At 47.8% G+C, this 1,000,327-nt stretch overlaps 5 protein-coding genes, 9 long non-coding RNA genes and 1 pseudogene across 24 annotated transcripts; 7 read left to right on the top strand and 8 right to left on the bottom strand.

Moving 5' to 3' along the window:
- Positions 1-6,904: 6,904 nt before the first annotated feature.
- On the top strand, positions 6,905-11,136 carry LOC137231484 (uncharacterized). 3 transcript variants are annotated; one of them, XR_010946575.1, is made up of 3 exons: positions 6,905-8,257; positions 9,400-9,561; positions 10,411-11,136. It is a non-coding gene; the product is annotated as an uncharacterized lncRNA (long non-coding RNA). The 3 variants fall into 3 exon arrangements; XR_010946574.1 differs by having other exon boundaries at positions 9,239-9,561; XR_010946573.1 differs by lacking the exon at positions 6,905-8,257 and having other exon boundaries at positions 9,013-9,561.
- Positions 10,515-13,082, bottom strand: LOC137231486 (uncharacterized). Its single transcript, XR_010946576.1, has 3 exons — positions 12,543-13,082; positions 11,954-12,320; positions 10,515-10,649 (listed from the first exon to the last, which is right to left on the bottom strand). It is a non-coding gene; the product is annotated as an uncharacterized lncRNA (long non-coding RNA).
- A 3,516-nt stretch (positions 13,083-16,598) lies between these two features.
- Positions 16,599-22,479, top strand: LOC137231483 (uncharacterized). The gene is made up of 2 exons (XR_010946572.1): positions 16,599-16,736; positions 17,795-22,479. It is a non-coding gene; the product is annotated as an uncharacterized lncRNA (long non-coding RNA).
- A 5,476-nt stretch (positions 22,480-27,955) lies between these two features.
- On the top strand, positions 27,956-31,919 carry LOC137231482 (uncharacterized). Its single transcript, XR_010946571.1, has 2 exons — positions 27,956-28,480; positions 30,251-31,919. It is a non-coding gene; the product is annotated as an uncharacterized lncRNA (long non-coding RNA).
- Positions 31,920-35,861: 3,942 nt separating this feature from the next.
- Positions 35,862-45,441, top strand: SERPINB1 (serpin family B member 1). 2 transcript variants are annotated; one of them, XM_067751850.1, is made up of 8 exons: positions 35,944-35,992; positions 36,707-36,815; positions 37,234-37,408; positions 39,093-39,230; positions 39,903-40,020; positions 41,384-41,526; positions 41,612-41,779; positions 43,875-45,441. In XM_067751850.1, the coding sequence occupies exons 2-8, from the start codon at positions 36,805-36,807 to the stop codon at positions 44,274-44,276; spliced, it is 1,155 nt and encodes a 384-aa protein (XP_067607951.1). In that variant the 5' UTR covers positions 35,944-35,992; positions 36,707-36,804; the 3' UTR covers positions 44,277-45,441. The 2 variants fall into 2 exon arrangements, with proteins under 2 accessions (XP_067607952.1, XP_067607951.1); XM_067751851.1 differs by lacking the exon at positions 36,707-36,815 and having other exon boundaries at positions 35,862-35,992.
- A 20,672-nt stretch (positions 45,442-66,113) lies between these two features.
- On the bottom strand, positions 66,114-80,814 carry WRNIP1 (WRN helicase interacting protein 1). Of its 2 annotated transcripts, XM_067751844.1 has the most exons (7): positions 79,884-80,809; positions 77,862-78,053; positions 77,180-77,421; positions 71,190-71,419; positions 68,531-68,686; positions 67,367-67,446; positions 66,114-66,820 (listed from the first exon to the last, which is right to left on the bottom strand). In XM_067751844.1, exons 1-7 carry the CDS (start codon positions 80,625-80,627, stop codon positions 66,545-66,547), a joined length of 1,920 nt encoding a protein of 639 aa, XP_067607945.1. In that variant the 5' UTR covers positions 80,628-80,809; the 3' UTR covers positions 66,114-66,544. The 2 variants fall into 2 exon arrangements, with proteins under 2 accessions (XP_067607945.1, XP_067607946.1); XM_067751845.1 differs by lacking the exons at positions 67,367-67,446; positions 68,531-68,686 and having other exon boundaries at positions 79,884-80,814.
- Positions 80,815-81,135: 321 nt separating this feature from the next.
- Positions 81,136-173,945, top strand: MYLK4 (myosin light chain kinase family member 4). Of its 4 annotated transcripts, XM_067751846.1 has the most exons (13): positions 94,142-94,288; positions 98,164-98,434; positions 146,717-146,795; positions 150,341-150,446; positions 154,419-154,512; positions 154,586-154,695; positions 155,586-155,727; positions 159,212-159,282; positions 160,056-160,184; positions 160,832-160,984; positions 163,666-163,744; positions 167,158-167,229; positions 169,830-173,945. In XM_067751846.1, the coding sequence occupies exons 1-12, from the start codon at positions 94,197-94,199 to the stop codon at positions 167,203-167,205; spliced, it is 1,374 nt and encodes a 457-aa protein (XP_067607947.1). In that variant the 5' UTR covers positions 94,142-94,196; the 3' UTR covers positions 167,206-167,229; positions 169,830-173,945. The 4 variants fall into 4 exon arrangements, with proteins under 4 accessions (XP_067607949.1, XP_067607947.1, XP_067607948.1 ...); XM_067751848.1 differs by lacking the exons at positions 94,142-94,288; positions 167,158-167,229; positions 169,830-173,945 and adding exons at positions 81,136-82,164; positions 83,971-84,144 and having other exon boundaries at positions 163,666-164,030; XM_067751847.1 differs by lacking the exons at positions 94,142-94,288; positions 167,158-167,229; positions 169,830-173,945 and adding an exon at positions 96,009-96,878 and having other exon boundaries at positions 163,666-163,980.
- Positions 173,946-229,246: 55,301 nt separating this feature from the next.
- On the bottom strand, positions 229,247-325,786 carry LOC137231476 (uncharacterized). 2 transcript variants are annotated; one of them, XR_010946567.1, is made up of 6 exons: positions 272,435-274,103; positions 269,959-272,314; positions 258,081-258,188; positions 241,738-241,968; positions 241,455-241,601; positions 229,247-231,297 (listed from the first exon to the last, which is right to left on the bottom strand). It is a non-coding gene; the product is annotated as an uncharacterized lncRNA (long non-coding RNA). The 2 variants fall into 2 exon arrangements; XR_010946568.1 differs by lacking the exons at positions 269,959-272,314; positions 272,435-274,103 and adding an exon at positions 325,604-325,786.
- A 25,680-nt stretch (positions 325,787-351,466) lies between these two features.
- On the bottom strand, positions 351,467-393,512 carry LOC137231477 (uncharacterized). Its single transcript, XR_010946569.1, has 4 exons — positions 393,310-393,512; positions 392,586-392,626; positions 362,809-363,045; positions 351,467-352,478 (listed from the first exon to the last, which is right to left on the bottom strand). It is a non-coding gene; the product is annotated as an uncharacterized lncRNA (long non-coding RNA).
- Positions 393,513-439,041: 45,529 nt separating this feature from the next.
- On the bottom strand, positions 439,042-441,232 carry LOC137232948 (uncharacterized). The gene is made up of 3 exons (XR_010947242.1): positions 440,665-441,232; positions 439,730-439,839; positions 439,042-439,272 (listed from the first exon to the last, which is right to left on the bottom strand). It is a non-coding gene; the product is annotated as an uncharacterized lncRNA (long non-coding RNA).
- Positions 441,233-441,416: 184 nt separating this feature from the next.
- Positions 441,417-920,632, top strand: GMDS (GDP-mannose 4,6-dehydratase). 3 transcript variants are annotated; one of them, XM_067751841.1, is made up of 11 exons: positions 441,418-441,682; positions 521,462-521,506; positions 529,474-529,561; positions 531,054-531,163; positions 642,279-642,471; positions 643,362-643,466; positions 668,235-668,362; positions 828,081-828,199; positions 853,876-853,972; positions 920,088-920,156; positions 920,341-920,632. In XM_067751841.1, exons 1-11 carry the CDS (start codon positions 441,581-441,583, stop codon positions 920,401-920,403), a joined length of 1,119 nt encoding a protein of 372 aa, XP_067607942.1. In that variant the 5' UTR covers positions 441,418-441,580; the 3' UTR covers positions 920,404-920,632. The 3 variants fall into 3 exon arrangements, with proteins under 3 accessions (XP_067607944.1, XP_067607942.1, XP_067607943.1); XM_067751842.1 differs by lacking the exon at positions 521,462-521,506; XM_067751843.1 differs by lacking the exons at positions 529,474-529,561; positions 531,054-531,163 and having other exon boundaries at positions 441,417-441,682.
- Positions 497,435-508,247, bottom strand: LOC137231470 (uncharacterized). The gene is made up of 5 exons (XR_010946560.1): positions 507,909-508,247; positions 507,400-507,464; positions 503,544-503,696; positions 501,682-501,872; positions 497,435-500,495 (listed from the first exon to the last, which is right to left on the bottom strand). It is a non-coding gene; the product is annotated as an uncharacterized lncRNA (long non-coding RNA).
- On the bottom strand, positions 658,649-669,223 carry LOC137231475 (uncharacterized). Its single transcript, XR_010946566.1, has 2 exons — positions 669,098-669,223; positions 658,649-664,340 (listed from the first exon to the last, which is right to left on the bottom strand). It is a non-coding gene; the product is annotated as an uncharacterized lncRNA (long non-coding RNA).
- On the top strand, positions 769,807-770,742 carry LOC137232947 (small ribosomal subunit protein uS2 pseudogene; annotated as a pseudogene).
- A 9,737-nt stretch (positions 920,633-930,369) lies between the features above and the next one.
- FOXC1 (forkhead box C1) lies at positions 930,370-933,187 on the bottom strand. Its single transcript, XM_067751835.1, has one exon. It carries the CDS (start codon positions 932,696-932,698, stop codon positions 931,076-931,078), a length of 1,623 nt encoding a protein of 540 aa, XP_067607936.1. The 5' UTR covers positions 932,699-933,187; the 3' UTR covers positions 930,370-931,075.
- Positions 933,188-1,000,327: the final 67,140 nt, after the last annotated feature.

The following is a 1,000,327-nucleotide window of genomic DNA, read 5'->3' as shown; positions in this document are numbered from 1 at the left end:
CAGGTGACTTTCTATCCTGCTGCAAGTACTAGAGATAAAGAGGGGGCTAAGGTTTCTGCGGCCACTTGTGTTACCTGCTGGAGACGCGATCCCGGCTCTCAGCTGACGCTGTGGTTCAGGTGGAGAGCTGTGCCGTGTTCCAGGCCAGCCACCAGGCCTCCTCCGCTGCCCTGACTGCCATCATTAGGAGCTGGGCTCCCGCTAACATAACGATGCGATGCATATTTCATTCTGCCTCCAGTCTGCTTTCCCTGTTGAGCCCAAGCCAGCGACTTAGCCGTGGGGAGAGACAGACTGAGGAGACGTTGCCATTTTGAGTGGGATGTGTGAGAAGGGGAAGGGCCGTGTCGTCAGCGCCATCTCCCTGCCCCGCACAGCTCTGTTTGTACCTGCGGCGTGTAGCGCAGTGGTCTGACCATCCAGGTATCGAGGCATCTGTCCTTCCTTTCCCTGGATGAGAACCCTCGGGCCCATCAGCAGGAAGTTGTGAAAACGAACGCAGTGGTCCCGTCTGTCGCAGACCTATAATACAGGTAGACCTCTGCCAGGTGAAGTCCTAACACACGTGGAATAAACCATGTGCTGCTGCTCGAAGGGGCTCTTGGGTCCCGCTGAGTTGTTCCACTTTGTCTGTCGGTCAAATGGCCTTTGAAAAGTTATCCCCCAACGTATGATTTTAGTAAAAGGCACAGCCGCCTGAATAATGCTCCCACGTCTTTTATGAAATTCCACCAGAAGACAGTTCCATTACGTTGTGCAATGTTTCTTGTAAGGACCTAGAGAATAAAATCCTCCCGGGATTTAAGTCTGGGAAAGAGCTGGTCTCACCCCTTCACAAATGTTTACTGAGCATCTGCTTAGCATTGATGATTTTACTTAATCCTCAGCAAGGAGTAAGCCCGGGGGGGGTCTGAGGTCCAGGGGGCGTCAAGTAACTTGAACAAATTCTTGCAGCTGGCCAAGAGGTAGAGCCAAGGTCTCAGGCCAGTACTGACAGCTCCACATCTGGCCTTTCAGAGGGGCCACAGGACCACGGTCACAGAGGGGTCCAGGCAGGGGATTCGTGGAGGCCCAGGGCCTGTAGGCAGTGGCTGGACGCCAGAGCCTGGGTGAAAGGGGATGGAGAAGGGGGGCTTGTGCGCAAGATGACCCTAATCTCACACTGACTAGTGGGCAGCACGGGGCCGGGGCCCCAGGACTTGCCTAGGGCATCCCTGCCAGGTGGGGACGGGGAACAGGGAGGGGTTGGGGAGTCCCGGGAAGGGCGGGCACAGGAGCTGGGGTTTGGGTGCCCCTGCAGAGGGCTCTGGGGTCTGTGCCCAGCTGGACTCCCTCACTGGGGTTTCAAAAGGCCTGTCCACAGTGACAGGACTGAGCATCGGGCCGTTGGGACCATCGCGAGCACTGAGCCAAAATCCTCTTGGGTCCCGGGTGAGTAGAAAAGCTGCAAAAAAAATTAAACAACTTTTTGAGGAAACTTCACACTGTTCTCCATAGTGGCTGCACCAATTTACACTCCCACCAACAGGGCAGGAGGGTTCCCTTTCTCCACACCCTCTCCAGCGTTTATTCCTTATAGACTTCGATGATGGCCATTGAGAGATGTACTTTTAAACCCCATCCACCCACTTTGCTGCACCCCTTCCCCACTTCCGGTAACCGCCAATCTGTGTATCCAGGAGCTTGGTGTTCTTTCTTTGTTTTTGTTATTTTAGATTCCACACGTAAGTGAGGTCACACAGTATTTGTCTTTCTCTGTCTAATTTACTTCACTTAGCATAATGCTCTCAAAGCCTGTCTTGTTAGAAATAGCGGGATTTCCTTCTTTTCACGGCTAAGTAATATTCTATTGTATATGTACCACATTTTCTTTATCCATTCATCCATCTTGTTTCCATGTCTTGGCTATTATAAAAAATGCTGCAGTGAAGATAGGGGTGCAGGTATCTTTTTGGCAGTAATTTCCTTTCCTTCAGATAAATACCCAGAAGTGGAATTGCTGGGTCATATGGTAGTTCTATTTTTAATTTTTTTGAGGAACCTCCATACTGTTTTCTATAGTGGCTGCACCAACTTACATTCCCACCAACAGTGCTCAATGATTCCCCTTTCCCTATATCCTTGCCAATACTTGTTATTTCTTGTCTTTTTGATAATAGCCATTCTAAAGGTGTGGGGTGCTATCTCCCTGTGGTTTTGATTTGCGTTCCCTGATGATCCGTGATGCTGAGCACCTTTCCAGATACCTATTGACCATCTGTGTGTCTTCTTTGGAAAAATGTCTATTGAGATCCTCTGCCCATTTTTTAATCAGACTGTTTGTATTATTATTATTATTTTGCAATTGAGTTGTGTAAGTTCTTCATACATTTTGAATATTAACCCCTTATGAAATATGTGATTTTCAAATATTTTTCTTCCATTCCATAGGTTGTCTTTTCGTTTTTCTGGTGGTTTCTTTTGCTGTATGGAAACTTTTTAGTTTGATGTAGTCCCACTTGTTTATTTTTGGCTTTTGTTGCCTTTGCTTTTGGTGTCAGTTCCAAAAAATCATTGCCAAGACCAATGTCAAGGAGCTTACCACCTATGTTTTCTTCTAGGAGTTTTATAATTTCAGGTCTTAGGTTCAAGCCTTTAATCCATTTTAAGTTGATTTCTGGGTATGGTGTAAGGTAGTGGTCTAGTTTCCCCAACACCATTTATTAAAGAGACTATCCTTTCCCTATTGTATATTCTTGGCTCCTTTGTTGTAAGGGAACCATATATCTGTGGGTTTATTCCTGGGCTCTCTATTCTGTCCATTGATCTATGTGTCTGCTTTTATGCCAATGTTATACAGTTTTGATTACCACAGCTTTGTAATATAGCTTGAAATCAGAAAGTGTGATGACTCCGGCTCTGTTCTTCCTCAGGATTTGTTTGGCTATTCAGTGTCTTTCGTGGTTCCATACAAATTTAGGATTGTTTGTTCTTTTTCTGGGAAAAAGTGCCATTGGGATTTTGACAGGGATTGCATTGAATCTCTAGATTGCTGTGGGAAGTGTGGACATTTTAACCATATTAATTCTTCCAATCCATGAGCATGGAATGTGTTTTCATTTATGTATCTTCTGCAGTTTCTTTCATCAGTTATAGTTTTCAGTGGACAGGTCTTTCACCTCTTTGGTGACATTTATTCCTAGGTATTTTATTCTTTATGATGCAATTGTAAATGGGACTGTTTTCTTACTTTCTCTTTCTGATAATCTGTTATTAGTGTTTCGTTCCATTCAGGGACCTTGCTGAGGACTGTAGCTTGGGAGACTGCCTCTCAGAAGCTTCGAGGGAATTTTTCTGAAGAGGGAGGGGAAGGGATGTTTTCTAAACAATTTTTGGCTACAGGGAATGCATGCAGCAAGCACACATCTTGGTGAAAGTCACGAAGAACAGATATTTCGAGCTAATGATTTTAGTGCTTTTCTCTGTGTGGGAAGATGCAGGAATCTGGGGTCGTTACAATTCTTCCTGAGGTATGTGTCTATCTAGGGGGCCAGTTTTCCAAAGCACAGAGTGCCCACCCCGCTTTCCCCCTGAGCCCCTCTCAGGGTGCACGGTGCTGGGTCGGCCAGGGGTGCAGTGTCTGACGATTTAACCCTTGTAGACTTGGTGGGGAGCAAGCTCCCTGTTCTTTATTTGCACCCTTCTCCCTGCAGCCCGCGGTCCCTAGGCTCCAGCACTGGTCTGCAGACAGGCTCCCAGCTGCTCTTCCTAAAACTCCAAAGTGCTCACCTCCAACTTGGATTAAACTCTGCCTGGCCTTCCAGGTGGCAGATCAAAGGGCCGCGTTGGTGTCAGCACATCTCTTGCAGGAAACCATGCAGACTCCCTTCTGGCCACCCCAGGCCAGGAGACGCAGAGTGCTGGCTCCCTGGCAGCTTGTACTCACCTACCTGGCCCCACCGGGGGTCTGAGCTCCAGGTCAGGACCTATGGCATCTAGCTTTCATTTTCTTCCCCTTAAACATATAAGGAGAGTTCTGCGTGTGCTCTTTATTCAAACTTCCCCATAAGTTTGTATTCTACGTCTGTGAGTCTGTTTCTCTTTTGTAACTAAGTTTGTGTCCTTTTTTAGATTCCACAGGTAAGTGTGTCAACTGAAAAAATACGCACAACCTAAAAGTCGAGAGTTATGTTTTATTGGGCGGAAATGTTTAGGACTTAAGCCCGGGAGGCAGCATCTCAAGTAACCCTGGGAGAACTGCAAGGCAAGGAGAGACCAGACGTGGGCAACCGCGAGGGACTGACAGCAGTTAAAACGTGAAGCTGAGATGGACGGGATCCTGCAGCTCAGCCCCTTACCTGTTGGACAGGACGATCTCACATGTACGCGCACATATGCACACACACGGGCACACGCACGCACACACCGGCCCAGGTCTGTGCCTGCCTCATCCGGGTGGCAAGGCGCTCACGCTCAGGTACGTCAATGCACGTTCTGTTTGTGTCTCTGTCATCTCTATTTTGCTGAATCCTCTCCCTCTTTGGGTCTCTTTAGTTGCTGTCACACAGCTGGTGGGCCCAGTGCTTCCAGTTTGACTCTGCGTCTCTGGCCCCAGCCCTTTATTTCCTGAAGTATCTTCCAGTGTAAGGTGAGGTGGGAGTTCCCAGGGCCCTCAGGCCAGCCTTCCAGTTGCTGCAACACCCTCTCCCCAACCCCGTACAGGCCCCGCTCACCCCGAGCAGCCAGGGGCTCCAGAGAGGCTTAGTGACCCGAGGACACCGAGGAGCTGACTGATTACTGGCGGGCGCAGCCGTGCAAACAGTGCCGCCATTGTGCTCTCTTGGTTGACATTTACACACACTTTTGTAAAACTTAAAACAATTTGCACTGGTTTGGGCTGCTGTTATATATTTAGAGAGTGGCCTTTACACTTTATTTTTCTAATGTGAGACACTCCCTCTCAAACTATTTTAGGAGGAAGCTTAAAATAAAACATTGAACAGCGGAGATGCTCTGGTTGAAACAGTTGTGCCCCAGCCCCCAGTCGTACCTGTCCAGCTCTGCTCTCCTCCCATGCTGCCCCCAGAGATGCAGAAGGCCCTCCCCAGGCTTAAAGGAGCAGTTCCAAAACTGCAGTGCCAAGCGCCTTGCTGTCCACGGGGAAACTAGAAGAAAGATCAGATGACGATCCATCTGCTTATGAAAACGAATCTATAACAGTACGGCAGTTCCTCAAAAAATTAAACACAGAAGTACCATGTGAGCCACAATTCCACTTCTGGGTATGTTCCCAGAAGAATTAAAAGCAGGGTCTTAAAGAGATATCTGGGGCTTCCCTGGTGATGCAGTGGTTGAGAATCCGCCTGCCGATGCAGGGGACGTGGGTTTCTGCCCCGGTCCGGGAAGATCCCACATGCCGCAGAGTGGCTGGGCCCGTGAGCCATGGCCGCTGAGCCTGCGCGTCCGGAGCCTGTGCTCTGCAACGAGAGGGGCCACAACAGTGAGAGGCCCGCGTACCACAAAAAAAAAAAAAAAAAAAAAAAGTAAAAGAGATATCTGTGCACCCGTGTTCATAGCAGCATTAGTTGCAAGAGCCAAGAGGTGGAAGCAACCCATGTGTCCTTCAAACGATGAATGGGTAAACAAAATGGAGTCTACACATACAATGGAAACTCATTCAGCCTTAAGAAAAGGAAGGTGAATCTGACACCGGCTGTAACGTGGATGAACCTTGAGGACATGATGCTCAGTGAACTAAGCCGGTCACAAAGGACAAACACTGTGTGATTCCACCTATGTTAGTATGTAGAGTAGTCAAATCCAGAGACGGAAAGTCGAGGCTGGTTTCCAGGGGCTGGGGAAAGGGAAATGGGGAGTAAGTTTTTTTTAAAAAAAATAAATTTATTTATTTATTTTTGGCTGCATTGGGTCCTGGGTGCTGCGTGCAGGCTTTCTCTAGTTGCGGCGAGCGGGGGCTACTCTTCGTTGTGGTGCGCGGGCTTCTCATTGCAGTGGCTTCTCTTGCTGCAGAGCACGGGCTCTAGGCGCGTGGACTTCAGTAGTTGTGGCACGTGGGCTCAGTAGTTGTGGCATGTGGGCTCTAGAGCATAGGCTCAGTAGTTGTGGCATGTGGGCTTAGCTGCTCCGCGGCATGTGGGATCTTCCCGGACCGGGGCACGAACCCGTGTCCCCTGCATTGGCAGGCGGACTTTCAACCACTGCGCCACCAGAGAAGTCCCGGGAGTTAGTTTTTAATGAGGACAGATTGTAAGTTTTGCAGGATGGAAAGACTTCTGGAGAGGTTGGAGGTGATGGTTGCACAACACTGGGAATGTACTTAATGCTACAGTGTCTCAAACTGTATACTTTCAATGGTTAAGGTGATAAATTTTGTTATGTGTATTTTACCACAATCTAAAAAAATAAAAAATAAATGAATCTGTGTATGATGATCCTTATCTCTGGGTGAAGTTTCCAGTAACTTTGTTTTGCTTATCTTCTAAATTCCCAAGCGGGAACATATATTTCTTACCTGGCTTTAAAACTATGAGCTAAAAATATGTCTCTGCATATAAAAAAGGATAAAATAATAGAGAAAAACAGCTTGTAGGTTTATGGGATTATGGGTGATTTGTCTCTTCATTTCCCAAAATGCCCTCAAAAGCAAGGAGACTCACGGAAACAGGAGGGCGTTGATGAAATTCAATATTTTATCGAGTTGTAGCCCAGTCAAAAAAACACCGTACTCTTATTAAGTAAGGTTAATGGAAATAAACATTAGTGTTGGACTTATAGTAATTTGCTAAGCTTATAATAACCAAGAGTAAACTGTAATAACTTTTGAGTTAGTAACAAAGCTTCTTTCGGGGCAACTTCTCCCCTTTTCCTATTCTCCAGGGTACATACAGATGGGTCCTTTGCTTCTTACCTGGGTGCATGCATCAGAGCTGCCAGGAGAGTGCCGGCGGCCGGACCCCGATCAGCACCTCTAGAGGAAGCGCCCTCCCCAGGGTTGCAGATTCAAGCTTGGCTTTTGTCATCCCTGCCAGGCGCCCCCGGAGGCCACCCAGCCCAGTTTCAGCCCCTCGAGCAAAAAACGTATGTCTCTACGGGGTCCCCCAGATTCAAAGTAAGGTTTATCTTTTCCTTGTAGCCCCATTTTACGTTGGACTGGCTCAAACCTACCTTCCAGGTTTGGTGAAATCTGCCCAGCTGATGACATGGGGATCAAAATGTAGTTTTTATCTGCAGAGAGCGATATTCTTTATTTGTAGAACACTGTTGATGATGATAACCCAGACACCAAAGTGAAGGCGAGCCAGCCACTCGCGGGTTTTATGTCATGGTTTGGGCTCTGGAATCACATGGCAGGTTCATTACTGACATCTCCCCGTAGCTAAAGCAGGGTCACCCCTGCACCGCCCCCAGTGTGTGCTTATAGGGGTCCAAGAGATGAGCATGTACGGCGCCGGCACAGAGGAGTGCTGTAAAGGCAAGGGGGTCTCCAGTCCACAGGTGTCCTGTTGCCCAGGGTCACCAGTCATGAACCCAGGCAGCTAGGATTGGCTGCTTGTGAATGAACAGGTATATTAGTTTCCTGTAACAAATTACTGCAAACTTCCTGGCTGAAAACCACCGAAGTGTATTATCTTACAATCCTGGAGCTCAGACAGTCAGAGCAGCCTCCTTCTGGGGGCTCCAGGGGACGAGAACCCGTTTCCTTGCCTTTTCTGGCTTTTAGAGGCTGCTTGATTTACTCACGTCACTCTGACCTTTCCTTCTGTCCTCACGTCTCCTTCTCTGCCTCTGACCCTCCCGCTTCTCTCTCATAAGGACTCCGTGACTGTGTCAAGCCCCCCAGACAGTGCAGGACCATCTCCCGCTCTCCAGATCCTTGACCACATCCGCAAAGCCCCTCTTGCCACGTAAGGTGACCCAGTCACAGGTTTGGGGGGTCAGGATGTGGACATCTTTGAGGGGCCCTTATTCTGCTGGCCACGCCCCGCGTCCACTGGCAGGGGTACTGATGGCCAGGCGACCACAGCAGAGCATGGCTCCAGACCTTTCCTGCTGGTCCTCAGGGTCACTGACGTGCCTGTGTGGCAGGCGAGTGCCGTCAGTTTCTGAAGAATGCTGGGTAGAGAGGACAACTCAGGAAACCTGTTTTCCCTGCCCCTGAGTCTCTCCTCCGCCCTGGCCATGGTCTTCCTGGGAACAAACGGAGACAAGTCTGCCCAGATGGCCCAGAGGTGTGTACCCACCACACAGGAAGAACCAGGTATGTTTTTTCCTGTGATTTCATAGGGCTGATCTTATCACACTTTCACACCAGCTCATGAAAGCCAGTGGGGCCTGCAGGTGGCAGGAGGGGCACCGTGGTGATGAAGAAAGGGCAGCCTTGGGTGGAAAACTGAGCTGTGGAGGACAGGGCATTTCCCAGTGTCACGGGAGAAATCAAGTCACAAGTTACTTTCTCTGGACCAGAACCTCAATGTATTATATAGCAAAATTGCATCTCTGATAAGGAAGGTAAGAGTACAATTCTGTTTCACAAAAAGGCCAAGGATTTCAACCTTGTTTTATTTTAAACTTTGGCTAAAAGGGTACTTAAAAGTGAAATGCAGCTGTCCAAGTGAACTTTTTGAAAACTGGGTCATTTTTTGTGTGTGATTGTGCAATAGTGAAAGAAGAACACAACACAAACGGGGCCTTACGTCTTCTGGAATTATTTGGGGCTACATCTCATTGCTCTGAAGGGTTACGTGACCTTATGGACAAAGGAGGTAGTGGGCCCTACTTTAGGGAAGTGGTCCTTAGCGTCTTCCTGTTTCAGGTTTCTTTGACGATCTGGTGAAAGTGTCCTGGGACATTGCCATCTGTACAACGTTAATATAGTTAATATATGATCGATATGATATATGTAATTAATATGGAATATAATTAATAATAACAATAATATGGGGAGTGTGCACTCCCCCCTGAAGTGCATCCGTGGATCCCAGTCGGGCTTCCTTCCGGCTCGCTGGAGCACGTAGTCTCTGGGCTGGTATGGGATCAGGGAGGGTGGGATACAGGAACAACCTAAATTCTCGTTCTGACTTGACACGTACTCACAGTTGGGTCTGGAGAACTTCTGTAAAATTGCTGGTGAAACATTTTCATTTTTATTCATGCTCTCTCCTGTATTCCCTGGGCCGTGGTAGATTCAATCCCAAAGGCTTGTTTTTTTCTCTCTCTCTCTCTGTCTCCTGCTATCAAGCTCTCCTGGCCTGAATAAGTCTGCTACACTGGGTCTCAGCTGGGGGCCACTCTCCCCCCTTGAAGGCAAGTGGCGATCTCCGGAGTCATTTTTGGTTGTCATAATTCAGGGAAGTGCAACTGGTATCTAGTGGGCGGATGCTAACCGGCCTGGTCTCGCAGAGGCAGCAGTGAGTGGCGGCGTGAAGCGAGACCTTGATTCCCTGCCCAGGAATTGAACCTGGGGAGCCTGGATGGAAACTAGGAATCCCAGCCACCAGACCCCCTGGCTCTTGCCCCAAGTGAAAAAGGCATTTCTCACGGAGGCAAAAACTGCAAAAACAGGTACAGAGTTTATTATTAAAGACATAGCACAACAACAGGTGGGAGAGCACACAGAGAAACAGTTTGTTTAGTTAAGACAGAAGCAGGGCAGAGATGCACACGGGGAGAGGAAGGGTGTGGGCGTCCCCCCTAGCGACGAGGACCCCAGTAAAGAGGCGGTGAAGTCATTCATATAGGGTGGTCCTTCTGGGTCTCTGTTCACCTTTGGCCAATTACCTGGTTTCTTTTTCCACACCTGCCCTGCCCTGGGACCCTCCCCAGCATGTGTGCCCAACTTTTTTCCAAGATGGGATTTCAGCCCAGAGGCCTATGGGACGGCCTTAGCATCACCTATTCTGGGGTGGTGCCCCCTCCTTTTTGACCCCCAAGGAGCCTTTCTGCGCATGTGCAGTGTCTCCCTTGCCCCAAGGATGGGAATTATGTGACCTGTTGATCTATTACTCAAACAAGGGTTAGCCCCTCTCTGCTCCTGCCACGACTGCTATCTTCAGGCGTCCACAGGAGACAGAGCCTGGCTACTTACCCTGTTTCTGTTGTTACTTCCATTTTGGAGAGCAAACAGGAGGCTGATTGTAAATGTCTAAGCTGGAGCCCATCTATCTCCTGTCTCAGGAAATGCAAACAGATGGCTAGTTGTGTCTGGCCTGAAGCCCACTTTTTCCTGCCCCATGAAATGTAAACGGGAGGCCAGTGGTAAATGCCTAGCTTGGGGCCCATCTGTCTCCTTCCTCTGTCCTACAGTGCACAGGGCAGCCCCTTCAAGGAAGGGTCATCTGACCCCAAATATCAATAGTGCTGCTGTTGAGAAAGGCTGAGCTGGACAATTAAATCAACCCCCTTTTCACGTAGGAACCCACCAAGTCTTCAGCACGGAGATCTGTTTGGAGGTTGCTCTTTGGGGGTTAGCGGGCGATGCTCAAAGCCGGTGGTGGTATTTTCTGTTAACAAAGGTGGAGACGGTCACCAAGGTCCCCATCATTTCTCAATGAAGTTAACAAACGCAACACGCAGCGTTTTCTTAGAACTGCTGACTGGCTCTGTGAAGCAAGTATGTGGAGTTGCTGTCGGGAAGTAGTGTTCACACATTCCTGAAAAGGAAAACAAAGGAAGAGAAGAGAATGAAGTAATACTCTACTGCCTTAAACATGTACTTAGAGATACACATCTGCAACTACAATTTTGAATTTTAATATTGTTTCTCAACTATGTCTTCTCTCTTTTTTTTTTTATTGTTTCTGTCTCCCTGGTATCAATCCCAATATGTCCATCCTCCTGCACCCAAACCTGCATCTCCCCCTTGACTCCCTGTCACCCACCGTGCTGTAGAAGGACCACCCTGGATCCCCCCCAATCTTACCTCAGTTGTTGGGCAGGTTCCCCGCCGAGATGTCTTAAATGTGCCCCCTTCTGAGCTGCACTGCTACTGCCTGGATTCAGAGTCCCACTGTACCTTCTCCACTACCATTTTAACTGCTTCTTAACTGGTCTCTCCAGGTCCAGTCTGGTCCTCTCCTGTGTCTCATAAATCCACACTCTGACAGAATAGTCTTTCTAAATAAAAATCTCTTCATGAAACTGAAGCTTTAAGTCTGCATAGCTTCTATGAAATTCCTTAGTCCAGAGAAACCCCTCCATAAGGCAATACTTGAAGTCACCACATTTTGGCCGTGGAATACACGGGGTGGTGCTGCTGTGAGATCAGCGAGCCGACGGGGGGCTCCCGGCCCTCTGACTGGTCAGCACTGCCAAGCATTCCTCTGCGGGACTCAGACACACCCTTCATCACGGCTCTTGGTACCATCCCGTGGAGGTCACCTGCTCTGGGCTTGATCTCACTGGGGTGATGCTGGGCCCTTTGGTTGGCTGGGTCTTCCTGGACAAGCGCTGGTGATTCCAGGAATCTCCTGGTTAATTGATGTTCATTTTTGAACACCAGCCTGATCTTTCTTTCAACGTTGGGGAATATTGGGACGCAGGGAGCCTCCTGCCACCTTCTTGGTCACATGGCTCCTCCTTCCCTCCACCTCCTGTTTCCTCTACGGAAGCTAAACGATTTGAAAGCACGAGATGCGCAGAGGACGGGAGCTGACCGCCACGCACTTTACATCGGAAACCAAGGAATCGCGGGGCGCTTCTCTCTCGGTTTCAGTGTGTTGGGTACCCTTCCTGATTTGGCCCAACTTACATGTCGAGGCTCCTTCCCTGCCCCTGTGCTCTCCCCAAGCCCCTCCCTGAGAGGCATCCCCCCGAAACCTCCAGGCCGTTCGCAGAGGAGCTTCCTTGCTCCCTGTGCTCTTCAGTTACCGGGAAGAGCTCTCTTTCCGACTGAAGAGCTACAGCGTTATTTGATGATCACATCCCCCCTGAGTCCTCTCAGTCATTTAACAAATACCTTTCGGACACTGTGGTTGATGCTGTGGACACAAAAACGAGTCAAGGAGAGTTAGGCTGTCCTCAGGCTGGTCATCTCGTGCGGAAGACAGAAGATTCTCCAGAAAGTCCCTCTGGAGTTAAGTGTCTGATGGGGATTTTCATGGGGGGTATTTGGGTGTGGCTGCCACCATCTGTTTTCTCATAACATCTAGAAAGTACCTCTGAGCGTGTGTCTCAACAGACTGTGAGCCACCTCAGGTCACAGGTCACGTCCTCAGCTGGGACCCAGCCAGCGCCCGGCACATGGGAGGGGCTGAGACTCCTCTGCTCACGGAGTTAACGAGTCTTCATTATGACAGGACGCAGCCCGACTTGGGGAAGCACTCCTGGAAGAAACATGTTAAGAGGGGCAAAGAGGTCTTCAACGTTACGGAAACCTTTGCAGAATAGGGCCAGAGTCAGTGTGTGTGCTTCGTAGGCTGCTGAGAAATCCTGTCTGAGTGCCTGCGGAGTTGTGATTTGCTAACAGTACCTGTAAAGGACACAGGAAAGGCTGCCAGTGCGACGTGTCAGCCTCACTGGACATTACAAGGGAAAGAGGGACTGACCTTGGCTGTGGTCTCCCGGCGGCTGCTGCTGTGACCCAGTTACCGAGGCCTGTTCGTGTGCGCTTGCCAGATTTTCAGGCCAGCAACACAATTGTTATCTCTCTTGGGCCTGTCAGATCATGAATCAGGTACTTTGAGAAACACGTAAACCTCCTCCCTTCTGGACAGTGCTGGAAAATTCCCGAAAAATGCTTCCTTTGGGGGGGCCTTGTTTTTCCCTTATCTGGCAGGATCCTTAACATTCAACCGGATAGGGAAATACTTTTCAGATACAATCGTACTTTCTTAAAATAATAAGACGGGGAAGATTTTGACGGGAAAAATAAATAGCATTTCAAAATCTCTCCACTGTTAATCTATCGCTGAAAGGACTTCACATCCCCTATGTATCTTTTATTGGGAGGAGAGGGAGAAGAAACGAAAAGCGTTTTCATATTGAGAGTTCTGTTTTTTTGTCCTTGGTTAAATCCATCTTCTATCCCTGGGGATAGTATCTGTATGGGAGGGAAGGTTCCTCGGGTCTTGGCGCACAGAGGCTGCCCGCATCTGTGTTAGAGGAGAGAAAAGGCAGAGAGCTGAGAAGGAGAGAGGAAGCTTGCAGGAGGGGCTGCAGGCTCCAGGGCAAACTGGCTCTGCAAAACCGGAGCAGGTAGGGGTGTGGGCCGGGGAGGATGCCCGATTCATGTTTGCTGGTTCCGGGTGTAAATGAGCTCACCGCGGCTGACTTGAGGTTACCACATGTTTAACAGCTCGCCTGCAGGAACCAGGTCCAGCTCATCGCTGCACAGGACGCTGCAGCGGGCCTGCAGATTTCCCTGACCCTCCTCCTGGGATCAGAGGCACTTCCCTTATGGGAGCACGGATGAGATCTGCTGTTTAGGAGAGGCTGGGACTAGAGCTAGTGTCCAAGCAGTTGTCACTGGGAGAAGCGCTCACCTGGACTCCAGGTGGCAGGAGACGCCCAGAAGGACGGTCCTCTGGGAATGGCCTGGGAGGTCTGGGGGGCAGGGGAGGGGGGTGCCTCAAGGAGGGAACGGGGGAGAGCACAGTGGCAGGGAAGGAGCCTCGAAATGCAAGAAGAAGCCCCCTCTCTCCTTTCTTCCTTCCTCGTGGACGCGTAGAACAAGGCAGGGCTCAGACGGCTGGACGCTAACTCGCGGGCAGGCTGTTAGTTGGTGTGTGTGGGCAAACAGGGATGGCAGAAGCTGCACCCCGTCCTTCCTGTTCCGGGGATCCCCGAGGCCCTTCTCTTCCTCAGTCAGAGACCTTCGTCTGTCCTCTATCAGACCATCCTCTGACTCACAGGAATGCGTGTGACACGAATATAAATACAGCAATTGGCTATGAGAACACTTGAAATCAAAAAACATTTACAATGAGTTTAGGGCAAATCGTTCTTTTTAAAATCTCTGCTTGTCTCGGGTGTTTCCTAGCTGTTTTACTCCTGTGTCCATAGGGCAGGGAAAACTCCAGAATTGGGGCAGAGTCTTGGTGTATTTATACAAAGCAAAAGAAGTCTGTGGATTTTCTTGAACCAGAACTCAGTGCCTAAGCGCTCTGGGGCACGGGCATGAGGAGTGGGGTGAGGGTCATACGTGCGTGTGTAGGCTCACCTAAAGTTCAAGTTTTCCTTCCCAGATTAAAGCTGGAGGAGAGCTGTGCCTTGGAGTCTTTCCTCTGCAGTTCAAGAACGACTGGTGTGTTTGAGAAGGCCAAGGCCGACTTTCCTGGAATGTTCACTAGGGAGCGTCACCCAAGGTTGAGCACAGCGCTCAGTGGAGGCCAGCGAGGGAGGCAGCGCTCAGCACCTGGTGCTCGGCTTCCCTCCCTCCATCAGGTGCCGCGAAACCAGCAGCATTTCGCTCTGCGGCAGGTTCTCTTCTCCAGAAAGAGGTACCCTTGCTATCCACACACCTTCCCCTCTGCCGACCTTGCCTTAATTGAAATCAGGGACCCAATGAGTGCAGCAACTGAAATGGCCAAAAAAGTGTGTGCTCAGTGCTTTCTGAACGTTCGTGCTGAGCATCCCGCAGCTGCTGGGAGCAGCCGAGGCGTCAGAGGTGTGACGGGTGTGGCTGAAAAGGTTGTGTCTGTCTTGCAGCATCTGGGGCACCCCTGAGTGGTCCTGTCCTCCCCACATACCCTGGGAAGGCTCCCTTCCCAGGCTGTGCCCGCCGTTTTGGGGCGTCCTTGGAGCGCCTCAGTGGTCCGTAGGAGCTTATGACAAATGCAGGGTCTGGGCCTCACCCTCAATCTAATACACTTTGATGAGACGCCAGGTGAATCACAGGCACATCAAAGTCTGGCAAGCGCTGTCAGGAAGGAAGCAGCATTGTCTTCCCCTTGGTTGAAGCCCTGAGCCTCTCCGGGCGTTAGCTGCTTGGAAAAACTGTTTCCCCTGCCCCTCGCATTGAGGCCGGCTTCAGACTGTCCTTGGAATTTGTGAAATGTCCACACCTATACTTTATGGGCTGTTCCTCAAATTTGCGAAGTGTTCTCAGCAGGGAACAGCTACGGCTTCATATTGTCTGAAAGGCAGTGGCTGCCTTTACAGTGCTGGGGGGACGGGTCCCCCACTGGGAGGCATGGGAGGGGGGCTGGGCTGGAACCGGCCCCTGCTTTAGCAGGATGGGGAAGAACGGATGAGTAATGCTGTTTCATTTCCTTTCATAATCTGACATTTCTCCCCAGTTCCTTCCCTATGCTGCTCACCAGCCCCCCCAAAACACACACACTCCCAGCAGTTCTGATTTGCCCCATCTTCTTCACAGCTCAGCTTCTCCTTTCTGTAGAGACACGGAGCCAAGTAAGTAAGCAGAGGATGAACTGCTTAATCTTATTTACATGTGATGTATTTATTGTCTTTCATGTCCTGTAGGACTTTTAAAATATATAACACTTTATGCCACTTTTAAATGAATCATTGGGAATTCATGTCATGCTGGGTCCTGTAATCACAGGTTTTCTAGCTCAACTTTTTGTCCAAGACCTTATGGAGATGGAGAAAGGGAAAGGCGGGAACTAGAACCACGTGATTAGAACATAAGCAATGATCTTAAAGCATTGTTAATGTGTGATAACTGACATACATTCAAAACACTGAAACCCTGAAGTTTGTAACCCCTTCATATTCTGGAATGATGCTGGAATCAGAAGACAGGAGTGATACCTAAAAGGATAATATGCAAAGCGATATTTTAGCCTTGTGCATGATTTTATGTTTTCAATGTACTACATACGTATAGAACTGTTCAAGTTGTTATTTCCAATATTTATATTAGAAAAAATATAGACACTTGATAATTTTCACCAGCTTTTAAAATAACACTTGTACTTACTGTATTGTAATAGATTTCACTTTTAACAGAAAAAAAGAAAGAAAGAAAGATATCATCCTGTCAACATGCTTCTGGTGGCTGGGGCCTCTGGCCGCCGGCCTGGGGTGAGGCTGACACAGGAGGCATGGGAGGAGTGTGGGCCCTGATGACCCTGAACCACTGAGACCCGCTGGAAGCCTGACCCCCTCGGAGGCCCCGGCCGAGCCCCTCTGACTCCGTATCTGTTCTGCCACTCGGCTTACAAGCCAGCACCACAGCCCAAGCCCGGCGGTGGGCAAGGGCTCGGACCCCAGGGACGCTGGCCTCTGTAAGTGGGCTCGGGTCCGCTGATGAGCGGCGGGCCCTGGAGGACAGGAGTCCTCCGTCCTGGCTGAATCGGCCCCGCTACAAAGAGCCCCAGGCCCTCCGCACCTACAGCAGAAGCGCGCCTCTGCACCTGTGTCCACTTCATGCAAGTGTAAGAACCCAGGGGTCCGGGTCCTCTTCGCCCCTCTGCACGCGCCCCTGGTGTCCCTTCTCACTGGACACAGAGCCACCGGCAGCCGCGCTTTCCCTTTCAGAACCTCGCCTGCCTCTGCCGCCGTCCCTGTCCCCGCCCCCGTCCCAGCGGTCGGGGTCCCGGCGGAACCGTGCGTCCCGGCGGTGCGGGGCTGGACGGGGCTGGGCGGGGCGCGGGGCGGGCGGGGCGGGGCGGGGCGCGGGGCGGGCGGGGCACGGCCGCCCGCGGCGCCAGTTCCCGGCCGCGCCCCGCCCCGCCCGCGGAGCCGGGAAGTCCTGGGCGGTGGGCGGCACTGGGCGCTGCAGCGGCGGGGTCTGCGCCTCGGGCGGTCGGGGTCCCGCGGAGCAGAGGAGGCAGGTGGGCCCGCGCGCGCGTGGGGGCCCCTCCCGCAGAGCGGGCGGGGCGGCCTGTTTACCGGAGCGCTGGCTGTGCGGCTCGGGCCGGGGCGCGCGTCCGGGGCGCAGGGTCTGGGAGAGTCGCGCAGGGTGGGGACTCAGACGCCGCCTGAGGCCGTGATGCTTGCGTGGAGAGGGAAGGGTGAGCGCCCTTAACCGGAGTCGGGCAAACAGTGCTTTCGGAGGCTCACACGTGGCTTGGAGGGGCTGCAGGGGTTCCAGAGGCCGGGGCAGGAGGCTGGGTCGTTTAGGGCAAGTGCTCTTTGAGCTGATCCCAGGGGCCGTGGGCGGGTTAAGAGCTGCGTGGAGGGCCAGGACGACGCCTTCCTCTGCGCAGAGTGTATGTGGGGAGAGGTGGGGGACCCGTTCTGTCCTGAGGCTCTCAACCGGCGGCGCGGAGGCAGCAGGCAAGGCTTGGTGGTGACGCGTGTGATGGATGAAGGGGGCCTGAGGCCATTGGTTGGGTGAGAGAGGGTCTCATTTCCAAGGTGGGCCGGAGAAATGTGGGCTGGGGGACGATGGCCGTGCCTCGTTCAGTTTCAGATGTGCCCCCAGTTTCAGACGACCTGCCCACCAGCGCAAACACCGCCGACCTCCCTGCTTCACAGACACAGCCTCCCCGTTCTCGCTGGCTGTACCCCGTCACCCCGACTGTCCTTTCCTGGACCCCCCCCTTCCTCCTCGCCTTTCCACTCCGATGTCTCCCAGGCACTCGTTTCCCCTGTCATGCTCAGCCTACTCTGGAGGCTTTGGGTGGGAGGAATGAGGGAAGCTTCCAAATCCGTGTTTCTGAGTCAAAAACAAAAAAAACAGAACAAAACAATGCACACTGTCTCGGCCCCATTTCCAGTGACCAAGAGTCACCGGAGGTCTGGAGAACAGGAAGGGCAGGCGCTCTGAGCTGGGTTATGGGTTATGGGATAATGCTTGGCCAGAGGGAGCCGAGGGCCGTCCCCAGACTGAGCAGCCACTGTAGGTGAAAGATGTTTGCCTCACAGCCCATTTTATACCCGTTTCCAGGCTGTCTGGATACAATTCGGCATCTCATACATTTTTCAAGTATCAGCTGGCACATGGGGAGACCATGGCCTGAGTCACAACTGAAAATCTCACGAGGAGTCTTCACGTCTGCAAGAAGAGACGTGGTGGGCTTCCATGGTGGCGCAGTGGTTGAGAGCCCGCCTGCCGATGCGGGGGACGCGGGTTCGTACCCCGGTCCGGGAAGATCCCACATGCCGCGGAGCGGCTGGGCCCGTGAACCATGGCCGCTGAGCCCGCGCGTCCAGAGCCTGTGCTCCGCGGTGGGAGAGGCCACAACAGCGAGAGGCCCGCGTACCGCAAAAGAATAGACGTGGTGTGTGGGGACCAGGCAGAGTACCTACCAGTTTTTCATCTGGGGTTTCCTCCCCTTCCTCCTCCCTGACCCTGTCCTCCTCTTCAGATGGGAAAGGATTGGACTTCACTGCTCCCAGGAGCCGTGTGTGCGCGTGCGTGCGTGCGTGCGTGTGTGTGTGCGTGCGTGCGTGTGTGTGTGCGCGCGCGCGCGCGCGCGTGCGCTAGTGCACCTGTGAGTGATTTCTGTTGATTTTCCCAAGGCTCTCGAGCTGGCTTGACCTGCTGCCAGCACCACACTTTGCTAATTACCTTAATATTGGACTTATTTTTTGGATGGAGAGCAACAATAAGTGGATCTTCCTCCATAAAATATTTTTGAGCTTTAAAATGAAAAAAAAGTACAATTCTAAAATTGCCATGTGTTAGGTCAACAGCATTCAGGGTTTATGGAGGTGGCCTCCTTCCTCTTCGCTCTCTGGCTCCAGACCCAGCATCTTTTCTGGAGGCTTCCAGAAGTTCATCAATGCACTCACGCTGTCCATGGCTGGTGACTTCCCCTTCGAGCCATTCGTTGTGGCTGCCTGTGCCGAGTGGAATGTTTGCCCTGGACGTAGCTTTGGGGCATTTGACCACATGAGATGACTAGTCTCTCCAGCCCATCCCTCATTTCCTGTTTGTCTTGTTCTCCCACCTGGAGCAGAGTTTTCCTTGAGTGACCGGGAAGTGGTTCACATCACTGACTTTGCAGATGTCCCGATGTCACCACCCGCGTGTGTGATTTCTCTGTATACCAATCCAAACTCAGCAAATTTGAAAAAAGAATGTTTGGTTCTAGACTAATCATCAAGGATGTTCCAATAAGCCCTATCATGGTTGATTCATCATGCTTTGTATTCTCTACTTTTCCCTGAAGGTAAAATTCCAGAGTTGTTGTCGGGTAACTCAGTTGATGCACAGACCAGGCTGGTCCTCCACGTGTTCAGCGTCCTGGGAGCTCTCAGAAGCCATCACTTAGGAATTTTCATGGAGCGTGATCGATTATTAATTTGTAGCCCCCCTCCCCTCCCTGGAGCCTGGGGGATGGGACTGAAAGTTCAAGCATCTCATCATGGTTGGGCCTTTCTGGAGAGCAGCCCCACCCTGCAGCCATCTGGGAGCCACCAGGATTGGCCTCCTTAGAACAAGTGATGCTCCTGCCACCCAGGAAGTGCCAAGGGATTTAGGAGCTCTGTGTCGGGATCTGGGGGATGGGCAGAGACCAATACATATTTCTTATTATATCACAGCATTTATTGTATATATGGCCAAATTGGTGAACTCTTAGTCATTTAAGAGTTTTCAATACATTCTCTTGGGTTTTCTGCTCTGTGGTTATGCAAGAGGCAAATGACCTTAAGAGGGAGCACATCCTTCTCATACACTCCTGGTTCCTGTTTTTAGAATTTGTTTTTTGTTTTGTTTTGTCTTGGTCTTTTTTGCACTATCCAGGAATTCTGAGACAGAGTGTGCAATCACCATAAGAATCCTTGTGCTGCCCTTTGTTATAATTTAGAGCTTGGTAATTCCCAGTGCCCATCAGACTATGAAGAAGTGTGGTATAAATTCGGCTTTTTGGAGGGAAGTTAACAAGACTTTTTGGAAGTCTTTCAATTTCAGATGAATGTTCCAGCACTCTCACTTTTAGATTATCTGTTGTACAGAAGCATTTGCACACATGCTCAGATATGTTCCAGGTTCTTTTCTTCAGCATTATTTAAAAAATTCAGATCTACAGGGGTTTTAAGTTATTATTTTTAATTGTGGTAAAAACACACATAATATAAAATTTATTATCTTAATCATTTCTAAGTATACAGTTAACATTATTTTTTAATAGCAAAAAAGGAAAGAAAAAGAAAGGAAGAAAGAAGGGGAGGGGGAAGGAGGAAGGGTAGGAGAGGAAAGGAATACAATGAAATGGAATTAATCCAATTTTAATTTTTTTCTCCATAGGAGAAGAATGTAATTCATTTATATGATGGAATATGATGCAGGAAATTAAAAAAAAATGTGATTGGTCTATATGTCACCGAGACAAGCTTGCTCAGCTCGCCGCACAACAGCAAGATGAGGTGTTGAAGCAAGGAATAAGACCTTATTCGGAAAGCTGGCAGACTGAGAAGACAGCAGATGAGTGTCTCCGTCTTATGTGGTCTGGATGCCAGTTCCTTTTATAGCACAGAGAGGGGGAGGAGATGAGGAAGTAAAGTAAAAAGGCCATACGTTTTGCAAATATCTCCTGGAATGGCCAGCCTCGGGGAGGGGATGTGTTAATTTCTTCTTTCTTGCAGCCATTCACAAGTGGACAGGGGCCGGATGTTTCGCTGAACAAAGGCACTTTGGTTTAACATTCAGGCAGAGGGGCAGGATTCCCAGAGGCAGGGGAAGAGTAGCTCCCCGCTCGCCACAGGTGCCGTCCGCAGTTTCACTGTACTGGGCGTACGTACTTAAACATGCATGGCTTAATCTTTGAGACAAGCCTATGCTACAGGCAGGATCGACCAAGTAGAGAGAAAAAGATAAATGTTTCAATTCTGCTTATGAAGGTATAATTTACCAAATTCCTCTAAGTTATAATTAGTTTAAGGGGAAGGTTCTCCTTACACCTGGAAAACAGATTGAAACCAGTCATTTTTCAGATAGAAACTATAAAAATTATAACCATATTCACCAGTTTACTCAGTCCTATGTAACTAATCCTTTTTTAAAAACAGCTTTAAGAAGCCATCAGTTTTCCCATTAGAATTTTTCAATTTCTTACCCAGTTCAGCATTATTGTCTGAAAGCCAGAAACTTATATTTACCCAAAGGTCCCTTCTATAAAACGTCTTGAAGAGGAAACATTTTTGCAAAGGCGTCAGAGTGAAACCATAACTGTCTATAATGACGAAAGACTTAAAGCACGTTTAAATCTGGTTACAATGCAACTGACAAAGTAACTTGGTTACTGCTGTGACATGCAACACTTTTCAGACAATAGCTAGAATTATGACTGATAACATTTTACCAGGACATATCAGATTTTAGGAAGTCCATATAATCCCTAGAATACCTCTACCATTTGCCATACAATATAACCTAAGAAGATTTATGACTTATTTGACAACACTTCCCATGTAATTCAACATACCAAGTGAACCTAATTAGTTCATATCTCTCTTTGGGGTGTTTCAGGGGTCCTTTGAACCACTTTGTTTTAATATTCAGGCAGAGGAGCAGGGTTCCCCGAGGCAGGCCATTACGTATAGACAGTATCCTTTTGGTGAACAAAAGCAACGGGAAGCAAAGGTTAAAGTAAAAGAAACAGATCCAACATGTAGTCAGAGTCGGCTCTTCCCTGTATGTGTATGCAGTTCCTGAAAAAGATCATGAAAACAAATTAAGTGAAAAATGTATTTTGCGGGCTTCCCTGGTGGCGCAGTGGTTGAGAGTCCGCCTGCCGATGCAGGGGACACAGGTTCGTGCCCCGGTCCGGGAAGATCCCACATGCCGCAGAGTGGCTAGGCCCGTGAGCCATGACCACTGAGCCTGCACATCCGGAGCCTGTGCTCCACAACGGGAGAGGCCACAACAGTGAGAGGCCCACATACGGCAAAAAAAAAAAAAAAAAAAAAATGTATTTTGCAGTACAATGTGTATAGTATGATGTCATTTTTGTGAACAAAACCCTGTATGTGTACATGTGAATTTATATATGTGAATCCATAAGAAAAAGTTTAAGGGGCTACATCTTTACTGCACAGTGGTTATCTCTGGGATAGATTGGAGTAGGGGGTATAGGAGGAAAACTTACATTGTTTTACTCTCTATATGTCCATTTATTTAAATTTTTAACTAAGAAAATATAATTCTGGGGACTTCCCTGGTGGCGCAGTGGTTGCGAATCTGCCTGCCAATGCAGGGGACGAGCCCTGGTCTGGGAAGATCCCACATGCTGCAGAGCAACTAAGCCCGTACGCCACAATTACTGAGCCTGCGCTATAGAGCCCACGAGCCACAACTACTGAGCCCACGTGCCACAACTAGTGAAGCCCTTGCACCTAGAGCCCACGCTCCACAACAAGAGAAGCTACCTCAATGAGAAGCCCACGCACCGCAACGAAGAGTAGCTCCCACTCACCACAACTAGAGAGCCCGTGCGCAGCAACGAAGACCCAACGCAGCCAAAATAAATAAATTTTAAAAATTAAATTAAAATTTAAAAAACGAAAATATAATTCTGTAATCTGCACATAATTTAAACAAGATCTCCAGAATACAACCATTTGTGTAATACTGAGTGACAAGGTACTGAAATTGAAATAAAAGCTACATAAATGGTTTTAAAAATATCCTTTTATCCTTGGTTTTTATAAGAGTTTTTAACAAGAATGCCAGTCAAACATTGACCTTTCTCTTTTCATGAGTAAGGTTTATTTCCATTTTTTCCTTATTTTTCAGAGCCGTTTCTCATTCCCTGGTCTGTGAACTGACTTCATATCCTTCACCCATATATTCCCTAGGGTTACGTGCATGAGTAGGGGCATTTTATATGTGAACGAAATTCACCTTTTGTCTAGGAAATGAGTTTTCAGTATGTCCCTAGTTTGTCTTTTATTTTACATGGTGTTTTCACCATGTTAAAAATTTTTAAAGTTCATACGTTGTTAAATGTATCAGTCTCTTAGTTTCCAGGTTTTGTGAATGCTTAGAAAGTCTCCTTTCCTCCAATATTTTAATGATTTGTTTTCAAGTTAAAACTTTGATCCATCTGGGAATTAATGTGGATAAAGTGTGAGGTCGGTACCCACCTTTCCCTGCAGACTGCAGCCTGGCCACAAGAGGCGTCCATAGAGCACCTGTGTACACGGTCTCTTTGCACTGCCCGCTCGAGCTGCACAAATGGTCGCCACCGCCCTCCTTGTTCCTAGATTCAAGAGGCTCCTGATTCCTGGGCAACATTCGCTACTGTTGGTGACTTCCTCCTCCCAGGGCTCCCGATCGTCCTTGCGCCTTCCTACCACATCCTGCTTGGTCTCACGTCAGGCGCCATCCTCTGTCCAGCCTTCCAGTGCTCCTGCTGCTCACAGGGCTGGCCTGGCCCTCTCCCAGCCGCCCCATTCCGAGCTGACGTGCTTCACGTCTCTGGTCTACCTGCCCGCCCAGAGCTGACGCGTTGAGCTCAGGTCTCTCTCCTGAGCTCCCACATCTCCAGGTGCCCACTTCCTCCTCCATTTGGACACCCTGACAAGCGCTTCTGTGTCAGTTCATGCAAAGGGGACATCATCGCCTAGGTTCCCAACCCTCTTTTGTTTTCAGCTCTGGGACCGTAAGATCCACGAGAGCAGCAGTGGGGTTCACGCCATCAAGTCTGCATCCCGGGCACTGGTGCCTGGTGTTCCTCGTTAGATACCAACTGGAGTGACCTGAAGGCTACCAGGCCAGAGGCAGGGCACCTTCTCCCCTCTGTCACCCCGGCTGCAGATTTTGAGGCTGCAGACAGGCTGCCGTCCTTGCTCGGCAGGCGGACTCCTGCAGCGGCCTCCCCTCTCGTCCTCCTTTTCTTCAACCCATTCTCCCGATTGGCAGGGAGGTCTTGCCCACAGTAAATCTGGGTAATTCCAGCTGCTACAGCCTAAGCCCGCAGCCTCTATAGCTAACCACAGTAGAAACTATCTCTCGCCCACTGTAAAGTCATGGAAGTGTTATTCAGGTGGTGGTTCGGAGACCTAGATTCCGGCACAGTCAGCACCCACCTTCCAAGGACGCTGCAGAATAAGGAGCATGCAGGGCGGTGCGTGGAAACGGCATCACATCCACTGCTCCTGCCAGTGAGACTCAACCTCACGTCCACACCTGACCGCAGAGGGGAGCCTAGAACATGTGGTCCTGCTGTGCGCCCAGGTAGAACACCTGAGACTTGAGATGAGCTTGGGTGGTTTCCCTTTGCCTTTAGGATAAAGATTAACAAGGTGTGTCATGAACTGAGTTGTCCTCCCCCCAAAGTTATATGTCAAAGTCCTCACCCCCAGGAGCTCAGATGAGACTGTATTGGGACATAGGGTCTCTAAGGAGGTAATTAAGGTTAAATGAGGTCATGGGGTGGGGCCCTAATCCGATAGGACTGGTGCCCTTATAAGAAGAGGAAGAGATACCGTGGCACACATGCACAGAGGAAAGGCCACATGAGGACACAGTGAGAAGGCGGCTGTCTGCAAGCCAAGGAGAGAGGCCTCAGGAGGAACCAACCCTGCTGAGACCTGGATCTCAGACTTCCAGACCTGAACTGTGAGAAGTAAATTTCTGTTGTTTACGCCCCAGCCTGTGGTCCTTGGTTATGGCAGCCCCACAAAGCAATACAAGGCGCTTCCTAATTTAGCCACTCTCCTCCCCATCCTTCGCCATTCCTCTGAGGACAGCTCTTGACTCCATCCCAACTGAACTAGTCATAGTTTCCTGACTATCCCATGCTCTGTCTTTCCTCTGGGGCTCTGCACTTTCCACTTTCTACCCTTTCCCTTTCCACCCCCCCTCCCTCCACCAGGCTCCCCAGCTCCGCCCCTGGCATCACTGGCTGAGCCTCACTAAGCCCTGAGGGTTAAATGCTCCCCCTGTGTGTTTAATTCTTTGAAGCTGAAGCGTTCGCGACACTGGATTCCAATGAACTATTGTATCTCCAGAGCCCACCACCAGCACCAGCTGTATAATTTATGAGGCCTGGTGCAAAATGCAGTTGAGAGGCCCCTGGCTTGAATTTCAGGACAGGACAGCCGGACCCGGACCAAGGGTGGGTCCTTCTGAGTGCGGGGCCTTTTGCAAATACACAAGGTCATCTGCTTGCGAAGCTGGCCCTGCCTGGAGAGCTCTCATCTCACAAGCCAAGGACACGCTCTAGGTTTTGTAACACTTGAGCATTCCAACTTTCTAATTTTTGGCTAAAAAGGGAAAGAGAAACCACATTTTTTTCCTGATTCGTGTCACAACAGGATGTTAGAGTGGAAATCTTTCTGTTTCAGTTTTGCTTGAAACACCAACATACAAGTTGTTAAAGGCAAAAACAAAGAGTCATATAAATATTCACCTATATTTTTCTTCAGAGTTTTTATAATTTTATTTTTTGTTATTAATCCATTTTGGAATTTATTTCAAACTAACATATGAGAAACCAAATTTTTAAGGTAATAGGTTTTTTGTGTTTATTAAAAATAGTAAGAGGTTTTCTGTGTTTATTAAAAATAGTGAAGATATTAGTTACTTCAGTTTTATTGAACAAAGACATGGTAGGATTTCCCCCAAATACCCTGTGTATGTAGCTCTGTCTTGAGGAACAAGTCGACTTGCGTGACCGGAGCAGGGAGCCCACAAAGTGCTCCAAATGTCCTTTTATTCATTAACCACAAATGATTCACACAAATATGTGAACATAACACTTTTATGATAGCTTATGCCCAAGGCGCCTCTGTACATATTCAGATCGGATGTTCTAATCGTCGATTTATTCATGGTTGATTACTCATGAAGAGAGCAAGTTTCAGTCCACCAAATATTAACCCTGCTGCTTGGTCTCTTCCTACTTTTGTCACGTGATCTTTCCCCAAATGTAGGACTCTCCCAGACAGAGTCAACCCATCTCTCCGCTAAGACAGGAAGAGACCCAGTGGAGCTGAGTAAAAAGCTTTCCTTGGTGAACCATCACTGTCCTTGGAAGCTAAAGGGCAGCACAACAAACTGTGTTTTTCTTTCTTTGAAAGGTACTGTCTGTTGATAGAGGTGAAGGTTTCCAGTCATTTCTTACTGACGTTAGGAAACCGGGAACTGAGAACTTGCTTAGAATGGCTCACAGGTTTTTGGAGAGAAGACGTATGACTGATTTCCTCTCAGTAAGTCTTGCCTAAAGAGATCACGACTAATAAGAAAAAACAGCTGTGAACTTAGCAACGCTATGAGTAGGCAGGAGTAAAGACCCTTGAGAACCTCCAGGTTGGTTCTCCAACCAATTCTCCAACACCAAGTGTCCAAATCTTCAACTCAACTTTGTACTAACTACCCAGCGTTAGCTCAGCTCTCACAAGTTAAAGGGCTCAGCCCCACGAGACTGCCCCCGGAGGGGTAACTCCAGCTGCTAACGGGGTGCCCAGGATGCCTGTATTTCCACCCCGCTTCCTACAAACTCAGCGTTCCCACAGCCCACCCTACATTTGATAATTGGCGAGAATGACAAACGCAGGAAGGCACCCTACGTACAATCACTGGTTTGTTACAAAGAATATAACTGCATAGCCAAGGTATGGGGGAGGGGCACACAGCTTCCTAACCTCTCGGGGCACCACCCTCCCAGAACCTCCATGTGTTCACCAACCTGGAGTCCCCCGGACCCCACCGTTGAGGGTTTTATGTGAGCATAATGGATTCATCATCGGCCATGTGATGGAACTCGGTCTCCAGCCCCTTTTCCTTCCGCAGAGGTCTGTGGGTGGACCTGAAACTTCCAACCCTCCAATCACCCTGGTTTTAGGAGCTCTGTGCCAGGGACTGGGAACAAAGACCAAATGCATGATTTTTTATTATATCACAAACCTCAGCGAAAATAACCTCTTCGGGAGCCTGGAAAAGGGTGGGGTGACTAGTGAGGAGTCCAGCACTAAGGGAGCTCCACGCTGGATGTCAAAGGCAAAGCACATGACAGAATCCCACCTTTAAGGACCGTGAATCCAGCCACAAAACAAAAGTGACCACAGGGCCACGGTGGCTGTCCCTATGTCCCCTGGTGTAGCGGCCAGTCATGCCACGGTCTCCATCCTCTTTACGGCGTGGTCCTGTATGGACGACAGTCTGCGACAGTCAGTCGGAAATGCACTATCTCGTCAGCATGATTTTTAGGATTTTCATTTCTCAGAAAAGTTATCAACCCTTTAAGGATCAGAAAGATTGTTTTAAGACTGGTCTTTCCCCTAGAGGCCTTTAAGGGGTCTTGCCAGGGGGCTTCCCTGGTGGCGCATTGGTTAAGAATACACCTGCCAATGCAGGCGACACGGGTTCGAGCCCTGTTCTGGGAAGATCCCACATGCCGCGGAGCGACTAAGCCCGTGCGCCACAATTACTGAGCCCGCAAGCCACAACTACTGAAGCCCACACGGCTAGAGCCCATGCTCCGCAACAAGAGAAGCCACCGCAATGAGAAGCCCGCGCACCGCAAGGAAGAGTAGCCCCGGCTCCCCGCAACTAGAGAAAGCCTGTGCACAGCAACGAAGACCCAACGCAGCCATAAATAAATAAATAAAAGGGTTTTGCCAGATATTTGATCCAGACGAGCCGGAGGCGTCCACATAACACATACATGCCTGGGAGGCAGAAAGGGCTGCAGGGAGAGATTTAATTCTTCTGTTGTTCTTACGATTTCCGTGGACACTTCTGCCACGCACAAATTGGTGAGATCGTTACATAAGGGAAAGCGCTCTATTTTTAATTATTCTGGGAGACAAAAAAGAAAAAAAAGCGTTACAGCAATAATCATCAGCAAATGCATTTCCGCTCGGTTCTCTCTGCACTGATCTGCGGAGCAGTGACACGCCCCATTGTGCAGTAACGTGCGCCTAGAAGCCAAACACTGCCTCGTGCTTGAGGCAGTTTCCTCTTTCTTTTTTTTTTTAAATTGAGTTACAGCTGATTTACAACGTTGTGTTAGTTTCTGGTGTTCAGTCATACGTATTCTTTTTCATAATAGGTTACTACAGGACATTGAATATGGTTCCCTGTGTACAGTAGTACATTGTTGTTTATCTATTTTTTATACAGTAGTGTATATTTGCTAAACCCTCCTTTTTTTTTTTTTTTTTTTTTTTTTTTTGCTGTACGCGGGCCTCTCACTGATGTGGCCTCTCCCGTTGCGGAGCACAGGCTCTGGACGCGCAGGCTCAGCGGCCATGGCTCACGGGTCCAGCCGCTCCCCGGCATGTGGGATCCTCCCGGACCGGGGCACGAACCCGTGTCCCCTGCATCGGAAGGCGGACTCTCAGCCACTGCGCCACCAGGGAAGCCCAATCCCTCCTTTTTGAAAGCTTAATTTAACGAACCCTTTGAATGTTGACTTTGGCCCAGATGCTGGGGATGTAAAAATGAAAATAAATAAATAAATAAAAAATAAAAGAAATTTGCCCCAGTATGATCTCACATTACGAGTGGCAATGACTCCTGCTTCTAACACTCCTTCCGTAGGGGCTGTGAGAAGCTTCCTTACTCTGTGTCCTGTGGGGATCAAGGTAGGACCCTCCTCCCACGGGTCCTGTAGAGAAGATTAACTACGTCTATGCATCTCTGGCCCCGAGGGCAATGCCTGGGACAGGATAGGGCCCGGTGAGGTCTCCGGAGTCTAAGCCCAGACACCCTGCCTTCCACGAGGGTCCTCACTGCCACCCCAGTCCCACACGAGTGCCTTTTCCTCCCAATCCCGCTGTATTCCTCTACACCTGCCGTGGCACAGTTCTCATCATTCTGTCCCGAAAAGCTTTCTTCCTAAAGCCAGGTGCAGGGACTCTCTCACCGTCCCCAACCTGCCCGTTTATTTTATAGACATTTCTCTATTTCATGAACTATTTAATGTGGTTCTTTGTTCATCCCTAACTTCTTTTTAAAAGGATTACAATTTGCCTCTTGCAGAGACAACGGCCCAAACTCCAACTTGTTAATACTTTCAAACACCCTGTGAAAATGCAGGGATCAGGGTTTCATGGCAGCGGCCAACGTATGTTAATTTGCCTTCCAGGCATAGCGACCATAACACAGTTTGAGAAGGTGGCCCTCAGCTCATGGTGTGTTCCTCTGTGTATTATCCCAGCATGCGTGGTTTAATATTACTTAGACCTATTCTCTTTCTTTTTTTAAAAAAAAGACAAAATGTAGAGGTATTGCCTGCCAAGTCAGTTGATTTATTGACAAAACGGGTCCTCAGTAATGCTATATACTTCAAAGGAAAGCAGTTCAAGCAGTTTGATAAAAAGTATATTGGGGAAAAGCTTTTTAAGTTAGCAAGACAAGGCTATGCCTACCTGTGCAGGAACTGTCTTGAGACATTGCGATCCTGTTACGGGCTGAATGGTGTCCCTTCCAATCCTGTGGGGATCAAGGTAGGTGCGCTGGTTTCTGATTGCGGTGGCTTCCCTTGTTGCGGAGCACGTGCTGTAGGCACGTGGGCTCAGAAGTTGTGGCCCATGGGGTTAGTTGCTCTGCGGCATGTGGGATCTCCCCAGACCAGGGCTCGAACCTGTGTCTCCTGCATTGCCAGGCGGATTATTAACCACTGCACCACCAGGGAAGCACCCTCATTTCTCTTTTAACTATAGTAAATACAGCACTTGGTATACAAAAATTACTTTTTAAGTTTAAAATGTTTCCATGCTCATGGACTATTATAAATTTTGTTTATGTTTAGAGACTGAATCTCTAATAAAAGAGCTTGTTATCTAGAGTGCACTCCAACATGGAGATAATGTGCTCCTAATAATCCCATTGAACATACTTACAAAACACCACTGTGAGACCTCAACCCCACCAAGCTTCAAGTTGATCAAAAGTATAATAATTCACTTATTTAATTTCTTAAACTGAATCGGAAAACAAGCGAATTCAAAATTACTTTTGAAGAGAGGAAAAAAAATCAAGATTTTTGTGAATGTTCTCGGTGTCCAATAATCAGCAATTTGAAGGTGGGGACAAGTCTGAGAGGAGCTCACGTCCACTTTCAGGCTGTGTGAGCAGGATGAATAATTCGATCATGAGGAAACCCCTTAGAGACCGACACTCCGCTTATGCTTGTAGGGCGAGCCAGCCAGGAGGACTTGGAGGGAAGCAGTGTTGGTGGCATCCACACATTCCCCTGAGGGGAGGGGGTGAAGAGGTGGTGCCTCTAGGACTTCAGGTTGGAAGAAAGGGGTGCCCGCTGTGTGTTCACGGGGTGACGCTCTCCTTGTGGCCCTAGACTGGTCCGCTGACGAGGGACGGGGTGGGTGTGCTCACTCTCACGTGTGTCCTATTTAGAATCAGATTCACCTTGAACGACTCTGTCCTTATAGCTCCTTCTTTCGTTAATTCACCTTGTTTTGAGCATCTGATTTTTGCTTTTTCCAGTTCCTTTTCTAGAAGTCTATTTTGCTCTGGGGAGCACAGCCAGGAGTGCTCAGCTTTTCACATGGTGACCTGGTGTTTCAGACGACCCGGACTCAAGGCTGGCAGTTCTTCAAGACGAGTCTAGGTCTTCATACTCTTATAAGAATGCTAAATTCATTAGTCTGTACCATCACTGAATGCAACAAGTGCGTGGCAAGCTTGTCTCCCCTGTAACCTGTTTTATCCGACTAGAAACTTCTGAACAAAATCAAGAGGACTGTAAAATTCCAGCTACTACTGCACAGCACTCCCAACCCTGGGGGACACTCAGGGGACAGGGTCTGTCCTCACGTCTTCAGGCCACCCTGCCAGGGCTGGCCAAGCCCCTTAAGGACCAGCCTTCGCCCCGATTCCTGCACGCTGTTGTCATGGCTGCATCTGCCACACAGCATTCCGGCCGGGGACCAGCCTCCTGTATGTCACAGGAGGTCGTGGAGAGGACGTGACCACTGGTTGACCATCGAGCTGGACCCGGGCAATGGGAGGCTCCTCACTCCCTCCCGTCTTTGGGATGTACATCTGCCCACAGTTCCTGCACTAGGAGCCTCTTCAACGACTTCTCAACTTGACTTTGCAACTATAATTACAACAACTTACCAGGCATTTTGAGCTATGTTAATCTGGCAGATGACTTGACATTACTTCTTTTGCTTTATTGTGAAATACAATGCACAGGTCATAAGGTTAATTGAACAGTTAATTATAAAGCATGCACCGTGTGACCCAGGTCAAGACAGCAAGTCTGCCGTGCACAGGAACCTGCCTCTGCTCCATGTGACTCCCCCTGGTCACAGCCCCTTCCTCTTGTCTCCCCACAGGTAACAACTCTTCTAACTTTGCGAAAATTTCCTTGCTTTTCTCTGTGGTTTTACCCTTCTGCTCTATTCCTAAGCAGTAGTTTGCTTCAGCCTGATTTTGAGATTTCCATAAATGAACTAAAGTTGAAACGTCGTCTTCTGAATCCGGCTTCTCTTGCTCAACTTATGATTTGTAGCTTCATCCATGCTGTGAATGCAGCAACAATGTGTCCATGTTCGTTACTATATAGTATTCCATTGGATGGATATATCACAATTTATGTCCCCATTCTGCTGTTGCTGATTTTTGGGGCTCACCGAGAAAGGTACCTCCAGCATTCCTATAGATGTCGGGATGTAAAATGGGAATGCGCTTCTCTAGGAGAAGGTTGCTGGGTCAACATTCTTAAACAACTGAACGTGAATAATGATTACCAAACTATTTTGCAAAGTACTTTTCCCAGTTTGTAATCCCCCCAGGGGTGAGAGAAGCCCAGTGGGTCTGCGTTCTTGGCAACACTTTGAATTGCAGAATTTTCAAAGTTTTTGGCAATGTGAGTGGGAGAGATCTCATTATGTTTTAAGCTTGTAAGTTTGTATTTAACACCTTTTTTGCATGTATAAGCCATTTCGATTTCCTCTTTTAAAGTGTTTATTCAAATTGTTTGCTTGGGGTTTTTTAATGTGTTTTTAATGTGCTTTGTAAAAGTTATACACAAACACGATAACCGTCTGTCCATTGTATGCCTTTCAATTCTCTTTCGGTTGTGTGGCTTGTCTTTTTAACTGTCTTAATGTTGTCTTGGGAATAAAGAGAAATGATTATTTTTAAAGTAGTAGATGTATTAGTCACTCCCTTTATAGTAAATGCTTTCTTTTTCTTCTTTAAAAAGTTCTTCCCTACCCCAAACTCATGGAAAATTCGCCTACATTTTCTTCTAAAATTTATTTCATTTTATTTTTCATATTGCTGTCATAGATCTTAAATACCCTTGGCATTGATTTTTAGGTACAGTGTGAGGTAAGGAATATTTTCCTTCCTTTCTTTCTTTCCCTCTTTCTTCCTTCCTTCCTTCCTTTCTTTTTCTTTCTTTCTTTCTTTTTTTCTGTCTGTCTTTCTTTCTTTCTTTCTCTCTTTCTTTCTTTCCTCCCTCCATCCCTCCTTCCCTCCCTCCCTCCCTCCTTCCTTCTCTCTCTCTCCTCATCTTTCCTTCTTTAATTTTTTTCATATATTCAATTGCTGCTACCTTTTGAAAGTATTCTATCGTCTCCCCACTGATGCCTCGTCACCCGTCATGCGTCAAATGTCAGTACCTGCAAAGATCTGTTTCAGCCTGCCTAGCTTCACACACACGCAAGTGCACACACACACACAAACGCACACCCTTTCTTTGGAATAGTTATTGGGATTGGGATTGATTCAAAAAATCAGTCAGAGAAAAAGGACTATCATTACAATATTGAGTTCCACTCAATGAACGCGATATATTCATTCCGTTAGATTTTTAAACATTTCTTTTAATAATGTTAAATTTTTTTTGTATAGAGGTTTTGCATATATTTTATTAGCTATATTTCCAGGTACTTGATTTTTTTGATGCTATTTTAAGTGGTACTTTTCTTTTAATTTCATTTTCTGTTTGTTGCTAGAAATACTGGTATTTAGTCATTATCTTGCTAAACATGAGTAGTGAATCTAAGTACAGAGTTGGATAAAGTGATTAGTGCACTCATGCCAATGGTCATATAGAGAACACTGCCCGTAATGGATTTAGGATGTATCTGAACACAAGGGGTATTTACACAAATTGACCATATACTGGGTCATTAAGCAAGTGTCAAAACACTTCTCACCATTGAAGTAATATAGAGATCATGTTCCCTAACCACAATACAATTACCCTTGAGGTCAGTAACAGAAGGACGATTAGTTCTCAAACATCTGTTGGTGCCGGTCTGGCGTTTTCTCCTTGCCATGGATTCTACGAACCTACCTGTGGATCTTTGAAAAATTTATTCGGCACCACCTTTGCCATTGGGCGCCTTGAACCAAGGACTGACGTGTCCCCACATGAGAGAGTAGACAGGACGCTTCTTACCTGGACTGGGGGGTTTGAGTGTGGCTGGGTGTAGGAGAACAGGAAGGGCAGGGGCTCACTAGGTCCTCTGAGTCCCTCGGGCACACCCAGCACAGTTAGGGGAGTGGAGATGCTGGGTGGCAGAGGGCCCCGACCAGCTTCAAGCTGACTAATCCTGGTCGGAGGGTAGGGGTGGGAGGGGAAAGACAGGAAATGATTACCGATGCTCAGTGTGTTTTCTTGCTACTTTGTACTGATTTCTGTTAACGTATAACATACATGCAGCAAAGCACACAAGTTATGTGTACAAGTCAGTGCATTATCCCCAAATCCATACCCCTGCGTGACCACCCGTCAAGACATGGCAGGTAGGCAGCCTCCCAGAAGCCCTCCTCTGCCCAAGCCACTCCCACTCACAGCCCTTGTGTTAGGAATGAACTGGGGATTTGCTCTAATCCGGCCTCCCAAGGCAGCTGACGTGGACGTGAGTGTCATGAAGGAGGTTTATAGGCACAGATCTCCAGTGACAGGAGTCACACGATGACACGCCACATTGCGTGGGACCTGGGAGGCACCCAGGTGGGCCAGCAAGCGGAGGAGGAGAGGGCAGAGGTGGTGGGGCCTTTACCGGGGCCTTTATTTGGGCTCTTGCAGGAAGGAACAGGCAGGACACGGTAGGTGCACTAGGTGAGCTTGGGGCTGGACTGCATAGTTTGGGTCATTTTGGTGGGCTCGGGCTGCGCGGGTGGGCTCTAGCTGCCTGGTGCTGGGGTGGGTTAGGGCCGGTGGGACTTTGATGAAGGGGAGAATTGAGAGTGAGGGCACTGAGCTCCTTGGTTTGTGTGTCAAGGTGCGCTTGCAGCGGAGTCGTTCCCCATCTCTGGGAACCCACCGGCCCTGGGCTCGCAGTCTCTCCAGGATCAAGGTCCCAGATGCCAAGCATCAAGGACAATGTAGTCAGCGCAATCCGCCTTCCTCCCAAGGGTGCCCTTCTCTCCTGACCTCTAACCCCACGGGCTGGTTCTGCGCTTCTGAACTCTGTGTAACTCACACCGCTGCGTGCGCGTTTTCCTTTCACGGTGCGCTTGGAGATGCAGCCAAGTTGCTGTGCGTTGCCGCGGTTTGTTCATTTCTGCTGTTGTACGCTGTTCTGCTGTATGACTTGTCCATTCTTCTGCTTGGACCTGACTCAAATCCCGCTGCGATGAACATGCTCGCGCATGTCTCTGGGTGCCCGCCCTCACGTGCATTCATTCGGTTGGGTTTGTCCCAGGGGACGAAATCGCTGATCTAGCCAGGGTACCACACCTTCGAGCTGAGCAGATACGCCCAACATTGCCCACACGGGCCGTGCCATCCTGCATGTCCGAGAATCTCTGTGTGACCTCGGTCAGGGGCCGTTTACACTCTGAAGCCGCAAGAGCGCACAGAGTGGTTACTCTGCCTCGACCTTGCACAGCACGCGGATTGATGGATGATTGGTGTATAAAGTCCCTTCTGTCCGAACCTTACACAGTACATGTATTGACTTAGGAAGCGGTTTCATTTCATATTTGACTCAGGTTACTAACTGCAGGTGAGTACAAATACAAAACGTCAGGAGAAAGAAAGAAAATTCAGAACCCGTGTTTCCTTGGTTTACGTGTCTGGGATTTTAATTTTACAGCGCAGCCTCTTTCTCTCGGCTTCCTCACACAGCCCTCTTGCTAGAAGCTGATGAGGGGTCTCTAGCTCTCTGAGACATGGTGGAGACGTTAGCGGTTTTATCAAACCACTCAACTTAACTATGACTGGCTTTCAATAAATGTTGGTTTCTTTATTCCAATCAGCTGTGAAGCACAATACAATCTCAGTTATTAAGATATAGTTTAAAAAAACTATAGAGAGTATTTTTATCTCTCATTACTGGGTCTTCTCTGGCCCTTATAAACAAATTCTCAGAGTCAAAAAGATCTACAAACCCATTTACATTGTATTATCCATACTAATTGAAAAATAGGATTTTTCCTTTGTCCCCTTTTCATGTTGAGATTTGCAAAAAAGCACGGGAGAAGTTTCAAGAATGCAGAATTATTACATACCCTCAAGTACTATCAATTTTGATGACATTCCATATGCAGGCATTTAAAGGGGGGAAGAAAAGACCTCACAGAAACAGCTACTGCTTTTCTTCTTCATCGATAGTCATTCTACTTTAACATTACGTATAGGGGAAAAAGTGGTCAGTTTACATTTTAGTATAATGGGTGAGAGATACTTTATTCGCACGGATGGGCGATCTCATGGTGTGCCTCGGTATGTGCGTTGACCCAGCCTGCTGGGCTCAGCACTTGCCAGGGGAGTCTTGGGGCTGGACTCATGGCTTCCTGAGGGACACAGACATCAAGGATGCTGTTTGGAACTGATTCTATCTCACCCTAGAGGCCCCTCCCCCCCCACACACCCCCAGCCCCCAGCAAGCCGGAGTTTGGAGTGTTTGGATAAGATTCCAAAGAGGCTGGTTTGCCCTCTAAGAGCCGGCACCTTGTCATCTCGGTCATTCACACCTTAGTAGGAAATAGCCCATCAGGTCCTTTCCGGAGAGCTGAGTTTGCCTGGAACTCAGAGAGGTGCTGGGCCCCCAGGAGCGCGCTGCCTGGAGCCGCGCTGGCCCGTCCTGTGCCCCGCCCAGCCGCAGCCCCAAATCCTAGGCGGTGCATCATCCTGGGGCGGGGCCGCCCCGCCCACCCGCGCCGCCCCGCCTTCCGGGGACACTCCCTTCCGCCTATAAGGGCCGCGCTCTGCGCTCTGCCCAGACCACGCACCTCGCCCAGACAGCCCAGCAGCGGGTAAGGCCGGGTAGCGATCTGGGCCGGGCGGGAGAGGCTCCGATCCGCGAGCACCCCTCGGGGTCCCGCGTCCGGTGGTCACCCCGCGCCGCCGTGCGCTCCGCGGGGTGCCCGCGTCCGGTGGTCACCGCGCCCCGTCGTGCGCCCCGCGGGGTCCCCGCGTCCGGTGGGCACCCCGCCCCGCCGTGCGCCTCGCGGGGTCCCTGAGCCCGGTGGTTACCGCCACCTGCCCTGCGCCCCACCCGGGGTCCCCGGCGCTGCGTCCCGGGAGACCAAACCGGGCGGCCTGCGGCAGACGGAGGTCGTTCCCTGGGGCCTGAAGGCGGAAGCGGAAGCCGAAGCCGGAGTCCAGAATGTTTCTCTCTCTGTGACGGTTTCCAGGCAGCCCCGGCGGAGCGGCTTCTCCTTTCTGCGGCTGGAGGCAGGGAAGGGAGGCCAGTGCGATCCTAGAGATTATTTATCAGCAGCAACAGTAATAATTCAACTTAGCACTTACACGCTGGGCAGCCAGCACGACTGTTCCTCTTCCTCGATTGTATGTGGGCTGAGAGTCGAGGTCAGGTGGGGAGAGTGCTTGGCTGAGCTGAGCGCAAGGCCAGGTGCTTCACCTGCAGCCCCTCCGTGCCCGCGGGAGTGACAGAGGATACTTGTCACCTTCTCCTTGTCGGGCTGCCCTACCTGACCCCGGGGCCTGTGTTGGCTTCCCACTCTCAGATCCTTCACCAGCTGTGAGACTGGGGACCTCTCTAAACACCAGCAAGTGAATCTCAAAAACGAGGATACTTCTGTCTCTTTTGCGGGAATTTGCTTTAATGAGTAGCAGGTAGCTATGACTTTCTAATAGAAACATTCTTTTTCAGGTAAAAGTGGGCAGTGGATTCATGGCTCAAATGAATCAGAGACTTGAACGGAGGGTGGGAAGTGTGCGCTCCCACGTGTGGTAGGGAAGGGCCCAGATGCACCTGTCTGCACGGCCAGGGCCCTTTAGGACACGGAGTCCTGATCCCGTGTCACTGCTGAAGCCTTGGCCAGTCGCCCCAAGCTCCCACAGTTGTGCACATGGAGTGTTCTTGCCCTCCGCGAGAGAGAGACAGAGAGAGACAGAGAGGGAGAGAGAAAGTACAAGTTCGTTGCAGGGTATTTCAAGGTGGCTGGCGTGAGTTGAGGAGGAGATGGGGAAGTGGCGTTGCCGATTGGCTGGTGTGGCAGGGGGCAGCTCAGGGCTCTGCTCTGTGTTGCAGCCTCACCATGGAGCAGTTGAGCGCGGCAAACACCCGCTTCGCCTTGGACCTGTTCCGCGCCCTGAACAAGAGCGATCCTGCCGGCAACATCTTCATCTCCCCCTTCAGCATTTCATCAGCGCTGGCCATGGTCTTTCTGGGGACCAGAGGCAATACCGCAGCGCAGATGTCCAAGGTGAGCAGAAACTAGCTCTCCCAGGTGGTGCCTACCGCACAGACCGTACCAGAAAGTTGTGCCTTTGAGCTCTTGCAGCGCGTTTGTACAAAACTGTGTTTCGGTGTTCAGCATTGTGTGTTATATTATACATTATACTTCATGAAGTCAGACTTTCAGAAAAAGCCCCAGGAAAAATCCACTGGGATGCAGGCTGTCATTCATGACCCAGTCTTTACTGAGCACTTGCGATGTGCCAGGCTCTGCTTTTAGTGGGACTGAGGACGGAGCAGGAAGAAAGCCGACAACCCCCTGCCGTGGGCTGCTTCCGTTCCCGCAAGGAGTCTGCAGGGCTTTCCTGTAAGCCACGCCCTCCCCCGCCCAGGACTGTCCAGTTTCCGCTTTGCCTGTGATACTCAGCGACTCCCGTAATGTCGGCTGTGTCTTGATACTTTTGAGCATAATGACACCTAGTCGAGAAGTCAAGGGGACACGAGAGCCTGTGAGTCCGTGTTCCTACCCCTGGGCCTGGCACCAGGTGTGCCCTGGTGGGCTGTGACCCCTGTTCCCGTGTGAGCAGTAGGGCCCTGCAGGGAGAGGGGGCGGGGATGCTGAGGGTCCTGCCTGTCCTTGGTGGGTGTGGAGGGCACCTGTGTGCGGGGCGTGCTTTATGCTGAGTGGGGAACTCTGGCTTTCCTTGAAAAGAGGGGTGAAAGTGAAGGTCTTTCTAACACACGGGTCACAGATTACGCTGCACTTAGAGCCAGGGAAGGTCCAGCCCGGATTCACGTTTATGGGCCTGTTCCAGCTGCAAAGCTGCTATTTCTGTACTTTAGGAAAAACCAACCTTTTTCATCACTGCAGATACAAAAGCGTTTGAAAGTTTTTAAAAATCCACTTTAAAAAGAACCCCGGTTCTAGTCATTGTTAGTCGTCCCCTGCAAGGTAAGCTGAGCTTGTGTTTTGAGGCTTTCCAGGAACTTTATAAGCTCAGAAAAGAACAGTCTTAAGTTTTTACCCCCGTTTCCAGTAAAGAGATCCGTCACAGCACCCCCACGCACATTCCACATCTCAGTGAGTAAGTGGCCTTTGTACACGGTGGCGGTTCTTCCTTGTGCCTTAAAAGCAAGGAACCAGCCCAGGCCTCATAAAACCAGAAAGGGCCTCTAGATGTAACTGATGTATGGGAATTCAACTTTGCCCCATGTTAAGTTTAAGGAAATTATTTTTAAGTAAGTGAGTTACTGATGCCAGTACTGCAAGGAAAAAAAATAAAAACCTCTCAATCTGTACCATCTCTGTGTTCTTACATAGCTGATGATTCTTATCTTTACTGTTTATTTCTGAGAACTTTCAGTAAAATTATATTTTTATAGCATATACATATGAACTTATCACTTCTGATTTTTGGGGAAAAAAGCAGACTTGTGTAAATATTTAGCTTGTTAACCACTCCTATTTGTGGAACTCTAATTATACCAAAAAAGTGATGGGAAAACGGTTTCCAATGTCCGTATTATGTTTCACCAAGACATACATTTTGAATTTTCTATTACTTGTTCTCCAATGAAAAATGGAATATGAAGATGGCTGGGGATCATCGATAATTAGTAATATTAATTTCAATTGATGGAAGCAAATGCCAAGGAACCAGCTTATAATTTCAAAAGAAATGGTTATAGAAATAATGTGTTCTTTCTTTTAGGCTCTCTATTTCAAAGGGGTTGAAGAGATTCATTCGGGATTTCAGAGTTTGAATGCTGATATCAACAAACATGGAGCTCCCTACATTCTGAAACTTGCTAACAGGTTATATGGAGAGAAAAGCTATGATTTCCTCCCTGTAAGTACTTTGCTCTTCATGTTCCAAAACTCACTAGACAATGCAGACTCTTTTCCAGCACAATCAAGTCACAGAAGTCAGCTTTAAGTTTTATAAACATTCAGCAAAATCATCCAGAATGAAAACACGACAGACAGTTTTCCCAGAAATGGATGTGATTTCATTTTCTAGTCTCCACAGTGAAAAGATTGACCCTGGCTGTTTTGCTAAAGCAAGAGTGAATTCCATGATTCACTTTCAAGTACAATCAGTATTTGCTTGTTTATGAAAATGTTAGTCAAGGGGTAGAAAAGAATTGGTAAATTTTGTTTTATTTTATTTGGGCTGTGCCGCGTGGCATGTGGGATCTTAGTTCCCTGACCAGGGGTTGAACCCCTGCCCCCTGCAGTGGAAGCACAGAGTCTTAACCACGGGAGCGCCAGGGAAGTCCCCAGGAGTTGATAAATTTTATACAACACTGAAACTACTCAACTGTACACTTAAAAGTGCTTAAGGACGTCAATGGAATGCTGTGTGTTTTTCACTATACTAAAAAATGTAGAAGGGTTAGAATTTTTTTGTTACAATGAAATATGCCTTTTGGGACAATTTCTGTTGCTTTTAAGGATTTTACAAAACCATTTCTGTATGGAGTAGGAGTTACTCACATTTCCTTTTTCTTTCCTTAAACAGGAGTTCTTAGCTTCAACTCAGAAAATGTACGGTGCTGAACTGGCCAGTGTGGATTTTCTGCAGGCCGCCGAAGACGCAAGGAAGACCATAAACGAGTGGGTCAGAGGGCAGACGGAAGGTGAGCGAGGGCAGCCCTGATCGTACACACTGATGCTTCCTTTCGTCCACCCGCCTGGACCTTGCAGGTGACTCCCTCTCCCCTTCCCTAGCTCCTCAGCCTGACCCTGGGGTCCACCTTGCACTGCCCAACTGCCCAGGGCCAGACAGGGCCAGGCCTTCCTTTCTTCTTTCTTCCTTCTTTCCTTCCTTCCTTCCTTTCTTTTTTCTTTCTTTCCTTCCTTCCTTCCGTTTTAAATAAATTTGTTTATTTTATATATTTATTTTTGGCTGCGTTGGGTCTTCGTTGCTGCGCGCAGGCTTTCTCTACTTGAGGTGAGTGGGGGCTACTCTTCGTTGAGGTGCGTGGGCTTCTCATTGCGGTGGCTTCTCTTGTTGCAGAGCACGGGCTCTAGGCGGGCGAGCTCAGTAGTTGTGGCGCACGGGCTTAGTTGCTCCGTGGCATGTGGGATCTTTCCGGACCAGGGCTCGAACCCTTAGTCCCCTGCATTGGCAGGCGGATTCTTAACCACTGCACCACGGAGGGATGTCCCCAGAGAGCTTTCAAATGTAGGAATTCCTCAAAGTGGAAATGTAAACATGATTTAACTGAAGATGCTAAATGTTTTCTACCCATAAGTTCCCCAAACTACATTTTAAAATGAAAACTAACATTGAACGAAGACTGAAAGAGATGAAAATCTTGTGAATCAATATTTACAAGCTACTGTGGTCATAAATACTTTTCGCCAACATCTTGTCTAAGACACCAGGGTCGGGAGGTGGGGCTGCGTCTCCTCAGGCTCTCTTTCTGGTTTGTGTTACTGTCGTAGTCACGGAACGGTTGAGGCACCCACAGGACACCTGTGTTCCTTCCATCAGGGACTGTCACGGCCATGCCACATCATGAGTGGGGCCTGTGTTTCAGGGGAGGAACTGTCCTACCTTTTGAATATTTGTTAAAAGCTTTCCTGTGAGAGTCAGGCATCTAACTTGGAAGATTTGAAGAAGGGAGCTATTTATTAGTGACAAAACATTTTGGTTAAGAAATTGTTCTTTTCCTGAAAAAGAATGGCCAGTCACAAAATGAGGCCACTACTCATCCCACGTTCCAGAAAAGACGAGTTTTCCTGGTTTTAGCCTTTAAACAATTGACTTGTTTTGAAGCATCGGCCCTTTGGGGGCAGATTGTGTCCCCCTGATCTGCCCCTCGAGCTGGTTTATTTAAAGTAGAAGCACCCCGGGGGCTTGGCTGACTTAGTACCATGTTAAAGGAAATTAAATAGAAGGAAGAATTTGAGTGGCATTTCACTGCTAAGCAAAGGTCAGTTCAAATGTGGAATTCTGATAGGTGGATTTTTAAAAAGCTAACTTTGTCTTTTTAGGGAAAATTCCAGAGCTGTTGGCCTCAGGTGGGGTTGATAGCACGACTAAGCTGGTGCTGGTGAATGCCATCTATTTCAAGGGAAACTGGCAGGAGAAATTCATGATGGAGGCCACAGAAGATGCAGCTTTCAGACTGAATAAGGTGAGGGCAGGTGACCTTCTAGATGACTGTGCACTCTAAAGCCACGCTGAGAACAATGTTAGTGATCTGTGTCTTAATTGTTTAGAAAGACACAAAACTAGTGAAAATGATGTATCAGAAGAAGAGGTTTCCGCTTGGCTACATCGAGGACCTTAAGTGCCGGGTGCTGGAACTGCCCTACGAGGGAAAGGACCTCAGCATGGTCATCCTGCTGCCGGATGACATCCTGGACGAGTCCACGGGGCTGAGGAAGGTGCGCCTCCCCACCCCGAGTGATGCGCGGACCCTGTGTGTGTGTGTGTGTGTGTGTGTGTGTGTGTGTCAGGTATAGGGGCTTGTTCTTTGTTTAGTGGGGTGACCCGGTGTTCCTTCCCAGTTTCCCATCACTCCTTTGTAAATTAGCCCATCCACGTGTGCCAGTGCGAAGCTCCACATTTATTTATTTATGTTTATAGAGACTTTTATTATTGAGGTATAATGACATGTAACATTATGTTAGTTTCAGGAGTACAACATAATGATTCTATAACTGCATATGATGTGAAAGGGTTACCATAATAAGTCTAGTTAACATCCATCACCACACAGTTATAATTTTTTTTCTTGTGATGAGAACTTTTTTTTTCCTGTGCATATAATTTTATTTTATTTATTTTTTTATTGTACGTTTTTTAATATCATTATTGCAGTATAATTGCTTCATGTTGTGTTAGTTGCTGCTGTATAACAAAGTGAATCAGCTATACGTATACATATATCCCCATATCTCCTCCCTCTTGCGTCTCCCTTCCACCCTCCGTATCCCACCCCTCTACGTGGTCACAAAGCACCGAGCTGATCTCCCTGTGCTATGCAGCTGCTTCCCACTTGCTATCTAGTTTACGTTTGGTAGCGTATATGCCACGCTACCAAATGCCAGTCTCTCACTTCATCCCAGCTTACCCTTCCCCCTCCCCGAGTCCTCAGGTCCCTTCTCTAGTAGGTCTGCGTCTTTATTCCTGCCCTGCCCCTAGGTTCATCAGTACTGCTTTTTTAGATTCCATACATACGCCTTAGCATACGGTATTTGTGTTTCTCTCTCTGACTTATTTCACTCTGTATGACAGACTCTAGGTCCATGCACCTCATTACAGATAACTCAGTTTCGTTCCTTTTTATGGAAGCCCCACATTTAAATGTTCAGCTACTATCGGTGCACAACGTGGCGGGAACATCTAAGGTACAGACCGAGTGGAACGCTGGCCAGGGGCAGCTCGTGGAGACTCACTTAGATGAGCTTTGGAGGCCCGTGCCATAAATGGGGACTGTTTCATTAAAACAATTTTTTTAAATGAAAAACCCTCGACCATTATAGTTTCGCCATGTGCTGTAAAATCTGGTCGTTCTCACCCCAGTTCACGTAGGTTGTGCATTAAATGTCCAACTGCTACATGACAGGAAAAGATCCACGTGCCCCGTTAGTCTGAGAGATAAGCCCGCTGCCTAACCTGAACTTTGTCTGCGGTTTCTCTTATTGTAATTTAAAGGCAATCGTATCTCTTGCCAGGGCCAGGAAGAGGCAAAACTGTGAAGAGTGAGGTTTTGCTTCAGTGTCTCTGGCCTGTTGTGTGCTTTTCCCCTCCCCCACCCCTGACCAAACTTGCTGTTGGATGGTGTTTATATTAGCCATTTGCAGCTCTAGAGCATAAGTTAAAACCACTGTGTTCCTTCTTTCAATTGTATTTGCATACTTGTCCGTTCCTGATTATCAAAAAGAAAGTCTGGAATGACCAGCACCAGTAGAAAAGTGGAATGTGCGTCTGTTCCAGTGCAGTAGCAGTGATAATAGTAATGACAGTAGCTGATCTTACACAGCACTTGTGTAGGGTGACTCATTCAGCACTTACAGCGCTCCAAGTATGTGCTACTGTTATCCCATTTTAGATGAGGAACTAGGTCCATTTCTGTGTTTACCAATGAGCTACATCTATCAGAGATAACTTCCGCTGTGTGAGGTTCCCAGATAAACAGTGATCACTGGGGTTCAGAATAAACAGAATGAAATAATGGAAGAAAGCTTTAAAATACCCTCTTGCATCACGCGACCAATTAGGGCAATTTTAGCCAAGACGGCCCGTGACCCATGTGGCAGGGGCCTGGTGAGTCCTGGGTGGATGGGCCCTTGGTGGCTGGGAACGCAGCTCTGTTCATTATCACCAATAGCCAGAAAGAAATGAAATCCTCCAAATGGAATCTCTGTTGGTACAAAACATGAAGGAAGCTAGGGAGCCCGTTCATTCAAACAATGCTTCATTAACTTCCTTCTATAAAATGATTTCAGCTCTTGTTTTTGCCCATTCCGAATCCAGATTGAGCAACAGCTGACTTTGGAAAAGCTGCGTGAGTGGACCAGACCCGAGAATCTGGATCTCCTTGAGGTCAATGTCCAGCTGCCCAGGTTTAAGCTGGAGGAGAGCTACGAGCTCAGCACTCTGCTGGCCTCCCTGGGTATGCAGGATCTCTTCAGTAGCAAGGCTGACCTGTCCGGCATATCAGGAGCCGGAGGCCTCTCTGTATCGAAGGTGGTCCACAAGTCCTTCGTGGAGGTGAACGAGGAGGGCACAGAGGCGGCGGCTGCCACCTCGGTCGCCGTCAGCTACTGCATGCTGTTGACAGAGGAGTATTTCACCGCCGACCACCCGTTCATTTTCTTCATTCGGCACAATCCGTCCACTAACATCCTGTTCCTCGGCAGACTTTCCTCCCCATAGAGACTAGAAATACAAGGTCAGGCTTGGAGCAGTTTACCTGCCCTTTCAATGGTGACCATTTTCATAGATCTTTACCAGTATAACTGCTATCCAAAAATGAATCTTTAATCTCCTTTGTAAGCTCAGTCCTGTTGGCTGGTTACACCCATTAACTTGGCATGGGTATCTGTTCTTCTTTGTTTTTTTTTTCTGCGGTACGCGGGCCTCTCACTGTTGCGGCCTCTCCTGTTGCGGAGCATAGGCTCCGGACGCGCAGGCTCAGCGGCCATGGCTCACGGGCCCAGCCGCTCCCCGGCATGTGGGATCTTCCCGGACCGGGGCACGAACCCACGTCCCCTGCATCGGCAGGCGGACCCCCAACCACTGCGCCACCAGGGAAGCCCTCTTCTTTTTTTATGCTAAAAATATCCAGTGATTTCTTTTGAATGCATCAAGTTAAAAAAGCAAAGAAAAAATCAGATGTGTAGATTCTTGACAACGTAGAAATCTATGAAGTTGCTATACTTTCCTGAGAGCCGGGGGGAACACGGTCACTCTGTCATCTGTTTTATAGATAGACCTTTGGAAGCCGTAATATAGAGATACCCTGATTGTTGAAGGGCGGCTTAAAAACAGATATTCAATTGAAATACCGCAGAGCGCAGCAGTTAAGGGTCTGCGTTATGAAGACAGACTTGCCTTGGCAATGTCTCTGAGCCTGTGTTCTGCAGGATTTGTATCCCATTACAGCCCTCCAGGTGTCAAACTATCAAAGAGCCACCTGGTGATAACCTAACCCCTCCTTTTTTTCTGTTCTCCCTTTTCCTTCCTGATATGAGTTGGTGTGGGATCACAAGGAATCAAGCAGTAGGTGTCTCACCATGAAAGATGCCAAGAAATGACAAAAAGAAAAATTTCGTAGGAGATACTATTAAGCGAAGAGGTGGCGCAGAGATCTCATTGTTAACCGGCTTCTGCCATGTTTTCTGATAAAGGCTCTTGACGTCCATAGTATGGTAATGGTACGGCTTTATGCAACGCTGTGGTGGGAGATGGGGTGAGGCTGCACTCTGATTAATATAACCCTTCGTTAATGCACTCCTTGGAAGGGGGTGTGAAATGCTGCACCTCTGTGCTCCCATAAAGCTGGTGGGCTGGTTAATAAAGTTTCCTAAGATGCTGCAAACCAGACTGACCTCAGTCGTCTTCTTGTTTCTCCCTGATCTCAGACAAGCCAAGACTGCAAAAGGGGGTTCTTGGCCTGACCAGCGATCACGTCTGTCCTGATAGGGAGTGACTCCACAGCACAAAACAAAATTTCAGCAAATCTCATGTTGGCAAGCATTTCTTCCTTCTTTTTTCCTTAAGATACTTACTAGCACCTGCTATGTCCCAGGTCGTTTTAGCTACAGGGACAACAAGAAAAGCCACAGTCACTGCCTTCTGCTACGCTTTTTTTGTTGTTGTTTGTTTTGTTTGCAGCATGCGGGCCTCTCACCGTTGTGGCCTCTCCCATTGCGGAGCACAGGCTCCGGACACGCAGGCTCAGCGGCCATGGCTCACGGGCCCAGCCGCTCCGCGGCACGTGGGATCTTCCCGGACCGGGGCACGAACCTGTGTCCCCTGCATCGGCAGGCGGACTCTCAACCACTGCGCCACCAGGGAAGCCCTCCTCATCCTAAAATCTACTCAGTGATTTAGACTAAATCGTGTTAATTGAGTTACATGGGCTCCAAGCCCATCTGCTCAATCCTCCTTCTTGTATTTGAGGGAAGAGGCCCATGGACTACCAGTCAGTTGTTGAAATCAGAAAAACTAGTAAATTCAAGAGCAGAGACTAGATGCAATTCTTTCTTTCTTTCTTTTTTTTGGCCTCCCTGCATGCAGCAAATGGAATCTTGGCTCTCCACGCAGGGATTGAACCTGGGCCCTCAGCCGTGAGCGTGCGGAGGCCAAACCACTGGGCCACCAGGGAAGTCCCCCAGTTCATACTTTACGTGGAAAACGTCTGCTTCTCATAATGGTGAAGTAGGTAACTCAAACCTCTTAAGACCAACTGAAAAAGCAACCAAACAAAATTAGCATCAGCCCATAGGAGGAAGGTTGACATGATCATCACAAATTACTGGGCCAAGATCCAGGAGAAACAGGTACAGTTGGAAATCACTTTTGCCCCATGTGCATTTCCCAATCCAAAAGAGATAAACGAGGTGTGAAGCAGGGATTCTGGCAATGTTCTAGGCTAGGCAGGCTGAGTTTGGATCTGTCAGGAGCAGGGGCCCCGTTATACTTCCTGTGCTTTCGTTTGACACCCTACAGGTATGAGTGAACCGTTTCGGAATGCAGCCCTGCTATAAGTTGTCGGACAGCCTGGAAAATTCCAGCCCCTAGAATTGGATTACATTCATCCTGGTTTGCTAAAACCCAGAGGCATATGGCAGAAGCAAACAAAAATCATCTCTGGGGAAAGATTACCCATAAACCTCAAATTATTTTTTATAATCAGCTTTTCTTATACAACACCCAGCATACAAAGATAACTGAATGGGTGAAGAGCCATGACAATGTATATTAAAACCAGCAAAAAAAGATAAAAAGCAAAAAAACAGTACCCCCCTCCAAAAAAAACCCCCCAGATAATAGAAACAGAAGTACTGGGGGCTCCAAATATTAGAATCATCACACACAAATTATAAAACAACACGGTTTTCTATGATCAAGATTACAAAAGACAAGGTTAAACATTTCAGCAGAAAACTGGAAACCTAAAAGAGACACTGCCATCTTTGAATAAAAATGAAATAGAAATTCCAGGGCTCAAATAGACAGTAATGGATGAAGAACTAAATAGATAAGATTTATTAGCAAATTAGATATAGCAAAAGAGAGAAACTGAATTGTCATGGTCAGGAGAAATCATAATTTCTTCCGGAAAGAAAAAATAAATAAAATCCAGAAAGACGAAAGGATGGAAAAGTACAAAAGGGAAGATAAAAAACTCCAATGAGTCAGTAAGAAGACACTCCACAGGAAAAGAGAAAAAAAGAGACAGCGTGGGGCAGAATAATGGTCAAAGAGCTAACAATCAACATGAGGGTTCCAAACTGATACGACATCAATTCACAGATTCTCCAAGTCCCGCTCGAGCCCCAAGCAGGATACTACAGAGAAGCACATCTCTAGATGCGTCCAGTGAAAACAGCAGAAAACCAAAGACTAAGAGATGATCAGAAAACAAAACAACCAAAGGAAAAGGACAAAGTACCATCACAGGAGCAGTGGTTAGAAAGATAGCGCATGCATCAACAGACATGATGAAAGCCAGAAGATCACAGAACGATTCTTTTAATATGTTGGCGAAAATAACACCAGAAAACCCTGCCAACCTAGAATTATTCCACACCCAGTAAAAATATCCCTCAAGATTTTTTCAGACAAACAAAAACTGAGAGTTCACCACCAGCAGACTCAAAAACAATTCTAGAGTATATTCTTTATGGAGAAGGAATGTCAGAGTTATAGGAAAGAATAAAGAGGAAGGAAAAAACTGTAAATATGGTAAATTTAAACAAATATTGACAATATTAAACAACAGTAATAATGTCTATAGACCTTCAAATATATACAGAATTAAAATATAGCATAGCAGTTGGGGAAGAAAATGGATGTAAAAGTCCAAATGTCCTTGCATAGTCTGGGAAGAGAATAAAAGTATAAGTACAATTACATTAGATTTTGTTAAGTCAAGGATGCATGTTGTGCTGTCTAAGGTCACCACTAGAAGAACAGCAAACGGGTTTATAATTTCCCAAATAAACCAGAGAGGAAAAAAGGAATAACAACAAATACACAACCAATCCAGAAGGAGGAAAGAAAACAGAGAAAGAGATACACAGAACAGGCATGACAAAGAGCAAGATGGTATATTAAACTCCAAATAATTAAAAATGGAAGTTGACTAAATGTTCTAGTTAAAAGACACAGATGGTTAGGCAGGGTTGAAAACATACTAGATGGTGTCTGCAGGACATATATCTATAACATAAAAATAGGATTTGAAAGGAAAAGAATGGAACAGAATATCATGCAAATGCTAACCATAAAAGTAGAGGTAGCTAAAAATACTAGGCAAAGTAGTTTCTCTTATTCCAGAGATAAAGACAGACGTTTCATAATGGTAAAAAGATTCAGCTCACTAGGGGAACATAACAATTCTAAATTTGCATGCACCCAACACCACGCCCTCAAAGTGAAACTAGCAAAAATAGAAAGAAATAAATGAGAAATCGGTCTGCAATTTGAGAAGAATGTATGTTGCCACCATTTATACAATAATTTAATGAAGATTCTCGCTGATACAGTAACTCGAGAAAAATAAATAAAATATATAATGATTTGAAAGGAAGAAAATAGTATTTTAGATCTTTTTTTAAACTTATTTATTTACTTATTTATTTTTTGGCCCGTGCCTCGTGGTTTATGGGATTCTAGTTCCCCAAACAGGGATCGAACCTGCGCCCTTGGCAGTGAAAGTGCAGGGTCCTAACCACTGGACGGCTACGGAATTCCCTATTTTAGATTATTATTTTCATAAAAAGTCTAAATTATTAGAATTTAAAAGTGAGTTAAGTAAGATGTCGCTGGTTACAAGTGCAATTTAAAGTTGATTTGTATTTCTATGTAACATCAACAGTTAAAAGAAAATTTTTTTAACAGCATTTACAAAACTGTCAAAAAATGTTCAAGTGACTGGTAATAAAACCAACAAAAGATGTTCAGGACCTCTATAGTACAGAAAGCTATCAACAGTATTGAGAGAAAATAAAGATTTAAATAAATGGAGAGCTATACCATGGTCATGATTCATTATTTCAAAAGTGTTGACTGATCTACAAAATCAATGCAAGCCCAATAAAAAACCCCAGCTTTTGTTTTGTTTCACTTTTGGTGAAACATGACAGTTCCTTCTAATATTTATACAGCAATGTAAAGGGCCAAGAATAACAAAGGCAATCTTGAAGAAGAACCAGAAAGGCAGACATACTTAATCGAATCAAGACTTACCTAAAGCTGCATAAATAACATAGGGCGGGTTTTGGTGCAAAGATGGTCAGAAATAGAACAGATCAGAGAGCCCAGAAACAGCTTCACTCAGCATGAGCCCTGCTTTATGATGTGTGCCTCTCGTCCCAGCTCAAAACAGCGTGTGTCCGACTCTACTGGAACTATTAGCAATGCCCTTTTTACTCTCAAAACTGTGGCACAAATCCAGCACCCTGTCCCCCTCCAGGGTCACTGCCAAGAGCCGAGATCTCGGCACAAAACTGTACATCGGTTGGGGATAAGAAATATACTGGAGGATGAATCTGTCATTTAAAAAACCACTCGGGACTAAGGAAGGATCTGTTGTACTTCGACCTTGGAGAGGTCGATGGCTCGTAGACATGTACAGGTTACAAAGTATAAAAGCATTTCTTGCAGGGTTCTAATCACATGTACAGAATTGCGACACCAGATCCTTTCTACCTGAATAAATAGTCAGTAGCTGGTGTGACGGGAGCCCAGCCTACAGGGTGTGGACAGAGCGTGTGGAGTGAATGAATCTGTCAAATTACTCTGCCAAAAAGGATAATTTGTAGTGTGAAATCCCACCAGTGTCATGGAACACAGGTGATTTTCTAGCACACAGGAGACAGCATTTAAAAAACCGGCCTGCATAGCAAGAGGAAGTTACTGAAAGAGTTTTTTCCGGAACTTCTGACGACAACCCTTCCTTTATTTTGTAAATCTGTTATAATAAATTCTGGTAGTAAGAACTTTTGCTTCAGCAGATACCTAAGAGTTTCCCGTCAATTAGAAATGTAAATGTTTTATGATTGCACAATATTTTAAAAAGTCAGTTTTCAAAGAATAAATGCATCACAAATTTTAGTCTTCTGTGAAAATCTGATACATTAGCTGAAATACTTAGGAAACTGGATAAAAATTTTCCCATTTTTAAGTAAACCCAGATGTTTTCTATAAAGGCAAAACAGTAGATACTTAAAATTTTCGATTGCTTTCATATGACCTAAATATATTAAAAGGTAAGGACTTACGTGCCTTTTAAACTTATTAATTTCTTACTATATTTTATGTCCTACACTACTTGCTGTTGTTGCCTGCTGAACTAATTTTCAAAAATTGATGATTTTTTTCATCATTGTGGGTTTTTTAAATTAACATACGTTAACTCCAGAAATACTGTTAATCTGGAACAAGATTCACAGTCTTCCCCTGAACAACAGCATGAGGCACCTCTTCCGATTGTTCAAATGAATTCTCTTTGCTCTGATTTCAAAGTCATTCACTGTTAATTTGTGTTCTCTTAGCGTATGCTACGCGCTAAGCTCCGAACCAGGCCCTAAGGATGCCACAATGAACCACCCAAACAAGGTCCCCGCTCTAGGGTAGCTCATGTCCAGTTCATAACTCTGGTAAACTGACCCCAGTGGTAGCTGCAGTACCGATCTTTTAATGTCACTATAGATTACTTTTGTTTGTTCTAGAATTTTATATAAATGGAATCATAAAATATGTGCTTTCTTGTGTTTGACTCTTTTCACTTAGCATGTTTTTGGGGTTCATCCACGAGGTCCTATGATTCCACAGGACCCACAGGGAAAGCGCACCCAGCCATTCGTCAGGTGGAACATGAGAACCCAGTGTGTGCCTCTCCTTGTCCTGGTGGCTGAAGACAGAGGATAAACAAGGCGGCGTGATTCTCTTGGAGGTGGCCATCCACTTAGGAAAACAATTACCACAAGGAAATCGGCGCCACAAAGCCTGAGAGCTGAGGACAGAGGCAGAGGCACAGTGTCGTCAGAGGGGGAGGTGATCAGTGACGCCCCGGGGGTGGGGGTCAGGTGATCCTGGAACGGGGTGGCTGTCCACGCAGTACCATCCATTCTCTTCATTGCTTTTGGATAATGTTTGTTTTGTTTAATCATTGCAACCATCTATTGTCCTAACTAGGGATCACCTTTATTTGACTTTAGAAAGCTTATTAAGCTTTTGAAAAATGTCTGTATTTTGATAAATGCCATTTGCTAGGAATCAACCAGCGTAAGTAGGACAGCTCAAAAATGTTTCACGAGATGAGCTCACCCACGTATTCAGCACCCAGAACAAGAAGGAGAATTCTCCCAGCCCTCTGGGTGTCACAGCCCTGCCAAGGTACCCTCTCCTCTACTTCCTAAAGACCTAGAGGAGTTCTGTCTGTATACTCTCGGAGTTTCCTTAATGTTACATGTTGTGGATATATGGACATTGTGTGTGGAGCCTGGGATGAATCTGTTTTGAATGACAACTTGCCTTGTGGAGAAAGCCCCACCCTGGAGGAATGAGGCTCTGCAGGCTTTGTGTGCACATGTGATGATAACATATGCCCCCAATAAACAAGGTCCTAGCACAGGGAGCTGTTCAATATCCTGCGATAAACCACACTGGAGAGGAATATGGAGAAGAATATATGCATGTGTAACGGGGCCACTTCGCTGTACAGCAGACATTAACACATTGTAAACCAACCTGACTTCAATAAAAATTTAAAAATCTATTCATCAAATAAAGTATTTGGCTTTTCTATCCCTAGCTGGCTCTTCTCTGTTAGGTGTTAAGAAAAAGCCTCTCATCTTGAGCAAGGCTGTGACCAGTTACACAGGAAACCGCTGTCTTTCTGAGCGGTTCCACCACAGTTTTGTTATGACAACGAATAAAACTCTTGGTAAGGCCTCTTTGCGTGCTGCTTTTTAGAAGAAATAAAAGTAAATCAAAATCAGCATGGACATGGAAAATCCCAGTGAGGGAAAGCCGAACGATGGCTTAATTTATATTGCTAAGAACCACCAACCCAGCGATCAAGGTTTCACGTGGGAAAACCTCAAAGAAGAGGGACGGGGCCTGTCCTCCTCCACCACGTCCCCATGCACCCACCCTGCCCACTGGCACAGTCCTGCCGAGTTCCAGCCTGTGACCTGGGGAGATTCTGCTTTGACATGATTCCCGCAAGGGCCAAACTGTAAGAGGAAGGTAGTGTCTCACTTTAGAGTCACGGTGCTCATGGGACGGGAACTTCTCCAAACTTGCTATGAGCTTGCTTAATCCCCTAGACGATCTGATGAGTTGGGTATAACCGGTATCCTCATTTTACAGACGACAAAACCGAGAGACAGAGACATCAGGCAAGTCAAGGGTCGCAGAGAGCCGGGGTTCAGGCTGGAGTCTGGCCTGCAGGGCCCTTCGCCCCTGTACTGCACTCGGGATAACGCAGGGCTGGGATGTGCTGACCATGACTTACTGCTTGTCTTGAAGGTCACTGGTCAGGCGGAGGTATTAGTGCTCCTGTGTAGCGACGTTTGAATGTACTGGGCCGGCGGCCGGGGACCAGGAAGGAGCACGGCAGAGTCCTTGCTGTCAAGGAGTCCTTTTACGGAGGAAAATAGGAGCACGAGGTCAGCTGCAGAGGACTCAGAGCACAGAGACCGGGCTCTACTTCAAAGGGCAGACCCAGAGAGCAAGAGGAGGTGGGCAATGGTACATCCATCATAGGAGTCACATCCCTCACCTGGAAAAGTGATGAATGAGGCCCCTGTTCCATAAGTTTCCCCCAAACCCTAACATCCTGCCATCTTCATGCCTGGTCACCATCCTGCTCAGGAATGGGCCCCACTGGCCACATGCTGGTGATCAAGTCAGCAAGACTGTGCCAGGCTTGCAAGGCAAGATACTGGGGACAACTGGGTGCTTCCTGTGACTGCAGTTCACTGTGCTGAGTAAAAATATAATGTGCAGACAGGGCTACGACCATAAGAAAAACAAAAGCCACAAAATGTTCCAGGTAGCAGGGACACTACCCTCCTCAGATGTGCAGACCCCTGGGGCCTGTGTTTACAGCATGGTCCACATTCATGGAATGGAAAGAGGGAGCCGTATGCCTTCGTTCTCTGGAAGAGTATCTGCTGTCGCCCACTCCTGACATCGACGCTTTCTAGCTCAGAGCTTTACGGGCTGTTATCCAAGATTGCTTGTGGGTTATTATTGAAGATGGCTCTGTCGCTCTGACAACCAAGCATGTTGCCTGGCAACCGTTTTCTTGTTGATTTCATATCTCCTCTTATCATGGTTTCTATATCTTCAGCAAATCTATCCCTATTCTGCTCCCTCCTACTCAGAATAAGTCTCTTTACATTCCTGATTACCAGGCACAGAAACAGAGTGACAGACTCACCAGGCTTAATCCTGAGAGGCTGAGTGAGTTTCACTGCTATGACTGCGTCTCAACTTTGAGTTTGAAGCATTGCAGGGAAAATCCCTGCTGACTTTTAAAATGTGACCTGTGAGGCTGGTGGTGGAGCGCACAGCTGTTCTGGGGGAGACGAAGGTGAAGTTCACGTTGGGGCTCAGGGTCACGCGCTGTAAGGAATTTGGTCAGAGCTGGATTTTCCTGGGGAATAGGAGGAATGTGGTGCTTTGAGTTTTCAACACAAAGCAACAAGGCATGTTTCCTTTTTCTAGTGGTGAACACGTTGGCAGATTCTTAAGCAGTTGTCATTCAAACTTGGAGGGCGCTGAGCATGTACTGTACCTGAAAGAGGGCCGGTCTGAGCCAGGGAGACATGTGACCATCTGCAGCTGTTCCTGGGGGGGCTCCACGTCCTCTGCCCCCACAGACCCTCTCACTAATGCCTGAGATTCCATGGCTAAGTTACATCCTGTTGCCTTAAAGAATCAGGCGTGCTTTAAAATAAAAATGCTTGCTACAGGAGTAACTGTCTTCAGGCACCACTGATGTCCTAGTGAAGATCAGTCATCACATTTTGTAGGGCTGAGGGTCTGAGAACAAGCTTGATGGGAGAGAGACCACAAGAACACTGGGCTCTGGGGAAAATGACAAAATAATGGGCCCCAGTGGGTCTCTGTCTGCAAGGACTATGAAAGTCTGGGGTCAACATCGTCCTCCTCCGTCGTTTTTTGAGATCTCAATCAAATGCAGCCAGGGTCGTCAGCTGCTTCTCTCCTGCATCTGTCCTCAGTGATGTAAACACACCTCCTCATACACCTGCCTCTCTGTGTCTGTGTATGTTCTCCATCAGGGGTCTTGACCGAGGCGGTCTTGCCCCCAGTCCCAGGGGCATGTGGCAACATCTGGAGACATCTTCTCGGGGGAGGTGCCGGGGCATCTAGCGGGGAGGTGGGAATGGCCTACAGTGCATAGGACGGCCCCTCGCAGAGAATGATCTGACCCCAAATGTCAACAGTGCCGCACGCGGTTGAGAAACCCTTCTCCACGTGGAAGCAGAGCTGTGCCCTTCCTCGTTCCAGAATGCTGGTTTCTACACCCGTACCTGTGGAAATACCACTCAACCTTCAAGCCCCCTGTCGATACGCCTCTCCCTCACGAGCCTTCTCCTGATACACTGACGTTCTCACCCGCACGCTTAACCTCTGCGGCTTCCTTTAACACTTACCAGATACTTCTCTGAATCATCACTTGTGACCCCGGCTTAAAGCTGCTAGTAGACTGTAAGCTCCTTGAAGGCAAAGACCCATTTCTTTCTTATTTCTGTTCCTTCTTCAGATCCTAATAATACAACTAAAATACAAAACAGACCATGAACGGTACTATAGTACCGAAGATGCTCTATGAGCCCTGCTGGAGTGTGAAGGACAGAAAGATGGATTCTGATGGTAGGAGACGGCACTGAACCAAGCCTGCCTATTACTAGCAGATTTACTCTCTGACGTAAAGCGCCAACTCTTTCCCAGTTACATGAAGTATTTTAATTACGAGTACATTTGGCCTCTGCCATTAACTTACCTTGGAAGTTCTCTCACTGATTTTGATATTCCCAGAACTTACACGTTCAATCTCTTAATGAATAAATGAGTGAATACAACTAGGTAACCAGGTCCAGTGATCACAAGGGGTGTAAGTCGAGACGTGATGCCGCGAGGTCTCTGAAGGGCAGGCTGGTCCCCACTCCTTCCTTCTCCACTCTGGACCTTTCTCCAGAGAACCTGGAACACCTGTAGAAACTCGGACGGAACTAGCTGGTATTGTAGGAATTTGATTCAGTGAATCACACGCTTACTGGGCGGAGGCCGGTCTCAGGCTAAACCCTCCATGACCATAACCTACTGTTATTTATTTTAATGCGTTTTTTTGTTTGTTTCAAGCAGCGGTATTATCAGGATGACTGAATTAGGAAATGGTGTTTGTTAGGCGTATTGATGGAGACAGTTAGGATAGAACAAACGATCCATCAGAATAACTGACTTTGCTCTGTTCTTTCCCCTCCACAGCTGAGCCTCTGTCACGCAGGCAGAGTGACAGCTGGTGATGCACGATTACTGCAGGAAGTGGATTAAATAACTCAGAAGGACTTCCCTGGTGGCGCAGTGGTTAAGAATCCTCCTGCCAATGCAGGGGACACGGGTTCGAGCCCTGGTCCGGGAAGATCCCACATGCCACGGAGCAACTAAGCCCGTGCACCACAACTACTGAGCCCGCGAGCCACAACTACTGAAGCTCGTGTGCCTAGAGCCCGTGCTCCGCAACAAGAGAGGCCACCGCAGTGAGAAGCCCGCGCACTGCAACGAAGAGTAGCCCCTGCTCACTGCAACTAGAGAAAGCGCGCGCACAGCAACAAAGACCCAATGCAGTCAAAAATAAATAAATAAACTTATTTAAAACAAACAAACAAAAAAAACCTCAGAAATTCCTTTCCTGTCCTACGATGCCTGTGAGACAGCACTGATTATCTACAAGTGATCTGATCTTAGGGCTGAAACAGACTGTCACCCGGCTCTACGTAATTATGTGTTTTAACCACACAAGGAAAAGGATCTCCAGCACTAAGTCGTAAGAAGGAATGTCTGGCACACCTGGCTTCCCAGGTGGAAGGAAAAATCACACCTGGACTGGTCCCAGCAAACAAACAACACTGGCCACTTCTGAAAACAGCCAGGATCAGAAAGAAAAATCTGTACTTTCAGTAGAAAGGGGTGTTACACGGGGGTCTTTCGAGAGCTCTAACGAAACACCTTCTATGTGCCAGGCGTTTCAGAGTTACTATTCTCACTCCTCTCTGCCTTCTAAGTGGGGAAGAGGCCAAGGTGCAGAGTGCACACTTAGGGCACCTGAGTCCAGCCCCAAGCTCCCCTCACTGGCCCTCTGCACCTCGGGGTGAGCGGTGGGGTGTCGGGGCTCGGGGCAGGGCTGGGTGGACAGGCCCTGGGGGAACAGGGACCGATGCCAGAGGGGTGCGTCAGCCAGCACCGGCTGCTGTTGACAGATCTCAAAAAATGACAGAGACAGAGGTTCCCAGCAGATGTTATAGTTCTTGGAGACAAAGACCCTCTTTTCGGCCCCCATTTCAAAATAAATTAGGAGCCTTTTCAATAGGAAACTGGAAATCCCAAGTTACCAGTGAAGGACGGGTGTGAGGTCTCAAGAGCCGCCGTGCCCCCTGCCCCCTGCCCCCCGCACCCTGCGTCAGGTCCGAGCCTCCATCCTGCCCACATCCCAGCCGCTCGGCTTCCGGCCCTCCTTAGCCCTACTGGCCATCATCACAACTCTTGCTGCAGGTTGTTGAAACCCAGCTTCACCTGGTTAAGAGGAAAGAAGAGGGGTGTCTACTGGCAGCTTGAAGAGATGGCCAGGGTGTGTCCGGGGACGCAGCTGGACCAGGAAACACCTGCACTGCGGCCCGGAACGCGCCCAGGCTGCTGTCCTCGGGGTCAGCATTTCCTCACCCTGCTTTCCACACTGGCACACCTGGGCATCACGACCAGAGGGGCGCCCAGGCCTGTTCTCTCTGGCCCCAGGAGGAGCTGGGCCTGGAGGAGAGGCGCCCACCAGGCCACTGGATGGAGTCTCGCTCCCAGCAACCCTGCCATCACACGCTTAGAATTGAGGCAGCAGGAGGTTCCCACAGGGAGGGGTGGGCGGGTCGAGCACACAGGATTCTAGGTGTCCACCCAGTGTCACGACACCAGAGTGTCCCCGAATAACTTAGAATGTCATTTCTCCATATGCAGTGGGTGCAGAAATCCCGAGAGACCTTGTTACAACCCAGATTCCTGGGCCCAGCCCTTAGAGATGCTGCTTCACTGGGCTGGATTCTCTGCTTCCTGCACTTCTCACGGGCCCCGGGGAGGCTGTGCCGGCCGGGAGGCTCACCCGAGTGGCCCTGACGTAGAAGGCAGAGCTGGGTCTGCAGAATCCCAGATGACGCGCCATCCACCCCGGGGTGAGACGCCACCTCCGGGCAGGCCTGGCTTGGGAGAAGGGCTGCAGGGAGCTCCGAGCCTCTGTGCCGGGACGGTCTCTCCCCGGTTCTGCCTTCGTACGGCTGTGACGGTTACCTGGCAGAGGGGCTGGAGGAGGTTCCGGGTAGCAACCGGCCTCTGGCCTTCCGCGGTTTCAACACGCTCGCAGCGTCCTATCCCAGGAGCGGTGGGGTGTGGGCAGACGGGCGAGGAGAGACCGGCTGTGGCTGCTAAGAGGGCAGATGAAACAACAGCAGAACTCCGTCCAGCCTGTGCCCTCAGGGCTGTCCTCCCTCGAGAAAGAAGCAGCCGGCTCTGCAGGGAGAAGAGGCTAAGAACCGGAGGACGGTTTACCAGCTGGGGTTCCGTCCATTCCTGCGTGAATGTCCAGCGAGCAAACGAAAAACATCTGTCTTCCAATCGTCAGGCCTCTGAAACCTTGCCGATGATCCCTGACCCTTTCCTATATAAATGGCAAGAAGGGTCCCTCACTTTTAGACAGCACCTATGTCACCTCACCTGATTTTCATAAGAAACTTCCAAAGTAAAAGAGAGCCCAGCGGCCTCTCTTATCCTCACTTTATTTATTTATTTTCGGTACGCGGGCCTCTCACTGTTGTGGCCTCTCCCGTTGCGGAGCACAGGCTCCGGACGCGCAGGCTCAGCGGCCATGGCTCACGGGCCCAGCCGCTCAGCGGCATGTGGGATCCTTCCGGACCGGGGCACGAACCCGCGTCCCCTGCATCGGCAGGCGGACTCTCAACCGCTGCGCCACCAGGGAAGCCCCTGTCCTCACTTTAAAGCTGGGAAAATTGAGGCCCAAGGGAGTGAAGTGACCTGCCACCGGCTGGACAATGGCTTTGTCTCAAATCTAGTTTTCCCATCATGGACGGAGGCTGGAATTGAACGGCTCACCAGCAAAATGCAGAGTTTCCTTTAGGTGGCTTTGTGACGTGAACACAAACCACGCATCCTCAAACTGCGCGTGTTTTTAGAGGTTGTTGTAACCCATCCCCCTTCGAGGAATGAGGAGCCTGAGGCTGGGAGAGACTAAATGATACCCTGAGACTCCAGAAGCCGTCCAGCTCTGTCTCACGGTTACGACCTTGAGTATGTTCATTATATCCTTTTTATTTCACTTCATTAGAACATGGACAGGTAAGGAAGCACTGGCTTTGCAATCAGTTTATTGCTTCAATAAAGATACTGCAAAAGGGACCTGGGTGGTCCTGCTTTTAGTGCAGAAGTAGAAAATTCGTACCATATCCTACACGGTCACTCCCAGCCGTTCCCCAGCTCAGCGAGGCAGCCGGGAGAATGCCCCCGACACGGTGATCCACTCCCCGAACCAGGGAGAGTTCACACCTGCCCGGCTGAGACAGAACCACGCCTCCTAAATGTGTCCAGTACACAAGCGCTTGCTGAGAACCTCCGAGGAGCCAGGCGTCGTGAGGTTACCACCGTCATTCCTACAGCTGCCCTCAGGAGGCTTAGCATCCGAAGCCGAAAGGCCAGAACCTCTGCAGCGCCAGCTGCCAGGCGGGATGTCAGCACAGGGGGAGCAGAGTCTGTTCTAACTGGATGGTTCAGTGAAGCCTTCACATTTTTGCTGGCTTGAGGCAAGACTTCAAAAAACAGATAATGGAAGAAAGGTAGGATTCCAACTCAAATACTTTCTGCTCCAGGAAACGGCTGAACAGTTAGAAGGTGGCCGGTTATGTAACTTCCCTCAGTAACGAATTACCAGCCGGGACTCCGCCGTTGCTGAAGCAGAGGCTGCCCGGACCCGGGCGCCCCAGGCGTAACCCCTGGGGAGCAACCAGGCATCTTCCTCCACGCACTTGGACTCAGGCTTTCGATGCCCATGGGCAAGTGTGCGGTTTTCCAAGCCCTCGGCCCGAGAAGAGACTTCTTGTTTTCACAATACTGGTCTCCACGGTGTGACACGGAGGAAGTGTGGCAGCGAGGAAGTGGCAGGGCGGGCGGGGACCTGAGGGCCGCAGGCTCCTATTCCTCCGTGAGAAGCCAAGTGAACAAAACCCGCGCTCTACAGTGGGAGTGAAAAGTTAATCAAAGTCGGCAAGCAGCACAGAAATCGAGTTGCTTGAAAATCTCTGTCTTCCCGAGGGCCCAGCTGGCCACCGTGGCGCCTCCGTGAGCAGCAGAGAGGTGCCGTTTCCTCTGGCGTCAGCCGACCCTCCCCTGCCTGGGGGGGCCTCGCCAGCACAACACACGCGAGTCCATTTCAAGGTGGATGATTTAAACCAGCCCCGCTGGGGAAAGCCAGCAGCCGCGGTTTGACGGGTCCGACAGAAGGGAGGTGGGCAGGCCCAGGTGACACGGGGACTTGTCCTCCCGAGTCACCGAAGTGGTTGGAACCAGAAAGGAAAGATAAATGAGTGTCCAGGTAGGAGGCAGGCGGGGGCAAAGGCAACAGTGCAGTTGTACCCACATCTAGGGGAGCCCACTGGCTACTGGAAACTTCCTCCTGGGCACTGATGGCGGTGGCGCGGGGGCTCTCCAGGTGTGGTCTGCACGCACCGGCAGCACCGGCCTCACGGGGAACCTACTAGAAACACATTCTCAGCCCCACCGCAGACAGACTGAACCAGCATTCTGGGCTCTGATGCGCACAGGAGTCCGAGAACCAGGGGCAAGGCGGCTGAGCACTCAGGCTGCCTGGGTTTCAACCCGCTCTGTGGCCCCGGGACGGTCACTCAGCCTCTCTGAATCCCAAGTCCTCTTCTAGATACAACACAGACGAGGCTCAGGTGGTCATTTGGGAAACTGAGATGATAAATGTAAAACCCTTCCAACAGTGCCTGACGTACAGCAGGCAGCACACACGTCAAGTGTCCCTGGAAGACTGCAACCCTCCCTATCCCCGGGCTGGCCTCCTGGGCTCAGCCCGGCCCCTCAGGGAAGGAGATGAAAGGAGCTGCAGGCCGGGCGCTGGCCTCGTACCCTGCGCGGTCCAGAGGGAGAGCAGTCAACATCCAGCAAGAGGAGCAGCGCTCCCTGAGCTCTGAGCACGAGGGCACGGGCTGTGCGAGCACATCCGGGTGGGTGTGCAACTGGGGTGGGGCCTGACGTGGCCTGAGGGGTCACAGGCCTCCCGAAGGAAGTGACGTTTGAGGTGAGATCAGGAGAACGAGAAACGCTCATAACTCACCCTTCTTGAGCAGATGGTTCTCAGCAGGTCATTCCCGCTGCGATTAGGTAGTATTTTGATCCCCATCCTACAGATGAGGAGAGTGAAAACAAAGATGACGACCCTGACCGAGGTCACCCAGGGGAGAAGTGGCACAGCCAGGACTCGCACCCAAGCAGACAGATCTGAGCCCTGGCTCTTCACCACCTGGGGGCAGGGGCTGAGGGCAGGGAGGGAGGGAGCGAGGTGGGAATGCTGCTGCACGGGTGGCGGGACCCGATGGGTGAGACCAGGTGGGCAGATGCGGTCTTGGGGACTAAAGCATGGACTCCGTCTTTATACTGAGAGTGTGGGGAGTTTAGGTGGGCGGGGGGTGGGGCGGGGAGGGGTTGGTGGTATGTGATCAGACCCTTCCCTGGGTGGGCTTGAGGGCAGGGGGAGGGTCCAGGTAAGGGACGAGGGCGGGGCAGTCCAGGCGCTGGAGAAAGTAGCCCGAGGTCCAGACCACATCTTCCTGGTTCTTAGGAGCCCGACGTCACAGCCCGTGCTCTGCGTCACACGGAACAAGTGGCCCCTCGGGGTTCTGTGTGCAGCCACTGAGAGTCACCCGCTGAGGCCAATTCCAGGACGTGACAAGCCACACGGCGAGGCGAGAAAAGGCAAGCAGGCTAGGAGACGGGTGACGCTGCTTCCAATTCTCTCACACACGTGGGAAAAGATACCCCAGAGACGCATACTAAAAAGCTAGCAGTGGTTACTGTTGAGAAAAAAAATTAAAGTTGACTTTTATTATGTTTTTTCCGTGTGCTTTCTTCTGGTTTTGGCTGCATCTCCTCTCGTACCTTTTTGGCCACGGTCACATTGCCAAGTGTGACGGTACAGATAAACAGTAAGCTTTTTAAAAACCTGGTGATTGGCCCGTGAGGTCAGCTACAAACGCTGAACCAGTCAGCTGAGTGTGGTCACGGGCACCAGGCGGCCGCTGTGCTGAGACCGGCCATCGCGGTGGAGCCCGCCTCCTGGTGGACACACACGTCGAGCGAGGGCAGCCCCGCCCCCGCCCCCCCCCCCCCCCCCCGTCAGACACCGACATAAATGTCTCAGTGACAGTTTATTCACTCATTTTGTCAGTCAACAAATACACACTGACCACCTTTTAAATACACACTGACCACCTCGCCCGTGTTTATATTCCCAAGCATGGTGGGAATATAAAACCGCATTTAAATACTGTTTATACTAATGATGTTTATAATAAAATCATGTTTAGGAATACAGCTTACGCCTGCTTCTGTTCGAGGCTTTTGTCTCCACCTTGGTCCTATTCCTCGGAAACTAGTACGTTTACCTCCATGCTGTTACTGAGAAGGGCAGATTTTTCTTGGTACATTTCCTGATTACAATTATAGTCCAGAAGCTACTGATTTTCATAAATGGTTTACATCTGACAATTTTCCCGGTCCTATTATTAGTTTTCTCAAGGTACACAATCAGGCGGAACTTTGGTTCGTCTAAGATGTAGTCGCTACGCGTCTGGGCTCAGAGATCTGTCCCTTCTAGGTGTGCCCGCCCCGCCGTCCCTCCAGACCCACGCTCCAACCCTTTCCGTCCTGTTTTACCAGGGAGCATCTGGCAGGTTCTGCAACGGGGGCACCAGCGAGTCAGGCGGTAGGGCGCGGGGTCAGGCACTCACCTCCTTCTCCCACCCTCCCCCCACTCCTGCCAGGACGTGCAGCGGAGGCTGAGTCCCCCCTGACCCCACCCCGTCTACGTACGGCCTGCCCACTCTGGTCAGAGGCCAGGCCTTGAGTCCCGACGGTTGTGAGCTGCAAACCTTAACTATCCTGAATATTAGTCACGGCGATGGACTGACCCCATGTCTCACTTCAAGTCCTCCCAAGCCCCTGCCCACCGTGCAGTAAAGGGGTCGTACGCTGGACACACAGCAGCACAGTGCCGAGCCCGGGGACAGGACGGGCACCTGGCAACGCACTGGGCAGGTCCCGGCGGGGACAAGAACCCACCTCGCTTACGTGGCAGGCGTCTGCAGGGCTCCAACGGCACTGGTCATCCTCTCCCACTCCAGGAGGATCTCTGAACTGGACCCCAGTAGAGCTGGGGGCCTGGGTCCCACGTCACACGCAGAGACCAAGGGGACACACACACACACACACACTGCTCGCTGGGAGACGTCTGCCCACGTGGCACCTAGAACGCAGGGAGCAGACTTTTCCCCACTTGGAGAGAGAACAGAAGAGGTTCTCTGGGGCTCTAACCAGCCCCAGAGGAATAGCCCTGAAGACCCTGGCTTCCAGGGTTTCCAACAAATGGCTCCTTGAGGATCAAAGCCACACCCCGTGCCCCGTCCCCGACCCATGCTCCGAGCTTTCAATCTGCTCTCGAGCTGAACGCGAGCACACCTAATCCGGGGCTGCTGGACATCTGAGGAAAAAGTGCTGCGAAAGAGGCCAAAACGAACAGAAAAAACCGTGGAAGCAAAGAGAACGTGCAGGGAGAAAATTAAAAACAAACTTGATATCCTCACGGAGATAAGTAATCACCAAACACACACAGGCTACAACAAAAAAAGACATTACCAAAAAAGTGAGCTCTCGGAAATTTATAGCACGATGATGGCAAAGAGGAAAAATAAATTTGAGGAACTCAGGGAGAAGAGCAAAAAGACAAACGATGGGAAATGAGGAAAGAAACATACACAACGTCCAAAGAGCAAAGCTCCAGCGGCTATTCCAGAAAAGACGGACCAGAGAGGGTGGAGGTGAGAAGAATCCACAGGTGAGAGCGGGCCTCTGCGTCCGAGGCCCCCCATGAGCTGGGGGACCCAGGGCAAGTTAGCCTCCTTACCCCGAAAATGTGAGTAAGGGTAGTTTACCGGGTTATTACGAGGATTCAAAGGAGCAGTCCCTGCAAAGCGCTAAGAACCAAGCTGGTGCCTATCATGACCTCAGTAAACGAAAGCCACCGCCAGCTCCTCTTCCACACATACACGACCTGTCACCAGATTTTACTGGCTCGTCCTTCAAGCGCCCTCACCACCAGACCAGCCGCACCATCTCCGCCACCACCGCCTGCGCACCAGCACCGCCCAGGCTTCACAGACGCCGCCTGGCCCTTGGCTGCCCCTCCTCCCTTCCGTCCTCTCTCCGGGCCACAGCACAGGTGACCCTCACGACACCTAAGTCCCACCACATCACTCCTTTGCTAGAAACCCTGAGTAGAAGCCAAGTCTCCCACGACCAAGAAGCCTCCACACTGTCATCTCCCGGCGACGCCACTATCTCTGCTCACGTGCTGGACCGGCCTCACCGGACACCGAGCCGGCCAGGCACCTTCCCGCTCAGGGCCTGTGGACTCGCCCCTCCGTCAGCCTGGCAGGCCCTCCTCCGGGCCACACTCCCCCTCTCGTTCTCGCGGAGGTCTGCTTGGCCACCCGAACATCTGGACCACACCCGCTCCTGTCTTCGTCCATCCCGGGGCAGCACTTCTTCCTTAGCACTTATCCCGCTGCCATACTGAAATGCTCTTTTCCACGCTGTTTCACGAGCACAGGATTGTCGTCTGTTGCTGTTGTTTGTTCACTTATGTTCCCAACGAGAGCCCAGTGTGAGGCAGGCACTCAGTGTTCACTGAATGAAAAGAAAAGAAACTTTCCCAGGACTCAAAGACCTGAGCTTCCAGACTGAAAGGCTCCACCTAACGCCCAGGAAAATCATCGCAAACTTTCCGACCCCGGGAACAGAGAGGCTCGCTCGGCCTGCAGAGGTCAAACTTCTCGACAGCAACGTGGGCAGGAGGGAGGCAACTGGCAAACGCTGCCCACCGAGAACTTGTTCCCAAACCACCAGGCGAGTCTGAAGGTAGAGTAAGAGCACTTCCAGACTCTCAAGGTCTAAAATCATGTTGCCTTCCAGGCATCCACGCTCCTTAAAGCGACTGCAGGATCTGCACCACCGGAGCAGAAGGGAGAGCACAGGATCCCAAGGTCAGATGTGACACACGGATGGAGCAAAGGTGCCCAGGAGGGGTCACAGCGCGGGGGAGACCACCGACAGACGAGTAGATGGTAGTGTCCTTGGGAAAATGGGTGTCAAAGGAGTTGGAGAAGAATCAGTGAAACGGAGCAGGGCCCTACGGTCCTTCCCCCCACGTCCTCAGCCTACCTTTTGTCTGGAAAAACTTTAGGCAAAGAATAAGCTTAATCAGAGAAGCGAGAAAACGCAGAAACAAAGAAAAGCGGCCAAACAGGACAAGACAACAGTTGAGTCGTTAAGCGCAGTCAAGGCCCTGTAGGTCCTCCTCAGGGGCCACAGATGATATTCTGAGCCACATCCTGTGAGCCATCTTGCAGATACTGAAACCCCACCAGGTGGAAGAAGTGAACTGCATGATGACCAGACTGTAGCCGCGACACAAGCTGCCACAATTCTGAGAACTGGCCTCAAGGAAATGGGAACCAACCGACCTTGGAACTGAAGACTAACTGCACTTCATCAAGATGACGCCGGTCAGAGCACCGCGTGGCCAATATCAAGACGCCTGTCAGAGCTGCCTGTGCTGTTTCTGCGTGTAGCCCCCTCCCTCCACCTATAGAAGCCCTTGCCCCCTGACTGTCAGGGGGGAGTCGGCCTTTGGACACGAGTTCACCCTCCCCCAACCCTGGCTGCCGGCATCGAAAATAAAGCAAACTTTCCTTTCCACCAACCTGGCCTCTTTATTGGCTTCTGCACAGTGAGCTGCTGGACCCCCCTTTTGGTTACATCAGCAGTAGATACAAAGGAAACGAAGCTCTGTGTGTGTGTGTGTGTGTGCGATGTGTGTTTGTGTGTTGTGTGTGTTTGTGTGATGTGGTTTGTGTGGGGTGTGTGTGTGTGTGATGTGTGTGAGTGTGTGTGTTGTGTGTGTGTGATGTGTGTGTGTGTGTTGTGTGTGTGTGTGTTGTGTGTGTGTGTGTGATGTGTGTGTGTGTGATGTGTGTGTGGTGTGTGTGTGTGTGTGTGTGATGTGTGTGTGTGTGTTGTGTGTGTGTTTGTGTGATGTGTGTTTGTGTGGGGTGTGTGTGTGTGTGTGTGCGCGTGCGGGGGCATATTTAGCTTTAGCAAACACTGAGGCAAAACCGGATATATCATTTAGAAACACGGGGCTTCAAGAGTCTGGAGAAGTGGGGAGGCCCGGGCCGGGAGGCTGCCGATTCTTTCAGAAGCCATTTACAATCCTTCAAAATGGTTAAAAGTTAATTTTCGAAAGATACACGGACTTCCAAACTTTCCAACGTCACCTATGAAAATGTTTCTTTCACGGCGTTTACCTACCAAACTGTGATGGTGACAGAAGCTGGTACCTTGGATCCCAGGTGGAAAAACAGGCAAAAACTGAAGTACTTTGAAATAGTTTTATTGGCTCATAAGACCTTTGCATATAAAAAAAATACCCAAAACACTATGCAGTATTAAATCACAATTACATTTCTTTGCCAATTGAAACTACCCAGAATATACATTTTTTAAAAGAAAAAAACCCTACAGAACTGAATTCTGAAATGACATTATGACTTAAATACTATGACAAAATAGATAATCCCTCCTAACGTTAATTAATTGCACAAAGCTGCCAGACCGTTTCATGAGCATAATGTCGCACAGGGTGCAAACGAACACAATTTCGACGCCACACGTTCGGCTGAAGGAAGCTTCCCCCCCTCCAGGAACGCTTACACCTCTGGCACGGAAGGTCAGGTCGGCCTGTTGTAACGCCCGCCAGGCCACCCACCGGCGATCCAGGGCCTCCCCTCCCTGGCCCAGCCTCCGAGTCAGCACCGCCGCTGCTTAAAGAAATCCACGCCCCTCAGTTCCTCGGGCAGGTAGTCCTGGTCTGCGGGCTCGCTGTACACGGGGGTGTACTTGTAGCCCTGGCCGTAGCCTAGATCCTTCATGAGCCTGGTGGGCGCGTTGCGCAGGTGCAGGGGGACGGGGGGCAGGGGCCCCTGGTGGCTCCGCAGGCAGGCCTTGACGTTGTTGTAGGCGCTGTACACCTCGATCGACTTCGGGGCTCGGGCCAAATAGACGACGCACTGGGCCAGGAGCACCTGGGCGAGAGGGCACCACTGTCACAGGGGCGCCGCCCCTGGTTAGTTCTGAGAAGACCCCCGCCCCATCCCCGCCCCCAGGCTTTTACTCCCCCGCTTTGCCCACAGTCTGGATCACCTAGGACAGAAAGAAGACATTCCTGCTTGAGGCGAGAGGCTGAACCAGACCACTGGTTTTCTTTTTTTTTTTTAAAACTGAAGGAACATTTTATCACATGAAATTTTTCTTGAAACCCGAATATACAGAGCTAAGCAGAAGCGGCCCTGTTTGTGGGTGAACCTGCGGAGGTTTCCTGTTTGGCCCCTCTGACACTTCTGTCCCCAGGAAACCCCGGGCACCTCCTCGGCACTCAGGACTCCCCCAGTTTGAACACATGACCCTGCTGACACCCGAGGTCCCCTCTCTAGAGTCTTAAGCTTCTAAGATGCGAGTGAGAAAGCCAAGCAGCTTCTTCAGCGTCCCAGGCACCCACGGTGAGGGACCACGAAGGGACACAGCGTGAGAGCAAGGGACCGATCTGCAAAGAACGGAGCGGGTTCCCTTACCTCGCACTCGGGCATGCCTATAAAGTGACAGCCTTGGTAGGCGGCGACTGCTTGTGTTAATGCAGACGGGTCGGCCAGACCTGCCACACACACAGAGACAAAGGCACGTGTAAGTCGTAACGCACACCCCCATCCTGACCCATCACTGCCTGCAGACTTTGACCAAAAGAATCCACTCAGCAAAATCTGATCTCACTAGCATACTGGAGACATTTACTGAGTGGGTACTGTGCAGAGTCAAGAATTGTCTCCTCATGGATAAAAACTCTACAGCTAGTAGGAAAAACAGGAGACTACGTACAACCCACATAAGGAGCCGAGGCCGTGAAGACAGCCACAAGGACGGACACATTAAAAGCAGAACATTTACTAAACCAAAGCAAGGTAGAGCTTTCTGGTCGTTTTCTTTAAATAGTGTCCAGAATCTTCCATCTCTTTCTCAGGAGCTGTCTGATGGAACCAGAACACCTGACTGCAAAGCAAATTTAAAATGTTTCTTTTATTTCAACACAGGCACCTCAGAGAGACTGTGGGTTTGGTTCCAGACCACTGCAATAAAGTGAATACCGCAATAAAGCAAGTCGCATGAAATTTTTGGTTTCCCAGTGCACATAAAGGTTACGTTTACATGCTACCGTCACCAACAGCATTATGTCTAAAAATACTTTATTGCTAAAAAAATGCTAACCATCATCTGAAGCTTCAGTGAGCCAATCTTTCTGCAGTAGCGGCATCAAAGATGACTTGTCACACATCTCCATAACAAAAATATAACGGAGGTGAAGAAGTGTGAAATACCACGAGAATTACCGAAGTGTGACAGAGACGCCACGGGAGCAGCTGCTGTGGGAAAAAGGGTGCTGCCAGACCCACCTGACGCAGGGATGCCACAAACCTTCACTTCGTAAAAAACGCACTATCTGTGACACGCAGCAAAGTGCAGATGAAACGAGGGGGCCTGTCCTCCTGCGTGGTCCACACCGCAGAGGAAGCAGAAAACGGTGACTCTGGGAGACAAACACCCCGAGCACACCCCCCGCCCCCCGGGAATAAGCGGCTGTGCTCACACTGACTCTCCCCCTCCCCACCTGCCCCACACAGAGCCAAGGGATTCCCAGGCCGAAAGGCAGCAGCACCGTTGGGCCCGGGCCCCCCGTCACTCACCCACGTCCTCGCTGGCAAATCTCACGAGCCGCCGGGCCACGTACAGCGGGTCCTCGCCCCCTTCCAGCATGCGCCCCAGCCAGTAGAGGGAGGCGCTCGGGTCCGAGCCCCGCATGGACTTGTGCAGCGCGGAAATGCAGTTGTAGTGCTCCTCTCCTGGACACCAGAGAGCACCGCTCAGCCGTGGCGGGACGTGGGGTCCGCGCCCACACGCCATCCGAGCCACGCGCTGCTCTCACTCGGCTGACTTCAAGGAAGCCTGAACTAGCGCGGGGCCCAGGAAGGCCTGAGGAGAGCGAGGTGGGACAGCCGCGCTCAAGCTGCCCGGTGACCGGTGTGGGACGCTGAGCCTGGATGTGGGCGCGAGGCCCGGCAGTGCGGGCCCGGCCCACCGCAAGACACGGAGCACGCAGGACAGCTCTCCTCCGCCCGCTTCGCCGACTGTGAGCGAGGAGGCGGCCCCGATTCTCCCCCGCTGCAGAGGTCCTCGGGTCTCACACTTCTACTAGGTCCACGATGAAGGTAACACGGTCGAGGCCACGGGCTCTGGAGCCAGGCGGCCTGGGTTTAAATGCCAAGCGCACCGGCCACGTGACCGTGGGCAAGTCTGACCCCGTCTGTGTCTTGGTCCCTCACCTGCAGAATGGGTGCAACACCAGCTAGCTCACGGGGCTGTATTCATAACGGCCGCCAGGCACAGGGCAAGCGCTGTAGGCACGTGTGTGAGTTGGACGTTCTACGCTAGCTTCTATTTCTGCTTTTACCATACACCACTTCATAGCCTAGAATTCCACACTATCTGTGTAGAACCTCAACCTCAACGCAGGGCAGAGAACCTGTTCTCATTTGGAAATCTCTTCACTCTGACACAGAAATATCGGAGCTAGCTACCAAATCCCATATATGCTAGATGACATGAAAAGAAATAAGTAAAATCCTGGGGGTGGCGGTCTTTGTCTCAGCAGAGTTACAAAAAAGGCCAAGAGTACCAGCGAGCAGGTTCCAGGGCGAGGCCGCTATCATCCGTATTTATGGAACAAAGCCCGTGAGAGGATGATTCTCTAGGTTCTGAAGTGTATTTGTGTCTGCCGACCCACTGTGGGTGGGTATGTGACAGCGGGGGCGGCACGAAGGGGAAGGCTTCTAGAATGTGCAGGTTCTCAAGGCCTGGCCCAGGCGGGCAGCAGAGAGCTGTGCAGAACGGGGGTCCCCGTTGTGCGTGGCTCCCCGTGATGGAACATGACCCCGAGAAACAGGAACCCCCGGCTGGGATGTGTCTGACAGCGCGCGTGCGTGTGTGCGTGCACGTGCGTAGGTATGTGCTGCAGGGGTGAGGCTGGTGACCGTGGGGCGGGCTGGCGTGCAGGCAGCGCCGACACGGGGGAAGGTCCTGTCCTCAGGATCTGTCAGACTTGGATTTGAGGATGAGTTTTAGCACTTGCTTTGTGAACTCAGGCTTTGCCATCTGTAAACTGGGGTAACATTAATAGTTACCTAACTGCCTAAGGTTTTGAAAACTAAAAGACAAACTTCCACGTTAGCTACCGTTACATTAGATGGCAGCTCTCTGGTTTTTAGCTGACAGTCTGATGACACATGAGAGCAGTTCCACGGGGTCCCGTCAGAATGAAGTATCACCTTAGTACAGCCACAGAGGAGGAAGACCAGAGCCTCCAGAAACAACGGGAGCCCAGCACGCGGGTGCGTCTCCACCTCTGGAAACTACATTTCAGTCACGTCGCCAATCCTTGCGCCTGGCCAGAGCGAAGCCATGCTCCACACCTGGAACGGCTTCCCGTCCAGATTTTCTGAGCAGTCATACCACTTCGGGGCACAAAGTGCTGGGGGCTGAGATGCCTGGGCTGCATCGGGACGGAGACGGGAGCGGCCATGACAGGCCTCCAGCACGTCCCGAGTGCCCCCAGTCGGCCGAGGCGCTTCCCAGAGGCCACATGGCCCGCTTGGTGGCCTCATCAGGAGGCCATGCCCGGAACCAGTCATCGCCAAGCTTCCCCCATGCCCCGCCCCGGACAGCTGAAGGAGCTTCCATCACCAAGAAGCATCTGGAAGCACTGCAGACACGGCACGCAGTGACAGCTCGAGCCATCAGCTTCCTCTCAAGGTGTAGAAGGCTACTCCGGTTCCTGCCGTGTGACCGCCGAGAATCACACAGACCCAGGTCTACCCTACAGCCTCGCCTGCAGGAGACTCTCTTCAGCACCCGCGTCTTTTATAAAAAGACACAAACGGGCTGTGCTTACGACATTTAATATTGCCAGGTCAGGAATTTAAAAAGAGCCGGGATCATATTTGGTACCTGTAAATACGGTTCTATGAAAACAGATAAATACACACGTCAACTTTAATTTTTTAAAAAGCTATTATGAAATGAAAGCACCAAGTTCTATGTAAACTTAATTTTGCGTGAAGACTCTAAGAATTAAAGATTCTAACTCATTTAGCTAACTCTAACTGAACTGAGCTTCTGAAATTAGAGGCGCACCCAACTTCCCGCAGTTTCATCCCCGCTCTCAGGGCCGCCCTGCTGTGCACCCGAGGAACCGGGAAGCAGGTTTGCGACACGGGGCTCTGGGCGGGAGGTGCCTCTATGACCAACACGGAGCTGCCCGGGGGCCGCACAGCTCGGGCGGTCACTCACCTGCTCGGTCGTACAGGATGTGAGAGCGCTGGAGGCCTTCCTTCACGTCGCTCTCGGTGACCAGCACGCGGCTGGGAGGGTAGCTCTGCCCACTCTTCTTCCCGAACGCCTTCCTGGCGCTCAGCCTGGCCAGCACCGCCAGCTGCAGCCCGTTCAGTCCGGCCCGCGCGTCCCCGTCGCTCAGGCGGGCCAGTGTGTCCACTGCCTTGTCCTCTATGAACACGGAGGGCCTGCAACACCACCGAGAGCGCGTCACACGTGGGGGACACGCTCACCCCACAGCACTCTGTGACCTTTTGTCCCTGCAAGGCCACTAACGAGGCACCCGAGGTTCAAGCCTCTGCCCTGGATCCCAAACCACTGTGTTAAAGCAGGTCCACGGTGTCACACGGGTTGGCATCAAGACTGAGAACTGCCTCGCCCTGGAGTCACGAGGTGATTTCACTGGACGCTCTGCCCTCTGCATCCGTGGGTTCTGCATCCACGGATTCAACAGCCTTGGATGGAAAACGTCAGGGGGAGATTCCAGATGGTTCCAAAAGGCACAGCTTGAATCTGCTGCATACCAACAACTATTTACAACAGTCTACGTGTCACTTACATTGCGTTAGGTATCACAAGTCCTCTAGAGATGATCTGAAGTATATGGATGTGCTCAGGCCCTATGCAAACACTACGCCATCTTGCGGAAGGGACCTGAGCATCCGCCACCCTCGGATTTTGGTATCTGCTGGGGCAGGGGCCCTGGAACCGTTCCCCCGCAGATACTGAGTGACAACTACATAGGCCTACACGTGTTCCTTATTTTACAAACGACCCACCAGGTCCCCAGCCCCTCTGGGCACAGCAGGACCCAGAAGCAGGGCTCTGGGATTTAGGCCTGGGGCATATGCTGCCACGGGGGTACTAAGCACACGCGGACCTTCGTAAAGGAGGTCTAACCACGACTCCTTTTCGACTCTAACTGAACTACTTTTCCTATTCCCAGTCTAGTCACACAAGATGTGTGACACATCTAGTTACCTAGAGGGGTCTTACTCTTCCCGGCTAGGTGTCAGCTGCGCGTGCGCAAAGCAAAAAGTAACCGTTCAAAGTGACGGCTCACCCGTGTCGCCGGCAACCTTCATCAGCTGCTTGAAAAACAGCTCCTAGGCAGCCGCTGGGCTGGGCCAAGGCGGGGAGTGGGAGGTGGCCACAAGAGGGGCCCAGCTTGTCTACGAGGTCCATGCAGAGTTCCTGACCACACACCCACCCCCCCTCGCTCTGGTGAACAGCCTGAACGACCCCGGTCTGCACCTCACTCCCTGACGACCCCGAGCCCCTGCCCCCTCACCAAAGCCAAGCCTTCTGGGGAACGCCTCCCACCCCAGGGGTTAGCTGCGCTGTGAGTGACTCTCCCAGGACCCCTCACAGCTGCCTGGGCCCCAGAGCCGTGCGAACCGCCTGCAGGGCCCCCTCTTCCCTTCCTCATCTGACACTCACCACACACACCAAGGCCACCTCACTGGCTCTTTGTAAAGCTGACGGCCCGCTCCTGAAGCAGATTTTTTTTTTTTGCAGTACGCGGGCCTCTCACTGTTGTGTCCTCTCCCGTTGCGGAGCACAGGCTCCGGACGCGCAGGCTCAGCGGCCACGGCTCACGGGCCCAGCCGCTCCACGGCATGTGGGATCTTCCCGAACCGGGGCACGAACCCACATCCCCTGCATCGGCAGGCGGACTCTCAACCACTGCACCACCAGGGAAGGCCTGAAGCAGATTTTTGATGATTTGGAAAAAACTAGACAACCCACACTAAAGAGAATGTGTTGCACAGGCCCACACCAGAGGGGGTGTGGCAGCCCAGGTATGCCTGAGAGGGAGGGCAGTCGGGGCTCGGTGACGGCACATCATCTGTGTGTGTGTATACATGTGTGCATGTGTGTATACATGTGTGTGTGTATATATGTGTGTACCTGTATACACGTATGTGTACGTGTGTGTATATGCATCTGGGTGTGTTTGGGGGGGGGCAGGGAGACCCAAACGGCCTGAACATCTCATTTCAGAACTAATAAAAGGCTTCCTAGCAACAAAGAGCCCGCAGGGCCATCTGCAGGAGGAAAGGGATCGAGCCGCAGCCCTGAGCGAGCGTCACCTGGAGCCGGGCCATTTGGTGGTGACATGCCGTCTCTCCACCCCCGCCACCGCCGGGCCGCGAGGACGGAAATCATGTTTCATTCTTTATGAATGTGCACTCCACATCTGCACAACGAATGGACTAACTTCAATCTTCCCACAATCTCAGAGTGAAACATGTATATTTAAACATGGTGACACATGGAAAGTACAAAAAAAACCAAAGCCATAAAAACCCCTTATCCGTACCACCTAGAGAATGACAGCTACCAGGTCATTTGCTGGATCTGCTCTATGGGCCGTCCACCCACGTCTCTGTCAACCTCGCTGGACCTGGGTGGTGTGACCTGCAGCTCCGGACACACCGGGTGGCAGAGAGAGCCTTCTGAACACCTTGTGAATTTCTATCCTATAAATATCCAGTCTCGTTTTTAAAACAAAATTGGGGCCATACCATATAGCGCTTACAATCTTACTAAAAAAATTATTTTGAAATACAAGCAAGCTACTCAGAACTCTGAATATTACTTGTTTACCAAATGGGATTATAAAAAATGTAAACACCAGCAACAAAGGGGTAAAGTCCCCTGTTGCTCTGCCACCTTCAGGTCAGGGCTCTGGTGCACGCACCTCCCGCCTGTGTGACTGTCCACCGGATGCACCGAGAGGCATGAAGTGCTTTGGGGCAGAGAACAGGCAGACGGGTGGCCTCACACCCCGGCCCTCCCGCTGCTCCCGCGTTTCCACACCTCCGCACGGGCCTCGCTAACTATGAGAGAAGCCGACTAGCAGACTGTGAGCTAGCCTTTAAAAACGGGGACGAGTTTTACGTGGGTGGAAAAGGAAATCCTTCCTTCGCTGTTTAGACTCTTAACCAAAGTCCACACTGTTCCACTGTCACCCTGTCCATCAGGTCTGGAGTCAGGGGACGGGAGGGCACCCCCCCGGCCGCCAGTGCGCCACAGCCCCTCTTCCATGTGAGCCACACCCCAATTTCAGCCCCGCCCAAAATGAGTCTTTGTAAACACAAATGAATCTGTCAGCACCTGGGCTCCACTAACCAAGGTGCCACTTGGGACAGTCACGCGCCGAGTCTCTGATGGGAACCGGCTGCCAAGAAAGCCGCACAGGATGGCCAGAGGTCCCTACCGCCGCCAGTCCATCCCAACCCCCGCCGACTCCAGACGGCCAGAGGTCCCTGCCGCCACCAGTCCGTCCCAACCCCCGCCGACTCCAGCCAGCTTCTGAAGAGGAATAAATGCGCCAGAACACCTTGAGATCTCAGGAGAGGGAACGGAGGAGGGTCACGCGAGAACAGAGGCAGGGACGCGTGCACCGCCTTTGGCAAAACCCCTCAACAAACAGCCACTACTGCACAGATCACGGGGACCGTGCTCCGGCTCGAGAGTTTAAGGCTATTGTAAAACGGAAGCGTACACTTCTACAATGTTTTTCATTTGGAAGTAACTTTCCAAAGTCATAAAAGAATTAAAGGAGGCACAATCTACCTTGGGTAGATTGCCTGAAATTGCACAGCATCCCACAGAGAAATAAGCAGTAGACCATAAACTATATCGTTATAATGTGATTCAAAAAACGGTGCCATAATAAGGGAAAAAATGGTTTAAGTGCACTGGGAAAGATCACATTCCAAAGTAATGAGACCCAGAGAGGAAGGAAGTGACAGCCTTGTCCTCTAGCTGGAGAGCAGCATGGGGTCTGAGCCGGAACCTGAGCGCGAGCGGCAAGGCCAGCGCCATCCTTCCCCCTTTCCTTCCAAGGCCTGCATCTTTGTGCACCTTGTTTTCCTGCAACCTGGAGGATTCTACAGCTGGATGTCTAAGCTGCAGGAGGAGTGAAGTAAGTGAAAAGACGCCTGTTATTTCATGCAGAAGCACATACGTGGCTCAGTTACCCGCTCCCTGAATGACAAAACAATGCTCTGTGACTCTCTAAGGAAAAGGAACACTCCACGGTCAGGGTGACAAGAGCGACGTGTGTCACGTTACAGAGAACTTTCCTAAAATCCAGGTGTGTGGATCTCAGCACAGATTTACTGACTCCACAGCCTCCAGGGCCTGACCCCGGGCACATGCCTTTTCAAACTATATCCCTGGTAAGCGTGATGTGCAGATCTGGTCAAAAGACACAACTGCTAAATTACACATGGAAGCCTTTGGTTCCTAATCCTTTACAAATTAATACAGTCTGCCTGGACACGAAGAAGCACAGAGAAAGGTTAGAATGTTAATACTCACCAGTAGCACTTTCACTCAGTACCAAGGAGGTACTAAGTAACTCCTTGAACTTCAGGTTCCTTCTTACAACTGGGTTAGAAGCACGCTTTCAAAATCCAGCTCCATCATTCAAGCTGTGTAATCTGGGGCACATGACTCGGCCTTTTTGCGTCTCAGCCTCCTGAGCCAATGACCTATGATGTCTCCCAACTTAACTTCTTGTCAGAACTGCTAACGAGTAGACCCCTGATGGTCTGCACCCTGCCTGCTGCTCTGGTCCTCGTTTCACTTAAACTACGGCACGGCCGTGATGGGGAGGGGATAACCTGACAGTCATCCCGTGAATAAAATAAATAAATGACCCTAGATACACACAAACATGGCACAGAAAGTTGCAGACACATAACGACAGCCAGTACATGCACAAAAAACACACACACAAAAGTCAGGATTGTTTCCCTCTCAATTTCCCTTTATCACTCGGTTCCGCGAGTCTGCAGTGGACGTGCTGCTTGGAGGAAAGCTGGACTGGACGCACAGAGCGGGCAGCAGCCCTGCAGACCCCGGCGCACGCCCCGCACGCAGAGGCCCCTCCTGGAGCTCCCACCGTGGGTGGCGGTCCCGCCTCGGCTCTACCCTAAAGCCACGCAACCTGAGTGCTGATGGGGTCCTCGGCCACATCCAGGGCTCTCACGAGGCACCACATAGCTCCTCCGGCATCCAAGACAGGAGCGAGCGGCGGAGGCCGGACACACGGGGAGGGGCAGCTGAAACCCACGCCCCGAGCCTGAAATTCGGTCTTGTGCTTTAATCGTCACAGAGGAGCAGCCCCAGAGCAGTGGAGGTGAGGGTGCAGGCGCCAGCCCCAGGCAGATGGGCCTCGCCCCCCAGCGCTATGGCTGCTGACGCGGGACCCCGGGGCGGCTGAGGAATGCGCCCTAATACAAAGAAGGTAAAACCTCTGCCCCAGGTAACCCAGCCAGTCATCCACGATACACACCCCGTGCGTCGCACAGCTCTCACGATACAGAAGGAGATCACCAGGAGAAAAGGGGCAGCCTTTAAGGCATCATTTTCAGCTAAAATTTCTTTACTTTCACGGAACTGAGTTTGACTTCTAGAGTGCTCAAACGTCATCCTAAAAAGACTTAAGGAGTTTTATGGTAATATTTATACTAATTCTTAGTGTCTTAAAAAGAAAAAAAACTGCAAGAACAGGAAATTGGGATCTGAGCATAAACTTCAAAAGATTCATAAGGTAAGTCTATCCTGTAAAGAAAATAATCAATAAGGCTTCTCATGGTCAGTCTTCCAAGCCTTAAAAAAGAAGTGTGCTAGGAAAAGACCCAAATCTGTCAGCACAAAAGCAAACACCCAAGAACTAAAGCAAGAGGCTAAACAGTTAAAGCTGGAAGAACTACAGATGAGCCCGCAATGGGCTCTAATGCGCATGTGAAAAGCCAGGAGCCCTTTGCAGAGACAAAGCCACACCTGTCTGCCTGTCTGTAACCCAGCGCTTCCCTCCTCCATTCCCTTCTCTCCTAGGAGGACATTTCTCCACCCCGCCCCTCCAGCCCCAGCCGGGGATTCTCCGGGAGGTGTCACCCCAGGGCCCTGCCAGAGCCGGAGTCACTTACTCAGAGCCGCTGTTGCTGCCGTGGCCCAGAGGGTCGGCAGGGCGGCTGGAGTCCAGGACGTGGATCCCCAGGGAGTTGATCGCCCGCATCAAGACAGTCACCACAGCCTCCACCGGAAGCTTCTCGAGAACGATAACCCGGCAGCGGCTCAGAAGAGCAGCGTTGACCTGGAAGGAGGGGTTCTCCGTGGTCGCCCCAATCAGCGTGATGGTTCCACACTCCACGTGAGGAAGGAACGTGTCCTGATCGTGGAGAAAAACAAAAGAAATTGACCCCCGTCGACACCCTGCAGGATCCTGGGTAAGTCGGCTGTTCCTTCCTTTTCCTAATTCTGCGCTCAGGATTAGGTTAGGAACTTAGACTCACCGTGAGTCCTGACGTTTAAACACTTACGAAAATTGGAAGCTTGACCCAAAGTGGTGTTTCTGATATGTATAGCTCATAAGTATACCAACAATTTCATTTATCAGATAGAGGAAGCATTTTCTGGTCACCAAAAAAAAAAAACGCTAAGAAAAAGTGAAGGGACACAGGCAAAGGAGAAGGGCTGAGGGTCTAGGCTTCTGCGGACGGAGAATTATCATCACCCCCAGCCCCGAGCATTTATGCAGTGACCTCACGGGCTTTACACTCAAGTCAGCATTCACAAGGACCACAAGAAAGTAAAAAGAAGTGAACATACCTGCTGGGACTTATTGAACCGATGAATCTCGTCAATAAAAAGGATGGTTTTCCTCTTGAAAAAGCGCTTCTCGTTCTGAGCTTGTTTGATGACGTCGCGCACGTCGGTTGTCTTGGCGCTGGTCGCCGACAACGTCACGAACCTCACGCTGTGTTTCTTGCTGTTGTTAGCTATGATGTGGGCCAGCGTGGTCTGCGACAGAGGGCAGAGCGTGGAAGCTGGTGAGATGGAGGGACGCGCACCTAGGCTGCCGCGGCAGCGTTCACCCGCGGCCTGAACGCTGAGGCGCGCTCGGCAGCAGATACGCTCGGAAACAGCGCAGCGCGCTTCCAAGTGGAAAAGAATGTTACAAAGAAAACAGGAAAGCAGCTGAAAGTTCGCCGATCCTGATCTCCTCTCCTTGGTGTCTAACCCCATCTGATGGCTTCCTGGGGACGCTAAGATCTCTGGAACCCCCGGAAGGAGCGGCCACCTTGAGGCGGCAGAGCCTGGCGACAGCCGTGACCTCTCCCAGCCAAGGACACAGCATCACGGACGGCTGAGGCGCAGACCCACGGGGCTGGCGGGGCCACATCCGACAGCTCCGCAGGGCAGCTCAGAAGAGGAGAGCCAGCCCTTGAACTGAGAGCCCAGTGATGACCCCCGGCGCTCAGGGCGACCCCCGCCCCGTGGGACTGTCCACTGAGGACAGAGACGGAACAGCAGCACCGCGACCCTGTCAGCGCTTCCCGGGAAGCGACGCCCGGCGCCTGGCATTTAGTGGGTGCTTGATAAACACACACACGCTGTTATTAACTTTATTATTACTGTCAGCAGTGAAGTATAGCAGTTAAGGACGGAGGTAAAGAAAAACGGAAGACCGTGTCACGAGGAGCAAATGTGCTCCTGAACGAGTGGGAAGGGGGCGTTCTGTTTTCTGAAGTCGCACAGCACCATCATGCACTGCGGCTGCTCCTCTGCAAGCCCGGCCACAGGCCACATCTGCCTCGCTGTGACCGGCGACCAACCACTACTCTGAACGGTTCGGCCCACTGGCTCTCCTGCCAGGCATGCGCTCTGGGCGCCCCTCCGCAGGGGCGTTTTTCTTGCCATCTGCCTCTACGCCCGCCACCTGATTAGCTGTTCTGACCGTCTTAAGAGCTCTAGGGAATCACTAAGAATGCTACCGCGTGCTGCCATGCTTCCTGGGTCAACTCCGATTGTTCCTGGCTTCAGAAGCTCCAGTGCAAACAAGAAGGCACACCACGAGCAGGACGCACTCTAGGAACTGGAATAAACGGAGATGCGATTAAGCTGTGGGAGACGAAGCTGGAAAGAACAACTGGAGGAAATCCGTAAGAGCCCTTGTGCGCTGAGGGCTCTGGGCCCGCTCACAGCTCTGAGCCCCTTCGTGCCTCGTCCTGGGCTTTGCTTTTCGCTCCCTCGTGCTCCTCTCCTCCCTTTCCCTGAAGACAGGAAAATATGTATTTCAGCACCTCCTCGCTTTCTCTTTTTTCCGTCTAGCTCCTGTCTCCTTAGGGCTCCTTCCCAGTCTCCCCAGCGCTTTTCCAGTGACGTGTTCTCTAGACCCCAACATCCTAAGTGCCCTCCTCTGGGCTTGTGCCCGCCCCTAAGAAAACACTGGCCACCAAGATGCACCGATGTTGCTTCTTTAAAGGATAAGCCATCCTAAGAACAGTTATGGAAACGGCGGATGAAGGCGGCTCGCAGGGGCAAGGAGTTCTCCTGTCAGTCCTGTTAAGCGAGCACAGTCTCAAGTTTTAACGAACACCCGTCTGCTGAAAAAAACAACGGCTACAAGGAGCCGGAAGCAGCACAACAGAAATTCTACAATTCCCGGCTGCTGGCTGCACACCTGACTCCACCCGCCCCCGGAACAGGATGGACCACGGCTCTGGGTGGCCCGCCACGGGAGTCCCCCGATTCCCGCGCACCCCCCGCATTCAGACACCTTCACTCTGTTAACGCCCGGAGAACGCGCCTGCGGCCCGGGGGCGCTGCGGAGCGGGCGGACGCGCTCACCTTGCCGCAGCCCGGCGGCCCCCACAGGATGAGCGAGGGCACCTCGTTGGCCTCGAGCAGCGAGCGCAGCAGCGTCTCGGGCCCCACGGCGCGGCCCTGCCCCACGAAGTCCTGCAGCGCGTCGGGCCGCATCGTGTCGGCCAGCGGCTTCCCCTGCAGCAGCTGCCGCACTTCCTCGGCCGCGGGGACCCGGGCGTGCGGGCGGCCCCCCGGGGCCTCGAAGGTGGCGGCGGCGTCCGCGTCCGCGTCCCAGCGGCCCGCGTCGTCCTCGCCATCTGCGTCGCCCGCCGCCTCCTCCTCCTCCGGCGCCTCCGCCTCGTCCCAGCTCCGCGGGGACGCGCTGCCCGCCGCCGCCGCCGGCCGCTGCCCCGCGCCCTTCCCGCCGGGGCTGCCGGGCCGCGCCACCGGGAAGTCGGGGATGAGCCGCGCGCCGCTGGGCGTGGGCGGCGCGTCGTAGCTCTCTCGGCTCTCGGTCTCGCCGCCGTCGTCCGGCTCCTCGGCCTCGCCCTCGCTGCTCTCGGCCGCCGTCGGCGTGGCCGGCTGCTTGAGCGCGGAGCTCTCGGACGGCCGGCGCCGCTTGGCGCGGGGCGGCGCGGGCTCCGCGTGGCCCGCCGGGTGCAGCAGCAGGCAGCGGTCTAGGTGCGAGTTGATGTGCGCGGCGGGCATGGTCTGCTGGCACACGGGACACTGCACCCGGTGCAGCTGCGCCAGGAACGGGTCGTCCTCGGGCCCGCTCACCTCCATGGCGGTCGCCGCGCTAGGCCCCGCGCCGCGCGACCCTCGCTCGGGGAGGCGGCAGGACGCGAGCGGGCCGGCGGAGGGCGCCGCTCATGCCTCACGTCCGGGCTGCCCGCGTCGGCCCGCCCTCGGCCGGCAGCCCCGGCGCCTCGCGCGGCGCGCCGGGAAGCAGAGTCCGCGGCCCCTCGCCCGGCAGCCGCTGGCCACGGCCCGCGCGGCCTGACGGGAAACGTAGTCCGCGGCCGCTCGCAACGGTTCGCGCGGCCTGTCGGGAAATGTAGTCCACGGAGGTTCGCTTGGCCGCCGGGGGCAACGGCTCGCGCGGCCTTTCGGGAAGTGTAGTCCGTGGACGTTCTCCCGGCTGCAGTGCGTTCCCTTCCGGCCGGCCTCGCGAGAGGCCAGCGGGTTGCGCGTGCGCAGGCCTATCCTCCGTGGACGGGGCGCCGGCGGAGCCGTGGAAACGCGCCGCGGCTGCGCGAGGGGAGTGGCTTTCCGCACGTGGCGGAGGTCAGGGGGCGAAGGTCAGGGGGCGGAGAAATGGGAGAGACGCGGGACGCGCCGGCGGGGAGCAGGGGTGTACGGAGCAAAGGGAACACGAAGGTCCTCCGGGTGGGCGTGTTCGCCTGGGCGGCGGCGGCTGCGGCCGCCAGAGACAAGGAAAGGGAACCATCCGCCCCAGATTGTTGGCCTTTTACCCGGAACGCGCGCTCGCACACGTGGTGTCTCACGGCCGTTTTGTAGTTAAATGTTAGAAATGGCCGGGCATCTCGAGGCGGCGTCAGGCTCCGCCGCGCGCGCCGCCCCCGGGCCGAGCGACGTCGGGTTGAGTCCCGCGAGGGGTCTGGCCTGGGGCGACGGGATGACCGTCTCTGACACGCGTTCCTGCTTTTCTCTAAACTTCTCCTTCAGAAATGTGACACAAACCTGCATTTTTGGTATTTAAAAGAAGAAAATAGAAGGGGAATGAAAACAGAAGTGAGACAGTTTTAGAAAAGAAGGGACTTTCCTAAAAGTTGACAAAACTGGGATGTTTATTTAATCTGCACAAGAACATCTCCTTGGAACTTACCCAAACGCAGACCCCTAAGGGTTAAATGAGCCTCTTCACATGAGATGATTTTACAAAAAGGAATGCCTCACAAAGAACTAGAATTAGGTAAAAGATAGTATGAAAGGAAGTGTTTTTTTTTCAGTTGATACTGGTTGTGAAGCATGTGTCCCAACCTGCTGGCAAGTGTTGAGAGGACTGAAATCTGACTTTCTGATAGTTTTTCCAACTACGTATGTTAGGCTCAAAAGTAGTATTAGTAGGGGCTTCCCTGGTGGCGCAGTGGTTGAGAGTCCGCCTGCCGATGCAGGGCACGCGGGTTCGTGCCCCGGTCCGGGAGGATCCCACATGCCGCGGAGCGGCTGGGCCCGTGAGCCATGGCCGCTGAGCCTGCGCGTCCGGAGCCTGTGCTCCGCAACGGGAGAGGCCACAGCAGTGAGAGGCCCGAGTACTGCAAAAAAAAAAAAAAAAAAAAAAGTAGCATTAGTAGAAAAGGTAAGTAAGAATGAGTTGTGGAGTCTTTTATTGTTTGGCCATCATACAATTTGAAATGTAGGATCATGAGCTTTTATATAGCCTTTTACTTATCGCCCAGAGCTTCCAGCCCCCGAACTTCACAAAAGCAAGTACTTTGCGAAGAGGTTTGCGGGAGGGGAAAGAAATCTTCTCTCCTTGTCTTAGGGTTATTAGCTCGGGCCCTGTGAATGTAACCGACAAAAGACAGATTAAAAAGAAAAACAGACTGTGAACATTTGCAGCGCCCCTACACACGGAGTAACTGGTGATGGGCGGGCTTACGTAGCAATTTATCAAAAGAACAAAACATTTGTAGAGAAGCCACAAGACAAAGGAAAAGGACCTTGAGTTTCTAGGGCGGCCAATTGTGGGAAGGCAAATATATGGGAAACTGATGGGAGACAAGAACTAGTTAGTAAAGTTGGTTATGCAGATTCCTCCAGTGCCACCTCTGGGCTGATGAGGGTCTAGAGTTTTCTCCTGTGATTGACTTCTGCCCTTTCTGGTAGATTGGGGGCGGGGGGGACACCTTTGCAAACTTATGTCCTGCTCTTAGGAAGTAGGGAGAGAGCAGCGAGCTTTTCTTGTATCAGCTTAATTGCCTTTAGCTCAATATAATCCTTATGCCAAACTGGCACGGTTTGGTGCAGCGTATTCTGCTGCCCATCAGGTTCTAGGGCTGTCCTCAAAATGAGTTGTGAAGGAAAGTGTTACTAAGTATGGAAATATACACTACGTATAGAAGTAGATGGACATGTGGTCTCCTCTGACACAAGCAAAATATTTTAAAATAATGACAAACTGGGCAACAACTCTGAAGCTTCCTGAGTCTTTTAATAAATGTAAAGCTTAAAACTTATTTTTTTTTAGAAATGATATATGCTTATTATGGAAAATCTGCTCAGAGATTCTCATTGTTAATATTTCAGCACCCTATTCCAGTCTTTTAAAATGTATTTCAAAAAGAAAAATATATCTCAAGACTACACTGGGTATTTACATATAAATGTAAACCTAATATATATTTTCAAAAGTTTTTACTGTAATGGGAAAATATTCATTGCATAATATGGAGTAAAAGTTAGAAGATACAAAGCTATATAGTATAATCACATTTTTATTCAAGTGTTCTGCTCGTATATATAATATATAAAAGAAAAAATAAGAAAAAGGAAACATATGAAGAAAAGACAAAACTCTCCATACACGTATATGTACTTTACTCCCATGGTGTCATACATGAATAAAATCGCACCATTTGGATAGACTGTGAGGTGAAAGTGCACTGGACTTGCCCTAGAATCTGGGCTTGAGTTGGACATGGTGTGACCTTGGGCGAGCTCCTTCCCCTCCCAGACTCAGCTTCCAAATCTAAGAGGGGAACAGTAACGCCTCCCTCTCAATCTGTTGTGAGAATTAAGTGATCTTATGAATGTAAAGGTGTTTAGTACCGTGCCCAGCACAGAGTAAGCCCTCTATTACTCTGTTTTCCTGAACCCCAGCTCATCCTGCCTGAAGTTCAAAGTTTTCTCCACTAGATGGTGATGGTAGAAAAATAAAATGAGTAAACCATACCAGCCTCTAACCAGATTTAAACTTTCTTTTTAAATCAGCGTAAATACAAATAAGTGTAAACTCTGTTATAAGGTTGCAGGAAATGAGTTCAGTGTAAAGCAGTAAGCCCTCGGCTTAAGTGTCCTCCGCTAATCCCTCACTGCTTTCTTGTCTTCAGCCGGACTTGGCGCTCTCTTTGAGCAGTGTAACCATGTCTGTTCTCTGCCCCAGAATCGCAATGGGGATGACAGATGCCGTGTGTGGCTCAACTCTCAGATCAGCCATCTATTCAGTGGCCACCGGGAAAGTCTCAGCCTCGTGCAGGTCCCGCGTGCTGCCGTGTAATACGCCTCCTAGTGTTATCGAACCTCAGGCGTCATCTTGGCCCTCGTAATCATACCCAAGGTATGTTGGACATTTTGAGTTCAGTTAATCCCACCATGATGCACATCCCTGCCATCTTTAGTCACCATCCTAAAAGTCAGCCCCACGGCCGTCTGTTCCCCTTCCTGCTTTGGGAGTCCTCTTACCTAGCCTAACCTCATATGCCTTTCTTTTCCTGACTTTCCCTTGTGTCCCCTGGAATCTATGCCACGTTTCTATTAACTTTAGTAAATTGAATACATTTTCTTGCTACTGTAATAAGACTGCCTGATTGTTCTATTTTATTACTGGTCTTACTGGTATAAAAGAAGTGCTTTGACTTTTATAATTTATTTCATATTTGGCTTTTTGGGGGGAAACTCTTATTAGTTTTAAGTGATTTTCAATTGATACTCTTTGTACAAAAAGAATACATCTGAACTTTGTCATCAGTTCTTGGCACTGAGCTTCAAAAATCCTTGGAATTTCCTGAGTGACTGGAGAGCCAATGAGGCGACTCCTGGTGGGTCCCCGGAGAGCTTCAGGATGGGAACTGCTCACCAGAAACACCAAGCACACAATTAGAGGTTGGAACTTCAGGCCAGCCATCACTGGGGAGGGGAGGGATGTTGGAGATGGCCTTCAGGCACATGGCCGGTGATTTAATCAATCGTGCCTGCATAGTAGAACCCCAGTAAAACCTCCGGACACCAACGCTGGTGGAGCTTCCTGGTTGGTGAATATGGCAGTGGGGGTGGGAGGAGCCCTGTCGCTATGCAGAGGGCATGGAAGCTGCGTCCGGGATCCTCCAGACCTCGTGTTATGTGCATCCTTTGTTAAAAAACTGAAATGTTTTTCAGTGAGTTCTGTGATTTCTTCCAGGGAATTATCAGACCTGAGGCGGGGGGGTTGTGGGACCCCCATCTTTGTAGCCGGTTGGTAGGAGTGCTGGTCCCTGAGCCTTGAGGCTGGAGTCTGAAATGGGTCATTACTGTGAGGACTCTGCCCTGATCCGTGGGTTCTGATGCTAACTCTGGTAGGTGGGCGTCAGAGCAGAATCAAATTGCAGGACACCCAGCTGGCGTTGGAGAGTTGGTATCAGAACAGTGCTTTTCCTCTTTCCAACACATTTATCTATTATTTTGTTTTCTTTCTGAATTTCATTGGCCAGTACTAGTTATTATTACACTGTTGGAGAAAGCAGGTCTCTTTACCTTATAAAGTGAACAGTGAAGTGACAGAGCCAAAGTTCTACTTCAATCCCTGACTTTAAAAAACTTCTAGTAAAATAGAGAAAGGTACCTCCTTAACATGATGGTTTTTGTTTTGTTTTTCCTCAAACTGGCAGCCACCATCATATTTAATGATGAAAACACTAAAGATATTCGTCGTTTCTTCCCACACTTCTCACCCTGGAGAGCTTTCCAGTCCTTTGCTGCGTCTGGGTTACTACTTACTCTTCAGTTTAGAGAAGTCCTGTTAATTGTCCCTGACCCTCCAGGCTGGTTTGGTCCCTTTGCTCATTTGACACCTTGTCTGTCCCTTATGACAGATGCCTCATAGTATTATAACTGCCCATTGCATGTCTGTTTCCACTCCTGCCCAGCTTCCATTATAGGACAGTGCAGGCCCCATGCCTGACACGTAGGGAGCGCTGGGCTGGGCTTGAACGGGACCCGTGACTGGCAGGTGTCAAGTGCAGGCTTCACCCTTTCCCCTGAGGTTCACAGCAGGAGCATTCTGTTTCTTCCAGAAAGACCACCTGAATGGGGCTTTTAGTTACGGAAAGATGAGATGAAGACTTTCTGCCGACATGGAGATATTTAGAGAACCCTTCCATAAAGAGAAAGGGCACTTTTTGGGAGGCGAGACTAAGATGGTCTCCTAGGAACAGTGGAGAATTGCCACTGGGAGGAAAGACTGGGTTGCTCTGGGGAGAGATGGATTTTTCATAGAAGGAAGAAGAGAAAGTGGAGGGTGAGCCGTGACATCCGTTTCCTTCTTGTCCATCAAACTGAATTTGAAACCCTACGGGGAGAGGGCTGAAGACCAGAAGATGAGCTGATGTTCTGGGCAGGAATCTAGATCTGGAGGACCCAGCAGCGCTGCGTTGGAGGGGAGGCGATATCCCCTAGTTCTGCCCTCCCCCGCTCAGACCCTGGTGCTCGCACCGAGGCCTCATCATCAGTGCCGGCGCCCAGGCTTCTTCCAGGAGGGTCTTGACCATGGTCTTCGCCTGGCAGGGCAGGGGGACCCTGCAGACACACGTGAGGACTGCAGCCCATTCCAGCAACTCTTCGAGGAATTTCCAGAAATGAGTCGGGGATACACTGGGAGCTGCTAAGCAACTGGGTAGTAGAATGAGGCAAGGGTAAAGAGGATCTCAGAGATGTTGTTGAAGAAGCGTATTAAAAGTTAACGTGGAGTCCAACAGGTGATCCCGTCCGAACAGAATAAGTGAAAGAGAAAAAGCAAACCTTGGTTTCTACCTTACACCACAGGCAAAAATTAATTCAAGATGGCTCATAGGCCTTGATGTAAAAGCTAAAAGTATGAAGCTTCTACAGGGAAACGTGGAAGAATATCTTCATGGCTTTGGGGTACGTGAAGGTTTCTTAGTGAGGGCGTAAACAGCACTGATCATTAAAAATATACATATGAATATATATATATAAATTGAACTTAATTAAAATTTTAAAAACATCTGCTCTTCAGGAGACATCTGTGAGGATGGAATATTACTCAGCCATAAAAAGAAATGAAACTGAGTTATTTGTAGTGAGGTGGATGGACCTAGAGTCTGTCATACAGAGTGAAGTAAGTCAGAAAGAGAAAGACAAATACCGTATGCTAACACATATATACGGAATCTAAAAAAAAAAATGTCATGAAGAACCTAGGGGTAAGACAGGAATAAAGACACAGACCTACTAGAGAATGGACTTGAGGATATGGGGAGGGGGAAGGGTAAGCTGTGACAAAGCGAGAGAGTGGCATGGACATATATGCGCTACCAAACGTAAAATAGATAGCTAGTGGGAAGCAGCCGCATAGCACAGGGAGATCAGCTCGGTGCTTTGTGACCACCTAGAGGGGTGGGATAGGGAGGGGTGGGAGGGAGGGAGACGCAAGAGGGAAGAGATAATGGGAACATATGTATATGTATAACTGATTCACTTTGTTATAAAGCAGAAACTAACACACGATTGTGAAGCAATTATACTCCAATAAAGATGTTTAAAAAAAAAAAAGACATCTGTGGGAAAATGAAAACACAAGCCATAGTCTGAGAGAAAATATTTGTAATACATATATCCGCACAGGACTCATTTCCGGAGTATATAAAGAATTATTGCAACTCAATAAGAAGAAAAAATACCTCCATTTTTAATCTTTTTTTTAACATCTTTATTGGAGTATAATTGCTTTACAATGGTGTGTTTGTTTCTGCTTTATAACAAAGTGAATCAGCTATACGTATACATATATCCGCATATCCCCTCCCTCTTGTGTCTCCCACCCTCCCTATCCCACCCCTCTAGGTGGTCACAGAGCACCGAGCTGATCTCCCTGTGCTATGCGGCTGCTTCCCACTAGCTATCTATTTTACATTTGGTAGTGTACATATGTCCATGCCACTCTCTCACTTCGTCCCAGCTTACCCTTCCCCCTCCCAACACCTCCATTTTTAAATGGGCAAAAGGTATAAAAGAATACTTCACAAAAGAAGATATATGGAAAGAAAAACACATGAAACAGGCACAGTGAAATGCACATTAAAACCACGGTGAGATGCCACTACACTCCCTCTGGAATGACTGAAAATAAAAAGACTGACAACATTACATGTTGGCAAAGACAAGGGACAGTTGGAACTCAAAGCATTGCTTGTGAGAACATAAAATGGGAAAATCATTTTGGAAAATCATTTGGCAGTTTTCTTAAAAAGGGAAACACACCCTTGCCATGTCATCCAGTAATTCTGTTCCCAGAGAATTTACCCGGGAGAGATGAAAACATGTTCAAAGTGTGTCCACAAAACGGGTTGTATGCAAATGGTTAGCGCAGGCTTATTCATAATAATCCCGGACTGCAAACGCTGCAAACGCCCATCAGCAGCGAATGGAAAACAAAGTTTGGTTTACTCATACAGTGGAATTCTACTTGGTAAAAAAATTAAACTGCCGACACACAGAGCAGTGATAAATCTTAGAAACATTGTGCTGAATAAAGGAAGTCAGACACAAAACAGTATATGTGTTGTATGATTCCAGTTATGCGAAATTCTAGACCAGGCAAAGCTAATCTGTAGTGTAGAAATTATATCAGTGGGTGAAGGGATGGGGATTATTGGTGGCCAGGGCATGAGGGAGTTTTTGGCTAGTGATAGAAATGTGGTATAAATTGAGGAGATGGTTACACCATTATATGCATTTATCAAAACTCATCAAACTGTACCTTTAAAATGGGTGCAGTTTATTTATGTAAATTATATCTCAATAAGATTGATTTTAAAAACCACAGCAAGATCCTATTTCCTGCCCATAAGAATGACCAAAATTCACGTGACTGTCAATACCAAATGTTAACAAGGGTGCAGAGCAGCTGGAACGCTCACGCATCGCCGGTGCATTGCTGGTGCAAGCCTAAAATGGGCTCTTTGAAAAACTTGTTGATTTCTTATAAAATTAAATATTCACCTGCCCTATGACCCATCAATTGTACTCTTAGGTATTTACCCCAAAGATATGAGACCATATGTATAAAAAGTCTTGTAGAAGAATGTTTATAGAAGCTTTATTTGTAATAGCAAAACAAACAAACAAAAAAACCTGGAAACAATGTAAATCTGCAGGTGATAGATAAACAGATTGTGGTCTGTGAAATGCTACATTAAATTAGAAGAGGATGAACTGGAGATACATGCAAAACCACACATGATTCTCATAAATATTATGTTGAGTGAATGAAACCAGACACAAAGAGCACAGATGGTGAGTCCATTGGAAGGAAGTTCAAGAACAGGCACGTCTAAGGAAACTGGAGTGTTAGAAGTCGGTGTTGCTGAGACAAGGGCATTGGCTGAAAGGGGGCGTAACGGAGATGTCCTGCATCCTGGCTGCGATGCTGGTTAGCTAGGAACACACATTTCTCAACACCATCGAGCTGTAGATCCAAGCTCCGTGCATTTCACTGTTAGCAAATTTCACCTCAATTAAAAAAGATTAATTCAAGGGGTTTCCATTTCCAATAATGGCAGCTAGGAACTTCAGATCAACACAAGTAACTGATGAAAACACGTAAAAATGCTGAAGCAAATGGTTTAGAAATCTTAAAAGTATCAGAGACCTGATAAAATAGGAACCACCTGGCAAAAATCCAAAGGAATCCAAATCCAAAGAGGCCAGAGGGACCTGAGCGCAAGAGGTCCTTTTGCCCCGAGGGCTTTTGCTAATTCTGCGCACCGTGGGCCTGGCCTTGGGTGGCCTCTGCAGGCGAGGTGACAGTCATGAGCCCAGGGTCTACCTGAGCCAGGGGTCTAACCTCAAGTGGAGGGGCCTAATAGACGTCCCTTCGTGAAGCTGTTACCCGGGGGGCGGCGCCTCCTGGCAAGGCTACCCAGAAGTAAACCTACCCCAACAACTACTTCCCTGAGCTACCACACTCATTTTTTTTCTGACATTGTTAAATATTCTTCTGCACACGACTTAATGGAAGCATAACGTTCTTTCTTATGGGAGAACCACAGCTATTCAATCAACTTGGACTTAGGCTTTATTTCAACGTTTTAAATGTAGTAAATAATGTCATCGTGTATTACTTCAAAGATAATATTTTACAATTCTATTTCTTAGGGGCAAAAGTCTTAGAAATGCAAATGGGGTCAAAGAGAATGGCCAAATTGCCCTCCCTAAAGATGAGGGCATTTACATTCCAACCAGAAGTGTAGGAGCGTGCCACCCTGTGCCCTCCCAGGCTTCATTTATGCTGGAAGTGTTTCCCATATACGAGCTGGGACTTACAATGCCCTTTTACCATTTTACCAGCTGCCATGGTCCTTTTGTAGCACGAAACATCAATACTTTTGAATATGTAGCATAAAACCTAAAAACCTATTATGAACCATTACATAATAGCCAAATTTATCTTCTACCTAAAGATACAACTTTTACCTTTAATAAGAAATAACCCAAACCTGAGAGTATGCGGAGTTTTCACCCACCTCCCCTTCAGCCACTATTACCCTCTCTGCTGTAGCATTTCCCCATGGAAAATTTCTCTACTGAACCTTACCCTCTTGGGAAAAGCAGGCCAACATTTGGTCAGAAGAGCATGTCTTGGGCTTTGCACTTCTGTAATTTCATGCCTTGTTCCTGTCATAAGCTTCTTCTAGCTCCTAAAATTCACTTCCAATTTAGAAGGTAGAAAAGGATTCTCAAGAATGGAAACATAAATATACCCTTCCTCAAATTCCAACTGGAAAAAAAAAGGATGATTCATGCTGTAGAATGGAATGTTTTAAATTTGGGCATGAATGCTCTCACTTTTCCCAATTGTTTAGAACAATCTCAACAGAAGCATGAAGTTTACCTTACAGCAGGCATTTTATTTTGTTCTTACATTTTCAGACTTAATGAATTAATGGGAGGGAGGTACATTTGTGTAATGGGGGAAGGATCAGAGAGAATCCTATGGTGCTGGGTTGGAATTAGGAAACTATAAGAATGAACTCAGGATTTAAAAAAATTATATTTCCAGCTCTGTCCACTGCAAGGACTAGAAGCAATGACACCCCAGCAGCAAAGAGCACTCCCATTGCCCTGGTCTTGGTTTCTAAATACCATTCTTCCCTAAGAGGAGCCAGGGCTTCTCTGAGAAATGGCAGATTCTAGAAACAGGGCAGGAAAATTACATGGTGAGCTTTGAACATCTCATTATGCCAGAAAGCAAGGAAGTGCGCCCCCAAACAATAGTGATATGTCAGAAGTACAGAGGCTCCCATTGACCAAATCTGGGACAGTTTGAGCATCCACATGACTGACACGGGGAATGTGTGTCATGTTTAGAAATGATACTAAACAGGGACGGGGATCCGGATGGGCTGGAGCACTCTTCTTAATAGAATATAATACCAGTTACTAAATGTAGGAAATCATACAATTAGAGAATTACCACTGAACAATCACTGTGGTAATAACTGATTCATGCAAGAATGGATACTGAAGTCATGGAGTGATAGACTGTTGTGGAACAGGATACCCATAAAAATCTCATAGGTTCCTTATTAATTACAAAAGAAATAAGGGTAACTTTACTGTGGGGAAATCTGGCAGACACCATCTGAATCAGGATACCAAATTATATGAATCGTGACACAAGCTACATCACGTACCACCTACTGAGACATTCCCAGAAAGACGCACCATCACTGATGTGGTTTTCATGATTAGAGGTTTACCTGGTTCCAAATATGAAGAAACAATCAGGCAATTCAAATTGAGGGATATTTTATGAAGAAATTGGTCTGAAGTCTTCAAAAATATCAGTGTCATGAAAGGTTAAAAAAAAAAAAAGACTGGGTTATTGCTCCTTGAATAGATAAAAAGAGACTAAAAAGACATCTCAACGAAATGTGCTTGTGTGATTTTTGGTTGGCTCCTGTCTTTGTTCTCAAGGAGACATATGCCAATGTATTTAGGGATAAAGTTTCACAAGGTCTGTAACTTACTCTCAGAAAAGAGAGAGACAGCAAATATTGAAAACATAAACATTTGGTGAGTCCACGTGCAGGGTGTATCGATATTCATTGTACTGTTCATGCAAATTCTCTGCAGGTTTTAAGTTCTAAAAAAATAATTCAGAGAAAAGGAAACATATCTAACAAAAATTATATAGAAGTCGTATGAGCTTTGGAAACGTATTTATGAATTTATGAATAGGATTGCACCGTGTACTTTGTTCCTATTGAATATCACACATGGTTTCTAAGCAGTATATTAACTCAGTGACATGTATTTACATTTTACAAGAAAGTAAAAAAGGCTATAATTAGATGAACAAATTGTGCAACCATTATAGAAGTAATGAACAGAAAACACTGTTTAGTACTTCTGAGGAGACTCATTTTTAAATGGCCCCAGCTATATTTTTATCTAATTGTTTTCAATCCTCCTATTTTATTTTCATTTTTTATTACACAAAATTTAGCTACTTACTCACTGTCACTTGGACATTCTACGGGTCTAATATCAGCTAGGTTGTAAGCAAGTCTGAATGTTCCGTAACGTCACTGTCCTGCCTTGGAGTTTCCTATCTCCAAATAGAAAGTAAGAGGTAGAAATTAGTTTTAAATTTCTGTTCATTTTCTACTAATTACAAAATCATACACTATGTGGTATTCCTACCCAGAGAAGAGAAGAGTGAGAGTCTTAACTCTTTCCCACTCACCGTTTCCTCTTCCTTTTCTCTGGCCCCAGGTGACCCGGCAAGCGTCGGGTATGATTTATGACTGCTTGGATCCAGCCTGGGTCACCTGGAACAGCCGGCCATAAACTGTTCACTGGTGCTTTTCTTTCTTCTTTTAACAAGTTTACCTTTCATTATTCATATTATTGGGTTTTCTGCTTTCTTAATTACTTTATTGAAATGTAATTTACGTATCATAAAATTCACCCATCATAGGTGTACAATTCAACTACGTGTTTGGAAACTTAATGAGTTGTTCAAAATGTTTTTGAACCTTTCCATCACCCCAATACGATTCTGTTTACAGTTAATGCCTGTTCCTGCTCTCAGCCTCAGGCAACCTAAATCTACTTCCTGTGTCTATAGATGTGCCTTTTCTGGACATTCCATGCAAATGGAACTTTACAGTATACGGTCTTTGTTTCTGGCTTTTTTCTCTTAGCACAATGTTTTTGTTTATCCAGCTTGTAGCAGGGATTAGTGCTTCATTCCTTTTTATCGTTGAGTAGTATTGCATTTGAGTGGATGTATCAATTACCTTTCTCCATTCACTGAATCCATTGCTGGACATTTGGGTGGTTTCCAGTTTGGGGCTGTTGTGAATAATGCAGCTGTGAACATTTGCATGGGAGGCTTTGTGTGTTCAAATGTTTTCATTTCTCTTGGGAAGATACCTGGGAGAAGAATTGTTAGGTCATATGGGGAATAACTTTTTAAGGAACTATTTCCCAAGGCAGCTGCACCATTTTACACTCCCTCCGACCTTTGTGCTGAGGGTTTCCGTGACTCCACACCCTTACCAGCATTTCCCTTCTGCTGCCTTTTTATTATAGCTCTTCTGGCGGGTGTGAAATGTTATTTAATTGTGATTTTAACTTTCATCTCTCTAATGACAGATTTCGGAGCATTTTTTATGTGCATATTAACTTCTTTTATTTATCTTCCTTGGTAAGCTAGTCTTCAAATCTCTTGTCCATTTGTAAAATTGGGTTGTCATCATATTGTTGATTTGTAAGAGTTTGCTTCAGGATATGAGTCGTTTATCAAATATCAAAATCGTTTATCAAAATGATTTCACAGTATTTTCTCCAAGTCTAGCTTGTCTTTCCATTTTCCTATGGTGTCTTTTGAAGAGCAGATTTTGAATTTTGGTGAAGTGCAGTGTATCAGTTTTTGCTCTCACCAATCATACTCAGTGGTGCTTTTTGAAAGGAAGAAAATTCAGTAGCTATGTGGATAACAGGGATGCCTTTCATCTGCATTTTGGTGTTTGTGAAGATTGCTCCACTTGTGTGTGTAGACGTTTAAGAACCCTTGTTCTGAGACATTCCGAATGCTGTGCACACGCAGAAACCATTAGCGTTGTCCAGGCTGCTTTGGACGCCGACCGGCACACAGAGGCACTGGCAATGCCTGCCTCGCCCGCTCCTATGACAGCACGGTCTCTTGCTGGTCAATGTCCCTTGAAAAGCATCACAATTTCTATGGCTCTGTGGAATGCTGTTTTCCTGAGGTTAGTGGTTTTTTTTTTTTTTTTGCGGTACGCGGGCCTCTCACTGATGTGGCCTCTCCGGTTGCGGAGCACAGGCTCCAGCGGCCATGGCTCACGGGCCCAGCCGCTCCGCGGCATGTGGGATCTTCCCGGACCAGGGCACGAACCCGTATCCCCTGCATCGGCAGGCGGACTCTCAACCACTGTGCCACTGGGGAAGCCCCTGAGGTGAGTATGTTTAAAAAAGGTTTGCAATTCCAGAATATGAGGGCAATCCAGGAAAAGTACCGCTGGGGCTGCTTCTAGCCTCACTGTGAATTTTTCCACGCCTTAGAGCGGGGGTCCCCGTTAGGAACGGGGCCGCACAGCAGGAGGTGAGTGGCGGGCGAGCGAGCGAAGCTTCATCTGCCGCTCCCCATGGCTCCCCATCGCTCGCGTTTCTGCCTGAACCCTCCCCCACTCCCCGGGTCCCTGGAAAAATTGTCTTCCACGAAACCCATCCCTGGTGCCAAAAAAGGTTGGGGACCACTGCCTTAGAGCATCTTTAAAGATGTTCCAGTGATTTTATGGGTATGGACAGAGGGTGCTGAGGCTAGGTGGGTAGACCACAGTGGGTATGCATGCACTACCTGTTCTTCTTGGTGGTCAATATTGTACCAGGCTGCTTGTCCTCTGTGCTGCCAGAAGCTAGAAATAGTGTGACACAGCAGAACTGCACTTCTGTCGTTTAATATTAGAAGACAAGTAGCATGGGTTCTTTTAATTGACTTTTCCTTTAGGACAAATAGACATAATTAAAAACCTTCTCTCTAGTAATCAATTGACAGATGCTTATTGAATACATATTGTGCTTGAAACTTATCTGCGTGTGATGACTTCCAACCTGGACCTCTCCCCTGAAGCCTAGATTTCTATGTCACAACCTGTTCAACTCGGACGTCTAATAGACCTGTCAAACACTGAGGGCCTGACTTTTCCCCCCAGAGTTACTCCTCCCATGACCTTCTCCATCCCAGTCAATGTCAACTCTCCTTCACGTGCTCAGGAAAAGAGATGGAAAGTCATCCTTGCCTACCATCTTTCCTTCACTCCCTGTATCCAATCCATCATAAATCCTAGAGTTTCTAAATGGAATATGAAATCCTGGATGAGATTCCAACAGAGAAAAGGGACATTAGGGAAGAACTCATTAAGTCTGAATAAAGTATGGAGTTGAGTTCATAATAACGTATCAGCATCGATTCATTCATTGTGACAAGTGTACTATACCCATGTAAGAGGTGAAAAATCCGGGAAATTGGGTGCAGAGCATAGGGGGACTCTCTGCTATCCTTTCGCTTTTTACCTTTTCCGTAGATCTTAAACTACTCTAATATAAAAAAAATTATTAAGGAAATACGCAAAGGAGCAGTTTCTGCTGACTTCTAGCTGATTAGAGCCTGCGGCTGGTTTGCTGGAGCCGAGGGGACAGAAAGTCTGCTTCCACTGATTGGATGGTCTGGGTAGAGGGTACTGTCAAATTAGCCAAAGGCCATACACATGGTTTTCTTTGGGTGTGGGGATTGGTCACCTTATCAGTACTTTTTCACAGTTTAATTACTCCAAGGAAAATTGATAACCTCAAATAAGTTCAGTCTTTTCATAACAATTGTGTCACATAATTTATCTTTCACAAATACATAATATTGTTTAGGTATTCTTCCTGAAGAGCAAAGTTCTCTAATCCTAGAAAAATACCTAACGTTTGGCTTTTTAAAGATCTTGCTATAATTCTTTATATGCTACTCAAAATGAAAACGTATTTTTATTTTATATGGAATACATTGATCTGAATTAAAAATAAGGACTTTTTTTTGGAAAAGCAAGAGGGCACTAGAGGCTGGTGTTGGGTAGGGAGTGGAGGGGTTGGCAAAGGCTCTGAAGAGGTGAAAGCCAAAGAATTGCAGGATCGCTTGTATCATTCGTTTGATTTTCTGGGGAATCAAGGCTTTATGCAACTTCAGGAAATCCGGGCATCCGCTGCTGTTGGGATCAGGCAGGTGGTTTGCCGGCACTGGATTCTCTTTCCTTGGCCTGTGATGGAAGGCAGGGGAAGGCAGAGTGTTGCTTGTAGGGAGAGTTTATTAGTGTTCTTGTGAATCCCCTTCATGCCTGTGCCTTTGAACTTTCCCTGCAGCTGTAAACAGCTGGAGATGTTGCAAAGAATTTTAAGGACTTGCAGAGTGCTTTGGCCATCAGAAGCTCTCTCCCACTGTAGTTGGATGTGTTCAAAGTGTAAGGTGGGCAAAAAAGGTGGCTGTGCGGTTCCCTCACCTAAACCCTCTGGCTGGAAGCGTGCCCTAAATGCCGAGTCTGAAACGGGCAGGAGAGCGGGGCGTCTGATGGCAAAGACAAATGCAGCGTTGTAGTCCTGAGTGTGTTGCCACCCTGACGGGACAAGAAGGTGAAGGTGATATTTCATCCACTGTTACGGTCTGTCCTCTCCTTACCTGACCTCTGAAATGGAGCCGTCAGCTTTGAAAAGCCTGGTGTCTAAAATTAATATTCTTCCCCATCTGACTAAGAAGGCAACAGCTGAGCAACATGAGATCAAGGACCATCTGAGTTTAAACAGGGGCTCAAAGTGGCATTTGAGAGAGAGGATACTTCCTCTCAGAGTGGACACTTGTCTTTTCAGAAGACTTACTCTGACAGGGAGTCAAGACTTTTACCAGGGAATTGCACAGTTGTTTTGAACTCTGCAAACTCCATTTTATCTGCTGGAACTTATACTCTGCACTTGGAATGGTCTGGACCCCAGCATGTCCTCCTATAAATGGTAATTACTCTTATTTTCTGTCTTTCTACATCACCTTAAACAACAAGTTGTACCAAACTCCAGGTAGAGCTTAACGTTTAATATTTTCTCTGCAAAATTTTTATATCTTGGACCCAAGCTTTTGTTTTAATATGTTAATTTTATGTGGCTTCCTGAGCCAACTTGAATACCATCTACAATTACATATTAGATTTTAGTTGTAATTTGTCTTAGACGTAGTCATGAAATCCTTATTTTAATAATAACTGTTTTCTGGGCAACTTGTAAGAACACTGATGACGGTCTCTGGTGTATTTTACAGAGCTCTGGCTGACCCTGCTTACATTTGAGTGTGTTTAAATGTGAGGTCTTTGTGTGGCTCAGTAGAAGTTTGTAGAGCATTGGATTTTAAATAATTTGTAACTCAAGGTATTATTTTTACTAGCTGAGTTGAGAAAATGAAAGACGACGTTTTGTGGAGCTAATTACAGATGATTTCAAATTGAGAAAAAGCTGGAAGAAGCAATTTCCAGAAAATCTCCAGCAGGGGGCCTCAGGAGGGAACTGGCCACAAGTTCTCATCAGTCTCCCCTGATGATCAGGAGATGCACAGGCACATACATCGCGTGGGTGTTCAGTGTCAGAGCAGTAGAACATGTATCACCTACATTCGTAAGGGAAGTAGTGCAAGGAAAGCACAAGGGTGTGAAATCTTTGGTACTTAGCTGCTAATGAGGATGCAAAGAAAGGTATCTGGGAATCTTAATCTGTGTGAGAGGATTATTAGGAAACACAGTTCTTTTTAAAATAAGCACCAAACATTTTAAGATGTAGGCAGAGAGGGGCTCTGGAAATGGCTCATTTGGTGGAGAGCACTCCTCCAAGGGCACAGAATTCCCGGGGGGAGCGCCAGAGAGCCCCTTCCTTACACAGCAAGCCCTTCCCACCAGGGCCAGGAGGAGCAAAACCAGCAAATCCAGTTAAACCCAGAGAAACTTTGTATCCCATACTTGTACCAGCCACTTAACATAAACACTTATTTTAGGTAATGAGGGAAAATTGTAGTTGCCCAGTGAAACTTAAGGTGGCGTCTTACTGTTTGCTTTTGTAGAAAAAAGTGGGGAAAGAAACCTTTTTCCTTTCAGAGTTCCAGCATTTGAAACTCAGTATTGATATTTGCATTTCTCTTCCTAATTTTGGGTCCCTTCTGTTTAAATAGAAGCGACTTCTAAATTCCCAGTGGTCATTTTCCCACAGAGTCAAATGTGTGAGTCGGTGATGAGAACTCTGTTTCTCCTCCTTGCAGTCAAGGGGAAGGCAGACTCAGAAGTCACGACTGCGTCCTGATTTACAAATCGGAGGCGGAGGGGCACGAACACCACACACCAGACAGGAACTTAGTCGGACTCACCACCAAGATGCTGAAAGTGAAGCGGCTGGAAGAAATCAGCACGTGTTACCACAGTGACCAGCTGGAGAAAATGGCCTTTTTTCAGTGCATGGAAGAGGTGGAGAAAGTGAAGTGTATTCTGGAAGAAAGTTCTAGTGAACAGGATTCGAGATCTGGGAAGAGTGAGGTAACTGTGCTAATTTAGTCTCCTGAAAAGTGTCAGTTCTACTTTATCTTTTCTCACATAAAGCAATACCTGTCGCCGTTTATACGACCGTTTTCTGACTCTGTTTGGTCACTTGAGTAGAGTTAAGGAAACTTCATGAACAGGCAAACTTCCATTTGTTTCATGGAGGTTTGTGTATCGGCGGGTGTGGGAAGTCAAACTTCCATTTGTTTCATGGAGGTTTGCGTATCGGCGGGTGTCGGAAGTCATTCGGAGGCCTTTGAACGTGCACCTCTCCCTTGCAGGCAGCTCCTCAGCCCGGTGGCTGGTCTACAGGTTACGATGGTGAACGTATGCAAACACACATTTCTTAGGAAGGATGGTTTAAAAGGATAGGTTTGGGCATGAAATCCAGAGAAGCACTGCGAGGGCCACAATTGCCCTGCAGAAGTTTCTAATTTCTTCAGGACCCTGAGGTCCTCGCTGTTGACAGTGGCGGTCAGAGTCAGGGACAAGCCCTTGCCAACGGCACACCTCATGCAGAGGGGGGGGGGGGGGGGGGGGGGGGGGGGGGGGGGGGGGGGGGCAGGGGGGGGGGGGGGGGGGGGGGGGGGGGGGGGGGGGGGGGGGGGGGGGGGGGAGGGCGGGGCCACTTGCTCTTTGGGGCAGTTACTAAAGCAGCCCAGGGGCTGCCTGTCTGAATAGTGGGGCCGTAGCTGTTGGAACATTGCATGTATGCAAAGCACTCAGCACAGGCTCTGTCACCAGGGTAGGCGTTCAGTAGGTGTCGGCCAGCAGCACCCCGTCCCCTGTCTGAGCTCGCTGGGTCTCCCTCACCATCCACGGAGCACCCTTCCTGCCCGCCTGGCGTAGGCCTCGCTCTAGCACCTGCAGTTGTTTGGAACTTGTTTGTCACCCTTCTCTGGATGCCCTCCTCAACGTCAGGACTTCACCTCACTCCACCTTGCATTCTTGGCTGCTTTCCTGGTCACGGCACCAAATAGGCCCCAAGAATGTTTGCGGAACAAACAGGTCTATTTACGTGAGTCCTGCATTCTGGTTGAGGGCTGGGGGTCATTATGTTCAATAATCAGAGCAAGTGATTCTTAGGTCGGTTTGGGGTACGTCCCTCTTTGTCTGGCTACTGTTCTGAAAACCCCTGTCCAGGTAGGAAGGGCATTTCTAACGATGCAGTAGACAATGAACTAAAGCTGTTAGATGTAAGGGGCGGAGGACTCTTTTCATCGTGAATGTGTAAAATGTGCTGGATAGAAGAAACGAGTCAGGTGGAAACGTGGGTGTTTTGAGACTCCACTTTCCTGATGAGCTAACATCTTGTTCAGCAAACACCAAGAAGAAACTTCCACGGGCAAAATTTAAGTCAGATATGAGGGCTTCCTCATTAGAGCTGCTTACAGTACAAATGAATACAAATGAATGAAATCTTCTGTTCACTGATTTCTGTAGAACAGAGGAGACACAATATTCTTACAGGATAACTGTGAAATAAGCAACTACTGGCAATAGTTTCTACGAATTTGATTATGTTTCCAGGACTGTTTTTCTTCAGGTTCTGTGATATAATTTTTGTAAGTAGAGGCCGTATCTTTAAAGAGCGAAATGGTGCTTAGCAGAAACATGAACATTTTTAGGAAGAATTGTTTTTGTGATGAACCGCTCCAGAATATTAGAAATCAAATGACTGGGAAGTTAAATATTTTAGGATATTTTTGAGGGAAGCACTGAGAATGTTGTTCCTCAGAGACCCTAGAAGAACGTCCTTTGTGATTGGTCTGATGTCCCCTGTGTCACCTGGGCCCTGGTGTGGACCCTGCGGTCACTGCTGTGTGGAAGGTGGGGAGGAATGACCGTGTGTCCCATTCAGTTTCTTCTTGGTAAATGGCTCAAGGCCCAGAGATGTCGGCAATCTCCCCGGCTCTCTGTCTCGCCTTGTGGAGGACGGATGGGCACACGGTCGGGAGGTGTGGAGCTCTTCTCTCTGCGTCTGCCAAGGCCCAGGCCCCGGCCCCAGAGGCCCTCGCTCGCCCAGTGGGTGGATGCACGGGCGGCCAGCAGGCCTCGCAGGGGTGGGCAAGGAGGGCCTTCCAGCGGCTCGGATGTCCTCCGGAATGCAGACGGAGCTGGACTGACTCGGCTCAGTCTCCTGCTGGGCCACGGGAGATCTTCCCAACACCACACCCTCCTCCCAGGAACCATAAAAATGCTCGCATCATTTTCCCACCTGGCCCCCTTTCTCTTTACCCCTCCTCTCCTTGAGAAGCTTAGCTCAGCTAACCGTAGTCGAGACCCTCCCTGCAGTGCACTGACAAGAATTTACACTGAATTTCAGACACTCGAGTGACACGCAAACTGTTCTGAAGGCTTGAGGCTCAATTTCTTTCTAGAAGAGTCTTTTCTCTCCTAAAAGGAAAAAATTATCTATGCATCCAACAACTTATGTTTGTTAACATCGTTTGGTGAAGCCCAGATTCTTCTTTTCCTGCTCTTAACCAGGTTTTTCTATTTCACTCATTTTTCTTCCTCTGGGTTTATTTTGAACTCCCTTCTTTTCCTCTGCTTTATTTTTTGTTGAATTGATTAAATTCCACATACTCTACTTTTCTACTATGTTTTGTTCCTTTTGTTTTCCAACTTTCCTTTTGATTCTGTTTTCAGTTGACTTTTCTCATTCTTTTATATTCCAAAGGCTGTTCAAAATCACCTAAATAGTGTAGAATTTTAAAGGCTTTTAGCAGATAACACTATAATAAACTAGATCTAAAGCCACATAATATGGTGTTGAAATAAAGTAAAACTTAAATAACTAATGTGGCACATATGAGTGATGAGTTTAATAGCTACTGTGTGTGTACCATTAACTTGTAAATGATAACGGCTCTCATAACTATAATTAGTATTACTTTTACACAGTCAAATCCAGGTTTTCCTCTTTTGTTCATTCTCTATTAGCTATATAAATAAGCCCTGTGCTGCATTTCCCTCAGATCTAATTTGCTGTTTTGATACACACACACAAACACACACACACGTTCTCTTTGCTTAATGGAAGGCCAAGGAGCTTCCGTTCTCAGACAACCCGAGGCCAAGTCCCCGCGGTTCCGTCCGCCTTCCTCGGCCGCCCCCATTTGCTGTATGCATCCCTGCTTTTTGTGCCCGGGGTTATCTGTGCGCATCTCCTGTCCTCTGGTTTCCCCCGCTCTCCTGAGACCCCTAGCCCCCTACCCTCCACTCCCAGGCACGGTCCCGAGGGGAGGGTAGAAGTGAGGACGGTCCCAAGGGGGCGGGATCACAGCCCCTGGAATGTTTAACCGCTCCAAATGCTGCAAAGACCAAACAGAGCAAGGTAGCCCTCAACAGGATGTGAACAGACTAGAGTGCGTTGGGGCAAAGCGTGACGGCAGTTGGCACATTTGATCGCAGGCGGCCTTTCCTGCCTAACCGCTATGAAATTGGACCCTCAGCGGCAGCCACGGTGACTATAACTTAGGTCTCAGAATAGCGTAGCTGCGGGTGGAGGGGTTGTGATGTTTAGGGCTGCGTGTCCCCACCCCGTCTCTGTGCTCCTCGCCGGACCGCGAGGTCAGGAGAAAGCTCCCTGGCGGCGGCCCAGTTTCCGTGGTGCTAATTGTCCTTGAACTGGAGACGAGCACATTCTCGGGGGTGTCACTTGTCGCCAGCCCGTCTCCCTCTGCCGCTGCACCTGTTTCAGGTCTGTCACACGGGCCATCCTATTTTCTCCTTTTAAAGAGGCAGATTGCCCGCTGATGGCGTAACTGGAAGAGTCTCCCTTGGGGCCCTGCAGAGCCCTGCGGCTGGGCAACGTCTCCTGCTCAGAACAGAGTTTTGCTTGGGAACGTGCTCGCGCTGGGTCGGGGAGGGAAGGCAGGGATGGACTTCTCACTTAGAAGAAAAGACGTCTGGATCGTAGGCAGCGTGTGCCTTCTCTCGTCTCCCATCCTCTGGTGTGTGCTCCGGTCCGTGATGACACGGGGAGGTCGCAGACAGGCGCCTGCCCTTGAGGACACGCAGGTAGTAACGTCGTCACTTTTAACTGTGGCGGATCTGTGTTACTGTCCTATTTGAGTGTTTCCAACCAGGGAGTGGGCTTGCCCTGCAGAGGGGAGGCATGTCCCGTCTCAGTCCTCGCCCAGGACGGCCTCCTTGGGGGTTGGGATGAGGAGAGGCAGGTGGCACACTTCATATGTCAACCTCTCCACCAACTTTCGGGGAATCTGGAGACAGCCATCCCTGACGTGCACTATTTTTGTCTGTGAGAGCTAAGAATAGTGTCAGCATCTCTTCTTCTCTTACCTGTTATGTGACTTAGGAAAACAAAATAGCACAAAAGCAAAGCATCGTTTCCCCTTACAAAGAAGCCTATGCAAAAGCAGTGTCTGAAGAGTGATCACCTCTTCTGACAAAGCTACCGAGCACGGCCTGCCGTGACTTTTCCTTTGAACCGTTGCCCCATGATGCCTTTCCTGTGATGCCGTAGCTGTCCTAGGAATGGAATTCTGTCAGGAAAACAGTGGAATTCTGTAAGCATTCAGATTCTAAGGAGTTTAGCTCTTCCCAGTAGAGGGTATTCATATCTGGGAAATCAGTTCTTTCTACATATTTAACTCTTTTATCAATTAACATAGATGAATTATTTTTAAGACGATATAAGGCAGTTTAGCAAATACTACAGGGAGCGTGTTGGATCCTTGTTCCCACAGGAAGTGGACTGACAACAGCGTCCCCCATCTTTCTCATCACCATCTCCCCCATTCCAGGGACCCCTCCCATGAAACCTTAATACCACAGATGCACTGTATTCATGTTCGTGTATTATAGGTGTATCTGTGCTTTGCACATAAGAAGAGTAAGATTTTTTTCACCCCTCCTAAAGAATTAATTTTTACCTCCTTGGATATTCCCTGTATTGAAAATGCCTTAATTTATGGTTAAAAAATTTCTGCAGGGGAGTTGGGTGATATATCCCTATACCCGCATATAAACGCCTGAGTTATATCTTATTCAACAAGAAACCACCATGGGGACTTCCCCGGCGGTCCAGTGGTTAAGCCTCCGCGCTTCCAACGTAGGGGGCCCAGGTTCGATCCCTGGTCGGGGAACTAGGATCCCACGTGCCACGTGGCACGGCCAAAGCCAAAACAAAACCAAACAAAAGCAAACAAGAAACTATGAGCTCTTCGTCCTGGTGGTGCGCAGAGGACCCAGAACTCAAGGAGTCAGGCTTTCGTGGTGGCCCTGCGCCTGTCCGTGCACCTGACACGATATCTGTCGCTGTTGCCCAAGCGTCAATCATTTTTGGCTGTTGAACACACCTCCAATGGGAAACACTGTGCGCTTTCATCATGCACGTGGAAAAGAATGGGTTACTCCCCCGGCTATGAGACGTGGCCTCCAAGTGTTTCCCAGAGGAGAGGCTGACAGATAGCTGGGCTAATTAGGAGTGCTTTGGGTGTGTTTTTTTTTTAATTAATTAATTTATTTATTTATTTTTGGCCGGGTTGGGTCTTCGTTGCTGCGCGTGGACTTTCTCTAGTTGCAGCGAGTGGGGGATACTCTTTGTTGTGGTGCGCGGGCTTTTCACTGTGGTGGCTTCTCTTGCTGTGGAGCATGGGCTCTAGGCACACAGGCTTCAGTAGTTGTGGCACGTGGGCTCAGTAGTTGTGGCTCACGGGCTTAGTTGCTCTGTGGCATGTGGGGTCTTCCCGGACCAGGGCTCAAACCCGTGTCCCCTGCATTGGCAGGAGCATTCTTAACCACTGCACCACCAGGGAAGTCCCTGGAATCATGTTTTTGATGTGCTTATTCTAGATTTTCAAATACACAATAACATACACATATATAAATTTTAAAAAGGGTTTGTTAGTTCACAACCGAAAATCACCCCAAACCCCTAGTAAGGAGGTGATGCCACGTCAGCCGCTGGACGCTGGCCTCGGGGCGCTGTGTCCAGGTCTTTGTCCTGGGCCACTGGACACTTTGGGCTTTATTTCTCACTTTCTGCCCCAAACATAGAGATGATAACAAAGATGGGGGGATGATAAGCAGACAGCAGTGGAGAGAAGAGAGGCCCAAAGTCTCCGCTCTGGACACAGACACATAGAAAACCCCTAACAGGTCAAATTCAGCCAGTGCCCCTCGCGTGCTGGCCCCGGTTCTCCCTGCCATCGCTCCTGAGGTCCCAGCGGAAAGCGGCGCCGAGTCAGGAGCTCGAGTGCAGATGCTGGGATTGTCCTGGGAGTCGACTTCGGGCAGTGGGGGTGGGAGCGGGGGCGGGGCCCGGGGGTGTGGAACAAGGGAGCCCCGAAGGCTGCATAGCCCCCTGCCACTCCAAGGGCCGTCCGCAGGGTGACAAACCCCCAGCATTTTCAGTTGCGTGCGGGTGAACGGCACCCGTCATTTACAACTTTTGATCAGGGAAAGACGTCTGATTGGCTAGTCCACTGACCGTATGCAGACGACAGGCTGCCAGCCCAGACCTGCGGCGAGAGCGTGGCTCCTGGCTCCGTGCACCCGGGATTCCAAGGAGCGCAGGCCACTGTGGCGTTTCCATGATGGATGGGATGTTAAAGGAGGTCAGGGGCCTGGGAAGCATAGCTCCCGAGAGACCTTGGAGGCCAGCTGACCCAGGGCCTTCTCTGAGGGAACTCAAAGCCCAGGAGAGGTAAAGGGGGCCTGTCCCAGGGTCGCTGCATCGAGACTGTCCTGTCCTTTCCCCACATCCAGCCACGTCCAGGTCAGAGGCCGCCTTCTTCACAGGGGCCTGGGCCACCCTAGGCGAGGTCGCTGTCAAGTTCCTGCTGGCCGTTCCCATGCGGACCCGGCACGGCAGCCGTGGGGCAGCCCCTGGGTCAGCGGGCAGAGGTCCTGCAGGCCCCTCGCAGGGTGGCTGCCCGTCAGCCGGGCCCTGGCCTCTGGCCTCGGTGCCACCCCTTCCTGACTTCCCTGCTCTCCAGCTGCTGCCCTGGGAACAACACCCAGGCCTCAAGCTGGGAGCTGGGCTCTGTGTGACAAGGAGCCCGTTGGAAGCTCAGGTCGTGACGGGGTAGACTGATGCCCGGTCCGTGGTCAGGAGTCAGGAAATTCTGAGAAGAGGCAGAGACCAGGCTGCGAGTGAGGGGCGTGTGAGCCCAGCCTCCGGTTTGCCGAGTGGGCCTTCAGCTTGCAGGGTTTGCGTTCCAAATGTGAGCGGCGAGCACGGATGTCACCCTTCCTCTCCTTATGTTTGCTACACCGTTTAGGGCTTATCCAAACTGAATTAGGAGAGGAGTAAGTGTAGAAATGAGTTATAAAGATAAGATTTTAATTCTTTTTTTTTTTTCTGTGTCCCAAAGAAAGTTCTCTACCTTCTGTACAACGTAGACGCTTATGATGGTGCATCCCCTTCCAGCCCTACGATTCTAAGTTGAGTTGTGCTGTGTTTGGGGCATGGCAGGGCACAGGCGGAGCCCTGGGATGTTGACCGTGGAGATCTGACAGGCAGACTGTAACCCCTGCCAGGTGCTGCTCTACCCTGGGCCTGTCCCAGGCAACCTGTCAGTTCTGGGGCCCACGTCCAGCTTGGGTGTCTTTGAGTCCAATGTATATATGGTTTGCAGGATGTTTCCCCAACCTGAAAGGCGTTTGAGCTCCCTCGGATGCCAGGGGACAGGAGGGGAGGTAGCAGGAAGTGAAGAGTTTACGCGGAGCTTCCAAGTCTCCTAGAATCTGCGAAGAACCTGGCCCTCCCCCGAATCTCTCAGGCCTCTACAGTTCTCTGCAGAGAGCTTTAGAAAGCACCACGGGTGTGGTCTCAGAAGACACTTATCACGCTGTCCAGCCTGAACCCTAAGGAGGGTCCCAGCAGCCCCGGGGGTTTTCACAAATGGTCCAGAGAAGGAGAGGCTGGGCCAGCCAAGGGGAACACGTGATGAATCTACGCTGTCCAGCTCTGTCTTTCCCTGGGACCAGCAGTTCTCAGAGTGAGGTCCCTGAACCCACCAGGGGACCCTAAGACTCTTCTAGAGGTCTGCACGGTCAAAACTATTTTCTGTTCTACTCTAATATTTTTGCTTTTTGCACTGCCTTGACATCTGCACTAGTGACAAAAAGGCAGTGGTGGGTAAAGCTGTTGGCACCTCCACACAAAATCAGGCCGTGGCACCAGAGTGTACTAGTAACCACAGCACTTTTCACTGCCAGACACTCAAAGCTTTAGTTTTCGTTTTTTAAAGAGCCAGGTTTCCTTAAGAATGTACTTGGTGAAGCAGGAATATAAACGCATTTAATCAGCCTGTAGCGGAGTCTAAGGATTCATGTAAATCTTTGTGCCTAGATTCTGTATTAATTTACTCAGGGAAGAATCACTGAGCTCCCACTGAATGAAGGATTTCCAGTAGTCGTTGCCCAATGCAACTCCGTTTGGAGGGCAGACACTTGAGCCCCAAGGACCAGGGAAGTTTCCCTTACTGATGGTCACTGATGGTCTCAAAAAGAGGCAGAATCTGATGAAACGAGACCATTTATTTAAAGGGTACACATGGTCTGCAGCTCAGCACGCCTACACAGAGGTGTTTATGTCAGGGTCTTCCTTTAGACTCCTTGGCGATCTCTACTTATTTCGAAATTTAAAAATGGATAACGACAAGCGTAAGGTCTCATTTCTTCCTAACCTTCCGGAATGAGCATGTTTAATTGATGGGATAATATAGGTAAGTTTCTATATTCTTAAGGCTGTGTTTGCACTTTACCTGCTTAGGATTTATGCTTTAAACTAGGGTCTGTGTATTTACCTATTTTATTTAACAAACATGTAAATGGCCCTCACTGTGCGCCAGACCCTGTTTCAGGCACTTTACGGATGTGAACTCATGTAAACCTTGTGGGCACTACTTCGATCAGCTCTAAGGATGGTAGGATCACTAGCACTTATGTTGTGTTTGTCATGTTCCCGGCACTGCGCTGAGCACTTTTCATCCCAGTTAATCCTCACAGTGATCCATGAATTTGGTATAATTATCATCTCTGTTTTGCAGATGAGTAAACTGAGGTCAGGAACTTGCCCAAAGTTATGCAACTATATACCATGATCCCTCTTTTTGAATGGATTAGTTAGCCCAGCACACGAAACAGAGAGCTAGGTTTATTTGTAGACCATTTAACTGGAATTTATTTTTCAGAAATTAAACATTAAGTATTTGAAAACCACCTCTGATGAATTTTCTAAGGACAGTTTGTATTATCTTCACATTATCTGAAATACATTTCACCTTTGGTGATTGTTTTGTTTGGTTGTTCTATTCCTTAATGCAGGGGTCCCCAACCCCCGGGCCTTGGCCCGGTACCAGTCAGTGGCCTGTTAGGAACCAGGCCGCACAGGAGGAGGTGGGGGGAGGGGCGGGCGAGCGAAGCTCCATCTGTATTTACAGCCGCTCCCCATCCTCGCTTTACCACCTGAGCTCCACCTCCTGTCAGCATTATGGTGAGTTGTATAATTATTTCATTATATATTACAATGCGATAGCAATAGAAATAAAGTGCACAGTAAATGTAATGCGCTTGAATCATCCCGAAACCATGCCCCCTCCCCCACCCACATCTGTGGAAAAATTATCTTCCACGAAACTGGTCCCTGGTGCCAAAGAGGTTGGAGACCACTGCCTTAATGCAAACGCAGCCAGACTGGGTAGATAGACAAAAACGGGCTAGTTTCTTTTTCTCAGCCAATTGAGGCTCTTCTCTGGAACCAATGTAACAGTGACCTCCAGTGGGAAGAAGTTACAAAAGTTACTGCAGCCCTGCCATGAGGCCAGAGCAGCTCTGGGTAATCCAGTTGGTTTTTAAAAATTGTTTAAGTAATTAATGATTTAACTGAAGTATAGTTTGGTTTACAATATTAACTTCAGATGTACAACATAGTGATTCAATGTTTTTATAGGTTATACTCCATTTAAAGTTATTATAAAATAGTGGCTATATTTCTCTGTGCTGTACAATATATCCTTGTTGCTTGTCTGTTTTATACATAGTAGTTTGTTAATTCCGTACCCCTTATTTGCCCCTCCCCCTTCTCCCTCCCCTTTCATAACCACTAGTTTGTTTTCTATGTCTGAGAGTCTGTTTCTGTTTTGCATATCCATTCATTTGTATTATTTTTTTAGATCCCACATATAAGTGATATCATACGGCATTTGTCATTCTCTGACTTATTTCACTAAACATAATACCCTCTAGGTCCATCCATGTTGTTTCAAATGGCATTATTTCATTCTTTTTTAAGGCTGAGTGATACTCCATTGCATATATATACTACATCCTCTTTACCCATTCATCTCTTGAGGGACGCTTGGCTTGCTTCCATATCATGGCTATTGTAAAAATAATGCAATTATGAACATTGGGGTGCATGTATCTTTTCGAATTAGTGTTTTTGTTTTCTTTGGCTGTATACCCAGGAGTGGGATTACAGGATCATATGGTAGCTATATTTTTAGCTTTTTGAGGAATCTCCATACTGTTTCCCACAGTGGCTGCACCAGTTTACATTCTCACCCTTCCAATTGTTGAAACCAATGTCTTGAGGCTGCTATCAGCCTGTTCTCAGCCTGTGATTCCTGGACAGAGGAGAAGCCAGGAAACAAAACATTGGAACTAATGATTTTCTCAAACATATAACAAGGCTGAAAAATTATACACTAAATGCTGTTTGTCAGCATGCCATAAGATACTTAATTTGTTTGTTATACAATACACGACAGTTTCTATACTCTCTGTACTTTATTAATCATAGTTAAGTCCTGACTATTGAGTGGAATTGAGTTTCCACTGAAGATAGTGGATGACAGATCAGGAAGGTGGATAAGCCGGGCTATCTTGTTTAGCTTTTACAGTAGAATTGATACGTGGTATTTTTGCAGGTGCTTGTACTTAATAGTGAGGCGCTGCAAGGTGAGCCGTTTTTGCTGTGCACATGGTTTAGTGTAAGACCACAAGCTTGGATTTCATTTCTGCCTTGTGCTGCCTTTATGACACCGCGCATATTATTCAGCCTCTCTCACCTACTTCCTCTTCTGGGGTTAACAATACCGACCCCACGGGGTTGTTGTGTAAAGTAGTTAACACAGTGCTTGGCATAGAGAGAGGGCACCACACACAAAGCAGTAAATGTTTATCGTTAGCAGCAGCTGAGCCTTTGCACAGCACTGGCGTCTCTTCTGCGGCCTGTGACCTCTTTCCTGCTGAGAGCCCCGCACTCCAGGTCCCGAGGGACTTTTCCCCTCTACTGTCTTCCCACCCAGAATTTCCTTTCAGGTTTCCTGGTGACTCTGGGTTGGAAACCTCAGTGATCTTGACCTCACTGTCTTGTACTATTGACCCTTCCTTCCATTGTCACATCCTGTCAAACACCAAATTCTGGACGTGACTTCTTGAAAGGTTTCTTACATCTGGGATGATGGCAGAATGGGTTGGTATTTCTCTCACTGTCATCCAAGGATGTGTACAGATAAGATGCGTGATCTTCAGAGATCCCAAGGCAGGAACAGCACTCCATCCAGGCTGCACGAATCCCCTCTCGAGAGGCCCAACTAGTCACAGGACTAGTTGGGAACGTGACTTGGAAAACCACCAAATGCTTAATGGTGGGGCTGTGTTATTTGAAAAACACAGAAAGGTTTAGCAACATGGGCTTAATAGAACGTGAGAGAAAGCAGGACTATTTATTTCACTGAACATGTTTTCCAGCATGACATGGGAGCGGGGCAGTGCACAGGTAGTTCAAGCCTGACATAGCTAGAGTTTACAAAGATTGATAAACCCTCAGATTAGAACAATTATGACCACCGGTGTGATAAAAGGGCAGGAGGGATTCCATTGGTGTCCTGTCAGGAACCTTTGTCTCTTGATATTTCAAATGGTGATTGACCAGACCCCACGGAGCCAGCTGTTGCACACCCTGGGGGAAGCTGCGCTCTCCACCTCCGCACCCTCTGTCCCTTGGCCAAGCTCAGTGGGCCACACAGAGTTTATTACAGAGCTGTGTATTCTGATGAAATTATCTGGGGATTAGAGGGAAGAGTGGACAGTCACCTGTCATGATGTCTGAAGCGTCAGCTTGTCCACCAGCAGATGATGACTTAAACTGAAGCCCATCAGCCCATTTCCAGTTATTCTATTTTAATATTATGCGTTTGCACGATCAACATCATCTTACGTGGGATTATTAATATTATTCCCAACACATAATACTGGAAATTCTCAATGCACGTTAGCACATTAAAGGCTCTGAGAGGTCCCGCTGATAAAACAACAGCAACAAAGCCGTTTTTAACCAGGCACATGGGAAGCATTCAATAAGCGTTAACTCATATCTGAAATGTTATTAGTATTATTTATCCTAAGAGCTTTCAAAGTTTATTTGACCACTGAAGTCTCTGTTTCCTGACTCATAACCATATCGCAGGGTGCCACCAGGGGCACCTGTGGGAAGGCTGGTTTAGAGAAAACCGATTAATGACTTGGGTATCAGAGACCCAGATTCAAATTCCCTTTGGAGCCCTTACCAGCTGTGTGACCTGAGTCTCCATCCGTGGTTCACCAAAGTGGTGTAATGATGCCAACCTCGAGGAGAAGTTGGAGGATGAAATGCGCTAATCCACCTGTTAGCAAGTGGCTTGGTGCCTGGCACAGAGATGTGACCCAAATGTAACTTCTGTTCCCACTTTTTTACCTTTCACCACACCTTTCCTCATTCTCTCTCCTCTCCTGTGCCTTTTGGGATCCTTCTGTCCTTCAAGGTCAGATTCAAATCCCAGCACAGTTGATTCTAATCCGACCTCCCCAGTTTGCACTGACTACATCATCCTTTAAGTACACCGTTTAAGTACCCTGTGCCGTTTGTGTGGGTAGCTTTGATGCCCTTTCTGGTAGTTACTCAGGTTTGGCCTCTGCTCCTAAAAAGCTGGGGCTCCTTCCCCATGGGGATCGTCCCCTGTATTTCTTTGTAACCTTCACAGCACCTGTATTACGCATGTCCATTTTCATTTGTGTTCTAGTTATTACCAGCGCAGTTTAGGGACAGTTTCGTATTTTAAGCCTTTGAAGTGAGGATAATTATTAGTATACTTATTTCAACTATTCAAACAAAGTAATGAGTAGGGCGAAGCTCCAAATAGCAGAATATTTGGAATAATATTGGTGCTGGAATTTTCCCCACGAGTTCCAAGAGGATGCGCTTGAATGAAACTTGAATCATTTCTAGACTGGCAGAGTCGACTTTGAGAGGTCGGTGTGATCTGATACACCCGGGCTCTCTTCATTCACCCACGGATCAGAGTGTCCGCAGGAGCAGGACACCTGTGGCTCTGGCTGCCTTTTGCCTCTTTCTCTCAAGTCAAAATTTGTCTGTCAGCTTTGTTCTCTGAAGTGGCTCTCATCAAACTGAGTGAAGCGTGTTTACAGTTATGGCCAAGAGGCCTTGTGTGGATCCTGAGTTCCATTTTGAGATTATCCAAGAAAGAGTAAGTTAATCTGAACAGTTTTTGTTTGTTTCTTTTATGTATCCTAATCTTTGACAGTTGCTGCTTTCCATGTTATGAAGATGGTCATTCACCACAAACTGGACTTCTTTTTACTCAAAGAGTGGTCCATGGCTTGCCAGCATCACCTGGGAGCTGGTTAGAGATGCAGACTATCAGGTCCCACCCAGACCTGCTGGGTAGGAATCTGCATTTGAACAAGGTTCCTGCTCACGTGCGCATTAAAGCGTAAGAAACAGTAGAATGTTTGTTATCTTCTGCAATTGAAAAATGAAGGGTTAATTAAAGTTTAGTGTAAAAACATGCTGAAAGAAAAACATTTACTACCACAGTTGTGAAAAATGCTTACGTATTATATATATACATATACACACAAACATATCCAGAATGCCTGTGTATATATGTGTGTGCATGTGTGTGTATATAGTGCATATACTCTTCCAGGAGTCTGTCAGGCTGTTTCTTGGGAACCAGGCAAAATCCTTTCTTGAACATTTTAAGAGCATATTTTCCTTGATAAAATAAATATGTCTAATAATAGTTCTTTCCATTAGATTTCCCAGCAGACAAAATACAAAACTTGTACTGTGGCCAGTTAGATAAGCTGGGGTGAGGGACGTGTGAGGTGCTGAGCATGGCCTGTCTCCCTGTGAAGGTCACTGGGCCACTCAGATGGGTCTGGACCCCGAGCTCCTCGCCCGTTGGAAAGGTGGGGGCCCGTGATGAGCCACCGCGTCATGGAAAGTCCTTGGTCTGCCCTTGTCTGCGAAGCAGCAGGTGGTCTAATTGAAAGTGTGCTGAGTAAAGCGGTAATCCGTGAGATTCATCTTGTGACTGAGTCCCTTTTGCGGGCTTTCTAGTGTGTAGACGTGAGCGCGTGTGTGCGGAGCGGCTGGATCCATTGCATGTACTTAGGACGGCACTGCTTCCGAAGCTCCCGGCCTCAAGATCGCTGTGTCTGGGGCTCGTGGGTCCATCTGGGCTGGGCTCCTCACATTGGGTAAGGGGTCTTGACTTTGAGCGAGCTGTGTGACTCTCTGATGTTTGTTTATCCAGGACAGCGTCTCTCAACCTCTCCTGCGGGTGAGCAGCAGTTGGATGCTTGGCAAACTCCGATCCCAGGTCCCTAAAGCCACTGCAGCAGAATCCCCATGAGGGAATCTGTGCTTCTAACGGCCATGCCGGGGATCCTTGGGAGAAGTGTGGTTGGCTGGGCCCCTTCTAGGGACCCCATCTGACTCCTGTCCAGCTCACTCTCCTCTCTCGGAACTTGTTATAACTGGCAACTAAAAAGATGCTAATGTGTCTTTGCTGGGGGTTGGTTAGGCCATAAAAAATATATTAAACTTGAAATATTTGATCTCTTTGTGCAATGAGTACTCATCACCCACCTCTTATAACTAAGTTAGTCTTGTGACCACTCGAGTTTCCTCATCTGTGGAATAAGGCTGATCACAACACACGTGTTAGATGGCTCTTGGTTCTGAGGATTGCATGAATGTTGGCTGATATCACCAAGTTTCTTGCCCCTCCAGTGCTCGTTTGGTCTCTGGGGATTATGAATTCACGGGAAACTGTGGCAACGCTAGTTTAGGTATTCATTTCCGTTCCCACCATAACTCTTTTATCTTTGAGTCAGTTGTATCAATAAATGTTTTGTGGGATTAGCTGGGGTAGCAAAAGAGGTTTCACGAGGGTAAAACCAACAGATTAAAAATCATCTTAACAGAAGGAAGATGTTACACAAGGTTTGAAGAAGAAATGACAGTCCTGTTGCCATGTGTCCAAGCAGGAAGGGCCCGTTTCTGTGAAGAATTGCAATAAAGTGGACCTTCCTTGAATCGACTTGAGAACCTGAATGAAATCCAACCCAAGAGTTCTTACTAAACGTGTCCACAAATAGATGGAGAGAGCACATGGGGACAGAGGGTCAAGGGAGGGTGTGAGTGAAGGAATGTTTGGGAGGAACATGTTTGGGAGAGAAGGCCAAGCTTTCTGCAGCCCGAGGTCACTTTGAGAAGAAATGAAGCACCAGTGCTGTCCCTTTGGCCATTCTTGCAAAACCCGCTCGATTTCCAGTTTTAGGGCCTTAGCTAGCAGCAGACTCTGCTCCCCTCCCAGAATGCTGGCCCACACCTGCCCTAGGTGCTGGTGGCCTCGGGGTTCCCTCAGCATGGCTGGCACAGAACAGCAGTCCCAGGGTGCTTTGGAGCTGGCAGCAAACTCTGTCAAGGCCAGGGCCCGGCTCAGATGGTTGCTCAGAATGTGGGACCCAGCTGGGAACTTCTGTGACCAGAAATGCAAGGACTTGTACCGTTCTGCTCAGGCGAAGTGGAAGAATTTATTAAATGCCTCCCAAGTGCCCAGATACCCCCTAGGATCTACACAGGAGGACAAAGAAATGCCCATCATGCTTAGCTGTCAGACCTACAGCGATTCCCGCGGCTTGCTGAGCGGGTGGCACAGGGAGTTAGTGACATTGCTCTCCTGAGGGCTGCTGGGCAGATACACCCAGACTGTTTAGGAAACGCTTAGCACTGTGCCCGGTACACAGCAAGTGCTCAGTAAATGGCGATGACACTACTGTTCCTGTCACTCTAGAAGCTCACCATCTAGTTGAGGGTGAAGTGTTGGATTGTATGAATCAGGAAGAAAACAAGATGGGCAGTTCAAGCGTGGTTCTTGGGGACAGTAGTTCTCCAAGAATGGAAATTCGGGCTGACTTCCTGGGACAGTCCTGCAGATGGGCCCGTTTAGGGCTTTCTCTGCTGTCGCTTAGGTGAGCAGAGTGGGTCACTCCAGGCTGTCCGGTGGGTGCCTGCTGACCCCTCACTGCTGTAGGAGGGTTATGTCATGGCCAGCTACCTCGACAGTCACCCTGTCTTTGCTGACACTTTTCTTGGCCAGTCCCCTTAAAAGGCTAACCTCAGAGCCGCATTTCCAGGTCCTTTTGGAATGAAAGATAAAATAGGTACACAGAACTGAACTCACAGAGTCTGGCATTTATCCATCTCACTAATATTCCCTGAGCATCCAGTGGGTGTGTGGAGGGGGGGGCGGTGAGGCCCGACACCGTGGTGAGAAGCATGGGGCTCCCCTCTCCCCCGCAGTCTTACAGAGAAGCCAGGCGATGGAAGGGGTGCAGAGGGCTGAGAGCAGAGCAGATGCAGGGGGTTTCCCTAATCTGTGGGGAGTAGGGAAGGCCTCTTAAGCTCACACCTGAAGCGTGGGCAGGAACAGAGCCAGGGCAGCATACAGGAGGAGCCCAAAAAAGGCTCAGAGTGAAGGAGGGAGGAAGGCGGTGGGAGATGGAATAGACGCCCTTGCAGACTGACTGGCCCGAGCCGAGGCGGGGGTACCTCTGGGCTGGCTGCAGAGCCCATACCAAGGGGGCCCGTTTCCACCCCTTGGTCAGGCCCACTTCCTGCTAATACCCCTGCCATTATTTTATCACCCCCGAAAGCTAATTCTGGTAGTTCTAGGCCTCGTTCCTAGGACTTCTTAGAAATGAGGTTATGCTTGTTGCCATTTCCCTTCCTTCTGAAGTTACTGTTGCTATATTTTTAGCATGTTTTAGGGGAGTAAAAAGAATTACTTACCTCTAGTTTTCCATATAACCACTTCTGATGACTACCCCTTAAACACTCTTTTTCCAGGCGCTCCAGACCGAATTAGCTTTTCTGTGAGAAAAGGTCTTTCGTGGTTTATAAATTTTAATGCAGGCCGCTAACTGCCAGGATATTTCTGGACCACGACCAGGGGTTTAACCAGCCTCCCTTAACGATGAAACGAGTCAGGCCTGCGCGGCACCTGGACACAGTGGCTCTTTCATCATCCACGTTCAAAGTCATGACACCTCCTGGCTTAACCTCAGGATGTCAAGAATTTTCTTTTAAAACCTGTTTCCTGGAAATAGGTCTTTGCTGTGCCAATGGATAATTTTTCACTTCATATTTTTTTAAGGGGCATAAATTCTATTTTTTTCCCCTTGCAAAAAAACCCAAAACAAAACAGGGTATGTGGGGGGCACGGTAAGAGCCTCCTTTGTATGAAATAGTACAGGCCATCCCTGTCCTGGATTTTTAAATATTTCATTAGCAGCTGGGGACTCTTACACTGCCCCATTCATTCCCTGTTCCTCCTCAGACACTGGACTGATTATTTTGATGAAAAGTGCTGAGTAAGAGAATGTGGCCTGAGAATTAGCCTCTCAAGTAGATGCCAGAGCCTTCAACCACGGAGGGACCTGCTTCTGTGGCTGTTTGGAGTTCTCTAGTCGATGGGCAGTCAGGGAAAGCTGGGTGTTTGAGACTTGACCCCTTCCTCTGTGTTCTCAGCCTTTCTCCGCCCACCCTCCCAGGAGGATCTCCAGTCCAGATCCTCCTGGACTAGAGGGTCACGCCAGGCTGGCAAAGTTCTTTGGTACAAAGTTTTCCAAACTGCTCCCCCCAGGGCAGTAGCTTTGTGGGGACATCCTTCTATGTGCCCGGTGGCCTGACATCCTGGTCAGCCGACGACGCTTACGGGAGAAGAAGTCCCTTTAGTGGGCTCAGCCCCGAGGCGGAGAGCTCAACCACAGCTGGCTCTCGGCCCACCTTCCTCCCCCAACCCCGGCAGCTCTGCTCAGCGTGCGAACCACACACCGTGCATGTCTCGCTGGCACGACGAGCTTTGTTCTTAGCCAGCTGTCCACTCATTCCTGTTGAACTGCTGAGAGTTTATTCCTAAGACTCCAAGTAAAATAACGCATTTGCGAAAGACTGTGGTGGGTTTCCTGGGAAGGCGGTGCTCGAGAGGGGAGGAGAGGAAGCATCTGAAGGTTGCCGACCGCGTCCCCACCTGGACGAGGTAAAGCTGCTTGGCCCGGAGTTCCTGCTGGGAGCAGTTGCTCCAGTGACCCTTCTGGGTTATGTCAATGAAAAATCACAGAGCCCACTGCCCCGGGGTAGGCTTTAATAGGCTCCTTTGTAGTTTGTCAAAAACTGCTTTCCCAGGGGTCTTGGTGCATAAACGCTGAAAAATGCCCTGGAGGAGGGAACAAAATGAGGCCTTCAGCGTCTCCCCAGGGGGTTCAGAGTCACTAAAACACATCAGATGAACTGAGCCCACAGTCCAGAAAGTGTCCCAAGAGGCCTGACGAGGGCGTCTGGCCCAGGGCTGCAGGCGGGGGCTCGGGCAGGGCTGCCAAATAAAGTTCAGGACCTCAGTGAAATGTGAATTTCAGAGAAATAATGCATCATTTTTAGCGTAAGTATGTCCATGTAATATTTGGGACATACTTATACTCAGAAGCTACTGGTTGCTTCTCTGAAATTCACATTTCACGGGGCCTCCTGTCTTTTCAGTTACATTGTAACAGGGCACAGCCTGAGAGCAGGCTGCCCGCAAGGTACTTTGCCCCTGTGGCCGTGAGCTGACCCTGGAATCTGGGAGCCAGGTGTGGGCACAGCTGGTGGGCTGGAAGCAGAGGGAGTGGAGGCGCCCGTGCCCACTGCTGGGACACCGGTGTCCTTCCAGTTCTGGGGGCTGTCACAGCCCAGCAGAAGGCAGGGGCAGGGGCGGAGCTCAGGCACCGGAGGCCTGTGGGCACCATGGGTGGTCTCTCGCCTGGGTTGGCGGGGGCAGAGAGTGGCTGACTGGGAGGCGGGGGCCTGACAGATTGATTTGAAGGTCAGGAAGAAGGAGATGTGACTGTCCTGGGTTTCCACGTTGGTGAAGAGAAGCCGGCGGGGTACAGAGGACTTTTGGTCACCGTGATAACCAGAATGGAAGAGAAATGCATTGGAGTGCCCCCCGCTTGGTTCTGGAGTCCCAGCCTAACCTGGTGAGAAAGTCACAGGTAGAAGAAGGGGCCCAGCAGCTGCTGGGTATGACGGGAGGTGGCAGGAGGTGAGGATGGAAAGGCAGGCGGGCCCAAGGCCCCAAGGGCCTGATAAAGGGCTTAAATTCCTCAAGGCTGCGATTGCCAAACTTTCTTATGTTTAAGCCCTTTCTTCAAACAATACAGGATGAGTTAAATTAAAGAGATAGAAGTGGCCCCTCCAGAGTGGTGGGGTGCAAACATCCCTTCTGCAGAGAGCAGTAAGGTTTCACTGACTCCCCACGCCCTACGTACGAAGACCGCCTTCCCACGGCCTAGGACCGCTGCCTGGTGCCCGATGCCCCTTGTGGGGACCTTGTTGTTCAAACTGCGGTACCTGGTTACCTTTAGAAACAGAGATCTGGGCTCTGCTACCTACTACCCAAGTGACGTCGGAGTCACCGCAGAACCTTTCTGAGCCTCAGTTTACCTGTGTAGAAGGGAGGGGGACGTGAGCGCTTAGCGGACTAAACAAGGGCAGCCAGGCCGTGGTGAGTCCTCAGAAAGTGGTTGCTATTAATGATAATAACGATGAAATGTGACCCAATCACTCCAGACCTATGAAGTCAAATATCTAATATGCCTGCTTCAGTGATTCTTAGGATTCTAAAACTTTGGAAACACAGATTTTGTTTTCGGTGAAAGAATGCCTGACCTCTGGGGGTTTCCCGCCCACCGATGCGGGGGGGTGTGCTCTGAGGCTCTGGGGGAGAAGGGGGAGCTCTCCAGCGGCCCCGCCCCCAGAACTTGGGCAGCCCCTTTCCTGGCATGTCCCCCATCTTAGTTTCCATTTTTACCCCAAAAGCCTTGTAGGGCTTTCCAGTGTCTTGCTTCTTCCTTGGGGCCAGAATCGTAGGGAAACAGAATCCAAACGCCTGTGTTTGAGCTTGTGTTGGATCCATTTCGTTTTAAAGGGCAGCAGCCTTTGACTTTGATTTAGTTAATGGAGCCAGTTCTTCAAGATTCGTGAAGGTTGACCAGAAAGAGCAAATTCTCCAAGCTCTTGGGCTGCCACCCATCTGCCTACATCTATGTTCTCTGAAGCCCCACAGGGACTCTACAAGGACCCCATTTCAGAGGACAATAGCCTGTGACATGTTTACAATTCAAAGTATCATGAAAGTGGTCTCTCCTGCCACAAGGTAAAAATCCAGTTTTAAGATGTGTACATAGAAGTCTGTTTTAGCCTGAATTACCATTTGGTTAATTACATAGTAATTACATGGTAAGGTCTGAGTCTCCTCTGAGCCTCTCCTGCACTTCACTGTGTCTCCTGTAGTCACCTGACAGCCCTGGGCACGGCTTTTGTCTCCTCTGAGTTGGTGTGAACGGCCACAGGGAGAGCACATCGAGGATGGAATTTACTTAAGCGGACGCCTGACACTGAGACCTGGTTTCCCACAAACCACTTAAACCATTTCCTGGCAAATGGCAATGGCTTTGTGTGCCCGGACCCCCTTCCTCTTTCTCACCTACTACATCTGCTCTGCTTTTTATTACATCTGTCTGTAACCTGAAACATTTTATGTTTTTTTTTGCAATTCTGCAGCTACAGTGTCTCAGTACCAGTTGTGGACTTTCACAAGCAGTGTACATTTCCTAAGTACATTGGAGATGCTGATTTCTTCCTAGCCTTCTCAGAAATGTCCCAGTGCCCTTAACTCCAGGTTAATGTGTGCAGCTGACAGTGAGAGAAGCCCTACTTGCTCCTGGGTGGACCCTTGAGGCCGGTGTCTTGAAGATAAGACACCAGGAGTTCTAACCTTGGTGGACAAGAAGGACCTTCAAATACTGAGATCATGCCCTCCCAGGACAGGCTGGTGCAGTCGTGGGCTCGAAGCTGGAACCACGTGTCAGGATGTTATAAAAGGAGCTTGGATGAGACACGCTTAATGCCACTCCCAACTGTAGGAGTCTTCTATTTTGTTTTAATACTGAATCCTGACGTATGTTGAGTTCTGATGTATATCCCTCAGTACACATGAGGTTAGCAACTGACCACAGAGGTCTAAAGGATGAGTTTCTGTAGTGTGATTTTTTTTTTTACTTGCTACCCCCCACCCCCCCAAAAAGCTATCTTCTTTCCTCCACAGTTTCTCAGAAGGCTCTCACTGACCCTTTGCGTTTTTGTTCCTCAGCCAGGGTCCCTAAATGCCGTTCTGCTTGAGGTAGGTGTTTGTTTCTCCTCAGCTGGATCAAAGCTGAAGCACTTTTTTCAGAGCCCCTTTGGACGTGAACCCTCTGGGATTCCTGTTGTTTTTCCTTAATATACCCCTGCCCAGAGCAAGCCCCTGCTGGACCTTGAGGAGCAGGGACGCCAGGATCCATGGCTTTGGTGGTGATGACTAGGAAGTCGCCACCTTGCCCCTTGTGAGCCTAGCCCATTGGCACAGGTGCTGGGTGAGGAGTAGAAATGCTGTTCTTGGCTGCAGGGCACTGAAGGGGGGCAAGGCCATCTTCAAAGTGATCCACCAGAGAGCCAGGGTGACGGGTATGGAAACAGACAAAATCACTTTGTGGAGAAGAGCCCAGAAATAGCAAAGCTCCGACGAGTGCTAACAGCCTCATGAAGGGCAGCTGTCTAGCCAGGGATGGCTGGAGCCAGAGGCACCCACAGCCCGACCACTTCCACCTGAGCTCTTATTGAAGATGTGAAAAGCCAAAACCCTAACCTTATGAGGTGCTTTGGCTGGGCCACGATGAAGAGGAAATATGGAAAATTGATTCTAAATGAAAGAGCAAACACAGCCCCTGGGGTGCCAGTGAGGGCAGGAGAGCCTCAGGAGCGCCCAGGCCAAGGGCGGTCCCCCAGCACTTCTGAGCACCTTCTGTGCCTCCCAGTGTTTGAGTGTTGGATTGCTTGAGCAAATCTCTTCCAACTTCAAGCTTTACAGTAGACTCTTTCCAATGCTCTGCAGGGATGGGCCCTACCTGATCAGTCTGATAATTATCAGAGCTCACGTAACTTTTCTGTTTTTAATTAAAGAAGTGAAAATATGAGAGGTTGATGTATCATTGGAAAAAAGGTGAATTATTCAGTATAAAAACAAATTATTAAGGTGATATAATAGGATTTCAATTGTCATGCTAAAAATTGGGACAGCCCACTCATAAGTAAACATTTTTTATATAAAACACATAAAATATTTTTACATAAAAATCTTTAGATTTTTCATATAAATTTTTTGTATTCATTATACATTCACATACTCTAAAGATCCGTAAAGTTCCTCACAGCTTTTCATGAGACATAGTATTTCTACTACTGCTGTGCCCATGTCCCCCCCTCACCAGAGGTAAATATTTTCATTTGTTTTAGCTAATTCTTTCAATATCTCCATATATCTAAACAATATGGTATGTTCTTTTTCCTTTTTCATATTTAAGCTTTTCAAATCAAATGGTATGGAGAGAAAGGTAAGGATTGTGTCTCTTTCATCTCTACCTTCACCCCCACCCCCACACACCTTTTATGTTTTGCTCCTTTTCCCCATTCTCCCAACATAGTTATATTATAATTTTTGGTTAAATAAAAATTCAGTGTTTCAATTATTGTGATTTTGAAAATTCTATTCATGACTGAGAACAATGTAGAGCATTATTATGAATTTTCATTTTTTGCTCAGCCCTTCTTTTCCCTGGAGTTATTGGTCGCCTTGATTTTTAAAATTTGCTTAGCTTTTAAAAGTACGTATCATGAATTCAAAAAGAAACCATCTTTTTTTTTTTTTTTTTGCGGTACGCGGGCCTCTCACTGTCGTGGCCTCTCCCTTTGCGGAGCACAGGCTCCGGACGCGCAGGCTCAGCGGCCGTGGCTCACGGGCCCAGCCGCCCCGCGGCACGTGGGATCCTCCCGGACCGGGGCACGAACCCGCGTCCCCCGCATCGGCAGGCGGGCTCTCAACCACTGCGCCACCAGGGAAGCCCAAGCCATCTATTAATTGTCCAAATCCTTTCTACACACCTTTAGATACGTTAGGTATCCTATCAAATTTATCTTCTTGAAGAAACTCCTCCCAGAGACTTCTGACCAATCTGAATTTTATTCTACTCTACAGTGATTGCCCTCTAAGCCTGAAGCAGAGCTGATGTCCTAGCATTTCTACTGGAGAAACCCTGTCTCCTATCCTCTGTTGGATAGGGCATCCCCTGTTGTGTATCCTTTGCTTCTCTTTCTTGTTTTACTCCTTTGTTTAGATGGAATACACCTTCCAGTAGTTTCCTAATGTGATGTTTTTGAGATCTTACACATCTGAAAATGTCTTGAGTTTACACATGCACTTGGATAATAGTTTATCTGGCTGGGTTCAAAATAGTTTCTTTTCAGAATTTGGTAGGCATTGTACCGTCGTTTTCTAGCTTCCATGTTGCTGTTGAGAAGTCCAAATGAGTTCAGAATCCTGACCCTTTGTAAGTGACAGATATTCTTCTCTCTGGCAGCTTGTGACACCCTCTATTTGTCCCTGATATTGTGAAATTTCACAATGACAGACCTTGTATGGGTGTTTTGTCCACTGTGCAGGATGTTTACTGGCCTCTCACATCCTTCCATCTGGCAAACTGTCTTGGTCAATTTCATGTCCTCTTGTTTTTGTTCTGGAACTCCTAGTATTTGAGTGTTAGATCTCCTCGCCTGGTCTGGAAATTTCTTATCCTTTCACTTCAAGTTTCCTCCTCTGCTCTGCTTTAAGGGAGATTCCTTTATTGTGGAAGCTCCTTTAAGTTCTCTTGTCAACTATCAGAGCAATTCCAGGAACTCTTTCCTATTCTCTGAGTGTTTCTTTTATGCGAATCCTGTTCTTGTAACCGAGACTTAATATGTTTTATGAGGATACTGATGAGTTTTTAAAAGAGTTTTCTTTTCTCTGCATCACCTCTGCTTCCTCCAACTTGCTTTGCTTCATTAGTTTTAGCCTCTGTTTTTCGTATTAGGGCAGAAGTCCCAAAATTTGTCTGCATATTATGATCACATAGAAAATCTTTAAAAATGCCAACATCCAGACCACATGGCAGACCAATTAAATCGTAATCTCAGGGACTAAGATGAAGGGATTCGTAGTTTTTGAAGTTTCCAGTGTTTTGCGGGACAATTCAAGCTGCTTTTCAATGTTCCTCCTCTGTTGTCTTAAGATACAGCTTTCCTGGCTGTGCCCAGTTGATGACCACTTATCCATCTGCCTCCAGTTTCCAAAATTCTATTACTGCCATGTCTTCTCTTGTTATTTTTTGACCTTGTGCGTATGTGTGTGTGTGTGTGTGTGTGTGTGTGTGTTTGCCGTTTCACAGATCCCTTTACTGCTATTTTAATAGGGTCTGAAGAAGGAGCAGAGCATAGAGTAAGATAGGGAGGAAAGGACACTTTGAGGAGGTCAGTTTTAAACCGGAAGGGGCCTTCTATTTCAGTTCTAGTGTATATTGACATATGTACAAATATATCAGCAGAAATTTTTTTTTTTTTTTTTGCGGTACGCGGGCCTCTCACTGTTGTGGCCTCTCCCACCGCGGAGCACAGGCTCCGGACGCGCAGGCTCAGCGGCCATGGCTCACGGGCCCAGCCGCTCCGCGGCACGTAGGATCTTCCCGGACCGGGGCACGAACCCGTGTCCCCTGCATCGACAGGCGGACTCTCAACCACTGCGCCAGCAGGGAAGCCCCATCAGCAGAAATTTTAACTTCACTTCATTTATTCAGAAGGGGCTACGAGCTCAAAATCAACCCAAGTTTTCTTTAAATATGAGAGCACTGGCACCACAGTCAGCTATATAGTTAAAACCTCACGTAGTCAAACTTCACTAATTTATAATTCGTGATAATAGACTTGGATGAAGTTTGCCTTTCTCCATTTTTTTTAATTAAAAAAATTAGTGTAAATGACACTGCAGTTTGGTAAACTGGTTAAGAGAAAAAATATTCAAGGATATTATTAGAACTTATGCAGAAAAACAGAAAGTTCCTCTGATTACAAATGCTGCTACTGATGTGAATCTGATTTGCTATGCCCTGAACTGCACTTTATTAGCTATTAATCTGTATTACTGAATTAACAGAACTGAAATAAAATCCTTGCTTCTCTTTAAGCAAATTTCATAAATTTTTCTTTTTACAGGCTTTTCGTCTACCTGAACTTGGAATTGTGGAGGGTTTACTCTGATGAAAAGAACAGAAAGACAAACTGTGAACTGTAACATGTCATTTACAATTAAAAAACCACTAAACACAGGCAAGGAATTCAAGGGCTATAAAATGCCATGCATTTTCACAGTCAATTAATACAAAATTATTTGGCGCGTTCAATTCTGTAGCTAGATGGGAAGTTACTATATTTAATTGCTTTCAAACTCGCAAATTCACCTGTGAGACTGGCCCTCTTTTCGTGCTCTCAGGGGGAAATGGTGCCTCAGCCTTCCAGTCCCCGGAAGTGCCATTGGTTTGTCTCTTTTTATGATGACCCATTGCTCTGTCCTCCCTCCCACCCTCCCTCCCTCTTTCCTTCTTTCCTTCCATCCTTCCTTCCTTCCTTCCTCACTGATAAACATCCAGTGTGCTGGTCTTTATGCCTGAAGCTGACTGGAGTGCTTTCTCCCATGTGTGGGTGGATGTGACTCAAGGATGTAAGCCCAGATTTAGCTGCACATCCTGCCCTTTGAAGAGCGTGTGTGTGTGTAGAGCACCGGCTTTCCCTTAGAAGCCCTGGGACTCCGCTTGCGCCTTGCTGGCCTGTCTACAACAGCAGTCCTAAGTGATGTCAGTGGAGTAAAAGAGAATGCAGAGAACTGGCCTTCAAAAGTCACTTTAAGGCTCCAATGAGACTAGTGACATTCAGCCTTATGAATGTGAAATCTGAAAGTTCACAGACTCCCTAGTAATAGCAGCTCTACCTCTGCTATTTTCTCTTGAGAAAATACATGACTGAAAGCTATCTTTATTCACTGATTCTTTCAAATAGGTTTGACTTTTACTAACCACGCCAGTGTAAACATTTGAACAATGGTAAGAGTTAGTACGTGCCCATGTTTAGTCAGTGTATCACTTAGGAATTATATGTGACTTCTAGAAACAGAATTCTAACTCTGGTGAATTAAATACCTGAAGGTTTAGACCCTGACAGGCAAGAGGTCCAGGGGTGTTGGTTTAAAGCCAAGGTCTCTGAAATCCTCTGGCCTTTTCTTCATGGTCCCAAGGAGGTTGCTGGAGCTCCTGCCACACACAACATCTGATTTTGCTGCAGCTTGAGAAATGAAGGGCAAAAAGTTTTCCTTTGAAAGCCTTTTGCTCTTTCATGCTTACATCTCAGTGGTCACCCCCTCTGCAATGGAGGCTGAAGAATGTAGTTTTTCAGCCGAGCACATTATCCAGGGGTCTCTTAGAAGGGAAGATGGGGGAAGGACATTGGGTAGGCTGCTGGCAACCTATGATGTGGTCAGTCCAGACACGAGGCTGAGAGTGTGTCTGGAACCATGGGCAGCGAGGGGGTTCTCAGTGTGTGGGTGGAGACCACAGGTCAGACGTCCCTAACACTCTATTCTACGGGGCTGGCATCTCGGTGTGCTGGGTTTAAGCATTTCTCAGAGGAGGCAACTCGAAGCAGTCAAAAGAGCACCGAGTGTGGAGGCAGAAGAGGTGGACACAGTCCTGAGCTATGGGTCAGGAACTTGGACAAATGGCTTTACCTCTCAGAAGTGCAGCTTTCCCTGTACAAGGAGGAAATAGTAACATCTGCTTCTGGGAGGGGGATGGAGACGAGGTCTGTGAAAGCTTCTCGGCGTGGAGTCTCCCACACAGAGATGCTTAATGTGGCTTTAAACTGAGGAACCCAGGGTCACAGGCCAACCTCGGACTTGGGGACAAGCAGGCAGGTGTGAGGTGCTGGACCTTCACCTGGAGTCCCACGTGGTGGATGCTGGGGTGAACGGCCACAAGATCATTTCCAGTGCCAAACGGCATCTTGTAAACTGCTCGACCCCAGAAGCAGGTGCAAATTGGATTTCGAAAAGTGCAAGTTCCCTCCCCGCTGCCCGTCCGCTCTGGAGGTCTGCGTGCGTGTCCGCTTTGTATTTCAGGATTTTCATTTTTTATACTGGCTCATTTACAGATGTTTGATCAGGTGTGAACGTCTACCAAGAAGACTATAAAAAAGCAATTTAACAAGTGAGTCTGAAATGCCACACCAAGGGTGGGACTTTACACAAATTACGTACTGGACTTTAAAAATGAACAAAGTTTCTCTTTCTTTTTTACTTCCTTGAGAAGCTCCTGGAAGGAAAGTTCAGGAGTTCACTTTGCCTGTTTGGGGCGGCTGTCCAGACGCCCACATCGCCCTGCGTTTCCTCAGACTGTTCTCTTTCCCTGAGATGGCCTTTCCCTCCTATTCACCTGGCAAAAACCTATTTATCTTTTCAGGCCCGGCTCAAGCAGCAACTCTTCTTCAAATCCTTGATAACCCAGGACCCAGGCAGGAGGAATCCCTCTTTCCCCTGTGCTGGTGTAATTCCTGTCTGTATCTTCACTGTAATAGCATCAGGCGTTTGTTGAGAGCTTACTGTGTGCCAGGCACTGGTCTAAGTGCTTTATATATGTTCACTTAATGCTCACGAAAACTCTGTAGGGTAAGAACTGTTATTATCCTCATTTTACAGAAGAAAATTGAGGCATGGAAAGATTAAGCGGGTTGCCCAAGATCATACAGCTAGGAAACGGCCAAGTCAGGATGGGAATCCAGTTTCTTAAGCAACTATAACACATACATGATAATTATTTTAATAATGTACTTATCAGTTTTTCTCACTAGATTATAAGAATTTTCTGTCAGGGGCTCTGTCTTATTCCTCTGAGCATACCCAGCATTCTATCCTGAATGAATGAATGAATATGTGTACACACACCATGGGGTAACAAATTTGAACTGTACAGGAAACTCTAAAATGATGAGAAATTACTGTATGCCCCCAATTCAAGTTTCTTTTCACAGTGAGCCCTGTTAATCATTTCCTGTGATTTCTTTTAGAAATACCAGCATATATGTATGTGATTTAAAGAATTTACCCAAACAGGATCACTCTTAAACATTCTGCTCATTGCTTAGTACATACAGGGCTATTTTCAACTTATCAAAAATGAAAAGTGATTCTGATATTTTGATTAACTGTGACACCTTGAAAATTCCATTGATTTTGCGTCCGTAAAAATTGTTGATCATTTAAAAGTATTGATCATAGCTCCAAATCCAGTTTTTAAAATGTTCTAACCACATAGTAGCAACCTCAACTACTTTGGGGAACAGAGGAAGAAATGAGATAATTATGTCTCTTAGCCAGTGTGCTCTCAGCAGTGCTCACTCAGAATCCTTTCATTTCTGTTATTCGTCTACAATTACAAAGAAGCATTCACTGGAGTGTTTTTCTAAAGGAGCAGAGGAGGGGTGCTGATGGGGGGGCATGGGGGGCTTCGAGCAGAGCACAAAGGCTCTATGGCGGCCTCGGTCTTGGGAGCCTGGGAGGTGGGTATAACAACCCGTGGACCCCGGGCTAGCACAGAAGAGGGTCCATACATCTTGGACTTCCCAAGGGACTTCAGTGCGCTGAGTTCTTCTACTGTGTGGACATTTCATCTCCTCCTCTGGCAGGGAAAATGCCTTTATTTTCCACATGGTACAAAGGTGTACCTCTCTCCGAAGCAGAGCTGAACCTGAGCAGAACATGTTTGTTTGTGATTTCGATCCTACAAGCTGGACACTGGATGCAGGCCTAGTTCACTCTTAGTAGTCAGCAGAAGGCCTTGATTCAGATGCCCTTGAGGGTGTGCTCTTTCCCCTTGGTCACTACAAGCTCCTGTGCTCAGACCTTGGACGCTGCAGGAGAACCGTCACCCGGTGCTGTTCTCAGCCCACGATTGTCTGGATCAGCCTACTTTCTCCTAAGAAAGTTCTCAAACAGTGAAACATATGAAATTAGCTTCTATTACTTTTTTAAAAATCGCAGTAAAATATACATAACATAAAACATAAAAATATACATAACATAAAAAAAAAAAGGCTCCAGGTCGCAGCCTGTATCAGAATTTCCTTCCTTTCTGAGGCTGAACAATACTTCATTGTATGGATGGACCACATCAGCAGACACTGGGGCTGCTTCCACATCTTGGCCATTGTGCATAATGCTGCTGTGAACGTGGGTGTGCAAATATCTCTTTGAATCCTTGCTTTTAACTCTTTTGGGTGTATACCCAGAAGAGGGATTGCTGGGTCATGTGGCGGCCCCACATTAAATTTTTGGAGAAACTGCCACGCTGTCTTCCCCAGTGGCGGCGCCATTTTACGTTTCCGCCAGCAGAGCACAGGTTCCCATTTCTCCACATCCTCAGCAACACTTACTTTTGTTTCTTTGATGGGCTCCGTGGTGTGATGGGTGTGGGGTGGTATCTCGCTGTGGTTTTGGCGTATGTTACCTTTCACTCAAGAAAAAGCGTTCTTCATTCCGGATTTGGTGGGAGTGTTTTGAGGAGGAACCATAAAAGCAAAGTTCTCCACCGAATGGTAGCTCAGGGCACATTCATCAACCTACGCCTGGGCCCAAAGACGGGATCCGACCTTTAGAAGGAGCTGGCTGGGAAGCCCTGCATCGCCCGGCCGTGCTGAGCCCCAGAGACGTCCCCAGGGATTCCTGACCATTAAATCGTGCCCTGACTCTGGGGTGGGAACGGCCCTCTCTAACGTAACACTGCTGACAGCTTTGTGCTGGCCCTTATGTAAATGGCGGAGTGCTCTTCCAAGTGTCAGGGTCAGGCACGGACACTCCTATTTCAGTGTTGGAGGTGGACTTGACCGAGGCAGCGGAGGAATCCGAGCAGACACCGTTTGTGCAGACAGCTGAACAGGCTTGTTCCAGGAGACCACGCCAACTTAGTGTCTTTGTTGCTTTTCTTTTTCCAAAAACACGTCCACGTTTGTCACCGTACCTTAGCCTCTCAGTAATCTTTGGAACTAGCGGAGATCAGCCCATTTGACAGCGAGAACCATAGTCTCTGAGACGTGAAGTACCTTCTGCAGGGGACGCAGCTGGTTAACAGAAACGCCACTAGAACCCAGCATCCTGGCTGTGGACCAGTGATGCATTTCACAGAGATGATCCCCGCTGAGGGTTAAGATTTCGTGCATCTGAATAGCCTGCTTTCTTCAGGACTTTTTACGGCTCGAAGCAAAGTATCGCGTGGAGCAGCGGCAGAGGCGCAGCTTTGCGTCTGGCCCTTTCTCCATAGATCCTGGTGGTAAAGCCCAGCTCCGTGAAGATGGGCGCACCGCCCCCGCCCCCGGGCCTCCCTAACCTCAGCGGGTACCACCCAGGGCTCCTCACAAGACTTCGAGACTCAGTCTGGTTAACTGTGCTTAGCTTCAGGTTAGAAACCACTGCTGATGACTCTCATGATCATTAAAATCAGCTTCTCAAAACATGAATGTCATAGACTAAAGAACTTCCCGGGCCCCTTGTTGTTGCCCTGCTTAGCTCAGGTGAGAGATCATGTGAAGTTCTGTGCCACTGGCGGTGGTCTCTGAGTGACTGGTGTTTTCCTTCTGGAGTTTAAGTGGCCTGAAGTAGGCACACAGGTCTGGGCAGCCCTCACCAGGCTATTTGCAAATGTGCAAGCCCACGCATAAATGGTCCGTCTTCTGGAATTTACTAGCTGGAGACCTGAGTGGCCAAGAGCACAGGGGCTTATGGACACGGCATGTGGATGCCACCGATAGACAAAGGCAACCAGCTGACTCTTATGGCTTCTCTCCACGGAGGTCATTCCTCAGCTCAGGTGGCCTGTGCCGAATATGAGCCCAGAGCATGATGAAGCTGTCATTACGGGGACGGCAGAATCAGTGCCTGAGGGTTTTAGGTTACGGTGAGTATTAGTGGGAACACGGTGACGGTTTCCTTAAATAAACCAGTGAACAGCAGGCCCTTTTCTGCTTGAAAACAAAAGATGAGAAAAAGCTATCTCACGTGCCAACTCTGATATGTATTCTATTGTATATTTACCGGAAAATGTATAACTTTGATTTATTATTTATGTCTTTACAGAAGCACCTTTTGTCAAGGATACCATGACTGGAGGAAAGAGCTTTTGTTATCATGAAAAACAATGATCAGTCTTATGTTGCTCTTTGGAACGAAATCCTCAGAGCCTACTTTAAAATTATAGACCTTAAAAGTTGCCTATTTCTTTTAAACCAAAGATACCCAACGTTAGCATTACTTAAAAATAGTTTTTAACTAGTGGATAATGTTACGTATGAGATGCCCTTCCAAAGCATCTTTGCACTTTACAGCTTCTCAGATGATACCACCCTGTTAAAGCCTGTTCATGAACCATGGGGCTGACACCCCACAGAAAAGCTCATGCAGGATAGCCAGAAATCTCCTTCCCGTGTCATACTCAAACAAAGTTTGAAAATAAAAAGTCTTTCCCTCATTTCATTCCATCTCTACTGAGCCACAGGTAAGAGAATTTGATGAGAAAATTTGGAAGTAACTGGTGGCTAAGAGCATGTAGGATAGGGGCCATCTTGGGGTAAAGATAGGGGCCGCTATCACCAAAAATTTTGTAACTTGCATTCATCAAGGAAATGTCGTGCTAAATTCATCTTATTCCTTTTTCTCCTGGGTTACTAAACTGGCTGATGTGAGAGTGCCATGATTTAGATTAATTTCTGCAATTAAGTTTCTTACCATGTCTTGTGGGAAATTCAGAGGCATGTAAACTGGATAACAGAAGAGCCGGGTGAAGTTGTGGTTAATTAGAGAACCATCCTCAATACATGTTAACTGTGCATTGATATGAACCTGGAGCCATGGTCCTCAGTTGCTTTCTGTTGTGGCACACGTGGAGGACGGCTGTGCCCCTCCTGGACTTGTGTCCATGGTTGTGTGCGGGGTACATACAGTCCAGCAGACTGGCCACAGGTCCACCCTGTCCCTCCCACTCAAGAAAACACACCTGGAAACTGGTTAGTGCAAGAGACATTATTCTGAGAATAAACTTACCACTCTGATCTGGAAAATGAAATGCTGGCAGATTTCAGTACCTGGGACGTTATTAGTAGCAAAGTATTTGTGCTACTATGAGCTATTGTAAGACAGTCTGTGCTATGACTTGGCCCCTTGTCCCTTGCGTCATCCTGTTGAACATTTTAAACTCCATCTTTAAAGAACACTGAGAGGTGTGCTTCGAATCTCCTAAGGAACCCCATGGCTTGGGAGCTTCCACCTCCATAGCTGAGGGCAGCCTGCAGGAGTGAGGCATCCTTCGAACCTGGAGGTGGCTTTCGGTGCCAGAAAACCTATAGACGGCAGAAGCTTTAAATCAGTATTTCAAAGTGGTTAATTTTTTTTTTTTTTTTTTTTTGCAGTACGCGGGCCTCTCACTGTTGTGGCCTCTCCTGTTGCTGAGCACAGGCTCCGGATGCACAGGCTCAGCAGCCATGGCTCACGGGCCCAGCCGCTCCGCGGCATGTGGGATCTTCCCGGACCAGGGCACAAACCCGTGTCCCCTGCTTCGGCAGGCGGACTCTCAACCACTGCGCCACCAGGGAAGCCCCAAAGTGCTTAATTTTTAAGAATGAAGTTTTGATGCTCCATCTAAAAGGTTCCAAAAAGGTTTTATTTCTGTAAGTCTTGCTCCAAATAGACTTCTCTCATAAACAGAGATGTCAACATGATCAGTTAGTTACTAATTGGGTAAATATTTTAAAGAAATTATTTCTTATTTTAATAAGAAATAATGTATTATTTTATTTCACCTCTGGACGGCTAGTCCCTGGAGGACAGCAATACTGTCTTGCTTACTTCCCTGCTGTTGACCCTGGCTGTCTCCTGCACACACCACTGAAGTCTGGTGAATTAAACCCTAGTTCATAAACCTCACAGGGGAGTCTCGTCTGTGACAGAACTCACTTTCCACTTAAGACAAATTTTGCAAATTAGAGGGCAACCAACCCCAGGGCAACTGTCCCCAAGCCTTGACTGTACCTTACTCAACATGAGTTGCCCCAGAAAATATACAGGGAGCCACTTAAAATGGAATTTCAGGTAAACAATGAATGATTTTTTTAGTATGGGACATACTTATATTAAACAATTATTTGTTGTTCATCTGAATTTGAAGTTAACTGGGCATCCTATATTTTCATTTGCTAGGTCTGACAAGTCTAAGCCTTTAGAAAATGTGAAGTGAGGGTCCCACTCCAGAGACTTGGATGCAGTTGGCCTGGAATGGGACACCAGGGCTAGTATTTTTCAGAGGCTCTCCAGGTGATTCTATGGTGCAGCTGGGGTTGCAAGTCACTGCCCTGTAATGTGCATTTCGACCTTGAACCTGTTCTCAGGGCCTTCAGTTGTAAGCGTCCGCCTCCTTTCCAAGGTATCCTGGCCCTTAGCTTCCCACAGGCTGACCTCAGGGATCAGTGGACCCACAGGCTTGGGGTGAAGCAGGAAATGCTAGGCAGCCTTGACCTCTCTGCCCTTCCTTAGACAGAGGAGCTTTATTCTAGGAAATTCTCCCTATTAGAATTCTTGGGAAATGAAGTGTCTCTGCCCAGCCACTGGGCTCCTTTCTGTACATCAGGCCATTGCGTGAAGCTGCTCCTGACCTCTACATGGTTCTCAGATGTGTAGCTCCCCCCGTGGGCACCCTGAGTTCTCATGTGAGCCTCCTACGCCTGAGTCGCCATCTCCCAAGGAGACCCCAGATATTAGGACCAGGCTTTGCTGGTCCCCATTTCAAGTTTCGTTGTGTGTGTCAGAGCCGAGTCTAGATCTTGACCTTGTTGGGCTCCCCCCTAGAGACTATTGCTGCACCCTGGGACCCAAGCTTAGCATCGGGGCCCTATTCGCCATGAGCAGACCTTTCAGGATTTGTTTTCCCATTTGGTTTTCTGTGCTCACCTGTTGGAGTCCTGGTACTAGTCGCATGCCTGAACGGTGGAGCTTGCCGTGGCCTTGGGTCTAAGGTTGGTGAGCCTCCTCTGAGGGCTGCACCCGGTGGGAGGATGGGGGAGTTTAGTGCAAGGCTCAGGCCTGGCCCTGGCTTGTTTTCAGCCGGACCCTGTGGCTCCCTGGCAGATCTACACTTAAGACCGTCACAGCACTGTTGACAGAGCCTGGAATCACTGAAGGCAAGCCAATGCAGGTGTAAGATGTGGGGTTTTATTTTAGATTTGTACCGTTTGAAAGCCTTATAGCATGGCAAAATGTTGAGATCTAGCAATCATTGGGATTATGGGATTAGAGACAGAATTCTGAGATCATTTGTATAGAGTTTAGCTGAAAGTGTCGGTGAGTTCTCCAAGGAGAATAAACCAGGGCTCAGTGCTCATGGATGTCAAATACACCAGTGGACGGAGAAGCCTGGTAGATGAAGGCCAAAGCAGGAAGAAATGCCAAACACCTCTCAGTTCCTGGTCACGCGTGAGTCACGAGGACCACTAAAGGGATGAGGTGAAAACGTATCGTCTAAGAGAAAGGGCGTCATCTGAACCCTGAGAGGCACATGGCTTACACAGGGAGGGTTTAGATTTTAACTTCTAGATATTTTTACAAGTGCCCTACCAGAGGTGCTCATTTAGAAAGAAACCAGATAATGTTTTCAAGGATGTGAGCTGTGTAGGGAAAATACCGCAGTCAGAAGGCAAACCCAGTCTTAATAAAGACTTCTGCACTGAGGGAGCCGGGTGGGGAGGAGACCAGAACTTTTCACTGGAGTTGGAGTACAAAGTAAGAAGCCAAAATATTAAGTGGAAGGAACATATAGTCCTGAATATAAACAAGACACAGCCTGTGAGAAGCTGAGAGCTGGTATAATCCCTGAGCATCTTAGTACCTAATTAACTCCCGGGCTACCTGAGGCTAATGAGACTGATGGCTTAGGTCACAGCACATCTGAGAGTGGACAACTCCTTCTGTGCTGTCACTGGAGGGAATGGGAAGGTGAGACGTGATTTATTTTCCTTTTTTCACAGCCAAAAGTCATGGTGACAAAGGCTACGTTGTATGGCAAATCAGTGACGTTAAACTTTGATTAAGAAAAGATCAACTCTTTGGTAACCTCTGAAAAAGTGGTTTGAAAAACTATTGAAAGAGAAGGTAACAAAATGTGATGCTTGAAGGCAAATTTAAAAAACAGAGTTTTCATCAAAGAATATCACTCGTAAGAACACATTTCTATTATCTCCAAGCACAAGTATGTTTATAGATTCAGTCAACTTTCCCAAGTTTTGTTTTTAGTTTGGAGCTGGTGTTCTTTGATTAGTACTTGAATTTAGTAAGGAAACTTATTTTAACATTATTAATTATTAAAATAAAACATTGTTTAGAGGAAGTATATTTACATATAGGGTTAGGATAATTCTATCAAAATTCTTATTTTTACATTTTAATAAAGATTTTAGATCATCTAGGGGGAAAAGGTTATGTACACCTTGAAGATGTGAATTTGGTTAAATCAGTGTTGATGGGACCAAGATTTAATAAAAATATAGATGATTATGAAATGCATATAAATGGTATGCTATTTCATTAAAAATTATATATCCGTATTATAAAATAAACTAGTCTTAGTTATTTAATCACTTGAAAAAACCCCTAGATTTTAGGATTTTGAGTTGAGGAAGTTTTTGCAGCTGGAGTCCTCGTTTTATAGAATGTGGATTTTTATAGGAGTTGTAATCCTCATCTGGTTAATTTTCTTTAAAATTAAAAAGAAAAAACCCCTGCATTTGACTTTGACATTAATTGTCATAACTTTTAGTAGAGAAAAACTTTTGAGGTGATACTAAGACTAGAAGTCATAAAAAGTACTTAATATTTTTTATAACATCTACCTGGAAACTGAACTTATTTATTTTTAAATAATGCTACTTCTCTATTGAATAGGAAAATTTGGTGCCAATACGAGTAATTTTGTGGGAGTGAATAGAAAATGAACAGCAAAGTAATAGCATGTAAAGGAATTTTCATGTTCAGATTTGACCGATGTTGCTATAGTAAGTTATGTATTTGTGTAAATGTACTCCACCAATAATGAGGTCAGTTTGGAAAATATATTGCTTATAACTGAATTAAATCAAAATGAAAAATTTTACAGTGATTGTTAAATGCCAAATTGAACTGGTCTCGTTAAATGTGAAATTCAAGTATATTTAGACTATTGCCTAAATTTTAATACCTAAAAATAATGAGATGTGACCAGAATAGATGGAAAAAGTTACTTCTATTTTTTTTTCTTTTCTCTTAGCAGCTTCTCATTTCACAGTTTAGATGTATTTTCTGGAATTTGATGAGATAGCCTAGCCTGTGGGCATGAAGCATGCCGTGCCTCTCAGTGAACAGAGGAAAAGAACAAACGGGTATCGGCCCCTGTGGTTTTATATGAGCATTTTGCTCATGACTTTTACCTAAGGGGGTTACCTTTGTGTGTCAGTCAGGTTCACAAAGAAGAAAGAGTTCATTAAGCACGTTGAGGGGTGCACAGCTGAATGGAGGGAATGTAGATGGAGTACGGTTTTATACGAGGTTCCTAACTGAAAACAGACTGCAATCCTACTCTTGGAATACCCATGACTGCACTTTGCAGCTGTGATTGTGCAGTGCTGCGGCCGAGGCCAGCTGTCACCTCATCGGAGCCACTCAGTTATTTACTGCTATTCTGGGCGTAGTCTAGCAAACGGTCTCCAGGAAGGTGGGCGAGCAAGTGTGCACTGTTTTTGCTTCCTACGGCAGTACACGACACAGGGTTTTGCTCTCCTGAAACCCACAGAGAATTCCATGCGGGGCCCCAGCAAGCCGAGGAAGGCAGACCAGCCCCTTCTAGTCCTCAGGCCCTGTACACTGCAAGCCTAGAGACTCTCTTGAGATGCCTCCTGCAGGTGCTGATCGAGCTTCCTCAATCCTGTCCATTATTGTGTCTTATTTGAGAAGAAGTTTTTCCTCCAAACAGAAATAGGCACTTGAAGTTTACTTGACCTAACTATGTCCTTCTCACTCTGGCAAACCAATACCATAACACAGGTTAGTGCTTATGCTTATACCAATTCCTAACATAAATTCATCTATAGTTGCCTATTTCTAAAAGTCACAGAAAACTGCTGTGTAATAACAAATGGGATATTGAGAACTGTGTGTACATTTGGAATATGTACTGTGGTGGGTGGATGTTTAGTGAGAGAAAACGAGGACAGAGTCCGTACTCCATGGAGCCCTGTTAACACTTTTAAGGATGAAGGTGTTGTAGGAAGAACCACCAGTATTATCCAGAGCCACCCCTTTTAGCAGAAACGTTTCAAATATTATTAAAATCTCCTATATTTGGGTGGAATTGGGAAGAATCTCATTTTTCTCATTTTCAGTTGAGCTGCTCGGGCTACATGCCCTTCAGAGTCTCTTCAAATGCTAAATAGATTTTATGATTTAGTAAGTTTTCTATTTCTTTGTCTTATTTTGAACTGTTAAAATACTGGGTTCTTTTGTGGTAAATTGTGTGGTTGGGAATACAGAACAGTTATGTATCTCACCCACCTGACTGTGCAGTAAACTACTTCCATTATCTTAATTTCTTTTTAAAATCTAATTTAAACCTGTGATGTTTCGTCTAAGCTGATTTTTCCTATTTCTCCTGGTTCTGCCTTCAGCCATTGTGGAAAGTAAAGAGCTGATTTCCATAATGAAAAATGCTACCTTTTCGCTTGTATTGGTTTTGTTCACTGACGCAGCAATCTCTCACCTTGGCAAACAAGCGAATGTTATTCTTATTTGAATCAGTGAACGAAGCTCCCTGTTTAAACAAGGAGGACAGGCTCATTGCCAAGGCTGCCCGAGACTGCAAATTTGCAAAGGAGCTGACGATGTGCGCGTCTTACAAGCCCATCCCCGCATCACTGCCTCTGAGCGATGCTGGGGAAGAAACAGGACTAACCCACCACACTCCCTTCCCCTTGGAGAGGGGGAAACGGGCCTCTGTTGGTAAAGTTCCCAAGAGACCGCCCCCTCCTCGTGTTGACAGGGCCTAATGCAGTGGGGAGAAGCCAACGCCATTGAAGCAACGCCCCACCAGCTGAGAAATGGAAAATTAATATCACGCAGCCAAACAGACAAGCACACTGCTTTCCACAATCTGCCCTAAAGACATTTCCGCGCAGGCATCTGGTTACTACTAAACCATCATCGCAACAGGACGTAGATTCCAAGGGTGAAGGTACTTGACAAAGCTCCCAAGAAGCGTCTTCGTGCCAGCAAAGATTCGGAGTGTGCGCTCTAACTCCACCGAGCTGCCGTCTAGATCCCGTGGCATCGTGGACTTTGAGAGCTGGGGGAGCATTAGAATAACGAACAGGCGGGCTCCTTAATCCCAGGACAGACACAGTGAAGGACGGCAGTGGCAAAGGCAAAGGCATTCATTTAGCGCCTATTTTAGTGTTGGGCGACGTGATGTACAAAGAGATTTAATCAGACTTTTCAAAGGAAATAGCTGCTGCTCACTAGGCAAAATTGCTCCATAATCCTACTGAAGTAAAATGTAGCAGTGCTGACACCCTAACCTCTTCTCGTTTCCGTCGTTGCAAGTGTTCATTAAGTGTCTCTGAAGCATGTTAAGGAAGTTATGGGCAATACAGAGGTATGAATAATAGGTCTGAAATATATACGTAAAGCAAATGATTTTTATGAGGTATGAGACGTTTGTTGGGAAAGTGGTAAAATGATACATAACTGGTGACACAGCGGTGTGAGCAGAGCATGGGCTCTCTGTCAGAGGTGCATGCCCGCAAAGCCCACTGCGTGAGCGTGGGGACTTCTAGGTGGCCTGGGAGCTGGACGTCTAGCCTCATACTGAGGAGGATGTACTAAAGGATATAATAAATAGCTCATCCCTCAAGATAACGTTTTATACAGGTGACTGAGGTGCTCAGCACATACTGTCTGGCATCAGCACCCCCCCACTTACTAATCGATCGATCGATCAATTAATCAATTGATCCAGCACAGAGTTAGATGCTAAGGATACCGAGGTGTCTAGGCAGGGTCGCCATGATAAATGCATGATAGATGCACAGCCAACACACACGGAAGAAAGACTGATCCTCTCTCAGTAAAAGGCTAAGGGAGGGAGTGTTTCAAGGCAGAATTCACAATGGGAAACCTTCTTGGGTACAGTGTTGAATAATGAGTAGGAATTCCGTATGGTTCCTCAAAGTATGGCCCCTGGACCATTTACATCAGAATCACTTACAGAGTTCGTGAAGAGTGTTCTCGGACTCCAACCCAGAGCTACTAGTTAAGGCTGTCTGGGGCAGGAGCTTAGTGACCTGCAGAACCACTGCCCCAAGGCCTAAGGCAGCAAAGGAGGTGCTGGTAGAAACACCCACGTCCTCTTCACTCATCACGCACGGCTCTCCCCTTAACTGTCAAGGCACACTTTCCAATTTCCCACTAATGATAACTCGTAGGGGTAGCAAAAATAAAATTACGAGGCTTTATTCAAATAGTGAAAATTGTGTAGCCAGGAGTCTGCCCTTGTGTCCAGGGGCACTCATATGTTATCCCTGTTCCCTGTGCAGGACTGAGTTGAATAACTGGGAGTTCAGTCACTCGCCCGTCCGAGCAGGGACACAGAGGTCCCCACCCCGCCAGGTACGGACTCCCGAGTTGTTGGGTCTTAGGAAGGTCCAGAGGCTGGCAGGGCGGCTGGGTCAGGAGCTGGGGGTGACCCCTGGAGGTCGCAAGACACCCACTATTTACCAACCAGTATTGAAGCATTTCCCTACTTTAATGACTGGTATAAGTGCTCGCTGAATAGTTTCCCGTACGTCCACGATAAGACAAAAGACAGTGAGGTAAAAACACCAAGGGTTCGATAAGGTATTTATGTTCTCCGTAAATTGAGGGTTTAAGGCTACCTTAGGAGTAAGAGCACAGACAACTAGACCGTATCAGAGGCCACGTACCGTCTGTGGGCTTCTAAATTTTGTTTCATAAGAACTGGGCTAAATAAGATAACTTTTGTTCCTTTTAAAGTTGACAGTCAGCTTGCTATAACCAAGTTAGAGCACTTGTGTTAATAATCCTAACTGTTCTTTGCAGGTTGGAGCTGAGCAGAACATATCCCTAACTCTCTAGAGTTTCCACTGTGACAGTTTTCATTGTCCCTGTCTTAGCTGGGGTGGCTGTAACAAAATGCCGTGGCCCGGACGGCCTGGACAACAGATGTTTGTCTGTCACAGTTCTGGAAGCTGAAGGCCTGAGGTTGGGGGCCAGCACGGTCGGGCTCCGATGAGGGCCCTCTCTCGGGCTGCAGACAGCCGCCTTCTCCGTGTCCCCACGTGGCAGAGGGACAGAGGAAGACCCTGATACCTTCCTCCTCTTATAAAAACACTGATCTCATTGTCCGACCCCGCCCTCAGGACCTCATCTAAGCCTGATCACTTCCCAAAGGCCCCGCCTCCTAATACATTCATCCTGGGAGTTAGGGCTTTGGTATATGAATTTTGTAGGGATGCAAAGGTTCAGTCCGTAGCAGGACCTTTACACCTCAATGCTGCTTTTGTCTGTGGCCAGAGCTCCCACCATCAGTGGAGACCCCAGAGGTGAGTGGCCGGTTCTCGGCACGTGGTATCAAGTCTGGCATTCTCTTCTGAGTCCCTGTGAGGACCCCTGGGTCGGCGTCAAGATTCTGGACATTCTGCGGAAGTCACTAGTGTTCAACACGGTGCTGGATTCCCCCGCCTACGCCCCTCAAGGCCACTGGTTTCCAGACCAGCTGAGCTGTGTCCTGGCTCCGCCCCCTTTCCCTCCCGCCCCCCTCTGAGCTTCCCCAAGCGTGACATTCGCTCATCGTGGATGGAGGCAAGATTCAAATCAATACAAGAGGCCATGATGAATATTTTGTGAAAAGTTTCTTTACACCAAGTCCTTATGTGTGTTACCTAGGCCAGCGCTTCTCAAATGTTAGCGTTCACGGGAGCCTTGCGGGATTGGTGAAAGCACAGATTCTGATCCAGTGGGTGTGGTGGGGCTGACCGTCTGCATTTCTAACAAGCTCCCAGGTGGTGGTGCTGGCCACGGACCTACTTTGAGTAGAAGGGACCAGGCAACTAAATGTTTGGGGATAGTCATAACAGATGGGTTTATACTTACAGAGTTTGTATTACATTCCACATTCAGAGACTTTTTGAGAGCTTTGCGGCTTCTCACTGTTTTTCAGAGATAGCCTTTGAAAGCCACTTCGCTTTGTAGTGTGCTTTCAAAATTTGCTGCCCTGGGGAAGCTGTGGAAAGGCGAAGCGCGAGGTTAAATATTTCATTCAGTGAATCTAAGTTCAGACCTCCGAACTTCCCTTACCGCCAAGGGACCACACAGCCCCTCCCTTGGGGAACACTGGGCCCCCCGGGGGGTGCCCGCCTCCAAGAAGGCCCGTGGGGGGCGTGGGCTGAGCCGCCCACCGCTTACTCGGAGCAGGAGACAGGGGACGGGGTGATAAAAGCGAACCTAAAATAAAAATTAACAAGCAGCCTGAGAATACCATGTGAAATGAATCCTTACAAAACTGTCTGCAGCGCGGAGAAATCAGGGAGTTTTATTAGGTGATGATAAAACGAAGTAAACTTCATGTGAAAACATTCCAAGGTCGGGTCTTGTGTGGTATAAGAGAGGAATTTACTAAGTAAGGCTCATTTAAATCAAATGAACATCAAGGAGCTCTAATCCCATTTATACCTGCGTTTGAAACTGGTTACACACACACACACACACACACACACACACACACACACACACACACACACACACACACACACACACACACACACGCGCCGTTCCTCAGTGACTTTGCCGCCCGGTCTGAAGTGCACGTTCTGTTCTGGGAACAGAATCCCAAGAAGGCAGAGGCCTGCGCTGATTCGGGCTGTTCAGACACGCTTCTGCGTGCAGTGTGTCAATAGTTCTGCGCCCTGGAAGGTAGTGTTCTTCCACTTCAGCCCGAGTCTCCTCTCTTTTGCTCACCTCCATTTTGGTGGAGGAATTAAATCACTTGCCATGACTACATTTTGACCAGCAGGCCGGGCGGAGGGTCCAGGCGGAGGGTCCCGGGCGGAGGGTCCCAGGCGGAAGATCCGGGCGGAGGGTCCAGGCAGAGGACCCCGGGCGGAGAGTCCTGGTCGGAGGGTCCCGGGCAGAGGGTCCAGGCGGAGGGTCCCGGGCGGAGGGTCCAGACGGAGGGTCCCAGGCGGAAGATCCGGGCGGAGGGTCCCAGGCGGAGGATCCGGGCGGAGGGTCCCAGGCGGAGGATCCGGGCGGAGGATCCAGGCAGAGGACCCCGGGCGGAGAGTCCTGGTCGGAGGGTCCCGGGTGGAGGGTCCCGGGCGGAGGGTCCCGAGGGGCGCTTGGCAGCGTGGGCTTTTTCTCGGCTCCCCCCACCCCGATCCTCCCGAGGTCAGCCTGGGGGGGGGTGTGGTCTTCGGGGCTGTGCCCCAGACCCATTTCCACACGTGCCCCTGGGAGGCAGTGGTCTGCTGGGTAATCGTGCACCCTGGGGAGGGTCAGACCCTTGAAGGTTGGTGGGAGGCGGCAGGGGTAAAGGGAAACACGAGCAACATGGCCTCCCCGGGGTATTGCTGGCCTCCACACTCTGGTGGGGCCGCCCGGGGGGGGAGGGACCAAAGCGCCTCCAAAGCCAGAGGGGCGGGGCCGGCGCCGGCGAGCCGCGGCCCCCAAACCCGGCAGAGCCTGACGGTCCGTGCGGGCCTCAGAGCCTCCGAGTCCGGGCTCCACCCGGCCAGGGTCGTGAGATTCCCTGGTGGGCCCCGGGCGCTGATGGCTGCCGGACGTTCCGCCACCCCGGGTGGCCGAGAAGCACCAGGTCAGAGCGCGGGAGAGTCTGGGCAGGTGGGAAGCGGGGTGGCGCGGGGCCACCAGGCCGGCAGCTTGTGGGAGAAGAGCAGGTAGGCGTCGGAGGGCTGAGCGGGGAGACGGCGGTGGCTAGGAAATCAGAAAGTACGGATCTGGTATGAGATGTCTCAGGTGAGCTCATCCATCAGCAGTGAGACGAGGGAAAGTCAAATCCTTATGACCCAAGTACCCAATGTGACTGGATCTTTTAATTTGTTCCAGGTTCATTCTAACCAGTTCTTTTGAATCGACAAAGCCAGGCTGGAGAGGAGGGTGGAGGAGGCCTATATTGTCAGTAGTCTGCGGCTCTGGTCCACAGCCTGGCCCCCCAGGCGGCAGGGCAGACCAAGGGCCGGCCTCTCGCGTAACCCTGGGTCTGCACAGCCCTGCTCAGCACCCCCGTGTGGCCACGGGGCCTTGGCCGCAGCAGGGGTTGTGGAGCTAAGAAAACTCAAAAGTGTGTTTAGCTTAAGTAAAACCTGTGGTCAGTGAGGAGTAGCCTGACAGCACCTCTGAGCAGTGCGGGCCCCCATCCGTCTTCTCTGGCTGGAGGGGCTGTTCCCTGTGCAGTGTGCCGCCTTTTTGTGGAACTGTCCGTGCATCTTATAATCAAATGAAAGCGGGATTGCCCGCGTCTCTTCCCTTGACAGAGCCTCCGATTAGACTTTCCTGAACCAATGCCTTTGATTCCGGGCTCTTTCTTGACATACACCCGTGAGGAGTCCTATTTCCTTGGTTTCTGGATGAAGCCTGTCCCTGGAATTGTGGACACACCAAGAGGCTTTAGTCTTCTGTCCGATTATCCCCGATGTTTCCGCAGCCTGGGGAGGGTCCACTCGCTGGGCTCTGAGGTCAGGGTCAGCACTTGCCTTCCTGCCAACGTCAGGTCCTGTCCTACCAGACCCTGCACATCACAAAGGGGGTTGTACCAGCCAGGGACTTTCGGGGCCTTCGCCTTAATGCCCGGGGAATCTGAGTGTGCCCTGAGGATGAAGAGAAATAGATTGCTCTCACAAGTGATCTCTACAATCATCTTCTGTGCTCAGGCGAGGAAACACGGTTTTAATATTTCTTCTGAAAATTCCTCTCTTTGTCTGCTTTTAGCCTCTGTTTTTCTCTCTCCCCCACGAGGATTCTAATCAGAGTTTAACAAGGTCATTACAGTTGTTGTAATTTTGCTTTTGTATTTCTAAGGCATAATGTTAAAATTACCAAACATGTTCATCTTGGCACCTCCATAAGCAGTAATATACCCTCAGCTCAGGATTTATGCGGTTAGTTTAGTCGTGGCCCATTGTGATGTTAAGAAAACAGTTTTGTGAAGCAACTGTAGTCCCCGAATGCAGGGCTGTGGGTGTCACTTAACATCAGCTAAGTGATGCGAAGGATGTGAGAGTTAGTGGCAGGGTGCACGTCAGGTTGTGCCTGGGGGGTCCGGCTTTTCAGTGATGCAGCCTGACACACGGATGTTCTCGCCATGAGACCATTCCGGAAAGCACTTCTTCCTTCGTGCACACGGGCTCACCAGGCACTTCTAGAACCCTGACCCTTCGTGTGGTGCTGGGGAAGAAGAGGTGTAGGGAAAGGTCCATACCCCCGGGGCGGGGACAGTACCATAACCCAGGAAAGGATCGTCCAGAGAAGGCAGCAACCTTCTCTGTCTCAGTCTTTCTGTTATTTCAAAGTTAAAGCCATTTCAGGCCTGCTTTCTAAAACAGATTTTTATTGAATGGGAATGAAAGAGGGATTGGGTAAAGTTGTTCAATCGAATGAATTTCGCTTTTGGTTATCCCACCACTCAGGAAAAGTAGGGTTTTAGTGTTGGGCTGGTGAGGCTGGTGGTACACGGCACACACCTGTGCACCCGTGTTGCTTCCTCTAAGGGTCTCGATGCCACGGCAATAAGCGAAACCACAACAGAGACAGGAGTATGAAGTGGTTTACTCTGTCACAAAGGTCATTTGGAGAACGAATCCTGACCTCTTAAAAGCAGTACTTTGTAGAAGGTGGAGAAGAGTTTGCAAGAATTGAGCTGATAGCTCTCATTAGGTACTTGCCCTTGAAACTGCTAATAGAATGATTCTTCTCTAAAGCACATGTTTCAGGAAAGCAGAATGTGAGAAACAGTGTTACCTAGAGGGACGGTCTCCGAAGTAGTTGATTGTTCACTGCTATCGGCAAAATATTTCAAAGCATGTGGCAATATTTTACTCTATTTATAAATGATATAAATGGATAAGCAATACATGTATACATAGTTTTATAAACATTTCATATATTACAGACATAAATTATATGTGCTCAATATTACTAATACATATTTTAAAACGTAAGTAAAATATACATTTGAAAAGAATGGAGAAAGAATAGAAATTAGTTCTAACATTTCCTCCATGCCCCTCAAAGACTAGCTGGACAAGCTTGGGAACACAGGTCCACTCAGGACACCAGCCCAGGAAATGGGACAGAGTAGAGAGAGCAAAACTGTGTTTTGAATACTTGGGTATTCGGGCCAAATCCCCTTTCTTTCCCGAGTCATTCTACATCCACTGATATTATAAAAGGAATGGGGAAATGGTTACAAAAGGAATCCACGGGGCTTCCCTGGTGGCGCAGTGGTTGAGAGTCCGCCTGCCGATGCAGGGGACACAGGTTCGTGCCCCGGTCCGGGAAGATCTCACATGCCGCAGAGCGGCTGGGCCCGTGAGCCATGGCCGCTGAGCCTGCGCATCCGCAACCTGTGCTCCGCAACGGGAGAGGCCACAACAGTGAGAGGCCCGTGTACCGAAAAAAAAAAACAAAAAACAAAAAACAGGAATCCATGTGCAAATATATGAGTAATGATTAAGTGAACAAATTAATGAGTGACTGTGAGTGAAATGGGGCCCTCGTGCTCGTCTGGTCCGTCAGCATGAATTCAGCAAAGGACACAGTGTCTGGCCTGATTTTTTTATTCCTTAGCAGACCGTGATCATAATCCTTCCAGCACTGACCAGTCCTCTTTAATCAGTACAGAATACGTTTGTTTTTGGAAAACAAACAAGATGTGCTTACACACCTGTACTTCCTATTTTAGCAACTTCTACATATAACTTGGAAACACTAAGAACGAACTTCATACTGAAGTCGCTGCCCAGAAACAGAAGAGGAGAAATACGTCTTCTGTTTTTCGGGAACTCTTCAGTTCAAAGTTCCTCTAGATGTCAGTATGACCTAGGGAAATGAAAACATAATAGCCTGTGGCAATGAATAAAGACCTTCTTACGTTATCTAAATGGTGAATCATATCTGATATATAATTAAAGGAAAAAATGGTCTGGTTTGGAAGCTTGTTTCTTACCTTCCTCAGAATTGATAGTTCTCCTGTTGGTCAAATCAGAACACTGCACCCAGAGAGCGTCAGCACATCCTGTGGGCACCCACCACTGACACTGAGACGTCCCTGGAGGCAAACGCTGGAGGCTTACAGCCAAATTCTCAATTTTACATATTTTGATAGATTGAAATTAACTGACACACCAGTTTTTTTGTTTGTTTTTTTGGGTTTTTTTTGGCGGTATGCAAAAAATTGGGAAAAGTGGGAAATTGATGAGAAAAAATGTTTAAGAAGGGCTTCCCTGGTGGCGCAGTGGTTGAGAGTCTGCCTGCCGATGCAGGGGACGCGGGTTCGTGCCCCGGTCTGGGAGGATCCCGCGTGCCACAGAGCGGCTAGGCCCATGAGCCATGGCTGCTGAGCCTGCGCGTCCGGAGCCTGTGCTCCGCAACGGGAGGGACCACAACAGTGAGAGGCCTGTGTACCGCAAAAGAAAAAAAAAGAAAGAAAGAAAGAAAAAAAATGTTTAAGAAAATGTTGCAAGCTATACTGGGGTGGGAGTATGTGCTGATTGCTGTGCAAGTATAGAGCAGGGAAACTAAAGGACATTTTCCTGCCCTTTCACTTAGAAAGTTCCAAACTCCTGGGCTCTAATCTCTAGTTTTGGTTTTCTGCAGAGTTACTAAACATGCCTCTGTGTTTGAAGGTCCTTATCTGAAAAATGGAAAGGCTCTGAACCCATGGGACTGCCCTTTGGATTGTTTAAAAGCACATTTATAATTTGTCTTGGTATCTATGACCTGCACTTACATGGTGTTTCATGCTTGCAAGTCACCCTCAGGCAAATTTTACTCTCTTTCCAAAGAAAAAAAGACTGGTTCTTTGGACATCCATACAATTTCATTAACTTATAACGTATAACTTCAGAACTTATGATAATTTGGGTGGATTTATGTGGTATTTGAAAAGGGTTTGCTTAGCTAATTCAGAGAAACCAGGACTGTGAAAAGCATGTTTACCTCCTTAGAAAGGGGCCGTCTGTCCTAAGCAATGTAGAAGCCCCTTTTATAAAAGCTTACTTTACTCTCCTACTTTCTGGTTTACAAAACCCACTGACATATAGCCTCTCATTTTTATTTGATTTATATGTGAACTATATCAAGACAATGCAAACAGAGGTCAAGGGTGACAATCCCGTTACAATATCCTTTATCTATCCATGAAGATGGGCCTTCTTCTACAAACAATGCCAGAGTTTTACAAAATTTCTTTGAAAATAGTGAGGTCATTTGCTTTCAAATACTCTAGTCTGTACAGGGCTTCATTAATTCAGACTGTTCTGCCCTCTAAATTACTATTTATTTTGGTATTTTTTTCTGTGTTTGAATTGTGTAATATAATGGTTCTCAATATGGGGTGAGTTTGCCCACCGGAGACATTTAGCAATTTCTGGAGGCATTTTTTTGGCTATTACACCTGGGTGGGGGAGAGTACTGTGGGCTTCGGGTGGGCAGAGGCCAGAGATGTTGCTAAACATCCTATAATCCTTGTGACATTCCCCATAACAAGGAATTCTCCAGCCCCAAGTGTCAGAAGTGCTGAGGTCGAGAGAGCCTGGTGTGATGTGTAACCCACATTACTCATTACTCAATCGTGTGCCCACAGGCTAAGGAGCAGGTGTGCTCACACCCTGGCCTGAAGGAAGCAGCACCAGACAAAGGCAAAAGGACGGCACCTCCCACAGGTAACCTTTCTATAAGACTAGATATTTGTGGGTCAAGCTCTGTTATACAAGTCGCGAGGTTGTTCTTGTTCAGAGGAAGTTACATGTCCGTGATGCCCTGTGTCGGGTGAAGTGCTGTTTGAATGGCTTTGGGTCCTACTAGTTACAAACTAGAAATTCTTTGGAGGCCCAGCTGTCAGTCCACTGGTCACGTTTTCTCCTACTTTGCTTCCCCAAAGCTTTTATCTGCCAATAAAGAGAAGCCTGTATAGAGATGCCATTCTGTGAAGCCAAAATTACACCGATCACATGCGTCCTCCGTTAAAACACTGTGTCCTATGGTGGCTTTTAGAGAGCTCTTCCCCGAAGAACAATCTGAGAAAGAAACGTTTAATAAAGCTCAACACGAAATAGGCTTAGAAGACCCCTGCCTCTAGTTCACAGAAGTTTCACCGCATTTCATACAGAAAGACCACAGGATGAAATAGAAGATTTTGCCGTAAGAAATTCCACAGAGCCAAGAGAAAGTGAAGACGGGAGAGACATTTCATGCCCAGAGAGACTGAGCTGACAAGAAAATAATAGCTCTGGGGATGATAAGCAAGGCTCTGCAGATAAAAATGAATGGCCAGTGTTCAAAGAAGAGAAAAATGGGCTTCGTTCTAAGGAAAAGCCTGGTGACCGAGAAGCTAAGGAAAAAGGAGAATCCGAAATTCCAGATGAAACAGGGCTGGACAAGAGTTCAAATAAAGAGCAGTGTGTTTATAGAACTAACAGTGGTCATTCCTATGAAAGGTAGGGTGTAAAGCATTTGCTTCCACAGCTGACGTTTTCTGCAGATCTATGTGCCGTTGCAATTTAAGTCCATATCGAAGGATAACTGAAGTGACTGCTTTAAAGCAGGGGTTTAGAAGCCACTTTCCCAGCTGTGTGGAGTTTTCTTGGCCACGTTTTCTTGCCGTTATTTTTTCTTCTTGCCTGTGACATTTTCAGGCATTTTATTGTTTTCTAAGTCTTCTACCAAATGATAGATGGATATAATGATTAGTAGTAATCACATCCAGTACTTTTAAAATATCAAGTAAAAGTTTCCTATTTTTAGCAGTATAGAGCACATCCTTCCTGAGATCGATAACTGAGCAATGATCAGATTGATCAGATGTATAAATTGGCTGCTTCCCAAATATTGTGAGGATTGAGTACACAGTAGGTCATTGAATGATTCTTCCTCAACCGTGAAGTTTCACATATAAATTCAGGCAATTATGTAGCCAACTCAAATGAATTACTCTACGTTATGATGAGCCACAGGATGTCTGGAACAAAGACCATCCCAGTTCAAACATCTGTGGTATTTTTTAGGGATTTAAGACATAACTCTTATTTCTTATTTCTTTTTTTTCTTTTTTTGGCCGCCCCACGCAGCTTGTGGAATTTTAGTTCCCTGACCAGGGATTGAACCCAGGCCCTCAGCAGTGAGAGCTCGGAGTCCTAACCGCTGGAGCGCCAGGGAGTTCCCCTTATTTCATTCTTAACTAATGTATTTTGGAAACTAATTGTAGAGAAGTCTAAGTTTCCAAGAATTAAATGTAACACTAATGTTTACTAAGAAAGTCCATCACTGCAGAGATGTTTTTAGTAAGGTCTGGAGCTGTTGGGAAACTTGTTAGGTCAGTTCTTTCACCAGTAAAGGCTGACTCTCTGCTGTTACCACTCAGAGACCACTGCTCCTTTCATTTTGCTTTAACGTGGTCACTTCTATCGTCTTTAAGGAAAGGAAGTGAAAAATGGAGATCAGACTAGTTAGGCAGTCATGAAATGACTGCCTTTGTAAAGGGTCCGTGGACTAACTTGGGGTCATGAGGTTGTTAGGGAGGGTCCCCGGGATGCTGGTCATCTCCGCCTGTAACCGTGCTGCTTGGGATGACGGGGCTGCATCCTGCTTCATCTCACCCCGAACACTGACATCGCCAACTCTCCATCGCGAAGCTTACCTCCCTTCAACAAAGCATCATCTTGAGGACGCTTTAGTGCTCAGAAACTCGGCCATCTGAAAGTTTTCTCCCGGAAACTTTGAGAGCTGTGGCTGGATTTTATATTCCAGGTAAAATAATGGCAGCAGAAAAGCCATTTTCACATCACGAACCACAGGAAAGTCAGCGACAGGACCTGTTTTGCAGAACTCTCATCCAACAGAGCCCTCGGGCGGCAGTAAGCGGAGAGGGGCAGAGGTGAGCTTGGTCCAGGAGGAGAACAAGAAGAGCAGAATAGATGCGGCAGGTGCAGGTGACAGATGCACATGGAGGACACAGGAAGCCGGAGGCACCGGGGGGACCAACAAGACAAAGTCCTGGGCTTCCCTGGAGCAAAGACCCCCAGGCAGCAAGATCTGGTGACCCCCCCTGGGTAGGAAACGGCTTTTCTTCAGCCCTTTAAAGCTCCTTAACCTTTCCAGCAAACATTTCCGACTAAATTTCACTTAGCCTAACAGCCTGGAGGAGACATCATGCCACATTGATGCCATTTGTGTTCATAACTCAATCACTTTGGGGGTTTTTTTGGTCTGAAGAGACGAATGCCACCAAGAGAATTCTTTCATACCTTCTTCACTTTTCAGCATATTTATGGTGTGAAGGGAGAACGTCCCCATCAAATCAACTGCCCAGAGATTTATATTATCTGAATCTTAAAAAATATGAACACTTGGCAAAGTACCTAGCTCAAGATAAGTGCTCAAGAATAACATTTTGAATAAATGTAAATTTTTGAAAGCGAAGTTATTATCTACTCACTTCCCTTCGTACCCTTTGTATGCACGTAAGAAGCTGCACGCAGTAGATGTTTAAGTAATGAATAAATGGGGAAATGAATAGGTTCACGGCAAGTGACCGTGGAAAAGTAAAAAGGATACTGGAGGAATATTAGTGAGTAACGATGTATTTTAGAGCTGAGGTGGACTGGAGGTTAGATGCTTAGGCTGGAAGGTAGAAGGCGGGAGAAATTTGAGAGCTGTACAATATATACTTCGCCAGTTTTACTGGGTGTTGGATTTCAGCCAGGAAAAATGCACCTTTGCGCCTTAAATGTGTCTTGAATACTGGCTAAAATATTTTGGAAAGTCATATATAGTAATATCAAACGTTTCAATGACATGAAGAAATTTTTCATCTTTTTCTTCTGCCTTAAAGAAAATAATGGGCTTTATCACTGGTGCTTTTAAAAAAATGGGTCAGTTTCTGGGGTTTATGTTCAGATATCTCCAGTTTGAAAGTACTACCTGTTTGGACTGTACGGGGCTTGGAGATTTGCAGTTGTTTGACGTTTCTGAAAGCTGCCCTGAGGGAGATAGGTGCCATGGTGCAGAGGCCCTGACACCCTTTCTCAAAGGTGTTGTGCGTCACCTTCATGAGCCGTGTATCCTAACACGAAATGAAAACTTACATTCCCTGGATCATTAGAAATCAAACAGGTGCCCACTGTGTTTTCTTATTAAATGAGCACGTTTGCACTCAGGCCCAGGCTTGGCCCTCGGGCCGCTTCTCACGCGGCCCTTCTCTCACCTCCAGACGAGGCCTGGGCACCACCTGCGCCGTTTGATCACCGCATCGTGACAGCCAAGCAGGCCGCGGTCAACAGCTTCTACACCGTGAGCAGAACTGAAATCCTAGGAGGGTGAGTAATGCTCACAGCTTCAACACTCTCGCGACAAAAGAGGAAAGAAGAGCGCTTTCAAAGAGACAGGTCTTTTCTGTTGTTTTAATTCTTATAAGTGTTTTTATTTTTATTATTTATTTTTATTATTTTATTTTTATTATTTTAGCTTTCGTACTGCTTCTTCATGTTTTTAAATTTTTATTTTATATTGGAGTATAGTTAATTGATAACGTTGTGTTAGTTTCAGGCGTACAGTATAGTGATTCAGTTATACATATACATGTATCTATTCTTTTTCAGATTCTTTTCCATTATAGGTTATTACAGAATATTGAGTAGAGTTCCCTGGGCTATACAGTGGGTCCTTGTTGTTTATCTATTTTATATATAGTAATGTGTACATGTTAATCCCAAACTCCTAATTTATCCTGCCACCTGCCCTGCCTTTCCCCTTTGGTAACCATAAGTTTGTTTTCTTTATCTGTGGGTCTGTTTCTGTTTTGTAAATAAGTTCGTTTGTATCAATTTTTTAGATTCCACATAGAAATGATATCATATGATAATTTGTCTTTGTCTGACTTACTGCACTTAGTACGACAATCTCTAGGTCCACCCATGTTGCCACAAATGACATTATTTCATTCTTTTTTATGGCTGAGTAGTATCCTATTGTATATATGTACCACATCTTCCTCATCCATCTGTTGATGGACATTTAGGTTGCTTCCATGTCTTGGCTATTGTAAATAGTGCTGCTATGAACAAAGAGATGGATCTTGAGAATTTCATAAGTGTTTGCCAGTCTCAACCAGAGAACCGGAAACATCATAAGCGAACATTTTAAGAGATGAGAGATGTTAACCATTTCCGAAAATCATCACTGATGCCGGAGAGGTTGATGTGGTGACTACCCTCCACATTTAACATCTGCTTCACTTCCTGTGCTGTCGTGTCTGGAGTGAGTCCTCAGAAGGTTTAGAAGCTTGAAAACCGAGGAACAGAATGTAGAAATGAGCGAACACTGTATTTCTCATGGCACGTGTTTGTCATTGTTGGTTTCCGTTTATGCTGTTACCGTATGAATTACTATTATTACTGTATTTCAGTCGGTTACTTGCCTCCCAGAAGGACTTATTGGCAGGACATCCACATCTCCCTGAAGTAGGAAGAGTCAAGTCTATCGGGGGCGGGTCGGTCACTGGGGGAAGTTCCTTCTTCTTCTACCTCAGTCACAATAATCCCCCTGCGAGATCTTGGAACTTAAGGCTTAAATTATTCAGTTGACTCCCATCAGCATATCTATGTAAAATAGGAAGAGGAAAGCAGAACATTTATACAAATATATAGAAATTTACTTACCAACACAGGGAAAACACGCATGGCTACTACAGAGCGCGTTCCCGCCTATGGTCCTGGGGGTGAGGTTGATTTTGCAAAGCCCCTCCCCCCCCTTCCAATCCCATTTACCTTTTGCCCTTTGTCACGCGGACACACATGAACTTCCTCCTCCTCCGCTGGCCAGCTGATCCATTGTGGCGAAGGCCCCTCAGGCCTGTGAGGATGGGCTGAGGGGGAAAGGGGTGCTTGGGTGGCAAGCCAGCGACTGTTTCTCTAAAGGAGAGAAGTTATTTGCAGAAGCAGCTTTGAAACAACCACCAGGGTTTGCGTGTGCTTCTGATCGAGGTTTGTCAGTGACTCTTAGAGTTTCCTTCCTGCCCCTTTGGGCAGCGTTGACTCTTCTTTGTCATCCTGCAGGCAGGTCCAGCTGCCCATCACCCCCTGTTCTGGGCTCAGTAAGTAAGTTAGAGGAACACAGTCAGATGTGTATGTTTGCCTCAGAACACAGAGAGGTCATCAGCAGGTGGCCCTCCTTCTCAGTAGTAGGAGAGTCAACATGCAGCAAATTATCCTGCACTTTGGGCAGAGCTATTGCACCATGGCAAGGATCCCTGGACCCTGCATGCGGTGTCAGGCCCCTGAATTTTCCTGGGGTTCATCTCCCCCGTGGCCTGTAGGGGGATTAGAGTCCCCGCTCACCCCGTTCAGTTAGCATGACGTTATCAGCCTGTGGACCAGCAGGGACCCTGTGAGGTCACCTCATCACTCAAAGCTTTGCAGAATAAACCAGGCCAGAGAGACAGACGGGGTGGCCCTAAAGCAAAACAGCCACGAGGCACCACTGCTGGGCCAGGCCGTTCTGGGGGCCGTTGCTAATTAAGAAACAAGCCTTTTCGTAATGAACAGCCACATCGGAAGCGCCTGGGGCTGTAGGTTCATGAGCTCCAGGAAAGAGACCACGCCTGGGCCGGTGGGCGGGATTGAAGTCGTGCTCGCCTGTGCTCACGGACCCACCTGCTTCTGCTCAGGGAGCGTGGCTGAGTCGGGGCGATGCGGTGCCCTCGCCTCCACTCCCACCCCTTCCCTGTTGCAGCAGCCCTCTCCTCTGCTGTGGGCTTCTGGCCACGACGTTGGGGAGCTCTCCTTCCACTCCTGCATGCGGCCAGCGCGACACAGGCAGGCACGTGGGTTCCAGTTATTTCACTAAATCAGGCATCACGGCAAGCAAGTCAGATCTGAAGATTGTTCTTGAGTGTGCCTTTTGGTGTGTGAGGATATTTGAAAGAAGCTGTCTTAAGAAGTATATTTAGGACTTCCCTGCTGATGCAGTGGTTAAGAATCCACCTGCCAATGCAGGGGACACGGGTTCGAGCCCTGGTCCGGGAAGACCCACATGCTGCGGAGCAACGAAGCCCGTGTGCCACAACTACTGAGCCTGCGCTCTAGAGCCCACGAGCCAGAACTACTGAAGCCCACGCACCTAGAGCCCGTGCTCCGCAACGAGAGAAGCCACCGCAGTGAGGAGCCTGCTCGCCACAACTAGAGAAAGCCCGCACGCAGCAACAAGGACCCAATAGATCCAAAATTAAATAAAATAAAAATAAATAAATTTATTAAAAAAAGAAGGATATTTAAATTTATATACAAGCTAAACTGTCAAAAAATCTCACAGGTGGTTATGGAATACGTATTTTGATTAAATGTGTCTATATGCAATTTTGTTATTACTTCTTACTTATTTATATGCAGTTTCCAGAAGTAATCTGGTATGCCTGACCTACAGCCTGTACCACTCGTATGCTTACGAAGCCTAGCTTGTTACATTCCTATGTATTCAGAAAGATTCTATTGTTTCTGTGACGGAAGTTCTCAAATTTTAGGGTTCATATGAACCACCCAAGGGGCGTCATGAAAGTGCAGCTTCTGGGGCCTCCCCCGGCCTTCCTGTATCAGTAGGGCTGGGGTAGGGCTGGGACATCGCCCCCCCAGGGAATTCTGATGCCAGTGGCCTGTATCAGAACTTGACGTGTTCTAGGAGCTATTTTTAAAAATTAATTAATTAATTAATTTTTCTCTGCGTTGGGTCTTCGTTGCTGTGCGCAGGCTTTCTCTAGTTGCAGTGAGCGGGGCTCCTCATTGCGGTGGCTTCACTTGTTGCAGAGCATGAGCTCTAGGTGCGCGGGCTTCAGTAGTTGTGGCGCACGGGCTTATTGCTCCACGGCATGTGGGATCCTCCTGGACCAGAGCTCGAACCCGTCTCCGCTGCATTAGCAAGTGGATTTTTTATTTTTATTTTTTGCGGTACGCGGGCCTCTCACTGCTGTGGCCTCTCCCGTTGCGGAGCACAGGCTCCGGACGCGCAGGCTCAGCGGCCATGGCTCACGGGCCCAGCCACTCCACAGCATGTGGGATCCTCCCGGACCGGGGCACGAACCCGCGTCCCCTGCATCGGCAGGCGGACTCTCAACCACTGCGCCACCAGGGAAGCCCCTGTTCTAAGAGATATTGGCTACAGCATGTGCATAACAGGCTTGCTCATTCAAAGTCAAAAAGAGGGGTGCCGGGCAGCTGTATTGTCCACTGGGCAGTGACTGGAGCAGGGCCCTGGTGGGAACAGACCCTCATGCTGGGCCTCGTCCTCTTCTCTGGCAGGGGGCGCTTTGGCCAGGTTCACAAGTGTGAGGAGAAAGCCACAGGTCTGAAGCTGGCGGCCAAGATCATCAAGACCAGAGGCATGAAGGACAAGGTGAGGGCTGTGCGGTGTGGACCCCACCTGGCCGTTGTCCTCACGGCGCTAAACCAGCCCTTCCCTCTCCCAGGATGAAGTGAAGAACGAGATCAACGTCATGAACCAGCTGGACCACGTGAACCTCATTCAGCTCTACGACGCCTTCGAGTCTAAGAACGACATGGTCCTGGTCATGGAGTAGTATGTCCCCCGCCGCTGCCCCAAACCTACCCACACAGCCAGGGCCCCTTTGTATGCGGCTGCGGCTCTGTCCTGCCTCGGAGCTGCTGGACCATGCTGGGGCGCCCTGATTCTGACTTGCATGTGTCAGAATCTCATCCACTTCGGGAAGGAAATTACTCGGGAACTGACGCCTCCATGTGAGATTTTGTTGATAAGTAGCAGGACGACAACAGAGGTTTAGCTTTATTTCCAAGCTGTGCTGTCAAAACCCCGGCTTAACTCTTGTTCTGGGTAACCTGGAGGAAAGTGATTCTTGAACTGCATCTCACCTTTGACCTAATTGCTAATACAAAGTTCATGTCAAACTCTTACAAGTAAAGCTAAGAAGCTTCTGTTTCAAATTACTTTTATAAAAACGTAGTAAGTGTTTAGTTAGAAAGTGAGTCATTCTGACACTGAATTGGTGTTTGTGATTCACATCATTTCCCCACCCCAGCCCCCGTTTGGGGTTTTGTTTATCACTGTGCGATGGGGATTTTGGATAATAAAATATCCAGCATCAGCCACTTAGAAGCATTTTATCGGTGAAATTAGTCTAACCTTCCCGTGGTATTTGGAATCCCTCTCCCTGCCTTCTTAGCATCCTCTTCATCCTCCGTATATGTTAGGAAACAGCAGAGATGGGCCCATCCCAGAGCTGTAGCCACTGGATGAGAGGGCTTTGAGACTTTCCATCTGTGAAAGTGGTGGTGGCTCAAATAAGGGCCTTCAACGTAAGAGGCATCTCACTGAGAAGGTAGAGACATAGCTGCCCACACACCTGTTGGAAGAGTCAGAGAGGCTCAGACACGAGAAACACATGCTCATCAAGAGGTCGTGACTCAGGACGCCCCCCTCTTTCCCTGCAGTGTGGATGGAGGGGAGCTCTTCGACCGCATCGTTGATGACAACTACAATCTGACCGAGCTTGATACCATCCTGTTCATCAGGCAGATATGTGAGGGGGTAAGGCACATGCATCAGATGTACATCCTCCACTTAGACCTGAAGGTAGGGTGTGTTTTGCATCATCTGAAATGTAAACCCTTCCCAAACCCTCCCCTCAGTGAGTGGACTTGGATCAGGGGGCCCTGTTGGGTACTGTACACCAGCTAGGGAGATTGATCCTGTCACTAGGTACATATTCAGGAATTTGAAACTCTGGATTCTTGCCTCATCTCCCCATTCTCAACGTCTCTCACCTCCTAATATGTGCATGTCTCCATCTGTAGGGAACGGCTATTCAGATTCTTGTAACTTGCCTTTGTTAAAGGAATTCACATGGGAGATGGTTTCCACCACCACCACCCTCATCATCGCCACAACCATCACCATCATCACCACCACCATTGCCACCATCACCATCATCATGACCATCACCACCACCATCACCACCATCACCATCACCAACACCAATACCACCACTACCACCACCATCACCAACATCACCACCATCACCACCACCAGCACCATCATGACCACCAGCACCACCACCATCACCATCATTACCACCACCACCACCACGATCATCACCACCACCATCACCATCATCACCACCAATACCACTACCACCACCATCACGACCATCACCACCACCACCATCATCACTACCACCATCACTACCATCACCATCATCATGACCATCACCACCACCATCACCATCATCACCACCATCATAACCATCACCATCATCACCACCATCACCACCACCACCACCATCACCATCATCACCACCATCACCACCACCATCACCATCATCACCACCAACACCACCATCACCATCATCACCACCATCACCACCACCACCACCATCATGACCATCACCATCATCACCACCACCACCATCACCATCACCACCATCATCACCATCATCACCACCAACACCACCATCACCATCATCACCACCATCACCACCACCACCACCATCATGACCATCACCACCACCACCACCACCACCACCATCACCACCATCATCACCATCACCACCACCACCACCATCATGACCATCACCACCACCACCACCACCACCACCATCACCACCATCATCACCATCACCACCACCATCACAGCATCCGTGTTGCATCCTCTCATTATTAGGATGAGTAGGTGGGAGAATTTTAGCTAACTCAGAATTTCCTTGTTGTAGCCAAACTTTCCAGCTCTCCAAGAATCCCCAGCACTGTCTTAAAACCTTTTAGGAAAGTGAGGACTTTAGGGATTGTTTTTCTACAGGCATACTAGAGCACAGAGGAGAAACCTATGGCAGAATGGGATACAGGGCAGCCAGGGGGAGGTGCTAAGAGGGCGAGGGGCAGAAGGGGGTGGGTGGGGCTGGGCAGCACCCTGGGAGCAGTGGAAAGCCTGTGCCAACAGCAGGGAGCCAAGCCTTCTTTCTCCTCTTATTTAATGAGCCTTTCCTTTCGCTCTATCGCCCATTATGAAGTCCCTAGAATTGGACGGTGCATAGTTACAACCAGGGAAGGACCAATAACTCCGACCAGCTCTAATTTCGTAAAGTGCATCTTCTTGTGTGGCTCAGTCATTTTCTCATTTCCCTGTTTGCACAGCATGACAGGGAGATAAAATATATATTCTGTATAACATACCATCTACTGCAAGTCATCAGGGATTGCAGAGCTAAATAAATGTAACTTCCTTAAATAGGTTTCCATGGGCCGCTGCTCCTCTAACTTGGCTTCCCTTACTCTCTTGATTTATGTCTTTTGCCTCTCCCATTCACAGGCCAGAAGGAAGTGATATATAAAATGACACAGCCAGAGGTTAAAAATCATTAGCAAAGCCCGTGGCTATGAGCTGGTTTGATAATGCATGTTTTCACGGAGCATTTTCATTGAGGGTAGATATTCTTACACATATCCCTAAAGGGCTTTGACTGGCAACTGAAATGAGGACCTGACCTGTCATAAGTCAAACAACTCCATATGTGGCTTCATATTGTTGATTGAGGACTTGCAACGGGCAATTTTAGCTGTGGCTTGTATGTAAAGATCATAATAAAAGCGACAGCTGGATGAGTCATTAAGGGTCAGGCATCCCTTCCAGAAAGCTCCTTGGAAGGAAAGGGGCCCAAAATATTGAATGCTTGTCACTATGTAGGGGAGATTATAGGTGACTTAAGAATGATCTCCTTTTATATATTTTTTGTGTTTTGCAAAACTTATTCAATGAATATGCTTTAATTTCATAATTAGAAAAAAAATGTAACTTTTGAAAGTGCCCTCAGAGCTGTTTCTTTACATTCTGCAAATATTTTACGTCACGGTGCTCCTTGGCAATCGGACAGCTTTATACATGATCGATCAGTTATTTAAGCATGAGGCCAAGTCTTCTTGTATAGCACCCACTTTTCCATAAGTCGCCTTTTCTTATAGACTTCTGTTTTAGAGATATTTTAGAAAAAAGGCTTCCAAAGACATTATGCCCGACCAAATGGACTATTGATTATTGGCAGGGTGACACTAGGTCATTTCATGAAGTGTTTCTGAGTTTCTGATCTCATTCTAACCTCTTCTCTACCGAGACGGGCAGGGGAGGGGCAGCCATGATCCCACCTAAAGGATGGGACGTGAGTCCTGGGGATTTGGCAGCTTGGCCAACCTCCCCCTTCCCGCCAGCACTTAGGGAAGAGTTGGGGTTAATTAGAGCTTGAAAGGTTCAGGCAATGCTTTGAAATTTTTATTTCTCTTTTACGGATGACCTGGACTTTAAAACGAATCCCTTATTTTTCCCAGACCTCGGTTTTTCTATCTTAACAAAGGTAGGTACACTTGTAAGACATTCTGTAAACACTGAGCTGTAGTGCTACCTACCTTTCTCCTCGTCACCCTGAGACTGTCCGGTTGGCGGGGCAAAGTCTTTCCAGACTCAGACTCCAAGGGAACACTTAGTCAAGGGTTTTAGACACTGAGACCAAACTCAGCACAACTCTGGAATTGCTGAGAATGGAGAGTGAACGGGGGTGAGGGAGCCCCTCCTTTCACATATGACTTTCCCACAGACTGAGCGCGAAGGGAACGTCCGGAGGTTAGAGCCGTTCTCGTTACAGTGCATGTTCAGTGTGGCTGGTGGAATGAATCAGGCCATTTCTCCTGGAACTCATAAATCCTCAGGAAAAATATTCCTCCAAGAAGGGGAAATCCATACTTCATAATTTTAGGGGGCAGATGTCAAGGCTGAGACGGCCCCCACCAGTCCCTTTGGAAAGGCCTGAGCAGGAGGCCTCGGCCTGAACTCAGGCGTGATCGGCGGCGGCAGAGGGGGGAGGGACGGGCAGGGCCAGGCGAGCGAGGCAGGGGACCTACAGCCTTGCCCACCACATAATTAAAGGAGAAAATACCCACGCAGACAAGCCAGCCCCAGAGGGAAAGGCCCGATCTGTTTTCCCGAGCATCGTTGTATTTTTAGTTGTGGTTCAGGGACAATTTGAGTGAAGGATGGTTGTTTTCATTGCTAATGTGTCTCTTTCTCCTGGCAGCCTGAGAACATCCTGTGTGTGAATCGGGATACTAAACAAATAAAAATTATTGACTTTGGATTGGCCAGAAGGTATGTCAGTTTGGACATAGGTGTATGAACTGAGTTAGGGAGCACGGTGGTGCTCGTTCTTTGCAAAGAAAAATCTGACGTACCCCTTGGTTTCATATCCCCATTTAGAATTAACCAAAGTTACGTTTCAGCTTTACCTTGCTGGCTTCAGAATTTGAACGTTCAGGAGTTTGCACAGTGCACGCAAGAAAAATATGGAATATTAAAACCTAATACAGTGCAGTTATTAAACTTGAAGACATTAATTCAGGATTTGTAAGAGTTTGTCTTAGTCTTTTATATTTGTTCCATGTGTAAAGAGAATATTTACTTAAAAAAATTAATAGTGTGACCAAGATTGCAAAGGGTTCTGGCTCAGACCAGCCTCTTAAGGGAGCAGAGACTCTGCATGGACCTCAGCGCATTAGTGGAAATATTAAATGGTCGTAAATTACCGCATCTTCTTTATTCATTAAAACAGGCTCGTTCAAGCCATCAACATGTCACAGTCTGTATCACTGCTCCTTTTGTCGTGTTCCATAATTTGTGCTCGAAATTATTCCAAGTGGCTTTTCTCACAATTATTTCAGATTATTAAGGCTTTCTAGTGGGAAGCTTCTTTACAAGTTGTGGACACTGTCTCTTCAGTATGGGATTTCCTTTATCGTCTCTTTATTTTAAATTTGCTGTGTGGCTGCAGTTCTTTTGCTCGTTGACCGCCTCCTCTCCACTTCTGTGCTTTTTGACTTTTGACTGACCTTCTCCATTCCTCTGCACTGTCTCCTAAATTTCAGATACAGACCCAGAGAGAAGCTGAAGGTGAACTTCGGAACGCCAGAATTCCTCGCCCCTGAAGTTGTGAACTATGATTTTGTTTCCTTTTCCACGGACATGTGGAGCGTGGGAGTCATCACTTACATGCTGTAAGTGGACCCCCAGCCCCTCTGACGCTTGTTCTCAATCGCCCCGCATATTCTATTTGCTATTTTGAATAAAAACCCTAATTTATGTCTTTCGAAAATAAATAACTCTGTTCCATAGTCAGATACTCCCTAGGTTCTGTTGACTCCCGTGGGTGAGAGGAATAAACTCTTTCCCTGTACATCCCCTGAAAAAGTAAAAGGATGTCTTCTTCATTAATCACCCTAACCCTAGGACAACACCTAGTGCCCCCAAAGAAACTAGAAGAACACAACCGCCCCCAAACTTGTGTCCTGATCCCTGAAATGACTCAGTAGCTTTACTCTTCAGAAGTGACGTTCCTGGCGGTTGCCGTCTGCGGATGTGACAGCACTTTGCTAGCTGTAAAGTGCTTTAAAAAGGCAGTTTTACTCTTCTCTGAGATTCATACCTGAGGGTAGCTGCCGCCTTCATTGTGACCTTGTTTAAGTTAGGAGTTGGGTGGGAGACATAGCGTTTTCTCGATTGCAAAGACATATTATAAAATTATGCTTAATTCTTGGTGATTTGCGTCCTTTCAGTTTTAAAGGACAGAAACAAGAAGGCAACTTATCTGTACAGGGTTTGAAGGTGTTTAAAGACTACTCAACCCGGACTCCGTGTCTTACAGACTCAGCGGTTTGTCCCCCTTCCTGGGAGATAACGACGCCGAGACCCTGAACAACATCCTGGCCTGCAGGTGGGATCTGGAGGATGAAGAATTTCAGGACATCTCGGAGGAGGCCCGGGGGTTCATCTCCAAGCTTCTGATCAAGGAGAAGAGGTGATCACATCCACTCTGTGCTCAGGAAGAAGTAGGGGTAACAGAGAGGCATGCTCCACCAGGGTTGTGAGAACTCATGTCAGAGAACTACCACCCCCTCGGTGACACCTGTGTTGCACCTGCAGAGTCGTAGTTAGAATGAATTTGATGCCCTTGACCCCGTTTCCTGAGATCTGGGACTGCCGTGGTCACGAGGCTTGAATGGGGCTGCAAAAACCCATCCTTCTGCCTTTTCCAACAAGGCAGTTAGGGTCTCTTGCTGGGCCTCTGTGCACTCACCCTCCAAATGAAGGGTTCGGGACAAGTTATTCCCATGATCCCCTTCACATCTACGAGGCATATGTGGCTCCATGCAGGTGAACACTTGACGATCGTTTCATTTGAGAGTCTGCTATGGACCAGACTGTGCCAACTGCTTTACAGACATTATCTCTTTAACCCCACACAGCCCCATGGGTGGAAATTATCAATAATATTCTATGCGTGAGACTCCAAGATCGTACGGCTAGCTAAGTGGCAGAACCGACGATCAACACGAGGCCGTGCACTTAACTGTTACGTATTACATGGACTTTTACTTTTCTGCTCTGCTAAAATCACATAATTCAAACTTCAGTGGACGAAGAGTAGTGATACTGAAATATAGGGGCTTGCATTTTAGAACCATGGGGGTGATGGGGGTCAGGGAACGGCAGGGGTAACGGGTCTGGTGCAGAGCCTGACATACTCCTTCATGCAGCACTTCACTGACTATCTCCAAGCTGCCAGGAAATATGTCTGGGGCTTTGAGAACAGATGCATAAAGCCCAGTCCCTGCCTTTAATTAAGTCATGAGCTAATAGAAGACACGGGTATATTTTAAAAGAGGCAGTGAAATGTGGTTAACATTTATTAAAGATGGAGTATATTGACACGGGCCAGAACTGAGCCTGAAAGGTGAGGAGGGCTTAGCCCGGCTGGAGTGTCAATCGGAGAGCTCTTTAGAGCCAAGAAAGATAAGGAAAGACAGCATCACTGTCTGTATATTGTACCAGCATCGCTGATGATGTAACCGGCATCGCCGTCTGTACATTGCTGAATGCCAGCAGAGAACAGATGCAAAATGTCATCTCCGTCAAATCTTTGGAGGCTGAGAAATCCACGCTTACTGAGAACCTATGTTACACACGAGCTCTTCTGTGTCAGCTGGTTAATCCTCCAGCTGATCCGGTGGCATGTGGATGCTGTCACAGTTACTTTACAGATGAGGGAGCTGAGGCTCAGAGCAGGGAAGCAGCCGCCCAGCTGGCTCAGGGGCTCCAGCACCCTTGCTCTGCCCACCCTCAGTCTGAGGGCTTCGTTCTTTACCTAAAGAGCAACAATCGCATGTTTGGGCAGAAAAACAACTGGCTGAGCATTCAAGTCAGTGCATGAATGAAACCAAGGCCAATGGCGACCATTACTATCATAGAATAAATTTCTGGGCTACAGAAGTAAACTTGAAATTGTATTAAATATTTAATTATTAGTACAATGTTATAGTTAACTTTTTAATAGTCGGCTCTTGAAAGTTTGACACTGGAGTGCAGGGATAATTTTTTAGCACTGTTAGCTGTTGGAATGCTTCTGAGGTCCAACATGGAAAATTTATGGTAGTCAACAGACTAACTCTTCCAACTGAAGTTGATGGAGGTCCAGAGTTGTTTTTTTAATTATATCTATTCATTTAGGGTCCTACTGGTGATGTTGTCACCAAGTTATCCTTCATTGACTAAAGTAAAGGCTTCTCTCCTCTTCTTCTTTTTAATTGAAGTGTAGTTAATTTATAATGCTGTGTTAGTTTCAAGTATACAGCAAAGTGATTCAGTTATACATATATATTCTTTTTCAGATTCTTTTCCATTACATCCTCTTCTTATACTTAAATATTTGGTGTCTAATGAAGCAATTTTATTGAAGCAATTCTATCGACTGAACTTCATGGCGCTTGAAACTACTTTCTTGATACTGTTTCAGAAGCAGACTTCAGGTTATTGCACTCACTCATAATGTTTAAGTTTGAAAGGTTATTTTGTTTAATGTGATAAACATTAGTACACAAGACAGGTTTACAAAGCTTAAAATTATGGTATATAATCTTTATGATTCTTCCTCATGTATTTTTTAATTGTATAAACCTTTGTTGGCTCAAGACTTCCTAATGTACTCTCTCTCAGTACTTACATTGACGTTCCATCTACTTCTCCATTTATTTGACTCTCAAAACTTAATTCAAACACTAGCAATACATATTATTCAAAAGTTTTGACACATACATTGCTTTTGCAATCATCAAGAATCATAGTAGAATTTTGTCTTATATTAATAAATATATGTTGATTCTTCAACTGACTGATAGAAGTTCAATTTATGAAGCTCGGACATTCCATCAAGAATGGTTACTTCTATCTGAAGATAAATGTTCAGTTATGAACAAGAATTCTGAATTATCTGCCTTGCTTTGTCCTGGACATTCGGCCATCTGGTCTCCCAAAGGCAGTGGTCAGAGCCGAGGTCTCTTTTGCCGTGTTTGGAGCCTGGAACCAGGCCAGCCCTAGACTATCATGTGAGAGAGAGATACATTTCTATCTCGTTCAGAGCCTTGGGTGGAAGGGGAGGATCCAAACGCAGGGGATACAATAACCCCCTGCGTTTCCCTTTAGTTGGAGGATAAGCGCGAGTGAAGCCCTCAAGCACCCTTGGCTGTCGGATCACACGCTCCGCTCCAGGCTCAGCGCGCAGGTAACCGTGGCTCCCGGCTTTCCCTCTTTTCTAGTCGGCTTCAGTCTGCTGACGAGCAGATGCTAGAGGCACCTTAGCCTTGAGTGAAGTTCTCTCTAATTAATTTCTCTTGGGCTTCAAATCTTGTGCTAAAGTGTTAAATTGCTTAAAATGTGTTTATTGAGCAATTTATGTTTTTAATGACTGCTAATTACATTGCTTAGTAGAGCATTATTTTCAGCAGAACTATTTGTTACATTTATTATTTAATTACTGTATCCATTGCACAGTGAATTGTATCACTGTAACTGTGCCCACGCCCGCATATAGCCTAGGGTCTATAAACACGTAAAGCTTTGGAGAACACGTGTTAATGTACATTCAAGGTAAATATGCTCCTTCAAACACAACTCAGAATTCCAGCTTCTGTGCTTACCTGGTTTAGTCTGCTTTGGGTGGCAAAACCCTGCGATATTCAGCTTGGTCAAGAGATGAATACAAGTGCGTGTGAAGGTGACTCTTGCCAAAGACTAAATGAAGGGGCCTGGGGTGCACGTCCAGAGTAACTGAGCGCTGCCCTGCGGGCAGTTCCTGAATGGAGTCCCCATTGGCTCTCTTTGCCTTAATTACTGTTTACACCCCAACTTCCTCGTCTGCCTCTTCAGCACAGATTCCTTTCCTAAGCTTCAGATCCGAACAGCCACCTGTGCGCTGGGCATTTCCACGCAGATGTTCTCAGCTCTAAACGGAACTCACCCCGCCCCGCCCCGCCCTCACCTCATTCTCAACCATCCTCCCAGAGCGGCACCTCCCCCGAATGGCCTCAACTGGACCCCAGAGCATCTCTTTGCTTCCTTCCTCTCCCTCAGTCCCCTCATCTCATCTGTAGTTTATTTCCAAGTTTCTATACGTGATTTCCCCCAATTATTTCTGGAATCTGTACAATCCTCTCCGTCTGAGTGGTTATCTTGCCCGGGACGCCTGTCACCTGAATTACTGTCACAGCCCCCTTCAGACCATCTCCATCCAGATTCTGTGGAATACACCAATAACACAGAAGCAGATGTGTAACGTTTAAGTAACTTTGCTGAATACTCAGGGTGGTCAACGGGGCAAGAACACAGGCCGTCAGGCCTCTCTGGGGACGCGGGCCTGGCGTGAGTAGCAGCTGAGACGGCTGCTGTCGTGTCCTGGTGCCGGATGTGCCTGATACACTCTCCTTTCCTCCACCTTTGCTCCTGCACCCCCTGGGGCTTCGGAATGGAGCTTTTCCACTGACCAGAACCCTGGGATGACTGTGCTCCCAGTACTCACTTTTTCCACATCCAGTTTTTATTGAAATTAACTTCACTTCTAAATGCAGCATGGGTAGCAAGTTTTCTTTGTGTCTGAATATACCTTTCCTTGATAATTGGTACTGATGTCAAGTAAAAATAGGCTTATTCCCTAGCAGGTGCCTCACCCAGACTGCGTAACCTGCTTATTAGGGTTACCAACCTATTCTGGGCCAATTTTCCACTGATGTATTTTTATCCAAGCTTATTGGTGTCCAAATACACTTTGACGTGGTCGACAATATGGAAACCACAGCAGATAATTAATGACATTATACAGTTTAAAAGTGTTTAAAAATATTTTTTAAACCATATAATGACAACAACAACAAAAATCCCCTTTCTGTTACTCTGTCCAACTGCCGGTGCCTCAGGTGAACAGACATTTCAAGAACAGTGAGGACTTTTGAAAAATTCCATTGTATAAGTCCAGTTAGTTTCCATGAACGTTATAATTACACAGCGCCGTGCCAGGCACCGTTCTAACTGCTTTATGAAAATTAGCTCATTTGGTCCCCAGGCCAAGCCTCCGAAACGGGCGCTGTTATCATCCCCGTTATGTGGATGAGGCCGCCGAGGACAGGGTTAGGGGCTCATCCAGCATCCCACGCAGGCAGCAGGCTCGGGAGTCGGACGAGGGTCCCCACTCTGCCATCCTGCTGTGACGATGCCGGAACCATCCTTGTAGGACGTCGTTGCTGTTCCTGAAGGCCAACACCCAAGCTCAATATAGTTTATTCTTCAGTGAAATATTGAGACTAATTTTTCCCAGAAGACTCATTTCTGGAATCATCTTGGTTCTATGTTCTATAGAATCAGAATTCAACTCTATGTTGAAAAGTTAACGCTTACCCAAACTATTTAAATCTAAATTCTATTTTTAAAATTTTCTTAATAAACTTTTATCCCTTTTAAGTATTTCGTGCTTAAAAGCACTTCCTGTTTTGGAACTGCTGCGCGTGACTGTGGTCAGTGAATTTAGGAAGGATTTTCCTTCTTAGACGCTGAGGCCCTGGAGTTCTCTGCCTTCTCTGTTACGCTTACAAGACTGAGGTTCCCACCTTTGCTCTGTGTCACCATCCACACGTAACCCATCTTCCATCAGAAACAGCTCTCACCTGGGACGGAGCAGAGCCTCACTGCAAATCTGTGGGAACTTAGCCAGCACCTCCTGTATTCCATGCTTTGTGGCCAGAGGAAGGAAAACTGAACAAAGGCGACGTGATTCTTTCCTCCCAGAGCTAATGACCTTCCACCTTTCCCTTCTGCGCCCCCGTGCACCTGCCTCAGCTCTCGTCCTTCTTCCCATTCAGTGAGCTAATAAGATAACGTTGGAGCTGATATTCAACCTCCGCCCACTCTCTTCTCTAATTCACCAAATCATCATTTCATTAATTACAGCTCTGATTATACGATTCCCTGATCAGGAACTCTTCCGGTCTTTCCCCTCGTGCACCATGAACACACACACCCAGCAGTTCGGCCCCAGTGAATCCCGAGGTCGGGCTCCCAGCCCCATCCCCACGGCTCCGCCCGGATCAGCCCGAATCCCAGCCAGTGTCTGAGGCCCACTTTCACTGCCACCTCCTCCAGGACGGCCTTCTCAAGCCCCAAGCTGGGGACGCTCTCTCCGTCCTCTCGAGACTCTGCCCTGGCACTTAAATCTTGCCAGCTGGATTTGAGAACATCCGGGAAAAGCAGTGTCCGTGTCTGACTGTCCGTGTCTGACTCATCCTTTGGTCAGTCTGTCTTGACTTCTGTGCTTTGTCGAAGTGAGCATTTGTTGACATGAGTTTTGACAAAACACACACGTGTAAAAGTCAAGCGTCATGAGGTACAAAGCTCTTTGTCTGTGACTCTGAGAGGAAGGGTGGTGATGACGGAGCTTTAGGGGAGAGTGGGGACGCCCTCGAGCTGGACTCTGGGGCCGGTTGGTGCGTCTGTAAGAGGCCGTCAGCCGTTCAGCCTCCAGGGGCGTCTCTGCAAGGGCAGGACATACCCGGTGACAAGTCACTGCCTCTTCAGGTGTTGTCAGATCTCAAGTCAGGAGCTGATGAAAGGTTCTAATCCTTCTCGAAACTCACTTCTTGGTTTCCCTAGAAGAGGAAGAATTGCTGCTCTGACGCCCAGGACCTGGTGGCCAAATAGTCCCCGGAGGCGCCCTCTTGAAAGGTTGGTCTCGGGCCTTTTCCTGAAGAGGCGTTTGAGCCTAGGGAGGGGAGGGGAGGGGAGGGGAGGGCCTTCTGACTGTGTGGGAAGTGGGGCAGCGTTTCCTCTGGGGAGACCCTGAAACCGGGCTGCTGTGTTTGCACCCTGTCTGCCATTTTCTAGTGCAGAAACCTCCGGTTCCAGATTTGTGGTCCAGAAATAGTCTCACTTCCTATGCTTGTTGAGTGGCTCCAATGAGATCAGCCAAGAAAAGCCCGGAGCCCAGGGCCTGGCACACAGTAGGTGCTCAGGAAGTAACACCTGCACAGAAACGGTCCTTGGGAGTCTTTGCAACAACCGTGTGAGATCAGGGGAAATAATACCTTCTTTGTAGAGACGGGAAAACCTAGGATTAACCCCCCAAGACCACGCCCCTAGTCAGCGGTAGAGCGAGATCCTACCCCAAAGCTCACGCTTCTTTTCCCCCTGAGCTGCCTCCGGGTCTGGACCCACTCTGGGACCCCAAGGCCCCACCTCTTCCTGCAAAGCCTCTGCCCTGCTTAGAATTTTGTCAGAATTGTTCAGAGAGAGAGTTTTACATGTGAATATCTTCTGTCATATCAATAAATGGCCTGATTTATGGCCTAAAGGAGAGGCCTAGGGAAGTGTACTTATTACAGAGGACGCTTAGAAATCCCAGCGTTTGCATCCGGTGCGGGAGACATTCACCCCCAGCCAGCTCCCTCGTCTCGGGCAGCAGGTCCACGGCCGGCTGTGCAGCTTGGCGTCAGCATCTCTGCTGGACTCGCGCCTGTGAGGCTGCATTCTCGCTGCCCACTCACCTTAATCTCTGATTCTGATTCATATTTACTCTGGTCCTGAGGCTTTTTTTGTCTGTCTGACTGTATGTATTCTTGTAAGCTGCCTCGGATCGGTTGTAGAATAAGATCGGGTAGAGCAGAAATCGTTCCGTAAATCATCGTAAGAGTCGCGAGCCAGCATGAGGCAAGCGCTCAGCCTTCGGTGTGAGGGCCACTTACTGAGGATTCTGTCGCTTACTTAGACACTGATGAGCAGGCAGCAGGGATGCTTTTGCTTTCTACGTACAGAGACCATTCTTGTCTGTCCAGAATAGCAAGGCCTCAGGGTTTGGGCACAGGAGGAAGTCTTGTTTTGTGTCTGGTGACAGTGTGGACAAGGGCGCCCCGCGCCCCGGGGCCTGGGATGAGCTACAGCCCGGCCTCGCTGTGAGCCGGGAGCCCTGGTGTCCGCACACAGCTGGGCCTGGTCGGTCCTCCTCTCTCCCCCACCCCCGTCCCTCCCAGAGGCAGCTTTGTCCCCAGCGACCACAAACCCCAAGGGTTGACCACAAACCAGCTTCCCACCATAAGCACTGGGGTGACTCTGGAGGCCTGGAGGGAAGGAATTCAGTGGGGGACAGAGAGGCAGGCCTGTTGCCAGGGTCTGGGGGGGAAGGATGAGGGGAAAAGGCGGTGGGAGATGGCTGAGTCCTTCCAAGGAGGTTGGCTCTTAAGCCCAGGGCGATGGAGGGTGGCAGCAGCCGGGCAGTGCCACAGGCATGCGGAGGACAAAGACAGAAGCGTTGATCTGGTCCCCCTGGCACAGAGAGACGGCATCCTTGTGGGAGATGCTCGGGGAGACCTCGCGAGACTTGGCCGGGTCCGCCTCGCGCCAGCCGCTCGGGCTGACTGCCTTCCTTTCCCAGGTCCCCCCATCCCTCCAGGGGCCGCACAAACCCACCCGTTACCACTGCGTGTCCCTGCGATGTGGGTGCTTCCTGGTTTACTTTCCCACTGGTTTTTCTTTTTCAAATGAAAATGTAAGCTTCAGATATTCACTCTGCGAGCAGACTCCTTTGAGAAGAGTGTCGTGTTAGAAAAGTGGATCATTCTTCACAACCTTTCCCGCCAGGCTAAGGTACGGCTTTTGGCAACATACGACATGAGGAAAACCAATTTTGAGATAATATTGATTTTAAAAATCTGGTGGCTGAAAATGATTCCTGCGGAAAAAGAAGGCTCCCGGGCCTTATGATAGGGCCTAATCCGCAATGTAAACTGAGGCCTAGGAATCTCCTGCAGTTGGTTCGAGGTTTTTGGATGGGTTGAGGAAACGCTCTAAAAATCAACCAGGTGGCGTTTTCGTTTCTCGTTTCCGTGGCTCTGTGCCAGGCCGTGAGACGTGCACTGGGGACACGCCCTCAGATCTATAGGAATGATGTATCGATAGATGCGGCCCTGGGTCACATGTGGTCGTAAAGCACATGGGAAGATTCCCACGCGCAGCCCAGCCTGACTTCGAAGCGAATCAAGCTGGCGGCAGCTTTGGCGCTAGCTGTGCTTCAGGTGAAACAAAGAGGTCTTGTCCTTCGCCATGGCAAATAGTATTAAAATAGCTTTGCGTAAACTAAATCAACAACAACGGAAAAAACCACCCAGCTCTGGTAAGCAGTGGGATCCTCCAAGGGGTTTCTTCTTATTCCCTCACAGACACACACACATGATAAAAAGTCATCTGTGGTTTTCCTAAGGGGCACAACCAACTAATTACAATTTTAAAAGCCCTGCTGAATGAACAAGACTCATATTTTGTTTGCTTTGCAGGAAAACTGCTGCGGTTGCTGCTGCTTTGAGAAGATTTTTGGAAAAATCAGCAGTTCTGATGCCTTGACCCCTAAGGAGACTGGTGGCTCTGGGGGAGGGGAAGCCGCCACACAGAACTCTGAGTACCTCTGCCAGGCTCGCGGGGCCGGGGACACCCAAAGCTGCGGCCCAGGGGGCAGGCAAGCCCACTCCCTGCAGCAGTGCACACCCCAGAAGACATTTCCCTGCCACCCTGAGCTTTAGAACTTTCGATCTCAGTCACTGGGGCACGGGGTGCATTATTTCTGCAATTTCTCAGATCCCTAGAGCAAAATCATACTGGAGATTTCAAAACATGTTGATGCAGAGGTTAACTATCATATATAGAATGAATAAACAACAAGGTCCTACTGTAGAGCACAGGGAACTATAAACCATAACATAACAGAAAAGAATAAGAAAAAGAAACCATAACAGAAAAGAATAAACCATAACAGAAAAACCATAACAGAAAAGATAAACCATAACAGAAAAGAATAAGAAAAAGAAAGTATATATATGTAAAAAAAACCCAACCGTGTTGGATACATTTAGAGGGAGAATTGCCTTTCAAAGCGGTGAGTACGACGCCAGAAAAAATCCTAAGTCTGGTGCGCCCTTGACCACTTAGTTTCTCAGACTCTATTACCTGGATTTGGTCTGAATCAGGTGAATCCAGCTGATAAGTCATTTGCTCTCTGGAACATAAGCTTTCTTTGAATTCTGAGGCAAGAAGCATCAGACAGTCTACCTTCATTTATTCTGAAATCCCCTCCAAGAGCAGCAGTGTCTTCTAAGCAACAGATCTACTTCCAAACGAGGCACGTGTGTTGTCGCCACGCACCCCGCTCTCTTCCGAGGGAATCTTCATCCACATGGAGCACACTGGCTTTGGGAGATGGTGTATGGCTAGTCTTTACAATCAGGACCTTTGGAATAACGTTAACAGTCCCGAGAGCTTCCCTCAACGTGGCTGAAACAAGAAGAGATGGGTCTGGTGGGTCCTGAGGGGGACAGTGCTGTGCTTCCTGTGAAAGTGACCCAGGTAAATGCCAGCCCGTGTGAGGACCAGTGACCTCACCTACGTGGCGTCTCTGTGGCTCAGCCCCATGCAGGGAGCCTTGGACACTGAAGGCCAGGGGCACCTCCACTCACTTTGGGGATGTGACACTGATTTCCAGTTGGAAGCATCTTCTTGTTCCCGAGCTCGTGTGCCATTTTGTCACAGACGTTTAACAGGGGACGTGAGCCCTGCTGCAGGATTGGGCGTTGTTTCTTTACAAAGCAGAAGCGATGCAGAGGGATTACACGCCCAGCACCACGCCCACCACCAGCATCTTAAGCCTCCCTCACATTTTCCACTTCCAAGTACCTGTTGTGTTGAGATCAGCTATAATAATGTCTTTATTTTTAGCTTAAATCGTTCTAGCCTGCAGTTGTCTCAACAGCGACAAAACAAAATAAGGGCAGCTCGGGGCTGCCTGGGCCAGGGCGGACCTGACGTGCGTTGGCTTTTCCCAGCATCCCACCAGTGAATCCTCATGGCCTGCCCACGGAGAGCAACGCGTGCAACGTCCTTTTTCTTGTGTTTCAGTTACGGGGGAAGCAGAGGCAGAAGACGAGGTGTCATTAGTTCAGGCCACAAGCCAACTTACTGGTCGTGCTGGCTGTGGAAGGTCCTCCTTTGCGGCCTCTGCTCTTGCATTACGATGCACTCTTTCTTCCTTGGGCCTATGCATTTACCCAAGGTTGGCTTCTCCTGTTCCTGTTCTGTGACTATGTTTCCAATGTTTAATTTAGTTTCCTTCAAATACACACACATACACACACACACACCGCACACACACACGCACACACACACCACACACACACACACGCACACACACACACCCCGCACACACACACACACACCGCACACACACACACGTGCGCACACACACACGCACACAGCCCTGTGACTGAAGTGTTATGTTACCGCGCTATCTTTAGCTGCTGGTACTCATCGAGTCTGGAAAAATACAAGCCGGTGCAGGCTTAATACTCAGCCCGCAGAGAGCTGGCATCCACTCAAATGCTGAACAGGACACGGGGTCTGGTGTGTTCCCCTCCGGCCCGAGCAGGGGGCCTTTGCAGGGCGTGCAGATCGCATCCACCCCGGCCCTGCTGCACGCACATGAGGGGACGGCTTCGGCCAAATGAAGCAGTGATTTCTTTGCCGGATTCATCCACTGATGACCCCACGGTCAGTGGGTGTGATTTTTTTTAGGGGTTTAGAAAGGAGACTCTACTTCCTTAGAATTTGTAGCTATATTTCCACCTTGGATGGGGAGGTGGTCCCATGCCAGCGGGGGGCCTTTTATAGGGGAGCGGGGGAGAGTCTGCACTGCAGAGCTGATTATTACAGTCTGCAGTTACGGTGAAAGGGGAGAGTTTCGGTCTCCTGCTCGGCCGGTCCCCTCCCTCCACGCCTTGCAGTACGTGGCCGCTCTGATGGGAAATGGGCTTTGCACATCGGAAGAATCAAACCAGATGCGAGCGTGGACCAGAGGAGTGGAGTCTGGCTGGACTGGGGTTATTGTGATCAACTTTTCCAAGAAGTCACGAGGACTGGAGGCTGTATTGCTTCTCCACCCTCTTCATGGACGTGACAACCTTGCTCCCTCCCCTTAGGCCGCCGCCGTTCCTCCAGTAAATGCAGGAAATTAAGCACCAGTGGGGCACTTCCTGCTGCCTGGAGAGAAATAAACTTCACAAGCTATTAAGGAAAAAGCACGTCACATTCGTAATTCGTAAGATACCAACAGTTACCCAGAATCTGTTGCTGTTTAAAAATCAGGGAGAAAAGAGCTCGTGCCCAATTTGTGACATGAAACCCTCTGGAATGGATTCTCACCTGAATTAACTTGGGGAAACTATTTGTGGGTTGAAGTTGGGTAAGTCACATCTGTTGAGTACAGTAGGTTTGCTTGTAGTTGATTTCTTTCCTCAAAAATGTAAATTGGCCTGGGGCACTGTCACGCCGAGGCAGACGCTGATGTGATGTGGTCTGAAGACGTGTGAACACCAAGGTTTTCACCGTTTTTATGAAAATTAGTGCAGCAAAATTCTTTTCTTGTTTTAGAATCAAAATATGGATTTTGTATTAGGGAAATGAGCGAGGCTCTCATTTAATTCCTCTTTTGTTCTTCTGCTCCCACAACCCTGACGCTCCCCCCCCCGCTCTGGGTTGGGGTAGGGGGGCAATCTCAGACATGAGCTTCTTCACTATGAAATGTAGGCCAGTCGAGGGGACCTCATCTGGGAACTGATTTGTGAACTGGTAAGGAGGGCAGGGCGGGGACCTCAGCGGCCGAGGTCGGGGGCTCAGCTCAGCTCTGTCCCCTGGCGATTCCATAGTGGGTTCAGGGCGCTCCTCCATGTCTGCGCCCTTCTCAGCAGCCAGGATGCCACCCGCTTTGCTTTTGCTCCATCATTTTATTTTTTTACTTCTTTCTCTTTTTCTTAAGTTAGAATCAGAGTCCATCTTCTTATCCATCACCGTGCTCCTCTAGAGCCTCTTTGAGATGAAAAGTATGTTTCCAAAAGTCAAGTTGCTTCTTCTGTCCTGAAGGAAACGTGATGCGGCTCTTACAGGATGTGGCTTCCTGGATTGCGTGCCCTCCGCGCGTTGCGTGAAACGCCCTCCGCGCGTTGCAGCCCGCCTTAGAAGGTCTGTGTATTTCTCCCAGCTTCTGGCGCAGTCCGGGGTGCTTTCCCTAAGTGGTCTTTGTATGGGCAGTTTCACCTTCCGTGAAGGCTTCTCAGTCACCCCCTACTGCCCACTCGAAGGAGCGGAAGACGTCCTACCCCCGCCTGTGCCTGTGTTGCGTCCTGTGTGTTCTGTAGTTGTTCCGGCGGATAGATGCCAGCGAGCCCTTTGGATGAGGTTTTTCAGTGGCGATGAAAAATAAAGACGGAGCCAGAATGTGGTGGTTGCATATATTGTGTGTATTTTCTATTTCTGAACGTAGTTTCATTCAGCTGTACTCCTTTGCCTTATAAAGATGTGTAACAGTCATATATATGTATTCCATTGAAGAATAAACTTGGACCTGTCTATCCTTTGGTAAATGAGCTAATTTATGCAATGACGTGGACATTGCAAATGGCATCCGAACGCTCTCCTTCGGACGAGGCTGACGTATTACGTCCCGCGATATCAAGAACCCAAGCTACACTTGCAGGGGCCCCAGGACCGTCCGTAGGAACCCTGGGGAAAACCGCCCCCCTTTTGAAAACAGAGTGTATACGACGAACCAACACAAGGCTCAGGGCTTTCCCCCTAATTTTAACACAAAAATATTGACTGAGATATCCATATGCAGTGTCTAGTGCCAGAACAGTGGGTGACAAATTATAAAGGCGATTAGCAGCAGCTCACTCTTTAAAGTGACTGCGGGCAGGTTCTTCAGACCCAGAAAGATGTCTGCCTCAGAAGACCTACCACTGAAAGACTCAGGACGAAACGGCCCCCCAGCGGGGGACCACCAGGTCACCTTCTGGGCCAGCATCCCGGCTGCAACGCTGCTGTGACTGGTCAGCTCTGAGCCGTGTGTCTGAGGAGGACCTGGGGCCTCGCCGGTGTCCCCACTTTATCCCAGCAGGGACGGGGTCCTCCACCCGCACCACCTGGCTGAGACGGACCTGCTGGGTTTTCTGGTGTCTCCGTCGGAAGCACAAGTGGGCCCTGTTCACACAAAGCCTCCCTTCCCTCTCGTTCGAGCCTCAGTCTTTCGTACCCAGCGTCCAGGCGAGGCCTTCTGACCTCCTCCCCAGAGGAGAGAACCTCACAGGCCGCCTTTGGTGATGCTGTGACGTAAACACAGATGTGCATTTGCTCTTGGTCCCCGGTTCCCGGCACAGGCCCCCCAAACCCTCAGAATTTCCTCAGCAGCCACACCTGAGCTGTCGCCCCTCAGGTGACTCTCAGAGGATGAGGCTGGCGGTCAGTGACCCAACCACGTGATCAGAGGGTTGGAACCTTCAGCCCCACCCCTGCTGCCCCCACCTCCGGGGAGGGGAAAGAAGGCAGGGATTGAGCTAGTCACCAACGGCCCCTGAGGTGACCCATCACGCCTGTGTACTGAAACCTCTATTAAAAACCCTAAATGAAGGGGTCTGCAGGGTGACGCACCCCAGCTCCATGCGGACAGAAGCTCCTGCGCTTTGGACCCTCCTAGACCTCGCCCTGTGCACCTCTACGTCAGCCTGTTCATCTGTGTCCTTTACTATATCCTTCCTGATAGACTGCGAATAGTAAGGAAGTTATTCCCTGGGTTCTGTTAACCAGTTATAAATTCAAATTATTGAAGCTTAGGGAGTCTTGGGAAGCCTTGATGTGTGGCCAAGTTGGACAGAAGTGTGTCTGGGTTGGGGGGAGTCTGTGGGCCTGGGAGCCGGGGGTCTGCACTGACGCCAAGCAGTGAAGTGTCAGGACTGTTCCTGTGAGGAAAACCCTGCACGTTTGCTGTCAGAAATGCTCCGAGCAGAGAAGCACTTTTCCTTCAGCCTCTGGTATCGGCACAAGGCAGGTCCCGGAGTCCAGCTCCACCTTTGCCAAGAACAGTCTCAGGGCTGGGGCCTGGGGCGCGGGGACAAGAACTGGTCACTGCCCTCCCGGGCCCTGTCCTCGCCTTCTCCCGGGGTAAGGGGACCGGGTGGTGTCCCTCACCTTCTCCCCAAGGGAGACACTAAACCCACATCATCACTTCGCCGACCCCTCCCTGCTCTGAAAGGCGACCACCACCCACCGTGGGATCCGGGCCCATCAGGGGAACGAGGGGCTTCTGAAGTCCCCCCTTCAGTAACTTACTTCTGCTGCCCCTAACACAGGGTCTCCCGAGAGCTTGTGATCTGTGTCCCCGGACATCGCCGTGGGTACAAATAGGTTTTTGGGAAAGATACTCACCTGTGCTTAGGTGGCTCGTGGCCTCCCCTGCAGAGCTCAGTCCCCTCACAGCTCACGCAGCTGTTACTAGAGAATTCTAAAGTACCCGTACACAAGCTTAGGAGCCAGCGTGCCAGGGAGAGGCGTCCACCCACAGCTCTGGTCCCCCGACACCTGCTGCCCTGCCTTGGGCGCTGCTTCCTGGCAGCCCTCCAGGTATGCGATGTGGTGTTTCCCGGAGCCCCCGTCACTCTAAGGTTGTATGCAGAGCCAGGCAGCCAGGGGGAAGCGCGGAGAACGCTCACCGCCTGTCCGCCTCAGTCTCTGTGCTCAGACCTGAGCACACAAGGCCACCACACATGTTAGGCTCTCGGGAGCTGCTACCAGCAACCAGCAGGTAGAGCTGAGTGAGCCTCCCCCAGAACCTGGCTGCTGGGTGGTGTTTGGTCCAGTGAAGCAAGGTTCAGGCTGAATTCTGCCTTTCCTACAAAAGATGGCCGCAGAACAGCCAGAGTTATATAAACTGCTGTGTGCGCCCAGTGAACTCCAGCTCGCGGGCCTTGCAGGTGTCGTGACAGCGTCTTGCATGGGAGGGTCACTCAAGACAGATGTGAGGGCTTCCCAGGTGGCGCAGTGCTTGGGAGTCCACCTGCCGATGCAGGGGACGCGGGTTCATGCCCCGGTCCGGGAAGATCTCACATGCCGCGGAGCGGCTGGGCCCGTGAGCCATGGCCGCTGGGCCTGCGCGTCCTGAGCCTGTGCTCCGCAACGGGAGAGGCCACAACAGTGAGAGGCCCGCATACCACACACACACAAAAAGACAGATGTGAAAAAATTCTAATCGCAAGATCCAAGTTGCTGTTTAGTGACATCAGATGACAGCATCCTTGATAAAGGTCTGACGTCAGCCTCAACACAGTTCTGACGCCTGGGGGCCTCTCCCAAGCGTACAGGCTCCTGAGCTTGTTGGATTCTTATCATAAAAGGATTATGACACTATTATTATTATTCTAATATTTTATTCTATTCTTATTCTTCATTTAAGAGTGGAAGTGTCTGTACAACATTTCTAGCCAATCCATACTCTAAACACTACTTATTTCACCAATCAGAAAAAAATCATTTTCTAGCATCCATTATGTCCATTTCAAACTCCTCTGGTGTTGAATGGATATGAGGATAGAAGAAGAGATTGTACAAATCAGGCTTCTTATGTTGACTTTAAATGCTACCTACTAAGTCCTGGAGTGTAAATTCTTGATTAGGGTAACATCCTTCAAATGTTAACTAACTTCTCTGTCACAGTCTTTTCCAATAAATCACAGACAAAATCATACAGGTTGGCTATAGCATTTCACACGATTCTTCCTTAAAAAAGTCTCATCCTGTTATGACAGCGGCTCAGAGTCAGGCATCTCACCATCTACATCGAGTCGGGCTGTGGATGAGTCTTCCTTAGTGGAGCTCCTTAGTGAAGCTCCTTGATCCAAAGTCATGTGAACGGAAGAGAAAAGCCACCCCTCCCCCACCACATACACACCTAACCCGCAATGGTGGACAGGCATAGGACAGCCACTAAAATTCCTATTCAAAATGAGGGCAAAGGGACAACGTACGAGAGTGACTGGTCCGTAGCAGTTGTGAAATTCCGCGGGCGAATGTTGGGAGCTCCTTGTTCAGGACTCGGCCTCACTCCTCCCAGGAATGACTCACCCTCTGGGATCTTCCCTCTGGGATCTCAGCTTCACCCTCTGAGTCCTCCTTCCTTGCCCGCGAAAGCTAGTCTGTGTGCAGCTGGGTAGGTTTCTCGGCCTTCTTCCTGCCGAGAAGTTGGAGGATACAAAGGTCTCTTTCCTCGTTGTGTTCTCTCTGCCCATTTCAGTCCAAGCGGGCAGTGCACCTGGCAATAGAAATCTCTTAAAAACTTTACAGGTCACCTGTGTATTTTATTGGGGTTTGACTCCATTAGAAAAAGGCCACACCCACAGACCTCTGCCTCACACAGGGCAGCACCCTCCCACTTCCCAGAAGCCCTGTCGTTCGGCTGAACGCTTCTCTGATGGATAGTGGATATTTCTTGGATATTCTGAGGTCTTAGCAAAGGTTCTAAATTCTCGGCTTCGCGGGCAGACCACGTTTTCTTCAGAGCGCCCTGGATCTGATCTTGACTTGGAAGCCATTCCTTAACCGTAGCATCGTTTGTTGTCTGGAGGGGCTGAGTTTTAAAATTGCTTTTTATTTAAAAGTCCTTCCTGTAGTGTAGCTGTCTCTTCTCACATTTTATTACAAGCAGCAATTACAAGAAGAAACCGAGAAGTACTTTCAACAGCCCCTGGAAGTCTCCTTAGCTAGACCGCACAGCTCATTTGGTAAGTTTTCCACCTCCCCCATTAAAACAAAAATTTTTTAAGTCTTTATTGAATTTGTTACAATATTGCTTCTGCTTTATTTTTATGTTATTGTTTTTGTTTTTAAGGCCATGAGGCACGTGGGACCCTAGCTCCCTGACCAGGGATCGGACCCACACCCCCTGCATTGGAAGACGAAGTCTCAACCTCTGGACCGCCAGGGAAGTCCCCTCCGCCTCCCCCATTACTGCAGGTAACAGTGTTGCTAAACTCTCTGCCTCTCTATATAGCAAAGATCATTTTCTTCCAGTTTCAAATAACATTTTCTTTGCTTTCGTTCAAGCCCTCACTCTCAGCCTCTTCCAAGGGCATCAGGACTTCATGAAACACTCTTCAAGGCTCTTCACGCTTCCAAGGTCACTCTCCCCAGAGTCTTTCCAGGTTCTTCCCACGGCCTGTTTCCAGAGCCTCTCCCATCTTTCGGGTTTTCGTTATGGTGATGCTCTACATGCTGACAGCACCGGGACAGTACACCTGCTTATGATTTGGAAGCTTTGTGCACCCTCATCTCTCTGTCTGAAATGCTCTCCACTAGTCTCTCTACCTGATAAGTACCCAAATCCCACAGTGTCTCCCAATCCAGGGCAAAGCCCTTATGTCCTTGTCACACCCTCTGTATGTTTCTCATAACAGTTGTCACATTACTTTCTAGCTTCTGCTTGTGGGGTCTGGTTTCCCTCCTCCTGTAAGTTCCTTGAGTGCAGGATGTGGGGTCTTCTTTGGGGCATAATTATCCTTTTCTCTCCAAGTTTCAAGAGAGCTAATTTTTGAGTACATGAATCCTTATTTTGCTGGATTTGGAATGAGAACATTTCAACACTATTAGCCATACTTATTGACTAAATTTTCAAAAGTACTAGAATCCTAGTTTCCTTTCGGTTTAGACCCTTTTTTTTCCTTCTACAGCTCATTAAGTGATTGATGACAAAAGTACAGAATATTGTGAATGAATAAGATTTTATTTTCCATGTGTACTCATAATTTAAAAAATGTTTCCTCTCTACATATGCTTAAAAATATGTCAACTTGAGAGAAAACAACCTAACATGGATATTCATAATTCTTGCTAATTAATGTCTGAACTTCTTTTCCCCTCAATTACTTCACACACCTGTTCACTGTAAATTTCCTTAGCAATTTTCATACCATATTAATGTTGTCCAGAACTCGGACCCATACCTGAGGTTTTTCTGAATTTTAACTGTTTTCAAATTAATTTTAATATTCTGAGTAATTTCAAATTTACCCACATGTTTATAAAATTGAACTTTCTATTTCAAAACATTATGAAGTTTTCCTAAGGTTTCAAAAGACAATGTATGGTCTGCTTTTATAAATGCTTTTAAAATCATTTTTAAAAACCTCTTTCACTGAAAATCTACCTATTTGTCTCAAATCTTACCATTCCATAATTCACTTAGCAGCTTTTCTTGTGTGCAGTAGCTCACAGCTCTCCAAGGTGATCCGTGGTTTTCACTACTCTCTCAAGCCCACCTTCTGCTCACTCCTAGGGCGTCAGATGCCACAATTTTGGCCGGTTTTCCTGCAACAACTTGCACTTCGCCTCCGTCTCACTCAGGAGTTCTTTTGGTCCCGGGTGTGCTCGCTTACACATCCGGCTAACATCCAGCTGTTTCTTAAAACATAAACTGTTTGGTTAGGGTACTTTGCCACATGAGGACATTACTAATAACACAAAAGGGAACAAACTGGATAATGATGGTCCCTGTTGTGACAATCTACTGGGACTTGTAACTTCAAAATAATGCTCTTTAAAGTAGAGGGTAAGCAAGGCTTTGTCCATATCAGCAAAGTAAGGGCTCCATTTTGTCACAGTAAACAGTGTTTACTGTTTAGCCTTTAAACAGGAGTTTTATTGCATAGTAACGTAATAGCCACTTTTATTAGTTATTGATAATTACTATGTGGTAACATTACAGAGGCAGCTGGGGACAAAAAAATTAGGCTTAGATGGGTGTATGAGGGAATGGACTTTCTGACCTTAAAAACAGTCTTTTCTGAATGTTCATGTATGCACGTACACACACATCCCTAGACTTATGAACAGACTATCTATTGTCAAGACAATGGAGAGAAGTTAAGAGTAAATAAAAACTCATTTAATCAATATATACTTGACCTAAAAGATCAAACTCCTAGGCCAATTCTATTCACCATTTCCAGTTTTCCTTTATTGCAACAGAGGCAGATATAATGATAATCACCTGGAAACAATGGAATACATAAAGTAATTAATGAGATACTGAGGGTGCTGACTTCAGAAATACACCTAAAACGTATACATTTGAATGACTGTTGTGCTCGAAATAGTCATCCTCTGCAGCTGTTCATTTATTCCAGTCATGTCTTCTTTACCTCACACACGTTAGGATTCCTGTTCAGGAACTGCTCACTGTTCTGTTCTATAAAGTGTGCACTTTAGGTTTTGACACGTGTATGTACCTGTGAAACCATCTTCACAGTCCAGATAATGAGCACAGCCGTCGCCCCCAGAATCTCTTTGTGCTTCTTGGTGAGACTTCCTCCTGTCCCTTGAAGCTCACTCCTACCTTCTGATACGAACATTGGTCTGTTTTCTAACTGATCAGATACTTACCAGTTTGCATTTTCTAGAATTTCGTATAAACAGACTCATAGAGTATGTACTTATTTTTTGTCTGGCTCTTCTCATGCAGCCCACTTGTTTTGAGATCCATCCCTCTTATATCAGTAGATCCATCCATGTTATATCAATAGTTCCTTTGCTTATATTGCTCAGTATGAACCCATTTTATGCATCCATCTGCTGGTGGTCATTTGGGTTTTGTCCAGATTTGGGCCATCGCAAGTAAGGCTGCTATGAACACTCACATACAAGTCTCTGTATGGACATATGTGTTTTTGTTTGTTTGTTTTCTTTAAATACCTGAGAGTGGAATGGCTGAATCATATGGTAGATGAACACTTTAACTTCTTAAGGAAGTGCCGAGCTGTTTTCCACGTTAGCTGCGCCATCTGACGTCCTCACCTGTTCCTCCACACCTTTGTCAGCACTTGGTGTAGTCAGCACTTTTCATTTTAGCCATTCTAAGAAATGGGTAGCGGTATCTCATTGTGCTTTTAGTTTCAATTTCCTAATGGCCATTTAATCTGAGTATCTTTTTGTGAATTTAAGTTCCATCTGTATATCTTCTTTGGTGAAGTAACTGATCAGATTTTCCCCCCTTTTATTGGTTGTTTGTTTTCTTATTATTGAGTTTTGAGAGTTATCAATATATTTTGGAGGCAGGTCTTTTATTAGATACACAATTTACAAATATTTTATCCCTGTCCATCCTGGCTTATCTTTTTATTCTCTTGACGATGTCTTTCAAATGGCAGAAGTTTGTTTTGTTTTGTTTTTTTAACACCTTTATAGGAGTATAATTGCTTTACAATGGTGTGTTAGTTTCTGCTTTATAACAAAGTGAATCAGTTATACATATACATATGTTCCCATATCTCCTCCCTCTTGCATCTCCCTCCCACCCTCCCTTTCCCACCCCTCTAGGTGGTCGCAAAGCACGGAGCTGATCTCGCTGTGCAATGCGGCTGCTTCCCACTAGCTATATATTTTACATTTGGTAGTGTATATATGTCCATGCCACTCTCTCACTTTGTCCCAGCTTACCCTTCCCCCTCCCCATGTCCTCAAGTCCATTCTCTACATCTGCATCTTTATTCCTGTCCTGGCCCTAGGTTCTTCAGAACCTTTTTTTTTTTTTTTTAGATTCCATATATATGTTAGCATACGGTATTTGTTTTTCTCTTTCTGACTTACTTCACTCTGTATGACAGACTCTAGGTCCATCCACCTCACTACAAATAACTCAATTTCATTTCTTTATATGGCTGAGTAATATTCCATTGTATATATGTGTCACATCTTCTTTATCCATTCATCTGGCGATGGACACTTAGGTTGCTTCCATGTCCTGACTATTGTACATAGAGCTGCAGTGAACACTGTGGTACATGACTCTTTTTGAATTATGGTTTTCTCAGGGTATATGCCCAGTAGTGGGATTGCTGGGTCTATGGTAGTTCTATTTGTAGTTTTTTAAGGAACCTCCATACTGTTCTCCACAGTGGCTGTATCAATTTACATTCCCACCAACAGTGTAGGAGGGTTCCCTTTTCTCCACACCCTCTCCAGCATTTATTGTTTGTAGATTTTTTGATGATGGCCGTTCTGACTGGTGTGAGGTGATACCTCATTGTAGTTTTGATTTGCATTTCTCTAATGATTAGTGATGTTGAGCATCCCTTCATGCGTTTGTTGGCAATCTATATGTCTTCTTTGGAGAAATGTCTGTTCAGGTGTTCTGCCCATTTTTGGATTTGGGTGGTTTGTTTTTCTGATATTGAGCTGCATGAGCTGCTTGTAAATTTTGGAGATTAATCCTTTGTCAGTTGCTTCATTTGCAAATAATTTCTCTCATTCTGAGGGTTGTCTTTTCGTCTTGTTTATGGTTTCCTTTGCTGGGCAAAAGCTTTTAAGTTTCCTTAGGTCCCATTTGTTTATTTTTGGTTTTATTTCCATTTCTCTAGGAGGTGGGTCAAAAAGGACCTTGCTGTGATTTATGTCATAGAGTGTTCTGCCTGTGTTTTCCTCTAAGAGTTTCATAGTGTCTGGCCTTACATCTAGGTCTTTAATCCTCAAATGGCAGAAGTTTTAAATTTTCAAGTTCAATTCATCAACTTATTTTTTTATGTATCATGCTTTTGATGCCATATCTAAGATACCTTTGTTTAACCAAAAGTCACAAAAATTTTCTCTTCTGTTTTCCTCTGGAACTTTTATTATTTTAAAGTTTTCATTTAGATTCATAATACTTTTTGGGTTAATTTTGCATGTGCTACAAGGTGTGGATAAATGTTTGTTTATTTGCTTGCTTATGGATATCCAATTGTTTAGGTACTTTTTCTTAAAAATAATTCTTTTTGCATTGCACTGACTTTTTCTAAAATCAGTTGAACATATTTGTGTAGTGTGGACTCTATTTAGTTTCATTGATCTATTTGTCTATCTTGATGCTAAGACCACACTGTCTCGATTACTAGAGTTTTATAATGTCTAAAAATTATGTATTATTTGTCCTCTAACATTTTTATTATTCAAATTGTTTTGGCTATTCTATATTTTTTACATTTCCATATGAATTTTTGAATGAGTTTGTTAATTTCTTCAAAGAAAGTCTGCTTGAAGTTTGACTGGGATTTCATTGAACCTATAAATTAGTGTGAGGAGAACTGACGTCTTAAAAATACTGAGTCTTCTGACACATAAACACAGTATATTCATATATTTAATTAGACCTTCTTTAATTACTCTCATCAGTGTTTTATTGTTTTCAGTATTCCGGTCTCTTACTCTTTCTGTCAGATTTTATCACTAAGTATTTCATGTTCCTTGATACTATGGTAAATGTATTTTTAAAGTTTTAGTTTCTGATTGTTTATTGGCTATTATAAAAATAAAGTTGAGTTTTTCAGATTGATCTTATATCCTTTGACTTTACTGAGCTCAATAATATTCATAGATTTTTGTGTATTCCACAGAATTTTCTGAATATATGTTTATGTCATCTGCAAATAAAGACAATTTTACCTTTTTCCTTTTCAATCTGGATGGCTTTTATTTCTTTTCTTATCTTATTGCACTGGCAATAAGTACAATATTGAAAGGCATGGTGAGAGCAGACAACCTGGTCTTGCTCCTGATCTTAGGGAACAAAGCATTCAACCCTTCAACACTAAGTATAATGTTAGCTCTCCAGTCTTCATAGATGGCTTTTATCAGGTTGAGGGACTTTCCTCCTATTCCTAGTTTTCTGAGAGTTTTCATCAGAAATGGACATTGGGTTTTCTTTTAAAAATACTTTAAAAGGGCTTCCCTGGTAGCGCAGTGGTTAAGAATCCGCCTGCCAATGCAGGGGACACAGGTTCGAGCCCTGGTCTGGGAAGATCCCACGTGCCACGGAGCAACTAAGCCCATGCACCACAACTACTGAGCCTGTGTACCACAACTACTGAAGCCCGTGTGCCTAGGGCCCGTGCTCTGCAACAAGAGAAGCCACCGCAATGAGGAGCCCATGCACCGCAATGAAGAGTAGCCCCCACTTGCCGCAACTAGAGAAAGCCCATGTGCAGAAACGAGGATCCAATGCAGCCAAAAGTAAATAAACAAAATAAATAAATTTAAACAAAATAAGTAAATTGATTTTAAAAATACTTTAAAAATGTATTTATATGATCATATGACTTTTCTTTTCTATATTATTAACTAATTTTTTAGATTATTAATGTGTGAATTACAGTGATTTATTTGCAAATATTAAACCAACCATGCATTCCTCGGATAAACCCAACTTGGTCATAATTTATTATACTTTTGTGTATTCCTGGAATCAGTTTGGTAAAACCTTATTGAGAATGTTTGCATCTATGTTCATAAGAGATATTCTGTAGTTTTATTGTAACGTCTTTTGGTTTCATGGGAATGCTGGTCTTACAGAATAAACTGGGTAGTATTTCCTTCTCCCAATTTTCTGCAAGAATTTATGAGGGATTGATGTTATTTCTTCCTTAAATATTTGGTAGAATTCACCAGTGAAGCTATCTTACCTGGAGTTTCTTTATGGGAAGGTTTATAACTTCACATTTCATTCAAAAATATAGAAATAGTCAGAGTATTTATTTCTTCTTGAGTTGATGTTGGTAGTTAGTGCCTTTCAAAGAACTTGTCTATTTTCTAAGTTTATTGGCATAATGTTGGTTATATTTCCGTATAATCCTTTTAATATGTTTAGAATCTGTGATGATTCCACCTCTTTCATTCCCGATTTGTATCTTGTCTCTTCTTTCCTGATCAATCTGACTTGAAGTTTATCAATTTTATTGATCTTCTCAAAGAACCAGCTTTTTTCCCCCATCAGTCTTCTCTACTAATTTTCTCTTTTCTATTTAATTGATTTCTGTTCTTATCTTTATTATTTCTTTTCTTTTCTTTACTTTGGGTTCAGTTTTCTCTTTTTAAAAAGAATTTCTTGATGAGGAAGCTTAGCCCATTGATTTGAATTATTTCTTCTTTTCTACTATAGGCCCTTAGTGTGAATAATTTCCCTAAGTACTGCTTTATTTGTAACCCCAAGGAAGTCTGTGATACAAGTGGGAGGCCATCAAGGTTGCATCATGAAATAAAATACCCAGCTGTCTCCTAATGGCACTGCATATGGGATCTACTCAGTGGGGGTCCTGGCAGGCAAAACTGGATTAACCCCTTCATGGCTATACACCCTTGGATACAACCCATGGAATATCAGTGTTACTGAGTTTTATGCTCTCATGTACCATTTAAAAATGACTTTCTAATGTGCTGCCCAAAGAAGGAGCCTTGTCCCAAGGAGGCATGCAGGTGCCAGTACAGGTGGGCACTTGCCACCTGCCTCTATAAGGATTAAATCACAACCTGCTGTGACCACTGACCTTCAACACACCCTGAAAGGAGTTCGGGGTAGAGATCAGGAATGAGACGCCCTGTGCTCTGGGAAAAACTGGCAGAACAGGCCTTTAGGTAGTTAGATATTTTTAGGAGAAGCTTTTATGAGCCCCGTTCTTGCATCTCCTCGTATCTAGAAAAGCACTAAAATCCTTCATGGTGACGTCTGCTCCTCGTGACCAGCAGAAATCTTCATGAGACGAGCAGAAAACTTCTGCAAAAAATATGTGCTTGGTTGCATGTACTCCCCTTCACCAAAATCACATATATACTGACCTTCCCGCTACCTCTTGGGAGCAGCTCCCCAGAGCTCTCTGAGATGCTGCCTCCTGGGCTGTAGTCCTCATTTTGTCCCAAATAAAACTTAGCTCACAACTCTCACGTTGTGCATTTTTTTCAGTCAACATACATGTTGGTGCTTCTGTGCATGAAAAGCCATCTGGTGCACCATGTCCATAGTTATCACCATTAATTAAGCAGATAATTTGTGAGTGATCCTGTGCTAAGAGACTTACCCTCACTCTCTAGCTTCCTCTCTGTAGGAATCTGGGCTGTAACGCCACTCTCCACACCAGGGAGCTGATTCTTCCACAGCGAGGTAACTGTGAGGTCACTTGCTTTGAATGTTGACAGGTCGGGGTTTACCCTAAGGTCCTTCTACATCCGAAAAGCCACAGTGAGACATGCTCCCCCTCTACTGTCTCCACTGTCAGTTTACAGGCTGCGTGCTGGTCGGGTAAGGATGGCCCCAGATCACGGGGCAGGGAAGAAACAAGGCCAAAGAGCCCATTCAAGAGACTCTGAAATTCTCTCCATTGTGAAAAATGCATCTTCTCCCGAGGGTTTACCGAGGAGAAGCTCCTTTGCCACACGTGATGGCCCAGTGGCACCAAGGGCACCATAAAGAAACTCTCTTTATGCCCATGTTCACTGGCATTGTTTTCTATTCTGCGTGAAGTTACACACACACACACATAGGTGGGGTATGCGCTGCCTTGTAGTACCTGCCCTGAAGGGCCACAACTCTAAGTAGCGGACGTGGATGTTCCTGGGGCTCACCTGATACCCCAGCCTTCTCAGCCAGGTCAGTGTTTACCAGGTAATCGTTCAATGGAAACGTGCCTCTCAGCTTGACTTATCTGGTGCACTTATCTGTCATCTCCGTGTTAGGATTTGTCAGTCGTTCAAAAGGAAGATGCTCTGTCACGTTCTCACTCTGCCTCGTACTACACGGCTTTGTTCTCATCGGTCAGCCATTCTGGAACTGTTTACACTAGTGCAGGTTGTTTTTGTTAAGTGTCAAGCATGCTCTGGGGATAGGCTGGCCTCGCAGTTACCCGAAGTGTGCAGCCAGGTCCTGGAAAGTCGTGATGCAGGGAAACACCATTGTTAACAGAACGTGTTTGTTACTAAGAGTTTATCTGGACTCCGCCTCTCGCCTCTGATTCCCCCTCTGTGAGCTGCTCGGGGGCTTTGGCTCTCCTCCTTCAAGAGGACAAGGGTTGTGTTCCAGGATGTGAGCTTCTTGGAGAATCAGAGACATTTCCTCAGAGCCCCAGGGTGGAGTGGCCTCCGCAGAGCAGGCCGGGTGCATTCAGCTGATACTTCAAAAATGGCAGAAACTGGCTGGTCATCCCCCATCTCCAAAGAAAAGTTCAAAAAGCCCAGATGATCCGTCAGGCCTTTGGCAAAAGCGTCTGGCCGCCCGGAGCTCTTATTACTCACGTGCACACTCCATCTACCGGTCCCAGGAGTGAGGCTGGGGTATCAGGTTCTCCCCAGTGCACCTTGTGTTCCATTTAGATGTGGGGCCTTCACTGCAGGTGCAGGGCCCAGGGCAGGAAGTGTGACCCCAGCTTCCTTGGGAGGAACCGGACACCAATAAAGTGAAACAGTTGAACCTTCTCCTCCTGTTTGTCTGTGCGACGGTTTAGCCTAAGTCTTAGGATGAGAGGCACGTGACAACAACCTCACACCTCTGATTCTTCCAGAGTCAGGGAGACCCACACCTTGACAGGGACACAGGACCAGAGGGCCAGTGGCGACTTGGGAAGCCTTCCTGCCTTGGCGCAGCACGGAGGGGCACCTGAAGTGCCCCACGGGATGAACCCCCTGCCCCTGTGGCGTCGCAGAGGGTGGGGGGCTTGGGTTCTCTTTGGCCAGAAAGATTATTGCTGTCGGTGCCCTTCTTTGAACTCTGACCTGTAGCTGGTGCCACACACCTGGGCTCAGGGCAGCTGCAGGGGCGGGTCCCAGCCCTCACCTGGCTTTCCAGGTGCAGGGCCTCTTCCTGAGCCACAGAAAGTGACCTCGTCCACAGCCCTGGAGGAAAACCCCAGGGGACCCTCAGTGGGAGCTGGATCAGAGAGAAATGCCCGAAGCCCGCCAGGGAGGCCGAGGTTCATCCTCCCCCAGCCTCAGAGCCCCCAGGGGAGCGCAGCCCGTTCCCAGTAACACGGTCTCCACAGACCCCGCTGCCTCTAGGTCCTCCTCTCTCCTCCCCTCACTCCTTCGTGGGACGGCTTTCCCCGTAAACCACTGCGTCCAAAGTCACGTCTCAGGCTCTGCTTTCAAAATCGCTCAAACTAAACAGACTCTCCCCACGTCCTGAGGCAAAACGACCACTGCCCAGGCCACTTCCACCACTCGACCAAGTGCAAGAGAAGGTCAATAGACTTGAATCAATCATCCACCTGCCACCTGAATGAACAGACGGCCTTGTGTTTATTTTTGACGCAACGGGAGCACGAAGGCTCCTTCCTGCGATGGTTTCCCCGCTGCACGTTCCCGCACTGGATTTGCGACCGGCCCCTTTGCTCAGCCCGCACCACCCCTCCCTGCAGGGCCCCACCACCCCACGGAGGGCCCCCTGAGACAGCAAGGGGACCTGAGAGCCGCTCTGCCACCAGCCTCTGTCCCAAAGGAAAACAGTTATCACCCGAGAAAGCCCAGGGACTGAGCCCTAAACTCGCCACCTGTCCTGTGAGTGTGCGATGCGGGCCGCGAGTGGGAACCAGCAGGTACCCCGCCTAGGCCGCCCCCAGGATAACGTCGCCATGACAGTACTGGAAAGGATGTCGGTGGGGGATTTAATTTTTTCTAGCCTTACTGAGGCACTATTTACACATAATAAAATTCAGGTATTTGAAATGCACACACTGTGCACCTCACACACACTGCAGAGCACGGTGTGATGAATTCTGCTAGCTTCCTCCACAGCTATTGCCACGATCACCCTAAACTCGTCCCTGACCTCTGCAGGCCATCCCCTCTCCTGACCCTAGCCCTGCCCACCATTGACTACCTTTATGTCATTACAGTCTCGCCTTTTCTGGACTTTCATATGGATGGGGTCAAGCAAGATGCCATTTTGTCGGTTTCCTTCGCTCGGCACAGTGTTTCATTCTGCGTTGCTTGTGCTAATCTTTTGTTCCTTCCTGTCACTGAGCAGGATGGCCCATCCCATGGGTATTCCAGACTCTGTTCATTCATTTAGCAGCCAAAGGGCGTTCGAGGTGTTTCCAGTTCTGAGTGTCGGCGTTGAGTCTCCTCGTGGACTTATGATTTCTTTCCCTTGGGTAAATACCCAAGCGTGGGATGCCGGGCCATAGGTGCGCACAAGTTTACCGTCCGGCCACGTGGTTTTCCAGAGGGGTTGTACCATCGTGTGTCCCCCCGTAGGAGGTGAATCCCAGCTGTTCCCCTTCCTCGGGATTGTGGGTCCAGCCAGCCTTGATTACTTGAGGAGACTGGTGCTATCTGAGTGCGGCTCAAGTCTGCATCTCTCTGACGGGTAACAATGTTGAGCACCTTTTCAGGTGTTGGTTGTCCAGACATGACTGCTGGTGAGCAACGTCCTAAAATATTCTTAGGGGGAGCATCGACCTACGTAGATGTTACCACCGCTAATTGACCCCTGAAGATCTGAAGCCCTAAATCACCGAGTCGAGCCACTCCTGGCAGAGCTGGGCGAGCCTTCCGAGAAAGTGGGTGCTCCCCCAGGCCACGTGCTCCCAAGAGCTTGGAACACCTGCTCTGAAAGATACGTTAGCAGCCTGAAATTTTGACAGGCTGGTGGCACATTTTGACATTAGTGTTTTGTCGTATTTTGACATCACTCGTCGGTTATTCAACATTGCCCCATATTTTGTTCTTTTAAGCTGATGAGCCTCTAACCATCTCTACCAGACTTAATAACTGGCTTAACTAGCAAGGACTGGAAGTTCCTGTGCGGTCAAGTCTCTCCCTCCACCAACTCAGCCCACTTGGAGTCTGCAGGAAGGAAGCCTTGCCTGTGTCCCCTGTGTGCGGGGAGCAGGCAGCAGACACCCCACGTCACTCGATTCTCCCTCCCCGTTCCTTTCTGCCCTGGTAGGGTTGGTCTTTGAAGTTAAGGCTCAGAGCCCTCCGCGAGGTGCTGAGAAAGGGGCCTCGTGACACTGGACTTACGGTGAGTGCCGGGGGCGTTGGGAGACGTGTGGGTTTCACCCTCAGGAATAAAAAACTCTGAGGCACTCTAGCTTCCTGGGAAACACAGCCAGAAGCCAGAGCCTGGAGACTGTTTCCAAACATCCTAGAAAAGGCAATTAGGAGTGTTGGAGCCATGGTTCCAGAATTTTCTATACTTTTATCTCCTGTGCTTGCTATTTCTATAACCTCGTCTATTTCTCTGTAGTTTTTAAAAACGAGATTCTCTAAAATCAAAAGAACTTGTAGATTTATTTTTTAGAAGTGTGGAAGGGCCCTGGGAAATAGCGACTCTCAGGGAAAGAGGAGGAGGTTTTGAAAAGGCAAAAAGAAAGCTAACTTAAGGCTGGAAAGGAAGATGAAGATTCATACTCTGGTGATCAGTGCGTGTGTATGTGAGAGTGTGTGCGTGTGTCTGGGTACCTGTGTGCACACATGTATACACATGTGTGCATTGCGTGGGCGCGTGTGCATGTGCGTGCTGGGGTCCCGGCGGGGAGGGATCAAGGTCGAGAGCTCCAGGGCATCACTGGTTCTCTGTGGTCATTTACTCTGTGTAGCGAATTAGTGAAAAGTCACACCTGGAGAGCATTTTTAGTGAGGCTGGAGGAGGAAAGTCTTTGGGTGAAAAGGGGGTTCACAAGACTCCACTCTCAGCTTTGGTTTCGCACGTGTGTTGATGTGTTTGTTATGTGCTTTGCTTTACTTTCAGATTGCCTAAAAAGCCACGCTTCTCTCCGAGGCCACCTGAACCAAAGAATCTTCGACACGTCCTCTCTTGGGAAGCGTCCTGCTGCTGCAGTTCCCCCCGCAGCTCTCAGGTGTCGTGTGCACTCCCTCTGCGTGCGGTGGTCTGCAGCCCGGCCTGCACCTGCCAGTGGGCTGGGGACCCTTCACACCTGCTGCCCGACCCTACCCTGGCCACTGCCATCCCTCCCTCTGGGTAGCCTGGGCTCTGAGCTCGTCAAGACCTCCCCGGTGGTCCTCACGTGTATCAAGGTCAGGGACCACTCACTGCGGAAGGAACGGGGGTAAGAGCAGAAGCTGCAGGACCGTGACACCCGGGGAATGAGTCTAACTGTAGGAAAGATGGCAACTTGGGTTTTTACTGAGTAACGTGACTCCGTTTATTTCTCAGGTGTGTTTCACTGAGTCCACTCTTACGGTCTTCACTTGGGGAAGCTCTAACCGCATACGGAATTCCATTCTGTCCCTAAGAGAACAGTCCCCTGACTGTCCCCTGACTGTGGGATGCGTGGTTCCCCCAGTGCCGCCACTTACCGCCCTTTGAAATGGGTCCATAACCGAGGTTTGTTTATGTTTGCAACACTTTGCAGAGTTAACGTAGACTTTTCAGTAGGAAACTGAGGGAGTAAAGATGAGTGCTGAGAAGTGAAAAAAGAGATGATCCCTTCCGATTATTTTTATCTTGTTTTAAATATTCAAACACCAAAACAGGCAGATAGATTAAGCTTTCATGGGGAGCTGTGCATATCTCCTAACCACAGCAGTAGTCTGGGGTTATAATTCTCTGTCCGTACAATAAAATCAATCAAGTGCAAATAAAAGGCCAGTGATAAAAATGGCCACTTGAGAAGAGCTGGGCCACAATCACCATCTCACACACAAATGGTGCCTGAGGAGGTCAGCGCTGGCCGTAAACAGGCTCTTTGGGATGACTTTCCATCCCACTCACTCCCAGACCCGGTTGGGGCCACAGCGGCTTCCCAGGGGTCACTTCTGTCTATCAGGGTCTTGTTCCCTTATAATCTGGGGTCCCTCCTCATTCCCAGGTTCCCTTGGGACCCACATCAGCACAGGCCCCCGACCAGGTGGCCACCGGGCCCTGGACCTCAAGGCTGATACGTTTAGGGTGCCGGGGCCTTGTGAGGCGGCGGGAGGTCCCTAGGTGCCCCCCAGGCACTGGGTCACATGGGCTCCAGGGTCCCCAAGTCCTGGAGGTCCTCCCTCCACCAGCTCCCAAGGTCCTTTTGGGGGAGGAGGGCCGGAGAGGTTGGGGGTGGAGGGGCAGAGGGGAGAGGGACTATCACAAGTCCGTGGTGAGTGAAGCCCACGAACCACTTTCTCTTCTGAGACACCGTGAAAAGAAATCACCTTCTGTAAAACTCCCAGGCAGGGGCTGTGAGCGCCTCACTGATCAGAGGGTGGCAGCCCTGCCACCTGAAACCCATCCAGAGCCTGCATCTAAGAAACAGAAGCCGGTGTATAGGAGCCGTCGCGCGCTGCTGGTGGGAATGCAAAACGTGTAGCTGTTACGGAAAACACTACCGTTATCTCCTAATCAATTAAACATAGAGTTACTGTATGATCCAGCAATTTCATTCTTCTGAATATACACCCAAAAGAATTAAAAACAAGGACTCAGAAATGTGCCACGTTCACAGCAGCCAAAAGGTGGAAGCACCCCATCTGTTACTGCATGATGGACGAACAGAATGTGGTCCATCCACACAATGGAATATTATTTGGCCTTAAAAAGGAAGGAAATTCTGACACAGACTCTACCTTGAAAACATGCTCAGTGAAATTAGCCAGTCACAAAAGGACAGATACTAGATGATCCCACTTGTACGAGGTCCCTGGAGTAGTCGAGTTCCTAGAGACAGACAGCAGGAGGGTGGTTTCCAGGGGCTGGCGGGACGGGGAGGGGAGTCAGCGTTTAATGGGGGCGGAGTTTTGCAAGAAGAAAAGAGCTCGGGTGGTGGATGGTGGTGATGGCCTTAGCGCCACTGACCTGTACACTTTAAGTGGTTAAGATGGTAGATTTTCCTTTGGTGCATTTTCCCACAATTAAAAGAAGAAGGAAGCAGCACTGAGACCGGGGAAAGAAGAGCCCTCGAGGGGGAGGCGGTTTCCCACCTCGCTGCAGGGCTGGTGCCGCCTGCAGCCACAGTAGCCTCTCTTCCTCTGCGCATGGAGGCCTCCGGTCAGTTTCTCCTGGATCTGAGGACGGAAAGCACCCAGTTCACACACTTTAGGCCTTTGTATATTTCTCTGTGTTTGTTTGGGTTTTACTTTTTCTAACTGTGATACTTCTAGCTCCGTTGGAAAACATCACTTCTTTCTGACCAGTATTTCTATTCATCAGGTGTGTAAGCACCATAACGTAAATGCACGGGGCCACCTGCCTGCTTCCCTGAGGCTGATACATCCGTTTCTTTTAAGGCAGGTTTGAGCCATAATGTTTAGAGCACTTCTCCTTTGGGAGCACATACCTGCATATCAGTCGCGTTTTTCCTCCGTGACTGAAGTTACTTTCACGAAGCTGTTCCCTGGAAGGAAGCTGAAAGTGCTTCATAAGAATCCCTCGCACTAACCTTTCTCACACAATGATGGGGCGGAGCGGGAAACGGGATTCTTCCAGTTATGAAGAAACAGTCGAGAGTGGAAAATACCAGAAGGAGTGTGCCTTCTTGGACTACGGTACTCCACCCCGATTTCCAGATACGCTTCAGCTTCTTCCTCAGTCTAGACTGGAGATGTTTACAGCGAGCGGTTGAAACTTTAATGAAATGCTCTGTTAGAGGGCGGACTTCTTCAAGCTTGGCTTGCACATCCAGTGTCACGCATGCCGTTCTCACGGGCGTGCGGATGGGAGCAGAAGCCAGGTTTCTGGCTCAGAAAGAACCTAAACTCAGAGGTTAGATGTGAAGTTCCCAGTCTGAATAATTAAACTTAAAACGCGGCATTTTTACGTAATGCAAAGGAAGCACAGACTTTCATTCCTTTTAGAGTTTCACAGGCATTTTTGGGCACTCTTATTAACAGAGATAGCAATGTCTTAAATACTTTGTTTATGAAAAGCAGCATTATAAAATGCCCTAAAAAGTCTAGGCTTCTTTAGTGAGCTCTGAACTACTCAGAAATTCGGTTCGCTATTGGGGGACCAAAAAAAATTCAGAGTCTTAAAAAACGGGAGTTTTCGCCTATGCTTCTTCCCAGCCTGAACGCTTCCTGGGGAATTCTGATTGCTCCGCTTTGGTTCCTATGGGGTTTTCGTGGTAACACTGGTCCGCCTGCACCCTCGGGCGCTAGCTCAGCTTGGCCACCAGGGGGCAGTGTGGTCATTCGCTAGCGCCCCGCGGCTCCCGCGCCGGCGGGGATGCCAAGGCACGTCCAGCCTCCAGCGCTTAGCCTGCGCTCCGTTATTACTTTTTGATTTACAAAGCGCCATTCCTCCGCAGATTCCCCGCCCCCAGCTGCTTCAGAGAAAGCCCGCGGAAGCTTTACCCAGCGAGGGGAGCAACCCCGGCACCGTGTCAGGTGGTCTGATGGACGCACGCAGGTGGACATCTGGAAAGAAATCTGCTGACACAAGGGCCCTGGCGGCCAAGGCAGCGGCCAGGGTGGGGAGGGGTCAGCAGCAGGGCCACCCGTGTCCCAGCCAGCAGGGAAAGCAGCTTTAGCCAGTGGGGTGCAGGCATGAATTTGTTCCCACAGAAGATAGAGGCAGGACCAACTCTGGACGTGAGCCGTCCGAACATTCCAGCGGGACCTGCTGGGCCCGGCTCAGCCCTGTTCTCAGGACAGGCCTGGGACCGGCTCGGGAAGGCCCTGCTCGGCTCCGGGGAGTCTCGCGCTCCTCGTGGTTTAGGGAACTGATGCAAAGGGGGCCCTGAGCAGGGGCAGGGGGTGCCCAGGGCAGCGCTCTGAGCAGCGCGGAGGTTGCGGATGGAGCCTTTTGAACGGCAGCTGAAAAATTCTAAATCCGGCTCCGGGACATTGGAAAGGCGGCGAGCCTGAGGGCAGCGTGTGGATGGGATAAAAACAAAAATAAAACCACAGACTGGAGCAAGCACCCACCTCCAGCTCAGCGGTGCCTGCGCCCACGTGCTCTACGTCCCCCGCCCGGCCCATCAAACGTGCTGCATCTACCGATTTTATTCTAAGCCGTTCTCCCAGCAAGTCTAGTCAAGCAGCGTTGTCTTCACCGCTTCACAGAGGAGGAAGCCGAAGGCCAGATGGTCAAGGTTACATGGCAACGAGGTACATCTGATAGCTGGAATGAAGGCCCTGCGCTCTCAGACACCAGGCCCCTCAGCTGCACTTTGCTACTTCCTGAGAAAACTGGAGCCCTAGGCATGCATGTCTACATAGGGCATCAGAAGGGTGTCGCCTTTATCCCACAGGCCTTCCCACCAGCGGAGAGGAGAAGGCGTCCAGAGCTTGGCGGCCCGTCTGCCTTCCTTCCATTGCTCCAGTCTGGAGCGGGGCTGGCCCAGGGCTGCTGGGAAGACCAGGCCCAGAGGGTCTCCGGCAGCCCATCCTTCACCGGTGCCTGGGGGGGAGGGAGGAGACCCTGCTGGACGCACCTGGGAACCTGTCCGACAAGCCATGGAGGGAGGCCCAGGCAGCGTCACCGAGGCCACGGCCTGTGCACCTTTGGTTAAGGGAAGGGGGCAAACTGTGCCCAGGAAAATCACTTCTCTCGGTGTGAGTGCCGTGGGCTGAGCACCTTTAGAATACCTTAGCCTTTTAGCCTACTGCTTGCTACCTTTAAAAACAAGGCCACTGTTCTGCTTTAGGTAGGAAATCCCTCTCTGCTACAAAATTGCAAGCCCTGGGAAAGCCCCAAGAGTGGCAATGTCACAGTAAAGCACCTGAGTGTTCGTAGCAGTGATGAAATGGTCAGTGGAGGCGTAAAACAGGGAGGGAAAGCTTGGGGCCCCGGGAGGAGGGAGATGGGAAGACAGGGAGGCTGGAGTCCCGGGGCAGCCAAAGGAGGCGCGGAGGAGAGCGTGGAAGGATTTGCCGATGACATTACTGATGGGCCGAGTGTGGATTCCCGGCCCTCACGAGGAATCTAAACGGAAGATGGGAAAGACAGAGGAGCTGGCAGGGGGATTCACCTCCGGCCAACCTGCCAACTTCTGGAAAGAGATGGACGGCAGCAAGCAGGAGACAGAGAACAAACACAGAGGGCGCCCGCGGTGAGACGCACGGCACCCCCGCCCCGTGTCCTCCCCCAGCAAGGAGCCCCACGGAGGAGAGCCCGGACGCCAGCTTACAGTGGAGATGGGCTTGAGCCACTGCCCCTCTGGGTGAGGGCTTTGGGGTGGGACGGCCAGGGCAGGGGGGCGGCGCATGGACGGGGGCTGCACGGTGGCTGTGGCTTCAGACACCTTCTCTGGGCTGAATGTCAGTTTGGCTGTGAGAGCCGCAATCTGGTGGGAGATATGACATCACCCTTCGGCTTCCACAGCTGAGTCTTCCCCCTCCCCTTCTCCCGCGAGCCCCCTACCCCAAGCCAGAGTCTTGGAGGCCCTGGGGGGCGAGGGAGAACATGGACCTTCTCCGACTTCGCTGGGGGCGGTCATTGGCCCGTAAAGGAAATGCCTTCTGCTCCGCAGCGGGTTGTTTTGGAGTGTTAAAATGTTTAAAGGTCTTTACTACTTTCCGAGCCCTGTTCTAGCTGTCTTGTGTGCCAGAAGTTATGAAGTTGAAGCTTCAGATAACCTAGGAGGTAAATACTATTATCTCCATTCTGAGATGTGGAAATGAGGCCCTCAGAGAGGATGGGACTCTCTCAGGGTCACAGGTGGTGGCGGCAGAGCCGGGATTTGAAGTCAGGTCTCTGACTCAGAACTTGGGGTACTTCCTCCTTATTTCCATTGTTTTTTCTTATTTTTCTTATGAAAATGACTTTATTGCTTTTGTAAAATAAAGTATGAAAAATCCCTGAAATACCGTCATGCAGGGATAACCAGGAACATTGTAATCAATATCTTTCAGGACGTCTCTCTTCTGCATTAATTTCAAGACGAACTTATCAGTACCCAGGGTTTTCCTGCTTGAAAACTGGTCATAACACAACTGATCGAGCTGAAGCGGGTGGCTGTTCGGTCTTCAGGTTTGCCCAGCAGAGCGGGCCTGGAATCTCCATGAAGGGATTGCCTCCCTGGCTGCAGGGTGTCCTTACCCGGCCCCGTGTCCGCTCCCCGCCTCTGGCAGGGCTGCTGCTAACATCTGCTCTTCCCAACCTGGTCTCCCATCAGCTTCCAAGATGTTACGGCTTCTGCCCCTGGCGGGCAGGATTCTGCAGACATGGTCGCAGAGATGCCAACCACATCCATCCTCTTTCTTTTTTGATCTGTGGGCAACAGACCTTCGGGGCGGGGGGTGGATTTCTGTCCAGCCATTCAACTACGATAAGAGCTCAGGACTGGCCAGGCCCTCCGTGAAGCACTTCCAGTACTCGTGACAAATGCCACGAGGCCACACGATTGCTCACCTTCCGCTCGAGGAAACGGAATCGCTCAGGAGATGACACAAGCACACGCAGCCGAGAAGGGCCGGGCTTGGGACCCAACAGCCAACTTCAAGGCTGTGCCCTGCGTCCCCTCGCTGCTTCCCTAAAAGCCATGTCTCCGTCACACGGCAGGTGCTTTGTGTGAGAGAAGTCTACAGAAAAGGACAGCTTGGGGCCAAGAGGGATCAGACTCCACAGAGACACACACGTGCACACACACCTTGCACCAGCACAGGGCTGACCCCCGCTTCGTGAAGAGTGCGTGAATAAGCAGACCTGTGCCGGTCCAGCCACGTGTCGGATGCAACACCAGCTGTGAACGCGGCTTTGTTTCCGTTATTGTGCAGAAGGTGTTCTAAGTACAGTATGCTTTCTGAGCTAGATGAGAGAGGTCCACTGCTGGCTACAAAATGGTGTTTGTGAAATCCAAGTGGCAGAGACCATACATGGATTTTAATGCATGGCTGCTAATGGCTGAATAATCCTAAGGAGAACGGACTGAGCCGAGTCACTCGGAGAAGTTCGATGGCAGGTCTGTGAATGCTGACGCTCCGGGGGGCCACAGGAGCAAAGAATGAGAACAGCTGCTTCAGGGCCTGTATTAGTCAGGAAACACGGGCCACTCTGCAGAAACAAAGAAGCCCCCGGGTCTCGTAACGCAACAGACGTTGACCTCTGTTATCAAAGGGCAGGCCGGCCACCTTGCAGGACGGCTCTCCTCTCAAAGGTGAGCAGGAGTCCAGACCATTCCCCTGCGGCTCTGCCACGGCGAGCAAGAGAGGAGCGGGGGCAGGCGGGATGCTTTTAAGACCATATTCTGATGCCAAAACCAGAGGTCTAGAACCACCTTAAGAAGCACAAGATGTAACCTTCACGTTTTTCATGGTGCCTTCATTCTTTCTCCAATATGTGAACATATTTGAAGTCCATGATGGGAAGGGCTTGTCTTTGGATTTGGGACCGACCTGAATCCAAGGTGATCTCACCCCAAACCCCCCACTCAGTTACATCTGCACAGACTCTCTTTTCAAATAACATCACCTTCTCAGGTTCCTTGTGGATGGATTTTGAGAGGGACCAGAATTCAGCCCATGACAACGACCATCTACAAAGAGCAAATGCTGACATCTTGTCCTTCAGGCCTCAGACATTCTTTATGAAACAGCCGTATATTACTCAGGACACCGAGGTCCTTCTTTGGGCCTCTTCTTGGCCCCATTTCTTCTCCTCATCCATCCCCTCCTTCCTCAGAGGCCACAGCTCTGATTCACTTGATGTGTTTCCTTCCAGTCCAAGCGTTTGTAGTTGTATTACACGTCTACTTTCCATAATAAAAGCATAGTATTGTTTTATTTTTTTTTAGTTTACATAAGCAGCACCCTGTCGTGTACGTCGTTTAGGACCACTTTGTATATTCAACATTTTGTTTTCAAAAGCTGATCGAGACGTAAACTTACTTGTTCATTTTAATGGATATTTTGTATTCCTTTATATGAATATATCGGCTCCTAATGTTGGAAATTTAAACTGTCTTCAAATTTTTTTCTTACCAACCAGTTAGTGATGTGACAGTCAGGGTTCTCCAGGGAAACAGAGCCGATAGCGTGTGTGTGTGTGTGTGTGTGTGTGTGTGTGTGTGTGTAAAGTAATTATCTACCCATGTCTCTATATATGTAGGTACAGAGCCGTCTCTCTCTCCGTATAGATATATATGAAATGGTTGTAATATACACAATGACAACAGTTCTCAGAACGCCCAGATCAGCTCAGCCTTGCCACCTCAACTTCTAAACAGGATCATTTACATTTTCTAAGATCTCGTCCCCTCAAAACCAATAGTTCTCTAGCTCCAGAAATCCACTCTCAGGAACTCCTCCCACCCACACACACTTGTCGTCACCGGGTTCCTCTCTGTCCCCTCCCTACAGCATCCAGCTCTTCTGTTAGCCTCAGGAACTCTCAGCTATGGCTTTCCACACCTCACCTCATGCTGACATGAGGACTGAAGAGTCCATGCTGGGTGGGGGGGCAGCAGGGGCACCTGTTCTTTGGAGGCTGTTCGACAGCCTCCCTGCCCTCTACCCTCTCGATACCCCTCCCCAGCTGTGAAAATATCAGTTGCTTCCAAACCTTGCCAAATGTCCCATGGGGCAAAATCACCCCCAGTTGAGAACCACTGACTTAATTAAAACAGCAAAATGAAGTACCCGTAGCAGATGGTCTCAGAGAAAATCCTCACCCACCCAGTCTGCCCAGCAGATACTGAGCAGAAAGGAGGGAGGTACTTGCAGACACGGTCTCCTCATGTGTTTCACCCTCTCCAAGGTGGCCTCAATGTCTAGGTTCTGAGTTTATTTCTCTGCCGGCTACATTTAGGAGGAATAATCTCGTGAGCAAAGATAACGGTCAAGACAAATTGAGAGCAAATAGAGAAAGAATCTGTCTTTTATTTCTATGGCAGGAAATGATGGGAGCCTGAAAGGGAGTTTTGCTTAAATTTTTGTCTCCTTAATTGAATTTTCTCCATTGCTTTCCCAGTGGGGACCAGGCCTCCAGATGGTTCTGCTGCCTTTTGATGTCAAGGGAGCTTCAGGCAACCAAGAGTCACAAGGATAAGGGTCTTCCCTTATTTACAGGTCAGATGTACGTCAATCACTACAGTCCAAGACACAGTGAAGAATCTGAAAGAAGCAGAAATGTTTTCCAAAGCTCGGACATGCACGTTGTGGGGCCCGCTCACAGGCTATTTTGACCCATTTACTCACGGGAAAGCTTTCTCGGAGGCTGGGCTCTGGGTTCAGCACATTTCAGCACGTCTGATCGCTGGCTTTCCCTGCAGAAGATTCAGATAGAGTGGGTGTCACACGAAGGTATCCCGAAAGCAGAGATGAATGGTTGTTGCACCCTGATGGGAGAAGACAGAGAGCGACAGAAACAGGAGGGATAGAAGGCATATCCCGACCCCAAGACGTTAGGGGCCTGAGGTTCCCTAACATACGGCATAAACTGCACAAACACGTCATTGGTCCCCATCGTGAGTCACGTTACAACACACGCAGCGCTGAGCTTTATAAGGGTGGCGCCGAGTCGTCAGAGCAAGGTTCGTTTATGTTAAAAATGATCAGTTGCTACGTTCGGTGGTGATGGCTGCACGACAGTGTGGATGTATTTAACACCACTGAACTGTACACTTAACAGTGATTAGAATCGTAAGCTTTATGTTATGTATATGTTACTGTAATTTACAAAAAATCAGGTATTATGATGGCTGAGAGGTCTGTAATGTATTTTGGAAAAAAGTGTAACCAAAATGGATACGATTCAGATAAAACTGTGCTGCTTAAAAGGATGAGCAAGAACTATCTTCACGGTTCACTTGTGAATAGTGTCTCCTTTGTCAAAGAAGCCTGCTGTTTACGATGTCACTGGAACTCGCTCAAAAATAACAAGCAGTCGCACCCTCATAGAAAGAATCGGACGTCGTGATCTGGGGACTGACTTTTATTTTTAACTCTGACAATGAAATATGACTACAAACCTTGTGGTTTGATAATGAAACTTAAAAAAAAAAACAACCCACGTTGGACGGCTGGGCTCCTTCTGTGGCCGGAGCCCAGCCTGGCTCCTCTGATGAGTGTTAGCTCAGGGCTCCCAGCACCGAGCAGCAGGGTTGATGGATGGATACATTCACTGTCTGCCTTGATAACGGCAGGCAGGCTCCCGGTGGCCAGCACTGAACACAGCAACCCTTGTGGGCCCCTGAGAGCAACTGCTTCCATTCAGAGACTCGACCACTCAGAGTTAATTGTAGCCTTAATGGCTGTGGCCTTAAAGACTCGCTCACACTAACCCACACTGTTTGTCAAGTTGCCAAGGCCAGCCAGGTACTTTCTAAGGAGCTTTGTCATGTCAGACGAGGAGGGTGGATTGGACACTGCGTGCTTCCTGTTGCCTGGGCCTTAGCAGTATATTTCGCTTGACATTTCTGCTTTTCCACATTAAGATGGGAGGAATCCTGAAAGGACACAGGTTATTGACCAAGATGTTTTGGGGAACTTAGTTGATTTGTACTGACCACTGGTTCTCCTCGTAACTGTCTTAAAGGCAAAGGAGCTTCAAACCTTTTTGGAGAAAATGAGATGCGGAGTTGGGATTGGAATTTGGGCTTTTTTTTTTTTTTTTTTTTTTTTTTTTGCATAGCGAGAAGCTTAATGTTCTGTAAATGACTCTTAAATAGGTATTATCTGATGAGGGCAAGTAGATGCATTCAAAACTTCATTTCCATCACAAGCAAATCTCAAAGTCTGGTTCTCAATTAGGACCAGGAGTTACAAGCACACCTGCAGGCATCCTCTACTCCACGGATAAATCGAATTAGAACAAAAGTTAGAAACTATCAGCCGTCAGTCCACGCGGGAGCTTTGGGGGGCCAACCGGGATGGAATTCTCTGAGGAAAGAAAGGATCTTTCTGAATCATTTCCTCGGGAGGGAAATAACCACACCAATTTTAGCCTCAAACTTTCTAAGTTATTTCTCCAAATCTTTGGAGGCTTTTCAAACGAGTTCTGAAGGTTTTTATAAAGTCGAAATGGCTCTGAAATCTCCTGTCCAAGTGCAGAGACCCTGGCTGAATGGATGGGGTGTGATGCGGTTTTCTGAGAGCTTGTTTGGATTTCAGGAAGTGAACGAGATAAGCTGAATGGCCTCTTCCTGCTCTGACTCTTAAAAAAAAAAAAAAAAAAAAGTCTCGCCCAAAAATGCTTGAAAGAAACCACTGACATTTCCTAACTTCAAAAGAACAGAAATCTAACGGGGGAGGAAAGAAAATCACAATTGGAGGCCCAGGATGTAGGAAAGACATATCAAGTGGTAATGCCAACTGAGACGAATTTAGAATAAACACACAACGCTTAAGGTTGTAATTTTATTTGCATTTTGTTTTGTTTTGTATGAACTTCCCTACTGAAAGGATGACAGAGAAGCGCACCTGTACAGTCTGAAATGTTTCCCTTTTCCCTCTCCTCTTCGCTTCTCTGCTTTGCGTTTCAGCATCGGGAAAAGAGACAATCTTGGTGGTGAGGGTGTGCTGTTCTCGAGATTATTTCAGATAAGTTCTGTGTTGGTGAAATAGGTGGTTTAGAGCTGAAATCCGTTTTTGCTCTTTTTGTATCAAACAAAAAGGCAGCCACATTCACTGCATTACATACTTCAACATGGGCAGAATTTCCAGGCAGAGCGCACCACGGCCGCTCCCTGAGCAGCTCCGGGAGTGAGTTTTCACTCTGAGGAAATGTGGATACATCACACTCACCTTGTCGGAGGCACCTAAGGTTGTAGCCCCCTGTGGACCTCCACCCCAGCCCTGAGCCTTTCGGCAAGACCGGGGGAGCAGCGCCCAGCCTCTCTTTTGAGGGCAGGAAAGAAGAGTCGGCCTCTGCCAGGCCTTGGACGAAACCCAGGGCAACCCAGGTCCCTCATCCAACAAGCCCCGCCATGGCCGCACGAGGTGTCAGGTGATCCTGCACCGCGCCCTGCCGTGGAAACACGCCATCAGGACACCAGCTGAAGTCTCGCCTCTGGGGAAAGCTCCTAGCCTCTGGATCTCATTTTACAGGTGCATCAAAGGTGCTACGGTGGCCCCTGTACCTCCTGCATCACTCTAAGAGCACGGAGGAAGCATGGTGGGCGGGAGGGGGGTGCACATCCCCACCTGTGGGACTGGGTCACGCGGAGACACCTGTGCTGCACAAGGTGGGGTCCGGGGTGCGTGGACCACCACGGGCTTCTGGGGTCTCCGCTCTCTTCCAAGGCAGGGCCAGTGGGATTCGGATCCCAAGAATCCCAGAATGACCATTTCTGGGGAAATAACAATAGAGCCCAACTGTCCCTTTAACTTTATCCCACCCAGGCTAGCAAAATGCAGACCATAAACAGCCCATTTCTCAAAAGGAAGCCTAAGAACACTAAGAACACCGGGGATGAGCCCGCAGCCTGGGGACGAGCCCACAGCCTGGGGACGAGCCCGCAGCCCGGGGACGAGCCCACCGTCTGGGGACGAGCCCGCAGCCCGGGGACGAGCCCACCGTCTGGGGACGAGCCCACAGTCTGGGGACGAGCCCGCAGCCTGGGGACGAGCCCGCAGCCCGGGGACGAGCCCACCGTCTGGGGACGAGCCCACCGTCTGGGGACGAGCCCGCAGCCCGGGGACGAGCCCACAGTCCGGGGACGAGCCCACAGTCCGGGGACGAGCCTGCAGCCCGGGGACGAGCCCACCGTCTGGGGACGAGCCCGCAGCCTGGGGACGAGCCCACAGTCTGGGGACGAGCCTACCGTCTGGGGACGAGCCCGCAGCCTGGGGACGAGCCCGCAGCCTGGGGACGAGCTCGCAGCCTGGGGACGGGCCCGCAGCCTGGGGACGGGCCCGCAGCCTGGGGACGAGCCCGCAGTCTGGGGACGAGCCCGCGGCCTGGGGACGAGCCCGCAGTCTGACGTGGCTCATTCACAGCACTTTGCCCCTTTGGCGCCTCCCCCGTGTGCCACCCTCAGCTCCGCGAAATCCATCTCCGGGGCCAGCGGACACGGTGGGAAGGGCAGGGGCTGGCTGACCTGGAAGAGGCCTAACTCTCGAGAGCTTGTTTCCTCATCAGAGAAACTGAGAGACGAATGCTCCCCGCACGGCAGGTGTGAAGGTCGGTGTAAAGGGCCTACGTGAAGATGCTGGGGCACAGGGATCGAGCCCCAAAACACACTCCAGTCTTGTCTCTCCCTTTTCCATAGAACAGTTGCTTCTGAGGAACTGCTCACAGCTCTAGTGGAGGGGATGTCGATCCTGTTCTCCCAGTGTCAAGATTCATAAAATTTATGAAGAGATGCAAAACTTCCAGCCGTTGCTTTTAGAGACCCTTGAAAACTCAAGGAGGCTCCGCTCTAAGAGCTAAGGGCTGTTTCCAGGAGATCAACAATAAAAACCATCTATGTTCCTTTTTCAAAGTGGCGTATTCGTAACAGGAGAATAAACATAAGAAAGTAGTAAGTGCTTCATTCCTGGGAGCCCATGGGCTTCCTTCATCTGTTCAGGAACATTCCCTCCTCTCCTGGGAGCAGGGGGGAGGGGCGCCTTTTATCTCATGAGCAGGAAACAGCACTTGCTGGCTTCTCACCACCTGGACAGGAGCCAGGCGGCTCTCGGGAGCGGACATGCCCGGAAGAGCCTTCAGGCTGCTCTCGCCCCCGGCCCCGACCACTGTGTTTCTCCTCCGTCATCTCCCCACACAGTTGCTGTCAGACTTGGAGCGCTTCCCCCTCAGAAACCAACACTGGCCAAGTCACTCCCTGGCATCTGAGAAGCCTGGAGACCCTCTTCCATCAGAGGGATGTCAGAAGTGGCATCCAAAGGAATGACGTCTTTCCTTCCCGGTCCCTGCGATGAGCTCTGGGGCCCCTTGGAGATGCTGGTCCCAGTGAATCACAGGCCGCCCAGTGGCCTCAGGCTCGGGCTGCCTCCTGGGGCTGCTCCCCACACAGAGCCCTGCTTAAAGGAGGGGACCAGCATCTGCAGCCCCGCCATCCCCACGTCACAGTGTCCCATGGCTGGGGAGGGGGCTGGAAAGGGACAGGGCTCTGCCTTTCCCGTCACGAACTAATTCTCTCACCCCTGGAAGTACTTTTCTGCTGAAATTCAGAACGAAGTTATTTTGAAGCCACGCCAGGAAAAGCTCTGGAAACAGTGATGGGAGCTTGTGCTGGAAGCTGAGGACACATGCTCCACGCTGACTCTCCCAGCCTTATTTATTTGCACGATCTGGACTAATTTCTCAGCTGTAATCTACACCACCCACCACCTATGAACTTCCCAGAAATGGCCGGCAGGGGAGGGGCTGGACGAGCAGGAATGCCCGAGAGGCTGCCAGGCTCCCTGTCCAATCTGTCATGGCCGACTTAATAATTCACTTAGACGATCTCCTCAAAGCAAGCGAAAATATTGGCAGCAAATGGTCAAAGCAAATGTCCCAATTTTATTACAAGACGGAGTCTGTTACGCGATCAGATTGCAGAGTGAGTTAAAGTGTGAAGATGTTTAGGGGCCACTGATACCGCTCCAGCCTGTATATTTTGATGTTTTGTTCATCCTGGAGTTTTTTGCATTAATTTTGATCTTTAAAAAATATTGCATTAGGAAACTTAAAGGCATATCACTAAGTGAAGAAGCCAATCTGAAAAGGCTGCACACGGTATGATTCCAACTCCATGACATCCTGGAAAAGGCAAAACTATGGACACAGTGAAAAGACCAGTGGTTTCCCAGGGCTGGGGGGAGGGAGGGAGGCATGTGCAGGTGACGCCACGAGGAGCTGGGGGGCAGTGGAACTACTCTGTACGACACCCTTATGATGAATACATGCCATTATGCATGTGTCCAAAGCAATGGAATGTATGCCACCAGGAGTGAACCCCGATGTAAACAGCACACTCTGGTGGTGATGTTGTGTCAGTGCAGGGTCATGGATCATAACAACTGTGCCACGATTGGGGGTGTGGATGACGCGGGGAGCTGTGCATGTGGCAGGCGGCGCAGGGGAGAGGTGGGAAATTTCTGCATCTTCCTCTCAGTTTTGCTGTGAACCTAACACTGCTCTAAGAAATCAACTTTAATAAAAAGTATTGCATTAAGATGTTATTTATCTGGGAAGTTGCTGTATGAAGGAGGCAGAGTTTCAGTTTCAAAAGATGAAAAGAGTTCTGGGGAGGGAGGGTGGTGCGGGGCACAGCAGTGTGAATGTACTTGACGCCCCTGAACCTAGACATGGTTAAAAGGTCAATTTCATGTCATGTGCGTTTGCTCACAATTTGAAATGCTATTTATCTTAATGACTGAGCTTTTTGCCATCCCCCCACCCCCCCACCTGTCCTGAATTTTGTGCGTTTCTCATCTCACCATCGTTCTGGACCCGCTCTCCACCTCTGAGAATCCAAGGGCTGCAGGTGTTGTGGTGTAGGATGCAGAGGGGGCTGTACACGTCTTCCACTGTGGAATAAAGAATTATCACAGACTGAGTGGTTGAAAGCTACAATTTGTTATCTCAATATTATTAATATTTCTGTAGATCAGAAGTCCAGCACTGCCTAGCTGGGTTCTTGTCTGTCTGGAGGTTCTGTAGAAAAACATCTGTTTCCAAGCCCATGCTCACTGCCGGCAGAATTCAGTGCCCTGTGGTTGTAGGACTGAGGTCCCCCTTTCCCTGCTGGTGTCAGTGGAGACCTGTTCTCCGTCACAGCGGTCACCTGCATTCCTTGCCACGTGTCCCGTTCCTCTTCAAGTCAGCAACACTGTGTCAAATCCCTCTCCTGCTCTGAATCTCTGAGCCCAACATCAGAGTGAAAGACCTCGTGTGATGAGGTCAATCCCACTGGATCACCTCCCCATCTTAAGGTCAGTTGACTTGGGACCTCACTTACAACTGTAAAGCCCTTCCCAGCAGTGCCCAGGTTAGTCTTTAACTGAACAACGGGGAGGTGTGTGCGCACCACGGGTGGAAATCTTGGCGCCTTCTTAGAATTCTGCCCTTGACAGCCGTCTTCTAAGTGCGCTGGGCTTTGAGATGAACGGCTTTTGGTTCTTCAAGTCACGTGCTGGCTGCAGCCTCACGGACAGCGTGCGTTTCACCCTTCACTAACCACGGAGAGCCCTGACACTAGGACAGCCAGCCCTGCAGGGACAAGAATGAGAGAAGTGATTCTTTCTTTGTTCCAGGTCAGTTTGAACCTGGGCCAAGACCACCCGCATAGGTGATAATTGTGACAATTTTTGTGGAGATCAGATTACTGGCTGACCCCATCCCCTCCTGTCATACTAGGCCCCCAAACCTTCATCAGATGGAAATGATTTTCAGAACTTGAGTAACTGTGCTCTAGAGGCAAAGCCCTTACTAGCTGGTTACAAACACCCTTTGGCATCCACTCCCTCGTGTTCTCAGAGCACGCAGTGTATCTTAGTGACAGGCATGATTATTGCTGGGTGATACAGGTCATGGGTGCATATCTTTCTAAGGGAAGTGGTACAAAGAGAGGGAAAACCATGTAGATCACCAAATTTGCAACATGGGTTGGGAGCATTCACTAAAGTTTATTTTCGTTCTCTCCAAGGAGAAAGGCTATGTTAATAGTGCAACTGTGGTAGAATATTCTGCCTACTTAAGGCCATAAAATACTCTAAACAGCTGAAAATCATTTCTAGGTAGTTCATGCAGGAATTATAAACTTTCGCTTGTTAAATAGAGCTCCCGTACCCCCTAGCTCTGCAGGTACCGAGAAGATAGCGCGTCCTGCCTATAACCCCTGACACGCTCACTTGGATAAAATTGGCTGCTGTCATCCAGCCAAAGGATGAGGAAAGCTTTCCCTTCCAAAAGCACGGCCTCGGGTGGGATTTGCTGTCCTTCCCGTCCTCTCCTCACTCCCAGAGACCCGCGCCACCCTATGAGTGCACGTTGCAAAGGTGGGACCCCTGCAGGCGCCCGTCCCGCTGACGCTGTGAGCCACCCGGCTCTGCTGAGTGGCACCTGGTCCCGCGTTGCCCGGTCAGCCCAGGTGAGCTCACTCCTGCTGTTCTCCTGCCGGGGGACCGTTCCTGCTGCCCAGCCCCTGAAGTCCCAGCCCGTTCTCTGTGGTTCTCTGTGCACTCCTGGCCTTATAACCCCAGGAAGAAGAGGATCTTTTTGGCCTGGGCTTTACTTCAACCTGTCTTATGTCAAAATATTTCCCAGAATTCCTCCAGCTGCTACCCATGGAATCTGGGTCTCCTGCCACCGCTTTCTTCCTCCCTCGCCTGTCTCTTCTCTCCCTTTTCCTTCCCCCGCTTCCCTCAACCCCCTCCTCCCCCCTCCCCCCGCCTCCTCCCCCAGGGAGTCCCTCAACTCATCTGTCAGTCCCGAAATGAGCCCCATTTTGATTAGCACACTCTGCTTCTCCCCCAGCCCCGTGATTTCGTTATTTTTCCAGTCAACGGATTTTGCTCAGCCCCAGTTCCCCTTTCGGCTTTGCCTTCCTCCTATGACACTGACATCTGTCCAAGTCTCTTCAGACTCGCTGGACGCAGGTGCCAGGCCAGAAAGAAAAATGCTCTAGGAGCACCTCTGCCTTTTGTGCACCCACATGTAAGTCACTAGAGGAGAGAAGATTTAGGACGCAGGCAAATGTGCTAGCAGGAGGGCAAGGCTAGAAGAGAGATTCCCTGGGGCTGGGGCACAGCGGGCAGGAGGCATCGGAGAGGCTGCAGGACCACAGGCCTCTGAGACCCCGGCTCCACCCAGGACTCCTGGGGCCCCGTCGTGGTCCTACTGCCTCTCCGATGGCTTCTCCCCACCCACTCACCCATCCTGAAGGCCCCGGGAGGGACCCACCCATCGCTCCCAGTGGCTTTTATGGGATGGACGTTTGCTGCACTATTTAAGAGCTTAGCAAGAAATACAGTTAGCCCGTGTCTAATGACGCTGTTGCTTGAAAGTAATAATATTGCATTTTTTATGACTATAACTGAGAACTTTCATGAACTTAAACCACCCCTCCTGTTAATTATTTGCAAACAATGCCATTGTGCTCCACTCTTCTAGCAACATGTTATACTTTCCATGGGTTTTGGCAAATCTGCCATGTCACACGACCACCATTACAGTATCATACAGAAAAATGTCGCTGCCCTAAAAACCCCCTGTGCTCTACGAGTTATCCCTCCTTCCTTCACCCTCCAACCCCGACGATCACTGATCTTTTCACTGTGGTCTTTGTGAGTGGCTCTGCCTTTTCCAGAAGGTCCTATCATTGGGCTCATACAGCAGGCAGCCTTTTCAGATTGGCTCCTTTCTCTTAGCTACATGCATTTAAGGGGCAGTATTTTTAGGCGGCAGCAGAGGACCAAACCACTTGACGTATCAGGAAAATTAGCATGTGAGTCACTTAGGTGACCAAATGGAATTTACGCACACGATTCCATTAACTGAAGCAAATTAACTGCAACCTGTAAGAAGACGATTATCTCCCTGGCCTCCCAGTAGCATGGGTTATAAGAGGACACACAAGGCACGGTGCGTTTATCTGGAGACAGTTCAAGCCAGCAGCTTGTTCCGAAGTAGAAAAGCTCAATTGAATGACCATCACCAGCTCTGAACATGTCGATTGCCTCCCATATGCCAGGTACCCTGCTTAGTGTCTCCCCTGCATTTTCTCAATGTTCACAGCAACCACTGCTTCAAAGAGGGAAAAATGGAGAGTTAGAGCCCTTGCATATCAGAGGTCACACATGCAGCAGATGTCCAGGTTGGGACTGAACCCAGGCTGGTCCACCCCAGAGCCCCTGCGCTCCACCACTGCGCCTCTTACCGAATACGTACAGAAAATATTACTTCGTGCGCCCATGAGGAGAGCTGAGCAATTCCCTGAGCCTGGGTAGATGGTCAGTATGTAGTTATTCTGGAAACCCTCTGCTCTCTTGTCCTGGAGCTCTAACGCGAGTTTCCACCCCTTGATGGGCCAGTGTGCTCCAGGGCTCCCTATCTGGGGCGTTTCTGCTGCAGGAATACACAGCGATGTGTAAGAGCCAGAAAGAACAAAGCATGAGAAAGTCCCCACACAGCCCACTTCCTCAGGATGTGTTTCCATTCAGAAATGCAGACTCCCTGAACGCTCGTGCCGCCGGGAGTCAAGCACAGCGTGGTGCTCGGAAAAGCCAGGCTGAAAAGAGTTAGCTGCGTCCTTCGGAAGCACTGCTTGTTCAGCTAAGACGGGTTTTTTCACCACTTCCTGCCTCAGGCTAAATTCAGAGACTGATGTACTCATTTACCCATCAAATAAGCCTTGAGCTCCTGTACGTGTCAGACCCTGAAGGACGTACGAGTAAACAAAATTACCGTACGGAGGGCACACGGGCCATAGTGGTCAGTAAGGGCCCGACAGTGGCACAGAAGAGGGTCCAGGAGATGCCGCCCAGGAGGTCATCCTTGAGATGAAGTTCCGCACGGGCTGCAGGGACGCCTTACCACCGAGGGGCGGGGCAGGCACCTTAATGCAGCGGGTGGGGCACGTGCAAGGGCACGGGGGCTGAACCAGGCGGCCGCGTCTGCGCACGCTGCACTGTCAGGCGTGCCTGGAGCCCATGATCTCAGGGAAGAACAGGGGCTTGGGACTGGAGAGGTAGTGGCCAGGGAGCAGGGTCCTGGGCAAGGTGGCTCGTGTGTTGAGACTGAGGCAGAGGCATGGAGCTTTCAGAGGGCCAGAGGGACACACTGCAGTTTTAGAGAGACTGTTTCAGGAGGAGGGCTGGAGCGGGGCCGGGCGGGGGTGTAAGCAATTAGGCACGGGGGGCGGTGACGACCCCTCCTGGGTCTGCAGGCGGCAGCGTGGAGGAGGGTGGGCTTCATATGTATGTAAGATGTGAACTGAGGAAGCGCAGTATTTGCGGGTTTAAATCTTTACTTACATCCAGACTTCTTTCCAAAGTTAATAAGAAGGATCTTGTTCTTCACTCCTCACCCTCGATGTCATCATTTCACTATTAAATGGCATGTGGTTTCATTACCACGTTTTCTTGGCTACACACACACACACACACACACACACACACAGTGCTATTTTCCCTACAGATGCAGGAAGTCCAGTAGTTTTGAGACAGAAAGACTTAACTTTTAAAACAAAGAATTTCCCCCCTGAGTCAGAACCCAGGAAGGTTGGATGTGAGTCACTGGTCCCAGGCCCGCCCTGGCTCTGCCGCTCTCTGGGGGGCGGCCTTGGCCCACCACCGGCCTCTCTGGGTCCCACCTACCCCATCCAGCAAACAATGAAGTTAGGGCGGACGACCAAAACAATCTTTTCCAGTTCCTGAACCGAACGGCAATTTCAGCAAACTTACTGACCTACATACTAAAACCCATGAGAATCAGTTGCTTTCCTGATTTGTGGAGACAACTTTCTATGTTACAGCCTTTTACCTAACTCAGCTGGGGTCTATCAGAGCAAAGCCAGCTCCGCTGCCCAGGGCGGGTCCCAGCTTCCAAATGGAAAGCACGGTCTTGTTAAATCTCCCAAGTCCTCCACGAAGGCCAGACCCATGGAAGCTGTACACTGATTTCTTTTCTCTTTTCTGTCTTTCTTTTTAATCGGATGTATTGTGCTTTTAGAGAGGAATCTAAGTGTTTCACAGAGAGCTCAGTTTCCCCAAATCTTAGCATGGTCTGACAAGGTTCAGCACCACTGGCCTTCCCAACGGCCTCTGTAAACCATTTCATCTCTTATTCCTAAGCTTTCTCAGCTGGAGATGGGGTCATAAGTTAACCTCATTAAACCAGGGACTATCTGTAGGCAGAAGAATGGCCCCCAAAGACGTCCGTGTCCTAATTCCCCCAGCCTTTGAAGATTTTTACCTTACATGGCAAAGGGGACTTCGCAGGCATACTTCAGATAAGGTCCTTGAGATGGGATCATCTGGGTGAGCCCAGTGCCATCACAAGGGAAAAAACAAGATGTGATGGGAGCGGAGGTCGGAACAGTGGACATGAGAAGGACTCAACTGTCATTGCTGGCATTGAAGATGGAGCAAGGGCCAGAGAAAGAAGGAGTCTTCAGATGCTGGACGATACGGCGATGGATTCCCCAGAGCCTCCAGAGGTGTCATCCTCCTCACACCTTGATCCTAGTGAATGAGGCCCATCTGGGACTTCTGACCCGCAGAGCTGTAACAGAACAAACTCACGCTACCACGTTTATGGTAATTTGTCATGGCAGCAACTGGAAACTAATACACCAGCACCCTCAGTGTGACGCTAGTGCCTGACATATATATAATACAGCTCAATGTTATCAAAGGAAAATGTGACCCCAAATAAAGTAAGTCCAGCGTCTATGTAGCACATAGCAGGAACGCTCATACATTGCAATGCCATTCCATTCTGACCCATCCCCTTGTGATAGGTACTATCATCCTCATTTAAAGATGAGAGGATAAAGATAAAAGAAGTCAGCTGACTAGCCCACATTCACACAGCATCTGTTTGGTGGAATCTCTGGGAAAGGAAGCACAAGGAGGTGATAGTTTTGGAGAAAATGGAAGGAACCCAAAAAGCTTTGACTTGGGTGAGGAAAGGCAGATGCCACGTTTTAAAAAGTAATTTAACAGTCAAGTACGACATTTATTTTTAAATCTCAGACTTAAAACTAAAACTTCTATCTCCAAGCTTTTTTTTTTTTTTTGGAGTGTAATTGCTTACAACGTTGTGTTAGTTTCTGCTGTACAACGAAGTGAATCAGCTATATGTACACCTATATCCCCTCCCTCTTGGACCTCCCTCCTACCCCCCATCCCACCCATCTAGGTTGTCACAGGGCACTGAGCTGAGCTCCCTGTGCTGTATAGCAGGTTCCCACTAGCTATCTGTTTTACACATGATAGTGCATTTATGTCAAACCTAATCTCCCAATTCATCCCACCCTCCCCTTCCCACCCTGTGTCCACATGTCCGTTCTCTACGTCTGCATCTCTATTCCTGCCCTGGAAATACGCTCGTCTGTACTATTTTTCTAGAGTCCACATATATGCGTTCATATATGATATTTGTTTTTTTCTTTCTGACTTACTTCACTCTAGAGATGTGGCTGTTTCTTTAAAGCATATCCCAGTAATTGTATTTGCTTTGTGCAAAGCATCGTATGAGGTTTGGAAGCAAGAAATCATGGTTAGGAGCTATGGTGTGTAGAGAACATGTAAACCATACCGCCGTTATTCTAATATTTGTAATGTCACTGTTTTCTCTCAATCCTTGGAAGTGTTCTGATCGTATTAGGATTTAGATATAGCAGATCTCCTGGGGCCATGGCAGAAGGGTGGGCAGTAAAATGTGGCGAACTTCCAGGATTGAAAAATCTTTCTCAAGAACGATTCCAGCAGCTCAAGCTGGGACTTTTGGAATCATCCTACCTGCTCTTCCCCAAAACGTAATGAACTTTTCATAGATGTTTCCAACCCACAGAGTTATAAGGTGAGTGAGGTCTGAGGCTCTCATGTGTAACGTGGTGACTACAGTTGCTAACACCATATGGTATAGCTGACACTTGCTAAGAGAGCAGAACTTAAGTGTGCTCACCAAAAAAAAAAAAAAAAAAAAGCTAATATGTGACATGAGGTGACGGGTGTGTTAATGAATTCCTCCCTAGATGGGGGAATCCTTTCATAATGTATATTTCCATAAATCATTGCATTGTATACTGTAAATATCTTACAATTTTATTTGTCAATTGCACTTCAATAAAACTGAAAAAGAAAAGGACTATTTTGCCTCCCAGATGAGGAATATTCTTCTTTTCGCTTCATTCCCTATGGAGCCTGATGACACAGATTCCCTTTTAGGTCAAGTGCAGGTGTTTCGTGCTTCCCCACACTCTCAGTGGGTGTAGCGTCACCCTCATCTCCACTGTCTTTCCTAACCCAACCCCTCCGCCACTTCTGTGCCTCAAAGGCTTTGCTCTGTCCAGGGACCCCTCACCCACAGTCTGGGATCTCGCCACATTCTCCTTCTCAGTTTGATGGAGAATCTGTTTATTCTTCCTGCAAAAATACTAGTGTAGAAAACTCTACACTTGACCCCGTTGTCCCTTCCACTGACGTCTCACATCCCCAGTTCTCACTTTTTTAAAAATAAAACTTTTCTAAAGTAATCTATTCCTGTGCCATGTCAAGAAAAGCGTCCTTGATAAACTGTCCTATAGCACGCCTGACCTGCTTTGGTTTATAATTACTCCGTACTTGCTTTTCTCTCTCCTCTTGTATGAGTTTGGGGGTGCCTCTTGCCTGCTCAGATGACTATTGGAGCTTCTTGAGGACAGGAATTAGAGGGTCTCTGTTGTTGCCCCACATTCTAATGCGATGTGCAAATAAACAAGCCAAACACGAGGTTGACGATACACGCGGGGGGCACGCAGCCTGCTCCGTTCGCACCTGTGCAGCCCGCCCGCAGCACAGTGGGTGCGCCTGGCCCCTACGTGGTCAAAAAGTGAGTTCCTAGCAATGGTCCCTCGTTACCATGTGAGCACAGACAGAATCTGTGGGGTGCAGTTGTGTGGTGAGCTTTGGGTTTTAAGCTGATCTGCTCACAACGCCAAAACAATCATTCTATTTAATAAAAAGATTCAGCTAAGTAAATAAAGTGGCACTGAATTTAATCAATATCCATGAGCCTATACTGATATAAACAAATGATTGAATAAATAAATGGGTATACAAGAGACAAATCTATGTAGAAAATTCCATATAATTTATGGATACATTCTGTCCTCAAGGAAGCTGAGTAGAGCCCCTAAGTGTGTGATGCGCACAGTGGTTTCCGTCCAATGAGGACCGTGTGGAAAGCTGGTGGAACAGAGTGACTCTGAAGCAGAGAAGCCTGGCAGACACGACCCCGGCCAGGGGTCAATATCGACAGTGACAAGTCATCCTGACAGTGTGTGCCCTTGATATGAAGTGATGAGAATGGCATTTTGCCTGTGGTCTTCCTCCCCAGAACCATAATCCGAGCTAATCAGGAGGAAGAAAACCCAGACAATTCCCGACAGAGAGCCATTCTACAAAATTCCTGCCCAGCCCTCCTCAAAGCCATCCAAGTCATCCAAAGCCAGGTCTGAGAAACCGTCACAGCCCAGAGGAGCCTGAGTTATCACACGATAACTCAGGGTGATGAGGGGCCCTGGATGGGATCCTGGGACAGAAAGAGGACATCAGGTAAACAGTAAGAAAGTCTGAATAAAGTATAAAGTTTAGTTAATAACAATGTTATCATATTGCCTCATTAATTGTAACAAATGTACCGAACTGGTGTAAGGTTAAACATAGGGGAAAATGGATGTGGGACATACAGGAACACTCTGTACTATCTTTATAATTTTTTAATAAATCTAAAACATCCTTTTAAAAAGTACTTTCTTTTAAAAAAAATTCAGTTGAGCATCTAATGTCAAAAGCTGATTTTGTTTGACTTTATTCAGTTGATCAGACATTTCAATGCCTTGGTTGCCTTGAGAGCACAACTTTTTCGATTTCAGAGCTAACAGCAAATATAAATATGACCCAGTCCCAGTCTGCAAGAAGCCACAGTCTAACTCTAGAAGCGGAGAAGGAGCCCAGGAGTCAGTGGCGCCTGCACTGCACTTGTGGGGCTGATCTCTTGTCACTGCTAGTTGTGGACAGACGGTGGCTGAAAGCCCTCCAGACCAGATCTCCTAATAGCTCCAGCAGCTTCAATGGGCTCAGGCAGACTCTCTTGCTCATAAATGAATTCACTTTCTTTCTTTTTAAAAAAAAAAAAGGGTGGTAAGAAGGCAAGATGGAAAAAGAGCCGCTGTATCTGTAGCCAAGTCTCAGTCCGGGGCGGGCGCTCAGGGACAGCGGCGCACAGCGCGGGAGACCCGCGTCCCCTCGGCCTCTGCTGGTTTAGTTCTTTCATTTTCACCCTGCTTGCCTAAGTGTGGTTGACTCCATTGAAACGAATTCCCCATATATCTTGTGAAATTCTGTATGATTTTAGAAATTACACCAGAGCCATGGTATAAGAAAACCTACTTTATATTTCTTCTTACTTTCGGCCAAAAAATTTTCAATCTACTTTTTAATTTCTTTGAACAGATATTACATTCACACGGTTCAAAATTCAACAATTACAGAGGGTGTGCGTTCGTTTCCTGGGCTGCTGTAACAAGGCAACTCCAACTGGGTGGCTTAGAACAACAGAGAGTTATTGTCTCACAGCCTGGAGGCGGGAGCTGAAGTCAAGGTGATGAACGGGTTATTCCTCCTCAGGTCTGGGAGGAGGCTCTGCTCCAGGCCTCCCTCCTGGCTTCTGGGGGTTTGCTGGCAATCTCTGGGGTTCCTTGGCTTGTAGACACGTCCTCCCAATGTCTACCTTCATTTTCTCTCGACTGTCTCCGTGTGTGTGTGTGTGTGTGTGTGTGTGTGTGTGTCTTTTTCCTTCTAATAAGGACAACAGTCACATTGGATTAGAGCCACCCAATCCAGTATGATTTCGTTTTAGCTTGATTACATCTTCAGTGTAAGACCCTATTTCCAAAAAAGGTCCCATTCATAGGATAAAAGTTCAACATATCTTTGGGGGACACAGTTTAACCAATAATAGCGTATATGATGAAAATTCTTCCAACCTAGTTCTCCGGTACACCTAATCCTTCTGCAGGCACATAAATATTTCTTATATATCCTTCCAGAGCTATTTTATATTATTTCAAACAAACACAAACCCAGTAGGTGCCGACACTGGTTATCTCTGCCTTTACTCCTTGTCGCTATCATCTACATTTATCTCCTATTATTAGCAAGTCATAATGTATTACAGGCATTACTTCTTTTCCACTTAATAATATGTAGTGGGGATTGTTTAATAGAGATTCCTCATTTTTACAGCTGTATAATATTCCCTCACAGGGTTATAACAAAATTATTTAACCAGACCCTTATTGATGAAATTTGGGTTGTTTCTAACCTTCTGCTATTGCAGCCAGTGCCAATGAACAACCTTGTGTATATTTTATTTCTCCCCTGGATGAATATTTTTATAGAATAAATTCTTAGAAAAATAACTTTGGGTCAAAGAGCATTTGCATTTATAATTTTAATATCTGTTGCCAGATTCCCCACAGAAGCTGAGAACAGCATGTGTTCCCATCAGCTTTTCGTAAGCGACCTTTTCCCTCCTTTTGCAACCATACCATGTTACCCACTTTGTTTAAACAAACAAACTGGGGGTTGGATAATGAAATCTCAGTTCAGCTTAATTTGCATTTTACTCACTGCGAGGGAGGTTGAGCATCTTCTCATACATTTAAATGTCTGTGATCTTGTCTGTAAAGTGTCCTTTTCCCCATTTTCTACTGGATCTTGGTCTTTTTCTCGTGGATTTGTGGGAGCTATTTAGGTGTTAGTTATAGCCCCTTTTTGTGTATGAATTGCAACCATTTTTCCCATTCGTTGTCGTATGAAGGCTACTTTAACATGAAACTTGAATTTATTGTCCATTGATTGTCTTGGATCCATGTAAGTACTTTATTTCTTAAGTTAGAAGTAGTTGGAAAAAAAAAAGATATAAAGTCTCACATAAACCCAACATTATACAAAAAAAAAAAAAAGTAGTTGGTTGTTTGCACTGTTTTGTCTCCTGGAATGGACCTGGGGGGACAACAGTATATTAAGATATAAATGTAAATATGATTTCTATTTTTTTGGTAACAAAAAAGTAGGGTTTTTTTTTTCCATTTTGTAGAAGCTGTATAGAGCACCCATAATCATATCTATCAATTATAAAAATAGAATAAGTGATAAATCTAAATATTTGCCCTGCATAAACCTATTTTTATTACTCTAACAAGATCTAAAGTTTACTAAATAGCCTTGGTAAAAACAACAGATTATACGTACCTCATGAATATAGTTTTCAGGGAATATTTTGGTCCAAAGGGCAAAAAAATGATCTTTTTATATTTATCATCTTTTAATTCTCGTAAGATTTAATAAAATTATGCTAATATATATGTGTACACACACAAATACACACATATATTGCCCTTTTTGAGATTAAAGAAGCACCTGGCAGCTGGCTGTTCATTTCGAGGGACGTTTCAAGGTCATCGCCGTCCGCACTGTTCTCTGATGTTAATAGGTGTCAGCCCGAGCCTTCACCCAGAGCTTTGCGAACGTATCTTTCAAGGATCTCAGCCGGAGCCGAAGGGCTCGAGTGGCCGGAAAGGGAAAGTCATGGAGGGGCTGTTTGGCCACACTGGACGTCTCACCTGCCCGCCCACCTTCTCCCTGGAATTCAGGGCTTCCGAGGAGCCCACGTGACCTTCGCTCGGAGCCTCGGTGGGTCGGCCTCCCGGCCCCTCAGGGAAGAGGCTGCAGAGTTAACATTTTGAAAGCGATTTTCTGCCGCTAAAAAAACGTGTGGTTTATCACAGCCTTAAGAAACATCGAGTGATGGGGATTATCCCCTTTCTCCTTTCCTGTGTGCCTTCAATTAGCCGAATGAAAGCAAACCCAGGGCTTTAGAACCAAAAATAGCTGGAGAAAAGTGACGCAGATTCCACCAAGATGAAAGAGTGGAGCCCAGAAGCCTAATTAAAAGCAACTGAGAAACCAGCATTCGATACAGAGTTTACTCACCTGAACAAATAAACGGAGAGCTGCAGCAGGGCTCTAGGGGAGGGCTGTGGGAAAGGGGCCGCGGGGTCCCCGGCGGGTCACAGGAAGGCCCTGCCCGCGAGGACACAGGGCCTCACTCTTCTCCCCTCCCCGAGTCAGGGGGAGGTCAGCCAGCGAGGGGACCGGGGAGGGCTCGCGGGCCCGGGGCAAGGACCACCTTCATCCTGCCCCAAACTGGCCTTTCTTTACCATCTTGAAACGTGCGTAATTAGCTAAGCATCCTTGCTCCTAGATCTTCCAGCCTCTTTTTCTTCTCGCATCTCCTTCCCTCCCTGCTACTCCCCACGACACCTTCCTGAAATTCAGAGCGTTTCTGTTTCTGTGCATTCAGCATATGGATTGTTTTTGATGGCAGGGAGCTTTCAAGGACTTACTGAAAGAATTAGCCCTCCTTCACCAAGAGGAAAATTCTCTCGGTTTTGAGATAAATCAAGGCCCAAGGTCAGTCAAGAAATAAATGATCCCCGCTTTCGTACACTGCGTACTTTTAACCTACAAATCAGTTCTCCGAGAAGAACACTGGCAAATCAAAACAGCTCTGGTGAGCCCTCTCGAGGCCACTGCCATCTTGTCCAAGATTTCATTTGGAGGCCAGAGAAAGAGCGGAGCCTACTTTTCTTGGCCCTTTTCCGCTGGGGGAGGATGTCCTGCATTCTTCCCTTTCCAAGCTGGATATTCATTACCTTGGGGGGCGGGGGCGGAAAGATGTATTTGGTGTTTCCTAACAAATGCAGTGGCTTTGTTACTGCAAATAACTGAAATGACAGACAGTTTCTGGAACAGTCTGTGGATGAGGCAGAGCCCAGATGCTCACTCCTCTGGGGGTCCCGGCCAGCGTTTCTTCATGTCACGCTGTGTTGGAGAGGACCCACGACTCCGTGAGAACATCGACGCGAGGCATCAGCTACCGTTTCACAGCCCCGAACGGACGGCACAGCGGATGTTCCAGGAAGAGCACTCGACAGCAACGTCCCTGCTGCCGCCCCTCGAATACTTGGGGACACCACTCAGCCTTGGCTGGCCATTTGAAAGAGTCGTCTATTAAGTACTGAAGATACGGCCCTTATCGCCAAGGGGTCGCCCCCCTCAGGGTGCGTGTTTATATAAACACAGGAGCGTCCCTCACTGTTCCCGGGGCATGCTTTCTGCCTTGTTTTCCTCTCTGCCCCTGTCTTTCCTGCCCGTTTCCCTGCCTGGGGCTCAGGGTCAGCACGGAAAGGTCATCATCCTCTATCCAGTACAACATCGAGGCGACCTGCTTTGTCAAATGACATTTCGCTTTTGTTGTTTATTCTGGGGACCTCAGGGGCGGAGATGTAATCAACCCTATTTCTCAGGCCAGGCTGTACAAGGCTCCTCTCTTGCTTTGGTTTTCCCCTTTATCCCTGACTTCCCAGCTAGGCCCCCACGCCTGCCCCCCAGGCCCCGTACAGGGTGTTTTATACAGATCCCTAAATAAGCATGCGTCTCTTTATACACTATATTGAGTAGCTTCGTATGTATGTGCTTCAACTTCCATAAACGGCACTGCGTATACACCGCGTTCTTTTTACTACTTTCCCCCAACGGCACTAGGCTTTCAGTCTCTCCATGTTGCTATACGTTCATCTCATTCCTTCCGGTCGCTTACAGGATGCCACAGAGGTCACGCTGGTCTTCACCACCATTCATCTGTGTGCACCCAGATAGAGAAGGTGAAGAAAACAGAACTGTCCCAATAGGACAGGCACATAACGTAGCAGATAACACAAGGGCAATCGCGGTCCTTGAATAAGTTTCTGACCGTGAAAGGAGGGCTAAGGAGCTTTGGTCCCCTGGGCACGTGCCCACACGTCTCCCTGGGCTCTTCTTTGCAGCCCAAGCCACAGTCACGTTGACGCGTTGATGCGTGATGATGGGTAAGGCATCTGGAGCTCCTGGTCCACGGGGCTAGGCCTCCTCGTTCCGCGCTACGTCCCTAGTACCCGGCCCAGCGCCTGGGGAACGAGAAAAGCGTGCTGAGTATTTGGTGGGTGAGTGTAGGCATAAATGGGCAAATTGATAATAACAGCTGTATCACTGCTGGAAGGGGTGGGAAGGCAGACAGACTTCGGCCCCCTTCTCGGCTGCACTTTTTGCACAGCGGAGTAAACCTCTAAGTCTATCGTGTCTTCTGGCTAACGGGACAGCAGAGTTGTCAGGGCGATTATACGCAACAAGGACGTAGTAACCTGGAGGCTTTTTGCGCTTAGTAGGATCTCAATCAAAGGAGCTACGATTCAATCCAACACTGCGAGGGCTAAGTTATGCTAGGGGGATGGCAGCCTTTATGAGCAGGAGGGGTTATAGGCAATGGGAGGGTGTTGCAGGGATTAGAATGGCTCCCTCCTTGCCCTTGTGCATTTAATGCAAACAGTAGCTAACAGCAAGGCGTAAAAATGCCCTTAATACTTGGCCACAAAGAGAATCCGGCTCAGGACACTGCCTTGCAAAATTAGTCCCTGGGCCCCATCTCTTCATGCAGCACCAGCCACTTCAGATAGACTGGGAAAAGCAAAACAGACGTTTAAAGAGAACCATAGGGCTCCCTGGTGGCGCAGCGGTTGAGAGTCCGCCTGCCGATGCAGGGGACGCAGGTTCGTGCCCCGGTCCGGGAAGATCCCACATGCCACGGAGTGGCTGGGCCCGTGAGCCATGGCCGCTGAGCCTGCGCGTCCGGAGCCTGTGCTCCGCAACGGGAGAGGCCACAACAGAGAGAGGCCCGCGTACCGCAAAAAAAAAAAAAAGAACCGTAAGTACCCGCCCCGGGAACAGGAATCCAGAGGAAGTGTGTGTTCAGGTTTGCCAGGTACCAAATTGTTCAAACCCCAAATGTCTCCCTTTTGGTTGTTGGTGGGCTGTTTATATTACAGAAGTTACATGAAACTTGGAAGAAGTAAGAAAAAGAGATGGAATAAGTGGAAAAACAGAATGTGAGGTCCAGGAGTTTTGACTGGAACAGAGGTCAGCAAACCATGGCCCGGGGGCCAAGTCCAGTCATATCCTGTCAATAAAGTTTTATTTGAACACAGCTACGCCCATGTGTCTGGGGATTGTCGGTGGCTACTTTCAAACGGCAGAGTTGAGCGGTTGTGACAGAGGCCATCTGACCCCACAGAGCCTGGAAAAATCACACCCTGGCTCTTTAAGAAAATGTCTGCCTGGCCCAGAAGGAGGGGCACCAAATAGCTGAACATCCGCGTTTGTGTGATTTACCGCCAGCTCAGTGGTCAGGTGCAAGAGTCAGAGAGGAAATAAAGGGCAGGGGACACAAAATCTACCCCCCGCCTCTGTGATCTTCCCAAGTCTGGAGGATAAGGTTTTTTCAATCTTTTAATAACAGTCCACGGGCTCAGACCAGGTAACTGAATCCTGACAAATATTGATTCCCAAAGCCTCTGCTGAGACCCTCGAGGTCCTCAAAGCCTGACTTTCCACCTCCCGGTGAAAACAGACAAACAAAAAGGAACTGACTTTTAAAGAACTGGAGGGGCCTCTGTGTACCCCCAAATCACCTCTTACCGTTACTGGTCTCTGTACACAACCTGCTGGCCGGACCTGTACTTTATGAAGGGAAATTTATGCAGAGAAGCCGGAGAAACCCGACCCCGGCACACAGAGCCCCTTCTCAGCCTCCAGACCTCTCCGGTACCTTCTGGAAACTGTCAGCGGACACAGTCCAGAGGCCGTGACACTGGGAAACGCTTCCACGAGTGCCTGCCCCTCCCAAGCCTGGTTGCAGGCTGTCACATCGACCGTCGCCACAGAAAGACCTTTTACCCTGGTCCTGGGAGAAAGCAAGGAGCAGAAACATCAGTAAAGGTGCCAAGAAAGAAGCCAGACCTGAACAGCAGGGAACTGAACACAGGAGACCTGGGTTGGGTCTGTTCCCCCCTTTCTGAGAATGAAAGCTTGGGTAACAACCTTTCTCAGCTTTACGCTCCTGACCTTGAAAAGGGGGTGATGCAAACGCTAAGCAGGTCGCGGGGTGGCGTGCAGGATGGCTCTCAGTCTTCCTGGCTCTGCTCCCCGCGGGCTACAGTGTTTATTGGGCCCCCAGAGCGGGGCCTTTGTTTTCAGATCTGAGCACTGCTCCTGGTATGGTACCCCTTTACTGGATGCCCTCTTCAGCTCTCCAGACCCCCTTCCTCCAGGAACTGGCAATGCATGCAGTGTCACCCCCATAATCATCCCTCCCGGTGACCGTCGGCTGGGTCCCTCTCTCCTAAGTGGGGAGGAGTCGCTGGCCGCCTAACTCCACGGGACTTCAACGGGCAAGTACTGCCACGATCACTTCTAGACTTGCTTCCGTAGGATGGATTTCAGGAAGTGGAAGTGGTAGCCAGAGAACTTGCCTTTCACGTACTGACTCTCACGAGCTCTTCATGTACAAAGGATGCTGGTACCTTATCTGGAGTGTACGTGACAGATATTGTCCTGCTTTGCGAAGTGACGTTTAACTTTGCTTATGGGGTTTATGGGCTTTGTGGAATTTATTGTATGTAGTCAGATCTGTTGATGATTTATTTTATAATCTCTGCCTTTGGTGTTATTTTTATTCCTTTTTTAATTTTATTGAAGTCTAGTTGATTTACAGTGTTGTGTTAATTTCTGCTATACAGCAAAGGGACTCAGTTATACATATACGTATACTTTTTCATATTCTTTTCCATGATGGTTTATCACAGGAAATTGATACAGTTCCCTGTGCTCTACAGTAGGACCTTGTTGTTTATCCATCCTATATATGCTGGTTTTCATCTGCTCATTCCAAACTCCCAATCCCCCACCCCCCAACCTTGGCAACCACAAGTCTGTTCTCTATGTCTGTGAGTCTGGTGGTGTTTTTAGAAAGGGTTTTCCATGAAAATTATATAATTATCTAAATTTCTTTTATTGCTCGTAAGGCTTACTCGAATTTTTTCCAGCTAGGTCAGTAGTTTTCCCAGTACATTTGATAATCTCCCCTTTCACTATGCATATGAAATACTATATTTCTCGTGTACTAAATAATTATATACATTTTGCAAAATGGGAAAACTGACGTCTGCCCCTGTGGTCGTGGAGGGCAGGTGGGCTTGACTGAAGGGTGGGCAAAGGAGGCGGTAAGATGTCGCGCAGGCCCCGCCCAGCGGGGGCCGTGGCTACCTGCGAAGGTCTGGCGTCTCGGGAAAACCTGTCTGTGTCACGGCGCAGTCGGGTGGAGTCTGAATTCTCTGCAGTGTGTGTGGCCGAGTGGTGGGCGCTGACCTGAGGTCACCTCGTCCTGAGTAAACGTGGTGCCTGTGTTTCCAGAAGATCTAGCTCAGAGTCCCCTGAAAGAGTCATCCTCATCATACTCACGCAATCCAAAATGACAGATTAACATTTTTTTTCATTACTCAGGCAAAGAACAGAAAGCTGAAATGACTTTCTCAGACCTGGAGTGCGGGGGATGGAACTGAGGCCTCCGTGCTGTCAGTGCAGAATTAAACCCGTTTCTGAACCCGACATATAACTGGCCCTGTGGTGGACTTTTTGATCCCCTCTAATTCCCTAATGTGTTTCTCAGAATATCTTGGATTTTGGTTTATTTTCTTAAGCCAGTGAAGGACCTTCTTATGTTTCCATTCACTTTATTTTAACAACATTTTTTTCTTTTAATGATTTTTTTTTTTTTCTGGAGCCATTTCTCTGTGAAGGAAGTGTGTGGTGTGGCATTTGGAGGAATCCATGTGTCTGTGGCCCATTTTCTCTGACTTGGAGATGGTTTCGAATAAGACCCGCTGCTGGCCAGTGGTCAGGTGAGCAGTTCACGGTGTGGTGAGAAGTCGGAGTGAGGGCCATGGCTCTCAAGTCCCTGAAGTCTCTGTCCCTTCAAACCCTGCCCCCGGAAGCCCGCACACACGGCCCCCCAGCCCAGAGGGTCTGAGTCCCTCGTAAGTTTGCATAGGGACCAGCCTGCATTTCTCCAACATAACACTTCTCACAGCTGCAATAAAATAATTCACTGTAATTGACACGTTAATTGTCTCCATGGCTAGAAGCTCCAGTCGTGAGAACAGGCTGGGCGGGGCCTGCTTCGGGGCAGACCGACCACGCCCGGTGTGGGTTCATGCTCTGCAGCTGCTGCCTTGAAATTCTTACTTTTTGCACAAGGGACCTAGGTCTTTGCCTTTGATGTCACCGAAGCCCAGCCCCTGATCGACGGCAAACACACGATAACTGTTGAACATTGTCACTGAGTAAATCCATGAAGAGCCGCCCCTCCTGAGCCTGGCGGGCCGCGTGTCCTGGGGGAACTTTCCAGAAGAAGGTGGCAGCACAGCTGCAGCCCTGCAGGCGACAACAGCTGCCCTCCTCCTAGATTCTCACGCTCTCAGGGAGCGTCTCCTCTGGCCTCGGTGCTGACCTGCCGGCTCCACCCTCAGCGCCAGCCCTGGGCCTGCCTGCTGTGCCTCAGTGTCCGCTTCTGCCTCACAGGGGTCCCGAGCAGAGCTGACCCTCTGAGCAAACCTCAGCACAGACCTCCTTCACCAGCTGGCCGTGGGGGGCCACCTGCCCCACGGCTCACCTGGGCCCTCTGGCCTCACTCAGGCCTGACCCCTGAAGGGCCATGGCCACTGCACATGTGACGATGGCTTGCTGGGCTCACCCCTGACGGCTTGGTGGAGCTGATGGAACTCAGCCCGTGCTGGGCACTTCTGGCTTCGTGGTCACTTGGTGACACAGTGCTGGCACTCTGGCCCCGCTGGGGTCTAGGAGCTCACCAGTGTGTATCCGTTTTCCGCCGGCATGGCACTCTCCACTGCCGCTGGCATGGCCCTGACTCAGGACGCCCAGCACTCAACCAAGTAGCCACCCTCAGATATTTGGGCACCCCATTTCCCCAGCACTCAGTGGCCACAGGTCCCTTAGGTCTTCATTGGTGACAGGGCCCTCCTTTTTTTTTTTTTTAACATCTTTATTAGAGTATAATTGCTTTACAATGGTGTGTCAGTTTCTGCTTCATAACAAAGTTAATCAGCTATATGTATACATACGTCCCCATATCTCTTCCCTCTTGCATCTCCCTCCCTCCCACCCTCCCCATCCCACCCCTCTGGGTAAAGAAGACGGGCCCTTCTTTAGGCAATGGGCTACGGGGACGCTCAGGTCTCCCAAGTTTATCAGACACTTGATATACTGAGCCTTCCTTCTATGCCTGTGACATCCAGTCACCACCAGCGGGAGAGTCACCACCAGCAGCCTGTCCCAGACACCATCAGCGCTCCACCACGACTGCCAGTGGCTGGGGGCAGGCAGCACTGGGCCCACTGAGCACGTGGTCAGGCAGGCACCTGCTGGGACCAAAGACTGCGGATTAACCTCCCCGGGAAGCGGACTCTGAGGTGAAGATTCGCATGAAGTGCTCTCAGGAGTGACAGCTGAAGGGAGAGAAGGCAGGATGGGGCCGAGGGAGATGGTCCCAGCCTGCCCCACCGGGAGCCCCACGTCTTACGCAGTGGGCCCAAGTTGGGGTCGGGGCCAAGCCTCCACACTGCACATCACCCAGTTATTTGGATGCAGGCCGTCCCCAGGAAAAGGGCAGGAAATGGTGAGGCAGCCGGCTTCGGCCAAGAGCAGTTCCTGGAAGGGGGCTGGGAGCTGAGCTGTCAGCCAGGGGAGCCAACAGTCGGCATCTGGTTAGAGCAGCACGGCATCTACCACTGCAGCTCGTGTCAATTTTCACAAATGCAGAGGGACCGAGTATTTATAGAATATGCTTATATTAACATATTACTCTTACCTTATAGTAGAGTTAGTGTAATTAGCTATACCTATAGTTAATATAATTAACATTAATTAGTAATAGACTAGTAATTATAGCTAATACAATATCCTTCTATTAATGCATACTATTCTTGGATTATTGTGATAAATATATCATGATACGGTATAGCACATTGGTTTTTATTAATATGCATTTAATGATTAAGAACCAGACATCTCCGGGGACGTCCCTGGCGGTCTAGTGGTGAAGATTCCACGCTTCCACTACAGGAAGCACGGGCTGGATCCCTGGTCAGGGAACTAAGATCCCACACACTGTGTGGCCCGGCCAGAAAAAAGAAAGAAAGAAAGAAAGAAAGAAGAACCAGAGGCCTCCAAGATCTTAGGACCAAGGACATACTTGAATTGGAGGTAGAGTGATTGCAGCTGCATTGAACCTTGGCCGAGTGAGAAGGACATCAGCAATGATCCCCAGTTTCCATGAAGTTGGGGACTGGCTTCTGGCAGGAGAACGTCTGGTTCTCTTCCCTCAGGCTAGGCCTGGGCCAAGCGAGATCTCACTTTTGCACATTTTCAGACGCCCTTTTTGGCTCCGACCTTGGCAGCACAGGGCTGAACTGTGGCAATAAATGTCTGGAAAGTTACCAAGCACATATCCTGAGACCCAGGGAAAGGCAGCCCTTCCTGGTCACAGCAACGACCGGAGACAAGTTCCGACCCAGTTGTTTCTCAGCGTGGGGGGCGGTGAGGCAGAGCATCTGAAGGGCAGCGCGATTCACCTCTCCAAGGCGCTGCCTGTGTGTGGAGGGGACTAGAGTCTTGCTTTGAGTTGGTCTAATTTTGGGTTTTTTGCAGATTTGCCATCTCAGTTACGTGTCGCTTAGATGAATCGTAAGGCTGGGCTCTGTTCCCTTGCTCTCTGGCTGAAAGATGGACAGAGGGGCCCAAAGCTAGCCCCAAAGTAGTGTCAGATAAAGAGCAGATAATAGGCCTTCTGATAACCAAGACCTGGCTCCTTAGTTTCTGGGCTTTGTTCTCCAGGACAAGGGGAAGACTGTTTTATTTTAGTCCCACAGACGTCCCTACGTCTCAAGCCCGTCTAACATAAGTAGAGCGTTTGAAACGTTCAACACTGGGGCACATTCTCAGATCATTTAAAGCACCAGCAATGGCACACGCTCCCCCGGTGTGGCTGCAGCACATTTCTCCCTCCGACGTCTGTTTCTGCCCAGTGCATGAGGCAGTGGCCCCAGCCATGGCCGAGTTCTCATTGTAGTGACAGCAAACGTGACTTTGAAATGTGACATCTGTAAAGGCAGGCCTACCCTGGGACAACCGTTTCTATTTCTTCCTTATTTCTTTGGTTAACTGACTCAGTTTACCTGGGAATTTGCACAAATGGCACAGGCCAGGATGCAAACACGCCCACCTCCATCTCCCCCCAACCCCGATCTATGTAGTACTGAAAACAAAACAGAGTTTAGCTAAGAAACAGACTGCTACAATATTGAGTGACTAATTATTCCAGGCTCCCGATTTTTTTTGTTTTGCGGTTGTTTCCCTTTTAGTGGAAGGCCCTCTCCCTTGAAGGCTCCTTTTCTTCCGCTGGTCTGGTTAAAGCCCAAACAGCACTGGTCTTTATACCCCAAATGTGCCTTTGTATTTCTTACCCCCCTGTGGTGCTAAGGATGTTGCCTGATGACAAGGGCTCGGGTGTGCTGACGGTCCCAGGTGGGAGAGGAGGAGGGAGGGGCCATGATTAGTGCAGACACTGCTGAGAATGGGGTAATTTTTCAGCCATGCCCAGATTCTATACAAAGGTGCATTTTAGAGATAGGAAAACAAATGAATAAACCTGAAGGGATAAGATCAGTGCCCTGGGGCTGGATTGAAGCAACAATGGGACAACGGGTAGGAAGTCTGCCTCTGGGGAGTCCCAGGCCTGGAAATCAGGGAGGGATGGAGGGCTGGGGCCTGTCTCTTCATTCTGTTTTGAAGCATGATGTGATAAAGGCCTCTTTCATTATTTTGGTTCACTTTGCCTGTCCTCAATTGCTTTCTATTGGATTCTCCTTCAATTTTACCTTGAGTTCAGTTTTGTTTGACGGAGAAATAGCGCTAGAATTAAAACTCTGACATGGAAAAGAGTTGTCTTTGTTTTCTTCCTGGATCAGATAAAACCATTACACGGCCATCACCAGGGGCTACTGTTTGGGACCCTTTCTGCCTCTTTCCTTTCTTCACCTTCTCCTCACACGCTGCCTGAAATCCTGAATCCAGAAGTTGTCATGTCCTCATCAGTTGTTCTTTGCCTATTTTATAAATTCCCCAAAGTCAGAGCATGTTATCCTAGCCTACCTTTGGGTGACATTGGATAAAATAACTGTGCTCGTTGGAAGCTCCCTCGCTGCCTCTCCTGGTTGGCAGACTGGCCTCTTTACTCGAGGCCCATGTTTCATCACTACAGATGATGGGGGCCCCAGGCCTCCACCCACCCTGCACACAGACAGACAGGAATTTTGTCCGTCCACCATCTACTCAGCCCCCGGCACGACTCCAACAACATCGTGTGTGTGTGTGTGTGTGTGTGTGTGTGTGTACGCGTGTGTGCGTGTGTATGCGCACCACGGGGCAGAACATAATACAGAGATAGCGTTGTCTTTGCCCTTCAAGAACTTACAAGTTAGTAGGGGTCGACAAGATGGCCGCATGAAAACAAACGAGCAAACGGGAAAGTGGAAATGAGAGAGTAGGAAGGACAGCAGTGACAACAAGAACTGTTGACTGATTATTAATTAATTGTCAGACATTGTACTAAGCACACTGAGGGCAATATCCTATTTAATCCTCCCCTCACCCTCGTAAGTTAGGTACTGTTATCAGTCGCATTACAGAAAGGACAGCAAAGGCTCTGAAATGTTACGCAACTCAGCCGGAATTGCGTGTCTCCCACTTACAGGTGTCGTGTGGCTCTGGGGCCCGAGCTGGGAGCCGATGCTCCGTTGTCCTTGCTGTGGGCGCAGTAGAACCCCAAGGCAGGGACGGGTCAGGAAGCCCCACAGGTAGAGGCTGCATGGCTGAGCTGGGCTCTGACAGTTACTGTGAGCTCAGAAGGCAAAGGAAGGACGTCTCATAGGGCAGGTGGGAGGAGGGGTGAGGGCCTTAGGAACAGGGACAGCAAATCCAGGAAAGGTTGGGTCAGGGGCCTGGGCCCAGGGGGAGGTGCGGGACGTGGGCTCCACGGGGGCTGGGTGGGCTCCGAGCCCGAGGCCTGGGGCAGGTGTCCTGGCTGGGCCGGAGCCTGTGGGATGAAGCAGTGGGAAATCCCCCGGTTTACTCCGACGTTTGGTTTAGTTCTCCTTTTGCAGATTCCTTTTCTTTCGTGGTCACTTTAGTTATGTTCACTTTTGTGAGCAATGACTTTGAAATCCTGACTCAGAGCAGGAGACGGCCAGAGACGGCGGTGAAGAAGGGAAGATCAGAGGTTTCCCCCGAGGCCCCGCTCTGGTGTCTGACGGGTGGCTCTACTGCCAGAACGGGAAGAGGAGCCAGGGTGAGGGAGGATGACCTCAGTTTTGGACACTTCGGATCCGAGTTGGCATCAGGAAAGTCCAGCAGAGTCGTCCAGCCGGCCGCGGGGGTGGGAGGTCAAGGCTGAGGAGACGGACATGTTATTTTCTTTCTCCTCATTTCCAAGAAGTTCCACGCTCTCACTCCCACACCTTGATTTGGTTTTTTTTTTCCTTTCAAAAATGGCTACCAGATTTTCCCTGAACCATCCAGGTCCTTCCAGAATCCCAGCCCCCTTCTATCTCTGCCACCTTCTAGCTCTGTCTCCTCCGCACGCCGGTAACACTGTCCTCCGGGGAAAACGCCGCTGGGCCCTGCCAAAACGTCTCTCCTTGGCGGCCAAAGATGGTGGCACCGTTGGCACGGAGGGAACCTGACTCAGCCAGGCCTGTAGGGATGCACCGTCCCTCCCGTGGCTGCCCAAATCCCAGCAGACATAGACGGTGACGGTTTCCGCCCACAGATAACCTTGCGTGTGGCTGACAGCTGACCGGGCCGTGGGTCCCGTCAGGCCCGCTGAACTCACTCTGAAAGCATGGCCTCTGTGCGCTGGCCCGAGCCTGGGCGTGTCCCCGAGGCTGTGGGAGCCGTGGTCACACCGTCGCAGACACCCCGCCCCCTCAGCAAGCCCGCCGAGGCCTGGAGGACTCAGTGAAAGGCCTCAGCCCCTGCTCAGAGCGCTCTTCTGAGCAGGGGCTACAGGAGCTCGAGGTTTACGGGGCGACCTGGAAGTGGAGATGAGGGAGACTCCCTGCGAACCAGGCTGGGAGGGGCCGCTGGGGGCCCCGAGGTGGCCGCCCGGCCTGTGGGTTGGTCCAGATACAGGGACAACGGGCACCTGGGTTGAGGCACCCCAGAGGCTGGCTCCCCCCGTCTTCTCGTTTCAGAGGTAAAACTCCGAAGCCCAGGTAGGTCTGGTAACGTGTTCAAGTGGGAGGACAAGTGAGGATTTTGGCCCAAGTCTCTGGAAGCCCCTGGCAAATTCTTTTCCAAAGATTCAGGAAGTGAGGTGGATGCTCTCAGATGCTGGGGTTGCTTCCTGAGAATGGAGCTCCGGTGCTGGGGGGCTCAGAGGAGGCTCAGACCCCTCCTGGCCAGGTGTTTGTGGACCCTGAGCAGGCCCCATTTCTCTAAACTGTTGAGGGGCAGGATGTCAGGCTCCAGGCAGCGGCTGCGGCTCCCCCGAAAAGAAGTTCCTCATCCACAGGCTGCTCCCCGGGTACTTTCTTCTCATCCGCGATGTCAGAGGACCCAAATCTACAGGGTAAAAAAAGAGAGCAGTTCAAATGTCAGCAGATGTCTCATCAGAGACCACGGAGGCCAGAAAGAAGTGGCACAACACGTTTGCAGTGATTAATTAAAAACTGTTAGCCCAGAATTGTACATCAAGTGAAAATATCCTGCAAGTACTAAGGGGAAATTAAGATATTCACAGATGAAGGAAAATGAAGATAATTTTCCAGCACCAGAATTACTCTAAAAGAATAGCTAAAGGAGGTTCTCTAAAAAGTAAGAAAATAGAAGAGGACTCTTGAAACATCAGGAAGGAAGAAAGAGCAAGAGGAAGAGTGAAATATGGATAAATACATTTTCCTTCTCCTCTTGAATTTTCTAAATTATGTTTGATGATTGATGTGATGTTTAAGTTGCCACTAAGATCAAGAACAAGGCAAGAATGTCTTCTCTCTCAACTCTCAGAAAACACAGAACACAGTGCTGGAACTTCTAGCGAGAGCAATATGGCAAGAAGATGAAAAGAAAGGCACACAGATCAAAGGAGAAAAAATAAAACTGTCTTTATTCATAGATAATACGATGCTCTATGTAGCAAATCCCAAGGAACCTTCAAAAACTCCTAACCTAATAATACTAATAAGCTAATAAACTAATAAGAAAGTTCAGCAAGGTCACAGTGTATAAGACCAACATACAAAAATCAGCTATATTTCTCTATACTAGCAATGACCATGTGGGCACCAAAATTAAAGATAAAATTCCATTTTTAATTGCTAAAAATAAGAAGTTCTTCAGTGTAAATATAACAAAAACATGTGTAGGACTTGTATGCTGAAAACTACAAAATGATAACTAAAGAAATCAAAAAAGAGCTAATAATTGGAGAGACATACTATGTTCATGAAGTAGAAGATCCAACGAAATAAAGAAGTCAGTCCTCCTCAAATTGATGTACAAATTGTAGTAGACTGAAGGAAGTCCTCAAAGATCTAGCTCTTCATTCCTGGACCTGTGAATGTCCCCTAATATACAAAAGGGAATTTTGCAAATGTGACTTAACTGAGGATATTGAGATTGGGAGATTATCCTGGATTATTCTGTGGGCCTTAAATGTCATCACAAGTGTCCTTATAAGACATAACCAGAGTGATACTCGACACAGGTGGGGAAGTAGGATATATGATGATGGAAACAAGAAGTGGGATGATGTGCTCTGAGGAGGGAGGAGGGCATCACAGCCGCTAGAAGCTGAAACAGGCAAGGAGCAAATGCTCCCTCTATAGCTGCCAAAAGAAACCAGCCCTGTCAACACCTTGACTTCAGCCTCACGACACTGATTTCAGACTCTGTCCACCAGAACTTTTAGAGAATAAATTCATGTTGCTTTTGCTTTAAGCCACTAAGTTTATGGTGACTTGTTACAGCAGCAAGAGAAAACTAATACACAGGTTTAATGAAATTCCTACCAAAATCCCAGCAAGATTTCTTTTAGATATAGACGAGCTTATTCTAAGTTTATATGAAAAGGCAAAGAAAATAGAATAGGTAAAAACAATTTTAAAAAGAAAAATAAAGTGGAAGAAATTAATCTACTTGATTTCAAGATTCCATATAAGCTACAGTAATCAAGACTGTGTGATATTAGGGGATTGACAGGCATGTAAATCAATGTAACTGAAAAGAGAACATAGAAATTGATCTGCACAATTGATCCAAACAGATATACCCAGCTGATTTCTGACAAAGGTGCAAAGGCAATTCAGTGGAAGGACGGCCTTACAGGAAATAGTGCTGGAGCAAGGGGACGACCGTAGGCAAAACAAAGTGAACCTTGACCTAACCCTCACACCTTATACAAAGTCAACTCAAAATAGATCATGGACTTAAATGTAAAATTATAAAGCTTCTCGAAAAAAACATAGGAGAAAGTCTTGAGGAACTAGGGCTAGGCAGAGTTCTTAGGCTTGTTGCCAAAAGCACGATCCGTAAAGGAAAAGAATGCTAACCTGGGCTTCATCAGAACCAAGGACGTTTACTATGTGAACAGAATGAAGAGACAAGCTACAGCCCGGGAGAAAACATTTGAACACCACCTATCTGACAAAGAGCTCGTACCTGTAAAAGACTCTCAAAACTCAACAGTAACCGAAATACACGATCTAATTAGAAAGCGGACAAAGGTCGTAAATGGCGCTCCTGGGCATTTATCCCGGAGAAATGAAAACCTATATCTATACACACAAAAACCTGTACCTGAAACGTTCACATTGTTTTATTTATAATAACCCCCAAACGGAAAACAACCTCCATGTCCTTGAATGGGTAAATGGTTAAATAAATTGTGGTGCGTCCATACCATGAAACACTACTTAGCAACTAAAAAAAAAAACACAACTATTAATACGTGCAATAGCCTGAATGAATCTCCAGAAAATTATAGTGAGTAAAAAAAGTCCAATCTCAAAATGTTAATACTATATGATTGTATTTATATAAAATTCTGGCAATGACAAAGATATAGAAATGGAGAACAGACTAGCAGTTGCCAGGAGGCAAGAAGGGTGGGGGAAGAGAAGTGGGTGTGGCTATAAAAGGGCAATACAAAGGATCCTTGTGGTGACAGAGATGTTCTCTATCTGACACTATTGATATCAACATGCTGATTGTGATAAAACTTCCAGAAAAAAAGTAGGAGAAAATCTATGTGACATGAAACTGGTGAGTTTTCAGATACAAAACTAAAGTGTGGTCTGTGAAGGAAAGAAATTGATAAGTTTGACTTTATTAAAATTTAAATCTTCTTCTCTGTAAGAGGCACTCTTGAGAATAAAAAGACAAACCACTGCCAGGGAGAAGATATATGCAAAACATACATCTGATAAAGGACTCGTATCCAAAGTATACAAAGAACTGTTAAAACTCAACAATATAAAACAAGCAACTCAATTTAAAATGGGCAAAAGATCTGAACAGACACTCTACCAAAGATGATACGAAGACGGCAAATAAGCATATGACTATATGCTCAACACCATTTGTCATTAGGGAAATACAAATTAAAACAACAATGAGGGACTTCCCTGTGTGTCCAGTGGTTGAAAATCTGTCTTGCAATGCAGGGGACACGGGTTTGATCCCTGGTCAGGGAACTAAGATCCCACGTGCTGCAACTAGAGAGAAGCCCACACACTGCAACAAAGAGCCCCTGCACTGCAACTAAGACCTGACACAGCCAAAAAAAATATGTATAAAAGAAGAAATACTATTAAAAGAAAACAAAAAAAACAACGAGATACCACTTTGTACTATAGGAGTGACTAAAATCTAAAAATTAACCGTAGTAACTGCTGGTGAGGATGCAGAGCAAAAGAAATTCTCATTCATTGCTGGGAGGAATGGAAAATGGCACAGGTACTTTGGAAGACAGTCTGGCAGGTTCTTACAGCAGTCTTACCATACGATCCAGTAGTTCTACTCCTAGGTATTTATCCAATTGATTTGAAAACTTATGCCCACACTGAAACCTGAACATGAATGATTACAGGAGTTTTATTCACAAGTGCCCCAAACTGGAAAGAACCAAGATGTCCTTCAGCAGTTTAACGGACATAAAAATGCCGACGGAGTATCCATACAATGAAATACTCTTCAGTGATAAAAATGAATGAGCTACCAAGCCAAAAAAAGACATGGAAGAACCATACATGCATATTTCTAAGCAAAAGAAGCCAGTCATAAGAGGCAATGTACTGTATGATTCCATTATATGACATTCTGGAAAAGATAAACTATAGAGATAATAAGCAGACTAGTGGTTTGGGGTGGGGGGAGGTTGAATAAGTGAGACGGGGAATTTTTTAGAGTAGAGAAAATATTCTGGTAGATAATGACTATGCCTTTGTCCAAAGTTAAAGAATTTTACAGCAGAAAGAGTGAACCCTAATGTATTAAAATTTAAAAAACATTTAATAGGTTAGGGCCTAGGATGGAATGCAGACTTTGACAAGAGCATCTAACTGTATTATGAAGTTTTGAAACACCTCACAGAGGGAGATGGGGGGAAGGTTCTGACCTAAGCAACTTTGAAAATGAATGGATTACTCAAGACTAAAGGCAGAAGGACCTGCAGTTAGCACCGTCCTCTAGTTGAGGAAGTTGTTTCCAATGAAGTTACAGGTGAACAATTCTGAAACCTCCATATATGTGTCCGGAATTGAACAAATAAGAAAGTGGATGACAGGTGGTAGCAGCCAGGTTTCTTACTACTGGAGCGGGAAGTTATAGACAAGCAAGGGGAAGAGGCTAGAACGACCTATGCCGTGATAGATTAGAGCTGGATACATCAGTATGAACCCGCGTTTTGCTTAACATAAATACAGATGGATATATGTATACAGAAATATTTAAAGAGACGTATAAATACACAGGTTAGTCCACACATGTATTTCCATGCTCTGTTAGCTGAGAGGGCTTGGAAGCAATGACACCCCAGAAGAAATGAGCACACTTAGTATCCAGGCCTTGGTTTCTAAGATCTTCATTGGAAGATCTTCTTCAACAAAATGAAGTGCTCCTTGGAGAAACGGCTGATTCTAGGACTGGGGCAGGAAACATAAAAGATGATCCTGGAGCATTTTTAAGGACCAGAAAGTAACAAAGTGCCCCCAAATAAAATCCCCAGTGATGGGAATATGTCAAAGGGACATAGGAGCCAAGTGAAAGGACTCCCAATGGCCAAATCTGGAACAATCTGAGCAAAAAAGTAAACGAGGTAGTACTGGATTAGAACCTAAAGTGCAAGATAAATATGCACGAGTCCATACTGATGTAGATACGTGGTTGAATACATAAATAAATGGAGGAGAAGAGATTAATCTCTCACGCAGAGGAATTCCGAATAATAGACGCTCTGCTCTCAAGGAGGTGAGCGCAGCCCCTCACGCCCTAAGCAGGCTGTGCGTGGCGACTGCCTTCCAAAGAGTGCTGGTTGAAAGGGGAAAAAATAGAGCAACTTTGCAGGAGAGAAACCTGCAAAGCACTACAAGTCAACATCACAGTGACAGGTCATGTTGATGACATGTACCCTGGACACGGTATATAAGAACAGCACTTCCCTTCCATGGTCAGTGCTCCTCGGAACAGTCAAGGTCATCCAAAACACAAGGAAAGTTGAGACACTGTCACCATCAAGAAGGGGTTTCAGAGACATTATGACTCAATGTAATGTGTTATCTGGATGAGATCCTGGAACAGAAAAGGGGCATTAGGTAAAAGTTCAGGAAATCCAACTAAACTATGGGCTTCAATGAATAATAATGTATCAATGTTGGTTTATAGAGGAAACTGGAGGTCGACTTATGGGAACTCTCTGGACTTATGGGGAGACCCGTGAAAACATCCAAACAAAAAGAAAAGAAAAAAAAGGGAGGTGAGGATTTAGTCCACTCTCCCTTACCCACAAGGCCTAAGGACAGAGCAGGGCCGGCTCCCCTGTAGCTGCGGCAGGACGCGCCCTGGAGAAGGGATTCAGTAACTGCAGGTTTTAAGTGTCTGCCCGCCCTGTGTGAAACTAACACTCATTCAGCCAACTCTCCCTCAGAACTTTTCTGTCCATCTACATCTATTCCATAATAAAAATTTATTTAAAAATTAAAAGAAAAAAGTTAATAAGCTATCCTTTCTGAAAAGGCTAATACTTATTTATACTAAAGTTGAGCCAATAAGGTAGCTTTTAATGATAGATGTTTATAAAGTTAATCCTAAAGACATATCTTTTTATACACGTTAACAAATTACCTATCTATATATCTATCTTTTTTTCTTTAACTTGTAATTTGAACCTGACCCCAAGTTCAGGCACTATGGATACAAAAGTGAGTAAGAAATTATCCCTGCTCTCAAGAAATGCAGATTTCCTTCACCTTGTGCTTGAATTTCTACAGCTCTTGTTGTCCAGGTAGGGTGAAAATGATGCATGCCCTCCTTTGCAAGGCCAGAGTCACACAGTATTCTGAGCCTGACGTTCTGTGGACTTTTTGTTTTGCTTTTAAAATATTGGTGAGAATTCCAAAATTTTTCAACCTGTGTGGCAAGAGAGCAGAAACCTCAGTGATGTAATGGCATCACATATGTCTTGGCCTTCAGCTCTCTGATAGACATCCTGAATCACATCAGGCTGTAGACAGTTTTCCATGGTTTCTAAAGAGACTTTTATTAACCTAGTGTGATGTTTACATTTCTATCCGTGTTCTATTTTTTCTATGTCATTGTGACTCTCCAGATTCAGTGTAGCAAGCCCGGCCCATGCCTAGCACATTTTCACATCATGTAGTAGAAGGGTTTTAAAACCCTCTCCTGTGTCAGAACTCCTTAGGGGCCAGGGGAAAGGCTTAAATTTACTGGTCACTGGAGTCAGAATTTGTTTGAACAGTGCCTCTAGTTTTTCAGGAAGGGAAGGGAAGGGAAGGAGGGAAGGGAAGGGAAGGGAATGGAAGGGAAAGGAAGGGATGGAGGGAGGAAGGGAAGGGAAGGAGGGAGGAAGGGAAGGGAAGGAGGGAAGGGAAGGGAAGGGAAGGGAAAGGAAGGGATGGAGGGAGGAAGGGAATGGAAGGGAAAGGAAGGGATGGAGGGAGGAAGGGAATGGAAGGGAAAGGAAGGGATGGAGGGAGGAAGGGAATGGAAGGGAAAGGAAGGGATGGAGGGAAGGGAAGGGAGGGGAAGAGAAGGGAAGGAGGGAAGGGAGGGGAAGGGAAGGAGGGAAGGAACCAGCATGGCTCTTAGAGTCCGTATGGCATCTCTCCCAACTCTGCCTTCAGTGATGTCATGTGGTAGCTGGAAATCGACCAGGTGGGAGCTTTCCACCATGGAAACTGGCAAATTCTGCTAACCTGGGTCTCCACCCCCACCCTCTCCCCGCACTGCCCCCCAGCCCCCGAGAGCCAGCTGTTAGACACTTGCAGCACCCTGCTGCTGAGGGACCACAGCCAGCTCTCCTTGAGGAAAAGATTTCTGAACTTCACATGGTAATGGTCTCCATATCCTTAGGAGAATGGACCTTCTGAGGGGAAATAAGACTGTCATTGACTTGCTTAAGGCACTTTGCTTTGCTCTTAGGATAGACACCTTAACGTGACCTTTAAGGCCCTGAAGGGTTTGGCCCCATCTGTCTCTCTCATTGGGTCTCATCTAGGGTGGGGTGCTTTTCCCAGGAACCTTGGCCTCCTTTCCATTCCTTGAAAGCGCCACGCTCCCCTCTGTGGTGGGATCTGTGCACACCCTAACCCTTACATGTAGTTGTGCCGGGACGGTCCCAGTTTAGCACTGACAACCCCGCATCCTGGGAACTCATCAAGCCGCAGGTAAACACTCTGCTCCTGTGGAAAGGTTCTTCCTTCCGTTCATCTCGTTACTCCTGGTCAGAGCGGAGAGGCTTCCCCGACTCCCTTGCCTAACCCATGCCCTCACCCAGACAAGGCTAACCCCCCCGTTTCGCTTTGCCAGCCCCAGTTCACGGTACAGCACTTATTGCGGAGTTAATTGTAAACTCATTCCTGTGACTCTTTGATTCATATCTGTCTCCCCCACGACACAGCGATTTGCTTAGTGTTACAGCCCTAACTCGTGGCCCAGAGCTCAGCATCCAATAGGTACCCACATATTTATTGAATAAATCAATGAATAAAGGAACTCCCCACCCAACGATCTTTCCACGGTGTGACAACACCCTTGTGGATTGGAACACAGAACAGCTTAAAGGTGGGAGAGGGGAGAACAGAACCAATGGCTCTCATTGGATAAAAAAGCAGAGGAACAGAGCTTTCAAATGGTTTTTAAAGGTATGCAAGAGAGCTGGGAATGCGTCAAAACCAAATTTCTGTCCTCTTTACAATTTGTGCCGGTAGCAAGCCCTGAACCTGGCAGGTACGGCCCGTGTAGTTCAAGGTGTCAACATCTGACACTTGCATCTGGACACACACATATGCTTTCGTTTGGGGTAAGGCTACACTCCTATTTGAGGCTTATTTTGTAATGTTTGATCCACCGCAATATAATTGAAATAGAAAAGCATCTCGTTTTAGAACCGCAAGCCCATACTGAAGCACATCCTTTACACAGAAGGCCTGTGTGAGCAAGGGCCCCAGCTGGTTGCAACTGCGCTCCCCGCACCGCTCGAAGCCCCAGACACACGTCCACCCCCGGAGGTCCAGGCAAGGACTCTGGGAGGTGTAACCCCACGCACATGGTCATTCACTGACAACCGTGATTAATTAGCGTTGAAGCGGGAGCAGTAAACTCTCTCTGTTTGAGGCTTGTTTCTTCATTCATTTTCCATGTCCCCCAGTTAGGCAATGCTCATGGGTGGGAAGTGCTTTTGCTTTAAGGAATCAGTTAAAAATCAAACGGCTCATTTTGCACACTGTGAGGAAAAGCGGTCCTCCCCACCCTAAAATTGCCTCACCCATCCCATCACCGCCCGCCTGCTGGAATCACAAGACATGGTGCCAACTGGCAAGCGTGGGGGTGCGTTTTTAACTCACGGGGGAGTGGAGCGAGGAAAACATTTTTGTAAGGCTGTTTAAAAGTTATTTGCAAGGGAAACAATTAAAAAAATGTGTGGCCGTTCTCTTGATGTTGAAGAAATGCTATATCCAGCATCCAACTCCAGTGGGCCAATTCTCTCCTGCAGGATTTATGGGACCAATACTGCCCAGCAGACAGAAATCTACATGGAAACATGTTTCACGATAACAGAACTGTAATAAGAATAATACCCCAAATGCCCAGACAGTTTTATAGCGCTCTGGTCATGGAATTCCACTTTCTCTTTGGAGCCCTCGGGATGATAAATATGTCTGTGTACATCACCGCCAGAAGCTGCCTGGTGACCAGCTGTCAGGATGGCCCAGGCTGGGCCTTCAATCTTCTAAAATTAGCTGGGAATACCATGTCTCCACAGGCACACATGTGTCACATCTCGAGATGGATACTTAGGTTTCTACTCAGAAATCCCTACTTCTTGTTCAGTGAATCTGCAGTTCACAAACAGTCCCCCCATCTATACCCACCGACAGGCCACAGGGTGAGTTCAGTCTCAAAGCACTGTCGTGGGAAGGTTTCATTCTGATGATTCTTTGGGGTGGAGACCCTTTATAAACTCAGAGGCGGGGGGTCTAGATGGACATCAATGTTCGGACGTGTTGCTGTCTCTGACTTCTCTTCTTCATGTTCTTCTATTTCAGGAGCCAGCATGGGGCTTTCTGTGCGCACAAATCAATGCCAGAAGGATCTTGTCACAGAGAGGCTCTCTGCAGTTCACAGCGGGGGCCGAGGAAGCACACGTCAAGCTCTGTCTTCACTCTGAGCTGATTCACACGTGGGCCGTAGCTGCTTCAGGACTGGTGTATCTGCACCGCTCTCCACATAAGGCCTCCGGGACAACCAGCCAATCGCAGCACCATTCCTCTCGAGACTAAATACAACCTCAGAATCCTTCTCAACCCAGTGCCCCAGAGAGCAACCACCAATCCGTTAAATGAGCTCAGCGTTGAAAACTACGTGCCACGCCGTGGTCTATATATTTAGACTCTTAAACAAAACAGAAAAAATTACTTCCTAAGACAACTGGCTTCTGGGGGGAAGAACTTTGTGTGATCCATTGTTTAAAAATAACCCATTATTCACTTCTGATGCATTCCCACCATATCTGTGTTCCCGCTGTACTTAACTGGAGCTGTTAGTGTTACTTATGCCGTCGTATGAAAGAGCGTCTGCATTTTCTTCCAGGCGAGTCCCTTGAATTCGAGGGTACCAGGCTCCCTCCGTCACTCCCGACGTATGATGGGAGTATTACTGATGCTGAATAGATGCTCAGTGACTTGAAATGAAAGCATTTAGATGATTTACCCAACCACGGCCCTGTGTTTCTGGAAGGGAAGGAAGCTAAACGCTTTTGGGATTCCAGGAAGCACTTATGTCAGGGGACGAAACCAGGGATGGCAAAGTGCAAGGGTAGGGGCTAGGGCTTGCAAGCACTCTAACTGCAATCAGAACCAAGAACCAGTGCCTCAAAGTGCAGCTGCTAATTCAAGGTTTATCCAAACCCAGGGAATGCTTTGGTCAGCAAAACTGGACCCAAAAACATCTCCTGAGAACAAGCCGTCTCATAAGATTTCCGTTACCTGCTGCTTCCAGGCGGACTGAAAATACCTCCGGGCCGCCTTTCCAGCGGTGGTTTTGGCACTTTTTCTTCCAGACGGAGCCCACAAGGGCAGGAGTGCACAGAACTCAAATGTCCTGGGAGGAGAGTTGATTAAATGTTTTCAAACCTCAAAAAAGGGAAAAAAAAGAAAAAATCAGTTCAGGTAGAGTTCAAGTTTGGGGGTCAAGCTTCAGGGACCCCTGGGACTCTTTTGTAGGGAGGCCATTAACTTACTTCTTGAAATGGTACCCTGGAGGGCTTACCGGGGCAGCAGTCAGCGCGCAGCACCGCCCTCCTTTGTTTTGTGTGGTCCGCCCGTCACAAAGTGACCCAGAATCACGCTGCCCTCCTTCTGCTGCAGGAAGACGCGAGCCAAGTCACAGAGAGGGTCGCCTTCATCCCGAGGCAGAGGCCGACTTTCTCTTCCACTCCCCTCTGCTTTCCTCTTGAAATCAGAGCTTCAGATGGCTGACCCTGGCACAGATCTGCTTTTCCTGGGGAGATAGGATCGTTTCAAGCTGCTTTTCCACATGAAAACCTTTAGAGGCCCTTGATGACACTACCACCGCCCGCCCAACGCTGACAGATGAAGCTGGAAGAAACAATCCAGCGTGTGTTTGAAAACCAAGACGTTCCAAGGTTTCTACCTCGTTTTGAGTCCTTTCCAGCTGCTGTCCAGTGCGGCCGGCTCCTGCCATGGATGCGATTTTCCTGAATAGGAAATCAGGCTTCATTTCCCCTCGAGTGCCAGGATAATGCACGGAGAGGCGGCTGGGGACACGCGGAGCGCCGCGCCACCAGGCCCCTCCCTCCGGCCCCGCCCCTTCTCTTTGCTTTTCGCTTCGCTTCTGCGTTTCACTCTCTGCAAAGGGGTTACGGATTTTGATTACTTCTTCCAAAAGAAGGCTAACAACTTTACCGCCTAAGATGATGACATGATAACAACTGAAAAAGACTAGGAGGACGACACCCAAGCCAGTGCCCGGGTCCTGATGGGGAGGACGTCTTCCAGGCAGAGCCGGGGGAGAGGGGCCCGACAGAGATGCCCCGAGGCCTCTTCACACCCCGGCGTCTTGCTCACTCACGATCCGTTCACCAGAGGCTCCTGGAATTACGTGCACTTTGTGAGAAACACAGAGAGGCGTGTAGGTTCCTCCCCCGCCCCGTCCAGTAGAACCCCTGTCCCGAATAAAGGAAAATAATAATAGTAAAGAGCTTGTGTCCCTGTCAGAAAATATATCTGCATCTTGCTTTACAAGGACTAACTTAACCAAACAGGAAAGCAGATGTCAAATCTTACAAACAGAGGTCTGGTTTCTTGTCCCAGGAGCTCTGCGTGAGCTCAGAAAGGGAGAGAGGGCTCTGTCCTTAAGCTGGGGTGAACAGATGGATAGCTTAGGAAGGCACGTCTCATTCAGTTCTACATTTTGAATATATGTGTATATATATATATATACACACACACACACACACACAGACATACATAAAACATATATACATGAAACACACATATGCATGTGTATGTGTGTATCATTTTTTTCTACCTGAATTCCTTAAAATATACTTCTAGAAAGAAGGAGAAAGGGCTATATAGCAGATGACTTTAAAAATGTTCTATTTGAGTAAACTCCTTGCTGTAACACCGTGTGGTGAGGCAGCGGCGGAACGGAACTCAGGCATCCACTAATTCCCACTCCCTCTCTCACATTCCGGCCACGGTAGAGCTTTGCTTGCCGTGTCAGGTTAATTTAGCCTTTGTGGCTGCAAATTAAAGCTTCATTCTGAAAAGAGGGAGCTAGTGGATGAGGTGGCGAGAAGGAATAGGAGTTTTAGCGACATCGGCATTGACTTGGCCACGTCCATGGCTGCCACGCCAGGCCACACCGGGAAGGCGCCCACGTCCGTGGCTCTTTCCGTGGCTGGTGCGTGCAGTGCAGCTGCCGTGCTCCAGGCAGGACCTGTCGTGTTGTCGCGTGAAGGCGACAGGATTGTACTCGGAGCAGCCCAGGACCTGTTGCACAGGAGCCCCACAGAGACAGGAGACAAAGCCCCAGAACACCCAAGAAGTGGCCAAGGAGATTATCCGCGATGTGAGGCCTCTTTTATCGTTGACGTCCCAGAGCACCTAGGAATCGCTGAGGTTAAAGGGGGGCATTTTTCACAGAGAGGAGCCAATGGAGGTGTAAGTATATCCCCAAACTCCCCACAGAGCCCATTAAATGGCTGTGCGGCCACCGGGCCCTCCGGTGGCCTCCTGTCTCCTGGGTCAGTTCGGAGAGCAGCATCTTTTAAAGGAAAACTACCACCTTCGAGAACAGCGTTGGCAAGCTTTTCTGTATAGAATGAGACGGTAAATATTTTCAGCTTCGCAGTCACTGTCACAGCTACTTGAATCTGTGCTTGAGAAAGCAGCCGTGGACAACACGTGGCTAGTGGCGTGTGTGTGCGTGTGTGTGCACGTGTGTGTGTGCGTGGGGGGGGGACCAGTAAAACGTTCTAGGTGGAAATAGGCTGTGGGCTGGCTTTGGCCCACCAGCCGGAGTTTGTGGGCCCCTGTGTTAGAGGATCCAACTTCTCTTCGTTCCTTTCACTCGTGGTGTTTAATCCGAAGTCGCTGTGATGACAAAGAGCAGCTCCCGAGGATGCCTGGGCAGCCCCTGGACGGAGGGACGTCCCTCCGTGTAGGAACATTCTCGGCAGGTGTGCCCGTTCCACCAGGCAGCCCACCAAGACGCTCCGACGCCTCCCACCCAGCTTGACGGCTGAGGGCTGCCTGACCTCTGAGGCGAGGGGCAAAGTCTAAATGTTTCTCCTCTGAAGCCCTGCTACCTGATGCAGCAGCCTCAAGGGACAGTTTAATCTTACCGGCCCCCCCTTTAGATACAAAGCCGCCTTCTCCCCCAATACTGTTCAGCTGGGCTAGAGGACCCCGTTATGTATCCAGAACTACCCAGTCCGAGACGGCTCCAGGGACCCAGTCCTGCCCTACCAGGACCCAGAGCCATGGTCCCCACCAGGCGCAGAAGTGCTGGGAGGTCAGCGAGAGGTCACCACGCTGCTCTCTCTGGTTCAAGCGCGCACACAGTCTGATTGTGCTGGTCCAACTCGTTAGACTCACACGGGCTCATTCAGCCAAACAGGTGAAACTGATTTATGCCAGGCTCCCAGGGCTGGGGGCTGCACGGCGGAACGGCTTTGTGTGGGAAGACTGGGATCCTTCTGGTTTGAAATTTGTGAGAAATTCAATTTAAGCGCACACCCTTTTCACCTCTGAGGCAAGCCTGAGGCCACCTGAATCAAAACCAGATGGACTGTCAGGCCTAAAGACAACAAAGAGTGGTGGGATATCCTGCCTGCAGAGGACCCCAGAACAAGGCTGAAACACAGCCGGCTTGCTTCTAGACCTCGGCGGGGATGCTCCCCAGATCTGGGGCGCGGCCCAGGCCCTTTGTCTGCCCACAATGCCCAGGGCATTGCCTCGTCGTAGCCCGGTTACTTGAGCTGGTTTAAGTGCGACCCTGAGCTCCCCGGGCCTCAGCCCCTTCCTTTGCACTGCACCCCTAGCAGGGCTGATTTGTTTTGGCCAGGCTGGCAGGTGCCCTCCCAGCGCTGAGATCTGAGCTCCCACAGGGGTGTCAGCGGTGACCTGAAGTCTTGGGTGGCCGCCTTCATGCTCTCGCTTTCCCCGTCAGCTGATACATGTACCACCCACGTGCTGGAAGTTTCCGGCGAGCTCCAAGATTCCTGTAGGAGGGGGCGCTGACCTCCTCCGCCCCGGCTCCCACCAGCCTGCGGGCCCTGCAGAGGAGCCAGGGCCCTGTCGGAAAGCTCGGGCCCTGCCTCTTCATAAACAGTGAGGGAGTGAGCATTTACACATGTGGCTGTGAAACACGAGCCTCCAACTGACAACTGAAATCGGCCGTAAACAAACGCTGCCTGAGTCCAGAAGCTTCTTCTAAACCGCCTTTGAAAAGAGGCGAGGGAGCAGCGGGTTATTTTCCAGAGACTGGGTCTGTCTGGGGGCTCCAATCACGCGGGCGTCCCCAGAGTGGACCTTTCCCTCGTCCCCGCCTTCTGAATCCCCGTGCGTCGTACCGGAGGCCAGCAGATCCCTGAGTGGCCTCTGCAGCCGTCGGGCAGCGTCTCCACTGCCACCAGGGTGCCCAGGGCTGTGCTGGCCTTGGTGTCCATCTCTCTCTCCAGGCACGAGACATCCAATCAGATTATGGAAGAAGGCCCCCCTGCCCCCAGGGGACTTACGTCTATTCCCATCATGCTGCCCAAGCCGGACGCCGGTCCCAGCTGTGAAGACAGCACAAAGCCCTGGGGGCTGCGAGGGAGTCCAGGCCTCCCTTGGCCCAGACATCCTACCTGGGCCTGCCCACCTGCCATCCGGGGGGGCGTCCAGAGCACTTGACCAGCCCCCCAGGCCAGGTTTTGGGGTGGTGCCTCATCCGAGCGGGAGTTGGACGACACTGGAGTCTCGTGGAATCTTTCCCTTGCACACGTTTAAAATCACTTCAGGAATTAGGCTACAGCATCCTCACTACATCCCCGACCAGTGGGAGGGGGACACGGGGGACTGGGGGGGGGGCACGTGGTAAATCCTGTCGAGTTGCTTACGCAAGAGAAATCCAGGCACAGCTAGTATTGCAGACGGCAGAGCTCCCGAGCACTGAGAGCGTGGACGCCGGGGGCAGACACACGTGCACACGCACACGCATGCACGCTGGCCGCCTTGACAGCCTGCGGGGTCAGTCAGGAAGAGAGGAGGCGCCTGCTGCTCAGACCGAGGGCTTCTCCCTGTTCCTCCCTCCTCCTCCCATTACACCTCGAACCCGGGGCTGTGGGGGCCCTGAGAGGCCACCTTTGCGCAAGAGTGGCTGGATTTAAAATCAAAGCAAAGGGGGGAGCGGGGCAGTGCTGGCAGGGCGGCCGGGCTGGTCCCCGAGGGAGCGTGGGTGATGTCTGCAGCTTCCGACGGGCCCAGAGGCTGCCTCACCAGCCTGTGGGGTCCCCGAGGCCTCTGCGGGTTCTGGGGAGAAAACGGACGAGAGGCAACAGCGCTGGTGCCACCAGGCCCAACGGTGCAGCGGGAGCCTGTGTGGCCTGGTCAGCACAGAAGTCCACGACCTGGGAAGTGGGGAGGCTGGTCAACCCGAAGGGCCCCCGAGCTCAAAGGTGAGCGTCTCGCCACTGGAGTCGGCCCGCCCGGGTTCTTGTCACTTGTCCTCTTTGGTCTTGGGGTACAGAAAGGGTGAAAATATGGGGGCAGGGAATCGCAGGTAAGACATAGCCAGTGGTTCTTAACCTCAGCTGCTCCTCTCAACACTTGGGGAAAACACTGAGGAGTGCGGGGTCCAGACCGCATCGGAATCCCTCCTCCTGGGGCCCAGGCACCAGGCGATTTTTAAGGCGTCCACCCCACAATGATCCCACTGTGCCACCGCGTGGAGGCCCGCTGGATGGACGGCTCAGGGGTTGGTGGGTCCTGATGGCCGTTTGCAGGCAGGAAGGGACCAGGTCGAATCTCAGCACCGGGATGAAGGGGAGGCTTGATTCCAGTGAGTCTCAGAGCTTATTCAGAAAATCTGACAGGGGAACCAGAGCAGACCTACTGAGTGTGTGTGTGTGTGTGTGTGTGTGTGTGTGTGTGTGTGTGTAAATATTCTCCAAACATTATGTAATACTTATATACACGTGCATGCGCACATGTGTGTGTATATATGTAATACTTATATACACGTGCATGTGCACATGTGTGTGTATATGTAATACTTATATACACGTGCATGCGCACATGTGTGTGTATATGTAATACTTATATACACGTGCATGCGCACGTGTGTGTGTATATGTAATACTTATATACACGTGCATGCGCACATGTGTGTGTATATGTAATACTTATATACACGTGCATGCGCACATGTGTGTGTATATATGTAATACTTATATACACGTGCATGCGCACATGTGTGTGTATATGTAATACTTATATACACATGCATGCGCACATGTGTGTGTATATATGTTGTTTGGGGGATATTTAGTTCTTTTATTGTATACATATGTATGTGCACATGATAGCGTATAGTTTATTTTTATTGTGTATAGACACATTATAGTGTGTATATACACACACACACACACACACACACATATATGTTTGTTTGGGGGACATTTAGTTCTCTTTATTGACTAAAATTCGAATGTTCCCCTGTTTAAAATTGGGGAGCCGTCCCCCCTGAGCTACCAGCGATCCTACAGCAAGCCGCAAGGACAAAACGGTCACTCAGAGATGCTATTTTTTCCTTTTGAAAGAAAGAAAAGAAAGGGAGGGAGAGAGGAAGAATCCCCTTCTGGAAATTTAAACCAAGACATATCTGGAAAGCTACAATGTGAAAACGCAGCTCCAGCGTTGGGGGCGTGCCTTTGAAGCCACCCGTCCAGAAAGCCTTTAGGAAACCAGCTTGGAGTCATGCTCTCAGCCCAGCAGGATTCGGGGCCATCAGGATCCACCAGGACCGAGCAGGGACAGGCCCCTGGCTGCCCCTCGAGGCGGAAGTGATGGGGGGTAGGGAGGCGGGCCTGTCGCTGACTTGACGGCTGGGGAACCAGCTGTGTCCTGCTTACACATCAGGTGTTGCTGGGACGGGTAACATCTGTCAGAAAGGTTCTCTGTTCATTTTTTTTTAATCTGTACTTTGCAAGATCACAGTTGCCAAAACTCACTCTGCGGCGGCTGAGTCAGAGAAGAACCGGCAGTTTGCAGACCTCATCTGCGTTCTCATCGCGAAGCATTTACGTCGCACTTTATATCTGCAGCGTATTCCACGTTGTATTAATTTTCTCCAAGGATCACTATTCTAAAAGATTTCACTGGGTAAAATCGCAGAGGTGATTTAACAAAACAGCCTCATATAAACTGTCCACCTTCTGAACAACAACCCATAAAACACGTTTGCTTCTTCGTCACAGATGATGGAACTGAGGTGCAGGAAAATTAACGGTTTCAGGGGTGCCGCTGCAGGTGACTTTCTGAGGTGGACTTTGGGAACTTGGGCCCCGGTTTGTATTCTGTGGCTTCTGTTTTATCCATAGGACCACTCCTCCTCAATTTCCCAGGTCCAGCCAGCGTCTTTTTTCTTTTGCAACCTACTTATTTCAAACTCTTATCAATGCAGAGCACAGCTGCATTTTCTGAACTACATTGATTTTTGAAATTTCACTGATGAGAAGGAAAATTCTCATTTTGATAGCACTCCAGGCTCTGAACATGCAGTGTGTAATAAATCGTACAGATTCTGTAATTTTTAAACCGTTTTTGCTGTTGTCTTTTTCAGTGAAATTATTATTGCCCCTAATGTGGGTATCAACCACCTCAAATCCTTTCTGAAAATAGGAAGGGCGTGTGTGTGTGTGTGTTCAGTGTTCAGACTAATTCACTTGTGTTCCTAATTTCTCTACAAGCGGCGGGGAGAGAGTCACCTTCGTGTTCTGCAAGATGAAACTGAAACCAAGATTGATTAATCAGTTACCACGTCCACAAAGGGTCTTAGGGAATCTGAGTAGCCGTTAGGGGTCGGGGTGTTGGGGAAGGTGGCATCTAGTCGCTAGTGAACCAGGCAGGTGACCGTGGACGACTTAGTGAACCTAAAGCTTCATTATTCTCACCAGCAAAAGTGAAGCAGCGTGTAGCATGCCCAGGGTTCTGTTATTATGAATCTCATAAGGAATCCTGGCTGAAAAATGTTCTGTAAACTGCAAATAACTACATACTTCTGTATGTAATTATACATTACTGTACATGGACACCTGTGTGTGTATTATATCATATACATACATCCATACATAAGTAACGCATTATTACTAAAATCGATTGAAGTAATTTCATTTCAAAAGGGCGATGCGTTTTCTAAACTGGGTAGAAGCCAGCTTTTGCTCTATATCCCTTAACACAGGATAAGTGACTTTTACAATAATTTTATAACGAGATTCTCATTTAATTAAGAACTATTTATAAAAACAAACCTAAAATACCTCCAGCAAAAGGTCATTGTAAGGGAAAGGCACACTTTATTAACTTGAATGGACTTCGGATTAACACTAGTCCTTCAAAGATGTGAGGGATGAGATCACATTGCTGGAAAATATATTACTTTTTCTTTCAAGGAATAATATACTTTTCTCCCCCTTTTCCCTTAGCTAAAGGAGTAAATATTGGAGAACTTCTCTCTCCTTTAGAAGCCAGGATATTTAAGAAACTCTTCAAGAGAAACTCAGCAATCTGATGGGCCTGAGTGCAGGTCCCCAGGTCCCCGTAAGGCCCGGCCTGGCGGGCGTGTGCCCCTCAAATGTGGCCTGAAATGGTCCCAACCACTGCTTTTCTCCAGCCTCACCCGAAGTCATGAGTGAGCTGCTGTCCTTTTGAAAGCCGTTTCTACTCTCTAGGAAACTACCCCAAGAAAATAATCAGAAATGCAGACGAGACTTGCAGGGACAGTTACTCCGGTGTTGTTTAGAACAGCAACACTAGGGAGCTCTTAAATATATCTTGTTTATGCTCATGTGCCATCATTGATGTGATATTTGCCAAGAATGTTTGTGCTGGAAAATATTTCATGCTATGATGTTAGATCAAAGGGGTGCAACATAAAATCAGTAATGCAATGATTCTGATTTTATAAATGTGTTTGGCATGGAAAAAAGATTAAAAGAAATTATATCCAAATAACAACCATGGCCATCTCCCAGTGATGGGCACGAGGAAATTCAATCTCCTCTTAGACTTTGCTGTATTTTATACATTTTCTACGATAATCATATATTACAATTTTTTAAGTTTATTTATGTTTATCAAGAAAGTCTTTTCCAAGGATGCGAGTTCTGTTCTGAGTAATAAATTTGTGTAGAATAACAATTTACTTTTTCAGCTTCTGGTTACCTCTGTATTGCCCTTCTTTTGAGAAGATGATCTGGTCCCGGTTGTAACTTCGGCCAGACTTCACCTGCGTCTGTGAGCACCCAGTGGCCTGACATCCGGCTATAGCCAGTGGACTCCACTTCTCAAGGCGGGCAAGTGAAGGGATTTAAAAAGATAAATTCACTTGCTCACCGGTTCAACAGATACTCACGGACTTGCTGCTCTGCCAGGCAGATTTTTAGGCATTTTATCTTCAGGGGGTCACTGTGAGGGGCCTGGAAGGAGACATCTAGGGCCACAGTTTGAAGCTCCTTTGCTTTTGGAGGCTGTGTCCAGCTAAATGTTTCTAAGATGTGTTAGTTCTTCTCTGGACAGATTAGCAAAACTCTCTGAAAGATGACTTTGAGTTATTAAAATTTAAAAGTATTTAATAAGCACGTTCTGTGTGTCAAACACTAGGCTAAGAGCCTTGGATAAGGAAGAGAAGTGGATGAGAGCCCCACCTTCCCGCAACAGGCCTGGACTGCCCGATGGGACCGACGTGCACCCATTTTTTAAATTTATTTTTTAATTGAGGTATAGTTGATTTACAATGTTGTGTTAATTTCTGCTGTACAGCAAAGTGACTCAGTTATACACATATATACATCTTTTTTTATATTTTTTTCCATTATGTTTTATCCCAGGGTATTGAATAGAGTTCCCTGTGCTATACAGTAGGACCTTGTTGTTTCTCCATTCTATATGTAATAGTTGGCATCTACTAACCCCAACCTCCCCGCCCATCCCCCGCTCCCCGCACCTGGCGACCGTATGATCCAGCAGTCCCACTCCTGGGTATGTAACCGCGCATCTTTACTGTGTGCTGTGTACACGTGCTGAGGCAGAGTCATTGCTTCCCTCCCTGGATGCTTCAAATTTTGCGATTATGAATTTCCACTCTATCAGTTACTTGATATTCACGTACCCACTATCCAATTCCTTTGGTAAATTTTAAATGCACCATGACAAATAAAAACACTGGCTCCCCCTTCTAGCTGTAAGTCCTGCGAGGTCTACATGAACAGCAGGCCTTCCTAACCTAGTCTTCCTGCTGCTGTAAATAGAGCTGCATTCGTTTAGTGCATGTTATTATTGTGAATGTAGATTAGTAATTCCTAGATGACGTAGGAATTAAGGTATTTGTCTCAAATATGCAAAAATACCCACAATTTTCCCTAACACTCCCTCTTCTTGATACTCCCTGAGGCCCTGTCACTGATTCTGGGCTCTAGAATCCGTGCCCTTTATAATATTAGGGGTGGTGACCATCAATAACAAAACCCTCTCCCCAACTTACTGCAGGGACAAAAGCCTCTAGAATATTAGTATTCAGTAAGCTGGCAAGCTAACAACAAAATCTGTGGGCTGAATACTTATAAATACTGCATTTATCCACAAAATCTAAAAATTAAGAATTCCTATGTATACTAAACACTTATCATAACAGAGCTTCTCAAGCTGTAACGTGCACACAAGTCCCCTGGAATGTGGTCAAAATGCAGATCCTGAATCAGCAGGTCTGGGCCGGGACCTGGGAGTCTGCATTTTAACAAGACCCCAGGTGATGGTGGTGCTGCCGGTCCATGGACCACACTTTGAGTAGCAAGAATCTTTACATGGGTCTCATGGAGAGGAATATGAGAACTGGAGGGAAATTCTGAGCTATCAGAAAGAAAGAACCTTCTTTTACCACAAGATAATAGGCTTCAGGGAATGCCGTGAGGTTGAGGGCCTCGGGACATTGTCCCTGGAAGGCCCCGTGTGGTAGGGTCACTGCACATCCAGGGCCTTGGGTGGAGCTTCAGGGAAGGGAGGGCTCCGCCGCACCCCCACCCCCACCACCCGCAGGTGGGCACGGAAGCAGCCTGTCTTCAGACACAGGCCGAGTAAGACCGCAAGTGTGAAAATGCTTCGCAAAGTATAATATGTGTCAGGAGATATTATCACACAGCTCACGGGGTCGTGAGGCACCGTCTTAGTGGGTGTGGAAAATAAAGAAACTCAACTCCTGTTGCAGAAAGCACTGGGTGGCACTGAAGATCTTTCCTGAAAGTTCCTTGAGGGGAAGGCTTGGGCCTTGGGGTGGGGACGTGTGCTCGTGCTGACTCTCCCTCTTTGTGTCACCTCATTTCGCCCTTTGCCCGGCCTCTGCCTGCATCGTCCCCCCCACCCATGCCCCCCAGTTTGTCCCAGCAGGAGGGGAGTTTGCCAAAGGGGCTGGAATGACCTGTTTAACTCCCACTCACTCAGACTCTCTCTACTGCGTCCCCCCAAACTCACCCAGAGGTTCTCACTTGCTACCATCTTGAAGCACATGCAGTTGCAAATTTGCTCATCTCATCTTGAGCCTCAAAAAGTTAAAACAGGCTGCCTTCCCCCAATCTGTTTTACATTTTCCATCCGTCTCTCTATCAACTGTCCTTCTATCCACCCATCATCCATCTATGTATCTATGTACACACGTATGCGTACGTGTGTATCATCTCCATTTACATCTTTCATGAAGTTGTAATTTCTCAGTCCTGTTGCTGCATGAGGTTCGTGATGTTATTCTATTTTATATGTACATGTGCTTTTGTTTGTATTGTGGTCTGATCTTGGACGGTTGGCAGTAATTTGCTTCTTCACTTGTTGGCGTTTGCTGACCCGGCCATGCTCTTGTTGACCTACTATCAGTTCAAACAGTGTTTGCTCAAGAGGGGGAACTGTTTGGTTTTCTTATTTGTTTAAGTCTCTGATGGGAACTAATCGAAGGATGGACTGACTCTGCTCTTGACAGCTCCCTGGTCATATACATTCCAGCTTGATCTGATGTGGTGTATTTGGGGGAACTGGGGAGAAGTAATTGGCCTTCCAAGTCCAGGTTGCAATCAGCACACTCTCAATTAGAATCAGAAATGATGGGAAATTCCTGACCAAATATTTTCAGCAGTTGACCCTAAGAGGTGCACACTTCTGGGTGCTGCTCCTCGTTTAGCATTTATTCAACAGCTATTACTGACCACCCGCTCTGAGCAAGGATCTTGGTTACAGCGGAGACCTAGACACGGTATTGACCCTGAAGGTGCTCACAGCCTGTGTGTATGCATGTGCTGGCCACGTGTGCATCTAAGTGGACACATCTGTCCCAGTGTATGCATGTGTCTGGGTGTAATCATCTAAGAGTGTGTGTGTGTGTGTGTGTGTGTGTGTGTGTGTATGAACAGGGATAGTAGGCACGGGGAGGACAGATAAAAAGACTTCTTCAAATCAGTCTGTCAAGGAACAGTAGAGGTAAGTAGAGGCAAGCACAGTAGAGGTAAGTCTCAGACCACTGAGGGCTGAGACTGTTTTGGCCCGAATGTAGCTTGGAGTGCGGGGCATGGGGCTCGTAAGAATCCAGGTTGGGGAGGTGAGCAGAGACCAAATCACACCCCCACGTCCAAGTGTGAGACAGAAACAACACACCATATTTCCCCCACTCACCCTCTGCTAGAATCAGAATCCCTGGAATATTCCTCTGTACTTTGTCCACTGGTAAAACCTGAAAATCCTTGACCCTGGTCTCCACCCTATTTCTTCATGCCCCAGAGAGTCATCGTGCAATACATAAACAGACCTGACTGCAGCTGGTGTAGGAGAGAAGGGGGAAAGCTTGGCCTCTCTCTCTCCTGAAGCCACAGCTCTCTGTGAAGATGGAGCGTTCCTACCTCTTACTTAGAAAACATTCACGCACAGGGAGGTGCATTGAAAAGCATTTTAATAAACACCCCGCCTGGACTTCCCTGGTGGCGCAGTGGTTAGGAATCTGCCTGCCAGTGCAGGGGACACGGGTTCGAACCCTGGTCCAGGAAGATACCACGTGCTGCGGAGCTAAGCCCATGCACCACAGCTACTGAGCCTGCGCTCTAGAACCCACATGCCACAACTACTGAGCCCATGTGCCACAACTACTGAAGCCCGTGTGCCTAGAGCCCGTGCTCTGCAACAAGAGAAACCACCGCAAGGAGAAGCCTGCGCACCACAACGAAGAATAGCCCCCGCTCGCCACAACTAGAGAAAGCCCGCGCGCAGCAACGCAGACCCAAAGCAGCCAAAAAAAAAAGATGACTCTTTAAAAATGAAAAAAAACCCTCCCCACCCCTCTCTCCTGTGTTAAGGCAGGAGCATGAAGGCCTGCTTCCTGCAGCCAATGGTTTAGATTCCAGACTCAGGCGAGCTGATGTGAAAGGTCTGATGGGCCTGCCTGGATGGATATCCAAATAAGCAATTTCTTACAAACGTGGAACCCAGTGATGGCGAGACCCACAAGGTGATGAAAGAAGCCCAAGATAGCATCAGAAATGACCTAATAGAGGGGGAGCTGGGGCAGAGGTGATTGGCATCCCAGCTTTTGCTAAATTTAACGTGACTCGCCAAGTAAGAGAAGTCATTATTGAGAAAACGTGGAAGTCCAGCCAAGAGTTTGGGTGATGGAAAATTAACTATAGTTGAGACATAAAATTTTACAATGTACGGATTGTAGAATGATTGGATGTCTTTCGTATTTTAAGAATGCAGCTCAATGGACCATCTCTTAGCATTATCCCGAAAGCTTACACTTTTGATTAAAACCTTCAAATCTATCTTGGAGATCCAGGAAAGAGTGTGCATACCTTAAACCCAAACATTCTACCACCTGCACAACTGGCATTCCCAAGTTTCCTTCTATCTTTAAATTTCATTAAAGGGGTTGTGGCCAAGCTAGAATTCTTGTATGCGAATTTTGTGTAGAAAATTCAAAGAAGTTAGAGATTTTAAAAGATTATTTAAGAGTTTACACATAGGGTTATTTTCAGGGAATACAAGATCAGACCCAAACTTAGCTACTGTGTTTGGGAAAACGACTGATGCAATGCCTTGGGTACTGCCTACCTGGAGGGGCTGGAGGCTGACTTGGGACAGACCCCAGCACAGCCCAGGGGGACAGTCCTGTGACCCATCACGTGCTCACTGGGAGGAGCATGGAGACCAAGGAGGGGGGAGGTGAGCTTCAGGCAGGCAGACGTGAGTCCTGGCCATTCTCCTCTCCAGATGTCGCTCTGTTCCTTTCCACCTTGTCTGTTTCACTTACATCCACTTTCCAAACTCAGCCAGACTCTCAAGTGCTCATGTAATTGCACTGGGCTGGATGATGAGAGAGCCCTGAGGTTTGGAATTACTCACGCCAAGACCTGTCACACCAGAGAGCACTGTGTACCATGAACAAGAAGCCCAGAGGAATACAAAAGTAATAAAATAAGTGTGGTTATGTGGTGTGTAGCAAATACAAATTTCCATGATATTCTAAATAATAAAAATGTTTCTCAAGAAATATCTACCCTAATGGAAAGGAATCACATGGCCTTAAATCAGCTGAGTTCAATTCATTCGGCATTTATTGAGATCCACTTATATCTGAGGCACTGTGAAAACCAATGGGAATGAAAAGTTGAACCACATATGATCACACTGGTGACGATTCTGTCCAGCTGCCCCCTTGCCCCACAACTTGTTCAATAAATCTAAGGAAAGAGCAAACATCGACTGACTACCTGCTCTGAGCCAGGCACTGTGCTAGCCTCTGAGGCTATCAAGTTGGTTAAACACACAGTTCTTATCCTTAGGAACTCATAGGCCGGTGGCCATTGCCTTTTTTCTGCTGCTTTTGTAAAGAACAGAAATTCTTACCACCTGAAGTCATCATCAGTATAGCAATGAAACTCTGAAAGATGCTAAAACTTGGCCCAGATCGAGAGGAGAAAACCATGCAGAAAAGATGGAGTTTCTAGCAAAGAGACACAAAGAGACAAGAAAAAGCTCTCAGTCACTTCCTTAGCATTGAACTCTGAAGTCACGACATATATATTCTGGTTCAGCACACTTTCACCTTCTGTGGCTGTTTTATTCCCATGTATTTGAAATAGGGCTGTAAGATGTAGCAAGCAAAAATACAGGAAATGCAGTTAATTTTCAGGTAAGATTGAATTTCTTTCTGTGAAGTTCAAAATTAACTGCGCGTCCTGGATTGTAGGGGTAAACTCATTAGAAATTAGCTCTGTACTTACAGAGGTTTGTGCACCCAGCTCTGGCGGGGAGCGCCCATTGTGGGGCACGAGCAAGCTCTCTGCTTGAAGTGCTCTCTGGATACCTGAACTGACTTAGCTTCTCTGTTCAAAGCTCGTTTTGTTTTTATCAATCTTTGATTTAAGCCAACATCTTTGCCTGTTTCTTTGAAGAATTTTATTAGCTTTATAGAGTTTTTGCCTGCTTAGGTGTCTCTCATTCCTTATAAGTTTTTTTTTTTTAGATGTTGGCGGTAGGAGTTTATTAATTTATTCATTTAGTTTTGCTGTGTTGGGTCTTCGTTTCTGTGCAAGGGGCAAAGTCATCAAAGTCTAAATTTTTTTAAAAAAAGAATTAAGGAGTGTGCTTGTGTGTGTGTGCGTGTGCGTGTGTGTGTGAAACAATTCAGAAATGAATTAAATCTGAGAATGGTTAACACTCACTGAAAACGTTCTCCGAGGCGGCCAGCCCAGCACATCACCTGCATCCTGTCGCCCCACCGGTACTGCAGCCCCAGAAGGGAGTCCTTGTCTCCGTGACAAACGAGGAAGCTGAGTAATAACTTAGCCATTTAAAAAATCCATTAAAGGGGCTTCCCTGGTAGCGCAGTGGTTGAGAGTCCGCCTGCCGATGCAGGGGACACGGGTTCGTGCCCCGGTCCGGGAGGATCCCACATGCCGGGGAGCAGCTGGTCCCGTGAGCCATGGCCGCTGAGCCTGCGCGTCCGGAGCCTGTGCTCCGCAACGGGAGAGGCCACAACAGAGAGAGGCCCGCGTACCGCAAAAAAAAAAATAAATTCATTAAAAAATTAACAGAAACTCTACCCAAGGAGGACTGCCCTAAGTCTTCGGTTGCTGTGGAAACCAGCAGTGTTCCCTCCCGGGCATCCGAGCGGTTTCTCCCTGGGTGTCCTGGGTGTTCCAAGGGCAAGACTCAGGAGTCCAGAGAATTTGGAATCAAGAGCTAAGCCGCACCAACACACAACAGCCATCGTCACAGCACGGGGCGTGGGGGTCAGGACCAGCCTCCCCGAGCTCAGGGGACACAGGCCCCAAGGGCCTCGGCTTTGCCTCAGCCCCAGCTGGGCTGCTCTCCTCAGGGGCCAGCAGCCACTGTCCTCAGGGCGCCCCCAAAGGGCTGGGGATCCTCGCACAGGAAATGACCATCCTCCCCACACCCTAGTCAGCAATAGAGGAATCAGGAGTGCAGAAAGGTGGGCAGTTCAGTTGGTTTCTAGCCTAATTCCTTCTCCAGGAGAGTACTTTAAACACCATCCCAGGAATTCCCTGGCCGTCCAGTGGTTAGGACTCCGAGCTCTCACTCCTGAGGGCCCAGGTTCAATCCCCGGTCGGGGAACTAAGATCCTATAAGCCACAGCACGGCCAAAAGCAAAACAAAAGCACCACCCTCCGCAACCTCTAACATTAGTTTCTACAAGCCTCAGACGTGGTAAGCTAGTTTGGGGAGAAAAAAACATAAAGCAGGAAAAGCATAAGAATAATACACATTTAATTCCGATATTTAGAATGCATTTGGGGGACCTAAGTTTTGAAGTGAAATAACAAACAGACTAACCTGAAATGTTTTCCTACATTTCAGAAGAGACTGGTGAGTCTGACCGCTGCCTGCAGACCTTGTGCTGTAGCCGAACCAGAGGGCACGTCAGGAACCTCGGGGTCCAAACTGGAAGAGACAGGAAAAATCTCAATTCATGTCAACTCTTGTGGTAATCACTACTTTTTCTTTTAAAACCCCTAAATTTTAAAAAATATTTGATGATTTTTCAGTAAGGCCAGAATATAAGACATTTAATGTCATTTGTCTCCACAAGTATTTCTATAACAAGTGAAGCAATCAATAATAGCTTAAATTAATGATCCTACAATCCCACTTCTTGGGCTTATATCCAGAGGAAACCATAATTCGAAAAGATGCATGCACCTCGCGATGTTCACTGCATCACTAGTTACAAGAGCCAAGATGGAAACAACCTAAGTGTCCATCGACAGATGAATGGATAAAGAAGATGTGGTACATATACACAATACTACTACTCAGCCGTAACAAAGAATGAAATAGTGCCCTTTGCAGCGACATGGATGGACCTAGAGATGATCATACTGAGTGAAGTAAGTCAGACAGAGAAAGACAAATATCATATGATATCACTTATATGTGGAATCTAAAAAAATGATACAAATGAACTAATTTACAAGACAGAAATACAGAACAAACTTACCGTTACCAAAGGGGAAAGGTCGGGGAGGGATAAATTAGGAGGTTAGGGTTAGCAGATACAAACTACTGTATATAAAACAGATACACAACAAGGACCTACTGTACAGCACAGGGAACTCTATTCAATATTCTGTAATAACCTATAAGGGAAAAAAATCTAAAGGAGAATAGACATATAAGTAATGTATAACTGAACCACTTTGCTGTGCACCTGAAACTAACACAACATTGTAAATCATTATATCTCAATGACATTAGCATATTATATACGCGCATATATATTTACAGTAAGTTATATGTGTGTATATACTTTATATGTGCCCCAAAATGCTAGCAGTGATGGGGATCGCGGTGTTGATATTGGCTGTTGTGAGCGACCTTCCATTTCATCTATGTGCTACTGTTATAGTTAGAAAAACACAGTTTTAAAATGAGGTCTTTTTATAAAGACAAAAAATAGCGTAATTTATTGAGCACTAACTCTGTCAGGCGTTGTCCTGAGAATTCTACGTGTACTAGTGCATGTCCTCTCCATACCAGCTCTATGGAATAAGCATTACTGTTATACACTGTGCCAGTTACTACGTGATTATAAATATCAACTACGCAAAGATCAGGAGCCTTGGAAACATCGTGCTGAATGAAAGACCTCAGTCAAGAAAGACCACCTATTGCATGATTTCACTTACATGAAATATAAACCTTCAGAATAGGCAAGTCTGTAGCGACAGAAAGTAGATTAGTGGTGGCCAGGGACTGTGGTTGCCAGTCGTTGGCTGGCTGTAGCCTGGGGAACACAGCCGTGGCATGACGGCCATGGTGGCTCCACAGGGACCGTGGCTTGAGGCTGTCAGCCGTACTCCGCACAGCAGCTTTGCTGGAAGGAGCCCTAAGGGATCCACCACCATGGCTGCCACACGGAGGCCTGCCCGGCAGGGGACCGGTTCTTCCATGGTACCTGTGGGCGGTACCTGAGAGGAGATTTACAAAAGGGAGGTAGTGGGGTGAATGACACCCCACCATGGCAGGCACTTATTGGGCCAAGATTGAAACCTGTCATCCTTTCTCCTGGACCCGTCCTAAGTTCCTCTCGCTCTCGGCTGTCCCGTTGGCTGTGGGCCGTGGTGCCCTGCAGATGGAATTAGCACGGCCTGCCTCCAGGACCCCAGAGAAGACATCCGGACTCCTCTATGGGGGTTTAACACAAATCCACACGGCATCCAGCCCCACGGGCACCGCTGACACTGCAGGGTCTGCCATATTGTATGGCCCCAGGGGCAGGGCTGAGGCAGCAGGACCCACCGCAGAGCTTTGCCCTGCTCTATCCTCCATGTCATCCAACACACAGGCCTGAGCACCTCCCAGGCATGTAAAGTGGCCTGCAGAGGTCAAAGAGGCAGTCTGGGCAACGTGTGCTAGGGATACGAGACACAGCACTTTATGTGTTACTCTGGAGGGACATCTGGTCACCCCCTGGACCCCTAAAAACTTAACTCTATGGCAGCACCCTGAATTTTTGTATGGCTTGTCCCCCACCTTCTGACGCATACGTATCTTACCAAAGCCTCCAACAGGCTCGCCACTGCTCGCCTGACTTGTCCAGTCAGCAGGATGCCATCAATTTAATGAATTCATGTGATGCTTTGCTGGATGGCCAGTGGTCCGTATTTCCTTGGGCTGACACAGAGGCCAGGAAAGCTAACAGAGTCCTGGGACACAATTATAAACAAATGTTCTTGTCTGTTCTACACGAATACAAACTGGTTGTGTTCCTTTTTTCTGATGGGAATGGAAGAGAGCGCATCCACCGAACAATAACCACGTCTGGCCTCCAGCTCCAAGTGCGCAACTGGAGCTCCTACCTGGTTGACCTCGGGTCGTCTACACGGATGCAGAAAAGGTAGGAAACTCGTGCAAGTTCACACAGAAAATTGTGCGGCCAGAAAGGGACATGGAATCCTACACTAAAACATTCTTCTCACCAGTATGTGAAATGTTGCAAGATTAGCAAAGCTTTGGTAGGAGAAGCAGGCACAGATAGAGGCCTGTAGGTGGAAATGCTTTCACCGCCCCTCTTCCATCCTTGGTCTGGGACCTTTCTTTGCATCCTATGGAGGGGATTTCTCCATCAGGACTTCCTACTCGACAGCTACTGACCCGTTTCCTCTTTGCCTTTTTAATGGGAACACCCACCATGTGTATGTCCGGTCACAAAGTTGCCTTGACAAGTACCATATGAAAATACCAGAAAGTCAAGGGGCAGTATGGTTGCATAGAACATGCTTTGTTTAAAAGTATGTTTTTAACATTTAAAACAATCTATTCCTAAAGGTTACTCTTAACACGGGCTACTTGGTCCAACTCCATTCTTTGTGATAGTGCTAAGGCAATAAAGCCAGGATCCTGAGCTGTCATTTGGTGTCAATCACAACTTTCAAAAGAAGAAAGGGGACAAACTTAGACCAGGTGACTTCTGGGGTCAGGACCCTGAAGCGGTTTGGAGTCAGGGAGCCTCGACATTTGCAGAAAGGGTCCATAGCCTCTATCTCCCGACAGCCTTGACTAAACAGAGGCCACGAGAGACGCCAGAACCGCCTTAAATTCTCACCCTCCTTTTTCTATCGCGTGTCACAGACAACTTCCTGTCACCCAAATGCATCCTTCTTTCCTTCTGCCAAGAGGAAAATTGTTAGGTGCCGTCATATTCAATAGATGGTTATTCAGTCGCACTTGAAAATGTTCATTTACTGTAACAGGCTCATTATTCTAGGAATGTAATTGGAACCCAGGCTGTTATGACCTCAGGAAATAGAATATAACAAAACTATGCAGAATATTAACATTGCCCCCCGAACAGGGCAGCCCTCTCCTCAGGGAAGGTGGAGAACCCATCACCCCACCTTTCTCTCCTCTCACAAACTCAGCGACGGTTTGATCTCTGGGAACATTAGGAGACTTCGAATCAAGAATCCTTAATGGACCCATGGAGAAACTGAAGCCTATCAGCTTAAGAAAATAGAACTTTTACTGTCCTAGAGCATTTCCTCTAGTGACCCTACAAATCTGGAATAGCCAAGAACTAAGCAAGAAAGATCTTTTGTGTGCTGAGGTGTGTAGGGCATCAGGCAGCATAGAAGTTGGGTGGACTTATCTACAACCAGGTGTTCTGATAAGAACTGAAAGCATATTGAAAGGTGAAGGAAAATTAAGAGGGGGCATGAAAATCAAAGCCCCTATTAATAGCCTATGTAAAATGAGGGGGTTAGACAAGAGGACAAGCTCTGACATTGTATTTCATGTCTATTATGCTTTTTAAAATTATTAATAAAATGGAGTTCAGTATAAATATAATGCCCTGTACACCATCCAAATAGCCGATGCAGGAATCTGGTTTGCTATTAATGATTTAGACTGGAATCTGTTCAACAAATGAGATTAAAATAATTAGAAGTGTAATTAGCGATGTTATCCCCTTCAGTGGGAGCAACGCTTAGGCTAATCTGAGACCTTATTCCTAAGCCTCGGCATAGCTGTGTTCCAGAGACCTCACTTGAGTTTGGTCTCCCTTTTTGGAGTAAAGTTTTATGGCCTCATGTGACTTTATAAAAAGGCCATCATTATATGCGCGCGCGCACACACACACACACACACACACACACACACACACACACACGAGCCATGTTTGAAATTTCTAATTTCAGCCTCTGAACAAAGAAACTATTTTGTAGTATAATAAGACATATTTACTAGTATTAAAGTAGCAGGCTTATTGTAAGTTTTACAACATTAAAAATGTGATGGGATTTTTAACCCCAAAATAATTTATAGCGCTTAACATTTCTCAGTTGACTTAAAAACACAGAGCCCAGACCAACAATCCAACAGATAAATGGGCAAAGGATAGGAACAGAGAATAATTATATCTTAAAAATGTGAAATAGGAAAAATAGGAAAAGATACTCACTGCGCTTAGTATAAGAAAAATGCAAATTAAAACTATACCAAGATGTCATTTTTCATCAACCACCTTGGCAAAACTCCAAAAGTTGTTAGTACTTTTCACTGGTGAGGCTTCGGGGAAACAGGCCCCCTCATACCTCGCGGTGGTACTGTAGATTCCTTCTGGTCCAGCAATGCTCTATTTGGCAGTAGCCATCAGAATTATCATGCATATTACCCTCTAATCCATTATTTCCCTTCTGTAACTTTACCCTACAGGTAGACTTGCACACGTGCAAAGTGACATATAAAGAAGGTTTTCCATTGCAGCATTGTTTATAATAACAAAAGACTGGAAACACCCCAAATTTCCATTATTTTAAAACTATTTAAATTATGGAACATGCAGTTATTTGAAAAAATGAGGAGTCTTTCTATATATTGATATGGAAAAAATCTCCAGATCTATAATTTTGTGGAAAAAGCAAAGGTGAAAAACCTGAGAGTATCGTATATTCCGTTTGAGGAACAATGAAAGGAGAGATAAAAAAAATATATAGTTGTGTTTGCTAGTATTTATATTTAAAAACTCTGGAAAGATGCACAAGAAACAAACAAAAGTTTTATGGGAGTGAGATGGATAGCAGATAGAGGTAGAAGGAGGGCTTTCTACTACATATCTTTCGTTTATTTTTCTTCCAGCTTTATTGAGATATAATTGATATATAACATTATGTAAATGTAAGGTGTGCAACGTGGTGATATAAGGTATGTATATATTGTGAAATGATTACCACAATAAGGTTAGTAAACACATCCATCACCTCACAGTTACAATTTTTTTTTTGTATGTGTGGTGAAAACTTTTAAAATGTACGCTCTTAGCAACTCTCAAATATGCAGTACAGTGTTGTTAATCATAGTCACCATGCTGTACACTACTCTCCTAGGACTCATTCATTTACTACCTCTGGAAGCCACCAAACTGTTTACATGAGTTTTGTGTTTTAAGATTCCACATGTAAATGAGATCAGACAGTATTCGTCTTTCTCTGAGTGGGAATAATACAAAGTGCCCTTAGGCTTCCTCCATGTGGTCACAAGTGTGGTGTGTACCACATTTCTTTGTCCTTTCAGCCATCAGTGGGCGCTTAGATGGTTTCCATGCCTTGACTACTGTGAATAACGCTTCATTGAACATGGGGTTGCAGCAATCTCCTCAAGATAGTGATTTCGTTTCCTTCAGATACATACCCAGGAGTGGCATTGCTGGATCATATAGTAGTTTTATTTCTAGTTTTTTGAGGAAACTCTGTACTGTTTTCCATAGGGGCTACACCAAGTTACATTCCACCAACAGTGCACAAGGGTTCCCTTTTCTCCACACCCTTGCCAATTCTTCTTGTTTCTTGTCTTTTTGTTAACAGTCACCGTAAAGAGGTGTGAGGTGATAGCTCTTTGTAGTTTTAATTTGCATTTCCCTGACAATTAGTGATGTTGAGCATCTTTCCACGTACGTGTTAGCCATCTGTGTATCTTCTTTGAAAAAAATGTCTATTCAGGTCCTTTCCCCATTTTTAAATTGGATTACTTGGTTTTTTGCTATTGAGTTGTATGAGTTCCTTATATATTTTGGATATTAATTCCTTATCATATATGTGATTTGCGAATATTTTCTCCCATTCTGTATGTTTGTTGCCTTTTCATGTTGTTGATGGTTTCTTTTCTTTTTTTTTCCTTTGCGGTACTCGGGCCTCTCACCGTGTGGCCTCTCCCACTGCAGAGCACAGGCTCCGGACGCGCAGGCTCAGCGGCCATGGCTCACGGGCCCAGCCGCTCCGCGGCACGTGGGATCTTCCCGGACCGGGGCACGAACCCGTGTCCCCTGCATCGGCAGGCGGACTCTCAACCACTGCGCCACCAGGGAAACCTGATGGTTTCTTTTTAAAAAAAAATTTTATTGGAATATAGTTGATTTACAAATGCTGTGTTAGTTTCAGATGTACAGCAAAGTGATTCGGTTATACATGTTTCTTTTTTGTATGAAGTTTTTTGGTTTGATGTAGTCCACTTGTTTATTTTTGCTTTTGCTGCTGTATCTTTTCACCTACTAGAAAAATCAGCATGTATTTCACGGTGACTGATTTTTAAAATGTTCCTTAAAAAATACTTTGCTTCTTATTTAGACCTAGAGTTAACCATGATAAAGTTAGCCAAGATATCATAAGAGTCCCAGTTAGATACCTTTATTACATAAAGGTTTAATGACATGTTTAGATTATTATTTTACTATTATTGCAACAGCCTCCTAGTGGGCTTCCCCCGCACCTGCCACCAGTCCATCTTCAAGCCAGCAACCGGAATCATCCTGCTGAGAGCATGACTGAGATCGTGTCAGTCTTCTGCTCAAAACTCTCTAAAGGCATACTGTCTTGCTCTTCATAAAAGCCCTTTAATGGTGTATGAGCTCCAGTGAAAGCAGCCCCCAGCACCTCCTGTGCCAGGTGTCACTGTGGCTTCTTAGCTACAAATGCATACTTCTTTGCCTGCCTTCTGATGCTGGAGCAGGTCCTGGGATATTCTCCTGGTGCAAGGCCCAGCTTTGTCAGCAGAGGGCACTGCAGGGGGAGGTGATGGTGTTTGATTTTTCTCTTACAGCTCAGCTGCCAGAGATCCAAAGATGCCCACTCCCAGATTACCCAGGGGATCATGTCATACCGTCTCCAATGAGTCTGAATATGTTGGGATGGGAGAGGACCATCCAGCTTCACCTTCCTCAGGTGCTCTGACTCAGCCCTCAGTAGCTCTCCCTACATCTGCTATTTCCATTTCCTTTAGGGTTCTCGCTATCTCTTAGTAGGTAATCCTTCTTTTACTAGTTAATAATTTTTGTATTAAATTTCCCTATTCAAAAAATGAGTATGACAAAAATGGGTTACCTGTCTACATACTAACAGAGAACATTTTGAAAAGGAAACCAAGGAAACAATCCCTTTCACAGCATTGTCAAAAAGAATATAATACTCAGTAATAAACTTAACCAAGGAGGTGAAAGATTTGTACACTGAAAGCTGAAAATGTTGCCGAAAGAAATTAGAGAAAAATAAATGGAAAGCATTCCATGTTCATGGATTGGAAGATTTAAAATACTAAAACTAGACTTCAGACTTAAATTGGTAAAATGCCCCCATTACAGTGTCCCCAAAGCAATCTACAGAGTCAGTGCAATCCCTATCAGAATGCCAATGGCATTTTTTTGCAGAAACAGGAAAAAAAAATCCTAAAATTCATATGGAATGTTAAGGGACCCCAAATAGCCAACACAATCTTAAAAAAGAACAAAGTTGGAAGCATCATAGTTCCTGATTTCATAACATATTACAAAGCTACAGTGATCAAAAGAGTATGGTACTGGCATAAAGACAGACAAATACTGTATGATCCCTCTATGAAGGATCTAACTAACCAAATTCATAGAGATGGAAGGTAGAAGGGTGGTTGCCAGAGGCTGGGGGTAGGGGGACTGGGGAGTTGTTCAAGGGGTATTGAGCCAGTTTTACAAGATGAAAAAGTTGTAGAGATCTGTTACACAGCAACGTGAATACACTAAACAGTACTGAGTAGTACACTTTAAAAAATGTTAAATGTAAGAATGGTTAAAAAAAAAGGTAAAAATAATATGATTAAACTTTGATGTCAATGTATGATTAGGACATCTGATTTTCTGGGAAATGGAATGAGATTCTAAACAAAATACTACAAAATTTCTCAATCATAAACATCTTGCAGCATTAAAAAAAAAAAAACTATACTTTTGTCCTTGCCTAGACCCAGACTAACCCTGATCTCACCTGTCATTTATTCTGACTTCCTTTCTGCTCCTCAAATTAGCAGACATATTCCGACCTCAGAATGCTTACAATTGCTGTTCCCTTGGCCTGAATTGCTCCTTCAAGTCTTTGCTGAGATATCACTTTCCCAGTGAGGACTTTCCTTGATGCTCTAATATAAAAACCCTGTTCCTTGTAATTACCCTCTTTCCCAGCTTCATTCTTAGTCTAGTGCCAATTACAGTCTGACAGCCATATATTTTATGTAGTTTTTTACTGCCAATGATATAAGCTCCATGATATAAGTTTCAAGAGGACAGGAATTCATTCCTTCATTCATTTATAGAATCCTGTTTACTATTGGTTCCCCCAAACCTACAAATGTATCAAGCACATATTAGGAGCTCAATAATACTTGCTGAAATGGCAAATTAATTCATGAATGAAACAATAACCTTTCGACGCCACGACAGAGCACGAGTGGTTCGGAATCCAGGTCATCTGATTCCGGAACCTGCACTTTTATTCTCTCTGCCCTGCTGCTTCCTTATCACAGGAGGCCGTTAGTGGGTTAGGCTGTCTCTTCTAGTTGACAAGAACATTACCAATAGTATTTAGGCGAAATATTTAACAAGATTTGGAATGATCTCTCCTTCCCCACTCAGCTTGGGCCTCGGCAGCCGTCAGAAGAGAGGTTTCGATGTTTTGTGGCCATTCACTCTATGTTCCCATCTGTTAGTTCTTCGTCACAGCCCCAACGAAAAGAAGCGGTGGGCTTTGCCCTTTCCATGGGTGATCTCTGCTGGCAGATGTTAACTCAGTGATCTGATCTAGAATGTTGCTGGGGATTGATTTCAAGCTTACAGGTTCATAATCTCCAAAGCTCAGCCGTTACACTTAAACAAGGAAACTAACAGGACCTTGACCCGCTCCCTTCCTCTGGCACCACTGCAATGATTGTCCATGAGTTAACATAACAAAATGACTCTGAAATTATTACACTTCCAAGTTTGTTTTTTTTTAAATAATCTGTACGTTCATCCATTCTAATTAAAAACTTGCTAAAATATCTGAAATAACAATTCCAATATGTAATATCCCATAATAGAATATTAAAACATCTATAATCTTCAATTACTTATGGTTTAAAAAATTCTATTTTCCTTATAGGTGCATTTGTGACCAAGTAATCATAAACTCCAAGATACTAATTTTGCTCAGAATCGATGGCAACCTGGCCTGATCTAGGGCAACCCATTCGTGCTCTGGCTCTAATATTTACGTGCCTTGATGAGGGCTCACATCTTTTAGAAAACGGGAAGGCGAAAATAAGAGTACAAGCAGACAGTGGCACCTGGCCCTTCCTGGCCCCTGTGCAGGTAAGTATTCTGAGGCCCCGTGTTGATACATCCCTGCCGTATAAGAAAATTCAACCACTGGGTCCCAAGCCAAAGATGTGCTAGTCTAAGTCATACCGACTGTTATGACAAATCACTCTTTCTTTCCAAATTTCCCCCGTTTGTGCTTTCAAAGGCTGGCCTTGTGCCTCTGCATAACATGTCAGGGCCAAGATGCTGCTCTGAGCTCATCTGATCTGGAGAGATAGGACGACCTGTCAGACGTGGATTTTGTTGCCTTTGCAAAATTCATGTATGGGAAAGAGTGGAACGTGGTGAAAGTAGAAACAAAAAATTAAATAAGTGAAAAACTCTTAAGGTGAAAAGTTGAATGTGTGTAGTCACACACACATACACACACAAACAGAAAACGTAAACAACATATGAGGTAATTGCTATATATCACACTCTATATCCTAAAATCAGAGAATAACTCTTTTTTCCAAATGACCTATTAATAGTCACAAAAATTGACTCTAGTCAGCCAGAAAGAAGACCTCCATACATATTTTAAATTAAAAAAGTAAAACTAACAGTTTCTGATCATAATGCAATAAAATGAGAAATTAATAATAAAAGTAGAAACTAGAAGACAAACCTACCATCTAGAAATATTTTTAAAATTTTAAATTCTTCTGTCGCTGAAAAATCAAGATCAAAATAGCAGAATATTTAGAAAACAACATATATCAAAACCCATGAGGCGCAATTAAAGGAATGTTCGGAGGGAAAGAGTCGCTTTAGATACTGATGTTGCTAAAAAGGAAATATGGAAGATGAGCGAAGTAAGCATACAGTTTAAGAACTTGGAAAGAAAACAACAGAATGAACTTAAGGAAAACAGAAAGAAGGAATTTCTACAACTAAAAGCAGAAATGAAAAAAATAAAAAATAGGAAAACAGTAGTACCAATCCATAGATACAAGCACTGATTTTAGTAAAACTCACATCGAAAACCACTGGAAGTTCCTACTGTATAGCACAGGGAAATACAGTCAATGTCCTGGGATAAACCATAATGGAAAAGAATATAAAAAAGAATAAATATATGTGTAGAAATGAGTCACTTTGCTGTACAGCAGTAATTAACACAACATTGTAAATTAACTATACTAACCCTAAATCAACTATATTTCAATTTTTTAAAAGCTATTGGAATGATGAGGGGAGAAATACCAATATGAAAAACACCAGAGGGCTCATACGTGCTGGTGAAAACGTGAAAAAGTAGACACAAATTATCATTAGTATCCCCAACTCCAGTCTCTGAGCTCCCGCAGGGTCCAGTTTCTCCCCTCCTTCCCGCCATGGGTGCCTCAGGCCCTCATCCTGGCCCTTGAAGGCTCTGTCCCGGAAGCAGGGTCCCAGCTTTCCTTTCTCCCTACAGCCCCACTCCCACTGCTCAGGTGAGCCAAGCTCCCGCCAGGGCCTGCGGCCAGCACGTCACAGCAGAGCGCGACACAGCAAACCCAGCTCCTCATGCCCCCTCTAAGGAGAGGTGACTGAGGCTCCGTCACTGTGATGTGGGGGCAAAGTCAAAGAAACTGTCTACGGTTGTGACTCAAAGAGGAAGTTTTTGGCAGGAGAATTTCTGAAGTTATGGCTCTGACTTGGGGCCCCCAACTACCAGTTCCCAGGGTCCTGCAGTCAGACCTCATAGAGGGCTTGGCCAGCCAGGTCCACATAGGAGGCAGACGGTTCGCCTGGAAAACTCTTAATGAAAAGATCATTACAGAGGTTTGCGCAGGTTCGGGGGTCAGTCAGGTACTCCAGTAGCAACAGGGAAAACGATTAGCCCCCACCAAAAGGCAAGGCAAGCGGTGCTCCCCGCGGGGGACATGGGCACTGCCGACCCAGGACAGGTGGGTGAGCTTCCAACCTCTTTCTGCCTCACCCTCTGATATCCCACAGGTGTTGTCCACTGGTCAAACCCAACTGGATGCCAGCGTCCCTGGGCACAGAGCAGGCTGAGAAGGACCGAGAATAAACCTGGGCTCTGTGATCAATACAGAACAGCCGGCTCGGCCACGATCCGCACCTGAGGCTCACCTGACCCCCATGGATGGCATCCTTTTCCTTCAGAGACGACCCCACTGACAGTGGATGGTCCAGACTGCACGCCGACGTCTTGTTCATGAAGACTGATGGGATTTTCTCTCTTCCCAGATGTGAACTGAAGTCCCCAAGAAGCTAAAATGTGTTCTGGAGAACTGACACGTTATCTATCGTGTCAAAAAATCACCTGAAACATCTCCAGAAGTAATTAAAGTTTAAAAAACGAAAACAAAAACCAAGAAGGCATTTTCTATAGGGGTAATTATTTGGACACCACTGGAAATCAGTGTTTATATGATGTGCTCACAAAAGCCGAAATGCACCCTGGGATAAACCCCACCATCTGTAACACAGGCTCATTGCATTCCCTTCCGACGTCACAGGCACACAGACAAAAGGAGCGGTGTTTGTGAAGGTGTCTGTCCAGCTGTAAAGAGCTAGGCAAATATAAGTTTATAGTATTATATTTATATAGTACAATCTGTTATTATTATATTAGAATGTTATATAATAATATAATACGAATTAATAAACATGCATTATATTTATGATGTACATTCAGAAGAAATTCTTTAGTTTACTCTTTTATTAAACAAGTATTTATTAAGTACCATGGGCCAAGCTTCTAGAATATACAAACAAATATGAAAAGTCCAGCCCGCAGAATTTACACTCTAGAAAGTGCAGGGTTCAACAAACTACGGTGGGTGGGTCCAATCGCCTGCTGTCTATCTACAGCCTGTGAGCTAAAAGTTGTTTTTACAGTTTTAAATGGTTTTTAAAAATAAGAAAAATAATATTTCATGTCAAAATTAGATAAAATACAAACTTTAATGTCCATGAATAAAGTTTTATTGGAACATGGCCACACCACTTGTTTACATACGGTTGCGGCCGCTTGACGCCATCACCGCAGAGTTGAGCAGTTGAGACAGAGCCCGTGTAGCCCACAAGGTCTAAAGTAGTTATTCTCTGGCCTTTACCGAACAATGCTGCCGAGCCCTGATCTAGCAGAAGACAGATCCGTGAACAAATAACTGCAGCAAGTTCAGCGTAAGGGTGCAGTCGGGGCGGAGCACAGGACAGGATCACATCCGCCGTAGGAGGCGTGGGTGGCGCTGGGGAGCCAGAGGCTTTAGGAGGAGGCGGGCTTGGCCATTCCGGAGCAGACTGCACCACCCACGCGATATTGATAAACGTACCCATCAGCAGGACTTCCTCCAGGGACCGTCTTCGTAACGCTGACGGTGAGTTTATCCAGACCCCACCAAACGTCTGTCCTTTTCCCCAGGCGACTGATGCCACGCCCATGCTAGATTAATAGATGGCTGAGCGTTTTGGAGACAATCTCTCTGGCCAAGGCATCACTTACTCGCTCAGGAATTGGAGCTGTGCCAACCTATAGCCTGATTGCCACTGGGTTTCCATCAGCTACCAACTAGCCACAGAGAGAAATGGGAAATTTGTGGTTGGACAGGATTCAAAAATGAAAAATAACAGAAAGAGTTGGGTTGAAAGCAAGGGCCCACGAGCGGAGGGACACTCCATGAGAAACCACAGCACCAGCAGAAGGATGGAGACAAGAAAAGAAAAGGATCAAAGGCACCGAGAACAAGAGGCCCAGGGAGCACGCTGCAAAGGATCTGGGGAGTGCGGAAATCAGCACAGCAGAGCGCTGAGCCTCGTGAGGTGGTGGGATAGGAAACCCATCTCCTCTCCCCAGTTCCAATAATGAAATGAGACGCTGCTCTCTGAAAGGAGCAAGAATGCCATGCTCTGGGCTTATCTGAAATGGACTGATAGTTCCGACAAGCAAGTTATTTGATGTTGAGTGTAAGACACGGGTTGAGCATCCCTCCTCCTTCCCTCCCCCACGCACTGGCCGTGGTCCCTGGCTCTCTCCGCACCATGGTCACTGGTGCTGTGTGGAGGGGCACATCCCCTGCTGGCATCTGGGGAGGATTCCCAGTGGAGAACCAAAGGAAAGGGAAGACGTGCGCAGGGAGGATTTGCAGTCCTGGGAGGGGTGAATGGCAGCACCGGGTCTCCTGAAGATTCTAGGAAGCCTCCTGTCTCCCCTCGAGCTCTGCACGGCCAGCCTTTACTGGCCCGCAGTGCGCTAAGCCCTCAGCATCAAGCCCACCAGCAGTAAAGCAGCCCAGCCACGGTCCCCACACCAGCCCCTTTAATAGCAAAGAGCTAAAGAGACCTCTGCACAGATCTCACTTCACTTCTGTTTCCTGGAAGGTGTGTTCCCGCTCATCCTAGCACTTTCCTCGGGATCCTAGAGCCGCCTTGCTCAGGTGTGATCCTCGCCGAGGAGGAGACGGCTGCCTGGTGGCGGAGATAACTCTTCTGTATTTTACAGATTTAAAATGCTTGCGTCTTACAGAGCCTCACGATAATGCTGTGGGCGGATCATTTTATTCCCACTTTGCAGGTGGGATCACTGAGCCACAGAGAAGCAAACTACCTGAAACGTGCCGGAGCCAGGGCGGGACCTGGGTCTTCAGAGGCCAGCTCCTCCGCGTTCCACTGGCTGAAGCTGCCTGGATATACACTGTGTTTACATCACTGACGGAGCCAACGCCTCCAAAAGAGTCAGCATTAGTATTTGCTTTAGCCTACCACAAAAGAACGAGATTCTTCCTAAGGAGTAAGGACCGGACAGAACGTAAATAAATTAAACATAATGCTGCTCACTTTGAAAGCGTGTGTGCATGTGTGTCTGCATATCGGAGTTGGATGTGGGATGTATGTGGAGTTCTCTGTGGGGCGTGGATGTGTGTTTTAGGTGCCTGTGTGTGTGTAAGTACACAAGTGCAGAAAGCATCTTGCCGGGAAAATGGGGGAGGTGGGAGGAAAACACAGGCTACACCAACCACAGAACTCAATGCTGCTGCCCTGAACTTCAGAGCAGGCGGGTCGGGGGAACTTTCCAGAGAAGGAGAACCTTGAGTCTCGAGGCTGGGGGCCCTCAGAGTGGTGCCCAGCTCCGCTTCTCCATCCACGGCAGGAAGGTCAATCCCTCACCTCATGCCAGTTCTCCACGTGTGTTCACTTCGATCATGAGGACTTTTTGAGAAGACGCTGATGAAGCGGGTGTTTATGAATGCGGGCCTGAGATGAGGGCAGCGCAGGTTATGGCGGCGAGTTATTTATAATCTCCCTGTGACAGTCCTAATCCTACGGGCTTCCTTGCATTACTCTTCAGAGAATTTTTATTCGTGAAAAACAGCAAATTGTTCATCTCTGAAACACTAGATAGTTCTGTGTCTCTGAGAGTATTTTGAAAATTATAAATGATAAGGAAACTCTGGGCCAGATTTTTTATGTGACTCTCCAAGAATTATGTAGGATGGGAATCTGACCCTTGGAGAGTTAACGATGTTTCTGGAGACGGGGAAGACTTCACGCACCAGAACGAAAGTGCCTTAAATCATATCGGTGGTGCAATTACCTCTCAGCAAAGATCCTCAGAGTTGAAGTTCAAGCTGTGGACCAGAAGGATGGTTGGGGAAACAGGGTCCCCCTTGTTAAAATAAAGCAATTAGTTTAATATAGACTATCAGGCAGGGAGAGCAGGGGAGGGGAATTCCCCTTGTCAAACGCTGAACATTCAGAGAATCACTTAGAGCAAAAGTAATAAGGAGCTCTTCGTGAAAAAGTTGGCCCTATACCATGTCTAAATGCAAACATGTGTGTTCTTTCTTTTTTTTAATTCATTTAAACTTCTGTTAACTGGGAATATTTTTATGTTCATTCTGTCGTTCCCTTTCTCACTTGAACAAAAATGTGTCAGGGGACAAGAATGGCGCCCAGGGTTGCAAGCGTGTTTAGACACCATAAAATACTTAACAGCTCTTTCCGGTATGGTTAAACCCCACCGAACGGCTAAACAAACTTTAACTTACAATTCACGGGCTGAAGCACTCAAAGGGCCATAAGATTTTGCTGCTGCTAATTTATATCTCTTAGAGACATGAAATAAAAAATAAGTCATTTAGAAGTTCCCAAACCCACATTCCTTCTTGTGAAATAAAGATTTTTATTTCCAGGGGTTTACGTTCTCTTTGCCACAGAGAAGAGCAGCATTGCTCTGATAGCTTTAAAGTTCTTTGCTCCCTATAGAGATTTTAAAAAATAAGCCTTGGGGCTTCCCTGGTGGCGCAGTGGTTGAGAGTCCGCCTGCCAATGCAGCGGACACGGGTTCGTGTCCCGGTTTGGGAAGATCCCACATGCCGCGGAGCGGCTGGGCCCGTGAGCCATGGCCGCTGAGCCTGCGCGTCCGGAGCCTGTGCTCCGCAGCGAGAGAGGCCACAACGGTGAGAGGCCTGCGTACCGCAAAAAAAAAAAAAAAAAAAAAAAAAAATAAGCCTTGGAAATAGGTGATTTGGACCCAATCAGGATCCAGAGTTTGCTCGGTTCTGATAAAATGAGTGAAATAAATTAGCTTTTGCAATGATACACCTGGGTGATTGTCAAAAATATTATCCTGAGTTTCTTACTCAAAGAATATCTGCTGTGGGACTCCATTAATCCGAAGTCCCCAAACAGGCTAAGTCATCGATGTTGATAAAGTCCAAACAGCAGCTGTCTGATTGTGAAGCGGGAATAAGGGAACTTTTCTGTTTTATATCTTGATGGGGGCTTTGGTGGATGGAGAGCTATATGATAAGACACCCGTAGGAAATTGTTAACAGTAGGATCTAGGTCATGGATATGCAGGTATTCCCATAAAACCCTTCCAGCTTTTTCATAGTAATGACTTGGAGAAAGGTGAAAGGAGGTACTACCCGCATCAGGCCAGGGACACTGGCTAAGCTGCAGCTTCTCAGACCAGCTCACACAGAGGGTCACCTGCACATAGGTAATCCCGACTCTTTAATTTAAACCCTTCTCAGGTCTGCTTACATGTCAGAACTGCGATGTTTATTCACTATGGGTTTGCTATTTGCTATGGATTATCTTAAACAGTATTAAAGTCCTCACAAAGCTGCTCGAGAGTCATACAGTCCCTTCCTCTAATACGGAAGCTACAGAATTTGTGCAGCAAAGGGTAGATACGAGAGCCACTTCTGGGCTATGAGATGTAAGCAGACGTCTTAGGACAGTGTCCCAGAAAGCTTTTTAAAAAGGAAAAACACGGTAGGTCTGTCCATTTCAGTCTTTTGCTCTTTTTCCTTCATTCATCTCCTTTCTTCCTGCCTGGAATACAGTGCCTGGAGGTGCAGCAGCCATCTTGCCACCATGAGGATGAAGACACACACACACACACACACACTGAGGATGGCAGAGCAGGAAGGTAGATGGAGCCTGGGCATTAGCCCTGTTTCGGCCACACTAAGATTTCTTGTTACCTGACATGAATAAATTCCTTATTTTGTAAACATCTTCAGGTTTTCTACTACATTCAGTCAAACACATGCCTAACTAATATTTAGGTATCTTAGATCAACTCTCAAAATGATTTTAACTTACATTGACTTCAGCAAGGAATGTAGCATGTTGAACACTTTGACTAGGAAGGAGGAAGGGTGAAACGCCATGCAACCAGCATGGACAGAGACACGGATGGAGAAGGTCATGAGGACCTGGGGAGCAGGGGCGGGGGGCGTTAAAGCCAATCAGTACGTCTTCCTTTTCCTCCTCCACCCTTGTTAACATTTTTGTACTGAATCTGGTAAAAAAAAAAAAAATGTACAAAGTGCAGGCTTGAAATGAAGAGGGGCTACCCCAGAGAGCACGATGCAGCAGCCTGGGAGACGTCATGGAAGGAACAGGGGAAACAGTTGCTAACAGACAGCCCTGGAGTTGCACAGATTGATTGCGTGTCTTATTGCATCTGAGGACCCCAGGAAACACCTTATCCCACTTCTGCCACCCTCTCTGCATTCCCATCAGAGGCTCCACCTCACAGCCAAAGCCACAGGGTCTTCCAAATGCCAGGGGCCTGGGGGCAGCGTCCATGAAGGGCCAGCCCAGGACATCTTGGCGATGGTGGCTGGGAGCCAGGCTGAGGGCTGGGAGCCACCAGGATACAGTCAACCAGGATGACTGAGTCATTCTACAGATGCTGCAGCTACTGGCCAACCCAGGTTCCCAGACCAGGTTCAAATAGAATAATTTGAGCAGAGTGAATTCGCACTACATGAAAACATAAAGAAGATACAGATCTGTACCTTTCTTATGTTTCCAGAAATGGCTGGCTTCCTGCCCACGGCAAATGTAAAACTTTAATCTGCTAAACTTTGAGAAAGGATGATTTGACTTAGCGTTGGTATGTAGAACGCTGTAGATAACATCTCTCAACATCTTCTAGTTTGGCATCACCACGTCATTTTGATATTATTTAAGCCTCTATCTTCGACTGAGGCAGCAACCCTGGGCTGGAAATGCAGGCAGCTGACTCTGGAAACACAAGCAGAAAACTGTCAGGCCACCCCGTTCCTGCTCTCCACATGTTGAATTTCACTGGACACTCGCTTATTACAAAACTTGAAAAATATTGTAAACATCTTTCAAAGCCAAACCTCGCCCCAGTTCAACAACTAACGCGACGTGAGTGGCCTGTGAGTTTATAAACCTGGAAGTCACATTCAATCACTAACAGAGAAGGGAGTTTACTTTCGTGGCCAAATGTGTTTTCTGCTTATGACAGGATTTTTTAAATTGCTAGTGAAAGTCGCTATGGCACAGATGGAAAATTACCAGGCAAACGCTGACCATTTCACTTTGTGGTGATGGCTTTGCTCTCTTTTGTTTTTGAAAATAGCGGCACTTTTCAAAAAACAGAAAAGTGTGTTTTCTAGTGTTAAAGTCCTTGCCCTGCCTTGGTTACACAAAAGGTTGAAAACAAGCCATTTACTTCAAAGAGTGAACTGATTCAAAGCAGGCACAAGCGCGTGTGATGATACGTATGTCCCTGGTTTACTCCAGCTATTACTGGAGGCCCTGACTCGTGGTCTGAGGGCATCGCAGTGGGACACTGGGACGTCTCCACATCCAACACACCAGACTTGTGTGGAGAAACGCGGCGCGGCAGGAAGCAAGCATCTGGGCACTTGGGTCTCTGATGCAGGTCCCTTTCAGCGCTGACGCCCAGCAGCCTGCAGACAGGGCTTCAGTTACATATGTCCCCCACATAAACGGGACGCCCTGCCACCCATCCCTGGCAAGGTGTTGAATGCAAAGAAATACTGTCTGACATCCAAGGTTTTAATTAGAAAAGCAATTAATATATTCTACCAGGGTCTCTATAAAGTCCCAAAGGGAATTCTATGAACTAAAAACAAATAAACAAACAAAAGCACATAAAGGACCCCAGAAAGTCTTCTTTCCAAATGTTCTTTTTCTTTTCATTTCTCCGTTACACGTCGACTTCTCCTAAAACCTCTCTCCTTCTCCTCTCCACTCTTGTCAAAAAGACCCCTTCAAGTCAGTCTCAGCTGAAGCTCACCTTTCTCCCTGCCCACCTACCCCTTTCCCTCCAGGAACTTTCTGGAAATCCATCAACTCTTCCTGGATCCTCTGCCTTTGCCACGCTCTCACTGCTGTAACCCAACAGAGGCTCGGGAGTGCAGGAGGTGAAGACGAACTCCCCTCGGTGGCTAGGAGTTGGGGGCAGGGTATTGGTAGAGACAGCGATTCCACAGTTCAGGAGAATACAGAAACACTCAAAATGCCTCTTTAGCCAAACTCCAACTTCTTTTCTAGGTAATCAGAACCAACAGTAAGTCCCAAGATTGAGAGATTCGAGTCCATTCCTTCATCCGGCCTCTTCTGGTGACTCGGCACAACAGGGGCTATGGCTGCGGAAAAGTCAATGGGAAAAGTCCCCACCGCCTCTAGAGCTAACACGGAGCTTTGCACAAGGTCCCCACCGCCTCTAGATCTAACACGGAGCTTTGCACAAGGTCCCCACCGCCTCTAGATCTAACACGGAGCTTTGCGCAAAGTCCCCACCGCCTCTAGATCTAACACGGAGCTTTGCACAGGGTCCCCACCGCCTCTAGATCTAACACGGAGCTTTGCACAGGGTCCCCACCACCTCTAGAGCTAACACGGAGCTTTGCACAAAGTCCCCACCGCCTCTAGATCTAACACGGAGCTTTGCACAAAGTCCCCACCGCCTCTAGATCTAACACGGAGCTTTGCACAAAGTCCCCACCGCCTCTAGATCTAACACGGAGCTTTGCACAAAGTCCCCACCGCCTCTGGATCTAACACGGAGCTTTGCACAACTGCCCTCACAGCCAGGGGCAAGCAAGAGCCGCCACCACCAGGGCCTGGGCACAACGGTCTTCAGGACCATCCACATGTCTTAAGTCCGCCCCTTCGTTAAACTGCCTCAGCTGAACTCCAATAGCATATTCATAGCTCTATACATAACTCAGAAAAGCAAGGAATTTCCCTGGAGGTTTTCTACAGCCTGCAGAAAACCCGCAATGGGCTGTGTAGGGTCTACTCTGCGTGTGTGAGTGTGTGTGTGTGTGTGTGTGTGTGTCTGCACACGTATTTGCCAGTGGAGTACAGGGGACCCACCCGATAGGGTGCCCCAGCAAACACCCTGGGCGGCCACTTGTTTCCTCTACGCCTCCATTTACTCCGAAGCCTGGAACAGTGCAGACGCACAATGAGAAAAAAAGACACCGAATTAGAAATATACTCAGATCATCATATTTTCAGTTTCTTACAGCAGAGACAAGTCACTGCTCCGCGGGTGGGAAGCAAGGGTACGCAGAGGTGGGTGCCAGGTACCAGACCACTCCTCGTGGGGATCCGCGTGGGCGAACTGCCCTTAGCCGACCCCCGAGCTCCGCCTCATTATGTGCTTTTGGGCAGCCAGCAGATCTCTGCTCTCCTAATCTTTCTGTCATTAGTGATTGGCCTTCCTTCTGGCAGCTTTTTGGCTTGAAACCGAACACTTTTGACAAGTTCTACAGAGACGAGAATTTAGCCAAGGGGCTCTTTTGTCAATTAAGACCTTTCATCCCACAATCGCCATCAGGGGCTCATGGGCTCCCAGTGCTGTCTGGGTTTCAAGAATGAAGAGGAAAAATGTTAGGCCTTCTGAAGTCATTCCCTCCACTCAGGAAAGGCAAATTCTTACCATCACGCATTTAAACACCTGCCCAGAAAGGAGACGTACATGCTCGGAGGGCCTCTCCCCATTTTCTCCACCAGTGGTCATCCGCTGACTTGGAATCACCCAGACAGCCAAAACAAATACATCAGACCTGAGACATCACTGTGGCGTCCAAATTGACCGTCTCACCAAGCTGCTAATTCGGAATGATTCTAATTCACAAGAAAATTGTCAAAACTTCTGCTTCAGCTGTTGAAAGCTGGCCTCAAGTTTCTTGATATTGCATTATGTGGAAAATGCACAGACATGTTTCTTATTATTCATAAGCATAATATACTTATGAATACATGGTGATGAGAATGTGACTTAAGTCCAACAGAAGCTGAAATAGTTCTCTGGGCTTCTTGCAGACAAATTCACAACTAATTGTTCAGTTTAAGACACCAGGCTTGGGGCTTCCCTGGCGGCGCAGTGGTTGAGAATCCGCCTGCCAACGCAGGGGACACAGGTTTTGAGCCCTGGTGCGGGAAGATCCCACATGCCGAGGAGCAACTAAGCCCGTGCGCCACAATTACTGAGCCTGCGCTCTAGAGCCCGCGTGCCACAACTACTGAAGCCCACGCGCCTAGAGCCCGTGCTCTGCAGCAAGAGAAGCCACTGCAGTGAGAAGCCTGTGCACCGTAATGAAGAGTAGCCCCCGCTCGCCGCAACTAGAGAAAGCCCGCGTGCAGCAATGAAGACCCAACGCAGCCAAAAATAAATAAATAACTAAATAAATTTATTAAAAAAAAAAAAGACAGCAGGCTTTGTTCTGATGGCTGTTAAAAAAAAAATTACTTGTTTTACTCGGGTCATATTTCCCTTTTTGAGATGATTTAAGAACGTTAATAAACTGTAATCTGAAAATTCCCAGGACGTTCTTCCTGCTCTTCTGGGAAAAAGACACAGAGATGAACCCAAGACTGAGACTGAATTATGTTCCAAAAATCCAAAGGCCAAGAGGTCCGGTCGTCCCTCAGAGCAAAGAGCGGCTGATTTACAATATCACCGAAACCCCCACAGAGGTGCGATCACTTCGTTTCCTCTGCCTTTGTAAATTTTGTGTAATTTAAGAATGTTAATGCAGATAGGGTATGGAGCGCCAGCAAATGCTCACATATCAAGGAGCTTTACCCCATATACTCAAGCTTCCGCTTGCTCAACGCCTCTGGATGGAGATTAACTTTCACCTATAGCAAGTTGGGAAAACTAAAGGCTTGCTGACCTATTGGTTCAACTTACTAAATTTCTTCACAAACCTTCAGTTGTGTAACGTGAAGCGCTTTGGTGGAAATCAACAGAAATCATGAAGGACCATGAGATAGATGGACGTGAAGCTGAGCTGAATCACCCTGGATCCCAAGATATTCCAAAGTTCTCCTCAGACCTGGTATCCTCCAACCTTGTGGGAGTGTTTCATCTCAGAGAGGTCCCAAGTAAGACCTACTTGTGCGGAGATAGCCACCCAAAAAGAGGATCATAGGAGAAGTAAGAAAGGAGACAAATCACTAGAAAATTAGGAAATTAACATACACAGAATGCACTCTGTCTTTTCCTTAAAATGAAGAAAAGGGGCAAAGTAAGAGGTCTGGTGAGATGTTTTCAAAGCTAATCTCTGCAGAATCAAGTCTTATTAATGATGTTCCACGTTCACTGGCCAGAGGCTTTTCAGCATAACCTTTAAGGTTTGCGCTTCTCGGGATATTCTCGGCACAGCCATTTCCCTACTCCTTATCTGGTTACAGCACAGAGGGAGCAGCAGTGATGGGGTTCCGCCCGGGCCGGAGCCACCAGGCCTCTCGGACACGTGGCGGCCACACAAAGCCATTAGCCATCTCCTGCTCGGTTGGGATTCACTTACTTATTCTCTCCATCCCCAAATCAAAAGGGTGAAACCAGAAACTGTCCCTGCCTGTGCTGGGGGCGGAGACACTCATTCAATGATCATGTGAGTACCTGTTACTTTACAGCGTGTAACAAAAGCTTCGAAAGGGAGCTCTGAGGTCTTCCTACAGGGGGCTTGACCCACTGGGGACGTGGGGAAGGGACTCCTGGAAGAAGCAGGGCCGGGCTGCACTACCGGGGAGCCACTGGGCGTTCCTTAGGCAAAGCTAGAAGGAAATGACGCCCAGGCAGAGAGAGCAATACAGAACAGGGCCGTGCCAGTGGGCGGGGCCGGGCCGGGCTTGCCGGGGTGGGTGTGAGGGGCTGCTGTGGGGCTGGGGCACAGGGCGCAAGGGAAAGGGGCCTGGGTGAGGCAAGCTGGCCCAGCCACGCCAGGATCCTGGGCGCCACACGAGGAGCGCCCTCCCCTAAGGCAGAGGAAGCAGGTGATGTGGTTTTCGTCTCATCTGGAAGTAGACTGTTCTATCTGCAGGGCGGGGACTCAACCCAAATGGGCAACAGAGGACGGAGGCAGAATGGGCTATCGCGGTGGCCCAAGGGAAGGACTCCGGGGCCTGGACCGGGAGGTGGGGCTGGGGATGGAGATGCAGTGGGTGTTGGGGGAAGAGAGGGAAGAGCTGGGGGTGTCTCGGAGGTGCTCATGTGCACCCTGGGTGGCTGGTTCACCAACCGCCATTTGTCGGGACAGGGAGCTGAGCAAGCACTAGGCTTTCAAGGGAGAAACCTGACTTTGGTTTGGACATGTCAGAATCGAGCTGCTCTGGGATATCTCAGAGGAAATGTCAAGCGGGCAGTGGGATGCACGGACCTGGGTCTCAGAGGGAGGTCCAGGCCAGAGGCAGACATGATGAGTTATACAACAGGTTAAAGGTTAAGCGTGGGCATAGCTGGCATTACTAATCTATTTGCAAACACAATCCTGGGACCGGAATTTAAAGTAATAAAGACATCTGGACGCTCCTAACTGTTATCCATCACTCCTAACACGCTCTCCCCTGCTCCCCCGCCCCTCCAGCCTTGACACTTCATTACAGCCCCTCCAGGCCCTTCATCTGACACGGGGACTCTTCTAGGAAATCTATTTGACTCTGGGTTTCACATACTAGAATCGCTGTCTTGGTTCCCAGCTGGGACAGTTGGAGATCTTGTTCAGCAGAAGTTCCAGGATGGTGACCCCTTCCACAGCCTATCGCTAAGTTCCCCCAAGACCTTGAGCTGCACTCCATCCAGAGAATTCCTCCTACACCCCTTAGAGGACTGGACACCCACTGAACAAAGAAATACAGCATCCATTGGACAGCGTGAAACCGAGTCATGTTCTTTTTCCAATAAAATGACAGTTTTCTAAGCTCTTGCCGAATTCTTCCAACTTTCTTAACCATTCTCCCCATCCCTGGTGGTCAGTAGCTTAAATCTGTGTTACATATTTAAGATCGAAAAAATTATTCAGACCATCTGAGACTCACACAGACTTTATTCTGGAAAGTCTGGCATTTAAAAATCTGAGTACACCAAGTAATAACTTAGATATTTTTTAATTTAAAAAACTTTTAAAGATTTTAGACAAACAAAACTATAATTTACCTACTGATGGTTACGTTTTTTTAGCCATCTGAATTTAAAATACATCACCCAGATCTACTCAAAAGCAGTGGTTGTTACGGAAAGAAAACTATCAAAAGACATGGTGGCTCTAGTGCAAATTCTTCCTCTTTCTTCGTTTATGACCGTACGGAAGCCACTCAGTGTCTCTGGACCTCAGTGCCTCCCTCTGTTAAACAGGAGTATTAGCACCTGACTTCAAAGATGGTTTTAAAAAACTACGTATCTATGTAAAACTCTTAGATTTATATATTAACTCTACCATTTTATTATTATATGAATGTAAAATATTATTGCTAAAACTTTCCAGAAAACTTTTCCTGTAAACTTCCCTAATGTCTATTTCTCCTTGAAGTGATCTATGTAAAATCCTTTTACAATCAGCACTCTGTGATTTATGCATTAACTTGGCCGGGCCACGGAGCGCCTAAATATTTGGTCGAACATTTTTCTGGGTGTGCCTGTGAGGGTGTTTTGGGATGAGATTCACATTGAATCAGCAGACGGACACAGCAGACGGCTCTCCCCGTGCGGGTGGGCCTCATGCAATTAGGTGAAGGCCCAAACAGAACAAAAAGTCTGAATGAGAGATAATCCACTCTCTCTGCCTGGAGCATTGGCCTTTTCCTGTCTTCAGCCTTGAACCAGAATTTACGACGTCAGCTCTCCTTGTTCTCAGACCTTCTGACTTGGACCTTGGGTCCACCATCAGCTCCCCTGGGTCTCCCCTCCACCCCTGTCAACTCAGATCTTGGCTGATCAGCCTCCATAACTGTGTGAGCCAATTCCTTACAGTAAGTCCCTCTGTCATAGGTATAGATAGATGATAGATGGATATAGATAGATGATAGATGGATATAGATAGATGATAGATGGATATAGATAGATAGATAGATAGACAGATGAAAGATAGAGATGACAGATAGGTAATAGATGATAGATAAATAGAGAGATGATAGGTAGATAGTTATTGGGTTGGCCAAAAAGTTCATTCCGAGTTTTTGGTAACCACAAACGATCTTTTTGGCTAACCTGATAGATAGACAGACAGACAGATAGATGATAGATAGATACATAGATAGATAGACGACAGATAGGTAATAGATATATGACGGACAGCTAGCTAGCTAGGTAGATATCCATCCTCTTGCTCCGATGCCCCGGAGAGCCCTGACTAGTATACACCCCTTCCCCTAGATGGGCGCAGCCAGAGGGCCTGAACTGTCCTGGCAACAGCGCGAGGTTTGAAGGCCGTGATCTGTGGAGTCAAGGAGGTGGGACTGGACACTCAAGCCGCGCATCTGTGAACGAGCTACCTCAGCTCTCGGAACCTGACCTCTCCAGGCCTTACCGAGAGGCCGAGGTGGCCGGCACACAGCAGCCCTGCCACGAATGCGGCGCCCGTTCCTCTCTGCTTCTGTCTTCCCAGACTCGTTTCCCACCAGGCCAGCGTCCACCCCGTGGGGACAGCTGTTTCCCAACGCTGGTGGCCGTGGGCACGCTGTGTGTCAGCATTCTGACCGCGAGCCGCAATGTCTGCACGTGGCCCTCGCGCCTCCCCGGGGGAGTTCACTGACCCTGCAGGCTCCCGAGGCAATTCTAGGTTGTAAAAACAGGAAACGTTAGAGTTATGTTTCAGAAAATAATTTCTAAATGTTTTTAAGTCCCCAGAAATAATCCACCCTCCCTGCACGCCCCCCTCCTCCCTCGAGAAGCCAGGGGACCCGCAGAAGCTGGGTCATCGTCGGAGCCCCCGGTACCAGGCCCAGGCAGCTCAGCCACGGAGCCAAGGCCGCTGGCACGGTCCTCCCCGCCGTGTCCCGGCCACGGCCCCATCACTTGTCCCCTCTCTCCTCTCTGGGAGGCTCCATCCTCTCTCCTGCAGGCCTTTCCCAGACAGCGGAACGAGACGCCTCCGCCACGAAGGGCCCTCTCGACGGCGCTGCTCGGTACATCCCAGCTCGTCGTGGCTCTGGCCGAAAGTGAATACCTAAGACCCAGCGGGAAGATGGGTTATTTTTGGAAAGGCGCTGCTGTTTACTCTGGAGAAAACCCACCACACTAGGAGTGACAAATACTTTTCCCTTTGCTCACAGATAATTTGGGGGGACACTTTGGCAATAGCCGCATCTGTAGATGATTTTTTTAAGCACCAGCCTTGGGCCGTAAGTGAGAACTCGTTAGTACATTCCTGCTCTCCCGAGGGGGTGGAGGAAAGGGAAGGAAGCTGTTGGCGACACTGGGGACATTGAGTCGTCCACCACGTCGTTACTGCAGGAAGTGCCGAATCCCAGCGAACAAGATGGCGCGGGCCCTCCCGATGTGGGTGCGTGGCCTGAGCGCCTGTCCTCTGCCGCCCGGGCCCCACCCAGCTGCCTGGAGGGCTGCCCTTCCCACAAGACACAGCTCCAAATGTTTCCCCCGGGGGACTGTCCATGGGTTTCCATGTGTTGCTATGATGTCATCTCAACCTTGTACCAGCCTTTCAGTAACAGTGAAAGATACTTCGAGGAGACAGAGCTTCAGTTTGGGAAAAGACGAAAAGCTCTGGAGGCGGATGCTGGTGATGGTGGCACAACAGTGTGAAGTCATTTAATGCCCCTGCGTCGCACGCAGAAAATGGTGAAAGCAGTAAATTTTTGTTATATGTATTTCACCGTGGAAGGAAGGAAAGAAAGAAAGAGAAAGAGAGAGAGAGAAAGAAAGAAAGAAAGAAAGAAAGAAAGGGAGTGAGGGAGGGAGGAAGGAAGAAGAAAGGAAGAAAGCAGGAAAGAAGGAAAAAGAAAGAAGAAACGTACATTTTCAGGGCTGTCAGATTATGGTTCGACTCTATGCCTTTCGTGTTGAACTCAGAACATTTCAGTGTCAGAAAACAATTCTAATTAACAGCCTCTCAGACCCCACTGACGAATCTCTGCCACATCTCACTGGGCTCCGTTCTGACGTGATGGAAAGTGCTTTCTCCACCACATCTGCATCCATAAAGTCAATCTGCCTGTGGATTTGTGTTCCTGCATGTGAAAACACGCACACAGCTACAGCGGACACTGGAAATAAGAACGAGACCCGGCCACGCAGATGAGAGAAGCAAGGGGCTGCCTGCTCACACGAAGGCCTGGGGCCAGCGTGTTTTCCCAGAGATCTAAGTAACTCGGCTAAACGTAAGTGCTCTGCTCGGTTGCTGGGCGCCCAGTGCTCTCAGGTGCTTCAGTGCTTGTGCGTCATTCAAACTTACTATTTGCTGATTTCTATTAAATGTAAGGCCACCAAATTCTTTCCTAATGGCAGAGTCATTCAAAGTCGCTAGTTTGAAAGCCATACAGCTAACTTTCCACCAGGGAGGTTTTATAGAGAAACCAGACCTGGGCGGTGCCTTCTTGAAGGGCCCCCTCAGTCACCCCAACAGAAGTTGTGTTGGGGCCACTGGGAAAGAAAATGACACCCGTGAGAGTCTACACTTCTCACCTTCCCTCAGCTCCAGGGCCCTTAACAGCCGCCCGGCACTGGCTGTCTCGCTTCTGAATTGTGGCAGCTTGAGACTGTCAATCACCACAGACGACAGTGGTCATATATTATATTTATAACTACCTTCATCTCCCAGTGCTGGGCAGTCACAGGGGAATTATGTCAACCCCTTTTCCTGCCATGTGGCTTGAGACATCCCTGAAGAAATCATTGTTTCTAACGGAATAGGACCAGGCAGGAGATGAGTGCAGGTATCATTTTTACCTACGGCCTGGGCCACACTTCTACAGGGGATTCTGTTTAGACACTCCCATCTGAACTGCACAAGTAATAAGAGCAGAGCAAATTATCCCTACTTGTGGGATGAAGCAACTGAGGATCCCCCGAAGGACGAGGATGACCACCCAAATTGCCCCCTCTTAACCCGATGTCTGTCCGGATACAGGCGTTGACAGGTGCCCTGGAGACTTCATTGGCCTCAAATTTCTCAGGGACCTTTGGAGTCTTCCTGGGCACCCGGTATTCATCCTCTTACACGAGAACCACCTGACATCTGCCTGCTACTAGTGCGTCCAGTGATGGGGGAGCAGCAGAAGGAAGAGGCTTTGCTCCTGGATCCAGACACAGAACCCAGTGCCACTCGCCCCTCTGAGTGGGAAACTAAAGGGGACGTTGAGACACACTAGCGACCGGTCCCAACGAGCGCCTGCCACGCGCCCAGCACTGTCGCGACGCGCCCCACCTGCGCTCCCTCTTTCCAGCTCGAGACCATCCTCTGATGGATGTTATCAGATGGACACTCTTGGAAACAGAAACCAGGAGCCCCAGGGAGGCCAGGGGCTCACACAGCTCCAGCGTGCAGAGCCCGACTTTGGACAGAGACGGCCTGTCTGAAGAATGCATCTTAACCGCGTCTGCACCCAGGGCACCATCCAGCCAGCTGCTCCCTGCGCCTCCAGGATCCCCCTCGTGTAGCTGTCAGAGCGCCCCCTACTCATCCTGCCCACCCTGTCCTCGTTCTGTGTTCCTCAAGGAGATGGGATACGTGTCACACATGCACGCACACGCACACACATGCATACATGCGCGCGCACACACACACACCCCAGAGCTTCCTGCACCCAGGAGGATGAGAAAAGAGTGCTTTGTGTTCCAATGTGTGTGTGTCCTTGTGTGTCCGCATGCGTGTGGGTGTCTCTGAGAGCTAAAAGTGTAAAGACCCGTATCTGCACCATTTTGTGGATTATTCCACTTCCAGGGACGTCTGGGCTCTGATTGGTCACAGCAGAGCTGGAGACAAGCAGAGCTGAGGGGACCCCCGGGCGCTCATGACTCATCAACCTGGCGTCCACGCCTGTTCCTTCCTGGCCTGGCGAACTCCAACTCACCCTCTGGGTCCCAAGCCACCCGCCCCTCCCTCTAAGTGAGTGTCCAGACTCCTGAGGGCAGCAGGATGGCAGACTGTTCTCAATAACGAGCGGGGGGGAAGGGCCTCAGAAAGTCCAGATAAGCAGGTAGTTGGTCTAATGTGAGCAGTCCCTCCACAGAGGAGGCCAGAGCGCTCCGTCCTCACGCCTCTGGGGTCCGGCAGCCTCCAGCATCACCAACACAAGGTGGGACGAATGCATGGGGGATGTGCTGGGGCTGCCAGGCGCTGTCACAGTCTGCCTTGGCTGCATCTACAGGGACATCGAGACCCTGGGTTTCTTCGTCCTTTGTGTCAACTTTTGCCCAGAAGAGTGAAGGGCGGAGATTGTGTAATTTAGGGGTCAGCTGGGCCCACCGGGTCCTCTAGGAGTCGGACAGAATTGGCTATGCCTCCGGCCCACATCCTGTGGGAAGGCCCGGCCTCCGCAGGATTCCTGTAAATGCCCTGGGGCTAACATTCCCTTGGTCACCTCAGGTTCCAACTTCCTGTCCCGCTGGTCTTGAGATGTCACTCCCCGCTCACCTCCAGTGACCGCCCTCTGTCACCACACCTGGCAGCAGCCCCTTCCCCTGACTCACCAGTCCCCACTCCCACACGCGGGGGCCTTTAGGAGGACGGGGCCAGGGCGCCCACAGCCTAGCAGGTTATTCCAGGCGAGAGGCTGGGCCCCCCTCTGTGCCTGCCCCGGACGACTCAGCGCGCGTCCCCCTCTCGTCTCCCCGCGGCCCCTCATCCAGCCTCTTGCTCGTGTCCTTGCTGTTATTTCCACCCTCGCGTCCCCGATCTTTTCTAAGACCGTGAAGTGTCTCTGGGTCCTGTCGGCCAGGCCCTCATCCCAGAAACAAACTCGCCCCTTTAGCTGCGCTCTTGAGGAGGAATTCTGCAGACAGTTCTTAAAGTTACCACTTCCCCCAGACTTCTCAGCAGGAGTGATAATGACGCCGGTACCCAGAGGGCGGAGGATGAGCAAGCAGGGGGCACGGGATGTGCTGGCACCTCAGGCTGAGCCCCGACAAGCAGCCCAGATGGTGGATGGTGAGGCCACCTTCCCACGGGTTCACGGAGCACCACAAGCACTTAGCGTGTGATGGTCACGGGCGAGTCCGGGGCCCAAACCCTCAGGTATTCAGCCACCCCGCACTGCTCCCCACCCTGAGGAAGCCATGCAGGGAGCGTGGTCTGCAGCCCTGAGATCTGCGAGGCACCAGTGAGACCAGCATCCTCACCTGAGCCTCGGGGAGGAACGGCTGGGAAGATGCAGGGCCCTCGGAGCCAAGGTTTCTTCCCTGTGCACTGGCCTCCTCCATGCCGTCCAGGGAGATCTCAGGATTCTAGCCTCGACGTGCTCACTTGTGTCTCCTTTCTATCCCCACCCCACGTGCAATCAGTCCACGTTCGACCGGCCTCTCAACAGACTGGACACTGTTGGTGGCCAAACCCACATCCCAGGCCCCCCTTTAACTCCTGCATTTGTTCAGGCATCTGGCAGTGACTTTCCCTCCTGCCCAGGCAGACCCTGAATCATCTTACCCAATCACGACTGGCCCATTTTTCCAGCGAGGGAAGCCAACAGAGGGGGCGCCTCTGAGTTGTCCCCTTCTCCTCAGTGGTACCTGTGTGTGGACAGGGGCCTGGACCGTGCAGCCACCCTGCAGTGGCCGGAGAGCATCAGGACGGGCAGGGGGAAGAGCCGGGGTCCCCACGTCCCTGCCGCTCTGAGCTGATGTCCTCTCGGGCTGCTCAGTGTGAGCTGGGCCTTAGGTTCTTTCAGACTGAGAGCAACCCCACTACTTCACCCAGAGCACGAAACAAAACGTGTACCCGACGACATCAGAGCTCTCCCGGGAGCAGCGCGCACCTGGGGACTGTGACGGTAACTGCAGGGAGTACTCTGAGCGTTTGCAGGGTGGGGCTGGGGTGTTCGACGCCCTGTGATGCGTGGGGCTCTCCGAGGCGATCTCACATCCCCAGAGGCTGTCCAGTGTTCTGTTGCACAGCCGTGATACATCCTCCGTCCGTCTGCCTACGATCTCCAGGTGTTTTGCACAGGCTAAGTATGCAGCTATCACGAAAATCTGGGGACCTTTCGTTGTTTGCAACTGTAATAAGACTCTTGCAGTATTTTGGAAAAGCATCTCACAGGTCACAAAGCTGTTCGCTGTGTTTGAAGCTCCTGCTTGTTCGCCTTTACACAGCGTCGTTCCTGACGATCCGCTACGTAAACCGCATGGTCAGACCTGCTCGCTAGGCGTTCTGATGCAGAACTGCATTAGCAACTGACTTTGTACTGATTTAAAAACACATTTGTAGGTGGGTTACGTTATCTATGAATTTTCTTCCAGTAAAGAATAATTTACCTTTAAAAGGAGAGGATGGGGGGCTTCCCTGGTGGCGCAGTGGTTGAGAGTCTGCCTGCCAATGCAGGGGACACGGGTTCGAGCTCTGGTCTGGGAGGATCCCACATGCCGCGGAGCAACTAAGCCCATGAGCCACAACTACTGAGCCCACATGCTGCAACTACTGAAGCCCGCGCGCCTAGAGCCCGTGCTCCGCAATAAGAGAAGCCACTACAATGAGAAGCCCGTGCACCGCAACGAAGAGTAGCCCCCGTTCACTGCAACTAGAGAAAGCCCGCACGCAGCAACGAAGACCCAACGCAGCCAAAAATAAATAAATAAAATAATTTTTTTTAAAAAAAGGAGATGATGGGGGTGGTGGCTTCATGGATAGATGAAACTGATACACAAAACTCGTCAAATTGTGCACCTAAAACATGGACTGTCTGTGCACTTCTACCCTGCCCTGGATAGGGCTGGAGAATGGAGGAAGCAACTCGATTAGATAATCTGTGAGGTCTTTTCCAGTCCTAAAATCTCACAGAATCACTTTACTCTGTGTGGAGACCCCTGGGGCACAAACCAAAAGCCGGCAAGCCCCTTCCCAGGGTTTGCAACCCCTCAGTGTGCTCCTTGCTGACGAACCCTCGTGAGGAGACACGGCGGCTTCGCCTCATCAGAATGTATCTGATGCCACCAGACCGGCCTCTTACTTTGTCAAAGGTGATTTTGGGGAAATCTGAACGCGCAAATCACTTTCAGGTCCTCCCCCTCCCCACCCCCAAGTCTGATCCCAAATACTGCATAAACTCCGCCACTCTTCTGTCTGACTGGCGCTCAGAGCCGTCGCTGACCCGGAACCAGGAAAGTGCTGAGCTGGGGAGACACTTAATATGTACTTTTCTTCCCAACCCTGCAGCCGGCGCCCGGATATCAGCAGCTTGGAATCAGCCGTGGAGGGAGCTTGATGCCACTGCTCCAGACACGGGCTCTGCACTCCTGGACGGCAGGTCCTAGACATTCACCAGCCCGGCCCTGCCCAGAGTGAGAGCAGACACCCTCTTCACAAGATGTGCCCAGACTTGGCGTGTTGAGGCATCCAGGGGAGCAGATTCTTGTTCTTAAAACCACACCTACTGTAGCTTTGTTGGGAATATTAGAATCTGCTCCTCTGTTATCAGAAAACAGAACATATACTAGGATCTTGACCTTTGCTAGGAGTAGGTGAAAGGTCTCTGGATGGTTGGTGAAAAGGTGGGTGGCAGGGACGTAAAGATGCTACCGCGTGCAAGTGTGTGTGTGCGTGTGTGTGTATACATGTGCGTTGTGTGCATATGTATGAGAGCATTGCGTGTGTGTACATGCGTGCATGCGTGTATACATGTGCGTGTGCCTGTGCGAGTGCATGTGTGCACACGTGTACGAGAGCATCGAGTATGCACATGTGCGTACACGCGCGTGCATGCATGTATACACGTACACAATGTGCATGTGTGTATACGTGCGTGTGCATGTGTGCACACGTGTATACATGTGAGTGCATGTGCACACGTGTATGAGAGCATTGAGTATGTACATGCGCGCGCATGTGTGTGCATGCGTGTATACATGTGCGCGCACGTGTGTGCATGTGTGCATGTGTGTATGCATGTGTGCGTGTGTGCATGCGTGCGCATGAGAACTGGCTTGGAGTCAAAGCTAACAAGCCTTGGCTCCCGCTAGCAGACCTGACATGAATGGCGCGTCTGCTGGAGTTGATTAGCGTCCTCGCTGAGCTGGGCTGGGGGCTGCCTCTCCACTGGCACTGGGGAGTGAAGGCAGAAACAGCCAAGGAGCCCTGAGCCGAGCAGACTGTCATCAGCGCGCGGCACCGGAACTTCGTGCCCACAGGCCCGTTCAGTTGACACTTGGGAGTGTCCGGTGCTCGGTGGGAAGCAGATGAAAAGAGTCAGAGCTGAGCGGAGCTCACACACAGCCTCAGACTGCAGCCCTGGAGATGAAGCCCACCCTCTGTAATGAGACGGGGGCCTCTTCCCCACCGGGGGCACACATCACACTCACACAGACACTACGCACGCTTTACCTCCTCCAGTCCCAGGAGATGGCACGAGGACCTGGCAGACATCTGGGCTGTGGCCCAGGCCCGGGGACATCTGCCCTGGCGGCCCCCCAGGCGCCCCGCACTCTTCTCTCCCCTCACTGCCCCCAGGTACACGTGTCTCCTGCCAAGCCCAAGACGACTCCTGCTCTCTCCAAACTCCCCATCAAAGCCGCTCCCAGAAAAGGATCTAATGTCTTCCTCTCACCTCGGCCCGGTCATGTCCACTCAGAGGAGATGCCCCTCTCACTTCCACGGTGCCACGGGGACCCTGACTCTGGTGCGCGTCACCTCCTGGGAGCGTCCGAGGTACTGGACCTCAGCCTGGCTGAGCTTTGCTGCTTCTGCCTAGCAGTGGAGTTGACACACAGTGAGGAACTTTCTGGTTACTTTGTGGATGTAATCCTTTGGCTCCAGACAAAACCAAGCACTCATCTGAGTCCGATTTCAGTAAGCTATGAGTTTGCTGTCTTTCTTCTGAGTGGTCAGGGTGAGCAGCAAGGGGGGCAGGGATGGCTATTGGGGGGTGTTTGACTAGAAAGATATCGGGGGTATAAAAAGAGAAAACCAAAGAGCATTTGGACTATCTCTGCTCAGAAAAATTCATGGCTGATTGGAAATCAGAAAGAGCCGTTACTTTACATGTCATGTCTGAGGGGGGCATTGGACAGAGACTCAGAGAGACAGTGAGTGGACCTGTGTTTGCCGTTTGCCCAAAACAGTGACAGAGGGTGACAACCGGATGGTTCTGAGCGGCAGGATCTCTTTGCCAGGTGACAAGGCTGGGGCATCTCCACAAGCCCCACTCCCATACCTGTCCACTCAGGCACCCTGTAGGGACACCTCTTCACCCACACAGCCCTTGAGATGGAAGTTGTTTTATCCTGATTGTAAGAAAAAATTTGCAGGGGCACATAATCTTATTTGCCCTGGACCTTAGAGGTTAATACCATGTCATGACAGAAAAATCATAACCCCCGAACGGCCATTTATTAGGCAAAAATAAAATCTCAGTAAATTCCAAAAGTAGAAATCACACAGGTAAGGTTTTCTCTCATATAATTATACAATTAAATTTTTTAAAGGTAAAATCTTCATGACTAGTGGGTAAATATAAAATGAGCACATCAGGGTTTCCCTGGTGGCACAGTGGTTAAGAATCCGCCTGCCAATGCAGGGGACACGGGTTCGAGCCCTGGTCGGGGAAGATCCCACATACCGCGGAGCAACTGAGCCCATGCGCCACAACTACTGAGCCTGCGCTCTAGAGCCCACGAGCCACAGCTACTGAGCCCGAAAGCCACAACAACTGAGCCCACGAGACACAACTACTGAGCCCGCGCGCCTAGACCCCGTGCTCTGCAACAAGAGAAGCCATCACAATGAGAAGCCTGCGCACCACAATGAAGAGTAGCCCCCGATTGCCACAACTAGAGAAAGCCCGCACACAGCAACGAAGACACAATGCAGCCAAAAAAAAGATACATAAAATAATTTTTTTTAAATATTAAAAAAAATAAAATGAGCACATCAGAGATTTTACTTATATTATTAACCAATGAGGAAACCAGTAAGATGTTCATTACTACACGTTCAAAATACGGTCTCACACACACACACACACACACACACAGGTAATCAGAAATGTTGAAATGAACTTATAGATAGATCAAAATTGGTCAGTATCCACAGGGCAATAATTAATTGAATCTCCACCAGACACAATATATTTACATTTCTATGGTCAAGAATCATTTGCATTACGATGTAACTTCTTCAATTTACAGGTTCTAAAACAGCTCAAAAACAATGAAACTCAGGGCTGCCCTGGTGGCGCAGTGGTTGAGAATCTGCCTGCCAATGCAGGGGACACGGGTTCAAGCCCTGGTCTGGGAGGATCCCACATGCCGCAGAGCAACTAGGCCCGTGAGCCACAACTACTGAGCCTGCGCGTCTGGAGACTGTGCTCCACAACAAGAGAGGCCGCGATAGTGAGAGGCCCACACACCGCGATGAAGAGTGGCCCCTGCTTGCCACAACTAGAGGAAGCCCTCTCACAGAAACGAAAATCCAACACAGCCAAAATAAATTAATTAATTAATAAACTCCTACCCGCAACATCTTCTTTAAAAAAAAACAAAAAACAATGAAACTCAGAGATGACCCAGAACGGTATGCTACAAAGGACACCCAGTAATCGCTTTCGTGTGTGTGTGTGTGTGTGTGTGTAATTTTTAATTGGATTTATGGGCTACTTATTGTTAGAATAAGAAACAAGTCAGCAATAATTATTTTTACCAATTTTTGTTTTATACATGTAAATATAAAGATGCCCCGTTGACGTAAATAAGTAAATAGTAAGTAAAGGATCTGTCGAGGCGACGTCACTCAGTTCTTTGAACTTCTGAGTTACATGCCAAAAATCACATAATGCTCGATCATCACAATTATCTTTAATGATCCACCAGCTGATAAAGTTTTCCTTTAACTGTATTGAAAGAAAAGAATTAGAATTAACCTGACTTGTTACCATCATTACAGTCATTACTCTCTCAACACAGATATTTTGAACTCTTCCTTTTTTGCCCCAAGGACGTGTACATCCTGGAGCAATGCACCAGGACATCTGAGTTAGAGTTTGCCCTTGTAGAGTGGGCAAGGGCGGTGGGGAGGCTGCAGGTGACAGAGGACTGCATCACTCACGGTGCTACCTTCCTCTTGACACTTGATTTTTTTTTTTTAATTTATTTTTGGCTGCATTGGGTCTTCGTTGCCGTGCGTGGGTTTTCTCTAGTTGCAGGGAGCGGGGGCTACTCTTCGTTGCGGTGCTCGGGCTTCTCATTGCGGTGGCTTCTCTTGTTGCAGAGCATGGGCTCTAGGCACGCGGGCTTCAGTAGTTGTGGCGTGAGGGCTCAGTAGTTGTGGCTCGCGGGGTCTAGAGCACAGGCTCAGTAGTTGTGGCGCACTGGCTTAGTTGCTCCGCGGCATGTGGGATCTTCCTGGACCAGGGCTCGAACCCGTGTCCCCTGCACTGGCAGGCGGATTCTTAACCACTGCGCCACCAGGGAAGCCCCATCTCTTGACACTTCTTGATGTCTGGCACAGAGTATAATTTTTTTTTCAGCAACAACAACAAAATCATGAATGAACGAATAGACGTTGAAGGCAGATTTACTGTAAAACTAACAAAGCTGGAGCTTCAGGGCCCGTCACTGTATGAGCTCCTTCTGGGGGCCTGAGTGGATGCCTCAGGAGACTGTCCACACGAGCATGAGAGGCCCTCACAACGTGCTTGTGTGCTCATACGCAATAAAATTTGCAAAACTAAGATATTTTGACAATAATGAGCTAACGTCTTCTTCCATTTGTATTTCCTGTCAACCACACTTTCCCTCTAGAGGGTGAGTTGGAGTGGCTGCAGGGCACCTGGGCTCCAGTGAAGGGTTAGTGGGGTTGGGGAGATAATGGGATAGATTTCTGTGACTTCCAGGCACTCTCCTGTACCAAGTTACTGTCAATCATCCTGATGGAGGATGGCTTCTGGGAACGTCTCTACTGCACACTGTGTCTACCAGTCCAGCACCAAGACTTGAAGATGCAGGGCCAGAGATAAGAGTAAGTCCTACGGCACCAGCTGTGGGTATCGGAGGAGAAACAAATCTCTATATCCATAGATTCAGAAGCTAGTCTGCAGCAAATTTCTCCAGTCATCACTATGAAAATTGTATGCACAGGGTCTTCAATACCTATCAAAACAAAAATTCATTCTTCTTTCTTTTTGGACGGGAGTGGGCAAAAAGGAAGCACGTGTTTTACTGCATTTAGAAGATGAAGCATTTTAATAAAACAAATGAGAAAGTACAGAGCCTTGATTGGATGTATATGAATGTATCTCTACGAATGTGCTCGGCTGTATATCTTCCTTTGGCAAGTTTAAACTTATTGAAGAATTAAGAGAAAAATTCATATTAAATTCAATAGAATGCAAACGAAAGTGAAAAGATGTGTGATGGAATCTATAAGAAACATTCTGATAGAGAGTACTAAATTTTAACCCAAAGAATGTTCAGATCACTTCAGAAACAGTAATTCATCAATAGGAAGAGATATATTCTGAGTAGAAATCATGAGTAGGGTTGAATTACAGGAAAATCAAATCAATGAAGATGCCAGACTCGTCGGAACACATTGGGAAAAGATTTCAGTGCCTTCTTGATCTGAGGCAAATAATTGCATCAGTGAAGATAGCATAAAACTCCCAAGTTGTCCGAACTAGCCTTTGATGAAACTTGTCAATGCACATGAGCAATTCAAAGAGTACTGATTAGTCACTGTGAAAGAGAATCTGAAATCTACACTTCATAAAAAGCTTTCCCAGATTTTGACAACAATCCTAAACTTTAGGTATTATGACCAAAAATGAGTTGAAAAGTAAAATTTTGTAAACCCTCAATAATAAAAATTAAAGTTTAATCAACTACGCTAGAAGAGAGTGTGAATTCTCTTTCTCTTCTCTCTATAGAAAACAGTGCAGTGTATTGCAAACTGCTACTTAGGAAGAGGTGATCAGAGAGCATGCAGCCAAAACAGGTACGAAAAAAGTGCTTCAGAGGCGTGTTGGGAAGTTTACAAATAACATTATTTTCCTAAATTTTGTGAAGTTTAAGGTATGTTTCAGATTTTTTACGTTTATGATTTATTTGGAAAGTTCTTAATCATATCCCTTCCAAAATTTTGCTAGTGTTTTCTCTCTCTCTCTCTCTCTCCCGCTGATGTTAAACTTTAATACTGTATCTTCTGTCCCCTGTCAGCTCTTTTGTATTTTTCCATCCTTTGTCTACTGTGCTTTATTCTGAGCACCTTCTTTGGACCTAACTTCCAGCTTCCTGAATGCCTCCTCATTTGTGACTAATTTGCTGTTAAATCCACCCATAAGTTCTGGATTATGGTCAGTGAATTTTTCAGCTTTGGAATTTGCTTTTCTTTTGGGTTGGCATAGTCCTTTTTCTGCCCAAATTCTTAGGTTGTCTTTTATCCCCTTGAACGTAACAAGAATAGTTATATTCAGACGTGTATTTCTACTACATTTGCTAACTAATTTCTACTAGTTAGAGGCTGGCTCTGCAGCTCTCAGCCCAACACCATCCAAGAGTAGGAAATGGTTCCCCTGAAGGAAACCGGGGAGAGAGGTATTTGGACAGAGCTTTCTTGTGCTGTGCACTTTCTTTCCCCAAACCCAGAAGTTTGCAGTTGTTATTTTTGCATTGAAGTAGATCTTTTAATTATGAAATTTAAACTGTTTGAGGACTGGAAGTGACCAGAGGAGGATTTTTTCCCTAATGTAGTGTGATTAGAAAAATCACAGGATTTATCCCAGATTTTATCCAGAGAAAAGAGAAGCCAGCACAGCTGGTTTCCAGGGACTGTCATGAAAAAGACTAAAATGATTGTATGGTTGCCATTAAGTTCCAGTCTTTTAACTTGGTGCTTTAATGATTCTAGATACAGAAATATTATGTAAACTATACAGTGCTTTATAAATTGTAACTGCAATTACATTTGAAGATATAAAGGTCGTCAGATCAATGGACTCCTTAGATTTCATAGATAATAAAATTTAGAAACGTTCTGAGAAAGCGATACTGCCAAACCTGTATTTTGCCAAGTTAAAATCAATTTTTAAAATCCCATCGTCTAAAATCACTAACATTTCATAAGAGGAAGAAAAATTTTATACCAAAAAAGTATGAAAATATAATAATGATGTATTATCAGAATAAAACAGCAGACCTGAAATTTAATGAATTTAACTTTGTGAATATTTGCATCATAATTGTTTTCCCCACAGGTAGGTAAGTCCTGAGTTTAGGAGCTGTGAACTGATGCTTATGAAGGCATTGCTCTGGTTGTGGTGTTTCAGAAACCAGAAAAAAACGTGACACTCATTTCAGGATTTCAAACCTACTTAAATTGATGTGACCCACAAACTGAGGCACAGATCTAGTCAAACTCTGATTTTCTCACGTCATAAATCAAAACATGAAATTCCAACATTGCTCTCCTAAGGGCCCCCTTCCCAGAATCGTCCATGAACCCAAGGATTGAGGGTCCAAGGTGGAGACAACGCAGCTAGAGAGAAACCGGCCGATCACCCGGGACAGGGCGATGCTGCCCCTGGGCCGGCAGGGCCTGGGCGGGGCGGGGCAGGGGTGGGGCCGCCAGTCCATGGGGTCTTCAAGGGAGGACAGGTCCCTTCCTGTACTGCTTGCCACCAAAACGCCTAAGTACTTGAGCCCCAAAGGTGCAGCTTTTAAGGATACGCTCTTTCAGTAGAGAGGTGTGTGTGTGTGTGTGTGTGTGTGTGTGTGTGTAAGCATATAAAACTGAATCACTGTGCTGTATGCCTGAAACTAACACATCATAAATCAAATATACTTCAACTTTTTTAAAAAAGGTATGCACTTTCATGTCACACAAGGAGGCACTTTCCAGAACACCAGCCGACCTGGCCCAGTTCTCGGCCCAGCAGCTCACGGGTGCAGATCTGTCTCCCCTCCTCCATGGGGGCCACAGCAGAAGGGCGAGCAGATTTTCCTTTAAAACCCTCTGAACAGACGTGCACTGCGTTCCCTCCCCAGACTTCGGCTCTCTGTGTTGAAGACCCTCTGAGGGCTCTGGGTCCCCTCACCCCCCGTCGCACAGAGGGCCACCTCCATCCTCTGCCGAGGCCTCTGCTGTCGTCGGGTGGCATCTCTCTGGCTACGGAGAGAACACAGAGTCAGTCTATACGAGCCTCCACGGACGCAGAGGGGCAGGGATGCCAGACCACCTGCACCTCCGAGGCGAGGATGCAGCAAAGCAGTGATGCTGATGCAGTGACGGAGCTCGCCGCCCTGCCTCCCGTCTGCTCGGGACCAACTGGAAGAGTCCCTGGCCTCACGGCCCCGAGGGGCAGGCTGCCGCCTCGGATTCGCCAACAGCCTGTACCAACTCTGCGACCGTGAGAAACAGCTGCAAAGTGATGTAAAGGAGGGAAAACGAGGAACGGTGCCCCAGGTAGAGGAAAGCCCCCAAACGCGGCCAGCCAGGACCACACGTGGGTTGCTTCTGTGTGACCTTCCTTTTACAAAATTAATTTTTCCTTGTTAAGACAAGTTCACTCAATGCTCACTTGGGAAGATGCCTGGAGGTGTTTCCTCCCGCAGAGATAACTGCTTGGGTGAAATCTCTAACTGTCGCCGTCCACCGAGCCTGAGCAGGCCTTCCTACCGCATCCTCAGCGACAGGCTCCCGGCTTGCCTGCTCCCGCCTCCTATGCCAGCCCTGTCCCCGTGGTCACTCTCGGTCGTCCCGACTCCCGCCTGGACCAAGGTCAAGCTGAGCTCCAGACACAGCAGAGATGAGGGTGGTCTCCGCAGGCAGTGTCCGTGGAATGTCATCTCGGTTAGATTCTTTTAAAATTGCCCAAAGACTCCCTTACCCTGGAGGATTTTTAAATGAACATGTGGTCCAATATGGGAACCTCCAGGAACAGCTGATGAGGAAACCAAGCTGGGACCCTTGGCAAACATCTCCTTAAGTCCAGCATCAGACACAGAAACAGGACTTGATGGTCGACCTCGGGTGACGCAGGCTCACGACCCCTGCTCCCCTGGCCGAGGCCAGTAGCAGGGACCCTGTCTGACACTGGACCAGTTGGATGTCACCCAGCGCGTGACCGTCCTCTCCACGCTCTATTCTGTCTCTCAAACTCGACAATCTGCTCTTCGATTTACCTCTGGCTCGGGGAGGCGTCTGCGTTCAGGCTGTGCTTCCCCTGCTCGTGCTTCTCCCGTTGGGCACCAGACAGACTTGCCGATTTTGAGGGGCCCCAAGGTCTCAAATGATGGAAACTGCTGCTCCTGACCTGGAGCGGGGCCCGTGGAGACATGCTGCCCCCACGTGCACTGTCCTGCTGTGAACAGGGAGGAAGCACTTCCTTGGAGGGGGCCAACTCAGCCCTCGGCCCAGCCGCCCCCGACCCACCCCATGGTCACCGCCGACTCAACCCCAGCAGACCTGCTCCCAGATTTCCTTCGAAGTTTGTCCAGAAGGTTGTGAGAAAAATCTCCGCCTCAGCATTTTCCTCCCGGCTCAGGAGGGAGAAGGAGACGGATGGAGGGTACTGGCCCCCTGGCCGCACCGGCCCCGGTGGGCGCCCCGCTGGCTGGCAGACGATGATGGACGGCGCCCTTCCCGCGTGTGCGTGTGCGGGGGGCGCCTTGGCCTGACTCCGTCCAGTGAGCAAAGCGGGGGCACTGCCAAGACAAACAGCTGAGGTATGAGTGCTAACAGCCGCGATCACCGTGGTGTGACACGGCCAACAGCCGCGATCACCGTGGTGTGACGTGGCCCGGGAAAGCAGACACCAAGGATGCTGCTCGGAATAGCTCGCATGTCGAACATTCTTTCCCAGAGGAGGGACGGATGGCGCACGGAGCCGCGGGGGGCAGGCACGCGCGTCCCGGGGACCCCGGAGGGGGACCCACTTCTGATGCGTCACATGGGGGTGTCGAGGGGGCAGCGCCCGGCCCTCCCGGGGGCAACGTTCCCCTGCCTCCCCACTCCGCCCGAAAGCAGCCTGGTTATGAATAGGCCCTCGTAGTTTATAATCATTTTCATCTGGTTTAGGGAAAAGCAGCCATAAAGTGTCTGTTGGGCGACGGCTCGGGCCAGCCGGGCGGGTTTACAGAGCTGGTGCTCGGGCCATGGGAGCGGCTGACAGGCAGGCCGAGTGTGCTTTACGGCCTCTAATGCCGGTGCTGACACGGAGGATTGGGGCACGATTTATTCTCGGCTCAGGCCACCACCCAGCCCTGAAAACCAGTCATTACAAGCCAGATGACAACTGGAATGCAGTAATCACTTGAAAGAATATTTATTTGGTCTTTAAGGTTTTGGATGAATCTGGTTTTCAGAAAGCGAGGGCCCCCTAGGAAGTCAGACCATGCCATTATTACCTACGACCCATTATGCAGTTGCTGGCCAATTATGTAATCCTATATGGCAAACACAACCCGAAAGTGGGGCAGGCCCCAAGACGCGAGGGCTGGTTATTACAGGCCTCAGCGCCATAGCTCCACTGCGGTTACAACACACCTCAACGTCACTAATGGACCCAGAGAAGCCAGCACTTGTAAAGTCTGGTTGGTCCCATCAAGTCCGCAGCCCACGGTGACAGTGAATTTGATGGAGTGGTGACGTACGTGAAAGCACTTTCCTTCGGACTCATTCTACGGAATTCCAGGGATAAACAAAGTAGCACAAATAGAGCTGGACATTTTTATTAAGCCCAGTGTCAGCCTGAGGCTTTTGATTAAGCTTCTATAAACACGTCTTCTTTTTACACTAAAGTCATCCCAAATGTTAACATTTCTGCTCTCAAGCAAGTCAGGGCTTGGAATTAACGACGTTCACTCGTGACTCTCTTGGGTGGTGTGTTCTCACATCCCCCAGATAAGTAAAAGGACCTTGACACAAATGACTGATACGCCATCGTTTCTGTAACATACAGCCCAACACTTCCTGTATCATCTTCAATTCATCCCGTCCCACTTAACTATCTTGTTTTTCTTTCCTTTCGAGAACTCCAAGCAAGCATTTTTCTCTGGTAATTCTTCTCCTCAGGAAAATCCATCACTTTCCAAGGAGACCAGAAACAAGAAGGCTGGTCTGATTCCCAGCCTGCTCGCCCTCGTGTAGGTGCCCTCCTGCACCTCACCCGTCACGCAGCTTGACTCGCCCGCCAAGGGTCCGCGAGCCTGACGCCCCAGTGGGCGGTGCCCATGGTGTGGAAATCCTCTGAGGTATTCGCTCCCGTGGGCACGTTTCTAAGTGTCCGTCACACTCCAACAGTGTAATGCACGGTTCACACAAACAGAAGCCGTGACCCACCACATGCTCTTCCCGCCTCTTCCACGTGATATGAGGGAAAAGCCCACAGGCGACAAGTCCTCCAACGTGGCTGTGATGCTGGAGCTTCGGGGTAGATCGTGCTGTGACTGAGGGAAGGCGGAGAGCAGGGTTCGGGCAGGACACGGGCACTGGACCCCAGTCTCCTCACTTGTGCGCTGTGTCCCGCGCTGCCCCGTCTCCCCCCGCAGCCGCAGATCACTCAGCTTCCACATCGTAGGTCTTGGACCGTGTTACATTTGTGCAGGACAGACTTCAGGACAAGAGGTTTTGGAAGAACAAAGCAAAACAAAAAAGCACCTCATCACTGTGTTCCTCTTCCAGGATAATCTACAGGAGGAACTCATTCCGTTTCTTAACTTACTGTAAGCCTCCTTTCCTGGCCATGTCAGTAATCAAAGCTTTTCTAAGATGACGTTTCAAGCTAATGAATTAGGCAACGGCAAGCCCACTTTGTTCTCCCGCCAGGCCGCTGGCTTCCAGAGCCGGCTCTCGGGTGATGGGCAGCCCCGGCCCCTGCCTGCCCAGGGTCCTCCGTGTGGCCCCCACACCCTGTCTGCAGCCTTCTCCACGCTGTGCTGGGCTGGGGGGACGGGCCGGTACGACGTGCAGTGGAGAGCGAGTGTTTTCTCCTGCAGCACCTCCTGAGCGTCGCTGCGGACCGGCTGCCCCTGGAACCAAGGGCGCAGCTCTGCTTGAGGTGGCGGTCCCCGCAGGACGCTCCAACCTCCAGCCGCCTGGCCCTTGACACTGAGGGCAGTGTGACAGCCCTGCACCTGATGCTGCGTGTCCTTTCCACGTACCCTGACTTCAACTTTGTAAACAGTCCCCTCGTTAAATCCTCCTTAAAACAGTGTAACTTGAAGCCACCACGTGTTTGCTGCAGAGACCCTGACTTCTGAAGGGAAGCTGTGGTCAAGCAAGAGTGGAGCCGCCCTGTGTAGGAGGTTGTCCGGAGCTGTTTGTGGTACAGAAAGGATCGACCGGAGCAGCCCTGTCTCCGGGCAGCCCGTCAGGGTCTGCACACCTGAGTGGTCTCCCCGGGAAGCTCTGTCGGGGCCCTGGTGGTCGGCCTCACCGTTTCTGGTGGTCCAGCCTCTGTGGTTGATGGCCACGGGCCCGGCTGGAGGACGGGGACAGGGGGCTGGCCCGCGAGTCCCTACGACTACTGTTGAACACGACCACTCACGCGTGAGCTGCCCGGTGGATTTTCACCAAGGGGCCACGCCTATAACCACAGCCCCCAGATCCAGAGGCAGACGTCACCGGCACCCTTGGGACTCCCTCCTGCTCCTGTCACCCCTCTGACGGTAGCTGGTACGCTTCCTTTTAGCACCGTCGTTCTGTTTCTCCTGTTTCTGAACTTCATGTAAACAGACTCGCACGGCAGGAACTCTGTGTACCTTTGTCTCTGCTTTGCCTTGTGTTTGCGAGACTCACCTGTGTGGTTGCCTACGTTCATCCTTGTTGCTGGACGGTTTCCCAGTTCATGAACACATCACGATGTGTGTACCCCTTCTTATTCTGGGAGGACATCTGGGTTGTTTCCACTTTGGGGCCTGTTAGAAATCGCGCCGCTGTGAACACGACACACGCGGCGCCTGGTGGACACGTTGCCTGCCTTTGTGTTCAGAGACTGGGGGCTTCCAACGCACGTCCCCTCCTAACTAGTACTGTTTGGGGCAGACAGAAAATGAGTTCTGGGACGAGAAAGGGAAACCAGCACACACGAAGGCTGTGCCCAAGATCCCACCCAGGGAACGTGAGCTCCATCGAGGACACGAGGCGGGGGTCACCCAGACCTTACGGCGTCCTGCTCCGCCGCCCCGCCCCCGTGCGGAGCTTCGCGTGCTGGCTGGTGGGGCGGGGTGGGGGTGGGGGGTCCCGTATCACGTGACCCAGGAGAAAATGCCTCTCACTGCATCATCTGGCACAAAGGACAGTAAAGGCCCAGGCATCTCACTGAGGTGGGTGGGGAGGGAGACCCTGACGGTCTCACCCAACGCGGAGCGATACGTGGGAGATACCTGCAACGTCCCCATCAGTACCGAGCCAAGATGTACTAATGCCACTGACAGCCCCTCTAACGTGGGTTTTACCTGTCTTCTCAGTCTGCAGTGCAAAGCTATTAACGCCATATTCATGGCGCTAACTAGCGCGCTACAGTCGTTTCCTAGGGCTGCCATGACAAGTTTCCTCAAAGCAAGTGGCTTAAACAACACGGATTTACCCTCTCCCAGTTCTGCAGGCTAGACGCCTGAAGTCCAGGTGTCGGCAGACTTGGTTCCTCCTCAAGGCTCTGCGGGGGCTCTACTCCTGGCCCCCGCGGTTGCTGGCGACCCTCGCGTCCCTCTAATCTCTGTCCTCTTCCGTGTGGCCTTCTGCCTGAGCATGTCTGTGTCCAATTTCCCCTTTTTCTAAGGACACCAGTCATATCGGATTCAGGGCCCGCCCTGCTCAGCATGACCTCATCTTAACTGCATCACATCCGCAAAGACCCTGTTTCCAAATGAGGTCACGTCCACAGGTTCCAAATGGACATGAATTGGGGGAACACTTTTCGGCCCAGTTCACCCCGACATGGCTTTTCCCCACGACCTTCCGGTGAAGTGTTCCTTCTCCTCCCTTAGGGGTTCCTGCTGCCGTGGCTGCAGGGATGCAGGCAGGGACGCAGGTGCATGTAACAAGCCTTGAGCTGGGGCAAGAATGGGAGGTGGGAGTGGGAGCGGGTCTTGATCCCTGGTGATGCCCACAGTGCTTGTCATAACTCAGGAGACAGGGGAAGCATCCAGACAAGGGGGGATGGACCTGCTCAGAACTGGGAGAAACAGGGGTTCCCTCCATTTTAGGGGCTACTCGATGTCCACCAGTGGCCTAGACGCCCAGGGCTCCCGCTTCCAGGAGAGCAGGGCTTCCGTGAGGCGTCACAGACACGTGCATCAGAAGTTCTGTATAGCTTTTGGTTCTAATTGGTGATGCACAGTTTATGTCTGTCCTGCATTTCCTCTGTAAACCACGGCCTCCCAGGTGATGGCAGGGCCGCCAGTGGGGGAAGTGGAGGGAAGCCGTCCTGTCCGTGGAGCAGTGGCCCTGCCCCGTGGTGCTGTGCAGGCACAGGCCGGGCCGGGCACAGCTGGAAACGCCTGGAGAGCTGGGGAGGGGGCCGCCCAGCTCACCTGAGGACCCAGCACGGCACCGCCCACCCTCACCCGCCCCCAGCGTGACCTTGTGCAATGGAACCGGCAAGGCCTGGGGACACAAGTGTGACGTGAGGCAAAGGGACTTTTGATTTCAGGTGACCCAAAACAGAGAAAATCGGAGCGTCTCATACCATCATGTACATTTTTATTCCATAAAAAGACAACTCAGACCATTCAGCCCCAAAGAAATGCATTATCATGTGTGGTCAGAGATGCCCAAATTCACTCTCTAATTCTGAATGATCTATTTTTAACATTTAGTGCATAACTAACTAAATTTCGAAGGCAATTAGCTCTACACATAACTCCTACAGTTAATGATAAAATTCATGGCAAAGCTCAATTCAGAGCAGGACATATTTTCATAAAACAGTCCTTTTAAAGGCAGAAACCAAAAAACGGTGGTCAGGTGAGGTCTAATGCTTGAGGAGAACATGGCTGCTCCTTGAAAATTCTTTAAAGGCAGAGGCTGAGGCAGAGGTTTCCATGGGAGCCGCATGTGTAACAGAACTGAATTATTTTCTGTTTCAAGAGCAGCTTTTGCTCAGGTGCTGCCCTGTCCACACGAAGACTGATCAGCCCTGTGGATTTTGTTTTGAGTTTTTCACACTCTAACGTCTTCACCTTGGGATTCCTCGGCGGGAGACGGGCTCGGTGCAGGTGGAATTTCAGAAAAGGGTCTCAGAAACATCACAGAAGTAGATGTGAGAAGGAAACTGACCAGGAAACTCAAAGTGTGCTGAAAATCCCCTCCGTGTGCCATCTGCTTGTGGTGGAGCTGCACCTTCCCTGCTGTCAGCTGCCGAAATCAGTGCAGAAGAGAAACGGGGATCGCCTTGAACAACCTCAGAAAGGCCCACGTTGTTGGAAATGTGGCTGTTTTTTCGTTTGAACAGCATGAAGTGTTCCTTAAGTGTAGAGGTCACTGCTCTTCAAGCCCTAGGGTCAGGCTCGGCTGACGGGACGCTTACACTGCGAGAGGCGCAGGTGGTCTTACACAACTGGGGGCGCCAAGCACTGAGAACCAGACACCTCGGTGCCCTCCAAGGTCTAATATGTTCACAAGTGGGTGTGGCCAACCAGTGTTTCATATCTGTTTATTTTTGCTGAACTCACAGAGTCAAATTCATAGATGTGAAATGTAATCTTGATACAACTCTAGTCTATTTCAAACCGACACTCACTTCGAAGTGGTGATGCAGAAAGGTACGTGCTACCTGCATGCACGTGTGCTGGGTCTGTGGATTTCATCGAAAATGAATGAACAGATCCATTTATGGTTATTGATTTAATAACCTACTTAGTACCAGAAACACATCTAGAATTAAAACTAATGAACTTAAGTAAATTATTGGCTTTGTGAGGCTTTAAATCCACAGGCTGTAAACTATAAACTTTTAAAGGTAGGTTTTATGAAAGGTTATGTTACTGCAAGTTGGAGACAAGCAAAAACTAAATAAACGTCACTGGCCTAAAATAATGAAACTAATCAAGTGTTGTAGAGAGACAGAGAGATAAATAGGTAGGCAGGTAGATGATGATGATGATAGACAGATAGATCGATGATAGATAATAGATAGATATAGATAGATGATAGATAACAGAGAGAGAGATATAGATAGACGATGATAGATAGATGATAGATGTAGATATTGATTTTTGCTACTGGATACTGGGCTATAAAATAAACTCAAATATAATGTACTTTTAACAAAGATTATTTTCAAACACCAAGTAGGTAATAATAAACTATGATCCATGGAGAAAGTTCAGCAAAGGTTTCTATCAAATATAAATTAAAATTAGAAGAATAAAAGTGATAACTACAGAGTCATTTATTTTAAAATATTACATCTTAAAGCAAAACATTATTAAATTATGTACGATTTTTAAACAAATTCCTCGTGGAAACAGGTGGAAAGCTCTGGCGGGCCTGGTGACCTTTACAGAATCCCCGGCCCCGCAACGGCCACGGGAGAAGCAAGCGCTCAAGTGGACGTTTCTGTGCCCAGTTCCAACAGACCTCACTTCCCTTCTCCAGCCAGACTCGCCCTCACCCCTGCCCTCCTGCAGTCGACAGCCATGTCATGTCATCGGAATCAACAGGGTTGTCCCCAAAGCCTGTCAGGAAAACCTGTGACAGCCCGTGGATCCATATGGAGAGAAAAACCCAAATGATTGAAAACGCTTCCTTGAATCTATAAGACCGGGGTTCTGTTCTGGAGAAAGAGAAGAATGAGCTTCACATTGTAGGGAAATAACAAGTAAACAGGGCTCCGTCCTCACCTGCCCAGGGCAGCTCCCGCCCCGCCGCCCCCTCGGAACCAGCTGCCTCATCTGGGGGCTGGTCCAGCGCGGCCAGAACAGGAGTCGGGTCTGGGCACTTGGGCAGGGGACACGAAGGGCTGTGTTTACTGGATCGTTTGTTGGGAAGACAAGGACATGAAACGTATCTCCCCAGGAAGAGATCATTTGGGAGCAAATCTGCTGCCACAGAAAGACAGATGCAAGGCCTCGGCTCGTCAGAGGCACACGAGCAGCGGGGCCTGGTCGTGGAGCCCATGCCCCCGCGCCCCAACCCTGGCCCAGCGCACGCGCAGTTACGCACACTCACCGCCACACCCCGGGCTCCTGGGCTGCCCTGTCTCCTGCCAGTGCGTGCACGAGGCGCTGCACTGCAGCTCCCACAGCCCTGGCCGCACTCCCGCCCACGCGTGGCACGTGCGGTCAAGGCGTGGCATGGGGAGCCGACACAAAGTGCTCACCACGCCGCAGGACGGCTTCTGGCTGACGGCGAACGCGATGAAGACGAGGCTCCTGCCGGCATCTCCCCCCACTCCTGCTCTGCAACCCTCCTGGGATGGCCGCCAACATGACGGCAGGCTGCGTGTGTATCAGGGTCACGTGGACAGATGCCCACGAGAGTCTGGGTCGAGACCACAGCCTTTTCCCCTCCGAACCAAGCCAGAATTTGAATCCAGGTCTCAGGGGGGAGAGCTTGCCAGGCTGCCCCCTGTAATAACAATTACCACGTCCACTGGAGACAGAAGTTCTGGGAACAGGAAAAGCTTGGAGAAGAGAACTGGCCCTCAACCTTCCCCGCAGCCCAGGCCGCCTGGCCCTGAGACTCGGATGGGTCCCTCAACGGGCAATGGTTTCCTCGTTTGTTTGCATCCTCTGGTTCTCTACTTTTACCCCAAACCAGAGAGAGTGACAAAGATACTAAAAGCAATGGTGCATTCTTGCCATTTTTCTCATCCATTCAGAGCTGGGAAGCATCAGAAGTCTTGTGGGAAAGCCACTTCTCAGGAGATTTCTAACCCGATTTCTCAACTGCAGTGGTCTGGAGTTTTTGCCGAAATTTTAGATAAGGTCCTAATTCCTGGTTACTTGGCTGCTCGAATTTCAAATTCTTCTCAGGTTCACATCAATCATTCCAAGAGACAAGCAAAACATTTTACGTGACAAAATTTGTTGGTTTTTTGACATACCTTTGGTCTAAATTTGTAAGACTTCTATGTCTTTGAGGAAAAACACATTATCTCCTGACAGAGGCTTCTCTCTCAATCCCTCTCTCCCTCTCTCCCTCTCTCTCTCTCTCCCCCTCTCTCTCTCTCTCTCTCTCTCTCTCCATCTCTCTTTCTCTCTCTCTCTTGTAATCTGAAGCCTGCTCTCACCACCAAAATGTATCAGGAAACCACAGAAATGAAGACAATTAGAGTAAATAAGATCCAGTGATCAAATATAGCTAATTTGTATCCATAATATTTGGGAGTTACACAGTCTGCTTCAATTTGAAAGATATCTTCCAGACCACACTGTTTTCTTCCCAAGGGGGCCGCCTTTTGCTTTTAATTATTGAACTTTAAGAATTCTTGCTATAATTTGGGGTTAGCTTGTAATTCTTCGAGAAGAAAAAAAAATCCAGCCCATAAATCCTTCTGTATCCCATCACTTCCAATAATAGGCTTCTGTGGCCCAATTCACCATCAATTAACTGCGTTTTTCAGCGGGAGGAAACGGCAGAGCGGGAGCTGGATTGAGGAAACCCAGCTCAGGGCGAGTGTGGCCGCAAACAGCAGAGGGTGAGTGGACACTCCTTGGCAAACAGCCGTGGCTAGACAGGATGCATAAGAAATGTCTCAAAAATAGCGTACGGCGTAGTGAGAAAAAGTGAACTGTCACTGACGAGACTTTGCCCTCCTCTTTTAAAGGATTTTGAACGTTCTTACGGTGCCTGGGATTTGACAGCATCGTCCACATTTTGGGAGAGTGCTCTGAGGCTCCATCTTCCTGTCGCTAATGGTCCTTGTTGGGGGAGGGGGCTTGCCAGGGGTGCAGTGGTGCACAGGGGGCGCCCACAACGAGCTGGCATTCACTGTACTGCCTGGGCCTGAGTGGTGGTGGCCGCTGGCCTCTCTCCCTGGACGGTAACGCCCCTCCCGACTCCAGTGTCTTAATACCACGGGCTCTCTCAACACACACCATCCATGAACCAGCGGCAGGGGATAAGCCACGCCCTGTAACGTCTGTATCCGACATGTCGATGTCTTGGGGCTTTGATGACCCTGGAGGGGCTGCCCCTCCCAGGACCGGCCAGCTCCTAGAGATGGTGAAGGACGCGCCTGCAAGGTTTATGTGCAAACCAACCACCCAGAGCCCACACCACCACCGCTCTCTTTATGAGGCGCTCACCCTCCGGGCACTGTCCACCTGCCCTCGTCACCCCAGGGCCGGCACCAGGCAACCAGGACAGCCTGAAACGTCCTGGCGAACACTGTGAACAACAGCGCCCCGCTGCAACGTTCCAACCCGGCCAGTCCTGAGCCCACTTACCCGCCTCACCTATTCCTCCCCAGAAACAATAACAAAGGCTCTGCGCGCATCTCCCTGGCCTCCTGACCAGCGCTGCTGCTTCCCTGTGCGGTCCTGAGCGGCGCGATGGGCCCCTCTTGGGAACTGAGACTAACAAACTATTTTCTCAGTGGCAGTTGTATCTTGCTGGCCTCACCATACTTGAATAATAACAAAACTATATTTTAAAATAGGCATTTCCAGCCAGAGACATCAAAGACACAGGAATTCCTTCTTAGAAGAACAGGCTCATTTTTTAGAAAAGAAGCCCTGGGGGAAAAAGTTAACAGGGAACAATGGCATTCCAGATTTTTAAAAATAAAATATTTTCTATCAAATTGGCGATTTAAAATATACATATTGGCAAGAGTGTGTTGTAGGAAAATGGGCACTCTCATAGACTGTTGTGGGATTGGTGGTAAGACAGCTCTTCGCTAACGTTATTCGGCAAAAAGTATTTTAAAGCCTTAGAAATGTACATACCCTTTGACCTGGAAATTCTACTTTGAGGACTACGTCCTAGGGAAAAACACTAAAGATTTAATAAAATGATTTTCCCAGGAGTATTGTTTGTGATTGCAAAGAGGGTGGGGTCAGGTAACAACTCGATATCCAGCAACAGAAGACTGGCTACATATCGATAAAAGAACCGTACACACAACTCAGAACAACGGGTGCCACTCTGCCGCGTAAAGTCAGGTCACGGGTCATTTATGTATTTACACAGAAAAACATTCACGACATGATTTCAAGTAAAGGAAAAGATATTACAGAGCAGCGTGTATAAACTCATAAAGACTTAATAGCTATATTTAAATACAGAGTATTGCAATTAAAGATATGAAGAATTTATCACCACAAGTTCTGAGAAGTAGAAAAACAGAGATTAACCAATATCTCCTCTGAATATCTTAAAATCACAAATCTCCCATGTCCAACACCCACGTGCTGTGGAGAGAAAAGCCAATGCCGAGGTTTCCGCTGAAAGGTTTTCGGAACCGGGGCAAACTCATCAGAGGACCAAAGGGTGTGCGCAAGGTATCTTTGGATGATGAAATCATGATGCTTTTAAATTCTCTACATTTTGTTTATTTGTGTATCTACTGTTTCTACAATGAACACATCTCTTTTGTATTAAGAGAAAATACACTTTTTAAAATTTATTTGTTTATTTTTGGCTGTGTTGGGTCTTCATCTCTGTGCGAGGGCTTTCTCTAGTTGCGGCAAGCAGGGGCCACTCTTCATCGCGGTGCGCGGGCCTCTCACTATCACGGCCTCTCTTGTTGAGGAGCACAAGCTCCAGATGCGCGGACTCAGTAGTTGTGGCTCACGGGCCTAGTTGCTCCGCAGCATGTGGGATCCTCCCAGACCAGGGCTTGAACCCATGTCCCCTGCACTGGCAGGCAGACCCTCAACTACTGCGCCACCAGGGAAGCCCCAGAGAAAATACATTTTTAAGACACTTTTATAACAGGTTTCCTAAGGTATGGATAGAAGGATCAGCTCAAAGAGGCATTGACATTCGTCTCCCAACAGAATAGACTGTCCCAGGACCTCCCTGGTGGTCCAGCCAGTCCAGTTAAGACTTCACGCATGCACTGCAGGGGGCGCCGGTTCGATCCGTGGTCAGGGAACTAAGATTCCGCATGCCTCACGGCCAAAAATTTTTTTTAAAAATCAGAATAGACTGTCCCATTTTTAGGACGATCAGGAGTCCTCGGGTCCTTGGGTGTAGCTCAGACCACAAGGGCTGACAATCTGATTGCTGAGTGACTGTATTTTCTAGCCCAGAGAACAGGGCAAATGTGCCTACCTTTTGGAAATAAGACCGTCCGTCCCAGAGCAGGGTGATCACGTAGTTGCTGAATTAGTCTAGTCTCTGAAAACAGCAGAGACCCCACAAGCTCAAAACAGCCATGGGCCAGACTCCACTGACCAGCTGCATAAGTTAACTACCCTAAACCTCAGTTTCCTCACCTGCAAAATGGGGATAATAATAAACGCTTTATAGAGATGCTGTGAAAACCACCCACAAGGCAGCCAGGTGAGCGCCCTGTTCCCAGTCCTATGAGCCATTCCGTATGCCCCAAACAACTGGCGAGTGCCTTTGGAATGGCCCAGTCCCCTCCTGAACACACCGCATCTTCACCGTGTATCTCAGAGTCATTACTTCCACCACCAACAGTTCCCAGGGCTCCTAGTGGATGCCAAGCGTCAGTACCCAGACAGAGTTCCCAGTCTTCACCTGGTCACTCCAATTTCCTCCGAGCTGCGCCTGCAATGCTTTCAGAGCATGGAACCGCTTGAGCCAGTGGAAAGGCAATTTTGCGGCAGGCTTTCAAATCAGAGATGTGGGTGATTAGCAGAACTGCTCTGTACCAACTCTTTCCTTCCCTGATGTCAGATCATGCTGATCGCCTTCTACCACGTCTCCTTGCACACACGGCTGGGAAGCTTTTCATCGTCTTGCAGGCCTGATTCATCTTACAGCTCTGTAGTCACTGGCCGTTTGTTTAAATTACTGGCCAGGAGTCGGAAACAACAGATATTGTAAACTCATCGGAGTTCAAATTTCCAAACTTTGGGGGCAGGCGTGTGAGTTTCTTCCCTGTGTCTGTTGGCACTGACCCAAAGAGCAAGGCTGACTGTTAGTCCTGGTTTCAGGGAAGCAGGTGTTGAGACAGGATGCAGTGTGCGAGGATTTTCCAGGGGAAACACCTGTAAGAATGGGGAGAGCTGTGTGGCTGGAGCGCATCAGGCTGTGAGGCACGTCTGAGCCCGAGTGGCGAGGAGAAGCCCAGGTGGGCAGCAGCATCCTGACAGCTGTGCATTAAGGGTAGGCCTGCCGGGCCCTAGGGAGTCCCCTGGCCAGCACTGCCCGTCAGGGGAGCCCTGGGTCTCCCAGAAAGAGGCTGCCTCTGTATCCCTCTGCTCAGAGGGAAGGAGGAGGCACAGCGATGGGCCCAGAGCCAGCAGCTGGCCCAGGGTCATCCACCCCCCCTCCCCGGAGTTGGAGCCTGTGGGCACCTGCAGTGGGTGAGACTCATCGTTCTCCAAGGGCTCACACGGAGTGTGCCCCAGACCCACGAAACCTAGCATCACCTCTCCATAGCACTCCATCCTTTCCAACACCTGCCCTTGTTTTCTCCTCAACCAAATTCAGCACCCGCTTGTGCTGGCCCAGGGTGGATGGACGTGGTGTCCGTCCCAGAGCAGGTCTGGCCCAGCACAGAGGCACCCACGGCCATCTAGGAGGGGAGACAGGCTGGGAGGAGAGAGACGGAGAAGGAAAAACCAAGAGTCTTCCGGGTGCAGGCAGAATTAAAGTCGGGTCTGTTCATGGGAGACGAAAGGGAAAGGGATCCACACGGCAGATGGACGGGAAGGGCCTGCGAAGCTTTAGTCGTAGCATCGTAGGTGGGAAGGACCCTGTGTTTCCCCAAATGACCAGGTTTGGAGACTCGGGGGGTCACTGCCTGAGAGCACGTGGGGTCAGGACGAGGGCTCGGTTCCGGGCTTGCTTTGGCGGGAGCAGCCCTGGCTGCAGTCCCCACCCTTCATCATCAGGCTTCACTGCCATCTCCAGCACAACCCTGCCGTCTCCTGAGGTCTCCCTGCATCTCCTTTCCTCAGCCTCCTCCCGAAGTAGAGGAGCTATGCTGCTCCACACAGCTACACAGTCTGATTCCTGGGGGATGAGATGTTGCCGTGCCAGGAGGCTTCCTTCCTGCTCAGCAAGGTCCCATCTGAGTGTCCACGGGTCATGCACTGGGTTCAGGAAAAACCCCAGAAGTCATACGACGTGAGCAAAGGAACAGGCTTTGTTAGAAAACATTACTTGGTCAGGGGTCAACAAGAGAAGAGAAGGCGCAGGCCCCCCGAACTTCCCGACGTCCCACAGAGAGGTGACCCAGCCCCAGGCTCAGCGGGACCTGCGTAGGGACCCAGCCACCACCTGGGTCTCCCTTCCTGTGGAGCCATCGTGGCAGAGCGTCCCTATCAATGAGGCATGAACAGGCTGCTCGGCACCAGACGGTCTGGGTTTGGGGTGTCAGCTCTTCACAGGGTTAAACGCTGTCACAGAGTATCAGCCACCCTGAACCTGGGGGCTGGGCGGGCCTGTGGGAAGCTGCAGCCTCCCTGTAAAGGGAGGGGTCAACCCCCAGTCCCAAGGCAAGCGAACTGGGGGCAGCTTCCCCTGCTGACAAAATAGGGTCCCCCGGTACCAGAGGGTTCAGGCCACAGAGTCGGGCTCCACGAGCACTTTCACACAAACCTGCTGATCGCTCCGCAGAGAAGCCAAAATAACTGAGCGACACAAGTGACCGGCGGCATTAAAATAGGTGCAGGACAGGTGTGAGGGCTGTTCAAACAGTGGAAAGAGACCTTCAGCAAGTGAGATCATGAGGCCAAGCTTCATACAAGGGAGAGAGTCTGCTCAGGGCCTCAAGGGTGGTGGACAAAGGCGACTGAGATGTAAACAAGCACATGGAGAACAGCTGAGAGTCGGGCACACGCCCCTCAGGGCCCAGGTGGCTGGCGACACCTGCATCCCCACAGCTGGATGTCACTTAACTAAAGTACCCGGAACCATTTCCTCTTAAAACTTTATTTTTTTAAAATTTATTTTTATTATTTATTTATTTTGCGGTATGCGGGCCTCTCACTGTTGTGGCCTCTCCCGTTGCAGAGCACAGGCTCCAGACACGCTGGCTCAGCAGCCATGGCTCACGGGCCCAGCCACTCTGCGGCATGTGGGATCCTCCCGGACCGGGGCAGGAACCCGTGTCCCCTGCATCGGCAGGCGGACTCTCAACCACTGCGCCACCAGGGAAGCCCGCCTCTTAAAACTTTAGAAGGGAATTCAAAGATACCATTCTGATCAGGCACTTATACCCTGGGATTCAGACTCCGTGAGTGCTTGCTGGCGTTTGCATTGCTTTTCTCATAGTTGGTCTTTTGTTCCGTTAGAATCCAACAAAATTTTTTGGCTTTTTATTATTCTAGACCTCAAATTTTGCTACTTAGCATAGAAATCCCCCAGTGGAATTCTTTCTTCTTTCCAAATATGTTATTCTCTTCAGCTCAGTTCATATGTTGAAATTCGGAACGTTTCTTGATATTTTGGGGGCAAGCCTGGTTTGGAGATATCTCAGGATAAAGAACTTCAGGAACAAAACAACAGTTTTTAAATCCTGGCAAGGAGCGTCTAACAAGAGTACTTTCTGCACGAGGGGCAGGCGGGCGCCACTTCCCCGGCCTCACCCCAACGCTCTGCTGCCGCCTTGGCCATTCGAGCTGTGACGCAAGTGTTTCCAAATGACCCCAAAATGTTTTTCTCTGCTTTATATTGTTTGTCTTGAGGTAGATTGGGTGTTAAAGATAAGCCAGGTTTGGAACCGGGGTTGGAACCAAGTGTGACTAACCACCGGCCACTCGTGCAAGAAATACCTTCCCTCCCATTTGCCACTGCACACACCCCATTCTCTACAGCTTGGGTCATGTCCTGCTCTCCCTCCCCCATCCACCTCCCCGAAAGGGCCTCCAGGGGACAGGAAATTCAACGGGAGCCGGACACCCCTCTCCAAGAGCATGATCGCCGTTGCACAGCCAGGGCCACATGCGTGTGTGTCTCTGCTGCGTGCTCCGGTTCACAGATGGAAACTCAGCTTCTGCTCCAAGCTCTGCAACTAGCTCACGCTGGGACTTTCTGTAAGTCAGTGGATTCTGGGCGTATGATTCCTTATCCTCCGCGAAAGGAAGTCAGCAAATGAGAGGCATCGCCACCCTTCCCCATCACTCATGAATCATGGCCCTGAGCTCCAACATGAACTCAGAGTGTCCTCCTGAACTCAGGGCTCCAGGCAGCCACTACCAACCAACCAGCACTAGCTTCCAAAATAAAACTTATATGCCATCCTGGGACCAAGCTCTCTTCCAGGTCTATTCCTGCATGAAATGAATGTAACAGCAATAAGGCATTAAGAACAGGGGGATGGACCAACGGATTCTAGTGCAAATCCGCCTTTTTGTAGTTAACATTAATTGAAGGTTGATCTCCCTTTTTTTTTAAACCGGGATATACCTTCATTTGAAGTAAAATGCCTCTAAATTCAATGATGAAATCTGATGCTCTTTGGGCAGGACAATAGAATTTGTTTCGTATACTTTGAACCTGTTCCTGAATAAGGTCTAACATAGCTCAGATGACAGATATCCAGCTATATCATCTGAGGCGTTTTCTTCTTCCCAACTGTACATTTTACAAAATTGAGAGTAATCAAATGAGGACAAATAGCTAATGACAAATTTTTCTTCAGTGAACTCACATGTAAGACAGGAGAACAAAATCCTAGGTGTCAGAACTATCAAACCTAACGACGGGAACTTTAACCTGAGATCCCGGAGCCTTAGGGAGAGAATGCCCTGGTCTCTGTCAGCTTAACATACGTCTCCCCCTGCGTCCTGTAAGCTCCCCAAGGACACAGACACTGCTGTATTCGTCTCTAAATCCCAGAAGCCTGGGACGTCAAGCAGCCAACTGTGGATAAATGGTTCTGGGCGGCTCTCTCCATTGCTCAGGCCTTTAAGAAGCGGACTTGAAACTGCACGGGGCCGTAGAAGGCAGCTGCACTCTGCCCGCACGCAGACCCGTCCCTGTTAGGCAGTGGAAGGGCCCCAAGAATCCTTTCTTTCTCGGAACACGTCCTGGAAAAGTGAGCAGGAACATTGCTTCCAGGCTCGACTACAGCTTCGATCAGGCTGCTCCAGTCTGCGGCCTCTCCAGCTGGCACTCGACGTCCAGAGGTGAGGAGGGGCTTCTTTGAAGAATCACTGGCAGATGCTGGGAACGTCCCAATCTTTGGCCGCAGGGCAAATCGCAGGAACTTGAAATGACAAACCCCCCAAGAAAGTTCATGAGAACATCTGGGATGTTCTTATCAGGGATTTATCAAGCTTTCCAGAGTTGATCCAAGCCCTGCTTTAATAAAAATCACCTGCCCATGAACAATGTAGGCCAAGGATTTTTCCTTTTCTTCTCCTCCTTTTCCTTCTGCTTCTCTTTCTTCTACTCTCCCCCCTTCTCTGGCTTTTATTGCTGTAAAAGTTGATCCTGAGACAATGAACAAGCCTCGCGTTTCCAGGCCTGCTACGTACCCTGTGGTTATCAAACACTTGAGCTTGGGTTAACCACTCCACGTCAAAATAAAATGCGTGCAGTGGACGTCCACCATCACAGCTTGAACTGGGGAATTACATGAGGTTGAATTACCCTCTACTTTTGCAACTGGGTCCTTGGCCAAGACAAAGTCCTGATTTGTATGAATAAGAAAGATCTTCAAATGTTTTACTGATTTTTAAACTCGTAATTTTATACCAGTCACATATTTCAATTAACTAATTGTTATTCCTCTGTACTTGTGCCTTGAGATGACTTAACTTAAGAAGTTACAATCATAAAATTAAAATAAATAACCATATCCCAGTAGAGCCCTGCCCATCTATATACATCAACAACCTTCATTCCTGGCCATGGGGAAAATAATGTTCTTTGAACAATCAAAACGTTAAAACCATAAAGTCCTCCTTCATTTCTGGGCTCTGCCCTGATTTAGTTGCTATGTTTTCCTTTCTGATTCCTTCATTTACATGAATAAGTTAACTGAGCACTGCAGCCAATGAGACAAGGAAAGGGTGCAGCTGAAGGCAGAGCGAGGGCGACAACGACCTCAGGACCTAGAAGCTCCCCAGGGTCTGAAGATGGGACTCGAGGGCCCCAGGAAGACACGAAAGCGGCCAGGGCTGGACAGAGAACTAAACCCCAAGGGCCTGGAAAGCCAGCTGATTAGGAAATAAACATGTCCCCTGAACTGAGAAGATAAGAGTTGAGGCTCGATGGACACCCAGATCTTACAAAGGCCTTGAGGTGGGAAAGAAACACCCACTGAAGAGAGGGGTGAGCTTCGAGCTAACCCACCTCCCAGCCTGTGATGGACTCAGAGCTCAAGGACACAGGTGGGATCAACAGACATACATGGGTACATTTTGGTTTTGTTTTCAATTGTATTTGCAAAATTATGAAGTGTAATTTTAATACTTTGAAAAAATGTTAAAGATCACAGGATTTCCCACTTTTAATTTCTCTCTGAGCACCACGCACGCTTGATTTAAAGAAAGACTTGGGACGCTCCTCAACTACAAACCGTGCGACCAGACCCTCATTTAAACCTTGAGCACCTGGTGTCCTGACAGGTGGCCTGGCGCCTCGGCAGTTCTCAGGCAGGGCAGCCCGGGTCCCCACGCCCTGCAGGCTCCCCCCTTGGGCCGCGTTTGTCAGAGAGTGCCAGGGGCCGCGTGCTCGCGACGGCGGACTGCGTGGGTCCCTGTCCCCACGAGGACGCGGCCCCTGGCCTCGCGCCTGAGGGGACTCCCCCGAGAACGGCAGCGGCTCAATCGCAGCGGGGTGCCTCGGTGGCGCTCCTCCCGCTGACCCCGCCGCCGCCACGTGCGCCTCCTCGCCGTCGGGAGCCTCGGCTGTTCCTCCTGCGGGTCCCCAGCCCGTGAGGCCGAGCCGGCCCAGGCCCTGCGGGTCGCCGGGCTCTAATGAGCCACACGGCAGACGGTGTGGGGTGGTGGCTGGGGCAGGCATCTGAAGACTGGGTTTCTCGTTTGAGTGCCCGGGGAGGGGCGGGATTTCTAGTTAGAGCCGGATGAAGTATGAACGCTCCCTTAGAGGGACATGTTTATTCCTGGCTCCGCAGGTTGTCCTGACGAAACTTCCTGGGATGGAGTCTCCACTGCGTTCCTCTGGAGGGAAAAGATGGGAAGCCTTCCTCAGCTTCCCTGCACCCCGCTCTCTTCTCCCCTAAGAACGGCGATACCTGTATGAACTGGTTCACCCGGGAGGAGGGAATACAGGGGAGCCCACCTCCGCCTCCCGGGTTCCCCGCCTTCGGGCCGGGCTGCTGGCGTCCTGCTCTGTTCTCTCCCTCCAGGGAGCTGGTGGGGAAGTTTGGCCATTTCAAGGGTTATCTTTTTTAAGTCGTGTCACTAAAGGTCAAGCTGCGCCTCCCAACAGAGCTGGTGGTCCCTCGGCCCCCAGAAGCGCCGTGTGCCGTGCCATCCCTGCATCTGCTCGCCCGTGAGCAACGGGGCCGGGACCCCCGGGAAGCACAGCAGGTGGCGCACGGGGTTACCACGACGTTCAGGGAAACGTGTGCCCACAGGTCTGGCGAGAGGGGCCTCGTGCCCGAGGACGGGGCCCCTCCCCGTGTGTCTCTAGCTGGAGGGGGAAGCGGAGGCTGATGGGGAGCCGGTGGGAGTCCTGACCCCTGTCGGAATCGCCGGCTCTTCATCTCACGCCTCTGCCGCCTACCCAAGTGTCGGGCACGCGCGCCAAACTAATTCACTGTCTTCATTTTCTCCCCTTCGTTATTTTAAAGCTCATTTTTGTATTTCACAAATAATGTATAAATATATCCTCATAAAAATTTCAAATATTACAAAGTGAATGTCCTCCTGAATCCCCCCCACCATCCCAACCTCCTTCCCTAGGACCACCGCTCCCCTTTCCCGGGACCAGCGCTGGGGGCCTCGGCTGCAGTGAGGACCACCTCTCAGCAACCTGCTTCCGGCCGCCCACTCCGGAACCAGACTTGGTTTATTGAAAACCCAGTGTAGCTACACCTCAGGGTTTACATAGACTTTGTACGTAACACCATCAGCACTGGCTGATTCAACCACCAATTGAGCAGAGAAACAGGTTAACCATTGTGACGCAGTTAAGACTGAGGTTATGGGAAACTCCACAGGATGAACAGCCCAGTTTCTCCAACACATATGTCTATGGGGTGAAAAAGGAGATGGGGTGAGGGAGCTACAGATGAAAAGAAACGTACTGACCAAATGCAATGCATGAACCTTCCTGGGATCCATGATTCAAACAACCCGATCTTAGAATAATTAAAAAGACGTTGATGAGACATTTAGAAACGTGAGTGAAGAGGCTGTCAGATGATAAGGAACCACTGTTAATACTGCTGATGTGTGATCATGGATTTATATCTTTATACTTACACGTTCATGTTTTTTAGCGATATAATCTGAAAGCTTCATGAATGAGATTATATGAGGCTTGGGATTTGCTTCAAAATGGTACTGGGCAAGGGAGAGTGGGCGGGGCAAAACTGAAGCAAGATCGGCCACGCTTTGATCATTGTTGACGCTGGGTGGTGAGTACCTAGAAGTTTCCTTTCGCATGTGCTTAGAATTTTTCACAATGAAAGTTAGAAAATAAAAGCACAAAGCTTTGGCTGAGTTTCCCTGGCACAGTCCTGGGGGAAGGGATCTCTCTTTGCCGCCCTCTGGACCTATGGAGCTGGGAGCGGCCGACGGAGGGGGCTGGCGGCAGGTGTGGGCACAGAGCAGGCTGAGAAGGGGTCTGGGAGTTGCGGTGGCCCAACCCTGTTAATGGAACTTGACTAGTCTCTGCAGAAGGCCAAGTCCAGTCTTGGACTCAGATGGAAAACATGAACGGCCTCTTTTGCAATGACCCCAGCTTTGAGGTTCCTGTCATTTTATTGCAGGACTAGGTTCCCACACCCTGACTTAATTGGAAACACTCTCACACATCTCCTCCCCATCCTGAGGGCAGGAGAGACAAAGGTCTGGCGAGCCACGATGGCCCGGGGGGCGGGGGCGGGGGGGCGGGCGGCAGCTGGACACGTGGGGCGCTGGACACAGACACAGCCGAGCAGCGCTAGGACTTTGCTCAGGAGTGAGGAGATGACTGGGATATTTACTTTGAAAGTGGGAAATGATTAATTCACCACGAGGAATTTTCTCTTCTACAGAGTGACGCCCTCAGGAAAGAAAGCCCCTGTTTGAGAAAACCAGACCGAGAAGGTCTCCGTCTGTCCCTTCCTCTCCCACTCTCACTGGACCACCTGCCGTCCTGGAGCGAAGGGGCAGCACGGAGACACGGGTGAGAAGGAGGAATAAAACCCCTTTTACCATCTTGGAAAGAGCTGTAAATCATCAAAGGATATTACCAAGGAAGTGAAGACAACCTACAGAATGGGAGAAAACATTTGGAAATCGTGTATCTGATAAGGGTTTCATATCCAGAATATATAAAGAGCGTGGGTGGGGTAAAATTGAAACGAGACTGGCCATGCTTTGATCATTGCTGAAGCTGAGCGACGGGTGTATACAACTTCACAACAACTGAACAACCAAAAGACAAATAATCCAACTTAAAAACGGGCAAAGGCTTGAATAGACATTTCTCCAAAGAATATTTACAAATGGCCAACAAGCACATGAGAAGATGCTTGACATCACTAGACACTAGAGACATGCAATCAAAACCACGGTGAGAGACCATTTCACACCCACTAGGCTGGCTATAACAATATTTTTAATGGAAAATAAGTATCGAGGATGTGGAGAAATTAGAACTCTCTTACATTGCTGGTGGGAATAGAAAATAGTTATGGAAAACAGTTCGGTGTTTCCCCCAAAACCATAAATCACCGTATGACCCAGCAATTCCACCCAAAAGAATTGAAAGCAGGGACTGGAACAAATCCTCATACACCCATGTCCACATCAGCATTATTCACAATAGGCAAAAGATGGAAGCAACCCAAATAATTGTCCCTCGGGAGGTGAAGGATGAGCACAACGTGGTCTCTCCATACAGTGTAATGTTATTCAGTCACAAAAAGAGAGGAAGTTCTGACACAGGCCACAACAGGCCTGAAGACAGTACGGTAAGTGAAATAAGCCAGACACAAAAGGACAAATAATGTACGATTCAACTTACGTGACATAATCTAAAAGAGGCAAATTCATACATCCAGAAAGGTTAGAGGTTACAGAGGTCGGGGGAAGAGGGAATGTGAAGTAAATGCTTAATAACTTCGGCAGAAGTTTCTGGTTTTAGGCAGTTCCTGTTTGGGGTGAGAATAAAGTTTTGGCAATAGACGTGGTGACGGCTGCACAACACTGTGAATGTAATTAATGCTATTGAATCACACACTTAAAAATTGTTAAAATGACAAAAAATTATGTTGTACAGACTTTACCAGGCTTTTTTAAAAGTTAATAATGTAACATACCGAAAACCACTGCACAGTGTAAACGGGTGAATTGTATGTTATGTGAATTCTATCTCAATAAAACTGCAAAAAATACAGGCAGACCCTGGAGATACTGCGGATTTGCTTCCAGACAGTTGCAATAAAGCAAGTCACACGGACTTTTTGGTTTCCCAGTGCATGTGTTGTGTTTACGCTATACTGTAGATTACTAAGTGTGCGACAGCATTATGTCTAAAAACAATGTACATTACCTTAGTTAAAAAATACTGTATTGCTCAAAATGCTACCCAACATCTGAGCCTTTAGCACGTTGTAGTAGTAACATCAACGATCACAGACACTGTCACAAATATAGTCATAATGAAAAAGTCTGAAATATTGCAAGAATTACCAAAATGGGACAGAGACGTGAAGCGAGCCAGTGTGCTGCTGGGAAAATGGTGCCAACAGACTTACTCAATGCAAGGTTGCCATAAACCTTCAATTCGTAAAAAACTCCATATCTGGGAAGCCCAAAAGTACGATAAAACAAAGCCTGCCTGGAAATAGGTCACACACACACACACACACACACACACACACACACACACAAAAGATCTGCAACTCCCAACCAGGCTGCTATCCACCAAAGATGTGGCCTCTGGAGGGGACAGAGCCGCGCAAGCCCGGTGCTAAGTGCCGTGACCTCAGCCCCAGGGACGCCGCCCACCGTCTGCAACGGCCTCAGCTGACCTGTGCCCCACCCTGCTGGAGCAACAGAGCCTGGCAATGGGCGTGGCTGGTGCCTTCACCGCATCCGGCCTTCAAGGGAACGGGCTTGAGCAGCGTCCGCCCAGCCTCTGTGAGGACACAGGCACCACAAGCCCAGCTTGTGACCCTCGGGGGGACTTGGACAACTAAGGTGTTCACTTGTCCTTAAACAAGATTCAGCAACAGGGGGGACAGGTGACACTTCTAGCACGTGGTGACTCTGGAGAAGGGCAAGGCCCTGGTCATCCTCAGGCAGCCAGGCTGAAAGCAGAAGCCCCCGGCCACCTTCCCGGGCCAGGCAGGGAGGGGCCGCGTCCAGCCGTCCAGGAGGGGTCGGCAGCCTCCAGCCTGGGCCTCATCCACCACCTCCTCCCTGCCTGACCTGCTTCGTGTCCAGCTCTCAGTCCACTGCTGCCTTGTCTTTGACCTTCAGCCCCTCCGAGGCAGTCTGCTCCCCTCTGTGCAAGGACTCAAAGTGTCCTCGTCTGCCTTGCTGAGCAGGGACCTGCCGGAGGACGGGCTCCTGCTCAGCTCTGTGTCCTCACGGCTGGGACAGTGGCTGGCGCCTACGAGCGCTCCCGTGTTTGCTGAATGAGTGAGTGAGACAGTGGGTGAGGGAGCAAGCGGCTACAGGATTGGGCTACCCCACACCCTGGCTGTGCAGAGGGCTCCCTCCTCCCTCGGGGTGTGTGTTGGAGGCCAGGGGCAGGGGGCCGAGGGAGAGAGCTCCTGCTTCCCTTTCTTCCATTATCACACCAGCCTCTTCAAACTGCCTCCTTTGTGATTTCAGTCAAAACCCACAAAGATAAACTATATTTTCTAATTTTCTGCTTTCTCTGTGGAAAGCAACATCAGTTACTGTGTTCCCGTTTTTCCCTGAAATATCTAGATGTCATTTTAATAGCACATGGAGTACATATCAAAGATCCCCCAAAGCCACGAAGCGTAACTGTGCTGGGTTGTCACACTGTTCCCTACTGCATATTTCTATTCAAACCCACATTTTCCCCAAGATCTCCAAGCGCATCTCAGAGCCTTTGGCCGATTCTAATTTGTGCCCCTTTGTGCGAATATGGAAACTACGATCAACTGAACATTTACTGTTTTCTTTTTAGTAAATGAGTTTGCGTTGGAGATTTTTTACTGCCTAATAAAACCAGCATAAAATGAATCTGCATCAGTGCCTCCTCATGCTTCAGGGCTCCCAAGCCTGCCCTGGTTCTACTCTTCTGTTGGCGCCCTGCCCAGACCCTAACTAGGTTATCAGCAGGCTGATGGCAGGCGGCCTCGAGCCGCAGAGCCGTGGCTGAGCCTGGGGTCCCGCTGTCTGCCCACTTGGGGGTCCCACGGTCCAGGCGGAGACTGTGATCAGTTTGCATCCCCCTGGGGGGGGGCGTGGGCACTGTGGATGTTGCTTTTATAGACTCTGGTTGTTCTGACCCTGTGTTTTTTATTACATTCCTTTGCACTTCTAGCAGCTGTTTTTGTCAAGAGTCTTAATAAAGTTTGAACTGCTACACGAACTTTATGGAAATTGGTCACAGAAAACCAGAGGCGAAATGGCCAACAGCTGCCTTTCACGGGGACAGTAGTGACCAAATAAACCCAACAACATGGGTGAAGGAGGATGGTTTGCAACTAATTCCTAATGAGATTTCCAGACTAGATTTCTGAGAGAATACCCTCCACACATAATTCGTTTCTATCGCTCTATTTACCACAATTTATTTAAAAAGTCTGGCAGCCTGGCCCTAACTATGAAGATGCTTTAAGGACCATTACCTTTTACGACAGTCAACCCGAGTCTGATTCTTTCGTTTTTTGGATTTTTGTCTTCAGTTTCTTTAATTTTATAAACCTAAGACTCAGAAGAATTAAACACACTCAGAGTTCTTTGGCCTACGAAAGAAAACTAAAGTATCTGAGATGTTACGAGTTTATCTGCCTTGTTGTTCAGTTTTACTAAAAGATCGCTCCATTTTGGTAAGCATTTTAATTTGGCCACGAGGTTAACTTGGTCTACCTGAGCCCAAAAAGAACAGCAACCTTGCTCTAGACCCGCCTTGAGTGTAAGGCTTTACCCTCGACTTCACATACCAGGGCCGTGGAAGAATAACTCACTAGCAGACCAAGACTAACCCTTCATCTGACTTCATACACTTCTGTGAACCAAACAGACTCTAAAAGCAATAAAACCCAGTATCTGAGCAGGTTTGGCCCGGCACCTGGGCAACCACATCCCAAGTCCCTCTACGACAATCCACCCTCTGTGTATCATCTCTTTGAAGATCAATTTTGCCACCAAAACCGATTAGTTTAAAAACAGAATAAGCTACGAGGTCATTCGCAACACCACAGCCGGTGAAAATAAAATATTCGGACAGAGATGATACTGTGCCTGTAGACCAGTCACCTGGGGCTTACGGAGCGTGAGACCAGAGGCTGGACCAGGTGGTCCTGACCCGCCGCCCACCCCTGACGCCGAGACGCCCGAGAGGAGGGGGACGTGGGCCACGGCGCTGGCCGCACGGACCGAAGGCCTGCTGACATCGCAGGCGCTCTCAGCGCAGAGCAAGTGGATGCCTGCCGCCCTCCGGGAGCTGCAACCACAGCACCTGCCACCCAGGCGCCTGCAGCCCCCGAGCAAACTGAAACCCTGCCTGCGCTTACAGGGTCGGCGCCGGATCCAGCCACCTCTCCCTCTTTTGAGAACTGTGCCCGAGATTTTAACTTTCTTTGTCTGCGAGCATCTCTCCCAACGCAAAGGAGAGGGGAAAGCCTCCAAGGCTGTGCAACGACGTCATACTGAAATACTCACTTTCAGACGATTCAGAGTTTCGTTCTTATTTACCGTCTAGAGTCATGGACACTTCTTTATGACTTCTTTGCTATTCTTCCTCAAAATGACCAGATTCCAACCACTCACTTATGTTCGAACCCCCATCGCCTGTGCTTGGACCAGCAAAGGAATCTGCCGGTGCGGACGGCCGACCTCCTTCCGGCAGCTTCCCACAGGTGCGCACTCCCTCTGCCGGCCAGCCGGGGGCGCTGTGGGACTTGACGTGTTTCCGCAGCAAGCTCGCGCTCCGGGAAGCTCCCCTTCGGCGGGGAGGGCTCTTTCCCGTCGTAATGAGAACGTGATGTCCGATGACAAAAACAATAACTACATCAACGTATTTTCCCCAGGAGTCGGGGATGTTTTTTCAGAGCGTGAATGCAGGCCTCTTAGCTATAAGATAAATGAGTGGATTTTAGAAAAGGGGGGAAGGTATTGAAAAAAACTTTCAAGATGAACATAAGCTTCCCAGACCTTGCAATTTGCCGATTTGGACTACTGTGTATTAGGAGCTTCATTACATGTCACTGTTCTGCAGTAAAAAGATAATATAACAGCAATAAAATAGAGTAAACAGCGAGATTAACATCTGGCCGCAATCAGCCTGGTGTCATAGAATATACTCCCTGCCTGACTTTCACAGGGTGTGAGCCTGGCAAGAATGATAGAAAGACAGAGTTTTAAACCGAGTTGTGACAGCTGAATATTATTTTCAACCACTACACATCAGATCTCTGCGAGGCACTTCCCCTCCCTGAAGCCTGAACTCCAAAGACCCAGATTCATACTTGCCTTTTCCTTTCCCACAGTAGATTGCTGCTTCTACACGAAAATAACTTTTGCTGTAGTTTCTCACTGCCAGATTCTCTCCCCGTGTCACCTAAGCAAACGGATAGATCATTCTGGGAAGCGCAGGCCTGTCATAGCATGCCCAAAAGACTCCAGAACTACATGCAAATTGTAATCCAGGCCCATTTCATGAACCCCTAGGAGGGCTGCAAGATGAAATACAGGACATGCACTTAAACTTGAATTTCAGATAAACAACAAGTCATGTTTTAGTGTATGTCCCATGCAATATTTGGGATATACTTAAAGAATTATTTGTTGTTTATCTGAAATTCAAGTTTCACTGTATTTCCTGTAGTTTTATTTGCTAAACCTGACAGCCCTTCTCCCTAGACACCAGGGGCATGACCTAAGCTGAGAACGACCCTGCTAAGCAGTCTCTCTGGAACTTCAGATCTAAAATCCCATTTGTCTGTGTTGCATGAAAATGTAAAGAGAAGTCTATGGATTTACAAAGAGTCACACACTTGCCAGCTCCCCAGCTTTGGGAGAAGTAGGAGACAGGTTTTCCTCCCTCTCCCAACCTCTTCTGCTATCAAAAGCTGGGTGGAGATGACTTGGCTAATCTAACATCCTGCTTGATGGAAAACTCAGCGTTGCTGTGAAGACAGGCTGGCAGCTGACAGCAGGATTCGGCCCCAGACACACCAAAGCCAGGTGTGAACCTGAGGGTCCGCACGCCCAGCCGCTCGGTGTATTCCTCGACTGGGCATCTGTTCCTTGTTAACTCTGCTTCGTCCTGGTCATCTGAGCAGAATACCCAGCTCTAGCGGCTTCCTGGTTTTTTCCAGGATCAAAGCTAAGCAGGTGGTGTGGGACGCTTAGCAAGTAGGGAAAGGGACAGAGGCTGGCTGGCCCCAGCAGCCACGACAGCGGGAGCCAGCCAGGCACTGGGGACGCTCCGTACAGCTTCAGACAGCGGGAGCAAACGACGGCCATCCCCAAGGCACCACGCCCGCCATGCTGCTGGGGTCAACACTCGCTCAGAAAATACGCGCCCAGCTATATCCAGAGAGCTAGCAGCTGCTCAGCAGACAAGTGGAGCATAAATTGAAGAGATCAGAACCACCACATAACGATGACTGCCGAAGCCCCTGAAAGACCACCAGTCTAGTTACTGTTAATTAAGCAAAAGTAAGTGCATCTGAGCTCCCTGAAGTAGGAGAGGACACCTCGACCAGTCCTGGCCGGTCTCAGATGGTGAAGTCAGGGGACCCTTTAGAGGGCTTTAGGCCTGGACTCAAGTCCCTGAAGGCCGGTCCTCAGGGCAAGGAACTGAAGAGAACACGTGTGACTCTTGGATACGGTTGAGAAATGTGAAGCTTGATTCTACCTAGAATCTTTTCTTCCTGTCTGATGCCCCTCGGTCCCTGCCCGAGAGAAGTTCACAGTCTCATCTATCACTTGAACGCGCTAGTGTCTACCTGTCAGGTGAGGCCCTGGATCCCAGAAACCCAGCACCTGGGACCAGCCTCGCGCTCAGGTTTCCTTTCCCCGGCGTGGACTTCATGGGAGATATACGAAACCATGGTGTCGCTTTCCTGAGGAATTAAATCGGTCGCACACTGTGGCAACTCTCCTTTCCCAGGATAATCCATCAAAACACGGCCTAAGTCAGGATAACACTGACTCCAAACTCTCAGAGTAGGACACGAGATTATACCTCAGTGACTTCCTTGACCCGAAAGAAGAAAGGCAAAGCTGGCTGCCCTTGATTCATCTTCATGTTAATTGGCGTAAGGGTATGTTTCAAACGCTGTGCAGAATAAGGCCCTTTTCAAGCTTTTCCTCACCGTGTTAGAGGTCTCTTGAGCTACAGTATTTTATAACTCATCAACTCCAGTGACCTTCCTCTCTGTATGATGCTTTGGGTGAAATAATATTGTAGGAGTTCCTAGTTTTTAAATTCCGCGCTACTATAAAATACACACTGAATCGATCACTATTTCACCAATCCGTTTATGACTTTAAAATCTAAATGGGTTAGCTTTCAAATCTTCTCTTTCTGAGAAAAATAAGATAAGCTCTTTTTCATTTACCTTGGAAAGTGCTAATTTCTCTGTTTTAAATACACAGCTCAGATTCATGTTTTCCTTTTAAAAATAATTTTCTGTTTTCCTTCTGCCTCGCCTGGACCATCCTCTCTCAAAAACAACTGCTTTTGGACAAACGCTGATACCACAGATTAAAGGGGTGCGTGTAACTCTGCAAACATGAAAGGGAAGATTTTCCTTAGCTCTTAACAGTAACAGCAGCAATACAACCATCTTTATAAGAAAGATAACTTCATTTTTAACCCATCACAAATTACATATCTATTATTGAGTTAAGCCAAACGCTGTGTACAATAAGCGGGGTAAGATTTTTTTTTTTTTTTAAACACGCTCTGGATCCCTGCTCTGCTTTCTCTCTCCTGGAAGCATCCATGTTTTTTTTTTTTTTAATTTTTGTTTATTTATTTTATTTTTGGCTGTGTTGGGTCTTCGTTTCTGTGCGAGGGCTTTCTCTAGTTGCGGCAAGCGGAGACCACTCTTCATCGCGGTGCACGGGCCTCTCACTATCGCGGCCTCTCTTGTTGCGGAGAACAAGCTCCAGACGCGCAGGCTCAGTAGTTGTGGCTCACGGGCCTAGTTGCTCCGCAGCATGTGGGATCTTCCCAGACCAGGGCTCGGACCCGTGTCCCCTGCATTGGCAGGCAGATTCTCAACCACTGCGCCACCAGGGAAGCCCCGCGGGGTAAGATTTGCCGTCCTTTCTTTTCAAAAGGATTACATTGATTTTCTTCATTTTCATGGGGGTACACTTTGCTCACGTAGCTGATGTACCAATGTGAACACAGGTATGCGATGTATTTGCAAACCGTTAGCAACACTGAAGCTGGTTGAAATAAAAATAGTTATATTTTGCCCATTAAGACTGGCAAATAATTAGAATACCTGATACATCTATTATTTCTACTCTCTGCAGCCTAGATGATCTCTTTATGACTAACTGGAGTCCCAGATCTTGAAACTATGATTAGTATTACAAATAGAAGTTATCAAAAACATGACCGCTGAGAACAGTGTTTCCGATTGGACAAGGCAGCCAGACAAGCTCTATCTTAGGAGTTAAAGGCGCAAAGAAGGAGGGAAAAGTGCTGGAACTTATTTGTCCCTCTGATGAGACCACAAATTTTAGAAGTAGTTAAAAAAGTAAATTAATCTACATATTCCAAAATACCCACGTCTAAAGGAAGGAAGTGCATTACTATCTACAGAAAAGAGACCCGATGCTGACTCTGATGAACTGCACTGTGTGTGCAGACAATCCCACCCTCTTGAACAAGCGAGCAGAAAGCAAGCCAACCACCTGATCTTGGTAATCCGCAAGTGTGTTAACAAATCTGCCTTAACACCAATTTGCCAAAGTCTAAATTACAACTTTAAAGTGCCCACGAAAGGAGTGGACGGATGGTGTCTTGTGGTGTCAGCTTCTGCTCTGAATTTGATTATTCCAACCAGTCTAAGTTTAAATACTGGTTCTCAAAGAGGGATAGGCAGGTTTTCAAACTCTTCCCCGCCAGCCCCTCACGCCCCAGGCCCCAACTGCTCTCAGAGTCCGCACGCCCGGCCACGGCGAGGGGGGCCCACACCCCCTGGAGAGCAGCTTGCTCTAGCGCGTCATCTGTCGCTGAAATGCCAGCAACATCGAAAGACACTCCTGCTCCACCAGGGGCAACATTTTTCTTCAGGAAAACTGCCAACACGGGTGAAACAGCTGTGTGCGAATGAAGAGAAATTTCTATCGAGTCAAATTCCTGTAGTTCGGGATGATATTCATGGACCTAAACATGTTCTAAAGTAATAAAAAGTAGCGTTTCCCAAACAAGACCCAGGGGTGCCGACGATGGCCTGTGATGGATCGTCCATCCGAGAACCGAGGGGGGAAATCACATCATCTCGGACTTTTGGCTCTTCCCACTCCTGTTAACCAGGGTTTCCAGTGGGAGGAAGGTCAACACAGAGATCTGAGGACCAATCATCTGGCCACCAGGAAGGGAACTGCCGTCTGACACACTCCCAGAGGTTTGCCTTGCCAAGCTTATGAGATGGTCTCCATCTTGTCTGTGATTTAGTAGCTGCAAAGCATATGGATACTGTGAGAGACAGTTTTGAGGTTCTCTCTTAAATCTGGGAAAAAGCAATGGGAGAAAATCGTTATTGGTTAAGTCCAAATTTTAAACTTGGCTGCTGTCTATGAAAAAAACAGTAATGAGGGCTTGCTTTGTGCCAAGAGATGAGTTACAGAGGAGCGTGTAGAAAGAAGACACAGAAAAGATTAAAGGCCTGGGGCTGGGGTGGATGGCAGGGTTTAGGTGCCTGCAGAGCCAGAGAGAGAGGAGAATGCAGCCGGGGAGTGTGGGGTTAGTTGTTTGTTTAGGTCAGCATTTCCCAAAGTATGTTCATTCCCCAGACACAAGTCAACTCTACTTAGAAATGCACGTTCATCCCCCACCTGGTGTTTCACAGTGTCTGTCTCTATATTAAATTCTCTAGCGAGTCCTACAGTGAAGGCTATTTTACTGTTCACTGACACAGACTGTTCACGGTAGACAGTTGTGCTGTGAGCTGGCTTGTATCGGCTCACAAGAGCTGACTGTTAAATTTTCAGGAGTTTGCAAACATTAACAAGAGTCATTGTTTAAAAAAATAAATTATAGGGCTTCCCTGGTGGCACAGTGGTTGACAGTCCGCCTGCCGATGCAGGGGACACGGGTTCGTGCCCCAGTCCGGGAGGATCCCACATGCCGCGGAGCGGCTGGGCCTGTGGGCCGTGGCTGCTGGGCCTGCAAATCCGGAGCCTGTGCTCCGCAACGGGAGAGGCCACGGCAACGAGAGGCCCACGTACCGCAAAAAAAAAAAACTAATATACACTTAAAATTAATACATTATCTTAGGAACAAATTATCTTATATTATCTTAATAAGCCCATCCAGTGAGTTTTTTATTTCAGCTATTTCACTTTGCAGTTCTTTCCATTTCTTTGAACTGTGTTCACAATTGTTTTTGGAACATTTTCATAATAGTTTCTCTAATATCTTTGTCATACGATTCCAACATCTGTGTCACCTTATTGGTGTCTGTTGACTGCCTTTTGCCACGCCAGTTGATATTTTTCTAATTCTTTCTATGCCACGTAATTCTGGCTCACATTTTGACTATTACGTTATGAGACTCTGGGTCTGGTTAAAATATACAGACAGTCAACCCGGGTAGGTTCAGGCTGCAAGTTCCCACCCACCGTCTTCGTGGTCGTCAGGTCAGGTCACTGTCCAAAGCCTTTGTAGTGTTATTTGGAGCTGCCCCATGCATTTGGTGCCCAGTGGCCGGTCTGGGACCTGCATGCTCTACGTATTAAATCAGTTCTCAAAGTCCTTTATGTGCTGATTAGAATGCAATTCGTTCCGGTGCAGCTTGGGGGTGAGCCCAGGATTTCATCAACAGTGTGATGAGGTTGCTTTCCCAAACTCCTCTCTCTGTGCCCTGTGAGTACCTCCCAGCTTCCTGGGGCCCCTTTTGTCCTCCATCTAGAAAGCTGTGACCCTATAGCTACTTCTATTTTCTTTCATGATCCTATAGATGATGACTTCCAGCCTCCTTTCCATCCTACTCACTTGCTTCTGGATTTTCCCAGTGCTTTAATACCTTTCTTACAGTGTGGCACCCTGATAGGGAACTACTACCTCCCTCAATGTGGATGCTATAAATGCATTCATGCAATTTGAAGAGTGTTGGCTTTTTCAGTAACTGCATTTCACTGTGGCTCAGACCAGATTCTCTGAGATCCCAGGCCTTTTGTATGTGTCTAATGTCAGGTCTCTGCTACACAACTTCCATTGGTCCTTCTCACCCAAATGCAGGACGTAGAACCATTAATACTATAGTTTACCTTGTTGCCTCTAGTTCATGATTCTTGCCTACTGAAGCAATTTGGAATTCTGATGATACCATTATCTACCTATGATTTTATTAGTTATCCATCCTACCCTTATAGAGAGAGAATAAAAGCAAGTTTTGTTGTGCTCTGAGGAGCCTGGTAAAGTAGAAAGACTTTCAGAGGTTCAAGTCCATCTCTGCCTCCTGGCCCCAGTGGGTGACGCCCTCACTCGGACGTCCCGTGAGCTTTTTCTGAACGTATCCATCCCCAATTGTGGACAGAGTTCAAACTCTTCCCTTTGGAGTTCCTCTGCCTCCGTGTCAAACAGGGGCTGTATCAAGATGCCTGTTGCAATGTGTTACAAGTTTTAAGTAGGTGCTTTAGACAGATGCCCCACGGCGGCTGAGAACTCGCCCACCTGCTCTAGAGGAGTCTGGATTTGAGAAACAGCCATAGGACAGCCTTCCACTCACAATCTCTTCAGAAAGATCTCCAAAAATCCCATCATCAGAGCCTGTCAACTGGGCGAAGTGGTGTCCTCTCCAGAATAAACATTTGGGGTCTCAAGGAGGGAAACATGGATTGACAACCCAGAGTCCAGTGAAAGAGAAACGGGAAGACTGGCGAGAATTGAGGAAAACTTTTTTATGGAAAATTTCAAGCACATTCCAAAGAGAATAATGTCATAAACCTCCGTGTGCCCCACATGCAGCTTCAATGATGATCAGCTCACAACCAAGCTGGTTTCACCTGCACCCTCACCGGCATCCCCTCCTTCACTCACCCCCCTGCATTGTTTGGGAGCAAATCCCAGGCCCCATACCATTTCCTTCCTAATACTTGAATATGCAGGGAGAAGGCATTTAAACTAGAACGAACTCTTCACAGAGAAGGTGCATATAAAGTCCAAGAGAAAGTGAAACTTGAAAATAAACAAAAGTAAAGCCACCAAAGAAAATTCTGAAGGATCAAGTGGAGAAGGGAGAAAAGGAATTCATTCCCAGGAATTATTCTCAGATTTTGATAATGTTTTATTTTTTAAATAAGACATAAGATTCCATCACTACTCCTTTTTTTTCCTAACCAAACACTACAGCAGAAATCAGTTAACTGAGAAACAAGACTGATATTGGGGGGAATCTGTGCACCCCCATGCAGTTAAACATGAAAGAAACATATTCGAGCTGTGTTGGCCCATGGCGACAACGCTTTTTAAAATATATGGGCCGTGACCTTATTTTTAAAGTTTATATTTATTTTGCTTCGTTCCACGAGATGTAAACTGGGATATTCAGTTATAAAACAGCATTTTATTGCTTCTGGGTAATTCCCCAAGAGAGGAAAATAAAGTTTATTTCCCGCCCAAAAAGTGATAAATGTTTAATGAAACATCTAGCCCTTTCCCCTTAAAGGTTAGGCATGACTTTTTAGAATATTTTTATAAGCATCTGATTTCTTCCACCTGAATTTAGCTGATGAATCAGAACCCAGGTGTGAGTGTGGAAAAAAGGGAAGAAATACCTAAGGCTCTAAAAGCAGGATTTACTCTTCCGTGTAGGGAGTTGTATTGAAAAGTGAGAGTTCTGTCCTCAGGAAGGATCAGGAATCGTCGGGGAAAAAACACCCACTTGGAAACCATGGATAAAGGTTCAGAACATCAGCTTTTGCTCAGCTTGCTAGTTCCCTGAAAGAAAAAGTATGAATATCTTGTGTTTCACACCCAGAGACACCTTTACACGCACACACCATAAAGGGCTTTTCAGGCCTCAAGTACTTCTTTAACCCAACTAGTTCCAGGAAAATATAAAACAAACCAGAAACAAATGTATGAAATGTTTCTTAGAATAAAGATTTCCAAGCAAAAGAGGAAAAGTCTGGACAAAGCCCGTTTGGGATTTTACCAAAGGCCACATCTTTCTCAGGATTTCTAGATCGGGTGACCCTCCAGAGACAGCCCTGCAACCCCCATCGGGCGCCAGAGGCCACATCACCTACCTGCAGGGGGGCTGATAAAGACTGTGCCCCATTCAAATGCACCCTTTTCTCCCCCTCCCACCCCTTTTATTTCCTGCTATGGTGTTACTTGCTGCCTAGTTTTTACACCTCTGGTTTCCATTAAACAAAAGTCAGGAGTAGAAGACTGTAAATCTCTCACACTCAGTGCGCTGCAGGGCAGCCAGGCCCCATCCCCTACCTGAGGACCTCCTCTGAGGAAGCCCCCATCCCCATGCCACCCCGGAGACTGGGAAGGGATGGGGCCAAGCGGGAGGGGAGGGAGGGAGCCTTCCAGCCCAGGGCCGCTAACTCCAGTGCACTCCGGAGACTGGGAAGGGATGGGGCCAAGAGGGAGGGGAGGGAGGGAGCCTTCCAGCCCGGGGCCGCTAACTCCAGTGCACCCGGGAGACTGGGAAGGGATGGGGCCAAGCGGGAGGGGAGGGAGGGAGCCTTTCAGCCCAGTGCCGCTAACTCCAGTGCACCCAAGTTCTCTTTCTCAGGTTCGTTTGCTCAGCTGGTGCCACGCGCTGCTCCAGCCCCACCAGGCCTGGTGGAAAGCGGCTTCCTCCAAAGTCTAAGGGTCCATCTTAAAGAAGTGGTTTGCAGCCGAGAAGAAGGGAGCCCCGTTGAGCTCCGTGTTCTTGATACGTGGAAATAAGAGCTGTGTAAACAGCGTTTCGCACTCCACCTATAGCGAGCCCGCCAGCGCACACAAGGCAGGCTCTTTAGACCTTCCTCCACCCCGATTATTGGTCTTCCCATCGCTCTCTTTATTCCAAACACACACACAGCCCCTGCTGCCCATACCCTGGGGCAAGGTATGTAGTCTCCCCAAACACCCATCCTCCCAGCGACCGTGACTCAGGACCCACACCCTCGGCTCGCTCCCGCAGTGGTCAAAATGCTTGTCGCCATTGGCACTCGGGCGACCGACCGTTCACCCCACCTTTTTTCTCTCTGACCGAACGTCAGTGAAAGCTGGATTTGGAGAGCCTCACTGGCAGCTTCCAGCTGGGAGCAAAGAGGGCAGAGCCTTGAGGGGCAGCCAACTCCTCCCTAGGCTGCCCTACAGCCGGGCCCCATCCTCCCTCTCAGCCTGAAGGTGGTCCCCGTGCCTTGTCTCCAACGACCCCCTGCCCGTCACGCACGACACGATTAGGGGATGATGAGGGATGACACGACAGCACTTGCAAAGCCCCTCACTGCGAAGGGGACAGAGCTGGTCCGCCTGCCTCAAGGCCGTAACTTACTCCCATCAGAGGTAGGAGCTCGGTGGCCTTGAGGGGTGTCCAGTGCTGAGACCAGACCTGCCCAGTGGCCAGCAGTCCGGGCCTCAGGTGGCGCCCAGAGGACAGGCAGAGAGTGTCAGCAATGACAGGTCCCTCCCAGGCGGCCGCTCCCTGCCAGGGAGACAGAAGGGAGGGGGCAGCTTCTTTGCGCCTCGTGTTCTCAAGGGTCAAGGAAATATCACAAGGGAAGAGTGAGAAGAAGAGAGAGAGACGGGCCAGCTTCCCGGGGACGGTCCGGCTGGTCTCCTGTGAAGCCCGAACACCAGCTTCTAATTTCACATCGTCAAGATTCACCTCCCAGAAAAGTCAGAGCCGAAAAGAACGTGTAATCTTCTTGAAAGAGATCCCACAGCTTCTCCAGATGTTTTGGTTTATTCTGTGGGGAGGGGAAAAGGCCTCGCTGGAGAGAAGCAAATATGTTCATTCCCTGAAAGGAGGAAGGTCACCGAGTGGGAACAGTTTATTCGCCTTTGGAAGGATCGCATTTCAGCAGAAGCGGCCAGGAATAAGATATCATTTGTTAACTTTGCTGATCCAGTAAGTGTACGCTGGACAGCTGAGCCATTATTTGGGGCTCTCTGTTACGTGCCCTGTAACAAGGAAACAATGTCCCGCTGAGTTTAGGTGTGGTGTGTGCTAAGACCACATAAAACTTTCAGCGGCTTTGTACCAAGTTGATTTTAGGGAACGGCACACATTGAACCAGTAGAACAGAAAGAAACCACGGCCTTCCCTCCCCTCATCAGGAAATGCATTGCTAGTAAATTACTGGAGAGTTTCAATGGTATATGGTGATTTTTATCAAATCAACTCCAGAATGTAGGATTGTATTGTCGCGTGTGTGGTGGTTTTTCTCCCCAGGTGAAATACCCCAGGATCAGAGAAACTTTTTGAGTTAAAAGGACTGTTTGTGTCCCTGCTTCTCATTCTACTGATGGAAGGTCGAGAACCACGGCGGGGTCAAGCGCAGGTGTGTGCGCACGAGGTACCTCAGGGACGGAGCCAGGACTATAGGACCTGGACGATGTTCCATCAGACCAGGAGGCCACAAAGGAACACATGCAGAGGTGCCGGCCTGGCCCCCAGAGCTCCGTGCACCGTCCTGACTCATCTTGGCATCAGCTGTAGGGCGTCAGCTGTAGGGCGGCAGCTCTTTCTTTTCTCCAAACACCCCTTCCGCTCCCAGCCTGAAGGGGCGCAGGGGCGGGGCCGGAGCCTGGGCCAGGTACGGGCAGAATAAGGAGGCTGCCTGAGGTGAGCTCCGGGAGCCCCGCCCCTCGGGAGCATCATTCTTTGCGGCTGACCAATGGTTCACAGCGACCGGCCCGGGCCGGCGGCTGCATCTCCCTTCCTCGCTCCCGAGACAGGGGACAGGGCAGGGGGGGTAAGGGCAGAGGGCGAACTGAAAGTACAGGCTGACAGGGTCCCTCTCTTTGATTGCTGTGTCCCTGACAACGACCCGTCCTAGGAATTGCGTGGCTGAGGGAGAGACAGTGATGGGTGGAGTGACTCGGAGGCTGAACTGCAGCCCGGGAGGGAGGCCGGTGAGGCTCAGCTCACGGTGCTGCTGCCAATGCAGGGCGGCCGCCAGCCCCTCCCTGCAGGGGACTTGGTGGGGGGCTGTCAGCGCTCCTTCCTTCCTCTGACAGCAGCTCCGTGGCCAGCTCCCGAGGTGGGCGTGGGCACTGGTCTGGACCCTGGAGCCTCCATGCCTGTTCAGCGGTCAGCCCAGGGGAGCTCATGGGCCAAGTAAGGCCAGAGAGACTCTCTGGGAGGTGCAGTGGAGAGGCATGGAGAGAAGTACCAACCACAGTGTCACAGAGCATCAGAGCCTTCCGTGGCCCCCTATAAGTGAGGCCAGCAGGCAGGAGAGCGGGTCTGAGGGCCAGAGCACAGTGAAGGGCAGAGACCAAGTCAAAGTCCCGGGACTCAGTTACGCCAAGGTCTAATCCAGCTCTTTCAGCGCATCCTCCTTTTGCTCAAGTCAGTAACTGCGGTTCTGACACTTGACGGAAGGAACACAGGACCCAGGATATCCGCGATCAGACAGCACTGGGGGGAGGCAGGAAGGCTGTGGAGCAAGGGTAAGTCTGGTCAGAAAAAAACAGCATGGTAGGCCTAATCAGGCTCCACCAAGCATTAACCCAGGTGGGCTTCCTGGAGGCGGGTACACAGCAGCTTTGACTGAGCGTGAACCGTGTGTGCCAGGGAGATGGACGCGCAGACAGAGATCCTCTAACCGAGCCTGGTAGAAAAGGCAGGGCTGCACCCAGAGGCCATTTCCTGGATGAGGGAAAACAGAAGGAGGGGGCGACTGGGAGGAGAGGCAGAGGAAGAGCGCAGTTTGGGGATGTTACATGTGAGCTTCTGCAGGACACCCAGTGGGGGGTGTCCAGCTGGCATATCCGTACACAGCTCTGAAGGTGGGGATGAAAATGTGGGCTGGAGACACCAAATTAGGGGTCAGCGACACAGGGGGAGGGCAGCCAAAACCATGGGCCTGGATGGACGAGGTTGCCCGGAGACCAGGGTGAGAGAGAGAGCCACGGACAGACCCTTCACGGCGACAAGACCTGGGGAAGGAGCTGGAAAGGAAAAGAACCAGAACGGCGAGAGGGAGAAGGGGATCCGTGGGGAGTGTTGCCACGAGGCTACGTGAGCAAGAGAGTGTTCCTGACAATGAATGCAGCTGGCAAAGCCAAATGCCACAGAGAGGTCGAAAAGTAGACGGGAAATATTCTCTGGATCCGGCGATCTGGAGAGCAGTGTCAGGGTGATGGTGATGCCTCCTGTGCCCTTTTGCTGCTCCTCCTACAAACCTCTAGGGCAGCTCTCGGCACAAGGCAGGGAATGATTCCCTTCCACATTCTTCTCTCTTACTAGACTATTAGCTCCTTGAGGTCAGGGACTCTGTATTGTCCATCTTTTGCTTTTAAGCTATTTAATTGCGGTATAATTTCCATGTAGAAAATGCACCCATCTTACCGTATGGCTCAGCCTGTGTTTACACGTGCACCCACTGTATAACCCCAGCAGATCGAGATGGACACATTTCTAGGACCAGAGACGCCCACCCCTGCCCTTCCCAGCCAACACCCCAGAGGTCAGCACTCTTCTGCCCTCTGTCACCATAGATGGGTTATGCCTGTTCTGAACTTAGTATAAGTGGAGCCGTAGAGCATGTGCTCTTGGGAGATGCCCACTTTCGCTTCAACACGGGTCCCCAGGTGGCGCCATGAAGCTGGGACCAGCCCCACCGCGTTGCTGTAGGTTAAACGGCTACACCACACTCTTCTGTCACCAGATGTTTGACATCTGGAACCCAGGTGGTGGCTTGAAGAGAAATGCTGCCATGGACATTCTTGCACACATGATGGACATAGTACTCATTTTGGAGGTGTATGCCCAGGAGTGGAAGTCTGGTTATGTCCTTGGATCTTTTTTTTTTTTTTTTTTAGTGGTACGCGGGCCTCTCACTGTTGCGGCCTCTCCCGTTGCAGAGCACAGGCTCCGGATGCACAGGCTCAGCGGCCATGGCTCATGGGCCCAGCCGCTCCGCGGCATGTGGGATCCTCCCGGACCGGGGCACGAACCCGTGTCCCCTGCATCGGCAGGCAGACTCTCAACCACTGCGCCACCAGGGAAGCCCTGTCCTTGGATCTTTTATTCTCAGCACTTTGTCCTATATCAGGCCAACAGGATACATACCTAATAAGTACAAATTGCCCTTGAAACCTTAAACAACTTTTCAACAAATCTCTTGTAAACAGTTAAATTTAATGCTATTTACTAGGGTCTTCATGGTATCATCAACAAATTTTTAAAATCCATTTCCAAGTAAGTGTATCGAAATCTAAAGAACAGGCCAAAACCTCAATTAGCAGAGGACATAAGCCCCTCTGTAAAGAACTCATATACAAGCTCAAATTGTTCTTAAACAACTATGCAATTTCAGTAAATAAGGTAAACAGCCTTTGAAATGAATGAGCCAGAATCTGGAGAACTGGTTGCAAGGAGGCTCCAGAAGAGGACCTGCAGGCTCGCCAAGGGCAGGGATGAGACACACGTTCTGGAAGCAGGTCTGGGTCAGGGCAGCCATCTTTGCACAAGAAACACATCTGGGCAAGAACCGGGCTTCAGCGGGAGCCTCGACAAACGCCCCGGGAATAACACGATGCGAAGGAACCTCACCAATCAACGTACCAAATGTGTGCTTTTCTTTTGAATACCGGCTTCGGTTTTCACCGGTTAGAAGTTCAGTGCTAGGCGAAAGCCAAGGAGGCGTGAGAAAGGGGCTTTCCTGGTGGGAGCTGGACCTGCCTGCCACCTCCTTCTCATCCTAGCTCCCCTGATGGGCAGAACCTGACCACAAGTTTGGCCTGAGTTGGCATGAAAAGAAGTGAAGTCTTGCCTCAAAGAAAAGATAAAAGGAGCAGCCAGATGTGTGATTTCAGATCTGGGTCCAGGCCTTGGTCTGCATTCCATCTCACTCCACCCCCACCCGGCCCCCACCCAACCCACCGCCCTGAGGCGCAGCCCAAGTCCAAAGAAGAAGTCAAAGAATTTTTTGGTGTTTTTCTAGGTCTCCTCCCATCCCCTTGGAAATCCTTCTGGGGGCGGGGGGCAGGGAATAGTCCCTTGCCTATCCAGCATAAACTATCAATACAAAATGGTTAGATAAATAATTTAGGCAGAGGGTGACGGTGAGGGTGAACTCCAGGCCACTAATCCTCGAGGCTGGCAGACACTGATAAGAAACACAGGACAAGCTGAAAAAGGAATGAACACAAAGAGAGGGACGGCCTTTTCCGGCGGGTCAACCCCGGACAGAACAAATGAATGCGTCTCCTCTGACGGCTATAGCTCTCCCACCTCGATGTCGGGTCAGACACAAGGCCGCGTTCATTTGCTCTGTGGTCTCATACATTAATGACACAGGAGTATCTGAGCAGAAAACAGCCTGAAAAAACACAATGTTATGGGAAACAGTGACCTTGTCCTCACCTGGGGCCCAGAGGTCTGCTCGCCCGCATAGGGGACGCAAGCTTCCTGTGATGCCCACCCGATGGTTCAGAAGTTCCCTCGAGTGTCTCACGAAACACAGGGCCGCTGTGGTCACAACTCCAGGACACCACTTACAATGGGTGTCCTTGGGGGACAAAATGGGAATGAACGTGTTGAACATTGGTCACATGTCCTGAAATACCCAGAACACTTGAATTTTAAACTGGACACCTCATTGCCTTGGCAAGTTTCTCGAAATGTCAGGGTCACAGGTCCTATGTTTTGGAGGATAAACACACACACACATACACACTCACAAGATGTGAGCACAGCAGGTGGAGGGGAAGGTGGCTGCAAAAGTGTGAGAAGCGGCCCCGTGAAGCGTCACCGCTCACCCATCGCTGTTGCCTGTCCTCCCCGTCCTTGCTCTCTGTACACAGGGGTTCTAACAGGCACAACACTCTGGCTTAGTTCTTGACTCGCAAGTCTTAGAAAACGTGGTGGCTCCAAATAAACTAGAAGTCCCCCCGCCAAAGGCGGGCACACAGCGGGGCACAAAGCAGACGATCAACAAGTAATTTTTTATTTGACTTGACTGTGCTCCCCCTTCCTTTTATTATCCTCAGTTGCATATGCTGAAGGTCTCCTTCCTACAGAATTAATCTATTCTTAAGGAAAATACAGTTTCTAACAGCATTAAAAACTTCTATCTCCCACCATCTTCTCTTTCTCTCTCAGCCCCTCTAGTGGGCAGCTGCAATCATGCTTCCCTCTCCAGGTGCGTCCAGTCGTGCACCCGGCCTCTCAGGTGAGGCCCTCCCTTTAAACCTGTTCAGCCTAAACTCAGCAATGAGTCACTTATCTGCACATATATCCGCACATATATCCTCAACTCCTTTGTTTCTTTCTGGTGCGGTCATGCTTCCTTAACAAAAACACAGTCTCACTCTCAAGGAACTTAATTCTACTGCACTCACCTCATACTCTTCCCGTACCATCCACCCACCATGATCCTTGGTATTTACCCAAAGAAGCTGAAAACTTATGTCCACACAAAAACTTGCACACGGAAGTTTATAGCAGCTTTACTCATAATTGCAAAAATTTGCCAAAAATCAAGATGCCCTTCAGCAGGTGACTGCATAAATAAACTGTGGTTCATCCGGACAATGGAATATTATTCAGCAGTGAAAAGTAGTGAGCTATCAAGCCACGAAAAGACATTGAAAAACCCCAAATGCGTATTACTGAGTGAAAGTAGCCAATCTGAAAAGGCTATGTACCGTATTTTCCAGCTCTGTGACATTCTGGAAAAGGCAGAACTATGGAGACTGTTTCAGAAAAGACGTCTTCCCTCCTTTTTTAAGGTAATTCCCTTCGTGGCCCTTACCCTTCTCCTCAGGAATGTCCCACTGTTGTACCTTCGATCTCTTTCTCTCCACTCTTCCTACCCTTCGGCCTGAAAGAAAAACACACAAAAAGAAAATACATACACAAAACACCCTCTTGACTCTGGGCTCCCTCAAGCCCCTTCCCGTCTCCTCTGCCCTGCGGGCTCTCCGAGCTCTATGCAGACACCCCAAGTGGCTGTCACTACATCCTCACCTCCCACGTACTCCTCAACCAGCGTCAACTAACACTTGCCCTTTGCCCTCTCAAGTCAATGTTTTCTCAAAAATGAGAAATCTGACTTCCTCACTTAATCCCCAAGCCAGTCCAATGCCCCTCACATAGTGGGTTCAATAAATATTTGTTGAAAAAACATCCCGAATGATTTCCTAATTTCCAGCGAAGACCGCCTTTTGTCACTAGGCCTTGCGGACTACTGAAGCCCCGCCACCCCTGCCCTGTAGATAGATGGAGTCTCCTCTCCATCCTCAGCCTGAGACGGTCTTTCAGAGCACATGTCAGGTGCGGTAGATGGACTTCGCTCTGGCTTCCTGGACCGCCACCTCCTGACATCCACGTTCACGTTCACCCTGTCCAAGTGTGGGCGGGGCCGTGTAGTGACTCCGCCACAGTGTGTAACCTCCGCCCGTCTGCGCTGCAGCCCTGCACCCGTGCTGACTCAGAAGGCGCGAGGGGCCTTGAATCCCACAGGCCCAGGAGGTGATCCCGCCAGCAGCCTGAGGCGTCCGAAGCCTCCAGGTGAGAGCCCAGCCCAGCGGTACCCTGACTGCGTCCTGGGAGACCCCGGCACAGGACCCAGCTGAGCCGTGCCCAGACCCCTCCCCACGGAAACCGTGACGTGATGAATGTGCGTTGTCTCCCGCTGCTGACTCTGTGGTCATTCGATACGCAGCGCAGACCACTTAAGAGGCCGGTCACAGCACTCCCTGCTCACACCCTCAGGGGCCTCCGTCTCATTCAGAATAAACCCCAAAGTCCTGTCTGTGGCCAGGAGCTCTTGTAGCCTGGCTCCTACACCTGTAAGATCCGCCTCCGCCCCCTTCCCCTTGCTCATCCCATAGCCATACGGGTCTTCCTGCTGTTCCATTCCTGCCTTTACCCTCTGTTTCCCCTGCCTGGAACATTCCACCTCCAGATCTTCCTGTGATTCGCTCCTTCACTTCATTCAGAACTGCACTCAAACACAGCTCCTCAAGGGAGCCTCCCCAGGCCCCAGTCCCAACTCCAGCCCTTATCAGTACCTGAAATTATATACCATACGTAGATTCAGATATGGGTAGCTGGCAGAAATTACCTTGAAACAAAAACAGTGACCCTGTCACTACAAGGCAAACAGCTGTCAGTCTTATTGGCAATGATACAAATTTGAGCTACCTAGTAAAAATCAGACTTTAGGAAATCTTATATCTACCCCCATGAGCAGCTTACCAATGCCTTAAGACTTTTTGATGAGTTTGGTGGTGATACTGATACTTTGATATTGTAAGTGAAACATGTCAACATTTGGAAAATGTAAAAAACTCCATGAACCATAATTTTCAAAGTGATCAATAATGATATTACAAAATCATGAATGGGTAACATAAAGACAGGCATATAGACCAATGAAACAGAATAGAGAGCCCAGAAATAAACCCTCACATACATGGTCAACTGACCTTCCACAAGGGTACCAAGACCATTCAACTGGGGAAAGGAGTCTTTTCAACAAACAGTGCTGGGAAAACTGGACATCCACGTGCAAAACCTGGACCCTTACCTTATACATATACAAAAATTAACTCAAAATCCATAAAAAACCTAAATGTATGGGACTTCCCTGGTGGCGCAGTGGTTAAGAGTCCGCCTGCCGATGCAGGGGACACGGGTTCGTGACCCGGTCTGGGAAGATCCCACATGCCGTGGAGCGACTGGGCCTGTGAGCCATGGTCGCTGAGCCTGCGTGTCCGGAGCCTGTGCTCTGCAACAGGAGAGGCCACAACAGTGAGAGGCCCGTGTATAGCCAAGAAAAAAAAAAAAACCTAAATGTAGGATCTAAAGCTATAAAACTCTTAGAAGAAACCATAGGGGAAGAGTTTCATGACATTGGTTTGGCAAGGACTTCCTGAACACGATACCAAAACCACAGGCCACAAAAGTAAAAACAGACAAATTGGACTATATAAAAAATAAAAACTTCTGTGCATCAAAAGACACCATCAACCGAGCGAAAAGGAAACCTATGAGAGAAAATATTTACAAATCATATAAATGAGAAGGGGTTAATATGAAGATAAAAACTCCTGCAACTCAACAACAAAAAACCAAATAACTTGATTAAAAAATGAGCAAAGAAGAAGATATAGAAACAGCCAAAAAGTACATGATAAGATGTTCAACATTACTAATCATTAGAGCAATGAAAATCAAAACCACAATGAGATATTACTTCACACCTGTTAAGATGGTTACTATTAAAAAAAAAAAAAAAAGGAAAAGAAGCATTGGCAAGGATGTAGAGAAACTGGAACCCCCGTGCTCTGTTGGTGGTGGGGTTGTAAAATGGTGCAGCCCCTGTGAAAAACAGTAAGGCATTACATTAGATGAAAAATAGAATTAACCTATGATCCAGTAATTCCACTTCTGGGTATCCATCCAAAAGAATTGAGAGCAGGGTCTCCAACAGATATGTGCACACCCATGTGCATTGCAACACTATTCTCAACTGTCAGGAGGCAGAAGCAACCAAAGTGTCCACTGATGGATAATAGATAAACAAAATGTGGTCTATACATACAATGGAATATTGTTCAGCCTTAAAAAGTCAGGAAACTATGACACCTGCTACAACATGGAGGAACCTTGAGGACATGATGCTCAGTGAAATAAGCCAGTCACAAAAGGACAAACACTGCATGATTCCACCCATACGAGCCATCAAATTCAGAGGCAGACGGTAGAATGGTGGCTGCCATGGGTTATGGGAGGAGCAAATGGGAAACTGGTTTTTAATGGGTACAGAGTTTCAGTTCTGCAAGGTGAAAAGTTCAGGAAACTGGTTGCACAACAATGTGATTATACTTAATGTTACTGAACTGTATGTACACTTAAAAATGGTTAAGATGGTAAATTTCATGTTATACTTTTTTATCACAGAAAAAAATTTTTAGTTAAAAATTTCTGTGCGTCAGAGGACACAAGCAACGGAGTGAAAAGGCAGCCCACAGAATGGGAGAGAATATTTGTGAAGCATCTATCTGATAAGAGGTTAACATCCAGAGTATACAAAGACTCCTACAGCTCAACAACAAAAAGCAAATGACCCGATTTTAAAATGAGGAAAGGATTCGAATAGACATTTCCTAAGAAGATAAACAAAAGGCCAATAAGCACACGAAAAGATGGTCCACTAGTCGTTAGGGAAACGCACGTCTACACCGCAGTGAGCGATCACCTCACACTCACTAGAATGGCTACTGAGATGACAATTTTATGTGTCAGCTAGAATGGTCCAGGGGCGCCCAGACATTTGGTCAAACATGATTCTGGGTGTGTCTGTGAGGGTGTTTCTGGTGAGATTAACATTTGAATAGAAGGTTGAGTCAAAAGGATTGTCCTCCCTAAAGTGAGTGGAACTCACCCGGTTGACAGCCCAAACAGACCCGACGGCCTTGAGCTGAGACAGAATATCTCCCTAACTTCTGACTCAGACTTTAACATCAGCTCTTCCTGGGTCTGGATCCTGCTGGCCTTAGGACTGGGGTAAAGCCATCACTTCTCCTGGAGTTCAGTCCTGCTGACTGAAGACCTGGGGATTTAGCAAACTGCGAGATCATGTGAGCAAATTCCTTACAATAAATAAAAATAAGTATGTATAAATTCAAACATAAACATAAATAAATATTTGTGTTTGTATGGACACACACACACACACACACACACACATCCTATTGGTTTTCTTTTCTGGAGAATGGAGAGCCCTGACTAATACGGTTATCAAAAACAAAAGCTAACAAGCGTTGGTGAGGATGTAGAGAAATTGGAACCCTTGTACACGCTTGGTAAGAATGTAAGATGGTACAGCTGCTATGGAAAACAGTTCCTCAAAAAATTAAAAATAGAATTACCATACAATCCATCAATTCCACTTTTGATAATATGACCAAAAGAATTGAAAGCAGAGTCTCAAAAGGTATTTGTCCCCTCATGTTCACAGCAGTATTCATAATAACAAAAAGGGGCAAGCAATCCAGGCATTCACTGGCAGATTATTAAATAGATAAGCAAGATGTGGTCCATCCATACAACGGAATATTATTCAGCCTTAAAAAGGACGGTAATGCTAGTATCTGTACAACATGGATGGACCTTGAGGACATGATGCTCAGTGAAATGAGCCACAGAAGGACAAATACTGGATGATTCACTTACATAAGGTACCTAAAGTAATCAAATGTTTAGAAATAGAAAGTACAATGGTGGTTGTCCTGGGATGGGGGGCAGGGGAACGGGAAATTATTGTTTAATGGGGGCAGAGTTTCAGGTTTGCAAGATGAAAAGAACCCTGGAGATGGATGGTGTGGTGATTACACAACAAAGCGAATGTACTTAAAACTACTGAACTGTACATTTAAAAATGGTTAAGATGGTAAATTTTATGTTATGTATATTTTACCACAATTTAAAATAAACAAATAAATAAAAGTCTTTCATGGGTGGAAAAGACCCATTCAAAGTACCAAATATACCAATGGATTTTACAGTAGCATGGTTCCAAAAGTTCACTGATATCTTTTCAGATTCTACATTACAACTAACTTTTAAAAATTATCATTTAATTTTTATGAAGACTCAAAGAAGAATAGTTACAATTATCCAAAAGTCTGTGAAAATATTCCTCCTTTTGAAACTGCATGTGAGCCCAGATTCTCTCCATACATTTCAATCAAAACACCATATTGCAACAGACTGAATTCAAGGCAAGTAAGAGAATCCAATAGTCTTCTAGCTACCAAGCCAGAAAGGAAGGAGTTTTCCAAAAATGTAAAAACAATGCCACTCTACTAATTGTTTTGTTTTGGAAAATATAGCCATTTTCACAAAATTATGGTTTTTATGTCAACATGTAACAGGTTTACCATTTTTATTTTTATATGAATTAATAAGTATTTTCAATTTGCTCAGTTTTAATTTCTAATATGGTACATATATGTAGATAAACTATACATAATGATAAGCTCTTTAGGGTCTTCAATAACTTTTAAGAGTGAAAACGAGTACTAGGTCAAAATGTGTGAAAGTACTGGTTCAGACTAATGCAATACAGAGGATAAGACACTAAATCCTCCTTTTCTCCCTCCTCTGCCCTTGAATGATTACAGCTCTACTTAATAGAACTGAGGTAATCACCCTCCGGGGGCCGGAAGTCCGAACCTGGTATCATTGGGTTGGAATCAAAATGTCATCAGGGCTGTACTCCACCCTCCCCCCACCCCAGGCTTTAGGGGAGAGTCTGTTTCTTGCCTCTCGAAGCCTCTGGGGGCTGCCAGCCTCCCCTCGCTGTGGCCACGTCACTCCAGGCTCACCCCCACCTTCACAGGGTCCCCGCTTCTGTCGGTTTGGGAACTCCCATGCCTCTCAGTTATAAGGACCCACGATTAGATCGAACACCACCTGTTGTACTTTATAGGTCAAGCAATCCCATCATAATTATATTCATTTAATCTTCTATGAATTCCAAACAGTGTCAATAAAAATTAATTAGTTCACAGTGTACTTCTGGTTGTTTTTCTAGGCCTTTCTTAATCCACAATAAAGGGATACTAACAAGGGGACAGGTTCTGGCGCCCAAGGACCTGGGTGTGAGTCTCAGCTCCGTCATTTCTCGGCTGCGCCATCAGGAAAGCTAGTCCTTCCTTTGTGCTTCAGCTTCCTCATCTGTAAAACGGGATGATGACAACACTGCCCACCACTGAGGACTGCTGCCAAGGCTGGAAGAGTCAGTCCTTGTAAAGTCCTAGCCCAGTGCCCAGAGGATAGTAAGCATCTCCAAATGCTAGTTGTTGTTGTTATTATTATCTGAATAAGGTTTATAGGAAGAGGTTGGGTATGGCTTAGAAATCAGCTCATGGGAACTGGGATGATGGATGCTGAAGAAGCATCTGTCCAACAAGTCACAGGACCCCGGCCCCTGGGGACCCCTCCAAGCATCACTTTGCATTTCTGCACTAGAAACCATATCTACTTCTCAGAGGTTTCCCTGGCCCTGCAGCCGTGCCCCACACCTCCCAAGGGCACCCGCACATCACTGGGGGCAGCTCTCGACAGTGTCCCAAAGCCGGGGAGGCCGTGAGGGCTCTTCTTCAGCTTCAGGCATAGCCTGTTTCTGAAAATGGATACTATATATTTACAGAGGAGAAATGACAGCATGTTTTCTGTCAATAGCTACATCACTTTTATTCCACTTCTTGTTTCCCCCATTTGGAGTATTTATGAAGTTTTCCATTTGATCCTTTTTTGGGGACAGACAGCTTGTTTGGAAAAAATGGACAGACAACTAAGTAAAATGGATCCCGGGGCTCCAACCCTACAAAGAACATCCTCGGGGGGGGGGCCCACCTGCCCAAGGGTGGAAGGAGGCCCCCCCAGTTAGGACTCGGGGAGCCAGACTCAGGGGCACGAGGATGGGACCTGGGGACCCCGTGGAGCAGATGACCAGCCTACTGCCTCTGCTCCCAGCTGGAACGTGTTTCAGTCGTGACGAGTGTGAAGCGCAAAGGCAGTTGGCCAGAAAACAAGATGGAAAACGGGGTTAGCACAGGCCGTGCGGACCGGCCCCGCTGTGCCTCTCCCGCAGCAATGTGGAAACGGGAGGCTCTTCAGAGCTGTCTCCAGGTCATCTTTAGAGAAGCAGTGAGCAGAAACCGAGCCCCGAGTGTGAGTGGTGAAGGACAGGCCGGGAGCGGACGCCTGGGACGAGGGGAGACCTGCGGCCACCGGGCGGCGACCCCGAGGGCGCTGGTCTGAGGCTCTGCGAGCTGCCGTCCTCTCAGGGCACAGCGACTTTCTGAGCGGAGAACAAATGATTCCTGCTTTTCCCAGGACGATTTTTCAAGCTGGCTTCCTCGCTGGTTTGGAGACCCAACCTGCCCATTTATAACAAGCTAACTTCAGGGCAGAGTGAAAGGCACCGGCCTTGGTGCCCAGCTCCAAACTAGAGCTGCCGCCCCAGGGTCATGGCAAGTGCCCTCCTCAGAGCCCCTTCTGGCTGAAGGCAGCCCTGCACCTCAGCTCCTCAAAGGAAGGTGCCCATTTTGCCCAAGTGCCCGTGTGTCACATCACAGATACTCGTCAGGGACACGGCGCGCTCCTTTCTTTGTTGCTTACTTTTAATCTGTCTGATCTTTAAGGAGAAAACTACCTCTAGACTTGGCTCCCGACCCTGCTACCGCAGAAGGCAGTGGGGGGAGCTCGTGGCCACAAATCCGCCTCCTAAAAAACACCTCCTCGTCTGGCAGCCAGAGAGGCGACCTTTCCAGACAGCTGGGCCAAGGGGGTGAGTCCTTGTTAAGGCCGGGCTCACGTGGGGCTAGAATCAGAACCGGAGGGACAGGGGAGCATCTGCCCTGACCAGCTCCCCACAACGACCAGGGAATGTCCCCAGAATCGCCATCAGGATGGAGGGCTGGCCAGGATGGCAAACAGGTGCTTCGCCCGTGCTCAGGCGATCTACCAGAAAGCACATTCAGAGCACACAAGTGCTCTTCTTTGTGGGATTCTATTCAAAATCAAATGAGTATTAAAAGTCACAGCAAAGTATTTAGCTCTATTTAGTAACTGGACTATCTATCATGGTAAAGGAAAGGGAATTGGGGGCTAACATACTTCTAAGCATTTCATTCAAGGGAGAAAGATTAGGGAAAACACGTAATGTATCTTAGGAACGGGAACGTCCTGTTACTGTTAGAACCTGCTGGGACCTCATTAGAGCCTATGAAAACATCATGTGTAAGTACTGAAAGGCAATAAATCTTCAACAGCCCGAAGAGAAGGTGGGTAAAGCGGGAAGGGAAGAAAAAGAGGGAGAAAGAGGGAAATGGGCGAATTACCAGCCCTCTGGTGGTTTTTCCCATCAAACCTCAAGCCAGCTTGGGCCACCAACTGGCTTCCCAGAAGGATTGCGTGAATTCAGCTTCCTGATACAGGTTGATACAGTAGGAGACTGTATTAAATACTCTAAAATAATTATCAACAGTTAATAAAATCAGTTTAGGACAGATTTTTTTTTCCTTTTCGGTTTTCATACTGTAACCTCTCTGCAGTCTTGGTTCTTCCTTGGACATGGAAATTCCTTCTCATAAACTTCATCCTGGTACTGAATGTTGAGCCAATTCTGAAGAGCTGATCAGAAATTAAGCAGTAAAAGTTAAAGTTGCTCACTTTGGACTAACTAAACATTGTCCCTGGAGCCACTGTTATTGGCACACAGCCAAGGAGCATCTTCCAGGCCAAATGCCTTTACAAGATTACAGAGACTGTGCAGTTCATCTATTCTCTTGTGGAATTGAAAAATGCTCACAGATAAATTAAGTAATAGTGCTCTTTTTGAAAAAAAAAGAATTGCAGCTTCAGCAGTGAGCTATGTGAAAAACAGACAGGGAGAACCTGCGGACTAATCACATCAACAAAAATTTATCAATTGAGAAAGGAATCTCTTGATAAATACAGAGCGTAGGATACTCTATATCCAATAAATAATACCCTTTTCTCTATAAAAGAGATTAGTTGTCTCTTCAACTGGCCAATCTGTTTTATGATAAAAATTCAATATCTGAGCAGCCTTTATATATGGAGAGGAAAAGAAGCTCACCGTCATTTGTACTTTGTTCTCCACTGACTCTTTTTTAAACACTTAACACTTCTCTAAATATTTTACACCCTCGTCATATACCTAACTGTTAAATAAAAAGCTAAATTATTAAATTTCTATTAAATATAAAGTTATGAAGTTAACAAATTTGACTCAACATTTAAACAAATGATCGGTAACAAAAATTAATCAGACTCGTCCGAAGATTTAATAGGTATAAGTCTTTCTGATGCTCTAAGCACGTCAAGGGGACACCATATTACAATGAATATAAAACAGATCAGTGCACTTACACCCAAGCTAGTTTACTAAAGGTTTAACTCTATGGATTTAAATTTGCTTTTCTATTTTTATTCTTACTTGTATTCTAATTTCTTTCTGGAGTACAATTTTCACTCATCTTAAAAAAAAAAAGCTAGGGTCACCTTCTCAGACTAGCCGTGATTGCAGATGTGAGTTTTGAGAACAAAGACAAGATTTAGGCAGCTTCCAAGGAAATTGCAGCAAAGTCACTTACCCAGGTCCCTTGCTATAGCCGTGCTTGGTCCATTACTTCAGAAATTCTCCTGATCATTGGTTTTGGAAATTTTGGTGTGTTTTCATTTTTATGACCTTCATATTTTATCATCAATATCAAAATGGTGCTTATCCGGTATGTCTTGTCTGTATTGTATCTGGTACAAGTTCAGTTTTTTGGCTCTTGTTCTAAGTAAGATTCGGTCTTACTTAGATCTAAAGCCTTTGGTTGATCTGGGTCCCTGAAACGTTGTAACACTTCTTTCTCATCAACCATTAAAATCCATAATATTGACATGGAGACACCAGCAGAAACCCCTTAGCCATTCTTCATCTTCCTTTGTGTACAGGAGGCTGGGAAGGCACAGTTCTGATGGCATTTTCCTCACCTTTAGGGTCCAAGATCCCCTCACCTCCTCTGTCTGCCTTCATGTGTAGACGATTAAATATGCACAACATGGCAAAGAGTGAGCAGAATGTGCCTCAAAGAAATCGAGGAGCCCAAAACAGTGGCTTCCTTTGGACAGAGTTCGCTTTAAGCTTGACTTTGAGTTTACTGCTTAACGCTGAGCACTACCTGCTGACTACTGAGAAGCTTTGTGACCACCTGTCTCATCATATCAGCGTGGCAGTTCTCTAAGAGTGGTCCCTGGGAGGTTGGGAGAAATTCAAATTCTCCGGCTCTGTCCCAGACCAACTGAACAAGAAACTCTGAGAGCACGGCCCCATATCTGTGTTCTCACAAGTCCGCTTGCGTCCTGGGTGATCAATGCCCACGCACGTTTGATGACTACTGTAGCGTCACCAGCGAGTGCTTTACTCAGTCTTCCATTTCCTTGCACCTGCTATAGTGAGATGTGCCCCGAATGTTAAGACTGCTAACTTGTGAGGATGGAATCAGCAGGAATGATCGCTTCCTGGAACAGTTTTGTCCTGCTCGGAAATAACCAACTCTGAGAAGTGTTCCGTAGATGTAGTAAGATGAAGACAGAGACACGCTCAATCAGGTCAGAGGGCTGGGAGGCAGCTGAGAAAACAACCATCAAAACTTAAATCAAGGAGAGGGAGTCTTAAAACGGGGAGATTGTGTAGAGATAGGGAAAGCGGGATGAGAAACAAGAGAACATACTGGTCTCTGCCCATCCCCCAGATCCCGACACAGAGCTCCTAAATCCCTTGGCACTTCCTGGGTGGCAGGAGCATCACTTGTTCTAAGGAGGCCAATCCTGGTGGCTCCCGGATGGCTGCAGGGGGGGGCTGCTCTCCAGAAAGGCCCAACCATGATGAGATGCTTGAACTTTCAGTCCCATCCCCCAGGCTCCAGGGAGGGGAGGGGCTGGAGACGGATGGATCATATCCTACGTCTACTTAAACATAACTCCAGACATTTGTGTCCATCAGTGTGGAGGACCAGAAGCCCTAAATGACTCAGCCCCCTTTCAAAAAAAGAAAAATAAAGGAAGTCTGGATAAATATGAACCAAAAGAAAGTAACAATTTTATGAATCAGCATTTGGCAATAAAGTGAGAAGTCTGTCTCACTTTGACGCCCGGAACCATGAGTTTCCAGTTTCAAAGTGAAACACTGGAAAGGAAGCAAGACCCAAACCAGCCTTCACCCTGAGTCTATGCACTGAACTCTGTGACCTTCCATTTCCACTGGAGAGCTCCATGGTGGCAGGAAAAACAGGAAGTGAAGGCTTCAGCCCACCCAAGGCAGGAAAACACTACATACAGGTGGGGTCCAGAATGTCCACAGCCTCAGAATCCGGGTCAGTGGGAACAGGCCCAGTTCGGAGACGGGGAGTGAGGAGCGAGCCTGTCTGGGGAACCCATGACCGCATTCCCGCTGACAGGGGCTTGCAGACGACACACACTACGTCTGTGGTTTGGAAAAACACAGACAATTTAACTCACACTCATCCCAAGTCGGTCATACTCCCAGGCAACCGACAGCAGAAATCTCTTATATCCTCAAAAGAGGCCCAATCTCAATCCCTCTCACAGAATTCCAACAGATAGTTTCAGGAGCATAAACAGGAAGAAAACAGGGTGCCATGAGTAAGCAGCAGCAGAACACGCAAACCCACATCCACACACACTCACACACGCGGCTACGCACATGCGCACACACACACACGCACTCACACTCACACTCACACACCCGCACACACTGTGGATTGGGTTTTTCTGAAAGCAGCCGCCAGGCCAGAACTTGGAATACAGATGTTTTTAGGATCAGTAACTGTGAAGGGGATGGAAAAAAAGCATGATTGAGCAGAAGGAAAGTTGAACTCAGTGTAGCTCCGACACAACCCTGTCAACCCAGCAGAAAGCACCAGTGAGAATACTGTCCATCAGAGTCATCCTGCACCAGGCTTGACACCCTCACGCAGCTTCCAGATCCAGGCTGCTGTGGGCAGGGCATGGCACAGGCGAGGCAGCACTTTGCAGATGGAGGCTGCCTGCTGATCTCGTGCCTCCACACAGCTGGGCATCAACTCTTCCCTTGAAGAAGAATATGGTGGCATATCTCTGTGTCGTAGAGATAGATAGGTAGGTAGATAGATAGATAATAGGTGGATAGATAGATAGATAGGTACAGAGACATATACCCACCCAGAATAGCCCAGGTAAAGATTTTAAACATACAAATTATCAAAAAATAAAAAATAAGTATTTTAATCTTTTAATAACTTTTTTAATCTTTTAGAGCTTTTAAAATGACCAAGCATGTTTATAAACAGAATCAAATTTAAAGTAGAACTTTTAGAAATGAAAATTGTAATAATAATTAAGTTTCAAAAGTCATTAGACAAGTTAAACAGCAGATTAAGCACAACCAAACAAAAAACTATGAAACCAGAAGGTAGATATGAAGAAAGTATTCAAAATGCAACCCAGAGACACAAAGAGATGTAAGAGAGAATGAAAAGTTGTAATTTATGTTTAATTAGAGTTTAGTAGGAGATAAGGGATATAAATGGGGAAGAAGCAATATTCAAAAGAGACCTAAACATTTATCCAAGGAAGACATACAGATGGCCAAGAGGCACATGAAAAGATGCTCAACATCACTAATTATTAGAGAAATGCAAATCAAAACTACAATGAGGTATCACCTCACACCAGTCAGAATGGCCATCATCAAAAAAATCTACAAACGATAAATGCTGGAGAGGGTGTGGACAAAAGGGAACCCTCTTGCACTGCTGGTGGGAATGTAAACTGATACAGCCACTATGGAGAACAGTATGGAGGTTCCTTAAAAAACTAAAAATAGAACTACCATACGACCCAGCAATCCCACTACTGGGCATAGACCCTGAGAAAACCATAATTCAAAAGGACACATGTACCCCAATGGTCATTGCAGCACTATTTACAACAGCCAGGACATGGAAACAACCTAAGTGTCCAACACCAGATGAATGGATAAAGAAGATGTGGTACATATACACAATGGGATATTACTCGGCCATAAAAAAGGAACGAAATAGTGCCATTTGCAGAGACGTGGATGGACCTAGAGACTGTCATACAGAGTGAAGACAGAAAGAGAAAAACAAATATCGTATATTAACGCATATATGTGGAATCTAGAAAAATAGTACAGATGAACATATTTCCAGGGCAGGAATAGAGACGCAGACATAGAGAACAAATGTGTGGACACGGGGTGGGAAGGGGAGGGTGGGATGAATTGGGAGATTAGGTTTGACATAAATACATTACCATGTATAAAATAGATAGCTAGTGGGAACCTGCTATACAGCACAGGGAGCTCAGCTTGGTGCTCTGTGACGACCTAGATGGGTGGGCTAGGGAGGGTGAGAGGGAGGTCCAAGAGCGAGGGGTTATATGTATTCATACAGCTGATTCACTTCGCTGTACAGCAGAAACTAATGCAACATTGTAAAGCAATTATAGTCCAATTAAAAAAAAAAAGAGAGAGAATGAATGAGAAATTTCCAGACTTGCTGAAAGACTCAAACCCTCAGATTAAGGAAGCCCAGTCAATTCCCTGCAGGATAAATAAGGAAATCCCAAAGTAGATACATCATAACAAAACTGAAGAACATCAAAAACAAAGATTTTAAATACGAGTCAGAAACCTTCAAAAGGAAGGAATTATATTGAAGGCTGACTTCTTACCAGCAATGATGAAAGCCACAAAAGAGTGGACTTTTTTTTTTCAATATACTGAAAGGAAATTATGATCCTCCTGAAATTCTATACCTAGTCAAATTAATTTTCCAAGAATGAAGAGAAAATAATTTACCGTTAGAAGAACAAAACCTGACAGAGTTCAGCTCAACAGGCCCTTACAAGCAGAAATTCTAAAGAATACAAAAAGTACTAGAAATTAAAAGAAAAAACACTTGATAACCTTAAATTTTGAAATTTATTTTTGTTAAAAGACATCTTTAAAAGAGAAAACAAGGCAAATAATGGAAGAAGATACTAGCAATACATGTAACTCACAAACTTTGGTATCCATCATATGTAAAGTGTTCCTACTAATAATTAATAAGAATAAGACAGCCCAATAGAAAAATGGGCTACCAACTTGAACAGGCATTGCACACAACAGAAAATTTAAATGGGCAATAAACATTTTAAATGCCCAAATTTATTAGTAACCTAGGAAATGCAAACTAAAATCACAACAAGATGCCACTATACCAGGTTGTCAAAAATCTTGAAGCTTGATAATATCAAGTGTTGGCTTGGATATGAGGCAACTAGGACTTTCCTACACTGCTGATGGGACAGCAAACCAAGAGCAGGACGTTGTGGAAGATAAAAGCAGAGGGAGGTTTGAGACGACCTTTCTAAAAAACTTTAGCTGAGACTGAAGAATGGGGAGTTGGTCAGACCAAGTGACTCCAGGCAGAGAGAACACTTTGTACAAAGATCTGAATCGGAAAAGGACTTGGTGTGTTTGAGGACCTGAAGGACACGCAGCATGGCCAAGGCAGGAGCAAGGGGCACAGGACCAGAGCAGCACGGGATTAAGGCTGAAGGGGCAGCAGGAGACCCATGTCCCTTCAGGCCACCCTAAGGATTCTGATTATTATCCTGAGCCATCGGAGGTCATCGAAGGCTTTAAGCAAAGGAATAATGTTCTCAGATGTGCATTTTTTCAGGGATCTCTCTCTCTCAATACTAGGAAATGGGTTGAGTGTATGTGTGGGTACGAGTGGATACAGGAAAACCACTTGGCCTTTTGCAATAATGCAGGCAATCAATAGTGATGACAGGGGCTGGGGGGAGGTAATCAGATTGTGAATATTTAGGAAGTGAAATTAGCAGGCCTTGGTGATGGCTTGGATGTGGTGGTGAGGAAGGAGGGAGACGTAAAGGGTGACTTGTGATGTCTGGGGTCTGACTTGCATGTGGTGCTGTGCACGCACTCAGAGAGGAAACCCTGGCAGAAAGCCAGCTGGCTGTGGGGCAGAGAGGTCATTAGTCCAGTTCTGCACATGCTGTTTTGAGATGCTCGTCTTGCCTCGAGGTAAAGATGTAAAGGGTGCATCTGACACATAAATCTGGACCCAGTGGTGTCCTGGAGCGGGCTCACACGTGCTCTGCGTCTCTTACCAACTCTGCAATCACTGATACTGTGTCAGTACCTTGATCTTGGCCGTGGTGAGAATACTTACACCATGGAAATTGGCAAATGCTACGATTCCAGGTTTTTCCCCTCTGGAGAATCGGCTGTTAACCATTTACCTGCACCCACTCTTTGCACCAGAGCAGAAGCCTGGTCTGAAATATAAAACTTTCAGGGAGACCTCGGGGGCTCTCAGCTGGGCTTCATTAGCAGCAGCTCATTTTCCGCACGGAGCCCAGAGTCCAGGCAGGGAATGTGCTCCCGCCATCCCTGTAAAACTGCCTGCTGTTGACACACGAATGGCTTCCAGACAATTTGGACAGGTTGGGGATAGTTTTGTAAGAAAAGGAGTGAAAAAGAAATATTTGTCCATGAAACCCAACTCCCCTCCTGGCTTTGGCCTGGTAGTGTGGCAAGGCACGTGGAAACAGTGTTATGGGTTTGCGTGCACGTTCCCCTTACCACTTTGGGGACCATCTGGGCCTGCTTCCTTAGGAGCCTCTGTGGCCTGATGCCAGCCCTATGGACACCAGTACCAGGCCTCGTGCACACCCAGCCCACCCGATCGCCCACCCAGGCCTAAGGGCCCGGCCAGCAGCCCGTCTCCAACCACACAGCCTGCCCGCCAGCCAGCGGCACGGGGAAACACGGTGGCCGAGGCTCTGCCTCCTGGGGCGAGACGTGTGGCTCAGAGAAAGGCTCCCAGGGCTGCAGGGCAGCTGTCGGACATGGCTGGGATGGCAGCCCTGCCTGCGGGAAGTCGCAGGGCACCTCCAGAGATGCAGCCCTAAGACGTGACCGTAGCCGGCACCTGCCTCCAGGCTGGGACTCGCCGGCTTCCCCAGCATGGTCACATGCAGTCTCTCATCTCTGTTTTCTACGACAGCTCTGTGGAGTTGAAAGCACAGGGTCACTGTCTTCCTCTGTTTTACTAATGAGGTAACTAAGGTTCAGAAAGTGTGGCTTTTCAGCTCCTTCAAATTAACGTGGACCACCCGACGATGCGTGCTAAGCCTGGGTACAACCCACTCCAAGCGTCTGCCATTTCTCTGGACCCGGCATCTTGTGCTTGGCATCCCTGGCTTCCTGACCTCCCTGTCTTCCCCTGATTTGAATTCCAGGTAATGGAATGCATTTGTACTTATAATGGAATACATAATTCTACATATAACTGTGTCTACTAGTAACAGTATATAGTTTGCCTTCTGAAGCATCTCAACAGACTGCTTTCTATGAGGTCCCAAGAATTCCAAGCTGTGGTCATCATATAGGTGTTAACATGTACACATAAAAAATGGTTTTAACAATAAACTTTCTTCTAAGTATAAAAGTAATGCATGCGTTCATACTATAAAATTTAGAAAATTAGGGAAATCATCCATAAGTAACATTCAAAAGGAAAGTATTAAGATAAATATCAGGATAAATATACAGTCCACCAAGATGGTGACTATCTTAAAAGTACACTCATCTGAGTATGTGAACAACGGCATTTACAATATAATGAATATTCACGTGTGTGTGTCTCACCTGTGCGCATTTTCCATGTCTCATCCTACAGTCTCCTCTCAAATACCCGAGATGGGCTGTGAGACACACACTGAGTCCGATGGTCTAGGAGGTCCCCAGGGGTGCTCACCTGCTGCTGTTCACCGGCATGGTCCCTGCCACACGGAGCAGGATATTCCAGAAGTGACAGGTCGTGATTCCAAAGGCTGGATAATAAAAACACCACGGCTTCCTCCTTGCTCTCTGGGATCACTCCCTCTGAGGCAATCAGCCACCACGTTGTGAGGACCCTGTGGAGAGGGACTGAGGTTCCCTGACAACAGCCGTGGGAGGTGCCACCGGAGGCAGACCCTCCACCCCCTGCCCAGCATCCAGAGGCTGCCGGCCCAGCGACACCTGGACCCCAACCTCACGAGAGACCCTGCGCCAGAACCGCCTGCTGTGATGCTCCTGAGTTTCTGATTTGCGGAAACTGTGGATTAATAACCCTTTATTGTTGGTTTAAGCTGGCAAGTTTGCAGCAGCAGATAACTAGTACACTGGATTTAAACCAGGCAACCTAATGAAATCCGGACTCGGTCACTTCCTAGGTAAGTGGCCTTGGGAAACTCACTTCATCTCTTGTTTACAAATTCTCTGAAACTGAGGGAACATTCCCCTCAAAGCACTGTTTCAGAGAGTAGATGCAGCCACACAGCACAGAGGCCTTGGCACAGGGCGACATTCTCGGGGTGACTAATTCACACCGGTTTACCCAGAGCTCCCTCGGTTTAGCCGACAGTCTGGCACCAAGACACCGTGCCCCAAGCTGACAGAGACAGTTGGTCACTCTAGCATTCATTGAAAATTGGTTGAGGGTGAAACGCGTCCATGGTATACAGTTAAGCAAGGAAGTCTAGAAGCTGCAGGTAGACTAGCCCACACTCTACTTAGCCACACACAGAGATTCCAGATGTAGGATTTCATCACCGTATCCGTGAGAACTGGGTTCCAGGCTGCTTGTCTTAGAAGTTCTGCAGTGACCCCAGCGGTGCCTGGTCTGCTGGGAACTCTGCTGCCTCCACCGCTCTGGTCTCAGGGGAGAGTCTGGGCCTGCCCTGGACCGTTCTTTCTGAAGGATGGGGTGGGGCCTGCTCCACACACCACCACCAAGACTGTCTAGAACACCGCACTTCCTCACACACTGCTGAAGCTGGAGGGCACGGAGAAAAGTGCAACCTTACAGATGCTACAAATGGCTGCTCCAGAGCCCGACTCAGGGCTGGCCTCAGAGGCCCTCGCCAGGCAGGGTCCCTGGCCAGCCCTGAGTCGGCCTCCGCCAAGGCCCCAAGCGCCGCCCTGGAGGGCCCACCTGCCTCTGCCCTGCCTGGAGTTATCACCTGCAGACCTCCTTGTACCAGACATGGATAAACGCCTTCCATTCCCCTTGGCTCCATTTTCCAAAGAGCGACATCTGGGAAGCAGAGTAAAACGCTCCTCCCCCCGGGAGCACAGTTTGCCTCAGCGAAGGAGCCCAGGAAGGGAGAGTCAGGCAAAGACGGGAGGGCCCACCGCTGGCCAGGGCGCTGAGGCGGGTGCAGACTGACAGCACCTTGCCGTCAGGGGGAGCCCGTCCCCAGGCAGGCCAGGTCTGCTGGTAACTCTTGAAGAACAACCTGCTTTCTGTCCACAGTGATCATTTCAGAAGTCAAGAATAAAGGTAAGGAGTCCTGAATGAGTTTTCTTTCTTTTCAAAACAAAATGACACAGACCTGGGCTGGACCATTTGACAAACTCCAGTGCTTCGTGGATTCCCTGTAATTGGGAGTTTCTGTCTTCAACTACCGAATTACCCACAGCAGATGCACCAGGGGAACCGGGTAGGCTGGGTAACACACAGGAGTGATTAGCAGACAGACCCTGATGCAGCTGGTCCTGCGGATGGAGGTAGGAAGCTCGGGGCCCAGACGTGAGTGAGCACGTGTGTGCGACAAAGGCTGGGCTTCCTGCCAGTGGCACCTACTTCACGCATCACATGTCTCATTGGAGAGAAGAAGAATGTCTTCCAGAAATCCAGGCACCCCGACACCTGGTTTAGTGCTCTTTCCAGCAGCCTGAATAAAGTGACTTGCTGCTTTCAAAATCAGGTCAAAGTAAATCAAGGGGAAGGAAGTTTTGACAAACAGGCTTCATTCCATCTGGTAAACAAGAGAAAAAGGAAAAAATTCCAGGCCAAGCCTTGTAGAGAGAAGCAGTAGTGAGTGCGCAGCCTGCAGGACACAGGGCGAGTGAAAACACCGAAATTCCGGCGCCAAGACAGCTTGTCTGCTAGGATGCTACACCGGGCGGGGGAGCGACAGCACCTCCCAAGCTTGGTTTCCTAGGGATTTGCTGTCGTGGGGCGGATATTTAGAAGCGAAGCATCATGCCATCCGCGGTTCCCCAAGACAGCAGGAAGCATCCAGGCCCCTAAAGAGTCAAGACGGACCTGCGCCAGCTGCCCCGGGTGACGGATGGGAAGGGAGCCCACGCTGACTGAACGTCCTCGAACTTCCACATGTATTCATTATGTCAACCTTGCAACAGAGGACAGTGTTAAGCACCCCAACTTTATGAATCACATCGAGTGACTTGAGGGCACGCGCTTAAGAAGCGGCAGCTCCCAGGGCGAGCTGCTGCCATTGTTCTAGAGTGAACGGCCACCTCCAGGCTGTGACCACGGCATGAGACCATCTCCCACACCAGGGGCAGAGGTACTGTTTTCTAGCTCAGTGCAGGTTTCCCTGGACCCACAGCCAATCGTAGCTGGCCACTCATCAGAGCTTTTCAGCAAGCATGAGCCTCGAGGCTCAGCAGTTTCACTTCTGCAATCCTGCCTTCCAACACTGGGACTTAGGATACTTTCCACAAGATGGAGGGAGTATCAAGGTAACCGCATAAAATTCACACTCATTTATGCTTTTTTTTTTTTTTTCCCAAACTTGAAAATTCAAATTCCCCATCTGCTCACAGATCCTTGTCTGGCATTAACCAGACGCAGTGATACCCTTACATTATAGAGTGGGTGCAGAGTCAAGGAAGTGAATTGAATTTACAGCAGTTACCCTTTTTTGCCAAGAAACTCATCCAACTGGGGTTGGAAAACCAACCCTCAAATGTTGGGTATTAATTGGACCCTTGGCCAAGGCAATCGCTCTATCAGCCAATTAAGGCCCATGGAGCAAGAGAGAACTGTCATCCAAAGCCAACACACACAGCTCACGCCTGGTCACACGCCATTTCCTCCCGCCACCCCTTCATCTCCAGCGACTGGAGTTTCCCTTCTTCAGTCTGCTGGCAAAATCAGGGGGCTTTGAAAGCTCTCCAGGACCCAGCTACCCATGAGTATTAAAAAAAAAAGCCACAACTAGTTATTGAAACTTGTGGAAAGTTTGTGAATTTTCAATGCGGGTCCAGGAGGAGTTTGTGTTCTTCTGGAAAGAGACGATGACAAGCAGGGAACCAAGAGGAGTGGGAATTCTGGGGGCCGGTGGGCGGGTCGAATCAGCATGGAAGACAGTTTCCCACCATCTTTCTTTCCAATGTGGAAAGGAATCCGTACTCAGGACCTGCACTCTATCGTGAGTATTTCTAGCTCAATAGGTACTAGTAACAAACGTGTTGCCCATCTCTTATTAGTAAGACACACCAACCAGAAGCTTCCGCATCACTGGACTTCAACTGGAATCCAGACCGTGTCACTTTCTAGTCAAGAAACCCTGGGCGGGAACTTAAAACTCTCAAATGTCCATGCTGTCGACCTCGGTTGCCAAATGGTTTAAGTGAAAACTGCTTCACACACTTAACACACAGTACATCTCAGTAACTTAACCACTGGCACTACTGCTCCCCGATGACCATTTCCCCCAATCCTCCCTAAATCAGTAGGCGATTCCCCTCCACAAAAACAAGTATGAGACTGGATGTGAATTCAAGCCCCAAATCTGGATGACTGTTTGCTAATAGAGGCTGTGGCGTTCCTATGTGCAAGTATATACATGCAGTCCCAGTTAAGCCCTGGGAGACTTTCTGGTGGACTGCGGAGTGTCGGTACGCAGCCCCATGTGTAAGAAGCAGCAAGACTCTTTTCATATCTGACCAGAGGCGCAGAGAACCGAGGCAACTGCAATACAATTTCGGCCAAAGAGGGCAGGTTCACTTGAAAGATTCCAATCAGTAAGGGACAAGTAAAGGCTTTTTATGGATGGAATTACCTGGAAAGTTACTTCAGGCTCCCACAGCATCAGCATCCAGGGACGTGGCTCCCTCCAGCGCACAATCCGTGTGGTCGCGCACAGATGCAGTAATAACCGGTTATGATGGGCTGAGCTGGGGAGAAGGTAGGGGACATTCCCCGGTTGACAGTCATCGGCTCATGGGTCTCGATGGCAAAAGAAGTTGTCACTTGACTGAGTGGTGGCTCCGTGGGGCAGTGTCAGCAAGATCTACAGCTGGAAGAAAGCCAACATGATGGTCAAAAGCACAGAAACATTATATTTTGACCTTTCTGGCGTTACTGCTGGCAGTTATCCAAGATTTGGGACAGTCGGTTTTTTCCATGAAAAATTTAGTGGCTACCACAATAATTCATGGAGTATCCTTAGAATTCTTTGCTTCCAAGCCAAACACGAAGAGTGTTATGAAAAAAATCACCCAGTGCATTCACCTGCGCTCGACTTCCCCATCCTTCGTTAAACCTTGTCATCTTCACATTTCTTGACATGCTTCCCTTTCCCACATCTGCCCTGACTGTTAAAGCAATACTGATGGCCCATCCACCATGTATTTTTATTGAGTTTCCTCAATATAAGTGAAATAAGTGGACAGGAGGGGACTGGGTTAGGACTGCACATCGGGAAAATGCCTGTGTACTCTAAGTGTTCAGGGCTTAGTGACAAAGCAATCCATCCACCGTGAGGGTCAAGTCATGTGCCAAAGACTCTGAAGATTTTAACAGAGAAGATGGAAAATTCTCTTCCAGGCAAAGAGACCCATCAAAACAGACTCTGCAGACTATAAAATGAGCCACAGGGGATTCATAGATGAGCCAAAGGCGTGTCCTGGGCGGATGGCGCCCTGCCTTCCCCACCTTGTGCAGCCTCTCCCACGGCACCAGACCATGGTCTTTCCAATCCCTGCCTTGCCCCAGGGGGCATGTTTCTCCACCCACTATTAGACACAGTCTGTGCGGCATCCAAGGCCTAATTCCCAGATACCGAGGGCAGGAGGGACCGGCTCTTCCTCCAGAGGACACTGGTTCTAGGGGCCTGAAACTTACAACTTAACCTTTAAAAACTGCAATTTTAAAATATGTTGCTTTTGTAAATTGGAAACTCATGAATTCTTTCAACCGCAGAGAAATGACATTAATAAAAGCCCTAATGAAATAATAAAAAGCAGGGTGCTGTTCAGGGGCCTCACTGCCATCTCAACACCCACGGATGAGGCAGGTGAAAGCCAAGATGAGTGAGAGGGCCGATTGTTGCCCCCCGTCCTGAGCACCGGAAAGTCAGGCTAGAGCTCTCATCTCCCTCCTGCTAAGAGCACGGGCCTGGGTCCCAGGTGCCAGGAGGGTGAGGGAGGGCAAGGGCTGACTACCGTCTCCACGGCCCCAGTGACCCAGAGCTTTCTGTCTGTTCCACCACAGGATCCCATCCACATGCCATAGAATAGGTACTTCTCTGCACGCTTTACAAATGAGGATTCCAAGACACAGAGACTCAGAGTAACTCGCCCGTTACACAGTTAACATGTTGCAGGACTTGTGATCAGAATCAGAGCCACGACTGTTGGGCACGCAGTATTTGGCACAGATTTAAAACCCATCTTAACCACTGTATCAGCACATCTCAAACCTGACCATGCATTCCAGCCACCCAGGGAATCTTGTCAAAATGCAGATTCGGATTTTATCGGTCAGGTGGGGCCTGTGACTCTGCATTTCTGACCGGCTCCCAGGTAGTGTGGGTGCTGCAGGTCTTTGAGGAGTGAGGTGCTACATAATGCTCCCTCCTCTACATCTAAAGGGGGCGCCCACAAGTGGGAGAGGGAGGGGTGCCGAGGGGGCAGAAGCAGGAAGGGAGCAAGCTTTCCTTCCACAAAATGTCCCGTCCCCTAATGTGCATGTGACAGTTAAGAAACTCTAAAGTCCAAAACTTTCTTCCATGAACTCTCTTAACTTGGAATCGAATTCAGGCCCCGTGTGTCCATCTCACATATGCGATGTCTTTTCCGGAACACCTGGGCCTCAGCAGATCGGCCCAGTTTTGCATCGTAAGAAATCAGCCTTCAGGAGGAAGACTCTCCCCCAGGATGAAACCTCAGGACAGGGTAACGGTCACAGGTGAATGAGTCCTGCCACACACTCTGTGGGGAAGCGCAAGCTGCTTCCCCCCAGGGACACCCCAAAGTCAGCGAGGTCATCCAGGACTGGCCTCTGCCTGGGAGTGGTATCTACTGCTCAGTGACACTTCCTTCTTTGTGGAGTTTTTGGGGACACTTCACGGAAGCTGTGCTTTATTTTCACTGAGAGCATCAGGGGTGACCCTCGAGAGTGAGGTCAGGACACGGAGGGACACTTCAAAGACATGTGCAGGCCTCTGAGACTTCGGCCCAGCATGCACGACAGGAAGGAACTCGGGGGCTGGGCCTGGGCCTGAGCGGGGCAAGCGTCGCCCCCGCTGGCTTCTTGTGTCGCCCTTGGTTCCTGCTCACTCGGGGGCATCCTCCGTCTCCCCCACACGCGTAGCCTCTCACAGTTCTGGAGGCCAGCAGTCTGAGGTCACGGTTTCAGCGGGACCGCGCCCCTGCAGAGGCCCTCAGGGAGAGCCCGTCCTCCGCCTCCTCCAGCTTCCCGTGGCTCCAGTGCACCTTTGCTTCGGCTGCATCGCTGCAGCCTCTGCCTCTGTGGTCCCACGGCCTCTCCTCTCCTCCCTGGGTCTCCCTCCTGTATGTCTCCTATGAGGACACCTGTCATTTGAGTTCGGGCCACCCAGATAATCCAAGATGACCTCATCTCCAGATCCTTCACTTGATCACATCTGCAAAGACCCTTTTTCCAAAAAGGTCACATTCACAGGTTCTGGGAATTAAGACATGGACATATCTTTTGGAGGGGCTGTCATTTCAGCCCCCACTATGTAGATAGATATTATTTAGGGCTTCCATTAATAAGCTCCATTTTATTAAATTCCTCCAGTGTTCAATCTAATTTATTCTCTTCTTCTAGTTGCATAACTATTGCAACTTAAACAACTGTGAGTCCCCAGCATCAGTTTTACCGTGTCATTTTGGGCCACAAGCTCACAAAAGACTACATTTTTAAAAGGATGATTGTCAAACCAGATGCCAGGAGCTCTCCTGAGACACTCTATAATTCAAACCACAGGCTCCCAGGCTCTGTTTTAAGAAGGACAGTCCTGTAATAAAAATACCATATGTACTTCTCCTTGCCCTTCCACAGGCTGAGTTGCACAAAAGCCTGTCACCTGTGAGCAGGCGAGCTTCTGGAACCTGATGGGTGGGTGCAGAGCAAGTACTTGCTTGAAATCTTTCAGCCGAGAAAGAGTCACCATGTCCACAGCCCCAAGACCGGGGTTCCAGGGATGCAGCTGTCGTAGAAGGAATGTCTATGGAGAAAGGTTTTTTAAGAGTAGCCCATTTCTTTAATCTTCCATTCCTCACTGCTGAAAGAACTAAAAAAAACGTAATTTGTTTGGGCCAGTGGAAGAGGAAGACTGGGGTTTATTTCTGCTTCACTTCCAAAATGCAAACAAGCAAAAGAAAACTTTAGATTTTCTCTGCATCCCAGATGGGTCAGGGTGGGAATTTGCCGCATGGCTGTCAATGAAAGTGGACTGAAGTGTGATTGGATGGGTGTAAGGCAGCATGCCCAGAAGAAAGGGGGAAATGTAAAATGGACTGGAAAAGCTAAAAGAAAGAAAAACAAGTCTTTATCAAGAAAAGATTTAAATACACAGCAGCTGGGTATAATAAATATATTTGTTCATTTTAATTGATCAAACATCTCTCTTAATCTATAACTTTCGTTTTTCATGTCAGTGAAAATTCTCTGACTCAGCGTATAAAATAGCTAATAGAGTTTTTTTATTGCCACAACCTAGCCATATTTCCTTTGATGTGCCAAAATAAAACATAAAGAAACTCTGGTTATTGTTTTTAAAAGACTTAATTCCAGCCGTCATATAACATCTCTCTGGCAACATGAGAGCGACACTCAGCCCAGTTAGGAACACAAACCCTCAGCAGCACTTCTGGTTTCTAGACACCATCTAACGTCTGGCTCACTTCTGTTCCATGTTATCTTTCATTTTATGCAAATACTTTTTTCATTTTTCCAATGTATTCTTGGATATATACAGATATTTACACACCAAATTACATGAAGAATTAAGAAAATGCTCCAAGTGGAAACCACCTTTACGTCTCTGTTTTGTTCTGGGTATTTCAGGCAAAGAAAATTTAATCCATGTAAGTGTTCATATAAGTAGCTCCAACAATCCATATACGTATCTCAACATTTATCTTCCTTTTTTCTTTGTTTCTGTTGGAAGCTTCTTTACTCAAAAAAAAAAAAAATCTTGCAATACAGCATCCCTTTGAATAGAAATTCCATTAATAGGCCAGGATTATGTAGGAAATAAAGTGAACTAGGACCGGTATTATTCACTTATACTTACAGTTTAATACCATATTATTAAATTTTCAGTTCCTATTATTAAAATGACATTTATATCCTGTTCAACTGCCTGGATAAAAAAAAAAAAAACAGCTCTTGAGAAGCATGGTGTCCAAATGCAGAATAAACTATAATACTTAGAATTAATTGCTTCTATTACTCAAAAAAATAAAAAGTATAATGTAAATGCTAAAGGTTGCAAAGAACAGCTGGAAAATATTGCCCTCTTGATAGAAGTTACCTTAATTGTGAAATAATTCCCAAGCCAGAATATCATTATTTAAATTTGCTTTTCTGTCCCTTGGGCAATATTTTATTATTCTGTGTCTAACTAATAAAGTTTCCCTCAGTTGTTTATTTGCAGTTATTGCTGTCAGTTGCCAAGCCAATAAAATACATAAACTCTATTATCACAAGAAATATGTGTGTTTTATAGACATTTATAGTAAATTTTCTTTGCATTTTACAGGTTCTGTAACCAATACTGAGTCTCTAAACATCCAAGACAGCTTCTGCCCTGAGGGCAGCATTTCCCAGCTGCTACATTAAACATTAGTCACTACCTATTTTGTAAGATTTTTAAATTAATGCATGTTATGACTCCACATTTAATTAGTACTCCATTCATCCAACTGAGCACCTACTGGGTGCCAGGTGCTGTGTCAGGCCTGGGGGATGAATAAGATCTCACCAGTGACGGAGAGCTCAGTGTTTCCTCACCATATAGACAGTGTAGACCTTGGTAAGGGATAGTGAGGATACACCTTCCAGCTTTTACTTTAATATAATTTAAACAGAGCTTCTTTACCAGGGAATTCACAAGCCAATTGCCAAAACTAAAAGAAAATAATACTGATGATGATGATGATCATAATAATTATAGTAAGAAGAATATTTGAAGAACATGGAGGATAACATAGCAACCTAGAGAACAGAATCAGGGGACAATGGACCGAGTAAACAGGAGGCGGGACCAGCAGGACCAGCATCAGCCTAACTGGTCACCACAGCTGACATCCTGGGCCAGCTCTCGGTCCCCAGTACTAGTTAGATGCATGTGAGGGATATTTATACATAAATACAGTTGATTCTCCTTATTTGCAGTGCACTGACTTAGTGACACTGACCGGGGCTCCTGGGGACACAGGGTTAGGTTCCCGTGAGCCTCTGGTCACAACTTTCTTGTTAACTGACCAACACAGAGCCATGTCTTACGTGAGCTTCTGTTCAGATACACCTTATTCAGTATCTACTGTTGACTCATCAACGCTGAGCTCATGGCCCACAGCACTGTGACTCAGGCCTGGATGAGCTTCACCCAGCACAGGCATTTTCTCCTTGAGGGGCGTCACAGCCCTCTTGCCTTTAGGAGGACCAGACAGCTTCATCACTCTCTCGGGGGCCACCATAAACACCAAAAAAGGACAAAAGTGCAAAAACTGGGCCCGAAATTGACCCATGAAAGGACACTTCTTTACGGTCTGAGAGGTGAACCAAAGACGTGGAGCGCCAGCCTGGCCTGGACCACGTGCATCAGTCAGCTCCAACTCTTTGCTGCTCTGGGAATGACCACGAAAGCCCTGCTGAGTGCTGATCTGGGGGGTACGAATATACTGAGTAGTGAGTAGTTAGTAAGTAGGTGAATTCACAGATTCTGAGGGCCAGTTTTAGACTTTTTATTGTGAAAATGTTCAAACATACAGAAAAGTAGAGAGACCGTTGTCAACCGAAGACACAACCTAAAAGTTGAGAATTATGTTTTATTCGGGGACATTACTGAGGACTATAGCCCGGGAAACAGCCTCTCAGATCGCCCTGAGGAACTGCTCCAAAGAGGAAAGGGAGGAGCCAGGATACACAGGAGTTTTTACTGGGAAAAAAAACAAAAACAACAACAAAAACACATGTAGTCAAACATCAAAAGATTACTGCTAATCATAAAAAACATGCATTTCAAGTTAATGATTTTAGTGTTTTTCTATCTATGGGAAGATGCAAGAGCCTGGGCTCATTGAAATTATTCCTTAGATACACATCTTAACTATCTATGGCCAGAATCCTGTTTTCCTCCATCCCAAGTTCCCTCAGGGTACACTGTCAGGTCAGCTACAGAGGCTGATGGCTTGATGGTTTCAACAACCTTTGTTTACTGATATGGCAGGAGACATTCTTTGTCTTCTCATTAATGTTTTTATTCTATCTGAATCTCTTTTTTCAAAATTACCTCTATGGAGGGGTGGAGTCAAGATGGCGGCATGGGAAGATGCAGAGTTTGCATCTCCCCAGAATTAGGGCACCTGCTGGATGCTGGTGGGGGACCTCAACGCCCAAGGAGATGGGAGGACCCCCCAAGCAACTGGGTAGGACATAGGGGTAAGTGAGGGGGGAGAAGTGGAGGCCGGACAAGACCGGCACCCCTGAGGGGTGGCTGGGAGCAGGGAGAGGTTCCCACGCCTGGAGGGACTCGCAGGGGCTCGGAAGATCAGCAGGGAATGTGCCTAGCATTTCCCCTGCCCCATCGGGCCCCGGGAAGCCTGCTGGGCTCCTGGGCCAGGTCCTCCGCCCTCCGAGGGTCCTTCCAGGCCTCGTGGGTCCTAGGGGCATAGGAGGGAGGCAGTGGGAGAAGAGGAGAGGCAGACAGGGAGGGGCCCTCCGGATCGGAGGATCAGAGGAGGCAAGGAGGGCGTTTCCCCCTCCCACTCGGGTCCAGTGAGCCTGCTGAGGTCCTGGACCTGGTCCCCCGCCCTCCAAGGCCAGAGGTACTCCTGGGCCCCTCCTGATGTGTTGAGCCTAAGTCCCGCCCCACACACACCCAGGGCCTTTTCCAGCCAGCCCTGTGGATCCCAAGCATAGGCCTTGCCTACCACCTAGACCCTGCCCCTGCCTAAGCCCTGCACCCCACAGCCAAGGCCTTTTATGGCTTTTTTGTTGTTGTTCCTCCTCTTTTTTTTACTATTGTGGTTCTGTTTTACCTTCTGGTTGTTGTTTCATCTACATTTTTATTTTTTTATTCTTTCTAACATATCTGTTAGTTTTCTAATCTTATTTTATTTTTTACTTTGTCACTGTTTCGTTTTTTTTTTTTTTTTTTTTTTGCTGTCCCATGTGGCTTGCAGGATCTGGGTTCATGAGCCAGGGGTCGGGCTGAAGCTCCAGGAGCTCTGCGTCCAAACCACTGGACTAACAGAGAGCCTCAGACCCCAGGGAATATTCATCGAAGTGAGGTTTCCTGGAGGTCCTCATCTCGGCACCAAGACCCAGCTCTACCCAACAGCCTACCAAACTCCAGTGCTGGAAGCCTCAGGCCAAATAACCAGTAAGAGAGAAACACAATCCCACCCATCAAAAAAAAAAAATGAGATAACAAACAAATATGTCACAGATGAAGGAGCAAAGTAAAAACCTACAAGACCAAGTAAATGAAGAGGAAATAGGCAACCTACCTGAGAAAGAATTCAGAGGAATGATAGTAAAGATGATCCAGAATCTTGGAAATAGAATGGAGGCACAGATTGAGAAAATGCAAGAAATGTTTAACAAAGATCTAGAAGAACTAAAGAACAAACAGAGATGAACAACCCAATAAATGAAATGAAAAATACACTAGAAGGAATCAATAACAGAATAACTGAGGCAGAAGAATGAATAAGTGAGCTGGAAGACAGAAAGGTGAAAATAACTGCCAAGGAACAGAATAAAGAAAAAAGAATGAAAAGAATTGAAGACAATCTCAGAGACCTCTGGGACAACACTAAACTCACCAACATCCAAATTATAGGGGTCCCCAGAAGAAGAAGAGAAAAAGAAAGGGTCTGAGAAAACATTTGAAGAGATTATAGTGGAAAACTTCCTAACATGGGAAAGGAAATAGTCACCCAAGTCCAGGAAGCATAGAGAGTCGCATATAGGATAAACCCTAGGAGAAACACACCAAGACACGTATTAATCAAACTAACAAAAATTAAATTCAAAGAAAAAATATTAAAAGCAGCAAGGGAAAAGCAAAAAATAACATACAAAGGAATCCCCATAAGGTTATCAGCTGATTTTTCAGCAGAAACTCTGCAGGCCAGAAGGGAGTGGCAGGATATACTTAAAGTGATGAAAGAGAAAAACCTACAACCAAGATTACTCTACCTAGCAAGGCTCTCATTCAGACTCGACAGAGAAATCAAAAGCTTTATAGACAAGCAAAAGCTAAGAGAATTCAGCAACACCAAACCAGCTTTACAACAAATGCTAAAGAAACTTCAGGCGGGAAACACAAGAGAAGAAAAAGATCCACAAAAACAAACCCAAAACAATTAAGAAAATGGTAATAGGAACATACATATTGATAATAACCTTGAATGTAAATGAATTAAATGCTCCAACCAAAAGACACAGACTGGCTGAATGGATACAGAAACAAGACCCATATATATGCTGTCTACAAAAGACCCACTTCAGACCTAGGGACACATACAGACTGAAAGTGAAGGGATGGAAAAAGATATTCCATGCAAATGGAAATCAATGAGTAGCAATACTCATATCAGATAAAATAGACTTTAAAATAAAGACTGTTACAAGAGATAAGGAAGGACACTACATAATGATCAAGGGATCAATCCAAGAAGAAGATATAGCAATTATAAATATTCATGCCCCCAACATAGGAGCTCCTCAATACATATGGCAAATGCTAACAACCATAAAAGGGGAAATCAACAGTAACACAATAATAGTAGGGGACTTTAAAACCCCACTTACACTAATGGACAGATCATCCAAACAGAAACTAAATAAGGAAACACAAGTTTTAAATGACACAATAGATCAGATAGATTTAACTGATATTTATAGGACATTCCACCCAAAAGTGGCAGAATACACTTTCCTCTCAAGTGCCCATGGAACATTCTCCAGGAGAGGTCACATCTTGGGTCACAAATCAAGCCTCGGAAAATTTAAGAAAATTGAAATCATATCAAGCATATTTTCTGACCACAATGCTATGAGACTGGAAATCAATTACAGGAAAAAACCTGTAAAAAACACAAATACATGGAGGCTAAACAATGTGCAACTAAATAACCAAGAGATCACTGAAGAAATGAAAGGAGAAATAAAAAAATACACAGAAACGAATGACAACAAAAATATGACGACCCAAAACCTATGGGATGCTGCAAAAGCAGTTCTAAGAGGGAAGTTTATAGCAATTCAATCTCACCTCAAGAAACAAGAAAAATCTCAAATAAACAATGTAACATTATACCTAAAGCAACTAGAGAAAGAAGAACAAAGAAAACCCAAAGTCAGTAGAAGGAAAGAAATCATAAAGATCAGGGCAGAAATAATTGAAATAGAAATGAAGAAAACAATAGCAAAGATAAATAAAACTAAAAGTTGGTTCTTTGAGAAGATAAACAAAATTGATAAACCTTTAGCCAGACTCATCAAGAAAAAAAGGGAGAGGATGCAAATCAATAAAACTAGAAGTGAAAAAGGAGAAATCACAACTGACACAGCAGAAATACAAAGGATTATGAGACTACTACAAACAACTATATGCCAATAAAATGGACAACCACAAAGAAATGGACAAATTCCTGGAAAGGTACAATTTTCCAAGACTGAACCAGGAAGGATTAGAAATACAAACAGACCTATCACAAGTAATGAAATTGAAACTGTAGTTAAAAATCTTGAACAAACAGAAGTCCAGGACCAGAAGACTTCACAGGTGAATTCTATCAAACATTTAGAGAGGAGCTAACACCCATCCTTCTCAAACTCTTCCAAAAAATTACAGAGGGAGGAACACTCCCAAATTCGTTCTACAAGGCCACCATCACCCTGATACTAAAACCAGACAAAGGTATCACAAAACAAGGAAATTACAGACCAATATCACTGATGAACACAGATGCAAAAATTCTCAACAAAATACTAGCAAACAGAATCCAACAACACATTAAAAGGATCATACACCATGATCAAGTGGGATTTATCCCAGGACTTCAAGGATTCTTCAATATATGCAAATCAATCAATGTGATATACCATATTAACAAATTAAGGAATAAAAAACGTATGATCTTCTCAATAGATGCAAAAAAGGCTTTTGACAAAATTCCATACCAATTTATTATAAAAACTCTCCAGAAAATGGGCACAGAGGGAACCTACCTCAACATAATAAAGGCCATTTATGACAAACCCACAGCAAACATCATACTCAATGGTGAAAAACTGAAAGCATTTCCACTAAGATCAGGAACAAGACAAGGATGTCCACTCTCACCACTCTTAATCAGCATAGTTCTGGAAGTCCTAGCCACAGCAATCAGAGAAGAAAAAGAAATAAAAGGAATACAAATTGGAAAAGAAGAAGTAAAACTGTCACTGTCTGCAGATGACATGATACTATATATAGAAAATCCTAAAGATGCCACCAGAAAACTACGAGAACTAATCAATGGATTTGGTGAGGTTGCAGGATACAAAATTAATGCACAGAAATCTCCGGCATTCCTATACATTAACAACAAAAAATCAGAAAGAGAGATTAACAAATAATCCCATTTACCATCGCAACAAAAAGAATAAAATACCTAGGAATAAACCTACCCAAGGAGGCAAAAGACTTGTACTCAGAAAACTAAAACACTGATGAAAGAAACCAAAGATGACAGAAACAGATGAAGAAATATACCATGTTCTTGGATTGGAAGAATCAATATTGTGAAAATGACTCTACTACCCAAAGCAGTCTACAGATTCAGTGCAACCTCTATCAAACTACCAATGGCATTCTTCACAGAATTAGAACAAAAAATTTTACAATTCATCTGGAAACACAAAAGACCCCGAATAGCCAAAGCAATCTTGAGAAAGAAAACTGAAGCTGGAGGAATCAGGTTCCCCAACTTCAAACTATACTACAAAGCTACAGTAATCAAGATAGTAAGGTATTGGCACAAAACCAGAAATATAGCTCAATGGTACAGGATAGAAAGCCCAGAGATAAATCCACACACATATGGTCACCTAATTTATGATGAATGAGGTAAGAATATATAATGGAGAAAAGACAGCCTCTTCAATAAGTGGTTCTGAGAAAACTGGACAGCTACATGTAAAAGAATGAAATTAGAACACTACCTAACACCATATACAAAAATAAACTCAAAATGGAGTAAAGACCTAAATGTAAGACTGGACACTATAAAACTCTTAGAGGAAAACATAGGAAAACCACTCTTTGATATAAACCACAGCAAGATCTTTTCTGACCCATCTCCTAGAGTAATGAAAATAAAAACAAAAATAAACAAACGGGACCTAATTAAACTTAAAACCTTTTGCACACCACAAGTAAACCACAAACAAGATGAAAAGACAACCCTCAGAATGGGAGAAAATATTTGCAAATGAAGCAACAAAGGATTAATCTCCAAAATACACAAACAGCTCATGCAGCTCAATATCAAAAAAAAAAACAACCCAATTAAAAAATGGGCGGAAGACCAAAAGAGACACTTCACCAAAGAAGACACACGGATGGCCAAGAGGCACATGAAAAGATGCTCACCATCACTAATTATTGGAGAAATGCAAATCAAAACTACAATGAGGTATCACCTCATACAGGTCAGAATGTCCATCCTCAAAAAATCTACAAACAATAAATGCTGGAGAGGGTGTGGAGAAAAGGGAACCCTCTTGCACTGTTGGTGGGAATGTAAATTGATACAGCCACTACGGAGAACAGTATGGAGGTTCCTTAAAAAACTAAAAATAGAACTACCATATGACCCAGCAATCCCACTACTGGGAACATACCCAGAGAAAACCATAATTCAAAAAGACACATGCACCCCAATGTTCACTGCAGCACTACTCACAATAGCCAGGACATGGAAACAACCTAAATGTCCAACAATAGATGAATGGATAAAGAAGATGTGGTACATATATACAATGGAATATTATTCAGCCATAAAAAGGAATGAAATTGGGTCACTTGTAGAGATGTGGAGGACCTAGAGACTGTCATACAGAGTGAAGTAAGCCAGAAAGAGAACAACAAATATCATATATTAACGCATGTATGTGGAATCTAGAAAAATGGTACAGATGAACCTATTTGTAGGGCAGGAATAGAGAGGTAGACGTAGAAAACGGACATGTGGACACAGCGGGGGAATGGGAGGAGGGGATGTATTGGGAGACTAGGTTTGACATAACTACACTACCACGTGTAAAACAGATAGCTAGTGGGAACCTGCTGTGTAGCACAGGGAGCTCAGCTCGGTGCTCTGTGATGTCCTAGATGGGTGGGATGGGTTGTGGGGGTGGGGTGGGAGGGATGTCCAAGAGGGAGGGGATATGTGTATATCTATAGCTGATTCACTTAGTTGTACAGCAGAAACTAACACAACACTGTAAAGCAATTTTACTCCAATAAAAACAAAACAAAATTACCTCTAATGACCTACATGCTTCAGAAAGTGGAACCTGTGCTTGCCCTTTTCAGATGACAGCAGATGAGGACATGGTCCATTTGGCTGACGGGTGCTCCCTCAGCTGAGTTCTTTGAGAATCAGTCATGAACAGAAACCATACTGAATCTGTCATAACCCACAAATAGGAATGATATAAATACATGTAAAAAAAAGGCTTTTATTAAAAAAAAACAGGGATTAATGGGTGAAAAGAGAATTTATCCATTGAGAAATGTGTAAATCATACTTCCTGTCAATTAGAGTCCTGCAGGAGCCTAAAGTTGACAGCATCTTGCAGCCAGGGATGAAGCAGCAATTACCCATGTTTGCAGAGCATTTTGGTGGATTCTAACCAACCTAATGTACTGTAGAAAACTGACCCCAAAAAGCTGGTCCAAGTAAGTGTCCTGGTTGGAAAAATCAGATGTGAACCCAAGTGTGGGCTACATGGGTGTGAAATTACTGCTCTGAGGAATTTTTTAAAATTTTAAACAGAAACCTCTTTACCCAGAGTTTACAACGCCAACTGCCAAAACTAAAAGAAAATTCTAACCAAATTGGTTAAAAAGAAAGGAAAAGAAATCCTTCTTTTTGGGCAAAGAAGTTAAGGATTCCTTTTCTCTAAGTTTCACATTCATCTTTTTTCAAAAATTTCTTCCCATAAAATGTCACAGCATAGTAAGCACTCGTACCATAAAATCTCAAGGATAATTTCTAAGCAGTTTTGTTTTCACTCACATTCCTGAAATGAATACAGAAATTGAAACGTCCGCCCCTCGCCTGTGAATTTCAGACCCTAAACACATACCTTAGCAGACTTTCAGAGACTAACACATTCTTAACCAAAGACCATTTGGATTACCTTTCCCTCTTCTGTTCATACCATTCTCCATAGCAGGAAAATGTATCATGTATCATATCATTTGCCCCAAACCAATTTTTCCGAGTTTCATGGTCATCATCTCCCTCTTCCTGGAACAGAAAGTCTTGCAAACTTTGCCAACAATAATTCCGACTTTACTGCTGGTCACTTCCTAGGCAAGGCTGTCTTGACAACCAATAGCTGGCTTCCTGACGTGCCAGTCTATGTAATGAGATGTTGCTGCCCTGTCGGGTGTATAAATGTTTGAGTGGGATGCAAGGGAGAAAGGTTTACACGCAGCCTCAATTACCTACCCCTGACTAGTCAGGCAAGACAGAAGTAATTGGGATAATGGTTTCTGTTGGGGGTGGGGACAAAATTCAGGAAGCCAGGAACTTAAATAGGACACTGGCCACATGTTAAATTATGTCTCTCTGAGGCACCAGGATGGGGGAAGGGTTAGGGAGAAGTAAGCCAACACCAAATTAGGGTGGCTGGCTTTGCCCTTCATCAGCCCAGTGCTGGCTCACTTCCTGGACCATTCAATCTATCTTCATTTTTCTGGCAGTTGACATTTGCCTGTAACAAGGCATTCCTAAAACGATATGTTCCAAGAATGTCTTCTATTTACATTATAATATTCAACACAGCCCTTATTTCTTAATTCATATAAGTAAAGACATCTTAAACTTCTCATTTTAGTATACAGCAATAGTCTGTGCTCTAATCACATACAGTAACTCTCGGGTTCTTTCTGCCTGGTTAATTTCAGTACAATGTAGTCCTTCTCAGAATAAATAGTTTTATTTCTAAAAGAAAGAATAATAGGGAAGAGCAGGCAGTGAGCCTATGACTTCAGTAAGGAGTCGACTGTCAAATTTCAAATAATCATCTAAAGATTAAATGTCTCTTTTGAAAGGATCAGTAATAATTAGATGGTGACTACTTACCCATCCAACTGGGTTACTTTCCTTAGTAACATTCTTATCTTGGTTTTGGAAATTGTAGAGTGTCCAAAGAATGAACTCATAATGGAAAAATTGTGGGACTTCCCTGGTGGTGCAGTGGTTAAGAACCCACCTGCCAATGCAGGGGACACGGGTTCGAGCCCTGGTCCGGGAAGATCCCACATGCTGCGGAGCAACTAAGCCCGTGCGCCACAACTACTGAGCCTGCGCTCTAGAGCCTGCGAGCCACAACTACTGAGCCCACATGCCACAACTACTGAGCCTGTGCTCCAGAGCTTGCGAGCCACAACTCCTGAAGCCCGGGCGCCTAGAGCCTGTGCTCTGCAACAAGAGAGGCCACCGCAATGAGAAGCCCTCACACTGCAACAAAGAGTAGCCCTCCACTTGCCGCAACTAGAGAAAGCCCGTGCACAGCAACAAAGACCCAACGCAGCCAAAAATAAAATTAATTAATTAATTTCAAAAGGTTTAATATCAACTTCTGCTTCAATTTGGAGAAATTTTTTCTACCAAAATTAAATAAACATATCTATTTGTATAATTACTTGGTATTGTTGATGTTGAAAAATTTAATGAAATTAGGATTTTTTTTTTACTTGAAGAGAAACATCATCATGATATTCCTCCCCTAACTCATCTCCTTCACATTCCATATTCATTGTTTCCTGAATCAAACACAATGTGTACATCATACATTAATCACACACCTGGGAGATTCAGCCACCACTTTTTTGATGTGTGTGTGTGTGTGTGTGTGTGTTAGAAGCTTATTTACTCCATCAGCCATGTCCTTATTGATTCCTTAATGCACTCAACCTTTCACCTCTGTAGACATACACATGTATTTTTGCCATGTAGACAAAATCTGGGCTTTATCTATTTGATTTGCTTGGGCTGAAGGTTCACTGGCCACAGGCTGGGTTCTGTTGCTCAGTCTTTCCACCAACTAAAGCTATTGGGAAAGCCATTCATACCGGCTCTGTGTTTGCAGAGGGGAACAAGATACTATAATTTGAGTTTAACAGAGCATGGCCAGAACGTATGTACATTACCCAGAGTGCAGGAAGGGCACTTGGCCAGGAGAAGCAGATGCATAGAGACAGGGGGTTCTTTCTACTTGCCTGGGCACTTGTCTGGGCCTCCCCTTCCTTGGCCATAGCTAGCTCTTCCCTGGCGGACCCTGCCTGCCTTACTCCAGCACAACCAGTTAAGAAGCATGAAAGACAGCTTCAAGACGGCAGTATAGGAAAATCCTGCACTCACCTCCTCGCCTGACACAACAAATCTACAACTACGTGCAAAATAATTTCCTTGGAAAGGAACCTGAAAACTAGATGAACTGAACCCATAACAAAGGTAGAGGACAGCGTGGGGATGGGCAGGAGAGGCAGAGAGAGGGTCTCACTAAGGAAAAACCCACACCCCACCCATGGCAATCCACAATTGGGAGGGATCACAAATGTACGAATTTTTTCCCTGAGGAGACAGGGATTTGAGCTTCACATCAGGCACCCCACCTCCCGGATCCTCCACATGAGAGACAAACCCCCAAACACCTGGCTTTGAAAACCAGCAGGAGGACGATCAGGCTGCAGGCAACAGAAAATCCACTCCTGAAGGGTCCACACGCAGACACACTCAACCTAAAAACCAGCACAAAACACCAGACTGAAAAGCACACAGGCTGTAAGTGAAGGGGACCCACTTACTACTCTTGAAGCATCCGCCAGAGAGGTCGCAACCAGTTGGGATGCTCCCCAGGGACTGAGTCATTGCTGGATTTATTTCTGTGATCTCAGGCTACCTTGCTAGCACCAGTGCTATGAGTGCCATTTTGAAATTCTCCCTCTAATCTGTCAGCTCCTGTGGGTGTGCCCTACTGAGAGCCCTGCCCACTCCTGCACCTCAGCCTCAAGGCCAGCTAAGCACCAACCCCACCCCACCCCCAGGGTGTACAGTGGTTGAGGGCAGTCTTCACAGCCATCAAAGAAATAGCCCCACCAACTAGTGCCCTGCAGGAGCAGCTGTGGTCCTGCCACAACAGGAAAGAACGTGCAGCCCAGGTAGGGGACGCCTTCACAAAAACGTGGAGGTTAAACAACATGCTCTTGAACAACCCACGGGTCATCACAGGAGAAATCATAAATACCTAGAGACAAATAGAAACAGAAATACAACATACCAAAATCTATGGGAGGCAGCAAAACTGGTTCTAAGAGGGAAGTTCATAGCATTACAGGCCTACCTCAAGAAACAAGAAAAATCCCAAATAAACAATCTAATTTATACCTAAAGGAATTACAAACAAAGAAAGAATGAATACTAAAATTAGTAGAAGGAAGGAAATAATAAAGATCAGAGAAGAAATAAATGAAATAGAAACTAAAAAAACAACAGAAAAATCAAAAAAATAACAGCTGTTCTTTGACTATATAAACAAAATAGACAAACCCTTAGCTAGAGTAAGAAAAAAAAAGGACTCAAATAACTTCAGAAATGAATGAGAAGTTTCAACTGATACCACAGAAATATAAAGGATCGTAAAAGACTACTTTGAACAATTACACACTAACAAATTAGACAACGTAGAAGAAATGGATAAATTCCTAGAAATATACAATGTTCCGAGACTGAATTATAAAGAAATAGAAAATCTAAATAAACAAATAACTAGGAAGGAGATTGAATCAGTAATCTCAAACATCTCCCAACAAACTAAATCCCAGGATAAGACGGCTTCACGTGTGAATACTACCAAACATTTAAAGAAAGGTTAACACTCATGCTTCTCAAACTCTTCAAAAAACTGAAGAGGACAAAAGTCTTCCAAACACATTTTATGAGGCCAGCATCACACTGATACCAAAACTAGACAAGGATGCCACAAAAAAAAGAAAATTAAGGCCAATATCCTTGATGAACATAGATGCCAAATTCTTCAACAAAATATTAGCAAATTGGGACTTCCCTCATGGTTCGGTGGGTAAGACTTTGTGCTCCCAATGCAGGGGGCCTGGGTTCGATGCCTGGATGGGGAACTAGATCCCACATGCATGCCGCAACTAAGAAGCCCACACGCCGCAATGAAAAAAGATCCTGCACGTCACAACTAACCTGGCGCAACCAAAATAAATAAATAAATATTTTTAAAAAATAGCAAACTAATGCAACAATACATGCAAAAATACATTGAAAGAATCATATACCACAATCAGGACTTCCCTGGCGGCACAACAGTTAAGAATCCATCTGCCAACGCAGGGGACACAGGTTCTATACCTGGTCCGGGAAGATCCCACATGCCACGGAGCAACTAAGCCCGTGCGCCACAACTACTGAGTCTGCACTTTAGAGCCCACAAGCCACAACTACTGAGCCTTCGCACCACAACTACTGAAGCCCGTGTGCCCTAGAGCCCATGCTCCGCAACAAGAGAAGCCACCGCAATGAGAAGCCCGCACACCGCAATGAAGAGCAGCCTAGCCCCCAACTCACTACAACTAGAGAAAGCCTGCAGGCAGCAACGAAGACCCAACTCAGCCAAAAAAATAAATAAAATTTTTAAAAAAATAAATAAATTTATTTTAAAAAAGAAAAAGAAACATATACCACAATCAAGTGATATTTATTCCAGAGATGCAAGGGTGGTTCAAACCCTGCAAATCAATCAGTGTGATACATCACATTAACAAAATGAAGGCTAAAAATCACATGATCATCTCAATAGATACAGAAAAGCATCTGACAAAATTCAACATCCATTTATGACCAAAAGAAACGAAAACAACCAAGTGTGCATGAAAGGCACGTGCCTCAACATAATAAAGGCCACATATGACCAGCCCAGAGCTAATGTCACTCTCAGTTGAAAAACTAAAAGCTTTTCCTCTAAGATCAGGAACAAGACAAAGATGACCACTCTTACTACTTTTATTCAACACAGTATTGGAAGTCATAGCCGCAGCAATTAGGCAAGAAAAAGAAATAAAAGGCATTCAAATTGGAAAGGAAGAAGTAAAACTGTTACTATTTGCAGATGACATGATACTATATACAGCAAACCCTAAAGACTCCACCAAAAAACCATTAGAACTAATAAATGAATTCAGTAAAGTCACAAGGGATCTTCCCACTATAATAGTCACCTCTCTACCTGATTTGCACATTGGATTTTAGTAAAGTGGCTAATTTTTGCATAAGTTAACCAATGAGTAACAATCATTCATCCTTCTTCCCTTTTTTTTAATGAGGTTGAGCAAGAAAAGACTGCAGAATAAACATTAAGTTGTAAACATTTAAATACAAATTTATTTTTCACATCAGCTCACCTAGGGGGAGAGGTGGGGAATAGACACCTCATTTCCTCCATGGACATACCTTCTCATAGCTCTAATGTACAAGCGAATTCACATCAATCCATTTGCCCCACAACTCATAAGAATTACGACTCAGTTGCCTGAAGCAGCTTACTGTTTGTTGCAGGGAGCTCTGTGGGACTTGTGATTGAGTCCCCGTGACACCTTCCTGCTTTGACTCCTAATTTCCATACCCAACACGTGTCCTGGGGCAGAAAGTCAGATTGAGATGGAACATGATTACCTCAAATAAACCAGTCAAATTGATGTGAGTGCCATGATGCATGCCAACAAAGAGATTAAATGGTCTTGGACACCTTGTACCCATGAGGCTTCATTGAGGTACACATCATACATCAACAGACAGGATTTGGCACTGAAAAAATGTAGCAGGGAAAGCTGTAAGTCTCCTACACACACAAACTGTGCACACTGATTTTCCAATGCATCTTTCACTTACCCCAGGTTCTGTACTGAGTGGTTCTCATTGTAAATAACTTTGTGACAGGTCACTTGTCAAATGAGCTCACCACCTGTCCTACCACAAAGTGTGGCTGGGGAAATAAAATTATGTATTTATATTTACCATTTCTTTTTAGTTATCATCAACACCATCAACTTATTATAACAGGTAATGATACTCTCAGCACTGATCATTTAAAGTGTTTTACATGAAGCTTTGCATGTCTTGGTGATACCAACCGGTTTTAGGTGGACAAGGCTTTCTAGTTTTTGCTGGTTAGTTCACCTGTGATTACAAAATTCCACTAACATCTAGGAATGCCCTTATATATATATTTTTATAACTTTGCCCACTCTTCAGCACCTCCACACACCAATAACTTTATTAAGTTATATCTTCCCCAAATCTCTTAGCATATAGTAAATGTTCAATAGAGACTGCAAGAAGGAACGGGCAATCTTACATGAGTGTCTCGTGTGCCTACTGCTGTGAAGGAAAATATTTAAGGAACCAGATGCCTCAAAGATGTTAAGAACCCCTAGAATTACCTGCACTTAAAAGAGAAAGGTGCCTCATGAGGGCATTGTTTAAAGCCCTCAGGGACAACTCCAGTACAGGGTCGACAAGACCAGCTCTGGAAACAGTGGGTCTCAGGTCAGGTTTGGGAAACGTGTGATGCTGGCCTCCTCTGAGCAACAGTTCCCGCTCTGAGAAGTCCCACAGAAGGAGCCCTGCTCAACAGCCCTTAAATCTTCCCTTTTCCCCCTCCCTTCCTCCCCCCTCCTTTTTCCTTCCTTCTTTCCTTCCCTCCCTCCCACTCCCTTCTTTTCTCACTTTCTTTCTGTTTTCGGGGCCCCTCACAAGACTAGCCAAGCGCACTCTTTATAGAAGGATTCTAGTCTCCCAGGATGACTTGTGCACAAAGAACAGAGCCTCCATCGTGTGGACGAAGACCTCGACTCTCTCAGAAAGATTCTCCTCCGTGAAACAGGAGAGTACTTACCCCCCAGGGGGATGAGGAGTCACCGAGTTAGTACATGTGTGACGCTTAGAGCAGCAGTACACACCGTCAATACTGCACAAATGGGAGCTATTGTTCTTATATTATTATTATTATTATTAATTGCTGAGGTTAATCATCGAGCTAGGCCTGAGTGAACCTTCTTTGAAGTGTTAACTGGGGTATACGTTCAGAACACCCTTCTTGGTGGCAAACATTTCTGAATCAACAAATGAACTGGCTGCTCCAGGACTTGCTATTTTTAACATTTTTTAAATGACCTCGCTTACTGTTCCATGGTGGGTAGGCAGCTGTTTGCAATTACAGCCGTATATGTGGTCCACAGGTAAGCCAGGGCTGGGGAATCTGGCCTTTTGTAAAATGTTTTCAAGTAACTTGCTGCCACATTGCACTTGGCAGCCAGATCACAGCCAGTGGAAATGTGCTAAAAGAGATGGGCAGAGCGAGGCTCCCTAAAAACAGAAAAGTGACTCATGCTCATAAACTGTCATTGCCATGGCAACTGTTCAAACACACTGCCCAGTCTGGGCCTGGCGGCGGGCGGGCACCTCAATGAACTGTTCACTGGCCTGTTGTTGAGAGTGTCTGTTTCTCACTTGGGCTTCTTCGGTCCTTACTGGTGTGGCCAGGAGAGAAGTTGCTGCTGAAAAGAAAGGCCTCCTCAGCCGGGTGGGGAGAAGAATCCCCTTCCCTGATGGCTGCAAACCCTGAAACATGTGTGTCCAACTGCACCCCAGCCACCATCAATGAGAGTGTGTCTGGACTAGGGTGGGGGAGTGGGCCAGTGCCTCGTTTTAAAATCATGAGATACTGAAACCAAGCAAATAGTTAAACAAAAGATTTCTGGCAAACATGCCCTCTTTTCATCACTGTGAAAGCATCATTTCATCAAGCTTGAGAATGTAGAAAAGGCAGTTTGGGAAACTCTTTATTAGCAAAGAGCCTTCGCTCATTAGATCCGCGTCCATTCAGGCTGCCCCGTTCCTGGCTGTGTCTCTCTGGATGGGCCTGATTTCCCCATCCAGCTGGGGGTGTGCTCACACAAGCGAGTGCGCATGTAGGCGGTACATGTGTGCACACATGTGTAGAGGATGTGTGTGGCGTGTGTTGGGTTGTGGGTGTGACCATGTATGTGCACGTGTGTGGTGTGTGTGTGTGTCTAACAAGGGACAGATGCTCCTGGCACAAGCAGGAAGGATTCCTACTCCAAACAAAAGCCAGTAACTCGGCTTTACGCCTCCCCCGCGGTCACGGCCAGGGCCGAGCTTCGCACTCACTACACAGTCGCGGGGAGATGACCACACCAGGCGCGCACTCGGGAGAGGGAGAAAGTGCACAGAGCGGCTCAAAGCCGCCACCTGGTCCCATGCATTTCCCTGCATTTCCCCTGCATTCCCCTGCATTTCCCTAAGCTGGCTCTGTCAGTGACTGCCAAATATTTAACTAGGACATCAGTTGCTATTACTTCTCTCTAATTTGCCCATGTTTACTGCCCTGGAACAGAAGGGGAAGCAGTGGGGAAGAAAGGAGGGTAGGGAGGGAAGGAGAGAAGATGGAAAGGGGAAAAGAGAAGTGCTTTAGACACAAGCCCAGGAGAGGGCCAAGGAGGGGGACCCACGCCAGCCACCCTGGCCCTCGGGGCAACAGCCTGTCTGTGTCTGGGGACAGGGGAGTTCACGGCTCCACGCTGCCATTGCCCTCACCCGAGCGTTCTCGCCTGGGCTGTGCCAGTCGGCCTGGGTGTGCAGGTTCAAAGCTGGCTTTGTGCGTCCATTCCCTTGGGAAATGTATTGACTCTTCCCCCAATGCACACTTTCATTTAATTGTTCATGTTCTTGTTCTTAATGAGAATAACACGGTACTCAGGTACAGAAGCCAGGTGTTCTGAAACAGTCATCTTTCAGATAAAAGCTTGGTGGGGGGGGACAACCATGGGGTGTCATCTGTCATCTCCCAAATTCACAGCCGTCCCTCAATCCCAGTTTTCCTTCAAATAAAACCGAATCAAAGTATGATCATTACCAACAGCTGATGGGCATAAATGACAGCAGCAAGCCATGCAGAGCCTTTGTGATCAGGCTGGTTTCCCCATAAAATGCTGACTAAACAAACTTCCAACCTCCATGTCCATCTGTCTAGGGATTTTAAACATGTTCAACGGACTCATTCACAGAACATTACAGCCAGAAGGGAGTTAGAGATCATCTGTGCAAACGTCTCATTTTCGGATGAGAAACCGAGGCCTAACTGTACAAAACGACCTGCCTGAGAGGCCTCGGCAGGTTGCAGGGAGCCAGGCCAGGCCCTGAAGGACATGCCCGTGACGCAGAGCAGGCGGCTCAGGGCTGTTTTACCAAGCGGGTAAGCGGGCCGCTACCACCTGCTTCATTCAAAGAGGTGCTTTTCAGTGAACCTGGCTGCAAACACCACTCTAAAGAGAGGGGTGTGTGGTTGGTGGTAAGGATGCACACAGCCGCTCAGTAAGGTCCGCCAGACAGATCTCTCCCACGATACATTCGCTCCCAATTAACCTTCTGCAGAACAAGATACCCTTCCACTCCCTCTGAGAGCATCTGTGTCTAATCGGCCTGGATGAGGACGGGCGAGAAGGTGTCACCAAGGAGCATTCTTGAACTTGAACTCAGGCACTCAAACTCCCATGAAATATGTGTCTGTGCATGTCTCGCTCAGAAAGAAATACGAGAGCAAAGTTTCCTTCTTTGGGGGAAGGAGAAATAGGCCAATATATTACAAGCTCAGTGCATAAGAGACTTTGGCAAACACAAACTGGTCTGTCTGCTTTATTACTTCTGAGATTATGTGGAAACTAGGTGGGTGGCAAAGTGTAACTTCCTCCTGAAAAAAGGGTAGAACTGACTGTCGATCCACCTCGAGCTGTGAACTATCTCAGGGACAGGCCTGGACATCTTGACGTGGACCCCAGGCCAAGCAAGGGGAGGCTGAGAGGCAGAGTTTGCAATACCTTGGGGATACACGATCCACATGTCTGCAAACGTCTTCGTTTTTTCATTCCTCAAATTTTCCACTAACATACCTGGGCTCAGGCTCTATGCCGCCATTTTCCTACAGTTCTCCAAGCCTCTCTCACACCCACACATAGTACAAGGCCTCAGCTGAACCCCACGTCCCCTACTGCAGGGTCCCGTGGTGCTCGGGTGTCCCTGCCAGGCTGGGAGTTACCGATGGTGAAGCACACCTGTCCACGCACACCTGTCTCTCCACGCCCAGCAGAATGCCTGTTACACGGAGAGCCCTCAGCAAGAACGTACCGGCTGGATACACACCCTCTCTGCTTTCGGAGGCTGTGTTCCAAGTACCTCTTTTAAAACTACAAAAGGAAAAGCATTTGTTTTTCTCCAGTCTTGTTTTCTTGACCACTTTCCTCCAACAAAGTACTTTTAAGTGGAGCACGGATTGCGGAAGATCAGGAGAATTCACTGCCGTTTGCACTGGCTGATGATTTAAGACTCCCACAAAATGGTTCAGACGTGGGGCGTTCGGGACACCTTGAATTTGAATCCTGTCTTGAAATAAAGCAGACCCTAAATCCCATCTCCACACAACTCTGAGTCAACAAGTGTATCTCGTTCACTTCTGGCTCCCAGTAGTTTTCAATAAAACGTTGTGGAACAATGTCCATTTTTCTCCTACGCCAAGGAAACACTGTAACGTAACATTAAGGTGCAATCAGATAAGTTAGCCACGAGCCTGCCGTAGCCGATACACTGCTCCAAGTGACCATCAGCGCTACAGAGCCATAGCACCTGGTGGCACGAGCGCTCGAAGTCACCCCCGAAACAGCAATCTGAACACATTCTGAATTATTTGGCTGCCTGCCCCCCAACAACTGGGAGCTGCCTCAGTACAACGTCCACTTCTGCACTGGGCTTCACGAGACTGTGAGTGCCAAAACGTATCGCCTTAATTTCAGTGTGCTGCTAAAACAACAGGTTTATCATACAAAGCAGGGGTGGGCACGCTTTCTCTGTAAAGGGCCAGAGAGTGAATATTTCAGGCTTCCCAGGCCCTATGGATTCTGTCACATTTCCTCAGCTTGGTGAGAGTGTGGGGCAGCCGGAGACAATACCTAAGTAAACGGCGTGTCTGGGTCCCGAGACGGTGTTCTCTACAAAACTGGGCTTGGGCTGGGTTTGCCCACCCTGATCTCAATGATGCTTTGACGCAAACGAAAGCAAAGAGAGTTAAAGGAAAACCTCCTAATGGTTTGAGTAGAGAGAAATGATGGGAGAATGGAACCATTTTGTGGAAGAGGATAAAATGAGGATACCAAATTAAAAATGGAAAAAAACTAAATCTTAATTGTCAACACCACATTCACATTGAAAGCAGTGATTTGGTAGAGTCCCTTAGAGCACTGATTAATAGATGTATCATTATAAATATAAGTGTACACTTGCAATATAAAATTCTGTAAGGTGCCTATACAATTTATAAGTAAAGGGAGTTTCCACATAGTTTTATGACTGTATATGCTTAAGTATTAAAACAAAGATAATTTATTTAAACACTGAGGGATTCTGTGCGAATTCTTCCTTTAAAAGAGGTTTGTCTGGACATTTCTCAAGGCTGAGAACCACTGGCCTAGATGGAACTGATGTTCTGTCCACCCTCTTCATCGACTGGGAAGCTCAGTAACAAAGCAGCACCAAGGAGTCAAAGGCCAGACTCCAGGCAGGACTCGCTCAAAGGCCCATGTGTCGCATCACAGCAGCTCCTCAGTAGGAAGGGGTCTTTGCTGGATGTCGGGTTTCATTTTGGCCTGTTTGATTTTGTTCCTTTAGTTTCAACCTTTCAGACAGTGTTTCAATCAACACGGAAGTGAGAAAACGCTCAGGTGTGGGTCTCTTTGGAGAGAGTGTAACAAAGTCTCTGAAGCTGACACATGTGTGCACGCACACGCATACGCACATGCACTCGCACGTCGAGCAAACAAGCTTCTGCGGGCGTCCGAAGTCTGGTTGGTTAAGCCCTCAGCCTCCCCACAGTTGTCAGCTCCACTGCTGAGTGGGGCTTTTTGTGAATATTTTTTATCCAGTTAGGGACGTTTCTCCCTATTCCTAATTTGCTGGGAGTTTTTATCATGAAGGAGTGTTGAATTTTATTCAGTTTTTTTCTTCATCGATCAACACGGTCATATGATCTCCCCTTTTTTCTCTAGTAATCTGATGAACGTATTGATTGAGTCCCAAAAGTGAAACCACGCTAACTTCCTGGAATGAAGCACACTTGGCACAATGTATTGATATTATCCTTTTTATACATCACTGGATTTCATTTGCTAATAATTTTGTTAGGAAATTTAGCATCTTGTAATTTTCCTTTCTTGTAATGTCTTTTTCAGATTTTGATATTCAAGGTAGACTGGACTCATAAAAAGAGAAAGTATTCCCTTTTTCCTATGTGCTGGAAAAGTCTGTGTAACATTATTACCGTTTCATTCTTAAATGTTTGGAAGAAATGACAAATGAAACCATCTGGACCTTATTTTACCTCATATAAAGGATCCCAGAAATCCTACTTCGCTTTTTCATAATAGGACAAAAGTCAACACAGACATCAGATTATGGACTGGAGCCGCCCACCTCCAAGCACCTCCCACTCTCATCTCGTCCCCAGGATGTGCAGGAATGGGGGCCCCTGGACCACAGCGTCATCAGCAGAAACCCTCCAGCACATCTCAGCCGCACAACAAGTAACCGCAGGCCGGTGGAATCGGTACCAAAATTGACCGTTTGACACGCTTCCCTTGCTCTCTAGGGATCCAAATCTTGTAAGACTCAAGTTCCGAGGGCCCTAGATGGGTCAGAATGAACCACATTCTGCTAGGGTAAAAAACAAGCCTGGACTCTCTGGGCCTCCTCCATCAGAGATAATTCAGGTGCTTGCAGTGTGTCTGTTCCGGTCCATCCAGCGGTCTCGCTGTGCCCTGAGGCCCTCTGGGCCCAGCTGATGGAGCAGTGCCTGCCTGGAGCATCCCTGCCACCGGCACGGAGGGAAGGGGGAACAGGGAATCGGGTGCCCAAAGTGGCAGGTATCACCCACACTCACATCCCACCAACTCCAGAGGGACAACCCAAAGGAGCCCAGCAGGGCAGGGAAACATTCGAGCCACATGCTCTCAGCAGATGAGAGCAAGGACCTCGGCATCCCGCCCCCCACCGCCCCTCGGCCACCGTCCCTGAGCTGCTGTATCCTGGATGAGCGACCTAACCTCTCTAGGCCTCAGCTGCTTCATCCCCTGAGGGAGGCTTGTGACAATTTGCACCAGGTACACAGTGAGCACTCAACAATGGTAGTTATTATTATTATTATTTCTCACTGTGTACAAGAATTCTTGGTGGGGGTGGGTAGGGCAGAAAAAGGAGAGAGAGAGCAGACTGGGAACCATTTTTCTAAAGCTTTGTGGTTTCAGGTAAGACAAGAGCACTTCCCACCATCACCCCCTAACACACGGGGATGTACACAGACACACACCCACACCCCCACACACATACCCACACACCCCCAGACACAAACACCCACACAGATACACACACAGGGATGCACATACGCATACACACACAGGCGCTGACCTCAGCTTCTGCACCCAGGTCACAGCTCGCAAGGCAAGGGCTCTGTGAAAACGTGTCGGCCCATCAGTACTGCAGCAAGCATGGGCCGATTCCCAGGTGCTGCCACGCTGATTACAGTACGTCCATTTCAGGGTCATCCCAGGATATCATTTGGGTCATCTGGATGAGGTTTTGTACCACTAAATCGTGTTGTTATCTCTAACAAGTGTTATGAGGTTTACAAACGTAGATCCATTTAAAGTCCATTTTAAAGGGCATAAGCCCCAGCTGGTGCCAGGCTACTCTTCCAGACACACACACATCTTCCGGGAGAGCTGGGGGGACCAGGACAGCATCCTCAGGGAAGAGGAGACACAAATGCCTCCAGGGTCCCCTGGCACCCAATGCGTGCTTCCAGCCAGGCCACCAGTGAGAGGTGGCTGGGGTTTCTCTGTGGAGGCTGGAAGAGTATCATAACTAGAAAGACCTTTCCCACTCCAAGATTATTTTAAAATCTTTTCCGTGCTCTCTTTAATATTTTCATTGTTTCATTTGTTTTACGTTTAAAGCTTTGTTAGATCTAGAATTTATATGGAGCTAATATTTGAGATAGGGATCCAGTTTTATTTAGATGTTTGAATCTTCATGGATTCCCTTTATCAAATACTGAATCTTTGCAGGTATTAGGGTCAGTGCGTCCCACAATTTATCTGGTATAGCTAAACCCATGATTTATTTCTCTTATCTAATTGCATTGGCTAGTACCACCAGAACAATGCTAAATAATAATGGTAAATGTGGAAATCCTTGTCTTGTTCCTAACTTTAATGAGAATATTTCTATTTCCCCATGAAGCATGATGCTGGTTTGAGGTCGAAATAGGTACCTTTTATTTTAAGTAAGTATCCAACTATTGCTAATTTTAACTCCAAAATCTCAGTGGCTTTAACAAAAGTGTTTTTTTTTTTTTTTTTAATCAAATCACAGCCTGCCATGGGTCATGGGGCAATGAGGGCTCTGCTCTTTGCAGCCTTCAGGGACCCATCCTGGTACTACGACTACCCAGGGCCTCAGGGGCCTGTCTGGATGTCAGAAAAGAGAAAACATGGAGGGAATTGTCTGGGAGATGTTCCATGGACCAGGCCTAGAAATAGCTAATATCACTTCTTCCTACATTTCATTGGAAAGAACTCTTACACCTGCAAGAGAAGCTGACCAATGTAGCCTATCTCTGTGCCCAGGAAGGAAAGGAAACAGAGTTTGGTGAGTGCATTGCTGTGTCCATTGTTCCTATAATGCACACCTGTATGCATACTCATCCCTGTATGCAGTTTCATGTGTCTAAATATGTAGTTTACTGTGTCAGTCGGGACTAGCTTGGTTATGCTGCAGTAACAGACAACCAAAATGTCTCAGCTAATTCCTTACTGAAGACCCACCCACCTATCCAATGCAGGTCAGGGGAGTGACTCTGCTCATCCCAGTTACTCAGGGACCCAACCTGACAATGCTTCCATGACAGTTGTGGCAGGAGAAGAAAAGGCTGGAAAACCAGGCACCAACCACATCCTGTTAACCAAGGCCAGTCACGTGGCCATGGCTAACTGCCAAGATAAGGAGATGCCATTCCCCCAGGTGCCTGGATGCAGAGGTGGGCAACGCAGAGTGAATTGTGGAAGGAGCTGCCCCATCCGTGCGTATAAAACTATGAATGTGTGTTCAAAAGCCCATCTCACATCTAATCTGGTAATATTTTCATGTCCACAGATGTGCATTACTATCACCGGAAAATATGCACAAAAATGCACCTCCCTCCAAGGACAGGATCACGTTCTCAAAGATGGTTGAGACCTTGGTCTGCTTGGTACCAGAGCAAACTCAACAGAGCCTGTCCTGGAAGTGTGTCTGCATTTGTTTGTTGTAAAGCCGATAAACTGACCTTAACGGGTTGGACTAAACCATTCCACGAGTCTCCATTCCAGGGACTAACATTTATTGTGGCTAAAGATTATATTTCAGTTGGAATCTGTCAAATACCACAGAGAAGCCAAAACTGAACTCTCTGTTAGCAAAGGTCAAGATTTGTGGAAATTAAATACGAAAAAAAAAAAAATATCTTTGGCATTTACATTTTCGATAGTCTTCTCCTTCAATTTTAGAAAAAAATGACCCCTCTTTTCTTTGTGGATGGTCAGGTACAAAGCATTACAATAGAGTGTATCTATTCGAGGGAAATAGATCAGTCAACATGAATTAAATTCCTGCTAGGTGCAGCAGCCTTGGAATGTGGGTAATTTGTTTTTTCATTTCCAACCATTATTCAAGTTTCTAACCAGAACTTTCTTGGTTGTTGGATGGGTCAGAATAGGTCAGCATGAAACCTGAGTTAAAACTGCCATTTGGGATGGATGGCCTTCCAAGGTTTGTACAAAGTAAGCATGGTGGGCGTGTTATAGGATAACACCACCTGTCCATCAATACCTGCCCCGCATTTTGTTCCCTCAGGCCGCATGTTTAGAAGCAGCGCCTCTACCCTCACCTGGTGTTTGAGCAGACGGTCTGGCTAAGCTGGAAGCCCTCCTGTTAAAGAGACAGAGAAGGGGATCTTCAGGGAGCCCCTCAGCGTCTGGGACTCCACCTGCACCCCTGCCTTTCTCTGGCCTCAACAAGGTCTACCTGACTCTGCAGCCCCAACTGTCCCCAGATTCGCCCCTTTTGCTCACACTTGCTGAGAAGAGCTGTGCCCCAGATTCTGCACCAAACCACGGAGACACACAGCAGAATAAACGTCGGGCTCTGCTCCTGAGAAAGCTGCAATCCAGTACGAGAGCGGGCGTGTGGGGAGGGCAGCGAGCAGCCCCGCTGGCCACCTCGAGCATGTGCTGACTTCATCAGAGCTGGAATCCCACCCCCAGAACGGCAGGACTTCCGCGATCGTGACGTGCGCTTTCCTCGATCATCTGGGGACCCTGGAAGGCTTTCCCGCAATCTCCTCCTGAGGAAGGGGAAGCCCTCCAGCAGCAGCCTCGCCCGGCCCTCACCGCCCCCCACACTGCTCCAGTGCTGGCCCCTTGCCTGCCGCCCCTGCCGACTGCTGAGCCAGGGGGTCCTCAGGACCCTGCAGCCTCGACACTCCTTGTGTGAACCCACTCGGTCCCTGTCACCCAACACGCCGGGCAGTGGCTCTCAGGGCTCAGTCCTCCCAGACCCCCTCGTGCACCCTCTCCCGAGGCCTCCCTCCCCAAGGACACTCAGCTTCAGACCTTCGCAGGTCCACGACAAGCTGATTCGCTGGTGGCGTGACCACTTTCCTTCTAATCCTGGCAACACGCTGGCTTCATTTCTTCTCTTTCAGGCACTGGTGCTGGGACAGGCCTGGGTCTCTGGACGCCTGGCAGGCGAGGGGCCCTCTTCCCGGACAGTCCAGCTGCTCATTCTGTGGTCTGGAATCAGGGCACGGCCCACAGTTGTGCAAGCAGCACATTGCACAACTTCAGGAGGGGACTGCTGGGTCAGAGGACAAACACACACAGCCTCACAGAGGAACCAACCGCTTGGCAGAACGACTGCCCAGTGTTCATGCCTGTGAGCTACACCCTGTCTCCCCACAGTCCTGTCAACGCCTGAGTCATCAGCCCTCTAATGCGGCCATTCTGACGGGTCTGAAGTGGTTTCCATCACTACTGTTTCTAGAGCTGGACCATCGGTGACACTGGGCTCTTGTCATTCAGAGTCGGCCTTGGTCATGAACCCGTGTCTAGTGGGTAATCTGGAAATACGCTTCATCTGTATGGCATACTTTAAAGATGACACGTAATTGACAGCCAATCCCCCTAAATATTAACTGCAAATGCATCACCTCCTGGGGTCCTCACACCTCCTGGGGTCCAGTGCGGCTAACTCGGCACCTTGCCGAGGCAGTGGCCAGACGTCCCACAGTGGAGGGTCGGGGCCGTGGGGAACACGGTCGTAGGCTTGCCGCCAAGTGCTGGAAGCTGATAGTGGTGATGGTTCCACAGTAATGTGAATGTACTTCATGCTGCTCAACTGTCCACTTAGACATGATGAAATCATCAATCTCATGTCTTTTTTACCACAGTTTTTAAAGCCACTCCTTGATTTGTGGAGAATTGTCTGGGAAGGCAGGAGTGGAAGCAGCAGAAATACCAGGTAGAAGCAACCGTGGCAGCCAAGGCAGGAGTACGGGCTTAGACAGGAACAGCGGCAGTGCAGGTGCAGACGGGGAGGATTTGGGAATCCCAGAATTGCCCTCCTAACATCAGTAATTAGTACCTGAAAATCACGTTATGTGCGAAAGCACTAAGAGCCTGTTTGCCATTGTCTGTAAAATGGAAAACAGTCACACTTGCACTGCACGACGACGATTTCCCAAAACATAACTACAACAGTGAAACACATGCATAATATCTAACGGTAGGATGTACAATGTTTAAATCACTTCCTGATCTTCAAATAAGTAATGTGACTGCTAAATGCCACATGTTCATTTGGTTTGTAGGCAGTAACGTGTGCAGCTTGTTATGCTCTAACATAAACACCGCATTTGCAGTGGGCCATGGCAAGTAACCCAGCCATGAATTCATCTGCTTAAAAAATGCAGACTAACATTGACAATAAAAAAATAAGGCTCTTTCCTGTAATGAACTGTCACTCGCATTATTCCCAGGTTCCAGGGATTGGGGCGTGGGTATGTGTATCATTCTGTGTCCCATGAGCTAGAGATCCCAGCAGGGACGGATGGAACAAACCTGAGCTTTTCATGGTGATGCTGAGCTGATGACAATGCAATCTCTCACCCCTGATTTCTGACTTTGTGAAATAACAGATTTCTAAATTGTTTAAGAAGAAAGCATTTATATTAGTTTACTTTGTGGTTTTCCAACTGCTATTAGCAACACCTTCATATTGTATGATTTTATCCTGTTGATACTTCTCATACTAAATTTATACTCGTGAACACCAAAGTAGACTAAACTAAACAAAGTAGACTAGACTGCAGACTAAAACTGCAGGTGAGTTAAAGATCCCAGATAAACAAGGAAAAAAAACTTCTCTATAGATAATCTGCCAAATTATGATCCCTAATTGGAGGATTAAAACTTAATGTTTATTATTAAAGTATATTTTTGAGAAGGAAGAAAGACTTGCTGTCTTATCCTAAAAGGACTGAGGTAAAAATGCAGCCAGTCATACAGGGACTAATCCATATTAATTTAATATAAAAATATAGTATGCCAGCTTTTTCTAAATTTGCTTTTCTAAATATGCATCTAAACTAGATGTCTCAGGAGTCCTTATTAATAAAACATGATGTTGTTTCTAAGCAGAAGGAGCCCTGGGGAACAGTGCTGAAAAGAAGGAAAAAGCAAGGAAACTTCAGAGTCTGGTCTGCTTGGAGAAGGATTAAAAATACCCGCAAGAAGAAAAACAAGAGTTAGAAAAAATACAAGCGCACTTTTTTTTAATCTCTCCTGTTTTCTCCTTCCATATATGATTTAACAGAAGTGTTGCTTTAATAGGCTCTCAATAAACACAGCATACTGAATGAGTGAGTGAGTGAATGAGTGAACAAATGAACACATGAGTGAACGAATGAATGAGTGAATGAATGAGCGAGCGAGTGAACGAGTGAGTGAGCGACCAGGAGGCTCACCGCCCAGGACCCCCGCCTGTGGAGGGTGGTGCAGAGCGCAGGAGGACGTGAGAGCTGCCACGACTTACCGCCCCTCCCTGCTCTCCATGAGCAGATCTAAGGCTGCTCGGAGTCCTGAAGTCTAATCGTGACCTCGTCCTCCTAATGTAAGACCCAAATTGTGAAATCACATAGACTGTACTGGGTGTTTTTGCTTTTTTAAAAATATTTAGTTAGTTAGTTAGTTGCAGGGGATCTTAGTTGCAGCATGCGGGCTCCTTAGTTATGGTATGCAAACTCTTAGTTGCGGCATGTGGGATCTAGTTCCCTGACCAGGGATTGAACCTGGGCCCCCTGCACTGGGAGCACAGAGTCTTAACCACTGTGCCACCAGGGAAGTCCCTCTACTGGGTTTTTATGTTGTGCATTTCATGCATCAACACACCGTACAAATAAAAAATAAAGGCCCAAAAGACTTTGAAAGTATGATGGAAACAAAGTGGGCCAATTAATGTGTGAACAAGAGTCCAAAAGAATGGCTTAGTTATGCTACGCAACTTCATTCATTCAAGTAGTCCAAACACCCACTGCTTATTTAAACCTACATCCCAGTCCCGACTCAGAAACACGTTTTGGGAATTCCCTGGTGGTCCAGTGGTTAAGACTCTGAGCTTTCACTGCTGAGGGCCCGGGTTCAATCCCTGGTCAGGGAACTAAGATCCTACAAGTCACACGGCGCGGCCGAAAGAATAAGAAATGTGTTTTAATAGTGCAGACAACCTAATCTAGCCATTCAGGACCTCCGTTTCCCCCAAAGAAGGGTTGGATCAGGTGGTTGCTGTGGAATCTCTCAGTTCAAGGACTCATACTGTCCTTTTAGTGAGCAGTAGTTTGAACTGATGTCTAAAGAAGTACACACGCCAAGCTCTCTGACTAGGCTCTAACCACTAAGTAAGAAACCTGGGCTATTCGCCAAGAATCTTAAAACTTACTTAGAATTTTAAGTTGCCTCATGGATACAGAACGAATCTGCTTTTAACCAAAATATTTGATTGGTGTGCTCATACAGACACACTTTAATTATCTATTCCCAACTTCCAATATTACAAAAGTTATTTTAAAGTCTAAATCTATAATTAATAGGCTTTTTTGTGTGGGGAAGGAGGCTGTCGGTTTTTAGATAGCATTCTAAAATCCTGCCTAGGAATAGACTTCCCTGTCTTCAAGTTACGTATGATGGAAAATTTAAGTGTAGTATTATCATTTTGTGCAGATTTAGATATTTTAGCTGATCTAAAATCATAAAATATACAAAATTTATGCATTTATGGAGATTTCCCTAAATCAACCCTTCCCTTCACCCCCACTTTTAAAGAATTTGGCCCATTATAGCTGAACAAATTCTGGTTATATGTGTTTTTTCCATGCAGCTTCTATGTTTTAAAGTGTTTGCACACTAACATTCTATTCAAAACTAATACACAAGTAATGTCAAAAGCAGCCATATTACAGAGGTAGTAGCAAAAACGTTTCATTAAATTAATTCCCAAAATCAAATGTGCGGTTCCCAGCACGTTTATTGAGAAGTGACGGTTTGCAGCAAAAGGGTATATACGGATATAAACGTCAAGGCCTTAATGATCAAATCAAAGTAACTCCATTAAAATTATAGTGTTCTATATCAACGAAGAATGGATTTAAAGTACAATGAGTCAGTAACCACAGACCCTCACTGTAACCAATAATTTTAAGCTTTCCTCCCACAAAACATTTAATGAATGAGATACAACTAGCTAAGGTAAGTTTCACCTTCTTTTCCTTAATTCGTCTTCACTCTGGGTACATTTTTTAAATGAAAAAACAAAAACAAAAAAAGGCTGAAACCAGAAGTATTTACAAGAGGGATTATTAGCACCACAAAGATTTATAACTCCCGTAACGTCCATAAGAATATAAAAAATGGTTTGTAGCTATGTGTGATGCCAATATACATCAGCTCATACAGAAGAAAAATCACACATAAAGGGACATTTCTGTGAAATCCACTGGCAAGGGGAAGGAAAGACAGACTCTTTCCTTTGTAAACAATATTATTTGTAAATCATAGGGCTTTGCATTTACCGCAGTTTCTGTAAGTGCTGACACAAACAGCCTTCCTAGATTAGGCCAGCAGGTGGCGGTATTGACCGTTTGCCAGAACAGCCTGAACCTGGCTGGAATTTCTCATTGTTTCAAAAGAGTAATTCCCAAGAAATACAAATGAGTTAATCTTATCTCTGTTTTGAAACTTTCAAAGATATTATTCCATCCTATCAGAGACTACTGTGAACTCCCTTTGTAAAGCCTGATGATCCATCTATTTCTCTTGGCTCGGTCGTAGAGCATTCAAGAGACGGGGCGTCTTTCATTTCCAAGTCCTAGTAGCCGATGGGATACTTTATCTGTTTCACAGCCAGACAAGCACCACTGTTTACCTTGCCCAGGACAGAGCTTTGGAACAACAGGGGAATTTTCCTATCAACATACAGAGCAACATACCCATGAGACAAAAACAAGTTTGTATTTGGAATTACAAACATTACAAGAGTGCAGCCTGCTGATTAGTTTATAAACCCACTATCAGGTCAGGATCTTCTGACAGACTTCTCTTTTACTGTATTTTTATTTGATATCACTTATCTGTGGGTGGAACAATCTCTGACAGGAGGACTCTGAATCACATCAACAAGATAAAATGAATACCGTCAAAGACCATTTATAAACATACGTACTGGTGCATCATCTAAATAAAATTTTCTCACTCTTTTTTTTATTACCAGACTTTACACATTCCTTTCAGTAGGCACTGCTGAAACCACAGATGAGTTATTTATCCTTTTCAAGTAGGGCAGGGGTTGGCAAACTTTTCTTAAAGGGCCAGACAGAAAATGCTTTAGGCTTTGAGAACCAAAACTGAGGATATCATGTGGGTACTTATACAACCATTTAAAAATATAAAAACCATTCTTAACTCAAGAGCAGTACAATACCCAGCAGCAGGCCAGACTGGGCCTACAGCCCCGTAGTTAGCCAACATGTTTCTAGAGAATAAACTCTAGCGTGGGTTTTTCTAGCCAAGTACATAAAGACTCTCAGAAAGACTTTAGCCTTGTATATTGTTTTAAATTTTTTCCTGTTTAAAGCTATACAGTAGAATGTTATACTCATATTTCATATTTCAGAATATATATTGTATTATTATCATTAAGAAATACAATCCTGGACCTGAGATCAGAAAATTTGGTCCAAAAAACACTCGTGATGCTGTCTAGTGGGCTGGATTTGGTGAGGGACCACGGTGGGCTGGACTAGGGGCAGGCCGGAGAGAAAACAGCCGCAAATAAACAACCACAGCACATGCTTTTCAGTAAAGGCCTTAGTTAGAAAGCACTCAGTGTTGGTGAGTTTTCATTTAAATTTAAAATTTACACTTGTTAAAAATCATTAGCACTGTAGGCTTTTAAAGAAAAGATTCCCCTTCTTGCCAACTTTGCAGGCGAGCTCTCCTGCAGCTGGTGTCCATGTCTGTCCTCCGTGGAGATTTGAGGGACTAATGAACGAATCTGTAGAACTAACTTAGAATGAAATGTGAGTTATGGGTTCACAATTTCTTTTTCTTCCCTTTCACCAGATCACAGGATATTTCGCAAAGTAGATTAGCTAGTAGGAAAGGAATGGCATAAAATAACAGACTCACTCAATAACTATTTTATCTTTGACTTTACAGTATAGTCAGAAACATTCTCAGAAGCTTGCTTTTTAGAAATGAGGAAGAGAAACCTGACTGGGTATGCTGTGTGCTGGGCCCTGACTGGAGCTGGGAGGGGACCTTCAATAGAGCGCAGTCCAACCCCTTGTTCTGCATATGAGTAAACTGTGGCCCACAGCACCTGCGTGACTTACCCAAAGTCACACGGCCAGAGACTGACTGGGCTTTTGCCTAGGCTGCTTAAAACCAACTTTATAGTTCCAAGGGTGGAGCTAAAAGCAAGTTATCTTTCTTTCATTGAATGGGTCTTTACTTAGACTCACAAGATAAGAATGAAATACAAGCTAATTTGAATGCCTACTAGCCTTGCCCGGCGATCCAGTAAAAATGGGGATTAAGGGTACACGTCTCCCCATTCCAGGCTGGTTCTGGTGCAAACCGCAGAGAGCTGTGGGGCAGTTAATTTGCTCTCGGGGAGCCCGCAGATGCCCAGGGGCCTGGATCCTGCCTCCTCTGGGTGGGGACTGGCCATACTGTGTCTGAGGCTCCCGAATCGTGGCACAGACCAGCAGCACGTCTGCCTCAGACCGCCGTAGGCAGAAAGTCACTGGGCCCTACCTTCGGGGGAATCAAAGGGAGCCTCACAGGAGCCCAGGCATCCCAAAGCTGGGCTCCCTATCACAAACAACAGACCAACCCCTTAAACATGTAAAATCAACAAAAGCCTCTCATACCTTTACATATAAACACATCAAACTGCTTCCTTATAATCAACTCACATCAGCAAGTTTTGTTTTTAGATTTAAGGCTTCTACTTTACGGGACACATTGTGACCCATAAAATACATTTTTATCACAAAGTGGCATTTTCTCAGGGGGTTCCCGGCTGCCCACGTGGATTGCCTGCGGGCCCCACCGAGACAGTCTACAAATCTTGATTCCAGGCGGCCAGGACAGGTTTTGTTCTACTGAGTCATGGCACCTTCTAACCCAGAACCTCACCACCACTCAGGCTCCCCACTCATGTGCCCATCTTCTCCAGAAAGAAACAGGATTTTATCATACTCTCTAAGACTTTTTCCAATATGAAAGCAGACAGATGGCAACATAATGCCAAATGCAATGTGCAGACTGGTTTGTAGATGGCAGAACGGAGCCATCCCGACCCCGGCCCCAGAGGGTGGCCCTCTTCTCCTCCACAGGGAAGAGGACCCTTGCAGGGGATGTACTACCCTGGGTGCCCTGCCTAGCTCGCCCCTCTTCTCGGAAATGTGATTTCCAAGCACATGGCCTAGACGGGCTGTCATCACAGTGACCCCAAAGTGCCCCGAGACGTTGGCCAGGCCAATCAAAGCCCATCCCAGGACTGTTTTTAGCTGTAGGCGGCTTGGAAGAGCTTTTTCTTCTTTGGTTGTAAGGTCTTAAAGAAGTGAGCCTGAATCTCCCAGGTGCCCGCCCCTGGTTCTGTGACAGAGCCCGTGTGGAGCAGGAGAGACAGAGAGGGAGGGAGAAAGAAAGGAGGGCACAGAGCAAGGGCGCGAGGCAGGACTGGCACATGGACACAAGGGTATCGACGCAGCACCAGCTCACCAGATACAATATGAGAGCAAAGGTGCCCCACCTGCAACAGGGCACTGGAGGAAAAGTGCCCCGGGAAGGTTTCCATGGTCTCCAAAAGCCTTAAAAGAAGCCTAGAAAGTACCCTGGCCCATGCACAGAGCAACACACCGCAGCTGTGGGCTGGGTAGCACCCACCTGCATTTTATTTTCCTTGCACAACACTGGTTGATTTTTCAGTGAAATCAGTTGCCAACATTTACAGACCAACCTTTTCTGTGTAAACCTGGGTCCCGGTGTGTCAGCGACAGTACGTGCAGGGCACAGCACTATGCCTGCCCTCTTCTGAAGCAGCCGTCGGTGGGCTGGCGAGTGGGTACTGGGCCCCCAGGCCAGGCAGGCCCAGTGCATTACCCAAGTGTCTCTTTAAGTGCTGGATGTGGCATCATGCCCACAGCACACAGGACAGGAGAATACCAGCCTTGCTGTAAGCAGCCCTGGTGAGGCTGTTCCCTTAACTATCGTCTAATGGAAATACCAGTCTCTCAAAATGCAAGGTTATGACATTTTCTCAACTGACTACTAGGCTCCCAAAGTTTCCTTTTAAACTGAATGTAATGATGTCAAATATCTAGGAGTATTTTTATTGGGATGCTATACATATACTATGCTAGCTATTACGGAGAATAATGTCGTATCTATCACCTTTTACCAAACAGTTCAAAGTTCTATTAAATCCTGGAGCAAATTTACCCCAAGCTGACATTACTTGTGATCCTTATCTGTTGTCTACTTCAGATATACTGGAGGGAGCACACGGCGTGATTAAAATAGAAAAGTCCTCTGGGACCTCAAGAAATAGTCCCTCTGGAGTGCATTTAACATCACAAACTAACATCCATTTGCAGAGTAGGTCTCTCTCTTTTATATTTACAGTGTTGGGATCACAGGGCAGAAAGGACTGTTTTTCTGCGCAGCGCCCAAGGGTTATACTTAAGAGCTGAGAGACTGGGAAAACAGTCGGTTATTTGAAATTCCTGCCAGCTGTGTGGTCTGTTTTCTCCCAGGAAGAGGCTGACTAAAGGTGGCTTGATGTAGAAAGAGCATCTACCAGCAACCGACCAGCATGACCATCTACACTTATGGCAGGATATTGGGCCCTTTTCCTTCTTCACAGCAGCCTCAATGAGGGATTTATCTTAGCCTTCCTTTTTTTGTTTGTTTGTGTGTTGGTGTGTATAAGATGGGACGATCTTTTTCCCAGCTTAGGAGATCTGCAGGCACTGTTGTCAGCAGGTGGTTGGTTGGGACCAACTGGCTGTTTGCTCTGCCGGACTGGGACTTTGCTTTGGACTCTGTCTCATTTTTGTTCTAAAGCCCTTTTCAAAATGTTCTGCCAGTTTTGCAGTAAAGCTGAAGGGGCTAGTTTCCATTCTAACTTCTCTTTTCAAATTAGGTCTCCAATTTCAGCCTCAACTCCATTGACAAAATGAGATCAAAGCACTGCTTTTACTCCCAAATGCTGTCCAAAGGGATATTCTAATCTAGACTGAAAATCTCCTATAATTTCGTTTCTGATTTTTGTTGTTGTTGTTGCTATTGAGATATAACTGCAAATCACACTGTATTAGTTTCAGGTGTGCATCGTAATGATCTGATATTTGTATACACTGCAAAATGACCACCAAAACGTCTCATTAACATTTGTCATAAATCACTGTTACAAAACATTTTTTCTTGTGATGAGAACTTTCAAGATCTGCTCTCTTAGTGACTTTCAAATATATTATATAGTATTATTAACTATGATCAGCATGCTGTATATCGCATGCCCATGATTTATTTATTTCATAACTGGAATTTGTAACTTTTGACCCCCTTCACCCATTTCACCCACCTCAACCCGTCTCTGGCAACTACCAATCTGTTCTCTGTATCTATGAATGTGGTTGGGGTTTTTTATGGGTTTTTTGGTTTCAGATCCCACATATAAATGAAATCATACAGTGTTTGTCTTTCTCCATCTGACTTATTTCACTCAGCATAATGCCCTCAAGATCCACCCATGTTGCTGCAAATGGCACAATTTCATTCTTTTTTATGGCTGAGTAATATTCCACTGTGTGTGTGTGTGTGTGTGTGTGTGTGCGCGCGCGCGCACGTGCGCACGTGTGTGCGTAAGAAGGAGGGAAGGAAGGGATAAAATAATTGCTTTATCCATTCATCCATCAATGGACACTTAGGTTATTTCCATGTCTTGGCTATTGTAAATAATGCTGCAATGAACACAAGAGTGCATATATCTTTTCGAGTTAATGTTTTCATTCTCTTCAGATATATACCCCAGGAGTGGAACTGCTGGGTCATATGGCTGTTCTACTTTTAATTTCTCAAGGAACCTCCAGACTGTTCTCCACAGTGGCTGCACCAGTGTACATTCCCACCAGCAGTGCACAAGGGCTCCCTTTTCTCCACACCCTCACCAAGACTTGCTATTTCTTGTATTTATGATAATAGCCAATCTGGCAGGTATGAGTTTACATCTCATTGTGTGTTTGATTTGCGTTTTCCCTGATGATTCAGGCACAAGGATTAGGGTTGAAGACAGTACACATAAGAAGAGGATTTAGACTGAGACAACGCCATGAGAGCTGGCAACAGCCAGTGGGAAGATAATGCTTGTGCACCCCATGTCTCAGGCCCCCAGACCGTCAGCCGCCTCCAGATGGAGACCCCACAGCCTGTGCGCCCAGAAGGCAGTAAAACAGCAGGAACACCCCCCTCTCGAAGCTAAGCTCTCAGGACATAGAATCAAGACAGAAAGGGAACCTCCTCGGTTTTACTGATGACCCACAGCAACGTCTGTCCAAGCGGATGCAGGTCCGGTGAGCGCAGCAAACGCACAAATCTGGAGGTCAGCTCAGCAACAGGCTTCTGGAGCCTGTGTCCTACCCTGCAATTCTCCTTCTTAGGACAGCACAATGCAAAACAACAGTAAAGCAAAAAGCAGCAACAAGGGATGAAAAAGAGTAGCCTGACTACACCAAGGATGCCAACGTATTGGGAACCAATCATAAAGTCTGGGTTTCAGGCTGAGAATAAACAGTCAAGGACCTCAATGCAGACAGAGTGGAGTTTAGACCTGCTGCTGAACCATCAGCCCGCACTGCGCGAGCGGGTGCAAGAGGCCCGGGGTCTACACCCGGCGGCAGCCTGGGGTCCACGACAACAGGCAGTGCAGACCATAGCTCGGTGGGACCTCCACGACAATTGCAGAAATGAACAAAGACCACCACATGAGAAAAGCAAAGCCATCTGTTCAGAGCTCACCTTAGCAGGGGACTCAGTCCCATACTTAAGTGTGGCAGAGACTCCAAGCCAGGAAGAGAAGCGGGAAAGCTTTACAGTGGAAAAAGGGAAGCTCCGGGTGTGCCCTGACTGGAGGCTGCTGACGTGGGGAAGACGTCAGCAGGCGAACTAGAAGAGGGGTGTCCATGTGATTGGTTAGGGGTGCGTATTCGGATTTCTCTGGTTGGTCCTACGCTGGAAACGGGTAAAAGGCAGGGAAGCTGTCGGTTGTTAATCAAGTCCTGGCCATTTCTGGCCGACTGTCACAGAGGTTGCTGTTTGGCTTCCTGGACTGGTTGCCACAAACAGTGACTAGGTTTGCTGAACTGGTTACCGTGGGTAACGACCTGCTTCTTAGGCTGGTGGCTGCAGACTGCGGGTCGGGGCTCTGGTGGCTGTCCGCTGCTGTGTTCAGTCTCTCAGCCCAGAGCCTTCAACTCAGCAATGTCGCTCCTGGGAATTTGTCTTAGGTGGATGAAATGGGCTGTGTACAAGGCTACACACTGCAACGCTGTTTTGAGAGAAAAAAGGAAGGACTAAAAACAACCACAACGTCTCTCCACAGGGCACAGGATACAGGAGTGAGGGTGCAGCCCTTTAAGTGAATACTAAGTCAGCGTCCCCTTTTCTGCGTTCCCAAGCCCCTCACACAGCACTCAGTGGCACCCCTTTACCTGTCAGGCTTTTCTAATGTGTGTTTCAGGACTTGAAGCAAAATTCAACGTTATTAATCATGTGTCCTCTTGATAAACATTCGTCAGTTGGGAGTGGAGATGCAGGGTAGCAGCTCCTCTGCAGCCAGAGGCTAGGCGGTCAGGGAAAGCAGGGCCAAGCTGAAACTTCACCCAGAGAAAAGCACAATTCCATAAATCAAAGCATTGTTTTTGAGGAACAAGTTTATTTTACCATGAATTTGGGTGTTAGAACACATTTACAGAAGCAGTGTGGCTGTTTAATTCAAATTAAATAAGGTTCTTGGAACATTATCTAAAAGATGTCGCCAGCAGACTTCTCCAAAGGCCCACATAGTAAATATTTTAGGCTTTGAGGATCATATTGTATCTGTCACCTACTCTTCTTTGTTGTTCATTTGTTTGTTTGTTTTTAACAACCTTTTAAAAATGTAAACCTTGGACTTCCCCGGTGGCACAGAGTGGTTTAAGAATCTGCCTGCCAATGCAGGGGACACGGGTTGGAGCCCTGGTCTGGGAAGATCCCACATGCCATGGAGCAACTAAGCCCGTGCACCACAGCTACTGAGCCTGCGCTCTAGAGCCCACGAGCCACAACTACTGAGCCCGTGTGCCACAACTACTGAAGCCCGCGTGCCTAGAGCCCATGCTCTGCAACAAGAGAAGCCACTGCAATGAGAAGCCCACGCACCGCAACGAAGAGCAGCCCCCGTTCACCGCAACTAGAGAAAAGCCCACGCACAGCAAAGAGGGCCCAACGCAGCCAAAGATTAATTAATGAATTAATTTTTTTAAAATGTAAAACCTTCCTCGTTTCTAGGGCTGTATAAAAACAAATCACAAGCTGGATTTGGGGTTCACAGACCCATGCCTAAAAGCCAAAGTTCTCTGACTTCCTTCTTAAGAGAAGAAGAGGATACTGGAGAAATGTCTAAGTCTGAATATCTAAATATCATGCACTCTTTCCTTTGCTGCATCAAGGTGCCTCTCACGACTAAAACAGTGCTGTGAGGCATGAATCCCTGTCTTAGTTTGTATCAGGCCCTTCGCAGGTGTCACACTGAAACTCTAGTCTCACTGCACTCTGGGGACAAAGGGAGGAAAATGTGGTCCAGCCGGCAGCACCCCGAGGAGCAGCCCTGAAACAAGAGCACAGCCAGAATCCAGGGGCGTGGCCCCCGTGGCAATGGACATCTGGGCCACCTCCCTGCGGCGGGGCCAGTGCCGAGGGCTGCTGGCCCACCGCGAGCCACAGGGGACCCGCGGACAGCCTGGGTGCCTAGTTCAGCCAATCTTCAAGGGCCTGAGGCTCCAAGACAGGATGGGTTTGATCCTTTTTTTTTTTTCTATTTTGCACGCATTTATTTCATTCTATTCACATTGTACAACTGTTATACAGCCTATAAAAAGTACCAAAGCCTAATGCATTTTCCAATGCCAGGTCAGACCTAAGCTGTGAAAAAAGGAAAAGAGTGCAGGAAGGTCCAGGAAGAGCTGTGCGTGGGTAGGAAGCCGGCCGCCTGGCACCTGACGGCTCACATAGCCTCTGTGGCCACCATACCGTTCCTGCCACGAGGCTTCCTTAGTTCAAGCTGTCTTTTCTTTTGAGGACGGGACCAGGAGACTCTGAATGGGTCTAACCTGGGTTGCCTCTGCTCCATCTGGGTTAAAATTCATTTGGCATTTGCAACAGAGTTGTCTGAAACAAACCTTATTTGCTGCAGAAACGCCTCATGGATGCACCGTCCCATGTGATCTGACAATATTTACATGGAAGATAGCCCTGCTTCGGATCCCACACTGGCAGCTGGGCTTCCTGAGGGGCCCTGCGGCATCTCCCGGGGCTCCTGGCACCCTCCTGCCTGTCACCGCAGCCCCTGACCCTGGTGGTGCGGCTGCCGCCGCCCACCCCACCCCCACCCCCGAGCCGCAAGCTGGTCTTCCCCCTCCTTCCGCGCACGTCAAGCCCTGGGCCCATCTTGGCTGGCAGGGGGGCCCTACGGCCAGCGCTGCCCCAGGGGAGCAGCCATGCACAGTCCCAGGCCCCCACGAGCTCAGTGTGGACCTGCCCACGTCCTGGGTGTCGGCCTCATGCAGCCTCACATGCAGGCTGGGTTCACCCAAGAGACGGTGGCTCTAAGCTGCGCCCTCTTGTAGGGGTCCCCGCAGTCACCGGGGGGCCTTTTCAGGCACCAGCCACCCCGCCTGGCGGGGAAAGCTGGGGGACCGGTGCTGTGCCTCCATTCAGACTGTTTGTGCTCAGAATCCAGGCTGGGCCAAAGGCGGGTGTCCCTTGGCCCCAGCAAGAGCCTGGTGGACAGGGCCTCCGCGGCACCCCCTCGCCCAGGCGCCTGATCAGGTTGGTTCTCACCCTTTCACGACGAATTCGGGTGTCCGCGTCAGTCTGGTCTGTCAGCCTTCCGAAGGGCTGTCACCTGCACCAACTCTGTCCTTCTCCTGACCACACCATACAAATATTTCCTGGGACCAAAGACCAGCTTATTTGCTGAGCTAACGTATGTGAAGCACTTAGAGCTGTACCGGGCCTGTAAGCTGTGCTACACGTGTCCCAGGTCCCAGCACACGCTGTTCCTACCGGCAACACCTACAGGCTGGGCTTTTAGTAGGAGCTTAGTAAACATTTTTTAAATAAGTGAATAAACAAACAACATGACTCATGGTTATGAGACCACCCCCCTCCCCAAGGTTCTTGCAGTTGACCCATTGTCCTTGGAAATGTTAATAAACTTGGGAAAATCCAGACCCCCGCCCCCAAGGCCTGAAGCCTCTGTCAGACCACAGGGTTCAACAGAGCGAATGTGTCCCAGAATAAAGACAGGGAAGTGGCTGTTTAAGGAAAGGATCTCCCTTTAGGGTGTGCCTGAAGGCACAGAGGCACAGGCGTGGGGAAACCATGGGCTTGTTTTACTTCCCTGGACTGAGGGTAGCAATTCTAGTTTAAACAGCCTGGAGGAGAGGAGGTGGGAATGGGTAGGAGGAGGAAGCAAGTAACTGTTTACAAAGCATACTGAGCAGCCAGGAGAATGACAACTTCAGTTACTTCCAGAAAGAGAAATGCAGAGGAAGCTGGCGGCAGGATGTGTCTGCTCAGGGAGAATGTCCTAAAAAGCAGAGGAGCCCTCATCACTCATAGAGAAGAGAAAAGAGCATTAGGAAACTGATGGGTACACCACCCCCGAGAATGCCTGTCACCAGCCATGTGCAAATTCTGACGCTCGAATACACCAAAGTCTTCGTGGTTTCCTGATACATCCACCCAATCTGGCTGAAAGGAATGGGGCTCGCCAACAGAAGACAAACTTTCAAAACACTGGGACCCAGTTTTAAACTGAGCAAAGGCTTATTTTAAGGGATTTAGTTTCTAACTTTTAAATAACATTTTCTTGTTAATTAAAAGAAAAAAATGTATACGTCCAAGAGCACTGTAAGGAACTACAAAAGTATAGACATAATTCCTACTTTCAAAAAGCTGATGGGGCTTCCCTGGTGGCGCAGTGGTTGAGAGTCCTAACCCTGCCGATGCAGGGGACACGGGTTCGTGCCCCGGTCCGCAAAGATACCGCATGCCGCGGAGCGGCTGGGCCCGTGAGCCATGGCCGCTGAGCCTGAGCGTCCGGAGCCTGTGCTCCGCAACGGGAGAGGCCACAGCAGTGAGAGGCCCAAGTACCACAAACACACAAACAAACAAACAAAAAGCTGATGCAGATTTTGTCTCCTCAGGATCCACATGCACCAAATGAGTGTGTATACAGGTGGCACATTCGATCAAAACTAGGCTCTTTTAGCACCAGCACTGCAGGAGGACAGCCTTCTAGCCTATGTTCCCTCTCCAGGTGCGCAGACAATGATCTAACCCATAGGATGGATCCATCTGGAACAGGTACCACTCTTTAAAGGACTGACTGAAACAAACTGAAACCAATGATGGCATAAACTACATATAAGTCAGTGAACTGTGGACTCAAGCGAATAATGTGTTTGGGAATATACAAATAATGTGTTGGCACAACTGCCACAATTTTTAAATAACTATCAAGTTTTCCTTGTATAGTATTGGTAGAACTCTGCCAAGAACAACCAGGAAAAATACAGGTCTTTAACAGGTCCTTTTTTCCTGATATCACAGTAGTTCTGCAGCACTCAATGATCTGCCCATTCATTCATCAAACTTGAGGAATATTTTTTTTGCCTCATTTTCTCTCTCCTCCTTTTGGGACTCCAGTTACGTAACCTCTTAGTGTTGTACCAAAGATCCATGAGATTATTCATTATTTTTTCAATCCTTTTTTCTCCATGTTATTCAAATTGGAAAATTTTCTCTTGATCTGTCTTCGAGACAGAATTTCTGTTTGGTTCTTACTTACAGTTTCTAGGTTCCTTCCTAGATTTCCTATCTTTTCAATTATTATGCCCATATTTTCTTTTACGTGAGTGTGGTTGATATATGTGTTAAAATCCTTGCCTGTTGTTTCCAAAAATTTGGTCGTCTTTAATGATTCATCCATCTCCAGTGATTGTCCTTCTCTTGAAAATGGGTCACATTTTACTGTTTCGTCACCTGTCTAATAATTTTGTACATTGTAAATGCTATGTTGTGGAGACTCTGGATTTGATTATATTCTTCCTGAAGTTTGTCTGTTTGGTTGTTTGTTTTAGCAGGCAGTTAATGTCACTGAATTCAAACTGCAAACCCAGTCTTTGGGAAAGCAGTTGGGGTTACCACACACCCCAGTCTGCCTGGAACTGACAGGGGTTCTTGGAAATGGGAGGGTCCTGGGCAGCCTGGAGCAAACTGGTCACCTAGGCAGCAGCTGAAATCTCAGTCCAGCTCTTTTAGTCTTTGCTGATGGAGTTGTTTGGAGTCTGTCCCACATATACATGATGTACATACAAGATTCAGGGATCAGCCAGAGACATGGGCAGAGTTTAAAACACAGAATCTCTGCAAGCAAGATCTTAACCACATCCAGTGTTCTCCAAGAACAGAGCTATAACTCACACTGATGGCTTCTTCCTCCAAGGAGATTCATTTGACAGACTCATTCAGGACATACAAGTACTCACAAAGGAGCTCACAAGAAGGGCATGCCCACTGCCCCACACACAGTACAAGGCCCATCATCTTGGTTAAATTCTGAAAATTACTTGATAAGTCGAGGGTCACTCCATCCCTGACACCGTCAGAAACAACTATTGACTCTCCAGGCACACATTTTAAAAAGCTCAATGTCATTCAGGTCTTTTTAGATTCTGCAGGCAACATGTTCCTCATTTACAACTTTACCTAAAGCCCATTTATGCTGTTACTCACAAATCAGCCCGACTCAAATGAGACTTTCTGCAACAAAAGTCTCTGCAATCCATCCAAGCGGCAATACAACAAGCACTCCCATTAGCGCCACACCCACCCCAAGCCTCCCTGCCTGCGGAGGGCTTAGCAGCTCCTCTGGGGCCCCTGCTCACAATGCCCATAAGGCCCGCAGGGGCTGCCACCGCGAGAGACTGATCCCCTCACCCACCCCACACCGTCAGAGACCGACTGCTGCCTCATACTGGGCTTCTGCGGAAGTACAGGTCCTCACGGCCAGAGTCCACGGCCCTCCGTACCCAGCCTCCCATTGTGCCTTAAGCCATGAAAACAGCATGGCCACCAAGCCCTTCCTGATACAACAGAAACTGTACCTACAGGATAGAGTCAAACTGGACCCTCTTGCATATCCCACCCGAGGGAAGGGGTGAACTTCCCTGTCTGAAGTACCTTGCCAGGGAACTGGTGCACTTCTCAAGTGGACATGCTACCATCACAAATGACAGAGTCCACGGGAAGGCTGCTGAATATTTATTCTATGTGTATATGGGGGGGGGGGCTCAAAAAAATGAAGTGAAAATCCCAAGAGGTGATCAGACCCAGAGGTTTATATACTATTTTAACAAAGGGTGATAAATTGCACAGAAATGGTAAGACGAAGGAAAAGTTTGGGCTTTTAGGGGCAGTACATTTGAGAAGGTAAACGTATGGGAGAAGCCAATGGAAAATAAGGGTTATTCAGCAAGGTTTGTCTGTGCAGATGCATCTCAGTGTGGCCTCTATCTCCTGTGATAAAGACTGTTTTCCCCCCCTGGTATGGGGGGAGGCACCTCCACAAGGGAAATTTACACCCTGCTTTTAAGCAGACAGAGAGAGGGCAGAAAGCTTTCCCGGGGTCTGCTTTTTCTCAATTGTTTTCAGTTCAAAATAATCCTTTTACCTAAGTAGCATATTTGGGGGTGGCCTGTTCTGATCCCCTTCAATGTCTCCCTCAAGGTAAGAGCCACCTGGCCTTTCCCCCTCACATTGTCCTGGGCTGGGCTGGCGGCTCCATTACCGTCAGGAGCCAGACTCCTCCCACCTTGTTGCTCTGCAGTCCCCAGCACAGTGCTTCCTCCTTGTCACTCACACTGGCTGCTCGACCTCTAGCCATGATGTCCACGTTCTAGCCAGGAGGGAGAGGGAAGGACGAAGAACAGTGTGCCTCTCTTGACATGACAGTAACTAGCTAGAGACAGTAACTCTGCACTAGGTACAGAGTCCTAACTATCTATCACCTATCTCAGTGGAGCCAAGAGGCCTGATACACTGGACTCCTCTTACAAAGTGGGAGGTTTCTCACATTTCCACCTTATGGCTAATATTTTCTGGTAGCAATAAAATAAGATTTCACACCCTTTTTTTCCCAATCATCTTTGTCAGTGTTTGAGCAGAAACACACTAGTATTCAAATAAAGTGACTTCTGGTATGGAAAATGGCAAGCCTTATGCCGTAACACTTCAAACCAATCTAAAGTTGGTAGAAGAACTCCTAAACAGCCCTAACATCATTAAAAATGGAGTGAAGATATTAAAATTGAATTTTCAAAGACCAAAGATCCGTGGTATTTTTGCACAGATGTCAGTAAGATGTTTCAGTGATACCATCTTGAGACAAATAAAACAGGGCTGATGCTCACACATTCACTCGTGTGCTTTTTTCCTGCATTCTCATCATCTTTAATTTTCTTGTTCCTGGAAGAGGCTTACTCAACCCTGAGGCTTTTTTTGTAATAAGACCTTTCCAAAGGTCTCTGGTTCAGTGGCACTCGATAAATCTTTTAAAGTAGTAAAATTGAAAGCAACATTTTTTAAATGCCCCAGGACAATATGCTGTCTCATAAACATTAGGATTAGTTCTCAAGGAAGAGAATTTTTGTAAAACACTGATACAGCTCAGTGCCGCAAACTTCACAACTGTCTGGAGGAGATCTCCAAGAGCTCACTCCCTGGTGGGTAAAGCCAAAACTTTTAAACAGGATGATGATTAGATTATTAAGGAAAATCTGGTCCCTGATCTAGTATTGATTCTCCACCATCAACAACTGGATGATGGGTCAGCTACAAGGAATCATATAAAAGACATTCCAACGCCTTCTATGACGCATACCCCATCATTCCAGGCAGAGATGAGCTATCCAGCTGTTAAACGTTTTTATCTGAATTTCAAAAGAGTAATAAAATGTATGCTTATAAAGAATGGAGTATTATACCTATATGTGGAAAAGATATCCTATTTTACATTTTAGAGAGACATTAAATAAAATCATTTTCTTTCCTTATTAAAAACTCAAATTGGTAGGTCCTGAGATGTGACTAAGCCATACTTCCTACTGTGGGGACCCACTGGACACCCATAGTTTGCATAAAGATTATTTTAAAGTGAAAACATTTGGACTTGATGGGGCTCAAGGCAGGCCACCCCAAAATAAGCCACGTTGGTATATTGATTATTTTTAATTAAAGTTACTTTAGAAACAGCCAAAGCATGAAGGACACTCTTACCCTCCTTGGTCCCCTGAAAGTACGAAATAAATCTCCCTTGTGAAATGTACCCTCTCTGTACCAGGAGGCAGTGAGTCATCCTTATCGCCAGAGATAGAGAATTTAGAGTCGAGAAGGCTGTATTAAAAAAACTTGTTACTTCTTCACTAATTTACTACCCAAAGCCCAAACTTGTCAATTCTTCACGAAGTTATTGTTTCTTTGTCTAAAAGGCATGAAAGCGGTCTGCTTTGAATCTGCTTTGACTTGAGTCTCATATTTCCATGAGTTCCCGTATGTAGGAATTACATTTGTTTTCCTCCTGTCAATCTATCTTACATCAATTTAATTATTAGACCAGCCAAGAAACCCAGAAGAGAAGAAAGGAAAAGGCATCCTCCTCTTCAGTTTGGGCAAGAAAGCCAGGAGACTCCAGTGGCTGGACACTGCTCGCCCCAGGGCTGCTGCAGCTGAGGGATCCAGGGACCTCAGACAAGCACTGGCAGAAGAGAATTCTCACCACATCAGTCTCCCAGATCTCTGCATGCAGGGTCGGTATGTTAATATCGCGAGTGGTGAGAGCCCTTTTCTTCTTCCGAATTTAGATCAGCAGGAGAAAATATTTGTGTAAATTAGTTCCTTGGGTATAGTGACTCTGGTAAAGATTGGCTTTGAGTATCTTATTTTCTACTGACTCTATCCCTCTCAAAGATGGTAACTGCAATCGTTTGTCTTTGTCTTTTGTGTCATTTGTCATAAGGAGGAAAACCATGGAGTAGAACACAGGCATAGAACACAGGCATGAGGCTGTTGTTCAAGCTGGCCTCACACACTGATGAGGTCGTGGTTCTCCCCAGACTGGTGTCTGTTTAGACAGACTTTGCTGTGGGTCCCCTACGTAAAAACGGGATGAGGTGTTCCGTTTGTGTCATTCTATGTCCTGAGAACTTGGCTTTGTGACCAGTGAGAATATTCAATCTGGCCTCTGCCATTCCAGAAAGTGCACATACTGTGATGCATCTGGTGGCCATTCAAACAGACTGGGATTCCAAGACACAAAGTCACAAGCACCCTTCTTCGTTCAGCTGTGCCAGCTCTCAGGGGAGTCTGTTGTAAGGGGTCCATAAATGGCTTCTGTCATCTCAACTTTCATTGTTTTGCTAGCGCTGGAAAAGTCCCATTTGAGTAGAACCCGCCCACTGTCACAGATTAGAGGGCGATGACTGGAGGCCTCTCATGTTCCCATGAGAGACCAGAGACACCATTTTCACTACACCGTTCTTACAGCCATGATAACGAAGGCTTTGCTTTCTTAGGCTAACTCTGGGAGCAGACTCTCTAGATCTTGTGGGGACTGTGTCTTTTGTACTCTCTTGTGAGATGCTTCTTTCATTTTTGGTTAAGCCATAAAAAGGCTTATTGGTTTGAGTCACTACTGAGATGAATAAATCCTATTTGTCAATGGCCAAGTGATGGGTCTTTGAACTGGAAAAACTTCTATATTTGAAAAAAAAAAACTTACAGAGGGCTTCCCTGGCGCAGTGGTTGAGAGTCCGCCTGCCGATGCAGGGGACACGGGTTCGTGCCCTGGTCCGGGAAGATCCCACATGCCGCAGAGCAGCTGGGCCCGTGAGCCATGGCCGCTGAGCCTGCGCATCCAGAGCCTGTGCTCCGCAACGGGAGAGGCCACAGCAGTGAGAGGCCCGCGTACCGCAAAAAAAACAAAAAACAAAAAAACTTACAGAGCTTTCATCCTAAACAACTGTCTTATTGGCACCTATGGAAAGACCAAAATAAAAAGTAGATACAAGGTAGTACAATGCAAGCTTTAGGGACTCCCTTAACAAGATGAAAAAACAGAAATCAGACTTAAAATAAAATTCCAACATAAATTCTTCTTCTTTAAAACCGCCCCGTCTCCCCAGCAAATTCCCAGGCCGTCCCACAAATAATTAGGAAATGGATCAGCCAGCTAGAGGCCAATATTCAGGGGCTCTGTCTTTGTCTTGCAAACCTACAAATACTTTCAGAAATATAAAAACTTAACCCTAGGGACTTCCCTGGTGGCACAGTGGATAAGAATCCACCTGCCAATGCAGGGGACGCTGGTTTGAGCCCTGTTCTGGGAAGATCCCACATGCCGCAGAGCAACTAAGCCCGCGCGCTACAACTAGTGAGCCTGCGCTCTAGAGCCCACGAGCCACAACTACTGAGCCTGCACACCTAGAGCCTGTGCTCCACAACAAGAGAAGCCACGGCAATGAGAAGCCTGCGCACCGCAACGAAGAGTAGTCCCTGCTCGCCACAACTAGAGAAAGCCCACACACAGCAACAAAGACCCAACGTAGCCAAAATAATAAAAATAAAATTAAAAAAAAAAAAAACTTAACCCTAATAATCTTTGGTAAATAAAAGCTAGCTTAAGTTTGTTGGTTTAATTAAACATGTTTTCAAAGTTATCAGCATTCAATATAATGCAGATAAACAACTTACAGTCTACCTGGGTTTGTTAGGCAAATAAGTTCACGTTATTTCCGTTGCAAAAATTTGTCTGCAGGAACAATAGCTTAGGATGATAGCTGACTCTGTCTAATGTCTCATGAAGTTTTCATGAGTAGTTTAAACATAACTGCTGGGAGCAAATAATTTAGATAAATGTAAGGGGGTTAAGAGTTTTTAGGTGAAGTTTTTAATAGTAATTATGTTTTACGGTATGTGTACTTAAAAATAGTTTTCCAAATCTCTTTGGTAATTTGAAACCTTAGAATTTTTGCTAATTTAGATTAAATGATGAATAGTAATTAAATATCTAGATCACTTCCAAATAAGATAAAATAATGAAGCATTAATTACCTACTCTAGTCTTATTACAGAGAAACTAAAGATATATGGGTTTATCAGTAAACATGTCTTGTGCTACACTGAAAGCGCACAGCATGAAAAGGCACATGTTTCCAGAAATTATGAAATATATTTATAAATTTGTCCACCTAAAGAATGCTGGTATAACAGACAGTACACAATTGCTTACTTCTTAGTTTTCACTAGAAATTAAGGTTTCAAAGGGTTAAAAATTCTAATTAATATACGTAATCAAAACTACTAGAAACAATAAGGGAAATATCTCTGTATGCAAGAAAAGTAGGGTACGTGCTTTTGGCAAGAAAATGTGTAAGGAATGGAGACGCATTTTTGTTGAGGAAATAAAAGTGATTTTGTCCTAAAAGCCAGTTATTTCAGAATGAGAAGGAAGAAAATGAAGAACTAAAATAGACATAGAAAATTACAGAAGGCTTATTTTTTGAAATTTTGGGATAGGAATTTTATGTGTGGTCAAGTTGGCTAAGATTGGAATTAATGTATTTAAGTTAAAAAATGAGTTTAATATCAAAAGTAAGGTGGTACAAAATTAAAATTAGTTTCTCTCTCTGTAAAAGGACAAAGTTTTTTTAGATTATTGGTCTGATCCTGATAAGAGATTATTAAAAGTTTTTCTTTACCTCTTAAGTGATCTGCCTAGAAAACAAAGATTTTGTGTCTTATCAAAATTATTTTCTGTGCTTTATCAGGTCTTTGATTGGTTTTCCTCATAATTAGGTAACCTTCTGCATTTGCCTTTGAAATCTTGTATTGTCAGTTTGGTTAAATGGATAATTATTGTTTCATAATAGTCTGTGATCTTATTGAGTCAAGTGTGCAAACCTTTTTGATATTTTTGATAAAATTCCCCAAATTCAAATTCTAAATGAAGTCTTTTTGCCCTTGAACTAATCTGAGATTTCCAGAAGGCCCTTGGAATTTGTTCTCCCGCCTTATTAAAAAAAAAAAAAAGGAGGGGGGAGGCGAAGAGATGTTAAACTAGCTTACTTGGTATATTGAATTACATGGGAAGTATTGTAAAATAAATAATGATAAACCTTCTTAGGTCATAGTATAAGGGTGACCTTTTTTAATATAAATTTTCTAGAAACTATAAAATTCCTGAAATTCTGATGTCCTCGTATAATGTTATCAGTCATAATTCTACTTACCTTAAAATGTTGTATGTCACAGGAATAACCAAATTTCCTTATCAATTGAATTGTAATGAACTCTAATCAGATCTTTAACCATGCCATTTTTAACTCTTCTATCACTTATGTACAGTTACTGTTTGATGCTTTTGCAAAAGTGTTTCTGCAAAAGGGCTTCATCAGAGAGATTCACGGAAAGGACTCTGACAAGTACTACAGAATATAGGTTTCTAATAACTTTAAGATCATCAAACTGAACTGGTAAGATTTCTGGAACATTATAGAAAAGAATTTCCAGAACATAAAAGAAAAACTGGATTCAAGCAGAACCAGAATTAGTTACATGGAACTGAATGAACTGATGAAGATGATTATCATTTTTATGACTTTTTTGTACTGAAATATTGCTGGTTCTTTAATCTTTTATTTTCCAGATATAAGGAAATTGTTCTTCTTAAGCTATGACTTACAGCAATTTGGTAATCTATAGCTTTGTAAGCAGAATTAAAACTTTTATCTTTTTCTCCCTACCTGATTTCTCCAGAATTTGGAAACTCTTAGTGAGATTCTTATTTTCATATCAATATAGTTACTTGCATATGTCAATAAGAATCTGTTCTCCTTGTAACAGGACCCAGTTGGAAACATTGGTTCTATTACCAAGGCTTTGACTGGTATGTCATATTTGAGAGAGACATGCATAGACCCAGATATGACCAGACAGCTTTAAGGAACTAAGGTTGATTTTATGGAACCCTTAAAGCCCCTTGGAAACATCAGCCTGGTGCCTTGCTTACAGGGTTCCTGGCCGCCTTACCAGGTAAGTAAGGAAGGTCACTTCCTGGCAGGCCTAGGAGAACTGCAAAATGGGGCAGAAGGCAAGAACCTCTCCTAGGGTAAAGAATAAAGATCAAAGAAGAAACAAACAGAAAACAGCTGATTGGCTGGGGCCACACAGTATCCCTGTTTGGGGTGAGAAGGCCTAGAGGCGGCTTGGCATTTGGGGACTGGCTGACTAGATACCCTGGTTTCTGGTTAAGAGGAAGGAACACAAAAGTTAACTATGTTTCAGATGGTTGATGGGGCACCCAAGGCAGAAGCGGCTCCATCTCCCACCTAGAAATTTATTTCAACAGCTTCCTGAGCCAGCTTTGCCCTCAGCTTCCATTTGGACGTCTTATTACATTGCATGTTTTTCCCCTATTGATTTTATGAATCTTAATATCTCTAATAGGTTACAAGTCCTTTGCCAGGTACATACTCTGCAAATATCTACCTTAAGTCTGTGGCTGGCCTTTCACTCTTATAGTTTTACCTTTTGAAGAACTGCAGCCCTTAATTTTAATAAGCCCAATTTATCACTTTTTCCCACTATGGTTAGTGCTTTTTATGAAGTCTTTGCCAAATTCAGGGTCATGAAGATATTCTCTTATGCTTTCTTCTAAAAGCTTTGTTAGAAAACAAAAACACTAACTCGAGAAGATATCTGCACCCCCATGTTCATAGCAGCATATTTACAATAACCAAGACATGGAAACAACCTCAGTGTCCATCAATGGATGAATGGATAAAGAAGCTGTGGAAATACTTGCAATGGAATATTATTCAGCCATTAAAAAAAAAACCAAGGAAACCCTGCCATTTGTGACAACACGGATGGACCCTGAAGCATTATGCTAAGTGAAATTAAGTCAGACGAAGACATACACTGTATGATCTCACTTTTATGTGGAATCTTAAAAAAACAAACAAACAAAACAAAACTCACAGAAAAAGTGATCAGATTTGTGGTAACCATGGGGTGGGGGTAGAGAAGGAATCTGAGTAAGATGGTCAAAGGTACAAACTCAGAGTTATAAGATAGATGTGGGGACTTCCCTGGTGGCGCAGTGGTTAAGAATCCTCCTGCCGATGCAGAGGACACGGGTTCGATCCCTGGTCTGGGAAGATCCCACATGCCGTGGAGCAACTAAGCCCATGCACCACTACTGAGCCTGCACTCTACAGCCCGTCTGCCACAACTACTGAAGCCCATGCACCTAGAACCCGTGCTCCGCAACAAGAAAAGCCACCGCAATGAGAAGCCCGCACACCACAGCGAAGAGTAGCCCCCGCTCACCTCAACTAGAAAAAGCCCGCGCGCAGCAACAAAGACCCAACAGAGCCAAAAATAAATAAATAAATAAATAAATAAAATTTAAAAATAGATGTGTACTAGGGACCTAATATACGACAGGATGACTACAGTTAACACTGCTGTACGTTACATATGAAAATTAAGAAAATAAATCCTAAGAGTTCTCAATACAAGAACAATTTTTTTCTTTCTCTTTTCCATTTCTTCTTATTGCGTCTACCTGAGATGATGGATGTTAGCTAAGCTTATTGTGGAAATCATTTCATGATGTGTGTAAGTCAAACCTTTATGCTTTACACCAGAAACGCATAGTGATGTATGTCAATTAGATCTCTGTAAAATATGGAGGGGGGAAGCGTTGTTACCTTAACTTTTTACATTTAGACCTACAGTCTTTCCTGAATTGATTTTTGTGTAGGACATGAAGAAGGGTTCCAGACACATTTATTTCACTTGTGGGTATCTAGTCCACACAGCAGCATTTATGAAAAGACCATCTCCACACCATTATACTGAAGTATCATCTTTATAATAAGTCAGGGTAGTCTGTTTCCGGACTTTGTATTCTGTTCTATCAGTCCATTTGTCTATCCTTGTACCAATACTGTCTTAATTACTATCACTTTAAGTCTTAATATGTAGCAATAATATTCACCGTGTTCTTAAAGAAAACCTTTGCTATACTGGCCCACTCATTTTCATACATATATATTAGAACTGGGTGGACTATTTCTGTATAAGCTGATCGGATTTTTTAAAGTTACTGTAAACCATCATCTCTTAAATTACAGTTTTCTTTTAGTTTGTTGCTAATATTAAAAATACATTTTTGTATGTTGACCTCATTTAATGAACTTGTTAAATTTACTTATGAATTCTAATAGTTTTTCTGTGAAGTCTTTTGCATTTTATAAGTACAACATCTTGTTGAGTGAATATTTCTTTCACTTTTTCTTTGTTAATGTGGCAATTTTACGTTGACTGATTTTTCAAGTGGTAAACTAACCTTGCATTCCTGACAACCCCACTTGTTTATCTTGTTTTAGTCTATTTGCAAGTTTTTTAAGGATTTTTTTCTAGAATTTGGCTCATAGTTTTCCTTTCTTGTATGTTCTGGAATTAAGATTATACTGGCCTTACAGAAGAGTTGAGAAGTTTCCCTCTGAGGCAATCTGTAGAAGACTGCTGTTGTTTCTTCATTAAATGAATAGAAGAATTCACCAGTGAAACCACTGAGTCTGGTGGGATTTTTCTGTGGAAGTTTTTAGTTAAAGATTCAGATTTTAGAATAGATATATGAATTTTTATTTCTCCTTGTGTCCATTTTTGTAAGCTAAGTTTTCCTATGGATTTCTGAACTTTGCCAAAACTTTAAATAGCATCTAATTATTCACTATATTCCCTATTATCTTTTCAATATCTGTAGCACTTCAGCGTTGTCTCATTTTTTTCCCCTTCATATTGGCAATCCGTGTCTTTGCCTTCTTTTCATGAAGGCTCTATCAATTTTATTATTCTTTTCAAATAAAACACTTTTTGTTTTGCTTATTTTCTCTATTGGATATTTGGTTTTTGTTTTATAAATCTCTGCTCTTTATTTATTTCAGTCCTTTTAAGTGTGCATACATTTTAATCCTCATAAGGCACTAAATTATTGTTTTATATGGTCAATACTTATATTTTCCCTCATATTATCCTTTTTCATTTTCTTTAGTTACTGTCCTGTGCGTCCATGCTTCTGTATGGGACCATTTTCCTTCTTTCTGCAGAATTTCCTTTAGTATTTCTTTTAGTGCATGTCTTTTAGTGATGAATATTTTCAGTTTTGTTTGTCTGAAAATGCCTTAAATTTGCCTTCATTTTTGAAAAATATTTCTGTTTAGTGTAGAGTTCCAGACTGGCAATTATCTTCCTTCAGCACTTTTAAACTCTTATTCCACGAGCCTTTCGGCGTGCGTCATTTCCGTTGAGAAGTCAGTTATTAGTCTTCCGTTGCCCTTGCAGGTGTAGTGCCTTTTTTATTTAGCTGCTTTAAAGCTTTTTCACTTGGTCTTTGGGTTGAATAGTTTGACTATAATGTGGTCGTTGTACTTTAAAAAAATTTGTCCTGCTTTGGGTTTTTAGGCTTGAATCTAAGGTTTCTTGGTTGTCTTTTATTATTTTCAGATAATTTGCAGACATTATTTATTAAAATATTGTTTCTGACCCAATCTTGTACTTTTCTCTTTTGGGTACTTCAGTTTCAAGAATACATAATACAGTTGACCCTGAACAACATGGGTCTGTACTGTGCAGGTCCACTTACATGAAAATTTTTTCAATAAATACTACAGTACTACATGATCCAGGGTTGGCTGAATCCACAAATCAGGAATCACAGACATGGAGGACCAACTATAAAGCTATACACAGACTTTCAACTGTGCGGGAGGTGGCATCGCTAACCCCCCTGTTGTTCAAGGGTCAATGTACACTCTTTTCTCTATTATCCACCCTTTTTACTCACTATACTTCAGTCTGCATATTTTGTATTGATATTTCGTCTACTTTACTAATATTTTGGTCTTGTGTAGCTAATCTTCTTTTAAACCCATTTATTGAATTCTTAATTGCAGTTATTGTATTTTTCAGGTCTAGTATTTTTATTTGCTTCCTTTTTATGAATTCAAATTTCCTGGTCAAATCCTCCATTTTTTCTCTAGTGTCTTGATATATTAATCATAGCTATCTTAAATTCCTTTTCCAATAATTCTAATATCTGGGTTTCCTTGGGACTGTTTTTATTGTCCTTTTTTTCTTCTCTTGTTTTTCAATCATAAGATATGCCATGCCTAGTAATTTTTTATTGACTGTTGGACATCATTTATAAAAATATTTAGAGGTTCTAGATGTTATCTTCCTTCAAGGAAGATTTACTCTTTCCTTTGCTGGTCAATAAAGTGGGCAATGAATACTCAGTTCCAAATAGGAACTGAGGTCACTACAGGCTCAGTCTACTTCTAGGTCAACCCTCACTCTAGTCATAGCCTCCAGGTGTTCCAACTGAGGGACCGTAGGGGCCTGAACTCTAATACTTCTCTTCTCAGCCCTGAGAAATGGTCTCCAACTCTACATTAATTACTTCAGTTTCCTCATCATCCAGTATTTCCTCCTCCACTGAAATGTGGCAATTGCCCTCACTGCTTTATAGAAACAACACTCTTGAAACCTCTAATAACTTCCTTCTCATTACGTAATTTGTTTTAAAATAATTTGTATACAAGATATAAAAGCAGCAAACAGGTACATGAAAAGATGCTTACTATCACTAATCATCAGGGAAATGCAAATCAAAACCACAATGAGATATCACCTCATACCTATTATCAAAAATACAAGAAATAACAAGTGTTGGTGAGAATGTGGAGAAAAGGGAACCCTTGTACACCACTGGTGGGAATGTAAACGGGTACAGCCACTGTGGAAAACATTAGGGAGGTTCCCCCCAAAATTAAAAACAGAACTACCATATGATTTGCACTTCTGGGTATTTATCCAAAAGAAACACAATCACTAACTCAAAAAGAAATCTATGGAATATTACTCAGCCATAAAAAGAAACGAAATTGAGCTCTTTGTAATGAGGTGGATAGACCTAGAGTCTGTCATACAGAGTGAAGTAGGTCGGAAAGAGAAAGACAGATACCGTATGCTAACACATATATATGGAATTTAAGAAAAAAAAAGTCACGAAGAACCTAGGGGTAAGACAGGAATAAAGACACAGACCTACTACAGAATGGACTTGAGGATATGGGGAGGGGGAAGGGTAAGCTGTGACAAAGCGAGAGAGAGGCATGGACATATATACGGTACCAAACATAAAATAGATAGCTAGTGGGAAGCAGCCGCATAGCACAGGGAGATCAGCTCGGTGCTCTGTGACCACCTAGAGGGGTGGGATAGGGAGGGTGGGAGGGAGGGAGACGCAAGAGGGAAGAGATATGGGGACATATGTATATGTATAACTGATTCACTTTGTTATAAAGCCGAAACTAACACACCATTGTAAAGCAATTATACTCTAATAAAGATGTAAAAAAAAAGATATCTGCACTCCCATATTCACTGCAGCATTATTTACAACACATGAAAACAACCTGTGTTCATCAACAGATGAATGGATAAAAAAATGTGGAATACACATGCATACACACACACACACACACACACACACACACACACACACCATGAAATGTTATTTAGCCATAAAAAAACCAAGGAAATCCTGCAATTTGTAACAATATGGATGGACCTTGAGGGCATTATGCTAAGATTAAATCAGAGAGAGAAAGACAAATACTGAATAATCTCACTTATATGTGAAATCTTTTTAAAAATTGAACCCAAGAGGGGGCAGGGCAGGGTCCAGCAGCCTTGAAGGGTGCAAACTGGTACAGCCACTATGTAAAACAGTATGGAGATTCCTCCAAAAACTAAAAATATAACCACCACATGATCAAGAAATTCCACTTCTGGGTGTATATCCAGAATAAATGAAACCACTAATTCGAAAAGATACATGCATCCCAATGTTCATAACAACACTATTTACAATAGCCAAGATATGGAAGCAACCCAAGTGCCCATCAACAGATGAATGGATAAAGACGACGTGGTATATATACAATGAAATACTACTCAGCCATTAAAAAAAGGAATGAAATTCTGCCATTTGCAGCAACACGAATGGACCTAGAGAATATTATGCTTAATGAAATAAGTCAGAGACAACTCCTGTGTGATATCACTTACACGTGGGATCTAAAAAATAATACCAATGAATGTATATGCAAAACAGAAACAGACTCACAGACATAGAAAACAAACTAGTGGTTTCCAAAGAGAGAGAGAAGGGGGAGGAGCAAATTAGGGATATGGGACTAAGAGACACAAACTACTATCTATAAACTAGATAAGCAACAAGGGTATGTTGTACAGCACAGGGGAATACAGACATTGTTTTGTATTAACTTTTAATGGAGTATAATCCGTAAAAATACTGAATCACAATGCTGTATACCTGAAACTAATATAATATTATAAATCAACAATACTTCAACTTTTAAAAAATTGAGCTCAAGGATATGGAGAAGAGATTGATGACTGCTGGAGGTGGGGCTGGGGATGGACGAAATGAGTGAAGGGGGTCAAAAGGTACAAACTTCCAGTTATAAGTAAGTGCTGGGGATGTGATGCACAGCATGGTGACTGTAGTTAATAATACTGTAGTGTCTCTTTGAGAGTTGCTAAGAGTGTAAATATGTTCAGTTTTCATCACAAGAAAAATGTAACTATGTGTGGTGAGAGATGCTAACTACACTTACTGTGACGATCAACTTGCAATACATACACAGACCAAATCATCAGACTGTAGGCCTAAAACCAATACCATGTGATAGGTCAATTATGCCTCAATTAAAATTAATGTAAAATTTCATTTGTATATACTTTGTTTCTCTGATAGACTGTTAAAAATTGATAGTAGAACATTTGTGGACATTTAAATCAGAAGGTCTTACACTTAGTAAGTCAGACAACAAATGAAGGCCATCTTCCAAGGTCTTACCTTAGTTCTATCCCTTTACTTCTCCTCTGAATCAGCTCAGCCTGCTGACCACCATCTTCAAATCTCATTCCTCAGCTGTGACAATACTCCACTTCTTCTGGACCTTAAATTGTGTGGGGCTGAAACAGAATTCAAGAGGACAATGGTCAAAATACAATTGCCTGTGACCAGCTGAATGATGGGCAGTGTCACTGCAATCTGACCATGACACTGCAGCAGTGGTGGCACCACGGCCGGATCACGCAGGTGTGCAGGCAGCCCAGGGACGGTCACAGAGTCATGAATACGGGCTGAGGACGTGACTACCCTGGGTTACTAAGTGAAGATCCCTGGCGTCCATTTGGGAGTCCTAACAGGTGAAACCCAAATTACTGGGAAATGAAGCTAGAGAAGAAAAACGAATCAGAAGTATGAGGGGACACTGCGCTGAAGCGCAGGCAGGTCACAACGCCCAGGGGTGAGTCACGAGGGACGGGGGACAAAGCGCCACCCGGAGCCCCCGGCCCCACGGGATCCGTCCCCGCGCTCGGATGGGGCGGGGGGCTCCCTCCGGGTCTGGGGGGCTCCTCCCGTCCTCCCCGCCGGCCCCGGGCGTCCTCCTTCCCCCGCCCCTCCTCACAGGTCACGCACCCCCCTGCTCTCGACTCTGCGGCAGGAGGCCTTGAGTCTGCGCCATCGCCAAACCCACATCTCCAGCCTCTCCCGGACCAAGAGCCACACACGTCCAACTTCCTCCTAGACAGTTCTGTCGCCAGCGAAGCCCATTAACAGTTCCCCGGAAATAAAAATAGAGTGTGGGTAATAAAGTCTAAGCTTTTTCCTTTTCCTCTGTGCACAGTGCAGCTTCACTGGCTCACAGAGGGCCGGTACAGAGGCCTCGCCCCCCCGACCCGTCAGGCCCGGGGTTCTGGCGGAAAAGGGCGCAGCGCCCACCTCAGCTCCGGCCGGGGTCGGAAGCGCCGCCTGAGACCCCGCGATTCAAGATGGCGGCGGCGGCGGGCCGTGTGCAGAGACCTGCCCCGCCCCGCGAGAGCCCCGGCCCCTGCCGAGACGCTGTAAAGCAGCCCCGCCCCGTCGCGGCAGATCACGTGCTGTAGGGCGGAGCCCGCACCTCCAGGTGGGATCTCTGTCGAGAGAACAGCGCTTCTCTTTGTTCTGAGCCGGACTGCATCTCTGTCTCTCGTTGTGTTGGCTCAAGTGACACAGGGCAGGAGGAACTTGTTGGGACCCGACTGGAAAGCGTTGGTGACAGAACCCCCTTAATGTCCTTCCTTCCTCTCAGACGTGTCATCTTCCTCCTCCAACTTCTCCTGGCTTCCCTGTTCCTTTGGCTGCTAACCAGTCTGAGCTTTTGTTTTCTCACCTGTAAATGAAGGTGACTTCTTTTCCACATGAGTTGTTGTGAGGATGAGAAACACACTATGTAAAACACCTACCACGAATCTGGGCACTTGGTTGGGCTCAGGAAGTGCTTCCTGTGAGTAAGTCGTGCGTTTACCTGCTTGGTGTCCTGACTAAGCTCGTGGGACGTCAAGTTTGTCACGTCAAATTCTAAAGTACCACTGGCCCCCGTTCTCTGCTTCAGACCCTTTTTTCTCCCACATTTTATTATGAAAAATGTTGAACAGATAGCAAAGTTGAAAGAATTTTATAGCAAACATCCATACCCACCATCTAGGTTCTCCTGTGAACGTGTTACTGTACACTTGCTTTATTACATACCTTTCCATCCATCAATCCATCTTATTTTTTGAGACATTTCAAAATAAATTACAGACATTAGCACACTTCCTCTAAATAGTGTGTGTCATTAACTACATTTCTCTATTTGTTGACAGTTTTTCTTGTGCGATAACCTTATATGTACATTCACTGAGTTTTACAAATGAGTATACCCTTTTAACCCAATCCCTATCAATATGTAGAATATTACCACCACCCTCAAAAGTTTCCTCATACCCTTTCTAGTCATTCCCCAGTCTCCCCCCCAAAGCAACCACAGTTCTGATTTTCCTGCACCATAGATGAGTTTTGTCAGGCCATTATTAATTCATGTCAACCTGGACTAGCAAGTAGTCTTCTAATTAGTATCCCCGCTTCAACCAGAATTACTTTTTTCCTGTCACAATTCACTGCTCATCCAGAAGCTAAAATAATCTCCTGAAGTACCACCTTGTCGTCAGGCCACCACACCACCCACCCATTTCATAATTTCCCCATGGCCTGTGAAGAGCGGGCTCCCAGCACAGACCCTCCGCCATGCGGCCCCAGCTTGGTTTGGGCTTCACGCCACCACTCCTAAAATAGAAGACTGTTGAACCTCACTCAAGCCATCACACACTGCTGTGGGCTCAGCTAGTTGTAGAAAGCTGCACAAAAAGCACACCCTTGAAGACCACAGAAGTGTCCCAAGGACCTTTTTTATCCCACACTAGATGAGAATACTTCCTTGCACGTAATTTGATATTCGTGGAATAACCTGATAACAAATTTGAAAAGGGGAATGAGTGAAATTGGAAAAGGGAATGAATGAATTGAAAAAGGGAATGTCTTTACCCGTCTGACACTGCCCTGGCATTAACTTAGGTTAGTTATACTCCTTGTGTCTGTCTCAGAAAACTAGGCCTGCAAGGTAAGGGAGGCATGCAAAAATCCCCTACAAGGTTTAGAGACAAGAAAAAGACACAGTCAGGACTTCCCTGGTGGCGCAGTGGTTAATGAATCCTCCTGCCAATGCAGGGGACACGGGTTTGAGTCCTGGTCCGGGAAGATCCCACATGCCACAGAGTAACTAAGCCCATGTGCCACAACTACTGAGCCTGCACTCTAGAGCCCGCGAGCTGCAACTACTGAAGCCTGTGCACCTAGAGCCCATGCTCTGCAACAAGAGAAGCCACCGCAATGAGAAGCCCGCGCACTGCAGCGAAGAGTAGCCCCTGCTCGCCACAGCTAGAGAAAGCCCGCATGCAGCAATGGAGACCCAACGCAGCCAAAAAATAAATATTAATTAAGTAACTAATTAAAAAAAAAAGACACGGTGCTCAAGAAGGGGAATTCTCTAAACTTTTTTTTTTTTTTCAGTACGCGGGCCTCTCACTGTTGTGGCCTCTCCCGTTGCAGAGCACAGGCTCCGGACGCGCAGGCCCAGCGGCCATGGCTCACAGGCCCAGCTGCTCTGCAGCATGTGGGATCCTCCTGGACCAGGGCACGAACCCGTGTCCCCTGCATCGGCAGGTGGACTCTCAACCACTGCGCCACCAGGGAAGCCCCTCTCTAAACATTTTTGACGAGGATTCTAAAGTGTAATCTTACGCCACTGATATGGAGATTAAAATTTAGATCTTTCTAAGTTAGTTCTTGCCAACTAAAGACTAATTTTCCAGTTTCAAATGTAGAGCTAAGAGCAGGGGATCTCAACCTCGGCTGAAAACTAGAAACACAAGGAGAGCTGTTAAAATCTCCCGATGCCCGGACTCCACCCTCAGCGATTCCAGTCCCATTTGTCTGGGGTTTGGCCCAGGCATCGGTAAGTTTTTAAAGCTCTCCAGGTGATCCTAACGTGTAGTCATCCTGCCAGATGAACGGTTCTTTACACAGAGTTCAGCCTTGCAACTGGTGATAAATACACAAGCAAATTCATTGCCACCTCCCCTCCCTTCAGAGACCCAGTGGGAAAGGAAAGAGAAAATTCCTAGCCAAAGAGGACAATTAGGGGAATTAGTTTTTTACCACTCCTGGCACAGTAAGGGCATGTGTGCACCATGGAAAAGAGGAGTTAATTTTCCCAACAGCTTCAGGTTCTCGGAAACCTGGGCCCTTGCTTTCAGGGCTGGAAGAAGAGCAGGTCAGCAGCTGCCAGGCAGGGATCCCGTCCACAGTGAGGTTCATACAAAACCCCATTGCTTCCGGCTGTCCCAGGGAGGGGCCCTGGGGTGAGGCAGCTCAGTCACATGGGAAGTGACCAGGAGGGCAGGGGTAGAGGGTCTGCAGGCAAAAATAACCATCAACCCTTGAAAAATACATGAGCGGAAGACACCCACATGTTGCATCTCCAGCGTAGAGTTGGGGCCTGCCTTATGGAAGGGTTGGGAGCGGAATGCTTAGTCAAGTTTCCATCTAACCACCAAAGGAAATCTGTGCTCCTCAGCCCTTTCACGTCCCGGTCGGTGGTCGTGGAGAGTAGCGTAGTCATCGACACACGGGTCACCTGCAGGGGACGAGGAGACGGCGTCCGGATGGACCTGGTGAAAACGCCACTGCTTTTTCTCTGCATTGGACGATTAAAAGAAAAATAAAATGATAAGTATTCAGGAAAATGTTAAATATTGAATCTGTTTAAAATTCCCAAATGAAATCTGATTAAAAATTTTAAAGAGAACATTGAACTTGGCTTGAAACCAAGCAGGTCACTGAGGGGCCTTCCTGGGTACAAATGCCCCTCTGTGTCCCCCTGTTTCTTGCTTGTAGAAGAAAGGCTTTCATATCCTAGGCGTTCCGCAGTTCCAAAGAGCAGAGTCCAGTAGTGAATGGAACAGTAGCGTCACAGGACCCCTAGTGCCTCCTGAAGGGATAGAGATAATAATCTGACGCAGATCTTGAGTTGTTCTTTAGAAACTAAGACCCTCCCACCATTCCCACCTGGTGGAGGATGGTGACCACATGCTGACCATGAGCATCTAGACCTCAGACTGGTTGGAACCAGGAGGTTGATGACTGAGATTCCTGAGACATCACCCTGTTACCCCTCCACCAGCCAATCAGAAGAAGGTCCACAAGCTGATTGGGCCCCCTGCAGCCTTCATCCCTAACACTGTCATTAAAAACCCTAACCTGAATGCCCTAATGATGAACTGTCCCTCCCAAAATGTCAGTAACTGTCTGGCTCCTTATAGGGGCGAATAAGGCCCACCTCTGCCTATTTTCAGCTTTCTTCTCCAGTCTCATTTCAAACTGGCCTTTTTCGGTTCAATCCCTGTTCAACCTTTGGATGCCATTTTGCCTGTTTGCTTTTAGATCCTAATTCTGTCATTCCAGATTAAATTCAGAGTAGCAAAAAGGATAAGGAACCATTTACACCTACCTAGTATAACTCCTAGATTCATTCCTGAGAATATGGTCCTCCAGGTCTGCCCTGGTGGTCCACACGGCGGCTCTGAAAGAGTCTAAACATCTAGAGATCCTCAGGGAAGCCAGTGGGTCTAGCAGTGTCTTTCATCCAGACTTCAGTGTTGCTTAAGAATGCAACACACTTGATCTAGTTTTGTGCATCACGGGTTTCCAAGTGACAGAAAAATTTCACCATTTAGTTCATGATGATTTTGGAGTAACTGTAATAGCTGATCCACTGAACCAAATTAAGTTATTCACTAATGCTTAGTTTCATTTCACTTAATTTCATTACTGGAAGTTCAGGTAACAGAGCGGGGCCCAAAGCTTGTTTCACCCTATCAGACTGTGATCTGTTAACACCTCCTAAGTCAGAATGTCTGAGATTTTTCCCTCTTGGTTGATGATAAACATGGAGTGAGAGTTAGAGTGACAGAGGCACCTTGAGTTTTACTTACTTCCATGTGCTATTTTCCAGTTAGCCCCCCAAGATAGAGAGCTATCTTGCTTCTGCAGATCAAAGATCTGTAATGATTCACATTATACTACTTCCCAGATAACCCAGTGTGAACAATTACTTGTCACATTGCCTGGTATGCAGTCGGTACTTAGAAATATTTTCTGATGAAGGTTGAATAAGTAAAATGTTCAAGTTGAGTTTCACTTTAGGTCCCTTTTGTCTTTCTTGGACCTTAGCAAAGAAAACTGCTCAGTATTTTTCTCACAGCCCTTTATTGGACTTGAAGAGAACACTAAAGTCTTTTCTCTTGATGAAATGACTTTTTAAAACTTTTAATAGGAGCACTTTGTAATTTTGCAATTTTGTTTGTAATTTTTTATGATAATTCGGATAACCAGTCTCTGTATTTTAGGGAAGAACAGTGAATACAATAAGCTGCGAAGGCATCACAAATCGAGAGAGGAAGAGGAAGGAGAATATTCTTGACCTTAATGTCACCATCTACATGGATTAATTTTTAAGCTAGCCCCATAAAATAGAACTAATAGTTCGAAGAACGGCGTCGTCTGCTTCTCATCAAGATTCAATTCAGTTAGCATTTATCGAATATCTTTCCAATGTGTTCTGGGCAGGTTGAAAGAAATAAAATACACCATCCTGCTTTTGAGGAGCTAGTAACTGCAAAGGTGCTGGGCTCCCTCAATAGTTTCTTAATTCATTAAGAATTCTGTTCTGATTTTATATACTCTGAGAAGGCTTTTGCACGAAACACTAATTTCTAGTGTTTACATGCCTTAGAGCTTTGCATCAGGAGGCAGAGAAAGAGTTGGGTGTGTGTGTGTGTGTGTGAAATTTTTTAGTTGGCCAAGAGTTTCCATTCACTTTGAATCCTCTCTTTCCTTTTTGCTATTTCATGGTGTTTTCTTCTTCTTTTTTCTAAATACAATCAAAGGTTTTTGCTGTATCCCAAAGAAGTTCATATAAACTTTGCATATATAAATGGAATTCCCAGCATAGCAGAGTGGAATGCGTGTTATTGTAAGTAAATGCTTTATAACTTTTCCTTCTATTTATTCTCAATGCCCTTTGCAACTCTGTGAATTAGCCCTTTATGTGAAATTTTTTTCCAGCGATTTTTAAAAAGACAGGCAACAGCTTTTTACAAGTTGCATTAACCATTCTTAGATAACACATTATAAGGTTTTAGACCCAATTCCAATGTGTGTTTGTGGGGGGAAGTTCCCACACCATCAAGGAGCAGCTGGGTGTCCTACAATTCAACTCAACTCTGACACTATCCACCTGGAGACGGCATCAGATCCCACAGGTTGGGGCTCAGACCCACGAGACTGCCCTCCGCTTCAGACACCAAGCACAAGCCCAGGTTTTTACCTGTGCTTCTGACCGACTGGCTACAGATTGGACACTGACATTCTCTCTGTGGGTTTCACTAATTTGCTAGAGCAGTTCCCAGAGCTCAGGGAACCCACTTACTCACTGGATTAGTAACTGATGGCAGCTTCATCCATGCGTGACCAGGTAGCCATTCCAGGGGTCAAACGTCCTTCATCCCTCACCCTTTATCCTTTCTCTTAACAAACCACGTGTTTGTGTGAGCCAGGGCCACTCTAGCAAACCCCTTTTCTCTAACACCAACTAAGAGTTCTGGTCACTGTGTCCAACGTGTGGAGGATGTCCCCACACCACTGAGCAACTCTCAGACACCAACTAACCTTGGCATGAATCTAATAAGAAAAGTGCTTAAGCTACGTGACAAAAAACTATAAAACTTTAAAGTCCTAAATTAAAGGGTGGAAAACAATTCTATAAAAACATAATTTTTTTAATGTTTATTTATTTATTTATTTGGTTGCGTCGGGTCTTAGTTGCGGCAGTTGGGCTCCTTAGTTGTGGCTTGTGGGCTCCTTAGTTGTGGCTTGCCAGCTCCTTAGTTGTGGCATGCAAACTCTTAGTTGTGGCATGCATGTGGGATCTAGTTCCCATACCAGGGATCAAGACGGGGCTCCCTGCATTGGGAGTGTGGAGTCTTAACCACTGCTCCACTAGGGAAGTCCCATAATTATTTTATATTAACCTGTACGTTTAATGTTATTCCCCTCTAAAAATCCCAGTGGAAAGAATTTGACAAGATGATTCTGATATTTTTCAAGAAGAGAAAAATACAGAAGTAGAAAAGAAATTCTGAAAAAAAAGACATAAAGAGGAAAATGATATAACAAATATGTTTTTAATAAAGGTATATTAAAAGAGTTTGGTATTGAAAAAGGAATAGATAATTAAATCAATTGAAACAAATGAGATTCCAGTATGATTCATATGTAAACTGTAATTTAAGATACAAAGAAGACAAGTAGAATAATCAGTAGATGGCTTTGAGATAATGGCTATCATTTGAGAAAAAAACATATTTTATTACATTTTACATAAAAATACAGAAAAAAATAGGTAACAGTTCTACAATCTTGCTGTGGGGAATATCATTCTAAGTAAGTACTAGAAAGAAAGGGAAATGAAAAGCAACTTAAAGGGAGTAATATTTGTAAGATATAAAATAACAGTGTTACTATCCATCATGTTGGATACATACTGGATACATACAATACGTAAAGAGCTTCAGCAAATCTGTAAGAAGACAAACAATCCAACAGAAAAGGGTCAAAATGCATGACACAGTGGGTTAGAGAAAAATAAGTTAAAATGCTAAAATAACCATGTGAAGAGATGGTCAACTTCACTAATAATCAAAAACATGTACATTAAAACAAGACACCACTTATACCATCAGATTTTGAAGAATTCTAGATTGAATACACAGTTTGGTGAATGGGCTGGACAATCAGGTACTTTTAGGCACTGTTAGTGGAAATGTAAACAATGATTACCTTTGTGGAAAGCAGTGTGGACCCTCTGGTTCGGTACGTGGCATAGGGTAGGCATGTGATAATTATCCGTGGACTTAATGCAAGATTACTTTTGTGAATGGAAAGAGCATGGACTTTGCTATCAGACAGAGTTGAATTTTATTCCTGGCCCTGCCATTTATTTACTAAGTAAACTTGAAGCAATTGACTTCTTTATGCTCCAACTTCCTTTCCTAGAAAACGGAGCTACTTCCTATTAGAATTGTGACAAATAATGAAACAACGTATGCAGGGTTTCACCTTATGGATGCCAAGTTTATGTGCCGGAAAAATGGAAGACAATATTCTCTCCCAAAGATTTCCCTGGCTACTCAAGAGAATTCCATATCCTCAGAAAAGTTTACCCAGCCTCCTTTCACATTCTCCTTCCTGGTCATCCAAGCACCTTGCTGTTTAAATCCAGCCATCCTAAATCTGCCCTTTGACTCTTCTCTTTCATGCTGCCAAGAGTTCATTCAAATCTTCCAATTAAGGATGATTTTCCACCATCACATCAGCCTTTTAATAGACTCACCAACATTGCCTTTTGCAGGTTGAATTGTGTCCCCCAAAAAGATATGTGCAAGTCCTAACCCCTGCCTCCTGGGAATGTCACCTTATTTGGAAATAAGGTCTTTGCAGATGGAATCAAGTTAAGACGAGGTCAAGATGGAGTAAAGCGGGCCCTAACCCAACGTGATGATGGAGGCCGAGGGTGGAGTGAGGTGCTTCCAAGCCAAAGGATCCCAAGGACTGCTGGTAACCGCCACGAGCCAGGAAGCAAGGAAGTAGCCTCTCCTAGAGCTCTCAGAGGGAACACAGGCCTGCTGACACCTTTGTCCCAGACTTCCAGGCTCCAGAACTGTGAGAGATTAAATTCCTTCTACTGAGTCTGTGGTACTTTGGTGACAGCCCTACGAGGCTAACACGCTGCCCCAAAAGGTCATTGGACTCCGACTTTTGGCTTAGTAATAATCTGTGGATCAGAGGGAGGCAGCGCCAGGTTTTGATAATTCAGGATAAATCCGCTAAAATATAATCTTGGTTTTCCAACATGAAGCCAGGCTTAGAAAAGGGGAGAATATTTAAGGATGAGATGGGTTAAAAAAAAAAATTCTAAGGAAACAAAGCAACAAACTAGTTCTCTCAGGCTGCCTGGCCTCAGGAAAGATGGTTTCAGGGGTAGATTCCCAACCAGGGAGCCCCAAAGCCCCACATTTCCCTGGCAGCGTGCCAGAGGGTGGTACGTTCTTAGTGTCCGTTCAGGTGCTTCTGGGGCTGCCAGGTTCTTTTCTGCTATGCTGCCTAGTGGGGAGGATGTCTCCCACGGGGGGCGGGGACACGACAGCAGAACAACTTCACCATCACATCTCATGGCACAGGGCTGCATCCCAGATACGTGTCAGTCTTGCCCTGACAAGGGGAACGGAATTATCATGATGAGTTCAGAATAACTGACACTCACACAGGTGCTGCTTTCCTTAAACACTTGCTACAGGTCCTCGTGTTGGGACTCAAGCCTCAGTGTCTGCTGGATGACCGTCTCCTGCCAGCCATGGTGCCGGCACCGCCACTGCCTCTGATTAGGCCCCAGCTCTCTGTGCTGCTCACTGGCAGCTGAAGCTTCTGTCCCCACCATCCTCACTGCTCTTCAGTGAGGTTCCTGGAGGGGCGGCTTGCTTTCTCGGGGCTTACTGTTAGCTTTAAGAACTTGGGATGAGTTACGGCAGAGCTGCACCTGAGGATTACTTGGTGGCTCCACCCACCGTCACACCAAAAGTGAATCTTTTTATGAATGATTAGGACACAATCAAGGAGAGAGCCCAGGTACACTTCAGCCCTCCTCCTGTTACCGACCAGGGTTCTTGGCCTTCCCCAAGCAATAGAAATTGACTAGAGGCCAGACAAGAAATTCAGGCAAGGCTTCAGTGGGGCCCCTGCTACAGCAGGGGGGAGTGAGAACAAGTAACGGGTTCCCTCGCTCACTCCTGGAGGGCAGGAGAGCTGGTTCCTTATATGGGGAGGGTAGGAGTGTGTCCAGGGGTTGGGCTTAGGTGGTGTGCCCACCCCTCTGGTGGTGTTGAGTGCAGGGGGCGTGTGCAGTACCCTGTTTTTGCTTCAGCTCTTCAGAAGTGGCAGCTGGGTTGTTTTGGTCTTTTTGTAGCTCTTTGTCCATAATCTGCCCCCACTGCGCATGCGTGCAGTGATTTTTAGTCCCATGTAGTTTCGTTGTATTTTGTTGCTCCAGGAGACATCTGTCCAGGTGCAAGCCCTGCAGCCCTGCAGCAAAGGGGCCCAGGTCCCAGCCTACCTCATTTCTAGTCCTAGAGAAGATTCCTTAAGACGTGCCTCCCAGAGGTCAAAGGAAGCTTTCTCGGGGGGAAGAGGGGCCATTAAAAAAATTCATTAGCATCAAAATTCTTACCATGTCTCCCAGCAGGTCTAGCAAATTCTCTAGTGCATAGGCTTTGTGGTGCGTGCCTTTATAATCCTAATGTTCCTCTGTTACCTACACACATTGGGCCCCTAGCCCAGACCTTCCTGGGCACACAGGTATTGCAGAGAAGATTGGCAGCCAAAGTGGACTCAGCCTGGAGAAACTGGAAATTTATGACAGCATCCTGAATGTGTTCAACATGTTAGTACAGAAGGGTAAAGGTTTCTGGAATTAGAATTCTTACAATTAAAAATGACACCTGTATCTTAACCTTGAGGCAATTTTGACATATTATAAGGGTCAGAGTAGTAGCCAGGAACTGGAAGGTTTCCCTAGGCGGCCACCAGTGTTTTATTACCTCATCTAATTTAAAGAATGATGTATTACCCCTACTCCAGTGTTTTGCGTTATGGGAGATTCACTTTTTATTGGTCACAGCTTTAGGAAATATCACAAAGGGGGAGTGAGCACGTATGCGTTCCAAAATCCAGAGAAGAGAATGCTGAAAATCAGAGCCAAGGGACACTTAAAGCTTCACATGCTTTCCCCCTGAGTTTGATGCCAGTAACGGAAAAACAGCGTTGTGTGCCTTGAGTGGAGATCCTAACGAGACGGTACAGCAGTGACCCCGAGGCTGTTCTCCCTGGGATTTTTGTGAATTAGGAAACTAAGATTACCAGAGGGGAAAACTTTCCCAGTGGATAGCTCTTCTAGCTTGAAAACTATTAGTCCAACTAAAAACTGAAATTTTAAAAACAAAGGAGGTAGGGGCAAGGTGACGTCAGGCACACATGCTCCACTAGAGATAGAGTGTGTATGACAGGGCCCAGAGAGCATCCTTCTAATACACGTTTGCCTGAAAACAGAGCGCTATCTGATGGGAAACTGTACGAGTGAGGATGTGAGAAGCACATGCCTTCGATTGTTTGGGATACATTTTCCCTTTTCTAAAATCAGGGTCTAAAAAACTTGCCTTATTGTGACTTCATTTGTCCAGTGGGAAACCCCAAAGTGGAGGTGACGGATTTCAGGAAGTCCTCACAAACCTTCCAATCCTGTTTCTAAAACTCTGCTGCTTCTGCCACAAATCCTAAGACAGGAGACTCACACAAGTTAATTTTATTCTGAAGAGAAACACAGTGGAAGACAGAGGTCTGAGTTGTCTCATCTCCAGTGGAGTTGGAGCTGATAAGATTTTACTTAAAAATTCGCTACTTCGGGGCTTCCCTGATGGCACAGTGGTTGAGAGTCGGCCTGCCGTGCAGGGGACGAGGGTTCGTGCCCCGGTCTGGGAAGATCCCACATGCCGTGGAGCAGCTGGGCCCGTGAGCCATGGCCACTGAGCCTGTGCGTCCAGAGCCTGTGCTCTGCAAGGGGAGAGGCCACAGCAGTGAGAGGCCCACGTACCGCAAAAAAAAAAAAAAAAAAAAAAAATTCGCTACTTCTATCCTGCTTTATTTACTGGAAAACTGGTATAAATCCTGAAATAGAGGGAAAATAAAAAGGAAATGGTCTCTTCTTTCCCCCTGGATGTTTTCCCTGCTACAGCCCTTCTCTCTCAATTACACACACACACACACACACACACACACACACACACACAACCATTTCGTTGGCCTTTCTATGGAGGTTAAGGGTACCTGTCTGGAGTTTGTCTCGTCCGTACTGCTGTGTCCAACAGAGTTTAGAGTGGGACACAGAAACCACCGAAGGCAATTCACGTACAAAGGGATTTAAGGCAAGATATTCTGTTAACAAACTCTTTGCAAGAAAACAGTTTGGAAGTTTAAAACAAAACAAACAAACAAACAAAAAACTCCAACTAATCATGCAATTACTATATGGCCAAGTAATTACACTCTTGGGCTAAGCGAAAACTATAGTCACACAAAAACCTGTACATGAATGTTCATAGCGGCTTTATCTGTAGCAGACCCAGACTAGAAGCAGCCCAAATACCCTTCAATGGGTGAATGGCTGCACAAACCTGGGGCATCCACACCATGGATTGCTACTCAACAATAAAAAGGGATGGGCTGCTGATGCACACGACTGGGATGGACCCCCAGGAAACTTAGGCTCAGTGAGAAAAGCCAGTTCCCAAAGACTGCAAGCTGTATGAGTCCATTTATAATACTTTTGGAAATGACAAAACTTGAGAAGTAAAGGGCAGATTAGTGGTTCCCAGGGATGAGAGATGGGGCTGTAAAAGGGCAGCAGGAGGCATCCCTGTGTTGCCAGATATTCTGTATTTTGATCTTGGTGGTAGATAAACGAACCTGAACATGTGATAAAATGGCATAAAGCTAAACACACGTATGTACAAATGAGTACAGGTAAAACTGGGGAAATCTGCATCATAGCAGCAAATTGTATCAATGTCAATATCCTGCTTGTGACGTTGCGCCGTAGTTTTTGAGCATGTGACCATGCGGGAAATTGTGTAAAGGGTACATGGCATGTCACTGCATTAGTTCTTACAAATACATTTTAATCTACAATGATTTCAATAAAAACCTTGGTTTAGAAAAAAAAAAAAAAAACTTTGTAAGGAGTGGAGGAACAGAAGCAAGAGGGCTATCACTGGGCTGCTGACGTCAAGGGCACACCCGCAGAGCTGCAAGCCAGAATTTAGGAAGCTGCTGCCGCCACCACCCTGACCGGCTCCACTACTCATGCAACTTGTGACAGACCTAAACTTGGAACCTAGCTGCCGAAAACTTTTCTACTATGTGACCAGCAGGAGAAAGATGGTGCCTGTTTCCCTTCCACCTGTCACAGTCTGACTGGTGGAACCCAATTTCCAAAACTCTGGATGCAACACAACCTGGGAAATGTGGGCTTTAGGACTTCAGTTTTTCCAAATAGAATACGGAATGGAGTTGGAAGAGCCAATCATGGTTTTTACCCTAACCAGCTACTAGCTATGTGACCTTGGCAACGCTTTTTACAAATTGCAATCACCATTCTTAGATGACATGTTATATAAGGTTCTGGACACAATTCCAACGTGTTTTGGGAAGGGTTTCCCATACCACCAAGGAGCAACCTTCCGACATCAGCTGGGTGTGTCCTAACAACGCAACTCAATTTTTTTTTTTGGCCAGGGATTGACCCCACGCCCCCTGCAGTGGAAGCGTGGTGTCTTAACCACTGGACCGCCAGGGAAGTCCCAGCGTAACTCAATTCTGACACTGGTTACCAGGAGGTAGCCGCCCCTAATCCAAGGAGAGAGGCTGCAGAAGGAACCAACCCTGCTAACACCTGATCTTGGACTTCCAACCTCCAGAATGTGAGGAAACAAAATTCTGTTGTTCAAGCTCTCAATCTGTGGCAGCCTCAGCAAACCAATATACTGCTCTACCACTGTTCTCAGGCCAGTTCTCAGGCTACCACTGTTCTCAGGGACAGCAAGACGATAGAAATGAGTGTCGCTCCCACAAGACTCCTAGGCGAGCAAAGCTTTTTATTGGAAGGAGAGCTGGTGCACGAGGGAGAAGGTATGAAAGAATGCCAGCTCCCCGAGGACTTTCAGGGAAGGGGTTTTAAAGGCCATGTGAGGGAGGGGATGCAGGAGCCTGTGCTCAGGTCTCCGATTCGCTGGCGTCAAGGTGAAGTTTCGAGCATCATCAACCATCTGGTTTCAATAGGTCTGGGGTCCACATGCTTGTAGTCAGCAGTTTTCGTCTGCTTCCTGCAAAAACAACTTAGGAATGTGTGTCAGGCCTTTATCTATATCTTCCAGGGAACCGGCAGTTCAGTGGTTCTGCTAGGTGGTGGTTTTACAGTCCTGCTTTTATTCTTTGGAAAATATGTACATTCATCAGTGGAACAGAGATAATCTTCTACTCCTGTGGGTCTCTGGTTATTGTCTCAGAAGGCCAAGCCTTTAGGTGCTTTGTTTTACTGGGCCTGTCAAGCCCACTAACTCAAGGCCATTCCCCAGTCCTTTTCCAAAACGGCTGTACTCCTGTCTTCCTGTCTCATCACCTTTCTTCAGAGAATTTTTCTAGAGAAATTTCCTTCTTTTTAAACCTCCCACTGTATCTCTGAACTACCATTTCCCTCAATATTTTGCAATTATTTTATTTGCAGGCCCTAAAATATAATTGCTTTTCTTTCCATGGGTCTTCCACTGTCATGTTTCTTACCAGGACAGGTCAGCAGTGTGATCGGAGGTCTCGGCTGCCGGATAAACTTGGCACGTCCTCCCTAAGGATCCATTTTTTTCAGCAATTTGGGGGAATGTTAAATAATTTACCTGCAAATTAATTCAAAGCATATTTATATTAAAACAAACATAAGTTTTTAATAGAATCTAGTAGATTTCAAAGACATTTCTTGCTTATAGCGAGTTGCCCTAGTGAGAGGGTTTCCTCTCCTCTGCCTCAGGGCCTCTCTGTTCACCAGTGATGCAGCCCTCTGCTGGGGCTAGTAACAGACCTTCCTTTAGTCATTCTCTGAATGGAACGGACAGGGGAGAGGCAAGTGAATCCAGAGACAAGTCTATCCATAAAGTTAAGGCATATTGCTGACATGCTCAGGGGACAGAGAGATTTTTAATGAAATCCTGAGCTCTTCTATTTTGGGATTTGAAGGGTGTAAGGGTCTTTCCCCCCACGCCCACCCCCATTTTTTGTATGGGCCCTGCCAGCATGCGGGATCCTAGTTCCCCGACCAGGGATCGAACCCGCGCCCCCGCCTGCAGTGGAACCGCGGAGTCTTGACCGCTGGACCGCCAGGGAAGTCCCAAGTCCGTAAGGGTCTTGCAGGTTAGGTTGGGCACCTCCTAGTCACTCAGTTTGTCATTTCAAGTGCTGGTCTGGGCTGATCTGTTGGGGAGAGGAATATGTACAGTGCAGAGAAGCAGAGCAGTGGGGACAAGGAAGTTCCTCTCTCCTCCCTGGTTCCGGCCAATGCTTAGGTACACACACCTGCTACCCTGCCAGCGTCTGAGTCAGCTCCTCTCCTCTCCCTGACCTATGTGCAGCTGCCACACGGAAGCCAAATTCGACAGACGTCAAGCTAGGACGCCACCTTGCATCTGAATTACTTTTTGAAATTCGGCATGTCCAGGTTTACTGACCTGTGCAGTCTTTTCAACATTTCCTTCTGCTGCACATGGTTGGGGTCAGAAACTTTCGTCTTGCTCTGCCAGTCCTCTGACTACAGCATTTTGAATCGAGTTACTTGGAATCTCGTGCCTGGTTCCAAGCCTCAGAAAAACGCGAGAAGATCCAGAAAGCAGGTTAGGCATGAGGCCGGTCATTGCCCCTATCCGTGACCCCATTCAGGGGCCTCGTAACGCTAGTGCCCTTCAGGAAACAGAGAACCAGATTCCTCAAAGGGCATTGCAGCAGGTTTCCAGGAATTACTTATCAAAGCCGATGACCCAGGGGCCGTGACCCCTAGATTCGGACGGGATTCAGGGCTTTCTCCTAAGGGAAAGGTCTGCCCCTACTTCTTCCCAGCATCCTCGGATAGTGTGACCATTCCTGGGAGATTCAGGAGGGTGGAGGGGAGGACGTGCAGCGTGAGATGGTGAAGTCAGGCCGCCGACGGCCCGCCCCGTCCACTGCTAGCCCTTGCAAGCAGCATGCCTGGAGCAAAGACCCGGCATCCCATCCTCTCCTGAGGATCTGGATAAGCCCGCGCAGGCGCGCCCGACGCCCCGCCCTTCAGGCGCAGGCACCGCCTACAAGCCCCGCCCCGCCTGGCTCTCGCGCTGCCGGCAGTGGGCGGGGCCTGCTCTGGCTGGGGGGCTGTCGGCGGGGAGGGCGGGGCCTGCCGCCGGCGCGGCGGTGCGTCGCGCGGTAATGCGACTGACGCTGCGCCCGCCAGGCCACAGTCCGGCCGCCCCGCCCCCGGCCCGCCCCGCCGGCCTCCCAGGCGGCCCTGTCAGAGTGCTGCGGCGGGCGGCGCGGGGCTGGTCCTTGTAGCCGGCGAGGAGGCTCCTGCGGCACACCCCCGTCGGTCGGCGCCTCTCTTCAGCGCGCGCGGACATGGCTCAGGCAGCGGCGCGCTGCCCCAGCGCCCGCGGCTCCGGGGACGGCGAGACTGGCAAGCCCAGGAAGGTGGCGCTCATCACGGGCATCACGGGCCAGGTGAGCGGGGGCAGGGGCCGCGGGCACGTGTGCGCTCGGGGCGCCGGTGGGACGGCCGCGGGGGCGCCGGGAGCTCGGGCCGCGGGGAGGCCAGTGCCCGCGTGCGGGGCTCCCTTGCTGCCCGATCCCCTCGCCCGGGTCCCAGGTCGCGGAGGAAGTAAGAGGGAGCGGTGCTGTGCAGTCACAGACCAGGAAATGTTTTCCTGTTTTGTGTTTTCTTACACGTTAAAAGCCCACCTCGCAGGAACTTCCAAGACCGCGGCCGCACCTGGACGTGGGGCAGGCTGGTCCGGGCTCGGCCCGGGTCCCCTCCCTGCCGCAGACCCTCAGGAGTGTCCGGAGCCCGGCCCACGAGCGGCGGGAGGCGCCGGGGCCGGGCCTCTCGGGTCCCCCCCGGGCGGTGGCGATGCCGACACCCGGTGCTCAGGAAGTGATGGGGTGAATAAAGGTGACCTGATGCGCACGCAGGCTGTGCTTATTACGCGCCGTCACTTGGCTGATAGGACCTCATTTAGTTTTCCCAGCTGCTCTTTGAGGCGGTGCTCTTATGTTCTCCACTTCACAGATGGGGAAACCGAAGCCCGCGGTCAAAGCGCTAGGAAGTGTCCAGTTGGGATTCACACTGCTGTCAGACTCTCTGGCAGGAGAAAAGAGGTAGAAACTGCCTAGGCGTACAGTCAAAGGGCGTTAGACAGTTGTAACTGCTGGATACCTGATTACTTCCTAGTTACTCATGCATCGTGCTGTGTTTAAGGTAATTACAGTAAACCCCGGTTTGAAAACTGGTGGGAGGGGTGGCGGGGAGGGACAGGGATCTGAGGCTGAGTAAGAGAACCCTCAAAGTCAGTCAAGGGCCTGCATACTTTCAATATTATGGAGAAATTAGTTAAGCTGTTCGTGTAACTCTGTTGGTATGGCTTATGCCTACGGAAGTGGCAGCAGCGTGAATCCATGCAGGTTAGAAGGGAAGCCTTATTTAGAGCCGGAGTGCAGTGGTCGGGTAGGTGCTGAGTGGCCTCCTCCAGGCCGTCTTCCTGAGCTACTCGCTGGCCAGACAGCTCTGGCTCCCCACTTCATTTCCACCTTAAAACCCCTGCTTGAGGGTCAGGCTCCTTCTAACCTCTGCACCAGTATCTCCCACTTCCCTCCAACCCCACCCTGTGCATTGTCCCCTCATCTGTTGGGTGTTGTGCTGGCTTCTGCAGTCCCTGGCACAGTGCTGAACTCTGGTTGCCACGTAAATCCCTGCTGGTGGAGTTTACTGCTCTGCTTCGCATTTATCTCCCAGGACAGTGACTCCCGCCGTGGGTCTCGGAGTGCTGTGAGGTTAATGCAAAGGGTCTGGAGAGCCATACCTGCTGTCCAGTTTCTTAGTCGTGTTGGGTGAGAGCTTGTTGAGCTACTCACTCTGCTGAACATTTTATATATTCCTATGTAAGAGGCAGGTACAGTTTTTGTCCCTATTTTACACCTGGCTTAGTAAGTAAGGTTAAGTATGTTCCCTGAGGGCGCACACCTCATGAGTGTCAGGGCTGAGATCTGAACCCAAGAGTTGCTCTAAGCCATTTTGCTATACTGCCTCTGTGGTAAGCCACCCACGTTAAGTTACAGCCCTGTGTGTGTGTGTGTGAGAGAGAGAGAGAGAGAGACAGAGACAGAGACAGAGACAGAGACAGGGAGTAGGGGAGAGAGAGGGATTGTTTTACTCTAAGAAGAGGTCTCAGATTCAAGGTGAGGTTGAAACCGCTGCTCTGGCCCTTAGGGCTGTCGTGGCCTTTGTGCTAAGATGGGCTCTTGCATGGGTTGTCCCATGTTCGCCCTTGAGAGTGCGTGCAGGTGGCCAGGGTGCCTGTCTGCTTTGCATGTCTAGTGCTCACTGCCAGCAGTCTCTCCAGCTTTCTTCCTCCTGTCTCTTCCTGACAGTAGTTGTGAATCATTCCCGGAGTTTTTTTACCTTATTAAATCACCTCGAAGAAAACCAGGCTGTGCTCTGAATTGCCGCTTCAAGGCCCTCCGCCAGCCATCCCCAGGCCTCACCTCATGGTCTAATTATGCTTGCTCTTTGCTACACCAGGGAGATGTTATTGCTGGTCCCTGAATATTGCTGCCTTGTACCTCCGTGGGGTCGTTATTTTGCGCCTGAATGCCCTCACAAGTCTTACTCCTTTTAACTTAGCTGAAAGCCTCAGCCAAATGCAATCATTCCAGGCTTTGTATTTTCAATTCTTTGTATTTACAGATGTGCAATCCATGTTGGCTACATAGGTAGTTTACATAGCTTAGTTCTTTGGTTTGTTAACTCCTTTAGGGTAGAAACCTTCTTTTGAGCTTACTACCTCCCGTGTGGCTTCACCTAGTGGGCTTCCAAAATGTTGACTTACTCTTCCCATGAACAGAACTTGTCTCTACTGTGTGTCTGCAGGGTGCAAGACTTGCTTTGTGGCTGCTGGGAGCCAGAGCCTACGTAAGCTGTACTCTCTGCCCTCCAGGATCTCACAGTTTTTGAGGGACTTAATGCACATGTCAAAGTCCGTACTTTACAAATACGTTAGGGGCCACATGCCTGGTTCATCCAACCTCACTGAATGCTGGCAGTAGCAGGGGCTGTGTTTGGGGAGAATGGCGTGTACAGGAGTGTAGAGAGGGGAGAGTTTGGGGGGTCATGAGGACCAAACATAGTAATAATGGGAGGAAAGAGAATTTATTACATTTTGTACCCCTTGCTTATTTCCAAAAAGATTCTGAGGTGGCTTCAGTAAAAAAACACAGCGTTGGACCATCCTAAGAAGAATGAAAAAAATAGGAGTCTGCAGTGAAGGCTGTAGAAAGATGGAGGTAGTGTCCCCAGCACTGAGGACGGCTGCCAGGTGGGCATGAAATTCAGCTTTGAGCTTCCTGACCGTCGAGGCAGAGTGGGTGGGCACGTGGAACTTTGCTAGTACTGAACTCTCAGGGGGACACAGCAACATGATGCACAATGAGCTCCATAGAGTCATCTCCTCAGGACGCTCTCGTTACCCCGACGGACTGTGGGAGCACATTTTTCGGTAGGTGGAGACTTCAGAGAACTGAATGGTCAGCGTTTGTGGGTTTTTCCCTTTCTGATATCTGTTATGTCAAGCTAGTCTCTGCCAGGAGCGTAGGCAAGTTGGAACTGTAGATTACCTTGTCAGGTGTCCTTGGTACGAAATTAATATTGGTGTTTTAAGTATGGAAGAACTGACACGTTGAGGTCCTCCACACCTACAAGTAGCCTAGGTTTTCCTTAGGAAGCACTTTAGATGTGGTCGGACATCTAAGCAAACACCAAGTCCAGAGTTCTGCGCCATGACACATGGAAGGCAAAGCGTTTATCTTTAAATGGTTGGAAAGTTAGTCCTGGTCAAGAGGAGTTGACTTGTCTGCTGTTGGCAGACAACACATTTTTACCAAGTCTTGCGTAGAGGAAAGAGATGGACCCTTTGAGCTGTCAGGCAGATTATTTAAGCCGTAATATTTAGTTTCAGAATTTTATTTTTATGGCCTTATTTTTTATTTTCACTAATTTAATTATTTTCTTTTGAGCATGTTCTAGCTGCCATCAGACGACCATAGCCTTTAAAGAGAGCATGTTTAAAACAGATACCCAGATTCCCTAGACTTAGGTGGCTCTCACAGGCTTTATCTTCTTCATTTAAGAATTAATTTAAGATGCTGGAAAATGGTAATTGAGAATTGGCAGGAAGTACCATTCTTTCCACAGTTTTCCTTATCCCTTCTAAATAATGCTTCAATGGGATCATAATAGATGACGGGGATATTACTTCTTCTGGTTTTACTTTCTAATCCATATTTGGTGTCCCGCAAATTTCTGCATTCTAGTATCGGCATCAGAATCATCATTTGTGTAGATGGAGATTTAGTGAAATGTGATGAAGTCTACTAAAATAGCCATTGGTAATGGCTACATGGAATCTCGGAGCCAAAGCTGTGTCCAGTTCAAGGGAGAGGCCCATGATAGATTAGTGATGTCTGCCTGGGAGAGGGATGGGAGTGATGGCACAGTGCTCTGTCTTTACAGGATTGTGACTCCTTGGGTTTAGGAAACAAGTGTCTTAATCACTTATCCCCTATATCTAGCATAACTGGTAAAGGTTAGGTACTCAAAATATTTCATAATTAAGTCTTTACTTGCTGATGTTTATTATCTTGCAGAAAAGTTGCCTGGAAGTTGTAGAAGTCTGTAGAAATGAGAACAGAGTGCAGTTGTTGTTGGTTGGGTAGAAGCAAGGCATTTCAGGGTACCGTGCGGGAATTGGACAGTGTATACCCAACATAGTTGCAATTTAGGAGATAAAATGATCTGTTGTAACTTCAGATTTAAAGGATTTAGAAAATACCCATTTCAGGGAAAAAAAGTAACATATCCAGTTTTGTATGATAGATTTCCTACCGTTTTTGTACTCATGTTAACCATTGAATTAAAAAAAATATTCCGTTGTCGTGTGCATTGAGATCTTCGTACTGGAGTTAAATAACCATCATCGTGTGGAGGAGGAGGGGAGGCTGAGAAGGTGTGATTCCCCAGGTCACACAGCCGGTTAGCACGGGGGCTAGGACTGATCAACACTGTCCTTCACGGACAACGGCAGAGGGGCTGCTTTGAGCCAGAAAAATTGGGGTGAAGGAGTCTATGGTAGTGAAATGTGGAGCATGGTGTTCTGTAAAGTTGAATAATAATAAATTACACCTGGAAAGCCATCAAATCTATTTCAGTATTTAAGGAAAAGGTGACTTTATGTTGTTTTATAACATTTAACATCTTATTTTGACAAAATATTTGCAGTTCGAAAAGATTGAGAGGCAATTAAATAGGAGTCTTTAGTATTTAATTTACGAAGGAAAATTAATAAAATACAGGGAGTAGAGAAGGTGGTTCACGTTCGGCCATTCCTTAGAGAACTCGGACACTCACTTCGTTGGAGGCGTATGCTGTCCCGAGCTAGAGTTGCCTCCGGAGCCTGCAGACTTCTTGAGCATGGCCTGTCTCCCCGTTACGCGCGGAAGCCCAGTGCTTCTGTCTCCATGTGGGGCTTTGGGACTCCAGGGCTGAAATCGAGGGGAGTTTTATTAGTTACCACCTGATCGCGGAGATGAACTAGAAGAACTGCTAATTGTCCTTGTGATCTTGAACGGCTTTCTCTGAGGTGTGGAGTTCTCAACTTGCCTGTCCTTTGAAGCAGCCTTTCCTCAACTTTTGCTAGAGGTTTTCACTAAACTGGGATTATTTGGCTATGATTCCATGTAAAGAATCAGGCTTAAGGAGTGAGGCAAAATGTTTGCCTTTAACCAGGATTCTGGACACTTGGTAGATAATTATCTGGGGGGAGGGCACAGAAAAAATTTGCTGACATTGATAGAATGCTTGCTGTGGGCCAGGCAGTGTGCCCAGCATTTTATATAAATTATCTCATTTAACTGTGGGTGGTAGGTATTTTTACTGTTCTCCCTATACCGAGCAAGGAAACTGAGATTTGGAGAACTTCAGACTTGCCTGAGAACCTCTTGCACCAGTCTTTTCTCAGGACCTTCTCTCCTGTGTCAAGTCAGACTAGCTCTGTTGGCCAGATTGTTGACAAACTGTACAAGTTCACTGCTCTTGAGAAGCAGGTTGTTTTTAAAGGCTGCTTTTTGATTAGTGCTTTACCATGCTGTTTAGGTGATATTAACATTACTAGCCTGTGTGTCTAGGAGAAGTCTGGGGTGAGGGGGGGAAGGGGGGTGGAGGGCTGCTCTCTGAAGCCTGCTGAAGACCCCTGGTGGCTTCTTCCCAGTTCTCTGAGGGTTTTACGGTAAGAAATGGAGATGGGGGAGCAGAGTGGCTTCCCTGCCCACAGACCTCCTGGTGGAGGGTCAAGAGCCAGCAGCCACTTCGTGGGCCCTCAGAAGCGGGCCAGGGCTGCAGCTTGGGTGAGGGCGGTCTGGTTGGAGCCTGTGGCGGCAGAGCTTGCCCGCGGCCCAACGTGCACAGGGACAGCCAGGTCTCTGGGTGGTGGAGGGAGGCGGGCGAGGGCCCTTCTCCACCTGCATATGGACTGGAGTTACAGCTCCGGGTTCACTTGCTGTGCTTCTTTCCTCTCTGCAGAGTGGGGTTTGTCCTTGCTGTCAAGGCCCAGATTCCTGAGGAGACTAAGAAGTCTCCTGTTCTAGACTCTTGGACGCCGTCATGTAAGCTGGAACATCTTTTGGCCTGCAGAGTGCCCTTAACGGATACTTTGGACTTGCCTTTTCTCCAGGTGGTAGTTTAATCTGAAGAGATGCTTCCCTGACTTGAGAGGACCCTCCTCTCTTCTCTCTTTCAGTAAGCCTTGCATTCGGGCTGAGGGGTGGTTCTCTATTTCATATCCCCAAAATTTCCAGTAGCAATTTGGTGGGTTTTTTTTGTTGTTGTTTTTTGCTTAATTAATCTTTTCTCTTGGAGGCAATTACATTTGGGGGCAGATCGTCCTGTACTTAGTGATAGAAGTACTAGTGCTCATGATTAATTCGGTCGACGGATGTTTGAGTGCCAACGATGTGTCAGGCACTGGGGATACGACAGTGGACAGTGAACAGAACAGACAAAAATGAGCCTCCTGTGACACTCATGTTCTGGGTGGTGATGATAACAGTGATGGTGGGTGGATGACAGTAATTAAGGTGTGTTGAGCATTCACTCTGTGCCAGGCACCGCTTAGCGGGCTTTACACCTGTTTCCTTTCTGGAGCAAGGGAGCCCTCCTTTGAGGCGGTTTTCTTGTCACCCCTGAGGAACGCAGAGGTTAAACAGGTAGCCCAAAGGTCACTCCTGTCCTTGTTTGCAAAGTCAGAGGTGAAATGTAAATCCCAGTAATTTTATTTTCTATCAAATTTATTGCTAGAATTAACAAATAAATTCTAAGGAGAGGTAAATAGATGGTGTGTCAAATTTGAAAAATAAAGCATATTCAAGAGTTTTTTTTGTTTGTTTTTGCAGTTGTGGAAAGATATGGATTATAGTAGTAAAATAAGGCTGTATTTATCACTACGTTATATGCCTCTTATTTTATTTTCTTTGCTGTCATTTAGGTCACACCGTTAATTAATTCGTTGATGACTTATCTTGTGAACTCCCTAAATGCTGGGACTCTGTCTTGGGACAAGTGGAAGAGGAGTTGGATTTCTTGGCCAGTGTGGGTTTCAGTTACTGCTTAGCTACTTAGGAGCTGCATCGATTTGGGCAGGGTATTTACCTTTGCTGCCAGGTTGGAAGAGTTATTCCTACCGAATAGAAAAGAAGTCTGGCATGGAATAGGGCGTTTGCCCCATGACTAGAATGGACCTCTCTTCACAGAGCTAACCAGATAGTGAGAGTACTCCAATACAGGGAAAGGACATTGAATGTGGAGGGCACCAAAGTCAGCCTTGCTCCGTGGGGGGCATCTATCGCCTAGGGCGGAACGTTCCCTGGGATTTGGAATCAGCCACAGGCTATAAACAGATTTGACGTCTGGTGTGTCTTACAGTGCAGAGCAGATCTGGGGGCCGGTCTTATCTTCCCGTGTGAGAGGATTGTGGGCAGTGGACTGGACTCTAATCCTCCTTACTGTGATTTGCGGTCCAGGAGGAAAGGTTTGGCATAACTGGGAATGAGAAGGATGTCTTCAGTCCTGTCCTGCTTTGGTCAAAGACTGTTATGCGGTGAAACTTTTTTTTATGTCTTTGCATTACACATAATTAATTGATTAACTGAGGAAAGAGCGTGGACCTGAGAATCAGAGGCTGGGTTTTAACACCAGTTAATTGTATAGCCTTAATTTTTTCTTAATCCATAATACGAAGGGATCACCTGGCGATCTCTAAAGTCTGTTCAGAGTAGAGCGTGCTATAACTTTAGGATTGAACACTAATTATCGCTTATTGTGTGCAAAAAAGTCTTGTATTTAAGCAGTGCAGTCATTTAATATCAGTTTCAAAGCTAAGGCCAATAGGAGAATTAAAAAAAAAGTAAAACCAGTGACTGTTAACTGTAGTGAATTTATAATTAAGTGTGTAAACTGGGAAGAAATTCACATATGAGTTGTATTTTGCTAGAATTTATAAGGTTAAAGCAGGAATTCTGAGCTGTCTGCCCGGGTAGGTTTTACCAAATGAAGTGGTGTTTTGGTGAGGAAGGATTTAAAATTCCTGTTATTTATTTTTTGGATTGAAATATTAAAAAATATAAGAATCTGTATTTTGAGCTTAGTGTTTAATAGTGGAGGGTCTATTCATTCAGTAAATATCTGCTGAGATTTATTCTGGGTTGAGTTAGGTGCTAGACATATAGCCACCAGCAAGATGGATATGATGTTGTTCTCGAGGAGCTGATAGTCCTGGGGGGACAAGTAATTTGACAGGTAATTTTACAGCATACTAATTGCTATGATAATAATAAGAGAGTCACTGAATCACAAGGAGATCTTCCCTTAAATAAAAATGATGCATAGTATCATTAATTCAGCAGATTTACTGAGCATCACTTAGCTTGGAAGTTTCTGGTTATGAATGCCATTGTATTAAAAGGGTTAGCCGTGAGGCCTTTCTGTAGGAAGCTGAGCTGCTGAAGGATCCCCTGTATGCTCCTTTTTTCTTCTTTTTGATGTAGAAATCCTCATAGTCTAGTATTTCGTGAAGGATGTTCCTATTTTCATTCTCACTTTTCTATCTCAAAAGCTGTATTTCCAGCCTTTAACATTTATTCCTTTTGGAGACCTTGCCAATTATTTGATCAGATATATTTATGTATGCGCCGGGGAATCATAGACCAAGTGAGGAAGCATTTATGAACTGTCAATGTGTGATGACATAACGTAGGGGGCAGGTCAAATTTTTCTTTTTGGCTGATCAAATTTGAGTTTAACAGAATACTCCCAATATAGTAACTAATGGTGAGTTAGTGTCAGCCAGACAATTGATATTTGTTTTAGGGTTTGATAACTAATTTTTGAGTCAGTATTGTAGACAGAGACATAAGAGGTTAAAATCAGATAATTTTGTTTTGTACTAGAATATTAGGTGTACAATTATTTGAACCAGCATATACTTTTAAATGTTTTGTTCCCTGTAGTATCCCCAGCGTGTAAAGTGCAGAGTGTAAGACATGGTACAGGACTCAGTAGGTAGGGAAGGAAGCAGACGTGTAGGTGCTGAGGTAAGGGTGCGCCTGTGGCCGTCAGTGTAAGGAGGAGTGGCTTTGCAGCTAGTAGCAGGGAAAGGAGGGTGGTGGGGACTAGTGCAGTTGGGAGGCTCCGTGGGCTGGCCTCAAAGCATGGTCAGATTGGGAGAGGAGGGCGGCGAGGGCCTGGGCTCCCTGCAGAGGGCGGCGTGGGGACGGAGTATGGCAAATAGTATATTCAAAGTCCAGACGTGCAAGTCCTGGGAGGCTTGGAAGAGCAGGTTGAGGGGTGTGGGTTTGATTAAATAAACAGCGGCATGAGTGGAGCCCAGCCTCGGGTGAGTCTGCAACCTGGGCCCAAATCCTGCTTTAAAAAACGTCCTTCTGGGAGTTACTTAATAATCTTGAACCCTAATTCCCTTTTCTTTAAAATGCAGTTAATTATACCCACATCACAAGGTGATGTGCAGATTAGATAGGATGATTTTAATAATGCCTAGTGTGGTGCCTGACACACGCTGCTTATGAAATTCTGGTGCTTATATTTATCACGTGTAATACATGACTTATGTGTGGTACGTTCCCCAGCATGGGGGAGAGTGAGAGGAGAGGGCAGCGTGGTGCAGGCGCACAGAGTGAATTTGAGTAGGAGAGCCAGGAAGACCTGGTAGATTATAAGGATGTAGATGCAGACGACGTTGGTTGTGGAGAAGGAAAGAGAATCAAAGGGACGACGGGACTTTGTGATAAGTTAGGTACGGGGCTGGCTGGGGAGGAAGGGAAGAGTTGGAGATCCCGAGGTTGTTTTGATTTTGGAGGCTGGCTGGGCTGGCTGGCTGGTATCACCATGGCCAGAAATGCTGTCCCTGGGAAGGAACAGCAGTGCTCTGGGGAAGGGAGTGAATTCAGTTCTGTTCCTCTTGAGCGTGAGGTGAGAGCATGACGTTCAAGTTCTAATAACCTGTAAGCCATTTAAAATGTCAGCTTGAAATGCAGGTGAGAGATCCCGGCCACACAGTGTCCCGTCTAGGCCTGGACGCAGCTGTGGATGGGGAAGCCCTGTATTCTGCTCTGCTTGCCCGCCGCCCGGAATGTGCTGTGGTACCTGCCTCCTGGTATTAAAACTAACATTTTCCCCTTTAGTTTCATGATTGAAGTTAACCAGGTTACTTCAGTTATACTTCAATTCTCCCCGCTTTCTTTCTTTCTTTATATTTATTATCTTAGATTTTTATGAGTTTTGATGTTATTGCAAGAATATATTCTAGCAACGTGAATATTTTGTTAAGCAGAGTCTGATTTTTGCACTCAAGGAATGCTTTTTTCTAGGTGAGTCAAGCCTCAGGACTCTGCTCAACAAGATCAAAGGGCTTTTGGGATGAAGCAGTGTGGTTTACGATCCCACACTGCTGATGTGTGACTTTGCTTCACTGTGATATTAGCCATAATATCTTACATTTGTGTATTAATTCGTAGTTCTCAAAGCATTTCCATTGTTCTACATGGTATTCTGGGATGCAGGCAGGGCAGGGGTTGTTTCATTTTAGAGATGACCAGCACCCAGAGTGATGCAGTGACCTGAGTCTCGGCGCTGGCGGCTGTCAGCACAGTAATGCCGAGTTTTTGTTCCTTCTTCCGGATCTCACAGTCTGCTAGGGTTAATTCAATTTAGCTTTCTTCTGCATTCCCTCACCAGTGTTTTACTCCAGGCTGGTGTTTTTCTTTACTGTTTCATAAACAGCCTATGCAGGCAGAGTAATGCTCCCACCCCAAGGTGTCCACATCCTCGTCCCTGGAACCTGTGACTGTGTTACCTCTCGTGGCAACAGGGACTTTGCAGATGTGGTTAAAATCAGGATCTTGAGATGAGAGATGATCCTGGCTTACCTGGGATCTGGCATCGTGGAGGTCCTTCAGTGGGGAGGAGGGAGACAGAGATGTCAGAAAAGACAGCCTTGTGAGGAAGGTTCAGCCGGCCAGGGCTGGCTTTGCAGACAGAAGGGGCCACAGCCAAGCGGCACGGGTGGTTTCCGAAAGCTGGGAGAGGCCATGGGATCCTCCCTGGAGCCTCCAGAAAGCAACGGAGGCTGACTGACAAGGCAGATTTCAGACCTCCGATCTGCTGAATTGGGAGGTAGGGAATGGGGGCTGTTTTAAGCCACTGTGGTTTATGGTCATTTGTTACATTTATGGAAATTTGTTACAGCAGCAAAGAGAGACTGGTAGGCAGATGATATGCTTGTTCCCACTTTGCACTTACTGGGAATTCTCTCTTGCTTTGGCCTGTTCACATGTATTTGTCTTCAGATTCTAGTTTCCTTCACATTCCAGCCCTCATTCATTTCCTTCATCTTGGAATTCTTTGCACATTTTAAGTTATCCTGCAAATATTTTTGCATGCCTTCTGCTGGTAAGCAATATATTCCTTCCTTTGGTATTATGGAGAACACCCATTGTCCCTGTTTTCAAGGAACCTCATCTAATGAGGAGCATTAATGGATCATTTCAACAAATATTTATTTAACACCGAGCTCTGTGGTAGGCACTTTAATAGCCAATTGAATTTATGCCAATTTGTTCCTAATAAAAAAGCTGTTCTATCATCACCATCATTATTGTTATATAAATACAGAGTTCTCCTGTTTTAATTGTTTGTTTGCTTACTTTTTAGATTCCACATGTAAGTGAAAACAGCAGAGACAGACTCACAGATACAGAGAACAGATTAGTGGTGATCAGAGGGGAGAGGGGTCGGGGTAGGGGCAGAATAGGTGAAGGAGGTTAAGACGTACAGACTACTAGGTATAAAATTAATAAGTTACAAGGATGTAATGTATAGCACAGGGAATATAGCCAGTACTTTATAATAACTTTGTCTAGAGTATAATCTGTAAAAATATCAAATTACTATGTTGGACACCTGAAACTTAATATAATATTGCAAGTCAACACCAAAAATACAAAAAAATAAAAACTCCACAGACTCCTCCGTTGTTGGCTTTGAGGAGGCAAGTGGCCTTGTTGGCAGGGAACTGTGGATGGCACCTAGGAGCTAGGGTGGTCTCTGGGTGACAGCCAGCAGGACGGTAAGGCCTTTGGTCCTAGAGCCACCGTGATTGAATTCCGTCGACAAATGGAGTGAACCCTTAGATCCACTCAGGCGTTGGATGAGACTTGACACCTGGCTTGTAACCTAGAGATGACCTGGCTAAGCACGCCAGGCTCCAGATGCATAGAAAATGTGTGCTAGTCAGTGTGGGGAGATTGAAGCTGCCGAGTGTGTGGTAACAGGGTTCTGCAGCAGTGGGTGACGGGTCTGAGCCCTGACCTTGCATAGCACGTGCAGAAACGGCTCAGAGAGTGTCCAAGCCGCTTGAGCAGTGTAAGTGCGTGCTGTGGTCATCCACACGAGAGTGTACACGAGCAGGACAGCCAGTGGGGCTGTTGTGATTCGATTCCCGTGGTGTAAGTGCCTTTCACAGTGAGAAGTGCTGAGAAGCAGTGTTGCGGTTTGATGTTTCGGAATTCCGCTGGGAATGAGGAGAAGATGCTCTTGCTGGGCCCTGTTTTGGGTCTAGGGGGATGAGCGAGGAGGAGTCCTGAAGATCAGCAGGTCCCAGATTTCACAGACTGTTAAAAACTCGAGAATGATACACGGTGGCCAAGCTTTTATCTTGAAAGTAAGAGCCTTCAGAGTAGCAAATTCCTATCTGCTACCAGTACCACCAAAACGTAACAAGGGTGTGTCGTCAGAATAAAGAGCAGTCGCCACATTACACACTCTTGGCTGTGTGGCCTACTTTAGTGTGTCCATTTTTCTCATTTTGTAAAGGAATGGGTTACAATGTGTCACGGATCGGCCTTGGTCTATTGACTACGTTTGGGACACCATTGAAAATTGTTTTATTAAAAAAAAGTTATTCACTTGTCTGATTCTCAGGACTCAAATATAAGTCTCCTGGCCTGCGGTGACCATGTTTTCTGGACCCCAGGGTAAGATACCTCCCATGACTATATGCCCTAGAGCAGGCTGAACACTGGAAACCAGGGGCGTCGGAAAGAGTGTGGAGTTACTGTCCGTAGAATACTGTGCCCACCAAATACTGAGCCCATGAAAGGTGCCTGGTGAGCATTAGTGAGCTGGTGGTTTGAAATTTCATTTTTTGCCATGTTCTTTGGTGCTCTGGGCAGACTCCCACCTCCCAGAGAAGACCAGCAGCAGCCCGTAGAGCCAGGATCCCAGTTCATCCTGACAGCTCTGGTCCTGGGGCTGTCCTTTGAGTGTGCTTGGAAGGAATATGCAAATTACTGCTGTGTTGTTTCAAGTTTAACTTGGGAACCTGAAACTGAAATCAAGTTTGGGGAGCTTCTGAGTGGTTTTGACCTGGTTTTGTGAGGTTGGTCAACCCCCCGGGTATGTGGGCAGCGGGTATTAAGTGAATTTCTCAAGGGTGAAATAGGAAGATTTGGGGGGGGGTTGTTTTTGAGGAGAGGTGATAAAAATAATGGAGTTTTCGGAGAGTTTTGCTTTTCTGCATTTAAATATAAACCTTGGAAAGGAGACATAGAAGTTAGAACAAATACTGAACTGTTTCTATTCTTGTTTTTTTTTTCTTTCAGCTGTTTTGTGGACTGTAGTGGTTTTTCATTTCACCCCCTCATCCATTTTGCTATTTTGACTAATTTAGGAAGTTTTGGATTATTTCAGCTTATACAGTATTTTCTTTCCATTGAGTTGTCTTTTAATCTTTACTAATGTTTGAGCATATAGATTTTAAGCTATTTAAGCATAACCAAAAGTTTTTACTATTGCCAGACTGTTATTATAGGAATTTTGGGTTTAATTCCTAAAAACAAGGGTGTGTTTTTAGAAGGAATTGTTTCGTGGAGACAAGGCCATTGATTGGGAGCCAAGCTGGAGGTCTTAGAAGACCCTCTGTATGGGGCACTGCGCTTAGTAGAGGCTTAGGGTCGGGTCCAGGAAACCTGACATTCCTGCTGGGCTTTTTGAACCACACAGCCCATTTCTCCTGTATGGGCTGATTTTCTTCTCTTTAAATATGCTTTCCGGAACAGGGGTGAATACACGTATGGAGTGAGGATTTGGACGTCTCCCTTTGCTTTCCTAGCTTGGAGTTTCCAGCTGGTATAATGGAAACTGGACTTGAGGAGGATGTTGACCATTGTGGATGACGTCCACCATCGCTTGGGCTTGGGAAGGACTTGGGGAATTCGCCACTTGCCAGGCTCTTCAGAGGAGTCTCCAGGTGGCCTGGGCCCCGAGTTGGGGAGCAGAGGGGCTCGTGGGCTGGTGCCTGGCTTTCCCTGTAGGACGGATGGCGTGGGCACCAGAACCGGGCAGGTGGGAACAGGTGTGCGAGCCTGTGCTTGGGGAACTGTAGGTGATCTCTGGGCAGCCGTGCATGTGGCTGAGCCCCGAGGGATCTGGCCCCACCTTGTCCTCACTTGCTGGCGTGGCCACTGAGATCCAGACACCCCTGCGACCCGAGGTGCACCTGTGCAGAACTGCCCTTTATTCTAGAATCCCAAGGAAACAGCCCTGGCCTGTTCACCCAGTCCTTCAGTCCACCCAGTCCTTCAGCTGCACTGGGTTTCACCTGTCACCTCACTCACTGCACGCATCTCGGCAGTTCCTGCTGAGGTTTCTTTTCTCCTGCTCACTCTCTAGGAATTACTGACATTCTCACTGGAATCAGTGATTTCTCTAGATTTGGGGCTCATTCCAAAAGAATACTCTGTTTTTCTTTTTGGTGTTTTGACCTTTGATTTCAGGCTGAAGTAGGAACTGTCTATAAAGCGTGGGCAGCTCTCGACGTTGGTGGCACATAGAGTCACGTGGGGAGCTTGAAAAAGTCTTGGCTCTTCCATATTCAGTTTGCTGGGCTTCGGGTGGGACTTACATTTGGCTGTTTGTAGAAATGATCCCAGTGATTCAAGAGCGAGCTTGAGCAGAGAACCGCCCATTAAAGCAGATTGCGGTAGTGACTTGAAGATGAAGCTATTCTTTTCCTTAACACTTTCCCAACTTTTAAAAGTCGTGATACAGGCTTACTATAGAAAAATTGGAAAGTTTAAGAAGGTATAAAGTATTAGGGGAAAAAAACCCACCACCATAATTATACCAGTCAGAACCAATCATCGGCAGCATTATTATTATTATTATTATTTACTGTTTCGTCTGTTTCGGATTCGCTTCACTGCCTTTCAGCAAATGTTACTGCCTAGGGTGGGATAGGCTCTTACGGTGGCTCTGGAATTGTTCTGAAAGCTTCTGAATGTGTGGGAGTTAGCAAGGACGGATTGAGTATGAGGGCCTGTAGGAGGCTGTGGAGCATACCTTGGATTTCAAGGGTGAGGAAACTCCATCTTCAAGATTCCACATCACATGACCCACGCGGCACCTCCTTGGCCTCTGTTACAGTCGTCACAGACGTCTGCTTGTATATTTTGGTTCACATGATGTTTGTATTGGTTTTCTATTTTGAGTGAGATTATGTAATTTAGGGGAATAAATGCAAATAGGATCAGAGTTCATTAGTTTTGGCATGTGAAATGCAAACACTTTAAAGAAAAACTCCTGTAAAGTCTGTCGAAGACTGCAGTTTCAGACACATGTTCCGTCAGTGCTCGTCCTGTAGGGAGGTTTTGATACCTTTGTTCTTGGGACTGTTGCTCTTGGTCTGTTTTTCAGTTAACTTTTTTTAATGGTATACTCTACGAAAGCACTTCATTAACTTGATTTATTAATATTTCAATTTAATTATAACACATAGCAATGCCAGGATTTGGTTGCACTTTTATTCTTACGCACAATTATTGTGTGTAAATCCAACTCTTAGATCTGGCTGGTGGTGGTCCTGATCTCTCTGGTGTGCTGTAGCTCTGACGTATACTTACAGAGTTTGTGGACTGCACCCTGGGCCTCTCTGTAGAGGAGACGCTCACTTCACAGGTTTTCTGTTATTTCTACCCAAGAAGCAGGATTCTGCACCCGAGGCCAGTCCCGAGAAAAGACAAGCATGTGGTTGGTGAGTGTGCAGAACAGGGCGAGCCCTGGGATCGCTCCGCGTCCTGGGAGGATGACGGTGGAGGGTCCCACCTGGCTGAGGGCAGGGCTCTCTGGGTTTCTCAGTGGATTTCCTCCTCTTGAAACTTGGTTTCATGGAGAGGTGGTGAAGTGTTGGAAAGTCAGATGAGCACAGGGTGGAGATCTTGGCTGCTAGCCTGGCCGGGTGTCATCTTTTAGAAATGGTCCCTTGCATGATTATTTATTTTCTCTCTCCCTCCTCGTAGTTTTCTCCTTCCCCCCGTCTCTTTCTTTTTTACAGTCGTCTACCCCCTCTCCCTGCACACACGCACTTTTCCCCCAGTTCTTCAGGTGAGGCCTTAGGGCTTGGGGTGGGAGCAGCTTATCATGGGGACAGAGTTCACCTGCCCAAATGGCAGAGCTGTAGGGGCAGGACTTTTGTGGGTGGTAATTGTGCCTTAGGAGAGTTGAGAAAGCAAGTAGTGGATTCTTATTTAAATAGCCCTGGAAGGGGCATTAAGGATGTTTGCAGGTCTTGGTCCAGATGGAAGCTGGCACTGGCCTGAATCCACCCCTCTCCTTTCACCCTTTAAGCATTTCCTTATTCTACTCTGTTAGTGCTTTGCAATCATCCCCTTCTGATCCCTAGCTTAGTGTGTAATTACAGGTGCTTTTCTGCTTCCTTTTTGCTGCGATATTGATCATCAGTGTTGGTCTATAGCAAACACACTGATCCGGATGCAAACCGGAAAGTCTGAGGGCTAGTGATGATTCACCACTCACACAGAGCAGCCTGACCGGCCAGGATGGGCTGCGCGAACGAGAGCCGGGTAGAGGCAGGGCCTTCACCCAGCTTAGAGGGGCCCCTGGGAGGCTCTGGGTCTGGTTTTGGGACTTTGAGACCCGCAACAGGTCCCCTCTGGGGACCTCGGTTTCTTAATCTATCGAATGAAGATAATTAACCCTTAATTGCAGGGTTGTTGGCCCATAGGATAGTTTATAGTAAGTGGTATGGCAGTTATAATCTGAAACACCTTAAAATGTACACACATTAAAATATATTAAGTACCCAAAATTACAGTCGTACATATTTAAGATTATTGAAGCGTTATCAGATGGGAAGGATAAAAATTAAGGTAATGTTAATGTCCTGTGCTCTCTGAGGTGGATAGAGTAAGCACCTGCTTTCCATTCTGGGATGTGAAAGTATGTTGCAAAAATGAGTCCCTTAATTTCTGGCAGAGACAGGCTCTTCTTAATTCAAGAAACAGTGTATAAACGCAAATGTTTAGTAATTCCCGAGATTCTGATCTAACTGCTTTGCCTTTGTCTTGCACTTCTTGGGGGCGGATGTTTCCATTCTTTGGTTTTCCTCTGTATCTGGGAGGAGAGGGGACTTTGGTTGGTCTGCGGCACAGAAGGATGGGGTTCGTTTGGTTTTTTATCCCTTTCCTTTGACCTCCCAATTTCCAGGGGCTGGGTTCTGGGCATCTTGGTATTCAGATAAATGTTTTGTAACCCTTCAGCTTTCTTTTCCTCTTGTTCCCTGAGGTTTTCGTTACAACTCTGCAGATGTTTTTAAAAAAGGGGTGAGTGAGAAAATGACTTATCAGGCTTGGGATGGGGTGTTTGCTGTGCCACTGAGAAGGGCGCTGCTGTGGTAAGGTGTGACCTCAGGGCACACCCACGGGCCACGCGTCATGTAACGCTGGCTGTTAGCAGTGCCAGCCCTCTCTCACCAACTTTGCAACCAGAGAGCATCTGTTTTCAGTCAGTTTGTCTTTCAGACACAGATGGAATACTTCCAGAGCCTAAATGAACTTGATTAAAATGTTGCCTGGCTTTTTTTTATCATCTGGAGCAAAGCCCATCTTGTCTTTCCTTCTTTCAAAGAAGGTCTGTTGTTTCTTGATGGGCTTCGGCTCGGGTTCATCCTGCAAGTGTTCCCCCCGCAGGCTGTGTTCCTCCCACAGGCTGTGTGCCCAGGGTCCTGGTGGGGCTGGGAAGGTCAGAGAAGAGGAAGAGCCACCTTGCCCTCAAGGAGCTCACTTATTTGTATCAAAATGTCCTGAACTCAGCTACTCACATCAAGAGACATTTTACTTATAATCTAGGTAGTACTGGGATTATGAACAGCAGGAAAAACGTGTCCAGGGCTTACATGTGCCAAGCCCTGTGTGCTAAGATCTTTGCATCTTTAATCCTCACAAAGGTACCATCGCTTTATAAGTCATTTACAAAATTATTATAAGCATCGTTTGATGTTTACTGTTTAAACATAGGGTATAACAAAGCGTTGGGGGACCTTTTTCCCACCTTATACCCCAGTAAAAGACTTAATTCAAAAGCAAGTTGGTGAAATTATATATCTCCTTTAAAATTAAACAACAAACCACAAATATAAACCTTCTCCTAATAGTAAAATACTGTATTATATACCATGCGCTATTACGTTTTATTATATAAATATGGTATTGTAGCAACATTACAGTATATTAAAGATATGCTGCAGGCCTGTATTACAGGAAAGCTCGTGTAACAGCTCCCCAGCTCTCCTTACTTAGAGCAAGGCGGGGGGGGGGGGGGGGGGGGGTGAGGCCTCCAGCCAGAAGAGAAGAGGAAGCCCAGGGGGAAGGGCAGTCTTCCTAGCGATGGGTTAGGGTGGCTGGTGGGAACGGAAGCGGGGTGGGAAGGAGGCAGAGGGCGGGGGCAGCGGGGCGCCGGTGGGCGCAGAGAGGCGCAGGAGGTTTTAAGCGGATTCCGAGGTGTCACAGCCCAGGCTTAGAGAAACGGCTCAGGTGCTCGGCCCTCCCTCCCGCTGAACTGCCCCCCAGGTGCCACTGAGGCCTGGGAGCGGCAGCCGCAGCCCACCTCCCTGGGCTGGCCCTGGGCCCCCGTCGGGGTGCGCGGGGCAGGGCGCCCCGTGGGCCCCTGCGCACAGTGCCAGGTGGTAAATGCTGGGCTTGGGCCCAGGGGCGCGGTGAGAGGAGGCCCCCAGCAGGGGAGGGCCGAGTTCAGGTTCTTTGAGGAGGACCGAGTGGGTGGGGTCCCGCCAGGCAGGGGCAGCCGCTGGCGGGAGGTCGAGGTGTGCCCTGCGAACGCGTATGCAGTGCCATGTGGAGGGGCGCGCCTGGCCTCAGTGACCCCGTTCGTCCTCGGAAACAACGCTCCCACGTAGGAGGACTGACAGTAGCACGTCTAAGTGAGGCAGGGTTCTTTGGGGTTTTCTTTTTATTAACTCATCTTGGATTACGGACTGTTTCGACTAAAGCCTGGATCTTTCTCCGCAGAAAAGCATGAGTGCAGTAAGTGCGTGCACATGTATACTTACACGCTCACACACGCGCGCGCACACACAGCCCTGCGGGGCTCCTGGAGCACGTGCGTCTTCCTCTAAGTCACAGTCGGTTTCCTGTGAACTTGAGCCAATGGAGAGCAAGCTTCTCTAAAAATGTTCGCATTTAATTTATCCTAAATCTAGGAATTACAAAACGAGATTGGCGCTTGTTCACTTCACAGAGTTTAACCTTAGGCGCATATTGCCGAACCTTAAATACTAGAAAATTAGAAATTAAAATTATTTCATGATATGAGTCCTTTAAAGTGGTATATATTTTCCTCTTTTTAAAAAAATTTAATCCCCAATACTTAATGTTTTCATTTATATTCTGCCTTATCCTGAAAATGATTTAAGGCAATTTTATTTGTTAATTTAAACTTTTCATTAAGGAAATTTTCAAAGATATACTAGAGTAGAAATCATAGCAGAATGGGCCTCTACATACCTGCCACTTACATACAACAATTATTAGCTTGCAGCAAAATTTATTTCAGGTGTAGCTCTATATTTTTCCATGACCCCCCCTCCCAAAATTTTAACAGTAAATTCTGGGCACATTATTACAGCCGTATTTAGTATAGTATTTATCTGTAAATGGTCCTCTTACAAAATAACTATATTGACATTACTGTATTTAATAACTTAATGATAATTAATATAATCAGATATTTGTCGGTATTCAGATGTCCCCAGTTGTCTCATAATTGTTTTTAGTAACTTGTTTGTTTGCCCCAGGGTCCTAATAAGGTCCGTGCTGATGTCTCTTAACTCTTAGAATCTCCTCCTTAAACCACTTCCCTCCTTTCCTCCCTTCTCGCCTCCTTGTTGCTTTTCCCCCCATCCTTCTCTCCCTTCTCCCCTCTGTCTCTGTCTCTCTCTCTCAGTGTCTCTGTCTCTCTCTGCCTCTGTGTCTGTCTTTCACTGTCTGTGTCTCTCTCTCTGTCTGTCTCTGTCTCTCTGTCACATCTCTTGGTTGAAGATACCGGGCTGTTTTCTGTGTCCTGTTTCCGTAGTTTGACTTCGGCTGGTTCATTCCGGGGTGCTCTTTCTTTCATTCCTGGCACTTCCTATGATTTGGTGTTTAGCGTTAAAGGCTCGATCAAGTTCAGTCTTGGTTTGGGGGTGGGTGAGGGCAAGAGTAACTCACACCTGGTCTTGTGTACTCCTGTTAGGAGGCGTGTACTGTCTTGTTTTTCTTGTAGTGTCAGCAGCCATTGAGGGTCATCATCAAGATCCATTATTTTCTTAGCGGTTGCGAAGTGGTGATAATTGGATTCTGTAATTCCTTCTTCGCTGATTAGCTGAAATCCCTCTAAAGAGAGAAGCTTGCAAGTGTTTGCTTACCCTGAGATACAGGAAAGGCAAAACAAATAATCAGTTCTTTCTCTGTATCAGTTTTTAGGGCGTTCTTCCATACCATTCTCTAATGACCAACTTCTTTTTGGATCTTTATGAACTCACGGAATTAAATATTCTCTGTGTATTCCAGTCCCTGTGTCTTGATGATGCTCCCGTGGCCTCATCTGTGGCCTGGGGAGCCTTTGCATTCGGCCTCTGCAGCCTCTGGTGCAGCCTTGGTGGTCTCGGCTTCCGTTGCTCTCTAAGGGGACAGGGCAATCCATGTGTTTTTCTGCTCCGAATCTGGAATCAGTTATTTCTCCAAGGAGCTCAAGGGCAGGTTTATTTTAATTTTGAAAGTCTTTAAGTAAAAAATGAACAGTCTTTACTGTGTTTATTCTGCTGCTGCTGTGCTGCTGCTAAACCATTGATTTTGTTGAACGTCCGCAGTGTCCGGAGCGTCCTGGCTCCCCTTGCTCGGGCAGCTGGTGCAGTGCTTTGCACGTGATAGGGGCTGAATACGTGTTGGCCACGTTGTTGTACCGAATGTTTCATTCGACCAGAAGCCCCTGGGTAGTGGTGGCTCTGTCCTTCTGCCTTCGAGGGCGGGTCCCGCTGCCCTCACCGGTGGCTCGGCGGTGGCGCATGTGCCTTGTGCTGCGAGCCGGGCCTGCAGCTCCCACACCCCGCGGCTCCGCCTGCATCTCCCCGAACCGGCCTGCCACCCCTTCCTCTGGCCGCCTCTGCAACCCCTCGCTGCCTGTCCTCCCGCGTCCCCGCGGGACGGGCCTGCTCCTGCGGCTCTGGGTGCACTGGGACGCAGCCCCTGGCTGGTGGCCTCCGATGGCCTCCTTGGTGGCACTGCGACCAGCTGCGCCCTAGGCCTGCTCGTTTGGTGGTGCTTCTGCCCTTCCAGGCCTGCGTGGTTTCATTGTGTTGTTTACCTGTGCCCCCCACCCCCCAATAATAGAATTATTTCCTGTACCTTTATGACAAAATAAATTTGTATCTTATTTGCTCTCTTTTCAAAGTGAGTTCACATCAGACTCTCATTTAATTCCCAAAGCTGCTTTTCCAGACAGGTGGGTCTGTATTGTTATTCTCGTTTTACGAATGAAGAAAATGGAAGGCAGAAAGCTTCCTGGGCCTCGGGTCCCCTGTTAGTACCTGACAGATTGAGGAGCCTCGGGAATCAGGACTCAGCGCTGCAGAGGTTGCCTCGGGCCGCTCCGATGGCCGCACATCAGGGGGCTCCTCCGTGCAGAAGAGTGGAGCCGCTCTTGAGTCACGGTGTCTAGAGTGGCTTTTTCCTGAGAGAGATTTGCTCCCTACTGTTGAACTTTTTCTTTGCATCAGGGTTTTATGATTTCTAATACATACTGTGAACAGATATTTGCAGGGAGAGCCTGTGCTCCCTTTAGTGAGTTAAAAAATACTGGGAAATAAGGTATAGTGGGGAGTATTTTTTTTTACTTCTGTGACCCTGAGGTTCTTATGTCACCTGGAGAGGGAGTAACCTAGAGAAGAGAAGTGAAAAGGAGAAGAGCACACAGAAGAAATGATAGGAAAAGATGGTGCTTTTCTTTTTAAAATTTTAAAGTGATTTTTTTTTTTTAAAAAGCAGAACTACCTATTCAGAAAATAACTGCTCTTTTTACTTTTTAGGAAGATAACAATGTGCCCTACAGTCTGAGGTCAGAGTCTGTGTCGGGCTACACACAAATGTAAGATTATCTTAAGGTCACTCTCAAGTAGTAAACTCAGTGTTTCTAATTTTTCAAAAAGTTAATGTAACTTTCATATACTGAAAAAGATAACTGAAAGAAAAAGAGTAAGCAGGCCCTTTCTACTGCACAGCCTACCTAGGATGTTTTCTCCAGCAGTTACACTCTTTATAGGAATTTTATAGAAACCTGAGTTCGGGATTGTGCCATTTTCAGAGAATTTGTGTGTTTAAGTTTTAACCGTATGAGGAGTATCCTGTAACTAAAATTATGTTCTAAAAATGGTTGTAATGTTCTTGAAATTTTGTGCCTTTGAGTTTTTCGTTTCTTTTCCTGTCATACATATTCTTCGAAATTGTAGTCCTGCAAATGCTCCTGCTGAAGCAGTGTTTTGTCTAAGTTTGGGAAATTCTAAATCATTAACATGTTCGTGTGCTTGCCCCTTTAAGTCGTTGAGAAAGACCTTCTCGAACTCTAACTTTCCCAAGTAGAAAATAACATTCAGGCCACTTAAGGAGTTAGTTGAGGTATTGCTATTTTATAATTAAATCCAGATGTTAAAAAAAGTTCATGTCAGAGGTGGTGTAACTTTTCTTTATCACATCACAAAATATCACATCTAGTTGACTTTTTAATCAATTGAATTACAGAGAAATTTAACACAGGTTCTAAATGAAAAACAAGTAGGTACTATAAAATTCTCCACACAGTTCTACTATATTTATTTAATTGAATGAACTATAATTCAGAAGGGATGGGTTAAATTATCAGTTGTTGAAAGTTTAATTAAATTTTAGGTGACTGAACTGGGAAAAGTGGTGGGAAAGTTGCTGATGTATTATCTTACAAGAGTACTTAATTTTAATTCCCATTTTGGCTTACCTGACAGATTAGAAGTCTTGTTTCCAAGTGGAATAAATATTTATGGGAATTTAGAATTGTGTAGTAGTTTTCTGGACTCATTTTCACTAATGTTTTCTGATCCTGTAATATAGAAGATTTTAATAATACTAACATGAAAAAAATTATTGTTTTTTTGCCTTACAGGTCCTTTGGGAGTTTAAAAAAATTGCCTACTGCTTTTTTTTGGGGATAAATGTCACTAAAAAGGAGCATCTTTGGGTTTTTTCTTTTAATGTTTATTTTATTTTTTTATTTATTCGGTTGTGCCGGGTCTTGGTTATGGCAGGTGGGCTCCTTAGTTGTGGCAGGTGTGCTCCTTAGTTGCGTCTCGCCTGCTCCTTAGTTGTGGCATGGGAACTTTTAGTTGCGGCATGCATGTGAGATCTAGTTCCCTGACCAGGCATCGAACCTGGGCCCCCTGCATTGGGAGCGTGGAGTCTTACCCGCTGCGGCACCAGGTAAGTCCCCAGAAAGGAGCATCTTTGGACATAAGCCCTACTTAAACATGTAGGACAGATAGCACTACTGTCCTGGTCTTATCTAAAGCTTAAAAGGCAAGTTTGGGGATTACAGGAGAAAGAATCATTGAAAATGCTATCAGAACGCGTTGAAAATAATCATATGTTATTTGAAAAACAGATACTTGTCAAATATTCCCCCCGGGAATAAGGTAATTACTTCTTCAACAAGTGGTTGGTGAGCGTCCTCTGGGCTCTGGCCCAGGGCTAAGAACAGGAGTAGCAGCCAGAGGGAGGCTCGGCCTCAGTGGTTAAGAACCCATGGAAAGGACCTTACACAGGCACCCCCCGAACAGCTTTCCTCTGCTTCTGGGATCGTGGTGGGAGGGCAGACGTTATAGACAAGTAAACAGATAAGGCTGCTGTTAGGAAGTCATCACGCTTCAAAAGTGATGAGCCACGTGTGATTTGAGGGGTGCAGGGTGGCTGAAGCACCTCCAGGAACGGTGTCCAGAGGCCAAGGCGTAGGAGGAGACCCCCTGCCCTGCCGCTTTCTGTCTGACTCTCTCTTCGGAGTAAGAAATCCGCTGCCGGGAGGAAGCCCCCAGCTGACGTCCTCTCATGTCTCGGCGTCAGTGCTGACCCTCATGTGCACTCCTGACCCACCCTTGGCTCCCTCCCAGGGCTGACTTGCACTGGGAGGGATGGATAAACACGTCTGGGGGTTCGTTAGGACCCTGGGTGGTGAGCAGACCCCGGCCAGGGCAGTTTTGTGTAGCAACAGCTAAAGTGTGTTGTGCATCTCGCGTGTGCAGCCCAGGTGCTCTTGGTACCGTGTGCGCGTATTTTACTCACGCCTTCTCCCAGCAGCCGAGCTGGGTGTGAAGGGGAGCTGGGCTGGCCCCGGCCTCACGTTCCCACGATGCCACCTGTGGAAGATGGGTGTGTTTCTGAGCTATTCTAAACACACTTGTTAACTAGAATAAAAAATGTAAACTGGTCAACCTTCAGTAGCTCCATTTATGTGATGCTCCTTGTTTCTCTGGAGTGTGGAATGAACAATTACTGTCCTTTTCACCTGTGCTGTACACAGCACTGTGTCCCTCTACGCATGCCCAGGCCGCCTTGCTCAGACGTAAGCAGCTCAGTCTTAAGCCTCGTGTTAACCATTGTGATAAGTCACGTGCTGAAAGCCCCAAGATAGATTTATCCTACTTTGTCCTTTTTTAGGACCACTTACCGATTTTCAGAGGTTTTAGTAAATGCATATGTTTGATAATGCTAAGTCTAAGGAACATAAGCAGTAGAAGTCCTCCTCAGATTCATTTCTTCAGCTGTGTGTGTGTGTGCAAGCTAGTTCATACTTCAGGCTTTGACCGGGGTTTTTATCGTTTTCACTCGGCGCTTGCAAAGTCGCAGACGGGAGTGTTGGGGCCTGCCTGTTGGAGAGGAGGCCTTGGCCGAGGACACGTGCGTGTTGTGCGGGGACTGCACCCCTAGAGGGGAGGCTCTCAGAAGCCAGCCTGACTGAGGGACCCGCCGGGAGGGAGTCTTCAGCAGCGTCCACCCTCCACTGTGTGTTAATTCTGGGTCCCGTACGGGGCTACCAGTGCTCTTATTTTGTCTCCTAGGGATATTTAAAATAACACAGACAAACACAAACCCTGTCATGTACTAATACTGAGTATTGCCATCATTTACAATAAAGGGTAGTTAACACCAGAGTAGTTAGGAAGTAACCTCAAGAGTAGAGGTTTTGTAAGAAGTCTGGGTGTTGAACTGTGGGCTTCTCTGACCTTATCTTAAATCCTTCTTTCTTTGCAATGGCCCGGTGAACACTGACTCAGGGGCCCGCACTGTTGGGGGCAGGACCCTTGTTAACAGGTACGGTGATGGAGACCCCAAAGAGGTGGCGATCTCTGCGTGATGGAGGGGGTGTCTAGAGCTGAGCTTGGCGTCTGTTCAGTCAGGTCCTGCTCTGTGCTTGGACAGAGCTGCAGGTCAGGTGAGCATCTGTGCCGCCGAGAAGGTTAGAGCACCTTAAACCGAGGCATCCTTATTTTTCCTTAAGTAAGGATGGTGGTAGTGAGCAGTGTTGAGATGGAGGTTTCATAGCTTTCTTACTTAACACAGTCCACTCCACAGGCCTTAGAATTCAGTTATTTAACAAAAATGTTCAAGTTTTACTTGAAGAAAACGGTAAAAAATGGTCTTTCAAAAATGTGGGCTCTCAAATTACCACATGTTGGGCATGTTATTTTCCAAAGTGCTTTCACTTCCCTTTGGGAATTTCAGTGGCACTGAGCTCGTCCACAGTCTGAGTGTTTTGAACAACCACGTGGACGGTTCCCTGTGAGCATTTAAGATGCATGGGCTGAGCAGGACCTCTTTGAGGCCCCGCAAAGCGGTGAGGGAAGGATAAGGAGATATGTATCCATCTATCTATATATATAGATAGATATATATAGATACATATATGCACTTAAGTTCTTGGTTCCCGAGATGCTATTTTAGAGAAATGATCTCAGTTTTTCCGACCCAGAGGAATTCACTTGTGTAATCCCTTAGTCCTTAAGAAAATTGCTCTGGCAGTGTTCATATTCCCAGTTTTCCCAGGATAACCTTCAAATGCGAAGGCCTTCCATGGCGGAAGAGGAGGAGGGGTCTAATAGGAGAACCATGTTTATTTTTATTTAATGGTGGTGTGTAAGTTGCTCTCATGGATGGTGTTCATACCTTCAACAAATATTTATTGAGCATCTTCTAGGAACAAAAGACGTCTAGGAGCAATGTAGATAAAGAAGCTAATGGGCAATTTGATACAAATCTTCTAAGTTTGATTACAGTTCCAAACTTTGTGTAACCTCAATGTTTTGTTTTCATTGTGGCATAGACAGCCAGTTAGTTGGTTACCATTCTTCTCTTCTTCCTTGCAAACACATTTCCTGTGTTATTTGGATCGCTCTGTGCCTAGTTAAAAGATGGCATTTTCCAGCTTCCTTAGAGTCACTGACTCCGTACTGAATTCTGGCCAAGGAATGTAAGTGGAAATGCTTTGTGGGGCTTCTGGAAGGGCTGCTTAAAAGGAGCTGGGAGAAGTGCCCCCTAGCCTTCACCTTCCTCTTTCCTGCTACCTGCTTTTGTGGCTGTGATGTCTGGAGCTCCGACAGTAGAAAGGTAGAAGGAGCCTAGGTCCCCGATTACTGTTGACCTAGTAATCCGCAGCCACTCCATCCCTGGACTGACTACTGCCAGGCTTTTTATGTGACGTGTGTTAGGTTTTAACTTACTTGCAGCTGCAACTAATTTTGAGTAACTTAGGTTTTCATGGTCATCCTCACCTTCAGTGGCATTATTGTGAACATCACACTGAGCAGATTTCTGGGGGTTCACCAATGTGCTTATCCTACCTTCATGGCCCCTGGAAGCAGCCATTCCAGATTGCAAGTAAGGAAATTCTCAGATTAAGGAATATTAATTGCACTGTTCCTGAACAAATATGCCTGGAAAATCTTTACATGGAGGTTCTCAAAGTATGCTCCCAGATTAGCAGCAGTGGCATCAACTGGGAATTTGTTTGAAATCTCCAGGCCACACACTAGACCTTCTGAATGGAACTCTGGAGGGAGGGGTCCAGCAATCTGTGTTTTAATGAGTGATTCAGATGCAGATGAAAGTTTGAGAATCATTGCTTCATGATCTGCATCTTGTCACTCAGACAAAGTAGCATATGCATATGAGGTTGGGTGGGCGACAGTGGGCTGGTTGGGTCTGAAGTGGATGTAATAGCCCTTTGGATTCTGCTCAAGTTGTTTTCCCTTGTTTACTATGGAATTGACAAAGGAGCCCTTAAAGAGATGCATGAGTTCATGCAAGAGGTAAGTATAGGCGAGCTTCTGGTGCCTTCTGGTGCTCCCCAGGGGCACCCCTGGCGTTTGCCATCCACTGCAGCCCACCTGCGGAAAGACCCCAGAGCCACCTGTGGGCAGAGGAAACAGCACTTTGAATGGGACGTCTGATTTCAGATTTGGATGTCTGTGCTTTTTGTTATGTTGTCTGTTCTGCTATTGAACTATTTCAATGAAAAATGGACAAATTGCTTGGAAAAAACTATCTGTGAAAACTGACGCATGATGAAACAGAGCACATCATGGTAGTATATCTATTAAGGAAATCGATGGTATTATCAAAACGCTTCTGTCTCTCATACATGTGGAGAAGCCCTGCAAAACAAACAAAAGGCCCTCAGAGCTTGGACAGAACAATGAAAAGGAGTCAGCCGTGTAGCGATCTGGGGGAGCAGATCGCGAGAGGTGCAAGCAGCAGGTGCTCAGGGTCCGATGCCAGAGCTCCCTGGCGAGGCCGCTGAGGTGTCCAGAGACCACGTCGTTCAGCACCTATTAGAACTTGGCGGAGTGTTTGGGTTTTATCCTCATGAAACTGGAAACAGAGGGTGTCAACCAGAAGAGTGTTATCCGCTGATTTGAGTCCACAAGCCTCTTTCTGGCTGCTGCGTGGAGGGTGGACGGTAGAGGGCAGCAGCGAGAGGAGGGAGATCAGCTGGACGCCCTTAGGATGGTCTGGACACAAGGAAACTGTGACTCGGGTGGGAAGGCATGGTGAGAAGAGGTCAGATTTGGAATGTATTTTGGAGGCAGAATGTATGGAGTTTTCTACAGGATTGGACTTGAGGAGATGGCCTTTTCAATGAGGAAATTTTGTATGCAGCTAATGGTGTCTTGAGCAGAGGATGAGGAATCTAGCGTTTTAGACCACAGACCGTGCTGCTCGGTGTTGGATGCATCAGCTCTGCCGCTTATCCGTGTGACTCTGGCCAGCTTATGCTGGATCTTCACCTTCCTCGTTGGCAAAGTGGAGATCTGTCTACCTTGGAGATTACTTGGAGAATTAAGTGAGAAAATGTATGTTCAAGTGTTGAGAATAATACCTGTCAGATAATAAATGGTCAGGACATATCAGTCGTTACTATTTTCCTTTGTAAAACTTTTCACATAAAAATGTCGGTGTTAGGAAAAACTTTGTCAGGACACACATACTGTGGATTGATTTTTGTTATGGAAACAATGGTTATCTTAGCCTTTGGCCTTGAAGTAAGTGTAGGAGAGAGCCGACAGACGGCTCCTGACGCACGAGGGGCGGGCCCGAGGAGGAGTGCTGTGGCCAAGCGGTGGACCCAGGTGCTTTGCCACGTGTTCGCAGTGACGTAACGACAGATGATGTGATGAGCCCTGGTTTTCTCACTGTGTCCCACACCGGCAGCACAGACATTACCCCTCCTGCGTCAGGCCAACAAAGGTGATGGGGTAATGGCCTCTGCAATAGTTAGACACTATTTAACGTCCGTGGCCTGGAGATAGGAACTTCATACGTGATGTATACTTGGCACCACCGAAGCAAAGGCCACCCGAGGCACGGTCTTGTCACTGCCCAAAACAGCTTTCTTTAGGGATGCGTGTCACCGAAGTAAGGACATTTGAAAGTCAGGTTGTTCAGAGATACCTCAGCCTCACCTCAGGTGAAACCAAACCCTTGCCCCACCTCCCTTCGTACGAAAAACATTAAATGCTGATATATTTTGGTCCATGCTGATATTATCTTACTGGTAATTTTTATTTGTTCAAAATGCATTAGTTTTCCTAAAAAATTATGTGACCATTTCTTGTACTGCTGTGAAGTTGTTTCCCCCGCCCTCCCCCCTGCCTTCCATCCTCCACCTAAAAGGGCCACTGAACGTTGTCTATCAAAATGTACCATCGAGGAAGAAAACATTGGGATCCACCTTAAATACATACATTATTTTGGTATACCAGTTAGACACTATTTAAAAAACACAGAGAATTCATTTTAGACTCAACCACTTTCTCTAAACCATTACAGGAAATATTGGAGGGACGTTTTAAAAGTCATTTAAAAAAATATTGACACATGAAACAAAAATTGCAGCCTAAGTGTCACAGCGGTACACACACAAGGCTTCCATGGTGGGACTACTGGACTGTGTCTAAGAAACTTGGCATTGTGTCTACGAGTAGGTCAATAACAGGAACTCCATCATAAATGCCCTGGTTTCCTGCTGGTGTCGGCCTCCCCGTGGCCGCCTTGCGCTGGCAGGAGCACACGTTTGAATAACAGCTGGCAGCAAAGCCTGACAGGGAAGCCTGTATTATTTTTAAATTGGGGAATTGTTTTTCAGAAACCTCTTTTCTTACATATTCTTTTCCAATTTTACCATCATTTTTCATTTCAAAATTGAGTAAATGTCCTCAAAGTGACAGGAAAGACTGCATTGAATCAATAAATGGAACTCCCTCCAGCCCCCCGGTGGCCTCAAATAACTTGAGCACATAAGCATCGGCCTTTTATTAATTGGACAGGGCTTCAGAAATGGGGAAAAGTAATTTATGTTGGCAATTTGATTAACAGGCTTCCTATGAACACACATTCCTATAAAACTAACAAGTATGAACCATTCAAGACACACCAAGAAAAGTTCTTAGAAACCTTTCAGATGAAAAGGCAGCAGAATAATCCAGGCAAAGGGGGTGCACAGCCCCCATCCAGGGCCTTTGCTAATGACCCAGGCTGACTTTCTGTAGACTCTGCCGAGTAGGAAAGACCAGGACTGCTCCTCCAGGCCTGTGCCCATGATCTGGGACCTTGTGTATTTCCTCCTCTGCTTCAAGCACTGTCCCTTGTGATCAGAGCCAAGGGCACAGCTCCTCTTTACTGGCCTGAGAGGAATTTCAGGTCAGAAGCAGTGTATTCTATCGAGATAAACCACAGCAGACTTGGTGCCACGTTAAATTCAGTCACTCCTCTGGGCCTCCCGTCCTTTGCCAGGATGCAGGTCACAGTCTAGTCTCTGAGCCTGTGGGCCGTCAGGACTGTTCCGCCTTACCTGGTTTTCACGAGTCAACTCCTTTCCCAAACGTGCAGCCAGCCCCCTCCTCCCAGTTAAAGGGCACAGAGAGAAGTACGACATCGTCAAAAAAACATTTGAGTTGAAATCAGACATTCAGGCACACCAATGTCAGAGAAAATTTTATCTGTCAAAGGCAGAGAGAGTTAAAAACACAAAGTAAATTAGGCTAAATATTTATACCATTATGACAAATAAAAAATGAACAATATAGGATTGTGAAGTCTTTTATATGATGAAATAGGAAATTGCATTTTAAAATTGCATTTTTGAATATTTCCAATATTGAAATTGCATTTCAAATGAATAGATTGTTAGAAATTAGAGACTCAGCTTTATGAATAAGGACTCTACGTTCTCTCTCTGGGGTAGCAGGGGCAGGTGTTTGCCTCACCTGAATTGTCGACTTCTGTTTCTTCCCATTCTGATGAAGAGTGGTCTTAGGGGTAGGCTGAGGGCACCTTGTAAACTAGTAGAATTCTGCTGGTTAGGCTCCGTGATCTCTGCTGCCTGTATTCCAGACACCAGGACGTGCACAATGCTTGTTTTTTCTCGAACTTGGTGAGAAATCTGATGTGGTGTTGAAGTTACAACACTTCTCACCTTTTCCAGTTTCACAGTCATAACTTTCTGATTCTGTAAAATACCTTATCTCAGGAAAATAAAAATCCCCTTTCTCAGTTCTGTCTGCAGCTCTACTTTTCTTTATTGCTCAGTTCCCTCGTTCTCTGTTTCTAATCCAGTGATCTCTGGGGCATGATTAAAAATTATTGATATAACCTTGGACCTCCCAGTCATTGAAGGGTCCTAGCGTGCTTTCACATTGTGGAAAAGGAAAATAAACAGATTGAAAGCTGTGTCACTGAAGGAGAAACAAAGTACATCAGTTTAGAGCAGGACCCGCAAAGCCTCTCGGTATTTTGGACACATTTCATTTCCTAACAAGTACTTTTTCCTGCTATGAGGCGGGCAGTGAGGGGACAGCTGTTGACAAGGTGGCCCCTTCTTGAGGAGACGTGGAGTCCTAGGGGTCGCGTGGAGTTGTACACGCGTATGCGTGTGTCCACGTGCCCGATTGCTGGTCGTGGTCGAGGGAGATGGCCGTCCGGCGCCCGGTCAAGGCCTGCCTGCTCTGTCCCTTCCGCCAGCAGGCTCACCTGCCGTGGGCACCGTGCACTGCTTCCTTGCCACACATGGGGCGGGAATGACCGAGCTGGAATCTGAACCCAGACCTTCTGACTAATGCTCACATCCTCCCACTGACACCCTTGTCGTTTCCTAGTGATTTCTTAAAGGAGTGACTGAAGGGCTGGCACTCGAATCTCCCCTTTGGCCCTGCAAGACTGGGAGAGGCTCAGGAAGGCTGGCTTCTTCAGGAGTGTTTCCCTCTGTCACCCTGCCTTGCTGCGGCCTCCTAGGGACGCAGGGCCCTTGTTACTCACAGTGCTGTTTGTCTCACGGCAGCCTAGACTTGGGAAGCTTTGAAAATTAAAGCCATTTTATCTTGTTAGAGCCTTCCAAGGAAATGAGACCCTTTGATTTGCGCCGAGGAAGACGTCCTGTGACAATGTCCTGAGCCTCCCTTGTTGATGTGTTCACAGCGAGGTCAGACCTCTTCAGCCGCGGGCTCCCCTGTGAAGGCGGACGATGCAGAACCAGGCAGGCGTTTGACGGGAAGTGTGGTCACTTTTATAGACCTGACCATTGACGTGCTCGAGGTTAGCAGCTTACTCAGGACCACACAAGGAGCTGGAGGAACAGCTGGCGGAGGAGCCTCCGCCTTCCAGCCAAATTCTTTTCCCAAAACTATCCACCTTCCTCAGGAAGCTAGTCTTTTTATAGCAGCCTAGCCTCCACCAAGAACCTGAGCAGGACGGTGAACAGAGCCATCCTCGGAGAGCTTCTGTCCCTTCCATGTTTCCACTGGGTGAGCTGTGTGGCCTTTAACCGTGGGGATGAGTCAGGACTGCCGGGCGCTCTGACAGGGGGTGCCTAGTGCCCCTCCCAGTACAATCGGCCGTGGCAGCAGCGGCTGTGATGCCCTTTAGCTCCTAGGATTTTCCGTTTTAAGATGAACATGTTGCTTTTATAAAAATTTGAGCACCTTAAGGATCTCTTTGGGAATTCTTTTGGTGGATGCAATTTAATGTCAAGCAGGGACATGAAGATTGACATTCTGCAACTTTTCTCTTATTGACAGATTCTACCTCTTTAACTTTTTCTGTGTTTCTTTATCCATGTCTCTGAGCACCTCTTGCCGCCTTGCCGACAGTTAAGACTGTCCTGTTAGGAGTTACATTTGCTCTGTTCTGAGCTGCCCAGACCCAGGCGAGAGGTCAGTAAACCGCAGGCAGGCCTCTGTGATCTGCAGTGACTGAATTTGTTTTGGATTCAACACTCAGTGTAGGCATCACTGTTGAAAAGACATGAAAACAATGACAGAGACCTGCCATGGTGAATTTTCCGCAGTGGGCTCCATGCCTAGCGACAGTTCCTCTTATGAAGTGCTTCTTGGTGGAGTGACGGCCGAGAGGGCTCCTGACTTCTGGTGAGTGTAAGTTCTCTTTGGTCTTGGCACCAGCAGTGAGACAGAAGGCCAGTGCAGTTCAAGGGCGTGTGCACAGGCACCAGGTGCTTCCCAGTGCAGTGAGGGGAGCGAGCCACCAGGTGGCTCAAGTCTGGTAGCATCTGCATTTTCAGTCCGTGATGATTACGCTGTTTCGCAGCTGTTTTCACTTCAGAGAGACCAGTTCATAAAAACCATTCTGAGAATGGATTTTTTTAACACAATCTTAGAATGTTAACGCAGAAGATTGCCTTTTTAAATTGTGTCACTGACGAGTATTTGCAGGTGTTTGGACCTGTGTGCTGTGTTTAGATTTATATAAAAGCTTGAGCATTGGTTACCATTTTGGCTGAATAAGTCCCCCCAAATTGTCATTTTAGAATGTTATGATAATTTATATGTTTATTTTGACATACTTTCCATAGTTACAAATGAAATTAATAGATACAGAAATTTATACTGTCAGCATGGTTCATATTGTTTTATTTTATGCTTCTGTTCTTTGGAAAATGAAGAGACACACAGTACCTAAAAAATCAACACATAATTTTTGTGGACTTATTATTTCCCAAGAAGAATTTAAAAACCTACTTTATTCCATGAGAAGGAATTCACCCTGTAGCTTCCCACTAACATTAGACAAAAAGCATTAAAATGCCAAAATATTTGCTTTATTTTGGAATATACCTGCAATAAAGTTCAAGTAAAATTAACCCTTGGGATACTTGCTTTTTTTTTTTTTAGCAGATCACGACAGAGCATCTTAATTTTGGTTCGTTTTGATTTTCAATCGCAGGTTTCCTGGAATTAGGATTCTTGTTCTGATAAGCTTAAGGTATATTAGAAAATAAAACACCTATTCAAAAATTTAATGTCCAGTTTCCTATTTATGTGGGTCCTTTTCTTTTTGCTTCAGCATTTTTGGGCAGAGTCATTAGAGTCATTTTTGGACAGAGTCTCTTCTGTTACATAGTAGGAAAAGGGAAAAGAAGGTGAAATTCAAATCAGGTTTTTTTCCTTTCTGCTAATTCTGGTTAAAACTTTTGCTGGAGAAAAGATGAAATAAATTTTTATAAACATGTTTTAAAATTGCCATGGTTTTATTTACTCTTGTTAACTTCCTGTGAGTATAATTACCTCAGAAAGGAAACCAAAGTCTTCATTGAGATTATTAAACATAATGTTTTCTTGTCCTTTTTTGTGAAGCAGACACTCTGTCAGCAGTTTGGATGGTGTGCGTGAGGTGAGGCCTCATGACCCAGTGATCAATTCCAAAGACTAAAGTTTAAGGAGTGGTTGTGACTAACAGAATAGCCTTTATTGGACATTGCTCTGCTGTGCTTGGTCAGGGGCAGTGTTACTGTGTCGGATGGTCTTGATATATGTTCCATTGACTGTGCTGATTTTCCGCTTCTGTACGGGGGTAGCCATGTGGTAGCCAGGAGTCTTCAACAGTGGGTCTTTGTTGAGGTATTAATTTCTGTCCAGGAAATTGATGTGACTTTTAAAAACTATTGCTGTGTGTGAAGAGTGTAGACAAAGTTGTATGGGTCTTGCCCCTCCCCCATGATTAGGAAAATAAAACAACGAACAAGTATGTGTGGGTAGCACTTTTTAATTCCACTTATCTTTCATTTATTTTGGTGGCTTGGTATGAAAATGGAATCTCTTGTCATGATGATAAATGGAATCTTTCATTGTAATGATAAAGCAAGTTGATAAAGTAAGGAAGTGAAAATTGGTAGAAAGTGCTTAAAGATATAATTTAGTGTTATAATACTTTTAGATGCAATGTTTACTTATTGGGTGTAAACAACTTTATGTGTATGTGTGTGTTTAAAAAATATTCCGTAAGGAATTGACCTTCAAGAATCGTGAAGCACATTTTCCCCAACTTTATTTTTCATATTTCCTTATAAAGTTAACAAAAAATTTTGCACTGTGAGTATTTTAATGCCATTTCCTCCTACTTTAAAACTGTTTTAAATTAGTTTTATTTTGTACGTTGCTTCAGAAATGACAGTGAATTTAAGAATTAAGCTCTGGTGTGTGTAGAATACAAAAGTGCATTGATCACTGGGTGCCTCACCTCATGCACACCGTCCAAACTGCTGACAGAGCTGAGATTAAGTCAGGACTTCCTGTGGTGTGGGAACCACCTGGCTTGACTTGCATCACACTGAATTGAGAAAGACAGGTAATGTTTATATGCCTTTTTTAATAACACTCTCACTAAGCTTCCACTATTTCAGGGGTTCGTGTGGCCACTTCATGTATATTTGACGCCTTTACAATCTTAAAATGAAATTCATGGATAAGATAACCTATCTTAACGACACATTATGTTTTTTTAAGTCCGTACAATGTTTTTACTATAACCAAGAGAAAAAAAGGGAAGTGAGTAGTCTGTCAGGAGAATCTGTGTTTCAGCGTATAAATGTGAGACGCTGCTGCATGGGAACACACGAGGAGGCACGCAGCCGCTTGCCCCTAGCGCGGAGTCCCGATGTGACGGCCACAGGTGCAGACTGCGACATCTGTGGGTGGTAGTGGCAGCTCAGCAAGCACTAGTGGCCATGATGTTGGCGTCACCATTTTTTTGAAATGGTCTAATTTGGTTAAATTTGGCATAAAGTTGTAGTTTTCCTTAACACACTTTGTAGCACATACTTTGTGCTTATGCAAAAAACCAGTTAGGTTCTGTGTTCAGATAATTATAAACAATTTTTGTTTTTCTGCACAGGAACATCCAGCAGGACTTCTGAAAGTTGTGAGGGACACAGGGCAGCCTTCAGCTGTGCTTCTAGCATTCCTGGTCTCCACCCCCTAAGTGCCAGCAGCACCCCAGTGATTGTGTCAACCAGAGCGCCTCTATTCATTTCCAGAGCCCCCTTTAGGCCGTGGGCGCACAGGCCACGAGAGCCCGTGGTAAAGCCCTAGCAGACTGCTTGGCCATGTTCCTTCACAACACTGTTAACAGCCATCTTTGTGGCAGGCAGTGATGGGGGCTGCGTCAGGGATGAGTGACACTTGTCTCTTTCCTGAGGGAGCCCGGTCTCTGCAGGAAAACACAAATAGATGCCATGTAAGGGAAAGTGAGGGAACTTGGGCATAGGTGGGATCCAAGGTAAGCTGGTTTCCTCCCACCTTTACGTTCTCTCCTGGATTGTGGCGTGCCCTTAGGACCGTGGCCAAGGACACTGCCCTGAGGAAGCTCTGGGCGGGAATTCCAGCTCTGCCCCGTGCAGGAAGTGAGACCTGGAACCAAAACTTAACTTGTCCAAGGATTGGCTTCCTCATTTGTAGGCATGAGGATAATGAGATTAGCTGCATAGTAAGATAAGATAACTGTAAGAATTAAGACAGAAGTGTTGTAAAAAGAGAGTGCAGTGAGTGTGTCAAAGATTGTCTTTTACTAATTTTTTTTTTTAACAAGAGAAAACTGGCAGTAGGTGGGGCTAAGCCTACTCTAATACTGTGTTTGCTCTTTCACTACAAACACTAAAAAAAATTCCCATGGTTTGTAATATCAGGTTTTCATCCCACACTTGGTCTTTTTTTCCCTTCCTGATTATTTTCTTTAGAAATAAAATATAAAATAAAAGAAAAAGCCTTTTGTGCTTTTCATAAAAGTTGCAAGTTGAATGTTTTTGAAACCACACACCTCAGATGGAACTAGAACCCAGTTGTACCTCAGATGGGACATGAACCCAGCCAAAACCCAGACTGGGACTCGAACCTGCGAGCTGGGACTTGAACCCACTGTCTTTTAGTTAAAATCATTAACCTGGCGTCAAGACTTACTGAAGCTCAGGTTCTTTATGTCTCAGCACAGAAGGAATTCAGTGAGAGGCAAAGTGATAGGCAAGAAGTAGATTTATTACTATAGGACGCTGTGTGGGACACAAGCAGGTAGGCAAGGGACCCTACCCCAGGAACTAAGTGGGAAAGCAGGTTTATTTTGGGAGATACACACTCCATGGGCAGAGCGTGGGCCATCTCAGAAAGCGAGAGCGGCCCTGAAATATGGAGTGGTTAGTGTTTATAGGCTGAGTAATTTCATAGGCTAATGAGTAGGAAGATTATTCCAACTGTTTTGGAGAAGGGGTGGGGATTTCCACAAACTGGACCACTGCCCACTTTTTGGTGTTTGATGGTCAGCCTCAGAACTGACATGGCACCTGTGCGTGTGTCATTTAGCTGATGTGTTGCAGTGAGCATACAAGGCTCAAGGTTTAGTGGAAGCTGAATCTTCTGCCATCTTGGACCTAATCAGTTCTCACCAGTTTATGTCGTGTCCTCAACGGCTACATCGTTCTTTAAGGGTTGTGCCCTGCCCCCTTCCCTCCTGTCTCATGTTCAGTTGGCTGGGGGGCCTTCTTGACTTAGTGGTGTCACCTCTGTCTTGAAACTGAGGTGAAAAGGAGAAGAGGTAGGAGTGGGAGGGTGTGAAGTAGAAAGACGTTTATTGAAATATATGTTAAAGTTACTGAAGTTTGTGGAAGGTTTATGTTGATCGTGCAGGTCATCCCGTAATATAACCGAACTCCATCCTGGAGAAAGAGGATGGCTTGCTGGATGTTGTCATCAGCCTAGTAGTCGTGGAGTCGCGAGGTATCTCCGTCACAGAACGTTTGAGTAGAATTGACCTTTGAGTTGCAGGAATTGGTACTTGTAGCCCTAAACCGTCAGTTCTGTGGTGGAACAGCGAAGCCGATCCCAGTGACCAGCACAGTGTAGACCGAGAAGTAAGGTTTCAGATGTGGAAGTGTGTTTCCAGCCCTTGGAGAGGTGGATGAGCTTCTCATTCTGCACATGCCATCGAAGTGAGTATGTTCTGGAAGTATCCTCAGAACCACAGAGGCAGGAGGTGATGAACTGCAGAGTGAGCAAGGACCCCATTCTTGGCTTCTGAGGAATACAGGTCCCCGGGCCTTGTCCAGATCTAGTTAGGGCTTCTCAGGGTGGGGTCTGGGGTCTTTGCTTCCCGCCCCTGCACCCCGCCCCCGGCCGTGCCACGCTGCTTATGGGATCTCAGTTCCCCGACCAGGGATTGAGCCTGGGACCATGGCAGTGAAAGCCCAGAATCCTAACCACTAGGCCACCAGGGAGCTCCCAAGGGTCTTTGCCTGGAATAGGCTCCCCAGTTGATTCTGACAATAGAATCATGTAGTTTTGGGGAGTCGCCATTACGGATTGGAAAATGGATGCTCCAGAGATCGCATTCTCCTGTGTTAATGGTTGTTCGTTTGACATCTCTACCGGCTGTTCTCCCTAAACCTTGAAGGCAGCACGGGAAGAAGAAACATCTACACTCCCGACCGCCCCTCCTGCCCCGCCAGCTCCCAGCTCTGTTATTATCTTGATTTGTCTTCCTTTTACTCAAGCTCAAAACATCTCTTCCCTTTGAATGGTTTTCTGTTCCCTTTTCCCAGACCAGTTTATTACCATATGTTCTGTCCCTTTCATTTTTCTGATCTGTCCTTGTCCCTTCTCAGCACCACTGTTCCTGTCTGTTTTCATTAGCCCTCACCGGGGATTTGCCATGCCATTCGTTTTCCTGGGGTCACTCTCCCCCAGGTCACAGAAGTCTGAGGTCTGTTTTCTTGGCGTGTTGTTGCTGATACTGTGAGTTGAGTCACAGGCCTGGCATTCTAGCCCTTCCACAGGGTCATCACAGGTTTGGCCACAGTGGATAGTGGGCTGTTCTCTCACCCTCCCTCACCGTCCTCACCGCCCACACTGTTGCTGGTGGGGTATCTTCCCGGGGTGGGGGGGGGCTCTCCCTGTTGCTCTCCCTATTGCCATCCGTCCTGATGGAGCTCAAGTGTCAGGTACTTGAGGACAGCCTCCTGGTCCCTCCTTTCCCAGATGCGCCCTCGTCTGCCTCTGAGTCTCCGCAGTGTGTTAGTTAAGGGGTTATCAGCTTACCCTTATTCTGCACATTAAGCTCCTTGAGAACCGAGACTTGCTCATCTTGATACCCCTGCAGCATTTGGTAAAGAGTCTTAAACATTGTCGAGAGGCAATAGCTATTTGTTGGATTCTTTAAAGTTGAGATTACCTGGGAAGTGTCAATTGCTGCAAAGAATAAGAATGGAAACCTCTTATTACCTTTTCCTGCTTCAGCAGTGACCCCGGTCCATATCAAAGGAGAGCGTTTGGGGAGCCCAAGGAGGAGGTTGATTACGTGACTGTTCAGTTTCAGACATTTCAGGGAGGCAGCTGCAGAGACTGAAAGAAAGCTCTTGATACTATTTTTGTAGGCAGCTTTACCTCCGGTTTTGGAAGTAAAGTATTAAATATGGAAAAGCTAAAATTACTTCTGTTTGACCACTGATGAGTTTTAGCTAAATTGAACTTTGTGTCTGAGGAGAGAATTCTGAGCATTTGGGTAAAATAGTCAAATCCATAGTCCCGTTTTGTGCAGGAGGCCCTGTGCCCCCATCACTCCCTAACTCTAAATCCTCCCTCCTCGGTGAAAACCGGCATCTTGCTGCCAAGAGTGGGGCCTCCTGGCCGCCTGAGTCGTAGGCAGGTAACTTGTCCGCTGTCGAGGGGCCTGGGTGAGTACTGCTGGTGTCCTTACGGAGCTGACAGCTCTGCGGGAGCCTGGAGCCTTGACTTCTGTGCTTCTGGGGAGACGACCTGTGGGTGTTACCTTCTAGTGGCTTAGAGGCAAGAATTGAATTCATTGATGCTGAAACAGGAGTGCTGGCTTAAATTCGTAATTTTCTGCTCTTTAGTAATTGACCATATTGAAGGCATTTAAAAATAACCATCCCGGGCTTCCCTGGTGGCGCAGTGGTTGAGAGTCCGCCTGCCGATGCAGGGGACACGGGTTCGTGCCCCGGTCCGGGAAGATCCCACATGCCGCGGAGCGGCTGGGCCCGTGAGCCATGGCCGCTGAGCCTGTACGTCCGGAGCCTGTGCTCCGCAACGGGAGAGGCCACAGCAGTGAGAGCCCCGCGTACCGCAAAAAAAACAAAAAACAAAACCCCCCAAAAAACCATCCCTTTAAATAAAGCAGTTTCCACTTGAAAACCATCGCTGTTCCCTTGTAATGTGATGCCAGTTTATATGATCTCTTACAGTGAAAGAAAGGCAGGTAAAGTCACAGCCCAGGGTATTAATCTTTACTGTCTTACTACTTGGCATGTCATCTTAGGCAGAGCTTCGTTAATTTCATTTTAAACCTCAGTGTTCTCTTCCAAAAAATAGGAATACTGTTGGTACCTCCCTCGTAGGCTTGTGGGTGGGTAAAATGAGGTGAGTCGATGGATGGCAAGCACTTAACGGTGTATCTCTCGTGATATGAGCGTTTTCTCCATGGAACACTGCAAGGCATTTTTGTGCTTCCATTTTGTATTTCTTCTAAGAGCTTGGTACCTTTCCAAGGAGCGGCTCAGGTCTCCTGGGATGAGGGTCAGGCCTGTGACTGCAACTGATGGGGCCACAGGTGGATCAAATCCAGAGAACTGGGAATGCTTGTCGGGCGATGCATCAAAGAACGGAACTTCTTTCCCAAGCGTGCTGTAGATCCGGCTGGGCTCTGTGACTTTGTTCCAGACCAGCAGGGCGGCGCTGGAGCGGGATCTGAAGACGTGTACAGTTCCCTCCTTGGCCCGAGTCGCCTGACCAGCTGGAGGCACGTCCTCTCCTGCGCCAGCACAGAAAGGGCCGGCTCAACCCAACTTACTCATCCGTTTATTTTATGAACTTGACTTGGAATGAAGAATAGCTCGGGCCCTAAATGATGCCGTTGCAAAATCAGTAAAAGCAGACCTGATGTAAAGAAAGATATAAAGAGTGGTAAAACCAAAGAGGAGGAATTGTGTAGGATATTTTAATGATCTGGCAAAGTTTGTAAAGCATTTATTGTTTCTAAACAGAGTACCATTGATGTTTAACAGTAGACTTCACTTTTACTTGAAAGTATCTAATTTACCGTACTCATAACATTATATATAAATAATTATCCTTGTACATATATTTATTTCTGAAATGTGGCAAATACTCAAGTAAAAACTTCTTTTAGGTGCCCATTTGGGTTAAAACACTAGCACCTAGAGAGTCTTAGTATGTATCTGCCAGTAGTTTCAGTCCTGCACCTTGATTACTCAGATCTTGTTAAGTGAATCTGTGTAGGCGGTTATGCGGTATGCAGTCCTTGCTTGACAGAATAGATTTTTCTTTTCTTTAAATTAGTAAACACAACTAGACAGTGGTCTTCAGTGTGTATTAGACGAAATGCTTGAAGGTACCTGGAGGGGACACCAGATACAGAGTTGAAGTTCTTGTAGCAAGTCTAATTTATTCTAGGAAGACCAGCTAACACATTTTTTTCTGCAGAAGTAACTGTAGGGGCTTGTTACAGATCCCCTCCATCTCACTTATTTCACACATTGGGATGCTGTAGTGGAAATCTTTAAACAGTGCCCTGGGCCTTGTTTTAGCAATCAGCTAAGCTAAATAGGTGTATTTATGCCAGGTTCCATTAATTGGTACCTTTGCTATTTTTAAGGGATAGGCCAGGCCTCCATTGCAATAACATAAACGAGTGATTTTTGAATTGCTGTACAAGTAATATTTTAATAACATCGTACAGTAAAACATCACAGCAGTCCCAGTAAATCTTAGAAATGAGCAGGTTTCGTTTTCCTACTTTCCCTGCATGTTTTTGTCTATATGCACACTTGGTTTTTACACGGTGAAGGTTATTGATTTCCGCGGCCAGTTTGGCGGCTTCAATAATGGCAGCTTTGGTGATTTGAAGCCAAGTTTGAGAATCATTGCTAAGGATATAATCCTGTATTTAACAGAATAAAATTTTAACAAATGTATGTTAATTGATTCATTTTTTGACAGGTATTCACTAAATATCCCTAGTTCTGCACTTCCTCATCTGTAAAATGGGAATGGCAACAACGTGAGGCGCCTGAGGGAGGTGGGGAGTTGGTTGAACAGGAGAGGCAAGAATGTGAGCACGCATGCGATCCCCTGGACCTCAGGCTGCAGGCCCAGACCTGCCGGTTAGAGCCACGTGGGCCAGTGTGCCCACACCTGAGTGGGACTTCATGTTTAATCACAAGCTGATGAGATTTGAAGGAACTGAGTTATATGTTTAATAGCTATAACATCATCTTGGCCCCAGTTCTCTAAAAATGGCCCTAGGGCGGCAGCTGGAGTTTTCTGCCGAGGCATTGATTCTGTCTTGGGAGAAATTCTGAGTGTCTTTATTACTTATCTGGGAAATAGGTGAAGGAACTTGCATGTAGGGTGGGTAGACTGATGCTAGCAGGAGAGATGTGGTACAAATCTTGGCAGTTCAGTCGTGGAAATGAATAAAACGGCTGTTAGAGTATCATTACTGTTGGCTCCAGACAGCGGTCGAAGGTGTAGTCTAATTTCTCCACGTTGTTGGCTCCCCCAAGTTGACATCTGAATGGACACACATTCAGAAGTAGTGATTTTGATCAAAATGTTTGACTATTGTATAATATAAAGAATATGCGATCACAAGAGTGCAGTATTTTCAGGAACACATGGTGGTGTGTGTGGACGTGAGAGCGCCGTGCTGATGCAGAGGTGTATTTTCAGGAACACATGGTGGTGTGTGTGGACGTGAGAGCGCCGTGCTGATGCAGAGGTGTATTTTCAGGAACACATGGTGGTGTGTGTGGACGTGAGAGCACTGTGCTGATGCAGAGGTGTATTTTCAGGAACACATGGTGGTGTGTGTGGACGTGAGAGCGCCGTGCTGATGCAGAGGTGTGCAGTCTGCTGCGCTGGCAGCAGTCATGTTTTGCAGGAGGATATTGTTATTCTTGACATCAACTTAAAAAACTTAAGGCTGTTCTGTAACATGGCTCGACGGTCATTCTTTCCTCCCTTGCTGGGATGTATCCTTGCAGACTTCACTGAGGAGCTAACTGATGAGCACTTTTCAGAACCTGGGAAAAGCCTTGGAGTCACACTGGAATTCAAATCCTGGTTTTGCCTTGTGCTCCTCACCAATGTACTTGACCAAGACAGTGGTGTGATCTCCTTCGTATTTGAAGAAGATCGCTGGTGCCACATGGATATGAGGGTTCACGAGTGGGAGAGAAGGTGCCAGTTAGGAGGTTGGTGCAGTGGTCCAGGCAGGAGGAGATGGTGGAGTGGACAGGAGTCTTGGCCGGGAGGTGGAGAGACTGATGTGTGTGATGTTTTGAAGTTGGATCGATAGAGTTTGCTGATGGATTGGATGTGGGGAGTGAAGAGCAGGGAGGCAGGGATGAACCCTGAGTGTGTGTTTGATCATTTGGATGAATGCAGATGCCATTTAGGGGCCAGAGAGACATAGTTTGAAGAGAGGGATGGGTGGGAATTGAGAATTGAGAAGTGCTATCTTCCTTGCTCCTATGAACCTTTTGATAAATCCTTTTAAAAGTGGAATTTCATAGATCTGACTTACATAATATTGCTACAGATGACTTGGAGAGGAAATACCTCATGAGGGAGGCTTCTGGGAGTCTCCAGTTGGTTCTCATGCCTTCGGAACATCGGAGAAAGAAATCTTTTTGTTTATGAAATATTTTGGAAACTCTCAGAAAAATCCTTTGGAATGACTGGGAGGATTTGTCCACGTGAGCTGTGATTTATTCCAGAGTGGCATCCTGCTCTGTATTTTAATCGGCATGTGCTATGTCCCAACTCGTCCCACAAAGGAACAAGTTCCTCAAGTGGTGAAGTGTAGTGTGTGGACAGCCCTCCAGCTGGATCTCACACAGTGTCCTTTCCTTAAGGCAATGAGAAAAAGGAAAGGAAAAACGCAACTTTCATACTAGCTTTTAGCTCCTAAACTTTATTTTCCAAACCATTTGTGTTTGCTTATACCCCCATGTTTTTCCTTAGTAAATTCAAATGATGAAAAAGATCAAGATTCATTATGAAATTTGTGATTACCACTCTGGCCGAGAAAACCGATTAGTTCTGGTGTGTACCTCTCTCTGCAGCCTTAGAGTCCCTGCGGAAGGACCCAGGTGTCTTTGATTTGGGCTCTGTAAGGTGAGAGATCCTGACCCTCTTTTTCTTTTTTTTCCCCCAGAAAGAGAGGGCCTTTGATATTTTGAAATATGCCTTGTGGCTGCCTAGCCTCTGGCATCTCTGCCTGTGCTGGTGGCCAGCTTTGACCATTCTCTGGCCATCGTTGGTTCAGGCCCGTACCCCTGAGCGGTCCTCACATGCCCAGGTGCTGCCATTCAGACCACAGACTGAGAATTACTTAGTTAATCTACCTGCAGAGAGCTTGTATTTCATGATTGGCACTTGTCAAAAAATTGTGCCACTCCTGTGTAGGATTTTTTTCATCTGTAGTGTAATTGGATGGGTGTACCATCTGAAATTTCATTTCTATTTTTAAGTGAGAATTTAATTCATCTTACTGACTTTGGCAGTCAATCCAAATTTCAAAATGGAGAACCTTAGAATGATTTTTTTTAAATAACCTTTTGTTCTCCTGTGGATTGATACTACAATTTCTTGAAATCAAGTTTTAAAGATACTTTTAAATTTTTTATTATGAAGACCGATTGCCTTTTTTAAATAAAGGAGTTGTCTTACAGTTAAGCTGGAATTGCTCTAGGATATGTCTGTATGTTTTGCTGTTGTGATGCTTTTCTGTGTGCACTGTGGTGGTTTGCATTGATTCTCCCCTCTTGGGCTAACTGGTGGTGCTCCTGCAGACAAGCAACATTGTTACTCATTGTTATGCCCACAAAGAGAGCACAGCTCCCCACACCCTCCCTTGCCCGGCACAAGGCAGCTACTCAATGAAAGGACGCCGAGAGACTTCAAATTGCTCTCTTCTGACGATCACGTCCCTCTTCTTCTGTGCCTAGTCATGGTGTGGATTATCTTGTATCCTTGCAATGTGTTTCCAAGGGTGTGTTTTGGCATCAGAACATCCTTGTTCATGGGGAAAAGTCAGCATATGGATGTTCAGACATTGGAAGGGGAATCACAGGGAAGTTCTATTAAATCCGGACTTACAGCGCCAGCTGTGCTTCTGTCATTGTCCAGTTGTTTTAGTCTTCATAGCCTCCACTCCAGGTCTGTTGTGCTGTCCTCATCTTTCTGGGTTTCACACAGGCCCGTCCCTTTTAGCAGAATGTCCTTTTCCTGCTCTGTTGAGACCAAGCCCATCCCACACCTCCTCCCTTCACAGCCTCACTGTGCTTGGATGGTTCCTCCCCTCTTTAGTCTCCGAAGAGGAAAACGTGCCTCTTCCTACCACAGCTGCCCTTCTGGGTCCAGCTCCGTTTATTTTGTACCCTTTCCTCTTGTTCTTTCCGCCACCTGCCCACAAACTTTCTGAAATCAGAGATCTCTTCCTTTGGCCCTCTAGCTGCTTAGGTTGCTTTCCTGCTCCTCTGTGTGCCTCGATGGCCACAGCTTTTCAGAGCGTCCCGTCCATGCCTGGCCTTTGGCCTGACGCCCACTCCTGGCCTGTGTTCAGGGCTGTGTGGAGCCTGGTGGGAGGGGCCATCCCTGGGGGAGGGGCTTCATCCATCGCTTCTAGACGAATCCCCCGCTTCATTCCCTGGGCTTGCAGGGGTGGGCTTCTGAGGAGGGCAGTGAGAGAAGGATCTCTCCTTAGATTGTCATGTTGTCCCCCCCCGCCCCCCGTCTCCTGAATCCGTTGGGGCTCTTATGGTCCCCTCTCCCCACCCGGAACTGGCAGATCTGGGCTGTCTCTGCACCTGGTCCTGAGGTGACCCATTGCCCTTTGGTTTCTGCAGACATCCTCTACTTCTTCACTGGTCTGTTCCCCGCCCACCATCGTCCCCTCCAGACTAGCTTGTTCACCAGCTGCTGTTAGGAGCTTCGTGCCCCACTTCATGAGGACTTGTACCCACTTCACAGATGAGGGGCAGAAATGAACTGATTTAGCTGAAGTCACACAGCTGGTAAAAGCCCAAGCCTTTGACCTCAAAAATCTGTGTTTTTAAACATTGTTGCATTGCCCTGTTGTAGCTTCCTAGCACTTAAAATTCTTTGAACAGTGAGATAAAATTTTTAGACAAAAAATTTGGATAACATGTTTAAGAACACTGCTAATATGTAATTCATCAGCAGATACAGTGAAGCAGAATCTGTTCTGATACTATTTTTTAATTAGCAGAAATGGACTTGGGATCCTGGTTGGCTGATGTGGGGAGGCCATCAGCTCTGGGTGTAGATGGGGAAGCCTGGGACCTCAGGGTCAAAGGTTGCCAGGGTCAGCTTTTGCCTGGAGGCCACGTCTGATGTCATCAGCTGCTTGAGGACAAACGGAGCATCTTTACTCTGAGGAACTTCTGTGTGATGAGGTTATGTCCATGGGCGGCTTGGTGGGAACATTGCTATGTTGTTGCCCCTGTTTCCTCGTCTGTAAGGTGGGGGTAGAAACAGCACTGCCGTATCAGGTGGAGACGATACAGCTTGTGCACGTGGCCTCCGAGTTAATGAGTACACAGTGCTTAGAGAATGTTTCAAGGGCCGTGTAAGTGTTGGATGTGAAATAATCATGACTGTTATTGTTAATAGAGACCCAGTGGATACTCGATTTATGGCAGATTGAGAGGGCGTGTGCCTGTTCTTGTGTGTGTGTGTTGAAACACAACGGGTTCGTTTCTCAGCAGCTCTGCTCCTCGAGGCTTGGGTGTCGCGGTGGGAGTGTGATGGGGCGTCGAGTTTGATGCAGTGATGCAGCTGCTGTCGCTGTATTTCGTGGAGCCTGAGGGTGCTGGGCTGCCCTCCTTTTCGACCCGCCTTGGTTCCCTCAGGAAGATCTGGGGGGCCATGGAACTGACGGATCTTCCTCAAGGCCAAGGTGGCAAACATTCTTGGCAGTGAATTTCCTCCTGGAGTTCTATAATGCTCCGGTTTAGTTCTGTCAAGCCCAGGAACCATGTTGTTGTTATTCTTAAACTGCTTAAACTGGCTGAGCCTTCTTAAAGGCTAGTGACACTCTAGTCACACCTTAAACGTGCCACTCCTTTACCCGCTCTTCGGCTGTAGTCCATCTTTGCTTGTATGTTTCTTTTATTCAGTTTGTTGTCCATTTCTATTTCATTGAGTAACATATAATACAGACTGTGCCTAGTTTGCTCCCTAGCTTGCACACATCCAGTTGAGCCATTTCTATATTTTGTTATGGAATTGATTTTAACTTATTTTTGTAACTCAGAGAAGAAATTCATAATAAAATTGAGTATTTAAAGGTATTGCCATTCTTACACTGCTGAAGATATGTTGTTCTCTTTTTGAATTAGTGCTTTTTAAGTTAACTAATGTTAATAACTAAAACATCTTTTTCAAGAAGCAAAAATGTAATGATTTATTAGGTTTCCAAATCTGGCCAACCATGAGAATCCTAAGCGGTGGGGAGGGAGGCTTTGAAATGATTATATTCTGCTGTAGTTCCCATTGCCAGTCCCAGATGACTGTGACCACGAATCGGGTTCTCTGGGTGGTGTGGTTGGGTGGGCAGAGACTCTTCCCTGTTCTGCAAGGAAGGATGGGCGGGATGCACACAGGGTTCTTGCTCCCCAGCTGCAGGTCTTTTCTGTTTCCTGTATTTTGAATATGTTCTGGAGCCTTTAAAAAGTGGGTGCCTTTCAGTTCTATTCCCATTTGTTATACTGTTCTTTGACCATGTGAACAGTATTTGAGATGAAAATGAAATAAAACAAAAGTAGGACGATCATACCCTTAAAAGAGAAGCTTCATCTAGAAAAATGTGAACTATTCTGCAGGCATAGTTTTTTTTTTTAGTAAATTTATTTATTTATTTATTTATGGCTGTGTTGGGTCTTCGTTTCTGTGCGAGGGCTTTCTCTAATTGCGGCGAGCGGGGGCCACTCTTCATTGCGGTGCGCGGGCCTCTCACTATCGCGGCCTCTCTTGTTGCAGAGCACAGGCTCTAGAGGACAGGCTCAGTAGTTGTGGCTCACGGGCCTAGTTGCTCTGTGGCATGTGGGATCTTCCCAAACCAGGGCTCAAACCTGTGTCCCCTGCATTGGCAGGCGGATTCTTAACCACTGCGCCACTAGGGAAGCCCCTCTTGTGAGGATTTTTAAGCCGCTTTTCTATCAGCTGGACCTTGGCTGGAACCACCTTTATAGAAATGTGGTTTACTCTTCAGTTCCTCAGAGTGCCTTGCAGTTCCTAACTTGTCCCCGATTTATGTCTGGTGACTGTAACACTGCCTGTGTTTGAAGTTACCCCAGATATTAAGAAAGTGAATGATTTTTAGTTTTTCCCCTATAAAGTTGATGGTGGAATCTAAAATGAAATCCACAAATTGTCTTTGACTCTCAGTGTCTTTTTCAAACACTCTATCTACTACTTAAACTCTCAGTATTCACATGATATAGTTCCTAATCTCTACATTGTGTCTTGTCAGTTGAATATATTCAGATGGAATTTATAATATAAATTATTATTTTTGTTCTGTTGTTGACTATGAAGACTTAGAAATCCATGGAAATTGAGAGTACATTTTTGTTCTCTAAATATTCAGAAGGGGAGTTCCTTTAATAGCTTTGATCTTGCCTGCAGTGGTTGTGTTAAATTTATATTTAGAAACAGAGTCCTTATTTGGCATCCACTTTGCCCCATTTTGAGAGTTTATTTTAAAAGAAGCAGTTGATGTGTTCTGGCTAGTATTTGAAGAAAGTAACTGATTCATTCAACTTCAGGAAGTATAGCAAAGAGAAGAGAAAGCATCGTAGAGGTCTCGATCTGTGGTACATGAACTGAAAGCATGTTGGGGCTTTCTCTACAGAGAATCCTCTCTCTGAACAATGAACAAACATAGGGTGCTGGCTCTTTCACATTTAGAGTGATGAGACCTTAGGCCCCGCGTGCCGAGGCTCGCATTCTGTTAGCAGTGAGTGACCCTCTGCTTCCCTTTATTTCTTCTGCTCACAAACCTCAGGGCTTGATGTGTGCAGGTGCCACTCTCGGGCATGGAGGTAGTTTGGGTCTGTGGGCCTTCTGTGGCGGGCAGAACCGATCGTCCTCTTCCCTCCCTGCTGTTTGCACAGGCCCCAAGGGCTGAAGAGGGGACATGGGAAGAGCTGCAGCATCAGGATTGCCACTACACCTGCTCTTCTGAGGACGGATGGGAGGAGGAGAGGAGGAGAACACAGAAAAAACAAAGATGGGAGAGGCACTCTAGAAAAGTGCCGAGGCTTGAAACAGTGCCCAGGGAGGGGAGCTGTCTGTTGTCGTGGACCCTTCCTGCCCAGCCTCGGCTGCCACTGTGTGAGCAGAAATGTTCTAGGTCATGTGACAGAAGTCTGACCTGAATCCTAAAAACAGCGTCACATCCCTCAATCAGGTCGCAGACTGGAGCCAGTTTATGGACCCAGAGCCCTCCAACGAAGGGGAGGCCAGCTCCTCTCGAGGAAGGACCCCAGCATTCTGCCCGAAATTGGTGCCGTTAGTCTTTCCCCTAGACTTTGCCAGAGGGACCTGCGGCCTTTCACTAGGGTAACTGCGTATTGGGGAAAAGGAGATAGTTGGATTTTTCAGGCTCTAAATTGATCCTAATTCCAGGAGACCCTGGCCCTGAACTGACACTAACTCCAGGAGACCCGAAATGTCACTGGTCAGAGTAGGGGCTTACGGAGGTCAAATGATCATGGAATTTTACCTTAGGTCCCCTCCTGGTGGGCCCAGTGGATCCCTGAGCCCGTCCTGGGGTTATATCCCCCGTTTTGGAATGCCTGATTGAATAGACATAGCAGCTGAGACAATCCCCACGTTGGTTCCCTGAGCTGCAGAGTGAGGGCTGTGATGGTGGGAAAGGCCAAGTGGAAACTAGTAGAACCACCTCTCCTGAGGAAAATGGTGACCCAAGAGGACACCACCTTCCTGGGGGGACCGTGGAAGTTCGCGCCTCTACCAGGGGAGGTGACTCCGGTCAGTCCCCGTTCACCGCACCTGCTCAGCCTGTGCGGAGAGAGCCGCAGGGTCTTGGGGGCACCAGGGCGTTACTGTGAGCTCAGCTGAGTGGGGCTGGTCGCAGCTGCTGCACAGGGCGTGAGCCCATAAGCGGCTTCCCTGCGATTCAGCCCTGACCCCGGCAGGAACTTTTCCTTTACACCTGTCCGTGAGGACCGCCAGAAGCAGCGTGTGGCTGGGCCAAGGCCAGTGGCTCCCTGCCGCGGTCCCGCTGCGGGGGAGTGTCAGCTCTCCAGCCCCGGGGCGCAACTCAGTGGGCCGGGGTCTTGATCCCTCTTCCCTTCACGAGACACCACGCTGGTCTGTTACGTGGATGAGCTGCTGCTGGGCCCGTCCAGTGCTCTGGACTTCAGTGGTGAGACGTTTGCACGTCGCAGGGAGGGAGAGAAATCTGACTACAGTTTGGAGGGCTCTACCGCAGTGAAATCCCTCGGGTCCCGCGGCGTGGGCACGTCAGGATACCCTCCTAAGGTGAAGGATAGGCTGTTGCTTCTGACCCCTCTTACAGTCACAGCAGAGACACAACACCTAGCAGCCCCTTTGGACTTTGGAGGTAATGGATTCTTCATCTGTGTGTGTCACTCTGGCCCATTTCCTGAGCGATCGAGAAAGTTGCTGGTTTTGAGCAGGGCCCAGAACAGGAGAAGGCTCTGCAGAGGGTCCAGGCTTCCCCGCACGCTCCTCTGCCAGTCGGGCCGTATGATCCAGCATATGATCCAGCAGATGCCACGTCCGTGAGGCGTCAGGGATGGGTAGGGATGCAGTTTGGAGCTGTTGGTGGACACTGCAGGTGCGTCGCAGCACAGGCGCCGACAAGCAGAGCCTCGCCACGCCCCACCGAAAACTCCTCTCCTCTTGAGAAGCACGCGAAGCAGCTCTTGGTCTGCTCCTGGCCCTCAGTCGAGGCTGAGCACTTCACCACAGCCCACCAGGTAACCGTGCAGCCCGAGCCGGGTGTTATCTGCTCCGTCGGCCGTGAGGCTGGGTGTGCACGACAGCACCCCGTCCTCAGGTGGAGGTGGGATGTGCAGGTGGGCTCGAGCAGGCCTGTGGGGCACAGAGAAGTCACGTGAAGGAGCCCGAGTCCCCACGGTCCACTTCCTTGCGCTGCTCCTCTCACCATCTTCCGTCTGTGGCCTCATGAGGAGCCCCCGATGGTAGATGATGGAAGAGGAGAAGACTTGGGCCCGTAAGTCCACCAGATGGTGGGTCGAGCGGCACTCTGGCCCTTTCTGGGAGGGGCAGTGATGAGAGGCATCCCTCCTGGTTGGCAGAGCTTTGAGCTGTGCGCCTGGCGGTTCCCTGTGCTTGGAAGGAAGAATGGCCAGGTGTGCAGTTATGTGCTGACCTACCTCTGTGGCCAGTGGTTTGGCCTGACGGTCAGGGACTTGGAAGGAACATGATTGGAAAGTTGGTGACAAGGCAGTGTGAGGAAGAGGTATGTGGATGGACCTCTCTGAATGGGCAAAGCCAGGAAGATACTATGTCCATTGAGTGCCCACCAAAGGGTGATCTCAGTAGAGGAGGATTTTCATGATCAGGTGGACGCGTGATCCGTCCTGTGGCTCCTGGTCAGCCTCTTTCCCAGCCACCCTGTCCTCGCCCGACGGGCTCATGAGCAAAGTGGCCGTGGTGGCAGGGATGGGGGAGATGTGTGGGCCTAGCAACGTGGGTCTGTGCTCACGAAGGCTGAGAGCCCGGCCTGCCGGCAGCAGGGACCGTACTGGGCCCCTGATGCGGCACCGTCCCCCGGTGACCAGGCAGCTCCCTGGCGGCACTGTGAGCGCTGGACCACCTCCCTCATGGCAGGGCAGCAGTTACTGCACTAGACGCTTGCTCGGGATACAGATTTGCCTTCCCTCCGAGCCGCGCCGCTGTCCATGGACGTACAGAGTTCCTCTCTCCTGTCACGGCTTTCCCTGCGGCATCGCCTCTGCTCAGGGCAGCCCCTTCACAGCACATGAGGTGCCGCGGTGGCCAGGCCCGTGGACGCCACTGGTCTCACCATGTTCCCCACCCTCCTGAGCAGCCGACTTGACAGAACAGTGGAATGGCCTGTCCGAGGCTTGATCACAGAGCCGGCTGTCCCCTGCGGAGCTGGGGCTCGGTTCCCCAGGACGCCCTGTCTGCCCTGAATCTGCTCCACCTTGTGGTGCTGTTTATTCCACGGTGAGGATTCGTGGGTCCAGGAATCAAGGGGTAGAAATGGCAGTGGCACCCCTCACTGTTACCCCTGGTGACCCATCAGCAAAATTTTTTTTTCTCTTCCTGTGACCTTATGCTTTGCAGCCTAGAGGTCTCAGTTCCAGAGAGAGGGATGCTTCCAGCAGGAGACACAGCAGTGACCCCACTGAACTGAAGTTAAGACTCACCGGCCACTTTGGGCTCCTCAGGCCTCTGAGTCAACAGGCCAAGAAGGGAGTCACGGGGTTGGTGGAGTGATTGGTCCTGACCACCGGGCTGGACAGCTGCGCTGCAGTGGAAGAGTGGAAACCAGTGGGAAGCCACAGCAGAGCCACGCAGGCAGGACTGTTCACGTCCCAGACCCTTCAGGAGCGAAGGTTTGGGCCACCCCACCAGGTGGAGAACCACGACAGGCTGAGGTGCTTGTTGAAGACAACGGAATACGGATGGGCAGTGAGAGAGGATAGTTATAAGTGCCAGCTGCAGCCCTGTGACCAGTCACAGGACAAGGGCTGTAACTGTCATGAGCGTTTTCTCCTTACTATCGTCTGTCTGTCTTTCCTTCCCTTTCTGATTCCCTTATCTTGTAGCTTAAGATGTGGTGACTTGATATCATAGTAGTTAAGGGTTATTAGTTTTATATCATAGTATTTATGTTATGGGACATCAAGGAGGAGAACGTCACTCAAGTACTTTACCTCCTCTCCTGGGGAAAGGCTAGATCATTTTCAGTGGCACGTAGGACAGTTGTATCACGTTAGGCTGGATTGTGACTGTATTATTATCTGTATTAGGAGATTAATTCTGGTTTAAGGAGAGGCGATGCCTATGGGCCCCATCTTCACAAAGCCTGCACTTGTGATGGTGAGTCCTGTGTGTCCACTTGACTGGACCAAGGGTGCTCCGACATTTGGTCAAACGTGATTCTGGGTGTTTCTGGATGAGGTGAACATGGACCGTGTAGGCTGAGGAAAGCAGGTGACCCTCCCCAACGTGGTGGGTCCCGTCCCATCAGTGGAAGGACTGAGTAGAACAAAAAGGCTGACCCTCCTGCAAGCCAGAGGGAACCCCTCCTGTCAGGTGGCCTTGAGCTGGGACAGCAGTCTTTTCCTAACTTCACACTCAGCCTGAAGCGTGGGCTCTTCCTGGGTCTCAAGCCTAGTGGCTTTTGGACTGGAACTACCTATCGGCCCTCCTGGGCCTCCAGCTTTCGGGCTGCCCACCTTGGAACTTCTCAGCCTCCTTAATTACATGAGCTGTTTCCTTGTAATAAATCTCTCCATTCACACAGACACACACACACTCACACACCCCTCCAGCTGGTTCCATTTCTCTGGAGCACTCTGGCTGACACAGGCTGTCTAGTTCCTGCCTGTCCTGTGCTTGAGAATCCTGTCTGACGTGACTTGGTTTGGGCCTCTGACTTTTCATTGGTGATTCTTTTTCTCCCTGGAATGTCAGGCATCGGATGTTTTCTCAGGTATCATCTGAGAAGGCAGATACATGACTTTACACCCTTCCCCTGGCGTCTTTCTAGTCCCTGTTCATTGTTGGGAGAGTTTCTTGTTGTCCTGTGAGCCACACATCAGTATCACCATCATTCAGTATCACCGCCCGAGCCTCCGAGGCATGACATCAGTCTTGACTGGACGTCTTAAGGGCTTTCCCAAATTCTCCTTACGACAGCTTCACATCAGCGCTGTAGTGCTGGAGACACGTGAGAAAGAGCGTTTTCTCAGTCGACGGGCTGTTGCTCATCTAATCTTTCTTCTTAGATGGTCACAGAGCAGGTAGGGTGGTAGAGAAGGTGGCCCTGGGCACACAGAGTGGCAGGGATGGAGTGAGACTGCAGGGGCCCCAGAACCCAGACACTAGGGCGGAGTTCCGTGCTCCTGGGAAGCGAGGGGGACGTGTGCGTTGCCTCCTCAGGCCAGGGCCACGTTTCAGACGTAACTGATCCAGTGGGTCTCAAAGCTTGCCACGTCGCAAAGCACCTGGAAGGGCTCTGTGTGTGTGTGTGTGTGTGTGTGTGTGTGTGTGTGTGTAACATGAAAACCTAGTACCTTTGGTTCTGTCAGTTGTACCAGGAATAATTTTACTAGCAATACATGTGACTATTTTAAGTATGAAGTTTAAAGCTCTTCTAACACAGAAACATAAAAACAAATTTACTCTTTTCTGTGAAGCAATCAGTTTCTGCTTGCTCATGGAAGACACATAGTTTTAAGCCCCAGAGGTATAAGAAAAAAAATTATGGGAAAGAACTTTGTGAACAGATGTCTGTTATTTGATTTTGGCTGCAGAAAACCACAGTCTTAATTTGTGGAACACTGGTGTTCCGTGGGAGGAGAATTTGAGAACCACTAAAAACTTGTCTGATCGGTTCCTTTTCACCAGAGCAAAACTTGGCCTCTACACGGTGTCTTACTCAAGATTTCAAGGTCACGTAGCTGCAGGCAGAACCATGAGTAGAGCTCAGATGCCCACACTGTCAGGTGTGCTTTCCATCTTTGGAAAATGGGCTGCTTTTCTTTTTTCTTTTTAAAATCAGCACTAGAATATATATCCTGGTGTGGCTCTGGGGCCAGTATAGTCTCAAGAGGCTTTGCCTCTGAAAGCAGTGACCTTATCAGGCATAGACAATTTCCTGTGTCATTAAGATGTTCCTTGGCAGTATATTATTTTTCTTGGTGCATATATTGTGGTGTAGAACACGCACACAGAGCCAGCGCTCTGCTTTCCTGAGTGAATTAGCGGTATTGTAGCTTATCTGTGGCAGATCTCGCTTTTAAGTTTATTGACAGTGACTCCTGTCATTAGTGACTTGCTTGGTTGAGGTCTTGGCTTTCTTTTTATTCTGCCTTTTTTTGCAGCCTGAGTCACAGCCAGGAAGTCCTTTGAAACCAAACCCTTATTTGTGTTTCAGGGAGAGTTCGGGAAATGGTAACTCTGCTTAAAAGGGTGCTTTGGTTTCTCAGTCGAGATCCTTCATTTTTTCACTCGCCTGATGTGAGATCTTGTTTTGTCCAAGAGAAGTTGTCCACAGGGCATGGGGGGGACCCGGGGTCTCCCCAGCCTCCTCTGGGTCAGCACTTCACGGCACAGCTTTGTTATGATGTTGAAACTGAATTTCCAGATCCTCAAGTACACCTAAATGGAAACAAAATCCTCAAAGAAACATGTGGAAGCTCCCTGCAGCTTTCCTGGATCCTGTCCTCTGCCCGGTCGGTAAATCCTGTCCCAGTGCTGGGAACGTTCAGGCTGGTGGCCACAGTAGGTGCTCTGTGAACACCTGCTGTCACTCATGTTGTTCATCACTGTGTAAATAGCTTGCTTCAGTCGATGAGTGAAACTCATACATAGAATTAGAGACTGTACTCTAAAATTATCTTAGCATAATGTTTTGGACAAAGTTTATTAAAAATGTCTCAGAGAGGTGTGGAGTGTGTTTGCAAGAATCACAGTAGAGATTTAGGGAAGTGACACTTATTAGAATATTTGTTATCTGTGTTGGCTTAGTAAACTGAGCTGTCTTTACAGAATTAATTTAAAAGTACATATCTAAATTAGTTAATCTGGAGTTGGGCTCCTTCTATCCGAGATGGTTTCCATGCAGATCAAGTGGGGTCATCATGGTGGTCACCCTCAGGGCTTCCTGAAGGTTAAGGAGGGAAACTGTGGTGACACATGAGCAGCAGCTGGACGCCGGCCGTCAGTGTCAGCCACTGGCGTCATTCTCCTCCTGGTGAAGAGTCACTGTCCAAAATTCACCCTTCTCATAGTTCAGAGGTGGTATGTGGCATAAGTTGCAATTTATAAGGATAAAAACTACTGTAAAAATCTTTCAGAAAATACAGTACTACCTGTTTTTTAATAGGTAGAGAAATTTACATTTGTCTTTTAAAATTTATTTTAAAATACGTTAATTTTAGGCTTAAATAGATCATAGTTGCCTCCTATTAACTCTAAAAGGATTGAATTGTATTTGTGGTTAAATCATTTTTGTTGGCTTCCTTGTTCATTTACGCTCCTACGTGTGGTGCTAATATACTGTGACTGTAAAACTGCATGTTTGTACATATTACTTACAAAGACTTTTAAAAAATAACTTTTTGGCCTACATTTAATATATATATCCTCAAAGTTGGGCTTTGTTTAACTTAACAGATGGTAGAGAGATTTTGGTTGTATTTTGTAAAGTGTCAAAATTCTAAAATATTGAGGGAAAGTGCAATCAGTTTATTTTAGTATGTGGCCAAGTACCTTTGTTTGTGATTGCTTTTCCAGAGCATTTAATTATTGAGCCTCTCTCTGTCCCTACTCTTGTTTTCGATGACTTCTTTTCCTGTAGGGTTAACTTAGAAGATTCTTGATATAAGTGGCTGGGTTTGTCATAAATAACTAAGGACTTGCGAAGGACCACCTCACTCCCTGGGCAGTCTAGGGAATTGATTAAGGTGGACACACTGAGGGAAAGACGTCTCCATTTGTGCCAGTTGGAGAAGGGAGAGCCGCAGTGACCGAATCTGGATGTACTGGTTTGAGGGAAGGTTAGGGAGTCATCGGAAGGGATCCTGCCAAGCCCTCAGCCTCGCCGTTTTCCCCCTCCCAGTGAAGGAAAGGCAGGGCAGTGGTCTTAGTACAGTCAGATGGTCAGCAGGTGGCCAATGGGGATTTTTGCTAAAGCGTGACCAGCTGTGATCTGGGATGTTTCCCGAGGCTGCAGTTTCCTGCGTCGAGGTCCTCTGAGGCATTACCACATGGGGAGCACCATTTTATTTTGCTATCAAGGTGGTATGGATCTGAGGTTGGTTGGAAATTTTGCTTCATATTTCTTCTTCATTTTTCAGGGGAAGAAAAAAACCCAAACAATTGTCACAAGGACATTTGTGCTTCGCTTTTGTGTTCTGTTCTCACCAGACCCTAGAAAATGTTTTCTTCGTATAAATTAAGGCTCCCTCTCACGAGTTATTTGAATGTGAACTGAGACAGCCTTTTGGTTTCTGTTTCCATCTAAGTCATGTATGTTTCTTGTCTGTTTTTTAACATTCCTAGTACTATGAAGGGAAAAAAGGATTTAGAACCAGCAAGGTGATGAAGAGGCCACTGTGGGAGCTGAGCTTGAAAGAAGGTGCCTTCAGGAGGACGGAGGCGTGGATGTGGTTTGGGGGCTGGGGTTTGTTTTCGTTTCAGTGATCATTTTAGAGACAATAGTGAATCAGAACTGTATGAGGCAGGCAGGTTTCAATGCGCATTTCCAAACAGAGATGTCTCTCCTAGATACACAGGGCCAGGCCAGCACAGGCGGTCTGTTTGTTCTGCTTCTCACTTTACCCTTGCCGAACGAAGGGATCCTGCCGATCGGTGCCAGCATTGGTTTAGGCTGAAACACATAATTGTATTGGGTAATAGAGGAATTTAAAAATTCCTTTTTTTTTTTCCCCCTGTGGCTCTCTTTCACAAAGCAGGCTAGTGGTGAAATACTTTTGCAAGCGTTCCCGTTCATCTCTGACTGAAGCAAGATGCGTAGTGGCTTGTGGTTTCCTAATTACTGAAGCCCTAATTTCTTTGGCAAGTCTGTCCTCAGTCTGTAGATTTCCTTTTGGCCGCAGAAAGATTTGCTCACATGACAAGATGAGCGCTGGCGCCTTCGGTCGAGCCAGCGTTTGTGTGCTGAGATTCACCGTGGGACGGGTGATCTTTAGTATCTAGGGCACCGGCTCAGCAGTCCTCGGTCAGTGGGCTGAGACGTGGAGTTTGACCACGTGCTTGTTTCTTGGCTCACTTGAAACGAACCTGAGACTGGCAGCTCCCATTCCACCACAGAAATGACCGTACCATAGTGTCCTTGTTCAGAAAGAAGGCAAAGAACGTAAACATGCTTGCGCCCCTGAGCACTTTGTCTTAGGGGAGTTCTCTCCAGAACCTTGCTGCCCGAAGGCTGGTTCACAGCTGTGCAGAGTCTCGGCCCCGCCCAGCCCCGTGGGATCAGAACTGGCTTTTGAACAAGATGTCATATTATTTGGATGCACAGTAAAGTTTGAGAAGCTCTGCTCTGGAACGTCTTGAGGCTCTGAAGACAACCTGTGCTCTACTGCTCTTACAGATAGAGTTGTTAGTGGTTCATCACTCATTTCTGCACTTTACACAACAGCGAAATCCCTCTGAAATACAAAGGAATAAAGGGTTATTGTGTGCATAGGTAGGGAAAAAAATCTGAATTAGTTCTGTGTTTTTCTTTAATAATAACAATTCGGGGATAGTTTTATGTTCTCTTTGGCAAGTTTAGCAACGTGGGCAAGGCTCTGGCGTTTGGCTCTTATTTAAAACTCTGAGTGCTTTTTGCTTTCTTCTCATTTTAATAGGACATTGAAGAAAGTACGGGTTGCTCTTTGGTGTGTGAAAGGAAGACAGAAGCATATTCGGTGTAGAAATTAGAAAGCTCTCATGCAGAGAGACAAAATAATATCTACTCCTAAATCTATCTATCTTTTTTGTTTTTTAACAGTGATGTTTTGAATCATATTCTCTGTTCCTTACCTGACTTTAGGATAAGAAGAAGGTGATTTATTTTGCTGGTCACATTATGAAACTTAAAATTTTTTGATTAAGAAAAAACCAAAGTATCAATACAATCTTATTTTAATAGTTATCAAAGACATGTTCTAAGAGTATGTTTTAAAAAACTAAAGACTTTTTATTTTATTGTGAAGACCAGCTTTGGTTGTGTGCCTAATTCTTATTAGTTCATATGTTTATTTCATCATTTATTTATTGGGCATATGCCGTGGGGTAACGCTGCGAGGCATGGCCCTCTGTCTTCTAGGACTTCGAAGTCTTCATCACAGTTTCTTAGTAAAAAAAGATCAATGCCATTTTATTAGTAAGAACATTTTTTCAGGTTGCAGTAATAGGAACATACATATAAATAAATTACCTCAGAATTCATTTTGAGTGATTTCTCTGCCCCTAGTATTTATCTTTCACACTTTGCCTTAAAACTGTGAGTTGTAGCACAACTATATGTTGTGTTATGGGGTAAGCAGTTTTTAAGGTACTGAGCCATATATTTGATTTTCTAAGCCCTCTGGCAGACAGTGGTAGCAACTGAGAAGGTTTAAAGAAAAAACACTACACCATCTATTTAGCTTTTCCTCAACATTCAGCAACAACTTGTAAGTATCTTACCTTCCTTGAATCTTAAAAAGAAGTAATCCTAATACTCACTTCTAATAAATGCCAAAAAACTTTAAATTTTCTTTTGTGATTGGTTTTTTCTTTATAGCTCTTTGATTTTGTAAGTAGGTTGGTCTGTTGTATTTGGTTTCGTATACCTCAGTTTCAACTCACATTTGTAAAATCTTCACAAAAACACCTTTCAGCAGAAATAGATCCTCACCCTCCACTGTGGGAGAGAGCCGTTGGATGGAGCTGTCGCTTAGGAGGAAACTGGCATCAGGGCTCTTCCTCACACTTCATTTTTCTTCAGGATATGGGTTTCCCAAGTACTCCATTAATAGAAACTCCTGTGCACATGGTGCCTGAATTTGAAAAATTTAAAGCAATTATGTTCTTCTTATCTTTTGCTTGGGACACACTAGTCTTCTCCTGTTGGTCAGATGCAATTAGGCTGAAATGCTGAGCTGTCATCTATTGGTGGTAAGGAAGTGAAATGCTTCCTTTTACGTGAGAGATGTCCAGAATCAATTTGGGGCATTTGGTCACAAGGTTTGGCCACAAAAGATATACACCCAGAGGGTAATTACCTCTCAAGTCAGTCTGTGAATCTGCTTACTTTTTGGAACCTGTCCAAGTTTTTGATTTCTCAATTGTCAAAACTAAGAGGAAAAAAAAACGTGTTTTTTGTACTTTCTCGTCTCCTTTTGTGTTTTGTCTGTTAAGTATAATTACTAAGAAATAGTAGAGATAAACCTGGTTATACATAAACTTTTAATGGGTGATAACATATCCCTATGATTGTGATAACATATCCCTATGATTTGAATCGTCTGCATTATATCATCACGTTGGGCACGTAAAGCCTCAGTTAAAGAAGTTTGTTTCTTTGTCAGCATTTATGGAGTACTTCTGCCAGTATCGTGGGAGGACCAGAGAATGAGCATCTCTTGAGGAAGAGCCTCACCTCTTGTTTGGGAAAGTATTTAAAAAATGAAGTATGGTTACATACTTTATGAGTTGAAAAAAAATAAAGAAATGTTATGAGAATCGATTAAAATAATCAGTCTCTTTAAGGTTTACTATGAGGTTGAGCCACATGAAGTCGGTAAAAAACTGTAGGTAAACTGTTGAATACATTTCATATGGTTCAACTTATTACAGTGCTCTTTGGAATTGCCTGGTTTGGTCGAAGCGAAACTTTAAAGAGAATTAAAAAAAATTTTATTTTTGCATCTCCTCAATAAGAGGCTTTTATTGAACTTGCCTTTAGCCAGATAAAATGCAACTCAGGGTTGGGTATGGCCAGAAGTTCAGGTCCTTAGTGATAAATAGTTTGAAAAATTCAGTTTTTACCCTCTTCATTCATGTAATTACATGTTAATGCATGCATTTATTGATATGCTATTTGTCTAATACTATAAACTTAGAATTAGTTGAAAGAACAAGTTTTAAGTGACATGGATGTTGAGTGGCCTAAGTTTAGGTGGAAAAAAGTCTTTTACTGAATTTGAGTTGGAAAAGAGTTGGTACATACTTGCGGTCCTTGACTTTCTTTCCTATTTTATGTGCCAAAATCAGAATTATAGATTCTAACCACTTCCTAGTATCTTAATTTAATTTTGAGTATAAGAGTGCTTTTCAAGCCTTGTTTTTGTGTGTTAGTTAATGAAAATCATTAACAGAAATCTGAACAGAACAGAAAATTTATTTAATATGCCATTTTGATATTGAATAGAATTTCTGAAATAGAAGTAAAAGATTTCCCAAATAGGATCATTGTGTGTATTCACAACCATTTCCCTTTTAAGTCCAGAGAAATGTGGACTGGGCCAGCATCTCAAGAGGAAAGACTAAATATCCTGTATGTTTCAATTTCCACTTTTGTGTCTAAAATCTACCATGAAATATCAAATCTTTTTATTTGCATTTTTAGTAAATGTGATTATGACTTGGATTTGTCTGTGTCATTGGGAAGAACAGAGAACACTTACATACGAGAACATAAAAGCAGCCTTAATAAATACTTTTCTTACCTTTTATACAGAAGTATTGTATGGATGAGGCAGAAATCAAACTGTCGATAGTCTCTGTCATCACATCCATCCCCAGTGCATTCTTCTCCCCTCAGAACTCAGGGTTAGGCACATCTTTTCAGAAATATATTGAGGCATATACCAGTACGCATCCTTGAAAATTTGCATAAATGTCATATTCTACATAGAAATCTGCCCCTTGCTGGACTAAACATTCTTGTTCATATACATGTATAAAACTGGGTAAAAAGTATGATGTTGATATCTCGTTTTGGTTTATATGTATTTCATTTTGAGTAGGGGTCAATATCTTTGCATATGCATGTATTATCTATTTATATGTATGTTTTCTGTTAACTGCCTGTTCATAGCTATGTCTTTTTTTCCTACTGAGCTATTTGTTTTTCTTCTTAGACATGCTTTTTCTATGTGGACTTTAGCTCTCTGTATCATATTGAAGATAAATTTTCCCCTCCATTTTCTCATTTGCTTTTTAACTATTTGGTATTTTTTGGCCCTGAAGAAATTTTTAATTCTTCTGTAGTCAGTCATCAGTCTTTTCCTTCATGATCTGGATAGTGTCCTGCTTCACATGTTCCTTGCTCTAGGGTTATAAATACATTTATCCATTCTAGTATTTTTATGATTTCGTTTTTAAGCTTTGTTGTGCCTGAAATATAGTTCAGTGTAAGGACTGGGGTAGGGCTGTAACTTTATTTTTTTCCTAAAATACTGCTGTTTCCCAGCATCATTTGTTTAATAATCCATCTTTTCTCCATTGGTTGAAATATGCTACGTGTATCTTATATTACATCCTTGTATGCGTTTGGGACTGAATCTAGGTTTTGATTGCATCATTGACGGCTGTCACCTTTATTATGTTTTCATAATACATAATTTTCATGACTAACAGGAGTCTAGCCCTCCTGCTAATCTTTTTCAGGATTTCCAGGTTATTCTTGCATGTTTATTTGCCTCTAGCATATAATTTTGCCACTTTATGTCCCAAACCGTATAATCTGGCATTGAATCAAATTTAAGGTTAATCGGGGTGCAGTGTATATCTTTGTAATGTTGAATCTTCTAATCCAAGAACAAAGATTGTCCTTGAATATTTTTAAATACCTCTATTTATACATCTTTGAAGAGTTTAAAGTTTTCTTTATATGATTCCTGTTAATATCTTGTTAACTCCATTTTTAGGTATTCAAATTTTCTTGTTAGTATAAGTAGGATATTTTCCTCCAGTATAACTTTATTGTTTATAAATTGGAAGACTCTTGATTTTGAATAATTTTGTAACCAGCCAATTGAATAGATTCTTGTTTTTTAGGTATACAGTTGCATGATCTGTAAAATGATAATTTTTAAGTTCTTTCTCATCTAATTGCAGTCACTAGTAGCAGGAAGAAATTCTTATTCTTTTAAATACTTTCCAAATTGACCAATAAAATACTTGGAGTGAATTTAGTTTGCTTATGAATAGCCTTTTAAGGAAGGTACTCTTGAATTTAGTTTTCTGTTTAATAAAGGAAATTTAAATACTATTTATAAAGAAATAAAGCCAAATTATAAGGAGATAAAAATATGGACTTAGGTATTTGTTTACAACATTAATATTTTCATATTAGAGAAATGTCTGTGTTTCTGACATAGACCTGTCAGCTTGTGTATGGCCTATAAGTATGGTGGACTTTGTGCCAGAAGATGCAAACTTTAATTTGGAAACCAGCACAGATGAGCAAATGCCAGTTTAGATCAGTGTTTCTGAATACTGTTGGTAAGATAACATGAAATATTTTAAGGAGTACATTTTAAATTAATAATCAGATAATTATTTTATCTTAGGAAAGAAGTATTTACTCCATTTGTAACGTGTGTTTTCATGGTTGACATTTGCTTAGAATGACGTTAAAGACAAAGCAAAATGATCTAGAGAAAAAGTAAACTAGTACATAAATGTCAAAAAGCTCTTAAAGGGTGAGAGAGGTTGAAATTTGGAAAATTGAATTTTAGGTTAATAATATTGTACATGCCTTTTTAGAGATCAAGAGCAGTTTTCTCTGCATTTTGTTGGTAGCAGTGCTTAATAAATAATAATAATAAGGGTAATAATACTGAATATTATTGTGAGCCGGAGGTTACACTAAGCTTTTGTACATTATCATATACTGATTATAAGAATTTCTCTTCCTAGTTTCATAGTCTCAAGGAAATGAGGCAGCTTACTGGCACAGGATTATATAGCTAGCAAGTGGCTGGCTCACACGTTTGCTGTAACCTTTACTGAATCCACTCTGACTCATTCATATTTATGTCACAATTACTTTTGAAAATTATACGTCCCTTTGGGGAATCTTCAATTTTAATTTAAGATTCTTTGAATTTAAGAATCTTCATTTACTCTTAAAAATAAGATTAAATATTTTTAGGCGAATTTACCTTGTAGACAAAAAACATAAAAATACATTTTGTGGTACATCCTAGTATATCACTAATAATTCAGGCATCTCTAAGGGAAATTTGCCAGTGTAAAAGCAGTTCAATCATTTATATTCAAAATTGCTAAGTATTCAAACTAGTTGGAAACTGTGAACTTTAACTGTGGTCTGTATAATTTTTTGTCGAATGGAAAGAGGTAACTTATATTTGGTATCACGTAACAATTAAAAGTATTGATACACTTTGAAATATTAGCTAACCATAATACTTTTAAATTTATTGAGTGATTAGAAGTCAATATATGGCCAGTATCAAAGTTTGCAGAAAAATCCAGTCTATTGAATGTTATTTTGTTTTAATTATTGTGCATTATTAATCTGAAACAATTGCGTCTTATAGGTAGAAATAATTTCAGAGATTATTTTAGAGTTCAAGTTCTAATTTATAGATGAGAAAACTAAAGCCCAAAGCAGTGATTTTCCCACAGGACCACATAATAAACGACAAAGCCAGTTGGATGTTGGAATCCATGCCCTAGAATTCCAGGGAGATAGTTTTGTGTTAGTGGCAGAAGCAGGCTTCAGAGCCAGATGGGTCCCACTCAGTGAGGTCAGGAATTTATTTCACCTCTGTAGGAAGTTTTGATTTTGTTGCCATTGTAGTCAGTTCCTAATACTGTTAACCTCTATATACCTATCCCTGAAAGAAAATCATTGACAAGTGTTGATTCTTCCCCAGTAATATGTCCTAGGTGGAATGAGCATTTTCTAGCAGAAATAATAAAGTACAAACTGTAACCAAGAATCCTGTATCATGGCAGTATTAGCCTTGAGACCGTGTTGTTATTGATGAAAAATAAATTTCAGGGCCAACCTACATAGCAAACTGACATGGAGGGTCTTCTAAGTATTTTTTCTTGTTTCCAGGATATGTAAGGTACTTTTAAGAAACTTTAAAAAAAAAAAAAAAGAAGAAGGAAAAAAGAAAAAGAAAACTCCTAAACCGAAGAGCCTGGGGCTCAGTGAATGCACACAGCTTGGGTTGGGATGTGCTTGAGCTCAGTCTGCCCACAGCTTGTAAAGTCAGTTAAATATAGCCACAGTTGGGTTCTGTGGAACAGCAAATAGGAAAAGAAGGGAAAGCTGGAGGCGTGTTGGTGAAAAACACTTCAAAGTAACTTATTTTGACGCTTCTTAAAGGCTTCTTTGTCAAGGCACTTTTAAATAGTAGTTCTGTTTCCTTGAATCCACGCAAGACCATAAAACAGACTGGATTCAGGGGAACTGGCGTGGGGATGTTTTCAGCTCTGGGGCTGCTTGTGTTGGGACGGCTGCTCTACTCTGCTCTGCACATTTAAAATTTTTTTTAATGGACCTGCATTCAAGTGCCTGAAAAGCCAGTCTTTGATACACACCTTGTATAATCCTTACGTGCACGTTCATCGAATATGCCTGTTCGTCAGAGTTTTATGTTGTCCACCTGTTAGGTTTCCAAAGAGAAGGAAACACATAAATGACCCCGTATCGGTAGCAGTCTGGTTAATGGATCAGAAGGTAGCCCATCTTGTTGTCCTTACATCCCTTTTAGTGGCATCCACTGAACTGATTGTCTTTTCAAACCTGACTACTGGCTCTTCAATGATCTTTCCCAATTAATAAAAAAATCATTGTCTGCCTTTTCCCTGTTAGTTAATTACTCTGAGATAAAACCTGTAACCTCCTTAAGCTGTCTGAGGCAACCTTGGGCAAGCAAAAAAACAGTTTCTGTTTTTTTTAATCTTTCTGTATTTTTTATTGTCAAGGTCTTGGTTTCCTCCCTGGTGGAGTAATTAGATTTAATTGACCTCTGAGGCCCCCTCCAAGTCTGATTTGTGATTGATAACTGTTTTGATGGTGCTTTGGGAGCCCAGCAAGCCAGCAGTACCTTTGGGTTGCGTCTGAGGACTTCCAGTAGAATCCACAGGAGCAGTTTCTTCTCCTCTCTCCTTCCTGGTTTCCAAGCCTCGGACACCCTCGGCCTTGGGTTTTTCATGAGGCCCCGCCCCCTCGACTCCACCGCTTTCACAGAACTGATAGGACACAGCACAGGGTGACAGCAGGTCCCTGAGGATCCCTGCTCTCCACTGCCAATGCTTCAGATGTGGGCAGGCGCCCAGGCTGGTGTTTACGCTCGGCTGTCCAGTTTATGACTCCCAAGTGCGTGTTGAGTCCCTGAATAGATCTATTAACTGGAGGTTTTCACACTACGCATCAGAGCTGACCACACTCGGCTGAGTCACACCAGCATTTAATTTATTTTGGATCAGCCCCTTTAGCAGGGAACTTAAGGTTTTACTGCCCTAAAAATGCTTTTGAAATGTTATTTACCCTGTTGCTCACTCAACGTCTGAAAAAAATGTGAAAGTGCTTCCAGGAATAGTAAAAATGTGTTTCAAAACACTGGACTGAAACAGGGGGCTTAGTTCTAGGGTGTGGGTGCCCCACTTTGAGAATGTCTAATATGCCACCGTTAGAGAGGCTTCCACACAGGAGTCTGTTAAATAGGGATACTCCTCGCATATTTTAAACGTGAGTCAATATATAAATATTCTGTTAAGACATCTTGTCAGCAACACATCTGTTTCGTTATGCATAAAATCTAACTACTTTTAGTTTCTAAGCTGCTGAATTATCTAGTATGCTCAGGGGAATTTCTCTAAAGCATTTTTCTAGGCTTGGAGACATCTTTATATATTTTTGAGAATCTTAGAAGAAGTCCTGATTTGTAGCATGATCTGCTTTGTAAGCATCTCATTAAGAACTGAAAATCTGTGAAACGTGCGAGACAGTTGCTATTCTCCGTGGTAGGTGGTGGTGGCATGCATAGATGTGGCCAGGGCTGGGCTACGTTGCTAAACATAGGGACACCAGAGCAGGAACCAGAATGATGCAGAGGTTTCCAGTGTCCTAACGCCAGATGAGAGATATTTCATTCCAGGGCTTCAAAGTTATAGCAATCTGAGTCTAGGTCTTTACTCCCCCTTTGGAATATTATCAAAATATCCTATGCTCTTGGAGTAAGTTGCTGGAAAGTTTAGGTTCAGAATCTCATGCATGCATCTCGGCTAACAGCCCGTGTCACATAGCACTGAAATGAAGGGCTTTGAACGTGTGTATGAGGTTGGTTTTCAAGACTCAGCAGAGTCTGCTGGGCCGGAAGTTAAGGATTTCTGTCTCAATTATCCTCGTGATTTGTTTCAGAGCATCACTTTTGCAATTTGCCCAACTGGTAACGTTTTTTAGGTTTCATCGAAACTGAATAGTTTTCTGAATGTTGTATTTTTCTTTTTGCTCCAAAATACTGTCTTTGACTAACATCAAAAGAATGTAGGCATTCTAAATTTAAGAATGAACTGGATAAGCGTCAGTCAAAATAGAACCCTATTTGCTTTTGCCTTTTGGTCCTGCAGCTTCGGTTCCCTTGTAGGAACCTACTGTCTAGTTGAAGAAGCAAGAAAAAAAAATTGGACATCCACATCGTAAAGACAGTTTTTTCCCCTCTTGCGGGGGGTGGTTAAACAGCAGGTTTGAGTGCGCAAGAATGCCAGAGCGGGAGAAGTTACTTACAGTCGAATACCTGAAGGAGCCATGAAGCCTGGCTTTTTCTGATACTGTCATAGAATCCTAGCTCTTTAAGAGCTACAAGGACTATTAGAGATTATATAATTTAATTAAATTCCAGTATTACATAACCATAGGTTGCCTGCTGGATGTGTCCATTTGAATATTTTGTTATTGCCTGAAACTCAAAATGCCTAAAACGAAATCATCTTTTCCCACCACCCCACCCCACCCAATATGCACCGTTCTCCCAGTTAACTTGACTCTTCCTTTCTTCTGCCCTGTAACTGCTGACCTTGCCCATCTTTTGCATGTTCATTATCACCACCCTCATTTGGGAACTCACGCTCCCCCCACCTTTTCTGGACTCCCAAGGGAGTTTGCTGCTTTCTGTCCCTCCTTTTCTGCTCCTCTGGCTTCTGGTCGGTCCTGCTCACCACTGCAGACGCTGAAGCACTGCTTTTCCACAGCTGTAAAATTTACTCATTTAACAATTTTATGCAATGTACAGACCATGACTGGGTCTTGGATTAGAAAATAAGCAGTTATTAAAACACTTTGAGGGAAGTTGGGAAACTTAAAAATTGACTATATTAATGGTACTGAGGTCACAGGAGAATTTCCGGATCCTGAGAAACTGCATGCCAAGGAAGCGTCACTAAGGGTGAAGGATCATCATGTCTGCAGCTTACTTGCATATGGTTCTCCAGCCAATGACAGTAACAGCCACAGCAAAAGTGAGTGCAGGTGTGTATAAACACGGAGCGAGACGAGGCAAACGTGAAAGACTCTTAACCGGTGAATCTAGGTGAAAGATTATCGGTGTTCCATCAACTATCATGTAGATCTAAAACTTCTCAGGATTAAAAGTTGGGGGAATATCTTAGTGCTTGCTGCAGCGACTAAAGGCCAGTTTCAGGCCAGGTGACGGCACCTGTGGATTGGCGGTGACCACCGAGAGCTTTATGGAGAGAGGTGGTGTGCCCGGGGGCACCTCCGGGTGGCGGGAGGTGGCACGGTGATGTGTGCACAGATGCTGGCACCTCCGACCTAATCACTGGGGACCCTTCTTCCTTGCCCATGGGCAGCTTGGGTACCCCGGGCTCATCTGCACTATTTCCTCCTGTAACTGTTCTCGAGGTTCGGAAGTGGCTGCGCCTCCACATGCTCCGTTTTCTCCTTGGTCACCATCCTGTCTGGGCTCCATTCTGCCCTCCCCAGGTCTGCATCCAATGGCCAAGGACTTCAATTATTCTTGGAATAGAACTCTTAACTCCTTGGTCCTGGTCTCTCTTTTTTACGTCTCTGCAAACTCCCAACCCTGCATCAGTCTTGGAGTATTCTTTTTTTTAACCTGTGCTTGTGCCGAAATGAAAAAAAATAACGCAAATACATATATGGTCCCCTTTTTACTCATAGTCTTCAGTCTCTTTGGGTTCCCAGTGGTCACCTTCCGTGGTGCGTCTCCTTCCACTTTCCTGACGGTAAATATTCTAAGTCAGCCTCTTTGCTCAGGCTCCCTAGCCAGTCTTGAGCTTCTGGTCCTGAGCAAATAATCTTGCGTTTCAGTTCTTGAAACATGCCGCCTCCTCTCTTCCCACTGCCAAGTTGTCTCCATCTACACGCGTCCTTCTCCCGGCTCTGGGGAGACCTGGTCCGTCCTGCTCAGACCAGGCCTTTTCCCTTTTCTCTTGAGCCCGTTCCCTTCCCGGTCGCAGCAGCTACTCTTCCTGTCTGTCTGTCCGTCCAGCTCTTCCCTTGGCTCCCCTCCCCAGCCTGTTGACATGCTCTAATCCCTTCCACTTTGAGGAATAATTTTCACCATTTATTAAGGGCCTGTTTCATGCCATGCACTTTATTTTTAATTAGAAAATATTTGATATATGAACATTAATATGTGATATCTGTGTAATTTATGGAGCATAATGATAAAATGAAAACTTGGGTTAATCTACCCCCAACTTAAAAAAATGGTAGAATCATGGTGAAAGCTCTCTGAGTGTTCTACCTGCCAAAGTCCAGAGGTGACCAGCATCATGACATTTGCGTGTTCTCTTGCTTTTCTGTATAGTGTCATCATACACGAATAGTTACTAAACACTATGCTGTGTAGTTTTTTGTGTTTCTTAGTTTATAAAAACCATATCATAGTGCATATTGTGTCCGCACCTAACAGACTTTTATGAGATAAAAGATTACAAAACATCTGATTTTTTTCCAGTTTTATTGAGATATAATTGACACACAGCACTGTGTAAGTTTTAGGTGTGCAGCAGAATGGCTTGACTCACGTATGTTGTGAAATGATTGCCAGAGTAAGTTTAGTGAACATCCATCATTTCATACACATACAAAAAAATTTTTTTTCCTTTGTGGTAAGAACTCTTAGGTTCTGTTCTCTTTAACAACTATCCTATATATCAAGAGCAGTGTTTTTTTGTTTTTTTTGTTTTTTTTTTTGCGGTACGCAGGCCTCTCACTGTTGTGGCCTCTCCCGTTGCAGAGCACAGGCTCCTGACGCGCAGGCTCAGCGGCCATGGCTCACGGGCCCAGCCGCTCCGCGGCATGTGGGATCCTCCCGGACCGGGGCACGAACCTGCGTCCCCTGCATCGGCAGGCGGACTCTCAACCACTGCGCCACCAGGGAAGCCCGCAATCATTCTTAATAATGGATTATTACAAAAGTAATTGATGATACTTATTTAAAAAAAAATTTTTACTAAACTTTATATGAGTTTTTATATACATTTATTAGTTAATTGAAAAGCTTTAAAAAACTTCTGTGGTATCTTGTTTTGATTGAAACATTTTTATTTTGATTGAAGGAGAAGTAATATGGAAATAACACTGTAGTTAGGACTAGACAAATTGGTTTCATCTTCTGCCAAGTTCTCACTAGCTCTATGACCTTGAGTAAAGGATTTAAGCTTTCTAATCTGTGATCTGATCTGGAAAAATGGGGATAATATCAGCTATCTCACCAGGATGTTGTGGGATATAAATGGGAGAAATATCTTAGAGAACTTAGCAACCATAAAGAATTAGAGAAATGTAAGATGTTATTCATTTGATAGAAATAATAAATACTTTGAGGAACATATGTGCAGTAAGTAAGATTGCGTTAGCTATATCTACTAAAAGGTGTAGTGTAAGGTGATAACTTACCTGAATTTTAAGCCTGGTGTTTTGATAGAAAAAAAAAAATACTCAGTTTTTCTAAATGGATGATCCGGATCTACCAAACGTAGTCAAGTATCCTGACTAAGTCATGCGTATTAGGGGAGGGAATAGCTGAGAAGCAAACCACTGTGTGGCTTGTCAGTATTACAAGCCTAGACCACAGGTGGATGGATCTGGTTGGACAGAATTAGGGACACCGGGCTTTCAGTCTGAGCCCCTGGCAAGGTTGGGAATTGGGAGCTGGGTGCTCCTGAGACCAGGATGGGGAGTACTATACAGTCCCTATGGACGTGGACATCCTTTCTCACCTGAAGGACCACCCCCACCCGCCACCACCCTTACAAGACTCTGGTCTTCAGTAGAGTCGAGTGTGGATCCTGTTTTCCTGCTGTCCTGTTAAGTCGAGATTGAAGAAGTACATGGTTGACATGTCCTTATACTGCATGCACATTAAAAAATACAACTTTGAAGCTCCTTGAAGACAAAAGGTCATGGTTGAGTAGGAGCTAAGCCCCATTGCTGTTGGTGAAAGAGGGCACAATGACGAGATGAAAACAGCCAAAAGGGTGAGCCTGCAGAAGTTCCGCTGTCATAGGCGCTGTGCTGCGCTAAGCTGGTGGGAACGCGCCCAGGCTGTGCGGCCTATGGGGCAGGGACTGGAGAGGCTGCTGTCAGCAAGGTGGCGGCCCATGCTCTTCGATGTGGGATTTTCCCCCAAAGTGTTTTTCGATACCTTCTCTGAGTGGCAGAACCTTCGTGCATAACACAGCACAACCCAACAATAAACACCGCGATTCCCTGGGCCCCAGAATCGTGTTTTGCGGGTGAACCTGCCTGCAGAAACTCCATTCTTTACCTGTCCCCTGCTCTGAGCGCCAGCTTTATTAGTTTGATGATACGCAGCTTTCTGGGTAGATGCTTACAGACTTCTCCATGGACACCTGTGTGCATATGCTTGAATTTCATCTGTCTTTCAGTGACTTTAACTTATACAAATCACAGCTCTCATTTTGTATCTTTCTTCTGTGATTTACAATGTCTCCAGCTTGGTGGGGACTCCATTGTTGCAGATCAGGTCTGAAATGGCTCAGGGTGCCCATAACTGACATTTCTGTCACGGCGTGTGCCTGTGATAGGAATGGTCTTAACTGTTTATATCCCTGAAAGAAATTGGGTTAAAAAGAGCAAGAATATTTGCAGATAGGCTCTACTTGTCACCAACAGTGAACTGAAGTAACAACCGAATGTGCAGTAGAATGGAGAAAGATATAGTCATCAGTATCTGTGTGTCTTTTTGTTATTCTTAGGACCTTTTTAAAGTCGGTCAACAAAAGAGCATTTGCTTTGTCTTTCTCCATTAGCCAGGGCACAAACTCTACAAAGAAAGGCACAAGGAAATGCTAATAAATCAGGTAAATACTAAAATTTAATATTTCTTCTCTTTTCAGTACTGCATTTTTTTCTTCCAGGTTTAAAGTTTTTCATTAAGCATGGCCTTGAACCCTGGAGAAAGTGCAGCTCTGTTTTAGAGTACCTGCAAAAAATCATTTCCTCTATGCATCATTTGGACGATTAGAACTATGCAAGTATGTACTTTGCAAAGAAACAGCCTTTAATTAATTGTGTGGACTGTCACTTTGAGAGATAATGGGAAAGGGAAAAAGAAAGAGAAGCTCTATTTTCCATTTTTGGACAGTTTTAATTCATGTGTGTATTTACTACAAAGAGATTATTTTAAGCACGAAGTTTACTGGTAATTTATTATTAACTTCTCTCTAGATCTGAAGAAGTCTTTATCAATGTATTTGGAGCCCTGAGTTATACAAACTTTCAGTGAGTATATTGTTCTAAACTTGAAAGGAGTCATTCACAGCAGCACTGGACTGGTCAGTTAGCAGATCTTTAAAAGGGTTTTGACAGGGATATGCTTCTTGTATTTCCTCTGTTTTTCCCACCTTGATTTCATGCGCGAGGGTGGTGATTGATTTCCCCAGGGCGCCGTGCCATCCAGTGTGGACGAGGTGCTGGGGAAGTAGTTCCTCGCTTTCCTTTTCTCCCCCAGCCCTGCCTCTGTCCGTGGCTCATGCATCTGCCGGTGCTCCCTGGCAGCAGAGCACTTTGCTCAGCTGTGCCGGTTACCTGGCTGCTCTTCTCGTCCTGTCCACATGTGGGTATGCTGATCCGTGTGAAACCAGCGTCGAAGTCTAAGCCTATCTCGGCCAGGAAGTGCCTGGCTTCCCAGATATTCTCAGAGCAAGAGCGCAGGGGCTAAATCTCTCCCTTCCTTTCTGCCCTCTACTCCCTGACACCTATGGCCAAGGGAATGTTTGAAACTCACTAATCTGTGACACTTCGCTTTGTTAATAAATTCTGTAGAGACCAAATTTTATGTTAAAACATCTGTAGGCCCATCATTATGGAGTGATTGATCCTATTAGTGGAGCAGATTGCCATATAAATCATTAGAAATATATATGTGGTGCAGATCCTTGCTCTGTTTACTAGCTGGGATATCGGGCAGGTTACTTGGTCTCAGTTCACTTCAGTTTGCTCTTTTGTGAAATAGAGATAATAGTGCTAACTACATAGGGTTACTGTGAAGATTGAAAAGTTAATGATCGTAAAGCACTGAGAGCGTGGCTGACATAGCCTGAGCACTAAATAAGTGCTTACTCTTGTTTTTAATACTATTATCATCATCATTTGTAGTAATTCCAGGTCACGTGAGGACTTTTGTTTCTCTCTGAAGGGTAGAAATTTTAGCATGAGTGTCAAGAAAGGGAGAGTGGGAGAGAGAAAAAGCACAGGGGTTCCAACTGAAGGAGCTTCCGTTTTAAAGAGGCGAGAATGTGGGCAGGAGGCCGTTCCCTGGGGGCACTTGTATCCGTGTGGAGATGGCCAGGCTAGCTCATGCTTGATGCAGCTGCGTTACATACACCTGCACACGCGTATGCGCTTGATGAATGCCTTAGGATTTACTTTTGAGGGTTTTTAAACGTCTCTGGGACGGTGTTGGAATGTGTGTGTTGTCCTTCTTCTAAGAGTGTAATTAGAAATTATCTTTATACCTTATTAGCAGCTCTTCCCTCTAATCCCACTTTTCTTACAGCACTTGCCTAAATCACAGAAATGTGTTTTGCTGTGATGAGGTCGGTGGTGCTACAAGTGCTGGGTTGTGCAGATGTCCCTGGAGTTCAGGTTTTGGTGTTTTCGTTCTTCTTTGCTCATTAAACTAAGAGTTTACAATAATCATTTGCAGTTTGAAAGGAACGTGGATTTTAAACCAGGTTATCACGGGAGTTCTACCACTAAAAATCTGCTAACCTGTTTCCAAATAGTTTCTGAGTGGCTTTTAGGAGATAAAAATGAGTCAATTTTATATATGTTCTAGATGCTTAGAAGAAAAAACCAATTGGAGAAATACAGCCTACTAGAAAAATGTATAAGAAATACAAAAGATAAGAATAAGTAATTCCCAGAAGAAATAGTACACACAGTCATAAACACAAAAACCTTTTCAGTCTTTATACTAATCAAAAAATGAAAAGAAAACCAGCATTTTTTAACCTAGCAAACTGAAAAAAAATATTTTCTAAAATTAACCTTTTAGTTCATTTCTTCCTTCTATGATATTTTATTTTTAGTTTACAGTTGGCCATAAGACTTAACATTAGAATCTTTTGAAATTGAATGTTTCTTTGAAATTAACATTAGAATCATTTGAAAATACTTTGGGGAAAGATATCAGGGCAATGGCAGAGCAATGTGTAATCCGATGGGGGTATCCAGCCTCTTTCTAAAATGTGGCCTTTAAGCTTCAGCTCATCACAGTTTCCTGGGAGGTCCTGGTTTGCAGCAGAGCCAGTGTCACTTCTCCATGTGCCATGTGCGCGTGTGAGGTGTGTGTGCAGCCGCTGAGCACCTCCCTGGGGGCTCTTTCCCCAGCAGGGGGTCTGCAGGAAGGGGTGGTGAGAAAGGAGTATCCATCAGTCTTTGCTATGCAGGGGTTGTTGATCACTCCTTCTACCGGGAGGTAAATCAAAGGGAGTGAAAGGCAGTTCTTGGGGGCTGGGGGCGACCTCAACTTTTATGGGGAAATGATCTTCAGCTTTAAAGACTGCAGGAGGCGAGGTTATTTATATGTTTTGCACATGGATGGCGTCCTTGTGTCCAGCCAGCCAGTTACTGCTCCCTCTCCTGACACTTGCTGGCTCTGTTCTCGTTCTTCCCTCTGGTTCGCAACTGTACACATGAGTCCAGTCTATTCGTTTTAGCTCTTTTCACAGTAGTTTTTAGTTAAAAATTCTGAGATCTGGGTTTTTTTGTTTGTTTGTTTGTTTGTTTGTTTGCGTTATGCGGGCCTCTCACTGTTGTGGCCTCTCCCATTGCGGAGCACAGGCCCCGGACGCGCAGGCTCAGTGGCCATGGCTCACGGGCCTAGCCGCTCCGCGGCATGTGGGATCTTCCTGGACCGGGGCACGAACCCGTGTCCCGTGCATCGGCAGGCGGACTCTCAACCACTGCGCCACCAGGGAAGCCCGAGAGATCTGTTTTCGCTTTTCTTACTTTCTTTCCTTTTTTTTTTTTTTTCCCCCACATTCTGCTACCTCCTAACTGTGTGACTGGACACTAAACATTTAATGTTTTTAGTCTCAGTTTCCTGAGCTGCAAAATGAGACAGTGGGATTAATAATCCCTGTGGTCTTTTGAGTTCTGTGAGTGTGACAGAGATTTTATCCAGTGCTTTGTGCTACAAGTGTGAGCCAGGTGAAAATACTTTTCCCGTGCATTCTGCCTCTGGAATCTTGGCACTGCGGTGGCTAATCTTCCCATCTGAAGTCTTCATTCTAATTCAAAGCAGCATCTTCTGTTAATCTTTGAGGTGTCTGTACTTCTCTCATTGGAGGTACAGATTACTTTGATATTGTAATTGCAATTAGGTGAAAATGCTTATTTTAGAGTAATTAGGGCGCATAGACTTAAAGCGTGTGGCAGGCAGTGTGGACGAGTGCTTTCTCTCCTTACAGGGGTGGTATTGTACTTCCCAGTGCTTGAGGTGATCTAAACAAGGGAATTCATTTTACTAGAGGCCTGGTCTCTTCAGCCCAGCACTGCTCATTATCTTACCCTCTTCAAAGAAGCTGCCCAACGGTGCTTCGGCAGAAACATAGTCTGATTTAGGCGCAGCTCAGAGGGGCCGGGTTCTCAAGCTGCATCTGAGAAGCTGTCCTTTTCACTTGTCCTGTGGGCTAGAAGTGAGTCCATGTTTGGAGAGAGAAGAGGAATGCTCTCTCCTCTCTGCAGGAAGGTAGGTGGCCATACGTTTGAGGACATGGGTGGGTATGAGGCCATACGTGTATGGACATGGGTGGGTATGAGGCTCGGTCAGGGCTGTTTCAGCCTTCTGTGGCCTTCGGGAGAAGGGGGAAACTTTCTGCACTCCCTTCAGCTTTTTATAGATGTGAAATTTTAGGTAATTTTTATCTTATAGTCAAGATAGGATTCAGCTTCTGGAATTACTGTGAATTGTATAGGTGTGTATCTGGAACATTACATGAAAGGTGAAGCACAAGGACGGGGGCTGCAGGCACCAGGCACGCCGGAATCCTCCCGTTTGGGACCCTTGGCAGTGGCCCTGCCGCCTGGCTCGACAGCCTGAAACCTACATCCCAAGTCCACCTCCAGACACTGCTTCCAAGAGGCAGCGGCGCCCACATGAGGCTGGAGAAGGCCCCGGCCCTGTGTCCTGCCTCCCCCCCAAGCTCTGGGCTGTCCTAAAGTTACAGGACCTTCTGCATTTGGGTCACTTGGTTAAAACTAGAAGGACTGTTTAATTTGTGAGATACCCTGTCATGCAAAGTGACTAAATCAATTTGGTTTAAAAATGAGTCTGTTATGGTCTTTTTATTGCTTTGTTGGGCTCTGACACGCGCTGGTGGGCCCCAGGTGGAGGAAGTGGTTTCCCAGGGCACAGTCGTGGGAGCCCCGGGTTCTAGTCCTGGCTTCCCCTCTCGTGGGTGCCACCAGGCGGGCCCCTAACCTCCACGGGCCTCCCTAACTCCCGTGCCAAGGGGCTGCCTGCCTTCCCGGTGAGTTCCTGGAAGAATAAGACAGAAAATATTTCTGTGTCTTGAAAATGTTAAAGCTGTGGTGCTTACTTCCAGCTGTACAACGTTTAATGTGAAATGGAGACTGTCTTCATAACCATGTGCAAAACCGAATTGAAAAGAGTCCCGGTTGGGGTGCTGGCTCTCCAGTGAAGGCGTCCCCTGTCACGAGGCCTGAGCCCAGGCTGGAGTCGGTCCCAGATGAGTTGTGTTCGTCGTGAGTCGGACATTTAGGCCGTCAGCTCCTCGGGTTCCAGGAGTCGAGAGTCAGATGTCGTGTTGGCTGTGGCTCTCAGTTGCCGTGACGTTGTGGTTTTCCATCTGGGGGAGGTGCTGTGCGACCGGCCCGTCCTCCTAGAGGGGCTTCGGTGCAGGGGTCTGGGGGCCGGGGGCGGGGGGGCCAGGGGCCTCGCGCTGCCGCGGTTCCCACATTGTGCGGCCGGCCCTATCACTTGGGAGACCTGGCAAGGAAGTGAGGAGGAAGCAGGTGCCACTGCTGGGGCAGAATGTTCCAGCCTGGCTGGAAAGTTTGAGGAGGGCCTGGGTGAGAAGAGCAAGACCTATTGACAGGGCTCAGCCCTAGGCAGGCCTGTTTCACATCAGCCTCTGAATAGTCACAGCCCCTCCCCACGGTCTCACCTCTGCCTTCTTGTTTTTAAACATTCTCGGCAACCGTGGTGGAGCACAGAGCATTTTAACTTTTTATTCCAAGAGAAAAAGTAAAACTGTGAAAAGTGCAGTGTTGCCTGCTTCAAAATGACACCACCACCACCAAGAGCAAAACAAAATGTACTTTCTAGGGCTGTCCGACCTACTGTAAAATTATTATTATTGTTGTAAATGCTTTTTCTGTTAAGCTGTTTTCAGAATTAATTATAGGACTATTGATTATCCTCAGGTTTCTGATGGTCCTGTAGATTGACCTGGCTTGTCGGGGTGTGAACTGTTCAGCTCTCTTATCTGGCTTACTTTGCATGTTGGGTGTGTAAAGCCACACAGTTGTGCATGTATCCTGAGATTGAGAGGAAAAGGAGTGTGCCAGACCATTTCTCTTCTTCTCCACGTGAGTCTGTAAACCAGAATAGTTATGTCAACACGTCAGAAGAAAATTTGACGGGGGTTTTAATGAACCACAAAATGTATCCCTTGTTGCCCTCGCCTTGTCATCCTGCCTGGATTCACACGTGACTTCTGCGTTAGCGCAGCAAGCGCCCTCGCGGCAGCCCTCTCATCTTCAGGACCCATAGGGTGTCTCCAGTTCCAGCTCTGAGTCAGGCAATGATAGGAATAAAACCTGCTTTCTTTTTCTTTTTCCCGGAATATCTGGTAGGAACGTTTGGAGCTCAAAGGGATATTTTAAGCTTTTACAAACTGAGGAAACCAAAGAAAATCCAAATATTCCCAACCAGTTTTGAGCACACAAGTTTCCAGTAGTTGGAGCCTCTCGTTTTTATGTTAAGTCTGGATGGGATAGAGGGGACTTGCCCAGGCTGAAAGCAGAAGGGCAGTTACAGGATTGATTGTGAAATAGCCACCCAGCTCATTTTCTGAGCAGGGCTGGTGATGTTCTACCGTATCTCTAGAACCCTGATTTTGTGCCTTGTGGCCTCTTAACAGTTTAATTAGATGGCTCTCACACTTTCTTTCCCTAAAAGTGGAGCATGAGGTATTTTACCTAGAACCTCCACCCTCACCTAGACATTTTTAAAGAATTTTTAAAAATGAGCTGAGAATCTCTGTGTTTAGTCAGACACCGTCATCTTAACGTAGAGATTAACTGCATGATTTAAGATGCGTACAAATGAAGTTCCCATTATTTCATAAAAAGTAAGCACCTCGCTTTTACTGAACTCCACGTGCGCATGCGCTTGCACGTGTATTCAGGGCTAACACCAACGCCATCATGTCTACGGCCCGCCCTCAACCCACCTTCAAACCCCAAACCCTTTCTGAGGTGACTTTCCAGACCCTTGGGCTCGAAGCCAAGGCCACCAGTGCCTGGAGGGCCTCCCCTGAGGGCCCACACCTCCTCCTCTCCCCGTGGCAGCTCTTTCCAGTGGTGTCAACACCGCTGTGCTCTCAGCCTCCTCCCCGCACTCGCCCTGCCTTCTCCCCAGGCCCCGCAGCTCCTGTCTCATCCCTGCTCCAGCGTCTCCTTCTGTACAGCACCCCCAGAAATAGATTCCTGTTTTATGTCCCAGGAGCACCAAGCCCTTCTGCTTGGCCGCACACGTGTTGCGTGTTTCACAGGGCTAGTAAGCGGCAAGACCTAAAGCAGATCCATCAGCTTTTGAAGCTTCCTGTTCTCCCTGTTGCCCCATGTGTCCCTGGATTTCAGTTTCTTTCCCTGTGCACGTGGTGATGCCAACGCCTTCCCACGCTCCTGTGGGCACAGACGAACGCCCGTCTATGGGAGGCTTAGTGGACGGCACAGCACCACTCCGTGTTTGTGTCGGATGTTGTCTGAATTATTTTCATGTCGGTTGCCATGAGCCTTATTTAAGTTCCTAGAGCCTCTGAATGCTGTTTTCAAAACCCTTGGTCTTGGCCACGATGGGTCTGACCGTTGTTGATGTTCCTTGTCTTCCAGGACGGCTCCTACTTGGCCGAGTTCCTGCTGGAGAAGGGCTACGAGGTGAGTCCCCTATGAGCCGGCACAGGCCGACGGGATACCGCGGACACCGTGGCCTCCCGCTTCCTCTCTGCTGTCCTTCTGTGTGTGTTTCCACGGAAGCTCTGATAACAAGTCCAAATCAGGGGAAGAATGTGCCTCTTGGCTGGTCACAGCGCCAGCTCATTGTGCTGTTTATCTGCTGGCGCGCTGGCAGCCCCCCGCCCCCCATTCTTGCTGTTTCCCTGCTTTGCGCGCTTCCCGCGTTCTCAGCTAAACCAGCAACCAGGTGGGCTGAATGCTGTACCGTCCTTAGGGTTAATTTATGATGTCATGTGTTACATAAAAAAGTCCCACTCACGGCGAAGTCACTTAATTCGGAAATTGCACAGAGCAGTAAAAACTAAGCTGCCCTGGCAAGGCTGCGTGCAAAGTTGACACTTGGAGGTGCTTGCTTTCCAGTCGGCAGCCAGAACTTCGTGCAAGCTGGAGCTTCTGCGTTTGCTGCTCTTGCCCTTGTCGTCCTTTCCTCCTTCTCGTCCTCCTCCTTACACGTTTTCTGCCCTCCTTGAAAGAAACAAGGGTTTTACATATTAAATGGATGTATCTTAGCATGTACACCTTACACTTTATAAGAACTGTTTTCGGATGTGCACATCTCTAGCAATCTCTGTGCTCCTCAGAAGACAGAAGCCTACGCAGTGGCACATGTTCTCTGGCCTGATTTGGGGGGTGTTTACCTTAATAATTTTGGACGCCATGTTTTTTCCAGTCGCAGGTACATTGTTTAAAAAATGCGCACCGTGGACAAATGCAAAAACAATAGCAAGGAATTTGGCATTTAAGTACCAACAGGATTTGAAGGACAGGAACCTAGTTTTCTTACTGTAATGCATGATCTTTTCTGTGAACTTTGACTTTTAGACTTCGACTAATAGCAGATATGATTAGACCTTCTGTGCCTTTATCTAATAATGGCTACTTCTACATCTTGTAATGATATCAAAAAAAGGCAAATGTAACTATGGAAATAGGCATGTACACATATGTTCATATACATAGATTCCTATAATAATTGAGCAATCAATTCATCTTCTGCAGAGTAGAGGATTTTAGAGTTATGTGTAGAATAGAAGTATTGGTTTTAGGTGAAGACTGATATTTATTCAGGCTGGACTAACTTGATGCTTTAATAATTCTAAAAGGAAAGGTTTGTGAGAGAGACGTACTTATCTTGTTTCAGATGTTGGAACAGGCTAAGAGTCGTTTGGTGGCTGGAGCGGGGTGAGTGATTTGGCTGTGTACCGAGCGAGCCAAGAGAAGGAGCTACCTGAGTAATGGTGATGGGTCAGGACATCTGACCCCCAAACACGGCCCCTTGGCACGTGAATATTTTAAGCTGACGGAGTTTGAAAAAATAGCAGAAGTTTCTCCTGTTTATTTGTCTTTGTTAGTTCAGTGTAGAGGAGGAGAACATTTTCCTCGACCCTCTTAAGGGTCCCTGGCTGGGTCTGAAAATTAAACTGAAAGCATACAGATGTATTTAATGTAAGTTTTCTGTGACATGGGAGCCTTCCTGAGAAAATGAGGATCCGAAGAGGCGGGTAAGCCCGAGTACTTGTGTGTTAGGTTAGGTGAGGAGGGACAGTGGTGGAGAAATGAGGTCCAGGGGTCTGCAGTAAGTGTAGGACTGGGCGTGGCTCAGCCAGGTCTGTTGGGTGGGATTCTTCCCAGCATCCCCTTGTCTTGGGACGTGAAGATGCTCCTTTCCTCCAGGTGTGGGGAGGGCACCTCCCACCTGGCTGCTTCAGGGGAGAAGGGTGAGGGGAAAGTCAGGGTGACCTTCGCGCTTCTGTCATTTTCGCAGACTCGTTCAGCTTAAAATATGCAGTGTGCCCAGACACCATGCCCTGGCTGGTGCGTCCTGAGCCCCCCACAGTCCCCGCAGCTCGGGAAGAGAGAGGCAGTGTGTCAGCAGGAGTGCTCAAGCTGGGTGGGTCCTGAGATGCACTTCCGAAGTGGACGTGGGGCACTGAGGCATCGGATGCAGATGTGGCTGGCCCCAAGGGAGAGGGAGCCGGCGAGCAGGTGTGAGGCGCCCGGGAGGAATGGGGACGGGGGTCTGTCTGGACGCGGTAGGCGGTCAGCTTCCTCAGGCATCAGGATGGCGATGTCAGTGTTCCTGGGGAGGGCCCGGAGGATGGCGTGCCCAGGAGGCAGAGCTCCATGTAGGCGGCCTGTTCAGGAATCGCCGGACCCCTGAAGACGGGTCGTCATGCTCCTGAGTGGACCAGAGACTCAGGAATAAATCAGAATCTAGGCCAGCCAGCTGCGCTTCGGCTGTTTTCTTCCGTTGGCATCTGAAACTGTAAGAGCAGGTTGGATTCTGATAAAGACCATAGAAGGCCCACTCGGCAAATCACAGTTCGGGGGAGGGATGAGTCATTGAAACAGTGATTGGCAAGAGAGGAGAGGGCAGAAGGAAATACTCCCTGCAGTACAGGTGGAAGGTTCGGAGCTGCATGGCATGACCGGAAGTGATTCCTCCTTGGAGCACAGGGGAGTGTGAGTTTTGTAGGAATGGGGGCCGTGAGAGGGTGTTTATCTGTCCTGTCTTCAGTTTTCCTAGGCTGCTGTCTTCACTTTTAAGAGATTGAGGTAATTGGAGGGTCAGTTTATTAACTGGGATCTGATGATAGCACAGGCTTTTATCTTTTGGCGTTTAGGTCAAAGTAGATGTGAGAGTCTTTTTTCGAAGAGGCTGCATTGCACAAATTCCAGAATTACCATCAGCAGCCCCTGGTTGCTCCAGAACACGAGCAAAATAAATAACAGGGTTAGAAAATTGCCTCCCGTGAGATGAGAGGGGACGCCCCTGTCCACATCTGAACCCAGAGGGCCAACGTCAGCAATTCTGGGCGAGCACCTCCTTCTGAGTCAGGGCTTCCCAGCGTTCAGCCTCAGAGCCGCCCGGGCCCCACCGAAGACGAGGTGGCTGAGTCCGGGGCCTTAGACCGGCCTTTCTAACAGCCCCCAGCTGTCGCGGTGGCTGCTTTCCCGGGTCCTATGGTGTGAGAACCACTGCAACTAGATGTTCAAATGAGCTCTTTTAATGCCAAGGTGAAGCTGAACAGCATTTCTTAAGGTATCTTAATTTGGGGTACCTTGGTTCCCTGAGCTCTCATATTATTTTGGATCTAGTCTTTGTGGACCAGAAATAACTGGAAACAACATACTTTGGGGTAGCAAAGTGTCGCTGGGAACCAATGAACACTAGGAGGAAGAGCTGCAGATTCTGAGGGCAGGCTTGACCCTGAGGCTGAGATCTTCCTGCATAAGAAAGGGGCAGGCTTCCCTGGCCGGCAGGGGTGAGGTCAGCCTTCGTGATGAGCACGGGGTGGGGTGGGGTGGGGGCGTGGACCCCGTGGACAGTCAGCTGGAGGGAAGCAGGTTGAGGAGCAGAGCCAGGTTGGTTGGGGAGTGACGAACGATGGGGCAGCGAAGGTGAACACACGCCTGTGCGTGGAGGTGACGTAGTGCAGTTAGTCAAAGCAGCAAAGTAAAGGTACGAAAAGCCTGGCTAACCTTGAAGCAGAGGGAGATGTTTGTGTATGCCTTGAAAGGGAGTCTCATATGTTATAGATTAACTAGTTATGCTTAAGTACCTCGTCTGACCACACACCTTAGATTTCTGAAGCTGCGGGGCCTGGTCACCTAATGTGTCTTCTGAAATCCGTGCATCTGATCATGTTCTTTTTTTTTTTTTTTTTTTTTTCCAATTCACGATATATTATGAACGTCATTCCACGTCAAGGCATAGGACTACTTCATCTTTTGGCCATGCCATGCGACATGCGGGATCTTAGCTCCCTGACCAGGGATCGGACCCTTGCCCCCTGCATGGGGAGCACGAGCCTTAACCACTGGACCGTCAGGGAGGTCCCGTCTGATCATGTACTGAATGAACAATGTAACGTAAAAAAGATGGATTGCTTCATCCCGGGTCCACTCCTCACTGAGAAGGGAGACCCTTTCAAGGTTTAAAGTTTTTAATGCTGCTGGTTTCTTGAATTTTGCTCCAGATTAAACATGGGGGGGGGGCATAAAGATAAAGAGAATGGATCTAACATGTGTTCATTATTTATAGAATGTCTGTAGGTATCATCTCATGATGAGGAGAGCCAAGAATTCTCAGCGTTTATAGAAAACCATCTTTATGGCTTTATGGATTTAATTCTACACATTGTTGAAATGCAGAGGGTTAATTCTCCTTTGTACCGTGTCAGGCCGCTCGGAGCAGGGAGGTGAGCGAGGCCATCCAGCTCGCGGTGGCGAGGCAGCCCCTGAGCTGGTTGCTGGACTGCGTCCTTATCCTTTCCCGCCACTTGCTGGCTCCGCGGCCTCTCGGAGACTTAGATGATGAGTGCACGTGTCCCCAAGGTCGCCACCAAGGTCAGGTGAGACGCACGTGGACAGCAGTCCAGAGGAGCTCTGTGGGCCTGTGGAGCTTAGTCTTACAGGACAGGCGGGTGGCACAGTGCTTGGTGCTGACCGGCCGAGGGACACAGATTTTGTAGGAGGCCCTCGGTCCAGTCTGTTACTTGGCATCAGGAAAGGGCGGGCGTGTGACGTTGCCCGGGTCCCGGCTCTGCGCGTGCTCCTTCCCGTCGCCAGGGAAAGAGGAAGACCACAGGAGTGAAGCTTCCTGTGAAGGTGCCTCTGGTTTCAGGTGCCTTCCTAGCATCACTGTTAGCAGATAAGCCAACAGTATACTTTTGTACTTATTTTGTGCAAAATACAAAGAGAAACCAGAAAAATGAAAGACAAAGTCAAACCCTTTAAAAGCTAGAATGTATCTGGGAATATGTGAGAAATCTATATTAATTAACTTGGTAACAATGACAACACAGCAAATCAGAATGTAAAATTAGAGAATAGGTAAATCGTGGGTTTCCCTTCCAGGAGAGGAACTGTAACCAGGGGGCCTCAGGAGAGCAGAAAAGAAATGGGGTGTACGGACTGTGCAGTCATCCCTGGGAGACTGTTTGTTAGAACTGGAGTTCCTGTGATTCCGTTCTTGATCTGTGGATCCTTTTTTCTGAGTTGTTGGTAATCCTATTGATAGAAGCCTGGGTGCAAAAAAGTCAAAGCTTTTTGTGGCTTTCGCTCTGAAACCATACTGAGTGTTGGCACGATGGGCTACGTCCACCTTTAACAGAACCACGTGCTGGTGGCGTGGTCTCAGGTAGCGTCCTCACCTGTAAGATGGGAGTCACGATACGAAGGTGGTTGTGAAGGTTCAGTGATTTAATGTCCACAGAGAACAGTGTCTGTGCACGGTCACTGCCATGTGTGTGCTGATGTGACCGACGTCATCTAGACTTTTCAGAAGCAGGTTGCATTAAACATCCCTGAGAGGCATCCTTGCCTCCAAGAGAAATCTAGACACTGAAGAATTTAAAATCCAGTGGTAATAATTTTCTGTTTTCTTGGCTGTAATCAATCAATCAATCCATCAGTCAGCATTTCTGTGCCTTTATACTGCCTAATCTGACTCTGGGTTTTGAAGTCAAACCAACTTTGTTCTGACATCGTGAGAACTTGAAATTTTCCTTTTCATCACTTAGTTAAATGGAACTTGAAATTTTTTTGTCAAAAATGCTCACTTCTGTTTAACACCTTAGTTTTTCAGAAATTTTGTTTTTGAACTGCTATAATTTAATAACGATTTTAATTAATTTTATCAGGAATCAAATTTAGCTCATTTATCTTTTCACTTTGGTTTCCTAACTCGTTTCTTTTTCTCCAAAAATCCTTATAAAAACAAACAAAAAATCCTGCCTACCTCCCTTCTGTAAAGAAAAAGCCGCTAATCTCACATTCTTAACTAGATCATCCAGCTTGCACACATTTTGCCTTGTCTTAAAGTTTGTATTTCACCTGTGTCAGAAGTAGACAGACTCAGCTTTCATTAGTTCTTAGAATAATACTTGCTGTCATGGATTAAGCATTTGGCAGGTCTTTCTTTCCCTGTATACACATACCAAAACTTGGGAGTGAGGGGAAATTAAAACACAGCTTTTTTTTTTTTTTTTGTATTAAAAAAAAGACCCAAAACTAGTGCTTAATGTGTTTGGTTATAAGTGTGACAGTAAAGTCCTGTGTTATTTATTTGCTGTGACTTTGGGTAATCGTCTGATTTTCATACTGCATCCATCAATGTCACTGAATATTTTTATCAGTCCTTTATGTTGATATAAAATGTATATGTATATAGCATTTCTCTTTGTTCTGGGCTGTTGGGATATGTGACTTATCCAGAAGCCAGCAATCAAGAGAAAAAAATAGACTCAATCATATGATTATTTTTTCATTGTCAAAGCTAAATTATCTGTTTTTAGAACATATGAATTCCTCTCTTTTCAAGGAAATCAAGCTCAGCTTACATCTGAGATCTCTGTATTTCAGAAATAACTTTGGTGGTAAACACCAGTTTTGATATGTATAGGTGTATATGTGAACTTGGTTTTTATTAAACGAAGTTTATTAAGTTTACAGAGTAGTTGAACTTTATAATTAACAACTTGAAAAACTGGAGACCATGAAGTTGAATTAATTCTAAGCTTAATGTAAGTATTATTCTCTCTACTTTTAAATTACGTAATGGATACGTAAACCCAAATTGCAATTTAATGTTTCCTAGATTTTACTGTTTGCCTCCCGAAATGTCAACCAAGTTTGTGATGTTCCTGTCTTAAAATATTTTCATGTTTACAAAATTTTCTTCGGTTTAGTTCTTTTGGAAAATAATGTGGTTTTAGCTCTTTGGCTAAAGTATCTAACCAACAGAATTATTAATTGTGGGTGTGTTGTATCCTTTGCAGAAGTCAGTTTCTCATGTATGCCATGTAAAGTGACGATGACATTTCTTTCTATTTGAAAGAAAGTCTTATGTGCTTATAATTTCCCCCCTGCACTTGGAATATTTGAGTCATGCCAAGGATTAGTTTTTGTTCGAAATAGACAGAAAACGATTGAGTTAAAATATGGAAGTGTATTCAGCTGCAAATGAAACTACCCAGCCTTAGAAGGAACGCTTCTAAAATGAGAGAAGGACTAAAACTGCCACCAGCAGCATGGGGACGTGGGCAGCCGGTGACATAAGCTGGTATTAGCACTGGCAGCACAAAGAAGGGAGTGAGACCAGGTCCTGAACAATGTCTCTAATGTATCAGACACAAATAGTCTTTTCTTCAGCATCGGGCAGGTATGTGTTCTGGTTCCAATGACTTTTTTCCCTCACACTTGTCATGGTTAAGTCAAAGATAAAAATTAAAAAGAAAAACCCTCCCTTCATTTGAGTTTCCTTCGTGCCTTAAATCTCATAGGACGTAAGTCTTGGCCCTAACCTATGCTATTTAGCTTTCTTAGCTTTTCCACGCAGCTGCATAAAAGCAATGGCTCCCTGATTCTCTTGTGGACCCAGATACGTATTTATTTAAAGAATCGGTGCCAGATGCAAAGCTCGGAGGGCACTGGGCAGGGCTGGAGGCATCAGAGCCCTCTCCTCGTGCTCTGGGTTGAAGAGCGGTCCAGGCTGTGTGACCGATACGGCCTCGCCTGGTCTGTCTTCGGTTTCAAATTGAAGAGATATTTTTGTCAGCAGTAGGACCGTAAGTGTGTGTGTGTTTGGAAAAGGAGACATTTGAGTATCTACAACTAAGCACTCACTGTGAAGTCACGTCATTATCTAATTACTTTCGTCGGGATTGGCAGTAGAAACACTGGAGAGGGATGGAGGGAGCTGCCAGTGGGCGGGGGCGGGGTGGGGGGAGAGTGAGCCGCAGAACTCCTGCTTATTTAAAATAAGGTCTTTAAATGACAGTTATATGATTTTTCACGAAGCTAAACATTAGCAGAATAACGTTGCTTACGAATCCTCACTGCATATTTATAACTTATTCTTATCCTTCCACACGATAAAAATGCAGGTCCATGGAATTGTACGGCGATCCAGTTCATTCAATACTGGTCGAATTGAACATCTGTATAAGAACCCCCAGGCTCATATTGAAGGAAGTAAGTCATTTTCTTTCTCTAAACTCTCTTTCTGTGTAACTTCCTATATTATGATAAGGTATTTTCAAATATCATTTTTCTCAAAGCCCATCAAATTGCAGTTATTTACCCATGAGTTACCTGCATTGAATGCTGTCTGCACGCTTTGAAAACCCTTCACTGCCTGCTGCCCTGGGCCATGGTGTCACCGCGGTTAGGCCGTCACGAGGGTACCATCAGGTGAGGCTGCTCGAGAGGCCAGAGCAGACAAGCCTTTGATCACCCGTCTCCAGGTGTCCCTGTGCCCTCGAGTCAGATCAGCTCCACACTCAGAGCCCTCCTCTGCTCTTCACGTTTGGTCTCATTTAATCAAGTCAAGCAGTCTTTGTACATTTATTTAATTTTAGAAATAATTGGTGAAGACAGGTCCAAAAGCAGATGGCAGTCAAAAATATATTTAAATTGCTTTACAGGCGGTTGTCAGTATTTGCAGCCGTTTGTTATTTTTGGTAACACAATTGCAGGGAGTATATCACACAGTTGCCGTGCTTTCTCATTTGACCTTGACAGCAGTTCCTGAGGTTGTGAATGAGACCATTTTACAGATGGAAGCAGAGAGAGGGTGTGACTTTATCAAGCTTCCATAACACGCGAAAGACAGAGCTGGGACGAGGACACAGGGTGTTTCCCGCCAGCGGGGATGATCCAGGTGGCTTGTATTCACCTCAGGGCCCTGAACATTGGAAGGTTTGGGCTAGTTGTGCAGGTAGTGATGTCATCAGGAAGATGACCTACTAGTACACTTTCCACCTTAATATTTAGGTCAGTCAGTGAATCCGCCGTGAAAATTATCATCGTTTTGTGCAAAGTGTAGAATGGTACTGCCATTGGACCTAGATGTAGGTCAGTATTATGTAAAATTAATGAAAGTATCCAGTTAGCAGGATGCCCATCTGCCTGTGTCACCTTCTTACACTAGTGAAGTCAGCGTGAGGATCTGCTTAGATCTGGGGTCAGAACAAGCTAGCTGTCCTTTAATCAGTTATGTATACGTCAGGCACGTCATGGATGGTTTAAGGACTGATGTTTACGAAGGACTGAAAAATCGCTACATACAAGTATCTGAGTAGAGCTGTCTTCACTGCTGTCAACGTGTTAACATGTTTCGTTCGAGGGTATACGCATTATTTCCAGATTTTCTTTGTCTGAATCTCACGTGACATGTCTTACAGCCACCGGGGCGCCGTAAGATACGCTGATTGTGTAACATCTGTCATGATATTATGTTTTTTTAAAAAGCTCATCTGAGTTTTTACAAATCCTTTATAGACATAGCAACAAATGGGAATCTCTTTCTACTATTTAGTTTCTTTACATATGACAGTTACAGACTGCTACTCCAGAACCAATCTGGTTTTCAGACTTTCAGGATATACATTTCAGTGTTGCTGTGTTAAAAAATTGGGCCTACGTTGTTTCCTTCTATCTAATGGTATGTGTTTCAATCCTAAAGACATGAAACTGCACTATGGTGACCTCACCGACAGTACCTGCCTCGTGAAGATCATCAATGAAGTGAAGCCGACCGAGATCTACAACCTCGGGGCCCAGAGCCACGTCAAGGTGAGCCGTTTTCCTTATCGTGGTTCCTCTGGCTGTGTTCCTGAGTTCTGTATTTTACCCTTGTCCGTTGCTTCTTCACACAGTACGGCAGCCACTAATCCTGGTCCTCAAGTTTGATTCTTGGTATTAGTTTGGGTATTAATGAGTCCTTATAGAAATGCTAATACATTTTTTTTAAGTGTATTTTCTGTTATTGAACAATGTAGTAAAATCTTACTGCCGACATTAGAGTAAAAGTATTTATTTGTTTGGGGTTGATCTTACAGTCACGAACCTCACTTGGATGTATTTTCTGCCATTTCAACTCACATTGTGAATGAAGTGTTTTGTTCAAATGTTGGAAAATTAAGTCAATGAAACTTCTATTTTAGTATTAATTTTTGGTAGTGATGAGAAAATAGTATTTTTGCGTGCCAACATGTCAAAATTAATGGAATTAACGTTTTCTTGTGAGCAGTAAAAGTTATTGGAAGAAAGACTCTTCTTAGCCTCTTGCCTCAGTGTGACCCAGCTCATGTTGATTTCTCTCCCTTTATTCAGACAGATTCTCCGGGGGTCCATCTACCTCTCCTTGGTTTTTCTTTCTAGAACAAATCGCAGTAAACCTGAGAAGCCAATCCCCAGGGTTCTGGCAATCTGCTTAATTCAAGTTTTTGTTGCTGTATTATAGTGCTAACTTAGTGAGTGAACTGAAGCCAGGGATGATATGAGTTCTGTTTAGATACTTACTCAATCAGGATAGTTAGTAGAGCATAGAAATAAAAGCAAATGACTCTAAGTTAAAACAGCCCCTGCCCCCTGCCACCAAAAAACAAGGAACAGAAAATCTAGCAGCATTTTTTGCTGTTTAATGAGTGAATTCAGCACTCTTACTGCAGAAAGTATTTGAGGTGATTGGCTATTTCTCCACATCTCCAACTTTGGGTGGAATGGAAGCGATATGCCTGTTTTATATCTCTGCTAGTTTAAGGGAGAAATTATAAACTAGATCAAACGAAACCAAAGGTAGAACATAGTAAGAGAAGCAAGTGGAAAGCTCAGTCTTGTAGTTGATACCAAATTTAAAATTTGAGCGTGAACCCTCACAGTACATTTTTCTCTAAGATGGTAACTTTGGAGGATGGCGACAGATCAGCCAATACTGATACTTCTTATCTGTCTCTGCTGTCTTGGAAGGTAATTTTTTCCTTTCTTAATCTCCGAAGATTCTGTTCTGTATCCAGGCTTAAGCTTTGGGCTGTGGAAGGTGTCAGGGGCTTTAGGTTAGAAAAATAGGGCTATTTTTCGAAGTGATTCTAGATGTATTTTCCGTCTGAAAGGGTATTTCCTGCGTGCCGTGCCTTGAGCAGCCGTCCCCCCTTTCACGTAGAGAAGCAGTAACTGTCACTCCAGGCGTGGAGACTTTATCCTGGGCTGAGGCAGTTAGTCATCTTCCACGTTTTAATTTATCTAACTGCTTCTTGGTATCTCCAGGCAAAATAGAATGCTTTGGAATGAGTGCTCTGTTACTCAGTTTCCTTTAGATTAAGACGTTTCCTTTGTGACGGTAGACAGGTTATCGCCTCTAGAAGTCCTACACCGGCATAGTGGGAAGATGCAGGAAGTTTTATAAAGATTTATGTATAGAAGGCCTTGCCCTGACGTGTTAGTATTAAGTGAGTCAGTCTTCTCCTTTTTCCAAATCGTTCTGTGGTTCAAAAAGTCTGATATGCTTTCCGTACATGAAGTGGTGCTGACTGTGTCTGGTTATTACCCTAGGGTGGTGAGTACAGAATGCACAGGAGGTTGGGCCGATTCCTTCTGAGTGGCTCTGTATGTGAAGTTTACCTGGTTTTATTGTGTTATGCCAGCTTTGCCTAAAGGCCTGTTAATTGGCAGAAATGGTGCTTAATCGAAGATGAATTTTGGCTCATAAGATAATTTATCCCTTCAACGATATTTGCGTGCATGGTGGAGTGGAGGACCCAGGGATGCGTGAAACCCACCTCTGTCGTGGAGGGACTCCTTTCCCACGGGTGACAGAGGCTGGCGCTGATGTCTTTGGGTTTTTAGAGATGGGGTGAGAGAACTTCACTCCCACGAGATCGTGCATGGTGTCAGGGAGTAGGTTTGGGGTGGAAGCTTACAGACGTCGTTAGTGGGAACGGGTAGTTGAAATTGAGGTGACAATACAAGGCTGAGAGTCAGAAGAGAGAAGACTTGGGATGTGTTTGCAACATGATGAGCGTCCTAGGTTGCTTAGGTCTTGCCTAGGTCCTAAGCAAGAAGTCTGGTGGGAGAAATGGGAGGTGGGCAGCTAGGGAGGTGGGCTGTGTTTGGGCAGTCTCTACGTGTTTCTTTTTTAATTAGCCATTTTTTTAAGTGAAGTAGTTAATTTACAATGTTGTGTTAGTTTCAGGTGTATAGCAAAGTGATTCAATTGTATATATATTCTTTTTCAGATTCTTTTCCATTATAGGTTACTGTAAGACATATGGTCCCCTGTGCTATACAGCAGTTTCTTCCTGTTTGTCTATTTTATATATAGTAGTGTGTGTATGTTAATCCCTAACCCTAATTTATCTTTCCCCCTGCCGCCCTGCTATCCCCTTTCGTAGCCATACATTTGTTTTCTGTGTCTGTGAGTCTATTTTTTTGTAAATAAGTTTATTTGTATCATTTTTTTAGATTCCACGTGTAAGTGATATCATATGATATTTGTCTTTGGCCATCTTCACTTAATATGGTAATCTCTAGGACCATCCATGTTGCTGCAGATGGCGTTATTTCTCTCTTTTATGGCTAAGTGATATTCCATTGTATATATGTACCACATCTTCGTTATCCATTTATCTGTCGATGGACACTTAGGTTGATTCCATGTCTTGACTATTGCAAATAGTGCTGCAGCGAACATCGGGGTTGCATGTGTCTTTTCAAATTAGAGTTTTTGTCTTTTCCGGTTATATGTCCAGGAGTGGGATTGCTGGATCATGTGATAACCCTCTTTTTAGTTTTTTAAGGAACCTCCATACTGTTCTGCATAGTGGCTGCACCAGTTTACATTCCCATGACAGTGTAGGAGGGTTCCTTTTTCTCCACACCCTCTCCAGCGTTTATTATTTGTAGACTTTTTGATGATGGCCATTCTGACGGGTGTTTGCATCTCTAATATTTAGTGATGTTTAGCATCTTTTGCTCAATGAGATTCTTCCAGCTCTGTTCTTGTTTCTCAAGATTGCTGTGGCTATTCGGGGTCTTTTGTGTTTCCATACAAATTAAAAAAATTTTTTTTCAGTTCTTTGAAAAATGCCATTGGTAATTTGATAGGGACTGCATTGAATGTGTAGATTGCCTTGGGTAGTAGAGCCATTTGGACAGTATTGTTTCTTCCAATCCAAGAGCATGGTATATCTCTCCATTTGTTTGTGTCATCTTCGGTTTCTTTCACCACTATCATATAGTTTTCAGAGTACAGGTCTTCTGCCTCCTTAGGTAGGTTCATTCCTAGGTATTTTTTTGGTGTGATAGTAAATGGGATTGTTTCCTTAATTTCTCTTTCTGATCTTTCATTGTTCGTGTACAGAAATGCAACAGATTTCCGTGTAGTAATTTTGTATCCAGCAACTTCACTGAATTCATTGACAAGCTCTGGTAGTTTTCTGGTAGCATCTTTAGGATTTTCTAGGTATAGCATCATGACATTGGCAGACAGTGATTGTTTTACTTGTTCATTTCCAATTCGGATTCCTTTTATTTCTTTTCCTTCTTTGATTGCTGTGGCTTATGGGACTTATGTTGAATGAAAGTGGTGAGGGTGGGCATCCTGGTCTTGTTTTTGAACAGGAGACAAATAGATTCAGAGGTGAGTCTACAGGTGGGGCTTCAGAAGAGTAAGAAGTTGTTGGGTGAAGGTGGTGGCAGTCGAAGTGGGCATGAGGAGGATGGAACAGGAGGCCTGTAGGGCTGACCCTCTGCCGACAAGATACGGGGCTGGGGAGGAAGGGAAGCGCTGCTCCAGGGCACTGGGGCCAGATGACTGATGGTCCCGGTGCTAGAAGCAGGTGTCCGAGGAGGGACTGCTGAGTTGGGGGTGTGTGTGAGAGGCTCCCTCTTGGACTCGTCCTACCAGCGGTACTGGAAGGACATTCAGGTAATGCAGGTCAAAGGCAATTGAAGGTATGCTGTGAGGTTTGAGAGAGATTTGGAGTTCAGTCCTGGGAGTTCTTGAGAGGCCGAAGCCAAGGCAGCAGATGAAAACAGAGGAGTGGATGAAGCTGGAGCCTTGGGGCCTGGGAGCGTTTGCGAGGGGCGTCATGGGTGACAGGGAGGTGGGGTCAAAGAGGCAGGAGGGTGGAATTGTGTGAGGGAGCCTAGAGACCAGGCGGTTCAGGCAGGAGGTGTGTCTGCCGCGCTAGGGCTTCAGAGGCGTGCGCAGGAGTGACGAGCAGGTGGGCGTCGTGGCCTCTGTGGTTAGGGTGGGGGTGGTTTGGGGCTTTTAGGGAGAGCACTTTAGCGATGCGGTGGAGGAATTATCCGGAAGGCGAGGGGCGTAGAAGTCAAGGGTTATGGAGGGTTGTAAATTGAGTGGATTCTTTCCTGGGAAAGTCCTGCCTTGCCCAGCAGCCTGTCTGATTCGTGAGGTCTTCCTTTCCCAGGATGTGTCCAGGAGATGCTGACCCTGGTGTGGGGGCTTCAGTTTGAGAACCGCTGTGCTAATGTTTCTGGTTTCTTGTTTATCTGTGTGTAATATGCGCCTTAAATGCATTCTTCCTTCAATGCATCAGCTTTTGAATTTGGTATAAATTCCTTGCCAGCTAATGACTATGTGAGCTTGTAAAGCTGAGAGTGGAAAGAATCTAAGAAGAATCTGATACATGTTTATACCAGAATTCTCCACATTCAGAACTCTTTTTCCGAGCAGCGTGTAGTCAGTGAGAACGCATACTTCCCGGGTACTCCTAGTGCTCTTGAGGAGCAGCGTGAGTGCAAGCCACCGTCAGAGTGTCTTTGGAAAGCCCGTGTCCCATGCCCCTCTTCCTGTGCGGCCTGATGTCAGATGGGTTCTTAGCGGTGGAAAGAGTGGGTGTGGGGAGGGGCTGGCTGGGAAGGACAGCTGGTGACAGCAGACTGCGGCTGGCTCGGGGGGCGTAGCTGTGCCCCTGCCCACCCCTCCACAGCTCTGTGTGTTGGCCTTCAGCTGCCTACCTGTTCTCCCAGCAGCTTGTGAGGGGGTTAGGATGGAAAACACGTATTTTGTTCCTTATAATTAATTTCTCTGTATTAATCAGCTTTGTAGCATTTATTGTATTCATAGACAGTACTTTTTAAACAAAAGTTCTTTCTGACAGTGGAATGTTTGTAAGAAGTTAATTAAAATATGTTTCTTCTTATTTGGTTTGGAGCTCTTTTGAAAGAAAGCTCTAATATTAGCACACGTTGCATTTCATTTTGAATCCGTGACTTCTAGACCGGGCATTGTTTGTGTTGGCCTCTCTTTGTGCAGAATAGAGCCTTCTATCACTCTCACTTCCAGTTAATTTGATGTGGGCTATGGTATGCTAAAAGTAAGGAAAATAAAATAATAGGAAGTTGGTCTGGTTTCCTGTAGGAAACCAATGAAGATGAAATTGGTTCTTGGAATAAACCCACAGCAGTCTGGGAAATACTGACTGAAGACATTTTTCTGAATCATAAACAGAAAAATTATGACTCATGAAGTGTAGGTCATTGAGAGGCTGATTTGATCTTATGTAGGAGAAAGTGAGAGACGACTGAAATGTACTAGTTATTAAAAGTAGTTAAACCTAGCGTGGTGACATCACCCAAGTAGGAACAAATTATCCAGTATACATAGTCCTGCCCATTTTGATGAGGAAATGTTTTAGGAGCCTGCTTTATTGTTCTTTTAAAATTTTTACTGTGTAAATAATATTTTTCATTAATTTCTGTCTGAAATTTCTTATCTGTTCAGCATTCATTACTGTCATGACTTTGGAGTTTTCCACCATTCCTCACAGCTTCTTTGATAATCATACGTCATTCTTGAAGTCATGCTGTTGGACGAGATCTGTCTACAGGAAATCTAGCCCAGTATGACCCTTTGGTCTCACAATGTCATGTTGGAATTGCCTTGATTATTTTTTAAAAATGAAAATGATGCAATCATGAAATGTTAGAGCTAAAAGGAACCTTAGAAATAATTTAATATGATTCTCATTTTATGAGTGAAGCCACCTGCTGCTCTGAGTCACATGTCGGGCGGCCGGCCGATCCAGGATCAAAACTCAGACCCGCGTATTCGGCAGCTTGTTCTAAGGACCATCGAAGAAAATGATGGTCTCCATTGGCAATAATTCTCATGTAAAATAGTCCTCACCTTAAGAACTTTCCCCACATACCTAAGTTTCTCCTGAAGCTTTTTTCTTTTCCTTGTGTCTTTTGTGGAGACAGAAAGTCATTTGCTCTTCTTTTTTTAGTTTTGAGAACGATTTTCAAATCCCTTCTCAGTGTTCAAGACCGTTATTAAGTCTTTCTTTGACTTTCTGTCATTGAAACTGAATAACTCCCTCCGTGTCGTTTGTTTTCTAACTCTTGAATTATCTTCATTATCTCCTTTTCGACTCTCTGTGGGTCATTTGTTTGATTTTGTCTCACGACAGCCAGGAGGCCTACGTGCCCAGAAGGTACCTGGGGCAGGCGGCGTGCGGGGCAGGATTTCCTTGTCCAGCTGTGCGGGACCGGCTAGCGGATCTGAGTATTGGGAGCAGAGGGGCCGAGTCTAATTGTCTTCCTGGTGGGGCTTCCAGCCCAGGAGGCAGGGCAGGAAGCGGAGCTGATTGTGAGCCAAGTGGCTGGCGGGGTGGCCAGGCAGCGCCTCAGCATCCGGGAGTCAGAGAAGCCAGTGCAGGGGGTGAAGCTGGGGGAGAAACGGGCCCCGGGGAGGGGACCGTGCAGTGTAATCTCCTGAGACAGAAGTGCCCTCTCCAGTGGCCTTTTCCTGGCTGCTCCTAGCCCCCCCGCCATTTGTCTCCTATTTATGGGGAGGAAGCCCACACCTCCTGGGGCTGCTCTAACCAGGGGGTGACGGGGTACACTGGGACGACTGCGTTACGGGGCAGGGCAGGTGCCTGGGGGGACGTGTACTTCGTGCCTGACTCACCCAGTTCTGGAACAGAACAGGAGCACCAGTGTAGCCTTTGCTGTGCAGGTGCAGGAGGGTCGGGACCCACAGACAGCATGGAGGGCTGTTCTCCTGGGCCTTGCTCCCCCACGTATTTATTTCGGAGCCTGGCCAGCCAGCAGGGAGTGTGAGAAGAGCAGGGCAGTGAGGAGGGGCCAGGGGCATGGTTCTCGCCGTCGGGGAGGGGCTGTCAGGGCGACCTCAGGCTGGGCCAGGCCCAGCCCTTCCCGCCTGGTTGCACCGGAGCCCGTCGTGCCCCCTGCACTCTATGCGGCAGCTCACGTGTGCAAAGTGCTGTGTGCAAGAGCTTCAGAGCAGAAGCCTGTGTCCTGGGGCCAGAGGGAAGGAGGTGTCCGTGGGCACTGGAGCACAGGCAGGACCTCCCACGTCAGGATGCCCAGGACGCAGACCCAGGCCCAGCCCAGAGCCCAGGCCCCGCGCTGCTGGCTTCAGCTCGCGTCACCTGCAGGCCCCATTCGTCACCTGTGAAACGGGTGGGCACCTCGTCTTGCGGGTCCCAAGACATGCTTCCCTGTGGGCCTCTGCCCTTGCTTCCATGGTGCTGCTCTGTCCTTGATATTCATGATCTTGCTCTCTAACTGCTCCCTGCCTGTGCTCAGGTGTCAGCTCCTCAGTAAGGCCCTCCTACCGTCCTGTGCGCAGCAGTCACCCCCCTGGGAAGGGGGCCAGTCCAGCCCAAGGGCGGCAGTGCCGCCGGGGGTCAGGGGCGCACGTGGGCTGCTCTACCCTCTGATCCAGGTGCTCTCTGCTCCTCGCAGAGGCTGACGTGAGGCCAAGGTGGCAGCGAGTGGCTGCAGGGCACCGTTGCTGCTGCCCGTGGGGGGCCTGCCCTTTGCCACACTGCTGCTGGGAACTCTGTGCAAGAATGTCTTCCTCGTTCAGATGCCCGTAGTTCCTGCCGCTGAAATGTTCACTTGTTATGGCATATTAGGAAGAGAAAAACGATGTTTCAGACCCTTGTTTTTTACTAAATGGGCCACAGAATTCTGAGGTGGAAGAGGTCGATGAGCCTGCCCAGCCCCTGTTTCACAGACTGCCGCCCGGAACCTGCATTTGGTGATGGGGGAGGCCAGACGGGACCTTGTCAGACAGTGCCTTGTACCTGTCAGAGGGCTGGTCTGAGAAGACCAGGGCAGAGCGGGGCAGGCAGCACAGGACCCTGGTGGGCCCAGGCTCACCTCTCTTGTCACTCCCGCCACTGACCACAGTGCAGGAGGTCTGAGTTAAGAGCTTTGTGTTTTCTTTCTGGAGGGACCCGGTTAGGACGAACCCAAAGGACCAGTGTTTGCGTAGCTGGAAGGCCCCCAAATCCAGCCCCGCAGGGTGTGATGGTAGCCTGTCAGCGATGCTAAAACGAAACCCAGAGGACTGACTCCTCAGGGATAACCACAGCCTTTTCGGCCACGGTAGTTCAATTCGATGCGTGGCTCTTATATTGAGCGCTGTGCCACTGTGTGCGTTTCCCTAAAGGCTACGGGAGGCCAACGACACTTGCTCCTATGGGATCGGAAGAACCAATAGCTTGATAACTAGAAAAAGTCATTTGTTCTTATTAGTATACTAAATCAAACAAACAAAAAATTGCCAAACCAGTTTACTGTCAATTAACCTATTTTCTAAGATTGAAAAATAAATGCTTCTGCTTTAATACTGCAAATACATTTTTGTCCACATTTTAGCATACGCAAAATATAACTCCATATTGGGTCTCTGAAGATAACTTATTTTGCTTGGTAGATGTGTAAATTGATACAGCCTTATGTATTTTATGAGGTCTAAAATTAATTTTTATATATTCGTATATAATTCTCACATGTGCTTAGAGCAACGTAAAATCACTCTAGTGTGTTACCAACTTGTTAACATTGAAGTTGTGAAGGTACCTCCCGGGCAGGAGGGCTTTACTTGGTAAAGAGCAGTGAGTGTGGCTGTTAGAACCCGAGGATGGTTGCGGTGTGTTTGCAGGTAGGCCTGGCGTCCACATGGACTACATGCAGGGTGTGTTTCTGGCAAAGTGATGAGCTCCTCGACAGGGGTGGAGGGTCAGGTGAGCAGAGCGGTGGCCTGGGCACCCCTGGGCTCCAGTGAAGTTGTGTTTTGCTGCCTTCGTTCTCCAGTCTTCATTCCTTTCTGATGGGTCCTGTGTCCGTCACCTGTGCGGCTCAGTCCCTGTGATATTTAATACATTTGCAAACCTCTTTGGTTTGTTACAAGGTGAAGCTGCAGCACACAGAAAAAGCCTTTTTCACTTTACGATTTAATTTTTGTGCTGGTGGTGCATGAACCCCACCAATGTGAATATGGCTGATGGGTTCCTGTGGTTCTTAGGAAGACACTGAGCGTCTTTATCTTCTATTCATGAGGGTCGAGCCGGACGGGCACACTGCGGGCGGGTCCCTGTGTGTCATCCGCTCAGATTCTCCTTGGAAGCCTGTTACAGATTTGAGCAGTCGAATTCAAATTTAAAGCCACTTAAAAGTCCTTCCTACTCCATTAAGAATTTATATGAGAGAGAACACTATGAAAGCTCTCCTCTCCTGTTCAAACAGATTGTTCTGTTTTATTAGCTCTAGGTGGTATTGTGATTTTAATAACAGCTAATAGTGTTTGGAATTTTTCTTATAATTAGTGGACCACACAAAGATATGTTTGTTGGGTTTGGTACTCTTAATTCGCTTACAATAGTGACTTGTTTACTAAATAAAATCCAAAGTATTATTTTAGCTTTGCACAATTAAACCAAAATTAATGCAAATAGCTAAATGTACATGTTTATCTTAACATTAATTTCTAGACGTATCTATAAACACAAATAGTAAACCGGTAGTAAGTCAGTGAAGGTACTATGAGTGAAACATTTTGTTTTGGACTTTTATTGATGAGTGGAGAACTGCTTTTGGATTCCCCATTAGATTAGAATACATAATTTGCATAAATTAAGATGTAGACATAAATAATACCTAGTTTAATACCATAGATAATGGATCTGTCCCCCTCCCCCCAAAAAGAAGAGTAGTAAAACTAAGAATTTAAACTTAACTGTTCCTTTAAAACCTCACATAGAGCTTGGTATCAAACAAGATTTCTACTTTATCCTTTTAGTACAAATGGAATTTATAGAATTCTCTTTGTTAAAGTTGGATCCTTGAAGTTGGTACATACAGTAAGATAAAGTGGAACCTTTTCTATTTCAAAGAAATTTAATGTGTAATATCTTTTTTATATATTTCTACTGTAAATCATTAATTGGATACCTTACCAGTGCCAGCAAATAGTAAATTGTATGAAGATTTATTTAATTTAGATTTCCAGTTTTGAAAAATGTCTAGCATCAAAGATTAGTAGGTTTCATTATGATAGCCTTCTAGTAATATTCACATGAAGTATATGTTGTTTAGGGATGTTAATTAAAAAATCATTCATGATGAATTTAAATTTGCTCTATTTATAAATAAATATGCATAAAGGCTTGGTTTGGCTTGTTAAACTATGTTAAGTTTGTCATTAGAATCACTTGGACTGACAGTTCCTTAGAAAATGTTGAATTTTCATTGATGAGCTCAACTTGTATACAGTCATAGTGTCGATGATTAAAATAGGGTGTTTGCTGGGTGGCAAGCGTTGCACTGATAGCAGTCCTGAACTTTCTGTGTATGGCGGGTCGGTGGAGGGGAACACCCAGGGTGCACTCTGCATTTTGTTCGCTATATCAGGGTACAGCCTCTCCCGAGTCCTTTCCCCTCCCACCCCCGTACATCTCATTGGTGCCAGTTATTTTAACAGTAAAAAGTCTTTTAGAAATTAGTAGTGTTGACAAAATAAACCTTTAAGGAGTGTTCTCTAGGACTGTTGACACACCTGATTAGTCCAGATGGGAAATATCGATCTCTGCCTTTACCAAGTAGATTAATTATTAATTATTCTTCAGCGGTTTTAGCAGAGGAAGGAGGGAAGGTTTTCTGTGGTTCTGGTTTGTTTTGCTTAAGGTTCCTGTATGGCCCACCCCGGAGTGTTTTTCTTGTTTGTGTGCTTTTTTGACGCTGACATTTGTCCGCACGGTTCAGCGTAATCTGCACCACAGGGAAGGCTGAGGGCTCTAGGGTTCTGACACGTTTCTCTGTCTTCCCTAGAAAGGCAGCATTTGGGCATTTGACAGAGACTAGGTGATTATCAAACCACAGTATTCGAGTTTTTGGTAGTTTACATAATGTGAGTAGATTTTTTTTTAATCTGGTTTCTTTACATTTACTTTATATTAAATATTATGAAAGTGATCATTTGATCATATTTGGCAAGATATTTAGATTGCAGTTTTGCAAAATTATTTTTATTGTAATTATTTAAGTGACTTAAAACTTTAACTTCTTGTTGCCTCTTCTTTTTCAATCATAACTCCGTAGAAGTGGCCATATTCGCTAAAATTTATCAACAGCAATGATGGACTGTTGGTTTTGGTTTATGTTAAATAACGCATCTTCAGTACTTTTCCGAAAGTTGCTTCACAGATAAATAAATAGAAATTCCTTCTAAGCTTCCAGGGAAGCTTTTTTGTGGGGAAGCAAATTACTCCTGAAGCTTCCCTTGTCATCAGAGACAGGATTCTTTTTGGAACAGGGGGAGTTTCGGGGTGTGGGGGGGGGGGTGGAAGAGCGTTGTGCCCTTTTCTACGTATAGATGGCAGCAGAGCGTTACAGACGGCGGAAGTCAGCCTGGCAGTTAGAACAGAGATGAGTGACAGTGTAAACCGACTTCTATCAGCGTGGCCGCCTGTGTCCTGTAGTTAAACATAAAATAGGAAAGAAAGCCACTGTTGATAACACAAGGGTGTAGGAGAATGAAGAAGGCTGTGAGAAGCTGTAATACACTGAATTTCTGGACAAATCCCAGGTGGGAAAGCTTAATCTTTGAAGGTATGTCACCCAGTCCCGTAAGATGATAGAAGTCAGCTAAGATAATATGCGTGTCAAAATCCAGAGGCGACAGAGGGCCGGGGGGCGGAGGGGCAAGGGGGAAGCAAAAGAGAAACCGGACACAGTTGCGGCGGCGAGTGATGGCCCGCTGCCTGCAGGCTGTGGGGCTTGGCCTGGACGCCGCCTTCTCACTTAAGCCAGTTACCAGGAGGAAATGTCAGTCCACGAAGCAGGCAAACATTCCATGGGAACATTTGCTCAAATGTCAGCATTTTAGAAAATAGAACTGCGGTCTGTTATGGTCTGGTCCCCACGCTGGATTTGCTATTCAACGTACAAGGACAAAGAGATTCCTTCAGAATGCGTTTGCAATTAGCAAGTCATTTAATGTCTTAATTAGCATTCCTAAATAATGACATCATCACCATAAAAGGTGGCAGTCGTCATTATAATTAATATTTAATATGCGTCTGCTTCTGAGGGCCCTTCTGTGGCTGCCCGCAAATATCCAAGGTAGTTTTCAAGTTTCAGGTTTGGATTTGGTGAGAGCACAGGCATGAGGATCTAATAAAGTAAAATCATGTTTATTAGAAACGTGAGGTATGGAAGCAGGTTATACAAGAGCAGTTTGTAGCGTGTCCTGAACCGGAGGATCAGGTCAGCATCTACTCCTTGGGAGCCTCCTAAGGCTTCTTACTTCCTCGAGGTGATGCTGCGGCTGTTCAGGAAGACGCTCCCCTGCTCTTCGGCTTCTTCCGATCTGCTCTCACGCGCTTTAGTACCGCAGACCAGCCTCTGTGTCACAAAACTGATTCCAAAGTTGTGTCTAACCACTTGCTCAGATGTAGCGCCTGGCAAGTCTCTCCTGTGACAGCAACTTATTTCTCACATAATTATTTTCTTAGTAAATTTGATATCTTAACAGCCCCTTACCTCATTTCTGGGTTCAAAAAATAACACCGAATATTATTTATTTCTCAGACTTCACAAAGGCTTACTTGACTGTAGCTGCTGCACCGCGGGAAGGGCCGGGGCTGCCAGGGCCAGTCCCACCGCTGCCCTGGGCCTCGGTGTCACTTAACGAGGCAGAAGACATATCCCTGCTGCCGTGGGTTACTTGTTAGTGATGGAGTGGGTCTGCCCTGTCACAGATCAGTAGAAAAGAAGATACATACTTACACGTGTGCTGTTTCTCTGGTTTAAGTAAGCTATTGCGTTAACCTCAGTTTGTCTGCACAGCTAGGTCTGTGTTACTCTCATTTTTTTAGTAGTGTGGGCTGTGTAAATACAAGAACTAAGAAAGGTTTGAAATAATCCAAATTTGACTTTGATCCTAAACATGTAATTATTTTATAATTTTGTGAGCTTTCAATTTAATTAATTAAACGGCATTTTATAAGATGAACTTTCACCATCATATAGTTCTTAAAATCAAAGCCTATGTTGTTTGAATTAGTGACAATTATATATAAATTTCTTCATACAGCATTATCAAAATATCAATTATATGTGTTTTAGATTTAGAATGAAATATATATCATTTGTTTTAGGTTGACATGTGCTGTTTGAAAACAACTTTTAGCCAGAACATAGTATGTTTTGCAGGTGCCTGTATACTTTTTCTTTTATACTTTTTGTCCCTCTTTGGTCATCATTAGATTTAGACCATGCGTTTTTTCTTAGTGGAAGAGTACGTTGCAGATTATTTATGTGACCTTTTTCAAAAAAAAAGGACAATATTGCAACACCACTTCCTCCAACTGCTTGATTTGAAAGAATCATGTCTAGAGTAGGCAAATTTCACAGAAGGACATTGTTTTCAAACTAATCTACTGATTTTCTTCACGTTAGCATCAGCACATCAGTTTTCCTTGATAAAATGTTGTGACTATTTTACATAAATAATTAAATGTAGAATAATTAAAACATTTTCAGTTTGCTTACAACCTTTTAAATGGATTTTAGGAAGGATGCACTTTATAAATAATTTTTGATGCACTTTAAACCTGAGAAACAGATTTTATGTGAGTCATAGAGGTCTGTCAAGATCTTATTGGCATCTTGTAACTAATTGTGATTTGCGACGGCTTTACATTTGTAAAGTGAATCTTACAAAATCTTAGATGTTTGAAAATTTGTACTATAATGTAATGATAGCTTATGTAATGCTTCTCTTGAGTATTTCTTTTTTTTAATTGTGTTACCTTCCATGTAATTAGTTAGGTAGCATTCTAGTTGATCAGTAAATTAGAGTACACTCTATTATTTAGGATTATACTGTCAAAAAATTTGTTCTTTTAATTCTTAGCTTTTCATTCTAACTATGCCCAAATTGTGCTTTAAAAAAATTTGATAAAAATGTTTTAAAATATGTAAATATTCTAAAATTATTTGTATGTTAGACAGGAGGGACTGTGACCCCAAAGCCTACTTTCTCGTGTGACCATTGTTTTTCGTGAAGTAGTAATAATCAGTGGAAAATTTAGTTAATTTCCTATAAATGCCTGAAGTCCAACTTTGGCCCCAAATTTATCCTTTTAAAAATTCCTTTCTTCTTTTTTACAGGTTGCATCTGTATTTTTGGATTGAACACTTACTTACGTTCGTAATTGTATTGCCGGTCGCTTGTATTCTTTGGGGAATGATTCCACGTGGATTTGGTGTCTCTAGCTCTCTGTCTCTCTCTGCCTGCTTCATTCTCTCGGTTTCCTCTTGAGGATTCTGCTTCTCAAGCTGAGCATCTTCTATGTTGATGAGTCTTGGTGCTGCAGCTTTACTGGCACAGGGTCCAGACACTAGTCCATAAAACCCAGTTTAAAAAGTCTCTAAAGTGTGAAATATTAGCTTGTCATTTTTTTCTCAAGTTTTCTCTTTTGACAAGCTTCGTTGAATTTTCTTTTTCTTTTTTTCCTATGTGTTCTGCCATCCTAATTCTGAAGGAATTTATAGATATATCATTTGGGAAAAGATGTATTTTAACTGACAACATAAATATCTTGGCTTCGCAGTTATCTGGTCAAAGATTTTAAATTGCAAACCGTGAAAATTCGTTCTTTACAATATAGCATAAATTACATTTAGTGCTTTCAGTAAAAACATTTCAGTAAAATTTTGACACGAACAGTGTCACATTAAAAAAAAAACTCAATGTCAGCTCATATGCTCATGAAATATTTAATAGAAACATTGCAGGTTAATTTTGTCTTCTTTAATAATAAAATATAAGTTTACAAAGAGTTTTGACTCAGCTTACTCATTGTCTTGCAATTACTAATACAAATGAGAATTTTTAATGAGATAAGAATTACACTTCTCCGTGTAAAACAGCAACGAAGTGCAGAGATTTAATGCTTACCTTTACTTTCAGGGGCACCTCATTTTCTCCACTGCAGTAGATCTTAATTCCAGATGTTAGCACACGACATTCGTGTAGAGTTCCAATCACATGTTTGTTTGTTTAATATTCGCTCTGTGACCTGACGCGCTCTGTAGTATCATGATTTCTCGGTTATGCAGATTTTGTTGCTGTTATTGACTTCTTATTTGCAGTCTTCCATCTGTGTTAAACTAAAGACATATGTTGTGTTGTCACCTGTCAGATCCCTTATGAATAGTCTGTACTTTACTTAAATTGTATTGTGGTTTTAGACCTTTATGAACAGAGCTTCATAAAATTAAGTAAGATAGTTTGTTGCGTATACAGATATGTTCATGAAACATCGCTATAATGATGAAAATATTGATTGTTGGAACAATTAAGACATTAAGAAAACACATATTTAAATGTGGCTAATGTCTGAAAATTTGTGAGTTGTTTATCGCTTAGAAATTTGTGATAAATCTAAAAGATAACTAAGGATTTCACTATATTGAAAAATTTATAGATATGTATTTATTTAACCCAGTTTTAATTATATAATTATTTTATGATTTAAGCCTCATTGATCTTGTGTGTGTGATCAGTATATTGAAATGTAAAGCATTCTAAATACTAGCACAGGATATTTTTTCTTCATGAGAAGAAATAGAAGGAATTAGACTAGCCAGAGCCTTTTCCGTCTTGCAAAGCAAAACTCATGAATGAAACGTGCAGCTTCTCTGGGCCTCAGTTTCCAGTTTACATCTGTAAAATGGGGGGTGAGGCTTTGGGAAGGAAGGGTTAGGTCAGCTGCTCTCTGAGATCTCTTCCACCCTAAAATTCAATGATGATATGATTTGTTTTTTGCAGTAGTGTTATGCCTATCAATGTAAATTGTATGTCTTATCTAATGTAAACGTAAGTGTAATAAAAGCTAAGGATGAAAAGTTCAGTCTCTTTTCAAAACCATACTTTTAGGGAAGAATCAGTGGACAGATTTTAGTATAAATGGTTTTCTCAAGGAATATTTGAAATCCTAATCTAGAGTAGACTTCTACCTTTTAAAAAATGTAATGCAGAAGAGTAGAAACTAGATGTTTGATTTGTGGGATAATGAGTTTGTCACATCCGTATTGGCAACTCTACTAAATATACGCTAAGTGTGAGTTTATAATGAGAAATGTCGTGGTTAAATGTAGACAATGATTTTAGAAAACAAAAAGTGAAAGGTTAGAAAATATATTTTTAAAAGCCAACATTATAATTTTACTAGCACAGCCTGAATTCATCATCTGGCAGAAAAAAACAAAATTAAATGTTTTAATTTCCAAGATTTTTTTGTTGTTGTTCATATTTTATTTGAAAAGGAACTGTCATTTATTCCTAGGGTTTATAAATGTCAGAGAAAGATAGCTCATACTAACAAAAACACGTCTTTTCTTCTTAGCTGTGATTGTATTTATTGTATTCCCAAGTGAAAGATTCCAACATTATAACTAGCAGAGGTTCAATTATTTTTAAGTCATCCAGATTCCTTTTCCATTTAGTGACGTTTCGTGTGTTCGAGGTGGCAAACTTGTTTTTAGGTTGGTTTTTGAAGCTTATTATCTGTCTTATTAATATTTTAACCCCAATTAGGTCATTCCTAAAATAATTACTCTGAGCTTTTCCTTCTATGACTTGTGGAGATCTTAAAAGTTTTGTGCAGGGATTTCTGTAAGTGTAACTCAAATAATCATGTAAATACTTTTCCCCACCTTTCTTCTGTGCAATTACTATAAGTATTTAAGAATTTGTTTCTAGTTGAAGTTATAAATTACATACGAATTCTTAGATTGTTCCTTGTCTTTTGCTAGCTGCAATAAAAGCTTTAAAATTTTTAAATAGATTACTTTCTTTGTGACTAAATTTTCATTATTTGAAAAGCAATTATTAAAATAACTTATGTGTAATTTAAAAAATGTCATCCTAGCTTATTTGGTTTTACTAACATAAGAAAATATTTAATCAGCTTTATACAGTGTTTTCTCATCTTTTGGTAGCTTGTTGAAGGATTTTTTTTCTTTTCGAGTTGTGGCACTAATTAGAAAATACTTGAAAATTAATTATGGAGTGTAATTATTGGCAACATTGTATCTATTTGACAGTTCTTTTGTTGTCGCCACCCTAGCCATCTAGACCGCTGGCTACTTTCTTATATAACTGGAGGATCTAATTCCTTCATTTTACGTACCAGATAACTGAATCTCAAAGAAATTCAGCTCCTTGACTTGGGTCCGCCCGCTAGGTTTTGAGGGGCAGAACCAGGGCTAGAGTTAAGGCTTTCTTACTCCTTCTCCAGAGCTAAATCTTCTCTACCCATTGCCTTTCACTTGCTTTGTCAAAGTACGACATGGATGGATTGCTTGGAATTCTTTCAAAGCCTTTCCTGTGTAATAATGATGGCAGAGAGTTCAAGCATTTGTCAGGGGCCACTAATACATGTTGTGACAGCAGTTTAAGGGGGGAGAAGGTGGATTTATTACTAATAAAACATTAAAACTCTGATATTTAAAGCCAAACATAATTTACATTCCATCCACCCCTCACTGCTCTACCTGTCCGTTTTGATTTAAACCCCCCTTCCCTCCCCAGCAGCGTCCATCCCCCTCCGGCCACCGCCGCCACCACCCTCAGCAGATAGCGGGTGAGGCGGGGGCTAGGGAAGCACTTTGACTAGAACCATCTGTTTTGCTCGCCCTCAGAAACAATAGGCCAGACGTTACTCTCTGGGGAGCTGTGTGTCCACTTACACACGATACTAAAGTAGGAAAGCACAAAGTCTCCAACATCCCAACATCCCATGGCCTGGGGCAGCCTCTGGGCTTCTGGACGTTCTTGCAGTTCCTTCGCTCATTTGTACCTTCAGCTTGCAGACTTGCAGAGTTTATGTTTCCTTTTCCTTTTCCTTTCAAATAGCATTATTTTCTGTGTATTGTGCACAGCGTGGTAACATTAAGATGAAACCTGTGGAGGAGATTCATATTGCCCGTCAGTATACACACAATATATGTCTTTCTTCAGAAGCTGTCTTTTTGGAAAAAGACAAAAAACTTACTCTTTGACTCTTAAATATATGGACATTTTAAAATATGAAACCTACACTCGCTAACTGAAGTGGTCTCTGGATGTGTGTATACACACAACTAAAGTATACGCGGGTGTTGGCTTTTTTGGCAGTATCATGTGACTTGCTGGGGATTTTCATGACATAACTGTACTTCAGAACTGATATCCATCTGTTTGAATTGGGAACCTCCTTGTTTGACGCAGGTCGAAGATGTTTTTACTTTTCCCAGGCTGGTGAGAATGATTTTCCCCCCTTTCTTTTGCTTAGTCCTGGAAGCAGTGAGCAATACGCGACCTTCATAGCGTGAGAGCCTACTGAAATATTTTCTAGAACTAACCATATGTTGTCCTTAGTGATTTGAATTGCATTTGACCTAGTAATACCTGTCACCCAACCTGTCATTTTCCTTAAAATGGCAAACCATTGATGTAGTGATTTGCACTGCATCAGTTAACATTAAGATTTTTATTTGTGAAACAGACAGTGAATATTTCCCCTACTGGGTTGTGCTTAAACTGTGCTCAAGTTTACAAGTTTGTTGTGTTTTCTAAAACATAAGGAAATTCTAGTAGTAAAAGAAACGAGATATATTTGTATATTTATTTGGAAATCATAAAATATACTTTATTTCTCTGTAAAGGTATTATGCTGCTTCAAAACAAGCTGATGTGTATAAACCTTAATTTAGAAAACAAATAGGATTACCACTTTAAACTATAAAATGAAAATTTACTTTATAAAATGATTCATGTGGGATTCTTTTTAATAGACTTTCTGTGCCACTTTACTAAATACTAAAATCTATACTTTTATCCTGTAAATTAGAGGACAGTTATATAATGTCATAGCTGTATCTCTGATTGATAACAGGAATGAACTCTTTATGTGGCCATTAGATATCCTGGTGTTCCTTTCTGTGAAATGCCTTTTCCTATTCTTTGTCCATTCAGTTCTTCTACCATTTTTATTGCTGATTTATAGGAATTCCTATAAATCTTTTATCAGTTAAATATGTTGCAAATACATTATTCCAGTTTGTCACTTCTGTGCTAACTTTGTGGCGTCCTTCACTGAACATAAATCTTAATTTTCTTAGGTCAGACCTTTTTTGGGGGGTGCTTTATGTGATTTGCTTGAGAAATCCTCTTGTGGATTGCATGCTTTCTCTGATAGGTTCCACAATTGATGGGAATCTTTCAGCTTCTTTGGAAGTTGTCATCCACTATATATTGTTGAAAGGATTCACATACTAGATTGAGTTAGACCAAGTGACCACCAAGGTTCCTTCCAACTCCACAATTCTAGAATTCCATTCTGTTACAGATAGAGTAAAAATAAAGGGCTATGTAGTCTAAAATACACACCAAATTTGCTAGAAACACGTTGTATTTCATTGAATCCAAGACACCACTGACTTTCAGAGGCATTATTATTTATTTTATGTACCATACCATTGGGAAAGGCTAAGCTTTTCTAACTAAAAACTATGACACAATTCTTTCCTACCACTTAAAATTCTTTTATTTTTTACTTATTGAAAAGTTCATTTAGATGTATTGAGACATAGGTTTGTGTCGTATTTTACTCTTGTGCACATATCAAAATCTAAGTGAAGTGAAATACGGAATTGTAGACACTCTTCCTGTGACGGTATCTGCTGAGGTTGATGCCAAATTGGTGGCCCGCTGGGTATTTGAGTTCTTTCCTTTGTACAATGACTTTTGTTTTCATGCTGGGTGAACCTGTGATGCCCGCTGCGGTACACACTGTCTGACGGAGGGTGGCAGCGTGGCCAGGACCAGGTGTGCTTGCGTCAGGGCGCTGACACCGCGGCTGTGTGATGCGGCCCCTGAAAGGTGCAGCCTGAGGTGAAGGGACCTCGGGGTGAAGCGTGCTCTGTGCGACGTGTGGCCGTCCGTGCTGCCTTGTCAAGCTGGTCAAGCTGGAGTACAGTGCTTTGAGGGAGCATTGCCAGCTGGTCCACGGCTTCAGAATTCCAAACCAGGGGAAATGACCAATTGTCTTAGTTTTAATGAGAAAATTCCATGCAGAAATCTGTCTTCAGTGTTGGCATAGTTGTGCCTGTACTGTACCTTAGCTGGCTTAACGAATCATGGGATTTTACAGGTGGTCCTTCTTGTCTCTTGCGTGGTGCAGGAATCTTTGCTGTCGCCTCCCTGACTGGTATGAGCTCCTCCGTATGCTTCTGTCTGGACACTCAGCCTTGAGCTGATCGATTGTCTTCAGCAGGCTTGTCAGAAACGTCACTGTCTTAAACCCAAATCTGCTTCTTTCATCCTCTGTGCCATTGGTGCGTGCTGTGCCCAGACCACCAAACTACACCGAGGTGTCTGCCCCTCTTCTTATATAACTTACGCTTAAAATGTTGAATATAGCCTTAAATCTGCCCCGTTTTCTCTGAGTGCTAATTTCATTAACGTCCCTTGTAAGGTGTGGATTTAGTAAAGCGGATGGCACCCCAGGGCCACCATCTTCTCTTCTGTGCAGACTAAACTCTTACTTGCTTTATTGGCCGTTGTACTGTGCTATTGAGTGACAATTAAAATGCCCAAGTTTCTCTCAGATGTTTGGCCCATTAACTGTGTCTCCCCCTGCCCTACTTTTTTTTTTTTTTTTTTTTTTGCGGTACACGGGCCTCTCACTGTTGTGGCCTCTCCCGTTGCGGAGCACAGGCTCCGGACGCGCAGGCTCAGCGGCCATGGCTCACGGGCCCAGCCGCTCCACAGCATGTGGGATCCTCCTGGACCGGGGCACGAACCCGCGTCCCCCGCATCGGCAGGCGGACTCCCAACCACTGCGCCACCAGGGAAGCCCTCCCTCTGCCCTACTTTTATAATTTAATATTTGGACCTCTTGGAGGGCTTCAGATTTAAGTTGCCATCTTATAGATCTAAGTTAAATTTTTCCAGTCTGTAGTGATTAAACAAATTGAAAGCTTTATTCAGTGATACAGTGTTCAGTATAGCTGCAGTCTCTAGCTCTGTCACTTTCTAATGCACTCAGTGTGTTTTCAAGCCTGCGTCCACTTCCCTGACGTGTATGTTGAACAGAACAGACTTGAGCAGAGCCCTTGGTGCATCCAGCAGGAGGTTCCCCAGAGATGAGCGTCAGTGTTGGCCTTCAGCCCCCTTGGGAGGGTCAGTTAGACAATTTAGAATCTCCCTGTTTTCTCAAAGGGCCTGTCTTTGATTATCCTGTTGACAAGGTATCATGAAGAACTTTATCTAGGCCAGAAGATCGTTGGGAATTAGCACAGGATTGTTTCTTGAGAAATGTCTTCTCCCTTAAGCACTTTTTTCCCATTATACCAGGTCATTACAAATTTTTTTAAATAAAATCTTGTTTTTAAGTTACAAAAGCAACATCAGAGAAAGTTTGAAAAATAAAAAAAAACTATTTAAAATCTTAACACTGGAACGTATGTTTTACTGTGTTTTTAAAATGTTTCTCTTTCTAGCCTGTTGAATTCCATGGACTCATAATATGCATTCAATTTTGTGTCATTTTTAGAATGAAAATGTTATAAAATAATTCTTTTTAAAATAATAAGCAGCATTTCAGTGACTGTAATCTTACGTGTCTTTCAATTTGAAGAATCATGCAGAATGACTTTACATTTATACGGACATTATAATTAAAGTGCTCTCTCATGCATTGTTCTTACGTGTTTGGATCTTTTCCCTGACTATCTCTAATAGGTACTATTGTAGTCGTTAACTACTCCTTCTCGTTAGGGGACTAGTTGAATCTATCCTGACCAGATGAAACACCTTTGACATTATGTTTTAAGACAAATCTACGATTTTGTTTTCTCATCATTTTTTCTTTCTTATTTTACAAAAACTAGAGTACATAATGCAAAAACCAGGTTTTTGGTCTGTTTATTTGTATTTTTTCAAGGTTTTTTTTTTGTCTTTTAAATACAAAAAAAATGTTTTGCGGTCTTGTAGACCTACTTTCTGTTTAAATTAGAGATTTCTAAATGCCTGACAGGGCTAGCAGAGGCTAAATATGCTTGAACTTAATTCTCAGTCCATTTGGTTACATGTGGAAAGACTGGTAACATTGGAAACAGAGTTGGTGGTGAGACTATAGATTTCCTGCTTTGCCCTACTTTCATAGTTTTGGCATGTTTCAATGGGCAAGTTCAAACTACAGCCCAGAAAGTGGACTAATAAATAACTTTTGTTCTATAAATTTGTATCGTCATAAGGATTGGCTTAATACACACACCTCTCTGTATTTCCCGACAGCCTTCCAATATCTTTCCTTATCCATCAAACATTCTGCTTCATTTAGAATATCACTTATATTGCCATTAAATTAAAAGTTGTTCTTTTTTCTGGACTGTCTAAAATTCACAACTTCTACCTACGGAGTTCTTGGTGGCCTTTTTGTTTCTACTCTCCAGAGGAATGCACCAGGTTCTGAGCCATTTCATTTTAAGGGACGTCTGTAGAATCTCTCTCTTCCGTGCTCACCGATAGGGGTGTCAGTGGTAGAACATCTTCTGTGTTCACTGGGAAGAGGCTGTAACCATGTCTCTACATTTCCTACAACTATAGACTCTCAGTGTCTTAAAAAAAAGGCGTCTAGCCTGAGTCTGCGTCTGGTGTTTGCTCTGCATTTCAAAACACGTTTATTGCCGACAACATGACAGGCGCTAAAACTATGCCAGGCCCTGCCCAGGTGCCTCCCCCTAGAAAGATGATGATGTAGGCCCCCTCTCTGCTCCCACACTTCAGTGTGAGTGATCCCTTTGTACAAGGACACGGAAAGTGTGTGTGATCTTGGATGAGGGACGATTAATTCTAAAGATGATGGCGGTTTGGAAGAAAGGGCGGTGTCAGGGGAAACTGCAGAAGGGGGGCCGCATTTGAGCTAGAAAGATTGAAGCCATATTCCGCCAGGTGGTCAAAGAAGGGCACTGGGGCTTCCCTGGTGGCGCAGTGGTTGAGAGTCCGCCTGCCGATGCAGGGGACGCGGGTTCGTGCCCTGGTCCGGGAGGATCCCACGTGCCGCGGAGCGGCTGGGCCCGTGAGCCATGGCCGCTGAGCCTGCGCGTCCGGAGCCTGTGCTCCGCAACGGGAGAGGCCACAGCAGTGAGAGGCCTGCGTATCGCAAAGAAAAAAAGAAAAAAAGAAGAAGGGCACTGGTTCTGAGAGAGCAGCGCAAGCCGAGGCTGACTGCACGGGGTGCTCAGGTGACTCGGTGAGAAGCACACATGTACCCCGAGAGTGTGGTTTCATCCTCAGGCAGTTCTATTTGAGAATCTCTCTCCCTGTAGCTGGTTTTACATCCATTGTTTCTAGTTTTTTCCTTAGGAATCATGCAAAACAAATCCAATTATTTTGTCACATTTCTCCTCTCTTAATTTGGGAAGGGCGATTATTCCCGCGGGGACACCCCTCCCCCAGCTGGGTCCAGCCTTCCCTCCTGGGGGCCACAGCCCACTTCCTGGAGCCACTCTTCCTGTCAGGGTCAAGGTCCCAGGACTGTCCTGATTCTCATCTGTCCAGCATCTACCATTTGTCTTTATCGTTCCTAAAGTATAATGCTTGGAATTAAATATTCTGTGCTAGGTTTGGCCTGGCTGGTGTGGAAACAAATAAGTCTACGATTTTCTTTGTTCTAGTGACTAAACTTCCAGTTTTCAGACCAAGATTGTGAAGCCTATTTTGCTAACGATATCCAACTGTCCCATTGTCCAGTCATATTAAATGTATTTAAACTGCACTTGTAGCTCATTATGACTTGACATTTATGGAGATCGTGAAAGGGGGGAAAAAAAGCGAAAAAGGAAAACTGAATAGAATTTGAATACCTAGCAATGGAAAAATGTAAGAATTAAGTTCAGTTCCCCTGAGGTGTTTTAATGTGTTTTGGTCAGCGGAACTTGTTAAATGTATGAGGATGTATTATACAGTTAGTGGTATTTGGGGGTCACCTTTTGATATGTGTTGGTTTCCCATCCATCCAAACATCTGGTGAGGATATTTCAGAGCACATTGGGCTCTCTATCAGCATACTTCAAAAGTAAGCAATTCCAGCTAAACATGATGAAGTCTCCTATACTATGAACCTAGAAGCAATTTAGTTGGCAACTCACAAGTGGAGAGTAGGGTGAGAACGAAATGAGACAAACCCCCCGGAGGCAGCTCACGTCGTACACCCTAAAGGGATATTACACCCTAATATTACACCCTAATATTGTAAGTGAGGGTGCTTTTATGAAAGCTCGGAATGTCCAAATGTTTATCGTGGCAGTGCCTTATACTTAAATCACGTAATGAACATAGTGTCATTTTTCCTTTCAGTTCTGTTAGGCTGATAGTTTGAACTAATAAGTGATGAGACCTTGAAACTTCAGCTAACTCCTTCTTTGATACTCTAAAGTATATATTCCACTTTGGTTGTGGAGGAGTTGTTCAAATTATTTTATGCCATTATAAACATTATAGTAAGAGTTCAAATATTTTAAAATATTTGTTTTAATTTGAACTAGTATCAGTATAAATCAAAATGCTATTCCAAAAACTTTTGGGTTTTATGCCACTATAATTAAGATAGAGAAACAAGGATTTTTGATTTTTTTGTTCTAGCTTGTGATTGAAATCCTAGAAAGCAATGTAAAACAGGTCATTTTATAAACTTACGAGTTTTTAAAATCTATTGTTTATTCAGGTTGAATGCTGCATTGAAAATGTAAGAGATGTTTTGATATTTGGGATGTACATTGTTAGGAGTATTTGCTCTCTCTTTATTTGCTGGTGGCTCGCCTAATAAAATAATTTGTTTTTTAGTGGTAAGTAATTTTGTTTATAACTATCAAGTGACTATGTTAATCTCCGTTTTGGAAATATTTATTTTTTTTCTGAGTATAGGAATTTATTATACTTGTTTCCTTCTTATTTCCAGGAGATTTTGGACCAGATGTTTTCTTAGTTCACTACAGTACTTTCTGTGTATAGAGATTTGAATTCATTGTTTTGTTCTATATCCAGCAATATGTAGGCTAGACTATTTGGATTAAATCTTCTATTGAAAACAACTAAAAATACAGGATAAAGAATATCTTAAATTTCCTTAAAATAATTGAAGAGTGAACAAGATTGTAAGCAGTTATCAGAAAAGTAGGAGAGGTAAGCCACATGTTCAGGCTGTTTTAATCCTGAGAGCATTTGTCTGTTTGGCCAGCTGGAACTTCAGTTTGACAGTCTTATGTGATGAGACAGAAATCAAAGGGCCTATCGCTAGGCTTAGGATGAATTAGATGGAAACCCTAGTTCCACCTCCAGAGGGTTCCACAGGAAAATTGCGTTGGTCTCAGCAGAGCTGAGTGGAGGGAAACTCCTGAGAAGGTGTAACCCCAAGGAGGCCCTCGAGTGTATTGTCATCCAAAAATCACATCACCTGGGTCGTCCAGAAAACTGCAAGCCCAGGATTTAGTTTTAGGCATTCACAAGTTTTTAGAACCCTTAGGTTTCTGACAGAAGCTAGCAAAATTCCACTCTGGAGGAAGGTCACACAAGTCAGCCTCACAAATGACTTTATGAAGGCAATGAGCAGCACATAGTGGAAAATAACCAGGCACTCAAGGAAAAGAAATTTCTACTGAGACCTTCTTCCTGCATCTTCTCTTCTGTCTGTGCTTTGTACACGCTTCTCCTTTCCCCCTCCTCTTCTCTCTTCCCTGCTGCCCACTCTCCCTTCCTCGTTTCTGCCCTGGCTCAGGGTTCTCACTGGATACCACCCTCTGAGCGTCAGCATTTTGCTCCTGGTGCTGTTGCTCTGGACAGGTTCTTCTTTACCATCTCACAAACAGTCTGTTGTTAGAGCCTTCTAGTTGACTTTAATTTCATTTTTTTCTTCCCAAATTCAATAGTAAACCAGGTTCAGGCTAATTAAGTCCCTTTTTGCAATCCTTCAGTAGTTTCTGGATGAAAATTCCATCTGAGTTCCCTGTGGTCTGGCTACAGCTAGACCTTCCTTCCTTCCTTGTATGAAGGTGGCTGAGGTCTTGGGAACTGGGGCCCGGTTGAGAGCCTTTTACTCCCATGGTTCATGGCATCCTAGGCTACTATTCCCCAGACTAACCTAGAAGCTCTTTGTTTTTATTTTTTTCTTTTTAATATTTATTTATTTATTTGGTTGTACCAGGTCTTAGTTGCGGTAGGTGGGCTCCTTAGTTGCAGCACGTGGGCTTCTTAGTTGCGGCACGCACGCAAACTCTTAGTTGTGGCATGCGTGCGGGATCTAATTCCCTGACCAGGGATTGAACCCAGGCCCCCTGCATTGGGAGCACGGAGTCTTATCCGCTGCGCCACCAGGGAAGTCCCCTAGAAGCTCTTTGAAGAGAGCATTCTTTTGTTTTGTTTTACCGTTGGCCCTGGCTCCTCATGTAGTGATTTCTGCATACAGTCATCCAATAAACGTTCGCCGAGTGAATTGGTGGCTAAGAGAAAGCAGGTAACGGCTTTGCTGCAAGAAGGCCTGAGCTGTTAGGCAGGGGCAGGTTGGTGGGGGGAGCACTACCCCAACTGGTGCCCTTTGGTTTGCAGGACATTTCCATGTATTATCTGTCCCCCTTTATCTTTATGCAGACCTTATGGTGCAGGCAGGCAGATTCCTGTTGTTGCCATTTTTACAGAAAAGTTAACTTCTAGCCAGACTTGCTTTTTGCAAATGAGTCACTTAGTTCACTTCTAGAAGCATTAACAAAACACTTCCGTATCCTCCACATTCTGCTCTCGACTGCAGGGTTTTTTAACTCCTGAGCCCGCTACTATCACTAATTTAGCCTTGTAACCTTGGCAAGACACTTGGACTTTTTCTTCCATAGCATTTTCATCTGTAAAATTAATACTCCATGTCACAGCACTTCATTATAGCTTCTATTTCTCCTTTTGACCTTTTTAACCCCCTCTCTTTTCTCCATTCCGGCGTATGAATGGATTATATTACTTCGCAGACAAGTAAAGCAGATAAACACTGAATTAGTTGTTACGTCCAAAGTTCCTTTTTCAGCTCTCATGGGGTTAGGAAAAACAAAGACCTTACTTGTATAAACAAAATATGTCAACAGAGTATATACAGAAATGCCAACAAGAATCCTAGGACACAAAACTTGGGCAACATAGATAATCTACCTTGATTATAGAGACTTCACTCAATCTAAAATTTTGGCAAAAATAACAGCTTCTTTGATGTTGATAATATTTTAGAACAAAGAGTTGAACTGTGATAGATCTTGGGATCATTAAAAGTTCAAGACGTGGAGCTTGTTTCCTGTTCCAGAGGAGAGGCAGTGCCACTTGGGGAACGCGTGGTTAAGTGCTGATGCGCAGCAGTTAGTGAGCGCCTGCAGTTTCCGGGTACTGAGGATCAGTAATCTGTCCTTCAGTTTGAAAGATGAAATCCTGGGTCTGAATGCAAGTTAATGTCTTCTGTAGGAGACTTTCTTAGTGAGAAGGTTTCCACTAAGGTTAAGTTTGAAGAGAACTCACAGCTACCGAAAGATGATTTATTTCACCAATGTTGCACTATACCTCCTCTCCTGTAGGTAATTATTACTTCTGGTAACTTGTTATAGTTGCAGGGCCAAAATCCTTCGACTGGAGGAGATCAATCTACAGTTAGGATGATGTGAAGAAGGAAAAAGTGCCTATATTTTTCATACAGAAGAAAGAAATAATTTTAATTTCTATAGATAAAAGTGTAAGCAGGCTGCTCTTGGTTGTTAAATGTGCTTTTGTTCAGGGTGTAATCACAGAGCGCCCCTCCCTTGTCATCCTGATCTGTTCTGTCCGAGCATCCGGGGATCCCGAGACCAGTTCTCTGTGGCTGGCAGGTCTGTGTTGTGTGGGGAACCGTCCCAGACGTGGCCTCGCAGGGGTGGAATAGCCTTTGTGAGGCTGGGGCCCTTAGATCCTCATAAATTACATCTGTGGTCATAATTCTTTAGTATTTTAGCTCAACATTTCAACAGGTTTTTTATGTTAATATTTTATTTGGAGCAATATTGTAATTTTCCAAGTGATTTCTCTTATGGAAACTCCTGAGTCCATGAAGGACGCAGACAAATATTTCAGAGCTTTTTTATTGCTCCAGACAGCAGCAAACACATGGCAACAATAACGTCCTAAAAGGAGAAATATTACAGTCAGCCCGAGCGTTCGTCGTCAAAGCCCTTCTTTCATAATCTCGACCACGAAGGGCCTGGAAGTCCCACCGCTGCCTCTTCATCGTGTGATTCTCGGCCAGCATGCGGCCCGGAGGGAAATAAAGCACACTGAACTGATGTGTGCAGGCAGAATACGGTCTATCAACAGCTTTCTCTAAAACGTCTAGTATAGGAAGTGAGAAGTATGCCAGTGCTGGGAGGTGGCCCTCCTCACGGGCTCCTGGAAGGAGTTTCCCAGCCCCTGAGGGCTGCAGAGAGCAGCTCTGGGGAGGACCAGCAACCCCGCTTCTCTGGGTTGGTTACTTCTGGAGACCTCAGTGGAGACGCTGCCCTGCCCCTGTGCTTTGGAAGGTCTGCATCTTAGTCAAGTGTCTCTATTGTGTCAGAGTGACGGGAACCGAGTTACGTGGGGCACGATTTTCTTTGTGCAAGACTAGGTGCTTCTTTGAACTGTGTTGCTTCTGGTAGAGGGATGAAAAGAGCAAAGGGAAGCCGGGTTGCTTTTTATAGATTCTGCCCCCCAGGCAGGAAGGACAGTGCTCAGACAGAAAGAGCTACTGCCTCAAGACACAGACTCGGTGGGTGGACCCTCTGACCCCGGTGGTTCTAGGCTCTGCCAGCGGGGTGGCCTCCGGCTGTCAACTCAGCAAGAAGAGAAGCCTGCCTTTGGGACAGGATGTGTTTTCAGCCGGTGTATCTACCACACCCCGCTAGGTAGGGCAGATCCTGGATTTGAGTGTTTGTGTAGATGTCTAAGGTTCATGGTAGACTTTGTTCCTCTGATGAGATTGACCTGGGAAAAAGTGAGAGAGGTTAGAAGTAAGAGCATACGACTGCTGAGGATGTAGGCGCGGAGGCATCATAATCTCATCTTGAATTAGGAACATCATCCTTCAGTTATTTACTTGATTTGGTGAGAAAACAAGCTTGATTGACTCGTGAGGCTAAAGAGCTACAGTGAAGGAAAAGAAAAGTGAGAGAAAAATGAAAATAGCGTGACCCCTGTTACAGATATCTGGGGGGATGGGTAGAAGGGAAAGTGAGGAAGATGCGGATATGGGAGTGGGACTGCAGTTGTCTAAGGCAAGAAAAACAGATTTTGCTTTCTTTAAGGAAGAGAGAATATATTGTTGGTAAGTCTAAGGGTCCTCTGACAGTGGTTAAACATTGTAGAAGAGGCAGACTTTTCTAAGTGCGAACATGTTAGTTTGGGATATTTCCTAGGCTTTCTCTGCTTGCCTGGAAAAACTGGTAAAACCTTGAAAAATGATAGGGTTGCTAGATTTTGTACTGACTCCTGAATTTGGTTATGGTTTTACGTGACTAATTGCAAGGCTGGTTCTTTCGCTTCAGTCGCACTAGAAAGTCTCTGATGAAGGGGATAGCCACTCTGGTTTGCTCAATCTGTATGTAAACCAACACTCTTGCTTCTGGAAAGCTGAATTCAAGAATTTTATTTGGATTATTTTATTATAGCTACTTGCTGTGAAATGAAGGGTAATTGACTAATCTAGGGTCTGGTAGCAATTTTAGAGATTGGAAAATTGGGTCTCCATCTGCCGCTTGAACAAATAAGCAGCTTCTCCAGTGTTCGACCACCAGTTCATTCCCAACAGTTTATGTACAGGACTGCCCCTGGTTCACTGGTTTATTATGGTCTATGTGATTTAGGAAACCTTTTCCCTCCCTCAAACCTTCCAGACCCAGAAATGCAGGGACCTCTGTGTCACCGGTAGAGGTACTTGGAAATACGTAGGTTTGTGTGGAAAGTACCCACAAGGATGAAGGGAGAGGTTGCGGTTATGTGATCGAGAGTAACTTTTATCGTATGGCCTGAGACTTTAGTCAGGACAAGTAGGTTGCCTGCGTTTACCTAAAACAGAGAGTCTAGCAGAGTATTTCACATCCAGAGGGCGTTTGATAAAGTATTTCTTAATTTGGTTTCCTCTACCCAGAACTGTCCTCGAGACATATAATTTAGAGTAACTGACTTATGATTTATTGAATCTTGAGTACTGTTTATTTTAGCATTAGTTGTTTCTCTCTCTTCAAGTTGAAATAATTTCTGTTAATGTGGGACATGAGAATGCCTGCCCCCCAAGTAACTGGAATGTTTTGGTAAAAATAGACCTCCACGAGGGTATATCTGTCAGGAATCACTAGCAGATGATAAATGCATGATAATTTTAAAATTACTTGATGATGGGCTTGCCCGGTAGACTATGGTCCCGTTTAAGAATACTCAAGAGCTCGAAGTCGGATGAGAAAGTGGAGACCTTGCTGTCAGTCAAGGCAAACATGCTTTCTGAGCATCAGTGGGACCTTCAGCCCCGGCTCCCTCAAAGTAACCACAGTGTCAGAGAGGTAGCCGGCTCATCCTGTGAAGTGACATTTCACATTGAGTATTTCTGATTTGCTCTTACTTCCTAAACAGTTGTTATGCCCATTTAATTTAATTTTACAACCCATTAGAGTAACTCAAGATGTCCTATGGTTTTTGTGTTTTCTTAGGGCTGTCACAAATACTTACAGAGTTAGAGATTATCTAATAGTGCTTTGATTGTTATTGCTAATTATTTAATGAGAACACGGCTTTGGGGCAGTTAGCTTAGATGTCCTGGGAGGTTTTCTGTTGGCTTGGTGATCTGGACCCATCTACGCTCAGGCTGTGTGATGGGAAAGTAAAGAGGTGTGACCGAGGAGGACGTTAGCGCTCGTCAAGTGCCTGGCATTGTGTGGGATCTGCCCGTGTTAAATGTGTCTCGTCTCGTATGGATTCAAAACCAGTGTCTGGTTTCTAACCGCTGTGTGATTTTACCCTTAGAGCCCAGATTTGCCAAGTCATTTGGAAAAATTGTTTCAATGGTTTTTGCTCAGTTCTCTGAAAAATTTGTGAATGCCTGCATTTTGTGTTTTAGACAGATGCTGGTTTTTTATGAGGCTTGAAGAATTACAGAAAATGGAGATGTTTTTTAAAAAAGACATCTTGGGACTTCCCTGGTGGTGCAGTGGTTAAGACTCTGCACTCCCAATGCAGGGGGCCTGGGTTCGATCCCTGGTCAGAGAACTAGATCCCACATGCATGCCGCAACTAAGAGTTCATATGTCACAACTAAAGAGCCGGTGAGCTGCAACTAAGGAGCACACCTGCTGCAACTAAGACCCGGTGCGTAAATAAATTAATTAATTTAAAAAAATAAAGTAAAATAAAAAAGACATCTTATGTAGAACAGTTAGGGTTGAGTACTTGCCAGTAATGGGCTGTGTAATTGTGGGTAAGTCTTTTAACCATTTGAGACTCAATTTTATTATCTGTCAAATAAGGCTATTACGTTAGATCAATGTTTTCAAACTTTCTGCCCACTGGAACCCAGAGTAAGAAATACGTCTGTAAAGAATTCTACTGCACACGTGTTGAGTGTGCACGCATATGTGTGTTGAAAACAGAAGTGACGCAGAGCGACACACGTCCTCACAAGGTGCAGTGTGTCCTTCTCTGTGTGTTTTAAATTAACTTCATGACCCTCCACCGTCACTTCCAGTTGGGAAAACACTGGATGAGACGCTCTTAGCCCTACCAATTTCATGGTTGAAAACTGAACTTTAGGAATCAATTTTACAACTTTTGACCAAAAATGTGAGTGGGCTTTTGGCACTGACAAGCGGTCACCTCGCCACAGCGTGGGGGGACGGACGTGGTAGGGACTCCGTGCCTTGGACTGTGTGAGCAGCTCTGGCCCTCGTCGGGCCAGGTGGCCAGGCACCCACCGCGCCTGTAGCAGCGCCCGCTGCTGGCACTGCCACCGGCCCATCGCCGTCAGAACTCTGGACTCCAGATTCCAGTAGCAGATTGGCCAGACAAGAGAAGAGGCTGTGGCCTCGCCTCTCGCGCTGCCTCGCCTTCCCGGATGGTGGGGCGCATTGAGGGAGGGGCGGGTGAAGGAAACTTACGGCAAATGCTTTGGGTTTGAGCAGCGGGTCCTTTGAAAGCGTGCGTCTGTGTGCGATGGGTGTGCGCCACGGAGCGAATACGGATTGCACTGTGTGTCTTTGGATCTTACTTCTTGTCTCCCTTTTGAATGTCACACTGTGCGTGTCATTATTTTCGTAGGTGGGGTGAACAGCAGAAATAGTTGTCAATCATGTTAGAAAGTGAGGCGGTTTCCCCGTGTGGCTAAACCCCCTGAAATTTGTGGCACTGGGGAGGGGGGGCTGGACGTGGGGTCGTGGTTGCTCCCTGTTCTGCTCGCGTGTCCTCCTGGGCGCCGGGCCCTTTGGGGCTGGGCTGTGACTCAGGGCCCACCTTGCGAATATCCCCCTCCTGCAGGGGAGGAGCACGTCTATCCTGGCGTTCCAGAACCCCGTGAGGGCAGATGGGAATGCGGGCACCGCCCTGCCCTGCGTGTCCGTGGCGGATACCCTAGAGAAGACGAGAGGCTCCAGTGCAAACCTGCGCCCTTCCGAGACCCACGTGAGCCAGTGGGGCGGCATCATGGCTGCGTGGAGCCGGGGCCGCCTCTGCACTGTGCTTCCTCTTATCCGTAAAAGGCAGATGCTAGCGTTTTGTCCCTCGAGGGCTGCCGGGGTCGGAGGAGTGAGCCCAGAACTGGTTGGTAGATCCAAAGGCTTAGGTGAGGAGAGGACTGAAGGCTGGGACGGCCCAGGGCAGGAGGACGTGGGCAGACAGGCCTGCGGCGGCTCTCTGTCTGCCCTTCGCCGGGTCTGGGCATCCAGGGAAGGGGCAGGGCCGTTCTCCCGAGCCGCACGGGAGGGCACTTTGCAGCCACTCTGCATGTGGCCGGGGCTGAGGCACAGCGCTCTGTCCTGAGTTTTGTTTTGTTGTCTCTGCACAGAGCCGTGGCTTTACCAGGATCATTTTTTCTTGCTTCAGAAGTTTAAAAAATAAAACATGGGTTTCTCACCGAGACTCTGACACCCAACGTTTACTAATGTACTTTACAGACAGAGCTTTAGTGAAAGCACTGAGATAGCTCTTTGTGAGACTGCTGGACGCACTCCTACACTGTAGGCGATATTATCTGTTCCACTGAAAATTGAGGCGCCTGTTAGTTATGTAGTTTAGTCATATGAAATTGCCATTGTGTAGCCCCCAATAGTTGAATGATCAGCAGTGTGAGATTGTCCAACCTTGTAACTTACCAGAGATTAAATACCCAGCAAGTGGAATTCTAATTCAGCTCTGATGACCCCAAAGCCCATCTGCAGTTTTTCTTACTATTCTGTGTGGAATTTACCACATTTTAAAAACTCACTAAACGAATGGCATAAATGCCAAAAAAGATGTTGTCCCATCGTGATGAAAAAGCCCGAAGCACGTTCTAGGTTGGCATCGGGAAGTGGGACCCGGAAGGTCAGAAGGAACGTCTTGTCCACTGTTGTCTTGAGTAAGTTACTAGTAAGGGTTTCGGAAGGGAGGGCAATTGCAGGGTCCCCAGGGTAATTATTTCTACGATCCTTTATTTTCTGAAGGTGAGCATGTTTTGTTGTTGGGTTGGAGTCGGAGGCAGAATGCCGTCTCTGCAGGACTAACTGTGCTCCTTTCCCTTGTGTCTGCTGAGTGACTTCTCCACACCCTGGAGCTGGGTCCCCTGCCCCCACTCCCCCAGGGTGCAGGATGATGGAGAGCAACCAGATATGGTTAGGAAAGGTGCCCCCCAGCCCGGAGCTGCTCCCAAGATGCTCTGGCGCAGTCAGCACAGGGGTGGCCTGTGCATACGTTCACAGGAGTCGTGGCAGGTGGGAGCTGTATTCGTTTTCCCTGTGCACTGACTGTCTAATCTAAACATTCCAATGTTGAAAACAAAACCGAGAGTTGATATTTCCAGGGAAGGGTCATTGAGCCTCAGATGGATACAAAGAATATATGCAAAAAGAAAACAGTATGTTAATGCAGAATATCTGCACCCCAGATAGAGAAAGGTCACACACTCATCTAATTTAGGGGGATAGAAATTCACAGATGTGTTTGTGATTTTACCAGCTATAGAGATTTCAAATATTGAAATGGCATTTGGAACAGGAAGATAGGGTTCAGATTAGGGCCCAGTGAATAACAAAGTGAAAATGTTGTTATTCTAGCAGCTCACAGATCCTTCATTGTGTTTGCCTCTGCTGAGTCCTGATGAGTTGATCTTGAAAGAGTGATGCCTGTTGTTCTTGGCTTTTACTGATTTTGTTCCGTGCAGTGTGAAGGCTCTGCTGCTTGTCCTGAAATAATGAAATTGAGAGGAGATTGATTTTGGATGACTTCCAGTATCTTCCCTTAAACTTGAGTTTGCAGAAATCGGTCACTCAGAAACAAAGCCCGACTCCCACAGTCCACTCCCCACTGCTGTGAACCCCGAATCTGCAGTTCCTGTGCCTAATGGCTTTGAGAGAGTTGGAGATTCCAGCCTATTTTGGAGCAAAAGTACTTCCACGTTTGACCAGTTCTATTAAAAAAAAAAACGGTGGACATCCCAAAGCCTTCTAGATGTCCTGCTTTTCCTCACGTGTGTCATGAAGAGCGGCCCTTGGACCTTTGGGGAGTCACGGTGTTGGGTGCTGGGGACAGGAGGCCTACCCCTCCTTTCAGATCTTAAGCATTTTAGGGCATCTAAATTGTAGAAACAAAATAAGCTGTTTTTTAAATACATTAATACCAGCTTTGTCCTATGGCATGTGTTTCCTCTTGTGTAAAGGGAAAGTGAAACGTGCAAGACATATTCATGGCCAAACATACCTCCTCCCCGCCCCTCCCCCCTCCCCGCGCCCCCAGCCTGGCATGAGCCCTCTGGCCCACGTGTGGATTTGTGCATTAATGAAGAGGGGTTATACAGATTGACAGAGCCTTTCCCATTGTCTTTACTCATTTTTCCTTTGAGGCCTTAATGGTAGTGTTTGCATTTGGTGGCTAAGAACTTGAGGCCTGGGTGTGTGGTGTGACCCGCTCGGGGTCACATTAGAAGTCAGAACATGGGCACAAGTAGCCTAACGGGACCGTGTCGGGGCTGGTGTGCTGTCTTGACCGTATTGCTTGCCATTCCGCTGTCTTGGAAATTTTGAACATGGTAGCGTAGGTGGCTGGATGGGGGTTTGGGGTTTGAGGGTTTAGAATTTTAGTTCCTTCTCTCTTTCTTTTAAGTAAAGTATCCCATCTGTTTTTCACACTTCTTTAGTCTTCAGTTTTGTTGTAAAGGAATATGGAATGCTTATTCTTGCTTGGAGATCCAGCCTCTAGGCCATCTTTAGTCTCCTATATTTACTTTGTTGTTCTTTTGCTCATTCAACATTTATTGAGCTCCTTTGATAAAGTGTGAGGCAGCTGTGTGGGGTGTATAAAAGAACACAGCATTGTTTTTGTCCTTGGGGAAATTCATTATCAGGGCAGATGGGTTCAGGGAAAGGAATCATGAGGGGCCTTGCTTGGGCCTGACCCCTTGCCCTTGTGCTAAAGGAATAGGGTTTCTTAGTTAAGTTTGACTCACCAGGGTAAGAAAGAGATGCAGGAACAAAAGAGCTCATAGGCTCTGAGCACACTGTCTCAGAAGTTTCTAATTTGGCTAGTGTAGGCGCTAGAATGGGGATTTAGGATTTGCTTTTTTAGTTCTGGTTTTGGCCCAGTTAACACCTGGGATGTGGGGATATTGGGGTACACTTGCTGGAAAAGCAGATTCTGAAGAGCAGCTGTGTATGTGGACCAGGGTAGAGGAAGGCGCTAGAGAAGAGACAGTGAACTTGGCCTCTGCTGGGCGGGCATCTCTTATCTTAGGGGAAGGTGGTGCTTGGCTTGCGCTGGAGGGCCGGTCCCGAGGCTGCCAAGCCATGTCCATGAGGCACGGATCTGTGATGCGTGCTCTGCACATGGGGTGCCAGAAGTGGGAAGGGGAGTCAGTGGAGGGGGCAGAGGAGGAGGAGGACGTGCAGTGGGTGGGGGCCAGGGGCCCGGCCAGCAGAGCTGGGAGCGAGGGACGCCGCTGGGCTGGGGGCCACGGGTGCACTCGGAGCGGCTTCTGAGGTCGTCTGACTTGTCGTGGCGTTTCCTTCCCTTTTTTAGCCTCTTTTAAAGGGTCCTCAGTATTAGTAATGCCTATAAGCGTATAGAAAAATGTAGTTTTGGTTAGTATATTTTATTACCTTTCCAGCCTCAGTGCTAGTGTCTTCCGTCATCAAATTGCTAGGTCCTAATAAAGGGCATATATTATTATATCATATATAACTTGTTTCCTTCGTAATTTTACATATTTTACTTTGTATCCGTATATGCATTATTCTGAGAAAGCGTCCATTGGCTTCCTAGGTTGCCAGAGATTCACGGTGTAAAAACGGTACCCAGCTGGGGTACCCAGGAGTGCAGGACCCTGTGGTCTGTTCCCAGGGCAGCGACTTCACGCTGGCCCTGGGTGGGTGTCTGGGGACGAGGATGGGACAGTGGACCAGCCTTCTCCCCCCCGGGGTCTCAGCATCAGTCCCGGCCCTGTCCCGGGACCCAGCTGGTGGTCTGCGTGGCCGGCTCTTCTCATCCGTGGAGCCATTGTAGGGCTAGGGTGGGGCACCTTCCCACGTGAGTGCAGACACGATCATTAACGTTTTGGACTTAAGTTTTCTGTAAAATAGGATGATAAACTTGTAGACACATTACAATGAGGGTACACGCTTGTGCAAAAATGACTAGAAATAAACTAAAGATGCTTGGAGGGGTAAGAATATGTATTAATACTTTTCTTTACTTGCCATTTCTCTATAAAATCTCTTAGTTTTATGACATTAAAACCTATGTCAGGACATGGGGAGGGGGAAGGGTAAGCTGTGACAAAGTGAGAGAGTGGCATGGACATATATACACTACCAAACATAAGATAGCTAGCTAGTGGGAAGCAGCCGCATAGCACAGGGAGATCAGCTCGGTGCTTTGTGACCGCCTAGAGGGGTCGGATAGGGAGGGTGGGAGGGAAGGAGACGCAAGAGGGAAGAGATATGGGAACATATGTATATGTATAACTGATTCACTTTGTTATAAAGCAGAAACTAGCACACCATTGTAAAGCAATTATACTCCAATAAAGATGTTTAAAAAAAAGTACGGCAAGTTTTATATGATATAAAAATATATTAGGTTCAGTGCTAGTGACATTATAATATATAAAATTCAATTCTGATAGTAACATAAAATAAAAATAAAATTATTTCTATTATTAAAAAAACAAACAAACCTATGTCAGGTATAAAAGACTGCCTCTGGTTGTATTGTTGGTAATAGAGTGAAACCCGTAACTTTCATGATTAACTGGCTAAGACTTGATCTTATTTTGAAGAAGCGCGAGGTGGTGGCCTGGGAACACTTGTCTGCCACCTGTTGACTGTGAATGTGCTTCACTCTCACCATAGTCTCCTCTTCAGAGGTGATGTGGTGGGAAAGGACCTTCCACAGCATCTCGGGCACCTGGCTCCAGCTACATCCTAACACACCAGCGCCCTATATGAGTCTTGCTTTGAGTACCTGTAACACATTGTTTATACCATGAGTGTAGCAATTAAAATGTCATATTGTGATGGTTATAAATTACGTATTTAAAAAAATAGAACCTCTTGAGCTTCTTGTTATAGGTGAATTGAGTAGATACATTTCTATCCTCAGAGATTCTTCAGTGCCTAGAATATGGTGGACGTTGGTAAGTTTTGAGTATTTTTATCTACAATATGATAGACTTTTCCAGTTACAGGCTTTCGACTGTGTGAGCAGCCTTTGATATTGTGAGTTACTTCTTATTTTTGAGAATTTTTGCATGTATTAAGTTGAGACATGCATGAGACACTTATAAGTCTTAGTTATGGAGAGACAGAGAAAAACTTTTCTCCTTTTAACTTAAGTCTTTCTTCCTTTCTCGTGTGGACAGATCCCCTTCCCTCGTCTGGTCGCCACCGTGTCCCAGGATCTCCTTACCCACTAGCTCCCCAGGCTTCTCTGGGTGACCCCGTTGCTCTGCTCAGGCAGGATGGTTTCTGAGGACCCAGCCGTGCAAACGCCTCCCCTAATCCAGCAAGTATTCCTCTACTTGTGTGGCCTGACCTCCTTTTAGCTTTTCAGATTTTTACACCACCCTGAAAAGAGCTAAGTTCTCTGGTCTTTAACACATTAAAGGCTTAACTGCTCTCAAATCATGCCTCTCCTCTCCTAGGTATGGACATGTGTATCACTGTGAATATCAGGTGTTACATTGCTTCTTCCTTATTTGGATCCAGAAGCTAATATGTAAAGTTGTCTGTCTGCTTGGTTGGTTTCCTGGCTGCTCTGAAACCCAGGGCTGAGGGCACCACAGCCATCTTCTCTCCAAGAGCCTGGAGTTTTCATGAATTTATAATTGTATTATTTTGACTTGGTTTGCTTTCCTGTCATCTATTTGTTATGAGATTTACACTGTAGGGAAGGCAGAACGTTACCTCCACCCCCTTAGGGTCTCTGGCTGGGCTTGGGAATTAAATTGACAGAAGACAGATGAGCAGGAGAAAAGTGTACAGATTTTTACCTGTCCTGGGAGCCCTCGTAGGATGACAAAGACCCAGAGACGTGCCAGGCCTCAGCGTTCATAGACCAGGTGGACAGAGAGGCGCAGTTGTGGAAAAGGAGCTGAAACGCGTGGAGAGACGCGGATGCCGAGGGTTGTGTTCCCAGGCTCCTTGGCCTCCACCCTGGTCTCCTGATGAGAGCTTCCAGGCGTCGGGAGGGCGTGTTTCACGTGGGAGTTTCTCTCCTGCTTTCAGAAATGAAAGGAGAGGTCAGGACACCCTCCCTACTCCCGCGCTTTCTCTGGTACCTTTGGCTCAAAATAACCCTTAAGCCAAAGTGGCGAATTTTGGGGTGGCGTGTCCTGCCCCCCTTCAGTGTCAGTCTGTAATTAAATCAATATCGTAAGACTTTTAATAGAAAATGGTTTACACCACAGTTTCGTTTTTTTTGTCTTACTTTCTTACTTGGTTTGCCGTTTATGTGCTCCGAATAGGGTTTCAGAGAAGCGGGATTCAGGGCAGCAGGGTAGAGTGGCTCGGAGGGCGGGGTCTGAAGCTCGGGGCCTGGGCCCTGCCTCTGCCCCTTTCTGGCCTTTGTGATTTTGGACAGGTCATTTAATCTTTCTCTGCCTGTTTCCTTATCTATAACACAGAGATAATAACAGGACTGACTTCATAGGGTTACTGTGAAGTTTATAGGAATATAAGTGTAGTGCTTAGAAGGACTCCCCCTCCAAAAAAAAAAAAAAAAAAATAGCACTCTGTAAGTGGCATATTGTGGAATTCCTAGAGCATTACTCGAAGTGAAATCAGCCTGCCCTTTCTGGAAGCTGGGGAGGCAAGGCCACCGTCTTCCCACACGAGCTGCTCTGCCCAGCCGAGAACCCTCTGCCCCCGCAGTGCAGGCAGCAGGGCCGGACCACCAGAGTCCCTTAGTGGGGAGGGGTGAGGCGGCCAGGAGAAGTGTTTGGGAGGCGTGGGAATAGGCGCCTTGGGACCCCAGGAAAGAGGAAAACAGACTTAGCGTGTGGACAGAACACCTCTGTCAGCCTCGCCTCCTCTCCCTGAAGTTTCTTTTAAACCTTTTCTTGACGTTGGTATTTTTTCTCCTCCTTTCCGAAATACTTTGACTCAACTTTGACGGACTGAAAAAATACAGTAATTACATTTATACAGCTGTGATTATTAACTAATAACAGTTTGACTTTTAAAAATGTAGAATACTGAAGTAGTTCCCTGAGCTTGAGTTACCTTTTAACATCAGTTTGATGTGTGAAAACATAATTTATGACAAGATCTACTCTTCAGGTGACGGAAAATGTGAGATCTCCTCTTTGTATTTTGAAAACCATTTCATTAGTTGCCATTTGTTGATGTTCTGAATTTGTGAGATAGCTTTTCCACATGGTCTGTCATTAATTATTCATTCTTGATGTCTTTATTTGTAGGTCGCCTATTTATGTAACTCAATTTGTCTGTCACCCGGGCATGTAGCTCAGCTAGTAACGTCTGTCAATTCATGGCTGTTTTTGACCCGTAATGTTAGGGGCCTGAACAAGTTTTATTTATTGCTGTACTTTTCAAATCACTCATAGTACTTCCAACCTTCAAACAGCTTCCCCGACTGCAACAAAAGTGACTTTTGTCTCGTTATGGAGGTGGGCCAAACTGTTTGACCTAACGACAGGTGGGGTATTATTCAGGGCTGCTGAAACGCTGTGCTCCACATGCTTTGTTCCCTTGGGATTGTGTTCGCCTCGCATGTTCCTGTCAGCCATTGTGGCATCAGCCTCCTTTGCTGAATTTGGAACATGCCTGCCAGAGCCACAGCCCTAGGAACGTTTTAGCTGTAGGGTCATCAGTTTCTTAAACAGTTTATGTATCAGTAGTTTTTATAGTTTGGTTTTATTTGTAGTAGTAGAATCATACGTAGCATTTATTATGGTTTCTTTTTGTTTGTTTTTACATAGTTTCCAGCCCCTTGTGTTTATAGTTGTGAATACTTGTGCTTTTTGACCTTTGAAGTTTCAAGCATGGATATGTATTTATTTGCAAATTGAAAAAATTTACAAGAAATGTCTACCACTTTCGACAAATGAATTCTTTAAGAAATTAAAGATCTTCCTTATTGGTTATTGGATATCTTTACGGTCAGAACTGCCAGAGTCTATTATTAGAGCAGGAATTGATGCAAAAGTTAAGGCTGATCCCAACTTTGAGGTTTATTAAAATACTCTTCCTTTTTTCCTGCTAATCAAAAAAGATACGTATTCAGTATTTTAAGTTCCATGCTCTGTGCTCTGTGTGGGGAAGGTAGCAGTGATCAGACAGAACCTCTGTCCTCCTGATGCTTTGGTCCTGGGCTTGTGTATAACAGCTTGTGTCCGTGGCTCATGGGGGCACACGCTGTGTTTGTAGGACCTGACCAAAAACAGACCCTAAAGGGACTTCCCTGGCGGTCCAGTGGTTAAGACTCCAGTGGTTAAGACTCCAGTGGTTAAGAGCCATCCCTGGTCGGGGAGCTGAGATCCTGCATGCCGCATGGTGCGGCCAAAGTAAATAAATAAATAAAATATTAACAAAACAAACAAACCAAAAAACAAAAACACACCCTAAAGCAAACTGGTGGTAATAAGTATGATGTGTTGGCTGGCGGAGGCTTTGTGTGGTATCCCTACCCTACAAGTGAGGAGGGGCGAGTCATGCCTTGGTGTTATGGGTAAGAAAATGAGGGCTCAGAAAACTTGTTGATTTGCTCCAGGACATCGGTGTCCGGAATTTAAACTGCTGTCTGTTTGTTCCCAGCTGATCCTTTCCTTCAGGACTCGTCTCTCAATACAGATTTTAGACTTATCCGCTGAACTTGTTCTGAAGATGACATTCGTGCGTTACAATTTAAAACTTGGTGATCTGGCTTGTTAACAAAGAAAATGGTTATTTCTGTACTTTGATTTTTAGTTTTTAGATGCATGAAGGAAGAGTGTTTGGCCTTAAAATTTTACCAGGCACGTAGTTTTGAACGTGGTTTAGGTATGTATTCAGTAAAGCAAAAGCATATTTTTTCTTATTTTAATGCAGACTCACGATATGGCTCACACAGTTCTTCTTGGGATCTCTGTGCATCTCCACGCCGGTCCCAGGATCCTAAGCTGGGAATCCTTCTTCCTCATTTTGCCAAAAGCAGCAAATGTTCGAGCCCAGCAAAGCCGAGCAGTGACAGCGTAGTCATAGTAGCCTTTTCGAATTGGACCTACTTGAATAGCTCTGTGCGATTTCCTAATATACAGATTATGTTGGTTGAAGGCAGAAAATCACCCAGAGAGTGACTGTTGTCCATGACCGTGCAGGCGCTCAGGGTGCCCCCCGCCCGCCCCGCCGCCCCTGCCCTTTCAGTGCACGAGGCAGAGGCTTCTTTTGGGCTCTCTGGACACTTCTGCGAGCACCCTGTGCTTGAGGCGACTACAGTCGTGAAAATGCCTCAGGCAGCTGCAGGGGGTATTGCTGGCAGTGTTTTCACGGGTTTCTTGTGCTGATCCAGGCATAACTGTGATCGAGAAAATACTGAGCGAGCGATCATCACTGAGCGCTCGATTTCATTCAGCCGCCAGTCCCTTAGCCTCGCCCTGGCCAAGGGTTCCCGGTGTGAAAGTCAGCATTCGTAGCCATAGCCGCGCTGGAAGCTTCTGACGTGCCCTGAGGGTCCCGGACGACGAATGAGCTGGAACGTCAGTCAGCACGCGTCCCTCCTCTGTCCTCCTGTCTCCTGCTGTTGCCCTGGGCTGTGAAGAGCGCCCTCCGGAGATGGCTCAGTAGTGTGGGCTTGTTCTCCTAAGGCCTGGAACCCTGACCCCTGTAGGACATCGTTTTCACTCTTCAGAGTCACAGCTCCAGACACCGAAGATGGACTCGGGGAGACCACCAACCACAGGAGCAAGTTGTCCTGTCTCCAGAATGCCGTAACCGTGGCTTCCGTGCTGGCCTGTGGGCCCAGGGGTAAATGCCGCGCGGTGAGCGCCGTGTCCAAGCAGGAACGGCCCCCCAGGCTCTGCGGGCCTGCTGCGGCCCCTTCCCGCTCGCTGCCCCGTCCCTCCTGCAGCCGCGCTGGCGGCCGCGCCCTTCCTGCCGCCCCTTCCCCTTCAGCTGCCCTCGCGGCTTGCCTCCTTCTTTGCGGTCGTTCTCAGATGTCTCTCCTCAGCGACGTGTTCCCTGCGCTAGCTCCCTTCTCTGCTTTTGTTTCTCTCCACAGCGCTTACCGTTAGCAAGCGCACTCTGTGTAAGACCCACGAAGGCAGAGATTTTGTCCCTGTGGCACCTTCTAGGACGGCTTATACCAGGATGAAGCCTTGGGTGGGGGTGGCCCATTGTAGCTGCCCGATCCGTACTTTTTGGATGAGTTGATGAAGATGCTTTAAATAGTCACAGCACTCAGAAACTCGCTTCATTTTGTTCTGCTGTTCATTTTTCACCTGTGTTTATCAAGAACCTGAAAATAAGATAAAAATACTTAAGACGTGCTTCCTGTTGGGAATTGAAGGGAAGGCTGATCCTCGTGGAACCCTCCTGCCCAGTGTTTGTGGAGGGTGACACGTGAGGCGGTCGTGATGGCAGCCAAGGGGCAGGGAGGTCGGGGTCTGGGGGCGGGAGGCCCAAGGGCCACCCTTGTTCCGGGGGTGATTCTTTGACCTCAGTTAATTTTTCATCTGTGAAATGAGGGTGTTTATGTCACTAAAATCACTTCTATGGTTGGTGGACTGGAGAGAGCAATTTAGGAAATTGGGAACGTGGTCTAGTGAGAACCTGAGAGAGGCTCGGGTTTGCTGATATCATCTTCGGTTCTTTTGTTTTGAAAATGTGGTTGTATTATTTATTGTCATTTCAACTGTAAAGCTTATTTTATAAATTTTAAAAATTCTAAAGACAGACTCTAATATTAGTGCTGAAAACGGAGCAATTCTATTTCCACTTTTTAAAAAATTCATATTTTTTGTTGTAGAAAATTTTCAGGTCAATGCTTCTGAGCTTTGTTCTCTCAGAATTGTTTATTATATATTTGGGGTTGATAAACTTAAAAAGTATTCAAGGATAAAATACAGTTTTTCCCCCCAGAGGATTTGGACAGTAAGTGCATTTTTAAGCTTTCACAAATAAATGAATGATTTTCTAGAAAGGGAATGATAATGAAGTTACAAATAAAACTATGATAATAGTAATATTTATTATATTAATGATCAGCTTTTCAACCTCTCTCAAATTCAGAGAAAGTAATAGTTCTAATAAGTATGCATTTTCACGTGTAGCTCTCTGTCAGTCTTGTAAAGAAACAGGGGCAGGAGGGCGTGTGTAATGGGGCCACTGCCAGCGGGGAGACGAAGAACCTTTAAAGCCGCTTTAAAACCGGTGACGGCCATTCTTCTCATGGATAGAACAGGTCAAGGGTTGGAATGTCCAGGTGTACCTTTGACTCATATGACAGCGTTAGGAAAATGCCAGACCCCTTCCTTTGGAGAGCGTTGGTCTCTCCCTGGATGTGTGAGCCTGCTCTGATACCACCCCCTCCCCCATTCCTTTCCGGTGACACTGGGTGTGGCGTTGAGATGCTCCTGAATATCTCTGGCGGTTGCCTTTCGAGATACTCCTTCTACCTCCAGACAGCTCCCTTCCAAAGCTCTTCCTGTGCTCGTCATAAATCTGCCCGCCCTTAACCTTTATCTCAGGAATAAGAAAAGAAGACATTTCTCCTCTGCTTGACTGTTCTTCCAGACATATTGTGGTCTATCTTTGTTCCCAGTTAGTTACTTACGGCCTTTTCTACAGCTTTCCTGAGCCAGCCAGTGCCCTCCTGGTCCTTCTCCGTGAAACCTGCTCCAGTTGGGGCCAGCCCTGCCTTTGGTATGGACCCCGACTTAATCCTTAACCCAGGTGCAGCTCTCCAGCCTTTCGAGGAACTCTTTCTGGGAACTGCTTCTGCCTATATATAGCTATGATGACATTAGCTTCTTGGAGAAGTCAGTGTCATACTGTTGACGTGGTGAGTTTCAGTTAATTAAAATCTCTTTTGTTTTCTTTTTCCTGCTTGTATACCAGTGAATCTACCATCATCATCCCATCCTCATGAGCTTCTTGTTTTTGTTTCTCTGGTTTTGGTTTGGTGTTTTAGTCGCCTAATACTTACTTTCGTCAAACGTGATAGATATAGATCCTGGCACCGGTGCTTCCGTGTCTCTTTTTTAGGGGTATTATTTCTCCTGGCTTATTAACCTCTCTTTCCACCTTCTGTCACTGACATACTTGATCTCAGGGCTTAATATAAAGGTGGAGTAGGACGAGACTGAAGGAAGCGCCGGTGCTGGGGTGCCGAGGCGCACCGCCGGCCTGCGCTGCCCAGTGTGGTGTCTATGACGACTGCTTCCATTTAAATTGTGATGAATTAAAATTGATGAAATTAAACATTTAGTTCCCACGCACTGGCCCACGCACGGCTGTTGGACGCAGTGACACAGAGTATTTCTGTCACCACAGAAAGGGTCTCTGGACGGTGTTTCTCGACACCGATGTTGATCCCCTAGCACGTGGAACAGAAAAGAAGGTGGGGAATTATTTTCCCATGTTTCCCCACACCGATGCCTTTGATTTTACTGTAGCGGATTACTATGGTGACATTTTATTTTGAGAGGAACAGGCAGGTTTTAATGGAAAAAATGTAATTTAATTTGTGTTTTGAAGGATAACTGTGGTTTTGAGAGTAGATATTAGTGGAATTGTCAGTTTCTTGGGAAAACTGGGTAATACAGATACAGTTCAACGCTTCGGGGCTCCGTCACGGGGCCCTGCCCTGGAGGGGCTCCCAGGTCGGTGGAGACACGCAGACAGAGCAGGTAGCAGCAGGTGCTGCGTGCTGTGCCTGAGACACAGGCAATGTCCTCAGGAAGGAGACCGCTGGCCTGGCAAGACGTCGCCCAGTCTCGGGGGGGCTTGGCCAGGACCCCGGGGCTGCTGCGTGCGCCTCATCTCAGCACGTGCGTGTCCTGCGGCAATGCTGCCTTCACGCAGAGACCGACGCGCCTGTTCTCAGCATCCCCGTAGGCACGTGGAATACGCTTTTAATTTTAAAAATTTAGTGAGGTTGAATTAAATCAGAATGCTTTAGGCTGGCCTACGGTCAGCACTTTCTTACCTGGGCACAGGTGACTGGTGAGAGTCACGGAGGGTGCTGGTGGGAAATGAAATCTCCAGCGGGAAGGTGGGGTGTCCTCGTGGTCCCTGTGTGTGGCTCTGACAGAAGTGCAGGTCCCGGGACCTGAGCCCTGGAGAGTCTGGCTTGGTTAGTCTGGGGTTACTTCCTGGCATCCTGGCTTTGTAAGCACCTGAAATGACTCCAAAGGGCAGCCGGCGTTGGAAACCACTGGTCTCCCATGTGTGAGTTTGTAATAATAGATGCCACCTTGTGTCTTCCTGTCACATGGAGCCTCTTGCACACCAGTCAGAGCCTGGCATTCTGCCTGTGCAGATTTGAGCCCTGTCATATTGTTCAGAGTTTAAAGGCAACCCCGCTCCTGGGTGTATATTTGGAGAAAACTCTAATTCGAAAAGGTACACGCACCTCAGTGGCCATAGCAGCAGGACATGGAAGCAACCTAAGTGGCCATTGACAGATGAGTGGACAAAGAAGGTGTGGTGTGTGTGTGTGTGTGTGTATATATATATATATATATATATATATACACACACACGCACACACATAGTACATATGCCTTACTTCATTGACCCTAAGATGCACCTGTTACCACCTCTGAAATCAATCGGGAGGTGACATACAAGCAGTTGAATGCTCTGGTTCCCTTGGGAAGATTATTTCTTTCTGTGTGCAACTTAAAATAGAGTGATCTTACAGTTTATGGTGTCTTAGATTCATTTATGTTATGGAATGCAAATAGTAAGTTGCAATAATTTTTGTTTTATTTATTTTTTGTGTTTTTTTAGCATTTTATTTTTTAATGCTTTATTTATTTATCTTTATTGCAGTATAGTTGATTTACAATGTTGTGTTAATTTCTGCTGTGCAGCAAAATGATTCAGTTATACACATACATGCATCCTTTTTCATATACTTTTCTATTATGGTTTATCCCAAGATATTGACTGTAGTTCCCTGTGCTCTACAGTAGGACCTTGTTGTTTATTCATTCTATTCGTAATAGTTTGCATCTACCAACCCCGACTCCCAGTCCATCCCTCCCCCACCCCCTCCCCCTTGGCAACCACAAGTCTGTTCTCTATGTCTGTGAGTCTGTTTCTGTTTTGTAAATAGGTTCATTTGTGGCTTATTTTAGATTCCTGTTTTGTTTTAATGAAGTGGAATACTTTGGTTTTTTGTTTAAACTTCATTGTGACAATGATGATTATTTCGAACAATTACTGGGCACTTTCTGTGTGCGAGATGGAGCCACGCGTTTAATCTCCATCACGGTGTAATTAATAATCGCAAGGTTGTTTTAGATGGTGATTTTGAGGCAGCTAGAAAATCATAAAGTTAAGAACAAACACGTTTCACTCCAAAGCCCAGCCTATTAACTTAATCCCTGTGCTAAATTGACTGTCCTCATGTTTAATCTACAGATCTGTGTGTCATGCTCAGAGTTGGTTAGTTCCTTTTAGGTGATGTGGTGAGAAGCACATGAACGGAGGGAAATCCAAGTTCATGTTCCCAGTCCTTCACCAGCTTAGCCCTCCATGAGGCTGAGGGACGAGATGGGTGAGGAAGAGAGAAAATACTCTGACATTCTTGAGGCAAGACTCTGGGCAGTGCAAATACCAGAGTGATCATACCCAGACGTGCCAGCAGCAGGAAGCCTGGGCGTGTCCCAAACAATGAGCCAGCTGACAGGCAGGCAGGTCTCTCTTTGCACTAGTTTTCGGTAGTTAGACTGTCCACCTCGGTGTGCTTTGCTTCTTATTTATCCTGCTTGCTGTTTGCTGAACTTTATGAATCTGTAAATTTATGACTTTTACCCTAATGGGGAAATTTATTTGTTCTGGCCCCTTTTTTTTCTTTCTCTCCGGGAGCCCAGTAACAGGGCTGTTTTAATATTGTCCTACAGGTCCTTACGTCCTTCTCATTTTGTTCAGTAACTTCACTCCTCAGGGTCTGTAGTGCTTTTGCTACATCAGCAGCTTAACCCACTCTTTCCTTTGTCATCACCCATCTGGTGCTAAGCCCATTTCATTTCATTTCAATAGGATGCTTCTTAGTTCTAGAATTTTTTTTCTTTAATAAGTTCTATCTCTCTGATGAGATTCCTCTTCATTTGTCCTGAGTGTGTTTTCCTAACTGTGCTTGGTCAGGGTTACAGCTATTAATGCTGATCAGCTATTAATGCCAACGTCTAGGACCATCTCAGCGTCAGCCTTCCTTGATTATCTTACCTTTTGAGATGCATCCGTTTCTCCTTTCTGGTTTCTGGTACATTCCTCCTAATGATGTTGGGGTTTTTTTGTTTTTGCAAAAAAATCGATTTGGATGACTCAAGCTCCAAACAGTGTTTTGAGTTTGGGCAGTGGCTCAAAGCACAGTTCATTTAGTCTTATCCTGGTTTACAGGTCAGCCAGAGATTTGGGCGGAGTTTACACACAGAATTGTGCGTCGTCTTCTCTGTCTCTATCTTTACTGGGGTTACCCATCCCTGCCAGCCTCATTTCCAGTAGCTGTCATTGCCCTAAACTCTGTCCTTTGGTTCTTCGAGCCAGTAAAACAGTGGGTTTTCTGTAGGTTTTGCTGCCTCTGCTTGGTACGAATGGGAGCCTGCCCTCAGGCTGAAACTCATGAAAAGCAGGAAAGTCACTTGGAGTCGTTCCTTTATTTAAGGGTCAGCTCCCCGCCAGATACTGTGCTTCGATGCTCTGGAATATCTTGGCTGTTGTGTTGTGTTGTGTTGATGTTGTCCAAGGTTTATAGTTATTGTCTGCAGACAGTTCAAAAATTAGGCATTTTTTTCTTCCTTTGTAAGAGGATTCTTCTGGACTGCTTACTTTTTAATATTTGCAAATGTTTCTTATCATGGAGACGTGTAACGTTACATTCTGCATTGGAAGAACAATGACATTTCTGCTTTTCAACAGGTCAGAATGGAGGTTTGCAGCTCTTGTTTCATTTTCCATGAGAACTGAATGTACTCTTTTGACCCTTTGGTTTCTTTCATGAGTATAATTTATTCTGAATTCCAAATGAGCAGGTTTGATGTGTTTCTTGTAGAAATTAAAAATTTTTCTCAATATATGGAAACATTTGATTTGCTAATAAATAAGAAGATGCTGGTCTTTACAGATCAAGTGTAAAAGCTTTGATTGTTGAAGTAATTCCATGGATGGAGGGCATAAATATAAGTAATTCACTCTTGTGTAAATTGCATGTATAATTATAGAAAAATGAACTGATTATTTGTATATTCATCAATAGAAATATTTTAATTTGAGTTATTCTGTGGTTATAATACAAAAATCAAGATTTTTTTTTTTTTGCTTGATCACGTTGAAGCTGAAAATTAATTTTCTCAGTGTATTTAACCTCTTATTTTATTTTATTTTATTTTTGCGGTATGCGGGCCTCTCACTGTTGTGGCCTCTCCCGTTGCGGAGCACAGGCTCCGGACGCGCAGGCCCAGCGGCCATGGCTCATGGGCCCAGCCGCTCCGCGGCATGAGGGATCTCCCTGGACCGGGGCACGAACCCGTGTCCCCTGCATCGGCAGACGGACTCTCAACCACTGCGCCACCAGGGAAGCCCTAACCTCTTATTTCTTAAAATTGTGTGCTGTGAAATTTTAGTCTGTTGAGTAAGTATGTTACTGGATTAGAAACGTGTGCCTCTCTCTTCTATAATTTTCTCAAATTTAAACTATTTTGATACAGGTATTTGAACCGGCGGCTCTAAAAGGTTAATAGGTATAAATGAGGATGTGAAAACTTATCATGAAAAATTTAAAAATTTAAATTTGTTTTTGTATCAATATTTCCTAATTTGTTGAAAATCACAGAAAAGTCCAGTAGAGCCCAAACGCTTATGAAATGTCTCATGCTAGCCTGCATCTGTGTGTGAATGTGTGTTCCTGGAATTTAATTATATTCTTTTTATGTATTATTTCTTAATTCTTTGTATTTTCACTTTATCATGACCAGACCTGGAAACTTTATTTTCAAATAGAATCCCTAAGACCATTAATTTTTAAGGATTATAGAATGGTAAGATTTTTTATGATAATGTTTTAAAAATTAAATTTATGAATATTTTAGACTATCATGGAATATATATGTATATCAGTGTTTTGGGGAAAAGAAAAAATATATTCTATTACAAAGGTATTCAGTTTTGAAATTAACTGTTTTTCAGCAATCTTGTGTCACTTAAAACTGGGGATAAAAATATCAAGAGGTGATATAACAGGATGCTTTAGCTCCAAGGAGCAGAAAACCCAACTGAAAGTCCCCTAAACAATGAAAAGTTTTTAAACTTGCATAACAGGAAGTCTGGGCACAGGGCCAGGTCAGTAGTGTCAACGTGGACAGAAGCTCCTTCCATCTTTTTGGCCCGACAGCCTTATCCTATTAGCTTGGTTCTAGGGCTAGTCCCCTCATTGTCACAAAAGGGTTGCTATAGCTCCAGACATCCACGTTTCCTTCCATGAATGTGTTATTAGAGGGGAAAACCTTTTCCTGGTGTTTCCTCGTATCTCCTTGGTCAGGGAAATAGAATGATCATAATTGGTTTGCAGCAATCATGATTTACCTTCTCAGGCCAGACCATGTGTTTCCTGACCACACAGCAGAGTGAATTATACAGCAGAACAAAATTAGGACTTCGGCAGCCAGCAAGGAAGGGGTGTAGGGCAGAGACTGTTGTTCTTACAAACAGATTCTAGATAACCAAAGATTTTCAGTTCCTTGAAAGAGCCATATTTTCTCTTGCTTCTAGGACCTTCCCATTGCTGTCTGGAATTTTTTTTCCCCCTCTACCTAATAGATTTCTTCTCATCTTTTTAACTCCCAGCTTAGATATAACTTCTTTGGGGAAGTCTTTTAAATACGAGAGAAAAAGGAGACTTTAAGGCAAAAGCACTGTTATAGATATATTACCTTTATAATGATAAAGTTTCAGTTCCCAAGAAGAGATAACAATTGTAAATTTGTCTGTACTTAGCAACCTAAGACAAACTATATGAAGCAGAAGTTGACCAAATAAACGGGGAAGTAGACAAGTTGTAACCATAGTAGGAGATTTTAGCCTACTTTCCTTATAACTGCTAAAAGCAGGCATATATATATATATATGTACACACACGAATGCAGAAGAATTGAACAACATGATGACCTCATTTGAGCTGAGTGTTATATCATGTGGCTCGATATACACTTAGGTCAAGTCACACGGCATCAGCCTCTTCCAGGCAACTTAAAAAGAGCAATCCTCCCCAATTCATTTTAGGAAGCAGTATAATTTTTTTTTTTTTTTTTTTGCGGTACGCGGGCCTCTCACTGTTGTGGCCTCTCCCACCGCGGAGCACAGGCTCCGGACGCGCAGGCTCAGCGGCCATGGCTCACGGGCCCAGCCACTCCACGGCATGTGGGATCTTCCCGGATCGGGGCACGAACCTGCGTCCCCTGCATCGGCAGGCGGACTCTCAACCATTGCACCACCAGGGAAGCCCCAAGCAGTATAATTTTGATAGTATAAGTTAACAAGAATATAAAGAGAAAGGAGCATTACAGAGCAATCTCACTTATGAACTTTCATACAACAATTTGTAAACAAAAGAATTGCAAACCAAAGCCAGCAACGTATAATAAGGATAATGCATTGTTAGCCAGTTGAGATTCATTCCCGGAATCTAAGTGTTTAACATTTTAATATCAATCTCTATTTTATCACATTATTAAGTAATGGAAAACAATTATGTATTTTCTTACCAGAAGCAGAAAATTATTTGGTAATAATGGAACTTTTAAAATGTGCTGTAGTGTATGTATTAGTTTCCTAGTGCTGCTGTCACAAATTATCACAAAATAATATTAATAGTAATAATAATAGTAAATGTATTATCTTATAGTTCTGGAGGTCAGAAGTCCACAACGGGTCATCAGGGCTGTGTTTCTTCTGGAGGCGCTAGGGGAGGATTTGTCTTCTAGTCTTCCAGCTTCCAGAGACGCCCATGTTCCTGGGCTTGTGGCCCTGCCTCACTCCACCCTCTGCTCTGTCATCACATCTCCTCCGACTCTGATCCCTGCCTCTTCTTTCCCTGAAACGGGCCCTTGGTGCTTATATTGGGCCCACCTGGCTAATCCAGGACCCTCTTCCCATTTTAAGATCCTGAACTTAAATCACACGTGCAAAAACTTTTGCTCTAGCATATAACATGGTCACAGGTTCCTAGTCTTAGGACATGGACGTCTTTTGGTGGGGGGCGGGGGCATTAGTCTGCCTTGCCAGTGTAGCTAAAAAAAAAGTGTACCAAGAATGTTACGCTTAATTATGAAGATCCTTCTGATATTGGGAATGGGAAGGCTGCCCTCAATGCCATGTCTATTTGACATTCTCATGGAGGGCAGATCCAGTGCAGTTAGGCCAATAAGTAAATCAGAAACCAAACAATCAAAATAGATGTTTGGGAAGGAGGAAATCTCCCTTGTTATCTGCAGATGATTATGATCGTGGGCAGAGGAAAATCCAGAAGAATCTATAGAAAACTTGGAATTAATAACTAATTTTAGGAGTTGACTTAGCTTGGCCTCTCATAACAAAATACCATAGTCTGGGTGGCTTAAACAACAGAAATTTATTTTCTCAAAGTTCTGAAGGCTGGAAATCCAAGATCAAGGTGCCAGCATGGTTGGTTTTCGGTGTGAGCTCTCGTTCTGCGTGTAGATGGCTGACGTTTCTCTGCGTCCTCCCTAGGTGGTACCCGCGACACGGGCTGGGGCAGGGAGGAGTGTGAGGACACGCAAGCTTTGTGAGATCTGTTCCCTGAGGCCGCGTATCCCATCGTGAGGACCCAGGTGGAATAGTCTTTACAGGGTGACAGTGCATTTTAAAAACATTCACTATGTATAATCTTACTTCATGTGATTTTATTCTTAAAAATTTTGTGAATGACTTGGATATAATTCAGTTAAAAAATAATCATGCCAGACAACTTGCTCCTTTGGAGGAATTCTATGCTGAATTTTCTTTCCAAAGGCAAAGATCCCTCTGGGACTCCAGCAGTCAGGCCCTCTTCCCTATTCCTCCCGTTCATTGTTTTGTGAAGTTAGATTGGTGGTTTATGTTTGCAAGGAGCTTTGTGCTCACATTTTAATACAACTCAAACTATGCAAGATCCTCTAAAGAGAATTGCCAGAAGATTTGTGTTCTAGTGGATTATATCAGATGTCCATTACAATGAGGCTATAATCTAGTGTGTGAATTGGGTATTGGTTTTAGTATATATTCAGGCTGCTTCTGATTTTTTAGTGCCTGGAATTTATCCAAGCATAACTAAAAAGTGAAATTTGTACTCAACATAGAGTTTCTTGTAGTTCCTGCATGTGTACGAGCATGCTTCTGTGCCGCATGCAGCCCTGAGTACGCACACTAGAAAAATATTTTCGCTTGCGTGTGAAACTGACTCCTCAGACCACCATTAGTATAAGGAATACGATGGATTTGGGGGATACTTTTGGTATTGTAATCACTGCCCAAATTTCCTTATCTCCCTCCCCTGACAAGTATGAAGAAAGTGTCAGAAGAAGAGTTGGCTAGGGCTGCTTTGTTCAACTTCTTTATCTTATTATTTCTCTTTTTTTTCCCACCTTTTCTGGAAGGCTTTGCAGTTGAGAAATTCCGTTTGTATAGGCACACACGTGTATGCACTTTTTGGATCTAAGTTATGTGCATTGTACGTAGTACGGTACCCGTTTGAGCATTTGTCACTTCCCACCTTAGAGCCCGGATTCTGCCAGTAAACATGCTTCTGTCACCTTTGGTTCCACCTCACGGTGTCCTCTGCAGCTCTTAAAGCTGATATGTTTTACTTTACAAATAAATAACGACTATGGGATAACTTTGCTAACGTGTTTGCTGTGAAGTGCTGTCCTTTGTGATGCAGATAAGTTAAGTCCAATAGATCGTATCAGGGTTTCCTAATACGCGCACTTTGAATAGTAACTGGTCTCTGTGTTCACACGCTCAATGTTGACTCTCTCTCTAAACACCATGCTTATAAAATCATACTTACTTCAGAAGGATTTCAGCCAAATGGACAATATCCCGTGACTTGATACTAGTTAACGTTGATAAGTGCTCACACGGGACCGGCACCACTACCGAGCCTTTGATTACGTCCTTCTTGTGACCTGGCGGCCAGGCCGCACCCTCATTTGTACTTTTTCTCCTGTGGAGAGAGAGGGGTGTGATGAGCGAGTCCTCTGACTCTGGTGGAGGAGCCATTTGACACAGAGGAAGTATGCGCACAGGATTCCAGTCTGCACCCTTGGGTGAGGGCCGTGCTCTCATCTCATCTCAGGTGTTCTCTGAGCTCAGCGTGGCGTCCAGGCTCCCCGGGTCTCTGTGTTTAGGTGGCACCTCCGTGACCAGAGGTGCTTAGTAGCTGAGACTCCAAGTTGATCACACTATTTAACTTCACATTTCATTTTGTTAATAAAAGTTGGAGAAGATTTTACGTTCCTGTGTTTTTGAGCAGCCATTGATGGGATGAGTGCATTTCTGGGAGAGCGTTCGCTTTGATGCTGTGCTTCTAGGAGGGGTTTGAATTCGGATAACACTTTGGAGAAAAAGCTACGTGAAGAGGTGTTTCCTTGCAGGGTTTTTATTTTTTATGTCTGTTTTCCCTGTGCGAACAGGATATTGCTCTGACATATCAAAGACTAGGCCTTGCTGCCAGCGGGGAGGACAGGGGGGTCGGGGCCAGGGGTGGATGCTGAGTTCGGGAAGCGTCGAGGGTCCAGCAGACAGGCCTGCATTCACCCCGGGGGCCGTGCTGGCCGGCTTTCCAGCATCTGCCTTCGTAGCTTGCTTATCAAAGCACTTTATCGCTGGGGAGGGGATGTGGGTTAACCACTTCACTTAGCTCTGGCTTCCAGGCTCCCAGTCTGTCAGCAACAGCTGCTTTTCAACAAGCGCGCCCCGTGCTGCCCGCCAGTGCCGGGCTGGGGACAAAACCCGCTTTGTGTCCCGTCCGGAGGGGCGGGGAGGGGCAGGCTTCGGGGAGAGTGGCCGAGCTCCGCTGCAGGCTCTGCTTCCTAAGGGCTTCTTTGGTGAGCAGGTCTTTCCCCTCCTCTGTTTCAGGGTTCAAGGTTAACTGTGAAAGCACGGGGCCGAGGCAGGTAAACTGTAGGTAGGTCGTGGCAGAGAGCGGGTAGAGCGTGGGCTTTTGTGGCGGCTTTGCACTGCGGTGGCACTGCCTTCTCTGCGCTCCTCCTGCTGCCTGCCCCCTGCCGCCCGCTCGCCTGTCTTGGCTCACTCGCTACCCTCTGTCTTCGTCGCAGGCTGCTTGAGGAATGATGTGCAGGCTAGCAGCGTGTGGGTATTGGCGGTCAGGGAGTTGTAAACGCCAGGGAGCAGCAGAGCCAGGTCCCGGGACGGCGATTCTCCTGCTCGGGACCCCAGGCGCTCTCCTGTCGCAGCCTCGTCTGCAGAAATGGCTTTAAAATGTGGTTGGACGGTGAGGCCGGCACAGATGTTCGGTTTGCTTCTTCTGGACGCAGGATGCAGCCTCTGGCCCATTTGGTCTCTGACTTTAACAGTCAGTTTCCTTTGCTGCCCTTCCCCCAACCCCGTTCTGGAAACACTGCCAGGATGCAGCCCCTTTGTTCCTGGGAGTCCAGGATGAGCAGGACCCCCCGCGGCGCGTGGGCCCTTGAGGGGCCTGAGATGCGAGGAGAATGTTTCAGTGGGAATGTTTACTTGAAGGCTCTTGTTACTGCAGGATGATATAACTCTTTGATTCCACAGACTGGAAATGAGTCTGCTTTGCCTTCCTTTTGGACCATTTGTAAATCTCTGCTAGGACTTTTGTTTCTCTCCTCCCCTCCCCTCCGCTCCCCTCCCTCCCTCCCCTCCTTCCCCTCCCCTCTCCTCTTCTTTTCACAAAAGCCAGCACTCAGAAGGTGTGTGCCAGGCACGGGGGTGCTGTGAGAGCTCCAAGCCTGCGAAGTGTTGTCACCAGACGGTGTGATTGCACTGTTTCCCACTGAGTGCTCTGTAGGCGGAGATGCCTCGTATTAGAGAAATCATGTCCATGCTCATGATGCTGCTGAGGGTTCCTTTATCTCCTGAGTTCAAGTTTTTACCTCCTTTCTGCCTCCAGAAAATAATTCCAGGTAGAACATAAGTAGAGACGGAGGCATGTAGTGAGTATGTATTTTAAACCTTACTGCTGAGAGTGTGCTGTGGCTCAGGGTGCCACAGGGTGACCCGTGTCCGCATTCATTTGGGGGAACAGGGCTTAGGAAGTTTCACGATATGGCAGCATCCCCAAGGCTCTCAAGTCTTCCTGCAAAGCAGGTTTTTCTACAGTTTAGTTTTCCCATAGAATACTCTTCATGGGGAAAACTGCTAACCCTCAGTATATATTTACTTCCTGACGTTTATAGGAAGAAAATTATCATTAATCAGCATATATGATTCTATTGTTTAAAACTCTCCTGGCATTTTGCCTGGAGCCCTGCTTATTTGGAACAGACAAATACTGTCGTGCGTAACGCCAGGAATGTCTGGATGCGCAGTGTGGATGGCAAAGCCTAGGGTAGTAGAAGTGCTGAGGGATCCCTGAGACAGACCTGCCCACACTGGACATCGTTTGGATTTCTCGGTACCAATAGCTAGCCAACCTGGCATTCCGCAGGAGGGCACTGAAAAGCAATGATTTTGTTTTCAGTTAGCAAACATATTAAGGAATCAATAAGCTGGTTTACTCATGTAATGTGTGTTTATAAAAGACAGCTTCATAATCTGTGTCACTGGTGTGTTTAGATCTTTATCCAGGCAGAGCCTAATTTATCAGCACCTCGTTATCGTAAATACTGTACACAGAAGGGTCATAAATCCTCTCTAAAGGGGCTTTATTTCACCCTCTAATTAAGTCTCCCTGACTTCCTTCATTGACCTTAAAAGGAGTTAAGGGTTTGTTGATTTTCATTAGGTAACAAATACACATATTAAGCTGAGTTGCATGGAAGGAAAGCACCGTCTTTTCCCTGTTAGTAGTGGGATAAATTACAGCCTGAGGCCCCCCCGGACCCCACGGGCCGAAGACGTGGGGTCACATGTGGAAGGGGGTTTCGAGTACTCCTGCTCTATCCTCTGGTGTCTTCTGTCTCCTTAAGAACTTCATTGTGGCCAGTAGTATTGATATAACTGACAGGTTGAGCTTTTATTCAGTGCGAAGTCCTGTGATAAGTATGTGGCGGGCAGGACAGAAATGAGTAAGAAAGTCGAGTGCAACGAGTAGGTGGTAAAAGGGAAAGTGTTGAGTGCCTCTGGAGGCACAGAGTGGGGAGGAAAGAATAGTGGGTGATCCCTGGGGAGATACGGGAAGACACACGTTGAAGGGTGACTCATTTGTGGGGTTGGCCTTGAAGGATGGGGGGGCTTTGAGCTTCAGAAGATGAGGAGAAGGGATACTCAGATCAAAGCACGGGCTCAGAAGCACAGGAGGGAGAACAGCGGACCTGCCCTCTGCTGTTCCACAGTGAGGCCTGCCCTCCACGGCGAATGACCCGGTGAGGCCAGCCAGGACCAGACCGTGTTCTGGGAGTGAATTCGGGATGATGGGACGCTGAGCCCGTAAAGAATTTTGTTCAGCTGCAAGTTACGGAATCCTGGGAAACCGCTTGCATAAGTGTACTTTTCTCATGTGGTAGGAGGTTTGGAAAAACCAGACCAGCGATGCTGTAGCCATTCCCAGCGCTGCTGCGGCGGGTGGGCGGCTCCTCTGTTCCCCCTCTGCCGCCCTTGCCCTGCACCCCGCTCCTCGTGACCTCAGGGTGGTCGCCTCGCTTGGGCAGGGGCCCCCAGGCGGCACTTTGAGAACTGCTGCTCTAGGTACGTGGTTGTAGACTGTAACCTAGGGGTCAGGTGCAGCCCCAAGATGGGAGCAGCTGTTAACGTTTCCTCTAAGAGCTTCAGTGAGAGGATTCGCTTCCTGTGCATTTACCCGTTTAAAGCGCACGTTCAGTGGTTTTAGTCCATTCACAGAGTTGCGGGGCCCTCACCACCGTCGGTTTTAGAATGTGGTCGTCACCCCAGAAGGAACCCCTGTACCTGTTAGGGTCACTCTCCGTTTTCCCCAAGCCCCTCAAACCCCTGGCAACTCCCAGCGTCTCTGCTGTCTCTCTAGATTTGCCTGCTCTGGACGTTTCAAAGAAACGGATCATATCATACAGTATGCAGTCCTTTGTAGCTGGCAGTCCTTGCATTTTTGAAAGGTTGTAAAAGAAGAACACAAAGAATATACGATGGAGATTGTCTGTGGCCCACAAAGTTCAACATGTTTACTGTCTGACCTTTAACAGGAAAGCCTGCTGACCCCTGTTACAGACCAGTGCACATTTTTGATCAGAAAGATATTTTTGACCATGAATCCCCTATATACACACATACATGCGTTTGCACAGATACATATGTTTGTAAGTTGTATATGCTTAATCCTGTACCATATATTTGTATGTTATAAATCATTCAACTCAAAAATTGAAAGAGATAAAAATAGATATAAAAGTTTAAATGTTTTTTCATATCTCTGCAAACCGTTATATCTGCCTCTCAAGGGGTGCATACTCTGCTGAGGATTGGTGACGCCAAAATATTTATTTATAAGTAGCTGCGTTAGGAACATGCTGGCATTTGTCAAAAATACAATTGCTAGTCCTCAGCCTCAGAGCTACTGAAACAGACTCCTTAGAAGTTGAACCCAGGAAGCTGCGTTTTGATGCGAGCCGCCAGTGATTCTGACGGGCAGCCTGGGCCAGGTGCTACTGCTCCGTGCCTTTAGGCTCTAAGGCAGCGGTCCCCAGCCTTTTTGGCGCCAGGGACCGGTTTCCTGGAAGACGGTTTTCCCACAGACGGAGGATAGGGGATGGTTCAGGCGAGCGATGGGGAGCATTGGAGAGCGAGGAGGAGTGATGGGGAGCGACGGGGAGTGACGGGGAGTGACAGGGAGCATTGGGGACTGATGGGGAGCATTGGGGAGCATTGGGGAGCGAGGAGGAGTGATGGGGAGCGACGGGGAGCATTGGGGAGCGATGGGGAGCATTGGGGAGCGACGGGGAGCATTGGGGACTGATGGGGAGCCACGGGGAGCGGCAGGTGAAGCTTCGCTTGCTGGCCCTCTGCTCACCTCATGCTCTGCGGCCCGGTTCCTAACAGGACACACACCGGATACTGGTCTGCAGCCCGGGGGTTGGGGACCCCTGCTCTAAGGCACCAGGTACCAGGCACGTTGCAGGGAAAATGGTGCAGCAAAAGGCCACGGTATGGAACCTTGAAAATTTAACTCCTTTAGAAAGTAAATTTTCAGAAGTCTTTTATATCATGAGAGCATCCTTTTAAGGAATAAATTTCTTCTTAGGAGTCAAACAATTGCCACTTTGTCCTTGGGATGTGCTCTAAAGGAGGCTTAAGAAGAGAGGACAACATTAGTGCCAGTGACAAATGAAGAACGTGCCCCGCACTTGACCTGTTTCAATGTCCGTCTGTTCCAGAACGTCTGTAAAGGTTTCCTTGGACGAAAATAATGGAGACCCTCCCTCCCACCTCCCACCAAATGATATGATAATTTTTGAGGAACATAAATATTGTTCTAGTTTATCGATTCAAGAGCAGAATCACATGGTGCTTTGGGAACTTTTCACAGAGCTCTTTACTATTAACTGCGTGATGGGGTTTATGGTTTCTGTCAGCAGTGGTTATTCATTGATTAATGAATCAATGATTCAGTGATTATGCAGTTATTATTCCACTGGTCATATGGTTTGGCTCAAATTACAAATGAAGAAAATATCAATTTAAAATAATCCAGGAAAGGAAATGACCGGAATTCCAAAGATCTCAGTCTTTCTCTTCCTGTGTGATTATGCATTCAGCTGATTGCAAGATTTAATATATTCTTTCCTTTGAGTGAATACGAGTAACTTAGTTTAACCACATGTTACATGGGTTTTACTCATTTTACTTTCATTTTTGTGACTTAAAGATTTTTTTTAAATGAGATTTGGACAATCCCAAATTGTTCTTAAAATTTTTCTTTGTACTCTCTTCTTCTTGGGAGTCAGTGAGTTATATAGCAGATCGTGAGGAGGAACTATTTTGTGTCTGTCAAGATGAGTTATATTCCAAATGTTGACAGTGTTTTTACTGTGACCTTGTGGAAGGCATTTCAACTAGCAGTGAGTTATCAGTTTTACAATAATGAGTGGAGATCTTACTACTAACTATGTTGTTGATTAAATCAGACTCCTTGTGAGCAAGTTACTTTTTGTCTTGTCTCTCTCTCTCTGTCTCTCTGTCTCTCTCTCTCTCTGTCTCTGTCTCTGTCTCTCTCTCTCTCTCTCTCTCTCTCTCTCTCTCTATATATATATATATATATATATATATAACTTTTGTAAGCTCCCTAAGGGCAGGGATCTTTGTTCTCTGGTATATGCCGAGCATCTAATAATATCTGTCACTCAATAAATATTTAATGAATGAATGGACTCCAGAACTTAGTTTGAAAAGCATTTCAGGAATATTGGCAAGTGTGATGATACATACAGTATGCCAAGAGAAAATAAGCTTAATATTGCTAAGGAAGGAACTGGACAGTGGGAAAATATAGGGAGCAAAGTAAGGCAGTACCAAGAATGAGATCAGTATCCAGATTACAGACATGAATTCTGTAGACGTCCCAGAGAAGCCTGTGCACTTGACACTGAGATTCCCAGCTGCACAGGATTCTGTATCAGAAGGATAAAAGGCAAATTAGATTTACTGTCTCTGCAGGCATCCTTGACCCGACCACTCTCCCCTCAGATACTTGACGTTGGTCACAGAGAGACCGGGGGATAGATGCGTGTGTCCAGGGTAGGCCCAGCACCGCGACCAGCAATGCGGTTCACAGCGTGTATATATCTTCCCGCTGACAGATGAGAGGCAGCAGATTCCTAGATGAAGGCCAACAGAGTGTTCTCTTCTGCTGGGATTTTATTCCACTCTTTGATCATTGAGAGGCTCCCACATCTGCCCTTGTTCCTCATGGGTCTTCGTGTGAATGCGTTTTCAAAAAGTTCTGACCGTAGGCTTATACACTTTGAATACGGTTGAAGGAGAAAGGAGGCCCTGAGGAAAACGGCTTATTATTTTTTTCATAAAGCATTTTACTGAAACGTTAATTGTATTTGTAAAGTCTTCCCACTATAGAGGCCAGAAGGCGATGGCCAGGAGCCTCATATTTCCTAAATACGTAACTAGAGTTTTCACATTTAAAACCAGAAGAGAAGCTTTAGGGTTTAAGATGCCTGTTTTTCTCGGGTCTCTGCCTCTCAGCCACCTGGAGCCCATGCGGGCCCAGTTTAACAGACCCTGGACACTCCAGCTCAGTTTTCACAGCTAGACTTTGCTCTTTCCCCAGAGATCCTCAGAACTTCTCCTGCATCTTCTTCAAGGGTCTCACGTGCCCTGTTCTCAGTGAGACCATCCCTGGTCACCCTATCTAAAACTGTACACACACACACACATGCACACACAGTCTACCCCTCTTTCACTCTTTTCTTCCTCAGCACTTGCCACTGGCTTGTACATTGCGCTCGCTTATCTTGTTGGGTGTCTCTCCTGACACATCCTTGTCTGTCTGCTCACTGCTGTACCTTCCATGCCTGGAATACCCGGAACACAGACCAGGCTGCCGTACTTGTTGAATGGATGGATTTCCGGCTCCTTTGGAGAAATCCGTTAGCACTGAGCCTGGTTGCGTTTCTGTGTGGAGACTGTCATCTGAGGCAAAGTAGCAGGAAGGGCAAAGAGGTCTCCAGGCCATTGCTTCTCTAGCAGCTTGTTAGAAACCGGGAGTCTTGGGCGCCAGCCCAGAGCCCCTGCACTCAACCAAGGTGACTCCTTTAGGCCTGTGCAAGTCCGAGGAACACTGCACAGGGTCACTGCAGCTGCACCTGGCCTGCCTCGTTCACTGATGTGACGTGCTCGCCCCGTGGGCATTTGTGACCCCGGTGGAGAGTAATATGATCATTTTTACGTGTGAGAGATTTGACACGGTAATAATTGGTTTTGTTTATAATAAAGGAATTGGAGAGAAGCCTTGCTATTGTATTGGTATTGAGTCCCGAGGATAATACACAGTTCACATTTTAGTGAGACGTGGGCTACACATCATGGTTTCCAAGCAATGTGTGCTGACCTGCAGTGTGCCCACTAATTTAGTGAAGCACTTTACAACGTTTTACTGTTTGTCCAGTGCACACGGCCTTGTTTGGAGCCAATACATATTTTGGCAAGTGCTCTACTTTTTAAAAATATCTATTACTTTCCCCACCAGAAAGTAATAGTTCCAAGGGAACTGTTATAGTGAGTCTTAAAAATTCTTCTCTGTACACATGTCCTTGACCCCTGGAGAGTACTAGAGCCTTTCAGACTTGCTGTGGTCAAGTCTGTTGTACAAACTCTGCTTGCTGCAAACCGTTGGGGAACTTTTAGATAAGAAAGCATTTTATAAGCATGTTATATATGGAACCGGGTCCATGTAAAATAGAGAGTGAGGCAACATTTGAAGCTGTGTTTCCTCTCCCTGCAAATTCTCAGATGCTGAAATAAAAAGAGCAAAAAATATCCTTCAGGTGCTTTACAGACACCAAATTAAAGTTTGTCTGAGTCCTCTTCTCCCTGGCTTCACAGCTTCACAGCTTTGCTGCAGGCAGGCGTGTGCACCATCCCTGGAAGTACCCTGAGAAAATGTGGGCACACATGTATTCTTGTTCACTTTCTATTTTGAAATCACCTTTTAAAAAGTCCAGACAGAAGGCACCGGCTCTTGTGGAGGAAAGAGACAGTGACCAGCAGTGACTGGGAGCCGGGGCCTGCAGTGCGGGACCTGCTGTGGGGAGTCGCTGTGTGGGCACCCCCTTTCCCTCCTCCTTCGCCCTGTCCACTGTCTGGACTGTCCTTAAGGTGCTCATCTCATGGGGAGAAACAGCTCAACAGATGAAATGCATGTCATCTCTTTTACAATAGAGGTTTGCTCAGGACCAGATTGAAATCCTGAAGGAACCCAGAGCATGGAAAATAGTATTTCATGCTGCCTTTTCCACACTCCGATATGTAATTCAAGATGACACAAAATTTATATTCATGCTTAAAGTAGCTTCTTTGAAATATTTCTTTGAAATATTTTGATGTCAAAATTCTAGATGACCTTATTGCAGATACACTTTTTCTCTTTTGGGGTGCCACGTGGAACCCCACGCATATACACTTATTCAGCCTGTCGTGTGATCCAGCAGCGGGTCAGCCCCGATCCTGCCAGAACGCAATCAGGAATAGTTCAGAGTAGAACGGATGGTTGACACGGTCCTGTAGAATGAGCACATGCTTCCTGGCACTGTGTGCAGACGTTGGGCTGGACCATAGGTACAGTTTGTAACCTGGTCTTCCTTCGTCATCGGGGCAATTCTTGGACGCCCCAGTGCCCTGGACAATTGTAATGGGTTTTTGCTGGGTCAGTAATTTATCTGCTTTTGCACACCCAATGGTGAGAAGGAAGATGAGGGGTCAGAGGCAGGGCAAGTCGACAATTGGACCGTCATCAGCTGAGTCATTAAATAAGGTTGTAAATTATTTTATTGTAGTTGAAAAACATCTGATTAGGGTGTGTGTGTGAGACAAAGGGCAGAGGGGAGACAGACGGAGAGAGATTGAAGAAGCCAAAAAGTGATGGCCAAACTTAAATTTAAATGAGTATTTGTTAGGATGTTGCTTGGATTTATTTTCTGTCTTGAAGCAGATCAAACTTTAACATAATGCTTCACATTCCTTAAACATATACAATACAATATAACATTTTTTTTAAGTTATGGTAAAGGTCTTAAGAAATCTCCACCTCCTCATTCCCCCGGTTTAAAAAAAAGTCACATAGCAAAGCCATCTATCTTGTATAATTATCCTCATAAACCTCTAAAGTATGCTTCCCTCCCCAGACATTATTGGTGTTGATCCTGGCATACAATCATCACACCAGTAATTACAGGTCTTAAAAGGAATATAGTCGTCAGTATTTACTAGCCTTTATTATGAACGCATAAATCATTTAATAAAATGGCTAGTGGACACTTTACTTGTCATTCTGTTTACGTTAGGCGTTCTCTGCAGGCGTCCTACATGAAAGTTACAGCAGGCTGAGCTCTTTCTGTAGACTGCCCTTATCATTAATAGAAAGCAGCCTGTGTGCATCCTGCAAACCCATTTCCTTATTTAAAGTGGGCATCCTTCCTTTGCTGCGATGTGCTTCCTCTTTTATTACAGGACTGAAGACCAAGCCTTAGTACACCCTTAAAGGCACATCCCTTCCAAATGACCTTTTGTCCTGAGCAGCTAAGATGTATTGTTTAGTCCACTCAGAATTACATGGGGTGTCCTAGGAATCTTTGTTTTGGTTAATTAAATTTGGAAATGTGTCATTTTTTCCTATTATAAAGCAGAAATGAAAGTCCAGTCAAATTGATTTTGGAGTTCTGGGGGATGAGATAATTGCAGAGGGTAAATGATTTAGGATTTAAAAATATGTGTACCTTTTCTCCACTGAGAGAAGCTTGAAACATGTTTAACTTCAATTAAATTATCTTCTTGTCTGCGCACTCATAAGGGTGTTTATATGCATGTCATGCTGAGCAAACTTATCCTTACTAGTTACACTAAACAGAATGAAACTCTGCTTGAAGAAAGTATTCTTTTTACACTAAAAGATATTTGTTAAGGGGAGCTAAAATAGAGATCCACAGCAGAGCTTATTAAATAGGTGAGAGGGCTTTTTATACATAAGACCATTCATTAGACCCTTTTATAGTTGCTATCTTTAAGGCTGTTCTTTTGCCAAGAATTTTTTGTTTTCCTTTAACTATTCTAAAGTTTTTTTAAACCTTTGTTCAAAGAACTATAGACGCTATAATTTTTTTTAGTCTAACAGTGCAGAAGGAAAGGACTGTGATGTGGTAATAAATGTGTTAATCGTATCAAAAGTATAGAAAGCCAATTTGATTATGCACATAATTTCCTAATGTTTTCACTTTTCATTTATGATCTGTTTTTAATAAAAGAACTTTTCATAAACTTTATGAAACATAAATTTATGACTTCTTGTTAAGCCTGTATTATGACATGCCATTTACCTTTTCGTCCAATAACTATAATGTAGTCTGCTGTCCTCTGATTTCCTTACATTGTTTCTGGAAGAATCCTGTCTCTTATTTGCTATGCAGACTTCAGTGAGTTCTGTTGTTGGGTCTTACTAATACGCGAAATATACTTATCACGATGTTGATCACTCCTGTTCTTATTCCAGACCCTAACACTTTTCTCCTGCACTTATTTTTTCTTATAAGAATTCCCCCCTCTATGTCTGCATATCTGATACATTCAAATAAAAACCACCTTTCTCAATCTCCCACCTTAAGGAAAATCACTGAAAGCCCCTTCTGAGCAAACCGGAAATCAAAGGAAAGGGAACAGGGGGTGGCCCTGGGTGTCAGAGACGTCTGCCTGCTCCGCTTCTCGTGTTGGCCGCCTTTGTGTCCTCCCAGACAGTCCCGGGTGGCCTTCTCGACCACACTTGCCACCCATGCCTCAGCCATGCCCGTGGCCGTGCTCTTCTCTGGGTCAGGTCAGAACACCCAGCTTCAAAAGGACCGAGAGGGACTGCGTCTTCCTGAAGCCATTTTAGACTAAATGTTCTTGTTTGATATTGTCATTCTCTGGTTTCAGCTCCTAGTTTACCATAATATTTTTGCTTATATGCATATTAATATGTATTTCATAGTTTCTGGGATTTTTATTTTCGTCCTGTTTTTCTTTGACCTTATTATTGTCTTATTTCTTATATGATCCATATCCTTCTTTGGAAAAACATTTTTGACTCATTTCCTGTTTCTTGATAACATCTCAGAATCAGTACAGAGCTCTTCCATAGGCAACGCTGAGTAAACTAACGAAGCTATAACGTTCATTTGGTAGAGTAGTTACTTTAGACTTGGTCGCTGCGCACCAGCATCCCCGTGGATCTGGGGGCCCGTTGTCCACGCCTCACCCACCCGCAGCGGGCTCCGTGAGTCCCCTTTGCAGGCTCCATCGGCATCATCAAAACCAGCTCTGGGGAAGAATTCCCAGGAAATCCTGAGAGCGGTTGCGAGCAGTTTAGGAAATGTTAATGCCGAGATTAAACGTCCTGCTGAGAACGTGCGCAGATCATACAAAGGACAAAACTGACCTTCTCAACAAGGTTGCACCTGTAGCCAGTGATGTAGAAAATAAAAACGACAACTCCAGATGGTTTTGATGCTGGTTTTGAATAGCGTTTTCTCATTTGCCAAGAAAAATGGTTGTGTATTAATATTAAATCTTTTTATGTTTCATGTATAAATTGCAAAGGTCTTTTTGCATGCCTTTGTGTTTGGAAAGTCCTTATTGTCCTGTGTGCCACTTCCTTAAACCCACGTTGCATACAGAAGATGTTTGCATCAGGCTGGACAGGCCATGCCCGCGATCAGCAGGGTGACAAATGGAGTCGGTGACCACGGAGTGAAGGCGTGTGCGCGGGGGCCCGGGCGGAGCCTCCTGACTTTGACTTGAGAGAAGCTGGGAGGTTTTCCGCACCCTGACATAAAGACAACCACATGGCCAGAGAGCCCAGGGGGTCTGTGGCCCAGGACCAGGTGGTGGCCCTTTGACCGCCCTCTGCCTGTGGAGCACTGTTTTTATTTGGCAGCCAAGTGGTGCTACTTGAACTACAGTGATTGTTCTGAGTGTTAAACTTTTACATTAAAAATATAACAGTAAAACTTGTGCATGTGAGCAAAATGTGCTAAGCAATCTTAAAATTAATTTAAAAAGTTGTTTTGTCATGTCAAAAACTCTAAGGGCCATCTAGCAAAAAACCTTTTTTATTTTCTTTTAAACAATAACATCTCCGAGTGAGGGAGACTTGATAAGTTACCATGTGAGTAGTGAATCTTCTTTACGGAGTTGATTATTCAGTCAAGCAAGCATTATTTCCTAGGTAGGTTAGTTAGCGTTGAGAAAGAACTTGCCCATTTGTTTTCATTTTCCAAATACTGACTTCAGCTTGAAACATGTGTTCAGAATTCCAAGGAACATCTTGACCTGGCAACTAGCTACGTGAAGAGCATCCTCATTCATTCTGAATGATCATTCGTTCATTTATAGACCCAAAGATTAAGCTACAAGGTAGAAAGTACTTTCTTTTGAGCTGGCATAGTCTTTATTCATGCAGCATGTGAGTTGAATTTACTTGGCTAATAACAGCATGTATGAAGTCAACAAATGCTTGATTTGAAAAGTTTTTCAAGTTCAAAAGGAAAGACATTTTCATTTGTGTGTGTGTGTACGTGCACATGCCCACATTAAGAATTGTAAATATTTATATCAATAGGCTCTAAGCTCACTAAATGGCCATTTTTATCCTGGCCATTTAGTAGGTATTTATTAAATATTTACCACACACACACACACACACACACACACACACACACACACACACACACACACACACACACACACACACACCCTCATCAGATTTTAGCTAATCGTTTAAGTTTTGAATTCTTTCAGTATCTTTTTATGTTAGACCTTAGTTTATAGGTTTAGCAACATGTGGATACAAATGGAAAGAAATTAGATTTCTTTTCCAAAGAAAAACAAAAAATTCAATTTTAGTATTGTCTGCTTTCTTCGGGTACTTTGTTCTGTTTCTTATTCCATTTAATGTTAAGCTCATTTATTTTAGTCTTTTTTTTTTCTGAATGATTACATTGAAGATGCAGTCCCACAAAGTATCAATATTAGTATCTGTCGCTGTCATTGTGGGTTTATCTGTTTTTCCTTGTTTATGATTATCACACCTTTTGGGGGGAAGGTTTTACCCATCTGTAGTATGCCTCATTATTCTTGTTAATGCTATGATTTAAAGCAAAATAGCATTCATATTACTGAGTCAGCTTTCTTTTTGTAAGTACTTGCCTGGAATTTCTTTTTCTATTCCTTATATTTTCAACCATTCATTGTCCTTTTTGCTTTAGTATATACTTACAAAAGAGAATTAGGCATTCCTTTTTTGTAACTTCAGTTATATTGTTTATCCCTTTTATAGAGAATTTAAAGTGTTTACATTTATTCTTACAGCTGATATATAGGTGCTTATTTCCATCTGATTAGTGTGTGTTTTCTACTTTTTCTTTGTCTCTCTTTTTTTCTTCTTTCTTGCCTTTGGTTACTTCGATTTTTTTAAAATTTCTTTTTCCTCAGCTACTGCTTCAGAAGTTATACTTTCAATTTGTATCCTTTTTGCTGTTATGCTTAATTTTAACACACATACTTTATAAACTCTGAATCCAAATCCTAATTCTCACTGCCTACTCAGAACACTAATTGATCTGCTGCTTCTCAGGGCCATGGACTGCTGTCCAGTAATTTAATTCTACCCTGTTTGCATATCTTTCCAATTAGTCATTTTTATTATTCTGTTCTTTTTCAATGTAGCTGGTAATTGTTTTGACTTATCTGTATGTTTACGTTAACTTACTGACTCTCACCCCCTCCATATGCTCCTGCCCTTTGAGTCTAAGTTCCTTCTTGTTTAGGTAGGTCCTTCAGCGGTGTTCAGTGAAGGTGTGTGAGTTACAAACGCTCTACCTTTGTCTGAAAATATCTTAATTTTGCCTGTATTCTTAAATGGTAGTTCGGCTGGTTTTTGAACAGTTTCGTGTACTCTTCAGCCTGTCCATTGATGCCTTTTGTTATCGTTTAACCAACTGTATGGACCTTCTGTTTAGTGCTTTATTCAAATCCACCTCTTCTTACTTTGTGGCTTTACTTCTTTTATCTCTTTGAATATTTCAGATACACTTATTTTAGAGTCTTTCACATTCTCTTATTTTTCATTCTTGGAGTGAAGACTCTGCTGGCTATTGCATCCTTGCTTTCTGTGGGGGGTCTGTGGGCCCCGGGCTGTGGAAGGCTCCCTGGGGAGGGGCTTCACGTCTGTGCGGCCCGCTCCTCAGGTTTCCCAGTTGCAACCAAGTTGTTTTGTAAAAATATTTTATTTATTTATTTATTTATTTACCTTATTTTTTTTTGGCTGTGTTGGGCCTTAGTTGTGGCACACGGGATCCTTGTTGAGGCATGCAGGATCTTTTCATTACAGCGCGCGGTCTGCTCGGGCTTCTTGTGGTGCATGGGTTCCAGAGCACGTGGGCCCTGCAGTTTGCGGTACACGGGCTCTCTCGTTGAGGCGCGCGGGCTTAGTTGCCCCACGGCCTGTGGGACCTTAGTTCCCTGACCAGTGATCGAACCCACATTCCCTGCATTGTAAGGCGGATTCTTTGCCTCTGGACCACCAGGGAAGTCCCCCAACCAAGTTTTTATGTTTTGAATTCCGAAAATTGTAGCACAGAACAGTTTGTTCACCCAACAGATAATTATTATGAGGAAGCGACATATGTCCTGTCCTTTTGTAGCTTGTAACCTTCCTAATTAATGACACACTTAAAAGTGTTTCAAGTGCATGTAAATATGACAGGAGAAGCTTTATGCTAAAGTCTAGATAAAAATGAGTTTAACTTGACAGCATAGAATACATATTGAGGTAGTTGCCACTATTTGAAATGTTAGTGTAATTTACCTGAGTATAGTTCTCAAAATAATTTAAAATGAAATCCAAGTCGGCTCTCTGAAAAATGCCTGAAACGCCTCTGGGAATAGTTTGCCAGTCATTCACCTAGATTCTGGGACCTACCTCGATATTGCCTCACATGGCTTGCTAAGGAGGCCCAGGATCTGTGTATTTAAGGAAATGAATTATAGAAGTCAATTATAAATAATTAAAAAAATTCTTAATTATGTGTTGAGAACACCCAGTTTCTTAAAAGACAAGTAACTGAATAGTTTTATTATTCTTCAGAAGGAAAGCTGATTAGAGTTTTAGGGGGGTTTTCTTAGTGTGTTCTAAAGCTTCAAAATTGTTTGCCTGGGATGCTCTAATTGACTGATTTCCAAATTACTTACATATATGTAAAGCAAAACCTTGTCTTTTCTAGGAGTGCTGTCCTCACGTATAGTCAAATAGTCAAAGTGTTTTGTGCACCTGTGGTATATACATAATAACACACACTGTGTTTCTAAGAAGCTCAGTATCGTACTGTGTTAAATGGGGTGGTGATTTTCATTTTTGTAATCTGCATAATTACTAGAAGATTTAACAAGTGATTTCATTTGTGATTTCCCCCCTCCTTTTAAAGTTTAACTTTAAAAAATGATGGAATCTCTGTGGTATTTTGAATAATGTGTAGCCTCACCATACTTCTTTTTACCTCACGAACCTCACAGATGTAAAGAGATACCAGAAGAGTGCTACCAAATCATCCCTTGGATTTCAGAACATGAGTTGCTGCCGGTTAGCAATCAGGAGCTGCTCTTTCTATGCACGTGTCAAACATCCACCCATTTACACTTCATGCCCTGAAGCTTTTCCCTTCGTACTCCAGCTCGGTCTGCTGGTTCTGTTCTTCTTCAGACCCCCGCCTCACCCCAAGAAATTAAAAAAGGTTTTTGCTCCACTCTGGTTTCTTTGCACCCTGTTCCCCATCTCTTTGGCACTACATCTTCCTGGTTTTGGTGTAACTCACGTGTGTCGTATGTGCTATTCCATGCTCTGTTGCCTTGCTAGATGTAGGGAGCCTGTCAGTCTTAAAATAGATATGAAACTCAGGTTTCAGTGGAAAGCATTCCTTGGTCCTCAAGTCCAGCTTTTCTCATCCTTTGGCTTCATAGGATAACACCAAGGCCATTTGATGTCGGGACTGCTGCGTTAGCATTTTAATGACGTTGAGAGACAATTGGCTGAGTGTTAATGAGACTCTGCCCTTTTGTAGTAACCTCGGAATCAAAGCAGTACAGCTGAGGAAGCCTGGCTCCTTGCCACCTTCCCCGCTGGGGGTACATGTGTCCTTAGTGTCACCTTGCAGGCTGGCTGGCGCTGGAGAGAGCGGGCTGTGCGTGCGTGGCCTGGTGGGGAGCTGTCGCCATGCGTGTGTGGGATGGGAGCTTGTTTGGAACTTGGTCGTCAGTGGATGTGACCGCTAAGCCCTGCCACTCTAAGATGCTAGTACCTGGAACATCCTATACCTGGACGAGAGCTTTAGGAATCCATTCAGACAAGATCTGGAGGCTGAGTCATAAATATTTTGCTTATTATATGAATTTTTGGCTCTTTTTCTCTTTTTATGTCTTTTAATTCTGTATTTACTGTTTCTAGAGATTGAATCCTTGAGTTTCTGTGCTCAGCCTTTAAGTGCTCACTTTATCTGTCTTGGTTGTTAGAAAAGGGCACACTAAGCACGCCTCTCAGTGTGCTAATTTAATATTTCTATGGTCCTAAGACCTCTACAACAAGCACCTCAGCTTTGATCACTACTGTTATTTCAATATTAGGCAGTTTATCCGTTCTTCTTCCTAAATTCTAGGTTTAGTAGGTAAATAGGGTGAGCATTGGGCTCCTTGGAGTGTTTGGTTATAAATAGACCAGAAAATAGCAACAAGGGGGGGCTACTGCTTCACTGATGCCCTTTTCAAATACTTAAAAGCAAATGATTCATCAAATAGAGTCACTAAAAGCAGAAGCCGCCAGTTTGTAGAATTTGACCCCTCCTAATCAGAGAGAGGCAGCAGGGTGTGGAGTTCCTGCCCTGCACCTGATTAAAGCCAAACGCACCAGCGACGGCAGGCCAGAGAGGAAGCACAAGACCGACCGTCTCAACTGGGGGCACAGGAGCTGAAGACATTCAGAGGAAAATGATTTTTAAGAACCTTCTACATTTGTTTTATTTTTCCAGATATGCATTGTAGATAAGCACAGTTTCAAGCTTTACATTTTTTAAAGTAACATTCCGTCTCTGATTTAAGGAAGATGAATCTGTTTGTGGTTTAAGCAGATGTCTTCCTATGCAAGTAGATGTGTTATTTTCAGGTAGTTCTGTTATCATCCTAATTGTGCACATTTTCTTTTTAGGCATTTATTGTAGCTTTAAAACAGTTGCTCTTCCTCACTTACATTAAGTATTAGTGATTCCTCTCATTGAATTTCAGTTTTTTTAAGTGTTTCCCGTTATGGGGTTCTCTGATGATTTTGATTTTTAAAAAAATGTATACATCTGAGTTCATTGTAGTATTTTCTCATGATTATTAAGGCATTGCAAAATGTTATCTATAGTTATTTTAATGTTTTTATGAAGTTAAGCTAAAACTCTGCCTCCCTAAAAATAAATTTTAAAATATTGGAAGCATTCCAGCAAACCTAATTTAAAGAGTAGAACTGAGAAATTACTAAAAATTAAAATTTGTCTATTAGTTTAGTTTCTAAGTCTTGCTGCTTAGTACTCTGTATTTTATCTCTGATATTACTACACCACCAGCGGTGAATGAGAATTCCAGTCGCTTCACATCTTCACCAGCATTTGGTGTTGTCAGTGTTGTAGTTTGGGTCATTCTATAGGCCCGTGGCGGTATCTCCTTGTAATTTGCATTTCCTTGATAACATGTGGAGCATCTTTTCATGTGCTTATTTGCCATCTGTATATCTTTATGGTGAGGTGTGAGTGCTATAGTTTAATCTTTTGTTTTTTATTTGTCACGTGTTCTTGGCCTTATCTTTTTTTGCTTTATTTGGGTTGAATTGGGCATCTTAAAACATTTAAACAATCAACTTTCCATCATATTTGTCTGTACTGTACATCTTTGTTTAAATTTTTTTTTCTTTTTTTTTTTTTTGCGGTACGTGGGCCTCTCACTGCCATTGCAGAGCACAGGCTCTGGACGCGCAGGCTCAGCGGCCATGGCTCACGGGCCCAGCCGGTCCGCGGCATGTGGTCTCTTCCCAGACCAGGGCACGAACCCCTGTCGCCTGCATCGGCAGGCGGACTCTCAACCACTGCGCCACCAGGGAAGCCCTGTTTAAATTTTTTAGTGAGTGCTCTAGTGCTTTTTTCTTAGCATTCTCTACCTGTACACTTAGGTAGTATTAGACCACTTCCCATGTAATGTAAGAAGCTGACAACAGTGTACTTCCATTTTCTCATTCTGGTTTTTGTGCTGTAGTTATTTTCATAGATTTTCTTTTGACATATCTTTTTAACTTTACAATATATTGTTATTTTTGGTTTAAACAACTTTAAAGAAATTTTTAAAAGAGTAAAAAAGTCTTATTTACCCGTATCTTTATTTAATTTTTGACATTCTTCACTTCTTTGCATAGATGCAAATTTCCATTTGATATAGTTTTTGTTCAACGTGAAGAACTTCCAGTTACATTTTATGAAGTACCTGTCTGCTCTCAATAAATTTTCTCAGCTACTGTTTTTTCTGAAACAAATGCTTTATTCCACCTTCTTTTTTGACAGTTACTTTTATTGGGCATAGAATTCCAGTAACTTTCAACCCTTTTAAAATCTTCCTTCCTTTGTACTCTGTTTTATATCGTCTGACAAGTAATCTCCAGTCATTTTTGTCTTTGTTTCCTGGTAGATCTTTTTTCTTCTGCTTTTAACATTTTCTCTGTATCACTAGTTTACAGTAATTTCATTATAGTGTGTCCTAAGTCTTGTGGTTTTGTAAGTGTTTATCCTTCTTGGGGTTCATCAGGTTTCTTGGATCTGAAGGGTTCAAATTATGGTTCTTCATTCAATTATGATGATTTCAGCTATCGTATCTAGAGATATTTGCCTGTATTTTAACTACATGTATATTAGACCATTTAATATTTTTCCTTTGGCCATTGAGTCTGTGTTCATCTTAAATGATGTCTTTTGATGAGTAGCATAACATATTTTTTGATTCTTTGTGGAATTTTGCTGATTAAGATATGAAGACAGCTTTCTTCATTTTCTATTCCTAATTGAGATTAGTAACTTTGATCATATTTTAATATTTATTTTCTCTTTCCATTTGTAGTATCTTTTCTTCAACAGTTTTCATCTTTTTCATCTTTGACTTTTTGGTACAGATTGAATTTTCACTGCTGGATTTCTCCTTCTCTTAGAACTGCTTTATCCCATGTTGACCTGCGTCTGCTGCTTTGAATGTGTCAGTGCCTTTTACAAGAACTTCAGTGTCCTTTGAATAAAATCCAAGGCTTTCAGGCTTAATTTATGGTTCTTATAAAATCCCTTTTATTATATTTTTGGTTTTTCCCTCCTCTCCTACCTTTCTTCTCTCCACTGCTTTCTTTCTTTCTTTAGGGTCCCTTTACTTGGTTCAGAGTTGACACTTCTACTAAAAGAGGAGAGGCTTTGGGTAGAGTTTCTTTTTCTTCTGCCTTTCTGCCCCATTATGGGGCCTATTTCCTTCATTGATTATTCTTTTTTCAAGAAGACAAAAATTCAAAATCCTTTTGGAAAATTAGAGCCAAAAATTCCCCTGAACCTTCCATAGTTGTGAGTTGTCTCCTTTTCTTGAAATATGAAAGATAGAAAAATAACTTTTGTCATGTTGTTACTTCAAGAGACAAAACTTCCCATACTCAGTGGCAGACACCCATCTTTCTATTTGATGTCTGTGTGATGTCACTTACTTGGATGTGGGCCAGTAATTATTCCGATTTGAAATGTCCTGCTCATGATTTTCTTCTACTGCAGGCCTTGATTAATACATATATTTACCTTCACCTCATCTCTTAATAGAATGAATATACCTTCAGTATGTTTCTTAAAATCATTCAGGACATTTTGAAAACCCCACTGAGGTAACACAGACTTTTTCCTGTATCTTATTTGTCCTTGGAGTCTGTTGATTAACTTCTTGTGTTAAATTGTGATGTTCTGTATTTATATGCCTCCATGATTATCTATCTATCTATCATCTACCTAGATATCTATATATCTGATATATATATGTGTATATATGTATATATATCCATGATATATTTTCTAGAGCTGCAGGTTTTTGTAGCAGAGATGATGTTAAAATCACTATGGAAAACAGAATGAAATAGTTTTTTAAAAACAAATTCTATAAAAAAGTTAAAGGTGGAAAACCAGACACCTGAGGGGGGAAAAATGCCATCTATTATTCAACTTGTATGTTTACCCATACCCCAGCTTTTAGGTGATTAATGAGCTCTCTTAGCTGTCAACGTAACAGGCTCTGGGAGTTCTGTTTAAAACGAATGATACAGACGTGGCTGAAAGGTTTCCCTGGGCTCAGACCTAACGCGTTCGTGGAACAGGTTCCCTGCCTTTTAAAAACCTTGTCACTGCAAGGATTCTTCAATGTACGCAAATCAATCAATGTGATACACCATATTAACAAATTGAAGAAGAAAAACCATATGATCATCTCAATACATGCAGAAAAAGCTTTTGACAAAATTCAATACCCATTTATGATAAAAACTCTCCAGAAAGTGGGCATAGAGGGAACCTACCTCAACATAATAAAGACCATATACGACAAACCCACAGCAAACATCATTCTCAATGGTGAAAAACTGAAAGCATTTCCTCTAAGATCAGCAACGAGACAAGGATGTCCACTCTCAACACTATTATTCAACATAGTTTTGGAAGTCCTAGCCACGGCAATCAGAGAAGAAAAAGAAATAAAAGGAATACAAATTGGAAAAGAAGAAGTAAAACTGTCACTGTTTGCAGATGACATGACCCTATACATAGAGAATCCTAAAAATGCCACCAGAAAACTACTAGGGCTAATCAAGGAATTTGGTAAAGTTGCAGGATACAAAATTAATGCACAGAAACCTCTTGCATTCCTATACACTAATGATGACAAATCTGAAAGAGAAATTAGGGAAACACTCCCTTTTACCATTGCAACAAAAAGAATAAAATACCTAGGAAAAAACCTACCTAGGGAGACAAAAGACCTGTGTGCAGAAAACTATAAGACACTGATGAAACAAATTAAAGATGATACCAGCAGATGGAGAGATATACCATGTTCTTGGATTGGAAGAATCAATATTGTGAAAATGACTATACTACCCAAAGCAATCTACAGATTCAATGCAATCCCTATCAAACCACCACTGGCATTTCTTACAGAACTAGAACAAATCATCTTAAAATTTGTATGGAGACACAAAAGACCCCGAATAGCCAAAGCAGTCTTGAGGGGGAAAAAAAGGAGCTGGAGGAATCAGACTCCCTGACTTCAGACTATACTACAAAGCTACAGTAATCAAGACAATATGGTACTGGCACAAAAACAGAAACATAGATCAATGGAACAAGATAGAAAGCCCAGAGATAAACCTATGCACCTATGGTCAACTAAACTATGACAGAGGAGGCAAAGATATACAATGGAGAAAAGACAGTCTCTTCAGTAAGTGGTGCTGCGAAAACTGGACAGCTATATGTAAAAGAATGAAATTGGAACACTCCCTAACACCATACACAAAAATAAACTCAAAATGGATTCGAGACCTAAATGTAAGACCGGACACTATAAAACTCTTAGAGGAAAACCTAGGCAGAACACTCTTTGACATAGATCACAGCAAGATCTTTTTTGATCCACCTCCTAGAGTAATGGAAATAAAAACAAAAATAAACAAATGGGACCTAATGAAACTTCAAAGCTTTTGCACAGCAAAGGAAACCATAAACAAGATGAAAAGACAACCCTCAGAATGGGAGAAAATATTTGCAAACGAATCAACGGACTAAGGATTAATCTCCAAAATATATAAACAGCTCATGCAGCTCAATATTAAAGAAACAAACAACCCAATCCAAAAATGGGCAGAAGACTTAAATAGACATTTCTCCAAAGAAGATATACAGATGGCCAAGAAGCACATGAAAAGCTGCTCAACATCACTAATTATTAGAGAAATGCAAATCAAGACTACAATGAGGTATCACCTCACACCAGTTAGAATGGGCATCATCAGAAAATCTACAAACAACAAATGCTGGAGAGGGTGTGGAGAAAAGGGAACCCTCTTGCACTGTTGGTGGGAATGTAGATTGATACAGCCACTATGGAGAACAGTATGGAGGTTCCTTAAAAAACTAAAAATACAATTACCATATGATCCAGCAATCCCACTGCTGGGCATATACCCAGAGAAAACCATAATTCAAAGAGACATATGCACCCCAATGTTCATTGCAGCACTATTTACAATAGGCAGGTCGTGGAAGCAACCTAAATGCCTATCGACAGACGAATGGATAAAGAAGATGTGGCACATATATACAGTGGAATATTATTCAGCCATAAAAAGAAACGAAATTGAGTTATTGGTAGTGAGGTGGATGGACCTAGAGTCTGTCATACAGAGTGAAGTAAGTCAGAAAGAGAAAAACAAATACTGTATGCTAATACGTATATGTGGAATCTAAGAAAAAAAAAGTCATGAAGAACCTAGGGGTAAGACGGGAATAAAGACACAGACCTACTAGAGAATGGACTTGAGGATATGGGGAGGGGGGAAGGGTAAGCTGTGACAAAGTGAGAGAGTGGCATGGACATATATACACTACCACACGTAAAATAGATAGCTAGTGGGAAGCAGCCACATAGCACAGGGAGATCAGCTTGGTGGTTTATGACCACCTAGAGGGGTGGGATAGGGAGGGTGGGAGGGAGGGAGACGCAAGAGGGAAGAGATATGGGAACATATGTATATGTATAACTGATTCACTTTGTTATAGAGCAGAAACTAACACACCATTGTAAAGCAATTATACTCCAATAAAGATGTTCAAAAAATATATATATATATATAAAAGTTTTTCCCCCAAAAAATATTTTCTAAATGTATGATGTGGAAATACCATAGAGAATATTCTACTAGACTATCATATATATGAAAAGTGTGAAAAACTCACTATATATGTAAAATCAATTTACCTCTGGAAATCGATGCTTTAATAAATCTCTTCGTTTACTTTCTGCCCCCCCCAAAAAGATGTACATATATACAATGGAGTATTACTCAGCCGTAAAAAAGAATGAAATTGTGCATTAATTTTGTATCCTGCAACTTTACCAAATGAAATTTCTTGAGACGTGGATGGATCTAAAGACTGTCATACAGAGTGAAGTAAGTCAGAAAGAGGAAAACAAATATTGTGTATTATCGCATGTATGTGGAACCTAGAAAAATGGTACAGATGAACCGGTTTGCAGGGCAGAAGTTGAGACACAGATGTAGAGAAGAAACATATGGACACCGAGGGGGGAAAACCGCGGTGGAGTGGGGATGGTGGTGTGCTGAATTGGGTGATTGGGATTGACATGTAGACACTAATGTGTATAAAATTGATGACTAATAAGAACCTGCAGTATAAAAAGACAAACAAACAAACAAAAAACAACTAATACTAAACTTTCTTTGGGTTATTTGTATGGAAATATGTTAATATAAGTGTTTCAGACATTACATGAAATTTCTAAAAATCTTTTATGTTCTGTTATAATGTTGTAGGTCACAATTCTAGTTCTTACTTTAAAATGTATATCTCAGAAATAACTAATAAAATAATAATAATAAAAAAAATAAAAACCTGTGTCTCTGTGGCCTTGTGGAAAGTGTCCAGGGCTTCAAGTTGGGAGTCTTGGATCCTATTCTGGCTTTGCCAGCAGTTAGCTGTGGGTCCTACGATCTCTGAAGTACAGTCTTCCAAACCACTGGTTCCTAAATCTCACTGCAAATCTAAAGATAATACTCCCCACCCCTCAAGTTGCTACTTTCATGGGTCTTAGTATAGGACGTGGGAGGCATATACACATGAAGCCACCTAAGGAGCATTTTTTCCCTGTGGAGAGGTGGGCCGGCCGCTTCTCATCCATGGTTTCATTGCATGAGTGTCAGCAGTTACAGAGTGGAGAGCCTTCAGCGTGTTTGAACGTCCACGTGGGGAATTTGTCTGGGAACAGAGGACCCAAAATGTGTTCTCAAATGTGACAGGGTCCATCAAGAAGTGGAACTAGATACAAACTTATTCATTAAATTAGAAAATAATACCCATTTCTTTGGATTGTTATAAAGATTAAATGAAATACTGAATATAAGATAAGAATAGTAAGCCAGCACTTCTGGGGCTTCCCTGGTGGTACAGTGGTTAAGAATCCGCCTGCCAATGCAGGGGAAATGGGTTCAAGCCCTGGTCCGGGAAGATCCCACATGCCGCGGAGCAACTAAGCCTGTGCGCCACAACTACTGAGCCTGCAAGCCACAGCTACTGAAGCCCACGCGCCTAGAGCCCGTGGTCTGCAACAAGAGAAGCCACCGCAATGAGAAGCCGAGAAAGCCTGCGCGGAGCAAAGAGGACCCAACGCAGCCAAAAACAAATAAATAGATACATTTTAAAAAATTAAGAGAAAAATAGTAAGCCAGCACTTTCACCTCGTTTCCTGTTTTCATTTTTATAAACTCAGTTACCAATCCAGCAGCTTGTTTTTCTGGTGAAGCAGATGAGATAGAAAGCAGGAGCTGACACACGAACCAGAAAATGAGTGGCCTGTGAGGGTGTCTGCCCAGCTAAGCTGAGCGCCATGGACAGAGGGACTCAGTGTGTCTGCCTTGGAGCACATCCTGAGACCGTTTGGGGAGCGGGGGGACTTTGGCAGGGGTCATGGGAAGAGCAGGAAACACTAGTTGGTCTACGACTCATTCAAGATCTAAAATATTTTAGCCTTTTTTCTAATATCATGGCCTACAGATGTGCCTTGAGGAAAAAGTAAGCTAAGTTTCTTAATTTTTAGTCCAGTATCTGTAAGATATGCTTCTCTTTTTGTCCAGCAGTGTAGAATACGAGTATGTCGTTCACTTATCCGCAAGCTCAGAAGTGAACTGTTAGTTACAGAGCTCTTGTCAGGAGTAGTTGAGCTGAGCGTTGTTTGACAGAGGCGGCCGGGAGGAGCGTGTTTGCGTCCATCCCATAATGTATCGACCCCACAAGCGTTGAAGAAGGACCGTGTCATAAGCAAGTGTGAGAAGTATGGGTGTAAATAGTTACAAAGCAAACTGTACTTTTAATATTTAATCAAGAATGAATAGAAAAAGCAATAAGAATCTTTTGTATTCAGTAAAAACGATGTTGAAAATAGTCTTCCTCTGAGATTTAGTGCCAAGAAAATGTTTCTGCCTGATGAAGAGCTGATGTACATCCTCTTAATCAAACAATGAGGAAGGATGATGTGGCTTCTAATTTAGTTATTACCTTTTATTTCTAAAGCATTTTTAGATGTAAATAGAGTGTGAATTCCAAATGTTGGAGTTTGTATTTCAGAAGTAAATGGGGTAGAAATTATAATTTTTAAAATATTCTGAAATTAAACAAAATAATAAAATGAAGCCACAGTATACTTTCTTTATCAAACATGGTAATAAGCATTTAAGTTTTGATATTTCATTTACAGACAAACCAGAAAAGATTTTTGTAACCAGGTACACAAGAAATGAGAATATACCCATTGGCACAGCTGAATTAACTGCTTTCCTGAGAATCCTACAGTTATTTGAACAATTTTTTCCTCTGAAATGTCATCAACTTAACTTTGAAGAGCTAGAGGATGTTTTCAACAGTGCAGATGGCTTTAAACTTCAAACACCAAGAAATGAAAAGTTTAGGCCCTTTTATGAGAAAACCGAGTAAATTTGAGAACATAGTGAGGAAACAGAGTACTAAGCTATATAATCTCACATTCAAGAGAATGTGAACAAAAAAATGAGAAGTAGCAAGAGGACATTAATTAACCTAAAGGGTGAATTTCTCATAGAATTTTTCATTATAAATAACCAGGAAGATAATGTTCTCTGGAGGTGCATATGCTTAGAATTGTAAAAGAATATCATTTTTTTTAAATTAGGGGAAAGCTCATGGTGCATTATATAATGGTATCATTTGCTTTTGGTCCGGTGTTCCTTCAGTGAGCTGCATGCTTTTTATTTGCCACAAAAAATAAAAAGAAACCTTGAGGGTGTGGTTTCCTGGGATGAGTGCTCCGCTGAGGGAATCGGAGACACCGAATTTCATACTTGAAGCTGTCGAAGGATGAGGCTTTCACACAGTGATTCCACCCCATCAAAACTTGCTCACATCAGTCTGGGTGTTTTTAAAGTAATTCATTATTTTCTATTATATTTTAAAGAGTACAAAGACTACTCTACATGAAACTCTCTTTTCTGTCACTTTTTATCTACCTCTAGGAAAAATTATAAGACAGGAGATTACATTACAGCAGACTGGTATTCTCCTCTTACTTAGAGCTTACACTAAGTGTATTACTCAGAACACTTCTACATTTGAGGGCAAAACATGTGCAATATGCCTTGGAAATTGCTCCCCTAACTGCTTTGAACACTGTGATTGAAAACTTTATGCACTTTGGATTCATGTAAATGAATTTAAAGGTCAAATTGATGTAAAGTAATTTTGTGATGATTGATTTATTTGGGGGGAAGTTAAATACTTTGCTAGCTTTTTGGTTACAGAATGGAAAAGGTGATGAAAAGTTATTGGTGGGCAGACTTAGTAGATTGATGCTGTAAAGTGTGTTTTTGGTTAATATAGAGAATATACATAAGACAGAACAAAAACAATATGTAAAATATTCATTTTTAGGTTTACCTATTAATAAATAAAAAGCTATTTTGAGGCAGTTGTTAAAAATGAACTGCTGTGAACAAAGATTCAGAACCCAGTTCTTCTCCTTCACCCCGAAACCAAAGGATTGGATGATTTCTGCATTTCTGTTGGTGCAACTGGGCGAAGGTGCTGGGGAGGGGGGGGGTGTCCAGGCAAAGCTGTTCTAGTGGCAGCTGGACGTGCTTTTCTGGAGCTCAGAAGATCGAGTTAGAGATGAGGATTTAGAGGTGATTAGTGTTTCAGTCCGATGGAGCGAGTTCTGTGGGGATTAAAGCTGGTCTTTGGGAACGCTGAGATTCAAGGGTGTCCTGGGTGACAAGGGCCTGGTGAAGAGTGATGAGAGAAGTAGAAGAATTAGGAGTTGATAGTGTTTGGAAACCAAGGAAAGGAGTGTATTTTAAGGCACATGGAACAGTGTCATTGAGGGATATGCATTCCAAAGGCTTGCTGAGTGGTAGGGATCCCATGAGTTTGGAAGCCATGTGTGGGCCGATTTGTCTGTCTCTGTGATTTTTTCCATGAGTTTGAACACTCTGGGTTTGGAATGGAGAAGACAGATGGTTGGGTTGTAAATGCATTAATGGAAGATCAAGAAGGTGAGGCGTTTGTCCTGATAGACTGAGTTGAGGAATGGGCTGTGGGATTGAGGCTTCCTCATTCTCCCCCCAATTTCTGATGGGCAATAAGCTGACAGAAATGAAAGCTGTTACACTTGAGTTCACATGTTAAGATGCCAGCTGATTTAGGGTGTGAACCCCATGTCTGTCCACTCAAGCCACGTGATTCCTTTTCGGAGTCGAAATCATGGAGGGCAGTTGTCTTCTATGGGTGAATTGTCCCTGGAGGACTGACTGACAGTTTTCCTGCCCTAAAGCTGGACCATACGCTTGAACCTCCTGAATCCTAGTGATACTTAACATCTTGCACAAGGCCTTGTGTTTTGAGGTAATTTAAAACCTTATTAATCCAGGCCCCATTGAGTCAGGATTTGAGCAATTCCAGACACAGCCTTATTAAAACGCACCGTAACAGTCTCTGAAAAAAGGTTCCACTAAGCAAACTAGTAGTGCAAACAAGATTTTAGCAAGAATGTTCAAACTACTTAAAGCAGGACTTTGTTTATAAGTACCCGTAAGTACTTCTTAAGTCCTTTAGAGGCTCTCACTTATAAACTATCTATACTCATTGCAAATCACCCTTATCTAGTGATTAAATCTATGGATTGATACTGGGTAAGATTTTATTAGTTTAATTCTAGTTGCTGTGTTTTATAGACAGTTTTCAGCAGCTAATGTCAAACATTAGCTCAAATAATTTTCTAAAGAGCAGTATTAAATCCAAACACCAGAAACCCATTTAAAACTTGCTGAAAATCAGGGTGTCTTTGTATTCCTTGGTATTTTATCCCACAGCCTTTATTTCCATTAGTCCTGACCTCTCCCCGTACAGCTGTAAGAAATGTAAGTGGATGGAGTGTTCAGGAGTTCTTTTCCTGTATCCTGACTCACAGTACCAGAAGTCTAGAGCTTCAGTAGCAGCTGTGAGGCCAGTGATAGTTCAGAAAGCCTCAGTCAATGACAATATCCGACCAACCCCAGAGGGTGGGGTCTTTGTATCAAGTCCTCTGTGTCTAGCAGCGCATAGGCTGTCGGAACCCCCCAGCGTATCTTTTTCATTTGGAAGGACTTAAGATGAAAAAAACTTAAATTTTTTAAATTAGTTAATATTATAGTAAATTGCTAAATGACAGGTTTTGAGTTGTTCTGAAGTTGTAACAAAGGGAGAATGAAAAGTGGCTTCTCCGTGGCCTCCCTTTTGCTCCTGCTTCCCGCTGAACCCTGTACCCAGAAAAAGTGCTTTGGGAATTTTGCTGCTTTAAATGTACTTCTGCCCCTTTTGGCAGTAGGTGTGGTGCGACTAATAAATCCTTTTTAAATTGTTGTTCTCTAAAGTTTGCCCTGTAGCCTTTTGGCATCGTTCTCTAAAAAGGGCTAATAAATAGTTTAAAATGTAGAGATTATACACCCAGGTGAATTTTTATTTCAGTGACTTCTGAATGCTCTGCGCTCTTTAGAGAAGAAGGGCCTTTTTGTCCCAAGCTGACTTGTAACCATGGGAGATTGAATTACGTGGTATATAGTACAGGGCATCCCATGAATGTATCATCAGGTCTTAATTTCACATATGCTATAGATGTCTCATTGTCAAAATACAGATACCTACATTAGATCTTTACCAGAAATTTAGGGCAAAATAATCTTGGGCAAACATAGCATTGGAAAGGGAGTCATAGTAAACAGGATTTGGGTGCAATTGCAGCTTAAAATAATGGCTCTGGCCCTAATCCGGGGCTGTGTTTTCTCTTACCTTTGCAAGGTGTCAGTTTAGTCCTGAGATGATTTTATCCCTTCGTATTGCAAGGCAGGTTTCAAAATTCAAGAACGTGCTGAATTCTATTGTATTCCAATTTGACTGGACTATTATAATTGAGGAAAATGTTAGTTCCTGTTGTAGCTCCTCATTCCTGGCCAGTCTTACTCTAAGAAGTGCCCTTGGAATTTGCTGCTGTTGCCACTTGGAAATTTTTGTTTTAATTTTTGTTGCAGATTCTTTGGAGAACAGGCGGGGTATAAATGACAAGTGCTTTCTAAATTTATGGCTTGGGGAGCAGAATGCTTGCTGGTCATTTAGCTTGACGGTGCTTGGGCTCTTTGGAATTTTAAGTAAATTTTAAGTAAAGTATTTTATTTATATTTTCCCAGTTTGCAGAGTTGAAATAACATGTGTTCTCTCCTTACCTCAAAGAGATGTAAGGGATGTTAATAAGATAATACTTAAAACCCCTGTGGGGTCCTGATGCAGCCACAGAAATAAATGGTATCATCACCATCTGAGAACAGCAACCTTGTCATCGTGGCTTTCTCTTTGCAGAGGCGAATTATGGCTAAGCGGTCAGTCATCCCATGGATGGGCTCTGATTTTCATTCTGATGCTCCTTTACTAGTGTGTTAGCTTAGGCAGCGTGCACTTTATCAAACTTGTAGAAGACGGCCTTACGTCAGCCAAGATTCTCCGTATTCAAGCAGAGACCCTGCATCTTAAGGTGTGTTCTTATTTTTTCCATGACTTTTTTCAGTTGGAAAGCATGTTCCAGAAAAATTCCATCTTTTCAAAATAACCTGCACATCAAGAGCTTTTCCCTAACCAGGCAAGATTAATAGATTTTGCTGGCATTGTTTCAAAATATCATCTAATCTGTGAAGACAGGAATACTCCATTGAGTTTGGATTCCCTGTGAGGGACAGTGCTTTGAAGGTGCCAGGCACTCACCACGTAGCTGTTGAATCCAGGTGTGTTCTTTACGTGTCATACTTGTGATTTCTGCTAGAGCATTTAAAAATTGTCCTCATGTAGATGTTGGGGTCATAAGTCTCTGATGTCTGTTTCTGAGGTTCTTTGAACCTATTATGAAACAGAGCTGTACGGCCTCAAACTGTCTTCAACATTTAAGTCCCTCATCTTAGTAGAGGGTAGGATTTCATAACAAGGTATTTTCAGTTTAAGGGATAACTAATAGTGACATTGAAAGAACTGTTAATCTTCAGATTAATGCTTTTTCATTTTATTCAATATTAGCTCCAAAAGAACCCTCTGAGGTGAAAGAAAGAAAGATTATGAAAAACACTGAAGTGGGAACAACTTTTTGACAGTATGTTTCCATTTAAAATTCAATCTCTTAAGTATATCCCTCATCCACCCTGCCTTATCTCCATAATGTTTGTCACCAACTTATACCTAACTTTTGTTTATAGTTTATAAATCCAGTTTTCCCTTTAAGATGATTTTTTAGACAAACTTTTAAAAACAAATTTTAAACAGAAGATGGGTTATATAGCACCTAGGCACTCCTTGGAAAACCACTTGAGAATACAGTTTGACCAACAAATTGATGAATCAAAAAAGAATATTGGAATGGTGAAACCATAGTAAAATAAATTGGTGGTAAAGAATGAATCAATTTAACTATAAAACTAAGGCTGCTACATTTAGGTCTTTGATCCATTTTAACTTGTTTTGTATGTGGTGTGAGATAAGGGTCCGACTTCATTCTTGTGCATGTGGTTATCTAGTTGTCTCAGCATCATTTGTTGAAAAGACTGTTCTTTCCCCCTTTGAATGATCTTGGTATCCCTGTTGAAAGTTAGTTGATCATAGACCCCTGTGTTTATTTCTGGGCTCTAAATTTCATTCCATTGATTTATATGTCTACCCTTACGCCAATACAGCATTTTCTTGGTTACTGTTTCTTGTAAATTTAGAATTTGGGAAGTGTGAATTCTCCAACTTTGTTCTTTTTCAAGATTGTTTTAACTTTTCTGGATCCTTTGTAACTTCATATAAATTTTAGAATCAGCTTATCAATTTCAAATACCTAAATGTAAAAGCGAAAACTATAAAACTCTTAGAAGAAAACATAGGAGTAAACATTCATAACCTTGAATTTGTCAATGGATATTTAGGTCTGACACCAAAAGCACAATTAGCGAAAGAAAAAATAGGTAAATTGGACTTCATCAGAATTAAAAATTTGTGCTTCAAAGGATGCCTTCAAGAAAGTGAACAGAAACACATAATCAGAGGAAATATTTGCAGATCGTGTATCTGATATGGATTATATATCTAGAAAATATAAAAACTCCTAGAACTCAATAATAAAAACACAGATAACCCAGTTTAAAAATGGGCAAGGAAGATATACAAATGGCCAATAAGCACATGAGAAGACGCTCCGCATCATTAGTCATCAGGGAAATGAAAATCAAAACCACAGTGAGATACCACTGTATGCGTGTTAGGATGTCTGCAGTCCAGAAGCCCGATAATGATGAGTGTTGGTGCAGAAATCGGAAGCTGGAGCCCTCACACAGCACGGAGGGGACGTAAAATGGCGTGGCCACGTTGGAAAGAGTCTGCACCTCCTCCAGTGGGTAAGCATACCCTCCAGCAGTTCCACTCCTAGGTGTCAACGCAAGAGAAATGAAAACATATGTCCACACAAAACCTTGTGCAAGAATGTTGATGGCAGCATCACCTACAGTTGCCAAAAGGTGGAATCAATCCAAGTATTTCCAGCTGGTGAATGGATAAACAAAATGTGATTTACACATACAGTGGAATATCATTTGGCCGTAAAATGGGATGATGAAGTACTGACAGTTAAGTAACGTGGATGAACCTTGTAAACATTACGCTAAGTAAAGGATGCAAATCACAAAAGACCACATTTACGTGAAATATCCAAAATAGGCAATAGCGACGTGAAATGGATTAGTGGTTGCTTAAGGTGGGGAGAGTGGTTTTAGGGAGGGGACTGATAGTGGGTACGGGTTTCTTTTGAGATCGCTAAAATGTTCTAAAATTGACGCTGGCAATAGTCGTGCATATCTGAGAATATACTAAAAGCCATGGGATCATTTAAAATGCAGAACTGTGAATTATATATCAAATTATGAATGCGGATTTTATTTTGATAAAGCTGCTGGTTTTAAAAAAAAGTAAGTCTGACCAGCTGTGTGAATATGGGTACAGAAAAGAATGTCAGTGTAAACTATGTCAAGTGGTAGTGTTATCTAGCAAAATTGGGAGGGGCGACCTTCTTCTGTGACCGCACTGGCCCCTGCCGCGTGCACCTGGTTTCCGTCATGTCCCTCCGTGTTCATTCGTCCACGTTAACTTCTCCGCTGTGACTGCGACTCGCCAAAGCCTTGGTGCTTCTGTCCCCTCCAGATCCTCATGTGACCCGTTTTCTCATGGCTTTGAGGTCTCCGTTCCAGAGATGCCACCTTGCAGGCCTCCCTGGTCACTGTGTCCTCCTGGCCTTGCAGGTCAGAGTTGTGCTGTGCAGAGCACAGTCTCGGAGCCACAGCGCCCGAGCTTGACCCTGGCTCTGCGGTTCATCAGGTGCTGGGACGTGGGGCAAATAGCTGAACCTCTCTGTGCCAGCTGCCTCGTATGTAACTTAGGGCTGTAACTGCCTCCTTCATAGAGTCTTCACAGGGAGCAGCTGAGTTCACACAGCAAAGCTTCCAGAATGATGCCTGGCTGTGGTCAGCGTGCTGTTCTGTGAAGCATCGTCTGTTATTGTGACTGCCCGACACACTGAATGTGCTCTGTCCACCCCTCTCACCTGAATCCAAGCTCCACGAGGGCCAGGACTTCATACGTTCCGTTCACTGCAGGGTCCCCACGCCTGGAGCGGCGACGGGAGCGGAGGAGACTCACGATAAAACCTGTTAAACACATGGATTTTGTTTCATCGCCTTATCGTTGAACTCTTACTTCATTGAATTCATGTTCTTAGTATGAAACATTGTTGAAGAAAAAATTAATTCCAACCCTTGTTACAATGTAAGGAAGACTATTCAAGACCAGCAATAGGGGGATTGCAATTGGAGAGAAGCTGCAAGTCCAAGAAGGACAGTGGGATGTGGAGTCAAGGAGCAGAGGGGTCAGGGGCTGGAAAATTACCCAGAGGAACTGCAGGCAGAGGGGGATTCTTACCGAAGGCAGGCCAGGTGATTCCTCCCTCCTCTTCTGTTTCTGGTACTTTCCGACCGAACGACTGTGTCGAACGTCAGCTCTCCCTATCCTATGTGTAATTTCACCGTTCTGGATTTCTGGGTCCCACAGAAGCACGTGGTGGCGTGCGATTTAAGTTTGGATCCTGTCATGCCAGCTTATTGATGCTGTGATCTCGGGTGAGTCCTTCAATTCTCTGACCTGCGGGAGCCTCCTGCATGAAAGGTGCTGTGGACTTGACTGTCGTGCTGGGTCAGCGAGAGGTGTTTGTGGTCCCAGCGGGTACCGGGCGCTCACCTGCTGCTCTGTGTTAGGAGCCGACGACTGCAGCCCCGGCTTTGAGCTGTAGCTCCTTATACGGCTGTTCCTGTGATGAGAGTTATGACTAATACAGACTGGAGAGGAGATGCTGCTTCAAGGGAGAAAAAGACTGACAGTCTTCTGGTGTGTGGGCCGTAAAAGGGGCCTGTAGTGATGGTCATGGGCATACGCAGGCGCGGTGGCAGGAAATAGGTGGAAAAGTCCAGTCAGAGACTGAGGACGGAAGGCTTTCAGAAGTTCCTTGAAGTGCGTTCAGCAGCTCTGGGGAGCCTCTGAGGGATCTTGAGTGAGTGAGGCTGGGGCCAAGCAGAGATGAGGGGCAGGTGGACCTCAGAGAGAGACACACACATTACAGGATTTAATAACAGGTTTAAACACTTACGAATACACTGTCCTGCTCATAAAATATCTATACCAAAATATTAAATCGTTCATGCACATCGGGAAGCATTTCATTTCCGCGTGTATATACAAAAAGCACCACTGGTTTTCCCTCCTAACCTTGTGTGTCCTTTCACTAGACCCCTGTGTCTTTGTGGTGGCCTGGTGGGGCTTTAAGACGAGTGACATGCATGCTTCTGGCGCTGCTGGCTCAGCAGGCGTCTCTGCTGCAGCCCCATGGCCGCAGTTCCTAGAGGCCTGGAGAGTCCTCTGTTGCTGTGCAAGCAGACGTAGAGCCGGGCAGTGCCCCTTCCTGGAGTCCCCTGGGTCCCCTCCCTCTTGCAGCCGTTCCCCGTGCACCTAGGGAGTCAAGTGCACTCAGCAGAGACCTCCACGCCTCCCCTCTGCTAGGAAAGACCCGCCCCGCCGCTCCTGACACCTGGGCTGTTTCATCTGGTCCTGGCCAGCCTCCCAAGCCCCTAGCCTCTCAGTCCACCCCAGGGCGCTGTGCTCTCCATCTTCCCAGTGACACCCTGTGTCCTGTCCTGGTCGCCTGGCTCTCCCACTTCTCCACTCCCTCCTCCCTCTCTCCCTTCCTCCGCAGCTCCCTTCATTTATTAATTTTGACTAGTTCATCTTTCAAATTCTAGGACATATAGAAATCCCCCAAAACAATTGTATTGTCTAATTCTGTGCATTCCTAATTATTTTCACTTTATATATTTGGAAACTAGCATGTTGCTTTGTGTTGACAATGTTTTCTCTTTTTATAGCCTCCTTTAAAAAACCGTACAAAATATCCTTCTCCTGATTCATGCTCTTTTCTGGAATTATACTTTATTTGATGTTAGTATTACCACTTTTACTTTATTTTTATTAGCATTTGTTTATCCCTAGTTTTCAGTCTTTCTGCTTCATGTTTTGAGTAGGTGTCTTGAAAATAGTATCTAATTTTTTAAAATGCTCAAAGAACTTTTGAGTGTCAATAGGAAGATTCAAGGCATTCACATCTATTTTGATTATTGATTTATTTGTCCTAATTTGTCCTAATCCCTGCCGTTGTATGTTTTTGTTTTGTTTTTTAAAAAAACTTGTTATGCTTTCTCTTTCTTTCTTTGCTTCTGTTTCTGATGTCTCTTATTTATCTAATTTTATTTAAGCTATATAGTCCACCCCCAGCTGTTTCGGAGTTCTGCATTCCAACTATGCTTGGCTGGTTGTTTCTCATAAGAATATTTGAAACTATGAATTCCAAGAATTTAATAGTATCTGCATCTCACTGCATCCTTGCCAAGGATAAAAGGAAATCTTGTGCATGCTTTTTGCTTATCTCCTCTTTCCTACTTGAATCCTAGGTTTTTAGAAGTAATCTATATTTTAAATACTAGGTCAGATTCTTTTATTATATCTTTTTTTATTTTACTATCTTTCTGAACTATTACAGTTAATTCCACAACTGCATTATTAAACAGGGTTTGGGCTAATTAAGATTTATTATCTTCATAGTTTGCTGCCCATTGCTTGAATTATTTACTATGATTATTTTTGAAGTACTTCCTCAAATGATATTTTGCCCGAGAAGAATGTGTTGGGGTGCTGTCCAAGTCTTTTCATTAAAAAAAAATGGTTTTCTTTTGTCTTCACATTTAATATTTCATCTTGTTTCAGCTCTGGGGTCATAGTCCTTTCCCTCGGCTTTGTACCCTTATTGCTCTACTGCTTTTAGCATTTAGAATTGTCTTTCCCTCCCCACCCCTTGGATTTTCTCCTTCCCTTCCCTCCCTTACTCTTACTGGGGGGCTCGTGGCAACTTTCTCTTTGTTTTCACGTTTAGAAACCCCCCAGGGTCTGGGTGTCTGCGGTCGGCACTCAGGGCCGTGATCCTCGGGGACATTTCCGTGGGCCTGATTCCTGCTCTTTCCTTCTCAGCCTCGTGACTGTAGGAGCCCCTCGCCGTCACGGTTACGTTTCTCCTGTGTTCTCATCATCTTTCTGTACGTTCGGGAAGATTACTGAGTTGGTGTTTAAATCAGCAATTTGGTTTTCTCTCCACTGAGCATCTTAGCAGCTGTGTTTTTAATTTCCTGTGCTCTTTCTTGGTCCTTAGTTGTTCTCTATTTTTTCATAGAGATCTTGTCCTGCTTCGGAGGTGACGCATCCTCAGACCTCCCTGAACGTGCTGATGAAGGGCCTTTCCCTGGCCTCGCCCAGCTGCTCCCCTCCCTCCTGGTGTGGATTCCGACCCTCCTGCAGTGTCTGTGATGCTCCATCACCCGTCTTTTTATGAAGGCAGGTGTGAACCAATCAGCGTTGGTGGTTGGAGAGCCCCCCTCAGCGGTTGTGGGTCTCTTTGCTCTCTCAGGGGGCCTCTGACCACCAAATGGTCAGTGGGGATAAACTCCGGGGGGTCTCAGGCCAAAAGGGGGCCTTCCTCTCCAGGTGTGCTGTCTGGGAACAGACCAGAAGCCACAGCCCCTAATAGGAAGACCCCCCCCCCACCCCACCCAGGATGCGGAGGGGGTCATGTTCTCTCTCTTTCTGCACAACGGGTGATTGTGCCTGAAGCAGAGATCCTGGTGCGACACAGCCTCCCATTCTTAGAGAATCAACAGCTTCTCCCCGTTCCTTCCTCAGGGTTTAGGAAGCAGCCTCAGGACCAGCTTTGCCGTCTCCCAGCACTTCTTCCCTCTACCCCTTAACTGCCTCTCCCCAGCCTTCAGAGCAGACAGAGCAGGAAGCGGGGAGAGCATCGGGTGTGAACGCCAGCTTCCTGGGGCGCTGTGACTGTCTCTCCTCCTTCCTGGCTCGGGGTGAGCGGCGTCGCAGGAATTGCCGGGAAACTCGGTGGAGCTCCAGGGAAGCCTGGCATCTTGTTCCTTGGCTGGAAGTCTGTTTGAGGGGTACGGCAGAGGCGCTTGGTTGTCGTCCAGTTTCTGTTCTCTCCTTCTTGGGGCTAGAGTTCTGAATTTTTATCTGAGTGCATGGCCTTCTATAATAATTACATTTCCAGCTCCCTTTGTAGCTAGGTGTGGGCACGTGACTGCATTCTATGAAATTACTTCCAAGTAGGAACGATATATACTATAGGCAGTTGAGCAGGCCCGGGAGGGGTGTCCCTGCCCCAGGCAGGCTCTGCTCTCCAGGCAGAGGAGCTGGGTTGGGGGAGGGTCAGAGCAGAGCGTGGCCTCCTCGCCCTGTGCCCTGTGCCCTGTGCCATGGACCGGCTGCTCGAAGCAGCAGTGAAGACGTGGGTGTGGTGTGTCACAAGTCACCGGCGAGTCCCGGGACCCACCCCTGTGTGTCTGAGAGCTCTGCGGAGCAGGGAGCAGTGTCCGCCCCGGCACAGTCGGGGCAGTGGTGGGAGAGCACTGATGTGCCCCCACTTGCGTCTCCCCAGGTGTGCAATCTTTCGTGAACCAGGTGTGGAGGTCCCTGTGGGGATGTTGATGGGGGTGGGAGTTGCCTTTTTTCCTGTCCTCCCCCAGCCCGGGCAGCAGTGAACGCTTTGGCCGCTCTGTGTTTGGGGGTTCTGGTGGAGCCCATTGTCCCCAGCTTCTCCCTGCTGTGCTCTCCCTGTTGGTGGGACCCGGGGCTGGGGTGGGCCGCCTTGTCCCTCAGAATCTCGGCGAGGCGGGGGCTTCCGCATCTCCCACTCTGAGCTGTCCGTGGCCCCCCCATTGCAGAGTGGGTTGTCCTCTCCAGGAGAAGCCTGGGGGCATCACTGTGGCAGCTTCTGTGGCCCGTTTCCTCCGGACCGTGTCTTACAGCCAGGTGGCTGCTCTTATGGGCTTACAGGTTCCTTGGGACTGTGAGGGATTCATCTAAGGCTGTGGCTTCCGTCTGTGTCGTGTTACTAGTAACTCAGCACTGATTCTTTTTGCCTGATCGATCTGATCATACGTGCTTTATGGCGCTCGAAAATTCTTTCGTTTTCCTTTGTCAGATGAACCCTTCTCTGTGTTCTAGGACTGCAGGGGATAGTTTTCTTAATTTTACGTTGCTTTGGTGATTTCTTCTTTAAGGGGAAGTCCTCCTGTGCCTTTGAGCCTTGGTTTCCCCTCTGTGCCCTCCCCATCTGTCCAGCGAGGACCGGCCCTCTGCCCTGGCTCATCCGGGCTCCTCGGGCCTGTTTCTTCGCTGCCTCCCTCTTGCATGCTGTCACCACCTGCCGAAGCGCTGACTGACATTAAAGATGCCCTTGCGCGTCTGTGTCCTGAGACACTGTGGGCTCCCTGATGACAGCGACTGTGCCTCATTCATCTTTCTGTTCCCAGACTCTGCCCCGTGCCGGGGCCTGGTAATGTGCTCTCCATGCTTGTTCAAGAGTTATTTTCGGTTTGCCTTCTTGATGCTTTGTGAAAATTATAAGCTACAAGTTATGGAATATAGTGTATCATTTCCCTCATGGGAAGACCGAAACACTAAGTAAGAATTACTCCTCCTTTTTAAAATTGAATTTGTGTATTATTTAGCTGCCTTCTGAATCAAATAGGCGTGTGTGAAAACCAAGTCGCTGTTTACAGTAGTGCATCTATGGGAACATAGATTCTGGATCACGGAAAACGACCTAAAAATATACTCTCATAGGCAACCTGAGTTTAATCACAGCCAGCCTGTGTTTAGAAAAAATGAAGCATCATCTTGGTATTAAATTGCACAGAAAAGTCAGGTCGCCAGCTCTGTGTCTAGCTTGTGGGTATGGAGAATACTGATGCAAAGGAGTGTGCGGTGAGGTGTGTTGGTGGTGGTTTGGTTGCTTCCGGTGTATTATTACTTTTTCCCTGGTGTGAAGCCCATCTCTCCTACTTACCGACTGTGACCTAGGCAGCCTCCTTAACTGCGCTGAGCCTCATTTTTTCCAGATGTAAAATAGATATAATGGTAGTTTCTGACTCATAGACTTGTCACGATGCTTAAATGACCGAGTACTGGAAAGGCACTGGGCGGCTGCCCGGCCCACGGCCGGTCCCGGACACTTGCTATTCCTGAGGGTCTTGCGCAGCTGAGCTTCTGCGGCTGCTCTGTTTCTGTTCCTGTGTTTACTCCTTTGCTCAGGGAAGCCTCGCCGACATTCCCCATCTCCACTCCCTGCTCTTTTCCCCTCCATACCGCTCACCTCCTTGGACTTACCCTAGATTCTCCTTCTTTACATTGTCCTCTTCTCCCACCGCTGGAAGGTAAGCCCCACGAGGGCAGGGATCTTTGCTTGGTGCCTAGAACATGCCAGGGTCTTGAAGTTGCTCTGTAAATGTTTATTGAATAAAAACTAAGAGTACTTAAGGTCAATCAGATGCCAGTTTTGCAAATATTACGACTCAGTGTATCTGAAGCAAAAAGTGAAAGTAAAGTAAAATGAGAGACACTTGCATGTCAGAGAGACACTACAAGTTTCGGTGGGTTTTAAACTTTGAGTGTATTTTACATGGATGTGTATAAATAGAAAAGAACAGAAAACAGTTGGAAGAGGTTTGAAAACTTCCCTTCCCACATTTCGTCTCAGCCTTCTTTCCCCTGGACGCGAATGAGGGAGCTGGATGGGCTGTCTTCTCACGCCTTCCCACTCGGGCTCCCTGGCCGTTTCCCCAGCTCCCTTCCTGCCTCTCGAGTAGCATGAAGCTTCTGGCACAGCCGGGTCTGGGCTGCGTAGGCAGCCACCCAGGGCCCTGCGTGTCTCTCACCACGGAGGGCGGGCGTTGTTTCCAACAGCAGGACTGTTTTGGGCTCAGCTGTTGGCTTATGGTGCTTCTATCACGTGAAGCAGAGAGAGGGGTGCTTCCAACGTTGCCACTGAAAAAGCGTGGCCTGTTGCTTCTTTGCTTATTCTCACCTTCCCTCACCACCCAGGCCCTCACTCTCAAATTCCGTGTCGTTTAAAGCTGGACATTTTTGGAGAGTGGTTTGGAGATTATCCTGAAAGATAAATTGCTTTTACTGAATATCCCTGACAGCTCCCCAGATCACTAAATTAATAGCAGTGAATGGAGAGATAAGTAAAACTAATGCTAGATTCAAGTTTCGTGCCGGGGGTTAGAATCGCTGTGCTTCGCAGGGTCTCAGGAGCCCACTCCTTCACCCCTCGTGTCATTTTCATGTTGCAGTTTTCCTTTATGTAAGTTCTACCTTCGTGTAGAAGTCTGCGGATGGGCTGTTAATAAACCTTTGTGATCGTGCGGCACCTCATCCTTATGAACTTGATGCACCTTTCTGTGTTATTTAAGTCTTAATGTGTTTTCTGCTCTCTTTAAGGTGGTGAAAGACTAGGTTTCGTGGGGGAGATTGCTGGAGCTTTTCACAGATGGGCGCTCTGGACAGCTGAGGGCGGGCAGTTTAGAAGCGGCCCAGCGCTGCGCTCTCCGGCATGGAGGGAGGCACCTCTGCTTACGTTAGACCTGCCCAGATGGTACTTGCGCTTCTCGGGTAGCTAATCTCCAGAGGAGCCATCATTTCAGGGAGGTAGAGCAGGTACCAGCATCTCATTTCACTTTAGAGAACTCCCAGGGAAGGTTGCTTTCTCAGACGTTTTTAAGAACACAAAGAACACCATTTACAGATTGCCTGTGATTTAAGACCTTGTCTTACTGTGATAAATCTTAAAGGAAAGGGATGTTCTTTTGAATAACAGAAATGCGGAAACTTGAAATTATTGGCACTCACTAGTTTTCCGGGGCGCCCACTTTGCCGACCGTCGTAAATGTGCCTCAGCCTCGTGCGTCCGGAAGCAAAGTGGTCCCGCTCAGAACAAAGACCCGCCGCCGCGACCCCAGGCGGCCCCGAGCTGGCCCGCCCTCCTTCCTCCGAGGCAGCTTCATGACCGGCAGACTCGTGCCACCTTTGGGCTCTTGAAGACCCTGGTTTCGGAGTCCAGCTCTCCCTTGTTTCCTTGCCCGTCACCCTTCCCTGCCTCTCTCCCTCTTTTCACTGAATCTGTGTGTTTTCCGGCTACATTCCTGACACTGTGCCCGACGCTGAGGACTGAAGGAGGACCCAAGTCTGCACAAAATGTACCCATTCTTTTGGCATCTACTCTGGCTGTGATGTTTCTAGGTGTATTTTCTAAAGACTCGGGCCTGTCTTCAATCTTCATAGTTTGGATTTCACTGTTTTATTTGCAGAATTTTGAGGGTTTTTTCCAACTCTGTTCTTGTTTCATTTTTTGCCTTTTTGCAAAAATTATTTCTTGTTTTTAGCTGATGTTATTTTTTTCTTGGTCTCTTTGAGATATATTTTAAAGTCAACTTTAAAGAGATATTAAAGGGGGAAGTATTTTAAGGTCATTTTCAGAAGGAGGTATTATTTTCATTTCCTCTGGAGTAAATTCTTTCTTGAATTGTAGATCTCATTGGTTCTCTCTTTAACATTAATGTTCTTTTTTAAAAATTTGATTTGCAGGCTCCTATTAAATAGGAACCTCCCCTCCCCTTCTACCTTTACCACTTGTTGTTAATGACTTTGTGGTTGCCACCACCCAGCCTCTAAAATATTCCAGTCCAGAACCATATTGTGGCTCAGAGTTTCCATCTAGCTCTGGCACCGGAAATCAAATTTGTCCAGTCAGTGGCAAACCTATCTGGCAGATCCTCCTATGAAGATGTGTCTGCTGCTGTGTGCCTCTCATTTTAGACAACTTAGCCTTCTATTAAAACAAACAAAAATTTATAGTTTCAGGCTGGCAGAAGTAGCTTTTTTCATCTTCCTCTCATGGGCTGCATAATTATGCCCCAGTCCTTGGTCTTAAACAGCAACTATGACTGTGTCGGTGCTGTTAGCCCTGTTGCTCACGAGAGCTGAAATCCACCCCTGCCTGGTTCCAGCCTTGATCTCTGGCAGGTCCACAGCTGAGCCTCACCTACGCCTTTGTGTTTCAGTAGCTTCCGTGTTGAGTTAGGACTACACAGCTATGTATTTGAAATTTTCTTCCTTTAAATTTCCTCGTTGCTCTGCTTAGACTGGCATGGGTGGGGGTTGTGGCCTTAAAATATGGTCACACGTTTTACTGTGTTGAAGGCACATGACAAGTATTCAGTGGTATTTCTTGAAGGGATGAGTAAATAATTGTTTTTGATTATTTAAGCTAAGGTGTTTGAACTTCATCTGAAAGCTGTGGGCAGCCATTATACTTTTAGAAGAATGTGACCTGATTAGGTATTATGTTTTGGGAAGATAGTTCCAGTAGGATGGAGGGTGGAGTTTAGAAAGGCCAGATAGGAGGCTAGGAGACCTGTTTGGAGAATATTGCCTCTGTGTAAAGGTCACGAGAGACCCGGCGTTGAGGGGGGTGGATTCACAGAGGACCCCGGGGTCACCAGGAGCAGTTTCAGTGTACTGGGCAGGATGTCCAGTGATGCCTCGACGTCCTTCACCTTCAAGGCCAGCCCTCTTTACTGACTGTACCTCTGGTTATGTTGCTCACTGGCTGTTTGGAATAGAAGGTTGAGCCTTTGTTTCCCTTGTTTCCACTGATCCTCAAGTCAGTCAAATGGATGTTTGTTAGATACATGTGTGGTACCCTCAAACGCACAGAAGAGTAAGGGCTGGAAGGGACTTTATTTAGGAGAAAGAAACTGAGGCCTAGAGAGACACATTTGTTGGTTACTGACAAAATAAGGAGTAGAGCCCTAGCATTTTAATTAGTATCAGTAACTTCCTGTGTCACTTTCTTCTTGTTTCTCATTTATCTATCACACATCCATAAGCATCTTTTCCTTACCCAAGGCAATTTCTGTCATAACAAGTTAGTATTTTTCTACTTCTGAGGACTCACAAGTTCTAGTTCTTTCTTCCCCCCACTAAACTCTGACTTGGATTCTGATTATTTCCCCCCTTTACTCTGAAATCAGTTTCCTCTTGGTTTCACGTGTCTGCTTCCCTGACGTGCAGTACGCAGGTGCAGCCGTCGTCCCCCCTCCCCCCCATCCTCGTGTACCTACTTGCTCACATCAGCTCACAGACCTCAGGGGAACAGATACTGACCTGCAGTGCCGCAGGTATCAAATTGGACAATATTCAAAAGAAAATAAGACATATATCCTGTCCAACGTGACGTTTGTTTTCCTGTAAAATCTAAAATTTGTACGACACAGCAGTTTCAATGTGGAAAAACCCATGAACACAGCATTTTTTTCACGTTTTGGAACTATGTGGCTAATACCTTCTCACACACTTTTTCATTATAGAAGCATGCTACTCTGAAGATGGTGTTTAGTACGCTAAACACACACTAAAAACACTAATAACAGTGGCGCTACTGTTGGTGTTCTCCTGTTAGAGACTCTACTTAAGTACATCCTGCTGAATTGCCTTAATCTTACGTTTACATCAGGTTCTCACGTCATTTTGTTGTTGTGGGAATGGACCCTGTGTAGGACTGACACACGGGATTTAGGAAAAAGCGCCTGGAGAGGAAGGAGCGGTTTCGCAGTCACCATCCTCTCTGAGGAGATGTCCAGGTTCCGTGATACTGAAACACTTTGCTCTTTTTTATTCGTTCCCTCAAGAAATAGCACCGTGTGCCAGGCACCGGGCCAGGCGCACGGTGGAGAACAGGATGGGGTTAGTCCCTGCCTCTGAAATTCACAGTTTCTTTTATGCATAATCTGCTTCTCAAGAGCATGAAATGCTCCAGAGGGAGCATATTAAGCAAATTGCTTTTCGGACACCACTCAGTTGAAGACAGACGTCTGTTTTGTTAATTTAGTGCTTAATCAGACTGCAGCGAAGGGTGTGCCTCAGTCAGGTCTCTGGACTCCTAATGGCCTGGTTTATGATCTTTCTTTTCATATCCTTTATTATTTCACAAAGCCTGAGTCACTCTACCCACTTCCTGGCTTAGAGTTCACAGCCGAAGAAGTCGCACTCTTTTTAACCCTCTCTGCACGCGATAGCTGCGCTGTTTCCTTGAGCGTCTTCCTTGTGCCCTAGGCTCTCTTTAGATTCTCTAGAACTCTCTGCATCCTAGAGGATGTTCTTAAAGCATGATGATCAGGACTTCACGGCGCCCCCCCCCCCCACCCCGTGCATGGGCGGTGGGACACTGCTTTCTGTTCTGTTTCTCTCCTCTTTGGGGGGAGACTCCACGTTTTCTTGGTTTCTCAGCATCAAACCAACGCCCGAGATCTTCGGAAAATACTTGGAACTCTGAGGATGTGGCTCCTGCCACTCTGTCTTTTTCTCTCCTGTCTTAAATGCACTATCTCCCTGGTCCAACTTGAAGGGTCTTGCCATTTTTCCAGCCTTTTCGGCAACTCCGTGAGATCTTACAATTAACTATTTCTAATGTGCCTTTCACTTTTTGGAAAGACAATGAACGTTGGGAGATTTTCGTAGTCTACCTCCTCTCCCAGATTGTTTTCAAAACATTAAATAAAGAGTCCCTAAACTAGCCACGGACGGGATCTACTTTTTGTATTTGCTCTCTCAGCTTATATGTTTTGTTCCTACTTTAGTTTTCCGTCTGTAAGTCCTCAATCTGCTGGGGTGGGGCTGCTGGGAAGGGACGGGGAGCCCCTGTTGGCAGATGAGATGGAATTTTTCTCCCACCGGCGGAGTTATTGTAATTACTTTGTTAAAGGCATGTGTCAAGGCCTTTGACAATCTAGGTGAATCATATCCACGGTTTGATTTCCTCCTTACTCTTCCTTGCCCGTGTGCTTATTTAGCTCTTAAAGAATTCTGCAGAAGTAACGAGGCAATATCCACTCTCGCAAGGCCAGCTGTATTTTCTGCCCTACTCCATCTTCAGCCGCTCGTGGCTTCTGCTCATTACTGTACCCTTTGCTAGATTTTTCACCATGAAGGTGACAACCCTCGTTTGAGTTCCCCTCCAGGGGGACTGGCAGTTACCTTGTTATGGATCTGCTGGCATCTTCATCAGAGTGAGTAGACTTCTACAGTATCATGCTTGCCCGTCGGTCTCGGTGACTTGTCTGCATTTCAGCTTTTCTCTGAGACAGAGGGCAGCTTGGTATTTACCACTGTTCCACCCACCTGCTTCAAAGAGCGGTTTGGGAATGGAATGCCCTTGTCCTGCCCAGCAAGCAGAGGGCAGCCTCCCACTGTCTCCTTCCCAGGCCCCTGCCGCCTGGTTCCCCCAGCAGCCTTCTCTAAACCCCGCTGCAGTTCTCATTGACTTTGGATCCTTGTCCTTGGACCCCACTTTGTTCTTTCTTGGACATTATTTTAAATTGTTCTAGTTTGATGAACGCACCGTTCCCGCTGTTTTCCCTGCTTTGGCTGCCAGTTTGCTGTACGGTTCTTGTTTGTCTTGAGCTTCGGGGTCTTCTTTCCAGGGCTGTCAGCGAAATATTTTCAACAGAACATCTAGGTCTCTTGCGAGATGTTACTGTTACCGAACTCAGGCTCAGCTGCTCGCTGCTCAAAAGCCAATAAGTCCAGAGGCAAGTGTCAGTAGAAAGGAAAGGCGCTTTCATCAGGAGAACCGGCAGAGAAGGAGAGAGAGAAGGTGGACTCGGGTCCCAAGGCCAGCTCTGAAGATTCTGCTCAGCCTTGGCGGTTTTTAAAGGGAAGAATCTCAGTGAATCGTCGAGGCAGGAGGCTGGGTTCTGCATCCTTCTCCATGGTGTGCAGACCCTGACCCTCTTCAGATGTTATTTTGCCGGAGTGATCTGCCTGCAGAGTTGCTAAGGGGACTGCTGGAGTACAGAGCTCGTCATTCTTGAACTGCTTAATTCTTTGTTCTTCTTTTAATCTAGGAAGAGAATCAACAGGCCACTTAGGTTCTTTCAGGGTTAGAGGGAAACAGAAATGGGCAAACAGGAAAGGGGCAAAAGAGCTGCTTTCATTTCCCCACTGTCAGACATCATTCCATTTCTACACGATTAGGGGCGAAGTGCGTCTTCCGTAGCTGCTTCTTGCTGACATAGGTGCCGTGTTCTCAGAGTGGGAGATGACGACATGGGTCCGTAGCATCTCTTTGCTGACAATTTTAGTTGCCCGCGCAGAGCAAGCTACAATTATTTTGATGCCCACAGAGATATAGGCTATTATGAGCACGAGTGTTAACCCCGTTCTCTCGAGGCCACTTGTTGGAATTGTGCTGGCCATGGACTCAGTTCTGCTCAAGATGGAGCAGTTTATGTCATGGCTGCAGTCTGGTCATCATGCACTTAGCTTGTCTCTCTGGCGGCAGTTACAGTGTCTGTCAGACAGCTCAGGACTGTGCATCCGAGTGAGTCTGTGAGTCTGTTGTCCTAATCATTAACAGCTTCGTTTCGTACCTGGGGGCCCTGCAGGGTTCTGCTTGGTTCCGTTACTTAGTGAAACAAGCCTTTTGTACATTTCCTGCCCCTCCCTCTCCGCCCCCCCCCCCCCGTGGCTTAGATAGTTTTTCTGTATTATTCCTTCTAAAATTAATACACTATATGCTATTTTTGGAAGAAAAAGTAGGTCAAGAGAAATGGAGGCAAAAAGGACAGAAAACAGTTTGTTCCACGTGACAGGCTGTTGTCGTGGCCACTCTTAAGCTGTGACGACTGACAGACACTCGGACACGACCGTCTCCGTGGGGTACAGCTCCCTGAGCTGCTTCCCTGCCAGAAGTTCTCGCTCTGCTTCGTCTTAACGAGATTCTCTTCCCGCCGAGAACGGCGACCTGCATTACTGCACCTGTGCACGTTGTAGCTTTCCAGACCCTCTGAACCATTTCAGGGCGTTCTCATTGTTTTGTTGTTGTTGCTGTTCTGATTGTCTGTGGACTAAAGAATGATTAGCTATTTAGATGCAAAGGTCAGTGCTGAATTCCTACTTCAGTGTTACAATAGTGGCCACTCCAACTGTAGTGACAGTAGTCGGAAGATAGCAGTGATGCTTTACAGTAATAGTGCACACGGTTTCCGTCCTCCTGTGCACAACCTGGGTAACTGCTCAGGCTTTGTCGGTACTGAGGGCTCCCCAAATCCCCATCGCCTGAGTGGTAGTGTGCAACGAAAATTAAATCCTGTAGTCATCTCTGGATTATCCTTAACAAATAGTTTTAATGCCTTAGTTAAGCGTTTTAAGGCTGTTGGCTAAGTCCCCCTGATTTAGATAATCCCTCTATCCACTCCTGTGCCCTAGCCAGCAGTGGGCTTCAGGGCAGTTAGATCATTTCCTGTATGCGTGATCAAAATAATTCAGAAGATTAAAGTTGTAAACATTATAAACTAGGGCTCAAAGTTAGTTTGGTTATTCACTTTTTGATTGTACGTCCAACTCTGGTGTCACATGAATGCTTTAGTGTACTTATGTGGTTTTGGTTCTTAGTCTTGGAGGTCAGAAATCTATCGATGATTCAGACCGTAGAATAATCGAAGAGGTAACCGTGTGCCTTGACGTTTTGTGCATCAGCCCCCGACATGGCAAAGGGAACTTGTTAATGGGGGGGGGGGGTTGTGAGCGAGACTGGGGGCTTTCTTCTCGAAGCACGTTCTGAAATACTGGAATCTGTCACCCCCACCAATAGAGACACCCTTGCCCTTGCTTAGGCTGTCGACTTCCGCAATCTGAGGAAGCCTGTGGATATTCTCAGGATAAGTTCGTTACAAGTATTGTAACACAAAGCATAACACTGAAGATTACAGAGGAAACTGACTCGATTCATATGTTCACGTCACAGTATTTAAAAGCCAGGCTTGTGATCCAGCGATGTGACAATGTGGCACAGTGGTAGAGCAAAGCCTGAGGTGGGTCCGATAACCCCCGAGCCTCCAAAGCAGCAATGGGCAGAGTGACACTGAGAGGCCCCCAGCAATCCTGCCCCCATGACAGACAGCGGGAGTGCCACCTGGTGCTGTTACTCTGGGGATCGTTGCCTGCACTCAAACCTGAAGGAGGTTCTAAACCTCAGGTAGACTTTAGTGAAAATGAAGGTGTCTGGTTTCTCACCCCAACCCCCTTGCCCCCTTCAGTTCTATCCAGGGACCCTGTGGACCCTTGGCCAACTGTCCCAGTGTGATTAATTTCACAGGCAGGCTTGCTTCTTACTTCTGCTTGCCTGTAAGGAATCTCTAGAAAAACTAGATCGTTACTCTCGGTGCCCTCGTCCCATGTGAAAATCATGGCAGGTTTTTGTTTTTCACCAGCGGATAAGCCTCTATAAAGTGGGCAGGAAAAGATGTCTGATGTGGCTCATTTGTGATAGGTGGAGTCACAGTATTTGTAAGTTACGATTTTCTGTGAAACCAGGGGTTTAGTTTAATTGTAATCTTTGTTCTTGAGTTATAGCCTATCTTCATTGAGAAAGCAAGAATGGGATCAGAGGTTCTTGGAGGTTACAGCAAATGGCAAGGAACTGGATCACTGAAGTGGGGGGAGAGCCCAACATTGGCAGCAGTGAAGATTCTCAAATTGAAGGACTGTCCTTGACACCGTCCTTTCCATGTCAGTGGACGGAGGAGCTGGCAGGTTTGGGAAGCAGTACAGTGTGGGCCTCAGGGCAGAATCCTGCTCTAAAGAAAGCTGCGCTTTAGGCAACCCTGAGACTAGGGAGACGGATTAACCAACATTTCAGTTTGTCTTAATGGATAAGAAGTAAACTTGTGAAGAAACGTGCCCCACGTCTGTTCCACAAAAGTCTCACGTCCTGCCGTGTGCTGAGCAGTCGGGTGAGAGTAGAGAGCCCTGGCCCCGCGTGGGCCGTGGACGGATGGCTCTCACCAGGTCAGAGTCTTCAGGAGTCTGGGGTGGTGTCTTGTCCAAACACGGTGAACGTTCCGATTCACCGTGGGAGTTGTTAGTCACCTTGAAGTATTTCAGAAACTTACGGAAACTACGTATGAAATTACGCTGGGCATAGGAAGGCTCACAGAGATGTGTCCTTTGTTTAGTCTGGCTAGAATTCATCACTCCGGTGGACTAATAACCTTACGATTGTTAGATGTTTCAAATTATCATTATAAATGTTTTTGAACAAAAAATATAATTGTGGTAAAACAAGGAAAAATAATAAAATTGGGCTTACGAATGTCGGGAATGAAAGGTTCTGCGCTGGGCCTTGGCGGGGCTGGAGGCACAGAGAGCTGAGGCTGGGTGTGAGTCCCCAGGGAGGAGGCCGGTTGAAGTGATGCCCGTCCTCTGTTCTGTTCCGCCTGCTGAACACGCTGCAGACCGCATCCAGGGCCTCCTCCAGAATGGCCTCTCCTGCTGTTTACTGATCAGTTCCTTCTGTTTCCATCCCTTTCCTCCGTCTGAACTGGAGGCCCTTGACCTCCCGGCGTGGGCAGAGGGCACTGTCTGTCCTATGGCTCGTGCTGCCCCCATGAGGACGCCCCCATCTTCACCTGCTCACGTGGGCCGCCGCCTCCCCGAGCCCTTCTTTCCTCTGTCCTGCTCGTCTCTCCTCTAGGGTTCCGTCCCCCGCCCCTCAGTCCCTGTGCTGTCGCCTTGTGGCCCCTTCACTCCCCTTTCTGACCTGTTCCCGGCAGGCAGGTGAGCCCCCCTGCTGCTACTCAGGGCACGGTGCCCTGCTGCTCCGGGAGCTGCCCTGGACGGGGATGCGCCCTCCCCAGGCCCCTCGGGGAAGCCCTCGGGGTCCCTCCGGGCCGCGCCTGCCTTGCCCTGACTGCCCTTCCGCTAACACAGTTTTGTGTCTCGGCCCAGCTGCTAAGGAACCGGTGGCTCTGGAGGGCGGCTGCTCGCTGAGAGCCTGATTCACGTGGAAAGGGATGTTTTATTGTTGTTCTCCTTGATTAATAACTTTCACTTGCAGATTCCAAGTCCCGAGGAGCAGCGACTGGCGCGGCTGCCTGTGCGGTCCCAGCATCTCCAGCTCCCGTGTTTCTGGGAGTCAGATGCTGCAGGGGCGCCCTGGCCTCTGGGGCGTGTCTTTTCCCACATACAGTTCTTCTGCAGCAACGATCTTCTCTTTTTCTGAGGTGACATCTCTAGTCAGGAAACTGGGGCTCCTTCGTTGGGGTTTTAAAACTCAAATTTGCTGCCTATGTGAACTTCACTGCATTATTAACTGTATGATAGGGTCATTGAGAAATTACGTGTCCACACTTCAGGGCTCGGGCTGTCACGTTCGTTCAGGTTCTGTTTCTGGAGCACCTTCTGTGAGACGGGCAGGCTTCTCACTGGTAGGAGAACAGGACAGACAGACACACACACACAAGCAAGCAAGGCTCCTGTGCTGGGGGGCTTCCAGGCAGTTGACGACTTGAGGGTCACAAGGCGACTGCCCTGGGGAGACCCCCTCAGGGAGGGGTGAAGCGGGCCGTCTGCTCCGGACGGTGGAATCATCATTGTTCTTTGCTTCCTTTGGTGTGAGGCCTCGCGCTCTGAGCCAGGCCTGCCGGGACCGCAGCCTGCTACAGTGAAAACACTTCCAGAATTTACGTTCCAGTCTGCAGGCTGTGCGGAAGTGCAGGGCAGACCTTCAGTTCCTGCATCTGGGTCCCCACAGCCCTCGGGGGACCGTTCCTAAATCGCTGTTGTCGTTGTTTCAGGAAAGGCTGTGATTTACCACTTCTCTCTGAATGAGGATAATTCTGGGGATATCTGTGTGTATCTCTGAATGTCGATAAGGGCAATCTGCTTTATATTTGAACTTAAATTTACTGTTTTCCCGTGGCTTCAGATGCCCTGGTTCTTGGAAGCTCTGTGACTGCTCTGACAGCACCTGGCGGGCGAATGTGTCGGCGACCAGGTCTTTGGTTATATCACCAACCTGCTTCCTCCACACCCGTTTCCCAGCTGTGGCCTAAGATGGTCTCCTTTGCTCTGAATTGTACATCGCCATGTGGTGGAACCGTTAAGCCTTCGTCATATTTGTTATGCTAAAGTTTTGAAGTTTACATAGAATTTCACTTACCTTGCTCCTTGAAATTTTACCTATTTCAGTACGATTAAATTATCAACCTTCTTCTATCATTCTGATAGCCCATTTTTTTCTACTCGTTTTTGTAGTTTTATTTTGATATTTGTGTGTTTGACATTTAAATCTCAGTAGCTACCATGCTGTCTTCACTCATCCAGCAAATACTGGACAAGCTGTGTTTCAGGCACGGGGGGTTCCTGTAGGACTAGAGCGCATCCCCGCTCTCGGGAGCTTCGTTTTAATGGAGGAGATGGTGAGTAAGTAATCAGATCAGCGTGAAGGCTGGATAAACGGAGATGAGGGGCTTTGGGCCTTTTAGGTAGACAGGAAGGCAGGGCAGGCCCCTGTGAAGGGGGGGCGTTTGCACAGAGATGGGGGGGCAGAGACGGACCGGCGCTGCACACGGAGGGGCCGCGAGTCCAAGGCTGAGGCCGCAGTCGGCGGGGAGGGGCCGCAGTTGAACTTGCTGGGGCTCCTGGGGTGCTTCCTGTGAAAGGGGGCCGGCAGGGAAGTGGGCAGACACGCTTAGGGCCCGTGAACCCTGAGGGCGGAGGAGTCGTCCAGGCTCCCTAGGGTTCCGTTGGGAGCATCAGGGGATTACGTGCCATTTCAGCAGAGGGAGAGGGGACAAGCGAAGAGCGCTTTGGGGGCAGCATCAAGAATTCCGTTCAGGTCAGGTGAGTGTGAGATGATGTCCTCAGATGGGACGAGACATGAGGCCTCTGCTCAGGGCCGGGCAGGCCTGCGCACAGGAGTTTGATTTGGGACAGCTGGTGGGGGAGGGGAGAGAAGCAGTGCTGAGCCCGGGGCTGGAGAGGGGGTGGCCGGGTGGCACAAGAGCCCGGGAAGCTGCCCCCCACGAGTGGGGGGAGAGCTAGGAGGATGCGGGGTTCCGAAGCCACGCCAGAAAATGTTGCTACAAGGGGAGGGCGGGACGGTACTTGTAGGCTTGGGTGTTTTGATCCGTCCGTTTTTTGTTCTCCCTGCTGGGTGAGGTCAGTGTCTGCTGTTGTCCGAGTCCTCAGGCCTCTGAAGGGGTGGGCTGTGTCGGGCTGGAAATACACTCCAGAGCCATCCTGTAGTTTTGAGAAAACGTGGAAAATAATGATAACAATTTTGAAAACTACTCAGTCTTGGCTCGGAATGTAACTGTGGTTCATTTCAGGGGTCAGAAAGCTTTTTCTGTAAAGGGCCAGATAGTAAATATTTTCACTGCTGTTACAGTGTGAAAGCAGTCATAGAAAACACATCAACCAGTGAGTGTGTCTGTATTCCTAGACGCCTTTAGGACAAAAACAGGACAGAGCCACGTTTGGCCCACGGGCTGTATGTGACTTTCCAGACCCCTGATGCTTTGATGTCTTTCAGAATATGACACTTGTAACTCTTAGGGGTTTATGAAGCTGAAAGTACTATTCTCATGTTTTCCTTTTAAAGGAAGCCACTTAATTTGTTACTCTGTATTGTAAACACTTTGTGGACCGTTGGATTTGATCAGCCAATCCTACTCCCCAACACTTCAAATACCAAGCGTGCGCTTAAGTCTTGGTGGAGTTTCCTAAAATCTGTGTACGTGGAGCCACACCCCACCCCATGCTCCTGCCTCAGTTACTTTTTTCAGCCTAAGTGCTTTTAATTCTTTTCCATGATTTATGTTCTTTGAAGAAGAACCTATGAATTATCTAAACTGGGTTCCCTAGCATATGGAAAAGCTTTTAAGGTGTGCAAAGGCTTCTTAATCTGTGTTGCGGTGATTGAGGGTCAGCGTGCACGTAACATAGGATCTACGCAGCATATGCACCACTAGCCGTTCTCTTCATGTAGCTGTTTAGATAGTGTGTATACACATGAAGAAATAGCCAAAGAAAGAAAAAAACCAATGTTCTCTTTGCTGTTCAGACTTGGGTGATCCCATCCAAAGGATGAACAGTATTACTGGGTATGAATTTATATGTAAAAATATTTAGGTCCTGGCTTGACAGGTTCCTAGTGTGAGAAAGGAGCTCCTGGTGCAGCGGGGCCTCACCTGCAGCCCGTGAGCCCCTGGAAGCTGTAGGCCACACTGCGTGTGTGTGTGCATGCGTGTGTGTGCGTGTGGGTGCACGCTTGCACACACGTGCATTTCTCTGTCTTGTCCGAGTGTCCGAGGTTGTCATGAGACCCCGGCAGAGTCCGCCCCCCGGGATGGCCGTGCCCCGCTTCCCCAGCGAGCGCCTCGCCTGTCCGCACCTCAGCCCTGCTGCTCCCCACGTTTGTGTGACTTTATCAAGTCAGTTTCTTTGAACCTCAGGGCCTGCTTTCTCTTTCTCCTAGAATTGTAAAGCTCCAAAAAAAAGCACTTTTGAATTGTGAAGTGTCCTATAAGTGTTTGTCTGTGGCGTTATACCACGAGAACACTGCATCCAGGGGGAGCATTTGAGTGGTTGGAGTGAGCTGGGGGGAGGGTGGTCTCAGCAGGTGGTCCCAGAGCCCCGATACCCCGTCGCCTGAGGCCTGCTCAGGGCGCTGTCCCCTCAACCTGGGCCACAGCTTTTCCTGAGAACAAGATGGCCCAGTACCAAGACTATTTGTTGGGGAAAGAATAGCCTTTTCAGCAAATGTTGCTGAGACAACTGGACATCCATATGCAAACATATCATATATAAAAATTAACTAGAACTGGGGAGTGGGCAAAATGGGTGAAGGGGGTCAAAAGGTACAAACGTCTAGTCATGCAATAAATAAGTAGTGAGGATGTAAGAGCAGCATGGTGACTAGAGTTAACAATACTGTATTGTATATTTGAAAGTTACTAAGAAAATAGAGTCTAACGGTTCTCATCAGAAAAAAAGAATTTTTGTAACTGTGGTGATGGATATTAACTAGACTTATCAAGGTGATTATTTTGCGATATATACGTATATCAAGTCATTATGTTGTACACCTGAAATTAATATAATGTTGTATGTTAATTATATCTTAATGAAAGAAAAAAACCACAATGACATACCATTTCACACCCACTAGGACGTCCATAATCAAAAAGCCAGACCACGAGAGGTACAGGTGGGCGTGGAGAAACTGGAGCCCTTATCACTGCAGGCGAGACTGTGAAATGGTGCAGACAGTTTGGGAAACAGTATGGCAGGTCCTCGAAATGGTACACACACGACTCTAGGTATAGATCCAAGAGAAATGAAAATATGATGTGTGAAAAAAGCCAGTCACTAACGGCCGCGTATTAGATGTGACCCCCTTTAGAGGAAATGTCCAGAACAGGTAGATGCATAGAGACAGAAAGTAGGTCAGTAGCTGTCAGGCTGGGGATGGACGGATGGGAAATGAGCGCCGATCGGTACAGAGTTTCTTTTGGGGATGAGGAAGACGTTCTGGAATTAGATGGTGGTGATGATTGTAGAATGCTGTGAATATACTGAAAACCACTGAGTTGTAAACTTTAAAGGGTGAATTTATGGTATGTAAATTTCATTGCAATAAACTGTTACGTAAAAAGAGTAAAATAGCCCCAAATCTTGCTTTCTTGGCTTTGAAAGATTGTGGGTGAAACATACTTTTTTCTGTTTTGTCTCATGGTTGCCTGTGAACTTTACTGACCTAGAGAACAGGGGTGAGTCTGTGACCTGAGTCAGGTCCCTGACGGGCAGGCCCGGAAGTTCCCTGAATGCCCTGAGCCAGGGACAAGGCGGCAGAAGGAATCGGGGGACACTCGGCCCAGAGAGGGGCTTCCAGGGGAAGCTGAGGCCTCAGCAGACGATGGGGAGTATGGCCGCGTGTCCAGCTGTATTTGGCCTGTGAATAAACCAGAGACGGAGAATTTCAGCGTTATTAGTTTAGGAGATTTGAATATTCGGTTAATTTGTTTATTGTGCTTAGAAATGATTTAAGAAAAAAGCACATCAGTCACATTCATTTTTAAAGAAAACATTCGAGAACTGCAAAACACTGAATTATTCCTTAACACACTCTTCTTAAAAGTCAGTCAACTCAATATGCATTGGCATCTTTCTGTATTCAGTGTGTTTTATAATTAAAAGATATGTCATGTATATAGTATACTAAAAAGTCAATCTTGTAGCTTAATTAAAAATAGAAAATAAAACAATTCTTTTTAAAATCAACTGTGTTCTCATCACATGTTCTCAAACTTACCTGTGCATAAAAGTCAACTGGGACTCATTAAAAATGTGGGTTTCCTAGGCTCCCCAAGAGATTGGTTCCACCTGAGTTTTTCAGGAACACCCAGGTCATTCTGAGGAGCAGAGGTGTGCACTTTGAAAAGCACGGCCCTGGGGACTCCAGCCTGGAGTTAGGAGGTGATGTACGTGGCCAAAGTGTTCCTCATGTTACCGTAGGTCATTAATACCTAGTTCTTAAGGTATTTTGCAGCCACTTGATGTTAGAAGCAGATGGCATCCATATTCTGATTCTGCTGCGAGAGAATAATATTTCCTCACAAGCATAATGTTTCACAGTAGGAGAGGTTGCGGTCTGTCCCCCCTGAAGCGCCTTTGTCGCTGGTGCCCGCTCACGTGGTCCCGTCTTCCCCTGCGCCTTTGTTGCTGGCGCCCGTTCACGTGGTCCCGTGTTCCCCTGCGCCTTTGTTGCTGGCGCCCGTTCACGTGGTCCCGTGTTCCCCTGCGCCTTTGTCGCTGGTGCCCGCTCACGTGGTCCCGTCTTCCCCTGCGCCTTTGTTGCTGGTGCCCGTTCACGTGGTCCCGTGTTCCCCTGCGCCTTTGTTGCTGGCGCCCGTTCACGTGGTCCCGTGTTCCCCTGCGCCTTTGTTGCTGGCGCCCGTTCACGTGGTTCCGTCTTCCCCTGCTCTCTCCAGATTTCTTTTGACTTGGCTGAATATACTGCGGACGTCGATGGGGTCGGCACCTTACGGCTTCTGGATGCAGTGAAGACCTGTGGCCTTATCAACTCTGTGAAGTTCTACCAAGCCTCAACAAGCGAGCTTTACGGGAAAGTGCAGGAAATACCGCAGAAAGAGACCACTCCTTTCTACCCGCGCTCGCCATACGGTGAGGATGCGCACGGGCTCGGTTCTCTGTGCTCCTGGGGTGCTTCCGCCTGGACGCTGTTCCTGTCTCGTGGCTGAGGTCACGTGGTGTGAGAGCAACGTTGAAGCAACCTAACGGGGCCGGACTTGCTGGTCAGACATCTTTGTGTTGTGCTCACCGCAGGTTTTTTTTTTATATATAAATTTATTTATTTATTTATTTATTTATGGCTGTGTTGGGTCTTTTTTTCTTTTTCTTTTTAACACCTTTATTGGAGTATAATTGCTTCACAATGGTGTGTTAGTTTCTTGTTTATAACATCATCGCAGGTTCTTGCTGCCGTCTCCTCCAGGGTGAAACCTGCTGCACTGCTTCACCCTTCCAGATGGGCCGCTTTAAAAGGAAAATTAGGTCCAGCAAGATTCTTTTTACTGAACTGTTGAGGTTGTGCTGAAGTGATACAGCCTGGTGTTTTTGATTCCATTTCCCTGATGAAATTCTCCCTGAGCTCAAACCCTTAAACAAACAAACAAAAATGATAAAAATTGAAAGCTGCTAGAATATTAAGAGCCCGTATTTTTCACTTCTTAATTCTTTAAAACTAAGAAAAAGGGGATTAGACTTAAGAAAGGTCAGTTTGATATACTGCACACACTACAGTTGAGTGAATTAGATTGTGAAGGAACGAACTGTGATGATTACAGAAGGACGAAATTCTTAAGTATTTCCTTGTCACGTGGTTAACTGGCAAAGAAACCTTTATTTTGTCTTTGGCTTTTGAATCATTTTTTTCTCTATGTTGATACATTACATATTGTAAATACTGCACGTTGTTACTTGTTTAAGTGAAAATGGTTGTCTTTTATAACAATCACTGTCTTTTATTTGCTTTTAAAAAATTATTCCAACAGGGGCAGCAAAGCTCTATGCCTATTGGATTGTGGTGAACTTCCGGGAGGCGTATAATCTGTTTGCAGTGAATGGCATCCTCTTCAATCATGAGAGCCCCAGGAGAGGTTGGTATAGGTACTGATGGGAAGAGAGTGTCAGGCTCCACGGCAGGAACGTCACGTGTGTGTGTGTGTGTGTGTGTGTGTTCTGCACGTGTGCTGTACAGACTGGGAATGTTTCACATCTGTTTTTAACTATGTTAATGTCAGAAGTGGTAAATGAGGAAATGTAAACCCAACCTTAATCACCTATTAACTTTGTTAGAGTTTTTATTCAACGTGGTGCCGAGCAGTGTCCCAATTTTACCATTTCCTTTGGTAGGTCACATCAAGTGAGTTTTAACCCGAGTGTCAGGAAGTGTCCTTGGGATGCAAGGAGCTGAGCAGGAGCCAGGGCTTGTTCCCCAAGTCACTGTCACTCATGAAGGCTCTACCTGTGGCGTCTTTCTGTTTTTACTTTGAATCCATTGGATATTCAGTATTCTTATTTTACATTCCATTTAAACAGACATCCAGAAGTTTCTGTGCTTCTAGAGTATGTCTTAAGATACGTTTGAAATCACTTCTTATATTTAGAATCGTTATTGGGTTTTTTTTTTTCAGAAAATCATATTTGTTTGCATTGGCTTGTTTCCTTTTCGTGGTTGTCATTGAGACTATTAGCAACATGCCAGCTCTCCTGCTGCAGATATTAGGTTTTAAGTAAGAAAATGTGTACTCCTTTCATTACTTCTGACTTACTGAAGCATGAGAAATCTTTACTAAACATGTGCACTCTACAAAGTAAAAGTTACCTGTATAATCTAATTCTAAGAAGTTTTATTAAATTTCACTATCATTTAGCCTTTTAGCTTGAGAATGAATGAGAAATCCAACGTCATAAGTTGTTTCATGCCCAACAATTAGTAATGCTTATAACTTCGTCAGTGAAATTTTATGTGACTGTGTAGCCACGTAATTAAACCAGCAAGTCATGAGGAAAGATTAAAGTGACATTTATACAGGTGTGTTTAGTGGCAATACATTATTTCATAATTGCATAGGTTAAAAATTCCCACGATGGGCTGTGGAAGCTGTTGTTGGAAAGGAAAGTGAGTGACCGGGCAGCCACGAATGTTTCTTTCACTCAGCTCCATGGTTCTGGATGTCCTGACTAGAGGGGAGGAGAAGGAAGGCCTCAGCTCTCCTTGCCTCCAGACTGGGCGGCAGTGTTGGGGATCGACCGTCAGGCCTCCTCAGTCGCAGACGTGTTGGTGCATTTTGTCTGGGTTTCTGTGCTTCCCCCCTCAGCTTTTCCACTGGCAAAAAAGAAATACAGCTCAATTGTTTCGGGTGAGGTTAGGATAGGGAAAAACATTTAGTTGTAGAAGAAGGAGACAAATTTAAATGTAACCCCCCATCTTCTATTTGCATATCTCCTAATGAGAACTTCTTTCGCTTTGTTGATACTAATCGCTTTTTAAAAAAATTTATTTTAAAAGTAATATTTCTTTTTAAAAATTAATTTTTTTATTGAAGTATGGTTGATTCAGGTGTTAGTTTCAGGTGTACAGCAAAGTGATTCAGATATAGATATATATAAAATTTTCAGACTCCTTTCCCATATAGGTTATTACAAAATATTGAGTACAATTCCCTGTGCTGTACAGTAGGTCCTTGTTGTTTATCCGTTTTATGTATAGTAGTGTGTACGTCAATCCCAAACTCCTCATTTATTCCCCCCCTCCCCCTTTCCCCTTTGGTAACCATAAGTTTGTTTTCTACGTCTGTAAGTCTGTTTCTGTTCTGTAAGTACGTTCATATGTATCCTTTTTTTTAGATTCCACATATAACTGGTATCATATGATATTTGTCTTTGCCTGACTTACTGCACTTAGTATGATAATCTCTAGGTCCGTCCATGTTGCTGCAAATGGCATTCTTTCTTTCTTTTTTATGGCCCAGTAATATTCCATTGTATATATAGGTACCACATCTTCTTTATCCATTCATCTGTCAGTGGACATTTAGGTTGCTTCCATGTCTTGGCTGTTGTAAATAGTGCTGCAATGAACATTGGGACGCATGTATCTTTTTGAATCATAGTTTTGTCTGGATATATGCCCAGGAGTGGGATTCTAGGATCATATGGTAGTTCTACTTTTACTTTTTTAAGGAACCTCCATACTGTTCTCCATAGTGGCTGCACCAATTTACATTCCCACCAACAGTGCAGGCGGGTTCCCTTTTTTTTCTCCACACCCTCTCCAGCATTTATTACTTGTAGGCTTTTTGATGGTAGCCATTCTGACTGGTGTGAGGTGATATCAAATGGGACCTAATTAAACTTAAAAGCTTTTGTACAGCAAAGGAAACCATAAACAAAATGAAAAGACAAGGGACAGGATGGGAGAAAATATTTGCAAATGATGCAGCTGACAAGGGATTAATCTCCAAAATATACAAACAGCTCATACGGCTCAATAGCAAAAAGCAAACAACCCAATCAAAAAATGGGCAGAAAATCTAAGTAGACATTTCTCCAAAGAAGACATACAGATGGCCAACAGGCACATGAAAAGATGCTCAACATTGTTAATTATTAGAGGAATGCAAATCAAAACTGAAAGTAATGCTTCTTTTTTTTATTTTAAAGAAAAGTGAACAGTACAGGAGGGTATAAGGAGAAAAGAGTTCCCTCCCTCACACCGACTCCCAGCCCCATCCTCAGGCCCACTGTTGACTTCCCTTCAGAAGTGGCGCAAGCGTCTCCACGTCAAACATAATAGGTGTCCACCTCCGTGACAGTAGGTAGTTCCGTACATAATGTTCTGCGTCTAGGGCTGAATGTCTCTTAAAAACATGACCTGTAGCACACACCACTTGTTTTGTTTTATTATATCTAAACCAATGATATCTCGTTGTTTATTTCATTTATATACTCGAATAGTGGAAAATAATTAAAATAGAGTATATATGGAACTGATGTGATACTTATCTGATATCTAATAGTTAATACTTAGAGCATTTCTTGAAACTTGAAAATTAATTTTCATATTAAATTAATCTGATAGTAGTATTGTTGTTTTGTCACAGTTAATTGTTATTTTTTAAGGAGGTTCTTTGCCAGACTGAGAATTTCTTCATGGTAGGGACTACATTACGTTCTTAAGTCAGCAGCGTCTAAAACAGTGCCTACCTGCTAATAAGCATTCAGTAAATATTATATAGGTTTCAGGTGTACACCACAGTGATTCACAGTTTTTAAAGGTAATACTCCATTGTAGTTATTATAAAATATTGGCTATATTCCCTGTGCTGTGCAATATATTCTTCTAGCTTATTTGTTTTATACATAGTAGTTGGTAGCAAACTGTTCTGAAGTAAAGATTCTGTCTGATATACTTTAGTACATACCCAGAATTCACTTTTAATTGCCGCTAGCTTGTGCGCCTGTGATTGCTCTAGTACTTTGAGTGAGTGTATTGTCTTAAGTAGGTTGAGCATTTGTCTGCACCTCAGTCCTTCCACCCTGTTATCTCGGGGAGCACTTTCTTCTAGTTGCTGCAGTGGTAAACCTCGGTCTCGTCTAAGGTACATCATCACAAACGCCCGATTAAGTAGAACCCAAACGGATGCTGCTTTTTTGGGACATGTACTTTTTCTCTAACAAAAAACAATTGGCAAGGCCCATTTTGACTGCATGAATAACATTTCATGAGAATTCCTGACTTTAAAAGGTATGGAAGAAGTATTTTTTAATACAAAGATATTCTAGACCAGAGCTTGGCAAACTGGCTGGTGGGCCCAGTCCAGCCCACCTGGTTATTTTTGTAGGTGAAGTGTCCTTGGAGCCCGGTAACGTCCAGGTGTTACACAGTATCCGTGGCTGCTTCCACAGTGGAGGCCTGGGTCCTGCAAAGCCCCAAATGTTGACTGTCTGCCCTCTAAGAAAACGTCTGCTGCCCCCCTCCCCCCAGGGGAATAGTTAGATCCTCAACAGCAAGAAACGGTTCACGTGGGTTTAGTATGGGTTTCTCCCGAGGCCGCAAGATAGTCTGATAGAAAGATTTCCAATAAACATTAAAGTCACATTGAGTCAGAAGTTAACCCACCCGTAGCAGAACTCCTGAAGTGTGTTGTCAGTTGGGGGTTCCCCTGTGCTTTGCCGAAGTACCAAGGGGGCACCCAGGTGACCTGGCAGCTGAGCGGGACCCAGCAGTCCTCCCTTCAGGACGCGCTGTCACCAGGCTTCGCCCGCAGTGTGTGTCTTTTCTCCTTTGCAGTCCTTGGTGGTTCTCTTTAAGGTTGCTTACTTCGTTATGTGATGAGAAGTTCATGGTAGCTCTGAAGGTAGTCAGGGTCACCTGTGGTTGGCACAGAACTGACAGTGGGGAATCACTGATCTAGTGAAGAAAGCCATGATCCGGGGACGGGGCCCATTTCCCTCTGCCATCTCTGCCCATTCTTTCAGTGACGGCTGGTTGGTTCATGTGCTCATGCTTTAGGTTTGCTTTTTAGAAAGTGTAGTCACTTGAGTAACATTTACTGCAAATTAACAGTGAATGATAGTTTAAATTCTAGAATTATATGTCCATAAAGGCAGGAAAATGTCTGTATCATCATGTGTTCTGTGAATAACTACCACTATGTATTATATGATGATATTCACAGACATGAACATGGTGCTTTTATTCATAAGCACTCAACTTGTCAAAATAAAAACATGTTCTGTTTAAATTAGGAGAATAGTTGCTTTATTTCACGGATAAATTGTGCAGAACTGGACACGTATCTGAAAAACTTTTTCTTCTCCTTTTGTTTCTCCAAACTTGAACTTCTTTATCTGTTTAACTTACGTATTTCTACATCTACATGTACATAAATACGTGTAGCATTCTGTTAGCCACAGATGTGGCAGTGGTGCCACCTTTCTGCTGAAAATACAGATTTATATATTCTCTATTTAGGAGATAAAGGCTGTATGTATTGTCTAGAACTGTTACATTTTTTTCTGTGAGGAAAACGTCATATGCAAAAATCTTTTTGCTTTTATTGCTGTTTCTTTGAAAAGCTAATCAGTTAATAAGACTGATGTCACAAAGTTGTTAACTATATAAATTAAACTATGTAAAAAATACTGAGAAATTTTAAAATTACTTGAAAATAGCTCACGTAAAGAAAGTAGCTTATTTTCAAATACATTGCTTATCATAATAAAATCTGAGATGATTCTACAAATTGGAACATAAAAGCAAGCCTACTAGGAAAGCCATTGTACCCATGAGCTGTTTTGTTGCATTTTTAATACTCTAAAGGTACTTCTAGAAATATTTTGACAAACTTGTATAACTTACACATTTCTTTATGTGCATATGGAAATTCACACATACTTCTAGTTTTTTAAATTTTTTAATTTAAAAATATATATTAGCCCATGAGATGATATCCTTTCTTTGAAAGAGCTTTTAGGGAAAAAACAGTGGACATCCACCTGTATGTGTTCTCCCCAAATACCCTCAGAATTTATGAGCTAGAAAGGAATTTAGAGATCTTTCCATCCCATTTGTCTCATCAGTGAAGCAGCATGAGAATGAGTTGTCCAAGGTACAGCACTAACGGCTGTCAGCACTGAGGCTACACATAATCATGGGGGTGGGAGGAATGGCATAAACATTGCTCGCGTCTGGAAAAAGCACGTGGACACGTTTTGGAGTTGGCGCTGGAGCAGAGCTGGGGCTTCGCTATGGAATGAAGCGACGGCTCGTGTCTTTGGTAAAAGCCATGAATTCATCTGGCTGAATGCAATGTGCCTTTCAGATGTTTAGAAGAAGTTATTACAGTACAGCATTAGTTTTATGAGATTAAAATACAAATGTGATATGAAGCAAAAAACTCATCTTGAGTATCACCAAGAGTTGGCCAGGAGAAAAAACAGAGCTAATACAAAATACATTAAAATCGTGGCAGTGAAAAGTGATAAAGTACTTTAAATATATCCGTAATTAACAGTTTAAGACTCCCACAAACGGATGGTGTACTGCTCCTGTTTAGGTATCAAGCCATTTTTAGACGCTATAGCACATTCCTGTAAATATGGGCTTCATAAGAAATCATATATAGCAGTCTAAACACAGTATTCACCTGACTGGGAGAATCTGGCATTTGAAGGTTCATGAACTTGTGGTTTTAAGTTTTAGACTTGAGCTTTTTTTTTTTTTTAAACCGCCAAGTATTTTGCTTCTTAAAATGTCTAACTATATTTATTATCATAAGTTAATCTTTAGATTTTTTAAAACTATAATTCCTGTGAAAATTAACTACCTAAGTCATAATAAAATTTTGTGTAATTTTCCCCTTTATTTTTCTAAAGATTGTCCTTTATTCATTGCTGTAAAGATAAGATTAATACTCCAGGTTAGAGGTTCTCAACTGGGGGTGGGGTGAGGTGGGGAGAACATGACCTGCCCCCGGAGGACATGTGATAATATGTGAAGACTTTTTTGGTTGTCACCAGCATCTTGCGGGGGCAGGGATGCTCCTAAACATCCCACAGCCCGAGTGTCAGTCGTGCTGAAGGTGACAAGCCCTGCTCGCCCCATCAAATCTAGACGAATGTCATCTCTAAGACCAGGATCTTCTTTTTCTTTATGTATCACTTTTACTTTGCAGTAAATCCTTCCTAGACCTTGAGCAAACACTACCTAAACACAGGGGGAAAGAAATCTGATTTAAATAGCTCCATGTGAAACCATTTAGGCCTTAGGTCTTCTGGTAACTGCAGATCAGACCCAAGTCAGGGAAGCCCAGAGAACAGAGTTGTTTTTTCAGGGCTCTTCTAACCATCTGGGGCTGAATTCTCACTTTATAGTGACCCACTGGTCCACAGACCCACGTCAGGTTGGGTCCATGACCCTCCCTCCACCTCCAAAATAAGCGTTTTTATCTTTTGTTATAAATTATGACAGGGACAAAGCTTTCCTTTGGGAATAAACCCTAGATTCCATGTCCTGGCTATGGTATAAGACAACCATTACAATGTATTCGAGATCATCTCTCAGTGCATACATGGGATTATAGTAGTGTTACTGTGAGAGATTCACTGTATATGAGAATATTCCTTTAAAATTATTCAAATTCACAGTATTTTAGGGCTTTAGGGGATAATAGAATGCATGATATAAACTAAGTGGCTGGAACTTGCTTTTATTTAACCCTGTGGGCAGAAAGCACTCCTCTTTCTGTATGTATGTCTGTTTGTAAATAAAATAATCTTTTAAAACATGACTTAAGGGGCTTCCCTGGTGGCGCAGTGGTTGAGAGTCTGCCTGCCGATGCAGGGGACACGGGTTCGTGCCCCGGTCCGGGAGGATCCCACGTGCCGCGGAGCGGCTGGGCCCGTGAGCCATGGCCGCTGAGCCTGCGCGTCCGGAGCCTGTGCTCCGCAACGGGAGAGGCCACAGCAGTGAGAGGCCCATGTACTGCAAAAAACCAAAAACATGACTATTTGTCAGTCTGGCTAGCAAATTTAAATCGTGGTGCTATAGAAATATCAAGAAACACGCAAACCAGTATCAAACAGCCCGATGTTTTATTTGTATTTCTGTCTGTTAAAGGTGCTTTGTGGTTTTTAGGTGAGCATTATAGCCTTCATTTATTGGAAACAATTTAGCCACCCATTGTGAAATTAGGGCATGAGTAATCTCACGTGAGAGCTCAGCAGAGCACTGCAGGCTTGACGCAGAACCATTTTGTCTTGAGTTTCATGGTTAGATCACTGGCCACTCACCTTGGACCCACCAAGGTCGAGGTGGCCTCTGGTTGGGCACGAAGTGACATCATCTGGTTCACTGTCACTTTTGTGGACGGTGACACTTGGAGATCACAGAGCTGTCTGCCTCTTGTTACTCTCTGCAGAGAGAGGAGGTGTAATTGCTTAAACGTGAAAGACTCTTGAAGCAATATTGGGTTTAACTGAGGCGGTTTTTACCACTAAATAAAGTGAAGTCCTTTCCCACCGGCTGAGACGAGGCTTCTGGGATTGTTATATTGATTTTTTTAATGTTTTGCAGTTTCTTTGGCATTTACATTTGAAACCAAGCTGACAACTGTCTGGTCTCACGTAGCAGGACTCTCACGTATAGGCAGGCAGTGTCCACGGGGGCTAAGAGTGCCTCAGGCTTTGCAGAGCCAGGCCTGGGCCGAGGCAGCTTGGCCACAGGACTTTGGCAGCCCTCAGTCCTCTTCTGTGTTGATGACGATGTCTACCTCACGGGAGTGTCGTGAGGATCAGTGAGACAACAGTATACGCTACTTACCTGTGGGGTCCTTGTGAAGCAGAAGCAGGGAGCAGGTGTGAAAAGGATGAGCACAGTTCCTGGTGGGTTGAGAACATTCGTGTTTCTTCGTCCCCCCCCCTCTTCTTCCTTCTTCCTGTAGTGGCAGGGCTGAGTCCTAGAGGCCGAGGTGCCGGGCTCTGCTGGAGCAGCCCTCCGAGTGGGATTCTGGCGGCTGTGGCCTGAGACGTGCACCCAGCGGGGCCTGTCCGCGAGAGGTGCGCTTGAACCGAACCCTGAGAATGTCACGATGTTTGCTTAGAGCAGTCGCTGAGACACCCCTGAATTGCAGGCAGAAGAGCTGTACGTGCTGCTGGAGAACTGCTGGAACCACGGGAAGAGCATTTGCAAGTGAGGTTCTGGCAGTTGAGCCAGCGAACGTTTGAATTAGCGAAGCCGGAAAAAGATGATGATGAACATGGAAGGTTATGGAGAATCACCAAAGGCCTGGGAGAGACCCTTGAGAAAATTAATGAAACCTCCAAGTATTTTTAAAACTGATTCATATATTTTTATTAATGGTCCTGTGAAGTGCAAAATGTTTTGTCAAAGAAATTACAAACCGGAAAAGAAACCTGCTTTACTTTTTGGTGATACTAAGAAAAAACCCACAAGTACAATTTTCATTTAAATTTTATTAATTATAAGATAAATTACAGGTTTTATCAAAAGGGCGTTTTCCCCCAAATTTAGTTTGAGCCAAAGCTTTCTTTTCCCTGTTTATTACGGGGTTTTGTTCCCACTTTTAGGGGACACGGGAGTCTTGACGTGGAGCCAGCCCCCTCCACTGACTAAGTGAGGGACTTTGGTAAGTTTCTTCATCTCTCTGAGCCTCGGGTTGCTTTTCTCATTTGTGAAATGGGGTGATAACGGTCTTCACTTAGGGGGCTGTGAGCATTAAAGGAAATAATGTACGCAGGGTAATTAGTACATCCTACTGTCACCACCACTGCTGAGGTTGCATCTGGAGAAAGGGGGTCCACCTGTGGCCACCTCACAACTTAAAATGTGATAATAGGGACTTCCCTGGCGGTGCAGTGGTTAAGACTCCTCGCTCCCGGGTTCGATCCCTGGTCAGGGAACTAGATCCCACACGCAAGCCACAACTGGGGAGCCCGCCTGTGGCAACTAAGACCCAGTGCAACCAAATGAATAAATAAATAAATATTTAAAAGCTAATAAAATGTGATAATCATGACAGGAATGATAAAGGGGAAAAGTCATAGAGGGATCGGTGACTTGTCTTTCCTGAACAAGTTGAAGAAGCTAAGCTTCCAGAGCTTGGTAACTGGGGACTCAGGTAGACAAGATGGGGTGAAGGAGCCCCCCGAGCACTAGGCACCAGGTGTTGGTAAGAACAGTGTTCTGCACTTGTTGTCTGTGTTTAATTCCCAGAGCTCAGTTAGAGACTAAACTCTGAGCAGAAAAGATTCTCCTAGAGAAAGGATTTAAACCCATATTACTCTTCTGTGGTCATCCTTTGTAGAAGAAAACTTTTTCTGTAGAAAATACTGCTTGTAAAGAAAGAAGAGGAGGATGGGAGAAGAGCCACGATAAACTCAGTGGAGCTCTACAATCCAGCTGACGACGACTCCATGCTTGAAGGCTGCTTCCGGCCAGGGCACAAGCAGGTCCTAAAGCATCGTGACAAGCTGGGGACAGACACGCCTGTCAGGGGCGCGGTAGAGAGAGTCCGCGGGAACAGCTCAGCCCCTCAGGTTGCGGTCGTGGTGTGCTGGGGTGAGGGACACTGGAGGTTTTGCCAGGACCGCTGAGCATCCTTTCTAGTTGGTTAGACACTTGCACACACACGGATGTGCGTGTAAGCTTAGCCTGAGCCCAGATCCAGAGTGGGATTGGCAGCTCCTGTAGCTGAGACACAACTGGTCTGATAGAGGAGGGGTGAGGCCAGCACTGGCTTCGTTTTCTTAAAAAATTAAGAAATTTGTGAGACTCAGGACGCAAGGACGCAAAGAGCAGTCCTTTGGGTATCCAATTACATACTGAGACCTTGAATTGGGAAGGGGGCGTCTCTCCCACGTGCGTGGGGAGCACAGCCCAGGGGGAGGACGCGTTGCTCCTGGAGCCTCAGGGCCGTGGACTCTTGGGTCAGGGGCCCCGTGGCCAGCCAAGCTCTTGTGCAGGGGGCCGTGACTGTGGTTCCTCCTTCGAGTGGTTTAATGCCAGGAGGGTGAGAACTTCAGACAGGTGGGTTTGAGAATATTCAGCATTTCCCACTGGGTCAGCAGAATTTGGCCTTGAATGCTTCTCTGACCTTGGTAGTACCGGCTGATGGACCCCTGGGGCATTCAGTCCTCTGCGTACCTTCAGTAATTTAGAGTTTGGGCTCAACCTCTCAACAGACCCTTTGCCATCTTCCTACATCCCTGGTTGAATGTACACTTCCAGCTGTTGTTACACAGACATTCCTGGTCTCGGTGGACCCTAGCGATGGGTCACTTAAACATCCCCGGAGTGAGCAGAGTTGCTGATGTTAAAGAAGGCTTATTTCTGCTAGAATTGGTATATCGTTACAATACAACTTTCTAAATGTCTGGTAAGTTTCAGGTTTCTTAAAAGGCACCAAAGCAGGATGTATGTGAGGATAAGTAGCCCATAATGGGATGCAATTAAGGAAGTGAAAATACGGCCTGATCGCAAAGAAACACTTCCTGGCTGTGAGGAAGGTAGGTGTTCAGCATAATTTTATCGGTGGAATAGGGGAAACCCCAGTGCCCACAAGAAGCTGAAGAGGCCACAGTGAAGTTCACAGGAAACGTCTCTGCCTGGCCCCAGGTGCCTCTTAAAATCCCAACAATGAATTTGTACAGAAGCAGCAAACCTCTTTGTAAGGAAGAGGAAGGAGTTTCTCAGAGGCGCACTGAGGAATCCTGTTGGAGGAAGACCAAGTGAATAGGGCTGGAGCCTCAGTGCTGATCTGTGGCCCTGGGGACGGCCTCAGGCCAGTGCTCGCAGAAGATTGTGATGGACGTTTCATCTGAAGTGCTGAACACTGAGGAGTGTTTCCTAACCTGCAAACAAAGAGTTTCCTTATCGGAAATAAATACAAGACAGGAACTGAAAATTCTTTTAAAAATGAACATCGTCTACTGTGCCCAGCACTGTAATGAGCTAATACACTGTATGAGAAAAAGTGACACGTATACGCGTCTCTAACAGGTAGACAGGAGACCTTGGTAGGCACAGCTGAATGCTGCTGAGTAATTAAGACTGATGGTTATGAACGTGAAATTGCTTTTAGGAGTGGAGGGACCCACGTCCTCAGGTGTGGAGGGAGGTCAGGGCTCCCTGACCTCAGGGCTGGTCACCCTCCGCTTGGCAGCCTCGCCTGCAGTGGAGAGGTACCGTTGCGCTCCTCTGTTTTCGGGTAGCGCGTTTGCTTCCTTTTCTGTGACAGGAGAGGAACAGGAGAGCAAGTGAGCGGACTGTGGAAGGAGACACAGCTGCCGCCTTTCGTAGACCTTTGTCTCGTCCCCGTTTTCTATCAGATGAAGAATTTGAAGCAAGGCCTTTGGAAGATTTTCTTACTTTGCAGTCTTTCCACTGGAATGGCTATAAGCCGATACTGTTTCTTTAAAGTTACTTTGAACATGGAATTTCTGTGAAGTGGCCCTGCTCTGCTTCTCAGGCATCAGGACTGTTCTGAATCGAGATGGAGGCTGAAGAAGGAACTGAATCCACGCGGTGTCCATCCGAGCATCGTCAGGGAGAAGCGCTGTCATTTCCGATGCAGCGCCGTGTCTCAGTTCTGAGGTGCGGCCCAAACATGACCCAGACAATGTGGGATAAGTCGTTTTTTAATGTTAATAAATCATTTCTATAAAAAAGAGTTGATTTCAAAGGATGATATACATGTGTCTGTGTTATTCCCAGGCGTGCTCTGCCCTGTGTGAGTGGAATGTGTTCGCTGGGGACAGAAAGTCTGACCCTCCTGCACCATGTCCCTCATCTCTCCGTCTCTGCTCTGTAAATTTCAGAGCAGATTAGAGGGAAGAGAGACTCAGAGCGCACAGAGCATCCGGCGGCCACGGCAGTCACCCCCCCCCCCCAACCAGAGAAATCCGTCCCTGAACTGGGACCTGTGCATCTGTGGGAATCTGGGTTTAGAAACGGCAAAACTCCCAGTAACCTTCAGCAAAACTAAAACAGACGGTGCGTGGTACCCACGCGTGGGCACAGCCAGGGCGTGTGTGGCCAGGGCCGCTGAAGCTGAGACTCTGACCCTGCAGGTGCCTCCCTCTGTCTTACTGTCTTGAATTTACCTTTTCAAACTCCTTTCTTCTCTGCAGCCAGAACTGAGGACACAGCAGCCTCGGTCTCACTGCCCCCCACCTTGTGAGGGTCTGGGGAAGGCACTCCCTGTCACTTCGCTGGGGCCCTGCGGCTAGGGCACTGGAGCCTTGGGGGTGCCCGCTGGGGTTGCCAGCATGTTAGGTTGCCCCCAGGCATGGGCTGCCAGAGGCTCGACTGTGTCGGGGTGGGGACTGGTCATTTAGGAAAGTCAGGGAAGCAGAATCATGGGACCTGAGCCATCGGCTGGAGGGTGAATGAGGAAGGGCTGCCAGTGGGTGGAGAGCTGGTCGCCAGGCAGTGACACCCAGAAGTCAGGTCAGCAGAGGTCAGGGTGTGTCCCCTGGGGTGACCGGAGGCCCGATGTGGACCTGCAGGTCCAGGGCTGGGGCCAGCGTGCACCAGTGGGGCTGTGGGCAGTGAGGGCATCCGGGGCCTGAATGACCAGCCCCGGGCCTGGAGGGCAGGGGATGTGGGGCCTTGGGGGGACTTGGGGCGTGGGGGGGCCGTCCCTTGTCCCTTCTGCTGCGGAGCTGCTTCCAGTTCTCCGGCTCGCCTCCTTCTCTCCCTCAGCCACATCCCTGCTGGTCTCTGGGCCTCCCAGCCTCCCGGCCTCCCCGCCTCCTGGCCTTCCTACTGCTTCAGCCCCGCCGCTCTCTCCTTTTCCGTCACCACCACTTCCTCCTCCTCCCTGGCCCCTTTACGTGCCATCAGTAGGTTTGGTTCTTGGACATGTTTGTCCTCTTGCCCACCTCCCTCCCTGGGTCTCATCCAGCCTTGGCCTTGGGACTTGAAATGTCATAACTGGGTCCCAAATGTGTGCTCTCCCCTCGGCCCTCCCAAGGCCGGACCTGGCGTCCCCTTGGCCCAGTCTCATCTGGAGCTCAGTGTTTTGTTCCTTCCTTCCCTGATGGTTTGCTCAGCACATCACGTGAATAGAGAGACAGGATCACAGTGTTTCTGTGGCAAGGTCAGTGCTACACAGAAACCTGTTGTAATTTGGTGGGAGGTTGTCTCTGTCAGGGTTGGTTTGAGTGAGGCGGAGGCTCTCAGTGGGGACACTTTGTGTTCTCCTGGGGAAGTTGTGGAGCCTGCAGACACGTCTGGGTGTCGCAGTGGGTCGGGGGAGCTCCTGGCCCCGGGCCGTCGAAGCTGCACCCAGGACAGGAGGGCATCCTGCAGCCCAGTGCCGAGTGCCGAGCCAGGACCAGCCCTGGAGTGAGGATGTAGGGCCTGGAATGGTCCAGCTCCCCCGGGAAAGGCAACGAGCATTTGATGCAAACAGCAAAGGAGCTTGAACCTCTCTCTTTAAACCCGTATTTATGACTAGTTGCCGGGAAGTGGTAGCTCGCGTCATGAATGGGCCTCTTGTCAGCCCGGGTTCTCCGCAGGCGCTCCTGGTGGGGCCTGAGTACCTGCAGTTAAACGCTGTTGCTTTTGGCAGGGCATAGCAGCAGGCGAGGTGCAGGTCCTCTGATCTCCACGGTCTGCGCCGTCAGCCGTGACCTTCCCCGTGTCTCTTCTTTCCCCACCCCATCTGCACCAAGCCCCGGCCCAGGCACTGCCCAGCGGGGCGGCCGAGGTCGCTGCGGGGTGGGACCCGGGGCCCCAGGCGGAGGTCGTGCGGGGTTCAGGGTACATTGGAATGATTTCTGTTTGCCAGTGAAGATCGTCCAAACTATCTTTGTACTTTATCTAATTCCAAAAAATCTTTTAAATCGAAAGCTTTTGGATGAAGTGCTGGGCAGTGGAATAGAAGTTTTATTAGAGGAATTGCGGTCACTTCACATGCTGTCTGGTGCTGAAGGGATAGTGTTACACACGTTTGCGTGTGTGCTCACACACAGCCGCGTGCACGCATGGGCACACGTCCCGACTAAAGTCACCCCACACTCAGCGCTTCTTTTCCTCTTAGGAGTTGGACAGTGTGACTGCAGGGCCAGCGTGAAACACACGTCTGAAAAGAAGTCACTTTGTCTAATGGGACGAGCAGAAGAGTTTTCCCCGGGGGGCTCACTGGGTCTCCCTCGGCATTTCTGCCCTTTGTGCCACTGTCCAGTGTTGAATTTTGTATTATTAAAAAAAAAAAAAGTCTGTTAAAGTGATAACATTGTGGCAGAGATTGTGTTTTAACAGATGACCTAATTCTTCAATTTTAGTAAGTGTGCTACTATTCACATCTTAAAGTTTAATGCTGGTAATTTAAGGTATATGTTTTGTAAAATTTGTCAGTTCTCCTTTTCCTTCAATTTTTGTTTTAGAAGGTATTTGACTTAGGGAAATTATGTGGGTGTTTTGTGATATTAGAGTAGAAAGTTTAACAGAAAAGGAACATGTGTATATATACACATGCACACGAAGAGGATTAGACTTGGGAACAAAGCCAGGGTATTAGGACCTGGCTCTGGCTCCTCTGAGCCTGTGTGTCCCGCTGCCTGGCTTCGCAGTGGGTCCTAGTCATCGGGCCTCAGGGGAGGTGAGGCCCAGGGGGGAGGGTCCACAAAAACGGTGATCTTGTGGGTCAGAATTTCATAAGTATAGTTTGCCTGGTGTGTGAAAAAAATCATGACAAATAGTTGTATTTGAGTCAGAGAAATAGTGTGAGCAAAACAGTGAGACAAATTTCAGGTTTTTACGTATATTTTTATATACATGCATTCATTGTACAGATGTACACCGTAGAAAAGAAAACGTAAAAATCAAATTTTTCTGAATGTCTAACATGAAAATAAAAATAGATATGTCCAGGGTGGCACAGTTGTTCACATTGTATCCAGATGTGCAGAGGAAACAAGTTTCTTTATTTCTTTAGGTCTGTCTTTGTCTTCCTGGCAGCCCTGCCCACTGGTAGGCGGGGACCACTACGGACGCCAAAGCGCTGCACAGTTCTGTTGGCTTAGTGGGAAGCGGTGACTTGAATAGGCCTCTTGGCCGCCCAGCCTCTCTGGTTGGAAGGTTCAGCTTGGGGCCTTGGTGTGGAAGTGGAGAGCAGAACGGGTTACCTTGGGGCTGTAGTAAGTGGCAGTGTCTCTGTGTCCCCACCAGAATCAAGCCAGACCCTCTCAGGAGGAGACTGTCCTTCTCAGACGTGTCCCCTGGTTTCCAGCAGACTGAGATTACTAACCTCGAACTCGCAGTGTCACCATCACTCAAAGTCAGCAGATAAAACAAGAAATCAGTCCCCTAAAAACTTTAAGTATTAGAATTATCAAATTAGAAGATAAAATTACTAGGATATGTTTAAATAAATAAAATGAAAAATCATAAAAAAGAAATAAGCAACAACAGAATATAAAAAATAGGCAAAGAGAAGCAGAGAGAACTTCACATATGAAAAGTTATTGAAATAAAGAATTTTATGCATGATTTAAATATTAGGCTGCTAAAAGAAAATTAGATGGATCTAAGGAAGTTACCCAGTGTATTGCAGAGAAGACGGAGGGAAATTATTAAAAAAAGAAATTAACAGACTGGCAGGTAAAGTGGGAAGGTCTAACGTTCTTTCCCAGGAGGAAATAGAAAGAAGAAACTAGAGCAAAGAAGAGGCGGTATGTGAAGAGGTACGTGTACTGCACAGATACAGGAACACGTGTACACCAAGCAGAAAACCACATCTAGATACATGGACCTGAAACTCCAGGATGCAAAAGACAAAGAAGCGTCTTTAATCTCACGAGAGGAAAAAAGGTGAATGACAGTTACACTGGCCACACTCTTATCCGGAGCAAAAAAATGGAACCCAGAAGGTAGTGTATTAGTACCTTCAAATGCTAAGAGAAAATAATTTTCAACCTGGCATTGTCTAATTATCAAAACTATCTTTCAAAATCAAGCCAATTTCTCTGCTTTAAAGGAACTTCTAAAGAATGAGTTTTAAGAAGAAAGGAAATTATGTCAGAAGAAAGATTCAAAAAGGTAGGTTGAGAAAGGAAATTGGTAAATATGGGAATATGCACAGCATTTCCAGTCCAAAATTATAAATAAATGTGTATTCTCTGAAGAAAAAAGAGATCGGGGAGCTATTCAAAGTAACCGAAGTGAACGAGCAGAGTTAAAACTGAGAGGAAGCTTATTTTATCACCTTTAATCTATTACAGCTAGAGACTCTGTTTGACAGTTTTGCTCATGAAAGATATATAATTACCCTTAAGATGACATTAAAATAATCTGGGACTTCCCTGGTGGCACAGTGGTTAAGAATCCGCCTGCCAATGCAGGGGACACGGGTTCGAATCCTGGTCCAGGAAGATCCCACGTGCCGCGGAGCACCTAAGCCCGTGAGCCACAACTACTGAGCCTACGCGCTAGAGCCTGCGAGCCACACTACTGAGCCCACGCGCCACAACTACCGACGCCCGTGTGCCTAGAGCCCATGTTCCGCAACAAGAGAAGCCACCGCAATGAGAAGCCCATGCACCGCAACGAAGAGTAGCCCCCGCTCGCCGCAACTAGAGAAAGCCCATGCACAGCAGCAAAGACCCAACGCAGCCAAAAATAAATAAATAAAATTATATTTAAAAAAATAATCTAACAATGCCTGATTCACGTTTCATCATATTTTTTCAAATGTTCTAATCCTTGATTCTTACAACAGGTGGAGTGGTGGCCCCCAAAAGATATGCCCACATCCTAATTCACAGAACTTGGGAATGTGGCCTTATATAGAAAAAGGTCTTTGCAGATGTGATCACGTGAGGGATCTGGAGACAAAGATCATCCTGGACTGCACGGGTGGATCCTAAATCCAGTGACTGTCACCGAATGAAGTTCCTGTGCCCGACACACAGTGAGGCCAAACATACCGAAACGTCGGAGTCTGGAGCAGGGAAAGGTTTATTGCAGGGCCAAGCGAGGAGAGCAAGTGGCTTGGGCCCAGAGAACTCCGAGCTCCCCGAGGACTCCAGCATGCTTAAACGACAGGTGAGGGAGGGGCGTCCAGCATGTGTGATCAGCTTGGGCACGATTCTCTGACTGGTTGATGGTGATCCACCCTTAGGAGCCGCCTGGTCTGGGCTCTGTGCTCAGGATCAGCAAGTAGTTAATTTCTTCCACTTAGTGGTGGTTTTAGCATCTGAAAACCTCAGGAAATATGCCTGAGATACTATGATCTGGGTACTTCAGAGAGGAGCTGCAGCAGAGCATGTGCGGGGGGCGTGTGTCCCGGGAGGGCCCCATGGGGTCCCGCTCGGTTACATGACAGGTGTCCTTATAAGAAACAGAAGAGGCGACGACACAGACCCTGGAAGAGGAGGTGGTGTGCAGACGCAGGGATGCAGCCACAGCCCAGGGGGACCAGGAGCCCCAACACAGAAGGCAGAGAAAGGCTTCCTCCCTGGATGGCCCAGAGGGAACGTGGCCCCGCGGAATCTCAGGCTTACGGCCCGCAGACTGAGAAATTACGGAAGCCACCTGGTTTTTGTAATTTGTTATGGCAGCCAGAGGAGGTTAATGCGGTCACCGTTAAATTTACACTTTCTCTAATTCTCTGTTTACCCTAGTGTGACTCCGAAGCCAGGTTTTCTGGCCTGCCGTCCTCCCCTGGGGCTCTGGGAGGTGGCGTCCGGGTGTGTGGGACGCGGATGTGGCCGGTTGGACCTCGTGTTGACGGGGGGCCCCTGGTGTCCTCAGGCCCGGGTGCAGCTCTCTGCCCTCAGGCCTGCTGGTCTCAGCTGCTTCCTCGCCTGGTGGCCAAGCAGGTGGCGTGGCCTCTGCCGGGCCCTTCCTGTGTCTGCCGCCCATCGGTCCAGGGCCTTCTCTTTCCTGGGCTCCTTGCTCTGCCCGTGTCTGGCTCTGGACTGTAGACCCACTGCGTCGTCCGACTCGTGGTCCCCTCCGGGTGGTCTGACGTCCACCTCGCCTGGGCTCAGCGGTGAGGGCGGAGGGCCTTCACCTCTGCTCATCTCGTTAGTGTCCCTGGTGCAGCCCCCCAGGCTGGTCAGGCCCAGGTGGCCTCCTCGGAGGGCTCCCCAGACTCCACAGGACGCATGGCACAGACTTCTCCTCGGCCATGTCCTCAATCTGCTCTGCTTGGTATCGCAGCCCAGAGGCTACATTCACCTGGAGACTCTCCTGCCTCTGCTGTCCTTCCCCACAAGCCCTGGAGCCGCCCCTCCCGTCCTTCCCGCCTGGACGCGGGCCTGGTCCTGCCCCTCAGAGCCTGAGGGCATCACCCATGGGAGGGACTTTGGGCTATGACCACACTGGTGTCTGCTACACTAAAGTTATCTAGAAAATTACTTTCCCATGAAGCCTTGCTTTCACACTTGCTGTCTTGTTCCAGAATCCTATTTTGAATGATAGGGATGAGTATTACCTGGGTCCTTTTGACTGTCTGGTGTAGCTCTTCTCACCTTTCCCCAGCCTTGGGTTAACCGTGGAGAATGTCACATAAAGAGGGATGCATGAGAAAAAAGCTTTGCTATTTTAAAAGATTTATCACAGTAAAAATATCCAAGACAATAAGCATTTATGACTGATAGCTACAGTGTTCTACAGCCTTTTAATTTAGTGTCTCATTTGATCCTTAGTATCGATTATTATCCCATTTTATAGATAAGACAACTGAGACGTTAGGACATTTAAGGTCACAGCACTGATACAAGTAGCAGAATTAAAAATAACTCACAGGGCATGTAACCCTACTTCCAGAATCTGCCTGAAAGCACTCACCCTTTGCCTCAGATTGGAAATGAAAGATGAAGCTGTTTCCAGGTCCTCAGATGGCGTTCCCACCCTGCTACCAGCCCTGACCGCTCTGGGCCCACCATGACTTGGGCAGTCTTGGAGACTCAGCTTTGAATTTAAGTAAATAATGATAGTATTTTATCCAGCGTAGTTTGGTGTTTTTTAATGTGGCAGTTTTTCTTGTTTGCTGTATTGCCAAAACAGAAGTTCTGTATTTTTCATTCTGTCAACACTAGCAAAACTCATGATCTCAATCTTAGAGCCAATATTTGGGCTAAAACCAGTTTTAATTGGTCTCTTTTTTTATATATATTTATTTTATTTTATTTATTTTTGGCTGTGTTGGGTCTTCATTGCTGTGCGCGGGCTTCCTCTAGTTGCGGCGAGCGGGGGCTACTCTTCGTTGCGGTGCGCGGGCTTCTCATTGCGGTAGCTTCTGTTGCTGCAGAGCACGGGCTCTAGGTGCACAGGATTCAGTGGTTGTGGCTCGCGGGCTCTAGAGTGCAGGCTCAGTAGTTGTGGCGCACGGGCTTAGTTGCTCCGTGGCATGTGGGATCTTCCCAGACCAGGGCTCGAACCCGTGTCCCCTGCATTGGCAGGCAGATTCTTAACCACTGTGCCACCAGGGAAGCCCAGGTCTCTTTCTTACTAGTATGCATTTATATGGATATTCTATTTTCCTTGGTTAATGAGTTTACCTTGAAAAAGTAACCTACTATGAGGTTAGAAATGTTTATTAGTGCTTTGGGTGTGTAAGTCAGTCCACACGCCTGCCTCTGGCTGTTTATTTAGATCTGTTTTCAATCTCAGATGTTCAAAATCAGAGAATTAAGAGACTTAGTCATAAAAGAACTAAGAAATCTGAACTTTTCATTGAGGCTTAATTACAGGTACCATTCACATTGTAATGTAATAATTGTAATAATAGGTAACATTTATTGGGAACTTGCTAATCACATTACCTAGATTTTCTCAGTTAAACATCAAACCTACATGGTAAGTACTGTTATTATCCTTGTTTTACAAACAAGGATGTGATGATACTAATTCCGTCTGTGTCTGTAGTGATTCGTGGTCCGCAGCACCCTGACCTCTGCTTGGGTGTCCCTGTGACTTGGCCTGGCAGGTGTTCCTGTCCTGTGGTGTGCAGAGACTGTTACATGGTTTGTGTAGCAGAGCCAGTGACCAGCAGCCGTCGGTCGGTTCACTAGGCTGACTTTCCATTTCTCGGTCTTCTTCGTAGCCACGGTCTTGTAGTGCAAGGCTCTTAGAGATCAAGTATCTATGTACATCATTTTGGGAGTTCCATAATTGGAGTGTGCTGTAACAGCAAAACCACTCAGGTGACCTAGTCTGCGGAGGGACGCCTCCTGCACTGCTGGTGGGTTGGTGACGGCAGCACAGGCGGGAAAGTGAGGGAGACAGCTCGGGTCAGGCTGCTGGCTGCACAGAGTGACTGCTAAGGCCTCAGCCCTCCTGTGTCATCATTGCTTATAGTTCTCTACAAAAATAGCAGTCTTGTGTGGTAAGGAGTGAAAACGAAGAGAACAAATTGAGAAAAAAAATCACTTGAAGCCTCTCCCAGGAATGAATGAAGCATATGGTGGCAGTAATAATGTTAAAAATGAATCTGAAAATGAAATTAAGGAAGGTTCCAGTTATAATAACATCAGAGGGAATAAAGTACTTAAGGAATAAATTTAACAGAAGCAGTGCAAAACGTATTCCCTAGAAACTACTGAGCATTTTTGCTGAAAGCAGTTTGAGAAGACGCAGGTCACTGGAAAGACCCCGTGTGCTGATGAGCTGGAAGACGAAGTGTTGCTGAGACGGGCAGTGCTCCCGCACTGAACTACAGACCCAGCATCATCCCTACAAAATCCCGGGTTGCTTTTTTGCAGAAATTAACAAGCTGATGCTAAAATTCGTATGGAAATTCAAGAGACTGAGGATAGCTAAAACAGTCTGAAGAAAGAACACAGTTGGAAGACTCACACTTCTTGATTTGAACCCTTACCAGAGACCTATAGTAATCAAGGTGTGGTACTGTCCTAAACATAGGTGTTTCGGTCATTGCAATAGGACTGAAGGTCAGAAATAAACCCATGTGTCTATGGTTAATTGCTTTTCGACAAAAGGTATAAGGCAACTCAAATAGGAGAAAGAATAACCTTTTCAGCAAACACATAGTGCCAGGACAGCCCTATATCCACATGCAAGTGAATGAAGTTGGGCCCTTTCATCTTAACCACACACACAAATTAACTAAACTTGGGTCAAATACCTACAGGTAAGAACAAAATCGATACAATTCATTAAAAAATATAGGAGAAACTCTTCAAGACCTTCCTCGGGCTAGGCAAAGCCCTTTTGGATATGACACCAAAAGCTCATACAACCAAAAAAAAAAAAAAATAGGCAACTTGAACTTCATAATAACTAAAAAAAACTTCTGTGTGTCAAAGGACACCATCAAGAAAATGAAAATATAACCTATACAATGAGAGAAAACGTTTGTAAATCATATATCTGGTAAAGGACTTGGATCCAGAACGTATGAAGAACTCTTACAATTCAGTATTAAGAAGACAAGTAACACACTTTAAAAATTGGACAAAGAATCCAAGTAGACATCTCTCCAAAGAAGATATACCAGTGACCCATAAGTACATGAGAACGTAGAGGGTTAAAGTCATTAGTCATCAGAGAAATGCAAATCAAAACCACAATGAGATACCACTTAGTACCCATAAGGGTGACTGTCATCAAAAAGATGGAAGTATAACGACTGTTGGGAAGGGTGTGGGCAAATGAGAGCCAGTCCACGGCTGGCGGGGCTCTAACCTGCTGCATCTGCCGTGAAGAGCAGTCTGGCAGTTCCTTAATAGGTTAATTGTAGAGCTGCCCTGTTGACCCAGTGATTGCATCTGTAGGTGTCTACCCAAGAGAAATTAAAACATAATCCCCACACAGAAACTTGTGCATCCGTGTTCACTGCAGCAGTATTCACAATAGCCAGAAATGGAAACAACCCAAATGTCCATTTACTGATGAATGGATAAATGAAATGTGCTATATCCACATAATGGGATAGTATTCAACCATGGAGAAGGAAGGAGGGATTGATTCACGTAACACAGATGAACCTGGAAAATGTTAGGCTGAGTGAAAGAAGCCAGTCACAAAAGACCACATACTATACGATTCCATGTATGTGAAGTGTTCAGAATAGGCAAATCTTTAGTGACGAAAAAATAAATGACTGCTTGCCCAGGGCCAGGGGGCTGGGGAAGATGGGGCAGGATGATCGCTAAAGGGTACGGGTTTCTCTTGGGGGTGATGAGAATGTTCTAAAATTGATTGTTGGGCTGGCTGCACAGTCTGTGGATGTACTAAAAGCCATGGAATTGTACACTTTAAATGGATGAATTGTATGGTATGTGAATTATATCTCAATCAAGCTGCTATAAATAAAAACATTAAAATTAAGTTCTAAGAACTAGAAATTTCAAGTAACTGACTAGGTATCCAAGATCATTTTGAATCCAGAGAAGGAAGTCTCCATACCCCCTAGCGTGCCATTCCAAGTGCTGGGAGGTGAGAGCCTGGGCTTTGCAGCCACACAGACCGAATTGGACAACTGGGTTAGAAGGGCCAGTCTGCACAGCTTCTCTGAATCTCAGCTTCATCATCTACGAAATGCGGGTAATAATTCTTAGCTCGTGGGTTGCTCATCCGAGGGGTGGGGTTGTGGTCACTGTGGCATCGTGTACGGGGCCCTGACTCTTTTCGTCCCTGCAGACGTGCCATCTCACTTCTGGCAGCAGGGATTGCCCTGTCCATCTCCCCCTCTCTGGGCTCCTTTAGCAGGGGGGCCTCCTCTTCACCCCCTGCTGCCTCTGCTCCGGGCTTGCTGCTTGGTGCTCACTTAGTGCTGGTTGGGGGAGTAAACAGCAGGCGGGAGTGGAGTGTTGGAACGACGTCAGTGCTTCCACCACGCCCCTAAGCATTACTGTACTGGCAGATAGAATACTCTGAGCTGGTTGGCATTGGGAGCTTCATCTGATGACTCGGCATCACACGTGTATCTAGGAAATTCTGGCATGATGGTATAGTCCTGACGTTAAAGTACAAAGATAGGCATCAAGTCTAAATTTAATTATAAATTTAAATTAATAGAAAATAAAAAGTTGCTAGTTGGTAATAGATTGAGAAGGATTGTGCCTGGTAAATACTTCATTTTCAAAGGCTCTGTTTTGAAGGAGCACTTGTGTTTTATAAGCTGCCCTGCAAATTTGAAACTGGACTTCCTCAAGTACCCTATCAACTGCTAAGAGAAACTGAAAATTTGGATTTCCATGGAAGTCTTATCGTCATTTTTAACGATAGGGCATTGTAATGTGTCTACTGAGTTTGTGTAGTAAGTGAGTCTAGTACGTGTTTGAACTTGTACGGGGCTATCTTCTTGCCAAAACTGAGAAAACTTATTTAGAAAATTCACCTTATCTCTGTGCCAGTTTCTCTAGAAGCCCAAGCTTTCTCATAACATTCACCTCTCTGTTTCTTATGCAAAAGAACAAAGCTAAAGTTATTGCTATGTGATAAATTATGATGGTAATGTGTCTAAACTGTTTGAAGCCATTATTGACTAGCTCATGTGCTTGTTAATTATCTTGAGATTTTGACATTACCTGGTGCTTTGTGATAACCTTACCTAGATACAGGGGTAGAGATAAACTTATCTCAGAAGTGCCTTTTAATTTTGTCCTTCTTTGTGATCTTTTAAAAGTGGACAGAAGCTTTCATTAAAGACCAGAGAACTTTAAAACAATTTCACTCCTTTAGTTTATGACACCTTTCATCCAATCATATCAAAATATTTATACAGAATTCAGGAATCCTATCCTGCAGATGACACTTGGATGAAATTAGAAGGTGGCACTGTAGTAAGTACAGATGGTCTAGAAACTTACGACTTAGCACTGGATGGCTGTGCAGGTTTCTAAATAAGGGTGATCACCACTTATGCATTTCTTCTTCGTTTTCTTTACTTACACCCTGGGAGCTAAGTTGCTCTCCTCTCTCTCTCCCCGTGAACCCCAAAATAGTTTTATTAATAGGAATATATGATGTTTATGTTCTTGAAAAAATCAGGGTGGTCTGATTCTGGCATTTCCCTTCGTCCAACCCTGTTGAATTTTCTGTTTAAAAACTGGCATTCCGAGAGCTTTTCTCTGGCTGGGTGCCTGGATCGCATGTTACAGCAGCAAACGAGGAATGCCAAGACGTCCCCCAAAGACAAATGTTTGTTATGGCAGTGGAGCTGATGTGACACTCAGAGTGAGAGCTCCTTAACTTGTCTGAATGACAGTTAATGGTCTTTTTCATTTTCTTTTCTTTTGTTATTATTTTAAAGGGGGGAAAAGAATGAAAGAAATGCCCAGAGGCTGAGATTGTGTTTGGTTCACCAAACTGTTAAATGTCAAATGCACTCGACTGATAATGCATCTTTTGTCTCTTTTAGGAGCTAATTTTGTTACTCGAAAAATTAGCCGGTCAGTAGCTAAGATTTACCTTGGACAACTGGAATGCTTCAGCTTGGGGAATCTGGACGCCAAACGAGATTGGGGCCACGCCAAGGACTACGTGGAGGTAGGGACCCTCGCGTTTTGGTCTTTAAGTGCCTGTATCTGCTGGCATCCGGACGCCAGGCCTCGGGGAGAGCTCTCCTGGAGGTGGCGGCAGGTACGCTGGTGCTAATGCAGATGTGTTGAAGCTCACGCTGTGCCCCCTCCCGGCTGGATGGTCAGCGGTGTGTGCAGGCCGTCCCACACCCCCCTGGAAGGGGGAGACCTCTCACGACCCTTCTTTTAATCATTCAAAATGAAGGTGCCGGTCAGTGGTCTGGATGATGGGTAAAAAGTAAATGGTGTTCCTTCCTTTCTAAAGCGTCTTCCTTGTGCCACTCCCTCATCCCTGCCCAAGACGCACGTAACTAACTGTGAGAGCATCTTGTTATAACAGAACTAGTCCTCAGACCTGCAAGAAATACTGCCTGATTTCAATTTGTATAATCTAAGACCTTCAGATTTACATTATTCTACTAATCACTCCCAGAGTGCTGTTCTTACAGAGCGATTGGTTCAGACTCTGGTTATTACCCCGTGCGCTTGGTAGCCTGTGACTCACACCCGTGATTGTGTCCATTAAACAAAGAGCAAAGAGAGAGATGCTAGTAATAACGCTATTGCAGAACAACGGGTGTAGTTAAAGGGAAATTCAGACTTTCAGTCTTGGGATTTATGTGCTATTAAGTTTTGGTTTGGGTTACATATGTTACATATATAAGTAGTATGATTTTTCTTTAAAAAAATTATTACCTCTTACCTTGCCGGCATTAGTATGCTTTTAGATATCCGTGGTGATTCTGTGGCCAGACGTGAAGGAGCACGTTGGTGACATTGTGCTTGTCCCGGAGTCTGCTGGTCCTTGTTTAGGTGCTTACAGATTTCCTGTACTCGGGAGACTATTTCTGTCCTCAATGATGCCTCTCTGGGAAACCGGATCTGGTTTCCTAAGCAAACAAGCAGTTCACTTGCTAACCCAGAGGTCAGCTTCAGAGTGTTATTATTTTTGTGTGTAACAATTAAAAGTGTTGCATACTTAAACACCTAATTCTGATTTATATTACAGACAAAAACTTCTGATTTAAAATTTTGAACAACGTAACATTTAGATCATTTAAATGTGTTCTTCTAAACTGTAAATACAAGGAAGCATTTTATGATAGTCGCCCTTGGATATATTTTAAGAACATTCGTTAAAAATATGTAAGACCATACTTTCAGAAGTAATAAGAAAGTGGGAGAAAGGAGGTGTTAACAAGAGAAGTTGAAACTTCCTTTTGTCTGACCTATATGGTCTTACCTTCTTAAAAATATGAGGCAAGTTTTGTAAAAATAAGTGCATTATTTTCTCAAGAATAGCATTTTGGCATGTAACCTTTGAGCTTCTGCATTTACTTAGAGCCGCACAGAAGGCTCTGTGCGTATCCTTCGTCATCCAAAGTCTTGTTCTTCAGTTTCGGGAACCAAATAGATGAAATTTCATTCTATTTTATTTTATATTTTTGCACTGGGGTACAAAAGAAGTTTGTTATTGGAACTCAGAAATAGATTTTGATAGTGTGAGAAACAGTATATCAAAATGTTAGTAATACTTATTTTTGGTTATGTTTATTTTCTTCTGTATACTTTGGTATTTTCCATATATTGAAATGAGTATGTATAAACTTTTTCAATCAGGGAAAAAGATACATGACATTTTGAAAACAGGCCAGAAAAATTCAACAAAAAGGCATGAGACTGTTACATAAACACATAAGTAACAAGAACACTTTTCGTGAGCTCAGTGGGTCTGCGGGAAGGACCGCGCTGTCATCTCATCCCCAAATGCCGAGGGTGGCACTGCTCCTGGGTGTCGCGCAACCCTGGCACAAAGGGCCCACATTCGTATTTGTTTAACAGGAAAATATTTCAGAAACACTGTGGCTCAAAGACTTCAGAAAGGTCTTCTCAAATGATGTCATTTTGAAGATTCCTTGCCGAGATGTGTCAGTACAGCAGCCGCAGGAGCCAAGATCTCCGGGAGAGTAAGACGTGAGGGTTAAGAGGTTCTGGCTTTTCAGCAAGTGTCACATTTTCAGATTTCACAAACACACATACAAAGTTAAGTCATTCTCGCTGGCGTTCAACACCTGATTTGTTCCATAATACAGGTGGGTTTTGCGTATTAAGGATTCCCTTGGCTCCGACAGTAACACATGTTGATGCTCTAAAAAGCATTTGCTCACTTACGGGTTCTGAAAGAAGTCGACATTTCATGATTTCTAAAAATGTGTCATCATTAAATAAGAATCCATAGTTCGCTATCTCCATTTCAAGAAATATTATCATCCTTTGCATTTCTAAATATATTAAAATGAGGTTACTTTACAGACTTATGACTAAAAGTAGGTGTGGCCAAAATTAAAATCAACAAGGCTAAGAATGAAAAATGAGAAGCATTGTTTGTTTAAAACACATCTGCATCCTGGCGCTATAATCAGCTTTAGAGTAAAGAAGCCTTGGCCAGCACAGATCAAACAAGTCATAATAGCATCTCATTTACATACGCTTTAATTATATAATCCCTCTCATTTATACGTAAACATGTTGTATTCGTATATCTTTAGGTTAAGTGACTAATACGTTCTTATTTATGGATGAATTTTAATGATGAAGAGTAGAGAGCGTTTGCCAGACTGGGTGTAGGTGATCCCAGCTGGGTCAGTGAGCCTAAGTCTTAACAAGGTTTTTTTTTTTTTTGCGGTACGCGGGCCTCTCACTGTTGTGGCCTCTCCCGTTGTGGAGCACAGGCTCCGGACGCGCAGGCTCAGCAGCCATGGCTCACGGGCCCAGCCGCTCCGCGGCATGTGGGATCTTCCCGGACTGGGGCACGAACCCGTGTCCCCTGCATCGGCAGGCGGACTCCCAACCACTGTGCCACCAGGGAAGCCCTTAACAAGGTTTTATACATCAATTTATCCATCTGTGAAAAGGGCATAATAGCCATCCTGTTAAAAATCAGCATTAATGTGCTATACATCCCTGATGAGAATCTATCTCTTCCTTGTAAACATTTTTCCAACAATTCATACAAACCCATTTCCTGTTGCTGATTCAGATTCACTAACTTCTGTTCTTAGTCTTGTTTCCTAGATCAAAATGATTTAAAAATTATTTGAGTGGGTAAGAGGTATTTCAACTTGAAATGAAGAATATAAAAACTATATTAAATTACATGGCGCTTTAGAATAAACAAGTCATGTGCAGTTACATCTTTTATATTATTTTATTAGAAACATTGTTAAAGATGCAGAATTGTTGCATTAATTTTACAGTGAACAGACATATACCCACCACCCAGGTGCTGTAATTAACATCTGCAGTTATTGTTGTGTTTTGAGAAAAAAATGACTATTTAAAAATTGCTGTAGTGCTAATGGCTCGGGGCTATAAATACACAATTTACACAAACACAGGTTTTCAAAAATATGCATTTCTTATGGGATAAGGTCAGTTGACAATCCAAACTTTTAAAATATCTTCATCTTCTTAAATATTTCTGTGCCCTGACCGCAACCTGTTCTCACGCCTGACTCCCATCATGAACTCGGAGCATCAGCTCGTATTCATGAGAGCACGCGGCGCTGTGTGCCACGTCGGGTGAGCTCAGGCAGCCAGCATTGCAGGAGCATTGCACCAGCAGTGCAGCATTGCACCAGCAGTGCAGCAGCATTGTAGCAGCATTGCACCAGCATTGCAGCAGTAGTGCACCAGCAGTACACCAGCAGTGCAGCAGCATTGTAGCAGCAGTGCACTAGCATTGCACCAGCATTGCAGCAGCAGTGCACTGGCAGTGCACCGGCAGTGCACCAGCAGTGCCTGGAACATTGTTCCTTCAGCACCTCTGTGGACTATCTCCCATGGCCGTGGTTCTAGCTGCTACAAATGACCCTGCCCAAAGCCAAACCCTCCTGACAAGACAGTGCTATACTGCATAAAGGTCAGCAGATTTCTTTACTATAAGACCACCTTCTCAGAACTTAGCATATGTGAGCCTGCACTAGGCCTGCTGGGAGTAGTAGAGGGTTTTCCAAACACATCTTACCTTGCCCCCCTTCTAGTGAAAAGTGGGCATTAACGTCTAGCAGTGCGGAGTTGGGAAATGGTGCCCTGAGCTTAAATAAAATGAACAGTAGCCGTTTGGCTAAAGAGGTCCCAGAAAAGATTGAGAGATAAGTTATTGTTAAGGGCTAGGCCACAAGAGTCCTTAAGCTTTTCCACCTACGGGATGGTCCTTTGCTCTTGGGATGCACAGGTAATCAAGAGACCCGAGTCTGAGCTCTTTCCAGGACTCTGCAAAAAGCCATTTAAACATATCATGAGGTTCTGCTGCCCACGGCTGACAGGACAGATGCTCCCGAAGAGAAACCTGGCCTAGAGGCAATCCGGGGACTTTCACATTATCAGGGGAGAAGTTTTGAGGTTCATCTGAATTTTAATATATTCCTTTAATTGTTTTCTTTTTGGTCAGGGAGCCCAGATTAGTAATAAAAAGCTACTTTCAGAAATAAAAATAAGAATAATTGCCGGGCTTCCCTGGTGGCGCAGTGGTTGAGAGTCTGCCTGCCATGCAGGGGACGCGGGTTCGTGCCCCGGTCCGGGAAGATCCCACGTGCCGCGGAGCGGCTGGGCCCGTGAGCCATGGCCGCTGGGCCTGCGCGTCCGGAGCCTGTGCTCCGCAACGGGAGAGGCCGCAACGGTGAGAGACCCGCGTATCGCAAAAAAAAAAAAAAAAAAAGAATAATTGCCAAATGTTAGGCATGTATTACATGCCAGAAACTTCATATCCATCGTCTTCTATAATGTGCACAAGCCCCCAGACAGGGTGAGTCCGTCCTCCTCTTACAGACGAGGGAGCTGAGGGGACGTGATTGCTCAAAGCCAAGGTGACCACGGAGGTGAAGGCCGCCTGGTCCCCGGCCCGGGCCTGATGCCCGAGCCATACCCCTGACTTAGGCTGAAGTGAGGGCAACAGTGGGATCCGGGTGACTTTCTGTTTCCCGGAGAGACAGAAAATTACCTTCTGTCCTTTTCTCTTTCTGCCGCTTGTGGTCCCAGGGCAGGAGGAGTATCTGGCAGTTCAGAGCCACTGAGCTGGCTGTCGGCTCTCCCTGAACCCCTCCCACTGGCTGGATGCATGAGGCCCAGATGCACAGGGTGTGTTTGGGGAAATGAGCTGGGAACCGCCCACCCTCCCTGTTCCTTGGCCGCCAAGTGAGTTGACCTTCAGGACAGCTTTGGTCTCAGCAGGTGACAGAGATCGGGGGGGCAGGGGGCCTCTGGCGGGGACGGGAGCCTGGCGACAGAGCTGGGGAGGGGACTGCTGAGTCTCAGGCCCCCCCCTCCTCCTCGTGCGGGCTGCTGCTGGCATTTTGCACCTGGTGTTAATTCACTCAGATCTGGAGGGAGAGGGTGCATTTAAACTTCCTGAGGTTCTGTGTAAGGGGGAGCTTGCTTGTTGGGACACCTCTTCTTCACACTCAGGAGAGGAGTTTGATTTCCTCTTGGGTTTGCATCTCTAAGAGTCAGCGGTACCTGATCCCGTCCTCCAGTCAGACCCCACCCAGCAGACGTGCAGGAAGTCGTAGTTGCCATATTTCCATGGCCAGGTCTTCACGGGTTGGGGATGACACCATGGGAGCAGCCATGCCCCACACCCTATAAACTGCAGGCCCTCTTTACTTCGTTGTGTTAACAAATGAAGCTTCTAGGATGGATATGCCTCAAGTTTTCATCCACAGATAAGTTAGAAACATGGAGGTGGGTGCATTGTGAGAGCAGATTTTCCGTGTGTTTTAAAAAGGTAGAATTGAGCATCTGACTTTAAATTAGAAAAGTGGTTCTTGGCAAAGGTGTGTGTGTGTGTCTGTGTGGAGAGAGGAAGAAGCGAGTGTAGGGTGGTGGGCTGCCCTCTCAGAAGACACAGCGCCTGATGTGTAGACGCCACTCACCTTTTCAGGGGCAGCAGTTAGCTGCAATGAGCAGCATCCTGGCCCCCCCTCCAGGTCACCCCCCTCCCCGATGCTGTGTCAGCATACCCTGCAGGCCACCAAGCAACCACTCGTACCCAAGAAAGTCACGGGTCAGTTCCTGAACATAACCGTGTAAATGGTGGGACTCATTCACTCTTGTCTCAAGTGCCTGGCAAGGGTCCCTCGGCTGCCGTCCCCTCCTCACTGCCTGGCCCTGTCCTTTCTCTGCCCCTCCGCCCTCCCTCCTGTCCCTGCTGGCGCCCGCTTCCTGTCTGCTTCCTCCCACAATGAAAACTGGCTCTTTAATTGTAGTGACAAGACTCCTCATGTGATATGGATGTAATTGCCTCTCAAAGTATGACGTCACCTACGCTTAGTGATGATTTGCAGGAGAAGGCAATGCTCTGGGCTCTTGTTTGGAATAGATACTGTGCAGGAATGAGGTGTTTGACACCTTGACTAAATAGCTTCAAAACAGGATATTGACTTTGTTCCATGTTCTTGATGCCTTATTGTAAAGAATCTTCAAAAGCCACCATCTCTTGGGACCAAATTTCCAAAGGGTTTTCCCACGTAGCCTTTCGAGTCGTTCTAGAGGCCATGGTTGTGTTCTGCCTGCAATCTCAATATGCCCGAGTGGATGAACCTGGGGGCTGTTGAGTGAAGATCCCCTCTCATTTTAGCAAAGAAGATCATGGATGGGGCTTCCACGAAACCCAAATAATTCACAGGTGAAGTTTTACAGAAGCAGAATTATCTGAAGGCAAAACTGAGAAACCATCTGTGAAACAGTCTGCGCTGTTGACGGAAGCCTCATTTGGAAATTATTAGTAAAGATCCTAAAGAAAGAGACGAAATTACTCTGCAGTCCCCCGCTATCTGTGAGCTATGTAAAATATTTGAGATCACTTTTGCTGTATATTCTCATATTCTAAAGAAAATGGTCGAGCTTAAATCATTGTTCATTACTTCCTGCAGAATCTAAGATCTGAAATCTCGGAGAATAAAATCACTCCTCCACAAACATAGGAAAGGATGTGGTTGGTTATCTTGTGTCTGTCCCTCTCAGCTGCTTGAAGGCACGACTGGATTTTGTTCCTCTTCTAATTGTGCCTCGCAACCTGCCTGGTACAGAACAGATGCCCCATAAATACTTGAAATGAGTGGAATCTCCCTATGTGATCAGCTCTTTATAAAATTTATGAAAATGAATTTATAGAAAATATGAGATGTGTCTTTTTCCCCTTACTATTAACATATTGTTTCCTATACTTAGCATAAGACATTTTCCACTCTTGAGCAAATGTGAATATGCTATTACCACATTTAGGTTTTAGTTGTTGGATTTACTTGATTCCAGCGAGATGTGTTCAAGCAGTTTTCTCTCTTGCATGCTGCCGTGAAGGAACGCTGAGCAGTGCTTAGACGTTCTCATTCTGTGGTAAGTTTCCCGATGATCTCTAGATTCTACTATTATTAGACTTTATTCCTATTTTTATTTATTTATTTATTTTTATTCCTGTTTTTCAAAGAAGGATATCTGAGCAGATGGAAAACATAGAAAGAAAGAATGATACATTGGCTCTGACTGACAAGACGAAATTTAGAAATCGCAGAAGTACATTAGTTGACAAGGTCAGGCGCCCTTTGTGTGACTGATAGTGTTGACATCTGCTCCTCCAGAAGCCTCTTCATCTTTGAGCCTCTCGCTGTGTTTTCTCTCAGTTTTCAAGAGTGTCATCTGATGCAGGATTCTTCTTGATAGAGCAAGATTTCCATCACAGATTCTGTTGTTTTGGAAACTTTCTCTCTCCATTCCTTCCCCTCCCCCGACCCCCAGACACACACACACACACACACACACACACACACACACTCTCACACACTCATCAGTAGCAGCTCACTTTCTAATGATCCATCTTTGTTTTTAAATACATGTAAAAGTTGACTTAAAGATTCGTAGGCAGAGTTTTTTAACAGTAGCTGTGGAAGATCTCTGTGAAGGAAGGAGGATGGTCCTGCAGGATCTTTATGTTCTCCGAGTGCCACGTCCTTTCCTCCCCATGTTCAGAGCACGGATGCAGGTGTCCAGGTCTGCCCTCAGCTGCTGGCTCACCTGTGCGTGGAGTGCGGCAGCCCCGCTGCCGGGTGAGGGTTGCCTGGGCGGAGCCTGGGAGGCAGGTTGCATTCCTGGCAGGTCCACACAGTCCCCACACTCCCCCCGGGCGTGGCAGTGGCACCTCCGTCCTGCTCACCTGCGCAGGCGCAGAGATCAGAATCCTGGGCTTCATGGTTTCATATGCTTTTTCTTATAGTGCCTCCTTTGGGTCAAGAATTACTTGCTGATTTTCACTGGATCTTAAATTTCAAGTTTGCAAACAAAATACAAAGCGCTTTCACTGGACCTTTTTTTTTTTAAAGCTCTGAAGGTTATCCTCTTGTGTTTGTGTAGTGCTTTATCACTTACATCTTTGGATTTGATTCTCCTGACAGATGTCAGCCCACGGTTAGGAGAGCAGGAATTACTATTTGCATTTTTTACAGGAAAAAGGCTGGCTTTGAAGGGAGGTGCCCTGGCCTTCCAACGGCAGGTTCCAGCCAGGCCCCTGACTGTGACCCGCACTGCGTTTCAGGGCGGGTTCTTGGTACATTTAGTCCTTCTTGTGAGATGTGACAGCTATTGTTTTCACTGGCCTCCAGCGTTGACCCTCACCAGGAATTAGGGATAAACCAGCATTTGTGCCGCTGGCTTTAGGGCCTCCCCTGCCCTGTGAGATGGAGCCCAGTTCCGAGGAACTGGGTTAGGAAGAAGCTGCAATATCTGAGGACCCCGAGTTAAAAGGCTATAGCTCCACGTTCTGAGCGGAGACTTCCGCTGCAGTGAGTATTAGTTTAGTAGTTGTACAATCATGTAATTTGGAGAAGGTATCAACTCTGTACAGGAAATACAGGTTTAACAGAAATCATTTCATTTGATCCTTATCTTCAAAAAACCTGAAGTGAGAAGTTGGAAGAAAGGACCTAGGTGGCTTGAATTCCACCGCCTGCTGTCAGCGGCGGCTGAAAGCCTCATTGTCGTGAACTGTCTGCCTGAGGCTCTGGGAAACCAAAGCATCAGCGAACGGCTGAGCCAAGTGAGTCACCTGCTGAAATGAGCCCTAACGAGGTCCCGGTGTGGGACCTCAGGAGGCTCGTGGGCTCGAAGAGGCTGCGGAGGCTTAGGTGACATTCCTGTCGGGTCCTTCCTGGCTTGCAGGGCTCTGGCCCTCCCCTCCTTCCCTCCCTCCTCCTCTGGGCCCCGCCCTTCCCCTTCTCTCAGGTGGCGGGGATCTAAACCCCCGCCGAGAGCGTCTCTGATGGGTCACCAGCATCTGGAGTGGGAAGCCCTGGCTCTGCGCCCCAAGGCCTCTTGCAGCAGCGGGAGCCTCCAGGGTCCCGGCTGGCACTTGACCGCGCTGGGCACGCATGAACCGCCTTCTCCCGCCAAGAGGTGGCTGCCGGCCTCCCCTCCTTCCTGCAGTAGCTAAAGCCTCCTGATCTGATCTGATCGGGAAGGGCTGCCATTCAAGGAAACCATGATAATCACGTGAGCTCGCGTTCAGCAGGTGAAAGGACGGTGTCTGCAGCTCATTTCCCATCTCCGTAGTGGGTTGGAGGAGCGGCCAGCCTGTGTGGGAATAACTGGGAAACCAGAATCTCCTGGACGGCCCTTTATTTTTAACCTGCTCTATGTGTCAGTTGTTGTTTTAAAGAAAAGACCTTTCTCTGAATCTGAAATGCTGTTCATTCAAATATATGTTTAGCCTTTATTTCCAAGTTTAAGACCTTACTGAGTACTGAATGTATAAACTACTTGACACTTTTTACAAGCTGACTTTCACAGCAGTCTCGTGAGATAGACGCTATTATCCTTCTTCCTCCAAAATAAGCCTTGGAGAGAGAATAGCTCAGTTTGTCTCTGACCAGCACCCGAGGGCTGAGAGCCTGCCTTGTGCCGGCTTGGACGGGCTCCCATGTCGGCTCTGCTGCCGGCCGGCCGCCTCTGAAGCACAGAGACCATCGTCCTTCTCCTTACGGCCAGCAGCAGCGTCTCCACTGCGGAGCCAAGGCTGGTGACTGGAGTGCGGCACTCGAGGTCCTGTCCCACCTGAGGCTGCCGCGCCTGCGCCCGTCGGGTCGGGGGCTGAACCTCACCTGGCCCCTGCAGGGGCCTTCACCGGGCTGGCTGGGCCGCCTTCACACGCACGCACACGCACGCATCCTCCACGTCTGGCCTCCACGCTCACCCTTGCTTGCAACGCACGGAGCCTTCAGAGCACCTGAAGCAGGGGCACCGAAACGGGATGGACTCAGACCAGAGCAGCCTCGTTGGTCCATCTAGTTTAGAAGCAACTGATGCAGCCCCTTCCTCTGGCAGGTGAAGCCCTTCATTCCTCAGAGACGTTCACTGACTTGAAACAGTTCAGTCTCAACACGGCTGCAGGCCCCCGTGGTCTTTCCGCTGTGGCTTCCAGCGGATCACGTAGCCAGCGAGAGTGCTGCGTGACGCCTTAGCCATTCACGCGGAGACGGTCCCCCGGGTGCTTCCCTGTCACTTAGGAGCCACACTCAGCCGCAAGTGACGGGGGCCTGCGGGGGCTCCTCTCTCCTCACGGCCTGGAGTCCACGCTGCGACCCTTGCGTCTCCCGTGACCCACGGCGGCAGCAGCAGTCGCCACCCCCGTGGCCTGTGCCCTGGCTGGGAAGAAGAGAAGGCCGCGGACTTATGGTGAGCCCTGGCCTGTGGCCGTTCTGCTCTGCAAGGGAAGGGGCTCGTAGGGCCAGGTTTTCACTCGCAAAGACACTCTCTCTGGTCGAAGGTGGGAGGGGACGCTGCAGGGGGTACCTGCCCGCCCCACGTGGTGTCGCAGGGGGCCTGGCTCTGCACTGGCCCCGGGCACGAGGCTCTTGGCCCGCCCGGCCCCTGACCCGCGTCCGGCGCGGTCTCACCCTCTCCCAGGACCTGTGTCCGGTGCCGCCCCACGTGGGCTTCGTGTGGTCGTGACAGTGGTGTAAAGTAGACAGCGAGCAGTCGGGATGCAGAGCGTGTGTGGCCTCTTCAGCCTTGGCTTAACAGGCTCCCGGTTTTGTTTGATGGCAGCTCGTGGGTGCTCAGTCCAACACAGATCGCGTGCGATTGGCTTCTCACCCTGTAGCACTGCCTGTGAAGAGCTGCTGGCAGCTCGCGGCCGTCAGGCGACCGTGCGGATCTCGGCCTGCACCTCCTGTGTCGTTTGCCCTCTCTCGTGCTCCCTGCCACCCCGTGTTGGTGTCGATGGGACACCATGCGGAGCCGTGCTTGTACTCACGTGAATCTCCTGTGAGCTCTCCGTCTTGCCGTACCTGCACTTCTGTGTTCGCCCGTCCCTGCTTTTCCGGATTTTATAAAGAAATGAGGCGTCCCTCAGCGGAACCAGCTGGCTGGGGCTCCTGTCCCTGAGCAGCCGCGTGCGCGCTGTAGCCAGCCGGCCCTGCAGTCTCTGAGCGCTGCTGCTACACTGGTGGCCTCGGAACTCAGCTGGGGTGATGGGAAAGTTGCACTAGAGGCTGCTTTCAAGTCTAAAGTTTGCAAGGTGACAAAAGGCATGTTATTGTCATTTTTGACATAGTAGTAGTAGTTTTCTCTGTAACTGAAATATAGTCTTTTAAAAAGAATTACACCATTGTGTTCTTTGAGGAGGAAAACTTGCTTCTACAATTTCTTGTAGATAGTGGGCTACCAAGTTTGCCTGCCAGCCACCTGAGGTGACTGTGGATGGAATCGACATGTTTGCAGCAATACAAGTTTTCTTAAATTAGGGTCAGCTAACAATAGTTTTTTTTTCCATTGAGATCTGGTTGGCGTGTAACATTGCATTAGTTTCAGATGTACAGCATAAAGATTTGATACTTGTATATCTTGCAAAATGATCACCACGATAAGTCTAGGTAACACCTGTCACCTTGTATAGTTACAATTTTTTTTCTTACGATGAGAACTTTTAAGCTCTACTCTTAGCAGCTTTCAAGTATGCAACACAGTGCTGTTAACTGTAGTCACCCTGCGGTGCGTCACATCCCCGGAACTGGACAGTTGTGCCTTTTGACCCCCTTCTCCCCCTTCGCTCGCCTTTTACTACGACTCCTCCCCCACACCGGCAGCCACCAACCTGTGCTCTGTTTTGATGAGCTCCGTTTTCTGCTTGCTGTATTTCTTAGGTTTCTCTCATAGGAGTGAGGTCAGACAGTATTTGTCTTTCTTTGTCTGATTTATTCACTTAGGATAATGCCCTTCAAGTCCATCCACGTCGCTGCAAATGGAAAGATTTCCTTCCTTTTGTGGCTGAAAAATATTCCGTTTTTTGTTCATATCTACATATGAGCTATAGGATATATATTAACCAGTTTTCAAAAAGGATCATGTAGCAACAATAATCAAATTAACAATAAATAATAACAGTAAGTTTTATAACTGAAGGAGTCTCTCTACTCAGTTCCTATTTTGTGTGACAGGAGAGAAGGTAAATCTGCTTATTAAAGGTGATTTCTTTCAGTGCAGGCAGAGATCACCTGGCATCGAATATATTTCCACAGGTGAATGTGCACATGGAGGTGAAATTCTGTATTTTTTTTGTAACATTCCTATATTTCGAAAATGTTCTGACCAAATGCACTTACTTTTCATTTTCTGAAATGCTACTTTTTAACATAACATCATTGTTTCTAGAAACAAATCAAAAGGTGTTGTTCATCCCTCGCTCTGCCCCCCTCCCACCCCCGCCAGTATCACAGTGTGCAGCTCAGATACACAAGCTGTGGAGAGAGGAACACCCTCAGGGCATCTTTTTCTCTTTCTTTGTGGGTATCATGTTTATTAAGGGGTGGGCACTACTTTTCACAAATTTTACTACATAAGATAAATTTAAAGTGCTTAACATAATGCCTAGCACGTAGAAAGGACTCAATTTTCGTTGCTTCTTTTTAGTGATTAGGAGTGATAAACCCTGGAAGAATAGGACTGTGAAATCTCTGATCCTTCCCCTCAGTTTAAACCATGTAGCCTCAGACTTAGCACTTTTTAGGAAGGGTTTGGAGACGTTCAAGGAAGCTCCGCCCAGGGAGTTCGTTGTTTGTGGTGTTTGCCCCAGGCCTCGCTGAGCCTGAATGCGCTGCCTGAAGGGGCACACAGGTGCTCATTTTTAATTTCAAGAGGAGGAGAAAAGTTAAAAATTGAGGCCGATAAAAGTTAATGAGGAACATTTAAATCTTTTAATGGGTCACTTTATGTCGCGAGTCAGAGTGGTTACTGCTGTTACTGTACATGTGCGGCATCGTCCTTTGTCTGCGGTAACTCTGTTCCCTGGAAAATGAGCCAGTGCGACGGGGAAGGCGCGTCCCTCTCCTGACGATGGCTTGTTCTTTTGACGAGCTCCACGGTTTTTTTTTAAATGGTGGAAAGAACAGGCACAAGGAAATGAAAATATAAAGGTTTGGGGTTTTTTTTTTTTGCCATTTTCCCTTATTTGACAGATGACTAAATAAAACAGTTAGCAGCAGGAGAGAGCATTTCTGTCTCTTTGTGCTTAAAATTTTATTTGGGGATGGGAAACATGCCCCGAACCCAGAGGGTACACTTAACATGCCAGTTTTCATTTGAGAAGAATTACTTTTCCACGGTCGGTGTTCAGGGATGCAGCCTCACTCCACATACAGTGTTAATGGTCCAAAGACAGGGCAGCTGAACTTTCTGATGGGCTTTCCTTGGGAGACATTAGCATGTCCCTGGAGACGGCTTCCCAGCTCTGGTTAGTCAAATCTGTATGTAGGGAAAGCTTATGACTTTTAGAAACGTTACTCTTGGACGGCCCGTCTATTACCCAGATCAAATATGTGATGTGCACTGCTGTTTTCTCTGTGTTAGACATGAACTAGACCTTCACTGTACCCACCTGCAGAGCCCAGGCTCAGGGAACACGTCGTGCACTGGACCACCTTGAAGGAGGTGCTTCTGTCACTGGGATGAATAAATAAGGCAGAGCATCTTCACACAGGGATCAGTCACCACGACAGTCATAAATGTGGAACAATTCTAGGTACTGGTTCATGTAGTGAGCTTTTTTTTTTTTTTTTGCGGTACGCGGGCCTCTCACTGCTGTGGCCTGTCCCATTGCGGAGCACAGGCTCCGGGCACGCAGGCTCAGCGGCCATGGCTCACGGGCCCAGCCGCTCCGCAGCATGTGGGATCCTCCCGGACCGGGGCACGAACCCGCATCCCCTGCATAGGCAGGCGGACTCTCAACCACTGCGCCACCAGGGAAGCCCCTGTAGTGAGCTTTTTTGTGCTAAAATTAATCAGTTGCCCTTTCTTCAGAGTTATCAGTGATTTTTCTTAAAAACACAGTACCAATTTTTCCATAGCAATTTTTTTAAAGCTAAAACTCAATTATTCTGAGAAATATTCTATCATATTTCGTAGAGGGCAGTAACCTCATGAGCTGTTTTAGTAAAATAAAATAGGTGCGTGTGGAACTTATCTCTAAATGGAGCGTGAAATGTTGTGGGTCTCTCCCTGGCGTTTTCTCGGCCTGTGTGGCCTGACTCAGAAGGGTCGTGTGCTGTCAAGAGCAGCCCCGCCGCCCGGTCTTGCGTCCTCAGCCTTGTGCTGCTACCTCGAACTGTGGAGCCTGAAACACTCACTCTATCACTCCAAGTCTTGCCTTTCTCATCCTCACAGTGAGGGGCTAGAGCCGTATGCACTGTAAGGTTCAGAATCTGAGAATAAGCACTTTTTCCATAAAAGTCTAATTACCATCTAGTATAAAATTCATATTGTTTTTAATGGTGCAGAGTATGCTTTGGTGTTTTGACATTGTGAAATCCCTAAATGAAACAAATAATTTATACAGCCCAATGTCATCTTTTTTTTTTTTTTTCAATTTTCCTGAGTTAGTCTAGACTAATTTAGGCTAACATTTATTTCTGTTTCCATACCAGGGTAAGAGATGATATAGAGTGTGACTCTCCAATAGAAATAATTGGATAATAATAATAATTCAAGCCACACGTGCAAGCCATTTAATCTTATATAATTTAAAATTTTCTAGCAGCCACATTTGAGAAAGTAAAAAGAAACAGGTGAAATTAATTTTAATAGTTTATCTAACCCATTATATCCAATATACCATTTAAGTGTGTTAAAACTACACAATGTTATCAAGACATTTTACACTCTTTATCTTCTTCTGTACTCAGTCTTCACAACCCGGTATATACCTCACACTTTACAGATTGGCCACATTCAGGTCACACCTCGAGCTAACCTGCCGTGGCGAGCGCTGCACCGGGACTCTAGATTTGTGGGTTTCGAGTCTGCCTTCTCACGCAGAGCTGCATAGTTTAAAACCAGCTCTTACGTGTGTGGAATCCTGAAGAAGGGCATCCATGAGAAAAGAAAACCTGGATGCTCGTAGAAGGCCGTCGTTTGGGATGAGCAGTTTGTACTTTTTCTCTGTAGTAATCGTGTGACTTGACAGTCGGTGGCCTGTCCTTGTCCCACTGAGGAGCAGATGGGGCCACGGCCAGGCTGTCCCTGCTGCAAGAGGGGGCAGGCACAGGATTCTCTTTCCAGTCTTTTCCCAGCACCGGCAAGGCCACAAGTGCATGACTTCAACCTTCTTGGGGGCAGCAGCCACGCAAGAATGGCCGTGACACCAAGGGCGCCGGTAACAAGGAAGGCAGCTCAAGCCTTAGAGCAGATCCTTTCGCAATCCAGAGAATCCCGGAGTTTTTTACCTGAAGGACCTTAGAAAGGATGTAGTTGTTGACACAGGATTAACTGTAAGAAAGGAGCATATATCTTTGGGTCTTTGATTTAGGCCAGACAGATTCACTGTGACTCTGTTCTTTCAGACAGGTAATTCAGAGGGAGGAGGAATCCCAGTTGTCAGGTGGAATTCTGGGCTAACTTACTTTACTTTACAAGTGCTTTAACTTCACAGTAAGGATCCATTTAACGTTGGAGAACGTTTTAGCTGCACCTTTCTGTATGGTTTTGAGGACTGCCAAACTTTGCTAGTTACAAGCTCCAAACGTCTGTTTAAAAGGAACGTCGTAAGCTCATGGTGTGCTCTCTTTGTTCTTAGGGGCAGCAGTACACGTAAATCAAACACTTGTAGCTTTACTGGTGTGACTAACAGCCTAGGTTTTCAGTGAGTCCATGTCATTCTTTCCATTTACACAGCATCTTTTTCGGTAAGGATCTCAAACCTTTTTTTGGAAGAAGTTGGTATAGTTTTCCTAATTACAGAGATGTGGATGTTTTAACTCCCCTGGGGCGAAAATGGCTTGCCTTTAGGGTCAGCCAGGAGTCTGGGGGCAAATCTGGGATTTTACCCCAAGACTCCTGATTCTGGGATTTCCGCTCTCAATTTTAGTTATTTAAAAATATGAAGAGGCAGGATACTGCAGCTCATTCCAGTGCACGCCCAACCACGTGTGAGCAAATAGCCACCGCAAAGCCCACCTTCTCCGTGGCCCCTCCTGCAGCCTCAGAACCGAGGGGCAGACACCTCATGCTTTGCCAGGTGCTTATGGGAGCGTCAGAGTGGTGACCCGAAGCAGCGGGTCAGGAGGCAGGAGACGCGGCTGAACAGAAGGGTCCCCTTCCAGGACCCTTGCTGCTTTCTGGGTAGTCGTGTCAGCTGGGTGGTGATATCAGAATGACACAGTCTTTATTGAAGTTGATGTCATAACTCAAATTACATGTATCTCACAGAAAAGTTTTCATTCCAATAAATATTTTTTACCAAAAGAAAATCAGAACAAAACTGGTCAACTCATCAACTACTTGGCGAAGAGAGACCTTAGATGGAACTTGTAAGTGAAAAATATAAGAAAAGGAATGTGTAAAAAACGGTATTGTCCTCTTATTGATGGGTGGTGTCTCTAATATACAGGCATACAACATATTATTTATAACTCCATGTTGATTTAAAATTTTGTTTGTGTTTTTGTAAGTGTACACCCCCCCCCAAGGCCACGCTGGCTCACGGGGGAGGGTGGCTTTCACGTTCGTCCTGTGACTGCCCTGCTTTGTACACGGGAGCAAGTCGTGGACATTTGCTCTGTGAGATGACTGGCCTGTTCATCTGGGAAAATAAAGACTCCACGTCCTGTAAGAAAAGTGTTCTTCTGGTTTAGTTAAAAGCCCCCTTTAAGGTAGACCATTCCTAGGAGAGTTTGTTTTACTTCCCTTATTTCACCACTATATGGCCCAAAGTATGTATTCAGTCTTTGATTTCTTTCTTTTTAAGTTTAGTTTATTGAAGTATAGTTGATTTACAATGTTGTGTTAATTTCTGCTGTACAGCAAAGTGACTCAGTTATACATATATATATTCCTTTTCATATTCTTTTCTGTTATGGTTTATCACAGGATATCGAATATAGTTCCCTGTGCTATACAGTAGGACCTTGTTGTTTATCCACAGTTTTTGGTTTCTTAAAACTTTTAAAAGTTTTTAGAAAGTTCTGTCTATTCATAGGTCACAATATATCGCTTTTGCCAGATTTGTTTCTTTGTTAAATTCTCCTAAAATTCAGCTTTGGAAAACTGGTATGTGGGACCGTGTGGCCCTTGGCTTGCCATCTCCCCACACCCCCCAGTCATATGGAGCTTTAGGTCGTCTGGGTGCTTGGGGTGGGCAGTTAAAGTTAATGCAGTTGCGTGCAGCATCTTCCCCAGAAGCCCATGGTCAAACCCGAGAGAAACCACGTGCACACCAGGAGATGCTGCTGGGTGGGCTCGTGGCCCAGACCCGCGGATGGAGCAACCCAGCCTCATCTTCCTGCTCATAAGTGACGGGGGCAGGGAGGGCTCCTGACAGCTTTTCTGTGCGTCCAAGCCCCCATGTCTGGTTCAGGCCGAGGGTCGCTGCGCCCCGCCCTGCCTGCTCCCCCAGGTGTGGCCGCAGTGAGTATGCGTGAGCCCCACCTCAGGTGCTTGCTGGTCCCCGCCCGCGTGGGGCTGGGCACACGGGTGACGAGTGACAGGGGCCTTGTGGCCACACTTCAGGGAGCCTTGGACCCCCGGAGGTCACGGGCCTGCTGAGATTAGGAGGCGGCTGCCGGAGGGCCGAGTCCCCTGCTCCCCAGCACTGGTGGGGGGGGGGGTAGGGGGCAGGAACCCTGGGACGTGCACACCCAGGATGTGTATACCCGGGTCATGTACACCCAGGACGTCTACACCCGGGTCGTGTACACCTGGGATGTGTATACCCAGGACGTCTACACCCGGGACGTGTATACCCAGGTCGTGTACACCCAGGTTGTGCACAGCTGGGACGTGTATACCTGGGACATGTACACCCAGGATGTGTATACCCATGTCGTGTACAGCCAGGACATGTACACTGGCTCATGCCCACCTGGGACATGTGCACCTGGGACGTGTGTACCCAGGCCATGTACACCCAGGACATGTACACCTGGGATGCGCTCACGCGGGTGGTGTACACCCGGGACGTGTATACCTGGCTGTACACACCCGGACGTGTGTACAGCCAGGACGTGTGCACCCGGGTTGTGTACACCCGGGACGCGCATCCCCGGCGGCTGCAGCTTGTGGGCCTGGAGGATGTGCAGCATTGCTCAGCTGGACTCCACAATCCCCAGCTTCCCCAGAATCTCCGAGAAACTAGAATATCATAGAGATGTGAAGGCTTAGATTCCAAGAGCAGTGAACAGGTGTATTCAGATAACTTTGACTTTAGATTTCTTTTTTAAAGTCGTAAAAATTAGAACAGGCTTCAATGACAAAACAAAGGCATCTCTGGCTGTTTAACTGACAGCAGTTTGGGTTCTGGTTTGGCCTAAATCGTACCTAGGACTCTGAGGGATTCGCGGACTTCCCAGCGCCCGGGCACCCAGAGGACCCTCCTCCCACGCGTGCTGCTCGCCGCACAGCGCTGTCCATCAGCTTCACCCCGAGTCCAGCCCCAGCACTGTGGCTGTGCGCACCCATTGTTGCAGTGTCAGTCACCAGGGGTTCCGAGTGAAGAGCGCTGTGTCTCCGGGAGCAGCATCTCCAGGCGTGCAGGGGGGACAAGGCGATGCGTGCTTTCCATGCCCGGTGAGGGTGGCGGAGGCGCATGCGCAGACGCAGGGTTCCCGCTCCTGCCCTCGGGCGCCCAGACACCCCGGCGGGCCCTTCCCACCACTCACACCCAGAGCCGTGTGCCGGTGCTGTGGGCAGGTGCGCAGGTGAGCTCCTGTCCTCCTGCGTCCCGTGTCCGGCAGCGCCGCACCTGCGTCTTCAGCACCGGGGGGCCCAGGTAAGACATGGGGAGAGCTGGACTGCAGCCCTGCAGAATAAGCGTCTCATCCCCGTTTGGCCGATGAAGCAACGGTGCGCAGTTTGGCCAAGCAACTTGCCCGGGGAGCGTGGAGACGCCGCCCCGGACGCTGAGGGCGGGGCACGTGCGGGCCTGCTAACCTCTCGTGCCCTTGTCCCCTTTCCTCTGCTTCCAACCCGGTTTCCTACCGTCGTCCCCCTCGGGGAGCGTAGATTTGCCTCTGATGGGTTTCTGACACTTTCCTTTGTTAGCTGCCCATTCCGTGTGACATGGGCCAGGACGAGCTCCGGGGCTGTCACCCTCCAGGGAGGGAGCAGAGCCCCCAGCAGTCAGAGGCTCCACCCGGGGCCGTGGCTGGCATCTGCACACCCTTATTTGGCAGTTGGGTCACCGTCCTGGTGTGTGGGCCATGCCCACAGCAGAGTGTCGAGGCCTTAGCCAGGAGAGGCCTTCCCAGGACAGATACAAATTTATTCGTTAAAATTGCTGACTCCTTTGTCTTTGTTTCATCAGATGACTACGGCTTCTTTGACTTACTCTGTCTGCCTGAAAAAAATCAGCGTGGGAAATCTGCCCTTCCTCCATCAGCCAAAAGCTGACCAGGGGTGTCATCCCGGGGCTTCTCCTGCAGGTGGGAGCGAGGGAGGGCCAGGCCGGCTGGCTCCCCAGCCAAGGCAGCCTGCGGGGAGTCCCCCTCTTCCCAGAGATAAGGCCTGGGCTCCCTGCGCTGCCGCCAGCAGCCAGCTGTTTCAGGAGCCCTTTTCTCTCATCCAAGATTGTTTCGTTTTGTACAACTTCATGTTATTTGAATCTTAGATTTTTTGAAAATGGCTTTCTCAGAGGCTGTTCTCTTCTGCACCGTTTGTCCTGCGGCCCTCGGAAGTCTGGAGGTCCTGTCCTCATGTCACGTGTTCTACACTCAACAGCGCTTTTCTGTTCTGAGCTTGCCCTCCTCCCCAAAGCTGAAATAAATCAAAGTTGGTGGAGACTCAGTCGCAATAAATCAAGGCCTGTCCAGAACTGGAGCCTGCCCAGTCAAAATGTCATAGCTTGGCTTTCACTGAGGATTAATTAAAGGCCTGATATAAAGCCCAGATGTGCTTCAGGAGAGCAGTGAGCTGCCTGGTGGCTGCGTCTCCCCAGGTTTCTGCCCACCCAAGAACACGCTGGAGGAGGACGGGAAAGGCATCCGAGGTTGGGAGGGCACGGAAGGGGGAGGTGCCCATCAGCACATCTGAGTGGACTTTATCTGGTTTGGAGGAAACAGAACAAGCTTTCCAACAAGGAGCACATTCTCTCCGTGTCAGGCTCTGTGTGTACAGGCTTTAAATGGAAGGGAAATGCAATAGCTCAGAAGCTGTATTTTAATTGAGGAAGACAAAAGAAAATGGAACGAGTAAAGGTGCTTTCAATGTTAAAAAAAAAAATTGTACTGACATCAGTGCCTGGTTCGCACTGCCCTTGTAAATGTTTTAGACCAAAGAAACTGTGGGATAAGCACGTCCGAGATGTTTGTGCTCACAGAGAGCTGGACTCGCCGGAAGGGGCTTTTGGGTTAGAAGTTGCTCCCAGCCCTCCCTTCGTTCCTGCACAACTCCATGGAACCGTACAGAAAAGGGTGCTAGATTAAATCCCCACTGAGCAAATCTGCATGAGAGGGAACGTGTGGCATGAACCAGTTCTCCATGTGTACAAACAAAATAGTGCATTGGAAACAGAAAACAAGGAGTAGCTCGTAAGGTAAAACCATGCATCGTGGCCATGTTTTTGTATGACTTTAAACTTAATATTAACCACTGTAGAAATTTGATTCTGAAGTTGGAAAAAAAGACACCATCAAAGACTAATAATAATTAACGTCCTTTCCTGTGGTAATGTGTTCGCTTTCCTTGCTGAATATCTGAAAATTAGCTATTTAGAACTTCATAAACAAAACAGTGACCCTCCCGATGGGCGTACAGTCTCTAATAAATACTTTCACAGGAAGAAATGAGGCCCTTTGTGATGAGGAGACCTTGCTGGTTTTATAGCATATCTTTATGTTAACATTAAGTTTTTATCAATGGAAAGTTCAGCTTTTCCCAGAATGCTGGATTTTCTCACATTACCCTATTGATGTTTACTTTCTGGACTGAACATCTTGTTTCCTATGAACTTAAATAATGAAATGGCATATATGTTAAACAAATTCCAGAGAAACGTTGTGATTTCAACTGAAATGATCTGCATGTTTTTATATCTGTTATTTGACCCAGGTCTTTAAATATACAACCATATCCAATTGTAAAGATATTTTTAAATCTAATGCATTTTTAATAGACACATTATAAGTGGTCATATATGGCTTCTTAGTATTTTTATTCTATAATCTGATTATTGTGGCTGAAGTAGCCATTTAAATAGACTTTTTTTAAACATACCTGTGCAATTTCTCAGAAATAACAATTTCAACTGTTTTCCCGATGATCAAGCCCTGAATTTCTGTTGAGGTTATTGGGGGCTGGTAGGTCATTTGGGGTTATTATGTCTCTAGCTGCATGATACTTGGTTTTCTAAGGCTTTCCTCAAGGACCCTTGGCTTATTTTAGTCAGTTATCTGGGAAAAAATAGTTTACTGCAAACTGACATTTCCATTGGTCCAGATAATTGACATTTTCGGAAGGACTGCCATTTCGTGCTTTCTTGCTTATTAGTCCGTGAGGAACTTTCATGTTTACCATTGCTTCTGGTCCTGCATGTAAATTTCACTAGCTCTGCGCAAGGTTGAAAGGCCCCAGTCAGTGCCTGTAGAGTGAAAACTGGGTTTTAAGAGTCAGGAAATTTGGAGAAATAAACCTTCCCTTTTGGCCATCTTAAATACTCTCACATCCTCAACACTCAGCATGCAGACTAATCGTAGCTTCTGGAACTCTGAGTCACTTGGCAATTGTATACGACACAGCGCGGGACATCGTAAAGGAGCCTCCCTCCAGATCTTCCAGTCCATAGGCTGTTCTTTTATGTTTCAATTTGGAGTATTTTCACCTTTGTATAAAGCTGTATGTACCCTTTTACCTTTGGGCGGTAGTCTTCCTGCCCACAGTAGGCCTTCTCCTGTCTAAGCCTCTGTGGCAGTGATTTGTTACTTATTTGTTTGTGTGTCTGTCCATCTAGGCAGATTCGAATTCCTTGAGGGTGAGAATGGTGTGCTTCCTTTGGTTTCTGCAGTGTCTAAGTGACAAGCACGTGGTATGTGGTGATGATGGAATAGAAGGGGGCGGGCATATGTCTTTTCAGGGACACTTAATATGTGGTTGCCACACATACCAGAGGCCACAGCACGTTTCTTGACAGCCCTTCAAAAACTACTATCTGAAAATGCCCCCCCCGAGGGAAGAGCACAGATTCTCCCGGTACACAAAGTGTTTGGGGAAGATGCCCCCCCCGAGGGAAGAGCACAGGTTCTCCCGGTACACAAAGTGTTTGGGGACGATGCCCCCCCCTGAGGGAAGAGCACAGACTCTCCCGGTACACAGAGTGTTTGTTGAAGATGCCCCCCCCTGAGGGAAGAACACAGGTTCTCCCGGTACACAGAGTGTTTGGGGAAGATGCAGCAACGCTTTCTGTTTGGATGACGTAGTTTTTGGAAACAGTAATCTATGATCTTCAACTGATCTGAAAGAGTTACTGCAATTCCCCAAATTAGGTAGCCTGGCTCCTAGAATAATCTCATTCATTATGTATTTTTCCTTCTGTATTTCTAATTGTATTGAGGCAAACAGCTAATGTAACAAACCCTGTGTAGTTTTGCGAGGTGGGAGCATATGCACCGTTACAGTCACACCACCAGTGCCAGCAAGGACATCTCATTACCGAGCCCAGGTATTAACACTATTAAAATTCAGAATAGATGCACTAAGAACTTGCCGTGGTCAAAAATCAGAATTCTGTTCCACAGTGTACCTTATTTAACACAGGCTGTCTGCAGCCCAGGTGGTGCAGCCCAGGTGCTGGGCAGTGGGTGGGCTCCAGGCCTGCCCGCCCCCTGGGCCTGGGGCCGGAGCTGGGAGCTGAGGCCCAGGGGCCTCCAGCTCACCTGGAAACTGTGTCAGCTCCCAGGGCCTGCTTGCCCTCGGCCGCGCTCTGATTTTGATTCCTTGCTAGTTAACCGTGTTGGGGAAATGGCCAAGGAAGGAAGAAAAAGCCACAGCATGGCCCGTCTCCCCCGGATAGGAGGAGCACATTATTAGTTCAGCAGCTTGGCGTGAGCGAGTTGTCTGAAACGCTCTGGGAGTGATGGCAACCAGAAGCACTGTTTGCAAGTTAGGCAGCCTCTGTTTTCAATGTATAACATTTTAGACTCGAAGGTTCACTTAGAAATTGTCTGCTTTGATTAGACGTGGAAATGAAAACCAGAAGTCAGCGATGTATCCTGTGTCCTCCGGCCAGAGCTGTTAGCCCCCTTGGCTACGGTTTTGTCTTTCCACTGTTGTCCCATATTGTCACGTTATTTTAAAGCTTGGTAAAAGGTGATCATAGAACTTCATGATTAGTTTCTGAAAGCACATTTATCCATGGGCTTATAACGTGTGTCCTTTCTATCTGTGTAGGATACTTCAGCATAAACTATATTTAAGTCTCTGAACCCACTTACCAGCGTGGGTTCCTTCTGAACGTATTTTTAACGACAGTAATGCTTAGCTCTTAAATTCAAGGGCCTAGTTATAAAAAGATGGGCAGGGGGGTCTCTGCTGTGTCGCGTCTAAGGCGGCCGGCAGTGTTGCTTGTAAAGCCACGTGTGGTGCAGGCATCGCCTGGCTCGGGTGAGCGGGTACCCACCGCATCTGCTTGGGAACCGCCTGCCCGGGGGTGGGGGTCCCCCCTCCCGAAGCCCCCCGTCCCGTGTGGAAAGCAAGTGGCTCACACCTTAAACGTTAGCCCAGACGGTGTGGGAGCCTGTGGCATCCCGTCACAGGTGACGGTGTTCTCTTCGGCCAGCGTCTTTGCTGCCAGAGCCCCGCCAATGTGTCTTCTATTAAGATGACGTCATGTTTACAAAACAGTCTGAGCTGACGTTCTTCTGCAGCTTTAGGAGGTTGTTCTTTGGCTTTGAAACTTAATATTTTTTTACAGTAAACTTAGTAAAACTTCTGCTTTTTTCCATCATTTCCTGGAATGGCCCAAGGGGTTTTCCTCTTGCTTCCTTGCAGCCTTCGTACTGGGCTTTCTTAGTGAAGGTCTTCTCTCTCCGGCGGAGCCAGTTCTATACAGACCTCTCAGGTCACCTTTACCCCTCTTTGCCGCATGGAGAATTGCAGCCACTGCTCCCTTTCTCTCTCTCCACGTAACCCTGATTCACGGGAACCATGGTTTTAAATTTCCTCTTAGTGACGAAGTTAGATATTGTTAAGTATACTAGTTCATAAATATTAGATCAAAGCATTCAGAAAAGCAGTAGCACCGGTAACATTTGAATCCGACACTGTACGTGTTCTTTCCGGTAGATGTCTCACCGGCTCCACAGGCTGGATGGATGGGGCAGGGGGCAAAGGAAGCCTCCTGGTTTATTCCCCGACCTCCGCTTCAGTCTTCTCAGCAGAGACCGGCATGGATGAAGGTTGCGATAGCTGACAAGGCACCTTGACGGCCGTCATCTCCGTCTGTCCCTTCCTTCGTGGCGTCTGTCTCGGTTGCGGTCCGCCTGCTGCGTGATCTGTGCTCATCTTCCTCCTGCTCTGTGCTCTGAGGCCCCGCTCACTCCTAAACCCCCGGCCCCGACCCACCTCCTGGCCCATCACGGGCAGCGTGAGTTATTCAGAGGGCGGCTGGCGCGATGCGACGCTTCCAACATCCTCACCTTCCACGCAGCTCCACGAGGCTGCCCCCATCCCCGGTCTGAGAATCCGTTTGCAGGCTGCCTTGTGTCCTATACTTCATCTACCTTGAGTAGGGGCCGCCGTCTTTCTTCCAGGCTCGTGAGTGATTGTCACTGGCCCCTCGGACCTGGCGTGGCACCAGCGCGTGTTTACGCCTGGTCCACGTTTACTGAAGGAACAGACAAGCCAGCACCCTCCGGATGAGGAGGGAGGACACTGTTGTCCTGCCCCATGCACAGGGCAGGGAGCTGGGCCTCAGAGTGGATGGGCAGGTGGGGGGCAGGTGGGGGCAGGGTGGCTGGCCCGGGCCCCAGCTTCGCACCCCATCCCTCCAGCCCAGCTCCTGGGGTGCGGCCCGCCTCCTGGCTGCTCTCTGGATCAGGCCCTTCCCAGATGTGTAGTGAAAAAGAGAGAATGGGGCCCACAGAGGACAAGGGCCTGCTGATGTGCGAACTGCCTGTCCATATCAACGGGGCGTACCCCGTGTACTTAACTGACCTAACGTGGTCAGATTCTAAACGAACTTCAACTGAGGGACGAAGGGTACATTCACGCCCTTGACCTGCGTGTGTGTTGTCACTGAGAGGAAAATGCAGCTTCTGGTTATGGTATCGTTCCGGATCCCCAGAGCTCCCAGGCTGGCACGCTGCTCCAGGCTGTCCTCGAGGAGCACCTGACCTTGGGACCCACAGGGCCTGGGGCCCGGCAGGGGGTCCCACGTGCAGCGGCCCCAGGAGGTGGAGGGCAGCCGCTCTGCTCTGCTTGGGTGAGGCCGTTGTGCCCACTTCCCCGTCCGCCCGTCTCAAGGATGCCTTCTCCCTCAGGGCTCCTGGGGGCCCTGCTCCCCGGCTGCTGTGAACCCGCGTGACCAGTAAGCATCACAGACAGGGGAGAGCCAGGAGAGGGGCTCCCAGGGAGGAAAGAGCCCCTGCTCACGTCCCGCACCCGCTCAGCCGCCGCTGCTGCTCGAGCCCCGGGCAGCGGCCATCCGCTGCCTCCTTCCCTCCCTGACGCTGACCGTGGCTGAGCTCCTTGGGGAGGGAGGTGATGGCGTCCACACAGAGACTGAACTGGGTCGTTTCTAAACCATCTCACGCCTTGAATTTTTTTGAAACATGAGCAGTTTAATTCAGAAGGTTTCTTTCCTCTCGAAGTCTTCTTGTGCCTGGAAGCAAGAGGGCAGGCTGCGAGGCTCTCCTCGTGGGGCAGGGCTGGCTGTGGGCCCCAAGCAGGAAGGGAGGCAGAGGGCCCCCGCCTGGCTAGGGTCCGCCCCGCACACAGTGTCAGATATGCTCAGGTATGAAGGGGTTGCTTTCCGGAGAAAGGCTGTCTGGGACTCACTGAGGATTAGATGGAGAACAGCTGTCCTGCCCGTGGTCCCCGTCCAGCTCTGGTAGCGGTGAGCTTGGGCCCCACTAGTTCGCCAGCCCTTTTTCATCAAGAAGCTGGAGGTTGGCACTTGACAGCACTGTCTATTCACATTTGAATGAAAACTTCAAAAAAAATCTTTCCTTTTAGGCTATGTGAATTATTTGTATAGACTTAAAACTGTGTCTTGGGTGAGAGTGAAGAAAAATCACAGCAACATAATTTATAAAAATTAGGACATCGAAAGCATCGGGAGTTGAAGTTCATTTCACAGAAGGACACCCCACAGGGTGCTTTGAAATCGTGAGCTCTCCCAGTGCAGTAAAAGCATAAAGCAATACCTTTTTGATTTATACATGTTTTGCAAGCACACATCCTTTGCCTTGTATGATGTGTCAGAAGTTCACGAAATTGAGAGCACCCCATTCTGATGTAAAAACATCTAATTGCCTAAGAAAAGAAAGCATCATGGCATAGGAATTGCTCGGCAGTGGGGTAGTTGGCAGAAGCCATCCCTCTTTGGAAAGGAGGGGCTCATGGCCCTGAGAGGAGACTCCAGCAGACCTGCCACAGACACTCATTTGTGCGCAGCACACCAGGCCCCGTGCTGCAGGCTTCGCGCCCTGTGGATGGCGGTGGCTGCAGCCCTGCTCCTGGAGCAGTGCAGACGCTCTCTGCTTCTTCGCTGGCGCTGGGGCGTTAAAGCTGGAGCTGGAACTCAGGTGACCTCCTGAACCTTTGTCTCCTGCAGTCATGCCATCTACTAGCAATCTGCCTTTTGTTTAGTTTTTCGTAACATGTGCCGTTTTTGTCCCGCAGAAAAAAATGCAGCTAAATTCTCACTTTACAATCACATGATGGGAGAGGCAGCCTCATTCTAGCAACCTTAAGGCACCTCCCAATGAATTCCTGAAAATTTACATTTCTTTAATGCTCATCAGAAGATAAGCATTAAAGATGCAAAATTGGGACCATAAAGGAGGTTTGGTTATATATAATTTTTTTTAGATGAGTGATTTTGATAAGTCGCACTAGTTAAAAGTCCCCCACATACATAGTCACTTCTTTTATAAAAAGTCATTTAATCAGTAATACAGGTACATGGTACATGATTCAAGCAGCTTTCCATCTATGTTGGAGTGTTTAGAAATTGCTTTTTTCTAAGATTTCCACTTTTAATGCTGATACTGGTTTTATTTTATTTTATTTTTTAACAAGTAGAGCACGTTCCCTCATCGTATTCTGAGTACAGTTCCCCTTTGAGCCTGGATAGGCTGCGATTTTCGACGTGGATCAGGAAGGCTGAAGTCAAGTGCATTCAAGTCAGATGCTGTTTTCAAGTGAATGTATTACATGTAATGCCTACAGTTTTTTGTGAACATTCTAAGCATAAAGCAGGCAGGTCAAAGAGAAAGATTTCTTCGCTAAATCACCTTTCTTCTATACGTGCTTTTTTCAAAAAGTCAACTACTGTCAACACTTTGCATGTTAATGTTAATTCCTTCCTTTAAGGTATACTAGATACGGCATAAATATTTTGTCTAGAGCCAAAAACCCCATCCATGCTAAGTAACAGACTTCTCAAAAAGGCAAAACAACGCAGTGACTGGAGAGACAGCTCCTCTTTCCAGAGGCCGGAGTTCTGTGCGCAGATAGAAGGCAGGCTTGGCCAGGCACTGCCCTCCGACGACACTCCTGCACTCGCAGCCCCTGGGCTGAAACCCCCAGAAACCGCTGTACGGGCCCTGGGGCCTCCCTGGCCTTAGAGCACCTTCGCAGCGTGCCGCCTTCAAATGACTTCTGGAAGACGCCGAATCTGTTTCTCAACTACGGAGGCTGATGGAGAGAAAGCAATGTCTTTCGTTTGGAAGATACCGAGGGGATGTGATTTTTTAAATGTTTTGTGATTGTTAATAAGTAAACTCCCATAGCCCTCCCAGCAAATATATTTCAAATACCGATTGCCACAACCCCAGTATCAGTGGGCACTGGGAGCGTATTTGGGAAGAGTGTAAGACGTCATCCCCAAACTCCGTGGAGCTCAAAATCTTTCACATAAAAATGTGATTTTTATTTATTTTTTTTATTTTAAAATTTATTTCATTTATTTATTTTTGGCTGTGTTGGGTCTTTGTTGCTGTGTGTGGGCTTTTCTCTATTTGCAGCGAGCAGGGGCTACTCTTCATTGCGGTGCGCCGGCTTCTCATTGTGGTGGCTTCTCTTGCTGCGGAGCACGGGCTCTAGGCGTGCGGGCTTCAGTAGTTGTGGCTCACGGGCTCTAGAGCGCAGGCTCAGTAGTTGTGGCGCACGGGCTTAGCTGCTCCGCGGCATGTGGGATTTTCCCGGACCAGGGCTCGAACCCGTGTCCCCTGCATTGGCAGGTGGAGTCTTAATCACTGCGCCACCAGGGAAGCCCCTAAAAACGTGATTTTTAAAAACGTGGTTTTTTTCATTCCCATACTGTTTCTCTCTAAAGCTTTCAGCAAAGTAGCCTGTAGTATCTGGTATATGTTTATTCCCTTACTAGATAGGAACAATTTTACTAGATTGTTTTGTGGAAACAAAACAGTAGATTGTAACATCTTACTTTGTATACAATAAGAAAGATGCAGGTGAAAATGAGATAAATATGTGTTTGCACTTTGAAACTGTAAAGAAAGCACTAAGCAGTATTTAAGAAATGTCATATATTCCCTTCTATTAATGTTTTAATATTATTAAATGTTTTGATATTAAAATTAGATGATTGTTTAAGGAAGGGCCAGTTTTCCACAGCAGGCGATTTTCACAGGACAGGAGTAAACGTCTGTAAAACCCTTGACTTGTGACTGGGGTCGTTCTTCCCGGGGAGTCCCCATGGCTTTTCTTGGCGGGGCAGGAAGATCAGATGAGAAGTGTGAGCAAAATATTATTGCAGTCAATTAAAGCATTAGGCTCAAAAATCGATCAATAAGTTTTCAAGAACACGATAGGTCCTAATTTCATTTCACTGAAGAAAACCGTGATAGCTAAGATGAAAAGCCATGTTTCTTTTTGTGTCAGGTGTTCCATGATGGGTTAATGAATGGTTTTCTTCGCTAGGCTGACCCCTCATCTCCTGCTGCAGGTTGGCTTTCATGAACCCCCCCACCCTGACTCTCCGCAGCCTCCCAGGCTGGGGAGCCCCTTCCTTGCCCAGGGCTCCCCACCCAGCTTCCCCGCTCGAGACCCAGAGGTCTCAGGTTTGTACGAGGTTCACGGCAGGTCACATATTCTCCAGTATGTTTTCTAAAGGGCTGCTTGAGCTAATTGAATTTCTTATATTCATCGATTCCTCTCCGTCCACCTCCACCCCCTCCGCGTAAACGGCCCTTCACGTGAATCCAATTTCGCCTCAATGCACCTCATTCACAGGCCAGCTGTCCGGCTGCCCGGCTGCCTCAGGTTTCCCGATATAGCTCTGGAAATGATTTCAGCATGGCAAAAACGTTTCTCCAGCCAATTTGGAAAACAGGGTTCAATTTGTGAGGGGGGCCCAAAATGGCAACTGAACTGGGAAGCGGGGCTGGGACCGGCGGGAGGGGTGACGAGGGGCCTCTGCCACACTCGCCCCGACGCTCTGGCCTCTCCAGGAGCACCTCCCAGGCCGGATCCCCCTTCTTGCACTGGGGTAGGATGGGGGGTGGTGAAAGTCAGGGTCTGGCATTGCACTCGTGTCTCTCTCCCCAGCCTCCTCTCTTTGGCTTGGGTCTAAGTGCAGCTCTGGTGTAAACAAGGCGAGGGGCCTGGCAGCCGTGCCAGCAGGAGGCTCAGCGCGGGGCACAGTCACGTGTGTTGCCCGGGCGTGGCCTGCGGTGGGGACGCCCGTGCGGCTGCGAGCGAGCCCCAGGTCTCAGCAGAGCGGGCCGAGGCGTGCGGTGGATGCCCACGTTTACACGCGCGGTGCAAGACTAACACTGCCCTGTCCCAAACGCCGTTGAACTTAAGCCACCTGCTCACTGTGGCTCTGTCTGTTAGATCCAAAAGTTATTTGTAAGTAATTCATACGGGGTGTTAAAAGGTTAATTAAGAGTGGATTTACTGTGGGCTTTGGTAAAAGATATGTGATCGAAACGCACACAGGCAGACTCTGGGTTCGGAAGGCAGGCTGCTGTCAGAGGCCGGGGAGGGACCACTTCTGTGAAACAGTGTGTGTGTCGTTGCTTTTCTCTGTGGGTGTAAACTTCAGTCTCTCCCAAAGAAAAGAAATATCGCATTTAAATATGAGTGTAGCTTAATAGTAGGTGCTGCTTAAGCTCTGCCGTGTTGCTTCTGCTATGTGGCATTGGTGAGGTCAGAATAAGCGCGTTTATTATTCATAGTTTTTCCTGCAGAGAACACTGGACTTTGAATAATTTCAAAAGCCTAATACCTTCAGAAGTTAAACATTGCCCATAACAATCTATATATTTAGCTGTATCACTTAGATGTAACTATTGCACGTTGATAGTCAGTTGCCTCTGGAGCTCTTTGGTTTCACGGGTGGTTTCAGCATCTAGACGAGATACTGGCGCCATCACGTAACCTCTGACAACCGCACCGTTTCCCAGGTTCAGGCTCCTCCTCTCTGCTGTCCTCGCTCAAAGGTTCTCAGCCTTCTGGCTGCAGGAGGATGGCTTGGAAGCTGCAAGCTGTCGTTAAAGCACAGACTTGGGGGCCCTGCCCCCCCGAGTCTCTCACACAGCAAGTCTGAGTGGGTCCCAAGAATGCATTTTTAAACAACTTCCCAGGTGATCCTGCCGCCGTGCGTGGTACCACTGCTGTACCAGCCACTCACCCCTGTCGTGACCCAGCAGTGAGGGAGTGGTAGCCCAGTTTTAAGAATCAGCAGTTCTGGAGACCTAATGAAAAGTGTGGGGACCATCGTTAATACTGTACCACGTACGTGAAGCTTGCAAAGAAGGTAGATCTTCAGTGGTGTCACAGTGAAAGGAGAAAGAGGAAGGTTACCTGTGAGGTGACGGGATGTTAATCCGCTTTGGTTCTGGGGTGATTTCACAGTGTTTACATACATCAAAACATCAAGTGTGTGCCTTAAATATATATAACTTTTGTCAGTTATACCCTCAACAAAATGGAAAAAAATTAGCCTGTCTGCCTAAATTAGGAGCTCAAATATTTCTGCAAAGTTGACCATTTCTTTAAAATAATCAGAAGTTTTCTAATCATCCAGGACTACTGCTAACATTTTTCCAAATTAGCATAATCTTTTCTGGACGTTGAGAGACAGGCCAAGGATATGAGTGGACGACACAGCCATTCACAGGCCCCGTTTGTTCCCCGCCCCATACGTTGGATGCCTCGCTTTGACCTTCAGAGGGATGGTCGCTTGGACTTGGAAAGGTCAGGCTGCTGGGTTGGAGGTGACACCGCTCAGCTGTCCTGAGGCCCACGGTAGTGAGCACTTGCCTTGGGACAGTGTCACTGAGGTGTGGAGGGAGGACAAGTGAAAAGGATTTGTAGAAGTGGCACAACTTGGTAAACCTCCCCAAGTATGTGGTCCCTGCTCCAAAATGGTAATAATGTCTACTTGCAAGGTTTCTGTTAGGATTATTTTTAAAGTATTATTGAAAATATAGCTGCTAAATAATTGGTAAAGAATAAAGCCCTAGAACAGACTGTCATGGGTTCCAATTTAGGGCAAGTTCCTTGCCCTCTCTGTGCCTCTGTTTTCTCATCTGTGGGATGGGTATAACAGAGTTACTAATCTCACGTGCTTGTTATGATGAATAAATGCGAAAATGGGTGTGTGTGCAGAGCCTGGCATGGCGGAAGTGGTCAGTAATTTAAAGTGGCAGCAGCGGCCACTGCTAACACCACCACTCAGAGTAAAATTCTAAGAACAAACAGAAGAAAATAAGAAACATTTTCTCCAGTCGTTAATGAGAGCTAACCAATAAGAAGGACCTCTGCTGGTTTAATCGTTTATGCAACTTACAGCCTGAAGCTGCTGGGGTAAGTTTACCATCTCCTAAGAGTCAGATCTAATCTCTTACTACAATAACCAAACAGTGCCACCTCGGACGTGCAAACGTCAGTCGTTTTCACCCTCAGTCCTTGGTGTAGATGAATGTAATAAAATAAATATTGTTTTTGTTCCTGATTTTTAAAAAGTATAATTAATTGAAGTGAAGTAGATAAAACACGATGTCAGGTAGCCATTGTTCACTGCAGAACCCCCGGGTCAGAGGAAGGTGCCCTCGCAGGTCCCCCTAACGGGCGTTCTCTCATCTAGGAGGCTGTTAACCAAGTCGCTGTCGGGTCTGCAGGCTGCCGTGAATGCAGTGTCCTAATAGTGTGAAGCCCGCTTGCAATTATGTTCCCCTTTCGTTCTCTGAGATGTGGTGAAGTTATCTGATTTATCACAGAATAAAATCTGCGCCATTTCTGGTCATTATCCTTTTCCCATTGATATTTTAGTGCTTGTTACAGTAAAATTCCAACAGAATTACACAACTGAGAAAGAAGGATTTGATAGGTCCTAAAAGTATAGACCCTAATGGATTTCTGATGGAGATTGAACTTGATGGCAGTATGCTAAGTTCTTGAAGTTGGAAATTAATGTTATATTTTTAGAGGACATTCTTGGCATTGCTTTTACCTTTTAGGAGGAGGGGAGGAGAAATATCGTAACTTTTCTTCTTTTCTCAGACAAATGACCAAGCAGGAAGTTTTTTGTAAGTTACAGAAACATTCACTTTGCAGAGCGTGCTGTGATTCCCAGCTCAGTCCCTTTGGTCCCCCGTCCTTGGCATTTCTGCAGACAGCAGTCCTCAAAGCGGCCTGAGGACCACGCACACCCTGATTCATCAGGGCAGCCAGTGAGTTCAGAAGTCTTCTCTGTTTTGGGGTGTAGAACATGAGGAAAGGGCAAAGCTGGCCTCTGCCTGAGGCTGGATGGCTGTGCTGCGCCCCAGGCTGGCCTGCCAGCCAACTGGTGTAAAAAAAAAGTCTGCAGCCTTCATCCTCCAGACCGAAGGGCTGTGTCCTGTGGGGATGGCAGGTGGGCAGTCACACAGGAGGTAGAAAGGACGGAGACGCTGGAGGGAGGTGGGCGGCCCGCAGACTGGGCAGTCCGCGGAGGTGGACCCTCCTTTGACACCTAGGGCACCTCAGCGGCCAAGGAACAACCATGATGTCACTTGGTGCTTTTCCACAGCAGTTTTTATAAACCAAAAATATGGGGCGTTCTCAGCACCCTGAAATCACTGCTGTGTCCCTGTGCCTTTGTAGTCTCCAGCCAGTGTCAGGTTAGACATCTTCTCCCACCTCTCCTGCTTTTCCCTGGTCTGAGAAAGTGACATGAAGTTCAGATTAAACACTTGACTTCTTTACTTGGATCGCAGACACATTAATTTGATATATGCTGAAGATAAACACGCAGAAAGAGGATGAGTGGGGGAATCCACTTATTCTCAGATAGCTTTTCTTTTTTAACTTCAAAATGAGAAATAATTATATTTATCTCTGTAGCATGGAGATAACGAGGCTGTAAATTAATTTCCGTGCAGGCTTTTCTAATAAATTACAGAGTTCTGCTCTTTTCCAGAATCAGAAGTCCAATAGGACGTTTCTGGGTCAAGTGCCCCTGAGACGTCCGGGCCTTCTGCCCCTGTTCCTTTATAACAAGGGCGTTATCCCCTTAAATCCATAAATTATTTGAAGCATCCTTTTAACTTCTCAGGAGAGAGGTGCCAGATTGCTTAAATATTTCCTGTTTTATCAGAGTTCTATATTTCTTTTCACTTGTTTCAGCGTAGTTTCCTCCTATAATTAAAACAGCGTTTCAAAATTTAACATCGAGCAGGGAGCTTACAGATAAATGATAGAACTCTGTGGCTTAAATAGATAAATCTTGGGCCCCTGCCAGGAGGTGAATAACTCACTTCTATTCAAGCCATTTAGGAGCGATCAGCTGCAAGGTCGAGGGGCTCAGGGCGCGAGCTTAATGCACTTTTTAATGAGTAAATCATTGCTAACTGGCGCTCTCATAATTTAACTCCCTTTTTAATACAGTGCCTGTGAGTTATGCCCCTAAAAAGCAAGTGAGGTACCCTTAGGGCCAGAGGGGACTGGCAGCATTTACCAGTGAGCGTGACACTGGTGTGAACCAACGGATTATCTGAATTCCACTGCCTCACTTATCGCTTAGTGGCTGCAGGCTCCGATGGCAAGCCTGTGGACTGCATTATGTTAGCCTCAAAAATAAATGCTAATATCGGCGGTGTTTTCACATTCCCCACCATATTTGGTCAGTCGTGCTAGCTGAGCCCCTGAGGGCTGCCAAGAGTCTCGTTGGCAAAAAGTGCCACTTTGGTGAAGACATAACTGACCATCAGTCTTGTCTGTAGGCTTTCTGTAGTTGAACCTGCATCCTTTCCTCCCCAGAACTCTGGGATTTGTGCTTTTTATTCACTGGGATGATTCGAGTTATATGTGAATCGCCCTTCTAGCTTGTGCTTTCCTTCAGCGGCAGTGTTTTTGGTCTTTGGATAATTCTCATAAAGCCCTTAAATGTATAAGTTGAACGAATGGTTGAATTGATCTGTTTGTCACATGGATGTTTGACTGGGTGCTTAGGACCGTGGGTGAGAAAGGTGAGATACAAGGGGTCGAAGGACAGCGACCCCTTGTCGGGTCGTTGCCCCCACATGTGGGTTGATTGTGCCCCTTCTCCTTAAGTTCTGGCTCTGGCTCTAATTATAATTCCATTAGAGCAAAGTCTTGGCCAGTGGAAAATTACATGCTAAATATTACTTAGGTGGCTGTGTTCCACCCCTCAATTCTAAATGAACTAGAACTAGGTAATAAATTTTGTAATAATGAAAGAATACTTAGATTTGATTAAATAAACATGTAACAGTGTATTTGTATGTATTCTTATAATAAGGAAACATTAAACATGAGTTCCTTTTTGGTATATTTTATATTTAAATTAACATTAAAATTTAAATGTTAATGTTTTAATAATGAAACTTTTAAATCACTCAGCTTAACATACAGAATAATCAGTAGATATTCAGGTAGAAGGAAGGTATCCAGGTGCCAGGGGTGCCGACTTGAGTCCCATATCTGCTCTTTAATCTGTGTGTATCTCTGCAAGTCATAGATTCACATAAATTTTTTTCAGCAATACAGGGTTTTAGAATAGAGATATGCTATATCTGAGGGCCCTTCTAAATATCAAAATCTGTTTTGTAGTATACATGGAAAGATCTTTTTTAAAATAGTCTTTAACGTATTTAATTTGTGTTTAATTTTCATTTTTATTAGTAACTTTTAATATCCATTGATCAGTACATAAAAAAATAGATCAGTGGACAGTTGTGATTAATGCTATAAAATGAATTTTTAAGAAATAAAGTCTAAAGTTTGTATTTATTTTTCATGCCATACATCAGGTGAGTGGTCCTTTTCTCTAGGCAGCCCCACTTCCGGAGCTGCTCTGACCAGAGGCTAAACGACACACCCTCTTGCTCTCATCCTCACGAAGTAAACGCACGATAGGCCTCAGTAGCTCTGTTTTACAGGTGGAAAAACTGGAGCTGAGCCCAAGGGTTTGTAACTAGAGAGCCAGGAATTCTCTTCTATTACGTCATGTGGCCGCACCCTTGTAAGTCCATGCTTGGACATCATCACGTAATGAGTTCAAGAGCCAGAGAACTGAAAGGTCCCACCTGTAGCCATGCTGGTGCTTGTAAGAATCAGCAACAGAAAGTGTCAGGAGTCTCTTGGTCGCGGACTTTCTGTGACTATAGGTCACGTGCTGGCTGTTGCTAATGGTGTTAAGGTTAATTTTAGAGGGGTTTTTTTTACCCTCCTAAGTCTACATGTAGAGTTTCTTCATTATTTCTCCCTCTTCTTTTTAAGTGACCCTAAGTTAATTGCAAAATAGGGAATTTTGGGGCCAACTGGTCCTCCTATCCTAAGAGCACTTCAGATCACAGGCTGGTTTATTTCATTCCAACCTGTCGTGTGTCTTGGCATGTGTGTGTGCTCGCGTGCACACATATGCACACGTACATCCTCACGCGTGCTTAACTAAATGGTGATGTTAACTATAACCAATATTTCTATTTCTAAGTAATATTTTATCTTCATTTGAAAAGCCAATTAAATAGCCCTTTGGTCAGCCCCACTGAGAGCCCTGGGCATGAATTTTCTCTGTCTCCAGTTCTGCGGGACCAAGGGCTGCAAAGAATTCTCAGAGCCCTGCTGCCTGGTAAAGATGCTTAATTTAGACAGCAGTAAACTGGATGTTCCAGTTCGGAAATGCCACACCATGTTTTTAAGCCAGTGCCTTCCTTGGTTGATTTAGAAAAGAAGTTCTAAAGATGAAATACTTACCACAAAGAAACCTACTTCTATGTGCGTTCAGAAGTAGTCAGTTTGACTACCTTTTGTGGATGAAGATTCCTTGACATAGGACCTTATCTGGGAAAAGAGTCTATTAACTTTCTCTGTAGCTGCACGATTTGGCATCCCTGCTCGCTCTGTGCTCCTCTGAAGCTGCGCTGACTCCTTCCTCTTGTGACTCTGCCTGAGCTGCTCTGACGGCTGCTCCTCGCACCGCGTCTTGAGTGATGTCTCCTGCTTCCTCCCGTTGTGCATCTTCCAGGAAAGCAGGTGCTCTTCGTCATTTGAGTGATCTGAATCCTGTTATTTCCAGTAAACTCAGTAGGATTTCTGGGATGAGAGTTGGAGCAGTCCTGCTGAAACACTGAGATGAGAGACGGGTGGTTTAGTGAAAAACAGAGCAGGCGTTGTGGGGTAGATAAATTCGTCTCATTTACGCGGCTCCTTTTTAATCACATCTTTGCGGTTCTAAGAGCATGTTGTTTCTTCAGATCCGCTTCTGCCAACTTCGTCAGTATTGCCTGGGAAGGCCACCTGGGAAAGACTGATGATGGTGTGCTACAAAGTCACTTTCCTTAAACCTGTATTCAGCCTTCTCTTTTCCTAGAAAGGAAGCCAACTTCATTTCTAATCTCAGTTGTTTGTTTTTTTTAAAATTGCTTAATGATTTTTTTAAAAAGTTTGGTCTTACAAGTTTGATTGTCAAGCCCAAGGGCTTGGCTGCAAATTGGTTACAGTGTCGTGGGGGGCATTTTATATATATATATACAATATATATAATATGTAAAAATAAATATATAATATAAATATATAATGTACATAATGTAGCTTTCCTTCATTGTTTCATCTCCTTATTCATATCCTCCATGTTTTGGATGTACGTCCAGGTAGATCACTTGTGTCGCAGGTTCCATTTCTGCAGGAAAAGCCTTCTGTTTTCCACCCTCTTTGGTCGCTTTGATTCCTTTATGCCTTCTTTTTCTCCTGCCTGTTTTTTAATAGATGGATGTCTTCTTTACGGAGAACAGAAGAATATTCTTTTCTAAAATGTCTTCTTTTTCCATCTAAAGGATATACCTCAGGAATTACTTTACCTTTGGTTCATCTAAAAGTTTCAAGGTAACAGGATGTTCTTTTTTTTGTTTCTTTATCCTTGATTTCTACTATCATATCCTTATTTCTAGTTTAATTTTTCTACTGAATACCTAATGCTGTCTAATCAGGGTGTAGATTTAACTGCTGATTTCAGTGTTCACCAGAAGACATGCAGAGGCCTAGCCCTGGGCGGGCAGTGGTTGAGATTTACAGCTGGACGTGGGGCTTCGTTTCTGCCGCCGGAAGTTATCTTTGCTTCTCGTGATCCTCTGAATATGTTACTGGAATTGGGTTGGAATTGGGAGAATGCTGAACCAATCGTATTGCTTCTGCCTTTGCGTTGACAGATGCTGCGGAAGTGCACACTTTCTGACTCTCCTGGCAGAGACAGCAACTCTAGCAGCCGCTTGCACGTTCACTGAATGGCTAGGATCCAAACAGCGCATTTACAGGGCTGGGTAGAACGGGGGTAGTAAGTCGCACTTTAGCCCGGTACCGTTCTGAAGGCCTTCTTATAACAGTAAAATACTTGTGCAAGTATTCCTTCCCTCCCCTCTCGCTGTCTCGCTCTGCCTTCCTGCCTGTGACCACCTCCGCTTAGAACACACGGCATCACTCACCACTCTTCACATACGAGCAAATAACACACCGGTTGCTTGCTGAAGAGTAAAAGCAATCCACGGTCTCTCGCCTCCTGTTCGCCAGGGTGCTCTGTACACCACAGATGGGGAGAACAAGGTCATCTGTTCTTGAAGCAAAATGAGCAGTGCCCCCGAGCCCCTCCAGTCCAGAGCTACGGTCGGCAGGGTTGTCACCTGGAAAGGCTGAGCTGCCCAGGCCGGGAGGGACCCGCCACCCCTCGGGGCCCTCTCGGTCTCCTGCACTGTGTCCAGATCAGAACTCACCGCCTGAAGGTGGTGAGATGTCTTCTAAGAGATGTCTTAGAACCACAGTGCTTTTCCAGACCAACCCACAGAGGCGTCTGTCCTGCCCGTGACCTGGTAGGTAGTGGGTCATCTGTCAGGATGCTTACCTTCCAGTACTAGATTTTCTGCTGCTTAAACACAGAGAAGTAAAAAGGACAGAAAATCTATAGTGAAAAGAACTTGCCTGTTATTATCTCAATATAAAAACTGGGGTAATGTGCTAAGAAATAAGAATACATTTCTCTCTTCAAGGAATAGTCTTTTACTTAACATAAGAATGCCTGTATCAGCTCATAATTTTGAGGTCACCTTGTGTTTACTCACGCAGCCAGCTGGCTTCCTTAGCCGGTCAACACCCACACCATCCAGAGTTGCATCTCAAAGATTTCTGAGGGCTCTGAGCGGCTCTGCCGCTGCCTGGGTGCACTTTCGAGACTGTTCCTCTTGCAGCCAGGTTGTCCTTCTCACCTAAGTCTAAATATTTTTCTGTGTTTCGCACCCACTATCTGTTTAAATAGAAAATCACCAGTAAATTATTTTCTTTTCCATGTTCATAACTGAATTTTAGAAATAATCCGTGAATTCTTTGGGCTCGCTCTTTACTTATTCACAGTTTTTAATAATAGTTTATACAGGGAATATTTTTTGAATACTGGCATTTATTGCGACTTACCAGTTTTGCACTGGGGACCGATGACGCAGTGAATGCGACACAGCCTCTGACTTCAGCAGGTCCACTCTGTACCAGAGCAGCAGGCTCACTGAAGTCAGTCCCCATACCTGACGGGGGGCATGACGGTCGCTCTGGCCCAGGAAAATGCAGAAAAGCGAGGGCTGCCTCAAACCCTGCTTTCCACCATTTGCTCTCTTGAGTGCATTTCTCTTGGGAAAGTACCCTTTTATTGGAGTCTTTTAAGTTTTATTTTTAAGTGCTGTTTTCCAAATATCTAATCATCGACCTGCTTCTCCACTGGATTCCGCAGAAAGTACACTGGGTTCATTTATACTTCAGTTCCTATTTCTAGGGATTAAATAATACCTGTCCAGAGCATTAACATGTACATTGATGGGCATTGTTCATTCCACGCTTGTCACCCTTCTGTAAACGTGACCAGTGGAAATGTTAGAGCCTAGACCCATGGGACTGCGAGTCAGCCGTCTATGTGGACACGCTCCAGAGCACACCTGTAGAGCCAGGGGCTCCCCAGGGGTCGCGGGTTACAATTTTGAGGGTAAACACATCGCATCATCCCTTAGAACACCCGTGGTTGTAACAATGGAAGGAGGTCCCTGAGTTATTAACTAACGCAAGTTGGTTTGCATAGGTGACTGGAGGGCTTTCTCAAGAGATGATATTTCTCTGTGCAGTTACGCATCACCGCTGGACCAGGACATAGCCAGTCACATGCTCAGGTGAGCTGGAGAATGCAGACAGGTGTGGCTGACCTCTGAATCCTGGGTGCTTGCCTTAAAGAGCATTTTGCTTCTAGATCTCATAAGTTGTATAAATTTACTCCCCAAAGGAAGCATCCCTCAAACAATGTGACATTCCTCTACCCCTACCTCCTGAGATGCACATGGTAAAAGGCTGCCGGGCCAGGTGGCCAAGGAAACAGTGCACCTTGCAGGATGGTCTTTAAATCTCTCCCGGTGTTTTTCAGTGGCCACGTTGGCCGTGTCTGGATTGCTCTTATGTAGAGTGTCCCAGGTGTGAAGAGGGTGCAGCCGCTTGGTGAGAGCGTGTGCCTGCCATCCCTTCCCCACTGAGGCCCCTTAACCTTTTCCGTCAGTGGTTCTGCTGGCCACCTGGTCATCTGCAGCAAACTGAGACCACTCTCCTGTGGGTCTGACCCTGAGACTTCAGGAACGTTCTGTGACCTTGGGGGTTGGAAGTGACAGTTCCAGCAGCGCAGCATCTCTGAGGTGACCCTGCGGGGACTGCTGTCCATCAACCTGTGAGAAACTCTCTTCTCTTGTCCCCAGAAGGACGGGGACTCTGATACCGAGTCATAGAGGCAAGTGGTTTTACTTGGGCAGTTTAGCCATAACTGTTACCCGAGGAAGTTTTTCCTGCAAGGTCACTCTTCCTGGCTTGCCCGCCAAGGGAAAAGGTAAAGGTGATCAGAGAACGCTGTACGTAGGAGAATTAATTATCTTATTTTTCACTATAAATCAGGACGGAAGGGGAGAGTTTTATTTCATGGTATATTCTAGGTAAAAGTTCATTGCAGAAACAAACAAATGTCCGTATTAATACCTAACATTTGTGTCGTGTGTCAGAGTTTTCAGAAAACGTCACCTCATTTAATCAGTGCTCACGATGGCACTGGGTAGTATGGTTGTCCCCTGTTAGGTGAGGGAGTGTCACATCACAGAAGTTCAGGAATTGCCTGAAAGCCCCCCATGAACCTGGGTCTTCTGCTCCCAGCCCTTCCACCTTCTCCAGCCTCACCCCACAGCCTCCCAGGAACCTGGGCAGAGCTTTGTTTCCTTAACGAATCTTCACATTTATTTTCGGAGTCTGTTTATTGCATCATGAGGATTACATCCTTTGCTTAAAGATTAAGGATTATATAAATCAATAAATGATCTCTTTTACGTTTCACTTCAAAGCCTTTTCTTTTCTCATCACCTTCAGCTCCTCAGCATAACCCCAAACGCAGGTCATATTTCTAGTGTTACCAACACTGAATTATCTTTTTTTTTTTTTTTTGTGGTACGCGGGCGCCTCACTGCTGTGGCCTCTCCCATTGCGGAGCACAGGCTCTGGACGCGCAGGCTCAGCGGCCATGGCTCACGGGCCCAGCCGCTCTGCGGCATGTGGGATCCTCCCGGACCGGGGCACGAACCCGTGTCCCCCGCATCGGCAGGCGGACTCTCAACCACTGCGCCACCAGGGAAGCCCTGAATTATCTTTTTGTTTAATGAAGATGCAATCCAGGATACATTATAAAAATATTTTAGTCATTTAATTAACACACACGTGCACACAAAGTCATTTTTCCTGCATATTTTAAAACATGAGATGAACAATCTTAATTCTTATTCTGAGCACATTTTACTTTGTCAAGTTTACTTTGGCAAATAGAAATTGTGAAAATATTTGGCAATACTCCAAGATAAAAAAACCCATTGAGAACGTCTTGATATACAGTACTTCAGTGACTTTAGTTGTCAAGATTCCATAGTCTTAAAATCTCTTCTGATTTCTAATCTACCTGTGTAATTCTGGTGTTTAACAGTTTTGAGATGATAATAGAGTGCCATGGGTTTTATTTTGTGTGCATGTGTGTGTTAATTAAATGACTAAAATATTTTTATAATGTATCTTTTAGCATTTATATACTTAAAAAAATCTTTTTAATCCTAACAGAGATTGTGTTGGCACATACTTTTCCAGTTTTTGTGTGTGTGTTACGTATTTATGTAGTATGTAAATGGAAAAAAGATTGAAAATAAAATATATTTGGTTAAATAAAAGTTATTCGAATATTGTCTATAAAATCGGAATCACAAACATCAAGATTGATGTTCTTTTACATTAGTTCAAATTCATTCATTTGAAAGAGTTTTTTTGGAATAGAACTTTTTTGCATATTCTTACGGTATTTTACAGTTTTGTATTCTTTTTATTTTGAATTACACATGCCCAGGAATAGGTAACCTCAAATATGAGGCCGTCCCATATTTTCCAAAGGGAAGAAACAAAAAATACTCTGAGCCAACCGAATATTTAAACCTTAAGGAATGTGGACAAAATGGTTAAGTGACTAAATAAATATTTAATTTGCTAAATTAAGTACATATTCATATTTTAAATAACATAAGGATACTTCGAAATATTGGAATTTTTCTTTTTGCATTTTATAAAACAATTTTATCTAATACCCTCAAACGCGTCTTTGGCATCTTTTCGAGTTGTCGTTTTCCCAGAGTCCCTCACTCCGCCCAGGGCTCTGAATCCACTGCTGGTCCCACTAGGGGACATCCATCCCAAGGGACCTTGGCCCCTGGTGGGAGAACGTGCTGCTGCTTCCTTCATGGCGTGGACAGGCCGTGGGTGCTCCCCACCCAAAAGTCTGGCTTTCTAAAGGGATAGAATTCTACGTCTGCATTGACATCGAACACTTAGAATTGTGAGGTCATGCACACAATAATTACAGCTCATTTTTTTACCTCTTTTTTAAACAGATTCTTTCACGTGGCCCCTTGAATCGTGGAAACTGGGACTGATTGATGTTATTTCAAACGAGTGTGTCTTCCCTCTCGCCCTGCCACCCTGCCATGGTACTTAGTTGTTCAAAACAGTATAATTGAGAGGCTGCCCGTGGTCCCCAGTTCTGTCAGCACTTGGATAGAAGGTGCACTGGGAGGGAGGGTCAGCATTTAAACCACACTGTGGAAGAAACGTCCGCGTCTTTCTGTGTCACCTCTCAAATTTCACGTTTCTTCCATCAGCTTTTGCATATAAGCAAGGTAATAAATTTGAAATTCCATCAGGCCAGAGTGAAACACTCGAGTCAGGGACAGAGTGACTGCTGGCACTGGCGGCCCGGAGGCTGGGCGGCAGTGCTGTCCCCGGGGGACATCGCGGGACGAGCCCTGTGAAAGATGGCGGTCCCCTCTTGGGCTGCCACCTCTCACAAGCTGTGCTGCTGTGGCCCTGGGGGACCTGGAAGCGCAGCCGCTGGGGGTTTCATGCAGGAGGTGAGGGGTGGGCAGGGGTGGGCCCCCCGGTGTGGCTGGACACTCGCCTCTCCCTCCCCGCGAGGGGCCTGGGTGGGGGTTGGTTGGCTGCTGTCACCAGCTCCTCCCACCCACCCAGCTGGCCTTGCCGAGGCACCCGACACCCCTGATAAAGAGCCGGGTCGTCATCACTTACAAACACGCAAGCGCTCGGGTTCGGGCCTCTCACCCGCCAGGCAGGCGTCTCAGGCCGGGTCTCTCTCTCTCTCCTTCTGCCCCGGTGCCGCCGGATGCCGAGGCTCGAAACCCGTGTGCCCGTCTCCAGAGACACCGTGGCCCTGCGCTCAGAGCCGTTGCCCCAGATTCCCTTCTCCCCAAAGCGGGGAGGCCATGCCCGCGGCCTGAGTGACAGCCGCCTGAAGGGCAAGTGCTGGGAGGAGGTGCAAGTGCACGACGCCGGTGGCACGTGCGCTCGCCCGGCATCCCTGGGGCTCACCGCGAGACCCTCCTCGTCCCCATAGCACCCCCTTGCCCTCCCGACAGCCTGGAAGGGGGGTTCTCACTGTCACGTTGCCTCTATAAAGTACAGGGACAGAGCGGGAAGGGCTGCTTGTCGGACGTCCCCGGGCTGCCCCTGGCTGTCTGAGTTTTCTGTCTTTCCTCGTCTGTGGAATAACTCGCCCAGACCCAGAAAAGTGTGGGGTTCCAGCGGTTCCCAGAGCCCGGGTCTGCGGCACCAGCACCGAGATGCTGATGCAGCCCAGCCCTCGCTGAAGACACGTAAACAGCTGGGGAGGGGAGGCCGCGGAGGCCAGTGTAACAGAATCGGCCGCCAGCTTCTCGGCTGCCATATGTGCTGTGTAATGCTTGTCATCTCCAGTGAGTCATTAAAAGGTTCCCCTTAATGGGGCTTTGAAGTGCCGGGCCGCTTGAGCGCTTCCATAAATTCCACAAACAGCCCTCTGACTGCGCTGGCTAATTGCTTGCTCTTTGACATATTAGGATCAACTGAGCTAAATAATTTGTCACATGTGTGGCTCGTAATAAATAATGTGACCAGCCGGTTTGTGAGCTGTTTGGGTGATATATTGTACCCCTTTTGGATGTTGTCACACGTAGCTAGCAAATGGGGGCTGTTTCATCCAAAGGGCTATCTTTTCCCTGCAAAGAGAGTAAGTTCTGACAGAGCAGCTGGGGAAAAGAATTTAGAAGAGTCTAGTTACAAACAAATGTGTTCATTTCTACTTCAGCTTTTCCGTGAAGCATTAATCATCATTTTTCTTGCTTATTAGGCATATATATCACACATCATGCAAGTCATAGGCAAGAGAATAGAAATAGTAAGTGTTGAATTGTTACCTTTAATATGGATCGAGTTATTACAGTTAAAGTATCGTCTGAGCCCCTTGTGGGAAGGAAGCTGTCCCTGCTGGTAGCCTGGTGGGCGTCCTCTGTCCCCTCAGCACTGCATTCGAGCCACGTTGCTGCTGTGGGCGTGGAGGTCTGTCCGCGGGTAAAGACAGAGGACGGTAAGGGCAGGAGATAGTACATGGGCCAGGGAGAGATTCATTTGTAAAAAGGGATCTGGGAACCTAACTGTCCAGTCGTAGGAGGGAGCATGCTTTGCTCGCACTCGGAGTTCATACTTCATTTGCCCGGGAAACAGTCTGGAGCCCAGAGATGCTCCCACGTCACCAGAAGCACAATGTCCCAGCACCTCTGGGCTCCTTGGCTTTAAGATCAATATCGTGTATTTGTTCACATTCAGAAAAAAGAAAAGAAAAAGAAAAAAGGGCAAGTTTCTTGCCATGTTAATCTTTTTTTTTTCCTTAAAATTTATCTATTTGTTTATATTTTATTTTTGTCTGTGTTGGATCTTTCTTGCTGCACACGGGCTTTCTCTAGTTGCGGCGAGCGGGGGCTTCTCTTGTTGCAGAGCACAGGCTCTAGGTGCACGGACTTCAGTAGTTGTGGCTCGCGGGCTCTAGAGCACAGGCTCAGTAGTTGTGGCGCACGGGCTTAGTTGCTCCGCGGCATGTGGGATCTTCCTGGACCAGGGCTCGAACCCGTGTCCCCTGCATTGGCAGGCAAGTTCTTAACCACTGCGCCACCAGGGAAGTCCCATGAGGTTAATCTTAGTCTGGACTATGTTCATGCAGAAAGTATTATGAGACTTATAAGGAAAGAATTGAGCTGTTTGTAACTTTTTAAAAAATCCTTACAAGAATACATCATAATTGTCTCTCCTTATTAGCAATGGCAGCTTCATACAGCAATTTTATTGTATTAGCATGGAACAGATAAATCTGAAGTGAAGGTAGTTACGCTTTTCTTTTGTAGATTAGTGCTTTCACAATTTCACGAAGTATTTCCGGAACAAAAAGGGACAGGAGAAGTCCAGCTCACCAGGGCTTGCCTTCAGCTTTTCATTTCATGGAATGTCATTTATAATTTATTTATTTATCTGTGCTCCCCGAAGCACTCAACTGAAATAATAATGGCCTCAACTAACACTTTTATGGCAATTTGAAAAATTAAAACACTGCGTTCTCTGTACGTGCTGCTTCGGAATTAATGTTCTCATGCTGTTTTCTCGAATGGCTTATTCTTTCTCTCTCTTTGAATGTATTTACTTAGGGTTTTAATATATCTCTATGCTTGCACATTATCACTGAGACAACAGGCAATAAAAATGCCAGAAAGTCTCAAACAGTGAGGCCAAGAGTCACGAGCAGGCCCCAGCTGGAGGGCTTCCCGCCTGCGCCCGGCCGGCCCTTTCTCAGCCCACGGCACTGGGGCCTCTCGTCTGGATGCTCACAGCGTCGTTAGATAACGATAACGTCTGAGCGTGCAGGGGGTGGGCGGCGGTGGGCGGTAGGGCTGGGGCGCGGATGGCTGTGTTCAGTTTGGAGGACACGAGGGGAAGCCACCCAAGCCTGGATGTGTTTTGTCTGTGGCCGGGGGATGCCGTGCACCCAGCGCCTGGGGCAGGTGGCACTCAGCCCCAGGGCCCGTGCACATTTCTTTGCTTACAGAAATTAGTTACTCAGTCAACTTTATCATGTCTGCCGCCTATGAGAAGTGATATCAAGAAAAATAAAACTAATCACATGGCTTCATTTAACTAATAGTGTGTTTTGTGTACTGCTCCTAAATGACTTTTTAAGCTTCATAGGTGTGTCTTGGGTGTAGCGACAGTAAGCGTTCTATTAAGAGGAGTATGTGGACAGAAGAGTGTTTATTTGTCTCCCGGGTGGCCAACGCTGCAGCGCGCTTCCTTCTCTGAAAAGACCAAATGTGCTGGGGTGGGGCGCACCCGGCCCATCTGAGGCTTCCACCTCACAGGCAGGAGCCTCGGTGATGGTTTGGCCTGGAGTGGTACAGCCATGCTCTGAACACGCGTGGGGGGCTGTTTGGGGGAGGGGAGAGAGAGTGGAGCTGCGGATTGATGGGCACGTGTTCTCCTTCTGCGAGTCAAGGGCACGATGGGCCTGAAAGTCCGAGCTGAACGATGCGCCCTTCTTTGAGCTTCCCGCTCGGAGGCAGTGGGAGGCGTGTCCTGGCTTCCTCACGGTCCAGCGACACAGCAGGGACCACAAAGCACACTTCTTCCTAAAGCCGGTTACAGCAGTCCCACGGTTGTCACCCGGCACCAGAGCAGGAGCGACTGGGAGGAAACCAGCACCGATTCCTCCACTTACGCCCTTGAGCTGGAGATGTCAGCGCAGGTGCCCGAGTGGCCCGTGGGCAGAAGCCGCCTGTCACACAGCCTTGTCCCCGCTCTGCCCAGGGCACAGGCACCGTGTGACCTGCTCCTCCTACAGTGAGAGGGTGGCCCCTCCCTCTGGGGCGGCAGGCATGGTCAGAGACCCCCTCCGCCTGCAGCCCCCCGCCCTGTTAGGGTCACCTTTCTGGGGTCGGGGGGAACGTCCCAAGGAGCCAGCCTACCGGGCTTATGACAGTCGCCCCCAGGAGGAGGGCCGGTCCGTGTTTGGGGGCGACCGCTCCTGTCCTTACCAAGCGTCCTCCAGAGTGACGGGGAGAGAGCCCACCCAATGCCCCGGGACAGAATTGCCTCTTTCCTGAACGGCGCTCCTGGTTGTGGGTTCTGTGGGCTCTTCTTGCGGACCCTCAGTGCTTTCTTTTCTGCCTGTAAACATTTCCATCCACTTTCTTCCCCTGCTAGTAAGATGGTCCTGGGATTTTCAGTTCCTAACAATGTCAGAGACATTCCTGGGTAAACACCTAATGGCCGTGGCCGGGGCCTGGATGGCCAGTTCAGGACACCCACGTACCCCACCTGCGAGGTCTGCGCAGCCCTCCAGCCTCTGCCAAGAGCAGAGAGAGTCTGAAATCATTGCTGCAAAAAGAAAGACCCCTGCCCGGCTCTTCTTTGCAGCCTCGGGTTAGCTGGCCAGGGAGTGCGCGCCTGAATCACATGTGCCTGCGCTGGGCTGATCTCTGGGGGCCTTTGCCTTCTCTAAGGGTGCCCTTAAAACACAAAGGACAGAAACCGAGGGAACACGTGAGCATCTACAGAGGCACCCTTGAAAGCATTCCTGGTTGTGCCCATGCCAGAGCAGAGCATCCTGGGAACCGCGCCGCCCGGGGCCCCTCCTGGCGGCAGCTGCCCATCTGCTGGGGACCGAGAGGGGCCCGACGTCCGTACTGCTGTCACGACGTGGTGTCAGCTCCCTTTCTCAATAGCTCCTTCTCATGTTATTGTTTCAGTTGTGGGTATTCACGTTACAAGGTGTCCTTAAATCACTTTTAGAAGGACAGCGCGTGTGAATTATGAGTAATTAATTTTAAATGAACATTTTAAATTTTAAATATTCATACGGAATCTACTCTCGATTCCTCTTTTTCCCCAGTTTTATTGAGATGTCCTTGACACACAGCCGTGTATGAGTTTAAAGTGTGCAGTGCAATGACTTGATCACAACATCCGTGTGAGATGATCACCACAGAAAGCATCCGTCATTTCACGCAGATCCCGAGAAAAGGTTTTCTTTCCCTGTGGTGAAGACTTCTGGGATCTACTCTCTTAGCAGCTTTCCGATGTGCCACCCAGCCCTGGTGCCTGCGGTCACTGTGCTGTGCATCACATCCCAGTGCTTACTTATATAACTCGGGGTTTGTACCTTTGTACTCCTGATTTCCAGTAATACACAATTACTGCTTTCTACGATTCTGGTTACAGAGCTACTTTCCTGGATATTAAGTATCTGGATACACAGTCTATGCCATATATTCCTGTACATTCTACAGCTACTCAACATCTGCTTACAACCTTGGTAGCAGAGGGTCCGGAAAGAGCCCTCAACTGAAGTCAGAGGTTCAGGAATGACCCCCAGCTCTGTCCCGTGTGACACCTCCGAGATGAATTTCATCATCTGTAAAGTTCTTTAACTCAAAGAGCCTTTCAAACTATTAAATGAAGGAAGGGATGTACAAATGCCCACCTCGGTGCTCTGCAAAGCCGTGTTCTCAATTTCCTTCCATCGTTCTTGTCCCCTGGGGTTGAGGCGGTCTCGTGATGGGAATGCACTCAGTTTATGACACTAAGTGCTTTCAGTCCAGATCCCCACTTGCCCCCCTGCTCATCTGTATACTCACCCCATCAACACAGGAAAGTGTTTCCCAGGTGACCTGGTTACCCACCTAGCATAGACTGGTGAGTACATTTATGGGTGAACAGCTCCTGATTGCAGAACAGCTATTGGGAGATAAGGTGAACCCTTGGGACCCGGCACTCCTAGAGTGGCCTCCCTGGGGAGAAAACACCTATGAAATAACAGGATGTTTCTTCCACCTGCAGACATTCTGCCTTCCCTCGTCAGGGCTCCTGAACGTGGGTTTTCTTTTAGTTTCACCTCTCACCAACTTTAACTTTTATTCTGGTTTGTTTTCTCAGAATTTTCTTCTGATTTACTGACTTATTTTTATTAAACATCTTGGACTCATACTTATGAATAATTCAAAGTTACTCAAGCAGTAAAGGGAAATTTCCTCTTATACCTTGATCTGTATCTAAGATGCATGTCCACTTGTTTCTAAGGATCTTTGTGGTGGAGACCTTCTCGTGTAATAATTAGGGAAGGCTTTGAGTTTTCCGTTTTTAGGCTGAGTGGACCTTAGGATGTAAAGTGTTCTGGTGGTCTGAGTGCAGAGTTGTGTTGTAAAATCCAGATGGATGGATTCTAGATTTGTCAAAATTATTTCTGTCTGTATTTGCCCACAAACACTATCAAATCTGTCAGACGTAACCTTACTGTTACCTCTTAAGACTCGTGCCTAATTGCTTGTATTACCCTATAATAGTATAAATAAGATATGTCTTCATTAACATTTCAGAGAGGAAAAAAACTTTGTAGAAAACTTGTAAGGCTTATTTTATGATGCTGATTTAACCACTGTTTTAAAGTGTCCCTTATTTTGACTATATTAGCATGCCCTTTAAAAATGCAGTGTGTGGATATTTCAACTTAAAAATTGTTACAATTTATGCTTTTGAGTTCAAAGTCATTTTTCCATGTATTAGAGAATTCACCCGAATTAAAATCATAGAAGGAAACACACAGATTCTGTAAAATTATTGTAAGTAAATTGAGAAACGTGGCTGAATGTATCCATGCGACTCGTCTGAAGCAGAGTTTTGCAGAAACTGAAGGACAACACGGATGCTTTGTTAAAAACTGCTTTTTTGGGGGGTGGTGCTAATTCGAAAGTTACCAAAACTATTAATGTAGTATAAACCAAAAAATGCATTTCTGCTATCATCCTGTGAGTTTGCTGTGCTGGGTGGTTTTTCTTTCTGGAAAGGACCCGAGCAGGCTGTCCTGCCAGGGCAGCAGAGCGGCCGCCTGAGTCCCCAGCCTGCGGCCCCAGCTCCCAACCAGACACCTCCCAGCTCTGCCTTTTCCAAAGTTAGGAATAAAACCCGTATATTATAGAGAACGATTTTAAAAAGCTCTCAGGTGTGTTCCTCGCTGTGATCTCGGCAGGTTTTGTCGTTGAACTTCAAGAGGCCAGTCCAAGTGGCCGTGGACTTGCTGGTCTGGTGGCTGAGGCCTGCCCTTCACTGAAAACTGGGTCCTGCTCGCGCCCGACGACCCGCCTTCTGCACGGCCCGCAGTAGCTCCAAGCACTTAACATTTTTAGGCCTCTTTTCCCGTCTGTAATGTAAACTCTGTGAAGCTCCAGCTTTTTTAAAGCGTGTCCCCTGCACTGATTCAGCTCACACAGTAAACCCTTTGTTCCCGGCCACATTGCCCATTCATATATGCATATCCACACATGCACTGTCTACTGTTTGTCTGGTCTGGAGTAAGCGTTCATCGTTAACTACTGCACAGACATTCTGAACAGGTGTGGAAGCACCGCACCCCCCCAGGTGCGGGCTCTTCTCCGGGCTGCCAGGCCGCACCGGCCGAGGCGTGAGCTGAGGTGCAGGCGGAGGGGCGGTGGGTAGAGGGCAGAGAAATGCCCAATGCCACATGAATCAGAAATGTCCAGGTATACATCACGCGCCACCGTAACATCCTTTGCCGCAGCCTGCGTGCCAGGAGTGGAGCTCAGCTAGTTTCTAGCAGAAAGGTGTGTTTTTCTGTGTGAGTGGGGATGGCGGGGAGGGGGGCGGGGCTGTGTGTAACCCCGCATTTTTCTCCTTCCCGGGGATTGCGCACCCTCGGCCGCCTTTCTTGGGGCTGTGGTGTGAGCAGATATAAAGCAGCATTTTTCTCACTGCCTCTGGAAACAATGGGGGCTCTGTTAGCAGGAGCCGGGCCTCTGCAGACGGCCTCGCCGGCTACAGGGCTGGTGGAGCCCAGGTTCAAAGCCGTCGGCCTCCGAGTGCTTTAATTCAGCATTATTTTTGCTGCTCTAACCTTGTTTTTTTTTCTTTTTACATAAACCTTCTGAGGCCTCCTTGTTTGGTTGGGAACCGAGCAGTGACTTTTTCTAATTAGATTAAAGTTAATCAAATGAAGACTTGGATATTTTTTAATGTCATTTAATCTCCTTCTCCTCCTCTTTCCCCATGGATTTTATCACCTTAGCTCAATTTGTTGCGAAATTTCACCTCATTTTTGCCTAGTTTCAGGTTTTTGAGTTTGGAAAAATAGAGGACAACAGGCATTTTCGGGCATCTCTGTTTCTCTTGGAAATAAACACAGATCAGTTGTGCATGTGCTGCATTTTACAGAATTGTTGTCCCCTCTGCTACTGCTCTTTCGGCTGTTGCAAATCTACCAGGTTTAAGAAGTGAGAGAGGAGATGTAAAATAAAAGTTTCTATAATCAAGGGCAAAACAGGGAAGAAAGGTTATAAAGAAACGTAGTTGAGAAACATTTCTTACAGAAAGCAATTGACGTCTGAAGGGGGGGCGATGAAGTTAGGGTACTTCGGTGGGTTTAGATGATAACGCATGAAGAGGGACCCAGTGAACACAGATGGTGGAGTTTCTATGCTCCAGCAATAAAAATGTAAACGTTCTTTCTTGTTGAGTCCAGATTTATATCCTCTGTGATATGTTTTGCAAATGAACTTTGAAAACAAGGCAAAAATAGTTCTTACGTCAGAGAGTGTTGTAAACTCTAGAATCCATATGAAATTGGGCTTTCTTTAGAAGAATCTCTCTGTCTTCTGGTGGCGGGGGCGAGGCAGCAGAGTGGGGGACGCCGCGGGGTTGCCGCTTAGCTGGAGTTTGACAAGCATCCTTTCTGCCCGGACGAGGGGTCAGGTTTCCAGTGTGTCGAGCTGAAGGCCGTGGGGTGGTGTATGGAGGGGCCTGGTTCTGATTTTTAAGTGGTGTTAAGAAGGTCAAGGTTCACATTTTTTCCATTTTATCCCGAGTTCATCACCAGCAAATCTACCTTTGCCACATGTAGTAAACACTCCTAAATGGATGAAGACCGGGAATGGGGATTGTAGGGTTGTTCCCACCCCCTGCTACACGCTCACGTCCACTGTGTAAAAAGAAAAATCCATGTCGCCATAGACTGACCCACTACTTCATAGCTTTGCCCAGTTGTCTGATCATTAAAATGTTCTTAATTGTAGTAGAAATAAATAATTTACTATTTCTAATCTTAGAAAATAAGAGTGGAATGCTATTTTATTAATTCATCGTTTTTCCTTTGTCACGGTTCTTTAAATTTATACTTCTATTTTTAAAAATGCGTTAGGAACTACATTATTTAGATACATTGCCTTGAAATTCCTGTCTTTTTTTTCTAATACAGAGGTTAACTGTAGCTTCCGGAATCCCTGCTTTGAAAGATTAATCGAGGTGCCATTCCTATGCAGTAAAAGACCAACGAATAAGAAACGTTGTATAAGTAACGCAAATCTACATGTTTCATCTTCTTCCGATTGTTTTTGAACTGATAATAAACTAGGGAACATATTCCTTATTTTTGTAAAAAGTGACTTAAAATTTTTTTCATAAATAAAATGTTATGACCTGCCTCTCATAGATGATTTAATCTTATCAGTTGAAAATGACCACTTTTTTCGTGTTGGTTTATTGGCTAATTTGTTTGAAATTGGTTAATGTCTTTTTAAGGCTACACACTAGAAAATATGTTACCCAGCTTGTTTTTTATTTTTTCCTAACTTTACAGGTTGGTGATTTGTGAAGTTCTTACAAACACAGATATGAAGGGAGTCACATGCATGTGACATGTTTGCATTTTATTGATAAGTGTGTGCTTTACAATAATGCCAAAGGTAGAGGGATTTATACACTGTCCACCTTCTGTGCTGTTTAGACGTACACATGCAGGTGTCCTCACTGCATGAGCTGAAGCAAAGGAGAGCACGTCTAAATCTTTACTTAGGAGGGATTTTAATGTATATGATGTTTTAAAAGCTTCTAGGAGGTGTCAGAATCTTTAAATCACTAGTATAAAATAGCCCATTCTCATGCTACACAAAAGTTCTTATAAAAAAAAGCTACCCAGATACTTCATGTAAATTTAGAGTTGTTGAATAAAATCACCAGGAGACTTCCCCTCCCGCCCCTATTATATTGGAAGACGCACACATACACACACACACACACGTTTTCCTGTGTTTGGAAGTGTGATATGAGGAATTACTATGTGGACACATTACATAACACTTCAGGGTTTACAGCCAAGCGTTTGTGGGTGCTGTTTCCAGTCCACTCATCCTACACACAAAAATGTACTAAAACAAATAGGAAAAATATACCCTCTAAGCTGAAATCCTAAAACATTTTCTTTTTGACTTGCTAGAGTTTTTCCTGTGGCGAGTTTTCCCGTGTGTTCCGAGAAACTAGCGGTTGTGAGTGTGACCCCCGGCTGCAGCTCGTTGATAAAGCCCCCTCCCTCTCGGTGGCTTTGCCAACTCCCCCAGTCACAGGTGACAAAGGCCACTGAGGCAACAAAGGCAGACGCTTTTGAATTTAATGTCTAAAGTCACATTCCCTGAGAAAGTTTTCTTCCTGTTCTGTGGAGTGAAAATATAAGCATCCTTCCTTACGTGTTAAAAAGTAGAATAATTACTTAGTTTAGCTTCTAAGCAGTTGCTACTTCTAATAAATTATGTATAACTTCAGTATTTAACTCCTCTAATTTAGTGATGCTTGCTCAGCGTTTGGTGTAAGCTGATGCGGATTTTATGTTTGGAGGAGAGAGTGCTGCTTGGAAAGACTTCTTAACAGTGTTATGATCATCACGTGCATAGAAATCGTTTCTCTTCTCCACCAGCTTTTCAGTTATGCCCATTATTTTAACCTGAAGAATATCTTCCAACAGTACCAAATAATAAATCCACAACTTCTTACCGAGGAAAATACTACATGAATAAGAAGTTAGATGTTTTCAAGTTAATCTGAGGCTTGCTGGGTGCAGCTGGGGAAGATTCTTTGGCAAAGACAGATCAGCATGAGCTATAGCAAGATGTGGGGAGGTATAATCGTAGGCTCTTTTATGCAAGCTTTTAGTACTTGCTCGCCTTCTTCTAGCCAATGCAAGGGGCTTTGCTGAGCGACACATTTGAAATATGCAGCCAAGTCTTTCCAGTAGCTCGCTGTGCTGCCCCAGCGCCTGATGCGCTGGTGAGTGTTGTTGACAGGCTCTGGCGATGCTGTTCCCTGGCCGCCCGATGCTGTGCCAGCAGGAGCCCTTGTCTTTTCCCGTCTCTCCTGTCCAAGGTATGTTCATGTAAAGGGAGAACCACTCTTTCAGTTTGAAATATTAAACAAAATAGTTTTTATTTCTCTTTCAATACCGAGGGATCACCCACAGCCTCTAAAATAAATAAATGAGCTTAACTCATCAAACAAAACATTATTTTTATTGGTCTGGTTTGTGAAGAATGAGGAGTTCTAGTGCAGAAATATCTGTTCTTTCATCATCATCTCCCTTCCTGTTCGAGTTATTTTCTGTAAATCCTAGTCAAATACTCCAAGGTTTAAAGTAACTAAAACTTCAATGGTTGGGAAAGGGGTTGAAGCAAATGTCCTCTCTGAGGCTCTTTTATTATTTTAAGGTTTGTGGAATGTCTCTGTTCTTAAACATAGTCAATAATATCTGCTCTTCAGTTTGAATTTTAACTAAATTTAGGTCTGAAAGAGATAAATTATATTTTGTTTTTGTAATCTACACGAACTTTCTCAGAAGAAAAGTTGAACGGGACCAGGCGTGTTCGTAAGCCCCGCTGTGGGACTCCTAAGTCCCTCGTAAGGACTCGCTGTGGTCGGGGAAGGAAGTGCATCTGCCGCAGGACAGGGCTGTGACAGCAGGCCAGCCAGTTGGCCACCTTCTCTGTGACCTGTGGGTGCCTCTTGGTCTTTCACTTTTGGAGGGGAGAGATTGCAGAGATGACCTTTAGCCGCTGACATTGCTGCTTCATGCCCTGAAATCAGGGGAATTGGATCAGGCTGTGTAGCGCTGGCATCCAGCCCTGGAGGCCGCTCTTGTCACAGGAGCCAGGCTCCCCTGATTTCCCTCTGGAAGGCAGGACCGAGCTGCTTACCCCACTGGCTCTGGGGTAGAACTAACCCCTGGCTGTGCCCCCAGTGTCCGAAGCTGGAGTGCCCCTGCCCGCCGTCCCCCCACCCCCCCCAGCCATTGCTGGTGTAACATTCAGAGCCTCTGGCATCTGCCTTTTGAGATTATGCGACCTTTCAACTCCTAGGGCTTCTGGATGACCCAAGGCTGACTTGCTGGTCACCAGAGAATGGTGGATAGAGAATGACGCTTCTGGTGACTGCGGTCAAGGAATTAGCGCGTTTAGTCGGCAATTGTAGATACTTCTTAGAAACTACTTCAGTATATGCTTTGGCCTAAAGTGGAAACTTGAAAGCTTCGTTTTCACACTTGAGAGGCTGTTGTTTAGTAGAGGGAATAGAAATCATCTATATTGTTCCAAAGGTCAAAATAACATTTTACAAGAAAGAGTTTGACTGCACGTAAGGCAGACCATTAATGACCAGAGCTGTTAACGCTGGCGATGGCTAACTCAGGTGCAGGGCAGACAGCAGCCTCGCGCTAACCTCCTGGTTCTAGAACCCTTGGGTTCCCCGTGCTGTCGGTTCATGGTGCAGACTGTGGTCTTTAACCGCATCCCATCGTCTTCCCCACTTAGACTGCGCACCTGTCCATCTGGAATGAACGTTGTCAGCCCAGAACTTGGGAGCTGTTGGTCTAGCTTTCTGTCCTTCGCATCCTGAGAGCCCTCCATCCTGTGAGCATCGTGCCTGCGGCTGACCCGTCAGGCTTTACTCCGGGCACCTGGCTCAGAAGCAGGCCACTAACTAACTGGAAGACAGAGGAAAGACAGAGCTGGTTTCTGTAAATTATGCTCTTGAATGGAGAGGCCTGGTGTTTCCTGCCCCGACGGGATGGTGAGCCCTGGCCCAGATGCTGCCCGCTGGCCAGAACTGGTGGAGCAGATGTGGGCGGCACCAGGGGAAACGGCTGGTTGACCCCGGGGGGAGCGGGAATGCTGGGATTCTTACCTCCCTCGCATCAGCATTTGGTCGTATGCGACTCAGTGAGTTGGAGAACTTGACTTATTGAAGCTTCTAAACGCATGCCTTTACCTTCTGAACCAAGTTCCTAAAAACCCAAACCTGTGGACCCGGCTCCCTTTCATGGCTGGCAACATACGCTCTTAAGACTCTTTTCGTCTGATTTGGGGCAACTCTCCGTATTTTAGTGAAAAATATCAGCTGTTTGGTGTTGAGTCAGGTTTACTGAGGTGTAACTTACACACAGTGAAGTTCATCCTTTTTGGTCTGTAGTTCTGCGGGTTTTGTAACTGCGTGTAGTCCTGTAACCTCCACCATAGTCAAGATTTAGGACAGCCCATCCCTCAGCAAATTGCCCCTACCCCACAGCTTCCTCCTCTCCTCCCATGTCTCACCCCTCGGAATCACGGAGTGTTCTACCCCGTAGTTCCCCCTTTTACAGAGTAACATATAAATGTAATTCGACAGCAGTAGCATTTGAAAGTCTGGCTTCTTTCACTTAGCATATGCGTCTGAGATTCACCCCAGTTGTTGTGTATTTTTTATTGTTGAGCAGTAGCCCATTATACGAAGCAACTTCTTTAAACTGAAAAAAATTACAGAATTTATCATAATGTTTTAACTGAATATCTAATTTGTGTACTCCCAGTATTTAAAAATATGTATTGTTAAAGTCAGGTCATTGATTTATTTTGAATTTCTCTCTTCCTTTTTTTCCTCATTGATTATCTTTTTTTAAAAAATTGAAGTATGGTTAATTTAGTGTTGTGTTTCAGGTGTACAGGAAAGCGATTCAGTTATATATACTTTTTTCGATTCTTTTCCACTATAGGTCATTACAGGATATCATCTCTTCCTTTTTTTAAAAAAACAAATTATGATGTAGATGTTTTGTGAGGTTGTAACTGGTTATTTGCTTAGTCTGTCTTCCTCACTAGAATCTGAGGTCTGGAAGACCAGTGAGGAGAAGGGCAGTGTGTGTTGTCGGCTTCTGTTCTAGTCCGATCATTAAGCAAGATTCTCTAGTTCCGTCAAGTTTGGACTTAGTACTGTTTTCTTAAAATAAGGATGAATATATTTGAAGGCATTTAATAAGTAAATTATGGTATTGTTCTTTGGATGCAGTCAAGTGTCACGATTTGAATGTGACTGTCACAAGGGCTGTGGCCTCATCTGTGCGGCCCCCGACTGTGCACAGGGAACCTCAGAGGGCGCTGGGCTTACGAGCCGTCCGTGCCATTGAGGGTGGGGCTGCCCGACCCCAGACACTTCAGCCGCCCATCCACGGCCTGGGGCCTCTGGACAGATCGCTCAGAAGCAAGGGCTTTCGTGTCGTTTTTCCTGACTCATAAAGCAAAAGCAGAAGCCAGATGGGAAGTTCAGCCCCATGAGGAGGGGCAGAGGTTGGACTCCAGTCTCAGGAGGAGGGGACTCGTTAAGGCAGTTACACTTGTCTCACTGCGCTCTTGGTGGCCGGTACCGCTAAAAGTTCGCAACTTTACACCAAATGGAGCTGACTTTTTGTGTTGAAGTCTCACCCAGGGCCCTGCAGTTTAGCCTAGTCTCACCTTCTGCCTGAGGAAGTTTTTGTTCTCGTCTCTCTCATGAGAACCATCTCAGTGATTACTTTGTCGACGGCCTTTCTGTGAGCGGCAGCATTTGAGGAAAGCACTTCCGTCAGCAGAGCAGACACGGCACGAGGGTCCTAGTGGGACTTCTGCCGTGTCCACTGTTTGTCTCCTGCGTAGGTGCTGTGGTTGGATGTCAAAAAGAAATCGTGCGACAGTACACTGGGCAGGTAACAGCTGTGAGGGCCTCGGCTGAATCGTCATTTTGTGCAGGTCTGAGTACAAAGTTCATAAAGTGTAAACAGTAGGACAGGGGACAGGGCGTGTCCCCTCAGACCTGAGAAGCCGACCTCAGGGCCTCTGCTTCCATCTGAGTCCTGTGAAAAGAGAAAGGCCCAGAAATGTGGCTGACACTTCTCCTTTAATGGAGCCTGCCAGCGCTTGTAAACGATCGAAAGCCATTAAAATTCCCTTTTAGAAGCTGAAGAGATTTTAGCCTCCCATGTAGACAGTAAGAAAAAGAGACTAAACATCATCATCTTTGTTGAATTCTCATAAGATCGATTGACCATCCTTAATATTACTGAAGCTGAGGAAGGCCCTACAGAAACGTTAAAAACGCCTCTTTAAACTGGTCAGGGAGAAGGATTTTGAGAGTTAAGAAAGTGTTGACTCTGGGCATCAGAAATAAACATCCGAATTTACTCACCTCTGTTCGTGACATTTCTTCGCCTGTTTTTACTCCTGTTCGGTAATGCATAATGCACTCCTCAGCAAAAAGTAATTGCAATAAGGAAAATCCAAACCGAATAGTAGTGTGAAGTAGTAGGAAAAAAGAAATGGAAATCTAGTGACAAGCAAAGCATTGTTATCGAAAGGTTTTGGAAAAAAAGCCTCTTTCACGTTGCTGGCCTGGTTGGGAAGTTTGGTCCCTGGTACAAAGCCATACAGCTGCACACAATATAAAGGAAGGTTAATAGCATATTTGGTGCGTTTATAACTTCCCTGGGGCATTTTAACAGTAAAAATAGTCATTGTTAACCCGGTCCATCTGAACTTAAATATGAGCTTACTTTGCAAGAAATGAGGGGGAACGTCTAAGCAGTTTTCTCCAGGCTTCATTCTTGTTTGAAGATTTAACATTATGGATCCTTTTAGTCTGATTTTATATGTTTTATTCAATGTGCTGAGATGTTTGGAGTCACAGACTAATGAGACGTAAGGCTCCCGGCTCTCAGCTCTGTGACTTTTCTCGTACGTCAAGGGCGTAGATCTTCATGAACGTAATACACACGGGGCTCTGATACAGTGAGACACGTGTTCATACGTGTAATGCAGGCTGGGGGTGGACATGGCAGAATTTATCCTAAAATCAATCTGGTGAATTTTCCAGGACGCCGACCTCGGTGTCCTTTGCTTATAATCACGGAAATGCAATTTCTAACAGTGGCAACTGCTAGACTGTCAGAATATTTCAACTTAATTCGTAAGCAAACCCAAGTCTGCACACGGTCCATGGATCAGTCCTGCTACAAAATGTAAAGAATAATACAGATGCATTTCATTATCTTTCTGATGATGCCAAACAGACAGGGCCGCCCCTCTTCTCAGGCTTTGGGCATCTGCATTCTGCTGGTGGCTCTCAGGCCCACAAACGGGAGGCCAGTGTATGTTCCATTTTAAGAGGCCATTCCTGATAAAAGGAAGTTTAGGAACACTTTCCAAATGAGCCCTACGGTGACCCTGCATCAACCAACCCTTAGCTGGAGCCGAACTGCAGTTTCCAAAGTGTAAGGAGCTGAGATCGTGGACCGGACATCGCTCTCCAGCCCGGGTCAGCGTGAGCTGCCCCAGACCTACGGCCCCCATGTGTCCACAGGCCTTATCTCCTGAGAGGAACTCCAGGAGCCCTGTGCTCCTGACGGCTGGCCGTCTCCTGAGAGGGGCCAGCAGCAAGGCCCCGCCCGGTTCCCCGCAGTGAACGTCCTGGGGCGGTTCCCTCCTTCCGTCTAAGGCCTGGCCCTCCTCTTGCTTCGTAACTTGGTGAAGCCTCGGCTGTGTCTGCAGAGGTAGTTTCGCCGCTGGGTGCTCGTGTTGCCCTGTGGAGGGGCCTGTTCGTTCCCTTAGTGTGTGGTGCAGCTGTCTGCATCCTGGGACCGGCTTCATCTGTTTGATTCCTTAGACTCTGAGCGTGATTAGAAGCTCGCGAGTGGTCTTTAATATTTTTGCGCTCTCTCTCCATCGCATTGACGAACTGCTGTCCTTCAGCTCAAGACAGACTTAGGGAATGAGTGGTCACTTCCCCGAGGCCCTGTTGGCAGTAGAGTGGTTGGTCCCAGGGGCGAGGTGTCAGAAGCACACAGCAGAACGAGGGGCCCCTCTGAGTCTGCCTCTTGAAGCTGCACGTTGCAGCCCGGGCGGAGCGGCCCTGCGTGTTGAACCCCATTGCGGGTAAGGGGCTCACTCTGCTCTGTGGCGTTTTGTCCAGATGGGCAGCTGCTAGTGTCACCTATCCTGAGCAAAGCTGGGTGTCCGCATCCCAGCGAGGGAGTCTGTGCAGCCGCGGACTGTGAAATGCAGAGTGCGAGCACGTTGGCTCCCAGCCGCGGGGAGAGCGCCTGTCTAATCGGCGGGGAAGTCTGGCACCATACGGTAGCCAGGGATGTTTTCAGGGCCAGGACGACTCCTCTGACTTAAGGAAGTAAAGGGAGAGAGTGTAGGTCCCGAGTTGTAACTAGGAGTGGATGCAGCCCGTGCCCGCAGGTGGGTTAGAGCACAGCTTTCTGTGAGGAAGCGCCAGGGCCAGGCTTAGTACAGAGACGGTTCTCATGTTCAGTGACTTTACTCACCAGAATCAGGAGATGAAAACGGTTGAGGCATATTAAACACTCAGACACCATTGTTATCACTGTCACCTCCAACAGCTAACACATTTGCCCTCGCTGGCCACACCCCGAAATGCAGGACCTGCCCCTCGAGGCTGCCTGTGCACCCATAGGGAGGTTTGCCTCTCCTCCGCCTGCACCTTGGTGAGTGTTCATTGCGCGGCCCTTCGGATTCCGGAGGATGTGGGACTCTTGTGGGAGGTTTGGGGGTTGCGAGATGGATACACAGACACACGGTGTATATGAACGTTTATAAATCCAACCTCACAATGCCAGAATCTCCCCAGGAAGTGCACATATGCCTCTTTACACACGTGTGGGGGGTGTGTGTGTGTGTGTGTGTGTTGTAGCAGTAACAGTAGTAGCAGTGGAGAGAAAGGATATGATACGATGCCTATAATTTGTTGGCAGAGTAAATTTAAATTCCATTGGAAATGTTTCAAATTCTGGAAGGTTGAGTTTTATGTATACTTTTACCTGGTGAATATTATTTCCCTGTCACTCTACTAGTTGCTCATATGCTCTATTTTGGTAACAAAAGTAAGACTCATCGCTTCGTCCAGTTGACTACTTTGCTTAATGTGCTATCCTTGCGTTCTTTCTCCTCTGCTGTTAGACGTCATCTGCCTCGCCCCTGTGACAGCTACCAAGACAGCCGATGAGGAAGGGCACACCCTCTCCGGGCAGTGGCATTTTGCGGGGTGCTGTCGGCCGTCCCCGAGCTTGGGGCGACCACACTCTGCAGGGCTGTGTCTCTCCTCTCGATGGGACTCTACCTTCCGCCTCTTGCCCTTGTTCTCTTTCGATGAGAGAAATAAGGAAGAAAAGGACTGGACGTTTGAATGACCAGAATACGTTACTTTGATGGTTTTAGCAAACAGGTGGCACCTGGAGAATACGCTGACGCTCGTGCTGAGGTCGGGCCTGGGACCTTGTTCTTAGAGTCTCGTCTGTACCTTCCTCGCCCGTTTCCCATCGCGGGTCATTAGGGCACACACAGCCCCTCGTGTCTTCCCTGACCCGCGGTGTGGAGATGATTGATGGATAGGAGATAAAATGCGGGCATTGGCGATGCGTTCGTCATGGATGAACAAGGCGAGCGGAAGGTTTTTGGTGCCCGTGAGCCCAGACTACACGCTGTGGCCCCGCAGCGCGGCCGCCTCCCTCTAATGCAAACAGAAAACAGGCATCGGGGCCTCGCACAGGGCCACTTATTTCTCATCTTCCTTTTCTTTCTTTTTTCTGGCTGTCTCTGTGCTTTAGAAAAAGTCACCCTTAGCAGGAAAGTATGACCAGGGGAAGAGGCCGAATAGTGGATGTGGGATGTTGACGTGCCTCCTTTCCAGTAGATGCATAAAGAAAACACACACGAACCTTTCAGGCCCCAGGGAGAGGGTCTGTGCGCAAGGCCTGCCTCCTGTGGGTCTCCCCCGGGGTGGGGGGCGGCCTGCGGGGCTCCGGGTAACTAACCAGCAGTCCCGACCTCGCCACCCCTGCCGTCCGGGACCCTGGGAGCAGCCCCGCGGCTTCGGCCCCGGTAGCGCAACCCCAGCTGGGGTGTCAACCACAGGCATCCCAGACGTGGCCACGGCCCCCTGGGGGAGAACCTCCCCCCAGTGGATGAGAACCACTGTTGTATAAGGATGGATGGTGTCGGAGGAGAGAAGGTGGTCATGAGTCTTACTGTCTCTTGGTTTTGACAAGGACAAAATCTGAGTTTTGAAAACTGAAATCCCAATTCAGCATGTGGTCTCTTTGCCCTTGATTTCGGTAAAATGAAGCCACCGAGGTGCCTGTCGTTGCCCGAGGCCACGCCCCCCACCACAGACGGGGACTCACCTTTCCCCGAGGCCTCTTGCCCCATGTCTGTGTAGGAGAAATTGGTGTGCGTTCAAAGTATGACTTTTTGAACGCGTACATTTTCCCGTTTTACAGAACGAAATAGTTTCTGCTAACAAATTTTACCTGGGTGTGGGTGTGAATTTTTACAACTGAGCTATTAGTCCTTGAAAAGAGATTTTTATAATGGAAATGCTGACACAGCCTCAGCTGCCCTGTCCCCCGGGGCATCATGATGTTATTCCACTCTTGACCATGTCTGTGTTCTGGAAACAGTGGTGGCATTGTCTGCCTCCGAACGGTGCTAGAGGCCGGGGTGGGGCAGGGGAGTGGGGGGATTTGGCACTGGTATTGGAGTGGAGGAAATAAAACACAAAATACACCTTACGTGCATGACTCATTCATTCGACTCAGGGGATTTCTGAAATGAATAACTCGGTCTGATCCATGTAGGATTTGCATGTTTCACCACCCACAGTAAGCGGTTACCTCTCCCAGGCCATCTTAACCGAGCCTTGAACTGCCGGAACGATTGCCCAATTATGAGTGTCTCTTTAGTGAACTCATTACTCCACATGTTGGTGTCCTGGCAGCCTCCTGCTCTGTGCAGATCTGGACAGCTTGTCCAGCCCCACGTCCATGGCTGTCCGCGTGTGCACACACACGCCCTGTTATCTCCCGTGTAACCTTGAGACAACCTTTTACCGAAAGGCCCGATGCTTTGTGCTCCATGTGGCAGTGTTGCGTGTCTCGGGCCGTTTTCAGAAGTTTCCTGTGTGCACTTGGTGAGGAGGAAAGAAAGGAAATGGAAGAAACTCTGTCACGGCCCGCCTGCATTTCCCCTCTTCCCACAAGGACAGAAGTGAGGACACTAAGTGGTGAGCAGACCTGCCTCCTTCTGCCACCCCCAGGAACAGAAAAGTAGTCGATATTTGTTTTTCTCTTTCGCTAACACATACATATGGAATCTAAGAAAAAGAAAAAAAAAAAACAAAAGGTCATGAAGAACCTAGGGGTAAGACGGAAATAAAGACCCAGACCTACTAGAGAATGGACTTGAGGATATGGGGAGCGGGAAGGGTAAGCTGTGACAAAGCGGGAGAGAGGCATGGACATATATACACTACCAAACGTAAAATAGATAGCTAGTGGGAAGCAGCCGCATAGCACAGGGAGATCAGCTCGGTGCTCTGTGACCGCCTGGAGGGGTGGGATAGGGAGGGTGGGAGGGAGGGAGACGCAAGAGGGAAGAGATATGGGAACATATGTATATGTATAACTGATTCACTTTGTTATAAAGCAAAAACTAACACACCATTGTAAAGCAATTATACTCCAATAAAGATGTTTAAAAAAAAAAAAAGAAAAGTAGGCGAGCGTTGTTAGCAATGGAAGTCCAGAGGAAAAAGTGAGAATGGGAAAGATCAAGTGCAAAATCATCAAAGCGTGAATTACGAGGAAAAGCATCCTTTCAGGAAGGGTCAGGCTTGTGGAAGATAAATAGTGAAACACTGCTGTGCAGCACGAAGCAGCAGATGTATCTCTGCGTCTAGAATGGACGTCTTGACTTCATTTCTGAGTCAACTCATTAGGCAAAATCTTTCCTTGTTATAGAAAATGTACTTGGAATATTTGACCCAAAGGAAGCACCAGCAAATCGAACCTGTCATTTGACGTTCAGTTCTGGGCACACCCCCTGCATGCGTGGTCCCTGGCTTGATCCCAGGGCGAGCAGGTGCCCTGAGTCTTCATCAGCTGCTGCCACTGCGACCCAGTGGTTGGAGGGACAATCATGGGAGAGCAGTGGTCCCAGGGGCCCCGTGTGGTACAGGCAGGGGCCCTGCACGGCCTCCTTCCTGTCCGCTGCCCGCGGGGCCAGGACCCAGCGTGGTGGTCAGTTTCAGACACACACGGGCGGGGACCGCGCACGCATGTGGCCACTGCTCGGCGGTGTCTGCCAGTGGCCTGCCACTGTTTTCTTATTTGAAAGAGTGCATCTCTGCAAATAAAAGGTGATTGTTCTGAATAAGAAACAGAAGAGGGGTGTGAGGTTGGGAGATGCTCGCATTACAGACAGTCCAGTCACCTCGGATTTTCATTAGAGCACTTTTTTTTTTTTTTCTTTTTTTGCGGTGCGTGGGCCTCTCACTGTTGTGGCCTCTCCTGTTGTGGAGCACAGGCTCCGGACGCACAGGCTCAGCAGCCATGGCTCACAGGCCCAGCCGCTCCGTGGCATGTGGGTTGTTCCCAGACCGGGGCACGAACTCGTGACCCCTGCATCGGCAGGCGGGCTCTCAGCCGCTATGCCACCAGGGAAGCCCCATTAGAGCATTTATTTCATGTTCTGTGGGTAGTTCTCCAGTCCAGCGTTTCTTGTTTTTCATTCTTATTTTTTTTAACGTGGTGTTTAGTGGTGTAAACACCCGGTGAGGGAAAGCTCCCGGTGGTTTAGTGTTGGTGATCACTTCCTTACTGGTTTGCCTGGATCACCGCCCCAAAAAAGCCTTTCCCATTAGGTGCCTGTGTCCTGCCGCACAGCTGTGTGTTTTCAGACAGTCGAGATAGCACAGGCAAGAAGCGCATTCCTGCCCTGAAGCTCCTATCTTTAACAAAGTCTGTTATTTCCAGTAAACCCCTTGAATGTGAGTGTAGTATATATCATTGCTCACCAAATGCACTTAAATATTTAAGTGACATCAGCAAACACCTAGAACTGATTTCCTTTTGCAGTAAAATATATACATTTTCTCAGTCTTGTAAGTGTCCACATTAATAATAATTAAAAGGTTAGAAGACAGTCTTAATTACAGCTGGTCCCTCAGCTCTCCCCTCTGGTTTGGAGCAAACACATGCATTCTGAACATCTTAACTGAACTGTCTTAGGCTCCATCCTCTTCTCCTTCTTTCTAAATCTGATGTGTAAGAAAGCGCGCTTGATTGATGGGCAGCCCTTAACCGCATACCGCCGGCCTGATAGAGCGTTTGCTGTTGTCTGTAGTCTGTTATCCTTGGGGTTGGCTTTCCGTGTAATAAAGCACTAAAAATCTCATTGAGTAGGATCAACTTGGGTGTCCTGCGGTTTGCATGGCAGCTGTTCTGCCCGATTCCCACAGCAGAGGAGGGAATTAGGGGGAGCAGCACAGAGAACAAAAGTTAGGGGGCTGCCAGCTGAGTAAGCCCCCCTCCTGTGAACAGGTTGGGGTACTAGCAATATTTCTGATGGGCAGGCGGTGACACTTAAGTGAGGTTGGCCTTAGGAAGCAGTCACAGGTCTGGATCCAATAATCTCTCATTGGCCGCGTCTGGAATAGATCTCGGGGTAAATTAAGTGAACTCTTACCCTGCTGTGTGCTCTGTACTTATTAGCCTCCCAGCCCCTAGTTTGACCCTGTTCCCTTTTTAAATTAATGCATCTCCAATTCCCTAATCTAGACATTTTTTTTTAATCTCATGTTTCTTTGTTTCCACCCAATTTGAGGAAATAGCTGAGGAGTTTTCAACTGTTTACCCAGAGGCAAAATTAACAGGTGCATTCAGGGTTATTGCGAGCCTGGCCCACCCCGCGGAGGCCAGCCCGGTAGCAGTTCCGATAAACAGGCCGGCGTTGTCGGTTCACTGAAAACCGACCAGGCAACAGGCGTAGCTCAGGGCCCTGGATGAGGCTTCACTGCGTCCCTGTGGAGGGGCCTCCATGCCCGTGTCCACAGCAAGGACTTTCTCGGGAACAGAACTTGGGTGACAGAAACCGAATCGGAACCAGAAAGGGCCCCATTTTTAACACAGTCTGGGAATGTATTTACATCCGAGAGCAGCCTGGCACGAGGAAGAAACTGTTCAGAGGTTTGCCATCTGTTTGCTGCCAGTTTGTGCCTTTATTTGGAGCGGAAGGCCCAGGAGCCTACGTGTGTGTGAATGGGGAGAATTAGGAAGAAGTAGGATGTGTCTGGTGTCCTCCATGGGAACATAAGGACCGTTTACAGGGAAACAAATGGAATTTTACGTACATGTGTCTTCAGGTACAAAAGCTGTTTAAGGCCTAACTTGCTTATTGTGAAAAGTAAACCTCACATTTTGCAAAGAACACCTACTTTTTCTGAGCCATTCTGGCTCCATGAAAAGGATTTTGAAAAGTTCTTTGTTAGAGAGAAGGGATTGCAAAGCTCTGCCGTCGTAGTTCCGACAGTGTTGCTGTTTTAGGTACCACAGTGAAGAGCGTCCATCTGGAGTGCTGGCTTTGGGCGTAACAGGGTCCTTCTTACCATTTAGTCTTTTTAGAGTGAGGAGGTTATAACAAGGGTTTAAGAAAGTCAAATTCAGGGAAAAGCTGCAGCCACAGCAATTCTAGGATTTGTTTTTTCAGTGACAGAACTGTCTCACTCCATGGCAGCTGAGGACATTTACCGTGTGTTCACAAGTTACGAATCAGAAGGCTTCACGTTGCGCGCTTATTCGCAAGTCAGCGAGCACTTCTGCATCTGGCGAGGACAGGAAACAACAGCGTCATGTGCGTCTTCACCTGCGTTGTCTGCTTCAGGGAAGGTGGGCAGACACGTCGGGCCCCTCGCTGTGCGTGTAGCCTGTGGGCGCCTGAGTGCGGAGCCTCTGATCTGTGTGCTTCCAGTGCTCATGTCCCTTTATGAACAGCTGTTACCGGGTTTCCCCCTGAAATGTAGCCTTTTTCCAGATATTCTGTAAAGAGGTGTTCAGCATGTGGCACAGCCTCCAGTGCTGGCATGAGTGCCTCATACGTCACAGCCGCTCACCAAGTGCTTGCTTTACAGTTAATTTAATCAGCGAGTGACTAAATCACGGGAAGAAAGAAACATACTTGGGACCTGTGCTCACAGGTCTAGGCCAGTGGCTCTCGGGCAGTGGTGGCTGTGCCCCCCGCAGGGGACATGTCACAATGTCTGGGGACAGTCTGGATTGTTGTGGCTGGGCACGGTACTCCCAGCACCTGTGCTCAGGACAGCCCCCCACAAGGGACTCTCCAGCCGGAGGGTTGGTGCTCTGCCCGCCCTGCCCGGTGACTCCTTGGCTCCCGGCCCTGCGGCCATGTGCACTCTCAGTCCGCAGTTGTCTCCAGTGCAGCCCTCTCCCTGCTCCCGGCCCGGGACAGCCTGCCCTGTAGACGTCCCCTCCCTGGTGTCTCAGAGGCTGGCCCAAGCACAGCCTCCCAGAGGGAACTCGCTGTCTTTCCTCCTCTGGTAGGCACACGGCTGGCACTCGGGAAAGAAAGCGCGTTTAGTGACCCAAGGCAGAAAGTAGCAAATGTCAAGCGCTTCTGCTTTGAGGGCAGGGAGGGCCTGGCCTGGGCTGGGTAGCTCAGGGGCCCCCGGACGTTTCATGGGGAGGGTGCCTCTGGCGCTGGACATCGAAAGCTTCGTTGCATCTGGAGGCCCGGGATTCTGGGTGGAGGGGACGCAGGCACAGGACCAGAGGCTGGGAGCTAGACTGTGACCGGGCACACGTGCTGGGGTGCCTGCTTCAGGGAAGATGGCTTGGTGCCGGGCCGTGGAGGATCCAAAGGCAAAGCTGAGGGGTTTGCGCTTCGTCCATAGGCAGTGGGGAGCCGGGCGGATTGGAGGGGCTGGGATTTGAGGTGGATTTCAGGCAGAGTAAGCAACAGCAGTGCCGGGACCTCCTGCCGCCTTCACTTCGCATCCTCCGAGTGTCCGTTTCAATGTCCCTTCCCCAGAACCCTCCCCAGCTCCCAACGCCTGGCTCGATGCCCTGGCCGTGGACTCCCCCAGTACCCTGAACTTCGCTACCGTATATCTTGTGCACTTCCCTCTGCCTACAGGGCTTAGCTCCCCTTCGACTGTAAACTCTCAAGTCAGGGGCCACGTCTGTCTTACTGTCTGTGAAGGCTCAGGCCAGCACAAATCGGAACTTCAGCCCTGGCTGACAGAGATGCTGCCAGGGCAGATATGTACAGTCTACCAACTGATTAACATCGGGGCAGGGGGGAGGAAAGGAATCCAGCCGACTCCAGGGCTGTAGCCCTCCCTCCGGGGGCGTATGATGCTGCAATGGGGCAGAAACGTGGGTTGATGCACATCCAGCAGAGGGAAAGCTGGGATCAGAGCGCTGGTTAGTTTAGGGCGGAGAGATTGCTCAGGCCTGGGAGACGGGGCAGAGAACCAGGGGTGCGTCTGGACCTAGGTGCGAGAGCCATGTGCACGCGTGGGACTTCAACCACAAGACAGCCTGGACAGGCGTCTCTGTTTCAGTCTCCCGCACTGGCCGAGGGGGAGTGTCCTGCTGCCGCTGTCATCCTTCTAGCCATCTTCTAGATTCTTTGGAACATTTTCCCCTCTCCAATGAAAGGCACCCAGTGATGCTTCTTAAACACATCTGAAGAGTCAGGAATGATGTCAGCTGCTTTTCTTCCCCAAGAGTCTTTTCCGCCGTAATCATTTCTTTTGCCAGACTTTCTGCCTTCTTGGATCACAGCAAGGGCTGCTACCTCCTAAAAAATAGAGGTTGTAAATACTGAATTTAGAGACCTGTCCTGACGCCCCCCTGGGCTGTGCTCCACAGCTGGGCCACCTCGGCTCTGGTCACCTCTGCAGCCTTCACGTCTTGCTCTGCCTGGCCCGAGTTTTCCAGAATACAGATTACGAGTTCAGGAGTTCAATGGAGGAAATCGAGGTTTGTAATTCAGGATGTCAGGAGGTGTGAGACAGCCTTCCTGCTCCGTGTCCCGTGCCTTCCAGACTCTGTTTCTCCTTCCAGACTCAGTTTTCCCATCTTTCCTACTCTCTCTGGAGAGAAACTTCATTATTACTGTTTTTTTAAATTATGGTTCACTTTATGTTGGAGTAGTTGTGTTTCCTTTTCTTGGTTTTGAGAATTTGAGAGAGAAAAAGCAATTAGAAGCCGTGGTTTCTAGGTCCCTCCTTCCCCTCCCCTCTTCATATTATCCAGGGGGCCCGGGGAGCGCCTTCCCGGGCTCACCGGCAGGCCTGGGCTTCACGCCTGCCCGCAGTGCGTCCTGCACGAATATCCCGTGAGGACTTCGAAGGGCGCCCTGTGAACAGACCAGCATCGTCAGGAGCCACTGGAGAAGGTCTCACTTAGAATATCCACTCAGTATCTGTGAGCAGTGAAGTGGCTGGCTAATAAATAAGGTTATAGACTGGTGTGTCATTCTGCTGTAATCAGTGTGCCTTTTCTGTGAGAGCTGTGTTTACATGTGTACACGTGCTGCGTGTGTATGTGTGTGCATCTGTGTTCATCATCAGGAAGTGCTGCAGAGGGATTCCTGACACACTTTTTTCCACTAAAAGCATAAATACCATCTTGAATGTGGGGGCTGTTTTGGGTTATCAGGACATGTAAAGTTTACACGACCCTGTAGTCTATCACACGTGCATTGGCATTACATCCAAAACATGTACAGACCTTAATTAAAGCACACTTTATTGCTAAAAAGTGCTAACCATTATCCGACAATGCAGGGTTGCCACGGACCTTCAATTTGTAAAAAACACAGTATCTGTGAACTGCAGTAAAGCCAGGCATGGTGAAACGAGGTCTGTCTGTGAGGTACAGCGAGGTCATCAGAGTCAGATGGTGGCACTGACAGATGACCCCATCTCAGATGTAAGATGCCGCGCGATGTGAAAACTATTTGTCTGCCATCATTTCAAGTGTTCCCACTTTTCATCGATAACCAGAGTCTCATTTCGTGCTCAGTTGGAACGTGAGGAAGGTTCTAGGAAAATGTGATTTAAGCGTTGAGGTTTAGCAGCATTTACTGACTAGGACAATGCAGCCCAAAGTTCTCTTCTGAGGCCCACTTTCCGTTTTGTTTAAAGAGGCCACTTAAGTTAATCATCATCAATTCATATTAAGAAATGTCACCTTAAGATTACAAATAACTTAGTAATTCTGTTATTAAGGTCTTTTACTTGCATGAAATTATCTAAGAGAGAAGTTAGCCTCCTTATAAAAAAAAGTATGTGTTTGGTCTTCGGCCAAAAGTTATTTTGAAATGTACTTTCGTGTAGTAATGCTACTAAAATTTGCTGGATAGACACAGTTGGGACAGCTTGTACATTCATTGTCTTTGCCATAATTGCCAGCCAAGATATTCTAAACAAAACAAACAAACAAACAAAACAATGCTACTGAAATCTGATTTTTTCAGTTCCCTCCAGGAAAAATAAATAAATAAATAAAAGAAGGTGTAGGTTGTTCTATTTCTTGGTGCAAAGTTTTGAGAGATTTCCTCTGATAATGAAGCTTATCTGTCAGCGATCTGGGGAAATTTAAACTAAACATTAAAAAGTATGCCAAGTATTTTTGAGTTTAAAATTCAAGGTAAATGCAGAAAGTGTGGTATGACAAGAATTTCATGTTGAGTCCTGAAGTGGGCAGAAACCATTTGGGGCGGTCTGCTGTAGCGTGAAGCGTCTTAAGGCCCATGGTGGAGCGCGCACCAAATGCAGCATCCGGCCTCAGCACCGCCGCCTCGGCCTCTGGCTAGAGAACAACTCGTTCTGCTGGATTTGTTTTCTTTTGACCTTTTATTTTGGCCACACACCACACGTGGAGACATATAAGGTTTAGAGAGGAACTTGCATGCGGACCCCAGCTCTGGGCCCACCAGCGGTGGCCTCGCTGCCCAGCCGCGGTGGGTGTCCCTGCAGCCACGGTCCCTGCTGAGATGGCCTTGACGGTGAGAGTCAGGACGCTGCTGCGTGAGCGAGTCTGGACAGGAAGCTGGCATCACCGCCAGCCAGCGCCTCAGGCGGTTGTGACCCTGGCGCCCCGTCCCACCCACTGTCTTCAGGGGGCCCGTGGGAGGCCCGTGCTTGCTGGCTCCACAGCCTGGTCCTGTGACAGAGGGTCCTGGTCATTGCGATTTTCACCGTACGTTGATGTGGGCTCTTTGCTTCTAACCCAGGAGTCGGGAGACCCAGGAGGGCCGGTGTTCGTCTCCTCTGCCCCATGGGGCCACGGCCTGCCCAGGGCGTGAAGGGACCTGCCTGCCCGAGGCCACAGCCCCTGCCGCTCAGAGGGCCACCCACCTGGGTGTGGGCAGCGGTGCTGTCACAGTGGCATGTGGCTCATAATCTGCGCCGCCCATGGCTACCACCAGGCAGAGCCCAGCCGTGCAGAGCCTGGGTACTTTCTTACGACAAATACACAATCTGAGCCTCTGTCTCAAGGCAGCCTTGGAAGGCAAGGCCCGTCAGGCAGCTTGTGTCCTCCCTCCCTCCCCCGTCCCCAAATTAGGGTATTTTTATCTTCAGGTAACAGATAGTTTGAATCAAATTGGCCTTAACTATAAAAAAAATATGTTGTCACAGATGACCTGACATCCAGAGGTGGGCGGGCTTCACCCGGCTGCTCCAGTGGCGTCCAGGGCCCAGCTGCCCCTCTCTGCTGTCCCCGTGTCCACACGCGCCCCCAGGCCAGTCCTCGAGAGGCTGTAGACCAGCTGCCAAGAGCAGTCAGGCTGCTTCTCCTCCATCAGGAAAAGAGCAGTGACGCCCACAGCTTTCCTGGAGGTCCCACGGGTAGAGCCACAGGCCGGCGCCTCCTGGACCCCTTGCTGGTCTGGCGAGGGGACAGCTCTGACTGTCCCAGACGAGTGCTGTGGTCGGTCAGCCTCCCTGAGGCTCAAGGGTGCGGTGACCACTCAGTGTGTACTGGGCTTCGCTCAGGAGGAGAGCAGGTAGGAAATCACACCATGGAAGACTTCCTGGAGGAGGGGACCTTTGTGCTGAGTCCTGAAAAAAAAAAGTAGAGTTAGAAGTTACAGAGGAGATTTTAAGTAGAGGGAATGGCTTGTACAGAAAGTTCTGAAGTCCGAAATAGCAGGATCTCGTGGAGGGAACCCGATGTGCGTGAGCGCAGAGGATGAGAGTAATGGGTTGGCCCCAGGAGGAGGGCGTGGTGTCACGGCCACTCGGAACTTCAGGGGTGTCCCGACCAGACCCGAGGAGGGCTCTGGACCAGGACCACGTGGGGAGGACGGGGAGGAAGTGACCTTAGAGGATCCTTCGGAGGTAGGGCTGCAGGGCTTCCTGGACAGTGGGGAATGAGGAGAGAGCAGACGGGGCAAGCCCTGGGCCCTCCAGCCTCTGGACCCTGCGTCAGCGTCGCTCCTCACAATGTGCGTCTCTCTCTCTCTCTCTCTCACACACACACACACACACACACACACACACACACACACTTCTGTGGCACTGACATTGCAACGAAAGCAGTGACGTGTGTGCAAAATACTAAGTTTTCATTTGTTCTCTTCCTCATTCTAATATTAACAGCTTCCCCTTCCCAATTTTCCAAAATATTTTAAATGAACAATTTTACTTGTTTGAGGATGCAAAAAAGTGACTCTTTTAAAAAAGATTTGGTGACTTCTAATAAGCCGTGACGTGGGTCTTTAGAAGGAATCATTCATTTCAAAAGCCTCAGCTGTGTGGGTATCAGCTCCTTGTGAATTGTTGGGTTCCGTGTACATTTCATTTTGCAGCGAGTGTTTGGAAGGAAACCTCCGATTTTCCAGTGTCCTGTTTCTTACCAATGACTGAAATATGCTGCGTCAACCTCCTCCCCGCATGGAGTTCACCTTTGAACTAAGTGCAGACAAGGAGTGCCCGGGGCGGGGGGCGTTCTGAAGGCTGGGCTGGCGGAGAGGGGCCCCGCTCTGCGGTGCTCCCTGAGGATGGATGAGTGCTCGAGACTTACCGGCCTGCTTCTTTTCCTACTTAGGATCTTCTTGCATCGCTGAAACACTAGTTAACAAAACTTGGGAAAAATTCCAGAGAATTGAAAATGTAGAGCTTGTTCAGTGTCTGACGCCGGGAACGCTGTGTGCCGTCATCCGCGTGTGGCCTCGGGGAGATGCGGAGCCGCGTGACGCTTAAATCCCAGGCCCCGTGTTTATGTTAGTTTGGGCGATGAGTCTGGTGGGGCTTGATCCTGCAGCAGTGAGCGCCCCCCCCCCCCGCCCACGGAGGTGGCTGCCCAGCCCGTGAGCACCAGCGTGTCACCGAGGCATCCCCCCGCCCTGATGACCGCACACTAGGGCTGTCACATGCGTGGTCTGCCCCCAGCCCGCCATGGGCTGGACGCTGCAGCACTGGTGGTCTCCACGCAGAGCCCTCTGTGGAGGTGGCCCAGACGTTGGTTTCTTAAAGTGGCGAGAACCCAGCGTCCGGCCCTAACTTAGACTCAGCATGCGGGGCCCCCCGAGCTGTGCCCACTCCTCTGGCTCGGGGGGGCGTGGGGTTGGGGGCTCCCACCTCGTGCCCCTGTTTTTCCGGCTCTGACTCTCACTCCCAGCAGCATTCTTTCTACTGAATACTCGCGCAGACCTCGTTGGCATCTCTGGTTGGCGTGCTCGCCTGCGCGAAGCTGCTGTTGTGTGTTTCCTGCCCAATCAGGAGAGAACTGAGAACCTGCTGTGAGCTGGGCTCGGCCGGGGCAGGGAGAGCCGGCGAGCTCGTCCTTCTTGCGGGGCCTGCCTGGGTGCGCCTTCCGGCAGCGAGGTCTTGAGATGTCACGGTACAAGAGCATGCGTCTGTCTTATGACACTTGCTGTTGCCCGCTGAGGGCCTTTTCTTCCCCGGTCTTTGGGATTAACCTGTGTTTCTAAAATCCTAACCTCTGAAGCACGCTTGTTTCGTGTATGGGATGCTGCGGGCATCTCACAGGAGGGCAGGGAAAGCGCGGGGCCCCTGCCGCACAGGGCCTCCGTCCAGGCAGCTGCTGCCCCGGAAACTTGGGAGGGGTTTAAAACACACACTTCCCACATCATGCCTCCGTAATGTTGATTTCAAACAAACGAACAAACGGAAGCGGTTCCCAGAGTATTCCCTTCCTGACTGTGAGCTAAAGGTGAACGGTTCTCAAACATCCTCACCCAGGCTCGGGGCCCAGGGCGGCCCCCGGCCCCTCAGCCTGCTGCCCGCTGGTCCCAGTTGTGGTGGGACTGGTAGCGGGAGCCCATCCGCTCTTCTGTGGGAAGCTTCTAGCAGGAGAGCTTTCCGCCGCGCCTGGCAGGGCTCGTGGTGGAGCAGCGGGGTTTCGTTTCCAGTTTCAGGGTGAAATCACAGCATCATTTGGAACAGCACATCCGACTTGGAATTGACTGGAGTGGGCAGGATGATGGATCTGAGATATACTTGAAGGGATAATTGTACACAACCAGTTTAAAAGCTGGTAAATATTTAAGGGTCAGGGGTTAAATGTCAAAGCCACAGCACTTGGGCTCAGCTCCATAAAGTATCAGGAATGACTGCTAATTAAATCCAGGGTGTATTTCACCAAAGGGAAATAAATTTGACAGCTAACAACCAATGCTGGATTACCACCTTACAGAGGTTAGGGATCACGCTAGTGATCTCAGATGGTTTACAGTTTTGTACGCAGTAGTCATCAGAGGATGAGTGCTTACAGTTACAGATCACCGCACGGAGCAGAGTCCTGTGAGTCGGAAGTGTTACCAAAAGGCATATCCATCTGGGTCCCCGACTCACTTTCTGTTTAAAAACGAATGCCCTGTGACTGCTGCAGAGCAAATCCCTGAAACAAATGTAGTCAGGGAACACGCTCGCTATTTTTTCCTGAGCTGAAATTTTTCTTCTGCGATTAATAGTTACCAGCGAGTGTCATGGCCAACTATGAAATGAGAGGGCTTTGATTTACAAACTAGGACAGCAAATTGAAAGCAGAAAACTGTCAGCTAGGGTGTAATCGTCCCTCTCCTAGTCACACACTTGTGGTACTTAGATGATACGATATGTTACCTAAGTTCAGCATTCTTCGATGGGCAGGTAATTTGGACACTATTTTAGATGCCTCACCTCAGGAAAAAGCTGTTTACCTTGAGATGAGATAGGCCGTTTGAGCACTAAGCAAACGAGCGGTTGTAATATTTTCATAGCTTTGTTGACATGCAGATCTTGAGATTATTTCTGCCGTGGGTGATTTATAGGCTATATGAAGTAAGTCACACTTGGAATGCTACTCCGAGGGATGAGTCACAGAGTATGGCCATTCCCTTTCTCCTTTCAAAAGGGAGCTCAGAGGGAGAGAAAAGGAAGCCCTCCGCTGCCCGCACCCCCCTAATGCTACTCGAGAAATCGTTCCATCTGGCTGTTTTCGATATTGACTGACATTCATATGTCTGTTTAAAGTAAAATTGTCTAACCCAAAATTTCTCAGAGATAAATTTATGTAGAAAAAAATAGCCAAACCCGTTATAGAAAACCTCATTAGTCTTAATACTCCAGCTTCTGCAGGCTGAACTAATTACTCCCTAATCTTTTTGTGAGGTATTGCTTAAATCAATTAAGTCGTTAGGAGTAATTTCAATAATGCTAGTGTTTGAGAGAACTACATGGCAAACAGGATTCGCCTTAATTAGACTTTTAAATTCAGAGCCCTATCTCAGTCTGGAGCCAAGTTCTCTATTTTGACTCTCCCTGTGTTCACTTAGTTGTAAAGGGAAATTTTTTAATATGTCTGGCTCGAAGTAATTAGTTTGCAAATCTGTAATGTGAGACGGACGTTGTGGGAGCTGAGTTCGGGAAGGAAAGCAGAGCCCCTCCCTTTTCATTTTATTAGCTTTTCCTGTATCTGGAGGCTTCCTGCAAGGATGGAGCATTCCAGTGAGTTCAGCTCCTGGGAGGTTTGCCCCAATAGCATCAAATGCCTCCAGACAGGTACCTGCTGCTGACCTTCGGGTACCTTTGCCCTTTAAAAAACAGCAGTGCTGTTCTTTGTGGGGTCTCTCCTCCTCCCTTCTGCTCCGCCCTGGGGGCTGGTCCCCGGGCGCCCTCCACGCACGGCTTCCTCTCAGCGCTGGACCCGGGCAGGAGATCCTGTCCAGACCTGTGGGAAAGCGCCCAGAGCCCGCTCTTCCCACCGCCCCTCCCACCCGCTGGGGAAGGAACTCCCGGCAGGCAGGAAGGTCTCATTAGCCTAAAAGAACATCCCGCCTTCCTTCACCTCTGCGGCTCCTGCAGCAGTAAATCCAGGAGGGTGGCACTCACACTTAAGATACGAAGCTCTTTCTTTGGAGAGTCGTAATTGCTCTGCTCCCACAGAGAATTTTCCTGCTAACTTCCATTACCAGGCGAGGGTTCATCCTAATGCATTCCTGCTCATAGAAAGTTCAGGCTTCAGGAGCCGGGTGACCAGCACACCGGTCGGCACTCGTAATAACAGATCAGGAAGCCAGGTCGTCACATCGTGTTGGAATTTGAATCCTCAGTATAATGCAGTTGGCTTAGGTTTTAACATTCTTCAGAGTTTGCATTTGTCAAATTTTATGGTAACTTACTCTATGTTACGAAGAAATGGCTGCGTCCCCCCCCCCACCTTGGGAAAGAGCAATCCCTCTTCACCCACCCCCTGCCCTTGTGTAAGTGCAGAAAAATCAGCACAATCGTGACGGACAATTGTAGTAAACATTTAACAATCTGTGCTTTCTCAGGTTTATCTTATCATCTGAACATGTGGTGAGCCCAGATAGGTTAAGTGTCTTTTCCCTAAGGTGCAGTATTCTACACTTTTAGATGCAATTTAAATTTTATTTGTAAAGCCTTGGGTGACACATTTGAACATTCTGAAAATTAAACCTTGTATGAACATAACTGCAAGGGTTAGGGGAAATTGAACAAGCGAAATATAAAGACTTGCACTTCCTGTAGATGAAGTTTTAGCCTTTCCCCAAACTTTCTCTATTGTAAACTTAAAACAAAGTCTTATCAGCAAGCAACATAGAGTAGCAGCTGGATATCATTAAATCCCTCCGTCTGAGCTATTCTTCTTCATTACCTTTCTCCTGACAAGCCTCGCTCTGCAGAGAAATGTAACTTTGTCATGAGATTTATGTAATTCAGGTGTCCTCTCTGCTGAATGAGCCCTTGGCTGCAGAAGAAAGGGATTTGCAAGCATCCACAGAATTTTATAAGAAGAGGCAGAACTTCACAAAATTCTCAAGGAGACACAGGTTAACGTGACCTCTGTACTGACCACTTTTACCGATCTCCCTTTTATAGGTTCTTTTCATGTTAGGAGTATTTTCCTGAAAACTGAAATAGTAAGTTTTATTTTACTAACGCAGGCCATTAGCTACTGCATCATGAAATACCCAGCAGCGCTCTTCAAATGCTTTCAGATTCGGTGAAACAAACTGTCTTTACTCAGTAGCATCATAGAAAATACTGACAGACATCTACCGATAAATGCAAATTGGAAGCAGCAATGCAGATGCCCCTCTGAGTTTAGTGAAACAGTGTAACCGTTGTGAAGTTGGTGGAGTTGTGGTTACTTACACTCACCGATCTGTGAGCCTTCAGTCTGGTCCCTGCTGGATTTCATATGTCAAAATCTGAGCCCAGGGTTAGGCGTTCTTCTTTCAGTGATACGACAGAACCACTTGGAAAAGAGACGTGTATCTGTTAGAGGTGATAAGACACTAGGGAATCAAGAAATATGTACAAAAAAATAAAGCAAATGAAAAAAAAATCCCTAGTGACCCTCTGGAACATTAAATTGACAGTTATTTTTTACTCTTACCAAATGGGTATCTTTAAGAGTTGTTGTGTCTTCCCTGGCAGTCCAGTGGTTAAGACTCGGTGCTTCCAGTACAGGGGGCACGGGTTTGATCCCTGGTCAGAGAACTAAGATCCCACATGCCGTACGGCGTGGCCAAAAAAAAGAAGGGAATTGTAATCAAAAAGCACCTGCTACGTGTAATTTTATTCATGGCTTAATACAATTAATGATTCAGTTAATATTTACCTGTACTTACTATTTGAATTAGAAATACAAAGAGTCTAAGAACTTATCAAATAGTTGATTCATCAAACCTATGATTATTTCATAGGAACATATCTCCTTTGATTTCACCTATGTTTCACGTAATTTTCTGTAAAGCAGGGTAAAGATTCCCAGAGTTTGACATAACAACCCCGCTCCGCCTCCCCCAGAGCACGCAACCGTAATTCCCCTCCACAGTTTCCCTCTGCCGCTGCTCTGGACTCAGACAGGCCTGTCCCCATGTGCTGTCCACCAGGCTGGCTCCATGCGTCCCGTCCCCAAGGAGACCTTCTCTGCCAGAGTCTCCCCGACCCGGCACCAGTTCTGGGCTCTGCCTGCTCACCCCCGGATCACCTCCTTCTCTCTCCTTCTGGGCAGTAGGCCGTCCTTCTGCCAGAGGCCAGGAAGGGCTCTGTCCTCCCCCCACCCCGCCCGGGGCATCATCTCTGGGGCTCTGACGTGCGTGGTCTCGTTCACCCTTCTTAGCCGTCCCATGAAGCAGGAGGAAGACCTCTCCGTGTAGGCAAAGAAACAGGCTCGGAGCAGCTGCCCTGGGCCATGCAGTCTAGTGACAGAGTCTACGTGGGAACGCAGATATTTCTGGCTAAAACACCTGCTATCTTAAATAATTTAAAAGGTTTTTTTACTGACTCACCTATAGAAGCATCTAAGCTCACGCAACTGCTCCTTTGACACCTGGGCATACACTGCTTTGTGCCCTTTCTGAGCTGTCTCTGTGGCTTGTCTCAGTAAGTAATTATAAGCCCCTAAGGCACACTGGTGATGTTGTTGGGTTTTTTTTGTTGTTTTTTTGCAGTACGCAGGCCTCTCACCGTTGTGGCCTCTCCCGTCGCGGAGCACAGGCTCCGGACGCGCAGGCTCAGCGGCCATGGCTCACGGGCCCAGCCACTCCGCGGCATGTGGGATCTTCCCGGACCGGGGCACGAACCCGTGTCCCCTGCATCGGCAGGCGGACTCTCAACCACTGCACCACCAGGGAAGCCCTCTGATGATGTTTTAAAATCACCTCCTCTCACCCTCACCCCCCCCACTTGATACCTAGTGGATACCAAGGGCTAGACGTAGAGTAGTAGATGTTCAGTAAATGCATGCTGAAAATATAAAAATTAAAAATAGAATACAGCATTGTTGACAATAGATAGACGACAGACGTTGATTTTGGATCAAACTCAAGGACCAAAAAATGACTCAAGTGATCCGCTACACCTCGTTAGAGCCGTGGAAAAGCATCAAGGCAAGATTTAAAATCCAAAAACAGTTGTCTTTTAAGGAGCGGGCGTGCGGGGAAGCCTAGGCCCATCCGTAGAGAACTAATTAATACCTAACTTAAAACAGTTTAAACGAATTGCGATAAATCTGCAATGTGGTTGGCTTGCAGCTGTAGCAGAGAATAAGAACGGTCTCCACGAAGTGACAACACCTCTTAAGATGTGTTCAGATGAAAGAGCAAGGTCAGAGCGGCGTGCACAGTGTAGTGTTGGCCAGGCAGGTGAGGGTAGGAGAATGTCCCCATGGCTGCCTGCTTCGGGGAGGTGGGGACAGGTTGGGGAGGGTCAGGGCTGGACGAGGGCAGCTCGGGATACGCCTCGTTAGGCCTGAGATCCTCACCGTAGGAATGCGGTATCTGCCAAAAATAAATGCGTCATTCTGGGATTACTGCGGATGAGACAGCTTAACAGGAAGTTGCCTTTCAGTCATTCTCTGTAGGGGTAGTGGAATCTTGTATTCAAATTACAAGCGTATTAAAAACCGAACGCAGGCCAGTGTCTAAACCAAATCTCCCAAAAGCTCTGTGCATAAAGGGTTTGTTGTGTTTTAGTGTTTAACGAAAGAGGGAGTCACTGACTATCCACACAGATGTCACGCTCCAGGAAGAGATGGGTTCCAACTGGGCCATGGGCAGGGGACAGATGGTGGTGCCCTGGACACCCACTGCTCGGGGCAGTGCGGCACCCTGGGTCCTGGCCCTTCTGCTGATGGAAATTAGTGTCTTGAAATCACCCAATTTTTTCCCACAAACGCAGACATTTTAAATGGACTCTCTTTTAGGTTTTTAAACCTTTTAAACCTTAGGTTTACATGTTTTTGAACCTTCAGTGGACGCCTAATGAAACCTTATTCAGTATCTTTCATTTTCTTGCTATGTGATGAAATTAGGTAGCAGTTGGTTGCATTTCAAAGCATGCCAAACATTTTAACCTGCAAATCAGTAACTTTTCCCTTTTCAACTTTAACTACTAGATTTTAAAATATTAACCCTTAATAATGTCTTTAAATTTGTAATAAATTTTCTCTGAAACCTAAGCCCGGCCTGATGCTCCCATCGTGCGTGTATGCACAGGTCTCTGTTTTCTGACCGGCAGGATTACTGGGGTTCTGCAGGAATGGACACAGAATGATTTGAAGGAGAGCGTATTTCCCACGTGCACGTTGACTAGGAATACAGAAAGCTAAGCAACTACCTCTTAATTCACTCTGTTTATTTAATGAGCAACTTGGGCTGGTGCTAACTTCTGCCTCCATAAATGACCTTACTCTTGAATAATGAAGAGTCTTCAGCCCACTGCCCTTGCATCTGAAAACTGTAAACAACCTTGGTTACAGTTTTCTCCTTTTGCTGCCAGAACGAGGTCATCCAAAATATGTGTGGGGTGTGAAGTTTGCTTTCGGCCCAGATTTGTCATGAGCCTAAACATTTCTCTCTCAAGTAATTTACATTGAATTACATTGCGTTATGTTCCTTCAGGAAGGCGAGGAGAGGGAGAGGAAGAAACTCACAAAGCAAGTGGTTTCAGCGCGGCCTTCGGGATGCAGGTTTCGCCTTATAGCGTCCCTACGAGGGCGTCCCCCTCTCACTGTGCCGTGAGGCGGGGTTCTCTGGCGCTCGTCGTGTTTTATCCTGACACCCCCGAGATGAGCTTTCCTTGCGAAGGCGGAGGAGGCCTAATGCCTGCAGTGGGATCCGGGGTCTCCCCTTCTCTGGGGTCGCTGACACGTGCAGTTCGGGCCAGGAAGCCCGGAGGGAGGCGACCCTGGGCCGACTGCCCCGCTGATTAATGTGCCTAAAGCTCCCTGCCACCTCTGCCCCTCAGGGCGCCAGCTGCAGAGAAGGGGGCCTCCGCGGGCTGCACCGCGGCCGAGCTGGACAGAGGGCCAGTGGGCCGGCAGTTTTCCACCCTTCGTGTGGGTGATCAGAGGCCCAGGGCCGACAGGGCTTCACTCGGGGCTGCTGGTCTTCAGGAGCCCGAGACTTCCTTCCTCGAGTGGCCACGCATCCTGCGGGTGAACGTGGGACTTGGCAGTGGCCGCGGGGGCCCAGCTCAGCAAGGGGCACCGCGGGCTTCAGGCGGCCACGCCTGCTTCGACCCACATTCAAGTAAATGCAGCTTAAAGGGAGAAATGAAAGGTGAACTTGGCCTTAGCGGGGTTGTAAGTGCCCTTTCTCCGCAGAGCCCCTTTGTTAGGCTTCCTACTGGGTGTTCACAGTCAAGCTGACGTCCGCGTGGCCGGCTGGCTTTAAGGGCAGAGGGTCTTGGGCCCCCTCACTGCCTTCCTTTCCCACCCCAAGGTCTCCATCCCCTGTAGCCAGTGAGTCCTGGCAGGTGGTGCTGGTCTTCTGTGCACAGGCTTGGTAGCATTTGCGTGTCCTTCAGGACAAAAAGGTCATCACTTCAACCCTAGGGGCAAAATGCTGCAGATAAAAAGTACCCTCTAAGGAGTTTCTGTGTTACGCAGCCCGTCTTCACTCAGCTCCAGCAAAACCCTGCAACATGTTAGTTTTCACAAATTTATCACATTTCTGAAAGTGGAGTGAACGTGTGGGCTTGTTTCTGCCACCAGCTTAGGCCCCATTGGAAAGATGGTAAAAGGAGGAAAGATTTACTTACTTGTAACAGCAAAAGGAAGAGCGGATGAGGGGTTTGACCTGATTTCGGAATACAGACCAGACCGAGAACCAAGTGGGATAGAAGAGATTGTGGCTTAAACAGCACTTCTGGACTCTGACCTGCGTGTGAGTCCTCTGAGCTCTGTCCTGCGCCTGCTCTCAGGTGGGGCTGAGAGTCTGCATTTCTGACAAGGTGCACAGGTGACACAGACGGTGCTGATCTGAGGACCACAGGTTGAGGATCAAGGGCCTCGAAGACCGCGGGGGTAGCCTGTCTGCCCAGCAAGCCGGGGAGCCTCTGCGGTAGAGTGGACACTGACGGGCCTGGGAATCAACTAAGGGTCCATATGTGCAACGCCTGGGCGTGCCTGCCTGTGCCCTGTAAAATCAGAACACTTTTCTCTACGGGACCTGAACAAGCTCTCTGGGCAGAACCAGCACAGCTGAGGTAGCCTGGGTTCCCTAAGCCTTGTTTCTGGTCTTTGGGGACCCTCAGTAGAATAGCTGACTCCCGTCGAAGGAGAGTTCACCAGTCAGTAGGCCCAGCTTCATTTGCAGACCTAACTTTTGGCTTTCCGCTCTCTTCATTTCTACTTAGTAGCCACAGAGACTCAGGAAGACGCCACCTTCGCAAAATGAGACTTGAATCTACAAAAAAAGCAGCAATCAGAGGACAAGAGAGAGGGCTTGGGTATTAAAAATATAATTGCTAAAAGAATGTTTTCAATAAAAGGTGGGTAGAGAAAACTAAAACTATTCCAGGGTATAATACAAAAAGATGAAGAAACAGAAAATATGGGAAAACAAGCCAAAGGCCTAAGGGATGATTCTGGGAGGTCCAGCTTCCGAGCAAACGTCAATAGAGAAAAGTTCCCAGAACCTCAAGAGAGGCTTTGGGTTGAGAGGCCCGTAGAAGGCTGATCAGGAGGAAGGACTGTCACACACACTCACTGTTGTCAAGTTCCAGAAGACCAAGAATGAAGAGAAGATCTAAGACGCTTCTAGAGAAGTAAATACGGGACACCCACAACCTAACGAGAATCAGAGTCACATTGGATGTCCTGTCAGCAACAGCGGGCACTGAAGCAGAGATGAGCGAGACCTTCAGAACTCTGAGGACGATTCTTCCTAATCGAGGTTTTCTTACCCAGACACGGTGTCAATCATTAGTAAGACTAAGGTCCATTCTGAGACATCCCTCTCCTGCAACTCCTGTGAGATGAGAGAGAACCCCAGAGAGAAACTGTGATTCAGTAAGCGGTGGACCCAACACAGGCATCCAGTGGAGAGCGGCCTGGTCTTAGCCGTGACCGGTACAGACGAGAACAGACTCGGTCGGTTGTAAGAAGAATCCTTCAAACAACAGATACAAGGAGTAAGACGACGCAGGATATGAGGGTTATCACTTTCTAAATAAAACCTGTTGGAAAAACAGAAAGCTGAGATAGCCGTGGTCCAAATATGTACCAGACTAAAAGAGAATTCACTTTTTAAAACTTTTCATCTGAGACAATTTTAAACGTATAACATTAGGCAGTATGACATAAGTACCCCTCAGCCAGCCGCCACCGTTTATCAAGTTGGGCTCTATACTCTGACCCACTGCTCTCAGCCTGTCTTATTCTTAAGCAAACTCCAGGCATGATACTCCCTTTGGCTTTAATGCTAGCACGGTTCGTCTTGAGAGGCTCAGGCCTCATGTGCCGCCCTGGAGACTTAGCGGAGGAAGCGTACTCAGGGCACATCCCTGGCTCTGCACAGAGCACCGCTGTCCGCACGGCTGTTACGATGCAAGCTGGATGTATGGCTGCCAGTGTTTAGGGTGACGCTGTGACAAACCACGGGTGACTCATTTGTGAGGGTGGAACGGGAACAGATGTTCCTGCCTTGATGGTGAGAACTCGCAGGTACGAGTGGACAGAAGGAGAGCATGGCGTCTGTTGTTAGATGTGCTGAAAGCAGTGCTCACCTGCACTGGAGGTTTTGGTCCCCATCTCTCCTACCCGGGACCTTGGTGTTTGGTACTCATCTGGAAAAAAGAAAAAAAGCTTAGTTACTTGTATCATTACGTTGGTTTCGCTAAAATGTCTTTAGTTTTGCTACAGCTCCCTGACTCACTTGCAGCTGTTTTCATTATACTGGAGGCTGTCAGTCATTTGGCCCCTTTATTCACCTGGTCGTTGTGATGTGGGGTCCTGTGTAGATCGCTAAAGGCATCTCAGGAAGGGCACCCCTACAGGCAAGGTTAGGGGGCATCTGCTTCCTCCTGGGCTCAAGAGACTGTATCCGTGTGTGTGGGTGGCCCCGAATATGTTCAGGTTTGGATTTTTAATCATTTGTAAACTTTAGTGGTATTAATGGTAACCAATTTCTTGTGGGTCGTCTAAGAACTAATTGCATCCCACTGGAGGTATGTAACTCCTTGGTCGAAAGTGGTCCTTCTGATGGGGTACCTCATTATTACACTGCTGCGCCAAAGGCTGGACCAAGGAGGTGAATTAATACTTTATCTTCTTTTGAGATACACATTCAAATGGTACGTGGAGATTCCTGAGCTACTACCATGAGGTCCACGTAACTAAAAATTGATGTGTCATTACTAATTAGAACATGAGAATATCCTTCCGCTCATGAAATACTGTTATTTGTAGATGGAGCGGAAAATGGCCAGGGGCCCACATCATCCTCTTTTATATATAAAGACAGTGTGGGGACAGGACCATAGATATTACAGACGTCAGAAATGCAGGTTCAGGCAGGACAGTGTCAGTTCACATAAAGTGTATGTTCTCATCAGTCACCCAGATTCTTTATGGAAAGTTCGTTTACTCAAGTGTTTTACTTATATTAGATCATTTGTTCCTCACTCTGACTCTGAAATAGTCAGGGCACGTGGTATTAGCCCTAATTATAAATAACGAAACTAAGATTCCGAAAGGTTAAGTGGGCAGCCTAGGGCTGCGTGGTTAGTAAATGGCAGAACTGGAACCAGATCCTCACCTTTTCCCTTCTCATTGCCTTTTGTGTACATTCTATAGATACTCTCTTTGTAGTTACCATGTGGATTACACTTAAAATCCTGAAGTTACAATAATCTGATTGAATGTATACCAGCTTAACTTTACTACAGCTCTTGCTGTTATTGATGTCACGGATTACATCTTTATACTCTGTGTGCCCAATACCATAGATTACTAAGTAGTTTTTCATACACTTGCCTTTTAAATAATGTAGAAAATGAAAGGCAGAGTTACCAAGCAAAATTACGGTAACACTAGCTTTGTAACGTCTCCGTGGCCACCTTTACTGGGGCTCATCATATCTTCATATGGCTTTGAGTTACTGTCTAGCTTCCTTTACCTTCTTAGCTTTTATCTGGGGAGTCTTAATTTCTTCCTCATTTTTGAAGGACAGTTTTGCTGGATATAGAATTCTCATTTGACAGTGTTTTCCTTTCAGCACTTTGAATGTATCAACCAGTGGCTCTTCTGGCCTCTAAGATTTCTGTTGGGAAATTGGCTGACATCTTCTTTGAGGACCCCTTGTGTCTGATGAGATTCTTCTCTCTGGCTGCTTTCAAGACTCTCTCTCTCTCTTTTTAATGATTTGAAAGCTGACAGATTTTAATAATTTGCAATTGTATTGCTATTTTCATCTGTTCAATTTTTTAAATTGAAGTATAGTTAATTTACAATGTTGTGTTAGTTTCAAGTGTACAGCAAAGTGATATGTGTGTGTGTGTGTGTGTATATATATATATATATAAATATAAAATCACACACATATATATACACTCTTTTTCAGATTCTTTTCCATTGCAGGTTATTACAAGATACTGAATATGGTTCCCTGTGCTGTACAGCAGGTACTGTTGTTTACCTGTTTTATATATAGTAGTGTGTATATATTAATCCTAAGCTAATTTATCTCTCAAAGATTCTCTCTTTGTCTTAATTTTTTGACAGTTTGATTACATGGTCTTAGTGTAGATCTCTTTGGGTTTTTCCCACTTGTTTGTCTAGCTTCTTTGCTTTGTAGAATCCTGTCTTTTATCACATTTGGACGTTGTCAGCCGTCAGTTCTTCAAGTACTCTCTCTGCCCTTTCCTCGCTCTGCTCCTCCTGGAACTTGCACGGTGTGTATGTCGATCTGCTTAATGTTGTCCCACTTGTCCCTTAGGCCCTGTTCACTTTTCTTCATTTTTTTCCTTTCTGTTCCTTAGACTCAATAATTTCACATTTCTTATCTTCAAGTTTGCTGATTCTTCTGCTTGCCCGAATCTGCTTTTGAACCCTTCTATTGTATTTTTCATTTTATTTACTTCTCAGGTCCCAAATTTCTTTATAGTTCCTTCTTATAATTTCTGTCTCTTTATCGATCCTCTGTCATTTTCCTGACTTTGTTGTGTAGCCCTTTGAACATGGTTTTTGTACAGTTGTTTAGTAAGTCCAAAGTCTAAGCCTCCTCAGGTATGTTTTCTCTGGATTTATTTTATTCCTTTGAGCAGGTCATACTTTCCTATTTCTTTTTTGTGGTCGAAAACTTGACATTCGAATTGGATAAAAGTTAACTCTGGAAATCAGATTCTCCTGCTTCCCAGGGTTTGCTTTTGTTTTGTTTCGTTTTTATTGTTGTTGGGTGCGTCTGTGCCAGGGATCATCCTAAGGTGAAAAAGATGAAGGTCTTCTCAGGTCTTTCCTGAGCCTGTGTCTTAGCCTGAGCAAGCACAGTGGCTTTCTCAGTTCCTGAACATGTGGTTGTTTCTGAATATCAGAAACTACAGAGGCAGTTCCTTTGGATCCCCTGGAAGCCATTTCAGCCAGTGGGGGTTGAAGCAATGGAACAAATCCTTATCTTTTAATAAAACTGATTTACAGATTGCTAAAGTTAGAGATTCTGCCTTAGGACTCTTTTCCAAACATATGATGTAGTGCCTTGAAGTTAATGTGTATTCAGTAGCTATTTGTTAAATTATAAGAAATAATCACTGTACAAATTCTTCATTTTATACATGCAATTGACCCTTGAACAACACGGCCACTTATTATAAGGATTTCTTAGTAAATACTACAGTGCTACCCCATCCAAGGATGATTGAATCCGCAGACGAGGAACCGCCTGTACAAAGTACCTGTGGGTACAGAGGGCCAACTGTAAAGTTATACGTGCATTTCTGACTGCACAGTGCCCCTAACTCCAGCACTGTTCAAGGGTTACTAATGTGAAATAATTTCAGGTAGCAGTTTGAAGCTTATAAGGGGGCTTAGGTCATTCTTGATAAGATTTCAGAATTGAAAAGTAACCAGGTGTGTTGAATTAAAGTCAGGTTATTTTAACTTGCCTCATTAATTTGGATTCATAACTATACCTTTACAATACCTGTAGAAAGGATTTGCTTAGCATGTTAACAGTTTAAGCAAAGTGAAAATGATGCTACCTACACCAAACTTTTAAGCATTTAACATAATTTTAGGAGCCTCCACTTGTACAAAAACAATTTGCTGGTTCAAATGCCAACTTTTAATTTATTTGTCTGCTATTTTGCGAGCCTTAAGTTTTGTAATACATTTGGTCTAGTACATTTTTTAAAGTTATGTTTTGTGACATGTTTAGGTTTGCTGTGTCTGCTACAGTCTCACGGAGTCTGATATTTTGAAGGACACTCTGTACGTTAAACTTCGTCGGGAACGTTCTTAGCTGTGGGTCTTGCATCCTCAGGCACTGTGCCCCAGTGCAGCCTGAATGCAACTGCCTCCTACAGGCGATTGATTTCTTTGCGAGCCCAGTACGTCCCCTACATACGAACCTTCCAGTTGGTTGCGAACTTTCAGAGATGCAAACGTGCGTGCCAGCCCCTGGACGCCAGCTGTTGTACTGTACTAGTGTACTTTTCAAGGTGCTGTACTGTGAGATTTAAAATGCCTTTTAAGTTTTTGTGTTTGTCTGTATGCACATATTATCTGTGTGAAGGGTGTTACAAGCCTATTGCAGTAGGTGCCACAGAGCCAGTTCTGCTAGTCGGGCGCCTAGGCCAACTTTGTTGGACTTACGGACAAATTGGACGTAACGAACGTGCTCTTGGAATGGAACTCGTTCATACGTAGGGGACTTGCTGTAAAGGATTTAGGTGTTTAAAACAAGTTTAAAAAAGCCCTGTGTGGTTCCCCTCCCTCCCTCCTCCACCTCTGTAATTTCTGGCCCAAGAGAAAGTGACTTCAGAAAGACCAAGTATTCAGTAAACACCTAGGATGTGCAAGGCACTGTGCCAGGTGCTGGAAGTGACTTAATGCAATAACGACTGCCCCTCCTTCTGAAATCTCGTTCAGGAGGTGGGAAGGCAGCAGATGCACAGCCCAGAGGCCAAGGCGGAAGGTGGAGGAGAACAGAAGCACTACATCAGTGCGAGGATGTTCACACAATAGCTGCAAAGACTGAGCATTACAATGTACCAGGCGTGTGACATACATTATTCCATTTAATCCTCACATCCTGGCTGTTGAACTCATCCCCACTTGAGAACGAGGCTGTCAGGTGGCGCGTTCAGCTACTGAACACGGGTACCGGGGAGCCCATGCTGGGCTGGGCCTGACAGGGGCAGGAGTGACTCGGAAAGATGCCGTGGGCGCCGCACAGGCGGGTACCTGGGTTCTCTCGGCCGCGGGCGCAGCCCCGGGGCCTCCTGCATGTTGCTGCCTTTGAGTGGAAGAGGATGGGGCCGCAGCCCCCGGGCTCGTGCGACAGGCCGCCTTGGATGGGCAGCTAATTGACACCTTTCGAAGGAGGGGGTCTCAGAGGCGCGGGGTTTGGTAGCATCATCAGCGCGTGAGGCACGTAGGAGAAGCAGCTTTCCAGGAGACGGCAGGTGACCAGGTGGGCTTGGGTTTGAGGCGCTGGTGATGCTGCTGGGCATGGCCGTGCTGGCGTGGAAGCGGCGCTTGGGTTTGCCTCAGCGTGGGGTCGCTGTATCATACATCCTAACCTGATCACGGAGGCTACCGCACCCCCGATGGCCATCCACGCACCTATGCTAAAACAGGGCTGTCTGAAGCCGTATCTGTGATGAGTTTCCTGAAAAGCAGTATATGGAAAAGGAAAGGAAGGAAGATCAGGTCATAGCTTAAGGAGATGCCAAATCTGGGGGCGGGGGGGGGGAGGGGAATCCCCAGGGGGTGGAGCAGACGGGAAGCGAGGCCCCGAGACGACTTAGGGACCCTGAAGACCAGGTGGCGTCAGCTACGCTTAAGATGATACAGTTAGGAAGGCTTATTCAGAAACTTCAAGGTTTGATGGATCGACAGACAGCTATTGTATACAGTTTAATATTACGATTCCCGTTTAAAAAAAAGAACTGTGAAAAGAGGGTTGATTTTAGACTGAAGTGTGGGTAGTGAGAAAATAGGGATGATATAGAATTTTATTAATGTCAAAATGTATAATGGGTGTTTTCCCCAGTAATTTCTGACCCAAGAAAAATAATAAAACATTTAGTGGGTACCTGTCATTCTACGTAGAGTTCTAGAGGGCATTTAAATATAAAAATTAGGTATTTTATATATATTTTACAAATAAGTAAATTTTATATATAAGTGAGTTTTGCCAAATGTTTTACATACTTCTGGTATGCGATCCAAATCCTTTTAATGAGCTCTGAATTGAAAGAGCCACTGAAATGGGAGGATGTTTAGGAAAAACATGTGGTGTAAGTGACCCAAACACACAGTATTTTCATGTTGGTTGAGGTATTTTTTATAACATTTGTGTTTGGGGGAAAAGCTGTTTATGTCTTCTCTCAGACGTCGCTTTAACAGGAAAGTATTTAACTGTAGTAAAACACATACACCCAAAAATACTTGTTACATTATAGCTCTTTTTAAAATCACATTTCATTGTATTATTTTTAATTAATAATATTTAAGTAGTTAAAATATTAAAGAGGTATTTTGCTGAAGCAAAAATAGATCATTGTAATCTGACTTACCCATTATAAGAAAAAGCAGATCTCTGAGGGCGTAAATAAATCTCAGGCGTGCTTCTGCTTTGGGTTTGTTTCTGCCTCGATCACAGAGTCTGAAACGTAACCAAGAATTCTTTCTCCTTTTTTCCTGTCTCCCGTGTATGTGAACATTAACTATTAAGCCTGAAAGCATATTGGTATTTGTCCTGAATTATCTCATGACTGCCTGTTTTGTCTCTATGATTCCCTTCTGCTCTTTGAGTTTGTCCAATTATTACTGGCGTGGAGTTCTGATGTGAATGTTTCCCCCTCTTTTTTGTCTTAAGGAACTCGCTTCCTATGAAAATAATCAGAGCCTGTCAAGACTACCAGTAATCTGTGACCTAGGACTCACCCCAATACTTCTCAGAATGATGAGTTTCTTAATATGTTTGGGCTTTGCCAAACCATCACATATTTTAAAATATAGTTCTGGTTTTGAATTTCCAAATGCATTCACTCTGAATAATTTCACAACACTAATACTTTTAAATGGGAAAATGTGAATTGGGTCGGAAGGCTTACTTTTTGCAAGCGTCCTTCAGCTCAGGTAAACTGTCACGGGGTTTCATAACGCATAAGGCAGCAAACAAGAAGTCACTTGTCAGAGCCGTCTGTTTCCTGGTAGTTTACACACCAGAAACTGAAATCTGAGAACAGCCCTTGAAGGAAAACAAAGAGCTTTACAGTATTTTTTTTTTCTTTTCAGGAAAACACACAGAAGCTAATTTTAGCTTCTTGATCAGATTGACCCAGCCTTTAACCCTGGCAGACGTTACCCCACACACTTCCAATGGACAATAGTTTGCATACCAGCCTCGCGCTGGAAACAGATGTGTGCAGGGAGCAGCCCCTCCCTCCGGACTGAGCCCGGGCTGTCCTGGGCGCTGAAACAGACAAGGTCCTTCCTAATTGGGGTAAAAACTGGGGCTTCCTTCACATTTCAGACTACAAGCTTTCCTGACTTCTTAAAAATGTATTATGTCACAGTTCTGTTTTGACCCGAGTTTCAAAATATCATTCACTAGAGAAACATCTCTTGGCTTCAGCATGAATTCTATCCTGGGGAAAAAAAAAAAAAAAGAAAGAAATTGTTAGCAGCTGCGCTACTCATGAGTGATGGTTACACAGTTTATATATTAAAACGTTTGGAATGCGAACAATTACCTCTTTTACTTTCCCACCAAGTCTCCTATAGTTTATATAAATTGCATTTTTATTACCAAAGAAACGTCAGTCTCCCCCCCCCCCCGCCCCCCGTTCTCCCCCACCCATCCTGCCCTTGCCGGGCACGCTCCGGGAAGGGCCCGCCCCCGGCCACTGTCCCATCCTGTCCCTGGCCCGTCCCCCGGCAGCGGCTCCTGGCAGCCCTGCTAAGAAGGAGCCCTGAGGGCTGCCAGCTCAGCAGGATTTAACGTGGACTTTTTCTCCACACCTCCGCGGAGACCCACTAACTGCTGAAATGCTAGAGAGTTTTCCCATGTTTGCTGGGAGACAAGGAACAATTTCTGTTTCCTTGAGCGATGAAAGAGGATGTTTCCTGTCTCGTTTGCTGTAGTAATTGCCTCTCTCTAGACTCCCCCTCACTCTGGGATGCTGTAATTGGGTGTAATATGTGTGTCCATGTGCAGAGCCCACGTACCAGAAGACACAGGAGGACCATTCTGCCAGTACTTTCCATGACTGTTTTGGTAAATTCCTATTTGGAACCTAAGGCTCTGGGACTTCACTGAAATCACAAAGCAGCTTAATGACCATAGGGTCTGAGGTAGGATCCCAGGGCCAGGTCCCCAGCTGAGGCCCTCATCCACGTGTGCCGAGCAGCTTAGTGACCAGCCAGAGTGTTCTTCAGGCTTACAGGCATGAAATCCTCCTTGATACTTGGAATCTGTAAAAGATGAATTTAGGCGCATGCGTGATAGTTTTTTAAAGCTGAGACTTTATGTTACAGAGCATCGTGTCAATTACAGTGCTTGTCAGAATTTTAGAAACTAAATGAACTTATTCTTCAATGTATACGTGTTTTCCGCTTCTTTAAAACATTCTTCTCTCTTAAAAATAAATAATAACGAGCACCTCTTATCCCTCTAGGTGAATGGTTTACATTAAAATTTAAATATGCAGAATTCTAGGAGATTATAATACATCTGAATAGAATTAGGTACAGTAAATAGCTGTTGGACTGTTATAATAATTGCATATTAAATATATTTAATGAAAAAAAAATCTAAACTTTATAGGGCATAGAAGCAATTATTGGTCAGATATCTGTACCAAAATATTATCTCTTACATTAGCAAGTTAATAACCAATAGCTACATTTGAACTTTGTGAAGGGAGGTTAAACTATTTTCCTGGAATTTTTGTTTGACTGCCAAAGGGGGAAAATTTTTCATTGGATTTTGATATCCAATACTTTTTATGTGTACATTTTTATTACCAAGGGATTCTTTATCCACCTTTTATTTTTTCATAATAAAGTTCATACATCTTTCAGTAATGCATGAATAGCAAATATCACCCTGAGTTCTTTCTCCCCACTTAAAATTTATGCTAAATATGTTTTCAAGCATGTGAGTCTCATTTCACTACTGCTGAGTCAAGATAGATAGCTTATAAACGATAACAACAGATTAGGAAATACACAGTTTCGTTAAATAATGCTTATATTGTCAGAGGGCTTTTATATTAGTACCAGACGGAAGTTTTTGTCTGATGTACGTAGTTATTGTTGTGCAGGTCGCCAAGGGAAACACTCTAAATTGCAGGAGTAGTTTCTGCTTAGCATGAAGGTTGCCTGCATGCACCATATTACTTTATTGTATGTTTTCATGATCAAGGGAGCAGTGAGGTTAGCATGACCCCCGCAGCTTCTGCCTGTCATCTTCTTGTCTTGGTGGAGAAACCTGACCCAACATGCCGATTTTTAAGCGGCTAGAAAGAAGTATCCTTCAAGGAACAGGCCTCTTCCATGAAGCTTTCCTGATGTGACAAGTTACAGCCAGTAGTTTCCACAAGAAATGCTGAAGCCCATTGAGTTTAGCTCTCTCTTGAGTTTACTAGCGTCAGCACCTGCTACGGATGAGGTAGGACACCTGGGCCTTGCCTGTGTTAACTTTTTATGTCTCAGTAGCCCTGTAGGTGAGTGGTGCTCTCCTTAGTCTGAGGCAAAGGAGGGTGAAATGGCTTACCCAGGATCACAAGGGGGGCACATAGTAGATCTGGGATTTAAACCCAGGCTCCCCACCGAAATCTAAAATGCAGAGTGCACTGATTTTTATAATCTAGTGTTTATGTATATGTGTGTGCTACATACATGATGTGAATGTGTGTGTATATATAGGTGTGCGGGCATATGTGTGTATATACACCTGTGTATTACATGTATATATACAATACGTGTGTACGTATATGTGTGTATACATTTGTATATATGCATGTGTATATTGTGCGCATGTGTGTATATGCATGTTTATATATATGTGTGTGTATATGTGTGTCTATGCATGTGTATATGTATGTGTATAGAGTGTGGGTATGCATGTGCGCTTATATGTGGGTATATCTATGTGTGTGTATCTATGTGTGTCTATTGGTATATGTGTGTGTATATGTGTGTGCATGTGTATATGTGCATGTGCATATGTGTGTATAGAGTGTGTGCATGTGTTTATGTGGGCATATCTATGTGTGTATATGTGTGTGTATCTGTGTGTCTATTGGTATATGTGTGTGTATATATGTATGTGTATATGTGTGTTCATGTGTGTATGTGCGTTGTATATGTGTGTATAGAGTGTGTGTATGCATGTGTTTGTATATGTGGGTATATGTGTGTGTGTCTGTTGGTATGTGTGTATGTATATATGTATGTATGTGTGCATGTGCACATGCATATGTGTGTATAGAGTGTGTGTGCATGTGTTTATATGTGTGAGTATATCTGTGTGTGTATATGTGTGTATAGAGTGTATGCATGTGTTTATATATGTGGGTATATATATGTGTGTGTATGGGTGTGTATCTGTGTGTGTCTATGGGTATATGTGTGTATATATGTATGTGTATATGTGTGTGCATGTGTGTGTGTCTGTGGTTATGTGTGTGTGTGTGTATGTATATATGTGTGTGCGTGTATCTGTGTGTCTGGGTATATGTGTGCGTGTATGTATGTATGTGTATATGTGTGTCTATGGGTATATGTGTGTGTATATATGTATGTGTGCGTGTCTGGGTATATGTGTGTGTATATATGTATGTGGATATGTGTGTGCATGTGTGTGTATCTATGTGTGTCTGGGTGTATGTGTGTATGTATGTTTGTGTATATGTGTGTGTATCTATGTGTGTCTGTGGGTATATGTGTGTATATGTGTGTGTGTGTGTCTATGGGTATATGTGTGTGTGTATATGTATGTGGATATGTGTGTATGTGTATCTGTGTGTGTCTATTGGTATATGTGTGTGTGTATGCATGTGTGTACTTGTCCTGTTTCCACCACCACCACCCAGGTAGCATTTCTTCTCTCACTTGGGAGAAAACTCTCACTTAGAGAAACCCTAAGTTGGAGTCATTTCAAAGTTAAGTCATTACGATACTCTGTCTTTCATATTCTAGTTTTTAAAATTCATTAGCTCTACTTTCTCTTGGCTAATGCATTTTCATATGCGCAGTTAAGTTGCCCAGAAATGTAGCAGACCCAGCACATTTTTGGTAATGTTGTCACCCACTGTCATATTTACACCATGGATTTGCAACATGCATTCGGATGGGGATTTTACGTTTTCCCGTCTTCTGTAGTTTTCTGTTGGGCTAGTGACTAGGAGGCATATTTTAAGACCAACTGTATATTTCAGGAAACTTAATAAAGTGATTTCACTTTTTCCCCTTTTTCTTAGCTCTTTACGGCATTATAATTTTTCTTTCTTTTGCATTCTCCTTAAAAAAGGAAGAAGCTCATGACTTCATTTTATTATAACCTCCTTTAGGCTCCAGCAGGCCTTTCCCCGCCCCCTTCTCTTCGCCCAGCGAATGGCCTGCTGTGAGCTCCCCAGAAAGCCGAGCGCTGCTCCCGAGGCGGCCTCACGGGGAGCCGTTTGCCCTCACAGGGACAGAAGCAGTTAATGGGCTTGGTTCTGCTACAGAGTAAATGACCTGCTGAGAATTCGTTTGTATTTGTATATGTTTTTATGGTTGATGTTTTCAGTGGCCCGTGTTACAAAGTAAGCCGTAACTACTTCTGTAAACACGTTACAGTAGTAAAGCAAAACTGTATATTCCTAGATATTTATATCACTTCACTCAAAGCCTTGGAGTGAAACTTGAAAAATAAAAAAAAAGGTTTCTTCGCAAACATTGCAGTTAGAAACTCCATTTCAGACCCTTGGCAGTCTCACGTATAGGCTCTCTTACATGATTGTTGAATAACATGTTATTATACGCAGGGAAGAATAGTTCTTTTGTTGGCTGCATTACATTTTGTGGTGAAATTGGAGAAAACAAATCATTAAGGAAGTCTATTTTGGTTCAAGACATTACACACTTATGACGAGTCTGTTTTTTAACCTTGCCAAGTTGAAAGAAAATGCAGACCCATTGGTGCTGGAACAGGAAGGCATGTTGCAGGTCGCAGGCCGTCAGCAGCATCGTGTGTGTGTGTGTGTGTGTGTGTGTGTGTGTGTGTGTGTGTGTGCAGGGCAGCAGTGGATGACATAGGTGTGTGTGGACACCAGCATGTATATAGCCCTGCTGCTGCTCCTAAGTGCGGTCATGGCTAATTCATTAGTGACTGGCTTTCTAGATCCTGCTCCAGAAGGAAGGAGAAGGATGTTTTCTTAATGACATGGTAACTGATAATCTTACCAGACCTGCTTTCCTCGGGCAGTTTCCCTGGTCTCCCGAGAGCCTGTTGCCACTCCTCCATTGAAACTCCCATGGAAGCAGCGTCCTGTGGTCAAAAGACAAAAAGAAAAGCTTCCGCAACTTAAAAAAAAGAAAAGTGTCTGTGTGTATCTATTTGCTGCAGTTAGCATGAGCAGAGAAAATAGTATGAAAAGAAAAATGCCAAATTCGGACTTGGTCAGTGGGTTGAATTCAACTTTGTTTGAAAGAGGTGGAGAAAGTCTTTATGTACTTCTGTGTTCTTTGATTTGTTACAATGAGAATGTATTCCTTTTAAAGTTATAAAAAAATAGAAAACACGGCCAAATGTTTTGAATTACCAATAGCAGTCTGACATCTTCCCTCTATGGATACCTGTATTTTCGGGAGGGAGGTCTTTTATTTTTTTAATTAATTAATTAATTTTTTTTGACTGCGTTGGGTCTTCGTTGCTGCGCACAGGCTTTCTCTAGTTGCGGCGAGCAGAGGCTACTCTTCATTGCAGTGGCTTCTCTTGTTGTGGAGCACGGGCTCTAGGTGCACGGGCTCAGAGTTGTGGCACGTGGGCTCAGTAGTTGTGGCTCGCAGGCTCTAGAGCGCAGGCTCAGTAGTTGTGGCGCACGGGCTTAGTTGCTCTGTGGCATGTGGGATCTTCCCGGAGCAGGGCTTGAACCCGTGTCCCCTGGATTGGCTGGTGGATTCTTAACCACTGCATCACCAGAGAAGTCCCAGATACCTGTATTTTGGAAGAGGGTTAATGTACCTGAATAAATCTAACAGTGGTACTTCGTGGAATCCCTGTAATATTGCCATCAGGAGTTCCTGAGCTTTGAAATGAGACAGCACTGGGACGCAGCCCTAGCCTGGTCCTTAGTTGATGTGATTTAGGACAGCTAAATAAGCTCTTTGGACCTCACTTTCCTCGTCTAGAAGGACGTCATAAAAATACCATTTCTGTTAAGATGGTAGCGATGAGTGGAGATGATTAAAGCTGCTAGTGTGTGTGGCAGAATTCCCGTAAATGCCGCCGAGAACATAGCTGAGCACACAGTAGGTGCTCGGAACTATGGGATGGGTTAGGGTCAGGGAGTAAGTGATTACTTCTCTGCCAGTGCCGGCCCTGCCCGGCCACCTCACCAGTCAGGTCAGGGTCAGAGTCATATGGAGGCCAGGCCTCCGCTCAGCTCAGCGCCCGTACCCGTGGGACAGCAGGCCCTCTGCTCAGCGACTTCTCCTTTGCAGACAGCGGTGCTACTAGCAGACACCACGTATCAGAGATCAGAAATGTATTGTGTCATACACAGACTGCTTTTACCAATTGAAGTGCTTCCTTTTTCTCTCTGCTTTGCAATATTCCACCAGTCTGGGTTTTCTCGTGAGTGAAATTTGCAAGAATAAAAATGAGAGAGGACATCAGAATACGGGGCCATCCAAAGAGCTGAATAATTAAATAGGAAGTTATCTGCACACTCATCCTGGCCTTTTACTGCTCCTGTTCCTTTTCATTAGAAAGAAAAAAGGAAAGGAAGAAAGAAAGAGAGAAGGAAGGAAGGGAGGAAGGGAGGAAAGAAAGAAGGAAGGAAGGAAAGAAAGAAAGAAAAAGAAAAGGAAAGAAAGAAAGAAGGAAAAGAAAGAAAGGGGGAAGAAAGAAGGAAGGAAAAAGGAAGGAAGGAAGGAGGAAAGAAAGAAAGAAAGGAATCGAAAGGCTTGTTCCTTACCTTGTATGAATGGGAGTGGGTTTATATTTTTAAATCTCACTTGAGCAACTTACTGACTCTTTTTAATAAAGTGGGGTTCAAAGCATGTGAGTCATCACAAAGGAGAAAAACAAACAAAAATTCAGGCTGATTTTCTCCTAGTTTTCCAAGAAATGGATTATTCCATGGTGTTACTCATCAAGTGGAGTGAATGTCTCCTTTTGAGCCCATGGGCAGGGCTGCCACCTCTGTCCAGGTACCTTTTCATGTGTGATCAGTAAGTCCAGGCCACAAGTAGCCTCCTTTGAGAATTTAATAGCAAAAACAAAGGCACTGAGATTTTCCACCATAACTTTTTTTCCCCAAAATAGTTATCTAATGTTTACTTTGTGAAAGTATCACTTTTTCTGTATATATTTGCACATGGTCACTTGGTGGGTTAAACATATTATTTATGGGGTGGACTAACGCTCTGAACTTGCCTCAAACCTGGGGTGAATTGTGGAAATGTTTAACTAGATGAATGGCTTTGTTACTGCAGGCAGTATATGCACTGGGGAAAAATGTCTTAAATGACCCTAAAGCATTTCAAGACAGAGCAAGTCCCAGCTTTTTATGTTGAAAGAGACGTAGTACGCACTTGGGGGGTCTAACCCACAGCAGAATTCGTTTCGTCTTACAGACGGTTATTTCGTAGCATGATCACGTGTTTTGTCTTAGAATTTATGATGTTTTATTGAATGTGTCCTATTGTCCCCAAATGTGACTCGTTTTTTCACATTTGATTTAAAATAAACAAAATAAATAGGATGAACTGTTCCTCCTATCATTTTTCATTGGAAACTGAAATATCCAGAAACTGAAATGTCAAGAAATTTTACAAAATCATAAAATAAATGCCAGTTGTTTAATTGGTTCTGTATAATGAAATTTAGAATTTATAATTATAATTATAAAGCAGAACTGTTTCAATATGTGAGCTTTGAAATACACACACACACACACACACAGATTTTTTGGTAAAAACATTAAATACCTTCAAATTAAATCTGCTCATCTTCCACTTGAGAGTTCTTTAAAACTATAGACATTAAGTAGCTTTTATATTGTTGAGTCTTACACCATTTAAGTCTTCATAATAGCCCTGTGGCACATGGACAGACTTTGAGAGAGCAGCCTGGGTGGTCCCTGAATGTTCCAAAGGCAGCTGCACTTTTTTTTCCCGGGTACCCTTATCTTGGGTCTTAATGTTGAAAACATTACAAGACTTGTCATAAAGTTCTGACAGTCTTTCTGGTCCCAAAAGTTACCCTTCTTTTAGAAGGAAGAAAAAGCCCTTCTAGCCATGGTCCTTTGGAAGTGGGTGCTTCTCCTTTGTGAGAAGATTCCTGTCTCTGTGAGGAAGGGAATGAAACCTCCCGGCCTGGGGAGCTGGAAACTCTTGGCAGCCAAGGTAGATTTAGTCAGACTCTTACCCCGGAACTGATATTCTGATTGGGTTTAAAATTCTGTGGTCAGTATTAGTTCTTATCAACAGGTGAGATCTGCTGACATGAAAATGGAAACACGAGAAGGGGGACAGGCTTCAGGTCGCCCCGGAGCCAGGAGCTGCACCAATGCACCATGTTTGTGATGCCAGATTTTCAAAATGTGCTCTCAAGAAGCAAGTATGATTTATAATCCAGTCCCTACACTTCTTTATACGAAACCAAGTATTACTAATTGTATTAAACAATGAATGGAGTTTATTCTGCGACTTTCCCCCAATATTTCACTTTCCACCTAGAGAACACCAGGATGGGACAATTCTATGTTTAGTTGACTGTGCTAAGAAACATTTTTAAGAAGTTTTTGCTTTAAATCATATTTGAAGAGTGTAAGTTAGTAGAGACTTCTTTTCTAAAGGAAGGCCAGTGAATTGCTTTTTCTCTTACACTTGAAGCTCTTAAGGGTCTCGTGGGGATGTCGTAATCCTTGGAAAGATGCTCTTATTAAGAGCTCTGGCGCTTTCTCTGTTTTCTCAGCCATCCGTCATTAGCTATCTAGAACCAATTACTCCCAAGGCACCTCTTCAGGGATTTTATGATTCTCTCTGTCTCCTGGGACATCATGTAGAGTTTTCAGATGAAAAAGGAAGCCCAGAAGAATTCCTTCTTTTTCGTAAATCAGATGAAAATGGGAATGACTTAGGAATAGTTGTTCCTAAAATAATTTCATTCCCCTCCCCGCCCCTCCCCTCCCCGCCCCTCCCCGCCCGCCCCTCCCCCTCCCTCTCTTCCCCTCCCCTCCCTCTCCCCTCCCCCTCCCTCCCTCTCCCCTCCCTCCCTCTCCCCTCCCCTCCCTCTCCCCTCCCCCTCCCTCTCCCCTCCCCTCCCTCTCCCCTCCTCCTCCCTCTCCCCTCCTCCTCCCTCTCCCCTCCTCCTCCCTCTCCCCTCCTCCTCCCTCTCCCCTCCCCCTCCCTCTCCCCCTTCCCTTCCCTTTCTTCTTTGCCTCCCTCACATCCTCCTCCTGAATTTCTTGGAAGATTCTACAGCTGCTCCACTGGGGACCTCTGGTTCTCTCTGCGTCTCTCAACGCAACCTGAGCTACCGAAAGTCTAAAGTCCTCAGTAAGATTCACCTGGTCCCCGTTTGCTGCCTTCAGCCTCCCTTTCATGAGCTCTTCACATGAGTGGCCGGGAGAGCCAGGCATCCCGCAGCCCACCCTGCGCGGCCAGGCCTGTGACCCTGCTCTTCCCGTCACCTGGCCCAGGCTACACAGCCTCTCTTGGGCTGTGAGCTCCCTGCATCTTACTAGGTCCTCATCTGAGATCTGACCTCTGTAAGCGTTGCTCCAGCCCAGCTTTCGTCCCATTCAGAACAGCTCCTCCCTCCACTGTGCTTCTGTGGCATTGTGTATAGAGCTGTATTTTAGCATTTCCCATATCTTAACCCTAATTCTCTTCTCCTCCTCGACTGTGATTTCCGTGACAGTAAGAAGGTGTCGTTATTTTTATATATCCAGCGCTGTACCAGGAGCATAGTAGGTGCTCAGTAAACATTAGTTAGATGAATAAGATGAATGAACACCAGAGCTTCTAATTCTAAAATTATGGATGCAAAGCATTTTAAAATTAGGGACTTAATCTCAGTGGATGTGTGTTAGGTGTTGAAAGAGGATTATGTGAACATAGTCCTTGCTTTAAAGGACCATCAAGCTTCTTTCCGCGCCAGTCAGGCAGGGGTCCATACGGCGTTGTTCTGGATTCCCATCGTAACTTAAAGGGAAGCTCTGACAATGTCCGGAGCCCTTGATGTCCTGCAAATGAAGGAGGAGGATGTCCTCAAATTCCTTGCAGCAGGAACCCACTTAGTTGGCACCAGCCTTGACTTGCAAATGGAGCAGCACATCTACAGAAGTGATGGCATCTACATCATAAATCTGAAGAGAACCTGGGAGAAGCTTCTGTTGGCAGCTCGTGCCATGGTTGCCATTGAAAACCCAGCTGATGTCAGCGTCGTATCCTCCAGGAACGCTGGCCAGCGAGCTGGGCTGAAGTTTGCTGCTGCCACTGGAGCCGCTTCTGTCTCTGGCCGCTTCATTCCTGGGACCTTCACTAACCAGATCCAGGCCGCCTTCCGGGAGCCAAGTCTTCCAGTGGCTACTGAGCCCAGGGCTGCCCACCTGCCTCTCACAGAGGCCTCTTATGCTAACCTGCCTGCCGTTGCTCTGTGTGACACTCTCTCCTCTGTGATGGGTGGACATTGCCATCCCATGCAACAACAGGGGAGCTCACTCAGGGGGTCTGATGTGGTGGATGCTTTGCCCGGGAAGTTCTGCGCATGCGTGGCACCATCTCCCGTGAACACCCCTGGGAGGCCATGCCTGACCTCTACTTCTGCAGAGACCCTGAAGAGATTGAAAAGGACGAGCAGGCAGCAGCTGAGAAGGCTGTGGCCAAGGAGGAATTTCAGGGTGAATGGACCACGCCACCTCCTGAGTTCCCTGCTGCTCAGCCGGAGGTGACGGACTGGTCCGAAGGTGTGCAGGTGCCCCCGTGCCTGTTCAGCGGTTCCCCGCTGAAGACTGCAGTGCTCGGCCTGCCACTGAAGACTGGTCTGCAGCTGCCACTGCTCAGGCCGCTGAGCGGTAGGAACAGCCACTGAGTGGTCTTAAACTTCTTCTGCAAACTCTTAAAATGGAAATAGGTGGACGGAAATAAACAGTTTCCAAAAAAAGAAAGAAAACGGACCATCCAACTTATTCGGAGAACGGTGGAGAGCAAAGTGGGACTACAAACCAGCAGTCACTGTTATCGCAGGTGGAGTTCCTGCTGTCCACGGGCGATGGGGGAGGGGCAGTATCGCACCCTTCAGCAAGGCACAGAGGTCATGCCTGTGGCTGTTCCCATGCAAGAGGCAAGATACCTCCTTTGCCATTAAGTCCCCCAAAGCATTATGGAGGTCTCTAGTTTAAAAAAAAACTGTGTACAATCAAAATCCTGGTAGTGATCATACATATAAAATTTTATATGTTGAAGATATAGTAAAATGTAATAGTCTACTAATAATTAAAAGCAGCACGCATTCTTTCATTTATGCAAGATGTATTTAATCACCTACCAAGTGCAGAATACCAGTGGGAGTTGTCGGGGACATAAAGATGAATGAAACTTAGCTGCTAGTAAACGTGCATCACTTGTTGGTCCAAATGTCTGTTCAGAGCAGTTCCAACTTCGTAGCTGCATAGTGAATCCCAGAAAAGCCTCAGGACTCTGTTCTTGGTTGACTCCTATGGAACAGGACGTATTTCCACGGACAAGGTGAAAGTTTTTAAAGGATTATTTCATCCTTTCAGCCTCGGTGGGCCTGAGAATTTACCCAGCACAGCAGTCCCTCTAAGTCATAAGAGACTAAAAGAAGCTTTTAGACTCTGTCCTCGTTGCGTGGGACAAACTAATCAACAAGATTCTACTTCCCGTTGTCAGAACCGTCCTAAGCCATTGCCAGTTGTCCTGAGAACAACGAGGAGAAAGAGCCCCGCGAAGAAAGGAGGGGCCGGTGAGCCCGGTACCGGGCAGCCCATCTCAGCGCCGCCCGAGGCACCCTGCTGCGGCCGCCACCGCCGACTCCCAGGCAAAGCACTGGGCCCTCACGTGTTCAGTGCGTGTGAAAAGAAGGCAGCCAGGTCTGTTCTAGTTTTCATAATTAACTGCCACCACCAAGATAAATTTTTAGTTTCCAAGATGGTTCCGTTGAAACACGCTTGACTTTGGTCCTCAGCATGAGATGCCCTGAGCCACGGCGCTGAAGGCGAGTAACCTTCCTAAAGCCAGCGTGACCTTGTCCTCACCCCCTTGGGCCGAGGAGACCCCTGCGATGGCCCCCCTTCCCTCCCCCTCATCTCCCTGTCTGTTCCCGGGACAGACCAGGCTCTCCAGGCCGCCTTTATTTACTCTGGTCCATCTGCCCGAAAACTGTCTCCATCCTGCCTCCCCGCTGTCCTCTCACCGGTCCTCCGAGCACAGCCGCCCCTGAGCTGGCCTTCCCACCCCGGCTGGGTTAGCTTAGGAGCCTTCAGACTGTGCCATCCCAGGCCGGGGCCGCCCCGCATCCCAGCCTCCAGGACGGCAGGGCTGTGCCTGATTGCTGTCCGCGCCCCAGCCCCTGGCCTCAGGGTGGGCACACAGCACCTGCTCAGTATCTGTTCTTTGAATAAATGGAAGAACTATTAATCAACTGAATCAGTTTGAAAATTGATATTAGTTAAAAAAAAAAAACCATCCCAGGTTTATCTCTGTGGCACCTGTTACATGTCAGTGTCCACCCTAAGGCTGTGAACATGAACTGTATTTCAAGGGTAACTGAGCTTCGTTCTTTGAGGCCACGGTCCGACCACTTTCATACGTCGCCCCTAGCGGTCGCGTAACTGCTCCGGGAGGGGTTTGTGCACCCCTTTCCTTCCACCCCCTCCTCTCTTTTCGTAGTTAATCCTCGTCTATTCCTAGATTGCAGAATGCTTTCACTAGCCCTCTTCTTTGTCACTGGCTCTTTAATTTACACACTTGGTTGGCTGGTTCCTGTTACTTGGCCAACAAATCTGTCCTGTGTCGTCTCCTCTGAGTAATTTATAACCTCCATAAAATGCCACGTAGAGGCACTTTTTTACATTTTTGAGTAATGGTGAGAAAGAATTGCCCTGGGAATCAAAAATCCAATGAGTCATAGATTATTTTGTTATTTATGACCAGAGAGTGGTCATTGACAATATTTGGCAATTTTACAGCTATGAACCTAGGCTATTGTGCTTTAGAATGTAATTTATTAAGCAAATAAAACTCTTACTGGTAATGGGTCCTGTTAAATCTGGGGGACCACATGGGCTCCAGGCCGGTACAGCTGTGGAAGTTTCATAGTAGCCGCATACATCTTGGATGTCTGGACACTAATATTTTACACTTACTTCATGGTTTTATTTATTCAGTTGCCTTTATATTCTTGATTGGATTCTGACCAACCATTTTGGTTTAAGAAGTCATCAGCTTTGAGTAGAGAAGGAAGAGCCTGGAGAAAATAAAATGGATTTATGTTGAAAAAGCACAAATCCTTCTTTCATTAGTAAATTCAGGCTTTAAAGAAACACCAGATGTGTTCATGGAAAATAACTGATGTAAAATCATCTTTGAAAAAGAAAAAGACAAGGACCTTCATCTTAATTACATATATCCGAGGGAGAGATACAGAAGTGGACACAGAGGTAGGTAGGTCTGTATATGCATGCACACCACACACACACAGACCCACACACACACACACACACACACACACACACACACACACACACACACACACAGCATATGCTAGTGCAAGTGGTGTCAGTGAGAGCTTAGGATTTCTTTTTTTTCAAGTCTCCATTTATATCAGTAGTATTTTGTAATGTTGACTTCGGTTTAATTCCAACCGTCCTCACCTTTTAATATGTTTGGAGGAAAAGGTGATCTTGAAATTCTCAACAGAGGAAACGGATCTTTTTCAGAATTGCTACATCAGGCAGGACTTACTTTTTGTTGTTTTCTTTTTAAGCTGGAAATGGGCTTCCTTCGAAGCAATTGTTACATGTGTGTGTCTGACAAATTCCAGGGCTAGAGAAACTCAGTTCCTACTTAACAGCATGAAACACTCTCAAGAACTTGTTTCAAAAGCCAAACTCCAAATACTGATCAACAAGAAAATTCCAAGAACGTTCCTTCCATTTGACAGTAAGTTCTGGGCGTTACACCTACCTGTCCTTTCTACACAGAATTAACTAGAACCTCGCCGTAGTCGTTGCTGTGTATCTCTGCATAGAACAGAGATGGGCAAGTGAGACCCAAGTGTGTATGTGGAAGGGGCACTAATGCAGATAAGACTGGAAGGAGATGAAACCAGGTATGTGACTTGAGGGCTGCCCTTGTGCTCAGCCACACCCCCTCGAGGTTCTCACTGCGCCGTCTCGCGCTCCGTTATAATTTCCCACTCACTTTTCTGCCTCTCTGGTTAACTGGAAGCCTCTTGCCATTTCCTTTACCAACTGTGCACCACTCCCGTGGGGGGCCAGGTAGCAGGGCTGCTTGGATGAGCGCAGGCTTCCTCCCTGCTGGCTGCTCTGACTCTGCTTCCCTGGGCAGATGATGGTGCGCTCAGTCTGAAAACGTTCGGGCTCCTGGCTCTCCTGCGCTAATTTGTCGGAGTTCTTTATATTGTGTAGAATCAAGTCCTCCGTCAGCCGTGTGCAGCGGGAGTATTTTCTCCCGGTCTCTGTTGCCTTTTCACTTTCTTTGTGGTTTCCTCTGATGTGCGGTCTTTGATCGTCGTCAAGTTTGGTTTATCATTTTCCCTTCAAGGTTAGTGTTACTGTGTCTTCCTCCAGAATCTGCTCGGCTCTGTGGTCATGTTTCTTCAGGGAGCTTTGTAGTGTTAGCTTTTATCTCAAGATCTGTGATCCACCTACAGCTGCTTCTGTGCGTGGTGTGAGGCAGGGGTGGAGATGCGTCCTTTTCTGTGCGATATCCAGCTGTTCTAGAGCTTTCTTGAAAACACCTTCCTTTTCGCCCATTGAATTGTTTTGGTATCTTTGTTAAAAATTAGAACAACATTTCAGTTTTTGAAATTCATTCTTTCATCCATAATTATTCCAGTGAATTTTAACTGGGTTCACATTATGGTCATTTGCCCAAACAGCATGAAACACACACATGTTCCTGCTCTGGTGGGGTTTACAGTCCATGGTTCTACCCTTCGGCTTAGATTGAAGCAAGGGAGGGATTTTATAAGAGAGTAAAAATCTGTCATCGTAAGTACAAGATCCCTGTCAATAAATCTCACTTTCTCTAATCTGTTCTTTGAATTATAAAAATAAATATTATAACTAAAAAAAAAAAAAAACCACACACAGCTAAAATGCTGAACGTGCTTTTCCAAAGCACACAGACTACCTCTGCCCCCACCCCCCAGTACTGAGATTCTCGGGTCTAAATGGAGACCATATATGCAGATGACATTTGTCATTAGGACTGGACATGTCAGCACTTGAAGAGGCCTGATGGCAGCACAGTGACAGACACGTCGAGTGAACTGTGGCTTTCAGCTCTGAGGGAAACATGAGCTGATCTGTGAATTTGTATCTGTTATGCTCCTATTTTTGAAAGATAACTATTGCTTAAATAAAACCTTAGGTTTCGATTATAGGTATTAGTGTGTGAAAATATCAACAGAGCCTTTTTCCTGTTTTGAAATGGAAGAATCCTAAATTCTAACCTGGGCAAATTCAAATCCATTATATGTCACTGACACATACTAATGGCTGTAATAACAGAAGGCTTTCGTACCAAAATCCAAAATGGATCAAGTTGAAAAGGTGTTTCCACAGCCCTATTTAAGTTACGAATGGGCCCACAGACCAGGGTCTCTGACGACCGTGGTGCCCGCACAGTTTCCTTTGACAATGGATGGGGCGCCCGTGCCCACATTCAGAGACTTTTAATGACTTGAATTGCTTTGACAGTATGAGTGCTGATCCAAGAGAATCCGCTTCTTGAATCCAAAACTAAGATCTCAGTTTATAAGAACTGTTAGTGTGGTAGTCAGTACTTTAAGTAACCCCAATGAGCAAATGCTAAGGCCTGTTTTACTAGCGGGGATAGCTCTCCTCCAGGCCCTAACGCTGATGTTTGAATGGCTTATGCTTCTTCCAAAGTAAGGGGCTGATTTGGACTTGGAACAAAGTTGGTCATCTAGATACATTTTCACACACAGATCACAATTACAAATACCCACATTTTCATATAAACTGAAACCGTGCAGTAGAGGAGCCCCAAACTGGAAGCCGCCTGAGTGCCCTGGACCAGAGTTCTGCGAACCGTTTTCATCTCAGAGTCCCATCCCCTCCCCTTAACACCCTCTTAAAAATTATTGAGGATCTCAAGCTACTTTTGCTTTTGTGGCTTGTGTCTACCAATATTTACCATATTAGAAAATAAAACAGTGATATTTAAGAGATATTTATTAATTCTTTAAAAAAATAACCTGGTAGAAATATTTTATGAAGAATAACTGTTTTTAAAAACAAAATATTAGTAAGAAGAGTAGCATTATTTCACATTTGAAAAAAATCTCATTAATGTCTGGATGAATAGAAGACAGTTGGATTCTCTAATCTGCTCTGACAGTCTTGCAGTGTCACAACTCAGGTGGCCTCTGGAGGACCCCTGCACACTCACGAGAGAAGGATAATGGCAAAGACACAACATCCTCGTGTTATTAGAAAATAATTTTGCCCTGGAGACCGAATTACAGGGTCTCAGGCAGGGACCTCCAGGGACCCCGGATCACACTCTGAGAACTGCGGCTCTGGAATGCTTATGGGCTACATCAGAGCCCTAGAGCACACCACCATACAGCCCTACAAAATGGCATGGATGTGTACCCCTTCAATACACAGGAACATATGTTTAATAATACATGCTCCCCCTACTTAGAAAACAAACAGTATATCTTAGAATACTTAAGTGCATATTGAACATGACAGAAAAAAGAAAGATAACGCATACATTTCAGACCACTTCCTATATCAGTACTTCATAAAATCAAACAGCATGACATTGAACCATCTTAAAGGGCTAAACCAATAAGCTACCTTATGGAAATCTAAGAATGTAAAGATGGAGCTATAAGTTCTATGTGACAGGAAAGGGACCCATCAGTTCCTAAAATAAGATAAAAAAGGCAGAAAGTTGATACTCTGATACAGACGGTAAGATGCCTGTTTTAATTTCTCTTTGGAATAGAAAGCCACTCAACTTCTTTAGAACGTTGGCTGCAGGATACTTGGCGACCATTTTTTTCTCAAACAAAAGTTTTAATTTTGTTGAAGCACTTGGAAAAATATTCCACTGAGGTCCTGGAGTTCTCTGCCTTTGAATTTGCAGAGATGACCTTAGCCTAGAAACTATCAAGAGCAATGCATTTCAGCTGCCAATGGAAGTGAGCGTATGATAGTAAAGAGCTTGGGGGAAGCACGAAATAGAATAAACACATTACTGTCATGTAAAAATGTGCATTGGTAAGGCTTAGCAGTGAATCTCTAGTAAGTTTCTAGAACTTTCTGTTCATTGGCTTTGTGTGTTACTTCAGCACATTTTGACCCTCTGTAATTTCCAGTGAAAGTGTATACAGTTCGTGATAAATAAGAGACGTATCTGTCCTCTGGTAGTGGGGGAGCCAGTGACTCAGGGTGGTGTGATCAGCTGAGGGGACCAGCTGGCCCTGAAGTTCTGATTCACTGGCAGGGTTAGCACAAAGCAGCGCTTTTTACCCCAAATCCCTGAAGTGACAGAGAGAAAAGCAGAATGGCCCCAGTAATGTAGGTGGCCGAGGCACGGTTGCTGTTTTGGGGACCAGCCTCTGGGATGGTTGAGGGGGTCTGGGTGCAGCCCCAGAGGACTCCGTGGCCCCGCTGGGTGCGATTTAAAAGACTGGAGAGAAGGACGTGAGGTTGGAAAGGCTTCCATTAGAGCCACGTTCATGCGCGAAAGCAAACCCTCCAGGTAGCCAGCTTTGCTCTGTGAGCTGAATAAAAGGCTCTTGTTGTTCCTGCTTCCTCAGAGAAAATGAGCTGATTAGTCCACTGGCCATAAGGCAGTTACAGAACGAAGACAGTAAAGGAAACCAAGTACTGGTGACCGTTCCCTCTCACCCTTGAGTCCTGGCTTTATCTTGTCATCGGCTTTCTTCTCCTGGTGAATGGTCAAGTCAGTATCCTTTTCTTTTCTGGGAGCCCTGGCATTGCAGCAACTCTCTCAAGATATGCACGCAAAATCAGACACCTGTGAGCTTCAAGCAGCAAAAATCAAGTCCGACCGTGTGCGCCCTGGCCTTACAGTGGAGTTCCCACCGCGTTGCCTGCACCTCAGGGTGCAGAGCTGGCTCTCTCCCGAGAACCTCGCCCCCTCTCTCCCCCCTCTCATTTCCCCTCAGTGTAACCCAACACTTCGGCAACTGGAGGCCCAAACAGTCTTGTTAACTTAAAAGTTTTCCTTCAGGTTTATTGACCCAGCAGAGTTGAACAGGGTGAGTGTTGATCTGCGCCTCGCAGGTATTTCTTTAATTATTGGGCTGGCATCTCTAGGGCCTCATAAAAACGTGCAGTGTGAGTCGGTAGTAAAGTCACTGTGTGTTTATTTATGTATTTATTTACGTATGTATATACTATACATACGTATATACGTATATACTATACATGTATGTATGTATGTATGTATGTATTCGGGGGGTGGGGGAATCGGGGGTTTTCTAAGGGGAGCCTCTACCTTCTGCCATAAATGGTAGCTGTGGTCTTGATAATACTGTGGTTGAACAGTAAGGGCCCCAGGACTGCTCCCTGAAAGAGATTAAACTGTAATTAAACTCCACTGTGAGTAAGAAGGGACGGAAAAAAGAAGGGGAAAAAAATGTGGTTTCATAAGGCAGAGAAGAAATACATTGAGTGGTGTTTACAGCCCAGAGATGTTTTTTTGCCATCTCGACTACAAAACAGTCCTATTTTTAGCCAGCCGAGGTTTTGCAAGAAGGCCTATCAGTCCCACAGTGCTGTTCTCTGAAATAACTGCACCGAGCTGGTCCCAAGTCAGCAGCACTAACGGAGAGGCAGGAGGGAGCATTTCTCAAGCCTACAGTGCTGGTGACATTTGCTTTAACACTGAATTATGTCGGCTGCCGGCGTGAAGTTCCACCTAATGGGAGCAAGAATTTAACTGGACCGTAATTGAACATACAGCTACATAGTATCCTTTTGTTTAGGCTCAAAATGGATTTTTTTAAACCTACTTATCAGTGCAGCTATTAAATATTGTGGCTCTCAGGCTATCAGTCTGTGATCAGCACAGTCAGTGCATTTTACCTTCCAAGGAAGTGCACTTGAGCCAGCTGGAGCACGGAAGACAGAGGAGCGGGGAAAGTCGTAATTGAAACAGGCGACTGCTTCAGCACAGACAGGAAATAAAAGGAACACTGGCCCTCCGCGGATTAAATTAGATGTTTCAAATTCAGACAGTATCGGGGAAAAGAAGACTTACGGGAGGGGAAAAGGGTAACAGTGAGTTCATTCAGCCGAGCCCCCGTTCCCCTCCTAACACGTGTTTCTGCCGGACCCTCACTGTGCCTGCCCCTGCAAGGGTCGTCCCCAGCCCACCCCTTGCCCTCCCGCTCATGTCACACCATCCGTCCCTCCTGCCTGTCCTCACCCTCCCAGAGTCCTTTGGTTTTCCATTTCCATAAATTAGGCGTGAAATTACGTTGGGCTGAGGATACAGGATTTCAGCTGTTTTATAGTTGGAAAGGAAAATCTTTCAGACCTAAAGCAAAAACATTTTTTTAAATACGCTTCCTGCCTATTAGTTTGAGATATGCCTATTTTAGAAAATGCTGGCTTTGTAGAAAGCTTCTTTCTTCTTTTTAATCTCACAGAATTCTGTCTCATCCTCCAGTTCAAGTCAAGTCACAGGGATTGAGTGCGGGCTGTACACAAGGCCCGCAGGCTAACTGGAGACTGGCATGTGTGTGTGCGCTGAGGCGCTCTTAGCATATGTATACTGCAGACTCTCAGTGAGGGCTTGTGCGACTTTGTTAAAATATCTTAGGGAGTAGATTTTGTTTTACGTTGTAATAATCAACTGAAACGGTTGCAGCATTTTTGTTTTCACTTTCCTCATGTGCTACTGCGTCTCAGTTTTTCTATTGAAGCGAATATGGGTCTTTGTTTAACAGAGTCTGCTTAAATATCCAAATTCAAAGTTTGTTACTAGCAGTGACTGCGACATTGCTCTTTAAGGTCAGTGCCTCTTTCAGCCCGATAGCATCCAGTGTCGTTTATTTGTGGGGATGGGTAGCGTCCTTGGGTGAGGTATTTTCTCCGAGATATATATAAACACACTGAAAACGTCAACGAGTTAAAAATATGATCGCTCTGCCCTGTCCCTTCTTGAAAGCTGGTGACGGTCAGTGTTAGTGTCGCAGACGGGTAGCATCCCAGCTTTAAAGGTCTCTCTGAGGCTCCCTGGGTCCCTAAACCATCGTTCTGGGGGAGAGTGGGCCGCCCCATCCGCTCGGTGGGTGCACTGGTTCAGCTTCTTGAATTGAGCCTGGGAAAATTCTCGTGCAAACATCTGTTTCGTTCTCCCTGCCTCTGCCACGGGAGCAAGGTGGGGTGGGGAATAAACACATCGTGGGTGTGGGTTTGCATGGAAAATGTTGCGGGTTGCGTCCACTCCAGCTGGACAGCTTTATGTAGCTATAAACCTTTACTGCTGTGTTAAGGTTCTATTCAAAGGGAATGAATCTCTGATGTTCGTGGTCCAACAGAACTGTTACTAATTACTTATCTACTGAATAGCTACCAGGGCTGGCGGCTTGAACAGCAGTAATCCAGGAATGTCGTGTTCTCCAACAAGGGAACATTCTTGTTCGTATAAATAGCATGGCTTGCATTTTTCAAACTCGAAGCAGCAAACTAGAAATGCATACCTGCATCCCCCACCAAGGCCACTGGGCTTAGCGTCCTCCCAGAAAGTGTATTTCTCCCTTCCTGAAAGGTCATCCCAACCTGGTCTCCAAGAATGGGGGCATTATACAGAGAACTCTGGCCTCAGGCAGGCTGTGCTGATTGCTGGGTCCCAGGTTCAGGGTTGAGTGTCCCAAAGAGTGCCTGGAAGTGGACTGGCCTCCAAGCAAGGATGAGGTGGCTGCCCGTGGCCACAATCTGTGGCACCCACAGCCCTGAACTGGACAGCCCCTTTCAGGAATTCCAGAGCTCTGTCCTGCAGAAGTAATACCTGGAGGTTTGCTCTGGTGCTTCCACATCTTCTGGTGACTGTTCCTGGAGGCTCAAGCCGCCCCTGTGCATGCAGGTGCAGAAGTGCATGCCTCGCGGCAGCCGTGTCCCGGGGCCGGTGCTTGCCGGGCGGTCCTGTGATGAGGGGGATGTTAGCAGGCCCGTCAGCGCACCATCGTGGTGTCGCCTGCTCGAAGCCTCGCAGTGGCCCTCCCGAGACGGGCTGTGTTATCATCCGCTTTTACAGATGAGCGCACAGAAGCTTAGCGCCTGTGAGGAATTCACCACCAGCATCCGTACACCTGGTGTGTGGAGCTGCTGGGATTCACACGCAGGGCTCTGGGAATCTGAAGCCTTTTTAGCCCCCTGTACCACATATACGTGAGCTGGACCTTCTTTACTTTGAAAACCTGGTGTGTTCAGCATGAATGGTTTTCAGACGGCGGCCCCATGTGGGCGTCGTCCAGCAGCCCGGTCAGGGTGGGTGGAGGGCAGGCAGGCGGCCACAGGGAGAGGCCAAGGCTGGCCCTGAGCAGGTGATGCATCCCCACCTCCTGCTCTCCTTCCCAAAGACAAGCCCTGAATAGTAGTGATTTTAATTATTAAAGAAAAAGGGACACCAAGGTGTGAATGACCTACTAGCTTTAACCCTTGGAGAGTTCGTTAAATCACTCTTTCTCTGACGTAAGCATGTGGGAGGTGTGTGCAGCAGGGGGTGAGTTGTCTTCTCTGTTCAGGAGGGAGCCCCCAGACGGTTTGTCTAGTTTAGTGGGACGTCACTCTGAAGTCAGCCGTTTCAGATATGTCGTGCATTAATGACACTAACAGCATTAAATGAAGAGCACACACACATATTCGAGACTTGCCTTTTCCAGTCTCCCGCGCCCCCATTTCTCTTGACCCCCTTTGCGTTCTTTTCCTCTCCATGTGAGGCTCCGTGACACCTCTCTGCTCTGGAACGTGACCAAGGAAGGAAGGAGAGCCAGGGTCTTCTTTTCCTGCCTGCCTTTGCCCCCTTGGACAATAATGAAGACCTTCAGACTTAAAATAAGGGTATATGTTGATTATTGTTTTCCTGTTTAAAAATACACCCATCAGAGTTCTCAGATTTGAAAATGAAAACTGGAGGGAAGGAGCTTAGTGTAAGCACCTTGGAGTCACGCGTCAAGGCCCATCCTGGGTGAAGACCCTGCCCGGCTGGAGCTCAGGGTCTGGTCAGCACGTGCAGTCTGACCCGAACAACAGGGCCACACACTGTCATCACTGGGGATTAAATCCTGGGAAACTCAGCACTTGAAAGGGAATCTCTGTTTTATTATCTGAACATTGAGGGCAAGAAGGAAGCGACTCGACTCTCCTGCCAGGAGGCTCTGGGCCTGGACCCGGTGAGGGGTACCCCTCCCTCCCCACTCCCTGTTTCCCACTCCGTCTCCCCCTCCTCCCCCACTCCGTCTCCCCCTCCTCCCCCACTCCGTCTCCCTCTCCTCCCCCACTCCGTCTCCCCCTCCCCTCCCCTCCCCTCTCCCTCCCCCTTCCCCTCCCCTCCCTCCCCTCTCCCTCCCTCCCCTCTCCCTCCCTCCCCTCCCCTCCCTCCCCTCTCCCTCCCCTCCCCTCTCCCTCCCCTCCCCTCCCCTCCCCTCCCCTCTCCCTCTCCCTCGTCCTCTGGCTCCAGGCTCCTTCCCTTGCTCATCTTTGAACTAAACAATGTCCTAGGAATTGTTGGGAGTAAAGGTTTTGAAAGTTCATATTTAAAAATAGGCAGTGGGGGGCTTCCCTGGTGGCGCAGTGGTTGAGAGTCCGCCTGCCGATGCAGGGGACACGGGTTCGTGCCCCGGTCCGGGAGGATCCCACATGCCGCAGAGCGGCTGGGCCCGTGAGCCATGGCCGCTAAGTCTGCACGTCCAGAGCCTGTGCTCCGCAGCGGGAGAGGCCACAACAGTGAGGGGCCCACATACCGCAAAGAAAAAAATAAAAGTAAAAAAATAAAAATAAGCAGTGGTGATTGAAATGCCTCTTTACTGGCTTGGGAAGTGCTCACTAGGTCCAGCACACCATCCATGGGACAGAAGTCAGATCGGGGCTTTCTGAGCTGTTTACGTCCAGCTGCTGCCTCGCTGGATTCCTGAGAGTGCTTCCCACGAGCCAGGAGCCTGTCTTCAAGCCAGCAGGTCTGTGTTGCGGCCTGCAGCTCACACCCCATCGTGGGTGTCAGCAGGGCCAGCTCTTACTCTCTAAGCAGTGCAGGGCCCGACCAGAAAGGGGACCTGATGGCAAGGCGGGCGCTGGGGCTCAGAGTGTTGGCTCTGTTTGGCGTCTCGGGGACCGGCGCTTGGACGGCTCCCAGACACGTACCCGCCAGGAGGGCTGCTTGCTCCTGGGGAATCAGTGGGCTGCTTGGCTGCGGGGAGAGCCTGAGGCCCTTCTGATCAGAAGGAGACTCGCGCTCCCCCAGCCCCGCTCCTCCCGCACAGAGCAGCTTCCAGAAAGCCGGCGCTGTTCCAGAATCTCCCACATGGGCTTGCACAAGGCCCAGTGGTTCTACAGGTTCTGCTCTTTCCTGAGAAGAACTGAGTACAGGAAAGTTGACTTAATACATCCTTAAAAATCTGGTTTCTTTCAGAGTTGCCCGTTACAGTCACTTATTTGAAAATGATAACACAGTGGTGTGGGGTTGCATTTTTCAATAATAGCTTCTAAAACCTTAAAAATTTTTTCTTAAGGCGTGTGTGTGTGTGTGTGTGTGTGTGTGTGCCTGATGGCTGTATAATTAGAAGTAAACTCAAATCAGAATTTGGGCATGATTGGCCCCTTCCGTATACAGCCACAGTTGAAATTTCTAGAATTACAGGATGAGTGTTCTTCTGAAGCTGGTACAAATGGATTGAAACCAAAACTGGGAAAGTGTGAAAACCTCATGTCCTTTGACTTCTTTGTAAAAGAATTGCAAGAGGGCGTTTTCCAGGAGTACTGCTGAATGTGTGTAAAACCAGGAAATAACTCTGTGACATTCATAGCGTTAATACCCCGCAATGAGTCAGAAACAGAGTTGGAACAAAGCTAGAGTGCCCTGCCTGTCATCAAAGAGCAGGGGTCTGACACGTGACCAAGCCTGTCCTCATCACACGGAGGCTTGGGGCACAGCTTTCCTTGTGGTCCACGGGAGCCGTGTCCACGATGCACACGTGGTGTCAGGGCATCAGCACGGGAGCCAGAGCCCTGGGTTCAGATCCTGGCTCTGCCACTTCCTGGGACCGTCTCAGCTCCTTTGTGCTGCAGTATCTCCAGTTGTGAAGTGAACGTCGTGATAGTACTTACCTCATAGGACTCCAGCGGGGGGATTAAACACAGTGTACCTACAGTTCTCCAGACTGTGAATATGTTTAGATGTTGGCAACTCTGATGATGACGGTGGTGGTGATGGTGTTGACAGGTACTTGCCAGCCTGCTTTGCGTCATCACCCAAATCGGAACATCGCAAAATAATCTGATAGAAAGTCGCATAGATAGAAACAAGTCTATTACGACATCCATTACCTAAACTAAAGAGAGATGTGAGAGGATTCTTTTTACCAGGTCCACCTGTACTTTTATCCTGTCAGCTCTAAGATTTAAAATCTTAGACCATTTGGTGTGGGTATAGTGACACCATTCTTCCTGCTTTCTTGAGCCTTTTGAGTAAACATTTCTCATCGAAAGTGAAATAACATTTCCCCGACTTCTTATTAGTGAATGGGAAAAGGACCCCTACAAACATATCAAATGAGTGAAAATCACTGTGGTTTGAGGAATGAGAGTTTTACTCAGTGCCAAGGAAGGGAAAGCCTTATTCTCTGCTTCCTCGAGTTTTTTGCTACTAAAACAAAGTAAGTGTTTGGATGGAAAATGCAGCAAATTAATATTTTGTGTTTGTTATCTTTAATTGAAATGAGGATGCAGATCGGTGGATTTTTATGTTGCTGAAAGAGCAAATACACATAGTTCAATATTCCAGATTTACATGAAATTTGAATGTTATGATTTGAGAAGTTAGTATCCCAAGGAAACCTTCCAAAATAGCATCAAATCTGAAATCCTAAACATGGCTTGATCGTTAAGGGCACTCAGGGAGCTTCATAAAATTAGAAGCTCCCAGGCCCCTCACCAGCTTACCTAATTGCAATCTGTAAAAGTCAGGCTTGAGAATTTGTACTTTTTTAAAGCACCCCAAGTGATTCAAAATACACATGATAAAAAAAAAAGTATAGTTTCTAACCTGGACCATCCTCATTTTTTCGTCCTCTTTTTTGGGGCACTATCTTAATGAAAAATAACAAATGTTATACTTGAGATAAAATGACCAGGGACCCCAGTTCTCTGTAAGCCTCAGGGAGAAGTTTTGAGGCTGGGTGGACTTCCCGCCCCCACGTGGCAGGGGCCCCCCATGCACGGCCGCCGAGCCCTCTCTAGGAGACGTGCACACACACCCTGTGCTTGCACTGGAAGAACACCTCCCACCTGAGGTCACAGCACTGGTTACACTTTCTCTTCGCCTGTAGACTTCCTGCTAACTTCTGGTGGAAAGAAGGGACCTGGCCGGGCCCTGGCTTCCTCCTGTCCTGGCTTCACTGGCCACCGTAAATGCACGTGATGTACTTATGATGAATTATCAACACTCATCTGAGTGTTTCTTTAGGGTCACATTGCAAGTGTGTCCTACATATCTTTAGAGCAAAGAGCTGTTTCAATTGGGTGTAATACACTGTGAGTGACTGTTAACGTGGATGAACATCTGTTTACAGAGTCCTTGTATTGCAAGGCTCATTCTGTTCTTGAAGGAGTCCACGTGGACTTCACGTCTGCATGTAATCATCTTCAACTCTTATTTGAATTCAAGGCTTGGTTCCTAGTAATTTTCCCATTTGTTACTTCATGGTTATTATTTTTAAGGCTGAAAGTTTCCTGCAGTTATTAATTGTTCTCCAGTGAGGAAATATAGATCCTCTTTCTAATAGCTGACTTAAAAGATAAATACAGAAGAAAGAGATTGGGCCATTTGGAAGGGTAGATGCCACACAGTCATGAAAGCAGTGAGACCAGCATTGTGTGCATTTGTGTAACTTGGAGCCCACGGGTTTTCGGTGTAACTGAGAGTTCCCTAAAAAACAAAGAAGTCACTACCTTGGAGTCTTCAGCAGCATATAAAAATGCATTCATTTAGAACATTTAGGATATTATTAACATCTAACTACATTTAGTCTGGAATAGGACATGTCTCTCTCCTTTTCAGAGGTTCCAAATGAATTTTATGTCCTTGGGGTAAGAATAACAAGTATGTCCAGTATCTACACATACGAGGGTCCTTTCACTACATACATGTAGCTTTTGATCAATCTATAAAGTGATTTGGGCACCACTATTAGTATTCAGAGGTGATAGACTTTGGAAGGCGATATCACTCATTCCATCATCTTCAGACAGCGTATCGACCCTGTTCTTCCTGAGGTCAGGCCGAGGCCACACTCTGCCGGGGCTGCCGTGCTCCCAGCAGCTGACTCTGCTTCTGCCCTCCGCACCACAGCTGCCCCCCAGGCTTTCAACCAGCAGACTCCGAGCGCTCACGTCGCACAACGTGCCTCCACAAACACCACGATTCCGTCTCCGTGAGTTTTGCGACAGCTGGGTGTCTGTCTCCCCAGTGTTTGCACGACCTCAGCGGTTTGCACGGTGTCGCGCGACCTCAGCGGTTTGCACGGTGTCGCGCGACCTCAGCGGTTTGCACGGTGCCGCGCGACCTCAGCGGTTTGCACGGTGCCGCGCGACCTCAGCGGTTTGCACGGTGCCGCGCGACCTCAGCGGTTTGCACGGTGTCGCGCGACCTCAGCGGTTTACACGATGTTGCACTTTCCCAAGTTTTGTCTCAGTGAGCTGATATTTTAGGGAATATCTTAGGTGGAGAAGTGTTCGAGGTAGAGTTGAAATAAATATGAAGAAAAAGGATTTGGAATGTAATTATTGAACTGTGGGAATCTCCATGGGTTTATCGTAAAAGAAGAAAGAACTCACTAGGTGTTGGTTATGGTATTGGAAAAGTGGCTTTGTAAATTCATTTCAAAAGGTGTCGATAAATTTCTCATAAAGATCTAAATGCTGTATTTTGTCGGTTTTGTTGTTTTCTTTCATTTTCCTTCCCATTAAAACATGTCCACCTGGGATAACCGTTCACTTGCCCACCCTTTATTTCGAAGGGTCCGTTTCCACCTCCTGTCCATTTAAAACAAGGTCACTCCCACATAGGCAGTCAAGCACTTTCCATCATCTCACTCCTGCTGTCCTTGGGGATCCCTCGTCCTGCCAGACCCGAGCATGTTATACCTCACGCTGGGTACAGACGTTTCTTCATCTGTGGCCCTGAACTGTCACATTTTCTGTTCTTTTAAGTCTGGAGTATCTGGGAGAAGTGCTGAGACTCGAGGCAGAGAGTTTGTGTGCGTTTAGGAGCACTAAGCCGAATGAGAGACCCAGAGTTCCAGGTGACGGTGTAACTGCAGAGCGGGAAGGGAAAGGATAGTAATTATCCCCCAGGGGTCTGTGAACTCCCTTTGGCATTTTAAAGTGAGATGAGCTGCCTTCACGATATTCTCTGTCTATCACCTGTGCATGTGACGCATCTGCAGCCTTCACCTAGGTTAGTTCAGGAGTAGCCAGGTCTCCTGGACTTGCCTCCATTCATTTGTTAACACAAGAGCAGACTCCAAGTTCTGGGACGTCTTAAGGGCATACATCAAGTTTTCATTTCATGAACTTCTGGGAAGAGGTCATTCATAATTTCCCATGCTGATTCAGACCTACTTTAAAGGAGCATAGTAATTTATGTGTATCTGAATTTCTTGTAACTGTTCTGAAGGCAGCTGGAACTCTTAGGCTCTCCTTAACCCATATCTATACACCTGGGACAGCCTCATAAATTCCTAAAACTGTTCTAGAGTAGAGAAGTGCATCCCAAATGCAAAGTCATGTTATCATGGGTTCTGAGACTACCATTGAACCGTGGGACGTCAGGGAATTTAAAATGACCCCGGAAAATGTGCCCCGCCCCCCCGAGGAAACCTTAGGAAGTCATTTGTTGAGTCTGGAAAAGATCACTGTTGGTGGGTAAGTGTAGACAGGGAAAGGGGATCAAGAACTTAGCCCTGGAGCCACGTGAAGATGAAATATACGAGCACTAGAGAAGGCACTGAGAAGTGAAACCCTCTAATAAGAATTTCATTATGGGAGTAGAGGGAAATTATCAGAGGACTATTTGAAGAAAATTTCCCAGAACTGAAGCATATGAATCTTGAAATTGCAAAAGCTTTATGAGTGTCCAGCTCAGTGAATGAACAAAGACCCACACCAAAGACCATTACTGTGAAATTTCAACATTGGGATTAAAGAGAAGATCCTAAAATTTCTAGGAGTACAAACAGGTTTCTTACAAATGATCCAGAGTGAAAGCAGGAGAAAATGTGCCACTGAATTATGTTCCAGCACAGAAATGAGAAGCCAAGGGAGCAATGCCTTCTAAATTGTGGAAATGATTTTTAATCTGGAATTCTAAACCTATACAAAATATTCTAGACATTTTCAAATATGCATCATTTTAAAAGAAATTATCTTCCACGTACTGCCCTGAGAAAGCTACTGGAGAACATTCTCTACCAAAACAAGGGGGTAAACCAAGAAAGAGGAAGGCATAGGATTCAGGAGGTAGGGGATGCAACACAAAGAGAGGAGAAGGACATTCTCAGGGTGACAGCAGAGGAAGGTCGAGAGCAAACAGTCAGTGATTGAAGGTGGAGGTTTCAGGAGGTGCGTCTCCAGGAGGAAAATGAAAAGGGACCAGTAAGTACTCTGACAGGTTTGAGGGTGTGGAGAATTACATTTTTACAGAGAGTTGAAGGGTGTGAGAGAACTCAGATATATAAGGAAAACTAATCAAATGAAAAACCCCAGCAGTTATTAAGTCTGGTAGAGGGAGGGAAGGGATTGTGAAGAAACTGAAATCACGATCCACCAGTTGATTCAGAAGTGAAAAATTCATTTAGAAATTAATAATGGCTACTATGAATATAGACTTAACCAAAAATTGAGAAGTAATTATAGATGGAAATTAGGGTAAACAAGTGTGTAAATGTACTAAACATCCCCTATTACTATACTAGGCAATAGTTCAGGCCTAAAATGGATTCATCAGGCGATAAAAGAATAAAACACATCATTTACCAAATGGTTACAAGTGTTGAAAAGGGCCCTAGAGCCTGACAAGTTGGGAGGAGCAGGGAACAAGGGCACTGTTTTTTATTATAAGTCTTTTAGCACTTTTTAATTTCTTATATTATCTACATGTAATATTTTGGTTAGTTTAAAAACTAATTTTAAAATAAATATAATTTGATTATATGACGTACACAGCATTAAAGTTAAAAAACATACTCAGTTTTCATCTTTACTAACTATACCACTGCACCCTGCGTTCTAGAAACAGGAAGTAAGACTTTCATTGTTCTTGCTTTGAATTGCGATATGATCGACATGTAACATTGTATTCGTTTCAGGTGTACAACATAATGATGTGATATTTGCATATATTGCAGAATGATTACACTAAGTCTAGTTAGCGACCATCATGACACATAGTTGCAGTTTTTTTCTTGCGATGAGAATTTTTAAGATCTCTCTTAACTTTCAAATAGACAATACAGTATTATTAACTGTAGTTAGTACCGTAAGATGTCAGTATCATTCATCAGGGAAAGAAGTATATTAGTTTCTTGCAGCTGTTGATAAAAATTACCAGACTTCAGGGCTCAGAATGGCACTGCTCTGGACGGGACTGTGACCCACTCCCCCAGCCAGCAAAGTGACGTTTAGAGGTGGCGCCTTTGGGAGATAATTGGATTTAGAGAAGGTCATGCGGTGGTCCCCTCATGATGGGGTTAGTATGAGAAGTGAGAAGGTGGCTGTCTGCAGGCCAGGAGCTGAACATGCTCTGACCTCAGACTTCTAGCCTCTAGACCTGTACGAAAATCACTGTCTGTTGTTTAACACTGAGTCTGTGTTATTTTGTCGTGGCAGCCCAAGCAGACTAAGACAAGCACAAACTTACCTGATAGTTCAGGTCAAGCGTCTGGATGGGTCTCACAGGCTAAAATCAAGGAGCCTGCCGAGCAGTGTTCCTCCTGGGGGCTCTGGGAGGCGCTGTGCCCTGCCTTTCCAGCTCCTGGAGGCCCCCGCATTCCTTGTGCCCCTTTGCCACGTCACCTCACATCACTGCATCCTGTGCCTTCTCTGATCCCACTGCTTCCTATGAGGACCTCGCGCTCACACTGGTTGCCCAGGTAACCAGCACAGCCTCCCCTCCTCAGGACCGTTATGCACATCTGCATCACTTGAGCTGTGTCAGGTCACATGCTCACAGGTTAGGGGATCGGGGTGTGGACATCTTTGGGGACGTTATTCAGCAACCACTAGAGGTGAGGGAGCCAGCAGGTGTGAGCAAACAGCCTTCCTCACGCTTAATCCCCAAGCATCAGGACGGTTGTCAGCGAATTGACATTTGTTTAAAACCATGTACGTGTTCCTGGTTATATTCAGATATAGAAGAAAACTCAAATCTAATTTCAGTTCTAACTATAACTACTGAAAACCTTGATATTTTGAAAACTTTGGAAATTTCATGGATAATTTGCCTTGTCTCCATTAAAACAGGTAAATAAGTCAATGGCAGTTAAGAGTTGGATGCTTGTGTCAAACAACTGAGTTTAAAACCCACTTCCACCTCTTTGCTCATGAGTTCGGACCAGTCACGGAATCTCTCTAAATCTCGATTCCCGCATTTGTGCAACAGAGAAGACCGGCGTCTCCACCCCATGGGTTGTTGCCAGGCTGTGCCTGACACACTGAGGACACCGTGAGTGGGGGCTCTTACTGTTATTATTAATCGATGGTTCATCTCCTTGACGAAGGGGCTTGTCTGACATCCCCTAAGCCCTGAGAGATTATTCCTGAGCTGTCGTGCTGTAGTGATGCAGTTTATGTCTGGATTTGTCAGCAAGTAATAGGATTGGTAACGTTGTTCATGGAAAGAGGGGGGGACATTTCATGAAAAACAGTAAGAACTTCAACAGCAGTAAATGCAATGTCATGTATTTAGGGACAAAAAAAGGTATCTTTATGGACACAAGAAGGGGAAAAATAATAAAAGATATCAGAGTGAATCAAAAATCATTTTAATTGTAGGAGCTAGTAAATGTAAAGTGTGTTATTATTTAAACGGCAGTGAGATTATATGCAAGCACGGTTTAGCTGCGTAACCGACAGCAAGTTGTATTAAGGACATTTTGTTATCCGGTTACATTTGACTCTTGTGTAATAGCGAATTTGGCTGCCCTTTGTCCCTCACTGCTGGAACCGAGGCTCTAAACCCTTGGAATTTCCTCAGTGCAGGGGCATCTTGGTTATTCGTGGTGGGCTACTAGCTAGTAGGATGGGGCTGGCCACCCGCCGGGTTAGAGAGCTGGAGCTCTGAGCCACACAAGGGCAGCCCACATCCTGGCCTCCAGGGAGGAGGGGGCTAGGGATCAAGTTCAACCACACTGCCAAGAATTCAGTTAATCAAGTGCGTAACGAACCCCTAGTCATGACTCTGGGTACCAAGGCTCAGTGGAGATGCCTGGTTGGTGACTGTACACGTGTGCGGGAGGCTTTTGTGTCCTGAGGGCATGGAAGCTTCCTGTTTGAACTCTCCCGGGGCCCCTGATGTGTCCCCCCACCTGCCTGGTCCGGGTTTGTGTCCTTCACGTACTGTGGTGCTGTCCTGAGTTTTGTGAGTCATCCTAATGAAGTATCAAACCTGAGAGGGTCATGGGAACCCCTGAATTTGCAGCTGGTTGGCCAGGATTACAGTGGCCGAGGGATCCCACACTGTGGCTGGTGTCGAGGGGAGGGCAGTCGGGTGGGTGGTGTCAGGATGACGTCATAACGTTGCACTGACAGACTGGGGAGGGAGGCAAAGAGAATCCAGGGATGTGGCAGGAATTAAACCAGGCAGACGGTTTTTGAACGTGATTTGACCTAAAATACAGATGCTGAGTTGCATCAGGAGGCTTGGAGCCAAGTGGGGCTTCCAGACCCCTGACGTGTGGCCTGAGAGGAGGGGTCTGTGGAATCCCCCTCCCTGAAGAAGTGGTACCATCCCCTGCAGCCCTGCTGTCCGGCCTCGCCATTGCTGATGAGTGTCAGAAACGGCCTTTCTTCTCCTACCGTGTCCATCAGATTTTCTAGATGTTTCTGCTGACCCCGTGTCTGTGAATGAACTGACCCACACCTCTCAGGAACCCACAAAAAAGCCCCAGGAAGGAACCCATTTCTGTGCTCCCGCCCCCGCCCTGCTTTTTGGTTGTGAAGACCTTGAAGGGCCGGGGGTGTCCACAGTGACACGCGCTGCACCTGTGTGCCTCCCCTCCCCCGGACCATGGCCCTGGTGGCCACCTGGCCCCCGCCTCGTGACTCATGGTTCCTCTGTGCCTGTGTTGGGCCGGCTGGCCCAGCCTTCTCTTGTTGCCCGTTCTAACCTCTGGGCATTAATATTCCAGTTTGACATCTGGGCAGCTGAGCCTGGGAGAGTGTAAGGACCCGCCAAGGTCACAGGCGAGCGCGGCCAGGCTGGACTCCCCAGGGGCCCTGGGCACACCCCGCTTTTACAGCAGTGCATGAGCACCGAAACCTCAGTCACCAGGTCTACAGAAGTGCGTGTCCTACAGAAAATATTCCAAACTTGTGAAGTGGACTTATGCTTTATTGCTACCTTAGAGTCGAAGTTCTCTCTTTGGTAACTCAGGAAAATCTTTCTACCTTCTCCACATTAAAAGTGTTTCAGGCATCTGGGGCCTCCTCTCCTGCCTTTTTTATATATTCGGGCCTAGAGATTTTACATGTTAATTTTGTTGTACAAGACAGAGTTAAGCCAATTAATGTTTAGATTAAAAAAACAAAACCAAACCATAAATCCAAAAGAACATGTCGAGTTCTGTTTTTCCCCTTATTGGAAGTGAAATTCCCATTAGCGGCAGCCAGGCCTGAGCGCGGAGGGAGAATGGGGCCCGTTGTGTGCAGAGATGGGCTTATCACATGGTTAGCAGCTGGGGTTTATGTGGCGGCTCATTAAATAAAGCAGCAGTGGCAGCCACCTCCTGCTGGAGTACGCTTGAGGTACGGTACCTGAGTTTTCGAATTCTAGCTGTAGTCTTTTGTACTTTGTTTTATGTCTCTCTCAGTTTTCTGACTGTTCTTGACATTTGCTGACCTCACAGTACTTTTATTATTATTTTTATTGCTACTATAACAATGATAACTTAAGGGCCTGATTTATATGATGGCAACTTAGCCAAGGGGGAGATTAAGGCGTACCCAAAGAAACATGCCGTAAATGCTTGAGGCTGTCAGCCTTGCGTTTTATTAAGTGGGAAACTTTTGTTTTGACACAAATGAGTTTGGAGAGTCCTAAGCGACTGCAGGATTGTGTTTGCTGGGGCCCACGGCTGTGGGTCCCTGAGCTGGAGACATCTCAGGGCATCTGTAGTTGGTCACCCTACATGACACTCAATTTACTCAATTTCTTTCTTTCTTCTTTTTTCTTCTTTTTTTTTGAGTAATTGGTAGTCATTCTTTTGTTCTTTCTTTCTGAAGGAATTCTGATTTTCGGAATGACGAAAATGCCACAAATTACAGGCAGATTCCCTTAATTGTAGTCATGTCATTTCCAGCTGGCTTGTTTGGGAGGCGCCAGACCTGCTGCACTCACAGCAAAAGCCAGTCCCCTGGGAGGGTGGGTGGCACTGCCCTGAGGGCTCTCGGCCCCCGGGCTCAGGCTGTGGGCAGCACCTGGGCCCTCGTGCACCCACCTGCCAGCGAGGGCTGGGCTCGCTGTGTAGCCTGAAGCCTGGTGCGTGGACCCCGAGCCTGGGGTGCCGAGCTCACCTCCTGCCCCGAAGCCTCAGCCTCTGGACTCTGCTGTCTTGAGAGTCCGGCCTGGAGCCCAGCCCTGCCCCCCCTCCCCCAGCCGACCCCCCTTCCCACACGCTTGCTCCTCACCCCGCTTCTTGGCCAACTTCCCTCTTTCTGCATCGTACTTACCAACCTCGTTGAGGGCTCTGATTTAACGAACTTTGGTGAACTGAGCTGAACTGTACTGATGCTTCGCTATTTTGCCATTTCTGTGGAGTTATTAAAATACCCTCCTGTGTGGGGTACAGAGTGCGACCTTGAACATCCTTAGACCGACCTCTGGGACACACTGTAACGTCACACCGAAATTGTGGCTCGTTTGGGTGCATTTACCCCTTGACCACTGTCGTGTTAACATCTCCCTCTTTATCGGATATTTCAGCGTCCTGGCTGAGAACCGTCTCTGCTGGGCCCCTTCACCGCCTTCATCGGCACCCTTCCGGGCTTTATTTCTAGGAACGTGTTTTACAAAAGGGAGTTGTTACCTCTTGGTGGGAGTGACTGGGTCTTGAGCAGACAGCAGCCCTTCTGGAGCTCAGAGTGCTGAGCAGGTCACCCGGGTGGCAGGTCATGGCCGTGCTTGCTGCCCCAGACCCTCCTCGCCAGCCAGGTGGGCTTCGTGAGAGCTCGGTGAGCAGAGTGGCTGAGATGGAACACAGGTCCCAGCTGACCTGCTTGTCCCTGGGGTCCAGCTGTCCGCCGAGGAGGAAGCCTGAGTTGGCCTGAGTGCTCGCAGGGATGAATCAGCACCTGCCCTGGACACAGAGTCCAGCCCCAGCCTGGGCGTCGTCTAGCGCAGGCCCCAGACAGCAGCTCTGTCTGCATGGCTGACCCAGAGAACTCATGAGCATAAGAGGTGGCGGGTTTAGGCCACTAAGATTTGGGGGCCCGTGTTACTCAGCCAGAGTGACCATACATCCACCGGAGGCCTAGGTCAGACACAGCGGCCGCGTGGAGCTCAGCTGGGGTTCATACCTCGCTCGGGACGCGTCCAGGGCCATCAGGCTGGGAGCCTGTGGCCGCCTGCCAGCAGGGAAGGTGCTGGCTTTGCAGCCACTCACGCCCGGCCGCTGACCCCAAACCAAGGAGTGCTTTGTCTCCTCTCTGGTGACCCCAGTCAGTCCTGGAATGTTGGGAACACGGGGTTTGCTTTGTCCGTGAGAAAACAATGCGGGTGGAGACCCTGCCAGCTTTCTGCAGATCTGAGGTCCTTCCTTGAGTTGTTGCCCGGAGGTGGCTGCTTGGGCCGAAACGACATCTCTGGGTGCCCTGTGCGTCCAGGAGGCTGGAGCCTGTTTCAGAGCAGAATGACCCATCACTTCCGGGCTTTCCTGTCTGCCAACTGGAAGCAAAGGTCTCTGAGCCCCTTGGGATGGAAGGATCCGCGGGGTGGAAGGGTCTTGGTCCCTGAATCAATGCAGGGATGAGAGGGGATTCTTCTGTGCTGGACTTTGTCCTCCAGGGCTGCGGCCGCCCGCCACCCGAGGCTGCTGAGCCCCCAGAGCAGGGCTGGTCTGACCCGAGGTGGTTGTAGATGTGAACTGGACGCGAGATTTCCAAGAGCACAAAACAGAACGTAAAATATCTCAACAATTGTTTATATACATTACAAGTCAAGATAATAATACTTTGGATGTATTAGATTAAGTAATATATTATTAAAGTTCATTTCACCTGCTTCTGTTTTTACTGCGGCTACTAGAAGCTTTGGGGGACCTTTGAGGTGACAGTGTGCTGCTTTGGCGCACAGGGCTGTCCTGAGACACTGCAACCACACGTGTGTCTACAGTACATCCCCTGAGCCCGGGCCCTGGAGCCATCACTGGGCACTGTGGCCTGGTCTTCCGGACCCATCGCAGGCCCTGTCCCTACAGTAGTACTCTGCCATTCTCTGAGAAATTGATGTCTCCAGAATGAGGTGTTATCCACATTGTTAAAACTTCAAATGAAGCGTTTCTGAGTATAGTATAGTTTTTCTGTGCTGTCCTTCAGAAATAAGAAAGGTCTACCAAATACCACCATGGCATTCAGTTGCCATGGTCATGGTTAAATTACTCCGTTCCAGGAAATGAGGCCTAATGATGCAGCCTGTTACAATTGTATACTGTATAGCATCATGACTTTCATCGGATAAAACAATTTTTCTTGCTACTTGTTAGAATTTTTCTTAACCCACCATCTATATATAGCATCCATCTATATATAGCTTTTTTATTCTTTTATACTTCATGCTGAAGATTTATTGAGTACAAATAAAAACATGTTTCTAATCCTGTTTTTCAACTATAAACCATCTGGATTTGTTATGGCCAAAGGACTTCGTGAATTACATTCCTAATCGTGCTTGGCTAACGTAAGTCTCTGCTAGAAGGTAATGGGTCAGCTTCTTAGGACTTTGGGGTACTCTTGGGGCACATTTTTATCCTTGCCTTGTTACACTAAAAAGTCATTGTTTATGCTTTATTAGAAAAACAATTTATGCTGTAACACAGATTACGTCTATAGAAAAACTACTCTGGAAAACTGTCTTTTTCTTTCTGCGTGTTTTCTGAGCAGTGATGTTTAAAATAGAGTTGCACCATTTTAATCTGCGTGTTGCCGTGATCTGTTTTTCAGATCTGAAAGCCATATCTGTGATGGACCAGAGAATGAAATCAGTTTGTTTTGCGTGTAATGTGGAGGAAACTAGGCTGCCCTATGGTCAGTTACATCCAAAAGAAGGAAAAATCCAACCCCACAGAAGCACTGAAAAGTTGCTTTATTCTTCTCTGCAGCCTCTAGAAGAGGTGGCAGAGGGTACCAGTCACATGACGCGAAGCCGTGCGTCCGGAAGTGCCTCGTACCCCTCTGCCCAAAGGCCTCTGACGTCTCCGTCCTCTTGGCCCCAGACTCTGCTCTAAACTTCCACCACCTCTGGCCCCCCACCTTTCCTTCTGTCCCAGCCTCTCCATCTCCTGTAGCCAGTATTCCTTCCAGGACCAGACAGCCCTGAAGTCAAACAGATGCTGGACATCCTCAGGTCCGGGACGGGGAGGAGGTTTGTGAAAACTTACAAATGAACTTTTCTGGTCTCTGTTTCATATCATTATGCTTAGAATTTTTTTAAATTGGCAATCATAAATAGCCCACCTGTAACATGCAAGATATAACTTTTATCACAGCTGATTGAACCTCTGAATATTTTCCTGGTGTCAGGGCCCTGACTAAGGTTGAGAAGTGTTTTTGGTTTTTGTTTTTTAAAGACTGGCCCATCCAGCCTGAGCAGCTACCTGATTATCACAAATCCAGGGCTGGCCAGAGACCCAGGGGGAAAGGGCAGGACTTTGTAAGTCACGCAAGCTAACCTTAACATGTTAACATCTTTTCTGCCACTAAGTACCAAGAGCCTGGTGTCCTTTTAGTGTGTGTGTTTGAAGCTCAGTAATACGAATGAGTGAGCTGCACTGTCACGTCACTCGTACTGATGTTTTCACGTCTGTGTCTTTTGCGTATCTTCGGTAGTAATACAGCTGCTGCCTCTTAAGGTGCCGAAGCTGTGCATTTTCCAGCAGGGTTGCCGTCACCAGCGTGAAACATCGTGGTGCTTTGTAAGGAAGGAGGACACGTTAGCTTTATGCAACATGCGTCTTGTTCCCATTTCGCACCTGGCTTCGGATTTTGTGTTCATTTTGTGCCCTTCTCCTGGGTCATTTCAGACGCGTGGTTCCTGACCTCAGCGTGTAGTGGAGTCAAGCCCAGGGGTGCGTGGGGAGAGAGGCACCCTTCGCCCTCGGGACACACACGGGCCCCACTTAAAACATCAGGGTCTGGGGAGGCTGCGCCTGTCTGGCCTCGGGCCAGCCTCCCAGCAGGAGGGGCCGTCGGGGAGACTGAGCCGCGTGGCCCAGCCTCGTCACCTCTCTGACCTCGGCTTTCTGAGGGGCAGGCCGCGGGGCTCTGGGAATCAGGCAAGCGGGTGGGCGTCCGTGGCGCCTGGCACGGTGTAAGCATTTAGTGACATTGTCTTGTAAATATTTTATTTCCTTTTGATCGACAGGGCAATTCTGCCCGTATTCCTGACTCCCTAGCAATTCCTAATACTTCTCTTCGCCAAGACTGAGTTAAAATCAGGAGCTTTGAGAGCCAGGCATCTGGCCACGAGGCACTTCCTCCTGTGGGCGGCACCGTGCTGGCGTTTCATGACAGTCCCATTTGCTTTAGATTCAGATTTTTATTGGTCCTGAGACAGACTTTGAAAGAGATCATTAGAAGATTAAGGCTTGGGAGCATTCTGTGACCTCCAGTGAGATGAAGAAGTTATCTCGTCGACCTTACTCAGGTTAATGAAGCTTCGGTTGGAGGTGATTGAGTCTGGTTCTGTGCGTGGAGGAACAGTGACCCTTAGAACAGACTTCGGTTTGGGTGTTTTGTTTTTCCTTCTTGCTGTTTGAATACATGTAACTACGTCTGTTGCTAGAAATTTCTTTGGGGCTAGACTGGAGTAAGGAAATAAATTAGAGAGTTGGACCAAATTCTGTGAGTCTGGACTACACCAGGCCAAACTCCCTTCCCTCCCATGCAGTTTCAATAGAATTCCATTGAATTAATTTTGCTTGTAATAAAATCGGCTGCATTTCAGGCCTCCAGCTCTGGGGACTTCTGATCCAAGTACAACAGCCTGTGCTGTGCAGCCTGTTGACCTTGGCGGCAAGGGGTGGGGACGGGATCGTGTTTGAAGTTGGCCCCTTCTACCCTGCTCATCAGTATTTCAGGACAGCTGGGATTCTCTGAAAATCAACTTTTGCCAAAAAAAAAAAAAAAAATTGCTGGTTTGAGAGGATCATGCTACTCCTAAATTATTATTCCTACAATACTATAAAATTGTAAAAGGCTCCATAAACCATTAAGAGTATTGGAAGCCAGTGACTCATCTTTCAGGGCTAAGTTGAAAGGAAAGGCAGTTAGGGCCAGCAGGGTCCATTCCAGAGGACGTCCACAGCACGCTGTGTTCCCCGAACCGACGGTGCAGCCGGGTCTCACACGGGATGACCTGGGCTGGGATGAGGGGGACAGGGGACAGCAGAGGGCCAGGGCCACTAACAGCAGGGGCGGAGCTGGCTCGGACGCCGGCGGAGGGACCTGGCAGGCGGAGTCCTTTGTGAGGGGCGTCCCCTAAGCACAGCCAAGAGCGTACTCCGACCAGCAAGGTGTCCTGTGCCACCTTCACGAAGCGGGGGCCTCCCGGTCTGGGTCCATGCTTATAGACTCAGAGATCTGACGGCACAGGGCAGGTTTGTCCAAGTGCAGCATTCAGAGAAAAACCCACTTCCCGCAGGTAATTCTTCAGACTCCAGTTGTGTGCGTAATGAGATCTGAAAGAAGAAGAAGAAAAATCTTGGTTGCTTCATATCATGGTATTAAATTTATACATAAAAAAAAAAGATGCTGCATCATCACGTCCGTACCACGTCCGACCTCTGCGTGGACTTGGACTTGTAAATCTCGGGGTGCACTCCAGCCGCCCCAGTTAAAAGGAAAGTCCCCTTGGTGTAGAATAAGGCAGAAAGAAAAGGCACGTTCTTCTCTGGGTCTGACGTCCCTCAGACACTGGAGCTGTTGTAACACACGGGCGACGTGTGTCCGGGAGAGGTGGTGAGCGTGTTGATCCTCGCGGAAGAGGAAGTGGGCAGAGCTTCCTGGGGTGGGAGGCTGCCCACTCCCTGGGTCTGGCATCCAGCAGTGCCCCGTCTTGCCAAGCAGGCGGGTGGAGAGGCCCCCGGCCCACAGGCTGGGGAACAGGAAGGAAAGCAGGACGGTCTGTGTGACGGATCAGGCTCCCGGTGCCTGGTGGAGGTGGGTGGGCTGAGTGTCACAGGAGCTCGGAGGCAGAGGGGCACAGGCCTTCGAGCGCCGCGTGCCCGGCCAGTGCCGACCATCCCCAGGGAGCCGCAGGGCCACCTTTCCCGCCGTGGAAGCTATTCGATGAGCAGCAGGTGTTGGGATCTAGTCTGTGTGTCCCGCCAGGCTGAGTACTGACATTGAATCCTAATGAGACCCCTGTGCTACCCCACGTCTCATCCTCATGTGACAGACGAGGAAACCGGGCCTCAGAGAAGGAAGGGATTCGCCCAGTGTCACACTTTCCCAGAGGGTCGGAAGTGATGGCTTAGAAAACAAAGCCTTCTATCCTCAGGTGCGGTTCCGAGAATGTCTCTTTTCCCCCACGTCAGCGGTCGGCTGCAAGTGGAGGGGTGTGTTCAGCGCGCCCTCCTCAGAGCCCATCGCCAGCTGTCCCGCAGGGGCGGGGGTCTGTGTGTGGCTAGAGGGGCCCTTCGGAGGGAAGGGTCCTCAGGAGACGGATCACAGGACACTCTTCACAAGACGGTGCACGTCATCGCACGGTGCCCCCATGGCGAGCGTCGAGTGCACCGTCTCTCCTGGAAAATTGTGGCCTGGGTCACCAAGTTTCCTTCCAAGTCATAATCTTCTCAAGTCGCTCATGGCTCTTCGGTCGATTTTGGAGGGATTTGGAGGGAGAAGGTCTGGGGAGAGTCCCAGGCCCTAGCCCACCAGACACGTGGATTCACCTAGAGGTAGCTGTCCAGCTCTGGAGCACGGGTCCATCGGTCAGGAGACAGTCCCCGGGGCTGAGGAGTGGGGCCCCGGGTCGGAGGGGAGCCCTGGACAGGAGACACCCATCCTGAAGTTTCCCGTCAGGTGGCATCGTGGGACCAGGGCAGAAAGGCTCCCGGCGGTGGCCACCGGGGAGACCGGCCGGAGAAGGGCTGGCCCGGCCTGTGAGCGGGGTGGCCAGGCCTGGTCCAGGGAGTAGCCTGGGCGGCCTCCGCAACCCCTCGAGAAGGAAGGGGCAGGCGCGGCAATAGCAACCTGAACCAGGAGGGCAGGGGCTGTCGGGCTTGGAAAACATTTCCAGGCATTTTTCTGCCTTAGAGGAAAAAAAAAAAAAATAAAGAAAATCTACGGTGCCAAGTCCTGTCGGAGGAGCTGGTGCAGGCCTGGCCCACAGCGGTCAGGCCGCGGTCCGCGCGCTGAGGTCTGAACTGCGGACGTCAGCAGGCTTTTTCCTGGCTGGCAGGAAGGGAAAGTTCCCTCCAGTGACAGACAAAAATAATGGATCTGGGGCAGGTCTTGGCCTTCAGAGGTTACGGTGAAAATTAATGGAGGGCCACGTTAACTAATGTTACTCTAATCCTGCAGTTTGGGACGTTGGGCTGAGTTTCTGTTTTATGGCATGTTTTACAAACTAACCTATTTGAGATGCTGGAACGGTCAGGCTGGAGTGAGTTCCAGGTCAGGAAACGTGCCCCTCCCCACGGAATCCAGAGTCCAGCCACTGGGCACTGCGCTGCCCGGCCCCTCGCCTCTGCCCCCCTGCACCTCACGCCAGATCATTTATCTTTCAGGTGTTATACTCTGGGCTTCAGTCACTGCTCCATCACCCTAAACAGGCAATTATCTGCGTTGTCACTTCTGCCTCTGCTCTTCTGACCCGGGGGTCACAGAGGCCCGGGTGTGACTGAATCCAGCAAAATTATTCCCTTACCTGTCATATAAATAGTCATCCCAGCAAAATGAGACCCGAGGGGGCTTTTCGAGAGGTGTTGAGAAGGCCAGTCTAACTCAAGCCTTTATTCGCTCTTTAAGGAATGCAGTACTGTGTTGGCACTCTATCAAAATAAAACAAAGTTCCATTTCTCAGCTGCTTTTTTTAAAGCGCGCACCCCCGAGCTTACAAATGCTTCTTTGTGGCCTTCTTTATTGAAATTCCCATTCAGCTCTTCCATCTGTTAGCTGTGTTCACCTCTATTTCCAGGGAAAGAATTCAGCATTTCACCTTTATTTGGGGTGTAAGGTCATAAAACTGTCTGGATTATTTCAGCTATATTTATACCAAACTTAATATTGCTTCTTTAACAGGTTTAAAGCTTTTAACTCCCTGGTTCGTTATTCACGGTGAGCTGCCTGAAGAGACCAGTTTGTGTTTTAAGTGAGGAAGGCATTTTATACCTTCTTGCTGTCCGTGCCACCGGCCCCTGCCCCCCCAAAAGAGAGAATGTGCTACACCGTGACCTTCACCCAGGGAACACCTCATTCAGCCCCAGTCCTGCCCCCCCACAGGGCTGCTGGGGCTCCCACTGCATTCAGCCCCAGTCCTGCCCCCCCACAGGGCTGCTGGGGCTCCCACTGCATTCAGCCCCAGTCCTGCCCCCCCACAGGGCTGCTGGGGCTCCCACTGCATTCAGCTCCAGTCCTGCCCCCCCACAGGGCTGCTGGGGCTCCCACTGCATTCAGCCCCAGTCCTGCCCCCCCACAGGGCTGCTGGGGCTCCCACTGCATTCAGCTCCAGTCCTGCCCCCCCACAGGGCTGCTGGGGCTCCCACTGCATTCAGCCCCAGTCCTGCCCCCCCACAGGGCTGCTGGGGCTCCCACTGCATTTAGGGAGCACATACTTGCTGTACGTGCCCCTTTCCTAGAAATATTCATGTTATTGCGATCTTAGAAAATCCCTAAGACTGATGGTGTAACACCCGCTGCTGAAGGAAGGTCTCCCACGTGGAGTTGCTACTGTGTGTATTTGTGCGTGTGCATATGTATGTGTGCGCACGTGTGCATGTGTGTGTGTGTAGGTGTGCGTGTGCGTGTGTGTATGTAGGTGTGTGTGCATGTGTGTGTGTGTGTGTGTAGGGGTGTGTGTGTGTGTGTGTGTATGTAGGGGTGTGTGTGTGTGTGTGTGTGTGTGTGTGTGTGTGTGTGTGTAAATTTCCCCAAACAAGGCGACTCCGCCTTCAGCAGGAAGTCTGGAACTACATCACAAAGAAATACAGAAATAACAGAAACTAGAAAAGCACGCAGATGATTTTCTTCCTAGAACTGCTGCATCGGGATGCTTCTAAAGCGTTCTGCGCCACAGGAATGCGCCGCGCCATAGGAGGCAGTGTGGAGTGGTGGGCGGAGCGCGGGCGGACGCCCAGGGCCCTCGGGAGTCGTGCGGTGCTGGTACAGGGGCGCGTCCAACCTCGCTCCTGCCGTCAGAGAGGAGCAGAGCACCGTGCGGGCCGGGACGGCTGTGGACCACACGGGGCCCGGCACCTGCTGGGGGCTCACCAGTGCTGGGCTTTGCTGTCGTCAGGCCGTCCTGGGTGAGGGTGACCAGATCCTGTGTCTCAACCGCTGTCTTCACACTGGTGGTTGTCTGGCACCTGCCAGTGGCCACCTGCACGTGCTCGGTGTTGCTGCTTCCTCAGCTGATGAGCTCGAGCCGCGACCCCCGAGCCCGGGAGCCCTGACGGAGCAGAGTGCCTGTCCTCACCCTCTCCTGGACGGTTTCCCGTCATGACGGGCTCCAGGGTGGCGGCTGGGGGGAGGTGGGCGTTGAGTGCCCAGGTAGAAAAGAGCTAGAGAGGCACTCTGGGGATTTGGGTCAATGCAGCCTGTGATCGTGGGTCTGAGCTGGAGCCTGAGAGCCAGGTGACTCCCAGGTGATGCCGTGGCCACAGGTCACACGGGAGCGTCAGGACCTGAGACTGCTCAGCGCCTTGTGGGGTGTTCAGCCCCCGTACCTGCAGGAGCGCCTCAGGTTTCCATGGGAATTTACCTGTTTTAACAAAATTGGCTTAAAGAAGGGCAGCGGCTGCCCCGTGACTTTAAAACTCAGGGGAAATAGAGAAACGGTGCTCTTCACTGCCCTCCGTGACTGTATCTTCTTGAACGTGCTGTGTGGTCAAGTCCAGATTGTGCCTGGTTGTCAGTTCACAGACTGATGGAGCTTCTGGCCTCTGAGTGCAGCTGTTTGCTTTCCTGGCTGCCCCTGTGGTTCCAGGACGGTGGCAGCGCAAAGGCCTGACACGCCTGGCAAGGGAGGTGGTGAAACACACGCTGCATCGTGCAGTAAGACCACTGTAAACCCCGCTCCAGTCTCCCAGGTCCCCTCTTCTATTTTACTGTAAAGACAGAAAAGAGTAAACATCCACTTTAGAAAATTGAGAAAATTTGAAGAAAAAAATACCCGACACTTAGAAACAAGCATCAGAGCATCTCTGTATCCTGGAGAAGAGTGACACACACACAGGAAGGAGACCTGGGCCACAGGGAGACTACTGACCAGGCCCCCCTTCTCCTGTCCCTGGGTTCCCGGCAGGGCGTTGGGCTGGCCCGTGAATGGCTCTGTAGCTTCAGGCCTCAAAGAAGGGTGTGTCTGGGGACTGCGGGCCAGGAGACGGAGGAGGCTTTGGAGCGTGGCGGGTTCGAGTCCCTCCCGTCCAGCGTGGGCACTGCGCTCATAGATGCTTTGATTCGCGTAGGCGTTAGGATGGTATCTAGCGGTGGCAGGAGAGGGCCAGGTCGTGCTGTCACTCTCGTGTTGCGTTGTCAACACTTACACAGTCTCAGCCCTGCCAGGGTCTCCAGAGGTGAACTTGGGTGGGCAGGAGGCCCCTGTGTGACAGGAGAAGATGCAGACGCCAACGTGGCCCTGGGGTCCTCCCAAGGCTGCCCGCACACCCCTCCCCCGCCCACCGCCTGCGAGCAGACTCTCCCCCTCGTCTCTTGAAGGCTTGGGTCCCTGAGTTGTCTTATTATTTTCATAATCACATTAGGTGTTATGGGTTTTAATTAAGTAGCTGTCTCCACAGGACGTGTCCTGGGAAAGAAGCCAAAGGCAAGAGGCCACTGAGTGGACGTCCCCAGGGCCCTGCTCCCGCCTCCAGGGATGGGCAGGCGCCTGCCGGCTTCCGGATAGCCCTCCTTAGTAAGTCCTGACTTTGTCTCTGACTCGCGGCTCTAACTTCAACTCTGAAACTTGGTTCCCTTTCCGTCGTTGAAGGCCGTCGAGGGTCTTGTGCGGCTCTAAAATTCTGTACGTCTGTGATTCAGTCAGAGTGGCTGGTAAAGATATAACTACAATAATTAAATAGGAAAATGGGCTTCCTTTATACAAAGGAAAACTTCGGAAGCTTTTCTTTTCTTAGTTTGGGTCAAGTGGTTTCTACCCTGACGTGAGTTACCAGGCCCTTCTGAACGGTAACTCGCTGCACATATGTTTTCAATGTGAGCCGTGGTTTGAGACATCTCTCCTGGATTTTTGGTGAGACGGGAGGACAGGGTGTGTGTTTATGCCCGTGTTTTCTGTGTCTGCACATTCACACACAGTCATCACGTGGGGATGCCGATGGGCCCTAATCCACTTTAAGAGCCTAGTGAGAGATTGCATCATGTTTTGTTTCACAAAATCTGAAAACTCTCTGCAGCTGTGAAGGAATCGGCCTCATAATTCATCTGCGAGCCTGCCTGTCTGGCTCGTGGGATCTACCCCGTATCTCACATCAACTCATTACTCTGTATCCTCCCCGTACCCAGAAAGCCCTCGTGACAGATGCTGTACAGCAAGGATGCGATTTCCCCGAGACAGGGAGGTGCACGCTGTGACACCGGAGTGTGAGGCACAAGGCGGTTAGGAGGCGGCCTATCTCTGCACACCAGATAATACGCTGTCCTTTATTCCGCAGCCATGTCTGTGTTCACAGTGCAGCTCAGAGAGAGATAGGGAAGTGCAATTCTTACATTTTTGATTCATGCATTTATAAGGCCTTGCCTCCGATATATCCAGTGCCCCTTGGGAATTCTGCAAGAAACAACAATGGCCGTGACTTTCTTCTTTCAAGATTTCCTTTCATTTATTTTTACGTCATTCTGATGTTGATTTTTGAACAGTGGGCATTTCTGTGCTTTAAATCGAAGCTACTATTCGAAAACACAGCCTAGTTCCCGTTTTTCAGACACGCGTCATGTAGTAGAGTGGTTTGAACTTTTGACCTAATCATAAACATTTGAACTGTAAGATACAGATAAGCTATTAATGGATTTGATATTTCATAAGAACAAGCTGCACGCTTACACGTTAAAATCTTCTGAATCCATTCCAAGGAGACTAAAATCTTGACATGTTTGGAACAATCTGTGACTACCTCAATGGAGTTTCTTTCCCACACTCTCTCAAGAGGAATTGGCCACTTAGAATTCACACATCAGACATCAGGAGCTGAGACCTGGGCCAGCCCCCAGCAGCGTCACCTGCTGACCACAAGTTCCCCGTCCACGGCTGGCCACCCCTGAGTGCGGTGCTTGCCTCCTGCCTGCGAAGCCGTGAAGCTGTCACGTCAGGTAACTCAGACTTGCCTCTGCGGTCACACACTCAGCCAGGCGGCGGCCCCGTCTTCACCTGTGTGGTCCTGAGGCACCCAGAACCCTTTTGTGAGATGGTTTAGCGCCAGCTGGTATTTGACGTCCCACGTCTGACTCAGCGGAGCCCTAACCATTCTGAGCCGCGGACAGGCCTGTCTTCCTCATTCGTTAAAAGCACAGCGTTCCATCTGAGGAATTATTAGTTCAGTAGACGCTACTACTTTCCAAGGACCACCGTAAGTGTTGAGAAAGTCCTTGGTTAACCCAAATAACTTAGATTTTCTCTCCAACAGGATACTTATCTTGAAGCTGAAAGAGTGGACCCTCAGTGTTTTCTAACTGCCCTGACTATGTAAACTATCAAGTCCTTGCTCTGTTTTTCCCCTTGAACTTCCCCTGCATTTCTCCATCACCCAGAGAGACAGCCGAAATCCTCTCCGCCATCTGCTTTAACCCTGCCCGTGAGCCTCATGCTTGCAGATAGGTGCTTGCAGTCACTGCCATTCACCAAGAAGCCCCAGGTGGTGATGATCAAAGCGTCCCTGTGTGACCTCTTTACCTTATATTTTGCTCTGAAACATACATCGCAGCTTAAACAGGAGGAATATCCAACAGAACATAGGGGTAATGTTTCCAGGAAAGCCTCCTTCCGGAAACCAGTTGCTAACAAGCTGCCCCCTGCAGAGAAGTTGAGAAGAAATGAAGAATCTTTGCGTCTTTGCATTTTCGGTTTGCTCTCTGGCAGCATAATAATCCCCGGCCGACTCTCCCCCATCAGCCTCTCCCCTCAGTCACCACCCCATTCAAAGTTGCTGTAAACAAGTCCCAGTGATGGACGGTCCTTCGGGAAGTCAGCCTGGGCGACCGTGCACGTGCTGGCAGGTTCTCCTGCACCCAGTGAGGCCTCTGTCCTCTGAGTCTGTGCTCGAGCTGCTTTCATTTAAGAGCTAAATGTAATCTGTAAAGTGTTTGCCTCTGAGGATGCAGTCCCAATACTCGTGCACTGAAATTCTTCGAAGACCTCTTCATATTGGAAAGGCGTCTTCTCTTATTGACACGCAGAGTCAGAAGTTCAACTTGGAGGCCTTGTTTTCTTGCTGGAGGTGGAACGAAAGGACTGGGGCAGTTGTGTCCACCGGAACTGCTCTGCATACACTAAGTGCTTCCCACTTGTGAAGAACGGATTTCACTCTTTCCTTAGCCTAGTCCTTCCTTGCCCCGCCCTCAGGAGTAAAAAAAAAAAGAAGAGCATGGGTTTTGGTTGTGGTCTTTGCTTTGTTGTCATTTTCCACTGCATTTTCTTTGTAGCGGTAACTGAAAATAGCTGGGATGCTGGAGATTACCAAGGACTGTGTGTCCTCGACACACTGTCGTGCTGTTTTCACAGACGTCACTCTTCTGGTCCGTGTGACCCACCCTCAGGAGGACCACAGGCTTTACCCTATCACCCGTTTCTTTCCTACACTCTCCAGTTTCTCTTGAGACTGGTTGCCTCCTGATTATGTGTTCACACCCCCCAGACAACGCTTCTCTTTTTCCTTTCTTGAATATCTACAGTGTTAATAGCTTGTGCTGGACCAGTGGATGCTGGTGACACAGGATGCCCTGCTGGCTGGACACACCAGGTGCTGTAGGATGGACAGTCTCTACTGGGCCACTTCGTGTCTGCCACTGTAAGCCTGGCGAATCAGTCAACATCTTCCATCCTGTGCTCTCGTGGGTGAAAGGGAAACCGTAGTGCGCGCTGGTTAACTCCAGGTTTACCGTGAGGATCAGGTGACAGATTGTGAGGGTGTTTACAAAGAACGTAGTGCTGTAACTGGGGCACATTCGCACCTCATTTACTTAGTGAATGGCATCATTAGTGCGAATTAACGACAGCTACCATTTCAGTGACCTACTCCTTTGTGCCAGCCATTGTTATAGGCACTTTATACTCATTTTCTCATTTATTTGTTTAAAGCCTACAAAAGAGGCCTTGTTACCCTCATTTTACAGTTGAAGTGACTTGCCCATGATCCCAGGCATTGGGTAGCAGAGCTGGGATTCTAGCCCGGGTCTGTCCAATGTCCAGGCTCTCCTTACCGTGTCTCCATCCTAAGTTGGGAGAAAGAGGCGCCGTCCTCCGTGGGATATGGGGTCTGACTGTCTTGCAGCTGTGACGGGCTCTAGAGCAATCGTATTTTCAAGCTTAGATATCTTAGCTCCAAAAGCATAGAGTGTTTGAGTCCCAGGGGAGGGCAGGTGTTTTAGCACGTAAGGTATAAGAAATCAGTGAGTTTCAAAAGTAACTATCTTATAAACCTTTTATTTATTATATTTATTTAATTTCAGTGTATTTTATTTATGTATCTTGTGAACCAATAAGGAATGCATTAAGTAAGTCAAAAAAGCCTATGCTACAGGCTCTAGCCAGCACTTCTTCCTATTATCTTGACAGCTTTATTTTTTATTTTTATTTTTTTTTTTTTTTGCGGTACGCGGGCCTCTCGCTGCTGTGGCCTCTCCCGTTGCGGAGCACAGGCTCCGGACGCGCAGGCTCAGCAGCCATGGCTCACGGGCCCAGCCGCTCAGCGGCATGTGGGATCTTCCCGGACCGGGGCACGAACCCGTGTCCCCTGAATCGGCAGGCGGACTCTCAACCACTGCGCCACCAGCGAAGCCCGGCAGCTTTATTTTTTAAAGGATCATCATTTAAAAAACTTTTCAAAACCGTTGACTGGGTGCTGTTGGCTAAATGACCCTCTCCTCTCATTAAGACCATTACGGACACTTCTTATGGTTAATTGTCTTCTCCTCACTTTCACTTTCCTGGAATAATTTGTGCTTTCCTGCCCAGTGGCTGCCTCTCAAAACAGGAAGGCAAGTTTGACTTCATAAAACGAACAGCTAACATTTGTACAGTGTTTGCCGTTTACAAAGAAAGCGCTGTCCACTCCATTGTCTCTGTCTCAGAACTGGGGTCACGGTCTGAGGGCTCGAGCCCCAGACAAGCAGGCTGCGGTCCTGGGAGAGCTGTGGGTGGCCGTGCTGACAGTGGGACGGTCTCACCTGGGTCTGCTTCGCTTTGCACCAGAGCCTCCGCTGCAGGGGCTGCACCCTGTCTTTCCTGGCGTCCCGCTCAGCTTTTAGCACAGGCCTTAAGTTGGCCTTCCGCAAACGTAGCCTGCACAGAAGCACGAGCGCGTGGGAGACGAGTGAGGATGTCAGTGTTGCCTCCGTGAATCAAACATGTCTAACCCAGTGTCCAAAGACAGCCTTTCCAGGACGTCTGTGAATCCCTTAAAACCTTGGGCAAAGCATGCCATGTGCAGGCTCACGTGTGTGTCCTTTTCAGGGAAGAAGGCGTCCACCTCAGTTTTCATCAGCTCCTCGGTGGGGTTCATGACCCCGATCAAGTTAATAATCACTGCCTTCAAAAATTAAACAGCCCCACATCTTAAGCTTTTATCTGGCCTTCTTAACAGAAGGTAGAAATCGTTTAGAAAGTTAGGCTCAAACTCTGTTACCTGAAGGATATCAACATTTCAGGTCTGAGCTAATCAAATTTGGTTTGTTAGAGCTTAAAACGAATGAGCTTGACACTTGGGTTTCAGTCTTCCGATTCCTAAATCACAGCTCAGTCCTGGGGCTGCGGATTTTGCTGAGCCCCACCAGGCATCTTGAAAAGGCCCATGATGGGCGAAAAACCACAGGGAATTAGCGCGTCCTTTGGTCCATCACTGTGTTCCCTGTGCTGTTTGTTCCTACTTCAGTCTGAATACAGCTCCTCCTTCACAGGTTAAAGTATTTTGTGTCCTCCAGCTTGGAGAGAGTTTCTCAACCCAACTTTTACATCCAGGAGTGTTATTTTCTCACAAGTGACACCCCCACCTGCTGCCACACTGGCTGCTTCCTCTCTGCCTCTGTAACTGTTGTGTGTGTCCTGTTAGCATCTGTCGTGAAGTCATTGGGGGCAGGTTACAAAGAATCACCACGTCAAAACAGAGGACTCTCCTAGGACGTACTCACACCAGTACATAAGCTAACGTAAAGTATAATTTTTATCACTGAGTACTTTGCCGTAACATGTAGTAGAATCGGACAAAGTAAGCCACTGTCCCTCATCCAGGGCTTATTCTTGTACACCTCTCATCTTTTACAACAAAGTCAAGTCATGTCAGAAGGAGTGCGAAGTGAAAAATGGCTAAAAGTGCACAAAAATGTTTAAAAGTGCGCAGCATAACTTTTAGTCTGCAAAATGTCAGCAGAGGAATAATAGTTTATAATAAAGTGCCAGTTTTCACAAATTATGACTATTTGAAAGAAACAGAAGTGTTTTTAAGTCAAAGCAAATACCTTACGTTATGGTATAGTAGCTAATGAGAATCATTTATTCATCAAAGAATTAGCAAACATTGCCCTTCCTTGGCTGACGTAGAAGGGCCCCAAAATAAGCAGCCAGGTTTGAATTTTTTACTACTTTTTGGTCACATACTATTGACAGGATACACTGATGCATGGATACTTTTTTAAGAGCTGTCCTTCCAATTAAATTTTTTAGCAGCAAATGATGAAGTGTGATCCTTGCACTTTTTGCACATATCTCATTAATTATACCATCATTCTAAATATTTACAATGTGTTCTTTCAAATATTTGTAGATATAATAGAAAGCACGTCTCTGACATTATATGCCTTACTAAATTGACACTAGATATTCCCATGTTTACACACTTACATATGGTTAATGGCTCATGTTACCTATTAAAGTTTCCTGTTTCCTGATTTAAAAGATACTGAAAGGTTGAAGTACTGAAATGTTTCTTTTTGACCTCGGGATCTTACCGCTTCATAGAGTCACACGTAAATAGGCTGAATACTCATTTTAACGCCCCCAAACCCACTTTTCAGCATCATTGTGAAACGAAGGTTCCATCGGCCGAGGTCACGTTGGACACTTGGCGTGGCCGGCGTGGTGGCCGGTGACCTCTGCCCCAGGGAGGAGCGTGGAACGTAAACACCGGTTTCTACAGCAGCTTAGAGCCGGGATTAACTTGGATCATGTCGTCTTCTGCTTTTAATGAAATTCCGTCCCTTGTATTTTCATGTTTGGAAGAGAGTCCAAGTTATCTTATGCTAATTTAGTCCGGCCGTGCCCTCGGGGGTGTCACAGGCTTCCCTGACCTCTCCAAGAGGGACGAGGGGCATGAAGCATTCCTGAGAAACTGGAGTGCGGCAGCCCCCAGAGAGTTTGCAGCGAAACTTGCTCCAGACTCGCCGCCAGATGCTCGAGTCCCCTTTCAGCACTTGCCTGACATCTCTGTCAGCCTGTCTGGCTGCACGGGAAGGCCAGTCCGGGGGCCGGGGGAGGCCCAGGACAGGACTGTCCGTCTTTGTCGTTTGCCGTCTGAAGTACGTCCACGAAGGCGGGAAGAGCCCGGGGAAGCAGGGCCCGATTTGGCTTGTCTACTTTTCTTCTTTCCTAGCCGCCAATTTAAATTAGGTGAATTGGTATTCCTAGTCCCCAAATAACGAATTCCCTGATTTTCGGTGACCGAAATTGAAGGGTGGTAGGTGGTGGGTTTTTTGTAGGACCTCTGCGACTAATTACTTTGTAATGATATTAGCTATCGTGCAAAGGATGTTTTCTCTTGTGCATTTAATGAAATTTGGGGCAAGGGGGCGTTGGAAAATATCTTTCTGGTTTTAAAATTATATCCTCTCTGTGGTTTACGTTTCCTATATGAAGGATTTCAGAAGAAGTGGGAAAGGAGAGTATCCTATACTGTAAACAAACCGAGAAGCCACATTTCCTGTCTCGTCCCTTGTTTTCCTGTGAAGTGAGTGAAGTTCGGCGTGCCTGGCAGCGGCCACGTGAGGAGAGTCTGAAGGTCCTGCTCGACCCGACACCCGAGTGGGACCCTCAAGAACAGATCCTCCTACTGGGGTCCTTACCGCCTGCATCAGAGCTGGGCCACGGCTATGCTTTGTTTAGTCCAGGCAATATTTAAAATTTTCTTTTCTTTTTTAGCTAACAGTTAAAATTTGAGAGTTTTTTTTTTTTTTTTTAAACAAAACTCTCAGCTTTCAGCATTTCAGATGTATGACTTCTCTGATATAACCAGAAGACCCGGTGAGGCTCCTTCCACATCCCCGTACGGGGACCGTCTTCTGCCCGCAAGTGCTCACAGACCCTTCTGCAAGGGAATGTCCTCTGCAAGCCACCAGGGGTGAACCCAGCCGGGGCCCCTGAAGGCACTGGAGTTGTGAAGCTGTCTTGGACTCTTTCTCCAGTGCTGTGTTAAAAAAGAGAAATCACTTTTCAAAGTAAAGTACCTTGCTCACCGGAAAGTCCTTCCTGCTTTTTGTGTAAGAGCAGATACTTAAATATTACACTCATTTCTTCATTGACCTACACTGTGACTCTCAGGGCCCTTTGTCTCCTCATGGCAGCCTGGAAAGGCGGCTGGCCTGGGAGGTGGACGCGGGCCCCAGCGCCAGGCCTGCCTCTCGCCGTCTGGAACGTCTCGATGGAGCCCAGTTTCCTTACCTCCAAAACCTGAAACAAATTTCCCAACTCTCGAAAGTTCTGTGATCTTTGCCACTTTTCGGTTTCCAATGATTCAACACATAGTAGCTTAGGTTTCCTAACTTAACCTAGTGTCTCTGTCAAACAGAATTAATCATGGAATCAAACATGTTGCTGCCCTCAGAGGGGCTTTGTGTCACAGACCCTCAGGTTCTGTGTAGAGGTTCCCTTTGTAAAGACAAGGGTCCTTCAGATAATCACCCCGCCTCCATCTCCATCATCTTCATAAAGCGCAGCGAGTCTGTGGGCCGGTCTGACCGCTGTGACGGAGGACGTGTGCGCTGGACATCCGGAGAGAGGAGACCCTGGGGGCATCTCGGAGGACCCCTTGACATTCAGGCTGGAAACTGGGAAAGGAGGAGGGCCCCACGTTGAGCCTGGGACGTGACTGCGCGAGCCCCTTGCGTCCTGGCGGTGTCCTAGGCCGGCGTGTGCCTGGGGGGTGCAGTCACGGGGCTGGAGAGGCTGGTACAGGGGGTGTCTTCAGGCAGCCGCTTATCAAGCCTCAGCTCCTGCCGTTTCATGCAGACGGGGTGGACCGGGTGGAAACCGGCCCCAGGGTCAGGAAATCTGCCTTCTGTTCCTTGTTGTGCAGCCGCGACCTTTGGAAGGTCATTCCCCAGCCCTTCTCAGTTTCTCCATCCGTAAAATAAGATGGTGAAATTAATGTGCTTTATAAGAAACGTTAGGGAAATCCTTCTGATTATTTCCATGAGAACTATGGCCGATGAACATTTCTTGGGCCCCCACCTTGACCCCCTCTCTGGTACACTGTCCAGGGCCCTCGTCTCTGGTTGGAGGGGTTTCTCAGAGCCCTGCCTTCCTGCTGCCTGTCCATGGGTTCTGTTCCCACCCTGGTGACACCTCCGCCCCCCAGGAGGAGAGGTGGTGGAGGCGGGAGCTCCTTATGCCGAAATAAACAGTAAAGTTTGGAGACATGTAGACCAAGATAATTAGGACAATGCTGTTGAATGAAAGATGGCATTAGACTTCTTGTTATACTTACGTTGGAATCCGGTCCCCAACAGCACACTCTCCAGTTAACTGATTTGTTTTAAAAGGTTTGTTTGTTTGTTTCAAGATTTCATTAGTTGAAATCTTCTGCTCACGCCTCAGTTCAGGCTCTATTTATGGGCTTTTCTACTTCCTTGAGAAATGTTGGAAAAACATCTGTTTTTCTATCAACAACTGTTGACTATTTGGGAACAGTATAACACCAAGGAATGCGAACAATAGTGAATGAAGCTAACTATCTAGGAGAAGTGAGTTCAAGCTCCCCTGAAATATCTACCTGTATAGCACGGATTTATTTTCCTGAAATAGCGGAAACGCACTCATAAGACAAATATATAAATTACCAGGATTTAAAAAAATGTTTTATTTATTTATTTTGGGCTGCGTTGGGTCTTCATAGCACATGGGCTTTCTCTAGTTGCAGTGAGAGGGGGCTACTCTTCGTTACGGTGCACGGGCTTCTCGTTGCGGAGCACGGGCTCTAGAGTGCAGGCTCAGTAGTTGTGGCACACAGGCTCAGTAGTTGTGGCGCACGGGCTTAGTTGCTCCGCGGCATGTGGGATCTTCCTGGACCAGGGCTTGAACCCTTGTCCCCTGCATTGGCAGGCGGATTCTTAACTACTGTGCCACCAGGGAAATCCCTACCAGGATTTTTATACTCTTTCAAAACTTGCATATAGCCGACCTGCTTTGGGCAAGGAATCAGAAATTCTTAAGGATGGAAATGTTGAAATTGCAGATTTCCATTCTAAAACACATTTTTTTAAAAGAATTAGTGCTCTGAAAAATGCTGTGTTTTCGTGTTAAGAGTGATAACGGGCTGTGGAATCATCACGTTGTATCTCGGTGATCGTGATGGATCTGTGATCTCCTCAGCATTAGCCAGGCGTTTTCTCTAATAATATTATCCCTTGTAATAGCAGTAACGTTTTGTAGATCACAAAGCGCTTTCAAGAGATGCGCTGATAGGATCCCTAAACCCTGTGACGTGCGAGAAAACCAAGCGTGAAGTAAGTGACTTGCCTGGCGTGATAGGCCCAGAGTCTTAGGGCTTCTGTCCGCGTTCTTTTCACTACGTAACCTTGAGACTGTCCTTGATGGCCCATTTTCCTATAGAACACTTCGCTTGGGAAGACGCATCACTGTGCGAGGCCTTGTGGCCCTGCTGTCTGGGGGCGCTGGGTGTGTGGGCCTCACACCACAGGCTCAGCTTATGGAGTTGCCCCACCTTGTAAAAAGGTGACAGCGGATCACAGAAAGGTTCCTCGCCTGCCAGCGCCCAGTGCTGCTGGGAACAGGGTCGGTGTTTTCACTCTTTTTCCTGTGCTCCTTCGTCCTCAGCCTCCACTTCTAGCAGCAGGACGAGTTGGCATCAGCTGGGTGCTGTCCCTGCTCCCCCTGGACCCTCCGGACGGGCCGCCAAGAGGGGCGTCTCTGCTAAAGCATGTCAGGGGCCCAGCAGGTGACGTGGTTTCCCCAACTGGGGGACACCGCTCGCTCTTAGAGGCAAGCGCCCCAAACCCATCTCTTTTCTCAGAGGTCCTGACCTAACACGGAGTCAGAGACCAAGGTGACTCGTGGGACTGAGATGCTCGTTCTGGTCGCCTGGGAGGTGGCCCTGCGCCATCCCGGCTGGGCTGCCAGGCTGTTCCCAGCCCAGAGCTTCCACGAGAGGCATGAGCTCTCTTGTCTTTCCGCCCTCTGTGTCCTGGAGTCAGGCATGCAGAGGCACAGGCGCCGGGGGTAGGGGCAGTGGGGCAGCCCCGGGCTCATGCCCCGCCCACCAGTCCTGTGGGGCCACCCGTTGGGGGGGCACGGGATTTCTCTCCGTGTCTGGGGAGAGCCGACTTCCTTGGAGACTTTGTTCACTGATGCTTCAGCCCACTCGTGTGATCCTTTCACTGGACCCTGAACTGAATTTGTTCTTCTTCATTCTTCTTACGAGGCTTCGCTCTGGCTGACAGTGGAGGGCCGGGTGGGAAGGGCTCCTTATCCGCTGTCTGGTCTGGGGTCGGCCCGGTGGCTTTGGTCCAGCAGCACCTCCCTGTGTGTCCCCTTTATCTGTCCCTCTGTGATTTTAGAAGGAATTTCGTAGAAATGGGAACTGGAGATTCGGTGTGGATTGAGCAGAAAGTGTGATCGTCACACTGGCTTATTTTCAAGAGCAGTAAAAGGACACTAAATATTCTGCCTGCACACATGTTCCTGCCTGAAAATTACTAGCCTCTTAATTTATGATTTTTGGAGCAAATGTTCAGTAACTGTTCTTAAATCAACAACATTGATTTAAAAACAAAATTATCAGCATTACCTAGTGTCTCACAGAAAAGAAAAAACTCTAGCAGATCACTTCACATTTAGCTTTGAGATGTTATCAGCCGTCAGCTTTCCAAGCACCCTTTACCCTTGGTAAGTGCAGTGCAGTGGAAACGCTAGCACGTACACGGGCGTCCAGCAGACTCAGTTCATCCCGAAGACCCGGCACGTTGCACACCTTCCCGGGAAGGTTCACATCAATCACGGAGAAACATCTGTCTTCCGTAAACACCACCCCAAGCGCCCTGCTTCTCGGAAAGTTGGGCCGAGGGAACCAGTGCAGATCCCCTCCCTGCCAAGCCTTGCGTCACGAGCCTTCGTGATCAATAAGAACATTGTGGTGGTTGTTCAGAGCTGATGTAGTTACTTGTCTGCAAGCCGACACTTGACTCAAAAGGCTGGTCTGGTTTCTGTGGTGCAAGTGTGGCCTTCGCTGGGCCTGTCCTGGCACCGAGCTCTGGGACTGCTCTGCCCGGGCAGCAGCTGGGCCCATCCCTCAGTTTCATAGTGAGTAACCCATCAGCCGGACCAGCGCCTCTGTGAGAGGACACGGTGTCTTTTCCGTCAGAACCACCGTGGCCCGTTAGTTAGTAGGAAGGAGGGAAAGGACAGAATTGAAAACCCATCAGATGCCTGGCTGTGGGCTCTTCAATTCTGGAGAGACAGAAAATGTGGTGGCCCTGCTTTTCTTAATAACTGGGATAAATGCAGATAGTGGTAGGCCACTGCACATCTAAGGATGAGATGAGGCGGAGATGCATGACTTAGAAAAAGTCTCTCCGTTCATAGTTGAGATGCACAGTGTTTCTTGGCTTTCCTGTAATCGGTTGATATGGTTTGTATATTAATTCATGTCAGGCTCTTAGAATTTCCTCTTGGAGTTTCTGTCTTCCTCCTTGAAAACTTTCTGTTTCATTTTCAGGGAAATGGAATCCTTTGGGTCTTACTGTTGAAATATAGTTTTGTTGTGTCCGATATTACTTTTAATTTCACCAATTGCGGGGTAAATAAACCATTGTGCAGTTGGAAAAAAAAAAATGGGCAGAAAGGCAGAATATGTTAAAGCCTCTTGCTTTTCGTTGCAGGGAGATTTCCCAACTGCAGCGGCTCTGTTCTGTTCTGCCTCTGGCTAACATCTCAAGATCAGTCATAAAGCTCCACGCAGATACTTTCATGTATTGGAAGAACAATATTTTGACACTCGTTGACACAGCAGAAAAATACAACCCCGAATTAGTGTTCAGGAGGACAGTGAAGACATTGTCCGTTCATATGAGATGCATGTGAGAATGTTGTGTTGTGTTAACAGAAAAGATGCCCCTCAGCCCTTGACCGTCAGCGTTTGCCGGGAGAACCGCTTCTGGTTCTTCACGGGATTAGACAGCTTTTTATTCTTAATCATGGGACTTGAGCAGTCATTGGTACTGTCAGACTACAGAAAATTCTAGGCACCAAAAAATACAGGTTTATTCTCCCTAGTCTAGCAATTTGAGTTAAGCTTCTCTCAAGTTTTTGTTTGGTTTTTCTTTTCTTTTTTGGGGTGGGGGCCACTTTAGAATATTTAAAGACTTGTTATGTTAACTATTTTGAAAATATTAATTCAATTTATCAAAGGCCTGATTTTCTAAATTTCATCTGAAGTTATAAAGACTCAAAAAAAAGTCTGTCACTATCTATGTGTTTTTAAAATAATCAAACTTTTAGGAGCTCTCTTGATTTTTTTTTAATTTGAAGAACATAAAGGAGCTTTTGCTTTAATCTTCAGCAGTGTGGAGGGGCTGTAGTCTGTAAATTACTGGGTTTTTTATATGTAGTGGAATTTCTCTCCTCCCGTGTCACTAGGCTCAAATATTACTGCTACAAGAAATGTTTTCTTAAATAGAACTAGCTTCCCTTCCCATCTCTCTCAATCAAGGACACTACTGAGTCAGCATCTAGGAAGTAATTATGATAACAGAAACACTAGAGTCATGGGCAAGACCAGGTTAAAAAGAGCAGCTTAACCTCCCAGAAGATCAACGCTTACGTGGTGTTTCTGTTGGGGTGTTCTTGTATTTCGCAACCAGAAAGTAAAGGCAGAATGATTAAATCTGAATCTATTCAAGCGCAGTTTGAAGAGTATGGAGGTGGAGTGACTCTTAAATTGAAATCCTGATCTCTGGGAATCAGGATGCTGTGCTGAAACACATTTGAAATGAGTTTCAATGAATGCGTTGAATGGGCACCAGCTCGCCGGTGACAAGGATGCTGCGTGTGCCGGGCCGAGGTCCTCAGGGATGCTGGACGGGCAGGCGCCGCGCTCGTGGGTCTAGGAGCAGACGGATGAGGGTTCTCAGAGCCCTCCCGCCGCGAGGTGTGCCCGCCGCCTCCCCGCTCCTGCCAGCGGTCAGCGGTCACCCCTTGGTCCCGGTGGCTCGGGGACGTGGCGTTCCTCCCTCCTCCCTGAGGATTCTGGGGCCCGGGTGCTGCCTTACCCCTTGGACCTGCCTTCTCGGCGCTGATGCATGGCTGCCCCCCGCCCCATGCAGGGACTGGTCCCCAGCTGTCTTCCTCCGAGCTCGTGGCACAGGGAGCAGAAACCAGCTCGAAGAAATTCAGGTGGAAAAGGAGTCATCCCAGGGGGCGCTGGGGCACGTCCCAGGCCGGGGCGGTGGAGTCGCTTGCCGTGCTCCGGGCGCCTGCCCCTCGCTCCCCCCAGGCCTGGGGTCCTGCCCTCCCTGCTTCTCGCCCAGCAGGTGTCCTGCCCTGGGCTCTGAGGTGCTCCTTCTGCCTCAGGCCTCCCCCCCCGGCCTCAGCAGGGCGCTGACCCCACTCCGGAGTCAGGCATCTCCGGTGCCCAGTGCCATCCTGCACATTCAGTCTCTGGGCCTCTGATCACAGGCTTTTTTGAGACCCCGATTGGCCCAGAATATGTCTGTGTCCACCCTTGATATGGGACTGGGAGTGGGGGAGGCACTGGGATGGGCCCCTGGCTGAGCGTAGCTCTGGCCTCACGCCTCCAGCTCAAGCCGGGGGTGGGGGGTGGGGGGGGCCTGCTTGGGACGGAGGTTGTCCGGAGCTCCCAGGCCTGATGTCTCCTGGAGGCTCGCTGGAGTTCATGTCTCAGAAGTTCCTCCTTAAGTCAAATGCTGGGCTCTTAGAGCCTTTTTCCTGCGTAAAGCGTGGATGCCCCTAAGCCAGGCTCTGCATCCTCCGTGTCTGCCCCCACCTGGCATCCTCCAGTGCCTGGCACTTTGTGGGCTTCCGTAAATACTTGCTGACCGACAGGTCCGGTCCCCGGGCTGGTCCGCACACGTCCACGCAGCTGTTCCTAACGACCATTTAGAATGGCAGAATTTCCACAGGAAAATGCATGGGAGTGTAATGCAGTGAAAAGAAAACGAAACAGGGGACTGAGGCTCTCGTCCCACCTCCGGCCAAACTAGCTGTGTGACTTCAGCCAGATCACATAACCTCTCTGGTTTCAGCTGCTTCCCCGCCTTTTTATGAGTTGAATTGAAAGACAGCATCTCTGAGGTCCTTTCCAACTATGAAAGTCTGTGGCTGTGAACAGAATGGGGATTAAATTCACTCCACCCTTTCACTCTGCATGCCATGTATGGACGCAGGACTTTGGTCCTGGAGATGAACTAGGTTCTCCCAGGTGCCAGGAACCCTCTCCAGCTGCGTAGCCACCGTCATCATCATCATGATAAATAATAGTCCTTGAGCGCTTACTCTGTTCCAGGCACTGTTCCAGGCACTGTTCATATATTAGCTAATTTCATCCTAAAAGCGACCCTACGAGGTTGGTGCCATTATTCTCATTTTTCTGAGGCCCTGGAAGATTAGGAACTTTCCAGAAGTCATGCAGTGACTCCTGGAGCCGAGGTTTAACCCGGGTGGTCTGACTCCAGGTCTGAGGACCACGGCACGCGCTGGTTCTCGGTGTGGTCCCCAGACCAGCAGCATCAGCTTTGCCCTGGAACCTGCTAGAAGTGCAGATTGTCAGGCCTCCCCCAGGCCTACTGAGTCGGCCTCGCTGGGGCTGGAGGAGGCCGGCGATCTGTGTGTTAACCTCCCAGGAGGCTCTGATGCACACAGACTCCAGCACCCCTGCCTGCTCCCTGAGCACCGGCTGTCATCGTGCCCGTAAGTGTCTCTCTGGGTCTTTGCTCCCCACTGTTCCCACTGGGAGGCAGGGGTGTGGTGTCACTGCCCATTGGTACACGAATGAGACAGGCATTCAAAAGTCAGACGGTCATAAACTGGGAGCTAGTTAGCCCACTTCTCAAGGTCTGTCTTCTAGTTGGCATCACCGATGTAGTCACTGCAGGAAAAGTCAGGTGGTGGAGACGAGGAAGGAGGGAGGGGAGAGGATGATCCGCCAGCTGTGTCCCGGGGTGAGCAGGCCGCCTCCACGAAGCCCTGCAGGTTGAGCGGCGGCGTGAGGGCAGCACACACACGAGAGGGGGCCCCTTCTCCCTCTGCGGGGCGGCTCCGTGGCCCGGCTGCCCCATGAGTGCCTGCCAGCCTCCTGTGTTCGTGGGCATACAAGGGGTGCCCAGGTGAGCTGAGATGTGCTGCGAACACAGAACGTGCACGGGGCTTCCAAGGCTCAGTGCATAGGAAAACAGCGTAAAATACCTTGATAATATTCTCTATTGAAACGACGATGTACTGCATACATTGGCTTATAAAGCATTAAAATTAGCTCTGCCCTTTCCTTTTCCTTTTTTAATGTGGCTAATAGAAAATGTTAAGTTATATATGTGGCTTGCATTGCATTTCTGTGGGGCAGCACCGTTTTAGGGAACCTTAGCTTGTAAAGTCCCGCTGCGTTTCCCTTAATGCACATAATGTGATGTGTTTATCAGGGTTAGTTACCGGTAACGATGGCTGTCAGTACTGGAACCCAGAGGTCCGTGGCGAGGCTCGGGCCTGTCACTCAAGGGAGCCCAGGACCAGCCCAGAAGCTGGGCGCCTCCGGTCAGAGTCAGACGAGAGGCAGAACTGGGTGCTCAGGACGGCTTTGAGGGGAAGGTCACAGCGAAGTCAGAGCTGCTTCCCAAGGGTGAGTTGAGGCAGCCCTGGGCCGGGAGCCACGAGCCGGGAGTGGCGGGCAGGTGGCCGGCCGTGCGCGTGGAGTCACTTCCTGCTGTGCAGCTGAGCCAGGAGCGAAGTCTGGGTGGCTCACCGGGCATGTGAGTGGGAGCAGGTATTGGAAGCACCTGGAAGGGGTAGGCGGCTGGGCTCCAGGAAACAGCACTTCTGGGAAGTGCGTTGTGACAGTCATGGTGTCGGGGCCCGTATGCCAGGTGTGAGTCCCTGAGCTAGTGTCAACCTGACCATCACTGCACGGTGCAAGGTAGGCAGAGCTGTGCAGGGACACTACAGCAGAGGCAACAATGCTTATGTTAAAGGCAAACGTAAGGATTTCATTGCTGTATTGAAACAGCTGAAATTACAGTCATCACAGGACTGCCCGCCCATCCTAAACGCCCTGTCACAGTGTGACTTTACTGCTTTTCTCATGGCGGGGGTGGGGGTGGGGGGCGTTCCCCTTTGTCTGGATTCGGGCTGTGCCTGCCACAGTAGTCCATGGAGGGGCACGGCGGGGCCTCCCGAGGCTTTAGGAGGCCTTGCAGATTCTGTTTTCTAGGTAGCTGGGCCAGGCTGGGTGAGAGGCTGCGGGGACAGGACACAAGGAGGAGGGCTGGGGGGCGGTCCAGCACGGAGGACCCAGGCCTGTGCGGGAGGCCATCTCGGCCAGCAGCCCGGGAAGCAGGGAGGAGCCGTCCTCCCGGATTCTGAACTCAGGGTCCTGAGCAGTAAAAAGGCTTAAGCCAGAGTTTCGGGATGGCTGATTAAGCAGCAGCCTTTGTCTGTATGTGCGTTTTCTCTTATGGTTCTTTCCTACGTTGTTTACGTGGTCACATAACCTTGGGTACATACCATGCTTCATGTGCTCACTCAGGGCACGTTGTGCTGGGCATACATGTCTGGCTGTAGAATTCGCTCCAATTAATTCCCAGTCCTAAAAGTCCCACACAATGACGTTCCGTAGGGCTGGACAATGTCTCTATCGATGCCCAGCCTTTCCTGCAGGACGACGGGAGGGACCCGGGTTCATGTCGGGGCCTGGCCTCCTGGCTGAGGGGCAGTGCGGACTGACCGGGGTTGGGCTGCTTGGGGCCCACACTCAGCCGATCAGCGCCGGGAAGTGAGGGCAGCCGTGTCCCGGGGCAGAGAGTGTCCTGATTTTGGAGAGAGGGTTTTGGGAGGACTTTAAAGTGGGGCTGCAGGCCCGCCCTGCACTTGCCTTCTCCTCACACCGTTCCACAGCAAGTATGCAGCCTTGTTCAAACAGGAAGAGTAATGGGAAAGCTGAGTGGGCCTGGGGAGAGGGCTGCAAGGGGGGACAAGGACCAAAACGAGACAGACCAAAAGCACATACGGGCCATAAGGAGTAGCAGCAAAGGCAAATACCACGGATTCAAAGAAGTTTACAGGCAGCGCAGTTTGGTTCCATTTGCCAGAAGCCGAGGAGGGCAGATTAGAGCCCGTGGGCCAGTCACGGGTTGTGTAAATAGCACGGCCGCACCCACCTCTTCCTGTGTTGTGTGTGGCCGCCTTGTGCTCCAGCGGCAGAGCTGAGCGGCTGTGTTACAGCATGTGGCTCGAAAGCCTAAAGTGTTTACTCTCTGGCCCTTTCAGAAAACGTTTGCAGACCCTGGACTTAAAGGAAATAAATGAAGGAGTTAAGCGAGAAGTAGTCAGTAAAGACACGGACAAGAGAGAGAAAATCATTCCAGAGGTTGAAGTCACATTAGCAAGAAACCTTTAAATAAGTGTTATTAGAAACAGGTGAACAAGCAGGAGGACATCACATAAATAGTAATAATAATATAATAATAATAATAATAATAATATGGAAGAGAACAAGGATAAGTATGATGGGGCAGCAAGTAACAGACCTGAACACAGAAGAAAAGAGATCCAACACATGCATAATTGGTGTGCCTGGAAAAGAAAAGGAGTGCGTGGAAGCATGGAAGAGATAAAATGTACTCAGAGATCAATAAATAACTACGCTACCTGACTCTGCATACAGAGAGAGCAGATGGTGCTCCAGAAAACTGGGTCAGAGTGATTCCCAGAGGACTAGAGCTTTCAGGCTGTATGTTGTGACCCCCAGCCTCGGACTTCGTAGCTTGGTGGACCTGGCTGGAACAGAAGGGCAGGGCAGTGCAAGTGTTGGTCTGGCCTCTTTCAGTGCATTGGTATCAATGTTGAATGATATGTTAATAGCAAGAGCTAGATAGCCTTCTAAATTTGTTTTATTATTTTTGGTGTTTTTAAAAATGTATCACCTAATGATTTTTTTCCTGTCCAGTAACTTTGTACTTTTCAAATGTCTAAAAGACCCTTAATCAAAGGAATCCACAAACAACAGTATTTTCACCCATGAAGAAATCAATAGACCGAGGTTTTGATTTTATGCTAGATGATTTTCTCAATACAGTTGTGTTTGTTAGTCATTTAGTACCTGTTTCCCAGCTATGTCAGAGTAAGGGGTACTCCCCCCGGGCTAACCCGAACTGTGTGCATCCCACAAAGCATAAGACCCAGCCTAGCCCAGGACTCCTTGAAGTCCTGATTCAAACTGAAAACACCAGGCTATCATGATGAAAGCAGCTACTGAACAGAGCTGAAAGAAAATGTATGTGAACGGTTCCACACTTAGAATCCTTTATGGGGAATTTTAATCTCCATTTGTTCAAATGCCTCTGATTTTTATTAGAATGATTTCATAGAATTTCTCCCCTATTTTATACATATATTTACATATATGTATATATATATTTATGTACGTGTATATGTTTAGATTATTTTTATGACAGTAGCCCGTAAAGCACAAAAGCACAGGACTGAGAAGGCAGCAGTCAGATGAACATAGTTAAACATAACCTTGATTAACAAATCTCGTTATTCATGGATGACAGCTCAGTTAATAAGTGTCCGTGGCTTGGATACTGAGCCGGAGGTTAATGGCAAGGTGGAAGCAATTGTCGAATCCAGGTTTTCAAGACAAACACACATCCCAGCCCGAAAGGCACGCGTGGAATCAAGGCTAGCTGGTCGGCTGTGGTGATGCCCTTTGGCTGTTCTCCACCACTGGTCCCGCTGGGAGCCACTGCAAGCTCCTGGGTCCAGGAAGGAGGAGGCCCCTCCACCGTGACTTCCACGTCGTGACCTGTACGGCCGAAGAGCAGGTGTGGGAGAGGAGTATTTTTTTTTTTTGGCGGGGGTGGGGGGATTTTTTAAAGTTTTATTTTGACTTCTCTAAACTAGGTTTGTAAAACAGATAGATTCGCTGTATAGTCACAAGAGAGCACGTATCCAAATGGAGCGGATGCTTATAACCACCTAGACTTGGCCTTCAGGCGTCAGTGACGTGGAGTCGGGTTCCCCCTGGACTTTATACGCCTTAAAAGCAAGATGAATATGGGACATGGTTGGAGAACTGCGCTGTTCATTTGCCATCAGGAGACATTTTGATGTTGAAGAATCCCAAGCCTTGGTGCACTCCTCCCTGTGGGATGGATTAAAACATAAAAAGCAGGCGATGTTTCCGTTTGCACTGGTGATCAGGGCAGGGCAGAGGTAATTAAGTGTGTGAGGAGGTGGGGGAGTCAGTCGTATCCTTATGGGGCCCCTCATTCCGGGAGGGACGGGCCCAGAGTGCAGACGCCTGAAACCTGTCACCTCAGGAGCGTTTCTGCACCGGAAGCCGGAGCTGGGTAGGGACTTGAGCACGGGGTGGCCGGCCGAGTCGTGGGTCACATGGCCCGCATGTGAACAGGAAGGTGAGGAGAGGTGAACCTTCGCCTCGGCCGTGCCATCCATCAGGGAAGAAATGGACCAGATCAGCGTGTGCAGCTGCGTGAGGACGTGCAGGCCGGGGCGCTTCCCACACAGGGGCCTTTGTGCTGGACACGACTGGGCATCGCGACGGGCCGCGCGGCCCCGGCTCGGTGGCAAATTCCTAACCCACGATCACCGCAGAGCACCAACTTGTTCATCTGGTCTGGAGTGTCACCGGCCTTCATTTACCAGTCAGAGACGATTCATTATGCTCAGTGGAAATTCAAACAAAGCCTTTCCCTCTGCGTTTTAAAACCAGTAAACTATTCAGTAATAACAAATAAATCTGGAGCTGTACATCCTTTCCCGCCCATTCCCAGGCTGGAGTCTGGGACAGGATGAACTTTAAAGGAAATGCCTAGAAATTGGTAGGTCAAAGGCCACGGATGGTCGGCTGGAAAAGAAAAGGGCAGATTCTTGGCACTCAGCTGTGGTGAAAGTGAGGGCCTCCTGTGTGCCCGGATTCCCGGTGGGGATGGAACGAGCACCAGGGAGCTGGTGCCGGTGTCTCAAGTAATCCACCCGCAACCAGTCATCGTCTTTTCTCCCTTTATTTTTAGCAGCCCTTGCTTTCTTTCACATGATTAAAAATATGATTTTTTCAAAACCATTCCAGCCCAACATAGTGTTTAAAAGAAATAAAATAAGCTGAGCAGTCCTGAAAGACCTACTTGAAATGTTATTTTTAGAATGGAAAGTCAAGTAAAACACCCTTAAGTACATACACTAATCCCTCAGAAAAACGTTCAGATAGAAATTCTAGCCAGAAGCATAATTTAACTTTTCCTAAAAACTTTGGAAGCATTTTGAAGAAAGCCAAAACGTGCGTGTGTGTGTGTGTGTGTGTGCGTCTGTGTGTGTGTGTGTGTGTGTGTGTGTGTGTGTGTGTGCGCGCGCGCACACAGCACGTGAGAGGGTCAGCTTAGTTGGGGAGGTGCCCAAAGGGCAGCTCGGGCCAGTATAGCCAGTGCGCTATGCCATCGTCCCAGGGAAACCTGGAGAGACACAGGCCATGCCAGGGCCCAGGATGGAGGGTTCCCAGGCCGAGGAGGAGGGCATTCCAGGCTGGGTGGACGCCTGCAAGACGCGGACGCCAAGAGGGACCTCTCACCTCTGCTGGTGCCCGCGGCCAGGGCACCTCCGAGGAGCTGAGCAGCCAAGGGCGCTGGCCCGGGCCGACCCTCGGGGCCGCACGCGCCGCCCCGCCGAAGAGGGCAGCTCGCATCATTTTGTGCCCTCTTAGAACCGGCCAGGCTTTGTTATTAATATAATTCATGTAAAAGTTTTAAAGTGCTATAAATAAATTCATCAGCTATAATCTCTCAGTGCAAAACAAAACTGCAGATCTTTCAGGAATGCGAACAAACCCCTCTCCTGCCAGGACGATTCCGTCCGATGCTTCTCAGCACGTCCCTGACCTGCGTCTGCTTCCAGCGCCCCACCCGGGGGCCGCCTCTCCAAGGCGTGTGAAATTGCCGAAAGCCTTGTCTTCTGCAGGACAAAAATACAATTTAAAACAATCTGGAAATAGACCGAAATAGTCACAAGAAAAAACTTCGAGTACAGGAGAAACGTGCGCGTTTCTGTTTTTTAGAAGGCTGCCATAAATTGCAATGAATAAAGAAGAATTAAACTTTACTTAAACTAAATCAGCAAAAACTTTGCTGACTGTGTTTTCTAAAAGAAAATAAGCGGCTCCATTGATCTCAGAAACCTAGTTTTCAGCTTATCCCACAGCAGCTGGGGAGACACCAACCAATAGTTTTCTATAGATGTTACAACAAGAGTTCAATGCACATAATATTGGGGACTCTGTGTTCTGATGAGGTGACTATTGCTTTCACCTATTTTATTTGGAAAAGTGGGTGTGAGTGATGAAAAAAATTGATTTTTTAAAAATTTTTTATTGAAGTATAGTTGGTTTATAATGTGTTTTAGACGTACAGCAAAGTGATCCAGTTATACATATATATGTGTATATACATATGTATATTCTTTTTCAGATTCCTTTTCATTATAGGTTATCGCATTGAGTTGTTTTTTGTTGTTTTTTTTTGTCTTAGATTTTTTTCCTAAAGAGACTGCTGTCAGATACCAGCTATACTTAATTTTGTAAAATCTTCATCTTCTGTCTGTGTAAACAAACCTTTAAAATCAGTGCGTGGCTGCAAGCTATAGAACCTCTGGGCCCGGCTGCTACGGAGAGAGCCGTCTGAGCTGAGTTGGGAGCCCTGTTCTGGGTCTTTCACCTGCAGCTAGACTTCTGGCTCTCCTTGAAAAAGCCCGTCTGTGAGATGCGCCCACCGAGCCCCTGACCTTCAAACACAGCTACTGAAACCTTAACTCTGCGCAGACGTCTTCACTGCCAGATAACTTGTTAAAAGTGCTGTTCGTTATGTGATTGTTTTTCCGTTAAGGATTGTTGAACATTTTGCTTTACCGTGTCACCGCAGTGGTAAATTTCCAACTTTACTGTTAAGAAATTTGGTCCTACTTTGGAGGATAAACACCTATCCTTAAATGATGTTTTCTTGCCTTCCTTCCATGATTCTTAAATATCCTTTGAAAAGGTTATTCAGTGCAGACGCTCTTCAGCATCTCCTACGTGTGAACTGTAGTCCAAGGTCCTGCTGCAGACAGAGGTGCTGCAACAGCTGCCCGGCCTGTGCACCTGGGATGTACCCAGAGGTCCCCAGATGATTCTGTCTCACGTTAGAGTTTGAGAACCACGACTGCCGCGGTTAGGATGGTGGACTAGACTCATCGTCACCGTCTGTCTACACAGGTTAAAGCATCTAAACAAGGAGGCTGTTAGCCCTTGGTAGCCAGGGTCACCACACCAGAATCCGAGGAAGTGAAACTTCACCAGTAGCTCACCCGGCTTCCCAGATAATCAAATAATTGCTTTGCTCTGTTTCGCTTCACTTCTACTCTGTAAAAGCCTTGTGCCCCTGTCCCTGCGTGGGGAGCCTCCTGAACACCTTTGGAATCAACGTGTGCTCAGATAAACTCCTGAGAGCTTTTGCGTGCCTTGGTTTACCTGTTAGCACTGTCCCTGTCCGTGATGTGCGTTGGTGACGTGATAGTTCCCGAGGGGCAGCTGGGTCCAGCTTTCACGTGGCTCTGCCTCTCTTTCTAGGCCATGTGGCTGATGCTACAGAACGATGAACCCGAGGACTTTGTCATAGCCACGGGGGAGGTCCACAGCGTCCGGGAATTCGTAGAGAAGTCGTTTCTGCACATCGGAAAAACCATCGTGTGAGTATGACTGATGGACGTTTGTCAGACGTGTGCTCGCTGTTCTGCCTGCATTTTGTCTTTTTCCCTCTTTGCTCTTGTAAAGCATGAAGCAGGGACTCGGTCCCAGTTATAGTGAGAGTCAGATGTTTGTCACCATCTAAACTCAGTTTTTTAAAAATTTCTTTTCTCTTCTTAATTTTTAAATATGTTTTTAAGGTGTTTACTTTTTTAACTTTAAATTTTGTATCATGGTTTATACTCAGTTTACTAGGATTTTACTGTTGCTAATTGCTCTTAACAGATCAATGTGATAACATAAAAGTTACACAAACTTTTTTCAGTACTTTCAATTTATATTTTAAATTTTTGAAACCATAGAAACTTACAGAAAAGTTTCAAATACATGACCAGCATAATTCTTTTCTCTGAACCATTGAGAGTAGGCCCCGTCCCCCTGACTTCTGTGTGTATTTCCTATAAACAGAGACATTGTCGAACATGAATGCAGCGCAGCCGTCAGGGTCAGGAAGTGGCGCTGCTGAGCGAGCACCGTCTCACCCGCAGGCCTCACCCGAGTCTTGCAGCTGCTGAGCGAGCACCGTCTCACCCGCAGGCCTCACCCGAGTCTTGCAGCTCCACTTTATACCACGCGATCCACACACCACAGCTACTTGTTGCATTACACAAATTTTGAAGTCAGATTTTCATTGGAATATTTGAAAGATTGGGGGGAAGTCCTTCACTACAGGTGGAAGGTTCTTTTTTGGTGATTGTATTATTGAGATAAAATATACATAACATAAAATTTACCATCTTAATAATTTTCAGGCATACAGTTCAGTGGCATTACGTATACTCACAGTGTTGGGCAACCATCACCGCCATCCGTCCACAGAACTCTTTCTTCTCCCGAAACTGAAACTGCTCCCATTAAACCCTAACTCCCCTCCCCCTCCCCCAGCCCCTGGCAGCCACCATTCTACTCTCTGTCTCTGAGTGTGATGACTCCAGGGACCTCATATCAATGGAATCACACAGTATCTGTCCCTCTGTGACTGGCTTATCTCGCTGAGCCTGATGTCCTCGGGTTCCATCCTGTGTCAGCACTTCACTCCTGTTTAAGGCTGAGTAATATTCCGTTGTGTGGATGGACCACGTGTTGCTTGTCCATCATCTGTTAACCCCTGGGTGGCCCCCACCTTTGGGCTGTTGTGAATGCTGCTGCTGTGAACACGCGTATACAAGTATCTGTTTCAGTCCCTCCCTGCTTTCCGTTCTTTGGCTTATAAACTTAGGAGTGGAATTTCTGGGTCGTACGGTAATTCTGTGTTTAACTCTTTGAAGATCTTTCAAACATTTTTCCAAGATTCACTTTTAAAATATAAGAAAGGACTTCTATTTCTAGCTATGATGGAATAACAGAAATCAGATTAAACCTTCTATCTTGAAAAACTAGGAAACTATATGAAATACATAAAACACCGTTCGGGCGACGGGCAGTGCAGGACCGTGATCCCTGGTAGAAAAGGAGCAGATGAGATGAGCCCTGCATTCACCCGGGTTTCCTGGAGACATGGTCTCCACCAGGGAGCGTGGCAGAGGAACTTCAACAGAGAACAGCCGTTTGCTGAGAGCCGGGGAGGTGGAGGGCAGAATTCAGAGTCTGAGGCACCTGGATGTTGTGGGGCCGTGCGATGAGGAGCCCGTGGCATGGTGATCCGCAAAGAAAAAGAGTTCCCAAAGCGTGCATAAGGATCCCACTGAGTCCTTGCTGAATATTAAGAAGACATTCCACGAGCTTGGATGAGGAACTGCCTGGGAGGTGGAATTGAAGGTTTCTTAGAGCGTTCCCAGGCTTGGGAGGCACATGAGCTTCAGCTGTAATGGAGAGACCTCGTTCTCACTCAGTGACCATCCTCACTCAGGGGATGAAGCAAGATTCCAGAAGAGCTATGCCTCAGTGATGGGACTGATTCCCAGAGTAAAGGCTGCTCTAGACCCAGGCTAACAAAGCTTAAACACAAACTTCCAAGGGATCAAACTGGATACAAATAACTTAGCCTTCGACCATTGCAAAGCCCAGTGTTCTTCAAAGGAATACAGTAAAATCTAGACTCAAAAGCGTAACGTTTCTTTTTCTTTTGATTTTTATTGGCGTATGAGTTGCTTTACAGTGTTGTGTTAGTTTCTGCTGTGCAGCAAAGTGCGTCGGCCATACGTATACATATGTCCCCTTTTCTTTGGGTTTCCTTCTCCTTTAGGTCACCACAGAGCACTGAGTAGAGTACCCTGTGCTATACAGCAGGTTCTCATTAGTTATCTCTTTTATACGGAGTATCAATAGTGTATATCTGTCAATCCCAATCTTCCAGTTCATCCTAACCCCCACCCTTCCCCATTGATATCCATACGTTTGTTCTCTACGTCTGTGTCTCTGTTTCTGCTTTGTAAATAAGATTGTCTATACCAGTTTTTTCAGATTCCACATATATGTGTTAATACAGCAGTCCCTGACCTTTTTGGCACCAGGGACCGGTTTTGTGGAAGACAGTTTTTCCACAGGGGGAGGGGGGGATGGTTGAGGCCATAATGCGGGCGATGGGAAGCGGCTGTAATTACAGATGAAGCTTGGCTCGCTCGCCCACCGCTCACCTCCTGCTGCGCAGCCCAGTTCCTGACAGGCCACAGACTGGTAGCAGTCCACAGCCCAGGGGTTAGGGACCCCTGCATTAACATACAGTATTTCTTTTTCTCTTTCTGACTTACTTCACTCTGTATGACGGTCTCTAGGTCCATCCACATCTCTACAAATGACCCAATTTCATTCCTTTTTATGGCTGAGTAATATTCCACTGTATATATGTGCCACATCTTCTTTATCCATTCCTCTGTCGGTGGACACTTAGGTTGCTTCCATGTCCTGGCTATTGTAAACAGAGCTGCAGTGAACACTGTGGTACATGACTCTTTTTGAATCATGGTTTTCTCAGTGTATATGCCCAGTAGTGGGATTGCTGGGTCATATGGTAGTTCTATCTTTAGTTTTTTAAGGAACCTCCATACTGTTCTCCATAGCAGCTGTATCAATTTACGTTGCCACCAACAATGCGTGAGGGTTCCCTTTTCTCCACACCCTCTCCAGCATTTGTTTGTGGATTTTTTTTAATGAATTTATTTATTTATTTGTTTTTTATTTATTTATTTTTGGCTGCACTGGGTCTTCGCTGCTGCACATGGGCTTTCTCTAGTTGTGGTGAGCAGGGGCTACTCTTCGTTTCAGTGCATGGGCTTCTCATTGCGGTGGCTTCTCTTGTTGCAGAGCACAGGCTCTAGGCCCATGGGCTTCAGTAATTGTGGCATACGGGCTCAGTAGTTATGGCTCACGGGCTCTAGAGCGCAGGCTCAGTAGTTGTGGTGCACGGACTTAGTTGCTCCACAGCATGTGGGATCTTCCCGGACCAGGGCTTGAACCCGTGTCCCCTGCATTGGCAGGCAGGTTCTTAACCACTGCGCCACCATGGAAGTCCTGTTTGTGGATTTTTTTTGATGATGGTCATTCTGACTGGTGTGAGGTGATACCTCATTGTAGTCTTGATTTGCATTTCTCTAATAATTAGTGATGTTGAGTCTTTTCATCTGTTTGTTGGCCATCTGTATGTCTTCTTTGGAGAAATGTCTATTTATGTCTTCTGCCCATGTTTTGATTGCATGGTTTGTTGTTTTGATATTGAGCTGCATGAGCTGTTTGTATATTTTGGAGATTAATCCTTTGTCAGTTGCTTCATTTGCAAATATTTTCTCCTATTCTGAGGGTTGTCTTTTCTTCTTGTTTATGGTTTACTTTGCTGTGCAAAAGCTTTTAAATTTAATTAGCTCCCATCGTTTATTTTTGTTTTTATTCTCATTACTCTAGGCGGTGGGTCAAAAAAGCCTTTGCTGTGACTTATGTCAAAGAGTGTTCTGCCTATGTTTTCCTCTAAAAGTTTGATAGTGACTCGCCTTACATTTAAGTCTTTAATCCATTTTGAGTTTATTTTTGTATATGATGTTAGGGAGTGTTCTAATTTCATTCTTTTACATGTAGCTGTCCAGTTTTCCCAGCACCACTTATTGAAGAGGCTGTCTGTTCTCCATTGTATATTCTTGCCTCCTTTGTCAAAGATAAACCCAGGCACATATGGTCACCTTATCTCTGGGCTTTCTATCCTGTTCCATTGATCTGTATTTCTCTTTTTGTGTCAGTACCACACTGTCTTGATTACTGTAGCTTTGTAGTGTAGTTTGAAGTTGGGGAGCCTGATTCCTCCAGCTCCATTTTTCTTTTCAAGATTGCTTTTACTATTCAAGGTATTTTGTGTTTCCATACAAATTGTAAAATTTTTTGTTCCAGTTCTGTGAAAAATGCCTTTGGTAATTTGATAGATTGCATTGAATCTGTAGATTGCTTTGGGTAGTTTTGTCATTTTCACAATATTGATTCTTACAATCCAAGAACATGGTATATCTCTCCATCTGTTTGTGTCACCTTTGATTTCTTTCATCACTTTCTTATAGTTTTCTGCATACAGGTCTTTTGCCTCCTTAGGCAGGTTTATTCCTAGGTATTTTATTCTTTTTGTTGCAATGGTAAACGGGATCGTTTCCTTAGTTTTTAATGTTCAGCATTCAACCAAAAATTAGTAGGACTGTCATGAAGCAGGAAAATGTGACCAAAAACCAAGGGGAAAATCCATCAATAAAAGCAGACTGAGGAATACAAAAGATGATGGTATGAGTGCATAAAGAAGGTAAAATAGCTGTTATAACTATGTCAAGTATTTTAAAAAAAAACATGAGTATAGTGAGGAGAGATAAGGAAATATATTTGTTTTTTAAAGAGCCAAATGGAACTTTTAGAGATGAAAAATTAAGTATCGCTGTTGGCATTGAGAATAGATTAGATACTACAGAAGAAAAACTAGTAAACTTAGAGACATAATACTAGAAAGGACCCAAGATGAAGCACAGGAAGAAAAAGACTGGAGGAAAAAAAAAAGAGGAACAGAGTTTGATTTGATTAACCTGTGAGAGAAAATCAGGCAATCTAATATATGTGTAATCAGAGTATCAGGGAAAAAGCGGGGAGGGCACAGGAAAAGAATTAAGTAACAGCCAAAAATTTCTCAAATTACTGAAAATAAATGCTAAAGAGAAAAAATTTAAAGCAGCAAGATAAAAAATGGAATTATTTGCAGAGGAACAAATATAGGAAAGTTTTGTTGCCAGAAACTACGCAAGGCAAGAAGACCTTGGAGCAACGTCTTTAAACTGCGGGAAGCAACCTGAACCTTGAGTTCTGTACCTGAGGAAACCATCCCAGAAATGGAGGTGAATTAAAGACTTTCCAGACAAACAAAGGCTGAGATGGTTCATCGCCAGCAGTCATTTAGGCGGAAGGAAAACGATGCTAGTTTGAAGCTTGAATCTCTACGGAAGAATGAATCGCAAGAGAAATAGCCAAAATGTGGGAAAATATAAACGTTTTCCCCTCGTTTTAAAATTTCTTTGAAGGTGAGTGACTGTTGAAAGTAAAAATAATGAAAATACATTATGAGGTTTCTACTACATATGTAAATAAATTGTATAACAACAGTAGCACAAAGAGTGGGGACAGGATGGAAGCAATGCATCATTACTGCAAAGATTCTTACACCAGATGGGAATTGGTGTGATATTATTTGAAGACAGACTGCAATTAGTTAACGTATGTACTGCACACTCTAGAGAAACTACTAAAACGAAACAAAATGAAAAGTAGCCATAAGCCAATAGTGGAGTCAAAATGCAATCCTAAAAAATACTCACCTAAAAGAAAGTGGGAGAAGGGGGAGTGTGAACAAATAACAGGTGGGACAGGTAGGAAACAAGTCACAGCTATATTGATAACTATATCCATTCTAAGTGCTCTAAATACTCTAATTAAAAGGGCGATATAGTTGGACTTGATTTAAAAAAAGCAATATGCTGGCTACAAGAGACACACTTTATATATAAACACAGATAGTTTAAAAGTAAAAAGATGAAAAAGTAAAACGTCCAAACACTAACCATAAGGAAACTGGAGTGGCTATATTTATATGGGACAAAACAGACTTCATTTAATTAGAAGGAATAAAGAGTCATTTCATAATTTTAAAGGGGTTGATTCTTCATGAACACATAGTACTTTTTAACGTATCTACACCCAGTTATAGATACTTCAAAATAGTGACAGAACTGATCGGAAAAAAAGACAAATGAACTTTATGCTTGTGTACTTCAACACTCCTTTCTTTGTAACTGACAGAACGAGCAGAGAGAAAATACCTGTGGATACAGAAGACCTGAACAACATAGTAAACTTACTTGACCTAATTGACATTTCTAGAGCTTACCACCCAACACACTTCTAAATAACTCACAGGTTTAAAGAGAAATCACAGGGGAAATTAGAATATATTTTGAATTAAATGAAAATGAAAACAGCATATCAAAATATGTGGGAGACTGCCAAAGCAATGCTTGAAGAGAAATTTGTGGCTTTGAATACTAACATTAAAAAAGAAGAAAGAGCCCAAACCAGTTATCCAAGTTTCCATCTTAAGAAGCTAGACAAAGAAGAACAAATTAACCCCAATGCAAACACAAAGAAGGAAATAATAAAGATAAAAGCAGAGATCAATGAAATGGAAAACAGAAAAACAGTGGAGAGAATCAGTGCAACCAAAACCTGTATAAAGCTCTATCCAGGAAAAAAAGAGAAGACAGAAATTATATGTAGTAGAAATAAAAGAGTGAACATCACTACTGATCCTCCAGACATGAACAGAATAGTAAGAAAATATTATGAACAGCTTTCTGCCAACGACTTTTTCAAATTAGAGGAAATGGGCAACTTTCATGAAAGACACAAATTGCCAAAAGTGACTTCAAAATATGTATAAATCTTCGTAGCTCTGTGTCTGTGAAAGGAAGAAGGTAATACCCCTTCTGTACTCACTCAGAAGAGAGAACACTTCCCAACTCATTGATGAGGCCAGCATTACCCTGATGCTAAAAATAAAAATGTTACATGAAAAGAAAGATACTGACTAGTATTCCATGAGAGCAAAGAAACATAAAAGGACTAACAAAATATTAGCAAATTGAATCTATCGATATATAAAAAGTTGGTACTCCATGACCAAGTGGGATGTATTCTAGAAATGCAAGCTTGGTTTAACATTTGAAAATCAATATAATTCACCATATTAAGAAAACAAAAGAGAAGCCATATGATTGTTTTCAACAGAGGCAGAAAAAGGCATTTGACAAAATTTAACAACTATTATTAAAAAATAATAAAATAAAATAAAATAAAACTTTCAACACACTAGGAATAGAAGGAAATTTCCTCACGCTGATAAATGGCCTCTGAGAAAAACCAACAGTTAACATTATACTTAATGTTGAGAGACTGAATAATTTTCTCCTAAAAATGAGGCTCAGGGCAAGGATATCTGCTTTTATCCAACTTTTCAACATTGTCCTGGACCCTAGCCAAAAGAAAAAAACAAAAAGAAATGAAAGGAAGATGTATATCTGTCTTATTCACAGATAGCACGATATAGTACATAGAAAACCTAAGTGATCTACCCAAAAAGCTACTAAAACTAACAAGTGCATTTAGCAATGTCACATGATACGAGGTCTATATATAGAAGTCATTGTATTTCTATGTACTGCCATGGAACAGCTGGAAATTGAAATTTGTAAAAAAGCACATTACCACTTAAAATAGAATCAGAAAAATGAAATAGAGATGAACTTAATAAAATACACAAAAGATCTGTACACCACAATCTAAAAGACATAGATGAGAGAAATCAAAAAAGCCCTAAATAAATGGAGAGATACACTACGTTCTTGGATTGGAGGACTTGATGGGGTGCCAGTTCTCTTCAAGTTAATCTGTAGGTTCAGTGCTTTCCTGAACAAAATCACAAGCTTTTTTTTTTTTTTTTGGTAGAAATTGACAGGCTGATTCTAAAATTTATGTGGAAATGCAAAGGATCTAGAATGATTTTGAAAAAGAAGATCAAAGCTGGAGAACACTTACTCTCTGATTTTAAGATTTCTTTTAATGCTTAATCTGCACGATATTGACATAAGGACAGATTTATAGATCCAGGGAACAGAATATAAAGCCCAGAAATAGACACACACTTATACAGACAATTGAATTTTTACAAACTTGTCAAGGTAATTAATTGGAGAAGGATAGTCTTTACAACAAATGGTGCTGGAATCAGGAATAACCATATGGGGTAAAAAAGTGAATCTCAGCCCAAGAGTCAAACCGCACACAAAATTAGTTGAAATGGAGCAGAGGTATAAATGCAAGAGTGGAAATCGAAAACTGTTAGATGAAGACATGGGAGAAAAGCTTTGAAACCTTGGGGCAGGGAAAAACGTCTGAGGTGGTTTTCTGTTCCTGAGTTATGAGAGTTTTGTTTGTTTGTTTGTTTGTTTGTTTTTCGGTACGCGGGCCTCTCACTGTTGTGGCCTCTCCCGTTGCAGAGCACAGGCTCTGGACGCGCAGGCTCAGCGGCCATGGCTTACGGGCCCAGCCGCTCCAAGGCATGTGGGATCTTCCCGGACCGGGGCACGAACCCGCGTCCCCCGCATCGGCAGGCGGACTCTCAACCGCTGTGCCACCAGGGAAGCCCCGAGAGTTTTTATGTTTTGCAGATATACTCTCTCAGCCCATGACTTGCCTTTTCAGTTTCTTAACAGTGCCTTGCAAATACCAAAGTTTTACATTTTCATGTAGTTCAGTTTATCATTCTCTGTGGCTTTTTGTTTTGTGTGTGTTTGCTTTAAATATTGAGATCAATTGGGGGCAAAGGCAAGGATTTCTTAGGACACCAAAAGCAAGAACCATAAAAGAAAAAAGTGACAAAATGAATGTCATGATTAAAAACCTCTATTCTTTGAAAGTGACCACTAAGAAAAGGAAAAGGCAAACACTGGTCTGGGAGAAAATGAATGTAATATTTGCATCTGACAGAGGACTTATATCTAGAACATACAAAGATCTCCCGTAACTCAAAAGAAAGAAGACAAATAATTCAATTTTAAAAATGGGCCAGATGTCTGAACAGATACTTCACACAAGAAATTCCACAAATGGCCACTTAGCACATGAAAAGATGCTCAGTGTGATCATCATCCAGGAAATGCACGTTAAAAGGACAGTGTGATAGTGGGAGGCAGCCGCATAGCACAGGGAGATCAGCTCGGTGCTCTGTGACCACCTAGAGGGGTGGGATAGGGAGGGGGGGAGACGCAAGAGGGAGGGGATATGGGGACATATGTATATGTATAACTGATTCATTTTGTTATAAAGCAGAAACTAACACACCATTGTAAAGCAATTATACTTTAATAAAGATGTAAAAAAAAACAACAGTGTGATCCCACTGCACTCCCTTTGGAATGGCAAGATGGAAAAAGTCAACAGAGCCAAGTATTACTGAGGATGCTGGGACAACTGGAGCACTCATGCATTATTAATGGAAGTATGAATAGTTCAGAAAACACTTTGGCTTTCTTATAAAACCAAGTCTATATTTACTATGTGACCAGTGATTTTCCTAGACATTTACCAAAAAAAAATGAAGATATGTGTCCACATAGAGACTTATCCACGAATATGCATAACAGCTTTAGTCCTAGCAAAGCGTTAGCTCCCCCAGTGTCTAATCAGCTGGCAGACGATGTGTCCGCACGAGGAATACTGCTCACTCATGGAAAGGGTGACACCTGGCACACTTGGAGGAAGAGCACGGACTGTGTAATTCCGCGCATGTGATGCTCTAGGAAAGGGTGAGTGGTGCTGATAGGAATCTGAGCGTGACGGGAGAGCGACCGGGAGAAGGAGAGGGAATCTGTGGCGGGGATGGGGGGATGTCTGATATCTGGATCGCAGGGGTGTCTGCATGAGTGCATGCATCTTTCACTCATCAAATTATGCACTTGTGACACATTTTGTTTGTAAATTATACCTCAATATAGTTGATTTTTCAATAAAAGGAATCAAAAAAGAACGTAGGTGCCCATCATCAAGGATATTCAAGTGAGTTTGATCAACTGTTTTCATTCAGCTATTAAAAATAATGCTGAAGAGGAATTTGAATAACATGAAGTATGATTATGACAATATTAAGTGAAAAAAAACAGAATCTGTTGGCTGATCTAAAGTCCCTAAAAATATGCCTACAAAAAATTAGAAGAAAACACACAAAATTTTTAAAATGGCAATTTCTACATGGCAGAATTACGTGTGACCTTTAGTGTTCTACTGAATACATTTCTCTATATCCGAATGTTCTGTAATGAACTGACATGCTTTTGTAGTAAGAAATCAACTTACACACAGTTTTTTGAAGTTAGGGGTAGTCTTACAAATGAATTCCCAAACAAGACTCTGTTTTGATAAATGCATGAAACTTGGTCATTCTCCCACTTTGGAGACCATGTGTCGTTTTCAGTCACCAGGTCATCCTTCTGTCCTTCTGTCCGTAGGTAGTCCCATGGGCTAATACCCTTTTTTTTTTTTTAATACCTAGCACAGTCTTTCACAAACTGAGAATTCTTTAAAAAGGAAATGTCTTAGAAAGGCATTCCATGTCTAGTTCATTTGGAGAATATTGAATATTTTAACCCCTCTTAGAGAATCACCAGTAAGGAATCTGTTTAACTTTGTTTAACCCAGCACTTTCCAAGCTTACTTTATATTAGAATCCTACACAAACAACAGAGTTGTGTGGAGTACCTGCTGGGAGTGTTGTTCTGTCCTGCAAAACTGAGTAGCGGCTTCCTGGCGGGTCTGAGCCCTGCCCTCTTCCCACGTCTCCCTCCGAAGGGAAGGCGCAGTAGAGCCCTGGAGTCCGTTTCACTAAAATCCACTGCACGTTTCAGGCAGTGGCCTTCATTTTGTCTCAGATGACAGGCTAAACCGCAAGTCAAGCTTTTGGTGGTCTAGTAAACGTGGCCTTCAAGTGCTATATAAAATTTGGGTGAAATTGAACCCTTTTCCTGAATTCTTCCAGAAAGAGACACAGGCGTGAGGTGCTCAGGTCCCAGACAGACTAAAGGTCTTGCTTTGCCCCTCTCGTCTGAGTCTTCCGTTCGTGGCAGCTCCCACCTGCGTGCCCCGTACCTGCGTCGCTGGGCTGTGGGAACAGAATGCTTACATTGCATGTTCCTCACAGTGTGTCTGAAAATGCAGAATTCCTTCTCAGGGCCAGATAATGAAATCATGATGGCTTTATGAATGCTGTCTGCAAGTCATGTTCTGTTGTTTGTTTTTTTTCCAATTTCCTTCCCCTGGATCTTCTCCGGGCCCCATGAGCCGCATACCGATCTCAGCTGGAGGACAAGCAGGGTAGTCGCGGCTGCTCCCGGGTCCCGTCCCCGCCGTCCCCGTTGCAGCTGTGACTTTTGACAGGGCCGGCGAGTCCTTCTTGGGAACGGTTTCTGCACAGTCAGACACCAGGCAGAAACGAGCAAAGAAAACACACTGAGATGGAGCAGAGCCTGGAAGGCCAAGGATAGTATTGAGCCTCTAGGCCTTCGGGGCACGCACCTCTTTCCCCAGGGATGCTGATTTAATTTCTCTCTTTCATGACGCGGTCACGTCCTTCTCTGCACACAGTGTGGCATAATATCGTGTGAAGTATAAAAGCACAGCCGCAGTGCCACATTCCCTGGGTTTGAATCCCAGCTCTGCAGCTTTCCCGGGGAGTTAGTTACCCTCAGCGCCTCCATTTTCTCATCTGTAAAAGGGGCATAATAAGGGTCCCTGCCACACAGGGTTGGGGTGAAGGTTAAATGGGTTAACATTCGTGAAGCGCCTAAAGCAGGGCTGGGTGAATCGTAAGCTCTGTGTGTTTGCTGTTAATGATGAAATGGGTAATTGATGGAAAATGACATTTGTCAACAGTGAATAAGGGACAAATGAAATGTGAAAACAGTATAAGATTGGGCAACTGATCATATATGTTTGGGGACCCAAAAACGTAAAGTCACACCAGCATCTCATGCTTATGTGCCCAGAAGGAATGTAAGGGAGACGCTTAGCAGAGAGGCAGTTGAGGGAGGAACGGCCTAGGTGCCCTGCTCTGGTTGCATAGAGACCTTTCCTCCTCTCCGGGAAGTAATCCGCAGTTTTGTCAGAATTACGACGCCTTTTGGCTGCGTCGTCTCCTGCTGAGCAGAAGTTCTCAAATGCTGAGGTGCTGGGAATCACTTGGGGATCTTGTTAAAATGCAGATTTGGAATCAGTAGGTCTGGGCGGGGCCTGAGGCTCCGAATTTCTAACAGGATACCCAGTGAGGCAGGGGCTGCTGGTGCCTGGACCGCACTCTGAGTAGCAAAGCCTGGGACAGTCACAGGACCTCAAGTTCCAAATGAGCCTGACAGTCACACGCCCAAGCCCTTCCCCCTTTGGACCTTGATCGTAGTCACCTGTGACTTTGCCTTCCGTGGTGGACTGGACAGTTCTCTCCTTAAGGCAGAATCTGCTTTGGGTCCTTTCTGAACCTTGCGTTCTGCCCAGCACAGTGGCAGACATTTGCTAAAGGAATCAACATTTACATGAATCAATAATGGAAAACGAAATTTTAGAAGTTGAGAGTTTGATTTTAGGATTTGTGTGTGTGTGTGTGTGTGTGTGTGTGTGTGTGTCATGCAGGAAGGGAGTAGGGGCAGATTGCTGGAAAATGAAAAAACCTAAAATTTCCAGGTTTTCCCATGAGAACTGTCATCCAGTGAGCACCTGCGGCTGATTTAGTTCCTTCCCTCCTCTTTCCTTCTGCCCTCACGCCTCCAGGAATTGCTTAAATGCTAGTTGAATTTAATAGAAATTGGACCTAATTTATCATCTGATAAACCGAGATAAAAAGAGTTCTCTGGACGCCCCAGTCCTGCCATCAGTGACTCTGGGAATGCTCTCGGGGAGATGTAGAGGTCTGAAAAGCTGGAGGAGTACCTCCCGCTCTTATTCCCTGCGGTCTGAAAGAGATCGACCAGGAGACGATGGGGATCTCCAAGGCGCACAGCTAGGGTGTCTGGAGCCCCGGTCTCTAATATGAGGTGAGAGCCCAGGCTTCAATGACGTCAGTCCCCTCTGAGCCTCAGGAGCATGTGGGTCATCCCAGAATCGATGGCGACTCAGTCTCACCAGTTCCGCAGGAGTCAAGTTCTTCCAACAACTTAATTTATACAGTAGTTCGTTTACTTCAAAAATTATAATAGCAGTCTGTCAAAACTAGCGCTGGAGATTGGAGAAGGTCCAAGAGCTCATCGTTTGGGAAACGTTTCACATGCTTTCCTGTAATACGTGGCTTTTTAAAACATTTGATGCTTAAGTCCCAAGAGAAGGTGGAAGTCCGTAAACCCAAGACCAATGTCCTTGTTTGTAGTAGCCTTTAGGTGATTTTGCTTCCAAATTGCAACGTGAGGAGCAAAATTTCAATTAGAATCACCTTCTATGTCATGTTTCATTTACCTGCATTTTCTTCCTTTACTTAACTACCTGACTTATAAATTTTTTTTGCATAAAAACATTGTGAAGGAGACTAATTATATTCATTAGAGAAGATAAAGAATAGGAAGGCAAACACGGAGGCATTTTCATTTTAAATGCAATGCTGGGAGTTGGCACATTAAGTAAAAACAAAAACCAGGAGGATATAAAATAATCTTTGCAAGGCAATTTAGCCATCTAGAATACCTCTATGCCCTTTATTTCATTTTTAAAGAAGATATTTCATGTTTCAAGAAAATTATTCATATTCTTTTGTGGATTTACAAATGTGGATTTCTTGTGTCGGGATTGAGTTCTTTTTTAATATCTTTTTTATATAGATAAATATCTTTGTATATAGAATTCATGTTGCTTTTAAATAATCCCCCAACATTTTTATTAGAATGAAGACTACAGGGGAAGGGGAATGAGTATCCTTCACTCTATAGTAGAGGCAATTTCACGTCTTATTTTCTGAAAATAAGTACACGTTTTGTTTGTGTTTTCTTAAGGAATAAAGCATGACATTTTGTTATTCTCTTAAGCTCCAAAAGTTGTGAGGGATGGTATATATAAATTCTTATTTTTTTTGATGTGTGAGGTATCCATGCTAATAAAACGAAGCCGTGTAAACATAATCAAAGTGTCTGCATTAGGAAGGGGAGAGAAGTGAACGAGCATTTCTAGTAGTCACAGTTCTTTTGTCTTTAAGGGACGACAACCGACCTTGGCGTAGCCTGGGGGACACGAAGGACCCTGGCCGGTTCGGCTGGGCCCGTGACCACCTGCAGACCAGGCACTGAGGCCACAGTGTGGCCAAGCTTCTCCTGGGTCTGGTCCTGTCATTGGGGGAAGAGACCTCTGTGCTCGGCGACCCCACAGAATTCCGCGATTTGAGCCGGGGTGGGTGGGGGGGTGGGCGGGTCCTCCACCCACTCGGGATGTTACTTCCAGAAGAAAGGTGAGAAGTGGGCTAGGCCGACAAAAGCATGTTCACGTAGCTCGAATGATCGTTTAGTGCGAGCCCAGAAGGGTGCCGTGGCCATGCCCCCTTCAGCTTCACCCCAGCACTGGAGGCACCGTGACGCACGTCCCCGCGTACCCTCGACGGCCACCTGCTGATGGGGGGGGGTCCGGGTCTAAGCTTCATACCGCATTTTCCATCTTGTTCGCGTGTATCCTTTCTTCGTGACATGACGGTTGTGTGTCAGAAGCAAACAACTTACCGAGCTGGGCTGAGGCCTGCGAGCCCGTGGAAGGAAGCCCGACCGGGACACAGAGACAGGAGCAGCCAAGGCCTGGCTTTTGAGTGTCGAGGGCCCAGGTTGTGATGAAAAAGTGAGATGGGAGGATCCTTCCAGGATAATTTTCCCTCCGTGCAGTCGGGCCTCCGCTCTGTCACTGGAAGCAAATCCCCCCCTCCCGTCCTTCGGGGTCTGCAGTCTGGGGTCCTCAGTCCTGATCACTGAGACCCAGTGGGTGTCCACAGCCAGCCTGTGCACTGAGTCCTCCCTGGAAGGGCCCTGGTCGCCCCAAGTCCCCCATGTCGGGGTAGCAGGGCCCATGCTCCCAGCGTGGTGACAGTTGAAGGGGCTCCACCGTCTTCCTACCCCAGGGAGCCAGAGAGGCCTGGGGAGGGCCTGCACGTGCACAGGGCCGGCGACCGCAGCGCTGTTGGGTAGGACGGGAGGCCTCTGCGCTCTGGGAGCTCCTGCCTGCCCTGCTTTGGGAGCTCAGAGGAAGGCTGTAGGTATTTTCTCTGAGCTCCTGGATGGTCTCTGGAGCCTCCTGTCATATGGCTTTCCTGTCACAGGGCTCACCAGCCAGCATCTGGAAGAGTCTCACTTTAGCTGTTTCCAGTCTGCTGTCACCTTCCATCTCTTCTACTGGTCTTGAAAATGTCTTTTGGAATGTTCACTGAAAAGACTTGGGGAATGGGTCGCCATCTTCACGTTTAGAATTGGCACGAATGTCGCTCTTGAAGTTTCTGACGTCACGGAGTGAATTTTTGCTTTCAGTTTGTTGGAAAACAGCACATGCATGTGACTTTGGGTCGGTAGAAGATACTCAGGGGAGCAGGTCAGCACCACATGCGGTCCTGATACAATTTAGGGTCACGTTTGGCAACAAAGTTCCCATTTGGTTGTTTGCATTGAGAAGGCACCCTTGTGACAACACATATTTTCTTCCCAGAACATCCCGGTGTGTGTGTCTGTGTGTGTGTATCTATGTGTGTGTGTATCTATGTGTACGTGTGTGTATGTGTATATGTGTGTATGTGTATCTATATGTGTATGTGTGTATGTATCTATGTGTGTGTGTGTATCTGTGTGTATGTGTGTATGCATGTGAATCTATGTGTACGTGTATCTGTGTGTACATGTGTGTATGTGTGTATGTGTATCTATGTGTACGTGTGTATCTATGTGTATGTGTGTATCTGTGTACGTGTGTGTATGTGTATATGTGTGTATGTGTATCTATATGTGTATTGTGTATGTATCTATGTGTGTGTATGTGTATCTATGTGTATGTGTGTATGTGTGTATGCATGTGTGTATGTGTACGTGTGTGTTTCTGTGTGTACATGTGTGTATGTGTGTGTACGTGTGTGTGTGTATCTGTGTGTGTGTGCATGTGTGTTTTTGGAGGAGTTTGTGTTGTCAGGGTTGTTGTCAGTGTGAGGCTTTGCTTTTCACTTTCCCATCAACTTATCGCTAAGTAATGTGAAAAGGAAGTGCTTTTCTCCTATAGTTGAAGTGGTGCATAAACCAAACAGGCCAATACTTGTCTCGACTAATTTTCTGTCATTAATCTTGTTAAATTTTGAGAAGAGAGTTGTAGAAATAGCCTGCAACCATGTGAGAACCACCGTCTGCTGCTGGGGAGATGTTTAGCCAATGGAAATATTTATCATAGTTTGTGGTATCGTATCTACATTTTCAGTCAAAACAACAAGGGCAAACATTATTATACGTTGAAAAAGAAACTCATTTCTAAACGCCTCCTGGCTGAGATAACAAGCATTTTGTGTTTGTGCACATTCTTCCCCTAATTGGGGATTGTTTCCTGGTGGGTGGGATTTCTGGCCCTTGGGCCTGGAGGATGCCCGGAGGGGACCGTAAGGGGGGGGGGTTGTCTGGGCCTGAGCCCGTGTCCCGTGGCTGGGTGTCTGTTCCCTGGTCATGAGGTCATGAGCCCGTGTCCCGTGGCTGGGTGTCTGTTCCCTGGTCATGAGGTCATGAGCCCGTGTCCCGTGGCTGGGTGTCGAGGCCCCGGGTGTGAGCCCGTGTCCCGTGGCTGGCATGTCTGCTGTGAGGCCATCCTGGAGAACGTGCTGAGCCTTGACTGTGTCCAGTTGCTTTTGGACAAAAGCACATCCTTCTGGTCAGTCGTTTTTGACGAACAGAGTTTCCCCAGGACGTGCTTTGCAGCTCCGCCTGGGCTGGGCGGGAGTTGGGAGAAGGAACGTCCCCGTGGCTCTGCGTGTTTTCCTCCGGGAAGGTTCTGTGCGTTTACGCGTGTTTAGGTGCGCTATCCTTGGCCGCGTCTCTTCAGACTCACCCCCTCTGAGCCCCCGGAGCTGCAGCCCCACCTGACAGCTTGCTTACTGCTTGTCTAATGCCCATACTGTCGAAGCAAGTTGAGTGGAACCTCTGACACGGAGGGGTAGAAATATCATCACTTGCATCTTCCGTGGAGCTGGGAGAATCAGTTCTCTTGAGAAGCTGGGTGTCAGCACCGTGAGAACTTGGTGGAGGTGCTCTGACCAGACCCAGGCCTTCAGAAATGTCTGCGTAGAGACTGGACTCTCCCTACCAGCTTCCACTCACTGCTGAGACAGAATCTCTCCCACCACTGGGAAGTCTAAACCCTACTGTCATTTCTTAAAAATAAGTTTGTTTATTTGTTTGTGTATTTAGTTATTTACTTTCGGCTGTGTTGGGTCTTCGTTGCTGTGCGCAGGCTTTCCCTAGTTGTGGCGAGCGGGGGCTGCTCTTCGTTGCGGTACACGGGCCTCTCATTGCGGTCGCTTCTCTTGTTGTGGAGCACGGGCTCTAGGCGCGCGGGCTTCAGTATTGTGGCTTGTGGGCTCAGTAGTTGTGGCTCGCAGGCTCAGTAGTTGTGGCTCGTGGGCTCTAGAGCGCAGGCTCAGTAGTCATGGCTCATGGGCTTAGTTGCTCCGCGGCATGTGGGATCTTCCCGGAACAAGGCTCGAACCCGTGTCCCCTGCATCGGCAGGTGGGTTCTTAACCACTGCGCCACCAGGGAAGCCCCCCTACTATCATGTTATATTGATGAACTTCTAAGATACTTGGGGTTTTAATCCATTAAAAAAAACCCCAAAGTATAACAGCCTAAAGGGATGTGAACTTTAATTCAAGTGACAGGTTTTTGTGTAGCAGCGTGTGTAGGTCTGATGTGAGCCCTGATGCTATTTGTGTCTTGGAGGCTGGGGCAACCCTTGTTCCATTTCATGTACGGTTGATGCAATTCACTGGGTAGCAGGTCAGTTAAGTTCTTTAACTAAGGATCCATTAGATCCTCAGAACAACTGCTGCCTCTGTAAGTTACCTAATGGAACGGGGGGCGTTGTACTGAAGGCAGAGCAGAGGCTCCATCAGCGTGCTCTCTGCACATTTTCTTTTTCTTTTTTTTCCCAGAGCCAAAATCATCTACGAGAACCAAGGCACTGCCTTGCCCTTGAGAAGTGTAGGTTCCAATTAGGGGATAATAGGAACTCATTACGTACACATGTGTGCAAATAGATGACGGTATTGTGCAAATTTATCACATCAGTTCTGGGAGAACAGCCCTGTGATGGGGGCTTGGGGTGACGTCGGCAGGAAGGTGGAGCTAAGTGGGCCTTTGGCCCAAGCGGGAGCTGTGGCTGGGAGTTCAGGAGAGGGAGAGCCTTCCAAGTGGGTGGAAAGGCATGAGAACAGGCGCAGAGGAGCATTAGTAACCTGGCTGTGGGCAGTGGGCAGGCCGAAAGCTGGGCTGGGACAGCTCGGCCACCTCGGGTGCAGCGAGAGACACGCACACCTACCGCCCGCACACCCGTCGGGTCTCAGAGGCCTCCCTGAGGCCACCACCCTGCCAGGTGCCCACCTGGTCCTCTGCCAGCCCCTGTCTGCCTTCTACTGCCATTCACATGCATCCTGTGTGGCCGCCAGGCCTCGAGCCCTTTAAGGACAGAGGCCCCCGTCCTCAGCACCCGGCTCAGCTCAGCGCCTGGCACTTTTAGGCGCTAGCTGAGGATGTGTGGGAGGTGCAGGGGTCAGACAGCCCTGAACTGTGATGGGGCTCAGACAGAGTGGGGCTCTGGTCCCGAAATCGCCACCTCCCCACCGCGGGCCCCCGGTCAGGCCACCGTACAGTTTGCTTCACGCTGTAAAGCAGGAGAAACTCCATCCACATTCCTTGGGGGCGGATAGGACACCCCAGCTGAGTTAAAATAAATACAAATAGGCAGATAAGAGCCGCGTAAAGGCTGCGCAGGAACGCGGAGGCTGACTTAGAAGCCACTGTCGCTGCACAGCTGAGAACCGTGCTCTCTGGTCTTTCATTTGATCTCTTGAGCCAGTCTCATTAGGCCTCATTAGGTTCGACGCCACAAGACTGTGTCCACTGAGTTAATCACAGCCGTCGGATTTCCTACAGATAAAGCGTGAGAGAGGACAGTTCGAAAGGAGAACTTCTCTATTTAGTAGTTTCCAGTGATACTGGTGAAAAAGAAGGAAGCAGAGGAAATGTTGACCAATTGACAACTCTTACTGAAGCCACGTTTGGGAGGGGCCCCATAGGAAGCAGTGTCCTTGTCAGAGGACGCAGTCTGCTCTCTTCGACCGCGTGCGGTGGAGCCGTTCCCGTGTGGCCTTCTGCCACCCGCTCAGCCCCCAGACGGCTTCCCGATGAAGGCGCAGACTGTGCCGCATTGGTGGACCGCGCGAGGAGGGGTCCTGGTGTGGAAGCCTGCCCTCCAGCGAGTCACGGGAACAGCGTCTTCTGGAACCGCGGGAACAGGGATTTAAGTTTCACCTTTTGCTGTAATTGGTTATTCATTCATTCGGCCTAACAGCTGGAGCCGCTTGTTTAGTAATGATGATCCTTAGTAAAGGAAGCGAAGTGGGACACCGAGCGCCTGGAGACCTGCAGTCTGCGTTTCAGACCCGCACAGGGTCAAACCCGCGGCCCACGGCCCCCTCCCTGCACGCACCCAACCCCCGCCCAGAGCCCGCGCCCCCCCTCGTGCCCACGTGCCCATGCCCCCGCTCCCCGGTGCTGCCCTTCAGGAGCGAGAGCAGGTTGGTGATTAAACCAGCGGCCCTGGAGCCCCCCCTCCTCCTGCCCCTGGACAGGTGCCCCCCGCCCGGGTCTGGGCCTCAGCTGCCAGCCTTCTCCAGAAACCCGTCGTCCCTCCGTCCGCCGCCGTCAGCTCCACCGTCAGCATCTTGCCGGCCCCAGGTCCTCCAGTCTTGAAGAAGGGCCCCCCTCCCTCCAGAAGGTGCCCGGTCGGCTGCCCCCCTTCCATCCCTGCCCTTCGCTCCATCGGAGCCGCTCTTCCGAGGCCCAGCAAGCGCCTGCAGCTCCGCGTCCAGGGGGCCGGGGCCTCGCTGGTCGGCCTGCTGTTCGTGAAGCTCACGCTCACGGTGGTTTTGTCCTTCGTTGCTGTTTGTCCGTTTCCAGTTACTCCGGCACATCGTGTGGCGTCTGAGCATCTGCAGGCGGTGTCCCACCCCCAGCGACCTCCCGCCCTGCACCCCCATTTTCCCAGCTGGTCCCCGCCCACTCCTTGGCCATCCTGCGGCCCTTCAGCGACGCGAGAGACGCGTGCGCTCCTGCGCTGGTACCTCGTCTCGGGTCACCTCCAGGTCTGCTCTGCTCCCGTGGGTTTCTGGCGTCTCTCTGTGGAAGTCCTGTTCGCTGTATCATTCAGCCCATCACTCTGGCATTTGCATCCATGTGACTAAACAACGTGCTTTGATTTCTGGTCCTCGATCTTCCCCCTTGAGGCTTCTCTCCTGGCACCTCATTCCAAAGGAGAGCTGTGTCCCTTGTGACCCCGTGTCTCCCCCCCACCTCAGAGCTGTCCTCCTGTGTTACGTCGTCAGGACTGACCAACGCGTTCACTCCGGGAAACAACACTTCCTTCTTCCTTTCTGAGCAGATGTCCCTTGCTTACCATAGACCTAACAATTGTCTTTCTCCGTTTGCTTCATTCTCCATGTGTTTGTCACTCACTTCCCCTCAGTCTGCCCTGAAGGTGCTCAGGCCGGAGGCTTACCCTCGGGCACGTCCCCTGCAGCCCCCCTCTAGATCCTTCTGACCTGATGCCACCTGGACCGCTGGATGGTAGAGTCATCCCCTATTTTCTGACATCTTTTTAAAATTCTGTGGTTTGGTGAAGCCAAACCTTAATTAGTTTCCTGAGAATGGTGCATGGGAAGCAAATAGTTTTTGACCAAGCTTATCTGAAAATATCTCTATCCTGCCCTCAATTAACAAGGTGGCCAATGTACATTTCTTGGTTGGAAATAACTTTCCTTCAGAACCTTGGAGGCGTTGCTCCATTGCCTTTACTTTGAGTGTTGCCGTGGCAGCCCAGGGGCCACTCTGGGCCGCTCCCAGCCCCTTGAGCTCCCGGGGACCTCCTCCTCGTCCCCGTGTTCTGAAACTCCGTGGGGTGGTATCTGCGTGCTCTGTGGGCCGCTTTCAGTCTGGAAATGTGTGTTCATCTGCTCTGACCGACTCTCTTTATATGTTAAGATAATTATTTTCTTTACTCTCTTCCTGGAAATCCTATTATACTGACCTCTTGAGGCCATCTTCTGATTTCCTTATCTTCCTTTTTCATATCTACATCTGTTTGCCCTTCTTTTCTGTCTTCAAAATCTTCTCTTGAATTCTTGATTTCTGAATTTTTTTCAATCTCTAAATCTTTTTTTTCAAATTGTCCTTTTTTACGTAGTATCTTATTTTTGTTTCTTTGATATCTTTCCTTGTCTCTCTGAAGATAGTAGCAGTGATGTGTGAGTTTGTTGTTGTTGTGTTCTGTTTTTAATGATCTTCCCTGTTTGTTCTGTTTCCTCCAAGTTGCTGGTTTTCAGTTTGTCTGCTGTGATTTCTGTCTTCGTATGTGCGGTTTTCCTCACGTGTGTCTGGTAATCCTCGGTTTTCTGCTCATGTTTACAAGTGGGGGCCTAAAAAGCTGATTGGGGTTTTTGAGGACACAGAGCCTGGGGGCTCTGGGGGCTCTGGAGGCCGTTTAGTTGGAGAATCTGAGCCCAGAGGAGAGTTCCTAGCCTCCTCCCTGGAAGGGGACCAGCCTGACCCCAGCACCCCCTCAGGGCAAAGGATGCTGGGCGTTCTGCGTACAATCCACTTACCTTTCCTCTTCTCCCTGTGGTGGCCGCACGCTCACAGGGCCCAATGGCCTTCAATCCTGCCACCTTCTTCAGGACGGAGGGTGAGGCCATTGCCCAGTGATGCCAACCCTGGGAGGGGATTGGACATTGGGCTGCTTCCGGGGGAGTTTAATCAACCCCCTGTCCGGAGTATCTGGGCTTCCCCGGGGCCAAGTGGGCCCATGCTCAGCTTCCCCGCTGCCAGCTTGCGGGTCTGTTTTTTGGGGCCTCTGCCCAGTCCTTTAACACTCGTCCGTCTCCTCTCCAGCTCCCAGAACTTGGGTCTTCTCGTCTCTCCTGTTGTTCAGCCCTTGTCAGCATGTTCGTTTTTGCAGGGGTTCCGGGGAAGGAACAGAAGTGTGTGCAAACACCGTCCTCGCCCCGGACCTGCTGACACTCCCAGGGCGCCCCATGCCCTTCACCAGTAAATCGTGGCTGCTGGTGACCTCCTGTCTCCACGTGTGCACCCTGGTCAAGTCTTGGCCCTTAAAGTGATCCCTGCGCGCTTCTGTGATGTCCCCGACTTGCCTTCGGCTGCCCGCTTGGCTTTGCTCTGCTCCCTGGAGGGGTTCCTTGCTGGGGAGAGGTTAATAGCGCCTCATCTTGACTTTCTGTGCTGGATTCTTCAGTGCTTTCTATTGCTGTTTAATGCTCATTAGGAGCCAACAGTTTTATTTTCAAATTTGGATTATACAGGATCCCTGCTCAGTGAGCTGCTGATCTAAATTAGTGGCTAGTAACTCCTGTTAATTAGCCGAATCCCCTACCCCCTGTCAGGCCACTGTCATTTCATGAACATTGCAGCTCTGCTTGAGTCATAACATCACCTGTTAGGACAAGTTAGCTCTTAGCGTTTACTGGTTAACACAAGTGTTCTGTGTGTTGTTGTGACAATGCTTTCTGGTCCTTGGCCGAATCTTTTGCTTATTGCCCTCTTGCAGACCTAGTGCAAGTTAGAAAGTGGTTCTGCTCTGCGTCCTTCCCTTGGTGACAGTTGGCTGTTCAGCACAGCCGTATTCATCGTAGGGCAACACCGTGCCCTGAGAGACGGCCGTGGCCGTGGACACGTGGAGGCTGCCTAGCAGCACCAGGCAGAGGCAGAGAGGCCCGCATGTGGGCAGCCGCCCTGCAGGTGCCTGCGTGGTGTCAACTCACTTCTAATGTGCAGGTTCTTCCCCGTCTTTTCCCACTTCAGCTGCTGTTACAAATGCCAGTGTTGGCCCAAGGCTGCAGGGCAGCCCAGGAGAGTCCATAGCGGTCGGGGAAGGTCCCGCTGGGCCGGCCATCAGCCTGCCGGTGTGGACCGGAACCGGATGCCTTCCTGGGGTCAAGGGTGAGGATGTGTCAGTAACTCACCCCCTGATGCAGGGGGGCAACTACGGTCTGCAGGCCAGACCCCAGCCAAGGCTCATTTTTTACTGTCCTCTAAGGATGTTTTTACTGTTTTAGAGGGTAGTTAAAAATTTGAAAGAAAGAAGATAATGAGGAAGAGAAGGAGGAGGAAGGGAATGAGGAAGAACACGTGACAGAGCCTCTTGTGTGATGCTTTTCACAGAAACCGTTCACAGCCCCTGCTCTGGAGACGTGGCCAGCTTTGCCAAGTTCCCTGGGCCACACGTGACCACGGTCAGGGGACGCCTTTCCCGAGGCCTCGTCGACTTAAATATGTATGTGGCTACGTGTGTGGTTTCAGAAGGATTCATTGTAAATACGTGGGTCTGAATCACCATTCCTCCAGCTTGTGGCCTCTGTTCGGATTCACCACCACGACGGGCGGTGTCACGCGTGTCTGTGTCCCCACGTCAGCCTGACCATCGCAGATTACGTGCCGAGCCGCAGCTGGAAGAAACAGCAAAACGTGCTCTGGACCCTCTGGCTCCGTGCAGATGCCATCAGGAAGGCGTGTGCAGAGCTTGTTTCTCTTCCTGAGTGTGAAACGTGAACAGAAATAAAACTGAAACGCACTCCTGAGAAACAAATATCCTTTCATTTACTGTTGATGAAAGCGTCACCCGAGAGAGGTTCCGCTAAAACAACTTTAGAATTAGGTAATTTTTTTAAATCATGACTTTACCAAATATTCTCCCTTACTGTGGATATTGGCCAAGGTTTGGTCTTCATCGATCAGAGACGACAGGGCTCACCAGCCCCTCAGCTTTTCCCATTTTACAGCAGTTTTAGTCGGCATACTCTAAAGCATCCACCTACCATATCCAGGTGAATGTTCCAGAAACTTAGCTCTGGTCCTGCCAAATAAGTCTAGGCAAGGGAAAGAAATTAAACCAAATAAGTGAATTACCAAACACCCTTTTTTGAGTCATTAATATAAGAGTCATGGAAAATGCCAGCCGTACATTTTTTTTATTGTTCAACATATTGAGCTATAATTCTCTCTGTGTTGTGGAATGTTTTTCATATTTGCCTTTAGTACGTTGGCAAATCCAGCATACTCATGAACTGATTATTCCTCCCACGATGAAATATTACCCTTATGCTATCAAAAAGTAAATTGAGGATAGAACATTTGAGGGGGTGATCAGAGAGAAAGCTTGTGAGGCCAGTTGAAGTCTCTGATACCCAATCTATGTCCAAAATACAACCACAGTCAACATTTAATGGCCATCTTCAATGGCACCTGTAATTCACACAGTCAAGTAACCAACTTAATGCTCTATTCTTTCCTTTGATCTCCACTGTGACAGAATTGTCCTGTCACAGGATTCATCACCAGCTGATAAAAAAAACTAGGTCTGAGGATAAGCATTGAAGTCAGACATTACTCGGTAACTTCTTTTCTTTCTTTGCCGAAAAGTTCCATTTGTAGAAACAAGTCAAATAATATAGTATTTTTTGTTCTTTGGATATTAGTTCGTAGAAGAAATCCAGAGGTCAGCTTTAGCCAGTGGCTTCATTTCTGTAAAAGTGAGAACATAAAATGGAACTCCGGCAAGAAGCTGGTCTTGAAACTTGTGAACTTGCCCTCAGCTTATGAGAAGAGGGGGCTGCTATTGGGATCCTGAACAGTTGTCGACTGTGGGTGTTTAAGGAAGAACACTTGTCCAAATAGCATCGTAGCTGAATCAGAGAAAGAAGAGATGCTGAAAGACCGCCGCTTAGCAGGGAATCAACCGATTCATTACGCACTTTTTGGAGGTTTAATCATCTGGGCTTTATCAATGGGGCCAACTGCTGCCTGGGTATAGCAAGGGCACTTATATGGGATACGGGGATGAAATGAATGGCTAATTAGGGTATGAAACTTATTCTACAATGGAATGCATTCAATTTACAATAAATACTCCTAAAACTACAGAAATAAAAAAAAATAAGGAAAGGAGAGACAGGAGAGATTAATTCATAATAATTGACTTTATCAAGAATAGTCTAAAGAGGTACAGAATCCTTGAAATCCTGAAAGTTGCCCAGTTCCTCGTTGTGGCTAATCTGTTCATTTCTGGCGTCTCACTTCTGAACATACCATGATCTTCCTTAAAGAGGAAGGAAAAGGCCTGCCCTTTTGGCATAGATCTGGAAAGGCTTTAGAACCGCTGTTGCCCTCATGACACGGTTAAGCACCTGCCTGTGTTTCCTGAGTGGATGGGCTTCTGGCTCCTACAGGGAGAAGCCACGCTGCCCGGCAGCCTGGTCTGATGCTCCCAAGCAGGTTGGGACTGATCAACTCTTTTTCTCCTTTCCAGGTGGGAAGGAGAGAATGAAAATGAAGTGGGCAGGTGCAAAGAGACCGGCAAAGTTCACGTGACCGTGGATCTCAAGTACTACCGACCAACTGAAGTGGTAAGTGTCTCGGCCCTGGCGGCAGGGCCACACCCAGCCACTGGCTGGGAAAATATTAACTGGTTGCTGCAGCCAGGCTTCCCAGCTCTGCCCTGGGCTCTCTGTCGTCCCTCAGTGCGCGTTCCCCAAACCAGAGCCCAGGGAATTGCATTTGGGGTGTTATTCTCGCCACAAAATGCATTGCTGTGTAAAGGAAAACAGGGTAACACACACCCAGGGAAAGAGCTGGTTTCAGAAATGGAGGCTCAGATCAAAGGTGGATCCCATCAAGGTAGTGGCCTGATGGATGGCTGAGCCCCGGTACCTGCAGGACGTCTGCCTTCCAAGGCCCCCCATGGCCCTCAGGGTCTGGAGATCCCGGCGCACACGCTCATGTACACACACACGCACGCACTCACACACACCCACGTAAACACACTCATGTGCACTCACACATACTCACATACACTCACATGCACACTCTCACATGTACTCATACACACACACTCACATGTACTCACACACACTCGCACGCACTCACACATGCACACACGTGCACTCACCTGCACACGCACAGACCTGAGTGGTGGTAAGCCCTGCACACTTTTTAAGCCTCAGCTCAAGTGCTGTCCTGGCTGTGAATCCTTTTCTGGCCGATATCCTACCACCACTGAACTCACTACTTTCTCCTTTGTATCTGTTGATACATTATATGCTATACGTAACTATATTATAACACCTATTATAATTTACTATACTCATTTGTTTACGTGTTTTTGTCCAAAGAGTTCCTCCAAAGTCTTTGAGGAGAAGGACTTTTTTTTACTATCTTAGATGAAAAACTCAGTGCTTAATGACTATTGGTGGATGGGTGGATAAACGCATAAATTTCTGAATACAGAAGTTCCTGAATAGATTCAAACTTGTATTGAATGACTGAACACACGTTGTCTATTCATTTTATGGGTGAAAGAATCCCCCTCGTTTACATAAGCGTTTCTCTAACCCTCACCCCGTAATCTGCCATCTGTCTTTCAATTCTATTGATGGCTCTTTCTCCACCTGACGTTTACTTTAGTATTTTTTTTTTTTACTTTAGCATTTTTAAAAACATGACTAGCCACTAATTACTAATGTTTCACACCCTCCCAATCTGTAATAATACTTTATCAAATACTAAATTTTAAAGTACAAAAAAATAAAAAGAAGTTCCTGTATTAAGAAATGACCTACAGGTTGTTTGAGCATAACATGCTCCTTTCCTAGATTTATAAGAACTTCTAGCTTGGTGTTGTCACTTAAATGTGGACCACGTTCACTGTGGTGACAAAACTCAATGTTTTAAAGGTACCTAAAGGTGGTAGAAAGCAGCAGCTTCAGAGAGAAATGTTCAGACCTGGTGGTTCCCGAACGAAATGTATATTAACCGTGAAAGTAGAGTCCTGGAGCCTGTTTTACCTGTGTTTGAACCAAATTCCTATCTGTTCTACAACTTTCCGAGATCAGGAAAGCCACGGTGAAGAAAGATCGAAAGTGAACCTGTCACCGGCAATCACCCTTCAAACTGTCTTGTTTCAAACAAAAGAAAACACTTCATTTCATGCACTCTTACACACAGGAGCGAATAAAAAGGAAAGGAAATCAGCAGTGCTTGGCGACTGGGGCTGTGCAGTCGCATTGTCCTGGCCCGGGCGGGGCCGGTCTTTGACACACAGTGAACAATGGTGCCCGTGCTGATGGGGCTGGGTGTGGCCAGCAGAGGATGTGCTGGTCCCAGGGAGGGGACACCAGCGCGCTCCTGCTGACACAGCAAGGAGACCCGGCTGTGGAGCCTCCCACCGGGCCCAGAGATGGGCCACGGGCTCTCGTTTTTCTGGGACATAAACAGACAGCTTTCCTTCCGTGCTCGCGAATGAAAACTGTCATCTCAGAGTGTAAAACGGACGGAGCCAACCCTCAACCCCTGTAACAACTTCACCGTGGCCCTTCTCGTTTCCAAAGCTAGGAAGTCGTTAAGAACAGCTTGTCTGTCAACCTGACTTGGGCACCGTGTGGGGTTGATAAGGACCCTTGGGCTCACAAGACGGTTCTTGAAGTCCCTGTGGACCCTCTTTCCTGCCGAGGCTCCACATCCGTCCTTTTGTTCTGGCCAGTGTCCCTGTCGTACCTGTTCTGCAACTCTGTTTGCACAAAAGGCGTTTGAACGTGAGGGTGCCCTCCTATTTCCTAGGCTCTCCTCTCACCCCTCTAGCTCTCCCCACCACCCGGATCCCCTTTACTGCCTCTGGTCTTGGATTTTGTCCACTGCACTCAGCACAGGCTCTGTCGGGCAAGCCTTCTTGTGCGGTGAGGCTAAACTTTTCACCTCATTCTTCAGACCAGCAGTTTTCCCAGAACTTGGATCGGCTCGACAGCCGTACGTGGAGTTGCCTCGCGGGTGACAGTGTTCCTCCAGGTGAAAGGGGGTGAGAACTGGAGCCCGCCTGCGAGCTTGCGCTTGGGTCTGTGCCGTAAACAACACACCCAGGGCGTCGCTGGCGCGAGGCCTGAGAGGCACTCGATGTGGGGAGACGTGTAATTCTCCCTGTCCCGCTGTGTCCTTCCCTTTTCTGAGGCCAAGTCCATCTTCCAGGTACCACAGCCTCCCTCTCATCCTTCCTCGCTTTCTAGAAAAGCTTGTTCTCCTGATCGGCTTTCATCCTGTGTCTTCAGCACCTAGGACACCCCGGAGACGAACGCATAAACTAGATCTTCTCAGAGTCCAGTGGGGCCAGAATGATCGAAAGAAAAAAATACCGTAAAGAAAATTGGGGGGAAGAAGCAGGTCATAGAACACCGGTATCCTAAAGCAAGACTAAAGGGAGATGAAGATTTACATTGTTTTCTGAGTGAGATTCAGACCAAGCAAGGCAGGCTGTTTATGCAGCACAGGCCAGCACTGACCCCAAAGAGGCCGCCAGTGATTCTGTACAGAGCAGACCTCCCAGCTGAAAACCTCTCCCTCGTTGATTTTGTCACCACAAAATCTTTGGTCCTGCTTCTGCTCCAGAGTGGAAAGTCCTGAAAGGTTTTGTTCTGAGCTTAGGACTCTGGTGTCCAGTTGAGCTGAGCGGAGTCCTGTTCTCTGGTTCCCGCTCTGGACACCTCTGGGCTTCCCTGGCATGTTGAGGAGTTTTACTGCTGTGGGAAGCTTCATCCTGGAAACTGGACTTCACATTTCCCATTGCCCTTGAATCCCAGCATTGGTGATGGCAACACGAATACTTGGGTCCTGTACCTCTGTCCCCTCTGGCGTTTCCTCTGCCTGTACGTGTACGCAGAGCTGTGGCATTGTGCATTTGTGTGCGGGGAAGAAGCGGGGTTGGGCTTAAGGCCAGACGGCCTGAGTTACCAGATGTGTGAACTCAGGCGTGTTACTTCTCAGTGCCTCTGTTTGGCTGTCTTTAAAGATGGGATTCATAGTCAAACTTCTTTCAAAGACTTGCTGGAGAATTCAGAGAGTCACTTACACAAGTGCTCATTAGAGCCGTGTCCGGCACATGGTAAAATACCAGTATTAATGCTGTTATTGTTAGTTATTCATTCGTTCAACAAACGTTCACCAAACCCTGTGTTAGATCCTAAGAATTCAGCATGGACGAGACAGACCCATCGGCCCTCGTGGAGAGTGTAGAGAGGAATAGGTCAGTTACTGGAGTCGAGTGCCTTTTGAAAAGTAGGACGTCACTGGTGAGGTGTACGTATTAACCACTAAAAAGTCAATAACATGGTATAATCAGGGCTTCTAGCAAACGCTAATAGGTACTCTGATTTTTTAAATTCTTGTTTTATCTTGATTTTTATCCTTTCTGACCCTCTTTCTGAAGATTCAATAGCTATTCAGTGGTATGGAATTGTCATGTAAATAGGAGAAAATTAACATTGACCTATTACTTAATTTAAAATAGTAACGAAGATGTCTTCTTTTTGTTTGAGAATTTTTAACTTGGAAAACTCACAAAGGTTGTATTGGGAAGTACTCATCCTAATGTGCCGAATTTTAATGACACCAAATGTTCAGTTCACTTAAAAAAAAAAAAAGCTAAGAGTTTTTTTCTTTTCAGTGAAACAAACAAAAAAATTGCCTTTTTTCTGCAGAGCATTTTAGGAAATGGTATGGGAAACACATTAACAGACCGAAGTTGAAATCACCTATTTTCCACGAAAAATGTCTTGATTTAAACTCTACTGGGTGATGGAGCTGAGTTTTTCCTTGCTGTATTATTTGTCTCTGACGTTCGCTTTTCTTGCCATTGTATTTCTGATGTCCTCAGCTGTGATTGGTTTTTGCTCTCTTTGCTTAGATACTTAATGTTTATTCGCATTCTTTATAGATACTAGAAAAAATTCCTGAGTTAAAATCTAGAGCTGGGAAAGCAGTAACTTCAAAGAAGGCCAACAAGCTAGTTAAAGCAACACCTTCCTTCAGTAAAAACATGTGGCCTGTTTCTAATCAAATTACCATATGCTCATTGAGTTGTCCCCTCTGCAAACTTCTCCTAATATTTTTCTGTAAATGATGTTAAGTTAAATGGCCCGTAATTGCTTGTTCTATCTCATAGCCCTGTTTAGAATAATGCTGGGTAACACTTTCCAGACCTCAGGAATCTGATCTGTCAGCAGAGGACTTGTATAAATACCAGTTAGAGCTTCGCCCAGCGCCATCCCTGGACACTGGGGGTCTTGAAACGGTCCCTTCTTCCCCCTAGCTGTTCTCAGCCCCTCGCACACGTCCCTGCCCGTAGCAGGAAACGGGACCCTCCCTTGCCCGCGACCTGTCTCCTCCGGCTCTGCCAGAAGCACCCATCTCTCCCGTCCACATCCCTCCAGTGCTCTAATCCCACCCCTACGCCCCTGCTTTCCTTTGTTCCTCGTCTGGATGGTGGGGGCCAGGCAGAGAGGGGGCAGACACAGCAGTGAAGGGCGAGCCCCTCTCTCTGCTCCAGGACCTGGAAGAGGAGAGGCCAGCCTCCTTATTCTGTAAGCGTCAACGTGCAGGCCCAGCGTTCTCTGCTTTTATAACTGCCCGAGCGCAACGGCGTGGAGTGCTGTCACAATGCTTCCTCTTTTGTAGTTATTCTCTGAACTTCTTACTGCTTGTATTTTACAAATAGTTTATATCTCTGCGTCACTGTTCATGTGTTGTAAGCCTCCCTCTTCGGTTCCTCATACTAATCTTTCTATCCCTCCTTAATCACTCTGGCCTTTCCTGCCCTTTTCCTTCCTTGAACTTAACCGAGAGAACTGTAGTTTCAGTCTCTCCAGTTGAGTCTCAGCTATTCCACAGTGTAGCCTCCGTGCTTCACAGGACGCCGCGCAGAGCCCCCAGGGTGGGTGACATTCCTCCTAAAGCCTGGGCTCTTCCCTCGGCTCCTGTCCCCTCAAGAGCGTTTAGGTCTAATGAAATAACAATTGTGTCCCGACCATGATGCCCCCGACTTCCTCCTGTTTTTCCTTGAAGGTTTATGATTAGATCCAGGTTAGAATGATGCTATTAAAGACTTAAATACCTCGGTGAACATACGTAACTATATACCTTCCCTTTTATTAAAAAAAATTTTTTTAATTCTTTTTGTTTGCATCCCAAAATCTCCCTGGTAGCCTTAATGCAGATGCTTTCATTCCTTGTACCAATCGGGAATTCCTGTAAAATCTGTACCTTTGTTCCCAAAAAGCTGAGCAGGCCATGGCTACCCTCATTTGTAATCACAGCAATGACCTCTTGACCTCCACAACGTAAGTCCCAGCGTCTTGGAAACGTGCCGTAGCCCCTGCAGCTGCTTTCTTGAGGAAGGGCAGTCTGTCCCCCAGCTCAGCGGCTACCTGCAGGGCTCTGGTCGCTCGCAGGAGCCACTCCCTCTTCACTCTCATCTCCGGCCACTGGCGTCTGTACTCCAGAATTTCAGGAATCCCTGTTTGCTGTTTGTTGGTTTCTTAAATCAGCAGTGCTGTTTCCGTTCTATCCAGCCGTCGTTATCTCCTGAAATAACTGTGATTCAGAAACCTTTTCATGGAGATTCCGCAGATAACACGATCTGTGTGTCCTTCTTCCACTTGTTCTGCTCTGTGCGTCCGACAAGGCTCATAATTCCGTAGCAAGTCTGAGTGTTTTTCCTATAGCACAGCGTTCACGTGTGGACACTAGCTCTTCTGGGTCCCCCAGAGCTCCGTCCTGTCTGTCTGCACCGGCCTTTCTCTTCCCTCGAGGCCTCCTCTGGCTTCGCTTCCACACCCCTGGCTCAGGGCAGACCGGTCTCTTCACTCACCGTCACACCTGCTGGCACAGTTGAGCGCTCGCTTGACTGCCGTGGTCGGAGCCTCCGAGCTGCTCCCCGCAGCTGATGGCCTTGCTCCCTAACTCGGCAGCTCTGCTTGGCCTCCTGCACAATCACACCTGATGTGCTCGGCCTGCTGGCGAACACCCAGCTCCACTTAGCCGCTGTTCAGAGCAGGCGCTGTACTTCATAGCCAGATCTGGTCCGTGCGTCTTGTAATGCAGTCCTAAAGCAAGAAACGGGCCGGTGCCCAGGCACTCGAAGACTCTGCAGCTTTAGGATTCGTTACAGGACTCCTTTAGTGCATTCATCACATACGTCTAAAATACAATTCTTATTTACCTTCAGCTTCTCAGAAGGTAGTCAGCACATATAGAGTATCCCTGTAGGGTTGAGGCCCTAGAGGTTTAATTCAGAAGGAATGTTTATTGAATTCCGACTGTGGAAGTGAGTCCTCGTAGCAGGTGGGGGAGGGAAGGCCCTCAGCCGGCAGCGAGTCTCCCCCAGGTGAGGGGACAGCTCGGCAGCCGCAGGCTGGGCCGAGGCAGGAGCAGTGGGGCGCTCACTGGACCCGGTGGTGGCGGCCAGAAGAACAGTGACGGGCGCCAGGACGCTGCAGAGATGGAGAGCACAGGGTCAGGGGCCAGATCGGATGGTGACGCACAGGTGGCGGGACCCGGGGACAGGACGCCCTTCGCGGGGCAGGGGCCTCAGGGCCTCGGGGCGCTGGTGGCCTGGTGTGGAGGAAGGCGGTTGGGTTTGGGGCTACGTGTACGTGAGGTGAGTTGAGGCCCTGAGAGGGGCGTTTGGGGCGGGGCGTCTGGAGCAGGAACTGGTCCCCGGCCAGGCAGGTTTGGGGGCAGGAAGTCAGTCTCAGAAACTCGGGCTGAGAACACTGGTTAAGAATTCATATATTAAGCATTTGTGTCCAAGAGCCTCGGGGCCGGACTAAAGTGTTCCCCACCTTCCATCGTGAGCCCCTGCCTTCGAGGCTCCTCAGAGGTTTCAAGGGCTGATGCCAGAGAGTTGACATGAACTGGAAGGTGATTCCTACCTCCGTTGAGGCAAACTGCATTTCAGGGATAAGCAGAGCCTAATTCCAAACTGATGTGCCCCGGAAGGCGGGGTGCGAAGCGTTTGGTTCGTAAGAATGGAGGCTCGTCTGCGTATAAGCGGCTTTTATTGCTGTCATCATTGTAATTGTCGCCGTCAGCAGCATCGTACAGGCCTGTGACGTCATTGGTTTTCAGAAGACGTCTGACAGCCTCCTTCGAGCTCTTCAGGTCCTGACGTTTTCGTGGTTTTCAGTATGTCTTTGGTTTTGGCCCCGACAGCTTCGGGCAGAAAAGGTCGTTTGCTCTTAGCGCGGCCGGCTCTGCTTGATCCTACACGGTGGAGCGGACAGTCCTGGTGAAGGCGAGGAGGTGGGCTTCCCCTCAGGTCCTGCGGACGTCTGTTCCCAGAGGCTGTCCCAGGCCCCGGGGTCCAGCACGTTCCGGGGCGACCCCGGAACTTCGGTACCGCCGACGGGCCGGAGACCAGCCGCCCTCGGCACCTCCCTGCCCCCTCGCCGTCCTCCCCCCGCAGGAATCTTCCCGCGAAAACCCGTCTCTGCGCTTGCTTCTCAGAGGCAGCTGGGCATCACTTTTACAGCCGAAAATCTGTGTTGGTTTCCCATTGCTGCTGCAACGAACGATCACAGAGTGGCTGAAAACTGCACAAAGGCGTCATCTTACGGTTGCAGAGGTTGGAAGCTGAACTGCGTTTCACGGCGCTGACAGAGCTGTGCTCCTCGTGCAGAGGGCTCTGCTGGAAGAAAATACTGGATTAACCACTTTGACCCGTTGCTGGACCAGTGTCTCTTGCTGTGTGGAAAACACATTATTATCACCTTGAGGAGGAGCAAGAGTTGGAAGATTCTAGTTAACTGTCAGCTTAAAGCTTCAGACACGCCCTCGAAAGACACCGTGAACGTGCACCTGGGCCGCCGCAGACAAGGTCCAGCCGCACATACGTCTGAGGCAGCACCAGGCGAGGGCACGACAACAGTAGGATCTGAGGGAGATTTGTGGCTTAAAAAGAGACCCAGAGAGCGTTCCGGGTTGGGGGTGAAGCAGTGGCACCGCGGAGACGCGGTGCAGGGACCACATGGTCTCCCGGGGAGACGCCGGCCCCATGGGGATGCTGGCGCCAGGGCCCCTCCCAGGCTCCCCCGCGGTGCGTCCTCCGCTGCCTGGGCAGCGCTCGGCCCTCCTCCCCTCTCTTCTCACCCTCTTCTTCTTCCTGCATTTTGACCTCTTTTCCTTCCTTCCTGCTCTTGCTGTTGTGAGTCTCACAACCAACCAGGAGTCATCCTTAAGCCCTACAGAGTCCCTCTGCCTCTGAGATCACCCACCTGTCCTTTGGCAGGTGCCTTCTGACCACTGACTGGTCACACTCTGAGGCGTCCCCCTAACCAGTTCCGTCAAGTTAGTTAAACAAGGTTCTTGGTGGAGCCTGACTCCTAAACAGCTCGCAGCTGTTGTGATTCACGGGCCATGTCGGGAACGGGGGGGACCCTTGTCTCCTAAGACGGGGACTTGTTCATCTCATAAACATGGGTCCTTAGCAGTCGTTCCAGGAAGACCCATCTAAATCCGCTTTTGTGCATTTTTTTTACATATTCTGCAACTTTATAATGAAGTGTCTCCCTGTTTCTCAGGGATTTTTGTTGAGAATGAAGTTAATCTATGCAGAGTGATATTAGAAAGGCATGGTACCTTTAAATTCAGATTGTTTCTATTATTTTTGGAAGATAGGTCAGCAGAGGAAACGAGGCACCTGTGACCCTCTAAAGCCACAGTTGAACTTGGGGGAATATGTCGAGGTTTCTCTGAGGCATGTCAAGATGCTGAAGAGAAGTATTCGATTTAGTTTTAGCTGTGGACGCTTAGGCTTGCAGTGTCTTCCTCTTTGCACAGCTATTTTGGTGAAAATTTCAGTCAAGTGTATTGAAGTGGGCTTTGGATAAGCTGTCCAACACAGGTATCCCAAATACAGTTTTTATTACTCTTACATTTCCCAGATGAACAGGACTGACCTGACTGAGGGTGGCTCTCTTGCTAAAAATGTTAACTTACAGTGACAGTGTGAAGAAATCAGAATTCTAACGGCTTGTGGATCAGATCAATAGGAAAAACAAAAGAGGGAGAATGTGGGTCAGAACAGTTGTGATTTTCCTATGAGGTCCTCGTGCCGAGTGCCGCCCGCTGAGGTGAGAGAGGAGCCGTTTTCACAGTCTGGCTCATCCGTGGACGTGGCGTGCGGGTCCGTGGACCTGGGGCCCGTGGACGTGGTGTGCATGCCCGTGGATGTGGGGCCTGTTCTGGGGCCCGTAGATGTGGCGTGCATGCCCATGGATGTGGTCCGTCCTCGGGTTGGTGAATATGACATACTCTTTCCGTGCACCAGCCCCTCCCAGCTGCCCTACAGGTCGGGTGGCTGCTGCTCCCTTGGCATCATCTCTTCCCCCGGCTGCTCAGGGCGGCCAAGCAGCCAGGGGTGGGGACAGAAACAAGCAGCCCTGGGGTGGGCAGCGAGAACCTGGCCCGGTCACTGCGTGGTGCTGGGCGACCACACCCCAGCCCCGAGGGAGTGAGGACAGCTCAGCACCCACTGGGGCGAAACCAGGACGGCTTGTCCCATCAGGACAGCGGTGGCCAAGGCCACGGGGCTAGCTCTTGGTTTCTTTAACATATTTACCAAAAGGCCAGCACTTCCCTCCTGACATCGTGTTTGTCTGGTTAAACATGAAACAAAGCCTTTGCCTGTCCAGTGACAGCGTCCGCCGAGGTCACATTTCTTCCCGTCCAGCTGCCTCACATCCGAGTCTGGGTCCTACATAGTCTGTGTTCACAGCTGCATCGCTCTGGGGCAGACGCAGACCCCACGGCCGTGGCTTTCGGCTTTCTTCAGCAGGGACAGCTTTGCACACCTGCTTAGGTTGACGTCAGTCTTCCCGACTCAGGTGCCCCGCTCCTCGCCTGCCCTCCCGGACCCTGGCTAAGTAACGTTTAGGTTGTTCTGTCCCCACCCTCTGCTGAAACCCAAAGCGCACCACCCACGGCCCACAGAAATGCTCTCCTTTCCTTGTCTGCACTTGCCATGACGTTGCTCTGTGTTTCTAAGTAATTCAGCCTCTTTTCTGTCTTCCTTCCTCATCTTTATACTTTTTCCAGGCAGCTGGACTTTATTTCTGACACCCTTATGCTTTATGGCCTGTATCCCAGGCTCAAAAGTGTGTATTTATTTCAAACGTGAGTCAACGATATCATTATTTCTCCTGCATCTTCTGTCTGTGTGACATTTTGTGCCCTGACCATCACGTAGACAGTAGGTCAGGGTGTGGTTTTCGCAGGTATTGTTCATGTAAACCACTGGCAGTGGTTTTAGTTTATTCATCAAAAGGAAACAGCGAGGGGGAACACTGGGGTCAGGTACGTAGGCGTGAAGATAGAAGGTGGCGTTCGAAAGTGGCGCCTTTGGCTTCATCTTCACGTTCCCCTGACTCAGCATCCGTTTCCCCGTCTTCTGAATGAAAGGTGACTGTGCTAAACTACACAAAAGTACTGGGAAGGGAAATTAGCCTGTGTGAAGCAGCTTGAGATCTCACGATCAAAGATACCATATTAGTGTAAAGTGCTGCAATGTTTATCAAAGGAAGCTCCTCAGACCGGACTCTGGATTCACCTGCCTGCATTAGTCAGTCAGCAACCCCTGCGTCCGCCGGGAGCCCCGAGCCTCTCCCCTCTTGGAGGTGCCTGTCTCGGTCCTAGAGTCCGTTTCTGGGTGTCGGTCACGGCCCTGGAAGTTAAAGCAGAGGACACATGTCAGGTGTCCGCCGGCACTCAGGTGGGGGAGGGACAGGCGCAGGTTTGCAGGGCACCTGCTGTGGGTGACGGATGCCTGCCGGCTGCCACATCCCATCACCCTGGACACTCACGATGGCGTTTGTGAAGCCCTGTTAGCAACCCCTCCACCCAGCTGGTCCTGTGCAGCCGGCACATTGCACAGAGTCCCGCTGAAGAACTTTCCAACTTCCCCAAGGCACCTAAGGGGTGGAGACCGGGGTGCGTTGGTGCCAAAGTCTCGGGTGAAGACAGACCCAATGCACAGAGATAAGCGAGGTGGACTGAATTTGTGAAAATTGCGAGGAATGCCCCCAGGCGTGCAGGCTGTGTGTGGGGCGGGTTCAGTGCAAGCAGTGGCCGAGTGGTTTTCTCCACTTACTCCCCAGCGATGCGCTCCTTTCGGGATAAAGGTCAGCGCCGTCGTGGGTGTGCGAGTGTCCTTAGAGAAGTGGCCGGAGACCGCCTAACAGTGAGGTCTGTGCTCAGGCAAGAGTGGCAGGCGTGCGCGCTGGCGGCCGCCTGGCCTGCAGGGCTCAGGCCGGGTGCCCTGTAGTCTCCAGAAGGCTGCTCAGAAGTTAACTGTCTGCGAGGGCTCATCTCAGCAGCTGCGCGTGGTCTGGGGGCTCTGGACCTGCGGGGACGGGGCAGCCGCGTGCCTGGTCTGCACTCGGAGGCTGTGTCCTTCATGCCCACTTTTGGTTTCAGCCTCGTGGAGAAGCACATGGAAGCTGATTCTCCCCAGGGGAAAAATGCTCGAATCCATCATTTTTTTAATGTAATTTTAGGGAAGCATCGATCCTTTCCAGTCTTCATGCTGAGAAGGTCAAACTGAACGGCCCCGTCTGCCCTTCCCTCTCTGCTCCCAAGTTTTCGCCTGGCTCCGGTATTCTTTATAGGGTTTTATTTTCCAGACGCCCATTTTGAGTGATGAGACCTTTGTACAAACTGATGATGTGTAGCCGGCCCCTCACGCATCTGTAGCTAAGCCCCCCACAAATTCAGGGGGCGCTTTGGAAAAGCGAGACGGCTTTCCCTACCCCACAGGCCACGGAGAGCTCTCACCCCCCAGGGAGGAGATTCGTAGGACCCACACGCTGAACTCGGCAACTTCGAAAGATCATTTACCAGTTAAAGTTAAATTGACAGTGGAAGTTTGAAAGTCAAGGTTCTGTGCCCAGATGGCCTTGGCCTTCCGACCCATCTTCAGAAGCTGTGGTCAACGTGGGCCGTGTCTGTGCCGTCGTGCGTTCTGGATGCTTTGTGGTGGATGCTCAGTTCTCTGGTGGCTGAAGGTCTGTGGGACCACGACCCGTGGATTCCGTGCAGGGTGCAGAGCACGTGGCCATGGAGCGTCTGATGGCTGAGCGAGGGAACCCCACAGATAGACGCAGAGGAGGAGCTCAGGCGTCAGCTCACCGCTTCAGGGATTGGAAGGGAACCCCATAGATAGATGCAGAGGAGGAATTCACGCGTCAGCTCGCCGCCTCAGGGATTGGATCCATCAGTTTGATGGACTGCCTCTCCCAGGCTGGTGATGTGTCTGCTGTGGTCTCAGCCGTGATGTGGACCGGCTGGCTTGTCAGGCCTGTGCACGCAGATGTCTCCCTGCCTTGCGGGAGGGGCGGGGTATCCGCAGGGTTTAGAGACAAAGTCGACTTGAAGGCGAGGAGGTGAGAGCCCGGCCGCTGCAGGGGCGCGTTGACAGGCGGTGAGTCCTGGGATACCTGCCGCTGGCACGGGCTCAGACTCTGGAGACTCAGGCAACGTAAAAACGATCTTTTAAGATCGGAAGTCATTTACCTTGTGAGCGTGTATGGGTTTTAGGTTATCGTTTTATGTACGCAGGTAAGTTTCCTGACTATTTCCAGGGATAATTCCACGGTGGAGCCGGAAGCTGTTGTGTGATGTGCCCTGTCACTCTGGAGGGCCTGGCCCCCGTCGAGCTGGGCAGCTTTCAGCGAAAGACCACTTCCGCTGAGAGGAGCTACCTTTTCCTTCCCCCCAGACTCCAAACCCTCTGTCCCCGCTCTAAAGCCTGGTTACAGCACAGATTCCTGATCAGTCCCTCCTTCTCCCTTTTCCTCTGATGGAAGCAGCATCTCAGGCCTCTGCGAGGGCAGCTTATGGGGGCGGGGGGGGGGGGATCAGAGGACACAGACCCAACCATCCGCTGCAGGGCTGAGCCTGTGAGCCGCGTACGGGCCGCCCAGCGGTCGCGGTGGCCCTGCTGGAGCGCGTCGCCCACCCTGTCACCTGTCCTTTCTGGGAGGGGCTGGCCCACGTTGTAGTTTCCTTGTAGACAAGTCTTTCTGAGCAGACCTGCTGGTCCTCCCAGCTGTGAGATGCAGCCCAGGAGGAGGAAAGTGTCGTGGCCTCTTGCTTTCTCAGGCACCCGGGCTCTTCCCTGGGCTCCAGGCATGTTCTCAAGGCCCCACGGGCCCACCTGGCCGTCCGGTCCTTCTTCAGCGTGCCCTCGGGATTCTTAGAGCAGTTACTGGATTTAACTGAAAAGGAGTATTCCAGCGGAGTTTACAGCAGGCATAGTTTGAGGGAAAACCAAGCCTGCTTTTCCCACAGTCGGAGCCACTTTATCGCCCTTATCGGATGCCATGGGGCTTCCTCCCCATGGAGAACGGTCTTTACACCTAAACTGCCTCGCTGTTAATGTCACACTTCACTTCGGCTCTGCCCACCCTGCGCCCTGTCGCTGTTTGGACCACAGGGGTCCCCACTGCAGGCCCCCTGCTCAGACTCCCCCTCTCACCTGCCTTTCCTTCTCTGAGCAGCCTGGACTCTCGCTGGGAACACCCAGCATCTGCAGCTACAGGCTTCCCGGCCCGGAGGCTCACGAGATGCCGCCTCTGTTCCCACGCGTGCAGGCCTGGTGGGCCAGTGGCTCATGGCCGTGGCCTGCAGGCCTGACGGGTGAGCACCGGGCCTCCCCCTCGGTGCTTCTGCACAGTTCCTCACTGTGCCATTAAAAGCGGGTGAGAATGGATTTGTTTATTCTCACTTCAATTGCTTATACATTTCCTGATTCCAGGAAATGTTTAAGAAGTTTATTTACCTGTGTGAGTAGGGAGGGTGCGGCCTGTCTTATGATGTCCTCGGTGCAGTAACGGATTTTCCTCCCAGAAAGCAGGTTTTAAGTGATATGGGGGACCAGCCCTGACCAACCAAAGCCTGTTTTCCCAGTTACACATCTAAAATGCGAATCAAAATACTTTAGCCACACCTCGTGACTGCAGGTAGAGTTGTTTCTCGGTGGAGGTGCACGTTCTGAGTCCCCGATCCGGGCGCTCCGAGTGGGCAGTGGGGAAGGACAGAGGCAGCCTTGCGTGGCCGGCGTGCGGTGCCTCCTGTGAGGCCGGGAAGAGAGGCCCCAGGAAGCTGTCCGCTCCTGACTCCCCTCGGCTACGTGTCCTCGAGCATCTTCTCCCGCTTTTGAGGCCCAGAATCCTTGACGGAGCAGGTGGGCAGGAAGACAGGCGCTTTTTAAGATCACAGTCTGTTCAGCCCTTGTTTTGGCCTCGAAACCTTATGACTGGGCTTTGCTTTCTTCAAGTCACGTAAAAGCATGGCTAGCAGACATGTGGTTCTGGTGGCACATGGGGATGTACTTTTAATTCCTTCTCTTCCCAACCAATAATAATATTGAAATTTTGGGTAAACAACATTTGAGAGGTACTGAAACTTGAGATTCACTTAACTGCTAAAATACTACTCTCTTATCCACAAACCACCAGTTATAAATGTTTCCATGCCCAGTTCAGTTGACAGCAAGAGACTTTGGAAGGTTATGAGCCAGGAACTAGTAAGAGATGCTGAATGCCTTCTCGCCCTCCCTGAGCTGCGGACCTGAGCGTTTGCCTCTAACGTTACGTTCTCAGGGTTCAGAGAATGTGGACCCCAGTGTCCAATCGTGCAGAATAATTGTGCACAAAGCTTCAGGTGGCCACAACGCAATGGAGCCGTTGAAGGCTGCCTTCATCCAGACCGTGGAATAACCAAGGAAAAAGTTTGAGCTGAAATGCCGAGTGGAAAAAGCAGTACTGAAAAATGTACAAGCAGGACGATCACAGCCACACAGGTGCGAGAGCAGCGGGTGGAAGTCCCAGGCTCGTGCAGCCCAGAGGTCGACCTCGGCTGTGCTCTGATGGTCGGCCTGCAGGGGGGCTTCCCCCAGTGTTCGCTGATGGGCATTCTTCACCTGAAACTGGGAAAAAAGGAGCACGATTGCCACAGACCTCAGAGGAGAGAGGCCAATGTTCCCACGGGGCCTCCAGTGGGAACGAGGGGTGGGAAGCCTGGGTGTCAGAGCTGAACTTGTCCCCTTGGCAGATGTGTCCCCTTGTTAGAGTCGAGAGCCGTGTCTGGTCTTGCGGTCGTGTCTGCCGAGTCCTGTCACCGTGGCAGACAAATGACAGGTGATCAGTGCGGTCGACGGGGCCTTAGGAAGTCAGGCGCAGCGACATCCAGAAACCCATCTCTTGTGTGGGATGACCGTGGGCTTAAACGCGCTCGTACAAGAAGCCTGTGTCAAAGGTGAAGAAAAAGAGGAGAGAACTGTGATACTTCGAGTCCTCAACGTGGATCTGAAAACCAAGTTCCGGAGCAGACCCGACCCAACAGCACTGCCCGTGGGGAAGCCCCAGCGCCCGGCTGTCTGAGGGTCAGGCCGGGCTCCTCTAGTGGACAGAATCTGGGCTTGTGCCGGTCACCGCTGAGAAACGGCTGTGACCACGCGGACCGCGGCAGCTTTCTCCAGAATCTCCCCGGTCCGGTTCTCTCCCGTGGGGTCCGGTTCCCGTGACGCCCAGAGAGCAGTGTCCAGGAAGAAGGGCCTGTCACGCCCCATCTCAGCGTCTGGACACCTGAGGTCGCATAACACCACATCCCACGAAAAGGCAAGCTCCTATGTTGGGAATCAGCTTTTAGCCACTTTGGAAGAACTGTTTCTCTTTGAATCGGAACCCATTTTGCCGCAAATACAGTTATTTGTCATGCCCGTCATCAGCAAGCGAAAGTAATTCACTTTAAGGAATTTACCTTAAGCTTACAGAAAAGGAAGAAACATTTATAGCAATATGGAAAGGAAGACATTTATTTATCAATAAACTTATTCGTTACTTATAATTAGTATTTATATATAATTTTAAAATGAGAAGACTTCTGCCCAGCCCCTTAGCTTTGATGGCCTAATGTAAGAAAATAGAATGGAATAAATTATTCTATTTTTAGTTTTTTCATCACAAAGAACGTATGAGAAAATGACATATGATTCATTTCTCCTAAATTTGAATATTTATCCTTAAGTTGCACAAGCCTGTCTTTAGGTTTGGAAGTCACCTCAGTGCCGGAGGACGCTGCAGCCAGCAGTGCTGTTTGGGCCTGAGAGGCTAGAGGACGGGTCTGCCCTCCCGTGTACGTCATCCTCCGTGGGACGAAAACGCCGAGACATTCAAAACGAAAGGAGGGTCACCTGTGCTTTTGAATAACAGACACAGTCTATGTGAAGAACTGGGTGCGTTGGGTAATTCTAACCCGGAGCGTGGCATAGTTCACCCTTTTGGATAGAACGATGGATCCGCTGTCCAGGATGGGGAGAGGGGGGAGTGGGGGGACAAGGAAGGGGACAGTGAGTGTGGGGACGGGTGTCGCAGTTGTTGCCCCATCGGTGCCATGGAGTTTCCCGAGGCAGGCACCCCCGGGCCCCTCCCGCGTGCGCCCTACCTGTGCAGGGCCGCGGCTGGTTTTCCTGGCGTGTACTTGGCTGTTCAGACTTCTGGATGGGAGAAGGTGAGGCCGACCCCTCTCCTTGCCTCCTGTCACTGCGTCTCAGTCATCTTTTAAAGTACAGAAATGCTCTCAGATTTCAGACAGGGCTGGGATGGAGTTTTGTGTCCAGGACACGTAGGTGCCTGGAGTCCAGTGACCACAGGTGGACAGGAGGGGCCGCGGCGAGTTTCCCGCCAGCACCTCTGCCTGCCATGCCAAGTGTTCGTCACACAGAGGAGCCCGGATCTGCAGAGCACCGAGCAGAGCTGCTGCTGTCCTGTGGTGCTGCAGGCTTCCTCCTTGAATCAGTGCCCCTGATACAGAGTGTCTTTAACTCAGCCTTTCCTAGCCACACACGAGAATTAAAAACGTGCCGCAGGGCCCTTCCTGTGCAGCTTCTGACTCTGTTCAGGGTGCGCAGGAGCCAGACGATTGTAGACCTGCACCCGCTCCGAGGCACAAACTAATAATTGGTAGCTTATGACGCTTACTCCAGACTCCCCCCCTCCATGCCCCCTACCCCCTGCCAACCCTGGAGCTGTTAGTGACACTGGGAGCTCCGTTTGCTCTGAACATCCAATTTTTAGTTTCCGATTTTCTTCTGATGACTTTTCGGAATATAGGAAAAAGAAATGAAAGGATTGCTGATTTTTTCCAGCAAACAGAGCAACTAAATTCAGAATAAAAATAAAACCTTTCAAGAGTAGTTGAGAATAAAAGTGAGAAGTTTTCTTACATAATGAAAGAAATGTCATATTCAGATAAATCAGTAGGAGCATGAAGACGTTTCCTTAACGAAAGACTCTCTTTCCTGCACTTCTGTACATGGTGAAACTTCTGCCACATTGTCAAATACAAAGTATTTCAAATTAAACGCTAGCTTCCCAAGGAGAGTCTTGAAGAGATGGACAAAATAGATAAACCAGGAGATCCAGTCTCGGGGGAAGTTTATACATTTGATGGCCTCCCTTGTAGAAAAGCACGCAGAAGGATCTAACTTTGGGTCGGTTTTCCATCAGCAGAGGACCCTGTGCTGAAGCTGCGTTGCCCCCAGTCTGTGTAGCAGACAGAATGGGGTCTCCTGAACACATCCCTTACCAGTCCTGGGACCTGTGGCGGCAAAGGCACTTTGAAGGTGATCGAATTCAGGGTTGTGAGACAGGAGGTGCCCCTGGACCTCCAGGTGGGCCCCAACTGTCATCACGAGGGACCTGAAGAGGGAGGCGGTGGGTCCCCGTGATGTGAGGAAGGGCCAGCAACCCGGGAACGCGGGCGGCTCCAGAAACTGGAAACGGCGGGGACGACGTCTGAGGGCTCCGGGAGCAGCCGGCCCCGCGCCCCGGAGCCCTGAGGGGGCCCGCGGGCTGCGTGGAGCCCAGCCTCTTGGGGGGTTGTTCTGCGGCCTCTCCAGCCCACCTCGCAGCTCCAGCCCTTCCCGGAGACCCTCCCGGCTGCCCCGGGCCCTCCCTGGGTCCTTTCACCCCATGCCTCTGGTGTCCTGTCCTTTCCCCTGCTCCCATTTCCTTTATTTTTCTTTCCATTCTTAAAATATAAACTCCCGAGCTCGTTTTTCCAGCCTGATTACACAGTCTCCTGTTCGTTTCTTCCCCGGCTGATTCCTCGATGGAGGTGTCCATCCTTCTCTCACCAACACAGCCTGGGTGTGTGCTTTCTAGTAACACGTGGAGATGAAGTTAGAGTTGGTGGAGCCTGGGGAGCGCATGGGATTAACGGTTTTAAAGGCCCTGCCGCTGAGCTGCACACGCGGTTTTGTGTGAAAATGGAGGTTGGGAGTCGTCACCCTCCGTGTCCGCAGCTGTGATGGGTGTGTGCCCGCGATCCCCAGTGGCTCTTGGAATTTCCCTTTGGCCAGGTGACAAGACAGCTTTCACCATCCTGAGGAGTAACCTCTCCAGCTCTTCCTGAGGAAATAGGCACCCCTGCGGCGGAGGAAACCGGGGCCCCTCCCCGCATCCCCAGGCCACGCCCACGTGTCCCGGGCCTGGAGTGCAGCCCCTCCCTTCCGCCGCTGCGCGTGCGCGCTGGTGGCACCTCCTCATCCATCTGGAGCTGTCCGCTGGCCTCAGAGCAGCAGTCCTGAGTCTGCTCACCTCCCGACCATCAGGAGGTTGGTGAGTTTGTGCACTTTTCTAATGAGCCAGGTCCCAGAGGTAAAAGAAGCCACCACAAAATACTCAGCTCTTTCTGGAAACCGCAGAGAGCGTCTGCTGAACGTGCTTGCAGGGAGGGGCCCCTCCTGACGCATGCACAGGCGGGGGGCATCTTGGGGAAGCGAGTTTGCACGAGGCGATCTGAGTTCTGACTGCCCAGGGGTTGCCCACCTGCTCCAGTGACTGCACACGCGTGTCCGGTGCAGACCCTGCAGTGCCCGTACGTGTGCGCGCACGCACACAGACGCAGAGCTACAGGACGCGGTTTCCTAGGTCCAGGCGCCGGCCAGGGCTCTGAGGTCCCGGGAGGCTGCCGTGACTGGAGCCATGCCCGGAGCACCAGCCGGGGAGGGGGAGCTGGGCTCTGGTGCACTGGGCCCGGGAGGAGCCTCCCTCCTGCACCCTTTCCTTTTCCGAGCGTAAATAGGCTTCACATGTGGCCATGGAAGGTGTGACACACGTGAACTGCCCCTGAAGACGCCCTTCTTCTCAGTGTGTTACTTTTTGGAGACGGGGGGTCACCTTGCGTCCTCAGAAGTGGACGTAAGTGATAACTTATGAGAGAGGAGCTCTCTCTGGGGAGATTTCCCGTTTCCGTCTTACTTGGCGTCTCGTCTGCCGCCTACGCACCGTCTAGACCGAGGTCCTCAAACTTGCCGGCACATCAGAAGCACACAGAGGGCTTGTTAAACCCAGATTCCTGGGCCTCGTCCCCAAAGTGTGACGCACCAGCTCCGGCCTGGGGTCTCCACCCTTGTTTCTCTAACATGTTCGTAGGTGCGACTGGTGCAGTTCGTCTGGGGACCACACTTTGAGAACCACTGGCTAGAGTGCAGCGCTCAGAGGTCCCGGTTGTTGCACTGTTTTGTGTTTGGGAATAACTTACAAGAAGTTGGTTTTAGGTTTTCTGTTTTATTCCTAGTTGAGTCTGATTGATAGGGTGACTAGCCATCCTAGTTGGTGCAGAACTGAGGGGGTTCTTGTAATGCTGAAACAGGGGACATTCTGGGGAGACTGGAGGGACCTAGCCGCCTCGGACATTGACTCGGCTTCCCAGACGCATCCAGAGTGGCTCCGGTACGTCCTTCCAGAGGAAGGGCTGTGCACGCGCTACCCTATGTTTCTGGGCCGCATGGGAGAAGCAGGGGCTCTTGGGACTTGAGTGATACCTGCCTGCAAAGCTCAGCCTCTTATTCTTCTGAAATAGGAAACATAATTGAGACGTTCGTATTAAAAACATCCCACTGCTGGGCCGGGATTTTAGCAGTTTCTGCATTAACACATCTGTGATTTGGGGGAGAATATTACTGATGTGAGGTCCCAAAGGGAGTTCTGTTCTGTTCTATTTCAAAACCTTCAGCATTTTTGCGCGAGGTGCAGAGATCCGTTGGTGTCGGAGGTAACTCCCTGTGGAAGTCGTAGCCCGTAGCAGAAGCGAGGCTGCCACACAGCAGCCCACCTTCCTGCTCTTCTCCCAGGGACTGGCAGTCTCTGGAGGCTTCGTGGTCGCTACCGCTGTCCTTCACAGTGAGTGACCGACTCCTCACTTTTACCTTCAGGAAAGTTTGGGGGTTTTGGGTTTTTTTAAATAAATTTATTTATTTATGGCTGTGTTGGGTCTTCTTTGCTGCGCACGGGCTTTCTCTAGTTGCAGTGAGCGGGGGCTACTCTTCGTTGCAGTGCGCGGGCTTCTCATTGCGGTGGCTTCTCTTGTTGCGGAGCACGGGCTCTAGGCGCGCGGGCTTCAGTAGTTGTGGCACGTGGGCTCAGCAGTTGTGGCTCGCGGGCTCTAGAGCGCAGGCTCAGTAGTTGTGGCGCGCAGGCTCTAGAGCACAGGCTCAGTAGTTGTGGCACACGGGCTTAGTTGCTCCACGGCATGTGGAATCTTCCCAGACCAGGGCTCGAACCCGTGTCCCCTGCATTGGCAGGTGGATTCTTAACCACTGTGCCACCAAGGAAGTCCAGTTTGGGGTTTTTTAATTTATTCATAGAAAGAAGTGTGAATCTTTCTATGGACAGAAGTAACAAGGGAACCAAAAGAAGTGGTGCCCCGGAGTGGATCCTCCCTGCAAGATGGTTAAAGGGGCGTCCTCTAATCCAGCAGCTTCAACACTTGTGCTCCCCAAGCACAGCTTGTGTGTCTTTAACACACTCAAACTAAGTGGGAATCTACAGAGGCAATAGATGTTTTTCATTTGAACGGATGTATGTTCTAATTTAAAAGCTGGTTTACTGCCACAGTAAATAACCTCCAGGCTTTTTCTGAGTGTACGTAACATCCGTGGCATAGTTGCTCACTCACTGGGTTGTGGGCGGATGAGACATTTCACCTTGCCCTCGCTCACTGACCCTGTCTCCACTGCTGTCCGTCTCTACACCTGGCTCCCTCCCTCGGCCCCCTGGGGACACCTGTGTGCCGACACACCCATGCACACGTACACAGGGCTGACGTGCCGGCAGGAAAACACATAATGTAGTAAGATGGATTTATTTCAGACAAGCATATCAGGTAGAAATAACAAAACCCAGCACCGCCGTTTACCAGCTGTGTGACCTTGGACGTGCCACTGACCTCTCTGAGCCTCAGTTTCCTCACAGTGCAGACTGTAAGGCCGCCCCCTTAGTGTTGGGTCAGTGCAGCAATGGCGGGTGGTAGGTACCCGTAACTGACACTGCACTAACTAAGTGATTTTAACACGCATTTTGTAAAGCTTCAACAACTCTAATATTGAGATCCAGATGACTGTATATGACCCTAAAGAACATTAAATCTTTCAACTTTATTTAAATTTAATTTTTTGTTAAAATTTTAACAATCTTAAAATGATTTTTTTAACATTTAAAATTTAACTTGAACATTTAAAACACTATGTCATAGTTTAATGGGCAGGTTTTTTCTTTCTCGGGGATGTAATGGTGCCTCTTACAGCCAGCGACCCCTTAGAATCAGTGAAACAGGGTAATTGTTGTCATTCTGCATTTTCAGGCCATCACACACACTTACTTATTTTCATGATCCCGTCCTTGTTCCCGGACATTTCTGGTGGCCCGTGGCCTTCTTGTTAGTACATTTGGGAGAGCAATGAGTAGAGCACAGGCTTGGGCTTCAGACGAGCTGGCTTTCAGCTCTCCCCCGTCCGCTAACCAGCTACATTGCGTCGGGCGAGTCTCGGTTTCTTTATACTTAAAAGGGGAACCATAGTATTTACTGTGTAAAGTTGTTACAAAGATTAAATTGAGATCGTGGACGTAAACACAGCCTGCTTGCGGGGCACGTAGTAGCTGCTCAGTTAATGATGAGCGGGAAGCCAGCCGTGGCTCTGCTTGCTGCTGACAGAACCTCATCCACCGCAACTTTATGTGATTTCCTCTGAAGCGGTCTAAAGCCATCCAGAGCCACCCTTGTCCAGCTGGTGGCCATGCCAAGTGGTAAGAAAACTAGGCCTGGGGGGTGCCCACATCCGGACCAGATGGGGCAACAGGGACCAGACTCTCCCTCCTGTCCAGAACAAGCAAAACAAAAACACAAAACATGGGAAAATGGTTCTCGGGGCACCGGACGTCAGGCAGCAAGGACACTGCCCCGAGGAGCGGGAAACAAGTAAAGTGGGCCCCTTAGGTGCCCGGCTCACTGCCCTGCGAGGGCTTCCAAGACACAGCAATGGGACAGGGTCGGTAGAGGCCAGCGGACTCCCTGGGTCTCGAGGACAGAGAGAAGAACTCAGGGAGGCCGGCCGGCAGGAGGACTCAGGACAAAGCTGCGCAGACGGCCCCCGGCGTGTGCAGGGGAGAACTGACCAGCACACGCGTGTGAGGAAACGACCCAAGGCTGGGAAGAACCACCCAAAAGGGTTGGCGCACCAGGCGTTGACATGGGGCCAGGCACAGAGGCTGCTGCCTGCAGCTGGGCTGGAATAGGGCACTATCCACAGTTGTTGGCTGGAGTGTCCGACGGTCTTGCCTCTGTAGTGGGGGTTTGTTGGCCCTGCCTTGGGCGCTGCTCCAGACCTGCCTAACAGATCTTAAAAGGAAGATCTGAAAGGACCGACCACCCTGTTTCCAGGTAAGTTAACTGTGTCCCAGAATAAAGTTCAAGAGTATTTGTAACAATGCAGAAATATTAACTGCCTCAGCAAGGTGAATTTCACAATGGATGGAATCCAACCAAAAATCACCAGGTTTGCAAAGAAGCAGGAAAGTATGTCCCATAATGAAGAGGAAAAGAATCTGTCAGAACCAACCTTGACTGACCCAGATGTTGAAATTAGCAGCAGGGGGCATTAAGCCGATTTTTAGAACACTGTTCCATACGTCAAAAAAGTTAGAGGGAAGATATAAAGAAGACGGACTCGTAGAGATGAAATCTGCCGTGTCCAACGCGAAAATTACATCGGATGGAATAAAGGGTCGACTGCACTGTGAAGGAAGAGCTCAGTGCCCCTGGAGACCATGTGAGATGAGACACACAAAAAAGAATTTTCCAGAAAATGAACAGAGTGTCAGTTCTGTGGGACAATTTCAAGTCCCCAAATGTACACGTAGTCGGGGACCCGGCAAAGAGGGGAGAACAGAAGAGGTGCGTGAAGAGATGATGGATAAAATTTTTCCAAATTTCATGAAAACTATAAACACACAGATCCCAAAAGCTCAGCAAACCCCAAGCGCAAGAAACGGAGAAAACAGCACAGAGGGGCCTCATGATCATATAGCACAAACCAGGGACAAGGAGGGCGTGTTACAGGACACGGGACACACGTGGGACAGAGATAGGGATGCAGGTCTCTGTGCATGTGAATTACCAGCCTCAGAAAGTTGTTAAAGCAAAGCACGTAAATCGGGTCCCCTGACCTGCCCGGTAGACGCCCCAGGAACATTTTGAACCAAGGCCTGCGTGAGCAACAGGAGGCTTCAAGGAGATTCCTGTAGAAGAAACGCTTGTATATGTAAACGTGCAGCTGTTTCACTCTGCTTAACAAAAGCCGTCTTCTCACTGGTCTTGTTCTGTTCATTCCTGCCCATTTTCCCTCTGCTCTCTGTGCAGTTTGCAGCCTTGAGTATTCATTCATTAGGCCAGGTAAGGTCCACCTGACTTAAGGAGATCCTGGCTCTAATTTAACTGTATTAGTTTTTCAGAAGGTATTTAGGAAGCCCCTAGCGGCAGGACACTGGAGCGTACAGATCCCGTGTTCCTGTAGCTTGTAGGCAGTGGAAAGGCACAAGGGACAGAAACCCTGGGGATGGAATAGAAGAGGAGAACGAAGGAGTTTGCATGTCGGCGGTGCTGGGCCGGATGCGGGACTTACAGGTTCACCTGCCCAGGTTGCCAGAAACATGTTTACTCCCAATACCCAGTGTCCGTATCACAAGATGCTAACGTCTCTGATTCAGAGTGGTGGGTGTAGTTTTTCAGTCATACTTCCCTTCCGTTCCACGCCAGCTATGACTCAGGGGGCACGTCCCTGATTGCTCCACTGCTGGGTGATGTTAGTCAAGAGACAGTTCATTCAGACAGTAGAAATCACTTTCTCATCACAGTGAGAGCTTTCCAGAGCTCATCGCAGGGTCGTGTCAGAGGCCTGCACTTGGGTGGTTTTACGGGCTCTCGCTCGTGTGTGCAGTGGCTGGGCGGAGGGCACAGCCCCGTGAGAGCGGGACGTGGGGGCACACCTGTCCGTGTCTGCAGCCAGCCCAGCCCAGGTGACACGTGGGCCACGCCAGCCTTTCCTCCTGGGTGTCCTCAGTGGTTCCAGACGCGTATCTGGCGTGAGCTGCTCAGCCTGTGACGGCCCCTGGCGCTGATGAGGGAGCCTCGTTTCTCCATGCAGCCCTCAGAGCAAGAAAGTCATCTAACCGCAGCAACTGTGAAAATACGGGCTCTCCAGCGTTGGCTGTAGGTGGCCTCCAGGGCAAGTGACAGCTTGTCAAAGTCCTATCATGACGCCCCGTCATGTGTGTATATGGAGAGCTGAGTTTTTTTTAATAAATTCATGTTCCTTGGGTGGATACCCGAAGTTGGAAAAAACACTACCCCCAAAATCTGTGCACACCTCTGAAGTGAGGTGTAGTACGGCTGACACGTGGTGGGTGTCAGCAAACATGGTTGTTTGTGCTGGAGCCTCTCTTTCTCTCGCACCCACTTCTCCTCCATCAGCAAAGGCTTCACTCTCTTTTCCTTGGACGCATGCGCCCAGGATCGGCCCCACATCTCCTCCTGCCGAGCGCGTGCTCTCTGCCAGGACCCCTGCGGCACCCTCAGGCACTCCACTCCAGCTCATCTCAGGACAACAGCCAGGTGACACTTGATACGAAGCGAGCCCTCCCCGGGGCTCCACCTGCTCAGAAGGGAGCCCTGAGTCCGCCCATAGCCCCCAAGGCGCCCCGTGATCTGCCCTCTCCCGCCTCACTGAGCTAGGCCCCAGGGACGCACAGACCGGGCCACCAGGGGGCTGGAGAGTGGGACTGGCTCCCTCCCGCCCTTGGTCCCCGTGTCCATGTCGCTCTGTCCCAGGAACCTCGACTAAGCAGCAGCCCTCACTGCGGCCCCGTCCACTGCCTCTGTCTCCCAAGCGCCTGGCCAGCACCTGACCCAGTTGCCCCTGGACTGCCTGGCGGACAGATGAATTGATTCCAGCCCCTGCTCACCGTGGAAGGACAGGCCTGCAGCGCAACGCAAGGAGGTGTGGGCTGAAACTCAGAACACCTGGGGCCCGAATTCCGGTCGGTCGTGACCTTGATACTCACCGCCTGTCTGACCTTGGGCAAGGTCCAGCCGTGGAGCCCGGGCCCTGTCCCCTTTCCTGCAGGGTGGGTGCCTGGGCCACTCCAGCCCTGACACCCAGTCGTCCTGAGAAGCGAGAGACCATGTCTGCCCGTTCCCGCCGTCCCCAGCCGAGCAGGCCTGGGGGCGAGGCCTGAGCCTGTGATTGTCCCTGGTGGGAGGGACCATGTCCTCAAGCAGGCAGGGAGGGTGCTGGTGAGGTGAGGGCTTTCCATGCAGCCTTTTCCTCTCGTCTCGGAAGTAATCGTAGTTGTGATTTTGCCTGAAACTGGGGACTAAATGGACTAAACCCCATAAACTTCCATTTCCACCCTTGATCCCAAACATTTTTCTCATTCTTTACTTAAAGTAGATATTCACTGGGACAGAGGAAATGGAGTTTTGCAGTGTTTCGACAGATGGCGCTGCTGGTAGCTATTATCTGACTATAAAAAAATAAATTTCAGCTTTACTAACTTAAAAAAAGACTCATTAAAAAATCTGTCTTGCGTCCTGGGATGTGATCCATTCACGTGTTTAGTCCTCATCTGACTGACGCCTCAGATGGTGAGTGGTTTTGACCCTTCTGGATAGTGAAGCCAGCTGAAATGCAGAGGAGCCCAGCCCAGGGCTGGCCCTGATCATAGCTCCCAGCGCTCACCCAGCGCTGCCTTAGAAAACGCCACCAAGTGCTTCACTCAGAGGAAGAGAGAAGACCGTATTCGCAGATAAGTGCCGTCCATTTTGGCTCTTGACATAAATACAAATGAATCAGGACCTATCTACCTAGATGCTTTGAAGAGATGCAAATATCGTCTGCAGTGACCACACTCACAGAGAAGAATACAGTGATTGTTCAGAGAGGCTGGAGGAAGGTGCACGTCTACTAGAGCCTAAGGAGAAGACGTCGCGCAGAGAACCAAGGCCCAGGCTCCCCAGCTCCCTCCCCCGGACCCACGTTTCCATCTGGCCTCCAAGCAGGAACGCTTTCATTCTGCAGCCATGCACTGGCTTCTGGGTGTGGCTTCCCTGACTGCATACAGCAGCATAGATTACAGATATTTGGCAGGATTCCTCCTTCTCTGGGAACCAGGCAAGTCATAACACCCACCGAACGCTCCGCACTGCTGTGCAGGGAGGAACGGCCTCATCTCAGGTTTCAGAGCGTGGGGCCCGAGGTCGCTGGGCTCGGCTGCCCCCCGCGAGCCATGGCCCCAGCCAGGACGGGCTTGGGATGAGAGTGACAGGCCCCCATTCTGCCACCAGGCCCCTCCCGCCGCCACTGACCAGCCCGCATGCCCAGGGTGCAGCCAGTGCTTTGTCTCAGAGCCTGACTCTGCCCTCTGCCTATGGCTCCATCACACAGAGCGGGAAAGAGAAATTACAAAAGAAGGCGTTGGCATGTGACGCTACAAAATGCTATTGAGGGGCTTCCCTGCTGGCGCAGGGGCTGAGAGTCCGCCTGCCGATGCAGGGGACGCGGGTTCGTGCCCCGGTCCGGGAAGATCCCACGTGCCGCGGAGCGGCTGGGCCCGTGAGCCATGGCCGCTGAGCCTGCGCGTCCGGAGCCTGTGCTCCGCAACGGGAGAGGCCACAACAGTGAGAGGCCCGTGTGCCGCAAAAAAAAAAAAAAAAAAAAAAAATTATTAATTAGTAACCCCAAGAAATGTTGAGTGAAACAACCGCAATTTTTCTTCACCCTGAGCCTCAGATCCCCACTTGTGTGCCCTCTGCTGCTCTCCACCTTCTTTGGTTGGTTCCTCCTGTTGGACGCAGGTGTCGGCACCTGCCCCACTCCAGGCACTGGGGAGAGTCCCACTGGCGGAGGACCGAGGCCCTGGGGAGGGAGCCTGTCTCCTGAGCATGGAAACGCGCGCATCTGTGTGCTCTGTGAACATAAGGAGAGGGGAGGGATATAGTGTCACTGGCCTTTTAACTACTTTTTAAGATTAAATAGGTTTCTGGCGTTTTTTTTTGTTTTTTTTTTTTTACTTTATTACTAGTCACTTAGCAAACAAAGAACTGTACTATCTTTATACAGTTGACCCTTGAACAACACCGGGGCTAAGGGCGCCGAGCCCCTGTGCAGTCGGAATCGAGCATAACGAGTCCGTCCCCATCTTCGCGGTCCCCGTACCCACGGTCTGCATCCGCGATTGAACCTCGGCAGGCCATGGGTGCTCCTGCAGCGCCGCGGTACTAGTTGAAAACAAGAGTAATAACACTTGGCACTCCTGCGTGCTATTTAAAATCTCACTGCCTTTTGGCGGGGGGCGGGGAGGTAAGCAGTAAAAGAGGGGCAATCTTGTGTCAGAAGGACTTGAAGGGGAAAAGCAGCACTTTAGCCTGAGGTCAGGGCAGCGTGGCTTGGGTGCCCGGCAGCGTTAGCACAGCTAGGACAGGGTTGTAATTCTAAGTGACAACTAAAGGGGGAGACATAACAGTTTGCTTGGGGCCAGGTACCACACTTGCCCTCCGCCCAGCTTTAATGAGGTGCACTTCATTAGAAGTAAAAATCACTCTCTCTCAGTTCCAATTTGATGAGTTTTGGCGACAGACATAGCTGTGTGACCTTCGCCAAGAGCGTTTCTGTCACCCCGGAGAGCTGGTTCTCTCCTGCCCCTTTGCAGCCTTTTCTTTTCTGAATGTCATAGAAAGGGAGTCTTTCATTTGGAGTCTTGTGTTTGGCTTCTTTCACACGACAGCGGCCGAGATCCACCACGTTCTCCGTGTCTGTGGTCCGTGTGTCACTGGGTCGCACCCCGTCCTGTGGGCACATCAGCAGCTGAAGGTCACCAGGATGTTTCCTTTGGGACAGATGTGAATGTTGCTGCCACAGACGTTCACGTACAAGGTCTGTGTGGACACATGTTTATTTCTGTCGGGTAAATACTCGTGAGTGGGGTTGCTGGCTCACATGGGAAGTGTATTTTTAACTTTTGAAGACACTGCTGAACTGTTTTCCGAGGGTGCTCTGCCCTTTTGCCTTCCCAGCAGGGTGTCCGAGAGTTCCAGTTGCTCCACACCCTGCTGTTCATATGTTGTTTCAGTCACTCCTCAACGACACTATAAATTAGGGGTTATGGTTACTATTCTCATTTTACAAATGAGGAAACTGAGGCGTGATGAGATCGCGTGCCTCGTGTGAGGCATGTAGCTAAGAGATGGTGGACTCCATTTACACGGAACCAGGTCTGTTGAAGCTGTTCTTAACGGTACTGTTCCTAAAGCTAGAAGAACTTGTGTTGCTAATCTAGGCGATTTTAGGACAGAAATATGGCCAAAAGCCAAGAGCCTAGGACTTCATCTAGTGGGTCGTGAATACAAATTGGACTATATGCAAAGGAACTTTTTAGTTAAAACGGATTTAGGGAAAGCACAGGTGAGATGAAAACACCTCTCATGTCTAAAGCTTTTATTCGCCAAAGCCAGCTTATCATGACATTTTCATATGCTTCCCCCGTCCTTGAGGACAGGGGAGGAGACCTTGCTGGGCCCTGAAACAGTGCTGGTGTTTTCCTAAGTGGGTAACGTTGCAAAGTGCGCCAAGAGCTTTCTGGACATCGACTCCTTTTTCTCTTTTCTTTATATTTGTCTTAGAATAAATTAGCAAATAAATAAATGAATCCCATCAAATTTCTCACAACTGCGCGTGCTTGGGAAGGTGAATTGTCTGTGTTTAGAAAGCATCTCAGTTTTAGAAGAGAACGTTTCATAAGCCCAGAACTGTCAGAAGCCCATACCAAATAGTGAAGGCTGGGCCCTTGTGCGTGAGGGTCCAGGATGTGGAGCCGGCTCTTCCAAGTTTAAATCCCACAATCTTTCCATTAAAATCAGAAGAAGACATTTCCACGTGAATATGCTAAATGGGTTCTGGAAAATCAGATGCGTAGCATTCTTCACTCAACTTCAGCCCTTTACTGAGACGTCCAGGAAGACCAAGAAGGTGGGTGGGCCCGGCTGCTCCCCGAGGCTGCAGGAAGCCCTGCCAGCCAGACAGGGCACCTCCCGCCATCCTCAGAGCCATAGCCTTGGTCCTGAGTGGGGACCCGGGAGCCTCGATTCCGCACGCACAGGGCTGCTTTCTCCCAGCCCCATCAGAGCCCTGCGTGCTCCGACACAGCTGCCTGCAGACTGAGGGATTCTTCCAACAACGTGACAGACCCTGCAGTGTGCCGTCATGCGTGTCTGTCAAGCAGAAGCCTTGTCACTTTGCAACAAGTGCTGGCCTGTCCGGGTGGCAGGACACGGCCATGAGGCAAGCGCGCACACATTCCTGCCGGCGTTGACACATGCCCTGGGCCCATCACCTCCCCAGGATGTGTGTGTGCATGTGTGTTTGCGTGTGTGCATGTGTATGTGTCCGTGTGTGTGTGCGTGTGTGTGTCTGTGTGTGTTTTGCTTCTCTCCTTTTCAACCCCCTGCCCCCCTCAGGAGGCAGCAGTGAGTGTGAACTGTCAGACAGAACAGACCAAGCGTTCAGTGGTGTCCAGCGCACTTGCGGGACTTTTCTCCAGGAAACCTCACCCAGGGCGATTGTCATGAGAAGCATCCTTTCAGGTCGCTTGTATCGGTGTCAGAGTGACAAGCGTGCCTGGGCTCCCCGCAGCAGACGTCCTTGCAGCCCGAGTTCCGTAGTCTGGGGACAGGAGCTCCCCGAGACAGGCCGCTTGTGGGCGACTATTCGGTGCTTCCGGCGGCTCTGGCGTTGCCCCTGGAATTCACTGTGCCTTTAATGTGACGACCTCAGCGGACCTTATCAAGGTGACGTTTCGTTCCAGCTCAGCTCCTGGGGGGCGGGGGACATAGGGGCAGAAGACAGGCGCCGTTCCCAGTGGAAGAAACAGAGCCACGGTCACAGTCAGAGCTGGCATCTGCCCAGCCTCGGGCTATACAGCACCTCGGAAGACAGAAGGTTTAAGAAGACAACGCCTATTGCAGACCAAGGGACTCCAGTATCTGGGGTTGGGATCCCCAACGCTTCAGTCCTGATACGGGCCAGGCCCCCGTGTGGTCACTGCAGCTCAGTGCCTTCCTGTCCTGCCCACACAGCCGGCCGCCCAGAGCCACGTCTTGTCACTGTGGAGGCTTCGGGAGGGCCCACAGGTTGGGAATTCGCCAAGAGAAGCGCTTCATGAGCGAAGGTCACCTCCGGTGACCTGGGGACGGTGACAGTGGGCTGATGGACAGCCCGTGTGAGGGACACTAGGGTCTCATAGGCAGGAGGACCTCTGCTCTGCAACCCGCCGAAGGTGTAAACTGCAAGGTGAGTCTGGTCTCAGTGCACGGCCCTGGCCTCATGCGTGCGGTTACAGACTAGCTGAAGTGAATGATCAGTTCAACAGGTATTTGTGCATCACGACTACGGTTTAGCCACGCCACACATCCAAGAACAATATATTCCATTGTCAATCGTTTACTTTGTTTTCTTTCCTTTCTCTCCCCTTGTCTCCAGGAGACCAATTAATTGTTCAAAGATAATATATAGAGGAGATTTCAAGAACATTTACTTTGGCACCATCTCTGCCCCTTTGCGGTCTGGCTAACAATAAAGCTAAAATTTGTTTTGTAGTGATGGTTCCAGTTGGACTGGAATCCCTTTGAAGTTCCTGCAGTTTGCTGTTGTGAGAGCTCAAGATATTATTTGACTGCAATAAAACACTCTGTGCGTTATCATAATATGGGACACAGTGAACTGTAGCAACACGCAACGGCCAGACTCACCCCCGGGTGCCCTGCAGGCCTGGAGAGCACGGCCCGTGCAGACGGGGGTCCATCCATAGGGTCCGTCATTACCCCGAGGGCCATTCATGGGCCTTAAACTCCCTGTAGGGCCCATATCAGCAAGGCCCATTTGCTCTGGGGAGCAAAGAGCAAACCTGAACAGACCAGCAGGCATACCGAGGGCACCCTGGCCTGACCTGGTGACCGTCGGTGTCAGGGTTCAGCCTCCCGGCTCTTGCATCAGCTGACCTAAATTATTTCATGCTGTTGTCACCTCTAAGGTAATATAGGCATTGTCTGGGGCTCTATTTATGCTTTAAAGTTCTTTCCCACCCACCCATGGCTGGGAGTGGTCCGTGAGCGTCAGTGGAGGAGGGTGTCCCAGGGGAGGGTGTCCCAGGGGAGGGTGTCCCAGGCTCTCACCTGCGGGTTTGGACCCAGTGCAAAGGGGTGCTTCACTCCGGCGCTGCTCCTCTGAGATGCACGTGTCCTGGCGTCAGGACAGAGGCCCGGCTGCTCCGGACATGAGAGCCCCCGCCAGCGTGCAGTGAGTGTGTGCGTGTGCGTGCATGCACACCTTGGGGCTGTGTACATCTTTTGGAAAGCAGTTTTGTCTAGGGTGGTAAACAGCTCTCACTAAGAGAATGTGTTACTTGGCCGCCATGTTCCAGGTGTTAGAAAGGGCTGCAGTGGATTCTTGTTTTAAACAAATAATGAAACCCTCGTAGTGTTTAGTGACACGGCGACTGGGCTGTGTTCCACTGCTTGTGTAAATGAAAATATTTTAAGTGATTTTTTATGATAAGTTTAAATAACCAAAAGAAATGCCTGGAAATACATTTTGGCACAGGGAAATCCCTCCTTACAGGAATTTATAAATATGTCATGTGGGAAAATAATTATAAAATCTATTTTAATCTTCTCACCTCTGAATGAGTCTTCAGTTAAAATGTTCTCCCTGTCTGGTTTTTACCACTGTCCCTGCCTTATGTGTTACCTTCCCATGTTTGATCTGAGTTGCATTTAGTTGGGGAGAAAAATGAAAGTCCATTGAACTCACTTCTGGTTTCCCTCCGACGTGTACACGTGTCCTCACAAGGAGAAAACAAGCTGAACCAGCTGAAAGTCCCCAGCTCTTCTTAGACCCATCAGAGCACTGAGGGCAAAACGCTGCCCCCAGATTGCAGAGAGAGGTGAATGCAGAGCTAGCACGAGTAGAACCTCCCACTGGGCTGGCCTCACGCACAGAGGGTGATTGGCTGGTTGCTAGAGGCTGAGCATGGACTCTTGAGAGGTCAAAACTCTTAGGGCCCAGCATTCAGGGCCCCGCATCCATGACTTTTATCTTCAGGAGCCCTGCTGGTTCCTGGGGTGAAGGAGGAGAGAAGTCACCCCACGCCTGTGCTGGGGGATGAGGAAAGTAACCAGTCTGGAATGTGTCCAGAGTCCTCCGGTCCCTTCCCTCCAGGGAAGCTCTGTCCCCAGGCCTGACGGATGTGGGGGAAGCAAAGCTCCATCCCCTTGAGCCCCCTCGTCTCCCTGAAGATGGAGCAGAAAACTGAGAAACAGCTGTGAAGGTCACAGCCAGGGACACAGACCCAGAAACAGAAGGAGAAGTAATCGTAGGATTATGCAGTATTTCCCTTCTCTCACACTTACACCACATCAGCAGCCTCCTGTGTAATTACACAGGAAACTGCAAGGTTCAGACCCTATTTAAGAAGGAGTCTCTCAGGAAACCCAAAGAGAAGCGGGGAAACAAAAGCACAAGGACCCTGGAGGACATTTTGGCCTCTGGCACCTACAGCCACATCAGACAATAAACACAGCCTCCCTCCTAGCCAGGTAAACACAAGACCTCGCACTGAAGACCCTTTTACCTTAGTTCCTTTTATCCAATATATCGAGCCCAGCTTTCAGCTACAAGACGAGCTAAAAGGTGAAAAACACAGTCTGAAGAGACAAAGCAAGCATCAGACCAGTCTCAGATATGGAAGAGATTTGGGAATTACCAGACTTTAAGTTAAAATAGCTATGATTAACATGCCAAGGGCTCTAATGGAAAAAGTGGACACCGTGCAAAAACAGATGGGTAATGCAAGCAGAGAGGTGGGAATTCTAAGAAAGAATCAAAAGGAAATGCTAGAAATCAAAAAGTCTGTCACAGAAATGAAGATTGCCTTTGATGGGCTCGTCAGTAGACTAGACACGCCTGAGGGAGGAATCAGTGAGCCTGAAGGTATGCCAATAGAAACTTCCAAAACTGAGAAGAACGAGAAAGAAGAATGAGAAAGACTGGAACAGAATATCTAAGAATTGTGGGACAATTACAAAAGGTGTCACATACACATCATGGAAGTACCAGGATGAGAAGGAAGAGAGAAAAGAATAGAAGAAATATTTGAAGTAAAAATGGCTGAGAAGTTTCCACAATTAATGACAGACACCAAACCACTGATCCAGGAAGCTCAGAGAACTCCAAGCAAAATAAATACCAAAACATTTATGGTTGGGTATGTCATATTCAAAGTACAGAAAGTAAAAGACAACAAAAACGTCTTGAAAGAAGCCAGAGGGAAAAGACCCACCATATCTCTACAGGAACAAGGGTAAGAATTATATCAGACTTCTCTTTGGCAACCATGCAAGCAGTAAGAGAGTGAAGTGAAATTTTTAAAGGGTTGAAAGAAAAAAAAAAAAAAAACCAGAATTTTGTGTGTAGTGAAATTATCCTTCAAAAGCAAAGGAGAAATAAAGACTTTCTCAAACAAATAGAAATTAAAGAAATTTATCACCAGTAGACTTACCTTGTAAAAAACTGAAGTTAGAACAAGTTCTTCATAAAGAAGGAAAATATTATAGGATGTATTTGTGGATGTTGACAAAGTGATTCTGAAGTTTATATGGAAAGGCAAAGCCCCCAGAAAAGCTACCATGACACTGAAGAACAACAAAGTCAGAGAGCTGCCACTGCTTCAGTGATCAAGACAGCATGATGTCAGCAAAAGAACAGACAAACAGCCCCGTGGAACAGACCCTCCCACACACGGTCAGATAGTCCTTGACAAAGGAGCAAAGGCGTTTCAGTGGAGAAAGGACAGTCTTTTCAGCAAATGGTATGGAAACAACTGGATGTCCACATGCAAAAAAAAAAAAAACGAATCTAGACACAGACCTTACACCTTTCACAAAAATTAGGTCAAAACGGATCATAGACCTAAATGTAAAATGGAAAACTAAGAAACTTTTGGAAGATAATATAGGAGAAAGTCTAGATTATCTAGTGACTTTGGAGTTTTTAGTTAAAACACCAAAAGCACAGCCCATGAGAAAACCAGTTCATAAGTGAGACATCATTAGGATTAAAAACTTCTGCTTTGTGAAAGACACTGTTAAGGAAAAAAGAAGCCACGAGCTTTGAGAAGAATGTTTGCAAAACTCATATCTGATAAAGGACTGGTATCCGAAATATACAAAGAACTCTGAAAATTCAACAATAAGAAAATGAACAACCCAATTTAAAAATGGGTAAAAGGTCTAAACAGACACCTTACCAAAGAAGATACACAGATGGCCAGTAAGCACATGAAAAGATGCTCCATGTCTTACGTCATTAGGGAAGTTAAAACCATAATGAGGCACCACTGCACACCTGTTAGAATACTGAAAACCCAGAACACCGAATGCTGACAGGAATGTGGAGCAACAGGCTCCCTCCTTCATTGCTGCTGGGAAAGCAAAATGGTGCAGCCACTTCGGAGGAATGTTTGCAGCTTCTTAAAAAGCTAAACATCATCTTAGCGTAGAATCCAGCAGTCCCACTGCTAGGTATTTACCTTTGGTCCACATAAAAGCTGCATGTGACTGTTCTTAGCAAATGTATTAATCATCATCGAAAACTGGAAGCAAGACGCCCTCCAGTAGGTGAGTGGAGAAATCATGGCCCACCCGGACAACGGAATATTATTTAGCGCCAAGAAGAAATGAGCTCTCAAGCCGCAAGTCACCACTAAGGAGGAAGCTTAAATGCATAACGTGCAGTGAAAGAAGCCGATCTGAAGAGGCTACGCACTGAACCATTCCAACTATACGACATCCTAGAAGAGGCAAAAGCTACAGAGACGGTGACAAGATCCGTGGTCCCCAGGGATTAAAGGGAAGAGAGGGGGTTATAACAGGTGGAGCACAGGTTGTTTTCAAGGCAGCAGAACTGTTCTGTACAGTCCTGTGGTGGTGCACGTGTGACATTTTGTCAGAACCCAGAACGTGGTACAACAGAGTGGACCCCAGTGTCAAGTGGACTTGAGTCAGTGTGTTGGTTTGGTCCATTTGTTGCCGCAGGATGCTGCTCTGATCTCATGTTAGCGGGATGGGTTGCACAGGGCCTGGGGAGTGGGGCTCACGGGAGCTCCCTCTACCTCCTGCGTCATTTTCCTGTGAAGATAAGACGGCTCTAAAAAGAGAAAGCCTGCTTTAAGGAAGGCCCTTGGACACACAGCTGAAGAGAAGTCAAAGGAAGAAACGTGGATCCTTATCGACCCGAGAAGGCGGTGGGGCGGGGAGAGGGGACCCGGCGCAGCCCTGGCGCCCGCCCTGCCGTCTCGGGAGCTGTGGAGCTGTGCGCCCCCCGAGGGGAGCAGCCCAAACGCCTGGCCGGCGTCGATGCCAGGATGCTGGCCACGGCCTGAAACCGGAGAGGCCCTCCGAATCCCAAACCTCATCTGTTTTTGCCAAAGCTCACGCCACCCTGGGCCTGCCTGATCCTCTGCCAGCTGCTGTGGGCTGATCAACGGTTTGTGTCATGCTGTGTTTAAAGCAGGGGAATTAGGGACGGGGTGGTGCGTTCCGAATCCCGCTGAGGTGTCTGGCCGGGCGTGGGGGGCTACAGAGCCAGCACCCGGCTGTCTTCCCGACACGCCCAGGTGGGACGCCAGCCCGAGACCCCCGGCTTCCCACCGGCAGGATGGGAGGTGGGGCCGAAGAACGTGCGTGAGACAGGGTGGAGACCGTGAAGAAATCCAGCCGCCGTTCCGTGCCGGGTGAGGGGCCTGGTCCCTCTGGGAGATGCTCAGTCTGGTGGCCAGATAGGTCCTCTCTCTGCGCTCAGGTCCAACCTTCGCATCCGCTGTGTCCCGGGACCCTCGAGACCAATCTCTGAATTCTCTTTCCCCATCTGATTTTGCTGACAAGGAGACCAGTCGTTGGGAAACGTCTAATTTTACGTCAATCTTAAAGACTGAAATAGTGACAGAGAAGACTAGACATGAAACTGGCCATTTCAGAGAGACGTTCATTCCTGAGAATTATCTCCCTACTGAAAGAATCCCGCAAAACTCTAGGTCTCTTTATGTCTGTGCATGTGCATACGCGTGGACCCACACAGGCACACAGACGTGCACACACGCCCAGGCCCCCATCGGTGCTCTGGGACCCCACCCCTGCCCCCTCCCCCCACCGTCCCCAGGCCTGTCCAGTCCCTGCCCTTCCCGTCTGCTGTCCCATCCATTCAGTGTCACGTGGGCACCACACGGCTTTATCACGTTGGAAAACGTAACACAGCAATGGCTTCAGAGGGCCAGCACCTCTGACACCCGTCGTTCCTGAAGCCAGACCCGGGTGTGATGGTACTGGGTGGGACTGGGCGTCGGCTAACCCAGGACAGAACACTCTTTTGGAGAAATACAAAGAGGGGGGCTTCCCTGGTGGCGCAGTGGTTAAGAATCTGCCTGCCAATGCAGGGGACACGTGTTCGAGCCCTAGTCCGGGAAGATCCCACGAGCCATGGAGCAACTAAGCCCGTGCGCCACAACTACTGAGCCTGCGCTCTAGAGCCCGCGAGCCACAACTACTGAAGCCCTCGTGCCTAGAGCCCGTGCTCCACAACAAGAGAAGCCACCGCAATGAGAAGCCCACGCACCACAACAAAGACCCAACGCAGCCAAAAATAAATAAATAAATTTATTTTCAAAAAGAAATACAAAGAGGAAGTGTGTGCTGGTGTTGGATGTGTGATTTTGCCTAGTTTTAATCTGTACGTATTTGGGAAGGCATGACATGCTCGCCTCTGAAATCATCGGGACGATGCCCTTCATCCTGAGTTTCCGTTTACCTTCTCAGTGGCTTACATCTGTGACTGTGAGCCCAGCACTCGTAGCCGCCTTCCGGGGAGCTTGGGCTGTTGGCGGTGACCTCGGCCTGATCCCTCCTGGTCACCCTGTTGCTTCACTGAAGAGCCGTGGGCGTGAAAGCTGCCTTCGGCTGGGCTTCCTCTGAACCGGGTGCGGAGGCCGGGTAGCCTCCCGCAAGGCACCGGCGTGGCCACATCTCCTGCAGGACTGGGGGAGCCCCTGCCAGGCCTGGCCTCTCCACAGGGCCTGGAGGGCTGGGAAGGGGTCAGTTCAGGGCTTTGGTGACAGCACGGCCTGTGGTTTGCAGGGTGCGGCCATCAGATCTTTGCCCTGTGTGTGCACTCCAGCCTCCCGGAGGCCCGCGCTTGCTGGGAGGTGAGCAGCATGGAAATGAGCTTCGTTGTCTAGAATTTCGCAAAGCCCTGCGGCTACACCGTGAAGGGCGAGCGGAGCGGAGCATGCCGCCAGCGCTGGCACCGAGGAGGGGAGGCGGAGAGCCTGTAAGAGGCGTGGCTCCTTGAATCCAGCCTCAGAGCAGGAGTTCTCTGTTTCAGAACGAAGATGCATTTTGTTAAGAAGTGTGAGGTACTCACCCCAGGCCATGGTTTGACCTGCAGATGACTTCGGCTTTTGGAACCATGGAATGCAGAGTGAAAACTAAAAATACAGCTGAAGACAGAAGACGTCAGGAGATGATTATCTCTGCGCTACTACTGAGCTGTTGTTACTTTGGGAAGATTATGTTTCCAGAGTCTGTGTCTGCTTAGTTTTCCTCGTTGTAAACGTCCTTTTCATTATGAAGCCGACTCGGAGAGCGTTCTGGCTTTTCGTATTGATGTACTTTTTCTCTTTCTGGATAAACCAGCTCCATTTAGATGACTGACCTGCTCGTTAACTAAGGGAAACACCCCGTCAGTTACCAGCCGTGATGCCTCGAAAACTGACAAATCCCGCCTTCCAGCGTGTGTTATGTGAAGTGGGGGGAAAGGTTCCTGTGACTACCGGCAAGTTTCCCAAAGCCCCAGTTCGGGTGGGAAGAGCCCACGGAAGCCCTTCTTTCTGAAATAGCTTTTTCAAATCGAAGCGAGGAAAGTGTGATCCTGGGAGCTGAGCGCAGAGCCTGCTTCTTGCCTCGGGGCCTCACGACAGCCTTGCGCTCCCTCTCCCAGCACCTCTGACCCCAATGGGTGGACGTGTGATCCTCCGGGGGCTTGGTGGGTCTGAAGAAGCTGTGTAGTGCTGGGCGGGCACTCCTGAGGAGCCCCCAGGCCTCCCGGGGGCCAGCCTCCTGGCGACCACCTGCCGTCGCTGGACGGGCTGTGACGGCCCTGCCGGAGCTTCTGTGCGGAGGCTTCCTGAGCTCGTTGAGGTCATTTAAACAGCAAAACACACAACGCACGTTGTTTCCTTTTACTTAAGGGACAGAAGGTCCCTCAGGTATTATTATTAAGGTATTACTCACAAAGTCATTTTTCTCTCAAAACAAATGCTGATGGGAAAGATGGGAAGAGCATTAAAGATCATAGACTCTGTGTCCAGAGAGAGCCTGCGCCTGGCAAGCACAGGACCAGAGCCCTGGAGCCTGCAGGGCCTGGGCCGCCGTCTCCGAGGTGACACTAAGGTGACACTGAGATGAGCGGGCCGCCCTGGAGAGGCTCGGGCAGCTGCCAGCCCACCCTCCACGCCGACGTTTCCTTAGGCCTCGGCGTTGGGCTTTCAGGAGTGTCTCCTTCACAGAGGTAGACACGCGTGTGCTCCGTCACTAATCCCGGTGCACGTGAAGTTCAGCGTGAGAATCCCTGTTACCTCTCTGGCTTTGTTGTCCTGAGAGACACCCCCGTGCTTGTGATTTGGCCAAACTCAGGTGATGTGTTGTGAAAAGCAGCGTATATTCCCAAACACCTATTTCTAGGTCGACAGTAATTGTTTACCTTAGTGGAAAATGTTCTGTTCTGATGTTGTGTTCCCTTTTCCTCCCCCCACGTCTCTGAAAACCTTCACATTTCCTGCCTATTTCTTTTTTCCAATTGACGATTTTAACGACGTTCAATCTCTTTGATAACGTGTTTTTCAAAGTACTCTATTGGGGCTTAGAAATCCTATAATCGTGCATTGATTTGCTTACCAACATACTGCTTTAGCATTTGAACAAACAGTGACAGTGTCTCCTTATTTGGAAGTTAAGCCACAAAGTGACGAAGTCCTCTTTTTATACAAAGTGGAAAAGAAATGAGCTGTTTCCAGGGTTGATCTTCTCTTTTGAAATAACCTTGCATGGAAGCATATTCACTTACAAATCATCAATATACTCTTGCATCTTACAGAAATCCAAGTTTCGTCCGTTTGTAACGTTAGTAAATAAATGACAGGGTCGTGGTCACTGCCTCGTTTGTCTGGGGCTCACACAGGGACCCGGCTTCCCTAGAGCATCAGCCTCGAGCGGAGTCGGGGAGATTCGGGAACATTTCCTCGGGGTCTGAACGGGGAGAGGACCCCAGCCTTCATCAGGAGAAACCTGAGCAGGACAGTGAGTGTGTTCGATCCTCTTAAACTGTCCAAGCTACTGATACTGGGACGCATTTTGTCATTTTTTATTGAAATGGCCACCTTAGAGGAAATATCTGAGAAAGAAGAAAAAAGTAATACAAGTGTGTCACTCGGAAAACTACAAAAGTGTGTCAGAACAACTCTCCTACCCAGTCACACCCACTGGTCTTCAGAAAGGACTGTCACCATCAATTTTTCATCTTTAAAGGGTTTTAATTCTTTCAGCATGTTCATATGGTTTTATAAAGCCCCAGATGCCCGGCAAATCCCCTTGGTGTTGTAGGACAAGATTGCTGTTAAAAAGTGTCTAGGCTCTGTCAGCTGCTTCTCGCCAGCTTCTCGAGGGGCCCTGGGAAGCGGTGTTTACGCTGAAGCCTGAATTGATGGGGCCAGTGTGATGCAGTCGGGTCAGAGGGGCAGCTGCTTAGCTGGGCTCGTCAAGCGCTCAGGTTTCACTGCGGTTTATAAAGGAAGGTCTGTAGTGATAACATCTGGCTCTTGAGCGTGACTGCATTTTGCCTCTTATGATTGAATGGAATTTAATGGTGGGAGGAGAAAACCCAGGGCAATCTCATTCTTGAATTATGGTTCCAGATAGATTAGGCAGAGTGGCAGGCCGAGCGCTCTGGGTCGGGCCACCTAGCAGAGTCTGTGGAGCAGACTGGCTTCCTCTGCTCTGCCCCCACATGCCGCCGGCCCCCCCCTCCCACGGCCAGCATCCTTGCCGAGCCAAGGGCAGGGCCCCTTCGGGCACAGCCGCGCCCGGGCTCCGGTGTGTCCCCATCCGGCTGGGCTCTGACCTGCTGGACCCCGCGGGCGACGGGCTCAGCTGAAGCCCTTCGCCACCGGGTGCTCCCTGAACGGCGGTGCGCCAGCCAGGCTCCTGGTGTCAGAGGTGAGCTTCGTTCCTGATTCCGCCGTCATCCAGGGAGCTCACTTCGCGCCGAGGTACCAGGACACTGTGACCTCGGGGAGCTGTAGACGCTAGAGGGGTCGCTCCTCCGGCGAGGGTCCAACTCAGATGGGACCCCAGCCCCGGGGTCCTGGCATTCTGTGCTGCTCAGCGGTCCCGGCCCCACAGGAAAAGCTGGTGGTGTGGCGATAAACTCGTGCCGCTCGGGGTCTTTTAAAGTCCTCTTCACTTAGCCTTTGGGTCTCTGAGTGTCTGTATAACTTCTTAAATTTGCAAGAACCTCTTTTCAACCTCAACAGGTGGGTAGACCACACTCAGGTAAGTGATGGCGGGCGGTCCCCTCCCAGTGCAGTCAGGCCGAAGAGCGGGAGAAGGGGCGGGTCTCTGACACTTCACTTGCGCCCTGTTTCTCCACAATTGTGGACAGTGTTCTTGGTCTTCGTGCAGCTTCAGGACCAACAGGGGAGGAGCCCAGCAGCGGCACAGCACAAAACACAGGGGCTGCGGGAGGAGATGCAGGCGTGGAGGCTCCCAGTTCCAGGACCTCTCAGCTGCCTGGCCTTCGTGGGCTCCCAGAGCCTTTGTTTCTTCAGCCATCATGTGGGACAGGTGCCAACCCCCTCACCTGCCACATCGTCACCCCCGCATCCTACGAGGTCAGAAGGGATCCACATGGACCCAAGCCCACCTGAATGGAGGGTTCTCTGTCACCCCTGTCTGTGGTCCATTTGGCCGACACCTGTTATTGTGACGGGGTCAAGTTTAGATCCTGTAGGTCACTGAAATTCGAAAGAGGCTCCCCAGAAGGAAATGTTCTACCCATTACCTAACTCAACTTGGTATAACAAACCCAGACATTCCAAACAGCTGGATAAGGATGGCATTTATGAGCTTATCTTAGCTCAGTGGGGTCTTCTTCAGACAGCACACTTCCTCATCACACTTAAGACATGATTACATGTACAAAAGTTCTGTTTTTCTCAGGTGGCGGCCGTCAGGTGGGGCAGGCACAGGTACAGACTCCGCCCCCTTCATCACCTGTCGCTTCCCTCTGCCCCATCTCAACCCAGTGACCATCCATAAAGGCCAGGAGAGGACAGGAGGCCCTCTGCTCTGGTCCCAGGGAAAGAGAAAGACCAGGCAGGACCCCAGGACAGCAGCAAACTGTCCCGTATCATCCCCATCAGGGACTCCTTCTGACCCGAGAAGAAAAATGGGAGAAAGTGTGTAAAGTGAGCCTAAGATAAGCCTTTCTCCACTTGCCCTAAAAGCCCAGGGTCTGCGGCCCTTTCCCTTTTATATTAATTGTCATTATCATCCTCAATTCCTACGCTGGCCCATTACTTCTGCTGCACATGGAGTTGAAACCCTTTAAAGTAATCGTGATTATACTCTGTGCATCCTTAAAAGCATAAGCCACCTTTGAACACCGTGGGAAAAGATAAAGTCCCAACTACGGACTCTGCGAGTTACAGACGTGGAACGCCAGCTGTCTGTGGACAGACATGTATTTATGCAGCACGTGTGTCGTGGGTAAGCGATTCTGGTGAACCCCACTGGAGTGAAAATGTTAGTGCTAAAGTTAGGACTATTTTAACTTCAGTTTCAAAGTGTTTTTACTGCCCTATACCTTCCATGTCAGTGAGGTAAAGACATCTATCTCTACCCGTACATGCAGCCTTTTTAACGCTGCACTCGGATTTTTCAAATTAAATATTATGCTTATACACTAAACATTAGCAACGTTCTCCTAACAGTTAGGCCAGGCCTGCAGCTGACCGGGGAGTAGCTACGTGAGGCTCAGACCTTCAGCACCGGACGAGCCGCACGTCACATCCCCTCTGGCCCTTCTGCGCAGACTCAAGCGAGGATCACTGTCGACTACTGACGGTTCGGGTTGTAAATGCAGAGGTTGGGCCAGACGCGGTGGAGGGAGCCTCCTAGGGAGGAGGAGACGCCTGTTCATCTGAGGCTCTTCTCAGGGGAGATGACCCCTTTCCAGTGGGGAGAAGACCCCAGGCTCTGCGTGAGTGAAGAAGGGTGGCAGGGGGAGCTTGGGGGGTGCCTGGGAAGAAAGGAGGTGCACACAGGGCTCAGAAATCTCTGGCCAACAGGCCGGCCCAGGCTCTCTTGGTTTTGACCAAAGGTTGATAGAAGATTCAAGTAGCAAAGAGCAAATTCTTAATCTTAAAAACAAATTGTTAAGATCCAAAGTTGTTTTTTTGGAGTAAGAATGGGTAACATTTCAGAGTTAATTTGATAGAAAGAATCACCAAAGTAAAAACTGCACTGGGTTCCTTTTTTTTGTTTAAGCAGCATTTAGCCTTATTATTGTCAAGGAAGCTATACCAGGCGGTACGTGCGGATACTGAGCGTTTATCCCCCACATCCTCTCTGGGTGCTGGCAGCGTGCGCAGGTCTGCCCTAGGCCCGGGGGCGCTTGCGTCCTGATGGGCGACACAGCCCGTGACGGAGGACAGGCAGGGACACGTGTGCTGTGAAGGATAAAGCGGGAGATACGGCCGGGAGGCCTCTGCACTAGTGAGGGTCTGCGCGGGCCGTGGCGGAAGTGACCTTCGGAGGAAGGGCGTCCCAGGGGCCCAGGCCCCGAGGCAGATGTGTGCTTGGCCAGCTGAGGGAGCAGCGGGGGGCTGGTGGCCTGGCGCAGGGGGAGTGGGGACAAGGCCACGGCGGTCCCCTCCGGCCCTGCAGGCAGTCGTCGGAGCCGAGGGCTCCCGGTGGTTCCCACGGGGAGGGGCCCCAGCAGCCACCGCGCCCAGAGGCGGCGTCTGGCTGCTGGACAGACTGCGGGGCCGTGTGGCTGCAGGGAGAGCAGCTTGCCTTCCTGCTGCCCCAGGAAGCTCTGAGGGCTTCAGGTGCGGCAAAACAGGACGGGGTGCTGGGAGGGGTCCCCAGTTTAGACCGGGCTGGGTTCCTAAAGGGCCGCCGTTTCTGGGCCGACGCCCTGCTTCCCCGTGCCCCACCTGCACGCCTCCACGCCCGAGCCCCTCGCTCCCCAGGCTTCCCAGCAGATTTCAGAGGCACCCACGTGGGCTTCCCTCGCTCTCCTCCGCCAGGGCACGCTCCAGAAAGGCTACCATCTGGCCTTGAAACCCACCTCTGAGCAGTGGGTTCTGTGGCATAAAAAATGTTACTTTAGGTTCTACACCTCCCCAAAGCATAGCCTAGAAGGAAACGTCATATGAAGGGACACGGTGGTACCTCTTACGATGTCGTAAAATAAACAGATGCAAATCTACACCCTCATTCTGTCCATCCCCTCCCGAGGATTCGTAAACTCTGAAAGGTGTGCTTCTGAATCCTCGTTACCAGTCAGTTGTTCAACAAGCGTCGTTCCTCCCGGCTGGCTGCCCCCCTCATCTTGCCAGCTCAGGGCACAAAACGCTCGTCGGGAGTAATCCCCAAACTTGCATTGTCATCAGTCAACGGGGGAAATACTGGGATGATTTCTTTCAGTTCCTCTTTCTTTTTTTTTTTTGCTGCACCGAGAGGCTTGCAGGATCTTCGTTCCCAAGCAGGGACTGAACCCGGGGCCCACAGTGAAAGCGCAGAGTCCCAGCCACTGGGCTGCCAGGGAACTCCCTTTTTTTTTTTTGTCAATTCATCTTTTCTTAAATCGAGGCATTTTCCTGGGTTTCATGACAGCACCTAAGTTAACATTAGCTGTGGAGGTGACATTTGCAATCCACGCGAATGTTTATCTTCCAATCCTCCCGCAAGTGGCCTGAGAACATGCCACCAGCATCCCCGATGGCCAGGCCCTCCCTCTCCCGGCCCGGCCGCTCTTCCCCGTGACAGAGCCTGCGCCTGGGCCTCCCGGGGGTGACGGGCTCAGCTGAAGCCCTTCCCCGCCGGGTGCTCCCCGAACGGCTGCGGCCCGGCTCTGCTCTCCTTCCGCAGCCCCCAGGCCCCGGCCTCTCGCCGCCCACCGCGCCCCGAGCCCCCGTGTGTCGTTGGTTCCCGGCCGTCGTCTCCTCCGTTTCCCCAGCGAGGGCTGCTGTTCTGATGGCCCTGGGCCTTCCTCGTTTCCTCCATCTCTGTCTCTCCTCCCTCCACCGCCCGGCCTGTAGGTGTGACCCCGGCTCCCCCGGCCACCTGCCTCTAGCCGGACGCCAGGCCACTTCCCAGGCGGTGAGGGACGCGCGGCAGGGGCCATCCTTCCCCCGCCCCTGCAGCCGGACCAGCTGGAGCGCCAAGCACGTGCTGGCTTCGCGGTCACTCTTACCCAGTGTCCTGGGTTGGGGGTGATGGAAGAACAGCGTCCCCCGAGGAGCGGGCCAGGGCCCGACAGGACAGACGGCCTGGGGCTCGCCTGGCTGGTCAGCGTCCGCTGCAGCCACGGGCCCCGGGGGTGGAGGGGACGCGTCTGCACATCCCCCCGGCCCGGCGGCAGGGGCCCAGGCGCGGTGAGCCGCTGACCGCGCCACCAGCACACCTGTGCCGTTTGCATCAGGTGCCTCTGATTTACGTCCCAGACCCACTCCGGGCTTACCGTGTGGCCCCCGGGCGGCCAGTCAGCCGTTCTGTTTCCTCCTGTACGTCCAGTGGAGATAACACTGACCCACGCCGCAGGGTGTCGTGAACTTCAGTAATGAACGCTCGTGCGGCACTTTGAAGATGCGAAGCTGCGCACCTGTGTAAGTGCCTGATGACCGTCCTCGCAGATTATCGGACCCTCCCGGCCTCCTGGCTTGTCGCTCCCTGGCGACAAGCAGCTCTAATAGCCCCCGCTGTGCAGGCCACTCGGGTCTAAGAATGCAGCCCCCAGTGGGTTTACAGGTTTAAAGGACGTTGACGAGGTCCGTGCTGAGCGCTGGCTGTCCCAGGGCCCCCGGCACTTTTCCAGAAGCCGGGGTACTGTTGGGGCCGCCTGCTCCTCTGGCGTGGTGATGCTGCAGGTGCCTGCTGGGCTTGCCGTCTCCTCGGGCCGTAGCTCAAGGTTGGCGTGGGAGAAAGGGGGCCATGTGGTGTGACCAGCGCCGAGCACACACACCCCTGGGACCCGCCTGGAGGGGATGTGCCCCTCACACCTGTGTCTCGGGCAGCTGAGAGCCGCGGGCACTGCGCGTGAACGTGCGTCTTTTGTGTCTTTTGTGGTTGTGTCTGTTTTAAAAAGACTTTACAGCCGGCTCTTGGTTTCAGATTTGCCGTCATCTTCTGTGATGTCATGTTGCCTGCATCTCACAGACCAAACCAACAGGTGGGTGGAACTCAGGCAGCTAGTGGCCAAGAACCAGAACAGGAGGAGTCCGTGGCCAGCCTCTGCACGCCCCCCGCCGGCAACTCTTACCAAGGGGTGATTCCCACCGGTCTCTCTCACCCCCCCTTTCTTCTGCCAGATGTGCCCCTCGTCACCCCTCTGTCCTCTGCTTTTCTGGAGAAACACACACTATCCGAGGTGTGTTCAGCTGGCCCAAGTTCACCATGGCAAACGGGAAGTCTGACACGGGGTTGAGGAGGACCAGTGATGCAGGAAGTCCACACAGGCTGGGACAGCTGTCACACGCTCCATGGCGGGGGAGGCCATGGCAGCCTGTCCACCTTTACATGACGACAGCTGCCATTGGAGGAAAGAACGAATTCTGCATTTTTAAACATTCAATCTCCCGCAGTCCCATGGTGGGTGACCCGAGGCTCTCACAGATCGAAGACGCTCACACCCACGGAAACCAGAGCCTTCTCTGTGATGGGCCTGGTGCAGAATGTCAGTGTGGCTTCAGGGAGGCACGTGCTGTGCCCCGTCACATGGTCCCTCCACGGCACCCCCATACCCATTTCTCCTGAGGAGCCTCAGCACAGACTCCTAACCGCCCTGGTGGCTGTGATCGTGATTGGACAGATTGCTCCCTCACCAGGGAACCCGTGGCTGGACATGAAAATGTGACCCTGACTCCAGAATTGTAGTTCACCGAGAGCTTATACACATGGCCAGATAGAAAGCTCTCGGACCATATAAACGGATATCATTTTATTCTTCTGCCTAGTTTTGTATTTAAAATGTTAAGGGCTTTCAACCTTAAATGATAATAATAATAATAATGTAAATATTTTACTTAAATGGGAAAATTCTTCACTTAAAAAGGATACCTATAGGGCTTCCCTGGTGGTGCAGTGGTTGAGAGTCCGCCTGCCAATGCAGGGGACGCGGGTTCGTGCCCCGGTCCGGGAAGATCCCACATGCCGCGGAGCAGCTGCGCCCGTGAGCCATGGCCGCTGAGCCTGCGCGTCCGGAGCCTGTGCTCCGCAACGGGAGAGGCCACAACAGTGAGAGGCCCGCATAACACAAAAAAAGAAAAAAGGAGACCTATATATGTCAGTTGAACATGAAACAGTTGGATGAGTCACAGTTTTAGAAATTTGAAAGAATAAGCGCAATCCTTGTATTCATCCCTGCTTTCTCTAAATCCAGTGTATTGAGCCTTGTGGTGTAATCAGCACTGTACTGGATGCTAAGCACACAGAAATTAAGGCTCAGATACCACCTAGAGAACTGGCTCTGGTGTGACACCTTTCCAAAGATAAAGGAGAGTTAGTGGTTCAGGATAGAAGTGATGTATTTATTTTCAAGTTGAGTACTCGTGGAGTTTTTTATTGTGGTAAAGTATACATTAAATTTGCCGCGTTAACCATTTCCAAGCGTACAGGTCAGTGGCATTAACCACATTCACAGTGTTGTACAACCATCCCTCCATCCTCTCCAGAACTCTTTACTGTCTCAAAACCGAAACCCTGTCTCCATTAAACAATAATTCCTCAGTCCCCTCCCCCAGTCCCTGGGCCCACCCTCCTACTTTCTGTCTCTGTGAATCTGATTCCCTGAGGGACCTCATGTGGGTGGGATCATGTAGTATTTTTCCTTTTGTGTGTGGACCATGTTTTGTTCATTCATCCTCTGTCGACGGACACTTGGGTTGCTTCCACCTTTTGCCTATTGTGAATAATGCTGCTGAGAACGTGGGTGTGCCAATGTCTGTTCAAGACCTTGCTTTCCGTTCTTTTGGGTAGGTACCCAGAAGTAGGGCTGCTGGATCATACGTTAATTCTGTGTTTTCCAAGGAGTCTCCGTACCGTTCTCCATAGTGACTGCGCCGTTCTACGTTGCCACTGACAGGGTGCAAGGGTTCCAGGTTCCCCACATCCTCGCCAACTCTTGTCGTTTGCTGTTTATTTTTTTTAAAGTAACCATCCGAATGGGTGTGAAGTGGTATCTTGTTGTGGTTTTGATCTGTGTTTCCATATTTGTTAGCAATGTTGAGCATCTTTTCATTTGCTTATTGCCTATTTTTATGTCTTCTTTGAAGAAACGTCTATTCAAGTCCTTTGTCCATTTTTCAGTCAGGATGTTTGTTTTATTGATATTAAGTTTTGGGAGTTCTTTATTCTGGATATTAATCCCTTATCAGATATATCGTTTTCACGTATTTTCTCCCGTTCAGTAGGTTGTATTTTCACCCTGTTCATGTGTCCTTTGATATACAGAAGTTTTAGTTTTTGATGTAGTCCAGTTTATCTATTATTAATTCTATTGCTTGTGTTTCTGGTGACATATCAAGAAATTATTGCCAGATCCAATGTCATAAAACTTTTCCCTCATGTTTTCTTCTAGCAATTTTATCTTTTGACCATGTATACAAGGGTTTATTTCTGGGATCTGTGTTCTATCCCATTGGTTTATTCATCTGTCTTTATGCCAGAAACACACAGCTTTGGCTATCATAGCTTTAGTAATAGGTTTTGAAATCAGGAAGTGATTTCAAACTTTTTCCAACTTTTTCTTTTTTAAGATTCTGTCATCTATTCCCAGGCCCTTGAGATTTCATATGAATTTTAGGATGGATTCTTATTTCTGCAAAGAAAAAAAAATCTACTGGAGTTTTAATAGGGGTTGCACTGGGTGTGTAGATGACTTTGGGTAGCATTGTCCTCTTAGCACATTAACTCTTCCAATCCATGAACATGGGATGTCTTTCCATATATGTGTATATTTTGCACTTGTTTTTTTTTTAATATATTTTAAATTTTTATTTATTTATTTCTTTAGCTGTGTTGGGTCTTTGTTGCTGCGCGCAGGCTTTCTCTAGTTGTGGCGGGGGGGGGCTACTCTTCATTGCGGTGCGCGGGCTTCTCATTGCGGTGGCTTCTCTTGTTGAGCACAGGCTCTAGGCACATGGGCTTCAGTGTTGTGGCTTGTGGGCTCAGTAGTTGTGGCTCGTGAGCTCAGGTTCAGTAGTTGTGGTGAGTCACGGGCTTAGTTGCTACGCAGCATGTGGGATCTTCCCAGACCAGGGCTTGAACCTGTGTCCCCGCATTGGCAGGTGGATTCTTAACTACTGTGCCACCACAGAATTCCTGCACTTGTTTTTGAAGTCCCGTTGTAAACACAGCACCATCTTTGATCATGGAGAAAAGGAAAAATTAATCTTTTTTCCTAGAGTGGACTACAGTCCAACCTGAATGATAAGCAAATTATATGAATGAGTCAGAACAGAGATGAGAACTGACACCAGTTGAGGGCATCAGGGTGATGCCTTGAGCGTCAGAGGAGGAAACCACAACTGACTAGCACTAGGGCCCCCGGGAGACCCACCTGAAGGCACAGGAGAGGCAGGGGAGCCAAGAACTCAGTGGGTTTGTGACCTGGATGACCGGAGATGGACTGGAAGGCTGCAGGGTAAGACACACAAGCCCGAGAGGTCGAGGGAATGCTTAGCCGGAACCAGTGACCTGGCCAAGTGTGGGGAGAAGGCCAGGGCAGCACATGCACGCACGTGTGTGTGTGTGTGTGTGTGTGTGTGTGTGTGTGTGAGAGAGCCTGTGCACATCCAACATGCAGGGCAAGGACAAGCAGTGGAATGTGGACAGAAGGAGGCCCTCAGTGGTGTCTGAGCTGACAGATGTTTCTGGGCTCTGGGACGCCGTCAGCAAGGAGAACGTAACAAGTCCCGTGCGGAGGACAGCAGGTGAGCGTGAGGTGGTGGAGCCCGGGGTTTCACTGATGCGTGCTTGGGAGGAAGGGCATTTGTGCAGTGACGTGTGGAGGATGGGGAGAAGGATGGACACTGTCGTTACCAGGTGGCCAGATCTGCAGACTTCCTGACACCGTATCTCGCTCAGTGCCCCCCTGCAGCGCCGGCTTCGTGAGGCAGAGCAGGGCTGCCCACTAAAAACCAGTCCTCGGACATGTGGACACTGACAGTCACGCCCGTGTGACCCTGACTAAGGGTCCACGTCTGTGTCCATGCTCTGCAAGGTCAGAGGTGGGGGATGGGTGAGCTCGGGTGAGACCCCAGTGTGCTGTAGTCTGTGGCCCCAGGTGCCCAGGTCGGCCCTTGCACACGGCATAGTTAGAGCCTTGGTGACCCAGGAACCAGGAATTGACCTCCCGGAGAATCTCAGGAGAACATCTCTTTCCCTTTTCGGTCCCTCCACTGCAAGGACTGGAAGTGCCCCCCGGGGCCACGTGGGTGTGCGGGTGGCGCGCGGTGCTCAGGGGCCTCCGTCAGCCCAGCCTCCTGAACCTGTCACCGAGCGCCCTGACCTGCAGGACAGGTGTGAGCTCAGATGTGGCGGGAACAGGCCAGGGGTGAGTGTGGGCCACTGCCTACGTGCTGGGGCAGGCTCCCTGCCTGGCCAGATCTGGGGGCGTGAGCGCTGTGAAAGGTGGTGGAACCCAGCACGGCCAGAAGTGTTCAGATGCTGCTCTGAGGGGACCGTGCCCTGCCGGGCCAAGCCTGGATTGCATCCACGAGGGGCCCAGGCAAGTGGCTCCCAGCCCCGCCTGCTGACCTGGCCCTGCCCAGGCGGTGCAGCTGGGCCTGCCCCTGAGGGCACGGCACAGCAGTGGGGCATTCTTCTGTTCCGTTGGTGTGTTCCTTTTTTTTTATTCCAGTGTAACAAGACTCTCGCAGTTCTTTAAAACAGTCAAGAGACAATGAGTTGAGGGCTTTTCCCCTCTGGATGTACATTTTATCCTACTTGGTAACTAAGATGCAACAGAAAGTGGCCAGAGTCCCCTGAGTATTCCTGGCTCCGCCTGGTCGCGATGCCGGGGTCACGTCGCCCGTGTCCTGGGCGCCACTGGGCGGACGCTCGGGAGGGCCAGCGCCTCAAGGAGCCTCTTCCGTTTAAAGAGAGAGACGAGCGTGTGTCGCTGGTGGTGTCCTCGGCACGGGCGGGACGCTTGAGTGCCTCAGAGGAGACCTGAGGAGCCAGAGTGGGGTCCGGCCTTCGTGCCTGTGCTGGGGGAGGGGCCACGGCCACGGTTAGCGCCCTCGGTGCTGCGAGTGTGGTCCCGATGTGGGTGACACCAGTGTCCGCAGAGTGAGCCGGCCCGTGGGGCAGAGGCTGCAGCCTCAGAGCCGCCCTGCAGCCCCGTGGACGCTGGGGCCACGAGAGCCGTTGCTGGGCAGGGGGCGGGGAAGGGTCCAGACAGCAGGGCCCTTTCCATAAGGTGAGGGTCAGTGTCACAGGCCAGGAGACAGGCCGGAAAGGCCATTCTGTGCTTTAGGTCTCTCTGAAAGATGAGCTTGGAAAACTCTTATGAAAGTTAGTCACCCGTGCAAAGAAACAAGACACGTTAGAACTATTTTCTTAAAGGGCCGTTAGGACCATGGTATCTAAGGGGTATCTTTGAAACAACGTGAAAATGTCTTTAATAGAGAAGGATGCAGTAAACTTTTCAAGAAGAGGTGGTTGGGGAGAATCACCCGGGTAAGTGGCCTTTGTCTGAGACCGGGCAGGGATGAGGCCAAAGGAAGAGATGCCCTTTGGCCGCGCACCAGCGAAATGTGGTCACTGAGGCAGGAACTTCTGGGTTGGTTGCATCTGCACCTTGTGCCACGCGCTTTCGTGTTACAAGGTGCAGTGGCAGGATTTCATTCCTCTGGGAATCGTAGCTGAAGGGCTATGTTATTAGGAAAACTGAGAAGTGGTGTTGGCCGCGTTCCACGGGAGGCCGCGTGCAGTGTCCCTCCAGGTTCCATGTTGGGGGCGCCATTGTTAAATTTGGAGACTGAGAATTATCAGCTATTCTGACCCCGGAATTGACCTCTGAGACTGAGTTCTCCCGTCTGTTAAGAAGCCAACGATGCATCCTTGGGACCTGGGCTGAGGTGAGTCATTCGACGGTTCAAGCCCCACGGAGCAGCAGACGCCTTTCCTCCTACACCTATTCCTGAGGGGCCGTCACAGGCCCACTCCGGGTCAGGACCCCAAGGGTTGAAGGGTGCACACCTCCCACACCGGGAGGCTCAGCCCTGTGGCAAAACCTGAAACCTGGCATATGAATGGTATTTCGTAGACAGTATTATAAGTCAACACTTGAAGCAAAATAAGAATTGTATTTACATTTCTGCATTTTAAGAGGATGCCTTAAAATTAAGCGTATGACATCTTTATTTCTGATTTTGTAGAGTGTTGCCTTTACAGCCCTTACAGCTGGAAATTTAGAGCAGTAAATTCAGAGAAGAGCTCTGAGAAGACTGTTCATATTTCAGGTCCTTTATCAGCAAGGTCTCCATCAGGGCCAGCAGGAAAAGTCAACACACAGGCAACAGCCAGCAGTTTCCACAGTATCTCTACGCGTAGACACGTAAAACGCAGCTATTTTACGAAAACGCTTTCATGTCAACTTGTTCATGGTTTCGATGTTTCATCATTTGGGAGTGGTGATTAGCTCGACTACCCATGAATTAAGGTATTGCGAAACTAAAAGACCTGACGATTCTCCGTGCAAAACAACTCTGCCTTTTCATTAGGAGGCGATAAAGGAAGAGAGGAGAATTCAACTGTAAACTCGTAGCATGTGTTCAAAGCTGCTCTTCGCTGGAATAGCAAGGAATACGGGTTTAGCCACACAGATGCTTGTTCTAGGCTTTTGCCGTATAAAATCAGTAACATTGTGTTGCTAGCTGTGAACGTAAGCCCTACATCATGGAGCAGCCCTCAACAGTGACATAAAATAACCCACGGAACCTCCCACGTTGCTGAACGCCACTCCGTAGGCAGCTTGAAATATGTAAGCGACTCAGAAGCACCGCATTGCAGAGGAAGGTTTTCTTCCGGTCGGGGTGGACGCTGAAATGTTCAGACACATCAGAGACGTGGAATTCCACCTAAAACAGCTCCCCCGATCCTCTTCTCCCCGGAATAACCACACTGCTTACGTTCGCTTCTAAAGACCAGTCCAGGGAAATCCTGAAAAGAGAGGCTACGCTAAAGCATCGCCCACATTACAGAGCTCCAGGCCCGTTCGCATCAAACGGGGCGAGAGAGCTTAAAACACGGAGCCCAGTCACTCAGCGCCTCTGTCCTGCGCAGTCGCTGTGAGCAGCACCCGTACCGGGCTGTGATCGGGTCGGAAGAGACGAGACAGAGTTCCTTTCCCTGGGGGGCGCGACAGGTGCCCAACCCCTGTGCTCCCAGGATGCAGCACTTTGGATGGGGCTCTGGGAGGGTGTGTGTCCTTGGGGGACAGGTGTCGGGGTAGGTCCACGTGGAGAGCCGGGCCTTCAGAGAAGGAATGGCTTGGCAAACAACGGAGATTTCCGGCTGGGGGGAGGGGCAGCACCCCAGGGAGAGGAGGCCCTGGAGCGGGGCGGGTCCCTGGAGGGCCGTTGTCACACAAGTGCGCGTGGCCTGAGGGCTGAGAAAGGAGGACCCGAGCTCGAAGTTCTGGGAGAGGTTTGGGGAAGAAACGTGTGGGCGGAAGAGGCAGTCACAGTTGCCATGACCTTAACCCGGGGGCGGCAGGGGTGATCGTGACAACGCAGTGGGGAGGGGGGCAGGTGTGTTTCTTGGGGGAAATGGGGGAAAGTACTGACCTTGGCTGTAAGCATTCCTGACCCATGAAACAGATCCTTGCTGAGTGCCTGCTGCGTGCTGGCTGTCTGGGCGCTCACGCCCCGGGGGCGGACGGTAGAGTCCTTACAGACTTCGGGTTGGCTGCAGGGACCCCGACGGAGAAACGCAGAGCCACGCAGGAGACCTCGGGGTGGGGAGGCCCGTGTCTGGGAAGCCCCCGCCATGCGCTGCGCGGTCCCGCCTGTGGCCGAGATCCCGTTCCTGACCCCGTGGGACTTTCACTCGATTGAGGGTTGCGATCAAGGGTTGGGGAGCAAAGCAGTCAGAGTCGGAAGCTCGCCCCCGACCCCCACTCACTAACTTTGTGACCAAGCTTGTCTCCTGGTCTGCGGAACGGGACTCTGCTAGGCTGAGCCCGAGAGGTCGTGCTGTGGTGGATGGGGGCTCCGGGAGGGGGCGCGGGGGCCCTGGGGTAAATGCCCACGTGTGGCCGCAGCGGCCGGGCGCGACGCGGTCCCCGAGTACCCGCGCTGCAGTCGGGGCAGCTGGCGCCGGGCCGAGCCAGCTGTGCTGGACGGGCTCCCTGGCGTCCAGGGTGCTCTCCTGGGGGCCGTCTGGAGCCCGGTTCCCGCCCCAGCGTGGTCAGCCCGCGTGCGCGGCCCCTGCGTGGAGCTCGCCGGGCCGGGGGCCGGGCCGCTGCCCTCACACCACATCCCCTGCCCCTCGCGCGGCTCCACTCCAGGGCAGAGCTCGGCGCTCCGCCGAGGCCACCGTTCACAGGGAGAGCTGCAGCGAGGAGGTGCAGGGTGGCCCGTAGTACCGGGTGGGCGCCGGCCGTCCCTGGGGCGTGAGCAGGGGCTCGGACGGGGCCTTGAGACTCCTGTCCCACCACCGCCTCCTTCACAGAGAGGGGCTCCGGTCCCAGAACCGGGCGCAGGGCCGGCTTTGGCTGGCCTTCCTTTGCCCCGTCCACCTCCACGGCATCCCTATTCGCCGCAGGCCCTGGGGGCTCGGGCCGGGGTGGGTGGCCGTCGGGCCAGGGCGGCCCCAGGTGCCCAGAGGCCCCTCTGCAGGCTGACAGGTTGGGGCCGGGCTGAGCACTTCTCGCCCGGGGCCTCTCCCCTCGCGGGGCCGCACAGAGCCCCAGCCTCCTTCTCTGGGCATCTGCTCAGTGCGCCTGTGACCCTGCAAAGAGTCCGCGCTGCACACCTGAGGGGAAGCAGCAAAACCAAGTGAGCGTCGCCCTGAACCGAGTCCAGGGCTGCGCTCCGGCCCAGCTTCCTCCCCAGACTGGCCTTGTGGGTTCCCCCTCACCCCAGAGGCCCGGGGCCTTCAGAGTTGGCGTCTCCTGGCCGAGGTGGGCCCCTGTTGGTGCCAGTGGGCCATGTGGAATTGCTGCGGCCGCCGTCCTGGAACCACCTGAGGCTCTCGTCGGCCTCCGCCCCTTTCCGGTGTTTGTCCGCAGACGCGTCATGCCCGTCGGGGGAGCCGCGCTCCTGCCCGGTGTTTTCATCCAATGACTGAGCACGAGGCACCGCTCGGAGGCGCGACGTCCCTGGGACCAACTCCTGGTGGCAGGAGGCGGCCAGCCCTGCACTTCCCGGGGCGCTTCCAGTGTCTCCTCTGCGTCGTCTCTTGGCCCCTGGTTTGTTAAGGATGAAGACGCATCTTAGACGGGCACACAGTCTGCAAACATGACACGGAATGAAGGGCAGCGTCCTGGGAAGGAGCCGGTGGGGGTCACGTGACGCGGGGCAGTGCCTACAGTTCTGTGACCAGTGACTCCTCGTGTCTGCGCGCAGCTGTCATTTCCAGAAGACTTTCACACGCACTGGACTGTTATCTCAGCCGAGTTGGCAGAGCGTGACCCAAGCTCTTGTTGTATCTGTGGACATGAAAGCCACGCTCGGTCATGGGCAGCGCACAGCTCGGACCCCAGCCTCCATGACGTCGGCCGCTCTGGCTACAAGCGCAGCACCTGTCAAGGGCTGCTGGGCGGCCCGTCGCACTTGGAGCCCCTCCAAAGCTTCCATCAGGTCAGCCTGATTATTTTCCACTGCATCTTCCTGAAAGGATGTTATGATTTTCTAGTTGTTTGGTGGCTGGCGATAAATCAGGCCTTTCTGATGTCATGTGAAAGGGCCCTGTGCTTTCTTGTGCAGCGGCCGCAGGCTGAAGGGGTCGTGTCGGCAGGACACCGTGGACGCGGCTGGCTTAACCCTTTCCCTGCTCGGTCAGGCACGGCCAGGCTGCCCGCTGTGGGGGCATGGATGGAGCTGAGGGGCCTCCCTCCCACACGGGCTTCGCCAGACTTCCTCCACTGAGAGGCTTGGCATCAAATCAAGATTCAAAACAAGACAGAGTGTCCACGGAATGACAGAGGAGACCGCAGGTGATTCTACAGAAGGAATCCTTTGGAAGGGTCTCTGTCTCATAATCATGAAAACGAGAGGTTTCCCTGAAAAGAGGACAACGTCTAACGGCCGAGGGGTCGTGATAAAATGGGACTCTCGTACTTTGCTGGCAGCGCTCAGTTCCCACGGGTCTCCGAACGCCGCGAAGAGGTTCTCACTGGGGCACCGGTCCCGGCGTTCTCCGTGAATGCTCTCCCACAGCTCTGTCCCCTGGCCAGTCCTCTGCCTCCTCCAAAGTGGGCCCCGCTTCCTGCGTCCTCACCGCTACGCCTGGTCCCGGCCGCCACCGTTCCCCGCCACCTGCGTGGCCACCATCCCCTGGCCTCCCCTGGTCTCCAGCCGCTCTCACCCCGCTCGGCGGCCACAGTGAGGTCGGAGACACCCAGCCGAGCCCGTGCTCAAAGCCTCGCGGGGCTCCACGCAAAGCCAGACTCTGGACTCAGTCGGGCTGATAAGGTCCACAAATCTTAAAAGTAAAGCAGGTTCTTTCTCGGCAGGTGTCACACACACACGCACACGCACGCACACACACACACACGCACGCACACACATGCACGCACACACACGCACACACAGGATTTCGTAAAAAAAAAAAAAAAAAATTAAACTCAAGCAGGTTTAGGTGCTGTGTCCCACCCTCTCGAGACCTTATGGGGCAGAAGAGGGGCCGTGGCCGCAGGGGAGCTCGAGCTGCGCCCAACACCGACAGGGACCCACTCTTGCAGGAGGAGACGAAGGGCAGGCAGCCCTCAGGAGGTCCGCGGTGTTCTTGCTGCACCAGAAGAGGGTCAGCCCTTCCTTGCACACACAGCAGGCGCTGGCGCAGCAACAGGCCCTGCCCTCCGCCCCGGGAGGCCCCGTGGGCACTGTGTCCTGCAGGCCCGCTGGGCACGGTCCTGCCTCTCAAGGGCGGGTGCCCAGACCTCATCCCTTCAAGAGCGGCCAGATGTTTCCAGGCTGAGTGACCCAAGCACAACGCAGTGGCAGATCTTTAGGAGGGAAGGGGATTGTGTGTGAGAGTTGGAGCATTCCGGGCAAAAAGAACTCACCCACCCTTGTAAAACACAGAGCTAGAAGTCAATCCCACACTTGCTTTCAAAAATTACATTGGCGTCAGAAAATCAGACTTTCAAAGTACATCAGGCTGAGGTGGCCAGTTTATAGCTGTGGCCCACGGGCTGCAGGTGCTCTAAGGGACCATCAGTGACTACAGAATAAAGGTGTGTGACAACATGGCTCTGCTGCGAAGGTCCTGGGTCTCGTGATGGGAATTACCCCGCGGGCCAGTGTGATCGCCAAGGTCCTCTGGGCTCCAACCACCTTGTCACCCTGTCCAGACTCAGTGGCCTTCCCTCCATCCCTGAAAGACCCTGCTACCCCAAAGCTTCACGGGACGCTTTTTCTCATCCGTCAAATAAACGTCACCACTTCAAGGAGGGCCTGGCCCTGTTTTTCAAGCTCCCTGTCCGTCAGCTTTCTGCCCTGAGCTCCCTGTGGCTGAGGCGGGCTTGTTCACGTCTCCTGTCCTCTGCACTGTCCCTCCTGCTGAAACAGAAGCTCATGACAAGGCCTTGTCTAGTCCAGGGCTGCTTCCCCAGCGCCTAAGGCTGTAAAGCTTTGACAACGGTCAAGAGCATGTGAAATGATTACAGTAATTGCAGAAAAACAGAATACCAAGTCTGTTACCATTATTCAAAAAATGATGATCTAGAAACAGAAGTTAGGTTAGGGTGCAAGGTAAAAGCGACATACCTGTAAAAGGAAAACTGGAAGACGACCCACTTCAGAAGATTGCATTTTCATCCCTGCTGTTACTATAAGATATGAAGAGAATTGCTTTCCCTCCCCCTTGGTGGTAAAAGCAGCACTAGCCAGCCTGTTGTCACGATGAACTAGAAATGGTGCCGGCTGCTTTCCACGTGTAACCGTGAATCCTCACGGCAACCTTGCCTGGAGGGCCGTGTTTCCCCACTTCACAGATTTAACACCTGAGGCTCAGAAGCACTGAGAACTCCCCCAAGGCCACACAGCTCAGTGCCTGAGCCACAGATGAAGCCAGGTCTCCCAGTGGTGTCTGTGCTGTCAGCGTCTAAGGAGCTTCTGTTATTGAGATAAAATGTGTGTGGTGAAACGCGCAGATCTGAACCCGCTTTGACAAACGCACACCCTCACGTACCGGACACACCCTCCGTGTAAGGCCCCCCCCACCCAGGGTCCTGCAGCACCTTCCCTGTCGACCCCTTTTGCTTGTAACCAACAATCTCGTTTCCCCCACCTTCAGTTAGCTTGCCGGGTCTAGAAGCCTCACGCACGCTGGACCATAGGTGTCCCTCTGCTCTGCCCGTCTTGTCACCCAGCGCTGGAATGCGTTGATGTTTCCACTTGGTTTAGTCTTCATTCGTCAGAGGCCTCTTTGCCACTCAAATGAATGTCCACAAAGCTTGTTGTTACAGTGCTTTCTGGGGAGGGCTTGTCCTGCTGGGCATTGTGAGTGCTGGCTTCTGGTCCAGCGCGCGGCCACTAGATGGCTTTGTGACGTTCGTCAAGTGGCTTGATTTAAGTATCTCTGTAGCCGTGTTCGGAAATGGGATTCTGTCTCTCTTACAGAGATGGAAAAGCAAACACACCCGGTGACCGGGCAGTGTAGCTACGCCACAGCCTGGTAAACCCGCTACTAACAGGAAACCAAATGAATGGACAAATAGAATTGTAGGAAACCTAAAGATCCGTCTTCATACTCATTTTTCCCCACGTCTCTCAAAAACCTTACTAACAAACGTCATAGCAGTCATCTTAATTTTTCCTCAAATACGAAACTCCCCAGAGAAACAACCAAAAAGCAAGAAATTGGATGCTGTCAGTGGCCTGGTCAGCCTTAGCACGCCTTAAGAAGTTACTGAGGGGGCTTCCCTGGTTGCGCAGTGGTTGGGAATCCGCCTGCCGATGCAGGGGACGCGGGTTCGTGCCCCGGTCCGGGAAGATCCCACATGCCGCGGAGCGGCTGGGCCCGTGAGCCATGGCCGCTGAGCCTGCACGTCCGGAGCCTGCGCTCCGCAACAGGAGAGGCCACAGCAGTGAGAGGCCCGCGTACCGCAAAAAAAAAAAAAAAATGTTGTTACTGAGGGAATGTATGTTTGAATGACCGTCACGTCATTTCTGCTTTGGTTGGGGAAAAGGAAGGGAGGGAGGAAAGATGGTTGGATGGATGGATGGATGGATTGATTATTGAAGTGAGGTTTCTTAAGTTTGAGTAACCTGATGTACTATACAAGCTGAGAAAAATCCTGAAGGAAAAAATATCCCATCCGTGTCGTAGAAGCATCCACATTACTTACGATACTCTTCAGTACTAATGTTCAAAGGTGGGGGTGAGGGTGCGGGCAGATTTCTAAGGGGCCGAGTAATCTAACAGCTAGAAAGGAAATCGCCTTCCCCTTGTGCGTGTGGCGGTCACGGGTGGCCTGAGTCGGCCCCCCCGGGTGAGGGGGCGTCAGGCTATAGGTGAGTGAACACGGAGCCGCGCCTTCGCCCCACAGGTGCTTCGCAGTTGCTTTGCAGGTGCTTTCATCCCTAGGAAAGAGGCCCCCTGAAGCAGTTACAGGATCTCTTGAGTTGCATTTTGATTGTCTGGAGGTTTCATGAGCTGACGTATGTGCAGTGCTTGGAGGGTAGAAAGTACTAAGTGGCAAAGGAAGAGCGGCCCGGCCTTGTGCTCCAGAGGGCCACCAGCCAGCTGTGTGACAACCCTCTTTAATCGGTCCACTTAAAGGAGCTTTATCTGCTTTCCGCGGGGTTTGTGTCACCTCCTACTAGCCTGGGTCATATTTACACCCTAGATCCAGTTATTAACAGTAAGCAGTAATTTCCGACAAAGATGGTGCTGGCTTTGAAGCCTGGGATGCTGAGGTCACCAACAATCTTATCTCCCTTTCATTAACCGGCTCTGCATTGCCACTGCAAGTCAGCCCCGCATCAGCCGGTCAGAGTGACCATCAGGGAAGGAATCAGAATCCGGAGGCTCCAGTGACAGGACTTAATCGAGCTTCCCCTGGGCCGATGCTCCCATGAGCACCGCAGATCAAGGAATGACGCTAACAGAGAAGTGAGCGCTGCGGTTGCTATAGATGCAGGCCAGATGCAGGAAGGTGGAACCTCGGAAGTACGTGTGCTGCGAGGCCGCACCCCCAGACCTTATTGGCTTACTTTATTTAGCGCAACCATGACGCACCCACCTGTGCTTCCACAGCCCCCAGACCTCCTGGGCAGCTTCGAGAAACACTTTCCTCCGCCCAGTCCACTCAGGCTGAGCCTGGGTGAGCCGGACAGGCCCCGGAGGCCCAGGGGCTGGCCGGTACAGAGGCTGGGGCGCCCCCGGGGCCTGCTTCTCTGTCCCGGGAACGGGGACGGGAGCCTGGGGCTGACGGCCAGGGACAGAAGCCGGCCTGGGTGTGGGGCACGTGCCCGCTCCACGCGGGAGCGCCGTCTTCATCTCCGCTCCTCCTGAGCACGTCTGCCTGAAAGGACTTTTCCCAGGATATTTTTAAAGCTCTACTTAAAAGGAACTTGGTGTGTTTCATCCTGTATTTCCCTGTATACTTGTGTGTCTGTATTTCTTCCCTTTTCCCTAACTACGTTTGTCCTTTTCTGCTAATCATATTTTCGAAATACAAATGAAAACAGATGCATCTCTATGTAGGCTGCACTGTAAATGCCGTTAATTGGGTTCTCCCTTTATAAAGTGAATCCTTTTTTTTTTAACCACCACAGGCTTTATTTACAGATTTCCAAGTGGACACCTAAGGAAGACAGTGTTCTCGTTCACTTTTTCAGAAAGCTCTGCTGTGCCGGACAGACTTCATCCGTGTCTGAGGCACGCCCAGAGGCGGATTGTTTCTCCCCCCTTGGTTTGGTAGCTCTTAGTAGCAGCTGGTTCCACATGACAAGTTCTACCAGTTGGAAATGAGTGGTCCCCAGCCCAGAAACATGGGATCAGTGGGGACGGGGGGGGGGGTGGCGGGGAAGCGTCCTGGAGATCCCTTCGGGCACCTCCACCCCCCTGGGGTCAGGACAGCACGTCCCGAGGCTCACCTGCGAGGCCACTGGCAGAGGCGCCCGCACCCCGGCCCCCTGGCACGGGCTGCTTACTCTGGTCCCTCTGCCAGTGGAGCCGGTGCTGACGGACTGCATTTCCCCGAGGGAGAGCCCAGCATTGTTCTCCCCGACGGCAGCCCCGCTGACAGACAGCCCCTCTGAGGCCGCTTCCTGAGCAGACCAGACGGCCGTTTTCTTCTTGTCTCTTATCGCCCCTGTCATTAGACAAGAGGCCGGGCTTCAGCTTCCCTGGTGCTGATGTGCACAGGCGAGGGGAGGGGCCGTGCCGGGCGCCCTGACTCAGGCTGCCGCGGTGCGCACTGCTCTGGGCTCGCGGCCTCTTTGGGAAGGTTTCAGTCAAAGGACATCAGTGTGAACATGAAGAGTTTAACCTGCCCGACAGAGACAGACTCTACTGCAGACTTTCTGGGGGAACATCCAGACTTTGTGTTTTCCCGTTCTTACCGACCGTCAGCTGCGCATCTCCACCCGTGACTGGGACGGTCGTGCAGCTTTACAGGTTTTCCCATCGACTGTGTTGCTGTTGTTAGCAGTTCTGTCTTTCTAAAAAGGAGCATTTCCCCCAAGAGGAAGGCATTAGCATCAAGTGACATCAGGAACCAAATTCACTGGCATTCTTTTATTCCCTTGGAAGCTCAGCTATTCCTCAATTTGGCTTTTTTAAGAAAAGTGGGAGGAAAGCGATGAACATGCAGCAGCGCTCACAGTCCGAGCCTTAAATCCTTGAATCAAGCAGGGCTTCTGTCGTCCTGGTGTCTGTGCCCTTCTCCTTACTGACGTCACTCGAGTCCAGATCCTTCAGTATCTGCACCTTAGAAATGTGACAACGTCCTGCCAAAAGAGCTCACGCTCCCAGAATGTTTCTCCACCTAAACAGGTGCCCTTTGCGAGACGTACACATCACTTGAAATTAATATTAATGTTAATATTAGTATGAACATTTTCCTGGGAATTCTCTGGCGGTCCAGTGGTTACGACTCCGCACTTTCATTGCCGAGGGTGAGGGTTCAATTCCTGGTCAGGGAACTAAGGTTCTGTAAGCCGTGCTGCGTGGCAAAAAAAAAAAAAAAAAAAAAAATTAAATATTTCCTAATGTAACCTCAGTGAAAGAGTGAGAAAAAGAAATGAGACTATGAATTTTGAAAAGAAATATGATAGACTCTGCTTGACAGCTTCACCACAGTGATTCTCAGGAAAGTGGCTGAGTATCAAGGGAATTTAATGTGCTAAGTAATGACCAAAGGCAAGTAAGATTGGGGGAGGGGAGGAGATCCAAGCCGGTGTGTTAAAGGTGTGCTGTTATCCTGATGAGGATGAAACGGCGCCCAGAAGACTGTAGTGAGCGTGTAAGACGGTGACACAGCATGGGCCCTGCTTCCCTGGGTTTTGCGTTAACTACTGTGGGCGCAGGAACTGGCCTAATGACTTTTCCAGGACCGGGTCTGGCCCTTTATCACTTCACTATAACAAGAACAGAAGCCGGGAAAGCCGGAAAAATTACTGCAGCAAAACACGCCTTCCTACCTGCGGGGGTTGCCACCCTGACCACCGGCACCCGGGCTTCAGGGCTCCTGGCTGGGCAAGCCCTAAAGGCCGCCCGAGTCCGCAGGCGCCCTGGGGCCCTCGGGCCGTGAAGGGCCAGGGCGTCGGGACACACGCGCCTTCCCTGCTCGTGCTGCTTTGCCGCTGTAAAATGCTCAGCTGACCCTAATCCAATCTGACAAGAATAAATCACAGGGTGAAGCTCACCTAAGGAACACCTGTGGGGACGGGGCGGACACCGGGAGCCAGTCGTCTCTGGGAAACGCCACCTTCACGCACAAATGCTTCATATTTGCCCCAGGGCTTTCTCGCCTCTCTTCTAAAGGAAAGGTCTAGACCACCCAGTGCACGGCGTGCGTTTGGGAAACTGTACATAAAATCATCACTTTCATTCAGCTTTGGCCCCTGTTGTCATACCGAGGCTTTAAGCCTATAAATAAAGAAGGAACTGAACGGTCAGAAGAGAAGAAAAAAACAAAACAGATGAACGTCTTCCTCGCCCGTCCTTGGAGCTGATCACACCCTAGTGGAGAGGGTTTGTGAAGAGTGACAGGAAGCACAGCTCCTGGCCTCCTTCCCCCGCAGGCCAGCCACGTGCACCTCCACTGCTGCATCCCAAACCGTTTCCCTAAAGGACACACCGGGGAGAAATACGAAAGCCCTTCGGGAGGCGTTAAGGGTAAAACAAGCTGGGACGTCCTTCATCTTTCCTACACGTGGATCGGGGCACAAGCCCAGGGGCTGGGCTGGATGTCAGGTTGGAGCAGCTGGCGTCCAGAGCCACCGTTTCGTTTTAATGGAACCTCATCCTTTTCCTTCACAAGATCTCTCGGTGTAAATCAAATTTGAGGGAGACAGAGCCTCGGTAGAAGGTGAAAGGTAGCTGCTCAGCTGGAATATAGGAGTTGTGCTCAGAACTTCACTGGGAAGTTTCACTGGTGCATCTCTGGTTTCAATGAAATCCTTGCACAGTAGCAACGTCTGTTTCTGAGCTTTTGAAAGCCATTTTTCTTCTTCCTTAATTATAGTTCCCTACTTGTTTTTAGATTAAGAACTGCTTGCAGAAAAATACAGGAAACCAAGTTACAATGCAAAGCACCCTTTCCAAGCCTGCTGAGGCCATTTGAAACGGCACCGGTTCTTCGGGTTCTGCTAACCAGGAGTTTAGAGCCCGGCTCACACCCTCTGCAGAACCGGTGACCTCACGGCAGGTGTGGGAAGGGAACAGCGGCCCTGCTCCTTCCAGCCGTGACCGTGACCGTGACCGCTGTGGAACTGAGGGGCCCTGTTGCTTCCTCGTGCCACGTTTCACAGCTCCCTCTGGGGAAAAAGAATGCATATCTTTGTGTGACTCTCAGAGTTGAACAGAGGTATCCTTGAAGTCTGCACAAGTTTATTTAGGGAAAGGAGAGAGAACTAAATTCATTTGTTTTTCCGCTTGTATTTCCAGCTCCATGTAGCACTGTGTTCAACTGCTAATTAGTAATGTTTGCATCTTACTTTTCCTGAAGACTCTGCATGTGGATTTCTAAGGCCAGCAGAAGTAACTTGTTTGACTATTATTAATGCTGGAGAGGAAGCCAGCCCTTCAGCGAAACGAAGTGCCTTTGGGAACTTGATTTACTCCAGCCTAAAATGTGAGGCTGGGTGGTGGAGGAGAGCAGCTGGATGGGCCGTGTTGGAGCAGATTTCAGGCAAACGGTGCAGAAGTGGATCCAGACGCCTTAGCGGACGTGAGCCGGGGGCTGGGCCGGGGCCGGGTGGGCAGAGCGGGTCCTGCCCGCCCCTGCGCCCTTGCCACCTCAGTCCACCTTCCGGGAGCATTGGGAGGACGTGGGGCAGAAGCCTTCAGTTACAGCTTGAGTGTGTTACTTTCCTCGTTGCCGTGGTTTTTAGGCTGTTCTTCAGTATTCCGTGTGGCTGAGATAGCGTCTTCCTGGGGTATGTGTGGTGTGCAGGTTCCTGCCTGTGTCCAGGCAGCCTTCACTGGCCTCCGTTTGAGGGCTCCTGTCTCGTGTACCGCTGGAGGAACACGTTTGCCTCTGGAGGGGCTAACTGTTCATCTTAGCCCCAACATGGTCTATTTCAAAGTCTTTTGCTTTCCTTTCTCTTCTTTCTTTCCTTCCTCCTTCGCGTCTCCCTTTCTGTTTGGAATCATCTTGAAATTCTCATTCCTCTTGCTCGCATCCGTGCGTCCTCAGGACCTGTTCTAGCAGCGGGGCTGGGATGCGGCAATACTTGTCGCTCTTCTGGTTTCCTTCCCAGGAAGTCTCTTCAATGGAGGGAAACCGGGAGGCCTTGGCGGTTTGCAGCTCCCTCCCTGCGCTGGGAGGCCTAGCGGCTACTACTTGAGTCATCTCGTCCTTTTTTATGTGTTTTTATATTTTGATAAGGTCCTGTCAGCTGGGATGAGAAACTCACGAGTGAGAGCACATGGGCCCCGCCGTCGGAGCCGGGCGGCGGGGCAGGGGCTGCGGGGGCAGAGGAGCCCCGAGTGCGAGTGCGGGGGCCGCTCCTTCGCGGGGGGTGGGGTGACGGGGTCCAGATCAGCATTTCTGAGGAAGGGAGAGAACGGACGAAGCAGACAGCCGAGGGCTGCCAGCGCCTGGTCAGCAAGGAGGGGCAGCTCGGAGAGACGCGCCTCTTCCCGCGCGCGTGGGTGTGCAGGGCGCGGGGCTGCGCTGGAGCGAGAGAGGGGCGCCCGGGAGGGGAGGGGGAGAGACGGGGGGGGGGGAGGATGGGAGCGGGGTGGGGGGCGCACCGCAGGGGAGGGGCGGAGGGCGCATCCCCCTCTCCGCTCCCGTGAGACTAGCGCGAATCCGACACGGCTCTCGGGGCGGCGTCCCTGACAACACGAGGCGGAAAAGAAGGTTACTGAGGCCGGCGGGACGCGGTGGCGGCGGCGGGCAGGGACCCCGGGCCCAGCGTCGCGTCCCGAGACGCCGCCCTCGCGGGGCCGCGGGGGACCCGGGAGCCTGTTCCCCGCCGCCGACCGCCCGCCCGTGTGCTCCGTCCCCGCCCGCAGGACTTTCTGCAGGGAGACTGCACCAAAGCCAAGCAGAAGCTCAGCTGGAAGCCCCGGGTCGCCTTTGATGTGAGTGCGTCTCCCGGCCGCTCCGGGCCGGGCCGGGGAGGGACGCGGTGGGGAAGCGCCCCGGGCAGGGGGGCGAGGAGGGCCGGGGAGGGGGCGCCGGCCGCTGCAGGCGCCGCGGTGGAGGGGGCGCCCCGGGAGGGGGCCAGACGCTCCCGTCTCACCAGCGCTCGCGTCCTCCCCGCAGGAGCTGGTGAGGGAGATGGTGGACGCCGACGTGGAGCTCATGAGTACCAACCCCAACGCCTGAGCGCCCAGCGGTGCCCGCGCCCGGGCCGCCGAAGTTTGCAGCAGCCGGGATGGGCTCCGGCGGCGCCCACTCGACTTTTGTCCAGGCCTCCTCTGACCCGTTTTGGTAATCAAGACGTTTTAATCACATACTCACTTGACTTGAAATTATGTCGCTGGACAACTGAAATTGTGGGGCTTTCAGGTGGTTTTTTTCTTTTCTTATTAAAAATATCCTTTCTTAACCTGCATCAACACAGTCCTCGTGCATATTGTCTCCAAGTTACAAAAGCAGCTCTATAAGGACCCCAGAACCAAAATACCCCAATCCCTGCCTGGAGCGAAACAGCTTCCTTCTGGGAGAGCTGCGGCCCGGCCTGAGCCCGGCCTGGCCGGCGCGTCCTCCCGAGCCTCTGCCCCGGACCTTGCTTTCCCCACCTGGTCACGGTAAGCCGCTCTATGCAGCCGATCTGGAAGCCCAGGTCCTGCAGAAAGGCGGCGTTCACACCAGCTCTGGTCTCTGCGACTATAATTAGAACCCAGAGGGCTCCCACCATCTCAAAAGAAGGCTTGAGAAACAGGGAGAGGTGGTTAGAAGAAACTTGAAGGAGGGCAAATATTGCTGGAACATTCCATGCCAGGCTCCTGGGTCACCCAGAGGTCTCTGAGCCCATGCCTTTGCTTGTGGTCTAGGATCTTACACACACTACTTATTTCCAACCTCTTCTCAGTAGTAGATCACTTTTTAAATCTAATTTTGATTTAGTCATTCAACCAGTTTATATTAAGTGCCTAATATATGCTAGATAGCGTGCACATGAACTACATCAGGTTAATTAGAAATCCGGTTTCATTGAGAGCAGCATTTGGGGGCCTGGCTTTAACCGCGTGTGCTCCCGAGCCGTGTAGGGCGTATCTGTGCAGGTTCAGGCAGGTGGACACACGCGTGTGGAATCCACCAGCATTAGGCAAGGGTTTGTGTACAGGTGGAAACCTCTGCGTGAAATGCCATATTTTGCCCCAGAACAAATTAGGTCAGGACTCCTCTCCCCCTCACTCCCCCTCCAAGGAAAATAGAATAGAACTCCACAGCGAATGGAATTCCAGCCTTTGCACATGCCTGTGTGAGTGCAGCTGAACTATTTCTGAATGTCTTCGCGGGCAGGTCTGTGATCTGGGGGGACCCAGGCTCCAGCGGCCGGTGGCAGGAAAGAGGGCTCTGTGTGTGGCTGCCCCAGTTGCTGTGCAAGCACGCTGGCCGGGGCGGCCTGGGCTCCGATGGAGCAGAACTGGGGGCCTGAGCTGGCCCACCCGGGGCTCGGGAGCTGCCCCAGGACAGGCCTTCTCCCAATCGTGATGCTGCTAATTGGAAACAGATGGTCCCTGGAAGGCGGGGCCTCCAGGGCTGGGGGCTGGTGGGCACACACACACTCACATACACACAATCACACACAGATTCACATACATGCAAACACTTACAAATACAAATACACACCTACAAGCATGCCATCTTACACAGCGTCACTCACAGACACTTGGAGACACAACGCAAGCCCGCCGTCACAAACACACAAGGCTCACAAATAAACACACTCACATTCCCCTTAGCCCTGACCCGATGGAAGGCACCCCTCCTCCTCTTCCTCTGACGCCCCTGAGCCCCCAACTTCGTCCCACACCCGGGCTCCGGTGCTCCGTGGCTTGCCACCCAAAGGCTCCTCAGTGAGGACTAGAGAGGGTCCAGGCAGGGGGTTAATGGGGCTCCAGTGGTGCCTTGGTGTTTAATTATTCTCAGAATGGCCTGGAGCAGCGGGTCTGAAGGACACAAGAAGTATTTTTGGTTGCAGCCTTCTCTATTCCTGCACCTCCGATGGCGGGGTGAGGGGTAATTTGGCTTCCTGGCCTCCCCGTGTGTGTGCTGAAAAGGAGGAAAAGAGAACAGATTTGCTTATTTCTCTGCTTGCTTTCTGGGCTGTGAATTTCATTTGGCCATCCTTGAAGACAATTCTTACTAAAGTGTTTCTTCTACCTTAAATCTCACTTCAATTTCAGCGAACTTATTTTGCCCTTTTTCCCTGCTCTGCCAGCTTTGTTCATTTTAGATGTGATAAAATATCTTCCACCTTGATTTTTAAGTAAAAGCTAAGAAAGTGAAACTTTACACTCAAATATGAGAGCAAAGCAGTGAGGCCCCACGCCCGTGCCCTACGTGAGCAGCATGGCGCGTGGGTACCTGGGCAGCGGGGGCCGCAGCCTGTGTCACACCTGCCTGGCGGGCGGCGGTGGGCTGTGTGCTGCCTCTGTTGGACGAGAGACTGGGGCCCAGCCCTGAAAACCTGACACACCTCTACAGCTCGCAGGGGCGAGCATGGGCAGCACAGGCTGCCGACCTTTGAGGGAAGGGCTAAAGTGCTTCGAGGTTAACCTCCACGCAAGACGGCGCCTTCGGAAACTGGATTCCAGGTCTGTGACTGCGCCAGGAAGCCAGTACAGACACTGCTGCAGGTTCCTCTCAGTCTCCCTTAATCGCCTGTACCAACACCAACCCCCAAAATGCACAGAAACGCCGGTTGGTTGGTTGGTCGGCTGCTGGGGAATGAGACCTTCGTTACTAAAGCTCATTGCAGGAGGCAACACCTCAAAATTTCGTTTCAAAACAGCCATAGATACACTGTTTACAAAAAACTTCTGAAGCCCCAAGAAAATTAGCCTCAAAGCACCCCAGGCACCTTGTGTGTACTGGGAATCCCAGCCGGGTACTCTCAGTTTTAAGATGTATGTCAGTAAGTCCAAGTTCACAAGTCGTCTGTTTTTCACAGCCTGCAGCCGGGCGGGTCCGTGGATGGCGTTGGGGGGATGGGGGTGGAGGAGCCGGGAGATGTACCCAAAAATCGTGTGTGTGTGTGTGTGTGTGTGTGTGTGTGGACACGGCTCTTTCAAACATCTCCACGCCCCAACATGCCACCCCACACCTCTCCAAAAATGGCGAGCTTTAATTTTTCACGCACAGCAGCGACAGCCGGGCCACACAGCCGCTCTGGGCCCTACCCCACCGTTCAGTGTCCCCTTCCCCAGGGTCTGGCGCCGCTGTCCCGAGGCCAGGCCGCCCGCGCACACCCGGGGGCTGTGCCACCGCGATTAGCCCGCGAGTACCTCTCCAGCCATTTCGGGTCGCGGCCCGCGAGGCCACCGCTGCCCCACCCCCGAGGCCCGCGACGGGTTGTCCCACCGGCCGCAGGAGGCCATCCGCAGGCCCCGTTCCGAGCACCACCCACCCTCACCCTTTTCCTCCGCTGGAGCGTCCCAGCTGGGAGGCCGACGACCGCGGCCTGACCCCAGACCCTGGTTCCCGCCCTGCCTCCAGGGTCAGGGGTCGCACGCAGCGGACGCCCCCTTTGATCTCTAGATTCGGGGACTGGGGCTCCCGGCGCGGAAGCCACTGCTAGGAGGAGCCCCGACGCGTATGCGGGGCCCCGGGCTCCGCCACCCACCGCCTCCGAGCCGCGGCCGCACCGAGGGGCCCGGATCCCAGGACAAGGACCGTAGGGAGACCAAGCGCGCGCATGCGCCGGCCGCGCGCCCCTCCCCCAGCCCTGGCAGCGGGACCCCGCGCACGTGTCCCAGCGCCCTGAGCCCCAGCGCGGTCTAAGACTTGACAGAGAGCTGCAGTTAAGAAGCAGAAAGTCCCAAACGGCTCAGCCCCGGCCTCTCCCAGGCGCCTCCCAGGTGCGCCCAGGGCGCGCGAGGAGACAGCGCTCAGAAGGCCTGACTCCCAACAGGAGGGTGGGTGAACCGGGGGAGGCGGCTGCAGCAGGGGTTCTGGCGACGGCCGCTCCGACGGGAGGCGCTGGGCCCGGGCCGGCCGTGAGGCCCGACTGGAGCTGGAGCGACGGCCCGGGCGCCGAAGTGTCTATTTGGAAGGGGGCACGACCGCGGCTGGAGTTTGGCCTTAAATGGCGAGAAGCCTCCAGGCAAGGGCCATCCGGCGAGGCCTTCCTGTCGCGCCGCTTCTCCCCGACGGTGCCCCGCGGCCCCGGCTCCACCGACCCACCCGGGGACCGGCCCGCAAAGCCGAGCTGCGTTGGGTTGGTTCTCGGTCACTAAACACTGGAAACCACTGCCTGGCACTTCCCGAGGCTCCGCGCAGGAAGCCCCCGCGGGGCCCCGGGGCCGAGGTCCCTCCGGGAATGTCTGGCACCCAGTCAGCCCGGGCCGTGGGAGCCGCGGTGGGGCCTCCCGTGTTCTCCCCGACGGCCCCTCCGCCTCCTCTCGCCGGGACCCGATCGGCCAGCAGCGAGGCCCGGCCGCTGTCCCCATGTGTCCTGCGGGGTGACAATGATAAAAATCCTCTTCGGGACCGCACGGAAGTCCCCGGGGGCGGCTCCAACCGGGCCTGGACCCAGGTGCTGCGCACCGGGCTCGGGCGTGGCCTCCGCGGTGTCAGGGACCCGGTGCGCCGCGGGGGACGCCGAGCCCGCTCAAGTCAGAGGACAGAGTTCTCATTTTTCCTCCACTCGCAGCTTTTTAAGAATCCGATCGCTGCCGCCTAAGCACATGGTCCCCTCTCCTGTCTGGTTTGCACATCTGTAGCCATTAAGGAGACCCAGCACAGCCTCCGGGCCCAATGACCTGCTTTTATACTGAAGGAAATGCAGAGGCCTTAAGAGTTAATGGCGCTAAATGTGCTGGTTTTCCTGCCTCTTCCCTGGGGTAGGTAATGGAGGACGGAAGGTGTCTGTCTCCTCTCTCTCTCCCTCTCTCATCTCTGATCTAACTCATCCCCAAAGCCCTACAACGAACCCCTTCGTTCCCCAACCTCCACTCCTGAGTCCTGGTGGAGCCCCTGGAGAGGTCCTCCTCTGCTCCTAGGCCACGCCGGGGTCCCACCACCCAGGTCACTGGAGACGCCCCACCGCCTGGCTTTGGCCACCTGCCCACTGCTCACTCCCTGGGTTCGCAAACGGCACTCCCAGGCCACCCAAGTAGCACCAAGCTGTGTTGACTTCGGGGGCAAAGGAGCAGCCCACCCAGGGTCCTTCCTGGGAGCGACGTGAGGGACGGCTAGGGGAAGGGGACAGGCAGCGGCTTGGAGGAACCCAAAGGCAGACCAGAGGGAGAAGATGCTCTTTGGTAGAAGAGAGGGAGGTGCCACGTGGAGAAATGAGAGGCCTGGGGCAGCACCCCGAATCCTGCAGGGTCGCCGGCGACCGCTCCTGAGCAGGTATGAATGCCAGGCCCTCTCAGGACCGCCGGACCGGCCTCCCCTGTCCTGTATCTCCTCTGGGAGCTCCACCCTTCTCTCCTGTCTGAAGACACCCAGGCCTCAAGGCAAGCAAATCCCAGATTGTACGGCGTCCCTTCTGATATGCTCGACATGCTGCAAATGTGAAATCAGTGAGGGGAAAAAGTCAATAACAACAAAATAATGTAAAGCAGAGGGCTTCTATGGAGCCAGGGTAAGACAGGAAAGGGCCCAGCAAAGGTCCTCAGTTGCCCTTATGCTCCCTACACCATACTTTGGTTTCCAATAAGGCGGACGTGGTCCATTTTGCTCAATTTTCCACTCCTAATCCCGTGGAGAACATCGTGGAGAAGCGGCTTTCATTCTCCTGAATGGATTTTGGAGCTGGAATTCCTTGGATTAAGGATTGCCCCTTTCCCACCCGGACTGCTCCGTGTGGCCCAGTCTGTCCTGGTCTGTCTGGGGCCTGAGTGCGCGCTCCGGCTGCCGCGTCCGGCCCGGGCCCTGTGCACGGTGGGCATGCGCCCCTCGGGAGGCGGTGCAGGCTGGCGCGGGGACGTCCTAGAGGGGCTTTGGCCCCAAGGCCTTCTGTGGGGGCCTGGGAGGAAGAGGGTGGGAGAAGGAGAGGACAGAAAGGGGGGCGGGGGGCAGAGACACTTAGCACTTAGTGCAGATGATCGATTTACACTCAAAAATGGAGACGTGGAGCAAAGGGGCAGCAGGCCACCCAGTTCCAGCTGCCGATACGGGGCCCAAACAGCCAAGGAAGACTGTGTTTAGGTGCCACCGAAGTGCCGTTACTGAAAAGCTCTTTGCCAGGAACCTCTGGGCCTCCTTCTAAATTGAAATAGGAGCTTTCAGAAGAGCGGGGGGTTTGAAACTGGCGTTTAGGCCCCTGGCACACTTCAGCGGCTCTTTCGCGGTGGCCGCTGCCTGAGTCAGGCAGGCCGTGCCGCCTGGAGCCTCGGGCCCTCTGCTGCGCTGCTCCCACAACTCCTGGGGTGAACACTCTGACAGTCTCTTGGTCCCTTTTCTCCCCGACCCCCCCCCCCCCGAGCTCCCTGCCCTGCTGAAGAACCGCTCACACAGAATCGGCTTCTGTCCCGCCTGGCCAGCTTTACTACATGGCCACCATCAATCTTGCCCCTAAAGCGACATTTGTTTACGGTCGGGTGGGAAGGGCTAATGGCTCTACAAAATGAGTCGACAGGAGTCCAAGGAGATGGCATCGGGACACCAGGCCGGCCCCCGCGGTGGAACTGGGCTCAGAAGCAAATGGGGCCCCTCTCCAGGAGCTCCAAGACGTGGGGTGGGGTAGAAACTGTCGCTCCAACTGCCACCAACAGCAGGGGACACTCCAACTGCCACCAACAGCAGGGGACAACCCTGCTAAGGGAGTCAGGGCCCGGATCCCCTAGGGATGCCTCCTGTCCCTCCTGGGCAGCCTGGCCAGGCAGCCGGACCAGCACAGGGTTCAGGCCTCTCTGGGTTCTGCACCATTAACAACAAAACTAGTGGTTCTCCACCTTAAAACACCAAGACCCCTCCGAAGGGAACAGGGCTGAGAAGAGGTCCTGTCTCTCTTCCACCTATCAAAGTTCGGGGGAGCCACAGGGCTGCAAGGCACTCATTTCCTGACCCTGTTTCTGACCCCGCAGGAAACAGCCGAGGGCTTACGGCCACCAGCACAATTGAGCCTTATTCCCCTGAAAATGTCGATTATTAATGACACAAACTGCATGGCATGATGAATTGTAAAGTGTGTGCTTGTTTGCATGCAGCCTGGTGGAAAGGGGCTACCACCACATAACCCTGGAGAACAGTGCCCACCACGCGTACGATACCCCAAGTGCAAGCTTGTGTATGGCGTGTGGCGCGCTGACGTTTACCTGCTCATGGTAAAAACTGCTAAGGAGTGCCCGCTGTCACACGCAGGACAAAAGTCCTTATTCCCCTAAAACTCTCTACAGAGGCTGACTCCCAAATTAGCCAAGTTCCCCACTGGGTCCCGCCTGGTGTCCTAGGATAATTTCAAACTGTGCTATTTGTTAAAGTATCCAGGAGTTTTTCTTAGAATATTTTACAGCAAAATTATCCTTGTTGCGAAAAAGGTACAAATCAAACGTGCGAAGCACTAAGGTACAAGGAGTGCTGACTTCCGAATACGGAGGCCCCAGCTTCCCAGGGCTCAGGCGGCAGTAGTTGGTTTAAGAAGCCCAAAGCAAATGTACTGAGAGCAGAAAACGTCACATAAGTGGTCCTAAGAATCAGCTTAACGAGCAGGACTTGTGCCCTTCTGCTCAAACACAGCTTCTGAGCAACGACGTGGGTAACTCGCGTAGAAATAACTACTTTCTCTGCATCCGTGTAACTCAAACGCCTTGCCTTCCTAAAGGCCTAACTTTCAAACGTTGGGAAGGAAAGAGGCAGAAATGATTGCCAAGAGGCTCCCACGGCGAGCGCAGAAACACTCCCCGGACGCGGCCAGGGCTTCTCACCGGCCTTTCCTAGGAGTCGAGCGCCGCGCGCCCGGCTCCCTCTCCAGCCACCGGACTCGAGGCCCAGAAAGGACAAGCCCGGGTCGGAAGCGCCGCCGGGCCCAACCGGCCCTCTCCCACCCTCGCCGCGGCGGCCGGGCTCCGAGGGCCGGGCCTGGGCCGGCAGCCGAGGCCGCGGGGACGCAGGAGGTCGCGCGGGCCCCGCCGCCCACCCGCGCGGCCGCTCCAGGTGCCCCGAGGCCTCCGCAAACCAGCCGCGCACGCCGCACGAGGACGCAGCCCGCGCGGAGGCCGCCCGGGCCGCCGCTGGGCAGGTCGTCTGGGCCGGGCCGGGGCCGTCAGGCCGGCGAGGGGAGGGCGCGCAGGCGCCCGGAGCGCGACCCGCCCGTGGCCCCTCCGCCCGCCGCGCTCCGAACGAACACACGTGCGTCCTCCAGACAAAGGCGGCGAGCGCGGCGCGGAGTCAGAGCCCCGCGCCCGGCTGAGACGCGCGGTGAGTCCCTCGGGCCCTCCGCCCCGGCTCCGGCTACCTTCCCCTCGGCGCGGCCGCACCGACCCTCCCGGTCGCGGAGGACTGGGCGCGGGCGTGGGCGGCGAACGGCCGGGACGCGTCGCTACGCTAATTAGACGAGGAGCGTCCGGTCCCAGAGGACGGCGTCGGGGCCGCGGAGACGCACCCCGGCCGGAAACCCCGGGCGGGTCCGGGTCTACACCACCGTCCCCGACTCGGAGAAGTGGGACTGCCAAGCCGCAAAGGTCAGGCTCCCCGCCGCCCGCGCTGCCCGCCTCGGGGGGTGGGGGTGGGGATCGGTGCCCGTCTGAGGGGACAGGGCCGCCGGTCACCTGCGTCCGCTTCCCTTCCGCACCCGGACAGCCCCGCTCCGACCGCGGTCCCTTTGTCCGCCCGCCCCGCTCCACGCTCGGCTCCCACGAATGGGCCGACGCGGGAACGACGAGATTTGTCCGCTGATTTTTCCCCTTCACCACCCAAAGGGGTGGGGTGGGGGCCCTGGGAAGCGCGAGGCCGCCCAGGCTCAGGGCTGCGAATCGGAGCGGGTCGCGCGGCGGGAAGACCGGTCCCGGCCGCCTGCCCCGGGGGACGCCGCGCCCTGCGCGCCTCCCCGGCCGCTGGGCTGCGACTCTGAGCCAGGGACCCAGCAAATCAGAGGCCACGTAAAGCAGTTTTTGACTGGAAGTAGAGTGTATTTATTTGCAGCAATCCTTTAACAATGATCAAATTTTGACAACAAGCAACAGCAATTACTGCTAAGTGTTGCCTCTAGATCGGAGCGGCAGATAGCAGGAAACTGTATTATCTCCAAAACAAACGGAAAGGCCCTGAATGACTGTAATCAAACCGCCATCTCCCCAAAGTCTGATTGACAGGGCAGATCCCCCTACGATAATGAATTTATTACATTTCCTGGGTTATTTACAAAGGGGGAGGGCCGATCCGGATTGCCCCCTAGGTTTAACTGTAAATTAACAAGAAAAATGGGATTGAAAAGAAACCACCTGGACTAAAATGCCCTGCTCTTTGCTCCTTCCTTCTTGTTATTGTTTTAAATCTTTTTCAAAAAATAACTGTTCAACAAACATATCTTCTAAAATAAGTTTCCCAAAGTTTAAATATCCCTTTCCAACCCGCCATACATGTTTTGTTTTTAAATCAAGCCTTCTGCGACAGACATGAAGGACTGTAGATGTGGATGAGTTATATACATACGTTTAAAGCTGGGGTTTTTTCCTCTTAAAAAGGAGTGAAATGAACAGGAAGAAAATCCTCCAGCATTTGGCTCCCAGGGGTGCCTAATACACATCGCGGTTTTTTAATGGGATACACAAGCCGAATCTTCATTATGCGTATCTGGAGGCAGAGCCACCTCTCTCCACACCCAGGTATCACTGCGGTGAGACCGCTGCTGATTCATGGGCTTAACATTTCCAAATCATGTTCAGTCATTACGGAGGAAATGAATTTGTGTATATGCCAACTCGGATCTGTTAAGGAAAATCTCTCTTTACTAGCCACAAAGCAAGCTGCCTATACAGTACGTTTTGCAGAAGATGCTGCAGGAAAAAAAAAATCTAAACAAAAAGAGACTTTTATGTGAAATTTGACAAGGAATAGTCACAGGGTGTCTCCATTTTTTTCAGAGATTTAGGAGAATTGATAATTTCTAGTGTTTTAATCTCTGAAATCTTTTTCTTATAATAAAGGCTGTATGAAAGTATCCAGACATATAGGTCTCATTCAAACTGAATGGTAATTTATTAATAAACAAACAATGAATATGTTCAACAAAAAGAAAGAAAAGATGATAGAATAAGATTAATACAGTTTCCCTTTTTATAATGAAAAAAAGAGCACAATTTAAAGTTTCAGGCAATTTAACGTCAGGTTTTGGAAACACTTTCTGGCGTTTGGTCCACGACATCCAACTACAAATTAAAAATAAATTACTATGTTGCAATTTACATTTTAAAACAAGTCCATGGATAAAAAGAAAGCGATTTTCATATACGGGGACTTCCTACCTCCTTTCAAGAGGATAAAATAGTATCTTACAGGTGAGACGTGAAGGCAGGAGGCGGCAGGGGAAGGGACAGGACAGGAGGAGGAAAGCGTGCTCTCTGAAAAGAAGGAGAAACTTACGTGTTATCTGGAGTAACACTGTCCTTTAACAAACCATGACTCTGCTGTCTCTGTACGAAACAGTTTACGGTTCTGTTTATTGAGTTAAGGCAAAGTGGAGGCGGCTCCGAATCCATCTTTTAAGAAAATGCTCTTCTTCGTGCTGATGAGTTGAAAGTTTGGAGGGATTCTGTTCGCCGGTCTCGTGAACGTTTCACAAATTGGGTTTTTGGTTTCGGTTTTGCATCGACGGTTCTTTTGGCTGCTTCTGCTCTGGGGTCCGGTTCAGTTCGGCTGGGAGGCGGGCAGGGCGGAGGGGTCAGAACTTGCTGCAGTCGTAGACGAAGGCCCCTGACGTGCGGTACAGGGACTGGCCCGAGGGGAAGGCCATCTGACAGCTGCTGTTCCCGTTCACCGGGGAGTTGCTCAGGCCGATCCGCTGCGACTCAAACATCCCCCGCACCGAGTGGAAGTTCTGCTGCTGGCCCGGGTAGCCCGCCGCGGCCGCCGCCGCCGCGCTCGCCAGGTGGCCCAGGTCCCCGCCCGCCTGGTTCAGGTACCACGAGGCCAGGCGGCCTTGGTGGGCCGCAGGGTGATGGCCGGCCTCCTGGCCGCCGCCGCCGCCGCCGTGGCCCAGTGACGAGGAGCTGCTGCTGGTGGCCGGGGGCAGGGAGTAGTCGGGCAGGGGGTCGTCCACCGAGGAGGCGCCGGCGCCCGCGGGCGCGCCCTGCACGTGGCCGCCGCGCTCCCCGGCCGCGTACAGGCTCATGGCCTGCAGGTTGCAGTGGTAGGTCCCAGCGCCCCCGGCCCCGCCGCCCCCGCCCGAGCCGCCCGCGCCGGGGCTCTGGCTGCAAGGGGAGCCGTACAGGGAGCTCTGGCCCGGCGAGTAGGCGCCCAGCGCCAGCGGGGGCGCCAGGCCCGCGCGCGAGGACGCGGCGGCCGGGGCCAGGAGGCCAGAGCCCAGCTCGGCGGCTGCGCCCTGCGGCGACCCCCGCAGCGACGTCATGATGTTGTCCACGCTGAAGCCCTGGCTGTGCGGCGGCGCGGGCGCGGGCGGCTGGCCGGGCTCCGCGCCGTCCAGGCTCAGCGGCCGCGCCGCCGGCAGGCCGCCCGGGGGGCTGCCCCCGCTGGACAGGCTGCTGCTGCTGCTGTCGGGGCTTTCGATTTTGGGCACCGCGGCGGCGCCAGCGCTGCCGCTGCCCAGCGCGGCGGCCGGGGACAGGGGCTGGGGCGGCGAGGGGCACGTACCGTTCTCGGTCTTGATGTCCTGGATGCGCACGGGCGGCGGCTGCGCTCCGGGCGCCGCGCCGTCTGCCTGCTCGGGCGGCGCGGGCCCGGGCTGGCGGCCGGGCGGCGGCGGCGGCGGCTCCTTGAGGTGCAGCCGGTCCTTCTCCTCCTTGTCTTTCACGGCGTCCTTCTTCTTGAAGCGCCGCCGCCGCCGCAGGAAGCTGCCGTTCTCGAACATGTTGTAGGAGTCCGGGTCCAGCGTCCAGTAACTGCCCTTGCCTGGCTTCTTGTCGTCGCGCGGCACCTTGACGAAGCACTCATTGAGCGAGAGATTGTGGCGGATACTATTCTGCCAGCCTTGCTTGTTGTCCCGGTAGAAGGGGAAGCGGTCCATGATGAACTGGTAGATGCCGTTCAGGGTGATCTTCTTGTCCGGCGCGTTCTGGATGGCCATGGTGATGAGCGCGATGTAGCTGTAGGGCGGCTTCACCATGTCCTTGGGCTGCGGCTGCGGCGTGTAGGGCCCGTAGGCGCGGGCCATGCCGCCCGGGTACTGCTCGGCGTGCGCCGGGTGCGAGTACACGCTCATGGGGGCCGGCATGGCGGTGTAGCCGCCCCCGGCCGCCGCCGCCGCGCGGTAGTAGCTCTGCTCGCCGCCGAGGTAGGGCACCACTCCCAGGGAGTTGGGGCTGGAAACGGAGTAGCGCGCCTGCATGGCCCCGCTCGCCGCCGCCGCCGCCGCCCCCCGCCCTCGCTGGGCCGGCCGCCCAGTCCGAGTCCGGGCCTGCGGGCTGGTGCCGGGCCGCCGCCTCCCCTGCGCTCGCCCGGCTCCGGGGCGCCTCCGGCCGCCGAGGAGGCTTGGGGCGGCGGAGAGGGCCGGACGCGGACGCGGCCGACGGCCTAGAACGCGCGCGGCAGCTTCCAGGCGGGAACGGGAAAAAGGAGCCCGAACTAGAAAACAAGCAGACGTCCGGCTCGCCGCGCCGCCTGCGCTTCCAGGAGGCTCTGCCCCAGCCGCCGGCGAAGGCGGCCAGATAACCAGGGCGGGGGGCAGCGCGCCGGCTGCCTGCCCGGGCCCGCGTCACCTTTTTTTCAGTCTCTCGCGCGCCGCCCGCTTAAGGAAGCATTGGGAAAACTTCTGAACTTTTGAGCATCCGTCACCCAGGCGAGGACTTTTTTACGCAGTTACATTTTTTCCGGGCAGTGGAGCCCCGCCCCATCACGGCGGCGGCAGCCAATGGGAGGCGGGAACGCCTCCGAAGGAGCCGGAGGCCGAGCAGCGCCGGCCCGCGCCCCGCCGCGGAGGACCGCGGGGCTGACCACACGCGCGCCGGCCCGCGCCCCTGCCTGCGCCCTCGCCGGAGCCCCGCCCGCGCCCGCAGCCGTGCGGCCCCGCGCCCCGCCGCCCGCGCCAGGCCCTGTCCCCCACCCCGGGCCCTCCGCTGGACGTCCATTGTTCCCGCAGACTTGCCGGGCCCTCCGGGCCCCCCGTAGACCCTTCCTCCGTCCGCCGCTCCCAGATGTCACCGCGTCCTCGAGCCCCAACTCGCGCTGGTTCTCTCCCATTCCTTGGCCGGCCTGGTCGACTCCAGCACTGGGATTTCCCGGGCCTCCCTTCTCTCCCCTCCCTCCCCTCCCCTCCCCTCCTCCCCTCCCTCCCCTCCCCTCCTCCCCTCCCTCCCCTCCCCTCCTCCCCTCCCTCCCCTCCCCTCCTCCCCTCCTCCCCTCCCTCCCCTCCCCTCCTCCCCTCCCCTCCTCCCCTCCCTCCCCTCCTCCCCTCCCTCCCCCCTCCCTCCCCTCCCTCCCCCCTCCCTCCCCTCCCTCCCCCCTCCCTCCCCTCCCTCCCCTCTCCTCCTCCCCCTCTCCTCCCTCCCCCCTCTCCTGCCTCCCCCGCCTCCTCCGCCTCCCCTCCCCCTCCCCTGCCTCCCCTCCCTTGCCTCCCCGCCTCCCCTCCCTCCCCTCCCCGCCTCCCCCCTCCCCCTCCCCTTCCCCTCCCCCTTCCCCTCCCCTCTCCCCTCTCCCCTGTCTCCCCTGTCTCCCCTGCCTCCCCTCCCCTGCATCCCCTCCCCCCTCCCCCCTCCCCCCTCCCCCCTCCCCCCTCCCCCCTCCCCCCTCCCCTCCCCGATCGCCAGGCTCCCCGGCTCCCAGAGGTCTCCAGTTTTCCCCACCTGGAAGTTCTCCAGTCCTCCCCACCTGGAAGTTCTCCAGTCCTCCCCACCTGGAAGTTCTCCAGTCCTGAGCTGGCTTACAAAGGGCACGGTTTTAAGGGCTCAGTCACAGCCGAGCTCCGTTCCGGTGGGGGCGGAGTTGTTGCCCCCACCTCACCGTCCCTGCGACCCCTCCCCAGTAGAAATAAGGGAGGGGCATGTGGGGCCTTGCCAGGAGCTTGAGGCCGTGGTCGGCGGCGTGGGTGTCTTCGGCGCGCGCTGCTGGAGCCTGGAGGCTACCCCAATTCCTCTTCGGGATTCGCCGCGACCGCCCCCTCTTGTCGAGTCCGGCACCTTTCGGCTCAGAGCAGGGGTCAGCCTGCGGGCTCAGTGACAATAGCAGGTGTGATGACAAGAAGCAAGTCAATACGTCCCACCTTCCTCTCCGCACGCGCGTGGCTGCCGGCTCGCAGAGATAACGGGTGTAATTGGGGGAACGTTCAGAATCGCACCTGCAGGGTTCGAGGGTCCTGGGGATGAGCACAGCGGCTAATCCCTGTGCAAGCGCCTGAGACTTGCAGTTTCCGGGGAACTGGGATGGAATGGGAAGAAGGAAAGGGAGAGAAACCACGGGCAGGAAGGAGATGGGCCTCCTCTCCTGCAGCGCGCTTCTGCACTTGGGCAACGCTGGAACAGCCCCTCCGGGCCCTTTCCTGCAAAGCTGGAGGAACTGGCGCGTCTAGGGGGCTGTGAAGATGAGCAGCGTGGCGCATCTCACACCTCCACCCTCCAATTCCTGACAATCTTTAACTGCGAGGACGTGTCGGGAACCCTTTTGGCTTCCCGGCTTGAATCCGGCTTTCTCCTCTGCACAATTTGAGCTGCAGCTGCAGTTTAGGAGTTAGGGCGCGGGCCTGTGCAGTTTTAAAATGTTGCATTTCGGAGTGGACCCTGACATGGAGATACGCGAGGACCTGCTCTTTCTGAACCAGCCGGGTGCCCGGAAGCCTGGCTCCCGGGCGCTGCCTGGCCTGCTCCACGCCTGGGCCGCTCCAGCCTCCTTTCCTGGGCGTCCACAAGGCCCCGTCTCCGCGTCTGGAGGAAAACACTGATTTATCGTCAGAAGACTCCTAAACACGTGTGAGGGAAGGGGGGGGAGAAGCCCCGCGACACGAAAAGTGCATTCGTGTCCAGCCCCCGCCCCACACCCGGACGGAATCTGCCCCTTTGGTCGAGGCCTTGTGGGCTCCCTGGCTTCAGCCTGGAGGCTAAGGAAGTCAGTGGTCGTCCCGAACGCCTCAGCGTTTGGCGACTTCGGCCTTTGAACCGCGTTTCCACCGCTCGCGGTGCGCGGGCACCTACGCGGCGATGGCGACTCGGCCGTATTCCCAGGACGGGCCGCGCCCGGCTCGTGCGCGAGACGTGGTGCCGCGCTGCCCCGGTCCCCGCGCGTCCTCCCCTGCTCCCGGCTCCGCGGCCCGAGAGGTGGAAAGAGCTCCTTAGTAAACTGCAAATCCGACAGCCGGCTGTGCTGGGCCCCGCTTCGGGTATAAAAGTGGCCGTTGTGAAATGAGTGTCTGGCGCGCGGGAAAAAGGCGGAGTGCAGTTTACGAAGATCATCTTTCTCCTGGTCGAGCTCAGGATACTCGCCAGGAAAAGAGCTTTGCGTTTGTGTTTTTTAAGCTTCCTCGGAAGCAAACCTCCACTAAACGGCTTGATTGTATTTCAAGTACTCGACTTATGTTATTATTGTTGTCGGTGGTGGTATTTGAACATGAAGGCGCAGAAATGAAGTCTTTGGGGAGTAGGTTACGGTTTTTATTTTCAGGTTGGAGTTTCTGATGCCCCCTTCTGCTGCTCCGCGGGTGGTTCAGTCACTGTCTCCCCGCAACCCTTAACTCAATTGGCAGAAATGCCCCCGCAGGAAGCCTTCGGCTGCTTTTCTGACACCTCGCGGCTGCGGCCTGAAGGTCCCGCAGGCGACAGCGGTAATGGATGTTTGGTGGGACTGTCGCTGGCCCTCTCCGCCCCGTCCCCTCCCTGACCCGCCAGCCGGGGTCACAATTCCCGGGGCCCCCGAGGGGTCTCAGCTCTGGGGAGGGGCGTGACGTCACAGCGATACGCAGAACAGGCCTCCGGGGCCTTAGCTGGAAAAGCACCAGGAAGGGAGAGGTGGCGAGCACTCCAGGAAATGCCCGATTCGCGGCATGGTGACACCGCAGGAAGAGGGGGAGGGGCGGTGGCTTAACGCTGGCCACCAGCAGCGGCGAAGCTCTTTTTCTTTTCAATTCAAGAAAAACGGGATAGGGGTTGGGGAGGGGGCCCCGCGAGTCCAGAAAAGCGTTCCGGTGGGGCGGTGAGCCCAGCCCAAGGTGCAAGGATTGTCCTCCTGTCAGAGACCCCTCGGGAACTTTCCAGCGTCCCCCCAGCCCTGGCCAGCGACTCTCCCGGGACACGCGCAGGCCCTTACCGCCCGCTGTCTGGGCTTATCCGCGCCCCGGCTCTAGGCTCGGGAAGCTGGCCCGTCGGGGGTTAGGGCCGGTCTGACCGGGAGCTTTGGGAGTCCAGAAAGGCGGGCCGCCCCTTTAGACGGGGCAGCCTGGGGGGGCGGGGGGCTCTGCACGCCCGAAGCCTTCCCTCCCCCTCGCCTTTCGCTGTCGGGAGACGCGTGGTATCTGACAGTGCGACCTGAAGGCTTCCCCGCTGGACTGAAGTCGCAAGCATTTGTAGCCACGTCTGTTTCGAGGTGTCTTTGAGCTATTTAGGTTTTTGTCGAAGTTCTCCACGTGGCCTCGTTTATGAAGACCTGAAGCCCCAGGGTGGGAGACGATACGCGGGTGTAAGTGGCCGTTTTTCGTTATCAAACCCTCCGCCGGGCAGGAAGTGCTGTTCATCCGCGGAGGGAGGGACAAGGACCCCACGTCTTAGTGGCCAAGACTCCGGGCAGATCGACTTTTCTCTTAGTTGGGGGGTTTCTGAGTACAGGTTCTGTTAATGCAGTCTTCCTGATTCAGCCCCCTCCTTAGGAGAAAAATAATTCCTACAATAAATGAAAAGAGCGTTTGCTTTTTGATTGTTTTAAAGACAAAGTGATGTCCATGATTGAACGAATTGCACAGTTGCCCTCCCGAGGGCAGCCTCCACAGGAAGCTTATAGGATGGGGTAATTTAATGCCCCCCAAGTCCCCACGACGGGACGTCCCACTAATTACTCTCACGGGAGGGAGTGTGCCAACACCTGCTCGGGGTTCCCCCGGGTCGGACCACCTGTCGCCCTTCTGCAGGAAAGCCCGGTCTCCCAGAGCATTTCTGGGACCCAGCGCGAGCTGAGTACCAAGAAAGGGCCACAGGACTCGCGGGAAGCTTCAACCTCGGTGCCTGGCTACGCATGACTGGGGCTTCCTTTATCCAGGAAGAGTTAGATGCAGATGCGAACTGTCCCCTGTCGTTAACCATCAAGGACAAAAATAAAATTTGGTAAGGGTGGATTAACATAAAGGACTACTCGCGCGCCTCGGTTTCTTCCCATCCGGGTCCCCATTAGACTGGGGCGCAGCCTGGCCTGGAAGGGGAGAGGCCCCGCCACTCCATCTTCCGCGACGGGGACTCATCCCGGGCGCGGCCGACGACCCGCGGGGCCCCGGGGTGCGCGGTGCGGGCATCACCGAATGCGGCGCGAGGGCGCCTTCTGCATCCACGCGTGGGCTCCGGGTGTCGGAGGAAAGGCCTTGGTGAGCGGACAGACCCGCAGACAGGCCGGCCCCACGGGCGGGGAGGGGTCGGCCGCACCTTGCCCCGGCGGGGCCTGGTCCCGCGGGCGGCGGGCTTCCGGCTCTCTAGCCCAGCACTGGGGCCCCACGCGCGGGGCTGCGCCCCCTCCCGCCCAGGAGCGGCCTGAGGAGCCTGAGCTCGGACGCCCCAGGCCCTGGGACGCGCCGCCCGCCCAGTCCGTGCGCGTAGGGCGCGGCTGGCCTTCCCCCCAGGCCCTGGGGCGGCCACGGGGCCCTCGGCCGGGACCGCCGGCACCTGGCTCCGTCCCGCCTGCCTCCCGGGTCCTCGCGTGCCTCTGCACCTGGGAGCGCGTCCCGGTGGCCCCCGCAGGCTTCCCGCCTCGCCCCCGTGAGAGCCGGGAGGGGAAGCAGGGGAGCCGCAGGGCCACCCCCGAGGCTGGAACTCCGGGCTCCGGGGCGCAGGTCCCCGGCCAACCCGAGCACCGCGGTGGGCTCCGGCCCCGGCCAGCCCTGCACGCGCCCCGAGCGCCCCCTGCCGTCTGCGGCCTCCTGTGTGCGACCCGACGCCCCACCTCCGGCCGGTCCAGCCCCTCCGAGCGGCGCCCGGGAGGGGGCTCTGAGAAAGGGGACCCGGGGGAGGCCTCGCCGCCGGAGGGCCCCGCCTGGCTCCTGGCTTTCGCACCCTGCAACCTAGCCAGCTCCCCGGAGGGAAGAGTCCGGTCGGGAGGCCCCTTGGAGGCACCGGCTCGGACACCCAGGCACGGGCCTGGGCGCTTTTGTTCCCGGGACCCTAGGTGACCTAGGAGGCTTGCAGTCACCGGCCACATTCCTTCTTAGCGGCCCCTTTAATTGATGTGCATGTTACAGAAAAAGCAGGGCCTCCTCCTCAAGTAAATTACGTTCTGGGAGATGCCAAGGACTGTATTTACTGGCAGCCAGGTTTGCCAATAAAAGCTGCAAATTAAGACGCTGGTTTCCAGGAAAAAGTACTTCTGTTTTTTAACCGCTCCTTAGTCTTAATTATGAAAAACGGAACCTCCAAAGAACCGGTTTGGAGAACGGGGCGGGGGAGGCGGGGCTGGCGGCTGCGGATCCGTCCTCATCCCCACCACGCGCGTCTCCATTCCAAGCGCCGCACGACGCGCGACGCACCGGACTGACCTCCGCGGAGCATCGTCGGCAGCACCGCGAGCCGCTGGCGCGGGAGCAGGGTGTGCTCGGGTCAGCGCTATTTAGTTTGGAAACGAAGATATAAGAAAAGATAAACTATGGCGAATAGGGAGGCAAATTTCCTCAGAATAAGTAGGAATAAATGTATGAAAGGGAAGGAGCCACGTGCGTAGCGTTCACTGTGGTCGCTCCCATATTTTTTAAGGCCAATAGTGGAGTTGGGTTAAACTCTAAATTAAGGGCGAGAGACAAACAAACCCGGAGCTTACTTTTCCCGAGGTCCCCTTTGGTTGGGGTCACAGAGAACATCTCTCCGTGCCCCAGAGCTGGCCTCTTCACACAGACCCGTGCTCGGGGCAGCGCGCGGACCCTGGTGAAGGTGAGCTTGTTGGTGGGACAGCTCTCGGGTCTTCACCGCAGGCCCTCAGACGGCAGTGGCTTCACTGGTCGTCCTGCCCAGCGTTGAGAGTAATCCTTTCATTTAACCCTGGCGTGGACGCTGTCATGTGCATCTTACACAGGAGGAAGCTGGGCTTAGAGAGAGTGAGGGACTTGCCCGAGGTCACACACCATCCCTCACGATTTTACTCTGCTGTGTCCTTGTCCCTAAGATGCCCTTTATGATAAGGTACATCGTTTATGTGCCAAGAGAAGAAAACGTTAAACTACTAAACCTTGTCAGTGGTAAGTCTGATCTCAATGTCAGATGTTCAAATGTGTATTTCAGATCATGGTACGGGGACTAATCCACTTAATCGACAAATGGATAGCGGTTTCCTTGTTCAGCATTATCCCAGCAGCGGGATGCGTCGCCCTGGGCGGGAGGTAAACACTGGTGACTGCGGGGAGGATGTCCGTCCTCCTCAGTGCCCGAGTCTGCTGTGTGTGCAAATACACTTGTGCTGGGCTGGCGGGGCCACGCACGTGCTCTAGAGACGCTGTACTAGAGGCCCTGCTGGCGCGTTCGCCCCTGAGTGTGAGCCGGGCTCCTCTCCCGGATTTCCCTTCCATCCCGTTGCCCCCAGGACGATTCTCCTGGAAACAAGCGAAGGAAGGATGACCTGAGCTTTAACGCCCGCCCACCTTCATGGCCTGTCCTTATAGGCTCAGGGAGACCAGCCAGGCAGGGCCTTGCAGGCCAGGAGAGCTCAGGACCCTGCTGGAAACATCGGCACTTAGCTCTGCCCTCAGGAGACTGGGGAGGGGGAAGGGGGGAGGGGGGGAGGGGGAGGGGAGGGGAGGGGAGGGGAGGGGAGGGGAGGGGGGAGAGACAGGGCAGCGGATGTCAGGTTTCAAGCCTGACTGACCTCCAGGAGCCCGTGGGGTGGGGGGCACTGCCTGGCTGTCATGCCACAGAGACGGACACTGAGGCTCAGACCACCCACTGCTGAAAGTGGACGATACCCAACCCCCACCCAGCGCGTCACCCTGGCTCGTAAGCCTCAGTCCCACCCGCCCCGGTGTCCAAGGCAAGGAGGCCGTTGGTCGAATCAGGTTGGGGTGGGGAAGGCGAGAGGTGGGTGGGAGCGAGGATGAACAGAGGGGCAGGGCTTTTCCCTTTGCGGGAAAGAGTCCTTCCTCTGCCCACCTGGGACTCGGTCTGGGCCTGGAAGATTGACCCAAAGGCCAGTAGTGCGGTAGGAAGAGCCAGGGGCGGAGCCAGAGGAGGCACCACCACTTCAGCCAGGCCTGCGGGGCGGGGGCGGACCCTTTCCAGAGCAGGGGCTCTGCTCTCCCGGGGAGCAGGGCAGTGAGGTGTGCTGGACCCCACCCAGGGGCCCCCCAGGCCAGGAATTCCTCTATCTTCCCAGAAAGAGCCTGGAGTCCTGGCCCTGGCGGGTGTGTCCCCTCTGCTGGCGGCCACAGTAGGCGGTGGGCACCTTGGGCCAGACTCCCCGGGGACCCCGGCCCCCGCCGGCCCGCTGTGGCGACAGCCTGGGACTGTCCCTGCTTCTCTTCAGGAGCAGCCAGCGTGGGCGTCTGGCCCCCCTGCCTGTCCCCGCTGCGTGCGGAGGAAGGTCCTTTCAGAGGCCGGGCTGTGCTGTCCACACAGGCACACGCGAAATCCCGCACCGGGGCCTGTGTTTAGTCTGTCTTGCTGACGTCCTTCCTGAACAGATGGGAAGAGGAAACGCTTCTCTCGGCCATTTTTGCTTCGCTGTACCCGACTCATCCATCATTTTCTCACCTACCTTCCCGGACGACCCAGTCTGCACCGATGGCCTCGCAGCGGCAGCGGCCGCGTCCCAGGAGAGGCTGCCACTGCCCACCCACCGGCCTGGGCCTCTCCTGCGCCCTTTCTCACAAAGGTTTACATTATTGGCCATCCCTGTGATGAAACAGGCTCCAGATTAGATAAGGTTAAATTACACTTTTATAAGGTGCCAGTATCGTCTTAGGAGACATTCTCTTTTTATTGGAGTGTGCGCTTGTAATAGTAGTTTGTTTTTATACTTATCTCTGCTCTAAAGCAGACAGTATATGTACGCACCGTGACTCATTAGGGAGAGGACCGCTCGCTGCCCAAAGCGGGGACATCAGTTACTCGCCAAGAAAGAGCCAGTCGCTCACAGTTGCTGCCTCCTGGGAGCCGCCCGGTTAGCCAGGAGGAGCTGCCCTGCTTTGCGCGGTAATTCCGCGTGGTACCTGCTGCCTTCCTAAGAAGCACCCCGTAGTAGTTTTCATGGTTTGCCGTTATGAGTCCTTGCTATCAAAGATGATTTGGTTGGTGTATTTGTTTTCGTAAGGAACCCGTCCAAAGGCAGGCAGACATGTCACCAGGAAAACGTTTTGGCAGGAGCCTGGCAGGGGTTTTACATAATAGGGAAACAAACGGGCCCACCCTCCTCGCATCAAGGCGAATACAGCCGCACATTTTCTCTAGTACCAGTCACGGTGTCCACTGTCTGCGGGAAGTGGGTTCGTTTTCTAGAAAGCATCACTGTTCCTTCTGGACTGGGCTCAGACCCACCCAGGTTGTGAGGCCTGGTCCACGTTAGCTTGTCTTTGGATATTTTAAGAGAGGGCTAGTGCGTTGCAATCACACTTCCTTTTACTTTTAAATGAATTTCGAAAAATCTGTGTTTCATATTTCTCCTTAGTTTGGCAGAGTTTGAATTTTCCTCGATTATGCACTAAATGAAGTGATCAAGTTTTCCTCACTCTCTTTTTCCTCCTCTCACTGTTGGTATGTCAGCTTTCCTGATGATATCGCTGTACCTTTGCTGATTTCAGGGAGGTTCAGTTATCAGATGGTGTTGACAGCCCGTTGTGGATCTCATGAAAGAGCTGTGTTACTCGCCGCCAAACATTTTCTAAGTAGGTAACCAGAAAGCATCCCCTAGCAGGTCAGAGTCATGTTAAATACAGGTCAAGTGCTGGATTCGAAGTTCTTGGTCATGTCCCTTGAAAAACAAATTTCTCTGATGTGTCTGGATCTGGTTTTCCAATATCTGCATAACTTTCAGTTTTATCCACCAGACAAACAACTATTGCAAGTGTCTACATTAGGCGGAGAAAGACGGGGGTGGGTGCGCGATTTGTTCTTTGTCTTTCAGGAAAAGTTTGAATTGTGAACAGTTCACTCGAATATATGTCTTGGTAGATCCAATTCATCCTCCTCCACTGTGCCCCACTTCTGGCCATTTTATATTGTATTTAAAATTGAAGATTAGCTGGGGTGGGGGAATGGCAGGAGAGAATGGAGGTGAGCTCAGAAAAGAAATCAAACCGGGGACCAACATTTTGAAGAAGAGGTTGATGGGTCTTTCGTGGATATCACCTTCTGTTAAAAAGCAGAATGACTGTGGTTATGTGACTCAGTCTGTGCCCGAGACGCGGGGTGGGCCCTCTGTGCGCTGGCTGGACTTTTTTTCTTTTCGGGAGGGCGTAGGGTATTTTTGTTCAAGGATGCCTCCTCTTTTTTCTTTTTTAAAAGATACATGAACTCTAACACTTCAGTGCAACTTGCTTCTATAGCATCCATTTTCCTCTGTGCCCTGGGGAGGGTCAGGGATCTGGGGGGCAGTGGTGATGGAAGGGCTCCCCCTTGCGCCCTCCTACGGCAGGTCCGGTCTGAGGCAGCAAGATCAGAGCCCTGGCAACTGACATCCTGGAACTGAGTGTCTGGGGAGCTGAGTGCAGCAAGAACCCAGGCTCTTGTCGGGAGACTCTGGGGGGGACGAGGGCTCCCCACCCAGTCACCTCAGAGCAAATACTTACGCCCGGCAGAAGGCGGTGTTTGTACCAAAGTTGGGAACCTTCTGGGGCCTTCCTGCCGGGGGAAAGGTCGTGCCACCTGCTGCGGGGCAGGGGCCTTCAGCCCACCAGGCGGACGGGGTCCACCTAGAGCAGGCACTGGGCAGGGGTCACCCCCAGGCGCTGTGTCTGCGGGGCCCGCACCCTTCCCTGCATCGAGTGTGGGTGTTCTCTGCGAATAGTTTCCATCTCTGTGGAGTTAAACGTCTGCCTGGTCCAACTTCTGCCCGCGTTCGGTGTGCACCATGGAAGCCTCCAAAATAAGACACATGATGAAGTGCAGGCCTGTGGAAAGAAGGAGCTTCTCCCAATTACTTCAGTGGAACGAACGGCTGAGCCCTGCAAGCAACATCTGACAGAGGAGTGAACCTTCCCCTCTTCAAGTTGAGGCATCGGCCGCAGAGGGGAGCCCAGGGGACCCTGTTGGCAGGGCCACCAGATCACCGACCACGTGCCTCGAGCCCCAGCAGCTCCAGGCGGGCAGGCAGGTGGCCAGCACCAGTGCTGAGCTGTGCCTCGGTTTACTTTGTTTTTAAAGGAGAGAATAGTATGTCTCTTTTAACTTAAAAGAGAGTTTTATAAAATGATCTCAATGGAGAACCTTTGGAATGCCTTTGAGAAAGTCAACTGTAAATATAGGACACGAAAGAACGGTGATTATAAATAGGAAATGAAAGAGCGGGTTGCGTCTCTGAGCTTCCAGTTAAGGCCACTGGACTTTCAGGTTTCAGCTCCACCCAGCACACGCTGACGGGAGTTGTGTGTTCAAGTGTGATTCTGCAAATGAAGAGCCCGACCGGCCGCCTCTCAGAGAGGACTGTCACAGCAGAGGGGTCTGCACGTCAGTGCTGGTGATGGAGTATGTATGAGCCATCTCACTGAGCTCTAGAGGAAACAGAGAGAGCTACGAAATCTAGGGGAAAAGCCCTTTATATATTGCAGTAGATATTCAAGTGTAAGTATCCATGAATGACACAGTCCACTGCAGTGTGAGTTGGGTTTAAACACAAGTGAGGTTTTTAACCATGCAAACTCTGAAGCAAAACCTTCGGGAGGAAACTAGATGCCCGTGGATGAGAACATCAACCTAACAGGGTTACGACACATCATAGTTAGAAGCGCCGTGCAGATATGAAATGGCGAAGCCACGGATGGTTCCTCCGGACAAGGAATGTCAAAGAAAATGCAAAATGGAAATGGTGGTTAGGGTAGCGGGTGATGCTTCCTTCCATCTAAACCTTTCTTTGATGTCTGACGATACAGGCTTTAAATTATGAAGTGGGAAAATGGAATCTAGAAAAGCACTGTTTGCGATTTCAGATCAATATAATCACATCAAGAGGAGCTTCTCCGGAAGCTGCTGGCGGCCGGGCCTGGAAATTCCCCGGGAGCAAGTATGGGGCAGGCAGAGGGCCTCCCCGGGGGGTGTGGGAAGAGGGGGAAGTGGGTGTCGTGAGAGGTGTAAATGGCCCGAAGTAATTTGGTGAGAGGAAGAGATAAACAAGGGGCCCAACGCCCTGGGAAGGCGGGAAGGAGCCTCAGCTGCTCGCAGCACCATGGGCATTGAGTTTCAGTAAAGCCCTTTATCTCCCTCTGCTCCGATGTTATCTCACCTTTAAAGCGCTAAATCGTTTATAAAACGTTTGCTGATTCCTGAAATGAAGGGGCTGCAAGTTAACGCGAAGACAAGTGGGGGCAGCGGAGAAAAGCTTGGGGGTATTGATTTCCCGCTGGTTCTGCCTGAATCTAATCTCTGAGCTTGTGGGGGGCCTGTGGGAAAGGGGGTGCTGAGGGGAGGACTGACCGCTCCTGGGCTGGGGTGTGTGTGTGTGTGTGTGTGTGTGTGTGTGTGTGTGTCCCTGCCTGGGAGGCTCCAGGGCAAAGGGCTCTGGCTTCCCAGGGAGAGCAGGGTTTGGGGGGGTGGGGGGGACGGACGCCTGGCTCCGGGCAGGCGGGCTGTTGAGCCTCCCCCAGAGCTGTTTCCCGGGAAGAAGAACCCAGGTTCTTGTGTGATGTCAGCCTAAGACAGAAGAGAGGTTCTGAGGACAGCAGAGGCTGAGGACCTGGAAGTTTGCCGCAAGACAGCCAGTACAGTTCTGCTGCCCTTCCAGCATTCAGGGAAGAGAGGTCATTAAGAAGTCCAGGACCAGCTTGTTTTAGACACACCCAGTGCAATAACTGATGCTAGAGCTGGAGTTAAGAATTAAAGGTAGGGTCCATATTTTGTGTTTATTTTTTTGCAAATTTAGTTGTTACGGGTTTTTGTGTATTGATGCCAAGTGTTGTCTCGTAGCTCCATAAACTCAGTTTGGAAGCTGGGAACCCAAGGGTCTTAACCCCTTCCTGGCTGCAGAGGGACGCATTCCCGGCGGGGCTTCCGACGTTCCTGACGCGGCCGCGGGGCCGGGTGGAGCTCTGGCGCCATCGCGCGGCAGGCGGGGAGACTGCAGGCAGGACTCACCGCCCGGCTGAGTTTGGGTTTAAGGCTGAATATTTGTGGGTCAAGGGGTTGCGGAAGCCAGTAGTCCCCTCGTTAGGGAGAATCAGCCACTGAATTTCAAGTCACACTGGGGTCTGTTTTGGTGGGTCTGTTTCCGTAGGGTGGGCAGAAAAGCCGTAAGTGAGCTGGAATCCCCTTGCTTTCTACTTTGCTCCTTCCACCTGCAAATCCAAGAGTACCTGCGAGAGGCAGCCGCGGCCGGACAGGTTCAAAGTGTGCGCCGTGCCGCGCAGCGCTGCCTCCTGCTCTTCTGCTCCCCTTCTCCTGGACCGGCTTTGAGAACACGGCAGCCCCTCCTTAAAGCCGCCCCTAAAGCCGGCTGTTCCTGCGTCGTGGGGGAGGAGTGTGGCGAGTGGGAGCCTGTGGGCCGGTCCAGGCAGACTTGTGTTAGAGGAGGGGTGAGTGTGCTCCCCAAACCCCTCCATCCCCAGGCACCCGCTGCCAAGTATTTGCCTGGGGGCCAGCGCTCACCGCACCGGCTGTCCGGGGGCATCTGAGGGGCACGTTGCCGTCCTCCTCTCGCCCAATGCCGCACTGCTTTCTGAATTCGGGGCGGACCTGGGGCACCAGGGAATGACCCAGTGGGGGCCCTTTACCCTGGCAGGGGTTGCTCCCTGGGGATCCCCCCGATCCAGCCATCTGGGCAGCTGAGGAGTCGGACATGTCACCTACCTAAAATTCCAGCCCTGGGTGGGGCCATGGGTGGCCAGGTTAGTTAATTCAAATAATGATTTTAATATGATGATTAGTATTTTATGATAATTAATAGTATTGCTATATTAACATGAGTAACCATGAAATTAAATAACGCAGGTGTTCATAGCCGTCTGGAAGGATTCCTGGAATTCCGTGAGGCGCTCCCTCACCTCTGCGTCCACGAGTCCGTCTTACCCGGACGCTGGCTGGTTCAGGGCATTCTCAATGATGCTTCTCGGCTCGCTGCCCTCCTCCGCCGGTCCTTCCTTGCCTCCTCCACTCTGCCCAGTGCAGGGGCTCTGCTGGGGGACTGTCTGCCTCGTGGGGTGGCCCGGGTGTTGGTGGGGAGCACGGCTGCCTGGACCGAGAGGAGGATGGAGTCGCTAATCGAACGCCTCCCAAGAGAAGGGGGGCTTCTGCCAAAGACTTTCAGGGCGCACATTCTGAATTTTCACTTCTAAGTCCCAGGACGTGCTTTGGTATCAGCGGTGGCAAGGACGTGGGTGTGGTGGCCTAGACGATCATGACTGCGGAGGCACGCGTGGGTCACGACCATTCAGGAAGCATCTCCTGGGTCCCTGGCCCGCTCGGGCAGCCCTCACCGTGTCCCAGGTGTGGGGGTGCCCGGCCATCTGTCCTTCCCTCCGTCCACGGCCCCGATGCGCCCCCCGCGGGCGCGAAGGCTGGATTCGCAGTGGGGACAAGCCCGGTGGCCCCGGCAGGTGGAGACGCCCGTGGGTGCCGGGAGCTGGGTGAACCGCCTCCAAGGGCATCTGGCACCCCGGGGCCGCGGTTACCTCCCGGCAGGCGCTCCGTGCCCGGGCACTGCCCGAGCGAGGTTGCATAAAAAGCTTTTATGAGCCAGGGAAAGTGTGTAATTTGTTCTGGAAGAACATAAAGCTCATTGTTTTCCCTCGGCTGCGGGTTGCTCTAGCCCCGTCCATCTCCTGGGAACGCTCGCTCCTGCTGTCACTTCCGCGGGCTTCGGGAGGAAGCTTCCAGACCACGGAACTCTCGTCCTTCAGAAACGAAAGGGAAAATAGGGCTTTCCCTCTTTCCTGTGAATTTCAAAAAGGACTTTTATGAAGGACTAACTCTTGACGAGTTTCCTTGGCATAGCGGCTCGTGTAGAATTCATAACACACATAGTTTTTACTCGGCAGCCTTGGGTCACGTTCAGGCGGGGCCCTAAGTGCAGGCCCCGCCTCGTCCCCATCCTCTTGGGCTCACGGCCCTGAGGCTGGCTGGGGAGCCGGGGGCACAAGCAGCCGGCATCTCGCCGGTGGGGGTTCCCAGCAGGCCCTTCTCATGGGCAGGGTGCTCGGGGCGCAGGTCGGGCCGCCGCGAGAAGGCTCGTAGCTGGTTAGCCTGCCCCGCCGCGCGCTCTTTCGTGGACTGACAGTCATCTTTGGTGCCTTCATGTGGCTCTTTGCTTTTTTCGAAGACGGCAAAACAGAAACAAAAAAATCGTGGGCTTCCCTGGTGGCGCGTGCAGTGATTGAGAGTCCGCCTGCCGATGCAGGGGACACGGGTTCGTGCCCCGGTCCGGGAAGATCCCACATGCCGCGGAGCGGCTGGGCCCGTGAGCCATGGCCACTGAGCCTGCGCGTCCGGAGCCTGTGCTCCGCAGCGGGAGAGGCCACGACAGTGAGAGGCCCGCGTACTGCAAAAAAAAAAAAAAAAATCGTATCTCACACACACACAAACACACGCACACGCGCACACACACACACACCCCTGGATTCGCCTGTGGCAGCCACACGTACTTCGTGGTCCTCGGCTACCAAGCAGGTTCAGGGCACGGCAGAATGAAGGCCTGTCAAGTCGGGAGATGCCTCTTCCTACCGCGGGATCGCAGGACCCCGGGGATCTGCCTCTGTCGAAGCTGCAAAGGAAGCGAGCGAGCCGTCCGCTGCCCCCTCACTGCTTCTCCCCCCCGAGCAAGGCCTTTTCATTTTCTCGGTCACGCCTCCCCCTTCGCCTCCGGAGCAGCAGTGTGTGTGGCGGTGGGACCACAGGCTGGTGAAGGGACCTACCGACCGGGGTTTCCTCCGCAGGAAGCAGGACACAGGGCCGGCTCCTTGGGACGAATGCCCCGGCAGCCTGGCGTCCTTTGGCTTGGGACCGAGGTGCACGCTGACACGGAGCCTGGCTCTCTGGGCTTCCAGAAAATTCGTGCGAGGCGGAAAACTCCTCCTGAGGCCGATGAGGTTGAGGACGCGAATCTGGGCCTCCCTCGAGCCCCTTGTGTGTTTGACAAGCCGAGCGGAAGCCCTCCTGAATCACTTCGCTCCTGCAGACCCTGAGCCCGGCTCCCAAAGCCGCCCAAGGGGCGTTCCATCAGTTCGAAGGAGAAATGTGCCATTTCAGACTCAGAGCATGTCTCTTTGTAGCTGTAGAATCATCAGTCATCGCCCCATGGAGGAAGCACGCGGCACCTCGGGGCTGGGGGTGCCTGACCGTAAAGGGCTTTTCTGGGTAGGATTTTCCACTGAACGTAATTTAAATCAGCCTTCTTTGACTATAAACTTCTATTCGTGGGCTGAGTCTAGAAGCATGTAGTTTTTAAAAGACCGAGCAAAATGAATCTTGCTGAGTGTTGGTGTGTGTGTGTTGTGCCTGTGTGTTGTGCCTGTGTGTTGGTGTGTATGTTGGTGTGTGCGCGTGTGTTGGTGTGTGTGCGTGTGTTGGTGTGTGTGTTGGTGTGTGTGTTGTGCATGTGTGTTGGTGTGTATGTTGGTGTGTTGTGTGTGTGTTGTGCGTGTGTGTTGGTGTGTTGTTCGGCTCTGTGTGTGTGTTGGTGTGCGTGTTGGTGTGTGTGTTGGTGTGCGTGTGTGTGTTGGTGTGTGTGTTGGTGTGTGTGTGTTGGTGTGTGCGTGTTGGTGTGTGTGTTGGTGTGTGCGTGTTGGTGTGTGTGTTGGTTGGTGTGTTGTTGGTGTGTATGTTGGTGTGTGTTGTGCGTGTGTGTTGGTGTGTAGGTGTGTTGTTCGGGTGTGTGTGTGTTGGTGTGTGTGTGTGTTGGGGTGCGTATGTTGGTGTGTGCGTGTTGGTGTGTGTGTGTTGGGGTGTGTGTTGTGCGTGTGTTGGTGTGTATGTTGGTGTGTTGTTGGGTGTGTGTGTGTTGGTGTGTGCATGTTGGTGTGTGTGTTGGTGTGTTGTTGCGGTGTGTGTGTTGGTGTGTGTGTTGGTGTGTTGGTGTGTGTGTGTGTTGTGCGTGTGTTGGTGTGTATGTTGGTGTGTTGTTGGGTGTGTGAGTGTTGGTGTGTGTGTGTGTTGGTGTGTGTGTTGTGCGTGTGTTGGTGTGTTGTTGGGTGTGTGTGTGTTGGTGTGTGAGTGTTGGTGTGTGTGGGGAGAGAGGGCACTGGGGCTAGAAGGAAGCAGGAGGAGAGACTAGAACTTTTCTTCCTTCAGAACCAAGCCTGGCCCACGTGGTGGCCTCAGCAGCTCTTCCCGTGACCGAATGGCTCCTCTAGTTCAGTGGGCGCTCGGTGCAGTCAGGGCAGCCGCGCCGGCTGCAGACATAGTGACACGGCCCCATCAAGCGACGACCTCCTGGATGCTCCTTTAGAGAAGAGGGCGAGGTTACAATGTCTGAAAACCAGTCTGATGACATCATCAGCTCTTCTCAGGCTGTTTGAAGCCACAGTTGCCCCTGATCATCATGATGTTTCAGATTCAGTGGATCTCGACTTAAAATGAGCCAGACAGGAACGACAGTTTCGAGCAGCAGACCTGAGACGTGCGTGAAGTGTTGCCTTTTAGGGCTTCTGCCAGCAGTCAAGAGAAGGCTCTGAAGGAACGAGGGAGTCTCGCTTGGGGCTGAGTCAGCAGGCTGGCCACGGACGCCCTCAGACGGCGCTGCCCTGCGTCCTCTGCCGCCCAGGACCAGAGGGCACCAGCGGCTGACCATCTAGGCTCACCACCAGGCTGGAGGTGGGCTCCTGGCAGTGCGCTCACCTTCGGAAGTAAATCCTGCTCAACCTCTGAGACCTTTTCTTGAAGGAAACTTTTCTCCCTGCTCCCCAAATATGTCAGAGTCCTTCTCATCATCGGTGATATTCAGCTCTGGAACGTTGCCGCCATGGACTCTGAACTAGAGACACTGACCAGGGCTCCTGGGGAAACACAGGGTCAGGTTTCTGTGAGCCTCTGGTCACAACATTTTCATCAACTGATAAACACAGGACCTTGTGTTACATGAGCTTCTGTTCAGAGACACCTTATTTAATAGTCATTGCTGATTCTTTAACGCTGAGCTCACGGCCCACAGCACCGTGACTCAGACCTGGATGAAGTTCATCCAATACACGCAGCTGAGGAACGTCACGGCCTTCTTGCCCTTAGGAGGACGAGACGGCATTCACCCTGCTTGGGGACCACCATAAGCAGCACAGAAAAGTGGAAATGGGCCACTACCAAGGCCACGAAAAGACAACGCAAGTTCTTTACTGCCCTATGCATGTCCATGAATGGCAGTGGAAACACTGAGAGTATTGATTTGGGGTCACAAATAAACTTTAGTGAGTAGGAGAATTCGCAGATATGGACATGAGGGTCGACTGTATATTGGTAAAACCAACGGGCATTTTTAAGAGCTGTGGATTCTGGGTAATGACTATGATCTAGTCATTTAATTTTTGGTCTTATCAAAGCAAAGATAATTCACATTTTAAAAATTATCTGCATTTATGTAATGTTTTCTTAATAAAGATGCCAGACTTTGAAAACAGCTCTTTCCCCTTCTCTCCCTTGAAGCAGCAATCTCTCTTCTGTCTCGTCTTCGTACCGCTGTCAGGAAAGTTGCTTGTCAAGGCCCCCACGTTTCTGGCTACGACTGGCACCGGTGTCAACCTCACCTGCTGTCACCAGTGGCAGTGTGTTGGCATGTACCGAAGAACGAAGGTTGTCAGCGTTCAGCTGTCGAACGTGAGGGTCTTCAGTGTCCTAGAGGCAGTGAATTATTTCACTTGGAGATGGTGTTTTTGGCCTTTGGAGCCATGTTGGGAGAAAACACTTCAAGTAAGGGATCCCTTTCTGGTGTCCTTTGCACATTTTCATGACAAGGACGGCTTGTCCTGCACTTCTCCAGAGTGAGATGATGAAACTCTTCCCATTGGGCACCGTCCCTAAAGTGAGTTCCACAGATCACTAGTCACCTGCATCGTGTGGTTGGGTCGACTTGGGAAATTCTGTGCAGAGTCAAGCTTGTTTCTCCTCCGCAGGCCTTCTCAGAACCTTTAGCTGCTAAAGCACATTTTGAAATCCCATGAAGTGCGTGTGTGCCCCACACAGGCTGACCGTGGAATTATCTCCCAGACCACTGTTCTCTGGGTTCCCTCTTGGGAAACACTTCTGTAGAGGCTGGACAGGGCCCAGACTACACGGGGTGCATCTGGGGTGGATATGGGGCAGCCGGTGCGTGGGTTCTGGTTCCACGTGGAAAGAGGCCGCCCACGATGGGACCAGAGCCCTCTTTCCTGTCGTCTGTCTGTTCTGTTGGGGGATGGTTTCCTGGTGTTTAGGTGCCGACATGGACGTGCTGTGCCCTGTGATTTTGCAAGAAGCGTTTGTCAAGCCCTGACTGTGAACGGGCACTGAGAGTGGGCAATGCGAAGAAGAATGGGGCCTAGAGTTGCCAAAAGACAGAGAAACTCTGGGGGCTCCTTTGACCTTGCTTTGCACCCAGCATTGATAATCGTCTCAACCTCAGTTACCAAACACAGGTACTTCAGGCTCTCTGAACCCGCTGAGCACAGTGGAATTTGCCGTCCGTTAGTTACTGTGGTTGAAATACTGTGGCTTTTCTCTGCCCTGTGCATTTCTCATGAGACAGTGTCACCTGCACAGGTGGATAACGACCGTGACTCTGAAACAGTGCCCCCAAGTGGGCTTTCGAGGGAGGCGCGGCCTCTCTTGGACTTGGTGTGACTCGAGGCTTGGTACGGGCCATCTGCACGCAGAAGGAAAGCACGAAAACGTTATTATTCGACATGTAACCTGTGCCAGCTGCTGTGCCAGCCGCAAGGCGACAGCATAAGTGTGACGAGCTTCTGTCCCTATTGACAGAGGCTCCTGCACTTACGAGGAAATGGCGATAGTTCAGCCCCCAGGTCTCAGATGTGCCCGCGGAGCCCAGTTCGCCCTGACCGGTGGCTGGGATTGCTGGCAACGTTCGGGACAGAGGGGTTCTGAATGGAGTTGACTGCAATTCAGCTGTAATTCAGTTGTTGGGAATTACATGAAAGTGGTGATAAAGCCCATGGGATGGTGTCTGGCTTGAGGCAGGAGCGTAGGACAGGTGGCCCGTGTCACCCATTGTCATCGTCACAGGGCAGGTCCGGCCTGTGGTCGCCTGTCCTCAGAGCCTGGCCGTAAGGAAGTGGCAGGTGACTCTTCGGCAGACAGTAGGTAGCTCACACGTGTAGCTTAGTTTTTGGAAGCATTTTTGTTTTCGATCATTCGGGGAACGAACGACACGTGCAGGTTGAGGTGGGGAATTCCGACCGTTCGTCAGCTCCGTCGAGTGGCACGTGTGTCTGCGCTTTATCCAGGTGATTCGGGCACGTGTGCTTCGGGGGCACATGTCTGGAAAGGGCCTCACTTCTCCACTTCACGTTGTGCATTGGCAGCTGCTCCGGAACGTTACACACCTGTCCTCTGAACTTAATGACGAAACATGCTCTGTGTGTCAGTTTCTCACAGGAAGGATTATCAGGGTGTTCTGAGCACAGAAGGTTCTCTACAGAGGAGGTAGCTCTAGGGTATGTGTGTGGATTTTTCTGTGAAGTCTACAGCACGTGCTGTTTCCGGAAAGGTGGCTTTACACTAGCTCACAAATCCCTTCCTGGGATGTAACCCTGCGGCCAGGTGAGTCGAGCGCTGTCGCCGGGGACGCAGAGACTGCGTCCGGCGCCCGCGGGAGCAGAGGCTGGCCACCACGAGGCCAGGCGACGGGCTCAGCCACTTGACTTCCTTGCTCCTGACTTCCTGCCAGATGCTTTGGGGCGGAAACCTCTTGTCTGGTGCTGGGCCATGTCTGCCCAAAGGTAAAAATCTGGGGGAGTTTCTGCCAGAGCTATTAAGCCTTTCGTGAGTCAATGAAAAAAGAAATTCTTCGTTTGAATTGCTTGGCTTCAGTTCACCAGTGATTCAGCACGTGACCCCGCCACCCAAGAGGTGCTCTGTCTCCGTCTCTGACCCCCACACACGCTCACACACACACCACACACGTGCTCACCCCCTGCTCAGCACACTCACTCTCACACACACACACACCACCCACTGACACACGCGGCACGCACACCTTCACCCTCAGTCTGGCTGGTGCAAACCCTGAACCAGGGCGTCACCAGAGACTCTCTCGCTTTATGTGTCAGGAAAGGAAGGGAAACAGGGGCAGACGTGTCGGAACTCGGTAATTCTGAAGCACAGACTCGCGTGGCTGCTACCTCAAATTTAGGAATATGAGCTAGGAATCAGAAGGGGGCCACAGCAGGAAGGAGGATGATGGGGAGACGTGCACACCCCTGGGTCCCCAAGGTTTGCTCTTTTATCAAGAATGCTCCGGGCTTCCCTGGTGGCGCAGTGGTTGAGAGTCTGCCTGCCGATGCAGGGGACACGGGTTCATGCCCCGGTCCGGGAAGATCCCACATGCCGCGGAGCGGCTGGGCCCGTGAGCCATGGCTGCTGGGCCTGCGCGTCCGGAGCCTGTGCTCCGCGACGGGAGGGGCCACAGCAGTGAGAGGCCCGCGTACCGCAAAAAAAAAAAAGAATGCTCTGAGTGGGGTCTCTCCCTGGTCCTGACCTTGTCCTCCTCCTCTGGTCACAAAGAGCTGTATTTACATGTCCTGGGAGAGAGTGGTCGCTCCGGGACGCCCGGGGAGGGCGCAGACGCTGTGGCCTGAGCCACGGCCCGGAGCTGAGCTCACCCACCCATCTGCTTCCGTGGGTTTGGTGCTGCCGGTCGTTAGCTAGAGCCAGCAGCACTGTTCTCTCCGGTTCTCTGGGAAAACAGTCCAGGGCCTTGGTGGATCAGGTGAGCAGAGGTCAGGAGGGCGCTGGGCTGGGAGGCCCCCTACAGCCTGCAGTTCTCTCCAGAGGGGCTCTGAGTGATGAGCTGGCACGGACATTACCCTACTTGGGAAAACCCCAAATCTCTAATTTTCTGTATTTAAATATCGTATTGCCCTGTGTAATTTTATTGTGTAAAATGAAAACAGAAAGAGCTGAAGTTGTCGGGGGTGGAGAAAGGCCGAGGATTTAGGAAGATAACTCGAGGCGGCTTTGTCCCTGGGGGCGCCAGGCTGTGACGGCGGCTGTCACCCCCAGCTGGCCTGGCCCTGGGTAGGTGAGTCGGGCGCTGGGGACACAGGGCACTCATCGGGCGCTGGGCCTGTCCTGCTGGCCTGAGCAGAGGCCCAGGTCGACTGTCGGGGAGACCCGAGAGCTTTCCTGACGGCTCTAAACCCCGGGCCGTCCCCCTGCAGTGGCCCACGAAATGCATCGCCTCCCTCGCCCGGACCTTCGGGCTGCGTAGGCTTTTAGTGAGTGCTGTTCTCTTCCGAGCTGACTTTACCGCAGGGGAGCCGCCGAGGGGTGTCAGGATGGGGGTGCTGCCTGAGCCTCTGTCCCCGTCGCCTCCTGGGCAGCCCAGGGACGTCCTCCCGACAGGCAGCTACGCTCTGCAAAATATTCTGTCTTCACCCGGAGCAGGTGGCTTCTGGGAGAGGGTAGGGCTTTCCGGTGGGCCCGCGCTCCACGCACGTAGCACAGGCCCTTCACATTCTCTGGCTTTTCTCTCTTACGAAGAGACTGGAATGGACAGAATCAGCACGTGTGGGCTCCTGGCATCCGGGTGGCTCAGTAGGGTGGCGACGTGTTTCGCGCTGGTGTCTTGGACGAGACCACGAGGGGCAGCGGCTCCCCGCCCTCCCTGATCTTGCTCTTTGATTGTCTCGCCTCCATATTTGTTTAGGAATTATCTGGAAAGGACCGAGGCCCCTGGGCGAAGCCGGGCTGTATCTATACAAGCAGAGCCTGGGGGAGAGCTGATGGAGAGTTTGGGGCAAATGCCACGCTTCTAGTCACCGAGGGAAGGGGTTTTCTTGCTCTGGATTGTCGAGGTTATTTCTGCACAGGGACCCGGCGCACCAGCTGAGCAGCGGGCTCCCTATTTGGCACAATTTAAAGGAGGTGACCGAGGTCACAGAGGCGGTCAGGGGTCAAGGTGTTGGCCAGACGACTCATAGAGGAATCTTCACATTGTCTCGCCAACACTTAGGAAATCCTTGTCTAGAATTCAGAAGTTCTTTATGTCTTTCTTTTTCTTTTGAATTTTATTGTTGGAATAGGTGATCCATGCACATGGTTTACGTAGAAAAGATGTAAAAAGGCAGACGTTGAGACGTCTTCCTCCCGCCTGGTCACTGGCCTCCCGTTCCCAAAGCCCAGCTGTAGTGCAGCTCCTTTGATTAGGTTTGTGTGTGTATCTGGGGGAGGATGTGCATGCCATGTCCTTCTGGTATGTCACTGTGGAAATATAAACACATAAAAATATGTTCTTATTTTCTTCCTTTTTAACCCCCAAACACCTCAGTTTTCCCCTAATACTGTATCCTGCAGATCTCTGCTTAGTACCCAGGGAGCTTCTTCTCCAGAGGCGCCTGCTCTTCTGTGGGTGGACGTGCTGAGGTCATTTAACCCCGCATGGAGGGATGCTTGTGGTGCTGTCAGCCTTTTACTAGAACAAACAATGATTCAGTGGATCGATTTGGAATCTGTCATGTGTGTGTGAGGACCATCACAGGCTAAATCCCCAGACGTCAGGTGGTCAGGCCCAAAGTAGGCACATCTGTAATTTTGATGGGTGTGGAATTCCCACCCCTGCCCTCCCAGCCTCCGTGGTGTCGGTCTTGGGGGTTTTTGAGGAAGGCGAACGCTTGTCTATGATATGAGTTATGAATAGTTTTTCCCAGTTTGTCTTTTGACTTTGTTTATGGTGTACCTTTTTTCAGCTTTTTATTATGAATAAATAAATCACCTATTTATTTACCTATGATCACCTATGTATCCACCCTCTAAATTCAACAACTGATAGCAGGTACCACCTTTGCCCTAGCTGTGTGTGTGTGTGAGCACAGATGTGTGTGAGCCTGTGCATACACACAGAAGGTGCAGACAGCATGTCAGCATGCCACTCCCGAAAGGAAGACGTTTTCTTACATAATCATCACGTCGTTACCACATCCAAGAAAATTAATAATAATTCCCTCATTTTTCTTCTCAGAATTTTCTTGGTTCTCTTTCCTTTTTTTCATATGGACTTTAGAATTGCTTGTCTAGTTCCAGAAAAATGCCCTTTAAAAAATTGAGATGGTATTCATATTTAATTAAATGAATGTAGAGAGAGTTGGCATCTTTTGATGTTGAGTCTTCCTGTCAAGAACATGGTATGTTCTTCAATGTAAAAATTCCACCTTTGTATCCTTCAGGAGCATTTTGAAGTTTTATTCTGAAGGTTTGCACGTTTCTTGTTAGTTTTTCCTAGATGTTTCTTCTCTTACTGATCTTGTAAACCGTGTTGCGTTCCCCATCTTCTGAAGGAGAGTTGTGTGTTTGTGTGAAGCTGTTGATTTCTACGTGTTCATTTTCTGTCTTACTGCTGAGAGTGTGCATTTCTGTCCCTTGTCGTTGCACAAGGCCTCCAGCTGAGGGGGGCGTGGGGCTGGAACTCAGCTCGCCCTTTCCTGGCCAGGCAGCATGCTCATGGGGCTGTGACCCCATGACCAGAAAGAGGTGCCCTTTCTACTGGGATGGGACACATTTTCCTAAGCTGAGCAAAGGCATGGTAGGGGCTAATGTTGACCTTGCTTCGACCTTCCTCTTGTAGAAGTCTTGTTTATAGTAGTAGTTTTGGTTAATTCTCTTATGGTTTCCTGGTTGTAGTAATACCATGAATCAACAGTCAGAGGTTCACCTCCTCTCAATGCTTATGCATCTAATTTCTTTGTCATACCTAACTGTTTGGGCTAGCATCACCAGTACTGTGTTAATGGTTGTGATGATGGTGGACATCCTACTGATGTCAGCAAGGATACCTCTGGGGTTTCCCCAGGTTCACTTTTTAAAAAACTATCTTAACCCTTTTAAAATTGCAGTTAAACTACACATAACATAAAATGTACCACTTTAACAATTGTTAAGTGTACAGCTCGGTAACATTAAGCATGTCCACACTGTTGTGCAACCATCCCACCATCCACCTCTAGAGCATTTTCATGTTGCAAAACTGGAATCTGTACTCGTTACATGCGTGCCTCTCATACTTTCCCTCCCCAGCCCCTGGCACCCATCATTCTACTCTGTCTCTGTGAAGTTGGCTGCTCTGGGTGCCTCATATAAGTGGAATCCGACCCTATTTGTCCCTTTTGCGACTGGCTTATTTCACTGAGCATCGCGCCCTCAAGGTTCAGCCATGTTGTAGCAGGTGTCAGCATTTCCTTCCTTTTCAAGACTGAATAATATTCCACTGTCTGGACAGAACACATTCTGTTTATCCGTTCATCCATTCATGCTCTGCCATGGTTAACCTGGGGTCTCTGAGACCCCAGCCCCACGAGCTGCCTGAGCTGCACCTCCTCAGGGCCCTCTGGGTCCTGGGCCCTTTGTCTCCTCCACTGTCTCGTAGGACATTGGCCTTTATCCGCCGGGGCCTGGATTCCTCCGGTGGCCCCTCCAGCTTTACCCAACTGCTCCTGTGACACAGGGTGAGCAGGGGGTCCTGTGGAACCTCACACCGCAGCTGCAGAGCCTGCAAGATGGGGTGCAGGTGGCAGGAGGAGGCCTGGGCTCCGGGGGTCCTGGGGAAGCCGCAGAACAGCTGGAAGGAGGCAGAGAAGTAGAAGCAGCTCCGACCCCAAGTCGGCACTGAATTCTGGCCGCACGGCTTGCCTTTCCGTCCACCCGTCCACACTCCATGTCTGGGGGTCAGCAGACATTCCGTCCTGTGTCCTTACATCACAGACAACCGCCGATCATAGGATCACAGGTGGACCCGGAACCCTGACCAAATCTGAACTATAGGATGGTTGTCACGTTTATGAGGTTTCTTTCTAAGGAAGAAGAGTGGACACGGGTTAGGAAGACCCTGGTAGAACCTTAGCTTCCCAGGGGTGAGGGGCCTGTAATGGCAAAGCTTCCAGGGCTGCCCCCCAGGCCAGGTGGAGCCGCGCACCTGTCCATCCAGGTGGGCTGGCTAACGGTGCTCTCCATGCTGGTTTCCTTGCTTGTCCTCAGTCAACACAGGATTGTTAATAAAAGGAAGGAAAAGACTCGGGAGAGCTTCTCCTGAAGCATGAGTAATTCATCTGTAAATCGCCCCAGGTAATGGCCACGTTAGTGCACCTAAAAGCCATGTGTTTTCAGATCACTGATTTCAAACACAGAAGATGAAGTAACTCTCCCACATCTTCCTGCCTCTGGGTTTTTAAAAAATTAAATTTAGGGTAAGAGGTTGTGCATTTGAGGGAAAGACAGGCTCAGGCTGCGTAAGTCGAAGAGGACAGACCCAGGATTCCAGAAGACTGCATCCTTGACCTCTGACCCACACTGCGGTGCGAGATGCAGGCTGGGCGGCAGGTGGGCAGGACCGAGGCGGTGCAGTGGCCTCCACGGTCTCTCCCGTGACCCTGGCGGTGTGCTGGCTGCGCGTCTTTGCAGACCCTGTGGTCTTGGAGGCTGGTCTGCAGGGTCACGGAGGCCTCAAGGGCGGTCTGTTGTAACATCTCATTACTCCCCGGACTGAAGCAGCGAATGGAGCGGGAGGCCAGCGAGCGGGCGTCACTGTGGCGGCGGGAGGGGGAAGGGAGGGAAGGAGAGCGAGGGGAAGGGCTGGGTGGGAGGAGGGGACAGAGGCGAGAGCGCCGGTGCGTGCCTTGCACCGACCCGGACACCACTCTGCCTGGCTGGTCACCCTCCGTGGGACCGTGTCTCTGGCAGCCGACAGCTAATCCCCGTCCCTCAGGCCAGCAGCCGCGGCCCCCAGATCTGCAGGTTATAACTATGTTGTGGGCTCTCTGGCCGAGAGCCCAGGTGTGGTCTGCAGCTGCCCGGCCCCAGTTCTGGGGAGAAGGGGAACCTTCACGGGGGTCCTGGTGATTATTTGCGGGTTGTGCTGGTGCCGGTGGGCTCAGAGCCGCCGTGCTGACCTGGGGTTCCGTGCGGCTGACCCTCTCCTGTCACGCTGCCCTTTGCAGCCTGTAACTCACTTGGCGGCTCCTTCCTGGAAGCCTTCCAGTGTCCCGATGTTCCTCTGAACTTGGGGCGCTCCAAAGCGTCTGCGGTCTCCTTAGAGGCTGAAGGAAGCATTGGGATCCACGGAATAAAGACAGCCTTGTTAGGCAGTGTTTGGCCTCTTTGTGTTCACCCAGTGTAGCGTAAGGCTTTTAAAAAACCCCTTTGTGACTATATGACATCATTTATTTATAAGGACTTCACTGTTCAGTGATACACCTGGACCTTTCCTGGAACCTTTGCTTTCCCCACGTCATCTTCCCATTGTTTCTCTGTACCTGTCACAAGAGCAGAAATTAACTAATGATAACGTGGCCTCTCTCCCCTCCTCTCCCCTTGAATGTGGTGATAAGGTGCCTTCCTCCCAGGTGAAGACATGCCTAACACGGGGCTCTTTGCAGCTGGGGGAATGACGCACTTCAGGCCAAGTTCTCTTTGCCCACCAGGGCTGCGAGATTCAGGCTGCAGCATCTCTCTGGGAGCTAGAAAGGCTGAGCTCTGATCTCAAAGCAAAGAGGGATCCCTCTTCCCTGGGGTTAAGGCAGGTAGAGCTGGCAGCTATCGCCCCCAGCAACAACTTCTCTTCCAACTTCTTTGCCCATTTCTTCCAAGGTATTATCTGATCTTTATTCCCTGCCTCCTGCAAATTAAAGACAAAATCATGGAGGCTTAGGTCAGGAAACCTACAGGGCCTAATTTAGGGACCAGGCATCTGAGCCCGGAAGGGTAGTGGCTCAGCCACAGCCGTGGGCGGTCGCTGGTGCGCTGGCCCAGAACCGAGGAAGGCTGAGCTTTCCCAGCCATTCGTCCAAAGAGCTATTACACGACCTGGGCATCTGGGGGTAAGCGAGAACTCGCTGGGCATCCTCCGCACGTCTCATCCTCAATTTATGAAGAAGGAATCTGTAGGATTTTCCTGTGCAGGCCTCTAGGCTTAAATTCATCGTGGCTCACCTCGCCTTTGTGGAAAGAAATGTGGTCAAAATCTGACTAGTTCATCCATGGATTTATGGTCTGTTCAAAGCCCACATAGAAATGGAAAGCACTGTGCCTGCTCAGTGACAGCAGCAGGATTTACCTGGTACGAGATGGTTACCACAGAGGGACCCTTCATAGACGGATATGAGGTTTTGGGAGCGGTGGGCTTTGGACGCGTGGCCGTATTGTTTTTGGAGAGGTGGCGGAATACCCCGCTCAGTTATCTGTTGTGCTTGGACGAGTGATAAATTCCAACGTAGAGATGCAGGAAACACTGTAGGTTTTCTTCTTGAAAACCTAGGGTTTTCAATCCTCTGCCCCTCACAGCTCACCCATTTCCTCTTGTGGTTCCCTCTGTGAGCTGTCCAGAACCAGGAATTTCTGCATAAAATAGTAAAACATAAATGAAAACATAAGTCCCACTGATGGCTTTTAAAGTCGGGTTGCTCTGTGCCACGTGCCAGCTTCACTTCTAAAGGTCACTGTCACTGTGAAATGTGGGCATCCAGACCCCCAGGCCCAAGTCTCCCTGTGCTAATTCCTGCATTTGCCCTTAGGACTCCCTGCTTGTTCTTCCAGAGACATCTTGACACAGACGGTACCGAGGCCTCTCTGTCCTTCCCTGGGTCCTTCGGACACTTTTTGGACAACACCTTAAGGACCACAACTTGGAAAAATAATGTCAGGCTTGGGGGCCTTTCCAAGTGCTTTGATGGCAAAACTCAACGTCACAAGCATTTATTCCTTTTCCTTCGGTGCCCGTTTGCAGATGTTCTTCCTTATTTGGGACTTGGGACCCGTCCTTGGATCCTGCAAACGCTGCACAGGGAGGAACGTTCTGGACCCCAGAGAGGGGTGACTGTGCACGGCTGCTCCGGGCGGGGCCGGGGGCTGGGAGCCCCTGGCTGTCACCCCCAGAGGTGTCTTGGTAGCCTGTGATTGCTGGCAGCGACCAGCCAGGGGACTCGCCTTTGCTTCCAGGGCACAGATTCCACACCACAGATCTTCCCCAAAGTTGGCCCTTGGTGGGCTGGGCTCCTGCTTCCCAGGAGCAGACGAATTGGCCCTCTGGGATCACACACTGTCCCCATTCAGGGTCCTGGCTGCAGGTCTGGGGCTCCCGGGAGGCAGTGTCCTGGAAGGAGGACCAGTGCCCTTCGTCCCTCAGGACCTGTTGAGTGGCCCCAAGTCTGCAGAAGCAGGCAGGGCGGCTGGCCTGGAGCAGCGGCAGAGGGGGACCTCGGCTGCAGGGGCGACACAGAAGCCCCTCTGAGTGCGGCCCGGCCAGCCTGTGCTGCCCTCCCGTGGGACCACATTTGCTATTTGCCTAATTTATTTGTCAAGCACAGCTAAGAGTGTGTTGTAAAGATCTTTTCTAATGGGGATCTAAAGCCTATTTAAAGTTTTGCATCTTAATTGCTCTGGGGCAGGTGTGGAGAGTGTGTTCCATTTGCTCCAGCACAGGAGTCTGAGACCCAGGAGCTTGGGATGTGACAGGCAGAGCCACGCAGCTGACCCGGGGCTGTCACTCACAGCCCCACAGGCGGGCACCCCGCCGTATCACGTGATCTGGCCGCAAAGAAGGGCAGCGGGGAGCCGAGATTTGTAACAGTGATGTCTTCACTTGTGTATGTTGGCAGCTAATTCAACTCTTCTTTTTTTCTCAGTTTTTATAACAAAATATACATAATATAAAAATTACCGTCTTAACTATTTTTAACTGTTCGGTAGTGTTAAGTCTACTTAACAGGAGATCTCCAGAGCTCCTTGTCTTGTAAGACTGCAAATCTGTCCCCATTAAACACTAACCCCTTCCCCAGTCCCTGCAGCCCTGGGAAACTCCCATTCTGCTGCCTGTCTCTATGAACCCGATGACTCAACTTTAAAGAAAAGAAAAGCCCTGAGCATCTAACAAGACCCTTTGGGATCTGGTAGCTTTCCTGCGGTCGCCAGTTTTTCTCTGGAATCCCCCAGTGGTGCCAGTGAGAGACACGAGCTGTTCGTTCTTGAAGAGCTTTGCCTTCTTAAGTTACTGGTGGTTAAGGTATCCACGGAGCAATGATTGATTCTGAGCCTGGCTGTCTCTCTCCAACTTCCCCCCTTTCGATTATTGCCAGGACTGGTTGGTCTACACATCATTTCAGACTGGCCTCAAAGAAATACAGTCAAGGCGCCAGGCTTACTCCTCAAATGATAGCGTGGGGAGAGCTGAGAGATGAGGGCCCATCAAGTCCAAGTGGGAAAGCCCTGTAGAAATCATTAGGTAGCCTGCAGACTGAAGTACTGCTATAAACTCACAACTTTGGGGGTGTGAACGGGGTTGTCCTAACTGTACGATGCCACTGGCATAGAATAATACATCACCGTCCCAGATTGTGCCTTTGGGCTTGTGTCCTGGAAGGGATCGTAGGCTGGCAGACCAGCCTTGAACATAGCATTTCAGGTCTTTTTCACGGCTTGGTTTTCTAAATCCCAGGCTGTAACCCTTCAGCATGTGGACCATAACTGAAAATTAAAAATGAAGTTTCGGGCTTTCCTGGTGTCGAAGTGGTTGAGAGTCCACCTGCCGATGCAGGGGACACGGGTTCGAGCCCTGGTCCAGGAAGATCCCACATGCAGCGGAGCGGCTGGGCCCGTGAGCCACAACTACTGAGCCTGTGCGTCTGGAGCCTGTGCTCCGCAACAAGAGAGGCCGCGATAGTGAGAGGCCCACGCTTGCCACAACTAGGGAAAGCCCTCGCACAGAAACGAAGACCAAACACAGAAAAAATAAATAAATAAACTCCTACCCCCAACATCTTCTAAAAAAAAAAAAATGAAGTTTCAATATCCTTTCCCCACTGGGGCCAGAAGTTCAGAGAAAACAAGACTGGCAGAGGGCTCCCTGGCAGCCTCCTTTGACCCCGCCCAGAAACGCCTGCTCCGAGCCCCTGGAAACGCACACGTTCCTCATCAACACCTTCGCTCCTCACGCAGGTGGGGAGCACTGCCCGCTTCCCAGCAGAGCCCGGCCGGCACCCCCAGTCCGCGCTGGATGGGGAAGGCTGAGCTCCAGGTGTGAAGGAAGTTTTCGGAATAAGGCATCTGGGCTTGCTGTTTTTGGAAAGACAACACTTTGTGTTCCTGGAATCCTTTCCTTTCTGCAGGCGAGCACGTGCGGACTGAAGCTCTGAGACCCTGGCCTCTCGGGCCTGCGGGGGAGTCGGTGTTAGGGCAGGGCGGCTACCAGGGTCCGGATGCTTTGGGGCTTTGGCTGTCTTCCCGATGGGACAGAAGTGCTGCCCACCCCCCAGTTTCCCAGGTAGAAACGCTGTCCCCTGTGAGAGCATCAGTCAGGGGCTCTTTCCCCTCCGCTGAGCTGCCCGCGGCCCCTGACTGGCTGTGGTCACCAGCTTATCAGGAGAGGGCCTGGGTCACCCTCCAGGGCTACCGGTTGTGCTGCTCGACCCACCGCGTGTGAGGCCTGTCGTGTGTCTACTGGGAGGGGGCAACTTGCGCAGTGGTGGGTTCAGGGGAAACAGTCCGATGAGGATTATGCAAAGCCTCCCTGTTCCAGGCCGTCACATCAGGCCCAGGCCTGAGGTGGGCAGGAATTGGGACCAGGGCTCAGTTAGCACAAGCTTGCTTTACTCTGCTTCACTCGTGCAGGGGAGAATAAGCTGTGAAAAGAACAGGAACTTGGCGGAGGCAGACGGCGACAGCTCTGCCGGCCCCTGCGGGTCGCCTGGCGAGTTCCCGGCCTGGACAGACTCTCGCGTGGGCTGTCTGCCAGCCCGGAGGAACGATCACCTGGGTGCTCACTGCCATCTCTGTTTCCAGCCCATCAGCGCCAGGGACGGCAGACAGGACCACAGGAAGTGACAGTTCAGCTCCTCAGGGAGCACATCCCCCACGCCTGGACGAGGGGCGCTGGGGTGAGCCGTGGGGTGCCGGGCCCAGCAGCCCACTCCGTCTGCGAGGGGCTTCCTAAGAGCAGGCCTGGCCGTGGCCACACGCCGTAAGGACAACTGCCTTGTCACCCGGAGGTTGCAACCTGTCACCGCAGCTCAGATGCGTTCTGCAGGTATGTTTTGTTGGATTCACATGCTGTTTCCCAACATGCTAAGTCATTCTTTTGAAAAATCAGGAAGTTAAAAATTAAAACTTGAATTTCTGGCTTTTCCTCCGAAGAGGCAGCAGATATGGTGACGCACCTGCATGCCGCGTGACAGGCGGGGCGGGGAGCCCCTCTCGCCCGAGGGAAGGTAGCAGCACAGAAGTCAGAAGGGGGCAGTCCTTGGCGGTGACTGGAAGTGCCCGTTCCGCTCAGGTCGCCTTTGCCTCCGTGTGGAGCCGGGTCCGCCAGCCTGTCCAAATCTAATCCCCATGAAATACCACTTGTTGATCCTTCGGCCACCAGACAGCTCCTGAGCCTGGTCCTCTCCAGCGTCCACACCACACTATCTAGAACGAGGGTGGCCGTGATGCTCTCACTGTACTTCCGTCCAAAAACTGCCTGTAAAGAGACTGAATTAGTAATTTAAAAAATTCCCACAAACGGAACTTCCCTGATGGAGCAGTAGATAAGACTCCACATTCCCAATGCAGGGGTTCGATCCCTGGTCAGGGAACTAGATCCCACATGCATGTCGCAACTAAGAGTCATGTGCCACAACTAAGGAGCCATCGAGCCTCAACTAAGGAGCCCACGGGCTGCAACTAAGACCCGGCGCAACCAAATAAATAAATAAATATAAAAAAAAATTCCCACAATGAAAAGCCCAGGTCCAGAAGGCTTTACTTTTGAACTCTCTAAAAATAGATTTAAAACAAATTTTAAAAAAAAGAAAAAAACAAAGGCACACTTAACAACTCATTCTATGAGGTCAGTATTATCCTGATACCAAAACCAAACAAAGACATAACAAGAAAACTACAATCCAATATTTCCTATGAATATAGATGCAAAAATCCTTAACAAAAATCCTTACAAACTGAATCCAGCTACATATAAAGGAGGATTGTACACCATAGCTACGTGGGATTTGTCCCAGAATTTTTGGTTTAACATAAAAAAAATTAATGTAGTGCAGTATATCAAAGGAACGAAGGGCCAAAGCCACATCATCATCTCAATCAATTCAGAAAAAGTATTTGACAAAAGTCAATACCCTTTCATGATAGAAACACTCAAAAATTAGGAATTGAAGGGAATTTTCTCAATCTGATGAAGGACATCTGTGAAGAACGCACAGCTAAGTGCACCATACTTAGTGTAAAAGACTGAGTGCTTTCCACCTAAGATCAGAAACAAGGCAGAGATATTTGCTGTTGCCAGTTCTGTCTGACCTTATACTGGGAATTTAGCCAGGGAAATTAAGCAAGAAGAAAGATCAAAGGCGTCCATATTGAAAATGAAGAATGAAGCTATGTCTGTTTGTAGATGGCATGATTTTATATATAGAAAATCCTAGGGACTGCACTAAAAACCTATTAGAACTAATAAGCAAGTTCAGCTAAGTTGCAGAATACAAGATCAATATACAAAGTTAATTGCATTTCTATATGCTAGAAGCAATCAAAATGAAATTCAGAGAACAATTCCATTTACAGTAGCCTCAAAAAGAATACTTACGAATAAATATAACAAAAGAAGTGAAAAACTTATACAGTGTGCTGAAACTCCAAAACGTTGTTGAAATACGTTTTAAAAGAACTGACATCCGATGTTTATGAATTGGAAGACATGGTTAAAATGACAATATCCACCAAACTGACATATAGACTCAAAGCAGTTTGTATCATAATCCCGGCTGCATTGTTTCAAGAAATTGGCAACCTGATCTCAAATTCATATGCAAATTTGAAGGACCCAGAATAACCAAAGCATTCCTGGAAAAGAACAGTGTTAGAGGACTCACACTTCAGAACTCACCTCAATGCTACCGTAATCAAGACAGCGAGTGGCCGTCGTCATTTCCAGTGCTCATTATTCCCTACTGCAGTTCCATGTTTCCATCTATGATAAATTTCCTTCAACCCAAAGAACTTCCTTTAGTATTCCTTAGAGTGCCAGTATGCTTGTGATTAATTCCCTCAGCCTTTGTCTGTAAAGTGTCTTTATTTTAACTTTCAAAGAACAGTTTTACTGAGTATAAAATTCTAGGTTGGTTTTCAGCACTTTGAAGACATCATTCTATTGTGTTCTGGTTTCCATAGTTTCTGTTGAAGTTAGCCCATCAGTTTTACTGTTGCTTCTTTGGAGATAACGTGTCTTTTGTACTGTGGCTAGTTATCTGAGTTTCACTTTTCTCAGGTTTTTCAGGACTTTGACTCTGATTTGCCTAGGTATGGTTTTCTTTGATTTACCCCGCTGGGGTTCCTGAGATTTTCAGATCTGTGGTTTGATGTCTTTTCACCAATTTTGGAACTTTCCTGGCTGTTATGTCTTCTGCTTCATGTATTGCTTCTGCTCCAATCTCTCTTTCCTCTCCTTCTAGGACTTCGATCTCATGATATTATGTTTTTTGACTATGTACCCCATGTGTCTCTTTATAGTATTATTTTTCCTCTCTGTGTTTCAGTTAATATATTTCTCTATTTACTTGTCTTCAATTTCACTTCTCTTGTTTCCAGCTTACCGTTATCCCCACCCAGTGGGTTCTTAATTTTAGGTATTGTGCGTTTTAGTTTTAGAATGTCCCTTTGATTGTTTTGTATATATTCTAACTCTAATTGTCGAATTAACCATTTTTCATTGATTTCCATCCATCGTTTACACTGATTTCTTTAATATTTTAATATTCTTCTCTGCTCTCTCCAAAACCTGGATGTTCCGTCGTCTGCTTTTATTGTTTATATTCTCTTGGTTGTTGGTCACGTCTTCCTGGCTCTTTGTTGTGTGCCTGAACGTGTATGAAAGAACCTCAGTCATGCCGTATAATACCTTTCATCAGCAAAGGTCTTTATTTTTTTCCATGTAGCATGAAGAATAAAGGGATGATTCCTTCAATGAAAGCAGAGATTGAGCTGGGTTGAGGCTGGGTTGGTTTCCAAGGTTTCTGGAAAACTTGGTTCAGCTCTGGTTTATCCTTGTCCTTTGAGTGTGGCCTTTCTCAGCTTTGAATTCTAACTGTTTTGCCGTGTAGAAGTTGTATCTTAGTTCTTCCCCCTGTTGCTACCTGCAGCTTCAAAATTTGACAAATGTCTTGAGCTGGAGACCTGTTTGTTTTAGACTCCTTCTTTCTAGTGGGGCGTTATCCTCAAAGCACTCTGAGACTGTTGGAGATTTTGATCTGCTCTTCTGGCCAAGGCCCTCAACCTGCTACACCATCCCATCACTCAGCCAATGACTAGTGGGAAAAGCCGGCCTATATGATATATTCCAATGGCTTTTGTTTTTTAATTGCAGCACTCTTGGTTTTTTCTGTGCATTGCTTGAGCATGAGAAGGAACTTGAAGATGAAGCCTGCACATCACTCAGAGATCCTAGATTTGGAGCAGGAGTGAGTATACTTCATGTAGGCATGAGCATCTTAAATCAGGGCAAGAGGCGTGCATAGGGATGTTGGGAAGCTAAAGGGGTGGACTGTTGCTGACACTGCTGGTTCTCTACCCAAGATCTATTTCCTCCTTCTTTCCTTGTAGCTGGACTTTAAATTCATTCAGACATCCACCTTCCCATGTGCAGCCTGTGCCTCAGGGAGGGTTACTTTCATCCTCAGCTCCAGGGAGTGGATCTGAGTGGTCTAAGGATCGTCTCATCTCTACTGCCAAGCATTTGGTTAAGGAAGATGTAGGTGGTTTCATAATTTGGGTTGATGGGTCCTTGGTATTGCCTTTGCACGGGAGAGGCTCATAGCTGGGAAAGTTGGAAAATGACAAAGTTGAGAGGTTTTCTAATTTAGTTTCCTAAGCAGTATCAGAAGCTGAGAGTGTATTTTTTCCCTCAAATAGCATCAATTATCAGGTTTTTAAAGTAGCTTGGTGATCTTGATGTTGGCTTCTAACATGTGGCATCATATGTCCCAGTAGCCACTTAGGGGCAAAGTGTATTTGCTTATGCTCTGGCCCAGTTTTGATCATTCCCATGAAAGTGAGTAAGACCTCATGATGATGTGGGGTATTAGACCCCTTGGCAACTCATGGCCTTAAATCAGAGCTCTGTGGTTGACTTGGCCTTCAATTTCACCCATGGTAACAGTTGACGGTCTGTCCTCAGGACCGAACTAGATACACAGCTAAAGTCAACCTGGGGAATGGTGGCTTTTCTCTGGCATTATGTTTTCATTTCCCCTGTGATTCATTGGAACAGGAATTTCTGTGGCTGCAGCCACGAAATATCAGTCTATTCACATTTTTAAATGCTCCTGGAGAACTCTGTATCTTTACTAATTGGGCCCCAGTGATGCTTTGGTTTTATGCCCACCAGCATTTCATGCTTGGATGAATGAAACATTTCACATTTTTATGTCTTCCTTCACTAAACACCGATTGAGCACTTAATATTTCAGGCACTGTGCTGTAGGATTTGGGATATGGAGATAGGACACCCCCCGCCCCGCCCCCCACCCCTGCCGGAAATGCTAACATGTGAACAGATGTCCCCAGCTGGCCACTGGAGCACAGTTTGTAGTAACAAAAGTTTGGAGCCAACCCAGCCGCCCCTCAGTAGGGAAATAGCTAAGTGGATTTTAATTCATTTGTACAATGGAATACTACACAGCAATTAAAGTGAATGAGAAGAGGTACGTATTACACCATGGACAAATCTCAAAAGCATAAAATTTAGTTTAAAAAAGGCAACTAGCAAAAGAATACATACAGCCTGATACTCTGTATGTAAACCTTAAAGACCCAATATGTGCAATGGTATATCTTGACTAGGAATTCGTATTTATGAAATAAAAGTACAAAAATATGCTTTAAGGCGGACATTTCCTGTGGGAAGGAGCAAAGGGATGACGTATAAGGGTAGGCTTTATCTAGGTCAGTAATATTATATTTTTTAAAAGAGAGAAGGATGAAGCCAATTAGATAAAATATTAATACTTGCCCAATTTTGGTAGAGGGTAAATAAGTAACAGTTTATATATATAGAAACTGTTTATATTTACGTATAATATTTCCTGCACTTTAATGTGTGGAATGTTTTATAATTAAAACAACTTTAAATAAAGACACAGAGGCATTATCTGTAGGTAGCTCACAGTTTAGTGGTTTGATAAGTGCTGATCACTCAAGAGACAGTGGGTACACAGAGGAGCTACTGGTAATTCAGCCTGGGGGTTTGGGAGCACCTCCTGGGAAGGCAGTGGGCGACTGGAGCTTGGAAAGGGATGTAGGTCAGCAGACAGAGCGGGAAAGGACCCGGCAGAGGGCAGAGCCATGCTTGAGAGCTGAGGAGCGCTAGAGCAGTAACAGCCATGATTAGAAACTTAGGGTGTGCTTGATGCTCTATATGTGCCACTCTTTCTAATCTTTACAACAGCTTTTGAAGGAAGGTGTTATTGTTCCAAATGAAATAACCAAGGGGTAACTATTGGGCTCAAGGTCACATAACTCGTAGGGGACGTGGCTCTTCCGCGAGGTCTGTTGGGCTCTAAGGTTTGTACGTGCTCTTTCCTTTAGACCACATGAGGACCTTACGTATCCTCCCCACCAAAGAATTTCCCAGAAAAAATCCTCGTCCGCAGTAGCTGTACACTGTGTAGATTGAGGTCGTGGTATAGATTTGCTCTTTTGGAGAGGAAGGAAAAATCATACCGTTGACCAATCTCAGAAGAGGCAATGCTGAATCTCAGAAAGGATCTAAAACGAACTACCAATTACACAAATTTCAGGGGACATTTAAATGACACCACAGTATGCAATCAGCAAACTCAGAACACAGACAGTGCTGTAAGGCAAATGACCTGGTTTCTTCAACAAATACATTTCAAGGAAAAAGAGAGGGAAGCTAGAGATGAAAAAGGACCTGAGAGACATATCAGCCGTGTACAATGTGTGGACTTCAGACCCTGCTGAACAGACCATGAAAAGAAATCATGAAATGATTAGAGAAATGTGAACGCTGACTGGGTATCAGATGATGCTAGAGAATTACTGTCATATTGTTTCAGTTGTGATAATTATAGTGCAGTTATTTTTCCCCCCAAAAGAGTAGTTATATTTTAGAAATGCCTACGGAAATATTTTTAGGTGAAATGATATACCTTGTATTTACTTCAAAGTAATTGAAGGAACTGAGTATTGGGTGGGTTTTATATAAATATTTATATAAATAAGGTATGCATTGATAATTGTTGAACTGAGTGAGGATACTTTCTGTGTATATTTAATATATTTCCAATAAAAATCAGGAAAAATAGGGAGGCAATAGAGATGACCTCATCTAATTTTCTTGCTGATGCTTGAAACCTCTTCGTGTGTAATGTCAGCTACAAAAAAAAAATGTGAATTCATCCATTCTTTTTAACCTAGTTTTTCTTCAGTGTTCAGTGCTTTTTTTTTTTTGTACATACTTATGATGAAGAAGGGAAAGTTTAATTTCCTTGGTGGTCCTGTCTTGCCTGGGAAATCTCTTTAATATACGGCATTGTAGAGCTCAGATCTTTCAAGTGTAAATTAAATAGCTCCATTCTTTCTTTTTTTTTTTACTTACAGGGAAGCTTAAATATTTTATGACACATTTAGACTTAACTTGACCTGCAATAAATGCTGAAATGTGTTGGATTAGGGGTCAAGTTGATATACAGTCTTAATTTATAAGTGAATTGCAGGGGTCTTTAGAGGAGATGCACTGTAGGAAAGTCTCAAGCGTGAGCTGAGTGTTAAAGCCTCGTATTTCGCATGTTGGTATTATTTGGCTTTGTGATCATCACTCTGAGTTCGCGTTTCAGAGTTCTGACTGCATTAGGCCTGAGGAAAGGGAAATGCGGCCGGTTAATAAGCAGAAGCCGGCGCTAAGGGCAGCCATGTGATGGCTGAGCACGGGGGGCCGGCACCGGAGACCTGGGCTGGTCCTGGGCTGCTTTACCTTGGGCAGGTTGACTGTCCCTGAGCCTCTGTGTGGTCAGCAGGACACGGGGGTGATGAGCGGCCCCGCCTCCCAGAGGCAGCGTGAGAGGCCCACGTGATAACGCGGACCTGGCTCGCAGGGCGAGCCCTGCAGCTACCACCAGCTCTTGTGGTTAATTCCTGGGATCGCACTGTGGAGAGCAAAGGTCACGTAGGCACTGGGCACGGGGAAGGGGACGATCGTCACTCTGGTTTGTCACCTGGTTGAGGAGGAGTGATTCCTGCATGTGCTGCTGTGTCTTGTCTCCTGCGCGGAGAGCGAGAAACTCAAGTCCATGCGTTCTCAGCACCCAACACCGACCCCAAGCCTGAAAGCCCATCAGAGGAGACTTTGTTTACAATGATATTCCACATGTTTCAGGGCAGGAAATTAAACGTTGTCTAAATGATGAAAAGAAGGGATTCCAAACGTGTATGTGCTTGCACATTTTTCAGAGCAATTACGACACTTTTGGTAACACATGTTGGTGTTTGTTACCAAATTTTAGTTTTAATAAAGTGGTCTACAGTTTTTAAAAAAGAGGATGCAGGGCTTCCCTGGTGGCGCAGTGGTTGAGAGTCCGCCTGCCGATGCAGGGAACGCGGGTTCGTGCCCCGGTCCGGGAGGATCCCACATGCCGCGGAGCGGCTGGGCCCGTGAGCCATGGCCGCTGAGCCTGCGCGTCCGGAGCCTGTGCTCCACAACGGGAGAGGCCACAACAGTGAGAGGCCCGCGTACCGCAAAAAAAAAAAAAAAAAAATTCTTTTGGCCGCACTGTGTGGCTTGCAGGATCTTAGTTCCCCGACAGGGATTGAACCCGAACCCTTGGCAGTGAAAGTGCTGAGTCCTAACCACTGGACTGTGGAACTCCCTGCCCCCTTTCTTTTTTAAAGATGAAGCTGCAGAAGGAGTGGAAGCTAGGAGTTTTCCAGGCGCCCGCCCACCCTTTGTTTCTACCACATCTTGAAAGAGCAGGTGCCTCGGGACGGCCGGTTCCTGCGATGTGCCAAGTTATGAGGCTCATCGGCTTGCCCTTGTCGTGGGGACCTTTTCCTTGGGAGTTATCAAGCCAAGGTGCTTGAGCGCCTTTCTACTTCTCAGTGATGATCACATGACAGGTGGAAGATAGTAAAAGTGCTTAGAATGCTCAAAAATGCATTTTTGTAACTTTTGGAAATGTTTATATGTTTTAAATCTCTGCTTGATCCTGGTGAGACAAGCATTTCATACACCTGTGAACGAAAAGACAGGCACTGCAATCCACTCACTGAAGGACAGAAGAATTAAAGGAGCTGCAGACCGGCGTCCTGAGCAAGCAGGACAGCCTTCCAGTTAAGCAATCTCCACAGTTAAGTTTTAGCTCCAAACCCCAGGTATGGGTTCAGCGACACTTCACGCCGTAACTTCTTGAGTTAGAGAACGTGTCGGCTTTATTATTTAAAGAACAGACGCAAGAGGGAGGGGATATGGGGATATACGTATATGTATAGCTGATTCACTTTGTTCTAAAGCAGAAACTAACACACCACTGTAAAGCAATTATACTCCAATAAAGATGAAAAAAAAACTAAAGAACACTGAGCTTTGGAAACGACCCGTAAACACATAGGATTAACAAACAGCTCACTTTGCGTTTCTCCTTAGCACTGTAAAATATATCGAAATGTAGATGATCGTTAATTGCCAGTTATCATCGCTTTTAATTTTCAAAACTGCTGGTACTGCTACCAAACCCTGACGAAGGGTCATGACACCACTCCGAGTGAGGCAACTACAGGTTAAAAGAAAAAAAGCAGAGACTTTGGGAATCACAGTTAAAGAGAAATACAATTTATGCATTTTAAATGGTTTCTGACAAATTAGTTGGAATGACCTCTCCTCATTTAGTCTTCCTTTGCAAGTTTCTCTTTACAGCTGCTGGCGAGTTTGCTTCTGCGTCCCTATCTGCCCCTGCTCTGGGCCAGGTGGAAAGTCTGCGGCTGAGAAGTGGACAGAGACCCCCTGGGAAAGCAGAGGGCAGTGCTGTGGCTGGTGTGTGCCCGCCGGGAGCCGCCTGCCCCCCTCAGCACCCAGCACCTGCAGCTCAGAGAAGTCGCAGGCACACTGGAGGTAGCTCTGGGCTCCAGGGCCTCCTGAAAGGTGGAAATGCTTTGCTGACAGATTTGGACTTTTTTTTTGGAAAGAGTGCCGTCATTGGTATGATTAACTTGCATCTAGTTTTGCTGCCAATTTCCCAGTGTTGTGGGAAGGAGAGAGATAAGGAAACGGAAAGAGGAATAGCTTGAAAGACTAGAGGAGTGAGTTTTCACATCTTTCACCATCCCAGCCTTCAACGCTAGCTTTTCTTTTAAGTCTTCATCTGCTCTGCTAAGGTCAAAGTACTTTTTACTTCATGTGAAAAATGCCTCCCAGGGGAAGTATTCTGACTCTGGTTCTGAAACTGATTAATGTTCTTGGAGTCCCCAGAGAGCCGTTACTAAGTGTCTAAGTTACAGTTTCAGAGGAAATGGGATGTGTTTCCGAACTCATCTAAAAGGGCTTCATGGAGGGTAAATCTCAAGTTGCATTTTTAAAAAGGGAAAAGCCTGTGGTTTGGCCAAGGAGGATGAATAATATGTTCTAGATCCACGTGTAGTGACTTGGTTTAGTGAAAAAAAGGATATGCAGGGAAAGGAACAGCAAAGGGCACATGGTGTATTGCCTGGATCCACTTGCAGACAACAGGATTCAATCTAGTTGAAGTGGAAGGGGATTTATTCCAGGATATTACATGCTTTACAGACTCTTTGGGGAGGCTGAAGAAACAGATTCCAGATTGATCTTTTAAGATCACTGCCCAAAGCCACCCTGTAGAACTAAAGAAGTGACTGGCTCTTCTCTGATTCAGCAGACCTCAACCATGCAGGGAGACGGCAGCCACAGCTGCAGACTCCAGAGCCATACCGCCTGCCACGATCGGGAAGCTACCCTGACAGGGAGTTGGCACCATCAGGAACCCCCCTGGGTAGGTCCTGCTCGTGCTGCTGGATCCAGAACCGTGCTGTGCCCAGTGCAATCTACACGGGCTAAATACTTGCCCTGGGCAGTGCTTTTCAATGTCCCACAGGCCAGTCAACGGGCACTGCTTACAGAGAGGTGACACCTCCACGATGGTGCTGTCAGCAGAAGTATTAGAAGCAGACTTTCCAAACTTGCATTAATGTTTCCAAATAGTGGGACCTAAAGTGCTATTGAGCCCTAGATGCAGAAGAACTGGGGAAATGCAGTGAAAACTCTGGTTTTCCAGCTCCTGAGATACGGGGCAGCACATAGGAAGGGTGTCAGCGGGGATGCTGGGTGACTCAGTTCACGTGCACAGCACGGTCCTCCGCTTTGGTCACTCACCTCTCATCATGCCCTTCTTCCCATATTTAGGCTTTTGAACATCAACAATTCATCATGCAGTAAAAAATAGAACTCGTTTTGGGTTCTCTTCCAAGATGGCGACAGAGGAGGCTCCTAAGATCTCCTCCCGCTGTGGACTCACTGCACAGCTATCCACAGAGCAACTCCATCTCTGTGGGTGGAAGAAGTTCAAAAACCAGCTGAGTGACTCCTACACATTGGGCGAATGAGGAAATACCCACCTTGAACTGGTAGGAAAGGCTGAGACACACTCACCGTAAACCCCACTCCTGGCACATCTCAGTCCAGTAGGGAGGAACAAAGAATTTGGACCCCACGGCAAGCACACCAACTTTTAAGACTCTCAAATGAGGGACAAGCCCCTCAAACATCCAGCTCTGGAAGCCAATGGGATTTGTGTCTAGGAAACCCACAAGCCTGTATACAGCAAACAAAGAAACAATTTTTAACAGTCTCTAGAGGGAGCACTTTGTGGCTTTCTGCCAGAGGCCCAGGAAACAGACGAAAAGCCCCACCTCCCGGTTTTTCCCTGAAAAGGGTCTATTTGCATATACACTACAAGCCTGAGGCCCAGGCTTCTACTCTAGCTCACATCCAGGGGCTAGAGGCCGCCTACTCTCCTCCCCCAAGACTAGGGAATCAGCGGATGCCTCCTCAGTAGCCTTCTAACCCACTCCAAATTGTCAGTATCTCCCTCAAGGGAGTGCGTACATACACCGGCACCCCAGCACTAGCAGCTGTCACCCCAGGGATGGGTCCCCGCATCTCCCGGCTCTGATAGCCCACAGGGCTTGCATTCATGAGTGCTGCGGGACTGTAGCAAACACAGAAACAGTTCTCAATAGGTGCAGGAGCACCCCCCACTGCTACACACCCAGGCCAAGTATAGAGAGCAGGCAAAAACGCTCATCTCCCAGTTTTTCCCTAGAAGTGCCCTAACGATATATTTTCCTAGCTACTCTCTGACAGTCCAGCTTCCAATCAACCTGCATCTAGGTGCTGACTGTAGTGCTCCCCTTTGAGACACTGATGGGCCTTGGCACCCCCTCTACTACTGGGAAGCACCAGGAACAAAGAAGATGGCTTGGACAGTTACAGAGGTTTGAGAGACAAACAAGACCTCAGGCTGGGCTGACTGATGAGGTTCTCCTACCTGAGACCATTCCATCCAGACTGGAAGAGGTAGCTGTTTTATCAAATGTGCAGAAACCAACACAGAGAACCAAGAAAAATGAAGAAACAGGAATATATTCCAAACAAAAGAACAAGAAAAAACTCTAGGAACAGACCTTAATAAAATGGAAATAACTGACTTACCTGATAGACAGTTCAACATAACAGTCATGAAGATGCTCACTGAGGTCAGGAGAACAATGATGAACAAAATGAGAATTTCAACAAAGAGATAGAAAATATTAAAAAGCACCAAACAGAAATCACTGAGCTGGACACTGTAATACCTGCACTGAAAAATACAATAGAGTAATTCAACAGCAGACTAGGTCAGGTGTAGGAAAGAAACAGTGAACTCAAGGACAGGGCAGTGGAATTCGTCCAATAAAAGGAGCAAAAATTAAAAAAAAAAAAATAACAAAAAAGAGTGGAGACAGCTTAAGGGACTTATGAGACACCATCAAACAGACCATTCATTACATGCACTATAGGGGTCCCAAAAGGAGGACAGAGAGAGTGGGGCAGAAAGCTTATTCAAAGAAATAATGGCTGAACACTTCCCTAACCTGGGGAAAGAAACAGGCATCCAGATCCAGGAATCCTAGGGGTCCAAACAAGATGAATCCAGAGAGACCCACACTGAGGCCCATCATAAGCAAATGGTCAAAAGTTAAAGACAACGAGAGAATCTTAAAAGCAGCAAGAGAAAAGCAACTTGATAGATACAAGGGAAACCCCATAAGACTATCAGCAGATTTTCTAGCAGAAACTTTGCAGGCCAGAAGTGAGTCTCGTGATATACTCAAAGTGCTGAAAGGAAAAAAAATAACCTGTCAATAGAGAACATTCTACATGACAAAGTTGTCCTTCAGAATTGAAGGAGAGGTAAAGAGTCTTCCAGATAAGGAAAAGCTGAAGGAGTTCATCACCACTAGAGCAGCCTTACAAGAAATGTTACAGGGACTTCTTCATGGTGAAATGAAAAGATGCTAATTAGTAAAATAAGACATATCAAAGAATAAAACTCACTGGTAAAGGTAAATATAGAGTTAAATTCAGAAAGCTCTGATGTTTTAATGGTGGTATGTAAATCACTTATATTTGTAGTATGAAGATAAAAAATATAAAATATTAAAATAACTATAACTATAATAATTTGTTAATGGATACACAATGTAAACAGATGTAAATTGTGACACCAAAAATGTAAAATGCATGGGAAGGAAAGTGTATACATACAGAGCTTCTGTATATGTTTGAAGTTAAGTTGTTAGCAGCTAAAAATTGTTACAAATGAAAGATGTTTTATAAAAGCCCCATGGTAACTACAAACAAAAACCTATAGTAGACACACAAAAGAGAAAAAGAAAGAAATCTAAGGATACCACTACAGAAAATTATCAAATCACAAAGGAAGAGAATGAGAGAGGAAGAAAGGAATCACAAAACAACCAGAAAACTATTGACAAATAGACAATTGTAAGTCCACACCTATCAATACTTACTTTAAATGTAAGTGGACTAAATTCTCAAATCAAAAGACATAGTGTGGCTGAATGAAAGAAAAGACCCATTTATGTGATGCCTACAAGAGACTCATTTCAGCTTTAAGGACACAAACATACTGAAGGGGAAGGAATGGAAAAAGATATTGCATGCCTATGGAAACCAAAAGAAAGCAGTAGCTATACTTATGTGAGACAAAATGGACTTTAAGCCAAAGCCTGTAACAAGAGACAAAGAAGGTCATTATATATGATAAAGGGGTTAACTCATTAAGAGGATATAACATCTGTAAATATTTATGCACCCAACATAGAAGCACCTAAATGTATAATACAAGTATTAACAAGTATTAACAGACCTGAAGGGTGAAATAGACAGCAATACATTAATGGTTGGGGACTTCAATGCCCCACTTACAATAAGGGATAGATCATCCAAACAGAAAATCAATAAGGAAACAGGACATTAAACTACACGTTAGACCAGATAGACCTAATAGATATTTACATAACATCCAAGAGCAGCAGAATACACATTCTTCACAAGCACACACGAAACATTCTCCAGGATAGATTATATGTTAGGCCACAAAACAAGTCAATAAACTTAAGAAGATTGAAGTCAAGCGAAGCATCTTTTCTGACTATAATGATATGAAACTAGAAATCAATTACAAGAAGAAACATGGAAATTTCAGAAATATGTGGAGATTAAACTATATGTTCCTGACCACCCAATGGGTCAGAAAAGAAATCAAGAGAGAAATTTGAAAATATCTGAGACAAATGAAAATGAAAATACAACACACCAAAACTTATGGGATGTAGAAAAAGCAGTTCTAAGCAGAAATTTTATAGCGATAAATGCCTGCATTAAGAAAAAAGGACGATCTTACATAAACAACCTAACTTTATACCTCATGGAGTGAGAAAAAGAACAAACTAAGCTCAAAAGTAGCAGAAGGAAAAAATAACAAAGGTCAGAGGAGAAATAAATGAAATAGAGACTAAAAAGATAATAGAAAAAATCAATGAAACTAAGAGCTGGGTTTTTTAAGATAAACAAAATGGACAAACTTTTAGCTAGACTTATCAAGAAAAAAAGAGGACTCAAATGAAATTAGAATGAAAGAGGAGAAATTACAACTGACACCACACAAATACAAAGGATCATAAGAGACTATTATGAATAATTATATGCCAACAAATTGGACAACCTAGAAAAAAATGGATAGATTCCTAAAACATATACCCTACCAAGACTAAATCATAAAGAAATAGAAAATAGGAGCAGACCAATGACTAGTAAGGCGATTGAATCAGTGATCAAAAACCTCCCAACAAATAAAACTCCAGGACCAGATGGCTTCACTGGTGAATTCTACCAAAACATACAAAGATGAATGAATAATCCTTCTCAAACTCTTCCAAAAAAATAAAAGGATGGAAGACTTCCAAACTAATTTTATGAGGCCAGCATTACTCTGATAGCAAAACCAGACAAGGCCAATTCAAGAAAAGAAAATTATAGGCCAATATCCCTGATGAATGTAGATGCAAAAATCTTCAACAAAATATTAGCAAGCTGAAATCAATGGCACAATAAAAGGACATACACCGTGATCAAGCAGGATTTGTTCCAGGGATGTAAGGATGGCTCAGCATCAGCAGTCAATCAACATGATACGCCACATTAACAAAATGAAGTCGAAAAATCGTACTATCTTCTCAACAGATGCAGATAAAGCACTCGGCAAAATGCAACATACGTTTATGATAAAAATCTCAACAAATTGTGTATAGAGGAAACATACCTCAACATAATAAAGACTAAATATGACAAACCCACAGCTAACATCATACTCAGCCGTGAAAACCTGAAAGCTTTTTCTGTAATATTGGGAACAAAACAAGGATGTCCACTCTTGCCACTTTTATTCAACTTAGTACTGGAAGTCAGAGCAATTAAGCAAGAAAAATAAATAAAAGGCATCCAAGTCAGAAAGGAAGAGGTGAAATTATCTCTATTTGCAGATGACTTGATATTATATATAAAACCCTAAAAAGACTCCACCAAAAAACTGTTAGAACTAATCAATGAATTCAGTAAAGTTGCAGGTTACAAAATTAACATGCAAACATCAGTTGCATTTCTCTACACTAACAATGAACTGTCAGAAAGAGCAATTAAGAAAACAATCATATACAATAGCACCAAAAAAAAAAAAAAAAGCTCCTAAGAGTAAATTTAACCAAAGAGGTGAAAGATTTGTATCTAAAAAGAGACTGCTGAAAGAAATTGAAGAAGACACAAATAAATGGAAAGATATTTTTTTGCTCATGGACTGGAAGAATTAATATTAAAATGTCTATGCTATCCAAAGTGATTTACAGATTAAATGTAATTCTGTCAAAATTCCAATGGCATTTTTCACAGAAATAGAAAAAACAATCCGAAAGTTAGTATGGAACCACAGAAGACCCCAGATAGCCAAAGCAATCTTAAAAAAGAAGAAGGAGGCATTCCCCCTGTCTGATTTCAAACTAAACTAAAAGCTACGGTAATCAGAAGAGTATGGCCTTGGAACAAACACAGATACATAGATCAGTGGAACCGAACAGAGAGACCAGAAATGAACCCATGTATATATGGTCAATTAAGTTATGACAAAGGAGCCAAGAATACACAAGGGGGAAAGGACAGTTTCTTCAATAAACGGTGTTGGGAAAACTTTATAGCCACATGCAAAAGAATGAAACTGGCCCCTCTATTACACCATACATAAAAATCAACACGAAATGGATGAAAGACTTGAACATAAGACTTGAAACTGTAGAACTCCTAGTAGAAAAGAGGGGGTAAGTTCCTTGATATCAGTCTTGGCAATGTTTTTTTTGTTTGTTTGTTTGTTTGTTTTGGATTTGACACCAAAAGCAAAAATAAACAAATGGAACTATATCAAATTAAAAAGATTCTGTACATCAAAGGAAATGATCAACAGAGTTAAAGGGCAACCTATGGAATGAGAAAAATATTTGCAAATCATATATCTAATAAGGGGTTATTATCCAGAATAATATAAAGAACTCCTACAGTTCAACAACAAAATAATGAGCAAAGGAGTTGAATAGATATTTCTTCAAAGAAGATGTACAAATGGCTAAATGAGCATATGAAAAGGTGCTCAACATTGCTAATTATCAGAGAAATGCAAGTCAAAACCACAATGAAGTATCACCTCAGGCCCATTAGGATGGCCACTATCAAAAAAATCGAGAAAATAACAAGTGCTGGTGAGGCTGTGGAGAAATTGGAACTCTTGTGCACTGTTGGTGGGAATATAAAAGGGTGCGGCCATCATGGACAACAGTATAGAAGCGCCTCAAAAAATTAAAAATAGAACTACCATTTGATCTAGTGGTCCCACTTCTGGGCGTATATCCAAAGGAAATGAAAACAGGATCTCAGAGAGATTCTGCACTCCCACGTTTTTGGCAGCATTATTCACAATAGCCAAGATACGGAAACAACTTAAGTGTTCATCAGTGGATGAACGGATCAAAAGGACGTGGTGAATATGTATAAAAGGGAACACTATTCAGCCACGAGCAAGAAGCACATCCTCCTGTTTGTGACAACATGAATGGCCTTGAGGGTGTTATGCTGAGTGAAATAAATCAGACAGAAAGACAAATACTGTATGATATCACTTATATATGGAATCTAAAAAGGCTGCACTCAGGGAAGCAGACTGGAATGGTGGTAACCAGGGGCTAGGGGGTGGAAGAAAACGGGAGATGTTGGTCAAAGATTACAGTCTTCCAGTTAGAAGCTGAATAAGTTCCTGGGATCTAAGGTACAGCGTGGTGGTTGTAGTTAACGACACTGTATTATATACTTGAATTGCTAGGAGAGTACCTGTTAAATGTTCTCCACACGAAAAGGAAATGGATTATGTGATGCAGGTGTTAGCTAATGCTATGGTTGGAATCATTTTGCAATATATAAGTGTATCTAATCAACATTGTACACCTTAACCTTATACAGTGTTATATGTCAATTTTATCTCAATAAAGCTAGAAAAGTAAAAGAACTCATTTTCCTCCCCAAAGGGGAAACCTAAGTCCCGTCAGCCACTGTATTCGTTTCTCGTGGAAGGTCGACATTCTCCTCTATGTCCTAGTCTAGTTCAGTCATAATCCTTTCTTGATACCTCATAACCATAGAACAAATTATAAAACACATCCTGTATGAAATATTAGGGGCTATAGGAGGAGAAAGAAAATGACTTGGATGTAATAGAGAAAAGAAGGAAAAATGTTATTACAGTCCTCGTTTTCTCAAGACTTTTGAGTCTGAAGTTGGACTCTTTAACAGACTTTCTTTAGCCTGATCACACGTTTTTCTCTCGCCCTCATCCTGTGCCTCTGCTGGGTAGAGCTCTTTGTCTGTTGGGGAGATCCAAGTCCTTATTCCCGAGAGCTCCTGTTTCTGGGTGGTCTTTCTTCTACTGAGATGCTGTCGTCTCCGTGATGCTAGCTTCCGTGACTGGACACCCAGCCTCAGCCGTGATTTCCTGGGCACTGTCAGTATCCTGATCTGCAGAGACACTTCACAGAGACGCTGTCAGACCTGTCACAGCCCGAAGTGGTAGAGCTTCTCGCACGTGGCCCGAGTGAAGCCCTGGCCTCCTCTCAAAGTTGGCAGGCTAATGGGTGATTTGGGAAACGGGGCTGGCTGTGGCTCACGTGTAGTTCATATTAGTTTCTAAACAGAGTCCTGTCAAGTGCCGAGGCTGCTTGGTGGCAGCAGAGGTGCATGTGCTCTCTTGCCTCTGGCTTTGCGCAGGGAGAGATGCCCGTCACCCCCCGGCCCTGGACACAGCAGTTCTGCTGAGGGAGCAGGTTGACTCTTGGGGGGCAACATCCACCCTCTGGCACACATCCAGGTGTCAGATGTACTTGTTTCTTCTCAGCAGGCTTGGGAAGAGTGAGAGCACCCAGGTGGGGGGCCTGCATGATGTCCTTGGGACGCGGAAGTGACCACGGTCCCCTGCAGGTGGAATCGAGAGAGAAGATGGGGCCTGGCACAGAGTCGGACTGGAGCTGCCCTGCTGTTCCTAGCAGGTAAAATGAGATTGCTTCTGGTGGTTTTACTGGGAAACAGAAAAAAGCGTTTCCCAAATTGATAGCTGCCTGTGGGGTGCCCGGGGCTGTGCTGCGTCGTTATAGTAACGAAACTACAGCAGAACAACAGGTGCACGTGGGGTCATCAGATGATGGAATTAACAGTGCACCTGTCACCCCCAGGACCCTCTGTAGTCCACGCTGGTCCAGCAGGGGAGTTAAGTGGGAGTCACGGAGCACCCTTACATCTTCGGTTCTTTGGCAGTTCACCCAGGGGCATGACATCGCTTTGGATGGACCCTTCTGGTGGGGAGGTGGCCCAGGGTCTTCAGCTTGGTCCTTCTCACCTTAACAGTCCTGCCTCCTTAGGTGAGGAGGGGCGTGGGGTTCCGTATTGAGGGTCCTCTATTCCAACTCTGTGTTCAGCAGCTGGAAAAATAACCAGAGGGTAAGCTTATAGATCCACAGGGTTCGCAGTGAGAAGGACTTGAGCCCAAGCTCCATTTATCCCTTGGCCCCCGTGACCTTTACTGCATGACCGTCCTGCCACTTTGGCCACAGGGCGTCAGTGGCCTGTCTTCTGATGCTAATGGGATCTTTCCTGCTTAAAACTCAACTATGTCAGATAACTTAGTGGTCTGCATGCGTTTTCCTCATAGACTCCCCAAAGGAATTTAATTAGTTAATTGATTGATTGATTGATTAATTAATGAATTTATGGCTACGTTGGGTCTCCATTGCCGCGCACAGGCCCTCTCTAGTTGCGGCGATCGGGGGCTACCGCTGTGCACAGGCCTCTCTTCTCATTGTGGTGGCTTTTCTTGTTGCGGAGCACGGGCTCCAGGCGTGTGGGCTTCAATAGTTGTGGCACGCAGGCTCAGTAGTTGTGGCGCGCAAGCTCTAGAGCACAGGCTCAGCAGTTGTGGCGCGTGGGCTTAGTTGCTCTGCGGCGTGTGGGATCCCCCGGACCAGGGCTCGAACCCGAGTCCCCTGCACCGGCAGGCGGACTCCCAACCACTGCGCAACCAGGGAAGCCCTTCCCAAAGGAATTTTGAAAAACAGTTTACATCTCACACGTTTAACTTGACAGCTCACACTTTTCTGATAGGTGTAGATAGTTAAAACGGATCACAGACCACTATAAATTTTAAAATGCTGCATGATAACATCCAAGAAAGGTGACATTTTTGTTGACACATGTTCAGAGTTAAAAGAAAACCCCAAATTTTCAAATGTCCAAGAAGAGGCATTTGAAAATATTTTTAAAGTGAATAGCATGCTGGCCACACCCCAGGAGCAAGAAGACACGCATGTGAAGACACTGGGATCTTAGGATGTGTTGTCACCACAGGAGAACCTGGCTTGTCCTCACTGATGCACTTGGTCCACTGGCTTTAATCCTCCGAGCCTCAGTTTGATCCGCTGTGAATGGTGATAATAACATCTTCCACACGGCCTCGCTGGGACAGCTAAAGGAGACGACGTTCCTTGCAGGTCTCACATTCTCCGCGGGACACCTAGCTGACAGCACGGCGCACTCCAGAAACAGAGTTTTCTTCGTGGCCACAGCATTAAGGGTTTAAGATCATAAAGTCTCAGATCTAAAGATAAAGAGGCAGAGCTAGAGATGCCAAGAGCTCCTTGGGACTTGGGGCTGTGATTTCCCAAGGCTCCGTCGGAGGTGAATTCTGTGTCATCTTGAGAAAGGTTTGGCAGGTGCTTCTTCCTTTGCCCCCCAGCCCCCCTATTTGTAATTCCTGGCGAAGCAGGTGTGGACGTTCCCTGCAGCAAGAGGCAGCAACGCAGGCTACTTCCCCACGGATGCGTGAAGAGTGCTGGAAGGCCCGCGTGCGTCCTCCCTGGCAGCTGCGAACTCGGGGCTGCGCTGAGATGCTGGGACGCAAGGTGGTGGCTGGTGCCCGATGGCTGCGGCGAGCAGAAGGCCCTCCCGTGGACCAGCTGTGGGCAAGGTGGGAGCCAAAGGCCAGCCTTTGCTGTCGGAAGCCTGGAGACTTGGGGCTGCTCCCCTGCAGCGTGACTTAGTGTAACCTGACCACTCCCACTGGGAGTGAAGCAGGGTGGCCACGATAGGTGCTGGGCGTCAGGACCCCAGGTTTCCGGTGTTACTGGCAAACCGAGGCTGGTTTTCTCTGAGCCTTAATTTCCTCATCAGTAAATGAAGGAAACTGAACTAGACTTTCTCTCAGTCGTTTTATGAGTCCATTAGTGTCTCTCTCTCTCTGTGTCTCTCTGTCTCTCTTTTATCTCGTACCCATCTATCATTTATCCATCTATTATCTATCTATTTATCTGTAACTGTCCATCTGTCCGTCCTTAGTCTAGAGACTAAGGTGAATGACTAAGTAAACCGTAATATTTTTGCTATGGTCTGAATGTTTATGTCCACCAAATTTCATATGTTGGAAACCTCATTCCCAGTATGATGGTGGTAGGAAGTGATGCCTTTGGGGATGATTAGGTCCGAGGATGGAGCCCTCATGAAAGGGATTAGTGCTCTTACAAAAGAGGCCCCACAGAGCTCCCTCACCCCTTCCGCCTCGTGAGGACCCAGGGAGAAGCCACCCGTCTGCATCTCAGATGGGGCCCTCACCCGACCGTACTGGCACCCTTCCAGCCTCCAGAACTGCGAGGAAGAAACATCTGCTGCTTCTAAGCTGCTTAGTCTGTGGCATTTTGTTAGAGCATCTCAAAAGGACTACGACAATTTTCACAAAATTCAAATCTTAAATTCCACTCACCATTCTGTGTGAAAGCAAGCTTAAAAGAAGGAAGCAAGCCTTGTCACGGACTTTCCCTTAGACGCCGTTACTTCTGAGATGAAGAAGAGTTATGCATTTTTGCTTTGAACAAGACTTTTGTTTCTTGGGAGGGCCTTGCAGACAGAGAGAATTCAAAAAGGAGCTCTTGAATTTCACAGCTGGAAAAGGCATCTAAGCAAACACACCCTAATCAAAATAGCTTTGCCCCTCTTCTTACATCAATTCACTGAAGCAAAAAGAAACTCCCTCTTACTGGAAACTCAATTCCTGACAGATGGAGAAAAAGGGGTAGGCACCTGACGAAAATAACACAACGAAGTGACATGGCAACCTTGTGGTGAGAGGCTCCATGCAAAAGGGAGACACCTGCAAGAAAACGAGAAGATTTTCAGGAGAAATTTCCATTGTGAAAGCAACGCTTGGTGAAAAGTCCTGTTGTGTGATTCTGTAAGGGATCTGGCAAGGGAAACATGACTCCCGTCCTGAGGAAAGGAGAAAGGGCCGCAGGCTAAGATTCTGGGGTGAGGAGGAACCCTTAGGTGCAAAGGGAATTTTGCCATTGGTTATCAGGTCAACTCCTGCACCAGAAGCATCAATAAACTCTCCCAAGTAGTTTCTCTCTTTTCTTTGGTTAAGATTTGGTTCCACTGCATGTAAAGGAAAACCTCAAAGAGCAGTGACTTGCACATATAGGAGTTTACTCTGTGATGGAAAGCAGGTCCATGCCTAGGCATTCCTGGGTAATGCAGCAGCACAGTGGCACCAGGGACCCAGGCCTCTTCCGACTCTCTGTTCCCAGGTGCATTTTCAGGGAAACCTCATGGTCCAAAATAATCAATGGGCCTCCTGCCATCACATCTGTATTCCAGAGCAGGAAAAAAAGAGCCATGAATGGGCAAAATGGGCTCACTACCCAACAGAGTTATCTCATGAAGAGATCTGCCCAGAACTCCCGCCACACTGTGAACGTAGTCACCCGCTGATACTTGTCAGGAAGGCTGGGCAGTGCAGCCTGTCAGGTGGGCATGTGGCCCCTCCCAAGGGAAAACAGGGCTCTGGGACTAAATCGGGGAGAAGGGAAACTGTGAGGTGACTAACAGCTTCTGCCACGTTATTTTTCCAACTTTTGTCTGTGAGACAGTTATTGGGATCAGTTATAGATTCAGAAATAATACAGCATACGAACCTATCCGTTGAGAAAACGGTGCCTTGGCCCTAAATCCTGAAATTTCTCATACAGCTTAGTTGAGGAACAGGTTCTTCAGGAGCTGTTTGCAGGCTGGTGTTTCCCAAATGTGTTCTCGCAGCTAGTCATGGGCCATCCAGGGCTGTCACAGATGCAACCTGAAAAACGCTTTCAGCAGCAAATACATTTGAAACTGATTGCTCCCAGGACTTTAACACACTAAAGTGCTCTGTGACTCTCAGAAACAGTGGCTCCCCAAAGCATCTGACTGCAGTCTTTCCCCTGAGCAGTCCCTAGATGACTGCTCCAGGGACCGCACTTTCTGAGCTGCCTTGTAGGTTACAACGCCCTGGGCTGGGAGCGTCTCATTTAACTGGGTGATTTGTGACCATCTAACTGAAGACCCAGAAATAGAGAATTGTTTCCTCATTATCAAAGATAGATTGGATCCTCTGTGCTTTAAAATGTAGGTATTATTATTATTATGCAGATAGGTAAAGCCAACAGATGAGCAGAGGACTGCCATCGGGAAGACAGTTTATCAGTACAAGTTCCAAGAGGAGGGGTGTGCCGCGCCAGGGAGGCCCGCGCAGGGAAACAGCAGGGTCCGTCAGAAGGCAGAAGGTGTGAGAAGCGCCCAGAGCTTTTCCTGTGGTTTCCACGTGAAGGAATAGACAAGGCAGGGGAAGCAGGTCTAGGACGGGCTATTTTGGGTATTGCCATGTGCTCTGGGGCATGGGGCCTGTCCCTGCCTTGAGGGAAAGTGGACCAGAGCATGGGGGCCCGTCAGAAGGTGGGGCTGTGGGCTGGCGACTGGTGGGCAGGCAGGCTGGCAGGTGAGCCCTTTGCCATCTCTACGAGTTGGCTATGCCGGGAGGAGCAGTCTCTCACCTCAAGGGGCCCCAGATGCCAGAGCTTTGGGAACTTGGAAAGTAGGGGTCGATGCACCAGGGGAGGGAGCAGGGTTCCCCCAATGTCCCTCCCCCCGCCTCGCCTCGGGCTTACCTGTGCTCCAGCTGCCCTGGTCCCGGTGCATCTGGGGAGTTGCCCCACAGGACTCTCCTCCGCCGATGCCTCCCATGACGGTAGCTGAAAATGTAAGAAGTGAAGCTACTAGAAAAGTCATCGCCCTCCTTCATCACACATCTGCACGCAGGACCCTCCGACACGGGCCCAGGCCCTCGTCTGTCTGGGCAGCTTTCCCCGTCCTCAGGCAGGGAATGAGCTGGACGGCCCTGCACCTGTTTCATCCTTAGCGAGGCCCCGCGTGGCTCCCGGGGTCATGGGGGAGGGGAGGAGGACATCGTCTTCTGTGAACCCTCAGCTCGGTGTGTTCTTGGAGCAGGTGCTCACAGGTGAGAGGTGAGGGTGTGGACGGGCGTCCCTCCTGGTCCCCGCATCCACAGGCGTTTCTTGCTTCTCCTGGGTCACTGCGGAGCATATGACCTCCCAACGTCTCCCCTGCCCCCTACCCCCGGGGGGCCCGCTGGGGAAGCCGGTTAGCGAGTCAGCTGGCCGGGGACAACGGGGCACAGAGGGATTCGTGCTGAGCCAAGAGACCATCCCGCCTCTGGGACTCATTTTGAAATGTTTTCAGGTGCTGCGCTGGTCACATTAAACCCACCCCTGTAGACTGGCCGGGGGGACCTTGAGTTGATGGCCTTCTAGTGTACGTGGGTTATTTTATTTTCTTAACACCCTTGAAGAGGTGGCATTACCACCATGGCCCTTTGAGGAAGCAGGTTCGGGGGGGGCATTTGGGAGCTGGGCAGAGCGGAGGCTCCAGGGCCCGCGCCCAGCAAGCGTCTGACGAGCGGCCTGCCCTCCTGACTTCAGTCTTGTCTCCAAAATGCTGTGGGACCTGCCGTAGGAAAAGGACAAGAGAAATGGAGACAACGTGGCTGCAAAGGGTGGAAGTACTGCGCAAGCAGAGCCGCGGCACAGTTCTCGGAACTTGGCAGGTCTTCAACAGATAGTGCCCGAAACTCTGAAACAAGCCGTAAGTTCCGTTTTTTTCAACACCATATGCTCAGTACAGCGGACCGCCTGGAAGCTGAGGGTGCGCTGGGCTGGCAGAGCTTAAACCTCGCACAGGGACGTCGGGGGATGGCGCCGGCAGGGAGGCCGGCCGCAGGGAGGCGGAGGGAATGCCTGGGCTCCCGCAGGGCCCGGAACGCTCCGCCCCCGCGAGGCCCGCGGCCGTGGAGCTGCGGCTCTCACTCCAGTGCGATGAGCGCGGCGGGTCCTCCCCTTCCTTCTCAGCAGCCGAGCTGTGGGACGGATGGGTCCGCGCCCGGATCGCCCTGCGAGCACACGCGCGTCGGCGGCTGCGCACGGCGACGAGGCCATGTGTTACCCCGGTGTCTGGAGCTCTTCAGGCCTTGGAGATGGTTCCAGTTTGGGGAGTGAGAAGAACCAGAGCAGGCCTGCTTTCCCCGCTGGCTGGTCAGAGCTCTCACCGGCCGTCTGTCTGATTGGACAGCCGTCAGCCAGGAGCTGAGGCCCGGCGGGCTGCCGGCGACCCCTCGACCTCACTTAAGGAAAGACGGTCTGGTCTCCTCGCCTGTCCTGGTTGGAGCCCGGCCTCCCCTCTGGAAGAAGGGCCCCGACGGCCTTCGGGCTCACTGGTTCTGAGCCCTGGCTCTGGCGAGGATCTTGTCCCGGGGCCCGGAAAGAACGAGGACGGGGTTTTGAGCATAAGCAAAAACGTCCCCAGGCCGCCCAGACCCCACGCATCTACGCGACCGACCCACCGCGAAGGGTCTCTGAAGGTCACGCACTTGAAAGCAGTCTCGAGGGGCCTCAGAGCTGCGCCTGCGGGACCAAGGCTGGAGGCTGGGAGACCATCCCGGGCCTTTGCTTTAAAGCGTTGCACCAACAACGGGAACCTCGGCTAGGAAATTAGTTGCCGCCATCTGCTGAGGTCCTGCTGCGAGCTGCCCTCTGTCCTCAGGGGACTGAGGCCGCAGGTGAGGCCAGGTCAGCAGTGAGGACAGGCAGGCAGGACGTCGAGGCGAGGGTGGGCACGAGGGGCACTCTGCACACTCTCCACCTCCGCCCGTGCGTTCCCGCTGCTCTTTGTCTATTTTATTGCTTTTGCAAATCAAAGGCATTGCTAAGGTCTATTATTTATCTATTTTTGGTTTAAAAATGATGCTTCCCGATTACTGAGTAGACACAAAGAAAGGAGTTCCCCAAAGCCAGGACCGCTGAGCATAGAGTGAAACCCAAACACCAGCACAAAAGCAGACCTGGCAGAGATCAGCCGATTATTTGGATCCATTAGACGACAAATAGATTTTATCCAAATGAGCAGTCTCGCAACTACACACTAATCAAGCAAGACAGAGAAATGCCAAAACTACTCTGTGCTTTTGCAGACAGTGGGAAAATTTATAACTTCTGCTATAAAATGGATCCAAAAATACTTCCTTGCTTTACATGAAAACTCCATGAGCTTCTTCAGAGGATACTTGAATTCCCCAAGAACGTGGCCTCGTTTGAATGCAACCCCTGTCACCTTGTGACCCCTAATAATGTTCCCGAATGGGATCCCCTTGGGCGAAGTACCTCCTCCCACAGTTTCCCTAGGGTCGTGTTCCTCTGCTCACGGGATGCTGACCACCCGGGTGCCTGGGATCCTGCCTCTGCGGCCAGGGGAGTGGACCCTGGAGGATTTTGAGGTCTCTGTTGCTTTTACAAATGGAACCGTTGTTACTGAGAGCAGAGGCGAATCATTTTATTCCTTCCTTTCTTTGGGCAAAACCTTCATTCCCTTCGGACCACGGAAAGCCGTTCTTTAAAAGAGCGTTATTTATTTGGCAGTATCTGTTATATCGTGGTTTGTTTATTTTTAATTGGTGTGTGAGTGGCTCATGTAGGCCAACCTCCCCTACCTGGAAGGTCTGGGCTCTCTAGATCATAAGGTGGCTCTGGAATTCGATCTTGACATCACTGTGCTTGAAACAATAGAGGACAGGATGGATTCAAGGTGTCCTTGGGGAGCCGGGGCTGGGCCAGGGAATGAACACACCTGCAGGAAGGAAGCCTGCGAGCCCCTCCTTCCGGTTTGTTTGCCCCGGGGTGGCTGAGGGAGGGAAGATGCTTCCCTGGAAGCATCTGAGAACTCAGGTGCGCTTCCGACAGCTGTAACGATGGTTGTGATTGCACTTGGCCGATGCTTCATAGCTTTCGGAGCAGCGTTCGGGGCGTGTGCCAGTTTCTGGCGCGTGTCAACCGCGTCAGCGCTGGAGCATCTTGGAAACGCGGGGCGGCGGTAGAAACGAGAGGTGTGAGGGCTGATGGGGCCCCTGGTCCCAGCCGCTCTCAAGTTTCCTGAGTAGTTTTGCTTTTTATTTTTAGAGGAGTCTTAGATCACGGGGTGAGCAGTGAGAAGAATGAAAACAGAAAATCCTGGCCATGTGGGGAAATGTCTGAGTCCGATACTGAGTGAGGCTTTTAAAAAAGAGTAAAAAAATAAGTAATAATAATAACAGGGCAGGGTGATCTCACACTTTTTACCTGTGTGCATCTATTGATCGCCAACAGATTGTGTCTCTGGAATAATTAAACAGGCCAAAATTCCAATAGAATAGGATTCGTCGAAGTCCTGCAACTGCCTGTGGATACCATGATGTCGTTTATTTTAAATGATAGTTTTAAAAGATTAAGATGTGTTTATTGACAAATATTTGCAAAAAACAAACAAAAAACCACCCATAATCGACCATCCAGGTATAACTACTGTTAATGTTTTTGTGTTTTTCCTTTCTAGTCTTTTCTTTTTTCATACATTTATACATATGTATTACAAAATCCATTAGGAGAACAAGGGACCCTGACAGAGGGCTTTTTGTCCAGGATGGCAGGGTTGGCTCACTAATTAGAAATTGATGATATACAATATACTGACAGAACACAAGAGAAAAATAATCCAGTCATTCCACAGTGCCTAAAAAGGTACTTGTAAAAGGGCACCATTCGTTTTTTTAAGCTTTGTTTAAAAAAATGCAAGAGTAGACAGAATGGTCTAATGAACCCCCATGTCCCCACCACACAGCTTCACCTATGAGCGCTGTTTTCTTTTTTTCAAGTTTTATTGAGGTATAATTGACAAAATCGTATATATTTAATGTGTACCAACTATGGCTACTCTTGTTACATCTGTACCCCAAGCACTTCCCTCTCTCTTATGTTATTTTGAACCAACCCCCAGACGTTATATCATTTCATCCATTCGTAGTTAGTACTTATCCCTTAGAGGTGAGGATTCATAAACAGCCCTGATGCCATTATCACACCAAAAACCGAGCGATACTCCCTCAATGCCATCAAACGTCCAGTAAGTGCTGCAATTTCTCGTCGTCTCACGAATGTCATAATCTTTTCGTAGCTGTTTATCTGGACCAGGATCCAGGTGAATCCCACCCACTGGAACTGGTAGATGTCTTTTAAGCCTCTTTTCACCTAGAAGCATCTCCCTCCCCCTCAACCTTTCTCTCCTGGAGAGAAGCCGGAACGTGTGTGCCGGTGCATGGCCTTTGAGGACAAAACAGCTGTGTAGGGTGTGCTTACATTTGGGGGCAGGTGTTGAGGAAAGGGGATGATGCTGGCGGGACCTGAGAGCCCGCAGGAGGATCCGGCCCCGGGGAGGGAGCAGGTGTCAGCACAGAAACCCCCGTGACCCAGGAAAGGGAGGGAGATGCTGCCCGATCTCCTCTCTCCCTGGAGATGACTTCTTTGCTCCCAGCTCAGTCTCAGGAGAGACGGAAGTGTGTGACTTGCACTGGAAAGTCAGTGTACAGGCCATTCACATGATCTCAGCTCCCTTTTCCCCCTCAGGCCTTGTTTGCATTCTTTGCTTTGAAGCGGAATCTAGAGAAAGTGGATGAAGGTGTAGCTGTGGACTGTTTTAAAAATGCATGAAGTTCAAGGGAAGCAAAAACTTTACTAATCATCAAAGAAATGGAAATTAAAATAACATTTTGAGTTTATCTTCTTTTTTTAGCTACTAAGTCAGCAAAAACTAATTTAATTCCTGGCAAGGTTGCAGTAAAAAAAAAAAAAAACACCAAAATGCTCACTTTAGTTGTTGTAAGTTGTTAAAAGCTTTTCCGAAAGCAAGTTGGAAAATGGTTATACCAGTGGGCAGGCTCGCGTCACTCATGGAAATTCATCTCAGGGAAATAATTCCGTGGGAGAAACAAGCTGCATTTGAGTGTCCAGTGATGGGAATGAACCCCATGCACCCTCTGAACGGGACGGGGGCAGAGCAGGAGGGTCATGATGGTGCGGACTCATCACCGGTGGAGGCGGCTTTGAACAATATATTAGGTGAAAATACTGGCTGCCCCTTGAAGCATTCATACAGCCAGGATTGGAAAATATCAACACACGAAAATCACGGGGTTGACAAAGCCGTACTGTGAGTTACACACGATGCTAAATTGTTTTACAGTGAAAACAAAGATTGAAAAGCTGTGTTTTAGGAAATACAGCCCGTGGTGTCCTGGAGAAGCTAAGGGACTGGCCCGTCGACCAGAGGCCCGTGTCCAGCATAGGTCACGTGGCGAGAACTGATCTGCCTCCTCCTGGGCTCCGGGCGGGTGCCTTCTCCAGCAGAGAGAATGCGGCCGTGTCCTCTCCTCACTAGGTCCCCTAATTGGAGTGGCCATCAGACAAGAGATCTGGGGGGAAGCAATGGCATTTCTTCCAAGCTGAGGAGATGGGTGGGGAGGGAGTGCAGAGAGCTGGGGACTCCTGGACTTCACTGGCGGTCTGAATGATGGCTTTGCAGGCGAGACCAGCAGTCTCTGATCATAAATATGGGGGTGCTGACAGACGGGCTGCACCCTGGGACCCGGGGTCACAGTTCACGAGCCACGTGGGCCGCCTGGGCCGCAGGGCTGGGCCGCGAGCTGAGCGTGGGCTTCTGAGGACGCGGGGCTGGCCCGCCTTCCGGGAAAGGCCCCGTTTTCTCAGGTTTCCCTGGAGGAGGCGCCTGGGGAGGGGCCCGGGGAAAGAATGGTCCCTTTCAACGCGGCAGATGCCGTCTGGCCCAGAGCCAGCGGCGTACAAACCCCAAGGGGCCCACTACCTTGAAAAATCTGCACACATTCAAAGTGTGCAGACTTTGCACATGCACAAGGGTGCACCATAAACGTGAGGGTTTTTGCATCCTGTGACCGTGGAGGGCCTGCGCCCCCTGAGCCTGGGCCGTGGGCACAGATGAACGCGTGTGCGCGCCCCGGGCACAGGTCCACGCATGCGTGTGCGCGTGCTGCTGGGGCGCACGGTCCCGAGGGTGGCGAGCCTGTGGCCCTGGGCTTGGCGGCGGCTGGGGGTGGCCCTTGGAACGGCTGCCCAGACTGGTCCTGAGCAGGCGACGGGCTCGCGTCCTGAGAAGAGGAAATGTGCTCTCATCCTGGGGGTGGATGGACGCGGCCCCGGGGCTAAGCTCGGGCCCAGCCCCCTGGTCCTGAGGCCTTTACCGCCGCTCCGCTCACCGGCTCCCAGCATCCACGTGCTTCTCACCAGTGGGGAAGATGGCCTGGGCTGGCCCCAGCACAGGGACGGCCTGGAGGGCCCGGAGGACGGCCGGCCCTCACGTGCCCCGTCCCGTGGCCCAGAAGGTGGCCGAGTGCGGGGCTGGGTGGAGCTCGGGGGCCAAAGGCCTGGAGGACAGTGGAGCCCCCAAGAGCCCCTGCACCCCGTCTGTGCCCACGTGTTCCCCTGCGGTTGGGCAGGGACGTTCGGAATCAGCCCCTTCACGTTTCTCAGCCGTGGCAGATACAAACACCATTCGCCGTCGTAGCCGTTCTTTATGCCAGCTCAGTGGTTTGAGCACGTTCACAGGTCGTGCGGCCACAGCTCCACCCAGCTCAGAGCTCCTTTCGTCCTCCCAAACCGAACCTGTCCCCTAAATGCGAGCCCCACCCTCCCGTAACGTCTGCTGTGCTTCCCGTCTGTGGGTTTGGCGACCGGAGACCTCCTGTGAGTGGCGTCGCCAGCACCTGTCCTTCTGTGAACGGCTGGTGTCACTGAGTGCCATGACTTCAAGGCCCACCCCTGATGCAGCCGGGGCCCCATTCGAGTGTGAGCTGCACACGGGCTGAAGGCCTTCTCTTTTCTCCGCAGTGCCCGGGCTCAGTTCTCACAGCAGCAGTGGGCTTGCTGGGCCGGGGTCTCTGCGTGGGGCGGCTGGGGTGCGCCGGCGCGGGGCTCCTGGAGTCTTTGATCTGGGGAGGGGTCGGCCCTAGGCCTGCCCTCGGCTTTCCTGCTTTACTGGATTCACACAGGAAGGAGACCTTGGAATCGGGGCCGGTGAAGGGAGCGCGCTCGAGGGTGGGGACGCCCACACCCTCCTGAACGATTCAGAGAGCTGGTGTGGCTTTCGGCCTATTTTCTGGGTTTAACATGACTTAACACTGCATCCTTTAGAGAAAATAGTTCTGTGCTCACTTAGTGGCAGGCCTTACAGGACATGTCTGCTGGACTTCCCTGTGGACCCCAGCACTGTTCCAGCCCAGCGCAGACAGCATCCGCGAAGGGGCTGCAGGTGACCCCCGGTGTGCGCCGTCTGTGCTGTCTCCCTGCTCTGTAATGACGAGAATGGGGGTGACCACAGCTGCCGTGGACGCCATGGGCAGAAGAGGCGGCGGCACCCTCAGCCTGGGTCTGACCCCTGCAATCGGGGGCACCCGCCTGGAACCATTACGTGAGAGAGCGGGAAGTTCCTCTGTTCTTTAAGCTCCTGGATTTTGTAACTGTTCCAGCAGTTTACTCTGCTTGTCTCTATTACCATGTTTTGAATGTTTGGAGAAGTTAAGATATTCAAGGTCACAGAGCTGGGATCTAAATACTGTTCATCTAATTCCAAGACCTTGACCCACTCATTGCGTCAGACCAATCAAGACTGAGAAAGAGACTGTGGCTCGGGGACATACGGTCTGCGGTTCAAAGCCAGCCTGGTGGTCAGGGAGCACAGTGACCAGGAGATCTGCCACTTGGCAGCGGTAACTGAAGAGTGCGTGGTCTGTACACCCGCGTCCCAGAGAAGCTGCAGGTCTTGCTGGTCCTGGGGGCGGGGGCAGAGTGGGGGTGGTTCCCTCCAAGGGCCGCGACACCGAGCTCTCTCACCTCCCATCTGAGCGGTGTCTTAAAATCCACGTCCAGAAACGTTCCCCCAAACCAGACGTGGGTGATGGGAGTGAGGGCCCTCTTCAGCAGGTTGCATCACGTATCCCTGACTCTCTCTGCTTATCCAGCTGACGGAGGGCTGGAGGTCATGGTACTCTGAGACAGGTGACTGACGCTGGTCCTCTTGTTCTTGAAACCAAACTTCGTTATCACACCCCTGTTGGCCCATCTTGTCCCCAGAAGACAGTGGAGGTAAAATCCCACGGTTCCTGGTTTCCTGATGAATCAGCTTCCACCTTCGCAACCCCGCTCCCTGCCGCCGTCCATCACCGGGCCGGCCCCCGCCGCGCCGTCCCCCTTCTTTCCCTGCGCGTGTCTCCTGCTGGAAGCGCTGGTGTCACCGTGGAGCAGTGACCCCGCCTGGAGCTCAGTAAATCCCGGGCCCTCAAGCTGGCCCTGGGGGCATTGCTGTCCCCCTGGTGAAACTCCTACTTAGTTCATGGACGGCACAGTGTGATCGGGGGCCTCCGCTCTGGCCAAAGCCCCAGACCTGAGCGCTTCAACGTGGTTCTGCTGACCCTGTGCAGGAGGCTGCGGGGAGCGGGGTCCTGGCCGAGCAGAGGGGCCGCCCCTGGGGTCGTGCTCGGCGGGCAGAGCCCCTCCTTCCTGTCAATCCCAGAAGGCCGCGGGGCTCACGTGGGGGCGGGGCATGGGGTGCTGGTTCTGATTGTTGCCCCTTCGTCTGCCTGTGATACTTACAGTCTTGATTCTTGTTTGGTCCGTCTTAGAAAAGTCATACTCTTCTGATTTGAAGGGTAGCTGACATTTAGTGAATGATGACTGTGTCGGCACTTATGCTATGCTATCTCATTTAATCCCTAGAGCAGTCCTGGGAGGAAAGTCCTATTACCGTCTTTATTTCGTAGATAAGAAAACTGACGTTTTGGGAGATTGTCACTCATTCAGGGACCTTAGTTAGTAAGAGGCAGAGACAGTTCTAGAATGACACGTTTCTCTGACGAAGAATCTGTACTCTTGACACCTTACAACCCCTAAGAAATAATGACACAGACACAGTAAATATAGAATATAGTTACTTTTGAGAAACTGAGTCATATTAGAAATGGCCTGAGATGCATGTGAGCATACGTGAGAGGCACCCAGTGCAGTAAAAGCACAGCTGTGTAGATAAATAGAGCCTGAATCAGCTTTTCAGAAGTGAGCTCAGGGGAGGGTTGCCGGGGTGACTGCATGCGCCAAAACCAGGAACAAAACCCAACAAAAGCCAGTCAGACGAAAAGACGTGCCCGGCGGCCACAGCCCTTCCTGCGCAGCCAGAGCTCAGCCCTCGGGAGCCCCCGAGGGGCTCGTTTTTGGCAAATCACGTTGAAATCATTTAAAAATAGAGAACAAAAAATCTGTCTTTGATGGGGAGTGGCCAGGTCAGCGGTCATTTAACAATGGACTATTTAACGTGTCCTCTGCTTCAGCGGAGCTTCGAGCAAAGGGGAATCTGACGTTTACATCCTAATCACCTGAGTGAAAAAGAACAGCTTCTAACTTTTCCGGTGATAGTTTAATTAGTGATAGTACTACTAGTGATCGCATTACTAGCGATAGTATTTCTAGTGTAGGATTGACATTACTAGTATAGTATGACTAGTGATAGCATTGCTAGTGATAACATTACTAATGATAGTACTTCTAGTGATAGTGTTGATATTGCTAGTATAGTGTTACTAGTGATAGGAATACTAGCCATAACATTACTAGTGACAGTATTTCTAGTGATAGTACTGCTAGTGATAGCCTTACTAGTGATAGTACTTCTAGTGATAGGATTGATATGACTAGTATAGCATTACCAGTGATAGCATTACCAGGGGTAGCATTACCAGTGATAGCATTACTAGCGATATTATTAAACAATAACAGTGCATGTCAACGGCTTCAGATGAGTACTGTTGAGCATCCGTCATAAGGAGACACTAAGTGATTACAATTTGTAAAGGAAGAAATCCATGAGGTCAGTACAGGGACACGTGGTGATTAGAGGTGGGTGTGGGGCTAGAGAGGGACCAGCCACTCGCTGCTCAGTCAAGTGACGAGGATCTCTGTATCGCCTCGGAACACACGGTGGGTCACGTTTCCAGTCAACACGATAAAGCCGTGAACCAGTTTAAATGAAGAGTTTATACGATCTGATGCACAAAGAGAGGGGCTTCTCCTGGATGACCCGTCGGGTCCTTTCTAGCTGTGAGGACCTTCAGGACATTTTAAATTGCCTTCTTCTTCCTGGAAGATGCAGCCTATACAGCAGAAAGAACACGGGCTTCAGCGTCACACGTACCTGGATTCTGAGCCTGGTCACGTGACACTGAAATTGCCCCCCCCCCCCCCCCGAGCCTCATCTCCTCACCTTGCGAATGGGCGGGTGTTCCGTACCTTCGGGATGGCAGTGAGCCTTAGCTGAGCTCACACACAAGGAACACTTCTGCGGTTCAGCTGATGCCTGTGACGCGGAATGTAGTTCCCAACGACTCTTTTAAAGATACGATGGACGTGTTCATACCTAACCCCCCCCATCTCCTGGGACAGAGGCAGAACAGCTCTCACCCACCTCCCCCCTCTGACAGGGGGACACCCAGGTCAGCACGACAGAAGGCAGGAGTAACTCCGTCAAGGAGTAGCGCTGCCGTTTGGGGGAGACACGTGGCCGCAGCTCTGGCGCTCCATCCGGCTTGCAGGGCATTTGGGTGGGGTCCAGCGTAACCCCGAGGAAGCCAGGTTAAAGGATTCAAGCAAGGAAGGAAACCATCTGAGGGATGTCAGAGGCTGCACGGGCGTGGAGACGAGCTTCACAGCCAAGTCACTCACCAAGCGAACAAACTACTCAATTCACAAGAAAATCGAGCCCCCGAATGGGGGTCAATGTCCAGAGTTACTATACTACACTGTGCAAACCCAGTTTTCAACAGAATGTCCCGAGCCACGCAGAGAAACAGGAAAGTGTGGCCAGTACACAGGGAAAACAGTCCATAGAGACGATCTTGGGGGCCCAGACGTCGGGTCAGGAAGGTGCACACTTCAAAGCAGGTTCTACCGTGTGTCCAAAGAGCGAAGGCAACCATGCCTAAAGAATTACAAGAGGGTGCGGTGAAATGACTCGTAAATACAGAACATCACCGAAGAGATAGAAACTATAAAACAAGACCCAAAGGGGTGTTCTGGCGTCGAAAAGCTCAGAAACAAAAGTGAAAAGTTCACTAACGGGTCAACAGCAGGGCTGAGTTGGCAGCAGAAAGGATCAGCAAATTCTGAAGGCAGGTGGAAATTACGCGACCGGAAGAGCAGAAAGAAAAGGAATAAGAGAAGCGAAGTGCACCTCAGAGCAGGTCGGGACACGCGAGCAGGGTGCATGTGACGCGGCCCAGAGGTTGTCTCTGGGGAGGACCTTCCTCTGCAGAGCTGTTAAAACAGCATCATTTTAGCCACTCTGGGCATGTTATCTGTGACGGGTGTTTCAAGGTCTTTCGACTGAGAGCTATGATAAGTGACACATCTTACGACGCTGTGGTAACTGAGCGCGTAAGTGCACACGTGCACTAGAAACGAGTTTCATGAGGTAATACTTATCCTTATCGTACACAATTGACTCTACTTTAAGAACTTCTATTTCTTTCATCTCTTTAATATGGATGGTCATGGCCCCCCGGACCGATCCCATGACCCTCGGATGGGTAGCGTGCTGGGTGAGAAAACCCCTCCCCCGCCCCTAGGACACAGAGCGCCCGGGGGCACCGGTGGGTCCTCAGCGCCAGCGCCTCCGCCCCTCTGACCTTCTGCCTGAGATGCACGTCCTTGCAATGTTCATCCATCCCGCCAGGGAGTGAGGGAATCAGTGACTTGTTGAGCGCCAGCTGTATACCAGGCGTGGGCTAGGCTCTGGGGAGACACCCCTGAGTAACCTGAACAAAGTGCGGCCCTACGGGTCCTCCTGTTCTGGGCACGGGAAGCAGGTGCTAAACGAGAGAGATGAGTGGAATGCACAGCCTGGCGGAGCGCAGTAAGTGCTATGAAGTAAAATACAGGCAGGGGGTGGGGCTCTGAGCCGAGGCCTGAGAGAGGCAAGGGCCAGGCCACGGAAACACGGGGGAAGGGCAAGTGCAAAGGCCCTGTGGTGGTCGTGCCCTGAAGGCTCGAGGAGCAGCAAGAAGGACGGA

Source organism: Pseudorca crassidens, chromosome 10 (assembly GCF_039906515.1).
Source record: "Pseudorca crassidens isolate mPseCra1 chromosome 10, mPseCra1.hap1, whole genome shotgun sequence".
NCBI classification, from domain to species: domain Eukaryota; kingdom Metazoa; phylum Chordata; class Mammalia; order Artiodactyla; family Delphinidae; genus Pseudorca; species Pseudorca crassidens.
The sequence above is the reverse complement of the archived record's forward strand: the minus strand, read 5'-3'. Positions and strand labels throughout refer to the sequence as shown.

Bases quoted from the DNA above. Each gene is read 5' to 3' on its own strand.
- SERPINB1 (XM_067751850.1), top strand. The intron at 41,527-41,611 runs GTGAGGGCAGGT...TTAATTGTTTAG, and splicing joins CAGCTTTCAGACTGAATAAG to AAAGACACAAAACTAGTGAA. The intron at 41,780-43,874 runs GTGCGCCTCCCC...TTCCGAATCCAG, and splicing joins AGTCCACGGGGCTGAGGAAG to ATTGAGCAACAGCTGACTTT.
- WRNIP1 (XM_067751844.1), bottom strand. From the start codon at position 80,627: ATGGAGGTGAGCGGGCCCGAGGACGACCCGTTCCTGGCGCAGCTGCAC. The intron at 68,687-71,189 runs GTGAGTGACCGC...TCTGGTGTCCAG, and splicing joins CATCCTGTACGACCGAGCAG to GAGAGGAGCACTACAACTGC. The intron at 66,821-67,366 runs GTAAGGGAACCC...CCTCTCGCCCAG, and splicing joins TAGGCATGCCCGAGTGCGAG to GTGCTCCTGGCCCAGTGCGT.
- MYLK4 (XM_067751846.1), top strand. From the start codon at position 94,197: ATGTGGGATCTTCCCGGACCAGGGCACGAACCCGTATCCCCTGCATCG. The intron at 146,796-150,340 runs GTAACCTTTCTA...TCTCACCTCCAG, and splicing joins AAGGACGGCACCTCCCACAG to ACGAGGCCTGGGCACCACCT. The intron at 163,745-167,157 runs GTAACCGTGGCT...TGGTTTCCCTAG, and splicing joins GCTCCAGGCTCAGCGCGCAG to AAGAGGAAGAATTGCTGCTC.
- GMDS (XM_067751841.1), top strand. From the start codon at position 441,581: ATGGCTCAGGCAGCGGCGCGCTGCCCCAGCGCCCGCGGCTCCGGGGAC. The intron at 828,200-853,875 runs GTGAGTATGACT...TCTCCTTTCCAG, and splicing joins CACATCGGAAAAACCATCGT to GTGGGAAGGAGAGAATGAAA. The intron at 853,973-920,087 runs GTAAGTGTCTCG...CCCCGCCCGCAG, and splicing joins ACTACCGACCAACTGAAGTG to GACTTTCTGCAGGGAGACTG.
- FOXC1 (XM_067751835.1), bottom strand. From the start codon at position 932,698: ATGCAGGCGCGCTACTCCGTTTCCAGCCCCAACTCCCTGGGAGTGGTG.